This window comes from Hemicordylus capensis, chromosome 2, assembly GCF_027244095.1.
Source record: "Hemicordylus capensis ecotype Gifberg chromosome 2, rHemCap1.1.pri, whole genome shotgun sequence".
Classification (NCBI taxonomy): domain Eukaryota; kingdom Metazoa; phylum Chordata; class Lepidosauria; order Squamata; family Cordylidae; genus Hemicordylus; species Hemicordylus capensis.
The window spans coordinates 120,476,318-121,621,612 of NC_069658.1; the positions used below are offsets into that span (position 1 = coordinate 120,476,318).

Consider the following 1,145,295-nt stretch of genomic DNA (forward strand, 5'->3'; position numbering starts at 1 on the left):
GAAGTTTAAATGTTGCAGCTATTTAAGGAACATGTATGGAAATCACTGTAGACTCTAAATAAAATTGATTTATTGGTGAAATATATTGAGTTAGGAATGACCTAATCCCATCAATCAATCAATCAATCGTCTATATTACAGCCCAAGACCACCATAAGATTAGGATAGGACAGATTATGAAGCAATAAACTTATCTTTCAGCTACATAATGAATAGGTAAGGAAAGAGACAGATTGTTCCATCTTCTTTCTAGGAATAAAGAACATAAGAACAGCCCTGCTGGATCAGGCCCATGGCCCATCTAGTCCAGCATCCTGTTTCATACAGTGGCCCACCAGATGCCACTGGGAGCCTACAGGCAGGAGTTGAGGGCATGAACTGCTGTTACTCCCCTGCCACTGGTATTCAGAGGCATCCTGCCTCTGACGCTGGAGTTGGCCTATAGCCCACCAACTAGTAGCTGTTGATAGACCTCACCTCCATGAAGTTATCTAAACCCCTCCTACAGGCAGGAGTTGAGGGCATGAACTGCTGTTACTCCCCTGCCAATGGTATTCAGAGGCATCCTGCCTCTGAGACTGGAGTTGGCCTATAGCCCTCCAACTAGTAGCTGTTGATAGACCTCACCTCCATGAAGTTATCTAAACCCCTGTTAAAGCCATCCAGGTTTTGGGCTGTCACCACATCCTGTGGCATAGAATTCCACAAGTTGATTATGTATTGTGTGAAAAAGTATTTCTGTTTGTTGGTCCTAAATTTCCTGACAATATGATTATTCTTTATTATTATTTTATTATTCTTTACATTTATATCCCGCTCTTCCTCCAAGGAGCCCAGAGCAGTGTACTACATACCTGAGTTTCTCCTCACAACAACCCTGTGAAGTAGGTTAGGCTGAGAGAGAAGTGACTGGCCCAGAGTCACCCAGCTAGTATCATGGCTGAATGGGGATTTGAACTCGGGTCTCCCTAGACTTGGCCAGCACTCTAACCACTCCACCACGCTGGCCCATGATGGGATGACCCCTGGTTCTCGTGTTATGTGAGAGGTAGAAAAATTGGTCTTTCTCCACTTTCTCCACACCATGCATGATTATATAGCCCTCTATCATGTCTCCCTGCAGTAATCTTTTTTCTAAACTAAAAAGCCCGAGGTGTTGCAATCTTGCCTCATAAGCAAGGTGCTCTAGGCCCCTGGTCATCTTGGTTGCCCTCTTCTGCACCTTTTCCAGTTCTACAATGTCCTTCTTTAGATGTAGTGACCAGAATTGTGTGCAGTAATCCAAGTGTGGCTGCACAATAGTTTTGTATAAGGGCATTATAATATTAGCAGTTTTATTTCCAATCCCTTTTCTAATGATCCCTAGTGTGGAATGGGCCTTTTTCACAGCTGCCACACATGTGTGTTACATTTGCTACTTTCCAGTCCTCTGGTGGTACAGAGCCTGATTGTAGGGATAAGTTGTATATTTTAGCAAGGATGTCGGCAATTTCACATTTGAGTCCTTTTAAGGGCTCTTGATGGATGCTGTCTGGCCCTGGTAATTTGCTAGTCTTCAATTTTTCCAGACAGTTTAGAACATCAACTTTTGTCACTTCTATCTGACACAATTCTTTAGTCTCTGTCCCCGAAAAGTCTGGTTCAAGAACAGGTATATGCTCAGTATCCTCTGCCGTGAAGACAGATGCAAAGAACTCATTTAGCTTCTCTGCAACCTCCATATCCTCATTAATAATCCCTTTAACTCCCTCATTGTATAATGGTTCAGCCGCCTCCCTGGCAAGTCTCCTGCTTCTGATATATTTGAAGAAGTTTTTGTATTCCCCTTGATGCTTTTAGCTAAATGTTCCTCAAACTCTCTTTGAGGAAGAGGACTGATTCACTACAAGAAGTACCTAAGGAGTCTAAGCAGGGGTCAAAAATAGACACAAGCAAGGACAGGTAAGGAAATCCTCACTATCTCTACTTCCAATACCTCTAGTGGTCATTAGGATAGTCTGTGGAAAAGGTCAGTGCACTAGAACTCCAACAATTTGTACCAGATTGTCAGCACATGAGTTACATAGCAATAGTGCCTATATTTTGAGTTGTTATCTTGAATCCTGATGGCAGAGCATCAAGACAGGGGCGTAGCAAGGTTGCAGTGGGCCCAGAGACGAGATTTTAAAATGGCCCCCCCCACTCAAAGTCCAGGGCCTCCGCACACCCCAGGCCCCCAAGGGTTTAAGTCTGATATTCCAAAATAAGTATGCTACCTGCAAATACATTTCACTGAATACACACATGCACACGTCACAATATATAGTGATATACATTGAGTACTATACATTTGTTTTACTTTTAATGCCTAGAACACACTAGAAAGATGAATTATTAAAATGGGCCCCTTGCTGCAGATTAGCAAAGGAGACTTTCAACCATGCAGGATGAGCCTATGTTTGTTTTCTCAGAATTCTGAACAAATTCAGTCAAGTTTGATTGCAGGAGGTTTTTCACAGGAGGCTTTTAAAGCCCTTTAAGACACATCTCCTCTGGAATGGAGGTGCTGCATTCACATGTTGGCCAGATTTACCCTGAAGTCCCTGCAAGTTATTGGGGAGCAGTTCACACACAAGAAAAATAAAATAAAATAAAATAAAAGCACAAGACATGCTTCACCATTCTCACTCAGACTTTCTGGGTTGCAAAACAACTTGAACATAAGTGTATTTATAAATGAATGAATGAATAAAATAAATATAATACTGTTTCTTCCAGAAGTTTTTGTAATTTTCTGCCATGAAACAAGCCACTTATAGGACTTTTTAGATAGTTTTTTTTTAAGCCAGCAAATTTTCCAAGCTGTTTAAAAATAAATATTCAGAGACTTCTCAGTCCCTCCCCCCCCCTATCAAAGCCCTATGGCAAGCAGATGCCTATATATCCCGGGGGGGGGGGCAGGGAAGGTAACCACAAAAAGGAGTTCACACTCTACCTGGCAGCAAGGGGTCTTCTGCTGCAGAGAACAGTGGTGGCCACTCTGGCTGCCTCCTCCTTCCTGGCTTGCTTGGGCCCTACTCGAGTTCAGGCTTCACGGAGGCCTCCGTGGAAGCCCCGCCCACCCGCCGATCAGCTGAGAGGCGGGAGAAAAGGAGCTCTTTGCAGCTGTCTGCTGCTTCCATTTCAGGACAGGAGAACAAGCAGGAGAGACGGCGAACAGGGCAAGTGGCTGAGGGGCCTTGGGGCTGGGCAGGGGGCAATGGGCAGTCACGTGAGGTGCCTCTGGGGGGCCCCTCCAGGCAGTGGGGCCCCCAGACAACTGCCTCCCCTTGCCCGATTGTTGTTACGCGCCTGCATCAAGAACATACTTCTAGGAATTACAAAGTGGTGTTTTCTATACTTTGAGTGGCTCCCATCTTGAACCAACAGCATGGATTAGCAAAAAATATGCAGTCTGAGTTTCCTAGGATCCCTCTCATGTGATGTTAACTTGGTTTGTATTGGACTGTACATGCAAAAATTATCAAAGTGACATACATAAGGTAATCTCATAAGACTTTTTCCCTTTCGAAAGTAGGTCAAGAATGCAAGACTCTTACACTGGGTTCAAGAGTCTGGGTTCAAATCTTGCATTGTGTGGTGTGTGTTAGACTGTCTGATACTAAATTGGGATGTGCACAGAACCAGCGGGGGCTGGTTCAAAGCCAGGGGGATAACTTTAAGAATGGGGAAGGTGCACTTCCCCCCCTTTCCCCCGCTGGCACTCTCGGTAAAACCAGTCCAGCGGGGCAGTAGCATACCTCCCTGCCGCCCTGCCCTCTCCTCGGACCAGAAGTGACCAGAAGTAACCCCCATGCATGTGCACGCACATCGCGCTTGCCTGATGTGCGAGTGAGTGCAACGTGTGCACGCATGCACCTGATGTGCACGTGAATGCAGGTTACTGAGGAGGAAGAGAGGACGGGATAGCAGGGAGGTATGCTGCTGCTCCACCGCACTGGGTTTACAGAGAGTGCTGGCGGGGGAAACATAGCGGGGGGAAGTGCACCCTTCCCTCCCCCTTAAAGTTATCCCCTCCACCTTCATACCAGCCAAACCACCAGGTGTTCAGATCGGTTCAGAAGCCCGTCAGTGGGCCTCCAAACAGGTTTGTGCACATCCCTAATGCTAAACACATTGAGTTGACTTTGTGGCTATAACCTGATGTACATTATAAACCATATGGCTCTGTGGTTGCCAGGAGTTGACACTGACTCAACGGCACAATATTTCCTTTTTCCTTGCTGAACTCAGTGGGGCTTGCTCTTGAATAAGTCCGTGGTATAGCAAGGGCAGAGAGGGCTCGTGTTCAGTCAATGAATATGAGTGGACTCCCATGGCGGTGCACATTAGGGATGTGCACAGAACTGGAGCCTGCTGGTCCAAAGGTGTTGGGGTGGATAACTTTAAGGGAGGGGGAGGGTGCTCTTATCCCTTTCGCCACGTTCCCCCCGCTGGCGCTGTGTATTCAAGTGGTCCAGTGGGGCGGCAGCATACCTCCCTGCCGCCCCATTGCTTCCTTGAGCCGAAAGTGACCAGAAGTTCCTGGTGCGCATTTGCACATCGTACATTCGTGTACACACGCACACCAGGAACCTCCAGTCACTTCCAGTCTGAGGAAGCAACGGGGCGACAGGGAAGTACTATACTGCCCTCCAGACATTTGAACCAGTTCGGAGGTCCATTGAAGTCCCACTCCGGTAAGTATGCTTGAGATTGCAGTCTTCCTTCCAAATTCATGTATTGATTCTTGATTGAAATCTGTTCCGTTGGCTTAAACAATCAAATTCCAAGTTGACTTGAATGCAACTACCATTTTACTCTGTCTTCCTTGCTATCAAAGTGCTGGGCTGGCATCTGCCTTGTTTCATAGACACTTGTGTATTGCTTATGCAACAATGCACAATATATACCGCAGGTGGTGTACGCTGTGCAATCTGGTTGGTTGGGATCAGCGGTATACCAATATGGAAACTATTTGTGGGGCTCCAAATGACAGAGCAGAGTAACTGAGTGCACTTATTTTTTCTGGGGCTGTACAAGGTCAATACAGTGCTAGTGCAAACCACATAATACCTGGTTAACAAGGTTCAAAGTAGCCCATAGGCTACTGGTCTTACAATGTAGCAGGAGGAAATGGTGCTGGGACAGCTTAAATATTGAATCTTAACCCTCCAGTTAGGACACTGGAGAATGGGCAGTAGCACAAACTCACAGAAGGCCACTTCTCATATTTCATTTAAAGATTTGTTTACATCCTCACAACCTGATAACTGGCCAAAGAGGCATCAAAGTGGTGGTTCTCTTATATTTACGAGGGAGAGGGAGAGAACTACTCCTAGCCAGCCCCAGCACATCATTTCTCCAGTGGATGTTGCTGGTGTGTTTCTTTTTAAATTGTGGCCTCTTTGGGAAAAGGAACAGTTTTTTTCATTTTATCTTATTTTATGAATTTCATTTGTTAAATAAACCGTTGGGAGAACTTTTTCTGTGGATAAATGATGTCCCGGTCAGTTTATGTGAGAACAATAATAGGGGTATCTATCTCAGAGAATATGTTGGGGGTTTAATCAGTTATATAGTATTTCAGGAGCAGCTCACTCCCATTACAGCAGTAGTAACAGGGTCTCAGGGGCAACAGCTTGTAAATGATAAGCATGGAGATTCATGTAAAGTTAAATTAGTCTACTTTATTTAGAAGTGAATAAAGTGCATGACAGAAGTCAGCTGCTCGACGCCCCTCTAGGTGGCGCAGCTTGTTTGCCCCACCCCCCACCCAGGAGGAGCATGTGACACCGGGAACCAGCTCCCATTGGTCACTGCGTGCCTCCTGGGTGGGGCCGGGGCGGGCGAGCCGGCAGCGCGCCTGCACCGGCTCAGTCAGTCTCTCATCAGGGCAGAGAGCGGATGTGCCAGCAAGCTCCCAGGCCGTTCACGAGCAAGTGGGAGGGCCTAGTGGAGCAGGGCTGTGCTGGTGGCTGTAGCGGTGGCAACGGGCTCTTAAGCCCCTCCGCCGGGGGAGGCACCGGGACGGTCGGCCGCTGCATGGGCGGGCTTTTAAGCTCCATCCTTTGGCCGACCCACGGCTAGGCCGGAGCGGGGCTCGTGGTGCTGAGCGCTGCCAGGCTGTGCAAGCCGGCACAGGCCCAGGCCTGTGGGGCCTTCTTGGCCTGCCAGCCCCTTGTGCTAAGGCCGCACAGCAACGGATGCTGCCGGGCTTGCATGCGGGCCCGACCAGTGGTTCTCTTGGCCTACTAGCCCCTTCGCCCCCCTCACCCGATTGCTGACCTGTATCCACCCTCCACATGCTCCCAGCACTCCTTGGCAGTCCAGGGGCAGTCCAGTCACCTGTGAAGTGGCATTGGCATTCCTGAGGACCAATTAGGCCGGGCTGACCTGGCCAGAGGTTTGGAGTTCGGGTTAGGGTGGGCCCAGGGGATGGGGCCTTAGCTGCTTCAGGAAGCCCGGGAGTTAGGCCAAAGAAGGGGTGCTCGTGGGTTGAAGTGGGGAGAGCCTTTGCATTCTGGGGGGTTTCAACCTTTGGTTGTAAGCGGGAGGTATCAAGTGGGTAGGGCCAGTTGGGTAGCAGTTGGAGACCCGAGTTCAAATCCTCAAATTGAGCCAAATACCTGCTGGTTGACGCTGGGCCAGTCACTTCTCTCTCGGTCTAGCTTTTCCCTGGGCAGTAGGCAGGTGACCCGAGATAGCCCGGGCGCACCCCCCAACATACACATGCATAGCTCCCCGACATACTCCCCCCACTCATACGTAGTTTTGGGGATCATTAGTCATGGGCCTAAAGAAGGCCCCAATAAAGAAATGTGGGAAGCCAGTTCGGCCCCCTAAGAGGCCACCCATTCCTGAGGACTCTTCCTCTGATGATCAGGGGACCTCGAATTGGGGGCCATCAGAGAGCTTATTGCGTGCCTGCAGGCCCTAGAGAAGCAGCACGTGGTACCCAAGGGAGACGGGGCAGGGGGTGGCCCGTCTGGGGTACCAACACACCACCAGAGAATGTCTAGGGCAGCGAAAAAGGCCAAACTAATGCAAGGTTTTGTGGAATGTTTGGCAGTGTTTGAGGCGGCCGGGTCATCTGCACCTGATCCTGGAGGCGGCGGGATGCTGAGAACTGAGCCCGCACCGGGTGGCAGTGGCGAGGACCCCAGCGGTGATGGCTCTGGCACAGGTGAGTCATCACAAGGGGTCTGGACATGGGGTTTACCGTGCATTCCCCTCTTTGGGCCCTGTGGGTGGTATCCTGGCCCAATGCACTGGGCCTCGCCACATGCCACCTGTAATCAGGTTTGGCAAGGAGGGGCGGGCCAAGGGGTTGCCTCTGCTGGAGTGGCCACTGCCCTTCATGGGCCAGCCGTGCAGGAAGGTCCAAATGGATGCGCAGACGATGTGCCGGTACCATTGGGTGACCATCTGCTGCTAGAGGTTAAGGAACGCATTTGGAAGGGTGAATGCATGGACATCTTCCAGTTGCTCTTCAAAGAGCTGGAGCCTGTACATAAGGTGGGGGCACAGGAGAAAGACAAGGAGGAAGCCCATTGAGCATAACTGGGTCAACTGGGTTTCGGGATTCATGGTCAACATGAGAGTGGTCACCCAGAAATACCCCGAAAAGGGCCCCGCGCTCATTAAGTACTTTGACATCATCCATAGGGCCTTCATAGACTTCACAGGTAATGCCTGGGAACGCTTTGACAAGGCCTTCCAGGAACGAGCTGCGAATAACATGGCCATATCATGGGAGAAGCAGCATCCGGAGCTCTGGTTCCAGAACGTGACACTTGCAAGGCCCATGGTGGGGGAGCGCTTGGACAGCGGCAATTTAATCTCCAAGACACCAGCAGCGTCAGCGGCCTCTGCTGCAGGCAGTAATGCCTGTATTTGCACGGGGAGCGTGCGCACTTTCTGCTCCTATTGAACTCCCAGCAGACCAGGGGACTTAGAACTCCCCGGTCTGCTGGAAGTTCAATAGGAGCGGAAAGTGCGCACGCTCCCCATGCAAATACAGGCATTACTGTGGTTTTTGTGGAGGCTGGCATGCAGGCCTCAATTGCCTGCAGACGAAAGCCTTCAGAGGAAGGGGGGCCACCAACATCCCAGGGGAGGAAGGGGGCCTGCGACCGCCAAAGGGGGTGGTGCGGGAAAAGTTCCCTAGCCTAATTAGGGTTCCAGCACTCTGGTTGCTGCTGCGCGATTACCCTGACAGGGAGCACGCGCGGTACCTAGAGGCTGGTTTTACAGAGGGTTTTAGGATACCATGTCAGTTTACATGTACACATAGTTTTGCACACAATTTGAAATTGGTTAAGGGTCTGGAACATGTAGTGGCTAAAAAGATTGCTAAGGAGGTAGCACTGGGCTGGCTGCTCAGGCCATTTGCTCAGCTCCCCCTGCCGACTTTGAGGGTGTCCCCTTTGGGTGTGGTACCCAAGAAGGCTCCTGGGGACTACAGGCTTTGGTACCCAAGAAGGCTCCTGGGGAGTACAGGCTCATTCACCATTTATCCTACCCCAAGGGCAGCTCAGTCAACGACAGCATACCAACTTAACTCTGCTCGGTCCGATATACTTCCTTTGATGAGGCAGTAGCTATGGTTCGGGTGTGCAGACCGGGGGCCCTCCTAGCCAAATGCAACATCGGGTCGGCTTTTCAGCTACTGCCAATCTATCTAGACGACTTCAACCTATTAGGCTTCATGTTCGGGGGGAGGTATTACATCGATAGGGCCTTACCCATGGGGTGCTCGGTCTCTTGTGCGGCCTTTGAGGCCTTCAGCACAATGCTCGAATGGGTGCTGTGCCGCAAGGCTCAGCTCTGCTCCACAGCTCATTTTCTATATGAATTCCTTTTCAGAGGAAGGGCGGGCTCTACCCAGTGTGCGTGGCTGCTGCACACATTTGTGGCCCTCTGTCATGAGCTGGGGGTGCCCTTGGCAAAGGATGAAACTGAGGGGCTGTCCACCAAGCTCACTTTCTTGGGCATAGAGCTGGATACTCTGGGCCAGCTCTCATGCCTCCCCGCCAGAAAGCTCCATGCCTTGAGGGAGCTATTGAGGGTTTGTGGATAGGCCAAGAAGATCTCCCTCTGCCAGCTGCAGTCCTTGATTGGCCATCTTAACTTCACCTGCCGGGTGGTGGCAGCAGGCCGTCCCTTGCTGAGGCGTCTATGTGACGCTGCAGTCGGGTGCAGGCAGCCACACTTTTTGATCATAATGACTGCAGCCATGAGGGAGGACATGAAGCTCTGGAAGAGCTTCCTGGACTCATTCAATGGGGTATTGTTCTGGTGCTCCTTGCAGCTGTTGGAGGCAGATTTCCAGGTGCAGTCAGATGTGGCTGGCGGCCTCGGCTTTGGCTTGTACTTAAGAGGGCGGTGGTGCGCTGAGCGCTGGCTGCGTGGTTGGGCCAAGAGGGGAATCACGAGGGACCTCACGTTCCTCAAACTTTTTCTCATAGTGGTGGCAGTGCACATCTGGGCTGAGTGTTTCAGCAATTCCGTGGTGTGTTTCTAGTGCGATAATCTGGCAGTGGTCCAGGTTGTCAACAGCCAAACCTCCAGTTCGCAGTGCATCATGGGGTTGGTCTGGGCACTTGTATTAACTTGTCTCCACCATAACATACCTTTCACTGCCCAGCACGTGCCCGGGGTGCAGAACGATATGGCAGACGCCCTGTCTCATTTTCAGATGCAGCGTTTCAGAGTGGCCCTGAAGTGGCCACTCTGCCCGAAAAGGTGCCTGAATGGCTTTGGAGCCTTGGAGCATAGAGGCTTTCAGGGCCATCAAAGTTTTGATAGCACCCAGGACTCGGGTAGCCTATGACAAAATGGTTAGGGCCTTTCAACACTTTAGGTTGCAGGTAGGAATAAAGCAGGAGTGGCCGGTCCTGCCAGAGCACCTTATGCAGTACCTGGTGCATCTCCGGGTGAATGGGTTGGTGGTAAGCACCATGGCTGGCCTTCTTTGGGAAGGCCAGGGGGCTTGGCAGCTGCACGCATGGGCTACTCTGGCACTGCAATTCAGTGCTTGGGCAGGTGGCGGTCGGGGGTCTACCGCAAATATGTGCACTAAGTGGGTGAGGGAACCCCCCCCCCACACACACACTCACCCCTCCCCTGGGACCATCGGCACCTTCCTCACCACTCTTCTTTCTCTTGCGCAGGGGCACAGTCACCGGCAGGACGTGCCGGACTCCAGTCCTCATCCTGGGCCACTCTTTCGTTTTTGGGGCACTCAAATGGGCGCAGGGTGCAGAAGCAGGAATGCAGCTGGGCCTGGGGCACTGGGCCTTGGTGGAGTGGCACAGACGGCGGGGCATGAGGAGGGCCCAGCTGTTGCCAATGCTGTGGTAATTCCTGGAGGAGAATCTGGTACCAGATATCCTGTTGCTACATTTTGGGGGGAACGACTTAGTTAGCCAGTCAGGCATTTCACTTTCCCAGCAGATAATACAGGACTTGGAGGTTGTTCTGACCTGGTGCTCTGGGTTGATTATAATTTGGTTCGACATCACCCAGTGCCGGGTGTGGAGGGGAGCCATTAAGCAGAACAAGGTTGATAGGGACAGACGGGGTGGGTGGGGTGTTAACGCGGCAATTGCATGTTTCTTGGCCACTAAGAGTGGTGGTTGCATACCACACGATGAGATCGTGTGCTCACAGCCCCTCCTGTACCGGGGTGACAGGGTGCACTTGTCTCCCACAGGCATGAGACTGTTCGTCGATGACCTGCAGTTGGGATTGGCACCGGTTTTGCGGGGTTTGTGGGGCGTTAAAGTGAGGCTAATGCCTGCTGTGGCAGGTGCAGTGTGGCAGTGAACAGCGAGAAAATCAGTGCAGCACCTTAGGTAAGCATTTGACTTTGAGGAGGAGGGACAGCTCCCTTGAGGCTTGACAGATCAGGGATGCTGTTTAGCTCCTACCTCTCTGCAAACGGAATCCTTCCGTATGGCTAGACAGCATCGGAGGGGTAGAGTTAATGCCAGAGACCTGACTTTAGGTTGGTGAAGAAGGGTGCCCCCGCTCTGTAACGGTGGGCCACCTGGAGCCAAGGTGCGCCATGGGCTTTTAGGCCAGGGCGGCCACGGGCTTGACCAACCTGCTAGGAACTGCACTGTTGGTGGGTGGAGCGCCAATCCCAGCTGAATGCCTTGCGGGCACTACATGATTTTAAAACTCAAAATAAAGTGGCCAATTTCACCAAAGTAATGTGTGTCCGTGTCTCTTTGGGTCTGGGTGCAAAAGACCTATATTTAATTTCTGGCTACATGGTGGTCAAAGAGAGTCCTATAGAAGCATGGTGCACAGAGAGAGAGAGAGCTAGAAGCATTCTGGGAAGAAGAAGAAGAAGGAAGTCACTCCCAGGAAGTTCCTGGGTACACTCTATAAATGGAGGGGAAGTAGAGTGAGAGAGTGCCACCTAATGGCTCAGCAGGGAAATGACTTATTATCAAGCCAGAGGTTGCCAGTTCAAATCCCCGCTAGTATGTTTCCCAGACTATGGGAAACATCTGTATTGGGCAGCAGCACGATAGGAAGATGCTGAAAGGCATCATCTCATACTGCATGGGAGGGGGCAATGGTAAACCCCTCCTGTATTCTACCAAAGACAACCACGGGGCTTTGTGGTTGCCAGGAGTCAAAACTGACTTGACGGCACACTTTACCTTTAGAGGGAGAGATAAACAGGAAAATGGAGACCCTAACTGATTATCTCTACTCCCAATGCCCCTAGTAGTCATTAGGGTTACTGGTGCAAAGGTCGATGCCATATGGAGCTGGATCTCCAACAGAATAAGGGTTGTCAGAAATGAAAAGCCATATTCAGTTTGCTTCTCAAACTAAGGCCAGGGCCAGCATTAGGGGTTTGCCTTGTCAGCACTTGCTGAGGCTCATTCTTCAGTGAGGATCCACTCTTGATTCCCCCTGACTGCTCTTCCTGCTTGCTGTTGTTGCCTGTTCATCACTTCCTACTCTGAGTGAGTAAACAGTGGCAAGAATAAGAAGGAGTAGCAGCAGCCTCTGATCAATTTGCTCTCCCTCACTGGGCAATCTTGTGGATTTGGCCAGGTGGGAAAAGGTTAATGGTGGGCAATGGTGAGGAGCAGGTGATCCCAGTAAAAGTATCTTGGCCAAGGGTTCTCCAAAACCTGGAACAAACATTGCCTAAGGAGGACTTATGGAGCATCTTAGGTCCATAAGGTAGATCAAACCTGTGGACACATATTTGGGTGGAAGCCCCATGGAAATCAGAGGACTAACTCATGAGTAAACAGGGACAGGATCAAACACCCAGTCTAATGTATCACACACTACATACAGTCAACAGGGAAAAGTGTCCTAGTGACTGCAATCCTATAGCATTGCACAGGCTATAATGTACGTGGACATAAGCACCACTGAACTCAGCAGGACTTCATTCTGAGTAAGCATGCATAGAATTAGGCTGCACATATCCAGCTTGAGCGTGCTTTAAATTGTGCTATATCTAGTCATTAGATGACAACATTTCATGCTGTCTCTATTGAGGTAAACTGTTCACTTCTGCCAAATGGGCCACTGCACTGGGCAAAAGGCTCCTCTCTTGGGTTGTGTTATTTCAGTGGCATTCCAAAACAAATAATTCCATAGTTGTAGCCATTTTCTGCTGCAGAATCATAAGTGAGAGGGGAAAAAGCTGGGAACTGGAAGGTAGAATGTTTATATCTGCAGCCAGCCATAGTTTGTTTGCTTTTTAAAAAAAAATGTAGCAATATATTGGCTGTAACACATCTAGTGAGTATTTCACTAAGCACTTGCTTTTTTTTTAAAAAAAGATCTCATCATATATACAACAGAAGTTGAAGATTTATTAGATTGTGGGGTATATAAACCATAAACTCCCCTTATTCTGGAATAGTTTTTAGAGATTTGTGCTGAAATTTCCACATTGAAAACCACCTCACCTTCTTTGCAGGGGGGCAAAAGTGTCTCAGTAATAGTTGACATAATGCACAAAAGATGAAGAGTGCTGTGGGCTGTCTTCATCCTGCATACATGCTGCTTAATCACCATATAGTTTTATTTAGGATTCCCATATGATGTATTTGGCTTCTCAGTGAGGTGTGTATTTTCCATGGCTAATCCAAGTATGTAAATACTATATGCCCAGATGCTAAGGGAGTGTTCCCATATACTCATGATGGGAACTGAGAAATGTGTGTAATAATAATAATACATTTTCTTGTGGTTTTGCAAGAGACTTTGGGGACCCAAGCCGAATCTTTCACAGGCTGCCAACACAAACGTGTCCAGGTTGATATTCCTTTTTGATTGTTAGAAATGTGTCTTGCGACTTTCTCGTTAACAGATGTCTGGCTTTACGTGCAAGCCAACGTTTTCAAAGCTGGGAATCAAAAGTTGTTTAGATCTATCTCGTTCCTACATAAGGGGTACGGAGATCTTCAGGCGTCCTCTGTTCTTACAGCTCTGTGACCCATGAACTTTGTATTTAACAGCTGCTCAACACCCCCACCTCCCAAACTACTCCTGCTCCTTTTAAACAATAGTTTGATAAATAGAATTGAGCAAGTGAAATACTTCCCACCACTTTATTTCCAGGTCAGGAAAAGCTTCACCTGTCAAATTTCTGTGCTGCTAAAGGAAGAGGAACAGGAGCAGTTACAATTAATAGTTGACAGCATTAGTATTTTGTGGATAATTGGCACCTGTGGAACCTATTGTCTATCTTTTGTTATAATATATTAATGTACTTCCTATTGTTTTTAAGTATCTATTTGATTTGATATGTAGTTAACTTAGTTAGTTAGTTGGTTTGAGGCCAATGGAGAAGTCAGGATATAAATTGAAAAATAAAATGCATTCCTGTGCATTTTTACTCATAAGTATGTCCCACTAACTACAATGGAATTTATTCCCAAGGGTTTTTAGAACTGTAAGCCTTAAATATTTTAATATTAGGTTTTGCTGGAATACCTGGAATAAGCTACCAGATGTGTTCCATGTTAGATTAATTCTTTGGTGCACTGTCATGCACTTATCGGTACACTGGAGATAGAGTTCAAGAAGTCTTATCTGAAAAATATAATACTCTGAATTATTTAGATTATTAATTAAATGTCATCCTGAGAAACAAAATTGCTGTTCTCTGAATTCCTGCCTACTGTGAAGTATCAACACTTGCAAATAACTGTTGACTACACTCTTCTTGAATGCTTACAGTCTCTCCTCAAATCACACTTGCCTGCAGAATTTAAGACAGTATAATTACTTTGGCCTCTACAGTGAAGTTCTATGTATGCATTATTATGCTATTACTAGCAACATGTGCATCATTACGCGGGATGGTGTGTGGAAGGAGGACCCTGGCAGGGTAGAGGGGGAAGGAGTTCATCTCTTATGTGTAAAATATTTACTGGCAGACACCATCTAACAGGAGCAGCATACTGCTCAATAGTAAGATTTTCAGATATTTCCCTCCTGCTGCTAACAGTAGCCTGATATATAGACACTTATTAGGTGACATTCTTCTGGTCTAGAGAGATGCACAGGGAAGTTAAACAGTAGCACTTAGTGTACAAGCATCATCAAATGAAGCTGCAAGGAACATGTACATGGGAGTGAGCTGAGTTCCAATAAATCTGTGGGAGTTTGTTTGTTAAATGTATATCCCACCTTTCTTCCATGGCGAAACTCTTGGGGTTTGTGATGGTTTAGCAAAGCACCAAGGAAGCTACCACTCCAGTTACAGAGTGCAGAGTTTACTTGTTGCAGCTATTTAGAGTAACACGCATGGAGATTAAGGATGTGCTCGGAATGTTTTGGAAGCCATTATAGAAGCCTCCAAAACGTTTTGGCCACCGGGATTGTTTCAGATTTCAGAGGCGGCAGGGGTACTCCCTTAAGGGTGGGGGAGGGTGCACTTACCCCTCCCGCCGCATTTCCCCTGCCAGCACTCCACTGAACGGAGCACCAGCGGGGGGAAATGCAGCAGGAGGAATAAGTGCACCCTCCCCTGCCCTTAAGGGAGCACCCCCGCCGCCTCTTAAACGTGGAGGAGCGGTTCCGGGCACATTCCTAATGGAGATCACTGTAGAATCTAAGTTACTTAACTATTTTATTGGTGAAGTACATTTGAGATAGGAAAGACCTATCCTATCTATCAGCTACATAATGATGAGAAGGTAGGGAGAAAGATGTTTCCATCTTCTCTTTAGGAGGAAAGGAAGAGGACCGTCTCTCTACAGGAAGTACCTGAGGAGTCAAAGCAGGGGTCATAGAGCAGAGGCAAGCAGAGATAGGTGAGGAGACCCTCACTAGTTACCTCTGCTCCTAATGACCTCTAGTGGTCATTAGGATAGTTGGTGCAAAAGGTCGATGCACTGGAACTCCATCTCCAACAGGAACTTATGGTGGCATACATGAGATTCCCAGAAACTCACCCATTCTGTCAGTCATCAGATCCAGACTGATAACTTTCAGCAAGCTGGCTGCATTAACTATCCTTAGAATGTTAGAGTATGAAAGGAGTTTAGGAGGTCTTTCTGTCTAATCCCCTAATCAGTACAGGAATCTGCGATAATATTCCTTACAGATGACCACACTGAGACCTTCAGTGAAGCAGAGCATTGCACAAGTCAGACTGTACCACAGCTCTTACAGTTAGGATATTTCTCCTAATGTCTAGCCTAAATCGGCTTCCTTGTAATTTCAACTCATTGTTTATGGTTTTGCCCTCAGAAGCAACAGAAATATGTCCACTCTTACCTGCAATGTGACAGCCCTACAGATATTTAAAAATTGCTATCAAAACTCTGTAAGATACTTGCATCTTTCTTCCCCAGGCAGCCTGTTAGGCAGGATTTGAATCAACAACTCTTTTCTTCCTAAGTGAGAATTTTGCTCCAGGGACTATTTTCTGGGATCTCTTTTAGAATGTAGCTCCTAATGGATTGGGGGTGGGGGGAGGCAAATGTAGAGACCAGGAGTATGCATGGGGATACTTCCACATTGGAAGTGGTTCATACCACATGACATAAAACCTGGCTTTGGTACCAGTTGTACACTCAACAGGGAGCCAGAGCCAATCTTGGCTCCTTGACCAGTATACTAACACTTGCTTGAAAAGTTACCTGTTGCTCACATTCATATGCTGCGTTTTTAAGTGAGCACAAATAATAATATAGCCAGTCTATTCATACTCACTCAGAAGTAGATGCTACTGGGTTCAGTAGAGCTTTCTCCCAAGTAAGCATACACAGAATTGTAGCCTTGGGTGTACACCGTGACCTGGGAAAAGGCACGGGTTAAGCTCTGCAGATGCTGAAGGAGGATCGGCTTCAGGTCAGTTGCCTGTGTTTCTGTGTGTGCGAGAGAGAGACCTCTGCGCTGAACCTGCACTAGGGGAGTTGCATTGCAGTGGGCCAGAAGGTGGTGAGCGAGAAAGGCACGCATACGCACACACCCATGAAACAAGGGAAATCCTAAGGGGAAAGCAGCGGTATCTCTTTAAGACATGTAAGGTAGGGCGAGGCCCTCTTCCACTCAGCCGCCTGCCTGCTCTGCAAACTTCTTGTAAATTTAGTAACGATGTGGCTTGAGTGCCCAACTTCTGAAATTAACACCGCCGCCAAGGCGAAGCCGGAGTAGCTGAGACAGCCCCGCAGCGAGTCGGTGTGTTGCTCTCCGCCTTCCACCGAGCTTGACACTGCGGAGGGGGGAGGAGCAGCAGCAACACCCCATCCTGCCCTCCCGAGCTCAGCTGTAGCTCACTAATTCTCGCTCCCTCCCTCTCCTCCCCCGCCCTCCCCCATGTACCACTCCAACAAGCGCGTGCCCCATCCCCGCAGCGCCAGCCTTGCCAGTAAGGGAGCTCCTTGGGAACGTTCCGCTGCACCACCAAGAGGGGAGTGTTGCAAAGCGAAGAACCGCAGCGAACGCAGAGCCGCTCCAGGAGGGATTAATTAAAGCAGGAGGTGACTGGGGGACCAGGGCAGAATGTGCGCGCCTCCCTCTTTTCCCGCCCTTGGCGCAGAGAGGGGGAGGAGGACTGGGACTATGGAAGCACTAGCGGGGCAGTGCAGCCGGACACTCGTCCCCATCTTCTCAGTCACCTTGTGGCTCCTTTACTCGGCTCCACAGGTAAGAGAAGCCGTATCCCCCCCACTCCCCCGCGCTTCAGCTTGGTTGTTAGGGTGGTGAGCCCCCTGTTGGGCAAATGGCAGGTGGACACACACGCACGCGCGGCTATGCATATTATCCTGAGGTTGCCTGAGGCCAGCAGAGGCTCTTCTACTGCTTGACTTTCTCCTCCTCGTTACAAGGGGTGTGTGAAAAGAAGAAGAAAATGTTTAAAGAGCCAGGGTGTATCCGTCCCTATCCTCCTCTTGCCTGCAGCTGCCTTTGGTTGTTTCCTGAACTGCTCGCGTCCCCCCACTTTTAAAGTGGGAGATCATTCAGCTCATGGGTCCTATGGTGTTGACGACGGTAGAAGCAGAGTGTCGCGGGAGCCTGAAGTGTGTTTGAGGAAGGCTTTTCTGCTTGCTGCTCCTGGCCCCTCCAAAGGTCCAAGCGTTTGCTGTTTATGTGGAGTCGACTCCCGTCAGAGGTTGACAGGTGCCACTTGCTTTAGGACATGTCCCTAAGGTTATTTTGAAAAGCTGATCTCCTGTCCCGGACACTGCAATCCCAGGGGGCTTTGTAGTTTCAGAACATGACACATGAACTTGAGAACCGTTGTCTTTTGACTTGTAGAAATTCTACTTTCACAATCTAGGCAAGGGGGATTTCACCCATCTCCTTGGGTTCTTGCAGAGATGCTGATGTGGGATTAATGTCTGTCATGCCTTGCAATGTCTGTCTCTCTGGTGTGCTCAGAGAAACTAGACTGAATTTCTCCAGTTCCTGGAATTTGGGTTCAGTGTGTGTGTAAACGGCAGTAAGAGGGCAGAAGAGACAAAAGTTTGGGGGTATACACATCCCTATGCCTGGATATAGGACAGTAAGGACCAAATGTCCACACCACCTACAGAAGCTTGGAAAGCTTCCCTCAGAGAGATCTGGCAGTTGCTGCCTATGAACTGGTGCTGAGGACAGTCAGTCTATATCTGGGGGAATGATGTGGTGAACCAGGGAACTTACCTTCCTCCAGCTTGAGGCTACGGGATCTGAAGCAGCACAAGCTGGAAGACTGAGAGGAAAGGAAATGGAAGGAGGAAATAGAACTACTTTTTTAAAAAGATACAAGAAGTACTTACATGCCTGACTTTACTGGCTTCAAAACAAGTTTGCTAGAACTGGTTTTCTTCTAAATGATAGGACTTAAAGGAAAAAGTATAACCACTTAGATTTCAATCCCTCTTCTGCTCCAGATGTGTTTGAATATATTTATTATACAAAGTGCCAAAAGAGCCTATATCTGTTGCATGAATTATGCTAGCATTCTCTGAATTTTAAAATACATTCCTTTCAGATGCCATGCTGTAAATGAAGTTTGTCTGCCTGTGCCACAAGAGCCATAAATTTGACATAGTCTGGGCTACATAATGCCAAAATAGAATCCATAGTGTGAATCCTGCCAGATTCTATTTTTGTCCATTATTTTAAATATAGATCACATCCTCTTGAGACTGTTTGGAGTACACCAGTGCACTGCTGAATTGGTCACATTACCTGGGGCTGTTGCCTGTATTTGCACTATTTGCCAGTATGCTTGGTCCTAGGTTAGAGATTCAGTGCATCAATCTGATCTAATAGCGTCCTGTGATGATATTTTAGTGTGTAAGTTGAAAACTGGAGAAAGTGGTGGCAGGAGTTAGCATTTCTGTTAACACAGCATTAACTTTTCTATCTTGTGTGGCCAGTGAAAGAGACCTCTTTTAAAGTGGTGGGTTATATTTAATTGGGAGACAGCAATTGACTCTTTTTGTCTCAACATTGTGTCCCTCCCAGTGGCTCTTTGTGGATGTCTTCCTTGTGTCCATTGGGAGCATTTTTGGGAGAGGCAACAGTTTCCTTATTCCTTGTACTCTGCAAACCACTTTGAAAACGCTTTTGTTGAAAAGCTGTATATAAATGTTGTTAATATTAATAAATAAAAATTCCCAGGATTTTGCCAGTTCTCTTGCAGGAAGGGGAGGTATGTCCCACAGGAGCTTCTGCCTGCTGGATCATGGCTTTCCCCTGCCCTTCCCTTGCCAGTTGGCTTGTGTGGAAGAAGAGAAAAGATGGAAACTGATTTCAGCCTGCCAAAATGACCTTTGCTTAGGGGTGGGGGGGGAAGGGGAGAGGTCTTTCTTCAATCTGGCAGGAAGTATTTTGGTTCCTGTTGAAAAGCACCCATCAAGGAGAAGAAAGGTTGCCCTGCTGCCACCTTTGTAAGTGATGCTTGAAGAGATCAGGAGATAGTTAAGGATGGCCAAGGGGTGTAGCAAGGTTGGAGTGGGCCCAGAGACAAGGTTTTAAAATGTCCCCCCTTGCTGAAGCTCAGCTCATGAAGTAAAGAAATCTTAAATGAGGCTGAACAGTGGTAACAAAAAGCATAGTAAAATTTATATATATATACACACACACACACACACACACCCCTCCCTATGTGCCACAATAGATCATCATCCTAAAAATTTTTTATAAGGTTTTGTAAATTGTGGACGATGCAAGTCATGTAATGGTACTAGAGAAAGACATGCTGTTCTAGTAGCTCCAGATCTTAACACTCACATCAGTTTTGGAGGATGAATACAACTGAAGGAAGCCCAGGCAGGTGCGTGGCTGGGGGAGTCAGTCATGTGACTTGCCTCTGTGGGGTCCCCCAAGGCAGTGGGCCCCCAGACAACTGTCTCCCCTTGCCCTATTATAGTTACGACCCTGAGGATGGCAACTGCTAATATTAATGCAATTCAGCCACCTTTGCTCAATTAATATCATGGGCACAGAGGAACCCCAGGACTAGTCCCTATCCAGGACACGCTGCTGGCTAAGGCTACCTTATCTGGTCTGCCCTGGGCATATAGGTCCTAGAAATCCTCCCTCTACTTTCTATGAGCTCTGCGCAATCCACTTAAGTTGAAATGGGTTGTGATTTCTAAAGAGGGGCTATTGGGATGTACTGTTACCTTTCACAGTAAAACACACTAGACATCCAAATTAAGTTACTTCTATAACTCTAGGGAAAGGGAAGTTGCATGGTATTTATTATAAATTGTATATATTGCAATAAATATTATGGACTGAGGTTCTTAGTTATCCTCATGTGGGAAAGAAATATTTTCCAAGGTATCAAATCGTCCTGTAGTCTTCTGTTTTGTTTTCAAATGAGTTTTTCATTTCTTGAAAGCAGAACATTGAGCTGGGCTGTGTCCGTGTGTTTCCCATGAGTATAATTTACACCTACTTGATGTCATTTTAGTATTCTCTACAAGGTAGTTCCCTTTGCTTAGTCATGGAATCTCCATTGCCCAGATGTTGCTTTAGGGAAATAGATCATAACTTAGCTTTGGGGGAAGGGTCCATAGAATATTCATGCAGACACAGTGGGACAAACAAGGATTTAATTTTCTTTAATGCTGTTTTATTGAAACTGAAAGTAAAGCTTGTGTGAGAATCAGCCCCTCCTGGTTACTATTATTTGTTTTCAGATTTGGAGCTGGTTTGAAGAGCTTTTTAAAGTGTATCAAATAATCTAACTTGTCTATCTTTATGTTGTTTTTAGAGTAAGGCTAAACGTACACTACTTAAGAATAATATTGGATTGCATGGGAAGTGGGCAGAACGCCACATCTTAAGTAATAGATGTGTAAAGGTAATAAAACATGACCCGTTCTGCCTGGTTGCTAACTGCATCATCAAAATATATTTCAGTTTTTTAAAAAGCACAGACATTACACTGCTGCTAGTGCACTTGCTAGCCTGTGAGCATGTTTACATAAAGGCCTTCAAATCTCAAGGCTTTTAAATGGTGGGTGGAGGCAATTTTGAACTTTAATCAGTGCAGCTAGGTCTTCACACTTGTTCATTTCTTGAAGTTGCTTTGGTTCTAGTGTGTCCCATAGGAAATGAAAAGTGCAATACTAACGGAGACCTTTCCTTCCAATGGCAAGTGCCTTCCTCTGTGTAGATAACCAGCATCAGCCTATCTGGAGACTTCATAGAGTTTTGAAAACTTCCATTGTCTTTTTCCAGAGAGGAGTGGGTAAAATTCAGTCTAGTTCAAAGCTGTGTGAATTGTTGAGGAAACAGCTGCTACACAGCTGGGTCATGCTACCTGATCATGAAGAATATCTCTATTTTGACTTGTATAAATATGTAGCCTTTCATTGTTGGAAAAGCCCTTTCTATGTGGCAGACACAGACAGGGAATCAAAGTTTTTCCTAGATCACAGTACTTTTGGGTTTAATGCTATGTGCTCAATTAAAGAATAGATTATTAAACCATATAATTTCTGTGTATTAGATGTGAGACTTCAGGGATTGGATAAAAGGAAGCTGTGATGCTGAAGGTACCAACCAAACATCACATTTCCATACAGTCTCCCTAAAGTGCTTAATACACACTGAATTTGAGTAGTGGTAATAAGATCTGTAGGACTGAAGAAGGAAGTGCTCCTAATCTCATAAGAATTGCCCTAAGAATTGGGTGGATGTGGCAGCTGTGGGAAGGGGGCAGCGGCATCCCCCACCCCTGCTGGCATCCCCCAGAGGAGCCAGGGCCAGCAGTGGCTCAGTTCGGGCCTTCTCCGGCCTGGTTTGGGCCTCCGCGCACACGTGGAGATCATTTTAGTGACCTCTGCGCAAGATCTGGAAATGGCTTCTGTGCACGTGTAGAGATAACTAGAATAACCTCCATGCATGTGAGGAGGCCTGAACTGGGCTGGAGGAGGCCCAAATTGGGCTGCCTCCAGACCTGGCTACTCTGGGGGAGGCTGGGGGTGGGGGGAGCTGATGCCTTGCTGCCCCTCCCATGCCGCAAATAGTACTTGTGCTAACCGATTGCCCTCCCAGACCTCCAAGCTTAGGGAATAGATGTCTGGGTGCATCTCTCTTCCTTTCTCTCCCTTCAATGAGTGTGGGGGAGGACATGCACCAGCTAGCAAATGCCCACTGGGAATGAGCCCCAGAGGGCTTACATGGCCCTTCTGGGTGTTTGTCCATGCCTCCTTGTATGTGACACCATGTGCAAAGGGGCATGACCAGAGCCCCAGAGGACCCATGCAAGCTAGCCAAAGTTCATTCCCAGCTGGCATTTGCTGCTGGGTGCATCTGTTTTCCTTTCTCTCCCTCATTGGAAGAAGAGAAAGGGGAAAAACATCCACCCAGCCTGACCTGGAATGAGCCCTGGAGTGCTTGCATGGCCCTTCTGGGGCTCTAGTCACGCCCCTTTGCATGTGATGTCACATGCATGTTGCTGTGGCCAGAGGATTGGAGAACTGCACAAGCTCTCTGGGGCTCATTCCCAGTCAGCATTTGCTGGCTGGGTGCATGTCCCCCCTCCTTTCTCTTCCTCCAGTGAGGGAGCACTGCTAGTAGGCTGAATGGGCTGGGGTGCAGCATGGGAGGAGAGGACAGGGAGGGATGGTTCCCTGCAGCAAGTTGCTGTGACATAGGCAGCTGGGAAAGAAAGAGCAACCTTTCTGGGCACCCATTGCTCTCTGGCTGGATTAACAGGAGGATTATGCCCACAAATCAAATTGCCCACCTGTCAATTTGGTGTCTGTCTCTCTCTTTCTGTGGTAGCAAAATCAGGGTTGATAAAAATTGATGATTTTTTTAAATATGGACTTTGAAATTTAAGCCATTTTAAAATTTAAATTTGATTATGGGGATTTAAATTGCATTAAATTAAAAAAAGAACCTAGGTCAAAGCTATCATTATGAATATTAACCATATACAGTAGGCAAACCTTGTTACTCGTGTGGGTTCTGTCCTCGCCTTCCATCACGAGTAATGAAACCGTGAGTAACGAGGCATTATGCCTATGGGGAAAGGGGGGGGGGTAGGTTCTGGGTTCAATAAAAAGGGCAAAAAAGTCCCCAAAAGGGGTGTGTGAAAATGGGCAAAAACCCAACTGCACCTTGCTCTGTGGTGTCTCCTTCTGCCCAGCAATGCCCCCAAACAGTGAAAAATCATGAAAAAATGCTTTTTAAAACCAGAAATGATCCACAAAATGGCTCCTGCTTACATGCTACTTAGAAATGCCTACAAAATAGTGGCAGGAAATGACCTCATGGTCACTTCCAGCCCTCTAGGTACCATGGTTACATGGGTTAGTAGCAGTATATGGGGATGAGAGATAACAGACCTGATGAATTTTATTCTGCAGGTGATGTACATGCAGCGTGTATGTGTGCGCATACACACACACACGTCAAGCCCTTCTCCTTCTGTCTTTCTAAAAATACAAAGACAATTACGGTCAAAAATGAATAGAGAATTTTAGGGGATGAAGTAGATCTGAGCAGAGGAGGTATCTGGATATAAATACAAGGGATAGGGGAGGGGAATAGAAACTGGGGCGGCGGGGAGTTTCTTTTATTTATATTAATAAATAACATATTAATGCAGTCCTGAGGAAACGTTTTTGGAGTGTATCCTCCATTGTAGAAGGGAAACACCTATCATGGAAGCAGGCTGTAAAGGAGACTCTGTTTGGGAATATTTTAATGAAGCTCCTGCACCTGTGAATAAGACAGGCATGCGTGTGAAAAACAAACAGTGCAACAAAGAAATGCAAGGCCTGCATTATGAGAAGTGTGTACCTTCTAAAAATGAAGCCTACATCTCTGAATATGTATTAAGGTTATGTTAGACAACAAGAATGTACTTTAACTAGAAAATGATGATTAAATCTTCCTGACTAGTGATTCATATCATTAAAACCAAGTACTTCTGTGAAGTGATTTAAATCATGATTTAAATTGTGATTGAAATCGAACCCTGAGCAAAACTAGTTGTGCTATTGCATGGGCAGCCAGGTCTGTCTGCTGTCATCTGTTGGTGAAGTGTGTGGCTGCTCTCCAAGCATTGTGTGCTTTGGCATGCTGTACTGTACCTTTTAGAGGAGGGTGTGCTGGTGGCACAACAGATGTAGGTAGGCGTTGCAGTTTGGGGTGATGTGTGTAGTTGCTAAGCAGAGTGGGGAAAAAGGTGTTCAGGCTGCGAAGCCATGGAGTATGGCTGGGAGGCAGGAGCATCAGTTGTTGGTCACTCTAGTCACAAGTGTCTATGGTGGCTGCACAGATGAGGACATGGTCCACTCAGGTAACTGATATCGGTGAGGGGTGTCAGTTCTCATAATCATCGAATGTGACCTGAAGTGTCCTGCCCTTCTCTAACCAAGACCAGATCTTAGATTAGTGATGTTAGTTTCTCAGAGGCATATCTAGGGAAAACAGCGCCTACGGCAAGCACTGAAATTGCGCACCCCCCAAATATCTGACACCCATCTTTCAGATAACTTCACCGTAATATCAGCTCAAAAAGTAAAAGTCAAGCTTGTTAATCTTTTAACAAATTATGGCACTACCTGAAAATTATAACTGCACCTTACTTGCTTTCACTAATGCAAATTGCCGAGGCAGCACAAATACAGCCTTCTTCAGAAAGCAGGAATCACACCAAACAGCTATTCAGAGAGGTACTGGAGACTGGATGTAGTCCTTACACTCCCTGATCAGCATGTTTATTGCATTCCAAATCCAGCAGTGTGTATTAGCAGCGCCCCCTGCCTCCCCAGCTGCTATCTACCAGCAAGCAGTAACATTCACATTTTTTATATCCCGTTCTTCCTCCAAGGAGCCCAGAGCAGTGTACATACTTAAGTTTCTCCTCACAACTACCCTGTGGAGTAGGTTAGGCTGAGAGAGAAGTGACTGGCCCAGAGTCACCCAGCAAGTCTCATGGCTGAATGGGGATTTGAACCTGGGTCTCCCTGGTCCCAGTCCAGCACTCTAACCACTATCAAGGCAGTGTGTGTACACCTGCATTCAGAGTGGGACCTTACAGCCTCAGTGCCTCCTTCGAAATACAAGTCAGTCTACATGCACATACAGCTACAACATGCAATAAAACAAACAAAAAAAAACCCCACTCCATCTTAAGAGTAAGATACACAAAATGAGCAGGCAGGGCTATTGCTGGGGAATCTCAAGGTTAGGGCAAGGAAGAGAAAAACTAAAATTAATTCATAAGGGGTACACTTATGAACAATTCTGGAATGTTAATCAAACTGTTTCCTCCTTTCCCCTTCCAATAAATTAGAGCAAACAGCAGAGGAAGAGAGATTTCGTTTATTCTTCTGCAACAATCAAATCCATGTGCCCATGAGCTGCTGGAAGGGCAAGCAAGCACAGCTAAGCGCCTACTCCCCTCCCCACCCCTCCCCTCCCCTCTAACCTCCTCCAACAACAGAGCACAGAGAAAAGCCCACCCCCCAAAAAGGAAGATTGGATTTGAGCGGGATGGGGTGAGGGGTTTATTTATTTATTTATTAAACTTCTATACCGCCCAAACTTTCAGCTCTGGGCGGTTAACACAAAAACAATTAACACATATAAAAGTTAAAACAATGCAACTATTTAAGAACAGCCATAAAATTAAAGACAATTTTTAAAAGCTGGGAAAGCTTGGGTGAAAAGATGGGTTTTCAGGTGTTTTTAAAAAATTGCTAGAGATGACAATTTTATTTATAATAAACATATTTTTACTATGGGCTTTGTTTGGTCTTTGCCAAATTTCCTTGGGTTGAGAATAAATGTTGAAGAGAATGAAAAAAACAGAATACATAACAGGTGCTGTCTTTAAATCTAAAATGACCCCTCACTAGTAGCCATCACATGCTGGAAAACCTCAGGCCAGGGGACTGCTTAGTTTGCATTCTCATGACTTAGGACAAGTCAGTTGTGCACCTGACAAACACTACTTACACAGCCAATTATTTTCACTCTTCATTACTGCATGAATATCAAATGGCTATGTACCACAACACCTTCCTTATAATGAATCTGACTTAGAACCAAGTTAAATAGAATTTAATGCAATTTCCTGAGATTAAACTGGGTAATCCTGAACAGATTTATGATCACACATGAGATCTTAAATCCTCATGAAAGGAGCTGTTCCTTACAGAAGACATTCCCAGCCAACTCACACCTATCCTCCTAACTAGAATCAAATAGCTACAGTGAGCCAACATGATCCATTCACCAAAAAGCTTAAGGAACACACCTTGGATTGAAGAGCTATTTTCATGCAGCAAGCCTGCCCTGAAATGAGACTGAAGAGCTCCCTCCGGCTCTTTAGAGCTCTAGGCCACGCCCCCTTTGCATGTGATGTGTCACATGATGACATCACATACAAAGGGGGCATGGCCTAGAGCTATAAATTGCCAGAGCAAGCTCTTCAGTCTCATTTCAAGGCAGGCTTGCTGCCTGAAATCATCTATTTTCTCTTTCTCTCTGGAGGGAGAGAAAGGGGAATAGATGCTTTCAGGCAGCAAATGCTCCCTGAAAATAATGGGAAAGTCAGTGCTCGGGGGGGGGGGGCTGTCCCCACAGTTGTGTGGGGGGGGCATGCCAGTCCCCATGGCTGCGTGTGTGTGGGTTTCCAAATCTTTTTTAAAAATCAACTGTGGTGGTTGGGGGCAGGGGTGGAGCATGGCAGGCACAATGGCGCCCCCCTGCAACTGGCACCTAGGGCATGTGCCCTGCTTGCCCCACCCTGATTATGTGTCTGTAGTTTGTGTCCCATAAGCAATCTGAAATTCCCAACTTGGTGGGTGTTTTCATGTAGGGGTGTGCATGGAACCGTCTGGCCCGGTTTGGTTCAAGGCTGGACTGGCCTCGAATGGAACCGGGCCAGTTCAGTCCGGCCCCCATCGACCCCCCCCCCCAGTCCAGTCCCGGGCCGGTCCATGAACTTTTTAAAAAAAATTGTAAAATGTAAAAATAACTACCTGTAGTCCCTTCGGGGGGCTTGCTGTAGCCGCGGGGTGTGTGTGTGTCTGCGCGGGTTCCCTCTCCCCCCGCCGGCCTTCCTCATCACTGCTGCGGCTGGGTAAACTTAGTCTTTTTGGCCCTTTGGGGCCTCTGTAAAAGCGAGTGGCAGCCAATTTCATTGCTGTTGTGATCCGGTTCTGGTCCGGATGGAACCGGGGGAGGGGGGCGTTCAGTTCGATCACAAACCTCCGGACCGAACCGTTGGACCGCTGGACCGGTTACGCACATCCCTATTTTCATGAAGACCTGGCCTTCCAAAGTTTTTAAACTGTTTTTAAACTGTAAATGTTTGGCCTGAACTTCCAGGGTTTTAAAACTGATTTAAATGTTTTAATTGTTAATTGGTTTTATATTGTGTTATAGCTTTTGATTTTAACTGTTAATTTTATTTTAATGTAAACTGCCCTGACCCATTTTTGGAAGAGCAGTATAGAAATCAAATAAATAAATAAATGATCATACCAGTGTTCGTGATCAGCATTTAATGAAGATTTCAGCAATTGTAAGAACCCACTCAGTGCATGAAGTTGCCTCACACATTCTTTTCTTATGCTTGCTTTTCTTCTTTCTTTTCCTTTCCCCCATGGGCTTCCATAGCTACTTCATAGTGGCCTTGAATATAGATTCTGTTTGTGGTGGAACATGGGAGTGAATCTTGGGTTCATATGTGTTCCCGCCCTTCCACAATTCGGATGAATTTGTGATCTTGCATATGTAAGTACAGGTAATACCTATTTACTCTTGTGGGTTCCGTTCCTCACCTATTACGAGGAGTAACTAGGCATTATGCCTATGTGAAGGGGGGGGTTGGTTAAAAAATTGTGGAAAAACAGAGAAAAAAGCCAAAAATCATTGAAATTCTTTACAATACCATGCTCAGCAGGTTCCACATGTATCCAGGAATGCCCCCTCAAATCTGTGAAATGGCCCCCCAAACCACGGAAAATTGTGTAAAAAGTCCTTTTAAATTAAAAAATGAGCCACAAAATGGTGGCCTGAAGTTATTTCCGCCATCACTTCCAGTCCTCTAGGAACCACAGGTACTTGGGTTTTAATCCTTTCGTATCTGCAGATAATGAAAATGGGTGTCAATTAGACACCCACTAATATGTGAACCCATGGATATGGAGTCCGCATATAATAAGGTTTGCATGTATGCTTCCCACTCCCTTCCTTCCCAGCCCCAATCTGCCAAAAAGCAGTACTGGTGGATCATTTGACCATATTTGTAGCTGAAGATATTGTTTCACACAAATATTCCAAACTAGTAGGTGAGGCCCGTCATTGACTGGGCAAAGTCATTTCATGGAATAACGCTTATAGGAAAGTTCAGTTAATTAGATATATGTAATAGAATTTTGTATTAACATGCTCGCAAATGGGAAGCAAAAGAACAGTTTGAAATTTGTAGGATTTCAACTTCAAACATTATTCATTTTATTCAGAAATTACTATATGTGGTAAATTTGAAACATAGTAAATTTGAATCTGAGAAGGATTGTCTATGTCTCTTGGCATGTTTTGGAATTATTGAGATGATTATTGAATGCTAAAAAATAATTTTAAAAAGTTATTTAAACTTCCACTGAGCATATTCTTGTGTACAAAATAGCATCCAGCTAATTTCAGTGGCAGGACTGTGTATGCAAAATTTGGTATCTGTATGTCATCAGGAAGTACTGGCTTTATTTCTCACATACAAAGGTAGATACGTACATACATATAATTTCTTCGAAACATATAATAGATGTGTGAAGAATTCAAGCCCAAATTTTGCTCTCAAGCCCATCCATGGCATGGGATACATATTGGTATATGTAATATGTGTCCCAAGTAAGAGTATTCATATCAGAGTGCAGCAGGATATCTGTCTAATTCTCTAAGGCATACCCGTGGCTAATCCTGTGTGTGGCAGCTCTCGTGAGAGTTCGCGAGCAGAAGCACTGTGGTGATCGGTTAGTAGAGATTCCATATGCAGATAGGGAGGAGAAGCCTGTGAGAGCAGAAGCACTGTGGTGATTGGGCTGTGGGGATTCCATATGCAGATAGAGAGGAGGAGCCTGTGATGGTTAAGAACAGTTGGAATTCAACTGTTACTGGCTGGAAGATGTTCTTGATTGTACAGGAGGAGAGGCATAATAAAGGATAGCGGGCAGGGCTTTCGAAGAGAGGGGTTGTGAGGGAAGAAAGAGCCCCTTTAAGAGAGGAAGGCTGCCATTGTGTGAATGAGATGAGTAAACAAGATGAACAAGATCTGTTAACACAGGAAGGGAGAAAGAGAGAGAGGAAAAAAGAAGGGAGGGGAATAAAGACAAAGGGGAAGAGTGAGTGGAGGAGAGAGAGAAGGCAGGGTAAGAGATGGGCCCGAGCTTCTCAGTGGCCTGAAGGGAACAAGCAGCCATGGCAGTGCGTATTGGCAGCAAGGAAGGGCCAGATCAACCACTGCTGCTCTTTGGGGCTACCAAGACCATTGGTGGAGGGAGGCAGGCGGGCAAGGGACAGGCCTGGACCTGTCAGCAGCCTGAGGGGAACGAGCTGCCATGGCGATGGCGGCAGCGAGGAAGGGCCCGGTCCATCGCCGCTGCTCCTTTGGGGAGGAGCAGGGCTTGGGTGAGGGTTGGGAGCTGGGGATAGGGGGTTGTAGCTTGGCCAATAGGCACCAGCAACACTGCAGCCACAACCAAAGGGGGGTGAGGGGGATGTAGTGAAGGGATGGAGGCGTGACCAAGAGGGGTGAGGGGGATGGAAGCAACCAAATGGAGGAAGAGGAGCAGGAGTGCGGCTCAGGTGAGGGTGGAAAGATCTCTGAGGTGAGGGGAGCAATCAAGTACTAGTGCACAGATGCTCTGAGCAGGTTAAGCTAGTTTTCTGATTTTTTTTGTGGGAGATCCATTTTCTCGTTGCTTCTTTTTTGTGTACTGTTCAACAAGTAGTTCAATGAAATAATGTGTAAACCCGTTTAATTTTTGGAATGGGGATGTTCATATATTATGTTTAAACTGCTTATATTTTTGACTTAAGGGGAAGCTGTAGTAGATAGTGAGTTTACCTAGATGAGACAATACTGCCTTTGGCTCTGGGGATGTAAAGGACATTGCCTGCTGCTTAGGGAGGTCCTTAACAGGAAATCAGGGGCAATATATCTGTGTTGGCTATTCTTGAAGAGGAAAGTCCAGCTTTCTTGTCCCATGATGAATTACAGCTATATTTTATGCTTAAACAAACAAACCTGCCCCGAAGCTTTATCATGGGGCCTTTTGCCTTACAAGCAGCTTGCTTTGTCTTAAGCAAGTACTCAAAAAGTGGTGACATTTAGCTAAAATTAGTGTATGATGCATCAGAATAATTGTTCAAGTAAATAAGCCCCGAGAAAAGCCAAGCTACCCAGTTCCTTTTATTGAACAGTTCTGGTTTTAAAAAATCTTTATTCAAAATGGGTGCTGTGTTCCATTCCAAAGATTGAGCTGTGAATGCCTCTCTGAATGCCTGTCACATGTGGCAGTTGAAAGAACTCTTATTGATCCTTCATACTTGAAGCAGAGCTTAGTATGACAGATATGATGAATCGCAGAGGAACTGTTGGTCCAGGAGGAACATATGGAGTTTGTATTTGGACCGTAGAGGCTGAAGTAATGGAGAGCAAGTCACAGATGGAGATCATCTAGACAGGTCCCTAGGGAAATACGTACTAAGAAGGTTTGAGGGTGATAGAGTACTGTCAATAGCCCTGCAAATGAATATTGATGTACATTCCTTTGCAGTATTTGTTGAGGGTGGAATGGAATTGAACCATGGTGCTGCCTGACGAGAAAAGCCATCAGCCAATCATAGGATGATGGGTAATTTGCTATTTTAACATTTTAAACTTGGAGCAGATGTTGGATTCTTGACAGAGACAAATGGAGTACCTTCCATTGATGTCTGCTGTTCTCCTCCCATCACTATTCTAATACATGCAGACTGCAGCTCCTAACATGGCATTGCAATGATACAGTACAATGAGCTTGCAATGTCAAGTACCAGGTGAGAAAAGTTGACCCATTATTTAACTTGTCTGTTTGACAAATGTATCTTGCAAAGACCACACAGATGCAAACCTGGGGTTTGACATTGCCATGGTTGAGAAGGTCTCAAAAGGAAAAAATGTAAACTTGCTGGAGATCTTCCTAAAGAGAGTACTGGTGTGGCAATGCTGGGAAATCCCCAGTTCAAGCCTCTGTTCTCTCAGGCTCAGTTCTCTATCTGCAATATTGAAATAACTGGCCTGATAGACTCTCTTAAGGCTTATTGAGAGAGTAAAGCTTTGAAAATATTTGAACACTTGAACTCAGTTCAAACATTACACTTTAATTAAGTTCACATTTTAAATACAGGTACTTTCCAAGTTACAAACACCTGTAGTTACAACCAAAACTCCATAAAGAAAGCCCCAATTTACCAACATCAACCCATACGTATAAACGGGTCATTCCTCTTGGGATCTATATACATTCTGAGTTATGAACATGTGACTTACAAATGAGCTTTTAGAACTCAACCCATTTGTATATTGGGGTCTTTATGTATTATTGAAATTTGAAACAAGTGAATATATAAAGGGAGTGCTTTTACATGTGCTCTTCCTTAATCTTGTGATTGATTTTGGAAGCATTGCATTAAATCACTTCCTTTTAGGGAATATCTTCTGGTATACCTTCTCTGTTTAGGACTGTTGCTCAACTATTGATTTTAGTTGATTATATGAGTCATTGATTTAAAATGGCATATGAATAAAAATGCTACTGAAAAATTGTTTACTTGTTTGCAGTTGATGCATGTCCATGTCACCAGAGGGCCAAAGCACACATTACTTTGTTAAGATGCTTGACCCTCATGTCTTGCTTTCTCTTTATTTTATAGCAGATGTTGTGCGGGCGGGAGAGTGATCCAGATTGGGACACTGTACTGGGGGATGGGTAATTCAGCTCTTACTCATATCATGGTCCCCATTAGGATCCTCTCTTTTTTGCTGTCATTTGCCCCAAGTGAGAGGCTTTCATTGCTGCCAAAAGTGACTTTCTTCCCAAGGCAAGTAGCAGCCCTGGGAGTTATGATCCAAATAGGACTGTGTCATGGACAAAGTGTTGAAGTTCCCCTCTGTCCACACTATTATCCCAATAGATGCTACCAAGTTGAGAAAAACTACGCACGTCAGGGCTAAGTATGTTATTAAAGTAACATGTAGTTTGACTCTTGGATGAGGCATTTTCTTGTGAGAGAGATGGAGGTGGGAAATGCTTTTTCTGCAGTGTGCCTGCCACCTATAATTAGTGTGTGTATCTGGCTGCCTGGTTAATTGGAGACACCTTTTTTGGTATATCAAAAGGCTTTTAATTGGTTGATATAATGGATTCACCAGGTAACATTGCAATCCTATTTTCCCCCTTAGTAATGATTTTACTGTAATGTTGATGCTTTGATTTCCCTTCATATATCAGAAAACAAGAGAGGTGTGAGTAAATGGATTAATGTATGGTACTCTCAGATGTATTGTTTAGCAAGAGATTGCTGCTTCTAAATTGAACCACAGTCACTCATTTATAGTTCCAGTCTTGTGTTGATCACTTCTAATCCAGGCAGACTAGTGGAGTCAGCATGAGCAGAGGTGCATCTAGGTAACTTTGGAGCCTGGACCTAAAGGCCTTTGGAGGCCCCCTCAGAAATGATATTTTGAAGTGCCTATTGAGTATTGTGGTGTTAAAGCAGATAAAGAGCCAGTTTAGTTTAGTGGCAAGAATATTGGACTAGGACCAGATTCCTCGGAGTCACAAGGGGCTGTAGCTCAGGGGCAGAGCATCACCCCTTTGCATGTAGAAAGTCCCAGGTTTAAACCCTGGCAACTCCAGGTAGGACTGGGGAAGACTCCTGCCTGAAACCTTGAAGAGCTGCCTGCTACCAGTCGGTGTAGATAATACTGAGCTAGATGGACCAATGGTCTAGTTGGTATAAGGAAGCTCTTTTTGCATGGTCCTCAACTCTTTGAAGAAAGGAAAGGATAAAAATGTAACCAAACATAATATTGACCCACACACAGCATATTGGGCTAGGTGAACCATAGGCATGCATGCACCTTGATTACTGTGTTTTATTAGAGGAGAAAGAGTAATGGATGAGCGTCCTACTTGTCTCCAGCATTCATAGATCTTCTATTCTGGGCCCAATTTCCTAGTCAATAATAGTTTCTGTATTTCTGTTTGGTAACTAGGAAAGCGCTTAATGACTACATGATTTCCTACTGCTCAGTTCTCCTTAAAAATCTGCTCTTAATTTGGTTTTAAAGTTTTGGTTTTGCTTTGCTGCCATTGAGAACTTTATTGACCAGTTTTCTCTTTCCTCCTGGGATTCAAATATCAGCAGTGTAGTTCCATAAACCTGATGCTGCTGTTTAACTGTGAAAACAAAGTTGCCGGGAGTTGGAAACGGGGTTGCATGCAAAATAGCCTCTTGTGATCATTTTTAGGGCTTTCATTTAGAGATTTCCAGCTGTAGGGCTGGTGTGCTTGCATATTACAACTGTACCGGCTCTTGTTTGGAACCACTGAAAGGTTAACTTCACCATAACCAATTAGTTGTTTCTGATTTTTTTTGAAAAGCCTGGTGTTAATTATTGAATTCTTCTACTTTGACATTTGTCAGTGCTTTTGTATAGGAAACCACATGCTATTATTAATATTTACTGTGAATTGACAGGTGCAGGCCAAGAATAAGAGAGTTTTATTGGCAGTTTATTTCTCAAGATTCCTTACTCTCCTGGTTCAATAAAAAATGACTAAATATTTCCCAGTTGGTATCTGCTCCAGCAATATATATGATGCTCTCCTGTAAATTACAAAATCGTGGGGTGTGTGTAAATAAAAATGGATCCAGAACAAAACATGCTGCATTACTATTTTAGTTAATTATAAGATAGTTTTCATGTTGGAACAGTTACACTGAGGAGGATAAATAGCTTTTACACAAAGTTACTGAGAACTTCTTTTCTCCTTGCCTAAAGTATAATTGCCTGAAATATTGTTCTGTGCCATTTAAAAGCATGCTATACTCGGCAACAAGGAAAGTTGTAAGAGTGGTAAGTCTGTAGCAAGCAAAAATGATTGGCTGCCTAAATGTCCTTGAGACTCCATTATTGCTTTTCAGATTTGGTCCACATAGTTGACCTCCCCTCATATAGGTCATACCAACTTTTGAGAGCAATATTAACTTCTGGGCTTAATATTTTGAGCTGGGGTGTAACTGTAGTTAGGAAGCCATTTTCTAGGAACAAGGACAACCCTGCCCCTCCTGAGGCCATGGAAAGCCCCACATCTCTCCCCACCCTGACTACTGTCACCATTTCCCAGCTGATGCACATGGGACCAGGGCTGAGGGAGCTGCCCACCCACCCTCGGTGCTGGCAAAGCTGACAAAGGCTAATTATGTCACTGCCCAGTGTGAGTGGGTAGATGGCTCCTTTTTCCTCTTGGTGGGAAAAAGTGGTGGGAGAGGATTTTGAGGCATTTCAGAATATCTGTGTCTGGTTCAGCAGATGTCAAGCTCTTAGTTTGCCTAATGGCAAACTATTCTTTCAGAGATGCTAACCAAATTGATAAAAGGTAAAGTAGCTATCTTGATCTGTAATTGACAAAATAATTAGCATTTAGCAACAAATCATAGTTAGGCACATAAAGCAGAAGGTAACTATATTTAGCTATAAACCACTAAATTCAGTTTAACATAAAAATTAAAATTCTTATTCTTGCAGTCTTTCATTCCATTATCAAAAACCAATTGTGGTCTTGTCCACCTGGTCGTGCAGTGATCACCCCAGCTGGTGGTGTCAGGGTGGGGGCTGTTTCAGGTCCTGGGTTCTTTTTGAGAAGGTCTTTGGAGGCACTTGGACCACCTTGGCATTCTGAATGGAAAACATCCTGTGAGAGATTTTTGGGCATGCTCCTTCAGCTGTGTCTTGATCTTCTGAAGGTGAAAAGCAACATCTCTTTTTGTTTCCAAAAAGTAAAAGTATGTTTTCCACTATCCATATGGGGTTTGCTGGAGGCGGGAGCAGGTAACCTCTCTATGGGGACAACTGTGCTGCTCTTTGGTTCTTCCTTCTCTCTCTTGCTCAAAAAAAGTAGTATTGTGCATTGCAGCCTTGGTGGAAACTGGGGAAGGCTGCTACAGCAGCTGCCCAGCTGGCTCCAAAGAGCAATGGAGCTGCAGAATAGAGCAAGGCAGCTGTTCATGTGTATGTGTGTGTGAAATCTTCAGCATATTGTTAGAAGAGCATTTCTATCCTGGTTTTGTAAAGTGCTCTTCCAGGGGAAAAAAAAAAATAGATAACAGAAAACGTCCTCCCAAAAAGATAATAGATGAGAATTTGTGGTGCTCATACATGGTTGTAGGAGTTTATTTGATCATGGATGAGGATTGATTGACACTAGATTATGTGTCTATGTTCATATGCTTGCATTGTCATGACAATTGAGCAGGTGAAAGGGGCTGTTTGAAGTAGCTCAATGGTATAAGTGATTGGCTAGAAATAGGAATTGATTGTAGCTTAGTAGTAGAATGCATGCTTTGCATATAGAAAATCCTGGGTTGAATTCCTAACATTTCCAGGCAGGGCTGGGAAAGACACACTCTGGTCTGGTTCACACAATGACTGTAATGTCAGTTAAATGAAAACTGGGGATCTCAGTCGGGTATAGCTAGGGGAGAGGGGACCTGGTTTTGCCCCTCTCCCTGGCATCCCCTCGGAGTGAGGGAGATAATGAAGGAAACAGGGAGGAGTGGAGCTCTGGGTCCCTCAGGAGCTGGGAGGGCCCAGTTCTTTGAACCCATCTGCTCAAATCCCAGTGGTGTGCATGGTCCCACAGAGTGTGTCATGTGAACTCAGGGTTTTTTTATGCTCTCCGTCTGACCAGGGGCGTATCTAGGGTAGGGCAGGCAGGGCACATGCCCCGGGCGCCACTTGAAGGGGGGCGACATTTTGTAAAATTATTATTTTTTTTAAAAAATGGCTGCCAAAAACAAAATGGCCACTGTGCATGCTCAAATGGCCTCTGTGAGGCCCTAGGTCATGCCAAGCCTTGCAGAGGCCATTTGAGCATGCGTGGTGGCCATTTTGTTTTCAGCGGCCTTTTTAAAAAAAGATTATTTTTAAAAATGGCCACCGCACATGCTCAAATGGTCCCTGCGAGGCCCTAGAGGCCAGTGGGGGGAGGAGGAACCTTTGCAAACCCCCCAGCCTTTAGGAAGCCCCCCAGAGGGGCTACGTGTGTGTGTGTGTGTATGTATGTATATATGTGTGTGTGTGTGTGTGTGTGTGTGTGTGTGTGTGTATATATATATATATATATATATATATATATATATATATATATATATATATGTCACTGTATACATATTCAGATTGGCACTATGTACAGAGAATCAGGGCTTGTGAATAATGAGCTGACGCTCATGAGCTAGGATTGTATTCATTTGCTCTTACTCTGCTTCTTGTAATAAGTGAGTTAAATGTGATGTCTTGCTAATATGGCTATTAATGGTGAGTTTGTCTTTGAATCAGTGTGAAATCCTTAATATTAAGGGCCACTGGGAGTTTCTTGCTCTCTTTCTCTCATTTTAACTGTCTTTCTGAAATACTAGAATATATTCCAAGCAGTGACACAGTTTACTCTGCATAGCCTTTAATTATTTACAGAGTATCTGGGAAAAGTCAAATTCTCCATTTATTTTTAAAACTTATGTAATGGTGATGCTACAATGCATAGTAGAGAACTATGGCACTTCTGTTTAGTTTTCCAAGTACACCTCCACATAGTATTTGGGTATTTCATGAGCCCCAGCATACTGAAATTTGTAGTTTTCCAGCATTTTTTGGTCTGGCTAAGTCCACTGCTAAATAGTTTTTGAAATATTAAAAGATTAACGAGCCTGACTTGTATTTTTCAGCTGATACTATGGTAAAGTTATCTGAAAGATGGGTGTCAGATGCTTGGACAGGGGGTGCAATTTCAGTGTTTGCCCTAGGTGCTATTTTCCCCAGATATGCCTCTGTGTCTGACACCATGTGAACCAGGCAATAAGCCAACATTGACAAGCTGAATTCAAATCTAAGATTAAGGATCTTGGCTTAATGTCAGGTTGGTACTGTACGAACTGGAGTTTGCAGAAAAATCCTGAATTCACATGACATGCTCCACATGAGTATGCACACTGCTAGGATCTCTGGGTTTTTGCAAATTCTGTAGATCTGCTCCAGTCACTGTACAGTACTGATGGATAAATGGTCTAATTCAGTATAAGGCAGCTTCACATAATGGCAGTAGCTGGGATGGAAAATGACTTTGTTTTTTAAGCAATAACTTGTTACATTTTACATTCTAAAATGGGTTGCAATTCATCGGGTAAGCATGTCCCTAAAAACCTGATCTTATTTATATATGCAGAAAGTTAAGTTGCCTACTTTGAGTAATTCTGTTTTTTGTTTTTCTGCATGACACTGACTTCACATAATGCAAACCCTTGAAACTCCTATACAAATCCTGGCCTTTTATGGACATAATAAGGGTATTGTATATTAATCTCCAAGGAATAAAAATCCATGTAAGCTTTATCAGCAAAGTAGAGCAAAAGAGTACATGTGTTAGTCAAAGCTAAAAATGGAATGGGTTATCTCTTCAGCAGCGAGGGATAATAAATGAGTATTTGTTTTCTGTCATGAGACAACTAATCATAATGAGGCAACTAACCATATTTATTTACAGCATTTCCAGACAAACCACTTTTGATTGTGTTGTTCCTGACTACTGGTTTGCCTAATGACTTTAAATAAATCTCTGAAATAAAACAGACCTTTTTTTTAGGTTGCACCACAATGGTATTCTCAAGCAAAATGTTGAACAGAACATCCAATTGCATGGAATTAAGACTTGGGCATCCTTAATTCATGCACAGCTTTCAGGTGCAAATTTTCTTGTATTTAAGGTTTTTAGCTTACTTTCCAAAGGAAGTCTTATGAGACTGGAGTCTGTGTGTTCGTCCCACTAATAACTTTATCCGAAACCAAATTTACAGCACAAAGGAGGGGTTATTTTTTTAAGGAGACCCTAACAGGGATGTCTTCTTAAAAATCTGCTGTGTCGGTTCAAGATGGTGGCCACCCCTTTATAACTGGCATACCATGTGCTCTCTTGATTCTTGCTTGTCATGTATGGTCAAGACAGCTAAGGGTGGTCTGGCTGAATGAGTAGAGAGGACTGTGAATGAATGCCTCCTTGTTGGAGGGTATTGTGCCAGCTCCCATGATGAAACTGTAGACCACCATTGGAAAAAAGACTACGCTGAACCCTCTTGTCTGTGAACTTGTCTACCCTCTTGTCTACACTGAACCCATCTTTTTGTCTATGTCAAACTTACCATTCTTGGGTTAAATGCTTGAGTAGATTGTTAGATCATTCACACAGTCAAAAGTTGTGTTCTACACGGGTTTGGGAGCTGTGTGTGCTTCCAGTTTTCGGTTGTGTGGAAGCAAGATAAGAGGAACACCTGGGTAGCTTTTCCTCCTACCTTGCTTCCACACAATCACTTCTACCCAGGTTTTCCTCCTGTGTCAGCCACTTCCAGGGGTTCATGGGTGAAAGTGATTACCTGCATCTTTTCCCATCCTCGTATTGCGACTGAAACTGCTTTAATCACCCTGGTTGACCATACACTGTTAACTGGACAGGAGAAGTGTATTTTTGCTGGACCTCTCAGTGGTTTTTGATACTGTCAGCCACAGTATACTTCTATTTCTTTGCCTGAGCTCAGCAGTGATTTCCTGCTCCCCTGGGTAAGGCGAAGGGAATAATTTCTGCAGTTGTGCTGGAGTGGATAGGGCCTTGGAAGCCCAACGTATCTGCAGAGATCATACTCACCCCAAAAATGTTGAGCTAGAGGGAAAGGCTGGAGCTTATTCTGATGGCAGGTAGCAAAGGGCTCTGAGTGCTGCTTCCACCCACATGACTAGCCCCAACTTTGCCTCCTATCTCTGAGGGGAAAGGCTGGGGTTGATTTGGGTGACAGGCAGCAAAGTGTCTGAGTGTGATTGCCAACATCAGCCAGCTTTACCCTTCCTCTCAGCTTGGGGTAGGAATCTCTCAGTAGCTAAGTTGTATTTGGGTGATCTCCATCTTGTCCCCAGTTCTAAGCTGGAGAAGATGAGGCTTCTCTCATAACTTCTAGCAACTAGACACTTGATATGCAGAACTGTGGAACTATGATGTATATTTATTCTTATGACCACTTGTACACACAGCATGGTCTTGGATACAACATCTGTACAACCTGTATCCAACATTCTTTTCTCTTTGATGTATGAATTGCCTACCCTCTGAAGAGTTAATTTCCTCTGACATGAAAGAGAGCTGGTACAGAATAGTGGTTAGGAGTCTGAGCTATGAATTAGGAGGTTCCTAATGATTAGAGGGTTCAAATAATTTCAATGCCATACACATGCAAAACATTATTTTTGTTGTTGATAGGAACCTTTAGCAGCATTTTTCTATTGATACACAAGCAGTTCATTTACATGCTAGTATGCACACATTGGGAATTCCTAGCTGACATTAGTTGAGTTTGTTTATACTAGTAGTGACTCCCTTCACTTAAAGTTAGGTGGAATTTTCAGTCTCTTCCCCTACTTCCCAATCTCATCTCCATCCTTGTCCTTAACTTTTTCAGCTCTTCTGTATTAGGCATTCTTTTCTCTAACTTCACCCTCTTTTAATAGCCATATTCTCTAATTTGGTAGTGGGATACTTCTGCTGTCTTGCTATTTGTAACACAATCTGCTTGACTTGTGAATGCTTTACTCTTAACCATGAATATACAAGTAATTCCAGTTAGCTAGAGATAAGTGTGCTTAATGTAACTCCATTGCTTTTTCCAAATTAAAAAGAGAGAGAGAGTTCATTCATAAGGGCAGTTCACTTAAAACATAGCCTTTTGATAATAGAGCTTCTAGGGCATTTTTGCATTCCAGGGGTACCATTAGTCTTTAGTAGCATCCTTGTTTTGGAGAGTAGTATGTAGGGCTGGACCAGTCCCAATCAGTTTAGAGTTGATGGAGCTGAAACTCATACAGAGGACCAAACAGGATTTTTTTAAAAAAACATACTTGTCTGCCAAAAACTGAATTCTAATTAGTTTCTCTGAGCTGCTTATGTTTTCCTATAGAAGACTGACCTTCCTTGTCATGCGTAACCTGGCTTTGGCTAAATTGTGTGCCTGTACCTTCATTTTTGTTGTGATATGTGAATGGACATATTGTAGAGATGTGCACAAATTGGATTTTGTGATTTGATTTGAGATTGAATTGCATAACCTTCAAATTGATTCATCAAAACAGTGGTCGTTGCTGGCTGTTTCAATGAAGCAACTCTACTCTATTGGAGTGATCCAGCCATAGGGAACAATTGGGAACTTTAATCACCCCATTGTTCCTGATGGGTAGATCCCAGGGTCACCAAAATGGTTTGAGTGATATGGCATGATGGGTGCTACCTACCACCCAACCCACAAAAGAATGGGCAAGCCAGTGAATAAAACATTTCCCCCAAACCCCTACAGGATCCTATAGATCCCAGCCCATAGGGCCAAATCATTCCAGCCTGATTTGATCTCAAATTGATTCTAACTCAAATCAATTTGCACATCTCTAGTATATTGGAATCAGAACCGTCTGCCTCAAAGCACAGGTATTGCTTAAAAACATAGGGCTGCTTGTCACACTTCATTATCCATGAATGCATAGCCATGAACTTCTGATTTTGCTTCTAGTACTTTGGAAGAAGAATATATTCAGCACCATGGACCATTGGAGACATAAGTCCTATAACTGCAGCTATTTCACATTGTACAGTTTGTGTACAACTTATATAAATTTAGTGGATACTTGGCAGTGCTTAGTGACCATATTTATACTTGTGTGGTGCTCCAGGGACAATTTTCAGTTTTGAAATTGAATACAAAAGCATGTAGGATATTTTATTGGAATTGGGAGCTTGAGATTTTAACTTACCAATACTGATTTAGCTAGATTTGTGCTGATACATGTAAACTAGCATTTATTAAAACTAAAATTGCGCCTTGTCTATACACATGAATCTACCTCAAAGGGATGAACAGTCTTTGCATTCAGTGTTTAAAGTATTACCTAAATTATAAATTGGTTCAGATTTCGGCAATTGCAATAGAAAAATCAGCCACTGACTACATCAAATGATAGTTTTTAGGTTCTGTTTTCCAATGATAAGGATTCCATGCTCAGAATTATTGGGATGATAGCTTGTGCAGTCTGGGTGACTTGGGTAGAGAATGGCAGCTAAACAGAGACAAAGGGTTGTAGTTGAGTGGTAGTGGTTGAATCTAGGGCCTTCTGCATGCACAATGTACTCTGACATATTCAGGTAGGGCTGGGAAGGAACGTTGCTTGAAACCCTGCAAAACTGCTGCCAGTTAGTGAGTAGCCAATACTAAGGTATATGGAATACTAAGATGTATGCATTGTTAATAAATATGGATCCCCAAATGAGTCATATAAGCTCTGGTGGGAAAAAGATTTACATTTGATAGTTTCTGAGGAGTGGAACTTTCTTGGTTTAATGGCTGTCTATTCTTCCTTAAATGCAGCCATCAAAGAAAACATTATAAAATCAACTATGCAGTTAGGAGATATATATATATATATATATATATATATATATATATATATATATATATACCTACCTGATGATGTGAGATCGGTGGTGTGACAGGCAAAATGCTGATCATGTTCATGTTTGATGGGAATGCATAGAATAAAGAAATGTTAGATGTGAACTTTGCAAGAAAATAAAGTGGTGTATATATATGTGATACAACGGTGTTATTTGGCACACTTGGGGTAACAGTGAAGCAGTTTGCTTAATCAATATGATCTTTGGAGTAAGAGGTTGATTGATAAACATATCCTTACTTTGTAAAGAGATCCAAAAAGCATGGGCTGCGAAGCTCATAAGTAAACTGATGGTAATTTTACACGAGCAGATCTAGTAACATTAATTGTAAACCTTTTGTCATATTTTGGAATAATAGATCTAATCAGAATGCACTTAAATTTCAGATTTTGAATTTGTTATAATATATATATTTGTATACTGCCCCAAACTTGCGTCTCTGAGCAGTGCAGTTGGCATTGAATTAACTGAATGTGTTATGTGGATTATTGAGTGAATAGTATGTGGGTTATAGGGAGAGTCTTATATCATGGTGATAACCAGTGTTCCCTCTATCAGGGATTCCTAGATGTTGTTGACTACAAATTCCATAATCCCTAAGCAAAAGCCATTTCAGCTGAGTATTCTGGGAGTTGTAGTCAATATCTGGGAATCCCTGTTTGAGGGAACACTGGTGGTAACTTTTTATTATTTTTTGTATTTGATATAGCATATCTTCTTAAATTTCTAAAGATGTGTATGTTTTTACATTTTTAAAAAGCCCAAATTCTGGCCACATTCACTAAACCCACATTTTAGATTCTCAGTCTCAAGAATTTGTCCTTACTACTTTTGCAACCAGAATCCGAATATGTAGTTGCTTAATGGACTTTTAAAGTGCAACTTGTCAAGACTGAGGAAACATCATTTGTGCTATGCTTTGTGGCTAACACAATTGTTCGGCTACAAAGGACGCAAGGGAATACAAAGATTGATACCATGTGTAATTGGTTATGTTTTCAATTTAGATTTTAAGTTCACCCATTCACAAAATGGCTTATTATATATAGAAAAAAATATTAAAATTAGAGGCACTAACAAGTGTAAAATATAAGCATCCCAGGCCCAGCCACCAAAGTGTGGCCCAGATTAAAAATTCAGAACATATATAAAATCAAAGTAATTGGATATAATAGTTCTATGTCATAATAGCTACACATGGTGTCAATCTTCGTGTTTGCTTTAGTCCTTTCGGGGCTAACACAATTGTTCCATTATAAAGTGTAGCACAACTCAACCAGTGTTCCCTCTAACATGGTTTCCCAGATGCTGTTGACTACAACTCCCATCATCTCCAGATGCAATAGCCTTTGCTTGGGGATTATAGAGTTGTAGTCAACAACATCTGGGAATCCCTGTTGGAGGGAACACTGAACTCAACCCCTGCTAACTGGGCAAAAAGAAACTTTTCAAAATTGTGAATTCCTTATTTATCAGAGGGAGAGCAAATGACTCTATTGAGCCCAGCATAGTGGCCACATTTGCACATAATGGGAAAGCAGAGTTGAAGAAGTCTGAGTTTGACAAATTTGTTTGTGCAAATGTGTGAAACCCCAGTCCTGTCAGAAAAGTGACCCAAAGTTTCCCTTGCCAAACTCCAATTTGAAACTTTGGCTTGTAGTGAGTTCTGCTGCTCGTATCCGAGGTCTTCAGCTGCCAGCATTACATGTGAATCCAGAAATGTAGGCTGCGCTCCCTGTAACTGGAGTTGAGGGAGGAAGCTCCTCCTTCTCTCCGGCTGTGCTTGGCTGTCCTTCGTGCCAGAAGAGAGTCTGCACAGCCAGTTCCCCCTCCTCTCTGCAGTCTCCCTGACTGCAGTTAATTTCTGGTCCGTTTTGTCTAAATGCAGACAGGTAAGCATGCGGGGGTGGGGAGCAGAAGCGCAGGTCCATTGGATCCTCGGTTCTGTGTTATGTGCAAATGAGGCCAATGTCTCTCTAGTAGCTATTTGCCTATATCTTGTATGTGTGTATGGTGGTTTAAAAAAAAGAAAGAATATGAGCCCTTTTGGGACAGGGAACAATTTTCTCATACCTTTTTGCTGTGTAAACCACTTTGAGAATGTTTATTGAACAGGTAGTATATAAATGTTCTAATGATAAAACCAATAATTTAACTGCATTGCAGTTAACTGATGCAACTGCATTGCATCAACATATAACTGGAGATGAACACTTCCAGAATCTCAAAAGGATATTTTCACAGCAATTTAAAAATCAAAGCTAGCGCTAATGTCATCGCTGATGATTTCTAACCCACAACCTTATAAGAGGCAAGAGAATGACAGCAGTGCCAGCAGTAATTAGCAAGATGATAAGTATGAGCCACTTTTTCAGGCTTGAATAGAACATGGGCCAGGTTCCATAGGACACCCTCCAACAATTTCAGTAGAGTTGGTAATTTTCCTAATTCTATGCAAAGCTTAATGTGCATGTCGGGAAGAAAACTGAAATTTTTCAGGGGAAAGGGGAAATTTACATATTGGATTAAGTTTTATTCCTTTTATTAATGTTTAAAAGATGAAGCTGTACCTTGAACTATAAAAGGGAGAATCATAATATCTGTCAGAAAATCTAAAGGGAGAATTAAGTACTAAATTTTTTATCATATTGAGTGCTGCAAGGTAAATCTCCACTTGCCAGTTTGAAAGATGCTTTACATCTGTGTGTGCACAATTTGTTCACTGCTTCATTCTCCCTCACCAATACAGCAATTATTACTGTGTTGTGAAGTCAGCACTTTGGTGCCACTGGAAATGCAATTTTGGCAGAACGTGCAGCTCACTAAAATCGTTTTAAAAGTTGACAGCTCTCTGCACTTGGATAGCACATCTGATGGGTCTCTTGATTTTGAAATGTTATATAACATCATGACCTTTCTTTGATGTACGTGGTGTGGATGACAGATGTACTTTGGCGATGATACTCAGAATGTTTCAAGCTAATCTTGCTCTTCACGATAGGATTACAAGGCAAAAAGAGCCTACTGTATGATCCAGCTTTACAGAACAGTGAAGAAAAAAAGATAAGCAAAGTCCAGTTTGACTACAGGAGGTCGTCCATGTGGAACCCTAAACCTCCTGAACAATATCTGTGGCAGTCAATGCCAGACAATGAAATTGCAGTAGGGAGAGAAAAAAATGAACTCTTTCTTTTAGTGTTATCAGATCGGTGTTTCCAAAGGTGGTTGTCATTTGCAGGAAAAAATCAGCAGAAGAGGAAGTTTAACCCTTTTCCCAACCACAGATTTTCCTCTGGCAATGATGTAGTTGCATTTCCTCTGTGCCTGCACGCCCCCCCCCCCAGCTAACCAGGGAGGACATTTTTCTTATTGGGAGAATTGACGTTGGAGGGATAATGCATCTCCTTCTGCTCTTTTGGTTGTCCCTTGCAAGTGTCTCCCACCCCACGTCTGCTTTCATTATGCTATGAGGCAAACATGAGTTTGAGAATCCTATACTTTGCCATGTAATGTGCAATTCAGCCCTTGGCTTCAATGGTAAAGGGTGAAAATTCTTATGTTGGCCTCTCTTCCTCATGTTTTAGAAAACTAGTAACACCATTGTAGAGGGTGAGATCATTGACCAGTCAAGTCCAGCCATTGTTCAACTTTCAAGCTTCAAAATGTCCAGCTGTAATGCATTCATGGGTTCAAAGAAGAAATCACATTTTGGCAGGACAACATTCTTGAGGTTAAAGAGGTGAGTTACTATGAAAATAAGTCTTAACTTGACAAGTTACACCTTAAAAATACATGCAGCATCCTTGATGCTCTCCAAGCAGATGGAAATGTGCTCCTCAGCTTTTACAGTGTTAAAGCTGCCTGTGCATACAGATTCTGCTGAGTCTCCTGTAACTTTATAAAGTAGCAATTGAGAACTGAATGTTCAGATACAATGCACATGAAATTTGTTTATGTTGCTGAACTTAGTGAGTCAGGCAAGGGTCCTGCTCCTTTCTTCCTCCAAAACAAAAGCTTATGCCTAATGAAAAATGGTATCATAAAACATGGATATCAGGGGGTTCTATTGAGTTTGTGTGGATTCTTGAGAAAGTTATCAACTCCGTTAGTTTACATCTTCCTTTTTATCATAAAGTACGTTCAGTGAGGGCTGTTTCTAGTAAGTTCATAGATCTTGGAATGTTCTCAAACCTGGGTCCCCAGATGCTGTTGGACTATGACTCCCATCTTCAGCCATAAAGGCCAAAGAAAAGGGGGAATTGTGGTCCAATGACAACTGGGACCCAAGGTCATGGACCCCAGCTCTCGATTTTTGAAACTTCTACTGTAACATCTAGCTTCTTCTCATGTTAGCATTGTAGCTTGGTGTTTAAACCCCAGTGGGGTTCCTTTTTAAGCCCATCCCTTCAGTTCTTAGAATACCACTTATTTTTAGGAGTCACCATTTCCATCACCCACATCCAGCCTTTTACTTCTATTGTTGTGGCTGCAGATAGCTTTAGCTCTGATGGGCAGCTCCATACCTTGTACCTTCATCTGCCTGAAAACCACCATATACAAAGGCTGCTACTCAGCAGGTACACAGGTATTCCTAATGGTCAGCCTGGTCCTTTGTGCAGGAAGATTATATTTTTGTAAGGACAAAACATGTGTAAGTCAATACATTTGTGCACATATCTCAATGCAGAACTGAGAGGAGGAACTATTTTACTTGCGCGATGTGTACTGTCTAAATCAGTCTAAAGAGCTGTTTTACACAGCTAAACTTTTATTTCAATGTATTCATATCCTTGTACACACCATTGCTTGGTGGAATTTTAACATATGAACGGGCCCAAAGACTACCTTTTCAAATTCATTCAGCAATGCTCTGTTTAAGATAAAAGACTTGTTGTCAGCTAATTCCCTGTTTCAGTACTAGCTGATTCTAAAAATAGCAATTACAAGGAGTACTTGACAGATGAAAAGAATTAAGCTGTCATTGTTTAAGCATTAGCAGCCTATTTATTCAAGCCCTTCATGCTAAGACGATTCCATAGTAAATCGTGGATGATACGCTTGTTACCAATGTATTTGCATGCTTCAGCCAATAAAATTTGGGGCTGTTTTCTTAAAATATTGTGTGTTGCTTTGACCACACTTGAATTGACAGGGCTTAATAGGAACATATCTTTCTCATAGTTGAACATCTCACTCCTGGATGAAAAGGCAGAGGAAAAATTTCATTATTGACAGCTGTCACTGTGGTTTTATAATACAAGATTAAGAACACCTGTTGGTTGGCAACCTGTTCAAGTGAGTTTATTAGGAACAGATGTCTACTGACAGTGAATGGTTCCACTTGACTGCTGCTGGGACGCTTGCTTCAGTCATCATCAATGTTCAAAAAATGTTTAGCTACCTGCAAGCATGCATATTAACTTCAAAGTAAGAGTTAATATTGCAAATGCTACAAAATGTTAATACTCTTTATGCAATAGGATCAATAATTAATAACCTTTTGATTGTTCATAGAACGCAAATTTCTTAAGCGGGAAGTCCAAATAATGATCAACCTTGTGGGACCGGTTTCCTTGTGGTGTGATCCCACGTGTCTGCAGTATGCATATGAAAACCACAACCACATGGGTGGAGCTGGAATTCTGTTGATATATGCAACTTATTTATGAAAAGCATGTGATATTTTAAATCTTAAAGCTTCCTTGTAATGTGTGTTAATTTGCCTTTTTAATGTCACCCCTCAACTAACACACACATCTTATAACTTTGTTTGTAATGGGCAAAGCTTCCATTTTCTTACACAATGAAATAAAACAGTTAGTTGTTCCAAAATCCAGACAGAGAGTTAGCCTTATTATTTCTACCCCCACAAGCTTTTGGGATATGCTTGAACAACATTATAATAGCCCCCATGAGGTTCAATTGGTCTCCAACCAAAATGTGGAGAGGGGGATCCAGTTAGCCAATAGATTGCAAGAGCTCTGTATACAAGCCTTGAAAGAAAAATCACTGTTTCACTTATTTGTTTGAGTCTATTTGGCACAAAACTATTTGCTCCCTGCTGTAGGACAGTTTAGAGGGGTGGGGTAAAAAAAAACCCAGGTCATGAAAAAGAGGCCCAAGCCAAAAAAAGGGAAATAATAAAATAACGGACTTAATGCTGAGTCCTTTCCTCTGAAGTTTCTTAAACTATCTTTACTCAGTTTCTTCCTTCAGCTGCCCTTCCTGTCAGAAGTCCCACATTTAGACTACAGGCCTAGTGCTTGCAAAGGAATTTTACTTCTCATAGTTATTGAGCACATAAGATATACCATTTCATATGTCTGTAAACTTATATACCAGCCCAAACACCCCAGCTTTCATGCTTTTATCTTGTAATGTAACTTGGGCTGGGCAGCATAGGGACTTGCACAAGACACAGTTACTCACAGGAGATGGGTAAGATGGAAGTGGCATGCTGCTTGTTTCAGACACACAACTGTTTGGAGGTGTGGAATGCTATGGCAGGAGATTAGCTAGGGGGCAGGCCTGGCACCCCAGGCAGATGCTGGGGCTTCAATGTCCCAGCAGGGCCTATTTTTACAGCTGTTCTGTCCCTCCCCCTGCAGAGAGATGGGGACTAGCTGCCATTTTGTTGGCTGCCATGATTTCCTCCCACGATGCACCTAGCATTGTTTCAGGGCATTGTAGGGGAAAACGGGGGTCACCCCAAAGTGTCATTTACACTGCTAATCAGCAGTCAACATAAGAAGCAAAGAGTCTTCCTGCTGCTGCCTTCCAGGGTAGGCTTCCCATGAACCTTCAGGGGACTCATGTGTGGCAGATACACTCAAATGCTTTCAACACTATTGACCACAGTAACCTTCTGGAATGTCTGAGGGGATTGGGGGTGGGAGGCACTGCTTTGCAGTGGTTCTGCTCCTACCTCATGGGCAGATTCCAAATGGTGTCTCTTGGAGACTGTTGTTCTTCAAAATCTGAACTTTTGTATGGTGAACTTTCGTATGGTGTCACTCAGGGCTCCATATTGTCTCCAATGTTGTTTAACATCTACATGAAACCGCTGGGAGAGATCATCAGGAGATTTGGTACAAGGTGTTATCAATATGCTGATGACACCCAAATCTATTTCTCCATGTCAACATCATTAGAAGAAGGCATAACCTCTCTAAATGCCTGCCTGGAGGCAGTAATGGACTGGATGAGGGATAACAAACTGAGGCTGAATCCAGATAAGATGGGGGTACTTATTGTGCCGGGTTGGAACCTGGGGATGATTTTGATCTGCTGGTTCTGGATGGGGTCAGACTCCCCCAGAAGGAACAGATATGCAGTCTGGGGGTGCTTCTGGATCCAAACCTCTCCCTGGTGTCCCAGGTTGATACGGTGGCCAGAGGTGCTTTTTATCAGTTTCGGCTGATATGACAGCTGCGTCTGTTTCTTGACATGAACAACCTCAAAACAGTGGTACATATGCTGGTAACCTCTAGGCTGGACTACTGCAATGTGCTCAATATGGGGCTGCCTTTGTACGTAGTCTGGAAACTGCAGTTGGTCCAGAATGCAGTGGCCAGGGTAGTCTCTGGGTCATCTAGGAGATACCATATTACTCGTACACTGGCTGCCGATATGTTTCTGGGCAAAATACAATATTTACCTAAAATGCCCTAAACAGCTTAGGCCCTGGCTATTTAAAAGGCACTGAAGACACATTTATTCACCCAGACTTTTAATCAGATTTATGGTTTTAATTTTTAATGTTGGTTTTAAATGATTTTAATTGTAAACCATCCAGACATGCCGGACGATATATTTTGGGTGATATAAAATATGTTAGGTAAATAAATAAAATAAGTGTGGAATTAGTCCTGGCCAGGCCACAAAAACTTTAATGGCTTTGTGCAGACCTCGGCATCTATGCTCTCTGGAAGTTTGCCATGGTCTGCTTGAGATGGCAGATTGAACTACTTAATGAATGGAATTATTGCCTGTCTTACTTGTCATGCTGAAACCTTGCATGTTCATATAGATGTGAAGAAATATTTATGCATATTATAAAGATGCTATATTATAGCAAAGTAGAGTGGCCCTGTCAGTGGAACCTAAGGCCTTGTGGAGCTTGAAGTCCTTCAGTAGTACAACATTCATCACAGTGTTACAAAAGGCCATTTAATATATCTAATGAAATGAATTTATTTAAGCAAGGTATTGGGCATAGCCACCATTATGCGAATGGGTTCAAAGAATCTGGGCTGCCAATGGTAGGGCTGCTGAAGCCCCCAGGAGTGTGTGGCTCAGGCTCCAGAAGAGCCCCGAATGAACTCCCCATGCCTGGGTTACTAAGAACTCTAAGCCAGCGCTTGCGTGTCCTTTTCAGGCAGCAAGCACTGCCTGAAATGAAAGGGAAGCGCTTGTTTTGGCTCTTTGGAGCTTGAGGCCACATCCCCTTTGTGCGTGATGTCATGTGACTCTGGAGGGAGAGAAAGAGGAATATGTAGATGCTTTCAGGCAGCAAACTCCTGAAACAGAGTAGTTGATCTCTGTGCATTTGTTACAATGGAGTTGTTTTGCTCTTTCCAGCTACCTATCGCCTGGAAGATGACCCCCTAAGTATTTATATTCCATCACCTGTACTTCACTAACCCCATTAATTTGCCATTTATGCATAGTGGGTTTCCTGGCGACCATTAAGACCTTTGTCTTCTGGTAATTGAAATGTTCATTACAGTAGTCAGCTGGAGCTCTCAACATTTTCCTCATCCCCACCAGAGACTATGACAGCAGGATAGCATCATCTGCATAAAGAAGGGTAGCTAGATGTATATTGCCCAATTTTGGTGGGTGAAAGTCCAGATAAGTGAATCTGTCCATCATGTCATTAATATAGTAAACAAATAGTAGTGGGGCTAATATTCAGCCCTGGTGGACACCCCCCCACCCTGCATTAATGGGGCTTGATAAATGACTCTGCAGGTTGCAGCGCACTCTTAGGTGTGAGCCCCAATAGAAGTTTTTTTATTAGAATAAGCAACCTTCGGTTAACTGAAGAATTTGATAATTTCTCCCACAGTTTATCACTAGGAATGTGATTAAAGGCTGGCTTAAAATCAACAAAAGTGGCTCTCAGTGCCTCCCCTCAGCTTGTTCTTGTACTTATTTATTAGATGTCTTGGGACCAAACCTGATACAAGTTAGATCGTCCAGCTATGAAACCAGCCTGCTCCTCTGCCAGTACACTTTCTCAGTTGAAGCAATCAAGGAACTTCCGATATAGGAGTCTAGTGTAAAGTTTGCCAATCGTAGAGAGGAGGATAATCGGCCTATAGTTAGCTGGGTCAGTTTTATTACCTTTCTTAAAGACTGGGATAATTATAGACAGGCCCCAGTCATGAGGTGTGCAAGCAGTTGATTGATATATGTAAAAAGTGATGCTTGTACAGGGGCCCACCACGCCAATCAGACTTTATCAGTTCAATGGGAATAAAATCCTCACTGGGTGCCTTCCCAGATCTTTGTTGCCTAACCAGTTCTTTAATCTCCCCCAGAGTAACTGGGGGCCACTCTGGGATGAAAAAGTCCACATCATCAGTCATATTGAGAGCCAGCGTGGTGTAGTGGTTAGAGTGCTGGACTAGGACCGGGGAGACCCGAGTTCAAATCCCCATTCAGCCATAAAACTAGCTGGGTGACTCTGGGTCAGTCACTTCTCTCTCAGCCTAACCTGCTTCACAGGGTTGTTGTGAAAGAGAAACTCAAGTATGTAGTACACCGCTCTGGGCTCCTTGGAAGAAGAGCGGGATATAAATGTAAAAATGATAATGATGATGATATAGGAGTAATTCAGAGGAGCCAAAAAGTGGGCACGAAAATGGGATCCCCATTTTCCAGGTGGGATCAAGTACCTTGGACTGATTTGTGGCTTATTCTCCCTCTGACTAGGGACCAAAATCTAGAGATATTTTTAGTCTGGAAGACTGTATCAGCAGCTGCCAGGAGTCTTTCACTGCAATTTTCTTATGGCGAATTAGATTTTTATAATGTTTTTAGATAGGGTAGACGGACGCCTCTCAATGGTGAGAGGGCCATGCAGTCTGACCAGTGTTTGATAATAATCTAGGATTTCATTCACTAAACCGACCATTAAAATATTTGATCTAAGGTGCAGCAGTTCTTCTGACTCAAGAAGATCGCTCAAGTCTCACTGGTCCATCTGATGCGAGAATGGGAGATGCTGTCAGCATCAACAGGGTTAGGTTCCTCTGGAATGTAAATGTTACAGTCTGGGGATCTCATGCACTGAGTAAAGGGCATATGGTCACTTTCCACCCTAAGGTCAACTTCAGCTGTAGTATATAATCTAGCAGATTTCTAGAGGCTACAAAGTAATCAATTATGCTAGCTCCCCCCCCGCCCCAGTGTGTGTTTGTATCTATAGTGGCATATAATAATGCACATGTGTGTACACTGCCTTGATACTGCAACACAGAACAAAACTCATTCCACTCACTGATGAAAAAAATTAGAGGGAACACTGGATCAAAGTTGGTATACCATCCACTTCACTGCCCAACTGATTCCCTAATTGAGCTGACAGAGCTGGTCTCGGAGTTGGTGTTGGAGTCTCCGAACATTTTAGTGCTTGGGACTTGAATATCCACTTCAAGATAGGCGACTGGACCACAAGTGCAGGAGAACTTGGCTTGAATTTGACAGGACACATCATAGAGCCCGTTTGAAGGTTTATGCAGCACTGGTGTATGCAGCAAAACATATTTTGGTCTGTATGCATTGCGTCTGCAGGTTTGCATTCAGTAGACCTATCCTGGGTTGTGAGGAGTTTAATTCATGCGCCTTCTGTTTTGAATCAGTCTTTGGAGACTGTGTTCTGCTGTAACACTTTTAATAGGTTCTTTGTGGATAAAATCTCTTGTATTTGGGCTTACTGGGACTCCACTATTTCTCTAAAGTCTATAAAGAGGATGTCCATCAATCCCTCTTGCAGTATTAGATTAGATCAGTTTCAATTTGTGACTCCTGAGGATGCGGACAAGCTGCTTGGCATGGTGCAGCCTACCACACTCTCTGGATTCTTGCCTGACTTGACTGCTTCTATCTAGCAGGGAGATTGTTGGAGGTGGCCTAATTAATATCATTAATACATCACTGAGGGAGAGAAGGATGCCTCCTTGTCTGAAGAAGCCAATGGTTATATGGCTTCTCAGGAAGCATTTCCTGGACCTCTTAGCGATGGAGGCCAGTCTCCAGTCTCCCATGGTTGGGCAAGGTGATTGAGAGAGTGGTGTCTAATCAGCTCCAGGTGGTTTTGGAGGAAACTGATTATCTAGACCCATTTCAGACTGGCTTTAGAGTTGGCTATGGGGCTGAGATAGCCTTGGTTGGCCTGATGGATGACCTTTACCAGGGAATCGACAGAGGGAGTGTAACTCTGTTGGGTTTTTGTTTTTGTTTTTGATATCTCAGCAGCGTTCGATACCATTGGCCATGGTATCCTTCTGGGGGAATTGGAAATAGAAGGCACTGCCTTTCAGTGGTTCTGCTCCTATCTCTCCAGATGGCAGAGCTTTGTGATTGTTGCTCTTCAAAACAGGAGCTATTATATGGGTCCCTCAGGGCTCTATTCTGTCACCAAAGCTTTTTAATTTCGATATAAAACTACTAGGTGAGATCATCAGGAGATTTGGTGCAGGGTGTTATCAGTATGTTGATGATACCCAAATCTATTTCTCCTTGTCGTTGTCACCATCAGGAAATGGCATTCATTCCCTAAATGTCTGCCTACAGGCAGTAATGGGTTGGATGAGGGACAACAAATTGAATCTGAATCTGAGCAAGAAAGAGGTGCTTATTGTAGGAGATTGAGAATCTGAGGGATGATGAGTTAGATCTTCCTGTGTTGGATGGGGTTACATTCCCTCAGAAGGAATGGGTATGCAGCTTGGGAGTGCTCTTGGATCCAGGCCTCACCCTGGAATCTCAGGTGGAGGCTATGGCCATAAATGCCTTCCATCAGCTTCAGCTGATTCGACAGCTGCATCCATTCCTTGAAGAGAACAATCTCAAAACAGTGGTGCATCAGCTGGTAACCTCCAGGCTTGACTATTGCAATGTGCTCTATGTGGGGCTGCCTTTGTATGTAGTTCGTAAACTTCAGTTAGTTCAAAATGCAGCAGCCAGATTGGTCTCTAGGGTATCCCAGAGATGCCATATTATTCCTGTACTTAAACAGTTGCACTGGCTGTCGATATGTTTCCAGGCAAAATACAAAGTGCTGGTTATTGCCTGTAAAGCTCTGAATGGCTTAGGTCCAGGTTACCTGCTGCCTTCTGTATGATCCCCATCACATGTTAAAGTCATCTGAGGAGGTCCGTCTCCAGTTACCACTGGTGGTCTGGTGGCGACCCGGAACTGGGCCTTCTCTGTAGCTGCTCCTGCACTGTGAAATGTGCCACAAACCAGAAATTTGTGGTTTGGAATAATTGTTGGCCTTCAAACCCATTTGTTTGGTCTGGCTTTCCAGGGTTTTAAAATTGCTTTTAAATGTTTTTAACTGTTGTAATGGTTTTGAATTTTTTTTAATTTGGTTTTTGTATTGTTTTATGTTGATTGTTTTAAATTATTGTTCCTGGGTTTTTGTTTTGTTGTTGTGCACTGCCAAGAGCCTTTGGATGGGGTGGTATAAAAAAGTATGGCAATAAAAATTAATTAATTAATTAATTGAGTTCTTGTAGGTTACTTAATCTCAGCCAACTGGGAATTATGCCGCCAGTAAGTTGACTATATGGTGGCACCATGTAGCTAATTAAATTTGACTTCATTGCAAAGTCACTGAGGACAAGTGGAGCCTCACATTGTCATCACCCTGGATAGAAGGGAGAAGTGGGATCACATCAGCATTTCTCACCAGGTGATGCTCAGTACTATGGGCATTTAAGCTTCCAGTGAAGCATGAGAAGACAGGTATTCCTACCCAATTAGGAGATGTGTCTGCACAAGCAGGCTTCTGTGTGCCTACCACTTACTGGACCAGAAACTGTGGTTTAAATTGGATACATATCAAAACGTGCAGTTTAAGTGTTAATGCCATTTATTTGCACCACATTTATTTGAATGTGATGTGCATCAGTGTCCATTTTCTGGGTATGCATCTAGATGTGCATCCTGTTGAAAGCAATATAGCACTGATCGACAGCATCTACACTTCATCTACTTTGAGCCACAGTTTCATTTCCAGTAAGTGATAGGCATTTGGGAACCTGCATCCATGCACTTACCTTCTTAATAGAGTGGTAGCACCTGTCTTGACAAGCTGTTCTGCTCTTATTTTTATTGCCCACTACTCTGTTATGCAGCTTGGCAAGACAAAGGATTGGCAGTGAGCTGATGCATTCCCCCCCCCCATAAAGGCTGTACTCTACAAAAATATTCAAAAGGTGGGATTCTTTGGGGGGAAATTGAGCCTTATTTCCTGCTTATTTTCCTGCTTATTCCCCCCCTTCAAAACGTAGATCTTCTGGACCCCAAATAGCTCTTTCCAACCTATGCCATATTCCCTCTATATTTTAAATGATTGGTTACTGTCCTTTCTTATAATCTCCTTGCAGCAAACTCTGTCTGGACAACTCTTGTCTGGATCCCTAGCTTTGCTGGACTTCTCACAGCTCCTCTTCTGGCCAGCCCTGTTACCTTCCCTCCTCCCTCTAACACGTTATGTCTACTTGAACTGCTTTCTTGGAACCAACATTGGTTTGACTTTCTGATTATGCCTCTGTCTCATTCCTTGGATAGATGTCTCCATCACTTGGGATGCTTCATCCAAACATTTATTTCTGCCTTATTGCCAGAAGTTCTGATCCTGCAGGAAATGCTGAGCCTTTCCATGGTGTGCCAGTTATTACTGGAATACCCTCATAAAAGATAAACTTGAAGGGAAAGCAGTCCTTGGAATGACCTGATTGTATGTAATCCTCCCTTTATCCCTTTGCAAGGCAGAACTGCATTAAGTAGGCAGGTGGCATGCTCGAAAAAGAAGGGAGCATGAGTTCTCCCATTTAGACTTTTGCTTTAATGGGCAAGATCATTCAGCTCTGAAGTGCAGCCATGTGGTAATCCTAGTAAAACCGTGTGCTTGAGTAGTACTTAGAAGTCTCTGCCAACTTAAGCATTTTATTCTGCATACTAAGCACCATGGAGTACATTGGTGTTTTGCTTTTAAATGGGTCAGAAGTGTCATTAAATTGCAGTATTAAAGTGCTCCCAGGAAGGAGAAGATTCCCACCCCCCATCACTTTTAATGTATTATTATTTGTGGGAGGAAAATGATCTAGATGAAGACGATAGCTCAGTGTTAATCAGAGTAGCATTTTTGCCTTGCTGTTCATTCTCATCCAGGTGATATGTTAACTGGTCTATGTTAAAGCAAATATAAAATTACATGGTAGTTGCAGATGCATATATCATCCTTCTTTGAGGATCTAGAGTTAAGTGTCACCAATATGACTATATCCAGCTCTAGTTCTCCTTTACATCAGTGTTGGTAGTGTTGAACTGATGTCTGGAATAAGTAATGTTGGCCAACAAACAGAAGCTTGATCCTGACAAGATGGAAATGTTGTTGGTTTGTGGTTCATCTTTCTGGGGAGATGGTATGCAATCTGTTCTGGATGAGTATTTACTCTACTGAAAGGATCATGTTTGCAGTCTGGAGGTGCTTATAGATCTAGCTTTATCACTGGAGATCCCAACGACATTGGTGGCACAGAGTGCCTTTTTAACAGCAGAGGCTAATCAGGGACATCTCTAGATTATATAGTGCCCTGCATGAGGGATGCCCCCTCATAGTTAGGTTATCAGTGTTGCCAACTTGTGCATGCTCGGCTTGAGGCTCTTTTCAGGTAGGCATCCTGGGTGACTGCACATCGTGCCCATCCCCTGAGACAAGTAGATCAAATATGATCCTGTCTGGATAAAGTTCTGGTAACTTTTAGGTTAGACTACTGTAATGTGATTGTATGTGGGGCTGCCTTCCAAGATTGTTGGAAGGCAGCCATTTTGAGCCATTTTGGAAAGGCGGTTTAGAAATTGAATAAATAAATAAATTGTTCTGAAACTGCAGTTCAGAATTCATTTACAAGACTACTTAATGGGACTGACTGATGAAGTCGTCTCTCACTGGTGTTCCGTAGGCTCATGGTCCATTTTTGATAGGGTTCAAATTGTTAACTTTGAACAATTCAAAATTCTGGTGCTTATCTTTTTAGAATGCTCTAGGGCGTAGGACCTAAATACTTGAAGTAATGTCATCTTTCATATGAACCTTCCCATTTGCTGTGTTTATCATTGGAGGCTCTCCTCCATTTGAGGTGATGCACCTTTGTGTCCTGTAAGACTTGCCTGGTGCCTACACCAGTGTCTTTTTGGAAGTAGATGATTTAAAAAAATAATAATTTCCCAAGCTTTTAACATTTAATGTACTCTGATCTCTCTCTCTCTCTCTCTCTCTCTCTCTCTCTCTCTCTCTCTCTCTCTGAACACTTTTAGGTTTTCTTTCAGATCTTCTGTTTTTGGGTGGTGTAAACTGCTCCAATTTTAGTATATCAACTAAATAAAATACTGACTAGAAAAGTTATTAGGCCATGGTTATAGACTAGCTGGTCTAGTATTTTCTTATCCCTATACATTTCATTCCATATTTCCCTCTGTATAATTTTCACTCTTAAGCATTAGATTCCAGCTTCACTGAAATTGATGTGAATATTATCACTGGCATTGGTGTCTTGAGGTTGTATAATTTATGAGATGCAGTTCAAAGTGCAGGCCTTCTACAAAATCATTGATATATTTTTATAAAAGGATAGCTGCTTAATATGCCAAATTATGCAATGTGCAGACTCTAATTTGAAAAATGTTCTGTATCTCATATTCATTTCATATTAGAATATTTGTATTGATGCTATAAAACTTGATGATTAGAGTTTTAACTCGCACATCATGTGGAAATAGATTCAGTCCTTTCTGAAATGTTTAGCTTATTGTGTTGAGCTGAATGATCCACCCTTCTGTAACCTCGAGCTCTGACTGTTATCATAAGCCTTATGTGAAGCTGCCCTTGAAGATGACTTGAAAGATTCAACTAGTGCAAAATATTGCTGCCTGCCTCTTTGTAGAAGTTGGGTGTTGGGCACAAGCAAGAGGTCATCATCCGCTGGACTTTAATCACTGCTGTGCAGAACCTGGCAACACTATACGTGGTGGTGTGGTTGTTTTCAGAAAGCAATAAAGAAGAGTAAAATTGGTCCGCATGATCAGGATACTTATGTAATAACGGTAGAAAGAAGGTGGTGCAAATGTCCCTGACATTGAAGAAGGACATGCTCTGTTGTTTCTACTTGCCCAGAGTCGCAAGGGCATTGACGTTCCGAGAGCAGGATCTTCCTGTATTTTCCCTCAAGCACAGTCAAGGGAAGAACATGGCAATGCACCAGCGTGAAGGCCGTCCTGTGCTTCAGAACTTCCAATTATGTAAGTTATGCCATAGGAAAGAGAATACCTGAGTCCTTCACTGATAAAGAAGTTTGGGGCCCTGCCTATATCAGATTGGCGCTCTATGTTTGTCTGTAATGAGCTGTTTGATGAGAACTCTATGTACCCACATGTTGTAGCTTGAAGACTATCTGTAAGGAGGGAGGCGGAGCCAAGATGGCAACCGGTTAACAGCTTGACTCATGAGCTCCAGCTTCCCCCCCACCCTCGCCGCAAGCATGCCTCCCAGGGGCTTGCCTCCCCCCAGGGGGAAGAAAAGATCTTGCAACAGCCCTGCCAACAAGAGTCTGGCCAATGATAGTGGAGGGTGCATTGGAAAGAAGAAACAAACGAAGCTTGACTCTTTTCTCCTCTTATCAGAGGCAAAAGCAGGAGATGCGTACGCAGTGAGTACCAAGAATAGATTTACGGCTCTGGGCACTGAAGCCCCCTCCCCCTCAGGCAAAGAGGCTTCTTCTTGCAAGCTGGCTATTAAACAAGGTGCACCCAAGCTGTCTCAGAGGGCTGCTCTTTGTAGCTCCCCAGATCGGAGAGATAGTGGCCCAATACTTTCCAGCCATGCATCATGCCCCTCATCTGATCTAATCACTCAACAACTCAGTGACATCTGCATTATCTCAGCAGAAACTTTGATAGCCATTCGTGGCTGGATATATATTATCACTGAAAAACTGGACAGTCTGAGGCAGGCTTTTGACCAATTTATAGCCCAGGAACATCAAGGGGTTAAAAACTAATTGGAGCGTGTCATCATTAACCCCCGACCAGCCCCTCCCTTCACTTCTGCCTCCACTCCTTCACATAAGATGTCACCAGGCTTCTTGGGAAATAATAATCAAACAAACTTTCTTGCCAGAGGACCGACATTCATAGAGGAGGGTGCCCAGGAACCTGTAAGTGCTCCTCATGCTATCTCCCTTCAGGACTTATGCTTCCCACATCAGTCCTGTGTGGATCCATTGCAGGATCCCTCCACACAACCGCTACTTTACAGCTCTACACAATGACATCCAGTAGACCAGCGTAAAGTCGGCCTGTTATTGTGGAATGTGGCTGTGTGTGATTCCTCTGTCACAGACCCCTTCTTCAGAGACTATCTCACTTGCCACAATATTATTCTGATCCAGGAATCCTGGACAACCAGGGAGTTATTACTTCATAATTTCACTCATATACAGTTGGAGCTGTTGGAGCTGTACCTGGGGCAGGCCATGACAGATGCAAAGGCGGCCTGGGTGTGCTTGTTGCTACCTCTCTCTGTGCATCCTCAAAACTGCTTCCACTGCTCAAGCAATATGCTATGGCAGTTTTGATTCAATTCAGCTGCTGCAAACTGTTGATAATGAATATTTATCTTCCTCCGCAACAGAGGAAGCTACAGGTCAGATCAATGTGGACTGAACTTGAAAACTACATAGCAGATCTCTTCCTCTTCTAATGCATATGTGGTGATGGGTGGTGATTTAAACACTAGGCTGGGTCCTGATGACCATACTTTATACACTCAACAGAGGGCTTATCCACCCAGCCCCGAGGCAGATGGGCTCTCTATTATCCGCCTTTCAAAGGACCAAAGGTCAAATTATGCGGGTCTCTGCCTCAGTCTAATGACCATCAGAATTAATCTCTTCATTTTGAATGGCTCACTTGAAAATGACCATCCTGCTGAGTTCACCAGTATGGCTGGATCCAGAATGAGCTTGATTGATTACTTTATCACCTCAGGGAACTTGCTCCCTCTGCTGGAGAGATTTGAAGTTGCCTCAAAATTTGACAGTGATCATCTCTCGGTTTTGCTCCTTCTAAAGCCTTTCATTCATCAGTCTCACATAGAGAACCATTATAATCCCACCATATCCTTGGCGAGAGGAGCATATTGCCGTGCTAAATGGTCTCCACAACTGGATCAAGTGCTAAGTGAACCACTTGCTTCTGACCACCTGCAGTGTATTCAATCATCCCTACTAATTAACGACCCTACTTGTGCGCTTTTGGAGTCCTACAATGCCCTAGTCCAGGAATTACAGCAGCTCCTCTCTCATAAGAACTGCGAGCCACATGCACAGTGTCAATAGGCCTCCAAGCAGTGGTTTGAAAAGGACTGTGTTAATGCCAAATAAAGCCCCTGCCCCTACCTATCAAGTTTATAAATCTAGTTCTGGACTGTTGGCCATGCAGAATCTCCTTCAGCAGAAAAGACAGTACAAACTTCTGCTGGCTCTTAAGAAAAGAGATGCCATGAAAGATGCCTGGATCTTTCATTTAGGCCATTAGATTCAAAGATTCTGCCATGTTCTGGCGTCTTACAAAGCACTCTCCAAGCTATGGTCCAAATCACTTGGATTGTCATATTCACCCAGGGATCTGGGAGAAATACTTTTACAACCTATATAAAGACCCTGATGCTGTTTGCAGAAGCTCCACCTGTGCCATTGAGAATACTCCAGCATGGGCTCTGGTGTCAACTTCAGAGATCCACAGTCTAGTCGCCCAATTAAGACCGGGGAAGGCTCCAGGTGAGGACTTTATTCCACCAGAGGCTGTTAAAAATAATCTGCACTGGTGGGCCCCTATCCTGGCATCACTCTTCACCTATAGTGACACGAATGGCCAAATTCCCAAGGAGTGGGGGGTAGCGATCATTGTCCCTATATTTAAAAAGGGCAAGAAGGATGATCCCGCCAATTACAGACCCATCAGTTTGCTCAATACCATTAGCAAACTTTATGCAAGACACCTATATGGGAAACTTAGGGATTGGCTGGAACAGGAAAATCTTCTTGCTGAGGAACAAGCGGGCTTCAGGGAAGGGCACTCCACTATCGACCAGTGCCTAGTTCTACAGCACCTTATCAGGAAATGCTCCTCCTGCAGAGTGACCTCTTTTTATGCTGCCTTCATTGATCTCAAGGCAGCATTCGAATCCATCTCACGTGTCAAGTTATGGGAGAAGTTGGAAGCCTCATATAGGACCATAGGAAGCCGCCATATACTGAGTCAGACCCTTAGTCTATCTAGATCAGTATTGTCTTCACAGACTGGCAGCGGCTTCTCCAAGGTTCCAGGCAGGAATCTCTCTCAGCCCTATGTTGGAGAAGCCAGGGAGGGAACTTGGAACCTTCTGCTCTTCACAGGGCGGTTCTGTCCCCTAAGGGGAATCTCGTACAGTGCTAACACTTCTAGTCTCCCATTCAGATGCAACCAGGGTGCACCCTGCTTAGCTAAGGGGACAAGTCATGCTTGCTACCACAAGACCAGCTCTCCTCTCCTCCTCCATTGACCGGCGCCTGCTATACCTTCTTCGCACCCTGCATGTAGACACATCACTCAAGGTGAGATGTAGCCCCCAAGGCCACCTCGGGAGCTGTTACAACTCAGAAAGGAGTCGACCAAGGATGCATTTTGGTCCCATTCCTCTTCAATTTCTATATTAACTCTATGGTGGGCCAGCACAGCAACCCAGATTTCCACCCTCCAAAGCTCGCTGGGAGACTCATTGTCATCCTGTTATTTGCGGATGCTGCTGCCGCCATCCTTTCAAGGACCCCCATTGGCCTTAGAAGAGCACTGAGGGCCCTGATGCTGCACAGCAGGGAGGACTGCCTGGAAATCAACTATCACACAACTAAAATTATGGCCTTCACCAGGAGGCCCAAGATCCACTCTTGGTGGATTGAGGGGTATAAGATTGAGCAAGTTGCACACTTCAAATACTTGGGAGTGGTTTTTCATTCAGGCAGCTCTAGGAAAGCTCATGGAGAACATGTGGATTTAAATGCCCAGAGAAGCTCCTCTGCCATTCTCAAATTCCTGTGGACAAGAGAAGGCCATTATGTACCCATGGCTTTTGAACTGTTCACAGCCAAGTCGCTAGCTCAGCTCCTCTATGGTGCTCAATTGGGCCCCTTCCCCAACATTGTGACTCTGGAACTTGTACAATCTAAATTCCTGTGGGCAGCATTCCAGGTATCGAGATGTGTTTCCAGTGCCACCCTGTGTCTGGAGACAGGCCTGATCAAGCTGGAGGCTAGGGTGTGGGTGGCCATTCTCTGTTACTGACTCAGACTATCCGTTTGCCCAATTGGTCTTGCCCCCCTAACCCTACACGATGATTACCAATCTAGCTAGATTTAGACAATTGAGACAAAAATAGCTATTCTGGGCCTTTCCCCCTTGATCTTGCTCAGCATGGGCTACGATCATGCAAAAGCAACCATCAAGCAGTGCATTCTAGACATTGAGCGCCAAACCTATCTAAGCAGTGTCCCAAAATTTCATATCAGTGATAGGCTTAGATATTCTGCTTCTCCAGCAGCATACCTTGCCCAACTAGAGGTTCCAAAGCACAGAAGGGCGTTCACTTTGGCTCGCTGTCATGGCCTCCCTTCAGCAGTGCTAGAAGGCTCTTATAGAAGGACCCCATTTGCAGAGCGACTATGCCCCTGTGGCCTAGGGTAGATCAGAACTACTGAGCATGTTCTTTACTGCACGTTCTATAGAGACATTCGCGCCTCCCTCATCTTTCCATTGCTAAGCAAGTATCCAGGTCAATTCTACAGCTCCTTGTGACTTTCTGACTCTAAGCCTGCCATCACATATAGCGTCGCCAGGTACTGTGCGGCTGCAATCAGCATTAGTCGGCGGTTGACAGGCAGTGAGTCCTATCAGCCTTAATCCGACTCTTGGTGACTCTGGGCAGGCCCTGCAATTGCTCACACGCCTCCCTTTTTTTCTGTTCCTTATAACCTTTAATCTGGCTGTTTTCCTCTTTTATTACTCAGGCTTTTATATATTTCTGTCCTCTCATGTCTTTTAACTTTATTACATTCATGTTTATGGCCCTGCCCCTTTTTATGCCTTTCATGCAATTTTATGACTTTTTTTCTCAGGCTTTTAGGCCCTCATGCTTTTGGTGTATTATTTTAGTATTCTTAGTCCTTTTAGTATTAATATGTACCATTTTATATGTAACTACTTTTATTTACTCTCACTTTTAACATGTAATCACTGTTATACTTTATGCTGGTCTGTGACCATAATAAAGACTGATTGATATCTGTAAGGAGAAGGCCATTGTTCTTCTGCAGCTGCTCTGAGGTGGTGGAATAACCTTTTCAATGAATTAATGGATGCTTGGGCTTTTTGAAAAGACAGTGAAACCTCTTCTAGTAGGCTTATGGCTGCCAATTGGATATTGTGGCTTTGTGAAGTATGTGCAGATCCACAAGTAACTAATAATTGCTTTCATTAATAGTTTTAATGTAAATCAATGTGTTGAATGTTGACTTTGGCCCCTGCACATGAAGCCATGATGTTAATGATATTGTTCCTGGGGGAATTGGCAAATACCCCTGACTAAATTTTGGGCTTGTGTGGAGAACTAGCTAGTTTAAAGGGAGCAGCCCTTTACTTAATAAATTTGTGTAGATTTATCTTGGAAATGACTGACAGAGTTGAAGTTCAAAAATAGATTCAGGTTTATTTTAGAGTTTTAGGGGTACAAAAAGGAAACCTTAATTAGCAAGCAACACAACAATAACTAACAACCTAATCTGGCTAATAATATCAGTCAAACTCACGAAGAAGCATTTTGGCATGAGATCTGAATTAAATACACTCAAGGCTGACCATAGAAATGGTTTTAGAGAACAGCTTTAGACTTTAAAGTTAGAGAGCAGGAAAGAGGGGAGGGGAGCAAGGGACTTAGGAGCAGAGATTAGTATACCTCATGTCCTTTTCCGATGGTGTATTTGGACATTTGTTGCTCAACTGATATTGAGGGACCTCTTTTTTCTGGGACAGGTAGAAAGGCAGAAGACAGGAGCAGGGACCTGAGTGCCACTCAAGGGTCAAGGAGCCAGGTCTGATCTCAGCTTCCAGGTCTGATCTCAGAGGATCAGTTTCTTGCTGCAGCCAAGCGTGCTCCACAGATTGGACCTGGAAGCAGGGTCAGACTGGAGGCTAAAAGTGGGATGGGTGCGTGAACCAAGGCTCAGTAAAGTGGTATAGCTGGTGCCAAGAGACACAAACATGCAGCAGGTGAATCCAGAGAAGAGACACACAGTTTGGTGGTCTTGAGGGCTGAAATAGGCCACATCCTGCCCTGGGGGCAAATGCTGATCACAGCTTTCTGCTGAAAAGGGTGACATATGTGGTAGACAAAAGAATACATTGTGTCCGGTTCAGACTTTGCTGGGTGTGCTCTACCAGCACAATGAGGTGAATAGGTTGAGAAACCTGTGCAGGATGGAGTAGAATATGTGCATTAGAGCTTTTCTCGTGTGGTCAAAAAAGACCTTGGGTGTGCCTTGGAATGTTTTAACAAGCGTGTCTCCCAAACATCGAGCCAGCCATTAACACTTCTTGTTAGAGAGAGAATAAGCCTGTTACCTCGTATCTATTCCTTCCTGCAAAGGCGATAAGCTTGAGCTGATCCTATGTGCCAATATAGAGGGGAGCATGTGGCTATTTCTTTAGAAGAATAGTGCTTAATTAACTACTCATGTCTGCTTTGGCTACTTCATCTGCACTGAAATCAGAGAGGCGAGCAGAGGAATTGTCCTCGTTCAGTTGTGAGTCACACTTGACCTGGAGTTACCTTTCCCATGCTTTCTGCTAGGGGTGTGCACGGAACAGTCTGGCTTGCTTCGGTCCGGCCCCCATTGAAACCACCCCCAGTCTGGTGGGGGTCCGTGAATTTTTTTTAATTTTTAAAATTAATGATAAATACTTGTAGCCCCTTCAGGGAGCTTGCTGTAGGCCCTGGGGGGGTGGTCTGTGAGGGTTCCCCCTGCCCCCGCTGGCCTCCCTCATGACTGCTGCAGCCGGGTTAATGTAGTATTTTTGACCCTTTCGGGCCTCCGTAAAGGCGAGCAGTGGCCATTTTGGCTGCTGCCACACATGCACAAATGCCCTCTGCAAGGCCTGGCATAGCCTACAGCCTCACAGAAGGCATTTGTGCATGCGCGGCAGCAGCCAAAATGGCCACCGCTCACCTTTACAGAGGCCCAAAAGGGCCAAAAATACTACATTTACCTGGCCGCAGTGGTAATGAGGGAGGCCGGTGGGGGGAGGGGGAACCCTTGCAGAACCCCCCCCCCACACACAGAGCCTATAGCAAGCCCCCCAAAGGGGGCTACAGGTATTTATCATTAATTTAAATTTTGTTTAAAAAAATTGATGGACCAAATCCGCGGACCTGTCCGGCGGTTTGGGTCCGGATAGAACTGGGGGGTGGGTTTGGTTTGATCCTGGACCGCCGGACCGGTTATGCACATCCCTACTTTCTGCCATGTGACATACCCTCGTGAATTAGCTCAAGTAAGCAAAATGGTGAGATCATGATCCCATGAGTTTAGAGAAACAAAATGGAAACTACAAGCCTGTAACTCCAAATCAGGTGTAGCGGTGCTGCTGGGAACCTCCAAACAGGCTATCTTGGTAACAATGGGTGGTTCTGTCCCATTGAGGCATTTGGGTTGTGGCTTAGGGAATGATAGGAATTACAAATGAAAGGAATTGCATTGCATTTCCAACATATTTGGTGAAGTTGACCTAAGATTCAACTTCACTGGCAGCATAAGGTTAAAATTGTTAGCCAAATAAAAAGGATGCTGTTTAAATCTGATGCTTAAACATTGTTAGTGAATTATTTTGAAGAGGAGAGTTATAGAGAACAGAAACAGTTTCTTAGGAGTCATTTTATGGTTGCAAAAATCATACTGGAAAGTAGCTGGAGGTCAGCATCAGTATCAATGATAAAGGAACATCTGCCAAAAGTCCTTGCAAGTGGCATAGATAAATGGACATTCATTGTCAGTAGAAAAAATGCACACTTCTGTATATCTGGTTTTGCTTAGAAATGACTATCATTTATTTTGTATTGGAAACTGCACTGTGATATGGAGCATTTGGATAGTTTGGTGTTTATGTACATTTTATTGGTAATTAAAGCACCTCTGCAGCATTTAATAATCCAGAGTGTAATCCAGAATTCATGTGGGACAATTTTTGCCAGCTCTCCTTTCGCTGGAAATGTGACCGTCAGGGACATATTTATGGGTGTTAAAGAGCACTTCCGGGAGAAGAAGAAATTGCAAAAACAGTCTCTCCATCCATGCAGGAGTATACTGTATTACTAAATGCTGCAGAGGTGCTTTGTACCCACTGTCTCCACACAATTCATGGGAATGCCAGCCATTGAATTCAGTAGCGCTTACTCTCATTTTATTGCCCAGGATTGCACCTAAAGAGGTGCCTGGCAGCCCAGATATTTTGGTCCTTTTGGTGGTGTGAGTTTGTGTGGGGGGGCAGTGGGGGGAGTTATTAGAAACATTTTTCTTGCCACTTCCTGGTTAGAAACCAACAAAAACACAGTGTGTTTTATGAACTAAAAATTACTTCCTGGATTGTTTAGGAAAGAGGTCATTATTTGATAGCTTCTGTCTTTACGTTTAATTTTTAGTGGCTAGCTAATTTTGGAAAGAGAAAATAATTCTCTTAGAGAAAGTACGGCCAAATCTTAAGTTTGCTGAAACAAACAAAATTTATGGAAACAAAAGCCCAAAGGGATGTTTCAAATATGCATCTGAAGCTGTACTGAAACCTCAAAAGTCTGTTATAGAATAACAAGACATCTAATCCCACTGCTGAAGTAATTACATTTTTTCAAGAAATAGCTTTTTAAAAATCCCTGTAGTAGTTCTCCACATAATATGACCCCATAATTTGACTTGTCAGTCACCAGATGGCACACACAGAAAAAAGGTGCTGTGTGGTGTTGCATTTCTTTCCTTCTGCCTACTTGCTTAGAACAGCTGATAGTTTGACAAAACCAGAGACATAACAAGAAATATAGTAAGATTCATAGAAAAACTCCCCCCACCTTTAAAAAGAAACATATGGAATGTGGGAAGGGTACATATTTTTATTACTTTTGTTTGTGTGTAGGTATTTTTAAGTGCCTCTAAAGGCACAGATTTGAGATCAAGAATAATATATCTCTTTTTAGAAAGCTGGTAAGTAAGATAATTGTGCAAGTATTATGTAGGGATAGTATTTTCAAAGTATAGACACTTAGCATATGTGATAAATAGTCAGCAAGTCAGCAATGTACTGAAAAGGGGCAAATGAGAACACTTAGGCAACGGAAGAGTTTGCTTAGGAAGTTATTGAATACCCATTGCTAGATGACTATAGAAGCATCCATCAGATATTGATCTTTGTGGGTACCGGCTAGTACGTGGACGGTGATTAGGTGACCTTCAGTTATCTGAAAAGCAGTATATAAATAATATTAGTGTTATCTTCTTGTTCAGACTCTTTTATTTTGCTTGATCCAGGCAGCTGAAAACTGTTTGTTTACTGTTGTGTGTTTTGAGGTAAGATTTGAGGACTAGTATGGCAATCTTCGTTTCCTTTCCAACTGGATAAAGAAACAAACACTTTTTTTTCACAGTCTGTGAAATGCACTTCAGTTTACAAGATCTTCCCACTTCACCTGCTGTTCTCACTTTCTCCCAACTGTTTATCCCTATCTTCAGTATTGGAAATAAATCCACAGGGCTTGTCCATCCTGCACATTTTGACTTTGTCTTAATTGCAACCAATAGTTCTTCTTGTTGATGATTTGTTAAAAATATCTTTTGGTCTACTGTAAACTAGTAAGTAGCTGGCCCAGAATTCATAGACTAACAATAGCTGCACTGTCAGTGTGCAGTTAGTGTGTGAATGAGTGCCAAGTGAATAATACTACTACTGTGATTGCTGCAGCTGTTAATTTCAGGATCAGTTTAGTCCTCTGCTCTGGTTAAACTCATGTGCTGCTGTTCACAGTCCACAACTATAAGGCATATAACAAATGAAAATCTAAATAAGATCCTAACCTAGAAGTATTTAGCAACTGAACCCATAGTATATGTCTGCTTCAGAGGTAAAAATGTTGCTGCATGGAAAAATGATACAGACAGTTCTTGCATATGTATGGTGTGAGCTTGGAGTTGGGTCCTCATGAGATGGTGGTGGATTTTTAAGTTTACTTTCTGAAAGGAAGAAGGCTTTTTAGATCACTGTCTGTTTGTGTCACTCTTAATAACTTTGTATAGTTACAGTCTGATACAAACCAAATTCACAGCACGTTGGAGGGGGTACGAGAGGATCACACAGGCGCGTAACAACGATCGGGCAAGGGGAGACAGTTGTCTGGGGGCCCCACTGCCTGGAGGGACCCCCCAGAGGCACCTCACGTGACTCCCCATTGCCCCCTGGCCAGCCCCAAGGCCCCTCAGCCACTTGCCCTGTTCGCCGTCTCTCCTGCTTGTTCTCCTGGACGGCAATCCAGGCAGCAGACAAGCTGCAAAGAGCTCCTTTTCTCCTGCCTCTCAGCTGATCGGCGGGTGGGCGGGGCTTCCACGGAGGCCTCGTGTAGGCCTCTGTGAAGCCTGAACTCCAGTAGGGCTCAAGCCAGCCAGGAAGGAGGAGGCAGCCAGAGTGGCCACCACTGTTCTCTGCAGCAGAAGACCACTTGCTGCCAGGTAGAGTGTGAACTCCTTTTTGTGGTTACCTTCCCCGCCCCGCCCCCCGGATATATAGGCATCTGCTTGCCATAGGGCTTTGATATGGGGGGTGGGACTGAGAAGTCTCTGACTATTTATTTTTAAACAGCTTGGGAAATTTGTTGGCTTAAAAAAAACTATCTAAAAAGTCCTATAAGTGGCTTGTTTCATGGCAGAAAATTACAAAAACTTCTGGAAGAAACAGTATTATATTTATTTTATTCATTCATTCATTTATAAATGCACTTATGTTCAAATTGTTTTGCAACCCAGAAGGTCTGAGTGAGAACTGTGAAGCATGTCTTGTGCTTTTATTTTATTTTATTTTTCTTGTGTGTGAACTGCTCCCCAATAACTTGCAGGGATTTCAGGGTAAATCTGGCCAACATGTGAATGCAGCACCTCTATTCCAGAGGAGATGTGTCTTAAAGGGCTTTAAAAGCCTCCTGTGAAAAACCTCCTGCAATCAAACTTGACTGAATTTGTTCAGAATTCTGAGAAAACAAACATAGGCTCACCCTGCATGGTTGAAAGTCTCCTTTGCTAATCTGCAGCAAGGGGTCCATTTTAATCATTCATCTTTCTAGTGTGTTCTAGGCATTAAAAGTAAAACAAATGTATAGTACTCAGTGTATATCACTATATATTGTGACGTGTGCGTGTGTGTATTCAGTGAAATGTATTTCCAGGCAGCATACTTATTTTGGAATATCAGACTTAAATCCTTGGGGGCCTGGGGTGTGCGGAGGCCCTGGACTTTGAGTGGGGGGGGGCATTTTAAAATCTTGTCTCTGGGCCCATTCCAACCTTGCTACGCCCCTGGGATCACAATAGGTATTTTGTTTGCCAGTCTGTTCAAGATGGTAGCAGTATAGAAAACAGATCTTTGTAACTGAGCTGAGAGTCTTCTACAAACCAGCTTCACAGCACATAGGAGAGGGTCCTAGGTAATTAGAGTGGGCTTGCACAGACTGACTACAAACAAAGGCATGACAAAGTAGCAGGGATGATACACTGGAACATCTGCAAAAAATAAAAGCTACCTGTAGCCAAAAATTGGTGGGACCATCAAATTGAAAAAGTTGAAGAAAATGAAGATGTAAAAATATTATGGGACTAACAACTACAAACAGATAAACATCTGCCACACAATACACCAGATATAACTGTAGTCGAGAAGAAAGAAAAACAAGTCAAAATAATCGACATAGCAATACCAGGGGATAGCAGAATAGAAGAAAAAGAAATAGAAAAAATCACCAAATACAAAGATCTACAAATTGAAATTGAAAGGCTGTGGCAGAAAAAGACCAAAATAATCCCAGTGGTCATTGGTGCCCTGGGTGCAGTTCCAAAAGACCTTGAAGAGCACCTCAACACCATAGGGGCCACAGAAATCACCATCAGCCAATTACAAAAAGCAGCTTTACTGGGAACAGCCTATATTCTGCGACGATATCTATAACAGCTGACAATAAAATTCAGCCATCCCAGGTCCTTGGGAAGGACTCGATGTCTGGATAAAACAAACCAGTCAATAACACCTGTCTGACTTTCCAAAAATGGCTCAGGGCGGTTTACACCCAGATTTTACATACAACTGAAAAGAGGGCTATAAATGCAATAAAATGCAAATAACCTTTAACATATAATTGCTGCATACAATCACTGACAAGGGTTGATTTTCTTGTGCTGTGAGGCATGTATTAGGGCAGGTAATGTTTCACACTCCATCTGTTGTTGAACTACAACTCCCAGCATCCTCAACCACAACAAATTGTGACTACTACAGACACTGGGATGCTAGTTCAGCAACAGCTGGAGTCCAAAGGTTGCCTACTGTTGGAAGTAAAGGACTTTGCGCTGTCTCTTGTCTCAATGACAGTGGAGGACAGACTAGTGAGTCAGAGGGCTAGAGGGTCAGGACATTGGTCATCCCTTCTCTACTCTCCTGATACTATCCCTTTGGAATGTAGCTTGCTACTCTCAGGGGACTTCCTTCCTTCCAGCCACTTCCTTCCTCTCTTCTCTTCCTGTTCCTTCTACCTTGCAACATGGAAACTCTTCTCCCTGCACCATGTGTGCAGATATGCAGAATCTATCTGCATCCAGCTAGCTAGCTAGATTAGAGATCCCAACTCCTCACTTTCCTATCTAGAATGGAGTTCTTTAATTAATGCCATATATATTGATTTGAAACTATGAACTGGCTCCAAGTTACTTTACTCTCAGCATACACACATGCCCACTAAATTCCGCTGTGTTGTGCCTCTGTGCACTCTGCTATAATGAAAAAGGGATTCTCTTACCAGAGAGAATTCGCAACACCTACTCCTGTATTAGGGGATGATGAGTTGGGGGGAAAGATAAAAGTGCTAATAGTAGGAATTGGTATCTTGTCAGGTGACCTGCTATGACAGTGATTACCAGATTTCAAGCCCAAACACAAGAAAGCCATGGAAAGCATCCAGATTATTAGTCATGATGAAGCACCATTGAAATCAATGAGACAATTTAGTCAAAACTAACATTTCATTAATTTCAATGAAATTTGGTCAGGACTAACAGTCTGGATGTTATCCAATATTTTTCCAAGTGGCAGGAAATATGGCAAATAAATGCAGAGCACACAGTAGGGAATATACATAATTTGAACACCTCTCCTCCCTTATCAATAATACTGAGGGGCTACCAAGATTAGAATAGGCAGATTTAGAATTGAATCTACATAACAATTTTAAAATACCTTGATAATATTAAAGACAAGGCATGATGCATTTAACCACAGACAAAACGACATTAAATCTGTTTGAAGAAATATCATCAGCTCTGTTAAGCAGCAGAAAAAACTAAGGCAGAATCTCTCTCTCTCTCCCCCTCTCTATCTATCTATCTATCTATCTATTGATTGTTTATTTAATATATTTCTGTTCTGCCCAAAACTAGCATCTCTGGGCAGTTTACAATTAAAATCATATAAACATCAAAATAATTAACATTAACATCATTTAAAACCCAATATTTAATGTATCAAAACGATAGATCTAATTAAAAACCTGGGTGAACAAATATGTCTCCAGTGCATTTAAAAAAGTTGCCCGAGATGGGGTAGCTCTTACCTCAACAGGGAGCACATTCCAAAGGCCAGGGGCAGCAACAGAGAAGGCCGTCCCCAACCATGAGAATGGCTGTAGAAACAGGAATTCTGGCCAACATGTTGCACAGTTTTACACTGACATTTCCGATAAGCCGCGCCGCTGCAGGTGCCTAAGGAAATGGTGGCAGTCTTGGGAAAGATCATAAATACTTTAAGTTGTGCACCAGCACTTTGAGAATGTAGCATTTCTTCTATAGAAAATCTAGCAGGATTGTATGCATAATTGTTGGCAAACTATGCACTTGGTCTCTCACTGATCTGATTTTGATCTCTGGTTCCGCATGATCTCCGTTACTAATAAAAATACATAATTGCCTGTTCCTTCTAGAGTGAGTGAGTGAGTTTTCATTTATGTTACAATTTTCTGGTACTGGAAGAATAAATATGCTATTTAAAAGGGTGGTGGTGGGGGGGCGGACAAGGTATCCTTTTCATCAGATGGAAGCCTGACTGATTATTTAGGCTTTGTTCATCACTTTGTGTGGCTTCCCTTGAGGAACTATTTAAAAATTTCAATTGGCAAAGAACATTATGGCCCAGCTTTTGTTGGGAATTGGTCACTAGTGATCCAAGGTTTCCACTAGCTTCCTTTATGTCTTCCAAACATTTCAAAGGGCTCTTTGGTTCTTTAGAACCCTACATGTTGAATGCAACATACAAAAGGGCTTGGGTCCTGCCATTTTAACTAATCCTGATTTTGTGAACTTGCCATGAGTTTTTATTTGGTTATTAAGTTAACCGTTATTTACATGCTCGCTTGTTCGGAATTACTTTGAACGGATGTCGTCTACAGAAATTTAAAATAAACAAATCCCTGGGGGGGATTTGGGGAAAAATTAAGTAAAATTCAGAATAGATTATGCAATTCTGTATATTCAAAACTTAAGGCAATTTATTCTTTAACTCAAATCAAAGGCTACTTTGCCATTGGATTCTTGCCATTCCAGTTTCCGTCCAGCCGATGGCGCAGTGTCACAAGTTACAGCACTGAACCAGCAGAACTACCTGCACGCTCAGTCACTGGCACATGGATGACAGACTGCCAGCTTGCAGGATTTGGCCATAACTGTTGGACACAGCCAAGACACTGAAAAATTTAGTCTCATGATTTCACACTTGAAATACACTGTATATGTTTTCTTCAATGAAGGCTAACACAGAATAAGAGTAGAGCAATTAAAGTTACTCTGATTTTCAGAACTGTAAATGTGTATAGTACTCTGATTTATATAGAAAAATAAACTTTGCAGAATGTCTGCTGTCTGAAAAAGAACCCTAAATACTGGTAAATGTATATGGAATATTGATAAAGTGGGCATATGTCTACATTACCAGTTCAAACAGATTTACAATATATTCAGCTATATCTCCCCACCAACAAATCTTGGAATTTGTAGTTCTAGGAGAAATTCTAACACACAAGCTTTAACAGCATCACAAAACTACAGTTCTTGCTGTTTTGGCGGGAACTCATGACAATTAAACTATTTTCATACTGATTTTTAGGATCTGTAGTATGAACATACCAGTTTACATATATACAATAGATGGTCTCCCTTCTTTTCTAAGTCAGGGCCAGTTCATGTACAGTCCCATACCAGTGTGACAGGTCCCCTCCCCACTAGCTTGCTATGTTTGCCCCACTATCTTTTCAGTTTTTCAGAGTGATAGCATAGCTGCCACCAAGCAAAAAGCGGATCCTCTTCTTCTGACTACCTTCCTCCTCTTTGCCACTACCGCTAGGTGCACATATACACTCTTTTCCCTTCATTTGCTGCTGGGCTGTTAATGAGAAGAGGGAGGAAGCGAATGTGGAAATGGTATTGGAGTCCTGCAAATGCACTATAGGGTATCTCCAGTGCTTTATCACCTTTTCCACAGAGCACTGTAGACTCTTTATAGAGAGTCTATAGCAGTATACCCCTGCCAAGTCCTGCTATGCTCAACGTGGTGGTGGGTGTTCCTGGGAGGGATGAGCGAAGTACACCAGGAGGTATACTCCCAGTAAGGTAAAGTGTGCCATCAAGTTGATTTCAATTCCTGGCGCCCACAGAGCCCTATGGTTTTCTTTGGTAGAATACAGGAGTGGTTTACCATTGCCTCCTTCTGCACAGTATGAGATGATGCCTTTTAGCATCTTCCTATATTGCTGCTCCCCGATATAGTACCAGCAGGGATTCAAACCTGCAACCTTCTGCTTGTTAGTCAAGCATTTTTTTGCTGTACCACTAAAGGTGGCTATACTCCCAGTAAGGTCACCCAAAGCACAAAGGTCATCCAAGCTGCCCAACTAAAGCAAGTAGGCATATATATTGGGCAGCAGCGATATAGGAAGATGCTGGAGTCGGACAATCACTTCAGTGACAATGACAAAGGCATCATTTCATACTGTGTGGGAGAAGGCAATGGTAAACCACTCCTGTATTTCACCAAGAAAACCACATGGATAGACAAAATAGAATGATTGTCGATGTAGTGCCAGATGATGGGGCCCTCATGTCGGATGGTACTAACATGCTAATGAGGAAGAGCTGAGTATCGATGGTGTTCAGATTAAAGCCTTTTGGACGTTACCATGCAGGAAATGAAAATCCACAGCTGAAAAGACAGAATTATGATGGGAAAGTGTAACATAAAAAGCATGAATATGGGAATGTTGGACTCAATGAAAGATAAAATGAGTCAACTACAGATTGAAATCTTGGGCATCAGTGAATTAAAATGGACTGGAATAGGACACTTTCAGTCATAAAATCATAACGTTTACTACTCAGGTGTTGCTTTCACAGTCGGGAAGGATATAGTAATGACAGTACCTGGGTACAATACGGTCAGTGACCGACTAATATCAATCAGATTTCATGGACAACCCTTTAACATGACAATTTTTCAAGTCTATGCCCCAATGACTGATGCAACAGAAGGAGTTGATGAGTTTTATGCTCAAGTTCAGTCTGAAATTGACAGAACATGCACGGAAGATGTGCTGCTGGTGGTTGGAGACTGGAATGCCAAAGTTGGAAATGGTAAGGAGAAAACCACAGTTGGACTGTATGGCCTAGGAAACAGAAATGAAGCAGGAGAATGACTTATTAGTTTCTGCCAAGCCCATGATCTCTTCATTGCTAACACATTCTTCAAACAACCAAAGTGGTGACTATACACATGGACATCCCCAGATGGAGTACACAGAAATCAAATTGATTACATTATTGGTGCAAGGAGGTGGAACAGCAAAAACGTGGCCGATTGTGGAACAGATCATGAACTGCTGATGTTCAAGTTCCAAGTCAAGCTAAAGTGGAAAAACAAAGCTATCCAGTTTCAATGATATTATCTTGAGAATGTACCCACCATTTTAAAGGACAACATCAGGAACCACTTTGAAGTTCTGCACCTCATTGATAGGGAACCAGAGGAACTGTGGAATAAAATCAAAGATGTTCTTAAGCACAAATGTGAAAAAGAGACTGCCAAAGAGCAAGAAACAGAAGAAAGCAAAATGGATATCAGAACAGATGTTGGAAATTGCCAAGAAGAAAAAAGAAGCCAAAGTCAAGAAAGATAAGGGCCTCAGGAAGGAACTTAATAGGGAATTTCAGAAAGCTGTTAGAAGAGACAAGGAGCAGTACTACAATGGTACAGCAGTACCTCAAGAGCTTGAGGATGGAATTAGACACAGTGGAAAAAGGAAAGTTTTCCAAAAGATCTCTGAACTCAGATGAAGGGTCCAACCTCGAATTGGTATGTTAAGGGATGCCAAAGGTCAGATAGTAACTGATTCCGAGAAGATTAAACAGAGATGGAAGGAGTATACTGAAATTCTGTACGGCAGGGACATCAACATCCAAGATACTCCAAGAAGATATTCCCTACTTGCAAGAACTTCTCGTATGGGAATTTGAAGTTAGATCAGCACTCCAGTCATTATCAAGCCAGAAGGCTACAGGAATTGATGGAATAGCTACAGAAATATGGCAGGCAACAGAAGTAGTAGTAGAGGCTCTAACCAAACTATGCCAGCAAATTTGGAGAACGACACAGTGGCCAACACATTGGAAGAGGTTAGTCTACATCCCCATACCAAAGAAAGGAGACTTGACAGATTGTACATACCATCACACAATATCCCTAATTTCACATACTAGCAAAATAATGCTCAGGATCACCCAACGCAGGTTAGAGCTCTGTGTGGGAATGGAAATGTCGGATGTTCAGGATGGTTTCAGAAAAGGCCAAAGAACAAGAGAACGACACATTGATGATGCATGCTGGATAATTGGGAAAGCCAGAGAATACCAGAAAGAAGTCAATATGTTCTTTATTGACTATAGAAAAGCCTTTGATTGTGTCGACCATGTCAAGTTGTGGAATATCCTTAGGAAAATGGGTGTCCCAGAACATCTCATTGTTCTCATGAGAAACCTATACACAGGACAGGAAGCCACAGTCCAGACAGAACCTGGTGAAACAGATTGGTTCCACATTGGCAAAGGAATAAGACAAGGCTGTGTACTTTCTCTTTATTTATTCAACATATGCTGAACATATACCGAGAGAAGCTGGATTGGAAGAAGATGAGCATGGTTTTAAAATTGGAGGAAGAAACATCAATAACCTGTGCTACACGGATGACACCACTCTGATAGCTGAGAATGAGGATGATCTGCAAGCTCTAGTAATGAAAGTCAAGGAGAACAGTGAAAAAATGGGACTATGACTAAATATAAAGAAGACTAAGCTAATGAAAACGGGTACAGCAACCAGCCTCAGAATTGACAATGTAGACATTGAAGTGGTGGATAGCTTCTGCCTTTTAGGATCGACCATCAACAGCAAAGGATCCAGCAGTCAAGAAATATGCCGCAGACTAGCCAATGGAGGATTAAAGGAGAGGCAGTAGATGTGCAGTTTTGTTTGTTGCATTTGTATCCCACCTCAAACTTCCATCTCTGGGCAGTTGAATCAGGTGGATATTGATAGTTATGCTTGTAGGAGCCTTCAGTTAGAGGGAGGATGAATTCTCGTTACTTGTAAGCATCCTTGGAGTTGCATATGGGTGGAAAGGTGGGATACATATGATTTCATTAAAGGTATAGTTTCCCCCTAGGACTTTAACCCAAGCCAGTCTGTCTGTCACCAGTGTCCCAATATATGCCCTTGGCTTTATGTAAATAATACATACAGTATGAGTAAATATAAATAATACCCAGATGTACGTTCATTTTAAAAGGAGAGAAAAAATTAAGTGCCTTCACTTTAATTTGCTAGAACATTGCCAGTGTGGGAAGCTGCAACTGCTAGTCTTCAATATACAAAAGCTTATTGTGCCCACCTGCCGTATGTTGCCGTATGCTGGTGTTTTTACCTGAAAATGGCATTGGCATGCGTGCATTTTAGCTCTATGCATGTTATGCAGTCTAAACTTGACTTGCAGATGAGGTAGCAATGAAAAATAGTATTTATTGTTCCTGTGGCTGGTTATTGCTCTAAATACTACTTTTAAAATGATCTCTCTCTAGTATCATTCATGAAGGAAGGGGTTATTCATCCATTCATCTCTGCATTTCTGTAACTCTTGTCAAATGTCATTATACCTAGCATGAACCTATCTGAAAAGATTTTGCCAGCAGGCTCCATACTGTTTTAACCTGGCATGTACAGTAGGCCCTGAGGTGAATTAACTCTGAACCTTTCATTTCTCATCAGCATGTGTCTTGCATTTCTTGGAAATGTCTTATGGCAAAGCAGCACCTCTCCACTTTTAAAACATAGCTGATTATTTCAGGAGAAAACCCACAATTGTTAGAATCTCAAGATATCTGGGGGATATAAAAAAGGATTTGAGATATTTTAATCATTTTCATAATATTACAGTAGTATCTAACAAACATGGTTTATGTCACCGAAAAGTTTATTATATAGTTATAAGAACAAACAAAGCATTCCACCATTCTAAAGCTTGACTGTTCTGTCACTTATAGATCCATAGTGGCTATCCAAGCCCTAAAAATCTGGCACATCACACATCAACCAAGTGATCACCACCTTTCCAAATTTGGTACAGATTTGTTGAAAAATGTCAGAAATACAACAGTTTAAAATAAACTTTTAAAAAGAAAGGTGCTGGTGACCTTTCCCCAACAAAAATAATGCACTTTTAAGCTATCTTTCTGCTTGTTTTAATTTTATAAAAAAAATTCAGGTCCATTCTAGATTAGTTGGTTTGCTTTGAAACAACAACAAAAGACCATTACTGACATGTCTTCTGCGTTATCATCTGAAGTCACCATAATAACAAGATAAGGATGCAGATCAAAGATTCTGACTGTTGAGGGATTTAAAGGGAGGGGAAAGTCTTGGCAAGCTCTAATGATTTTCTGGTCTTGAACATGGCTGTCTAATAAGGAGAATATATATGAGCACTCTTGCACTTGTCTAGTTTAAGAACCACTGTCTTCCCTGTCCATTTCCTTTTATGGGCTTTTGTTGTGTCCCTCTGCTTCCTTTCTCTGTGTTTTCTCCTCTTTGTCCTCGGGGAATGGTTTTTCTACATTCTTGTTGGCAGCAGTTTTGCTGAGCTTCTCTTTCTCCTCCAGTAAGTCTTATGAAGCACAGCAAGGCCTTTTCTCTCACACTGACCAATGGGGTAAGCAAAGTCTTTCAGCAAAACTTGAAAGAAGTTACTAAGAAGCAAGTCCAACTTCACTGAGACTTACTTTTGCAAAAGGAACAGTGGATCAGGACCAGCAGAGATCCTAGGCAAGAATGTGGGTTCTCTTTCCCCCTTGCTATCCTCCTTCTCAGCGTTTCAGCAAAGCATGGAAGAAACAAGAAATTCTGTTAAGAGCTAATCTGCCTACTCTCTTTTCATTTCAGTCTTAATTGATAATTAAAATCTTCACAAGTTAGCCCACTTCTGCATCAAACGAAACATTCACACATTTGCCATCTTGAATTGGGGTGGATGACATAATCACAAACTGCACCCTTGAGGTGTCCCTAAAATTGTACCAAATTTGGTCAAATCAGTTAGGTGGTTCACATTATGTCACAACTTGATTAAAAGTTAGAAATAGAAAGTTAAATATTTAAAAAATTACTGACCTAATACCAATGTGGAGGAGATACCTATAATTAGTTCTTTTGTTACTTGTGAGATATTCATCAGGGCACCTAGCAATTGACTGGGGAGGCTGAATCTGTTTAATTTCTGTCTGGATGCATCCCTCCCCAACCCAGTGTTGAGCTGCAAGACGATGGCTGCTTCTGGGATTACCTTGGTCTCAGGCACTTAGGAGAGCTAAAGGGTGAAAGTCATTCTTAAAATCAAACTTCAGTTAATGCGTTAGCTGGTTGAGTGCTCCTTCCAGAACAAAGAGGAAGCAAGGCAGCTTGTCCCTGCCCCAACCCAGTTTCATGTAAAGGTGTAAAAGGACTTTGACTATGTTGGTGTTCCTCAATAAAAGGGCCTGACCTGACTGTCGAGGGACCAACATGGCCTCTTCCAACAGTGCTAAAGTTGGGTTGAGACTTGTAATCTGACATTTTTGGCCAGGTGTAGAGCCCTAGTTTGCTGCTTTGAGACTAATGCGAAGCTCATACGGTGTTTTGAGGAGTGTACTGTTATCAGAAAAATAGGAAGGCGGCACAATACTAAGAGGAGGGTTTCAGTGTCACTCCTTAATCATAGCTTTGATTATAGAATCAAAGGCAGCCAAGAAATCAACAAAAGCTGTATAGAAATGTTTCACATGTATTTTTGTACTTAAAAAAATAATAATAATGTAATGCAGAATAAAACATTTGCTCTATGCTGAAAGGCATCATCTCATACGGTGTGGGAGATGGCAATGGTAAACCCCTCCTGAATTTTATCAAAGAAAACCACATGGCTCTGTGGTTGCTAGGAGTTGACACCGACTCGATGGCACAACTTTACTCACTGTCACCCTTCCTAAAACTTGCTTGTTTTTCACATATAATATAATCTGATTGATTTCAATCCCTTCCAGCAGTTTATGGAACATTAACAGAGTATAGATCTTGGAAGCTAATTGGCCAGTAATTCTGAGTAATTCAGAATATTCAGCAGCTTTCATTTTTATCTCTTTACTCCAGATAAATAATACTCATTTTCCACCTGGGGTTATCTGAGTTATGTATTTTCTTGTAAACAACTTTGCTAAAATTTTGCCGGCCACTCGATATGGTCTTTAAATAGTTCTGGGCAGCATGGGGAGCCTTCATCTGGGGCATCCTTGTGTGCAAGTTACTGGCTGCCATTTGCAAGAGAGATCAATTCCACTTTATATCATTTACAGGGAATTACCAAAAGGGTCATTAAATATATTAGAAAAATAAGTAACTCACACAGCACCTGCAGTAATATTTATCTTATTCAATAGTCTGTTGGTAAGCTCCCAGAATTTATCTTCATTCTGTTCTTCTACCCAACTCTTGCCACTGAGCTACCCTAAATTCCATCAACCTACTCTTCAACTGTGTTTTATATATCTCTAATCAAATTTTGCAGTTCTTCTTTTGAAACTCATAATTACAGTGACGAAGGCAAAGTGTGGATGTAGCTTTATTTATAAAGCCAGCATAAAATATGAAACTATTTATTTATTTTATTCATTCATTCAACGTATTTGTATACCGCCCCAAACCAAAGTCTCAGGGCGGTTCACAACAACAAAACACTAAACAAAACATTAAAATCAATTAAATGCTAAAAACAGTTTAAAACAAATCAATAACAATCTAAAATTTAAAAAGTTAAAAAGCCTGGGTAAAAAGGTAAGTCTTCAGACACTTTTCAAAAGCGGCTAGAAACGGGGAGACTCTTATTTCCACAGGAAGCGTGATTACGAAATCTTATGTGGCACAGAATTTAAGGTGACTACTTCATTCCGTGTTTTTGATGTATGAGTGAAAATTCTAAGCACTCTTTACTATTATCTTAAATAAGTGTTATATATACGTGTGTGTGTGTGTAACATTTAAACATAGAATTATTGGCAGAATGTTCTTGAGCACTACTAGTACTTAAGTTTTGATAGATATTTATCATTTTGGAAGCATCTTGTAGCTTAGAGGGTGTTTGCTGGTCTTGAGGAGGGAGGAAGCAACAAGCTTGTGTCAACATTTCCACAAGAAGGATATAAAATATATAAATAAATCAGCAAGAAAACAAGAGGGGAAGGAGTAGCTAGGCCTGCTAGGGCTGGAATCTCCTAGGGTTGGATTGCTGGCTGGCTGTGTTTGTGTCTTTGCCAGAGGAGAAGCCTGAGTGGGGGATACATTCATTCCAAGCTGTGGCAAGACACACAAGGCAAGGATAAGGTGAGTACTACCCAACCTTTGTAATTTTCTTGGTGGACAAAACTAAAAACCATTAATTAGCTGACAACTGTACCCAGTACCTAGCTTCAAACCCCATATACTTTAAATACCCAATAAAACTAGTTATGAAGGTAGAATACCAGCAGGGGAGGGGCTGCCCCAGTGTATTGCACAGAATCTTGCATGTACAACTAACTGCCTGAGGGGCAGAAGTTGAGGGTATGCGCTTGGTGCAAAGAGCTCTTGGCTCTCAGGGAATAAGTTCATTCCCTTGAAGCCAAGGTGGCTGACCTGGAGAAACTCAGGGAGGCAGAGAGGTGTGTGGATGAGACCCTCGGGACGAGACTTCCAGTGACTGTTGCTGGTGTCTAATTTTTTTTAAAAGATTGTGAGCCCTTTGGGGACAGGGATCCATCTTATTTATTTGTTATTTTTATGTGTAAACCGCCCTGAGCCACTTTTGGAAGGGCAGTATAGAAATCAAATAAATAAATAATAAATGTGGTAGAGTCATCCCACTCCCATGCTGAGGGCGCTTCTGCTGTCATAGAGAATGAGGGTCTCAGGGAAGGAGGGCATCAGTCTGAGGAAGAGGGAAACACTCCCTTGGCAGGGACCACTTCTTTGGGTGATGCACCCATATTCTCTTGCACAGAGGATACTCCTCCAGGGGGTGGGGGCCTCTTAGTAGTGGGTGATTCAGTCATTAGGGGCATAGAGAGATGGGTCTGTGACTCGTGTGTAGGCTGCACAGTTACTTGCCTGCCTGGTGCAAAGGTTGCGGGCGTTGCACTGTGTCTAGGTAGGTTGTTGGGCAGTGCTGGGGAGGAGTCAGCTGATGTGGTGCATGTTGTCACCAGTGAAGTTGGGAAATGCAGTCAGGAGGACCTGGAAGCCAAATTTAGGTTGCTAGCTAACATACTGAAGTCCAGGACCCCCAGGGTAGTGTTCTCTGAAGTGCTAACTGCTCCACGTGCAGGGACAGTGAGACAGGCAGAGCTGAGGGGTCTCAATGTGTGGATGAGACGGTGGTGCTGAGTGGAGGGATTTAGATTCATTAGGCACTGGGATACATTTTGGGGGAAGCAAAGCCTGTATAAAGGGACAGGCTGTGCTTGAACCAAAATGGAATCAGACTGCTGGCACTAAAAATTAAGAAGGCCGTAGAGCAGCTTTTAAAATGACGCCTGGGGGATTGCTGGTGGGAACAGGGTGGCATCTGCTTCAGCTGGCAAAATTCCCTAAGGTGTGAGGGTGAACATGTTTTGGATAAACCAGAAGGGGACAGAGTAGAGCCAGGAGCTGAGCAGAAAGAAACAAAGGACAGCTTGCCAGATAGGTTAAATGAAAGTAAGGGGGATAGCACACACCAACACCAGGTGAGGGACCCGGTGTATAGGTGTCTGTATACCAGTGCCAGAAGCCTCTGAGCCAAGATGTGTGAGCTGGAGTACTTGGTTACTAATGAAAACATAGATATAGTGGTTGTAACAGAAACCTGGTGGAATGGTGAGAACCAGTGGGACATGATTATTCCTGGATATAAACTCTATAGAAGGGACAGGGAGGGGAGAGGGGGGAGGAGTGGCACTGTATATCAAAGAACGGATAGATTCCAATAAACTAGAAAACCTGGGTGGAACAGAGTCCTCCACAGAACCATTATGGGTAACATTATGAGGACTGAAAGGAAATGTGTTACTAGGAACATGCTATTGCCCTCTGGATCAAAGCGCTGAGAGTGACCTGTAGTTAGAGAAACAAATAAGAGATGCATCAAAGAGACACAGGGCAGTAATAATGGGTGACTTCAACTACCCACACATAGACTGGGTAAATTCACATTCAGGTAATGAAAGAGAGGCCAAATTTCTAGATGTGCCAAATGACTGTGCCTCAGAAAAGTTAGTCGCGGAACCAACCAGAGAGATGGCAACTTTGGATTTAATCCTATGTAATGCCCAGAACCTGGTGCGAGATGTGAGAGTTAGGGGTGTGCACGGAACTGCGGAACTGCAGTCCGGCACTGAGGTGGGGGGTTCCTTTAAGAGTGGGGGAGGGTTTACTTACCCCTCCTGCCCTCCGGCGCCCGTAGTTCTGTTAATAATTGGGGCGGCAGGATACCTCCCTGCCACCCCTTGTTCCGTTTTGCGGCTGCTGTTGGCTACGCTGCAAAAGGCTTCAATAAGCCTGTTGCGCGCGTGCGCACATCGCACATGCGCTTCTCGTCTCCGCAACGTGCGTGCGTGCGCACGTCACGGAGGCATGAAGCGCGCACATGACGTGCATGCGCACAAAAGGCTTATTGAAGCCTTTTGCAGCGTAGCCAGCAGCAGCAGCAAAACGGAAGAAGGGGCGGCAGGGAGGTATCCTGCTGCCCCAAATATTAACAGAACTATGGGCTCCGGAGGGGGAAAGCGGCAGGAGGGGTAAGTAAAGAGGAAATTTCTAAAAAATATGGGGACTGGTAAGAAAGAAGTTGAAAGGGAAAGTCAGGAGGGTCAGATCATTCCAGAAAGCATGGGACATTTAAAACCACAGTACTAGAAGCACAGTTGGAATGTATACCAAGAAGGAGGAAAGGTACCACCAAGTTCAGGAGGATGCCAGCCAGCATGGCTAACAAGTAGTGTCAGGGAAGCTATAAAAGGGAAGAAGACTTCCTTCAGAAAATAAAAATCCTGCCCAAATGAAGAGAACAGGAAGGAACATAAACTCTAGCAAAAGAAATGCAAGGAAACAATAAGGGATACAAAGAGAGGGTTTGAGGAGCATATAGCTAGAAGTGTCAAGGGGAATAACAAGAACTTGTTTAAATATATCAGAAGTAGACAACCTGCCAGGGAGGCAGTTGGACCCTTATATGATGAGGGCCGTTGGACCATTAGATGATGACAGCCAACAACCTGGATGGCTTTAAGAGGGGGTTGGATAACTTCATGGAGGAGAGGTCTATCAATGGCTACTAGTCAGAGGCCTATAGGCCACCTCCATCCTCAAAGGCAGGATGCCTCTGAATACCAGTTGCAGGGGAGTAACAACAGGAGGGAGGGCATGCCCTCAACTCCTGCCTGTAGGCTTTCATCAGCATCTGGTGGACCACTGTGTGAAACAGGATGCTGGACTAGATGGGCCTTGGGCCTGATCCAGAGGGTCTGTTCTTAGGTGTGAAAGGAATTATTAAGGAGGATAAGAAGATTGCAGAGAAGCTGAATGAGTTCTTTGGATCTGTCTTCATGGCGGAGGATACTGACCATATACCCTCTTCAGAATTGAGCTTTTCAAGTTTAGCAGCTGAGGAACTGGGTGAATTTGAAGTGACAAGGGAAGATGTTCTAAACTGTCTTGAAAAGCTAAAAATTAACAAATTGCCAGGGCCCAATGGCATCCACCCAAGAGTTCTGAAGGAATTCAAATGTGTAATTGCCATTCTTTTAGCAAAAATATATAATGTCCTTACAGTCAGGCTCTGTCCTAGAGGACTGGAAAGTAGCCAATATGACTCCAATTTTCAAGAAGGGATCCAGGGGGGATCCGGGAAATTACAGCTTAACTTCGGTGCTGGGTAAATTGATGGAAAGCATACTTAAGGACAAAATGGTTAAACATATAGAAGAACAGGCTTTGTTGAAGGAGAACCAGCATGGCTTCTGCAAGGGAAAGTCTTGCCTCACTAACCTATTGGAGTTCTTTGAGAATGTCAACAGGCATGTGGATAAAGGTGATCTGGTTGACATAGTATACTTGGACTTCCAAAAAGCTTTTGATAAAGTCCCCCACCAAAGGAGTAGGAATAAATGGACAGTTTTCACAATGGAGGAAGGTAGGAAGTGGGGTCCTCCAGGTATCGGTACTGGGACCAGTGCTCTTTAACTTGTTCATAAACAATCTAGAAGTTGGGGTGACCAGCAAAGTGACCAGATTTGCAGATGACACTAAACTATTTAGGGTAGTAAAATCCACAACGGATTGTGAGGAACTCCAAAAAGATCTTTCCAAACTGGGGGACTGGGCAACAAAATGGCAAAATGGTTCAGTGTAAGTAAGCAAGTGTAAAGTGATGCACATTGGGGCAAAAAACCCACCAACTTCAAGTATACGCTGAAGGGATCTAGCTGTTGGTGACTGACCAGGAGAGAGATCTTGGGGTCATGATGGACAGCTCGTTGAAAGTGTCATTTCAGTGCGTGGCAGCTGTGAAAAAAGCTAATTCCATGCTAGGAACCATTAGGAGGGGGATTGAAAATTAAAATGCTAATATTATAATGCCCTTATACCAGGGCTGCTCAACTTAGGCCTCCCAGCTGTTTTTGAACTACAACTCCCATAATCCCCAGCCACAGTGGCCAATAGCCTGGGATTATGGGAATTGTAGGCCAACATCTGCAGGAGGCTGAAGCTGAGCAGCCCTGCCTTATACAAATCTATGGTGCGGCCACATCTGGAGTACTGTGTACAGCTTTTGTCACCGTATCTTGATATTGTACAACTAGAAAAGGTGCAGAAGAGGGTAACCAAGATGATCAGGGGCCTAGAGCACCTTCCTTAGGCTACAGCATTGGGGCTCTTTACCTTGGAGAAGAGGCGACTAACGGGAGACATGATCAAAGTGTATAAAATCATGCATGGAGTGGAGAGTGTAGATAGAGAGGAATTTTTCTCCCTCTCTCACAACACTAGAACCAGGGGTCATCTCATGAAACTGAAGGTTGGGAAAGGACCGACAAGCGGAAGTACTTTTTCACACAGCGCATAATTAATCTATGGAATTCCTTGCCATGGGATGTGGTGATGGCCACCAGCTTGGATGGCTTTAAAAGGTTTTTAGACAGATTCATGGAGGACAGGTCTATCAATGACTACTAGTCTGATGGCTGTGGGCCATCTCCAGCTTCAGAGGCACGATGCCTCTCAATACCAGTTGCAGGGGAGCAAAAGCAGGAGAGAGGGCATGCACATACCTTTTGGCTGTGGGCTTCCCAGAGGCATCTGGTGGGCCACTGTGTGAAACAGGATGCTGGACTAGATGGGCCTTGTGCCTGATCCAGCAGGGCTGTTCTTATGTTCTTATGTGTTGTTTCAAATTATTGACCTTTGAATGATTAGGCAGCAAGAAGGAATACTTAAGACTTCTTGACTGGATGACTGGAGGGAGGTAGAAGTGGATATTTGCTTTGAATAAAAGTGTATGAAGCCTTCAAATGCATGTTCAGTGGTGCCATGCAAATACTTGTTACCTGAACAATCTACTGCTTGGATTATTCACACTGAGTTTAGTGAAGCTGCTTTTGATACACTGATATACTTACACAGTCCTGTTGCACCACACACAGAACCAAGAAATGCTTATCTGAATATAAACAGTACATTTTAATTTGCTTTTTGCCATGACTCCAGCATTGTAGTATGATCTAGGAGATGAGAATCTTGGTGCATAACCCTCTTGCAGGCATTGGCTTGCTAATCTTAATGTCACTTCACCTTTCTCTGACTTCTGCTTCCTTTTACTCACCTTTCCCATGGAGAATGCAAGCTCTTTGTGCTTTGTTTAGCAGTTGTAGCATAGAAAAACTTCCATGTACAATGAGGTCTTTGAGACCTCCCATGAAGACAAACTACTGTAATTTAACTTTGGGTTTATGAAACACTCACTTAGAAATGTCACTCTTCCATTTTGAAATGTTTGGAATTTTAAGAACTTGCAATTCTTTGCAATTCTTCCTGACTTGCTCATCTGAAGTAAACTTAACTGACAGCATGACTAAAGAAGTGAGAATACAGTGGGAAGTGGCTCCTAATGCAGTTGGAGGCTTCCCCACTATTGGAACATGTGGTGAGGGAGGACAGCAATTCTGACTGATCTTCTCTGCCTTTGAAGGTGCTCTGGACCTTCCAAAAAGAAGTCTCTCTGAGGGTTGTGTGACATCTATTTGAAGTAAATAAAATTGGAAAAATGCCACTTCCTTTCTTGAGACTTGGAGCACGTTGATGACATGGGTTCATGATAAGTGGCATCCTGTGGCATGATATGAGGAAGGATCAACATCGATGAGTTCCTCTCAAGGGAGGAGCTTCCTTGAAATGCCAGTCTGTTTGCTGCTTCTAAGGAACAAGAAGGATTTTCCTTGTGCTTAATAAAATAAAAAATAGAGTTGGATAACTGAACAGAGAAAGGATTCGCATTTTGACAGCTCTCCCATTCCACTCCTTTGCTAGCAGAACACCCTTCAGATGGAAGCAATGTGTCAATTCAGATGGATTTTTAGATTCAGCCCAGAAGATCAAGGCAGAGCATATGCAAAGATGCTCCAGCATTGCTGCCAGCTGGTAAAAATAAAGAGACACAGGAGCGTGGATCGTTCTTCCCTAGATGCTGCATATAACAGAGGTTTGGGATGCCTTAAGTAGTAGATTGACTTGTCTCCCTGAAAAGTCATCACTTCTCCATATTTGAGTCATTTTTACTGCCTGGATACCAAAGCAACACATACACTAGCAGTATTATAGCCAAAGGAGCAAATGTGTTCATTCCCACCAAATCAACTGATTCCCAGGTTATAATGGAGGATTGAAAAAGGGAGAGCTGACGTCATTCTCATTGCTTCATATTGACCAAGAAGGCCATATCTTCCATACGCACAAGAAGTGGCATAAATGAAACCACAGTCTATCCTCACCATTTCGGATCTCACAGTCCACCTCCAGAGGAAGAAACAGGCTCATATTGAGCTCAGTTGCTTGCACTGCTGCATGTGCACTGCTGCTAACTGGGCAAAGAGGCACCTTTTTAATGTTATGATTCTCTTTATTTAGCAGGGGGAGAGTAACTGGCCCTATCTACCCTCAGCATTGTACCTCCAGTGACTGTTGCTGGTGTCTATCTTATGTTTCTTTTATATTGAGAGCCCTTTGGGGACAGGGAGCCATCTTATCTTATTTATTTATTATTTCTCTGTGTAAACCTCCCTGAGTAATTTTTGGAAGAGCGGTATAGAAATTGGGCTGTTCCACTAAATGGCACAATTGCAGTTACATGATGCTACCTGCATTATTGCCAATTTAGGTAGTGTTCTGCAACTGTGACTGTGCAATTTTAAGTCTCATTGCAACAGCTCTGTTCTGCAAAAGCATGGACAGGGTGCTTGACATATACAGCAGCATGGGCATGCCCAGCTGCCCACATTCAGCCATATTGAATATGATCCAGATATCTTATTTGTTTCTTACATTAGCTCTCCTTGGGAGCAAGAGGATAGCCTTTCCCTCTGTATTGTAGCCTACTCCATAGCATGTAGTGTCACACAATAGAATTTTCTCAGCTGATGGATGAACTTTATTTTAAGGGATCTCTAGTTTCTTCATGCTAGTTTGAATAGCAAGTTCTTTTTCAGTGATTCCGAGTAAGGTTTTCCACAAATAGGTCTGTGAAGGCCGCCTCTGAGAAGTCAACAACTTTGATTGCGCTTCTGTAATCCCAGAGGAAATGACTCCCCTACTAGACCAAGTTGTAGTTCTGCTGTTGAGTGAGAATGGAGATTTACAGGTAAGAAGTTAGGAGCATCTTCGTATTAAAAATATCTGATAAGTGCTTTTAATGGAACTAAGTTTAGACATTTAGAGATTTTGTTTGGATACTCTCTAGCATGTATCCTTGTTTAAAACCCGTTCTGCAGAATAGTTGGCTGTCATAACACCACCTCTTCATTTACAACATGCCTCCCATTGTTAGGCTCTTTATCTGGCCATTGTAAACCACCTCTGACGAGTGAGTGTTCTGTTTAGGAGCCAGATTCCACTCCAATTTCCATCCACACTCTCAAACAAGAACAGCTATTCCCATTTGCCTCTCCTCAGTTACTGTATCTTGTGTGGTGTTTTTTCTTTTTCTTTAATGACTTTGAGAAGTAAAAGGAGCTAAGTATTATACACAAATGCTGCTTTCTTTGACTCCATCTGGAAAACTACTCTTATAAAGCATAGGGTGGACAAGCTGACTGCGCATTGGATGTAACTCTATTCATAAAGTTGCTCTTAAGGATATACAGCTGGATGTGAAACTTGAATAACAAAGTGGGCGTAATGGTGTTCTCTAGTTTAAAATGGTATTCTTGTTTTAAAAGGTATATCTTTTGGATTCTCATTGTCAGTAAGCAATTACTTACATACCCTAATTTTATCCTAATCATACCCTAATTTTACTAGTGCCCTTGATGTAAGAGGGGGCTCATCACTTATGTGTGACTGCATTCATTTTCATGTACCTTTTAATACAAGGTTTTAGCTATTGGCTAAATCTGATTTGTTTATGTACTTCTATGATCACACTTCTATTGGATTGTGTATTTTAAAATCAATTTATTTTATCTGAATATTCTCTAAATGCTGCTGAAGTTTTGCAACTCATTCTTCATCTTCTGATTTCTTTCAGATAATTTGTAGTTCTGTTTTTTTCCCTTTAAAGGAACTTTACGTAGAGTGAATTTTGCACTTTTGAAGTTATGCAGTGAATTTTGATCAATATAATTTTATTTGTGCTATTTCCATTTCCTATTTTTGTTAATAACTGGAAGAACTATTTTCCAGTACAGTGAGTAATCTTTCTCATTCCTCATTGAAGCCACTACTATTCTTTTTCATCTGAATATACTGGAAATTCAGAATTTGGTGGTGATGTTGGTGTTAGGGCAGGGGAAGGAGCAGGGATTTAAAAAACCCCCAAAACCAGGGCAGGAAGTAGTTGATCAAAGCATAGCTCTGAGAAGCAAGTCTACTAAACAAGTTTTTCATTTCAAAAAGTTTACCTGAACCCCTATTTGCAAAAAGTGAAATAAGAGGAGTGCGTTGCAGGTCTGCTATCACTACTACTATCATAATGTGTTCGCTTTCCACTCAACAATGAGTCTGTGCTATTTTTTTACCTTAAAAGTTAGTATAGTTGTGAAGTTGTGATAATGGAGTGGAATACAATGCATGGTCATTTTAACATTTTCTGGATTATTTGTCCCCAGGATCTGATGTTGAGAGAGATGCACTCTGTGGACATGGAGGTTCTATTTACTTATTCAATTAAAGCCCCCCAAAAAGTGCTTTGGTTTACAAGATAATTATGTGTGTGGCAGCTCCAACTGCACGGAGTCTCCAAAAAGCAAGGAGATTCAGTTGTCCATGAAGTTCATGCCATGGGAGCTTGAGACCTGATGTCCAGTCTGAGAATGATATACAGGCTTACAAAATTGCAACGAAGGAAGCACAATTTGGCAAAGTTGTCCAGGTTCCATTATCTTTGAAAACTGATGCTAATAGAAAAATCTGTGGATTAGTGTGACAGCAATGTTTAAGAAGAATTTGGTAATGTGCTTCTGAGTATATGGTGAGTGCTGTTACCTATACAGCCTATGCTGGTAGTGGATTAGAGCATGGAGGATCTAGCCAAATTGTGTTTTCATGGTTATGAATTTGTAAGCCAGTACTATTAGACTACTCTTAGACTAGAGTTCAGGTCTCATGCCCACATGACATGAACATCATGGTCAATTTGAATCTCCTTGCTTTTTGGAGCTCAGTTGGAGCTGCCACACCCATAAGGATCCAGTGTGGTGTAGGGGCTAGAGTGCTGGACTAGGACCGGAGAGACCGGAGTTCAAATCCCCATTCAGCCATGAAACTAGCTGGGTGACTCTGGGCCAGTCACTTCTCTCTCAGCCTAACCTACTTCACAGGGTTGTTGTGAAAGAGAAACCTAAGTATGTAGTACACCGCTCTGGGCTCCTTGGAGGAAGAGCGGGATATAAAAATGTAAATAATAATAATTAATAATAATAATTACCCTGTAAACCAAAGGGTTTTTTTCTTTTTTGCTTTAATTGAATTTCTTTGCTTTTTAAAATGGAGGGTATCATAGTGGCATAAAAAGGTCAGAGGAGGCCTCTGTTCAGTAAATGAACATTGTCCCCAGTCACATCCCAGTGCTTAGGAGGTTATATTTCAATGTTGTTTATGATTTATAAATATTCTTGAAGAGTTCAATTAGACTTTATACTTGCTTCCACCTTAAAATTCTTTTCAAGACTCATTTTAAGCACACTGAACTTGGTTTGCGTAGCTTAGCATAAGCGTGGATATGATGGTTGACAGAAATTTGCTCAGTCCAGTATTTAAAACAAGTAGATAGAATAAAGTTTATCAAACAGATAGTTTCCACTGAGGTTTGTTTGTTTTTCTTTACGCTACACAAATGTAGGATGTTTATGCTTGCTTGTTACAATTCCTTTGTCACAGCACAAGGACTGTACTCTACTAACCAATACATAGACACTTAACTGGCTTTTCACCAGAATTTATTTGGGCTTTCACAAATTCTTTATCTTCACTTGTACTTAGATTTCTGTTTAACAGATGCTGATTCATAGGTTATTCAGCATGTCTATGAAGAAAGTTCCGTTCAGGCCCTTTCTTATTGACCCAGATTATACAGAAAGCTATATTTTCTTTGAGTCCTACGGGAGACTCTTTCCTGAGTCTTTCTATCCCCTGACCCCAAACCCTGTCTAACTGTAGTTCCAACTGTCCTCTCACTCCCTCTATGCAACAGTTTTGATTGGCATTTCTCGAGATTCCAAACTCTAGCATGACAAAAACAAAATGTTAACACTCTACTTGCCAGAAAATCATACTCCCTCTGATGTTTTTTTCTGGTCCAGTGAGGAAGGAGGCCATTTGGTGTCCTACAGGGATGCAAGCTGGCTGGTGAGTGGAGTGGCGGTGGCAGCAGCAAGAGTGGGGCCCAGCATGGGGCTGGCAGTGGCAATGTTTGCCAGAGCAGGGCCATTACTCGCTTCTGTTCTGGCTGTCAAGCAGCTGAAAGACAGGCAGAATATCAACAGGTGCTGCATACTTGTATTCTAGCCAAAATTGCAGCTGTTAAGTGTCTGACAATCACACAACCATTTATTTATTTATTTATTTATTTATTTATTTATTTATTTGTTTATGTTTCTATACCTTAAACTATTTCTATATCCTTACCCATAAAAGCCTTGGGCGTGCGTCCGTGCCGCCCGTGTCTTTTTCGCCCGTTCTGGGCATGCGCAGAGATGGGCGGCCATGTTGGACCCGGCCGCCGGTGGGCGACTGGCCCCGATGGCGGCGGCTGCCGCCACGGGAGACCAGAAGGAGCAGAAGCGGTGGGCGGAGAGTGCGGCCGAGGCGGCGGCGGAGCCGCGGCCTCGGCCAAAGGAGTGCGGGCCAAGGAGGCGGTGGCCGTGGCGGGGCGACTGGCTCCGATGGCGGCGGCCGCCGCCACAAGAAACGGCGGGCGGAGAGAGCGCCCGAGGCGGCGGCGGAGGTGTCGGCCCAAGGAGTGCGCCCGAGGCGGGTGAGGCGGCAGCGGGAACCGCCCCCCCACTAGAGCCCGTTATTACAACGGGCTTACACATACTAGTATGATATTAAATACCTTGGGCCCTTCAGCAGCTCTTCCCCCTTATGAGAGAGGAGAGTTGCTCTTGTGGTAATGAGCATAAATCGTCCCCTCAGGTTCAATCCTCCAAGTAGTGCTGAGAGAGACTCTAGCCTGGAACCTTGGAGAACTGCAGCCGGTCAGTGTGGACAGAAATGAGCTAGATGGACCAAGGATCTGACTCAGTAGCCGGATTCAGACATAATGGCAAACTGTGGTTAAACATGGCCAAAGTAGTAACTCTGTTACACCCAAATGCATAAAACCATGGTTATGGGCCAAAAGCGACCTCGCCAAAATCCAGTTTGAACCTTTGGTTATCTCTAAGGTTTGCTGCTGAAATGTGAAGTTTGGTCGCTGAGGCATGCAGCTATAACTGTGGTTTCATGCTGATTTGCAAACCGCAATCATTGAGGCGGGGGTGCAGACCTGCCCGAGTATGTGGCTGCTCCATGCTTCTCACTGGCAGCCTCTTGGGAAAACCAGCCCTGCTCTCTTGTCAGCTATGCAGCTATAGAGTTGCCAGGCTACAGGGATGTCACCATGCCCCCATCCCAGACTTGTTAGCCTGTGAAGCTACAGGGTTGTGTGGGGGCATCAGTCATGTGGGAATCCCCAATTCCCACTCTGTTTCATGCTTCCCCCCACCACGGGATGACAGGATGGGCACTAAGCGCTTTGCTCCCTGAGAAGAGAGCAACAGTAATGTATGTTCATAAGCACAAACACTCCAGGTGGCAACATAAGCAGGGTACCCCATCACAGTGCAGGAAGGGGAAAATTTCACGGGGTGGTGGTGGTGGATGCCCAGGTTTAAAAGGCAGCGCGAGGCAGGTAACCTGGAGCAGCAAAGTTCTATTCTTTTAACATATAGGTTGGGAAAGGGCGACAAGCCCCTTCCCCAGGTGGGGATGTTTGCTCTCTAAGTTTTGAGCATGAGAAGAACTGTCTGTGAGGACAAAGTGCTAATGCAAGAGATGGCATTCCCAGGTGCACAGGAAATGGCCATCACGCTGGAGACCTAGCCCATTATCCCATGGACTGCTCTCTCATGACAATGGCAGACTACAACGAGTGAAGGAGGATGCTCTGTGCAGGAATGTCATGGGGATGGGGATTTGGGTGACTGCCACGAAGCTGCTGTCAAACCCTGTGCCCTACCAGCCCACATGCCCATATGGGGATGTGCGCCCCTGCATGTGGCCCTGAAGGGTGAACCTAATGTCCCAAGCCAGCTGGAAACTGGGGATCTCCTCTCTCGGGAATCCCCATGCTGGAAGATCTGCATACAGCACTGGGCCAAATGCAGCAAGCTGCCAGACAGTGGATTTCAGATGGTTCTGCATGGACAGCTTTGCCAGGGTCACCCCTTGCAACATCCTCCATAGTTATGGTGGGACAGACCCCCGCAACATCCTTTGCCCTTCCCATTCTGCATATTCCATACTAGCAAATGTGCCTTTCCCCCTACCCTCCCATGCTGAAAGCAGAATCACCGCAGTCCCAAAACTGCCTGAGAATTTGTGCTTGAGTGGTGCTTTCACGGCCTACTGGGCAAGAGGCGGGGGTGGTGCCATTGCTGACAGAAGCCATGCTGGCATTGCAGGGCATTTAAAGGATTTCAAAATGCCCTTTCCCTGCTGTGTGGGTGGAGTGCTCGGAAAACGCTCAGCACAACCCCTTGGAGATTGTGGCGATGCTTTGCTCACAGTCTGGCTGTGGAGCTGTCTGGGATCAGCCTCGGAGGCCAAGCAGCAGGGAGAAGCTCCCCTCTCCTTGCAACTGGAGTTTGGGGGGCTGCGGTTTGGTGAACATCTGTGGTTTGGTGAATTGTGGCACGATTTGGAGTTACAAATTGAAACCTCAGCCACCTGAGGTTAGCTATTACATCTGAATGCAGCCCATATAAGGCAGCTTCCTATAAGGAACACGGTTGGAAATTGGTAAGGTCACACAGGAGCATGGAGGCCTACCAGTTTTGAGTTAAAATGGATAAAACCAAAGCACCCGCGGTAAGAAGTGAGTCCTATGTGATCAAGCCTATTTGGTCGATGGAGCCTTAGACACATGCATTAAACCACTGAACTGTAAGTGACCCTTCTAGACACTTCTCCTTGTTTGGGAGTGGGGAAAGCTTTTCCCAGCCAGCATTGGCAGAGGCCCCTTCACAGATGTTTCCAGGACAAGGGCAGAGGTTGTTTACTCCCCTCTCCCTTCTCTGCCCACTCATTGTCTTTTCTCCTCCTCTATTCTACTTGTGAGTATTCTGACAGATCTGAGCGTGAGCAAGATTAACCTTACAAGGCCCTCTTTCTTTTTAATTTGTAGAAATTCAAAAGATATTTATTTTAACTAACCCATGAAAGTATGTTGTACAGAAGACAGACCATCTAAAAAGACCTTTCCCAAAGAGATTGAGTCAGTCTATTTTAGGGATGTGCGAGCTGGCTCGAGGCTGAGCTGGCTTGCACTCGAACTGGCCCAGTTCTGCTTGAGATCAAAGCTGAACCTGCCTGGCTGGTCCATTTAAAAAAAACAACACCTGAAATTCTTTAAACTGAATTTTTTTTTAAACTGAAAAATGGCAGATTTACTGCTATTGTGGCTGAAGGGGGGAGGGGTCCTCCTGAGGCTCCCCATCCGCGCGCGCCAGCCTCCCCAAGGTCTCAAATGGGCCCATTTTTGGCCCATTATAGATCTCTCTGCACTGGCGGTGGCAATTTTGGAAGCTGCCACTGCCCATCTGCATAGCTGGGTCACAGCCGGGCCATGCAAAAGGTCAGTGTGCATGCACAGTCCTTCCAAAATGGCCACCACTAGCACAGAGAGGCCCGAAACAGTCTGTTTGAGACTATTGGAGAGGCTGGTGGGTTGAGGGGGAGGCTCAGGAGATCTCCCTGTGGCCGCGGCAGCACGCCCGAAGCCCCACAGTGGTGGTAATCACCATTTTTTGGTGATGCTTCCCCCCCTGCCCCGAGCCAGGCCTGAACCAGTTCAGACATGAGCTGGACTGGCACTGGCTGTAGTGTGCACAGAACCAGACTGGATCTGGTTTGGTTCAAGGCTGGTTCTACTCAAAACTGGGCTTTCCAAACTGGGCTTTCTGGTTTTGTGCATACCCCTAGACTATTTGAGTGCAATTTTTTAAAAAGTCTCTATAAGGAGATTAGGGGCGGGCGGGGTAGGAGACCCAACTCCTGTGCCGGTGTAAACTTAGCGAAATTGCTGCATGCAATATAGTCCATGAGTTTCTGTAAAGCATTGATCCATTCTATAATGGTTTAGAGGATTAGCCCTCATATTTAAGGCCAATTTAATATTTATTTATGTTTCACAATCTCAGTGGTTGTGTTAATTAGGACAACACACTTCTGTAAAGTGTGCCATCAAGTTGATTTTGATTCATGGTGCCCACAGAGCCCTGTGGTTTTCTTTGGTAGAATACAGGATGGGGTTTAATAATAAAGCAGCAGCAGCAGCAGGATGAGCATTGTGGTCATAGACCAAGACATATCAACATTACAAAGATTCTGAGCGAATTTTACAAATTATATAGCAAAACCTAGCCATTTTGATATTAACCTCAACATCAGAATTTGAAAGCAAAAACTTTATGTAGAACTCATCCGTATTTCCAGGAAATTTTTGTAGGAGAGGAAAGACAAGTTTAATAATGCAAGTAAAGTTGTTTGAATACTAAAAGTGCTGTGTAAATTGTATTACAGAAATAATGATTTAATGCCGCACTGACAAAACACATATAATTCAATAATTGTCCTTTTCAAAATACAAGGAAATTTAAATATCAAAAAATGCAAAAGAGCATTGAATTTCTGCCTGGGCATCTACTATAGTAGGTGGTATTTAGGGGGAAGCACTAGGCCTAATACAGATGCATCATGCAGAAATTCTTCAGGTGCATCTTTAACAAATTATAGGGAAGCAACTGTTGGATTTCTGCCTGAATGCATCCTTCCTCAGTCCAATGTCAAGCCGAATAAAAGTGTGGGTATATGGCATGGAACCTAAATCTTAAAGCCAGCATAATGTATGAGTGTACTTACTCCTTACATGGTACCAAAGTTAAGCTGACCACCTTAACATTTTTTTTCTTTTTACTTTTGCTGCACATGTGAGAATTGCATGTACTTTAATCCTCAACTTAAACCACTTTTTAACCTCTTTTCCTTAAGGAAAGTAAGTTTATGAGATCATCCGGCATCCTGTGTGTCCCTATCAGCTTTGCAATGCCTGGACCAAATGAACCAAATTGGATACAGTTGTAGAGACACTTCAACAGTATAATTTGTGATGAAGTCATTCACCCTGGTTCAAGATGGTGAACACATGAATGTTTGAGGCACAATTGGGCTAACTTGTGAACTGCCTAACTGATTTGAACCAAATTTGCTACAGCTGTAGGGACACATACAGATGGCTCAAGAGAGTAGTTTGTAATTATGTCATTCACTCCAATTCAAGCTGGCAGGCACTTTAATGTTTTGAGGCACAAGAGGGTTAATGTGTGGAATGTCTAACCGATTTGTACCAAACTTGGTACAGTTGTAGTGGGTGACACATAGGGACTCCTCAATAGTGTAGTTTATGATGATGTCATTCATCCCAGTTCTAGAGGGTGTTTGAGGCGCAAGTGGGAACCGTCGAGGTGCAAGTGGGAACATTTGAGGCGCAAGTGGGAACCGTCGAGGTGCAAATTTGGTACAATTGTAGAGATAGTGAAAGGAAAGTAGGCAGATTAGTTCTTATTAGAACTTCTTGTTTAAATAATAAGCAATATTCTGAAATCATTTAGGGAGGTACAAAAATACCAAGCAAATTGTGCCATCACTGTAACTGTTTTCTCTTCTGCCCCATCTATACTCTCATGCTTAGCAGACCATCTTAATATCTTGTGAACCAGATCTGCCTTTTGGGCATGTACTTCTCTATGACGCTTTCATGTGGAAGCAGCAGTGGCTATGCAATGAAGAGTTTGTTGCATAATAGTACTTTGTGTTCTGTCCTATGGAACATAGAGCACCATTACAAGAATGAAGCTAAAACTTTACTTTGCTGCTCCCACATTGAAAATTCTAAACTTGATGAACATTAACTCAATCAACTTAACTCTGGGTATTTTGGTTAAATTTACAATTCAACTAATAATCAAATTAGGAAGTATAGAAAAATGCTGATCTGTGTAAATATAAAACCTTTCCCCATATGATTTCATGCCAAGAAAATGTACAATTTTCAGTTCTTTTTAGGTTAGTTTTTGTTCCTGATGAACTTGCAAATTTTCTTCTTCTTTTTAATAAGAAGCTGCTGCTAAGGCAAATATGATGACCAATTATTACCCAACAACTATTTTTACTATCAGAGTTAACTCTACTTTGTACACCAAAGCTCTGTCTGAATGACATTTCTGTGTTGACACTGGAGACACCTTGCCAATTCCAGTTTGTTGATTCATAAAATTAGAGGTAGTTGTGTCAGTCTATTAAGGAAAAAAAAAAATCCAAATCAGGACAATGTATTTTATTAGGACTCAAGAAAACCTATTTTAGTTGGTTGTAATGAAATACCGAAAATGATCCCTGATCTTCAAAAAACAAGGAGCTATCATAATTTAGCTTCTTGACCTTTAAGAACTTGGAAAGTTATATAAACATATATCTAGATACAGTAGATTTCTGTAATATGGATATAAACTGCCTGCTTTTGTGATTGAAGCAGATGATTTCACAACATGTTGCTTTAACTGTATAGACCAGATAAAAGTACTCGCACTCGGAGCTGTGGGCCACCTCCAGCCTCAAAGGCAGGATGCCTCTGAGAACCAGTTGCAGGGGAGTAATGGCAGGAGAGAGGGCATGCCCTCAACTCCTGTCTGTGGCTTCCAGTGGCATCTGGTGGGCCACTGTGTGAAACAGGATGCTGGACTAGATGGACCTTGGGCCTGATCCAACAGGGCTGTTCTTATGTTCTTATGTTCACTTGAGTACAATGTTCATTCGGAAAGTAGGCTTGGTTTTCTTCATATAGATGTTTAAAAAAACAAAAACCCTTCTGTTCATTCACATATATTTGTTTAGTTAATGTGTACGTCATTTTACAGTTGGTAAAGCATGGGAGCCAAAATAAAATGCAACTTATGGTATATAAACTGAGTTGAAACAAACAAGTTTGTTGTGTTAAATATTTGGAATAGGGATGTGCATGAATCAATTTTTTCATTTCAATTTGTACCCAAATTGAATCAATTCTGATTTGTTTGGGGTCCAAATCTCCCTCCCCCCACCGCCTGAATACCACAGATTCCATTTGTAGCCAAATTTTCTGAATCTGAATAGATTCAGGGCAGAAAAGGGGTCCCGGAGCAAAAGCGTGGGGTGGGTATTAGTGCCCAATTGGTGGAAGCTACTACCCACATTTCAAAAAAGGGGGGGGCAAAGGGGTGATTTTTAAAGAATTTGTGAAACTTTAAGCTTTTTTCCATAGAGAATGATGGGGATTTGAGCAGTCTTATAGCTCCATGTGGGAGGCACCAGGGTGGCCCAGAGCAGATTGTGGTGGGTGGTAGTGCCCAATGGGTGCAAAGAAGCTACCACATATATTTCAAAGAAATTGGGCAAAGGGCTGATTTTTAAAGAATTTTTTGAAGTTCACGCCTTTTTAAGCTTTTCCCCATAGGGAATAATGGGGATTTCAGCAGCCTTAGTTATAACTCCGTGTGTGTGTGTGTGTGTGTGTGTGTGTGTGTGTGTGTGTTGCACCAGGGTGGCCCAGAGCAGGTTGTGGTGGGTGGTAGTGCCCAATGGGTGCAAGAAAGCTACCACCCAGATTTCAAAGGAATTGGGCAAAGGGGTGATTTTTAAAGAATTTTTGAAGAAGGCATGTTTTGGGGCATATTCGGGGCAGAAGAGTGGGTCAGGTGGTAGTGCCCCAATGGGTGCCTACTACCATCCAGATTTCAAATAAATTGGTGAAAGGAGTGAGAATGTCTGAAGTTTACGCATCTTTAAGTTTTTCCCCATAGGGGATAATGGGTTTTCAGCAGCCCAATAACTCCACTTGGGAGGCACCCAGGGTGGCTCAGAGTGAGTGGTGGTGTAGTACACATAGGGTGCCAACCACCCCAAACCCTCAAGCCCCTGGAGCACTGGGTTTTGTTGTTTCTGAGGTGTGCCGAGAGTAGATTCTCTGGTAGGAAATGAATTGAATCCACTCTCATTTTACTACACATAATGTACTATCTTGCTACACATAAAAGCAGCCCTGCTGGATCAGGCCCAAGGCCCATTTCAGGGGTGTAGCCACCATTGGGTGAACAGGTTCAAGGAACCAGGGCTGTCGCCCCTCAGGGGCTGCGCCCCCCCCCCCCACACCCTGCATCTGATGTCAGATGGATGCTGTCCAGCCCTGGTGATTTGCTAGTCTTCAGTTTTTCCAGACAGTTTAGAACATCAACTCTTGTCACTTCTATCTGACTCAGTTCTTTAGCCTCAATCTCCAAAATCCTGGTTCAAGAACAGATGAAGACAGATGCAAAGGACTCATTTAGCTTCTCTGCAATCTCTATATCCTCCTTAATAATCCCTTTCACTCCCCTATTGTCTAACGGTCCAACTGCCTTCCTGGCAGGTTTCCTGCTTCTAATATATTTGAAGAAGTTTTTGTTATTCCCCTTGATGCTTTTAGCTAAATGTTACTCAAACTCTCTTTTCGCCTCCCTTGTTGTCACCTTGCATTTCTTTTGCCAGAGTTTGTGTTCCTTTCTTTTCTCTTCATTTGGGCAGGCCTTCCAATTTAGGAAGGAAGTCTTCTTCTCCTGCTTCCTTGACTTTACATGTTAGCCATGCTGGCATCCTCCTGGACTTAGTGGTACCTTTTCTCCTTTTTGGTATACATTCTAACTGGGCTTCTAGTATTGTGGTTTTACGTAAGCTCCATGCATTCTGGAGCGGAGTGACTCTCCTGATTTTCCCTTTCAGCTTTCTTTTCATCATATTCCTCATTTTGGAGAAGTTTCCTCTTCTGATATACAAAGTGTCTGTGTTAGACTTCCTTGGTGATTCTCTCCCCATGTTTATGCTGAATTTGATCGCACTATGGTCACTGTTCCCTAAGGGGTCAATGACACTGACATCACCACCAGGTCCTGGGTGCCAATCAGGATTAAGTCTAAGGTTGCCTTCTCTCTGGTTGATTCCAAAACCAACTGTTAGCAACCAAGCACTCCAGCTTGTCCCATCTTGACTCAGTGGCTTGTGGCATTGGCATATAAGAACCTATATGCTGAATCTCTTACCTGGTGAATGCTATTTTTCTTTTGGCTCTTTGATCTCTTTGACTAGCTAGCACAGCTTCCTGTCTGCTCTTTATGTGGTTCTGCTCTATTCCCTTCTGTTTTATCTGAATCTTTTATACCCCTACACCTTATGGGATCGCATTTGCTGAACCGGATACTGCCCAGCTCCTGTCAGCTATTCCCCAGGTGTCATTTTAAACCTGCTCTGCATTCTTTTTTATTTTGAGCTCCAGCACTCTGATTCCATCTTGGTTCAAGTGCAGCCCGTCCGTTTTGTACAGGCTTTGCTTGCCCCAAAATGTATCCCAGTGCCTAACAAATCTAAACCTTTCCTCCCAGCACCAACGCCTCATCTGTGCATTGAGATCCCTCAGCAATGCCTGTCTTACTGTACCTGCTTGTGGAACAGGTAGCATTTCTGAGAATGCTATCTTGGGGGTCCTGGACTTCAATATGCTACCTATCAGCCTAGATTTGGCTTCCAGGACCTACCAACTACATTTCCCCACATCGTTGGTGCCAACGTGCGCTACAACAGCTGTTTCATCCACAGTGCTGCCTAACAGCCTATCTAGATGCTGCGTGATGTCTGCAGCCTTTGCACCAGACAGGCAAGTCACCGTGCAGTTAACACATGGGTCACAAACCCATCTCTCTATACCTCTAATGATCAAATCACCCACTAGGTCCCCACCCCCCAGAGGAGTATCCCCTGTACGATAGGATATGGGCTCATCATCCACAGAAGGGGTCCCTTCTAAGGGTACATTTCCCTCTTCCTCCAATTGATGTCCTCCTTCCCCGAGACCTTCATTCTCCCTGACAGCAGAGGAGCTATCAGCCTTGGAGAGGTATGCCTCTACTACATCCCTGAAGGTCTCGTCCGCATGCCTCTCTGTCTCTCTGAGCTTCTCCAGATCCACCACCTTGGTCTCAAGGGAACGGATTTGTTCCCTGAAAGCCAGGAGCTCCTTGCACCAAGCAAACACTCCATGACTTCTGTTCATGGAGCAAATAGTCATACATGCGACACTCTGCAATACACTGGGAAGTGCCTCCTCTCCTGCTGGCTTTTTGTCTTCATAACTGGTTTTGTTGGCTGTTCACAGTATTTGGAGATAGTTTATTAGCAAGTTAGGTCTTAGCTGTATTGGTGCTGTTTAAAAGTTCAAACTTCCTTTATCAAGAATATGCCTTCTCTTCCCACTGGGCTCCTTGTGATCACAGGGACTTGTTCCAGGCTCCCCCGCACACTTCCCGCTAAACTCCCACAAAACTCCAAATGCCCTGTTTGCTATCCCTGCTAGCTCTGCTTTGTTGGCCATGCTCTCGGGCCTTCACCCTTGTATTCAAGACCAGCAGACAAACTGACTGTGCTCAGGAATGTGACCCCTCCCACAAGCTGAGGCAGGCCCTCACCTGCAATGAATCCCCCGCTCAGGCTACTCTTTGGTCAGAGACACAAACACTTCTCCCCAGCCAGAAAACAAACTCTAGGAAATCTCCAGCCCTAACAGACTTAGTTTCTCCTTTCTTGTTTTCTTGGTGATTTATTTATTTATTTCTTATTTCTTTGCTGTGTTCCCTTGCTTGATGAGAAAATACAAGCTTGTTGCTTCCTCTTGCTCCCAGACCAGCAGGCCTGGTCTGGGAGTAAGAGGAAGGGACTGGAGGAGGTTGCATATATTTTTGACATTACAAGTCAACCTAAAATTGGAGTATTATAAGAATGCCTAGTAAATAAAATGTAGTGGCCAACATCCCTCCTAACTGTGTGGCCATGCTCTGGGAAGAAGCATGGCCCCCCATAGCAAACTAACTGATTCCTTAGCCCTGCAGATCTGATCATGCAGGGAGGGATGATTTTTTTTGTTTCTTTTTCAGTTGCCTTGCCTCAACTGAAAATATGTCCCTCAGGAACATATTTTCATGTGGCACAGGGCATTTCTGAAGGAAATAGAGTGACAAAACACACAGACACACACACAGACACACACACTCTCCTGCGATCATCTCTGCAGAGCTGAGGAAGCAGTCCAGTACAGGGATGCTTCTTCCTGGTGTGTGGCTGCACAGTTAGTGAAGATGTTGGCCAGTATTTCTAGATCTGTCATTTTCCGCTGAAGCTGTTGGTTTATCTAAAAGGTTTTTCAAACATGAAATTCAGAAAGTCATGACATAACCACTTCTTGGCAGTTTCTGATGTCTATACAGGTGGAGCTTACTATATGCGATATAGCTATTTGAAGTTCAGCATAACCTCATGTGTCTGACATCCAACCTCATTATCCACAGATACAAAAGAGTTAAAACCCATGTATCTGTGGTTCCTGCCATTTGGTCAAAAGGAGCCATTTTGTGACTCTCTCTCTCTTTTTTTAGAAAGCATCCCCCCCCCATGATTTTTCATGGAAAATGGGGAATTTGGGATGGGGGGGCATTCTTGGATAGCTGGACATCTACGGAGCATGTTAGAGCATTTTATTTGCTTCCCCCCTTTTTTGTTTTCATGTATTTGACCTTTTTGCCAGCCCCTCATCCCACTGACTTCAATGCCCCTTTATCCACAGTTCCCCCACAATACAGAACCCCCGTAGATAACAGGGTTCATCTTTATTTAAATATTTTGCACTATCTATTCTAATAACCTGTCTCCTTTAATTGGGACACCCTGTAGGATACTTATTTTATATAGCTCTTTGGGGAGCAAGTCTTTTTTTATTTCCAGGAGATCAAGTGGATTCAAACTGAATTCTAGCCAGTTTGGGAAACAAAGAGTTCGGTGTAGTTCCACGTGCACACCTGCTCCTTTTTCCTCCTATGCAATTTTGTAGACTTATGTTCTAATTTATAACTTTTGAAAGGATTTCCTCTTATATGTTGTGAGAAATCTGCATTAAGTGTCTATGACTACAATTGCTGGCAGGTAAATAGAACTGGGGATAAATGTTGGACAGACTGTTGCTGGATTCAGATATACAAAGTAACCACAGTTAACTGTTTCTGGGCTTACAGTTTTTAATTCCAATTCATGCCTCAGACTTTCAGTAGACTGCGGCCATCTGATCTTGAGTTTCAGGAGTGGGGAGCCCCTTCCTGTCGCTCCACCTCCCAGCCAGCTCCATGGCCAGACTGTGGGCAAAGCATCACTTGTCAGCGGCTCGGGCTTGATTAGCTACAATCTCCGGGGGGCATACTGAGTGTGATTGTGCATTTTCAGAGTGCTCCCCTTGGCAGGGAAAGGGCAATGGAATCCTTTTATATGCCCTGCAAAGCCAGTGCTGCTTCTGCCAGCCATGGTACTGCCCCCCACAAGTGGCCCCATATCCTGAAATCACCACACAAACTCAAATTCCTGGAGGGGGTGTTGGGGGCCTGGGGTGGGTATGGAATTCTGCTTCCAGTAAGGGAGGGAACCCTGCACTTGCTAGAATGGGATATGCAGAAGAGGGAGGGCAAAGGATGCTGGGGTGGGGGTCTACCCCACAATGACCAGGGGAGATGTCGCAAGGGGAGACCCTGGCAGAGCACTCCAGCTAGACTCATCACAAACCCGCTGCAAGCAGCTTGCTGTCCAGTGGGCTCTCACACTCATGAGACGGCCAGTCTACTGGGGATATGCCTGTTCCCGCTAAGGCACTATCCCCACTGGGGATTGTAAGCTCACGACCTGAGCCGCCCACTTAACCACCAGGGAATCCAAGGGGGCTACACTCTAGTGGGGCCTCCAACTCTCTTTGTTAAAAAAAATAGAGGGGACCCCACCACTTCTCCCCAAAACCTTCTGAAACCTTGCGCTCACTCCAGAGGACATCCTCATATCCCTGCATGCATGGCTGTGGAGTGGGCCAATGGGACAGTATATTCATTCAAGCTTAAAAACCCTGGGTCCGCTCTGTCTGTGCACTGTATGCACATAAGCAGGTATGGGAAATTGTGGGAGATGGCAGTCTCCTCTGCTCCCCTGACTTCGGGGCAGTTGGGTGACCTGCAGGGGCTGCTGGCGATGGCGTACCTGTGCATAGGTATGAATGGCCATGCAGGGGCCTTGTTTCCGAGACACCTTGGCTGCCATCCCCAGGATCAGGAAAGCAGTCCCAGGGATACCCCCACCCACCACTTCCCAACACACAGCTCTACTTGGAGTATCCATGGCCTGACACTCTTGAGAGTGGGCATAGTCCATCTGGGGATTCTGTTGCCACACTCATGGTCATGCCTTTCTTATGAGTAACCAGGGGTTGTAAAACCTCCCACTCTGGGGGAAGTGGCTGGGCCCCACTTCCCCACCATTTCTTTGTTAAAAAGAAAAGAATAGATCCTCCCAAAAAACCTCACTACCCTCTTCACCTGTACAGACTTTTATGCACCCAAAGTCCATCTAGATGCTCCCTTTGCCCTTGCTCTTTGCCCGGGGAATGTGGGGTAGATACTGGCATGGATCTTTCCACCCATTCAAAACTCCTGGGTCCCAGTCCATCCTCTCACTGTATGCAGATTTATGGGAGAGGGGAGCCGCCATTCTCCAGCCACTCCCGGACAGCGGAATGGCCGTTCCAGGGCAATGGCAAGGTGTACACATGGTCTGGTGGGCTGGCAGGGGAAAAGTTTTGCAGCACCTTGTCTGCAGTCCCCAAGACAAGGAAATCGGTCTCCGGGGTAGCACTTCCCATGGCTTCCATCCAGAAAACATCCTTGCTTTATTCAGAGTACCCGTGGCTTAACACTCTTATGAGGAAGGTGTTAGTGTGGGAAGGGTATGTTTAACCATCAGGCATCATTGCAGATTTGTCTGGGCAATTCTCTCTTCTCCCCTTTTGATGGTCCTTCACATGAGCTGTCTGGGGTTGTCCCTGTGGCCTTTCACCCTCATGCCTGGCCGCTAAGCCCTGGGTCAGGTGATGATCCTTGAAAAATGATGTCAGTTGACCTAAGACTGACTCTGATGACTGGCCTTGATCATGAGCAAGCCTTTGGGGACACAAAAGCCCCAAAGAGGAAGGGCCTGGGCCTCCCTTTCCCAACCTTTCTGTGTAAAGAATAGAACATGGGAATCCTTTCTTGAGGGCTGCCTTTCAACGCTATCAATAGCACCCCCACCCAAATCACTTGCATGGGCAGTGCAGGCAATGGTCTGCGGAGAAGACCCTTCCAGCCCTTCAAAATTCCTGAGCCAGGACTGGCATTGTGGTGTATGTAGATCAGCCGCCATGGGGAATCCCGGTGACGGGAGCTGGCATTTTCATTTTCAGCTATCCCTGCCAAGCTGCATGGGCATGGTGGGCAGAGAAAATAATACATATGTCCTGTGGGGTGATATGACTGGCAGAGGGAGTCCTTTTAATCCTGCTGTCTACCAGCCACTGAGACCAGGAAAGGCGTTACTGGGGTTGGGTGACTGGACTCTTCCCTGGGGCTTACAGGGACATAGTATCCAAGCTGTGCAGCAGTAGCCCTCCAGCCCGCATGCGTGCCTCTATGGCCTGTCACTCTTTTGAGAGAGCGGTCCTGGTCTGTATTGGCAGGTCAATGTCTAGAGGTAACACAAGAGAGTTCTTATCATGAGGTATAGCCAATAGAGATTGTTTAGTTTCCTACCTGGCTCGCTGCCACTCCCTGCTCGCTGTACTGGAGACCATGCAAATGGCCTCTGTGCATTCATGGAGACCAAAACTGTGCTGCACATCTGTGTTTAAACGGGTATCCACTTGGGGATGGGGGCGGTGAGCAGGGAGCAGCGGCGAGCTTGGTAAGAGCCTAAACAACCTTTCTCACCACCACCACCCCACCAGCCCTTTGATGTAGAACCAGTTTTCATCAAACTGGGCTTGGTCCAGTTTGATCACGGACCGGACCAGCCCTGGTTCGGTTCATGAGCGAACTGCCGAACTGGCTCAGTTTGATGTGAAACAGTTCTGTGTTGAAGGGTTCATGTACACTCCTACCTCATGTACAATGCATTGCAGTAATCTAAGTGGGACGTTACCAGAACATGAGTAACTGTGGTCAAGCTTTATACATTTGGGTGAAGTTGCTGCTGACATCAGCCAGAGCTGATAAAAGGTGCCTCAAGCCATGTAGCCCACTTGAGCCACTAGTGACAGTGCTGGATCAATGAGCACTCCCAGACTGGAATAAATAAATGAGAGACAAGGGGTGTAATGTCTTTTGTCAGGAAAAAGTGCTTTAGAAATCCATTTTGTGTTTTCTGTTATATTTGAAGAAGCTGAGGTCAGTGTAATAGGACTTTTTCCTTTTTTATTTTCACAGCAATTATGTATGTTCAGTTAGGTTGAGAAATAGTGACTGATACAGTGTTATCCAGTGGGTTTCATGGTTGGGTGGATCCAGGTATTATTGTTCAACCAATCTCATTTAATACCTCAAGCAGGTCTCACCAGTCCAAATGCAGCACTACATGATTGACTCCACTTGGAGCCCAAGAGAAGAACTTAGCTAAGCCCTTACTACCCAAATCATAAAGAGTATCCAGACTAAGTTAGTTATGATGAAGTCCCACTGAAATTAAGGGGACTTGTTAATCATGACTAACTTATTTCAGTTGTGTTTAGTCATGATTAACTCATTAGACTGCTGCTTCATGCATATTATGGCCATACATTTATTCGAGTGACAGTGCATTTTGCAATGAAACACACAACTTTTGGCTGACATGTGGAAAATTACTCAATGAAATTAAAAGGGCAAGTTAGGCATTGTCTAGCTTGTCCTTTTAACTTCAATTGGATTCTTTTGTGTAAGTTTCCTCAGCCATTGTTTGTCAGCCATTGTATGTGTGTGTCATGTGGTTGTGGTTGCACCCCATTTATGGAATAGCCTCCGCAATGAGGTTCACCTGACTTCATCACTTTGTTCTTTTAGATGCCAGAATAAATACCTTTTTATTCACCCAGGCCTTTTAAATTTTGGTTTTCAGATCTGATCTTTAACTAATTTTAAAATGAACTTTTAAGCTGCTTTGTATTGCATTTTGTATCTTCTTTTCACCTTGTTTGGCTGTTATGATTTAATGTGTTATGTGTTTTTATTGTATGTTTAATCTGTTGTGATCCACCCAGAGAACAATTTGTTATGGGTGGCAAACAAAGTTGTTTATTATTATCATTATCATTATCTTGCATATAGGACTTGTATTTAGTCAGGCTGAGGGGGGGGGGAGTCAACCCTTGCCATGGTCCTACAGCAAGTTGAATTTAATGGCACAGATCTCAAATGTAAAGTGTACGATGGTTTCAAGGTGCCTGTTTGGAAATGCTTTTCCACCTGTGCTTCTGGCTTACCATTCAAATTACTAATTAAGCAACCACACTCCTGGAATGCTTGTAGCGCCATCCAGATGTAATTAAACTCACAGTGCAGGTGCACACCTGTTATTGAAAAATCATTTATGCCTACTTTTGATGGATCAGTTTCACATACAGATGCAAAGCTGATTGCTTATGGAGGTTAACCAATCCCTGCCTATACTAAGGTAGAAGAAAAGGGCAAGGCTGATTACACTTTAAAGAAAAAAGCCTATTACAATTTGATTAATGGTGCTGTTGAAGCATTATAGTTGCCAGAAGCCTTGAACTGCCAATTCTTCTTGAACACATTCTGAAGGAATAGGAGCCATGGCCAAACGCTGGATGTTTAAATAACTTCCTCTCATTATTGCCTCTGCCTTCTGTTATACTCACTTTATAAAACGTTCTGAATCTTTTAGAAGAGTTAATAGCCAACATCGAACATTGTATATTGCAATGCTCTGTAGTCCCGTTAAACATTTTAACAAGTCTTGCCAAAAAGAAAAGAAAAGAAAAGAAAATTCATGCAGGTGGATTGTGGTCAAATGCTTTTACAATGAACTGTATCTAGCAGTGTAAAAACATCTGTACTCCTAGGAATGTGTCATTTCTTTGTTCATCCTTTAAAGTAACCCACTATCATTGAAGAAGAATCTGTAACAAAAATCCAGCAGTACTCTTTTCACACCATTAGTGCTTTTTGCTAAGAAGGAAACATGCTTACCTGCTTTGACTGGAGTTGACTGGAGAGGGGATTGTGGGAAGAGATCATCCGGCTTCCTGGTGTAACCAGGTCTAGGTGAATGTGCTTGTAAAGTTTTCTGCCTGCTGATGAAGTACAGTTAGTTACTAATTTGTATATGTCTCAGTCTCAAAAACAATCAGTAGGCATGTCAATTTACAGCAATAAAACTTGTATTTTTTGGTAAATATTATCTGACATTTGTTTAAGAACATAGTGAAAAGAGTTAACTTCTTAACTATTATGCTTCAGTATTTTTTTCAAAGCTGTGGACAACATATAACTCTTTTGAAATCCAAGTTCCACTGTCAAAAGTTGTTTCTTTGGTTTGTAGATGCTGGGCTTCGTAGTTATTGCACAGAGTTAAAGCTGAAAATTGTATATGAACATTAATTGAAGCAATATAAGGGAATTGACTGAAATGGTTTTAAAATAGTTTTAAAATCCTGGAAGCCCAGGCCAAACAGATAGGTCTTAAGAGCTATCAGATTATGGATTTCTGCTGGGAGTGCATTCCACAGCCCAGGAGCAGCTACAGAGATGGCCTGCCTCTGAGTTGCCACCAGACGTACTGGTGGCAACTGAAGACAGACCTCCTCAGATGACCTTAATGTGTGGTGGGGATCGTGCAGAAGAAGGCACTCTCTAAGATCACTCAGACCTAAGCTATTCAGGACTTTAGAGGTAATAACCAGCACTTTATTTTTTGCCCGGAAACATATCGGCAGCCAGTGCAACTGTTTCAAAACAGGCATAATATGGTCTCTCCTGCTTGCCCCAGAGACCAATCTGTCTGCTGCATTTTGAACTAATGTAAGTTTCCAAACTGTACAAAAGCAGCCCCACATAGAGCGCATTGCAATAGTCAAGCCTGGAGGTTACCATCTGATGCACCACTGTTTTGAGATCATCCTTTTCAAGGAATGGATGCAGCTGTCAAATCAGCCAAAGCCAATAGAAAGCACTCCTGGCCATAGCCTCCACCTGAGAAACCAGGGTGAGGCCTGGACCCAGGAGTACTCCCACGCTGCGTACCTGTTCCTTCTGGGGGAGTGCAACCCCATCCAGTGCAGGAAGGTCTAACTCATCCTTCAAATTCTGAGCCCCTACAATGAGCACCTCCATCTTGCTTAGATTCCATTTCAATTTGTTATCCCTCATCCAGGCCATTTCTGCCTGTAGGCAGGCATTTAGGGAATGAATGCCATTTCCTGATGATCAAGATGAAAAGGAGAAATAGATTTGGGTATCATCAGCATACTGATAACACCCTGTACCAAATCTCCTAATGACCTCACCCAGCAGTTTCATATAGATATTAAAAAGCTTTGGTGGCAGAATGGAGCATTGAGGTGACTGCATATCCCTGCTAACTTGGCAAAGAGGCACCTTTTAACATGATGATTCTTTTTTCTTATTCCTTGTTTACACAGTCAGACAGGTGTTATTGACTGGTTTGTTTTATCCAGACATCGAGTCCTTCCCAAGGACCCGGGATGGCTGAATTTTATTGTCAGTTATAGATATCGTCGCAGAATATAGGCTGTTCCCAGTAAAGCTGCTTTTTGTAATTGGCTGATGGTGATTTCTGTGGCCCCTATGGTGTTGAGGTGCTCTTCAAGGTCTTTTGGAACTGCACCCAGGGCGCCATTTACCACTGGGATTATTTTGGTCTTTTTCTGCCACAGCCTTTCAATTTCAATTTGTAGATCTTTGTATTTGGTGATTTTTTTCTATTTCTTTTTCTTCTATCCTACTATCCCCTGGTATTGCTATGTCGATTATTTTAACTTGTTTTTCTTTCTTCTCGACTACAGTGATATCTGGTGTATTGTGTGGCAGATGTTTGTCTGTTTGTAGTCGGAAGTCCCATAATATTTTTACATCTTCATTTTCTTCAACTTTTTCAATTTTATGGTCCCACCAATTTTTGGCTACAGGTAGCTTGTATTTTTTGCAGATGTTCCAGTGTATCATCCCTGCTACCTTGTCATGCCTTTGTTTGTAGTCAGTCTGTGTGATCTTTTTTCAACAACTGATTAGGTGGTCCACTGTTTCATCTGCTTCTTTACAAAGGCGGCACTTGCTGTTTGTTGTTGACTTTTCTACTTTTTTGGCTCAGGGCAGTTTACATAGAGAAATAACAAACAAATAAGATGGATCCCTGTCCCCAAAGGGCTCACATTCTAAAAAGAAATGTAAGATAGACACAGCAACAGTCACTGGAAGTACTATGCTGGCGGTGGATAGGGCCAGTTACTCTCCCCCTGCTAAATATAGAGAATCACCATGGTAAAAGGTGCCTCTTTGCCCAGTTAGCAGGGGGAGAGTAACTGGCCCTATCCACCCCCAGCACAGTACCTCCAGTGACTGTTGCTGGTGTCTGTCTTATGTTTCTTTTTAGATTGTGAGCCCTTTGGGGACAGGGATCCATCTTATTTATTTGTTATTTCTCTATGTAAACTGCCCTGAGCCATTTTTGGAAGAGCGGTATAGAAAAATAAATAAATAAATAAATATAGCAGTTCCTGTTGTGGGCTTGCAGTGGATCAACCCATGCTGCTGCTGGCTCACAATCCAGCCATACATGCCCACAGTCTGGAAGCATCACCGTATTTACCTGAATCTAAGAGGTCCCCCCCCCATTTTTTGCCTGTTAAGTGTGTGTGTGTGTGTGTGTGTGTGTGTGTGTGTGTGAGTGAGTGTGTGTGTGAAGGAGAGAGGGAGAGAGAGAGGATTTAAACTCTTTATTTGAGTTTACATACTGTATTTACCTGAAACCAAGACTAGGTTTCCCCCCCGCCCCAAGTTTTTTGATACTGTATTAGAAACAAGGTCATCTTAAATTCAGAGTCTGTTCCTTTCAAGTAAATGCAGGTATAACCTGTATTTAACCTCTACTTTTTAAGGGGATTGTCTTACATTCAGTCTCCAATTCGGGTAAATACAGTACATAACCTGTATTTAGCCTCTCTTTATTTTAAGGCATTGTCTTACATTCAGTCACTTCTATTCGGAAAAATACGGTAGTTAGATTGGAAACACAACACTTGAGTGTCAGCAACATGTTTCTAATCTATAGTGCTTCCAGAGTGTAAGTGTGCTACTCACACTATTTGCGTTCTTGCACAAAAGTGCAAGACTGCCAGAGCTTCACTACAAGCCTGCAGCAGCATTGCTGGATTGGCACCACACGTCTTATGTCTTCCATATTAGCATGTCAGCCAATATCTGCTCGAAACACTGGTTTTGTCCAAAGCAATTCTCTAACACTTGTACAAAGCTCTAGGTCTCTAGTTTTCATACTGATTATTGCAAGTGGTTTAGCTGCTTGTGCTGTCATCCTCTGTGAGAGCTGTAAGGCACAGTAAAAGTATGCATCTGGCTCTGGTTTTCTTAAAATATATTTTATTTATTACAAACTATGCTGTTGCTATGCTGTCTAAATAATTGCCTAGATACTTTGATGTAAATATAGTCAAGAGAACTCTTGAATCTGGGCTGCAAATAATGTTTCTCATCAACATCTTATTCACAGAAACATAGTTTATATGCACAAGAGTTTGCAAAAATTAGTATTCTAAAGACAGGCATCTTATGGCTTAGTGTATTGTGTTGCAACATTTCTTGAATTAGATGTTGAACTCACAAAAGTCACAAAAAAGTTTAATCCCATATTTAAAATAAATGAACATGCTTTTTTCAAAGTGTGTTAAGACCAGATGAGATGGTATAGAGGCAGAAGTGATGAATGGTCAGAAACTTGCCAAGGCCTGGCAAATAGCTGATTGACTGTAGTTGCATTTTATTGCTTTCATAGATGTTTACATAGTTGACTGTTTCAGTAGTATTTATTCTTGATGACTAGAACAATGAAATTAATATTATCATATAAACTGCCATTTTACCTGCTTCATTCGGCATAAATCTGGCACGAGGGATTATTTTCAAAAGATGCTGAGGCTCTGTGCACAATCTGTGTAGAGCCTAATTGGGCTCTGCAGGGAGCCCTCTCTCCCCACAGATGAGCAGGGAGCTCACCCTGGGTGGCTGGATTGGCCACCCACACGATTACTGGCTCCGTCATGGAGCTAGGAGGGGTGGCAGGGATCGGGGACTGCCTGGCCTCCCAAATTCCCAGAACATCCTGTGTGAGTGCGCAGTGCATTCTGGGGAGACCCTTGAGACCGGGAGACTGGCATTCTGGGGAGACCTCCTGGCCAGGGGTCTCCTCATGAGTTGCTGCAGCGCGGAGCCAAGCTGTGTGACTCACGATCAGTTAAATGGGGTTAGTGGAGCACTCGCTCCACTAACCTTGTTTAAGGGTGGAGGCAGATAAGGAGGTTTGCTGCTGGGACCCGTGTGGCTCCCGTTGCAGCACACCACCTCCCAAAACTGGGCTGGTTTTCGGAGGTCGTGAGAATAGCCTCATTGTTTCATGGAAATTTGCTAACTCCTATAGTCAAGTGAGCATAAACAAATGCCAATTCTGAGGTTGAGCAATACTACCAAATGAACTAAACAAATGAGATTGGTTGGGCAATACTGCCAAGTGACCACCGTATATTTATGCTTTCATGTAAGGAAATGAAGATAATTTTAAAGGGGCTAAAAGGAACATGAAGCTTTGATAACCAGCTCCAGAATATTTCAGTCCCTTGTCCAGTTCCTGCACATCCTTCCCTTCTGGGCCAATTCTCTTTCATGGTTCCACCTACTACATACTCATTCCTTATGTCACTTTATTAAGAGACTAAGGTAACTGGAACTACAACAAGCTGGGGTTATGACCCCTATTTCTTTTTCTTTTCTTTTCTTAGCTATTTCAATAAAGTTATGACCTACGCTTTGAAAAAATCTTTCTTTGCTTATTTATAGTGTATTTTTGAAAAACAGCATTTAGCCTCTCTTCCAGTCCCTGAGTTGAAGCACTGTTTCTTGAGTAGGGATGTTAGAAACTTCACCTGCAGTTTGAATTCTGAATTACCTAATCTTGTTTGTGTAGTGGCACTGATGTATGAATGAGCCACCATTCTTCTGTTCTTGATTTCTAGACATCATTCAGACTGCTACACATGTATAATTTGTCAATTTCCCTCCCCACCCCCACAAGCTACTGATTGTCCATAAGCACATATGTGCTTTAATTTAAATACTGCTTAGAAAGGAATTTTAATGTGATTGAATCATAAAGTTTCCTTTCTGCGTGGTGTTTTAATACATGTGGTTGTACACTTAGTTAACCTGTAAGGGGGATGGTGGGGAAGACAAACTGGGGAGAAAACCAAAACCTGCAGCAGACTATGTATGTGTCAGTTCTCTTTAGAAATTTTTAAACTTAAAACAGAAATCACGTAGAGCAGAATGTGAGGCAAAGCCATCTCTCCACATAGTAATGAAATGTACCTAGCAAGCAACATATTTACCCCTAGCCTGGGGTACATGAGCTCTTTTTTAAAAATACAACACCAAAAATGTATTGGTAGAGATGATGCAACATTTTTGGCTCCATAAGTGGATTCAGCACTTTGGATTTTACCATAGGATATTAAACTAGGCTATTTCAGAACATGTCTTTGTCCATAGTTCCCCACTTTACTTGAATGGAAAGTAAAGACCTTGGACTAGATCCTAAAATTCTCTCAGTACTGGTTCTCATTAGTTTGATCACTGTTGACTACTATTTTGTACTGCATTTCTTTTTCCCCCTTTATATAGCACCATCTGTGTGCATGGTGGGGTTTTTTGTTTTTTGTTTTAATCAATGAGAAAAGAGGTTCATGCCCCAAGAGGCTCACAATCCAAAAAATAGACACAAGGGAGACAGCAGAGGTAGAGGAGGAAAGTGGGATCGAGAATAAACTGGCAAATAATATGTGATAATTTCACATATAAATACTTAAGTATGTATACAGAGACTAGGCTTCAGTGTCAAAGGCTTCATGGAGAATTGAGGGAGTCAAAAGCAGAGTTGGAGGAGAACAGGAATAAAGAGAATGTTCCAGAGACTAGGCTTCAATGTCAAAGGCTTCATGGAGAATTGAGGGAGTCAAAAGCAGAATTGGAGGAGAACAGGCATAAAGAGAATGTTCCAGGAGTCTGGAGAGGGATAAATTGGGTTGTAGTTACAGAAAGAAAATGAGTCAAAGGATTTTTAATTTCTTCTCTCTCTTTTTTAGAATAAGAGAAACAGTGGCATGTTTGAATATAGTAGGGAAAGGGTGGAAGAAGTTGCTTATATGGTGGAGATTGGAGAAGAGAGAGAATGATGGTGGAGCTGGCAACAAGAAGCAGGTAGGATTAAGGAGGAATGTGCAGGGAATAGAGGAGAATAACACAATAGTCAATTTACCAAATAGAATGGAGGGAAGCGAGAAAGGTTGATGAAAGTCTTGTACATGGGAGAGCTGGAAAAGGGAGTAGGGAGACAGAGGTGATGAGACCAGAGCATAATGTTTCAATTTTAGAAACATTAAAGGGAGAAGGTCCTGAAAAGAGTGTAAGAAGTAGGGAAGCAGATGGGTGGCCTCAGGAGTGCATCAGAAGAAAAGAAGAGGCACCAGGGAGTTCTAGAATTCATATAGATTGGATAGTTGTCATAATCTTGGTTGGTCAGGTAAATGACTGAGGGAAAGGAGTGGATGAAAAGGTGAGAATCACACTGTGTTAGCAGTTATCCTGGTATAGTGGCTAACCTCCACTTTCTGATTTCTTTAGACATTCAAGATGTGAATTCAAGCTGATGTGAACTTAAAAAACAACAACACAAATCCCTGTCAAATCTGAGATTCTTAATTGATCTAGCTTTCATTTTGGTTTTAATTAACCCTGTGTTGCAAAGTAGTGAACAAGCTTTTGAGTTGCTCAGAACTCTTCTTCAGGCTGGATATTATATTAAGCAAAACAAGATAAAATGGTGGGCATGATGGAAACATCTCAAGGTGAGAGGAGTGCTGGAGGTTTTATGCAGCCTTAATTAATTCTCTACCAGGTGCAAGGCAGGTTTCAATGTGTACTGCACGCTATCTGTTCAAATGAAATCTGTCTTGCACCCTGGGACAGAAAGTGGTTTGCTGGGGCAGAACAGTGGGTTGGGAGGAAGTGCCCCAAGGGGTGCCTGCCACCACCCAGATTTCAAAAGAATTGATCAAAGGGTTGATTTTTTGTGATTTGGGGAAGTTTGGGTGTCTTTAAACTTTCCCCCCATAGGGAATAATGGTGGTTTCAGCAGCCCCATCACTGTAATGGGGGGCCACTGGTGTGGTGCTGAGCGAGTGGTGGTGTAGTGCACAGAGTGTGTCAACCACCCCCCTGGATTGCTAACCCATTGGGGTACTGGGCTTTGTTGTTTCTGAGGTGTTGAGTTTACATATTCTGGTAGCAAATGAGATTTTTAATGAAAAACCATGAATCCACTCTCATATGCTACCGGATAATCTACTCTCAGAACACCTCTAGAACAATAAAACCCTGTACTTCATGGTTTGGCAACCCATGTGGGTGGTTGGCACCCTATGTGCACTACACCACCACTTGCTCTGGGCCACCCCAGTGCCCCTCAAGTGGAGTTATGGGACTGCAGAAACCTCCGTTATACCCTACAAGGAAAATCTGAAAGACGCGTAACTTCATTAATTCTTTAAAAATCAGCCCTTTGCCAAATTCCTCTGAAAAAATTGTGGTGGCTTCCTTGTACCAACTGGGCACTACCACCAACCACACTCCACTCTGGGCCACCGCCCCCCCCCCCCCCCACCGTGTGAAGCTGTACTTTTCCTGAAACCTTCATCATTTTCCTGAAACCCTATGAGGAAAATCTGAAAGATGCACAAACTTCAAAAATTCACCAAAAATCAGCCGTTTGCCCAATTCCTTTGAAATTTTTGTGGTAGCTTCCACTCATTGGGCACTATAACCTCCACCCACTCTTTTGACCATGTGACCCATTTTAAAATCCGAATTAATCCGGATTCAGATACAAAACAAAACTGGGGTGATTCGGAAGGCTTAATTTTGGACAAAATACAAAATGGGGTTGATTCAGATTTGGTACAGATCGAAACTGAAAAAATACAAAACCCGCAACCCTAGTTTTACTATGCTTTTAGCATTTACCAAGTCTAACTCCAGCAGCTGTTCAGGGTCTATTCCTAGGGTAGCAAGCTTTTTGCTAACTACAGTGCACCATTGCGGTTGTGGATTTATTGATAGAAACTGAGGAGTTAGGCCCACCGAACATAAGTGGACTCTCAACCAAAAATAAATAATTAAAAGCCAGACATGAGATTTGATCTTTATAAGGCTGGCCTCCATATGCAAAGTTACATTTGAGGTGCATCTCATAGTACCAAAGATAGCTCTCAAAAAACCTGATTGAATTCTTTCTAACATATCAAAATTTGCATAAGGTCCCAGTTGGATCCCATATAAAAGCTGAGGGACAACCTTTGCTGAATATAGTTTTAAAGCCACAGGAATAAAACCTGCTCCATGTGTTCTGAAAAATCTGTTAATTGCCACCACACTATGTTTTGCTGAATCAGCTACCATTCTCATATGTGCCACTTTCCCAGCATTTTGTTGAAAAACCACCCCAAGATATTTTATTTGATTGACCTGTTCTAATTTATGACCACCCAAGGTCCATATAAATTTCCTTGCTTTATTTTTAAAGCACAGAATTTTAGATTTGTTATAGCTAATCCTCTCTAATAAAACGCTTGGTGTCCGTCCGTGGACGGACACCAAGCGTGCGTTCGTGCCTTGCCTGTTCTGGGCATGCCCAGAACAGGGCAAGGGAGGCACGAACGGCAGGACCCGGCGGCCATGTTGGGGCCGGGAGAAGGAGAAGTGGCCGCCGCCTACGCCAGGAGGAGAGTGCGGGAGAGGCGGCGGCGCAGCCGTGGCCACGGCCAGAGGTGGCGGTGGCCGCGACGGGGCAACTGGCGGCGGGAGTGCGGGTGAGGCGGCGGCGGGGCCAGAAGCGGCCGCCGCAAATAAAGGAGAGAGGCGGCGGGGGAAGAGGCGGCGGGGAAGCTGGCCGAGGTGGTGGCGGAGCCGCCGCCGAGGCCTGGCGCTGCCAGTAAAGCCGGGCGGGGGGGGGGAAACCTTGGGGCCCGATCCCACCATTCCCATCCCTCCGCCAAATTACTAAGGGCCAAATTGGCCCTGAAAAATGCCGCCGCCGAACCGCCCTCCCAGCTGCCCGATCCCACCATTTGTACAGGAAAGAGGAGCTCGCTAGCAGAGCTCCTCTTTCTGCAAAGGCTCTTCTCAAACTGGCGCTTTGAGCGGAAAGGGCGTCCTTTCCGATCAAAGCGCCAGTTTGAGAAGAGCCTTTGCAGAAAGAGGAGCTCTGCTGGCGAGCTCCTCTTTCCTGTACAAATGGTTGGATCGGGCAGCTGGGAGGTTCGGCGGCGGGGGCCAAAAGCATTACTAGCGCCCGTTTTTCAACGGGCTAAAATTCACTTGTCTTTAAATATTTCTCTTGGCAATATGAGGTTAGAACATCTATAGCTCTTTTTAGCCCGACCCTGGTTTAGGATAAAATAACTGCATCGTCCGCGTACATCAGGATTGGAATCTTTTTATTGGCTAATTTAGGTACGTGGATATCAACATTTTGTAGCTGTTTAATCAAATCATTGATGTAAAAATTAAATAAATAAGGTGCCAACAAACACCTTTACACACTCCTTTCTCAGTCGGAATTGAATTGGTGAAATTGCCAGCAGTGTCTAAGCGTACTCTTAAAGAAGAGTTCTCATGGAGTTTAATGAGCAATAATAAAAGCCTTTGCTTTATAGATGTACTAGCCAATTTGGTCCATAATAAACTCCTTGAAATTGAATCAAAGGCCATTTTAAGGTCCACACAAGCGGCAAATAGGGGTCTTTTATAGACCCTAACTTGTTTGTCCACGAATTGTTGTAAAATTAAGCAGTGGTCCATAATAGATCTATTAAGTCTAAACCCTGCTTGCTTGTCATGGATTATATGCTCCTGGTCCATCCAAGAGCAAAGTTTTACACACAGATGTTTGGTGTACAATTTGCCTTTATATTCAAAAGGCTAATTGGCCTGTAATTAAAGGGATCCTCCCTATTGCTTCTTTTATAGATTGGGACCACCATGGCTGAACCCCAATCCTGAGGGAATTGTGCAGTTTGATCTATATAAGTAAACAAAAGAGCCGATGCTAGGGTCCACCAGTCTATATGAGTCTTTAATGGTTCTGGAAGAATGTAATCATTCCCGGGTGCTTTTCCACCCTTCAGCTGCATAATTAGTTGTTCTACCTCATAGGTGGAGACCGAAGGCCAAGAAGGTAAGGTATCTATATGTAAGTCAATATGGGGTTTAAACATGTGGTCGCCATTTTTTAAATCTTATTTATTTGTTATTTCTCTGTGTGAACCGCCCTGGGCCTTTTTTGGAAGGGCGGTATAGAAATTGAATAAATAGATAGATAGATAGATAGATAGATAGATAGATAGATAGAGCTCCTGAAAGTGTGATTCCCATAATTCGAGGGCAATTGGACAGACCTGTTCAGAATATACCTTATTTTTGGATAATGAAATCAGCCTCCAAAAATTTGATGAATCATTTTCCCTAGCTGCTTCTGTCAATAATAGCCATTCCTTTTGAGTAGCAATCATTTTCTTGGTTCTAAGAAGAGCTTTATATTCCTTTTTCTTTTTTGAAAGTTCTGAATTGAAATGTGTAGATGGGTAGAGAATATTTTGAGAGCATGACAAGGTGCTTTTTTGTCCTTATGCATTCTTGGTCAAACCACTTTTTGGAATGGCCAGTTTTCTTTTTAGGTTTGGTGTGATGATCTTTGATTAATAGAGATTTAATTGAACTCAGAACCTCATATTTCTCAAGGGAATTTTGGTCTCTTTTAATCAATGCATCCAATAGCCCTTCCTTAAGTGATTCTCTATTCTTTGAGTTAAACCATTCAGAGAGAACTTGATTAATTTCGGAATTCCATTTGATTCTGGGAACCCCATCATTAGCCTCTTGTAATTAATCTATGGAATTCTCTGCCACAGAATGTGGTGATGGCCACTAGCTTGGATGGCTTTAAAGGGGGCTTAGACAAATTCATGGATGACAGGTCTATCATTGGCTTCTAGTCTGGTGGCTATAGACTAGGGATGTGCACGAACTGGTCCACAGGCCATGTTGGAGGCCTGCAAACCGGTTCGCATATTGCCCGGTCCGGTGGTCCGACACCGGGGGGGTGTCGCTTTAAGGGTGGGGGGTTGTACTTACCCCACCCGCTGCTTTTCCCCCTCCGGCGCTCCATTTTTAAGTAAAATCTTTGGGGCGGCAGCGGTCCTCCCTGCTGCCCCTGTCGCCTTGTTGCCTGCAAAATGCGGAAGTAACGTCCGTGCATGCACGCGTCATGCAGCATGTGTGACATCAGCTGCACGTGCATGCGCGGATGTTACTTCTGCATTTGAAAGGCAACAAGGGGGCAGGGGTGGAAGGGAGGACCGCTGCCTCCCTGAAGACCATGGAGGCATGGTCCGACACCAGAGGGGGGAAAGCAGCGGGAGGGGTAAGTACAACCCCACGCCCTTAAAGCGACACCCCCCGGCATCGGACCATGCCTCCACAGTCCGTGCACATCCATACTGTAGACCACCTCCAGCCTCAGAGGCAAGATGCTTTTTCATACCAGTTGCAGGGAAGCAATAGCAGGAGAAGTAAGAGGCCCTCAGCTCTTACCTGTGTGCTTCTCAGAGGCATCTCTGGTGGGTCACTGTGCGAAATAGGATGCTGGACTAGATAGGCATTTGACCTGATTCAGCAGGGCTGTTCTTAAGTTCTTATGACCAGGATTATTCTGAATCTTGGATTAATACAATTCACTCTGCTGGACTCACTAATCCTAGCAAATTCCTAAGATCCTAGGATTCTTGTGATTGTGTGAACCCAGACTTAGTTGGCCATATCATTAAAAAAGATAAGTGAATTTGCCAAAGTAAATATTTTTCCTCCAGCAACATTCACAATTGTGCTTAATGAAATTGCCATTTTAAAAAATGTGGTTTGTAAGCACAGTTTTTCTGTAAGGTTCGCAGTGAAAATATTTCATTGCCTGTTGACATATTCATGTGGTACTTCTTGAGAAGGGTGGTTTTCATTCAAAAATGAACTTGGCAATAAGCTATTATGTCTGGGAAGCTGAATAAATTTGCTGACAGATAAAATTAGGCCTGAGTTATCGCTAAAATGAACTTTGCTGCTCAGCCATTTTTAAAAAATCAACAAATTGGACATTGACTTGCAGGTTTGTAGGCTGGAGAACACAAACAATGCTGTAGGGAATGTATGAAAACCATATTATATATGTTAGATCTGGTCTGATATTTTTCCTTTAACTGCTTTTGTGTTCTGATTTTGAATTTTAGGAAATATTTGGATACTCACTGAGTCTTTTTATCTGAACTAGGTTCAAACTGGTTTGTGTGTGTATGTGTAGTACGAGGGGGAGACAAGTTAAACCTGGTTGAAATTAGTGTGTTCCTTCTTCTGCCATAAATTTATTTAGTTTCCACAGTATTCTAAGACTGCCTCTTTCCCAAAGGGTTTCTAAGTAGGGATGTGCCTGAAGCGCGTTTCGAGCACTTTGATAGAGATTTAAAAGGGAACTTTAAGAAAACAAAGAGCAGTTGCTTACCTGCTCTCCTTCCGTGGGCATCATTTGCATGGTCATTGTTGCTGATCACACAAATGGCACATGTGTAAACGCCATATGTGTGCTGGCGGCACATGGGACTTTTGGGGACATGCGCCAGCAAGAAACTGGAAGGGGCGGCGGAGAACAGGTAAGCACGTGCTCTCTGCTTTCTTTAATTTCCCATTTAATTTCCCTCAAAGTGATTAAACCATACTTCGAACTGTGGTTTGGGCACATCACTATTTCCAAGAGTCTTGTAAACAAGTCATTTAAGGTAATTAGCCACATGCCTACACATACCTGTAGTTAACTGTTTGTGGCACATCAGGGTCCTAAAAAGGAAAAAAGAAGCTTGCTGATACATAAAATGATCCCTACCTAATCTCTTAGAAGCTATTTTTACTTGCCATAAATGACCAAACAAATGTCAATTTGCAAGACTGCTTTTGCAGTCTAAAAAAAGGCACAATCTGATCTTCTGCTGTTTCTTTGTATCATAGGATTAGCATAAAATAACTATTCCATATTGATGAGGTCTGCTTTTGTCTCTCAGCCCTCCTGAACTTCCGTCTTTCTCTTCCTATGCTAATTATTGGCTCTCCATCTTCATAAGTCTGTAGTACAAATAAGTCAACACTTTAAAACCATAGACAACAGAGTTTCTAACCTGTTCTTGTATCTCCTGGCTGAAACCCATTTCCATTTAGCCCATCATGTTGGACAGGGCAAAGCAATAGAACCCCAAATACCCTATGATCCTCTCCTGAGATAGCAGAAAACAACTAGGCATGCACCTTGCCTTATTTTAGCACTTCATGATCAAGAAATCAGACCTGTGTTTGCCGTTTTAAAAAGAAAAGAAAGAAAGCTCAGCTGTGCTACATAAAAAGGCAGTTCCTTGACATTTGATTCTGTTCTCCAAAGATTCCATCACACTCTAGCAGAACTAAGAAATAGATCCCAGAATGGGGTAGGCACATACGAGCTAGTTTGGTTCCCACATATTTCTGTGGTATAAAGTAAAGCAATATCTTTGGAAAAGGGGAATGAATGTGCAAAAGCTGCTCCTTCCATGCAACTAGGGCTACAAGAGGTAGGGAGCACATTTAATATTCCTGAATACTTGCTTGTACTTTCCCCCACAAAATCATTTTTTTGCACACAGAAATGAAAAACATTCATTCCTATGTCCAAAATTAAGTGTTGCACGTCTAGGACACTGTGAAAGCAGGACAAAATCTCCTGATCTGTGAAACTGAATCACTGTCCTCAACTGTACAAGGACCCCTTCTTGGGGCCCTTTCTATATATGGATCTTCATTTTGCCCTGCCTGTCACAGTGATGGACATTTGACTGGTGTATAAATAAATGCTTTTAAAAATGGACATGGTAATGATCAGGTTATGAGTTGTTGTTTAAGGGAAACATGACAAAATACAGAAGAATCGGCCCATGAGCTTCATTAGATATAATGAATTCCCAAGTCCAGAGTGGAGGTCAGTTTTTCATAGTATGTATAAGTAAGCTTGTTGGAGGAAATGAATGGTGGTTAACAATAGCTCCAAGTATTAAATCAGCTAGTGAATGTTATTAAGAGACAGGGCACTGTTTTCTGTGATGAGATTCTCTAGAAATCTGGGACGGAGTGCTTAATGTGTTTCTATTTTGGTTTAAGAATGTTTCAGCAATAAACATTGTGCTAATAACTTCCCAAGGACACTTGCCTAATGTTAGCCTACCTTCTTTTAATGTTTAATTAAGGAAACACATGATGGTTGGCAGAGCTCCTGTTGTTAGGACGCCCCCACCCACCCTCTAGTCAAATGAAATGCCCCTCATTACTCATGATCAAACTGGTATGTATAAGTAGGTGGGGAAAGCCAACTTCCAGTCTATGACTGCCTTTAATGGGGGCAAAGCAGGGATACTTTAGAGCTGTGGAGAAGCTGAAAACAAAGACAAACATAGAAGTAGCATGACTGAGAGCTGGTTTAAATGTATAGTAAAAACATGATTTTATCCAGCCACAAATTGTAGTAGTAATAGCAACCACATAAATATGGAATGCATGGCCTTCTGAAAAGAGCATGTGAATTCAAATGATGAGGAATAATTTATACATTCACTAATGCTTTCTCCAAAAGTATGAACTGCTCCTTTCTTTTGCCTACTCCTTAATAATTTAATTAGCAAAATAAAAGGTGGAACCTTAAAAGACTGTGATGTTGACTCACTTTTGAATTGTTGGAGTGTGTGAGACTTTAGTTCCATGACTACAAATCTCTTGTTAACCAGAGGAGCATGAAATGCACGAAGAAGATTAGAAAGTATCTGAGAACAAGATGTATGCATCTTCTTAGAAGCCAATAATCATTTAATAGAAAAATTGACTTATAAAGATATATAATAAAATAAAAGCAGTATCAATTAAGAAAAAGAAAGCTAAAGTTCATACTGTAATAATGCCCGGGGATTGTCTTTCATTCGATTTCTTTTGTGAAGCTGTATCAAAAGGTTTCTCTTAGATCTCTCAGTGGTTTTTGATAACATCAATAAACATATTCTTCTGGGTTGTCTCTCCGGGTTGGGGCTTGGGGCACACCATTTTATGGTGGCTTTGGTCCTGCATGGAGGGCCAGACCCAGAAGCTGCTACTGGGAGATGCCTGCTGTACCCCTCGATGATTGGCTTGTGCGGTGCTACAGGTTTCTGTTCCATCCCGCATGCTGTTCAACATATACATGAAGGTTCTGGGAGAGCTCTGTAGTGTCATTAGTATGAATTGGTGTCTGGAGGCTATTTTGAGATGGATGGGGCAAACAAGCTGAAGTTTCAGATGAGATGAAAGTGCTGTGGATCAATAAAACAGTTAATCCAGCTAGAGAAGTAAATTTGGACTTAGATGGGGTCACAACAACAACAAACAACATTCCCTCTGAAAGACCAAATTCATAGCTTGGGGTTATTTCTGGACCTGGCACTATCCCTGAAGTCTAGCTGGTGGCCGTGTCCAGGAGTGCCTTTTACCAGCTTGTGTGCCAACTGTGATCTTACCTGAAGAAACCCATGTACTGGTTACATCCAGATTGCATGACTAAAATAAGTTCTGTGTGTCACTGCCTTTTGAAAATAGTTTGGAAGCTTTTGCTGGTTCAGAATCCTGCTGCAAGGATGCTGGTGAGTGTTAGCAGCCACCTATCCTGCAGCAGCTTCACTTGTCTGTCTGCTTCTGAGCGAGATTCAAATTGCTGGTTTTGACCTTCAAAGCTCTACATGACTTGGTATCTGTGAGACGGCATTTGTCCATATGGATCTTCCGGAGTCTTCAGATCTTCATTTCAGTCTCTGCTTTCAGCCCCTGCCATTGTCACAGACTAGGGATAGGATATTTTCAGCAGTGGCTGCTCATTTTTGGAATGCCCTCCCAGAGGACTTTCACCAGTTTTCCTCCCTGATGAGTTTTAAAATGAGTTTGAAAACCCTCTTCTAAGAAATGCTTTAAATCTAGTTTTTTAATTGGTTTCCCATTTCAAATTCTAGTCTCTCTCATTGTTTTTGGTGCTTTTAATTGCTTTTATTTTGTTGTTGTTGCTGTTTGTCTTGACTTTTACTGTTTTTTGTTTGTTGTTGTAAGCCACCTCGAGTAACATGTGCTGGAGAAGCAGTATAGAAATGTTTTAAATAAATGTAGTAGTAATTATAACTGATTTATTTATACAGCACCATCTATGTATATTGGTAATCTACAAAATGGCAAATAAAAAGATAGTCCCCTGTATAAGTTTAGATGGAGCAGGAAACAACAGGGAGGACAGAGGGGAGAGAGAGAGACCAGAGGTAGAACCAGTTTTCCACTTCATTCTGGAGTCACCTTATTGCTTATTGATAACCAACACAAAATAGGGTGTATTGCTGATCCAAAAAAGAATGTAGATGCAATCAATCAATCAATCAGTAAGAAAGAAAGAAAGAAAGAAAGAAAGACCAGGAGAAGAAACTAGTGATAACCAAACCATGCAATGACTTAGATAATGAATTTGGTCTTTCAGAGGGAGTGTGACACCATCTAAGTCCAAATTTACCCCACCAATTCAGGACATCAACTGCCTCTTTCTTAGTTGAGTAAAACTAAGTAGAGCCAAGTGTCATGATAAGTAGAGCCGAGTGTCATCGGCATACTAATGACACTGCAGCCCTCTCCAAGAACCTTCATGTTTATGTTGAACATCACGGGGGACAGAATAGAAACTTTTGGCATCACACAGGCAAAGGATCTAGGGGCAGAGTAGACATCTCCCGGTAGCACCTTCTGGGTCTGGCCTTTCATGCAGGACCAAAGCCACCATACAACAGTGTGCCTCCAAGCCCCAGCCTGGAGAGACAACCCAGAATAATATGTTTATTGATGGTATCAAAAACCACTGAGAGATCTAAGAAAAACCTTTTGACACAGCTTGTTTCTGATTTCAAATAAGTGGACAGAACAACAAGAACTAGTTCTATGTACCTAAGGAGCTATTGTTGCTTCTTTGACTAGCAGCCACCACTAACCCTACCCCCCCACACACAAGTGGCAAATTGCTTCTGAATCTAAAGGATAGAAAACTTGTGGGAGGCCCTTTAGGGTTTCAGCTAGTTGGATGCTGTGACTCAGTATAAGGCAGCTTCCTTTGTTCATGAGTATGTGACACTTGACTAAGAGAGCTCCTTGAAATGGATACTTATTTACTTAGCCTGGCAGTAATGCAGAAAAGAGCCTCACCTGGGTATCTCCTTCCTACCCTGATTTGACTAAGGCTTAAATCTAGCATGCATTGTGTTGCTGTGTATGTTATTGCTTGTAAGCTGCCCTGAGTCCTATGGGAGTAGGGCAACATATAAATCTAACTAACTAAACAAATAAATAATGCAAAGTCGGAACTCTTCTGTGGCCCAAAACCACTTTCACATATTTTTTCCTCTATCCCCCCATATCTGCTTCTGGCTCCAACCACTTCCAAAGCTTTCCACCTAACTGTATTACCAGAGGATTTCAAAATAAATTTTAAATGTGACTGATGCTGCTGTTTAAAGGGGATCTCACTGCATCTGCCAAATAACTAAGCACACACAAAGTTATTTGGATGTCATCCTAGACTCGTGTTAACTCCAGTACCAGATATGCTGCTTCTTTAATTCTGATTACTCAAGGGCATGGATTCTTAACAAATATCTGTCTAATTAATAGCACTCTGTTTCTTGGAAGAAGCTTCATAAAAATACTTGTTGCATCACTTGTTATGCCTCCTACAAACTCTGTTCTACATATGCTATACTGACTGGAAAGAAATGAGTAAAAAGGAATTGAGCAATATTGCACCAGATCATGTTAGTGCCATATTAGGAGCAAACATTCTGGAGCAAGATAACATGGGCCTAAGGGTGCTGTGAGGGACGTACCCAGGCAAACACAAACCTGTAAACAATATGTGTGGCACTGCAAGCCTCCATCTCTGGGTCCAATTAAGACATGCTGTAGCAGTTTATAAGTCTTTGTCTCAGAGCCAGCCCATATGAGGGGAAGAAAATTGTTGAATAATCCCCTCTATCATCCCCCAAAACTTTCCTGTAATCTTGGAAAGGTCTAAGGCTGCCGCTACCACCCACTTATTGACAGAATTTAAATCCCGCCCTGGGCTTGGGTGGAAATCCCAGGGAAAACTCTCCTTCTTTTGCTATTGGAAAAGTATTCAAAAACCTTCCACTTACAAGCTTATATGTAGTGAGAAAACTGATAGTTGCTGAACGTATGAGGCGTGTTGCACCAGAGAAATCCCTTCCCACCTCCCCCTTTCGTGAGTTAAAAATCCACTCAGAGAGACTTGCAAAATGCAAAGACCAAAAAGAAAAGAAAAACTTTATTCAATTGCTACAGACTGCTTCGGTCTGAGGCTCCCTCAGCTTTTAGTTACAGGTAATGGAAATACAGGAATACTGGTAAAGGAAATACAGGAATATTTCCAAAAGCACCCCAGATGATGTTGGGGTGACACACTTAAAAAATCATGGTTACCCAGTTGCAAAGAACATTGATGTAGGAAAATACAAAATCACCTTTAAAAAGCTTACAGAGTCTTTTGCAATGCCCTGGATCGATGGGCACAGTCTAGTGTTTCTTAGTTTAGTTGCGTTACCGGTAAACAGTCCTAGAACAGTTGCAGGGATTTACAAAGCACACAAAAGAAATATAAGTTTCTAACGCAAACTCTGACTAACAAACAGTTCTCTAGGCTAAACTTCTAGAAGCCAAAGTCCTGGCATCCTTTGTCTTGAATTCACTAAATCCTGGATGAGGATTCATGTTTCTTGCCCTCCTGTCTTTCAAGGAGCTGCAGAGGTCCTTCCATGAGAGAAATCTCCAGGCTAGCTTTTGACCATGAGGGAGCAAAACTCCATTGCTCCTCGCTAAGGCTTTCTGCCCGTGCTTCTCTCACCTCCAGCCTAGCCTCTTCTAACAAAGGAACCCTTCTCTTCCTCCTCCTGGCTCTCTAGGTCGCACACACCTGGTGTGTTGATTGGCTGACCCCTGGAGTTCACCAGCCTGTCAGTTAGGACAGGGTTCACTTCCAGTTAACTCTTTAGGGGAGGGGAGGGCCTGGTCAGTGACCAATCGCTACACATTCAGAATTGCTGAGATCGAAAAATGTGAAAATATTTCATTATACCTCTCATCCACCCATGTGCACACGCACACAGAGTTCAGTTAGGGTGCCCCTCTTCTTCCCACCCGCACTCCCCAGCAACCAAAGTGCAAGGCAGAAATTAATAAAGGACAGGGAGAATTAGTTTAGTTTAGTTTATTTATGGCCAATGACCAAACAAAACAGCTTCTGAACAATAAATAAACATTTACAAGACTAAAACCAAATAAAATAATTTAAAATCCAATTTGCGAGCATCTTATTTTGCAAGCCACAGCACAAAAACATGCAGTTCTGTAAGTAATCTCCTCTTGGCGATCCACTAGAAGGAAAGCAACATAATGGTCATCAGAACTCCCAAAACATTTTTTCCAAATAAGGCTCAATCCAGATAAGGTGAATTGATTCATAAAATCTTGAAGCAAGACATGAGCTATTGACTCAACCGCACCTACACCACAAGGGCAGAGGCAATTCCTTAAAGGGACTCTTTATATCTTTCCTCTAATACAGCCAAGGGGAGAACGTTAAATCATGCCTGGGGAAAACTCTTCTCAGCCTTAAAGTAGTCAAGTGGGTTAAATAAGCGGCAGACGCTGGATAATTTAAAAAACTGCCACAAATATTCCTAGGAGCAATCAAACTAAGATCTGTTTGCTTCTCTATATCTAGCACTCTCTGTTTGAAGATCTTTTTAGCTACATTGTAGCTTAAAGTTAGAATAAATTGTTCTGAGAAGCCACATTTACTTAGGATGGTTTGGACAATCTTTATCCAGGGTGACTGAATGCCATCCATCAGAATTAGTGGGACAAGGCCCAAGAAGTATGAAGTTTGAGCCAAAAAATGACCATGCACAACTACGCCTGGGCCACAAACCTAATCATTCCAGATCCAGGCGTAAAGCCGCATTCGGGACACATCTAGACAGCTGAAAAATGGCACACAGAAAGCCTGCCTGAACAACTTCAAGGGGTTGTAAATTACCTTTGGAAAATATCTGAACTCCATACATCATCTGTGCCAGGGTTTTAGCCTTGACTGACTGATTGATTGATAGTATCGCTGCCATAGATCTCTGGGCGTTAGCAACCGCTAACTCACAATGAGGTGTCCATTATTTTCACACATTGAATACCAGGCCAAGGTATTTATAGATTTTAACCTGTTGAACAAAGTTGTGGTTCTTCCTTCTCTTACTAAAAACCATCATCTTAGATTTCTGTGTGTTAATAACCAGAGATTCCTCTTCACAAAATAATGTGAGTGAGTTCAAGGCTCTTCACATACTGATGAGCGTAGTAGATATTATTGCCGCGTCATCAGCATATAATAAAATAGAAATGGGTCTTCCTGCTAATTTAGGTTGGTGTAAAGCATGGTCATCAAGTAGGGGATTAAGAAGTTAATATAAAAATTAAATTAAAAGGGGGCCAAAATACAACCCTGTTTAACCCCCTTCTGCAAAGTAATTGGGTTCGAAAGGTGGCCCTGGCGATTAGATTTTAATTCTCAAAAGAGTATTTTCGTAAAGTCTATGAATCAAAAGGAGTAAACGAGGATCTATGTTGGTCTTGGCAAGCTTGCTCCAAAGACTAGGTCTAGAAATCGAATTGAAGAGGTCTTAAAGTAGATAAATACTACATATAAAGCGGAGTTCTTAACAGTGTTTTTTTCCACCAAGTGGAAAAGAACCACGGCTTGATCCAGAGTGGACAAGCTGGCTTGAAAGCCAGTCTGTTCATCTCTTACAGAATATTGCTCCACCCAATCGATGAATTTATGACACAGGTGCTTCGCGTACAATTTGCTAATTATACTCAGGAGGCTTATTAGGCAATAGTTGGCAGGATTTGAATGTTGTCCACTCTTAAAAATCGGAACAATAATAGCCATATACCAATCCTCAGGAATACAACCCACCTGATCTATATACAGGTGAAACTCGAAAAATTAGAATATCGTGCAAAAGTTCATTAATTTCAGTAATGCAAATTAAAAGGTGAAACTGATATATGAGATAGACGCATTACATGCAAAGCGAGATAAGTCAAGCCTTAATTTGTTATAATTGTGATGATCATGGCATACAGCTCATGAAAACCCCAAATCCACAATCCCAGAAAATTAGAATATTGTGAAAAGGTTCAACAGTCTAGGCTCCAGGTGTCCCACTCCAATCAGCTAATCAATCCATAACACCTGCAAAGGGTTCCTGAGCCTTTAAATGGTCTCTCAGTCTGGTTCATTAGGAATCACAATCATGGGAAAGACTGCTGACTTGACAGTTGTGCAGAAAACCATCATTGACACCCTCCATAAGGAGGGAAAGCCTCAAAAGGTAATTGCAAAAGAAGTTGGATGTTCCCAAAGTGCTGTATCAAAGCACATTAATAGAAAGTTATGTGGAAGGGAAAAGTGTGGAAGAAAAAGGTGCAAAAGCAGCAGGGATGACCGCAGCCTGGAGAGGATTGTCAGGAAAAGGCCATTCAAAAGTGTTGGGGACTTTCACAAGGAGTGGACTGAGGCTGGAGTTAGTGCATCAAGAGCCACCACACACAGATGGATCCTGGACATGGGCTTCAAATGTCGTATTCCTCTTGTCAAGCCGCTCCTGAACAACAAACAACATCAGAAGCGTCTTACCTGGGCTCAAGAAAAAAAGAACTGGTCTGTTGCTCAGTGGTCCAAAGTCCTCTTTTCTGATGAGAGCAACTTTTGCATCTCATTTGGAAACCAAGGACCCAGAGTCTGGAGGAAGAATGGAGAGGCACACAATGCAAGATGCTTGAAGTCCAGTGTGAAGTTTCCACAGTCTGTGTTGATTTGGGGAGCCATGTCATCTGCTGGTGTTGGTCCACTGTGCTTCATTAAGTCCAGGGTCAACGCAGCCGTCTGTCAGGAGATTTTGGAGCACTTCTTGCTTCCTTCCGCAGACAAGCTGTATGGGGATGCTGACTTCATTTTCCAGCAGGACTTGGCACCTGCCCACACTGCCAAAAGTACCAAAACCTGGTTCAATGACCATGGGATTACTGTGCTTGATTGGCCAGCAAACTCGCCTGACCTGAACCCCATAGAGAATCTATGGGGCATTGCCAAGAGAAGGATGAGAGACATGAGACCAAACAATGCAGAAGAGCTGAAGGCCGCTATTGAAGCATCCTGGTCTTCCATAACACCTCATCAGTGCCACAGGCTGATAGCAACCATGCCACGCCGCATTGAGGCAGTAATTGCTGCAAAAGGGGCCCAAACCAAGTACTGAATACATATGCATGCTTATACTTTTCAGAGGTCCGATATTGTTCTATTTACAATCCTTGTTTTATTGGTTTCATGTAATATTCTAATTTTCTGGGATTGTGGATTTGGGGTTCTCATGAGCTGTACGCCATGATCATCACAATTATAACAAATTAAGGCTTGACTTATCTCGCTTTGCATGTAATGCATCTATCTCATATATCAGTTTCACCTTTTAATTTGCATTACTGAAATTAATGAACTTTTGCACGATATTCTAATTTTTTGAGTTTCACCTGTAAGTGAAAAGCTTGGCTAAGACTGGTGCCCACCAATCAATCTCTGCTTTCGGTAACTCCCCTGGGATCAAGTCTATACCAGGGGCCTTACTGGATGGCAATTGTGAGATCAGGCTAGTTATTTTTTGGATCGTAACCAGAGGCCAAATGGGTAGGCTATCCAGATGATACGGGCAGGGGTAGAGGCAAAGTGTATTAGCTGCATATAAGGGTTTAAAGTGTGACATCCAGCTATCTACAGTGATATAGTTGCCCAATTTTGAAGGGCCTTCCTTGATACCGGGCACCACTATCCTCCAAAAGGATCTAGAGTCTTTCGACTTAGCTGCAGCAAGAAGCCATTCCCATGCTTCCTTCATCACTGCATGCTTTTTGTCCCTGATTAACTTTTTATAAATTTTCTTCCTCTCCTCTATTTTTCAAAATGAGTCCTCATTTGGATTGAGCCTATGCTGATTAAATTTGGGAGAAGAACTGAATCATGTGTTCACGCAGAGAGAGCTCCGTTAGGGCCCCTCTCTTTTTCCTACCCCATAGTGACCAAAATCATGCATATATACACACAGGGCTTACCAGAACTCCCCTGTTTTTCCCAGCTACCCCATGCAGGATGAGAGTGGCAGTGAAATCAGGACAAAGTCTGTTGGGAAGCAGGAGTGCTGCTGCTGATCAGAGCAGATAACCTATTGCAACCTCACACCCCACTAGCAGGAAATAAATAGAGAAGAATTTCTCTCCCCATCCATCCAATAAATCACTCACTGCTACAGAGAGAGGCTTTCCCAGTCAGACAGGTTTTTGCCTCTTTCCCCTCTCATCATCAAGTGTTCTCTTGCTGGCTCAGCAAGGCAAGGCACAGAAATAATTATCCTTATGAACACATGCATGGAATGGGCAGAGAAGGCAGGACAAGAAAAGGGTATTGGCCAATACGTTGACTTCCTGCCAGGAGGATGGCGGGGGGCATTATGCATGGGGATGGCGTAGCAAATGCATAAGGTGCCTCCCATGCTTTGTTTTCTTCCATTCCCTTATTTATTTTAGTACATTTCTATACCATCCCATACAGAAGTCCCTGGGCGGTTCACAATTTACACACACGTTCACACACGGAATTACAGGGCTGTGACTGGAACATGGGTGCAAAGCAAGAAGGGCCAGATAAATACCTTTGGTGGGCCATACTCTGGGCCCCAGCCATCCTTTGGATAACCCTGAATTGGAAGCTCTTCCAACTCTTTCTGAACCTGTTACTTTATGACTGAAATCTCTTGATTGATTGATTGATTGATTGATTGATTCAATTTATATACTGCCTAGTATAGAAATCTCTAGGCGGTGTACAGAATTAAAACATAATATAAAATATAAAACATTTAAAATTAATAAAAAGATAAAAATCATTAGAAAAAAACACATTGAAATTTAAAATTTGGTCTCAGTTGAAGGGCTGGGAAAATAGGTACGTCTTCAGGGTCCTCCTAAAAACAAACAGAGAAGGAGATGCTCTTATTTCAGTAGGGAGTGCGTTCCAAAGCCCTGGGGCAGCCACAGAGAAGGCCTGCTCTTGAGTTGCCACCAAACAAGTTGATGGCAACCATAACTGGACCGCTCCAGATGATCTTAATAGTGGACAGGGTTCACGACAGAGAAGGCACTCTCTTAAGTACCTTGGACTTAAGCCGTTAAGGGCTTTATAGGTAATAACCAGCACTTTGTATTTCATCCAGAAACATAATGGCAGCCAGTGCAGTTCTTTCAAAAACAATGTAATATGGTCCCTTGGGTAAACCCAGAGACCAATCTGGCTGCCGCATTCTGTACCAATTGTAGTTTCTGAACTACATACAAAGGCAGCCCCACGTAGAGTGCATTACAGTAGTCAAGCCTAGAGGTAACCAGCATATTTACAACCATTTTAAGGTCATTTGTCTCTAGAAATGAACGTATCTGGAGTATCAGCCGAAGCTGATAAAAAGCACTCCTGGTCACAGCCTCAACCTGAGAAACCAGGGAGAGTTTGGGATCTTGGAGCACTTCCAGACTATGAACCTGATCTTTTAGGGGGAGTGTAACCCCATCCAGAACAGGCAGATATAAACCATTTTCGGATCCCGAGCCCCTACAGACAGTACCTCCGTCTTGTTTGGATTCAACTTCAGCCTGTTATCCCTCATCCAGCCCAGTATCACCTCTAGGCAGGCACTTAGGGGTGTCATGCCAGTTCCTGATGAAGTTGGTATAGAGAAATAGATCTGGGTTTCATCAGCATATTGATAGCATCCCAGACCAAATCTTCCTGACAACCTCTCCCAGTGGTTTTATGTAGATGTTAAAAAGCATTGGAGACAGTATGGAGCCTTGTGGAACCCCACACTTTAGCTCTCGCTTTTCAGAGCAACAGTCTCCAAGTGACACCATCTGGGATCTTCTAGAGAGGTAGGAATTGAACCACTGTAAAACAGTGCCACCCAATCCCACCTCCTTCAAGCTACCCAGCGGCATGCCATGGTCAATGGTATCGAAAGCCGCTGAGAGATCCAAAAGGATCAGCAGAGTCCCACTCCCTCTGTTGATTGCCAGTTGGAGATTATCCATCAGGCTGTAGGGATGTGCAAACTGGTTTGAATTCGAACCGGTTTGAATTCAAACCAGGGTGGTTCGGAGGTTCGAATTTGAACCGAACCAGCCATCAGGTTCAAGCTGCAGGTTTGAATTCGAACTGAACCAGGGGGTGGTTCGATTCGAACTGGTTCAAACTGGTTCAGACCTCCAAAATGGGTGGTGTGGTATCTGGCACCCATGGCTACCTACCACCCAAACCCCAAAGCAATCAGACACTCGTACAATTTTTTATGAATTTTTGAATTTTATTTTAATTTTTTCCTCATAGGGTATAATGGGACTCAAACCAGCCCATTATTCCTTATTGTGTAGCACCCATGGGTGCGAACAACCACCCAAACCCTGAAGCAATCGGACACTCCTATGATTTTTTATGACTATTTGAAATATTTTCCATTTATTTTTCTCATAGAGTATAATGGGACCAGAACCAGCCCATATCCCCTATTGTAGAACACCTAGGGGCACAAAGGTGGGGTGGGTGGTAGACAGACAGGGTTGCCTACCACCCAAAAAACCCCAAGGCAATTGGACACTCCTCTGATTATTGGTGAATTTTAAAATTATTTTGGAATTCCTCATAGGGAATAATGAGGATTGCAGCAAATGTATAGCTTCACGTTGGGGGGGGGGGAAGGGGTGGCCTAGAGCAGAGTGTGGTGGGTGGTAGTGCCCAAGTGGGGCAAGGAAGCTATCAGAATTATTTGAAAGGAATTGAACAAAGGGCTGATTTTTAAGTGATTTTTGATGTCTTTAAGGTTAGCAATGAGAATGGATTCATGGTTTGTCATTGAATATCTAATATGCTACCAAAGAATCTACACTCAGAACACTTCAGAAACAACAAAACCCAGTGCCCCATGGGTTAGCAACCCGTGGGGGTGGTTGGCACCCTCTTTGCACTAGACCATCACTCACTCTGGGCCACCCCAGCACCCCACGTGGCTTTAAGGTTTTTCTCCATAGGGAAGAATGGAGGTTTCAGCAGCCCCATAACTGCACTTCGGGGGGTGCTGGGGTGGCCCAGAGCAAGGGTGCCAACCACTCTCATGGGTTGCTAACCCATGGGGTACTGGGTTTTGTTGTTTCTGAAGTGTTCTGAGTGTAGATTCTTTGATAGCATATAAGATTTTCAATGACAAACCATGAATCCACTCTCATTGCTAACCTTAAAGACACACAAACTTCAAAAATCACTTAAAAATCAGCCCTTTGCCCAATTCCTTTCAAATAATTCTGATAGCTTCCTGGCTCCCCTTGGGCACTACCACCCACCACACTCTGCTCTTGGACACCCCTTTCCCCCCGACGTGAAGCTATACATTTGCTGACACCTCCATGCTTCTTTATGGAGAAAAACCTTACCGTCGCGTAAACTTCAAAAATCACTTAAAAATCAGCCTTTTGCCCAGTTCCTTTCAAATAATTCTGATAGCTTCCTTGCCCACCTTAGAAACTACCACCCACCACACTCCACTCTAGGACACCCCTTTCTCTCTGATGTGAAGCTATACATTTGCTGCAATCCTCATTATTCTCTATGAGGAATTCCAAAATAATTTTAAAATTCACCAATAATCAGAGGACTGTCTGATTTCCTTGGAACTTTGTGGATGGTAGGCACCTCTGGGTGTCTACCACCCACCCCACTTTGTGCCCCTAGGTGCTCCACAATAGGGGATATGGGTTGGTTTGGGTCCCATTATACCCTATGAGAAAAATAATAAATATTTCAAATATTCATAAAAAATCATAGGGGTGTCCGATTGCTTCGGGGATTGCATGGCTGTTGGCACCCATGGGTGCTCCACAATAAGGAATAATAGGCTGGTTCGAGTCCCATTATACCCTATGAGAAAAAAATAAAAATAAAATTCAAAAATTCATTAAAAATCGTATGAGTGTCCGATTGCTTTGGGGTTTGGGTGGCAGGTACCCCTGGGTGCCAGCTACCACCCTACCCATTTTTGGATGTCTGAACCAGTTCAAATTTGAAACAAACCAGGGGGAGGCTCGCGCAAAACCAAAACCGAACCACCCCTCCTGGTTTGAATCTGGTTCGAATTCGAACCGAACCAGGCAAACTGGTTTTGTGCACATCCCTATCAGGCTGACCAAAGCAGTTTCAACCCCATAGCCCACCCAAAAGCACTTTGCAGCACTGGGTGTTCTGTAATGTAGATGTTAGTTAGGTTAACTAATTTATATTGAAATTATTATTTGGATGAACATGGTTTGATTAAATTAAATAAACTAGACAGGAGCTCTGATCATGTTCACACATTATCAGGATTTCTGTGTTGCTGTTATACACATGTTCAAGTTTTGATAGACCATAAATCTCATTGATGGGGGATATAATTAAAATATCATCTTTGTGTTCCTTTTCTTAAAACAACTGTGCTGCAACATTCCCTTTGTGCAATGGCTTAATGATACACTAGGGTATAAACACATCTTTCTAAAACACAGCAGATATCCTATTCCACAGCTGTCAGCTGACATTACTTGGACTTGGGGAACGTACTGCTGAGTGTGCTCCCTTCAGTTGGTGTGTGACTGTAGATTTGAAAACTCCTGAAAAACATGTTGGTTTGACAGCAACTGCAAGGAGGAGGAAACCAATATAACTTTTTAAAAATTAAATGTGTTTCAGTGGATTCTTCCATGGGAGACCACTTATTTTGTTAATTTCGTTGCAGACATGTTTGTTTAAATATGAACAAACTGTAGAAGATTTCTGAATATTGTGTTCTGAGAAAATCTGAGACAGTGAAGTACTGAATTAAGTTTTTAAACAATTCAACTTAATAGCTTGAGAAGCAGTGGGAGTTTCCAAAAGAGTGTGTGTGTGTGTGAGAGAGAGAGAGAGAGAGAGAGAGAGAGATTATGTTTAAGAGCTTTGTTGCCAGACAAGAGGGTTGGGTTGATCTTCCAAATGTCTGTCATCCTGTCAGAATGTAGCAAGTAGAGATTTTTCTTTTAAGTGAACAAATTAAAATTTCATAATGTAACTGAGGACTTGCAGTTAATGCAGCACAATGTATTGCACAGCTGTGAACCTTTTTCTTCAGTGCCAGGCTTAGTAAGAAAGTTCCCCTAAGTCAAAACAGGCCATATGAGCCTATGAAGCTGGCCTAGTAGGAAAGACACAGATGAGATGTAGTTCCCCCACACCGGCATGTAGACAAACAAACTACCCCAAACCCAACCTTTTGATTTATTGCCTAACTTGCCAGATGATGTACTGTATTCTAGTACATCTTTAAGCCAGTATTCTCGCATGTAATAAAAGATACTAAGTGTGTGGGTGGGTGTGCATAGAAATAAGGACGACTAATGGTTTGAGTCTCATTTCTTTTTAAACAAAATATTTCAAATGTGCCACTATTGCTGCACAGTTAGGAAAATGCTCTGATCATAGTTCAGATCCCTGGCAGGTTGTTCTTTCTGCATGGGAAGTTGTTTTTAGATTTTGTCATTCTTTTTCAGGGAGTCATTGCTGTCAGTGCTATTGGGAAGGTTAGCGACCTAGGGATTGGGTGTGTAGGAGGGAGAGGTTCAAGTTACTTTGGCAGCCTCTGGCTTATTAGCAGGAAATAGCAAGGAAGAATCTTGCATTTTCTCCTGTTTTGCTACTCTTACAGAAATTACAAGCACGTGTGATGTTTTAGCATAACCCTTTTCCACAAAACACTTTGCAAGCACCGCACATAGGACCCTCATGCACCCAGTTCCCACTCCCAGAAGATAGATGTTAATTATGAAGAGATGTGAAAAACTTTTTTAAAAAAATGTTGGCTAGACAAATGGGAGTTGGAAAGAGATTTTACATGAATGCTGCTAACGGGGAAAAGACAGGGGTCAGGATTGGCAGATGGCTGCTGGACTACATGTAAATTTAGGAGCCTGCCAAATACAATGTTGACAGCTGCCCAGTTTTGTAATTCTTTAGCACGCTATAATCACATCAGTAAAACAATATAATTGACTTAAGAAATAAGACAAACACATGACATCCTTACATTTTATTTTAGGATAGGAGTGAGTCTGTCTCTCCTATCTATGTTAGTAGGTAATATTGGCCATAAACACATTTTAGGATTAATAGTTTAGGAAGTATCTTTCAAATACTATGAGGCTATTCTCACATGTGGCTGAAATCGGACCAAGGGAAGCCCAGACCGATTTTAGCTGTGCATGAGAACTAACAGGAGCTACACGGCTCCTGGCAGCAAACCCTTCTGGGTAGCCTGGCTCTTAACCTAGGTTTCAGGCGCAAGGGCGAAAAATGGCTTAAGTGATCATGTGTTGGTGCAGCACAGCTTTGTGCTGCACTGACTCATGAGTAGCCCCCCAACGGGGAGGCTACAACAAGCCTCCCGGTGTTGGGAGGCTCCCCAGAAGGCACTGCGCACTTGCATGGTGTTTTCAGGGACTTCCAGAGGCCAGGAGGCCCCAAAACTCTGTGACGGAGCTGGTAATCAGCTGGGCGGCCGATCTGGCTGCCCAGGGATGACTGAGCGATTGTCTGCGGGAAGAGCGGGTCAAATCCGCTCTCCCTGCAAACCCCCTTTCGGCTCTTCACACTGCTTGTCTGAAGAGGCTCAATGAATTGTAAGACAGGTAATACGGCCCATTGTTTTGTTAAGGTGATTTGGGTTGGATTCACCCAATATTGCTGTCTATAGAATGTCTGCTCCCACACTATACATCTTCTTTTAAGACAAATTTTGCTTTTGGGGACAGTTTTTTAAACATTGTTTTGTTTTTTGTCTTTGTACACCAACTTGAATTTCTTTGAAAGAAAGGTGCATTTGTATTAATGGAAGGCACTTCTGTTCATGCAAGGGGTGAACAATTGCTCCTCCCTCCACAGTTTTCTGTGCCTTTTCTCATCCTGCTCCAACACTCTGGATTCTGGGGTTCAGGGAGAGTTCTGTAGGGAGAAGAGGGTGGGGAATTTCCCTGTGGCAACCTTCATGCATACTAGGGTTGAGATATGGCCCATAACATGTGCTGTAGTCTGCTGAAGTAATTAGGCTACATTCTGCACAGTTCTCTGTGGAGCTCCTTGAATCACACCCAGAAACAAGCTGGCAGCCAGTGCTACAGAAGAATATGCTAACAGTGTTTGCTTCTTTTCAGCCCCCTGGCAGTTGCATTCTGTACCAGTTTCCAAATGGTCTTCAGGATCAGTCCCATGTAAGCCCTATGCAGTAGATCAAATGACAGATGCTAAGGATGTGGGTAACCAAGGCCAGGTTTTCTTGATCTAGGAATGAATGCAGCTGACACACTCATCAACCAGAGCTGGACAAAGGCTCTGTAAATCATAGCAGCTACCTAAACATCAAAGAGCACTCCCAAACTGTGAACCTGGCCTTTTGAGAGAAGTGCAATTCTGTCCAGAACTAGTTGATGTACCATCACCAGATCAACATATTGCTGGACCCCTGTCTTGCCCAGATTTCAGCTTGTTTACCTCATCCAGCCCATCACTGAGTCCAGGTAGCAATTCAGAACAGCCAAGTTTCTCCTAAGAGGGATAGGAAAGATATACAAAGCTGGGAATCCCTCACATATTGTGATACCCAACCCCAACTCCTTAGATGACCCCTGCCAGTGCTTTCATGTAGATCAGAGCTGCTCAGCTTTGGCCCTTCTGCAGAAGTTGGCCTACAGATCCCACGATCCCTGGCTATTGGCCTCCGTGGCTGGGGATTAATGGGAGTTGTAGTCCAAAAACAGCTGGGGTGGAGGGGAGGGGGCTAAGTTGAACTGTCCTGATATAAACAGCATGAGGGACAGAATAGAGTCCCAAGGCCAATGGCTATAGCATTGAACAGGAGTCCCCCCACAGTCCCTACCTATGGAGCATCTCCACTCCAGATCTGTCAGCAAAACCATTTTCCCCATCCCCATCCCAACAAGGCAGACCAGTAGGGATCATGGTTGATGGTATAAAAGCTGCTGAGAGGTTCAGCAGAACCCACAGGCATGCACTCCCTGTGTCTAATGACCAGCAAAGTGACCAAAGCTGTTTCTGTCACAAACCCGTGGTACACTTAAAGACTTCCCCCCAAAATGGTAAGTTGCAGAATGGCCAGTAATTGCCCAATATGGTGGGACTGAGGGAAGGTTCAATTAACATAGTGTGAAAAACTACTGTTTTCTGGCTAGAAGAAATTGCTTGCTCTACCAAAGCCATGCAATCACTTTGCTCAGCATATGAACAGAATTTCTTAATTAGTGGATCTTACATTCTTCTGCCACAGGATAAAAACCAGAGCAGCCCAGCTGGATCAGACCCAAAGCCTATCTGCAGGGGCTGATGGCCCCTTCCTTGGTATTGGCCATGCCCCTGTGTGTGATATGCAGGGGGCATGGCTACTGCCAAAAAGAGGGTCCATTCAGACCCTCTTCCATCCTCCCCAGTCAGCATTTCATTGAATGTTTAGAAGTATAATGGGACATAATTGGAATGGTCTTTCTCTCTCACTTTTTGAACATATGCTTGCTTTCTTTGAATGTCCTTTGCATTAATATATTAACGAAATAAAATTAAAAGCTGTTAAGTGTGGTTTCTCAGTTGTGCAATTTTCCAAACTGAAGCAATTTATTAAAAAGTATAATCTTTTTCTCCTGGCAATTCCCAACTGTTAATTCATTTTCTGTTCATTCTTTGACAATCCATACCATGTATTTGCCCCTACAACAATGTAATTGTTTAATGCAGTGATTCTCAAACTTGGGTCCTCAGGTGTTATTGGACTTCAACTCCCATAATCCCCAGCCTCAGTGGCCTTTGGTTGGGGATTATGGGAGTTGAAGTCGAATAACACCTGAGGACCCAAGTTTGAGAATCACTGGTTTAATGTATATTTTGTAGTTAGCTAAAACTGAAAGAATGCTAAAGCCACAAAGTACAGCAGTCACTTACAAAATTCATTTTGCCTTGACAATATTAGCTCAGTTTATATACAACCTAACACTTCCACTATTTTCAAAATGCTTTGATTGGGATTATTTATTACTATTATTTATTAGAATGAAAGGGAAACCTTGCTATCCCAGTCCCACATATCCACAGTCAGTAATTGTCACCCAACCTCGGCATATGCAAACCCCCCCCCCAAAAAAAAAACCCCAACCCGGTTTTAAAAGGGTTGATTTCACATATCCGCGGTGGCTGGAAATGACCTCTGAGGCCACCATTTTGAGAAACAGAGTCACTTTATGGTTTGTTTTAAAAGAAGATATTTTCACAGAAAAAATGAGCAATTGGGACATGGAGTTGGGGGGCATTCCTGGACAGCTAAAGCATGGTAGGCCACTTTATCTCACTTTTCTTTCTTTCTTTCTTTCTTTCTTTCTTTCTTTCTTTCTTTCTTTCTTTCTTTCTTTCTTTCTTTCTTTCATTTTTGGCTCTTTTTTGCTCATTTTCCAGCCTTCAGGAACCTAACCACCCATTCACATTGACTTTAATGCCCCGTTATCCACAGTTCCATTATCCATGGTTGCAGGGTGGAAAGGAACCCCTGCAGATAACGGGGTTAACCTGCATATCCCATTTTATCACAAACAAGTCTCAAGGACCCTAGGACTATTGCCTATGAAAGAGTGTAACTTTTTCTATATCAGCCACAAGCTGCTCTAAATAACCTGGTTTCTGATGCTTTCAGGGGCTTGGATGTGACAGTGTTTGTCACATCCAAGGATGTGACATGCTTTCAGGGGCAGGTATGTCCTCTTTCAGAAGTTTTTTAAAGCCAGGACTGGTGTACAAAATTTTAAGAGTTTGTCTTGTTTTTGTTGTCTTTATTTTTGTGAACCACCTAGTACCTTTGGAGTCAGGAAGAATATTAAATAAGTAAGTAAATAAATTAAATAGAACTACACATTATTGTGATTCAGAGTAATACCTCTATATCAAGAGAAGCCCCCTGCTTGTTACCTTCGTTGTTACTCCCCCACCTTACCATATGTGCACTTATGCAGCTTGCAGTTTTCAGATTTGTGGGGGACAGAAGGGGGCTAAATGAGAACAAGAATCATTGAGTTGAGTGTAATTGGGTTCTTTTTAATAAAGTTTACTTCAAACTTTGCTACCATTTGATACTCAACGCAGAACACTAGTATTCTAAAAACTATAATGTACATCTTCTGCTAATCTCTAGAGCAATTTTTTACACCTCTGCTTTCATTTCACTTTCCCATCTGTTAATCAACATGGTTTTTGTAAATGAAAACTGAGAAATTTAACATTTCAAAAATTTTATTTGATTTTCCACTTGTCTTCCTATAGCATCTTACATGTTCTTCCAATTTGGATGCAATGAGGTAGTTTTCCTAATTTAATGGTTCCTTGTTCCCTCTTTCAATAGTAGCCACTTGTTGCTGACCTGTACCAAGGAAACCAACCACTATAGGCCTTATGACTGAATGGTGGCAGATTTTATCATTGTTCTGGAACCCCATTGTTCATACCAACATTTTGTGTGTGTGCTATGCTGCTGGATCAGTAAATCCCACAGAAAGCTGAGGCGTTGCCTTTATGCGGAACACGTACGGGAAAGTGCTAAAGATGAGTTCCCATTCTTCTGCTGTGACATCCTTTTGGTTTTCATTAAGTAGAAACCACATGGCTCTGTTTATCATCTCTGGGTTTTTTTTTTACATTTCACTGCTCTAAGGAATGACATTCAATGTGGTGAACAAATGCTTCCTCTCCTTGTTTTCAACTCAGGGGAGTTGCGCCTTACCCCTTATAACTGTTCTCACAATAGATGTGGTTTTTCTTTCAGATTAGTGAATGACTACAAGGATCAGACAAGATTTTGAACTGTTGCTCACTGAAGATAATTAGTCTGGATTTTTAGAAATACTGATAGTTCATTGAAAATCTAATAACACTGAACACTGTTAGATGAGAGTAGTTCTAACCTATGAATAATGTTTGAATTTTATTTATTGAAAATATTGTGGTGAGACTAATTATATGTATTGCTTATATAACTTTCTGTTTTCAGAAGAAGATATTCTGCCCCAACAATATACTTCTACTATTCCTTGGGCTGATTCAGACAGCATGTGGAACCTCGCATGAGCATCAACTTCTTATCTAGGTTAAAATAAGGCAAGATTGGTTGTAATGTCTGAACCTACCAATCTTGGTTTATTTTAGAATCTGAGCTATCACAGTGCTCTTTTTTTATTTCTGGTCTTTCTCTACCTGTTTGTGTGAGTATGTGCATGCATTGTAAAAGATTAGCATATTGGCTACACCCCTGGAACTGGGGATGTGCAGAGCCTAGCTGCATGTAAGTTAGGGATGTGCAGAACTGGTTCAATCACGAATTGGACTGCTGCAAGCCAGGCCAGTTTGACTTCTAACTGCTTTGAACTGCTTCAAACTGGTTCGTTGAACAGATTGGCCTAGCCAATCGATTTGACCAAACTAGTTTGCATATCCACAGTTCAGTTCAAATTTGGTCCAAATTAAGACCAAACTGCACCAAACAGTCCATGCACATCCCTATTCCCAGTTTCTGTTGACCTACAACCCCCATCTTCCCTGGCTACTGGTGACTGTGACTGGAAATGATGGGAGTTGTAGGCCACCAACAGCTGGAAGGCCACATTTTGACACTCCTGTACTAGAATGTTATGATGTGGAAATGGGAGGTATTCATCAGCAGTCCATAAGATAGTTTTAGTTTTAATTGGGGGTGGAGGCTGCAATGGTATCCAACACATGTGGTACAAAATGAAACTATTCCTAGTAAGGCAAAAAGGTGCCACTGCCTCTCTTTCTCCTGTTAGCTGCAGGATAGCTGGCTGCTGTTGAACCTTTCTCCACAGGCCAGTGGAAGTGAATATATTCTTCTATGCTGAATCTGTCAGAGTAAAACAAAAGTAGAATTGAAACTACTTTGCAATCCTTTTTGTTTGTTAGTCCAAATGCATTGCATGTTCTCCCCCAGGAAGTTTCATGTCACCAGAGCAGCACTTTTGTCTAGGCATACTTCTATTAATATACTTTTAATGGAAATTATACCAAAATTTACAGTTCCACTATGTACTGCTCCAATATCCATAGTACGTGGATAAAAGTAAAAGAGAATGACACATGCAAATGAAAGTCACCCTGGAGAATTGTCAGCAACTAAACCATGGCCAATCTTGGTTAGGACCATTGTGCAGAATGTAAGAAGTCCCAACAGGATCAGGGTAGGAGTTTCAGGATATGCCAAGGGTAGTACCTTGGAAGAAGGAAGTCTTTCCAAAGAAGCTATCAAAACAGGGTTTGTGTAAAGATAAGCCACAAACTCAGACAATCCAAGGTCAATGTTAAAGAACCTACATTGAAGGCTGGTAGCTAAGTGTAGAGATAAAGGAAATGTGAGCAAGGCAAATGTACAAGGAGAAAGACTTTGATGAGCAATGTAAATGTATGAGGAGAAGTCTGAAAAAGCTAGGGGAAAAGAATGCAAAGAGGCAAACAGCATATCTGTCCATTAGGAAAGGGACACAAAATCACTTGAACGGTCTTCTAGCCAGCCTTGGTACTTGGTAGGGCTGTGCATTTGTTTTGGCCCAACAGGCATGTTGGACTTGATATGCACTCTGTCACTTATTATTAGAATTTCAGACATGACAGCAGGGAGCCCCAACAGTCAGAACCTCAGACTGAGCTACTTGCTATTGTGTTGAAACTCAGCTGGAGCTCTGAGATTCCTGTCAGACCAGAGTTAATGGCGATTGAGCTTTCTCTCAACTGAGAGGCAGTGCACTAGCCATTTAACTTTTACATGTCCCATGCAGTTCTCCTCAGTTGAGAGGCAGGTTGTAGGCCATTTAACTTTTAAATGGCCAGCTCAGTGCCTCTTATGTGGGCCATTTGAAAGTTAAATGGCAAGCAAGTCACCTCTCAGCTGCAAAGTGCTGTGCAGGCCATTTTAAAAGAGGCGGCTTGCTGGCCATTTAACTTGGGTGTGAAAGGAATGTTGGGAAATGTTTGTTGGATTTCCAATCCAACATGACCTCACCCGTCAGTTTTGGGGGTGCATGTGGACCCTCTTAACAATTTCTCTCTTGGGTTGGATCAGATTGGATTGGACATTTTTAGGCTGCACAGACCTAGCAATTGGGGATTAATGGAAAGCTGGTGTGGTCTTCACAGCATTTTACAAGAGCCCATAAGTGTAGAATCTGATCTATCACAGTGCTCTGTTGTGGTTTCTGGTCTTTTCTCTACCTGTATGTGTGAGTATGCAAATGTGTTGTAAAATATTAGCACATTGGCTTCATGAATGAGATGGAAACTATTAAGAAAGCATTAAAACAGTGAGAGATTTTTCATTATTCATGTGATTTTTGGCTACACACATACAAAAATATTTTCTTATAGAATTTCATAAAGAACAATAATATGGACTGGAGCTTCCTCACAAAATAGTAATGTCTCTATATAAGAAATAACACTGTGATTATTGTGTTTTTCTCCAAAGTTAAGTATGCCCTGTAAAGCACTGGCAATTTTAAAAGTTCCAGGTTTGCAGTCATCATGCATTTCCTTTTCTTTTCCCTGCACTCTTAAAACAACTTTTTAAAAATCCAATTAGTATTCTGAAATCAGAATGTTTTCAGATGAGAAAAAAATCCTCAATAAAAATCATATTTAGTGGAACAGTGCCAATGGGAATCTTGTTCTTGCACACCTGTTTCTTGCATTATTAAAATATGAATGCACTCTAGTGATTACATATCAGTTTTGTAAAATAAAAATTATAGAATGGGAACCATCTTTATTCCACTAAGTAAAGAAGAAAAAGCCTGCACAGATGGCTAAGAATATTGTAATATCCAAGAAACCTACATGAGCTTATAAGAGCTTAAACCTGTGTGCTTAGGTGAATGGAAGAAGTTGTAGGTAGTCACCATAAGTCCCACAAGCCAGATCTAGCAAGAGAGTGCTTTCCACTTTGAAAAACAGCCCTCATCCTGCATGAACTAGTTTATGGATCAATTACCATATGTAGCTCCAGGGTTAGAGAGGAAAAAAACCCTCTAGTAAATTGGAGGTATCATGCAGGCCTTATATTGACTACCACTGGGTTGCCTGAGGAAGTCTTTAGTCAATTATTTTTAGCTTTTAAAAAAGTTACTCTTTACTTTTATTTTAAAAATAATAACTTAGGATATCATATTATAGGTACGTGTAGGGTACCATTACTTTTTGACTACTTCATTATTTGTCTAAAGACTGCCAGTTGTGAAAACTGTATTAAAGATTTTTAAAATCAATTTTGTAACTGAGCCAAAAGGTTAGTTGAGTTCATTACTGCTTTTAAGTTTGAATACTGAGGACAGCTTATGTAATAAAGTCCACATGAAGAATAATTCCTGCCATGCAACAGAAACTTAACTCTAGGACTTCAAACAAAGTGTGAGGACTACTTCAAAGATCTTCTGGAGAAGTGCAAAATAAATTTTGGCTTTTTATATTTTAAGGAAATAGTTGAAGGTTTGTACTGACATTAGTGAAGAATAAAATTTGAGGCTGCATTCACACATCACAGTGATCCTGGTTAAAGAGTTAACCAGGATCGCTGCGCCAAAGAGGTGAGTCACATGTTCATCCTAGGCGGGCTGGGAGGGTCGCGGAGGAAGGCTGCACTTAAGCTACCTTCCCCCCAGACAACCGAACTTTCCTTCATCAGCATGCCTCCCACACAGACAGCCCTGCTCTCTAAAGCACAGAGCAGGGCGGAAGGAATCTGGGGCTGGAACTTGCTGTTCTGGCCTCCAGGCATCCCTCGATACAACGTGCAGAACACACATTTCATTGGGCATTCCTCCCTCAGACAGGTGCTCTATATACCCGTCTCTGTGACTCAGGCTGCACGTAGCCCAAGGAATCACATGATACCCGGTAGCCAGGTTAGGGGTGTGAGAACACCCTTAACCTCAGCTAAAAGCCAGGTTTGTTAAGGGGGTTAGGTGGGCATGGAGCAGAGGGATCTGCGAGGATCCTGCTGCTTCTCATGACCAGCCTAACCCTGCTTGGGGCAGCCCAGGCAGGGTCAGGCTGGCCGTGAGAACAGCCTCAGTATTTCCAGGCAATCCTGGCTAAGCTGCTGTGGTTAAACCATATTTAAGGATAGATAGCTATTCTGGTTAAATGCGGCTTAAGCACAGGAGGAGGGCAGCAAAGGTTGTGAGCGTTCTGGAAACTGTCCTAGGAGGTTATTAGGAGCTGGGAGTGTTTAGCCTAGTGAAGGGAAAACGAAAGGAAGCTATGACAGCTGTCTTCAAATGTTTGAAGGATGTCATATAGAAGATGGAGTGGACTTGTTCTTTGTTGCTCATGGGGCAGCCATGAGTTGGAATTACCAATGGGCTGGAATTACAAGGGAGTAGACTTAGGCTAGAAATTAGGAGAAATGTCCTAATTGTAAGAGTTTTCTGACAGCTAAATGGGGCGGAGGGCTCTCCTTTGCTAAAGGTTTTCAGGCAGAATATAGATTTCCATCTGCCAGGGATGCTGTAGCAACTCCCTGCACTGAGCAGGGAGTTGGGCTAGAAAGCCTACAAGTTTCCATACATCTCTAACATTCTATGCTTCTGTGAGGTGTGGGGTGGGTGGGTGGATGAGTGGTTGGATGGTTTAGATTTTAAGACTGATAGAATGTTCCGACATGCAATTAGTAAATGATCTTTCAGATTTGAAAGGAGCGCTTGCAATAGTATAGTGTTGTTTTTATTCCTCAGTTTAATGATACAGGTCCTCCCATGCCTCTTTAGCACAACAGAGACATTCTGAATACCTACTCACCAGTGCTATTATATGTACTGCTCATATGGCCCTACAACACAGGCTACAAGTTGCTAAAGATGGGGTTATTTTTATGTTGGCAGATCCCCTGATCACTTTTTAGTAGAACATTGCACAACAAAGACTGCTAGTTTTATTCATGTGATGTGGACTAGAGAAACTTGTATTCTCTTTGCAGTGCTCTATATTGTCGTCTTAGGGCAAAATAAAACCATCTAATTTGTATGCATATTTAAGCATCTATAATGCTAAAAAAGAATGCAGAAAATGAGCTGCTAGCAATCAATATCTTTATCTGGTCTTTGACCAGAATATTTAAAAAACATTTATTTCTTTGGCCATTTCTCTTATAAAATTATAGCCCAGATAAACCCCATCTCACCAAAAGAAAATGACAAAAAAGGAAGGCTGTCATTGGGTTAAACATCAGCTATGAATGGAACTCAGTGTTTACAAAAGCCACCCTTTAGAATTCTAGATCAAGACATATTCCTCTGTAATTCTTGCCAGGCTTATACAGATAGGATAGAGCTCAGAGATTTTTCCACGAACCCTAAAGTCCTTAAAATGCAACTCTGGTTTCAAGAAGAGATACACACTGAAGTCTTTAAAGCTGGATCAGGACAGAGCACAGGCCAAACTACTCACATTCCTAGTTCTTAGCTTGCCTTTCAGGATTTAAGTATTTTCATCCCCATATGCCTGTGTTTAAATTCCAGTTCCTGAATAATGTTTAGCCCCTTCTTCCTGCTCCCCACTAATCCCCTCCATCTTTAATAAAGGAAAATTTCTACAAGTGATTTTGACTGATTGCATGTACTACCTCCTGATTTTTTCTTTATTTCTGTCATTCTCAGATCCCCTCCAAAATACAGAACATACAGATCAATGCAATGCATTTGCAATGCAATGAATTTACTCATGAGTAAATTCTATATGCTGCAGCAAGTGTATATAGGATTGCAGCCTTAACTTTAGGTTTTAGGATAAGTTAGCCTTTAAAAATAGGATCTTTTTTTTACAAAGGACATTTACTGCTGTAATGACAACGCATTTTTTAAAAACAACCACCACTTTTAAAAATTACCCATAGATATAGAACACCCCTTAAAATAAATGCCATCCTCCAGAGTATATTGGTTGTATCTGCATATTCTTCATAGCAAGAAACCCTGATCCCTAAACAAAGATGCCTAAAATTAGATTTCAAGAATTTATGCAATCAACAAAGGTAAATGCATATTAATAAGCTTTTTCTATGGCAAGCTGATACTGTAGCATGCCAGTGACTGTAGCTGAATAGTAATTAATAAAGCACTTGCTTCCATGATTAAAGTCCTTGGGATGGTTTCAAAGGGTGAGGCTGATATTTGCAAATAAACAATCCCAGCTGGGGAAACAGGATGTCACCCTCCACGTCTCCTCTTCTATTATCTCAGAATACTTTCTAGTCAATGATTGCTTGCTGTTAATTATGAACTCCACCCATCACTGTGTAACTGAGGCACTAATCTCAGTATTATTTATGCTGCATTATCCTATGGCAAAAAGGTGAATTGAGGAGAACCTTCTGATTGATTGTCCCAGAATATTACTAGTAGAATCTCAGATCCTCGGAAATGTATAAACAAATCCTAACTGGATTTTTTTCAGGCGTTGCAATGTCATGATAAACCCCTGCTAACTTGGCAAAGAGGTTCCTTTTAATGTGGTGATTCTCTTTTATTTAGCAGGGGGAGAGTAACTGGCCCTATCCACCCCTGGCACTGTACCTCCAGTGACTGTTGCTGGTGTCTATCTTATGTTTCTTTTTAGATTGTGAGCCCTTTGGGGACAGGGATCCATCTTATTTATTTATTATTTCTCTGTGTAAACCGCCCTGAGCCATTTATGGAAGAGTGGTATAGAAATCGAATAAATAATAATTAATTATAATAATAATGATAATCATTTAAATGACTATGTCACGCTGAAGTATGCTAAGCAGGTCGGTTGTAAAATTCGTACATAAGAGCAGCTCTGCTGCATCAGGCCCAAGGCCTATCTAATCCAGTATTCTGTTTCACACAGTGGCCCACCAGATGCCTCTGAGAAGCCCATAGGTAAGAGTTGAAGGCATGCCTTCAATCCTGCTGCTGTTCCCCTGCAACTGTTATTTAGAGGCATCTTGTCTCTGAGGCTGGAGGTTTCTTATAGTCACCAGGCTAGTAAAAAGCACTTCCTTTTGTTGGCCCTAATTTTCCCAGACTTCAGTTTCATGCAATGACCCCTGGTCCTAGTGTTGTGAAAAATTTCTCTGTCCACTCTTTCTACTCCATGCTAATTTTATATACCTTGATAATGTCTCCCTGTAGCTCCCTTTCCAAAGTAAAGTGCCCCAGTTGCCAGAGGCGTAACAATGGGGCAGGGAGGCAGGGCATGTGCCCTAGGTGCCACTTGGTAGGGGGTGCAAAAGTGCCATGCCCCCCCGCCCCCACCAAATTTATTTTTCAGGTAGGCAGCTGTGCCGACGCCCCCCCCCCCACGAGCTCTTGGCTCTGGCTGGCTGGCCTGGGCGCCTCTCTGCCTGTGGCATTGTTGGCCGCATGACGAGTTCACCCCACCCAACTTATTTTTCAGGCAGCCGTGCCGGCGAGGTGCGCCCCCCCCCCCCCGCGCTTGGCTCTGGCTGGCCTGGGCTGGGCGCCCCTTGCTACCTGCGGCATTGTTGGCTGCATGACAACCTCCTCCTGGTACTCCCTGCCCCCTCCCACACACACATGCGCGAGTTGATCTGCTCTCGTAGCCTTGCACAAACATGCTTTTGTCTGAGGCAAAAGAGAGAGCAAGGAATGTCTGTGTTGCTTGCTGCTGCTGGCTGTGGCTCCCATGCGAGGCGGGGAGGAAGGAGGATCTGCTTTGGCACAACAACATCACCACCATCATCAATAAAGTGTCCACACAGGAGGATCAGGTGTGTGTGTGTGTTATAATTATTATAATTGATGTATTCTTTAAAATACCGGGGCGTGGTGGGCTTGCTTCAAGGTTTGAGAGCTGGCTTCTTCTTTGCTGGGGCCGGGGGATGTCTCGGGGTGGCGGGGCAGCGGGGGCCCCGTGGGTGGCGATGGCTGTGGGGTGGGTGGCGGGGGGCAGCGGCAGCAGCTGGGCTGGAGGGTGGTGGGTGCGGCCACCGCTCCCCACCCTGAGCTTGAAAAAGCGGCGGCATGGCCCATGCCATGCCTGGGCGGCGGGCAGAGAGCAGCCTCCCTCCCCCTCCTCCTGCCCTTTCCCCCCTAGTGGGTCATTGGGCGGCCTGTACTCGGCGCCCCCTCAACACTTCTCGCCCCTGGGCAGCAGGCAGAAAGCGGCCTTCCCCTCCATCGTCCTGCCCTTTTCCCCTGGGCCGTGGCGCCCCCTCGCACATCCTCGCCGCTGCTGCCTGCACCCCGGCCCGGAAGTTGTGCTGGCTGCAATGGGGCGGGTCGTCAGTGTATATTTATCCGTGGGTGGGCGAGGAAATGGCCATGGGGGTGTGTGAGCAAGTAGACCTTCCTTTCCACTGCACGGCAACAGTGGGAGGCGGATACCAGAGCAACGCTGAGGCCTGCCGTCTGGCCCGGCGTTGCTTCCCAACTGCGATGGCCGTGGGGCGGGCGGTGGTGAGCAAGGTCCTTGCACCCCGGTGGCGGCAGGCAGCGGATGTACCACCAGAGCGACAACGAGGCTTGCCGTCTGGCCTACCGTCGCTTCTCAACTGCACGCCTCACAGTTGAGAAGCGACGCTGGGCCAGACAGCAGGCCTCGGCGTTGCTCTGGTGGTACGTGCGCCACCTGCTGCCACTGGGGTGCAAGGACCTTGCTATGCCAGGCCAGATGGCAGGCCTTGGTGTCGCTCTAGTATCTGCCGCCTACCGCCGCTGCGGTGCAATGGGAAATGTAAAGAGTCTGTCCCTGGAGGGTCAGTCAGGGTGCCATCAGGGGGCTGGGGTTAGGGTTAGGAAACTCATGTGCAGGTAGGCAGCCCGGTGCGATGCTAACTAAGGCAGGGACCCGGCCAGCGTTCAGTCCTTGTCTGGGGGGTGGGCTGGGTGTGACCGCGCCTAGTCATAGAGGAGGGCAGGGCATGCCAAATTGCATTTGCTGCCTTAGTTATCTGGTTCTTGTGGATTTTTAATTTTTTTTTACAATATATGCTGTTACATTAGCTGCCTAGTGCCTGCTGCCTCCTCAGAGAGGCTTTAAGGAGGAACGGAGGCAGCAAGCAAGTCCTCCAGTGGCTCTTGTCCCCCCCACACCCCCCGGGAGTGGAGGGAGCCTCGCCTTGGCTTTTCCCTTGCTTGCTTCCTTTCCCTCCCCTCCTTCCCGATCTCTGGCTCTCGGCAGCCACCGGGTGTGTCCCCTCAGGCAACCAAGCCTATTACTATATTGCAGGTTTCGGTGGGGAAAGTAATCACACAGTGACTTTTCCATCTCCAAAGTGGTCAGGTAAATCAGTCCCAAGGATAAATAGACAGCCTCCTTTGCAAGTCAACAATAAGATTCCTGCTAGAAGGAGAGCTCCCTTTACCATTCATGTCTGTTAACCAGATAAATGGGAAGGAAGAGCAATCTTCCTAAACAGACCAAGAGCAGCCCCTCCCTTTTGCATCTGATCCAGTAAAACAAGGGACATGGGGCCATAGCTCAAGGGCAGAGCATATGTCTGCAGCAGAACTTGCATTCCACACTCACAGTTTGAGAAACTAGGATGCAATCCACCCTAGAAAAGGGGAAGGGAAGGCAAGCAATTATTTATTCACAAGAATTTGTGAATAATTGCCTGGTTTTTTCATATACCAAAGGATGAGTACAATATAAGTTTAAAAACACACACAATATAGCAAGTGCAAACAAAATGTGCACACCAAACTGTTCAGGAATATGAAAATTGGTCAAATCTGAAGGAAATAAATAAACCCCATCTATTTTTCTTAGCTGTGCAAAATAAATATAATACAAATAAAAAGGCTTTTTACTAGTACATTGTTTTTGCCTGCTACACAACTAGCATAAATGCCCTTATTTGCATTATTTTTCCTTATTTGCACAACTATAGCTGCTTGTGAAAGATGAATACTAAGCAGGGAAGCACAAGTTATTATCTCCTACCTCACCCTAGCAAAGTCTGACAGCATATTTGTAAGAGAACACTAGCCTTGTACTAAAAGCAACACCAATCTATGTGCTTTGTTGATTTGACATCTAGTTTATTCCCAGGAAATTGGACTGTGGGCAATTAAGATTTATAAGCTAAATGGCTTTTAGGTTCCCAGCTATTTGCCTTTTGAGCAAGTGCATTGCTATACAGAGACCATCTCTTCTTACACATCCTTTACTCAAGAAGAGGAACTCATAGTAAATGTAAAATAATAATAATAATAATAATAATAATAATAATAATAATAATAATAATAATAAATTAATTAATAGGCTCTTATGAAGAACCTATTTGCCTATTACTGTAATAAGAAGCATTTCCCCCCCAATACACAGCAATGGATGAAATATTTTGGTATGACTGAAAGAGATGCCAAAAAGGAGTATGGTGGTTGAAACCATCTCCTGCTCGCCCCAGAGATAAGCAGCATAGTCTTCCTCTGATCTGTTAGCTACCATGGAGTGTCACAGGCTCTGTACACATATTAGCTGCTCTCCCTCCTAGGATGGGCAAACCCATGTTTTGTGGGTATATGTCATATCACAGATCAGAATAAGAATGATTTTTTAAAAAGGCAGGCAAAAATAGAGACTTGTCTGAATTCTTACTTTATACTTATAAAGTTTGGGGTTTTTTAAACGACAGGCACCCCACAGCAAGCTTATTATGATGTATATGTTTGAGGATTTTTTTTTAGCCTAAGAAATGGGTCCCATTGGCAATTGCTTGTGTACTTAGCATGTAAGCGCAGGCATTATTAAGAAGAACAAAGAAACAAGACGTTCGCTTAATTTATGTACAGGTGAAACTCGGAAAATTAGAATATCGTGCAAAAGTCCATTAATTTCAGTAATGCAAATTAAAAGGTGAAACTGATATATGAGACAGACGCATTACATGCAAAGCGAGATAAGTCAAGCCTTAATTTGTTATAATTGTGATGATCATGGCGTACAGCTCATGAAAACCCCAAATCCACAATCTCAGAAAATTAGAATATTACATGGAACCAATAAGACAAGGATTGAAGAATAGAACAATATCGGACCTCTGAAAAGTATACAGTGTACTGTGCTTGATTGGCCAGCAAACTCGCCTTACCTGACCCCATAGAGAATCTATGGGGCATTGCCGAGAGAAGGATGAGAGACATGAGACCAAACAATGCAGAAGAGCTGAAGGCCGCTAATGAAGCATCCTGGTCTTCCATAATACCTCATCAGTGCCACAGGCTGATAGCATCCATGCCACGCCGCATTGAGGCAGTAATTGCTGCAAAAGGGGCCCAAACCAAGTACTGAATACATATGCATGCTTATACTTTTCAGAGGTCCGATATTGTTCTATTCTTCAATCCTTGTCTTCTTGGTTCCATGTAATATTCTAATTTTCTGAGATTGTGGATTTGGGGTTTTCATGAGCTGTACGCCATGATCATCACAATTATAACAAATTAAGGCTTGACTTATCTCGCTTTGCATGTAATGCGTCTGTCTCATATATCAGTTTCACCTTTTAATTTGCATTACTGAAATTAATGGACTTTTGCACGATATTCTAATTTTCCGAGTTTCACCTGTATGCTTTAAGTATGAGGGATGGGTTTTTTTTATAAAAGGGGTGGCTTGGTTATAGCATGGCAATATCGAAGTGAGTAGATAGATAGATAGATCCCCTGCCTGGGCGCGTGCGCACACACACTCCTTTCCTCGGAACCTGAAGTGGGGGAGGAGGGCCAGAGGGGTTCTTATTTTCTGCCATGCTTCCAACCCTACACAGATGTGAGGGAGAGCTGGCGAGACCCAAGTTCAAATCCCCATTTGGCCATAAGACTTGCTGGGTGGCTCTGGGCCAGTCACTTCTCTCTCAGCCTAACCTACTTCATTGGGTTGTTGTGAGGAGAAACTTAAGTATGTAGTACACCGCTCTGGGCTCCTTGAAGGAGGAGGAAGAGTGGGATATTAAAAATGTTAAAATAAAATAAATACAAACATAAATAAATAAGGAAGGTGCAGTTATAATTTTCAGCTAGTGCCATGATTTGTAAATTAAAAGATTTGTTAATTAATGAGCCTGACTTGTGTTTCTGAGCTGATATTATGGTATCTGAAAGTTATCTGAAAGATGGATGTTTGGGGCATGGGGGTTAGGGTTTCAGTGCTTGCCTTAGGCACTATTTTTCCTAGATACGCCTCTGCCAGTTGCTGTAGCCTTCCCTCATAAGGAAGGTGCTCCAGGCCCCTGATCATCTTGGTTGTCCTCTTCTGTACCTTTTCCAGTTCTGCAATGTCCTTAAGTTATGGTGACTAGAACTGTATGCACTACTCCAAATGTGGCTGTATTATAGATTTGGATAAGGGCATTATAATATTAGCATTTTTATTTTCAATCCCTTCCTAATGATCCCTAGCATGGAATTTGCCTTGTTCACAGCTGCCACACACTGAGCTGACACTTTCAACGAGCTGTCCACCATGACCCCAAGTTCTTTCTCCTGATCAGTCACTGAGAGCTCAGACTCCATAACTGTGTTGGGATTTTTTTGCCCCAATATGCATCACTTTACACTTGTTTAAATTGAATCACATTTGCCATTTTGTCACCCATTCACCCAGTTTGGAGAGATCCTTTTGGAGTTCATCACAATCTGTTTTGAATTTTACTACTCTAAATAGTTTAGTGTCATCTGCAAATTTGGCCACTTTCCTGGTTATCCCAACTTCTAGATCATTTTTGAACAAATTAAAGAGCACTGGTCCCTGTGCAGATCACTGGGGGACACCACTTTCTACTTCCATTCATTGTGAAAACTGGCCATTCAGGGGCATAGCAAGGTTGGAATGGGCCAGAGAAGATTTTAAAATGGGCCCCTCGCTAATACACACACACACTTCACAATATATAGTGTACTCACACTCACATCTCCATTATGAATATGGTGAATATCTAGTTCACACTGAATCTAGTTCACAGGAGTGGATCCAGCAGGACATTACAGGGGGTGCAACAAGAATTCTCCCCATAAAAGATCCCCCCTATAAAAATTGGGGCTTGGATTTTCTCTCTCTTGCAAATGCACTATGCCAGGGGGTGTCAAACTAAAATTTGGTGGTGGGCCAGATTAGATTCTGATGTACCTGAGCCATACATAGCCTTCTGCCCACCTCACACCACCTATCTTCCTCCTCCTCTCTGCTCTTTCTCTCATTCATTTTCTCCCCCCCCCCCTTAAATTAGCTGAATTCACTACTTTTTACACTAAAATAGACTCAGGGAAAGATTGGGTTTTTATTTTTATTTTTAGAAGAAATTCGGAACATACCTGCTAATACCAACTTTTGCATGGAAAATTTTATCACTCTTCCTCTCTCTCTTACAAAGGTGTTGCTAGATCCTTAAAAGATCCAGGGCTTGGGCCCACAGCCTCCCCACATTTTGATAATGAAACTCTTTCATGCACTCTTAAAGGTATTCAATACTCTCCTCCCCACTAGCTTGTTTCACAGCTAAAAATTGATCTCCTTTTTCTCCTGCATCATATTTCTCCTGTATCCTACACACACAGCTGAGAACCAGTGTGGTGTATTGATTAGAGTGTCAAGACTAGGATTGGGGGACTTGCGTTCCCCATTCAGTCATGAAACTCACTGTGGAACTTTAGCTGAGACACTCTCTCTCTCCACTCCAAACCTGCCTCACAGGATTATTGTGAGGATAAAAGTGGGGAGGAAGAACATGTACACTACCCTGACCTCTTTGGAGGAAGAACAGGATGTGTGTCATTCATTCATATAGATATAGATATATATGACTTTTAGCCACAAGCACTCCAATCCTAAGCATTTACTCAGAAGTACATTCAAATAGCATTTTTTACAGCAATCACAGCAGCATGCAATTCAGTTTGATCTTTTTAGTACATTTCATTTAAGCAAGAAAATCGTATGCAAAAAAAAAAAAAAATCATATTCAGCCATAGTGTATGTCTATATACTACAGTATATATACAATGTATAGTGTGTCTATACACTACAGAAAGAAAAGCCACCATTTTGATTTCAAATAGGACAGCAGAATGTCATATATGGAGTTACCCCAATTTTGCAGAATTTAGAGACAATCAGTCATTTCATGTGCAATTTAAAGATGAGTTTCTTGTGAACTGATTTGCAAAGCCTTATTTTGAAGCAAGTGTACACAGTTAGGGACGGATCCAGACCGGTCCGGAGGCCATTGTAAAGGCCTCCGGACCGGTTCGGTCTGGGTGTAGGGGGTTCCTTTAAGGGCGGGGAGGGTTTACTTAGTCCTCCCGCCACTTGTCCGCCTCCAGCGCTCGTATTTATTGTAAGAATTGGGGCGGCAGGATACCTCCCTGCCATCCCTTGCCCCTCCGCAATGCAAAAGGCTCCGGCAAGCCTTTTGCGCACGTGCACGTCGCGCGCGAGCTTCACGTCTCCCTGACGCTGGAGGCCTGGTCTACCCGCCGGCAAGGGCCGAGGCCAGGTAGACCGGGCCTCCGGCGTCGGGGAGACGTGAAGCTCGTGCGCGATGTGCACATGCGCAAAAGGCTTGCCGGAGCCTTTTGCATTGCGGAGGGGCAAGGGGCGGCAGGGAGGTATCCTGCCGCCCCAATTCTTACAATAAATACGAGCGCTGGAGGCGGACAAGTGGCGGGAGGACTAAGTAAACCCTCCCCGCCCTTAAAGGAACCCACCCCACAGTGCCGGACCGCAGCTGTGCGGTTCCGTGCACACCCCTATACACAGTACACAAATAGACCTTTGGTGGGGGAGCATGCTACAAGCACAAGCAAAATAAAATAAAATAGTAATGTTTAAAAGGGGAAACATGTTAAGAAAACCATTTTCTCATATTTTGCTATTTAAGCCATTGTGAGAACTCTGTTGCTAAAAAAGCAGCATATAAATATTTTTAATAAGGGCAGGGGGAGATGCACACATGGAGACCAGATTAGAGCTATAAGCAGTGTAACTTCAGGAATAAAAAGGAACAAAACCAAAAACAGATCCATTTTGTCAGAGCATTCCCCCCCACCATTCTTGTCAAAGCTTTTAAATACTTTTGCACTCACTAATTTTCTCACAACAAGGCTGTTGGGATGTGGAGGGTTTTTCTTACAAGTTTGCGCTAGGATAGTTTTGGCATACTTTGAATTTTAAAAAAAAAAGCTTAAGAATTCTCTCTCTCACACACACAGGATGGGACTTCTCTCACATCACACACACGGTTCATGGGGGTGGGGGGTAGAGAGTGGGCAACAGGTAGCTTGACCAAGGGGAACAAATCACACACAAACCAAACAAACAGCAAAGGGTTGATTTTTACAAAATGTATTCTTACTTTCGTTCTTGGAGGGAGAACAACAAGCCAACAGCCAGCTTCTTGGGCTCTGCAGTTCCATATCCATACAAATTCCAAGCTGGGGAGGAGCACAAGATGCCAGGAGAACCAATAGGGCTGGGGAAAAAGTTAACCCTTTTTAAAACTCTCTGCTACTGCTGAAGTGCCTATCTTCAAGAGACTCAATAGGGGGTGCAAAATGGGTGGGTGGGGAGTCATGTGCCGTGCCTCTTGATGGCCCTTCAAGCAGGGGGCCCTGAGACTACTGTCTCCCCTTGTCTAATGCTAGAGATGCCCCTGTGTCCATTTATTCTTATCTCCTGTTTCCTGTCCCTCAACCAGTTACCAATCCACACATGAACTAGTCCCCTTATCCCATGACTGCTATGTTTACTCAAAAGTAACTTTCTAAAGGTGAATAACTTTCTAAAAAGCTTTTTGGAAGTCCAAGTATACTATGTCAACTGGATCACCTTTTATCCACACGGATAAAAGAACTCCAAAAGCTTAATGAGGCAAGACTTGCCCTTGCAGAAGACATGCTAGTTCTCCTTCAGCAAGGCCTGTTCTTCTGTATGTTTAACAATTTTGTCTTTATGCTTTCCATTAGTATACTTGGCACAGAACCTAAGCTAACCAGCCTGTAGATTTCCCCTGGATCTCTTTTTGAAAACTGGAGTTACATTAGCTAGATTCCAGTCCTTTGGTACAGAGCCTGATTGTAGGGACAAGTAGCTAGGGTATTTTGTTTGAACATTTACCATATATTTATAAAACATCTACAGTGACAGCAGTCCAACTGTCACAGGGCTCAATCATTCCCAGATTCAAGCTCCATCCCCATGGTGCTTGGAAACTTAAGCATGTCACCTGAGCTGGGTAATGGATGGACATGAATAGTAGGAGAAGTGAGCAAGCAAGATGGTGGCAGGTTGTTCACTCCTTCTCCTGGTCACATCCATCCTTCACTTGCCTACCCAGATGAATGTGCCCAGAAGGAGAGACTAATCAGTGTAGGAGCTCATCCCTCTCCCCACCGCCGATGGAATGGAGAGCATTGCTGAAGCAAGCAGTCAGTCTTTGAGTCTGCCCCACTGGAGGCAGAGGGCAGTCTGGCTCCTAGATTTTTGAGCTGGTTCCTAGAGCCAAAGAAAACCTGTCAAAGTTTGAGCTATCAAAATAAGAAAAATAACTGGATTTGTTAGTCTTGTGAGTTTACTGCATGAAAAATTAGCATTTATTATATTTGAAAACAAGTTTGTTTACATGCCAAGAAAAAGCCATCCTGAAAACTGTAATGATAGGATCACAAGTTAAAGCATTTACAAATTCAGTCATGTACTAAAAAGCATAGAAATACGAAATTAAGTGCCTTATCTTCTGCACCATCACTTACAACTTAGACTCCATGCACCAGATGGATTTTTGATCCTAGGACTTTACTGAATTTTTTTTAAAAAAAATCAAAATCAACAAATTCCATAAACATTGGGGGGGGGGGCCGGTGGATGACAGAATTTCACTTCACTGACACACTGTTATCCCAAACTGCAAATCAAATGAAGCCATGGCAGAAATCTCAGAACACTTTCACAACAGCTTGCACAAAGGTACACACACATCAAGAGTGACCATTCCATGGAGCCACTTGAAGTGAAATGTATTGAGCTGTGAACTCAAGGAGGGCAAATTTGGGGATGGCTACCCCAGCCACCCAATCACTTTGCTGCTACCTGTAGTCACACAGGAGATGCTCTTGCCCTAAGAACAGAGCTCTCTTCTCCCCCTTTCCACTTCCTTTTCCTTCCAGTGCAACACTGAGGCTATGGACAGACAGTCACCAATGTCCAGCCAATCAATCAGATGGGGATGGGTGTGTGTGTGTGTGACATTTGATGATTTACTTCACCTTAGACACCAGTCTTGAGGCCTGTACTGAATACACCAGCTGACATACTGACTTAAGAAGGGCACATGTAATTATGGTCTGTGGGCATACAGCAGCACCCTTCCTACAACTCCTCCATCCACCTGTGCTTATGCTATTCTGCTGTGCAAGAGGGCTTCTGTGCATTCTGGAAGTGCTTAATAAGATCAGAAACACATAACCAACCCTCTGCAACATGTTTTTGCTTTTTCCAAATGTTTCTGGAGTGTGAGGAGTGTTCTAGACTAAGAATAAAGAGTTCTTCACCAAACCAAAGGAAGGCAGGAAGACCCTAGATTATGTCAAGCGATCAAGGGTATTGCTGAAGTGCCAAAAGGTCATAAAGATGGGACTCTTGCACCTCAAAAACGAAGCTTTTGAACTACTATCGTGCAACCATTTTAACTGAATTTTCATGAAATTTGGTCAATCTATTTATTTGATTTATATTCTGCCCTTCCAAGACTGACTCAGGGCAAAAACACGAGGTAGTCTCCATGTCAAATTTCAGATGGATGGCAAATGTTTTGATGTTATGATTAATAGATCAATAAAGACAGAATGCTGAAAAAAGCCAGCTACTGTAGCACTGGAAGTTAAGAACATAAGAACAGCCCTGCTGGAATGGGCCCAAGGCCCATCTAGTCCAGCATCCTGTTTCACACAGTGGCCCACCAGATGCTGCTGGAAGCCAACAGGCAGGAGTTGAGGGCATGCCCTCTCTCCTGCTGTTACTTCCCTGCGACTGGTACTCAGAGGCATCCAGATTCTTTTGTTCTATAACAAAACAAAACAAAATCATTTTGTTCTGTAACAAAAGAAGGTACCAAAGAAGATTATCTAAATCTTTGTTACCTCCCTGTAATTGGCAGCTTTATCTGGATTAAAGAGAATGTCTTTTTAATGTTACATACAAGCCAAAAGTTACTGATCATACATTCAGAAACTATTTTGCACCAGTTAAAAAAATCAATTGCATTGAAGAATGACAAAATACTTCTGAGAATTCTGGGACCTTCATGTAGCTTTTGTAAATGACAGAATCCTTTGGCAATGGCAACAGAGCTGAAAACATTTCGGTTTATTCTATGCAATTTATTGAATCCTTCTCTTGCACATGCGTCATACCACACCACATGTTTGTTTTAAAAAATAAATATGTAAGCAATACTGTGGCTGAATATGATAGTGAGCACTGTAAAGGGACATCATAAAACCATAAAAGTATCTCTTGAAATAACAGAAGAACCTTTTCCTATGCCATGTGTCTCTGTCCCTTCCTTCAAACCCTTTTCTCTTCTGTTTGTGCCCAACCAGAACCTGTTGTAGGATTCTTCTTACAGCTTATTTGTAATCCTAGCAGCGTAGTGTCCACATTATCCAACTTCTCTTCATGTACACAACATATGGCACCTCTGGCAATTTGCCAGGTAATCTCTTAGCACTGTTTTTGGTCCAACTCCCAAAAGGTGTGATGAACAATAATTATGTAATATGTAATTGCATCCTGGTTGATGTGTTTCTTTAAATAAGACATTTGCCATTACCCCTCCCCCATAGCCAACTATTCTGTTTATTTATTGCAGGGCATGCTGGGAATGCCCTCTCGAGTCCCATGCGGGAGATCTAAGCATTTACTTATTTTTTCCATTTAAATCAGTAAGACATAAAAGTGCTTAACATTTACTAGAATTTATCCTTCATATATAATTCTTTGAAATGAATCTTCCATAGATATTGTATTTTAAAGCAGAGTTTGAACCAAATCTCCAAAATGACTAAATGGAAGTTAATTGATTGCATCAGATGAATATATAAATTTAATTTCTTACTCTCTCTCTATATATATCCCACCCCATACGGTACCACCATCATAATGAAGAGAAAGTAAATTCTGTATTTACTGCACAAGGATCTGAGAATAGTTAAAGACTCAGATTGCAAGAGTGTGACCCAACTTGTTTCATTAATAACACATGTGACAAAGATTATAGCATACCAAAATTGTAGAGAGAAAGAAAAACCTCCAGCATCATAAAAAAAACACACCCCAACAACCTATATCCACATACTGTATAGAATTTTTAAAAAGAAATAAAGATGCAGCAGTTATTAAAACCAGTTTTAGCATTGGCAGGAAACATTAAAAATCCCATCCCATCAAACACATATTTGAGAGTAGAGGGGGAGAGACATAAAAATCAAGCATGGGAAAAAGACCCTTAAACTCGAGATAACAATACTTTTCTCACGGAAAGATGGATTTAATGAAATTATTTAAATGATGCACATTTCCTTTTGATAATGGGACTAGTGGGGAATAGCTGATACTGTAGTAGATATGATGAAACGTATCTCTCCGCCTTGCATTGGGTAAAGGAACATTGATTCTAATTTAGCTTGCCACAAATTGGGCAGGGGGAGGATTTACTTGAACATGCAATGGCTGGGATCCAAAGAATGGAACAACTAGTTCCATGTGCTCATGGGGACCTTTGGTCTTGTGTTTCCCAAACAGTAGCCCCTCCTCCTCAAGCCATATGGCAAATCACACTGGAAAAAGAGGGGACTTTCAAAAGCAGATCGTGATATGGCATGGAAATCTCCTGCTCAAAGAGAAGGGGGGGGGGAGAAAAGCCCAACTGAGCATGCCTAAAGCCTAGAGTAGCTCTTTGGATCCCAGCCAGTAATGCAGGTCTTTAAGTTTATATAATGAACTTTTTTGCCCACTAACAAAAATAATAATGCTTCACCTATTCATAACCTCCTCCTTTACTAACCCCGGAGAGCTGGTCTTGTGGTAGCAAGCATGACTTGTCCCCCTAGCTAAGCAGGGCCCACCCTGGTTGTATTTGAATGGGAGACCATATGTGAGCACTGTAAGATATTCCCCTCAGGGGGTGGAGCCACTCTGGAAAGAGCAGAAGGTTTCAAGTTGCCTCTCTAGTTTCTCCAAGATAGGGCTGAGAGAGATTCCTGCCTGCAACTTTGGAGAAGCCACTGCCCATCTGTGTGGGCAATACTAAACTAGATAAACCAGTGGTCTGACCAGGGACCTAGCTAGGAGAGAGGGGGCCTGTGTTCCCTTCTCTCCACAGCGGCCCCTCAGATTAAGGGAGATAGTGATGAAAATGAGGGGTGGAGCTATGGGGCCCCCAGGGTCTTTGAACCCATCCGCTCAATTATAGCTACACCCCTGGGTCTGACTCAATATATGGCCGCTTCCTATGTTCCTATGGGCATTATCAGTAGACCCTGGCAAGCTTCTATAGTAAGGAAAAGTCTACCCCCATATTTTGTGTTAGGAATACTTAATTGGGCTGCAGCCAGTGTGAGCCTGATATTCAGCGGTTGAGGAAAGCAAATAAACCTGGTCCACAACAGCGTACACATAGGCTGGCGCACTCTCTCTCTCCCTCTCCTCCTTGCCAGTCATGAATGTATGAGTGTGTGTTTACTGCCTATCTCATCATTTGATGTTGCTGAATGGATGGATTGTTTTTAGAGGCTTTCCCCTTTATGCCCCCAATATGAAAGACATTTTACCAGTGCTCAAGAAGACAAAAGTATGGATAAATAGGAATCACATAGCTGTGAGTCACTGAAAAAGAGAAAAATAATGGATAGAGATAATCAGAAGCTAATGTCCTCATAATGAAATTCTATTTGTGTCTGTATCCTGGCCTATAGTGAGAGAAACTGGCAAAACAGAATGTTGGGGTGGGGGGGGGCGTGTTGTTTGTTTTTTGGTAAAAGACTTGTTTAATCAACTTAAAATACCAAATATAGGACATATATGAAACCCCCTTGAGAAATGTTGCTAGTCTTAACTTTGCAGTTTCACTGGAAGCTTTCTGCCTGAGCAGGAATCTCCAAATTTGCCTTGAATTTTGCTTTGGGTGAAGTTTGTTGGCAACTCTTATTAAAAACAATTCTTAGTCTTACAGCATTGCTAAGGCTCAAGATAAGTGGGAGACATTGTTGTAAATGCAATTCGCACAGGCTTATCTTTGCTTCTTTTGTGTTCGCTGACCATTGGTGGGCCACAAGCAAGACTGTTCTAATAAGCATGGTTTTAAAGTAGATGTAAAGGTTTGATTTGTTTGCTCCTATATGAGTTCATCTTTCTTTCCCACAGTCTGCTGCCCATATTTTTTTCAGCCAAGGTTGCTTGGCAGCAGAAGCACTGGCGTGTTTTGTACATTCTGCATTTTTTTTGCCACTCCATTTGCTGGGGCCATATTGGCTTTCTCTTTTGTTAAAACACTGTGGGTCAAGTGTAGGCGTGTGCATGCTTTACAAATAACATCCCCATCATTGCTAATGTCTGTCTCAGATGTTAAGTTGCTGGTGGCTTTGTCTGAAGGGGCACTTCATGCTGTAATTCTTGAGTGCAAATCACTTTTTGTTGCTTTTGTTCCTTGAGAAAAGAGAGGCTGAAATGGAGCTTAAATAATTTATTTCGATGAATACATTAACCAGACTCATCTATTGTGGCTGTTTAAGGACTGAAAATAATCAGCACAAAGCCACATTTCCTTCACAGGACACTAAAAAAGGAGTCATGGTCCTTCTGTAAAGGAAAACTGTGAATCCATTTTCAGAAAGGAAGGTTGGGAGGAGCAAGAGAGATTAGACATATTTCAAGGGCAAGGAGACATTTTGGAGCACATAATGTAAGCCGGGCCTAGCTTTCAAGCAGGTGCATAGGAAGCTGGCAGCTTCAGTGTGGGTGCAACCCACTGCCGTTGGCCCCTAGGCACATTAGCCACGCCCCCTGTGTCTGACATCTGTGCCTGACATTAGGCCATATGTCAAAATGGGGCCTGCACAGCCCCATTAACAAGGCGCTTCAGCCAACGCTGGGTTTCCAGCATGGCTGGGAGCGCCTTTCCTGCCCTCGAAAGGCAGAGACACATGTTCCCAGCCAGGCTGGGAAGTCAGCACTGGCTGAAGTGTCTCACAAATGTGGCCACATGACCTTCTAAAAAGAATATGCTTTAATAATGGACACCAGTCCTAACAGCTCATCTGCATCTCTGCAGAACACAGGAGATGCTCTGTGCTCATCCCAAGGTTTGTCAGCCTGGGTAGTATTGTGATAATGTTGTAGGATTACTTTCTGTCTCCCTGTTCATGACAGCAGATCATTCACATGTCATTTCACAATCTTTCCATCCACCTGGTCTGTTTATAAAAGTGTTCCAGATTGTGATAACAGGAACCTATGCAACTACTTGGCCTTCCTGAAAGGCCTTTGATTCATAGATGGTACCCATCAGTGGCAGTGGTGTTGTGCAATATGTGGTTAGGAAGCAAGATATTCTTGTTTGCAAGGTTGGGTCTGTGACTGACAAGTGTGGGTCTTTGACCACTTAAGTGTGATGTTTTCAGCTTGTATTGCACCAACCAATTTGTGGAGGGATGGTACAGTGTGAACATACCTAGGGATGCATATGTCAGGTGGTATAGAAATATTTCTAAAGAAATATAGAAATAGAAAGATAGACAGACAGATAGATAGACAGATAACATGCTCTGACAGATATTATTGATAGTGAAGAGCTCTTTGTACTGGTGAGCATGGAATGATTGTCCAACATCATAGTGTGGGTAGTCCATGAGTACAAAATAACATACACAGCTCTTCAGTGGTGGCAGATGTAGTAACTGGGAAGACCTTCAACCATTTAGAATGCACACCCACCATGGTACCAATAAAATGGGTGGCGTAGTCAATGTAAAGGCATACCTATGCTTTACCATACTAAGGAGCATCAGGTGGCACTGCCCTGAGTTGTTGAACTACAGAACATGATTTCATTAAGTCTTCCAGAGGAGCATTAATTTTAGGCCACCACATGTAAATTCCAGAATGCTGCCTTAATTCTGGTTGTGCCAGGGTGTGTATTGTGAAGCTGTTAAAGAAGTAAGGTCTGACCTTGATGAGATATAACTTGCATGCTCCATACTCTATCTTCAATGCTGTAAAACAAGGCAGCAACATCTAGTAAAACAAGGCAGCAATTCCTTAAAATGCGAGGCTTCAGGCCAGCCATTTAATGTCAGCAGATTAGAGGAACACATGATAATATCAGTTCGTGAGCAGTCCAGGGTCTAATTTGTTGCAATGGAGCAGATTCTAATAGAGCAGATTCTAACAGGCAGGGTAAAAGGATAACTTCTTGCAGTACAGGTGAATCCACTGGCTGGTGGTCAGGCAATGACAGACATGTGACTCTGTCCATTTGCTGAAATAGCTGGCCCTTGAAGTAGCTGGCCCTGACTTGTCCAGTAGGGAATATTGATAGGCTGTAATATAGGTGTCTTTTGCTGGAACTTGGCAGAACCCTGTGTGGGCATATTTTTCATTTGCCATGGTGTGCAGCTTATTCTTGACTCTGACCTTTGTGTTTGATGCAGGGTGAAACTCCCGTTTGCTGTCTAGGTGGAACACACACTCTCTAGGCCATTTTGGAAGCTCTTAGTGGATAGTGCTGCAAGGAGAGCCCTTCTTTCACATCTTCCTCCCTGAATAGAAGTACCTGCATCAATTGTCTAGTATATGCAGGGTAGAAGGTGCTATTGCCAAAAAGAAAAAAGAATTGTTACAGGGTCTTCAGGCTAAGAGGCTTACAGTCTAGGTACACACTAATGACATTCCAGCAATTGCATGCTTGGGTGGGTTAGAACACATTTCGGTAGCGCATGGAACCATAAGTTGCAAAGGAAGGAGAATTCGTTACCTTCATTGCCAAATCATGTAAGCTGGACCTAGTTTTCAAGGAAGATGTACAGCATAAGCCAAGCACAGCCTTCTGGTAGGAAGCCACTTGTGCACCCAACAGTTTATCCACATCTTCTACAGAACAAGAGATTAACTTCCAGGTGCCACAGCAGAAAAAGTCCTTTGTGGCATATATTGCTATTTGGATTGGGAAGTTGTGGGACTTATTGTATACCCCTGACAATTCCATCTATGCAAGTTCTTTTTCTTTTAAATAGGACTGAAGGTGAAGCATCTTTGTGATCGATGTTGGGCAGTCTCTCTATGTCTTTAGATAAACTGAGCAAGGACACTTTGTCTTTTAGAGCACGAACCAACATAATATTTCCAAACTGTAGTCACAGGCAATGTTCCCTCTAAGGCATGCACGTGTGCACACACTCACAAGTTTTCAGATGTCCGTTCAGTTAATTTTAGATCCTGCTCAGGTTGAATTAGGAAGGCCCCACTCTGAATGCATGTGTGCACACAGTACCTTGATATTGCCACCCAGAACAAAACTCATTCCGCACAGAAATGAAAAAAAATTAGAGTGATCACTGGTCATCGGATGCTTTAATACAGTGGTTTAAGACAACAACAACAACAACAACCCAGAAATAAACAAAGTTTACTTTGGGGATTAGGAAGGGGATTGAGAATAAAACTGCTAATATTATAATGCAAAACTATGGTCCAGCCACACCTGGAGTACTGCATACAATTCTGTTCACCTCATCTAAAAAAGGACATTGTAGAACTGGAAAAGGTGCAGAAGAGGGCAACCAAGATGATCAGGGGCCTAGAGCACCTTTCTTATGAGGCAAGGCTACAACACCTGGGGCTTTTTAGTTTAGAAAAAAGACAACTGTGGGAGACATGATAGAGGTCTATAAAATCACACATGTTGTGGAGAAAGTGGATAGAGATAAATTCTTTTCCCTCTCACATAACACTAGAACCAGGGGTCATCCCATGAAATTGATTGCTAGGAAATTTAGAATCAGCAAATGGATATACTTTTTCACACAACGTATAATCAACTTGTGGAATTCGCTGCCACAAGATGTGGTGACAGCCAACAACCTGGATGGCTTTAAGAGGGTTTGGATAACTTCATGGAGGAGAGATCTATCAAGGGTCTATCTATCTACCTATTAGTCAGAGGGCTATAGGCCACCTGCAGCCTCAAAGGCAGGATGACTCTGAGTACCAGTTGCAGGGGAGTAAGAGCAGGAGAGAGGGCATGCCCTCAACACCTGCCTGTAGGCTTCCAGCGGCATCTGGTGGGCCACTGTCTGAAACAGGACTAGATGGGCCCTGGGCCTGATCCAGCAGGGCTGTTCTTATGTAAAGTGTGGTACTAATAACTGTTTCATATGACATTGTGCCAAAAAGCTTTTTGCTTTCCATGCAGTTTGGTGCTACCATGTCAAGACATGTACATTATAAAGCTTTCTGTGCTGCTATGATGATAATTGTAGACTACACAGTGATTGACAGTTTTTATTTTGGTTTAAATCCTTTATTTCAATGCCATAAACTGGTCACCCCTTAAAAAAGTGTATAGCTGATATTCAGACTAGCATCATACACACTGAAAAAATGCTTCAGATGTGCAATGGGGAAGGAGCAGTTTTGACTGGCTTCCCTGAGGCCATATGGTTCGCCAAGGGAAAGGGAGATCAGTGAAAAGCACACACACACACGCCACTCTCTCACTGAGCATGTGAAACATTTTTTGTCACATGCAACTTTAGTCTGGATGTCAGTCAATGTATTATCCAGTCCTCTGCCTGCTTGCTTGAAAGCAAGTCCCATGCAGTTCCATGGGACTTATTCCCCGGTAAGTGTGTTCAGAATTGCAGCATAAGTGATTAACAAAACCTTCGGTATTCTATGATCAATGATGCTTTCTTATTTGAAAATACAATAGCAAAACTTCAGGAAACTAATTAAAGAAATCTTATATTTTACACAACTTTGGAAACTAGGCACAGTTCTTTAGATTACTGTTGAATTTGTTCCTCAGAAAAACCTATCCACTGGCCAAGTGGCTTTTTTATGCTTTGTACCTGCTTATGTGTTTTACCCTTCTCCACTTATAGAAATAGTAGGTAGCATTATGGAACAACTTTTATAGAGTCCATTTCTTTGTGAGAAGGGCGTACGGGAGGCTTTACATTATGTAAAGATATCTGGCCTGTCATTGATTCATCTGACCTGTTTTTTAAAAGCCACCCAATTTGGGTATGCCTCTAGTCATTAAACAGTGCACTGTGTAAAATAAAGATTCCTTCTTCTTTTTAACAATTCCTGGGTGATTAATTTTCAAGAGATGCCTATTAACTCTAGAATATTCTGAAGCAGTATAGAGCTGTTTCCCTCTTTCCATTTTCTTCATGACTTTTTATATTTCAATCACACTCTCCTCTTAACAGTCCCTTTCTGAGCATCTAAATGTAGCCTAAAAGTGACTGCTACAATGTTTATCTCTTTTCAGCACTCCCTTATGTTGTTCTCTCCCTCCCCACCTCCTTTTATGAAAATAAACCCACCCTTGCTTGAAGCAACCCAGCAGTGCTAATCAGCAAGTGTTTTTGGCAGTGAGTGGTAATGCGGACACATCTGCAGCTCGAACAGGAAGTCGTTCCTTGTCCAAGTAACTTTGCTGTGCAAGAGGCCTGTGATACAGTAACAGGGTCCTTTAGAGAAACTTCAAATAGACACAACTATTTTGCACTCTCACCCAGTCTGTTTTGCACTCTCAGGCCCTTATAATAAACAATTTGCACTTACTCATTAAGTGTCCTTTCATGCTGAAATATTTTTTTAAATTTCTTTCCTGCTGAGACTGCCGAATTCTTGAGCCAATTAATCATAAACACAGATTCCTTGCTTTTAATTATAAACATCATGCCTGTTGCCGCTCCCTGCATTCAGTAAACCAGGCATCTACTTTGTGTCTCAGTCTGTTGATACTAAACCTAAAAAGATCAGAAAGGAGACATAAAACTGCCAGAGCTCTTTGCCACTGTTGAGAAGCTTCTGTGTTTGCTCAGGGCATGGATGACACATTTAGATTCAACAATGATTTTCAAAGGATATCTTAATACATGCATTGCATTTTCCCCTGGGGATGGTTCTGTGAACAGGATCCAACAGCAATCTAGGATTCTGGTTGTATAACGGATTGTCCTGGGAATATAGAGAGAACAGATTCCATCCAACAAAACTTTTCAACATGTGGGGGCTCATAGGATAACTTCAAAAAGTCACAATTTGGATGCGAAAGGCAATGTTAAACTCAGCCATCAGTTAGGGGGAAATGGGTGCTTAATGGTTTTGAAGTAACATTTGCTGAATGCTGGGCTCCCATTGTGGCTGATATGGCCTCTCCCTGCTTTCAAAGGCAGGGAGAGGCGTTCCTGGCCAGGTGGCTCCATTTTTTAGATATTTCAGCCAGCGCTGAGCTCCCAGCCTGGCCGGGAACGCCTTTCCGTGCCTTTGAAAGCAGGAAGAAGTCATCCCAGACATGCTGGGAGCCCAGTGCTCGGCAAATGTTACTTCACAACAGAGCGCATGGCCTTGTTTACTATCATTGCCACACCCCCTACTTCAAAACGGGGTGTGCAGCCCCATTTACTATCATTACCATGGCCCTGCATGTGACATATAACAGTCTCAAGTGTCCATTAAGGAATACAAACTGACTAATCAGTCTACAGAACTGATTGACACAAACATTCTAAACTCTACAGCAAGCCTATTCACAGATATACATACAATACATCCAGGGCAAGAACAAAGATAATGGATATACACACAAATCCCAACAAATATTTCATTTGCCAATAGATTATCTCCCACAAAGGATGACCTTGCTACATGTTAACATGTATGTTTCTTGAGAAAGCCAGTACTTGCATTGCCAAAAGCCGTCAACTGATTACTATAATGTGCATTGTTTGTTTGATAGTAATGTGTGTTTGTGTACTGAGGGGTGGGTGGGAATGCTGTAGCCTAAAGAGAGAAAGGAATTGATTCCTGTTCTGAAGAGAAATTATTCACTAGCAGCTATATGGAGTTTACCATCAGTGAAGCAAATTTTCTAGAAAAACATACTCATGGGAGAGTCATCCTAACTGCAGAAATGTGCCATGTTCTGTTACAGAAGTGGTCCAATTACAGCACAACTACATGCATGTTTACTCAGAAGTAAGTCCAAATGTGCTTAGTGGGGCTTCACTGCCGGCGCTGCACAAGCACCAGTGACTGCCTTGCTCTGGAAGGGAGAGGGAGGAAAGAGACAGGGAGAGTCTTTGCTAGTCGCTGATGGGTAAGAGACAGAGGGTGATCACGCTCTGTCATTGTGATGGGCAGTGTCAGTGTCTTCCTCTGACCTGGGGAGGTGAGGTGGGACAGCAGCAGCAGGCAAGTGGGTGACACCCAGAGGTGTAGCTATATTTGGGTCGAAGGGTTCAAAGAACCCGGGGGGGCAGCTCCTGAGGGTCCCCCAGATCTACCCCTCTCTCGCTCCAAAGGGCTGCTGGGGAGAGGAGTGAACACGGGCCCCTTCTCCCCTAGCTACGCCCCTGGTGACACCCCAGCTGGAAGGTGGGGTGGGGTCACTCACTACCCCATGGTTCACTCACTACCTGAGGTCATTGCCTCACTGTGCCTCTTGAGCTGCACCTGAAGTTAGGCCAAAAATGCAAGCCATTTCCCCCCTCCTTGGTTTGTACCAGGCAAAGGGCAAGGTGGTTTACAGAAATGCAAATTGCAGCACATGCTTGTGATAAATGAGTTGGAGAACAAGTTCATATATGAACACATTGCAATCCAAAGTAGGAAAAAAAATCCACACCTTTATAGAAAGTAGTTGGACAAATGGCCCATTCAGTTGCAAACAAATTTTGCTTATTGCCCTAGGTTTCTTTATATGATTAAAGTTGAGCTTACAAGTATCTTTTTTTGAATAGCCAGAAATTGCACTGGGACTGGCCTTGTGCCTTTTAGCACTAACCACATCTTCCACTTTTCCAGCTGGAAGCTTTCTGTGGCACTTTCCCATTTCTTTTGAGATACTTTTAAATTCCCACCTGATACATGTTATACTCATTGTTGCTATGGCACAGTGATTCTTATGTAATGCAATTGGGTGTGTTCCTTAGTGCTAACCATATAGTGTGAAATCTGTACATATGGTTTTTTTTTAAATCCCCCACACTTGTAAAACCATGTTTGTCTTATAGCTAGAATCTAATTTTTAACATTTCATTTTACAGCAGAAGTGTTGAGCATTCTCAAAAGGGCTAAACAGCTCCCCGCCCCTCTTTTCACAGACATGTATTAAAGGAACAATCTCTAACATATTACAAAGTAGAAATTTCAGGTTACTCTGTGCTGGGAGGCTTTGGATTTTCCATCCACCCTTTTGGTAATTTCTTTCCTCACCCCTCTTCTTTCTCCCTTGGTTGATTTCTCTCCAGCCATCTCATTAAAAGCTGCAGTAACTATGTAAAAGATCCATGCTTGTTCTTCATTTGAAAAGATTGTGTCCTCACAGACTAAAATACCAAATATCTGCCAAGGAATGGTGATTCTGGTTTTATAATCAGACAAAGGCATGTGTTATGTAGGTAACTTAAGTAAGCAAGCAAGTAAATCTTTATGTCTGTCTTTGATCAACATACAATAATACAAACTAATATCAGTATATATACAGATAATCAAATATTAAATTAATTGAACATATTAAACAGAAAGAGTTACCAACTCTCATCAGATGCTATAATTGGCAGTACAGAACTTAGCAGTTTTAAACATAATGTTTGTATTCTGATCTGAATGTAAACAGGTAAATGTTGGGGTTTGTGATTATTTAGCAGAGCACCAAGGAAGCTAACACTCCAGTTACAGAGCGCAGAGTTTAGTTGATAGTAACATGTATGGAGATCACTGTAGAGTCACTAAATTGATTTATTGGTGAAGTACATTTGAGATAGGAAAGACCCATCCTATCTATCAGCTACATAATGAATAGGTAGTGGGAGAGAGAGATGTTTCCATCTTCTCTCTAGGAGGAAAGGGAGAGGACTGACTGACTCACTACAGGAAGTACCTGAAGAGTCAAAGCAGGGGTCATAGAGCAGAGGCAAGCAGGGATAGGTGAGGAGACCCTCACTAGCTACCTCTGCTCCTAATGACCTCTAGTGTTCATTAGGATAGTTGGTTCAAAATGTGGATGCACTGGAACTACATGTCCAACACCTCTTCTCATTGCCTGTTGCACCGGCTCACCGGCTTCTCATGAAGCATCTGGAATCTGTCTCTGGGCAGTGGCTTAATCAAACCATCTTCCACAATCTCTTGTTGGGCAGTACTTCAACTGGAATACCCTTTTTTCCGGCATGTCTCGAACATAGTAATACTTTATGGGGATGTGCTTCATTCGAAATTTTATCTTCTCCATGTGGGAGATCTGAATACAAATTGGGTTATCCTCAAACATTATTGTGGACTTGGTTCCTCAATCCCAAAGTCTGATAGTAGCTGGTGTTTCCACGCTGCTTCCTTACACGCTCCAGCTGTGCAAATATATTCTGCTGCTGTTGATGAGAGTGCAGCGTGGTGTTGTGGTTAGAGTGCTGGACTAGGACCGGGGAGACCTGAGTTCAAATCCCCATTCAGCCATGAAACTAGCTGGGTGACTCTGGGCCAGTCACTTCTCTCTCAGCCTAATCTACTTCATAGGGTTGTTGTGAAAGAGAAACTCAAGTATGTAGTACACTGCTCTGGGCTCCTTGGAGGAAGAGCGGGATATAAATGTAACAACAACAAGTGACTGCTTGTGGCTAGCCCAACTTATGTCTCCATCTCTATTCAAGAACAGATGTCCACTTGTGGACTTGCGGTCTGTTTTGTCTTTGGCCCAGTCTGAATCCATGTATCCCCTTAGTCTGGAAGTGCTGCTTGCTGGAATCTCCAACATGTAATGTGCATTACCCTTTAGGTATCTTCCCAGTCTTTTGACTGCAATCCAATCATTATTGGTTGGTGCACTTACTTTTCTGCTCAGGATTCCCACTGCTGAAGCAATATCTGGCCTTGTTACTGTGGTATATTCAGAAGCTTTCCAATTGCCTTTTTGTATTGATTGTTGGCTGATGAAGGCTCGCTGTCTCCATCTTGCTTCCAAAAATTTGCATCCATTGGTGTACTGACTTCATTGGCATCTGTCAGTCCAAGGCATTCTAGAAGATCCATTTTCTTTTGGTTGAGAAGAAATGCCACATTCTCTTTTCTTTCTATTTGGATGCCAAGGTAGTAGGAGATGCTTCTGAGTTCCTTCACCTCTGTTTCCTTGTTCAGGTGCTGTACAATTTCATGGCTGTCTTGTTTTTCCTCATATGTAATAATCAAGTCGTCAGCATGTTAGGATGTAAGTCCATCTGTTGTCTCTGAATCTTGAATATAGGCAGGGATCAGCTTTTCTTTGTGGGAACCCCTCCTTAAGTAGCAGTTGATTCAGTTTCTCATTCCATACTCCTACGGCTGCTTGTTTTAAGCCATAGATGCTCTTTTGTAGTTTGCACAAAAGCCCCTTCTTTCTTGGTACTTCAAAGCCTGGTGGCTGTTGCATGTAGATGTCCTCCTTGATTTCCCCATGAAGGAAGGCAGTCTTTACATCCAAATTTATTTATTTATTTATTTGTTCAATTTTTATACTGCCCTTCCGGAATGGCTCAGGGCGGAAAGATGGTCAAGATGGGCAGAAAAATGGTCAACTTGCATCCTTCCATGCTGAGCAGTATACTAATTGAAGTGTGTTTCACAACTGGTGCTAAGGTCTCATCATAGTCCTCACCATAGATCTGAGAGTATCCTTTGGCTACTAGCCTTGCCTTTTAGCTCTGTACAACCCCTTCTGCATCCTACTTGACTTTGAAGACCTACTTTCACCCCACTGTCTTTCTTCCAGTGGATAGTTCCACAAGTCTCAAAGTTTCATTTTTATGCAGGGAATCACTTTATTCTAATGCCACTTTTCTCCATTTCTCAGCTTCATCAGTTGGCATATTTGCTATATCTTGCCATGTGGTGGGTTCTTGTACCTCTCATTCCTTTGGTCATGAGTGAGAGCTTTTTGGGTGGAATCCCGTTGTTGGGCCTCTATGTTCTTTTTTCACCTGGATCTATGGTACAAATTCTGGTACATCACCTCTAGTTGGCACTTGTCTCTCATCAAAATACACCACATTGTGAATTCTGACTTCTCCACTTGCAGGATCAAGGATTCTGTATCCCCTTTGGGCAGACGCATATCCAACCAACACTCCCAGTTCGCATTTGCAATTGAGTTTGGTTCTCTTGGCCTTTGGAATGTGTGCATAAGCCTTTGATCCAAACACTGACATGGTTTAGAGAGGGTTTGTGTCCATGCCATAATTCAAATGGTGTCTTGTCTATTGCTTTAGTTGGCAATCTGTTTTGCATCAATTTGCAGTCATCACTGCTTTTCCCCAGAATTTATTTGCCAAGCCAGCATCATGTAACATGCCTCAGTCATTTCTAGTAGAGAATGATTTTTCCTCTCTGACACACCATTAAGTTCAAGTGTGTATGCGGGAATAGCTTCATGTGAAATCCCATATTCCTTTAGAAATCTTTTCATGTCATTTGACATGTATTCACTTCCATTGTCTGTCCTTAGTCTCTGAGGCTTTCTTCCAAATTTCTTATTGACCACTGCAATATATTCTTTAAATCTTTCATAACTCGACTTTCCTCTCTCAGAGGATATACATAAGTAAATCTTGAAAAATCATCAATAAATGTGAGTATGTGACAGAGGTGCACCTAGGTAATTTTGGAGCCTGGACCTTTGTGGGGGCCTTTTGGAGGGGGCCTTTGGAGGCCACCTCTCCCCTGCAGATTAAGCATCATCATGCTCTGCCAGGTGACCACACAACCCAGGAGAGACTAAGGAGGATTTGGGCCAGTGGCTGTGGAGACCTTGGACTTTGGCCCCAAAGTCCAGGGGTAAGTGCTCCTCTGGTATGTAGCGATTGCCACCCATACTGTGTTCAAGTGGACCAGAGACAACAGAATGTATTAACTCCAAAGGACGCTGTGACTCCATTTGTGTCTGTCCAGAAAAACTGGGTCTCACCCCCTTATTAAGTAAGCAATACTGACATCTTGTGGCAGTTTCTTTGCATGATTCCACTTTAAAGTCCTTAATTAGTTCATTTCCCCCAAGCTAATTTATCACATTTATTTGCCTGTGTGCTAGTCTTTTATGCCATATGGTAGAACAATTCTTGTGTTTGCATGAAGTTGCAAGCCTTGCCTGTTCAGTTACACAGTCCAATCGAAAAAGACCATCTTTACACATATAAGCTGTCATAATTAAATCATCATCTTTGGTGATGTAGCATACTTTGTCCTCAAAAGTCACTTTGCAACCTTTATTGACTCCATGTCCTACAGAGATCAAGTTACTTTCCATATCAGGGACTAAGAGTGCATCTCGGATCAAAATCTTTTCAATTTTTCCATCAAATTGCCTGCAGTACAGTTCAGTGGTTCCTCTCCCTGCCAAATACATATTGTTCCCATTAGCAACATAAACAGCAACACTGTCATTTTTGTCTAAATAAACATTTCAAAGGAATTCAGAATATTTGGGGTAGCGCCTGAATCAATAATAAAAACATTTCTTTTATTTCTGGTTGCTACATTGTAAGTTCTGATTCTTTGACTGTCTCTCTCTGTTTCCTGTTCTTTAAATCCAGCCTGCTGTTTGCAGCTCTGTCTGTGATAAATGCTTATCTTCCTTTCTATTGTGTCCATAGATTGTGAGTCATCTCTGTAGTTATGGTAACCAGGTTTTCCTCCTCTAGGATTATTTCCTAGAGGAATGCCACCTTTAGATTCTGGGCAATTAGCATGTGAATGCCCAGCTTTGTTGCAGTTGAAGCAAAGCCTTTGTTTCTGGGGAAAGTCTGTAGTAGTTTCCCCATGCTTTTCAAAATCTGTTTGTTCCTGTTTAAACTAGGAATCTTGCAAGCATGCAATTGTAGCTTCCAATTCAAGCTTACTATTTGAAACATCCAGTGTCATTTTTACATGATTATAACTTGGTAAAGATCTCAGAATCGATCCAATCAATAACTGATCATCCAAAGAAGATCCATGTTGTTTAAGTAATCTGTGAGTCTCTCGCATTGCATTTGTATGGGTTGAAAGTAGTGATGTGCATGAAACTGCGGAGCCGCCATTCGATGCTGGCGGGGGTCTCCCTTTAATGGCAGGGGGTTGCACTTGCCCCTCCTTCTGTTTTCCCCCCGCCAGCGTTCCATTTAAAAAAAAATGTTTTCGGGGCAGCAATGTTCCCCGCTGCCACTCCTGCCCCTGTTGTTGCAAGGAAATACAGGAAGTATGGGCTGCACGTGTGCTCGCTGCACATTGCGTGCACACATTGCAATGTGTGCAGTGGGCACGCATGCACATGTGGCAGCGGGCATGCATGCAGCCCGTACTTCCTGTATTTCTGGGCAACAACAGGGGCAGGGGCGGCAGGGAGGAATGCTGCCAACCCGAAAACTGTTTTTTAAAAGGAGCGCTGGTGGGGTAAGTGCAACCCCCCCATCCCTAAAAGAAAGAACCCCCTGCCAGCGTCGAACTGCGAACCGCACCAGCACAAACCAATTCGCAAGCCTCTTGCATGGCCTTCAGACCGGTTCATGCATATCCCTAGTTGAAAGATCCCATCCTTCCTCCAGCTGCATTTTGCAAATCCTTGAATTACATTAGCACAGTATTGAATTACATTAGACAGTAGCATTGGGAAAGACCCTCCCATATTGCTTTTTAAGCTTATCCCAAACTTCTAAGGCTATTTCAGTCTCTTTTAAATGCATCAGCAAATCATCACTCACATTTAGAAGAATCAAGCCATATGCTCTGTTGTTCTGTGAATCCCATTTCTTTTGGGCAGCTATTGTTCATAATGATATATTGTTCATAATCAACAACCCATTGTTCATAATTCATTCCATTTAGCTTGGAAAAGGTAGCATTTCTCACCTCTGGATCCTTGCTGTCTTTCTAATGTATAAATAAATAAATAATAATAAAACAATGTGTCCGAAATATGATAGTTTGAGCCTGGTCATTTGTGCCTCAAGTGAAATGCTGCCTTTCTAAATTACTCAGCTGCACTTTAAAAGTGGGGGGGACTCTGCTGCAGACTTTTGGGCTGCTGGGCTGTTGGGGTTTGTGATTATTTAGCAGAGCACCAAGGAAGCTACCACTCCAGTTACAGAGTGCAGAGTTTAGTTCTTACAGCTATTTAAGTAACACACATGGAGATCGCTGTAAAGTCTAAGTCACTTAACTAGTTTATTGGTGAAATACATTTGGGATAGGAAAGACCTATCCTATCTGTCAGCTACATAATGAATATGTAGGGGAAAAGAGAGATGTTTCCATCTTCTCTCTAGGAGGAAAGGAAGAGGACTGACTTACTACAAGAAGTACCTGAAGAGTCAAAGCAGGGGTCATAGAGCAGAGGCAAGCAGGGACCGGTAAGGAGACCATCACTAGCTAGCTGTTCTAACAATGTGTAAGCTTTCTAAACATTTCTAATGTTTGATGTTCAATGAGTTCTGCAACTACAAACAAATGAAGTAGCAATGAGAAGCATTAGACAAAATAGGTAAGAAAATAGATAGCATTTCTTGGATCAATTTCTGAGGTAGGAACATGAAAGCTGTTGAAAAACTCCAATTCTTTAACATTTCTTTGATTGATTGATGCTGTCAAGTCAGTGTTGACTTTTAGTGACCATATAGATAGATTCTCTCCAGGATGATCTGTCTTCAACTTGGCCTTCAAGGTCTCTCAGTGGTGCATTCATTGCTGTCGTAATCAAGTCCATCCACCTTGCTGCTGGTCATCCTCTTTCCTTCAACTTTCCCCAGCATTATGGACTTCTCAAGGGAGCTGGGGTTTTGCATAATGTGTAGTATGATCGTTTGAGCCTGGTCATTTGTACCTCAAGTGAAAATTCTGGATTGATTTGTTCTATCATCCATTTGTTGGTTTTCCTGGCTGTCCATGGCATCTTCAAATGTCTTCTTCCAGCATCAAAGTTCAAAAGCGTCAATACTTTTTCTGTTTTGTTTCTTCAAAGTCCAGCTTTCACATCCATAGAGTGTCAAAGGAAAAACCATTGTCTGAACAATTCTAATCTTTGTAGGTATGGACACGTCATGGCATCTAAATATCCTTTCCAAGGCCTTCATTGCAGCCCTACCAAGTGCTAGACTGCGGCGTATTTCTTGAATGCTGGATTCTCTACTGTTGATGGTAGATCCTAAAAGGCAGTAGCTATCCCCCACTTCAATGTCTTTGATTATTTGATGTCTTCATTATCAATTCTGAGGCTGGTTGCTGTACCCATTGCCATTAGTTTAGTCCTTTAGTCATGGTCCCATTTTTCCCCTATGCTCCTGGCTGGAGCGTGAGGCATGGCCCCTGAGTGCAGCGACCCGTGTTCTTTGAACCCATTTGTGCTATGGTGGCTCTGTCCCTGCATCTAGTCTAGCTTAATGTTATTTACACTGACTGGCAGGGGGTCCCCAAGCTTTCAGGCAGATGTCTTTCCCAGCCCTACCTGAAGATGTCTGGGAGTGAACCTTGGATCTTTTGCATGCAAGCAGATGCTCTGCTACTGACCTTTGGCCTCATGCCCTAAGGGGAATATCAGACAACATTTGTGTGTAGTCACCCGTCAAAATGCAAGACACTGCTTAGCAAAGGGGACAATTCATGTTTGTTACGACAAGACCAACTCTCCACTCAAGTGGATTGCTCTGATTGCTTTTGGACTGTCCATGCCAGTATTATGAATGGGAGGTGTTGTGATGGAGACTAAGATATGGTCTACATGTGCAGCAGAATGAGGATAGAATACTGAAGTGGACTCTACGAGTGGGTTGCCCAAGGTGAGGGGAGCCTCAAACTACTTACAAAACAAAACTCTACTGCTAGTACAGTGAAAAGAGGGGGTTCTGGCCCAACTATCTCCCAATTCTTGTAGTTTTCAATTTTCTGGGAGTTTGAGGGGAGCATTGTACGTAGGAGATCTCAAGGGTACTAATTAGATACAAGAAAAAGTAAGCAATGACCTAAGTGAAATTATCAATTATGCAATGCAGTTTCCTCCTTAAAGTTCATTGTCAGGTAATTGTTTTTGTGTCAGAATCAGCCTTCATACTACTTAGTGACAGTGTTTGCCCTAATTGCTGGGGTTCAAGCACTAACCTTAAACTGATCACTAGCGCTATGTCTAGAATTTCCATCAGTGCAAAAAGCTTATACCATTTTGCAATGCATGGGCTTACTAGGGCACAAAAGACGCACAGTTCAAAGAAAAAACAAAATGCAGAACTGACCCTCCATGAAGTTTTACATATAAAGTTACACATAAAATTAGCAAGTGGTGTATGTAGTGTTGTTCAACTTGAGGAAGTTCTGGCATGGTAAATTGGCATAGAATCTAGATCATTGTATTAACAAACATGTATCATTCATCCTTTTGTACCTTTTAAATGGTAATGTCAACAAAGTGAAAACATCACTTGTTTTAATTGTGCTATTATACATTTCTAGGCTGGTGGAGAACAAAGCCAAGGAGCTGTTTTTCTGCGTGAGTTTACATTGATTCGGAGAGAGAGTCTCAATGAAGATTTTCTTTCGGATTTGCTGAATCATAACCACAAAACTGAAGATACGGTAGGACTGTTTGATTTTTATTTTCATTATGTTGTATATATAGAAAACTAGATTGCATTATGTGAATTCTTTTCTTTATATTTTAAATGGTGGGGAAGGGTTTGAGAGAGATTAGGAAGAAAATATTGTGGTTGTGGCTGGATTTGCTGTGGACAGCTTGATTCCCCTTCTCTTCCTCCTCCTGCTGCCTCCTCCTCAGTCCAGCACTCCCAAGAATAGGATGAGCAGACTGCAGAGAGGACAGCCACCTGGTAGAGGCATGCATTCCAGAGATCAAAGAAGGTTGTGCAACTATGGAAGGATATTTTCCCCCACCTACACCTGTGCGAACAGGGATTAAAAAGTGCTACAGACAGAATGGAAAGAGGATGAATTGGTAATGGCTGCACTGTAGGGATATCCAGAATCAGGAGGGAAGCGAGGGCTGCAGAGCCGTGGAGCCACCTAATAGGGGTCATAGGGAGAGGTGCAGCCTAGCGATGGGTGAGTGGGGACCTGAAGGCCAGTACAGGTTGGAGGCATGCTGAACAAAGAATACCTGGAATGCCTGGCTTTTAAAATTGTTTGTGGAAGAGAAAGCAAGTTCTGGAAAGGTAAAGGGGAGAGGAACTGCTAACCAGAGGGCTGGAAAGAGTATGTGCTGGAGGGAGAAGAACTCTCTGGAAGTGACTAAGCTGGCTAGGAAACATACAGCTTACTTGTAACGCCCTGCAAGGAGGGGGTAAAAAGCTGTTTGTACTTCTCTGAGGAACGGGTCTTATGTGCTTGTCCTGGAGGACAGAGAGAGGAGCAACTGGGATGGCGTAATAGGGACAGTTCTGAGAACCATCCTTCTGAAAGTAATGTTTTTGAACCATACTTTTCAGTGTTTGTTTTTTGATTACTGCTCACAATAATGATTTTGTGAGTAATCTACACACTACACTATGTTCATTTCTGTACCGATCATGCCCTCAGAATTTTGACTGGCCTATATTTTGGGATGGGATGAGTATTATTGATTGTCTCTTGTGGTAAGCAAAACAAAACCTCTTTTCACCAGACCTCACCAGGTTTGTCTGATTCTGGGAGTTCTCAGACTTCTTTCTCCCTTTCAGGCATGGGAGAGCCAATTTACATGGTTGGTGCTGCCAAAGTGCTTCAATGTAGCATGTTCCCTAGCCTGTCTGGTAATGTGTACAAATTATCCACTTACGTGGCTAGTCTGTATTGGGCAGTTGTGTCCATGTTCCCAATGTACTTTGCAGTCAAATGCTAGCAATGATTGTTGTTGGTATTGGTGTAATTGATGTAACTTGGGGCTAATCTGTAAATTGACCTTGAGCAAAACTTATTCAAAAGCTCCTGGATTGCTGGGGACTTTTGTATCTGGCCACTGTGGTCATGGCTAGCATCAGAGGTTGGCATCGCTGAAGGGCCCACTGCTGATTCTTGAGAGTACTTCTGTGCCCATAGTCTTCATGTGGTGGTGGTGCAGTAACTCTTTTGAAGAACACCCAAGTAGGAGACATAGAAGAAACTTTGCTGAGGGCTCTCTGAAATGCCGAACTAGCTGTGATTATGGTATCCACTGTCGTACTATATGGAACAGGTTAATCTCTTGGAAAGATGATTATTTCAGTTCAATGGGACTTACTTTCTCTCCTACTGTGTGATACATCTACTTAACTATTATGCTGAATTAATGTCAGTGTTTCTGAAATTAAATAAATATGAAGATGAGGCTTTATGCTGCAGTAATGTCTGAGGGATGGTTGAAGTCCATGAGAACACGGCTGGATCACGAGAAGGATGAGGTGGATTGTTCAGATAAATCTTGCTTAGGTCAAAGAACGTAGTTAACAAAGGGACTGGAAGCATTAAACAATCCCTTGTGTCTGTGGTAATCCATCTGTTTTCCAGCAAACCAACTCTAGGATTCTCACAATCCCACCCAAAGAGTTCATGCATCGGGCAAAATCAACACTTTGTTTTAAACAAGAATATAAATTCATTGGTGGGGGTTGTAGTAGAATCAAGCAGTGCTTTGCTGCCAAGACAATAAAGATTCTTTGTAAAGATGATACAATTAACCATCACTGTGATTAATGATGTGTGGCTTGAATCACTGTGTATCGGATGCCACTGATGCCACGTTGCCTAGACTAACAGGCAACCTTTTTGTTACAGTTTTGTGTCTGTCTTGTTGGCTTGCCTTGTTATTTTGAAATGCATTGGTCTTGTGTCTGATTGCAAGAGTATTTGTATACGGTTAACAAGTGGTAGTATTGTGTAAATAATCTAGAAGATTCCAACCAAGAAAGTATTTCTTTTCAGCAAATTTATGCTGTAGCTCATGTAAAATAAGCAACATTAAAAAAAAACTTGCATTAATATACATCTTGAATTTTCAGTGAGAAGCAAACAGTGCAATCTTTTGTAGACAGACATTAAAAAAAAAATTTTTAGTTACAAACCTCTCCAAGGTGGTTGTACCACATACTTAAAAACAAAAAATGAATGTACTAGTTAGTCCTTAGCTTACAGCACAGCAGTAGCAGAAGGCAAGACTTCATAAAGTTATATACAAGAGTATAGTTGAAATAGGTCAGACAGTACATAGAAATTATTATTATTATTATTATTATTATTATTATTTATTTTTATTATTTATTTATTTATTTATTTACACAGTCAGACAGGTGTTATTGACTGGTTTGTTTTATCCAGATATCGAGTCATTCCCAAGGACCTGGGATGCCTGAATTTTATTATCAATGTTGTTGCTATTATTATAGATATCATCGCCGAATATAGGCTGTTCCCAGTAAAGTTGCTTTTTGTAATTGGCTGATGGTGATTTCTGTGGCCCCTATGGTGTTGAGGTGCTCTTCAAAGTCTTTTGGAACTGCACCCAGGGCGCCAATTACCACTGTGATTATTTTGGTCTTTTTCTGCCACAGCCTTTCAATTTCAATTTGTAGATCTTTGTATTTGGTGATTTTTTCTATTTCTTTTTCTTCTATTCTGCTATCCCCTGATATTGCTATGTCAATTATTTTATCTTGTTTTCTTTCTTCTCGACTACAGTTAGATCTGGTGTATTGTGTGGCAGATGTTTGTCTGTTTGTAGTTGGAAGTCCCATAATATTTTTACATCTTCATTTTCAACAACTTTTTCAATTTTATGGTCCCACCAATCTTTGGCTACAGGTAGCTTGTATTTTTTGCAGATGTTCCAGTGTATCATCCCTGCTACCTTGTCATGCCTTTGTTTGTAATCAGTCTGTGTGATCTTTTTACAACAGCTGATTAGGTGGTCCACTGTTTCATCTGCTTCTTTACAAAGGCGGCACTTGCTGTTTGTGGTGGATTTTTTGACTTTTGCTCTTATTGCATTTGTTCTTAGTGCCTGTTCTTGTGCAGCCAGTATTAAACCCTCTGTTTCTTTCTTCAGGTTGCCATTCTTAAGCCATTGCCAGGTCTTGGTGATGTCTGATTTTCCACTTATATTGTGCAAATATTGACCATGCAGGGGCTTATTTCTCCATTTTTCTGCTTGGTTCTTGACTTGTTCTTTCTTGTAGGTCTGCTTTGTTTCATTGGTGTTGAATAGTTTCTCGTTATTGACCATTTTAAGTGCATCTTCTTCACTGTCAAGGCCTATTCTTCACTATTCTTCAAGGCCTCTTTTCTCCTCCTCTACTGTTTGATGGGATTGCAGCATTCCTCTTCCACCTGGACTGCGAGGGAGGTATAGCCTATCTACATCACTGCAGGGGTACAGAGCATGATTGATGGCCATTATTTTCCTGGTCTTACGATCTAGCGTCTCTAGCTCTGCCTGAGTCCAGTCTATTATTCCTGCAGTGTATCTGATAACAGGTATAGCCCAGGTGTTTATGGCTTGTATGGTGTTCCCGCCATTGAGTTTGGACTTGAGGATTTTTCTAACTCTCCTGATGTATTCACTTCCAATTTTTCTTTTAACTTCAGTGTGTGCGATGTTATCAGCCTGGAGAATGCCCAAGTATTTGTAAGGTTCTTTCTCTTCCAGGTTCTTGATCTTGCTTCCATTGGGCAGTTCTATTCCTTCTGTTTTTGTTATTTTCCCTCTGTTCATTATTAATGCAGCACACTTGTCTAATCCAAACTCCATTGCTATATCGCTACTGACTATACGGACAGTGTTTAGCAGTGATTCGATTTCTGACTGGGACTTTCCAGAAATAAATGAAGAAAATGCCTAGCTAGCTGTGCTTCACTGTTAGCTAATATCTTAGGCTGAGTGACCAGGATAGAAAAGCTTAGTTACTAGCTACCAGTGAATTTTTCTAAAGAGGAGGCCTAGAAAGTAATCCTCTGCATGCTGTCATTCGAAAGCCCAAAAATGGATTGATGACTAAGTCCAGTTGCTTCCATAGACCTCCAAAGCAAGCACTAAGGAGAAAAAAGTAGCATTCTCAGCTTTAACCTCAGAAATGTTATGCTTCAACTGGTTTCTGCTGGTCAGGGGAAGAATTTCCCCTTCTATTTTTATCATATTCCATCTTGTGCTAAACTAATAACTAAAATTGTACTAAAGAATGCAGCCCAGCAATGGATACCATGTTTCCTCCAGGGTATGCCTGCTTACCCTCCCATACCTTCAATTTTCATCATCAAATGGAAACATAGAATTAAAACATAATTTTAGAATGCTGGGATAAAGTACAAACTCACAGTGTTTTGTGCTCACTAAAACCAAGTTCTATGCTTCCTAGTTGGTTTTTAAAATTACCTTTCAGGAGCACAGTATGCTTTTTTTAATCAATCAGTTTAAATAGCAAGAAAAACCTGTGTTCTTTTATAGGATCACAGTGCCCTTGGTTACATTAATAGAAAATTTTTTAGCACTGTGTCTTAAATGGTGTGTGTTTTTATGTCTTTTAAATCTGTTGTACATGGCCCAGAGCCTTTGGATGAGGCAGTTTATTAAATAAATAAACAAACAAACAAACAAACAAATAAATAAATTTTAAAATGAAAAATGATTGTTTCAGAGCTGCCTATCATAGTTCTGCATTATTTCAATAAAATTAAGTAGCAATAGAATTGTGTGGCTCTTCAGAAGGTTCTAGGATAGTCTGCCGTCGTATTGTTCCTGCCCATATAATTTCTTCTTCTTCTTTGATATTGGCATATAGTTTAAAAACCAAATAAGATACTTTAAGCTGGAGAGTGTGTTTGAATTTTGATACCACCCCCTAATGCATCAAAATCGTCCCCTAACCCACCCCAAACTGACTAGGTTCTACCCACTGATCAAGCAATCCCTTGGCTGCATCCACTGCCAACATGTTCTTAAAATAACAAGTTGGCAACCATGAGTCAAGTACTATCTCAATGGAGAAAAATAGTGAGGAAATTGGGGATAAATTATATTAAAAAACATGCATCTCTGATCACCTCTCCGTTTCAGAATGTGCATATGATACTACCCATGTGATAACTGATCTATTTGGGCTGATCTTATTAGGGCTCTCAGTTGAGATTTTGTTACCTGGAGAACCCAGTTCTCATAAACCAGACGACAAGGATGATTGAAGGAAGCAAAATCACCTTTTATTTACCAGTAAACCAGCACTGGTGGCTTCTCCCTGTGCCTCACGGCTTGCCAGAGAGACGCGCGCAGCTTCCTTTGTCTCAGGTTTTTTATACTTTGGCATAGTTACATTCAGTGGGTACAATCTTCATTGGTTAGCATCATTGTCCGTCATATTACAAATATTATAATCATTTGCTAATTAGAAAACATTCCTCTATTACAATCAAACCTTTCTACTGCCTATTGATAAGCAAAACCATCTCCCTTTCCCCCCCCCGCCAGCCAGATGTGTCCTTGAGGTGTTATTTTTCAGGCTCGGCTATCAGGAGATACTAGAAGAGGGGCCTCTTTTCACATTCTAGCCAGGTCAGCAAATTTATGGTTTTACAACTTGCAATTAGGCAAGGCAACTTACAAACCCTATTAACCATTTCTTGACCAGTGCAAACCTGAGTTCTGTCTCTCGCGCTTTGCGGCTGAACCACCGCCCTAAAACTTCGAGCAGTTAATGGAACGATTACGAAGGCACTGGATTGTAAAGACACTTTCCCATTCCATGAGAACAAAGTAATTACAAAGCGGCTTTCAGAAAAGGCATTTTCCCCTCATTCCACAATTTCAGGTGGATTTCCTATCATGATAACTGAACTTGCAAAACTCTAGGTGAGACTGAATCATGATCAAATTAGAGCTGATATGATTTTTTTAAAAATAGACCTGATCACATTTTTATTTAGGCATTGAAAAACATCTGATCTGCATTTTAAAGCTTTTTTCCTATCTGAAATAAGGTTCTTCTGAAATTAAAATTCCAGCATTTAAAATTCTGATGTGTGTATACATTCAAATGCTAATTAAACTGATATAGCAACCTTCCTATCAGCTTCTGCTCCTCTGCCTGAGGGCAAGTGCATCTAAACAATTCTAGGTCTAGTCAGTATCTGGATGGGTGACCATCTGGAAACACCAAGTTCATCAGCTTGAATTCCATGATGGAAAGAAACAGGATGTACATGTAGTAAGTAAGTAAATAGAATAATTTAGAATAATAGAATAATGTAGAATAATGCTGACATAGCATAATGGGCAAGGTGAAGTAACAAGAAGGCCTTGTATTGCTTTAACAAAGAAGCAATCCATCTGATGTGGATTTCAGGAAGATTATGAAATCTGAAGAAATTAGAGCAGTGCCATTTATCACCAAGTTAGTAACTGATACTAATTGATAATTACATTAACTTAGTGCCATTTATTGCCATTTATCTTGTATTAAGTGGGGGCTGGATTAGAAGACCTCCAGGGTCCCTTCCAACTGTAAAATTCTGTGATTCTAAGTTTCCTAACTCCAGTATGTCTTAATGTGCCTAGCTGTTGATTTTTATCATCTTTTCTCTGAACCCTAACACATAACAATCCTGTCACTTTAAAATTGGAGGCATGACCCTTTCATGTCTGGTACATATTACCATGGCTATTTCCCCCCCTCTGTTTTTATTTTATTTTATTTTTCTCTGTTAGACAACGAATCAAGATATCACTGCTGAAAAGAAAATTACATTCCACAGCTTGGAATTTAAGTCCTGAGTCTGCCAAAATTGTCTTGTGACTGGGCCCAGTACTGGAGTTGACAAGAAGATAGGGGAGGTGGTCTTTAGAAAGACAGAGGCTATTAACCTTGTCCGCACTGGGGAAATTACCCATTCTTGATAACTCTAATCATGGTTTGGTCATTGTGAAACAATGGAGACCACAGTTTGTCCAAGCCTACCAGTTGTGCCGCTGCTTTTGTAATCCAGCAATTTCCTGGGCCAGGCTAGTGTGCTTATTCAGAAGAGGAGTTTTTTTTTTAGTCACTGGATGACTCTCTGTCAGTGCTTTTCCCTCTTCAGTGTTATGAGTACTTTTTATTAGGTATCCATTAGATAATCTCTTCTTTGGCAATAACTTCGGTATATGTACATGCCTTTCATCAGTTTCACACTGATAATATAGAATGCAACCCTATTTAGCCAATATATAAAGCTATTATATATAATATATAAGGTTTACTTTTTGTACAGTGTCTAGCAACTTAGGCACATAATAATATTGACAATAACACTGCTGAAAGGTTCTGAATCGAGATGCAAATCCTGCTTTGAATTAGGAGAGGCCAAGTAGAGAGAGAGTAGTTAAAATATGTATTGCACAGGATTAGTTTCATGCGTTATTATAAAGAGTTTGTTCACACATGCATGTACTAATTTATCCATGCTTGATGCCTGACAGTTGAATATGTGACATCCACTGAAAAGGATTGCCTTTGAACTGAGTTCGATCCCTATCCAGCTGTAAAGCTCACTCAGTAATGCTGGACAAGTCAGCCTAACCTTCCTAACAGGATTGTTGTGGGATAAAATGGCAGGGGGGGAACCATATTTGCTGCCCTGAGCATCTTGGAGGAAGGGCAAGCTAGCAATTTTGACATTCAGTGTTAATAAAGATAAGAAAGTTCTTTCTGTGGTGATTGGTTTATGATTTCTCATTCACTTGCACACAAACCACTTCTGGGATGTACATGAAATTCGCTTGAATTAATTCAAATTCAAATTAATTCAAGCAAATTTCCTGCACATCCTTACTTCTGCAATTTTACAGTCAACAAGTATGTTGAACATGCATATCCGAACCAGACCACAGTGTTAACACAATGACTAATGTAGCCCTTGCTTTTTGTGATTTGGGATATTTTTTTACCTGTTGTTTTCTTTGAGAAAAAAAATAAGAATCTTATTTGTAATTAGAAGATCAATGAATTAGGCCTTTATTCAAGCAACCTGTATTCCTCCTTCAACCCTTTTGACAGCAATACACTTGTTAGAATCTATGCTAAAGCTACAGTATAACTTTTTTTTTAAAAAAAGAAAGATGTACTTAATATAAACTCAACAAGCCTTATCAGCAAGCTTTTCAGAGAGTAAACCATAAGTTTTCTTCACTATAAATGTCAGCTTAATACAGTCTTTCCCATATAAATAACGAAGTGGGAGCCTTTGGCTTTGTGTGTCTTCAGTTTGGATGCACACCAGTCACTTATCTACTCTTCTGCAATATACTTGTGCTTATTTTCCCCACCCCAACCCCTGCAAAGATTTATGCCCATAAAATAGAATCTTAGTACTGTGTGTGTAATTATTCTGGTGCTCAGCTGGTAGTGAGCCAGTGTGGTGTAACAGAATGTTGAAAAAGGAGAACAAGGTTCAGATTACCGCTGGTGCCAAACTGTGTGTTATATTGGAGCAATTAGAAATTCCAGTGTAAGACAGGGCTGTGGCATGAAAAGGGTGGGGATCAATTTAAATAATCCCCTTAAGCTTCCATTGGTCACAGTTCCTAAAAATTGCACCTATGCATTTTGTGCTTCTAAGTGTTTCACCTCCATGACTAATAGCAGTTTGGGGAGGAGGGTTTGGATCAGGGCTATGGTGGAAGGTGGAAAGAATTGGAAATCTCTCACTACATGCTGCAGCCACAATACAAATTGTTCCCTCCCATGGCTATTTTTACAAGACTATTGCATTGGAAGTTTCTATTAGGGAGCTCCTATAGGGCTGCTTGTCAATGAAGCACAGTGCAGTGATGGCCTCAAGGGGTGCCTGCACCCTGGAATGGACAGTGTGGGCATTCTATTGTGCCCCTCCTCTGCCCATGGGTGTCGCCAAACCTACCTGCTGCTGCCCCTTGAATCTGTGCTGCCGCTGCACTGCCCTCTCTTCCTGTTCCATCCACCAATTCGCCTGGCCCAGCACCTAATGCTGATACCAGCATCAGGATACAGGACAAGCCTTGCCTTCCTCGTCCTTTTGAACCACCTTTCCCCATCTCCTAGCAGTCTTACTTCTGGGCAGCCAGAGTTTTAAACTATGAGAACTGCTGCCATGAGGGAGATTTTAGCGTGGAGTGGCAGCTTGGCTTCTGTTGCCACTGCTTGCTAACTGGATGACTTTCTCTCTTGCTCCCCACCCCCTCCGCCTGAACATGCCACTCTCATAGTTTACAACCCCAGCTGCCTAGAAGGAAAGGCGATCAGGAAATAGGGAAGGGCAGCATGCAGAAGCGAGGGAGGTGAAGTTGGCTTAAGAGTCAATATGGTGATTATTTTCTCTTGTACTGGTGGAATAACTACTGTGATTCAAGAAGCAGTTTCCTTGGGAGCTTATAGATGCAGAAAAGTTCTAGATGATTTCTCAATAGGAATGGCTTCCTTTTAAAAAAAAAAATTTAAAGTAGCAAAGCCAGGGGCGTAGCTGTTCGAATATGCAACAGCTGCTGTCTAACTTACTGTGTATAGTTTGCATGCAATCTGCTCTGAAGCCAGAGGGGGGCACTATAGCTTCCTCAGTACTGGTTGGGCTAGCTAGGAGTTTCTATTCTCCTTCCTGTTCCTGTTTGTTCCTGTTCCTGTGCGAGTCAGCAAGTGCTCTACAGATCTCTAAGTGCCTCTTTTGTTTGTCTCACAAGTCAAGTTATCTTAAACATTTCTCTGGTGTTTGTTCTGAAACCACGCAGACAGCTCACATTCTGCAACAGCAACAAGGTTGGAAGTGGCCCTAGTGCAGGATTTAAGGATGGGCAGCCTTTCCTGCATGGCCACCTGCCCTTCTTCACCACTGATATCACCATCGCAATCCCAGCAGCAGCCGCTGCTGCCCCACCTAGACCTGTGTGGCCTAATGATGTCACTGAGCTGGCACATAGGCCCAGCGATGCTGCGGACACAGCTTTGGAAAAGCTGTGGGTTTTTTGGTGGAAGAGGTGGGTGGGCAGCAGCAGCAAAGACTGCTGGGACTGCAGATGGCGGAGCACCCAGTGCAGTGGGGAGTGTACAAGGGAGGCGGCTGGTGGGCCCTGGACAGTGGCAGGGTAGTGGCAACTCCCTCTGTCGCTATTGTCCCTTCATCCCTGAGCAGAACTTTTTAAAGTAGTACTACACTGAAATCCACAATTTATGTTTCTAAGGACTGAATCTGTCCTAGTTAAATGCTGGTTAACCGGAGCAGTTTGACAAGGATTGCCCTGAAATTCTGAGTTCCCACAATCAGCTCTGCTGGGCTCTAGGGATGTGCATGAACCTGTTCAGAGGCCCTTTTACAGGCGTCCGAACAGGCTCAAATGGCTGGTGGTTCAAAGGGTTTGAAGGTGCGGGGCATAACTTTAAGGATGGGGGAGGGTGCACTCCCCCGCCCCCCCTGCATTTCCCCCACTGGCGTTCGCTTAAAAGCCGGTCCGACGGGGCAGCAGTGTACCTCCCTGCTGCCCTCCCTGCTCCTTGGAACGGAAGTGACTGGAAGTAGCGTGTGTGTGCACACGCCAATGTGCACACACACACACACTTTCCGGTCTGAGGAGCGGACTGGTGCTCATGGAAGTATACTGCCGCCCCGCTGGACCGATTTTTAAGCGAGTGCTGTCGGGGGAAACATGGCGGAGTGGGTGGGCGGGCAAGTGCACCCTCCCGCCTTCAAACTGGCCCCGCCAGGTCCGTGCTCATACCTACTGGGCTCACTAATCCAGATTAACTTTTTAATTGGGCTCCTTGTGATTGTGTTATACTATTGCCATAGCAATACCAATTGATAGACCTCTGCACACCTCTGAGATCAAATGTGCCAACATTGCCAACTTCCTCCACACATACAAGGATGTAATTAATGGGTGAACTTGAATTCACCTTTTTCATTTTGCTTAAGAAACATGGGGCACAATTCACCTAAATATAAGCACTGTTAAGGCCTATTTAGGTCAGTGGGAGAACTGAGCATATGTTTAACTGTTCTTTAAAACAAATGAGACTAATTGTTCTTAATTTAGCTGGATCATGCTATTGACTTGTGAATAATATAGATTTTGAACTAAAAATTGCTCAACATTCCCAATTTATATTCTTGACATGCATAACATGTTTGAATATTTCACTTTTCCCCCCGTTTAAAAAAAACTAGTAAAGGAGGGCTAATCTTAAAATGATGTTCTTAATCAAAATAACATTGGATTATAATGAACAAATTAATGTCCATGGCTTAAAGATGAAACTGGTGAGGTTCTTTTTTGCTGGATCTCTGACAATATGCTATTAAAAAGAGTGGTTTCATAATGAAATCTCATTTTGCTTCTCCTTCAGTTTATTGCTGAAGATGTGGAAGAAGTAATGTTTAACTATAATTAAGAGTGACAGAAGTGATAGGTTTCTGAGGATGTCAATTTAAATTTAACCCAAATACTCATCATCTATCTACTAGAGGAATTGGGTTTTTCGGGCTTCTTAGAGAAGCCAATTAATGAGAATAACCCTTGGAGTAAAATAGAAATGACAGAGAAGAGAACTATGTGTGTTGCAAGCTACTGCATGCTCACCAGGCAGATACATTTTCTCTAGATTTCACTCACCTCGTACCAGAAAGACTTCACTTATTTGGGAAGCTTACATTTTTGAGTCCTGAATTCAGTTAGATTTCTGTTGTTTCTTTAGTACAGATGTCAAATTTGTTCATATAATCAACTCACCTGAATTGCATAATTTCTAGCTCTGGGTAAGGGAAGCAAAATATGCTTCGGTTTGATGGGTTTCACCCACGACCTCATGGTAGCATACAAGTAAAGCTGTGAAAAATAAATTTAGAAGTCTGTTTTAACAGTTCTATTCTAGTTCAACCTCACTCTCCTCTTTACATCACTGATATTACAGAGAAATAGGGCAATAAAACTGCCAAGGGGAATAATCTCAGTTCTCCTACAACCAAGATCACATCTATGCAATGGGTTGACAACACTCAATACTCTGATATCGCTGAAGTTAAGCAGGTGTGGATCTGATCAGTATCTGGGTGAGAGACCATCAAGAGACCCATATAAGCTGTTCTGAGCTTTCTCCAAGAGAACAGGATATGTGCAAAATTAAGTAAAAATGGAGGCACTCTTCCAAACAGAGCTCTGTTTCATTTCCAACAGTTTTGCCAGGTATGGGGTAGCCTAAGCCTTCTTGAGGAAGCAAGGGCACATCAGAAATAGCACTCTCCATCGAAACATGATGTTTGTGCACTTAACTACAGCTGTGCACCTGCTCCCTGCTTCTCCAATTAGTGAGAAGTTCCAGGGGTGTGGCGTGACTTGAATTTTGACTTCCATTTGAAAGAGAGCTCATAGAAGGCTTATGGTGTCTCTGTAATAATTATTTGTATTAAAATGTACAAGTTGAGCACTAGGTGGAGCTGTAGCAGCAGAACTGTCCTACAAGTCAGCAACAGATCACCTATACCTCAGTCACAGAGAGCAACTCTGCACCCTAAGTTGCTTTAGCTCTCTGTCTGGCTTCTCTGTTCAGGCTCTCCAAAACTCTTTCTGTGTCTGTCCCACAGAAAAGCCTGCTATTTCTTTTCACTGACCACACATGTGCCACTGGCACTTACACTCTCACATTAGCTGCTTACATCAGGTGGTGGTGAGTAGGTGCCATTTTACGAGACTCTTAATTCCTTTCCCCATCAGGGTACTTCAAGACCATTCAAGTCTCATTCAGAAACCTTGTCTGGCCCTCTGGGCTATTGCCAGTGATCTGCCTAAGGAAAGAGTTGGCCAGCTAGCATTAACACAACAAAACTCAAATTAATTGCATAACTTAGCTTTTGTGAACTTTAATTGTCTGTATCTTGTTTGAGGGCTTAAGCAAAGGGAAGGTGCTTTTGGAGTGGAATACTTCCACTGTGAACAAGGTTTGTGGGCTTCTAGCAACAAGCTCAGGAAAGCTCCTTGACTTAAGTCCTAAGGTCCTCCCGTGATAGCCCAGGACTGCACAGTGCAGGCCCTCCAGTTGTTATTGGACTATAATTCCCAACACCCCTGATTTTTGGCCACTGTGGCTGGGGAGGATGGGAATTGTAGTCCCACAGCAGCTGGAGGGCTGATGTTGTGCAATGCTGTGATAGCCTATAGTTGATGGGAGCCCTACACCCAGCTCTAAATACAGTCACATTGGTAGGGGGCTTACAAATAATTTAAAGGGCCTTTGCCTAGTATTTAATTCATATTTAATTCATTTTTGGTTGTGGCCCCTCGGCTTTGGAACCCCCTCCCAAAATAGCTTTGCCAGGCTCTCTCCCTCAGTGTTTTTAAAAAACAATTTAAAACACATCTTTTTAAAGAGGCTTTTAAATTTTTTGTCTGCTGCTTATATCTGGTAGGGTTTTCTTTAGTTTTTTCGTTCTTTTAAATGTGGTTTTTTGCTTGTTTTTTTAACTTGTTTAATTGTGTTAATCTTTTACTTTATATTGTATCTGTTTTATTAATGTTGTGAGCCTCCCCAAGCAGTAGTGTACTGGGGGGGGGGTATACATATTTTAAACAAAATAAATAAGTATGAGTGGAGCAGCTTCTTTGAACCTTGGTCACATAAGCTCAGGGGTTGCACAGTAGAGATATACATGGAACCGGGCAGAGGTGTTTCGATGGTGGGGTGTGTGTGCAACTTTAAAGGCAGGGGAGGGTGCACGTCACATTCCCCCCACCGGTGTTCTGTTTTGCTAAAGCCCCTTGGAGCGGCAGCGTACCTCCCTGCCACCCCGTTGCCACATCTCCCAGAAGTAACCGGAAATATCAGATGTGCCTGCATGTGCCGGGCATGGGTGTGTGCATGTTGTGGGTGCACGGACACATAGTGTGTGCGTGTGCAGCGGGCATGATATGCATGCACCCATGCTCGGAGCCACACAGGCGCATCTGATACTTACAGTTACTTCCTGGAGATGTAGTAATAGGGCGGCAGGGAGGTATGCTGCCACCTCAAGGGGCTTTAGCAAAAAAGAGCTCCAACAGGGGAAATGCAGCGGGAGGGGTAAATGCACCCCCCGCCCTTAAAGATGCGCACACACCCCGCCGTTGAACTTGTGCAACCGCCCACCGTTCGAACCAGTTCAGAGGCCCATAAAGGGCCTCCAAACTGTTTCCGTGCACATCCCTATTACACAGCAACCATACAGGTGAAACTTGGAAAATTAGAATATCGTGCAAAAGTCCATTAATTTCAGTAATGCAAATTAAAAGGTGAAACTGATATATGAGACAGACACATTACATGCAAAGCGAGATAAGTCAAGCCTTAATTTGTTATAATTGTGATGATCATGGCGTACAGCTCATGAAAACCCCAAATCCACAATCCCAGAAAATTAGAATATTACATGGAACCAAGAAGACAAGGATTATAGAATAGAACAATATCGGACCTCTGAAAAGTAAAAGCATGCATATGTATTCAGTACTTGGTTTGGGCCCCTTTTGCAGCAATTACTGCCTCAATGCGGCGTGGCATGGATGCTATCAGCCTGTGGCACTGATGAGGTGTTATGGAAGACCAGGATGCTTCATTAGCGGCCTTCAACTCTTCTGCATTGTTTGGTCTCATGTCTCTCATCCTTCTCTTAGCAATGCCCCATAGATTCTCTATGGGGTCAGGTCAGGCGAGTTTGCTGGCCAATCAAGCACAGTACACTGTATACTTTTCAGAGGTCCGATATTGTTCTATTCTACAATCCTTGTCTTCTTGGTTCCATGTAATATTCTAATTTTCTGGGATTGTGGATTTGGGGTTTTCATGAGCTGTACGCCATGATCATCACAATTATAACAAATTAAGGCTTGACTTATCTCGCTTTGCATGTAATGCGTCTGTCTCATATATCAGTTTCACCTTTTAATTTGCATTACTGAAATTAATGGACTTTTGCACAATATTCTAATTTTCCGAGTTTCACCTGTATGTCGCAACTCCTATACTCCTAACCTCCAGAGCTTCCTCAGCTTTGCCTTGTGCCCTAGTTCAAAGACCTCACAGTTCTTGGAAGCCTTAAAAACCAGCCTTTGCAGGTTTCTGCATAGCTTAGCTCTTTGTTGCTTGTCTGACCACTTGATGAAAGGTTCACCCTCGCAGAATATGTACATTTCAATATGATCATTGATTATATTATCACAATATTATATTCTCACAAGATTATAAATTTACAAGGATTCAGCTGCTGGATAAAGCACACCACAATAATCTTGGCTTATTTTGATTCCTATTCTTGCACTTTGAGGAGAAGGGTATTTTAAAGATTGCTATCTAGACCAGCATCTTTGGTGCTGGAGACTTTTGAGGATACCTTGGACAGCCAGGAAAACAATCAAATGGATCATAGGACAAATCAATCCAGAATTTTCACTTGAGGCACAAATGACCAGGGTCAAAGTATCATACTTTGTACACATCATGAGAAAACCCAGCTCCCTTGAGAAGTTCATAATGCTGGGAAAAGTTGAAGGAAGGGGAGCTTGCTGCTGCCTGCCTGCCTGCCTACCCCCTCGCTGCTGCTGCCTGCCCGCCCGCCCCCTCGCCGCTGCCTGCCCACCTGCCCGCCTCCTCACCGCCGCCTGCAGCGTCAAATCAAATTGCAAAATCTTCGAATTTCGAAAACAGCCAGCTTGGGCTACTTAGTAGATTCAAGTGATTCAAGCGTTCTGAAGAGTGATTCAGTACTGCAGAGCAGCGTTGTCCTATATTGGCCAGAACCAGTACTGCTGTTCAGGTGACCCAAGTCCTATATAACCATTGGTCCAATATAGCCATTATTTTAGGCTTGATTCCTTAATCTGAGCAATATTGCAAGTTTGCCTTGCTCATCCTCTGCTTGTCTCACTTGGTACTCAGACATGCCCTGGTCCAGACTATGGGCAAGCATACAAACAAAGCTAGTCATAACTATGTCCCATTGAAAGTTATGGGAAGCAAGTCAGTCATGTCTCATTTATATCAGTAGTGCTACTGCTTAGCCATGACTAGTGTAGTCTGGATCCTGCCCTAGGTCTGCTACCTCTGGCCCTTTTGGCTCTCATCTGCCTGCTGCATAATCAGACCCCCCTAGCTATAGCCCGGCTCACAGCTAGGCTAAGACCTGACTTTATGCATGCACAGGTTGTGGGTTAGATACAGAAGCGTAGTAAGCTTGAGTCACTCACGTTGCCTCTCACAACCAAAGCCAACCTTAGTGTGGCTGTGAGATGTCTCCTAACAACTCTAGAAGAAGCAATGGTGTTAGTGGCCATCTGGAAAATCCACCCTCCTATTGTTTCAGGCCAATTTAGGGATGTCCATGAGCCAAAATCATCTGAAAGTGAGCCTGATAGGGACATTAACATTATTATTAATTATTATTATTATTAATTATTTGATTTGTATACCACCCTTCCAAAATGGCTCAGGGTGGTTAAGAAATTTAAGAAATTGTCTAGTGATGGGCCCAGAATACTTTGTGACTGAGAAACTTGACTACATATCCATATTCATCAATTACTTGAAAATGGGAATCTGCTTTCCTTTGGATTGTTTAGAACAGCTTTATATTCATGCCCGGTTGAGACAGGTCTTTCCAAGGAGAGATTGAAAGTGGGTTAGAAGTCTCAGGTTCTAGCCCATGGAAGGAAACAAGTGCGCTGTGTTGTTTTACTTGTGTTGAAAGATGCCATTGATTTCATTGCAGTCTTAAATGATAACTTTTAAATGATAACTTTCAAAATGAAAATGCCACGAACTGTTCTGAGTAAACATCTATGTTTAATGCATTTAATGTTTCATGTTATAGTTATATGGGGGAAGTCCTGTTAGGACCTATTAGGTGGTGCTTAAAACATAGCTATAGAAACAAATTGTTGTTAATTGACTTCTAATAAGGAGACAAAATGTGATGTCTAACTTTTATTAATTATTGAACAAACAAAAGGATAGTGGCATAGAAAACATGATGGTTTTATTCTAGTAGCAAGAATGTGCTATAAAGTTTGATCTTTCAGGAACATTGGCTATTTCCATATTTTCATGTTTCCATATTTTAAAGTCACAGTCTCCTTGAGACAATGTAATGGTGATGGGTGATGCTTGTGTTTCTTCTTCTTCTGTTTTTTCCTCCCTGTCTCTCTCCACTTGGCTGTGCTGCCCTTAACCCTCCCTGCCTTGCCACAATAGGGAGCCAACAGCACTGGGGATACATCATAAGCATCCATATTCCTGTCCCTGCCAATAAGATGGAGCTATGAACATGTGTGCTCAAAATAGCGCCGATGTTTTATTTTACCCTGACAGCTTCTGACAATCCCATACCGGCTGACTGAGAATGTGCATGGCGTCCCAAGTGCCTATGTTGGAGAAGAAGGGTTAGCCAGTTGCAATCCAGGGATTTCCTACCTCCGCCTTACATCTGCTGCTGATCCAGTAGATGAGGCAGATGTGGCTTTCCCCACTGCTTCTTACCCCTTACTTGCTTTAATGAGCAGGATTTAGGTTGTGCCTGCTGCACAGCAGGAAGTGGGGCAGATGACAGGCATGGGAGAAAAGCAGGGAGAAACTGTTGCTGCTTTGTGTTCCAGTTCAGTAGCAGATTTAAAAAGTAAAGGGTTGGATCTCTAGATTATAACCTGGTAATCCAATGCAGCAGATAGATGTCAAGTAATCCTTACCCTTCTCCCAGCCCACAAGATTTGATGACCTATAACCAAGGATATGGAGGAAATCAAGGGAGCCATCTGAGGAAGAAGGGTAAAGGTTACCGGTTACAATGGTAAGGTTGTAACCTACCTAGAGCATCTTGGTAGCACATGGCAGAGCATATTTCAATAGCTGAACAAATTAATTAAATCATGATACATGAAGAAGATACTACACCAGCGTGGTGTAGTGGTTAGAGTGCTGGACTAGGACCGGGGAGACCCGAGTTCAAATCCCCATTCAGCCATAAAACTAGCTGGGTGACTCTGGGCCAGTCACTTCTCTCTCAGCCTAACCTACTCCACAGGGTTGTTGTGAAAGAGAAACTCAAGTATGTAGTACACCGCTCTGGGCTCCTTGGAGGAAGAGCGGGATATAAATGTAAAAATAATAATAAAATAATAATAATGCAGAGAGATGGATATAGAGACTCTAACAGCTGCCTTGCCATGTCCCCCGGAATTTAGGTTAGCCCTAGATTTTGCCTCCTCCACCCGGTTGCTAAATTCTACCCAGATTTCAAATGTGCTGCCCGGATTGCCCGGAGTTTACTCTGGATCTAATCACATGGGAGGGCAGAGGAGGAGGGGAAAGTATACAAATCTGTTAAATAAATAAACAGAATGCAAATTTGGTGTCACATAATTTGCATAATATACAAATTAGGTCACCCGGATTTGAGAAGCTTGGCTATGGCAACCCTGCTCTAACAGGAGCCTGAGAAGCCATCTCTTTCTAGTAAAGGAGACCTGGGGGTGGGGTTCAGCAGGATGCAGCCAGGACAGACATAAACTGAGTCTGTTGCTGAGAGCCAGGAATCCAGGCAGAATCCTTTTAACAGGGATTCATAGATGTTGTTGACTACAATTCCCATAATCCCCAGCCAAAGGCCATTGCCACTGGGGATTATGGGAGTTGTAGTTAACAACATCTAGGAATCCCTGTTATATGGAATTCTAAATCCAGGATATAAATGATTTGAATGGCTGGAACTGAAAGCAAGCAGAAGAAGGTGAAACTATCCCAGATCTAAGCAGCTGAGGTACTACTCCATCAAATGTTTGAGTAAGGGTATTTTCATATGTGAGTCACCTTTTCTGCACTCTTCTACACTATTTGACTTATTTAGGTTAATTCTGCTTTATTTAGGCGAATGCACTCTTCTACACTATTTGAGTTATTTAGGTTAATTCTGCTTTATTTAGGCGAATGCCTGGTCAAAGTTCATGTAGAAGGAAGGAACAGTACAATAGTTGTATTTGTAATGCAAATGAGCACTCTGGTTTACTTTTGCGTTGTAAGCCTTTCCGAAACAAGAACTATTTTAAATCTAATGTGTACACACATTCATCCCCAAAAGGAAACATGTATGTGCAAAAATTGAGTCCAGAGTAAAGTTTTTTCCTTTTGAAGGTCTCTGCTCAAGCACATAGTTTTTGACCTGATTCTGAACTGAGAGAATATTGCCCATCACTAGTGAAAACAGCCTTATTTTTTCATGTCATAGCAGATAGCAAATCTTTGGTCTGGATCCCCAACCAGTTGCCGCCTTCTAGAATTCAAGAGCAGCAAAGATCTTGGCTGCAGTCTAGCACTACTGCCATGTGGGTCTGTGGTAATGGTTGCCACCTTTTATTCTGGAAATGCTCTTGGGCTGTTTAATTACTGCCAAGAATTCAGGCATTTAGCAAGTGGGAGATTTTCTCATCACATCATCTCCAAGCCAAGAAAAACTTCACCAGTTGAGAATTTATGTGTGGTGATATAAGGCAGCTGCTAAAGGCATAAGAATCTTGCCAGAAAAAAGTCACAATCCTCTATGTGGCATTGCCAACTTGGGCTGTTGAGTAATGGGGCATTTAGGGGACCTGGAAGTCTTGGCTGGAGGAGTTATTTTTTCCTCATCTGGGTTAGAAATGATGCTCACCAGAGCTCTATTCCCTGGAAGTCTCCAAATAGATTAAGGTCTGAATGGCTTTAGTGGAGACCACAGCCTGGAACCCAAACACTGATGCTGAGATGTTGGAGTCTGAGGGGTTCCATCCTGCATATACAAATGGTTTTTGCATTGATGATGGGATGGAAAGCAGGGAGCTGGGTCATTTCAGGTTTTCTCAACAACATCTAAGAAAACAAGGTGGTTGTGTTCTGTTTCCGTCAGCCAAACATTCTTTAACCTGAAGACTTTACCTTATGGCGCTTGAGGGTTGGTTTTTTTTTTAAATTATATGTCCTTAGAAATCTTCGTCTTAAATTTTGGCATGGTAAAGTGAATGTTTGCTTTTTTCTATTATTTTTTTAAAACACTTGCAAATTTGTGCTTCCTAAAATGTTCTTTTCCAGAATTACTTGGCAAGAGATTACTTCCTTAATTCCGACAACTTGACAGCCTGTTTCTGGTACTGAAAATTATAGCATGGATTTGAAAAGGGAGCTTTTGAACTTCTGGGTTTACCTAATTATAGGTATACTGCTCTGACAAGACTATACAGTTTATAGCGGCTACTCCTTCCTAATTACCTCTTAGGTTGTCTAATTCTCTAATTAGTTCTAATGTGTCATCTTCACTTAAATTTCAGTTCTACTGCCTCCAATCATAATGGTCCAGATACCTCAGAAATGTGTACTTGCCTTAGGTGAACAAGATATAATGTCCTTAGAGCCCACCCAAGAGATGAGAGAGAAACAAAACTTAAACATCTATGTGAGTAGAAGCCCAAATAATATAAAAACTGAACTTGTCTGATGGGCATGAAGAGATTAGGTAGACAGAGAAGACTTCAGAATGCTATTGATGCTTTTTCATTAGGTGTGTTTAAAAGAAAGTGCAGTATTAAAAATAAGTGACAGCTTTTTTATAAATTAAAAAATGTAGAACTTGATTGGAAAAATCTGTAAACACTTTGCTGCAATTGATAATAGCATGATGAAGACAAAGTGTTCTGTTTCAGTTGGCCTTAAAAATAGGTATTTTTAAAAGTTATTTCTTTACCAGGTCTTTCTCTTTCAACTCCTGCAGGAGGTATTTCTGTGTTATCAATTCTGAACTCACAATTCTGATTTGTTTGCATGTTCAAGAGATAAGTTGGAGGTTGATTTCCACTGGCAGCCTAAAATTATTGGCTTAACAAAAAAAACTTTTTCATTTTGGAATTCTTACAATAAAAAAATAGTTATCAAAGAAGAACAGTTATCTTAGGACACATGTAAGTAATAATGAGGGTGTTATCTGGTGTAAGCAATAATGAGGGTGTAACCTGGTAGGAGGTAGCTCACAGGTTCACAAAGAGAGTTGTAAGTGATCCACAACAGTGGATCAAAAGTGCATGGATTGTTATAAACAGATTATTATATGGGATTATGACTTTGAGATAACAACCTCTGTATAAACAAATTTCTGCTCTTTGGCCTTTCCTTAAGATTATGCAGCCTGATTCTGCGTGATGCTTGCAATGCTTCATTGCATTTTCCAGTGAAATATCACTCTTAATATGAAATATCTGAAACTTGAAGTCACTTGAATTGCGTCTGTGGGATAGTTCCCATATGGAGAGCCATTCTTCTGCAGTGGCTCATCACATGGATCAGCTGCCACAATACAGGTCTTCTCTACATGACCACAATGCAACTCCTGTGTGTGGTTCCTGGTAGCATGGGTGAAACTATGTGGCAGCAACTGATTAACACAGTCAACTACTAGAAGTTATCTGCTTGCCTCATAAATTAGTCTCATGCAATTTTAGATGGCCTCTCTGGGTGCCAGCCATTTTGTAGGAAGCAGGTTTGCTCCCTGTAATAGTTCTGTCCTTTCTCCTTTGCCTGGAATTTTCTCCCATAATCCCTATGTGGTGTCAACTATCTTTCCTTTCAAATTATTCCATGAAGCCTTTGGCTTAGCTCTTTAGTCCTCAGCACCAACCAAAATAAAGTGCTACCTAATGGCGTAGTGGGGAAATGACTTGATTAGTGAGCCAGAGGTTGCCAGTTCGAATTCCCACTGGTATGTTTTCCCAGACATGGGAAAAACATATATTGGGCTGCAGTGATATAGGAAAGATGCTGAAAGGCGTCACCTCATACTGCATGGGAGGAGGTATTCTACCAAAGACTACCACAGGGCTCTGTGGTCACCAGGAGTTGACACTGACTCGATGGCACACTTTACTTTACCTTTATGTCCATCTGAAACACTTTACTTTACCTTTATATCCATCACTCTTATTCCCACCTTTCTTTTCTCTTGCCTTATGGACATTTACATTGTAAGCTCCTTTGGGAAGGAACCTTTCTTTTGTTTTTGCTAAGTTGTACACCCAATTTAATCTTGTAACTTTAATATGAGAGAGGGCTGTAACTTTTATAGAAGGCCCAACAGCTAGCCAATCATTCTTCCCAAAATATGATATTTCAGCGTTATATTTCCATAGGTCCCATAGGTATAAAATATTGCATGGCACATGAGTGAAGGTGTCGGTTTAAGGATTTACCTCCTTCGGTAGTCTGAATCAACTGGTACCTGCTTGAGTTCAGATTTGTGACCGGCAGACAAAACATTCAGTATTGACTGTTTCAGTTTTCTTTCTTACCACCTTTACAATTAGCACACATCATAATCTATTCATTATTTTATTTTTCTTCTGAATTACACACACACACACACCTGTAACAGACCTTTCAATTGGAGGTTCAGGCTATGTTCCAGTATAGTGAACAAATATTTTAATTATCTCCCAGAGTTAAGTGTCTCCCTCATGTACAGTTCCCCATAAATTCCCTCCTTCATCAAAGATCTCAGGGAGTTGGGTGGAAGGCTTGAGCTCATTTGTTCCCTCAGGATAGCTAAAACCACTCCCATCCATTTAAAGATTGCTGCCTCCCCCCACCCCTCTTAACTTTATTTATTCAGAGTTGGCTCCTCTTCAACAGTGCCAGTTACAATCCCCTAGACAGGACAGTTAAACATTATCATTAAAATGCTTCTTCATGCCCTCTAAGATGTTTCTCACATCTGAAGTGGCATATGTATGTTTGTTAGGACTACACTGATTTTTTGATAATTGACAGCAAGTCAGACATTTCATCCTGCATCTCAGACCCTTCATATATTTCTAGCTGTAATGGATAAAGTGTAACCCTGGATCTGGATTCCGTAGGGGTTTTTTTTTAGGATAGGATTGGAATGTAGCTTGCTTTTCTGTTTCTTTTCCTCACTCCAGCTGCATGATGCTGTAGGGCAGCTTCCAACTTGGCAGCCCATTAAATAGGACTCATATAGGGGGTATTGTGTTTTCAGAATTAGTATGCATTATATATGAAATAGTTTATATTATAACAACTTGGTAGGGGTGTGCCAAAAGATCTTATGATCACTTTTTAAATTCTGAAACAAGAGGCTTGGGGCAGCAGCAGTTCCATGAAACTGGCCCCTTCATGGTATGCATGTGTGTGTGTCTGTGTTTTGCTGGTTCTGACAGCATCAATTGAGCTCCCTGCTGCTGGGTCCTAGTCATGGTGTTTGTGCTCCCTGCTTCCGCCAGGCGCCATTTGCTTCAAAGTTTGCTATAAGAAGATGCCAAAGTGACAGAAGGAAGCATGGCTTTTCACTTCCATTCTGCCTTTTAATGAAACTGCCTCAAGGGTGATTGGCCTGCACCCCCTAGTTTGGGCGAATGTGTGGAATTTAGCTCAAAAGGGGGAGACAGTTCCAATCAGCCTTAATTTGTGCAAGCATATGAGCTCAAGAAAATTGGCCTGAGAAAGAGGTTTTCATTAAATCAAAAAGGAGTTTATTAAAACTAAAATCAGACTAAATTAATATGTGGCCCTAGCTTAAAGCTAGGGCCACAAATATGCTAAGAAACAAACTATTGTAAGGCACATATAGCTTAAAGTTCCAAATTATGTGTAAATTCCCAGGCAGGCAAGAGAGGTACTTTAAGACAGAGGAGCAAGATTTCAGAAATAAGAAAAAGGGATAGATTCAGCCCTGAAGAAGCCGGGCAAGAGGCTATATTACCTGTCTTGGAGAGGGGATCACCAAGGTGGAGTTTCTTGTTGCAGTCTGCTGGGGTCCAGAGTGAGAGGCACAAGGGAACACTGAGATGTTTCACCGTGGTGATTTGTCTGTTATAACACATGGATGTCCACAGGACTTTTTCCCCAGGGGGAGAAGCTGCAATCCTATACCCACTTATCTGGGAGTCAGCCCATATTTAATTCAACATGACTGGCTCAATATAGGGAGGGCAACTGCCTCCTCTTTTGCCCCCTGCCTCCTCTTTTGCCCCCGCCCCAAATTCTCATTTCATTACCTCAGCTAAATTTTGCTGGGGGGGTTCCCCCCCTTATCTCTTTATCTCTTTAAATTTTGTTGTATCTTCGCTTGAACTCTTTATAACTGGAAAGTTGACTCTCAAATAATGCATAAATATTGCATGGAGAATCTATGTGGTTGCTAAGAGTAAACACCGACTTGACAGCACTTAATCAGTCATTACATGGATGCATTTGACTTAAGTTTAATGGCTGAGATCACTATGAACTTTGTTCTGAGAGTATACTTCATGCTTCATCCTTATCTTCCTTGGTGATTATTATATGTTGTGAGTCATCTGCGCTTCTAATTAGGATGTGACTTGGCCTTAAAGTATTAGACTTCACCTACTGTTTTGCCTGCCTAGAAAATTACAGTGTTCCAGTAGAACAATACATAAAAACCAACCAATGCATAAATAAACAGGTATATACATGGAGCAACTGAACAAACAATTAAAATTATATGGCTTAATGCTATGTTTTGTTTAAGGTTGTTTTGAAGAAATCAGAGCTCAGTTAAGTTCCCCTTTTGTAATCACACAATATTTAATTTCTATTTTTATTGCTCTGTTTCCCCCGAATCCTAGATAATTAGCCTGCAATATCCATAAAGAATATGACCATGGGTGATGAAATCAGCAAGGTACTCAAAACATTGTACCATATATTGTGGTTAGATTCTAAAATTTAGCAAAAATAGTGGTAAGCACTAATTGCATCATGGCCTCACTGGTTGGCACTGAAATTATAAACTTCATCTGTTGAACAGCTATAAACCTCAAAATTTGGTGTGAGGTCCAGACACTTGCTCATGGGAAGAGAATATCACTTTTATATTAATGTGAGTTTAATGGTATAATATAAAAGACTCTAGTGTGAAACTGAAAGTTGGACTAAAAACATTCAACTGGGCATTTTACGGACTACGGGATTTGCAACAGGTAAAGCATTGCAAAGTGTGACGGAATAGTGCAACAGTTTAAAACTGAGAGTAAAGCGTTATTCAATGCTTCATTGTAGGCTGGTTGCCATTCATATTTTCCGACCATTGCAACGGTGTTTTCAAGGCAGGGCTGTCAGTATTTTCCTTGAAACGTGTTTATCTGCCCTTCCTCCTGCTCCATTTAGGCCAATGGAGTTGCGCAGGGGTGGGTGTGTGTGTGAATTTTTTTTTTAAACTTCTCGGCTGCCTTGTGCAAATCTGCCAGCAGGGGGAAGCCCTGTTCCAAAACAAAAATCTAACTTTGTCTTGCACCATTCCAATTTTGCACAAGGAATAACCAGGGGGACATTAAAAAAAGAAAAGAGGGGAATGGGTGGGGTGCATGAGAAGATCCTTTGGAGTGACAAAACAAGGGAACTGCATATTGGGGTAGAGGGAGCGAAATGGAATCCTGTGGTGAGCCAGGAAGGGGGAAAGACAGGAACTGGTGTGCTTCCAGAGAAATAAATAAATAGGAGGGAGGAGGCAGAGGGGAGGCTAGCGCTCCTCCAGTGAGGGCTGTGGGATTGCACAGAAGTAAATTCATCATGATTCAGTTCAATGGGCTTCCTTTTAAGTAAGTGACTGTTCTCTCTCTCTCTGCCCTTAGCCTTGTAGTAAGTGGGATTGCATAGAAGTAAATGATTTAGTTCAATGGGCTTCCTCTTCAGTAAAAAGTGCACGGGAAAGGGTTGGATTCAGAAATCTGCTCAGCTGCACTGAGTCTCTGGCCAAAGTAGCAAATTAAAAGGGGAATGCACAAAAGGACCCCAGTAGAAAAATAATAAGAATACTAAAACCCCTCCGATCTCCTCCTGCCCCCTCCCCTTCTGTGTTGACAAGCTCAAGTTATATTGGAAGCAAGTGGAGGAGGAGGGAGATGTGGGGTTTGGGATCTGTGGGGAGGAAAGGAGGAGAAAGCCAAAGTTTCTCCCTGCCTGTTTCTCTTCCCATGGCAAGGGGGCGGAAGAAGCAAGCATGGGCAGTGGGGGTGGGGGGAGAACTGTCCACACTGCAACACGCTGCAATGCATAAACTCCATTGCAAGCCTCCCTTTCATGGAAAATACTTTCCTGTAACACGATTACCACGTTATAGGGCCATAATGCATCATTAAAATTCGAAACAAGGCATCAGAAATATGGATGGCACCCTGCTGACAGTGCAGTGAGCGTGATGTCAAAGCACTGGCAATACGGAGGGGCACTTATGGGAACACTGTTCCCTCTAAGGCATGCACATGTGTACGCGCTCACATGTTTTTTGATGTCCACTCAGTTACTTTTAAATCCTGCTCAGGTTGAATCAGGAAGGCCCCACTCTGAATGCATGTGCACACACACTGCCTTGATACTGCTGCCCAGAACAAAATTCATTCCGCACACAGATGAAAAACAAAATAGAGAGAACACTGTATAGAACAATTGGCAGCGTGTAATCTGGAAAATGCCCTGGAGTTAAAGGAAATTCATCTTTGAATTCTGAAAAGAAATTAATGTTTTCTAAGGTGGCCAAAATATTGCATGTTTTGTGTTTCCTATTGAATAGCTATTGTGTTAGACTTTAGCCTCTCTGGTCTTGTAAGGCCTAGGTGTGATCTCACACCCACCTCTCCCATTATGTTCTTATTGTTGCTGAAATTTTTTATCATGATATGGTCTGCTTAAACCAAAACAGCCACTGTAGAGTGGCCATTTTGATCTCTGCTTTTTAAGATATGTTGTAACTAAACTGGGTGCTAACTTCTTCTAGTATTGCAACAACAACAACAAATATTTATATACTACTTTTCAACAAAAGTTTCCAAAGTGGTTTACATAGAGATATAATAAATAAATAAGATGGCTCCCGGTTCCCAAAGGACTCACAATCTAAAAAGAAATGTAAGACATACACCAGCAACAGTCACTAGAAGTACTGTGCTGGGGTTGTATACTAGGGGTGTGCAATTTGGATTTTTGGTGTTTTGATTTGAATCTGAATTGAAACACCCCAATTCATTTTTGGGTCCTAATCTGACCCATCTGAATCAACCCAGATTCGATTTGGATCCGAATTAATCAGAATCCAAATCTGAATCGATTTGGATCAAGAAAACATGTCCCAAGGCCAAAAGAATGGGGTGCGATGGTAGTGCCTAATGGGTGGAGTCTACCACCCAAATTGCAGAGGGATTGAGCAAAGGGCTGATTTTTGGTGAATTGTTGAAGTTTACGTGTCTTTAAGGTTTCCCCCCATAAGGTATAATGGGGGTGTATCGCTTCACATTGGGGGGGGGGAGGGGTGGCCTAGAGTGGTGTGGGGTTGGTGGTAGTGCCCAAGGGGGTCAGGGAAGCTACCAGAACCTTTTCAAAGGATTTGGGCAGAGGGCTGATTTTTGGTGATTTGTTGAAGTTTACACGACTTTAAAGTTTTTCCTCAATACAAACCATGAATCCACTCTCATTTGCAACCAAAGAATCTACACTCAGAACATCTCAGAAACAACAGAACCCTGTACCCCATGGGTTAGAAACCCATGGGAGTAGTTGGCACCGTATGTGCACTACACCACTACTTGCTCTGGGCCACCCCAGCACCTCCCAAGTGCAGTTATGGGGCTGCTGAAACCTCCATTTTACCTTATGAGGAAAAACCTTAAAGACACGTAAACTTCAACAAATTGCCCAAGATTAACCTCTGCCCAAATCCTTTGAAAAAATTCTTGTAGCTTCCTTGACCCCCTTGGGCACTACCACCAACCCCACACCACTCTAGGTCACCCCTTGACCCCCCGACGTGAAGTGATACACCTCCATTATACCTTATGGGGGAAAACCTTAAAGACGCGTAAACTTCAACAATTCACCAAAAATCAGCCCGTTGCCCAATCTCTCTACAATTTGGGTGGTAGCCTCCACCCATTAGGCACTACCACCCCACCCCACTCTTCCACCCTAGATTCCACTTTATGCCCTATATCTGCCCCAAAGACACTAAAACTTCAACAATTCACCAAAAATCAGCCCTTTGCCCAATCCCTCTGCAATTTGGGTGGTAGCCTCCACCCATTAGGCACTACCACACCACCCCAATATTTTGGCCCTGGGACCCAAAATTCAAGAAGACATCACACAGCAACTCTTAATTAAAGCCAAAACTAATTTAAATGGTTGCTAGTTCAGTGAACAGTTAGATATTGCATCCTGCCTACATTTGTTTAGCTCAGGCATCCCCAAACTGCGGCCCTGCAGATGTTGCTGAACTACAACTTCCAGCATACCCGGCCACAAAAAAATGTGTCTAGGGATGCTGGGAGTTGTAGTTCAGCAACATTTGGAGGCCCGCAGTTTGGGGATGCCTGGTTTAGTTCCTATATACATCTGTATATTTTGTCCCAAAATCTCACCACTTAGATATATCTTTTGTGTTCCTGAAATCTTTTTAAAAGTAACTACAGAATGAATAGGATCTGAAATGGTTCAGGAGTTAGTCTACACCTCCCCTCTCTTCTAATCAGGGGCATTGCTACGCTCACAAAGGAGCTGGGTCCAGAGTGTCACAGTGGTGGTGATGGAGGAGCAAGGCAAGAGAGGTCTGGGGCACCTCTCAAAACATCGAGGGCCTGTGGCCTCTGGGCTCCTCTAATGACACTACTCTTCCCCCAAGTTGCTGAGGGGCCAGCACATGTCTAGTCCAGTTTGCAAATACTTGGAAGGCTTCCGAAAAAGCAAGCACTTGGGACAGATTGGAGCCTTGTTTGCTGATACATGCTGTAATGTTTGAGATGTATTGAGAGCACACCCAACCTAAAATTACTGCAGGACATTACCAATGTGCTGTTGGGGTATCTTTGATTATGTGGGGAGGCATTCATCTGAATTGCTTCTCTGCACACAGTGAACTATTCCCGGTTCACTCTGAATTCACTTCACACTGAAGCCAAAACACAGCCCAGCCAAAACATTGAGGCTGTTCACACGAGCAGCCCTACCCAGGCTTGGGCAGCTTTACCTGGGTAGGGCTGCTTGTATGAAGCATTGGGATCGAGGCCAATCCTGGCACTGCCTCCCTGGGTAGCCTGGAAATTTACCACTGTCTTTTACCTGGGTTAAGGGACGCAAGAATGCCCAGGTCCCCAGTCATGTGACCCAGTCATGTGACCAGATCCCCAGGCTATTACCCAGGTCCCCAGTCGTGTGAATGCTTGGGCTGCATGCAGCCTGAGCATACAAAGAGCTGGGCACCTAGAGCACCCTACTCTTTCAGGAATCAGGAGGTTGGGACACATTTCCAGAATGCCTCATGGCAATGCCGGTCATGTGGGTGCGTGAGCCACGTGGCTATGATCGCTGCTGGATCATCTGGGGAGAAGGTAGGCCTTCCCCCCACCTACGCTCCCCGGCCCTGCAAAGGTCATGTGAATGACCTTACTGTTTTAAAGGTTTTTGAAGCACCTGTAGAGAGGGGATTCAGATGAGCAATCTCTCATGCAAATATATTATTATTATTTATTATGATTATTTTAAATTTTATATCCTGCTCTTCCTTCAAGGAGCCCAGAGCGGTGTACTACATACTTAGGTTTCTCTTTCACAACAACCCTGTGAAGTAGGAAAGGCTGAGAGAGAAGTGACTGGCCCAGAGTCACCCAGCAAGTTTCATGGCTGGATGGGGATTTGAACTCAGGTCTCCCCAGTCCTAGTCCAGCACTCTAACCTACCCCAACAGCATATTGGGATGTCCTACAGTGTCTTCAGGGCGGGCACTTTCTTGGTGCGTCCCCAGCCAGTGGTCCCTCTCATTTTTTTCAGCTCTGAGCAGAATGAGTTTTGTTCTGGGCGGCAGTATCAAGGCAGTGTGTGTGCACATGCATTCAGAGTGGGGCCTTCCTGATTCAACCTGAGCAGGATTTAAAAGTAACTGAGCGGACATCCAAAAACTTGTGTGAGCGTGCATGTGTGCATGTCTTAGAGGGAACAGTCTCCCCAACATTATCACATGGGCTGGCAGATGCTCTCTGTTTTTACTGAGCTTCTTTCTAAATTAAAGTGCTGTATGGATGGCATATGACCCCTGCCAAACTTCATGTTTTTCTCCATTGTTGTCATTTACAAACAAATTACACCTCTTTCATAACATTTTGGGGACTAAGAAACATGCAGAAAAGCACAGCCCACAGAAAAAGAATAACTGATTTGTCTGATGACCATTCATCCTAAATCCCATAATTCTATTTCTAGTTGGGTGGGAATCTAAACCACTTTAAATGTTTCCAAACTCTAGAGAAGGAAATGATGGGTCAGATGTATTTTCTACTCATGACTTTAACCTGGGTACTTGGGGGAAAGTTGAGTTTGGGTTTTTTTAACAGTCTCAAGCCAGTTTCTGGGAACCTCTGACTCCAACTCCATAATGCTGGAGTTGCCATCAAGAAAGAATGAAAGAGAGTGTCCACTCTGATATGCAGAGGTGGTTTCAGGATTGTGGAGTGAGTGAGAATTTGATTAATTTCAAATTCTTGATGTTATCATTGTCTGTTAAGGACGTTCATTTTTTAAAAAAAATACATCCCCAGCATATGGAATCTAGCATTAAATCAAGAATTGTGGATTCTTCGCACTTGGGGTGTTGCCAAACAGATTATAATACAATGCTGGAAGGACACATTTATTCCTGAATTACAACCTTGGATTACTGATATTAGTTCGTTGTCAGTATTTGAACTGGTTTTTGTTTGGTTTTTTGTTTGGTTTTTGTCAGCAAGGTAAAGAAGAGGGTTTTTTTTAGCAATTTGATTGAATTTTAATGAACTGTTTATGCTTTGAAATATAAGTCAAATATCCTTGAAAAAGGTGGGGGGGGGTTGTGTTTTTTAACACACACACACCCCTGCCGCCGGCATTGGTTGTCTCCTATTATGTTAGGCTTTAAGGGATTTTTTTCCCTTTTTTCTTTTTGTTTTCTTTTTAGTTATATTTACATGTATCATTATCATCCTTGATTATGTCTATATATTGTAAAGTTATTGGAATAAAAGAAAGGGGGGCTTCACTTGCCTCTCAACTAGGATACTTCTTGATGAAGTGAGTGAACCCTTCTTTCTTCTTCCTCCTCATCCCAGCTCCCCTTCTGCCTCTTTAACCCTGGAACTGCTCAAGATAGAAAAGGTCCTTATAGTTGTTTCCCCACTGCATTCCTAAAGTTGGTGCTGGACCTGAGGTTTCCTTCCTGTTCCATCCCTCTGCCTCTCCCTGTTGTATCCTTGTGTTGTTGGTATCAAACTGTCACTGTGTCCTCCACAGTTATTCCTAAGCCCCCATCTCTACATTTTTCTGTGGGGAGGGCACAGCAGCTTCAAGCACAGTACTGAGGAAAGAAGTGGGTTCCAGGAGAGGAAATGGTCTGATGAGAGGGGGGTGGGCAAGGAAAGAGGAGAGAATGAAACGGATGGAGCAAATTGAAACATCTTTGTGAGAAGTGGGCAGAGGCATTTGGGATAAAGCAAGAAATATGAGGGAGGGTCAAGGACCATGACAGAGAAGGCTGGAGCTACTCCTTCATCCCAAACTACCACTGCCCTTAGCATGAAATTTCACAGGCCTTTCTCTAACAAGCTTTACATAGTCTTCTTTGCATTAAATTGCAGTCATTTTCACATCATATATTTTTCTCTCCAAACTATGACTTGATTGGGGTTTGCTAGCCCAGTATCAGATTAGCAAAGTGCTTTTTGCAAGCATGACGTTCTTTTTATTAAGAATGAACATTCTTTCTTTCAAAGAAAGTTATTCTTTTTCTGTTGGTTGTGCCTTTTGCGAATGTTTTTTTAGCCCCAGAAAAATGTCATGAAAGAAGTATAATTTGTTTTTTAAATGGCACTAATGAAAAAACAAAATAGAAGATTCTCATGTGTATAACAGATGTATCACTGTTGTAAGCTGCAATCGAATCAGCTGCATTTAGTCAGTCAATTTCTTTCCAGTCTCACGGCTGTCTAACACAGATGGAGTGATATGCAGGCATCTGCAAATAATAGTTCATTTTTCTCTTCTGTTAATGTTTATATCCCTTGTAGCACAGGACCCTTTATACATAACAAATTGCACTTGCGTATTTTATTAGAGTGAATTTCTTTTTGATTGTGCCTATTGAACATGGTTTTGAAATATCAGCTAAATATGGCTTAGATAATAATAAAAAATCCAAGCACTGAAAAGGTTTCCATATGTAACCAAGAAGTCAGATGCATGAGCAAAGATGTTGCATCAGGGAAAATCTACTCAAATGCATTTCTTTCCGTTTCTTCTGTGCTCCCATCCTGAAGTAGGTAGATTGCACATCACTTGCAGGGGGGAAAAACATATTAAAATTACTTGCTTAAATACAGACATAAAAACAATCCCAAATAAGTAAATTTTAACAGTACTTACAGAAAATACTTAGGTTGTTTATCTGATGAACTAAATCTCTGTGTGTGGTGGTGGTGGTAGGGGAACTTCCATGTTTGTGGGATGGTTGCAAAACTGCAATGCAAAACTTGTGTGCAGTGCACTCTGTGAGTGAAGCTTGTTCCGGCCATAGCGAACAATGGGGAAACTTGAAACACCCCATGTAGGGATTTGCAAACCGGCGTGACCTTGAGTCAGTTTGCCATTGAGCTGGCCCAGTCCGAGGGCTTGCTGGTTTGATCAAGCCAAACCAGGCCTGGTCCAGCCCGAGAGCAAGCCCTCAGACCAGGCCAGCTCAATGGCGAATTGGCTCAGGTTGAGCTGATTCGCACATCCCTGTTTCAAGTTACCCCTTTGTTCCCTATGGCTGGAACAAGCTTCACTCACAGAGTGCATTGCACACAAGTTTTGCATTAGGATTTGCAATGTGTTTTGCAGCCCTGCCTTTAAAAACCCTGTAGAAGCACACAGTAAAAGGGAATCCATCCATCCCAACACAGAATACACATTTCAAACACAGTCCAAAAATGGCCAGAAAAGAATCACTGACCCAGAATCCACTGCCAGCCACAGTGCCTGCACTGCAGTAACATAATTGGCACAAGTTGCTCTCTCTCACACAATTATGACTCCTTATATTATTTCCTAGCATTGCAACAGTTGCCACAGCAGCACCCTTAGCAGTAAGCATAGCCATAAGCTCAACTAGAGCACCTTCAGTCACATTGTGACTTAAGTACACCTTGCAATGCAGATTGCAGAGCAGACCAGAGCAGCGAGTGCAAGTTAGTCTCAAAGCCAGACATGGAGCTCATCACAGCGATCACCAAGAAACATTACACTCACATCGAGTATGAGCTGCCACCGTTCATTTCTCACCACAACACTATCTCACAAACATTTTGGTGTATTGTTTTAATTGATCAAGAGCCCTACTCATGTTGACTTAGAAAGTGGTATGACTGTTTTGAGATATGTAGGAGGGAAATTGAAATTTTTTCATTTCCTTCCTAGATACGAGGCTAATTTTCCCTCCTTGTACTCTCCTTTAACCTGACACTAATCCTGTTCAATGTCCACCTTTGAACACATCTTACAATTCATAATTTTCTCATGCTCCTTTTCTGGTCTACCATTCTTGGGTAATGTTTCAGAATTTTAGATGTCTAATAGTTAGAAAGATCCTGATTTCCTTAAATCTCAGTGTGTGTTTCCTGTACAACTGCATGCCTTTGTTTTAGTAAGACATCAGTGATCCTGTTACGATAAATTACTTGAGATTCAAAAAGGTATATACTTTTGGTTTAAAATGTTGCCAGTTGCATCTCAGGCAGACTACAAACATAGGAACATAGGAAGCTGCTATATACTGAGTCAGACCATTGTCTATCTATCTCAGTACTGTCTTCACAATCTGGCAGCGGCTTCTCCAAGGTTGCAGGCAGGAATTTCTCTCAACCCTATCTTGGAGAAGCCAGGGAGGGAACTTGAAACCTTCTGCTCTTCCCAGAGCGGCTCCATGCCCTGAGGGGAATATCTTACAGTGCCCACACATCTAGTCTCCCATTCATATGCAACCAGAGTGGACCCTGCTTAACTAAGGGGACAAGTCATGCTTGCTACCACAAGACCAGCTCTACTCTCCAACGGTAACATAAATATGATACAGTTGCTCTGGTATTTTTAGAAGTTCCTGAGCATATTGATCCCTGCTAACTGAGCAAAGAGACACTTTTTAAGTGGTGATTCTCTTATATTGAGCCGTGGGAGAGCAACTGGCCCTATCCTTATGAATTAATTCCCTCTCTAATCCACACTAGAATTGTAACAGACATTTCTTTTTCCTTCCATATTTATGGTGCTTAGTAATGAATAACACGTTTCAGTGTTGATTAATAAGCTGCAGAAGAGCAGTGGAGGTCGGCGGGGGGAGATAAAATGTTTTTGCATGCCACGCTTTGCGCGGCACAGTATTACTCTGTGTGTGTGTGAGAGAGAGAGAGAGAGAGAGAGAGAGATTTATGTATGCACAATACCTTGAAAATGCTGCCCAGAACAAAACTGTTTGCACTCACTGACAATAAAAAATAGAGGGAACACTTTTGTCCAGTCCCCCACTTCTCATGCTTGAAATTCCCTTACTGGGGACTAGAGACAAGGCCTTTTCGGTTGTGGCCCCTCGGCTTTGGAATACCCTCCCTGAAGAGTTTTGCCATGCTCCCTCCCTCAGTGCTTTTAAAAAACAACTAAAGCACATCTTTTAAAAGAGGCTTTTTAATGCTCCAGCTTTGGTTATATCTGGTAGGTTCTTTAGTTGTTAGTTTTTATAACTCTCAGTTTTTAGCGTTTAAAATAACTTAAAATAAAATACTGATTGTGGTTTTTAGCCTGACTTTTAACTTGTTTACTTAATTTGGTTAATTTTATTACTTTTATTTTACACTGTATCTATTTTATCGTTGTGAGCTGCCCTTAGCAGTGGTGTACTAGAAGGGTGGGGTATAAATATTTTAAGTAAATAATAAACAATAAACAGATACATTTCCTACCACTTATAATTATGCTCTGACCTACTACCAAGTTGTTCATGGTTAAGGCAAACCTGGGTGCCCTTGAAAGAATTGGTTCAATCCTTACCCACAGTTGATGACCCACCTAGGAACGTCTGCACAAAGCCTGGGAGTAATTTCATTTTTTAAAAAAATCACTGAATAATCATATGTCCATGTAGAGAATAGTGCCTTGGATAATGGCAGGAGAATATATTATGTAGCCTAAAACATTGTTCCTTATAATCTTGATCCAACTTTTCTGCTTTCCTAATGAAAATACGTTATCCAGTTAGCTGGAGAAATGGTATGTAAATTGTTCTGCAGTTTGAAGCTGAGATTTCATGTTTGTGTTGCTAATCTCTACAAAGGTGTTGAGTGGCATAATGCTCATACCAGGCGCGGAGCCTGACTGCCAGCAGCCCGTGTGCGGCCGCGGCAGTGGCCCTGCTCACCCCGCCCCATGTCTGATGTCAGATGTGGGGTGTGTGGTCTGGCTCCCGGAACAACCAGTCCTAGCTGCACTGCAAATGCAGCACCAGCTGCAGTCTAGCTCCTGAAGGGGCTGCGTGGCTCCATTCGGCAGTTGGAGTCCGGGCAGCGCTGCATTCGCAGTACCGGCCATTTAACTCCCAAAGGGACTGTGCCACGAACACACTGCCTTAAAGGCAGGGAAGAGCCGCTCCTGGCCGCGCCGTGAACACAGCGGACATTTAACTCCTGAACGGGGGCCACGTGGCCCCCACTCGGGAGCTAAACCAACACCCCTGCATCTGATGTCAGATGTGGGGTGGGGTGTCAGGGCCGCGAGGCATGGCCCCTGATTGGGCACAGCCCGGGTTCTTTGAACCCATTCGCCCAATGGTGGCTCTGCCCCTGGCTCATACACTGCCTCACCCAATCAATCTCCCAGAAAGTACAACTGCGTATTTTCACTACTATCCTAGCTTACTTCATAATAACAAGACAGATAATGTTGATGCTTTACTTGCACAGAGAGAATGAATTACAGCTGAGTTTTGTCTTTTTTGGTCTCTTCCTGAAAGCTGATCAATAAAGCTGTTTAAAATGTGCATATGTTTAAATGAGTTAAAATATACAAATTATCATTGGCCAATGTTCTTTATCTAAAATGATGGTCATTCTGATCCTAGCACATTTCTGCTTTGACCATATTCATGAATATCTTGCCTGCCTTCATGGAAGAGTAGCTGTTTGGAAAAGAAGGTTCAAGCAGAGCTTTCTGCTTCATGTTAGATTTCTGTGAGTGTTTTTGTATGGCCGACCATTCAGTCCTGTGGATTGACACCTGTAGTCTGAAGGGTCCAGTTGAAACACAGGTTTGCCACCTCATCTGTTGTTTGTAAGAACTTGGTCAAGCTAGAGCCTGATAGAGTGCTGGAGAACTGGCTTTTATATATACAGAAGTTGTTGCTGACTAGCCTGATTAATAGCGGAATTCCAGCATGCTGTAGTAATCCAGCATCAGCTTTGAGCAGGTTTGAATTGTTATTTTTTGATATCTTTATATGTCTGCTTGATATCTGTGGATAATGCATTGCATGGAAATCCATCAGGTGTATCTGCAAGAATTGTCTGTAGGTGGGTTATGGACCTGTTGCATTTTTGCCTAGACACATACTATATTAGGGTATATAGGCATTTTGGGAAAGCACTGTTGGGGAGAAGGTGGAGGAAAAGAGAGAGAAAAGGGGCAAGGAGGAAGGGGACATGTGCTTTATAGAGATGTATCAAAGACAACCACAGGGCTCTGTGGTCACCAGGAGTCGACACTGACCCAACAGCACACTTTACCTTTATCAAGTGGAAATTCAATAGGAGCACCTCGAGCAAGTAATTGGGGAAGCAGCACCTGTTTATTTTCTGCCTCAATGCATCCCTCCCCAGTCCAATATTGGGCTAAAAAATCAAGGGAAAGTATGGATGTATGGAACCTAATTTGGAAACCTGGTGTTACAAAGAAAGCTCCATGCATTCCTTCAGAATATATGAGACTAGCAATCTTTACATTTTACCTAGCATTGAACTTAATGTGACCATCTTAATTTGCAATTTCCATGCTTTTTATAGCAAGTCCAGTGGTGTAATGCTGTAGGGAATACAATCCTGGTACATTTTTTCCTCCTGGATCTCAGCAGGGATGTAAAGCAGCTGGCAGAGAAGGGGCTGATTAGAAGAGTGAAGGGAGATGAAGCTTTGAAAATAAGCAATCTGTTGATAATGGGGATTTAGCTACTGGGGATTTAGCTAAATGGAGATTTTGCTGCTGTCATCAAAGCAGTAGCAGCCATCCTAGCAATAGTATCAAAAGACTGTTGGGGAGAAGGTGGACGAAAAGAGAGAGAGAAGAGGGGCAAGGAGGAAGGGGACACATACATACACCACAAGGAGGGAGGGAGGGAGCTGTTGGGATGGGCATGGCTGTGAGGGCTGTGATGGAGTGCGCCTGCACTTCTGAACTTGCAACTACATAACTGAGCAAGACTGAAATTTCTAAGCACCTTATGCCCCATCAGAAACGGAAGGGTTTTTGAATTCTTTAACAACTGGCTGATCTTTCTCATCACTGAGAATATTCATATGTGCTTAAGAAATGCCTCTGTTGCATTCCCCGTCTATCAACAGTTTGCTTGATTTGGGACTGCCTCGTGGGTTTTAAACAGAGTTGAAAGCTCTGGAACATTAGACACTTGGTGTCGCAACAGTGATATGCTACATTGGGGAACATTTCACTTGTAGTGTTGCAAACCAGATGATTGTGTATTCACCCCTGCTGCTATCTGCTTTCAGCTGGTACTCCCTCGCTTGCTAATCAGGATTCCCATGTTAGCTTTTTGTTGTTAAGGTCTGTATTTAGCCGCTCGGGCAGATTTTACTTTGGGGAAAATAGAAGGGGTTGTAAAATATATCAAGTTTTCCAAATAAATGAATAGTTTTATTTCAACACTGACAAGGTTATATTACCACCACTAGTGTTATTTAACACTTGTTTAGTGCCTGCAGTGTGCTCTATATCAGATGCAGTTTTCAACACCATGTGTGTTGGACAGTCATTTCATATTGTTACACTAATGCATGATTGGACACTAGAAATGCCAAACTGCTATAGCAATAGTGTAATCAGACCATCATGTGTTTGTGCATGAAGGCTTGTTCACATGACCATGAGGGCATGTAGTTGTTGTAGGAAAAGTTCATGTGACTTGGATCTAAGGTCATGGCAAGCAGACACTGTATATTGATTGGCAAACAGAGGATTCACCACAATGAAAGTGGCTTTTGGAGTATTTTCAGTTACTGGACAAAAGCTGGATTTTGTGAGTGCTAGCAGCAATATACATGACCAACCTGTTGCAGGATGGTTTGATGCTGGCTTTTCAACCACTTTTTCCACATATGCAACAAACCTTCTTGGTAGGGTTGTGCACAGAACCGCGTGGGGGAGGCTATAAGGTGGCAGGGGTGCTACTTTAAGAGTGGGGGAGAGGGTGCACTTACCCCTCCCCCCGCTTCCCCCCCCCGCTGGCATCCATTTTTGTCAAAACTCATCGGGGCGTCAGTGTACCTCCCTGCCGCCCCGTTGCCCCCGTTGTGAGGATATAACCGGAAGTAAGAAATTATTTTAACCTGATTAATACACTTTTAAATAACAACCAGATTAACCAGGTTTTTAAATTCAAGGAGAATTTTTCAATGGAGGGATTCAGTGTGGGAGAACACAGTTTTTATATCAGACATTAAATCCTTCTATCAGGTTTCACAGATTACCACTATGGAGATTAATGATATCCTTTTATGGGTAGCCAAGAAACTTAGGTCTATGACTTTAATGTCATCTCTTGGGCAGGAGTTGATTGAGAGTAATCCTTTTGGATAAATATTAGCCGAGCAGAGATATTGTAAGATTCCCCCCCCCCTATTTTCTATCCTTTACCTTTTATCTCTCTCCCCTCACACCCAAACTGGAGTGGAAGATAAAGATGTATGCTGAGTGGGAAACTATTGGTATTATCTTCTGGATGGGAAAAGAATAAACTTAATTCAGCTGGTTCTTTCTGTACAGCTTTTAGACTCTAATAGACTTGAATAGATATTTAAATTTTACCTAACACTGAGATAGCCATAGTAGTAATCAAATTAATCATTTTATGTATTACTATTTTATTATGTTCTTACTTAAGTTAGTTGTTAGACTATCTGACAATGCAATCAATATTGCAATCAATATTGTTGTTTTTTCTTTCGTTTTCTCCTTTATTTCTGTGAATATTTTAGTGTTCACACTAGTGTTCACAATGCGTGATCCACTTGTGGAACTCTCTGCCACAGGATGTAGTCACAGCCAACAACCTGGATGGCTTTAAGAGGGGTTTGGATAACTTCATGGAGGAGAGGTCCATCAGTGGCTACTAGTCGGAGGGCTGTGGGCCACCTCCAGTCTCAAAAGGCAGGATGGCTCTGAGAAGAACTAGTTGCAGGGGAGAAATGGCAGGAGAGAGGGCACGCCCTCAACTCCTGCTTGTGGCTTCCAGCAGCATTTGGTGGGCCACTGTGAGAAACAGGATGCTGGACTAGATGGGCCTTGGGCCTGATCCAGCAGGGCTGTTCTTATGTACCTTTTAATGTCTTTAGCTATTTATTTCCTTTGTTTCCTGTTATTCTATTTTCTTTTTATATTTCATTTCCTTTAGACTTCATAGATACACTTTTATTAATTTGTTATCTGGGAGTGTGGTATTTGATGGCTATGTGTTGGCATTTTGTAATCCCATCTGTAATTTGGAATGTCTGGACAACTATGTTTTTATGTTTACTTTCTATTAAAAAAGAAGGAGGAGGAGGATATAACCGGAAGTATCCGATGTGCCTCCTGGCACAGGCATGCACACGTTGTGCCCGCCCACACTCATATTAGGAGTGGGCGCACATTGGCCATGCCATGCACACACCTGCACTGGCATGTGCAGGCACATCAGGTACTTCTGGTTATATCTGGACAACAGGTGCAACAGGGTGGCAGGGAGGTACGCTGCCACCCCGATGGGCTTTGGCAAAAACGGACGCCGGTGGGGGAAAGCAGTGGGAGGGGTAAGTGCATCCTCCCCCGTTAGACACCCCCCTCCCGTCAAACTGGCGGAACCTGTGCCTGAGCATGGTGAAAAAAGCAAGCTTGAGAGAAGGCTCTCCTGTTTTTTGTTTTTTTCTGAGTTTGGGAGGTGGTGGCACTGCTGCTCAGCCCAACCTTCTTTTCATCCAGCCCTAAAGGTTCAACTGATAATGTTAAGAAGCAGGGCTCTTCAGTTCTGTATAACTGCTCCAGAAGGTGCTAAGGCACATTTCGTCTGTTAAATCTTATTGTAGTGATCTGAATCTCTGGGGTATTCCCATAAAGCTGGGAAGTTGTGAGGAAATGCCCTAAATACTTGCCCACCAGCACCAGGAGGTTTTACAGACAGGGCTGTTACCCCGAATCTTCTCCAGAAGAGAGTATGTGCGTTCACACACCAACCAAACTTACCCCGAAGTCCATTTGAGATCCTTGGAAGCACTCCACACACAAATTGGGCTTTTTCTTCCAAATTCAAGCTTATCTCAACCTATTTCCAGGTTATTAAAATGCTGGTTTTAAGAGAGTTTTTCTGAAAACGTCAGAGCAAATAGGGAGAGGTACTGATGTACAATCATTGTGTTCCTATCCAAGGAGCATGCTCTCGCTCTCCCCATTGGCTAGAAGGAGGCATGCAATGCAAACTGTTTCCAAAAGAAAACCCAAGAGCAGAGGGGAGGGGCTGCTTCCCTCAGATGCCTGGAGTGTAATTTGAAGTGACTTCGCTCAACATTTACCCCACAGTATGAAGCCATGTGTGAATAACTCCCAGGAGATTAACTGTATCAAAAATACTTTGAGACCTTTTGTGCCCTTTTTGCATGTGACATCATGTGCATGTGCGCATGGCCCGGTTTCCAGAGGGCCCACAAAAGCCCTCTGGAGTTCATTCCCAGCAGCATTGTCTGACTGGGTGCATTTATTTCCTGAGGGAGAGAAAGGGAAATAAATGTACCCAGACAGCCGATGCTGGCTGGGAATGCACTCCAGAGGGCTTGTGCAGCTCTTCCATGGCTCACAGCCGGGTTCTTTGAACCACTCAGTGGTGGCTCCGCCCCTGATTGGGAAGGCACTGTTTGTCAAGCAGGGAGGAGTTGCAATTGAATATGGTTGACCTCATCTGAATGTATAGATTCAAAGCAACAATGTGAAAGAGCAGGAAGGTTTACCTGTTCCTCTGAAACTCTGTTAGTTCTGCATTAAATTGGAGTGGTATCAAGCCCTGAGAAGGGTCCACCTGAGAAGGGTCCACTCTGAGAGGTCTATTATGCTTCAAAGTTTTATTTGATTCTGACTTAGCCAGTGTGGTGTGGTGGTTAGAGTGCTGGACTAGACCAGGGAGACCCGAGTTCAAATCCCCATTCAGCCATGAAACTAGCTGAGTGACTCTGGACCAGTCACTTCTCTCTCAGCCTAACCTACTTCACAGGGTTGTTGTGAGGAGAAACTTAACTATGTACTTAACTTAACTCTGGGCTCCTTGGAGGAAGAGCGGAATATAAATAATATATTGTAATAGAGACATCACACTCAAGAAGCATCACTGGTGTACGTGACGTGTGCACGGCGGGGCAGAACCCGGGCCTCCATTCCCTAGCTCTGCCACTGTTCCCACCGCTCCTCTAAAGAGTCGCTCACAGAAAGGTGTAATTTAGGCTCAGGCACCTTGTAATATTCAAATCACTTTCCCTCCCCTCAAGCGCTTTGGAAGGGAGATGAACCAATTGCAGCATGTTCTGGTTAGCTGCATGCTTGAGGTACTGAAGCAGAGATGTAAAACATCACTGCTCTTCCACCACCACCTTAGTGTTTTCCATAAATGACACATCACTAGATTTGATGACAAGCTGGTTTTGTCACATCTTCAGCAACAGAGAAAAGCATGTAAACAGCTATTTGATCATCAGATGCAGCTTGATGCAGTCCAATACAATACAGAAAATATTGTATTGGGTGATGCCAGTGTTAGCAATTTTGCACTGAGAACAATATGATGCAAAATGCTGCTGATAGGGGCTATATTCATTCTGATCTGGCTATTGTTCTGATTTTATTCACAGCCCCAGTGCATGCAGGGGCTTTCTACTGCAACTGCTTGTCTTGCATCCGTAAGTTTTTTGTTTCAGGAAAAGTGTCAAGGAGAAGTACTACACACATGGTGCATTCACTGTGGTTGCTTGCCCTGTATTCAGGGGTGTTCTGGAGTACCTTTTACATTCCTATTAGCACAAAAATTATATCATTCTGGATAACTTAGTCAGTAAACCTTGTTTTAAGAAACCAAACAGTTTGTGCAAGTTGTTGTTAGCATCCTAGCTCTGCAATAATATGGTTTTGACTTTGAACTCTGACTCTGGATTCAGAATAATTTAAAACATATTAGTTTACAGGTGAAACTCGGAAAATTAGAATATCATGCAAAAATCCATTAATTTCAGTAATGAAAATTAAAAGGTGAAACTGATGTATGAGACAGACGCATTACATGCAAAGCGAGATAAGTCAAGCCTTAATTTGTTATAATTGTGATGATCATGGCGTACAGCTCATGAAAACCCCAAATCCACAATCCCAGAAAATTAGAATATTACATGGAACCAAGAAGACAAGGATTGAAGAATAGAACAATATCGGACCTCTGAAAAGTATAAGCATGCATATGTATTCAGTACTTGGTTTGGGCCCCTTCTGCAGCAATTACTGCCTCAATGCGGCGTGGCATGGATGCTATCAGCCTGTGGCACTGATGAGGTATTATGGAAGACCAGGATGCTTCATTAGCGGCCTTCAGCTCTTTCTTCTGCATTGGTTGGTCTCATGTTTCTCATCCTTCTCTCGGCAATGCCCCATAGATTCTCTATGGGGTCAGGTCAGGCGAGTTTGCTGGCCAGTCAAGCACAGTACACTGTATACTTTTCAGAGGTCTGATATTGTTCTATTCTACAATCCTTGTCTTCTTGGTTCCATGTAATATTCTAATTTTCTGGGATTGTGGATTTGGGGTTTTCATGAGCTGTACGCCATGATCATCACAATTATAACAAACTAAGGCTTGACTTATCTCGCTTTGCATGTAATGCGTCTGTCTCATATATCAGTTTCACCTTTTAATTTGCATTACTGAAATTAATGGACTTTTGCATGATATTATAATTTTCCGAGTTTCACCTGTATTTGTTTTAGTCGTGATGATACTTCATCACTGATGAGGACAGGTCTTTGTTCCAGTGGCGTACCAGGGAGAAACGGCGCCCAGGGCAAGATATGGCCCTGAAATGGCGCCCCCCCCCGCCCCCACATACCTGGCCCTGCGCGGCGATTCGGCGGTGGCGGGGTGGCGGTGATTCGGCGGTGGCGGGTCGTGAGTGGTGGCGGCGGCGGGTCGCCTGCTGAGTGCGGCGGTGGCTGGTGTGGTGGCTGGCGGCATCCCATGGCCTGTGTAGCGGCGGCGCGGAGTGCAGGCAGCGATGCCGGGCGGCGTCGCTGCCTGCACTCCACAGCGCCGCTACACAGGCCATAGGATGCTGCCAGCCACCACACCAGCCACCGCCGCACTCGGCAGGCGACCCGCCGCCGCCACTTGGTGGGCGACCCGCTGCCCAATTGCCGCCGCACGCCCGCCGCCACACTTGGCGGGCGATCCAGGGTGGGCGGAGGGGGAAAGGCCACTTTTTGGCACCCCCCCATGTGACCCGCCAGGGTGGCGCCTGGGGCACGTGCCCCCCCAGCCCCCCCTATAGTTACGCCACTGCTTTGTTCCATAATTGGGTGATTTTTCTTGAGTTTTTATTAACTTCAAAGGACAAAATTATGCCTTGCTTTTTAAAATATGATAGAATATAAGCACATTGTTATTAGCTAATCTTTTATTTGGGAAATTAACTAGTATATCAATATTAAAAACACAAACAAACATCTTCTAACTCAGTTCACAGAAGAAAGGAGTGTTGTATCTTTATCTTAGTTCTGGCAATTTCCCAAATAGGCTTGAGTTAGTTTCACAAGGGTTGAGGTGATTACCTCACTCATGCTCAATAAGGGCAGGGATGCACTGAGAGCACTGATACCGTTGCAAGATATTGTGATGTGCTGTCAGGATGCCTTTTAATTATTTGGGAGGGGTGTGGTCATCCAAATTGTTGCAATATATGCACTAAAAAACCCTGAGTTTGGAGTGCATGCCGAGGGGCAATTTGCATGATAACCCTCCCACGCGATTACAGGATATTGCAATAGTGCAATGGGCATCCTGCAATGACATCAGGGCATGTGTGCTCTCAGTGTGTCCCTGCCCTTATTGTGTGATGAGCCAGTTGGTCATCTGAACTGGCTCAAAGTGACATCATAATGTCATCTTGTCTTGATGATTTTGCTTTTATTGGTGATGATTGAAATTGCCTCTTAGGGGTACGCACCTTAGCCTCTCCAAAGTCACTAGGAATATAGCTATGAACTGGGAGGTGGTAGGCGAATTGGTAGTTATGGCAATTTCTTTGATACCAGTTGCTTGATACAGTGTAGAATTATTGTGTGATAAAGTCTTTTAGTTGGGATACAGTAACTGTGACAGGTGTGGGTCCTCCACCTTGCCCACCCTGCCCTCTGGTCCAGAGCCTGCAGCTGCCATGTCGCCTCCTCTCCAGGCTGTCATGCCACCCTTTCTGCCTGCTCCTGCTCCTTTTCTTCTGGGCATGCTCTACCCAACCTGCAACCATTTCAGAGGTTCTTCAGCAAACTGTCTTTCATGAGTGCCCTCCAACCTCAGCAGGGCTAGAGATAATCTCTCTGGCACCACTACACAAAGGCTGTGGGCAGTGTAAGCTCTGTGTTTCCACCAAGAAGAACATCTGAGGGCCTTGCAGCTGCCAGCCCTATTCAGGATTCCTGCAGCAAGGCAGGAAGACCAACAGACTCCTGGGCCACTCAGAGGCCATGGCAGCAATCTGCTACAGGGAATCAGATGGGGTGTATGACGAAGAGGGCCTCCTGAGTTACCTGAATGGATAAGGACTATTTCTTGCTGGAACTATGCCTATAACATGTGGAGGTGGGCTTCCGTTTGAGACCTAGGTGGTGGGCCCCTATGAGCAAGAGAGGTGTACCTGGCCAGGAATCAACGAGCTAGCAGCCTGGCCATGAAGAGGGAGGTGGCCAATTTGTTGGTGGTTGGGTGATTCCATGAACCAAGCCACTGACTGTGTCCAATAAAGACCTCCTGCCTTCCTTTCCCAGTGCAAAGGTATAACAACCCCTAACCAGTGTTCCCTCTAACAGGGATTCCCAGATGTTGTTGACTACAGCTCCCATAATCACCAGCCAAAGGCCATTGTAGCTAAGGATGCTGGAAGTTGTAGTCAACAACATCTGGGAATCCCTGTTAGAGGGAACAGTGCCTTTGATATGAAACTCCCTGTCTGGTATGGTGGTAGAGGTTGATCCTGACAGCCACAGAAGTGGTCTTGCAGATCAGCAGCTTTTGAGAGCATTGGGTCCTGAGCAGCTGGTCAACAATGCTGACTAATAACACCAAATCTACTTGCGCATATGTGTAAGTGAGAGAAGTGAGTGATTACTCTACATCTCTTTGGATAGAATGAGAATATGTGTAAGTGGAATAAATGTGTATGTGTGGGTGGAGAAGGGAGTGTGTGAGTGTTTCAACTTCCCATTAACTGAATGTTAGAATAGAATTTGAAGGCATTCTAATAGGGGAGCTGCTACTGTCCTGATTCTTGTTTCAGGCTGTGATTGCAACTCACATTGTTCTCCATTAGAGGGTCCCACAACACAGCTAACACAGTGTATAGTATTCTGTTTGGGAAGCAACTGCTATTTTTGTATTCTGATTCCACTACTGAACCCAAAAAGGACATTTGAAGGAATTGGTCAGTTGATATCATGGTAGCAACAGTGATGTTTTTGGCTGGGCGGCCATGTGACTCTTGTGTCCTCTTGCATGTCTGCTTCATCCTTGTAACAGCACATAGCCTTTGTTGCCCCAGATCCTTTGCAAGGATTTGTACAAGCATTTCTTTCCCCTCGATCCTTCCCTTTTCTCAGCTTTCTGCCTAGTTGTGCTTCCTTCAGGTTGCATCCTCCACCCCTGCTTTGTTCAGGTCCAACCTATTGTCTTGGCCTTCCTTGGCCACCCTGCTTTTTGTTGTAGTATAGTGACTTTCAGTCAACAGCAGAGTGCCCAGGGAAATGGAAATATTTCCCACTTGGTTCTGAATGTTGTCACTAGGATATCAGTTTCTTGTGTATTTGTTCTCCATTATTGTTCTAAGTAGATAGCAGAAGGGCATTGTTGGGTGCCAACTGATGGCATATAGCACATTGGAGGATGAGCAAGCGAATGAGCCCCAGAGGGCATGGCTGATGTTAGGTTCTGTAAATACTTGCTGTATGAGGAGATGGGAGACATATGATCTCTTGGATTGTTGTTAGACCTAGTCTAGTCCCTCAGGCAGTAGTTCTTTACAATATATCTATTCCAGTAATCAATCAATATATAATAATAATACACATTATTTGTTAGCTGCCCCATAACAAATTGTTCTCTGGGTGGCCCACAACATTCTACATTCTATTTCCCTGCTAAATCTTGTGTATTGTTTTTTCACTACCTATTATTTCAGTCCATTTTCCTATTTCAATTCATTTTCCTATTTTCATTAAAAACCAACTTTTCTTACCCATGTAGAGATACAAATAGCACTGAGTTTCTTTCCCAGTATAAAACCTAGATAATTTTAGATGATACCAGAACACTTCTTAGCAAACTTTTAAACAGAGATATATTATTTTTATATTTAAGAGCAGTACTTTTTGTATTTTAATCAAGCATTGTTTTAATTATATTGTATTGTATATTGTGGGATTCTTTTAATGGAAAGTGGTATAGAAATTGAACAACAAACAAACACTGTTATGGGATCAAAAGTTTTTCTGTGACCAAAAACCAAGCAAGCTATGGTTCCAGGGTAAGAACTGAAGGTATATGATGCAGCAGCCTTGCTGAAGCTAAGCAGGTCTGGGTTTGGTTTGTGCCTGGATGGAGGATTGCATGAAAAACCCAATGTATACTTCCTTGAGTTCCAAAGAAGGCAAAATATAAATATTGTATAATAAATACATGCATTTATTTATTGCTAGTAAGTAGCCGTTTAGACTAGGAAATTGTCTGTATTATTTCTACTAATCTGAATATTTCTTAAATGTCCTGGAACTCTAATGCACACATGTGACTGTGAGAAGCACGGGCAGTGGTGTAACAAGATCTGGAGGGGCCCGTGTTCCATAACTAAACACTCCCCCCATTTTTTTCCGTTTATGGTGCCATGGGTGCCACCAATTATTATTATTTAAATGCCTTTATTTTCTAGGTAGCTCTTTCACTGCAAACCCACCACTCACATGCCTCTGTCTCCCCTCCATCTCTAGTGCCAGCGATGAACTGATGCACATGGGTCCAGGGCTGGGAGAGCGCTTTGCCCACTCTCCTGCCCATCTTCTTTGATGCTAGCAAGGCTGACACCAGAGGAAGAGAGCTGGTCTTGTGGTAGCAAGCATGATTTGTCAGCTAAGCAGGGTCCATCCTGGTTGCACATGAATGGGAGACTAGAAGTGTGAGCACTGTTAGATATTCCCCTCAGGGGATGGAGCCACTCTGGGAAGAGCATCTAGGTTCCAAGTTCCCTCCCTGACTTCTCCAAGATAGGGCTGAGAGAGATTCCTGTCTGCAGCTTTTGAGAAGCCACTGCCAGTCTGTGTAGACAATACTGAGCAGGATGGATCTATGGTCTGACTCAGTATATAAAGAAAAATGAGGACAGGGGTCATGAAGAAGGGGAAAAACTGTAAGACATAAGAACATGTATATAAACCGTGTATATAATCTATAGAAAAGTTACTCACCATAAAACAATATCATATTGCCAGAAAGCCATAGTATCCAAAAAAAAAAAAAAAGCCACACAAACACATTTCTTACACATCTGTGATAATTTTCACAATGGACAATTGTATGGACATGTTAACAGTGAAAAAGCACACAATGGCAAAGAGAGAGTCCCAAGGGTGTGGCTGAAGGATCAGAAGGTCATCAAAAGTTCCATTCAGATGTATAATGAATCAAAAGCTTCCTGTAGTATGTCACAAGATCAATTCTTATATTTACTCAATCTTGCTACTGCTCCAAAAGTTCCATTCTTGCTGTTGTTCTCTGTAAATTCTCAATAGGTATCCTAGGAGAGCAGGTATCTAGGTAGTTTGTAGCCTGTTTCCTCCTGCTCTAAGTAGGGCTTCATCAGGAGAAGTTTTTAGCAATTTACCTTAGTGGCTCATTCTACAAAGAATAAAAAACCCACAATAATACAGTGATCCCTTCACTATTAAAATAGTGTCAACATAATTTGTTATATAAATTCAAAAAGAAGAAAGGTTTACTTACTTTGTTGTACCTTACTTTAGATAATTTTCATTATTAACTCTTTTTCAGTAGTTTTGCATTGGAACTCTACTGATACAAGGTCATTCAAAAAAGCAACTCCTGCAATGCTGCTTAATATACCCTTCAAGCTCCCTCAGCCTTATACATTCCTGTTAATTAACAACTAAGTATTCATTATCCAATCAGTTATATAAATACCTCAGATTGCAGGTACTAACACACATGTGTAGAGAATGCCAACGTCAAAGCATCACAAGAAAAATAAGGCATTAGACCTTTCCTGTTAAAGATAAAAGTTCAGAAGTCTACAAGAATCTGCAGAATGTGTAAATGTTCCATTATTTACAAACTTTAGTAACACCAAATATGTCTATATTTATCTCCACTTGTTGTTAGTCTTATAAGTAACTGGCCAGGTCATTAACCTAATGGTTCTAAAGTTTGAAGTTGGTATATGAAAAAAGCTTCCTTTTGCAGAACAACAATTTTAATATCCAAGTAGGAGAATTCTTTAGTTTTGTATTTGTAAATGACAAAGAATTTGAAGTCACTGGGGGAATGTCCAGCCTGTATAAAATGGCTAACCATAGAGCATTCCAAATTTTGGTTCCTTATACGAGTACGATGTTCCAAAATGTGAGCCCTAACTGTTCTGGTCCACATCCCAATATACCTAAGAGAACATGGGCATTGTATTATATAAATGATGTTTTTTGTTGAACAATTTGCAAAGAAGTCCAAAACATATCTTTTGCCTGTATTATTGTTTCTATATTCTGTGGTCTTTATTATTTATTTATTTATTTATTTATTACATTTATATCCCTCCAAGGAGCCCAGAGCGGTGTACTACATACTTGAGTTTCTCTTTCACAACAACCCTGTGAAGTAGGTTAGGCTGAGAGAGAAGTGACTGGCCCAGAGTCACCCAGCTAGTTTCTTTAGCGCCATGGGACATGCTACACAATGACTGCACTTAAAGAAACCTTTGGGTTCAACAACTTCCCTCTGAGGTAGGCTGTCTGCTCTAACAAGAAGATCTTTTAAGCTTGAACTTTTTCGAAGGGCTATTAAAGGGGAATTACTACAACCTGGTAAATCTGATAGTAGTCTCCAATGTCGTTTAATGCTGTTTTTGATTTTATAGCTCAAAGATGAAAATTGCATATGTCACTCAAGATTTATTTTTGTTAACATGTGATGTTGTCCCTAGTAAAGACTGCCTATCACGACGCTGTAACCTACGTCTGGCTTTTTGTATGACTTGAGTAGGATAACCCCTTGCTTTTAATTGAGAACTCAATTTATCTGCTGCCAATTCAAAATCCCATGAATATGAAGAATTTCTTTTAAGTCACAAAAATTGACTATATGGTAAAGAATTTTTCAGTTGTGAAGGATGAAAAGAATAATGTAAAAATCATTTTTATCAGTATACAACATGAAGTATATTCTGTTAAATTCACTCATATTCACCATAGTGTCAAGAAATGAAATAGATCTACAATGTACTTGACAGGTGAATTTAATAGTGGGATGTATGATATTCAACCACTCTGTAAACTTATAAAATTTTTCCAGATTTTTGAAAATAAAAAAAATATCATCCAAATATCTATTAAAGAAGAAAATTTCATCAAAAAAAGGATTTTGAAGGGGATTTAGTATGGTACTATCTTCCAAGTTTGACATAAAACTCAAGTATGTAGTACACCGCTCTGGGCTCCTTGGAGGAAGAGCGGGATATAAATGTAATAATAATAATAATAATAATAAGGACTCGATGTCTGAATAAAACAAACCAGTCAATAACACCTGTCTGACTGTGTAAACAAGAAATAATAAACACATCAACATCATAGAGGCCACAAAAATCACCACCAGCCAATTACTAAAAGCAACTTTACTGGGAATAGCCTGTATTCTGTGACGATATCCATAACAGCAACAACATTGACAATAAAATTCTGGCATCCCAGGTCCTTGGGAAGGACTCGATGTCTGGATCAAACAAACCAGTCAATAACACTGGTCTGACTGTGTAAATAAAATAAAAAAATAAATAAATAAATAGGCCAAATTGGAGGCAATTTTGTTGCCCATGGCTATCCCTTTTATTTGCAAATAAAATTGGGTCTTGAAACGAAAATAACTGTGCTCAAATATAATATCTATAAGCTCCATTAGAAAGTATGAAGGAGGGTTTAAATCTGATCTGCTATCAAAAGCCTCTTGGATAACCAAACGTGCCTCCTCTAGAGGTATGTTGGTATATAATGAGTTAACATCAAGAATCACCAGCTGCGAGTTCTTAGGAACCAGCATCCCTTCTACCTTAGTTACAAAATCCCTAGTATCTTTAATATATGTTTGTACTTGAAGAACCGAAGGTTTCAAAAATTGCTCTATGTAGGATGACATGGGCTCAAAAACCGAATTAGAATCAGATACTATAGGACTACCTGGTGGATTGGTCAAATTTTTATGTATCTTGGGAAGAGTATAAAAGATAGGAAACCTGGGATGTGCATTAATTAAAAAAATAGCTAATCTGTCTGAATAACACCCATCATTTGAGCTTCATTGACTACAATTTTAATAAGTCTCTGAACCTTTAAGGTGGGATCATGATCAATGGGGATATATGTAGACCGATCTGCCAACTGTTAATTTCTAAACCATACTTGTCCCAGTCCTGAATAACCAAGGTTCCCCCTTTTTCCGCGGGCTTAATAATTATGCTTTCATCACTGGATAAATTTTGAACAGCTTTCCGTTCCTCCCTTGTTAATTTTCCATGCTTAAATTTTATTTTTAAAAATTTAATTTTGTGTATATCTTTTTTTAATTTCACTCATGAAAACAGTCAATGCCGGATGTTCAAGATGACGAATAAATTGTGATTTGGGTCTAAATTGATCCTGATCAGATTCCTAAGTATCTCCAAACATTATACGTAATTTTATGAGTCTCTCCAATTTAAACAAATCCACCTCTAATTGAAACTCATCATGAAAAGATGATGGAACAAAAGAAATTCCTAAATTTAGAACTTTATATTCTATTGGAGAGAGTACTCTGTTACTTATATTAATTACTATGCTTTCCTCCTGGCTGATGGACGTAGACTTTTGTGAAAAAAGTTATCATTAAATGGGTGTTTTGAAGCATGTTCCAGACGTGGTCTACTACCCATAGGAACATTGTCCTCCAAAGGAGCATCAGATGAACCCTCCAGTTCCGAAAAATCTGATTCCAAAGAGCTTATAGGTTCACGCCATCTAACCGATTTTCTAGTGGGAGTCTTATGGTCCCCACAACGTTAAACCTGATTACACTCATAATCCCTCCAATCTCTTTCCCATTTCCGTTCCTTAAATTCATTCAGTTTATCATGATATCTCTGTAAGGATCGTTCTATATCCTCTATTTTAGTATCAAAATCCCCACCAGGAATTGTGCCCTTTAATTTGCTCTCCAAAACAGTTATCTTATTTTGTACCTCTTCATGCTCCTGAAAGGATTTCTTAATTATAAGGAGCATGCGGCCAAAAGAACACTTATTTAATATGGATGATCAAGTGTTCAAAAAACTTTTATCTGAGGAGAACATAGCAGGAACCTTACTGATTCGTAGACATCTGGGAATTCTGAAAGCTTCACAATATTCTTTTAATGTTGTGGCATGATGCTGTAATTTAACTTGTTTTCTTTTAAGATTGCCCAGTTGGTTCCATTCATTATGCACTGGATAATGTGATGCTTGAGCAGCTGTCCTAAAAGAGCAGCTCAAAATGTTAGTCCTCTCCTCATCCGAAAACATAAAGGTATCAGCCTTGAAAGTCATATTGGTCAGTCAGATAGGATTACAGAAAGAAAAATAAGGACAACACACGGGTAATGAAGGGGGGGGGAACCATATACATAAGAACATGTATATAAACCATGTATATAATCTATAGAAAAGTGTATATAATCTATAGAAAATCATCACAGATGTGTAAGAAATTTGTATGGCTTTTTTTTTTTTGATACTATGGCTTTCTGGCAATATGATATTGTTTTATGGTGTGTAACTCTTCTATAGACTATATACATGGTTTATATACATGTTCTTATGCATATGGTTTTCCCCCCAGATTCAGTATATGTCAGCTTCCTATGTTCCTAAAGCTGATAAGGCCTAATGCCTTATCAGGCATCAACCTCTGCTGGCAAAGAGGCACCTTTTAACGTGAGGATTCTCTTTATTTAGGAGGGGGAGAGCAACTGGCCCTATCCACCCTGGGCACAGTACCTCCAGTGACTGTTGCTGGTGTCTATCTTATGTTGCTTTTTAGATTGTGAGCCCTTTGGGGACAGGGATCCATCTTATTTATTTATTATTTCTCTGTGTAAACTGCCCTGAGCCATTTTTAGAAGGGCGGTATAGAAATCAAATGAATGAATGAATGAATGAATGAATGAATGATGACATCACTGCCTGGTGATGGGTGGTGATGCTTTCGCCCTTGTCAGCTTTGCCAGTGCTGGGCAGGGTGAAGAGCAGGAAAAGGGCCCTTCTGGCCCTGGCCCCATGTATGCCGGCTCTTTGCTGGCACCGCAGGTAAGCTGGTGGCAGTGGGACACCTGGGCAGTTGACAACAGGTAATCGGGGGAGGGGAGGCAGACAGGTTAGGGGCCTCAGTGGCCCCTCTTTTGGAGCTTCTGTGCTTTGAACATGTCCACTTAATTATATGTATTCCCCTAACCTATTTATGTCAGTGGTGAGAATTGGACAATGCACTGCCTACTTTCCCTTGTCATTACCGGATCTGTCCACTTTCATATTAATTAACATTATCAAGATCTTCTTCTTTTTTCATTATAGTAGTGCGTGTTACTCTACTTCAGTGATTATTAATTCTCAGTTTATTTATCATTAATAAGCTCAGTTTTCAGTTTTTACAGTGGGTTCTATAAATGGTCAGCACATCTGAAAGTCAGGTTCTTCTGTCATTTGAAAGTGGGCATTGGTCTGTTATATCATAATTCTCAGTTTCTTGTGCTGTTGGTTATCTCTTTGCTCCTCTTGTGTTAAGGCTTGATTTCTAAACAATACATGGATAAGAATGTTTGTATTTTCCTCATGACTTTCTTTCTTACGAACTTCCATGTTTATACCGTTCAAATATTCTTACCTCAAAATATAACCTTTCCTCTTAATTTCGGCAAGTGATGGATCTTTTCCACCCAGACTTATGAGGTTGCATAACAGTATTTATATGTGCTATTTGAATGTGCCTCTATCTATCTATCTATCTATCTATCTATCTATCTATCTATCTATCTATTTAGAACAGCTATTTGTATGCTATAGTACTGTCTTGTGGAGCAACTACAGGACACTAGGGGTTGCTGTTTGATATTCTAATGTCAAAAACTACCTTTTCCTACAAAACATGTTTGATATAACCAGAGATAGCACAAAATAGTAATAATCATGTATAGGTTATATGTTTGTTTATATTCAAACTTGAGTAGGCATAACCAAGAGTAAAAACAGATGATCTGTCCAGGAGGTTTTATTCTCAAAATCCCCATTGGTATGGAATCAGAAAGTTAATGTTATTACTTGTCATCTAGTGTTTCATAATCTCTATAAAGATTTTTGGAAGATCCAAAAAAAGAGAAAGAGGTGGTTGTATGGAGCCACTAAGAAATGGCATGCAAAAACACCCCGCAACAGCAATTCTGCAGATGTTTGTTCTGAACCAGAAACTATTAACAATGCAAACGCAGAAGTGAGTGGATAGAAGCATACTGGCTGGCATTAAGATTAATGAAGCAGTGGTGCTACAGGAGAAGCACCTGTGCTTCTGAAGAGTTCCAGACTAATGCTGCACTCAATGACCTCCCTTTCCCCTGGAGGCTCTCTGTGCCACCTCGAAGTATATCCCTGAGGGCTGCACAATCCTTAGGGGACATATCTTTGGGGTGCAGAGAGTGCTTGAGAGGGAAGGGGAGGTTGTCAGAATTCTAGCTCCCCATGCACACACTGCATGAATGGTGTTAATTGAGCTCTTCGGAAGCACCAGTGTTTCTCCAGCAGCATGATGTTACCGTCAGATTTTAAAGTCTGGTCATTTTGTATATTGTTTAAATATAATGTGATGCACAAACATTAATTAATTGAAAATCACCACCATTCTTGATTTTGTAATAATTATCATGGATAAGTGCCACAAGAAGCTTAGAGAAAAGGTAAACCGTTAGTTCTTAGCACAATAAAAGACTGGATGTAAGAGATCCTGGGGCTGGGATTATCCTCCCTTGATATGAGTGGTCCACACAGATGGCTCCTGATGCTTCTCTGCAACACCATCCATTTACTTGGATTTACATATAGGGATGTGCATGAATGCGATTCAAGCATTTTTTGGGTAGGGGGACCGGGAAATTTAAGGAAAAGGAGCTCTCCACACCATGCTGACCATGCAAATGGCACCCATGCATGCATGGATGCTATGCGCATGCTGATGCCGCACAGGGCTTCACACATGCCACCCCAGCAGGAAGCTGTATGGGGCAGCGAAGAACAAGTAAGGACCTGCTCTCCTTTTTCTCAAAGTTCCACATCCCTCTGCCCCAAAAGTGCTCAAACCACGGTTCTTGCATATCCCTATTTACATAATCTTTCATACATTGTGAATGTTCTTGCTTATCTTACTGCTAAAACATTTGTGATACATCAGAGGCTGGATCAAGAAGACATGTACCTGAACATTTGATTCCCGAGCTTTATGGTTAGATATCCAGTATTTGGCCACCTAATGGCGCAGTGGGGAAGTAACTTGCCTAAGGACCAAGAGGTTGCTGGTTTGAATCCCCACTGGTGTTTCCCAGACTATGGGAAATGCCTATATTGGGCAGAAGCTATATTGGGAGATGCTGAAAGGCATCATCTCATACTGCACGGGAGATTGGAATAGTAAACCCCTCCTGTGTTCTACCAAAGAAAACCACATGGGTCTGTGGTAGCCAGGAGTCAACGCCAACTTGACTGCACAATTTACCTTTACCTTTATCCAGTGTTTGATTCTTAATGGCTTTTCCATGATTATCTGCAAGAAGACAGTCATATACATGTTTGTTTTTCTGACACGCACATTTTCTCTCCTTTATTGCTGTGCTTGCTTCTCTGCTTCATATTTCATCCCCTCCTCCCCCTTCACTTTCAGCTCTCTCCTTTGCATACTGTGGCAGTATGCATGGATTTATTTCATCCTCAGTGGGCTGGCAGCAACAGCTGTGTTCTAGCCAGTGGCTCCAACCTGCCACGTTCTTCCACCTCCACTCAGTCCCCCATGTAGTGTTATGACACCACATAGGGTACTAACTAAAGGCCTAGGTGAATATAAAGGCCTCTGCCTAGCGGCAGAAAACAGAAAGCAGAGTTGGTACTAGATGAGCATCCATGGGAAGAACATTCTAAAGATGGACCACCACAATAGAGGCCTGTTTGGTTCTTCAGTAAAAAGATGTTCTACATGGGTAGAGCATCCAAAGTGGGTCCAGAAGTCTCACTAAGTGAGTCACTCACCCCCTTGCCCACACTGCTCATGGTTACAGCAGTGTTTGAAGAGGCAAACATCTTAACCCTGATGGCAGGCACTTCTGTGATTGGCAGGCTAGGGAGGTCCAGGCTGCTCATCATGGAAGCTCCCACCATCACCCTTACAGTGCTTGCCTCTTCAGATGAATGCCACTGTAACAGTGAGCAGCACCAGCAAAGGGGTGAGTGATGCACCAGGTAGGATGTCGGGACCCACTTTGGATGCTCTGTTCACGTAGAACTTCTTTTTATTTAATAATTGAACAGGCCTAGAGAAGAACTTAATCAAGGGTCACAACCTAACTTATTGCAGATAGTTGGAAGACCCACAGAAGGATCTTAATGCTTAAACTGCAGGTTCATGAGGGGGTAGGCTGTCCTTAAGATATCCTCATCCTAAGGTCAAAATCTGTACTTTGAATATTCTTTTTTAAATTTAGATTTTTATTCATATTGTAAATATAGATATCCTCAGATCAACATTAAAGGTCGCGCTCTGTGCCTGCCCACCCAAACCGTCAGAGGTGTGGCATTGGTGGGGTGCCCTCCTGGCTTCATCACTGTTTATCTTCTTCTGCTAAGCAGTGAAAGCTTGGTGATTTCAGTGGCTGTTTGAGCTGAGTGAGAATTGATTTTGCCACTAGACACCTTTCTGATGTTTTTGAAGCTTTGTATTTGCTGCAGATTTTGTGTTTGTTTTGCTAGTCTTTTTATTTATAGCTTCATATTTTTAGCTGTCTTGGTGGTCTTCACAGGCATAGAAGTATTTTAAATAAATACCTACTGTATACTGTGGCCATTTTACAAGTGAAGCAGTTCTAAATGTCAGTATCATGTGAAGAGACAGCTAGGATTGCCCATTCAACTTTGCCAAGAGATATAGTAGGTGTGGTGTGTGTGTGTGTGTGTGTGTGTGTGAGAGAGAGAGAGAGAGAGAGAGAGAGAGAGAGAGAGAGAGAGAGAGAGAGAGAGATCCAGACTGTTGCTGTGCTGACAGGTAACATCCAGATTAATGCTGCTCATGTGAGGGGAGAGGAGCAACCTTTGCTGATCTTGGCTTCCCTTTTGAAGCACACTGTGCCTCTCAAAAATATGTCCCTGAGGTCAGGGGCAGCAGGTGAGGGTAGTGAGAGGTACTTTTAAAAAATGATCACCGGCAGTACCACTGCCACCTGCAAGCCGCTGTGTGCAGCAGCACCCTGCCCAGTATCCTGCACAGTGGCTCCTGCGGCTCCTGCACTCACCTGGCCTCTGCGCATGCGTGGAGGCCATTTGTGTGGTCAGCACGGTAATCACTTTGTAAAGGAACCTCTTGCCACCGCCCCTCCCCAGGCACCACCCTCACTGGCCACCACTGCCTGAAGTCTCTCTGGCACGTTTTCAGGAGACACGGTGGGCTTCAGAGGGAAGGGGAGATAAATGAAAATTGCCCCTTCCCCCTCATGTGATAGTGTGATGTTAGTCTGGATGTCAGTCACGGAATATCTTGCTGTTGCATTGTGACTGCCTACCCGCCAAAAATAACTGCTAAATTCAAAACATATTGCTGATTTACTGGGGGGGGGGGGCGGCATTTCAATATTGAAACTCATAGGTTACAATATTACTCAGTAAATATTGGTTTCTTTGTATTGGTCATTGTGTTTTCTGCGCCTGTAGTGCATCCACTGTGCAGCAGTAGTCCTTTGAATGCTGGAGATGCAATTAGCTGGTTAGAGAAGCAGTGGAAGCTGGGATACTTGTAATTTCAGCAGCTAGTGTTTTAGGAAAACAGTTAAATGAGATTTTCTGTCGACTTTTGTTAGCTGACACAACGCTGCTAATAATTAAAGTTATTATAGTGCCTTCTGAGAATAACTATGATAAAGTAACTTGAGTAACTGGAAAACTGAGACAATAAGTAGTAACTAAACAAACTGAACATTTGATCCTATCTACTAACTGCATGACACTGAGCACTCTAATCAAGCTGACAAAGTGGAGCTAAGCATGTGATTAACTGTGGACACATGATCTATCCTATCAGAGCCAAGCAATATCCTGAAAGATAAATGTGTGCTTAGGAAAGCTTCACACTGTCTGTGGAGTGTGTACCCATCTTTTCACCATACAAGTTGTTGGAAATTTATATTATGTTAGTATTGATGTGCATCCTTCAGTGTATCTTTTCAGCAATTAGAATACTAGCTTTCTTGATTATAAATATTTAGCAAGTAATGTAGGGCATAATACAGCAGAAGCTGCAAATCTTTAAATTCCGTTGTGTTAGATGGGACAGATTGTAGCAATATGTTTTCATGTCCCCTTGAAATCGGTCGGATTTTAACTTTGGCTCAATCATTTCTTCTTCTTCACTTGGTCTAGGATCCAACAGTTCTGCTAATATTACAATAAGTTCTCAAAACTCATAGTGTTTGATAAGTCATGTGGCACACAGAAGATACACAGATTTGTTTTATTTTTTCCAAATGTGATATGTGTTTTTTGATGGTAAAGAATTGTATATTATGAAGGTCACGGCACTATTCTCTCTCTTCCTGCCCTGCCCTGCTCCAGCTACCTCTTCCACTCTCTTCATGCCTTGGATTTAACTTGAGCCACTCAGGCTGGCCATTCACCAAGTTAGTTGACCCAGAAAATGACCACCCCACACAGCTCAATTTGAGGCTGAAGCAAGGAAGCGGGGGGCGGGGGGGGCAGTCATGCTGGGGCAGGGAGAGCAAGAGAGGCGCAGCTGTGGCAGGTTGTGCTCCTGCCTGCCCTGACCTCTGCTGGCCACTCCTGCTCCCAGGAAAGTGTGTATAGGATTGCAGCCTAATGTAACTATGTTGGTCCTACAGAATGAAAAATATTGAGTAAGTGGGTGGATTATAGCAGCTGCCAGAACTTTGTCTTGGCACCCAGACCCAAGGAGACACGGACACAGTTACATTTGGTGAAACTGGCCTCTTTATTAACATTCCAATTGCAGTGGACTTGTTAAGGCATTCAGCTGGGATTGGCACTCCACCCCCTCAGTGCGGGCACTCACAGGTCGGCCACGTGTGTGGCTGCCTTACACTAAGGCCTAGGGCGCTGGCACCTTGGCTCGAGGCACTTTGACCGCTGACAAGCGGGAATGCCCTTCTCAGCCAACCTAATGTCAGGTTCCTGCTGTCGGCACTGCACAGCCATACGGAAGGAAGCCACCTAGAGCGGGGTAGGAGTTGAGCTGCATCCCCGATCTGTCAAGCCTCAGGGGATCAGCACCTCCTAGCTGAAGCCCAAAAGCTTACCTAAGGTGCTGCACCAGTTATTTCCCAGTTTTTACCCGCACTGTACCTGCCACAGTGGGCGTTAGCCTAGCTTAACGCCCCGCACCCCACAGGCCCTTCAGGACCGTTGCCAATCCCAGCCTCAGTCATCAATGAGTAGCCGCATCCCCTCAGGTGAAAGGTGTACCCCATCACCCCTGTAGAGTGCGGGCTGCGACAAGAGTGTGTCATTGTGCGTTGTGCAGCTCCGAGAGACGGAGTGGGCGGGTGCCTGCAAGCAGGCCTTAGGCCTGCTCCAGCCCCGCCCCCAGGAGGATGCCAGACCAATGGGAGTCAGCTCCCAGCGTCACGTGCTCCTCCTAGGGGGCTGAGGCAAACGAGCCGCGCAGCCTAGAGCGGCTGCAATCGGCTTGCTTGTCATACATTGTGGAGGAGCAGGCATGACAAAGTCTGTTCAGAGGAAGGAAACCTGATTTGTACCTACTCAAAGAGCCCTTGTGGTATTGTGAAATATTCATCTGATCCTCATCAGATCCATCCATAGTTATCTTATTCTCTAGGACCCAGTTTGGATATTTAAAGGTAAAGTGTGCCATCAAGTCTATTTCGACTCCTGGCACCCACAGAACCCAGTGGTTTTCTTTTGGTAGAATATAAGGGGGATTTACCATTGCCTCCTCCCACTCTGTATGAGATGATGCCTTTACGGAGCCAGTATTAGCTTTTGCAGGGTGGAAGAGTGTTCATTCCCATGTGCTACATTTTATTTATTTATTTATTATTAAAACTTTTATACTGCCCTTCCAAAAGGCTCAGGGCGGTTTACATTAAAACACCATTAAAATCATGTTAATAATTAAAACAAAAATTATAAAGCATAAAACAATGATCAACAATTAAAAACATCATAAAACAACAATTAAATAATCAGAACAATTTAAAAACAAGTTTTAAAAAGCTGAAAAAGCCTGGTTGAAGAGATGTGTTTTCAGGTATTTTCTGAAAATTGCCAGAGATGGGGAGGATCGTATCTCAGCAGGAAGCGCATTCCACAATCTTGGGGCAGCAGCCGAGAAGGCCTGTCTCTGTGTAGCCACCAAACAAGTTGATGGCAACTGGATACGGACCTCCTCAAGTGACCTCAACGGCCGGTGGGGCTCATAGCAAAGAAGACGCTCTCTTAAATACCCAGGGCCTAAGCCGTTTAGGGCTTTATAAGTTATAACTAGCACTAAAATCATGTAGCACTAAAATTCTGTAGTTATAACTACATAAAATCAACATTTCACAGAGCAAGAATTGTTGAGCTAGTAGAATACAGAAAATAACCAAAATGAAAGGGGGATGGAATATCTACCTTATCAGCATTTGGGAGCTTTTTAGTTTAAAAAGGGTTGATGTGATAGTGCAATGTGGAGAAAGTGGATAGAAATAAACTTTCTCTCTCACACAATACTAGAACTCAGGATCCTCAAATGAAACTGATTTGTCTGTCCTAAATAGGGATGTGCTTGAACATGGTTCAAGCATATTTTGGGAGTGGGGCCCAGGAGTGTCCCAAGAATGCCTGTGCGGCATCAGTGGACACATAGCATCCACTCATGTGTGTGCACCATATGCTGACCATGCAAATGGTGCCTGTGCATGCATGAATGCCATGTGCATGCTGATGCCACGTAGGGATTCTTGGGACGTGTGCCACCCCAGCAGGAAACTGCATGGGGTGGTGAAGAGCAGGTAAGGATCTGCTCTCCTCTTTCATAAAGCTCTGGGGTCCCACTCCTAAAATGTGCTTGAACCACAGTTCGTGCACATCCCTAGTCCTAAATGTGCTGCTGCCAGAGAAAGTGCTTCTTCACATAGTGCATAATTGATGTATAGGGACATAGGAAGCTGCCATATACTGAGTCAGATCATTGATCTATCTAACTCAGTATTGTCTTCACAGACTGGCAGCAGCTTCTCCAAGGTCTTGGAGAAGCCAGGGAGGGAACTTGTAAGTTTCTGCTTTTCCCAGAGTGGCTCCATCCCCTGAGAGGAATATCGTACAGTGCTCACACATGTAGTCTCCCATTCATATGCAACCAGGGCAGACCCTGCTTAGCTAAGGGGACAAGTCTTGCTTGCTACAACAAGACCAGCTCTCCTGATGATGGCCACAGCTTTAAAAAGGGATTATTAATTTTATTCATGTCTATAAAAATGACTAGCATAGGAAACTGCCATGCCATATACAGAGTCAGATCATTGGTGCATCTAGCTCAGAATTGTCTACATTTAGTGGCAGCGGCTCTCCAAGTCTTCAAAATTTGGGCTAGTGCCACGATCAGCCCCAATTCTGTGCTGGCCACACCCATTGTACCAGTGTCAGGGCATGGGATGTGGCCAACATTGGAACACAGACGTGCTGCCTGTCACCCTCTCCCAGCTGGTGAGCACTGTGTTAATTGGCTACGTGCTCAGGGGCTGCATGGGGGCCATCAGGGAATATTTGTCCCCCACCCCCCAAGATCAGTGGTGGTTTGGTTTCAATTAAGGGTGGTGCACAAGTGTCCAGGATGCTATACAGAAAATGTCATGCTGAGGCGATTCTCATGATCGCCAAAAAGTGGGCTAAGGGAGCCTAGCCTGCTTTCTGGCAACTGTGAGAACCACTGGGCTCGCAGGTGAGCCTGGTTGCTCTCAAGCAGGTCACCCGCTTAAATAACCCTCCCCCTAAGCCCAGGTTAGCGGAGTGAGTGCTCTGCTAACCTGGGCTCTCCGATTGTGTGTTGCCGTGGCGCGGCGCTGCGCTGCGACAACTCACGAGTAGACCCCCGACCAAGAGGCTAAAAAGCAGCCTCCTGGCTCGGGGGTCTCTCCAGCATGCCCTGCACACTCGCGCAGGGCATGCTGGAACTTCCTGTGTGGCCCCCAATCCCCCCAGCCCCCACCGGCTCCGTAATGGAGCTGGCAGTTGTGTGGGTGGCCAATTCGGCCGCCCGGAACAGACTGACTGCTTGTCTGCAGGGAGAGCGGGCTAAGCCCACTCTCCCTGCAAACCCCATTTCAGTGGTTCCCACTAATTGTGAGAACCGCCTCGCTGAATATTATGCTTCCCCCATTATGGTACTGAGCTGAAGATCCATCTTCACTGCTGATTATGCCTCACCTCACCTTGCCTTCCATTTCCACACACAATAAATGATGTCCTCATGGCAGCATTGCGTAGACCTCATGGGAGCCAGCATAGCATAGTGGTTAGAGTGCTGGACTAGGACTGGGAAGACCCGAGTTTGAATTCCCATTCAACCATGAAACTTACTGGGTGACTTTGGGCCAGTCATGTATCTCTCAGCCTAACCTACCTCACAGGGTTGTTGTGAGGCTAAACATAACAATATAACATATTGTTATGTAACATAACAAGGAAAAAGTTCCTTGAAGGAAAAGCGGGATATAAATGTAATAAATAAATAAAAACAAAATAGAAACATCCCTTCCTGCTTTATTAGAGGTTCCAAAGAGGGAAGTTAAAAACATAAGAACCTGCCTTCTATTGAGTTAGGCCATTGGTCTATCTAGCTCTGTATTATCTACACTGACTGGCAGCAGCTCTCCAAGGTTTCAGGCAGCAGTCTCTCCCAGGCCTACCTGGAGATGTCAGGGAATGAACCTGGGATCTTCTGCATGCAGATGCTCTTCAACTGAACTATGGTCCCATCCCCTAAGGGAAATATCTCACAGCACTCACATGTAGTCACCCATCCAAATGCACATCAAGGCAGACCATGCTTAGACCCTTTCTCTGCAAAAGAGAGAAATCATGCTCGCTACCCCACGACCTGCTCATGGCATACTAATATATGTTTGTAGAGCACTGTTTGTAGAGCAGTGTTTCAGTTCTAGAGCAGTAGGCCAACACTGGTCAAGTGTATATTATTCCCAGAGGCAAATGGATAAAGACACACCAGAATAGACTGTACTCAAATTACTCAGCATAACTAATTAGAAAATAATGCTGCAGAATTATATTTCCCAAACCTTCACTACTTTTGATCATCCCATCTCTCACCATTTAGATTTCTTTGATTTGCATTTGCAATTGCAATAATTGTGTGCACAAATTAAACATGCAGTTTCATGCCTAAAGAGTTTACTAATATGGCTGTACTCAACATGCTCATTATGTTTCAAAGATTTTGCAAAGGTTAGAGTGTGTGTGTGTGTGTGTGTGTGTGTGTGTGTGTGTGAGAGAGAGAGAGAGAGAGAGAGAGAGAGCACATCTTTTTAGAGTAGATGATTTAAACTCTAGAAATACTCCATCAGATCAAATCCAGAAGATTATTTTTGAAACCACAAGACCTAGAAAGAGTTTATTTGAAATGGAAAGGCTGAGCACTCCAGATATATCAAATGTGCCAAATTCATAGCTTGACACATCTGACACAGGCCATCTTCTTTTGTGTAAATATATATTAAGTTACCCCTCATAAAGGTTTGGATTGCCAGCAGACTTGCAATAAAAAAAGGAAGCTCATAACACTGCATAGTTGTTGTTTTTAAAACTTAGATTGGAATGATATCTCTCTCTTTTAAAAAGTAATTCTGACATGGCAGAGTGAAAAATGATGAGTAAAAAGGAAACGAAAATATCACGTTTCAGTTGAAAAAGAAATACAATATTTCTTTTTAAAGAGTGAGAAGAATCTAGCCTTATATGGTTTTGTATGCTTGGGAGTTACTGGCAACAAGGAAATCTGTGTTACAATTTGACCCAGATAGATGCAGTTTTACCCTTTTACAGTGGTTGAGGGTGCATCTGTGTTTTCTGAGAGAACACAGTGAGGATGATACATTTATGTTTTTAAACAGCAGGCTATACACACATGGGAATCCTGCTTAATTATCAGGGAGCCCCAGTGCATGCACAAATGTTTAAAGACATTGGTATTTCATTCACGCTTCACATCTGTGCTGAAAAGAACATCAGTATACGGTATCACTAGTGCTCCTGAAACAATTGTGTCTGCCAGCCATAGACTATGATTTACAGATACGGAATAATCCTGCCAGTGATTCTCAACTCCTTCAGATGACTGAGGAAATGTGTATATATATATTGTCTGGATGACTCATGCATACAGTCTTCTCAGGGCTAGCCTGTCCACTAGGTAAACTAGGCGGTTGCCTATGGTGCCAAGCAGGGAGGGCACCAATGGCCTGAGCCATGCAGGCAACCTTGACTCCAAAAGTGTGCACACCTCCTGCCAGAGCGAGTAGATGGGCAACCAAGGGGGTGCTCCCCATTCCTGTTGCTCTCCCAGCTGCCCACTTCCTCTCCTCTCCTTCTGCAACTGGCTGCTTCTGGGCAGCCGGCCTGCTGCAGCACGTAATCATGCTGCCGTGTCACATGGCAACATCATTATAATGTGCCGCAGCAGGCTGGCTGGAGAGCAGTGAGCAGAGGCAGCAAGGAGAGCAAGTGGGCAGCTGGGTGGGTGACTGAAGGGGGTAGGGGTGCAAAATCCAGGCTTCACCTGCAGTGCCACCAGTCCTTGGGCTGGCACTGAATCTTCCCCCAGACTGTCAGCTACATTTAAACCTGGAATTCCTGAAGCTTCAGTTCATAGGATCTCTATTCATAGGATCCACCAAAGGCTCTTGAGTAAACTTAGCAGTCATGGGATAAGGGGACAGGTTCATGTGTGGATCAGTAACTGGTTGAAGGACAGGAAACAGAGGGTAGAAATAAATGGACAGTTGTCACAATGAAGGGAAGTAAGAAGTGGGATCTGTACTGGGACCAGTGCTCTTTAACTCATTCATAAATGATCTAGAAGTTGGGAAAGCAGCCAGGTGGCCAAATTTGCAGATGACACTAAATTATTTAGGATCATTTTAATGTGAAAATTGGAAGAAGAAGAAGAAGAAGAAGAAGAAGAAAAGAAGAAGAAGAAGAAGAAGAAGAAGAAGAAGAAGAAGAAGAAGAAGAAGAAGAAGAAGAAAAGGCAAAGTGAAATCCAAAACAGATTGTGAGGAGCTGCAAAAAGATATCTTCAAACTGGGGGAGTGGGCAACAAAATGGCAAATGCGGTTCAATGTATGCAAGTGTAAAGTGATGCATATTGGGGCAAAAAACTCAACTTCACACATACACTAATGGGGTCTGAGCTTTCAGTGACTGAACAAGACAGAGATCTTGAGGGATTAGACAAATTAATGGAGGGCAGGTCTATCAATGGCTACTAGTCTGTAGGCCACCCCCATCCTCAGAGGTACAATGCCTCTCATTCATTCGTACATTCATTCATTCGATTTCTAGACCGCCCTTCCAGAAATGGCTCAGGGCGGTTTACACAGATAAATCATAAATACAGAGCATCTGTGCGGTAGTTCACTTCCTTTTGGGGGTTATTTGGGAGAATTTGTTTGGCTGGTCCTCCCACAGCTCTCTCACTCGTTCTGTCCCCCCCACAACAGTTCTCTTGCTCGCTCTGCCCCCCCCACACCGCCTCTCTTGCTCGCTCTGTCTCTCTCCCCTCCACGCCTCTCTCGCCCACTCTGTCTCTCCCCCACTGTGCCTCTCTTGCTCTGTCTCTCCCCCCTGCCTCTCTCACTCTGTCTCTCCCCGCTGCCTCTCTCGCTCTGTCTCTCCCCCGTGCGCCTCTCTCGCTCGATCTGTCTCTCCCCCCCCTGCGCCTCTCGCTCGCTCTGTCTCTCTCCCCCCGTGCCTCTCTCGCTCAATCTGTCTCTTCCCCCGCACCTCTCACTCGATCTGTCTCTCCCCCGTGCGCCTCTCCCGCTCGCTCTGTCTCTCCTCCGCACGCCTCTCCTGCTCGCTCTGTCTCTCCCCTGCGCGCCTCTCCCGCTCGCTCTGTCTCTCCCCTGCGCACCTCTCCCGCTCGCTCTGTCTCTCCCCTGCGCACCTCTCTCGCTCGCTCTGTCTCTCCCCACGCGCCTCCCTCCTGCCCCACTCTCTCCTTCCCTCCCTCCTCTCCCTCCCCCACTCTCTCTTGCCCTCCCCCTCCCCGCACTGAGTTCTTTATCTCTGCTGCCACAGGCCTTACCGGGTGGCGGGTGGCCGCAAAGGGCCCCGCCGCCACTGTCCTCCTCCCAGGTGGCGAACAGTGAAGTTTCACTGCCCGGTTACCTCCCGCCCAGGCCTCCCACGGGTGCCTTGCCTCCATGGGCAAGCTGGCCTCCGTGGCCTGCCGCCTGGCCTCCGTGGCCCGCCGCCTGGCTTCCACGGCAAGCCGGGCCCACCGCTGCCTGGCCTCCGCGGGCAGGCCGGGCCCGCTGCCGGGCCAAGTACTGGCTCTGCAGCCCACCGCTTGCCTCCGCAGTACACTCCCCCCAGCCTTCAGCCCCAGTCTGCTCTCCCCCCTGCCTTCAGCCCCAGTCCACTCTCCCCCCAAGCCTTCTGCCCCAGTCCGCTCTCCCCCAAGCCTTCTGCCCCAGTCCGTTCTCCCCCCAAGCCTTCTGCCCCAGTCCCCTCCCCCCAGCCTTCTGCCCCAGCTTGCTCCCTCCTCCATTTTCCCCTCTTTCTCTCTCATTTTCTCTCTCTTATTCTTCCGCCCCACCCCGCAGCTTTCTAGGCTGCTTGTGTTTTCCACGTTGCCACCACCTCCTTGGGCAGCCAAGCGTTCAGCCGGCTCATTCCTGCATGGCCCTCCCTCTAGTGAGCGTCTTCTGAAGCAGCCAGCCATTTCTGTGTCTCTGCCCACCCAGGCTCCACGCTTTCTCTCCCCACAGCTTCCCCCCTCCCCCACCCCAGTCCGTTCCATTCTCCTCTCTGCTTGCCCGCTTTCCTTCTTTTCCTTTCCTCCCTAAGCGGCTACTACCCTTGCCCAGCCAATCCGGTGCGTCCGCTGCCCAGCCACTCCTCTGGGTTGCCGGGACGCATCCCCACAGAGGCACGTCTACGAGAATTAATATCATAAATAATTAAGATGGATCCCTGTCTCCAAAGGGCTCACAATCTAAAAAGAAACATAAGATAAGACACCAGCAACAGTCACTGGAGGTACTGTGCTGGGGGTGGATAGGGCCAGTTGCTCTCTCCATGCTCAATAAAGAGAATCACTACGTTAAAAGGTGCCTCTTTGCCAAGTTAGCAAGGGTCTCAATACAAGTTGCAGGGGAGCAGTAGCAGAAGAGAGGGCATGCCTTCTCCTCTTGCATGTGGGCTCCCCAAAGGCATCTGGTGGACCAATGTGTGAAAAGGGATGGTGGACTAGATAGGACTTGGGCCTGATCCAGCAGGGCTGGTCTTATGTTCTTATCTTCTATTCACACAACATATCTGCACGGGATTTCTTCCATCACAGTATTCATTCAAAGGTCCATCTTGGCTCTGGAAATGTCAATAAGAGTCTAAATCAATTTGGTTCACTTCTTGCACTACTTTTGGGTCCTGTGTGCTACAGAGAAGAATATGAATAAGCAGGTGAAAATTTTATATCGGTTTTCAATGAACCAGCTTTGGGGAGGTTGTGGGAAGTTTTTCATGGCCTCTTATTCCAGTGTAATGGGCACAAACATCTCCAGTTGCTTCTCTTCATGCATTTTTAAAATGAAGGAAGCAGCCCCAAGTGAAGAATTTTCTTGATTATCTTGATGGTTTCTGCTATTGTCCCACACTCTTGAAAAATCTGTGAGGAGTTCTACCATGCCATAACTAAAGCCAAGCATTCATATTTGTCCTATAAAGAAATCAAGAAAATAGTTGAACTTATTGCTTTTGTATTTAATTTGTCACCCACTGTTGAAGGTTCTAGGCCTGAAAGGCAGGATGTACATGTTTTAATGAACAAATAAATGCAATAATTTATATATGAATGTTTGCTTTAATGTATGCAATATGTGTCAACTTTTTTGTGTTTCCTCAAACCATCTTGTTATTATCTTATTTTGGTTGTGGTCTTTGGCAACTTTACCACACAAGCCATTTTTAACCCATTTAACTTGTCCAATCTGGTTGTCCCTTTTATGGAAGGATAGGCTGCTCCATTAGGCCCAGCTGCCCTCTGCCAAGGCCGTACCTCTGGCATTGTTTAGCTGCCTGTCTGGTTGTCTTCATGTTTCCTTTGGAAGTCTGTGCTATCTCTGTGGCTTTTGTGGTTGTTTCCATCAGGCAGTGTGGTCCCTTTTAGAAGCACTAGCATGCCAGACTAGCCCATTTGAATTTGTGCCAGCCCACTTACTTGGGAGGTGAAGCCAAATATTTTATATTTAAAACCGTAATGCTGTGCTTGTCCACCTCACTCCTGTCTCCTGAAGTCATTAGCTGTGGTTTTACTTCACTGTTAAAACACTCTTCAGGTCCGTTCGTGCGCTTTCTCTCTCTCGCTTCCCCCCACCCCCAGCTATTTTCAGCTCTTGTATATTTAGTAAGTTGTATATAGATATTCTACTACACTATTTAGGGGTTGTTGTTTTTTGCACTGTGTCCCAAGGAAAAAAGAATGTGTTTCTTATTAAATATGAAACACTATGTTTAAATAACATTAGGAGTTTGAATTTAACCAGCCCAAACCAAGACATTTAAGTAGATGTTGATGTTCTGCCTTTAGCACAGTCAAACACATCGACAGAATTTGAAAAGAGAACAAGGTTCTTAAGCAGAATTTCTTAAGTCACATCAATGTGTTTGGTCTAATGTGCTTAATTAATACTGTCTTGTAATGGTTATAATTGAGACTCCTAAGTGCATATAAGAACAGACTTGCCTACTAGTTTAGCTCCTAAAAATTCAGCTGTTTCATAGATCAGTTGCTTTCAAAAGCTGCCAAGTCCACCCATGATATTGTGAGAATAATAGAATTTTAGAGTCAGCAGGGATCTTGGAGGTCTTCTAGTCCCGCCCCCCTGCTCAGTGCAGGAATCTGCTACCGCAACCCTGTCAGATGGCTGTCCAACCAAAAACCTCCCACAAAGGAGAGCCAACCACTGTGCGAGGCTGAGCAGCTTTTACAGTTAAGACATCCCAGCTAATGTCTAGCCTGAGTCATAGTTTCAGAATAAAGCCAGAGGCCTTTGTGGTGGGCCACTGTGTGAAAAAGAACACTAGACTAGATGGCCCTTGGGCCTGATCCAGCAGAGCTATTCTTATGGCCATGCTCCATTTCAGATTTACTGAGGTGGTCTACAAGACCATGAGAACTTGCCCCAGAGAGTTGTTTTTTTCAGTACCCAGAGACGCTTTCTGTGTGAAAGGTCTTTGACAGAAGACTTTTCTATGTCTTCTGCATAGAAAAGTCTATGGATTGATTAAAACCCTTTTAGGGTTCAAAAAACAATTAGTGCACAAAAGAACCCCAAATAAAAATCTTGATATACAAATCTTAAATCATGAAGTATCTCTTTTAATCAAACTTGCATAATAAATTATAGCCCTTCTTTGATTCCTGTGTATTGATCCACCCATAACCTATAATAATTGACACTATAAAATGTTTACAAATAATCATATATAAAAATAATTTCCTTCATTAAAAGTGTATAAATTCAATACTATAATAATATGAAAAAATCCAAATGGATATTTCAAGTCAATGTAAATAAGGTCAATATAATGTCCTTAATGCAACTCTATAGAAGTTTCTTGAAATTCCATGAGTTGATTTGAATTGTTCCAGAAGGATGTCTAAAAGTTCTTCACAATATGCCAGACGTGTTTCAACTATTTCTCCGCCTTCTTCAGTGGCATTAATCCAAAAATCCTTTACAATCCCTAAATATATTCTGTAAAGTGTGAATATAAATAAAATCAACCACCAAAGAGTATAACAAAAATGTACTCCAGATATAATGCTGTTATCAATATAATCCAAGTATAATTCTATTTCCAAATACTCTCTAGAAACTCACATATTACTACACCCCTTGGAGTCAGAGTTCACTAAGTCCTTCAACAGCTAGTCCATGGTAATACTAATAGAATAGTCTATGCCAAAGAATCTTTTGGTGGGAAAGTACACCAACAAGTGCTCTATGTACATGGCAAGAAGCAGGAATGGAGATCTTCTGGCCCTTCCAGGGATGATTTACTTTATTTAACCTTTCAATCCTGCATGCCTTTTCTCAGTGGAGGTGAAACAATAATGGGACTTGCCATGAATTTCCATTCTGTCCTAGTGACAGAAAGGCAGTTGGCCCCACCCCAGGGGTTCACTTCTAGGCGATGCCTACTCACTCACTGCCTGCAGGGCCCTCAGGAGTTGTACTTCTGCATGCATTGCTTTGTTAGCTACTTAGTTACTTTGAAGTATCCTGGGAATGCCTTGTTCTCTTATTTACTTTTACTGTTCTTTTTCTCTCCCATTGATCTCTGATCATAAGGTTGCCTGCCTTTAGGGATACATTAATAGTTAAGAATTCTACAGGTTGCAAGAGGCTAAAGTTACGTCTGAATTTGAGGGGTGACATCATCCTTCACCTCCTGAAATCATCTTTACCTTTGAACATAGGTATCTTTGCCTCCTGACTGCTTTTGCTATCACTAGAACAGAATGGATATTCATGGCAAATCCAATTTTCCTTCCTCAATCCCACTTTCTGGAAGTATATGAAACATCCACCTTTCTATATCACGGTCTCCAGAAGTCTAGACATCAGTCTCAGGTAAATAATTAGACAGGTGTTTTTTATTCTTGCTTTTAAAGGTGTCAAAGTGGCAATCTTAAAAACTGAGGTCATCTGTTTTTTTATTAAAAGGTAAGGAACAGACATAAGTGTATAGGAGAGTAGTTCATTCTCCTTGCCTGCTTAATCCCTGATTTCTGCTCAGCCTGCCAATAAATTGTCAATTATGGTGTGGTGTTACATTATTGGCAACTGTCCAGGCGGGGAGAGGGACTGAGACTACCTTAAGACAGTCCACTAGCAAGCCAAGTGCTCTCCTAAGTTGTTGTTACTGACCTGTGCTGTGTGTGAGACCTCCAGTGCTGTTGATTTAAAAGATGCAGCAGACACAGGACGTCGACAAGGACTCAAACTGTCATCACAATGTACCTACTGCTCTTTTGCAGGGGCAGTAGACAAGAAAATTTCACTTAGTCATAGACAATGACTATGACTGACCTAAAAGTGAAAGTTTTTTTTCATTATAAATTATGTGATCCACTTACCTACTTTAATGAGACCACATGAAAACATATGTATGTGCCTATGGAATAGACCCATCAATAGAAGCATTAGTTCTTTCCCGTCCAATGGGCATATAAATATTTTTTCTTCCAAAGAAACGTTTTTGTGTTGAATAAAACAGAGCAGCTCCTTCTAAGCTGATACAATAAAGGATACAGAGTCACATACATTTTTAAAGGCTTCATAGGTCATGACTAATAAGGCACTTTGGCGTCAACTATATGTTTTTAAGAAGTCTTGATGACAAAAAATTACCAGATTTTGGCAGTAAACTGTGTTTAGAACATATGTTGACTTAGTTTTGTCTAGTCTTAATTTATTGCTCAGTTTGATTGCCAGATTTCATTCTTTGCATTTCAGAAAAATCACTTTGGATCTTTACATTCTTGGTTGCAATCCAGCTTCCAGTGAATGGGTGTTCCCATCTTGAGAGTAGCATCTCTTCTGATAGGCCCAGTGCTTAGATGGGACTAAGTAGGTGGATAGATAGGATAAGCAGTATAACACTTTTCACTTCTTCAAATGGTGTGACTGTTATTTCATACTTCCTGATGGTTTGTAAAAACCTTGTACAGTACTGGTTTGGTGCATGCCATGATGATTTATTTGTCAAATGGAGGGAGACTTAGCTATTATTTATATTTATGTAACATGCTTTGTGGATACAGTATAAAGGGCAGGATCCAGATTGACTTAATCAAGACTGGGCACCACTGAAATAAAAGAAATAAGTTAGTTATGACTAACATAAGTCCCATTCATTTCACTGGGACAGTCATGACTAATAACAGTTCAACTCAGTTAGGATAAGTGTAAGCAAGGGTAAAGGGGTCTGGTAAGCCACTACTTTCAAGAACATCTTCTCTAGGAAACATATGCAAGAAATTTTAAGGGTGCTGCATGGTCCCTCTATTTCTCAGTCATTCTGTCAAAACTGCAGAAGAGCATTGTAGATTCCAGTGCTAATGCTTGTAAGAATATGATGGAAGTAAGTTGTTGTTGTTGGGGTGTTTTTTTGGTAATCAAACAAAAGATCCGCAATCTAAAGACTGACTCTTCAATAGTACTCCTCACTAAGGGAAATGTTTAAATTTAAAGCTTTGACATCCCAAAGTTATTAGGTATAATAAAAATAATAATTGTAATATACCTGCTGGATAGCATGTCAGATTGAAAGACTATATGGTTTTGGCACTTATGTGTAGGAATGTTTTCACAAACCCTTGGAAGCCCAGTTTTGAAAATGAAAAAGGTACCTTGCGTCTTTCAACAAACCACTTTCCAAAAGCCAAAATTATGAAAGACTGGTAATGAGAACTGGTTCTCAGAGTGATAACCATGAAGCTCTCCTGTTACTAGCCATAATGCAATATCATGAAGTCTTTGCTTTAAAAGTTATTGTGAAAGAACTTTTCAGCTAAGGTGAAAAACCTCCTGAATTAAAAGTGGAATGAAGATGTGCACTGATGTTTCTGCTTTTTTTCAAGAGGTCAGTCAATGGGAACTTTTTCACTAACTTTGTTTTTCATCATGATTAATGAAAATTAATCATGATTGATGATGATCATGAAATACCTTTTATCTCATTTCATTCAGCAGCTTCTATAGGGGTAACAATATTCTGCTACATTTGCAAAAAGAACAAAACAAACAAAACACCCCCAAACCAAAAAGAATCTTGTGGCACCTTCAAGACTGACAGATTTTTTTGTGATGTAAGCTTTGGCAAGTCCAAAAATCCATGGAATCTAAGAGATATAATATATATCTGTAGTTCAGATATAAACAAGATAAGCACAGTGACCACTCACACAGCAGTAGACAATAACTCTATCTTCATAGCTTTGCTATGTTAATTTAACACCTGTAATGGAAAAGAGAACCATTGTTTCAATAATGTCTTAAATGAATCCAGCAATTTCATTGTTGTGTCTCCTTAGAAGTTATTTTGTTAAAGAATGGTAAAAGAGTGCAGCTCTTTCCCAGCACACAGACTGCCAGATGTAGTTGCTGGGAAACAGCTATTCTTGCCCAATCAACTGTCCACCCAGTTCTGCTATGTGCATGGTAGATGCATTATTGTTGCATGTTCCTAATGGAAGGTAGTTATAATATAAAAGCTTGTTCCATTCTACTGCACAAGCAAGAGGGGCAACTCATATTGATCCTGCAGCAAGTCTATATTAACTAGTAACCTCCTATTTTAGAAGAAAATGTCTTTAATGAAATTGCTTGCCTATTTCAGGCTTGCTAAAGGTTCTTTATCAGGGACCTAGAGTTTATTGTAAAGGGGGGAAATCTTTTCAAAATGTACCAGATCTATATATCTATTATTATGTACATGTATTTGACATTACTTCGCTTTTAATTGTATTGATGAATATTAAGTGTACGATGGACTTAAATTGCATTAATGTCTGGTGTCAAAACACTATTTTAATACTGTTTTATAGGAACTCAAACCTAAGAGCATTCATCAGATCCTACTTCCAAGTTCAACTGCACTTAATGGTGGCTATCGAAATGAATAAAAATCAAGGTCATTGATTCCTATAGCTTCTATAATCTGTGAACTATGCATATGTCATTCATTTTTAGGTTTTATCTGTGCATAGAAAACTTAAGAATACACCATATTGTTATTTTAAAAGTATATTTATGGGAGTCTCTTTCCTGTCACAACCTGTGAAGTGCTTGACCTGTTGTACACATAATGATGACCCTGATTTCAGACATTTATGATGTGTAATGATGGGAGCAATGTTTTTGTTTTTGCACATACAATTAGCATTCAAAATCAGCATGTGTCTGACTCCTACATAGGTTGGATCTGGCCATTCTCTACAGCTTCTGGGAGTAATGTATTGCTGTTTTGCTTAGTTAGCCTTTAAAGGCTGAACTTGGTTTATCTTGAAACGTGCTTTTAAACAAGCTGTTAACACACTCTGAAACGTTATATAAGTTACTTTGAAACACAACACTGAACAGATATGGAGAACCTAGAAACACATTACTTGGATCTGTCAACTTTATGTAAGTAAGTAATAATTTATTACAGTCAGTGACCAGTCAACATACACACCAAAATACAAATCAGCATAAAACAAAACAAAATCAAAGCAGTAAAACTAAATAACAAAGCACCAGGGTATACAAAAATCTCAGTTACAGCTGCTCAGTTGCTCCCATCTCAGTTTACAGGCTGCCTCACAGAACCTTGCTGTCCGCGCTGTAACAACTGCATGTTGATCCGCCAAGAGATAGGAAATGTAATACTCTTCTGATTGACCAGGCCTATTTTTTTAAGAATGGTTCGATCCAGATAGTACGAATGTCCCTATAATATGCGCAGTGTAAAAGAACGTGTAAGACAGACTCAATGTCATCCAAACCACATGGACATAATCGGTTCCTTCGTAGTATCTCCTTAAATCTGCCATCCAAAACAGCAGAAGGCAAGGCAGTAAACAGTGCCAGCGAGATAGCTCTCCTCTGATTTAAGGTGGTAAAGTGTATGAGGTATGCAGCTGGCCAGGGATAGTTTGAAAATCCACCTAAAGAACTTCCTGTGGCGGTCAGGCTATAATATTGCCACAAATGTTGTATGGGATCCAGATTTGTCCCACCTGTAATTTTTAAGCCCTTAGAAGTGGTTCAACCTGGATTTCTTCGTGCCATTTTCCAAGGTGCCGGATGTGTATTGAATGCTATCTTGCATTTAGAAACAGGATTGACCAGAGTTGAGGCACAGCCGTGGCTTTGTACAGGTAACTACTGGCTTAAATTATATGTCTGCCCCCAGGGCCTTGCCCCCTTGGTTCTGAAAGATGAGTTTCACTCATCCTGGTGCAAGAGCCTCTATGACAATTTGGGCAGATATGGCTTCTTGCCGCAATATATATTGGCTTTGGGTCATGATGCTGCCAAAGAAATTATTAAGCAGCGTGTGGCAGATATGGAAAAGCAATTGGATTTAAGTCTGGTTATCACCAGGAGTACTTTAGGTGGTTTTTCAAACTACTCCCGGCCAGTTGCATACCTTATCCACTTGACCACCTTAAATCAGAGGAGAGCCTTTTCGCTGGCGCAGTTTAGTGCCTTGCCTTCTGTCATTTTGGATGGCAGATTTAAGGGGATACTGCTAAGGAACCGGTTATGTTCATGTGGTTCGGGTGACACTGAGTCTGTCTCACACGTTCTTTTACACTGTGCCTATTATAGGGGCATTTTTACTATCTGGATCTAACCATTTTTTTAAAAATAGGCCTGGTCAATCAGAAGAGTATTACATTTTCTATCTTTTGGCAGATAAACATGCAGCTGTCACAGTGGGGACAGCAGGATTCTGTGAGGCAGCCTGTAAGCTGAGACGGGAACTGAGTAGTTGTAACTGAGATTTTATAACCTGATGTTTTGTTATCTAGTTTTACTGTTTTGATTTTGTTTTGTTTTATGCTGATTTATATTCTGGTCACTGACCGTAATAAATTATTACGTAATGCTTACACCTAACGTACTATTGGTGATAACCAGACTTAAATCCAATTATTTCTCCATATCCACCACATGCTGTTTAATGATTTCTTTGGCAGCATCATGACCCAAAGTCAATAGATATTGTGGCAAAAAGCCACATATGCCCCAATTATCATAAAAGTTCTTGTACCAGGATGAAAGAAAACTCATCTTTCAGAACCAAAGGGGCAAGGCCCTGGGGACAGGCATATAATTTAAGCCAATAGTTAAATGTACAAAGCTACGCCTGTGCCTCAACTCTGGTCAGCCCTTGTTTCTAAATGCAAGATAGCATTCAATACACATCTGGAGACTTGAAAAATGGCACAAAGAAATCCAAACTGAACCACTTCTAAGGGCTTAAAATTGCAGATGGGGCAAATCTGGACCCCCTACAACATTTGTGGCAGTATTATAGCCTGATACACCCTAACCACCAAAGGTATGAAATGTCCCCCCTCCCCTTAGTGTGAAAGAATTTGTATACAGCAGATGCACTTCTCTGTGCACTTGCTGCTGCGTATTCACATCATGGACTCCATGAACCTCTTGCATGAAAAACTAGACCCAGGTACTTATAGGTCTTAACCTATTCAACTCTACACCCATTAATTTGCCATTTATGTTCTTTTGGTCTCTTGGCAAATACCATGACCTTGGTCTTTTGTGTATTTATAACTAGCAACTCATCTCCACAGAACTGCGTGAGTTTTCGTAACGCTGTTCTTGATAGTATAGCCGTGTCATTGGCATAAAGTAGAATCGAGATAAGTCTACCACTAGCTTAGTCTGATGGATATCAGGGTTGTCTAAGAGGGGGATTAAGAAATTAATGTAAAAATTGAACAAAAAGGGAGTTAAAATACATCCTTGCGTAACCCCCAACTGTATGTACATATTGACATTTTTGTGTGTGCTAAAAATTTATTCAGTGATTATCTTTGGAAAAAATGCAATAGCTTTAGCTGCATTCTCTGGCTTGGAGGTTATTCACCTCTCCAAGATGTGTGTGGCAGTAGGTTCTACTTATACAGGCGCAAAGTACACTGAAAACCTGTTCAGGGACTGGAATTAAGCTTTGCATGACTACGATAGAAGAAAGTTTAAAAATATATGATGAACTACTTTCTTTTTCCTTTGCTTCCCTTCACCCTACCTCACTGCTGCAAATACTCTCTGACAGTATTTGTTAACTGATAATTTTAAGCTACTGACATACCGGGGAGGCCCTGAGGGATTTTGTCTGGATGAGATTTAAGAAGCCTCCTCTTGTGTATCTTAGTAAGATATTAGTCATATCAAAACACCAAAAGGAAGAAGAAAGGAGGGAAAATGACAGGCAGCCTCTCTGATATTCTTAGGAAGCATTCTTGTCTTCTGTGGGCTAACAATGCCGCTATTCATTTTCCGGTGTCCTACTGGGAATTTGTTATTCCAAGAGTGTGGCTTGGCAAAAAAGCAGATTAAAAAGGGCAACAATATTTTTCCTGAGATGACAAATCTGTTTGCGGCTCACAGTGAGATTGAGGCAAACAGGAGGACTAGCAACCTACATTATGCTATTTTAGAAAAGGAACAATGATGGTCCACTACTTTTAAAAAGAGCAATACCATAATTAGAATATCCTCAGTTTTTTATTTTTTAAATTTTGCTTAGATCACAAATGTTTAGGGAATTTAGAAAAGCACAAACTGTATTCTTTTTATATGAAAGCACACCAAAGATTGCTTGGGAATTGAATTTGAGATGATTGGAAGGGTCTAGGAGCACAATGTGATCAAGCGTACTGATTTTGGGAGACTTGTTCATTTTTCCTGCTGCAGAGACACTGCAGAAAATTATTCAGGGGAGGGGGAAACTTCCTTCTCAACTTTTGCCCTCTTAAGTCAAACTCCAAAAGGGTTGCTTAACTTCAGAGGAAATGGCAGTCCATAATAAATAAATAATATCAGTTGTTTGAGTATTAATATCATAGGGAAGAAGGTGTGCCACACGGGTCAGTAATTCAGCTAAAGGCAAAATTTCCTCTTGTATGAAGCAATTGGGGGGGAAAGTGAAATAGAATGCCTTTTATTGAAAGGGTTTTAATCATTTTGAAGTTTTTTATTCTTCTTAATAGATGTAAAGATTAAACAGTATGTGTTGTCACTAATTGGATGTTCAAAAGTATGTAACGGGTTTATGAGAAATCTGTTTTTGAAGGGTGGTAAGCCATAAAAATACCATTTCTATGAATAAGGGCATGGGCAAACCTCTGGAAGTTTGACTTGGGCCATATTCAAACCCAAAACCTTTTGCAGAACTTGAAATAAACTAAATTGCTACCACAAACCAAAGTGGGAAATTTCACTGAGAAACCATTTCCTCTTTTTGCATCCATATCCTATATTTTAGCTTTATTACGCTCTCTCTCTCTCTCGCTCTCTCTGAATTTGACAGAAGGTGAGAAAACAGGAAGCTACAGTGATGTCCAACATCACTTTTACACTTCTCAGCATGAGGAGATGCCAAGATGTTCGTGATTTCTGAACTGATTTTAAAACAATATTATACTATTTAGTTTAATCCAACACACTGAATTACTGTGATTAATTATATATTAATTACTCATATATCCACATATATATACACGTATACCTATATCACTACAAATACTGTAATATATTTAATTATATGCAAGTTATTTCTTAATCTCACTCAATCCCTTTTTAAAATTACCCTCTCTTTTAAAAAACATTTTTTTAAATAATTAATCCTTCATTAATTGTCCTACTACCAATTGCTAGCCCAGTACCAACTATGATTAATTCTTGATGCAGGTTCCTTCCTTGTTATAATCCCACTAATCGATTCATGTAACCAGCTTAGAATTCTTATATAATGAATACAGTATAATCAACTTAATCACAAGGAGTTCATTAAGTCCTTTAAATAAATTCAGTAATTTTTCTCCTAAAATTACCAGTTAACTAAGTACTGCAAAAACTTAACCTAAAGCCCACAAACATGCAAAGTAAAAGAGAAGGCACCCTGTTCAATAGGAAAAGCAAAGAGAAATGCCAGAGGCAAAGCCCCAATGGAGCAGCAAGAAGCTTGCTGTGTCACCACTTGCTGACTTTGTTTGCTGCTGCCAAATCATGGAAGCTTCCTCTCTTCTTGCAACCAGGAAAGCACATAGGGACACCTCAGTGGCGTAGTTGGTGATTATGTCATCCACCCAGATTCAAAATGGTGGAACCATAAACCTTTGAGGCGCAAGTAAGCTAACTTGTGAACTGCTTAACCGATTTGAACCAAATTTGCTACCGCTGTAGGGACACATAGGGATGCCCCAATGGTGTAGTATGTGATGATGTCATCCACCCCGATGCAAGATTGTGGATGTGTGAACTTTTGAGGCGCAAGTGCACTAACTTGAAGACTGTCTAACTGATTTGAGCCAAATTTGATACAGTTGTAGTGAGTGACACACAGGGACACCTCACTGTTGTAGTTTGTAAAGATATCATCCACCCCGATCCAAGTTTGCAGACGCATGAACATTTTGAGTTGCAAGAGATCTAACTTGTGTACCTCAATTTGAACCAAATATAGTCCAGTTGTAGAGGCAATGAAAGGAAAGTAGGCTGATTAGTTCTTACTAGAACAACTTTTTTTAAATGATCTGGCTTTTTGCATTCTCTTACCCCTTAGTCCCTTCTTCATTCCAGTATTGCTCACCCTCAGCCACCCTTCCACCCAACCTCCATTTTAAGCCCCACCAGTTTAGCTTGTGTGGTGTTCTCAAGCTGGAAATAATCTAGCGGTGGAGGCCTAATGCCTGTGTTCTCTGTTAGTTTCTTTTTTTCTGTTAGTTCCTTTGTACTCCAGCAGGATCCCAGCAACAGCAGCAGCAACCAGCAGCTGAGCAGTGTTAGTCTCTCTGGTGACTCAGGTCACCTCGGATTAGGAATGGATCTGCTTTGGCCAAATGATGGGTTGGCGGCATTATACAATTTAGTATGGTTTTGGCTTTAGTGCAGCACATTCTTTTTTACATTTTCTCCTCCAAATATATTTCTTTCTCTTCTATTTTTGCTCTTACACTCTGTCAAAACTCATCTTTTTAATGAGATAATGAGAACAGGGGGAGTTGCATTCATAGTTTATTTTGAAGCTAAAGCAACCAGACTACTCCAATGCCTGCAAAGACAAGTACTGTACTACAAAATTCTTCTTTTTCTATGGTTCTGTGGTTGTTTTTCTTTTTTCTCTTCTTCTTCTCCTTTAATTTGTAACTTTTTCTTTATCTCACCCTTTGCTCATTCTTCCTTGCTTTCCCATATGTTCTCCTCTCAGCATTTCCATTCTTTTCTAGTTATGGCATCTTTTCCCCACACGATTTCACACTTTCTTCCTCACTTTACAATCTCTGCATGCCTTTTTGTTTGTTTCTTTTGCACATTGTTCCTCAGCTCTTACCCCTATTACTCTCCACTTTTTGATTCAATGTTTTCTTCTGCATTTCTTGCCCAATTTTTCAGTCCTTTCAAATCTACTTTTCCTCTTTTTATATTTATTCCTTCCCTTTTGCATAATAACTTTCCCTAGGAGCATTGTAATAAGCTTTCCTTAACAGTCAGCTCTGAAATCTCTTTCAACAGTACAGTTTAGCTGTGCAAGATATGTAGTAGTCATAGTAGCAGTAAGAGGAGTGCTTTTACTTCACCAATGATTCTCACTAGCGATGGGCATGCTTCTCCTGACCAATTCAGAATAGGTTCAGCTTGTACTCTGGCAAGCATTCAACTGATGCTCAGAATTAAACAATTTTACCTTCATGCTCTTCTTTGTCAGCCCTGTCATGCATGCAATGATAGTAGGAGCACAATGGGGCCTAGAGCATTCATGCAGTGACTTCCCACTGTCCTTTTACTTTCCCGTAAATGTCTGATTGTGGCAGAGACAAGGAGGAGTCTCATGGCAGGAAATTAGATTCATCACAGGCGTGTTCATAGCAACAGAGTCCCCATAAGCCGAAGGAAATGTAGTTATCGTGTTTCTTGACATCCCTAGATACTTTTGTGGGGATGCGTGGCAGCATCTAGGGCCTAATGGAGGATCCACTCTGAGCCTTTCCTGCTGAGGCCACTAGATAATTTTGAAAGGGAAGGAGAGGATAGCAGTAGTAAGAGGAAGCTAAATCAAGACTATGAGCCCTTTCTCACGATCCCATGAGTGTGCTTGAGTGCAGGCAGGGGGGAAGGCTGCAGCAGCTTACCTTCCCCGCAGATGATTCCTGTGCAGCCAGATGAGCTGCTGCTGCCCCAGACAACGTAGCAGTTCATGGGTCAGGATGTGCCCTCTCGGCCCCAAGAAATCACACAATGCACCACATGAATGCGCAGTGCATTGTAGGGATCCCCCTGGTGGTGACCGGGAGCCAACTCCGGTGTCAGCGCCGCATGGGAGCAGCCAGTGCTGACACACAGGTAGTTAGCCCGGGTTAAGGGAGCACTTGTGCCTTTAACCTTGGCTAACCAGTGGGCTCCCTAGGTGTGTTTGCTACCGAGAGCCACACAGCTCCCAGCGGTTCTCACAGCCAGCCAAGCGCAGGCTTAGCTACCCTAGTCCGGTCTTGGGTACTTGTGAGAACAGCCTCTTTGTCAAGCCAGGTGTAAACTCTGGGCTCAATTTGACATAGATTTGGTGGTGTCAAATTGCAGTAGCTTGCATTTGGAGCCCTCCCAATTTGAAGTTTAGCAGCATCATATCTAGCAGCCACTCAGTGTAGGAGGGGTTTCTAACTTGGAGGTTATGACTTTCAAGTAGGCTTCAGCCTTGACAACTATTGACTGGCACCATTGAGAACTTCCCTCCTGGGACAAATAGCAACTGGGCCAGGGAGAGATCTAATTTAGGACCACTGTGGGAGCAAAGCCCCTCTCCTCCCACACGAGATCCCCTGATCTGAGTCTAAACAGACTCTATTTAGGGAAGAAAAATCAAGTGTGCCTGTATGAATCATATTATTGACATAATGCATAGTTTGGCTCTACATTTGCAAACTTTTGCATCTCCTGATTTTTAGTCTGTAACCACAGCTAACTGATATATAGTGTACTTAATTCAATCTGTCTAGTTTTGGTCTATTGTGATGTGATATTTTCTCGTTCTTACAGCCTTTCAAGCTTAGTCATGAAAAGTCATACTTAAATTATGTATGCTAGAAATATCAAAGTGAATCACATGTTTTGCCAGTCTCCTAATATCTTACTGATATTCTAAGCTTTGTGATGAATGTAGGTGAATTTTTGTTATTGGTGCTTCTTATCAGTCAGTTTCTGCCTGCTTTCATCACTAAAGTGAGATCCAAGCAAAAGCTCTGTATCCATGAGGAAGATAAAATAATTCACTCTTAGCCCATGATAAAATGTAGAATTCACTGACAATTTTCTGGGAAATCTAGTTTCTTTCTTTGGCCTCTTTACACTGGAGAGGATGTGCTTATCCAGGTCCTGGTGTCAAAAAGACATCCTATGAATGGGAGAACAAGTTTTATGATAGACATTTTCACATGATGACACAAGTGGAAAACAAAGTCAAAACCTGAATGACAAGTCCAGGGGCAAATTGGACTCTGGGTCATCTCGGAGAGACCATAGTCCTCCTGTATTGAAAGAGTTACATTGGCTGCCAATAAGTTTCCAGGCAAAATACAAGGTGCTGGTTATTATCTATAAAGCCCTAAACAGCTTGGGCCCTGGGTATTTAAGGGAACAGCGTCTTTGTCATGATCCACACCACCCATTGAGATCTTCAGGAGAGGTCCGTCTGCAGTTGCCATTGGCTCATCTGGTGGCTACTTAAGGATGGGCCTTCTCTGCTGCTGTTCCAAAGTTTTGGAATGTGCTCCCTATTGAAATAAGAGCTCCCCATCTCTGACAATATTTTTAAAATCTTTAAAGACACATCTGTTCACCCAGGCTTTTAATTAAATACTGTTTTAATAGTTTTAATATTGTTTTAAAACATTGTTTTAAACATTTTAAATTGTTCTAATGTTTTAATTTTCTGCTGTCATTTATTTTAGCTAATGTTTTAAATTTTTGTTGTAATTTATTTTGTTCTGTTGTAAACCGGCCAAACACGTACGTTTTGGGTGGTATAAAAGTTTGTCAAATAAAATAAAATAAAATAAAATAAAATAGATAGAAGTCTGCAGGTGCATGAGAAAGGCTGATGCAGATCTCAAGTAAAAGGGTGAAGATGTTGCTATTGGCCCCTGCAGACCTCTTAGGAAGCAGCCCTATTCTATAGTGGTTCTGTTTTTAAATACATATTCTCAAACACACAGTACTTGGAGTATTCTTCGAGGCGCAGTTACTTCTCTTATTCTTTGTAACCTCAACATACCATATTGTTTCAGAGGACGGCTTCAAGAATGTTATTACATGGACAGAGGTGGTCTCTGTTCAATGAAATGGTCAGTAAATGCTGTGAATGTCCTGTTCTGTGTGTTTCATTAAGTGGAAATCGGTGGCCTCTATCTCCGTTTCATGAAATGGTAAAAAATTCGGGCCACTTGGGGAACGAGAGTAATAGCAGGAGAGAGGGCATGCACTCAGCTCCTGCCTATGGACTTCCCAGTGGCATCTGGTGGGCCACTGTGTAAAATAGGATGCTGGAGTAGATGGGCCTTGGTCCTGATCCAGCAGGGCTGTTCTTATGTTCTTATGAAAGATATCATTCCAGCAAGTGATTTCAGTTGATGAAATAGTCATTTTTTTCCATGAAAAGGTTAATTCCACGAAATGGAAATGTTATAAATGATTGACGTTTATGCTGGCTTATATCCAGAACTAGTTTCTGAAGAGGATAGAGATGAAGCATCCCTTTACCTTTCAGTGCATTTGTGAGATAGGGGTTCTGTGCCTTTTAAGAATTTCCACTAAATGTAGCATCTCCCATCATACATAGACTGTGCCACAGTGGATGTACAAATCACATCTGCAATGCCTCTTTTATTATGTTTTTACAGGTTTGGGATTCCTTTCCCACAGAAGTTACACTGAAGAGATGGTTCTATCAAATTTGACTGCACTTGTCAGTGGAAGGGAGAAGCTGCACCTGCTGCAAATTCTCCATTTGCCACAATGGAATAGTTTAAGGAGCACAAAGTCAGTTACATGTGCCAGCGATCTGATTTCTTGTCAAGATTTTCTTTTCTTTTCGATGAATTCATTTCTACTGAGCAACAGTTATATAGAAATAGAAGGCATTTCTTTAAATGCATACTTAAAGTCGGATCCTAAGACTTGTTGTTATATGCTTAGGATGGGACATATTATTATTATTATTTTACATTTTATATTCCGCTCTTCCTCCAAGGAGCCCAGAGCGGTGTACTACATACTTAGGTTTCTCCTCACAACAACCCTGTGAAGTAGATTAGGCTGAGAGAAGAATGACTGGCCCAGAGTCACCCAGCTAGTATCATGGCTGAAAGGGGATTTGAACTCAGGTCTCCCTGGTCCTAGTCCAGCACTCTAACCACTACACCACGCTGGCTCTCAGTACATACAATACATTTGTGCAATGTTCCATACTAAGGAACATCTCTGAAATGGCAGTGATGTAACATTGATGTCACAGGCAGATTTAAACATTCAATACAAATGTTTAGGATTATATGTGTGAGGATTATTTGGATATCCTTAGTGAAAACATGAACTAAGGCAGTACAGTGACACCATCCTTTTTACTGGGATAACTGTTAAGATTTTATGTCAACCTAGTAGTAATAACATGAGAGTTTGATATTGAAAGAATTTTCACTTTTACATGAACCCCTCTATGATATCTCACAATGCTCTCTGCCTTCCACTGAAATTGCAGAGGTGGTGTCCAAAATGATTATGTATCTTGGCAGGTCTATCTACTTCTCCATGTGCTGGAATGAAATCAGACAACGTCTCAAGTTATTGGCTATATTTCAGCATCCCTGAGGAAGAGACCTGTTATATTCTGGACCACAAGAATGGTTTGATAGTCTAACTCCAAAATATTCCCAATAGTAGTCCTCCTCTGACCAAGCAGATACACTAGTCTAGTGTGAAAGCAGTATCTTAAATATCAATAAGTTATACCAAAAAGGCAAGGATAGCATGAGCAAGTTAAAGGCTGGTTTGGGATCTTTGGTGGGGGTTTGGAGGGGGGAAGTGACTCCATACATATTAAGACCACATGCTTGCAGCTTCTTCCATATCCTGCAGACTTCTTCCTACTAAGGCTTAGCTTGGAAAAAGCTTAGCTCCTGTATATCTTCACTGGGGGAAACTTTGGAGTGATGAGGAGGACATTTGTGGTTCTCACAGCATGCAGTGACACTGCTAACTTCATTAAGCCCTTACAGAAAGATTTTGAGACTTTTTGATCTAATACTGAGGAAACCACCTTATCTCATTTTGGCAGCCCTTGACCACTTCTTCATTTGTGCCCCAGTGCAATGGTCATTATATGTGCCTGAGGAATCCTGCTTATGATCTTTGTAGTGCTCAGATCTGTGTGCACTAAGTCAGGTTTGATAGACACCGATCTATAAGCATTCCTGTTGATATACTGTGGCATATTACTGTGCTCTACTCACGAAACTCTAAGATGCAGAAGTTGTTCGTAATTTCTCTGAATATTTTTACAGCCCTTAAGAAATGTAATTTTTACCTTTGCATGGAAAATTCACTCCATAATGTCTAGTCTGTGTTCAGGATGCTGCTATGTGCAATATTTTCTGTTGTTTCCTGCCATGCCATTTTAGATTACCTGTAAAAGTGATAAAAGATCCGGCTTTCACTTTCCAGATTTGCACACTTGGTACAAGCATCTTGGCACAACTGTAACATATTTCTTATTTCTTCCTAAATAAGTGGATGGATCAGATGATAATACTTTCTGCCTTTCCAAGATTCTCCCTCTACTCTGGAACAAAGGATCAAGAGACCAACATAACTTTCCATATAAAAGTGGTCTTGATCAGTTTCTAGATAAGCTGGTCCCTCTCCTTCTGCAAGGTTGTAAGCAGTCCACTGCAAGTGGTTGGGTTAACTTACCTAAGTTAACACTGAGGTATTACATTGAGGTTTTCCCTAACTGCTCGATAGTAAGACACTAGCCACAGCTGCAACTTATTTCTCACTCTACTCAGTGCATTTTGAATTGTGTGCTAAATTCTGGGGCCTTTTTAAATCATCCTATGGGAAAGTCGATACACTGGAAGATGGATCTCAGCTGAGATAGTATGGATTCACTTCCATGCCTAGAATATAGTCACAATAATAATTCTAGGTGTTATAATGTCTAAGCCACTTAGGGCCAGTTCAGAAGAACACAGTCTAACACTGACTGTGCACAGGATAACATTGGGTCACAGGATAACATTGGGGCCACTGTGAGAATGCACCTGCAGTAACTAAAAATCTTGGTGTGTCCATTAATCATGTGTGGACCTCCAAGGTTGACCTCAGTCCTTGGGCAGATTCATAGACCAACCATAAATCTTTACATGTTTACTCATAAGTGCTTGAGTTTCCCCCACAATGTTGAGTTTCCCCACAATGTAGGCCTTTCTCAGCTATATTTGACTAGTATTGTTGCTCACTAGTCAATCTTAACTGAATGCCATTTTTACCCCTTCTCACTGAGTTTGCTTTAGATGTTGTTAGCTTCCAGCTTTGAATAGTATGTATATGTGAACAGCCCTTCGTTCTTTTTATGCAATCTGTTTTATAATGGAATATGTTATTTAATCTTTCTGAATTGCTATTATTCTGCTGCCTTCCTCTTCTGCTGCCTTCCTCTTCTTCAGCACTGCTGTCAGTACTTTTCCCTAGCAGAGTTTTTGCTTTTGCACTCACATTCATTCTTTCATTTCTCCTTCCTTCAGTGCATATAGTATCTCTTCTGACTTTAAACTGTTTCCCAAAATTAAGCACATAATCTATGGTTTTCTAACTGCTGAAGCCTCATTTTATTCCTTTGGATGTGTGTATACAGGTATGTATTTTATACCCTTTTTAAAGTGACTGGCCAGAGAACATGTTTTTGTTTTTATATTTCTGCTTTTTGCCTCATTTCTTGATTTGTATTATTTTTGTCCTTCCTGAATACAACTGCCTGTTTTACATTGCTGTACTGTTTCCCCCTCAGATTCAGAAATTGGTCTGTGGTTCAGTCTTTCTTTCTCTTGCAGTCTATAATGCTTCTGAACAGCTAGCTGAAGTTTTTCATATCAATTATCACTTTCAGCTGTCATTAAGTGTTTCAAACTGCGACTCAAGTTGATCAGTCTTACCCCAATGCTCCCTGGGATAGATTGATGCTGAGTGGAATGCAAACTTTGCTTGCATTCTGTTCAGCCTATTTCCTCACTGCCCGTTGATATCTATGTAGGCCAGGTAATTTCTCCAAGTTTTATTAATTTTATTGATGTGGAGATCTTTTTATAACAACATGATTTTGCTGCATACTTTCAGCATTTTACCTGTCATAAAAAGAGCCCTGCTGGATCAGACCCAAGGCCTATCTAGTCCAGCATCCTGTTTTACACAGTGGCTCACCAGATGCCTCTGGGCAGCCCACAGGCAAGAGGTGAGGACATGCCTTCTCTCTTGCTGTTACTCCCTTGCAACAGGTATTGAGAGGCACCTTGCCTTGAGCTGCCAACTTGCCTTGAGGCAGCCACCAAACTAGTAGCCATTGATAGACCTGTCCTCCATGAAATTGTATAAGCACCTTTTTAAAGCTATCCAAGCTAGTGGCCATCACCACATCCCATGGCAACGAATTCAATAGATTATGTGCTGTGTGGAAAAGTACTTCCTTTTGTTGGTCCTAAATTTCCCGACCTTCCATTTCATGGGTTGACCCCTGGTTCTAGTGTTCTGAGAGAGGGAGAAGAATCTCTCTTTGTCTACTCTTTCTACTCCATGCATAATTGTATACACCTCAATCATGTCTCCCCTTAGTCACCTCTTTTCCAAACTAAAGAGTCCAAGATGCTGTAGCCTTGCCTCGTCAGGAAGGTGCTCCAGGCCACTGATCATCTTGGTTGTCCTCTTCTGTACCTTTTCCAGCTCTACAATAGCCTTCTTAAGATATGGTGATCATAACTGTACGTAGTACTCCTGATGTGGTCACACCATAGATTTGTATACGGGCATTATAATATTAGCATTTTTATTTTCAATCCCCTTCCTAATGATCCCTAGCATGAAATTTGTCTTGTTCACTGCTGCCACACACTGAGCCAACACTTTCAATGAGCTGTCCACCATGACCCCAAGTCCTTTCTCCTGATCAGTCACTGAGAGCTCAGACTCCATCACTGTATTTGTGAAGTTGGGATTTTTTGTCCCAATATGCATCGCTTTACACTTGCTTACACTGAATCGCATTTGCCATTTTGTCACCCACTCCCCCAGTTTGGAGACATCTTTTTGGAGCTCCTCACAATCTGTTGTGGATTTCAGTACCCTGAATAGTTTAGTGTTATCTGCAAATTTGGCCACTAAGCTTCTTACCCCATTTATGAACAAGTTAAAGAGCACTGATCCCAGTACAGATTCCTAGGGGACTCCCTTACTTCTCTCCATTGTGAAAACAGTCCATTTATTCCTATCCTCTGTCCTTCAACCAGTTACCTATCCACACATGAACTTGTCCCCTTATCCCATGACTGCTGTGTTTACTCAAGAGCCTTTGGTGGGGAGCTTTGTCAAATGCTTTTTGGAAGTCCAGGTATACTATGTCAACCGGATCACCTTTATCCGCATGCCTGATTACACTCTTAAAGAACTTGAAAAGGTTAGTGAGGCAAGACTTCCTCTTGCAGAAACCATGCTGGTTCTCCTTCAGCAGGACCTATTCTTCTATATATTTAACAATTTTGTCCTTAAATATGCTTTCCATCAATTTACCGGGCAAGCTAATTGGCCTGTAATTTCCAGGATTCCCCCCCTCCCCGGCCCCGGATCCTTTTTTGAAAATTGGTGTTACATTGGCTACTTTCCAGTCAACTGGTACAGAGCCTGATTGTAGGGACAAGTTACATATTTTTGCAAGGAGATCAGCAATTTCACATTTGAGTTCCTTCAGAACTTTTGGATAATAGTGTGTGTACTTGGCGATAAGTTAATTTTTAGTTTTTCAAGACAGTTTAGAACATCTTCCCTCATCACCTCAAATTGGCCCAATTCTTCTGCCTCTAAACCTGAGAAGCTCAGTTCCAGAGAGGATATATCGTCAGTATCCTCCACCGTGAAAACAAAGAACTCATTCAGCTTCCCTGCAATCTCCTTATCCTCCTTAATAATCCCTTTCACACCCTCATCACTTAAGGGGCCAACTGCTTCTATGGCAGGTTTTCTGCTTCTAATATATTTAAAGAAGTTTTTCTTATTCCCCTTGACACTTATTGCTATATGCTCCTCCAAATCTCCTTTTGCATCTCTTATTGTCTCCTTGCATTTCTTTTGCCAGAGTTTATATTCATTTCTGTTCTCTTCATTTGGGCAGGACTTCCATTTTCTGAAGAAAGTCTTCCCTTTTCAAGCTTCCCTGTCTCTATTTGTTAGCCACGTTGGCATTCTCCTGAACTTGGTGGTACCTTTCCTCCTCCTTGTATACATTGCCACTGAGCCTCTATTATTTGGTTTTAAATAAGTTCCAAGGTTCCTGGAGTGATTTGACCCTTCTGACTTTCCCTTTCAGCTTCCTTTTTGCCAGTCTTCTCATTTTTGAGAAATTTCCTCCTTAGAGAAAGTCCACATCTGTGTTGGATTTCCGTGACAATTCTCTACTCGCATATACGCTGAATTGGATCACACTGTGGACACTGCTTCCCAATGGTTCTGCAACTCTGGTGCCAAGCACCAGGTCCTTGGCACCACTCAGGATTAAGTCCAGGGTCGCCATCTCTCTGGTTTGTTCTGTGACTAACTGTTCTAAGGCACAGTTATTTAGCATGTTTTAAAATTTGGCCTTTCTTTCATTACCTGAATGTGAATTTACCCAGTCTATGTGTGATAAATTCAAATGGCGCAGTGGGGAAGCAACTTGCCTAGAGAGCAGGAGGCTGTTGGATTGAATCTCCGCTGGTGTGTTTCCCAGAATATGGGAAACTCCTATATTGGGCAGCAGCGATATAGGAAGGCACTGAAAGGCATAATCTCATACTGTGTGGGAGGTGGCAATGGTAAATCCCTCCTGTATTCTTCCAAAGACAACCACCGGGCTCTGTGGTCACCAGGAGTCAACACTGTCTCAACGGCACAATTTTTCCTTTCCTTTATGTGTAGATAGTTGAAGTCACCAATTATTACTGCTCTGTCTCTCTTTGATGTTTCTCTGATTTGCTTCTCCAACTCCAGGTCACTCTCAGCGTTTTGATCTGAAGGGTGATATCACGTCCCTAGTAACACCTTTCCTTTTAGTCCTCTTATTTTATTTATTTATTTTTGCATTTATATACTGCTTTTCAGGTGAACCTCCCAAAGCAGTTTACAAAAAACTCTTTAGAAGAACCATACATCAAGCCACACATTTACATTTTTACATGGGCCTTAGTCTCAATTCCTCTCCTCTCCCCTCAGAAAAGATGGCCCCGGGCTGGTCTGTGGTAGCAGTTGGCAGCGAGCAGTTGGCAACTCTTCAGCGAGCTCAAGCAGCTGGATGGTGGCAGCTCCCCAGCCTGTCACTCCTTCTTTTCCCCTCCCCTCAAAGCAAGATGGTCCCTGGCTGCTCTGTGGTGACCCATAATGATTTTGTGGAGGATTCCGGTCCTCTTAGGTTTTCTAGCTTATTGGAATTTATCCTTCTTTAATATCCAGTACTACTCTTCCCCCAATCATCCTGTCTCTGTCCCTTCTGTAGTGTTTGTATCTAGGGATAAATGTTTCCCACTGGTTTCACCAGGTTTCCGTTATGCTCACTATGTTTTCATTAGTAACCAAGCACTCCAGCTGACCCGTCTTCACTTGGAGGCTTCTGGCATTGGTATATAGACACCTATATGCAGAATCTCTTACCATGTGCTATCTCCCTTACCATCATTTAACCTTTTTGAACAGCTGTCATGTGTTTCCTTCTGCTTTACTTCCGGTTCTCTTCTGTCCCCCTATGGTTCTCCTCAATAATCTTCCAGGTGTCATTTTAAAAGCTGCTCTGTGACCTTCTTTTATTTTAAGCACCAGGAGTCTGGTTCCATCTTGGTTCAAGTAGATCCCATCCCTTTTCTACAGGCTCCCCAAATGGTATCACAGTGCCTAACAAGTCTAAACCTTTGCTTCTGGCACCACCAGCAAATCCATGCATTGAGACCCCTCATCTCTGCCTGTCTCATTGACCCTGCTTGTGGAACAGGTAGCACTTCAGGGAACACTACCCTGGGGGTCCTGATCTTCAGTATGCTACCTAGCAGCCTAAATTTGGCTTCTAGAACCTCCCAACTGCATTTCCCAACATTGTTGGTGCCAAGGTACACCATGACAGCTGACTCCTTCCAACCTCTGCCTAATAGCCTACCTAGACACAGCATGATGTCCACAATCTTCACACTAGGCAGGCAAGTCACCGGGTGGTCTACAGGAGGGTCATAGACTCATCTCTCTGTGATCCTGATTAAATCACCAACTATTTTGAGGCCCCATCCCCCAGAGGAGTATCCTCTGTGTGAGAGGATATGGGTGCATCACCCAAGGAAGAGGGAGTGTTTACTAAGGGAGTAAGGGAGTGTTAAGCACTCCCTGCTAAGGGAGTGTTTCCCTCTTCCTCAGACTGATGTCCTCCTTCCCTGAAATCTTCATTCTCCATGATAGCAGAAGCACCATCAGCTTGGGAGTGGGATGCCTCTTTCATATCCCTGAGGGTCTCATCCACACACCTCTCTGCCTCATTGAGCTTCTCCAGATCAGCCACCTTGGCTTTGAGGGAATGAACTTATCACATGTAGCTAGTCTTGTTCTCTTCCTTAGTCTCCTTTTGTTAGTTCACCCACACTCAGGATACCCACTTTATTAGTAGTTGATGCTGAAGTGAAGTCAAATCTGAAGAGATTTTTTGAAGGCCTGATCTAGAGAAAGCTATGTGTTGGTTTACCACACACGAAATGCCACATAAAATTATTGCTGCTGTTTACTTGTGTTAACAATTACAAAAACTTTATGATGTTTTTAATGTATACTTTCATGATCCCAGAAATTAAAGATAATGACTTTGATTATTATTGTTAGTAGGCTTTATGGAATGTCACTTTAATGGAACAAAATGGCTGACTTTCTCCATTGTGTCAGAATTCTCATGACATGATCATATTTCATAAATCTGTATATTTTGCAAGACAGTTCTAGAAGGAAATGAGAGTTTGTTCAGTATATATCCCAATGAAAGGAGTGTTAGCTCTTTCTAAGTCCTGAAATAAATGGTGTTTTAATTAAAAACTTCTGTCACTTGAGCTCTGTGATCATATAAGAAAATGCATAGTTGTAGAAAAGTTGAAAACTTTGAAAAATTAAAAGCTTAGAGATTAGATGGAAAATAACTAACACACCTAAGTGTATTTCCTTATTTTTGAATCTGAAGACAGTATTCAGATGAGGAGGAAGGACTGGAGATGACTCATGTATTTGAACCACAGTGTTTGGCATTACTGACAATATAAAGATAGACAAAACAGCACTGTGAGAGAAAGCAGACCTGGCACCCACTAATTGAAATCATTTTCTTTGGGAGAAACAAGCCCCCTTTACTCTTAACCTTTTCCTTAGTTTAATTTCACATCACTTTCAACCCCAGGAGTTAGGCAGCTGGCTCCACTCAGAAACTCAACTCATATATAAAAATATGAAACTTTATGCAAATCCTTGAACATTTTAAAATTAAACTTGAGTATATTTTTAAGTAGGTAACATCAAGAATAACTTGTCTTATCAAAACACCCTTTCCAAATCTTCAAGGAACACATTCCTTGCCTCCTCCTATATACTATCGTTGCACCTGGAAATCTCCATGTGTCCAGAATGCTCTTTTCTTGTCTCTTTAAGGCTACTTTGCCTTGCCAAAACTGGGTCAAAAATATGCCCTTGCACCTTTATCAAATACGTCTTTAATATTCAGTTGGCATTTAACATCCAGTAACTGTCATATTACATCTCTATCAAATATATATCTAGGAAATATATATCTGGGGAATATATATCTGGGGAATAATGGCGACATTTTTTCATTTATAGATTTTTTTCCATCTTTTCATTGGTTTTTCTTGTCTTTTCTACCTTTGTACTATGACTAGAAATAATCATAGCTGCTCTGCCAACCAAAGTCCTTTTATATCATACCTTCCTTGTGTTCTTTTAGATGAGTGTGTTATTTCTGTGCTACCAAGTATCAGGTAATGGAAAAGCCATGACCAACTGTTTCTCCCTGACAATGTTCCACTGCCAGAGCAGTTGAAATTCTCATTGTAGTGCTGCTATTGCATCTCAAAGTAAAGCACTGTTTGCTGGAAATGGTTATCTTGGTACTGTACCTCTGATGTTTTATTTATTTATTTATTTATTTATTTATTTATTTATTTATTTATTTGATTTATATACCGCCCTTCCGATACGGCTCAGGGCGGTTCACAACATGATAAAAACAATTAAAAACAAATTAACAATTAAAATCAAACTAAAACCAGTAAAACCAGTAAAACAGCTAAAAACCCTGAAAATCAGGGCAACCGTTTAAAACAGTTTAAAACAATTAATCATTTAAAACTCTGGAAGGCCAGGCCAAATAAGTACGTTTTAAGGGCTCTCCTGAAGGACAGCAATGATCTCAAATTACGAATTTCTGCCGGGAGTGCATTCCATAGCCCAGGAGCAGCTACAGAGAAGGTCCGCCTCTGCGTCGCCACCAGACGAACTGGTGGCAACTGGAGATGGACCTCCTCAGATGACCTTAACGTGCGGTGGGAATCATGTAAAAGAAGGCACTCTCTTAGATAACTTGTACCTAAGCTGTTCAGGGCTTTAAAGGTAATAACCAGCACTTTGTATTTTGCCCAGGACATATCGGCAGCCAGTGTAGCTTTTTCAAAACAGGCATAATATGGTCTCTCTGGGTTGCCCCAGAGACCAATCTGGCTACCGCATTCTGAACTAACTGAAGCTTCCGGACTACGTACAAAGGCAGCCCCACATAGAGAGCATTGCAGTAGTCAAGCCGGGAGGTTACCAGCTGATACACCACTGTTTTGAGGTCATCCTCTCTGAGGAATGGACGCAGCTGTCAAATCAGCCGAAGCTGATAGAAAGCACTCCTGGCCATGGCCTCCACCTGAGATACCAGGGTGAGGCCTGGGTCCAGGAGTACTCCCAAGCTGCGCACCTGCTCCTTCTGGGGGAGTGTAACCCCATCCAGCACAGGGATATCTAACTCATTCCTCAGATTCTGAGCCCCCACAATGAGCACCTCCATCTTGCTTGGATTCAGCTTCAATTTGTTCTCCCTCATCCAGCCCATTACGGCCTGTAGGCAGGTATTTAGAGAATGAGTGCCATTTCCTGAAGATGAAAAGGAGAAGTAGATTTGGGTGTCATCAGCATATTGATAGCACCCAGCACCAAATCTCCTAATGACCTCACCCAGCGGTTTCATGTAGATATTAAAAAGCATTGGTGACAGAATGTAGCCCTGTGATGTACACAGCACTGTAGTAGGCATAAACAGACCAATTCCTGCCCCCAAGTAGTTGACAAAATTAAATAATGGAGAAACAATAGAGAAAGGGAGGAGAGTGGCAAGTGATGGATGTGATGAATAGGTACTCAACTCTCTATTCCAAAAACTGACACACAAGCTACAACAGGAAGGCTTGACTAAAAAATCCTCAAGGGCAGTCTGGCAACCTATTGTAGGATCCAGAAGCCTTCATGGGTGGCCTATTCTAACAATAGGCTCCCTATTTCTACAGAATCCCATGCTTCAAACCCCCACCATAAAGATTATGGCATGGCAATCTTCAGTGCTCCCCCGACCACAGATATGTGTCCTCCAATACACAATGCCAAACCAAGTGTATGACCTGCTGAATATCTTGCAGCCATGAAGTCCAGTGCAGCACCTGACAAGAGGATCTCAGCCCAGATATTGAAATTCTCAGATTGTTGCCCCTAGGTCTTTCCCCAAAGTTAGAACATAAGATGAACCTTGCAGGATAAGGCTGAAGAGATGTATCTAGTCCACTATCCTGCTTCCTACAATGGTCTACCAGATTCCTCTGGGAAGCCCAAACCCAGGAGATGAAGGCATGGCCCTCTGCTACCATGGCTTCAAAGGCATGCTGCCTCTCAACTTGAAAGTAGCATATAGCCATCAATACTAGTAAACATTGATGGACTCGTCCTCCATGAGTTTGTCTCCTCTCCTTTTAATGCCACCATCACCATCCTTTGAAAATAAACTCCATAGACTGACTATGTGCTGTGTGAAGTACTTCCTTTTGTCTGTTCTACATTTCATGGCAATCAGTTCCATGGGATGGCCACTGGTTCTAGCATTGTAAGAGAGTTAGAGAAGCTTCTCTTTATCTGCTCTCTCCATACCATTCATAATTTTACAAACTTCTATGTTTTCCCTTAGTCACTGTTTTTCTAAACTAAAAAGCCCCAAACACTGTGCCACTTCCTCATAAGGAAAGTGCTCTGGATCTCTGATCCTTTTGGTTGCTTGCTTTGACACCTTTTCCAGCTCTAGAATATTCTTTCTGAGATGTGACCAGAACGGTACACAATACACCAAATCTGGTCACATTATAGATTTATCTAATGGCATTATAATATCAGCAGTTTTATTTTCAGTCCCTTTCCTAATAATCCCAGACATGGAATTTGATTTTTTTCCACAGCTGCCCCACATAGAACCAACATTTTAATTGAACTATCCTGCACAAAACAAAGGTTAAGGGAAAGATGTGTTAAAGGAAGGCTTTTGTGAATGTGGGAGGTGGTGGCATGTTCGCACACGGGTTAGAGGAGGTAATCCCATAGTTCTCACTACCACAGTTCTCAATTTATTGCATAGTGCCATTTCCCCCCTTAGTTTCTGGTAATAGGCGCTTAAAATGCCACGTAACACACAGGAGCTCTTCTCATGCATGATCAGTGAGATGAGCTCTGGGGCGGTTTGCAGGGAAGGTGGGTTTAACTTACCTTCCCTGCAGATGATATCTGTTGCTTCTCTGGGCGGGTGGATCACCTGCCCAGACAACCGGCGGATCACCCAGCAGCTCCAGGGGTCGGAGTACTGGGATGCGCCACTGCGCATTGGAGTGCACGGTGCATTATTGGGATCCCCCTCCCCCTTGAGTGTGCCAGCCGCGGATGACATATTATCAAAAGAATGAGGTTAAGGGAGCGCTCGGCAGGTTTGCCGCTGTGTAGCTGCCGGGATTGGGCCCTATCTCAGCAGTTCACATGTGTGTGCAAAGCCGGGCTGGGCTCCTTTAGCCCTGTTTTGCATGGACATGTGAATAGCCTCACAGTATATAATATAAAATACATGCTATAAAATATATACTGTTGACACTAGTGGTAAAAACAACTAGGAAACATTTGATTGTGAGCAGAAAAAGAAGACAAAAATCCTCTTCCAGAAAAGACTGCCTGTACAAGCAAGGTGAGCCTGGGAAGGAAGCTGGCTTTCTGTTCCACAGCCTCATACACATGGAATTGTAAGAATCTTGCTACAGCCTGAAAACTTCAGACATTTCCAGAAATGGTCACTGCATGAGGTAATCATCTCCTACACTTTTCTCTTACACACACCTTTGCTGCCTTTCTGTGTTTTTTTTTAACAAAACAGATAATATAAGACATAATGTGCCAGTTTTGAATAATGCATTCCCTTTGGTTAATATAATGTCTATTTTCTAAGCCACTATAAGAAGATGTGTGTTATATTCTATCCAGTATCTTTTATGTTTTGTTGTTGAGAAGTTTGCCCCAATGAGGATCCTGTAGAGCAGGGATTCTCAACGCTGGGTCCCCAGATGTTATTCGACTTCAGCTCCCATAATCCCCAGCTAAAGGCCACTGGGCCTGGGGATTATGGGAGTTGAAGTCCAATAACATCTGGGGACTCAATGTTGAGAATCCCTGCTGTAGAGAATGTGGGGGGTAGAGTCAGAAAGGAAAGGGGAGAGAAAAGAGGAGGAGAAAATGGAGTTGTTTATGAATAAACTCTTAGTTAAATCTATATGAGATTACTTCGTATTTGTGAGGGAAGCAGCTATAAAACAATGTGCAAGATTTACTTTCTTTTTAAAGCTTACTGCAAAGCTATTTCAGGATATTTTTCTAGAAGTGTTCACTTCTGTTTACTACTGTACTTACCATTTTAATTATTTTATGTAAACCACTGGTGAGGTTTGCCTTAAAAGCAGCATATAATTAACTTAAATTAAATAATATATCAAGATCATCATATATATTAAAATTGGAATTATACTGGAAGATTAGCATTGCCCCTATGCAGACCAAGAGAAGAAAAGAGAAAGCAAGCAGCATATCCAGTCTAACACTCTGTTTCGGGAAGTTCATTCTCCTCATGTAAGGGGGGAGGAGCCATTTTTGCCAATCATTCTGTTCTGCTGTTTCCCCTTGTATTCCTTGAAAATATGTCACTGAGAGTCCAACCCTTAAGGACATATTTGAGGAGGACATTCGGGACAGCTGAGGGACATGGAGAGTGGCAAAAAAAATTTCCCTCTCCCTTTGCTCAACGTGAGTGTACTTCCCTGACTGGAATGTTAGTCTGGATACAGCCCAACATATCATTTTCATGAAAATATTTTTGTAGGATTGCCTTTTTGTTAAGACATATCTATGGGGAAGGGAAGTATGAAAACAATAATCTGAATCAACAAAAGTAACAAAATGAAACAAAGGTTTTAAAAACCTTTCCCCCAAGCAAATCAGCCTCTGGCTTATGAACTTTTTCATATAAAATAAATCCCAAACATTTGCAAACCATTAGTCCTCTGGTGGTACTTCCATATCATGTCATTTGGTTGCAATTTCAGCTTTTGCCACCATGAGCAAGAAGACAAGGCCATTCATACAATCAAAAACTGTATTCTACCTGAGTTTGGAAGCTGTGTGTGCTCCCAATTTTTGATTGTGTGGAAGCAAGGTAGGAGGAAAACCTGGGTAGGAGTGAATGTGTGGAAGCAAGGTAGGAGGAAAAGCTACCCAGGTTTTCCTTGTCACGGGATCACAAAATGTTAAAGTAAATACTCTTCCGGCCAAAATTATTACTTTAGACTGACACCTGACTAGAGATATAGTGGAGCTTGCATCAAGTGAGGTACAACAGTTATAAAGATTTATAAAATCCACAGAGGAGAAGCAGGAGATAGCTCTGGGCACATAATAGATCATGAATGCTGAATATATGCATGATAAAAATGGAGTGGTACCAATACTTTGTGGATAGGGGTGTGCACAAACCAAAAAAATGCAGTTCAGTTCAAATATGAATCTATTTGGACTGCATTGCTCCAAAACGATTTGGTCAAGCCAACTGGCAGATCCAGTTTGTTTGATCAAATTGGTTTGGGCAGCCATCACCTATAAAGGCGAATCTGGTGAGGATCCTAATTTACAAGTACAGAGGGTGGGGGTACCTTCAAAGGGTAAAGGACAGCAGGGCAGGGGCGGCAAGAGAGGGGGAAAGGTGCTTACCCGGATGGTATGGCTGCCCGTGCTGCCACTTGCCCTCCTGGTGAAGCTGCAAGTACACTCTCTCATCCTTTACCAAGCCACCAGTTTGGTTCTTGCCTCTGCGCATGTACGGAGGCCAGAACCTAGCCACTGCCAAGTACAAGGACCCCCTCTATACTTGTAAAGGGAATCCTCACCAGATGGTTTGAGCAGCCATTACTTGTAAAGGGAAATCCTCACCTCCTGTACTTGTAATAGGGAATCCTCACCATGCCTGCGTGGAGGCCAGAACCTAGCCGCTTCTGAGCTGGTGGCTTGGTAGAGGAAGGAGGAACGTGCTTGGATCCTGAACTGGCCCCAGTTGAAGGTGAACAGGTTCGGCACAAACCGTTCATGCACAAACCTACCTGTGGGCCAGTAAATATATCCTGGGATATGATGACAGCATAAATTGCCTTGAGCTTACAGCATCAGCAGGATACTGGACTGGCGTTATAGCTCTGTCATTCATGGCTGCTTGCTGTTCATTCTCTATGTATATGTGGTCAAGGCATATACTTTATTTCCTCTATTTAAGTGGAGCTGCGATACATAAAGCAAACAAAGTGCTTCTCTGGCAATATAATAACTCTGGCTAAATCAGGGCATCACGCTTTTGCCAATAATTCATTGGTGGAAACTTCTTAATGTTCTTTTCAAGGAGGCATGACTCCATCATCAGTTCTACCTGTGAAGCCATGAAAGGGCCAGATTTTATTTTAATTAAACAAATGACGCCATTGATAAAATGGCTTTTACAGATTATGTATTAATCGCACAGCAAGTACCAAGCAGTCAAATGACCAGCTTTTGTACCTCAGGCAAGAGAAAAATAGAAAGGCTTGACATTGCAACTAGTGCCACAGGGGACTCATCATTCCTATTGCATGCATGCATGTAACTCACATTACCATTAATGAGAGTTGCGTATGTTCATTGACAGAAGAAACAATCTCATCAAGAGAATAGTTGCTTCCCAGAATCTACGTGGCTAAAAAAACTAGTTTTATTTAAAGCCCCTTTGCTTTTAAAGTATGTATTACTCTATCTTGTTTGCCTGTGCAACTAATAACACCTTCAGTTATTTCCATTAGGCCAGGAATAGGTACCCCCTGAGGAATCATATCTGCCGAAGAGGAAAGGCTAACACTGCCTATAGGCCCCACTAACATCACTAACAGAAGCTATTTTGCATTAACATCTGGTTGACAGATATTCTGTTTTTATCCTGTCTCTAATCAAAGCAGCTCAAGGCAGTTTATGCGAGGAGTTACCATATTTCCTCACCAAAACCCTATGAGGTAGATTAGGCTGAGGAATTGCTACTGGGTTAAGATCATCCAATATGTTTCATGGTTGAGCATGGATTTGAACCAAGGTTTCCTTGGTTCAGTACTGTCCATGACACCACCAGTATTCCCTGAGCATGGCATCTGTGGCAGGCTGTAGCAAAAGTGCTCAAGATTTAAACATGGATAAACAGTACAGGTTATTTGAGGCCTGCAGCTGCTTGCTGTGAGAATGCCTATCTGATTGATTGATTGATTAAGTGCCGTCAAGTCGGTATCAACTCTTAGCGACCACATAGATAGATTCTCTCCAAGATGATCTGTCTTCAACTTAGCCGTTAAGATCTCTCAATAGTGCATTCATTGCTGTCATAATGGAGTCCACCCACCTTGCTGCTGGTCGTCGTCTTCTCTTTCCTTCAACTTTCCCCAGCATTATGGACTTCTCAAGGGAGAAGTAATGTGCGTAATGTATCCAAAGTATGATAGTTTGAGCCTAGTCATTTGTGCCTCGAGTAAAAATTCTGGATTGATTTATTCTATGATCCATTTGTTGGTTTTCCTGGTATCCATTGTTTTCCATGTTATCCATCTACTGCATGGTATTGATAATACTTTCTCTTAGCAGTTGATTCATGAGATGCTGTGATAATATCACAAGGCAACAGGCAGAAATCCATCGGGTGCATCTGTAGCAAATGATTGGGATGGATTGTGGACCCCTACCATCTTAAGAAATGTCCCTTGTCTTACAGAAACCCAACTGGCATCTCCTGAATACTTTCAAATATTTCCCCTTGGGAGCAATCCTGAAGTTCACAACGAATTTCACTTCTCCAAAATGTTGGTGCCAACCCTACTATGTAATGCTTAATTGTTTTTCCATTCAGTTCTCAGCCTCATTTCTTAATGTCATTTAATACAGTTTCATCCCTGCTCTTCTCTCCACTCCTGTCTAGATTTTTCTTGATCTTTTCCCCTGTGCCACGTTGTCACTTTTGGTTTGATTGTAATTATTTATCAGTGTCTTCTGCAACAGTGAGCTGTCATTGTATGTAGGGCAGCTTGGGATGTCACATTTGAACTTTTCCCAATAACAGACTGAAGCGGTTCTACTAAAAGTTTGAGGGTTTTTTTAAAAAATTGAAAATTGAATTTCCATTCAGACGTGTGATCAGCTTGTATATTTGTTTAGAAATAGGCCTGTTCCTCACTCCCTGTTTTCTTTGCACTTGTTGCCCAAGCCCACTGTCTTTGAATGGCATTTCATTTGCCTGAACTGTGAAGAATGAAGTGAACATCAAGAGTAAGCTTGTAGTCCGCCAGGAGCCAGTTTGGCTCAAAGTCAGCTACCCTGTAAATCAGAAGAATATATAATACTGATGGATTACTGCTAGAAAATATTGTTGTCAATTGTTATGCACACCACTGAAGTTAGCTGTTCACCTTCCCCTAAGTGATCTAAAAAGAAATAAATTAATAAGGCAGGGAGAACACAGTAGTGATGAAAGCTTGTTTCATAGTCTCAAACAGCAGTGAGTAGGCTAGACCATCTGATACATATAAAGAGTTTACCATTTGTCTTATAGGGAGTAATAAACTGTGATGAATTTCATTTGGCACATTGGTTCAAAGCACTTATGCTTTTAATTCTCAGTCTTCTGTTCTCTCAAGGAGGAGGTGGTATTTGCCAAATACACAACCAAAAATAGCTCCAGGCTTTGGCACAGCCACAATTCCTCAGAACACGTTTTTGTCACATCAAGACATGTAGGTTTGTATATAAGTATTTACTTTTTCCATTTAATTCCTTGTATATTTCCAATATTTAATCCTGTTGAAAGGTGCTAGATTGACACCTTGAGAGAACAGTGCAGACAACAGCAAGGCAAGTTTCCTCTTATTTGGTTGTTGATTAGGTAATTAGAGATTAGAGAAGGTTTGCCTGGCCATATTGATATTACTGAGAGCTACTGTGTTTCTTTCCCCAGTTTCAATATCCTAATGTTGGTCTTTAAATCTGGTTTTTTAAAACAATTTTTAAAGTGGGAATTTCATCACATGGTGATTTTGCCCTCTGTCCTGGGACTTGCTTCCTTATGGTCCCCTCTTTTACTACTTTGATAATATTTGTAGAGTGGAATCATGTGACTAATTAAAAATGTGGTTCCTGCCTGCACCAGCATTACCAGCTCCTAGGGAAGGGGCAACACTGATGTGGGAAGAAATGCCATCATTTAGACAACCCATGTGGTTCCAAATAAGACCTCGTCTTTCTTGTGTGGGATCAGATGGGGAGGAATTGGCTCCTACCCCACTCTAGTTACAAGCTGAAAGGGACTTGTAAAGAGCCCCCTTGTAGTAAAATATTAAAATATTGGAAAACCAGCATTTCCCCACAACATACCATTTTATATATTATTACATAAACGTGCTTCTGCAGTATCATTGTGTGAATCCTGGAGGATGGGGAAGTCACCATGAGGTGATTCTTCCACCCCACTAAGCTACTCTATTGCCAGGTTCCCAACTAGTGATATACAGACATTGGTGCTGTTAACATATTAAGATATTTGCACTGTAGTCTTAATGTTTAATAATTATTCCCTTTCCTCAGGTAACTGTTGTTCTGTGAGGAGAACTCTAAATCTTTAACAGAGACTTCACCTTCACCAAACTCAGTTCCCAGAATCCTTCAGGGGAGGGGAGACACAACAATTACACTGGTTTAAAGCTGATAAAAATTTGTAGTACAGATATACCCAAAGAGTCAGAGTAGGTATTTTATTGGGCCAACTAATGTTGACAAAGTATTGGTTTACCTGTTGTGTCTATTTTGTCCCTTTGGGGGGATATGGCACAACACTCCAACTCGGTAGGTTTTGGCATTTCTCCACCTCCTGGGCATTTTGTCTCTCATAAGAGTTGCAACTTGATTACCCTTCATAAACCCAACACTAAGAAAGTATTCACAAATCTCTTGCATATAAAAAGACAATGTGTGCTTTAAGACATCGTTTTTAAATGTTCCAACTGCTCCAACTGTACCTGCTTTTCAGTCACATTACTAGCCTCATTGGTATTTCTTAATTTTGAGATCTGCAGTAAAAGAGTTTATAAGGAAGCTTGATTTTTTTCTCCCTTAAGCACTTCTCTGTCTGGCACATAGTATAAATATGGTAGCTTTTTAGAAATTATACCTTTTGGTCTCTGGTGTGAAATAAAAATTAGGTAAACAAATTACTTCTGATCTTAACCCAAATTTATTTTAAATTGAAGGTTTGCCTGTAACTGAACAGTCTTATCCTATTGTTTTGGAGTGGCTTTTTAATAGTGTGCATTAACATTTCTGTTGTGCTTCTGATGAGCCTTGGATAATTTATTTCCTTTCTGGGTGGCCTCCTTGCCACAAGCCACAGGACCAATATTCGCCGAGCCTTTGTTTCTCCCGGACCACACTGCAGAACTTTGCATTGGTTAATGGGTCTGTAAAAAGATCTGAGCAAATCTAAGTCTACTAGTTTATTCATCTGTACATCCTTTAACATACTTGCATCATACTTATATCATACTTAATCATACTTATTCAGATTGCTCTGACCTGGATTTTTTATTGTTCTTGAGTGCTTTCAGCCTTTAAATGACATTTGTCCTTAGAATCATGTTTGCAAATGCTATGATGCTTAAGGGGAAGAAATGCATTAAAATATGTCTTCCTGTGCTTCACCTACTATCGTGCTGTGTTGAGTGGTGCTAATAGGGGCAGATGCTGTTGACACTTCTTAACATTAGGACCTGACCACTGGTTCAGTTCAGAGATAAGTAACTGGAATTCATTTGAGCAGTTTTGACATAGTGGGGGGGGGGGGAAATGAAAACTCCTAATTATACTGGGACACATAGATGCTATTGCATTCCAAACACTTTGCAAAAGTGTTTGCTATGATGATTGTCTATAATCCTAACTTTATCTACAGTTGTTGCTAGTATGATCTCCATACCTGTTGGCTGCTACAAGTAACATACTGAGGCTCTCCACATGAGCAGTGCGGAGAGCAGGCTTGGTCCTTCTCTCCCCACACACGAGCACTCCACCCTCCCTGGGTGGTCAGATTGGCCACCCACACCATTACCCTCTCCATCATGGCACTAGTTGGGGCAGTGGGGATTGAGGCACCCCAGCCCCTGGAAGTTCCAGCATACCCCGTGTGAATGTGTGGGGCATTCTAGGGGGACCCCCCTGACACCGGGAGGTTTGTTGCAGCCTCCTGGTCAGGGGTCTACTCATGTGTCGGCATGGTGCGGTGGCACATGATCACCAAAACGGGGTTAGCAGAGCGCTCACTCTGCTAACCTCATTTTAGGGGAGGGGTATTTAGGTGGGCTAGCTGCTGGGCTAGCTGCTGCTGAACTACCGGGCTTGCCCACAAGCCCAGTGGTTCTCACGATTGCTGGAAAGTCAGCTGGGCTCCCTTAGCCTGCTTTCCAGTGGTCATGAGAATAGCCTCGATGTGATTTGTGGTATAAAATCACAAAAGTACATTGGCATGCCATTCAGATTAAATATTTTACAGAAACAATGTTCAGTTAGTCAATTACTAGCAATAATAATTACTATTATATACCACTTTTAAGCCAAAAAAACACAAAACTATACATAGCAAAAGGAATGAAAAGATGTTTCCCTGTGCCAAAGGGGATCACAATTCAAAAAGAAACACAAGGAAGACTCTAGCAACAACAACCACTGGGAGGGATGCTATGCTGAGATTAATAGAAACAGTTGTTCTCCCCCTTGTCAATATAAGAAAGCCACCACTTTAAAGGCTACTTCTTTGCCCAGTTGTAGGGATTTAGGTAGCGAACAGTTTGATGATTCTTATGTTCTTAAGGGGTAGATTATATTGTGCAGTTTTACTGAATATACTTTTATTATATTTGGGACTTGTATACATTTGAGGGTTGTTCTGCACAGTGGTGTATCCACAGTTTGTTTACATGGCTTCCATCAGTTTTGTATCTGGCTATCAGCTCTCTTTGTCTTTTTTCTTATTTATACCTTGCTTTTTCAAAAGGAAAAAAAATCCAAGGCTAATTAACACAAGAAGTATAAAATAGCTAGTGCCAGCAGGCCAATAGAAATAGCCCTCCTGTCTTTCACTCTGCTATATGGGCTCATATAGAAAGAGACCCCTAATGGTATTTGATTCTAGGATGTCAGAGGATTAGGCCTACATCTTTTATTCTCTTACAGATGGGGAAAAAATTGCCGTTATCCTGGGTGATAGCCAAATCCCAATGTTAAGCATACTAGATGAGGGGGGCAATAATTTCAGCACCCTCATATTCAGCTGCAGAGTCAATTTCTCAACTTGTCCTAGATAACCTTTTTAATATAGTCAGATGTGAGTTAACTCAATCCATGGTAGATTTCAGTTCACTCAGCAGTGAAGAGATTAGATTACTCTGGTGACAAGCCACTTTCTGAACCACTAACAGAAATCCAGTTCTGTGATTCAATCCCACAACTATTTCAATCCACAGTGATATGTACAGAGTCAGCCCACATTTCTCCACTGGAATGTGTGAATTTGCCCTGAGTCACTGAAGCCAAGAAGCTGACTTACATCAAATTATTATAATCAATAAAAATGACTTTCAGAGATTACTCTTCTGAACCACCATTTCTACTTTTGCCACTCCTCTCAGAGGTGGAGAAAATGGGGAAGGGGTTGAGAAGGGGAACAATCAGTTATGGGTTGATTTACTTTGTTAGCTTTCACAAACTCTCTTGGATTAAACAGATTTTCTGGCATAATTTCAGTCTGACTTCTAGCCAGGTTTCAGGACTGAGAATGCTATAATCACCCTGGGGTACAGTCTCTGCTGGAAGAGGGATGTGGAGTGACTATCCCAAACTTCTCAGTGGCTTTCAGTACTTACCATGGCTCCATTTTACATCACAGGTAGATGCCAGAAGGTGGTATCAAAGGAACAAAGTTTGTCTCCATAACAGCTGCATTGTGGAGTCCCACAAGCCTCCATCATACAACCTTGCTATTTAATACTTACATCAAACCACCATCAGAAGCCATCTGGAGTAATGGGCTGAAGTTTTATCAACATGTAAATGATACTTAGCTCTGTATCTCCTCTTCATCAGACTAGATGGCAGTTCACATGATTATAATTAAGGTACGTCAAGTGTCAGTTCCTCCTACCTTGGGAAAGTGCTGTGTACAAGAGCTGGGTAGGACAGCACTGTCTGACCCTGATTTTCTCTCCTGGACAATCACCACCTCCCCCTCTGACCTTGCTGTTTCCTCACACATAATCACAAAATGGGAGCACGCACAGTTCCCGAGCTGGGGCAGGACTAATGTCCTACCCTAATTATAATTGGATGAACTGCTTTTAAGTGTTGCAGTCAGATCCTTGAGTACCTGTCTGGAGTCAAAAATGCACTGGATGAATAAACTGCAACTCAATCCAGTTTACGCAGATTTGCTTAGTGTTGGAGGCTGAGTATCCCAGAAAGGAGTGGATGTACCTGTCCTAAATGGAGTTATGGTGACTCGGAAAGACAAGTTTCAGCTTGTGATTTATTCCTGGATGCTCAGGTAGTGACCATGGGGACAGGAACTGTTATGTGCTCTATGTGGAACTGCCCTTGAACATGATTCAGAAACTTAGCTGGTCCAGAATATGAACAGTAAAGACTAACTCAAGCGGAGTAGTTTACTAGCTAAACTATGTATTCAGCTAAAGCATTTATTATCACGGCTCTTTGGTCCCTTTATTCTGCATTTATTGGACACCTCAGGGAATGTTTAATAAGGGATGACTGCAGACTTCTAGATGTTGGAGGTGTAATCTATATGAGGGTGCTCTTACGCATATGGTTTGGTCCTGTCTGGTTATTGCACCATTTTGCCTTGAAATTCACAAGGTAATTAATATGACATTGCATTTATCATTGCCTGTTAAAGATGTTCATGTTTTATTGGGGTACATCCCCAGCATATGGAATCTAGCATTACATCAAGAATTGTGGACTGTTTGCACTTGGGGTGTTGCCAAACGGATTATAATACAACACTGGAAAGAGAAATTCACTCTTGAACCTCACCTTTGGATCACTGATATATGTTTCCTATCAGCATTTGAACTGGACTTTTTTTGTCAGCAAGGTAAAGAAGATGAATTTTCAGCAATTCTGTCGAACTTTACTGAACTGTTTATGCTTTGATACCTAAGATATGCATCCTTAAGAAAGTGTTGTCCCCTGCCCCCCGCACGCGCGTTGGTTGTAGCTTATTAGGTTTAAACTATGTTGAAGGGATTTTTATTTTTATTTTCTTCTTTTCTTTTTCTGTTACCTTCACATGTATTATTACTATCCTTGATCATGTTTATGCACTGTAATTCTACTGCAATCCCAGTTCCTAGTACTTTTAAACACTTTACAAATATAATAAATAATTGTAGTCTCGATGTGCATTAGTGAATACACACATTTCTTGTTTCGAGTTGGTTAAGAGTTGTGAAAAGGTGACTTCCCCCCCGCATGGATGAAGCAGTTCTGAGAACAGAGCTGATTGAATTCTACATCAATTCAGATTGGAGGGGTGAAACTTTAGGTGTGTCTTTGTGTGGCATAAGAGACCAATTATGTGGGGAGAAATACCAGCATAATCTGTATCTTTCAATTATGCTATCTGAGTATAATTAAAAAGGCTTATTTGATTTTAATTAAGGAATGAGTCATTTAATTAAAATCAAATACAGTGTTTAAGCTGCAATTCCCCTCTCCCTCAGTATGTGTACAATAGCAGAGAACTGCTGTATTTTCATAGTATAGGATGTGTGTCAGAAGATCACCAAATGGTGATAACCTCCAAAGGTAGTGAATGTTATTGTAGCTGCTTCAAAGTGCCCTTTGTCATACAATCTCTTGGCGTACTTTAATTAGCAGACCCTGCATTTTTACTACAGACTGCTAATGGAAAACAGGTCTCTCTATCATTCAGAAGCTTCCCTCAGCTGAAACACATAATGAGCTGAAAGTTGCATTTACGTTTTTCTTTAGGTGCTTCTGTACTTTTCTTTGAAAGGTTAAGAGAAAGCGTAGGAAGAGCCCTCATTCACAGACCACTGTTCAGCATTTTCTGGGTGTCAGAGATGACATTCTCAGGCTTTTAGATGTGGAAAACTGATTGCTGACTGGCAGTCCTGTATGCACTCTCTTTTTATTGCTATACCCCCGTGGATACCTCTGGCAGCAGCACTAGAAGACTTCCTGTTCTGGCACCATTTCCCCCATGAATGCATCTCGGAAAGATATAGCATAATTTCCAGGGTATTCCAGGTAAAAAAATAGGTGGCCCTCCGAGCAGCATTTTGGGAGGAGGGGTAGCAGGGAGAAAGAAGGGATCCAACTACTAGAAGACCTTTCATGCTGCTGCTGCCGCTACCACCAGCAGAGATGCAGCATAAACTGTGTGTTATGCTGGACAAAGACCGAAATAAAGACTATGCTATGAATAAACTGTAAAAATAAAAAATGTCACCTTCTGCCATTGCCACCAAACACAACCCTCTTGAAACTTTGCACAAATTTCTCACCCATTTCCCCTAAATTGTCCTAGTTCACCACATCCCTGAAAATCCTTTGGCACCCCTGAAATTAATTTAAAATGCTCTTTAGAAAATGTTGGGCTCATTTCTAATCAAAACTATTCTGATACATATTATTAAAATCAGTTTCTCTGTCATATTGTCCACTCCCAGGTGATGTGAGGCAGCACAAGCTCACAAATCAGTGAAAGGCTGGTGCCAACTAAAGGTGTTATATAGCCATCAAGAGGTCAATCCTCAATCTTCAGGCCAGCCCTGCTCAAGAGGAAGTGCCTGAGTTGGCCTGTCCTCCTTCCTAAGTGGACCTGTGTACAAGGGAAGCCCCAAGCATCCACATGAGCATTTCACCTTTAGAGCTGGAACTCAGACCTGCTATGATGTCGCTTCTGCTCTTGCAGATTTATGGAGATATGGAGGGGTTTCTATGGATAAGGCAGGAGCCTCATTGGGGAACACTGAAGAGACCTTCTGAGGGTGTAACTGGCTTCAGCTGAACTGTATCTGATGGATCTGGAGGCTCAGGATTAAGGCTGGGGTGACCACCCTTCCTCCTCCAATAGGGTCTCCTCCGAGTCCAGGTGAATCTGAACAGATGCTAACTCTTGACTTAGTCTGGAACATAAAGCTTCTCCCCCCAGCCCCCACCCCACACACATAACATGCAAAATGTAAGGTTTTTGTATAAATGTAATGATAGAGATTACGATCATAATAAATCACATTGCAACTAAAGAGAGCACAGATAAAGAATGAATAATATGAATAAAGAGAGCACAGATAAAGACTGTCAGAAGTCCATTTTTCCTAGCATATAGCATGCAGTATTGCTGCGCTAAAAATATGATAATTCTGCACCAAGGTCATTCAGATTTTGCCCATTAACTACTAGAAATCTGTTGGCTGCCTCTCTGGCCTCTGGAATTTCACAAGGCAATTGCCCAGACACTTCTAAAGTATATCTTCATTATCACAGGCAGATCTCATGCTGTGCTTTTTCTGCTCTTGTGCAAATTACATGCAGATTTGACACAAGGCATGATGTGCTGAGTCAGCACCCAAACACATTCCTGTGATTTCCAGTGATCAGAAGTACATATGTTTTTTGACATTCAGGTTGTAATACTAGGCTGATTTATTTCAGACTAAGCCTCATTGAATCCAGTAGGTCTTACTTCACAGTAAACATGCATAGGATTTGGAGAGGCAGCCACTGCTGCTGCCGCCACAGAGGCAGTAACACCAAGGAAAGGGGCCCACTGGAGAGGAGAGGATATTGAGGGTAAATTTAATTTGGCCAAGGGACTATCAAAGCTGGAATCAGTTCCACGGTGACCTAGAGCATAAGAACAGTTTTTCTGGGTCAGGCCCAAGACCCATTTAGTCCAGCATCCACAGTGACTCACCTGTGGATGTCACATGAGGATTCAGTCTTGGTACCACTACCCAGTTCTACCCAAAATAGGGAATTACAGGGATGTCAGCCATACCCACCAAGGAAGCCTCTTTACACCAGAGCAGGGCATGTTATATTCCCTGACCCACTCCTTCCAAAGCTTTCTGAATTGGGATGCTTACCAGTCTGAGCAACTAGAAGACTTACTGTTGCTGACTGCTATAGACTGCTTGCATTTTAAACAGTAGTGGAGCACTTGAGTGACCTTGAACTACAGGGCAACAGCAGCTATGCAGCGATGAACCATGTCTGCAATGAGTCCTTGACCTCAGAGTATTGCTCCTCTAGGCATCATAAGGAATTCCATTTCTCCCGAAGCTCTCTCCAGACAGTCTCTCCTAGACCAGCACTGACAATTGTCAGTAATTGCCTATGATGAATTCATAATGCAAGCTTAATCTTGTTTGTAAACTCAGATGAGACCACTATACACATTTAAAGTTGCTTTGGTCTGAAGTCCCCACTTAATTTACTCCGCTACCAAGTCCCTGAAGACTGCTCTGAGCCTCATCATAGTATCAGCTTTGCAAACCAGAAACCACTCACTCTATAGAAATACAATCTGTTTAATGTTACTCCTCTAGTCCCTACCCTCTTGAAGCATTTGTGTAGAAACTGGGATAGGCTCTGAAAACATTCAACTGACTTTTAAACAACACACAGTGCTTCAGTGCCTATCATGCCTATATAATTGAGTTTCAAAAGTAGAAACAAGCCTCATTTAATTTAACCTCTGCTATTAGACATTTTCTAATCAGCTCAGTGCAGCAGCATTTATCTACTTATTGAGCAATTTTAAAAATGAATGTAGATAAGGGCTCCTAAAGTCTGTGTGTGGGGGACTACATCATTCTTATTTTTAAATGTATCACTGCATTTCCTAATGTTTCTTTTTGTGTGTGTGCACCCTGTAGTTCATGGTGATTTTATGAAACAAATAACCAAATGAAACAGAAAAAAACCCAAGACCCAATCTTAGATAGAAAATAAGTTAGCACAGTAAGAACTATGGGCCTGGTTCATACATCATGTGTAACCTCGGTTAAAGCCAGACTCTGAATGATTACTCTGAACCTTTGGTGCATCATGTGCTCCCCACTCCCGGCAAGTGTGTTGTCTGAACCTTCCAACCCTCCAGTTCATGGCTAGGCTCCCAAACTTCAGCTCAAGATTTGTAACCTAGGGCTGAAGTTGGGTAGAGAAAGTCGAACTGAATGCTATAAGTCCAGCCATGAACCAGAGGATGGCAGGTTTGGATGACATGCTTGCCAAGAGTGTGCAGTCACCAGGAACCAGAGGTTCCTGGCGTCCGAACTTTTAGCAGATCATCTGAACCTGCCCACAAAATGGCTTTCACCAGGTGACATTAGAGATAACACTAGGCAAATGCCATTTTAATGATTTCTTTCTAGCCAAAATAGGATGGGATGGGGGTGAACTGTTCATTACTATGCATATGCAGTGTTGAATATAGAAATCAAATTTAAATCTGTTGTATTATTTCTAGGGATACACAAGTATCCTGAAAAGCACTCAAGGATTTGTGAGCAGTTGATATGATTGCTCACATAGTGCCCTTAGCCACCATCTCCCCACTTTCTCTAACTCAAGAAACCTTGGGTGCATGTGCTCCCCACTCCCAGCAAATGTGTTGTCTGAGAGGAGAGCTGGTCTTGTGGTAGCAAGCATGACTTGTCCCCTTAGCTAAGCAGGGTCTGCCCTGGTTGCATATGAAAGGGAGACTAGAAGTGTGAGGACTGTAAAATATTCCCCTCAGGGGATAGAGCTGCTCTGGGAAGAGCAGAAGGCTCCAAGTTCCCTCCCTGGCTTCTCCAAGAGAGAGATTCCTACCTACAACCTTGGAGAAACCGCTGCCAGTCTGTGTAGACAATACTGAGCTAGATAGACCAATGGTCTGACTCAGTATATGGCAGCTTCCTATGTTCCTATACCTTGGGGCAGGAGGAAAGCAGAGGCAACAGCGGCTGCAAGCACTCCATAGCCCAGCTGAGCACAGTTTCTACGCTACAGAAGGCCCCTAGAGACCTTCTCCACATTGAGGATACTCTCCACATGGACCCCGGCCATAATTTTCCCTTCAAAAAACATCTCCAAGGGACTTCTCTGCCATATGAATAAGCCACCAGGTGCCAGAAGAGCATCTTTTCTTCCAGCATCCCAGTGAAAAAGAAAATCTCTGGCCATGCCCACAGCAAAGAAGCATGCTCAAAGCCTCAGTGGCTGGCAGAAATTGTCTTTGTGTGTATTCCATTTCCTGAATTAGGATGAATAAAGAACTACATTCCCAGACTCAGCAATGCAGACTCCAAGCTCAGAAGTCTTCGGTGCAGAGTGAGGAATTGTTAGTGGTGGTGAAAACCCTCATCTTAACTCTGGAAAATGTCATTTTAAAAAAAATTCCCAGGCAATGAATAAAGAGGAATAAAAACGACGCTTTCCAAGGTTCAAAGCTATTGGAACAATTTAGAATCCAGTAGCAGCTTAAGCAGCCTTCGACTTTAGCATCTATTGCTTCCCCACTTCTCACTCCGTTCACAACTTGAGAAGTTTGCAAAGTAGGAGAGAAGGAAAACGGACTTCTCCACTTGCTGGTGAAAGAGCTACTGTTGAGGGGAAATTGGAGTGTGGATGTGCTCCATTCACAATGGCAAAACGGTTTCCAAACTGGGGGTGATTGGTTCCAAACAATCTTCCTCTTATTTCTGGAGTGTTTATCCCTGTCTACTTTTTACAAAGAAATTCTGCCCCTGCTATGCTTTTGCATTTCGATTCGGCAACAAAACATTTTGTGCCCGAAAATGGCATTTTTGGACATTTTGTGTACAAATCGAAATGAAAAAATGTAAAACAAAATTTTTTGTATACAAATCGAAATGATCCTATTTTGGAGCTGAAGTTTTGTTTTTTCTTCAGAGCTTTGGTCTCTGACTGCAGCAACGAGGGAGGCAGTGAGTGTCTGTCAAGAAGAGATCAGCAGAAGATAAGATATGCAAAAAGCAGGCACAGCATCCCTGAGGAAGCTCATTTCCTTGGAATATGTTCTATTGTGATGCAATTATGTGCTAAGAAATTCTGATTGCCAGCTCTAAAAAACAATGCCCTGTTTCCACTCTATCTGGGCTGATTGCTTTGAGGGTGGAGTTGGGGGAGTTTGTTTCAATTCATTAACAAGTTACTCGCTTGCTTCTGCCTTTCTGGCTGCCTCATTCAAGAGAGACAGAGAAAGAACTAATTTTGCATTGCATGTCTAAACTCAAGTTTCCATGATGCCATGCTTACCTTGCTACCTGCCTGAGCCCAGCATACTGCTCCCTATTTAGTTACCAAGTATGTGTATATAGTGTATAATGCAATTCAAATGCCTGCCTGCCTGCCTAGGATAGTTCGTTGTTCTGCTGCCTCTGTGTGATCTTGCTTTGGAAACCGGTTCTTTGTAATGCTCTGCTATTGTTGTTGATGTGTTGAAAAAAATGTCTGTGGATGAGAACTGCTTGCTTGGTAGAGGAGGGAGAGTAGGGCACACTTGATGCTGCTGTTAGCTGTAGTTTGCTGCAGCAGTGGGGCGTGGGCTTGGGGGTTGCAGCAGTGGAGCATGGGCTTGGGGGAGTGAGGGGTTGTTGAAGTTTGTGTGTCTTTGTGGCAGATTTGGGGCAGAAAGGGGTCTGCTGGGGCAGAACAGTGGGTTGGGTGGAAGTGCTCCAAGGGGTGCCTGCCACAACCCAGACTTCCATGGAATTGGCCTAAGGGCTGATTTTTAAGTGTGTGTCTTTGGGGCAGATTCGGGGCAGAAAAATGTCTCTTGGGGGGAAACAGTGGGTTGGGAGGAAGTGTCTCAAGGGGTGCCTGCTGCCACACAAATTTCAAAGGAATTGATCAAAGGGTTGATTTTTTGTGATTTGGGGAAGTTTGAGTGTCTTTAAGCTTTCCCCCCATAGGGAATAATGGTGGTTTCAGCAGCCCTGTAACTGCACTTGGGGGGCACTGGTGTGGTGCTGAGTGAGTGGTGTAGTAGTGAACAGAGGGTGCCAACCACCCCCCTGGATTGCTAACTCATTGGGGTACTGGGCTTTGTTGTTTCTGAGGTGTTGCGTTTAGATTCTCTGGTAGCAAATGAGATTTTTAATGGAAAACCATGAATCCACTCATATGCTACTAGAGAATCTACTCTCAGAACACCTCTACAACAACAAAAACCCTTTACTTTATGGGTTGGCAACCCATGTGGGTGGTTGGCACCCTATGTGCACTACACCACCACTTGCTCTGCGCCACCCCAGTGCCCCTCAAGTGGAGTTATGGGACTTCAGAAACCTCCATTATACCCTACGAAGAAAATCTGAAAGATGCGTAACTTCATTAATTCTTTAAAAATAAGCCCTTTGCCAAATTCCTCTGAAAAAATTGTGGTAGCTTCCTTGTAACAACTAGGCACTACCACCAACCACACTCCACCCTGGGCCACCACCACCACCCCCGCATGAAGCTATACTTTTCCTGAAACCTCCATCATACCCTATGGGGAAAATCTGAAAGACGCGCAAACTTCAAAAATTCACCAAAAACCAGCCATTTGCCCAATTCCTTTGAAATTTGTTTGGTAGCTTCCACTCATTGGGCACTATAACCCCCACCCACTCTTTTGACCATGTGATCCATTTTAAATCCAAATTAATTTTGATTCAGATTAATTTGGATACAGAACAAAACTGGGGTGATTTGGAAGGCTTAATTTCAGACAAAATATAAAATAGGGTTGATTTGGATTTGGTACAAATCAAAATAGAAAAAATACATAATGTGCGACCCTAGCCCCTGCCCTCAGTTTTAGGGGACTACCCTAGCATGCAGTGACCTGTCACTACAATTTTTTAAAGCAAGGATAGAAGGGTGGATGGATCTCTGGGAGCAGTGGGGGGAGGGTTTTTAATTCTTTCCCAACCTGCCATTTCCCCTACTCCAAATACCTCTACTACTCCACTTCCTCCCAGGGAGTCTTCAAGGAATGTTTGGAAGATTTCTCTCTCTCTTTGCCACCTGTGGTAGCATCTGCTGTAAATCACTAATTGACAAACTAGTACATTGCCAGTACATTGCCTATGTGTATTTTCCCCAGTGTCATCAGAAAGCACTATGATAAATTTCAAAATTTACCAGCATTTATGGGGAATTGGTCTTGTTTAACAAAAAGGGAGGTGGTCCTGTGGCCCCCTGGCTCTAGGTTTTCTTTACATCATCACATAAGCAGAGGATCAGAGGCCAAGGAAAGTTTCCAAGTTTTGTTCTAAGACTGAAGAACTTTGAGAGATGTAAAGTTGGTAAGACTCCAGTAAAGAAAATAAACCAAAATGATGAAGTACCTAATAAACCAAAGCAATCTGATGGCTCTTGGTAATTTTAAGTATTTCTCATATTGATTTAAGTGTAATTGTTGAACTGAATTTATTCCAGCTATGGAAGTGAAAATGTTAGCAATTAAGGATTTCTCTCTCTTCATAAGTTCATTCGTATTCCAAGGTTTTACCTCTGTAGTTCTTTACATGATTTACTTTCAACAGAGAAATATATAATTCCTCCTCCTATTTCTCCACCAACCACCATTTGGCTAGTCAGCCTTGTTACAGACACCTGTTTAAATAACCAAAATCACTAAGGTACAGAGACAGTTTGAAAACTGAACAGCTGAATTTTTAAAAAGCTGAATTTTATTACTGTGGGTCGATAAATTACATGTTATATTCCACAAAGTACGTTTGAAGCTTATATGGGATCTTCCACCTTCTGATTCAATATAATTTAGTGCAGAGATAGGCAAATTTGGCTGTCCAGCTGTTGTTGAACTACAACTCCAATCATCCCCAGTCATATTAAATTGTGGCTGGGGTGATGGGAATTGTAGTTCAACAACAGCTGGACAGCCAAGGTTGTCTACCCTGAGTTCACACAACCTTGAAAATATGTCCACAGAAGTTAATAGCCGATAATTTTTGTAGCCAGTCTACTCATATATACCTATCATAGTATTTTAGTCTATGTTATTTGCACATTGGTAAGATAAAATAAAGCAACACTTTTGGTGGCCACAAAACAATATTATTGCTACCAGAATTATGAGATTTGCCACATGTTGCTTAGGCATTAGATTTTGGAGACCAAAGATAACTGAATAACTTCAGGATTCAGAATGAATATGTTAACTTGATATGATCAAAGACCACATGTCCGTGTTTTTGGAGGAGGAATTCTCTAAATAAACTTTCCACCCTCTTGCACTAAATTATAGGCATGGGCATTGCCTCAGAGCTGGGGAGGAGGGAAGGATAGTCACTCCACACCTTTGCCTACCAGCAGGAGCAAATGTCTGAGCTCCTCTCTGGGAGTCCACCAGACCAACAAACCCCATCTCTGCTGATCCTCTCATATTCAGCAGCCCCTGCCTTAAAGGAGCCCCTGGTGGCGCAGTGGTAAAACTGCCACCCTGTAACCAGAAGGTTACAAGTTCGATCCTGACCGGGGCTCAAGGTTGACTCAGCCTTCCATCCTTCCAAGGTCGGTAAAATGAGTACCCAGAATGTTGGGGGCAATATGCTAAATCATTGTAAACCGCCTAGAGAGCTCCAGCTATAGAGCGGTATATAAATGTAAGTGCTAGTGCTAAGTGCTATTAAATAAAGCCCTACATTTAGGACACTCCTCCCCACTTCCAGCATGCTCCTTCTTCCCTGGCCAGACCAGTGGATTGGCCACCCAATCCCTGGCCTCCAAAGGGGATTTGTTCTCCAACTCCACCCCCTTAACTAGCATTTCTACACCTGTCTGCAGCTGATATCATTGCTATTCCCTCTCTTCTGCTGCCTCTTGGGCTGCACCCGCCCATCCCCCAGCAGCTGTTGCCCGCCTCTCTGAGCCCTTCCTGACTTCTGAAAGGTAATTACTGGGGTTGTCTTGACATCTGGAGCCCCCTGCTTCTCCCAACATACTGCCGTTTGACTGGGTAAACAACCCTGTCTCACAGAGGAGGGTAGGAAATCCCAACACCACATTTACTGACAAAAAATTATATTGTGAATGTCTAGTTGCAGTTGTACTATAATATAATGCAGTGGAATCCACAGAAACCTGATTATTTATTTAAAACATCTGCACCTTTTCACCTATATTGGCTCACCTGTATTGGTGGTTTGCAAGAAATCATTAAAAACATTAAAACAGAAACAACACCAAACAAAAATGGAAAATCTTAAGGTCAGTTATAGCATTGTCCAATTGCACCTGGACCAAAAGAAGACCATGTATGGTGAAACATGTATGGTTAAAAGTAGGGCCTCACTGTATTAACTAAAACTAAATAAGAGATCTGCAAAAGGCACATGACTAGAGTGCTGCAACAGGCACATAACTATATACACACATAACTAGCGTACGGACAACTCCACCTCTTTCCAGGCAGTAACAGCCTCCTAGCGAGGGCTGTCCTCACCTCAGTGTAGGGGGAAGTAGCCAGGCTTGGCAGATGCCAGCTGAACAACCAGTATAGCCCCCACAAAGCCACACAGTTTACTGTGTCAAGTAGCTGCCAGATTCACCACCCTTCAAGCACAAAAAGTGCTGAGTGGGGCCTGAAAAGTGGTCCATTCCCAGACACCCCTGAGCCACAAAACCCTGAGGGACTGTTCCACTTTCACATGAAAAGGTGCCTACAGCTGAACATCAATCAAGATCTTATCCTCCCAAGCCCACACTCACCTGCTCGTGCAACCACCTAACCTACCAAACAACTCCTGCTCCTAATCTGTCAGTCCTCTCATGAAAAAACACAGTCAGTGAGGAGTATGTGAAAAGATCTTCACTCAAGGCCAATCAGATGAAGACAAAAAAAAATCCTATTCAGCCCCAAAGTGACCAGCTAATCTCTCACTGAACAGGGGGTGGTTGGGCTCGAGCCAAGGAATGACTGGAATGATTTATACTGCTGTGGTGCAACGCTTTCTCATTGGATGGCTGCCTCCTCAGCAGGGCAAACTGCTACACATCTGCCCTGCCTCCCCCAGCCCGGGTGCAAAACCTGCCCTGTCCAACCAATATTCCCTCTAACAGGAATTCCCAAATGTTGATTACAACTCTCATAATCCCCAGCCAAAGGCCACTGCACCTGGGGATGCTGGTAGTTGTAGTCAACAACATCTGGGAATCCTTGTTAGAGGGAACAGAGTGCCCAACAGCCATTTGGCACTCAAACTCAACATTTGGCATTCAGTTAGAGTGGTGTTTCTTCAGCTTAATCATATTCAAAGTAACATACTTAAGTTTATGTTAGCATCCTTTAACATACAGTAACCTACATGTATCATTTAATATTAATTAAATTTGTAAGCCACATTTAGAGTCTTGTGATCTGAAAGGCAGGACTTCACATATTTTAAATAAATACATAAATATGGAGAGTACTATGTACATCTATAGTATATGCAAACACAAGTAGAGAGGGTTGTGGTGGTTCCTCTGATTGCAACTAAAGGTAGGATAAAAGCACTCCCTTTTCTTTGTGGACATTTTTGACAGAGCCAAAAAGTAATATCCCCTCTTCCTTTTTGTTTGTTTTTGTTTAATTCCTTTAAAATTGAGTTTAAAACCATAATGGTTTTCACAGTAGTTAAGATGAGATGCTAAAAATCAAAAACATAATTTCAAATACAATAAATCTATCATTTTAGATTGGACCATGGAATCACAAGATAGTGTAGGGATGACAAATTGAGCTTTAGGTTGCATCCCTTTTGGGGCAAATGATGGGCATCCTTCTGGGACATCTCTATGGGTTAGGACTTGGGGGCACGGTTATATGGTGGCTCCACTCCTACCTAGAGGGTTGTACTCAGAAGATGGTGCTGTGTCATGGCTCAGACTTCTGACTCAGAAGAGTCAGAAGAGGAACGGGAGGATTCGCCTGCTAGTGAGGGCTCAGAGACACAGCAACAGGATTTGGCAGGGAGACCAGACTCTGGAGCTGAGGAATCAGAACAGCTGCCAGACATGGAGGCTGATCAGGAGGAGGCTGGGATTTCATCTGTCTTGAGAAGACATCTCAAGAGGAAAGCTCAGTGGGAGACACGCAGGCTCAGGAGATCACAAGAGAGGAAGCAGAAGTGCTGACTCAGGGAAGCCTGATTGGCTATATATTAGCTATATATTAAGCTATATATTAAGCAGTCTGTGACTTGCACAGATGCTATTAGCAATTATTGCTGACCGCGGACCGTGTTTCTGTGTTGAATTCCTCAACTTTTTCGAGTTCCAGTTTGCCCTTGTTCTGTTCCTTCCTGCTCTGTGTTCTTGTTCCATTAATTCCTTGCTCTGGTGTCTTGTTCTATTTCATTCCTTGCTCTGTTGTTTTCTTTTCAGTTATTACTCAGTTATGTTAGGGTGGGGTAGCTAGTTCAATTCAGGGGACTTGATTAGTTTACTACTATTTTCTTTGTGAGCCTTTTGTTTTCCTTCGTGCAGCTTTGCTGCTACTTTCTGTTTAACTCACAAGGGGAGAGCTGAAGGGTTGCAAATCCTGTTGGGTTAGCTGAGCTAACAGATTTACGACATGCTGAGGGATGCCTGCTCCACCCACTGGCCTTTGGCCTATTGGGTGCCACAGGGATCTATTCTGCCCCCCATGCTGTTTAACATCTACATGAAACCTCTAGGAGAAGTCATCCATGAGTGTGGGCTGAGGTCCCATCAATATGCTGATGACACCCAGCTCTACCTATCTTTTAGGTCAGCGGACACCAGGGAGGCCGTGGAAGCTCTGAACCGGGGCTTGGAGGCTGTTCTGGACTGGACGGGGGCAAACAAGCTGAAACTTAATCCAGATAAGATCGAAGTGCTTTGGGTTGGTAGAACTGATCATCCGAGTAATGAGGTAAATCTGGTTTTTTGACGGGGTCACACTCCCTCTGAAAGACAAAGTCTGCCACTTGGGGTTACTTCTGGACCCAATGCTGTCCTTGATGGTGCAGGTGGTGGCGGTGTGCAGAAGTGCCTTTTACCAGCTATGGTTGGTACACTATGGTTGGTACATCATGGTTGGTACACCAGACTCTACTTAGAGAAGTCAGACCTGACCTCAGTCACTCATGCTTTGGTAAATCCAGATTGGGCGACTGCAATGTGCTCTATGTGGGACTGCCCTTGAAGACAGTTCAGAAGCTTCAGCTGGTCCAGAATGCTTATGCTCATGGGTGCAAGTTGCTTCATGAGTGTTACACCCATCCTGTGCCAGCTTCATTGGTTACCAGTCCGCTTCCGGGCTACATTCAAGGTGCTGGTCTTGACCTTTAAAGCTCTGCATGGCTTGGAGCCAGGGTTTCTGTTGCACCACATTCACCCATATGAACCTGCCAGGGCCCTCTGCTCATCACCTCAGGCCCTGCTCATGGCCTCGCCACTAACAGAGATCTGGTTGGCAGGGTTTAGAGACAGGGCCTTTTCGACTGTGGCCTCCTGGCTTTAGAACACCCTCCCTGAAGAGCTTTACTATGCTCTCTCCCTCAGTCTTTTTAAAAAACAACTAAAAACACATCTTTAAAAAGAGGCTTTTTAATGCTCCATCTTTGGTTATATCTGGCATGTTCTTTAGTTTTTAGTTTTTATAATTCTCGATTTTTAACTTTTAAAATAACTTTTAATTTGAAATTTAATTCTGATTGTGGTTTTAGCCTGACTTTTGTTTACTTAATTTGGTTAATTTTAGTAGTTTTATTTTATATTGTATCTATTTCATTGTGAGCCACCCCAAGCAGTAGGGTATTTATAACCTGAGTGGAGGGGCGGGGTATAAATATTTTAAGTAAGTAAAGTAAAAGTATGCACACCCCATGGCTCTTCATGGAATTCTGCCAGCCCACCCACAGCAACCATGCCCATATTTAAGCTTTAAAGAAGGCTTGGTGCCCCTTACCACTCAGTGCAAGAAGTGAGCACACAGTGCCCATTATTGTGGCAGAAACATTCCCAAACCAAGTTTCGAGAGAGGGTGAACCACACATCAGGTTTGTTGTTGTTTTTTGAAGACATTGCAGTCAGATCACTATTTCAATAAACAGCTTGCTTTTAATATTCTAATGTTTCATATCACATTAATTCCTTTTAATTTCAGCCATAGCTAAGGAGATCTTTAAACAGCATATTAAAAAGATTCAAAGCTTTTAAAAAGCATTGCCCTGATAACAGCATTAAAAAACACCCCAAAAACATAACACCTGGCTGAACTGATCTCTCTTTCACTGACATTAGACTTCAATAAATCTTGAAAAACTGAAGAAATTTTGGAAGACAGGAAGAAAGTTAATTGTTGTAGCAGTATTTAAAAATGATAAGTAGGATGACTCCAGGAATTAAATTGAAGTTTGCCTGATATTAATTTGAGACATGGGAAAACTGATACAGGAGGTTTGGACATTAATCTTTGAGGCATCCTGTGAGCACAAGCAATTCTCATTTGAGAGGTGGCAATATTAGCAGCTTAGGCATTTATGAGAAGATATGATTGAAATAGAATTAATCACTTGACACCTTACTTGGGGTTATGTGGTTGCTGCCAAACTGATTTAGGGGTGTATAAAGGAGGATTGGAGAAGAGGTGGATGGAGGACTCAACCCAATCTCATAGGGCTTCCCATCTGGCCCCCAGTACAGCTCCAAATCCAAAGAGTACATAAAATGGGGCCATCACTCAGTGGTAGAAGTCCTGGACACTAGACATAGCTGTGCAAAGGTCCCTGAAAGCTGATTTATAAGATTCCAGAAAACAGTGCTGCTTCTGGTCTAGCCCACTGGGCACAGGTCAAGGAAGCTCTCTCCTTGGAAGCAGGACAGCTGTCTTGGGTCAGTGAACCTCTGGGGCAGTATCTTGCTTGCAAGGCTCAGGAGCTTTCTTGACCTGTTTGGGAACTGTGCTCAGGGGCTGTGCTCTGGCAGAGTTGTCTGGAGCCTTAAAATCTAGCCTTTGAGCAGGCACACCAGGAACCCCTTGGCGGCCATGGGACAAGGTCCTGCTGGCGGCTCCTTTTTTTCGATTTATTGCATGTGTGAGCATGCATGTGCCCAAGCCACTCCCCCTGTGTCAACATCAGACATAGGGGGTGTGCTCTGTGCCAGGACGGGGGCTATTTTTAGCCCATTGCTAAGTTCCCCCTCCTCAGTCAGCTGTTTGTTGAATCGCTGACTGGGAGCTCCTTTCTCTGCCTCGCCAAGAGAGGAGTTCCCAGTCAGCGATTCAACGAAATGCTGAATGGGGAACTTTGCAATAGGGCTGAGAATAACCCCATCCAGGCACTGACCAAGACCCCTGCATCTGATGAGGATGCAGGGGGAGGGGCGCCTAGGGATCATTGAAATGGTGGCTGGGAAGGAGAGGGGTGCATCTCATTGGAGAACTTGCCAGCTGGAGAACTCACCGGCTGGGTGCAGGAGGGATGTGAGCAGGCAGCTCCCCCAGACCCTGGTGGCCAAAGGCCACTTGTCCCCATTCCCCCACTTCATTGTCCCCAGGCCCCTGCCTTTGAGCAATTTGCTCTGAGCTGTGATGATTAGCTTCTAAGACTTGAGTGGAAAATAGAGAAATGTTTCCACTGTTCATTTAGTTTGTTCTGTTGTTTGAGGAAAGGTTCTTCCTCATTGAATGCAGATCTTGACATTCAAATTGAAATGCCACAAACATTCCATGTGAGCCCTACAGTCTTTGTTAGATTCTGATTCTCTCTGCTAATGCCTCCCATGCATGAATCAAGATCCAGGTAAGTGGCAATGAGCACCTGAGAGTCATAGGAAACGGATACTGCCAAGGCCTCAATCTCCATTCACAGTGGGGAGGAAAGTGTTAAGTAGAGATATTGAGAATCTGCTCTGTGTGCTGGGCCATTGAATGGCTCTCTTTGATTTGGGACCAGTAACCTAAAAGGGCTTGGTTTCCAGACTCCTCACTTTCTCTGTTGCCCTCCTCTGAACCTGCTCCAGTTTATCAAAGGTGGAGGAGAATAAGGAGAGCCAAATGGGTACTACTACCACCACCATGAATATTTATATACACAAGGTCTTCAAAGCAGTTTGCATAGAAAAAATAAATAATAAAACAAGACACTTTCCTGTCCCGAAAGGGCTCACAATTGAAAAAGAAATAGAAGATGGACTCCAGCAGCAACAACTGGGAGGATGCTCTGCTGGGTTTGGATACTAGGTAATTTGGACACTAGGTAATGTGGCATTGATCTTCCTTCTTGGTGTACTCTTTAGAAGTGTATACAGACCTGCCTTTAGTTGCGTCCTCTTATATGCACCATCTTGGAGCCATTTCTTTGTTACAGAGTTTAAAAGTCAAACTTGTCATTGCATCCCCATGTCTTGCTGTCTGCTCCACGGAGGAACAGATCCAGTTGCAAGGAATATGGCAATGTGAAGCACAGCTAGCATGATAACCAGAAAAACCAAGCACTGCATTGTTCTTGGACTGCATTTTTATCCTTGGAAACCATTGGGAATATATGATCTATTTTGTAAGTGCTGCTTTGGCTTTACTAACATAACAGGAGTATCTCATAATAAAAGATGTTAGCCAAGAAAACACTGCACAACAAAATGCTTTGTGTGACACTAGAGTGTGGTTTTAAACTTGCTTTTGTATCATTTTCTAATACAAAACTTACATGAAATGTATTTGCTCCAGAAGAGGCAGCATTAATTCTAATATTATCAGTAACAAAGTCCTGTCCATGGGATCTTTGCCTTTAAGAGGGAACACAACAAAGCCTTTCAAAGATAGAAATTAGCTTTAGCAGAAAGGCTACCATCGGTTTCTCAGGGGACATCAGTTTGTAGCGAGATGCAATCTCTGTTTTTAAATACAGGAAGAGCATTAAAAAGCATGCAAGAACTGACAGACTGTGTATGAGTAGGAAACCTGAGCTGGCAAAAGTAGAAAAGCTTTTCATGGCTTGAAATGGTTGTGTGAAGTTCAGCTGAAGTATCCTGAGCTTATTTCTCAACTTCAGTCCTATTAAAGGCAATAAGAAGCAGTAATCCTAGATTCAGAGAGGGAGAAGAGATTAACAAATGGTTGAGAGTAAATAATCCGCTAGATGTTTGCTTTCATAGATGTGAGTGTTGAAAAGTTACTTATATAGACTGTGATACCTTTGAGGACAGTGATTCATGTAGTGAACGTTCTGAATCCTGCTCTGAGACCACAGGACAGAGTTGGCTATAAATGCAGGCTGAAACATGGAGCATCTTCAGGACTTCCCTCCTGACATGTACCCTAAGCTCAGGGAAGGACCCAGACTGCAGACATCTTTGTGGGGTTTGTTAGAAATTAAATAGGTCATTTTGCATCTGTGGATACATATGCTGAATCAGTGAAATAATACTTTAAAAAAATGGTGATGTTCCATATTTAAGCCAATTGCTCAGAAAAGTTTCTGTATCAAGCCAATCAGTAACTGAGTGACACAGAGCTATGCAGAACCTCTCTGAGAAATTTCACTTTTCTTATAGAAGCTCATTTGGCGTTCCCTGAAAATTCTCAGAGGTTTCTTCTTGGGAGGAAATCTCAAGTTCACTTTGAATTTCACTCTTGAAATTTTGATGTCAACTCTGTTAGGACCCCAAGATAATCTAGTGCTAAGTCAGTCCACAGCAACTGAGTATGGAAATGTGACAGACCACATCAATGAATAATAGCTGTGGGGGCTCATGCAGACTGAGCACGTGTGCCCTTGAAGATGCCCAGAGACCTCTGCAAGGCGCAGGGTGTCCATGACCAACATTCAGGAGTTTCTTGGGAGTTCTAATATAGCAAGGCACCACTGCTCCAGTTTCTTTCTGGTATACTAAAAAGAGCACCCCCCACCACCGGTTTTGATTTGATTGTTGCATTTGGCTCTGCGTTTAAAAATAAACCATGTATAACAACGTTATTCTCAATTTTTTGTGGGATAGTTTTGTTGTTTGTTTAAGAGTATTTCGAGAAGTGCTTGCTTATGAAAGTAAGTGAACATGCTCTTTTGATCCCCCATCTGACACAACACAGGGGCTGCAGCCTTTCTCCATTCACTTTGAAACTGATGCAGCTTTCAGGGATGGAGAAAACAGGGATCTAACACTTCGTTCTTGCTTTCTAGCCCATCCCCCCCAATTCTGAGCCAAGACTAAACTTGGCTCCAGAATTTTAAATAAAATATATTTTTAAATGCTGTTTTTGAAAGCAGAATGCTGTATGATCCCTCAGACGCACGTTTCAAAGCAAATGAAAATGAAGCACAATAAAGGATCTTAATAGGCAGGTTTGAATTATAATCCTTCAACATGAAAGCTAATCTTGAAAGCAGAATGAATTTCCTCCAAACTCTGAAGGACTGTTGAATTTATTTTATTTTTAGGTGTCTGAATAGCAAAACAGAGAGTATCAGGAAGTGTGTCATAGCTCAGTGACAGAATGCACAGTTTGTAGGTAGTCAATGCCTGACGTCTCCAAATAGGTTCAATGCTGTTCAATGCCTGACATCTCCCAATAGGGCTGGGAAAGACCTCTGTCTGAATTCCTGTAGAGTAGCTGCCAGTCAGTGCAGACAATCTGGAGGAAGAAGGGCCATTGGCCTGGCTATGTGTAAAGCAGCCTCATAGGATAGGAAATTCTCACAACTGAGATCTGCTGGGAAATGTAAGCCAAAGTTAATTTGTTGTGCCTGATTCCTATGCCTACTCTCCATTACCTGGTTTTCAAAGTACAGCTTGTGACCCATACTAGACTGTGGGATATTAGATACTGGATCTCTTGTTGATTAAACGTTGTATGATTCCTTAAGATATTGACTTCGTTTATTCAGAATTAATCCTAACAGGTTTTTTCTGGGTTCTGTTCATTTTGTGCACAGCAGTTTTGAATGGAGCCAATCAATTAACAAAAAGTGTTTTCCTGCTCAGTGCTTTGGAGATACAAGGTGTGAAATGCAAATATTATTTTGGGTCATGGGAATAATGGTTCACTGTCACCTGATTCATCGGGGCAGGGGGTGGGGAGTCTGAAGACAAGTACTTTACCCCATCCATCCACAGAACTACCCAAGATTTTGCCAAGCATATACTCCATATAAACAGGTTTGAATTATTTTGATCTTCAAGGTCAGACTGTCCCACTGACTTCTAGTAGAAACTTTTAAGGGTTGGACTGAATGTTACACACAAGTGTGTGCAATGGTGCCCAATGGCCCTTTTCTGGTTTGTCAGTCTGTTTGGGGAGGGACCATTGGGAGTTGAGAAGTGACAGGCACTTAATCCTTTCCCCTCTTACCAGTTCCAAAGTTGAAATTGCGCTGCCAAGCAGTGTTTCCATACATTTTGTATGTCTGTTTGTAGGGTTAAATGATTCCTCAACAATTATAACATTTCACAACTCTCTCCTGCTGTCTCCATCTTCTCCCCCCTCCCTCCCCCACCTGCATTTTCTTGCTTAGGAACACGTCAAGTCCAAAGCAAGCAGGGGAAAGCAGGCCAATTCCAATCTTGCTCTGTCCCTTTAAATGCAGGAACTCTAGGGATGCAGCATCCCTGTCGCCAAGCAGTGGCAGGAGAAGTGAGGTGATTGCAAAAGTGGATCATTTGCTCTGAGGGTTAGCCAGCGAGAGACATGTCTGCCCTAGAGCAGTTTCTGAGCTGCTCTGAGCGGACCTCAGAGCTGACCTAGTAGGAGGAGTTTCCTAACAAAACCCAAGTTACATTAGCTGCAGAATTCAGATGACACAATGGTGCTTCAGAACCTCTGGTTCAGCAGTGAAACTTGCTTCAAACCGAGGATTCAAATTCAAGTTTGTAGGCAAAAAAGGAACCATGATTGGGTGACGGAACTGCAGCTTTACTCATTCAGACAATCAGAAACACCTACCTTGGTTACGTTTACCTGAAGTTGGGTGTGATGTCTGAATTGGACCAGAGTTTACTGTGAAGTTCAGCCCAGGCCCCACTATTAAATGGAAATCAATCCTTGGAATGAAAAATTATTAATAGGACTGGAATATTATGATCAATGCTAAGGCTAGACTATATCCTTTAATGAATATTGTTACTGAATAAATAACAGCTTCTTGGACATCCCTTTGTTTGGGAGAATGTTAGCTAATAGTCCAGGAGACCAAGACATTCCCTCATCCAGCTAGGGAATAATTCACAGACTGTGCTGTGCTATAAACCACAAGACACCATGCTCAGTGAGGGACCTCCTCTAAGAATGAATCATTCTGGTACGGCTTAAAGCAGCCCTGTCTTTCCCCAGCATCAGCAGCTGCAGTAGTTGTTGGTTCTCCTCATCTTGAGCTCCTCCCCCACTCAGCATCTGAGTGCAGTTGAATGAAGGACGGAGCTGGGACTGGAAGCTAGCAAGCTGTTCAAGTGGAAAGGAAAGTCAAACAACTCTTATCTGTGTATTTTGTGTGTGTGGTTTGCCCCCCCCCCCATTTCTACATTTACGGAGTGTGTGTGTGTGTGTGTGTGTGTGTGTGTGTGTGTGTGTGTGTGTAAGAGAGAGAGAGAAAGATTGTGCCCAAGGTATTTTCAACTTTTAAAAAATGATTTTAAATGATTGGGTTCTTTGCTCTAAGTCCTGATGACCCATGTGAAGTGATTTTCTTCCAGCTTGCAATGAGTTGTTTCCCTCTCTGTGCAAAGGAAAGAGGGGGTGGGGGCAGGGGTTTATTGATTGGTTCTCTGATGGTGCTGTGGTTGTTGAAAATATTTTCAATTCTTTTTCAACCAAGCAAGTTCTCAAAAAAAAAAAGTCCCTTGCTTCCAGAATGGTTCACAATACTTGAGGGTCGGGGAAGAGTGGAGCTAGCCTACCATACTTCTTGATTGTTTGCTAATTTTAAAATGGTTTGCCTTGATATCCCCTCACCTGCCTTTTCCAAATGAAAAATATTGTGATTTTTTAAAATCCCATCATGCTACAGCCCTGACAAAAATTGTTAAGCTTGGAACAGAAGCTTCCTTTGGAACCCACAGAAGCGGAGGAGAACTGGTCTTGAGGGAGCAAACATGAGTTGTCCCCTTGTATTTCACAAAGCTGATATTGTTATATTATTTGGTCCTGCTGTTGTTTACACCTTGTAACTGTAGACTCCTCTGTTAATCTGCTACACTATATTACATGTGTCCTTAATGTTCATCTGCAGCAGAGACATGGGGCCAGGAGAAGGAGAGGAAGGCAGCGAGGGGCCCATTTTAAAATCTCATCTCCTGGCCCACTCCAACTTTGGTACGCCCCTGCACACTGAGGAGTTACTTGTGCAGAAACACAGGCAGTTGACTCCTTTTACAGTATTGTTGCACTCCTGTGCATAGTTACACAGGAGTAAATTCCATTAAAACTTATGAGTAAACATACATAGGATTGGATTATAAAAAGAAAACCATTTCAGATATGAAATGTGTCTCCAATTTAATTTAATTTTTTTTTTAAGGAAACTGCCAACCTAGAGATTCACATCTGGAATTTCTGCTTGTGGGTGCCCATGCCCTCTAGCTAGAGTTAGGGCTTCAACCCTAGCAACCCGATCTATAAAATTGAGTATCAAATTAATTATACTTTGGCTTAAGTGGAATTAGTCCTGCTGAATCTAATAGGATGAAACTGGCTTCAGTCTAAGAGAACTTACCTGCCTGCCATTTCCTTACCTAACTCTAGAAAAAGCAGAGAAAGTAGCAGAACAGATTGGGCTTTGCACACTAGACTTGTTCATCAATTTTTAAATGAATGGAAAATCTTTCCCACAGTCTGGAAATTATTTGGCATTTTAAACAATACATTCCCATCATACTCTGCTTGATTCTTTCCCCTTTCAAATAAAGGCCATTTATAAGTTGATGGTTTGTATAATCTATTATAGGCATACACTTTCTCCTCATTATGGAGCTGTCTCTGTTTTAGCATGCTGTTTGGTATAGGGCTCCAGTTGAGCTATCATACATACCATCATTAGAATAATACTTTATGATAACACACAAAATGCCTGTCTCCTAAACTTGGTATTTTAACAAGGGTGGAGTGCATCTGAAATGTATATCACATTGCAAAGGGCTTCATATTGCCAAACCTTAAATGCATGCTATAGCCACTGAAGGCTTTTTCTCTTTCCATTTTTTTTGCACTGGAACCTGATATTATTTTAGTTGTTACTGTTAGGTTTGTGTGGAATTTTTATTTGCTTATAAATATATGTTTGTAGCATAATCTTTGTGCACAGCTTTGTATCAAATCCCCTTAAGAATGAAAAGAAGTGTTGAGTATACAAAATTAGGAATATATGAGCATATTCATAAGCATGCAATACATTTTAGGCATAGTAAAATTTGCCATTCCAAATCTATTATCCTTCAGTGCATAATAAGGATTGTTTATTAAGATCTAGGGTCCAGTTACTGATGATGAATCAGTGTTCCTATTGTAGGAATAAGGAACTGATCAACAATCAGATTCTAGACGTGGGTTTCCTGCACCATATTGGATTTTAATTCAACAAAATATTTAATGATTATCTCTTTTTTTTAAAAGCAAAGATATAGATATGTACTTGGTTTTCAGAATAAAGATTTATGTTTGTATTGCTGGGTATGAACTAGTTTTTGTAATACACAATTCCAATGGCAGTTTCATTCCAGCTTGGTACCCTCACAGCATAAGCATGTCTACTCAGAAGGAAGCCCTATTCAGTTCAATGGGACTTACTCCTAGGTAGGTTGTCTTCGGATTGCAGCCTCAGTGTAGTGACAAAAGATGACAAATTTAATACAATCTGATGGGTTTTTAAGTTGTTGTTTTTAAAAATTGGGTCTGTTTTAGTTGCTGTATTTATACTGTCTGATGTGTTATCTGTTCTACTGTTTTTAATTTTTATACTGTTTTTACTATTTTGTGGTGTTGATCCACCCTGAGCAGTATTGCAATAGAGGGGCAAGATATCAAAATAAATATATACATAAATGTTAAAAGGAACAACTTGTAAGTACAATGAGCAGAAAGGAGTATCTTTTGTTGTATAATGTTGGCACGGCTACCTTCTCCAACATTTGAAATAATTCCATCTTACAAGGTCAACCACACCTTTTTATTGAACCAGCTATCCAGACCATCCTGAACCAATAAGCCTCTTGAGAAAAACACTTTTCACACAATACATGTACAGTTGTTTCTCCTTTGTTGAATAGAATATGATGTGCTGCGACTGCTGCAGAATGTTGGCATTTTCCAAGCAGTCAAACTAAAATATCTTGCTGCAGGGAAAACACCTGCTGCCCCCTCTGTCATTGCAACTGAGAGTTCTGTGCGAAATGAATCCGTGTCATTAGTAGTGCACAGTGCTTGTGGTGCTGCCTTCATATACTAGTCTGGTTCCTATCTCTTTGGCAGTAAAATAATGCCAGAGTAGAGTTTTCTACATACTTTGGGAACTCCTTATATAGGCACTGGCAGAAGTATATAGGTGTGTACATTTAAAAGGAAAAGCAAATAGTAACCCTGTGAAATACCAGAACTTTAAAGAATGTTGAAGTCATAGAATCTGACAGAGAGGGCCTGCTGCATATGACACCTCCAGCTGAGGTTTGATTGTCAGCCATGCTGGGTAGGGCTTTCTCTGTTGTGGCCCCTTCCCTTTGGAATACTCTCCCAAAAGAGGTTCAGTTGGTTCCCTCCCTCTCCTGTTTTAGTGATCTGGTGGAGATAGTTTTATTTAGGAAAGCTTTTAGATCACTGGACTAGATGGTTTTGGTTCTCTCTCTCTCTCTCAGTGGCTGTGTTTTTCTATTTATGTCTTGATCACAATTTTTAGATTTTGGGTAGTTTGTACTTTGTTTATTGTTTTATTGTTAATTTTAACTTCATAAGCTATGCTGGAAATTTTGTGAAGAAGTTGTGGGATACACATTTGAATACAAAAGATATTTATATATACTGCCTTTCAGCAAAAGTTCCCAACACGGTTTTCAAAGATATAAATAAATAAATAAATAAATAAATATGGCTCCCTGTCTCCAAAGAGCTCACAATCTACAAAGGAAACATAAGACAGACACCAACAACAGCCACCGGATGCTGTGCTGGGGATGGATAGGGCCAGATTGCTCTCCCCCTGCTAAATAAAGAGAATCACCACTTTTAAAAGGCGCTCTTTGCTCTGTTAGTAGGGTATAGATTGATAGATAGATTTGTTGAAGCATGGAATGCCTGAGTTGAAAAATAGGGAAATGGAGGCAGGGAGGGAGGAGAAATGGCTTGCTTAAGCCTCTTAAGAGCATATAGAAAGTATCTTGGAGAGAGGAATTAGGATTCAGGAAGATGCATGCCTCGAGGTTAAAAGAGGTTTAGCTTTTTATAATTTTCAGTTTTAATTTGAACATCACCATCATCATCATCATCTCGGTTTATAATCTGACTTGAAATTTTTTTTTAGTTAATTTTATTACTTTTATTGTATCTGTATATATCTTATTATTGTGAGCCGCCCTGAGCAGTAGTGCACCGGAGGGGCGGGGTATAAATATTTTAAATAAATAAATAATAATAAATAAGATTATATATACTGTACTTGCATTATATGACTATATTCCAGAAAGAAGAAAAGGGAAAAGAACACCTGTCCCTTTCCCCCACTCTCCAGATCCTCCCACACACTTGATGAAAATAAAATGATCAGGGTCAGTCCCAAATTTGAACCTCTAGCTGTGAGTCTAGCACTATATACTGTAGAAAAGCCACAAATGAGTGGGAAAGAAAAAGGATGTCCTTTTCTCCTTCCTGCCTCCTGAACTCCCCTTCTCCAAGTGTAACTCCTCTCCTTTAAGGTTAAAACATTAAGTGATAGGCTTGTCCAGTAGGAGACTGCAGGTTGAGTAGGGACTACCATGTATGGTAAAAAAAGGCGCAATCCTCAGAGGATCATGAGTCCTGCAGAAGAAGGTCCCTGCCTAGAGAGCTCCCATGGGACTAGCTGGGTGTTGTTTTTTTAAAGCCTATACTTAGTCATTTCACATTACATGAAGGGGGTCAACAACTTCAGACTGTGACTCAACACCAGCCAAGAAAGATCAAGATACAGAACTGTGGGATTTCAGATTTTGGTTGGACTTTAATGGGAAAGACAGAACTCTCAAACAAACAACCCAACAACTAAAAGAAACCCTCATTTTGGGACATATGAGTCTGAGCAAATCTCTGTAACTTTCTTTTTTGCAAATTCTTTTTGTGTTAAGAAAAGATAATTTGAGAAACTAATTTGTTATATTCATGATTAGAGTTATGATTAGGAAGTTAGAGGAAAAGAAGTCCTATGAGGCAGAATTACACTGCCATTGTAAAATAACCCATCTATTCTGTGTAGAAATTGTTATATTTTTCTGGCGCCCAATGTGGGGCAGTGTTGCCTTGTGATTAGAAGATTTCTGTGGCTATTTTGTTGATCTGTGTGTAGTTTATGAATAACTGCAATTGCAATGGAACTTTGCAAACCATATAATTTGGATCCACATCGTTCTGTTATATTAAGTGGAGTATTGTCAAATGTATCTGATACTGAGTTAGAATGTTCTTTGAGTAATTATGGTGGTGTTAGCCAATTTAGAAGAATTCATGGTGCTAAGGTGGGGATGGTACTATATGAATTCGAAGATAAATTCTCTGCCCAATTATTGGTAAGGGCCTGTGATCCCACTAAGCTGGAAAGTAAGTGGGTTGTAAGGCCTATTAAAAAGGATTGGAACACTGCAGTACTCCAAAAGGGGATACTAGTCAGATTCTCCAGGTGCAAAGATACACTCCTATAGTTTGCTAATGAGCAACTCCTCCCTAGTCTCCACTAGTTAATTCATTAACGTGAATCAGCTGGGATATTTGCCGTCTGTGTTTCTCCTTGACAGCATTTAGCTGTTATCTCACAGGCGGGAGGATTCCTTCCCTGAGTGATTTACCTTTGATGGGGGTCTGTATAGCTTGGCTGTGCCTCGTTATCTAGAGGCAGGTGCCTCCTGTTTCAGTCTTGTAGACAGCTTGACCTGGAAGCACGCTGCCAGCACAGCCTGTGCTATTGACCTGCTTTGGGCCAAGTCTTATTGACTAGGTGAGGTGAAATGTTCATGAAGATCATGAGCCCATGATCCAGTGCTGCTGAGGCATCTAATAGAAAGGTGCTTTATAGAATGACCTCAAAACATTTATTAGCAACAGAGGTACAAGTTGGAAAGGAGGTGCCAAACAAGTGGAAATGCAAACTAGAGCTATCACAAGTACTATATGTCAACACACTTGGGTTTGGATCAGGCACTGAAGGAACTGGTAGGGGAGCCTTGCCATTATCCTATATGTGTTGAAGGAGTAGACTGTGAATGTCTTATTGATACTGGCTCTCAGGTCATTTGTATAAGTGAAGGATTTTACTCTCAGCATTTACCTCACATTTACCTGCAGCCCTTGCAAAATGTACTCCAGGTCACAGGAGCAGGAGGGCAAGAGACTCCTTATGTAGGATATGTGTGTGTTTCTGTAAAATTTGATAAGGAACAGTGTGGGAGTGACTGGACACACCAGGTTTTTTCCTCTTGTTCGTCCCGATCAAGAGGCTAAAGCTGTGGTACCTATAATTGTAGGTACAAATGTTCTAAGATGCTTAATTGAAGATTGCCAGAGAGTGGCGGGGCTGTTTTCCCCCTAAAAAGCTGAAAGTAGCTGCTGAGTGGGCCACAGCCGATGCTGAATATAATGCAAAAAAAAAAAAAAAAGGAAGTTTCAGAGACTCGCTCAGACTCATCTGTCCCAAACTGAGGGATTATTTTAGTTGTTGGGTGGTTTGTTTGAGAGTTATTTCTTTCCCATTAAAGTCTAACCCAAATCTGGAATCTCACAATTCTATATCTTGATCTTTCTTGGCTGGTGTTGAGATGCAGTTTGATGTTGCTGACCCCTCTTCTTGTAATCTGAAATTAATAAGTATAGGCTTATCAAACAACCAGCTAGTCCCATGGGAGCTCTCTAGGCAGGGACCTTCTTCTTCAGGCCTCTGGATTCTCTTAGGATTGTGCCTTTTTTTTTTTAACCATATATGGTAGGCCCTACTCAACTTGCAGCCCCCTACTGGACAAACCTATATCATCTAATGTTTTAACCCTTAAAGAGCAGGGGTTACACAGAGACTGAAGAGCACTACAAGGCTTGTCTTCCAGGCTGGCTGGAGCCCTGACAGGAGTATTTCTCTTAGAGGTAGGGATATACAACAACATTTTGTTTCTTCATCCAGCCCATCAAAAACAAGTTGTTCTAGTAAGAACTAATCTGCCTACCTTCCGTTCTCTATCCCTTCAACTGGACTAAATTTAGTTCAAATAGGTTAGGGCAGTTGACAGGTTAGCTCACATGTGCCTCAAACATTCATGCATCTGCCATCTTGAATCAGGTTGGATGACGTCATCAGAAATTACGCCATTGAGCCATCCCTACGCATGTTCCTACACTTGTAGTAAATTTGGTTCAAAATGGTTAGGTGGTTCACAATTTAGCCCACTTGCGTCTCAAATGTTTAGACACCTGACATCTTAGGAACATAGGAAGCTGCCATATACTGAGTCAGACCATTGGTCCATCTAGCTCAGTATTGTCTTCACAGACTGGCAGTGGCTTTTTCCAAGGTTGCAGGCAGGAATCTCTTTCAGCCCTATCTTGGAGAAGCCAGAGAGGGAACTTGAAACCTTCTGCTCTTCCCAGAGCAGCGGCTCCATCCCCTGAGGGGAATAACTTACAGTGCTCACACATCAAGTCTCCCATTCAAATGCAACCAGGGCAGACCCTGCTTAGCTAGGGGAAAAGTCATGCTTGCTACCACAGGACCAGCTCTCCTCTTCCATATATCTTGAACTGGGGTGGATGACATCATCACAAACTACTGTTGAAGTGCCCCTACAACTGTACCCAATTTGGTTCACATCAGTTAGGCAGTTCACAAGTTAGCCCAATTGCACCTCAAATGTTCCCGTGTCTGCCATCTTGAACTTGGGTGGATGACAACATTACAAACTACACCTTTGAAGTGTCCCTATATGTCACAACTGTACCAAGGTTGGTTCAAATAGGTTAGACAGTCCACAAGTGAGCCCACTTGTGCCTCAAATGTACACATATCCACTATCTTGAATTGGGGTAAGTGACATCATCACAAACAATGCCACTGAGTCATCCCTATGTGTCCCTACAGCTGTAGCAAATTTGATTGAAATTGGTTAGGCAGTTCACAAGTTAGCCCACTTGTGCCTCAAACGTTCATGTGTCTGTCATCTTGAATTGGGGTGGATGACATCATCACAAACTATGCTGTTGAGGTGTCCCTCTGTGTTGCTACAACTGTACCAAAGTTGGTTCATAATGGTATAGGCTTTGCGAAGTTGATGGGACTCACACACGGACATGGACGCACACACAGAATGCCGGATGATCTCATAAGCCTACTGGAAAGCAGGCTAAATATGGTAAATGTTTGTGTATACGTGGGGGATTCTCCAGGTTTGCAGAAGTGTATTAGTTTGTACATGAAAAGGATTGGTTATTAAATAATTTTTTAAAAGGCCCAACAAAGTCTTGTGTTCGGTGAGTTTCTAGGACCTGTGTAATGTTCAGGACAGTTGAAGCATGGAAAGCTGAGGGTTGGAGGGAGGAGAGGGAATTGGCAGTATCCTAGTCAGGGATTCTCAACATTGGGTCCCCAGCACTGGAATAGTAGAAGCACATGCTTTGCATGCAGTAGGTCCCAGATTCACTCCCCTGCAGCTTCAGCTAAAAAGATCTTAGCAGGTCTTGGGAATTTCTCTGCCTGAGAAAGATGCTATCCGTCACAGCAGAGAGCACTGTGCTAGATGTCCCAATAATTTGACTGAAGGCAGCATCATTTATCATCTCTGTTAGGTCCGAAACATTCCTAGTAACACTTTTGTTAAGAGCTTCTTGGGAGGGAAAATTATGCTTGGTAGTTTTGGGTTCTGTGGTCTTGAAGTGTCAGTTGGTTATAAAGGGACCAATAATAGTCTCCGCGTAATAGCACTGTTTAAGAAGGCAGCGAAGCAAGGAAAGGAATGCCGGTTTTTGTAAACTTTGGCAGGCTGTAGCCCTATTGTGCATTGACAGAGCACAGCTTTTCTCTGAAGTGTTCCAAAATGCATCACCCTGTCTTTAAATAAGGCACCTTGTAGAAGTTAGCACTGGAGCGATTTCATGAAAACTGGCTGTGAGCAAGCAGAACACCGCAGGAGATCAAAACGTTTATTAAAAGCAATGATAAAAGTAATGAAAAGGAGCCCTGCCTTGGCTTTGCACTTTGCTAACAGCCAGTAATGCCAGACCTACAAGATCTATGTGGTGTTTTTTTCTTTTTCTTTCCCCAAGATGCTAGAGATAAAGGCTTCTCCTTACCAATGTATATGTTCTGCAGCAAAACGATTGGGCTTAAAACTTCAAGGAAACTGTACTCTTATTCGATGGATATATCTGACTTGACCAGTGGCTGTAATATAGGTAACTAGGAGGTGAGGCCTGTTGTTGACTAGGCAAAGTCATGTTGTGTAGATTAGACTTCTAGGGAAGTTGAATAAATTAGCTATATCTCATAGAATTTTTTTATTAATGTGCTTGCAAAAAGGGAGTCAAAGAATAGTTTTAAATTTGTAAGATTTTAACTTCAAACATTATTCAATATTACCATACACAGTAAATAATAATTACCATACATAGTAAATTTGAATCATAGTAAATTTGAATCTGAGCAAGATCTTCTGCTTTTCTTGGGCATGATGTGGTTTTCGAATAATTGATCTGATAATTTACTATTTAAAAATCTGTTGCAAACAGTTAAAATGAGTTTTATATTTCTACACACACACTCACACATCCATTTAAACTTTTCACTCAGCATGGAGAGCTGCATCATTCCTTTGCACTTGGGGGACAAGCACATTTCTCATGTGCTGTATCCGTAGACTTCTCTTGGTATCTTGCGAAAGGGTTATCAAATTCACATTCCAGAAACAGAAGTGTACACCTTCTTATATTTTTAACAAATATTTATCATGGCTCAAAAAAAAAAATCATAGCAACATTTATAGCTCAACAAACAGAAGTGATGACTCAAAACTGTATTTATATCCAGGCAAGCCTGTAACAACTATAGCCACAAGAGCTAGCTGAGCAATTGGCAGATGTGCAGCCAGTGAGATGCAAATTTATTTGGAAGTAAGCCCACTGAGTGCAAGGGTCTTTCCTCCAAATCATGGTCAAACTAGATGCTCCATGAGTGCTCCAAGACTGGAATTTTCTACATCTTTTATTTTTTGAAAAAGCAGTCTTGTGGGGAGGACAGTTTTGATCAGGATCACAGTGCAAGTGGAGGGGTGTCTACCCATGTGTTGATTTTCCAACTTACATTACTCCCCGTACCCATTACTCCCCGTACCCCGTAGAGAGGAAAACATATAAGTCCAACTTGGTTTATGCTCCATGGCTATTTGCAGTTTCAGACTACTGTGATTTCAGTTGCTGAACTGGACTTGGCATAAAGTTCTTTCTTCTCCCACCCACCCATGCAGTGGCCCCAGTCCTCCAATTTGGGTCCCTGTAGCTGCTTTTTGAAGAGGGAAAATATGTTGGGAGTTCTGGGAATAGCAGAATTTCTGCATCATGTCAAGTCTGGCCCTAAGCATGCAGAGGCTTGCGACCTTAGTATTAGGCCTGTGCAAAGCTTCAAAAGTCAATTTAGGTTTTAATTGGGCTGACTTGGGCCATTTGCTTCAATTTGGCTCTGAATTGAAGTAAGTGGGCTCAGATATCTGATTCAGTGCTATAAAGATGGGAGAGACCTGAAAAGTTGAAATGTCCCTAAACAGAAATCCCTTCATCTGTGTGGATGCAATTTGGCAGGCATCATGCCTTCAGAAGAGGCTATCATTCCTGCAATTTCCATCCCATTCTTCCAAGAAATAAAAATATAATCGGCATTTTGTGTCAAAAGGAGAGGGACATTTTGTTGCACAGAAATTCTGTGCTTTTATGTCTGTAACTTAACAGGCATCATACCTTCAAAAGAGGCTACTATCATCTTATTCTTCCAAGAAATGAGAATAAAACTATAGGTATCTAAGTGATTCTCCATTATAGTCTATTAACAAAGTTTCAAATCCAAAATAAAGTGACCCCCAAATCAGGAAGAAGTGAATAGCAATGTGCAGCCAAAGCAAATTTTCATGTGTCTCAACTTGTATCTTAGCTCCTGCTAATATTTCTTCTCCTTCCACAACTAAAAAGACTAATGGTGGGAAATATGCACCTTGACAACTTCTCCTTTCCTCTTCCCCCCTGGCTAGTTCACTCCTTCCCTCTATCACAAGTAGCGATGTGCACAGAACCAGTGGTTCTGCCGGTTCAACAGCGGGGGGTGTCCAATTTTAAGAGCACATTGTGTCCAGCGTGCACCCGACATGTGGACGGGCAGGCACAACATGCGTACGCCCGCACCAGTACGCACAGGCATGTCAGCTACTTCCTGTCATATCCAGACAACAGGGGCAATGGGGTGGCAGGGAGGTACGCTGCCGCCCTGATGAGATTTGCCTAAGATGGACATCGGCAGGAGAAATGTGGTGGGAGGGGTAAGTACACCCTTCCCCGCTCTTAAAGTTGGACACTCCCCGCCTTCAAGCCTCCCTTTAGTTTGGTTCCCTTTAGATTGAAGTTGTGTCTTCACTGTCTCTTGTCCAGCTTCCTCAATCTCAGTATGAGGCTGATGGGAGTTTATGGGGTGCAGACAAAGGCATCTATCTCTGTCTTGTATTCTCATTTTCCTGCATTGTCTGAAAGCTGTAATGAAAATGCCAAAATGCTTAATTTCTGAGCAGGTAGGCACCAGGGCTCAAACCTGTCCAGAAATTGAAGGCTATCAACATGCTTCTCAGTCACTAATGTGACCTGGGCTTGAATCCTTTGTGAGTGGGTAACCTACACTGGACTGAGACTAGCCCTAAAGTCAGCCTCTGCGACTCAGTGTGGCTCCCAACCTACTATTTGGCCAGTTCTGTAGTCTCTTTTATACTGTTAGATTGGTTTCCCCTGTAATGGAATGAAAATCCAGATTATTTCATAACTTTTAAATATTTCATTTAGACTAAGGATCAGCCCCAGAACTGAGTTTCAAAACCAAGCACTGTCATTTGGGCAGCAGTCAAAGAGCTGTTGTACTCTGTAGATGGGAAGAAGAGGGTCACACACACACACACACACACACACACACACACACACACACACACAGAGTTTGTTCGCTGCCAACATTTGAAAGTTCATTAGAATGGCCTTTAAAAGAAGACTTGTGGCCACAGAAGAATGTTGGAGGTTACTGTGCATTTAAGACAGAGCCAGTGATTAAAGACATCTGAATGTCTTGAGAATGAATGGAGAAGATAATCTCCTCCAATGATATTTCTACTGGCCTGGTTCTCTGCTGTGTACTACACGGCCTGCATTCTCACCTCCCCTCTCAGCTTTCTATTTCTAGGATTTCTTACTGTGCATTCTTTTCAGGCTTAGTATCATACTGGAATTTTAAATTCAGCCAAATATTTTTTTGGGAGCTGAATCCAAAACCCAGACCAAATCTGAACTGCATCCATTTCCCCCACTGAGCTGCAATGTAAAGACTTAATTCCCTCCCCCGCTTTATTAAAACATTGAAACAGAGGCCTCTTGCTGACTGTGTGCAGAGTGGGGCTAAATATTTGCATTGCTTTACTGAAGAATGGCCAGTTAACTAGTCTGTCAGAAATAGTTTGAACCCAGTCAAGAAGAGACTGGGTCCAGACTTGCTACCTGTGAATGAACCCCAGATCCGGCCTTTGTAGAGAACTGGATTTTTATGGTGGTTCCCAAAGGACAGCATGGAACCCATCAAAGGGTCACAAGCTGATTTTCTAATGGGATACAGCTAATTTATTGCAGAGGAGGAAGCAAAACTTGGCCAATGATTAGGCCTCAGCTGCCGAAACGCTTCAGAGGCCATTGTAGAGGCCTCCGAAACGTTTCAGCAGCCGAGGCCGTTTCGGCAGCTGAGGCGGGGGGAGGGGATTCCCATAAGGGTGGGGGAGGGTGCACTCACCCTCCCACCACATCCCCCTGCCAGCACTCCATTGTTTTAAAGCCCCTTGGGGCAGCAGCTTTCCTCCCTACCGCCCCATTGCCCTCATCAGCTGGAGGTTCCTGAACTGTACCACTTTTCTACACTTTTCACTGTACTAAAACTTTTCCTGGACTGTACCACTTAAGGCTGCAAGCAGAGAATTGCATGTCCAAATGCCCCTACCATAGAAAATGCCCCTGCATAGAAAATAGCATGTCAGGGAACATGCTCAGCTGACCACTTCCTTACAAAGATGTTAGCTGCCCATGCGCATGGAGTTTTGCCCTTGGGACAGTATCCAGGCATGCAACCCATCACTTCTGCTTGCAGCCTGGTGTGGAACAGTTTCAGTTGCTTTATTGTTCAGTGATGCTGTTATCTGCCTTGTGATATAGGGTGTTAGAATAAAAAACAAGTAAATAAAATGGTTGAGATTTTCATAATGTAGATTTGTATTAGGTTTCCATAAGCAGGAGCCCTAAAGAAACATCTGCACTTTGAGACACAAGGTGAAGCTCACAAGGACTGTCAACCTTGATGTGGCAGCCATTTGCATTGGCAAATAAACTCCCGTGAACAATTTGACAGCAGGTCTCAAGTATGTCTTCAGTAGGCACCAGTTTTCTTGATAACTTATGAAAATGTTTTGAATTTTAACCCTCTGCAGCTCTTTGTAAAGCATAAAGGGTCAGGAGGATTGAGGAAAAATAATCTAAGTGACAAGAAGAATGACTGCTGCTGTATGAGACGCGGCCTCACATGCTGCTAGCACGGATGAATTTCATAAATCCTTAACACAATGGAAACTATTAATAAACCCTAAATCTATGTTTATATTTTTTCAAATATGTTGATCTCTTGCAGTTTTTTAAAAAATATTTATTTATTTATTTATTTATTTATTTGACATATTTTTATACTGCCCAAAACATACGTCTCTGGGCGGTTTACAACAAAATCTCTGGGCAGTTGTTCTTAAAACCTTATGACTGTTGTATCTTAAGAAGAGTTTCCCCAGGGGTTGCTTAAAATGATAACAAGGAACTGTGTCTTAGCCTGTGGCTATTCTACCTGTGTTGTTCTATAACAGCAATTCACCTGCATTTAAAAAAATCAGACTCCATTAGCAAACCCACTCTCAACTGCTGACACGAATGCTATAGGCCATGAGACCCAGGTTACAATTATGACAGCATGACAACAAAAGCTGAGGTTCTGGTACTTGATGGTCCTGCCACATGAATTCTTGTTGATTCACAAAAGTATATACATATACTATAACCTGGAGATAGTGCAGATGTTACAAAGATGTTGTAGATATATCAGCTGATTATGTGGACCATTGCCATGTGTGTTCTTTATTCTTGACTATACAGTTTTGTGTGATTAGTTTGGTTGTGGCAGACCTAAGCACCCCCACACCCCTTTCTCTAGAACAGTGTTTCTCAACCTTTTTGGAGTCAAGGACCGCTAAATTCTTTGTGCAGAGTTTAAAGGACCACTACATCCTTCATGCGCAGTTTCCCGGACCAGCAGTTAGTAAAGTCTATTTAATTTTATCTATCTATCTATCTATCTATCTATCTATCTATCTATCTATCTCTCTCTCTCTCTATCAGACTTCTTTTCTGCCCAAAACCTACATCTCTGGGCAGTTTACAATTAAAATAATATAAGCATTAAAATAATTAAATTTGGAATCTTTTGCAAACGTGGAATATTAGGCGTTCTCAACCTTGGGTCCCCAGATGTTGGTAGACTTAAACTCCCATAACCCCAAACCACAATGGCATTTGGCCATTATGGCTGGGGATTATGGGAGTTGAAGCCCCCAAGTTTGAGAACCCCTGAATCTAAAAGCCTGGGTGAACAAATATGTCTCCAGTATGTCTTCAGTATATGCGGAGTGGGGGGGGGTGCTTGTGATTACTCAGTGGAGAGGGGATGTTGGGCCATTAGAAAAATTTAAAAGCTACATGGGGCCAATGAAAACAACACACAAGCAAGCTTTTGAATTCCCCCAAACTCTTCATCAGGCTGGATGTCAAGCAAAGCAAAAAGGAGGTGAGGAGAGGAGAGCTGGGCAAGTTGTCAGTAGAGCCTGAAGTCTACAGTTTAACCCTCTCTTGATGGAGGTGGAGTTGTGTAGCAGGAGTTGTGTAGTCACAGGGCTGGATCCAGACCACGTTAGTCAGGACCACCCACTGAAATTAATTTAGTCATCTCTCATTTGTGTCAATGCTGATCATCTGGCTTGATCTGGATCCTGCTCTTAGATGTGCACTTTGTGAGGCAGACCTAATGAAATCCGCACAGCTCCTCCAAAACTCCTTAAAAACAGTTGTGTGGCAGGTGCTGGGAATGGTGGTTGTTTTTTTTAATGGTAAAAGAAAATGTGAAGAAGAGTGGTGGGGACCTGGTGTTAAAGGGAAGGGGGCAATTCTGAGATAGTGTGAGGCGTTGTAGTGGTGGATGCCTTGACTTCCTCACTGGGGAGATGAGGCACTGTTCAGGTTGGGCAAGGCAATGGTGCACCGGACTGCACTCGGAAGGTTGCCTGGGTCCAAGAGCTGCCACCGCTGTCCTTGCGCACCAAAGTGTAGCAGGTGTTTCCACATCCTCTCTTGCAGCGCACACTTCTGTGCCCTCCTTCCAACTCCCCTGCGTGCGCCAATCACACCAGCCTGCCTTTGGGGCCACGCAGCTCACGTGGTCCCACATGCTGCCCACGCATCACTGCAAAGCGAGCCAAGGCAGCCCTCCTCCCTCCCTCCACCGCTTAGCCCTCACCGTGGCATGATCCCGGCCAGAAGTTGTCCCCCCTGCCTGGCGAGATCATAAAGGGGACCGCCGTCTTCCACTGGCAGTGCAGACCAGGGGTTTATAGGGGGCCGAGGGACCACAACGTCCCACCAATGCAAAATGGAAACGGCGTTCCCTCTCAAGATGCCTTGGCCACAACAGGCAGCTGGTTTTATATTAGTTGGGATCGGACATGGACCGCGCTGGGCATCAAATCCCCAGGATCACTTCGTTCTAGTGCCATTCATCCAATGACCCTTTTGCATGAATGCACAAAATGGTATCTTGCCTCTCCCCCGCACCACACTGCCTCCCTCAGCCCTCCTTGGTACTCGTGCTTGCTCCCCCTCCCCTGGGGAAGGTCCACCTGCACTCCCTTTCTGCAAAGCCCGAGCCAAGGCGGCCCTCCTCCCTCCCTAGGCTGCTTAGCCCTCACCATGGCATGATCCTGGCCAGAGGTTCCACCCCCTGGCGAGGTCACAAAGGGGACCGCCGTCTTCCACCAGCGCTGCAGACCAGGGGGTTACAGGGGGCCGAGAGACCACAACACCCCACCGATGCAAGAGGGGAACAGCGTTCCCTCTCAAGGCTCCTCGGCCGCAACAGGCAGCTGGGTTTGTTCAATCAACCAACCTTTGGTTGCAAACAATGAGCATGCAAGAACCAGCAGCCCTTCAAGTGGTGCCCACTGCCATACCTTTTCCTCGATGTCCCTGCGCCGCATACAATTTGAAGCTGTAAAGACAGGGAATAAGATAGCTGTAGGAAGATCTCAGCAGCACGTGGAGGCAAGGCAGAAGCAGGGTCCCACACCTCCATGATACTCCTCCTCTTCCATGCCATGTGCAAAATTGAGGAAGTGAGTGCCTTGATTGCAGTTGTTTGATTGGGGGGGAGGGGTTTGACTCCCAGTCAGGGACCAGCACTCAACCCTTCGCAGACCGGTAGCAGTCCAGGACCAATGGTTGAGAAACTGTGCTCTAGAAAATACCATATGATGCATTATTTGTTGTTTAGGAGGAAGTGCTCTACCCTCTTCCAAAATGGCGTTATTGCTCAAAACTGCTCAAGCAGACAATGAAGGTATTCTCACAAAACTGGGCTGGGCTCCCTTAGCCCGGTTTTGCTTGCTCGTGAGAACCACCGGGCTCGTGATGGCTCCACAGTGGCAAGCCTGCCTAAATATCTTCCCCCTTAAATGAGCTTAACTGAGTGAGCGCTCTGTTAATCCCATTATAACGATTGTGTGTCAGCCATGGCTGTAGCACACTCGAGGAGGTGGATCCCAGAAATGTACCATGCACTTGCATGGTACATTGCTGGAGCTCAAGGGGGCAGGGCGCCTCCCTTCGCTGACCCCCAGAGCTGCCGGGTGAGGCATGACCAGGTACGGGAGCACCGAAGCCAAGCCACTGCTTATCTGGGCAGCCGATCCGCCCATTTAAGGAGGGGTAAGTAATTGTCTGTGTGGAGAGCAGGTCAAGCCCGCTCTCCCCACTTAACCCCTTTCAGCTCTGCACACTGATCATGTGTAGAGCCTTAATGGATGCCCATATGTAAGAGATATGCAAAGTGGGGTTCCCCCAAGGATTTGTATTGGGACTGGTGCTTTTTAATTTGGTCATAAATGATCTGGAATTACAGGTGAGGGGTAAAGTGCTCAAGTTTGCTGGTGTTGATCTAGTGTGCAGCACCTGTAAGGAAAGCTAATTTCCTTAGGGATTTAAAGTAAAACTGCTAATATAGTAATGTGCTTACTACAAATCTATGGTACAACCACACTTGGAATACTGTGAGCAGTTCTAGTCACCACACTTTAAGAAAGATATTGTAGAGTTGGGAAACATGCAGAGAAAGGCAACCAGAATGATCAGCGGATTGGAGCAGTTTCCCTATGAGGAAAGGCTACCGGGTTTGGGCCTTTTTAGTTTAGAAAGCGGGCTGGTAAGTGGGGACATGATAGAGGTATACATATAAAATTATGCATGGGATGGATAAAGTGGATGGCCCCAAGTTTTAATATTATGAAACCAAGAGAGAAAATTCTCTCAGTCTCATAATATTAGAACGTGAGGTCATCTGTTGAAGCTAAATGCTGGGAGATTCAGGATGGACAAAAGGAAGTATTTCTTTACACCACATATAATTAAACTATGGAGTTCACTGCCGCCAGATGTGGTGATGACAGGAGATTAAAAGGAGATTAGACAAATTCATGGAGAATAGGGCTATCGATGGCCACTAAACTTGGTAGCTATATATGTCCATCAGGATCAGAGGTGGCATGCCTCTGAATATGATGCTCCTTGTTCCCTCCTAGGGACAACCAAGGAAGGGGGCAGTTTCCCTCTTTTCCTCGCAGGTTTCCCAGGTGCATCTGGTTGGCTGCTGCATGAGGCAGGATGCTGGACTGGATGGGCTTTGGAGTGATTTAGCAGGGCTTTTCTAATGTTCTTATGAGACTACAACAGAGACTTGTAAGTCTAGATAGTCTCTTCAGGATAACCCACTCTGGCAGCTAAACTAATTGCCTAGGCTGACTAAGGATATCTGCCTGAGCAGTGTCCCTTATTATTATAATACAAATGAACACAATGCCACAAAAGAGCCTAGCATGCTAAATTATCACAGAATTAATGACATGGACTCCTGAGATAGAAAGCAGGAGACTCAGCGTGCCATCTGCACATGGAACGGACATCACATGAAACAGCCAAACTTCATAAGGGAAATGTAATGTTTGAATTAAATTGCAGTGACTCCTTTGCACAGTACTATGTGCAAAATGACATTGGATGATATGATTCGCTATCTCAAATGAAATTGATTTAGTGATTATTCATTCCCACTTGTGGGTCATCACTTGATTCTATTGTCACTGAAGGATGAACAGTCATGTGGAATCGCCCAAACTGCTATGGCATATCATGCATTAATTCTGGTTGTGAATCCAGTGGCAAGGCCCTGCCTTGAGAATTGACTGGGGGGGAGGGGTTGGTGGTCCTAAGACTCCAGTTTGCTGTTCTACTCTTTCAGTTGTTGCTGTGAGTTCTTGTTGCTGTGATTGCAGTTGGATAATACATCCATGAGATTAGCCTTTATATATACCTGTAAGATTTTCATCGTTTGCATTTGATAACTTTACTATGTATCTTAAGGCAATTTATAACAACAGAAGAATATTAAAACAGAAATAGAATACCTTAAAAATAACTTCCTGTTATCATAACATGGCTACAGTTTGTGCAATCATTATTGCATAAAATCCATTGATATCAGTGAGGCTCAAATGCAAGAATCTGTGAGCTGCACAAGATTTTATCCTGTGATTTTTCTTTTCTTTTCAGAAAGAAGCATGTTAATATAAATAACTTTCCAGTGGGGGAAAATTGTATTGCCTCAAAGAAATTCCATTTTGGCACTTGTTTGTACTTCACCTTTATGCAGAACTTGGCTGGCATTTCCCTTTCTGTGATTCTTCCTATAGAGCTGCTAACCAACAACACATGTAGGAGAGTTTGAGGGGAAACAGTGGCAACCAAGGACGTGAGGACTTGGGAACAGCTGTCATTTTTAATTAACTGTTTTGACCTCAAGGTTTCCCCACTGTCCCCTGCCAGTGCCTGATTTGTTTTATTCTTCTTGGTAGATTCTAATTAAAGGTTTTTAAACATTATCCCATAGTTATCTTGAACAATTAATATAAAATACCAATTTCAGTCCTGGCGAGCAGGAACCACTGCAGGCTTCCTTGGTTTTCCAGGTGGCTTGGGAGGAAAGAGAAAGGAAAAAATGGTTGCCATTCTTCCTTGTTGTAATGGATCTGGAGCAGCCCCAACCAGGCAGGCAAAAACTACTTCTCATGTGCTCAGACTGAGTGTGAGCCCTTCCAAGATTGGCCCAGCAAACTGAGGAAGGGTCACTCCCTCCCTCCTGCCTCTCCCAGAATACAGCAGGTATGTGGTGGGGGCAGGAGCCCATCTTCATTTTTTGTCCCAACCCAGGGCCTACTCCAGCCTTGCTACACCCCTGGGAAGCGCAAGACCTTGAAGAGCACCTCAACACCATAGGGGCCACAGAAATCACCATCAGCCAATTACAAAAAGCAGCTTTACTGGGAACAGCCTATATTCTGTGACAATATCTGTAACAACAGCAACAACATTGACAATAAAATTCTGGCATCCCAGGTCCTTGGGAAGGACTCGATGTCTGGATAAAACAAACCAGTCAATAACATCTGTCTGACTGTGTAAATTAATAATAATAATAACAACAACAACAGTTAATAATGCAATAATAACATAATAATGCGGTTTCTGGACCATTTTCAAAGGCAGCCCCACATACAACGCATTGCAGTAATCTAAGTGAGAAGTTACCAGAGCATGAGTAACTGTGGCCAAGCTATCTCTGTCCAGGTAAGGTCGCAGTTGGCATATCAGCCGAAGATGATAAAAGGCACTCCGAGCCACAGAAGCCACTTGAGCCTCTAGTGACAGTGCTGGATTGATGAACACCCCCAGACTGCTAAGGGGAGAGAATGGAACCCATAGCATAACTGCCAAGGAGTTGAGCAGTAGTCCCCCAGCACCACTTTTCGGGCATGGGCCTCAAGGTAAGAGTGGAACCACCTCTAAACAGTGCCTCCCACACCCAACTCTGCCAGCCTATCCAAAAGGATGGCATGGTCAATGGTATCAAAAGCCACTGAGAGATCTAAGAGAATTAACAGGATCTCTCAGTACTCCCCCTGTCTCTCTCTCTCTTTCTGCATAGGTCATCCCACAGGGCAACCAAAGCAATTTCTGTTCCAAAACCAGGCCTGAAGCCTGATTGAAATGGATCTAGATAGTCCGTTTCCTCCAAGAATGTCTGGAGCTGGTCAGCCAAAAGTAAGGAGTATGGTTCTATAAATCCTCTCTCAAAGGAGTCCCAGAGCGTGATGCTACTTAGGCTTCCTTCTTCTTGGCTATCTTATGATAGCATTTAAAGAGTGTTTGTGGTTCCCTGGCTCAGAATTTCAAAGGTCTGGGAAAGGATTTTTCCCTTGTAGTTTTTGAAGGTCCCTTATGTGGAAGGGAACCAACCCTTCCTGGCAGCAGGCATTGCCTGTATTCACCTGTTTTTCTATTGAAATAGTTTTATGGTCCCTGCCTGCCTATTGTACAAGATTGTCCAGAAATTTGGCATAAGATGCAGGAGTGTATCGTGAATACAGCCAGTACATTACATTATTTTTCTCAGACATCATTCTTTCATGTGTCGAAGAACACCTCAGGAACCTCCAAATGTTGCTGAATAGCTCTGCAGCCAAAGGACACTCACCTAAAGTATTTCACTTCAGCGGACAAAGACATTCCAGCTGTTCCACTCTTTTACATGGAGCTCTGAAGTCAGGGCAGCACATCAAACTAGGGCCAGCCTATTTGGTTAAAAAGGGTTCTTTCAGCCATTATTTTCAGATTTTTTAAATTTAAGTAATATTTTAGTTTCCTGCTTTTAAAAAAAAAAGCATTCACTTGATAGCTATGATGATTGCCATGCAATAAGCTGGAGGTTCCCGCTTCATTAGATCCAAATTATAACATAGAATATCCTGTTTAAAAAACAACAACAGACACTTCTGTTATATTTGGAACCTCTTACTTCAAGAGTGCCTTCTGATTCTTGAAAGGACATGAATAGAAGAGTCATTGAGAGATGCTCAGATTAAATGTGTAAGCTGGGCAGTGTTTATAATAGTTTACAATGAGGGGGAGGCATTGAAAGAATGGCTCACCATTGAAGGAATGAGTTAGTTACACATCAAGGAACAGTTGCTTAACACCAGCTGGTTGAAGTAACATTGTAGTGTGTTGTGGGAAATAAGGAAGTTTGAGTCTAAGAGGGAGACGATGGAAATTTGATGATAGCATTGCTAATTTCCAAACAAATGCACAGTCAGGTTTTGAAGCTGGATGCAGGTGGGATTTTCTAGATATGCATCTCTTCTGCTTCCGTTTGTCATTCCCACCAGGCCTACTCAGAGTGCACAAGCTGAATAAATATCTGCCATATATGCATTATATTTAGCTAATCTTGCTGCAGTGCAGAGGGGCCCTCCAGATCTTGCCTAGACTTCTCTCTTCTATAACACCATAGGGGGTAGGATGCCTGTCTATGTTAAACAGAGCTGCTCAAACCATAATCTTGCAAGTTAAGGTCACTGATGCTTGACTCACATCTTGACCTATGTTTACCTAGTGGATGTTCTGCAGCCTGGTAAATGTGGGTTGAGTTGCAGGCAGTTTATAAGGGGAGACTGTTGCACAACTGTTTCATTGCATTTCAGATTCTACACAGATTTACTTAACCCATATTATCTTCATGCTGATTTAGTTGCGTGAAGAACTGGCCAAAGAAGAAAGATGCCCTCATGTAAATTGCAGAGATGTGGCCCTGCTTAACAGAGTAAATCTCAGCTGGATCAGACCTATGGAGCTGATTTGGACAACACTGTCTGGCCAGTCCACCCACTGCATGATTAGAAGCAAGGTCCACATGTCCATACAGTCCAGCATGCCATTCTTCCCTACATACTCTCTTTGGGGTTGGAACATCCAGACTGCCCCTAATTGCACAGTTCAAATACAACTTTAAAGTAGTATTGGATTTGCATTGTTAGGGGTGGATCGGATGTTTTCCTCACACACACACATGAGCATGCCGGACAAAATAGTGCACTGGGTGGGAACAGAGCATGGGCATAGTATCCATTGGACACGAGGGGACAAATGTTCCCCAGCCCAGAGGGTCAAGGGGCCCTCAAGGCTGCCACCAGGCACTTCTGGGTTGTGTGGTGCTTCCCCCGGCTTCACCCAGCGCTTTCTCCTCCCAGGCCCTCACCGCTGCTCTGCCCTCTGGCCTGGCTGCCATGCAGGAGCCACCAGAGGAGGGGCTGTTCAGCCCCAATCCACCACTGCCCCAGATGGAGTTCCTGGGGGCCCCGCGCCCTCCCTCAATCCTCACCGTCGAGCCAATGCTGCTGCGGCCACTCTCCCAAAAGACTCATCAAATTGTGAGATCAAGGAATGGGGAGGGGGAGGCTTGGGGCGGGGGGGTGAGGTTGCCCCACCCCCTTGCATCTGACATCAGATGCAGGGGGCGTGGCTTGGGGCTCTGGGGCACAGACACACACCCTGTCTAATTTTGTCTCCCAGCCTCCAGGAACCTCACTACACCCCTGGAACAGAGAAATGTTCACATTCTCACTTCTAAATGCACAGTGGGTGGGCTGTATAGTCTGAACTGGCCCATTAGCTACTGGCTTTTTCATGCAAATAATTGTCCATGGAACTACTCGCACAAGTGATGTAACTAGGCCTGTGCAGTCAGCTATATCTGATATGGAGATCAGAATATCAGGCAGGGATATTTGATATACCGGAAATAATTACAATCTGATATTTAATACAAAATGGCATTGGAATCTTTTGGCAGTTAGAACCATTTTTTCTGAATGGCCATTTGAAAAATGGCTACAATCTTCTGCCATCTGCCTTCCTTCCTGGCCATGCATTTACCTGTATTTCAGAGCATGGAATAGCCTCTCCTCTCAAATAGCAGCAGCTGGGATTAATATCCCCCAAGCTGCTGCTGCTTCTTCTTTTTAGGGTTGATAAAAATGGTTGACAAAATGGTGCTCTTGTGGTAGAACACCTTGGCAAACCATAATCATTAAAAATTGAGAGAAATCCCCATAGATGTATATGGGAAAAGAGAAACAAATCAGAAATTGGGAATGGCTGGGCAGAGAGTTCTGAAATTTGGCACACATGTAGTTCAGGATGACAGGACTCTGTGTACTGATTTTTAAGTAAATCAGTCCATCCATTGATTTTGTTAGGTTTAATAAGACGTTATGGTACAAGAATCGAATAACCATACCAAATGTGATATTTGCAAGGCTCCCAGATTCGATTCTAATATGTATCGTATCAGATTGGATTGGATTTGGTCTGAAATTTTCCATTGTGCACAGGCTTAGATGTAATATTGGGCAAGGATATGTGTGGAAAATGCAGTAGCATTTGCTACCATACACCTTTGTTTATACATCTTTTCATAAGAAAACAGAAAGCACAGATGTAAAAGAAGCAATAAAAGCACCCCCAAAACTTTCATGATTCATCATGAATATGCACAGTGGTGGGATGTTCTGTGACAGTAGCAGCAGATGAACTTTTCAGCCAGTGTAATTTCTAAACTCAACGGTGCTGGTTTTTTAAAAAGGTGCAGTAATTAGTGTGGTGTTCAAGGTTATTTTCATTGTGGGAACTGAACAAATGGAATCACAAGAGATTGTCAGATCACCATTTAGTTTGAAACCTTGCATTCTAAAGCAATTGCAGTGGAACTACTCTGATGTAAGCACATGTTCATACTTTTGGTGGCAGACCAAGTTGTTATAAGCCAGGCTGAAGCCTGACACAGATCAGTACAATGTGAGGGATTACGATAGATCCCTTACAGCACATGAGGCTACTTTATTGTATTGACTGAAGCCACCACAGGTCTGTGTTCTACACCAGCTAGGAAGCAAAGCAGTCCTGTCAGCTGCCAGAGCATGAATATCAAACAGAGGAGTGCAGTGGGGGTGGAGATCATCCCAGACGCTTTCCCAGATGCAGAACACAGCTGCTGCTCAAGGTGTGAAAAGAACCCAAAATGGCTTGTAGAGGAGACTTAGGGCCGTCCCTGTGCTACCAGTTCAGTACAATTGTATAAAACAAGAAGAGTGCTCCCCCTGCCGTCTTTTCTTGGGACAAGAGAGGAGTGAAGCCACTGTGTGTGTGTGTGTGTGTGTGTGTGTGTGTGTGTGTGTGTGTGTGTGTGTGTGTATACGCTGGACTGGTCCTTCAAAATGCAGATGACTCCTTAGTAAAAGAAAAAGTCAATTTGTTAAAGGGAAGCAAAGAGAGCTTTCCATTCTGCTCAAGTTCTAAACAATGCCATAGGACACAAACATACAAGCAGATGGTATAACTTTGAAAGGTCCTGTCCTTGTTCTATTTAGATACAAAGAGCTGATTGACAGCAAATTTGGGGGGGTGAGGGATGTGGCTTAACTAAAGCCATGTGTACAGAGCAACTTGACTTTCAGCTTTGGTAAATAGTTCACACAGTTCCCAGAACAGTGTTGTCAGGCAGTTCACCCTGAGTTTTCTCCAGGTGGTTAGCTATTATTTTATTGCACATAGATTATGTCATGGAAAGTAAGAAACAGTGTCTGGGAATCCACTTTCAAATGGAATTGCTTTCATTAAGTCTGCATTAATTTGCCTGAGTTTAATATCAAATGAGCTCCTTATCTTGCCATGAGTTAGTTTTGTATGAGTCTGCCTAAATCTGTTTTGGTCTACTGATACTGAATAAGGAGTAGGAGAAGGAGGGGTGAATGAAGCTGGAGAGGAGGGCTTGTGCTTAAGCTGTTTCTGAGCCATATATTTCTATCTGATGAACTCCCTCCTCCATGTGCAGCATGGTGGCTAACTCAGATGCTCCTGACTGACAATATGGTGTGGATATTATAGAACTATACTTGGGGATTTAGCAATAGTTGCCTGGTAATACAGTCTGTGCCTACAGTGGGTATAGATTTTTGCTACACTAGTGGGATCACTAAAACCCAGCATAGCTTTGTGGGAAAGGCTGAACTGGAAAGAGGTCCTAGTGGGTAGAGAAGGTAAAGGACAGCAAGCCCCGAGACAATGTGGCTGTAGAAAGGGTGCAGCATCGGCAGTAAACAAGAATGTGATTAAAAGGCAGTGTAGAGAAGGAAGGTGTGTGTGTGTGTAAGTCAAAGGAGACAGGACATTGGGGCTATTCTCACAATCGCAGAAAATAGGGCTAGCCTCTGTTAGCCTGATTTTCTGCGATCGTGAGAACCACCAGGCTCGGCTGCGAGCCCAGTGGTTCTAGAGCGGGCAACCCGCTCAAAAACCCCTGCCCTAAAACCAGGTTTGCGGACCAAGCGTGCCGCAAACCTGGTTTTGAAGACTGTGAGTGCGGCTTCGTGCCGTGCCTACTCATGAGGAGACCCCTCGAGGGGAGGCAAAAAGCCCCCTCCAGGCTCCGGGGGTCTTGCCAGCATGCCCTGCACACTTGCGCAGGGCACGCTGGAGCTTGCGGGGGCCAATTGGCCCCTGCTCTCCCCAGCCCCCGCCAACCCCATCACGGAGCCAGCAATCGTGTGGGCAGCCGATCCGTCCGCCCAGGGCTCCAGCCATGCTTGTGTGCAGGGAGAGCGGGCTTAGCACCCCAAACTGGGTCTCACTGATCATGAGACCCGGCTCATTGTGATAAGACAGCACCCTGAAGAAGCTTCATAGCACCTAAGGTCTGAAGGGATTGTAACCTAGGCAGAGAAGAATAGCACTAGGGAGGCCAGCCAAGTGACACAGTCACTAAAAGAAGTAGGACAAAATGAACTGAAAAGCAGTTATCTGATGAAGCTATGAATGCTAGGGACATAAAGAGGCAAAGGACAAGGGTCACAAATATCAGCTTAGCTTCTTAGGCAAGCATGGTCAGGCTTCCACTCTGAATACACATGCCCCAAACATCTCCACACACACACACCCGCAACACATTCCAAACACACATGTCCCCAAAAGCTTTCCTGTCTCATCCTGCCCTGCAAGCGGGAGCCCACAAGGCAAGGCAAGGTGATGATGTTTCATAGCTGGTTGTGGGCTGCTAAAACTCTTTGCTCCTTTATTTCTTTAAACAGATGTTCTTAAAACTCTGCTTTTTATTTTTATTGCGAACTGCCTTGAGTTCGTTGGAAAGTAGGAAAGGGATAGCAATTTATAAATAATACATAAATACACCATGGAGAGCTCCAAGTGAGTAATTTGCTCCAACAAAATCCAGAAGTGGACTTGAGTCTTAAATGCCTCCATGCTCAGTCTGGCCCTTGCAAGCTTTGCTTCCCTCCTAGGAGAGTGGAGAGATTTTAAAGGGGGAGTCCTCTGGCCTGGAACCTTGTCCTCCTCCACTCTATCGCATCCCTCCTGGCCTGTTGCTCGTGCTGGTGTGCAAGTTCAGGGGAGCACAACGTTTTAATATGGAAGATGCCAGTTCAACAGACTTGGGCTCAGTTCTGGGGTCTCTAGTCTTGGCCAGGACACCCAGGCTCCAACCTGGTATCAGGGCCTGGGGCTGGTGCTTCTGAACTGCCTGGTTGACCCTTAATTGACTTGACTGTCCCCCAACTCATCAGGTTTGGAGTCTGAGCTCAGGCAGGAGTCAGATCATTACACCTCTCAGCCTCCCCAAAACACCCCCCAAACACACATGCACCAAACAGCCTCCCAGACATACCCCATATACCCCCACATGCACCAAACACTCAGTTCATATTATGGCCTCTCCCTTTTCCCACCTTGCCTGTGGGTAGGCTGTAAGAATGGCTGAGTGAGTGGTGGGGGCTGCACACCACTTCTGCTGTTGTTTTTCCTCTGCTCTTTTCAGATTAGTAGGAGCACTGCACTCAGCCCCATTGGGCAGAGGGTCCTAAGTGCAGCAGGCAATGAGTTTGTGTTTGGTGATGGCAGCAGCATGGGCAGGAGACAAATGAGCCTTGTGTGATGTCCTGCCCTGTCCCCAATCCTCCTGACCATGAAATTGATCATCCCTAATGGTACAGCAGGGAAATGCTTGACTAACAAGCAGAAGGTTGCCAGTTTGAATCCCCACTGGTATGTTTCCCAGACTATGTTTCCCAGACTATGGGAAACACCTATATCGGGCAGCAGTGATATAGGAAGATGCTGAAGGGCATCATCTCATACTGCGTGGGAGGAGGCAATGGTAAACCCCTCCTGTATTCTACCAAAGACAACCACAGGGCTCTGTGGGTGCCAGGAGTCAAAAGCGACTCGACGGCACACTTTACCTTTATGACATGAGAAGGGCAATTATTGACATAGGGCAAACCCTCTCAACTTTGCCCCTCCCCCGCTGTTTTTGGCCTATAGCTCCCATAATCCCCAGCCATAGTGACCATTAGCCAGGGATTATGGGAGTTGAAGCCAATATCTGCAGGTGGGCTGAAGTTGAGCACCCCTGAGATAGGAGCATGTAAGGTTAGGCCAGAATCTCATGTTGAGTATAGGCTCAGCAAATAAATTTAAAGATAAGGGAGATTTGAAAAACAGGGAGTTCTGGAATTCTTCCAAGTGATTTCTGCTGTCACTGTAGCACTAGCAACCGTATAGAGGCAATAAGGGCCAAGAAGCATGGGGAATGCAGACTGAATTTTACAGATTGATTTGGATAGATAGCCTGTACTTTCACTGTAGGCTTGTAGTCTGTTTTATTCCAAAAATGATAACTCTTTTGTGTGAAACTCTCTACATCCTCCAACTAAAGCAATAATGCACAGAAATTACTGTTTTTACAGTTTTATCAGTATGGAAATTCTGGTGCAGTGTGACAGAGAACAACACATGACGTGTGAAACCATCCTGGGCCTCTAAGCTTTGTGAACACTTGAGAATATCAAATACATGCCAGTGCAACAGAAACAGCCAAAATTTAAACAAACATATGCATTTTCTGAGGGAATTCAGTTTTCATTTAAAAAAATGGAAGTGAAAATGACTGTTGTTGAAGCTCTGACATGTTGTGTATAACAAGTTCTTATCCATAGTGGTGGTTTGAAATATTATTTTAATAGTGACTTAATACTAATAATATGCAGGTGTGCTCCTTGACTTTCATTACTAGAGCTTGCAGATCATCCGCATTCTCAGCTGTCAGAGTGGTGTCATCAGCGTAGCGCAGGTTATGGATGTTTCTTCCTCCAGCTTTAAAACCACACTCATCTTCTTCCAATCTAGCTTCCCTCAGTATATGTTCAGCATATAAATTGAATAAATAAGGAGAAAGTATACAGCCTTGTCTTACTCCTTTGCCAATCTGGAACCAGTCTCTTTCACCATGTTCCATCTGGACTGCAGCTTCCTGTCCTGTGTATAGTTTTCTCATGAGAACAATGAGATGTTCTGGGATGCCCATTTTCCTAAGGATATCCCACAACTTGACATGGTCGACGCAATTGAAGGCTTTTCTGTAGTCAATAAAGCACATATTGACTTCTTTCTGGAATTCTTTTGCTTTCTCAATTATCCAGCGTGCAACAGCAATAATGTCTTTTGTTCCTCGGCCTTTTCTGAAACCAGCTTGAACATCCAGCATTTCCCTTTCCACATAGGGCTCTAATCTGTGTTGGATGATCCTGAGCATTATTTTGCTAGCATGTGAAATTAAAGATATTGTGAGATGATTTGGGCAATCTGTTAAGTCTCCTTTCTTTGGTATGGGTATGTAGTCTGACCTCTTCCAATCTGTTGGCCACTGTGTTGTTCTCCAAATTTGCTGGCATAGTTTGGTTAGAGCCTAGAATGATTCTTCTTCTGTTGCCTGCCATATTTCTGTAGCGATTCCATCAATTCCTGCAGCCTTCTGACTTGGTAATGACCAGAGTGCTGATCTAACTTCATCTTCCCATACTAGAGGTTCTTGCAAGTAGGAAATATCTTCTAGAGTATCTTGGATGTTGACATCCCTGCTGTACAGATTTTCAGTATACTCCTTCCATCTCTGTTTGATCTGCTCTGAGTCAGTTACTATATGTCCTTTGGCATCCCTTAACATACCAGTTTGAGGTTGGAACCTCCTTCTGAGTTCAGAGATCTTTTGGAAAACTTTCTGTGTTTTTCCATGTCTATTTCCATCCTCAAGGTCTTTATAGGTGTACTTTACAGGTGTGCTGTAAAGACTTTACAGTACTGCTCCTTGTCTCTTCTAACAGCTTTCTGAAATTCCCTGTTAAGTTGCTTCCTGAGGTCTTTATCTTTCTTGATTTTGGCTTCTCTCCTCTTCTTCGCAATTTCCACTGTCTGTTCTGACATCCATTTTGCTTTCTTCTGTTTCTTGGTCTTTGGCAGTCTCTTTTCACATTTGTCCTTAAAAACCTCTTTGATTTCATTCCACAGTTCCTCTGGTTCCCTATCAATTAGGTTCAGAACAACAGTTCCTGTTGTTTTCCTTGAAATGCTTGGTACGTTCTCAAGATCATATCATGGAAACTGGAAAGCTTTGTTTTTTTCATTTCAGCTTGACTTGGAACTTGCACATGAGCAGTTCATGATCTGTTCCATAATTGGCCCCCGGCCATGTTTTTGCTGTTATAACTGAGCTCTTCCACCTCCTTGCACCAATAATGTAATCAGTTTGATTTCTGTGTACTCTGTCTGGTGATGTCCATGTGTAAAGTTGCCACTTTGGTTGTTTGAAGAATGTGTTAACAATGACAAGATGATTGGATTGACAGACACTAAGGAGTCATTCTCCTGCTTCATTTCTGTTTCCTAGGCTATATAGGCCAACTGTGTTTTCCTCCTTACCATTTCCAGCTTTGGCATTCCAGTCTCCAACCACCAGCAGCACATCTTGCGTGCATGTTCTGTCAATTTCAGACTGAACTTGAGCATAAAACTCATCAACTTCCTCTTCTTCTGCTTCAGTCGTTGGGGCATAGACTTGAAGAACTGTCATGTTAAAGGGTTGTCTGTAAAATCTAATTGATATTAGTCACTGAGCGCAATGTACCCAAGTACAACCCAAGTACATTGCTATGTCCTTCCTGACTATGAAAGCAACACCATTCCTCGTTTGTTTTTTGTGTAGTAAATGGTATAACTTTCTGACTGAAAGTGTCCTATTCCAGTCCATTTTCATTTACTGATGCCCAAAATGTCAATCTATAGTCAATTCATTACATCTTTCACTGTGTCGAGCTTTCCCATATTCATGCTTCTTACATTCCACATTCCCATTGTAATTCTGTCTTTGCAGCTTCAGATTTTCTTTCCTGCATGGCAGCATCAGCAGCTAGATGTCCAAAAGACTTTACCTAACCGCGTCATAAACACCATTGGTACTCTGAGAGATCCTCAGCTCTTCCTCCGTAGCATGTTGAGTACCTAAGGGGCCCATCATCCGGCACTACATCAACAATCATTCTATTTTGTCTATCCATGTGTTTTTCTTGGTAAAATACAGGAGTGGTTTACTATTTCCTTCTCCCGCGCAGAATGAAATGATGCCTTTGTCATTGTCACTAATGTGACCGTCTAATATTGCTGCTGCCCAATATAGGTGCCTGCTTGCTTTAGCTGGGCAGCTGGGATGACCTTCTCACCTTGGGTGACCATACTGGGAGTATACCTCCCGGCATACGTCACTCATCCTGTCCAGGAAAATGCCCTGCCATGATGAGGCAGCATAGCAGGACTTGGAGGGGAGAGCAAAGAGGTAGCATTTAAAAATAGTTAATGGTTTAGCAAATATTCCTAATGGTAAACAAGTTTGCAGTTTGTTCAACAAAATAAATTATAATTCTATACGAACAATGTACATATAGCCTGTCATTTAAACTATGTTTTATACTATGCATAGCGGGTATTTCATGACATAAACAGAACTGGAAAATGTTCACACTTGTATATAAAAACAGTCACACTTGAAATAAACTATTTCTGAGCAGAGCTCTATTGTCTGTATACTGCTTTTACCTTCTTTTGATAATTGCTATAACTTAGTCATCAAAAGAAAAGGAGGAAATATTAATCATGATCTTCCCCTCTCACATTGAGAACCCTTAATATTCAACAATATAATGCTAATTATTTCTATTATTTTAAGAAACCAGGATAGTTCTAGCCTCTACACCCACAGTGAGCATTTACCCTTAAACACTTGAATGAATAAAATGGCCAATGGAAAAATAAAATCTGTCTATTTTTCTGTCCTGTGCAAGCTGAGTTTTTATAATTTCCTGAAATACTTGAATGTGTTGTTGAAAAATAAACTTATTAATCTTAGGGTTTTAAACTCTACCATTCAACTTGAAAATCTATAGTTATCCAAACTTCTGTTTTTCTAATCCGGTGAAAATACAACTGGATGCATATATCACTCTGACCTTGCCTAATCCTAGTTTTTTCTATGATTTGTATTATTCTCTTCCCAGGCCATTCAGCTAAAGGCAATGATTTATTTATTTTTTAAATTGCAAGTGGAAGTCAGTGACAGTTTTGTGAATAAGTGTGTGCCTCTCTTTCAGGAGAAGACTGAAAGGGCAGTGAGGGATGACCTCCAATCCTGCTTTGCTTTATATTTATTTGTTTATTGTTTGTTAGATTTTTATACCGTCTTTCATTAAAACAATCTCAAGGAGGTCTAAAAAACATTTAAAACAATATAAGACTATTGAACAGTTAAACAATAACAATATTAAATTGGAATACAGTTGGTTTTGAAATTGGTTTTGAGTACCCATGACTGGGAAATTGCTACCAGTCTCATCAACCTTGAGTATGCACGATTCTCGTGGGATTTTGTTTGCTGGAGGCGCGATTTTTCTGGGTGAGGCAGGCAGGAAAGAGAGGAGGGAAAGGCAGAGGAGTGAGAGAGATGGAGAGAAGTGAAGGAAAGAGAGAGAGAGAGACATGGAGAAGAGAAAGGGAAGCAGAAGAGCAGAGGAAGGAGGGGGGCTGAAGAGAGAAGGAAGCGTGTTCTGCACAGTGCAGAATGTGTTGGTGAAGGGGATAACTTGGGAGATATGTATTGGGGGGCTGTAATGGGTGCTTTCACTGCTGTGTTTCCACTGTGTGCTGCTAGGGGCAGCCTGCATGCGCTTGTGCTTGCATGTGAGATTTCTTGTGTTCTGTTTTTGCTGTTGTTGTGTGATTTTAAAGTGCATTTGAGTTACTTTGAGAGGTTCAAAAATTTTCAAGGGGCTCAATCTGCTCATTCCTCTTGGTGACTTGCTGATGCTTGCTGATTCCTGCTGACCCTTGCTGACTCCTGGTGATTTAAAATGCATTTGGTCTCTCCGAGATGACCCAGAGACCAACCTGGCTGCCGCATTCTGAACCAGCTGTAGTTTGCAGACTACATACAAAGGCAGATCCACATAGAGCGTATTGCAGTAATCCAGTCTGGAATTTACCAGCATCTGTACCCCTGTTTTGAGATTATTTATCTCAAGAAATGGATGCAGCTGGCGTATCAGCCGAAGCTGATAGAAGGCACTTCTGGCCACTGCCTCAACCTGGGAGACCAGGGAGAGGCTCAGATCCAGAAGCACCCCCAAACGGCATACCTGTTCCTTCTGGGGAAGCGTGACCACATCCAGAACAGGCAGATCAAACTGGAATCTGAAAAGAGCCCTATGTGTACATACAGTTGTACATGCAGACCTTCCCCTGAAGGTGTGGAGGTCAGGAGATAAGGACAGCATGTGTGAGCCTGCTCTTCTCCTACCCATTCAGTTGACAGTTCGGTAAGTTGTAGATGCTGTTACCTGTGTACTTGCCATACAGCTCCCTACAGGTTAGGACTGGGTTACCTTGGAAAGCACCTTCTTCTGCATGATCCCCACCGCACAATAAGGTCATCGAGAGAGGTCTGTCTCCAGATGCTGCCAGCTCGTCTGACAGTGACTCAGGAATGGGCCTTCTCATAGTTGGTCCTGGGCTATGGAATGCACTCCCTATAGATGTTCATGGCTTAACATCTTTAAAGGTAAAGTGTGCCGTCGAGTTGGTGTCAACTCCTGGTGACCACAGAGCCCAGTGGTTATCTTTGGTAGACTACAGGAGGGGTTTACCTTTGCCATCTTCTGCACAGTATGAGATGATGCCTTTCAGCATCTTCCTATATCGCTGCTGCTTGATATAGGTGGGAAACATACCAAAGGGGATTTGAACCAGCAATCTCTGGCTTGCTAATCAAGTAATTTCCCCGCTGCGCCAAAAGGAGCCCTTAGGAACATTTCTTAGCCAGGCTTTTAATAATCTTTGAATGTTTTAAATTTTAATCTTTGAATGTTTAACAGTTTGTCCTATTTTGTTTTTGTAATGTTTATTTTTGTGAACCACCTAGAGCCTTTGGACTCAGGCAGTAGATAAATACATTAAATAAATAAATGGACCATTGCTGCTTGTATAAGAAAAGAATAACTTCAGTTTTTCAGTTCATCAAGCTTCAGTTGTGTGATGGTTATATGCAAATCTGAGGTTGTTCACTTCCCTACCCCCATAATTCCTAGAAGCAGCTCTCTACAATCTCAGTTAAGTGGCCAAATATTACGTCTGAATTTGTGAATGGATGGTCTTCGGACAAACTAGATGTGATGTTAAATGTGTCATTGCCTTTCAGGTCCCTGGAACTGCTGTTTGCCTTAGGTGGAAAGCTGCTACATATGCAAATGGCAGCTTTATGGCAGCCTTTTTAAGTGTGCGATTGATTGTCCCATTTTCCCATTTTGACTTCTTTTGGACATGGTGGGAAGACAGACACTCTCTTGTTGTGCATTGTGAAACATGATAGTGTACTCTGAGGTTTTTGTGGGTTTTTTAAAAATCCACTGCTTTCTAATGCTACTTACCCAGCACCTGACAGAACATTTGTTAGGTTTCTTGTTAATTATGAGAAAGGCTCTAAAACCATATATCATTTTAAAATAAAATGAGTAATCATTTTCCCCACAATACTTCAAAGCATACATACTGTAGCATCATCTATGATGTGAAATTACAGTAATTAGAAGCCCCTGAAGAGTTCAGGATGATTCCATAAGAAACAAGCCCTACAGCACTGAGAAAGATAGAGCCGCCACATACATTTCTGTAACTGGTCTGAAATGGTGTACTATGAGGCTACTCTTTAGGTCTAGGACATGATACTGGACCTTAAGGTCTAGCTCTATCATTCACTAAACAAGAAAAAGTCTTGTTTTCCAATGGACTATTAAGTGAGAACAGAAGAGAGACTGCTCTTATATTTACAAATAAAATGCCTCTCAGTATGACAGTTGGTCTGTGTGCAAGAAAGACTTGCATATTTCAGAGACGCCTGGGGGGTGCATAATAGAGACAATTTGCAACTTTGAAGGCTCCCTGACAGTGTGGGGTTGGTACCAGGGGAAGGTTTTGCCACCAAGTGCACTTTCTTATTCCCCCATTTGAAATGAATGAAAGCCATTCACCTCTACAGGAAAAAGTAAAGGGGTACACTTGGGGGCATCATTAGGTATGGGGCTACACTTAACCTTGGTGACCCTGGGAGTCACTGGGAGTCAACCTTGGTGACCCTGGCCTTAAGAATTAAGCCATCTCCTATCTACATAGCCCAACCTGGGTTCTGTTTTGGGGTCTCTTTAAAGTGTGACAGAATGCTGGGAGCAGGGTGGATAGAAAGATGAAAACTGTTATAGATTTCTCTTATATTTATAGACTTAGACTTCTAGGCTTAGACTTCCATATGAACAGTTGTACTCACATCAGTGGTATGAGGTATAAATAAAATCAGATCACCTGTCTCTGCTAGTTTTTAAGAAACAGCTGAACACACACAGACCTTTTTAATCAGGCATTTTAGTTAAGAAGGTTTAAAGTTTATATTGAGATCTTAAATTGTTTAATCATTTTAATGTGTTATTGTTGGTTGTTTTAAATTGGTTTTAGTGTGTAAACTGTCCAGAGATGTATTTATTGGGTGGTATAAAAATACGCTAAATAAATAAATAAGAAAGTATATCCATGTACCTGTGTTGTTATTGATATAGGATCAGAGATTACAAAGGGTGTGCATTCATTCTGGAATTTATGGAAAATGAACCAAATGGGGCCCATTTTGACTACTTGCATTCATTCTGAGCAAATGTCAAGGACAATGTGTTGGGAAAGGATGGCAGTTCAGTCTCCAAATAGCAAAACCAAACCAGTTTGGTGAGAAAGCAGAAAAGCAAGAGGTCTTGAGACAGTTCTTTAGTACTGAAGAACTACAATAATTTATGTAAAGAAACAGTTACAAACGAATGTGAAAAAGCCTACAGCTTAATTTCAGCTCTTGCTCATGGCTGAAGAGAGAGACCAAAACAAACAGCCATCTCTGGAGAGACAAAATGGAAACTAACACTGGATTAATAAAGAGGGAAGGAGTCCAGCACTTTTATCCATGACCCTAAAAACTCCCAGTGGACACTATGAGACATTGCAGCTGAAAGCTGATGCTGCCAGGGTCCTAGCTCCAATACAATGAATGAGAACAAATGGTAAATATGCCTTTCATTCCCATTCATTACCCATTTTTGTTTATGGAATGGAGAAGGGGCTTACTTTGTAGTGCTTCTGCAAGGTGGGCTTTCTCCCCTTTTAAAATATTGCTTTTAACATTAAATAGCTCCACCAGAGCTCCTCCCAGCAGCCACAACGTTCCCCCCCCTGCAATATCCCAGATGTTTTGACTGATGGAGACATTGCATGGGGAAAATGACCTCTGGCAGTGTGGGCCACCATGTTTTTGTGGTGGCAGCCATTTTCTCAAGGTTGCCATGTTTCATAGAGAAACATGGCAGCTGCTGGGAAGCTACAGAAAAGAAGAGCAACCATTAACAGCTTTTAAAAGAAAGAAAAAGCCTGCTGCTCAGCCATGCAACAAAATAAGCTCCCTTGAATATAATTTTATGAATAACTAAGTAAATGTGATTTTTGCAAATGAATGAGTGAACAAGTGCAATTTTCTGAATGAATGACTAAAAAAAATGATGGTTTTATTACAAAAAAGAATAGAGTTACTTCCCCCCACCCCTTGCACACCCTCTAGCAGTGACAAAAAAGTTACCTAACCACATTAAGGAATGCATGTGATGTCTATCAGACTGTCAGATGGTCTCAAGTACTGCTGGCCTATTCTCTCCCCCCAACCCTGCCAATACATTTGGTGAGTTTGTTATGCTGGGGGCTTCTGTGGGAGGTAAGTAGCTTGCTTGGAGGGGGATGATGAAAGTATGAGAAATTTTCAGAGGGTTGTGGGAGCAAGTCACCAGTAGCAGTGGGACAGCAGTTCTTTTTCTTTTTCCAAAGAAAAATAGTGCCACCTCTGTAGACAGCAGCTGCAGCAGTGCTTCAAGTGCTGCTGTCCTTTCATGGTGGCTGCCACCAGAGACTCACAGAGCATTCTGAGAAAGAAAATGATGGCCAGCAGCTACCGCCAAGACATCTGCCATCTGCAGAGACTACATCTTTTTAATTTTTAAAGGCAAACCACTGCCCCACTGCCACCAGTAACTCTACTGTCAGCTGATTTCTGATTTCTCCCCCCCCGCCCATCAGTTTCATAGGTGTTGCCCATGAAAGTAACAACCATCATCCCCATGTATGGAGCTTTTGAAAGCAGCAATGAAAATGGGAGAGGAAGTTCAACCCAGCACTCGTCTCAAGCCACCTTTCTAAGAAAGCTCTATGAAAAATCTGATAGAAATAGAGTTAATTTTCTAGAGTGCTGAATTAAGGCTGTGTGTCACATGAGTTTTTCTAGCTCTGAGCTAGGCTAAGAATGCCCATGAAACAAAACCACCCCATGCTTTCACCAACTTCGCTCAGGGAAAGGAGAGATTAAACCATCATTCTGGAATTATAGGGTTGTGTTTTTTTAAAAGGAAAGGAAAAAATTAAGAGGAAATATATTCACCATTTTATTTCTCTCTCAATATAAATTCAGAAGAGCAATTCTTCTCACATTCCTCACAAAAGAAAGGAAAATACAGGAAAACCATGCTCATGCTTGCACAGAAACCTTCAATTGTCAACACCTCTTCATTTATTCTGGTTAGCCAAATTAACTCATTAGCACCAGAACCCGTTTTTATTGCTGGGCTCAGTCCCATGTTACAAAATAAATCTAGCATGTGCAAATAACCTGCCCTATTCATTGAATAGCCATAACTAGTTTTCGGTGAGAAGCTCTGCCATCAACTGCATACAAAAACTATTTCATGCAGATGCAGTTTCTTCTTCAGATGTAATCAGTAGTCTGCTAGTAATAACCCAGGTCATTGTGAATGTTGGTACTTACCTTTCAGATCTTGAGCTAACTTTGATAAGTCGTTGCCAATTGGGGAGTGCTGGGGGGAAGGCAGGAGCCTACCTAACCTCCCACACATAATCTCAGCCACTTCTGGGCTCCACTGCTCCACTCCACTCCATCTGCATTCAAACCTTGATAAGTCTTCCTGTACTAGCTGAATAAGGGCAGCTGTGAGGCAATGAGAGAGAGACACAAAAGAGGGGCGATTTGGTTGTGCAAGTGTGGTACATTGGCACTAGTGATTTCAAATATGGATACACTTGGCACTTGTGAATAACATAGCGTTCAGCAAGAATGAGAATATTCTAATCATCTTGTTTTCAAGAACAGACCCACAAGTATTACTGCAAATGGGCCAGTGGCATGATTCCCTGTATTATCGTTGTACGGTTAAAAAACTGAGCTCTTCCCTGGAGCTCTTCCCTGGAGCTCTGCAGTGTTTTAGAAGATAAACTGTGCAGAGCAATTTATCGTTTACAAACCAGCCAAGGCTCATCTCTCACATACCACTAGTAATACTTCATTATTTCCTTGTTAACTATAGATGCTGACCTCCCAGGGCTCCTATAACATCATGCTCCATTTATTTGTTCAAAGCAAATGCTGCTTCCAACTCCTGATTTATACACTCTATTAAATGTGTTATTAAAATTCATGTATGCACAGTTATTACAGAGGTATCCAGAAAACAGCAAAGATAATTTCTCTGTACTTAAAATAGTAAATATAATAATTGTAGCATCTTAAGCATCTCCCAGGGGAAATGGCAGGGGGATGTTAAGTATGGTGCATGGGTACCTTGAAACTGTCATGACTTGTTTATGGATCTTCTGGTCATGCTTTCAGAAATGGAAACAAGAATATTCTACCACTATGCAGGAAGGTGCTGCCTTTCTGTTTTCAATGGCCACTCCTAAAAAAGAGATGAAAAATGAGCAGGGTGTCTCATGGAGAATCATGTGGATTGAGCATGAGATCTTCAACCACAATAAAATAAACGTGTTCTAAACTTAGATAAAAACAAAAAGTCTGAATCAACAAATTTTTAAAAGCTGTGCTTGTGTATGCATGTTTCAACATTAACTGTGCTTTTGGTACAGCTGAAACATATTATCGGTCTTTTTTCTGCAATGTTCAGGCTTTCCCCTCCACCTCAGTTGGAAGTTTACATGAATTAAGAAGCTAAATCTTTAGGAAAACATTATATATTTTATTTTAAATGGTTGACATGTTGTGCAGCATAACAATAATTGCCTGCAACACTGCAAGTGTCTAAAACACTGCCTGTGCTGTCACAGAACAACCTTGTTCTTCTTCTACTTAAAACTGAAAAATCACAGTTGTGCAACACGATATCCATTTATTCCAATGGATGTCGTATTGCATAACTTTTGTGGTTTTAAATAGTAGCGGAATAAGACTATTCTGTAACCAAAGAGGCGGTGTTTTAGAGACACCCATAGCAGTGTGAGTGGTTCTGAACTGCCCATTTTATTCTGAACTATGTAAGCGTAACAATAAATATTACAGCAAACAGTATATATATTACATTTTTATTCTTTTAAATGTTATATCTGAATATATTCTCTATGTGGTCTTAAATCTGGGAGACGGGTTAAATTGCACCTCAGTTGTGGGGTTATTGTTTAGCTTTGGTCCAGTAGGTCTTACTCTGCCTCAATTCATCATCTATAAAATTGGCATAATGCCTTAGATGTTAGTGAATGTATGCTTCTGTGATACTTAAGCAATTGCTTTCTGTGTAACATTCCAGACTGTAAGGATGCACTTGCTAGGAACAGTATTTTTCCAGCAGCAATGTATTACACTTTTCATTTTGAGAAGATACCTGAAGAAAGAAATGGTCCTTAAGAGAAGTTGGCCAAATTCCATTCAACAATGAACAACAATTTCAGATTTCTTTGATTATAAATTGATTCTCTGCAAATGACATTTATAAAATCTAGAACACCAAGGTGTGTGTGTGTTTGTACAATAATGTTAATTTTCCCATTGAGAAAAGACAGGAAATGTTCTACTTTTAAAATGTAGGATCAAGTATTGTTAGAAATAGTGCTGGTTGTCATCTGGGCTACTTTATTATGTGTATCATAGCAAAGTCATTTGAAATAGCTGGTATTCATTCCAGACTCTGGCATGTCATGCTTGTAAGGCACTTACATATGAATTCTCTCTCTTATTTAGTGGTGGTTACCTCTATCAGCCCCGTCATTCTTCCTGGAACCCACTTTAATTAAATTTTCCAGGGCGTTTCACTGGTGACCTAAAGCCCCTTAGGGATTTTTATATTCAGGAACAAATCTGGCTTCCTGCCCAAATCCTCTTGGTGGTTTATTGCTTCATGGACAGAAATTACTTTCTGCTCAATTTGAACAGGAATTCACATATTCTACTTAGATACAGGACATGTATGAGATATATATAGGCACTTCTAAAAGGAAGCCTTTTTGCATTGTTACACAATAAATGTAGTCATCACTTCTTAAGGTAAGTTCAAACATGATAGGCATCACAGAACAAATACCATGGACAGAGCTTTGCTGATATGTGCCATCACCTCAAGCACAATATTTTTTCAAAGGAGGCAGCTCACCTGTGAGTTACTGAGGCCTAGTTCACACAGTGATGGGCTTCACCCAAGTGAAGGAGTGGTGTGGCTGCCAATTACTTTGACCCTAAAGGTAATAGCACTTGTGAGCTAGACACTCCATGAACTGTTTGATTGTGCGGAAGCTCTGTTTGCATAATATTGCTCCTTTTTTCTTTTTTCTTTTTTTTTTGAGGGGGAGGAACTGTGCACATAAATCCTCCACACCACTGGGCAACTGAAATTGGGGAAAATATGGATTTGACACTTCATCTCACAACACATCATTGCGACTAGTTTATTTTATTTATCGTATTTATTATATTTTTATACCACCTGATATGTACATCTCTAGGCAGTGTACAAAAAACAAAATTCAAAATATTTAAACATCTCAGATTAAAATACATGACACAATAAAATAGTTATTAAAACAAGTTCTTAAAATTATTAACATTAATTCTAATTAAAAGCCTGCAAAAACAGGAGAGTTCTTCCTGAAAACAAACAGAGAAGGAGATGCTCTTATTTCAGCAGGGAGCATATTCCAAAGCCCTTGGGCAGCCACAGAGAAAGCCCAGTCCTGGGTCGCCACCAAATGAGCCGATGGCAACCGTAACCAGACCTCTCCAGAAGATCATAACAGGCGGCAGGGTTTATGACAAAGGAGGTGCTCTCTTAAATAGCCTGGACCCAAGCCATTAAGGGCTTTATAGGTAATAACCAGCACTTTGTATTTCACCTGGAAACATATTGGCAGCCTGTGCAGTTCTTTTAAAAGCCATGTTATGTGGTCCCTTTGTGTTGTCCCAGAGACCAATCTAGCTGCCACATTCTGTACCAATTATAGTTTCTAGACAACATACAAAGGCAGCCCCACATAGAGTGCATTGCAGTAGTCAACCCGGGAAGTTACCAGCATATGTACCATGGTTTTAAGGTCATTTACCTCTAGAAATTGATGTAGCTGGCATATCAGCCAAAGCTGATAAAAAGCACTCCTGGCCACTGCCTCAACTTGAGAAATCAGGGAGAGCTTTGGGTCCAGGAGCATTCCCAAGCTATGTACCTGATCTCTCAGGGGGAGTGTAACCCCATCCAGAACAGGCAGATCTAAACCATCTCTCAGGTCCTGGCCCCCCACAGTCAGTGCCTCCGTAATATTTGGATTCAACTTCAGTTTGTTATCCCTCATCCACCCCATTACTGCCTCTAGGCAGGCATTTAGGGAAAATACGGCATTTCCTGATGAGGTTGGCATGGAGAAATAGATCTGGGTGTAATCAGCATATTGATAACACCCAGCAACAAATCTCCTGATGATCTATCCCAGCGGTTTCATGTAGATGTTAAAAAGCATTGGAAACAGTATGGAGCCTTGTAGGTCTCCGCACTTCAGTTCTCACTTAGCAGAACAACAGTCTCCAAGTGACACCATCTGGAATCTGCCAGAGAGGTAGGAGCAGAACCACTATAAAACAGTACCACCCACTCCCACCTCCCTCAGGTGGTCCAGAAGGATATCATGGTTGATGATACTGAAAGGTGCAGAGAGATCCAAAAGGATCAGCAGGGTCATACTCCCTCTGTTGATAGCCAGTTGGCAATCATCTATCAGGCCAAACAAGGCAGTCTCAACCCCATAGCACATAATAAAACAATTAAAATAAAATAAACATTTAAATCAGATTAAAATTAAAACTAGATATAATTAAAAGCCAGGCTAAAAAGATGGGTCTTTCAGGCTCTCCTGAAGGCCTTATATCCATGGGAAGCACATCCCATAACCTAGGGGCAACAGATGAGAAGGCCGGACCCCAGGTCACCACCAGATAAACTGATGGCACCCGAAGGCAGACCCCCCCGCCACCTGCCCGATCTTAATGAGTAGTGGGGATCTTCAAGAGAAAGGCGCTCACTCGGGTAACCCGGACAGAAGCCATTCAGGGCTTTAAAGGTAATAAGCAGCACTTTGTACTGTGCCAGGAAACATATCAGCAGCCAGTGCAACTGATTAAGAACAGGCATAATGTGGTAATCTGTACCTGTGTTCCTGAGGTTCAGATTGCAAATGTCCCACTTTGAAAAGTTCAGTGTTAATAAATCTGTTGAGCTGCCATAAACTAAGCTATTTCCACTGTGTTTCATTAAAGCTTTCTGTTCTCCTTGCAGTAGCTTATGCAGATGGGATACAGATTTACTCCTATTTTTACAGCCTCTTCTGTCTATAATTCTTAATCAGGATTTAGACAGCAAAGCATAAAAGCAATCTGCATTGGCCAAGTTGGACTCTGCACTCTGTTGGAAACCGAGCAGAGCCTAACTCAGTAGAGAGAGTTTCAGTATCAGCATATAAGTGCTTTTAAAAAAAAACAATGTACTCTTCAAAAAAAGGAAAGAAGCTTGGTTCTAACTAGTGGCTGAATTCCAGGAGGAGGAGGAGGAGGAGGCAGCTCCTCTATGGTTGGACAAGGACATCTTGCGCACCCATCCTAGTCATGGATATGCAGGGGCTCTGTGTACTCAGAAATCCATTTTGGCATTCAAACCAATGTGTATTCAGAACCACACTGGGAACCATTCACATAAGCAGCTTTCACCTTGAAACTATACTGCAAAATGCATATGTGAACTGGGCCTAACTATATAAGCTGCAAAATGGAATTCTGCAGAGTTCTGTTCGAGTTAGCTTCTCCCTGAGACAGGGATAGAGGCTGTTCATATAAAATCACTGGCTGACATCCTGACTAAAGTGTAATGGGCAAAATTGTGCTAGTACAAGAATTTTTTAGCTCATAGTAAGCTAAAAAAAATGGGATTTGCAGAATTACGCTGTAGCACCCTTGTGCAAAAGATGCCTTTCAAACAAAAGAGGCATGCTGTAGATTGTGCAAATGTTGCACAAGTGTGAGCACACTTGCCACATAGCACAACACTAGTCTGGAATGCAAGCTCCAGACATAGCACAAGTAGCTAGCACAACTGCTTTGCACAAGTGCAATATCCTTCCCCAAGCACTTGGTTAGGATGTCAGCCACTTGGAGGTGCTTGCCACAGTCCATATTGATCAAACAAGTCACTATGACATGGAATTCCACACGAGTGGCCATCTTAATAGAGTTGTTTTTCAGTGATTCATGCAGTTGATGTCTGAGGGTTCTAACTGATCAGAACATAGCCAAATTCAGTCACAGCTCCAGGTGGCCTTTTGTTTAGAAGGCACCCAAAATCTGTGATGGATCCAAAGCTGTTGGACCTTAATATCTTTAAATACTTTACCAGTTGTGTTAAACTCCCCACCACCACCATAAAGCCATACAAGTGCAGATTGTGTTAACAAATGAATTAATAAGCCATGTTTACCCTAGAGAAAATTATTTATTCTCCTCAGCATTGGCTTATATTTACATATGAAATAGTTTAATGTCTTCAGTCTTTTCAAATCTGCTATCTAAATCATAGCATGAAACATAACACATAGTACTCAGGAGTAGTAACTAGATTTGTGACACTCCTTTGAGGACTTTAAAACCATAAAGTAATGAATAGATTCCACTGACATGTAAACAGAGTTTTCTCTTTTTGCAGAAGATATATCATGCTCTTTCTGTCAAAGAGAGCTTTACTAATTTTCTTGAGAGTCATGCCTCAAAATTTCATGAGATCATTAAGCATATCAAGGCTGACATAATCTAAGGCTGTCTTTAAAAAATGAGTAGGAGAAGTCCTGGTGGTGTGTGTGTGTGTGTGTGTGTGTGTGTGTATATAAATATGTTCATTCATTCATTCCATCATGTGAGAATAAACATGCAAGGGTTCACTTTATTAAGAAAATAAATTTGGAAAGAGTCATGACATAGCAGTGGACTGGCATGCAATCAGTCTTGCAGAGGTGTTAGTTCTATGTGTGTGGATGTAGCCCAGGTTTATTGTATAAGTATCTCATATGAATGATATTCTAGCTCTAAGTGTACTAATAATGAGTAGGGATGTACAAACAGGTTCGGAACTGAACCGGTTCAATGGCTTGATATCGAGTCGAACAGCAACACCCCTGGCTCGGCTTGATATCGGGCCAACCCCCCGACCTATTCAGGGAGTTTTACGTTTAAATTTTTAAAAGAAAGAGAAGAAATTAACTTATTCCCTCCAAGGGGCACTGCCACAGCTGTGGGGGGAGTCTCCGGAGGCTCCCCCCGCTGGCCTATATTATAGCCCCAAATCACCCACTTCAGGTGGTCTTCGGCCATGCAGAGGCCCATTGGGCATGTGTGGCAGCCTCCAAAATGGCCACCGTGATGGAGGACAGGCCTGGAATGGCTGAAGACTGCCAGAACTGGGTGATTTGGGGCTGTAGTGGAGGCCACCAGGGGAGGCGGAGCCTCTGCGGCAGCACCCTCCACCCAGAGGGTGTAAGTTAATTTTATTTATTTTTAATTGAGTCCCCCCCGGACCAAACCAGTCAGGGTTCAAGGGGGTGCAAAACCAAACTAGTCTGGTTTGGGTGAAGTTCAGACTCGAACTGAACTGGGCCAACCACTTTTGTGCACACTCCTAATAATGAAGGCAATCCAGTCAAAGTTGGAGACTCTAAATCCCTCCAGCCTACATTGCAGCCCCAAATCACCCACTTCAGGCAGTCTTCGGCCACATAGAGGCCCATTGGGCATGTGCGGTGGCCTCCAAAATGGCTACCATGATGCAAGATAGGCCCAGAACGGGCTGAAGACCACCCGAACTGAGCAACTTGGGACTGCAATTAAGGCCAGAGGGGGAGCCTCCAGAGATCTCCTGCGGCCATGGCAGTGCCCCCTAAGAGGGGATAAGTTTTTTTTTAAAAAAATTGCGTACCCCCCCAAACCGAACCAGTGGGAGTTCAAGGGGGTGCAAAACTGAACTGGTCCGGTTCAGCCTTGAACTGAAGTGGGCCAACCAGATTTGTACACACCCCTGATAATGAGTGCAATCCAGTCAAAGTTGGACACTCTAAATCCTACTGATGTCAATGAGATAGTTACATACATGCTTCGTATCTTCTCATTGCAGAATTTAAAGTGCTTATATTCAGCCAGAGAGCTCCTTATATTGCATACCTGCCAACATGTCCCTACTTTCCCATTCAGATGAATGGGAAAATAGGGACATGTTGGCAGATATGATATTGCATCTTGTCTGCGTAATGAATTTTTGGCAATATATGCAGGATTTCACCTTCTGTTTTTCCCCAAGGCAGAAAAGGCAACAGCAGTCAGAAATTCAAACTGAATTTTCATGGGTCTCCACTTGTTCATTTTTAATTTCTGCCTCCTCTTTCATCCCAATTCCAAACTTGAATGAGAATCTTAAGTCTGGGACTCGGCTATTATCATATCTCTTAGGGGAAAGTACTTCCTGCTATAAAATATGTGTTGTTAGGGGTTTTTTTTTAAAGAGCTAAGCTCATTTTTCATGCTTCCTTTTTATATCTATTCTTCTGAAGCATGTAATGCACATTACAATAAACTACTATTCTCAGCGTAAATCTTTTGGTTCTAACTGAAAACACAGTTACAGTAGTTCACAGATTCCTTCACCCACCTATAACTCTTCTGTGTGACACTGTATTATCTGTAAGTGTACTTTTCTGTGGAACTATGTGTCAGGAGAATATGTACAGATAAATAAAAAAAAGTAGCCTCAGACTAGGCATCCTCCGTCCTTTCTAAAAGGATTGTTGGAGAAAATACAACAGGAAATGCTGAAATTCATCTGAAGTGAATAATAGTTTTGCTTCTGTATTAGAAATGTGTCTAAATACGTCATAAACTCATTAATCCTTACTATTAGACTACTGGAGCAATTTTTAGCAATAAAACACATCTCCATTTGGAAATCCCAAGTCTAGCCTTTCTAAGTTAGCTGTAATGGATTTAGCAGCTTTCACCACACTGAACCTTTTATTAAAATATTCTCATTTTGGTTTTATAACAACTGACTGGCAAACTCTATCTTTTACCCAATTTTCTTTTCTTTTCTTTATTTTAATTTATTTTGATTTTAATTTTTTTTTACATTTATATTTCCCAGTTTTATTTTCACCCAGGGGTCTTTGAGCTTTGGGGCTGTAGAAGAAGATAAGGAAGGACAGAGCTCAGCTTCGTGAAAGAAAAGGAGAGAGAGAGAGAGAGAGAAGGATCTCCAGCACACAGCTTTGTCTTAATTATGTTTACTCAGAATTAAGAACCACTTATTTTAATGAGATTTACTTCTTACGTATGCTTAGGAAGGCAGTCTTAGTTTTTCAACTGCTAATTTAATTAAAATCTTCTCTATTATAATGAAAACATGTTTGGAAATCTATATACAGTAATTCCTTGGGCTCATTTCTGGAATCTCTCCCCATGATAAATTGCTTTCAAAACTGAACAGACAAATTTTAGGTCAGAACCCTTTTCTTGATTTGCTTATCTTTCTTTCAGAAGTGAATGACATATACTCTGCTGCTTCTGCCAATTCCCTCTTGTGTCTGCTGCACTCAATCAGGAGCTCTAGAATCCTGAGCTGTCATCCAAAATGCAAAGCAAATCCCATTTTGTTCAACTGTAATATAAATCAAACCAGTCTGCACTGATGTGCTTAGGTCATATGCTACAAAAAAATATGCATGGTAATTTTCAGCATAAACTACCAGCAAGTTTCAGATTTTAATTTTCGACAACTGCTAGAAACACAGACACAGTGGTGTTCAGGGGCTACTGCTCAAGCTTCTGAATTCAATGTTAGGTGACATAGTTATAACTGTAACTCCAATTCCATAGCTCTTCTGAATACTATGTTACATTTCACATTGGCTGTGTGCCTGCAAATATCTGTGAGTAGTTACTAGGTACTTGGCCTCTAATAAGTCTAATCACCTGTGTATACAGGTGCCCTCGTTATCCGCTGTCCTAGCACCCACGGTTTCACGTATCTGTGGTCAGGCAATGGAGACCCAACCTTGTTATCCATGGTTTTTAAAATAGGCAAAATTTACCTATCCCATTTCCTGGGTGGCCAGAAATGACTTCCAGTGTCAAGTTCCTGGCTGTGTGCCTAGAGCAGTTTTGCGACTTGAAGCTAGGATGATTAAATTGGAAGCCAGGGCTTGGATTGCTATCTTTGACTACTGGTTAAAACTTATATTTTGCTCCACTGGTCTAGTATCTTTAGTACTAAAAGACACATACCATTCTGGTTGGATTAAGAATGTGGAGGATAGATTAACATACTATGGCTTCTCTCCAACAGCTATACTATCCCTAAAGTATGATACTGCAAGGACCAGGTGGCAAGAGAGAATTTTTGACATGGAATGCCAGATTGATCGAGGAGCCATTCCAGCAAATGTGTTTCTGGGTAGCCAGATTTCGAATGATTCACCTGCAGCATACCTATTTCACTTGTCTATCTCTAAATTTTGTTGGGCCCTGACTTTAGCCCTCTGTAATGTTTTGCACACAGCGGTGCTGGAAGGGAGGTTTCATGGTATCCCCCAGGAAGATTGGGTGTGCCCATGTGGTTCGGGAGAGATTGAAGGTACGGCCCATGTTGTTTTAAACTGCCTTACACCCAGATTCGGATGATAACTTATGTTTGTCTCATCTTTTAGCTGAAAAGAATGAAAGCCAGACTGTGGAAGGTTGCCAGATTTTGTTACATTGTGGGTAGGATACGTCTGGAGGTTATGAATACTCCTTAGGTGGTTATTTTACCAGTGTTAATTATAATCTTATTCCTTTATTTTCTTTTATATTTGTTATATTGATATTGATATTTGCATTTTTTTAATGCCCCCTCCGGTCAATGATTGTAATGAAATTGAACTAAACTGACTTCCAATGTCATTTCTGGCCACCATTTTGCATGATGGAGCCATTTTGTGGCCCTTCTTTTAAAAAAACAACAACACACCCATGGTGGTTTTTTTGGTAGAAAATAGGAGGAATTAGGGGTGGGGCATTGCAGGACACTGGAGACCTGGAGAGTATGGTATGGTACTTTATTTCACTTATTTCTGCCTCCTCCCCAGCCCTTTTTTAACTTCTAGGGACCTAAATCCCACCCCCCAATTCCCCTTGTCTCAGAGTTTCAGTTATCATTTTCATTATCGACGGTTGTAGCCCACGGTGGACAATTCCATTATTTTATTTTATTTTATTTATTTATTTATTTATTTATTTATTTAACATTTATATCCTGCTCTTCCTCCAAGGAGCCCAGAGCGGTGTACTACATACTTATGTTTCTCCTCACAACAACCCTGTGAAGTTGGTTAGGCTGAGAGAGACGTGACTGGCCCAGAGTCACTCAGCAAATCTCATGGCTGAATGGGGATTTGAACTCAGGTCTTCCCAGTCCTAGCCCAGCACTCTAACCACTACACCATGCTGACTCATTATCCACGGTTGTAGCCCAGAATGGATAATGAGGTCTATCTGTAGTTTCAGGATTATAGCTTGAACTCTAAGATAAATATTGCACCATGGGGTTATATGATAATTCCTGAATTTAACAGGACCACTTATTTGTCCATATCGCCTCCCATTTCATCTAGCCTCCACTGGAAGTCATTCCACTATTCTACACCTGTGGATACGTGTGTGTGTGTGTGTTTGTGTGTGCACATGTGCGCACATGTGTGAATGTGTTATGTATAAATGAGTAGCTGCACAGCTTTTTTTATCCGAGTTTGGATTTTTCCTTTTAGAAACCTGTCTCAGATTTGTGTGAAAGGCAAAACAACTTAATTGTTTTTCCTTGCATGATCTCATTCTGAAAGATTTTCATTCTGGGAAGATTTAAAAAACCTTCGATTCTTATCTTTAAACCTGGTTTGCAAATTGAGAGGTTTGAGAATAAGAACATTGTCTGCTAGCCAGAGGGTGCTAGCAGAGGCCTGATCCCAAGTCGCTTGTCATCACTGAAAATACTTCTGACTTCAGGCAACTTTGGATGTTACAGGATGCCAAACCTTTGTCATGTTGGCTCATCAGAGCTGTATTTTAAACTGAACTTGTACAAATCTATTTGGAGAGTGCATCTCATCTTGGATATATATATATATATATATCTTTTAGGTCTCTGGTACCATGTTCTTGTGCTTCCACTGCTGGTTGCTCATCACTGAGCTCAGTCTGGCCTTCTTTGTAGCAGTACTTCCCTGAGGGGGTTCCTTAAACTTTTTGTGCTAGTCAAAGAGAAAACTTCCTTCAAAAAAATACAGGTGGAGGCTAGATTATGAACATGCCTTAAGAGCCACACTACAATGGCTGAGCCAACAGTTTGTCAACTAAAATGAATGTGAAGCTCTGGGATCAAGAGCATTTATGGTATGCATGAACAGGCCATAATTTATAGAAGGAAGGCTCTGTCCTGCATAGAGGAATTACTGCTGGGTCGTCAGAAAAAGAACCCCGAGTTGGCTTTAGGCAATGCGGCTAATGCTGCTTAGCTGTGGTAGGAATTGCAATATATCACCAGCAGATGTCTTTGAGACAACCAGGAAGGAGAAGAACTGCAAAGAATTGAAAAGATGTTGAGAGGGAGAAATTCTCCTTGCCAGTCCCTCCACTGCAGATGTTAATTCCTCCGCTCGTAAGTTTCCTCTTGCAGTTCCTTTTCTCCCGAGTCTCCTTTCTGCAAGCCATTGAAGAGAAGAGATAAAGGCATGAAGGGGTTTCGTTCCTTTTACAAACAGTTGTGGATTCTTATTGCTTTGGCAGACATCTGTTATGCTACTTTGCAACATGCTTTCAGTTGAGGTGGTACCAGAGGACAGGAACGTTGCGGTTTCTAGAATATTTTGTTTTGTTCACTTCACGCTAATGAGGACTCAAGGGAGGCGCATTGTGTCCATTCAAAGCCCATACCACCAGACAACCTAGTTGGAGAGAACATGCTAAAATGAAAAAGTGTCATCAATTAAAATCTTACACTTCCCATGCAGCTGCACAAACAGGGTAAGAAATGTTATAGATTGTTTTACCCAGTCTACCAAACTTCCAAATGCCATTAATAATAACTTTAATAGATGTGCACACGCCAGTAGGGTGGTGTTGAGAATGGGCATTTGTTCTGGTGTCTGATTTCACCACACTATGCCCTATTGTATCTTCTAGAATGTGTTTAGCTGCTGGGGAGGAGGAGTGAGCACAGCAATGCTTTCTCCTTCTGCATGCTAAGCTTGGAGAAGAGGCGACCTTGGTGGGATGTAATACTAGAATTTGACCTGCATTTCTTTTCCATTGGCCAGTATGAGGAGAATTACTCAAAGTACTCCCATGGACAAGTTAAACAATGCCTCACATCATTTTAATTTCAATAAGACTATACTGAGCAATTTTCCTCTTGTCAGCCACTATGTCTATAGTCTGTCAATTCTCTGTAAAGTTATGCTGTTGAGTCAGTGTCGACTCCTGGTGACCACAGAGCCCTGTGGTTTTCTTTGGTAGAATACAGGAGGGGTTTACCATTGCCATCTCCCATGCAGTATGAGATGATGCCTTTCAGCATCTTCCTATATCGCTGTTGCCCGATATAGGTGTTTCCCATTGTCTGGGAAACATACCAGCAGGCATTCAAACCCACAACCTCTTGCTCCCTAGGCAAGTTACTTCCCCGCTGCACCATTAGGTGGCTTGTGCCATTAGCCTAATCTCTCATTGATGCTGTTACAACATCCTCCTTGCACACCTTCCCTCTTGCTGGATCTTCCAGTTGCTTGTTGTATTGGTTCAGAATAGGGCTATTCTCATGAACATTCTAACCCAGGCGAGGGCAGCCCAACCTGAGTTAGGCTGCTTGTGTGCAGTGCCGGGATCAGGGCCGATCCTGGTGCGGCTGCCTTGCCTAACCCTACTTATGACCCTGGGCCTTTAGCCAGGGTTAATGGTGCAAGCACGCCCTTGTGTACCAAGAGTCGGGTGCCTAGAGTGCCTGACTCCCAGGGGACTCCCCCAATGCACTGCGCTCATTGCATGGTGCATTGTGGGATTCCTAGAGGCCAGGATGAGTCCCAGCCTCCAAAGATCCATGCTGCTCTATGCACCATGGATAGTGTGGGTGCATGGTGGCCCGCCAAAGGGGAGCATAAAAATTGTCTGTGAGGAAAGTAGGTTCCACCCTGCCTCCACCTCACCCACCCCCTGCCCTGATCATGTGTATAAGCTTAGTGTCTGTTCTGAACACTGCATTCCTGTTACTACAGCCACATTAGCCCTGCTCTTAAGTGTTCATAGGAGTTCCCTCACACTGCTCTTACGACACAGCCACCTGGGTTACTCCAGGCAGCTTGTGTCATCTGGAACACCAGGAGCAGAGGGCTCCCAGTGGCTCCAGAACATACTGGCCCCACTTTTTAACCCGATGTTTAGCCAAGGTTAAATGAACCTGCAGTTCATTTAACCTTGGCAGGTGATTGCCACTGGGTTAAGGGGCTTCCATTGGCCTGCTACCATTTCCAGCAGTGAGCTGGGAGGAAGAAGCAGCTGCATCAAGCACAGCGGCTGCTCTAAGGAGTGGGGCATCTTGGAATGTGGGAGGGGGAAGTCCTCCCACTCCCAGTTCTTGCCATCACCACACCGCTGCATAGCGGAGGGAAGCACAGCCACCACTCATCTGCTGGGGAAGGCAGGCGAGCCTCCCTTGGAAGCAGCGGCCAAATGTTGTGGGTATGACCTCACTGTCAGCTTTAAGCTTCTGGTCCTCACATTTCAAGTGTTTTCTGTGTCTGCACCTCCTCCTTTGTCATCCATTCACTACTTGCGCCATTTGGTCAGCACAAGGCCACCTTCTGTCAGCCTCTTTTTTGTGTTTTCTGCCATGCTGTTTTCTGTATGAACCTTCCTTTTGTCTTCTGAATTCTCTTATTGCCAAGATCCACTTCTTGACAACTGATTTCTTGAACTCCAGGCTCTCCAGATATCTTGCTCTTCCAGTACCCAACTGACATCCTCATTAGGGTGGAGCAAGAGATTCGCCCTTGCAAGGAGCCGGTAAACTAGCTGCATGCAAGGCTTGGCTTGAGGCAGTGCTATGCTGATAGAGGGGGACAATGACCCAATTTTTCCTTGTCTCCCTTCCCTGCAAAAGCCCTTGTCTCTGATAGGAATATGGCTACACGCAACCTTCAAGGACATATTCTTAGCAGAGAAAGGGGCTTTTGTGGTGAGGGGAGAGAAAAAGAAATCACATCCCCATCTGCCTCTGCCTGTGCAGCACTGCAGGCCACATCTTGCATGCAGCTAGTTTTACTGGCTGCTTGCAAGGGCAAAGCTCTTACTCCACTACTGTAAGCCACTGCCCTTAGTATGGGAGAGGAACAAAAGGCACCCGGAAAAACTCAGGAAGACAGAAATAAAAAGGAAACCCACAATAACACTTTGAATTTTAGATTTGAAAGGGATCTTGAAGGTCTTCTGGTCCAACTCCATGCTCAATACAGGAAACTGCTACAGTTTCTCTGACAGATGGCTATCACACCTGTTTGAAAACCACTAGAGAGGAAGAGCACACTACTGCACAAGACAAACTGTCCTGCTCTTGAACAGCTCTTGTAGTTAAGACATTCTTCTAGATCAAGAGAAGATATCTAACCTGATGTCTAACCTGAATCTGCTTCCTTGTAATTTCAATTCCTTGGTTCTAGTCCTGCTCCCAATAACAACAGAGAATAAGTATGCTCCCTCTTCCATGTGATTGCCCTTCAGATATTTAAAGATGGCTATCATATCTCCCCTTAACCTTCTGTTCTTCAGAACAGAACATACCAGTTTTTCTTAGGTTTTGGTTTCCAGAGATCTATCAACATCTCTGTTGCTCTCTTATGAACCTGTTCCAGTTCATCAATATCCTTCCTAAAGTGTGGTGCCCCAAACTGGACACTATTCCAAGTGAAGTCTGACCACTGCAAAATAGGGTGGGACTACTACTCCATGTGATATGGACACTATGCCTCTGTTAATGCAGCCTTATATTTTATCAGCTTTGTTCATACTCCCTGAGTAAGATATCCAGAGAAGCTATAAATTCACAGGGATTTTTCACAGGGAAAATTCACAGGGGGGAAATAATCAAACTTGCTTGTCCTTAGATCTTAATTCATAAACATTCAAGTCAAAGAGTTACCTGTGTGCCCCTGTGCAGGCGTGCACAGATCATGGTCAAGGTTAGTTGAAGCTTGAGGCAGGGGTGTAGGAAGACCTTCGGGGGCCAGGGGACAAAACCTGGGTGGGGGGCCTCCTATCGCATTCACAGAGTGCGCGTGTCCCCACACTCCAAGCAATGCCCCCTGCATCTGATGTCAGACACAAGGGGTGAGGCGACAAGCATCTCGCTGCAGCTCCCCCTGATCCGCCGCTGCTACTTAGCTTGACCTCCAGGTGGGGGTGATCAGAGTGGGGCAGGCCACCACCCCCATGGCAGCAGCAGGCTTGGCAGTGGGCCTCTCTCCTCTGGCCGAACTGCGCACCTGTGCAGTTCAACTATGGTGGACGTTGCATGCCCATGACGTCACAGGCATGCAACATCCACCATAGTCAAACTGCACAGGCATGCAGTTTGGCTAGAGAAGAGAGGCCCACCACCACCATGCCTGCCACTGCCATGGGGGGTGGCCTGCCCTGCTCTGATCACTCCCTACCTCCCGGAGGCCAAGCTAAGAAGTGGCGGGGCAACAGCAGGACAGGGCAAGGGCAGCTGTGGCTGTGTCCTCTTTGGGGGCCCCCTGACCCATTGGGCCCAGGGACATTTGTCCCTGCTTGTCCAATATGTGCTACGCCCATGCCTTGAGGTCAAAGTCAGCCACTGCAGTCAGATGAGTTTAATTGATTGAATATTCAATATATTCTGCCCTGTGGAGATATGTATGGAAGATACCCAGGGGAAGAGCTATAATAGGGCAGATGGGTTCAAAGAAGCCAGGCTACCCAACTCCTGGGAGCCACCAGACCAGTAGCCAGAGCCCCGGAAGGGCCACGTGAGCCCTCCTTAGCTCATTCCCAGCTGGTTTTTGCTGACTGTGTGTGTGTTTTGTTTGTTCCCCTTGTTCCGCCATTGGAAATAGCCATCTAGAAGGTAACAGGAAAGACACAAAGCAGGTGAAACAGAATAAAGCGGATTTAAGATTAAAGGGTAGGAATATAAACCTACATGACAGTTGCCTCTGGTTTCTTAAATGAGAAAGCAATATAATGAAGACGTCTTTTGGATTGGGAATGATCTATTCCCATATAGAGCAATACTGTTTTTTTGATCTGTCAAAGAGAGAAATAAAAATATGGATGGATAAGGAAGGGGATCCAGCCTGTTAGTAACAATTTGAGTTTCCTTGGGGAAGTTCTACCTCACATTTTGAAAGTCAGTGACTTGGGATATCCTTGCTTGGCTGCCATTGCACCTGATGGCTGAAAACCCTTGTGCCCCTCTGATTATTAAATCAATGTGTCCTCCTGGAATAAGAGTTGTTTTGGCAATTTAGCAATATTATCTTCAGAGAGATCATTTTTAAATTAATTTACTTTTAATACGTTTATGGGAGTATTGCCAAATATCTTCTTGCTAATTGGCAACTGCAGATTATTATCATGGTCTCCTGTGAAAGTACATTTTGTTCCAATCATGCTATCTTTATGGTCTATTTGGAAAGAGAAATCTTGAAACAATTGCAGAGTGGCTTAATAGGGAGAAAAACAACATTTCCCCACTGGAATCTTGGTTTTAGCCCAGATTATAGTCTAAAGGAAAGCAAGGTAAGGGCAAGAAATGTTTCTTCTCATAGGAGGGGATAAGAGACAAACGCAGAGAATAGTTTTTCTTACTCATTCCTGAGATTAAATCTGTTATTCCTAATGTTCCCTTAGAGGGATTTTTTTTTAAAGTCAATTACTGGTCATTCTCAAGAAAATGGTAATTAAGCATAGGCATAATGTCAGGAATAATTAAGGTAATAGGTGTAGGTCTCAACAGAACAACACTGCTTTCCTCATAAATCAGATTGCAGAAACAGACGTATTTTCCCTTTATAACTATAGGCCAGAAAAATGGTTCTTTTTCAGCATTTACTTGAGCAGCTGATATCAGTGAGTTTGAATCCAATATTATTATTGGCTTTGCATAGCTAAGCCAAGCCCATAGAGTCGCCTGAAAACAGTGATGCATACTAGAGATGTGCAAAACAATTCGAGCTCAAAATGGCCATTTCAAGTGCTTCAAGCTCAAAATGAACAGCCTTAAAATAAAGGGCTTGTTTCAAGCTCAAAACAAAACTACCCGTTCCGAGCTCAAATAATGTTGAGTGCCATTTTGGAGGGCTATTTTTCTAGGAAGAGCTAGTTTACCGATTGGGGTCAGTGGATAGACCAGTCCCCCGAGGTGGGCCGATGAGCTAATTCCAGGGCAGAGGCGGGTAGACCAGGCCTCCACTCCAGACAGTGTGTTGGCCTGCCTCGGAGGAGTGGTCTACCCACCAACTCCAATTGGTAGACCAACTCTCCCTGGAAAAATGGCACTCAACATGTTTCGGCAAAACAGCTGGCTTGGCCGCTGTTTCAACAAAATGTTTGAAACATTTTGCATTTCTTTTTGAGCTTGAAATGGAACACAAAATCAGCATGCATGGAGGCCATGTGCGTGCTGGCATCGCTGAGGGGCAGCTGGGGGAGAGTTCCACCAGCACGTGCTGATAGCTGAGGGGAGCTTAAGGAAATGGCAGCAAATGCCAGAGGAGCAGGTGTGGACCTGCTCTTCTCCATATTTAAGGAGATGTGGAATCCCTGTTTTAAAGGGATGAGGGTTTTGTGCACATCCCTATCATTTCCACAAATATGTCCAGAAAATAAATGCACAGGCCATCATGTTTCTCAGTCTTACACCAGCATTTCCAATCAGTCAGCATTTCTGCAGCCATTTAAGGAAGTGCCAGCAATCTTGTACAAATACTTAATGCAAATACTTAAAGTTGTGTATGTGCACTTCAGGGACACAATTTCCATTTTAAACAATGGCAGTTGCGCACCCAAAATGCCAGTGTGCAACTTTGAGTATTTGCACATTTTCACAAAACCGCTGGCACTTTCTTAGATGCCCGCAACAGTGCAGACTGATCAGAATGCTGGCATAAGACTGCACAAAATGTTAACTGCAGTTTTCATGGTGTGAGGTGGAGGCCCAGATCATTAGTGATAAAAAACAGAACATACCTTTGGCATTATTTCTGTGTTGTGCTTGTTGATGCTACTTGTTTTCATGGCTTGGTTTTGGAGATCTGGTCCTTACCACAGCCTGAGAACTTTCTTCTTCTCTTCTTTTGATAGATAACTTGAGCACTAGTTAGTCATGAAGAAATTTGTAGGATCATTGGGATCATGATATGAAGTAAAGTAAGGATTATTCTAAGAAAACAAAGAGGCTTGGTAGCTGTAGCTCATTGACATACCCTGACACCTTCCTCCCCTCCATCTTTCCACTCTTTCCTCTCAAATCTAACATCTGCTCTCCAGGCAACTTATATAAATCAGTTATAGTGCAATGAACAGACTCCCACTCTCTGGTATCAGCATCTTCAGTATGAAACAGAAATATCTCCATTTCAATCTCTCATTTGATATAGGAGAACCAGTGTCTTGAGTTAATGGATCATTGTCACAGGACCTCCATCATCAGCTGTACAAATAAACAGTTTTACTGTGCTGCAACATTCACCAAGCAGCAGGAAACCATTATCTTGGGCCTATTTTCTCCTGTGTTGACATTATCTCCTAATTAGTTCTGAATACAGTTATCTCTTTTGGATGCACGGGTGGGGGTAGTGGGCACAAATCTATTCATTATTTGCAGAAGGTCTCCCTTAGGTACTTTCTCTGCAAGTACAATTTTAAAAGATATATTCTGTTTTATTGTTTACGTTTCTGCTCCCCAAATATTTTTAAGAGTTCATAGGCCAAGACAATGAAATCTACCACTTATCAATCATGAAATCTCTTATTATTTAGAAGACTGTATCCAAAACAACATTTGCTTCTATGTAACACCCATTTAGATCAGTAATGCTAAATGAGGAGTAAATATTATGCATGTATTTGTGCATTTTTGCAAAGTGGAGTCTTTGTGGGGGAGGGAGTTAAGGGAGAGCTTACCTTTATTTTACAGGAAATGTCTCACCTCTGTGGGTGGCAGCACTAGAGGCTTCTTAGGAACTGGCTCCTGCTGACTGCCATATTTTCCCCAATTATGCATTAGGGAATGATGCAACTTAATGACATCATGTCATTCCTGATGAATTCCGGGGGAGGGGGGAGAGATGGCAGCTTCCTGTGGATAAACAAGGGGGCACCGTTTTTTGTAGTCCTCTGTGTGCCCGCGGGGCACTATCTTTTTTACTCTAAATGCAGCATGCATGACAAGACATGATGATGTCACATAATGGAATGCATAATCCTGGTCCTTTCCAGAAAAGAATTGTGGTTGGCAGGAGCCAGCTGTCAGGAAGAGCAGCAGCACTTCAGTGCAGAGGCAAGCATTATCTGTAGCCGGGGGGCGGATAAAGTCAGTCACTCTCACAATTCCAAACCTTTTCAAAAATGTTGTGTCCCCAGAAATTTGCCCAAGGTCATTCCACTCCCTCATCACCCCAAAATTCACCAAATAAATATGATACTATTTATAATAATATGATACTATTTATAATACAGAGAGCCAAGGCACCCTGTAAGTAAGATAGCATAAGCCAGGGTAGTTTGGTCATCTGCATAGGTTTTGTATCTACACCCATTTTAGAATTTTTTGCCTCAAACATAAACTTAACATATACAGGTGGCCCTTGTTACCCGCAGTTCCAGTACCTGCTTTTTGGGGTATCCACAGTTGGGTCATAGGGACCCAGTTTCCTTATTTGTAGGGTAAAAATAAGAGTTGTTTTTGCCAACCATAGTTCTTCAGTAGTTGGAAATTACTTCCAAAATCATTTCCTGCTTCCATTTTGTAGTGCTGTGCCATTTTGTGGCGCTTTTCTGTGGGGCTGGAGAAACACCCTCAAGAAGGAACAAAAATAAGACGCTATGGAAATTTGGGGGAGCTGAAGAGCAAGACATTGTGCTTATTTCTGCTCCCCCTGCTTTTTCTTGTGACTTCCAGCACACTTCAGTGTGCACAGGAACCTAAGCCCCCAATTCCCATAGGGTTAAGGTCTCTTTATTTGTGGTTCCATTAGCCACTGAAATTGATGGGAACAGAACCCCAACAAATAATGAGGGCCACCTGTATCAGTCTGAGACCTTGTATGTAAGGAACAATTCTTGGATGCTTTTTTTTTTTTTTGCTCCTAGGCTGTTGCCAATAAGGCAGAAGTGTTTATTCTGGATGGTCCCCCTAGGGCAGGGGTTCCCAACCTTGAGCCTCCAGATGTTGTTGAACCACAACTCTCATCACCCCCAGTCACAATGGCTGAAGGCCAAAATCTGGAGATGAAAGCTTGGTAACCTCTGCTTTAGGGGAGTGCAGCACATCCACTACAACCTGAGGTGAACCAAAGGCTGGCATTTCCTTTCTGTGGAGAATGAATCAGTGAATCTTTGTAAGTTATAAGATGTGGAGTAGGTGAGACAGAGAAAGATCCATAGCCTATTCCTAACCCACCAAGTCCATTTTATTTGACCCACAGAAACACTGAGGTTGGGTTCTATTTGAGGCTTTGCCTGTACTACCTGGGAAGCTGATTTCAGCATGAATCCAGCCCAAAGTCCTGGAAAAGACATTTGTCCCCCAGGCAAAGTTGGAATATTATGCCCCAAATGAAAGTATGAAGTGCGCGCGCGCACACACACACACACACACACACACACACACACACACACACCCCTCAAAACCAGTTGCCACGCTGGTTCTTATCCTTCATCTGATATTCTTCACCTAATTTGTTACCAACACTTGAAATTAGGTGGAGACTCACAGGTGAAAGTTGAGAACCAGAGGTTGGTGGATTCAGTCAGCATGCATATCAGGAACACACACTCTGTGGGGAAACTCTGGTCCCCGTCTTAATCATTTGAATCAGACCTATATATAACAGGGGTCCTTCTACCCCTTCCTGCAATAAACAACATATTTATAGCTTTCTTGAGAAGCAGTCATATTGTGTGTACATTTCCGGAGGTAGGATTAGTGAATTGCCATTGAGAGAAGGGTAGGATTCTTGTTTTGCACTATAGCTATGTCTGTCCATCTTTTGTAATGGTTTGAACAACAGCTCCCTTCCCCATACCTCATATAGCCAAATATCCATGCAGTAATGCCTACTGAAAAGCTTTGGGCCTTCATTTTAACACTTGAAGCATCACAAAATATGTGCCATGGAGGGAAGAATTTTCTGATATTAAAAATATGTTTCTAGAGTATAGTACTTAATCATTAACCAGTTGCCATTGGTTACACCCCTATGCATGCATCCTAGTTGGCTGCCTTGATCACCTACCCCCCTTGTCCTGGCTCTGATCCAGTCCACTTTCAAAGATGTCTCAGACCCTTATCCACTGAAAGTGGACATGAAGTCTTATAAAAGACCAATAACTGCATTTCTCAATTTGATGCTTTGTGTGGCATTGGGATTCCCAGTCAGTCCTTGGAAAATCTATCTACCCCACACTTGGAGTTGAAGAATCTCTTCTGTTGTCCTCGCCACTTAGGCAGGCAAAAGAAGCAGTTAGGAAAATGGCATCGTGGTGAACCTGAGCAGCTCAACCACTTGTAAGTACAGAAAACTCTCTAATATTGTGGGGGTTATGTTCCTGGAAAGTTCCGCAAACACTGAATCCACAATAATGGAGTGCTTAATGTAACCCAAAATATGGGTTTAGATTCTGCACTCAGGCTGCACAAGTGGCTGGGACACTTAAAGCAGGGCTGTCCCTGGTGGGGTGCGAGGTGGGGGGTGAATCAGCATGTGCAGGGCCTCCTTATTTCATATCATTACAGGATCATACTGATTGATGACATACAGAGGGCAGAGGGTCTGCAGAGAGCTCTGGTGCTGGACACTCTCTGCCTGCCTGCTTCCTTCTTCAACTTCAGGCTTCAGCGAGACCTACATGGAGTCCTCTCTGGAAGCCCCACCCACCTGCCGAACAGCTTAGAGGAAGGAGAGATGGAACTCTAGCAGCTTTCCTGGGAGCCGTTCAAGCTGCTTACAGACACAAAAGATCAGCTGGGGGGGACAGATAAGTGGCTGGGACTGGAGGAGAGAGGAGGGCAGGCTGCACGGCAGTGTGTCAAGAAGCGGGGCCAGTGCTAGCATGGGGCTCGGGGCAGTTGCCCCGGTCGCCCTGCCCTAAGGATGGCCCTGACTTAAAGAGTGTCCCAGCCACTTGTGTGTCTGTTTAAACCTCCCTGCACACCACCTGGGAAGTTGGGAGAGTGTCAGCTGATGGGCAGAGAGGTTTAAAGTTTAAATGGACACTCTCCCCACTTCCCAGCTGCAGTAGCTTAAAGAGGCAGTTCAAATGTCTGGGTGCCTCTCGCACTGCCTCTTTATTATCCTCACTCCCTAGATGTCACACAAGGATGCTTAAATAGGCAGTGGGAGAGGCACCCAGCCATTCATGTCACCTCTTAAAGCATCCCCACGTGCCAGCAGGGAAGTGGGGAGAGTGGCGATTTTATGGCCACACTCCCCGCTTCCCAGCTGGCACATGGGGATGCTTAAAGAGGCGGCATGAGTGGCTAGGAAAATTTAATTATTGGGGGTAGAAAATGACAAATAAATGAAACTATCCCCTTCATAACTAAATTGGTATACAGGGATCTGGCACATGAATAAGTGAAACCATGGGAATTGAACCTGCGAATATTGAGGGTCCCCTGTAGTTATGAAATGGAGGGTGCCATTATATAACTCCTCAAAAGCTGCTGACAACTAGATTTATTGATTCTGTAATGTTAAAAATACACACACATACACATAAATTACAGTGGTTCATCTGAGTTCTCTTTTCTTGCTTCTTAGTTTCTCAGCCTGTCCTTACACTTATCTCTGTTATAACCATGAGAATTAGAAACGTAGTCAATGAAAGTAGGATTCTGAGAATTGCTTTTTGATATCATCATTCTGCTGTGTCTTTATTTGATGCTGCACACTAGTCTTGAATGTAGTGTTTTACATCTGCTTCCCTCGTAAACACCAAACAATCTTATGTTTGTTAACTAAGCTTTATTCGGAAACAACTCTATTTTTCTTTCTCATTTTCTTCCCTTCCCTTTCTGACTCCACCCCCTACACTCTCTACAGGATCCTCACTGGGACAAACCTCTAATTAACAAAACATAAATGACAAGTAAATTTTGGCCCGTTGAATAATGGGCGCTAGGAAGGGAAGGGGCCCAAATTCGCCCTCCCGCCCTCCCAGCTGCCCGACTTCCCCTTCCCCGCACCCCCCCAAAGGATTAAGGGCCTCCGCGGCCGCTGCCACAGCTGATAACCGCCCTCCCGCCCTCCCAGCTGCCCGAGCCCTCCTCACCCGAGTCAGCCTGCAGCAGCCGGGCAAAGTGAAAGCATGTTTTCCAAAGGTGAAGAGAGGAGCTCGCGAACAGAGCTCCTCTCTGTGCTAAGCCTCTTCCCGAACTGGTGCTTGGGCGGCGAACAGCACCAGTTCGGGAAGAGGCTTAGCACAGAGAGGAGCTCTGTTTGCGAGCTCCTCTCTTCACCTTTGGAAAACATGCTTTCACTTTGCCCGGCTGCTGCGGCCTGACTCGGGTGAGGAGGGCTCGGGCAGCTGGGAGGGCGGGAGGGCGGTTTTTGGCAGCGGCGGCGGCCGCGGAGGCCCTTAATCCTTTGGGGGGTGTGGGGAAGGGGAAGTCGGGCAGCTGGGAGGGCGGGAGGGCAGTTTTCAGCTGCGGCGGCGGCCGCGGAGGCCCTTAATCCTTTGGGGGGGGTGCGGGGAAAGGGAAGTCGGGCAGCTGGGAGGGCGGGAGGGCGGTTTTCGGCTGCGGCGGCGGCCTCGGAGGCCCTTAATCCTTTGGGGGGGTGCGGGGAAGGGGAAGTCGGGCAGCTGGGAGGGCGGGAGGGCGGTTTTCGGCTGCGGCGGCGGCCGCAGAGGCCCTTAATCCTTTGGGGGGGTGCGGGGAAGGGGAAGTCGGGCAGCTGGGAGGGCGGGAGGGCGGTTTTCGGCTGCGGCGGCGGCCGCAGAGGCCCTTAATCCTTTGGGGGGGTGCGGGGAAGGGGAAGTCGGGCAGCTGGGAGGGCGGGAGGGCGGTTTTCGGCTGCGGCGGCGGCCGCAGAGGCCCTTAATCCTTTGGGGGGGTGCGGGGAAGGGGAAGTCGGGCAGCTGGGAGGGCGGGAGGGCGGTTTTCGGCTGCGGCGGTGGCCGCGGAGGCCCTTAATCCTTTGGGGGGGTGCGAGGAAGGGGAAGTCGGGCAGCTGGGAGGGCGGGAGGGCGGTTTTCGGCTGCGGCGGTGGCCGCGGAGGCCCTTAATCCTTTGGGGGGGTGCGGGGAAGGGGAAGTCGGGCAGCTGGGAGGGTGGGAGGGCGGTTTTCAGCTGCGGCAGCGGCCGCGGAGGCCCTCAATCCTTGGGGGGGTGCGGGGAAGGGGAAGTCGGGCAGCTGGGAGGGCGGGAGAGCGGTTATCGGCTGTGGCAAGTGCCCCAAGGTCTCCCAGGTGCTCGTCCGTGTTGGCGCCCCCAGGCCTCGGCCGGGCTTCACTGGCTTCTTCGGGGCGGCCGCTTCTGGCCGCCCAACATGGCCGCCTGTTCCCTGCCTTCGTTTCTGCTGGGGCCTGTTCTGGGCATGCGCTCCGCCAAGGGAAGCACAAACACACGCTTGGTGTCCGTCCACGGACGGACACCAAGCGTTTTATTAGAGAGGATTGTTAGATAGAATACAACACATACCTCCCCTTTAAAACAACCAGAATTGAAATGATTTAAAATTTGGTGACAAAGTATTGAAGTCTTTTAGGTGTACTCCTGTCATGCACACTTCTCTTAATTCTTGTGGTCTCTGGCACAGGAGCTGTTAGTTATTTGTTTTCTGGCACAGAGAATTGTCCTTCACTTTCATCAGTCTCATCTGTGAGGTCAAAACTAGAGGCAAGATCAAATTCCCCTCCAGGTCCTCTCTTGAGAGCAGACTCCCCTCTTTTCTCATAGTATGCATACTTGAAAATCTTGAACTGTTCAATTTCTTTACATCATCCAATATGACAGAATCTCCTTGGATTTCAATTATTTGTTTTGGCCCAGAATATCGGGGACATCTTTTTCTCATTTTATAAGGCGGCCATACAAATTCCCTCACCTGAAATGTTCGCTGTTTTGCACCCATTTCTGCTCCACATACAATTTAAATTTGTGTTGCTTCTCCTTTACCTGATCACAAATCTCTGCGTCTTCAGGGTGAGATGGCATGGGAAGCCCTATCAGTTGTTGCCATTGTGTAAGACTGGTGGTAGCATTGTGTCATTTCAATAGTTCAAATGATGATTTTCCTGTAATAGAATGAGGAATTGTTCAATAAGCAAATCGGGTTTCATGGATTGCCTCCTTCCAGGGTTATTGTTGCGGAGTAGCCAGCTGTAAGCTTCCCTTCACTAATCTGTTCATTCTTTTTAATAAGCCATTCCTTCAAGGATGAAAGAAAGAGTCTTGTGTTTATGCAAATATTTTATGCAAATATTGCTCTGTCTCAAATGAAGTAAGCTATGTCCCATTGTCAGTCACGAGTTCTTTAGGAAGACCTTCTCTCGCAAAAACTGTAGCCGTGAATCCAATAGGATGGATCACCTTGTTCATAGAAATATTGTCAGCAAATGAAACTTTTGGCCACCTGGAATAGTAATCCACCATCACTATAACAAATTGTTGTTTTGTGGGTTGGCTATCAAAAGGCCCCATTATATCCAGAGCAAGTTTTTCCCAGGGACCATTGGAATACTCTGCTGGAGTCAAGGGGGTTGTAAAAGTCACCTGCAATTTGTCACATGCAGCACAGGCCATACAGAGCCTGATCACATTTTCAGTGTGTTTTCCATACCCAGCTACCAAAAACCTTCTCTGATTTGCCTTTTAGTCAAGCTCATGCCCAGGTGACCTTTGTGGGCAATTTTGATCAGTTGGCACCACCAATCAGTCCGCAGCACCAGCTCATTGAGAAAGGACAGCTCACTCGCTACATACTTGTGTGTTTGAAGATGTTCAGGTACCTTTTTGTGTGCAAGGTTAGTTATGCAAGTTTTGTTAGTTATGCAAGGCTTATGTTCAGTAAACACTTGATCAGCACTGAGGGCCACTTTCCAATCAGAAGGCATGATCACTCCATGAGTGGATGAAGCTATTTGCACAATTACTACTCCTTCATCCTTGTCTTCTGGGTTCTCCTCTTGGCCATGACTCTAAAATGTCATCCTGAAAGTAAGTGATGCCATCCACAGTCCTAAAAATTGCATGTATCATTCTTTGAAATACCAAAGCTACTTTTAAAAGACCCTCTGGGGTAATGAAGGCTGTACATTTGTGAGAACATTTGAGCAGAGGAATTTGATGATAGGTCAAAGACAAGTTCAAAGTTGTTAGCACGGAGGCTTCTTTCAGAGTAAGCAGCATTTCATTGATAATGAATAACAATCCACAATCATGTTGGAGTTCACATCTCTTAAGCCTATGGACATTTAAAGTGTACCATTTGATTTTCATACAAAAACAATGGGAGAGACCCATTCCGATGAATCAACAGAGGTTCTATGATGTAAGCATTCTTTAGTATTGAAAACTTCTCTTTAAGAGATTGTTGCAATGCTTTAGGTACATTCCTAACTTTGTGTTGTACAGGTATTGCATTTGCCTTCATCGGAATTTTATGTTTGAAATGTATGGCAGTGTGAGGAATATCAGCAATCTCATTGCCAAATGGTTTCTGCTTCCTTCATAAACACAAAGCAACCTTATGTTTGTTTTACTAAGTTTTATTCAGAAACAACTCCATTTTCCTCCTCCTCCTCCTCCTCCTCCTCCTCCTTCCTTTCCTTTCTGACTCAACCCCCCACACTCTCTACAGGATCCCCACTGGGACAAACTTCTAATTCATAAAAGATTGCTAAGTAGAATACAATTACAATGTCTAGGTTCAAAAGTATAGTGTCATTATTGTTTATAAAGTCCACCATTTAATGTTGAAGAATGCATTGAACTGCCAGATATGTTATTCAATCCTTTAAAAACACATTTTGATTCTAATTATTAAGTTTTTTATTCTAATTTTGATTCACATTTTGATTCTAATTATTAACAAGCATAAAGTACTCAATGGTTCTTCAGTCCATTTGTTGCTGAAAACACTCCTTTCTGGGGCAGAGAGTGGTGTAAATTGGTGCTGCCTAACTATTCTGTAGAATCCATATTACAAGCCCATTGGTTAGCAACTTGCTTTTAAATAGGTGGCAAGGGCAGGGGGAAGGAATAGATGACTGCTGCTGAACTTTCAAAACTTGGCACACAGCACCATGTCTCAAAATTCATTTGCAGAAGTAATATACCAGTTAGAGACCCTGCAGCCAGCCTAACACAGTGATAAGAGAGGCATTTTAATAATACAAGTATTGTTCCTAAGGGACTGCGTGACATTTCCATTGTCCAGTGCTGGGAAGAAAATGACAGCTGTCTGATATCCCAGCTAATCTGAGTGTCCGAGGTTGCCACCAAGCCCACTTTAGACCGTGACTTATGTGCTCAGCTGTTATCGGAGACAGGCTCTCAGAACCAGGGCTAGATGCCATTTCCAGAATGTTTCACCATCTCGACTGGATGCCTTCATCATTGTAAGAGGAAAGGAAAGGAACAAGAGAGCTTGTTTACAAGCTGACTACACAAATTGTGTTTCCTGGTCTTGTATTCTGAAGTGTTTTCACTATTCCTGTCCTGATAAAACATACACGGGCATGCTTCTCTGGAGGATGCAGAACAGACCTCCTGGCTTTCCTCACAGTTTATCCCAGACAAGCTAAGAATTCCCTCAAGCACTCTTTGAACTGATGATATATTAAAAAGGCAATTTTAAAAATCAAGCTTTGAACCAGTGGAGGCTAATTATATTAATATACTGCTGGGCTGAAAAATGTTAGGATTTGTTTCTCATTTGTACACATAGTGCTTTATTCCCCTTTTAAATTTGGACAATCCTGTTATATCTTGTTAAAGTGCCTGCTATTTTCCTTGTTCATTTTGGTGGCCTTCTGAGGGACACTGTGGAAAGACATGAGATGGTCTCATACAAGGGATTTCAAATTTCACAATCAAGATTGTATATATTCTGCAAATGTACCACAGAAGTGCCAAAATTAGTAGTGGGTGATATTAATTGTATTGAATATCCTGCACCTGCTCTACCTTTTGGCATGATACAGTGGCTCACCTCAGGTACTGATTTTTGGAGTGCCATTGAAGGGGAAATAGTCATTGATCTCGTGGTACTGTTTTTACCACTGTGAGAGATGCACTTTGGATTATCTGTCTCAGGTGCCAAAATGTCTCACATCACTGCCTACAACACAAAGCAGCCAAAAGGTGTACATGGCATATGCACAAATGCATTCTGTGTGACAATTGCATCATTACTTGACTGCGCTAGCTGAGGCAAAGAATTGCGTTTTCCCATCAGCAAAATTTGGGGAAATGGAATGTACTTGCAAAAGGAATACTGCCTTGGGGGAAGACCTCTGGTTCTTCAACAAGCGTGAAAACTGTGAATTTATTATGTGAAAAAAAGATCATCTGGGAAAGCCTTTAGAAGGCCATGCAGTTCACTGTTAAACTGGGCACAACTGCTTATATCAGCTACTGGTCAAGTGTGGTAGTGAGCAACTTTTGAGATAATATAGTCTATAGATTTATAGTCTATAGATCTATAGTCTATAGATACAATTTTGGCCCTCCAGCTGTTGTTGGACTACAGCTCCCATTCAGTGGTGCACCTAGGTGATTTTGGCAACTGGATAGCCCCCACTGTGAGGCCCCGCCACTGCAAGGCCCCCCGCAGGTCCCCCCCCGCTGCAATAGATCGTCGCAAGCCCATGACGTCACAGGCTTGTGACGATCGATTCAAATTGCTCAGGCGCACCTCACAGTTTCCAACAGCCTTTGGGCTGGATGGACAGGCCCAGAGGCCGCTACACCTGCTGCCACTATGGGGGGGGGAGGCCTGCTTGGCTCACCCACCACCCTCTGGCCATGCACGTGGCAGCTAAAATTACAGAAATGCTGCAGTTCGGCATGGCAGGGCAGTGGTGGAGTGGGATACGGGGTGGTGGCAGGAGGGCCCCCCCCCCAGACCTTGGAGGCCACAGACCAGGGTGCCAAGGTCTGGGGGTAAGAGCATCTCTGCTTCCATTATCCTCAGCCACAGTGGTCGCTAGTCAGTGATGAGTATTTATTAATTTATTTATTAATTAAAACATTTCTATACCGCCCAAAATGTACATCTCTGGGCGGTTTACAACTCATATCAACTCATGATATAAGTTGTAGCCCAACAATAGCTGGAGACTGAAGTTGTGCAGCCCTGTTAAACTATAAAGTAATATTTATATTACTTTTCTCCCATTTCAGCATCTATAGATAGTGAATAGAGTATGCGTTCATGATTCGAAATTCCACTTGTGAATTCCACATTAAAACAAATTAGATTTAGTAAAAAACCAAAGTTTGCAGGCAAAACAGCTCAGATCTTTCAACATATAAAATTAAGCACAAAGTTAAAGTGTAGTTTCCTGGAATTAAATCCCACTGAGCTCAGTGGGATCCCACTGAGCTCAGTGGGATTTACTTGCTTCTGAATAAAGATCCTTAGGACTGAGCTTTTCGTTTGCGCAAGTTTGTTTAATGATCTGCAATCTGGCTACAGAATTATTTCCCCCATTGGCCATAGTGTTGGATGGATTGTTGCTAAAACCTTAGGATGGGAATAGTCTACCAGCAGAGCTGTTGTGAGGCACAGTTCCAGACCGTTCTTGTTGCCATGTTTTTAGCATTTGCTTGAAGGAATTCGGAACAAATAATCAGTTGCAAAAATATCTGTTGTTGCAGAATCCGCATGTCCTAACTGCAGATATATGAACATGATTTCTTGTTGAAAATTGCAAGTAAATCACTTGAAAATGAGCTTTTCTTTTTCATCCCACAGTTCATCGCAGTCTTGCCCTTGTGAATTATGAGAACCCATATTCCAAAAGCTGCAGGACTTCTCACATATGCATGTTCTCCCATTGCAATGTGGCATTGATGGGGGAAACTGTGCCTTGATGTCCTTGCGCTGCTTTAAGCTCTTTGAGAAGAGAGGCTCTGTGCCCTTTGGAGTATGTCCACCTATCCTCTGGACTTTGGGTTCCCTTCTCCATTCTTCCTTCATTCTTTCTCTCTCCCACCTGAGTTCTCTCTATAACTTTCTCTTGTTTTCTCATTTCATCTTTTTACTATTTTATTCTTAAACTCCACTGTGGTGCCCTAGAGGGGGCTGCAGTGCTGCTGGCTTCTCCCTGACAGCAGCAGTTTGCTGATCTTGGCTGTCCTCCTCAGGTCCTTGGCCAGCTCTTTCCCAATGGGAATCCTTGCTCTCCCTTTACATATGCACTTACATGCATTCTACACACACACACACACACACACACACACACACACACACACACACACACACACCACACAACACAAAACCTAGCATCCTTCAAGTCGAGTCACACCAGAGACTGATATGATCCTATGTCTACCTTGCTACGTTGTTCTCAGGGAAATGAACCTTCCCTTCCTCTGTGCTTCCCTGTTATACAAGGCAACATTTTTCTGCCTTTCCAACTGATGACAAAATCGGGCCTCACGGCCCTTTTACCTTAGGGCCTCACGGCTCCTTTCCTTATCTAAGAGCCCGCATCTGACATCATTACTGGGAGCTCCTTCTTTTGAAAAAGTACGTGTCCTGGACCTTTTAAATCTCCATTTAAAAACAGAGGTCTCATAACGCAGTGATCAAGCACATGTGTTGCATGCAGAATCCCTGGCATGTCCAGTTAAAAAAAAACCCTCAGGTAAGCAAGGCTGAGAGAGATCTCTGCCTGAGCTACAGGAGAGCTGCAACGGATCTGACAATACTGAGCTATTGAACCATGGCTCTGACTCAGCATAAGGCAATATTTATTTATTTATCTATCATATTTCTTTAACTCCTGAGATGTGTATACCTAGGTGGTGTACATAATTCATCATCATCCTGTATTATAGTCATAGGCCAGCATAAAAATACATGTTAAAGAATACGAGTAAATAAAAGTGGAAATAGAAGGTGGTTACATAAATGATGATGCATATTAACATTAAAAGAACTAATAATACTAAGAATGTATGAGAGTGATTACATCTTTAAAAATATGAGTACTAAAAAAGCTAAAAGTACTAAAATACTAAAAATGAAAATGAATAAAATAATACTAATACTATGTTTATGTTTATGTTTAAATGCATAAAAGACATTAAAAGGGGGACATAAAATAATAGAGTTTTTTAAAACCCATAATATAATAGAGCTATAAAAACCAGAAAAAAATTATATTGAGCATTAAAACCAATAAAAAAGGAATAAAAAGGGAGGTGTGAGCAATTACAGGGTCAAATCAGGGCTAAAAAGGCTCACAGCCCATCATCCGCCGACGGATGCAGATCGCAGCCGCACAGTATCTGGCAACGCTATAAGTTATGGTAGGCTCAAGGTCAGAGAGTAGCAGGGAACTGTAGAATTGTCTCGGACGTCCTGGGAACTTGCTTAACAGTGGAAAAATGAGAGAAGCATGAATGTCTCTATAGAATGACATATAGTATAGTATATAGGAGGACATGCTCAGTAGTTTCAATCTGCCCTGAGTCACAGGGGCATAGACGGTCTGTAGGTATACACAATTTAAAACAAAAGTAAAAATAAAATAAATACAAAAATTTTACAGAACAAAAACAAACAGTTAAAAATTAATGTTGAATGAAAGTGTGATAAAACAAGTGCATCTTGAGGGTCTCTTTAAAAGCAGCCAGAGATGGAGAAGCTCTTATTGTGACAGGGAAGACATTCCAGAGCTCCGAGGCAGCCACAGAGAAGGCCCAGTCCTGAATTGCCACAGAGAAGGACAGGTCCCAAGTTGCCACCAAACAAGCCGGTGGCAACTGTAACAAGACCTCCACATGTTATCTTAAAAGACGGCAGCGTTCATGACAAAGAGGCACTCTCTTAAGTACCCTGGACACAAGCCAAGATGAATAAATGCAAAAATGTATGTCTGGCTACATGTCCCTGTCTCCTCTACCCAGCCTGGCTACGCTATCGGGACCAGCCTCGGAGCAGGGACAGGGAGGGGGTTGAGTGTCACCCTTTGCCTCCTCTGTCCCAGGCCGCTTGTTCCTTGTGTCTGCCCCTCTCCGGGGGGCCCTGACACTCTCCACCAGCCTCCTTCTCCTCCCTGGCTGGCTCCTTATATGCCTCCTCACAGGCTATGCATCGCCCACCCCCAATTACGGGGCCAACGCCCCTCTTTATTAACTGTAATTGATTACCCCTTACAGCTGTTGCCAATGCCTCTCCCCCTTCTCCTTCTTCCTGTTCAGACCCCTCTCCCTTCGGGGGTCAGCATGCTGCTGCCTCCCCTTATCAGGGCTCAGCTCCTCCTCCCCTGGAGCTGAGTCCCTGCCTGTTGGCAATCTTTCCTATGTCTCTTCCCGGCTACCACCCATCCCTGTCACTGTCGTAAATCTGTTGGCTTGGCTGACCGGACAGGATTTACAATCCCTTCAGCTCTACTTCTGTGAGTCAAACAGAAAGTCTGGAGATAAGAACAGCAGCTTAGCTGCATGAATGAAAGTGAAAAATGACTCACAAAGAAAAGTAGCATCAACAAAATAAAGCCCCTTGAACTAAACTAGGTACCCCCCTCTACAATAACTGAAAACAACAGAACAAGGAATGAACAGAACAAGGACAGGCTGAAACACGAAAGGTTGAACAATTCTTAAATACTGACACTGTCTGCGATAGACTGTTGCTGACAGTGTTGACTTAGAAGCCGCGTCGGCTTGATATAGGGCTCAAGATAACTGGCTGCCAATCAGGCTCTCCTGACTCAGCATTTCTATTGCCTCTTCTGTGAGATCTTGCGCCTGCGTGTCTCCCACTGAGCCTTTCTCTTGAGACGTCTTCTTAACACAGGTGAATTCCAGGAGACTGATCAGTCTCCTCCGCCCTCATCTCTGCCAGCTGTTCAGATTCCCCTGTCTGCTGCCATCCCAGCTCAGCTCCAGAGTCTGTTCTCACAGCCAAATCCTGCTGCTGTGCCTCTGAGCCTGTACTCCCACCCAAGTCCTCCTGCTCCTTCTCTTCTGACTCAGAGGTCTGGGCCATGACAGTCGCCTTGGGCCCTCTCACCACTCCGTCCTCAGAGGTAAGGACAGCCAGCCTCGCCGGACAGTGTACAATGCACACATACAGTTGTAGGACCTCTCCACATGTGAATTTGAAGGAGCAAAGGGTCACTCAGATATTGAACCAAATGCAGATAGGCGAGAGGGAGCGCTTCTGCCACTGCAGTGCCATACCCCTCCCCCATATATGTGCACTGGACATTTGAAAAAGGACAGAGTATAAAACAATTCATATGTTCAGAGCAGTTTCTTAATGTATCCTATGTCTAAAAGTGAAGATTGTTTCTATGGGAGAGTATGCATTACGTTTCTGTGATAAATTCTGTTTTATGAAAGGATAACACGCATTACAATATATATGAAAGTCATTGCTATCATAGCACTCTCAAGGCTTGTAACACAATTAATCACAGTATTTGTAATAGTCAAGCACCAGTGGATAAGTATATTTGCCGGTTGTCACTGCAGAAGGAGACACTGTTGGTTTCCTGGCATTGAGGTAGTTCTTTTGTTCTGGGAAATGCAATTATTCTTAGAAAAATTACAACTTCATCTACTACTCATTTAATCTGAAAGTCTTTGATGTAAACGTCTTTAGTCCCCATGGTTTTATTGGTGCAAGCTGCTCAATTAACTAGGCAGATTGGCATAAGGTATATACAAAACAAACACTAAGAGCGTGTTTTAGTCCAGAATGTGTTACATGTGAATGCTGCAAATATGGAGGTTAACAGAAAGTAGAAGAGAACCATTTTAATTCAAGCATTACTCAATCCATTTTGTATTCTCTGATGTCTGTGTTTTTCCAGGCATGGGAAATGCAAAAAATGGTTTAACCTCACTTGTGAAACAATCAGAAGGCTGAGGCTCAGTTGATTCATCAGTCTCCATCAACTAATTGGAGTGTGTGCAGCCGCTGCCTGTGCCATTTCGGTTAAAAAACAGGTGCACTACTATAACAGGAATTAATGTGATATAGGGATGTAGCAAGGTTGAAGTGGGTCTTGCGACAAAAAGTGAAGATGGGCCCCTGCTCGCTAGACTCCTCATCTTCTTTTCCTGTGTCTTTACTGCAGAATAACTTTTAAGGACATGGTGAAAAACAAAACATTTCCCATCTTTTCTCTTGTTCCTATTCACATAATTTCACATACGCCTCATGCACAAGAGCAAACAGGCCCCCCTTTCCGCAGGGGCCCAGGGAATTGTCCCACCTTGTTCAATTATAGCTATGTCCCTGTGCCAGCATATAGACTACCATGTGGCAGCACCAGTTCACACAGCTGGCATTTCCGCAGGAGCCTGATCTGACCCATGAGCACTGGGGGTGACCCTGTACACTTCTAAGGTGCTTGCATAGGGCCACTTTGGATAAGGAGGATTTCCGAAACTCTCATTGTCCAAATTTCTCACTGGATTTTCAAGTTCCAAATGACTTGATCTTGTTTCTCGAGTGGATGCATTGAGAATACGTCTTAGTTCCAAGGTATTTTACTTCCAAATGTTGTACAAAGTACTGTGCCTGTGCAGTTTGGCACAGCTTTCAGTTCCTTCAGTTTATTTGTGTCTTTCCATCCTATGCATTACCGATGTGCATGTATGCATTGTTTTTTTGCAGTGCTCTATCAATATGCACATTCACAACTGTAAAAATGTGGGTATATTTGTTGGGGGAAAGACATTAAGGAAGTGAAGCTGTAGCAAGTTGCATGTGTGCCAATTCCTGAATTAATTTTAGAAATCCTTCTAGTTAAACCAGAATTCAGGAGGATGGATGCAGGACAAAATGAACCTATGGAACAATAAAGGAAAGACATAGGGCAGGTTCACATGATTGCCACTAAGTTGGTAAGTCGAGAACTGGAAGCTTCCAGCAAGCATGCACTCCCAGCCGGTGTGTCATGTGAAGCTGTCACCCATTGGTTCCCACAGCATGTTACTGAGGTTCTCCCTATTTTGTCTACCTAGCTTCAAATCTTGGTTGCAGAAGCCAGGCAGAATTTGAAAGATTCTTGGTAATGCAATATGGGAACAGGTGGTTGACAGATTCTCATGACACACTCACTGGAAGTGTGCACTCAGTAAGCAATTAGCCTACTGACTTCGTAGCAATCATGTGAACCCAACCAGGGAAAATCTTCTCATCCCTACAAAACTGATCTCTAGGTTTGCCAATTTGGCAAAGGGCTTAAGAGCTAAAGTGAGGAATTCCAGCAGCCATTTGTTGCCCTAATATCAGCCCAAACAATTGTATTTATTTCTAAGGTTGAGTTTTGGTGTGTGTGTGTTTTAGAGGACCAAAGATCATTCTGTACATTACTTTCTAGGAGTGAAAACAGAGGTGGCAATCATTTGCACTTCTGGATCCTTGCACAAGATAAGAGAAGATGGGGACCAAACAAAGAAGATAAGGTGATCACCTTATCTTATCTTAAGGTGATTATCTTATCTCCAGTCAAAGAATTATTGGAATTCAGACTGAAATTCAACTAAACTCCTTTGCAATACAGTATATGCTACTATACATGGTTTGCTTTACTGCTTAGGTTTACAGTCATGACCAGCATGTGTAAAGTTTCTCCTCTATGGTGTACTGTAGCAACCTGTGAAAACTGGGAGGATGCCATAATTCCTTACCATAGAGGTGCAATGAAGTTTTTATTGAAAACAGTCAATTTTACTTGCACACATTCAGCATCCACAAAAGGCCAAACCATACAGAAGCAGTGTTCCCCAACAGCTTTAAAATGAACACATTAGCCCCTAGTGCAATACAAACAGTAGAGAAAAAGGGTTGGGCTTCCCCTACGTCTATCGAAGCTTAAATGATTTTGTCAAATACAGTTGGGTGCATTTGCTGTGATGCTTTTGCTCTTCTTGAAGTAAATTGAGTACATTAGCTTTACATTCAGCAACATATTCCTTGTAATTTAGTCCAAATTTTGTAAATGGCTTTAATGTCCTTTACATTTTTACCGCTTCCTTCAGTGAAACAATTACTGTGTGGTGAAAAATCAGCCCAAGGTTTCTTTCCTGAGGATAGTTCTTCTGTTCCCTTAGCAGCAAGCTGCCATTCCGGAAGGGTCAGGTCCCATGCTATTCCAGTGACAAGAAGACCATGTGGTGGAATGGATAGTCCCTTCTTCACCAGGCCTTTGCTGCATCTTCCCATGAGCTGAAAGCACTGGTACGGAAAGTAACTGCAGCATCCGCCTCCCACCCCCTCCACACACAGGCTACATGATTTCACTGTTTTAAAATTGTGAGCCATGGGACATGACCTCAAGACAGATGCAATGATGCTCCTTAGGGACCATAAGCAATTACTTTCAGGATGTATTTCAGAAAGCTGCCATAATTTTTCTGCCATACATGTCCCACAAAATAAGACGGCATAGAACATGGCCATAATCCCAGAGAGCCCCACACTTGTGGTCTTTGTCAGACTTCTCCCACTGCACCATGATTTAAATTTCTCTAAGATGATAAAGTTGCAAATGTTGGCAGTTCTCTGGATCCGAAGGCTCTTGTACATCAGGGCTGTACAACTTCAGCCCTCTGACGGTTGTTGGTCTACAAGTTCCATCATCCCCACCACAGTGGTCAGTAGTAAGGGATGATGGTAGTTTGACAACAGCCGTAGAGCCGAGGTTGTGCAGCCCTGCTCTACATGGGTCTCAAAATTCGAAAAATAAATGGACAGATTAATTATCCCTGTATATTAGCTAGATAACATCAGCATGACACTGGCCTGCAAGTAACGATGTTGCAGTCTGGAAATATTGGGTCATTCCTATTTGAGTCGGCTTTTGGCAACCAAGTATAAGTGCACATTGTGTAGTATTAACTTTTCTGCATGTTACATTAGATCTTAATTTTTTAAAATGTATTTTTACCCACTCTCAACCCCCAAGGGAAAAATGAGTGGCTAAAGAAAGAGACTCAGTGGCGTATTAAAATGACTGTAGATAGAATTTATGTCTGCATTAAGGCCTCTCTAGGATACCCAAGTGAGGCCACAGTATAAAGGAGAATGTGGCCCCTGTGTCTTAGTTCTAAAGCGGAGTGATTTTTACCAACCTGTAGTGGAGTCTGTCAGTTCCTTAACTTCACCTGCTGTACCATTCCGCCTGCTGCTTTTTCCAGGGAAGAATTTTGTGCTGGATATTCTTTCCAAATGGCCTGCCATTCTCGTGCCTTTGAAAACAAAGCCTTTGATATACATTTTATAGCATTGAGGAAATATATATTTAAGTCTACTATGTTAGCCTTATTGAGCTCTATTTCTGGGTCAATATTAAATTGGTAATTTCATCTCCAGCTTCTCAAAGCTTAACTGCTCCAGCTTTACAGTTGATGATGACATCATAGGAAGCCACTGATGAGCTGACAGCCCTTTATGATCCTGCAGAGTGTAATTTATTCTTTGTATCTCCCTTTTCTAATGTGCAGTGGAGGCCTGTGCTCATAAATGTTAACGAGTAATCAACGGGGGGGGGGCCTCTCTGTTGTACAAAATTTGTCTGCACTGCTTTGCCTTATACTTTGATCTCTTCTATAGCATAGTAAAATAATCAAAGTGAAATGAGGAATTGGCCCGTTCACAAATCTAATAATATAAAATCAGTGGCATAGATGTTATTGCAGTAGCATCTAAGCATCAACCTAGGCAAACAATTGAGGTTTGCATGCATCAGCCTCCAGTGGATTTTTGCTCTGTTCCTTTGTTACAAGAGAAATAAATTAGGTAAAATAATACCTTTTATGGGACCTGTTTACATTTGGTGGGTCCAAGCTTTCAAGACCTTGCATGCATGCATACCAGCAAATAGTCACATCAATAAAAGGTATCGGTTTACTTATTGTGTCTCTCCTATATCTAGGGACCAACATAACAACAACACTCTGAACAAATCTCTATTTTAGTGGTTTTATTCTCCCTCCTTGTGATACCCTACTTTTGATAGTTGTAGAAAGGTTTTTTGGTGTTTTTTTAAACACACTTTGGCAATAGCCCGACTCTTATTATCCATGATTTTACGGCACTATAGTTTCAAGTAAAATAGCAACCTGGCACTCAGAGCAATTATTAATATCAAGGACATGTACCGCCCAATCATAACGTCAGACTAAAGCAAAACAAAGCAGGCAAAGCCAGGAGCTGCCACAAGATTGTTTTGTCATAAATGCTTCCAAACTAAATATACAGAAAATGGTTCTCTGTAGAAAAGAGCATATAGCAACTAGGAATAAATGGGCATGTGCCTTATTTTAGCTACCACACCATTTAGACAATAATGGAACTTTAAAAACGAGACATAGGATTTACAATTGGTAATTAGCTGATCTACAATATATTGAATAATTTCTGCTTTTCATCACTAAACTTGTGTGTCACAGGTCCTTATCAATAATCACAGATATAATGATAACAATGTACAGAGTGTATTTAACAAGGCCAGCCATCATGAACTTAAACTGCCGTAATTACTGTGTCAGTGCAGAATGAATATTTACACCTTGAGATATTTACTGACTGGAATACTTAAAGCACAAAAGCCCCTTTCAGATGTTCTAATGAATTCATTAGAACTGCACTGTGTGGTTGTAGCAGCGAGCTCCACCCTGAGCTCCACACATTTATTATAGCATCTGTCGAGAGCCGTCTGCCTACAGTCGTACATGTGGAAGTCTCTCTTCACGTGACTGGGAACCCATGTCTAACTGTTCTGGATCACATGGAGAAAGTTCTCTGCGTGTGCCGCTGTTTATACAGCTGTCTCTACATGCATGAAAGTGCTGAGCTGAACATTCTCTCTGAAGAATTTTTGGCCTTGGGTTTGGAGTGGTGGGTAAAGCTTGAGGGGGACTAAAGCTGAGAGCAGTTTTGAGGGGAGCCAGAAGTTTTCTGAGGAAGTTTTGGGGTATAGCATTCTGTTGGCTGTTGTCAGACAATTGACCTTTCCCCCTTTAATTGCCCCCTTCACTGCCTCTTTGGTGGCAGTGGCAGTGCAGAACTCTTGCCAGTTTCTATGAATCCCATCCCCCAAATGCCCAGGAATGATGCCACATAATAGCCCTATTCAGATGTTATGCTCAATGCATGTACAATTTATGTACAGTGTATGCATGTACAGATGTGTGTGTAAGTACAGTTCTTTACACATTAAGGTCAACACAAGTGCCTATCTGTACCTGTATTTGAGAGGCTCTGTACCCAGGTTCACTTTTTAAACAACTACACATACAGCTATTCACACAAAAACATGTACATGAGTACAGACACTGGAATGCACAATGACATACCACATATTTCTGAATCGGGCTAATGGCATTGCATAATTCAAGGGGCATTTTGCAGGAAGGGTATTCATGGCAACTGGCAGCCATTGGGAAGACCAGTTCATCACAACTTCTGCCACCAACAACAAAGCAATGGAAATAAGGGGAAATGGACAGCCATCCATGCTGCCAACCAGAGGTTAGCCCCCATCTATTTTCATCACCTGAGAAAGCAGCGAAGAAAACAGAAGCAAGGGTTCAGATCAGCCTTAAACATAACAATGCATGCAGATAGGTTGTGAGAGGAACCTGTCACTATAACATATACATTCATTAGAATTTCCGAAAGGGGCTACTGCTGAGAATTAAGAACTAGTCCAAATTAGGGATGTGCATGAACTGTTCATGCACCTGTGGGAGGGCAGGGGGGTTGCTTTTAGGGACAGGGAAGGTGCTGCCTACCTGTCAGCCCCCACCCCACCGCTTCCCCCCCACTGGTGCTGTCCAAAACCGTGGGCGTGCTGGGCTGCAGAGTTCCTGTTGCGACCCAATCAGCATCACCACACTCATGGCCAGCACACAGGCATGCTGCCGTGCACGTGTGTTACTTTACCTGTAAGGCATGCTGGCATCCTCCCGGTCTTGGTGGTACCTTTCATCCTCTTTGGTATACAACCTGGACTTCTAGTATTGTGGTTTTAAGTAAACTCCATATATTCTCAAGCAAAGTGACTCTCCTGATTTACCCTTTCCGTTTTCTTTTCACTATACTCCTAATTTTGGAGAAGTTTCCTCTTCTGAAATTCAAAGTGTCTGCACTAGACTTCCTTGGCGAGTCTCTCCTTGCATGTATGCTGAATTTGATTGCACTATGGTCACTTTCCCCTAAAGGGTCCATGACACTGACATCACACACCAGGCCCTGGGTGCCACTCAGGATTAAGTCCAAGGTTGCCTTCTCTCTGGTTGATTCCATGACCAACTATTCTAGGGCACAGTCATTCAGCATATCTAGAAATTTGACCTCTTTGTCTTGACCTGACTGTGAATTTACCCAGTCTATGTGTGGGTAATTGAAGTCACCCATTGTTATTGCCCTGCCTCTCCTTGATGCCTCCCTGATTTCCTCCTGCAACGCCCCGTCACTGTCAGCATTTTGATCCGGAGGGCGATAGCACGTCTCCAGTAGCACATTTCCTTTCAGGCCTTGTATTGTCACCCACAGGGTTTCTGTGGAGGACTCCGGTCCACCTAAGTTTTCTGCCTTGTTAGACTCTATCCCTTCTTTAACATATAGTGCTACTCCTCCTCCAAGGCTCCTCTTCCTGTCATTTATTTATTTATATATTTATATATTTATTTATTTAACATATCTTTATACTGCTCCAAACTTACGTCTCTGGGTGGTTTACAACCAGATAAAAACAAAGATAAAACTTTAGTTTGTATCCAGGGATAAGAGTGTCTCACTGGTTCTTACTGTTCCACAATGTGTCTGTTATGCCCAATATATCTATTTCTTCTGTAGCAACCAGGAACTCCTTCTCACCCATATTGGCATTGGCTTATAAGCACCTATACATTGAATCTCCTACCTGGTTTAGTATCTTTCTTTTGGCTCTTTGATCTCTTTGACCAGCTAGCACAGCCTTCTATCTGCTCTTTATGTGGTTCTACTCTGTCTCCTTCTGTTTTATCTGAATCCTTTACACCTTCACGCCTTAAGGGGTGGCATTTGCCAAACCAGATCCTGCCCAGATCTTGTCCCTTTTGTACAGGCTTTGCTTGCCCCAAAATGTATCCCAGTACCTAACAAATCTATACCCCTCCTCCAGGCACCAATGTTTCATCCATGCACTGAGATCCCTCAGCTCTGCCTGTCTTACTGTACCTGTGCATGGAACAGATAGCATTTCTGAGAAGGCTACCTTGGGAGTCCTGGACTTCAATATGCTACCTATCACATTGTGCTAGCCTCAAGCTGCTGAGAATTATTCAAGAGTCAAGACCAGCACCAATATTAGCCAAGGGCCTGGGAAAGATGATTCAGGTATTGTATAAGCCAGGGACTCCCAAACTTGGGTCCCCAGATGTGATTGGACTACAACTCCCATTATCCTCAGCCACAATGACCATTGTGTCTGGGGATGATGAGAGTGACCAAAGGTCTCTGTGGCTGGCAATGAGAATTATAGTCCAACCATGTCTGAGAGCCCAAGGTTGGGAACCCCTGTTATAAGAAAGCAGCCCCACCATTCATTTCCTACTTCACACTTCACAGTCACAATGTTTCTCATCTATTCAGCCCTGGAAGCTGTAGAGAGCTCCTGGCAGTGGTGACTGGTGGACAGAAGGACCCACTGGTTCCTAACACCATGAGTCCACCAAAGCTCAGAAATATCTGTGGCAGCTGAATTCATGGGTGATTTAACAGTGGACTTCATACAATTATTTTCCTGTAAAGTATTTAATATGAGATCTGAATGCCATCACTCAAAGCTAAACTGTGTTCCCAACTGCTTTAGTGTTCTCTTGATGCACAGCAGTGACTCAGAAGAAAGTCCTTTTCCAACTGTCTCAATATTGGAGGGCCAAATCATATGTAATGCTGGTTGGCCTGTGTACCCTACAGTAAGAGACAAAATTCACTACCACTGTGCCTCTGACTTTGTCAGTCTTTTCAATCAATGACAAGTGTCATTGATTAACCATGGATGTAGCTTTCCATTCTGAAATGTCGGTTTGGGAAAAGCCATCAGCCTTTTTACTTAAATCTGTAGAAACCAGGAATGCCACAAAGATTATGTGTTTGGCTCCTGTCTGTGCAGGACTGACAGGTCTTCATTACAGATGTTCCCAGATGGATACTGGCAAAGTTGTTTTCACCACATTCCTTTCAGCCAGGAGGAAGTAGAATCTTGCTTTTAACAGCTTTCAAGAGGAAAGTGGAGAAAGTCATGCAAAGGGAGAGGAGTGTAATAAATACATTACCAAATAAATCTGGGGAAATGTGACTTATCAATGGACTTGTTTTTCCACTTCTTCTCTACCTCCCACTGGGTCCAGGGCAGAAGATCCTGTCTATCGTGCTGATGGATATGTCTGAAATGACACATTAGGCTCAAGTGGATTGGGGAGGGCTTGACTTTATTAGCCAAGTTCATATCTACCACCACTGCTCAGCAGCCCTTTTAAAACATGTTTCCTCTAGTACTGAGGTTCAGTCTGAAAAAGGGTTATTTTGAGCCCAGTTCTGTCATACAATATAGGCTGTTAGCTCCAAAATAGGTGGCAATATCCATAACTATATAGGTGCCAAATCCAAACTCAGTGTGCAATCTTAAGCACAGTTATCCTGAAGCAAGTCCCATTGAAATCAACAGGATTTACTTCTGACCAAACACTGTTGGAAAGATCACACTATAAATCTTGTGTTCTAAATCAATTTCAAAGTCATGAGCTCTGGAAGGGCTCATACTATGGTAGGGAGCAGGAAGCGCTTTCACAATGGCTTTGATTTGTTTCATGGAGGGAGCTTGGAACATGGAGAAGAAATTGGTCTTTTGTGTTCCCTGGCTAGTCTGTCTATGATGAAGTCCATGAATCTACTCTAACTTAACTTCAGTTTTGAACAGATAAAATGCAGAATAATTTCTCCTGAGATGTCCTTAATACTACAGAAAAGCATTGCATTCCATTTTAGAGTGAGGATACTGTAGGAATACGGGTTAATTCCCAATATCTATAACTCATATCACACTGCCATCACTTGATTCATTTTTCATTGCAAATTAATGGGGAGGGAGTCGAACTTCTAAACTGTGGTCCAGAATTAGTGCTTGGAATTAACCTGGAGAGTTCATTGGGCTTTTAGTTAGCTGCATAGGCATTGCAGGGAGCAGTAGTTCATGTAGATGATAAATGTTTCCATTCAGCTTTTAATAGAGAGAAATATGGCCCAATGCAGTAAGGTTTTTTCCCCAACTTGGTGATCCCCCCCTTCCTTCCCAGCTCTAGGGTAGAATATTATCTGTTTTATTTAATCGTTTCCTGAATTTCCACCATATTGAAACTGTTTAATCCATCAGTATGAAAAAAGTGCTGTTCTTTGCATAGCAAGCACTAGCACTGAAAAAAAATTAATATGGAACCCGATAGCCTCCAAGTTATTAACATTAACAATATGACTCTTTCCAGTTTTTTGGTGTGTGTTTTTTTAAACCAAATTGTGTTGCTTATAAATGCATTTTTGTTACAATACAATAGTGCATTCATGGTCAAAGTTGTATACAGGTAGAGTTCACTTTTTGCAAGAAACGCAAACAAAAAACATATGTTTCAAATATTTTACCAAATATCTTTTCCATTTACATGCACGTGTTGCAGCCATTTGGATCTAAAGCGTGCTCCACAAGCTTACCACTTACCCTCATGTGTTTTATGACAGAGTTTCCTTTCGTCTTTCTTGAGATATTTATTAATATGTTTTGCAGGTTAAAATATGCTTGGTTATTTTGGCCAGCTCTAAACTCTTAATCATTTTTCATCATTTTTATAGGATGCAGAACATTTCCAGCTTTTCAATGGACTATTGTGATTTGTCAGGGTATCAAAGTGGCAGAACTATGATGCCACATACAGCTAGTCTACAAAAACAGCCAGTCACACAGTAAAGCTACTCCTGGATTGTACCACCAGACTCCGGGTGAAATGTTGTGTCCTCCCCTATATATACTGCCTGCACAAACAGAGCCAGCCCAAGACATTTGGCTGCCTGGAACACATGCCATCCCTCTCCTGCCCAATTGCCTTATTTTGAAAGAGATTGGGAACTCACCAGATAAGAAGCAATAAGCAGACCTGGGTCTTGGGGAACAGATGTGAGCAGGGCTGGTTTCCCCAACTAATAAAAAGATCATTCCACTATGCACTGTCAGATGCTAGGCGATCTCTGATAAAGTCCCTATAAAAATTGGTTGGGATCCAAATAACTGCATACATGGGATGGAGACCTTTTTTTCAGAAATGCCATTGGTGATGCCCAAGCCCTGGGGCATGAAATCATGCAAGATTTTCTTGACCCCATTGGGGCAAATATATTTATTTCTTTTGTTTTGTTTTAAACTCTTAACACTTTTAACTGTTTGTGGATGCTACATCATGCAGTTTGCCAGTGTACACTTTCACAGATAATATTTTGAAACCAGGACTGAAGAACTTATCCATAGGAAGGGAAGGAAGGTTCAGGTCTGTCGTTAGAGAGCTTAATTCATTGCAGCATAATAGTGCCATTTTCCCCTTAGATTGTAAGAATCAGAAAAAATAGCCACATTTCTTCCCCCGCCCCCAAACAAGCTACTGTATAAATACATAAATCCCAGAGAATACACATCTGGAGTACACATTACAAGCTGGACATGTGTACTTCTATGGAATGCCTGAATCCCTATTGTTCTTCCACATCTCTACATACTTCACTATTAAAGGTTTTTTCAAAACCCACAAATGTAGAAGTATTTAAGAGTAAGACTCAAACTTGAAAGCAGTAATCCTTTTATACAGGTGTTTAAAAAGACATTTGTCCAGTGAGTTTGTAGTTTTATAAAAGCACTGAACTAATCTATCCAGTTCAGTTAATACAGCCCCCAGCAAGCAAAATTAGGCAAGAATGCACAAAGATGTCCTCTATGGACATCCTGACACCCTCCCGTGTCTCTTTATTGTGTGTGATAAGGGTCCTATTTATCTTAGGGACGTGCATGCTGTTCGATCGCGAATTGGTTTGACGGTTCGATCGTGAACTGGACCAGAGGTGATTTGGTCTGCAATCGAACTGAACCAAGTTCAGGTGGACCAGTTTGGGACTGAGGGGCTATGCAAATGTAAAGGGGAAATATAAAGGGGAATCCAGGAAGGATTCCCATTTACAAACAAAGGGGTGGGGGAATCTTTGAAAGGTGTTCTAAAGGGCAGTCGCGGGTGGCAAGAGATTATGGCTCCTACTGGCCCAGCGGCAGTCACCGGCACCACCACTCACCTCTCTGGCACAGCCCAAGCACACGACACTACCTCTGCAACAACCTGTCTGCCCACGCGACAGCAGTGTGGTTCCAGCCTCCATTAGCGTGGCCTCCGCAGATGCACTGAGGCCATTTGCGTGGTCTCGCAAATGATGACTGCAGCTGACTGGTCTCCCAAACACACATGAGGGACGGCTGGAAGCACACAACCCATAACTGACTTGGGCATCCTGTACTGCAGGGGGTTGGACTAGAAGGCCGGCAAAGTCTTTTCCAACACTAAAGTTATCTGATTCTATCCAGGCCGGCAGCAGTATGTGCAGCTTGCTGAGCTCCACCCTCAGCCTGCGCTTGTGTGCCAGGATTCAGCACTACCACTTTACTTCATCATAGTCCTCCTAACTTCGGCAGGCAGGCACAGTGCAGCATAGGTGGATTGTGGTCTGGAGTGAGCAAATCTGCACCTGCATGCTGCTGGGGATAAGCGTGAAGACAGTGCCACGTCCTGTTTCTTCACCAGCGAATTGCCTCACAAGCCTCAGTCATAGCAGCTCTTCTGCAAGTTAATGACACTGGACAGAATGACTTTACTTTTTAATATCTTAATCAGGTGTCTTCAAGATCCTGTCACTCAACAGGATCACCCAACAGGAAAAAGAAGATGCTGTTTCAAAGATGTTTACACATTATTACACAATGCATGAATATGCTATTGTTATATGTTAAACATAGGTGTTATATGGATGTGTTGGAGTCATGTCTGGAACTGGGGGGCATGTTGCATTCATTCCACAATATACTCAAAGTATTCCCCTCATGTGGGAAGCTTGGATATACCCTCAGTTCTTGTTGGCGTTGATATTAAAGTGATAGCTGGCAACAATAACACATTTAGGTGCTTTTTAAATAATCTCCTTTATCAGTCCTCAGTGAAGCATGGATGATCATTATGGATCATTCATAGGCCTCAGGTATCATTCCCACTGATGGTCAATGTGGATAATTCCCAAGCTTTTCTTCAGCATTTTTGCTATAACATTTTCCAAACATTACTTTATAATAATGAGGGCAGGGACAGCCCTACCATGGGGCAGGGTGAGCCAGGCACAAGAAGGGGTACAGGAGGGAGCAACCACTGCCCCCACATCACCACAGGCGTTACTCCACAGGCAACCTGCTGCCACTGTCCTTTCTCAACCCAATGAGTTTTATAGGCTCAAGGTAGGAGCCTAAACAGAGTCGTGCTGTTCTTTTTCTTCTCTTCACTCTGCTGAGGTGGGCCTCTTATTGCCCTTCTTTGCCATCCCAACGTGAGCTAGGAACACCCTGCTGCCACTGACTGGCTTTGCTTGTGTACTGCCACGACCGCCTCATTAACATGGCCTGAGAATACAGAGCACCTGCCTGTAAGTGGGGGAGGAGCGTTGTACCGTCCTTTGCCTCAAGCAGCAAAATGTCTTGAACCACCCCTGAATGAGGACTTTATCAGAGATTGCCCTGGACAACTGGAGTCAGACTTGGAGGAGTCCAATCCGGAGGTAGTCAAGGAACCAGATTGTGAGGGGGGCCTCAGCAGTGAGTCTGAATAGGGTCAGAAGGAGGATAGGACCAATGAACCAGAGGTTCCAGACATGCCCACTGAAGCCCCAGCTAGTGCGGCGACCACTGAACCAGGGAGCGGGGATCCGTCTGAAGCCCATTTTGAGGACTTGGCGCCTCCTGACTTTGGGGACACCACAGAACAGAGCATCCCAGAACCCTCCAAGTTGGAGACCCCCATGCCCAGACCACTATGGGTATGGGGGAATCCCCTTCAGACTCTCTGTGGACTCTGATCAGGAGGAGCCTTCCCATCTGATTGAACAGCACCAGAGGAAGGCCTGTGAAGCTCCTGGCGAATGCAGGCGAAGCGCCTGCTTGATTGCTAGAAAGGAACTTGGGCTGAGGGCTACTCATGAGCAAGGGAAAGGGTCTCCTTGTGAAAAGGAGTTCTACTTGGACACCAGCAGGCAGGCAACCCCAGGTGCAACCAAAGACTCTCCAAGCCTCAGCTTTATAAGCTGCTCAGTCTAGACTGCTCATTGCTGGTGCAGCAGCTCTTGCTAGCTTTGTCTTGAGTCCACAGCACAGACTTTCAAGGCCTCAGCTCATGCATCTGTTACCTCCTGCAGTTTTGTACCTGTCTTCACCCACAGCCAGGCTTCAGATGCTGCTGCTACCCAGTATCTGACTTCATCAGTAGTCCAGCTTGAACCTCCATTCTGCCCTGGTAGCCTCAACATTGTGACCTTGCTGGCACACACACACACACACAAACACACACACACCGGAAACCATGAATGAGCACTCCTGCCTGTGTGCAGGCTTTGCCAATGTGCCAGGACAGGCTTACAGAATGACTTTTGAAATAAAAATATATATTTACCCACAATTATTGCTTTTCAGACATAAAAGAGTGTGAAATCTTTCCCATCCTGACCAAAAAGAAAAAATGCTGCTTACTCTAGCCTTATTTGTTGGGCTTGAAAACAACTATTACAGACCTGATTGCTTGTGATTAGAGGTGTGTGTGTGTGTGTGTGTGAGAGAGAGAGAGAGAGAGAGAGAGAGAGAGAGAGAGAGCATTAGCTCAGACTTATTTTGATATGTCTAAGAATCCCCCCCTTTTGTTCATTCAGAGAAAGAAAAATGGCTATGAATTAGTTTTTTTAAAATAGCAAGGATATATATATATATATATATATATATATATAATATATATATGAAAACTGTTTTACATGTGGGGAGTGGCGGGGAAGGAAGCATTTCTGCTGAGCTAAGGCTTTCTTAATGTTTATTTCTCTAGTACCTATATGTGGGGCCTCTACTGACCTGGCAGGATCTTGTTCAGATTCTGAGAGAGATTTCCTCACATCAGGAAGCAGCTGCATCTTAATTCCCAACTCCCTGAAGTTTAAGTTTAATTATTTCTTGTTTAAAAAGCACCCCATTAACAAAGATGCTGGGTCAAACTGTCATAGGGCACTGAAAGAGCTAATAAATGTAGAACGGATTACTGTGCTGTCCAAGAGTAGCTATTCAAAAGACAGAATGCCTATTTCATTCTGGAATGAACCAATTTGTATCTACTACTGTAGGCACATTTCCAGTAGTACCTAATGTAACTTGCCAGCCCATTTGCCTTTAAATGTTGTGTATATTTTTTCAGAGTCTGACATCTGATGCAGAGCCCTAAGAATCACATATGAAAAGCAAATATCCCAGAGCATACAATTATGGAGATATATTTAAAATCATTTACGTATTGTCTGGAGAAGGAGATTTGCAGGGACTGAATCATGTAGAGCCAGAGGCGTAACTATAGGGGGGGCAGGGGGGGCACGTGCCCCGGGCGCCATCTTTTCTGGTCACATGGGGGGCGCCGCCATGACAAATTTTTTTTTTAATTTTTTTAAAAAAATTTGTTAATACAAATGTTTCCTGCTCAGTGCAGCAGTGCTGCAGCAGTCAAGGGAGTGCGTCGGCGCCCCCTCCCCCACGAGCAGTCCCTTCCGCGCCGCCTGCGCCCCCCCCCATTGCTTTGCTGGCGCCTGGCGGCCAGTCAGTGGCCTGGCTTGGCGGCGGCGGCGGGCGCTTGTGAGGAAAAACCTAAGTATAATGTAGTATGTTGGGGGGGCGCAGGGGGGCGCCATTTCAATGCTTGCCCCGGGCGCCGTTTTCCCTAGTTACGCCTCTGTGTAGAGCCATAATATATCATTCCCAGGCAGTTCTGTAGTGTTGAGGGAGAGGGCCTCTATGCCCTCGCTCCTTCCTTGAGGTCTGTGATCACTTTCCCCTTATTATATACCACTACTTGTTGAAAAATGGCAAAGATTTGATGCTTTTAAAAGAAACTGGACACTATTTTTCAAATTTTGTAACAATCATTCTAAGTATTGTGGTAGTATACGAACCTTGTTTCGAAATAACATGATTTCCACAATTTTTGCTAATGATAAAGAAATGGATTAGGGGAAGGTAGAGATTCTTTTCACTATTTCAGTTTAGTACATAAAATCAGCTCATTAAATGATTATATGCATATTATGGTATACTAAGACACTATAAATGGTTATCTGTATTCTCCCTCTGGCATATTGTAAAGAGTTGATCAAAAATATGTGAGTAATCTGTAGTCATTTGCATTTTATCCATGGTGTTCTGTACATACTTTAAGCTCTATTGTATAGCATATACTGCCTACCCTGTCCATTTAGTTGGCACAGGACTGTCTATTTTAAGAAGTGGCATCTCGCTTTGCCAGTGTGTATTGAACTTGGACATTCTTTAACATGTTGGTATCAGAGATGAGATGTAGTGGATACAAAATAACATCCAATTTTGATAATGTGCTTTTCTAGGAACTATAATACAGATAATTTCCCTTCAAGAAAAATTATGAGGGTCTCCCTCCCACCCTGCCGCCCAATAATTATGTAGTGTTTGCTGCCTTACAAGTGCCCTGCTAATTTAATGTTTTCCTGTTATCTTTCCTTCCTTTCCTCTTGTATAAGTATTGGAGGTTATGGTTCAGATGAAATGAGTTGGGCTAAGAACCTGCTCATTTATGGGAATCTGACCACCTCCCTTAACGCATGGTTTCAGATAGATCCTGGGGCATGCAAGAGCGCAGCAGTTTCTAGTGGGTCTGGGGACAGAACCCAGCAGTTTCTTCTAAGTCCAGGGGCTCCACAGTTCTCTGGTTCCATATGAAGATAAAACTCTCTACTGTGGTACACATAAGCAACTGTGGAAATGAAGGAACCCTGCAAAGGAGGAACAAAGCAAAGAAGCAGAACAAAAAATTATAGTGTAAGACAGAAACCTTTGCCATTAGAAATCAATCACTCCTTACCTTTATTATAGTCACTGACCAGTACAGAAAAGGAAATACATACAGAAGTCAACGGATTTTTTAAAAAATTGATATATAGCAGCAAAAAGACTAATTTAAATCAATTTAGACAGTTCATAATGAGCGCCTGGCAAATTTTACTGGCTATTAAACAAAACTTAGCCACATTGTAAGATATTATATCATTCTGATCAGCTAGAAGGTAAGTAAGACAAGAGATCAGTATGATCTGGATGGCAACTTATAAAAGAAGTTATATATTTCTGTTGCAGGTCTCGATAAAATTGACAATAGAGGAGCACATGAACCGTGGTTTCAATGGCTCCCGACTTACAATGGTAAAGACATTCTTTATAAGATATTTTTCGATAACTCCTTTCCAGAACTGCAGTTTGTAAAGCACTGAAGCAGACTTTGTCATTAGATATCAGTATTATGATCAATTAACACAGTACATTTTGGAAGCACACAAAGGCCAGGGATCCACACTGACTGATAGAAGCAGCAGAAAACTATATTCATTTTCCTGGCCTGATCAAGATGTACTAAATGTTGTGCTCAGAGAAGCTTGGTACTAAATCCAATCATCTTTAGCAGACTAATGTTGTAGTTCAAGTTAGAATGTGCTTCAAGGAGAAATAAATAATTTATGAACACTGAATTGTGGCTCAAAATTCCCCTCTCAGCTTCCTGGAAGTGTTCTTCTTGTCCCACAATCCATCCTGGCATAAATGATCGGTTAGCAAACCAGGCCACTCTATTTTCATGTTTATTTCTGCAATCTTGACAACAGAAATCCCCATACCATTTTATATATATATATTCACATGAGGATAAGCTATCTTTCTGGGAAGCTAGTCCACCCTAACCAAATTTCTCATTGATGAAACCTTCATATGCTTCCAAGGAAGTCCAGACTCCCCCAGAACACAGATGCTACAGAGTGTGTGGCTAGCCTAATAGTGCAATACTAAGACAGACACATTTACCTGGAAGCAAATTATTTTGAAATCATTGGAACTTTACTTTTATGTACATGTAGTCATGGCTACCATACTAAGCTCTATTTTTTTTAATACTATATAAAATGAGTAGACTTCTATAGGACTCTTGCATATGTGTTTCACCCTGTTCTCATTGTGTTCTCATTCACCCCTGCTACATGTTGGCAGTTATCATCAATGCAACTACCTCATATCTCTCTCTTACCCTCACTCACACTCAAACTAAAAGAAAAACCCTTGATATATGAAATATTTCAAGTTATGAAATATTGATAACTTTTCATTGTTGCTGGAGACTGGACTATGACTACTTAACTAATGAATAACAATTGAAGAGTAACTGTTTATGCAAATAGCAAAGCAATTTAAATAAAATATTGAGAAAAAGAGAAGGTTTGGCCTACAGAAAAAGACAGGTGGCTTCTGAATGAAAACTGTAAGCTATTATCTTCTGAGAGATAAGCTCCAAAATTTGGTTCATTATTCCCACCATTTATAAAGCACAGTGATACTAACAATTTTCTCCAATCTGGGCTGGTGGTGTTTAACTCAAGCATTGTTAAATTTATACAGCTTGGAGTGATGCTTCAGAGTTCTGATGCCCTTTCTTGCTTTGGTTTTCGTTTTGCATAAATTTTCTGCAGGCCTGTGGCACTGCTAACCAGAACTCCCATTTACAAACACATACGGCCTGCTCTAACTGAACTCAGAAAAGCCAAAGGAACAGAGACAACAGCAAGTCCAGATCCATGATGGGAAATCAGCTGTGTTCCCCAGTGGTGACACATATCCCTCCAGAATATCACTAACCTCTTGAGACCCTGAGAGGCTTCTATGACTTCAATCTTAAATAATTAGCTGATTAGGAAGGGGGAGAAACTATCACTTGGCAACAAATGGGCTCTTTACTTATCTATGTTCTTCTGCTGAGCTGTTAGGACTCAAGCCCATAATGCAGATCCAGCTGGCAGTCTACGGGATATGAAGGCAGCCTTTGTACTTGCTTTTTATTATCTCATCTTGAGGCTATAGCCTTGACCAGGTGTTCTTCTACTGGTGCACAATGTTCTCAAGAGTGTGCTTGTAAATTCTGACGTGCGAAAGAGCATCCTAACAGAACTTCCCAACTAACTGCACTAGTGCAGAAGAGAAGGAAGCCTTCTCTTTTCCAGGAAGCCCTCTGTGCCACCCAAAAATATATCCCTGATGGCTGTGCAGCCCTTGGAGATCTATTTCCAGCTGGCAGAGGGGGCATAAAAATAGCTGCTTCCTCACTGCACCGGAGCAGCAGTTTGGAAGTTTTGTTAGGCTGCTCTCTCGCTTTACTGTACATCAACCACTGTGTTCTCTAAGCTCTTAAACCACAATTGCAGCATTGTGGTGAGCCAAGGGTATTCTGTTGTCTTTTCTTACAGGGAGTCAGGTACTAAAGAAGGTAGCTGAGGAACAAGGTATATGTCTGATTTGCAATATATTTGTATATGTGTCAGGTAGTGGAAATCAATCCAGTAGTAATCATCCTATGTCTGGAAAATGTTATATCTGAACCAGCTCAAAGTCTAAGCCGGGGAGTGTTGCACAGAGTTGTGTTCCACTGCAGAGCTCTTGCATTTGACAGCTGTGATATTTATTAAATATAAATCATTTTTAAAAAAGTTTGCTGACAAATTATGTGTCTGAGGGCTGCAGGCAACACCATTTGGCAGCTGCTAATATATTTCTGCTGACATTTTTCTGCATACAAAATTCCCGTTGACTTCAATGGGAATTCCATGCTCAGGACAATGATAGGTCTGTAAATTGTGTACATGTAGACTCCAGTTTAATTAGCTGCAGATGATGAGTTACCTGCCTGCTGGGAGTTTTGCAAAAGGGAATTGTAGCCACAGTTTTTGAATTGTTTACAAGGACAGGCCTATTTTACTGAAAGGAGCTTGTGAACTTGGATATTATTTGGGCCAGTTCGTACTGGTGGTTGCCACAGTGTGTGGGATGGGGATGTAGGAACACTGATGTTCATTTGTCTGTAACCTGCATGTGTGGTGGTTGTCAATGTGAATTATTGTTTTGACTTTGTTGAAGTGCTGCCTAAAACCAGTGAACCTCAGAAGATCATGCCGATATTACATTTCTGCTTCCAAGTGTCACTGCTGTTTCATGCTGTCACTAGGAATAGTTTCAGGGTCCCAAACAAAAAATGCTCACTCTAACTGGATAGCACCAGGCCTTAATTTACACCAGGGCTCAGTCCCAACTTTTAAATGTCTGGCTCAACCCGGGAACAGATTAGAGTACCCTTAAGCAGATGTTGGGTGCATTTTCCTTGCCTCTGAGCAACTTAAGAATCCATCCACATCAAGGATTAGAAGAAGGGCTTCCACACGTGTCATCACCAGTGTTTCTTTTTTCCTTGAAATTAACTGGATACTGTTATCTCTTAAATAGATCAGCTTCATCCTTCCTCATGCCTGGCTAGCATCCACGTGGGAGAGGAGAGCTGGTCTTGTGGTAGCAAGCATGACTTGTCCCCTTAGCTAAGCAGGGTATGCCTGGGTTGCATATGAATGGGAGACTTGATGTGTGAGCACTGTCTTTATGTGTTGACTTGATGCACTTGACTTGATGTATGAGCACTTGATGTGTGAGCACCATCCCCCTTACGGGATGGACCTGCTCTGGGAAGAGCAGAAGGTTCCCAGTTCCCTCCCTGGCATCTCCAAGATAGGGCTGAGAGAGATTCCTGCCTGCAACCTTGGAGAAACCACTGCCAGTCTGTGAAGACAATACTGAGCTAGATGGACCAATGGTCTGACTCAGTATATGACAGTTTCCTATGGTAGCTGGCAGAGATAGAGGTGCAGACAGAGGGGAAGCTTGAGAAGTAACTCCTCGCTTTGATTTTTTGAGAGTAGAGGAAAGACACATTAAGGGGTAAGAAAAATATGTTTGGGGAAAGCTCAGTAAAATAAGAGGGGTCTTAAATATTTAGTGGGGGAATCTGTACCCCTGAGCAAAAAGAACCGATTCTGGCATCAACAATCATAGTATTTATCCTGTGACTGGGTTTATATTTGCCTTTCAGGACTGTCCAGTGTGTGAAATTCTTTCCCTTCTCCCATTTTCTGACATATTACATTACAGTGTTTTGTGGCACCTTAAAGATCCAATGACAATGCTGGATTAAACAGCACTCTCAGACTGTGAACTTGATCCTTAAGAGAGTGTAACCCCATCTAGAATGGATTGAACACCATCTTCCCAGTCTGACAACCCATCCACCAACAGTACCTCTGGCTTGTCAGAACTCAGCTTCAGTTTATTGGCCCTTACCTGAATCTCTGATTCAGCACTTCCACAGCTTCATAAGAGAAACAGAGCTGAGCTTCATCCATGTACTGAAGACACCTCACTCCAAATCTCCAGATCACCTCACTCAGGAGTTTAATATAGATGTCAGACTGTGCAAGGGTCAGAATAGACTTTCTACTATGTATTCAAGTTTGCTGTTGAAAATGTGTGTGCTGAGGCAAGCAAATGTTAGACCCACACAGGGCTTGAAGGAAAGGACCCTAGTTAAGTCAGTTCAAAACAAGGCATTCACACAACAGCCCAGAAATTGAATTATCCTGGCCTGGGGTGGGCAGGGGAAGACCTGCAGAACAGTAGACCAATCCTGTGTGTAACACTTTTTCAGATCTTCTGCACTTGCTCCATTTCAGCATTATGTTGATAGGGAAGGCCACTCTCTGGGCTGCTGAAGAACTAGTCTGCTAACATCCTATGGGCCTGAACTTCTGGCAGAAAACTGAAATGATGTAAACAAATGTCCTTGTGGCAGTATTGCATGCCTTCTACAAAGCCTCTGAAAACCAGGCCATAAGGGATACTAAGTTGAATAGCCCAGAACTTTAAGATGCTCTTAATGTATATATGCAGACAGAGGTGCACCTAGATAATTTTGGAGCCTGGACCTAAAGGCTTTTGGAGGCCCCCACTCACTCCCACACACAGTATTTTAAACACATTTTAAAAATCATAGCACTGGGTTGAGCCACCACACCACTCGGGGCAGACTAAAAAGGATTTGGGGCCCCCAAGGGTGGTATGGAGGCCCTGGACTTCAGCCCAGAGCTCCAGGGGTAAGAGCACCTCTGTATGCAGACATAATGAATACATCACATTGGCATGCTTAGCAAGACCCTCAGGGGCCAGGGGATGAAATCTAGGCAGGGGGTCCCCAGATCATGTGAGCCATGATCATGTGAGCCCAGAGCCACGGCCCCTGCATCTGATGTCAGATGCAGGGGGCGGGGCAACCAACTTCTCCCTGTCGCTATGCCCACCTCCTCCTTGGCCGCCCCTGCTGCCGCGCCACCCCACCTCCACTTCTTATCTTGGCCTCCGGAGGGTGGGGGGTGGTGAACCAGGTGGGGCAGACCACCCCCTGTGGTGGCAATGGCAGCAGGTGCTGTTGCTGGCAGGCCGCTCTGCACGCCTGCCTTGCTCAGCTCACGCCCCCACCACACACACACACACACACCGGAGGCCCATAGATAAGAAACAGCAGCGGGGCAGGGGCAGTGGTAGGGCAGGGCAGGGCAGGGGTGGCGGCAGGGCAGCCTGCTTGGGGGCCCCCTGACCCTCTGGGCCCAGGGACATTTGTCCCTGCTTGTCCAATATAAAATAACATATACACTAAACATTTCCTTTGCAATAAATAACTACACCTCATAAAAGAAGCTACAAAAGTGCATCATTTCAGCCTCCTGCCATTTAGAAACTGTTACCTGTAGTCTTGTTCTAGTCCTATCCTGCCATCCCAGCAAGATAAAGAGAACATTCTCCTTAATTCTTAAGAGCTCCAGTCTCAGTTTTTCTGGATGAACCTGGATACCACACCATGCAGCCACCATCCAGCCAGGTACCGGGGTGGGAGTGGGGTGGGGATCCTTTTAAAGCCAATCCCAAATGTATAGGCTTCTGACAAGTTTTGGTGGGTTTTTTGTTGTTGTTGTTGTTTTTTGGTTTTTTTTTCATTGGCTTGTGATAAGTCTGCAGAATGTGTGCCTGTAAAGAACACGGGAGCTTATTTAAAGGAGGATTTATTTCTCTCTCTGGAAGATTGCTCTCTCTCTCTTACGAGTCGTGCCCCGTTTATGGCATATGTTATATATTGACATGGATTAAGTTTCGCTCCTGAGTGGAACAATGTGCAGGCGGGAAGGCAGCACGACTACCTTCTTTGCTAGCTCTAATTCAAACGGCTCCTGCTCAGGGTAGGAGGCCGGGGGGGGGGGGGGAGACGATACCGGAGCAGCCTTGGCTTGCGAGCAGAACACTCCTTTCTCCGATTTACTACTCCCTCCTCCTCCCTCGCCCTCTTCCTCTTTCTTTCCCCCCATCCCCTCTTTCCTCCTTCTTCCTTCCTCCAGTTATCCGTCGCCAGGACCCCCTTGCCTTTTGTTATTCGGCATGTCTGATTAGCCGGAGCCTGATTGGCTGGCTGCCTGCTCGGCGAGAGATTCCATGCAGATCAGCCCCTCCACTCGCCCAGACCTCGGTCGGGAAATGCGAGCGGGGCTGATGGAAGCGGATAGGCAGGCAGGGGGCTGAGGCTTTCGCGCTCTCGCTGCTGCCGCCGCCGCCGCGTCTCTAAAGGTGACAGCGGCAGGAGAAGCGCTGTTGAGCAGCAGCTTCTCGCGTGCCTCTCGGAGTGGGACCCCGGCAAGGCTCCAGGCATGGACTGCTGCCGTCGGGCAACTGCTGGCGCTCTGCTCCTGGCTTCCCTGCTTCTGGTAAATGCTTTTTCTTCTCCTCTGTTGAGAGCGCCGCTGCGGAGGGGAGCCGCTCCTGTCGAGTGACGGGCGGACTCGCTAGGTAGGGAGGCTGGGACGGCGGCTCTCGCGAAGTCCCCACCTGGCGCCGCCGCAGCGGGGCTCCTCGGAGGGCCGTGGCGCCTTGCAGGTAGCGTCCAGTCGTGAATTGGTAACTGAGCCCGGGGCTTCCCCCGTCGTTGGCATGGATAGGCGCGTCGTGAAGGGGGACCGACCTTCTGCTGGACAGAAGCCGCCTCCCTGAGAAGAAGCTCCTTGGCAAAACGAGGTGCCTGGGATTCTTGTACAGAGGAGAGATGGTGTGTGTGTGGGGGGGGGGGTTCTCTTCCGCACGCACACACACACCCCCGCCGCCGCCTCCCCGCTTAAAAACTCTTTGGCCCCCACTCTGCCCCAGAAGAGGAGGAAGCAGGTCCCGCGTGTGCTTGAAGTTGTGCTGCTGAGGAGGCTTGGATGATGAGCTCTGGGCATTCCTGTGCGGATTTCAAATTCTCTCTCTAAGCGCTTGTGTGTTGCGTGTGTCAGGATTCCGCTTTTTGATCTTAAGCATGTGCTACTTTAGACAGAGAGTAACTTGGTCTTCCGTGGTTCATGCTAGAGGCTTCCCTTCACTGTCCTGATGCGGATCAAGTGGAAACCCTTAGCTGATATTTCTCAGGGATTACTGCTGCGGTGGCTGGGTAGGCAGGCAGGCAGGTTGCTGTCTCTTCCCCGCTCCCCATCCCAAATCTCCACCTCGTGCACATGCTGCTTATCTCTTATGAAGATTCGCATCGCTGGTTCATACATATCGCTCTTTTGTCGCACATATGGGTTAGAAGGGGAATTGCCTGTGGTAAGGATGTAACAAATAAAGGATAGACATTTCTGATCGTTGTATTAGCGGCTCATTCTTTCTGTGTGACAGGGAGATGACAACACTTCTCTGCTGCTTATTCTAGATGAAATTGGGTTGCAATTTACCATATTAATGATGACCAACTGTTTATACCAGCAGCCATCACTATGGGACAAATTTGGTTTTTGCACAAGTATTGTGCATAGGTGAGCATGTACCACGCATTGCTGTGTGTATCTAGTGCTTTGCAATCTGTGCACTGAGTACATCACTTCAATGTGCATATCAGCATTCAGATGTAAGATAAGCTGTAAGCCATTACAACTGATATACTTGAGACAGGAATGGGCTCAACCGGCTCATCCAGAGTTTACCAGGCTCAGCTCTAGAATCTATTTTCAGTGCTGGGCTCAGAAAATAATGGAGTGCCTTTCTCTTGACATTGTATAATCCTTTCCAGTGTCATTTCCCTCTGGGATTATGGCGTTATTTGCATGCTCCTCGGGGCATGGAGCTGTCTTTCACTGTTGTTCTATCAAACTTGACCCTTATAGTCGAGGCATGCAGCTTCCAAGCCCCCTTTCTTCTATATTCTGTCTGGATTCATCCCAGCAGCAGGCAAGAGAGCATTGGACCTGGAAAGTGCTTGTTGTAGACTTGCTCAGTTGTTGCTCTGGAGTGTCTTGCCAAATCATGCCATTTTAAGCCCGTTCTGAAGAGCAAAAGGGAGTGATTGCTAAACTCCTCCCTTCATGTGTGTTACCTCTCCACAGTCTTGTTACCAGCCTAGTTTGCTGAGGGGGGCAGTCAATGAGAAAGCTGCGGGTGAGTTTAGCACCTTTCAGTTGCATGTCCCCTTTTACTCTTAAAATTGGCCCCCAGCTCCCAGTTGATACATTTTTTCACCGTCAGGACTGAGGCAAGAGTAAACAAAAAACAAAACAAACAAACACACACACCAGCATGATTTGGCTCCATGTTCATACCATATGCTGACTTTCTCTCCACTACTTGTGAATTAGGCACTCACTTCTTAATTCACTAAATAAACAGCCCATTCTCTTGCCAACCATTATGTATTGTAGTTTAATACTATGCCCATTTTTGTATGGGGTTGATTTTTAAAAACTTGTTTTCTGGCTGAAGATAAGTAATACACTACAAGGTGAAATGTGTAAGGTTCTCGTCACAACTTCCAAATTAAAATATGCATTTTCTCTGTATGTCCTGGCAACTTGCCTTTTGGCTGTTTGATTCCAGAAAGAAATTCAGCTGAGCGTATACTGCAAGTCTCTTCTCTGCCTTGGATGCTAATATGGAGAAATGTAAAAGAAAATTCAGCTGAGCAAAAACACAATCAGAGGGCTGGGGGGTGGAGAATCATGATCTGTGTGTTCCTCCTATAAGAGTTCCCTGAGTTGGGTATCTTGCAAGATGCCTGAGTGGAGGGCATAAGTGAATGCCGAGTGGACACAAATGGCAGGGATTGTAGGAAAGTACAGCTTTCTCATTTAACACAAGAACAAGTAGCGCAAACTCAACCCAGAGTTAATAGATGTGAGAGAATGAACATTGTTCCTCCTTCTCCTTCTGTAAAACAGTAGTCTGTATCTCCCCTTGCCAAAAACAATAACATGCTATATTGTGTGTGCACCTCTATCTGCAAAGTCAGCTATTGCATGAGGTTTGATTCATCTCTGGGGTCAGAGTTCTGTGAATTCACACATATATGTTCATTGCTCAGCAATTAGCAAAATCAAATGAGGGCTAAGTTAGACATAAGGGCAGCAGAGCAGACCTGTGTATTAAGAGGTTGGTCCACCCCAATCATGCATAAATTGGAGGCTGGGGAACTAGTTCTGAGAGCAAAACAGGCATGTGGGTAAGGAGTGCTAAGTCTTCCTCGCAGTTTTCCCCAGGCACTTTTCTCTTACTGCTTAGCCTAAACTGTGAGAAGGCAAGCTGGAGGTGTGGGGAGAACTTGAAATCTTTCAGCCGCACACTGTTCTTGCTGTTAGATTGGGATCTCCCAGCCTCTGCTTTCTGGGGATTGGGCCCTGGGCCAAAAAGTGAAGATGGGGCCCCTGCCCCCCCTTCTTCTTTGGAGAGGTGGGAGACTGAAGAGCAAGCTATCACTCAGTTGGCAGGCCTCTCCTTCTCGGGACCCAAGGACACTTCTCCCTGCTCCATTATAGCTGCATGATGCCTGCATTCTATGTCATTGGGCAGGCTTGCATTTACAGATGTGCCTGCCACAGTCGTGTCTAGTTTGGCCTTCTGAAACCATTTTCATAGACTTGCCTAAAAAGTGTGGTTCACACTTGCAGATACTTCTCTGTGCAGGGATCAGGACAAATAGACATGCTCTATGAGTCAGCTTACAAAGCAGAGGGGGTTCAGCTACAAGGGCTGTGCAGGCTACATGGCTGGCAGGCTTCCCAGGACAAACATAGGGCGTGTCTTGGAGAAAAATCTCAGGATTTCCCTTGATACTTTCTGCACTCCTGGTTCTGTGCTACAACTGGAGCCTGAGAAGCTGCGCCCTGCATGAGTCCAGAGAGAGAGAGAAGGTCAGAGAACCTAAATGGATTGTTGTGGCATTGTGAGGAGAGCAGTCCAGAAGGGCGGGGTGGGGTTTCCATCCTCCAGGCCAGAAGGGATGCTGATGGGGGCAGGGGCAGAAACAAATATCTGTTATCTGTATTTGTCGGAAGGCAAAATAGTTTGACAGCTTTTGTGACCATTGGAATGGAAATAAAAAAAAACTGCTTGAAGTATTGCTTGAAGTGATCTTGTGGATTTTGTTTAAATTAGCCCCACTGGCTGACATTTCAGAGGTCTTTGCCCCACTAACCGCCTGATTCAGTATATAATTCCAGCACAATGCTCCCACCTCTGCAATGTTCCATCAGTGCATGCCCCTACCATTGGGACTGTCTTGACCTTTTCCCAACTCACTCAACTCGCATAAGGAGACAGGAACTAGAGTTGAGACAGAAGCATTGTGCTGGATCCACTGGCTTGTGAAATGGTTTACTACAGCAGAAGTCAAGGGCGTTAATACAGGGAATTACTTGAGCACAAAGCTGTAGTAACTCTGTCTCCTCTCCTTCTATCCCTTGTATTGTGATAGCCTCTTTTGTAAGCTATGGATCAGGTATGCAGGGTACACTCCCACCGAGTTGGGTTCAGGGGCTCCAAATCTGGACAAATAGGTGTAGAAGCTCTGGATATGACCCTAAGCCCTACTTTTCTTCTTCTCTAGTCTGCAAAGCACATTGACAAAAGGCAAACTAGGAAGTTAGGGCAGCCCAGCCCAGTCTGAGCTTACCATATATTGTCCTAATGAAATAAGCTGCTCACACCAAACTCCACATTTTAGGCTGAATTTCTGAAGCTCAGCTGGTGTGTTTGCAGCAGCTCATCCTATTTCCCCACAACCATTGCCTTCAGTACTTTAGTTCTATACAAAACTATGAGATGTAGTTCCTGGAAAAGCAGGGTTGGGTGGTACAAGTGAATCTGAATGGGCATTGTAGACTGTGCCAACCCTCATACTGGTACTGAAGTTACCAACGTCTTCAATATACAACTGGGGGTGACTAGCATGGGGCCAGAAAACAGGTTTAATGTAGCTAATGGGAATCAGATGGGACTGAGCTGACAAGAGCCACCTTTTTTGAACCTGGGTGTGTGTGTGAGCATGAAAGCAATGCTTTCCGTCCTTACTTTGAATGGACTTTGTGATGTTGTCATGTAAAGTTGCCAAATCTGATTTGTCACATGACATTATGATGTTATCACACTCACTACATTATCCCCCAAACAAAACTTTGGTGACCAATCCAAAGTGGCCCAATATGCTTTGATTTTGACTTGAATTGGGTGGTATTTCAGTTCAGGATGAATCAGCCTGAATATGAATAGGCCTCCAAAGCTTTGTGCAACCCTATATAATACTCCCAGAAGGGAAATGCTGATGGCACATTATTTAAATTCTGAAATGTGAAGGCAGAGATAAATCTGAGTTTGACACTGAAAGCAGAAAAACGAACTGCAGCCAATTGCTTCTCTCTGATGAAAGTACGTGCATGGTATGTTTTGTTGTGCTTAGGTATACACCTAAACATTTAAAAAAATGTTTAGCAGCTCTAAAGCAATAAATAAAGGCCATACAGATTATTCTCTACTCTGTAACAGTCTCTCTGCCAAAGCATATTGCAGCTGCAGCACCATATCCAACCTCCTTGAAGAAGAGCCCGGGCATGGGCGGGTGGGGGGGGGAGTTTACTCGGGGCTCTTCCGGAGCTTGAGCCATGCCCCCAGCATGTGACATCATGTGCATGGGGCGTAACTAGAGGGGCCACTGAGCGGGATCCTTGCCTGGACTGGCAGCTTGTCCTGCAGATTGCCAAACCAAGTTCTCGCTCTTCTACCCCTTGCTAGAAACAGGAATTGTACATGTTAGATTTTAACATTGACTTCACTAGTGTCAGGACAGTATCTTCATACTTGAAAAGATTCCATATTCTAGTTATACTGACACGTGGTGTAGCAGTTAGAGAGCTGGACTAGAACCGGGGAGACCCGAGTTCAAATCCCCATTCAGCTATGAAACTAGCTGGGTGATTCTGGGCCAGTCACTTCTCTCTCAGCCAAACCTACTTCACAGGGTTGTTGTGAAAGAGAAACTCAAGTATGTAGTACACCACTCTGGGCTCCCTGGAGGAAGAGCGGGATATAAATGTAGTAATAATAATAATAATAATAATAAATTCAATGGAAACTGTTAAGACTGAAGCCTTTATTGTGGCTTATATGTAAATATGTTACTTTCCTCACCTCTGTGAAGAGCAGCTGGGAAGGATGAGCCCGGCAAACATTGCACATGAAGTTATCCAAACCCCTCTTAAATGCATCCAGGTTGTTGGCTGTCACCACATCTTGTGACAGAGAATTTCACAAGTTGATTATGCATTGTGTGAAAAAGTACTTCCGTTTGTTGGCCCTAGATTTCTTGGCAATCAATTTCATGGGATGACCCCTGGTTCTAATGTTATGCGAGAGGGAGAACAATTTCCCTCCATCCACTTTCTCCACACCATGCATGATTCTATAGACCTCTATCATGTCTCCCCATAGTCATCTTTTTTGTAAACTAAAAAAGCCCCAGGTGTTGTAGCCTTGCCTCATAAGGAAGGTGCTCTAGGCCCCTGATCATCTTGGTTGCCATCTTCTGCACCTTTTCCAGTTATACAATGTCCTTCTTTAGGTGTGGTGAACAGAATTGTACGCAGTACTCCCAAGTGTGAACGCACCATAGTTTTGTATAAGGGTATTAGAATATTAGTAGTTTTATTTTCAATCACTTTCCTAATGATCTCTAGCATGGAATTGGCCTTTTTCACAACTGCTGCACATTGAGTTGACATTTTCAACGAACTGTCCACCATGACCCCAAGATCCCTCTCCTGGTCAGTCCCTGACAGCTCAGATCCCATCAGCATATACTTGAAGTTGGGGTTTTTCATCCCAATGTGCATCACTTTACACTCGCCAACATTGAACCGCATTTGCCATTTTGTCGCTGGGTTTGCGAACCAGAATGGAGGTTCCGCTTATGTGCTGCTGATGGGGTAGGAGCTGGCCTGCCCTCCACCCCACCCCAAAATGGTCACATGAACAAGGCTGTCATATTGCATCTCTCCTGCCCTGTCACATTCCTTCTAAACAGGAGTGACGCTGTGATGCAGCAACATCTGTAGTTTCATTGTATCACTGTGTTCATCACAGTGATGGCCATGTTGAACCTGAAGACCGACTATGTGCAGACTGAGAACTACAAAGCTTCATGGCAATAATAAGGTTTTTAAGGTTGCAAGGTAGCATCCTGCAGACTGAGCTTAAGAATGTTTCTACATCCCTTTGCAATGCAGCTGGCCTAAACTTGCAGAAGAGAGGCCAACAAAATGAGATTTATTTGTATTTCCTTCTTGTAGAGATAAGGATTCAGGATTTAAACCCAATAAACACTGATTTTGTGCACACACACATGTATGGATCTGGAGGAGAGATCATGAAGGAACCAGATCTTGCTTCTGTTAAAAGAATTAACAAACTACTAGGGATTCTATATGAATAGATGCACAGGTGCATTGGTGCAAATCTTTTGCTTAAATAAACAGGCTCTAAAAATGGAGGAAGGACAGGAAAATTAACAAGATGACACACAGCTTGAAACTTTCCCATAACAGTCACTTGCACCTATTTAGTGAAGTACAAGGATTTATAGTAGGGTGGTGGGCAAGCCATGGAGTTCAAAGTCACAGCCTTGGATGATGTGTGGATTCTGGCCCCTTCTTGAATGGTATCAGTAGCAGATTTTATGAAAAATCTCCCGATGATTTCTCCAAACAGATGTGTGAACAACCTGTTACGATGAAACCTTTTTGCTTTCCACAAGAGTCCCTATAGGGATGTCCTACAAGGGAGTTAATCCCTGTGGATTCTGCTGGACCTCTCAGTGGCCTTTGATACCTATCAGCCATGGTATCCTTCTGGACCATTTGGCGGGGATGGGACTAAGTATTTCATTTCTTACTGTGAGGAAGGTTCCACAACATGGTTCTGGGGCAATTCTGTTGGACACTGTGGCCTTTGGCTGAGAGGTGCACCTATGTAATTTTGGAGCCTGGAACTGAAGGCTTTGGTGGGGGGGGGGGCTATGCAAAGTAAGCATCTTCTCCATACATATACATACATTATTTATTTATACACACATGAGCGCACATGCATGTGCGCACTTGTGCACGGGCTTGTGTGCATGAGATCCAGCTCATATCTTCTTTGAAGCCCTGTGTGGGGCTTCACACGCATTGAGACATTATGAAAGCACATTTAGAATAAACAAAGTGTAGCAAGCAAGGTCTCAGAAGACATTGTTTCCTGCTTTTCCATCAGTGACATAGTCTTTAGGGCACACTACAATAGTAGATCATGAAATAAGCACTGCAGATAACAATAAAAACCAGTAATGTATGTAGCAATGCTAGCTAGGGATAAACAAGGACTTTTTATTCTCTTCTACCTTTAGGATCTTGTTATGCTGTCATCCAAACTTCATAGTGGCCTTGAAACTTATATCATTGTATGATACCATTATACCATACCACAGGCACCATGAATTTATTGCAGTCCCCAAGTTTTTGTGAAAACGGTGGCATTTACCATCATTTTTTCTGCCGATATTTAAATAGCAGTGACAAACACAGATTCAATCCTGCCACTTTTACATTAGTTCACACAACAGTATGCATAGGGAAAGGGTTTTGTTTTTTCAAAGAAATAATTCGGAATAAAACACTTCCCGCTGACCTGCAGATACCACACTTTGCCAGGAAAATCCTGCCACTTAAATTAGCTGAATGCACTGAATGCACATCACAATATGCTCAAGGAAAGGTTGAAACATTTTTGGGGGGGGATTTTTTAGAAGAAATTCTGAATGGGACAGAGGCGTATCTAGGGAAAATAGTGCCTAGGGCAAGTACTGAAATTGCGCCCCCTCTCCAAACATCTGACACCCATCTTTCAGATAACTTTACCATAATATCAGCTCAAAAATACAAATCAAGCTCGTTAATCTTTTAATATTTCAAAAACTATTTAGCAGTGGACGTAGCCAGACCAAAAAATGCTGGAAAACTACAAATTTCAGTATGCTGGGGCTCCTGAAATACCCAAATACTATGTGGAGGTGTACTTGGAAAACTAAACAGAAGTGCCTGTCTAATTCTCTACTATGCATTGTAACATCACTATTACATAAGTTGTAAAAATAAATGGAAAATTTGACTTTTCCCAGATACTCTGAAAATAATTAAAGGATATGCAGAGTAAACTGTGTCACTGCTTGGAATATATTCTGGTATTTCAGAAAGACAGTTAAAATGAGAGAAAGAGAGCAAGAAACTCCCAGTGGGCCTTAATACTAAGGATTTCACACTGATTCAAAGACAAACTCACCATTAATAGCCATATTATTAAGATATCACATTTAACTCACTTATCACAAGAAGCAAAACAAGAGCAAATGAATACAATCCTAGCTCATAAGCTTCAGCTCATTATTCACAAGCCCTGATTCTCTGTACATAGTGCCAATCTGAATATGTGTACAGTGACTTATATTAAATTAATTAAAAAAAAAAAATTACCTGTAGGCTCTTCAGGGGGCTTCCTAAAGACTGTGTGGAGGGGTCTGCAAAGGTTCCCCCTCCCGCCACTGGCCTCTAGGGTCTCACAGGGACCATTTGAGCATGTGCGGTGGCCATTTAAATTTTTAATTTTTTTTAAAAACAAAAACTGGCAGCTGAAAACAAAATGGCCACCGCGCATGCTCAAATGGCCTCTGCGAGGCCTGGCATGGCCTAGGATCTTACAGAGACCATTTGAGCATGTACAGTGGCCATTTTGTTTTTGGCTGCCATTTTTATTTTTTATTTTTATTTAAAAATTGGCGCCCCCTTCAAGTGGCACCCGGGGCACATGCCCTGCCTGCCCCACCCTAGATATGCACCTGGAATGGGACACTTCACACTAACTTGCAAATATAAATTGTGTATGAACAAACCAGCCACTCTCCCTTCTGTTTGGAGCCCAAAAGCAAGTGTGTCATGGCTGCGGGGTGGGGGGACAAGCTCCAGGGATTGGGGTGGAATTGGGAAAGCATGCATTCAAAAACCACTGGTCCATTTATTTAAAAAAAAACTCCACCACAGTTGAATCTTTGCATGATAACATGGAAGGAAATATAAATTAAAGGCAATATCTAGAGGATGGTGAGTTTTGGATCAGGATAGACGTGTTCAGCTATGGAAGAGAGCAATTGATCTACTCATTTCTGTGTTCTGCACAGTATGTAGCCCAATATGGGCACTATATACTCATTAAATAGTAGCAACATGTCCTTCAGCACAATAGGGGTATTGCTGGGTAGGTGGGCTCTTGTGTAGACAGGAAGAGGCAGGAGGCATGAATAAAGGTAGCAGAGTTGAATGGTATGGGGCATAAATCGCCTACCCTTTCCATTGTCCCCTGCCTCGTTTCCTCTCTGATGTGGATCCTCAGTTCCAGCCCAGCCCAGGATCTGGGAAGTGGAGTGTGGAAAAACCTTTGCAATATCCCACCGCTTCACTAAAAGCTGCTGCTCACTCCCTCACTCACTAGGAGGGAATTGCTGAGCCACGTCCCTGCATATAGCGCGTTGAAGCTGCTGCTGCTGATTAATGCCCCCAGGCAATAGCACATCTCCAAGGTCACCTTCCTGCTGAGAAAGAAACTGGTGTGTCAGGTTGTGGGCAGGCAGGCGCTCCATGCTTGTTTCCATTTTTGCTGCAAAACCTCTCCTTCCTCTTTGCCAAGCAGGCCACACCACAGATTCCATACCCCTACTGGGGCTGCCCTAGTTATCACTGCCACCATGTGTCGGTGGGGTTTCCCTGGTTCCCACCACCACCTCGTTCCTTCCCCCGACTCTGCCCTCCTGCTTGCTTTTTAAGAGGTGTGTACAGCCAGAGGTGTGTACAGGCATGGTCGTGCGGCGTGATTGAGACTCCCAAGTCCCCAGCAGGGCACAGCACAGCAGCGTGAGCTGGCCAGAGGCAGCATGGCACCAAGTGGGCCAGCCAGTGGCGGCCCACAACTCCTCCACACACAACCCAGGAGGGAATTTAGGGGCCCCAGGGTCTTCAGGGGACCAGACTTCTGTCCGGAAGTCTGATGGAAAGGGCACCTCTGCTTTGGCTTATAGTGTGCTGCAGGGTTCTATCTTTTTAATATCTACATGGAACCACTGGCAGAGGTTGACTGTGGGTTTGGAGTGGGATGTCTTCGGTCTACTGATGACAGCCCAGCTTTACACCTCACTGCTCTCACCAGCTGGAGGGGTTGAGACAGCCCTGAATCATTGGCTGGGAACAACTTGGAACTGGTTGAGTGCTGTTAAACTGAAAATAAATCTGTATAGACAGACATTCTCCTGGTTAAGAGATCTGCTGACCTGGGAGTCCAGCCTGTTTTGGATGAGGTTGCACTCTCTCTGAAAGAGCAGGTTCTCAGCTTGGGAGTGCTCCTGGATCTGGATCTGATCTTACATACCCAGCTGGCAGATATGGCCAGGGGTGCTTTTGCTCAGCTTTGGCTGGAGTGCCAGGCACATCCATTCCTGGGTCAGGTGTACCTTGCCATGGTGATTCATGTACTTGGATTACTGCAAAACAGTTTATGTGGGGCTGCCCTTGAAAACTCTTTATAGGGTCTTTACAGCTGGTGAAGTGGAGATCTTCATGGTTCCACAAGGTTCCATACTGTCTCCAATGCTTTTTAACATCTACATGAAACCACTGGGAGAGATCACTGGGAGATTTGGTGTAGGGTGTTATAAATATGCTGATGATACCCAAATCTATTTCTCCATATCAGCTTCAACAGGTAATGACATCATTTCCCTAAGTGCCTGCCTGGAAGTGGTAATGGAATGGATGAGGGATAACAAACTGAGAATGAATCCAAATAAGGAGGTACTGACAATGGAAAGGGGTGTCAAAACTCAAGAGATGGTTTAGATCTGTCTGTTCTGGATGGTGTTACACTCCCCCAGAAGGAACAAGTACATATCTTGGGAGTGCTCCTGGATCCAAAACTCCCTCTGGTTTCTCAGGTTGAGGCCGCAGCCAGGGGCACTTTTTATCAGCTTTGGCTGATACGTTGGCTACGCCCACTACTGGAAATAAATGATCTTAAAACAGTGGTACACATGCTGGTAACTTCTAGGCTTCACTACTGTAATGAACTCTACGTGGGGCTGTGTCTGTATGTCGCCCAGAAGCTACAATTGGTGCAGAACATGACAGCAAGACTAGTCTCCAGGATAACCCAGAGAGATCATATAAGACCAATCTTAAAAGAACTGCACTGGCTGTTGATATGTTTAACGGTGGATCCAGGGTAAAGAGAGAACCTCCCTTTGTCATGAACATTCCTGACATCTGAGGGAGTCTGGTTATGACTACCTCTGGCTTATTTGGTGGCTATTCTGGACTGGGCCTTCTCTGGGCCTGCTCTGGAATGCACTCCCTGTCAAAATCAGAGCTTCTCCATCTCTGGCTGTTTTTTGAAAGGATTCTTAAGACACACCAGTTTTCTCAGGCTTTTAATTAATTTTAAATTGTCTGTTTTATATAATAAACCTGTTTTGATTAGAAGCTGCCTTTGTCAATTACAAAATGTCAGTGGGATCACAATACCATGCAGTTTGAATGAAATAAAGCCATATTTTTTGTACAAGAGGGTGTGCATTTTTTAAACTATATGTTTTAAAATATATATATATTGAGGAGTGGGGTCAGATAAAGATGCTTCAGGAACCAGATTCAATCCAAGGACCACCAGGTGGTCTTCACTGATTTGTACTAGCAGAGAATGCACCCCTGGCTTGCAAAATGTTCATGTCATAAAACAGCAATTATACAAACGAAGAACTCAAGTACCGTATGTGGTAGAGAGGGCAGAGAAGCCTTCATTGCCTTATGGATTTTGCATGCTGAAGAAATATCGGTATACCTCTTCCCAAACAAACCAATGAAAAATGAAGAGGGCTAACATTGTGCTTTGAAAAAGGCCCTTTATGTTATTTAAAGAATGCAGAATGGACACAAGGAATCCACAGTCTTCGGATTCAAAGGGAATGTGGCTGAGACCAAGGCTGCTCTTTGACATGCGTGTTCATCCAGACTTGAAGTCAAACTACTTCTTGTCAAAGAGTCATTGAATCAAATTTGCATTTGCTGTCTGCTTCTTTTCAGGGGGCTTTAGCTCTCTTGCCTGCTATTGTGGTCACTGTAGAAGTAACACTAGGAATTATAATAAAGTACATGGGTTTTTCCTCAAGAATTTCTTTCCCCCTTCACACTAATTTATACATGGAATCTAGTCAAGCACAATAGTCCATTCCATTCATACTCTCCATTGCTCTCCTCCTCTATTATCTGTCTTGGATGACCATCACGGCACAAATAGCCTGTGGACTGAATCTTAAAACTCCTTGTTTACAGTTGAACGTAGAAAAGTTTATTCTGCCATTCCCCTTTTTTGTCCAGATAAGTCTATCACTGTAAGACTGCCCATCTGTTTCTACATTTATAGCTGAGCAGAGGAAAGGATTTTCCAGGGCTGACTCCAAAAATGCACATGTTCTTTTTCCATGATCGCTCATTTGTGTATGCAACTGGCACTCGGTTGTGCCAACTGAATTGGTGCACATTGTACTAAACTCTTTACACACACAGTTAAACGGTGTTGTTTATGCACAGGGTTCCAGTTCAAATATTGCACAGTGTTAGCACCTGGGTCCAGGATTTGTCTAGTGTTCTCCTAATCTGATATCTTTGCTACACCTGATTTTAAGACATAAAAAGCACGGCTGATATGTCATTGGATAAATGGGGCAATTGTCTCAAGCACCATTTTGCTAGAGGTATTTCTTTCAGGAAGCAGTGTTGGGAAGGTTCCTGAAAACATATATTTTTATTTATTTATTCACTTTCTATTCTGCCCTTCCAAAAACATAAACTACATTTTCACAGACGGCATTGGCAATGAAGCAACTCTGGACTAGGTGATTTCACAATCCAGGTATTAGTCTTGTTTCTCATACACAGTAGGTTGATTAATTGCATTTCTATCCCATCATTCCTCCAAGTAGGGGTGTAGCTATAATTGAGCAGGTGGGTCAAAGAACCTGGACTGCCCAGTTGCTTAGGGCCCCCAGCTCCACCCCACCCTATTTTCTTGATTATCTCCCTTTTTCTGAGGGGGTGAACACAGGCTTCCTCTCCCCTAGCTATGCCTCTGCCTCCAAGGATATCAGGGCAACATACATGGTTCTCTCCCCCACCTCCACCAATTCTGACAACAACCCTGTTAGCCTGAGAGATAGATAGTTACCATCCCCAGGTCACCCAGTCAGTTTAATGACTGAGTAGGAATTGGAACCCAAGTCTTCTGGACAAAATCCAGCATCCTGGCCCCTAATGGCTGGTGGAGGTGGCAGACCTGTGTCTAGACTGTACTGCTTCAGGCTACAGGTGAGAACTCCCACATGTAGAAGATGGGCCTAGCCTAGCCTTTTCCCTGGCATGTTTGTGGGGGACTTTCCCATGTAAGCCCCTACCTGCAGTGCAAAGTGGTAGCATCCAGGATAGGCTTATTACTATCAAGTTTTATTTACGGTCAAAGACCATAAATGGCTTATTACTGCATTTGCTGTCCATGAGAACTACTTCCCAGTACCGTCTGACACTTGCACATTGCATAGGAAATCTGAAATGGCGACCCCCACCTAATGGTGGCTGCCCCTGTGACTTGATCGGAGTGGCTCACAATGGTAGTGACAGTGTGCTTGTGCCACACAGTGATGGCGGGTTAGGGTTAGGGTTGGCTTTCCCAGTGGTGGTAACTTAAGCCCACTGCCATCAGCTCTGACCTGCTACTCGGGGGGAGGCTGGTACCGCCAGCCCAGCACCCGCCTGCCTGCTCTGTTTGCTTACTCACTCCATTGTGGCATCTGCCCAGGTTCAGGAAGATAATGAACATCACAGGAGCATTCAGGTCACTATCAAGATAATCCCTTTTCTATGATGACGAAGACAACGAAGAATAATATTTATATACCACTTTTCCACAGAAGTTCCCAAAGTGGTTCACATAGATAGATAGAAATAGATAAATACAGATGGCTCCTTGTCCCCAAAGGGCTCACAATCTAAAAAAGAAACATAAGAGAGACATCAGCAACAGCCACTGGAGGGATAGTGTGCCGGGGATGGATAGGGCCACTTGCTCTCCCTCTGCTAAATAAAGAGAATCGCCGCTTTTACTGTAAAAGGTGCCTCATAGCTCAGTTATTTGAGTGTGCCAATATGCATTTGTGTGGGAAAGGAAGAACTGTATACAACCAGTCGCAGCTTGGGTCTTGGTCCTGATGAGAGAATGAGAGCGCGAGATATTATCTGTCTCTTTCCTTTCTGCTTAATTTTTGACCATATAATGGGTATGCATATTATGTTCCTGAACTGTAGTCTGTGGCTTGGCTCATTTTCTTGTTACCTGGTCTAAATGTAGGCTCTTTCCTGCTTTCAGGTTGTTGCACAGTTGTCATATAGGAAATTAATATGGTGTGTGGATGGTTTCCTTTGGTGGCAGGAGATTTGTAGAATTGTGCTGTAGGTTTTAGATGAGCAGAACATGTTCTGGGGGCTCTGCTATGATCTGCCAAGGCCTGCCCCGAGTCCTGTCTAGGAGGCAGAATTCTTGATTTCAAAATTAACAGCCCAAGCTACAGAGAGAAGTAAGAGTTTGAGAGATGGCTGAAGACATCACTGTGAGCAGGGATTTGAACCCACATCTCCCTGGTCCAAGTACAGCACTCTATCCATGTCATCACGCTTGATCGCTTGTAGACTTTATGTATAAAATTAACACAAGAATGAATGCATCCCAATGCAGCTAAAGACTTCAATTTAATGTCTGCAGAATGCACTGCCTTTCTTGGAAAATATATAGGCATCTTATTTCTTCAAACACAGGGGCCAACATCCTGACTAAAGCTGTGTGCATGCAAACAGAAGAAGCACAGGTGCAGTGGTTGTGGCCTTGCTTCAGCAACACAGAGACTTACGTGTGTGGGGGGCGGGGAGGGTGAATGCTGCTGCTGATCTTCCCTTCCTCTAGAAGCATTCTGTGATGTCCAGAAATATGTCCCTGAAGGTCATGCAGCCCTCAGGGACATAATTTTGAGTTGCATCAACTGCTTTTGAGGGAAGGGGAGATAGGCAAAAATTACTCCCCTGCATGTGAATACCCCCACACTGCTGAAGGGGGGACCACAGCTGCTGTGCGTGTGTTTCTTTTGCTTGCATGTGCATTATTTTAGTCGAGATGTCAGTCAGTAATGTACACTTTCTTTTCCATCCTTTTGCTGCTGTTGCCAGAGCAGGGCATACTTTAATTTTATTGTAAAAACAACCCCAAATAGTTGTGGGGAAATCAGAAGGCATCATAGAAGGGTGGGATGTGAGATGTAGTACAGAGAAAGGCATATAAGTATAGTGTGTGATTTATTCCATTTCTGTGGGAAGCATATAGAGCAGTGGCTAATAGTTTCACCACCTGTGAATTATTTGGATATACCACCTACACAGGTTCCATATTCTAATTTTGTGTCAAAGCAGTAAGTGGTACGTTCCATGATTCTACACTACATTAACTTTCACTAGGTTTCCATTTTTGTCTTTATTGCCTATTTGAAATTTCTTCCAAAGCATCCCCATGTATTACGTTGGTACATAGAGATTCTTGGTGTGGTTTGGTTTTTTGCTCTTTTAATTTTATGAATTTATTCCAGGGCAAGTTCAGAAGAGGGTGTCGGGGTGGAAGGAAGGGGTGGGTGATAACATAAGACATCCTGAAATAAATTCTAGAAGCACTAAAGAAATAAGACCAGAGATTATGTGCAATGTGTAATAAATTCAAAATGACCCATAAAATAAATATAACTCATTTTGTTTCAACGCAGAAGTACTGGAGGGGGTATTGGATTTCTCTTCCCTGCTTTGTTGGATATAATCTTAACCCCTGTTTGAAGTCTGATAGAGTATTGTTTAAATCCTGTGCTGCATCAATAGAACCATAAATGTAAAGGTAAAAGGAAGTAATAAGGGCTCTTACTGTTCTGGTGCTGAAATGTAGCCTAGAGAATGTTCTTATTTCCTTCTGCTCACTCTTTTTCCACAGGAGTGAATGGCAAACATTCATTTATTTTGGAGAAACTATGCAAGGGGTGGGATTGTTGATACTCAGCATTCTCCACTACTGAGGTTTGTGCTTTGTTCCACAGAATTTAGACTTATACTTCACATAACGCTTATTTGCCTGATCCTTTTCCCTTATAGTTTTCTTAATGCAAACTAGCTTTTTGGTCCCTGTATCCTTTCTCCTACTTGCTTAGAGTGGAAGACATTTTGAGCAGACAAATTACAAGAGTGAAAGGGTTAAGTAGCCCCTACCCACTCTTCTTGCTCTCAGTCACAGTCTGAGGCCTCTTTGTCTTAAAAGAGCAAACTATGGGAGAACAGTAGGGAGAATCATGCAATGGAGTGTCCCATGTTGTTTGAGGGTTAGTGTTTCCTTTACCACTTACTTCTGTAGGAAAAAGCTGCAGTAGCTGAAAATCCCTTGTTGATCTCACATCTACGGCTATGGGCAGGGCCACCTCCCAACAGCCATGCTTCAGACTGCAGCCTGTTTACTCAGTCTCATAGAACAAAATGGGAGACACAGAGAACTGGGCCGATTTGAACCTGCATAGCCCTTCACTTGCGTAACCTCACTCCAGGGTCCATTTCTTGTTTGTCTTTGATGAGTGTTGGGTAGGGCTGTCGAATAGCGATGTGCATGAATAAATTTTTTTCTATTTGATTTGTGCCCAAATCGAATCACCCCTGATTTGTTTTGTGTCTGAGTCTGTCCCCCCCCAAATCACTCCAGATTTGATTTAGAGTGATTTGGACCACTTTTAAAGGTCCTAGGGGCACCGGATTTGGGTGGTGGGTAGGTCCCGATGGGTGCCACCTACCACCCAGATTTCAAGGCAGTGGGGCACTTGGTTGATATTTAATTTTTTTTTTAGTTTTTACTGATTTTGTATATTTCCACCATAGGAAATAATGGGGATTCAAAGTCGCCCTATCCTAACCCTAACATGGACCCCCAGCTTTAATTTAAAAAACAAAAAACCAAGCTCTAGCCCTTGTAGAAGTGGAGTTATGGAGCAAAATGTGCTGACACTATTTTTCAAGTGTCTGGTTTCTTTTGGTATATAATAACTTTTCCTCCTAATGAATACCTATGAGGATTCATTGCACACCTTCATTTCTTTGACTGTCATTGGACAGTGCCAGCTGTCAACTGCCATGTGTCAATTACACCACCACCCCACCCCACCACTCCATACACTGGGGTACTCAGTTTATTTTTTAGGATTTTTTGAAGTGTTTAGATTCTTTGGTGTCTTCATTATACACCTTCGTTTATTCTGTTCATTTTGACCCCAGTGCTTTGTGGGTGGGGGTGGGGAATTAGTGGCATCCCATGTGCCAACTACCCCCAACCAGCAAGCCACTGGGTACTCAGTTTATATTTTAGGAATTTTTGAGGTGTTGAGACTCTTTGGTGAATCCTCATAGGGAGTCATTATGAGGAAAGGTTATTAGACACCAAAGAGTCTAAACACTTGAAGAAAAATCCTCGAACATGAACTGAGTAGTACCCCACTGTCTTGCGGGTGGGAGGGGGGTGTAGTTGGCACATGGCAGTTGACAGCTGGCACTGTCCAAAGACAGTCAAAATTAATAGAAGAAATGAAGGTGTGTAATGAATCCTCATAGGGATTCATTGAGGGAAAGTTATTATACACCAAAGAATGCAAACACTTGGAAAATAGTGACCACACATTTTGCTCCATAACTCCACTTCTACAAGGGCTAGAACTTGGCTGCTTCCTCCTCCTCCTCCTCCTCCTCCTCCTCCTCCTCCTCCTCCTCCTCCTCCTCCTCCTCCTCCTCCTCCTCCTCTTCTTTTTTAACAAAAGCTGAGAATCTGGGAGAATTAATAGGAGGAATCCAAATCTCAAATTAATTCTAATTGAATCAGGCGCAATTTAGTTTGGACCTGAATCTAGCCAATGGACCACAGGGGTGATTTGTTCTGTCTCCAAATCGCCCGAATCCAAGTGTGGCACTCAACAGTCTGCTGAACCCTGCTCACCTGCTTGTAATACTGAATACTTAATATAGGATACTGAAGTGATGGGTTATATGAGAGGCAGGAATGGCAGTAGATCATCTACAATACCACAACCAATCCACTACTGGCCCAGTGCAGACATCACATGAGAATATGCAAGGGCAGCATTTGAAACAATCAAACACAAGGAAACCTTAATGTTTGTGGTCACAGAAGATATTTTGCACATCACCCTCAAGGAAACCATTTGAGAAGCTGAACATGCATTCATTATATTGCATAAGAGCCATCCTGAGAAAACATGAATGTGTACCTCATTGAACTGAAAGCATATCTTGGCCTGCTAATCCTGGCTGATGTGTTTCAGGCCAGTCATGAAGCACTGCAGGAACTGTGGGCAGCATGTTTGGGACATCCCTGCTTCTGTGCAAGAATGATCCTGAGGCAACTTGAGGACATCACAGATATGATGGATGTTGCTGTCAGGTTGTCCAACCATCTGGACTAGGAACAAGGGTCTGCAAGGAAGAGGCAGTGCTTGTTCCTGTCCAGTCTAGGAAAACAACTAATTAAAAAACCCACATAAGACTGACACTGTTGGATGTCCAGCATATCAACTAGCAGATAAAAATGGCATGGACTGCACTGGGCTATCATCCTCTAAGTACTGCAGAATATGAAACAGCACCCCTGCAAGGACAAAATTCCTCCTCTAGCTGTGAGGAGTCCCGGGTAGGCTGTTACCATTCACTTTTTATATGAGCAGATTCATGCTTCCAAGGGGATATTCTCGGAGAGTAAAGTGGAAAACCCCTCCCTACAAGAAGGGCTTTAGGAGTCTTAGGCCTTCAAGAGCCTGTGACTAGATCAGAACCCAATAAGGAGTGATATTCTTTACTAACAATGACAACAGCTCTTGAACAACAACAACGAGGATTTATTAATAATTGGTTGATAAAGAAAACTACAGAGGCATCATAGGAACATAGGCAGCTGCCATATACCAAGTCAAACCATTGGTCCATCTAGCTCAGCATTGTCTACACAGACTGACAGCAGCTTCTCCAAGGTTACAGGCAGGAGTCTCTCTCAGCCTTATCTTGGAGATGCCAGAGAGGAAACTTGGGAACCTTCTGCATGCAAGTATGCAGATGCTCTTCCCAGCGGCTCCATCCCCTAAGGGGAATATCTTAAAGTGCTCACATGTGGTCTCCCATTCAAATGCACCTAGGGCAGACCCTGCTTAGCAAAGGGGACTATTCATATTTGCTACCACAAGACCAGCTCTCTTCCTCTCCTCAGCAACTGCTTCCATTGAAGTAACCTCTTCCCCAGGAACTCCAAGAACTATGCAGTCAGATCCAAGCACTTGAACCAAAATAAATTCCCTGATGTATCTAGCTGAGCTGGTCCCTATCCTTCCTACTTACTTCCAGTTGATTCCCAGCCCAAGGCTGTTAGTCTCCCTTTTTCCTACAGTAGTTGCTGATCAAACCTCACTCTGAGGCTTCCAGGGAAGAACTGAATTCTAACATACCCCTCACCTACTTCTCTATAGGCTCTTGTCCAGTAAATTCGGCCCCTCACTCTAGATTGGGCTACAGGGATTTGATTCTCCCGGGCTTTCTTCCTTGCTCCAAGCAGTTATTCTAATCGAGTCTTAGGCCTCCCTCAAGCCTATCATTACTAGGGGTCAAAATGCACAGAACCAGCCGGGTTTGAAGGTGGGAGGGTCAGACTTTTAAGGGCAGGGGAGGTGCACTTACTCCTCCCTCCACTTTCCCCCCACCGGCGCACCGTTGTGCAAGGCTCCTTCAGGGCAGCAGCATACATCCCTGTGGCCCCATCCCCTCTTTGGCTGGAAGTACCTGGCACGCATGCGCACGCTGGACACATGTGTGCACAAGTTGTGCTCACACATGTCAGGTGCGTGCACACGCACCAGGTACTTCCAGCCACTTCCGGCCAAAGAGGGTACAGGGCGGCAAAGAGGTATACTACCACCCTGAAGGAGCCTTGCATAACGGAGTGCTGGTGGGAGGAAAGCAGAGGGAGGGGTAAGTGCACCCTCCCCCGCCCTTAAAGTCCGTCACCCCCCGCCTCCAAGCCTTTGAACCTTCCAGTGTTCGAACCTGTTCGAAGGCCCATAAAAGGGCCTCTGAACAGGTTTGTGCACATCCCTAATCATTACAACCCCAAACTGGACGTAGTTTTCTTTGCTCAAGGAAAGTTGACAGGAAGACAAACAAAAGATGTGACAATTGTGAGTGGCTGGTTTGTAGAGTACATTTTGACCAGACCTTTGATGATTGCCTTTAGGTTAGTCACACTGTGGTCATTTGCGCTGAAGCGATGAGATCAGAGATGTTGAAGTTTGGATTGTCATTACTGTTGGGTTTGAAATGTTCATTTTTTCCCCTTAGCTGACGACTCACATTCTCAGTGAGCTGTGTGCTCACACAGGGTGCCATGCTTGGGGTGGCGTCAAGATCACTGCTGCATTTACCTGAAGCAAAATATACAATTATTGTTGGTTCCATGGTCTGGAAAGGTTTGGGGGCAACTAATGTAACCATTCAGACTACTCTAGAGTAACAAGTCCTACTGAGGAGTAAGATCTCATGATTCAGCGTGAAGGTTAATCCTGTGCCTTTTAAGTGAATGGTTGATTAGTTGATCAATGAAATTCAAACATATCTGAGAATACCCCAAACCTCAATTTAGATACCTTCTAGTGATACTGAAGGAAGTGTAAGATAACTTATAACTCATTAGTATTGGTTACATCAGAAATTATAATAAAAAACATCACCCCAAAATAAATTGTGCTAATTTAAAATTTAAAATAGCTTCCCTAAATTAATCAGCTAAAGCTGTAGTTGATTGATTAATCAAACCTGTTAGGACTTGTGCTATAACACTGAAAGCCAGTTGAACATTCAGGAAAACATTTTCCAAACTTTGTGCAGATCCATCTTTGCTTTGAGGGCAGGAGGTGGGAACAGGTATATAAATATGCATTTTTCCACCTGGTAGCTATCATAGAGTAATAGAGCAACATAAATTCTTTTCCAGGCAATTCTGTAGGGACTTAACTAAACTATTTCTGCATTCTTCAACAATCGTGCTAATCTTAATTACCTTGCTTGGTGCACATAGCCTAATTATGAGATTAGCGTTATTATTAGGTTTCTCATCTGCAAATTTCTTTTATTTACCATGGTGCAAGGATAACAGTGGATCTGTGGTCTACTCTGCCCTGTTTCAAAAGGCAGTGCATGCACCAAAGTAAGTCTGTTTTCCATTTTGGGCTGTGATTTACTCGGAGCCAAACATTACCTTAGAAACTGGGAGAATAACCATTCACAAGCAGATTGCTAAATCAGTTTGCTAGTAAACAGGAATTCTTGTTCCAGAAAGAGATCAAGTGGATACCCTGCTCCCCCTGTACACTCATAATATACTCATGTACACTCTCTCCCTTTAAGTAAAAGGTGCCACTTCACCTCTCCACCTCAGTTTAGCTAAAGTATACAGTTATTGAGCTCGCAAAGATTGCAATGATTTGGAATGATAAAAAGAATGATTTCTTCCAAGCTGGATCCAAGCAATTCCTTCCCATAAAACACTTAGGATGAACTGGAAAGCAAGACTAAGGCCAACCCTTTGAATCAAATCACCCATGTGTAACGTTTACACTGATGTGGCATGAATAAAATCCATGTGAATAGGCAGCAGGGCATTGTAACTCTCATGTATATAAAAGAAAACTTTCACCTTCTCTGGGTCTTGCTTTTTCCTCCCCTTAGAATTCCCTTGATGTATACATTTTATGTGACTAAATGGGGTGAGACAGAGACTGGTTGATTTAACAAGGCGTTCTAAAATGTTATGGTGAGCGCAACATGCAGATTGTTGAAGCGATACACTGTCAGCTCTGTGGCCTGCCAAAACCCCCTGCCTAGTTGTTGTCCTTTTAAAGGGAACAAGTGAGCTCACCTTTGGCTGGGTTCCTCCAGAGTTAGAGTCACAGGATGCTGTTGTGATTTTAACAAAATTAGATATATTGGGTTAGGTGCCAGTGCAATCAACACCAGATTATAACACTTGATGGAATCTAATTGCAGTAAAAAGCTGAGCTACACGTGTATGCAAAGGAGGACCTGGTGAGGCATATATCTAGTGACCGGCATCCTGACTAACGTAGGGCATGTGTGTAAGCAAAGGAAATGCATGTGCAGCAGCTGGGTTCCACATGAAAGCTGTGCAGGCACTCACATGGGGGACAGTTTTCACCCATCTCCTCTTCCCTCTGATGAAGTGCTTTGTGCCACCTGAAGATATGTCCTTGAGGACCGCGCAGCACTATCTGCTGTCTATTTTCATTTGGCACAGAGTGCTTCAGAGAGAAGGAGAGATTGGCCACACACACACACACACACACACACACACACACACACACACACACACCACTGCGCCAGCACCTGTGCTGCTTTGGCCTGGAACACAGCAGCTGCATGTGCACTTTCTTTGCTGCATTTGTGCTAGGATGTCAGCCAATGGGAATGGCTTTGATAATTTAGCTCTACCTGATCCTCTTAGAAGTGCTGCTCTCATTTATGCTAGACACATAATAATTAGTTTCAAGTTCTTTTGTAGCCTACAGAATACAAAAGTGCATTATGAAAAAAGATAGTTTGAGAAGTTTCGTCTGATTTTAAGGGATATCAGAACCACAGACTTGAAGAGGACCTGGTAGACTTTCTAATTGAATTGTCTGCTTGATGCAGGAAATGAAGAACTAGATCATTGCCAACACATGACTGTCCAACTTCTGCTAGAAGACCTCCAACAAGGGAGAGCAATCCTCATCCCCACCCCAGTAATTGGTTCCATTGCAGAACTGCCCTTACCAAAAAAAGTTTATCCATTAAGAAGATGTGATAAACAGAGCACAAAGTCTTCAAAATATCTACTGTCTCAGAGCAGCACATCTGAGGAATGTGTGGACCTGCCAGAACGGGACTGACACATCCCTCTCAAGTAGGGTTCCAGTTAGAAACTTCAACCAAGATCCCCTGGCTTCTTAAAGAACATTGGAAATAAAGTTGAAGGGGAACATTGCCGTTGCTCGCCAGCTGCTTTTTTCTAGTTCTGAAGAAACAGAGTTTACAGGACATGATGAATCATCATTATTTACCAGTCCTAGTGATTGCTGGGAATTACAGTAATTGAAATATAATCTCATAAATCCATCACCAGATGGAAAGAAGTGTTGATCATCAGGAAGTTAGAGACCCACAGGATGAGCAGGCGGTAGTGGCTTCTAAGTACTGTTAGTTAGTTGCCATAATTGTCGCCTCCTCCTCCCCTGGTGGTATTTTCATGAGCCCATATGCAGTATTTTTTCATAGAGAGAGAAAGTGCTTTTTCATTGTTTGAACTGTTTTGGAATCAGTAGCATTCTTGTGGGCATGCAATGTGTGCTGCCAGGCATTTATCTGAGTAGCTGCCTGGAGGGTGACTCCTGCCTTTTACTGGCAGGAGAGGAAGATAAAATAGCTGCTATCAAGAATCATGCCTTTGGATTGTGAACCACTACAATGAAGAGCTAATTGTTTTTAAAGCCTTCTGCAAATTCAAAATACTTATACTGTTTTTTAGATTTTTTCTGGGCAAATTCAATTCCCATCTTAAGCTGCTTTTGCTTTTGAAGTGACAAACAGGTCGTTATTAAAGTTGGTGAACGTCTGAAGAAGTGAAATTTGAAGAGGGGGGGAGGGGAATCAGTGTTTCTCCCAAAGAGAAGCATCTAAGGATTTACAAGGAAAGTGAAATGAGTTGCTTTAAGAGAAGTGAAAAATTTCGGCAGGTTTCTGCACATCCCTGTGTATGCATGTAGCCTAGAGTTAACGTGAGTTGGCATAGACATTGGCAGCTATGCAAATCCATATGAAAGCACAGAGAATGTGCTCACATTGTCAGCATCAGTAAGGATTTAGCATATTGTCTGGTCAATATGGATGTTCACCAATGATCTGAGCATGTTGTGAATGGATTATCAGAGACTTTTAATGCAATTAATAACATGCATGGGCTCCAAGTCAACTTCATGCATTTTCTAGGCAATATGCATAACTCCTTAGTGACAGATTTACCTGCTTCTGCCTCTCCATTGCCCATTATCTTCACTTCACAGGAGTTTATCCTGGGTAGTGCCATTTCTAAATCTGGCATTTCTGTTTCTGGGGGAGCCAACAGATGGTTGCCATGTGAGGTAATTCTTTTCCTTCTTCCTTATTTTGTGTGCAAAAATGGGCATATGCCAACTAGGAAACTGGAATTAGACCACTAATGTATTTTGCAGAACAGCGTGGTGCTTCTCAGTTACCATTTTGTGCACTGGTATGTTGATGTTATCTCAGAATATATTCTCTGTGGAGACCTGTGACATGCATTTTGCCACAGCCAATTTACTCATCAGCACAGTATAACCTCAGGGAAGTGAATACTGGAAATGATAACTGACAGGTCAACCAAATGCCCCTTCAAATGCCCCTTCATAGTGTCAATCACTTTAGTATTTGATGCTGTAGCTGCTGCTGTCAGATCAGCCCTGAACTTTGAAAGTGTTATGAGGCTGGGAAAGGCCGTTCTTCAAGCAGCTTGTCAGGAAATCCAGAGCAGGATAAATGCACAGAGCTGGCAGGTGGGTCTTTGTTAGACCTGTCAACCTCTGGCCGGAAAAATATTCCTGTTTCTTAATAGCTGCTTGTCAGCCAAGGGTTCAGCCATTGGAACTGCCTTGGGATTGTTTTCATGAAAGGCAGTATATAAATTTAACAATAATTTAATAATTTACGACAATGTGATAGGAGAAACAGCGCTAACTGGATGAGCCCTGCTAGCCATTTCCTTCAGGCCAGAAGTTAGGCCTTGTAGTTGCCATGGCCTCTTGGAGGCTTTGTTTGAGCTGGTGGTCTGAAGGGAGGCCAATAATAGTTCAACAGATTGGCAGTTTAGGCTGAACCTGAGGGTTCAGACTAAGAACAAGGCCAGAATCCGCAACTCTGGGGGGGCCAGATGGAACCCTATTGACTATAGTAGGTGTCATCTGATTGTGCTTGGTTGGTAGCTGCAGTACCACCTTTCAGCCACTTGCTCCAGCTCAGCAGAGATCTGGCTGTCAGTCCCTTCACCTTGCAAACTATCACAGTGGCACAAGCATTGGTATCGAGTCCCACTGTCAGAGTTCCTGGGTTCAGAGCTCCAGCACCTTACAACAGAATAGGAAGAAGAGTAAGTGTTGGGGGATTATTTTTCGGAGATCTGTTCAGTTTATGGGGCTTCTCAGCCTTCTTTCTCAAGGTCTGAAATGGTAGCACAAGGCCGTATGATAAAATTATTTATGCCCATATATGTAAATGTGGCCTTTGGACTGTGAAAACTGATCATTTCTAAATGTTTTATTCATCTGGATATAATATTCCATAAGACTTCAGTTAACATTTTGGATGCATCTTCTGCGTTAACTGCCATATAACAATATTGAAACAATTGACTTGGAAATATCCTTCTAGTATTACCTTCCATCACTGAGCAGATACTTCAAGCAAATTCTAGCTGAGCTCTAATCCTCAGTCACCTTACATGCAAGAAAATTATGCATCAAATTGTTTAGCAGAAACCATTAATTAGCTGATCATTTCATTCAGCCCAGAAATAAATATCCTAGAAGGAGGCAGTGCAGGTGTGATACTATGAAGGAAAGCACCAAAGCTTTATCTGGAAACTCCCTCTTCGTATCTGGTATATCCATGTTCTGCCATTGTCCTTTGCACACTGCCATTTTCTCGTCAGTAGCAGAGAATAAGCTTAGGCAACAGCCCCAAAGGAGCCTTGTGTGTTGTCTATGGCTGTTCATCAGATCCCTTAGCAAGTAGGGCTATGATAAGAACCAGATGATTTGAGTTTCCTAACTGAAATGGGCAGTAAATATCTCGGAAATAGCTGTGCTGTAGAATCCACATCAATGCATTGTTTATGCCTTCATCAATGAATTCATGGCCTCTCAAACTTCCTGGCTCTCTGGATCTCAATAGCTGCTTGGAGGACATTAAGAGAGACAGGAGGAAAAATAAGAAGTTGGACATTGTGGAGGAATTGTACTGTATGATGTATTCCGGGGGCTGTTTGTGTGATGCATACCAATATTTCTTTCTAGTGGGGTGTCTCTAATGCCATGAATTCTAGGATGTGGACACTTTATTATGGGAACAGGGTAGCACTTCAGCAAAACAAAAGCAAGGTGTATAAACTGCAGCCCAGCATTCTAAGCCTGAACATTCTATTGGACATAAAATCCAAATTATGTGTCTAATCCACCTGAAATTTGGCAAGAAACAACAGGATGAAAGCACAATGCTCTTTCCAAATTTCATCAAGATCTGTTGAAAATTACCATTGCATGACTACTGCAGTGTGCTCTACGTGGGCTGCCTTTGTACGTAGTTCGGAAACTTCAGTCAGTTCAAAATGCAGCAGCCAGATTGGTCTCTGGGGTAACCTGGAGAGACCATATTATGCCCGTATTAAAACAGCTGCACTGGCTACTGATATGTTTCTGGGCGAAATACAAAGTGCTGGTTATTACCTTTAAAACTCTGAATGGTTGGGTTCGGACTACCTCAGAGAGCGCCTTCTTCGGTATGATCCCCATAACTCATTGAGGTCATCTGGAGAGGTCCGTCTCCAGTTACCACCGATACATCTGGTGGCAACTCAGAACCAGGTCTTTTCTATAGGTGCTCCTGGTCTATGGAATGCACTCCTGGCAGATATCTGCAGTTTAGGCTCACTGTTGGCCTTTAAGAGAGCGCTAAAAACTTATTTGTTTGGCCTGGCCTTCCAAGGCTTGTAAAATGTTGTTTTTAAAAAAGTATTTTAATTGGTTTTAAATGGTTTTAATTGTTTTTATATTGTTTCAGAGGCATATCTAGGGAAAATAGTGCCTAGGGCAAGTACTGAAATTGCGCCCCCTCTCCAAACATCTGACACCCATCTTTCAGATAACTTTACCATAATATCAGCTCAAAAATACAAGTCAAGCTCGTTAATCTTTTAATATTTCAAAAACTATTTAGCAGTGGATGTAGCCAGACCAAAAAATGCTGGAAAACTACAAATTTCAGTATGCTGGGGCTCATGAAATACCCAAATACTATGTGGAGGTGTACTTGGAAAACTAAACAGAAGTGCCATAGTTCTCTACTATGCATTGTAGCATCACTATTACATAAGTTTTAAAAATAAATGGAGAATTTGACTTTTCCCAGATACTCTGAAAATAATTAAAGGATATGCAGAAAAAACTGTGTCACTGCTTGGAAGACAGTTAAAATGAGAGAAAGAGAGCAAGAAACTCCCAGTGGGCCTTAATACTAAGGATTTCACACTGATTCAAAGACAAACTCACCATTAATAGCCATATTATTAAGACATCACATTTAACAAACTTATCACAAGAAGCAAAGTAAGAGCAAATGAATACAACCCTAGCTCATAAGCGTCAGCTCAGTATTCACAAGCCCTGATTCTCTGTACATAGTTCCAAACTAAATATGTGTACGGTGACATATATTATATACATTTTTTAATATTTGCCTGTAGCCCCTTGGGGGGGGGGGCTTCTAAAGGCCATGGGGGTCTGCAAAGTTTCCCCTCCCCCTCTGGCCTCTAGGGCCTTGCAGGGACCATTTGTGCATGTGCAGTGGCCATTTTTAAAAATACTTTTTAAAATGGCTACTGAAAACAAAATGGCCACCACACATGTTCAAATGGCCCCTACAAGGCCTGGCATGGCCTAGGGCCTCATAAAGGTCATTTGAGCATGTGCGGTGGCCTTTTTGTTTTCAGCAGCCATTAAAAATTAAAAAAAAAATGGCACCCCCCTTCAAGTGGCGCCCGGGGCACATGCCCTGCCTGCCCTACCCTAGATATGCCCCTGCATTGTTTTTAGCACTGTGTTTTGAATGATGTGTTTTTATGTCTTTTTAAAAGTTGTTGTATACCGCCCAGAGCCTCTGGATGAGGCGGTTTATAAATGAATGAATGAATGAATGAATGAATGAATGAATAATCTGAAAATGGAGCCTTAAGAAGCTGATTTCAGTTATCAGCAACTTAAATTGGTCCAATGATCTACATTTTTTCCCTTGCTCTTTAAATGTGTACAAAAATTCAGGTAGATATTTGCATGTGTTCTTTTTTTGTTTTGAAAAAGTTCAGTCTTTAAGTGATTCACCTTTGAAGTCTCCAAAGTAATAGGTAATCAAGTGAGGATGTATGTCACAACACATGGGATGCATGCATCCCTACAAGGCACAATGCTTCTCCAAAATGTCACCTACTATAGTAGATGTCCAGGCAGAATTCAACAGTGCAGCAGCTTCACTTATTGCTTTTCCAGCGAACTTCCTCTCCCCTCCATTCAGGCCAATGGTAATGCAATAGCTTTTTGGCCCTCAGCCTGAACTGAGGTAGGTAGGATTTCTGGGCTATGCATATCTTCCTGGCTTCATGTCTGTGTTTCCCCCTCTGTGTTTTTGTGGCATTTTCTTGCCTGCCAATGCAAAGCAAGAAGACAGGAAACACATGCTGACACATTGCTTCCCACCAAATAGCAAAATCCAAAGCACTTTGGGGATGGACTTGAAAATGTTTGTAAAACATGCTCTCCTTCTACCCCTCTTTTGGCTTTGCTCTAAATGGAGTAGCTGGCTGCTGCCACACTTGTTGCTCAGTGTTCGTTCCCACTTTCAGACAGAGATGCCACCTCAGTTTACTTTATTTTTGAACATAAAATATATGCCATTACTATATCCAGTGTAATTGAGTTCCACAGATCAGTTAGCTGAATAAATGGTTATGGCTGTAAAATCTCTGATTTGCAGACATAATAATATATGAATTTTCCATTTTGAAAGAATTTCCTCTGAAATGCTAGGGAAGAATCAAAGACTTGATCCAGTTCTCTGCAGCTGCTCCAACTGCTGCGAACAATTTTGCCTGTGAACAATTTGTGTTGAACTTTCAGTCTAGGGCTGAAAGTGGCTCTAAAATCCAGTGCAGCTTATTTGAGGATCTCACCTGGATGCTGTGAGATTGCAGATCAATTGTGTGGAATTGATGGCACATTTTCTTATCACCTTATTTGTAGAATGATGCAGATAATGTCACAATGCATCTGGCAAAAATTCATCAAGTGCAACCCAGCAGGTGATTGTGGTCCTGTTGAATTCCTGCCTGGACATTTGCTATAGTACTGGGGTAGGCAGCCTTAGCTCTCCAGCTGTTGTTGAACTACAATTCCCATCAACCCCAGCCACAATAAATTGTAGCTGGGGATAATGGGAGTTGTAATTAGAGAGCCAAGATTGCCTACCCCTCCTATAATAGGTGGTTTTGGGGAAACATGGTGCCTTGTGCATTAGACAGAAATGTTTGAGGTGCATCTCTAGCAAGTGTTTGGGGTAGTTTCATCTGTTGAATTCCTTTGTGGACTCATCTCTCCCCACGTCTGAAAGACCAAAGCAAAGTGTGGCTGCATAGAGCTTAATTGGTAAATGCAGCATAGTATGTGAGACTGTACAAATTCCTTGCTACTTACCTGGTGCAGAAGTCAAGGTGATCACCTTAACATGCAATTCCCATGCTTTTCAGAGCACACATGAGAACTGAAGGCATATGCTGTCATTTTAAACTAACTTAAAAAAAAAGTTTTCTTGGTATCTGAATTACTTTCACTAAGCTTTGGATTAAAAATTGATGTTTTCCTAGCCCTTCTAGTCTCTATTGATATAATGCCATGCGTGCACTTTGAAGAAGCTTGAGTCTCATCTCATGGATTGTTAATGTTTGGTCATGGCTGTTGCAGTGTACAGTACTGTATTTCTATTGCTAGATCCAGTGCTCTGCCAAATGGTTTCAATTCATACTTTGTGCTGTGTATTGGCATGAAGGGGAGGGGGCAAGGAGACCTTCCTTTCATCTTTAAGCTCACAGTATACAGATAACGTGAACAGTGTGTAATCCTTTATCAGTATTAGGATTGGAGCACATGGCCATCTGGTGAGTCTCTACTCCACAATGACCTCCATTCCCAAAGTCAGAATTGCTAGTACATGGAGTGGGGCATTTAATTTACCATAAAGTGGACTGCTGCTTAATAGTCCAGGATGCTTGGCTGAAGTTTCTGCAGTGGGAGCTATCGATTAAAGGAGATAACTGGGAATCTCTCTGTTTTTGTTTTTGTTTTAACTGAGATACCCATCAGAGTTTGGAGAGTGTGTCAAGCCTCCACGTGAGGAAAGGGGATGGATGTGTGTTCAGAAACAGTTTTTGGGAAAGAAAGGTGCAGAGAGGGAGAGATTGCTAAAGATTGACTGAAGGCACTATGGGGATGCAGGATCTCTCTCCAGGGAGTCAGATCTGCCACTTGTACGAGTGCCTCTTTGCCTCTACTTATGTTGTGCTTGTATATTTGGCATATCTAGGGAAAATAGTGCCTAGGGCAAGCACTGAAATTGCACCCCCTGTCCAAACCTCTGACACCCATCTTTCAGATAACTTTACCATAATATCAGCTCAAAAATACAAGTCAAGCTCGTTAATCTTTTAATATTTCAAAAACTATTTAGCAGTGGACGTAGCCAGACCAAAAAAATGCTGGAAAACTACAAATTTCAGCATGCTGGGGCTCATGAAATACCCAAATACTATGTGGAAGTGTACCTGGAAAACTAAACAGAAGTGCCTGTCTAATTCTCTATTATGAATTGTAGCATCACCATTACATAAGTTTTAAAAATAAATGGAGAATTTGACTTTCCCCAGTTACCCTGAAAATAATTAAAGAATATGCAGAGTAAACTGTGTCACTGCTTGGAAAATATTCTGGTATTTCAGAAAGACAGTTAAAATGAGAGAAAGAGAGCAAAAAACTCCCAGTGGACCTTAATACTAAGGATTTCACACTGATTCAAAGACAAACTCACCATTAATAGCCATGTTATTAAGATATCACATTTTACTCACTTATCACAAGAAGCAAAACAAGAGCAAATGAATACAATCCTAGCTCATAAGCTTCAGCTCATTATTCACAAGCCCTGATTCTCTGTACATTGTGCCAATCTGAATATGTGTACAGTGACTTATATTATATTAATTTTTAATTTTTTTTAACCTGTAGCTCCTTTGAGGGGCTTCCTAAAGGCCATGTCTGCAAAGGTTCCCCCTCCCCCTGCAGGCCTCTAGGACCTCGCAGGGACCATTTGAGCATGTGTGGTGGCCATTTTTAAAAATAAATTTTGTTTTTAAAATGGGGCCTCACAGAGGCCCTTTGAGCATGCACAGTGGCCATTTTGTTTTTGGTGGCCATTTTTAAAAAAAAATTAATTTTAAAAAATTGCACCCCCCTTCAAGTGGCACCCGGGGCATGTGCCCTGCCTGCCCCACCCTAGATATGCCCCGATATTTAAATAAAACAAATAATACAGACATGCCATACCTCTCCAGAGCTCTTTTTTCCAGAGATCTTGGTAGTGCTTTTCCTAGAACCTCTCACTACTTGGGATTGGGGAGTGCACAGCCATAGGAACATAGGAAGCTTCCTTACACTGAGTCAGACTATTGGTCCATCTAGCTCAGCATTGTCTACACAGACTGGCAGCGGTTTCTCCAAGGTTACAGGCAGGAGTTTCTCTTAGCCCTGTGTTGGAGATGCCAGGGAGAGAACTTGCAACCTTCTTCCCAGAGTGGCCCCATCCCCTAAGGGGTATATCTTACAAGGCTCACACATGTAGACTCCTATTCAAATGCAAACCAGGGTGGATCCTGCTTAGCAAAGGGGACAATTCATGTTTCCTGCCACAGGACCCACTCTGAGGTGGTATAGAAAACATGCTCCAATTGGCATGACAAGCTACATGGGTGACTTGCTGAGTGGAGGCGGATGCCACAAGCATCACTTAACGTGGCTTTTGTGTGGCAGCTGTTTCATTTGCCAACAAAATCCATGGGTGCTCTTGATGAGTTGTTCAAGAAACAAATGCCCTAGTGGTTCTAAGGAGAATGACTATCATGGGCAGAATCGATAATCTTTCTCCGTTGTTTTTTTAATCTTGTTTTAAAAGCCTGTTAAGGAATATTTCTTCAGTTATAACGCACACAATTTTAGATAGATTCTGTTCCTGATGGAAAGCTCTAGTCAGAACTTGTATTTGAATAAACTGTTGAGAAGACCTTTGATGCCTCCCCCTCTGCCAGCCCATTTGTCTTCCATGCCACTGCATGAATATAGCGCTTCTGGATTTTTATTGTATATTTTTTGGTGGTTTCATGGCAGTATCTCAAACTGAGGGAGGCTGAGGCCCTTAATCTTGGTTCTAGAGCAGGGCTGCTCAACTTCGCCCTCCCCCCCAGCTGTTTTTGACTACAACTCCCATAATACCCAGCCATAGTAGTCAATATCCAGGGATTATGGGAATTGTAGGCCAACATCTGCAGGAGGCCTGAAGTTGAGCAGCACTGTTATAGAGAAAATTACGATTTTGCACCAATTGTAATACAATAGGGCTGTTCTTATAATTCTAATTAGGGTAGGAGATGTGTCCTACCCAAGTTTGGGAGTTGTGCACACTCCCATTTTCCAGTTGTCTGTGAGTAAAAAAAAAACAAGGTAGGAGGGAGAGGAAGTTATTATCTCTTAAGCAGCAGCTGGGTTGGAGGACTTTCCATCCTACCTCGTTAGAGCTGGGTACACCTGCTGAATAGGACGGAGCCCACTGACCCAGCTTTTGCTGCCCTAATTAGAATCATGTGAAACAGCCTAATGTATTCTGCTGTGCCTGTGTGAAACATAAGAACATCATATTGTAGCCTGTATGTATGCAGAGGTATAGTAGTCAGAACACTATTAAAGCATTTATTTTCTTGGATGGAGTAAGACTCTTGAAAAAATATCTTTCAAACTGCTTCATCTGACAGACAAACGTTTTTTAGCAAAGCTCTAGAGACTACGAATGGAATTTCCAATATTATCCTGTCCCTTCTTGTCCATTTGCTTTGCTGTACTGCATGTTTTCTACATAAGGACACCTAATTTGTTGTGTGCCATGAACATATTTTTCATTGTACTGACAGGGTTTTTTGATGGCAGATATATGCTATCTGTAATATGTTGGTAAGCACAACTACAGGTAGTGGTATTAAAAGGGTCAGTTTAAGGTTAAGTGTGTATTAGGGAGCTGAGGTACAGTCTAAGGACAGGACTGATTCCAAACAATTTGGAAAAGCCATTGTGACTTACATTTGTATTGCTTGGGGAAGGAGGTCATTTGAGTCAAACAATATATGTACTGAATAAAGTGAAATACAATATTTATGATTCCCGACTCACCCCTGGCCATTTGAATGTTGAAACAAACATTGAATTAGAATAGTTTGTTCTAGTTCAACATTCAATTGATGTTACTGGCTATTATTACATTCTAACATCTACTATTAAGATGATTACAGATGGGAATGCATGCAGAGGCTAGCTTAGCTTTTGAATTAGCTAAATAAAACCTCCTGTTTTGTGAGTGCCACATTGTTGTATACATTAATGTTGTGTTTACTTCTTAAAATCTTCATCTCTATATCCCCATTATAAAGATAAAATTTATAGTAAATAAGACGTGAGGCGAGGGGCAGAAAACCTGCAACATTTTCTCCCTTTTCAAGGCCCATTTGTCTGTTCCAAAACACATTGAGGCTCTCAGTGTGCCTCTCTCCTAATCAGGCTCTCCCCGCAGATGAGCAGAGAGTTTGCCCTGGGTGGCCGGATAAGCTGCCCACACGATTACCAGCTCCATCACAGAGCCTGTAGGGGCGGTGGGGATCGGGGGCCGCCTGGCACCCAGAAGTCCCAGAACACCCCACAAGAGTGTGTGGGGTATTCTGGGGATTACCTTGAGGCCAGGAGTCTTGCTGTAGTCTCCCAGTCAGGAGTTTCCTCGTGAGCATCTCCCGATCGGGAAAACTGGGTTAGCGGAGCACTCGCTCTGATAACCTCGTTTAAGGGGAGGGGTATTTTGAGAGGTTTGAGGGAGTCATGCCACTCCCATTGTAGCACACGGCCTCCCAAAATTAGGCTGGGCTCCCATAGCCCGCTTTTGAGAGGTTGTGAGAATAGCCTCGTTATGTTTCATTAGCTCTATGTTCCATGCTGGCAGCCTAGTTGCTCTTTCCAAAGGCCATTTGATCAAAAAAGGGAACCTTAGCCCACCATCTGAAAATTAATTTCAGAACAGTAGCTGTATCAGCCTGCTGCCATGAAAACACAAAAGAGCCTGGTGGAATCTTAAGGGTGAAGTCAGAAGCTTTTGTGAGCCAGAGCCCATGTTGTCAGACACATGAAGCAGTTTATCTAAGGTATATGTACCTTGAATACAAAGAAAAGGAATAATGGTGGTGGTGGTGGTGATGATGATGATGATGATGCCAATGATAGGTCCTGTCCCCCCCTTGGCAAATTGCAGCCACCCAAGGGGCAGGATCTGGATCAGGACTATGGCAGGTAATCTTGTGCAAGGAAGAGGGGTTTGTGTATGTAACTGTTCCCTACCATATTTTTTTTCTACTTGGAATGGCTCCCCCACCCCCCCAAAGTTATGGGTAGCCATCTAATTTGACCTTAAGTTCAAATATTATTTTTCAGGGAAAGACTTTTGAGTGAGTGATTGCCCTCCTGCTCCAGGAACAGCTGGAAAATATCTGATATCTGTACCCTTGCCAATCTGCATTTTTAGTTTTGACATGGCACTGAAATTGTGCTATGGTCTTCATTTGTGAAGTAATTTTAGAACTTTCAGATGTCCATGATCTTAAGTGTTTCCACTAATTCCTGTCAGAGAGATTCCAGGTGTAGTGATGCATACTGGGAACTTCTCTGGGACCTTTCCTGTGGAGCTCTGCAAGGGTTCACGTGGTTCCCTTTTCAGTGTTTCACATGCCTGAGGCTACTGGATAGAAGGATTCTACGACTTACTCTTGTCATTCAACCCAAGTCCTGCATTCTCAGTACTTGGTGGTCCCCATAATGGGAAGTGGATATAACTGGGCCAGTTGTAATAATAATGAACTAGCTTAACCCGTGCAAAACATCTGCACACTAGTACTTGATTGCTCCCCTCACCCACCCACCCCCACACAGTCCCCTCACCTCAGAGATCTCTCCACCCACACCTGAGGATGGAGAGATCTCCTCCTCCTGTTGCTGCTCATCCACCATCCCATTGCATGCATCCCCTGCAACCCTCTTGGTCACTCTTCTCCTCCCTTTTCTCTCTCTCTTTCTCTCTCCCCTGCTCTCTCTTCCCCTCCCTTCTTTCATTCTCTCTCTCTCTTCCTGAGCTAACAGATCTTGTTCATCTTGTTTCCTCATCTGATTTGCACAGTGGCAGCCTCCTTATCCTGAAGGGGCTCCTTCCTCCCTCTCTTCGCAGACCCCTGCCCACTATCTTTTTATTAGCCTCCTTTCCAGTAGGCTTATGAGATCACCTGGCATTTTTTGTGTGTGTCCGTCCATATGTCCCCCACCATCAACTTTGCAATGCCTGGGCCAATATGAACGAAATTGGGTACAGTTGTAGGAACACATAGGGACACCTCAACAGCGTAGTTTGTGATGATGCCGTCTACCCCAATTCAAGATGGCAGATGCATAGACTTTCAGGGCACAAGTGGGCTAAGTAACTTGTGAACCGCTTAATTGATCCGGCCACCCAGGGTAAGCTCCCTGCTCGACTGCAAGCTGGCTAAGCAATTAATAATTGCATAAATAATTAAGCGGTTCACAAGTTAGCCCAGTTGCAGTGAGTTACACACAGGGACACCTCAACTGCATAGTTTGTGATGATGTCATCTATCTCAATTCAAGATGGTGGATGAGTAAACTTTTGAGGTGCAAGTGGGCTAACTTGTGAACCGTTTAACTGATTTGAACCAAATTTGCTACAGCTGTAGGGACACATAGGGATACCCTAATGGCATGCTGTGTGATGATGTCATCCACCCCAATCCAAGATGGTGATCGTGTGAATGTCTGAGGCTCAAGCCAGCTAATTTGTGGACTGTCTAACTGACTTGAACCAAATTAGGTACAGTTGTAGTGAGTGACACACAAGCACACCTCAGTGGTGTAGTTATCCACCCTAATTCAAGATGGCAGAACCATAAACTTTTAAGGCGCAAGTGAGCTAACTTGTGAATCACTTAACTGATTTGAATCAAATTTGCTACAGCTGTAAGGAAACATAGGGACACCTCAATGGTGAAGATTGTGATGATGTCATTCACCCCAATTCAAGATGGCGGACATGTAAAGTTTTGAGGCACAAATGCACTAACTTGTGGACAGTCTAACTGATTTGAACCAAATTTGCTACAGCTGAATGGACACATAGGGATGCCCCAATGGTGTGGTTTGTGATAATGTCATCCACCCCAATCCAAGATGGCAGATGCATAAACCTTTGAGGTGCAAGTGCACTAACTTGAGGACTGTCTAACTGATTTGAACCAAATTTGGAACAGGTGTAGTGAGTGACACACAGGGACACCTCAGTGGTGCAGTTTGTAATTATGACATCCATCCTGATCCAAGATGGCGGACACATAGACATTTGAGGCGCAAGAGATCTAACTTGTGGACCTCGATTTGCACCAGATTTAGTCCTGATGTAAAGACAGTGAAAGGGAAGTAGGCTAATTAGTTCTTACTAGAACAACTTGGATAGATAGATAGATAGATAGATAGATAGATTCTTCTCTCCTCTACAAAGAAGAACATTTCCCAACCAGTAATAGTTGCATTCCAACTGACCTTAAACATCACAGGCTCCTCCTCCCTATCTGCATATGGAATCCCCCTTTCCAATCAACACGGTGCCTCTGCTCTGTTACCTCTGATTGGTAAAGCACTGTGTGGGGGCTTGCCACATACATCCTTAGACTTTTATACTTATAGATAGCAGACAATATTAGTTGTGGTGAGCTGTCAGCTTGTTGGAAATCCTGTCATTGACAGGACTTGGCTTCCTCTGGTTACTCAAATTCATAGCTTGGCATGGTCCTGTACCTTTCCCTAGTTCCATGTCGGCTGATGCTCTTTTTTCAGATGCATGACTTCCGCTCTTCATACATGCCTCAGTTATGCCTGGAGTTTCCCTTGACAGCTATTCAAAAGATTCAGCTGCTGCAAGATGTAGCCACTCAGTTCTTTTTAGGAGTTGTGATGCCAGCACCATCTTATACTGGTGCTCCAGTGTTTGCACTAGCTCCTCATTGTTCTCTGGGTACAAATTAAGGTGCTGGTTTTGACTGTCAAGACCTCCAAGCGGCCCCGCTCTTCCTATTTTCCCTAACAGCCTCCAAGAGAAAAACTGAGCATCCTCTTAGCAATTCCATCTGCCTTCAGTATTTTCAACAAGAGCACACAAATAGGAGCTCTCTGTGGCTCTCCCACACAAAACCCCAATTCCAAGTCAGAGCAACTGTTGAAAGATCCATCTGTTTGAGACAGCTTTTGGAGGTCATGGCTAGGCTGACAAGGAGTTCAGCTTTTAAAAGGTATTTTAGGCTAAACTGCATGTTACGTTAAGTATGCCTTTAGAGCTGACAGGCTTGGGGTCTTTTTTCCTTAATAGGGGTTGCAGAGGGGAGAGAATATAAATCAAGACTGCAGCATGGAAGAGGAGGCCTTTAACCTTTTTCTTCTACCATAATCCTTACTATTTATTTTATTATTTATTTATTTTTACATTTTATATCCCGTTCTTCCTCCAAGGAGCCCAGAGTGGTGTACTACATACTTAGGTTTCTCCTCACAACAACAACCCTGTGAAATAGATTAGGCTGAGAGAGAGTGACTGGCCCAGAGTTACCCAGCTAGTTTCATGGCTGAAAGGGGATTTGAACTTGGGTCTCCCCGGTCCTAATCCGGCACTCTAGCCACTACACCACGCTGGCTCCTGCTGCTACTTTTTGCCCCTGGAGAACTTTCTTCCCAGGACAAGTAACACCTAGAGAGGGGCCTGATCTGGATCCGGATTGTGGTGGGTTTAAAAAGGTTGGATCAATTTTCCTCTTCCCCATTCTGCAGTCCCAGTCTGAACTGGCTCTCCCTGTGGTTCCCACAAGCATATCAACTCTAATGACATGCTTCTTGTAATTGTAATTTGGCCCCTATTGCTTGCTGTTTACTCTTTTTTTTTTTAATGGTCACCTAAGCCTTTGAGATGGAAATACAGTATATATTTAAATGAATGATTTGTCATGCAATCGTTAATTGTCCATTGCTAATTGTAATCTTTGGAGCAGAAAAGCAATAAAATCTTCTGCCTTTCTGTTGAAAACATCACTTGTTTTGACAAATAATGGTGTCTGATCATTACTTGATTTCAGGTACCAGACAAGAAAAGTTTAAAATATGAATTCATTTTCCTGAGATCTACTAGTTTCCACAGTAATTGTCCAAGGGGGATTTGTGTGTTGTTCCTTGGTGCGCTTTAAATTTTTCTCTTCTACAATGTTTATAGTACTTTCAATTCTTAAGTGTTAATGCAGCAGTAAACAAAAATAGCTCAGAAAAGTGGGAAAACTGGATTAGACAGGTTGGCTGTTTATATAAAGGCGGTCTTCAGACAAACAAATACATTTTCCCTCTAAACTTTTAAATGGCCTTTAAGGCATTGTGAATCAGTTCAGAAGAGGAGGGAAAATCACTTTACTTTCTCTTAACATTAAACATGGCCCGAGTTGAAATGAATTATGTTTATTCCACTTGTTAAAAGAAAACTTGGAGCCTGCTCCAGCTGAATATCACATGTTTTGGGGGAAACGTTCAGCTCTTATAATGAATTTTGGAATGCAAATAGCAGGCACATGGCTCTTTTCTTGGTGGGCGTGCAAATTTATTCAGGGAAATTTGGACTCTTTGGCCCAGTCTAGTTGCGCTAATGCTTGGAATTTGTGATGAGGTAAGAGCAGGCTGTGATTGTGGCTTCACCTTGCGACCCCTGTTTAATTGCTCTTCAGTCTCAGCGTATTGCTGTGACTGCTCAAGGTTTCTTAACGTGATTTGCAAACATAGTCTTGGTAAGCCAAAACATCAGCAGCACGCACACAAACCCACTCCCTACATTTGAGATTTATTAAGGCATTAGGTAGTAAGCAAGTTGCTGATATCGCCTCAGAAAACTTGTATTCTGCTATCCTTGTCTACCATGTAAATGCTAATAAGATTGCATTTGTGGGATGCAGCACATCTGTGAGCCCACTGTGCAAATGATCTTTTGCAGCTGTTGATATTGGCTGTGCAATCACTTATCTTGCTTCCTTTAATTACTGCCTTTATCCCAGCAATTACAGGGTTGATTCAAAATTAAGTCGTGTGGCATTTTAATAAAGATAAGGGAGAGCTGAATTTAGTGTGTCTAATGAGCATAATACATGCAGTGGATTGATCTGATATTCTTCTGCTATAACATATTACTTCAGTCCAGTTTTTTCCCCAAGCACTGGATCAAAGCCAAACAATAAAATATTGCATGTTACAGTGATTAAAATGAGATTCAGTTAACCAACTAAATTAAGAATGGATCCTAAGAAAACTATCTTGGCATGGGGGAAGGGATGAGGGGAGGAGGAGACTCTACATCTGTTTCTTAGGCAATTTCAATTTCTTTAGTAGTGCAGCAGCCTACAGTAGCTTTTTAGTGCAGGACCATCAAAGCAAAATAGTTTGGCAAAGGAGAAGCTCCAGAAATGGGATGTAGTGGACATTTACATGAACTGAATGTCTTGTATAGGAGACCTTTCAGTGAACTGAACTATGGGGGTACATGAATCAAAATCTGTTATTTTGATTCGTGCACACCCTCTATTTTGAGGGTGATTCACCTGGGTTTCCTGAACCAATAGACTTACATTATTTCATGTGACCTGGTCACCATATTTCATTATGGTGTGCTATAGTTTTTGTTTTCATGGTTTGGTGCTTTCAGAACTAAAAAGTGTTGGAAACTGAAAAACCTTTCTATAAGAAAGAGTTATTGTGTGCGTATGTGTGTGTGGTGGGTGAGAATCACAAAAGGACTCATGCATACAACCTTCACAGTCCATAACTGGTTTAATCTTTTCTGAACGACACAAGAAACTGCCCAACACTGATTTGGACCATGGGTCAATCTAGCTTGGTATTGTCTACACTGAGTGGAAGCAACAGGAGTCTTTCTCTCATCTCTGCCGAAAGAGCCAGGGATTGAACCTGGGTCCTTCTGCATGTAAAACATGTGCTTTGCCATTGAGGCACACCTCTCTGCTCTTCAGTAAGGTGGGGCAGGTTCAGATAGAGAGTAAGTGTGAGATCACTAGCACATGTGGACTGTGGGGGACAGATATACACTAAAAATACATCTATTCAAAATGTCATTTGGAGATGCCGTTTAATTAGCATGAGCCAATTGTCTCTCACCTTGGGTAGAAATGTGTATATACCTTAACTGAAACCATTAACTGGCTTACCTACATAAGCTTGGATACAAAGATCTGCTGTGCAAATTGAATTCTGCACACAAACACACACACCTGCAGCCCTCTGCACTCCATCACATGCTCTTCTGAAGGGTCTGTCAACCCCTTTGAGAGATGTTGGGAGGACATGAGAGAGTGCAGCTGTCAGTGAGGGGACTGACAAAACTTCCCCGTGCTTGTCTTCTCTTCACACAAGCAGTTCTCTGAACCCAGGCTGTAATATATTGCAATAGAACTTAAGGAAGCTATTCCCACGATCACTGGAAAGCGGGCTAAGGGAACTTAACCTGCTTTCCAGTGGTCGTGGGAACCATTGGGCTCGCAGGCAAGCCCAGTGCTCCCAAGGCAGCTAGCCCACCTAAACCACCCTCCCCTTAAATGAGGTTAATTGAGCAAGCACTCCGTGAACCTCATTTTGTTGCTCGTGTGTCACCATGATGCGTGGCGACACATGAGTAGACCCCTGGCTGGGAGGCTGCAAGCAGCCTCCCGGATTAGGGGGTCTCTCCAGGATGCCCCATGCACTCCGTTTCATCCTGGAACTTCTGGGGGCCATGCGGCCCCCGATCCCTGCAGCCCCTGCCGGCTCCATGACGGAGCTGGCAATCGTGTGGGAGGCTAAGCCCGCTCTCCCCACAGAACCCCCTCAGGCACTTCACACGTGTTGTGTGAAGCGCCTCAAGGAATACTCTTAATGCTTCTTTTAAAAAAGGACAGAACATTTTATCAGTCCCACTTCCGTATCTCCATTAACATAGTTAGATTAGAATAATTTGTAGGAAGTGTACATTGGTATCTAGATCACATGCCTGGGCCAGCAGCACCATAGTTTGACAAAGCATGGTGGTACATGGCTACTTCTGCTAATTTTGTTAAGAGGTCATGAGGCATCCAAACAGGTGGGAGCCCAGGAACAAAACCATTAGCTGAGGACACCGGAGCATTTGCCCAGCTCTCTGTAACACATCACACCTTGCAACAAAAGTTCACTTATGGTAACTAAACACCTTCCAATGCAAATCAAGACAGCATCACTGGTGATGCATATATCGTGTTTTGCAGGGTTGAGCAGTGCCAGTCTTATGGCAATGTCTTGTTGATGGACCTAGGTGTAAGTCAAAGAGAGCAGATTTATGAGGGAGCAAGGATGGGTCGGGTCAAGTCACAAGGTCACAAGCCAGGAAGTCAAGTGTATATTGGAGCAGGGTGAGTCAGGTGGTAGTCACAAGTCAGGAAGTCAGGTCTAGTCATAAGCCAAGATGGTAAGTCAGGTCTACATGGGTGCAAGGTAACAGCAAGTGCCAAGAGATTTTGCAACAAGGCTGTTTCAGTAAGGTCCTGAGCCCTTTTGAAGGGTAAGTTTGGCACTTGGCCACACCCCTTGGCCTGGAATGTCATAAGTCTTAAAGTGCCTGTACCTTATTATGCTGTCTGTGTCATAGTTAAGCACCAGTGATGGAGCTGGTGCAGCCTCAGCTTCCTCTTCTGAACTAGAAGAAGCAGAAGGGCGTATCTTCAGATAGAAGATAGGTTCAGGCGATACAAGATTCTCTGAGTCATGGGGGGCATCTTCAGGTTGGGGTACAGGATTCCCTGAGTCCTGGAGCAGAGGAACACACATACTACTGTTTCCTCTACATCCTTGGGTTCTGTCTTGAACACAGAGCGGGGTCAGACCCAGAGATCATGACAGCATGTTAGAAGTGTCTTCTACCAAATTATTGACTGTTGAAGCCTTTATTACGTGGCAGACTAGTAGTTCTGCAAGTCGTTTGAGGAATAGGTCAGCAGGCATCTATAATAAAGTTGCAGATGTCTGAGTGTGTGCGTTGGTCTGCCATACTTCCTCTGCCTCAATAACTTCACCAACCTGGGCAGGAGGAATACTGTTGGATTGCTGAAAAACTAAGGAAGGTAGAACTTAGGCCTGAGAGTGAGGGCCCCCAAATACTCCATCACCCCAGAAACAGCAGTAGGGAAAAGGTTCTCTCATGGTACAATTAAAGGCAGTTGTGACATTGGCAGCCTCTCTCACTTCCTCTCTATTTGCATGTTTGAATATCCTGAGCTCCAGCTGACAAACTGTGCCATGTAGCAAATTCCAAATATTCCAACATTTGGTGAGCAACTGATTGGTATGGTAATCTGTTTAATCCCTGGTAGTCAGATGCTTAAAATACCAGGATGCAGAACTTTTTTTACTCTTACCTCCTACAGATTGGTGTGATGCTTGTTTTAAAGCCAGGAACTAGCAGAATGACATGGGGTGAACATGTATCATGTGGAGCAGTGGCTCCCAACCTGGGTTCCTCCAGATGTTGCTGAACTACAACTCCCAGCATCCCCAGCTCCTAGGTTGGGAACCACTAATGTAGAGCAAGGATTCTCAGTCTTGGGTCTCCAGATGTTATTGGACTTCAGCTCTCATAATCCCCAGCCCCAATGGCCTTTGGTTGCAGATTATTGGAACTGAGGTCCAACAACATCTGGAGACCCAAGGCTGAGAATCCCTGGTGTAGAGTATGACAGTAGCAAGAAGACAGAAAAAGGGCAGACCTTATAATGCAAAAAGCTGCATTTTAAGGGACATAAATGTGTCTGTGTTTGTGTTTCTCTTACTATGTCTGATCAGGATCTGGACTAAGTTAGTGATGACTAAGTTCCATTGAAATATATGAGACTGAAGTTAGTCATCATGACTAACTTGTCTTGTTTTTTTCAATAGTGCTTGGTTAAGACTGACTTAGTCTGGATCCTGCCAAATCTCTATTATTTTGCATTGACAATGTATAAAAAAATCATCTCTAGTTTATATATATATATATATATATAGAGAGAGAGAGAGAGAGAGAGAGAGAGAGAGAGAGAGAGAGAGAGAGAGAGAGAGAGCCAGCCGCTTGTGCTTTTAAGCGAGATGAACAGCAGCTTCAGGAATGCTGTCAGTATGAAAATGTCAAGGAGCAACAGGTCAGTGGACCGGTTTTGTGAATCCTACACATTGGCCCTGCACCTGACCCTTGCCACTCAAATCTTTCCTTTTAAAATCACACAACTGCCTTTGGTGTAGCTGCAGGAAATAAAACAACTTGGGGTATTTGCCACTTACAGTGCTGCTTCTAGAATGCTTTATTTTCTAAGATTTATTTTATACTGTAAAATGGCTTAAAAGGACGGAAGGAGAGAACCAAAACCTGTGTTGTAAATTCAAAGGTTGACTTCCTATTCCATGATTTCCATTTACCTGAAAATGTAGCACTTTTAAGCACCACTGATTGCAGTGGGGGATACTGACAGCCCAATCATTCACTCAGAAGTAAGTCCCACAGAATGGGACAGTGATCTTCACTATTTTTGAAGTGGGGTCACATTGGCAAAACATTTTCAATGTCAGAGCCATTTTCTACTGTGCTGACCTCCACACAGTACTGCACTTTCCCCAGTGCGGGGAGAGCCCCCTCTTAAGAGCTCTGTGGGGAAAGTTCTGGGAAAAGCTACACATCCCAGTGCTCCATGCACACCTTTCAAGATGATACAGGGGCTCAAGAGGGCTCCATTGGCACTGTGCAAAGTGCCGCTCTGCACAGTAGGAATAGTAGCCTCCACATGGTTCCATGGACACTGTACAGAGAATTCAGCTTTGGCTGAAGTTTCACACAGGCCCAATAAACAATTAGTCATGGAGCCATGCTTAGGGTTGATGATGATGATGATGATGATGATTTTATTTTTACATTTTATATCCCGCTCTTCCTCCAAGGAGCCCAGAGTGGTGTACTACTTACTTGAGTTTCTCCTCACAACAACCCTATGAAGTAGGTTAAGCTGAGAGAGAAGTGACTGGCCCAGAGTCACCCAGCTAGTATCATGGCTGAATGGGGATTTGAACTCGGGTCTCCCCGGTCCTAGTCCAGCACCCTAACCACTACGCCACGCTGGCTCACACACCATTGTGAGATGGGACACACCACTGGCTCAAAGGCCTTACAAGGAAGAAAACTATAATAGGACATATTCTTAAGTAGCGTGCTGTATATAGCAGTCATCTTCACTGTTTTTCAGGTTAGGGCCATGTTGGCAAAAAACCTTCAATGTGAGAGTGATTTCCCACTGTACTGATCTCCGCGCTGTGCTGTGCTTTTAAAAGCACCAGGGGACCCTTTCAGAGATACATAGAGAGCCCTGTCAGGTCTCAGGGCCATCTTGGGAAGTATAGCCCTTCCCAGCACTTTCCCCATAGAGCTATATGGGATGGCTGGAGAGGGCTCATTTTCCCTTAAAGAAGACCTATGGGCACCTGGCAAAGTGCAGCACTGCATGGTGGGCAGTCACATTTGCACAGTGCCAGGGGGCTGAATGGAGTATTGGGCTTTGTCCAAAGCTTTGTTCAGGCTTAATCAACAGTCAGGGAGCCACACTTAGGGCCAATGGGAGCCGCCACTGACTCCCAGGCCTTGCAGTGAAGAACACTGTTATATAGGGTTATAGCATTAAGTGCTTTCTTAAATCTCCTACTGAAAACAAGAGAGCGAAAACTTTTTTTAATGTTGGCTGGTTCGTACCTATTATTACCATACTTTCCATTCCACTTTTGTTAACTCAGTCTGCACATAAATGCAACAGATTTATGCATCAAATTCATACTGATACTGTACAATGAGAAACTTGCTCTGATTTTCACCTCTGACTCCTCTCCCGGTTCAGTATTTGAAGATCTTGATTAGCCAGGGCCTTTTGGGGGGAAATTGCAGAAAGAATGAACTTGGTTGTATTTTCAGTCTTTTGACTTGGAATATCTACCTGCAAAGACTGCCAAGATTCCATATGCTAACCAGTCTTGCCCGTGTAACTTTCAACATATAAAAACATTACTCAGTTATTGTCCTTCTAGCTGCACTTCCCAAGTGTTCAATGGAGAGGATCTTTATTATGGGCGGGGGGACATTTCACATCAGCACAAAGCAGATTTGTTTATTGGTTTCCAGTGTAAATTTCCTGGAGTAAAATCATTTTAGGATGGTGGGTAATAAAGTTTAGAAGAAATAGATTAAAATAAAACTATGTGAGAGAATGAATCAATATATAAATAAAAATTGAATAAATGTGAGAATATCACCAAATAAACCTAGCATGAAAGAGAAAGATGCTGCTTAGCATTTTATAAACAGGTCCTTTTGGAATGCTTATAAAGCTTTGCTCATGGTATGAACTAGTCAAGTGAGTAGGATGCCCTGAGCACAGATTTATAGCAAGTCCATCTTAAGTTGCATCAGTAAAGGCTTACCAGTGGTGTTTGCTCAAGTGAGCTACTTAAACAACTGTTTCATTTAGAGTGGAATATAAGGGACACCTTCATTTGCTACCACTGACTATTGCCTGGAGATTTTCTCCAGTGAAACCTCATAAGTAGTCAGAAGCCTGGAACTATGAGTGCAGGACCAACTTGATGTTTCCTTGATGTTGCCTGGCTGGTGGAGTGGGGATGGAATCCCCCCCCCCCGCCCGCCATTGAGCCATTCACATTGAATTCAGTGGTGCTTATTATCAGGTAAGTGGGTATAAGATTGCAGTTTTGCCCCTTGTGCCCCGTCCTGTGGATGCCTTTGCCAGGAAATGGAGTTGTATTGGGTTGTAAAGACCCATGATATTGACTCTTGTGCCATAGTTCAAAGCTGCCAGACATTACCATAGTGCAATGAAAAGAAGCCATAATGAAGCAGCCACCACCACCACATTACAGCAGCATATGATGGGTCCCCTCAGCTTGGTGAACTTTGACCAATATTTTACTATATCACATTAGTAAACTAAATTGGCCATGAGCTACTCAAATTGTGCTGTCTTTGAGAATCTGATTCACATAATTTTGCCCTCTCTTTTAGCCATTCATCTCAATGGTAGCACTGCTGAGCAGTACAGGTAACTCCCAGCATCACTATTGCACAGTGTTAGATTGAGGAGGAAGGGGGAAAGACCACAGTGGTCTCTATTAGCACATTCCCTCAGCACTGGTAATAAATAAACTCTTGGTTCTTTCATTCACAGTATAAACAACTGTCAACTTTAATGTTAAAGACTCTCAGCGGTCACATCGGTAGGCCCTCCTTGATAAAGAACTTTAAAGAGAGTAGGCCCCAGCACAGTGCCCAGCTGTTGGGAGATGTTGGGGATTTGGATTTGGGTCTGTGATAAGTTCAAAGGCTTTCCTGAAAAGAGATATACCAAACTGTTCACAGTCCCAGCCTGTAGTCAACTTTTTCCTTCCCCACATTGCCCCCACTTGTGAATAACTGCAATCAACACTGAAGTATTTTGCCAGGCTTCAGATACCACGAGAGAGGTTTCTACACAGCTCTGTCAAGATAAGAGAATGATTTCTGTATTAGACTCTTGCCTCATCCTATCCCAGCACAAAACATTATAGTTTATAGATCACAGGGATTCCAGTCACTACCATACCAGTAGCTAATGGTTATGTCTACTGTTGCTTATTCTGTTTAGAAACACTTATGGTGCTGCTTCAGCACTGTTGTGCATCCTTTTGGAATGCTAGGATTAGACATTACTTCAATATGTCTTACTAGCTTAACCTGTGCAGAGCATCTTTACCTAGTACTGGATTGCTCCCCTCACCCCCTGCCACAGTCCTCCTCAACTCAGAGATCTCGCCACCCTCACCTGAGCCACACTCCTGCTCCTCCTCCTCCATCTTGTTGCTTCCATCCCTCACCCCTCTTGGTCACTCCTCCATCCCTTTTCTCCACCCCACTCACCCCTCTTGGTCATGGCTGCAGTGTTGCTGGTGCCTGTTGGCCAAGCTGCAGCCCCCTATCCCCAAAGACCTGCCCACCCTTACCCGGGCCCCATTCCTGCTCCTCCCCACAGAAACAGCAGCAGCAATGGTTGACTGGGCCCTTCCTTGCTGCCACCACCACTATGGCCGCCCGGGCCCATCCCATGCCTGCCTGCCTCCCTCCACCAATGGCCTCGGTAGCCCCAAACAACAGCAGTTGTTGACTGAGCCCTTCCTTGCTGCTGCCACCCTGTTCCCCTCAGGCTGCTGACAGGCTCAGGCCTGTCCCTCACCCTTCCTTCTTTCTTTCTTCCCCTCCCTTTTTCTCTCTCCTACGCTCGCTCTTCCACTCTGTCTTCCTTCCCCTCCCTCCGTCCCTTCCTGAGTTAACAGACCTTGTTCATCTTGTTTCCTCATCTAATGCATACAACAACAGCCTCATTCTCCTGAAGGGGCTCTTTCCTCCCTCACAACCCCTCTCTTTGCAGAACCCTGCCCACGATCCCTTTATATAGAGAGATTCCTCTCCTCTACAATCAAGAACATCTTCTAAGCAGTAACAGTTGCATTCCAACTGACCTTAACCATCACAGGCTCCTGGTCCCTATCTGCATATGGAATCCCCACTGCCCAATCACCACAGTACTTCTGCTCACGAACTCTCACAAGAGTTGCCACGCACAGGATTAGCCACAGGTACTCCTTAGAGTATACAGAGAAGATAGTTTTGCTTTGGTTTTATCTGCAGGCATTTTTCTCCTCTAGTCTGAGAGGTATAAACTGGATCAAATAAATAACTCTTTAGATGTAGGTAGGAACACTGCTTAGCTTGATGGAAGTCTCTTTACAGTGATAAAGAATGAGTAGCTCCATGCTCAGACCTGATGCCCAGGGTCCACTTTGGAAGGGGGGGGAAATGCCTAGCAGCATTCCCCTGCTCCCTGGGAGGAGATTGGTTTCTTCAAAGGGAAGAGAGCTGGTCTTGTGGTAGCAAGCATGACTTGTCCCCTTAGCTAAGCAGGGTCTGCCCTGGTTGCATATGAAAGGGAGACTAAAAGTGTGAGCACTGTAAGATATTCCCCTTAGGGGATGGAGCCACTCTGGGAAGAGCATCTAGGTTTCAAGTTCCCTCCCTGGCATCTCCAGGATAGGGCTGAGAGAGATTCCTGCCTGCAACCTTGGAGAAGCCATTGCCAGTCTGTGTAGACAATACTGAGCTAGATGGACCAATGGTCTGACTCAGTGTATTGCAGCTTCCTATGTTCCTATAGGGCTTAGAGCTGTAGAAGTAACCATAGGATAATTTTGTTTATTTTAAAAAATTAAATAGAAGCATTAAGAGTACTAGCAGAAGGTGTCCGTCCTAGTGGCCCTACTCCTTTCTGTTGGTGGCGGCAAAGGAGTGAGTGCTGCTTTGACAGCCAGAATCTCAGGTTTCTCAGAAATGCTTGTGCCACATATGGGACTGATAGCATTTTTGTATTCTTTTCTATTATTAAGATTGTAAATTGTTTCTAACAAATCCATTATGTTATAAATAACAGCCTACTGCCTCATTATATTTTGGAGAATCCTCCTAGTTTCTCATCCTCACTTTCAGCAGCTGGAGCAGCAGCACCATTTTAGATTTCCCAGATGAAGCCCAGGCCCCCTGATGTAGCTGGGGCGTGATCTGGGGAATCTAAAATGGCAGTGCTGATCCAACTGCAGCTGTGCCCCAGGAATATTTTGGGGCAGAAATCCAGTACTGGGTAGGGTGAGGCAGGCATCATTTAAAGTGGTGGCCCCTGGAATTTGCCTGAAAGCACTGCATTCTGACTCCAGCCTTCATAACAATAACATTATATAGAGGTGTGGTACTGCCTGCATAGTTAAGATGTGGAATAAAAACATTCTACCATTATAAGCCATGAACATTTATATTGGTCATAAAATCCAAACTGTTTATCTTAACCCCTTGAAATCTGGTATAGATTAACTGGGTGAGAAGTGGCACCACTGCTCCAAATTTCATGCAACTCTGTTGAGAGATCTCTGACACAACAGTTTGGCAATGGACCCTGAGGACGAAAGTTTGATGTTTGTGATTTATTTTAGGTTAACAAAGTGTGATTTATAAATTCCAAGGCGTGGCTGTAGACTGACCAGTGTCCCATGTGAAAACTGAAATTGGAGTGTCTCCCCCTTTGATTTTTGCCCAAAGCGATAACCCTGCACTGTGCCCCCAGAACATGGTGCCCTGTTTGTAGCACCCCTGTGCAACACCCCCTGAATTCGACGCTTTCTCCCTTCCTCTCCATTCCCATAATCAGATAGTTTGAGTGAAATGCAAGAAGAGGAGAAAGGTAAGGAGATATTAACAATGATCTGACAGAAAAGCATCTCCTCTGTTTTCAGGAAGACCCTCAAGACGCACTTGTTCTCGCAGGCTTTTAACTGGAATTAGTTTTAATAATTTGTTTTAACAACTTGTTTTAGGAGATTCTTTTGTGTTTTGTGGATTTTTAATCTGTTTTTACTTTTTATATTGCTTTAAATTTTGTACACCGCCTAGAGATGTACATATAAGGCTGTATAGAAATATGATAGACAGGTAGATAAAATTAAAAAAAAGAGGGTGAGGGCAGAAAGAGGGGTTGTTTTTGCAAAGTTGTTTCTCCAGCTAAAGGGGATTTTCTAGTGCAACAGAATAATGAAAGAGAATTCCACCATTGTGGTTTCTGAACCTGCTGATACAACACTTAGCAAAATATTCCAAACTCTGCAAATATATAATAGCGTGAGGTTTGGATCCAAATAAAATACTTTGTTGCAAAATATGCAAACTTGTTTGAATTATGACTTTGCAACAATTTAGTTCTGAACAACATTTCTTGATGTTAAATTTTGTGTTTGAGAGATCAGTGTAAGAGGAAATGGATAAAAAATGAATAAGATGGGTATTTTCAAAAAATACTTTTACTAGCATTAACCTAATATTTTTCTTTCTTTTCAAGAGTTCTCGAACTGCTCGATCTGAAGAGGACCGAGATACCCTCTGGGATGCCTGGGGTTCATGGAGTGAATGTTCTCGGACTTGTGGAGGAGGTGCCTCTTACTCCCTCAGACGCTGCCTGAGCAGCAAGTAAGTAGTTAACAGTTTTTTGCATCTATAGTGTGAGAATCCAACCTGCCAACCACACATCATAGCATAAAGAGCAGTGGGTGTCTTGAATTGTGCTTACATTTTGAACTTTGAAGAGGAAAGGTCATGTTTTATTCAGGCAATCACCCAGCAGGTTTGATGGCCTGACACAGAGCTCTAAAATATACTTGTGGTAAAATTGTGCAGTGCAGCAAAAGACATCTACATAGTTCTTACCCAAGTCCAAACAGTAATGAAAAACGCCAGCTAATGAAAAATGGAACCACTCATAGACTCTCTTACTCAAAGCGGTAATCCTTTCCACTCCCAAATATTGGACTAAATATAATCCTTCAGGTTTAGCACCCTAAACAATTTAGTCACATGGGGACTACAAAATCGGAAGAGAGATCTACATTAGTATCTATATATCCTTGCGTGCATGTGCACACACATATGCAATAACTTACTGAGTTGTACAGATAAAATGGCAGCTTACTTATATAGGATATTTCCTTTAGATTACTATGGACATAAGATACTCAGGACAAAATGATATTTAAAAACCCAAATAAACCTGTGTTATGAGATGCACTATTGAGGAGATCTGGTCTTGTGGGTTTTGTAAACTGTGGACAATGCAAGTCATTTAATGGTACTAGAGAAAGACATGCTGTTCTGGTAGCTCCAGGTCTTAGCACTCACATCCAGGAAGGAAGGCAGCTATGCTCTTCCAAAGGCTGGAAGAGGGAAGCTGCAGTTCTGTACACACGTGTTTGGGAGAGTAAGTCCTATTGAGCCAAGTGGGATTTACTTCTGAGTAAGCATACTTAAGATCATGCTGCAAATCTTGTGAGCCAAATGCATTTTTCTATGTTCAAGGAGGGGCTGCTAAACTGGAGCAATGAAGCTTCTGGGTAGCTCAATTCTGATCCACCGTGTGTCGTGTCACAAGATTTCTCATGAGCTCTCCACACATGTGGGGAACTGTGTGGTGCACTCACTGTTGCTCTGTCTAGTCTAGTAGTGACTGGCATCAGACACCTCCATTCACCCAGAACCCTCCTCAGCCAACCTGTAGGGGGCTCAAGTAATCACCCCCCCACACCTCTGTGCCTGTTTGTTTGAAGTCTTCTTATCATAGTTGTTCCTGGTAACACAACAGGTCTTGGAAGGTCTTTTCAAAATAGAGAGACGGAAGGGACAGGGGGTGGGGGGCTGCAGAAGGGCTGCTAGAAAGGACAAGATTTGGTTGAAGTACAAGCCCCGCAGAGAAATGTCAAATTGTCCCTTTTAAGGGACATGTTTCTCATGACTGAAGGAAACATATTTGATCTCTCAACAGAATGGAACAGAACATCCCTCTTTATCCCAGCAAGCTCCAAACACCACATGCCCACCATGGCTCTGCTCCACCGCCCCACACAGCTCCCTGAACACTCCCCATACACTTGCTCCCTCCTGCCATGGAAGTGATGCTGTTCCTGTGACAAACTCAACAGAGCAGCAGCAGGCAGCCTCCTGCCTGCTGCTTGCCTGAGTCGACAACAGGACAGCACAGCAGACAGAGCAGGGAGAAGCAAGGGAAGCCCAACGTTCCCACCCCCTCCCCGACTCTGACTCGATCGGTTAGCTCAGAGCAGCAGCCTGCCTGGCTCCTCAGGAAGGCTGGTTATTACAGTGCCTGTTGAGCCAGCATCCCAGTGATGTTTGCAAAATGAAGAATTAATTAATCGTTTCTTATGGTATACACACTGCCTTGGAAGTCCCATTGGACGAAGCTGGACTACCTTCTGAATCAGCGTGCATAGGATCGGGCTGCAAGAGAGCTTTTTGTTAAAGGAATATGCATTTCAGTGTACAACCACTGGCACTAGTCTCTGGTTAACAAGCGAAGAAAACAATCTTTAAGAAAAATAAGCAAAACCTACTTGTGACCAACCACACCTCCTTGCAGTAAAGTAAAAAAAACCCCTGACCTCTGCCATTTTCAGTGCTTAAGGGCTCAGGCTGGGAGGTTGAAAGCCAAGCTGAGGGGAGCGACGGGGTCCACTGAATCACTCCACGCTCTCCCTCCCCCACTCTCGAGGTCTGAGAGTGTGTGGGCTTTTGCCCCAAGTTCTTGATGCAGACATTTGAGGAGGAAACTTCTCCCCACCCTCCCATTAAAGCCACTGGGATCAGCATCAGCTAACTTGAGGACTCCATGTCTGTTGTCTCTGTCTCTCCTCAACACGCACAGCAGCCACCCTCCCTGCCTACTCTTGGGTAAATTTTGCAGCATGGTGGGAAAGGAAGTGCACCTCAATAAACTGGGCTACGGGTGGAGAACTCACGCTGCGACTTATTTGCTCTGCTCTGCCAGCATGCTGCTCCAGTCCGGTTGATCACATGACTCTTTTTCACATGGCACCGCCAGCCAATGGAGGAGGGCCAGGACTGGGAAGGAGGAGGAGCGAATAACAAGGGCGAGGCAAAGAAGGGTGGAGGAGGGAGAGTCAGACGGAGGGAGGGAATGTGGCGGAGGAACGCAGGATCAATTTTGGAGGATCAATGCAACTGAGGGAAGCCCGGGGAGTGTGCGGCTGGGGGAGTCAGTCATGTGACTTGCCTCTGGGGGCCCCCCAAGGCAGTGGGCCCCCAGACAACTGCCTCCCCTTGCCCGATTATAGTTACGCCCCTGTAAGAGCATCTGCAGGCTTGCATGCAGAAGGTTCCAAGTTCCCTCTCTGGCATCTCCAAGATAAGGCTGAGAAAGACTCCTGCCTGTAACCTTGGGGATGCCACTGCCAGTCTGTTTTAGACAGTACTGAGCTAGATGGACGAATGGTCTGACTCTGAATGAGGCAGCTTCCTGAGGTCTTGCACAGTAGAGCAGAGACTAATAGCATATTTGCCCCGTGGGCATTTTTAAATATATATATATTCGTTTGTTTATAATTTATGTCCCACTTGCAATTGTCCATTGGACTCTTGAAGCAGCTTACGACAAAAATCATTATGATAAACACAATTTTAATTAATGTCTGGTGGGCGGCTCCGTGGCTGGTCCCACTGGCCTTGCCATCTCCTCCGGAACAGCTGCGGTACCGAGGGAGGGCTTGGTGAGGCACAGCAGCAGCGACAGGGCCATAACCAGTGGGTTTCCGTCAGGGACGCCAGGAACATGGGAGGCTCTCATCGGGCGGCCGCCTGAGCAGGCTGCTGGTGAGGCACCTCCAAATGACATCACAGAGGTGCCTCGTAGGGAGGGGTGGGGCGAGCAAGGGAGGAGGGAACATGGGTATTGGTAGCAGCTGCCTGTAAGGGGATTGAAAAGGGGCTAATAAAGCAGGGCGGAGGCCCGAGCGGAGATGTCCAGGATGCCAGCAGCTATTTAAGGCACAGGTAACCGGTGATGAAGGGCTGCCAGAAGAAGAGTGGTGGAGTCCTCCTGAGAGAGGTAGCCACAGTGACCCCATGAAGCCTGGAGGAGGAAGAACTGGGTGAATGGGAACCCCCTCCCCTCCAAAATCTGAGGCCATGCTACAAGGTCAGAAAGCGCCCAGGGAACCCAGTTGTGACAATTAATTTAGACATCTATCCTGCACACACAAAAGTCCAACAGTTCAAGCAAGTAGCATTACATTAAAACCAACTTTATAATCTGTTTAAAATTTTAGTTTTTTTCCTGAACAGGAAGGTCTTCCCACACTTTCTAAACATCAGAAAGAAGGAAGCCAGGTAGGTTAGCTTCCCTTGGGAGGGAATTCCAGAAATAGGGAGCTATAAGAGAGATAGCTTTAGATCTTATCTCAGTTGTCTTGGCCTCTAAAAAAATTGAGGCATATAGAGCAAGCCCTCTCTGCCAGTTTTAGGAATATGCAGAATTTGTTGCATTTCATATATTTTTCATTGTTTATCTTTTATTACTCTTCTTGTCCCTGTGCTACTTGTTTGCAGCACCCAAAGGAATAATGTAGGGCAATAAGAGGGAGAAGAAAAACAAGGACAATTGTGCCATTTGAACTAGTAGGCTGAGATATCTACTCACAAGAGTATTTACTCATGAGATGTATTCCACTCTTCCAGTAGCAGGCTGGGGTGTCTATTTGCTAAGGAGATTTGCTTCTAAGTTGGTATTCTAGCAATATTTTCAAAGAACATCGAGAGAATGCTTCCACTATTGTGTGAATTATATCTTCTTCTTTTTCAAAAAGTATGTACAGTTTCCCTCTGCAGCACTCGAGGTGGGTGTGGGTGTATGGTAGGGCAGGGGATTGTTACCAGTCATTCTGTCTACATCCATTATGTGTGAATTCTACTGATGAGTAAGAGTTGATGTGAGTGTAACACTAAGTGAAAGAGAACTTTCCTGTCCTAATATTCTCTATGCACCTTTATCCATATGTAGTGACCAATCTCCTCATCTTCTAAAGAGTTAACAGGAAGTTAACCCTTGTCTTGACTGACAGGCTGGTGAACTCCAGGGTTCAACCAATCCAGGGGCGTGGGACCTAGAGAACTGTTGCTGGGATTTCTGGGAATTAAAAAAGGAAGTCTGTGCTGGAGGAGTGCAGAGGACATGCAGCAATGGAGCTTTGCTGCAGCTGGAGGTTGACTGTAGATTCTTGAGAGACAGAATTACAGGGGCTTGATTCTCATCAGGAGTTGAGAATCAAGGAACAGAAGCCAGGATGTTTGGCTTCGGGAATTTAAACTAGGGTACAGTTTGTTTGGTTAAGACTGTGTGTCAGAAATTTATTTTGCTTTTGTGTGTGTGCTTTGCATTTTCCTAAATATCTGCAACTAAGTAACTAAGATTTGACTGGATGCCACCCCAGCATCATTCAGGGTGCTTCTGAAGTATTGTTGTAATCAACTACATATTTTTAAATTTAGCTAAAAAGCCAAAAGCCTCAGACAGAACCAGTCTGTAGTGATTGAAAAAGACTCTGTAACCATTTAAGGGTTCTTAAATGCAACCTAAACCTAAAGCTTAAGACAACCTATTTTTGTAGCCTTTTTAAGAAAATGGTTTTCTTGTTTTGTTTTCTTCTAAAGCCTCACAGGGTGTTTGGTTAACTCTGGGAGGGAGGGGGTGCTCCTTTGGTGTAAAACCAGTCTCCACGGATTGCTTGCCAGCTACGCATGTGAAACTAAGTTCCCCATACTTTGCTTGTTAGCAAAGTTAAGAGAGCTTCCCTGGGATATTCCTCCTCAAGCCCAGAGGGGTTCAGGTGCTGCTAATAAGGGGGTGGCGGTGGCAGCATTTTACTCTACCAGAGATCAAAAGTAAAAGGTTTTGCAGGGAAGCCTACTCAGACTCCTCTGGAAAGTGGCCGGGGGTGGGGGGAGGATGACTCAGCAAATAGTTATCTCCCATGAGCTGCTCTGAGTCAAGGCTATTTGTTACACCATAGTATTCTTTCTTGCATCATGTACTACTTCTCAGTTTAAGGAAAATATGAGATTCTGAATAGAATTTGCAAATTAAGCATGCTTATGGAAAGAAAATGGACATAAATTGAAATTATGCACAGAATTTGGCTTTCTGTGAATTGGGATGGGAATTACATTGGAAACTGAATCCGTCCATTGGTCCATCGAGCTCAGTACTATATTGACTAGCAGTGTAGACAATACAACTTTCTAGGTGTACAATACAATAAATCTCTCTAGGGTTTCAGATGAGAGTTTTCCAGCCCTACCTGGAGAGGCTAGAAACTGAACCTGGGACTTTTTGCATGCATAGCTTCCACTGAACTATGGACCTTCTTCGCTACTTTGCCTCCCATTACCTTGTACTACAGATCATGAACGGGCTATATAGACTATGAATATGTTAACAGGTATGAATGTGGGGAGAATAATCGGATCTTGGCTTCATAGCTTAAATCCATCTCTGATACCTTGCACATTTAATACACCCAGATGTCATAAAAAAACTTCTATTCTGCTCATGTTTTCTGTACTATGCTGATGAGAATTTAATAAAAACCTGTTGTGGGGAAAATACTCTCCAAAAGTGATTTTTCTATGTCTGATATTATAATGTGTAATGGTCTGAGGAAGCATCAGGTCAAAATCATGAACCGTATAGTTTAGAATTGAATCCAGCCAGCATAGAAATGGAAGCTGAATCTCCCATTGCTATTATTTTGAGAAAGAAGTGGAGTGTTTATGGGAAGAAGAAAGATTCACAAGTGAACCATGAAATCTGTGGGGCAATCATATATTTCTTTTAACTCCCCATAGAAAAACCAATGCCTTGCTATTTCCTTGGACTATTTGCCAAATTCTTATTTGTGCAAGCCAATTTTTTTCACAGTGAACCCATTTATAATTGCCAGGATGGAATGATTTCTCCATTTTCCTCAACACAACATTCAACTGAGGAGTGGAACAACCATCCTAAAGCAAGCTGGATTGCAGTGATAATGATCCATTAAAAAGGCTCTAGGTTAGCCTGGCACAATGTCATTGTGCCCCTCAGGCCCTGAGGTTTAAGGACCTCTCTTGGAAAAGTTAACTCTGGTGGTCCCCCAGCTAGCTAGGTGGGCCCCCTTCCCCTTACTATAATGGCATGCATGTGTTTCTTTCTCAGTGGGCCAGTGATAGCAGTGTTTTGGCTCGCGGTTTCTGTCTCATGTGTCGTCCCCCCCCACACACACACACAATGGCCCATGCAGCATCTACTGAGGAAAGATCCATCCAACTGGCTGCTCCCATTTTCCGATTGGGCCTAATTCTTCCCAGGGCAGATATAGTCCTCTTGGGGCACAGGGGCCTCGAGAGCCTTCTTTTGGGCACTGATATCTCAACAACTGCCAAAGGATGGTTTGAGCTAAGCCCTAATGCTCCTAAGTGGTCCCTGACCCTGAATGGGCTGTAAGAAGCCTGATTTGTGGAGACAGAGATAGTTTCACAGTGAACCCATTTATAATTGCCAGGATGGAATGATTTCTCCATTTTCCTCAACACAACATTCAACTGAGGAGTGGAACAACCATCCTGCGACCAGCAGTCATGCAGGGCATACTGGGGCTTGCGGGAGCCGCGCGGCCGCCGCTCAGCCCACCCCCGCTGGCTCCGTCACGGAGCTGGCCGCCCAGGGCTCCCTGCTCGCTCATGAGCAGGGAGAGCGGGCTTAGCCCGCTCTTCCCGCTCACCGGTAAAAACCGGGTCTCCCTGATCATGAGACCCGGTCCATTGTGTTGCATCCAAACCAAGAAGCCATGGTTTGGGATGTTGCTTCACCCTTAGAGAATGCTGTTTTGGAGAACCTCTAGGAATTCTCAGGGAAGGTGGAGGAAGAGGGAAGCTGCATAAACTATGGTTTGCCTGTACATATGGAATACAAATAATGGTTTGTAGTTTAAACTGTGGTTAGTAGAAGTGGTAGTCTGGTGTTATGTCAGAACCAACTCCTTTTTAAATTGGCCTCGTATATTAAAATGAACATGTCAGGTGCTATTTATAAAGGCCAACAATGCAACTTCCTTGGCATAATTCATCACTATGGTTTTCTCTGGCATTTGTGTTCAAACTGAAAACAGAGCAAGCTGTGTGTAAGAGACATACTCAGTAGTTGTCTTTAACACAGTAAGGGTTGTGGGGTTTGGGGTTTGTTTTATTTTGCTCTTTTCCGTATCAAGCCAATTCATTTTGATTTATAAAGCCAAAAGTGAACTTTTGCCCATTCACAGATTGAGGAAGGATTATTATGCGCTCAGTTTCTGTTAGCCAGTAACAATATATCCTAGATAGTAAATGTTGACCTTGAATTAGCACTGTAGTAAATGTGTAACTCCTTTTCCTTTTTTCTGGTCTGCATACAATTATGAATGTAAAAGAGTATTAAATGATGACTTTTTTGTGGTGCTAGGCAAGCAGTTTCTGACTAAAAAGGAAAGAAATCCACCCAAACTGTGGGGATTTAGAAATAAACCTAAATGCATGGCAGTTGTAAATCTGACAAGGAGAAGATGAACTATCTGTGTTTTGTGTTGGTAGTTTGTGGCTTTGTTCAGTCCATCGTTTTACAGAGATGTGTCATATTACAGAGTTGTGTGCGCCGTGCATAACTCTATAACAAATAAAGTAAAGAATGACGCTAGGTTTGGGGTTGTTTGTTTGATAAATTAAGAACTGGCATGCTAGCTGAACACTATAGAGCAGACCAACCCACAAACCAAAGCTAAATATTGCTTCTCCAGTGAGGAATGTTCATGGTGTATTATGCCTTTTCGTTTAGTGTGTGATGGCTTCCAGAACATTGAATAAAAGGAGAATACAGTCCCATTGTGTCAGCTTTGAAGTTATGCAAAGAAGACATGTCCTGATTCTAAACATCTTTGTCAAGCTAAGCAGCTGAATAAATTCAATTAATTTATTTTCCAAGAGTCAGCTGCCAGATCTCCTGATTAGCCCCCTTACTTGAGCTGTTCAGGTCAGGATTATTTTATAGGATTCTTTTATAGGATAGGATTCTTTTGCTGTCATGCATTTCCCTGTGCAAATGCAAAAAAAATCTCTTTTGAAGACATACTTAATAATATGATCCCACCACTGCCACCTTTTGATCTCAGTACAAAATAGTGCTGAATTCATTCTCCAGTAACCATGTACCAATGAAGCTCTGGTTAAATCTTGGTTCTACCAGGGAAGCAGACAGCATTTCCTATGGTGGTAGGACAGCATTGGCTGGCTGAATTCCAACAAGACTGTCACATTCCTAATGAGGAAGTGAAGTTTATGCTGGAGCTGGTTGAGGCATCCAGATGTCATACTAAGAGGTGTTCTCACATGCAGCCTAACCTAGGCTAGGGACGCCCAGCCTGGGTTAGGCTGTGCATGAGAACTGCTGTGATTGGGCCCAATCTTGGTGGGCTAGCACCACCTAGACCACCTTTTCAGCCCGCCTTTTAGCCAAGGTTAAGGGAGTAAGCGCTTGCTGCTCGTGTGCGAGCCAGGCTGCTTCCAACCTGGCCACACACAGAGATGGGCACCTAGAGCACCTGTCTCCTGGGGGACTCCCCCAATGCACCACATGTGTCGCACGGTGCATTGTGGGATCTCTGGAGGCTGGGATGCATTGTCCTGGCCTCCAGAGCTGTGCCATGCAGCTCTCAGGAGCGGAGGGAGGCTGGTGGCAGCCGTGTTTGGCCACTGCCACGGCCCCCTGGCCCCACACCTGTATGGGTATGGCCATGCCCCCACATCTGACATCAGGTGCGGGATCGTGGTCTCCCTTCCAGACAGGGCTGCGCAGCCCCATTTGGGAGGGAGATCGGCCCTGCTGCATTGGCAGTGAGGCCAGGAGTGGCTCTCCATGAGGCCCCGTTTGGGAGTGAAATAATGCCCCCTGCATCTGATGTCAGATGTGGGGGGGGGTGTCTGGAGCTGCAAGGCGCGGCCCCTGAGGGTGGCTAGAAGTGTGAGCACCGTAAGATATTGCCCTTAGGGGATGGAGCCCCTCTGGGAAGAGCAGAAGGTTCCAAGTTTCTTCCCTGGTGCTGTGGATGGTCCACAACATATCAGAACCAGAGGTACCAACTCAGAAGTATGTGGAATATAGGCCTGTGTCTGATTTCATTTTATATTAAGAAATGAGTTAATGCTTGGGCTCAAGGTGAACTGACACCTGCTCTGGGAAGGAAGAGGCATTCCAGCATTGTATTGTGAAATGGATACTTAAGAAAGCACAAAGGGCTGGGCCTGAGCTATATCAATATGCTAAAATGTAACTCACTACCAGATAATGTCTGTGGATGGCTCTGCTATGCCCAAGGGGGATTACTCAGTTGCTTCCCCCTTCCTGTTGCAAGAAATCTATGTTAATCGTTGTCAATGATGGCTCTGCTATGCCCAAGGGGGATTACTCAGTCGCTGTCTATAGAAATTCCACCCTAGGAGAACACCTGTAGATTTAGTCCTTCTACTAACACTTGTCCCCCCCCCCCACCGCATCCCCTCCTAAGCGCACAGTTTACAGAAGATGAGATTCAGATTTCTCTGAACTGGCCAATATCCTGAATAATTAAAAGACATTGTCCAGAAGGTAACAGCAAGTTGTCACCTTTTGAGGACCCAGGAAAAGAGGAGATTTGAATAGAGATCAAAGGGAAATGCACTATTAAAAATGAGGCTACTGGACAGAGAGTTAGCATCTTGTGCCTACAGCAAGATCTGCTCATAACAATGCCAGAGTTTGCTGCTAAGCCGCAGGGCAAGGCAGGAACTCTGTCCCTGGACAGGAGCTGTCTGTGACTTCTACTGCGCAGTGAGAAGTCAAGACTTCCCCAGCCATGGTGCTCTGGCTCTCAGCCGTGATCTGAGCAACTGCAACAACTCCTGTCTCCAGCCAAGCGCCTCGCTCCTTCAAGCTGAAGAGATTCACCGCTCTCAAGTCTCTCTGATCCGGGTAATATGCTGCTCCATTACAAGCCTTGGCCCCCCCCATCCTTTCCCCTCCTTCTCCTGCTCCCTTCCCCTCGTTCCCCTACTAATTCCTGATCTCCCCCAAACCATGCCAGCCCTCAGCCTTCCTCCCCCCCCCCCTTTTCCCATCTATATCTGAATTGTATTAGGCTCTAGGAAGGTTTAATGCACACACATATGCTAGTTAGGAACACATTGAATATTGGTGCTGGCTAGGGTGCTCTGTTTAAATGCTGTTAGTAATATTGATAGCATGTTCTGCTTTCTGCTAGATTATGTTGTTACTCTTTTATACGCAATAAAGCCCATTGAATCTTTGAGGATTGGTTTGATCTCCTTTCTTCCTTGCGCCCAGATCCTACATGATCATCATATAAAAGAACTTGGTCACTTGGTGACACTATGAGCCAGGCCTAATTTGGTATGCTAGCTAATAAGCAGATTTAGTATATAAATTAGGCCTGGACTGTAACACTGGCATCTCCAGGATAGGGCTGAGAGAGATTCCTGCCTGCACCCTTGGAGAAGCCATTGCCAGTCTGTGTAGACAATACAGAGCTAGATGAACCAATAGTCTGACTCAGTATATGGCAGCTTCCTATGTTCCAAACCCGTTAGCCCAATCATGGCTCTGTCCCTGGCAGCACTGCAGTCCGCGCTCCCCGAGATGTACCCTCACTTGTCTTGGGGGAAAGGACCTCTCATTCTGGTAGCACAAGGCTAGGCTATAAGGCATGAGGACAACATGCTCTGGAATTCCCCCTGCTAAAACAAGGGCTGGAGTCTTCAGGGAAGAAAAAGAACTAGAGTACAAGTGCGCCAACAACACGGAAAATTGCACCAGCAACAAACTACTAATTCAAAATTGGCAGTCTTAATATCTTTCTGCACAGTTGTTTCTGGCATTGATAGGTGGAAGTTTTGATCTTGTTACAACTTAAATACATAATCTTCAATTTTTCCCTCAGAAAAGCTGCTTGGGTGCAAGTTCGCCTGTGGGTAGGCTTCCCATCTGTGCCTCAGCTGCAAGGTGTGCAAGCTCCTCAACTGAGGTGTCAGTACTGAAACATTAAGTCACTTCGGGGTGAGTTTGTAGAAACAACCATGGTGGGAAAATGTGGCTCCAAAGTGGGGGCTTTGTGGTAAGATTTCATCTGAAAAGGGCAGTGCTTCTTCCTATTTGGGAGGTCCTAATCTGAGAGAACTCTTTTACATCACAGACTTCCCCAGCTGGGAATACCATGGTCCTGAGGAAAAGGCTCCTTCATCTTCTGAGTAAATTGCTGGAGTTCAGATAATTAACGTCTGGATAAATCAAGAAGCTGCTTATACGTATAGAGTGTGTGTGAGAGAGAGATAATACGAAGGCCACGTTAAGTTGAGATAACTCACCATTAGGGTTGATTATGCCACTGGTTTTAGATAATGAGCCGGGTCTCACAATCAGTGAGGCCCAGTTTTGGAGTGTGCGCGGGGACCACACACGAGCAGGGAGGGAGCCCTGGGCGGCTGGAGGGAGCCCTGGGCCGCCGCCCACATGATTGCCGGCTCCGTGACGGAGCTGGCGGGGGCTGCGGAGCCCAGGGGCCACGCAGCCCCCGGAAGCTCCAGTATGCCCTGCGCGAGCACGCAGGGCATACTGGAGAGACCCCCGGAGCCGGGAGGCGGCTTTTCACCTCCCCTCCAGGGGTCTACTCGTGATTAGCCGCGGCGTGGAGCTGCACCGCAGCTACTCACGATCGGAAAGCCCGGGTTTGTAGAGCGCTCGCTCCGCAAACCCAGGCTTTGGGGAGGGCTAAAAAAGCGGGCTAGCTGCTTGTAAGCCACTGGGTTCGCCTGCGAGCCTGGTGGTTTACACGATCAGCCAAAATCGGGCTTGGCTCTTCTAGCCTGATTTTGGCTGATCGTGAGAATAGCCCCAACGATGTTTTATATAGTATAACTGTGCTGTACTGCAGTGTTTGTGTGTATCTCTTTCAATGCAATATATATGACAATGTACTTTGTTAATGTAGTGTAAGTCTCAGATTAGGGGCTCAGGTGCATTACTCCATGCCACTGTGGAAGCTTGCTGGTTGGGAAAAACAGCTAACCTGATTTTACCTGAGTTGCAGCACCACCACTAGAGGTGATTGCAGAGTAGTTCTGCAGCTACCTGCCTGCCTGGTAGGGATCAGGTGGTACATAGGACTAACTGAATACCATCTATAAAGATCTGATCTGGCTCCTCAGTTTGAGCAACCTCTCACTCAGCAGATGCACTCATAGACTGCCTATCCCTCTTTGTTCATATGTTGAACCATCCTTTGTCTCCAGACTACCAGCCTTGACAGTTAGTTTAGTACAAATAGTTTCCAGTTATCAAAATGGTGATATCACTCTTTTAATCTAGAATCTATTTATCTTGAAACTGTAATTATTTATTAATGAGTAGAAACACATGTTCTAAATGTTGCTATTGTATTAAAATTGCTTTCTTTCTTTTTTGCTTCTGTCCAGAAAGGATCTATGTGTTTCTCATTATAATCTTCTAGTTGTCTTTAAAATGTATAGTAAAGAAGGGAGGGTACAGGAAAGGAGGAACTTCCAGGACTCTGGAAACAATTTTAGGTGATAATAGGCTAACTGAAAACCAAATATTTACTCAGAGATCATATCCATTATTGTTGTCACTGTTTCCAGCAAAGGGACAAAGCATGGGATGCTTAGTGTATGTGCATACATTTAAAAAGACAAATTAGCTAACCATGTGTGGTCTAACGAATATTGAGTTTATGGGCCAACATCCATTATCATCATCCTTTCCTTTAGGAAATCCTGCATAAACTGCTGATCAGGGTGGAGATCTTCTTGCCATTAGCAGGATGATATAAATATAGTCTGAGAGAATGCAAATTAATATCTACCGTGTCAACTGTTATTCTCAGCAATGTTCTTATGCAGGCACAACAATTACTGTAGCTCAGTGACAGAGCAGATGCCCTGCCTGCAGGCAGTCCTGGGTTCATGGTCTTTATTTTCCCAACCTCTGCTTTAAGATGCTTCTGTCAAAGTACTAATTGTTTTTTTCTACTAAAGCAGCTTACTAAGCACTGTGATAGAATGCAGTAGAAATGCACTGTCAGATGCATGCAGAAGGTTCCAAGTTCCTTCCCTGGCATCTCCAAGATAGGGCTGAGAGAGACTCTTGCCTGCAACCTTTTGTAGACAATACTGAGCTAGATGGACTGATGGTCTGCCTCAGTGTAAGGCAGCTTCCTATGTTCCTTTGATGTGCTTTCTTTCACTGCTGCTGGTCTGTAAGCTGCATTATCCTGGCATGATTGTCCCAATATAGTTAAGTTGGAGAGTGTTTTCAAAATTCCATTATAAGCCATTATAATGACATACAGTCTAAAGCCCTGAACATCCTATGCTTGTAAAATCAAAATCATTTGCCTGACCATCAGCACACATTCACTTAGGTGACAAGGGATGCCTCCCCTGAAAATGTGGTAAAAGATCAATTGGAAAAGGGCTTAGACAGAGCAGTTTAAGTCCTTCTCTTTTGAACAGGGGTTTAAAGCGTTGGCGAGCTGTTTTTGGAATGAGGAAATCGTATTTAAATGATTCTGTAGTCCATTTGCATAGTTTCAGCCTTTAGACTGTATGCCTGGAAAAGTGCCTTTTGTATATCCCTCTGGGACCCAATTGATGCCAAGTTACCCCTACTAACTTGGCAAAGAGGCACCTTTTTAACATGGTGATTCTCTTTATTTAGCAGAGGGAGAGCAACCAGCCCTATTGACCCCCAGCAGAGTACCCCTCCAGTGGCTGTTGCTGGTGTCTTATCTTATGGTTTGTTTTAGATTGTGAGCCCTTTTGGGGACAGGGATCCATCTTACTTACTTATTCTCTATGTTAACCACTTTAGATGCTTTTCTTAAAAAGCGGTATATAAATATTTGTTGTTGTTGATGGTTATTTCACAATTGATCCTCAAAGTTGCATTTTAAGAGGCAGAAAAATGCATCTTTAGTGCCAAAAGTTTCTGTGCAGTAGCAAGTTTGAGGTTACAGTGCCCACAGCGCTGCCCACAATAAACATGGTGACTATCTGCTGTGCCCCTCCAGCTACCTGGACCCTGCTCCTCAGGTCTAATGGCCATTCAATCCCCTCAGGGCTGCACCGCCGTGCTCCAGCACTGGCCCAGTGTAGCTGTGGCCTCCTTGTCCTCACTGCTCTGCTCCTAGCACTCAGATGGCACCTGTGCATGTGCAAGCAGTAGCCGGATTTCATGCTGGCCACTGCTTGCTGCTGCCACGCCTTCCCACCACTCCCGCCCACTGCTCCATTCCGGTGCAAACCCCTCTTGTGTTCCGCCCTGTTCCGTGCGTTCCTCGCCCAAGCAAGCCAGTGTTCCCTGCTGGCTGCCTGGCCTCCACCCCCAGGACTCTGATGGCCTCTGTGCATGTGCGGACTCCACAAATGTGTGGAGACCGTCTGAACCATAGGGAAAAGGCAGCTGGCAGGGAACGCCGGCTTGCTGGGGCCAGGGGTTACATCACTTGTCTACAAATTTTACACTATTTTACTAACACCATCCTGAAGGAAATTAAATCAAGCAGGAGAACTGCGAGGTTTATGGGAAATTTCTATGAAGATAATCTGTAGTTTTAGACAGGGTTGTTAAAGCATTTGTTGCTTTTAATTATTGGTGTGTGTGTGTTTAAGAAAAAGAAAAAAATGAAGTACAGATTTAAAGTGAACACAAATTACCTGCTTTTTGTTGTGTCCTTATTCACTGCTGAACAATCATGAGGTGGGATCACACTGTCACTATTACTGAATCCACTAATTTCATTTAATTGTGCTTTTTCAAGCGGGGATGGAGAACATGACCTTATCTTAGTTAAAGTTTTTACAAAGGTTTTGGTGTTAAACATCAGGAAGTTCTACCATGTGGTTTGGGTAAGCTCTTCTCCATGCACCCACAACTTGCCTTGATCTTTCAACTGGACATTGGGCTTGGGAGGGATGCATCCAGGCAGACATTTAACAGGTGCAGTTTCCCGAATCACTTCCTAGAGATGCCCCTGATGAATTTCTGCCTGGTGCATCTCTAATCAAGGTAAAGTGTGGGTGCATGGAGCCTCATTTCTAAAGCCATCATCATAGACCAGACTGTACAATATAAGTATTACAACATATAAGACAGCTTATATGGTGTGGAAGTTAAGATGGGCACCTTAATTTGCAATTTCCATTCTTTTTAGGGCTCAAGTGAAAATGTAAAGCATCTTAACTCTCAAAGGTTTTTGGATTACTGATTTTATAGTAGTTCATCTGTAAAGCACTGTGGGCAGGGCAGTGTTCTTGGACAGCAAATGTAAACAAACATGCTTGGCTGCAATCTCTAGAAAACACAGTAGGCTGCACTACAAACAGATTCATTTGACTTTTCTAGGAATGTTTTTCCTTTGACCCATTACTTAATTCTGCTTTTAAAGAAATAATGCATACTTTTGCTTTAAGAATAAAATATTTAAAAATGTTTTTTAAAGGTTGCCATTTGACCTTTATTCATTTCATCCTATTCTAACTAGTCATAGAATGTTGCCAAGAAGGTTGGGCTGGAGATATTGGACCAGTGACTCTTCCTAGGATGACCTATGGAGTCCCTGAGTAGTTTTCACCACAACTTTGAGCCAAGGTTTTCTGTTTCACTTGGCACCCTCTGTGACTGTTTGCACACTCCCTTTTGTCATCATCCTTTCCTGTCAAGTTATGTTTTCTTTGCAGCGTTTGGCTGAGGATCCCAGAGTTGGCCATGGTTTCATTTGCTCTGCATTTTATGGTGCTCAGATCAGGATCTCTTTTCCCTGCGTAGCAGATGTTACAAACCAAAAACACACAAATCATGATACTGTGTATAAGATGTGCATTTTCATTTGCCTGTTCTTTCCCCCATCACACACACACACACACACACACACACACACACACACACACACACCATTAATGTGACAGAATTAATACCTGCCAATCTGTTTCATGCTAATAGGACAACTTGCTGTCATGCTTCAAGGTAAATTATTTCACACGACATTGTTTGGTGCTTTCTGTAGAATACTAACTTTCTATATCTGCTTCAGAAAGTGAGTGAAGGACGAGCTACAGAAGGCCCCTCCAAAATAGCTGTCATTGCACAGTGTACATGCTCTAAGGAAATGCTCTAAAAAGTCCTGTCTGTGTTTTTGCTATTTATTGACATTATTGTTAAATGGACATAAGTCCCCTTGTATACCTTCTAAGTAATTATGCAATTAATGTGTATTTTAAAAACTATGTTTAATTTAAGCTTTCATTGGAAAATTGGACTTTAAATCTGTAATAGATTTGTCTGGGTAGAAAAACCATTGCATTCAGGGCACATATCTAGTTCATATGGATTAAGCCTACTTTGCTTTGGCATGCAAGTGCCAGCCAAGTAGCTCTGTCCAAGGTAATGATGGAAAGATGTTTTGGGGTGGGGGGATCAGATTTCATTTGCCTGCTGTTTTCCCTCATTGCAGAAGATCCAAGAGCCACTTTGTATACCATTTTCCACCTAGAAAAACTGCTATTATCCTTGAATAGTCTGATTGTGTAAAACCGTTATAATATATTCAGCATTGTTCATTGCTTTCTTGCCCCATTCCAGCCCTATGGAACGGGGCCAAACGAGTGCAGATTTGACTGCAGCGTTTGATGCTTTTCCCTTCCCAAGGCTACTGTTGATAGCTACAGTTGCAAAGGCCGATCTACTCCCAGCTTCCTTACTCTTGCAGGATGGAGAACAGTCTAACCCACAATGAGCAACTCTCATGTTTCCAAGCTCACTCTTCCCATCAACAGGCAACACTGAGTGGAATTAGGAACACAGGAGGCTGCCTTATACAGAGTCAGACCATTGGTCTCTCTAGCTCAGTATTTTCTACACAGACTGGCAGCAACTTCTCTGAGTTTGCTAGCAGGAGTCTCTCTCTGCCCTATATTGGAGATGCCAGGGAAGGAACATGGAACCTTCTGCATGCAAGCAGAGCAGCCCCATTCCTTAAGGGAAATATCTTACAGCGCTCACACATGTAGACCCCCATTCAAATGCAAACCATGGAAGATCCTGCTTAGCAAAGAGGACAATTCATGCTTGCTACTACAAGACCAGCTATCGTTCTTGATACCAGTTCTCCTCTTTCATTCAGATATATCAGGACAAGACTGAATTAGGGATGTGCATGAAACGGATTTTGAGTTTTGTTTGGAGTGCATCACAGCAATCACCAATAAATATTACAAAGATTCAGAGAGAGCTGCTGCTGTTCATGTCTCGCCGCAACACTATCTGTTCATTTCTTGCCAGAACACTATCTCACAAACCAAAACACAACTCAAGGCAGGCAGGCAACCAAGTTCTGCCTTTGTCAATCTGAAATACAGCACACAAAAGAAGAAGAAGAAGAAGAAGAAGAAGAAGAAGAAGAAGAAGAAGAAGAAGAAGAAGAAGAAGATAGTTATAGCAGCAATAGCACAACATATTATACTCTGTGCTGAATACAAATACAATGAATATTTATATACCGCATTTCAACAAAAGTTCCCAAAGTGGTTTACATACATACAAATAAAATGGCTCATTGTCCCCAAAGGGCTCACAATCTAAAAAAGAAACAAGATAGACACCAGCAACAGCTACTGGAGGGATGCTGTGCTGAGGATGGGGCTGAGAAAGGAAAACCACAAAACTGACCCTTCCTCAATTCCTTCCTCCTCTATTCCTGATATATCCTCTTTGAGAGGCACACTATAAAGGCTCTCTCTGCCTCCCAGTCCCTTTGAATACATTTTGAAATTTCCTCCTTTTGTATCCCCCCTCTCTCCTCCCCCACCCAGCCAATGGGGGCACAGTTGCCCATTACAACACTTGAATTGTATGATAACAAGCCAGCCAAGAAGAAAGGAGACCGCAAACAAATCAGAAGCCAGTGCCAACTGGCAAGGGAAAAACAGGCTTCCAAATGGCGCTTGAAACATTGAAACGTTTCAATTGAAACGGGGTTGTTTTGTGTGAAACTCAAAATAGTCCCTTTATTTATTTATTTATTTATTTATTTATTTATTTATTTACTGCCCATCCAAATGGCTCCTGTTTACAACAGGATAAAAACAATTAAAACAAGTTAACAATTATACAGAAACAGAATAAAACCAATTAAACATTCAAACAGCTAAAAAAAAAACACCCTGGGAAACCATGGCAACCATTTAAAACAATTTAAAACAGTTGACAGTAATTTAAAAAAACCCTGGAAGGCCAGGCCTTTTTTTCCAGTGCTCTCCTGAAAGACAGTAATGAACTCAAATTACGGATTTCTGCCGGGAGTGCATTCCATAGCCCAGGAGCAGCTACAGAGAAGGCCCGCCTCTGAGTCGCCACCAGAGGAACCGGTGGTAACTGGAGATGGACCTCCTCAGATGACCTTAATGTGCAGTGGGGATCATGCAGAAGAAGGTGCTCTCTAAGATAACTGGGACCTAAGCTGTTCAGGGCTTTAAAGGTAATAACCAGCACTTTGTATTTTGCCCGGAAACATATTGGCAGCCAGTGTAACTGTTTCAAGACAGGCATAATATGGTATCTCTGGGTTACCCCAGACACCAATCTGGCTGCCGCATTTTGAACTAACTGAAGTTTCCAAACTGTGTACAAAGGCAGCCCCACATAGAGCGCATTGCAATAGTCAGGCTGGGAGGTTACCAGCTGATGGACCACTGTTCTGAGGTCATTCTCTTCAAGGAATGGGTGCAGCTGTTGAATCAGCCAAAGCTGATAGAAAGAACTCCTGGCCATGGCCTCCACCTGAGATACTAGGATGAGGCCTGAGTCCAGGAATACTCCCAAGCTGTGCCCCTGCTTCTTCTGGGGGAGTGTAACCCCATCCAGCACAGGAAGATCTAACTCACTCCTCAGATTCTGAGCCCCCACAATGAGCAGCTCCGTCTTGCTTGGATTCAGTTTCAATTTGTTATCCCTCATCCAGTCCATTACTGCATTTAGAGAATGAGTGCTATTTCCTGAAGATGAAAAGGAGAAGTAGATTTGTGTGTCATCAGCATACTGATAACACCCAGCACCAAATCTCCTGATGACCTCACCCAGTGGTTTCATGTAGATATTGAAAAGCATTGGTGACAGAATAGAGACCTGAGGGACTCCATATAACAGCTCCCATTTTGAGGAGTAACGGTCACCAAGCTCCACCATCTGGAATCTACCTGAGAGATAGGAACAGAGCCACTGCAAAGCAGTGCCCCATATCCCCAACTCCCCCAGGCGATCCAGAAGGATACCATGGCCGATGGTATCGAAAGCCACCGAGAGATCCAGAAGAACCAGCAGACTCACACTCCCTCTGTTGATTCCCCAGTAAAGGTCATCCATCAGGCCGACCAAGGCTGTCTCAATCCCATAGCCAGCTTTAAAGCCAGTTTGAAATGGGTCTAGATAATCAGTTTCCTCCAGAACTACCTGGAGCTGGTCGGCCACCACCCTCTTGATCACCTTGCCCAACCAAGGGAGATTGAAGATTGGCCTGTAACTATCCATCGCTAAAGGGTCCAGGGAAGGCTTCTTAAGGAGTGGTCTAACCATTGCCTCCTTCAGACAAGGAGGCACCCTACCCTCCCTCAGCGATGCATTTATGATATTAACTAGGCCACCTCCAACAATCTCCCTGCTAGATAGAAGCAGCCGTCAGGCAAGGATCCAGAGAACAGGTGGTAGGCCGCACCGCCCCAAGCAGCTTGTCCACATCCTCAGGAGCCACAGATTGAAACTGATCCAATCTAATACTGCAAGAGAGATTGCGCGAGACATCCTCCATAGACCTTGCAGAAATAGTGGAGTCCAAGTCGGCCTGAATACAGGAGATCTTGTTTGCAAAGAACCCATTAAAAGCATCACAGTAGAAAGACCCTGGGGACTGATTTGAAGTAGAAGGAGCAGAAATCAAACTCCTCACAACCCGGGATAGCTCTGCTGAGCGCGAACCTGCAGCCGCAATGCGTGCAGACCAAAAGCTCTTTTTTGCCACATGCACTGCAACCGCATAACTCTTCAAATGGGTGACATGCTGTATCCTATCAGATTCAAACCGAGTTCTCCTCCACTTGCGCTCTAGTCACCTACCCAACCGCTTCAGCCCCCGCAACTCCTCAGTATACCAAGGGGCCATTTTTGCAGCAGGTTGGAAGGGACGCTTAGGAGAAATCATGTCTACTGCCCTGATGAGTTCCCTATTCCATGTTCCCACCAGGGCATCGACAGAATCACCAGCCGCACCAACGTCAAAATCCTCCAAGGCCTTTTGAAATCCCACTGGGTCCAGCAGCCTTTTCGGACGGACCATCCTAATAGGTCCACCACCCCTGCAGGGGTGGATTGCGACTGTGAGACCAACCTTAACCAGGTAGTGGTCCGTCCATGACAATGAGAAAACCACTGGATCGCCCACCCATGGAACACCCCCCTGCTCTGAACAAAAGACCAAATTGAGTGTGTGGCCAGCAATGTGAGTTGGTTCAGAAACTAATTGGGATAGGCCCATAGTTGTCATGGCCACTATGAACTCCTGAGCCACACCAAAGTGGACATTGAAGTCCCCCAGCACCAAAAGTCTAGGAGACTCCAACACCAACTCCGCGACCAGCTCCGTCAGCTCAGTTAGGGAGTCAGTTGGGCAGCAGGGTGGACGGTACACCAACAGAATCCCCAATCTATCCCTAGTTCCCAGCCTCAAAAATATTCACTCAATATAAGTCAACTGTCTCACAGGGGCCCTGGTAAGGAAAATGGAATTCTTATGGACCATAGCCACCCCACCCCACTTCCCCTAGCCTGCTCCACCACAGAGTAGCCTGGTGGGAAAAGCTGAGCCCACACTGGACCACTCGCCTCCCCCAATCAGGTCTCAGTTACACAGGCCAGGTCTGCTCCCTCATCCACGATCAAATCGTGGACAATTTCAGTCTTATTCTGAACTGACCTGGCTCTATGAGGAGACATTCCTATATGGACTGTCACTGTTCTGATGTGGACACAGAAACGTATTGATAAACACTCTTAGAAGATAATGTTTCAAGAAGAATTATGGCTTTTCCAGTTTTGGAACCCATTTCCAAGCCCGTGCAACATTTACCACAATATAATATGTATATATAGGTAGGCGTGGGAGGTGCCAATTACTCCAACTGCAACACAAGTCCTCTTAAGTGTTAAAATATTTGCTGTTTTCATTTCAGCACTGACATGTACTTTGCATTTCATTGATTTTTCAAATATATATGCGACCTTTAAGTCAACAAAGGCTCACAAAGCTAACAGTTATTAACCCTGCCTCTACCCCAAACCTTTTATCTATATATATAATTCTCCTGGGTGTGCCTTTAGAATGTGCGTCCCGGCAGCCCAGCTGATTGGCTGGGCTGCGGGGGCACCTGATTGGTCCTGGCGCACCCAGGAGAATAGGCTGGCTGGGCGGCTGCGGAGGCAAGGCAGCGGGCCAGGCCGCGGCGGCAGGCCAGGCCCGGCCGCGGATGCAAGGCGGCGGCGGAAGGGCCCGGCCATCCAAGGCGGCGGCTGTTGGGCCCAGCCCGCCCGCAGATGTGAGGCCCAGCCCAGCCCAGCCGCAGGGCGAAGAGGTTGAGACTGAGGCGGGAGGAGAGAGAGGTAGCCGGCCCCAAAAAGCCGGTGGGCCAGCCTGACCCAGGAGGACGGTGGTGAAGGTGAGCGGCCGGTCGGCCAGCCAGAAAGCCAAGCATGCTGACATCGGGGGAGGGGGGGATGGTTGGCCCCAACTAGAGGCACAGATGCTCTGTGCCCGGGCCCACTAGTAAGTAGGAATTTTTGAAAGGACGGTGGGGGGTGGGACGTTGTTGAAGAAAGAGAGAAAAGATGTAGCTTTAGCTTATAGGGCAGTAGTACTTAGAACTTTGAGACTGGTAATTAGAACTGCAAGAGCTCAGCTATACTTCATCCAGGAACTACTGAAATTCAGTGGCTATAATGCTGGATTTTAAGTATCCATCATTTAATGACCACAGGAAATCTTTATCTCTTATCCGCTATTTCCCATCTGTAAAACTGACATGCTGACTAACAGAATTTCCGCAAATCCCTGTAAAGTACCATTCATATTAGAAATGCTGTACAAATATAGATGATTATGATATCAGCAAGCCTAGAGAGACTTATTTATGTATGAACATGAGAACAGCCCTGCTGGATCAGGCCCAAGGCCTATCTAGTCCAGCATCCTGTTTCCCACAGTGACCCACCAGCTGCCTCTGGGAACCCTTCTCTCCTGCTGTTGCTACCCTGCAACTGGTTGATTGCGGAAATTGAAATCCAGATTCATTTGGAGCAGGAAGGCTCTTCTTCAGGAGAGTAATTTTTATCTAAAAACAAACAAATAAGCAAGGATTCCCAATGTGGTGGACATACAAGCAGTACTCGTATTGGGTGAGAGGAGAGATCCCTGATCTCTCTCTCTCTTTCTCTCTCTCTCTCTCTCACACCCCATTTTATCCAAATAAATAACCTGTCCTTTTGCCTTCTAAAAAAAGTAGCTGAGGGCAGGTGGGGAGAAAAGGTAAGGGGACCAGGCCACCAGTGGCCCCACTGTAATTTGAACATTGCCTGCAAATGTATGCACATTTCTTCAGAAATTTAAATGGAATGTGGATGTGTCAGGGCAGAGCTTGTGACCATGATGATACTTCTCCCCCCACCCCCACTATACGTGTTAGTTTTATCTCATTGAACATCTTTATTGAGCCATGATTAAATGATTTTGCTGTAAACATAAGGACAAAAGAATAGCCTTGCTGAATCAGACCCAAGGCCCATCTAGTCTAGAATCCTGTTTAACACTGTGGCCCACCAGACGACTCTGGGGCTCCCACAGGCAAGAGGTGAAGGCATGCCCTCTCTCTTACTGTTGCTGCCCTGCAACTGATATTCAGAGGCATCTTGCCTCTGAGCCTGGAGATAGCCTACGGTCATCAGGACTAGTAGCCACTGATAGACCTGTTCTCCATGAATTTGTCTAAGCCTCTTTTAAAGCCATCCAAGCTGGTGGCCTTCACCACATCATGTGGTAGAGAATTCCATCAGTTAATTATGCATTGTGTGAAAAAGTACTTCCATTTGTCAGTCCTAAATTTCCTGGCAATCAGTTTCATGGGATTGAACCTGATTTCTCTCTCCTGTTGCTAGCACTGCTTTTCTGCAGGCTCCCAGAAGTCTCTCTGCTTATGTTTGATACTGCAAGTGAATGGGTCTCACTTTTGACATGCTCAGAAGCCTCACAGCATTGTGAACACTGTTCCCTCTAACAGGGTTTCCCAGATGTTGTAGTCCCAGCAGACCCAGCTGCAATGGCCTTTGGTTGGGTGTTATGGGAGTTGTAGTCAACAACATCTAGAAATCCCTTTAGAGGGAACACTGATCGTGAGTCCTCCATTTGTTGGCATACTGGGGAACAGTCACTCAGTAGGCAGTGGGACAATTACCCCTAGATTTAGCAGCTGCAAAAGAGCCCAATTGGAAGGGAGCTCACCTCACACCTTCCTGATGCTGGGATACCTGAGTAGACTCCCAAAGTTAACTCGCAAAAGTTAACTCTCTGTTCAAGGTCTCCCTGCATGATTTACCTCTCCTCCATAGATGCTTCAAATGAGCTAAAAACCAATTACCTCAGCATGAAAGTCAGATAAGGATTTGCGAATGCAACTCCCCTCCTATCAGCAAGAGACTAATTGGACCATAGAAACTCAAGACATGTACCCATTAAAACTCTGATTAGTCTACTAGGCATTTCTGACCAAAAAGAGTTCCCATGTTTGCGCATCCAATCGCTTCATTTGCATTAACCTATTCACGCATTCTGTTGTAGCTCAACACAGCAAACAACAATTTTGTTGTTTCCCAGAACTGCCCTAGTCAAGGAAAAGGGTCAATTGGAATGTCCCCTCAGGACACGATTTGGGCTTTAACTGCTTATGGATTCTTGAGTCAGTGTGCTCCATATGGAGTTCCACTTGGTTCCCAGCATGCTCCTTTTGAACTCCCATGCCCCTCGCTGGGTCTCTACATTTTGGTGCCATCCATTACTTGGACGCTGCAGCGGACACTTGCTATAACATTTACCAGTGTTTTGCTCTGTGGGCCACCCTCACTTCTGGGCCCTAGATCAGTTCCCTTGCTGGACACAATCTGCACTGCCCTCCCTGCTAAAACCTGGAGCTGGCTTCACAAGAACAGATGCCCTTGGGATCCATCCTAGCTATCTAACTCCCTTGATTCTCCGTTACTTGCTGCTTCCCAGTCTACCCCCAAGGAAAGAGGTCCGTTGATTGCTCCCGATCCACGAGGGTCTGTTGCACCCAAGTCTGGGCTCCCTCTATCCCTGTCTTTTCTCTCCTTAATCCAAGCCTGTCTCTCTGAGCCTCCTTTCTCTGGCCAGCCTAAAAGCTACTTAAATTTGAACATTAAGCTAAATTTCCTCCTAGCAGTTGTACGGTTAATCTTGTAACATATTTTTTAGTAATAATATTGCTTTTAGTGACTCTCTTATTCCATTGTACCTCTTACCCTCAAATAAAACCTTATGTTTTAGAACATCTCTCTTTCAGCCGGTCATTTCCCTGTAATCAACACTTTGCATTAAATTTATTCTGATGTGGAACTGCTCCACTCTGAGCTAATTTCCCCATATAAAGCCCGAATGCTATTTTGGGGTGTTTACCAGTCACCCCAGGGCAGTTTCATTAACACTCCACACCATGCATAATTGTATAGACTTCTATCATGTTTGCTCAGTAGCCTTTTTTTCTGAGCTAAAAAGCCCTAGATGTAGCTTTACCTCATAACGAAGATGAGGCTCCTGATCATCCTGTTTTCCCTCTTCTGCACTTTTCCCAGTTCTGCAATGGCCTTTTTGAGATATGGCAACCAGAACTAAACACAGTGTTGGAATGCTGTGTACAGAAATCTACTGTACTAGCTGGGCCGGGTTTAGAGCATCTGCGCCTCTAGTTCTCCCCACCCGGCTGTTTCCTTTCTCCCCCCACCTGCCTGTCGCAGATTTCTCCCGCTCGCCCTGTCTCCCCACTCCCACTCGGCTGGCTGCCCCATTCACTGTTTCCTTCCTCCTCCCCACCTGCCTGCCTCTGCTGCAGTTACCTTCCGGTACCCGCCTGCCTTCGCTGCCTCCGCTGCCTCCTCCCTGCCTGCCTCTGCCGCCATTGCCTCCTTGCTCTCCTGGTATCCGGTGGTGCCATTTGCCCGCCCGCCACCGCTGTTAGCTCCCGGCCCGCCAGCGAGCTGCCCATCCCTGTTGCTATTGTCCCCATCACTATCCGGCAGTTCTCCGAACTGTTGCTTGAGCTGCCATGCATGGGATTAGAGACGGGTACGTCTAAGAGAAATAAATATATAGATAGATGGATGGTGCAACCACTCCAAGTGTGACGGCACCACACAGTAGATTTGTATCAGGGCATTAAAATATTAGCGGTTTTATTTTCAATCCCATTTGTAATGATCCTGAGCATGGAATGGAAGATGAGGTCGCTGAATCATCAAGCTGAAATTTTGGTTTTGAATCCAAACCACATTAAGACACAAACTTCAGAAGATTTAAAGCAGCAGTTTAGTCTGTTGACTTGTCTAATTATTTCTTTAGTGATGGCTGTTAATTTTGTTTTGATTTTCCTAATTTCTTACAACTGCTCCATGTTAATTATGAATAATAAATTACATATTTTCCAAAGGGCTTTCCCATATGAACGGCTACTGCTGCCTTGTGGAGATATTTTTAACAATATATTGTATGGTGCTGTAAACTCTTTATGTCCCTGTCTACAAAATATACCAGTTATACTTGATAGAAGGAACTGCTTTATGCTGAGTCAGATAATGTACCCTTCCAAAGGCTGTTTACTTTCACTGGCAGAAGCTTTCATGGGTCTTAGGCAGAGAAACACATATGCAAATATAGCAACAGAAAGAAAATCTCCATTCTGCTGGTGCTGCAGCAAATTGCCTACTTGCCCGAAAAATTCTACCCTGTCAGGAGCTGCTTGGATTGAGGCAAAGAACCTTAGACTCTGCATACTACTGTCCCATGTGTCAGACTGCTGAACTAGGGGTGTGCATGGACCACAGTTCAACGAGTGGTCCGAATTTGGACTGGTCTGGAGGCCCGGTTCAGCCAAACCTCGAACCGGTCTAGCAGTTCAAGGCAGTGCTGGGGGTGGGGATGCCAAGTGACACCTTTTAAAGTAATGATGGAGGTGCTTACCAGCATCCATGAAGCTTCCTGCTGTGGTGGCAGCGCCAGCACCACCACTCCTCCTCCTCCTCCATCTGTCACTGCCACACGTGGGCTGCTGGGGGGTGTGCTGCATCCGCAGGAAGCTGCCTGGAACAGCACTCATGCTGGTAAGCATCTCCGTCCTTACTTTTAAAGGTGCTGCACACCACCACCACCCCTGGCGCCACCTCAAAACCCCGGACCAGTTTGAAGTTTGGCCAAACTGGTCTGCTAGCTAGACTGAGGACCGACTCAAATTCGGACTTCTAGTCAAACCACGGTCCATGCACACCTCTATGCTGAACTACCACAGCCTACCATAGAGCTCTCATGCCCTAGACTGACCTCAATCACCCAGGCTGACCTTTGGATCCTCCCAGATCCTGTTTTCTGTTTAGAGCAGGAGTTTGCCTCAGTTGTACTTCAGATATGTAGGAGGAGAAGTACCCCTTTACACTCAACTCTTTGCTCTCCAAATTGCTTCATCCATATGCTGCTTTTTTTATTTGGCAAAGCCTGAAGTCTCCCATCAATCATCTAGTTAGGCCCCCAGGAGTTGATTAGTGGTAGGATGCCTCTGAATATAGTAGACAGGAATGTAGATCCAAGTTCAAGTTCAGGATCCTATAATATTTGGAATGTTTTGAAAGCACACGGCTTGAATTGAACTGCAGATTTGGTACTGTATCAGCTTTCACAAGATACTGGATTTAATGTGGATGAGATCTGAAGTGTTATGAGATGGGTAGAAATTGTAATTGTCTGGATTGGGTTGTTTTAGGAGCGAATGATAGTAAAAGATAGACCTGTGAGCTGAATAGAACTTAAATTCTCAGTTTCATTTGAAAATGTGTGCAATTTGAATAGTAAAGAATTTTTTTAAAAAATTACAAATGCAGTAGTTTATGTATGCATAGTTTACCAATAGGTCTACTAGTATGGTTTTTGTTGTTGTTCTAAGCCCCAGGGGATATCAGGTAGTGACAAATCTTGGAGACCAAACATTTTTAAATGATCAGCCATCTACTGTTTTTTTTGTAGTGAGCATTTCTGTTGATCTCTAACTTTGCCCCAAGTTAGGATTTTAGCTAAAGACAGCAAACATTTCTTACGTTTATGATGATTTTTGGTGAAACATTAATTGCCCAGCTGACAAGAGATGTGATTGATGGATGAAAAGAGCAAACCTAAAACAGCAATATAAGGTAAAGAGGGAGGGGGAGCTAAACTATACATCATATCATGACTATTATTAACATTTTACTTTGTATGAATTACAAAGTTGTACAAATCCGAGGGCCTTTCTAAACTATTTGTTGGCATCTAGAAAAATGCTTTGTATTTTGCCCACAAGAAAATACTTTCTTTGGGGCCTGTTGAATTTCCCCAACAAACAACTATAATGTTATGTGAACTACAAAAGTATTTCTCAGCTAGGAGTTGCAATGTAGAGTGCTATGTGAAATCTATTTGTTTGGCATGGGCACTGATTGGTTAGTGACCAATGAAGAGCATAGATTTTTAATGTGGATGCTTGACCTATTGAGGGAGACTGTGGCTTGATGGTAGCATTGTCTGGTGGCATGAATCCATTCTCTCTCTGCCTGCTACTATCCTGTTTCCATTCTAATTGACAAATATGTATGTGAACACATACGCTCATATACAAGGACAAGGAAGGTTGAAACCTGGGAACATAGATAGGAAATGACCCCAGAGATGGCTAAAGGAAGGGGGACAGTGGGTTGAGAATGAGAACATGGGGCAAAGTATGGCTAGAGATGGCAGAAGGCTCTGAGGAAAGGAGATGATATGCCAGCCAGGGGCAAAGGGCAGGTGAGTTTTGTTGTTGGAAGGGAGTGCAGATGCAAGGAAGTTTTGTGTCAGGCAGCTGAGCCATGGGCAGCAGCCCCAGGGACTCGGGTCCAAAATACGGATGTGTAGAACATTCCAGCCTCGGAACATTCCACCTCAAAACTGGCCATTTTGAGTGTTCTGAGCTTGGAACAGAATGACTCTGTTCCGAGTTTGAACACTTGAAACGTTCAGAGCGTGGAACGTTTCGAACCACTACACAAATGGCTGCTGTGCATGCACAGAGGCCAGAAGAGCACAATTTTGGTGTCCAAAAAGGTGCTCAGAATGTTTCAAGTGTCCCGAGCTCATTCTGTCAGATCAACCGGCTCGCCCAGTTGTTCCGACAGAACATTCTAGGCATTTGCATTCCATTCAGAGCTCAGAACGGAACACAAATGTCGCTCCACACAGATTCCTAGTCCCAGACCAGGACTGGGAGAAGCAGGAGCTCACTGGGGTGAAGTCAGGCAGTCAGTCAGATGCCTGAAGAGTTGGACAGAAGCCAGAAGTCAGGAACACACCAAGGTTCAGAGCCAAGTAGTCACCAGGAGCCAGGGGGTAAGACAGGAGTCAAAAGTCAGGAACAGACCAGGAGTCACAACAGAGATCACGATCTATAGCAAGAACTATACATCCAGACAGGGAACCTTGACACCGAGGCAACAAGTACTCTTGACAGGAGGTCTCTTGTACTCTTTCTGCCTGTAGGAGATCCAGTGGCAGGCTTCCATGGGCAGAGGTCAGCAAAGAGCCTGAAGGCAGGGAAATGCTGCAATGTGCAGGATGACCACTGGAGGTAGTATTGAGAACAGAATCCAATGCTAGGAGACCTGACACTGTCACCTACAGAACTGCCAGTCTAGGAGGCGGTGACATTTGCAGTGCTTAGGAGTGTGTGTGAGAGGACTTGAATTTCATATCTTGGTTTGACCTGGCCAAATCTTCCGCTGCAGTTCTCCTGGAAAATGACAGACAAAAAGAAGTGGGTGGGTGGGTGGGGAATCGATCTTCTGTTCTCAGTAACGTTGGGAGTACATCCAGGGCAGCTTTATTGACTTTCATGACTCTTCTAGAATTACATTGATGTAACGAGGAGTGTGTTTCATTCCAAGGACATTTATTTGAAGTTTACATCTACCTCTCCTGCCACACAAAGCTTGCATTTCTTTCATTTCAGCTATGATAAATTATTTGCATCAGAAACGCTGACTCTGAAAAACCTGAGATTTGGGGAAATGTTATTTATGCTAAAAGTATTAATTCCTAATAGTTTTTGGTCTCCTGCTTTACTGCTTCTCATCTTGCTCTCATTTCGGGTCATTATTCTATACTAGGTCCCATATGTGTGCCTTTGGCAGCCCAAAAGGTTTGATTTGTGTTTTGATTTTCCTAGCCAGTTTGCTGACTGCAGTGACTGCCATTGGCATTTCGCCAGCTAGTTGTTTGTTTTGTTATTACTACAGAAAAAATTCACAGGATAGGTTTTTGGGTTTTTTGTTTTTTTTTAAGGTTGCCATGGAAAGATGGCCTACCTACCTTTTGCCCACTGTTCTCATCTTAATGATTCAGTTTAGAACTGAGCCAAAACAGTATTTTCGTTTAATGTTAATTTTATGAAAAAGCACTTTACATTTTTGGTGTACTTTCCACTGCCTGCTTGAAATTTTGTTTAGTTTTTTTTTGTCCATGTCCTGGGCACTGGACGGATGTTTGCCCAACTTCCTTCTAGCTTCCAAAGGCAGGTTTTTAAGGCTTGCAGTCCCTGAACTAGCCTACAGGGCACAGTTCAGGGAGGCTCACAAGCCTTTAGAGCAAGGGAACTACACAATCCATGCATTTATCTGGTCAATCTGAGAGTATATATGACTAGCTCTCTTTCTCTCGCTCTGTGTGTGTGTGTGTGTGTGTGTGTGTGTGTGTGTATGTGTAGCTAGTCATATATACTCTGTGTAGGGACAGACCTACTTGGCCTACATATGACTAGCTATAGACCTCCCTTAGCCCCATTCCAGACCTGTCTACAGTCATGTGGGGAGGGGTTACAGGGACTCTGCTTAAATTATGTAGGGGAGCTTCCCAGAGTTTAGTCAGACAAGTACACTTGCAGTCAACAATTAGGCCTGCTAGGCTAGCTCAAGGACTATCCAATTCCCTGGAATTTTAAACATTAGACTTGGGAGCTTTTGCACCATTCTGGCTAAGCTGTGGTTAGTGTCCAGTGCTTGAACTGAAATCAGAGAAACACTTTTCATGTTCAAGCAATTTGCTTAGCTGTTAGATGAAAGGTTTTCAATCACTGAATGTGCAGATTTTGACGAGAAAATAGGAACACACAAATAACTTGGCTCAGCTCTTGTTATTTTTGCTGTATCAAGACTTTGTCAAGATGTTGGAGGCTAGGTTAGGCACTATTGCTCCTACATTTAAAGAGTCAGGCAAGAGTGACAGGTCCGACAGAGTTGAAAGGAAGTAATAAACTTTCAGTTGCTTTGTACTATCACTGTATATTTCATATTCCCTACTTTGCAAAATGTCAACTTCTTGCGGTTTGGCATCCCTAAAGATGCAGAAGACACAGCAAAATTTGATGAAGTAAGTCTGGAAAACTGGGCACCATTAATATCACTCCATTTTTAGAGAAGCAGAAAGCAAACTAACTGCTTTTAGAGATCTTCATCATCTCCCTATGTGTCAGAAACTTGAATTTTCCTGCCATAAAAGAAAAAATTATGAAGAAGGCAGGGTTGTTTGAGAGGCAAATTATACATTCCAAAATATCATATGACCCAGCCCTTCCTTGATAGGACAGGCCAAAGGTTGGGAAGTGGCCTCAGGGTGTAGGGAAGGGATAGGAAAGCCATAGGCAAGGTGGATGAAGTAAGGATGTTGAGGATGGAATGGACTGAGAGAGAGGAACCTGAAGGAAGAGTACATGGCTTGAGGAAAAGAAGAAAGGAGGAAAGGAATTGAAGTGAGGAGGGGACATTGAAGAAAGGCGCAACAAGAGGCATAAAGCAGTTTGAGGTATCTGAGTTTCATATGTCTCTTTGAACTAACCAGACAATATTTGGCTTCAGGCTTCTAATATGTTGATATTCCATCCTGTTATGATAGTTTAACAAAATCCCTGTTTCCATTTGACAAATGAATAGGACACCCTTCCTTAACCCAGGCTTCTCCATCTCATATGTTAGAAGTGAGGCCACGAGAAACTAGTTTTGAAAGCTATGGGTTATTCTGTGCCAAGCTGATCTGTACCCAATTTCAGCTGTGTGAAAATACCGAAAGAATTGCACTGGCACAAGAAAAGTTGAATGTAATTAAACAAAGACTTTTAAACCACTACAAGCATGATGTTGGTAGTGAAGGCTTTATTCTCTTGATAATTTGTACTTTCAGTTTAATCAGACTTTAGGCGGATCATATGTTAAAGTACTACAACTCCAGCTTTAAAATCTCGGATTAGGAGAGTTTAATTGAGTTTGGGTTGTGAACTTTGGGCCTCTCAAGAAAAGTGAGACTTGTTTAACTAGATTGTAAACCTGGATGCAGTTATCTATTTCTGTTTTTCATCTAGTACAGTGCCTTCTATGGAGACTCTGGGGGTCAACCCTTGGGATTTTTAGAATTTCTGCCTCTCTCCAAGTTATTCCTAAACCCTTCTGGGCACCTCTAAAGGCACAGTAAGGAGGACCTATGCCTCTTTGGATGCTTATTTGGGTTACTGGCCACACCACCCTCCTCCATCTCCAAAGAGTGAGACATTGCCAGCTTTTCCCTGTCCGTTTCTCTGATCCGGTAGCTTGATAAAAACATGGGAGAGAGAACATGGGAGAGAGAAACAGACACCCAGCCCAGTAAATCCACTTTTAACCAGATATTTATTAAAGTAGGAGCAACAAGAAACATAAAATGCTGTTTTTTTCTGCATCCATGCACTGTACTACTAATCTGTAAGTGTACTTAAAAGCAGATACTTGCCATAGCATCAGGCTCATCTCTAAATGGAAAAAGGCCAACAACAGCAATTCATTCAGCACTATCTTTTCAAGCTGCTCACACTGTGGGAGCATGGAAAGCTAAAGGTTATCCTCCTCTAATTAAATTTAAGCAAGATGGGTGAGTGGTCACTTGCCTATCCAGTGGCTTCCTTCCTTCATTTACTTATTTAATTTAGCACATTTTTATACCGCCCCATATGTAAATGTGCAGTTCTTTATTGCTGAGTTGCTCTGTTGTCTGTCATCCCTGGGGAGATCAAGGATCTCAGAAGAGATCTGTGGGTCTTTGTGCTCCCCAGAGGCATCTGGTGCGTCACTGTGTGGGTCACTGTGTAGTTTTTTTTCTTCTTTGTGCGGAATGAGTTTTGTTCTGGGTGGCAGTATCAAGGCAGTATATGCACATGCATATTCAGAGTGGGACCATCCTGGTTCAACCTGAGCAAGATCTAAAAATAAACTGAATGGACATCAAAAAACTTGTGCGCACATGCATGTGTGCATGCCTTAGAGGGAACACTGGAAACAGGTTTAATAGGTAGGGGAGTGATCAGACTGGGATGTGGTAGACATGGTCTTCCAGTCATGAGCAAATGGAGGTTCAATCCCAGGGATATGTAAAGGTTGTGTGCAGTGTTCCTTCTAATTTTTTTCATATGTTCATGGAATGAGTTTTGTTCTGGGTGGCAATACCAAGGCAGTGTGTGCACACATGCAGTCAGTATTATTATTATTATTATTATTATTATTATTATTATTATTAATTCATTTTCTATACTGCCCTTCCAAAAATGGCTCAGGGCGAGAAAGAGAAATAACAAATAAATAAGATGAATCCCTATCCCCAAAGGGCTCACAATCTAAAAAGAATCACAAGATAGACACTAGCAACAGTCACTGGAGGTACTGTGCTGGGGGTGGATAGGGCTAGTTACTCTTCCCCTGCTAAATAAAGAGAATCACCACTTGATGATTCCAGGACTTTCTGGAGCTGAGAGACCACCACCCACTCAATCACCTTGCCCAACCATGGGAAATTAGAGAAGGGTCTATGATTGCCTAACTTGGAGGGATCCAATGAATGTTTCTTCAAGTATGGTATGATAGCTTCTATTAGATGCTTAATAAAAAATAAATATTAGTATATTATTAATTGAATCCAGGAATCTCTCTCAGCCCTATCTTGGAGATGCCAGGGAAGGAATTTAGAACCTAGATGCTTTCCCTAGAGCTGCTCCATCCCCTAAGGGGAATATCTTAAGTGCTCATGCATATAGTCTCCCATTCATATACAATCAGGGCAGACCCTGCTTAGCTAAGGGGACAAGTAATGCTTGCTACAACAAGACGAGCTCTCCTTTCTCAAGGTTCAGGATGAACTTACTCAGTGAGTCCCTAGTCATGTGTGGAACTGAGAGTCAAACTATTAGGCTTGCATTTCGATTTGGGTACAAAACGTTTTGTGCCTGAAAATGGCAATTTCGAAGGTTTTGTAACCAAAACAAACCCAAGAATTAAAAAACAGAGGTTTTTGTTTCCAAATTGAAATGACTGTGTTTCGGACAGAATGCTTTGTTCTTCGGAAAAGCATTGCAATTCAGATTGACTTCTCTGACTCTCTCCACTCCAGCTGAGGCACTGAGTGATTAACAGAAGATAAGATATGCAAAAAGTTTTTGAGCTTGAATGGTTTAGTTAAATGTGTTGTATTCAGTGTGATTGAAATGCAAACTGACCTTGCAAAGGGATTTGGAAGACAGCATTTTGAGACAGAAATACCCAAATATCTTTGGGAGCTCAATGCAATTCCAAAGCTCTTGCTAAAAGCCATGGTATAAATTGTGTGGAGAAGCTTTTCGAGAAGCTGGTTAGGAAAGTTCTGAAATTACACAGGTTTTTCTTTCCAAAGGTTTAGAAAGAATCTCTTGACTTGTTCAGGGGTCTTTTGAAGAGCTATTTTGATTTTCTTCTGATTTTTATGAGTTATTGTGGTGTCTAAGTTTTGTTGCCCAAGTTGAGCAGTCTAATGTAATTTAGGCCACAATGTAATTTGGTGGGACATGATGTGTAAGCCAGTGGTTGCCATTGCAGGGACAGGTCATCCACATGGGACTACAGGAGACAAAAGGAGGGGGGTGGGGAATATCCCTGTCAATTTATTGACATCCCCAGGAATCTTAGTTGCTTCTCTGATCCAGGGTTTTGCACTTTCTTAAATGCAGTGATGATAAATCTCAACAATTCTGAACAGTAGGCTGATTTGTTTGGGCTACGGCTCACTCCAGTTCAGTTAAATGAACATTTGAAGCTGTTCCATAGTACCAAGGCAGTTTTATTTTTATTTTTACATTTTATATCCTCCTCTTCCTCCAAGGAGCCCAGAGCAGTGTACTACATACTTAGGTTTCTCCTCACAAGAACCCTGTGAAGTAGGTTAGGCTGAGACAAGTGACTGGCCCAGAGTCACCCAGCTAGTATCATGGCTGAATGGGGATTTGAACTCGGGTCTCCCCGGTCCTAGTCCAGCACTCTAACTACTACACCACACTGGCTCATTGGTCTATCTTGCTATCTCAAATGACCTGTGGTCCCTGTTCCATGGGGAGGGAGTGTTTTTATTGAAAGATTGCTTGCATCCACAAATGGGTTGTGCTGCTGTGCTAGTGTGCACAGGGACAGGCTCACACCCGCTGCCAAATTCTCAAATAACTGTGCCAAAAAATTAATTTCATCATCCTCTTAACTCTTTCAACTTGTTTATGTGGGGCTTCAGGGGCAAAACAGTGGGTTGGGTGGCAGTGCCCCAAGGGTGGTGCACCCAGATTCTAAATAGGGCAAAGGACTGATTTCTTAGGAATTTTTGAGGTTTACGCGTCTTTACGATTTCCCCCCATAGGGGATAATGGAGTTTTCAGCAGCCCCATAACTCCACCTGGGGGGCACTGGGATGGCCCAAAGCGAGTGGTGGTGTAGTGCACAGAGGGTGCCAACCACGCCCCTGGATTGCTAACCCATTGGGGTACTGGGCTTTGTTGTTTCTGAGGTGTTGAGTTTAGATTCTCTGGTAGCAAATGAGATTTTTAATGAAAAACCATGAATCCACTCTCATATGCTACCAGAGAATCTACTCTCAGAACACCTCTAGAACAACAAAACCCTGTACTTCATGGTTTGGGAACCCATGTGGGTGGTTGGCACCCTATGTGCACTACACCACCACTTGCTCTGGGCCACCCCAGTGCTCCTCAAGTGGAGTTATGGGACTGCAGAAACCTCCATTATACCCTACGAGGAAAATCTGAAAGACGCATAAGTTCATTAATTCTTTAAAAATCAGCCCTTTGCCAAATTCCTCTGAAAAAAATTGTGGTAGCTTCCTTGTATCAACTGGGCACTACCAACAACCACACTCCACTCTGGGCCACCCCTCCCCCCCCACATGAAACTATACTTTTCTTGAAACCTCCATCATACCCAATGGGGGAAATCTGAAAGACGTGCAAACTTCAAAAATTCACCAAAAATCAGCAGTTTGCCCAATTCCTTTGAAAATTTTTTTGGTAGCTTCCACTCATTGGGCACTATAAACGCCACCCAGTCTTTTGACCATGTGACCCATTTTTAAAATCTGAATTAATTCTGATTCAGATTCAGATTAATTCGGATACAAAACAAAACTGGGGTGATTCAGAAGGCTTAACTTCGGACAAAATACAAAATGGGGTTGATTTGGATTTGGTACAAATTGAAACAGAAAAAATCCAAAACGTGCAACCCTGCAAACTATACATGACATTAAATGTGTTATCTAGAGACGGGTTTCTAAGTGGAAGGGTTTCTTTTCTGTTAAATATGGCTCTCCTCCTCCTAGTCCAGTAAGTCCTCCACAGCAAGCTATAGGAAGTTGACTCAGCAAAGCCCTCTATTGGATAACCTGTCTGAGCATTACTCAGTCAATGAGCAGAAATATCACCTTATCTCTTCCTGTTATAGCGATAGCAATAGCACTTACATTTATATACCGCTCTATAGCCGGAGCTCTCTAAGCGGTTTACAATGATTTAGCATATTGCCCCCAACATTCTGGGTACTCATTTTACCAACCTCGGAAGGATGGAAGGCTGAGTCAACCTTGAGCCCCTGGTCAGGATCGAACTTGTAACCTTCTGGTTACAGGGCGGCAGTTTTACCACTGCGCCACCAGGGGCTGTGTTATATCACAGGAGCTGCACAATGCAGGACCCAGCAGGAGCATTATGGCTGTACCTGAATGTTGTTGGTTTTGTTAATCTGAGCTGCAGGTGGCTACAAAAAGGTTTACCAGATCTGCAACCTTCTGTCCTGTGATAACAATGTGTGAGCGGTGGGGGTGGTGGTGCATGGTGGTGGATATTATACTTCTATTCATTGATTGGCTAACAGCTCATATAAGATCTCCAGTAGAGGACTTTGCTCAGCCAACTTTCCTCAGCTTGCTGTGAATAGTGCACTGGACTAGGAGGTGAGTTATATTTAACAGAAAAGAGGCCCTTCCTCTTGGAAGCTAACATATTCAATATTATGTGTAGTTCGGCCCTAACAGGCGTTTTCCGTTCCAAAGGGTTTGGATTGTTGAACTATGTTAGTTTAATGTTCAGCATCTTAAATTAAGAGAAGTCAACTTTCTCATGCTTAAACAGTCTGGAAAAGAAACAGATCTTCTGTAACTCAAGCATTATGTTGGTCGTGCTATAGTTAGAAATGGTTGTTTTCAGTGAAAAGGGCTTGGACTTTGTCAGAAACAGGGATGTTTGGGTTGAAATTCTCTTTGTTCCTGATCTGCAGATGGACATCATTCTTTACTCTGCCACCTCTTGTTCAGTTGTGTCTTCCAGGCAACATACAATGTTTGCTAGAATTTTATCCTGATTTTGTAAGTCTCTTTGCTCTCATGTGCCAATTACTGTGGCAGGTAATAAGTTCAGTCCCATGAGGGCTTTTTTTTTTTTTTTTAAAGTTTTGTTTTCCTGAATAATCTAGAGAAAATTCATTTGGGGAACTCTTTAAGTGAACCCAACGTTATGAGTAAGTCGCAGAAAACCATGCAGCTGTTGCTCTGGTTCATAGTTAATTCAGGAAAAGCTTAAATTTTGAGTGTGAAAAAAGTGAAGAGTGAAGGAAAAATTATTTGAGTTGAAAATTCATGACAGTTCTCAGACAAAATTATCTTCATAGTTGGCAGTGAGAAACAATGGCGTATATTTTGCAGCATATAAAGCTTCTCTTGAGATCTCACTGAGCCAGAATGTACATTAAAAAGCCATACTGCAGCTATTGACCCAAGATTTCAGTTTTGAAGGCTCAGTTCAGCACTGGCATGTTTATGTCTTAGAACCATATAAATGACCAAACACCACTGGCAACATAATCTTTTTTTAAAAAAAATGTTCTTTATATGTATGTTGGCTTTGTGTTCAGTGCCTAAAACTCTCCTTTGGAGAGACATCACCTGTTGTAATTTATGGTTTTGGAAATGGTTGACACCTATGGGGTAGATTCATCATTTATTGATTGTAGCATCATGTAATCACTGGCAAAAGTAAATCAAGCACCACAGATTAATCACCAGAGGCAGAACTTCCATATAACCTGATAAAGACTCAAAGGCTATTTTTCTCAGTGGACCATACATTCCACTGAGAGTCATAAAATCACAAACGCAGATATGCGAAGCAGTCCTATTGCAATTTCCGTAATCTGGTACTACACATAAATAAAATATCCCATTTTACTACTGATTGTTTCTTTGGTGTCATGATGTAAACATTGGAAGTGAATAAGTGTTGTTTTGAAGGGTGTTCCTGTGCTCTTCTTAATGAGGACATAGCAGATAATTTCAATTTCTTCCACCTCATCATTGTGGCAGAAATTGCTATTCCAAACACCTCCCTGCCATTAAAACCCTCCTCAGGTGAGGAGATGGCAACCCTGGGCAGAGTATAACATGTGTGGTAAACCATCAGTGTCAACTTGTAAGTAATGCACGTATGATGCAGAGGGTTCTGCCTACATTAAACCTTGTGTACTTTTATCTGTTGTAAGTTCAGTAGAATCTCCTCATTGAGTGTAGAGCTTTGAACCAACCTACTAGCTACAGATCCATGAATTATTCAGATGGTATCCTTGAATTAATTGGTAGGGAAGGCATCAAACTTTCAAGGTGCACAGTACTGTGGTTCAGGCAAATATAAGAAGGGGAAAAGGCAAACTGTTTATAATATATTAGCATGAGATCACTTCTATTTCAGGAACTGAACTTGGGCTGAATATGTATGATCTGGGTAGCTAATAGGTTGGCGACTGCCATAGCCTAAGCCTGTTCGCTTTGGAAGAAAGTCTGTGGAAGGCAGCTGAAACATAAAGAAACTTGAGTAACTGGAGTAAACATACAGCACTACTGGAGGCTGTTATGATAGGCCATAAAGCAAATATCTCTGTTCAGACCCTTTTTGGATATCCAGCAGAGTTAGTCAGAATTGTCTGGTGTCTGTCTGACTAATATATTTAGTAAAATTCAGACAGTGGTAGCCTTTTTGTAAAAGCTGCTTGGCAGTCTAGTGAGTAGTGAATTCTGTGGGTTAGTATGTTGCGGTGCCATAATAATATGTGCTTTTTTGTTTGGACATAGGAGCTGCGAGGGGCGGAATATCAGATACAGAACATGCAGCAATGTGGTAAGTGAAAATTAATTACTATCTTATAATCTAATTCCACATGAAAATATTTTGGGTGCAGGAGAAAGAAGTGCTCTAGAGAGATAAGTGGCCCCAAAATTTTTAGGCTTAGGTTAGTGAGATGTAGAAGATCCAAACAGGTAACTAATGCAAGATAAATTTTTATAATAGAAATGTCATTATTATGAGAATAATGTTCTCCCTATGGAGAGGCAGTATTCACATCTTGTGCAGGGGTGCATATAGCCTTCTCTGCACTGAAACAGCAGGAGAAGGACTTTACTCATCCTTTCTAGAAACTCTTACTGCTCCTACTGAACTGTCAAATTCCTCCCTCAGTTTAGCTGTTTGGTTTTTTAACTATAAAAATTGCTCCCGTACCCATACTTCCACCTTTATGCTCTCAATCCTTCGAAGCAATGACTGCAGTCTTGTGCACAGTGATGCTGCTAAAATCCCATTGGCTTCACTGTTTAAGTAACCCAGCTATTCTCAGAATTGTACTGGAGTCTTGCTCAGGTCGTTGAAATCTTCCTTGAGTCTAGACATGTGCTGTCCTCGCTGACAACAACTGGAGTAATATTCAGTAAATAAGGTTGCCTGCTGCTTTGTGGGTTGCCTTCCAGCTGTGAGGTACTTGTGCTACACCAGGACATTGAAGAGAGCAGCAAGGTTAATTTGTGTCAGTCAAGAGACACACTCCACGGCATATTGCAGGGAAGAAATGGAGACCTTATCCATGCCTTAGGGATTCAAATTACTCTCACAGCTTTGTTTTGGTTTGTGAGAGCATGCACAACAGACTGGCCCGGCTGCTCCCTGCCTTGCTCTGCTACTGCCAGCACCAAAGGAAATGGAATGTAATAGGATGCTGCTCTACATCAGTTTGTTGTTGCTGGATCACTCTGCTGGGAAGCTGAGATTATACACCTAAGTTGAAGCCCTTGTTTATAGGAACAGCTGAACTTCTCCAAGAAAAAGAATAATCTTTTCTTTCAAAACTGTTATTTTTAGGATAGGTTCGATCTTCTGGCTATGATACAAGAAACATTTGCTTCAAAGTAAAAGTTCATTTATCTCTGTCCAAAAATGAAGTCTAAAGGATAGGTTCTGTAGGACAGGCACCGTGCGCTTAAACTTACTGGCAAGCTGAACATAACTCTCAAAAATATGCCCCTGAAGGCTGCACAACCCCCGGGTCTTATTTTCAGTAGTCACCGTTGACTTCAGAAGAAAAGGGAGAACAAGGAAAATTGCTCTTCCTCTACTCCCTTGTCTGGGTGGCAGTCAGTGTGTGACACCTGTACTGCTTGAGGAGAGGGCTGTATGTAGCTTTCAGTTACCGGTTAAGTTTGGGGTTACTTACTACCCCTTCACAGCTACTCAGATATTAAGGGAAATAAAGGGGTTGTAGTTCTGGGTGTGGTCTGAGGCTACAATGGCCACCGCTTTACAGCAGCAAACTTTTGAGAGGTGACTAGTGATATTGCCAGAACCCTACAATTACCTTGACAATACAAATTAGACATGTTCATAATGTGTGCCTTATTCTAAACTTCATGTGTGCCTTATTTTTAACATCCCACAATAGTTATTTTCTAGCTCAGACTAGAAGCCAGGAAGGCAGCATGAGAGAGGGAGGGAGGTGTTTCCCTAACATAAGGCAAGGGGGTCAACCAAAGCACTTTTAATTTAAGGCCTTGGCAGTGAAGAATCTCCAGAGGTGGCGGCAGGGGCTCTTCCAAGTCCATCCCGCCAGCCTCCTGAATGACAGCCTAGGCTGGCTGCGGCCCGGTCCAGGCCTCTCTACATGTGCAAAGGTCACGAAAATGGCCGAGGCCAGATCTGGGCTGCGACTGGACTGGGCTGTCATTCAGGAGGCTGGCAGGGGGCTTGGAGAAGGCCCTGACCCCACCCCTCACTGCCTCAGGAGACTCTCCATCGCCGCCGCCACGGGTTTTAAATTAAAGGTACTTTTGATCCCCCACCACCTTATGTTAGGGAATCTCCCTTTACTTGTAAATGGGAATCTTCTCTGGATCCCCTTTACAAGTCTACCCAAACTGGTCCATGAACCGGTTCTTAGAACTGGGGGCTGCTCTGGTTCAAACTTGGACTGCCCGAACCAGGTCAGTTTGATGTTGAACCCGGCTTGAATCAAGCTGGCTCGCACATGCCTAAAAGGAACCCTACATACACTGGAAATGTTCAGTATCAGAGCAGTGGTGTCGATATTTGTGGCACTGAAGCAAACGCCTACTGACCAATAGCAAAAGAGTTTTCAAATAGATACTTCTGCAAGTAAGCGCCAAGAGGCCCTGACACATTACTTACCACAAATGTTGACTAAAGCAGTTTGTCACAAGACTTATGCATTATACATGTTCCTGAGCAAAGTGGAGATTCCAAGTAGATCTCTTCTTTCTTTCCAGCCAATTATTTGGGTTGGTATGATTTGTTTTTTTAAAAAGTAACATATAATTGAACTACATTTTAGAATATGTTATAAAATATATAATTGAAGGGAATCTGGTTAATTATTGGGCACTTGAGGCACAGTAGTACCAAATCATTTCTCGTTTACAAATATGATGAGGAAATGGTCTACGAGGACCTGTAAGTGACTATTTAGCCAGCCTGCCAACTAATTAAAAGTTCTTAGCTAGTTAACTGTCTTGCTTCAGAGACCACTGTGATAACTGAACAGTGCATTAAACATACATCAGACCCCTATATTGGTCGTTATTCTAAAGACTATAAATGTGGTGGAGGGATGTATAATGTTTTCAGCCACTTGAAGATTACTTGGCATACAGAAAAAAAAATATTGTGGTTCATTATGCCCTGAAATGTGAACTTTTTGGGCTCTTGAACACCATTAGGATGGCAACCCCTGTGATGATGCTATTAGTCGTAAAATCAGCCAATCATCACCTCATTTTGTGAAGTAGGAATGTCTTTCAGAGCTTGCATCTCTTTATGTATGCAGTTGTCTCCACATGAGAAAAGATAACTGCAGACACTAAAAGTAACCTTTTCTTAGGGGAATGAAATAAGAGAAATGGAAATATTATTTTGGGTATGTTGGCTGTAGTCATATTTTCATGTGCATTATCGTTTGTGGGATTGTTTTGCCACAGCTGCTTTGAATTAGATTATAGAGGGGGAAACAGAATAGAGAGAGAGAGGAAAAAAAGAAGGGAGTGAGGTGTGTGTTTTTGAGCAGATTCACACAGGACCAGTCTCACTTTGTGGAAGCCTCCAGCTGTATGTAGCAGGTATTGGTTCTCATAATTGCTCCAGGTAGGATGAGAGCCTCTCTCCAGCCCTTTCGGCAGTGCTGCGGCTACCATCTTCCTCGGCAGCACCTGGCTTCTTCTGGCAACAGAGTAGGGGGACAAGGATGCTGTTGTAATTTTTGCCAACTTCACTGATGTCCATGCTGACATAAAACCAAGTAATATCTGTGTTATAGCTGAGAGGTGGGTGAAACTACAGTATCTCTTTTCCCATCCCCTATTTTCCTTTCCCTTTTCATAAGATCAATTGGGAGCAAATTATAATAGGAAGGAAGGCAGACACTTGACACAGACAACCACCTCCTATTGCTTGCTTTAGTTCTGAGTGGGAGGTACCATAATTAATGCCTGTGTCCCTCATGCTGTGCCTCTCAAAATCCTGGCAACAAGCACAACAATCACAGCAACTAAGGCTTGTTTATTCCACTGATGCTGAGTCTTAGGAGTTTCTTTTTGTCTGCCAAGAAGTAATTCAATGCACGACTTTTCTGTCAAAGAATCTGCAGCATGCAGCAAGAGGCTATCATGGCTGACATGTTTTTGGAGGGCAATTCTGAACACTAAAGCCAACAGCCAAATCTTGCTTCAGGTGGTCACAACAGCACAACCTGTAAGCTTGTGCATGCTTACCTGATATTTGGAACCTGTTGACTTTGTGACATGGCACCTGGATAGACCGGCAGCAGCCAGGGTCAAAGCTGGTATATGACATCACCTCTTGTGAGGTGTCTCATAAGGATTAGCTCCATTGTCATGATCAGGTGATCACAGATGACTCTTAGAAGAATAAGAACATAAGAACAGCCCTGCTGGAACAGGCTCAAGGCCCATCTCATCCAGCATCCTGTTACATACAGTGGCCCACCAGATGCCTCTGGGAAGCCCACAGGCAAGAGCTGAGGGCATGCCCTCTCTCCTACTATTGCTCCCCTGATAATTGTGGTTGATAAATTGGACCTTTTTTATATGAACACGGACATGGATGAAGTCAGCAAAGTTGTCACCTACTATTGTAGGAGTATTTTTTGAAGGTTTTGCAAATAATGTGTGGGTAGGCTACAGGATGCTGAAGTGGAAGCATCTACTGTCCCAGTAGAGTATGAAGAGACCACTTGCTCAAAACATTCCTATCACTACTTTCTAGATTCTGGAATCCATATGGCATCAATAGAATATGCATGGGAGGAGAGTGGATCCTGTGGTAGTGAACATGAATTACTCCCTTTGCTAAGCAGCATCCACCTTGGTTTGCATTTGGATGTGAGTGCTGTAAAATATTCCCCTTAGGGGATGGGGGCATAACTCTGTGGAAGAGTTACATGTATAAGGTCGCAGGGACATTCCCTGGTATCTCCAGGTTGGGTTGGGAGAGACTCCTGCCTGTAACTTTGGAGAGCCCCTGTCAGTCATGGTAGACAATACTGGGCTAGATGTTCCAATGGGCTGAATCAATATATCCTATTTATGATTGGAAATAAGGATACAGAGAAGTTTAACTGGGGACAAGTTTTTTCATAAGTAATGAGGGCCAAGTATTATGACCCTGCCAGCTCATTGCTCTGTCTCACTTTGTGAGATCTCTGGGGATACCTTAGGAACATAGGAAGTTGCCATATACTGAGTCAGACCATAGGTCTATCTCGTTCAGTGTTGTCTACACAGACTGGCAGTGGCAGAGGTGTATCTATGGAAAATAGCACCCAGGGCAAGCACTGAAATTGAGCCCCTGTCCAAACATCTGATGCAAACTCAGAATAAAAACTGCTTTGTTTCAGTAGGGTGGGGGAAAGTAACTTAGAAGGGAAATACAAAAACAAGCCCACCTCCCACACAAAATCAACACAAGGTTCCTGTAAGAATTCAACAGTAAACTGGGTTTTCCAAACAGTCTCCAAAATTGTCGCCTCCCTATTGACTGAGCCATCCATGATTGATCCAGGTAGAGGTTTTCAAATGTGTCCCCTCTGATGTTGCTGGACTACAGCTCCCATCATCCACAGCCAAAAAACCACTGTGGGTGATGGATGTTGTAGTCCAACTCCTGGGGACCCATGTCTGAGAACCCCCTGCACTCAACAACCGAGAAACAAAGAAATAATTACACGGACATATATTTTTTACATTTGTATTCCACTCTTCTTCTAAGGAACTCGGGATGGCATATATGGTCTCCCACATTTTAGTCTCAAACTTGAAAGGGGGATGCTCAAAAACATTCAAAAACCTGATTCCCACATGCACCCTGAAGTAAAAGGTAAAGGTAAAGTGTGCAGTTAGGGATGTGCAAGACCGGTCCAGCGGTCCGCGGTCCGACAGTTCGGTCCGGGGGTTCAGGGGTTTGTGATTGAACTGAACCGCCCCCCCCCCCCCAGGTTCCGTCAGACTGGAACCGGACTGCCGGGTCCAGTCCAGCAGGTCTGCGAACTTAAATAATTTTTTTTAAAAAATGTTAAAGGAACTACCTGTAGCCCCTTTGGGGGGGCTTGATGTAGCCATGGGGAGGGGTGGTCCGTGCGGGTTCCCTCTCCCCCCATTGGCCTTCCTTATCACCGCCACAGCCGGGTAAACATAGCCTTTTTGGCCCTTTCGGGCCTCTGTAAAAGCGAGCGGCCGCCATTTTGGCAGCTGCCGCGCATATGCAACTGCCCTCTGTGAGGCCACGGCCAGACTGGGGGGGGGGGGGAGTCGATGGGGGCTGGACCAAACTGGCCTGGTTTTGTGCACACCCCTATGTGCAGTTAAGTCAATTTCTACTCCAGCTGCCCATAGAGCCCTGTTGTTTTCTTTTGGTAGAATACAGGAGGGGTTTACCAACCCTGAAGTGGTACAGTTCAATCTTTCACCTCAGGGCTATACCACATCATTTTAATGGATATGTAGGCTAGAGCTGCAGTGCATTCACCTATCACAAGCTCTTCAGACTTCGAGTAAAGATACTTGTAGAGCTTGCATTCTTACTGTAGCAAAAACTACTTTTATTTGTTCTTACAATAAACTCCTTTTCTTAATTAAAACCTCTCTCCCAAGCCAGTTTTTGTGTTCACTTGCACAAATTAAAACTGCTTGGAACTCTCTCCCCTTTTAAGCTAAATTCCCCACATTTGCCCAAACTGGAGGTGTTGACCAATCATCCCCAAGGCAGTTCCATCAACAGTACAGACTGACAAAGGATGGAGAACTACATTGTGTAGTGCACACATGTACCCAATAAACATAGTATCACAGTTCCAGACTAAACAAGTAGTCTGGAAGTGCCCTTCTATTCCTTTTGGCTGGAAAGATATTAAAAAATATTTTTTTAAAAAATACAACACAAAAAACTCAGAAGCCATAAAGTGCTGAATAAAACTTCTGATAGTCATACACTGGGATTTTGATGCTTGTTGTCTTTCCTGAAGATTTACAGAAGCAACTTAGATACATGGGAAGCTGCTTTATACTGAGTCAGACACTTCATCTAGCTTGGCGTTGTCTACTCTGACGGGGAGCGGCTCTCACTGACTTATATTACATTTTTAATGGTTTTTTTAACCTGTAGCCCCTTCAGGGAGCTTCCTAAAGGCTGCAGGGGGGTCTGCAAAGGTTTCCTCTCCCCCGCTGGCCTCTTAATTTACTGCTGCAGCCCATCCCGGGCTGATTTTTGGTCCCATTCAGGCCTGCAAAGATCAGCGCAGTGGTCATTTTGGAGGCAGCCACGCATGCTCAAATGGCCTCTGCAAGGCCTGGCAAGGCCTAGGGCTTCGCAGGGACCATTTGAGCATGTGTGGCAGCCATTTTTTAATTTTTTTTAAAAAAATGGCCACCGTGGGGGGAAAAAGCTACTGCACATGCTCAAATAGTCCCTGAGAGCCCTAGGCCTTGCCAGGCCTCGCAGAGGCCATTTGAGCATGCGTGGTAGCCTGCAAAATGATCACTGAAAATCAGCCCAGGACGGGCTGTGGTGGTAAATTAAGAGGCCGGCAGGGGAGGGGAAACATTTGTAGACAACCCCCTCAGCCTTTAGGAAGCCCCCAGAAGGGGATACAGGTTAAAAATTAGGGGGTTTTTTGCAGCATGGCACTGGTGCCCGCTTCAAGTGGTGCCCAGGGCATGTGCCCTGGCTGCCGCACCCTAGGTACGCCTCTGGACAGCAGCTTCTCCAAGGTTGCAGGGAAGAATCTCTCTCAGCCCTATCTTGGAGATGCCAGGGAGGGAACCTGGCACCTAGATGCTCTTCCTCGAGCGGCTCCATTCCCTAAGGGGAGCATCTTACAGTGCTCACACATCCAGTCTCCCATTCATATGCAACCAGGGTGGACCCTGCTTAGCCAAGGGGACAAGTCATGCTTGATACTACAAGACCAGCTCTCCTCCACCTTGCTTCAGGTTTCTTCTTTTAGAGGCATTTATTTAATGGGGACAATGAATAGGGTCTTTCCTCTAATGAGAGTGTTGATGTGAAATGCCTTCCTCAGAAAATTCTAGACTTGTAATATTTTTGTTCAGAAGACTTGGAAAAAATCTATTTAATTAAGCCTTTGGTTGTATTTATTATTGCTGCCTTAGCCTGTCTTATCATTTCAATTTAATTGTTTGGGGAAATGTATATTTTAGATAATTTTTATTGCCTATTGCCTTCTGATGTTTTGTGCAGAGAAGCTGTTTATAAATACAAATCTAAACTAAAGATGACCCTGGTCTGGCTGCGCCAATACAAATGACAAAACAAGTCTCCAAACAGCATATGAAGAAGAGGAAACATTATCTGACCTCTTCACAAAACCTGTTTCCAGAAGTTGCCTTCTCTGCATGTAAGCTGCAGAGATAATCCAGAAACTCCCATTCAGTGGGTAGGGAAGAAATAAATCACCTGCAGGGAAACAGCCAAGTCTTCATGATGAAAGCGATGCCTACTTCTGATGATCTATACCTATATGTACACTGCATATGTAAAAACAGCAGGAGGGGGAACTGACAAATCAACAATGAAAATGGGGGCACTTAAGAAAAGCTATCCAGGGCCAGAAAGTACTGAAGGAATTTCCAAACAAACATATTTTTGGTGCAAATCGCATACATTTGTTTCTCATTTAGAGCACATGGTAAATATTTTCTCTGAAGGTCTATCTGTCTGTCTATCATGTTTATATACCACCTGATATATACATCTCTAGGCGGTGTACGACATCACCTTAAGTGGTGCAGCGGGGAAATGTTTGACTAACAAGCATAAGGTTGCTGGTTCGAATCCCTGCTGGTACTATATCAGGCAGCAGTGATATAGGAAGATGCTGAAAGGCATCATCTCATACTGCGCGGGAGGAGGCAATGGTAAAGTACCAAAGAAAACCACAGGGCTCTATGGGCGCCAGGAGTTGAAATCGCCTTGACAGCACACTTTACTTACTTAGGCGGTATACACAATTCAAGTTACAATATAAAACCAAAAACAAACAAAACACTTTTGCAGAATAAAACAAAACAATTTCACAGAATAAAACAAAGAGTTTAAAATTAATTTCAATTAAAAGCCCGAGAAAACAGGTGTATCTTAAGGGGTTTTGTAAAAGCAATCAGAGCTGGAGAAGCTCTTTATAGGGAATACGTTCCAAAGCGCTGGGGCAGCCACAGAGAAGGCTTGGCTACAAGTCACCACCAGACGAGCTGGCAGCAAATGTAACCAGACCTCCCCAGATGATCTTAAAAGGCGACACGATTCATGACAAAGTAGGCACTCACTTAAGTACCCTGGACCTAAGCTGTTCAGGGCTTTATAGGTAAATGACCAGCACTTTGTATTTTGCTCAGAAACATATTGCCAGGCAGTGCAATTCTTTCAGAATTGGTGTTATATTGTTCCTTCAGGTTGTCCTAGAGACCAGCCTGACTGCTGCATTCTGTACCAGTTGTAGTTTCTGGAATATATACAAAGGCAGCCCCACGTAGAGTGCATTACAGTTGTCAAACCTGGAGGTCACCAGCATGTGTACTACTGTTTTAAGGTTATTTCCCTCTGGAAATGGGTGTAGCTGGCTTGTCAGCCAAAGCTGTTTAAAAGCACTCCTGGCCATTGCCTCAACCTGAGAAACCAGAGAGAGTTGTGCTTCTGGTGCAGAGATCACATTGTCCCATATGTTGTACCTAGGGACATGCAATTATTTTGCAATTATTTCCCACAAATAGTGCATTCAAAGCTGTCACAGTTGCAGAGCCATAATTGTCAAGAAAAGAAATCCAGCAGAAAAAGGCACTGGGCTTCTCATGGACCACTACTACATTCTGCACTTTAGTACCTCATAACTACATGTGATGCAACATGGTCAGGCAGACACATTGAAATACAGCTCCTGCAATTCCGGGGCTATGAAAGTCTAACCTGATAAGCAGGAATATGCTTGACTGGAGATGTGTGATGTGCAGCACAAGCATGAACTGAGGATTGCTGGCCCTTTTATTGACCTGGCTCGTGTCACATACAGAAAGTAACCTTTTCCTGATAATTTATTTCTATGCCAAGAAACACTCCAGTTGCTGAATTCCCATGTGTCAGGTTACTTTTAAAAGCATATGAGCAAGGTCAGTGAAAAAGCTGGCAACCTCCTGATTCTTTATTTGTACTAGATGGGCCTATGGTATGATCCAGCCAGATAATTCTTACTGTTAAGTGGCTACAGGATCCAGCCAGGAAATTCTTTCTTTGACTGCAAGAAAGAGCTATTTGTGTTCTGAATTGTGGTAGAAACTTGTGGAGGGAGCAAAACCCAATCAAATATGTCTGAAGCCATTTTAGAACTCTGGAGGAAAAATACCCTTTGTTGTTTCTTGGAAAATCATTCTGAATGCAGTAAAAGAAAGACACATTTTTAAAACTTGCTATGTTATTATATACTCTTTGGTATGAAAAGTAAACAAAAATCTTAAAAAGTGACTCACACATTTCTTGGCTGGATGAAACTTCTAAAGCTGATTTCTCTGCCATATTGTAGACCCATAAAATGTGTATTTTAAAAGCTGTTCCTTTAGCTTTTTCTTTCCTGGAGATTCACCTTCAGCTGCCAAACCTTTTCTATTTTTAGTGACAAGATGTCATTTATTCCCTCTTCCTGAAAATAACCCATTTTATTTCTTAATTTACAATCCGAACCATTCATTGTGACCTGAATTTCCATGCTTCCAAGTACTCTTTGTAAGTTCATAGAGTCAGAGGCCATCACATACAGAAGGTTCAGATGTGCTGATCCAATTCTCTTTCGAGGCATTGGATCATCTGCACTTCAGATTCAAAGAATTTACTTTTGTAAGACAAGCCAGATGGTCTAAGCAAGTGAACTCTGTTACAAGTCAGAATGAAAGTCACTTTTACTCCCCACTTGCCTCAATGTTCCAGATCATTTTTAAAGTAGATGGCTGAATACAGTTACTAGGACCACTCAGACTGCATGAGGCACTACACATTTATCCTGTAAATCAAGATGTCTTCACTTATTCCATGGCAGTAAGTAAAAAGTGAATTTAATTGCATAAGCCACCTCAAGTGCTTCCTTCTGGAAGTGAAAAGGGAAGATAAACACTTTCCAACTATACATTCATTTTCTCACTCTAAAGTATAAGAGAAACACATGGGGAAGAGAGCTGGTCTTGTGGTAGCAAGCATAAATTGTCTGCTTTGCTACTTTGCTAATCAGGGTCCACTCTGTTGTATATTTGAATGGGATATTATATGTGAGCATTGTAAGATATTCCCCTTAGGGGATGAGGCCACTCTGGGAAGAGCATTTGCATGCTTTCAAGTAGAAGGTTCCAAGTTCTCTCCCTGCCATCTCCAGATAGGGCTGGGAAAGAACCAGCCTGTAACCTTGGAGAAGCCACTGCCAGTCTGGATAGACAATACTGAGCTAGATGGACCAGTGCTATAAAGCAGCTTCTTGTTAGTGATCCTATTGTCCTCCACACTTTGGATGTCTGTGTCTGCGTAGACAGGACCTCGGAACCCTCTAAAGCTGTAAGCTTTTTGGTGGTAGCCCTGCCCCCTTGGTGATACACATATAGCCCCTCACAGATTACCTCCCTCAGTCTTCTTCCGACCGCTGGGATAGCGACTTCAGGAGACCTTCTGCCACACTTCATGTGAGGGGAGCTGTCAACAAACAAACAAAATCTTACCCTTCTCTTTAATTTAGTTTTTTGTTTATTCTATCTGCCTTCTGGTCTTCTTTTCCTCACCATCTTCAGACAAAGAATGCGCTTGGCATATCCTGGATGTGAAACATGCATTGTCCTTTTATCTTCATCGTACTTGACCATTCCATTAGTCCACCTCCTTGTTTGTCTGCTGTGTGTGGAGAAACAAAGGAAAACAAGTCTCCTGCCAGAGATTGTCAGCCTGGATCACATCTGCCATCAAACAGGCCTACACACTTGCTAAGAAGCCACTATCGACCTCCATTAGAACACATTCTGCAAGTGTAGTGATGAGGAGAGCTGGTCTTGTGGTAGCAAGCATGACTTGTCCCCATAGCTAAGCAGGGTCTGTTCTGGTTGCATCTGAATGGGAGACTTGATGTGTGAACACTGCAAGATATTCCCCTCAGGGGATGAAGCCGCTCTGGGAAGAGCAGAAGGTTTCAAGTTCCCTCCCCGGCTTCTCCAAGATAGGGCTGAGAGAGATTCCTGCCTGCAACCTTGGAGAAGCCACTGCCAGTCTGTGAAGACAATACTGAGCTAGATAGACCAATGGTCTGACTCAGTATATGGCAGTCTCCTATGTTTCCTCCTATGTCTCCTATGACTTCTACAGCTTATCTCCATGGAATTCCATTAGATGCCATCTGTCGGGCAGCAACATGGAAAGGGCCCTTGTGCTTCATGTGCCACTATGCTTTGGACACCAGATTAAGAGCCCATTCACAGTCTTGAGCAGCAATCCTCAGCACAGTTCTTCAGTAGATGCTCGCTTCTCCCAACCATCCTGGTGAATAGCTCACTAACCTCCAAAGTGTGGAGGACAATAGGACCACTAACAAAAAAGTCAGGTTGCTTACCTGTAACAGTAGTTCTTGTAGTGGCCCATTGTCCTTCACACAACCCTCCATCCTCCCCACTGTAGCAGTCACCTACCTGTTATGATCATGATGGTCAGGGACTGAGAGAGGTAATCTTTGAGGGGCTATGTGTCACCAAGGGGGCGGGGCTACTGCCCCAAAAGCTTATCAGTTACAGCTCTAGAAGGTTCCAAGGTCCTGTCTACGCAGACATCCGAAGTGTGTAGGACAATGGACCACTACAAGAAGTACTGTTACAGGTAAGCAGCCTCGTTTTCCTATGAAGAAAAAAAAAAGCTTAAGGTGCAGAAATATCTACTCAAATTAGTGTATATTAACCCTATTTCCGAATCATTTGTCTGGTAGAACCTTACCAGAGTAAGGGCCCTTAGTACCTCAGATTACTTTGGTGGAAATGGTTATTAATCTGTAAAATAACTCTCTGAGGCAGTTGCTGCTATAATGTGTTGTGATATCTTCTTGTTGAGTGTTCTCTGAGCTGCCACTGTCAAGGACAGGGAAATACATATTGCAACAACAATAAATGTGCCTAAATATTACAGAGAAGAGTGGGGAAATTCAGTATGGGTGACCATTTTCAATATCAGCCCCATGTTGAGTGTAATGTGTATTTTCACCCTAAATGTTTAGAAGATTGTGGTCATCACACTGAACTAAAAAGATCAAAGTGTGTATGTTTCATTATGGGCCAGTTCCAGTGAATTGTGGCCTGGGATGTGCATGAATCATGATTCGCTCACTGATTTGAAGCACATAAGAACAGCCCTGCTGGATCAGGCCCATGGCCCATCTAATCCAGTGTCCTATTTCACACAGTGGCCCACCAGAGGCCACTGGGAGCCTACAGGCAGGAGCTGAGGGCATGCCCTCTCTCCTGCTGTACTCCCCTGAAAATGGTATTCAGAGGCATCCTGCCTCTGAGACTGGAGGTGGCCTATAGCCCTCCAACTAGTAGCCGTTGATAGACCTCTCCTCCATGAAGTCATCCAAACCCCTCTTAAAGCCATCCAGGTTGTTGGCTGTCACCACATCTTGTGGCAGAGAATTCCACAAGCTGATTATGCGTTGTGTAAAAATGTACTTCAGTTTGTTGGTCCTAAATTTCCTGACAATCAATTTCATGGGATGACCCCTGGTTCTAGTGTTATGGGAGAGGTAGAAAAAATTATCTCTATCCACTTTCTCCACATCATGGATGATTTTATAGACCTCTATCATGTCTCCCCGCAGTCGTCTTTTTTCTAAATTAAATAGCCCCAGGTGTTGTAGCCTTGCCTCATAAGAAAGGTGCTCTAGGCCCCTGATCATCTTGGTTGCCCTCTTCTGTACCTTTTCCAGTCTACAATGTCCTTTTTGAGATGTGGTGACCAGAATTGTACGCAGTACTCCAGGTGTGGCCGCACCATAGTTTTGTAGAAGGGCATTATAATATTAGCCGTTTTATTTTCAATCCCCTTCCTAATGATCCCTAGCATGGAACTGGTGCACATTGAGTCGACATTTTCAACTAGCTGTCCACCACGACCCAGCTCAGATCCCATCAGTGTATACTTGAAGTTGGGGGGGGGGTTAAAATCCCAATGTGCATCAATTTACACTTGATATCTTTGACCAGCTAGCACAGCCTCCTGTCTGCTCTTTATGTGGTTCTGCTCTGTCTCCTCCTGGTTTATCTGAATCTTTTATACCCTCACACCTTACGGGATGGCATTTGTCGAACCAGATGCTGCCCAGCTCCTGTCAGCTATTCCCCAGGCATTATTTTAAAAGCAGCTCTGCAACCTTTTTTATTTTAAGTGCTAGCACTCTGGTCCCATCTTGGTTCAAGTGCAGACTATCCCTTTTGTACAGGCCTTGCTTGCCCCAAAATTTTTCCCAGTGCCCAACAAATCTAAACCCCTCCTCCTGGAACTAACATCTCATCCACACATTGAGACCGCTCTCTTCTGCCTGTCTTACTGTACCTGCACATACAGTTGGACCTTGGGGGACCTTGGGGGTCCTGGACTTCAGTACGCTACCTATCAGCTTAAATTTGGCTTCCAGGACCTCCTGACTACTACAGACAGAGTAGTATGCCTCTGCCACGTCCTTGAAGGTCTTGTCCACATGCCTCTCTGCCTGTCTGAGCTTCTCTAGATCCGCCACCTTGGTCTCGAGGGAATGAACTTGTTCCCTGAGAGCCAGGAGCTCCTTGCACCGAGCACACAACCATGACTTCCACCCATGGAGCAAATAGTCATACTGTGACATGCTGCACAATACACTGGGAAGTGCCTCCTCTCCCGCTGGCTTTCTATCTTCATAACTGGTCTTGTTGGCTGTTCACGGTATTTGGAGATAGTTTATTAGCAAGTTAGGTCTTAGCTGTAGTGGTGCTTTTTAAAAGTTCAAACTTCCTTTATCAAGAATATGAAGGAGGGAGTAGTACTTGCCTTCTCTTCCCACCGGGCTCCTTGTGATCACAGGGACTTGTTCCAGGCTCCCCCACACACTTCCCGCTAAACTCCCACAAAACTCCAAATGCCCTGTTTGCTATCCCTGCTGGCTCTGCTTTGTTGGCCATGCTCTCGGGCCTTCACCCTTGTATTCAAGACCAGCAGACAAACTGACTGTGCTCAGGAATGTGACCCCTCCCACAAGCTGAGGCAGGCCCTCACCTGCAATGAATCCCCCGCTCAGGCTACTCTTCGGTCAAAGACACAAACACTTCTCCCCAGCCAGAAAACAAACCCTAGAAAATCTCCAGCCCTAACAGACTTAGTTTCTCCTGCCCTTCTTGTTTTCTTGGTGATTTATTTATTCATTTCTTATTTCTTTGCTGTGTTCCCTTGCTTGATGTCTTCTTTTGGAGAGAAATACAAGCTTGTTGCTTCCTCTTGCTCCCAGACCAGCAGGCAACTGACTCTTCTCTGGAATGCTACTTCCTCCCTGCCTGGGAACCTTTTAAAAGGGAGGAGAGCAGGTCCGTACCAATTCCTCCTCTGCTTGTCGCAGTTTCCTGCTGTGGCAGTGCACCCCCCAGCTGCCCTCACATGCCAGCGGCACTCCCCCCAGCTGCCATGCTTGCTGACCACACAAATGGCACACCGTTGCAGCAGGAAGAGCAGGCATGGACCTGCTCTCCTCCCTTTTAAAGATGCCCGGGATGTGCTCCGAATCAGTGAGTGAATCACAGTTCGTGAAAATCCCTATCCAATACACAAGATAACATTGGGGCCATGGTGAAAATACGCCCGCCCCAATATCACTAAAAAAACAACCCCTGCATACATGGTTTTGGCACATCTTTTAATGATGCATGAAGGGTGTGCATCTGAATCACCCTTCTGCCTGTGCTGCAAAATCCTGTTAAGCCATCCTGATTGCATGATGCAATGGTTGAAGCATATTAAAGGGTAGTTAATCCAAGTACTGATACCTGAACTAAGATATTGAGCAGTGACGTAGTTGCCAATTCTGAAATGCATGTGCTTTCCATGACAGTTCCCATGGCCATGCCCACCCCAAAAGCCAGAGAAGCTGAGAAGTACAGGTGCTCCATCCCTGCGTGTCCCCCCTCCACTACACTCCTGATAAATGAGAGTAGAATACAATCCTTATGGTTCAATTTTTATCTTGGTCAAGTATTCAAGGTACCTTTGTCACAAAAAGCAGTGACATACAACATCCAAAAAGACATTTCAGAAATAGAAATGTCAGTGAGACTTTTTGTTTCTTATAAATGTACCATCATATAGGGAAACTGAGACGGCAATCCTGTGCACACTTATCTGGGAGTAAGTTTCATTGTACACAGTGGGACTTACTTTTGAGAACATATGCACAGGATTGTACTGCACACACCAGAAAACTATCTGAAACTAATATTTTTCAAGGCATTTGTTACATGCTAGTTTAGTTTTATCTCAAGATTCTCTTCATAGAGAAATGAGCAATAGGTTTTAGGGTTATATACCTTCACGCCCACCTTCTCCAGATCACCACAGCTTAGCCTCTGCTCTTCTCACCATGGGAAAAGGTGGCCCTTTCATTTGAATGTGGGATCTGTCAACTGTAGGAGATGAAATCTTCTCTAAAAAGGTGAGAGGAATAGAATAGCAACAGAAGGAATATGGGATATGGAATTGGTGTGCACACCCAGATAAATGTGTGGCTCTCCCTCCCTCCCTCCCTCTCAAAAATATAGATCTTATGTACATTGATTAGGAACTCAATGAACTCCTTTAAATTCAGAAGGGAAAATGGTATATTTTCTTGACATTATTTCACATTTAGAGTCTCTATGTATGGAAGAATGTCAAGAAAATATCACCGTTACCCCGTCCAACCCTAAAGGCATTCATTAAGTAGAGATTCTTGGTCCCCAGTCTCAGAACCTATACTATTCCTGTCTTAGACATTTCTACCTGTTAAGTTTCCAGGACCAAAATACAGTAAAAACATACCATAGAATTGATTCAATAAGCTGTTATATGAGGCATGGCACAAAATAGTCCCTCTGCTGTTTTTTTCAGGGCTGAAATACAGTATACAAGTATGTACATATTGTAAATTGTTTTAAAGGCTCCTCAACTGTTTCTTTCTCATAAAACACTTGATAAGATCTTTTAGCATTTAACCTACTAAGTAAACTTTTAAAAGCTTGATCCTTTTCTTGTCCCGTAATCTGATCTCTCTATTGCCTTCAAGTTACATCTGGGATTCATCTTATCCTTCTTCCCAGCTCATTGATTAATAGAAATTGTTTGGAATGGGATTCAAATATGGCAGGCTTGCATTGCCATTGTGATCAGGATTGGACATTTCAAATGCAAAGATTAAAATTCTGTGTCTTCACTAAAACTTTCATTCACCTAGGGAATTATTGACCATCTTTAAAGTTCTAATTGTTTTTGTAGGAAACATTAGTCAGCGAGGATGAGCAAGAGTTGATAGGTATCAACATTAAGCAAACAGTCCAGGGAAACAAAAGGTCTGTATGGTATGAATTATTCCAGTACACTCAAACATTTATTTTTCAACAAGTTATTATAGTGCTGAACCAGAGTGACTCTCGCCCAACAAACAGATAGATAGGGAGCCATGCCAGATGAAGCTGGGCCGAACTGCAATTCTAACCCTGGACCTTCTAGCAAGATGCATCATTTATGTGTGTGGATTGAGTCTTTTACTTTCAAGAAAAAAGGGGGGGGGAGAAAAAATGAAAGAAACTAGAGCCTATGATTGTGGTTGAGACAAAAATTGCCCGTTGGAAACTAAAATTACAAGAGAGGAACTGAGATTTGGGCCCCAAACCCACAAGCTATCCATTTACATAAAAGTGTAATAATTTATGTAGAATGGGTTTCCTTTTTTTTCTTTTAGCCTCTTGGCCCGAATGTGCAACAAAATCCTATACCAACAATTATAATCGGTAGCATGCATTTAAATAATGCTTTTTGTGTTTAACAATTTATAATTATCTTGTCATTTCTCACAATAAACATTTGAAAGGTTGTTACTGATGTTTCCATTTTTAAAAAATAAGATATTAAAGTTGAAAGGTTGCCCATTGAGTCCACAACTCGGAAGTGTCTGGAGTACTAGCTTGCAAATCCTTTTTGGCTAAAGTGTAGCCATGTTGTTTCTCACAAAGCCATCTCTGAATGGACACCTACCTAAGGTCAATAAATCAAGCTTCTTGGTTCATCTGTTTTCAGGTGCATCCATGTTTTTGTCATTATTATTTTACTTCCCTTTCGGCCTAGATTTTCTTTTTCTTTCTGAGCAGGGGATGTAGAGGTTTGTTTATTGTGGAAATTGAAATCCGGGTTCATTTGGAACAGGAAGACTGTTCTTCAGAGGAGTAATTTTTATACCAAAACAAGTGGGGATGTGCAAAATGTTTCGGGCACAGATCGATCTGTGCCCGAAACGAGCAATTTTGGGTGATTCGGGGCCGAACCGAATCACCCCCGATGCCCCCCGATATTTTTCGGGCCCGAGCCGAATCACCCCTGATTCATGCCCGAAAAATTCGGGTGATTCGGGATGATGTCTTTTTGAATTTCCCGCCTTTTTGCCTCCATTGATTTCAGTGCAAAAAGGTCTGGTGTGAAGTCTGCTCAAATTTTGGGTCCCAGGGGCAAAATAGTGGGGTGGGGTGGTAGTGCCTAATGGGTGGAGGCTACCACCCAAATTTCAGGGGAATTGGGCAAAGGGCTGATTTTTGGGGAATTGTTGAAGTTTACGCATCTTTAAGGTTTTTCTCCATAAAGAAGCATTGAGGTGTCAGCAAATGTATAGCTTCACATGGGGGGCAAAGGGGTGGCCTAGAGCAGTGTGGGGTTGGTGGTAGTGCCAAGGAAGCTACCTGAATTTTTTCAAAGGATTTGGGCAGAGGGCTGATTTTTGTTAAATTGTTGAAGATTACGCGTCTTTAAGCTTTTTCCTCATAGTGTATACATGGAGCTTTCAGCAGACCCATAGGTGCACTCGGGGGGTGCTGGGGTGGCCCAGAGCGAGTGGTAGTGTAGTGCACATAGGGTGCCAACCACCCCCATGGGTTTCTAACCCATGGGGTACAGGGTTCTGTTGTTTCTGAGGTATTCTGAGTGTGGATTCTATGATAGCAAATTAGAGTGGATTCATGGTGTTTCATTGAAAATCTCATTTGCTATCATAGAATCCACACTCAGAATACCTCAGAAACAACAGAACCCTGTACCCCATGGGTTAGAAACCCATGGGGGTGGTTGGCACCCTATGCAGTCCGCGCATGCGTACTGCTCTTTGGAAGACTGCCAGGTGACGACGGGGGCAGGGGCGGCAGCGAGGAATGCTGCCGCCCCCAAAACTTCGCTGGAAACTACAGTGCCGGAGGGGGAAGAGTGGCGGGAGGGGTAAGTTCTACCCCCCCCGCCCTTAAAGGGAGACACACACCCCTTGGTGCCAGTCCGGACTGGTCCGGACCATGCACATCCCTACTGGTGTTGTGAGAGAGGGAGAAAAATTCCACTCTCTCCATACCATGCATCATTGTATAGATCTCTATCATGTCTCCCCCATAGTCATCTTTTTTCTGAACTTAAAAGTCCCAGGTGTTGTAGCCTTGCCTCATAAGGAAAATGCTCTAGCTCCTTAATAATATTGGTTGCCCTCTTGCGTACCATTTCCAGTTCTATAATGTCATTATTCTGTACACAATACTCCAAATATGGCCACACCATAGGTTTGTATAAAGGTATTATAATATTAGCATTCTTATTTTCAATCCCCTTCTTAATGGTCCCTAGCATGGAATTTTCCTTTTTCCAGTTGTCATGCACTGACATTTTCAACGAACTTTCCACCATGACCCCAAGATCTCATTCCTGATCAGTCATGAACAGCTGAGTCCCCATTAGTTTATAAGTGAAATTGGGTTTTTTTGCCCCAATATGCATCACTTTACACTTACTTACATTGAACTGCATTTGCCATTTTGTCACCCACTCCCCCAGTTTGGAGATATCCTTTTGGAGCTCCTCACAATCTGCTTTGGATTTCACTATCCTGAATGGTTTAGTGTCATCTGCAAATTTGTCCATCTAAAGGCTTACCCCAACTTCTAGATACCTTATGAATAAATTAAAAAGCACTTGTCCCAGTATATAACCCTGGGGGACCCCACTTCTTACTTTCCTCCATTGTGAAAACTGTCAATTTATTCCTATCCTCTGTTATCATTTAACTAGTTACCAATCAACAATTGAACCTGTCCCCTTATTCCATGGCTGCTAAGTTTGCTCAAGAGCCTTTAATGAGGAACTTTGTCAGAAGCTTTTTGGAAGTCCAAGTATACTATATCAACCAGATCACCTTTATCCACTTGCCTGTTGATACTCTCAAAGAACTCCATGAGATTAGTAAGGCAAGACAATACCAAAAAAATGGACCAGTAATGTTCTAATTCTTGTAACTTCTGAGTATGTGCCATAATTTGACAGCTCTCATCTTTAACACTGAATACGTAAATGTTTAGCTAAGCTAGATCGCATGTTAATGGTTGTTTCATTCTCTGTGAAGCTCTACACGCAATCCGTATGTAGAACCTAACCTGGCTCCACTGCTGCCAGAATCTGACGGGTATACTCGTGTGAAACAAAAGCCGTAACCCAGAATTTGGCCTTTACTAATCTTAGCCTGCTCTCCCTGCAGATGAGCAGGGAGCTTGCCCCGGGTGGCTTGTTCGGCTGCCCACACAATTACTGGCTCCGTCACAGAGCCGGTAAGGGCGGTGGGGATCGAGGACTGCGTGCTCCAAATAAACCTCCTTTATTTCTAAATGCTTCTGATATTATTTGCATTCAGACAATCAGGCCTGTCTCCCAGAAGGCAAATGGTGAGATTGTGTTAAAAAAACAACAAATGCAGAGACTTCAAGTCCCTCTTGGTTAATTAGGTCTATATCTAAGTAACTGATAATAAATAAATGGTAAAGTGGTGGCAGCTGCTGTGCGTTGATTTTATTTGCTATTAGATCATTTTTTAAAAATTCAGTTTCTCGCTGAGTGTGAAAATCATGCCTATGATACCAAGACATTTTATAGCTCGTATTCCTAGAGTCCTCACATAAAATTGAGGACACGAATGTGGGAGTGGGCCTAGATCGGATAGGGTTCCTGTTGCTGACCTTGCTTTTGGGCAAGTACAACCAATGTTCTCTTAGAACATCAGATAAGGGATACAATGTGATGTGTGTACAAGGCCTCTGAATAAGCTACCAGTATTCCACAGTAATATTTCATGGCTACACATCATGTCTTATAAAGTAGGTAAGTAGAGGAGCTTGTATTGAGCCTGAAGATTTTAAACCTAGTTGGGAGTGATCAGTGTTTGTGCTGGCCCTTTACACTGGAGATTGAAATTCACTCATTCCTGCCTTGGGTCCAGTGGCATAAGCATGCTTGTACACTTTTCTGAGTGCTTATATTTATCCTTCAAACAGCTTCATGTTTCACAGGAAACCTCTCTAAACACACTCTTGGCTATTTAAATCCGTGTTATTATTTTAATCATGGAAATCAAAGACTTGGTAGTATTTAACTTTTGGTCCTGATCACCCGCAGTGTCCTCTTGAGCTAGGTTGACCATGCATTTTTATTCCTTTGGTTTAAAAACAAAAACAAACTGCTCAAGCAATCCTATTGAATTGTGAGCAAAGCGAAAACTCTGTATATCTGTATGCTTTATTGGACCTTTTGTCTTTGTAAAAATAAATCAGCACAAGCCAGAACGTTTTGAAAGTTGAGCCAAGCCAGAACCAAGCAAGAGATGTAGCTTGGCTCTGTGAATTCTTGAATAAGCCAAGCTATTAAGCCAGGCTATATACCCTTATGGAATGAAAAAAGTCAGAGTGAAAGGTACACTTGCTTTAGCACTTTCTCGGGCTGTTTATATGTAGCAGCCAGTCAGACCAAATCAAGCTGATCTGGGCCCCAGTTCACTGACCGTTCACATGAGCCTCTTGAAGCATGTTGGCTCATTCTTTCTAAGGATTATGACTGATCCAGGTTCATTTCGATTTGGCTAAGAGGAAACATGGAATTGCTTTGCCTCCAAAATGAGCAGCTGAGGAATGTTATGGAATGTGGGGTGGGCAGGAAGTGCATGTCTTCATATAGTCCAAAATAGAACTTTTGTATATCTCCCCACATCACAGTACAGGGACAGCTTACATATCTTGCTAAGACGGCAAAGATCTAATTTGGAAAATAAAGAAACCAGAGAAAATGAAGTGCAGGACATTTGTGTTTCCTTTTTTTCGTTGTTATTCATAGTTATATTGATTTTTTTTTTTAATGAATTTACCTACAACAACTAGGATGGAGAGTGTTTGGGGAGGGCATGGGTTGCAAGAGTGCCCCATTCTGATGCTACTTTTTTGCTCTGGGAGCTGCTGCAGCATGGCTTCTTCCCACACTGTTTGGGTACTGTCAGAAGCCCTGGTCTTTGGCAGAAGAATAAATGATGTAGCTCCTTCCTCTACCAGAATCACTCTCCTGAAACAGAAGCACAGGGGTTTTTTTAAGTTGTCTTCCATTGTACAAACCTCCCCATCTTCGTTTACTTCTCAAACTCCAGCGGAGCCCTTTTGAGTCTCATGGCTGATTACCTCTCTCAGGCTCTGGCCCCAGGGGGAGGCCTGGAGCCAAATACTTTGCTGTCTCTCAGCCACCTGATACATTCCTAGCAAAGGTTGAGAGAGTGAGAGTTTCTAGGTATGTGTGAGCCCAACCTCTTGGTTGAGTCTGGCTCAGGGCAGACCATCTCTAGGGGTCTGGATTCAGGTTCCCAGGTCTCCTCATTTCCCCATTCATTTTTGTCACCATGGCCTCATCTCGGCATCTGATATTGGTTTGGGGGTTGGGGCTAGCTCTTCGTTTTGGCTGTCCCTCAAGGTTGTGACCATTACACTTCATCATGGATTGCTCCCGTATGGTGCAGGGCTTCTGATGTTATCTGAGAATTGTGGGAAGAAACCATCCTGTGGTACCTCTCACACCATGATGCATCAGGAGGGGCCCTGAGACAAGAGCTAGATAAGGGCCTGGAGGGAGCAGGGGTGGTTCTTGTGCTTTCCATGTCCCTCTCGAATTCCATAACATCTGTTTCATAACCATTAAGAAAAATTGACTGACATTTTTTCCTATGTTCATTGCTATGAATGGCTCCTGGGAGCAATCTGTGACTTAAATAGTGTGCATGGAACCGGTGGGGGTATGTGTGGAGGTGTGGCTCAAATGCGGGGGGGGGATACCTTTAAGGGTGGGGAGGGTGCTTTTATCCCTCCAACTGTGTTTTCCCCACCAGCACTGCACTTTAAAAGGGTCTGGCGGGGCGGCAGCATCCCTGCTGCCCCATTGCCTCATTGGACCGGAAATACCTGATACATGTGTGTATGTTGGGTGCATGCATGCACACACCAAGCTCGTTCGCGCACACACACCCAATGTGCAGCACTGGTGGGAGAAATGCACCCTCCCCTGCCCTTAAAGGTATCCCCCCACTTTGAGCCGCTGGTCTTTTGAACCTGTTTGGAGGACCGTAAAAGGGCCTCCGAATAGCTCCATGTACATCCCTATTAGACAGTGACCCTAAGGGGCCATAGCTCAGGGCCAGATCATATGTTTCCCATGCAGAAGATCCTAAGTTTTATTCCTTGGCTTAAAAATGACCTCTAACTTGAGTGCTGAGAAAGACCTTTTGCATAGTCCTTAGAAAACCACTTCCAGTTGTAAATAGGGAGCTTGATAGCACTGGTTAGCAATGCTGTGCATGAGGGGTTAAGCAAGATAGTGATTCTGCAAGAAACTGCTACTTGCTAGTGGCTAACCACAAGGCAATTTTAATCTAACCTATAAATAAGGAAATAGCAAGTTCTATGCTAAAAATGGAACAATCATAACTGTTAGGCAGTGGAGACATGAAAAAGATTATTTTCAATAGTCAGTGAAGAAGCACAGAATAAGTGGCTTAAACTGATTTATGACTGAAGTGCAGGAAGCAATTTTAAACCATGGAAATGTTGAAAGATTCCGCTAATTGCTAAAGTTGTTAATAGTTATTTTAAAGACAAAATGGGTGACTAAGGGTTTTGTAACAGGCTTTGAGGAGCTTGGCAGACAAATGCTGCACTCCATGACCATCTAGGTCACCTCTGAAGTCGTCCTGCACATAGGTGCAAATGTTTGGAAATAATAACCACAGCAGTAATAGATGTATTTAAACATTTGACAAAATAAAATAGTTATTGAAGTAGCTCTATAAGCTGGTTAGGATTCAGCACTACTGAAAGCGGGATGAAACTGTTATCTGTGGTTCTATAGAAAATTATGGTCTCCCCCAAGAGATCCAGCCCAAGACCTGGGTGGTTTTTATTAATATGAACAGCTCAATAAGCTCGATTGCATATAGCTGAGCACAAAATAAAGAATGTGTTTGCACCCACAACTTTTTAAAAATCTCCCCAGGGAGAATAGCAAGGTGTTGTTGTTTTTAATGGCATGAACAGCATTAAAAAAAAAATCCTGAAGAGTTGCTGATTCTGTGGATTGTAAAATCTCTGCACTAGTCAGGTTGAAGTAATACAAATATACAGAGCATTTTTCTGGCTCACATTGCTTCACTGACTGATTTACGTCGTTTTGGAAAGAAATGCTAGCAAAGAATGCTTTAATAAACAAACACTTGAATCAAGCAATGTTCTTGACCCCCCCCACCAGCCCCTTTTGCAAAGGAAAAAGAAAACTCTGCGAGGTCTGTAAGTGTTTCTTAGTCGGCGTAAAGTCAAGAGAAATGCTGAACAATTGGGAATTTTGTGCAAGCAGCAAACAGATATATTTCTTGAGCTGAAACATGCAACTTTGGTGCGTCATCAGCCACCCCTCAATAAGACTTAGCTGAAGCATCTCTAGTAGTAATAGAATGGGGTTCCTCGATAGATGAATTTGCCAGGGGCTGGAGATAAACAATATTTACCCCAGGGAGCATTTCAGAAGAGAAACTTGCTGCTCACTGCCACATGTCATAGTGTAGGTTTTGCTGGTCACCCTTTTGGGGGCTGGGTAGGAATTTGGGGTTCCTTGCCTGTTTTCCCTTTAGCAAGGGTCTTTTTTCACCTACCTTCCACTATGCTCTTGAGTTAGTTTTCATGGTCCCAACGGAAAGTACAGTGCGGAATACTTTAAGAATGTGGGGTCTGGTGAGTACCTTAGACACCTGTTTGTCATACAGAGTTGCTCAGGGCAGTCTCTAGATGCTTTATGGCTCAGGGAGCTCTGGCTTGGGCGTGCTCTTAACTGCTGTGGCTTCACCAGCCTGAAAGGGCTATACAGCTTCAGGTTGGCAGGGGATGAGGGTGATGCCTTGTGCAGTTGCCTGACATTAGGTTGGCTAGGAAGGGCAGCCCCAACTATAGGGCAATGGATATGCCTGGAGCCAAGGTGTGTCACTCATGGCGTTATAGGCTGGGCATGCACCGTTGGTGGCAAGCTCTAGTCACTGCAGTGTGTGTGTGTGTGTGTGTGTGTGTGTGTGTGTGTGTGTGTGTGTGGAGTGCCAGTCCTCTTCTGCATATTAATTTGTAATTAATAAGATTGTGGCCTTTTGTTACCATGAAATATATGTCTTGTGTTTTCATTTGTTTGGGAGCAAGGAGAAATTGCTTCTTGTGCTGTGCACAATTATCCCATGTTTGCAGTCCAGATTGGGTCACTGAACAAAATTAAAAAAAGGATCCAAACATCTCTGGACTTTACTGTTGGTCTTGCTGGAGTTTCCATTGTTTCTTAAACCTGTGATGCTTGTTTAACCAACATCAGAAGCAACACCTCTCTCAAACCATATACAGCCTTCTAAAAATGTTTTCCTGTCTATGTGTAACTATGTTATATGTTGTAAACTCAGCTGAGTTACCACTGATGGGAATACAATTATTAGCTCATTTGGAGTGACCTCCTGATCTTTGTCTCTTTCTTTTTCAGGACTGCCCTCCAGAAGCAGGCGATTTTCGGGCCCAGCAATGTTCTGCACACAATGATGTCAAGTATCAGGGGCAGTTTTATGAATGGCTCCCTGTCTCTAACGATCCTGACAACCCATGCTCATTGAAGTGCCAGGCCAAAGGGACAAGCCTTGTTGTGGAACTGGCACCTAAAGTCCTGGATGGAACCCGATGTTATACTGAATCACTAGATATGTGCATCAGTGGCTTGTGCCAAGTAAGGACAGAATTTTTCCTTCTATGTGTCTCTCCAGGTTTTACTTGTCCCTTGTTCTCTGTCTTTTACATTATTTGCTCATCCAGGCTTTAGTAAACTGTTAAGTTTTCAGAATGATTTGCATGTTTGTGAATGCAATGGATTTGATGATAAACTGAAACTAGGGATGTTGCTCACACCTCTTGATTGCCCCAAAATGAAGTGGGATGTTGGAGTGTTCCTACTGCTCATTTGTCTTATCTCACACTCGTCGTTCTTCAGACAGAAACCTTGTATTACCTGAGGGAAGGAAACATATAGTTGGGGGTGGGGTCCATCATTTTTTCTCTTGCCATAGAGATGCTCACTACGTTGACATTCGTGAAATCCTTCCAAAGTGCATAATGAAGGTCCTTTATTTTAGAATATCTTCTTGCTATAAGCGCTCCACTGCAGCTTCCTAGTGCCCCTTTTGAAATTTCAGTTTGGGAACGACGAAGAAATATTGTCATATCTTCGTTAGGATAGTTCAAAATTTTATGCTGTGTTGGTTCATAAGTCAGCTCTCTGGCTGGCATAGCCAATGAAGATGTTCCTAGAGGAACACTGGGAATGTCCATTTCAAATAAATGCATGTGGGCTTGCAGAGGCATCCAACTCCCATTGGAGACATAATGGTCAACTTGATAGATTTTGGCCTGATCCAGCAAGGCAGCCCTTTTGTATGTAATTAATACATGCATTTACACATAATATATTTTTGATGCACAGTGGAATGACATCATCTAAGCCCTCCGGTTTTGGGGCCAAATACGAATCCAGCCTGGCTTACTGAACTTGAATTTTTTTTTTAAATCCAAACATCTCTGAACTTTATTGTGGCACCACATCCAAGTTTCACAGCTCTGCCCCTCCATAATCCAGCATAATTCCTGACATTTTATAAGCATTTGAATTGATTTTCCTCTCTATTTCTTTGGGTTGTTTTCCCCCTAGCACTCTTTCTCTCTGGTGTTGTGTTCTGACCTGGCACACATCTTTATTGTTGAGGGAGATGTTTAAGCTAAATGGAATGTGATATACAGCATAGCCTCACTTATCTCAGCTTCTTAATTAACTGAAACAAGGACATGTCTCTTGATTTCATCAGAGGACATAATGGCCTTTCTGAAAAGCAAGCTTTGTATTGTCAGGAAACCCTATTGTTGGCTGTTTTGCAATTTATTAATGAGGTACTCCAGGGGACTGTGTGTTTAATTCCCCCTCCCCCTGTATTTGGCTAATGTGCTTTAGCTTAGGACAAGATGTGAATCTGGAGTGTTCACTATTACCAGTTCTCAACTGACAATCTGTTTGCCAGATCATATTGGACTAAAGCCAGACTGTCTGTAGATCCAACTGCAGGACACACCTTTCTAAGAAAACCTTGTCTCATAATCACACTAATAATAATACCCACCATTAATGTATACATACTTATTTTTGCACACTTCTGCATAGGAAGGAAGGGAGTATAACAATAGCATGGCAATGATGATAACATCATACACAATAATATTATCATAATATTCCAATTTGAAGGTTGGTATTTATTTGCTTGCAGGCTGGATGGCTCTGTGGTGTTCCTTTGCACATGGTGTGTGGGAAAATGCAAGCTTTGCACTTTCCATGGAGAACCACACAATCACAGCTTCTTTGCACATGGGTCTATGGTTCATCTGGAGTGGGACCATTGAGCAGCATCCAGACAAAGTTATGGATTCAAAGTACTACTCAGGGATTATTCTGTAGGACTACTCAGGAGTAATTTAGTCTGGATGATGCCCATTGTTTCTATGTTAAAAAGTTTAATGCAATATTTAGGGAGCTCTTTATATTCTTACATTATAATACTCCAGCACTGTTCACACACTCCATCACTGTCTCTACTGCTGCGGTGATGTTGGGGCCATTGTCTATCACAATGAAGCCCCAGATGAGGTGTGGCAATCTGCCTGTCCACTCCTCAGTTTGGCAGCCGAATACAGCTGTCACCTTCTCCTTGGTGTGCCCTTGACATCCAAAGTCTCCACGTGCAAGACGACCCACCTGAGCTGAAATGCAAAAGCCAGGGTTTTCGGCCACCTGAAAAGGTTGGTCGTCAGTGACCATCATCTCCCCTATGGGGCGGGTGAGGAGATGTGGGTCCACATGACCAGGACGCTTCTTCCCTGACTGAGCTGTGCCCTACAGTGAACACAGAGGGATTTAAAAATGCCACCAAACATCTCTGCTCTGGGTGGCCTCTGATGCCCTGGATGCCATTTTGTGCCTCTACAATAGACCTAGCAGATGGCTTCTGGCTGCCCACCACCATCACCCACCCCCCTTCTACCCTGCGTGCCAGAAGGGCCTGGCTGAGGCTGAGGGGGCACCTCCTCCACAGCAGCAGACCCTTCCTTGGAGTCAAACTCTGCCCCAGAGGACCCAGAACTAGACTCTGTCACGAGTTGTTGGTCATCACCACTGAGTGGTGAGAGGAGCGTTGGTGGGGCACAAAAGAGAGGGACAGTCTTGTTGCACTCCCAGCCATCGAACCCCAGCCTTCCACCCCCGCCACGGAATCAGCTTTCCTGGCAGGAGAGACCCCCACACTGCCACACAGGGAGAGGTAGCACTGGCAGTGCACCTGGACCTGGCTCAGTGGCAGCAGGCACCTCTGGATAGGAGAGCCTTTGCGCTGCCACCTCACTTGGGGCAAAGAATTCGCTAATGGGGACCTGTGGGACCCTGTGCCGGCGTCTTCTCTGCCCCCCACCCTGGCCTCCCACACCAGCTGGGACACCCCTCCCACCTCTGCCTGCCACCTTGCTACAAGCCTTTCTCGCCACACAGTGCGCAGACATCTTCCCAATGGGGGCTTTAAAAAAAAGATTCTTTTTAAATGGGGAGGGATCTAAAAATTTTATAACCCTATCCAAAAAACCTTGAATTACCCATCCACTCCACTTCACCCACAACAACAACACCACAACACAGCGGGGGAGCAACTAAGGGGAAACTGCAAAAATAAGAAACAACCTGCAAAGAAAAGCACAGAAAAATTGCCTCCCCTAAACCCAACCAAGGAGGCCCTATTTAATGATAACAAAGGACAGAAGGGGCACCAAAAAGCAATAACGTACCCCTCCTCCTCATCCTGAAGGGGCTTCTGCTCCCACACACTGGTCAGGAAAAAAATCCCTGACTAGTAGGAGGGCACATGAGCAGCCTTCCAGCTACCCACCCAAACAAACAAACAAATTAAAAGAGAAACACTGAATAAAGTAAAATAAAATGCTGGTGGAAGAAGAGTCAGCAAAAGGGTTGGGTGGGGGGAAAGGGGTTGGTGGGGGATCAAAAAATTGGAACAGAGGCCTGTGCCTCCCTTGGCAGTGGCAAGAGCTGGGCTAAAGCAGGCTGAGACACTCAGCTCAGACTGCAGGAAGAAAATCCAAAGGGGACAGCAGCACAGCACACAGCAGGCAGCCAAACACAGCCAGGAAAAATTACTTTGAGAAGGAGGGGAGTTTGCAGGGAGGGGAGGGGAGGCAGGCAGGACGGACAGAGACCTCACCGTTAGCAAAGACCAGAGCCAGAGGCAGCACCACAGACCAGCACAGCCAGAAATGCAGTAGCAGCAAGCAGCTCTCTCTCTCAGCGATTTTCCAAGCCCAGAGGCTGGCTTTAAGTTGAAGTTTAATCGCCCTCTTTTGGGAGCCTCCACCATTGCCCTCCCCCAGGACCAATAGGGTGCCAGTTCTCCAGGACTGGCAGCACTGCAGAGCCTACTAGAGAGCCAGACACATCTGGCCAATCAGGGAAGCAGGATCTCAGCAAATCACAGAAAGTGACACAGTGTCCCAAAATGGCAACCAGCACCTAAAACGGAGGCACGAGCCTTCAAACCAGTTCAAAAAGGTTCGAACTGAACCAGGCTCTATGTGGCTCAAACTCAGACTGGTATTACCATAGGAATGCCCTGTTTGGTTTGAAACCTTCAAACTGAACTGGTTCGAATTTGAACCCGTTTGCACATCAGGGGTGATCCTCTAACAGACTACCAAGCCTCACAGAAATGCTAGAGGTGAGTTGTGAGTCAGACATGACAAGGCAAAATGGCTCTGCTCTGCTGGGTGGATTGCAATTGAGTCATTGTTCACTACTTTTTCAGTAGTGAATTCAGTTCACTGCTGCTCATTGGCTCAGATTACCACTCAAAATAATAGTTTAAGGCAGCACACTTGCAGTTGATTCAGCCAGTACTGAACTGGCCGAAGTGAAGCACTGTAGCTCAGTGGTGGACCACATGCTTTTCCATTAGGAGCCCCAAGTTAATTCCAGTGACATCCATTTTAAAAGAACCCGTTTCTCAGAGAGCTGCAGCCAATGAAGGAAATGGGACTGGGGAAATTAGCAGCACAGTGGCATCATTTTTATGCTTTTTATAATAGTAAGTATTGCTGGGGAGAAAGGAGGACTAGCAGTGACCAGCATAGTCGCCATGTGGTTTGCAGGTGTTAGGTGTGTGGCGGCAAGATGCTGGACCCTTTAAACATCCTTTTGTCTGAAAGCATCCCAAGAGTCTGACTGTAATTGTTCTCCAGTTCATTGCCTGAGCTGACTCCAGGATTGCATCATTTACCCCAAGCCCACAGTTGCAAAACCTCCCAGGGGCATGTATTTTTCATGGATATGGAAAAATGCAATCTCTAAACATCACAGCTGTATACTAAGCATGGGGTCCAAGACAACTCTCATAGCAGATTATATATCTATCAACAAATATGTTGATACCACCAGCAACTACATAGTGTATCCTCTCTGAGGGAGGTGGGAATATGTTTTCAAGGATGTGCTTGACACTTAAATTGTCAAAAATCTCCAGAAAGGAAAACATTCCTTAAAGCTAGCTTATTGTCAGAGCTACAGTGAACTGTGACATCGCCAACTGCCCCTTAACGAGAATTTTACAAAAAACCTCACAACTGTGTTTTTAAAAGTTGTGGAGCAAGATATACAGTTGTTGCCATGGGATATATAAATCTGCCTAGCTGTGATTTCTCCTCACATCATAGATTTTTTAGTGCTGTGTGTGTGTGTGTGTGTCTGTTTACAACACACACAGTTTTTACTGTGTGTGTATAAAGCACATATGTATTGACTCTCTGTGTGTGCGCATTTTCTATGTGTGTATAAAAACTATACAAACATAGTTTTTATCATACCCTTCCTTCAAGGATCTCAGAGGATGGCTCTTTCCCCGCCATTTTATCCTCACAACAACCTTGTGAGGTAGGTTAGGCTGACCCAAGGTAGTGACTGACCCCAAAACATCTGGTGAGCTTCATGGCTGAGCAATTATTTGATCCAGAGCTTCTAGTCCTTTACAACGCCATCTCCAGTATACCACTAGCTCATGTGACAACTTTTATGGTGACATTTTAAACAGGGTAACAGGGTTCTTCCCCCTATGGTTGTAGGGGGAAGAAATGTGAATGTGTTGATAATTATGATATGATATCTGAAGGCTCAGGAATCATCAGGGAGTCTCCCCCCTCATGGCCATCAATCTTCCCATCCTCTGTATGTCCCTGGGGAACAGTGACATATACAAATCATATGACAGTCAGTATTTGAAACAAACGTCTCCCTCAGCCCAACCATTTATACTGGAAATAATTTAAAATTGAAAAAATATAGTTTTCCAGCTTCCCAGACTATTTTGCATTCATAAATAATGGGTCTCTGATTATTCCATGTAGGGGCCTGATATACTAAGGCCTGTTGTTGTTGTTGTTGTTGTTGTTGTTGTTGTTACTTCAGCATAAGTTGCTGTTTGTTTCTTTATCTATGGCTTTAGGCTGTAGCTGGTCTTCACACACTCCCAGTGTGGGCTGTCATTCCTGCAGTGCCTTTTGCCATTTCTTTTCCCAGTGACTTTTTGCAGCTTTGCCTGTTGGCATAGCAAGATCCAAGGGAGCCAAGGTCTGCTGATATGTAGCTACTGACTGAAATACTTTTGAGTCCAAGGTAGTCAGCTGCTCACACATCCACTCAGTCCTCTTTAGCTCTTTTCAGGCATTCAGTGAACACATGGAGGGAGTGAATCCAGATCTTCTTTGCTGTCCCCACTCCACTCCCAACCTCCATGCAATTTGTTCAAAGGTCAAAATACAGCCTAATTGCATACGACTCGTAGGCAGATGCTCTCCATCTCATTTGGAGCACTGCAAAAGGCAGATTCCCAATCACACATACAGTTTTATGTATATGTGTAGGCTTTATTCAGGCCTTCTGATGAGTGTATGGAGGTCAGGGGCAGGGTGTGATTCTGATTTCTTCCATAAACTTCACATATGCAGGGGCGTACCAAGGTTGAAGTGGGCCTGGAGATGAGATTTTAAAATGGGCCTCTTGCTGCCTTCCTCTCCTCTCCTGGCCCTATATTTTTACTGCAGAAGAACATTAAGGACACGTATAATATAGTGCAGCAGATTAACAGAGGACAGGAGACTACAGTTCCAAGGTGTAAACAACAGCAGAACCAAAAAATACAACAGTATCAGCTTTGCGAAATACAAGGGGGCAATTCATCCTTGCTCACACAAGACCACCTTTCCTCCCCTTTTGTTGGTTCCAAAGGAAGCTTCTGTTCCAAGCCTAACAATTTTTGCCAGGGCTGTAGCATGGTGGGATATTGTTGTTTTTTAAACAATATTTTTCATTTGGAAAAGGCAGGTGAAGGGATAGCCAGACAAACCCGTTTAAAATTAGTAAACAATCCAGGATGCTAGGCTAGCTCCATTCTTCCCCAACCTTCAAGTATTCTGAGCCATTCTTGGAGCAATGAACATTTTTTTGAGAACTTGTTTGGTTGAAAAACAATTGAATATATATTTCAACCACCACCAACCAACCAATAAACCCCCTGCTACCTCCCTCTCTTTCCATTCCACAGAAAGGAAAACGACTCATTGCAAGTTCTGAGGGCAAGATCACATGGGTGAAGACTTAGAGGGAAGAACCCAATCATTTAAAATCATTTTTGAAAAGTTAAAAATAGCTCACAAACAAGGGCTGGGCAGGGGACACACAGACACAACGGAAGGCTTTCAATTGGGGATCGAATCTCTCTCTCTCTCTCTCTTACACACACACACACACACACACACTCCATAAATGGAGGGGGGGAAACAATGCGGGGGGGGAACAAATCACACACAAAAATGCACACAGCTAAGGGTTATTTGTTTGACTTTCCTTTCCACTTGAACAACTGAGCTCTGTCCTTAGTTCCACAACTGCACTCAGTTGCCGAGCGGGGGAGGAGCTCAAGACGAGGAGAACCAATCAGAGATGACTGCTGCTGTGGAAACACAGGGCTGCTTTAAGCCTTTCCTTTCTGCCGCAGCTGCTTTCCTCCTAACTGAAAAAAGAGAAATTGGGACTCACAGAGAACCTGCTTTGGGGCACTGCAGCTCAGCTGGGGGGGGGGGTAGAAAAACCTTTGAGGTGGCAAGGCCCGCTAATGCTCACACTCCTGGCAATGGGACTGGAGAAAGAACAAGGATTGGCGTTGGGGGCGCCTCAGAGGCTGTGGGCCAGGAGACATTTGTCTCCCTTTGTCTTATCAATTGTACACCCCTGATTCACTGAAGGTCTGAAAGGAGCATTTGTTCACCCCTGTTTAGTAGTATTCTTTCTGGTTCCTGTTTTCCCCGTTGTAACTGGTAATCCAACAAGATTCTCCACTCCTGACACCTTTAGACTCTCTTTAAGGCTAGTGTTAAGGTCCATCATTTCTAGACGTGTGCACGAATCATTTTTTGTTATTCAATTTGACCTTGAACTGAACAACAAAAAATGAAATTGATTCACTGAACCAGCCGCCATAGTCAGCTGGTTTGACAAATCGAATCAGAAATTCATGAAAGGATTGTGAAACACCCATAGAGAATAATGGGGAACTTGAATCACCCCATTGTTCTCCATGGACAGGTCCCAGGTGCAGCAAAGTGGGTTGGATGTTAAGGCATGACCCATCCTATCTACCACTCAACTCACAAAACAATTGGACAATCAGACGATTTTAAATACTTTTTTGAATTATTATCTGGGTCAATAGGTCATTGATTAAAGGTAAAGTGTGCCGTCAAGTCGCTTTTGACTCCTGGTGCCCACAGAGCCCTGTGGTTTTCTTTGGTAGAATACAGGAGGGGTTTACCATTGCCTCCTCCCGCACAATATGAAATGATGCCTTTCAGCATCTTCCTATATTGCTGCTGCCCGATATAGTACCAGTGGGGATTCAAACCGGCAACCTTCTGCTTATTAGTCAAGCATTTCCCCGCTACGCCCCTTATATACATTTTGAAACTCCCTTCTTTGGCCTCCCCCCAGCTAATGGGGGCACAGTTGCCCTTGCCAACACAGTTGCTAATGCCAACATATTTTAATGACAACAAGCCAATCAAGCAAAGAGATCTCAAGCCAATCGGAAGCCAGTGCCAGAAAATCAATTAGCTATTGAAAAACATGGAGACAAAATGGCAAGCGTGATGTGAATCACGCAAATCAATTCATGATGAATTGGGAGCGATTTGCTTTGCCCTCAGTTCAGCCCCTTCATTTGTGCATGAATTGAATTGCAAATACCACTGTGCTCCTCTGAATGATTTGATTTCCACTAGGCATGCTGCTATTTTATCTACTCTGCCTCACTAGCTTACAGTTTGGCCTACACTAGTTCTTGTTGCAACAGTAAACCTGAGTCTGCACTAAATTGCAGGCATCATAAATACCAGGAGCTAGTAACCACCAGCCACTAAAGACCATTAAGCAAGCAACTTCAGCTAGAAAATAATACAAAAATGTTTAAGAGAATGTTATTTTTAATGTTCCAAGGAGAATGCTTACAGAAGTATTAAAGGAAGGATGAACGTTCATTGTACATATCTACTACTTTGTTTAGCACTTTTCAGATGACAAAACCTGTATTTGTATAAAAGGTTACCGAAAACATAAATAATTTCTGTGCATCCACTGTTCAGAGACAGTTTGATGTGTTTGATCTTATGCCTTAAGTTGTTTCTTGATCTTGTAGCTCCGGCCATGCTATGGATGTGCCTTCTGTCTACAACTTAGTCTCCAAGGTAATAATATGAAGGCTAAGAGTTGGCTTACTTCCTCAGTGAATCATTATTAAGTATGCATTTCTGAGCTGTCTCTGTTCAGGACCCCTTCTGGATGATAACACAGTGAAAATTTATATGCCTCTTTTAATCCATATTTGTTTGATGTTGCTTAGTGGTGCAGGGATGCAAGTAGCTGAATGACATATTTATGAGGCTTTGTGCAATTATAAGGCCTTGTGGCGAAGCCCCTTGCTTTATGTATGACCACCCACCAGCTTAGCATAAGATCAACACAGACTTCTGGCTACATTCAGAAGAAGAGAAGCCAGTTTCTTCTGTAGTGTTTTGGAGTCAAAAGCAGCTGTCTTTGGAAACTATGGTTCTGTAGGAAGACTTGTAGATATTGCTTTAAGAATGTACTGTTTGACTTAATCAGTATGTACAGTACAAGAAGAGAAAATAATTGCATATTTTTGGCAATTTCACTATATTTTTAAAGAGGAAATACAAAATTAAAAATATCCTGATATCCTGTAGGGCCACATAGGAATATCTGGCATTATTGGAAGGATTTCTGATACAACAGGAGGGTGCCCCAATATGACTAAAATTTCTGCTGTCCTATCAGAAATCCTTCTACTTCCGATAGTAATATGGGAGGAAAACCAGCTTGGCGGCTTGCAGAGACATTCTCTCCAAACTGGCTCTGGGTTGGTTTTTAAGGACTGCACCTCAGAAATTGGGATGGGGGGCAAGAGTAACCATCACTAACTGGGCCAGTAGGCGCCATCAGTAACAGGGCCAGTGATGGCCAGTGGGCCATCAGTAACCATCAGTAACTGGGCCAGGGATGGCCAGTGGGCCATCAGTAACTGGGCCAGTGGGTGCTTCCTGGGGGGTTACTTTGGCCTCACCCTACAATTTGGGGGATGTAGTCTTTTAAATTCAGGTCTGCAGCCGACTTGGACATACTTTCTCTCCAAGCCAGTTTCTGAGAAGAATTATTGGTAAAATATTGAGTCAATTCCAACCCAATACCGATAGTGTTGAGGAGGCCTATGTATCTTTTGCATATAGTTACCGGAGCAGCATTGATCCAATATTTCTGGTGGGGCACAAGACTAATATCCATTTCTATTCCAGAGCCATATCAGTTCAAGTAACTTGTCCATGTCCACATTTTAAGGACTTTTCTCAACCGTTCTAAACTGTGCAAAACTATTTTGAAACAAATGTTCACTGATTGGTTGAAATTATTCACTAGCAGGACCAGAGTCCTTGGGGGAAAAAATTATGAAAGGATCCAATCTTAACTTATTTTGTGATATTACCAACATAACATTTATAATGTTTTCCTAACGCTTATTAATGAAAGGTAACTCCCTTTACAAGTACCTTAAGTTGGCATATATGGCAGTTCTAGCATTTACACTGGACAGCTTTATATATCTTTTTAAGAATTTAGATTTAATATACCACTTCTACAGAATTTTATATTGTGAGTGATTATATTGTGACTGGCTGAGGTATCTAAAAGATCTAAACTATCACTGAGCTTTTCATTTGGGAGACAAGGTGATCTGGTTGTCTCAAGGGGCAGACTGGAAGAGGTGGCAGACTGTCTGCCTGCATGGACCCAAGCCTGTCATCGTCTGTCTCAGCCCACCTGGTGCTGTTGTCACTCCCCAAAACATTTTTTCCTTGTGGCACATCAGCTGCCACTGCTGTCCATAATTCCTCCTCCCTTCCTGCTTCATCCTCTCCCCTTCCAATTCAAGGAGGCAGGGTGTGGAGAAGCTGGCGCACCAAGAAGTGATTAAGTATACTTCCTGTAGCTCCAACTTTCCTGCACTCTGGGTTTTGAACAAACAACGTGAGGGGTACATGGTGAGAAACAGGAGAACGAGCTGGGATGGCTACCGCTGCTGCGAGCAAGTAAGAGGAGCTCATTTTTACTCCAAGGGCATCCAAGAGTCAGATCGAATGCTCCTGATCTACCCATTGCAAACCTTTTGCGTGAGTAGAGAGGCTACTGGCAACCTTCCTTCTTTGTGCTACAGCTTTCTGAGCCTTGCAAGATTGTCCAACAAGGGTGCTGCATGAGGGAGAATGTTGCTGCTCCCATCTTGTGCCTTGCAAAGTCTTTGTTTATGTCGGTGTGTGCTGCTGGCAACCCTCCTTCCACATGTGTTGCCCTGCAGAGCCTTGCAAGCCTGAGATTGGGAGCCTTCCATCTTATCTTTCAAGGCTCTGGAAGTGCTCTGCATGAATAGAGAAGGTCACCAAAAACACCCCCCACACACAAACACACCCCTTGTGTGGTACCCAACTGCTCCTGCTGCTTTGCAGCCTCTTTTGCTCACACCATCCAGCCATCCTCCTCCTTCCACTTCTGGCATCCTGCAAATTGTACCCCCTGCCCCTGGTCCCAAGTCTGCCTCTGGTGGTGGATCCTAGGTGGCAGTCATTGCAGTCAACAATGTGCAAGTTAGGAGGAGGAGGAGGAGGAAGGATGGAAAGAAAGATAGAAGCACAGATAACTTTGGGGTGTGGATTAAGGAGAAGAAGCTGCTAGCTGGTAGCTGCTTCTTGTCACTTCAGCCCCCATGCAAGCCTTGGAAGTTGTCCAGATTGACAAGAAAAGACCGCCTGCAAGCAGCCTTCTCTCCACAGTCTGTGCCCCATTTTAATCCTTCAGCAGGTGGGACTGGAAGTAGGCAAGGTGCAGCAGCATAATGTGCCATGCCAGGTGGCCAAAGACCTTGGGGTGCTCCTGTATTGTGGCCCCTAAATTCCTTTTGAGGATGACTTTTAATCCAAACTAGAAAAGAATTCCCCTCCACTCCTATCTCAGCCCCTCCCTCATACTGTACTGATCATTTGAACCCCTCCCACCTTTCCTTCAAGCTCATTTAGTGCCATAAGCACAACATGGGGAGAAGAACAGGAAGAGGATCTCCTAAACCCCATCCTCTTTCTGGCACTTGGCATGCTGTTTCATAGTGTGCAAGGCCTTGTAGAAGCCTCTGAGCAATGCCGTTTGCCAGTGGTTATAGAAATATAAGCCGCAGAGAGGTGGAGCAACCTACCTCCCGTCCCTCTCCCCACAGCTTGTCCTTGCCAGTGTGCTGCCACTGCCTGTATTGGTTCAGGGTTGACGAGAAGAAGGAAGGGATTTGGTGGGTCAGTGAGTGATGGGAGGAAAAAGATTTATCCATCAGATAGAAGGAAGGGTCAATTTATTCCTGAGCTATCTCCTGATATTTTAAATGGGCGAGTGGGTGGTGGGGAGTTGCTTGGCTTATTTCCAAACAGTTCCTATGGGGCGCGGGGAGAGTCACCCATTTTTAAACTAAACTATAGGCCATTATTCTTTTCAATGTTCTTTCCAGAATATACAGTCAATTATTGTGGGATGAACGAAATCCCATCAAATTATAGCAGAAAACCAAAATGACTTTCTGGAAGGTAAAAGTAGTATTGATCTGAAGGAACTGATAGCTGGGTTTAGAGGAAATATACAGGGGAATCAGGCTAGTGCATATATGTTGAATTTGTTGATTGAACAGCCACATTTGACTTGGTCAACAGGGACATATTATAGATCTATAGTAATATCAATGAGAAACTCCAGTTCTTGGTCAAAGATGTGAACATCCACACTTATGTGAGAGTTAGGACAGACTGAAATGGTAAGATTACAAATAACATTTTAACAATTAAAGGAGTTAAACAGCGATGTCAGTGGGTGCTGGCACCATTCCTGTTTAACTTTATGTAAATAACAAGGTTGAAGAATTGAATGTATCTCTATTCCTACCATCTGTCGCTGATTGTATGGTAGCCTGTTATATATAGAAGATTTGTTTTATCTCTTAACACAGATTGGGCTAATATGACAAAGAAATTCAATGCTTTCTGACAACATGAACAATTAACAAAACCAGAGTGGTATTATTTGGGAATAAACAAACAAACAAGACAAAAGTGGTTGTGTATGGCTTCAGTATAGATCAGGTAAAAATATGTAATATCTAAGCGTTCTGTGTAATGGGCGCTTTATCTTGGTGAGGATGTATTCCAATTGTCATCTATGATTCATATACCCAAATCTGATATGAATTAATGTATCTTGCTTTAAGGTATATATTTTACTATTATATTCATTCCAAAAATAGCCAAGCCTCTCAAATATAATTTCTGTCTCAAAATTGTTGCATCTGTAGGTAATGAGAGGAGAAGAATAAAGCACATTCTGCCCTATCACATACTGGACACGTTAATACAATTAAATAATGCAGTTCTTACAATAAATGGCTTTGACATGGCTAAATTACGTACTGTAATTTATGCTTTAGATTAAATAACCAAAGGCAAGATGTTCAATGACAAATCTGCCAGTCTGTGTAGACAATACTGAGCTAGGTGGACCAATGTTCTGACTCGGTGTAAGGCAGCTTCCTATATTCCTAATCCTTAGAAAAGCATATTCCCCAGGAAGCTGGACAGAGGGACCAACTGCCTTGCTACCTCTGGTGGTAGAATGGTTGGTAGAATGGATGGAGAAAGGAACGAACTGTCCATCAGCCCTGAGCCCCAAGCACAACTCTATTGCCCATTGCCCTCTATTCTGTAGATTTCCACAGTATATTAGAAAAGAAGGAAGGGGGGGATGCTCCCCTCTTCATGACTACTTTCTCTCCTCTAGTGGGATAGGGCAAGATTGCTGTAGTAGTAGCAGTTCCTTGCTCTGAGCAGGTGGTTGAAATAGAAAGCTTCCAAGGTCACTCCAGCTCTAAAATCCTATGGCTGTTTGTTGAAGATGCAGATTGCCCTAAAGTGGAGAGCCTTCAGAGTCTATCTTGTAGTAGTCCTGATTCTGTTGATTCCTTTGGCTAGGGGCCAATCTGGTGGAACCTCTCTGGAGTTCTGAAGGAATGTCCCCACTTTATCCTCCATGATAAAGGTAGGGAAGTCTCTTTTCAGACTGGTGCACTAAAGCTACCCTGGTGACCTGGACCATATTCTTGGTTACTGCACAGATTCTCAGTTACAGAGCTAGAACAGAGATCAGAAATGGGTCTCCAGCTCTTCATGGTGCAGACATAATTGGTACCCTCAGATTTCTGATGTACTAACCACCTGTGACATTTTTCTTGTGAACTGAGGGAGGAACACAGCCATAACATTCCTAATCAACTTCAGAAATGGTAACATTAGCTGGAGGCACTATGCCTGGGAAGCTTTAACTTTTTTCCATCTTTTTGAAAGGCTGAGTTTTCTTTTAGCAGAACAAAGCTCTAAGAGAATAAATTGACCCAGAAATAATATAGCTATCTGGGAAGGGGAGGGGGAGAGGAGAGGAGAACATGACATGAAAGAAGCAGCAATAGGAACTTGAATGTAAAAGTGAGAAATATCCTGGCTGCTGAACTGCCAAACTCTACAACAGCCTCTTTGTTCTTCTAATTCTGGCTTTCTTTTAATATATCATCTTACACTTTTATTTGAAATCATAGTTGTCATTTTTCATCACACTTCAATCATTGTCACCAACAGGAGTACCAAAGTCCGGGCATCAAATGCACTGAGCATTTGTCAAAATGCTTAGTTTCTAACTCTGCTTTATGCAAGTCACACCTTCTAGCATTTAAAGCAGTAGACAAAGTTAAAATCTAGATTTTTTTGGTAAAGGAGAGGTTAAAAATAATAATTTCAGGGGTTACACCTGTACATTGTTGTTGTGCCTGCCCACTGTTACGGTCTTATTAACATGTATTCTGTATTTTGTTTTGTTTTAAAAGAAGCAATTCCTCCTCTTTGTGTAAGAATGGCATACTCAACAAAGCTGAAAAGTGAGATGTGACTGTTGCCCTGTTCAGCCTTCCCTGCTATGAGCTAATGGAACACATGGAGAGGGGGTGAGGTCATGTCCCTGGCCCCACCCCCACCTTCTGCACAGTCAATGAAAATGAAGAATGGGGCGAGTGAATGTGACCATATCTGTGCCATACATTTGACAACTCTGGTTGGAGGTGTTCAGTAAATCCATGGAAGAAATTGTGAAATGGAGCTGAGATCTTGCAACTCACAAGACCATTTATCAAATTTGACCATTCTGCCACTACATACATGCATCTGGTAGTGGATTCAATGTTTGTCATTGAATCCATTCTCATTTCCTACTAGAGAATCTACTCTCAGAAGAACACCTCAGAAACAACAAAACCTAGTGCCTCAGTTGTTTTTGGGGTGGTTGGCACCCTATGTGCACTACACCACACCCCGCTCTGAGCCACCCTGGTGCCCCTCAAGTGGAGTTATGGGGCTGCTGAAATTCCCCATTATTCCCTATGGGGAGAAAGCTTAAAGATGTGCAAACTTCAGAAATTCTTTAAAAACCACCCCTTTCACCAATTTATTTGAAATCTTGGTGCTAGCAGGCACCCACTGGAGCACTACCACCTAACCCACTCTTCTGCCCTGAAAACTCCTTTTCTGCCCTGAATCTGCCCCAAAGACATGCCAACTTAAAAAATCTTTTTAAAAATCACCCCTTTGCCCAGTTCCTTTGAAATCTGGGTGGTAGATTGGGCACTACCACCCACCACACTCTTTTGCCCCCGGGACCCCTTTTTTGCCCCAAATTGATTCAGATTTGGAAAATTCGGGCATAAATCGAATCTGGGGTGATTCGGGGGAGGGTCTGATTTGGACCCAAAACAAATCAGGAGTAATTCAGTTCGGGTACAAATCAAAACAAAAAAAAATGATTCATGCACATCCCTACTGACTACATAGGCTGGTCTGATCCAGCACGGCTCTTTTTATGTACTATCCAAAATACCTTCACATTTTTAGTACTTCTGCTGTTATAAAAGGGTAAGGACTGATTATCAGTCACAAAATATACCAGTTTACCTAAAAAATTAGATTTTCCAAAACATAAAAGCGTCTTCACAACTATTGAAGTATTAGCTGAATTCCTACAAAGCTGTTCTCTCTATATATGCAGAGTGCCATGTTTCTGCATATAGAGACAGCAGCTGTTTCAGATGTACATTGCAGTACAGCCTGTCTTTTGATGTAATAGTTTACATCCTTGAGTCTCTGTGGATGTTTAACCTTTTGGGAACTTAGTGGTTATCTTTGTTTTTAATGCTTGACCTTTTAACCCCTAAATGTTGTAAGTTGGAGGATGAGATTTCATGTGTCTTTTTCTGAAACTCATCAACGCCTGCTGCCCGCAGCTGCAACCAACATGCAAAACAATCCTTAATCGACTGGTTTCAGCTTTCATTACCAGCTAAGTATATAAAGCAAGTTTTCTAATGAGATTTCCATTAGTACTTCTGTAATAGGGGATATATATATATATATATATATATATATATATATATATATATATACACGTAATATATCAAGTGGGGAAGGAAAGGTGGAATATCATCATGCTATGGTATAAGAGGCAGTTTATTTAAACATTTTGATTTATGTGAAACTGGTGTTACAGAAGTTGTTCAGGCATACCTACCACCCAACCCACAAAAGAAATGGGCAAGCAGGTGATTTTACACATTTTTTTAACCTTTCCTGCAAACCCCCATATGGCAAGCCAATCAGAAGCTAGTGCCAGAAAACCAATCTCATCAAGGAAAAAACAGGCCTCCAAAGTGGCGCTCGAAATGTTGAAACATTTCAAATCAAAATGGGGTTGTATTTGGAATAATTATAATGTAGCCTTGCCAGATTGCAACCTGGAGTCTCCTCTTACTTTTTCAATCTGTTACTGAATCTGGAGATGAGACAGTCATTATATCTGTCAGTTCTTTTTCTTCCCAGATCTTTCATACATCCTTTCCCCCATCGCACTGCAGTGGGTATTGCAAATATTGGGTACTGCAAATATTGGGTATTTGCTCAACAAATATGCTTAGCATAGCTCTTCTGACTGCCAAAAGGCTTTAATAATGCTTTCTCTAATTTAAACATGCTGAATTCCTTCATACTTTCTGTATATGATTCTCTGACTAGCTTTTTCTCCTATTTGTCACTATCCAATAATCCTTTCCAGTTTGACAACATACTACTTAAACTGGGATAAGCAGATCTAAATGTGGGTTTTCAACACTTTCCTGAGCTGAACAGATCAGTACACTCTGATTCCCAAACTCCTGAATACAATGGCACTACAATCTCTAATTGTTCAACTGTTAAACTGGTTCTTTGCTCTTCTGAGCGTGGCTTATCTCACCAGTGAAATCAGTGATTCTGAACATTCTTGTTGGGTTTTATTTGTGTGTGCTTGTTCATGAAATTAGTGCGAGGCTCTTAAAAATAATAGTGCTAGGCTCTATACAATAACAAAAATTGAGCTAGACTTTAAGGAACTTCAAACATCAAGGACATACCAACAGGGAATGCTTGCTCTCACTCATAACACTGAAATTCAAGGTCACTCAGTGAAATTGGCTGGGCAGACAAAAGAGCTTCATACAATGCTTATTTAACATACTGAATTTTCTGCCACAGGATGGCCACTGGCTTAGATGGTTTTGAAAGGGGCTTAGACAAATGGTTCATTTCCAATATTTTAACTTGCCTTTCCAGAATTGGTCAAGGTGATTTGCACCATTAAGACACAGAGGATAGGTCTTCTACTGACTATGTTCCGTGGATGTTCACATTCAGAGTCTCTATTCCTCTGACTTACAGGTGCTGGCGACTAAAGGAGAAGCGTTGTTGGTTTGATGCCATGCTTTGGGGCTACTCAGAGATACCCGGCAGCCACTGTGGGAAACAGGATGCTGACTAGATAAATGGACTCTTGCTTAGTTCCAGGCAGACTCTCCCCATGTTCTGAGTAACTGAAGAGAATTTTTGTATGATGCAAGTAAAGGATATTAATTGTGTTTCCTCCTGCTCATATTCTACAAAGCTTTATTTTTACTGTCAGAACAGTAGTCGCATTGCTACAGTCTTGAAAACTGATGGGCAGCTCCTTCTGTGGATCCGTCCAGCAAATTCCATTTTAGTCGGAAACACATTCAGAGTCTTGACAGTTACTCTTGTCTTCCCTACTCTTAAATGCTGCACTCAGTATTTGCTTCACACGTGCCAGCTTTCAAAGGCCTCTTGAAAATGTCAACCAAGCTTATCCACATAGTTTCTGCTAGCTTTCAGTCTTTACCTCATGTCAGCTTCTGCTGTTGAAATTTCTCTCCTTTCCTTCACAAGGAAAGGAGAGAAAAGAGTAAAGGACGACAGTCAGGTTAAAATGAGAAAAACTACCAGAGGCTATAAGGCTTAGGATTTTTTAAAATCATGCTTTTATCATTTTTGTCTGTGTTGTGAACTGCCTTTGAGTCTTGGAACAAAAGATGGTTGAGAAACAAACAAATAAAACTCACAACCCTGCCAGGAGCTTTCCCTGACAGCAGGCTTTACTGCAGGTTTACTGAGAGACTTTACTGCGAGCTTGCAGTTGCCCCCCCAAAATGACACAAAAAGCAGATTTTCCAATCCCTGTTATAAATTGGGCTACACGCTAAGGTGCAATTAAAAAACAAACAAACACGAATTGTGTGTGAAGTGTTCCCTGCTAGTTCACAGGGACTTCGTGGTAAATTTGGCCAATATGTGAACACACGCAAGATGCAAACTAAAAGCCGGTTGTGAAAAACTCCCATGTAAGTTTCTCAGAGGCATTATGTTGACAACAGAACATTGGACTATAATGTATGATCTATCCAAGCACTTCTTATGTTTTGGTGTAGTCTTGTGAAAGGCAAATGAATAATCTTAGTGACAAACTGAGACAGCATTGCATCTCCTGTTCAACGGCTTTGATTAATTTTGAACATTGGCTGACATGTTGCAGTGACTGACAGTCCTAAGGAACTCTCAGGGGCGGAGCCACCATTTGGCGAATGGGTTCAAAAAAGCCGGGCTGCTGCCAATGAGGGGCCACGTCTCATGACCCCAACATGCCCCCTGCATCTGACGTCAGACATGAGGAGGTGTTATTTCACTCCCAAATGGGGCCGCATGGTCCCATTTGGGAATGAAATCAGCATGTGCTGCATTGGCAGCGCAGGCTGGAGTGACTTTCCTTGCCTTTAAAAGCAGAGAGAGCCGCTCCTGGCCTCACTGCCAATGCAGCGGGGCCGATCTCCTTCCCAAACAGGGCTGCATGGTTCCCTCCCTTTACAGGCAGGGAGAGTCGCTCCGGCCCTGCGCAGGCCGATCTCCCTTCCAAACGGGGCCACGAAGCCCTGTTTGGGAGGGAGACCACACACCCATGTCTGATGGCAGGTGTGAGGGTGTGGCCAGCCAGCCCCCTGTGTCTGATGTCAGATGCTGGGGGGTGGGGCCAGGGGGTTGCAGTACCAGCCGGACTCAGGCCGCCGCCGGCTTTGCTCCACGCCTGGAACTCTCTTACTATCCCACCCCCCAACAGACACACACACATTCTAGAGCTGAGCTTTGGCATTAAAAGTCATTTCTAGGGCTGAGTCTAGGCTCAAAACAGGCTTGTTTCACCTGTTGAGCCATGCCCCAATCTTAGCTGTAATCTTAACAGAGGGAAAGATGTTCTGATTATCAGTGCTAGATGTTTTTATAGCCCTCATATTCATTTTTTGAATAGTTGGTGCTGGGAGCTTGATCAGATGCTCTTAACATCGAGGCTATTCACATGATGGGGCGAAATCAGGCTAGTGGAGGCTAGCCCAATTTTGCCCCATCGTGTGACCCACCGGGCTCGGCTGCGAGCCTGGTGGTTCCTAGGCAGGTAACCCACCTAACTACCCCTGCCCTAAAACCCCTGCTCACTCTGCAAACCTGGTTTTGAAGATCTTGAGTAGCTGCAGCGCAGCTCTGCACTGCAGTTACTCACGAGTAGACCCCCAGAGGGGAGGCGAAGAGCTGTCTCCCCTGTATACCTTGCACACTTGTGCAGGGCATACTGGAGCTTCCGGGGGCCACGTGGCCTCCAAGCTCCCCAGCCCCCACCAACTCCGTCATGGAGCCGGCAATCATGTGGGTGGACAATCCGGCCACTCCAGATTGTCTGCGGGGAGACTGGGCTTAGCCCACTCTCCCCGCTGTGCTTCCCAAACTGGGTCTTACCGATTGTGAGACTCGGCTCAATGTGTATGTGTGTGTCTGTTCCTGTGTGACCTTCCTATGATGTGTGTTGTTCAGCAATTTGATGTTTTTGAAGCTGAGTCTGTGGTACAGATAGTGTGTAGAGCAATACGATTTGCATTGGTGGGCTCTGTTTTTTTATATAGGGCTACACTGGTCTGTACAAAATCAGGTTTTGCTTCTGTTTGGAAAACTGTGTATTCTGTTATACTCTTCATAAACATAACAGAACATTTTGCAGAGGCTCATACAGAACACATGGTCTCTAATAAGTAAATTCCAGTAAGGATGAGCTAGGTTTACCATTGGACTAGTTTTAAAGTATCTTTACTAGGCTTGTGCATTTCGATTCAGGTACAAAACGTTTTGTGCCCGAAAATGGCAACTTTGGAGGTTTTGTAACCAAAACAAAATCAAGAATTAAAACACAGAGATTTTTGTTTCCAAATTGAAATGACTGTGTTTAGGACAGAATGCTTTGATCTTCGGAAAAGCATTGCAATTGAAATTGACTTCTTTGACTCTCTCCACTCAAACTGAGGCACTGAGATGATAAATCTCAACAATTCTGAACAGTAGGCTGATTTGTTTGGGCTACGGCTCACTCCACTTCAGTTAAATGAACATTTGAAGCTGTTCCATAGTACCAAGGCAGTTTTATTTATTTTTATTTATTTACATTTTATATCCTGCTCTTCCTCCAAGGAGCCCAGAACAGTGTACTACATACTTAGGTTTTTCCTCACAAGAACCCTGTGAAGTAGGTTAGGCTGAGAGAAGTGACTAGCCCAGAGTCACCCAGCTAGTATCATGGCTGAATGGGGATTTGAACTCGGGTCTCCCCGGTCCTTGTCCAGCACTCTAACCACTACACCACGCTGGCTTATTGGTCTATCTTGCTATCTCAAATGACCTGTGGTCACTGTTCCATGGGGAGGGAGTGTTTTTACTGAAAGATTGCTTGAATCCACAAATGAGTTATGCTGCTGTGCTAGTGCCACAGGGACAGGCTCACACTCGCTGCAAAATTCTCAAATAACTGTGCCAAAAAAATAAGTGTTGTCGTTGTTCATCATTCTCTTCACTCTTTCAACTTGTTTATGTGGGGCTTCAGGGGCAAAACAGTGGGTTGGGTGGCAGTGCCCAAGGGTGGTGCACCCAGATTCTAAATAGGGCAAAGGGCTGATTTCTTAGGAATTTTTGAGGTTTATGCATCTTTAAGATTTTCCCCCATAGGGAATAATGGAGGTTTCAGCAGCCCCATAACTCCGCCTGGGGGGGCACTGGGATGGCCCGAAGCGAGTAGTGGTGTAGTGCACAGAGGGTGCTAACCACGCCCCTGGATTGCTAACCCATTGGGGTACTGGGCTTTGTTGTTTCTGAGGTGTTGAGTTTAGATTCTCTGGTAGCAAATGAGATTTTTAATGAAAAACCATGAATCCACTCTCATATGCTACTAGAGAATCTACTCTCAGAACACCTCTAGAACAACAAAACCCTGTACTTCATGGTTTGGGAACCCATGTGGGTGGGTGGTACCCTATGTGCACTACACCACCACTTGCTCTGGGCCACCCCAGTGCCCCTCAAGTGGAGTTATGGGACTTCAGAAACCTCCATTATACCCTACGAGGAAAATCTGAAAGACGCGTAACTTCATTAATTCTTTAAAAATCAGCCCTTTGCCAAATTCCTCTGAAAAAATTGTGGTAGCTTCCTTGTACCAACTGGGCACTACCAACAACCACACTCCACTCTGGGCCACCCCTCCAACCCCCCTCCCCCGCATGAACCTATACTTTTCCTGAGACCTCCATCATACCCTATGGGGTAAATCCGAAAGACACACAAACTTCAAAAATTCACCAAAAATCAGCCGTTTGCCCAATTCCTTTGAAATTTTTGTGGTAGCTTCCACTCATTGGGCACTATAACCCCCACCCACTCTTTTGACCATGTGACCCATTTTTTAAATCTGAATTAATTCGGATTCAGATTCGGATTATTTTGGATACAAAACAAAACTGGGGTGATTTGGAAGGCTTAATTTTGGACAAAATACAAAATGGGGTTGATTCGGATTTGGTACAAATCAAAACAGAAAAAATACACAACGTGCAACCCTAATCTTTACTGTTTTGCATTTATCCTTTTTACAATGCTCAGATTTAATGGGGGGGAAACCACTCATTCTATATTTGCAAATTAATACTAGCCATTTGCTTTCCCTTTGGAAAAATTAATAACCTCTGGAATTGCTGTATCTCAATCTCCAATTATTTCTGTCTTTCTCATTCTCTTCTGTTCATGTTTCCTTTGCAACAAAAGAAAAGCGCTTGAATACAAAATATTCAAACCTAAAAACCAGTATTTTGCTGGTGCCTGGGGTTAGAATGAACCCGTCGATTTTGGTTTTACAGAGTACAGACCCATTATCTGACTGCAACAACAGAAGACCTCCTTTGGCACTGTTGCTGACAATAAGGATGCACTCCAGAGGGACGTCTGTTTGCATCTGGCCAGAGGACTATTTTCTATCAACAAAAGGAGCTCTGTGTGTTTAACAGAGCCTTAACAGAGAAAATGTACAAGCCTTGCAGATGGAATGGCCAGAGTGGTGATACCCAAATATGTCATGAAGTCATTGCCACTGACAATGAATCACAGACACTATAATGTGAATCAAGAGCTAGCTTATAAATACTCTTGCTGTTTTGTAATTAGCTGTCTGGAAGAGTTAGCAAAGACTGGTGGGCACACTTTATGTATGTTTCATTTCAGCTTCTTGAGATAATTATACTGGCCTATATGTTGTGCAGCATTACATGGGTTGTTTCCGATAGGCCCACACTGCTGCCGGAGTCTAAGGAAGCCCTGGCATTCTTGCACAAGAGCACAAATGCACAAACACTTAAAGCAGTACACTTGCTTTCCAGTGTGTCACTTCTCAAGTGTGGGTGTGCTGCTTTAGGTGTTTGCACACTTGCGCTCTGGCACAAGAATGCCGGTGCTTTCTTAGACATCCACAGCAGTGTGGGTCAGTCAAAAACACCTTCGTAATGCTGTGCAATATTTGGATCACTATCTTAAAAAAAAATTTTTTTAATGGGCAGGTGCATAAATTGTTTTGTGATGTGGAATAAATGCTCTACTCTTTCTGGCGCACATATAGCCTTGCTCTGGACAATCTTGTAACTCTTAACCTGGAAAATACCAAATCAGCTAAATATTAGGGATGTACACGAATTAAGATTTGTGCACTGATTCGAAGGCAGTTTGGGCACCGTTAAAAGTGAGGAGAGCAGGTCTGTACCTGCTCCTGCTCTTCCTCCACTCGCCGCAGATTCCTGCAGTGGTGGCACGCCCCCAGCACCCCTTGTGTGACTGTAGCACAGTAGCGGCACACACATGGCCGCCATGCATGTATATACAGTTTTATATACTGCTTTTTAATGTGTGTTTATATGCTGCTTTCTAATGAAGTACTCAAAGCAGTTTACATAAACAGTATTGTTCCCTATTCCCAAAGGGCTCAGTAATTGAAAGGAAACATAAGGTCGACACCAGCAAGAACCGCTGGAGGGGTGCTCTGCTGCAAATGAACAGGGACAGTTGCCCACCCCACCCCCACTGCTAAATATAAGGGACATTATGCTAAATATCAGAGACACCACAGACAAGGTGATGCGAATACAGGACACTTGTGATTATGTCTCAGCCACACCTATATTTCTCACCAACTAACTATCACCTATTATTATAAATACTTAAATCAGCCTATTACTAGGAGTATCCCTAGGTCAGAGGTTCTCAAACTGTGATCTATAGACCACCAGTGGGTTGTGAGCTCCATCCAGGTGATCTGCAGAAAGGTTGCGGTGTAGTTGAGAATATCTGCAATTTGCCCTGCACTTTACATTTAACATTTTATATATAACCCTAACATTATATAACATTATATAACATTTTATATAACCCTAACCCCTGCTAACTTGGCAAAGAGGCACCTTTTAATGTGGTGATTCTCTTTATTGAGCAGGGGGAGAGTAACTGACCCAATCCACCCCCAGCACACTACTCAGTACTTCCAGTGACTGTTGCTGGTGTCTATCTTATGTTTCTTTTTAGATTGTGAGCACTTTGGGGACAGGGATCCATCTTATTTATTTATTATTTCTCTGTGTAAACCACTCTGAGCCATTTTTGGAAGGGTGGTATAGAAATCAAATACACACACACACATATACACACATACATACACAAACAGAGAGAGAGAGAGAGAGGTGTGAGAGAGAGTGTGTGTGTGATGTGCTTTGATTAGTAGGAAAAAAGTTTATTAAGTTGTCCACCCCAAGCCATTTTCAAGTAGTCTGCAGGGGAAAAGAGACTGAGAATCTCTGCCCTAGCTCAAGCCAAGAAGATCTGAAGCCAAAGAAGAGATGCTTGCGTGAAACACTGAGGTCGTGCACATGGCCTCATGCCACTGCTCACGGAGATCTGTGTGGAAGGCAGGAACCTTGCCTGCCTTCCCCACAGTGGCAGCATTTTACCTTTGCGGCACCACGCACCCACATGAGAAGCAGTGAAGCAAAGGCAAGAACCGGGAGTGAGAGGACTCCTTCCTCCCACATCCCAGAGTGCCCTGCACCACGAGCAGAGCTGCTGCTCCTTCCCCCCGGCTCACTGTTGGAAATGATGGCGGGCTGAGGCAAAGCCTTTTAATCCACTGGGTTTAAAAGTTGGGTTAACACCACATTAAATGCTGGGATTAAAAGTCAGGCTACCTCGTTCTGGAGTATCCGGGAGCAAAGGGCTCCCAGCACTCTAGACGACACGAGCCACCTGGGTTACCCCAGGTGGTTTGGTCATGTGAATAACCTCATAGAGTGTAGATGAGTCCTCATCCATGTTTTTCTTTTCTTTTCAAATTTGGCTGTCTGGTGTCACACTTGCATTCCATTTCCTGCTCCTATTACTACCTGAGATCCCAAGTGAAAGTCACAACTGAGTATTTGACTTGCTAACCTATTGGAATTGTTTGCTGAGAATTCACCTGTTGGTCTCACCCACATCAATCACCATCACCACCTAGATCTGTGATTCCAACACCCACTGCCGGCAATTTGGTTCCTCTCCTGTGAAACTCCTGGGACCTACCTGATACAGCGTACAGTATGTGGCTTGGTAATTCAATGGTTAATTCAGTGGCTCCTTACCTATTAGAAATCTCAAGAAATTAATCAGAAGAAAACAAATATGGCTCTGTCTTACATAACTGAGTTCATGGGCTTGGATCCTTGATGTTATAATGATCATGGTGAATGGTGATGAATGAAATGATGAGACAGAAAAAAAGTGAGTGATGAATTAAATCAGTGAATCTGGAAACTATATTCCTGACTTACTGTGTATTCAGTGGAACTGTGTGACATTTAATCTTTCATTTTCTCTCAGTATTTCTGCTCAGGGCTTTAACCCACTCATAAGACAGAGGGGAGGGAGAACCCAGACTCCTGTGGGACTTCACTGGAATGTAACAAAGATTGCATACATATAGTTACTGTGCAAGTCCTGTTATTGTGGGTGAAGGCGGCATAAGAATTGGAACTAAGGCTGCAATACTATGAATGCTTACCTGAGAGTAAACACAATTGTGCACAGTGGGGCTTACTACTGATACAATTCTAGGTTCAGATCCTGATTTATTTTTAAACTCTGGCTAGAATAGGCCAGGACTCTATTCAAATGTTATGAGAGATGCTGGCTTGTTCTGTGCCAGTATCAGAAATAGAATCCTTCCTCCTAGTGCGTGCAAAGTGGATAGGGGAGCACACATGGCAGAGCCTGGGGGATATAAGCTGAAATCAGGATTCAGTCCTGACTCTACTTTACGTCTGAAGCAGGACAGTCTCTCTTTTTAGTTTAGCTCATCTATTGGATGCTTTAATTCATATGTTAATCTGGTAGCATACAAATATTAATCTAGTAGTAAATTGATTGTGCTATATACATAATAATAATAGTCGTATTTGATAATTGAGAAATTGTGAACTTGTTCACTGAGCAGTTGTCATCCCACAAGCCAGATGCAAGCCTGGTTCTGGTCTGTAACTATTTGAAATAGGTACAGATGACAGACCTAGACATCAGCATGTCAACCTGATTATAAGATATGAACAAGTTCCAGATTAAAATAACAAATTTAAGTAGGTTGGGGACACCCTTTTAAATATCAGGATCTCTCTTATAAAATTTGTGGTGTAGGCAGGGCCTTTGAAAGACAAAGATTTATCTATACTTGGCTAGATTTGCTGGCTTGATTTTATTATACTATTTCCTGGCCAAGTTTCTCCATGCTGAAAAGAAATGAGTATGAAAAAGTCTTACCCTACGGCATTTACGGGAAGGGAAGTCTCTACCAGAACTTGTCCTTGCTGGTCCAGTTTCCATTCCTGGAAAAAGTTGTCAGTAAAGCTAAAGTTCACACCCCCTGATAAAGGTATACAGCAGGAATACATATTGTCAGGCCTTCATTTGGATGCCTTTTAGGTTTGACCTACACATGCAGGAGAAGGCCTGATCTACACATGCAGTGAGAATGAGGCAGTAGCATTGACTGCACAACTTTAGATGGTAGGTTGGGGATTTCACGTGTGTACATCTGCCCTGCTAACTGAGCAAAGAGGCACCTCTTAAAGTGGTTGTTCTCTTATATTTAGCAAGGGAGAGCAACTGGCCCTAATTAACCCCAGCAAAGCATCCCTCCCGTGGCTGTTGCTGGTGTCTACCTTAGATTTCTTTTTAGACTGTGAGCCCTTTGGGAACAGGGGACATCTCCCCCCCACCTTGTAAACTGCTTTGGAAACATTTATTGAAATGCAGTATATACGTAGTATCATATTTATCATACATCATATTTATGTCCCTCTATGCAAAAACACTCCCTACAAATAGAAAAGTAGATGGGGAGAAAGATCTTTGCCAGGAGTGCTGCTTTTCAATTGGTAGAGTGCCTTTAACATAGGTGAACATTCAAAAGTGTGATCACCCACTGTAGCCTGCAATGGTACAACAGATTCTACCCACTCAGCAGTCTTTGCCTTATTCTGCTACATGTGTGGTCCAGTCCCTAATGGTCCACAAAAAGGCTCCCTTCCTCAGTTTAATGGCTTCTCTTTTTAAATGTGACGTATTTTGTATATATATGTTTCTTAATGGCAGGGGAGTATAGCACAATTTTCTGCCCTGTGACTCCAACTCGCTATTAGGAGTCAAACTTGTCATTCGGTCGGCCTAAACTACAGTACAAAATCTTTACCTCAGCCATGTTGTTTCATGCCAGAGAACCATGCCTCTAACGCCAACTGAGATTAACTGGATTAATATTCTGGCAGATTGTTGTCATTTTTTGGTGCTAAACTCATAAGGAAAGTTACAACTCAGCTCAGTTAAGGGTGTGAAGTACTAGAGGATGATGCATGAAAAAACAAACAAACTCCGAGTGTGCAAAACATCTGCTGGACAGAAATGTATCATATTGGTAAATTTGTAGGGCCATGTAATGCGTGGAACCGGAAGCAAGTTTTACCCTCTTCACAATGCGGAATTTGAAAGTAATAATATTGTAACAGTTAGTTGTAGCAGTGGTACAAGTGTACTGATCTCAGTGGAAAGCTGTCCCTTGACACACTGCATGATCCTTCCTAAAAATATGCTCTGCCCCTATGAGAAATGTTGCTCATCTTATAAATATTATTTTGATTTCCCTCAAAATTTCTACAGATGTTTCATTTGAACATGACAGTCCAAATTAGGCTCAATGTTTCCTTTAGCTGAAACTTAGTAGTAGCAACTGGAGATTACTTAATCTACCCTCCTGCTCCAAGAAATTCATCAGTCTTGAATTATTTTAATTTGATGTGAATCACCAAATTTGACTCAAATTTCAGTTTAGATGAAAATTAATAGCAACAGATCCTGCAAGATTCTTCTGATATTGCCTGCAATAGCATGGATTGTTAAGAGTACTTATAAGGTCATAGTTATGGTTTTTAAAAATTAACAACTGTGGCAAACATTCTTATCTGTACCTGGTACAATCTACACAAAAATCTGGCCTTCTGCTTTTTATTTTAAACTCACAGAAGCAAAGAATTTAATGTTCAGATTTATTGAGTCAAGCACAGATATTAAAAATCTATGAACTGGTTTTTAAAACATATAGTTTCATTTTATTTGCCTTTTAGTGTTGGAGGCATGTATTTTCTCAGTATTCATATGACGCTGCCTTTTGCTGAGTCAGACCATTGGTCCATCTAGCCCCAGGTTGTCTTCTGACTTTTGCTCTCCAGGGTCTCGGTCAGAGGTCTGATCTTTTGTTGCTGAGGATGCTAGAAATGGAACCTTTGACTTCTGCATGCAAATCATGTTATGTACCACTGATATGTGGAGCCTCCCTTGATAGTCATAGAGTTCAGGAAATTTAACTATGTGTGGGTGCATGCAAATCTAAAGGTTACTACTATTTTGGTTCAATAATTTAGTATGAATTCTGGGAGGCATCAACAAACAAACTTTCCCAAGCAGCTTGGTTTGCAATTCAGAATGAGCATACTGTCCGTTGCCAAGTTCTTCCAACTTAGACTGCTACATTTTTTGCTATGTAACAGATACTATTACCTATTTTTCCATGCTGTGCACGTTAGATGATATACACTAAATCTCTATTTAATATCAGAGCTTATCTCTCTAACTCTCATGTAGGGCCATATTTGATGTGAAAATTCGTAAACACATTCTGATATTGGAGTGCAAAATTCCTGCTTGTCTTGATCCATTATGAAAGACGTGTATAAATCATGGCCTTTTCCTTCCAACTATAGGTGATTAACAACTGGAAAAGGCTTCCATTCACATATATGCAGGCAGAAGTATGTCTGGGGTTTCCAGGACAGGACCCAAGAATTGCTTCTGTTTCTTTAACAGATCCACAACTGTGAAAAAGGATATGGCTGTTTACTTGATGTCCATTCTTTCTCCAGAATCACTAACCACACTCCTCTTTCACATTCTGGAATGTCAAACTATAGGCAAAGTGAAGTGGGGGACAAGTGGGATTGGAGCAGCCATAGCTGCATACTATTTTGCAGCTGTGGATCTGTTAAAGAAAGAAACATGATCTCCAGGTTGCAACATGGCAGCCCTTGATCTTTCTTAATTAGCAACAAGATCGCTGGCTCTTCCAACCCCCGCACAGCATCCATCCAGTGGCTGTGGCTGGTGTTTACCATGTATTTCTTTTTAGACTGCGAGCTCTTTGAAAATAGGAAACATTATTATTATTATTATTATTATTATTATTATTATTATTATTATCTCTGTGTAATCCGCTTTGAGAACTTTGTTTGTTGAAAAGCAGTATATAAATAAATAAATACATAAAACATTTCAAAAGCATTTTCTAAATTTTCAAATGTGGAATGTTTTAATGCTCTGAAGTGAGATGTGTGATTCAAAATGATTGCCTGCCTGGGCAATGGAAAATGTTTGTTTAAATATAGTATATTGGGGAAATCTCAAAGTCTGGAACTCAGAAAATTTTTTATCACTGGTCTAGGGCAAGTTTAACTCCATTGTCATTCTGGAATATTTCGACACTGAGCTTAATTTATGAAACAAAAGCCACTTGTTCAGGTTCCTGGTGGTCTAGTTTACAAACTATTTAAGTTTGAGTACTTGACTAACAAGCAGAAGGTTGCCGGTTCGAATCCCCACTGGCACTATATCAGGCAGCAGCGATATAGGAAGATACTGAAAGGCATCAGCTCATACTGCGCGGGAAGAGGCAATGGTAAACCCCTCCTGTGTTCTACCAAAGAAAACCACAGGGCTCTGTGGGCACCAGGAGTCAAAATCGACTTGACGGCACACTTTATCTTTTTAACATTACTTGTATGCAAAGTTAGTTAGTCACACTGATTTCAATGAGACAACACCCATTTGAATCCAGGTACTCTGACTTATCTGTTTTGAAGATCAGGCTTTATGTTTTGGTTTTGATCGGAGCATTCAAGGTAATATAAATTTTAGAAGAGAAGGCTCTGCCCAGTGACTCCCCCAGTGCCTGTTGGAGGGCTGGAAATGGAATCCAGATTTCCTGACTCTTCGTCCTTTGTTTTGAATATGGTATCGCTCCTGTGTCATCCCCTGAATATTATTTGAACACAACTCTCTGCAGGAGAGTTTTGAAGTTATGTATAGGGCTTCAGATTATATGCATCTATTTGCCTAACTGTATAGACAGCAATCCTGCACACCACTGCAAGTATGTTTAAGTTCCATTGATTTAAAATGTGAGTTAGTGGGCATGTAACAGTTCACAGGATCATATCTGCAGTGTTTCTCTTAGGCTTGCTTCTCGTGCTCAGACTCAATGTTGTAAAATAATCCGAATAAACTTTTATCCATTTCTGTATAGTGTACATTTCTTCACATTAAAATCATGCTAAGATCTGAAATTTGAATTATGCTAGGAAATTAATCAAAAGGCAAGTTCTCCCTGACATGGTGATTCTGATATGAACTGTATGCTAGGCTTTAATCATGTGTTTTTCTGGCTGTTTCATGCTAGAAAGTAATGCCTCCTGATAGGGCCCTTAATCAAGAAGCAATCGTTAAGTCTCCATCTACAGCCTTTTAAAAGCCTTTTCTCTCTTTTTTCCTTTCAGTCTTTTTATAAGTACCCTGCTCCTGAGTTCAGATGGAGCTCTTCTCGCCAGAGTCATTTGCCTCCCGCTTTCACGGCTAACATGCTTTATGGCCCTCTAGAGAGACTGTCAGGAACAAAATTGGCGGGAACGAACCACAGAGATGGATCCAGCAGTCAAGAGGTGCTCAATTTGAACTGCACATCTTTCTCTTTTGTCAGATTGTTGGCTGTGATCACCAGCTGGGAAGCACTGTGAAGGAAGATAACTGTGGGGTCTGCAATGGAGATGGGTCCACCTGCCGGCTTGTTCGAGGCCAATATAAATCTCAGCTCTTGGCAAATAAACGTAAGATGTTGACTTGACTTTTACCTCAATGGGAATACAAAACTCCTCCAAACTGAAAATAACAATGGCATGTGGAAAAGGGACAGAGAGGTTCCTAAGATCTTAATTGTAACACAAACATTTTTAAAAATGTTTTCTTTAACTGTAGTGGCCCCATGCTGGGAAATCAGGCAGAATTAATTTCTGTATAATCCATCTTCTGCCAAAAAGAAAAGAAAAGAAGAAGTTGGTCTTTGGCTTCTCTTAAAACACAGGGTTGTAATATAGGCTTGCCAGATGTCATGCAGGATAAGGCAGCTTTTCCTTAATTGTTGGAAGGAAGCTGCACAGGTGTAACTATTCTTGGGCCGCTGAGATGGAAAAAGCTGCACCTGCTGAATGCACACTCCCCCTGCCCCACAACCTGTTAAAGATACACAAACCTCATCCTACTTGGAACCAGGCCACCTGAGTTGGCTTGCATGGCACATACACTGCAATATTTTGTGCCCTGAAAAACAATTAGGTGAAATTTGTAATCCCTCAAAGAAGGAATGGAATTGCAAAGCTAGGACATCCAAGAACAATTTATTCATGGAATGTTGCTGTTGGGGCCAAACTACACATTGTGTTCTATAACGTTAGCCTGAAGCCCCTTTTCCATCGCAATGCACTTTCAGAAGGGCACTTTTCAGTGGAGAAGGGCTGGAGGGAAGAGGTTCCCTTCCCAGAGCTCTTGCTCTTGGCTACTTTGATCGCTGCTAGTGTCCTGAACCCACATTCAATGGACCTGAAAGCCTTCCGGGGAGAAACAGTCATGTGCATCCTCTTGTCACAGGCTTTTTCACTGCTAAGTGCCCCTCCAAGGGCAATATGCAACCTAAATGGGGTTATTTACATGTGGCTATAAGGTAACGTGTAGCTTGTTCCAAATTATCCTGCTGCTGAATGTTTTGCTTAGTGTTTTACCCACTGTGGCCAAAAGTGGACACACATCTCACAGCATCTATGCTTGCTTCACTCTTTTATTGATCAGTTGTTTTGGAGTTTTACAACATTGGGGTTTATGTCTTTTCTGAATGCAGTAAGAAATATTGGTACATTACCTAAAAATGTAGGATGCAATATAATTTCTTTGGAGAGTGTGTGTGGCCATTTTGGCTGCATATTTTATTCTATCAGTTTATGCTTCATTTCTGTGTGAAGCATGGAGCGGCATTTGTTTACAGAATCATCCTCACTGTCTCAGAGAAGAGCCTGATGGCTGGAAAGTTCAAGACATAAGCTAAATTGGCACAAATGAACATTAATGTACTAGCTGAGATTAAACAGGCCTACTAGTATACGGAGGAATAATAATTTGAGGCATAGCTTTACATTCTTATGCAAACGATATGTGTGGTAAGACTCAAAGAATAGCATAGCAGGGTAGTGAAAAGCAGCCAGATGTCCGGTCCAAATGATCAGCTAACTGTAATTACTTAGGATTATGAACGCAACCCAAAGACTAACAATCTCATGTGCTCCTTCTCACCTTTCTCCATAAATCCTCTACCCACCCAGCCAGGAATCCTGGCTTGTTTAAACCACAGCTCCACTTCTCGGTGAAGCCAGTAACTACATCTTAAGACTTAACACTGGTTTAGAAGCAGAGTTAATGTTCTGTCTTGTAAGCCAGAATGAAACCATAGTTTCTGGCTTCGCATGAGCCACGAACTGTAGTTTAAATAAACCAGGATGTTGATGTCGCAGCTCTGTGATGGAACCAATGAGGTAAAGGAAAGGGCCACATGTTTATGATCCTAATCAACTATAATTAATTGATCATTTGAACTGGCCAGTTATGTTGGACCTACACTGGGGAGAAGTAGGCTCAAATTCTCTCTAAGACATGCAACTTACTGAATTATCTTGGGCCAGTCACTGAGGCTCGACAACTATCTGTCTGTAAACCACCTAGCACAAGTATTAGAACAATGTTTTCTTTGTTTAATCGGTTGGTGGTAGTTAATATGCACGGATCCCATAACTAGGAAACAGTTTGCATAGTATGCAGATTAGGCTGATGAGCTTTGGGGAACTGGAATATGGCAACCTGATTTTTGAGCTGCGCAGATATCTGACTGTTTTGATTACCTTACACAGGATGGTGGGCAGGTTCTATCACAGCACTACAAGAGGGGGCAATATTGGTCTGTCATGGTAGATTAACATGTATTGGAGTTTATTGAACCCGTTTTCTTTTTCGTGGCTATCCCTTCTGAACCTCAGCACTACTTCTTAACCTTTGCTGAGTTTGCAGAGTGGCTTACAGTTTGGTGGGGGCCAAAGGTGGATTAAGAGATAGGCAGAGCAAGGACCTGCCTACAGTGGCAAATTGCCTACCGGCAGCAAATTTTGGCCCAACCCTGACTGATTCTGAAAACCTGGGGGCGGGAAGCAGACTGCAAAGAAGCTTATCCAGTGGGAGGGGTGGCAGTGAGAGCCATCCCATCAGCTTCTCCTGGCAGCTGTAGCAGGGGGGGGTGGCCTGATGGGAAAGTCCCCCCTTTTAGCAACACTGCTGCGCGGGCAGTGAGGGAGAGCTTCTTCCAGCTCCCCTCCTCCCTCCGAAATGACTGCACGCCCCGTTTCCAGTCCGCTATGGGCCTTTCTCCCATAACGGACTGCAGTCATTTTGGAGGAAGGAGGGGAGCTGGAAGCAGCTCTCCCTCACTGTCATCGCAGTGACATTGCTAAAAGGGGGAGTAATTATTAGGAATGCTTTGTCATTTCCCCCCACTTTTCTAAGGTCTAGCAGCCACAGTAACTAAGCTGTGCCAGGGTCCAAGCTTGTTAGGAAACTAGTAGCTGCTCTGTTTCAGCTGGAGATTGAAGAAAAGGCTTTAAATCACCTTAATAGAGCCATAAATATAACTGATCTCAATCATTCCAGCCTTTAATTAGCTGTCAGAGATTTATTCTCTTTCTATGTTGTTCAGCAAATACTTAGTTACTTGCTGAAAAATGCCAGGTGTAAAAACCAATTATCTTACTCATATACCAGTTCTTCTCTCATGTTTATTTGTGCAGCTTCAGAAGGACTAAACTGGAATCATACTTTAATATTTTAAGGGCAAAACTATGTCCTAATCTTTGGTAATAGGCCCAATAAAGCTATGGCCTGTTTCAGATGTTGGAAGGAGCCAGGATTACATCCAGTTTTCCCACAACATCTTTTTGCCTTGGAAGTGCATATTGCCACGTTCCCTTTGTACACGAGGAGCAGAAGGGTTTTAGAAGAGGATTCTAACCAAAGATTCCAAATGAACATAAGAACAGTCCTGCCAGATCAGGCTAAAGGCCTATCTAGTCCAGCATCCTCTTTCACACAGTGGCCCACCAGATGCCTCTGAGAAGCCCCACAGGGAAGAGGTGAGGGCATGCTCGCTCTCTTGCTATTGCTCCCTTGCAATTGCTGTTTAGAGGCATCTTGCTTCTGAGGACTTGGGGCTGCAACACAGCCTACCTCTGGGCAGAATAAGCCAGGATTGCCTGCTTCAGATGTCACAGCAGATCCTGGCTGCTTCTACACAAAGCAGGTGGGGGAGCACAAGTGTCTGAGGCTGGGGAGCAAAAGTGTCTGAACCTTGCACAAAACCAGGATTCAGTTCTGGTTCTGCATTACATCTGAATGAATTTTGCTCATATGTACAAAAGGGAGAGGCAGATCAGCTGGACATAACTTTATGCACATGTATAACTTCCAGAGAGGTTAGCCTGCAGCTGCTGCCAACCCATTACCCCTTGTAACCTGGAAAAAGAGGCACCTTTTAAACGTGATGATTCTCTTTATTTAGCAGTGGGAGAGTCACTGGACCCATCCACCCCCAGCACAGTACCTGCAGTGACTGTTGCTGGTGTCTGTCTTATGTTTCTTTTTAGATTGTGAGCCCTTCGGGGACAGGGAACCATCTCATTTATTTATTTATTATTTCTCTATGTAAACCGCCTTGGAAACTTTTGTTGAAAAGCGATATATAAATATTTGCTGTTGTTGTTTGGTAGCTACTTGGGAACAGGCCTTCTCCGTTGCTGCCCCTGGACTTTGGAATGTGCTCCCTGTTGAAATAAGAGCCTCCCCATCTCTGGCTACTTTTAAAAAGGCACTGAAGACACATTTATTCACCCAGGCTTTTAGTTAGATCTATGGGCTTAAATTTTAATGTTGGTTTCAAATGATTTTAATGTTTAAATGATTTAATTGTTCTATTGATTTAGTTTGGATTTTAATTAACTGATTTTGATTGTTTTTATTTTGTTGTAAACCACCCTGAGCCATTTTTGGAAGGGCAGTATATAAATTAAATAAATAAATAAATAACCCATTTTCAAAGTAAACCTTGCTCATGTTTCTGCATTTTGAATGCTTTTATTTGTTGCAGCCTTGGATAGTAGGATTTATGTTAACTCCAGGGCTAATGCTACTACTTTTTTTTTAAAAAAAAAACTACTTCTCCAAGGGGAGGATACACTTTAATTTCTAGACTTCCTATCCATGTCTGTGTTTCTGCCCAACAAGGTATAGCAGAAGCAGCATTTGACTAGATAATTCCTACTTTCAACCCAATTTTCCTTCCTCCTGCTATAATGTGAGAGAGAGAGTGCCTGGAAAGGAGCATCTGTGAAGCAGGTAGCAAGAAGATATCAGAGGCATCCTGCTGCACTTTAAGGGATTTAGTTTAGTGCTTTTCGTTAGCAGCTTCTGTGCCAAAAAATATGTTGGAAATGGTTTCTTTAAATCATTCCAAACACACTGCTGTGTTCATCACATTGAATTCATTTTCTCTCTGCATCTGCATTCAGTTCTGTCCTCCCACTCTTTGTATATCACTGAGCGGGGAGAGGAGTGGGGAGGGCAGGATCCAAAGAGAAAGAAGTGTGTGGAGCAGTGCAACTGTTATCACTTGTAACGGAAACAACTGCCTCAGATAGGGATGGTGTATCAGTCCCAGAGGTGTCAGAAACCCCAAATCAGCAGAGTGGGAGGAGAGACATGTCCCGGACTTCCCTCTCCTTCAGAAGGGGAAACATATGTGTGGCTGTCCCTTACTTGCATATAAAAATGAAAGATTATTTGAGAGATTTGGCACTTCAGCATTCCAGGCTCCCTCCCTGTGTCCCCCCCCCCCCAAAGCAACTAATGTGTTTTTATTATACTGGCTTATAAAATGAGCCTGAGTTTTTGCAGTGGAGCCCCTGACTCGCTGATCTTCCCCTGCCTTGACTCCACTTTGTCTTAGATTCAGTGGCAGCTTTTCAGGATCATTTCTCTGAAACCAACTGGTAAAGTAGATTATGAGCCCTTTCTATCCTTTCCAGAGTTTCTCTGGCATTCTCATGACCACAGCTAGCATGCCTTAGCTGTCGGGTCCTGCTTCCTGGCAGTGATTAGTGTAAACATGATTAGTTTAAAAATGGGTTGTTGTTCTCATATTATTTGCATACTGTGGCATGGTAAGCAGGAGTGGCTGGTGTGGGTGCCACCGGGTAGGGGCAAGAGGTACCTTTAAGCACAAATTAGTAGGTGCTTACCTCCGCTCCAGCTGCATCTGCAAACTACATCTGCATCTGAAAACCACAAACTGCATCAGCAAACCCCTGCTAACTTGGTAAAGAGGCACCTTTTAACGTGGTGATTCTCTTATATTTAGCAGGGGGAGAGCAACTGGCCCTATCCATCCCCAGCACAGCACAGCGTCTCACCAGTAGCTGTTGCTGGTATCTGCCTTATGTTTCTTTTTAGATTGTGAGCCCTTTGGGGACAGGGAGCCATCTTATTTATTTGTTATTTCTCTGTGTAAACCGCCCTGAGCTGTTTTTGGAAGGGCAGTATAGAAATAGAATGAATAATAATAAAATCAATAATACTCCAAGCAGCAGCGCACTGCCCGGCACTCCCTGCGGCGGTGGATCAGCTCTGCCACTCACCTGGCCACTGCTGGGGGATGGGCTCTGCGGAAGCCAAGTGAATGGTGGAGCCGATCTGCTGCCGCAGGGAGTGCCGGGCAGCGTGCTGCTGCTCAGAGTAGCTTGCAGCTGCAGCCAGAGCAGAGGTAAGCACCTAATCTGTGTTTAAAGATGCCTCTAGCAGCCCCGCCCCCGCCACCCCTGGCGGCATCTGCACCGGCTGCTCCTGATTATAAGGATGGTTACTTCTCAGTAGCTTTGGATACTATTGACCATGGTATCCTTCTGGTCTGTCTCTCCGAGTTGGGGCAGAACAGATCAGTCTCGGACTGGTTCCAGTCCTACTTGGGAGCTTGATCCAGAAGCTGTTATTGAGGGACTTTTGCTCTGCCCCATGGCCATTGACCTATGGGGTCCCTCAGAGCTCGGTTTTGTCTCCCCTGTAACATCTACATGAAATCGGGGGGGGGGAGCAATCTGGAGATTTAGGCTATGGTGTCAGCAGTATGCAGATGGCATCTGGCTATACCCCAACATGCCACCTAATCCCAGGGAGATGGAAGAGGTTCTGAACTGGGGTTTGGAAACCGTGATGAGTTGAATGGGGGCTAACAAGCTGAAACTTGAGAACAGAGGTGATGGTGGCTAGTAAAAGCCACCATTGGTGTAGCAAGGGTTCAGCCTGTTCTAGATGGGTTGCACTCCCTTTGAAAGAGCAGGCATGCAGTTTGGCCCCTGCTAACTAAGCAAAGAGGCACCTTTCAAAATGGTGATTCTCTTATATTTAGCAGAGGGAGAGCAACTGGCCCTATCTAGTCCCAGCACATCATCCTGCCAGTGGCTGCTGTTGGTGTTTACTTTGTTTCTTTTTAGACTGTGAGCCCTTTGGGGACAGGGATCCATCTTATTACTTTATTAGTGTTTTCTCTGTGTAAACTGCTTTGGGAACTTTAGTTGAAAAGCGGTATATAAATATATGTATGTATAATGTATGTATGTTTAGACTCCTGGATGTGGTGCTGTTCCTAGAAAATCAGATGGCAGTGGTAGTCAGGAGTGCTTTTGCACAGCTTTGGACTGATATGCCAGCTCCACTCCTTCCTTGAGAAGGCTGATCTGGCCTCTGTCACCCATGCCTTAGTCATGTCATGTGTGGGTTACTGCAATGTGCTCTACATAGGGCTGCCCTTGTAAAGTATTCAGAAACTTTAGATGGTGCAGAATGTGGCTGCCAGATTGATTTCTGGGACTGCACACAATGTGCATATTACACTGATCTTGAAGGCATTGCACTGGCTGTTGATCTGTTTCTGGGTACGATTCAAGGTGCTGGTTATTAAATTTAAAGCCCTGAATGGCTTGGGCCCCAGGTATTTTAGCGACCACCTGCTCCCAGCTAAAATCAATCCACTTGACTAGGTTGACTAGGAGGGCTCTGCTTCCTGTGCTGACACCTACTGAGGTTTGTTTTTTGAGCATGCGGGACAGCCTTCTCTGTGATTGCCCCCAGACGGAAGCATTTGCTTGTGCTTGAGATCTGGATGGCTTCCTCTCTTCCAGCCTTCTGGAGAAGATGAAAGACTGCCCTTTTTAACCAGGCTTCTGGCCAATGAGTGGCCCCCAACTCTCTTTTTAGGTTGTAGCTGTGTTTATTTTATTCTGAGGTTGTTTTTATTGAACTTTTATTATTATCTTTATCTGATTAACTACCCTTGCGTCTTAGGACAACTCACTCGTCTCAGGACAATTTTTATATTTATAAAAATATAAATAAATAAACATGCTATTTCCTCCATATGACTACATCCACAGCAACACTCTGAAGAATTTTAGGACCTCTGAACTGGTCCTTTGTCTCCCTTCTAAAAGCATGAAAGGGGAAACTGCAAGCCTTGACACCAGCGGTGACCCTTTCATGAGTTGAAGTGAGGCAGTTGCTTCAGGTGGCAGATTATTGAGGCACTGGTAGGGCAGCAACATCCCCCCTGCAGCCACCATTGGGGCAGCTCTTTTGGGACCAATCTGACCCTTGCAAGCTTTGCAAGAAGTGCTTCTCCTCACACTCCTTGCAAAGCCTGTACAAAATACAAGGAGAAAAGAGGAGGCTGCTGGCAACCTCCCCCACCCCCCGTCACCCCCACAACCCTGTGCCACTTTTAAAGATTGCAAGGGTCAGCTTGAAAGGGAGATGGCCCTTACGTGTAGCATGAGACAAAGCCGTATTTGGCACCTGTCTCAGGTGCCACAGTACCTTGGGCTGCCCCTCCTTGATACCACCTTTAAGGCATGCCAAGAAATGGATGGAATAAATGGCCTAAGGTGCCACTTTGAGGAAAAATAATTGTCTGAGCTCAAATCACAGATCACCATTTCCAGCTTAGGAGCTCTAAAAATTGCTTTAGGAAGCAAACATGAATGCTAGTGTGATACTTTGCATAACAATTTATTTATTGCTGAAGCGAGTTTAATATTAGTTTGTGAGGTTATGATATGATTTTAGAGTGTGCATGGCTCTGATTAAAACGGAAAGTGTTCAGGGTCATTATATCCAACACATTTCTTCATGGTGTGAGACTTTTGCAAAAACAAACAAAGCACTACTTCAGTCTTCAAGTTCTAATTCCTAGATCTCATGTGTGGGAACCTGCTGCTCAAGACTGCATGGGACTTGTTCAGGATTCCACTAAGTAGTGGGAAAGGGTTAGTTACTGTGGACTTTCCAAAGACTACTTGGACCCACTTGAATCATCACTAAGCATTGTAAAATCTGTGAATTTATACGAGCAGTATTTGGGCAGTCAGATTTAATTGAATAAAATTTCTGAACTGCTACTGCTATTGGATCAAAGAAAGCTCCTGTCTTTGCTTCTTTACCCTTCTCAGCATACACATACATGCATATGGTCAGCTCTTATCTGGCCCCCTTTTGCCTGGCACGTGTTGATAAACAGACAGCTTTGCTGAATTTTTTCTTAAGTTTGGCTTTGTGTCAAGCCTAAATGGATTATTCTCCAGTAGTTCCAAAATACTTTGCCCTGCAAGATATTTTTCTTTACTGACGTTCCAACCAATTACAAGCGACACTGTTATCTCATCGGCAGAGAGTTAAATTCACAATATTTTATGTATTTGTCTTTTGCAAACGTCATAGGGTCAAAAGAGGAAAAGGTTTGTGGCGCAGGTTTATTCATTGATTTACTGGTGTATTTGATCCAAGGTGGATGAGGCAATTCACTGAGCACCTATATAGACATTATTGAAAATGCTGGATCTTAGGAAGGTCTAGACAGTGACATGACTCAGTGAACTGTGGCTTCAGCAACTTGGCTTCAAAAGGGGCATCGTAACTCTGCAGCTGGTTTCAACTGAGTTGAACATTTCAAGTCAAAAGATGACTAGAGGAGAATTTTCACTGCATGGACATGGGATCTGTTTTCACAAGGGAGTAAGGAGAAGAAAGAACAGAAGCCCGTTATGGCTGTGTTGAACTTACTGGAAACAGAAAAAGAGCAAACATAGAAAGCTTGCCGTTGCTTGCACTTCAGATGACCTGTGGGTAAACACAGACTTTCTATTTTCAGCAGTGCCATTCCATTAGCTTTTATTAACCGTTTTTTGTATTGCACATCCTGCAAAGGTTTCACTGACCTGTTCTAATGTTTATAAGAATGAAAAGATACCTGTAAACAATCAAAAGGTGCTTTATAATAATTCCCTAGACAGTTTCTGGGATTACGATAAGAGTATGTTATTTCGAGTATGTGTGGTGCTGATTAAAATAGAAAGCATTTGGATCGATAGCTATGTCCAGTGCTTATTTCTTTATTATTCATTTTAATTGTGTGTAATTTTAAAGGTAGGAAAAGTTTGGAGATGAATTTAGAATAGCAGAGCATGGCAGCCATGTTTGTTCTCTGTGTTCGGAGAAGGCAGCTGCAAAGGAATTCTGATTTGGAGCAGCCAACATCAGAAAGGTGTTCCTTGGTGATTTGAAATGGTAAACTTTACCATTTTGGTTTTTCTGGTTATTTATTTATTTATTCATTCATTTATTTATTTATTTGATTTATATACCGCCCTTCCGTAATGGCTCAGGGCGGTTTACAATTAAAACAGAAAACATTAAAAACAATTAAAACAGAGATACAAATATAAATACCAATTTAAAACAACTTAAAAAACAATTAAACTAACAAAACAATTAAAACCCTGAAAACCAGGTATTAAAACAATTAAAACTGATTAAAAACCCTGAAAGGCCAGGCCAAACAGATAGGTTTTAAGGGCTCTCTTGAAGGACAGTAAAGAATCAAGATTATGAATTTCCGCTGGGAGTGCATTCCACAGTCCAGGAGCAGCTACAGAGAAGGCCCACCTCTGAGTCATCACCAAACGAACCGGTGACAACTGGAGACGGACCTCCCCAGATGACCTTAACGTGTGGTGGGGATCATGTAAAAGAAGGCGCTCTCTAAGATATCTCTACTATTTCACAGTAAGCAACTGCACAGAAGCACCATCAATGTCTATGACTAAGCATTTATAGAGCACATTTAACCTGTAAAGAGCTTTACAGTCTTTATTGTATTGACTTCACCCACAACTCTGAGATGGGTCAGTATTATTCCCATTTTACAAATCAGAAACTGAGGCCAAGAGATAGTGACTTGCCCAACACAACAACAACAGATATTTATATACCGCTTTTTGACAAAAGTTTCCAAAGTGGTTTACATAGAGAATGAATGAATGAATAAGATGGATACAATAAGCAATGGACACCATAAGCAAGCCCACAGCAGAGGTAGGACTTGAACTTGAATCTTCCAGGTCCAAGGCCAATCCTCCATCCACTGAGTCTCAGTGACTCTTGAATTCTAGAAAATGTCTTCTGGAAAGTCTCAGCATTATCATCCATGTACCTGAGCACGGGGGGGGGGGGGGGGGATGCTCTGAAAGATTCAAGTTCAAAGGATCAGATCGTTTAAAAATATGTAATATGAAAACAACATGCTGATAGGTATTTCAAGCCTTGAACCCAGAAACTAATGCAATTAAGCTACCTAGAACGATGTGTATTCAGAAGACCTTTTCAGGTGCTGACAGCAATATGAATATGCAATATTGGCTCCTGCACTTGGCAGGCAACATGTAGCCGTGAACTAATAGAAATGAATACTGGGAAGGAACCTGGCCTTCCACTCTTTGCCTGGTAAACACTTCCTGCCCTGCACATTAAGTTCCCATGCTCTTGCATTTATGTGTGAAGGAGGTTTCAAAATGTACCAGAACATACATATTTGTTCACAGTTCACACTCTCTCCCTCTTTCTTTTTGGCTCCCAAATGTTCCTCAGCCCTTTTTGTCCTCTTGAAGCACAGAGTGTTTCATGTCTCTGGGTCTTGAGGTTTCGTCCCATTCCCTTCTTTGCTTCATCCTCTCAGCTCTTTGGTAATCAAATGTCCTGTCTCCTAGATTTCTCTCCTCCATCCCAGTTAAACTAATATTTCACTCTTAAAATAGAAGTTAAATTGCTTCATTATTTTTCTTGGCCCTTTCCTTTCTGCAATTAAAATGTTCATGAGCATTCCATGTCGTCATGGCTGCTCAGGCAATTGCTGAGAAGGAAGAAGATGTGGCAATTTGCAGAAAGTGAACAAGGGCCAAAAATCCTTTCCCCATTTTCCAGCTGCGTTCATAGGCTGCAAAAGTGCAGAGTCATTTCAGTGAGTTTCAGAGATGGGGTAGTTTTGGGAAGCAGGGGGTACAACTTACTAGTACTCCTCCTGGTTGGTGGCTGCCAGATTTCCCCCAAGATCGTGCTACATCATGACATTTATTTATTTGTTTGTTTTTCAAATTTGTCGACCACCCCAAACCTCAATCTCTGGGTGGTTTAAAATAACCTAAAATAAAAAAAAATTTAAAAAAATGAAAACCTTAAAACAATTTAAAACCACAGTCCAGACATAGCATCATTCCAAGGAGCATTCTTAGATAAGGATGTGTGAACGGGTATGGTATCAAACCCATTCAAACCCCATTCAAACAGGGCCAGTTCAGTGGTTCAATACTTAGCCACCCCTGAATTGAAGTGGCCCCTATTCAGCATGATCATGGACTGAACAATCCCCAGTTTGGGTTCTGGGGTTTGTTATATATATATATTTTTAAAATTTAAATTCCCCCCCCCCACAAGAAATGTAACTCACTGCTGCCGCTCCAGGGGCTTGTCCATGTCTGTGGTGGGGGGATGTCTCCAGAGGTTCACCCTCCCTCAGCCACCCTCCATTTATTCACAAATAGCCCAGTTTGGGTGTTCTTTGGCCTGTTCTAGGCCTAACCTCCGTGGCAATGGCCATTTTGGAGTCTGCTCCACATGCCCAATGGGCCTCCAAAATGGCCACCGCAATCGAAGTGAGGCCCGGAATGGGCCAAAGACCACCCAAAATGGACTATTTGTGAATTAATAGAGGCCGGCGGGGGGAGGGAGAACCTCTGGAGACTCCCCACAGCTTCAGAGAAGCCCCCAGAGTGGCAGTGGCGAATTATATTTCTTGGGGGGAAATTGTGAAACCCCTCCCCAAAAAAACTGAACTGGGGGGGGGGTGTTCAGAGGTACACAAAACCGAATGCTCAAACCGAACCGGGCAACCTGTTTTTGTGCACACCCTTCTAGGAAAGCATGTTATTAGCCAACTAGGAGGAGCTGGAAAGAACTCCAGTGAGTTTCAGCCCTTCACTTTTTAAAATGCAAAAGAGGCAAGGCAGTTGCATCCCAATCCCCCACCCCCACTCCCAAATTCAATCAAAAGTTCTTGTTGGATAATGTTCAGCATCTGATGGCAAATGCTTTATATCTGTAAAAGCATCTGCTGCTACTGATGTGGAATGGCAACAAGTTTTTGAGGTCATTCACACAAGCGAAAACTGTGTTCTATCCAGGTTTGGGAGCTCCTAATTTTCGGATGTGTGGGTGCAAACAATTAGGTAGGAGGAGGGAGAAGGGATTATGTGGAAGCAAGGTAGGAGGAAAATCTGGGCAGCTTTTCCTCCTACCTGATATCCACACAATCACTTCTCCCTCCTACTACTACCTAGTTTGTACCCACACAACCGAAAACTGGGAGCACACACAGCTCCCAAACTGGGGTAGAACACAGTTTTCGCTTGTGTGAATGACCTCTTTATTTTACAGAGGGCTCTAGTAAAGGGATCTTTATTTTACAGAGTGATCTAGTGTGGCTAAAAATAATAACTTCCTTATGAAAAACAAGGACATTTTTCAAGTATTGCAGCACATAATGAAACTAATGGCTTGTAAGATGCCGAACATGATTGTTTTATTTTATCTATCTTATCTATCTATCAGATTTGTAGACCACCTCAAACATCTGTATTTGGGCGGTTTACAACAACATAAAACAAATTAAGACAAAAATAAAGAACCTAAAAACAATTTAAAACCATGGCCAACTTAAATAGCTTGGGTGAAAATTTGAGTCTTTTAAAGTCTTAATTAGTCTTTTCATATTATTATTAGTGTTTTAGTTTTTCTTCAGGGTTCATCGGGTTTGAGTGTTTTTCTTTTTAGGTGGTCAAAAACTTTGCTTGCAATTTTCCCATGAAGAGCTGTTTTCACTGCTTGTTTGGAAATCAGGAGCTCCCTTTGCTTGTTGACCGTGTATGTGTTTTTGTCTCCTCCACCATCCAGCGGATGACATTGTGGTTGCTATTCCCTATGGAAGTCGGCACGTTCGCCTAGTGCTGAAAGGACCTGATCACTTATGTGAGTAAAAGTACAACTTATTTTAGTACTGGAAGACCCATGATATTCTGTAGAGTTATATTTAGAACAGAGCTTTATGACTTCTTATTCTGATTGCAGCACAGGGGAGTAAAAGAATCTTATCTTCAGATGCCAATCCCATAAATTTCCACATTTAAATCCCAGAAACTTCATTCAAGAGCAATACACCGAGTAGTATTCCCACACGACCCAAGGGGCAGTGAATGGCAGCAACATTTTATAGCTTCGCTTGTTGTCTCAATCTTTTGAAGGAAGACATGCTTAAGAACAAGGCATAGGCTTTGGTGCTCTTATCTTTGGTGCTCTTGCTGCAAATAAAATACTGCATTATAGTTTTTAAGTGAGGGGATTGTGAGAAATTATTGTAGTGTAATAACTTTTTAGAGACAACTGTTACTGTGTAGTTGTTGAGAGTCATTAAAGATTTGCAGTTGGTTGTCAGTTTTAAGATAAGCAGCAGCAAAAACCTGAACCACAGAGTACCTCTTCAAAAGGTTTACATGCTTGTGAGATGGAGAGAGGTTTTTGCGTCTCAATGGGTCGTCTGTTGCTTGAGAACAAAAGATACATGGTAATATTTTTATGGATCTTTAGATTTAGAGCTGTGAATAATGCCCTGCAAATTGCAGGTTATAAACTAGCAAAAGTCGGGGGGAACCCAGCATTTTCTTATAAATTAAAATCTTGAGAAATAAGTGGGTATTTGAGCCCCTGCTCTCCTGGGGCTCTTATTTCTTTCTCTATAAATGACTTGCCATCTTCCCTTCTCCTCACACACATGCTGTTTCTCACACTAGCTAACTCTATCACTTGGCAATGCTGTTTTCAATAAGATTAGATTGTAAAGAAGCCAGGAGAGAGAGACTTCATAGTGAAATCAATGTCTGTAAATGAAAGAGGCTGAGCAAATACCTTATTTTATGTTGTGATGGGAACCTGTTTATGTGAGGTGGTCTGTATGTTACTTTCACCACAGAGATCAGCCACAGGGTAGGTTTCCCACATCCCAACCATATTGCAAAGCAGATGTAAAAATAAATAAACTGTGTGAGCCATGCAGTGTATTTCCCCACTCACAATCCACAGTAATGGTCTTTGTCAAGAGGGACAGGGGAAACTCACTGTGTAATGTCCCTGACTTAACATGGCAAGTTTTGTTCAATTATATATTCAGGAGGTAGGAAACTCCCAATGGGAATACTGATCATCATGATGTAAGTATCATCTAGATCAGCTTAATTCATTGCCAGTGGCTCCCTACTTTGACTTGATTGGCACTGTACTTCTCTTAATCTGCTCTGACTATGCCATGTTGCCCATGGTTTTCTGTAATCAATCAAACTGGATGTGCTCCTGGTGAGGGACATGAGGGAAGTCACAGCGAGGAGATGGATGCTAACTGAACTCATTATGACCATGAGCCTTGCAAATTCTGCCTGATTCTCCCTGGATTTGCGGACACACTGTAATATGATTTTCAAGACCCTAGAGAGCTCATGAAGGAGATTTACAACATTCATAACATTCTGAAGTTAAAAGCAAAACCACCTGAATATTGTAAGGTGAGAACTGGATCTCAATAAATCTCTAAACACAGAGCCAGATTAATCTATTTGTGTTTTGTACATCTACTTAATATTAATTGGTTTATCAATGGATTCCATATGTGCATGAGTAGCACTGAAAGCAGTGTCTACCAATCATATAAACATGCTTTCACAAGTAGAGTTGAGTTACTGTAGACATTATGTAAGAGGAGTGACACAGAGGCAAAATGAACATGAGGCAACAATCCAGAAAGTGTGTTCTGAAATTTTATATGGGGAAAAGGGCAAGGCCCAAAATGACCCGAGATAATGGTCAGATGGTGAACTTTGTCCTGGAATAAACCTGATTGCTACCCATTATTAGATCATAATCTTACAATGTGTTTGCAATAAGTGTGTCCTGGCAAGAGATCAGTACTATATGATGCTGATCCCAGGTCATTTTTGGTAATACGAAGATACTAAACGAAATAACCTAAAAGGCTTAAGCGATTGACACCTTGGGGTATTTGCATGTAATGGATTGTATTACTACATTATACCCCATGACTTCTCATATTTGTATCTTAAAGAACCATGGATTGTAATCTCATTGTCCAGTACTGTCCGCTGTAACTGTTCTCGCCTCCTCCTGTTTTTCCTCTTTCCAATTTTTCTTCGCCACCTCCCCCATTTCCTCAAAACTAACTGCAACAAACATTAAGCACAGAAGCAGTCATGTTGAATGTTGGTTAACCTATCAGGTTTCTTATTAAATTGGCTAGTGCAGACAGATATGTGTGTATTTGTTTGAATGAAGTAACAGAATAGAGTTCTGAAGCTTTGGAAAACATATATTTAAAACAGAGTTCACCCTTCGCACCTGTCACCTGCAAGCCTGCAGACCTTTTGGGTGGAACCCCCTTTCCTTTTTGGAATGTTGTACAAAACGCTTTGATATATACTGCTATAGCCCCCTTTGATAGTGGTCAGGAAACAATGCAGCCTCCCTTGAAATCCTTGCACTTGCACACACATCCACGACAGCACTTCATCTGCTCTTGTGGAAATGATTTTGGCTCCCACAGTAAGTGAAGAGGTACAAAAAAATATGAGAACAGGAGAAAGAGGGATTCAAGTGAACAAATCAGGCGCACGTGAGGAGGAACACAGAAGTTCAGGATGAATCAGAGCCATACTAGACATGCCCTTAAATACATCATGTGCCCTTGAGTACTTAGGGTGTTTGTTTTGTTTTTGTTTTGGTAAATAACAGCCATGGAGTGTTCTGATCCAGATTGGGACTATGGTGGGGGAAAGAGTTAATGATTCCCCGCTACACTGTAATCCAGTCCAGTTTATGCCCCCATGCCTGCTGTTTACACACACACACACACACGACCAAATAATATTTAAAGTTAGGTCTAGTTTGTCCTTCTGAAGGGAGGAATGAACCCATTAATTAGATGGTTGGCTCTTCCCAGTTTAGTTGAAGAAAAATCTATCTTTTCCAAGTAGAAATGATGGAGCCTGCTTTCTGCTTCTTTTGACATGGCTACTTTCACCTAGAACCCCTTTGCGTGTGCTATGAATTTGGTTTTAGCCAACTGTCAGCACCTGGATTACAAAGGAGTTTTGCCTATATTTTGGCCAAGTTTTTCAAATATATCTTAAAAAAAGATGACAGATCAGCAAAATAAAAAATAAAAATCCTCTCAGATTCTCCTAGGTACTCCCATGTGCTATGAATCTGGTTTTTATTGGATTGTATATGCAAACGTTGGAGGGTAACACATAGACACACAGACATTGTGAACTCATAGGGGTTTTTCCTCTTTGGAAAGCAGAATAAAAGTAAATTCAGCTATAACTTATTGTACCTTTTAAATGGTGATTGTTTGCTTCTGTGAGCTTCTGAGGCAATTATATTCCTTTGTTAAATGTGTTTATGTTTGGCAGATTTAGAAACCAAGACTCTGCAAGGTGTGAAAGGTGAAAACAGTCTTGGCTCCTCGGGCTCTTTTCTTGTCGACAATTCTAGTGTTGACTTCCAGAAGCTTCCTGACAAGGAGATACTGAGAATGCCTGGCCCTCTCGCTGCAGACTTCACTGTTAAGGTGAGGATCTTGGATCTATTGATGCTGCTTTTTTGAAGCAAAATGAAGCTATGGGAAGTATAGTTTGCCATATTCAAGCCTGTATTATTCTAGGTATGCTGGAAGGTGTCACTGGCACCCCAACTATTGTAAATATCCTAGGGAAAATTCAAGGAGGAGGGGTTGGTTTGTTTTTTCTGAGTGTAGAATGTGCTGATTCAGGACAGCTGACACCCACAAGCTGTATGGGAGCTGCATTCCTCCCTGGAGAGAGGTGAATAAGGGCAGGTGATGCAGTCCATAAGATCATCTGTTGAACAAAATCTTCACACTGCTCAGTCCCCCCCGCCCCGATAACATTTGTCACTCTACTTCCAGTTTAATGCTGCAACACTCTATAGTGCTGCAACCATAGGGATAACTGTGTTGAGCGCTAAAAGTGGCTGTGTATGAAAAGAATGTGTCTTTTACGTTTTGAGTTATTTTTAATTCTTGGCAGCTTATAACATAACATTGTTTTTTAAATGGCATTGAAGAATGGCTATTTTTGGAGTTCAAAATCTTTATGGATAGACTGCCTGGAGTGAAGAACAAAATGTTATTCACTTCGTACATTGGCAAGAGATAGAGGTAAGCAATGACTGCCCATGTGCCTTCATGGTATGCCAGTTCTGGGTTGGGAATTAAAGAAAAACACACACACACACACACACACAAACCCCTGCTCTGCAACCACCGTACTACCTGGGGCAATTGCCTCAGGATTGGCTGCCTCCACATGGGGGTGGGGAGGAAATGGCTCAAGCAGGGCTTCTGATATTTCCAAAACCCAGGCCTATAGCCCAGCATTGTGGCATACAGAAAATAGACAGACTATTCCAGAAAAATAGTTGTAGTTCACGGTTTGGCACAGACTGTTGCTAGCCCACAGATTTAATTTCTTAATAAACAAATAACCAAGAAAAGTAGAGTGTGATTCAAACTTTGGGGTAAGAATTGATTTATGAAACTGATTTGTGGAAAAGGCAAGTGAATTATGAGATTTCAACATAATAGGGGTCAGTGTAAAATGAAGGTGAAGTGGGCAAATTAGTCTGAGATATAGATGAACCACGAGGGTCTGATTTTCATTGTTTTATGCCAATGCAGTCCCACTAAGGGTGTAAAATAAATGGAAAACTAAGCCCTGAGACTTTTAAGGTAAGTAATCTGCCACCTTTGGTCAAGAAGTCAAAGTATAATTTGGAAGTTCTGCTTTGTGTAGTATTGGCAGTAAGAATCAAGTTGTTTCCTCCCATTAATGCTTTTCTATTCTTCCAGGTAATATAAAACACATTGCTGGAAGCAGTGCACATTCTATAGAGAGAGAAAAAAACACACAGACAAATGTGAGCATTTGGGAATTACAATAAAATAAAACCTAGGGTTTTTTGGTAGGTCAGAAGGACCTGAAGGATTTCAGCTGTAAAGCTGTAAAAGTTGTATCATGTCCAGGACACTATAAATTTTCATCAGGGGACATGGAGCCAGAGAGTGTTTGATTTAAGGTGATGCCGATGACCTTATGACAGATGGAAATACAAATGACTATATTGGAAAATAGGATAGCTGGTCAGATTGAATGGAATAAAATGCAATGGAATAAAATACATGGTAGCTGCCCTAATCCACTCCAGATGCCATAGCCAAAATGTGTTAACTGCAAAGCTATATTCCAAGTTTTGCCAGCCTACCATGAACAAGTGACAATCAAAAAGTCAATATCTTGTGCAGAATATTTTAGAACAATTGAATCTCCATTTTGAAGATGAGCATGATTCAAACAATAATTGCCTAAAAGTCACCATTTTCTTCCAGGTACTTATTGAGGCTCTCCACACGAGCAGTGTGGAGGGCCGTACTGGACTGTGCAGAGAGAGCGGGCTTAGCCCACTCTCCCTGCAGACAAGTAGGGAGCCGTCCCTGGGTGGCCAGATCAGCTACCAAAAAAACTACCGGCTCCATCACGGAGCCGGTAGGGGCGGCCCCCCAGCCCCCGGAAGTCCCAGGATGCCCCAGACAAGTGCACAGGTCATCCTGGGGAGACACCCCCCCCCCCAAGGCCAGGAGGCTGCTTGTAGCCTCCCGGTCAGGAGTCTGCTCTTGGGTTGCTGCGGCGCAGAGCTGTGCCACGGTAGCAATCGATCAGTTAAGACAGGTTTAGCAAAGTACTCGCTCAACTAACATCATTTAAGGGAGGGAACTTAAGCAGGCTAACCACCGGGAGCTGCGTGGCTCCCAGCAGTTCCCACGACCACAGGAAAGCAGGCTGGGCTCCCTTAGCCCGCTTTCCTGTGGTTGTGAGAATAGCCTCATTATGTGCTGTGTATGATAAAACAGTCTTAAGGCATGTAAGTGGTATCCTTGATGGGGGGAAAGGGAAAATATTGAATATATTAATCAGCCCTCCATCAACTCTCTGGAAGACCTTTGGTCAAGGGTTGTTTGGTTATTTCACCATGTGACTGATTCACACAGCTCACTACTCATCTAGCACACCACTGCAAAGCTTGCAATATCATGTTAGAATACTAGAGTCCCAGGTTATTGACCTCTGTCTTTTTCTGCTCTGTAGTCTATCCTAAACAGATGAAAGTCTATAGTCCTCTTCAGACCTTATAAGCTCCCCGGGCGCTCATAGTTACAGTGGGGGAAAGTGAGGAGGAATTCTTGTTGTAAGTCACCCCTTTGTACAGATGATCACAATTACAGCACTGTTCATCTGAAGGGGGCAGCGCCATAAGTGTGTTCATGGCAAATCCATGAGCTGCAGCCTGGATCCAACCAGGCTGCAGCTTGTGGATTTGCCGCGATCACACTTACGGCACTGCCCCCTTCAGCAGAATGACACTGTGACTGTGATCGTCGATGTGAGGGATTGATTGACAGCTGGGAGACAGGATCTCCTCCCTGCTGTTGCCCACTGTAACCGTGAGCACCTGGGACACACATAGTGTCTAACGATAGCTTTTCTCAAGACTTCTGGATTGAGTATAAAATGAGACCTTATGGGCTCAGCTCTGCCTGGAAATAATATTTCCTCTGGAAATAATATTTCTAATCTGGAAGCTCCTCAGAGCCATGTCACATACGTGTCTGGCATGACTTTCCACTTTCTCTGGTTTCAGCTCAACCAACAATACTTCTAGTTCTTTTATTTGTTAATATAAAGGAAAACAAGCAGGCAGTATTCTGTGTATGGTAGTTTACAAGGGAAAGTAACTCAAAAGTGAAGACCTTTCTCTTCAACCAAGCTTTAAACATCTGTTGTGTGACTGCCATTTCTGGTTGCTGCTGCTAGAGGCATGTTTTTATTTGCAGCTGATTTGCCTTGTTTTATATGTCCCATTTTAAACTGTATTTGGTTGGTTTTATTGCAATTCCTAATTGTTGTGAGCATAAGAACATTAGAACAGAGCTGCTGGATCAGGCCCAAGGCCTACCTAGTACAGCATCTTGTTTCACACAGTGGCCCACCAGATGCCTCTAAGAGGTTCACAGGCAAGAGGTAAAGGCATGCCCTCTCTCTTGCTGTTACTCCCTTGCAACTGGTATTCAGAGGCCTCTGAGGCTGGAGGTGGCCTATAGCCTCCAAACAAAATCCATTGATAGACCTGTCCTCCATGAATTTGTCCAAGTCGCTTTTAAAGTCATCCAAACTAGAGGACATCACTACATCCTGTGGCAGAGAATTCCATAGATTAATTATGTGAGGTGTGAAAAAGTACTTCTTTTTTGTCAGTCCTAAATTTCCTGACATTCAGTTTCATGGGATGACCCCTGGTTCTAGTGTTGTGAGAGAGGGAGAAAAATTTCTCTCTGTCCACTCTCTTTACTCCATGCATAATTTTATAGACCTTTATCATGTTTCCCCGTAGTCACCTAATTTCCAAACTTAAAAGCCCCAGATGCTGTAGCCTTGCCTCATAAGGAAAGTGCTCCAGACTCCTGATCATCTTGCTTGCCCTCTTCTGCACCTTTTCCAGTTCTACAATGTCCTTCTTAAGATACAGTGACCAGAACAGTATGCAGTACTCTAAATGTGGCTGCACCATAGATTTGTATAAGGACAATATAATATTAGTTTTTTAATTTTCAATCCCCTTCTGAATGATCCCTAGCATGGAATTTGCCTTCTTCACAGCTGTCACACACTGAGTCGACACTTCTAATGAGCTATCAACCACGACCCCAACATCTCTCTCCTGGTCAGTCACCAATGGCTAAGACCCCATCAGTGTATATGTGAAGTTGAGTTTTGGGTGTTGTCATTTTTGCCCCTTCTTGGAATACATCCCAACTGAGCTTCTATTATTGTGGTTTTTTAAAAGTTCCATGCTTTCTGGAGTAGTTTGACCCTCTTTCAAAGGGGGTCAAACCCTTTGACTTTCCCTTTCAACTTCCTTTTTACCAGTTTCCCATTTTTGAGAGGTTTCCTCTTCTGAAGTCTAACACATCTGTGTTGGACATTCTTGGCAATACTCCACTCACATTTTAGCTGAATTGGATCACACTATGGCTGCTGTTCCCCAATGGTTCTACAACTCTCAGGATTAAGTCCAAGGTTGCCTTCTTTCTGGTTGGTTCCACAACTATCTGCTCTAAGGCACAGTCATTTAGCATGTCTAGAAATTTGGCCTCTCTGTCAATACCTGCACATGATTTTGCCCAATCTATGTGAGGGTAATTGAACTCACCCATTATTACAGCTCTGTCAATGACAAGAAGGGTGTCAAAGAGAGATAGAGAAAAGCAAATCAGCTTCTCAGATCAATCCCAGTGGTTTGATCCAGAGGGTGATAGCACATCCCTAGTATCACGTTTCTTTTCAGTCCTCATATTGTCACCCACAATTTTTATGTGGAGGACTCCAGTCCTTCTAGGTTTTCTAACTTGTTGGATTCTATCTCTTATTTAACATACAGTGCTACTACTCTACTTGCAATACACTCTGGTCTCACTGGTTCTCACAGTTCCATCAGGTTTCCCTTATGCCCATTATATCTATGTTTTCTTTAGCAACCAAGCACTCCAGCTCGCCCTTCTTGGCTTGGAGGCTTCTGGCATTGGTATCTTACCTCACATTGGTGTGTGCTATCTCCCTTATTGTCATTTGAACTTTTTGACCAGCTGTCATGTGCTTCCGTCTGCTCTACTCCTGGTTCTGCTCTATTCCCTTCTGGTTTTGCAGTCTTGCAGTATAGGGGATTTTGCTTGCCCAACGAGATACCACACAGTTCCTGTTGACAATGCATGATGCATCATTTAAAAAGTTGTTCTGTGAAGTTTTTTATTTTAAGTGCCACCAGTCTAGTTCCATCTTGGATCAAGTGCAGCCCATCCCTTTTGTACAGGCACTGCTTGCCCCAAAATGTATCCCAGTGCCTAACAAATCTAAACCCCTCCTCCTGGCACCACCGTTTCATCCATGAATTGAGACCCCTCAGCTCCACCTGTCTCACTGGCGCTGCACGTGGAACAGGTAGCATTTCAGAGAACGCTACCCTGGGGACCCTGGACTGTATGCTATCTATTTGGCTTCCAGGATATCAATATTTGGCTTTCAGTATGCTACCTATTTGGCTTTGAGGAGCTCCCAACTGCATTTCCCAACATAATTGGTGTGATCAAATCACCCACTACTAGGAGGTTCCCAACCCTGGAAGAGTATCCTCTGTGCGAGAGAATATGGGTGCATCATCCAGGGAAGGGGTTCCTTTTAATGGAGCATTACCCTCTTCCTCAGACTGATGTCCTCCTTCCCTTCCACCATTCTCCATGACAGCAGAGGAGCTGTCAGCCTGGGAGTGGGATGCTTCTATCACATAACTGTGGGTCTCATCAACATACCTCCTCTGCCTCTCTCAGCATCTCCAGGTCAGCCACCTTGGCTTCAAGGAAACAAACTTGTTCCCTAAGAGCCAGGAGCTCTTTGCACCAAGCGCACATCCATGACTTCTGCCGCTCAAGCTGATAGTCATACATGCAACACTCCATGCATACACTGGGAAGTACTCCTTCGCCTGCTGGCATTCTACCTTCATAACTATTTTAATTAGCTATTTAGAATATTAATAACAACAACAACAAACAACAACAACAATAATTCAATCTCTATACAGCCCTTCCAAAAATGGCTCAGGGCAGTTTACACCGAGAAATAACAAACAAATAAGATGGAGCCTTGTCCCCCAAAGGCTCACAATCTAAAAAGAAACATAAGATAGACACCAGCAACAGTCACTGGAGGTACTATGCTGGGAGTGGATAGGGCCAGTTAGAGCTTGTTAACTTGAAAGCTAGGTCTTAGCTGTAGTTGTCAGCTAATTAAAGACAATTACAAAAGTGAGGTAGTACTCAACATCTGGTGCTGGGTGTCTCCTTTGTGATAACGGGGGGCTGCTTGAGTGCCTCCCCACCCACTTCCCCACTAAACTCAATGCAAAATTCCTTTGATATCTTTTAGCAAACTCCTGTTCGCAAAACTTCTGTTCGCAAAGTTCCCCTGGTCTGAGCCTTGACTGTTCAAAAGCTGCTTCCAAACTCAGGCTCGTCAGGAATGTGGCCCCTCCCACAAGCTGTGTGACCCACCTGCAGCTAATCTCCACTCACAGTCTCTCTAGGCAAAACTGAAACTGAAACTGCCCTGTCAAAAACAAAGTCCTAGCCAGCCATTAATCAAACCCTAGGAAAGACTAGCCCTACAACCTCACTCTGTCCTTTCCCCCTGGCTTTCTTGTTGAGTGTGTGTGTGTGTATACATACACTGTATATACTCATTTAGTGTCTTGACAAAAATGGAAATATGAGATATATTTATAGTAAGTAATTAGAATAAGTATACACACAAATTGTTTCAATAAATTTGTTAACTTATTCAATCATGCGAAACAGCAAAAAGAAATATCTGATTTGTTTTCTTCAAATAATGGCTGACATCCAGAGTAGCCAAATGAGTCATAGTGGAGCTATGTCTGGAGCAGAGAATCAGAGTGTTGCTGAGCAGCACAGCACACGTAAAGGAGGAGAGGAAAGCAATTTTCACTGCTCCTCATGTCCCTGTAGGGTTGCACAGCCCTCAAGAAGGGGAGTGGCAACTTGGTTGGACTTACTTCCTAGTAGTAATGTTTGATACCCAATTTAGGAACATAGAATACTATTAATGGATTTATTTAGCGCTTAGTTGTTTTTTCTGATAGCAAAAATTGTGACAAATATTTTATGCAAAAGAGAAAGGAAGGATGCACCCAAAGCAATCAATGTCTTCCCCTCTGTTTCTAAATTATTGAGATTATTGTAGATGCTGAAAGCACTTGTGTGTGTAGACATTAGTTGCTCCTCAGATCCCTTGTGAGTCAATTCATGTCAGCTCTGATAAAACATCAGACTAATTTGTAAACAAGAGGGCTCACGGTGAAAACAAAAAACTAATAAATAATCTGATCTTTAGTACGAGGGGAAATGATGATTTGAAACATCTCTGTGGCCAAATTTAACACACTGAAACACTTTTCAGTTTTAATCAGATAAGTTCACTCCCTATCGTTAAACAGAACTATCTGGTTTTGGCAAAATGTGGGACCCATCACTCTACTTCTGCCTGTTGAAGCTGACAGTAACCTGACTTAAGGTTTGTGTGCAAAGGTTATATCTGACAATGTGCTGTTTAACCAGCATGTTAAAACAGTTTCTCCTGCTCATCACATAATAATCAGCATAAAATTTATGGCCAAGAATAAAGATGAACTTTCATCAAAAGCCTAAATATATAATTGGTATTACCTTTCTTATATTTTCCAGTACAATCGAATGTGGTAGAGTAGCCAGTATGTTTGGGCTGGATATATTAGTCTATCACAGGAGGTGAACTGATTAGTCGGGTGATGTCTGACAGTGATTCATCCTGGATGCCACTAACTAAAGAAGCCTAGAGCTGAGCAGCTTCTGTATAAAATCAACATTTCAGGTGAATCTGAGATAGAAAAACTGGGAGCTCCAAAACGGTGGGTCAATTGGGGGGTAGTGATGGGATTTTCTGAAACATTTCATGGGCAGGGGTTTAACACAGTGCAACAGTGTTATTCTTTTATTTTCTTTAAACTACTCTGCATTGGCTACAGGCACTGGCAGCGTGGGAGATAGCAATAGCCACCATCTCTCCCCACAATGCCCAAGACACAACATTGCATTCAGGCATTCTAGAGGGGAAAATAGTAGGCACCACAAACATTGTGCTTGGAACCAGCCACCTCCCCCCACTCCTGCCACCCACAATGCCCTGAGTTAGGGATGTGCACGGAACCGCAGAGGTGCAGTTTGAAGCCGGCGGGGATGCTTCTTTAAGGGTGGGGGAGGGTGCACTTTCCCCCTCCTACCACTCCCCCTTCCGCTGGTGCTCCGTTTTTTGCAAAGTCCATGGGGCAGCAGCGTACCTCCCTGGAACATAGGAAACTGCCATATACTGAGTCAGACCATTGGTCTGTCTAGCTCAGTATTGTTTTCACAGACTGGCAGCGGCTTCTCCAAGGTTGCAGGCAGGAATCTCTCTCAGCCCTATCTTGGAGATGCCAGGGAGGGAACTGGGAACCTAGATGCTCTTCCCAGAGTGGTGGCTCCATCCCCTGAGGGGAATATCTTGCAGTGCTCACACATCAAGTCTCCCATTCATATGCAACCAGGGCAGACCCTGCTTAGCTATGGGGACAATTCATGCTTGCTACCACAAGACCAGCTCTCCATCTCCCTGAATCCCCCTGCCGCCCCTTCCCCCATTCTTGGCTGGAAGTGGCCAGAAGTACCAGACACGCGTGCGCCCACTGCATGCGTGTGCACACCCCTCTGCCATGTACATGTGCGCACGACAGGCGCACGCACACCCGGTACTTCCGGCCACTTCCAGCCAAGACTAGGGGAAGGAGTGACAGGGAGGTACACTGCTGCCCCATGGATTTTGCAAAAAACGGAGCACCGGCGGGGGAAAAGCAGCAGGAGGGATAAGTGCACCCTCCCCCACCCTTAAAGAGGCTCCCCCACCAGCTTCGAACTTTGAGCTGGCACCATGTTTGGACCGTTTTGGAGGCCTTTAGAATGGCCTTTGAACCAGTTTGTGCACATCCCTACCCTGAGTCTTTGGTATGAACATCAAGGAGACCTGCTCTTGCTTGCTACACAATAGATGACATCCAGAGCAGCCTTCTGGTTGCTGGTCAGTGACAGGTGCACAGCAAGGGGGGGGTGAATAAAATGGTATTCACTGCCTCCATATGTGACAGTGTCACCTGAAAATATATCCATGAGTGTCACACAGCCCTCAGGGACATATTTTCAAGTGACAGGTCACTTCCAGAGGCAGTACAGATCACTGAAATCTACTCTACCCTGCTGTACATGCAGATGCAGTGGGCATTCCCTCCATAGCATGGATGTTAGGGATGTGCTTTTCGTTTCAGATACAAAACGTTTTGTGCACAAAACGTTTTGTGCACAAAACGTTTTGTGCACAAAACAGGCCATTTCGGCTGTTTTGTAACCAAAGCAAAACACCCAATGCTCAAAACAGAAAATTTTGCAGCCAAAACAAAACGTCTCTGTTTCGGATACAAAATGTTTTGTTGTTTCAGCTGTTCTGGAACTCCATTTTGCAATCGCAAAAAGTCTTTCTCCTTCATTCTCCATTTTGAGTTTTGACATCTGTTTGAATTTCCAGCCCTTCCAGCCCACAGATTGGCCAGCGAAAGCATGGGCTGATCTGCTGGCAATTGCCTCCTTATTCCTTTTAAGCAAATTTAAGGGTAAATTTTACCCTCACTGGCCAGTGGGGCAGTGTGCATTTTATTGTTGTTGTTTCACACTTTTGTGTGTAGATCAATTGCATTTCGGGCGGGGGGGATGTGGATGTGCATGACCTTTGGAAATCTGCCTGATTTCCCCCAAAGCTCTGCTGTTGTTAATGTGTGATGTGTGATGTTATTTGGGGTGGATTTGGTGCAGATAGGGGGCTTTGGGGGCAGAAGAGTGGTTCAGGTGGTAGTGCCCCAATGGGTGCCTGCTGCCACCCAGATTCCAAAGGAATTGGGGAAAGGGCTGATTTTTAAAGAATTTCTGAAGTTGGCATGTCTTTGGGGCAGATTTGGGGCAGAAAGGGGGCCTGAGCGGCAAAACAGTGGGTTAGGTGGCAGTGCCCCAAGGGGTGCCTGCCACAACCCAGATTCCAAAGGAATAGGGCAAAGGGCTGATTTCTTAGAAATTGTTGAAGTTTATGCTTCTTTAAAGTTCCCCCGCCAGGGATAAATGGAGGTTTCAGCAGACCCATAACTCCACCTGGGGGGCACTGGGGTGGCTGGGAGCGAGTGGTGGTGTAGTGCACATAGGGTACCAACCACCCCCATGGGTTGCTAACCCATGGGGTGCTGGGTTCTGTTGTTTCTGAGGTGTTCTGAGTGTAGATTCTCTGGTAGCATATGAGATTTTCAATGAGAAGCCATGAATCCACTCTCACATGCTACCAGAGAATCTGAATCTACACTCAAAACATCTCAGAAACAACAGAACCCAGTAATCCATGGGTTAGCAACCCATGGGGGTGGTTGGCACGCTATGTGCTCTACACCACCACTCGCTCTGGGCCACCCCGGTGCCCCACAAGTGCAGTTATGGGGCTGCTGAAACCTCCATCATTCCCTGTGGGGAAGAACTAGTTGCTTTGCCCCCACTGGGCACTACCACCCACCCTACTCTGCTCTAGGCCACCCCTTTCCCCCCAACATGAAGCTATACTTTTGTTGAAACCTCCATTATTCCCTATGGGAAAAATCCTATACTTCAAAAATTCACCAAAGATCAGCCCCTTGCCCAATTCCTCTGAAATTTGGGTAGTAGTTTCCACCCATTGGGCACTACCACCCCCACCCACTAGTTTTTCCCTGGGGGCATTTTTTAAAATCCAAAACGTTTCAGATTTTGCAATTTCAAACAAAGAACAAAATTGGGGTGTTTAGGATTGGCTGGTTTCGAACAAAGAACAAAATTGGGGTGTTTTGGATTCGGGCCAAAAACAAAACAGAAAAAAACACAAAACGCACAACCCTAATGGATGTGTCTTCCTAATGCATCACTGCTGACGCTGGATGTCAGCAGTCTGTGTGAAGCTTTGCATTGTGTTAAATGAAGATCTTCCTCTGAGGAACAGGTATTCCACCTTGAAATACACTGAGACTTAGTTTTCCCAACAAATCATCCTTGCACCATTCCTGCTTTTCCTTTCTATTGTTGGTGGTGTGGTCCTTCTCTTCTTGTTTGGTTTCACCATGTTTTTAAGTATCCAAGATAAGCACTCTCAATCCATGTTTGGCTTCACTTTCATCAGTCTAAGATTCCTTACATTAGTAAAATTACTTTTTAAAAATGAGTTGAAAGCTCCCACTGTCAGAAACATTTCTAAGATAACTCTAAAAGACATAGCAAACTTACACTAGATAATTTCATATAAGCACATCTGGTTTTCTTAGGGTCTGTGTCCAATTGTAGGCTTAAACAGATCAGGTCAGACAACAGCATAAGATAATTTGCCTAGTATGAACAGTGACTTGACTTCACTAGAAAGGGACAATAACTGCAGCCAGTTGCAGGATGTCATTCATGCAGATCAGGAGCCCACTTCCTTACTTTTATTAAAATAAGCTGAATAAGATTAACAGAACAGGAACCAAACACTTCTGCAAAATCTTTTGGGACTGGCAAGCTTATTTGAATTATTTTATACCGGTTCTGTATTGATTTCAATAGAAACAGGATATTATAAGAAGACTTCAGTATAATATCCCTTTTCCACATTTATACCAGCAATTAATGTAAATGGGTTGTTTCTAAAATTAACCACCAATACATGAAATGTGGAATTTATATTTGGAATTGCTTTTGAGTACTTAAGTATATGGGGAATACCTTGAACGTGATAATAACTACAAACTTGGGTCAGACTAGTCCACAGAACACTTATGTCCATTGGTATGAGTCTTTAAATCTCTCCAATTTGCAGACACACATTCATCCCAACAATTAACACAATTAATCTTAGAGCTGCCATTGAATTCCATCTAACTACCTAACATCAGTACTTTATGGCCATCAATCCTTTTGCTACTTCTTGGGAAGAAATTGGAATGTATACAGATTATTTTGGTGTACTGTTACGCAATACAAGGAGATTTTTTTTTTTTGTCAATAAAAATAAAAATATGGAGCTAGTGTAACAAGGTACTTGTAATGCCAGAGCTCAACCCTGGCATTTTCAGCAGAGTTAGCAGAGTTCTCCTGAACATTGCTATACTCCAGGCATATCTCCGTGGTAATTGTAGAAATTGGTTTAATAATTATTCCCCCAAGGACTGAGAATTGCAATTGGGAGGGTGGTACTAGGAAACACCGGCCATCAGGGAGCACTGTTTTGCTTACAATCTAAGTAGTGCTACCTAAGTGTGGACACATTACTTTAAGTATCTGACGCTTGCACAAGACCACCAGCACTTCCTTAGATGTCTGCAGCAGTGTGGGTGGATCAGAGCCACTCATGTTATGCTGTGGAACATGCTGACCTCTGTTCTTAGAACAATCCTTCATTCTTTAAACTGAGGCTGTCATTGTTATGTCACAAATTAAAAAATCAAACAACAATTCTAGGTGGCGCGAAGCAGTGTTCTTGATGGGGCCACGGTGCACCCACTGGCCTTATCCTGGCTACAGGACTGGGGTGGTGGCTGGCTGTGGCGGAGGGGGTGGGGGTGAGGGGAGCCATGATGTTTTTAAGGAAATATGATATACTATGTTCTAACATAGTTTATATTATACACTGGAAATATAGCTTATAGTTTAGATATGCTCTCAGAGTAAAACAATATAATGGCATATTGAGATTATGTTTTATACTTACAGATATCATATACAATTATTTCAGCAGCCTGTCAGATCACACATACGGCTGTTAAAAGTAAATTCTAAGATTATTTTTCTGATTAATTCCTTCAGCATTTGCATGCATTTGCATCCTACACATCAGAGCAAAAGAAACCAACTTTTAAAGCTTCTTTAGTTTCAATATTCTGGTCAGCAAGTTGTCAGCTGGTGGTAACACAAAGTTTGCATAACTGGGAGTATATCTAGTGTGCTCACTAGACTTTTGTAAATGAAAACATTCATAGCCAATCTAAATAAAGATTCCAGGAGCATTTCTGGAGACAAAGGATGCACCCACGGCACTCTTTGGCTATCAACCTTTTATTAGATTTTCACTTTGTTTTGTTTGGTTGCCTTTCTGGAAAAGTAAATCAGGTCACTCAGATGAGAACACAGTTTAGCCAAGATCGTTCCTTATATTTTCTTTTGAAATGTACAATAGTTCTTCTGTTCTAAAACACACAAACCACCATTATGGGCAAAAAAGATGGTGGCATTCAGTGTTCTCTCTAACTTTTTTCATCTGTGTGTGGAATGAATTTTGTTCTGGGTGGCAGTATCATGGCAGTGTGGGCACACATGCATTAAGAGTGCAACCTTCCTGATTCAAACTGAGTGGGATCTAAAATTGACTGAGTGGACATCGAAAAATATGTGAGTGCACGCACACGTGCATGCCTTAGAGGGAACACTGGTGGCATTGCAGTTCAGCTGCCAGGATGTTACTTTCTGGAGAAGCAGATTACAAGTTAATTTAAGAAAAGGCAGAGAATGCAGAGAATGAATATTCACTGAGGAATAGCTGGTGATTGACAGACTTCTGCATATCTGTGCACTTTAGTTAAGAGTAATTTAAAATGAAGAATATCTTTTCCCAAAGCTAATCAAGCACCCAACTAATACATCTTATCAGAAATAAAAAATTACTGCACCCAGTGTGCAGCTAAAATCCTATACCATCACAGTATTATGTCATTGTTTTTAACACACAAAGCTGGGAATCATGGAGCTGGAGGCTAATAGAGGTCATTCAGTCCAACCACCCTGTTCAAAGATAGGACCGTATAGTCACCAAAGATCCTCACAGTCCAAGCACACTCCAAATCACAGTGAGCCCATTCTCATAATTGAGGGCTACCTGGCAGATGGCGGGGAAGGCTGCTTAAAATTACGTTCCCCGCAGATGACCGTTCCTCCATTTCTGGGCATGCACATCACACAGCCAGATGATCCTCTGCTCTGCCAGGCAGCACGGATGGTTGGGGCTGGGACGTCCTACACCCCAGAAAGACCATAATTCACTGTGTGAGTGTGCAGTGCATTGTGGGGATCTCCCCGGCACTAACCGGGAGCCCTGCAATATCTCAGCCCTGGCTACAAGTACCGTATTTTACGGACTATAAGACGCTACGGACTATAAGACGCACCTTAATTTTAATCCAGTTTTTCAGAGTTTTAGCATATTAAACTGTTAAAACATATAAGACGCACCTGAATTTTGGCGGATATTTTTCGAGGAAAAAAGTGAGTCTTATAGTCCATAAAATACGGTAGCCAGCACTGGAAGACGATCAAGGAAATGTGGCTAAGGGAGCCCTTGCTCCCTTAATCCCATTTACGAGGTATTGCTCTGGAGGTAGATTCATTGTTGAGGTGCTGCCGGTAGCCCCAGGGATCTAGGCAGTTCTTCCAAGCAACCAAAATCTGGCTTGGCTTCTTGGCTGTGTGGGAGAACAGTCTCAGTGTATCACAACATGAGAACAGCTGCGGTGGAGGAAGACACCTTCAGAGCAAACAAGTCCACATGACTCAAGCTTTACTTAACATTCAATGTAAGCAATATTAAATGTTACATCGAAATGTTTCAACTCAAAACGTGTCTATGGGAGTTCAAGTGTCTATGGGGGTTTGGGGGAAAGGTTAAAAGTTGTTAAAAATAGCCTACTTGCCCATTTCTTTTGTGGGTTGGTTTAGCAACCACCATGCCCTACCACCCAACCAACTTTGGTGTCCCTAGGAGCTACCCATGGGAAGCAGTGAGGTGTTTTGAGTTTCCCCATTGTTCTCTATGGCCGTTACAAGCTGCACTCACAGAGTGCACTGCACTCAAGTTTTGCATTGCAATTTGCAATGCATTTTGCAACCTCACCTTGAAAAACACTGCAGAAGCACACAGTAAAAGGGAATTCATCCCTCCCAACACAGAACACACATTTCAAACACAGTCCAAAAATTGCCAAAAAGAATCACTGACTCAGAATCTACTGCCAGCCACAGTGCATTATAACATTATACAATATTATATATGATGTAAATGTTATTTTTGGTTGAGCAACTGGACGGAAATGGGATTTGTTGCCAAAACAGATGCAGTGAAGGCGAATAATGCAACAAGCCAAAAAATAAAAAATAAAAAATAGCAGAACAATTCAAGAACACCAATAATTATTCATGGTGGCATTGAATGCACTCCTGGGGACACTCCCTATGTTGTTTCCTTCATTCATAGCTATGCTTTTATAAATCACATTGAGGACAATAAAATTTCAAGATGTGTTTTAGAGTCTGCTCCCAGATACTTGACACACCTATGTCTAACCAGTAATTGGACATTAGTAACTATCCCAACTATGTTGCAACTTTTATCACAGTGGGAATGAAACATAAATTATAACATAGGAGGTTGGTCTTACAGATAACCTAATTACCTTATAAATATCCTGAATCTTTCCTTTGAATTGTTTGTTGTAATTGGTGTTAACCATTACCAAAGAGCCAAACTACATGTTAACCATTAATTTAATGCCCAACCGCTTCTTATTATAGAGGGAAACAACCAAGAGATTGAGATTTGTAGTAGATTAGTGACAACAGGAAGAGGGTGCTGTTGCTCTGTAGCTGAACAACAGCTTTCCCTCAGCTGTCCCTCCACTAAAATATTCCAGGTATATTTGTACCATGAGGGCACTGGAATAGATTTACCATATCAGATCTAATCCAATATGGTAGTTTCTGCAGTCAAAGGCTGAAGCCATAAGACCCAAGGTTTTGGTATAATTTCAGCAGCTGGCTGTTTTTATTTACTTCTGGAAATTCTTTATTTCCTTTAGCTCAAAGATTATCAAGTCAGTGTACAACAATAGAACAAAATATTCTACAGGTAAAAGTACCTATACACACAAAATCAACCATACTTCATTAACAATACAATAAAACGTATTGGCAGAGACAGCCCCTTCAGCCGTTTTACAAAGGAATTAAATACTGCCGTCTCTGTTTTGAGATGTATCAGCAGTGTTCTCACAATGTTGGAGCGTATTCTGAAGAGGGAGGCTCATCTTCCTGACTTATAAGTACTCTCACAGCTTTTAGAGAAGGCAATATGGGGCGATGGTCCAAGTTTTAGAATAGTTGTGAGCACAGAATGAAGCATTTGGCCTTCAGCAGAACCAACAACTGAACTTTTTAGATAGAACCGGCTTAGTCAACAGCTGATGCTTCCTGTTAGCCGAAAAGCTCAGGTTTAGCGACTTGTCAAGCAAAATTCCAACAACATTATAATCGGTATACACATTCTCCCAAAGCACATAGAGCTAATCTGAAACAATAAACACTGGTTCATCTGATTCCTTTACCTCATTCACCTAGTCAAGCTATTTTTCCATCTGTGGTTAATTGCCGTGTATTCCCACCCTGGGGTGGTGGTGGTGGTCCTGGCTGTGTGAATAACTTCCCACCTACTTCGGGAGAGAGATCTGCATCTGCCTTTTCTCTGTGTCAGAGAAGACAGATAATCAGGCAGACAACACAACAAGAATCCTTGGGGAGCTGGGTTGTTATGTCTTCCTGACTTTTGATGTGGAACCTTCCCAGCCCCTTCTGCTAGGCCCTGTATAATCTCTCTCCTCATTTATCATGTGCTGCTTAGGAGCCCACACATGAGAGACCTTTAAGGTTCAGGCATCTATGTCGGCCTATTTTTTCCTTTGTATCTTTTTTTAGCTGAAACAGTGAATGCTCCCTAAAGATTTGTTACTCTGTGTTCAAGTCAGAGACTTCTAATCGCTTCCAGCATGATACCCCCAGTTGTCCCTAGAGTCCACTGGGCTTTTTGTGAGCTCAGATCCATGTGTGATTAATGTGCCATCCCACTGCAAGGAATTAGACGTCCTGTTTATGACGTGCTGAACAAAATGATATTTATCCATACAAGAGGTCTCTTGCATTGCCCAGGGAAGACTGCAGCTGTGTCTTTCTTTTTCTTTCTTTCTTTCTTTTTCTTTTTTTAATGTTTGGAAACTTACAACACTGTTTACCTTGATTAGAAAAGACAAGGATACCCTCAATGGACTAGAACCCTTGTATCCTTCAAGATGTCCTGAAGCATTTCTGCCTTAATTCCTCCTTTCTCCACCTCTTTTTTACTGTTATTTTTACAGCTAAAGTATTTTGAGATTTGTTGTTTTGTTCTTCATCTTTGGGGGAAATAATCCAGATTCATGGTATTTTATGCAGTTTTTGTGACTTCCCCCCTCAAGTTTCCCCTTTCTCAGTTTCCATTTTCAACACATGGGTATTATAAATATTTTGAATATAGAAACAAGTGTAAAATTATCTTAGCAAACTGAGCAAAGAACAAAAGGAAGTAATTTAAAAGGTTGCTAATGTTCTGAGTAAAAAGCAGGACATTTTCAGTGGAGGCCACACAATTATAGTAGCCTTTCAGTGGTTATTCTATAATGGCTTTTAAATGTTATTTCCTAGCATTGCAACAGCTGCCGTAGCAGTACTCTTACTTAGCTGCAAGCATAGCCAAAATCTCAACTAAAGCAACTTCAGCCACATTTTGAATGAGTACACCTTCCAATGCAGATTGCAGAGCAGAGCAGAGCAGTGAGTGAAGCACAAGTTAGTCTCAAGGCCAGACATGGAGCTCATCACAGCAATCACCAAGAAATATTACACACACACTAACACAGCTCTCATTGTCCCTTTCTCACCACAACACTATTCTCACAAACAAAACAAACCACAGCTCAAGGAAGGAAGACACCCAAGTTCTGCCTTTGTCAAACTTAGATCCAGTAAAACCAGATAATTATAGCAGCAATAGCACAGCATATTATACTCAGTACTTAGAAAAGAACACCATAAAATCAAGCCTCCCTTCCTCCTCTCTTAAAGTTCCCTCTTCTTCAAGAGAGGCAGGCACCCTATAAGTGCTCTCTCTGCCTCCCAATCCCTTTGAATACATTTTGAAATTCACTCATTTTGTATTCCCCCCCCTCCATCCAGCCAATGGGGGCACAGATGCCCATGACAACACCTGATCTGTATAATAACAAGCCAACCAAAAAACAAGGAGATTGCAAGCCAATTGGAAGCCAGTACCAGAAAACCAATCAGCAAGGGGGAAAACGTAAGGGGTTTTCAGAATGGTGCTCGAAACATCAAAATGCTTTGATCAAAATTGGGTTGTTCTGCTCTGAACTCAAAACAGGCCCTTTATTCAAACACTCAAAATAGCCATTTTGAGTCAAACTGTTTCGCCATCGAAACATTCTGCACTTCCCTAGTCCTTTCAATTTTGTAAGAATTTGGGTAATGTAGCAAATATGTTTTCTGAAGCTAGAGTCAAATATTAACAACATTTCAAAAGTTGTTTACAAACTAGAACATAAAAGTAAAATAAAACATCACAAAGTACAACTATTCAAAATGATAATTAAAACAGCTTTAAAGGTCAAGAAGAATAAAAAGGACGTCTGATGCCAAAAAAAAGCAGTCCCCTGGGGAAATCTAAAGCAACTGGATGAACTTTTCTAAAATTTGCCAGTGCCACCTGCATTTTTTTTTAGAAAATTCATGACTAACTACAGTAGATGGTAAGAAGAGCTCATGACATGATTGCTCCTAAATGTCCCTTCCGACCTGCTTTAAAAGTGGCCCCTTGGTATACCAAGCAGTTTCGGGGTTTGAAGCAGCAAGGTAGGCGACTGGAATGCAAGAGGAGTAGGTGTGTGCATGGAACTGGCTGGTCTGGTTTGAGTTCAAACTGGACCCGGCAGTCTGGCACCCCCTTGAACCACCCCCCCCATTTGGTTCAGTCTGGGGCGGGGGTCATGATTTTTTAAAAAAATTAAAACTTTTTAAAACTACACTTACCCCCTCCAGGGGAGTTGTTCAAGGCGGCAGGGGGGTGTCCCATGGAGGTTCTCCTTTCCCCTGCCAGCCTCCCTTATGCACAGGCCACGCTGAGGCCCATTGCGCAGGTGCGGTGGCCTCCAAAATGGCCACCACATTGAGAGAGAAAGGCTGATGAGCAGCTGAACGGCTGAATTATGGCATAAGGGTGGTGGGCAGGGGGAGGGGGAACCTCTGCGGGACACCCCGCTCCCTCAAACAACTCCCCTGGAGTGGGTAAGTATAATTTTAAAAATTTAATTTTAAAAAGAAATCGCAAACCACCAGGGGGGTTTGGTCTGGGGTTGGATCAAACAGGGGATGGTTCAGTTCAACACTGAACAGTTAAACCAAACCGGTTCAACATCAAACACATTCGACGTCGAACCTGTTCACATATCCCTAAAGTATAGAACTCGGCTCAAATTGGACAGGTCACAGCATAGAGCCCATTTGAAGGTTTATGTGGAAGGGTTCTTGCTCTGTGCAGCAAAAAAATTCAATTCTGGTCTGCGTGCATTGCTTCTGCAGGTTCCCGTTCAGCAGAGTTGTCCCTGGCTGTGAGGAGTTTGATTCAGGCTCCTTCCATTTCAAACCTGTCCTCAGAGACTGTGTTCTGCTGTGATGCCTTTAATAGATTCTTTGCAGACAAAATCTCTTGTATTTGGTCCAACTTGGACTTCACTGGTTTTGCAGAGTCTGTTGTGTCCAGCAATCCCCCCTGCAGTATTAGATTGGATCAGTTTTAATCTGTGATTCCTGAGGAAGTGGACAAACTGCTTGGGGCGGTGCAGCTTGCCACTTGCTCTCTGGATCCTTGCCCGACATGGCTGCTTCTATCTAGCAGGGAAATTGTTGGAGATGGCCTAGTTAATATCATTAACTCATCGCTAAGGGATGGTATGATGCTTCCTTGTTTGAAGGAGGCAATGATTAGACCACTTCTTAAGAAGCCTCCCCTAGATCCCTCAGCAATGGATAGGTATAGGCTATCCAGTTTCCCATGGTTGGGCAAGGTGATTGAGAGAGTGGTGGCTAACCAGCTTCAGGCAGTTTTGGAGGAAAATGATTATCTAGACCCATTCCAGACTGGCTTTAGATCAGGCTATGGTGTTGAGATGGTCTTGGTCGGCCTGATGGATGACATTTACCGGGGAATTGACAGGAAGGAGTGTGATTCTGTTGGTTCTTTTGGATCTCTCATCAGCGTTCAATTCCATTGACCACGGTATCCTACTGGATCGCCTGGGGGAGTTAGGGATAGGAAGCACTGCTTTGCAGTCATTCCGCTTCTATCTCCCAGGCAGATTCCAGATGGTGGAGCTTGGTGACAGATGCTCTTTGAAATGGGAGCTATTATATGGAGTCCCTCAGGGCTCCATTCTGTCACCAATGCTTTTTACCATCTACATGAAACCGCTGGGTGAGGTCATCAGGAGGTGCAGGGTGTTATCAGTAGGCTGATGACACCCAAATCTATTTCTCCTTATCATCATCATCATCATCATCATCATCATCATCATCATGAAGAAATGGCATTTATTCCCTAAATGCCTGCCTATGGGCAGTAATGGGCTGGATGAGGGACAACAAATTGAAGCTGAATCCAAGCAAGATGGAGGTGCTCATTGTTGGGGATCAGAATTTGAGGGATGAGTTAGATCTTCCTGTTCTGGATGCTGTTACACTCCCACAAAAGGTACGCAGCTTGGGAGTGCTCTTGGATCCAGGCCTCATCCTGGTTTCCCAGGTGGAGGCTATGGCCAGGAGCACTTTCCATCAAATTCAGTTGATTTGACAGCTGTGTCCATTCCTTGAAGAGAACGACCTCAAGACAGTGGTGCATCAACTGGTAACCTACAGGCTTGACTATTGCAATGAGCTATACATGGGGCTGCCTTTGTATGTAGTTTGGAAACTTCAGTTAGTTCAAAATGCGGCAGCCAGCCTGGTGTCTGGGGTAACCCAGAGAGACCATATTATGCCTGTTCTCAAACAGTTGCATTGGTTGCCAGTATGTTTCCAGGCAAAATATTGGTTATCCTCTTTAAAGCCCTAAACAGTTTAGGTCCAGGTTACCTTAGAGAATGCCTTCTTCTGTATGATCCCCATCGCACATTGAGGTCATCCGGAGAAGTCCATTTCCAATTACCACTGGCACATCTGGTGGTGACTTGAAAATGGGCTTTCTCTATAGCTGCTCCTGGCCTGTGGAATGCACTCCCAGCAGATATCCGTAGTTTGGGCTCGTTGTTGGCCTTCAAAAGAGCCCTAGAGATTTACTTGTTTGGTCTGATCTTCCAAGGTTTTAAAATTGTTCTCAAGTATTTTTAATTGGTTTTAAATGGATCTAAACTGTTCTAAATTTGTTTTTATATTGTTTTAACCTGTTTTAAATAGTGTTCTTGTATTTTACTTGTTGTGCACCACCCAGAGCCTTTAGATGGGGTGGTATAGAAACAAATGTAATGAATGAATGAATGAATGAATGAATGACAGAAAATATTCCTCAGGATGGAGTTTCACTCATCTCACCTGTACATTCTGTATAATTCAATTTTATAGTCATTTCATGCCTGCTTTAGCAAACCTTCTGTCTTGCAGATGTTTTGACAGCTACAAGACTACGATCCCAACAGAAGACATCATGTGTGTGCCTTACTTAGATTATTTTCGGTGACTGACACCCTGGCTAAGGAAGCACCAGCGCTCTGTGAGGTGCACAAGCACTTCTGCAGTATTCCACTGGTCGCACAAGGGTGTGTGTGTGATTTTTTTGCTGATCTCCTCAGTCTCTGGAAGCACTCCTGTGACCCAGAAGTCTTTGTGAGAGCGGTGTAAGAGTGGTGGAAAATGCCCTTTCCACACTAGCATGCACAAAGCACCAGCACTTAATTAATTAGGATGTCAGCCAATGGTATTTTTTCATTTCCTGGACTATGCAAATCTTTGCAGCAAGGTGTTTCTAACTGATATGTGCATGACATACCTTGTAACTTTATCTGTATTTATTTTATTTTATTTATTTTATTTTACATATTTTTATACTGCCCCAAACTTAACGTCTCTGGGAAAGACGTAATCTGTAGCCTTTCTTCTTTTCAGATCCGTTATGCTGGTGCTGCTGACAGTACGGTTCAGTTTATTTTCTATCAGCCTATTATCCATCGATGGAGAGAAACTGATTTTTTCCCTTGTTCTGCTTCCTGTGGTGGAGGTAATGCTAATTATAGTGTTTTATTATAGTAATGCATTAATCGCTATTATACTGTTTTGTGCTGTTCTGAATAGCACTGGTATGCATAAATTTAACGTTTAGAATGGGAACAAAGTTTTGGTTTCTTTCTGGGTTACTTTTGGTCTTGATTTTGAAATTCCTCTGTGTCAGTTGTTAAAGGACACTTGAAAAACTGTGGAGGTGTTACTTTCTATCTTTGTCTCTGACAGGAATTACTCCTGTACGGTACAGTTGCCTCCAGAAGAAATATCTGGAAAAAGGTTCCTTGTATTACTTTTGCAATCTGCTCTGTTCTGAAGGAAAACGTATTTCTGTAGAGCACTGTTACAGAAAGTGGCTCAATTGCTTGTTAGATACAGTACCGGTGTGGTTAATTGGGAATATGTCAATATCACTAATTAATGACTTGTCCACTCTTATCCAACTCTGTTTTCCAGATTCCTCCTCTGTTTAAAAAGGTGGTTCATATGAGTTACATTAAGAATATTTCCCATTATCTCACTGACATATGTGTTTAAAGGCCACTTCTGACATTACATTTCTGTATTCATCTTTTAAGAGTATTTGCAGTGGCCAAAGAAGACCTGAAGAAATAAATTTTTGTCATGTCAGAAGTGTTCCATTTGAATGACCCACCTTTGCAAAGCTACTGTAACTTCCTTTGCACTGTGCACACGTCAGACTTGCATGTCCTTTCAATTTTACAAAGATGCATGACTTTGGACATGTTTTGACCACTTCCTCACATGTTTTCTGAACCCATGTAGGAAGAGCAATTTTGAATTTTTTCTTACAAAATCTGAAAAGAGTGTAAAGGTCAATACTGTTGTAGCCAATGAAAAACCCTCAATTGGTTAGGTAGCAAATGCACCTATTTTTTCTTCTAACCAAACAGCACTTCTTGTGGCCACATTGAAGAAATCTTTGTCCAGTTACTCCTTAGTTGTGTATTTTGTGGCTATTACTTTATGAAGACAGCCACTGTTGTGTTGTTGGTTTCATAATGAACACACTGTCAGTTCTTCAGCTTGACTGGATCTCTGACTCCAAACTGGATAAAATAAGGCAAATGAAGGAAGAGGTTAATGAGTTATTTGTATGATATTGTGCACTATATTTGATGTGGCCATGTTGCATCCTGATGCACTGGAAAGTCCATGGTTTGACCTTTCTCTTCCCTGACTCATACTTTTCCAAGACTTAATTCATCTCATTAAGGTAATTGTCACAGTGACTAGTAATTGAAGCCTCAGAGGGAGTTATACAGTCTTTGTGGTCAAGGCTAGTAGCACCTTCTCTGGAGAGAGAACAGACATCTGGTAAATGGAATTAGGTCACAACAGCTGATACTCCCATATGGAAAATGAGAGAGGAAATGTACAGAAGGAAGTTTTTATTGCAGTATTCAAAGCTGTGCTATATAAAGAAAGAGATAAATCACCCAATGGATAGAAGTAGTCAGTGAAAGTGGGCATGGACCTAGCACTTCCTTTTTATTTATTTGTAATTCTAGATTTCTATGCAATCATTTTTGAAAGTTCAAGATTAGTATACAAATAGCAATCTGGGGCATTACACAATATAAAGCATTTCACATGATCAGCATCAGCATGCAACTAAGAATATAAAGAAACAAGGGGATAAACTTTCCCCTTTTCCGTGGCCCATGAAAGCAAAGTCAAACAAATAATTTGATATGAATTCTTGTTTCTTTCTTTTTTAAAAAAGAAATAAACCCTGCTACAGATAGTGTATACTAACTTTTGTTACTTCTATAAATAAAATGAACAAAATATTTAAAAAATTAAATAAAACGTAAATAAAGTGTTAAATAAAATGGCATATCCAAGAAGCAAACAATATCTGGGAAGCTGATGCTTTCCTAAGGGCTGCTTTAAAATTACCTTTGGAAAGGCAAAGGGCCGATTGAGACATCACATGGAACCAGAGTTACATCTTAGTGCCACATGACATCCCAGGTTTCAGAAGCAAACACTCCCTTCTCCTCTGCCCATGCAAGTCTCTGAAGAACTCTGCTTCTATCTGAGGTTAAAAACAAGGCAAGTTTGCCTGTGACATGTGAACTGACCAAACTTGGTTTATTCTAATTTATTTATTTGAAATAAATTGAGATCTGAAATTTACTTCAAATTTTTGGTTCAGTGTTCAATTTATGTCAAGGAAGTTGGATAGAATCAACCAAGATTGGTTGGGTCAGATGTCACGAGAGATCTTTGTTTTTAATGTCAGAAGCAGAATTCTTCTGAGGTTCATGGGAAAAGAGAGGAGAGCCTGCATTTCATTTAATAATGGTTCTGTGTCACATCTGAACTGGCCCTTGCCATTGTCTTGAGGGGTTGCTCAGGCTTGAAGACGTGACAATATAATGTTGGAGCTGTTTATAATAACATATAACAAACATATAATGTTTGTTGATTTGTGGTGGAGAGAAGATTCTTGTAGGGCAAAGGGTCGTATGTCCCTTCCAAGACCTACATGTCTAGGAGCGGACATGTTACATTTTGAGGTGCTTCACACGACCCGTGTGAAGTGCCTGAGGGAGTTTTGTGGGGAGAGCAGGCTTAGCCACTCGTTGCTGCCACTTGTACATGATTGGCCGCCTACATGACTGCTGGCTCCGTCACAGAGTCGGCGGGGGCCAGGGCCTGTGCAGCTCCCAGAGGTTCCAGGATGCCCCGCGTGAGTGCGTCGGGCATCCTGGAGAGACTCCCAAGCCTGGGGGTCTACTCCTGTGTCGCTGTGCACCACGGCGACACACAAGCGACAAAATGAGGCTAATGGAGCGCTCACTCCGTTAACCTCATTTAAGGAGAGGGTGTTTTAGGTGGGCTAGCAGCCTGCGAGCCCGGTGGTTCCCATAACCACTGGAAAGCGGGCTAAGCTCCCTTAGCCTGCTTCCCAGTGATCGTGGGAATAGCTTCTATTTTTTCATAGATTGGAAGGTATGGATGTAACATCTGAGAAGACAGTAATTTCTTCCAAAAATAACAGAAGAATTGGCCTGATAGTTATTGCTGATGATAACAATTGCATATAAACAACAATGGGTATTGGCATTCGGTATAAAATCAAGCAACAGTGGCATAGCTAGGAGAGCAGGGACCTATGTTCACCCCACTCCCTGGTGGCCCTGCTGGGTTTTTTTTGTGTGCGCACATGCCAGTGACACCCCCTGCATGTGATATCAGGAGCTCATTCCCAAAGCTCATGCACTCTTTGGAGCTCATTCCCAGCTGGTGCTGCATTGCTGGGTGCCTGTTTTATCTTTTCTCTCTTTCAAGGGAGAGGAGTGAAAAAACAGGCACCTAGCAAAAAGTCATCAGCTGAGGATGAGCTCCAGAGAGGCTCTCCTGGGCTCTGGTCACGCCCCCTTGCATTTGACATCACATGCAATGGGGCATGGCCAGAGCCCCAGAAGTGCTGCACGAACTCTCACACTTTGTTTACAGCTGGGGTTCCCTGCTACCTTCTCTCCCTCAAGCTCAAGGTAGAGAAAGGAAAAAAACCAACTGGCAACAAAACGCCAGCTGGGAATGAGCTCCCGAGAGTTCACACAGCACTTCTGGGGTTCTCCAAGACAGGTGCTCCAAGACAGCAGCTCTGTTTCGGCAGTGTGTTTTTATTGCTTAAAAGTAATGCCTGCTGCCTCTGCTGGCGGCAGCAGGCACAGCAGCATTAGGAGTGTTGCTTTCCTTCTAGCAGCAATCATTTTCCTTCCCAGAATGCACTGGGAAATTACATAGCAATGTGACATTGCATCATTTTCAGGTGATGCTGGCTGATTGGAGCTGGGGGGGGGGGTGAGTCAGGCGGCCCCCAGGAGCTTGTCGGCTTAGGTTGTTCGAACTCATCCACCCTATTATAGCTCTGCCTCTGATAAGTGACTTCTAAAAGGTGCTGAGAAATCTACATTAACTCGCAAATATATATTTGCAACCCCAGGATAGGGAGGCTACTTTGATAATTGGGAGTGGAGAAATTACAAGTAGGAAAAATGTTACGCATCCCCTCCACCCCAGCTCCCTCCTCTCCACTCTAAATACCTGTTTACCAAAACTGCTTTTCATTTTAAAAAATGGTGCATTGTCAGGGCTCAGATGAATTTGTTTCCTTGTAAAAAAAAAAATTAGTTATTTCTGTAGGACATCTTCAGGACATTTGTAATATATTGTTGCTCACTGTAGAAACAATTGTCTGCAACAAACCTATGTGTACCATCTTAAGACCCACTAGTAAGTTCTATTCTGCTAGCAAGTCAATTCATGCTCACAAGACGTACTTGCTGGTATATTATCACACATCATAGTAATAAGTATATTACAAGCAGAAATAACAGTGACTAAATAAAAAATTGGCTTGCCAGTGAAATTGCCTCTGTGTGTGTGTGTGTGTGTGTGTATGTGTGTGTGTGTGTGTGTGTGTGTGTGTGAGAGAGAGAGAGAGAGAGAGAGAGAGAGAGAGAGAGAGAGAGAGAGAGAGAGAATGAGAATTAATGCAGAGTTGCATAGCTGTCTTTGTCTTTTTGCAATCTGGATTTTTTAAGGTTATCAGCTGACTTCTGCTGAGTGCTACGATCTGAGAAGCAGTCGAGTGGTGGCTGATCAATATTGCCACTACTACCCTGAAAACATCAAGCCAAAGCCAAAACTTCAAGAGTGCAACCTGGACCCTTGTCCTGCAAGGTAAATTAGTTAATCATGTTGAGAGAAAAGCCAAACAGTTATTTAACTTTTTATCAGTTTGAAGGACTACACATACATCTAGCTTACTCTGTAGCTAATGGGTTTATTTATCAGTGAGGGAACATTTTATGTGTTATATTTAAATTCTGCCTTTCCTCCAAGGAGCTCATGGTGGCTTTCACTAGGTTCTTCCAATTTTATAGAAGTTTAAGATATAGTCAGCATTATTCAACATATGTTTACTTGAAAGTAAAGTTTATGACCACTTGTGACCAAGCAACTTCCTTTGGTAAGTTGTGCCTTTTGATTCCTGCTCTTCTGCTGAAAAGGATTGAGAAGGACTGAAAGCCACTTCAGTGAAACGTCACCTCGGGGCTGACTACATCTTCTATACATTCCCCCTCTTGTCTGCCATAGCAATAGCAATAGCAATAGCACTTACATTTATATACCGCTCTATAGCCGGAGCTCTCTAAGCGGTTTACAATGATTTTAGCATATTGCCCCCAACATTCTGGGTACTCATTTTACCGACCTCGGAAGGATGGAAGGCTGAGTCAACCTTGAGCCCCTGGTCAGGATCGAACTTGTAACCTGAACTTGTAACCTGCCATCCACCTGACCAAAGGATTCCTGTGGGCTCTAGTTACTTCATGACTATTACACCCATCTTGTAGCAGCTCTACTGTTTACTAATTTGGTTCTGATCTATTTGATTCAGTGACCCCTTTCTCACGATCAAAAAGGGCAAGAGGGCTAGCAGGGAGAAAGCCTTAAAAAGTGGACCTCCTCACAGACGACCGAGGGTTCCTTCTTGTGCGGGCAGAATGACCCCTCCCCCGAAAATTGCTAGCTACTGCCAGCAGCGTGGAGGGTCAGGATGCCATGGAGGGTCAGGATGCCGGGACGTGTTGCCCTGCCCCCCCAAACTCCTATAATGCACCTCCTCCCTTCCCCGAAACCAGCCAAGAGCCCCACAGTCTGCTTGTCCCAGCTGCTTGTGCCAGGGCTGGCAGACAATCAGGAAAATGAGGTTAGGAGAGTGCTTGCTCTCCCCGCAACCCCCCCCCCACGGCTCTTCACACTAATCGTGTGAAGAGCCTCCATGTTTCATAACATCACCAAGAATCCTCAGCACCTCTTCAACCTTTCACACTTGCTAAGGCTGCCCCTCCACCTCTTCCGCCCTCGCTCTCTACCCAGAACTTTGCCAACACTGAATCTTGATGCCAAAATTGCAGCCACTTTGCTCTAACCTCCTCTGCCCATCTGTTTTTTGCAGCACTCCCTCAACCCTTTCCTCTTTTCCCCTTGTCTCACTTGATGGGTTTTCTACTTTCTTGTCTTCACCAAACCCCTCAGTATGCCCCCTTGATCCTAATCCCTCCCATATATATCAACAACTTCCACACAGATCTGCATTAACTTATTAACACCATATGGTTCATTACGCCACACTTCTTTGTTTCTGTTCCACATCCAGGAAGAAGCCAAGTGCTTCTTGGTAGGTTGGGTGAGAGAGCAGCTGAGAAACACTGAGAGAGGATTGAAAGGAAATTGATACTGCAGGGAAGCTTTCTACAGGTAGTGCCCATTGAGAGATTTGTTGAGAGAACCCTGTGCTGCATGCTGGCACCACCAGAGCTTTTGGAATGGCAGGAGGGAGAGCACAAATTGAATCTCCTGTGGAAGGGGGTTCCACAGTCTGGGGGCAATCATGGAGAAGGCTTTATCTCAGATGCATAACAACTGAGCCTCTGTCAGCGTAGGCATGTGGAGCAGGGCCTCCCAACAGATCTTGTCTGGTGTGTAAATTCACATGGGAGAAGGCTGTTCTTCAGGTATTGAAGACTTTATTTGGTTTTTGGCCCACATAAAGATCTCATTTTGTACTGCTTTAGCACTAAGGATCTCACTTTAGGATCTTATTTTGTACCGTTTTAGCAGTTATTTTATGGCTATTGGTTGATTAAGGTTTTTGTGTATTTTAAATTTGGGTTGGTGTTTGTTTTTTTTTAAATAAAGGGCATAAACAAGTTTATGGACCTCTAAAAGGAACATGATGATCTCAAGTAATGACTAGTTTATCAATGCAGCAGAATCACAGCTGCAGTTTTTCCTGGACTGTACTATTCAAAATATAGGTGGCAGATAACAGAAAAGTAGCATGATGGGGAGAGGAGATAAAAGCTAACCTTTTCCTTGGTATATTAGTTTTTATGGGGAAAACATTTAAGGATTTGATTCCTCACTTGAAGTCTGAGTGATACAGTCTAGGAGCTGCACCATGCCGTTCTGCTAGCTGTGCGGATGTGGCTGTGCTATAAGGCAGGACTGCTCAACTGGCCCTCCTGCAGAAGTTGGTCTACAATTCCTGTAATCCCTGGCTATTGGCTACTGTGGCTGGGGATTATGGCTGTAGTTCAAAAACAGCTGGGCGGGGGGTGGCTAAATTGAGCAGGCCTGCTATAAGCTAATATCTCAGAACAGAGCATTTCGTGAGGACTGAGGAAGAAAGGCATATAAGACAAACACTGGAAGCTGACAGGAAAGTGAAGCTCATCAGTGCAAATATTGACCTGCAAAACAGACAAAGATGCAATTGCATGTTCATGAAAAACAGAAGACATTGAAATTTACAGTTAAGGTGGTCTTGGACTCCCAGGGTCTGGAGGTTAGTGAAGAACGTGGCCAGAAACCAGACTGATGATAAACCCTACAAAGTGAAGCGCTAAAAGGAGCCAGAAGAGAAATTTATTCATACCCCTGCCTATGTACCCTTACATTGTAACAGATTAGCTGTGGCCTGCATAAGATGCATGATTTTTGACAGAAATGTGCTTTGGCCTGCCTGGGGCAACAAAAACAGGGGAGTTATCAAACACAATCCATGACGGGCATACCATATACAAGACTTCATGTTGTGCCAGCCTGAACTGTCCCCAGATGAATAGAAAATGTGGGCCACAAACTTTCAAGTTGCAGCATACCATAACCCACAAATGAGGGTTAAAAAAATGTCAGCGGTGCCAGCAGGATAAAGAATAAAACAGCCTAGATACGTGTGTTTGCTATTCACTTTTAAAAATTACCTTTCTTGATGTTTATTATATTAGAGCTCACCCATGCCATTTGTATCTAGGAATTTATCTCAAAGCGATTTTCCAGGCTGGTTTTTCTATATAATCTGACATTGCGTTTGCATAAATGTTAAGACAGGTGGCTGCATGGTACATGCAAATCAAAAGGGAGAGAACTTCTGGGCAGATGTCAGGAAGCAATTTTTGCTTTTCTACAAGAGAGATCTAGGCGAGGCTGTTGACATAAAGTTCCCGAAGGGCAGGAGTCATTTAGATATTCAGCATACAGGACTTACTAGAATGAACTCAGCTAGCTGGAAATGTCTCAACAGTATAGCAGAGTGTTGATAATGGCAACTGCCTCTATAAAAGGGGGATAGCCCCATTTTTAAAAAAAGATGCCAAACAGCAAGCCTTCCACCTGCCCTTGCAGACATGCCCCACCATTTTGTGAGCCTTTTGCTTAAGTGTTTATTTTGTACATTTCTTTCTTCATTCTTTTAATGTTGTGTATTTCTGTACCTTTATTTATTTTTTAGCAAAGGGTCTGGTGTGCAAACAGCAATCCTGTGCACCGAGCTATCAGTTCCTTGACACACACACACACATACACACACTATTTGGAGTGGTTATTACATAGTTAGGCCCATGAGGTTGGTTGCTCCGTCCAAAAAAGGATAACGTGGAGCTATTCAAGGCACAGCAAGTGTCCATTAAAAAGATGAAAAATGTGCAGTATCTTACCTACAAATAAAGAGAGACTGGAATTTTTTTTTGGGGGGGGGGAGTGTATGATAGAGTTTTATACAATTATGAACAGAAAGTGAATAGAGAGAGGTTGTCTCTCAGAATGCTAGAACTCATAACAAATGCTTAATTCACAGAGGGCCAGTTCAGACAATACTGGCCACAGCACATGTGGAGGAGGAGGAGGCATGCCAAGAGCGTGCCTATCTCTACATACTCCACAGACTCCCCAATGCCCTCCCAGCACATCCCTTGATCACGTGTGAGGGCTGTTTATCTGAATGGCCCCTAAACACAAGCTCCAAATGCTTGTTTGTGGAAGAGGTCCTAATAGGTGTCCTTCACGTATGCTGGGACTGGTATTGTTTGAACCAGCCCTTACCGAATTCATTGCCACAAGATGCCATTAAGGCCACTAACATGTCTCTAAATGAGGGATTGACAGGTGGTGTCTTGTGATATCTATGGTGACTTGCAATGTGTGATATCTATGGTGACTTGCAACACACATACACAAATTAATTTTAAAAGAGAGGTGTTGGCAAATTAGTGGAGGTAATCGTTCTAGAAGGAGAAAACTATACATTCTATTCAAGTGTGTTTTACAAAGCCTCAGTGGTTGGGTTTTTTTGTTTTTGTTTTTTAAAGGAGAAGCAGTCCCAGAGGCTGCAGTTCCGAGCGGAGGAGGAAGGGAGATACTTAACCCTTTCCTTTTGGTCACCTTTCCAACTGAAAGTGACCTCCTCACACTCATACAGCCACACAGACACACAGCTGCTTCCCTTCGTGGGGTTTGAGGCTCTTTCATCAAGTATGAGAAGGAAAGAACTATATATTAGTCTATGTTATGGAGAAGAACATAAAGCTGGAAGAGAGTCCTGACAGGATGTTTTTTTAACTAATTAGAGAGGTCTTTTCGGTTCGTTACAAATTGGCAGCTTATGCAGGAAATTTCTTAACTGCTTTCCTCTTATTCTGTCATCACATCACTGAAAAGTATTTAAATAGATAGCAATTATGAGGCAAATATCACAGTAAATCTGTATTCCTGTTCCCACTATGATCATATTCGTTTTCCATTCAATATAATGAGAATGTTGGCACATTTTGTCTTGCAGCATGTTTGAGAAGTATGGATCATTAGATGTCTGTGAAGAAGAGGTATAATACTTCTCTTTAGGGGTGTGCAATTCGGATTTTCGGGTGATTCGGCTCGGACCTGAGCCGAATCACCCCCGTTCTGTTTTGTGCCCGAATCTGGGTCACCCGAATCACCCTTGATTCGGTTCGGATTCGGATTTAATCCGAATCCGAATCTGAATCGATTCGGGGGGGTAAAAAGGGGCCCAGGGGCAAAATTTTGGGGTGGGGTGGTAGTGCCCAATGGGTAGAGTCTACCACCCCAATTTCAGGGGGATTGGGCAAAGTCCTGATTTTTTGTGAATTTTTAAAGTTTTAGTGACTTTGGGGCAGTTTGGGGGCATAGCATGGGATTTGGGCAAAAGGAGTGGGGTGGGGTGGTAGTGCCTAATGGGTGCAGGCTACCACCCCAATTTCAGGGGGATTGGGCAAAGGGCTGATTTTTGGTAAATTTCTGAAAATTTCATGTCTTTGGGGCAGATTGGGGCATATTGGGGCAGAAAGTGGGGGCTGGGGCAGAATAGTGGGGTGGGGTGGTAGTGCCTAATGGGTGCAGGCTACCACCCCAATTTCAGGGGGTTTGGACAAAGGGGTGATTTTTTGAGAATTTTTGAAGTTTTGGTGACTTTGGGGCAGTTTGGGGGCAGAAAGTGGATCTGCCCCAAAATAGTGGGGTGGGGTGGTAGTGCCTCATGGGTGGAGGCTACCACACCAATTTCAGGGGGATTGGGCAGAGGGCTGATTTTTTGAGAATTTTTGAAGTTTGGGTGTCTTTGGGGCAGATTGGGGGCAGAAAGTGGATCTGCCCCAAAGGAGTGGGGTGGGCTGGTAGATAGTGCCTGATGGCTGGAGGCTACCACCCATCCCCAATTTAAGAGTGATTGGGCAGAGGGGTGAATTATGGTGAATTTATTTGTATGAGGTTTGTCTTCATAAGGTGAAGTGTGCTAAATTGATTACTTCCTCATATTATTCATAGTAAAGGAAAGTGTGAAAAAGTGAAAGTGGGGTCATGAGAGTTGTTTAATTGAAAAAAATCTCATTTGCTATGATAGAATGAGAATTCACACCGTGAATCCGCAGCTTTTTCTCTAGTAGCTTTTCCTGCCACCAGATGTCCAGAATTATGTTATAAACTAGCTGGCCTGGGCGCAGAGCATCTGCGCCTCTAGTTCTCCCCCTCCTCCCCCTCGTTCTCAGCCCTCCCCCATCCCGCTTGGGTCTACCCCTCTTCACAGCCTCACCTCATTCTTGGCCCTCTCCCTCCTCTCCCTTTCCCTTCCCCTCAGCTCTTCTTCCATTATCGGCCCATTTCGGCCACTTTCCTGCTTCCCCCACCACCACCGCCTCCCCCTGCCACTTTCCCGCTTCCCCCGCCCCGGCTTTCCTGCCCTCCCCTGCTGCCACTGTCGTTTTCCCACCCCACTGCCGCTGCCGCTTTCCCACCTTCCCCCACCGCTTTCCCCAGCACCACTTTCTCTCAGCCGGCCAGCCATTAGCCTGCCCGTTTGCTTTTTTCCCAGCAGCTCGCTCATGAACTCTTGCAAGAGCTGCCACACGTGGGATTAGCGACGGGTATGTTTAAGAGAATTGTATATATAGATATTAGTCATTCACCTCTCTGAAGGGAAAGTGACTGGGATGGTGCAGAGAGGCAATGAATCTGAGAAGAGGTTGAGCACACATAGGGTGAGTCCTCATGACCCGTGCAAGCTGCCTGACCAGAAATTGAGGGATTGGGGTGCCACCATGCCATGTATGCTCATGAATTTCTGGTTGTAAGAACCTGGAAATTTTCCCCAATGTTATGTTGGGGCACCTCACCAATGTGACATTTAAATGGGATCAGTATTTTGTGATTTGATTTGTGGTTGCCTTGTCAGTCAGGTTAGCATGGTGCCAGCTGAACGTTGACAAAAATTTCAGAGTTCTTACAATTGGAAATTGGGGGCACACACAGTACGCAAATCTCCTGACTTCTTGCCATTATGGAGATCATGAGAACCAGCCCATACACAGCATTGCTTCTCGGCTGAAAACTCCCCCCTCCCAATGCTGCTTTGCAGCAGAGAAGTGACTGTAGGAGTATTAGTACATGAGGTGCTCGTATATGGTTCAGTTCTGCACTTGCAGAGGAAAATATGCCCCCCACACGCTGCAAATGATCAATTTGAACTGCGAAACATGGAAAGTCAATAAGACAGTAAGAACTGGGATGACTGTGATATGGAAGTGCATGCAAAGAATCTTATGTCATTTGCAATAGGACAGAAATAGTCAATGTATTGAACATGGGGCAGCTGCCTAAAATGGCAGCTCTGGAAAATGGCAGGCCCAAATAAAGGTCCCATCCCATCCAGTTACATATGTTATAATGTATCCACATCTCCCTACCTCTGTTCTACATACTGACTGCTGGTGGTACAGGGAACTGGATAGGGATGTGCGAATCGATTTGGATACAAATCGATTTGTATACAAATCGATTTGTACCCGAATCTAGCTGATTCGGGTGATTCGGAGACAAAACGAATAACCCCTGTGGTCCATTGGCTAGATTCGAGTAAAAATCAAATAGCGGTTGGTAGCCTCCACCCATTAGGCACTTAACTTAAACTGAGTAGTACCTCACTGCCTTGTGAGTGAGAGTGGGGTGTAGTTGGCACATGGCAGTTGACAATCGGCACTGTCTAAAAGACAGTCAACATGAATAGAAGAAATGAAGGTGTGTAATGAATCCTCATAAGGATTCATTGAGTGAAAGTTATTATACACCAAAGAATCCAAACACTTGAAAAATAGTGTCCACACATTTTGCTCCATAACTCCACTTCTATAAGGGCCAGAGCTTAGCTTTTTTTAAAAAATGAAAGCTGGGAATCTGGGGAAATTAATAGGAGAGATCTAAAACCCGAATCGATTCGATTCGGATCAGCCACGATTCGGATCCGAATCGAATTTGGGGTGATTCGGATGGGTCAGATTCGGATCCAAATCGAATCAGGGCTGTTTCGATTCGGTTACAAATCGAAACACAGAAAATCCGAATTGCAAACCCCTAGAACTGGACCAGAAGCTACTGTAGAAAATGACAGATTCATGCCAAGTTCTCCCCGTCTCTGCATAACATCTCGGAATATACTTACTGGTTTGGGTTTCCTGCCCCAACAGTGGCAGCCAATGATGTGAGCAAGGATGAGGAAATGTAGTGATGTAATTATGTATAATTATGAAGTGGAAGAACTTTACATGAGCCTGACATTTTCAGAAGCTGCCATTTTTTGCAGCAGCCTCATGTCCATTTAATGTCTAGAAAGAGTATGCTATAAAGGAAACTGCTTAGGTGGAAGTGAGCAGATTAAGTATAGATAAGTGGGAATCTGTATTTAATATATAGATAACTATATGCCCTGATTTAGTGCCCTGATTTAGCAAGTGCCCTGATTTAGCACGTGCCATCCACATGCAGAAACAGGCGAATGCTGGGCATGATACATGCATAAGTATTCTGCAAGGTGGGGGTGGGGCTGCCTCCAGTCAGGATATGCAGCATCCAAATATCTCAGGTTTAAAGAGTTAAGGAGTTTGAGACTGGAGCTCTTGTGATGTGTTCTTCAATACAGTGGTGACCAAGTTAATCATATTTATCTCCGGAGTCATATAATTTGTCTGTTGTAAGTGCCTAAGTCGGCTCTTTGTAGTCATGTCTAGTGGTGTAAGGTAAATGGCTTGGGGGATGTGGGAACAGGCTACTTTCATCTGTGTATGTAGAGGACAGAAAGAATGATGTTCATTGTTCAGATATGTAGTTGAAAAACCTACATAAGTCTAGGCTAGAGGTATTTAAAATGAAGGTACAAGATTACATTGCCAGGACAAGCAGAGAACGGGTGAGTAATGGGATGTCATTCAATGTGTTAAAAGGTATGTTCGGTTAAGTAACATTAGTATAAAGTGTATAATTAAAATAAAAGACAGATGATTTGCCTATCATAATCAACCTCTCAGGCGCCTGTCTGTAGCCTACAGTGTAAAAAGAGAACAAATGATAGTGTGTATATGAATAATCTGCTCTGATCAGATGCCTCTTAAGAAAACTAGTCAAAGTGGGTTAGTTAAGCCAACATTACAGGTAAATTTGGGGCTAATCTGCTGTGATTTACAAAGAGCTGCTCATGCCGTTACCTCGGGTGAACATAAGCTGCCTCCAAGAGAGACCAAACAGGGAAGTTGTACAGAAATTTATTCCTTTGAAGCTAAAATATGACTAAAACAAGTTTATGTGGGCAGATCAGTCAGTAAATTTAGGGAAAGGCTAGAGTTAGTAACTTGTGGATATATTTACAAGGTTAAATCAGTGTAGGAAGAAAAAATTCAAAGTTGTTATACTTCTACAGACTGGCTCTCATTTAACCCATTTAAATATATTAGGCTGGGTGGAAAGTTGTTGCTTTTTTGTATCTTTCATTTTAATTGATGGCAGAGAAATTAGATAATGATACCATGCATTTTTTCGGCTCATTCATCTTCTTCCCATTTTAAAGTGGCTTTGCTCATTCCAATCATCCCAGAAATCTGGGAAGTTAGACATCTCATTCACCAACCACATTGCTTGGGAATCTTTTCTTAAAAGACTAATCATGAACCACTATCCGTTCATCTGATTTGTGAAGACTGCACAGTCTATGTTAATGCTGCTAGAAAATCTGAAATTCAAACCTCAAAAACATTTACTGACATTGCTCTGAGGGAGAGACACAGTAAACATAGGCAGACAAGCAATGGATGTGTGGGTGTAGCCACAGAGTTCCTGAAATTGCTGAGCCATAGTAGCTATGAAAAAATCCCCTCCATAACAAAGAGCCAGAACATATGTTATGGGTTGCCAGGGACACCACCAAAAATGGCCTCTCCTTAGCAAATCATCCCCATCTTGCTTCAACATGCAATTATACCTTATACATGGGGTATAGTGCTCACCATGTGGACTGATGCCATGATGCTCTACCCCTTCCAGAAGCTCCAAGGAAAGCAGAGTGCGAGTGTAATGGCCCTAAATCAGAAAGTGAGTACTGCTATACATCACAGTAGAAACCGGGATTGTTTGCAGTGGTGGGGAGGCTGATTTTTGTGACTTCTCCATGGCAACCTGTAACATGCTCCAGATTTTAATTTCAAGTTTTAATTTGTATATAAATTCTGCAAGTAGACAGTGACAATCAGACCAGACATTTTTAGCAAGCCCATACCAAATGGTGGTTCACTGGTGCCTTGTGGGGATAATGGCATGCAGTACAAATTGGATTGCAGGCAGATTGTGATGTATTCAGGCATAGTGAGTTAACTGTGCACACTATTCCTTTGGGTATAGTCCAGTCACGTGACTTCCCCCTCTGTTCCCCCTCATTCCTTAGAGCAGGGCTGGGCAAACTTGGCCCTCCAGCTGTTGTTGAACCCCCATTATCCCCAAACACAATAAATTAGAGAAATCCTACACAGGATTTCAAGGTTGAAAAACCTGCCAAAGAACTGTATATGTCCTTTTGAATAAATGTGTTAATCCAACATGCATATGGATCCTGCATTCAGTAGTCAGTGTTCAGCATAGCATATTCTCGGCCTATTTCTGAGGAGTCTTATCTTATCACCATGTGCCCGGGGAAGGGATGCTTATAAAGTTGTCCAAGAAAAGCATTTTGTGGCACTCCCTGGATGCTTCTGTCAGATAAAGTATATTCACTTTATTGAATTAGAGAGAGAGAAAACTCACGTGACCATTACAGTCCATGGCGAACCACAGATTAAATAAAGCTGGTGCAGCAGTTAAAAGTTGAGTGTCGCATAATGACTTGTGTAACCATTCAATGTCCCCAGTTGACAGGGGCTGAAACTGCCTAAAAGGATTGGCCAGTTAACCCTACAGTATGGTATTGTGCTCCTGGCTCTTGATTGACCTCCCTGTCAAATAGGGGACAAGTTAAAACATGTATCCAACAGCAGCCTGGTTCCTCACCAGCCCATCTAACGTTTTGGGCTTCAGACCAGCATATACGTTAGCACTACAGTCCCAAACAAGTCCATTCTTCTTACTCAGTCCTTCCCCCTTAGAGCAGTACATGCAGATGGCAACTGCAAACAGCAAAGATCCTCTCAAATACCATAGCACAGCTGATTCTATGATGGTGTGACATAAATTATTTGTGGCATTTGTTTCTCATTATTTGCTGGGAAGAGTACTGAATTAGACAATATAATTTTACCGTTCAGACTGTGTAGCCTTTTGCAAAATTATTTTTCTAGACTCAATATTTGGGTAATGAAAGAGGCTTCTTTAGTAAGCAAGCTAATAACCTGTTAATGCAGTAAAGGTGTTCCCACAGAGATGCATTGGTGGGTGATTATTACTGTATATGAGGGTGCTGATTACCTGCAAACCATGTGGTTGACAGTGTGTTTACAATGGGGAGGGGTGTGATCCAAGTTGTGGTTGATGCTAGACAATGTGGACCAGTGGGATCCAAGTGGGATCATCAGGAGCTTCCCTACTAATAATTGAGAATAATTTTCTTTTCCCCCCAAGTAATGAAGAACATTACTTGGGCAAAAATAATTTTCCCCCAGTATTTATCATATTTTGCATTCCCTAGTTTGACACTGAAATTTCAGTGGTGTGGCTTATTTTCTGTGGAGAAGAATAAACTTCTCATGATTTGTAGATAGATATTAAGATAGCAGAGAACTATTATTTGTCCTACATTCTCCACACTCACTATTTATTTACTTATTTACTTACTTACTTATTCATTTTTAATATATATATACTGCCTTTCATTAAAACAATCTCAAGGTGGTATACAGCAAAAATTTAAACACAAGATGGTAAAACAGACACGATTAAAATATTAAGTGAAAAATATTAAACAAATCTGATTAAAAAATTAAAACAAAAGCATAAAAGCAATACAGAGTATAAAGAGCAGCAGCAGAGAATCAAATAAATGCCTGGGCAAAAAGCCAAGATTTTACACTCTTTCTAAAAGCTGTGGTGGAAACTGACGAGCGAATAGCCACCGGGAGAGCATTCCAGAGTCTGGGGGCAGCAACAGAGAAGGCCCTGTCCCGCGTGCACGACAACCGAGCTTCCCTCATTGTCGGCACCCAAAGCAGAGCCCCCTCAGATGACCTCATCAAGCGGGCAGTAACCCTTGGGAGCAGGCGGTCCCTCAGGTATCCCGGGCCCAAACCGTTAAAGGCTTTAAAGGTCAAAACCAGCACCTTGAATTGGACCTGGAAACAAGTGTTTCCGAGTAGAGTAGCCAGTGCAGTTCTTTCAAAATGGGTGTGATGTGCTTCCACTGGGCAGCTCCAGATAAAACCCTAGCGGCCGCATTTTGCACTAGCTGCAGTTTCCGGATATTCTTCAAGGTGCTGGTTTTGACCCTTTTTTGACTCAATTGTTCTGTTTCTCTCTCAGCTTCAGTTTTATTTCTAGGAACATAACTCAGCCCTGCTTTTTACTAGATAAACCAGGTTATACTGTTATGCTAATGTTAATTAATCCATTCTTGAACTCTTGTGCAAAGTGAAATTATGAAAGGTGATATACAGCCCCTTACCCCCACCCAAAAACTCAAGTGTTTTGTCTTTAGATTTTTAGCGGCATGAGTAGAATGATTTAATAATCTATTTAATGCTATGTTTTTTATAATGTAATCATTTAGTGTTTATTTTATTGTGTGTACCTTCTACTCAGAGGGTTGGCATTATTGTTCCTAACAGTGATGGATACAAGCAGATCATGCCCTATGACCTCTACCATCCTCTTCCTCGGTAAGTAAATCAAACTGTTTAGCCAAGGTACTAAAGGTACTTCCACACAAATGTGTTTATGTATGATTGGTACTGTAACTTAGAGTGGCAGGCATCCACAGACCGCATGTTCTGGGTGCGTCTGCTGTTTTTTGTCCCCCCCCCCCCCCCCCCGCATTGCATTCTACATTTCAGAAGCTCAGTTTCTCCTGTGCTGAACTATCATGCAGGATAATTATCCATTACTCAGAACCAAGAATATTGTTACTGGAATGTCCAGTTTAGACTGAGATACAAATATATTTCATGTACAGTCGCACACACTCTTCCTTTTTTCTGTATGATGTTGGGTCTGTGTTTGGTAAACAATAGGCCTGGCCTTAACTAAATATATCTCATTTCATTTACAAACAGTCTATGCATATAAGCCACATACCCTGACACTAATGCATTCTGTAGCTACACCTCCTGGGCGTTTTCCAGATTACACACTGCAACAGTTTCACAACATGTCCATTAAGCACCCCTCCGCGTTTCTAATGTGACATTGCGGTCACTGTGCTGTTACCAGGGTGCCATTAGGAGTGTGCACGGAACAGGTCAGGGGCCATGTAAGAGGCCTCCGGACCGGTTCGGAATTTGGCTGGTCTGGGGGGGGGGAGTGTGCCTTTAAGGGCGGGGGGTAGTACTTACTCCTCCCGCTGCTTTCCCCCCTCTGGCGCTCTACTTATTAGCAAAGTTTTTGGGGCAGCAGAGTTCCTCGCTGCCGCCCCGCCCCCATCATTGTCTTAAATAAGGAGAAGTTGGTGCCATGCATGTGCTGGTCGTGGTGCGCGCACCCATCGCCACGCGCGCCGCATCTGTCACATGCAACATGTGACATATGCGGCGCGCGCACAGTTGTGGTAGCACAGTTGTGGTAGCAACGGGCACATGTGTGGCACCAGCTTCTCCTTCTTCAAGACAACGATGGGGGCAGGGGCGGCAGGGAGGAATTCTGCTGCCCCCAAAACTTTGCTAATAAGTCGAGCGCCGGAGGGGGAAAAGCGGCGGGAGGGGTAAGTACTACCCACCGCCCTTAAAGCCACACTCCCCCCAGTGCCGGACCACGCCTCCGTGGTTCCGTGCACACCCCTAGGTGCCATCCATATTTCCAATGCCTTGATTCAGGTTTTATTGATGCGTTTTGGCCCTATAATGTTGTGAAACTGTTGCAGGAAAGCGCTGTGTTTTCCCATTGTACGTAGGCTTGCCCCGTGTTTGATGCGTTGCAGTGCGGTGTGATCTGGATGGTTCACTTGGATTTGCCAATTTTTACAGCCCCTTTCCGCCCATTCCTGAAATAATGTTGCCGCTCATGTAAAAACATTTTTTTTTAATTTTTCAACACGGGCTCTTGTGCAAGGATGGAACCCACAATGGCGCAAGAGTGCAACTCTTTTCTCATCTGCTTTTGGCTTTTGATTTTGATAGCTCATGTTTTTCATTTAAGATTTGCGGGGGACACATTCACTCTGTGGATTTGCTGGCTCATTCGGCAGATTGAGGATCTGTTGATATGTAAAGCCAGACAATATTTTCCCCCTCAGTATATTGTCACCTCTTGGTTTTTCATTTCCGCCTTCAGCCCTAGGTTTTGGTCACATTTGTCTCTGGAATTTGATATGTAAAGCCTTTTTTTCCTTTAAAAAAATATATATACCTAATGTATTTCTGCTCTGTTTCATTCCCACTTTCATCCTTGGCCTTTGATCGCATTGGACTCAAGCCCCAAAAGTTTAGTGCTTCTGCTTGAGCAAAGAAGAAAATCCTTGCACCTTTGCACAAAAGCACCGAGATTTATTTATTTTTAAAGAGTTTGTTGTGTCACTGGTTCCCCACCCCCTCCGTGGCCGTATTGGCTGGAAATGGAGGAGGAGGAGGTGGCAGTGAATGCGACCCAGGTGGAATATGGAAACCTCCTGTCTAGAAAATCCATTGCAGTGGCGGGCAGTGTTCCCTCTAACAGGGATTTCCAGATGTTGTTGCCTACAACTCCCAGAGGCCACAAGCAGAAGCCACTGTAGCTGGGGATTCTGGGAGTTGTAGTCAACAACATCTGATCCATTTTAGAGGGAACACTGGTGGTGGGCAATACGGACGCCCAAAACTCTGTCACGTTGCATAGAAAACTGCATCAAAGCTGCTGCGCTCGCGGTTTCAAACTGCTTTCTAATTCCACTGCACTTGGTAACACTTTAACCATTGAAAATCTCATAATCTGGAAAATGCCCTGCTGTCTTGTATTCAGCGCTTATCTGCAAAGGCAAGGTCTGATCACATCACTGGGGAAAACTCTGCCTGAGTTTGCAGATAAGTGCTGAATATGGGGAGAGCATGAGGTGTGGCTATTGAATGCATTGGTTCCAGAAAGTGTGGCTGGTTGGAGAGCTCCTATTCTCTCTGTAGCTAGGTGCAGTATGCCTGATTATAGAATAGCTTCAAAGGCAATGTTGAGTCCAGTCAGTGAAGCATTCAACCAGTTACAAGCTTGATTGGACTATGCCTGTGTTTGTGTGTCTTTAAGACATATATTCTTATTATTCTATTTTTTAAATTAAAATTCCTTTTAAGCATGAAGGGCTGCTATCATCTTCAAATGGATAATTCCACTTATGATTAGAGTGAAAATTAATTAGAAATATAAAAATAGCTTTGCTGTACTTGTGTTCATAAACTAGTGTAACAAGAGCATTTCCAAAGAAACACATTAGTGAGCTACTTGGATCTTCAATTTTTAAAATTGGGACAACAGGTTGTACTACTGTATCTCTTCTACCATTTTGTTTTCAAGTAGTTTTACTGATAACATTGTATAAACGATTCCTCTGTTCCATGATCTCATGCTCACATTGGCAAGTGAACATGCCTAAACAACAAAAGGAAATTCTGTAGTGGATACCCTAGTATGAGACATGGTGTTGGAGTACATCACAGACCACCCGCTTTCAAAGACAGTAGTGGCAAACATAGATTGGTCAGCAAGCATATTTTCTCCAGGGAGCCACAGCCTATTCCATTTCCCTGATCAGTGTACTCAGAGATGGGCAAAATACTTCTGAAAAGTATTTTAGATACCAAATGCAAAAGTATTGAAAATACATATAAAGGCCAAGTTGAAAACAGATTATCCTGGAGAGTATCTTTCTGTGTGGTCACTAAGAGTTGACACTGACTTGATGGCACTTAATCAATCAATCAATCAAATTTTAGATACTGCTCATCTCTGAGTATACTTCTAGAATGCATAGATTTGCTACATTCACACTCCATTTTTAAGTGAACACTATTTTTAAAATCTTATGTCTAACTTTAAAAAGCATTAAGTGGCCATGGTAGAACAGTTCTGCCTTAGTTACAACAACTGTGGCTGCTACTTGGAGTGCCGTTATCTTATTATTGAATCAAGGCTCAATTCTTGTTTTTCTTGCCCTGTCAAGTTTGTTGTTCCAAAAGTGAAATCAGTATCCTTTAAAATCAGTGTTAAATTTTCATTGCTCCCTAAAGAAGTGGATCATATTTCAAGATAACTGTTTAGGAACACACTTTTTATATCCTCTCTGCAGGTATATAGGGTTTATCCAGGTGATCACTTCAAAGTGTGCCCCTATCACATTTTAGCCTTTGCAGACTTGTCCTGAAATCCTGAGTCACAAGCAGTGTGTGTGCTTCCAAAAGCTTTTATGCTTGCAACTTGATACAATTCAAATTTAGAGCACATGGGAGCGGGTCCTTGAGGATCCTGATGGAGGTATTTTTATATTGATCCACCATCCTGAAACAAGATGGTGTCCATTCAGAATATAAGCACCCTATACAAACTAAACCTACAGTACATAGAAGGGAGTCATAAGATATCCTAATTGGGTATTTTAATTTTGACTAGGGATGTGCCCAAAGCACGTTTTGAAGCACAGTTTGAGCACTTTTAGGGAAATTAGAAAGGGAATTTTAAGGAAAAGGAGACCTGCTCTCCACCACCCCTTCCAGCTTCCTGCTGGGCTGGCATGCATCCCAAAAAGCTCAGCGCACTGTCAGCATGCATACGGCATCAGTGCATGTGTGGACGCCATTTGAATGGTCAGCATAGTTTTGCTGATCATGCAATTGGTGTCCACAGATGCCGCAGAGACATGTGTTTTGGGCAGTATGCAAATATGTTAAATAAATAAATAAATAATGTGCATGCTGGTGGTGCACAGGGATTTTGGGGACACATGCCACCCCAGATGGAAGGGGGAGCAGAGAGCAGGTAAGCATCTGCTCTCCTTTTCCTTAAAGTTTCCTTTCTACTTTCCCTAAAAGTGCTTGAACCATGCTTCGATCCAGTTTGGGCACATCCCTAATTTTGACCTACCATCTTGAAACACAATGGTGGCCTCTAAATTGATCAATTCCATCCCTTTAGAACGTATGTGTATACACTCTGATACAAATCCAACTTTGATGTTGAAAGAAGTAGAAAGTAGGTGCTACTAAATTCTACTTGCAACTACTTGCTTTTTTAAAGGCTAGATGAGCAGATAAGGACTGAAGTGCTCAGCCTACAAAGAAATGACTTACATGAGAACTGAAACTGACCAACCTCAAGTCTGGATAAGCAGTTACAGTGAATCCTGCTAAAGTAGAAACAAGCAATTAGAGGTCCGTGGGTCAAACCCAATCTCTGCTCTCCCTTTCCAACCTGGAAATGGTTGAGGGATGTGCAGGAAGCTGGAACTGTAATAACTGGATTGGACTTGTTGACAGACCAGATGCAAGTGGAGTAATTATTGAAGCCTTGGCCCACTGCCTCCTGTTCCTTTGTCAAAGGAATCTTCTCTAAAACTATGTTTCTGACTGGTGAGCTAGTCTTAAAGCAAAGTCTGAAGGCTTATGCCATGGAAGAAAGTGACAAAGAACTACTTTGCAGTTTGCCATAATGTTAGTCTGTTTCAACTCCCCTCCGAAGTCCTTTGTTTGCCTTCTGGGTACAGGGCCATAATGTAGTGTATATGTAACTCATCATCAGTGACATCATAAGCAGAGTCCAGTAGGTGTCAGTGGGCTGGTTCAGACAATACCAGAACACATCATCCCTGCACACCTTTCCACCCCTGTATGGTACCAGCTGCTTGCAGTGTGGTTGTGCAAGTGTCACGGGGCTGACAGGCCACATGTGAGAGGCGGAATGTCTGAAGCATCCCTAAGCATCTGAATTAAGTTCTACTTGAAAGTATTATTTGCATTGTGTGTTTAGATGAAATTTGGATATCCTCCCTCTCCATAGAGTTAGAAAGGTTCTTGAATGTCTTCTAGTATAACTCCCTACTTAGAGCAGGAAACTGATGGTTGTCCAGCCTCTGTTAGAAAACCTCTAGCAAATGGGAGTCTACCACTACATGAGGCTGACTCTTCTGATCACATATCATGATCCAAAGCAACAAATATTGTGCAACAACTAATCAGAGACTATACTTTTGTGATATGGTATAAACTGCTGTTCTAGAAAGATGCATATATGGGAGAAGTGGAGGGGGGGCTATAATAATAATTACGTCAGAAGCGCTTAGAGAGAGAGAGAGAGAGAGAGAGAGAGCGCACGTGCGCACATATATTTCAGGTTATTTTGCTGAGGGAAAAGTTAAAGAGTAAAACATAATATTTCTGTTTCATCAACAATATTAAAGAAAGCTAGCAGAAATACACTGCTTTAAAAACAAACAAACCTTGAGACTAAATTCCTACCCCCATATTTAACTGATGAATTCTAAAATAAGTAAATATATTAAAATTTGTTTTAATAAAAGAGAGTTTATTTTATTTATTTACAATGGTTCACATTCTAGGCAGTGTTACAAGGGCAGAGCAAGAGCTCCACCCTTGCAGGGAACCAGGAGACTAGCTGTGCTGAAGGTTTACTGCATACTCAGCATGGGGAAGGGCAACGGGAATGGCCGAGAATGTGGGCCAATGTTTCCATCTGCTCCTCCAGCATACTTCTTAGGGTGGCTTATAATAAAATAACAATAAATAGTGATAAAACAAGCATAAAAACAAAACAAGAGCAAGAGAAAATTGCAGATGGGACTAAAACTGATGAAAACAAGAACCCCAGTTAAAACCAATTTCAAAATATTCCTTTCTCCCTCCCTCCAGGGGGGAGACTGATGAAGCACCTCTGGGAGGGCACTGCAGAGATGGAGGCCACTACTGAGAAGGCCCTGTCTCTAGTCCCTACCAACCATATCTACCTTAGTGGTGGCACCAACAGTCAGGGTCTGAGGTGAAGATCTGAGGACCCCTGGCAAATTCATATGGGTGAATGAAGTCTGACAGATAACTCAGTCTCAAGCCATGTATGGCTTTGAAGGTCAGAACCAGCACTTTAAATTTGACCTGGAAGCAAACTGGCAGCCAGTGTAGCTACTGCAGGATAGGTGTAATATTTGCATAACTGTAAATTCATCTCCTGGTAAGGTTTACCACACACACTGTCCTCTGCCCTCCTCCCCCACAGGTCACCCAGCCTGCTCTCTCCAGCCAGGCCAGCAGCTTCATCTTTTGGCTCGAGACGGGGCAGCCAGCTAGCTACCAAGCCAATTAGCTACTGAGCCAGCCTCTTTGTATGCTCTTTGTATGGGCAATTTCCAGACTAGCTTCTGTTCAGGCAAATGCTTCTGTTCAGGCAAATCGCATTAGTGATGTGCATGGTCCGGAGCAGTCCGGACCAGCACCAAAGGGGAGCCTATCTTTTAGGGCGGGGAGGGCTTGTTTACCCCTCCCGCGCCTCTTTGCCCCCGCCAGTGGCCGTAATCTACTGTAAAATTGGGGCGCTGGAAACCAGCCACCCCAGCCGCTTCCGCCGCGCCCCCCCCCCGCGAGCAAATTAGAGATAAAAAAGGCTACTGCCTACAAGGAAAGGCTACTGCCGCCCTGCCGCCCCCCCACCCGCCACCCGCCACCCCCCCACGAGTGCTCACCAAGTTAGAAGAACTTAGAGAGGAGCTCGCGAACAGAGCTCCTCTCTTATCGAAGCCTCCGGCCCAACTGGGGCCTTGGGCGCGTGCGCACGCGCACTAGAGCTCTTTATCCTATAGAGCTTTTGCCGGAGGCCCGGTCTACCCGCCGGGAGGAAGCCGGGTAGACCGGGCCTCCGGCGATCGGAGGCCCGGTCTACCCGGCTTCTTCCCTGCGGGTAGACCGGGCCTCCGGCAAAAGCTCTATAGGATAAAGAGCTCTAGTGCGCGTGCGCACGCGCCCAAGGCCCCAGTTGGGCCGGAGGCTTCGATAAGAGAGGAGCTCTGTTCGCGAGCTCCTCTCTAAGTTCTTCTAACTTGGTGAGCACTCGTGGGGGGGTGGCGGGTGGCGGGTGGCGGGTGGGGGGGCGGCAGTAGCCTTTCCTTGTAGGCAGTAGCCTTTTTTATCTCTAATTTGCTCACGGGGGGGGGCGGCGGAAGCGGCGGCGGCGGCTGGGGCGGCTGGTTTCCAGCGCCCCAATTTTACAGTAGATTACGGCCACTGGCGGGGGCAAAGAGGCGCGGGAGGGGTAAACAAGCCCTCCCGCCCTTAAAGCAATACCCCCCCCACCCGGACCCGGACCAACCAGGGCAGAACCGGTCCGGCAGTTCGGCCATTCTATAGAATGGCCGCCGGACCGGTTCGGACACACGCCTAAATCGCATTCAAAACGTAAACAGCAGGGCGGGGGGGGGCAGTCTTGTGAAAACTAACAACCCAAAGAAGCAGCAACTTCTTTACGCTGGATACACGATGTCATAGCACTATATCTCAGCAATTAAATTCGAAACAAGGCATTGGAAATATGAACGGCACCCTGCTGCCAGCATAGGGACTGCTGTGTCACAACGCAGGAAGTGTGGAAGCACACTTCAAAGATATGTCCTGACCCCGTTGCAGGGTCTAATCTGGTGCATGCATGGTCTCCCATTCACTTGCTGTTTTCTATGACTACAAACATTTACCGTATTTTATGGACTATAAGACTCACTTTTTTCCTCAAAAAATATCAGCCAAAATTCAGGTGCGTCTTATATGTTTTAACAGTTTAATATGTTAAAACTCTGAAAAACCGGATTAAAATTCAGGTGCGTCTTATAGTCCGTAGCGTCTTATAGTCCGTAAAATACGGTATATACTGCTTTTCAACAGAAGGTTTCACAGTGCTTTTCAAAGAAAAAGAAATAATAAGATGTTCCCCTGTCCTCAAAAGGCTCACAATCTAAAAAGAAACACAAGGTAACACCAGCATCAGCCATTAACACCAGCATCAGCCAAGCAGAAACTGCACTCTGGCTTCTCTATTGGATAGATGGTCAGTAGGATGCTGGCAGGGGAATGAGACAAAGGAAGAGAAGTTGCTCATGAAAGCAAAGTGTTCCGAGTGAACAAAATGTTCCAGCTCCCAAAACTTCAGACATTTGCACAACAAATGCCCCCCCAAAAGGTTTGGTCCTCAAAGTAGTCTCTATTCCTCCTAATGTCCCCCCCAAGTCATTTGGTCCCCCCAAATAGTCATATGTCCTCGATAAAAGTCCCTATTTGGCGAGCCTAATGTGTAATGACCCATGAGCATCCTTGTGGCAGCATTCAGAACTAGCTGAAGCTTCTAAACTGTCTCCAAAGGCAGCCCACATAGACTGAATTGCCGTAATTCAGTCTGGATGTAACTATGGGTAACGGGTCAGATTTGGTTTCTTCAGGTAGGATCAGAACTGGTGTAACAGCCAAAGCTGGTAAAAGGCACTTCAGGACACTGCCTCCACCTGAGCCTCCAGAGACAGTGTTGGGTCCCGGGGCACCCCCAAGCTCTTAAATTAGTTTTTCAGAGGGAGTGTGACCCCATCTAAAAGCAGATCTACCTCACTACTCGGATTACTTGTTTTGCTAACCCAGAGCACCTCTCTTATCTGAATTAAGTTTGTTTGCTTGCCCCCATCCAACCCAGAAGTTTTAATAGTTTCTAATGGAAAATGTTTTTCCTTGATAGATTGTTCTGCTATGCAATCCTTCTGCATTTCTTTTAAGGATAATTATCACTGGACTCCAGAAACTTCACATAAGAAGGATGGCTGAAATATTTTCAGTTTTTACAGAGCATATGAGATATTCATGAGATAGCTTTTTTCTATACTATCCATGGACTATTCAGACGAGAAGATCATAAAAATGACACGTTTACTCTACAGTGAACTATAAAATTCTGTCGTTTGTGTTCCAAATTCATTTTAGTTCCATTTTCACATAGTTCCATTTTCACATAGTTCTTATATCTTTATGGTGCAATTAAATAGCACATCCGTCATGAAAGAGCCACAGTTTGGTGGCAGACAACTTGCTTTGTATGTAGAAGGTCCAGGTTCTGTCCCTGGCATGTCTAGTTAAACGGAGATTTCAGGATGCAATGCTTGGAAAACTCTCAGCTGGAGAGCCAATTCACATTGACACTTTGAGTACAGATACGTTCAGGTGACCAAATATCCTTGGCAAAATATGTTGTGAATGGTGCATGCATATTTAAATCACCATGTTTCCTCCCAATAAATGTGGAAGCAGAGAATCTGTCCTTTACTTATTTAATCCTATTTATATCCTGACTTTCTGCCAATAGGCATAAAAGGCATCCAGTCTTTGTTTTCCTTTAATTTTGTAAGATAGTTGTTGCTGATAAAAGTGGTGTTTCCCTCTTCTATTTTCAATGCTAAGAAAATACCATCACATACTGAAACCCAAACCTCTTCCACTTAGTAAGTCATTTGATCTCAATTGGACACTGAGGTGAAGCACTGGCCAACCACCTAAAATGGTGTTAGCAATTGGAAGGGTTGTGCTTTGCTGCAATTACTAGGGACATGATACAAGAAATTGTATGCAGTTAGCTTTTCCCTGACTGACATCTTATTTTGCAGGTGGGAAAGCACTCCGTGGACTGCCTGTTCTTCCTCTTGTGGAGGAGGCATTCAGAGCCGCACAGTCTCTTGTGTAGAAGAGGACATCCAGGGGCTTATAAGCTCTGTAGAGGAATGGAAGTGCATGTACACCCCAAAGATGCCCATTGTCCAGCCCTGCAACATTTTTGATTGTCCTAAGTGGTTGGCGCAAGAATGGTCTCCGGTAACCACATTAAGTTATATATTTGTTTTGATGTCTTGCAAATGAATCCTCTACAGTCTAGGAATAGTTGTGATACTTTTAATAAATGTGCTGATGGAGAAATGAACACGTCTGGATTAACCACAGTACAAAGGAGGATATATATACTAGCGCCCTAGCCACTCTGGATCCCTGATGAAAAACAATTTGAATTCACCTTTGTATGGAGAGCCTCTAGGATATGCTGGGCTTCTTTCAAATTCTCTACCACCCAGAACTTAATGAATGTTCCAGTATCACAGGAATGACCATTTTTCTGTTGTGAGGAGTTTTAAAATAATGGCAACCAGCACAGCATGAAGAACACAATGGCCGCCTTTGGACATCATGGGAACCCTGAGGCAAACTCACCTCAGGCTGGCTCTCCGTGACGTCCGAACAGTCGGAGACGCAGTTCCAGGACCCCTGATTCCCACCCCCAGTCTCCGATTGAACCCCCAGTTGTAGGTAAAGTTCATTACCAAACCGAGGGTCCAGAGGCTGGAGCGTGTCTTCTAGTTTGGTTAACTCTCCCAAACTGGAGTTAAGGAAGGAAGCTCCTCCTGCTGCTCAAAGTCCATTGGTTGCCATGGCTTTCCTTCCGGGGTTTTAGGAAGCCTGCACAGTCAGTTTCTATTCCCTTGCAGGCTCCGAGACTGCAGCTTTGACTTGTCAGGGAGTGTGTCAGGTGACGGACAGGAGGACCGCGGGTTCACCGAATCTACGGTTCTTAACAATTTCTGAAGGCAGCCAATAATTGCAGATGTATACCACAGCATAACTTTAGAGATTCAAGGCAAAAACAGTTGCCTTTCAGTCTCCATGGTTGCCACAAATTCTATTCTTACATTTCCCTCCACAAACTGAACATGTGAAGGGGAGTGGGATTTTGCCTGCTAAAGATACCTCCCTGGCATTCACACATGAAGCATCTCTGTGTAGGGGGCTCAGTGTGTCTATAGCTGTACATGTATAGAGTTGTTTTCCATGCAGTCAGGAACCCTGATGATGGTTTTGATGATGTGGGTTCCTGATAATGTGGAGGAACTGTACTTATATAGTGCCCCCTTACACACACAATTAACATGTGGATGATAGGGTGCATAGTCAGCAGGCATAATCCCCTCTGTGTGCTCAGTTTACAGAGAGGGGCTGGAAACATAATTATATGGCTGTTTTATTTCCTCTAAGCAGTTTTATTTCCTCTAAGCTTACTCCTATATTGTTAATATGACAGATCAGTATTTCTCCTTGTAAATGGTCCACATCAAGTGGATCCTTCTCCTGCCAGCATCAGTAGAATCACTGAAGAAATGTATGTCCAAGGTCTTGAGTGCTATCAGAGGAAGGCATTTATGAGTCCAAGCAGGAGCTGGTGGGATTCCAAAATTCAGCTCCATATAGGCCTCTCATGACCTTCAGTCCAGTTTATTTAACATATTTAACATTCATGTATTTATTTAACATATTTTTATACCATCCAAAACTTAGGTTTCTGGGCGGTTTACAACATGTTTGACCTTTATTTCAGCTGCTGCAGTGACTATACCTCTAAAGTATTCTTCATTGTGTAGGGTGCTGTCAAAGTCCTGGATACCTGATAGTACTGAAAAGACAGAATTACTAAAGCTAAGGAGGCAACATTTTAAAACCCTAAAAAGAGCTTAGGATGCTGCTCACAATGATTTATGCCTGAAAATATCCTAGTGGATTAGTCTTTTAAAATAGTCAAATGTAAATAATATAGTTGAATTATAATGCGTAGACATGTTCTGAGAAGGGCAAGCTGTCCAAAGATTTGATTTAAGCAATTATAATGTGCCTTTTGACCAGAAAATATAGATTCTGGATTTTTGCCCAGCTACTTGGAATAAAGCCAACAGAACAACCATAATAATTAGGCAGAAGGCTTTTAATGCCTATAATTATCTCTGCTTGTTTAAATTTTAAATTTTATTGAAATTTTAACAATAAAATGATATCATAAAAAGCCTGACGTTACAAACCAAAATAATATTCTTTGGTACAATGTACTGACAGTTCAGAACATAGCAACTACTTCTTGTATAACGTTTTTGTTTGGTTTAATCCCATTCCAAAATGAGATGGAGAGAATCAGCTGAATAAATGGTTTCTTCTGAAAGACATTGGAAGAGATTCAGTTTGTTCATTTGTACAATGCTACAATTTGGGGGTCCATTCCTCTAATGTAGGTAGCTGTTTGTATTTCCAGTATTTTGCTAATCAAATCCATGTAATGATACATTTCCTAGAAGAGATCTTTATTTATTTCTTACAGTGTTTTTCAAATAAACTAATAAAATCACCATGGGAGAAGAATTACATAATCAATAATACCTTTCACAGTTTTTACAACTGTTTCCAATCTTCTCTTATTTATTTTTATTATATTTTTATCCTGCTTTCAGACAAATATTATCTCCCCAAATGGCTCATGTCAATCCAAATAAATGAGTTAGAGGCCCTGACCTTAGACTTGCAAATTAGAAATACAAAACATGCAAGTGAAGAGGTGTGGAGGGAAAAGATAGAGGCAGATCAGTTTGACAATGTCAGAATGCAGTAATGAGTTGTAAGCAGGCACTTATGACCAATTGCGACTGGCTGATCTTCCCTTGTTGGTGTTCATGCTTGGACAGAAGTAGTGAAGCTACCTGGTGGCCCTTAGTCCGCAGGCTGGTGAAAGAGTCAGAATGTCTTTTCCTTCACTTACATACATGAAATGATGATTTGTAAATCTTTCCTCCATTAATTATTCATGTATGGTAATTAGCACCGATTTCTCAAATTTTCTTTTACAACTAGAGCATAATTGTGTTATCCAAGAAATGTCAGTTTTAGTCAAGATCATCTCACCTTCATTTACTCATATTATCTTATCTGCATTTGTTTTCCCTTTTGAAAAAACAAATTTCAAATAATCTCCTTTTGTTACCAAAATCAGAAATACCAATACAATTCTGCATCTGCTTAGTTAGAAATAAGTCACAATATGTTCAGTGGGGCAAACACTCAGGTAAATACATGCTTGCTAAAAAAGCAGTCTAATTATACTCAGTAGGACACTCTTCTTAGTAAACATGGATAGGACTCTGTTGTATGTTTCTATATAGTACTTTGCAAATGTTAAATAGGAGATTATATTTAAATCCTTCATTTATTACTGTATGTTTGTGAAAGTTCTATTTGATTTTTCTTGTTGTACCCACTGCTCGAAATGTCTTTGAAGTCCACTATTGCAGAGGCAACAAACAGGGGGAACATTTGGATTTTAGATATAATTTGGGAACTGTTTGGAGGTATAAAGCCAAAATAGTTTCCCACTGTATCTAGCACCACATTCCGAAAAACTTTGATGTCACACTGATTAACCCATTAGTTCTCATGCTTTACCTCGTGTATAGCAGAAGTGACTACAGAAGGAGATTACAAAGTGTTAGTAAGACCAGCCAGAGGTGGCTGCAGGCCAGATAGCTAATGCTTTTATTTAGGGTGGGTGGGTGGATGAGTAAAAGAGTGAAGGAGTGAGTAATAAAGGAAGCCAGCCACCTAATAGTTAAAGATAACTTCATACAAACACATGTGTGTGTGTGTGCTTGCCAATCAGAGTGTTGGTCACCCACAAATTACACATTTTTTGTCGGCACATGGATTATGTGAACTTGGTTCAAGCTACTACTAGTGAATATAGATTACCAGGCCTGATAAAGAAGATGGTGACAAACATTACCAAAACAAGTATATGACAGTATATTCAAACCATCATGACATGAACCCCTGCTAACTTGGCAAAGAGGCACCTTTTAATGTGATGATTCTCTTTATTTAGCAGGGGGAGAGTAAGTGGCCCTATCCACCCCTAGCACAGTACTTTCAGTGACTGTTGCTGGTGTCTATCTTATGTTTCTTTTTAGATTGTGAGCCCTTTGGGGACAGGGATCCATCTTATTAATTTATTATTACTCTGTGTAAACCGCCCTGAGCCATTTTTGGAAGGGTGGTATAGAAATCGAATAAATAAATAAATAAATAAATAAATAAATAAATAAATAACTTCATAATAATAATAATAATAATAATAATAATAATAATAATAATAATAAAAAAATTTCTATACTGCCCTTCCAAATGATGATGTGCTTCCTTTTGCCTTCCTTATTCCCTGCTACAGTCACAGTCAGGGTGCTGGGCCTAAGTCTGTTCTGCAGGATGGATGCAAGATGGAATGCAAACAATGAAATCTGTCAAACTATGTTTTTAAGAAATAACCAAGTAACATCTATAGTCATTGACAGAAGATCTCTTTGAGTAGGTGGTAGTGGTGGTGGTGATTATGAGGGGTTCACAAAAGCATTGAGAATCTATCGTGATATGATGTTTGGAAAGCTGGGAAGGAGAGCTTTGGAAGGAGATGTGAAGGTATCACTCAGTTATGAATATTCCAAAGTGCTGCTGTTCCATTATTCTAATTAACCCCTATCCAGCTTGCCATACAACTAGTAGGCCTTGGATGGGGATGCACATCCTTACACAGAAAGCTACATCCAGCAGTTCAGAGAGCCAAAGGAGAATTATGATGCAGATAGAGATGTACATGGATCTCCCCATGCTGAACTGGGGCATTAGCTGGATCATATCCTATGTTCTTCTATTGCCATTTTTGAATACAAATACAAATAATGGTTGTTTCCCCTTTCAGTGCACTGTGACATGTGGCCAAGGCCTGAGGTACCGAGTGGTTCTGTGCATTGATCACAGAGGGATGCATACAGGCGGCTGCAGTCCTAAAACAAAGCCTCACATCAAAGAAGAATGCATAGTTCCTACTCCTTGCTACAAGCCCAAAGGTAAATCCAAGCAGCTGAACATTTGCTAAGGGTTTTTCCAGTGAAAACATTTTTCCCCAATTTGGGGGAATCTTATCAGTGGATTGTGGGTTTGAAAGTAAATATTCTGGGCTTTATTTATTTATTTATTTGGATTTATATCTTATTATTAACAAAAAAAATTCAAAGCAACTAACAAAATTAACTTTAAAACTATCAAACTTAAAACTAATAGAACTCAACAGATTGAAAAATGATAAAACAGTAAAGCATTACTAACTACAGCTGATAAAATTATTTTGCTCAGAGGCCAGAAATGTTTCTTGGGCTTTATGAAAATAGGTGAAATTGATTTGTATGAAGCTAGAAGAAGGGCTGAGCACCCTGTGCACAAATTCAGCTGTACCTTGGCCATGAACTGAGGGCAGGGAGAAATAGCTTGGTTTGGACACAATACTACCTAAAAATCCTTCTCTGTGAATAAAGACAGAGTGGGGAGATGGAGCCACCATGACTAGCAAGATGGGACAACTTGGAAGTTCTTCCCTACTTTTAATTTAACAAGTTAAATCGGGGCAAAAGTTATTCTTTGTCATTGATGTTTTGGCAGCCAAAACTCTTTATCCTCTGCAGGTAAAAGACTAACTTTAGCCATGTGCTGTGGGAAGTTAGGATCTTCTGATAAATATATTTGTCTGCATAAAGCCTTCAGTACTGTACTTACTGTCAGTAAATGCAAACATTTAAAAATTCCCTCATAGAGCCAGAATTAAATACTTTCCATCTGGAACCGCTCTACAGAGCATTTGTGGTGCCCCTTTCATGAGGCAAGGTGAAGTGATTGCCTTAAATGGCAGATTACTGGGGAGCTGACAGGGTGGCAAGATGCCCCCCCACCTCCCTTTGCTACCCACCACGTATAAAGCAGCTCTTCAGCAAGTAATGGCACAGTGGAAGGGTGTATGTGTGTGTGTGCCCACCTACCCTCCCTCATTCCAAGCTAAACGGCTACCACCACTGTCACAAAGAAAAACAAGGAGGAGGAGGTGGAGGAAGGGCTGCCACAAGCTAAACGGCTACCACCACTGTCACAAAGAAAAACAAGGAGGAGGAGGTGGAGGAAGGGCTGCCACAAGCTAAACGGCTACCACCACTGTCACAAAGAAAAACAAGGAGGAGGAGGTGGAGGAAGGGCTGCCAGTGTGAGGCCACCGGTGTGTGCTGATAGCTAGGAGGAGTTCCGTGAGTATGGCAATGGTGACAAGTGGAGGAGGAGCAGGGATTAAAGGGGCTGTGTTAAAGAAGTTGTGGAAGTCTTCAGTTTTAAAGGGATTGTGCTGTGATTCGTGTGCCTAATCACATTTCGGCACATCCCTGGTGATGAGGAAAATTTGTGCTTGCTGGACATCTCCCAGTTGTAAGATTATTCCATCCCTGTTTTAACATTTCTTACTGGTTGCATTAAAAATACCACTGGTACTGTTCCGTCACCTCTAATGCTTTGTAAGTGTCTCTAGACATAAAAGCATTCCCCCATATCACAGTTGATACTACTGCTAAATGCTTCCATGCTTGCTCATATAAATATTCCAGACACAACTGAAATACCAACATGCATATAAGAACTTCCTGCAAATTGCTGGGCAATTCTTACAAATTTCTGGGCCATAGACCAGAAAAAGACCACTGTCTTCCTGCGTAGAAGATACCTCATCATCATCACGTTTATTGTTTAAACCATTAAACTATAACTATTTTAGCCTTGTGTAAACGCAAAAAGCTATATAGTATTATGTTGGGTTAAAAGAAAAAACAAATTTAGAAAGTGTTCCTTACCAGACATTACATTTCCCATTGCATATTGAGCCTGAAAGTTTGCAGCCAAGGCAGGAAAAATTGTTATCTTGTGTGTGTACTAAACAAATCAGTTGAATGTAATAAATAGGAAGTGGTCTGTTTATTAAAGTAGACAGAGAATGTTATTAAAGATAGGCTTCCTTAGCATAGTTCTAGCATGGGCAATTCAGGATGTCAGAGCTGGCTAATGGTTTTTTGCTACCCATATGCAGAGTAAAGGCATCTATGTACAAACCAGGAATGTGTCCCAGTGCCCTGGCCTCAGTTTCCTTCACCACGCAACATCTGTAATCAAGATTTGAACCTGGGTGGCAGAGGGAAGTGCAACTGGGGCACCCAACATTTCTGGGTTCGCTCGATATGCTGGGACCAGAACTTGCAGCTCACACCAGAAGCATGCACTCTCTGGGAACCAGCAGTTTGTGGCAGTCAGACTTGCCATTTGTTGTGTGAAGCCAACCCGGTTATACACAGTTTTTATAAGGAAACTGCCATGATGGAACCAATGCTGTAGTCCAGAGACCCATATGATGATGTTGGAATGGAGGACTTCTTAATTTCCCCTGGCCCAACCTATTAAGGCTGAGCTGCCATCCCTACAGGGATGTAATGAGAAAAATAATTCATCCACTTTTTGAGACCTTTGTGTCTTTAAAGATTAGCATTATCCAGTCAACACCTGTAACCAGGTAGCAACAACTACAGTTTTTAAACAGAACTGTACTTGTCTCCTCTCCACTAAGTCCCTGCAACACAGGCCCACTCCATTTTTTCAAAGGAACTACATGGCCATCTGTACAGGAAAACACCATCTGTTTTTGTTTTTTTAAAAACAAGGCTGTACAATTTTTGATTTAAAAGGACGAAAGAAAAGAAGTAAGGCCTAACTTTCCCCACCCATAAAAATAAATATATTTCGGTGGCAGGGGTGCAATTCAAGAGGCACCCACAATTCCAGTATAAACAAATATCTCTTAATGTATTTTAGTTAATGGGCATATAAAATACAGCTCAAGCTAAGCGCTCTGTTGCCACATATATATCATCAAATAGTACCACTAAACAGATTTTAGTAGAAACCTGGCATGTAATTTGAAGGCATGTGGGTATAATAACTTTATTAGTCCTCCTCCTGCCTACAAGTTTTCACCTGGAAAATTCATAATAGGAGATGTGAAACAGAATTGCAACTGATTGTTCAAGGACTTTAAAATAATGTATTAAAAAAAATCTTCTATACCAAGTATATGAGCATTTTTGTTTGTTTTGTATCAATTTCCTGCTCAGCTGTGAGGCAATATCTGTAATTGGCTGAAAACCCTGAGGCTTTAAAGGCTCCATAGGGTGGATGTAGATCCCTGAGACAAATCTACAGTGAACAGGGCTCGTCCACTACTTAAAATTGCACATTCACACTTCCACTGCAGTGAATCTGTTTTCAACATACATAGCACTATGGAAGTGTGGTTGCACAGTTTTAAGTAGTAGCGGACAAACCCTGTTCTCTAGCGCCACAGTCATTGCTTTAGATGCCTGTAACAGGTGTTTCAGGACTGCCCATGTTGCCTTGCGCAATGTCCGCCAATGTCATTAGCGTTTATTGAATTCACTCGTAAAGAAGTACATTTAGGGGTACAGTCCTCAAATCAAACTAAATAAAACATTTATCGTTGAAGCTATTTTAAAAGCAACAGGTCCCACAAAGCAGGGTGCTAGCTCATTAAGTTTGGGCAGGAACATTTAAGTAGCTAACATTTGCTGACATCCAGACTAAATTATGCATGAGTAGACACACTAAAATTAATGGGGCAAGTTAGTCACAACTAGCTTGTCCCATTTATTTTTGGTGAGGCTACTTGTGAGTAATTTAGTCTGGATATCATCTATTATCTTTCTGAAAACATTCTACGGTCAGAGACCAAGGGAGTATTGTAGCATTTGTGTGCTCATTAGAATGTAGTGGCTTCCCAGGTAGCTGCTATGTCCTTTGGTCTTGATCATCAGTTTGTCACAGGTTGTCATTGGCTAGTCTTCAGTCCTCTTTTCTTAAAGGGTCAATACAGGTCTAGTTTGCTCTTCTTATTCCAGCCTAATCCAGATTTATGTTCCTGTGAGAGAATCATTTGGCTCCTCAAGTCAGTATTTTTATAAGATATTTTTAATGTATATATTTGGTACCGCTCTTGGAAAGGGAAAAACACAGAGCTGTACTGTTTTATATCAAAAATGACAGAAAACGTATTCAGCTCATTCTTTGAATCCACATAGCTGATGAACTGATAAGCTCTGAGTGGAAGGGCATCGCTGAACTATTTTAGTGTTTCTCTGTTTCTTGAAATATCACTCATCACATCTGGATTTTCTTCTGTGCCATAATAAGCCATCAAAGTGGAGCTTAGTATAACTTATTCAGGTTATAAAAGTTAAGGATACACACATGGCCATTTTCGTTTACCTTTAGCCAACTAATGCAGGAATATGAACATCTAACCTGGACTTGGTGCATTTTGCACATTACAAAAACAAATAGTGAAAAGTAGCTGTGTCTCTGGATTTCTTGTCACTACACTAACAGATAAAAAGGGAACTCTTGCATCTCCTACATAAGGAGATGCATGAATTCAATCTGATGGAGCCGGTGCAGCTGCATAGGGGGTTTGTTCAGAGTGCACAGAACACAGGAACATAGGAAGTTGCCATATACTAAATCAGACCATTGGTCCATCAAGCTCAGTATTGTCCACACAGACTGGCAGTGATTTCTCCAAAGTTGCCGGCAGGGATCTCTCTCAACCCTATCTTGGAGATGCCAGGGAGGAACTTGGAACCTAGACGCTTTTCCCAGAGCAGTTCCATCCCCTAAGGGGAATATTTTACAGTGCTCACACATGTCGTCTCCCATTCATATGCAACCAGGTGGACCCTGCTTAGCAAAGGGGACAAGTCATGCTTGCCACCACAAGACCAGCTCTTCTCCCATACCAACTCTACATTCCAGTACACAGAGCTGTACTGCACCCTTACTACAAGTCTGTGCAATAGACAAGCCCTCTCCACGTGTGTACTACCTCTCATAAGAGCAGTGTTTTCTAGCATGAAATTAATGCATCACAAAACTCAGGTAGAGAAATTTACAAAAACCATGCTTGATATCACTATTGCTTAGATCCTATTTTCCTGTTACTGTTTCCCCAGAGAAACTTCCTGTTGAAGCTAAGCTACCATGGTACAAGCAAGCCCAGGAGCTGGAAGAAGGAACTATGGTGTCAGAAGAACCAACGTAAGTCTGAAAACATAATTTGCTGAATTTGTGACACTTGGAAGTCAGGATTCAAGCAATACATTAAAAGTGTTTTGTTTTAAAGTAATCTGTAGTGCATTGTTACAGCATGGAATAGACATAACTCCCACTGAAATTAGGACATTTTTATGACTCCTGACCAATGTGGATGTATTCCCGGCTGAGTTGTCTTTTCTGTGAAGAGTTAACCTTCAATAAACATGGTATAGCTCTATTACTGGGTATGGTGATTCACTGAGGGCTTATTTTTATGACCCTCTCAGCTTGTAGCAGCTGTGGTTTTTAATCAACTCATGCTGATTTTCACTCATAACCAAAGTGGCTTTGGGCATGCTGATGGCGTTTGTTTATTTTGGTTCATGTAAACTAGTGAATAAGAGATGATTTAAATGCTCATTTGCTGAGGTAGTACAATAAGCGCACAGAACTGTATACTTCAGACATTATATGTGTTTGAAAGCACCCACACATCAAAACTTGCCACCTCAACAAGAAGTCTTCTAGCTCAGACTAGCTAAAAGTTGGTCTAAATGTTACCATTTAGCTAAATGGTCTAAATAGGAAGGCTGATCCTTGTCATGAGTTTCTCCCTCCTAAGCCATATTGTTTAGAACAACACACCACGTGAGATGGGGCCATCACTTCATTGGTTTCCTAGCACCCCAGGGTTCATCAAATATCTAAACCCCAATAATTATGCACAGAGCTTTTCATTTCCAAATATCAACAAAGTTAGTCAAAGGTTAAAAACATAATTACCAGATTCTAAGTAGTATCGAAGACTGTGCCGCAGGACAAGTTGGATAGCAAACTGGGCTGCAATCTTTAGGATATCGAGTCAGAAAGAACAAGTGGGTTCCCCCAGGGATCTGTACTGGAACCAGTTCTTTTTAATTTATTCATAAATGATTTAGAAGTTGGGGTAAGCAGCAAGGTGGCCAGATTTGCAGATGACACCAAACTATTTAGGGTAGTGAAATCCAAAACAGATTCTGAGGAACTCCAAAACAATCTCTCTAAACTAGGTGAGTGGGCAACAAAATGGCGAATGTGGTTCAGTGTTAGCAAGTGTAAAGTGATATTGGGGGTTTAAAAAACCCAACTTCACATATACACTGATGGGTATTCATGGGGTCTGAACTGTCGGTGACTGACCAGGAGAGGAATCTTGGGGTCATGGTGGACAGCTCACTGAAAGTGTCGACTCAATGTGCGGCAACTGTGAAAAAGGCCAATTCCATGCTTTGAATCATTAGGAAGGGGGTTGAAAATAAAACTATTAATATCATAATGCCCTTATACAAATGTATGGTCTGTCCACACTTGGAATACGGTGCACAATTCTAGTCACCATACCTCAAAAAGGACATTATAGAACTGGAGAAGGTGCAGAAGATGGCAGCCAAGATGATCTAGAGCAGGAATTCTCAACGTTGGGTTCCCAGATGTTGTTGGACTTCAACTCCCATAATCCCCAGCCCCAGTGACCTTTGGTTGGGGGTTATGGGAACTGAAGTCCAATAATATCTGGGGACCCAACATTGAGAATCCCTGCTCTAGAGCACCTTCCTTATGAGGCAAGAGAGCCAGCGTGGTGTAGTGGTTAGAGTGCTGGACTAGGACCAGGGAGACCCAAGTTCAAATCCCCATTCAGCCATGAAACTAGCTGGGTGACTCTGGGCCAGTCACTTCTCTCTCAGCCTAACCTACTTCACAGGGTTGTTGTGAAAGAGAAACTCAAGTATGTAGTACACCGCTCTGGGCTCCTTGGAGGAAGAGCGGGATATAAATGCCCAGTGAGGCACTACCTTGGCGTGGTTGTGGGGCTTGCGTGCTGCTCTGAGGAAGATGAGAGCTATGCCAGAGGTCCAACCATACTGGACAGGTCTCACCAGAGGAGCCAGACAAAGAGTGCCTCTCCCATCAACAATATGGTGAGACGTAACTTTAATAAATCTATACTGAATCGGTCGTTGCCCGGGTCAACAAGGACTGCGCCAGGTGCTGGAGTCCCTGGACATCTGGTGGCAAGTGGGCAACAGGACTCAGGATCTTCAGTTGAGCAACCAGGGCTGAAGACAGCAAAGTTACGGGAAGAAAGGTTGCTTAACAACAACAAAAATACGAAAAATGCCAACAAGGAAATAATGATCTGCTATTACAAGTCTAGTCCAACTAGAAGAGGTTATTTTAAAAGAATGTACCAAATTTGGAAAGAGAAGCATCCAGATACAAAAATAACAGAACAAAGGCTAGCAGACCAGAGAAGATTCATAATCCTCTATAATAAAAGGCTTAGGTGTGATCCCGTGTCTCTCTGCCCATGTCTTTCTTGGTTGTTCTGGGCATGCGCAGAGCGCATGCCAAGAACGTCCGAGAAAGATACGGCCGCAGAGACACGGCAGCCATGTTGAAGAGAGCGGCGGTCGAAGAACGGGCTACGGGGAGGGCAGAGGCGGCAGCGGGGGGACCGGGAGGGCAGAGGCGGCTGCGAGGGGACCGGGAGGGCAGAGGGGGCAGCGGGGGGAACGGAGGAAGATATGGCCGCAGAGACACAGCGGCCATGTTGAGGAGAGCGGCGGGCCGAGAACGGCCTACGGGGAGGGCAGAGGCAGAGGCGGCGGGGAGAGGAGAGGCGGCGGCGGGTCTGGCCCGCCGAAAAAGGAGGCAGAGGAAGAAGCCGGGCGAGGTGGTGGCAGAGCCGCCAACGCACGGGGTGAGGAGGCGGCGGGGGAAGCCGGAAAGGGGAGGCCGGCGGTGGCGGGGGGCCCTTGCCCAGCCGGGGAGACCGGCCATGGCATGGAGGCTGGCGGCGGCGGGAGGGGGAATGGCGGCGGGGGGCCTGGAGCGCACAACTCTCCTAGCGCCCGTTAATTTAACGGGCCTAAAATAACTAGTAAGAAATAAAGTATTCACAGGAGTTGAGCTGGAAGAACTGCAAAGAGCAACACAGGCTCAATATATGGAAGAAGAATTACCACCAACTGAAGCAGTTGCTCAGGTGCAGGTGGAGGAGGTGTTGGAAATAGAGGATACCACTGTTGCTGAACTGTTTCAAAATCAAAACCAGGCAACCTCCCCTTTGCCTTCAACTCAAAAACCCAAATGCCGTTTAACAGAAAAGCAACAAGAACTAAAGCAAAAAATAACTGAGCACATGAACCAAGCAACCACCAGGGTTCGACTTTCAGCTCTAAAAACAGTTGCCAAAAAACAACTTGCTCAGGTATTAAAAGATGTCTATGCTGCACTTGCAGAAATAACAACCAATAATTTGCAAGAAACAAACCAATTAATGTACAGTGCAGCAACAATAACAACACAAGAGCTCGGATATAAGATCAATGGACCTGTAAAAAAAGAAAGTAGTACATCAGCTAAATGGAAGATTAGATTAGAAAATAAAATCTCCAGGCTTAGATCAGATGCTAGTAAATTGAAAGATATGAAAGACAAGAAGCTGAAGAATGAAAACACCAAACAGTATCTGATCCAAAAATACCATCTAGATTCAAGGAAAATTAGAGAAGTCCTGGAAATAATAAAGCAGCAAATAACAGCAGTGTCAAAGAAGATTAGCAGATATGAAGCCAGAACTACACAACAAAGGCAGAATCTCCAATTCCAGTCGAATCAGAGACGTTTCTACCAAAGCATAGAAGGAGAAACTGCAAGAAACATAGAAACACCAAATAAAGAAGAAACAGTGCAATTCTGGGGGAAATTATGGGACAATCCAATAGATTATAATAAAAAAGCAGGCTGGATGAAAGAGGTCAAAAAATGTAACCAACAAATGCAAGATCTAATAATAACACCAGAATTAATAAGTGAAAGAGCAAAGAAAATTAAAAATTGGACTGCTCCAGGCGACGATGAACTGCATGGCTTTTGGCTTAAACACCTAACAAGCCTTCATAAACAACTATCAAAACAGTTCAATCACATTTTGCAAGGAGGTGATATTGAACAATGGCTAACAACTGGGAAAACTCATCACATCATGAAAGACCCAGCAATAGGTGCAGTTCCAAGTAATTATAGACCGATAACCTGTCTGCCAACCATGTTCAAATTATTAACTGGAATAATAGCAGATGAAGTGATGCAACACTTATTAACTAACAAACAGCTTCCAGTTGAACAGAAAGGAAATTGCCCGAACACCAGAGGAACAAAAGACCAGCTGCTGATTGACAAAATGATTTTAGAAAATTGCAAGAGAAGAAAAACAAATCTAAGTGTTGCATGGATTGACTACAAGAAAGCCTTCGATTCATTGCCTCACACATGGATACTAAAATGTTTAAAAACAATTGGTGTCAGCAAAAACATTCAGATATTTATTTTAAAAATCAATGAGCATGTGGAGTACACAGTTAACAATCAATGGCGAGACACTTGGACAGGTTAGCATTAGAAGAGGCATTTTCCATGGGCACTTACTATCCCCTCTGTTGTTTGTAATCGCCATGACCCCACTTTCACAAATACTAAACAAAACAGGCCTTGGATACCAAACATCTAAAACATCAAGTAAAATAAACCATCTGCTGTACATGGACGATCTGAAGTTGTATGGAAAGTCCCAGTCAGAAATCAAATCACTGCTAAACACTGTCCGTATATTCAGTAGCGATATAGCAATGGAATTTGGACTAGACAAGTGTGCTGCATTAATAATGAACAGAGGGAAAATAAGAAAAACAGAAGGAATAGAACTGCCCAATGGAAGCAAGATCAAGAACCTGGAAGAGAAAGAACCTTACAAATACTTGGGCATTCTCTAGGCAGATAACATCGCACACACTGAAGTTAAAAGAAAAATTGGAAGTGAATACATCAGGAGAGTTAGAAAAATCCTCAAGTCCAAACTCAATGGCGGGAACACCATACAAGCCATAAACACCTGGGCTATACCTATTATCAGATACACTGCAGGAATAATAGACTGGACCCAGGCAGAGCTAGAGACGCTAGATCGTAAGACCAGGAAAATCATGACCATCAATCATGCTCTGCACCCCCGCAGTGATGTCGATAGGCTATACCTCCCTCGCAGCTCAGGTGGAAGAGGAATGCTGCAAGTCCATCAAACAGTAGAGGAGGAGAAAAGAGGCCTTGAAGAATATATCAAGGACAGTGAAGAAAATGCACTTCAAATGGTCAATAATGCAAAACTATTCAACACCAATGAAAGAAAGCAGGCCTACAAGAAAGAACAAGTCAAGAGCAGAAAAATGGAAAAATAAGCCACTGCATGGTCAATATTTGCACAATATACGTGGAAAATCAGACATCAGTAAGACCTGGCAATGGCTTAAGAATGGCAACTTGAAGAAAGAAACAGAAGGTTTAATACTGGCTGCACAAGAACAGGCACTAAGAACAAATGCAATAAGAGCAAAAGTCAAAAAATCAACCACAAACAGCAAGTGCCGCCTTTGTAAAGAAGCAGATGAAACAGTGGACCACCTAATTAGCTGTTGTAAAAAGATTGCACAGACTGACTACAAACAAAGGCATGACAAGGTAGCAGGGATGATACACTGGAACATCTGCAAAAAATACAAGCTACCTGTAGCCAAAAATTGGTGGGACCATAAAATTTAAAAAGGCTGAAGAAAATGAAGTTGTAAAAATATTATGGGACTTCCGACTACAAACAGACAAACATCTGCCACACAATACACCAGATCTAACTGTAGTCGAGAAGAAAGAAAAACAAGTCAAAATAATCGACATAGCAATACCAGGGGATAGCAGAATAGAAGAAAAAGAAATAGAAAAAAATCACCAAATACAAAGATCTACAAATTGAAATTGAAAGGCTGTGGCAGAAAAAGACCAAAATAATCCCAGTGTAATTGGCGCCCTGGGTGCAGTTCCAAAAGACCTTGAAGAGCACCTCAACACCATAGGGGCCACAGAAATCACCATCAGCCAATTACAAAAAGCAGCTTTACTGGGAACAGCCTATATTCTGCGACGATATCTATAACAATTGACAATAAAATTCAGCCATCCCAGGTCCTTGGGAAGGACTCGCTGTCTGGATAAAACAAACCAGTCAATAACACCTGTCTGACTATGTAAACAAGAAATAATAATAATAATACATCTGGGGCTTTTTAATTTAGAAAAAAGACAACTGAGAGGAGATATGATAAGAGGTCTATAAAATAATTATGCATGGTGTGCTGAGAGAGAAATTTTTCTCCCTCTCTCATAGCACTAGAACCAGGAGTCATCCCATGATACTGATTGTCAATAAATTTAGGACCAACAAAAAGAAGAAATCCGGAAGGACCCACATTTTTAATCTGCAGAATTGCGGGTCCTTCCGGTTTTTGCTGCCTGTCCTTCTCCCCTGCCTCTCCTTTCAAATCCAGCCTTTTGCAAGTGGAGTCCCTCCTGCACAGAGCAGTGAGGGTTTAAGAAAGAGCTTGTCATAGCAATGCAACTGCCTAGCCCTGCCAGACTCGCCCCCATCCCCAGTCCCTGAAGCTCCCCAGGAGGCAGAGTTGCCAGCACTGGCTGCAGTGCCCACCAGACCACTGTGCTGTGCACACCCTCCGCCCTGCAGGCAGCCCGGAGAGCATGTATCTTCCTCCTCACAGCCAGCAAGGGAAGGTATGGGATTTATCCCTTTTTTTCATTATCCCCTCCGCTCTTGTATATGTATGGAATGGCTTGCTATAGGGCTTTGATATCAGGCACAGAGGGGTGTGTGTGTGTGTGTGTGTGTGTGTGTGTGTGTGTGTGTGTGTGTGTGTGTGTGTGTGTGTAAATGCACTATGCTCAAGTTGGTTTGCAGTCCTGAAAATCTGAGTGAAAATTGTGAAGCAAGGGGTGTATGTTGTGCATTTAACTTTACCCCTTACAAATGCACTATATGTCCAAGCTGGTTGAACATGTCCAAAACCTCACTCACTCACACTATTTACTCAGTATCTCATCAGTCAGTATGATTCTGTAATCAAATGAAATGTTAAGGAGCAAAATATTGATTAGCCACCAGCCCCGCACCCCGCTAGGGACTGCCCTGTCTAAGAGGCAAGGTGCCTCTAAATAGCAGTTGCAGGAGAGAGGGTATGCCCTCAGCTCTTGCCTGTAGGCTTCCCAGAGGCAACTGTTGGACCCACTGTGTGAAACAGGATGCTGGACTAGATGGGCCTTGGGCCTGATCCAGCAGGGCTGTTCTTATGTCGTACAGAGTTACAAGCAGATTAGTAGTAATGTGAGATGTGTCATTTAAATAATGTTTTCCCCAAATCTTATGCCGATAAGTTTGATTCTCTTGTGAATTCCTTCTGTAGGGGGAAAAAATGAAAAATAAGAAAGGAATGAAAATTCATTTAATGTCCCAAAACACCACAATTCACTTAATGGATTATGACCATTGGATTTGGAATGCATCTGAATATTCTATATTTCTGTCCACCTGTACCCAACACATCCTCATTGTTAGTGTGTCACAAAAAGACGTACAGGGGCAAGCAAGTTTTTTCATAATAGAAATATCTGCAAGGTTAAAAAGAACAGCTTGGGGAGCGAACCATCTACATCAGGGATTCTCAATGTTGGGTTCCCAGATGTTTTTGGACTTCAGCTCCCATAATCCCCAGCCAAAGGCCACTGGGCCTGAGGATTATGGGAGTTGAAGTCCAATAACATCTGGAGACCCAACGTTGAGAATCCCTGATCTACATTATTCAGTCAAATGAACCATCATATGCACTGCAAGAGAAAAACAATTCTCTCCGCAATCCCTGAATAGCCACCCAATGTGATTTGATAAAAAGTTGCTCCCAAACTCCAAAGGGACATACAAAAGAACATACATATCTTTATTCTAGACATATTAATCTAAAACAATTACCATTCCAGTTCTGCTCTCACAACCTAAGGTAGATTACAATCACCACATTGTACAAATGCGTCTTCCGAGTGACAATAATATACCACTTTTTAATTATGCTTCATTTTTAACACTTCCATCTTTCTTTGTACATAAGTAGGATAATTAAGGTGTTATGAAAGGCAACAAATCAACATTCTGTGCTCCTGAACATTTGTCCCCAAATGGTGACACTCAAGAGCAAATATATAGAGAGGGTAGAGTCTCACAGTTAAGTCTCTTCAGGAGTAATGCTAGCCCTGCAAAATGAGCTCACCTTGTTCAAAATCTCATCTCTGCTTTTGGCAATTCTCAGATTCCTCTGAAGGTGGAAAAATAAAAGCTTAGCGGTTGTGGGAGGAAAACGTCTTTCCTGAACAAAACAGGTCACTACTGAGTCATCAGAGTTAAATGCTTCATGTAGTACACCTCATAAATTTGTTCCATTCAGTTTTAAAACTAATGAGGTTATTTACTCCCATAACTGTTTAAGTAAACTATTTTAGAATTTCACTCCTCTGAGGAAACCTTTTTCTGATAAATAACTGAATTTATTTTTTAGGCTGTCTGGAATTGCAGGTATATTGCTCCTCTTTCAACAGGAGCAACCATTTTATTCGGCAAGTCTGTAGTGGTTGAATAACATTTTCCTTATCATATTTCTAAGCTTGCTGTAAACCCAATCTGCTTCAGCAAAAATAGTGCTTTCCAAAATGATCCTGAGTAGGCCGTGTATATGTGTGTGTAAATAGGTATGGATACAGAGAAGTTACTATAAATCCAAAGAATGCATTTGTGTATTTTCATGGGTCTTTCCTTTTTATTTATTTATTTTTATCCGGCATCTAAAACAGGTGCTTTTCAAACCTTTTTTTTTTTTTTTTTAAATAATCAAAAATAAGGAACCTCTCCAAGAATGGTGAAAATGAATTAAATTTTCCATAGGACTCTAATAAGGGCCAGACTAGACATGATGTAAGAGATCCATGATTCAGTCTCCCAGTATCTTTTTATTTGTTTACGTATAGTCTGCAAAGCAATTTAGATTTCTCCGTGTATGGCTAGTTTGGATAAGCATCACCCAGCACACATGATACAGTCAGGGATGCACCAAGAGCACACCTGCACTGACATCACAGTGTGATGTCATCATCACACTAACATCACACTGACATCCTGATGTGCTCTCAGGGCATCTCTTAATCATGTGAGTGGGGTGTTTGTCTGAATCGTTCTTTGACACATGCTCCAAAACCCTATTCAAACAGATTTAAACAGATTAGATGCATGGGTTGTTCTTTTTTAAAACTGAAAATAGAGCCATATTTTCATCTCAAAAAGTTTATGTTTGATAAGGTAGAACTGCCATGCTGATAACAAGTGAGCTGTAATTGGACCAATGGTGTCCAGAAAGGAAATATATAGTTCTAACTTAACCCACATAGAGCATCTGCTCACTAGTACTTGATTGCTCGCCTCACCCCTGACAAGCCCTCCTCACCTCAGAGATCTCTCCACCCTCACCTGAGCCACACTCCTCCTCCTCAATCCGGTTGCTTCCATCCCCCTCACCCCTCAGTCATGCCTCCATCATTTTACACCATCCTCCTCACCCTTCTTGGTCATGGCTGCAGAGTTGCTGGCACCTATTGGCCAAGTTGCAGCCCCGCTATCCCCAGAGGCCTCCTCACCCGAGCCCCGCTCCTGCTCCTCCCCACAGGAGCAGCAGCAGCAGCTGTTGACCGGGCCCTTCCTCGCTGCTGCTACTGCTATGCCCGCTCGTTCCCCTCAGGCTGCTGACAGGCCCGGGCCCGTCCCTTGCCTGCCTGCCTCCCTCCACCAATGGCCTTGGTAGCTCCAAAGAGCAGCAGTGGTTAACTGGGTCCTTCCTTGCTGCCAATAGGTGCCGCCATGGTTGCTACAGTGTTTCCCCCAAAATAAGACAGTGTCTTATATTAATTTTAGCCCCCAAAAATGCACTAGGGCAATTAGCGGTACATCAGAAATTACTGCTAGGTCTTACTTTCAGGGTAGGTCTTACTTTCGGGGAAACAGGGTAGTTCCCCACAGGCCGCTGACAGGCTCAGGCCCGTCCCTCGCCCTTCCTTCTTTCTTTTTTCCTCCCTTCTTTTTCTCTTTCTCTCTCCTACACTCACTCTTCCTCTCTCTCTGTCTTTCTTGCCCTCCCCACCTCTCTCTATCTTCCTGAGTTAACAGATATTGTTCATCTTGCTTTCTCATCTAATTCGTACAGAGGCAGCCTCCTTCTCCTGAAGGGGCTCTTTCCTCCCTCACAACCCCTCTCCTCGCAGACCCCTGCCCACTATCCTTTTACATATATAGATTCCTCTCCTCTACAATCAAGAACATCTTGCGACCAGTAACAGTTGCATTCCAACTGACCTTAACCATCACAGACTCTTCTTCCCTATCTGTATATGGAATCCCCACTGCCCAATCACCATGGTGCCACAGGATCTTCCTCCCTATCTGCATATGGAATCGCCACTGCTCAATCACCAGCTTCTGCTCGTGAACTCTCGCGAGAGCTGCCACACACACATATATAATCATTCATATATATATATATATATATATATATATATATATATATATATATATATATATAAAAACTCAATATGATATGAGAGAGAGAGAGAGAGGTGGGGGGGAATTGTCACTGTTGCATGTTATGGTGAAGTTTTATTCTTTTGGTGCTATTATACTACATATGTGTTTTGTTCATTTATAAGTATGTGCCAAAATTACAATGGAATCTGTTTGTTTTAATTTGGAAGCCCAGTGTGTGAATTCCTGCAGCTTTTTCTGCCCCATTAAACTGTTTTTCGAAATATGTATTTAACAAACTAGAATTACCCTTCACTGTATAATGGGAATTATGTACTGTCAACGTATGTCAAATAGAGATCACTTTGCTTACATTGGAATAGGATGACTTGAATTGTAGCCCATATTTCTGCTGGAAAGCACTGAAAAAATAAGCTAGAAGAAGCCATGACTCTAGAAAGAAGCATGATCATGGCCTTATTGACAAAAGACTGGATCTGAATGTTGAGAATTAATTTTGACATTGCTTTAGGAGAAATAAAATCTCCTAATACGTTTATATAGTTATTGCATTTTCCTTAAAATATTAATGCAAGAGATTTGTAAATAGCAATATAATTGGATTTCTGCAAGGATCCCAAGATAATATAAAAAAGAAAATATGGAATATAATTATAACATATTTTCAGCAAAATACAAAGACCATATGATCCATAGAACAACAAGCCTTGAACTGGAAAAAGGACAGGAATCCAAGAATTTTAGAAATATTTGTGTGCAGTTATAAGCAGCTTCTCCCTCAACATATCTGTTTACTTTGTAAAGTCACTTCTCATCTGTAAAATGGGGAAAGTAATATTTTGGAGTGTTGTGGCTTGCTTGTTAGAAGCAGAAGTATTTGTTATCTCTCCTTTTACACCCTGCTAACCTTTGAAAGGTAACACATCCATATTGGCAATTGGCAGGCTCTTTTTGCCCTGAGGCCTTGCATGTTGCTGCCCCTTGTGGAAGCCTGCTGCATTGCAGAAGGTTCCTGGGCTTCGGCAAGCCCTGCCCTATGGGATTTCTCATTGGCCTTCCCCTGTAGTAGGAAGTATAAAGGGCTTCCAGGCTGATGCAGGCCTTACCTCAGTATCAAGGTTTGCTGAGTCACTTCTCTGGATGGTCTGCTCAGTGTGATTCTTGGCTTGTTCCTGACTCATGGTTCCTGTTCTGAACCTCTGAGCCTTGATTGCTACTTGGTTTGATCTTCATTATGTTCCTGGCTCCTGATTGTCTGCCTGGTGTGACCCCTGGTGTGTTTCTGGCTTTCCCAGTCCTGGCTTTGGACTCACACCCCTGGTGGCCCAATACCCAGCTCCTGATGCACAGTATATGACAATAATAAGATTTATGATTTGTGGGTAGAACAGCTAAATTAAGGGTTGATGTTGATTGCCAATCATGATTAGAAATGAAACAGAATTGCATTTTAAGATGCCTATTAAAACCTCTTTAGAGTTCAAGTGCCAAGATCTTAATATGAGAATGACCTTTTAGTAATATGAACAGTTTGTTAGTAAAAGTTAAAGAATATCTAAACAAACCACATTTTATAATCCTTTTTAATGATTTCTGATTAATCTGTAAACACAGATTTCAGAAAAACATCGGATGGATGGGTAAATGTTAGATATACACACACAGACATGCACATGTGCTCCTTTCATGTGCACATGTGTGTGCACACACAGCATGAAAACTAGAGGCAGCAAGAATTTGAAGAGAATATTGAGAGGAGTATATAAATAAGCAATAACTAACATTATTTACAATCCTCATCAAAAAGCCTTTGTCCTCAGTTCTTCTGGCATACTTGTACCCATCTATTTTCCTCTCCTTTCTGCTCTTAAGTGATAGTAACAATGAGCAGCATTCAAAGTGCTTCGTATACATTATCTGGTTTTAATCCTTACATCAATTATGTAAGGTAGGTCAGAATGATTGCTAATTGCATCATAACTAAATAGATTATATAGATAATAATTTGGTAGGGGCTGAATGTGAGAAAGTGGCTTGCCAAAGGCCCGCTACTGAACACATGGCAAAAGTGAGATTCAGACTTGGAGTTTCCTGGTTCTTAGGTGAAGCTCTTAGTAACTGTGCTACACCAGCTCTCTTGAACATATATCATGTTATTTATTGAACATCAGTGTGGTGGAGTTGTTAGAGTGCTACACTAGGAGTATGGAGACCCAGGTTCAAATCCCCACGCAGTTATGAAGCTTACTGGGTGACCTTCGGCCAGTCACTCTGTCTCGGCCTACCCTAGGATTGCTCTGAGGGATTAGGGGCAGGGGAGAAATGGAGTGAGGAAAAGGACCTTGTAGTTGTCTTGAGCTCATGGAAGGAAGGGTAAGATGGAAGCCATCATCTCTGGATTAACATGAAGCAAAGCTGGCAAAATGTGTTCTTAAGTACCCTTAGGTGCCACAGAAGTTTGTCAGCAGTGCTTTCATGAAAAACGGAAGAAAGCAAAGTCTGGCTGTTCACAAGCCTAGTTTAGCATTTAGTAATTATTACTGGGTGATGCTAGTCTCGTGGCCTTTCTGCAGATATGTCGTTCCCTGTGGGTTTTGCTCAAATAGATGCATGCCAGGAATTTCCCTTTGTTTCTTATTGAATCAACCCCAGCACTTAGCTGATACCATCTGGTATCCAGATACTACAGTTTGCCCTCTTTAGTTTTTCTTTTGTTTTTACAGCTCACACCAGGTTATTTATGGTAAAATGTAAAAAGCTGGATATCGTGTTAACAGACAAAAATGGTTTTCAAGAGTTACAAAGTGAATCTTTTAAACACCTTCAGTTCCCTCCCATATCCCCTGCAAACTCTCCAAAACAAATCCGATGACAACTAATAGGGCCCATACCTTTTTCAGTTACAATGACTGTCTCTCTGATTCCAGCCTGTATAACGGGCTATGAAATCAAGCACTGATGAAGAAGTGGTGCCTAATATTATCCAAGTTATGGATGGTTTCTTTGCATACTGTATTTTCCAAACATTAATGGGATAATCTCTGCTAACTGGGCAAAAAAGAGGCACTTTTAACTTACATTTTGCATTTACCAGGGGAAAACAACATTTTTCTCTTACATTTACCAGGGACTTTTACACACAGCAGGCTTCTCCGCGAGTTTAATGGGAGGCTTTACTGTGAACTCAAAGTTGTCCCTAAAAACCGACACAAATAGTGGAATTTTTTTTACACCGGATATAAATTGAGCTACACTCTAATGCACTGTGAAAAACCTGAATTGTTTGTGAACTGTTTCCCAATAACTCGCAGGGACTTCAGGGTAAATCTGGCAGATATGTGAGTGCACCCCCTCTATTCTAGAGGAGATACAGGTTAAAGGGCTTTAAAAACCCCATGTAAAAAACTTCTAGGGGAAAGCAACAATTCAGCTCAGCTTATTCTCTCTCCAAGGGCTGTTGCTGGTATGTTTCTTTTAGAAGTGGTTCCCGGTCCTAAAGGAGCTCACAATCTAAAAGAAGCTCACAATCTAAATTGTGAGCTCATAATCTTTGTGTGAGCACAAAAGGGATGAGGGATAACAAACTGAAGTTGAATCCTGATAAGATGGAGGTACTAATGGGGTGGGGCTCTCTACGTGGGCCTGCCTTTGTACATAGTTCAGAGACTACAACTGTTACAGAATACGGCAGCTTGGATAGCCTCTCGGACAATCTGAAGGGACCATATAACTGATTTTAAAAGAACTGCACCGGCTGCCGTTATGTTTTCAAGCAAAATACAAAGTGTTTGCTATCACCCATAAAGTCTTCAATGCCTTAGGTCCAAGGTTCTTAAGAGAGTGCCTTCTTTGTCATGAATCCTGCCATCTATAAAGATCATTTGGGGAGGTCCGATTATGGTTGCCACTGGCTCATCTGGTGGCGACTCGGGGCTTTGGAATGCATGCCCTGTCAAAATAAGAGCTGCTCCATCTCTGAATGCTTTTTAAAAGACCCTTAAGACACATCTGTTTTCTCAGGCTTTTACTTAAAACTCATCCTAAACTATGTAATTGTTTTACTCTATGAAATTGTTTTATTTTGTTTTGTGAATTGTTTTCAATTTTGTATTATGTGAAAGTGTTTTAATTGTGTTTTATTTTCTTTTATATTGTAATTTGGATTATGTACACCACCTAGATAGATATATCAGGAGGTATATAAATAAGATAGATAGATAGATAGATAGATAGATAGATAGATAGATAGATAGATAGATAAAAATCTAAGGTGTTCTATCAGTATTCTAAATAACGACAGTAGCAGCAACAACATGGTAAGTAATAATTTATCAAGAAAGAGGGGATTATGAACCTCAAGAATCCCAGGGAGTATCATTCATAACCAAAAGGCTATACATGATGCCCTCCATGAGGTCTCTCCTTCCCATGTTTTAATAATAATAATAATAATAATAATAATAAATTTGATTTTTATACCGCCCTTCCAAAAATGGCTCAGGGCGGTTTACAAAGAGAAATAACAAATAAGATGGCTCCCTGTCATCAAAGGGCTCACATTCTAAAAAGAAACATAAGACAGACACCAGCAACAGTCACTGGAAGTACTGTGCTGGGGGTGGATAGGGCCAGTTACTCTCCCCCTGCTAAATAAAGAGAATCACCACGGTAAAAGGTGCCTCTTTGCCCAGTTAGCAGGGATTAATCACATTTCTATTGTCCCTGGAGGATCAAAATTAACATATGTCTGGGCCCAGTTGGGACTGGACAGTCTAAGCCAGAATGGCATTCCCTTGTGAACAAATTTCAGCCACTTGTGGTCTTTAGAATACCTGCACATGGCAAGCTTAAAGAGGAAATCTACATGGAACAGCCGCCTGGCTTCAAAAATATGGAAAAACCTGACTTTGTATGTAAGTTGCACAAGAGCATATATGGACTTAAACAGGCCCCAAGGTACTGGAATGCAAAAATAAATGAAGTACTCATAAATGAAAACTTCACCAGAAGTAAAGCAGATCCTTGCCTATACATGAAGTGGACAATTGATGGATCTTTCTTCTGGTCTCTGCAGCCTAATTTACTGTGTATAATTTGCATGTAATCTGCTATGAAGCCTGAAGGAGCACTGTAGTTTCCTCTGTACTTGTTGGGCTAGCTAGGAGTTTCTCTTCTCCTTCCTGTTCCTGTGCTTTTGTTCCTGTTCTTATGTGTGAGTCAGCAAATTCTGTACTGACCTCTAAGCATTTGCCTCACAAGTAAAGTTGTCTTAAACCTTGCACTGGTGTTTGTTCTGAAAAGCACATGGACAGCTCACATTCTGGAACAGCACTGACACACAACTCTTAATTGATGTTACATTAGTAAAGAGCAAGAAGCTCTAATTTAAACTGGGGTCAATACTTTTTAATAGGTACTGTATATTTTTATGGTTGTATTCCATTGCCCATTGAAACAACTGAATAGGCGTCCTCTTATTTCATTTGATAGGGCATTGGATTGAGTTTGGTGCTGTTTTCCCTGTGTCTTGGCCATTTCTCTTGTCACTACTTTCTCTCAAAGATTTAAAGTATATATTACTTTGCTTTGCTCTAAAGAATGTTAAAGATAAATGAATGTGATTGTTCCATGCCAAAACAAAATATGGACATTCTCACAGCTAATATCTGTTTAAATAGCAGAGCCCATTATCTTGTTTTTATAAATGAGATTATCTTTTTCTGAAGAGCCATATTTTTAACCACAAACATGTTGAATCTGAAGCATGTTCTTTTTTTTTTAATGAACTCAGATCTTCCCGTCTGAAGGAAGAAAAGTTTATAAAACAATCTCCCATCAAAATTCACATCAAAAGGAAAGACTGCAGCTAGAGAAGATCTTTAAAAAATTGAATTTTAACTGTTCACACTGGCTGACATTCTGACTAACAAAACACTGGCACCTTCCAGACCAGGCTTCCCCAAACTGCGGCCCTCCAGATGTTGCTGAACTACAACTCCCAGCATCCCTAGACACAATTTTATGTGGCTGGGTATGCTGGAAGTTGTAGTTCAGCAACATCTGGAGGGCCGCAGTTTGGGGAAGCCTGTTCCAGACTAAGGAAGCATGTGTGCCTGTGGGGGTGGGGTGGGGGTTGCTGATTGCTCTCACCCCTGGAAGATCTCCCTGCAACCCAAAAGTGGATCCCTGAGGGTCATGCAAAATCCCCCTGCCCCTACATGATCAGCAGAGCATTGGCTCCTCATTAGCCAGGATGTGTCAGCCCTTTCTTTGCTTTTTTTAAAGGGATCTTTGAATAATGCAATTACTCTTGCATTAGGCAAGGAAGTTCTTTGTACAGTCCTCAGTTACATGGAATTCATTAGCACAAACTATGGAAGCAATGGCCTCTAGTTGCTTTTAAAAGACAAACACATGAAGGATAAGTCTGTCAAAGCGATTAGCAAATGGAAATTTCACATGCTGAGTACGGATGTGTACAAAACACATCCCTTTAAAACCTGCTGGTCCTCCTGCTCACTGCCACTTCTGTAATCGCAGCACTCCCCAAAGCTATGCTCACATGTTGGTGGGGCATCTCCCAACTGCCCCTCATGCAATGCCAGCATGTACATGGCCTCTGCACATGCACGGTATCCATTTGTGTGGTCAGCAGTACTGACATGCAAATAGCTGCTGCACATGTGTGGAGGCCATGTGCATGGCATCATCACAAGGGGGAAGTTGGAAATGCCCAGCAAGCACATGAGCATAGCTGGGGGAAGCACCACGATTACAGAAGTGGCGGTGAGCAGGTGCTCTTCTCCTTGTTAAAAGGGATAAGTAATCCCTCCATTTTAAAGGGATGTGCCACAATTTGGTTTCTGAATCATGTTTCGTGCACTTCCTTAATGCTGAGGCCATATACCTCTTAAACCAAGATGCTAGAACAAGGTGGGAAAATTTGGCACTCGAACTATTCTTGAACTACAACTCCCACCATCCCAAAATTTGGCAGGGGAAGATGTAGTTCAACAACAGATGGAGTGCTACCCCATTGCTAGAAACAAACAGGAAACATCCGCACCCTGCCTGTGAGTTCCTTGAGGCATCTAGAAACAGAATGTTTGATCAGGTTAACCTTGTTCTTATCCAATGAGGCAAATATTGTCATGTGCACAGGCATGTTTTGGTTTGGGGGATGGCATTCAGATGTGCAAGTTCCTACCTGTATTCTACTACAGTCCTAGGTTGTACCATTGACAACTTCTGACTATTAAAACTGATGATATATATGGTGAAGAAGCATAAGATTGTTACAGCTTATATTTGTAGTTGCCCATCAGGCCTAATGCAGCCCACCACACAAGAATAGTGGCTGGCTTGATAACCCCCTCCCAGGCAGCAAAAACAGGAGGTTTATCAAGACCTTGCTGAAACACCCAAAAAGGTGGGCTTGTTTAGTTTGGAGAATTACATATTGCATAGGCCTGGTTTAGATTTTCCCACAGCCAAACTCCATACATAACAGTTGCATTCCAGATGTTCAGCAACAACACATAACATAAGGTCAGTTGTAACTGAAACAGGTTGTGTAACATCCTTTGTTCAATTCTCATGCTTCTTTTTTTAATGGTTGTCTTGTGTAACAGCAAACAAGAAAGCATGCTTTCTCCTCAAATGAAGCCAAGGTCTTCCTTTTAATAGCATAGTGAACTGCTCCTGGGTACTGGTATACATGATAAGTTTGTAGCGGAGGTCGTCGTCGTCATCATCTTTGTCGTTACCATTTCCATATACAGATGGACCTCATCCATGGTGGTTCTGTTTCCGCAGATTACCACGGGTAACACAACTGTGGATGAGTCGTCGCAATGATTAGCAGGGATTAGGAATTGCAGGGATTAGGTTCCCAGACTTTAAAAAATCTCTGGAAAATCTTCTAAAGAATCTGAAAGTGGGCCAAATAAAGTGCCCTACTGTGCTCCGCAAGTCTCCTGGAATCCAGCAATGCCCCCACAAAGTCCCAAATGGGGTGGAATCATGGATCCCCCCCTTTTATTGATGAAACTAACCACAAAATGGCTCCTGCAGACAAAATGGTGCCCGGAAATGACTTCCCCCTCATTTCCAGCCTTCTAGGAACTGTGGATACATGGGTTTAAACCCTTTCGTATCTGTGGATAATTAGGTAGTGGGCCTCTTTGTGGACCGTGAATACGCAAAACCGCAATTAGTGGAACCATGTTTAGCAAGGTCCACCAGTATAACTACAATACATGACATTAAAAAAATTATAATTATCCAATAGCCATGAGATGACACCAGCGCATCCTTGCTCTGCTGAGCAAGGATGTACTGGTACAGTGAGAAAGCAGCCTAATGGAAGTTCCCAACTAACTGTGATGACTCCCATGGGGGTTGTGGAGGAGGATTCCTCAGATGAAGACCAAGAGCAGGGGGAGCAGACTGAAACTCCGGTTGACTCAACAGAGCCAGAGCTGACAGGCTTGTAGGACCCTCTGCCTCCTTCCCTCCCTCCTCCTGATGAAGCCCCCGAGGCCACTAAAGTCAAGGTGTGTGCCCCAGATCCCCAACGGTGATGCTTGGCCAGAGTACAGGCTCGGAGAAAGGAACACTGTAGGTCGGAGAGGCTGGCCAGAAGGAACAGGTGTTCCAGCTATGACCCGGCTGCATCTCCCTGACAAGGCCCAGCTGCAGTGATGGACAGGGTGCTGGGCACACTGCCTATTTAGAGCAACCTGAAAGCTGTGTCTGTGCTGGAAACAACGTCCATGGTGACCAGCTCTTCTGTGAGCAACCTTGACCTAGAAATCTGGACCTGTTTGTTATTGTCTGACCCCGTTCCGTGTTTACCCCTGATCCTGAGGAATTCCTGTGTAGACTTCTGGCAACTTTTATGACTCTCCATTTGTCTGATCTCTGGTGTTGACTTCTGGCTTTGTCTCACTTTCCATCCCTGTCTGTTGGCTCTCCCTTCCCCTAAGAGGGGTTTTTGCAGCTGCTGGGCAGTCGGCCAAGACAGGTCATTACACTAACTGCACTGGTGCAGCAGAGAAGTGGCAGTTTTTGATGCCCATTTTCTACTGGAAGCCCTCTGTGCCACCTAAAAATATGTCCCTGAGGGTTGTACAACCCAAAGTCACCTTCCAATCTGCTTGTCTACCCATGGTGCAAAACCAACTCCCCCCCCCTTTTTTTTCATTTTGCAGATGGAGAAGCAAATAAGAAAGAGGGCAATTTTGAGAGGGGAAAAGGCTAGAGAGAGAAATCTTAAGAAAGCCTCTCTTTCCCCTTAAATTTGCAGACTCCAAACCTGACTATTAAAAAACCCGTTCAGGGAACTGTGTATGATGTCTAATTTGGGAAGCTAAAGAGAAGATAAATTCCATGTTGGGCTTATCTAAATCATTTTCAACAATTAGTTATATGGGTGTTAAAATTACCAAAATACGATCTGAGTTAAATAAATTAAATTACACTCTAGTTAAATATATTAAAGCTAAGATCCATAAATGGGATCATGGTCATCTATCCTGGTTGGGTAGTTTGGTATGTAGGTTGGTAGGTTGCTGTAACCAAGATGTTTCTCCTACTGAAGTTGTTTTACTTGTTTCAAGTTCTTCCAAATTATTTATCACTCTCTACAATTAATAGATGGCAGAAAATACTTTTAACTTCTATAAATGGAAAGAATAGATCACAAATGCTAACTTTCTAATGGTTGCCTTGTATGCTTTATTGCTCTCAGCTCCCTAGGTTTCCTTTATGCCTTTGAAACAAGTTAATACATAACATAGACCTATCCTTCTAGGCTCATAACTCAAAATGCAAAATATATGTTTAGGAAGCAGAAAAATATAACTTCCTGATGATGTTTCCTGCATTTCAGTTATGAATTGCTCTGCACAATGAAATGATTAATAATGAGTTAATTATAGTTTATGCAGAAAATGTCTTCCCCTAGGAGACTTCCTTACAGACTATACATTTCTCTTTTTTCCTCTGAAAATGCGTGTATGTGTTATGAACATAATTTTGTTTAACGGTGCATTTATTCTGCTTTTTAACCCAAATGTCATTTTTTTCAAAACTAAGTTGCAGTTACTCCTTGAACAATAGACATAATAGGAATGCATGGAATAGTAGAATTATGGTTCCTGACTTACCTGAAGGTCATCTGTTCCATTTTCCTGTACTGAGAAATGAGAACACCTTTCTCTACACTGAAATGCGTCTTCCATGTCAGCAGCACTTTGGCAGATCTATGGGCAGCTAATGAGAGTAATTGCAACTTCAGGTGTGCCAAACAGCTATCACATATCCCCCAAAAGAGCTTTCATGATCATCTAACATCAACTCAATGCAATACTTTGCATAGGAAGAGCGTGCTCCTTCCCTGCTAAATATAAGAGAGCTTCCACTTCAAAAGGTCCCTCTTTGCCCAATTCGCAAAAGTAACATGAGATGGGAATAGAGAAGTGGTTCTTATTGTTCTTCATTTTATGTGTCTTTTGGCTTTGCCATAGGTTTATTCCTGAAGCCTGGTCTGCCTGCAGTGTGACCTGTGGGGTTGGCATCCAAGTGCGTTTGGTGAAGTGCCAGGTGCTTCTGTCTTTTTCTCAGTCTGTGGCCGATTTGCCCATTGATGAATGTGAAGGGCCCAAGCCAGCATCAGAACGAGCTTGTTATGGTGGCCCTTGCAATGGAGAGACTGGGGAATATAGCCCCGAAGAACCTGATCTGTTCTATGGAGTCTCGCAAGATTTTGATGAACTTTACGACTGGGAGTATGAGGGCTTCACAGAGTGCTCCGAGTCTTGTGGAGGGGGTAAGTTCCAGGTCTTTGTTTCACTTTGGTTTCCTTCGTGCCCCACAATCAGAAAGCCATTAGAAGTCCATTGAATAATGTCACTTTGGTGCTTTAAACTGTTCTGATTATTATAAGGATTCATTTCATTTCTCATTTGTCATCCAGTGGATTTCATGACTGAGGTGAGATTCAAAGCAGTACCCCACCCCCATCCCTGCTCTGGTTCATAGCACAGTTTCTTAACAGCTGCACTATATTAGCTCACACGCTAGTACTTAATGGAATGTTTTTAATACTCTTCATGTTTAGGTGTATATATACTATGCACATGTTGTGATTAATGATATTTCAAATGCCTCAAAAGATCATGATCGACATTGTATCTCTAATCTTTTCCAGCTTCTGCATAACCAGGTCTGGGCAACATCAGAATCGTGCACTGAAATGCTTTTTCGGTGATGCAAACAGATAGCACTGGTACACAACACAGTGAAAACCCTGTGCATCCAAGCATAACTAAAACAACTTTTCTGATCTGCAGAAAAGAGAAGTGTAAACTAAGGGCTGATCCTGATGTTATGGTTGCTTTATGGAAGCTTCTGGATATGGTTGTACAGGGTGGTGGCTCATTGGCAGCCTCCTGAGGTGTCTGATAATAACATGAGAATTCCATGCACAACATGGATAATCCAGCAAAGTTCTCATGTTATGGCTGCTGTGTGGAGTTGCCACTGCACAGAAATGTTTCTGCTAGCTTCACTGTGGCAGCCGTAATGTGAGAACTGGCCCTCTGTCTTCTCTGTTTGAAAGAGAAGAATGGCTCTGTAGGAGAACTATTGAAAATAAAGTCCAGATGTAATACCATTTTGGATGCAGAAGGTATCAAAATTCACAGCTGAGGTCTTTCATATGACTAATGCAGTAGTCTGATTGTTTACATTTCCTGCTGACCACTTACATTTGGGCCAGAGAACTGTGTTTTTAAATAGTAAGGCTGAGGCAGGAAGCATCAGGTGTCATTTACTTTATGTTGCCTGACTTCTGCTTTGTAAGCAAAGACAGATGGATCTCAAGCACGGGGCTTTTGCATTTGTATTTCCTAACTGAATCTACTGGAGACTCTCAGCTGGTTTTGATAGCTTATCCTACCAAATGACATGATCTTGGATCTAAGTACAGAAAGCTAGAGAAAGGGAACATATGGGAGAAATAACTAACTCAAAGATTGCCTGAAGCTAATAGGTTTGGCACTTAGGTTAAAAGTTAAAGAGGGTCACAGTTTATGCATATTATAAGAATTGTTTAATACACATGGTGTCCAATCCATTTGGGTCTGCTCCATCATTTTCTTCTAATTGCTTTTAGAACTGTTGACAATTAGAATGGTTCAGCCTCCTAGATGGTCTTGATTTTTTCAAACTTGTGATTTGCCATGCAAAAATGGAGGGATGTCTTGTCCTTTTAATGAATTGCTAGCATTTCATGAAGTATGAAAAATAAGAAAAAGTCACTGTATCATCAAAGGAGCTGTGCTTATTTATTTGTAGCTTTGATTAGCTTACCCACATCTAGTTCACAACCACAGCAATATATTGCTTTTCCTTACCCTTATGTTCTAAGGTACAGGCAGAGAAGTGTTTTCAAAGATGGCACAAGGGCACACATTGCTGTGATGTCAGATTAGTGATCTGATGCATATTTGACATCTGCAGATCTTGTCATCCCAAAGAACATTGGTGTAAATGTGGCTCATACATTCTCAAATTGCCTGTTGCTCACATAACGGGTGCCTTTGCCCACCCTTGCCAGTCCCCCTTCTGAGCTGGAGAACTCCATGACTGTTTGTCATTTTAAATTGATTACAGAAATTTCCCTGCTATGATTTGTTAATAATATTAGTGAGATGCTCAGTGGGTAGAATTTGTGTGGATACATAACCTGCTTATTGCAAAGACCCTTGGTGGAAGCCTAGATATTACCACTGTGTGAACAGAGCATATAAAATGCAACAGTGGACTGTTAAACAGCTGCAACATTCAGTGGAAATTAATGCACTGGGGCACTAAAGCATGAGCTTGTTCTTTGGACCCACTGATAAGGCCCCCTATAGTGCATGAGGGGGTGATAAGAGCAGGTGTACACCTAGTTGCTTTTGACCCTCTGAAAAGCAACAATAAAAAGGGGGGAAGTGGCTCGCATGGAGGGGAAATTTACTCAGAGTAGTACCATTAAAATTGAAAGGACATTTGGCAGTGCATAACTTCTCCTTTTAATTTCAGTGGAGCTCCTTTGAGTAATTTTTCTCCTCATGTCAGCCCATGAAAATAAGGAGCTGCATTGTGGGTTGCCAGTGCTGTGGTCATCTCATCAACTGTTCCCAGAACATTCTGATTGGAATAGAAACACTTGCCTCTCCACCAGTCAGTCAGTCAGTCCTTTATTGCGGTCATAGACCAGTGCATCTCTCCACCAGTCAAAGCTTGCCCTGTGGACTGGGGGATGTTAGAGAGGGCCTGTATCTCCCGCATCCTACCTTTGGGAGGCTCCCTTCACTTTGAGAACTAATAATAAACCCTAACAACATTTTTACATCATATCAGACTGTGCCTTCAGATCATTCTCTGGCATATAGCATTGGTCTGCCAAACACACTCAGATAATGAATATCATCCAAATGACAACTACCGTTGCATGAGTCAGTTTTATATTTTGAACAGTGCTGGTAAAAATCAAATGGTACTGCACATGAGCTTTTAAAAAACCCCATCCCTTATTGTACCTGAAAATAGTAGCTATAATAGAAACACTTCATTTGATCAGATCAATGTCTATTGTTTGCAAAATGGCTGCCATATAGAATGTTTTAAAACAATTTTCTCTTAAATTAAATTAAAATGAAATACATAGATTTAAAACCATTCTTTTTGTTGCTACAGTTGCATGACAGATCAAGTTAATTTTACTGTTTTTGTACTCTCAGGAGATGAAATTTGATAGACACAGAAGTAGCCTTTCACCCTCCAAGGAGTAGCAGCCAGAAGGAACTAGTTAGTAATTTAGTCTTCATTCAGTGGCTGCTTCTTCCACTGCTGTCATCAAGTATCATGTAACAATTATGCTATTCTGGTAGATATAAACACTGCAAATCCCATTTGATGGTATATTGAAAGTGAACTGAAAGCTAGCTACCTAGATTCATACCCTTGCACCATGTAACATTTTAATTTCCCAATCATAAACTGTAGGGATTTTCAAGGGGAAAGAGACCCACCATCATTATGTTGAAATTGTGGGCAATAATTTTTAGAACTTGTGTCTCAAATCCTCTAGAAAGTCTGGCTTTTTGGTGTCCTGTTTTGAGCAGTTTTTTCCTGCCATATTTTCTCATTAGAAAGAACAGTTCAACTCCTTTATTATATATTTTCCTTGCTTGTGTGTATCTATGAAGTGAGAAATGGCAAGGTGTTCGCTTAACATTCTAAAGGTGCAAGTCACCATTGTGCAACTTGCTACTGTGTTGCATCTTGGATTCATTTACTGGCTCATATACTGCACAAGCTGCCATGCATGTTCTAACACAGGCATGCAGTCACACAAGCGCGCTGTTGCTCATCTGCAAAAACTGCACCCCTGCGGCTGCGTGACAATATGGCCAATGGAAATCATGGCAGTTTTTGAGTGTTTGCAATTTTTGCATGTGCAGAAGATCACATGTTGCGTTACAACATGTTCAGCAGCTTGTGCGGCATGTGAGTCACTAGCTCTTGAAAATTGTCTGATGTAAAGAATGAAAACAGCCATTTTGGAATGGAATATAAAACTGCCTTTTCATAGGAAGTCCCTCCTTTATGTTTTGGTCTCTTCCAGCTACTTCCTAGACTTGTCTGAATGCCAGGAAGAACCAGCACTTATTCTCCATTTTTGCAAAATTGTTTACTTGAATGTGCTTGGCAGAGCAATGCTGTATGCCAGAGAATGGTTAGAGGGCACATAATGTCTCTGCCTGGCCGGTGCCTGAAAAAAGTAACTGGCTACCTGCTACAAGAATCCTTCTCTCAGGCTTCAGTGGGATATAATAAATTCATAAAATCTTGCAATATGAGTACAATAGAATGTTGACCTTGCCTGTAAATCTCCAATTTCTGTCTGAGCCTCATTAAAAACATATATTTGTTCTTTTTAAAAAAAATTACATTATGCACCGAAGCTCCTGCTGTTAGTAAGTGTTGTCTCCTGATCTTAAAATGCAAAGATTCAGAAGGAAGTATGTTTTTATGCTGATAGAAAATCACTCCTTAGGCATGGAGAAAGTGCTGAAATTGATCCATGCAGTAGAGTGGCTCTTTGCAACAGAAATAAAACCATCTTTCGTTGGGGGGGGGGAGGGAACAGAAAAGCAGAAGTTCCATTTCAGAACTTAGAGAAGGTTCTGTCTGCTTGAAAACAATAATAAAGGTTCCAGCAAAAAAAGTTATGGAAGACTGGTGTGATATTTGAATGGCAGACCTGGACTACATCTGACTATCATTAGGCTTCATGTGCCTCTACCTACCATAATAACTTTCTTTGATAATAATAAAAAATCAGTGCTTTCATAGCACAGGAAACAATACAAAAATGTTCTGACTAGTTTTGACCAGCATGGAACCTTGATTATCATTCTTGATTGTCCAAGGTTATCATTCTTGCAAACCTTGCCAAATGTGGTGACCACCCTGGACTTCTCCAAATGTCCCAAGCCTGATGCTACTTATATGGTCTTCAAACCCCCTACTAACTGGGCAAAGAGGCACCTTTCTAAGTGGTGGCTCTCTTCTATTTAGCAACTGTCCCTATCCAGTCACAGCATCGTGTCCCTCCAGAGGTTGTTGCTGGTATCTCCCTTGTGTTCTCTTTGCTTGTTTAGATTGTGAAGCCTTTTGGGACATAAAGCCATCTTATTGCTTTTTCTATATAAACCAAAAATTCAGTATAGTCAGAAGGATATTAGCAGTCTCTGGCTGACATCCTTCCTGACTATGGAAACACATGTTTAATGAGCGGGACTACAGGGACATGATTGGAGCTCATGCACAACTCCCCCAGTTCCTCTACATGTCCATTGTTGCATAAGCAGTGGAAACATCTTGGCTCTGCTTGCATTCTGGAAGATAGGAAACATGTTGCTATCTCTCAGCAGTGTGTTTCTTCTCTTCCAGAACACTTCTGGAGCATGGACAGAACAGAGGCAGTTCTACTACTTGCATAACGGCACATGTATAAAAGGTGGAGGGGAGTTCTGCATGAGCGCCAGTCACATCCCTGCAGTCTCCCTTTGCACGTGCACTTCAGTAGTCAGGATGGCAGCCTCTGTGTTCAGAGACAGGCCAAGTTCAGATGATCCAACAAATCAATGAGCCTGCATGCTTCCTCCTCCCCTTTCCTCCTCATCTCAGACACAAAGCTGGGCCAGAGGAATACCTCCACATGTTGTCCAAAGTGAGGAGTTGCACTTCCAAGCCAGAATATGAAAATGAGATCCAATCCTGGTTACATTTCCTGGGTTGTAAAGGATACAGCTAAACCACAGGTTTAGACAATATGCAGAGTTAGAACATAAGAACAGCCCTGCTGGATCAGGCCCAAGGCCCATCTAGTCCAGCATCCCGTTTTGCACAGTGGCCCACCAGATGCTTCTGGAAGCCACAGGCAGGAGTTGAGGGCATGCCCTCTCTCTTGCTGTTACTCCACCGCAACTGGTACCCAGAGGCACCCCGCCCCCGAGGCTGGAGGTGGCCTACAGTCCTCCGACTAGTAGCCATCAATAGACCTCTCCTCCATGAAGTCATCCAAACCCCTCTTAAAGCCATCCAGGTTGTTGGCTGTCACCACATCTCGTGGCAGAGAATTCCACAAGTTGATTATTCATTGTATGAAAAAGTACTTCCGTTTATAGGTCCTAGATTTCCCGGCAATCAATTTCATGGGATGACCCCTGGTTCTAGTGTTATGGGAGAGAGAGAAAAATTTCTCTCTACCCACTTTCTCCACACCATGCATGATCTTATAGACCTCTATCATGTCTCCCCGCAGTTGTCTTTTTTCTAAACTAAATAGCCCCAGGTGTTGTAGCCTAGCCTCATAAGAAAGGTGCTCTAGACCCTTGATCTTCTTGGTTGCCCTCTTCTGCACTTTTTCCAGCTCTACAATGTCCTTTTTTAGATGTGGTGACCAGAATTGTACGCAGTACTCCAGGTGTGGCTGCACCATAGTTTTGTATAAGGGCATTATAATATTAGCAGTTTTATTTTCAATCCTCTTCCTAATGATCCCTAGCATGGAATTGGCCTTTTTTACAGCTGCTGCACATTGAGTTGACACTTTCAATGAGCTGTCCACCACGACCCCAAGATTCCTCTCCTGGTCAGTCACCGACAGCTCAGATCCCATCAGCATATACTTGAAGTTGGGGTTCTTCGTCCCAATGTGCATCACTTTACACTTGCCAACATTGAACCGCATTTGCCACTTCGTTGCCCACTCACCCAGTTTGGAGAGATCCTTTTGGAGCTCCTCACAATCAGTTATGGATTTCACTACCCAAAAGAGTTTGGCATCATTTGCAAATTTGACCACCTCGCTGCTTACCCCTGCTTCTAGATCATTTATGAATAAATTAAAAAGCACTGTTCCCAGTACAGATCCCTGGGGGACCCCACTTCTTACTTCCCTCCATTGCGAAAACTCTCCATTTATACCTACCCTCTGTTTCCTGTCTTTCAACCAGTTAGCAATCCACACATGTACTTGTCCCCTTATCCCATGACCACTAAGTTTCCTCAGGAGTCATTGATGTGGAACTTTGTCAAAAGCTTTTTGGAAGTCCAGGTAGACTATGTCAACTGGATCACCTTGATCCACACACTTGTTGACACTCTCAAAGAACTCCAAAAGGTTGGTGAGGCAAGATTTACCTTTGCGGAACCCATGCTGGTTCACTCCCAGCAGGGCCTGTTCTTCTATGTGCTTTACAATTTTATCCTTGAGGATGCTTTCCATCAATTTGCCTGGAACGGATGTTAAGCTAACCGGCCTGTAATTTCCCGGATCACCCCTGGATCCCTTCTTGAAAATCGGTGTTACATTTGCTAGTCTCCAATCCTCTGGTACAGAACCTGATTGCAGGGATAAGTTATATATTTTAGCAAGGAGGTCAACAATTTCACATTTGAGTGCTTTGAGGACTCTTTGATGGATGCCATCCAGCCCTGATGATTTGTTAGTTTTCAATTTTTCCAGACAGTGTAGAACATCATTTCTCATCACTTCTATCTGTCTCAGTTCTTTAGCCGCCATCCCCGAAAAGCCTGGTTCAGGAACAGGTATATGCTCAGTATCCTCTGCCATGAAGACAGATGCAAAGAATTCATTTAGCTTCTCTGCAACCTCCATATCTTCCTTAATAATCCCTTTCATTCCCTCATTGTCTAATGGTCCAACTGCCTCCCTGGCAGGTTTCCTGCTTCTGATGTATTTAAAGAAGTTTTTGTTATTCCCTTTGATTCTTTTAGCTAAATGTTCCTCAAACTCTCTTTTTGCCTCCCTTATTATTGCCTTGTATTTATTTTGCCAGAGTTTGTGTTCCTTTCTGTTCTCTTCATTTGGACAAGCCTTCCAATTTCGGAAGGAAGTCTTCTTCCCTTTTATGGCTTCCTTGACTGTACCCATTAGCCATGCTGGCATCTTCCTGGACTTAGTGGTACCTTTCCTCTTTTGGGGTATACAGTCAAACTGGGCTTCTAGTACTGTGGTTTTGAGTAAACTCCATGTACTCTGGAGCGAAGTGACTCTCCTGATTTTCCTTTTCACCATACTCCCCATTTTAGAGAAGTTTCCTCTTCTGAAATTCAAAATGTCTGTGTTAGACTTCCTTGGTTATTCTCTCCCCACATGTATGCTGAATTTGATGGCACTATGGTCATTGTTCCCTAAAGGATCGATGACACTGACATCCCGCACCAGATCCTGGGTGCCTCTCAGAATTAAGTCCAAGGTTGCCTTCTCTCTGGTCAGTTCCAAGACCAACTGTTCTAGGGCGCAGTCATTTAGCGTATCTAGAAATTTGACCTCTTTGTCATGACCTGGCTGTGAATTTACCCAGTCTATGTGTGGGTAATTGAAGTCACCCATGATTACAGCCCTGCCTCTCCTTGACGCCTCCCTGATTTCCTGCTGCAACTCCCAGTCACTGTCAGCGTTTTGATCAGGAGGGCGATAGCATGTCCCCAGTAGCACGTTCCCTTTCAGGCCTTGTATTGTCACCCACAGGGTTTCTGTGGAGGACTCCAGTCCACCCAGGTTTTATGGTTTAATGAGCCAGGGTTCCTTTGGGCACAAGAAGAGCTGGTCTTGTGGTAGCAAGATGACTTGTCCCCTTAGCTAAGCAGGATCTGCCCTGGTTGCATATGAATGGGAGACTAGAAGTGTGAGTGCTGTAATATATTCCCCTCCGGGGATAGAGCCACTCTTGGAAGAGCAGAAGGTTTCAAGTTCCCTCCCTGGCTTCTCCAAGATAGGGCTGAGAGAGATTCCTGCCTGCAGCCTTGAAGAAGCTGCTGCTAGTCTGTGAAGACAATACTGAGCTAGATAGACCAATGGTCTGACTCAGTGTATGGCAGCTTCCTATGTTGTTCCTAAAGTAAGAAAGAAAAGGAGAGAGGGGAGTTCATGGGATATCCTTCAGCTCATGTTCCTAATCCACAAACTGTGGTTTGTGGGATTATCTGGTGTGCTGAAGGAGTGCTTATTTAATTGTGGTGATTAACAACAGGAGATGGGTGTCCTCATCAAGGCTCACCTGCTTGTGATCCTCCCTGAAGTATTTGTTTTCAGCCAGTGTCATTAGACAACATGCTGAGCTGTATGAGTCATAAATCTAGTCCAGAACAGTAACTATTTCATGTTTAAATATATTTAAATATACTACCAAACACAAAAATGCAGGGAACGGTATATGTGAATTATATTTTTGCTTTTGGCTTAATACCCTTCTTGCAAACAAATCACCAGTATTACTTTTATTTTTTCTATGGGAGAAGCTTTGACATTATTGAGGGGGCAGGGGGAAGCCTTAAAGTGCTGAAAGTTTCCCTCTAGTAAATTTAGGGAAATCTTTCACAAGGGCTTATACTAATGCAGGAGTACAGAATAAGTTCCCTTCTACATTCATGACGACTGCAAAGGCACATACGCACAGCAACAGGAAAGCTATTACAGGTCTACACACCCCGTGGATAATGACACCTAGCATTTGTCCTCTTTGGAGTATTCAAAGTGCTTCACATACATGATCTTCTTGTAGTAAGAACTCTGTAAGGTAGATCACATCTTCTTATAACTGGCCGCCATCCCTCATTAGCAGAGTGCCTGTTTGCTGGTGAATAAGAGTTTGCTGCACAGGGCAGAGGGATTTTCACCAATCTCTCTCCCAGAAGTTATCTGTGCCACCCGAAAATATGTCCCTGAGGGCTGTGGAGCTCCAAAAATTCTCCACAGTAGAGACACTTCTTCCCAGAACAAGGGCGCATCATTAGTGAGAATGTTGGCCATGTGTGAGGCTAAGAGAAGTGGCTTGCCTTAGTGAGTTCATATCAGATTTCCTTATTCATAACTTAAATTTACCTAAATGTATTTTAAGGGGCGTGCTTAAAACCTATTCTTTCATTTAAAAAGCAGTCATGGGGGCACATAGGAAGGAATTAAATGTTTTCCCCCAAGCTGTTTTCCTACTGAAAAGCATCCTCCAAGTTACTATCTGCCCCAAAGTGGCTGTTTGCTTCAAGTATCCACTTTGGGAGCAAACAACGGTTGTAGGGGATTTTTGCTCGGAAAATGCTGAGAGAGTAAAGAGTTAAGCTCTCCCTCCCATGCACTATGCTTCTGATCAGGATTAGGTCCCCCCTGTGGCTGTTTTTTGTGAAAGGAGTGGTGTTTCTGGATTTACACATAGCCCTTAAAAAGGCTTTTAGGTGAACAAGCAGTTTGGCCTTCAGTGCCTTAGCCACTTTGTTGATTCAGTTCTGGCTTAGTGTGTAGGCCAGTAAGCAGCATGTGAGCTTTATAAGACCCACTGATTCTCTGCATCCAGCCTCCGAGGCTATTTCACACTTTATACCTTGCATTTTTCATTCTGAAGAACCCCTAAGGCACCTTAGCATAATGGAATTAAAACACTTGCAGTTCAATACATGCAATACAAGTTGAAAAGAAAAAGAAGAAAACATCCATGTAAAACCATCAAGAGCATCTCCAGATCTAGATTTGTCAAGAGTACATACTTGACAAGGAACGAGAGTTCCCAGCTCCCTGACAACTGTTGTTGTATTGTAGGTGTTTGCAAACGTTTGTTCATTGTAGTCATAGTTTACATTTTGGGGTGTGCACCTAAAAGCATGGTGTGGTGAAGTGGCCCTAGACTTGGGCCCAGGGGCGTAACTACCATTAGGCAAGGGGAGGCAGTCATCTTGGGGCCCCACTGCCTCAAGGGGCCCCCCAGAGGAACATCACATGACTCCCCACATGCCCATGTTGCACCCCCTATGAATTATGTTGAGTCTCTTGGAGATCGGCAGGAGCAGAGAGTAAAAAAACTAGATTCAATGTGAACTAAATATTCACTGTATTCATAATGGGGATGTGAGTGTGAGTGCACGATATATTGTGAAGTGTGTTTGTGTGTGTATATCAGCGAGGGGCCCATTTTAAAATGTTGTCTCTGGGCCCCCTTCAACCTTGCTACTCCCCTGCTTGGGCCGCTTCCTGTTTATAGTATCCTTGCTCCTGTCCCAGCTGTTTATATGAGGATAGCCATGTGATTATTGGCTATCATTGCAACTAGGACTAGGATGCTGCTGCATAATAATGCAACATAACTTTGTTCAACAGACAAAGGCCCAGACTGTTTGGACTAACTGTTTATAGGGGGTTAGGCAAGCAAAGCGCAGGGCTAACAATTTTGTGACCATGATTGAAAACAAAAGAGCCAAGTATTTTGAACAACCATGTGTAGGTCCATCACTGTTGAAAGGCATGACATTGCTTTTTAAAAAGCTTTAGCATAACAGAATATGAAAACAGTGCATTCTGGGCTCTGTGCAGATAGCAGTTTTATTCTTGCTCCTTTAGAATGGCTTCTCAAGCTTGTCTAAAACTTTTGTAAACACTGAGATCATCCGCACAATCAAAAACTGTGTTTTACCTGGGTGGGAGTTGTCTGTGCCCCCCATTTTCAGTTGTGTGGAAGCAAGATAAGAGGAAAACCTGGGTAGAAGTGACTTTGTGGAAGCAAGGTAAGAGGAAAACCTGGGTAGCTTTCCTCCTACCTTGCTTCCACACAGTCGAAAATTGGGAGCTCCCAAACCCAAGTAAAACACAGTTTTTGATTATGTGAATGACCTCACTATGTTGTCTTCAAAAGAGTTGGTTCTTTGGTTAATTAACCACTATATTGCTGCTGCTGCTGCTGCTACTGCTGCTTCTGTTACTGTTGTATTGTAGGTCATGCCAGAGGTTTAGTCTAAACCAAATGTCACTGTACAGTTAAGGCCTGAAATTGAATCAGGTTGCCTGTGCCAGACACAGCCCAGCCATACACTGAAGGCAGCTTGTTCACCTTTTGTCACAGAGAGAACGCCTTGCATCTGTTTTCCGAAGGCTTCAGGCAGGCTACTTGTTTTAATGTTGAGAGCAATACTAGAAACATATTGGAGGGCTGCAGTTAATTTGCATATTTTAGTTCCACTTTATTAACATAATTGACCTTGCATGTTTATGGCGGATGCCAAGACACAGCTGAGGGATGCCTTGTCATGGTGAGAGAGAGTGTGTGTGTGTGTGTGTGTGTGTGAGAGAGAGAGAGAGAGAGAGAGAGAGAGAGAGAGAGAGAGAGAGAGAATGAATGAATGAATGAATGAATGAATGGTGGGTTGGAACTTCTTTTGCTTTTGACCTGCTTTCTGAAGTTTTATTCAAGTTCATTTTCAGAACACTGTAGCTAGAGCTGTATAAATCTTTTCTAATGTGAAGAGCTATGCAAAGTATTGTGTGTGGGCCACTAGTGGTTCTGGAACAGCAGGAGTCTCTCCTTCATACTTTACATAACCACATAGAAAGTGGAGAATTCTATCCAGGTAGTACAGAAAATGTCTGTGATAGTCACCAGATCCCTGTCACTGTATTATGGGAAAACAATCTGCAAAATGTGCAGTGCCCTGCACACATCTTTCCTAGGTAGCTACCCAATATTAAATCTCTTTGTAGTCTGCTGATCATCATGTTGCCCAGCCTCTGTTCTACCCAAACCTAATGAAAAAAACTACATGTGTATTGACATTTGAACATTTCAGGAATTTTATCCACATAGCCAGCTTGCAAGAAACAAAGAGGTTGCTTCTATTCCCGTGTTGCACAGGAGGAAACTGAGGATGCACTTGCACATTATAGAAAGCATTAAATGAGGAAAATGAGTACCGTATTTTTCGGACCATAAGACGCACCCAGTTTTTAAGAACATTTTTAAGAACACCCAACACAAGGCCCGATTTTGGGCGAAGAAAGCCACCCCCCACGCGCTGATGACGGGCCAAATCTGCCGAAACTACAGCCGCCCCCGCGACCGGATTAGGGGCCAAATCGGCTGAAACTACAGCCGCCGCCGCGGCCGACTGCCCGCCTTCCCTCCCTCCCAGCCGCCCGCCCGAGTCCTCACCATAACGATCAGGGTTGTTCAAATAAGAGAGGAGCTCGCAAACAGAGCTCCTCTCTCTGCAAAGTCTCGGCCCCAACTGGGGCTTTGGGCGCAAAGGACGCCTGGGAGTTCCGACGTTCCCAGGCGTCCTTTGCGCCCAAAGCCCCAGTTGGGGCCGAGACTTTGCAGAGAGAGGAGCTCTGTTTGCGAGCTCCTCTCTTATTTGAACAACCCTGATCGTTATGGTGAGGACTCGGGCGGGCGGCTGGGAGGGAGGGAAGGCGGGCAGTCGGCCGCGGCGGCGGCTGTAGTTTCAGCCGATTTGGCCCCTGATCCGGTCGCGGGGGGGACGGGGCGGCTGTAGTTTCAGCCGATTTGGCCTCTAATCCGGTAGTGGGGGGGGTGGCGGGGGCGGCTGGTGCATTCGGACCATAAAACGCACCTTCATCCCCCCCCCCCACTTACTGCTTTTGCTACTCAGAGCAGTGTACAAAGAGAGAACATGCATTTTTCCCTTGCAGAGAAATAGCCGAGTCCCAGATGTGGACCAGGTTCAGACGTAGCACAGAACCGCAAGTCCAATGGACCTGTGCTTCCACACCCCTCCCCCCACTCTCCCATCCATGTTTGGATGTTGGGGAGAGGGTGTGCTGGCTTCCTTCTTGACAGAAGGACAGCCTTCACAACCAATCCCGCCAGAGTGAGGGAGGAGCTTCCTCTCTGAACTCTGCTCCCGTCTGGCCCAAACTGCGGTGCCAGCATTCAAACATAGCGCTGTCACTGCTAAGCTGGAGTTAAGGCTGAGAAACTCCACTCTGACCAAAGATACAGAGTGAAGTTTGGCAAGGGAAACCGCAGGTCCCTTTTCACGCTTAACTCCAGTTTGCCAAGTTTGGACGTGCAGCTTTGGAAAACTGAGGTGAAGGGATCTCCAGTTTCCGAGTACATCCAAACTCGGCCGAAGTCTTATTTATTAAACAAATAAGTACACAGCAAGGTGGCCTAATCTCCAGAAGTGCAAAAATATGAAGCACGACTCACTTGTGCATTTTCTCCTGATACTTTCTTATAGCATGCACAGTCACTTTGACCAACCAGACAGTTTAATAATAATTTTTGTGAATGGAATACTTTTTTCCCCATTGTATAGCTAGAGATGGAGACATTATTACCAAATCCTGTGATTCCCCATGCCATTTCATCCCACTTGACTCAGTGGAACATCTATTTAAACTGAATTTTTCTAGTTGGTGTAGTTTGAGAATCTGAATTTCCAGTCCATGTGCATTAAATCACACATCTTAAGTACAAGACTGTACTGTTGCTGTTGCTTCCTCTTGATACACTCATCTTCCCTTAGAACTTCCCTTAATTACTAGAAACTTTAAGAGGACTCTTCCTAAAAAGAGTCATGTTCTGTAACATGAATGTATTGAGATTTCCTCCAAATCAGGAAAGTGTTGGAAGGCAATGCCATGCTTCAGATAGCATCCTGATCCAGACAGATACCATTTAGCAATGAACAGCTCATACACCATGTGGCACTATATGTCTACTTACCAAAAGCTGTGCTTAAGTCCCCCTCCAGCTCCATGGGTGGCAGCATTATGTGATCTGGCCCTGTTGACAGCCAAGAGTGTCAAATTGCTCTCTCAGTCTGAGGCAGTGAGCCCTGCAGCAGCTCACACTAAGACCCCTGCCTGTGTCCTGTCTGCACTTTTCTCTCCTGACTCTGTGCTCTGGATTTTGACCATGGACTTTCCTTGAATTTCCATGAATTTCCTTGGTTTTGCATGCAGGTGTCCAAGAGGCAGTAGTGACTTGCCTGAATAAACAGACCAGAGACTTTGCAGATGAAAATCTGTGTGTCAGCATCAGACGTCCCCCACAGCTGCTGAAGGCTTGTAACCTGGAACCTTGCCCCCCAAGGTAGGCTGCTGCTTGCTCTTTCCTGCATAGAGGAGGAGGAGAATTGCTGGTTCTCGGTGGCTTGGAACCAGTTTGCACTATCCCAAACTATTTTGATGGTCAGTGAATCTAGCAGAATTGGAACCACATTTATTTTCCTGGCATATATCAGGAATAACTGTACTAACTGAAATGGAATTAATATCCACTTAAGAATACACTCAGAGATATTTTCTCGGTTCTTTGTTTTTAAACAATTGGGGTTCAGAATGTTCGCAAAATGGATTCCTCTCGCCTGTTTCTTTGCTATGGGCTTCTCTCATTATCCTGCCAGAAGATAGTGTGGTTGACTCCAGTCATTTCTTGAATGCCACAGAGAGTATCCTTCCTTAGTAGGGAACTGCAGAAGGCATTTTTGCACACATATACAGGTAAATTGCTGTGACCAGGACTATGGGATGTAGTCTTGTTAATGTTGTTGTTCATTTTTGTCTCACTCTTCCTCAGAGGAATTCAAAGTGGCCTACCTGATTGCTCCCTTTTATCCTTGCAACAATCCTGTGAGGTTGGTTAGGCTGAGGGACAATGACTGGTCCAAGGTTGTCCAATAAGCTTTGTGACTGAGTGGGGATTTGAACCCAAGATTCCTTGGTCTAAGTCCAACACTCTACCACTATACCACCCTGGCTAATTTAACACTGGTCTCTCTGCGTAAGAATGAATCTAGGCAAGCGGTTAGACAAGGGTCATGGGAAGTGGGGAGCATTCCTACTTAATGTACAATGCACAATGACTTGTGCATCAGATAGGATAACTGATAATTGATTGGACCCAATTCAATCATCCAATCACCTTTGTTGCTGTCTTAGTCTAGCATAAGGGTAATAGAATACATGAGGTACAAACAGGGGTACAATATAAAATATAAAACTACAGTTATGAAGCTATAGAAGTGTAGGGTGGGAATAAGGTGGAATATTTTTTTTAAAAAAATTAAAATATAACATTTAAATTAGAACTGAGACTGTCTACAAGAGAGAAATCTGCATCCTAGTAAACAGTTGGCCAGAAGGGCTCTACGTGTAAGAGTTCTTAAAAATAAATAAGAATGTTTAAAAATACATAAGAAAAATTAAAATATGTAAATAAAGGGAGGTTACAATAGCTTGTGTGAGAGCTGAGGCTAAGACTGGATTTTGTAGGCTCAGCCCACGGTCCCTCTAGGTGGGAGCTGTCATGGCCCTGCGGATTCTACACAATGTGGCACAGAACTTGGCAGTATTGTGTGTGATGGTGGGGTCTTCATCCAAGAGGAGCAGCAAGGTATAGAATTTACTTGAGTGACCAGGGTACTTGAGGAGTGCTGGCAGGATAAGGCTGGCGTGACCATCTCTGTAAAAGGGCCAGAAGAGGAATCTCTCAGCAGGTGGAATGTTGCTGAACCTGCCTTCTAGAGCAGCTGACGGGAGGGCATGGCCATGTGCCAAAGTGAAGGCTCTCCTATGGGCTGGGATTTCCAGCAGTGACAGATGTGCAGCGGGAGAGAAGAGGTATCTCAGACTTTCCGATGTGGGGAAGTCTGGGACCCTGCCTTGGTCTGCTTAGTGTTCTATGTTCATTATCCTTTGCCAAGTTACCCCTGCTAACTTGGCAAAGAGGCACCTTTTAACGTGGTGATTCTCTTTATTTAGCAGGGGGAGTAACTGGCCCTATCCACCCCCAGCACTGTACCTCCAGTGATTGTTGCTGGTGTCTATCTTATGTTTCTTTTTAGATTGTGAGCCCTTTGGGGACAGGGATCCATCTTATTTATTTATGTCTCTATGTAAACTGCCCTGAGCCATTTTTTGGAAGGGCGGTATAGAAATTGAATGAATGAATGAATGAATGAATGATGGACCCAATTCAGTGTTGGTCCTATCGGTCAATTTTTTATCAGATCAAACCTGCTGAAAAATTGTCCAGTAGGGTCATATCTGATCAGAGCTGTTAAAAGATGTCCAATATGCCTTGTATTAGGTTGGATTGAATTGATAGGGGACAGGGGCCTTCCCTGGCAGCAGGAGAGTGGGCTCCACTTGCAGGAAAACTGCTGCTCTGTGGGACTGCAGCAGCATTTTGAATCACCAATTTTCTTCTTCAGCCCATAATGCCATGAGGAAGGAAGGAAGTGTCATGAAGTTGCTGGAGAAACGGCACCATGTCATGATGTCATTTCCTTCCACGAGGCATTTGCTGCCAGGAAAAAAAATTAAAATGCTGCTTCTGCCCATCGTGTAGCAGCTTTCCTGTGTTGGGGGGAGGAAGTAAGCCCTCTACCAGTAGCACACTGAGGTAATTTTGGATCGCCCCCACCATGAGGCCCCTGCCACAAGGCCCCCTCATGAGGCACCCCTGAAATTTGGGAGACCTCCTGCCGCCAACCCTCACTTGCCCCGCTGCACCGAACCACCAAAATTTACCTTAATTGTAACTGCCAATATGTGCGGCCGGTGGGTGGGTGGGATGGAAGGGGGGTGAGGCGAGCAAGCCTCCCCCCGCCACATGGCAGCGGTGGGTGGAGCGGCTGCTGGGCTTGCCCATATGGCCCAGTGGCCCTTGAAAACTGTGAGGTGCTCCTCTGTGTAGGCGCACTGGCTAATCCCCCCATCCCCCAGCCGTGCACATTGGTGGATAAAATTAAATACGATTTTGGCAGTTCGGTATGGCGGGGCAGCAGCAGGGCGAGTATCGGGTGGTGGCAGGAGGCCCCGCTGGACCCTTGGAGCCCCCGCCCCCCCACCAGATCTTGGAGGCCACAGACCAGGGCCCCAAGGTCTGGGGGTCAGAACGCCCTCACCTCCATCAATGCATCAGATTAATCTAATGTGAGGATTGATTTAATGAGGACTACCCCATGTGCATCATTGACCCAATGCACTTGATTGGAATCATCATCTGATCCAATCCAAATTGTTTTGGCAACGCACAGTCCTACTGAAATAAACTTTAATATCCCTCCCGTCCAATTCACATATTCTCACGCATGGGAGAAGGATGGATGTAGCTGAGTGAGTTGGCAATTCTCTACACACTCACTTGCTAAACAGATACTGAGGCTGTTCTCACGAGCAGCCAAGCCCAGACTTAAGCAGCCAAGCCTGGGCTTGGCTACCTGTGAGAACCACCAGGATCTCTGTGGATCCTGGCGGCGCTGCGGCGCTAAACCCCGAGTCAAAGCTCAGTCCTTCACCTGGCTCCTGGGATCATGTGTGTTGCTGCTCACACTGACACAGAGACCCCTGGCGGAATCCCCCAGTGCACTGCACTCAGTGCGCAGTGCAGTGTGTGAATCTCAGAGGCTGGAACAACAAGTCATGGCCTCTGTTTACCCGCGCTGCTCCCGGCAGTTTGGGTTGTGTGGACATGCAGCTTGCTCTTAGCTATGAGCAGTCGTGTGAATAGCCCCACTGAATAGGTGGGTGTGCTGGAAGCGAAAACAGGAGAAAACAGGTTTAGAACAGGAGCCCACATTCAAAAAGTCGGAGTAATACTGAAATTAGTCCAGATCATGAGCCTAGACAAATGCCATTTTTAACTTCATATTCTTCCACACATTTTACTACACATCTGCACTTGATGTGTGGTAAAGTTTTGGCAGGATGATACAGATGACCAAGCTACCCAGGTTGTGAAAGTTTACCTCTATTAGTTTTGGTCATCTGTTTGTGTTCACATGTTCGGTCATCTGTACACTAATGGCTATAATGTTCAAGGAATGATAAGAACACAACTAATGTTCAGAAGAGCACAAATTAATCTCAGAGCTTGTCAGGTGTGTTTTTTCTGAACATCTCTCAGTGTTGCCACGAACCTCAATGATCCCATGTAATAACACGCTGGTCTATGCAAACTGAAAATATTTCAAATGCCTAGGATTGTTCACACACGTTTATTCAATCTGGAGAAGTTCCATAGAAAGAAGAATGCAAGAGGCAGTGACATGATCAATTATGTTCCCAGAACAATTTGCCCAGCACTAATATTTCAGTGATCAAACATAAGCTGAAAATGAATCACTTCCCCAGAATTGCCTTTTTAATTCAGACAACAGTGCACTGAACAGTGGAGTGGAGGGGAGAATTATGAAATGAGAAGAATTTATTCAACTGAAAAATTAACTTCTTCCCAACTGAGGAAACATTTTCTCCCCTCTGTCACTATAGTGTACATTATAGCTAGTTGTTCTTTCTGTTCTTTTAAACTGTAAAACATTTTTGTATGGGAATACAAGGTCCTGCTTAATAGAGAATGCATATGAAATTAAATATTTGCCTTTAAAAATATGTGCATTATGCAGGGGTCAAAGTAAACACTGTAGCATTGATGTTGAATGAAGCAAGCTGGTTTTGATTCCATGCTTAAGCACCCTTCCTGCAGGTCATAATCTAGATAAAGTTAGTTGCATGACATGATTCTCTTCTTCCTTCTGTCTGGAGAAATTCACAGTGACTCCACTGGCCACTAGAGTTTATATTAACAGTAAAAAAATATTGGATCAGGCCTGTAAATTGCTTTTAGGTGTCATATTTACTAAAATAGTATAAATCAAGTTGTGTTACTTCCTGGTGACCGCCATAATTTCCCTAGGCTCCTGGACACTTCTTTTAAACAAGTGTTTTCAGACATATGTCTCTTCTCTACAGCTTTTATAGCAGAGACACAAGGGGGGCAAATGGGTATTTGTCTGTCACTAATGTATGACATGGCTCTCTAATGAACAGTTCACACATGCATTTGGCAAGCCAACTTCCAGAGAATTGCTGAATATGCAGATGAGGCATGTGTCTGACCCTTCTCATGCTGAATTTCTTTCAGCCATATTTCTACACAGATCTAAAGAGCACACAGGCATAGGTAGCATGAGTAGTAAACTATAGGGCCATCATTTCACAGTGTAGGACATGCACCAGTGAATGATCTCCTCCAGTGGATTTGAACCTGCATTCCAGGGAACTCTCTAGGGTTCCTTGGAAACCTATTAGGGATTGCTCAGGGAGCAGATCAGTGATGGCAGTCCAGCTTGCCTGAAAGACTGAAGCCCTATTCACACATTATGTTCAATACTCATACAATCTGTATGCAATATACATAGGTACAGATCTGTATACAGTTATTGACACATTATATTGAACGCATGTACAGTAGTATACTTCCTGGTTGTACCTTGTATTTGAGGGGCCTGTATCCTGGTTCACTTTTTAAATAAACGCAGGTACAATCATTCACACAAAAACATGCATGAGCACACAGATGTCTATGTATGCGTAAGAACAGCCCTGTAGGATCAGGCCCAAGGCCTATCTAGTCCAGCCTCTTGTTTCACACTGTGGCCCACCAAATGCTTCTGGGGAGCCCACAGGCAAGAGGTGAGGACATGCCCTCTCTCCCATGTGGTTGCTCTCCTGCAACTGGTATTGAGAGGCATTGTATCTCTGAGGCTGGAGGTAGCCTAAAGTGCTCAGACTAGTAGCCATTGATAGACCTCTCCTCCATGAAGTTATCCAAACCCCCTTTTAAGCCATCTAGAGAATTCCACAAGTTGATTATGCATTGTGTGAAAAAGTACTTCCTTTTGTTGGTCCTAAATTTCCTGGCAATAATTTTCATGGGATGAACCATGGTTCTAGTGTTATGTGGGGGGGGGGGGCAGGATTTCTCTCTATCCACTTTCTCCATACCATGCATGATTTTATAGACCTCTAGCATGTCTCCCCACAGTTGTCTTTTTTCTAAACTAAAAAGCCCCAGGTGTTGTAGCCTTGCCTCATAAGGAAGGTGCTCCAGGCCCCTGATCATCTTGGTTGCCCTCTTCTGCATCTTTCACAGTTCTACAATGTCCTTCTTTTGCTATGGTGACCAGAATTGTACTCAGTACTCCATGTGTGGCCAGACTATAGTTTTTTATAAGGGCATCATAATATTAGCAGTTTTATTATCAATCCCCTTCCTAATGATCCCTAGCATAGAATTGGCCTTTTTCACAGCTGTCACACATTGAGTCTACACTTCCAATGAGCTGTCCACCACGACCCCAAGATCTCTCTTCTGGTCAGTCACTGATAGCTCAGATGCCATCTGTGTATATGTGAAGTTGAGCCTCTGCCCCTCCCCCCGCCCCAGTGTTCATCACTTTACACTTGCCAACATTGAACTGCATTTGCCATTTTGTTGCCCACTCACCCAGTTTGGAGAGATCCTTTTGGAGTTCCTCACAATCTGTTTTGGATTTTACTACCCTAAATAGTTTGGTGTCATCTACAAATTTGGCCAGCTCACTTCTAGATCATTTACCCCAACTTCTAGATCATTTATGAATAAATTAAAAAGCACTAAGTACAGATCCCCGGGGACCCCACTTCTTACTTCCTTCCATTGTGAAAACTCTCCATTTATCCCTACCCTCTGTTTCCTGTCCTTCAACCAGTTACCAGTCCACACATGTACTTTTCCCCTTATCCCATGACTGCTAAGTTTTCTCAAGAGTCTTTGATGAGGAACTTTGTCGAAACATTTTGGAAGTCCAGGCATACTATGTCAACCAGATCACCTTTATCCACACACCTGCTGACACTCTCAAAGAATTCCAAAAGTCTGGTGAGGCAAGATTTACCTTTGCAGAAGCCTCGCTGGTTTCCCCCCAGCAGGGCCTGTTCTTCTATGTGCTTTACAATTTTATCCATGCTTATTAGATGACATCAGAATAGGCCACATTGTCCACCACCACCTATCTTCCCCTTCAATGAACCTCTACAGGGTAGTGTTGGCCTCAGTTCTCAAACTGACTTTATATGAGGTTTGAATGTGCCACCTTAGAAAAATGAGCCAGAAATGTAGAAATGATTTTCTTCAAGTAAAAAAGTTTGAAAGCCACTGATCTAGTCCAATACTCGAGCATGAGACAGGACGTTCTCTATCTAAAACATCTTTGGCTAATGACTTCATAACCTGAAGCATGCCACCAATGATCTGTAATAATTTGCCCTTTCAGCTCCGTTTGGGAAGCAATTTTTAGCAATAAGTAACAGCATTCCACTTGTCATTGCTTGTATTTTGAATCACACTAATAGGCTGATTCAGTGAGCCCAGGCCCCTGTAGGTTTACACCAGGGAGAGTAGCCACTGGGTTTCCTCTATAGAACAGTTTTGACAAAGTTGCATCTAGGAATACTTTGACAGATCAATGGCCCGTGCTCATAAATGCTTCTTGCTAGAGTTTTTATCCTTCTCAGTGGATTGCCAAATCAATATTCCAAAAGCAAGTGGGCTTTTGAGATGTGGTATCTAGTCTTAAAATATTTACTGGAAATGGAGCCTTTTTGACATAAGGAGCACCCACTGCCTTTAGTGAATCTGTGGTGTTCTGTGGGACGTTTATTTTACTATAAGCAGCACTTGGCAACCTGCTAAAATACAGGGGCAGTTATTGTCTGTCTAAGCATAATCTCTTCTCTGGATAACTGTGATGGCATGAGTAGACTTTGGTAAACCAGAGAGTGCTACCGGGAGCAAGGAAGGTTGCCATGATGGATGTTATGAATTACAGCTTTTATATCTCCCCTACAGCTTGGTCAGCATGTGTTAAAAAGATTTGGTAAGAGAGAGTGTGTAGGAGGAGAGAGGAGCAGGCAATGAAAGCCAGATGGATGAAAATGAAGGAAATTCCAGTCAATTTCTGCAGCTTTGTTCTTAACATACTTCTAAAACTAAACGTTTATTCCTGTGCAAACAGCTGAATGGTAGAGAACAGACACACACTGGGGGGAAATCTCACAGGGTTCCAGGAACAGCAAAAAAATAAAATAAAGATCTCCCTTCCTCTGCACTGTATACAGCTCTTTCTCAAACTTTATGGTTCTTCTGAGAACAGGGTTAAAGGGTCTGCAGCAACAACTTGATGGTTTCATGACATGGCTGATAAACCTCAGAACTTGGGCAAGATCTATACCACTACAATAAACACCTGAGTTCCTTAGTTATAAGATGAACGTGTGTAAGGGCACATCCATTTTTGCATGTGGCTGGTTTTGTCTTGCTGGATGCAGTCCCCTTTCTCCCTTCTGATTTATCACAAGAAAACAAGCAATAGAGTAGAAAATGAATCAACGTTTCAAATAATAATAATTAATAATGGCTCACATGATGCACAGAGCAATGCCGGCAATCCCAATTTGCTGATGTCTCTGTGCAAGTAGAAGCCAGCCCCAGAAGTATTGCACAGTTGTGCAACTACTTAAATAGCACGCCTGCACTTGTGCAGCACTACTTATATTGGAAACTGTGTAAGTAGCACTCTTGTGGAACCCCGCTGGGGCTGGCTTCCATGTGCACGGCACAGCAGTGCTGGCTAATTAGCATAGGCGTAACTATAGGGGGGCACGTGCCCCGGGCGCCACTTGGCAGGGGGCGCCAAAAAGTGCCCCCGCCGATTTGCCGAATTTTTTTTTAAATTAAAAAAATAAAAAATAAATTTGCAGAGCAGTCCCCCTCCCCCGCAGCACAGGGCAAGCTGTCTGTATTTTAAAGTCTTGGGAACAAACAACGTCCCCCTGCGAACCCAGCCCGAGAGCACTGCATAGACCGTGCATGTTTGGTGTGCTCTCTCCAACCCCCGACCCATCTGGGAGATCTTGCTTGCTGCTGTTGCTGCTGCTGCTGCTGAGCTGGTCAGCAGCCACCCTTTCATGCCAGCTGTGAGCACCATTTGTCCTCCTTGGACTTCATCCTGATCTCCTTTGTCCAACTCATTCCCTTAACTGGCACAGATTTCCTCTTGCACCAGCTCAGTCGGGAAATGGAGTGGGGAGGGGGAGGGGCGGGCTGTTCTCCTCAGCTACATTCTGCCTGCTGCTGCCAGGGGAAGGGGAAGGGGGAAGTTTTCCAGTTGTATTTTTTGTCACCAGTTCCCCTTTTTGCTCATTCAAGTCCTTCCTCCCCTATAATCTAACCACGTTTTAACTGAAAAGGTTCAGGGAGGGGGAGATGGGGGGATGTGGAACCTTGGGTTCCACATCCCCCCATCTCTCCCTCCCTGGACTTTTTCACTATGTAATGCAAGCTAATTTAATTATATGTCATCATCAAAATGGATTAGCTGTTTCAGCCCATCAGGAAAGTCTAAACCTCCACCGATTTAATTAACCAGACTGAAAATCAGATGAACAGAGAATGTTTTAATGAAAGGTGGTATATAAATTTAACAATAAGTAAAACTATCATTAGGAGCAATTAGCGATTACTTAAACATTGGTGCTGCCAAGCAATTTGTAAATAAAACTAGAAGCCCTTTGAAAATAAGCTGGAATTAATTGTAGGTTGGGCAGGGGGTGAAAGTATATACTTCTAAACATTTATTGTTAAATTTATATACCACCTTTCATTAAAAACAACCCCAAAGTGGTTTGGTTTTAGTCATGGATTTTAATTTTAATTGCTCTTTTTGTCAATGTGATGAAGATTAGTTAAATCTGAGTGGTCTTAGGCAACCAATGTTGCATCTGAAATGCCATTTCATTTTTAATTGTCATAAATATTCTCCAACCAATTTAAATAGCAAAGGTGTATATTATCGCTTTATTCAATTGCAGGGAATCTCAAAAAAGCAGGATTTGCAACTAAGGCAGTGCATATCTTCTCTAAAATGGCCCTTTTATAGTTTTTCTAACTTTGAAATCGTAACATAAAACAAAGCATAAATGCATAAATGCTTCCCCCTCCATTTGAAACCTTTTCTGGTGTAAATAGTGTGCGGTTTTGGAAAAGGGGAGTCTTTCTTTAACAGCGGGAGAATAAGGAGTCTTTAGCACTAGCACCCTAGTCCCTCGAATTACTTTGGAGTCCTTGGTTTTCGTTTTGTTAAAATACAGTCACTCACAAGGGAAAGTCAGGAACAGAACCAGGGTGTGAGGGAGGGGCATCATAATCATAATAATCATCATTGCATCATAATTCTGATGTTTGAGATACAAGCCAACTTCACAGGGTTGTTGTGAGGAAAAACCTAAGTATAATGTAGTATGTCTCATCATTGTATCATAATTCTGATGTTTGAGATACAAGCCAACTTCACAGGGTTGTTGTGAGGAAAAACCTAAGTATGTAGGGCATTTTGAAATTTTTGGTAATTTTTGTAATTTTTAAAATTTTTAAAATAAAAGTTTTCTGAAACATGTGTGTCAGTCAGATGTATGGGGGGGGCGCGCGGGGGGGCCACAATTTCAGTGCTTGCCCCGGGCGCCGTTTTCCCTAGTTACGCCTCTGCTAATTAGGAACACGAGCGTAGCCTTGTGCATCATGTGGACTAATAATACTAATAAATGTCTCCTGCAACAGCTAACCACAAATGTGAGGTTGGCATGGGGGGGGGGGATTGAAGGAGGAGGAACTTTTCTGAGATGTGGATCTTGCCAGTGATCTTGCCATATTACTCCTATATTACAGGAGTTGCACTGGCTGCCAATAAGTTTCCGGGCAAAATACAAAGTGCTGGTTATAACCTATAAAGTCCTAAACAGCTTAGGCCCACGGTACTTAAGAGAGCGTCTTCTTCTGCATGATCGCCATCGTCCACTGCGTACATCAAGGGAGGCTCGTTTGTGGCTACCTTCATGTTGTCTGGTGGCCACCCAGGGATGGGCCTTCTCTGTTGTCACCCCGAGACTTTGGAACACGTTCCCCATGGGAATAAGAGTCTCCCCATCTCTAGCAGCTTTTTAAAAGTGTCTAAAGACTTATCTTTTTACCCAGACCTTTTAGCTTTTTAACTTTGTAATTTTTTTAAATTTTGGATTATTTATTGATTTCAGCTGTTTTTAATATTTAATTGATTTTAATGTTTTGTTTTTATTTGCTGTGAACCGCCCTGAGACCTTGGGTTAGGGCGGTATAAAAATGCACTAAATAAATAAATAAATAAGCTATGGTGATTTAAAGTTTTATTTATGGTAATTTTAATCTGTTTATATGATTTTTAGGTTTTGGTTTGATTGGATTATATACTGACCTGAGATTTTATATAGGGCAGTATATAAATGTGATAAATAAATAAATAAATTAAACAAGATGTGTTCAGAAGTCACATAAGTTGTGAATAGAGTGGGCAAGCAGATTCATACGGGGAAAGGTATTCTGCCAAGTTTCTTGGCCTCAAACCATTTAGGGCTTTATAGATATTAACCTGCACTTGCTTGAAGCCCGGAAAAAGATCAGAATTCATTGTAGATGGAGAGATATGCTCCAAGAAGCACACCCCATATATGGCTTAGACTGCCATGTTTTTCACCAGCTGCAGCTTCCGAACACTTTTCAGAGGCACCTTCAACACGATACAGTAATCTAACCTGCATGTGACCAAGGCACACATGCCAAATCTGCATTCCCTTAGAAAGGGTGCGGCTGGTGCACCAGCCATAGCTATGCAAAGGTACTCCTAGCCATCCTGGAGCAGGGTTGGATCCAGGAGCACCTCTGAACTACAAAAACTGGTCCTTTGGGGATGGAAACCCAGCTAGAGCAAGTGGTAGTACAGTTAATTCCACATTTGCCTTCCTCCTGGCCATGGGTACCTCTGTCTTGTCTGGAGTGAGTCTCTATTTGTTAGCCCACATCCAGTCCATCACTACACTTGTGCAATGTTTCAGGTCCACGATAGCCTCAGTGGAGTCAGTTGGAAAGGAGAGATAGAGCTGGTTGCCATCCACATACTGATGGCAGGTAAAATCAAATCCCTGCATTATCTTTTCCAGTGGTTTCAAGTAGATGTTAAATAGCATAGGAGGAGAAATGGAACCTTGTGGGATCCTGTAGGCTGGTTAATGGCCGAGGTCAAATAGTAACTCCCCACATGCATATATGAGATTTAATTTGACTTTTCCTTAAATGGGTGTTTGATGTGATTGACCATGGTATCCTTTTTGAACAAGCTGGCTGTGATGATGCTGGAAGGCATTGAAGCTATTCCCATGATCAGTAGAAAGCGGGTGAAGGAAGGCTAGCCTGCTTTCTACTGATCGTTGGAACCACCAGGCCCGCGGGCAAGCCCGGTGGTTCCAAGATGGCTAGCCCACCTAATTCCCCCTCCCCTTAAATGAGGTTAATGAAGTGAGTGCTCACGTGGAGCATCCTGGAACTTCCGGGGGCTGTGTGGTCCCCGATCCCCGCAGCCCCCACTGGCTTCGTGACAGAGCCAGCCGTTGTGTGGGCAGCCAGTCTGGCCCCGCTGGGCTTGGAGGCTGCTCATGTGTGGGGATTGCAGGTTAAGCCCACTCTCCCCAAACTAACCCTCCTGGTTCCTCACACGTGTCATGTGAAGCGCCTCATTGTTTTTTATTATTGTAATGACAAGAACTTATCTATTAACTATGAGAAATCTAAGGTCCTGGTTTTCACTAAAGCTAGGAAACTTTACAAGTGGGTGGTAAACAAGGGAAATATCGAGCAGGTTTATAAATTTAAATATCTTGGTATGCATTTCCAATATAATCATAACTGGAAATCTCGAAGATTGTATTCGATCTCCATTGCTCGTAAAACTCTTAATGCTCTTTTGCGATTCTATTATTACAAAGGAGGCCAGTAGTATACAGTAGCTATGACTCTCCAAGTTTTTCAAGCAAAGATTGTAGCTCCATTACTTTATGGGGTACCACTTTGGATTCAGGGAATAACATCAGATATGGAAAGGGTTCAATCAGTATTCCTTAGGGCTATCTTTGGGGTACCCAGATGTGTACCTTATACAGCATTATGTTTGGAATCTGGATCCCTTACTATTTTCATTAAAGCATGGGAGCTCACTTTTATCAGATGGATTAAACTTTGCTTGGATATTCGGGAGCCCTCCTATATTTATTTATTCATTCATTCATTCATTCATTCATTCGATTTTTATATCGCCCTTCCGAAAAGGCTCAGGGTGGTTTACAATTTTTAAAAGAAACCATTAAAACCAATAACAATTAAAAAAGAGATATAAATTAAACATTTTTTTAAAAGTTAATTAATTAAAAAACATCTTAAAAAACAATTAAACTAGCATAATAATTAAAACCCTGAAAATCAGGCTGGCATTAAAAACAATTAAAACTAATTAAAAACCCTAAAAGGCCAGGCCAAACAGATGGGTTTTTAGGGCTCTCTTGAAGGTCAGTAAGGAATTAAGATTACGAATTTCTGCTGGGAGTGGACTCCACAGCCCGGGAGCAGCCACAGAGAAGGCCAGCATTCTGAACTAACTTAAGTTTCCGGACTACGTACAAAGGCAGCTCTACGTAGAGCACATTACAGTAGTCAAGCCTGGAGGTTACCAGCTGATGCACCACTGTTTTGAGGTCATCCTCTTCAAGGAATGGGCGCAGCTGTCGAATCAGCTGAAGCTGATAGAAAGCACTCCTGGCCATGGCCTCCATCTGAGATACCAGGGTGAGGCCTGGGTCCAGGAGTACTCCCAAGCTGCGCACCTGCTCCTTCTGGGGGAGTCTAACCCCATCCAGCACAGGGAGATCTAACTCATCCCTCAGGTTCTGAGCCCCCACAATGAGCATCTCCGTCTTGCTTGGATTCAGCTTCAATTTGTTATCCCTCATCCAGCCCATTACTGCCTGTAGGCAGGCATTTAGAGAATGAGTGCCATATTTTTTTTCCCTATCGAGGAACTCCTTTCCTAGCCCCTGGCTGTCATATGTCAACAATAAAATATTGCAAATGGGTCTATCTCCTTCTGAAATTCTACTCATGGGAAATGAGAGGGCGAAGGTTATACTTATCCAACGCCTCCACAACATTAAGCACCAGAATCTTGTTTCTAGGGGAAATAGGACCTGCTCTCCTCTATTTTTTTGTATCATGCCCCCTTTGGGGAATAAAAGTGCTAAATATTTAGCTTTCCTACGCTATTTAGGATAGCATTCTCTAGGGCCCGTATGAATATGTTGCCCTCAGCCCTTTTGGAAAAAAGGTTCAATAAGGGATTGTCAGATTTTGGCTTATGCCCTTGTGGTGCAGGCCTCCCTGAAACAGTTTCGCATGTGCTGTTATATTGCTCCCTTTACTCTGATACTAGGAAAGAGCTCATATTCCCTTTGTTAGAGTAATTTCCAAGAAGAGTTGACTCCTTTTATCTGAATTTATGTATTGAGGATAAAAATAATGAGGTTACCAAGGTGGTGGTGAAATTATTTTATGTTGCTATTAGACTAAGATCTTGTTTAAGGTCTAATTCATAGGAGCCATTGTTGTTTATTATGTATTATATTATTGTTTGCATATTGTGTTTTTTAATCCTGTTCTTATCTTTGTATGTTCTCTGTATGGCCTCTGGCTGTAATAAATTGATTGACTGACTGATTAATAGAGAGCTATTTGGGAGGATGACTTGGAGCAAAAAAAAAAAAAATCCAATAGGGAAAGGGTTAAGCAAACTCAAGAATCCCATCAAGGCTGCTTTTATCTTTCCTTTCCCCCTTTCTTTTTAAAGCTGTCAGAGCTTTGCTACAAACATTTGTGTGTAGAGGGAAATTTACCCCTCTAGAAGTAGTAGGAAACACAAATGTACAAGGAGTTGAGCACCGGAAAGTTTAGCACCTGAAAAGTGATGCAGAAAACTGAAATTAACTTGTAACATTATCAGAATGCCATTCTGGAAGCCCCATAAGAGTCAGCTGGCAACTCTAGGCTATCCCTGTGGAGCTGGAAAGGGAGAGAAAAAACATCCGTAGCTTTAAATGCCAAAACTGCTTCCTCCAGTTTCCTTCCTGCGCTTGGTGAAATAAAAATAATGAGGTGTTTAAGTCAATAAATTTTGTTTAGTTAACCTTAATGTCTGCAACATCCCTTCAAATTTGTAAATTAAGGGTGTTGATTTATTATTGCTCTGCAAATGGATCCCTTTTTAAAATAAAGTCAAATAAAATAGTTTGCATCTTTTAATTTATTATATTTGTATCCCACCCTCTCTCAAAAGAGCTCAACAATTTATGTGGTTTTTCCCCCTCAGTTTTATCTTTACCTCAGTCATGTTAGGTGTTAGACTAAAGGTGGTGGCTGACACAGGATGAGGCACCCAGAGAGCAGGGATTTGAACACAGGCCTCAACAATCCAAGAGCAACATTCTATCCACCCCACCCCACAGGCACTCTCAATTGTTTCCAACATTCTTTGGCTTTCATATCAAATAGGCGTGTTATTGGAATGGTTTATATTAGGTGTAATTATACAAAAATATTAAGTGTGTATTCCTGCTTTCATTTCTGTGTAGCACTTCTAGTGCTTTGGCTCTAAACTCTACAGGTATGAAGGGAGATCAGCACAAACTTAAGCTGTGGGCAGCTGTGACTTGAGGAAATGGAATATGCTGAACAACCTCTCTCATCTCAATCCTTGGGGAAATTACTCTTGGTAGATACATCTTCATGAACATTTATGTCTTCTACTTGCCTGCATTGGTTAGATTGGATCTTCTTTTTTAACCACCTCAGCGCCTTTATTACCAGATTTGTACCTATAGTTATTTTTGTTCTTCACCCAGTTCAGCATATGTTAAATTCCTTGTCAAATATGTTCACAAACTATTATAGCACATCTGTAAATAATTTCAAGAAATGGCTTCTCGGCACTCCCTATTTCCTTTGAACATCAAAGGGCATCAGATCACCCATCTCAGTCAATGATCCTCATGCACAGATACCTTTTTTGCTATCTGATGATAATCTTATCCTACCAGGGCATGAAGAAGACATTATCTTTCCATGTAGTGTAATTTGACTGTATCGCACCCATTTTCTCCTCATTGATTGACAGCATGTTCAACCAGAAATTTAAAAAAACAAGCTCAGAACTACACAGTGACCAATTTTCCTTCATTTTACTTTTCTTGGAATGGATGGTTTTTTTGTCCCAGCATCTTACTTCAATCTGTCTCTGTTTCCTAATGCCCTTTCTAATGAGAACCTAATACTTGCTGCCACCTAATATTTTCAAATATTTGAAAGACTGTCTCCCCTCCATACGTCTTACCTCTACCTTTTATTCTTTGTTTCCTCTTTAAATATGTTCTCAGTTTCCTTGAGTATAAATTTACTCTCTTGGCAGAAGGAATTTGTTCTTCTGGATACAAAAGGAAAGATTTTTCTGCCAGTGCTGCAGCAAGGGGGAGATGCACTTGCAAACTGAGCCAATAATAAAAAAAAGTTTCAGAGTTTGGGTATATCCTGAAACAGTGATACCCTTTATTCATTTCGCTCTGGTTACAATATTCTGCAAGCCTTCTTGCAGAATCTTAAAACGGAATAATCTTACTGTGAACAATGATTGCTTTATCTTACAGTGATTATTCTTTCTGTGTTGGATCAGGTGCAAAAAATAAAACTAGTTCTCCTATTATAGAAGGTGTTAAGAATCTGAACAATCCTGCATGGTTGGCACAGTAGCTATATTCCATTTCCTTCAGTCCACATGGTGGATAAGTAAGTTGGGCTGCCTAGTAGAGGATCTAGAGGGCCAGTGAAGTGGCCCTGGATCTTGGGTATGGAGCAACACTGCACTTCTGGATTGAGGAGATTTCATATGGGGATGCCTTATGGCTCTACCTACCTTTATAGCACAGGGTGCTGTCTTAGATGCAGCAATTTCAGGTATATGCCATGGCACCTGAAGAGATTGTTTACTTTCAGGATGAGAGCAAATTTAATGCATGTCGTTATTATTATTATTTATTTATTTATTTATTTATTTATTTACACAGTCAGACAGGTGTTATTGACTGGTTGGTTTGATCCAGACATCGAGTCCTTCCCAAGGACCTGGGATGGCTGAATTTTATTGTCAATGTTGTTGCTGTTGTTATAGATATCGTTGCAGAACATAGGCTGTTCCCAGTAAAGTTGCTTTTTGTAATTGGCTGGTGGTGATTTCTGTGGCCCCTATGGTGTTGAGGTGCTCTTCAAGGTCTTTTGGAACTGCACCCAGGGCGCCAATTACCACTGGGATTATTTTGGTCTTTTTCTGCCACAGCCTTTCAATTTCAATTTTTAGATCTTTGTATTTTGTGATTTTTTTTCTATTTCTTTTTCTTCTATTCTGCTATCCCCTGGTATTGCTATGTCGATTATTTTGACTTGTTTTTCTTTCTTCTCAACTATAGCTATATCTGGTCTATTGTGTGGCAGATGTTTATCTGTTTGTAGTTGAAAGTCCCATAATATTTTTACATCTTCATTTTTAACCACTTTTTCAATTTTATGGTCCCACCAATTTTTGGCTACAGGTAGCTTGTATTTTTTGCAGATGTCCCAGTGCATCCTGCTACCTTGCCATGCCTTTGTTTGTAGTCAGTCTGTGTGATCTTTTTACAACAGCTGATTAGGTGGTCCACTGTTTCATCTGCCTCTTTACAAAGGCAGCACTTGCTGTTTGTTGTTGACTTTTCGACTTTTGCTCTTATTGCATTTGTTCTTAGTGCCTGTTCTTGTGCAGCCAGTATTTAACCCTCTATTTCTTTCTTCAAGTTGCCATTCTTAAGCCACTGCCCGGTCTTGGTGATGTTTGATTTTCCAGTTATGTTGTTGTTGTTGTTGTTGTTGTTGTTGTTGTTCTGCCATCTGAGCTGTACAAGAGTGCCTGACCCAGTGGGAAGATGAGTAATTCCTGCACAGTCCTTTGCGCTTTTGACCTGCAGGTATACAAAGAGCAGCAGTAGAATTTATCTGGGCAAAAAGGGACAAAGTCAGAAATATAAAGCCCTTTATCTCTTTATGAAAAATGGATTGGTGGGAATACCATCTTGTGTGTGAAAACACCCTTATAATTATAGCTCATTCTTTCTCCAAAGCAGGAAGAAGTTGTAGTTTCAGGAATTCACAAATTACATGGGTTGGGGTTTTTGACTTGCATTTTCTCTTATCCAATGGACTAAAGAGGCAGTTACCCGGGACCCCCTGCTCTCAGGGATCCACTTGTCTTGGAGAAGGCTGAAGTCTGTGGCTGCCTATTAATATGCCTGGAAACGCCTTTAAGTGAGCCTGCATGTTTGTCTTCTGTTGTTCTCTTACCCACCCCCAGTAGACTGTGTACCAAAAAGTACCAGTTCACAACAGCAAACAGTTTTTTGATGGTATGGTTCCTTCCTTCCTTCCTTCCTTCCTTCCTTTTTTCCCTCCCAGTAAGACAAGTTTCTATTGGTGGACTTTGGACACACTGAGGCTGTACACATGATTTGTGTGTAGAGCCTAACCGGGCTCTGCGTGGAGAGTGGGCTTAGCCCTCTCCCTGCAGACAAAAAGGGAGCTTGCCCTGGGCAGCCGGATTGGCTGCCTATCACAAAGCCAGTAAGGGTGGCAGAGATCAGGGGCTGCCTGGCCCCCCAGAACACCCCACGCAAGTGCATGGGACATTCTGGGGAGATCCCCGAGGTCAGGAGGCTTGTTGGAGCTTCCCGGTCGGGGATCTCCTCATGAATTGCACCATGGCAACTCACAATCACTAGAATGGGGTTAGTAGAATGCTTGCTCTGTTAACCTCTTTTAAGGGGGGGGGATATTAACCAGGCTAACCGCTGGGAGGCGTGCGGCTCCTGGTAGTTCTCATGGCTGCTCAAAAGTGGTCTGTGCTCCCTTACCTGCTTTCGAGCGGTCATGTGAATAGCCTCTCTGTGTCTATTAGGCCTCACTTATTCTGAGTTGACTTTAGCACAGTACCAACATTTTAGAAATGATATTTACTTTAAATAATGTGATAGCATTAAACAAATATTGCAAAAATGTGGAAAAGGGAGAAGAAATGAATGGGAAGGGTGAGAGAATAAGAGAAATAAACCCAAACAGCAAACAGAGGGAGAGAAATGAAATTGATTTAGCTAAGGTTGAGATAAATGAAAGGGAGGGAGGAAATGAACAGAAATAAATTAGAACAGGAAGGAATTGGGATGAAGTGAAGTGGGGTGAAAGAGGTGGGGTTTAGTGCTGAGTGGCAGGCTATACTAATTTGGTCTGCTTATGCTGTCATGGAAAGTAGTAGCATAGTAGTCACAGTAGTAGAACATATATAGTTTACAATCCTGCCTGCTTTGTGCCTCTTATTAGGATTGTGCATTTTGTTTTTGTTTTCTGTTTTGGTTTTGGCCCAAATCCAAAACACCCTAAGTTTGTTCTTTGTTCGAAATTGCAAAATCCAAATCCAAAACATTTTGGATTTTTAAAAAATGGCCCCAAGGCAAAACTAGTGGGTGGGGGTGGTAGTGCCCAATGGGTGGAAGCTACCACCCAAATTTCAGAGTAATTAGGCAAAGGGCTGATTTTTGGTCAGAGGCGTAACTAGGGAAAACGGCGCCCGGGGCAAGCACTGAAATGGCCCCCCTGCGGCCCCCAACATACTACATAATACTTAGGTTTTTCCTCACAAGCGCCCGCCGCTGCCGCCAAGCCAGGCCACTGACGGGCCTCCAGGCGCCAGCAAAGCAATGGGGGGGGCCCCGCGGGCGGCGCAGAAGGGACCGCTTGTGGGGGAGGGGCGCCGACACACTCCCTTGACTGCTGCAGCGCTGCTGCACTGAGCAGGAAACATTTGTATTAACAAAAAATTTTTTAAAAAAATTAAAAAAAAATTTTTTGTCATGGCGGCGCCCCCCACGTGGCCAGAAAAGATGGCGCCCGGGGCACGTGCCCCCCCTGCCCCCCCTATAGTTACGCCTCTGTTTTTGGTGAATTTTTGAAGTTTAAGAGCTTTCCCATAGAAAATAATGGAGGTTTCAGCAAAAGTATAGCTTCATGCCCAGAGTAGAGTAGGGTGGGTGGTAGTGCCCAGAGGGCTGATTTTTAAAGATTTAATGGAGTTTACACGTCTTTAAAGTTCTTTCCCATAGGGAATGTTGGAGGTTTCAGCAGACCCATAACTGCACTTGGGGGGCACGGAGGTGGCCCAGAGTGAGTGGTGGTGCTAACCCATGGTTCTGTTGTTTCTGAAATGTTTTGAGTGTAGATTCTCTGGTAGCATATAAGAGTAGATTCATGGTTTGTTGTTGAAAATCTCATATGCCACCGGAGAATCTACACTCAGAACACCTCAGAAACAACAGAACCCAGTACCCCATGGGTTAGCAACCCATGGGGGTGGTTGGCACCCTATGTGCACTACATCACCACTTGCTCCTGGCCACCCCAGTGCCCCCCAGGTGGAGTTATGGGTCTGCTGAAACCTCCATTATTCCCTAGGGGAGGAAATACTTAAAGACACAAACTTCAACAATTCCTAAGAAATCAGCCCTTTGTCCTATTCCTTTGAAATCTGGGTTCTGGCAGGCAGCCCTTGGGGCACTGCCACCCAACCCACTGTTTTTCCCCTCAGACCCCCTTTCTGCCCTGAATCTGCCCCAAAGACCCCATGTAAACTTTAGAAATTCTTTAAAAATCAGCCCTTTCCCCAATTCCTTTGGAATCTGGGTGGCAGCAGGCACCCATTGGGGCACTACTACCTGACCCACTCTTCTGCCCCCAAAGCCCCCTTTCTGCCCCAAATCCACCCCATATAACATCAACATCACACAGCAACAACAGCAACAACAGCAGGGCTTTGCAAAGAACCAGGCAGATTTCCAAAGGTCGTGCACATCCACATCCCTCGAAATACAATTGATCTACACACAACAGTGTGAAATAACAACAATGAAATGCACACTGCCCCACTGGCCAATGAGGGTAAATTTTACTCTTAAATTTCCTTAAATGGAATAAGGAAGCAATTGCCAGCAGATCAGCCCATGCTTTCGCTGGCCAGTCTGCAGGCTGGAAGGGCTGGAAATTCAAACAGATGTCAAAAACTCAAAATGAAGACTGAAAGAGAAAGACTTCTTGCGATTGTAAAATGGAGGTCCAAAACAACCAAAACAACAAAACGTTTTGTATCCGAAACAGGGACCTTTTGTTTCGGCTACAAAATTTTCTATTTTGAGGGTTGGGTGTTTTGTTTTGGCTACAAAACAGCCGAAATAGCCTGTTTGGGGCACAAAATGTTTTGTATCTGAAACGAAACGGACAACCCTACCTCTTATTCAAAAGAGAAGCTTTTATGTAGAAGAAGAGGCCTAATAATATACATTGTCCTATTCACATTGCCATTAAATTAAAGCATTATGCTATTGCTACAGGTAGACTATTCCCAATGATCCTTATAAAACAAAGAAGAAAAATAGCTTCTAAAGGAAAGGCACTTCTTATATTACATATTTAATGTAACAGAGGTACAATACAGGAACGTTTCTCTCTTCCCCTCTGTGTCTACTAACTTGATTTAAGTCACAGAAACAGTGTGTGTGGGCGGGGGGGCAGCGGTTATAAATAAAAACATTCCTAGGTACCATAATTCTAGTCCAAATCACCTTTCTCTCATGCTTGCTTTTAACAAAGAAAAAGATATTAGGAGGTCCAGTCACGGATCTCCCATATCATGTCTAGTTTGGCTCAGAGACATGGGTACGTTTGTGTTTACCTGAAGATGTATGAAAACATACTGTGTCACAGCTTGCTTGGAGTGACCTGTGAACTGCTTCACCAATGAGACTTCCAATTCATTCGTCTTCTCTTCACGCTGGCTGTGTGAATGGTTATCTCCAAATTATATTATCCTCTATCCTCAGATATGGATGTGATTTATACAAGTGGACCAACAGCAATAAGCATCTCTTTCTCTAATGCAGAGCTTTCATATTTTTGCCATAATAGGCTTCCCCATATCCAAAAAGTTACTGGCCAAGCCAAGCATAAATCTTAGACTCTCAACTCATAGTGTTCATATGCAACGTTAATTCTTACCCCTTGACTTCTTGACTTAGGAGCAATAGAAATATGGAAGATTATGGTAATGCAGATCAATAGTTTGTCTTTCGTTACCAAGGAAAAACAAATGAACAAACTCCAAGTTTTAAAAACCCTGGTGGTTGTCCAGTTTGGTTTTAGCACTGATTATCAAAACAAAGGTTGGCACTCTGGTTGCAAGATACATTATTGAGGGGAGGGGGTTAGAGGGGAAATCAAATCTCTCTTGCACCTTTCTGCATTTCCCAAGGGAAAGTCTTGATGGCTATCCTAAATGTACTCAGTACTTGTTGCTTTTTGAAAACCACCTTCTGTGTTTGTATCCTTATTAATTGTATGCATATCCTGCTTTTCAGCTAAGGTTAGATCCCGAATTGGCTTACAGTTAAAATCCACGTAGAGCTAGAATATAATTAAGGATCTGTTCGTGTTTATATGGCAGTCTCTTTGGCCCTCGGCAGTTGATGATACAGACCAGGTTCCGGGCTCTTCACTAAAGAGGGAGGGGCAAGAAGGAGCCAGGATAGATTTAGGGGCTGGCTGGTGATAAAGATGCCAAACCACAAGAATGGTTGTGGCTGTGCAGATCTGTTGATCTGCAAAGCCTCCTGACCCCTGGCAGCAGGGCCAGCATTGGCTTGGCGTTGCTAGGCAGCTGCCCAGGACCCTCGGAAGGACCCAGTGCTGTTCCCTAAGAGCACCTTTGTGCCCATAGCTTTTGCGAAGTGGTAGCAAAGCAACTCTCTTGGAGCTTGTTAAGGTAAATGAGGACTCAGGGAAGGCCGTTTGCGGAGGGTCTTCTGCAGAGGCGTAACTATAGGGGGGCAGGGGGGCATGTGCCCCGGGCGCCATCTTTTCGGGTCACATGGGGGGCGCCGCCATGACCAAAAAATTTTTTATTTTTATTTTTTAAATTTTTAATACAAATTTCTCCTGCTCAGTGCAGCAGTGCTGCAGCAGTCAAGGGAGCGCGTCGGCGCCCCCTCCCCCATGAGCGGTCCCTTCCACGCTGCCCGCGCCCTCCCATTGCTTTGCTGGCGGCCAGTCAGTGGCCTGGCTTGGCGGCAGCGGGCGCCGCGGCGGGCGCCTTTCATGCTGCTCACTGCACCTGCCCGCCCGCACCCCCCCCATTGCTTTGCTTGCGGCCAGTCAGTGGCCTGGCTTGGCAGCGGGCACCGCGGCGGGCGCCTTTCATGCTGCTCACTGCTCACTTGGCTGAGGCTCGCTCGCTCCGTCGCTCGCTTAGTCTGGAACAGCCAGAAAGAGGCCCTCTAGTGGTTTGCCAGCCAGAGGGTCTCTAGTCAGTGACGCATGCACGACTCAGCCGGCGTGCCGAGTCGAGCTGCGCATGCGTGCAGTGCGTCTGTCCTCCTCTGTTCGCCTGCACGTGGTGGCGCGGTCGCCGTCGCGGAGGAAAGCGTCGTTGCTGGGGCTGGGGCTGCACTGCAGCAGGCGCAGGCAGGACGATGAGGACACACACGGACACCCGGCATGGAAGAAAGGATTCGGCGGCGGGCGGGTGGAAGCAGCAGACCAAGTGTCAGGGTGAGAATTAGTTGCAAAAACTACAGAAGCCACATGTGGGGGGGGAAACATATTAAAGAATCAGGCTTTTATTTAGCTGCCCAACTATGGTCTCAGGTGCCTAACAGGTGTTACTGTTTGCATTATACGCTCCTCTCTCCGCCCCAAAAGAAAGAAAAACAATCATAAAGATTCTTTGGCACTCAATCTTAAATGCATGTATGTATATGGAACTGAGAGTCAATTCCCACAGCCTGGGTAGTACAGCAGTGTGAGTTGACTCAAGCAGTGTAACATAGCTGCCTGTGCATTGTTACAAGGTGTTTCAAGAGAGTTTTACCATGAGTTCTGCTTGCTGGCATGCTCGTTTTTGCACTGTGAAAGCTTGCCTTGTGATCTCAGTTTACGCTGAAGTGCTCCTATAACAGCTCCATCTCAGAAAAACCTGCAGTGGTATCTGTGCCTGTGGTATCCTGCTAAAGACACAAAGTTTGGCAAGAAAAATGGGGGAGGGGGTTATATGCCGGGACCTTTGGAGATTGTCTCTTGCTTGTGAGGAAAAACCTAAGTATAATGTGGTGTGTATCATCAATCATTGCATCATAATTCTGTTGTTTGAGATACAAGCCAACTCCACAGGGTTGTTGCTTCTGAGGAAAAACCTAAGTCTAATGTGGTGTGTATCATCATTGCATCATAATTCTGTTGTTTGAGATACAAGCCAACTCCACAGGGTTGTTGCTTGTGAGGAAAAACCTAAGTCTAATGTGGTGTGTATCATCATTGCATCATAATTCTGTTGTTTGAGATACAGGCCAACTCTACAGGGTTGTTGCTTGTGAGGAAAAACCTAAGTATAATGTGGTGTGTATCATCATTGCATCATAATTCTGTTGTTTGAGATACAGGCCAACTTCACAGGGTTGTTGCTTGTGAGGAAAAACCTAAGTCTAATGTGGTGTGTATCATCATTGCATCATAATTCTGTTGTTTGAGATACAGGCCAACTTCACAGGGTTGTTGCTTGTGAGGAAAAACCTAAGTATGTAGTGCACCACTCTGGGCTACTTGGAGGGAGAGTTCGCATTTTTGCTTATTTATCGCATTTTTGGTTATTTATCGCATTTTGAAAATTTTGGTAATTTTTGTAATTTTTAAAATAAAAGTTTTCTGAAACATGTGTGTCAGTCAGATGTATGCTGGGGGGGCGGCGGGGAGGTGGGCGTGGCAGGGGGGCGCAATTTCAGTGCTTGCCCCAGGCGCCGTTTTCCCTAGTTACGCCTCTGGTCTTCTGAAACCTAGAGTCAGCCCTGTCTGGAAGCTATGTCCTCACTTAAGTTTTGTTGATTTACAATTGAACTTGGGCTTGAAATGAATGGATTTCATCCTGTAAATCTCATTTGCTTGGCTCTGTCCTTACAGAGTTTGTTACCTACCCTGATCTCTCAAGGAAATGAGTACATTTCAATCTAATACTTATCTCAAGTTGACAAATGGTAAGCAAGTGGCTCAGCGTGGAAGAATGGGCAAGCAGCTGCTTCCAGGAAACATCCACCCAAACCTCAAGAAGCTTTAAAATGCTAACTTGATTATTTATAGCTTGCCCTGTCCTAAGGGACTCAGGGCAGATTATGGCCATTATTCACAAACTAGGCTCACAATTTAAACGCATCGCTTTCTGCAATACAGAGAGTATGCATGTATACTTAAAAGCTGTAAAACTGTCTGTCACTCTCAGATTTCAAACAGAAGCTTCCTTAGGAACGATGGGGCTTTATGCTAGGGCTCAAGAGGGGAAGCACCTGTATACACTTCATATAGGATCATGCCCCACACATGGTCACAGCCATGGTAGATCACTTAAGCTAGGACATGTGGAAACATAGGTTACCTACTGGAGCCTTTTCTGATCTCCTGGCTCAAGATAGTTCTTCCAGTTTTAGATGCAGACTTCGATATATATAAAAAACCAATGTGCAGTTTCTAATTTAGCTCTGTTTTTCATGTGTTGGTTAGGGGAAGGGTGCTTTATAGCTGTGAGTGGCAAGAACCGTACACTCGTATAACGTCAAAGTCTGAATATGGCTTATGAATTGTTGTTTTGTTTTGGGAAGTAACCCAAAAGAAAACTTTGAGATAAAACTGAGTAGCAGCCTTCCTCTATCATTCCTGAGAACCAAAGAAAGAGAACTGGAACACAGGTAGGAAGATAAGTTGGCAATGTGCATGTTTTGGCTGCATTCCTCTCCCCCATACCTTACAATAAACAAAAGGATGATGGGTGGGGTGGGGGGTGCTGAGCAAGACTCTCTTTGTTCTTCATAAACTAGGAAAATAGCTTAATCAAAAGCAGCTAGTCACATCTAGGGTAAACAGACTGTGGCTATAATATTGCAAAATTATAGTCAGTGAAAGCTGCCATTACTTGCAGCGATGAAACACACAGTACTAGCATTGTGGGCAGAGCACATTGCTTCTCTGGAAACTTGCTAGTTTTTCAATGACAAATTACTTTCACTGTTTAAAAACCATTTTCTCATTAGTGGCATTCTTCCCTTATCTTTTTAGAATGGCACCTTATACCAATAAATAGAGATTTTGTAAATTATTCTGAGGCCTACCCTATGGGTTTTTTTCTAACCTTGAAACTCCTAAATCATTCAAGCAAATATTGTATGCTTGGGTTGCAATTCTAAACACACTTACTAGGGACTAAGCCCCATTGACTAGTGGAACCTACTTCTGACTAAATGTGCATAGGATTGCACTGTTGAAAATAAATTGTATTGATATTATAAACTGTCTTTGTCTTTGACACAACCTCACTTCCCAGGGCCAGGGTGGTGGTGAGGAAGCAGGATTGCTCCTACCTTCCCCCACACGACCACTGCTGTCGTCCCTCTTGCCACCCCGCTTGCCATGCTGCACGCCCAGGTGCTCGCATGCTGCAGCAACAGAGAGGCCAGGGGAAGAATGCCCAGCTTCCAGAAATCCCACAATGCACTGTGCTGCTCGTGCAATGCATTGAAGTCATTCTAGAGGATGGGGCGCTCTTTCCCCTGGCCTCTATGGTAGCACAGGCTGCCAGCAGCCTGAATGGGGCTTCAGGCAGTCCGTGCTGCCACACGACCAGGTGGTGGGGTAGAAGGGCGTATGCATGCCTTCTTACCTCACTTAAACCAGGTAAAAAACCTGAACTACCCTTCAGGGTAGGGCTGCTCATATGAACAGCCTTTCTGTTTCTGATCTCATTTCTGGCTCTACCAGGTAGGTCTTCGATCAGTGTTCCCTCTAACAGGGATTTCCAGATGTGATTGACTACAACTCCCAGTATCCCCAGCCAAAGGCCACTGCAGATGGGGATGCTGGGAGTTGTAGTCAACAACATCTGGAAATCCCCGTTAGAGGGAGCAGTGTCTCTGATTAAGTCCCTGTCATCTCTAGGTATTCATACAGGACTTGTCGGAGATCCAGCTCCAGATGGCATCAACCTTTTGCACCAATAACCCTAATGACCACTAAGGGAATTGGTAGCAGAGATAGTCAGTTAAAGTCTCCTTTTTCCTGTTTATCTCTGCCTCTATGACCCCTCAATTGATAGAATGTACTCGGGAACTTCCTGGGAGTGACCTTCTCCTCCTCCTCCCTCCTCCTCTTTCTCCTTCTCCTTCTCCTTCCTAGAAGGCTTCTAGCTCTCTCTCTGAGCACCATGTAGCCAGCAGTTACATATAGGTCTTCCCTATCATCATGTGCTTCTGAAAAAATTAGATTAGTTTAACCTTAAGTCAATTTCCATGCTTATCAATTACAAGCTCTTGCCCCTGAGACCCTGTTAATTTATGCTGAAATGGGAGTTAGTTAGCTCCTGAAGTACTCTGCTATATAAGTAATTACCCCCAACAGGGCTTACCCTGATGAACCCCAAGATTTATTATTTCAGTTCAGCATTTTTCTCTTCATTTGCTTTCTTGCCTGATTTGCCTTGCCTTGTGGCAGAGTGGTAATACATCAAAATAATGTGAGAGTTAAGTGATAATGTACTTATCAACTCCTTTGATTTGGGAATTCAAAAAGCCATTTAAGTGCTAGCTTCTTATCATGACTTAAAGAAGTACATGCCATTCTAAGCACTTTTGCTGCCTTACAACTCTGAGTTAATCTCACAAGCTCAGGGACTAAAGTTTTGAGAACTTGATTTTTCAGCATTACCAGCTTGGCAACAGATCAGACCATATAGCAGCAGGTACTGAGCGAGCAAGGTCCAGTGATTTTCTTTTTCTCAAAAAGCAGCTGTCTCCTGACTCAGAGGAATCTCTGAGAGGAGAGGATTGTACAGCCATTCGGCATCATTAAGCCTGTGCATGCAGTCAGATCAAAGGCTTCGTAAGAAAGGTTTGGGAGCAAGAGCCACAGACTGCTTTGGCTTCGCTCTCTGATTGGCATCAAAGTGTTACAGCTCACTATGAACTGACAAGGCACAAAGCCAACTTTTAGAGCATATGAACATACAAAATTACCTTGTACAGAATCCTATCATTGGTCCATCAAGCTCAGTACTGTCTCCACTGACTGACAGTGGCTCTCAAGGGTTTCAGGTGGGTATTTCCCAGCTCTTCCTATAAAAGAAGTTGCTAGTTCTTATCATTGCTCATTGTTCTAAGCATCCAAAAAGTTGCCTGCTTCAGCTAGGCCTGAGCTACTAGTTGTAACTGCTATCATTTTGTTACCAAACATTGTCAAAAATGTTTTTTGCTCAATCGTCATTGGTGATATGATTGAGTGGGTAGTGCCCTCAATGCCAGGCAGGTTTTGAAGATACAGATTATCTAGACCCATTTCAAAATGGCTTTCGGGTGGGCTATGGGGTTGATACTGCCTTGGTCGGCCTGATGGATGATCTCCAATTGGCTACTGATAGAGGGAGTGTGACTCTGCTGATCCTTTTGGATCTCTCCGCGGCTTTCAGTACGATCGGCCATGGTATCCTTCTGGGTCACCTGAGGGAGGTGGGATTGGGTGACAGTTTTACAGCAGATCCGTTCCTACATCTCTGGTAGATTCCAGATGGTATCACTTGGAGACTGCTACTCTGCAAAGCGAGAACTAACGTATGTAGTTCCACAAGGCTCCATACAGTCTCCAGGGCTCTTGAACATTTACATTAAACCGCTGAGAGATATCATTGGGGTTTGATGCAGGGTGTTATCAAGATGCTGATGACACCCAAATTTATTTCTCCATATCGACATCATCAGGAAATGGCCTAACCTCCCTAAATGCCTGCCTGGAAGTTTTTCACACCCAACTTTTAATTTGCAACTCCTCCAGAATGGAGCTGTGCATTCACATATCAGCCAAATTTATTCCAAAATCCCTGTGAGCTATCAGGAAGCACTTCACACGCAAGTCAGGTTTTTCACCGAATGTTAGAGTGTAGCCTGATTTATATCCAGGGTAAAAAAAATCCACCTTTTGCATTAGTTTTTTTGGGCAACTTCAAACTCACAGAAAATCCGTGGTAAAGTCTGCTGTCTGGGAAAGCTCCCACAGGCGGTAATGGCCTGGATGAAGGATAACAAACTGAAATTGAATCCAAATAAGACAGAGGTACTGATAAGGGGCCATGTCGGGACCCAAGAGATGATTTAGAACTACCTGTTCTGGATTGGGTTACGCTCCCCCTGAAAGATCAGGTACATAGATCTAAAACTCTCTCAAGTTTCTCAGCTCCAGGCAGTGGCCAGGTGCACTTTTTATCAGCTTTGGCTGATTCATCAGCTATGCCCATTTCTGAAGGTAAATGACCTTTAAACAGTGGTGTATATGCTGGTAACCTCCTGGCTCGACTACTGTAATACTTTTGTACATAGTCCGGAAACTGCAACTGGTGCAGAATGTGGCAGCCAGACTGGTCTCTTGGACAATGCAAAGGGTCCATTAAACACTGATTCTGAAAGAACTGCATTGGTTGCCGGTTACAGTTGCCACCGGTTCATTTGGTGGCGACTCCAGTCCGGGCCTTCTTTGTGGCTGCTCCAGGGCTTTGGAATATGCTCCCTGTCAAAATAAAAGCATCTCCTTTTTAATTGCTTTTAGGAAGACCCTCCGGAAACACCTTTTTTCAGGCTTTTAACTGAAATTAATTTTAAACTGTTTAATTGTTTTTATCCCATAAATTGTTTTAACTTGTTTTATTTTTTGAAATTCTTTTAAGTGTTTTTACTGTTCTATATTTTTTGTGTTTTAAAGTGTGTACACCTCCTAGAGAGACACATTTCAGGTGGTATATACATGTGATATATAAACAAACAAACAAACAAACCATAATCCTGCAGCAAGCTCTCCAAAGGAAGCCAAACACAAGTAGTGCTATTCTCTAACGTAATTGGACAGACAAGTTCTCAGACTACAAGATGTCCTCAGGCTTCCCGAGAAGAGCAGCCTCCCAGGACCCCTGCCCACCTCCACACTTATCTGCTTGTCTCCCCCACCCAACCCCTCCCAGATTATCTGTTGCCTCTGAAGCCGCCTTGCCCCCTAAGCTCGCAGTCCTTGCACACTGCTGGCTGGCTTGCCAGCAGCACACACAGACTACTAAACTAGTGGGCAGGGCAGCCATGGAGGCAGCAGGTAATCCAGGATGGATGTGGGGGGGAGGCAGGCAGGTGGAGGGTGTATACAGGCCACTACCAATGTCACAACACCTCTGGTGCTACCCCTGAAAGTTCTCACTGCTGTGGGGAGTATGCAACAATATTCATACACACATGCATGCACACACACACACAGAGAACATACTGTAACTTGCTAGCCCTTATTTAGGCTGCAATCCTATGTACACTTACCTGGAAGGAAACCCCACTGAATATAATCATGCTTCTGAATAATCACACTTGGGCTGCATTATGCTTAACATTGCAGTGCCTGTATTTGGATTTTCATTATTGGGGTGGAATATTTAAAAACATGTAGTGTATTGTTGATTTTAGGTTTTACTTTATCATCTGACAAGCCCAGTTAAGAAGATTTTAGAACACTATGGGACATGCAGGTACATACTTGGAAGAGCTAGTCAGTTTGCTCCCATTGTAAAGGAGGGCCATGAGTCAGTATCTAAATAAACAGTCAGGTTTCATCTACTACTTAATTATTTGGAGTTCTCTCAAATCTAAATCTCTGAGCTTTGAATGTTTTACGGGAACAGACTGTGCTGTGCAGAAGGTATGGTGGTCACAGGCACCAAAAAGCTGTTCCAGAAATATAATCCAGACCCTCAGAATCCTAATCTTAGTTATTTAACTATTAAGGATACCTCCCCCTGCCACATTACTTTCTTCTGTTTTTACAGCAAAACATGCTTTGATTGAACTCCCTTTTCGAAAGGTTATTCAAACATTTCTATTTACAGAAGGTTTCTGTAAAGCTCTCTTTTGAACAATTTGTGATATATCAATATCTTTGAGTGTATGGGGAGTAGGGATGTGCAGAACAAGTTCGATGGTGAACCAGTCCACCTCAGAGTGGGCCGGTTCAATCACAAACCACTTGGAACTGCTTCAAGCCGGTTCGTTAACCCGACCAGCCCAGCCATTGGGTTCGACCGAACCTGTTCGGGGACCTGCAGTTTGGTCCAGATATGGACCGAACCACGCCGACCAGCCTCTGCACGCCCCTAATGGGGAGGGGAAGTGACTGTGTGAATTATAAAAACCTTAACAAATTTGCAAAAATAACTCAGTTTATTTATAAAGTGGTCAATCAAGGCAAGTTGGAATTCTGTGCCAACAACTATTAGCAAAACCTATTCATTAAAAAAAAACTGAAAGTCTGAGTTTCTATTTTATCTCTAAAAGTATTTGGGGTCAACAGGGTCTGCACAATTTTAAATTTTCTAAATTCCCCATTCCCCATACAGTAAGGGAATAACAAATTGAATTTTCAAATTCAGTATCTCCGCAGGGGCGAGGGGCCTATTAGAATGGTCCGCCCGAAGAGGTTATTGGATCCGGTAGGATTCCAAGAAGCCTTGGAGGGATTCAATGTTGGCTCTGCTGGTGATCTTGTTGATTCCGTGGTTGAGAATTGGAACAACTTGCTCACCAGGGCAGTAGACATGATTGCTCCTAAGCATCCCCTCCAGCTCACTCCAAAATTGGCCCCTTGGTATACAGAAGATCTATGGGGGCTGAAGCGGCAAGGTAGGCAACTGGAGTGCAAGTGGAGAAAGACTCGACTCGAATCCAACAGATTACAACATGGAGCACATCTAAAGATCTATGCTCAGGCAATACATGCCGCAATGAAGCAGTTCTTTTCTGCCTGTATTGCCTCTGCAAGTTCACGTCCGGCGGAGTTATTCAGGGTTGTGAGGGGGCTAGTATCTGCCCCCCCACCCTTGAACCAGAATTTGGAATCACCAGTTACCTGCTGCGATGTGTTTAAAGAATTTTTCGCAAATCGCAGATAAAATCTCTCGGATTCGGGCCAACTTAGATGGAGACTCCACAATTAATTTGTGGAGAACTGGAGGTGTCCAACTATTCCTCTTATGTGATTCGACTGGATCAGTTTCAATTTGTGACTCCTGAGGATGTAGACAAGCTGCTTGGGGCAATGAGGCCTGTTCTCTTGACCCTTGTCCAACATGGCTTGTTCAACCTAGCAGGGAGGCTGTAGTAGGTGGCCTGGTGGAAATCATAAATGCTTCTCTGAGGGAGGGCAGGATGCCTCCTTGTCTTAAGGAGACAATTATTAGACCTCTTCTAAAGAAGCCTGCATTAGATCCCTCAGAGTTGAGCAATTGTAAACCGCCCTGAGCCATTTCGGAAGGTCGGTATATAAATCAAATCAAATCAAATAAATAAATAAATAAATAAATAAATAAATATAGGCCTGTTTCTAACCTCCCATGGTTGGGCAAGGCAATTGAGAGGGTGGTGGCTTCTCAGCTCCAGTCGGTCTTGGAGGATTATCTAGACCCATTTCAAACTGGTTTTCAGGCGGGCTATGGGGTGGAAACTGCCTTGGTCGGCCTGATAGATGATCTCCAATTGGGAATTGACAGAGGAAGTGTGACTCTGTTGGTCTTTTTGGATCTCTCAGCGGCTTTCGATACTATCGACCATAGTATCCTTCTGGAACGTCTGAGGGTGTTGAGTGTGGGAGGCACTGTTTTACAGTGGTTCCACTCCTACCTTTCGGACAGATTTCAGATGGCGTCGATTGGAGATTGTTGCTCTTCAGAATCTGAGCTTAAGTATGGTGTCCCTCAAGGCTCCATACTTTCTCCAATGCTCTTTAACATCTACATGAAACCGCTGGGAGAGATCATCAGGGGATTTGGAGCTGGATGTTACTAGTACGCAGATGACACTCAGATCTACTTTTCCATGTCAACCCCTTCAGGAGTTGGCATATCCTCCCTAAATGCCTGCCTGGAAGCAATAATGGGCTGGATGAGGGAGAATAAACTGAAGCTGAATCCAGATATGACAGAGGTACTTATTGTGTGGGGTCAGAACTCTAGAGAAGATTTTGATCTGCCTGTTCTAGATGGGGTCACACTTCCCCAAAAGGAACAGGTTCGCAGTCTGGGAGTACTTCTGGATTCACACCTCTCCCTGGTTTCTCAGGTTGAGGCGGTGGCCAGGGGTGCTTTCTATCAGCTTCGGCTGATATACCAGCTGTGCCCGTTTCTCGAGATCAATGACCTCAAAACAGTGTAACATTTGTTGGTAACCTCCAGACTGGATTTTTGTGCTGCCGTTGTACGTAGTCCGGAAACTTCAGTTGGTTCAGAATGCGGCAGCCAGGTTGGTCTCTGGGTCATCTTGGAGAGACCACGTTACTCCTCTGTTGATGGAGCTACACTGGCTGCCAATAGGTTTCCGGGCAAAATACAAAGTGCTAGTTATAACTTACAAAGCCCTAAATGGCTTAGGCCCTGGGTATTTAAGAGAACATCTTCTTCACTATGTGCCCCACCGCCCATTGAGGTTACTTGAGGAGGTCCGTCTCCAGTTGCTGCCAACTCGTTTGGTTGCTACATGGAGACTGGCCTTCTCAGCTGCCCCAAGAGGGAATGTGGATACGAGCCTCCCCATCTCTGGCAATTTTTAAGAAACTTCTCAAAACACATCTCTTCAACCAAGCTTTCTCAGCTTTCTAAAACTTGTTTTTAAATTGTTTTGGCTATTTAATTGGTGTTTTATGGTGTTTTAATTGTTAATTATTATTTTAGTTTATAATTTTTGTTTTAATTGTTAATTTATTTTAATGGTGTTTTAATATAAACCGCCCTGAGCCTTTTGGAAGGGCAGTATAAAAATTTTAATAATTAAGTAAGTAAGTAATAAAATAAAATAAAATAAAATAAAACCTTTAAAGCCCCGAATGGCTTAGACCTGGGTTACCTGAGGAAATGGCTTACTCTACAAGATCCCCATCACTCACTGAGATCATCAGACGGGGTCCATCTTCAGGTGCCACCAGCTTATCTGGTGGCAACCTAGGATAGGGCCTTCTCTGTTGTTGCCCCTAGGTTGTAGAATGTGCTCCCCATGGATATAAGAGGATTGTCTTCATTGGAGGCCTTCAGGAGAGTCATAAAGATCCATCATTTTAACCTGACTTTTAATATTTAGTTTTAATGTTATCTAGTTTTATTTGTAATTTTAATTTGCTTTTAACTGGTTTTTGTTTTTAATTGTTTTGTTTTTTATTTTAATGTGAACCTCCCTGAGCCACTTTTGGAAGGGTGGTATATAAATCAAATAAACAAACGAACAAACAAATAATAGATAGTCTTCCAAATTGGAAACCACTGCCCCTGTTTCATGAACTCCATTATTTCAGTGGGACTAGACATATGTAGCTAGATGTCAGATTGGCAGACAATGGCCTGGATCCAAAGAATCACAGACTAGTTCTTCATAGCCAAGAGAGTATTGAAATCATGTTTTTCAAACAGCAGCCCCCTCATACCATACAGTGAAATCTCTTTTGAAACTGAACAGACCAATGGTCTTGGGACCGAGGCATGTTGCTGGTCATATTACTTGATCTGGTCTTTTACTCTGATTAGGGTGGTGTTCCATGAGTGGGGGCTCCTGTGATTTCCCCATTGTCATGGACGGACTACCATCTGGTTAAGGTTGGATTCACAACCACATCCCACCTCCGTAGGGGTGAGGGGCCTATTAGGATGGTCCGCCCAAGAAGGTTATTGGATCAAATAGGATTGCAAGAAGCCTTGGAAGGATTTAGTGTTGGCTCTGCTGGTGATCCTGTTGATGCCCTGGTGGAGAACTGGAACAGCAAACTTATCAGGTCAGTAGATGATCGTTCCTAAGCATCCTCTCCAACCTACTTCAGAACTAGCCCCTTGGTATATGGAAAAACTATGGGGCCTGAAGTGGCAAGGTAGACTAGAGTGCAAGTGGAGAAAGACTCAACTCAAATCTGACAGATTACAACATAGAGTTCATAGATTACAACAAGATCTATGCTCAGGCAGTACGTGTGGCAAAGAAGCAATTCTTTTCTTCCCCTATTGCATCCGTAAGGTCACGTTCAGTAGAGTTGTTCAGGGTTGTGAGAGGGCTAGTACTTGCCCCTCCTCCCTTGAATCAAAATTTGGAACCATCAGTTACCCTCTGTGATGTTTTTAATGAGTTCTTTGTGGATACAATATCTCGTATTCAGGCCAACTTAGACTCAGACCCCACAATTACTGCAGCGTCTGATGCGGAGGTGACCAGCAACTCCTCTTATGTGGTTAGGCTGGGTCAATTTTAGTTTGTGACTCCTGAGGATATGGACAAACTGCTTGGAACAGTTTGGCCTCCCACCTCTTCTCTTGACCCTTGTCCGATATAGCTTATAAAATATTGTGGGGGGCGGTTGTAGAAGGCCTGGTAGATATTATAAATGCTTCTCTGAGGGAGGGCAGGGTGCCTCCTTGCCTTAAGGGGGTAATCATTGGACCTCTTCTGAAAAAGCCTGCATTGGAACCCTCAGAGCTAAGCACCTATAGGCCTGTCTCCAACCTCCTGTGGCTGGGCAAGGTAATTGAGAAGGCGGTGGCCTCCCAGCTCCGGGCAGTCTTAGAGGAAACTGATAATCTAGACCCATTTCAAATTGGTTTTTGGGCAGGCTATGGGGTAGAGACTGCCTTGGTTGGCCTGATGGATTATCTCCAATTAGAAATTGACAGAGGGAGTGTGACTCTGTTGGTTCTTTTGGATCTCTCAGCACCTTTTGATACTATCAACCATAATATAATGGAGCCAGCGTGGTGTAGTGGTTAGAGTGCTGGACTAGGACCGGGGAGACCTGAGTTTGAATCCCCATTCAGCCATGATACTAGCTGGGTGACTCTGGGCCAGTCACTTCTCTCTCAGCCTAACCTACTTCACAAGGTTGTTGTGAGGAGAAACCCAAGTATGTAGTACACCACTCTGGGCTCCTTGAAGGAAGAGTGGGATATAAATTTTAAAATAAATAAATAAATAAATATCCTTCTGGCGCATCTGAGGGGTTGCGAGTGGGAGACACTGCTTTGCATTGGCTTCACTCCTATCTCTCAGGCAGATTCCAGGTGATGTCCCTTGGAGACTGTTGTCTGAATTTTTAAATGGTGTTGATATTGTCTCCAATGCTTTTAAACATCTACATGAAACTGCTGGGAGAGATCATCAGGAGATTTGGTGCAGAATGTTATCAGAAGGCTGATGACACCCAAATCTATTTCTCTATCTCAACATCATCTGGAGAAGACATAACTTCCCTAAATGCCTGACTGGAAGTGGTGATAGGCTGGATGAGGGATAACAAACTGAGACTGAATGCAGATAAGAAAGAGGTACTTATTGTGTTGGGCCAGAACTCAAGAGACTATTTTGATCTGCCAGTTCTGGATGGAGTCACACTTCCCTGAAGGAACAGGTACACAAACTAGGGGTGCTTCTGGATCTTAACCTTTCCTGACTGGCCCAGATTGAAGCGGTGACCAGAGGTTCTTTCTATAAGCTTCAACTGATATGACAGTTGCATCCGTTTCTTGAGATAAATGATCTCAGAACAGTGGTACATATGCTGGTAACCTCCAGACTTGGCTACTGCAATATGCTCTTTGTGGAGCTGCCTTTGTGTGTAGTCCAGAAACTGCAGTTGGTACAGAATGCAGTAGCCCGGTTGGGTCACTTCGGTTCACTTCAGAGATACCATATTACTCCTATACTAAAAGAGTTACACTGACTGTTGATAAGTTTCCAGGCAAAATACAACCCTTAACAGCTTAGGCCCTAGGTATTTAAGAGAACGTCCTCTTCGCTATAAGCCTCACTATCCATTGAGATCATCTGGAGAGGTCCATCTGCAGCTGCCACCATTTTGTCTGGTGGCTACACAGGGGCAGACCTTCTTTGTTGCTGCCCTGAGACTCTGGAATGTGCTCCCTGCTGAAATAAGAGCCTTCCCATCTCTGACAACTTTGGAAAAGTCTCTAAGGGCTTGTTTGTTCTACCCAAGCTTTTAAACTGGACTGTAGTTTTAATTTGTTTTAAGGTCTTTAATATTTATCTGTTTGATGTTGTTGTAAACTGCCACGGACAGAAGTTTGGGGTGGTCTACAAATTTGAAAAATGAATAAATAAAATTAAAGTCATTTTGATATGTAAGGAGAGTCTGCCATTTAAAGTAAAAGGGTCACTGGGCACACCCAAGACCTTGGACACGCTTAAATAACTCCTTGGATTCTATTTTGACCTCAATGGCCAAAGCGTCAATTAGAATTTGTGAAAGGTAATCCTGTGCCAGAACTCTTGGGATGTATATATCAGTCCAATTTTATTCAATGTGAACATGCTGTTGTCAGAATTTTTTGTGGACAGACTAAAGGGTCATGGGGTAGGGGTCTGCGGTCAGATGCAGGGCAAGCCATCTGGCCAGCAATTAGTTTGCAAAAGATGTCCTCAGGATACAACAGGGTATGGCAAGAACTACATTTTATTAGAGTGAGACTGGTCTGAAATTGACACAAAATCATCTGACCATGGCTAATCATCATACAGAATAGTATCACTTCCAGTTTGGATTGAGGATTTTAAACATCTGCTGCTGGCTGCAAAACCTAGTTTTTGGAACTGAGCAGAGAAATTGCCTGATAAGCTTACAGACCCAAATTTTAACCTGATGACACACAATAGGTGTCTAACTAAGGGGGTTTTGTTTCCCCTTGCAAGATATAGGGGGCCTGATATCTAAAGCAAAACAAAACACCTTAAGAGCACACTGAAACGTATGAATGAAGAATGTGTTTAATGAGATGACACTCATGCTAAAGACAGAGATAAGTTTATTCGGTCATTGACCAGCAAACTGCTAAAAATAAAACGTATGCCTTCATATTCTGGTCTGTTGGTCTTATGTGGAATAAATGAGCACACTTTAAAAATCATGGCTTTTTCATGGACAATTGGCAAGTAGGAAAAAACAAAATTTGTCAACTAGATGATTTATTATAGATTATTTGCTCAGTTTAGCAAGATTTGACACCTGGGTTTCCACAATGGGTCATTTTTCTCTGGAAATTCTTCTGGAAATTGCAATTTCTCATACTTCATAACATCTATCATGCCATATATCACTGTTCTCTTTTATTCATTTATATTACTAAAACTTTCTAGCACATAATGCTTTCATTCTGAAGTATTTGTCAAAGAGAATTTCCCCTCACTTTTTGCACACATAGATCCCCACCTCTCAACCTGAAATCCCAGACACAAGCTTATTTATGAAAGGCCATTTGAAACAATTCCACTGAAAGACCATAAATCTATCATCGTTCTCTCTCAACAGAAGTTGGGATTGGCTGTCACATCTGTATCACTGCTCTAAATACGTTGCCAGCTCTAAAAACAGCAGTGAATGGGTCCATATTGGCATAGAAGGATCATAGCTGCTCACTGGCAACTGTTGTTCATCTTTTGTCAGAAGCCTTCCACTGTTCATAGCAATAAGTAATCCAAAGGTACTAGTTCATTTGTTCCTTATAGAATGCCTACAAACCATTCTGTGGAAAGAACAATAATTTTTCACTCCGATTTCTTCTTCTAAGTTAGCACTTTTGTATTTGATTTACATATCTTTTTAATATGTCCCTTGTGGGAATGTTAAGGATAGAACTGACCAGAGTTCTAATCAGTTATAATGTTGTACGAGTGCAGAGATGTCTGTACGCTTGTACATGTCCTTGTTGAATTTTTATTTATTTTATTTATTGTTAAATTTATATACCACCTTTCATTAAAACAATCCCAAGGTGGTTTACACAAAAATTAAAAACCAGACTATAAAAAGCAGGGAGGCTCGCCAAAGGCGTAGCCATAGGGCCGCCAAAGGGGGCCGGCCTTTGGGGCTGGGCCTTTGAGGGTGGGACTGAGGGCTGGGGGGTTGGGTTGTGCCAGGCCTTTGTCAAATATGTGTTTGGGCTCTCTTGAGGGGGATGGTGCTGGGAGTGCGTCCAACATTTCTGGGGCAGCTATTACTCTTGTGGTGGGGAATAGAAGAATTGGCGCAGGCAGAGCAGCTGGCCGTTACAGGGGAAGGGAAATTAGTAACTTAGTGACTGTTTCCACTTCCAACTGCGCTGTCAACTCTCAGGCCTCGGGGAGCAGCCCCAACGACCCACAGAATCTGGCCTTGCTCCTTTGCAATGCCAGGTCAGTTCAGAATAAGACTGAAATTGTCCAAGATTTGATCGTGGATGAGGGAGCTGACCTGGCATGTATAACTGGGACCTGGTTGCGGGAGGCGAGTGGTCCTGTGTGGATTCAGCTTCTCCCACCAGGTTACTCTGTTGTGGAGCAGGTTAGAGGATGTGGGCGGGGTGTGTGTGTGTGGAGTGGCCGTGGTCCATAAGAATAGCATTTCCCTTGCCAGGGCCCCTGTGAGACAGCTGACTTATATCGAGTGCGTATTTTTGCGGCTGGGAACTAGGGATAGATTGGGGATTCTGTTGGTGTACCGTCCACCCCGCTGCCCAACTGACTCCCTAACTGAGCTGACGGAGCTGGTCGCGGAGTTGGTGTTGGAGTCTCCTAGACTTTTAGTGCTGGGGGACTTCAATATCCACTTTGGAACTGGCTTGTCTGGTGCGGCTCAGGAGTTCATAGCAGCCATGACAACTATGGGCCTATCCCAATTAGTTTCTGAACCAACTCACATTCTGAACCACACTCAATTGGTTCTTTTGTTCAGAGCAGGGGGGTGTTCCATGGGTGGGGGACCCAGTGGTTTCATCATTGTCATGGACGGACCACTACCTGGTTAAGGTTGGTCTCACAGCCGCAATCCACCCCTGCAGGGGTGGTGAACCTATTAGGATGGTCCGTCCGAAAAGACTGCTGGACCCAGTGGGATTTCTAAAGGCCTTGGAGGATTTTGACGTTGGTGCGGCTGGTGATTCTGTTGATGCCCTGGTGGGAACCTGGAATAGGGAACTCATCAGGGCAGTAGACATGATTGCTCCTAAGCGTCCCTTCCGACCTGCTGCAAAAATGGCCCCTTGGTATACTGAGGAGTTGCGGGGGCTGAAGCAGTTGGGTAGGTGACTAGAGCGCAAGTGGAGGAGAACTCGGTTCGAATCTGATAGGATACAGCATGTCACCCATTTGAAGAGTTATGCGGTTGCAGTGCATGCGGCAAAAAAGAGCTTTTGGTCTGCGCACATTGCGGCTGCAGGTTCGCGCTCAGCAGAGCTATCCCGGGTTGTGAGGAGTTTGATTTCTGCTCCTTCTACTTCAGATCAGTCCCTGGGGTCATTCTGCTGTGATGCCTTTAATGAGTTTTCTGCAAACAAGATCTCCTGTATTCGGGCTGACTTGGACTCCACTGTTTTTGCAGGGTCTATGGAAGAGGTGTCCAGCAATCTCTCTTGCAGTATTAGATTGGATCAGTTTCAATCTGTGACTCCTGAGGATGTGGACAAGCTGCTCGGGGCTGTGAGGCCTACCACCTGTTCTCTAGATCCTTGTCCGACTTGGCTACTTCTGTCTAGCAGGGAGATTGCTGGAGATGGCCTAGTTAATATCATAAACGCATCACTGAGGGAGGGTAGGGTGCCCCCTTGTTTGAAGGAGGGATTGATTAGACCACTCCTAAAGAAGACTTCTTTGGATCCCTTAGTGATGGACAGTTACAGGCCAATCTCCAATCTCCCTTGGTTGGGCAAGGTGATTGAGAGGGTGGTGGCCGACCAGCTCCAGGCAGTCTTGGAGGAAACTGATTATCTGGATCCATTTCAAACTGGCTTTAGGGCTGGCTATGGGGTTGAGACAGCCTTGGTCGGCCTGATGGATGACCTTTACCAGGGAATCAACAGAGGGAGTGTGACTCTGCTGGTTCTTCTGGATCTCTCAGCAGCGTTCGATACCATCGACCATGGTATCCTTCTGGATCGCCTGGGGGAGTTGGGGATAGGAGGCACTGCTTTGCACTGGTTCCGTTCCTATCTCTGGTTCCGTTTGCACTGGTTCCGTTCCTATCTCTCGGGTAGATTCCAGATGGTGGAGCTTGGTGACAGTTGCTCCTCAAAACGGGAGCTGTTATATGGAGTCGCCCAGGGCTCCATTCTGCCACCAATGCTTTTTAATATCTACATGAAACCGCTGGGTGAGCTCATCAGGAGATTTGGTGCTGGGTGTTATCAGTATGCTGATGACACCCAAATCTACTTCTCCTTTTCATCTTCAGGAAATGGCACTCATTCTCTAAATGCCTGCCTACACGCAGTAATGGGCTGGATGAGGGATAACAAATTGAAGCTGAATCCAAGCAAGATGGAGGTGCTCATTGTGGGGGCTCAGAATCTGAGGGATGAGTTAGATCTCCCTGTGCTGGATGGGGTTAGACTCCCCCAGAAGGAGCAGGTGCCCAGCTTGGGAGTACTCCTGGACCCAGGCCTCACCCTGGTTTCTCAGGTAGAGGCCATGGCCAGGAGTGCTTTCTATCAGCTTTGGCTGATTCGACAGCTGCGTCCATTCCTCGGAGAGGATGACCTCAAAACAGTGGTGCATCAGCTGGTAACCTCCTGGCTTGACTACTGCAATGCGCTCTACGTGGGGCTGCCTTTGTACGTAGTCCAGAAACTTCAGTTTGTTCAGAATGCAGCAGCCAGACTAGTCTCTGGGGCAACCCGGAGAGACCATATTATGCCTGTTTTGAAACAGCTACACTGCCTGCCGATATGTTTCCGGGCAAAATACAAAGTGCTGGTTATTACCTTTAAAGCCCTGAATGGCTTAGGTCTGAGTTATCTAAGAGAGTGCCTTCTTTTACATGATCCTCACTGCACACTAAGGTCATCTGAGGAGGTCTGTCTCCAGTGGCCACCAGTTTGTCTGGTGGTGACGCAGAGGCGGGCCTTCTCTGTAGCTGCTCCTGGGCTATGGAATGCACTCCCGGCAGAAATTCGTAATTTGAGATCATTGCTGCCCTTCAAGAGAGCCCTTAAAACGTACTTATTTGGCCTGGCCTTCCAGAGTTTTAAATGATTAATTGTTTTAAACTGTTTTAAATTGTTCCCCTGATTTTCAGGGCTTTTAGGTGTTTTATTGGTTTTATTGTGTTTTAATAGTTTGATTTTAATTGTTAATTTGTTTTTAATTGTTTTTATCATGTGAACCGCCCTGAGCCGTATCGGAAGGGCGGTATATAAATCTAATTAATTAATTAACTAACTAACTAACTAACTAACTAACAATTAAAATATTACGCTAAAATATAAAACAAATCTGATTAAAAAGATTTAAAATACAAGCATAAAAACTACACAGTACAAAGAAGCAGCAGTAGAGACAATCATATAAAAGCCTGGGTATAAAGCCAAGATTTAACACGCTTTCTAAAAACTGTGATGGAGACCGAGGAGCGAATAGCCACCAGGAGAGCATTCCAGAGTCTGGGGGCAGCAACAGAGAAGGCCCTGTCCTGTGTACACGACAACCGAGCCTCCTTCATTGTCGGCACCTGGAGCAGAGCCCCCTCAGATGACCTCATCAAGCAGGCAGCAACCCTTGGGAGCAGGCAGTCCCTCAGGTATCCCGGGCCCAAACCACTAAGGGCTTTAAAGTCAAAACCAGCAATTGGACCCAGAAACAAACTGGTAGCCAGTGCAGCTCTTTCAGAATGGGTGTGATGAGATCCCACCGGGCAGCTCTGAATAAAACCCTAGCCACCGCATTTTGCACTAGCTGCAGTTTCCGGATATTCTTCAAGGGCAGCCCCACGTAGAGCACGTTACAGTAATCCAGCCGTGACGTGACTAAGGCATGGGTAACTGTGGCCAGATCTGCCTTCTCGAGAAAGGGACGCAGCTGGCGCACTAGCCGAAGCCGTGCAAAGGAACCCCTGGCCACCACCTCCACTCGAGCTTCCAAAAGCAGAACCGGGTCCAGTAATACCCCCAAGATGTGTACTTGCTCCTTCAAGGGAAGTGCAACCCCATCCAGGACCGGTAAAATCTCCTCATCCCAATTAGCTCTCCTACTGACCAACATTACCTCCGTCTTGTCTGGATTCAGTCTCAGTGTATTGGCCCATATCCAACCCGCCACGGCCTCCAGCCTCTGATTCAGGACATCCACTACCTCCTTAGGATCAGGTGACAAAGAGAGATAGAACTGAGTGTCATTTGCATATTGCTAACAACTCAGTCCAAATCCCTGGATGACCTCTCTCAGCGGTTTCATGTAGATGTTAAACAGCATGGGGGACAAGACCAAACCCTGCAGGATGCCACAGGCCAATGGCTACAGAACCGAGCAATAGCCCCCAGCACCACATTCTGGACCTTCCCCCCAAAATGGACTGGAGCAACTCCAATGCAGTACCTCCAATTCCCATACTCTAGAGGTGGTCCAGAAGAATACCATGGTCAGTGGTATTGAACGCCTCTGAGAGGTCCAACAGAACCAACAGGGATGCACTCGCCCTTTCTAGTTCCCAGCGTAGGTCATCCACTAGACCGACCAAGGCAGTTTCAGTCCCATATCCAGGGTGGAAGCCAGATTGAGAAGGGTCCAGATAATGACTGTACATGTGATCACTTTGTACATATGAATGACTGTACGTGTAATCACCTGTACGTACAGACTGGTCAAATGCATATACATACAGGAAATATACTACTGTGACTGTGTTCAACATAATGGTGAATATGTGTACCTGTGTACAAATCTGCACATATGTACACTGTACACTCGTACAAATATTGAACATAATGTGTGAATAGGACTTTAGTGGAAGAATCTAGTGTCTAAATCAGAGGCAAGGAAACTCTCAGCATTATGACATCATGTGCTAAGGTGAGCTTCTTGAAACATTGAAGGAAAGAGGCATTGGTAGGGATGTCATTCTGAGTGGCAGTCTCTTGTCTAGAGCATCTAGAGCCAGCTCCATCTTTCAGGAGGCCCTTGGTAAACTCTTCCATGGGACCCTGGGTAGGATTTGCTGCTCCCATAGAAAGGCTGTGGGTACAGAGGTGGTCTCAGGGATCAGCAGTGAGCGCTTCTGAGGGCCCGTGTCCTTGGCAGCTGCCCAGCAATGCCAACCCGTGACTCCTGCTAAGCCCTCTGTAAGTTTCCCATATTGCAACAGCAGAGGCCCTCAACAGATTAATCTCTGCAGGTAGGGCTCCCCCCCACCCCGATTTATCTCCATCATGTTTACAGCAAAAGGTGGAGTATCTTTCTGTTTTTCAGCAGAGCAAGGCATGAGTACAAGTTTATGGCATAGGCTAATGCTTTCTGCTCCTGGCTTTTGCACAATATGGTAGCTGGAATCCTTTTGCATGGCTGCTTGTATTTAAAAGGCATAATCACATTCCAGCAGTTTTGTGGCAGGTCTGGGGATGTAATTTCTGCTTTCAACAGTTGCCCTTGGGGGTAAAGGAGTGGGATAAAAGCCAGCGCCTCCTGCAGGTTTGATTCATGTATATGCCAAAGTTCTGTAGCAATGACAAGCAACTACGGTGCTGCTACTTCTCCTGATATTTCTTTGGGTGACAAAGAGACCACTTCAGACCAAAATCCAGCAATTATTCTTTTGTGGTTTTCAGCTGACAATATTAAAGAAGGGGGATAGCCAAGAATTTTAAGCTGGCCTTTCAACCACAAAAGGACTAATATTTCTTACCCTTTTGCACTATATTTTTAACTACTTCAGCTTGCTAATGATGGAGTCATGCTATCAGATCCAGCTGCTTTTCCCTCTATACCCAGACCAGCTTGCATCTTAGTCTTGGGAATCGTCGTCTGTGCTAGGTTTGTGGGGTCAGAAGTCTTGAACTATTCACAAGATGGGAATTACAGTGCAAAAACAATAATATGACTCTTCCCTATGACTCTCCTCAACAGTTTCAATTGAACACAGCTTTTGTTATTCCAAGGACCTGCTCCCTATTTATGTACATAGCTGATTATGAGAGCAGGCAAAAGCTAGTAACAGGCGCAGCATGGAAGTAACTTGCCTAGGGAACAAGAGGTTGCTGGTTCGAATCCCTGCTGGTATGTTTCCCAGACTATGGGAAACACCTATATCAGGCAGAAGCTGTATAGGAAGGTGCTGAAAGGTATCATCTCATACTGCGCGGCAGTATCTCATACTGGCAATGGTAAACCCTCCTGTATTCTACCAAGGAAAACCACATGGCTCTGTGGTTGCCAGGAGTTGAACCGACTCAACAGCATAACTTTACTTACTATCTTCTGACTAGTTTAGTTTAAGCTAAATAGTAAAAGCTTAACAGATTATTTCAAACCCATCTCTCCCCCTCTCTCTCTAACTTCAGTTCCACTTGCATCAGAAAAAATACTAAAATTTGAAAATTCAGCATTTCTCCTCAAGTTAAAAAAAAAGATAAAGAAATTGTTGCCTTTTCCTTTTCTGTTTGGAAGCTGAATAAAAGATATGTTCCTTCCTATGGCATGCTAGGTTGTGCAGTGCCAACATAAATGCTGGGCATTTATTCCATGGACAAACAGTGAACTGCTGGAGGCAGCTGGAAACCCTCCCATTCTTGAAGAAAATAAACTTTGGCAAGTGATATAATAAGCTCTGCATCAAAACAGACCTCCAGAGAAGAAACAAAGGCCTCCCTTTTTACCACCAAACACTCAAAATACCTCTAAGGTGTGCCAAGCACAGAGGGTAGATGATATGTCACTATTAATTCTGACTGACAACTTCTTGGGAAATTTGCTTCAAGGCTCCTTCCTTAAAAGAACTCCTTCTGAATCAGCTTCAACAGTTGCCAAATGCCACTGTTATCCTATAGAAATGCAGCCGCAAGCTCATTTATCAGGACTTCAACCACAAATATAAACTCTCTTGCCTCAGAGTAGCCTTACTACAATCAGTAGAGAAGGCCCTGCAAGAAACCTGGGAAGGGTTTGCAGATCTGCCTCTCTGGGATGTTTGATATGTCTCTTGGCTCTCTGCTTAAAGTTGAGTTGTTCTTACTCACAGTTGCCCTTTCTGGAGGCTTTACACACATGGCTTTTGGTTCAAATCTTCAGGATGGAGAGTGTGAGTCCACATATCAGCTGCCTTTACTTTGAAGTCCCTTCGGGCTATCAGGGACCAGTACAGACAGAATTCTGTTTTCCCCCAAATCAAGGCTGTGTATTCTGGCTTAGCCCAATTTATGTCCAACTTAAAATAATACTCTATTTCCAGCGGCTTTTGAAAAAAGCCTGTTATGACCCGCTGCTTTCCTTTGGTGTGTGGAGTGACGTTTTTCAAAACTCTGCATTTTTCAAAACTCAGTGGAGGAGAGTTGACAGCTGTTGGGTATGGTCTGCTCTGAGTATCTGCAATTGCAAAAGCTGGCGGGTGGGTTTAGCAGATTGGTGAAATTCTGAGGAGGGAGTCCAATGGAGGGGGAGGGAGAAATTCCTGAGTTAAATGCAAGCACTAACTGCAAAATGTGGGTCTTAACATAGGTTTTAGATATGCAGAATAGAGACTTCAGCTTGCTGTAACCTGAGCCCCACCCCTTTTTTAGCTGATTCACCTGCATTTTTCTTAATGACAGAGAAAGCAGTGGTTTCTACTTTAAACGTCCCTGCCTGGGGGTTGGGGGGTATGAGGTAATGAAGGCAAGTTCATTCTAAAAACTCACAAAGGCAAGTTCATTCTAAAAACTCACAAAGGCAAGTTCATTCTAAAAATCAGCAAAGATTTGGATCAGATTCAGCAGGCTCAGGTTAATCATTCTGCTGTTTGATCCCTTGGCAACTTGTCATGCTGTTCTTCCAGAACACAGTCAAACTAATAAAACAAAAGATCTCTCACCTCCTCCTCTGCAAGGATTGGTTGGAGGAAAACCCTAGAACCAGCTGGTGGGAACGCACAGGAAAAAAATCTGCCAGGGATTGCGGAGAGGAGCCGACACTATGTGAACTGTCCGTTGCATGCCCCGAATTAAACATCTTGTGAATCTGCTGTGAAGCAGATTTGCTCTTCAGATACCCCGAGGCATAAAGCCATGTCCTAGAAGCATAAAAAGAGGAGCCACATTAAGTAGTACAAATTAGGGGGCAAAGAAGGGGAGAAAGTCATGGGTGTAACTACAGTGGTGTCTGGTAATGCATGTGCATTCAGAGGTGCTCTTATCCCTGGACTTCGGGGATGAAGTCTTGGGCCTCCACACCACCTGCCCCCCCCAAATCCTCTTTAGTTTGTTCTGGGTAGTGTGTTTTGTGCCCTCAAGAACTTACGTGTTAAAAAAAATGATGCTTAACTTGCAGTGGGGGGTGGGGCTCCAAAGCCCTTTAGGTCCTGGCTCCAAAATTACCTAAGTGAACCTCTGTGTGCACTACCAACTTCAGCCTTTTGGTTACTGTGTACTTCCAGTGCTGGTAGCTGAACTGTACTCCCTTCTTTTGCCTCCTGTATTTGCATATACTGTCACCTAAAAAAAACACCATGCAGAGACAGAGTAGGACATTTTGTTTTTCTTTCTTTCAGTCTATCTGCTCTCCAGTAAGTTTTGACCTTTCTTTCAAAGTTTTGTTTGTGGATATAAATGTGAGACTCTGAGACCCCAGCCCAGGGCTTTATCCATCAATTACCCCACCAATCAGGTTGATTCCTTCCCAGCAAGAGAGAAACAAAAGTTCCTAGTTGTGTGAAGCTTGAGGGATGTCATCTTCTATTGATTGTAAGGCCTAGAAAGATTGTAACCAGTATGTAACCACAGTACAGTATCTCTCCAGTGGCTGTTGCTGGTGTCTGTCTTACATTTCTTTTAGATTGTGAGCCCTTTAGGGACCATCTTATTTATTTACTTCATTTTTCTATGTTAACCACTTTGAGAACTTCTGTTGAAAATCAGTATATAAGTGTAGTAGTAGTAGTAGTAGTCGTGGTGGTGGTGGTGGTGGTGGTGTTTGCTTCCAAATTAGCCCTTTTCCTCTCCCCCAATCCTTGTTTGTAATCAAATGTCTTTTTATATATTGACCCTGTGGGGTCAGTAGTATGCCTGAACGCTCTAAAGGGAATTTACCCTCCCATGTGCCTGTTTAGCTCACACAGTTTCCCCTGGCACCTGAACTACAAAAAGATGTTGCTTTTATCTTGCCCTGTGAAGATGGGAAGGAAAGACACCACTGATTCCTAATGAGCAACCAGAAAAGACCTAAGTTCTCCTCACTGGAGTCATTAGGGTGGTATTAAGGAGGTGGTGGCAGCAAGGATCCAAAAAACACATTAAGAAAGGGAGTTGGTCAGCTATAATTGTGTGGAACATCTCAAAATTGTTGTTTTTGAATCACATGGCAGAACATTTTCCATTTCACCACCAGCTTACGCTGCCACCCTTTGGCCCACATCATTGGAGAAAGTGGTGTGTGTGAAACATGCAAATAAGGGGCAGTATGAAACATAGAATAGGAGCCCATCAGGAGGTAGCTATGTGCAAGACAGAGAGAGAGAGAGAGCGCGCGCATCAGTACTGTATTTCCCAGGCCACATTCTTCTCAATTATTCATTCATGCAGTCAGTACCCCAACACTGTTCAAGGGCCCTGCAGTGAAGTATTGAGAACATGGTTTGCCTTGTAATTTTCTATCCATTTTAGTGTTTAATTAGGCTGCTGTATGTGTTGTAAATGCTGTGTTTTCCACACAAAGCAAAACATTTAAACAAATAAATTGGCATGATGATTGAAAAGTGTGGTTTCAGCTCAGAAGTTTCCTCATTTTGACTTTCCCTCAGGTGGGAGATGGGGAAGTGGAGTTCTTGCAGTCTTACCTGTGGTGTGGGCCTGCAAACCCGTGATGTCTTCTGTTCTCACCTGCTCTCGAGAGAGACTAATGAGACGGTGATTTTGGCAGAAGAGCTGTGTCACAAACCCAAGCCCACGCTGGTACAAGCCTGCAATCGTTTTGACTGCCCCCCTTCCTGGTACCTGGCAGAATGGCAACAGGTAAAGAATGCTTTAATTCTGATTCTCCACGGGGGAAAATCCACCTAGCAGGTGAGGAGGGAGCACACAAATCCAAAACTCAACTCAAGGCCCATACCATCTCTTCCATTTATGCTTTGGTTTTGAGTTACACCCCTGCCCACACCCCTTCGTTGGCTGCCCTGCCAACATGGGGTAAACCTCACCATGGAGTTCATCATATATCTGTTTATACTCTTATTTTAAACACAAATATAATATTTCAGCCTCAAATGTTAGCCGTAGGGGTGTGCACAAACCAGTCCTCAATGAACCGGGCCAGTTCAACAGTTCGATTGCAAACCAAACCAGCCTCCAGGAGAGGTGGTTCGGTCTGTGATCGGACTGAGCCCGGTCTGTTGCGGAACAGTTTGACCCAGTTCAACAGTCCAAGGGGCTATGCTTGTAAAAGAGAATCTGGTAAGAATTCCCCTTTACAAGCAAAGGGGGATCCTGTCTTTAAATGGCTTCTAAGGGCAGTCAGGATTGGGGGTCAGTGAGAGGGCACCTGGGAACCCCGGTGCTCCCCACAGCAGTCTGCCTGCACAGTGGCAACATCGTTCCCACCTCCATGGATGCGCAGAGGCCATTTGCATGACCAGGCAAATTTGTGTGGTCATGCTAATGGTCTCTGTGGATGCACAGAAGTCACACAAATGGTCTCCATGCATCCATGGAGGCTAGAACCATGCCACTGCCATGTGGGGCGGTGGGGGGCTGCTGCTGCTGCTGCTGCTGCTGCTGCTGCTGCTGCTGCTGCTGCTGCTGCTGCTGCTGCTGGAAGAAGCACCGGCGTTTCTAGGAGCCGCTGCCGCCATCAGATCAATAAGCACCTACTTTTAAAGGTGCTCTTTTGCTGCCCCCCCTCCTGGCCACCCTTAGAAGTATTTTAAAGGCAGGATTTCCCTTTGCTTGCACTGGATTCCCTCTACAAGCATAGCCCTTCGGGCCATTGAACTGGATCAAACTGGTTTGAGCCGGTTCGATTGGATGGACCGGTTGCAAAAATCAGTCCGTGCATACCCCTAGTTAGTGCTAATCTTCTTGGAGACTTTTGATTTTTCATAAAGAAAGATGGTCTAAATTAGATTTGTCCTGAAGCTGAAATGTTCTTGGCAGAAAAGCTCCTGATAACCATCATCATGTTTAACATTTTGAATGATTAAAAATATGTCCTTATAAATGCAAGTCTTTATATATTTTTAAGTTGCTCTATCTTTGGAATTATTAGAATGTTTACCTAGTTTTCTGTAGTTCTCTTCCCTCTGTCCAACTTGTCTCCCACCCCCAAAGAGGGGGCAGGTTCAGAATTCATTTTTATAAGCCTCCATAAACATCCCTTTTGCAGAGAGCAGCTAAAAGGGGTTCCATTAATAAATCATTTTCTATCTTTGTTTTACTGTTGAAGGAAAGGGGCTTTTTGTTGGACAATTCATGGCTCTCCTTTCATAACATGCATTAAAGTTGCATGACCTGATATAGCCCAGAACATTTTTACAGTCCTCCTTCATTTTCTTTCTGCATTGTTCCTACCAGTATTTTTTTAAATATATATTTAAAACGTCCTCCTGAAGTTTTCAAATTATCCAGTAGGGATGTTAAAAGTATCTGAAGACGTTTGTTCCCTTCTGTCTTGCCACCTGAGCCCTGGAAATTATAGGTTTGGTAACTTACCAAGGGGTGCAAGTAACCACTCGGGAAGCCAAATGTCTGGCTGTTTTGCCCTGTGGTGAGATGAGTGTTGCCATTTTCCACTTCTCCAGGTTTCTGATCAGATGCCGAAGTATGATAAACATTCTCCTCACCAATTTGCTGGCCATCTTCATTGTCCTGCCAAGTGCTAACATGCACAAAGTGGTTGGCAAGTGAAATGTATCTAGTCGTTTGTATGCATGCCTCCTGAGCTAAAGTAAACATATCTTTGGTTTCTGTGGAACTAGAATCTCATCTTTTAAAAAAAAACAAGCTACCAAGGTAGTGTATTTAGTCAAGCTTCCTTGTCAGGACACAGTGCAGGCCCAGATGGCATCTCCCTGAGAAACTGCTGGTAAAGTGTGCCCCACTTTTAAGAATCCATTTTAGTCCCACCTCTCCTTGTCACAATTGTCCCTTGAGTATTCTTATTCAGTGGAGGCTTCTGTATTTTTCCCTGTTAGCAGTGTGCCATAGGGTGCGTTCATACATGAACGTATATTACTTTTGTTTCTCTTCACTTGGTGACTTGCAGCTGAATATGTGAATTTGCTCCTTTCAAAAGCTCTGTTCTTGAAGTGATATGAACATTTTATCACTGGTGGATGTTCTGTGGTGGTGCAGCCATACACATGCAAGTCACCACTTTATGTTGCGATCATCAGGGAGTTTTGCACACAGGGCTTTTAAAGCCCTTTAGCTCACATCTCCTCTGGAATGGAGAGTGTTCATTTACATATTGGGCAGATTTACCCCAAAGTCCCTGAGAACTCTCAGGGAGCACTTCGCACATGATTCGAGTTTTTCACTGCACATTAGAGTGCAGCCCAATTTATATCCAGGATTTAAAAATCCACTTTTTGCATCTCTCCCCCCCCCCCACTTTTTAAAAACAATTTTGAGTTTGCAGTAAAGCCTCACAGAAAACGCACGGTAAAGCCTGCTGTGTGAAGAACTCCGTGTGATGAACGGATATGTATTAACTGGCCCATAGATATGGGTATAACCAATCTCAAGTTAGCTTTGCATGGGTCTTAAGATGCACGGCTGTCGGAAATAATGCTGAGAGCAGGCCTGTGGTGCCTATCAAATAGTCAAATGAATTCCTTCCAAAGGTTATAATATAGTCCCTGGCCTACATGAGAGGAAACTGTATGTGTGGGAGGAGATTTATATTAAGGAGGGAGGAGGGCATGATGCTTTCAAAATTAATCTCCCGTATTTAACCCGACTCATATAACCCTTCATCCTTTATTTTTAGAAGCAGAGGACTCAGCAGTCATGAGGAGTCATAAATATCAAGGGCTGTATGGTTCCTTAATGGTTTATTGTATTAACCTTGCAAACCAATTATTTAGCTGGGCTGCAGATTGGAGATCCAGCATGCAGCTTTCCCATGACATTTTTAAAAATTCAAAACCTCAACACAGAACATTTGGTTGTTTGAGAATGAAGGTTTGGACCATGGAATTAAATTGGACCTGTTGTTGAACTGAAGGTGGTATTCTGAGCAACGAAGAGGCAAAGTTTATGATTATGATTAGTAGTAATACTTCAGCTTAGTATACAACCTTAGTATATTGCCTGAAAGTCCCAAAGAGGTTTACAAATGTTGTGAAACAATTAGACAGCAGTAAAATCCTAGTAAAACAGTCATATAAAAATAAGATGGTAACGGAAGTTCAGACCCATATTCAGGGGCACAGCAAGAGAACTAGTAGCAGAAAGCAGCAACTATCTGGTTCTTGTTAACGAAAACCAAAAACTTGGATGAATAATATTTTTAGTAGCCCATGAAAGTTCAGCAGAAAGATAGCAGTACAGGTCTCAACCAGGAGGGCATTCTATATTCACGTGTTCTCACTTATTGAGGAGTCAGCATGCGGAGCACCCGCATCTCACCCCAGATAAGCTTGTCAGGTAGACATAGTTATTTTGGAGTAGGCAGCCTTTTAGCTATCTAGGGCCAGAACTCTTTAGGGCTTTATAGGTAACCAACATAATCCTGAATTCCTATTGAACCTTATAGGAAGCTGGTGCAGGTATTTCAAAACCAGACTCCGTACAGCTTCCAAGAGCCGGACTATCCAATTTTGCATTGGCTGAATCTTCCAAATACGTTTCTAGGGCAACCCTACATGCAGCACATTACAGTAATCGAACTGTGATGTGACTAGGGCATGAGCCTTTGGCTGGCACCCAAACTGCACAAAGGCACTCCTGCTCATAGCAGTCACCGGTTTATCCAGGAGAAGCTCCAGATCCAGGGGAACCCACAGACTGTGCACTTGCTCCTACAGTACTCCTTCAGGGGGAGTGCTACCCATCCAGAAGAGGCTGAACCTCTTTATCCCAATCATCCACCAGCACCTCCATCTTGGTAGGATTCAAACTCAAATTGTTGATCACATCCAGCTCCTTAACGCCTCCAATGCCCAACTCCTGTTGCGCTGATTGTTTGCCTAGTGCTCTTCTCAGAAATGATCTGTGCGTAATGGCTGCCTTCCTGCACACAAGTCACAGGGATTTAAGCAACCTAACTGTTTGAGGAAGTGCAGCTTGTGTCAGCAGGATGCCTTCAAGCTCTTCAACCTCTGATACTATCTTGTTCTTCAGTGTTCACAGACATGTGGGGGAGGCATGGAGAAGCGGGAGGTGCTCTGCAAGCAGCGCATGGCCGACGGAAGCTTTCTGGAGCTTCCGGAAACATTCTGTTCCAGTGTGAAGCCAGTCTCCCAACAAGCCTGCAAAAATGAAGACTGTCGCCCTGAATGGCTTCTCTCAGACTGGACACAGGTATGGAGGATAGGGTGTTGCAGCACAAATTAAGGCTGCAATGTCATTAGTGAACAGCACTGACCCAGTTCCCATTTCTCAATATTGGCCTTTTCAGATTGATTAATATAATTTTTAAAGGAGATATTCCAAACAAAAAGTCTCAAAATGAATAAATGTTACTGGAACCAAATATAGAGCCGCACTGCACAACTGGAATTCAGTTCTGTCCATTGCGTTGTTGCAGCTGAACCTTTTCGTTCTCCTCATTGATTATACAGTCATCCCTTGCCAAGCACGGTTTTACCAACCGCGGTTTTGAGTATATGAGAATGGGAGATTGCGACAGGTCTTGCCAACTGCAACCCAAGTATCCGTGGTTAGTGAGGTTTTTTAGTGATTTGGGGGGAGGAGGTTTAAGCTATTTTGGCAGGTTCAGAGGTTTGATCTGCTCATTCCTCTTGGTGGCCCTTGCTGACCTTGCTGTCCCTTGCCAATTTAAAATGCCTTTGAGTGATTTTGGGGAGTTCAAAAAATTTCCATAGGTTTGATCTGCTCATTCTTCTAGTTTGACTCTTGGCGATATTACCGGAATTTTTGTGATTTTTAGCAAATTTTTTGTATTTTTTCCTTTATTTTTAGGTCTTTTTGCAGTTGTGGTTCCCTTAGCCTCCTGTTTCTCTCAGACTTTAATGCCTCGCCAACCGCAAATGTGCCAACAGCAAGGTTTTGCCAGAACAGAACTCTAGCTGTTGGCAAGGGATGACTGTAGTCTCTTGGGCTGATTTGATAATCATTTTTAATTTTTTCATTAATAGAGTTATGGGTGTGGTTAATCAGTTATCAATTTGGCATGCCACAGCAAACCTTCCAGAAATATGGCATGCAAATACAGAAAATCTATCATGTGCAATTTGGGCAGAAATTGCAGAAAAATTTACAGGCCTGCCATTAGCATGTGGCATCCTTAGGCAGTTGCTGGAGCCCCAACACAATGGCAGGACACACGCCTGGTGCCTGTCGTTGGCTTCTTTCTAAACATTCCATTTCCAGTGCTTCTCTCACCACCAAGTGGCTGACAGATGCTATTTTGATTTCCCACAATGCTCCAGATATAGTGTTGCTCCAGGGCATTGTGGAGGAAAATGGTGGACTTACAGGTGAGGGTGATGTGTAAACTGAAATATTGTTCAATCACATAACCTATGATCCTTAACCTAGCACTTGGTTTTTATTGTCAAATTGCTCTTCACTCCTCCTTTACCCAAGGAGGTGGTGGTTAACCGGTGATGAAATAAATTCTGTGTGTGTGTCTCTGTGTGTGTCGTGTGTCTGTGTCGTGTGTGTGTGTGTGTGTTGTAAAGGAAGCTTAATTAATGGATAACAGTCTGTCGACAATGCAGCTGAATAGATTGTTTAATGAAATCTGCTGCTAGGACGTGCACTCATTCTGAGAGCAAAGGAGGCAATCCTATCTCCTCCTCAGGCAATGTGTTTTTTTTTAACCATGCATTTGAACCATACGTTAAAATCTATGTAGCTCACATTTCTACATAATGGCACTTTATTTAAAAATGAGTGTATTGTTTTCTTTCACACCAAAGTCCCCCCCCCCCATTTTTCTCTATTTACTATGCCAATAACCATATTATTTTAGAAACTTATGTAGGGTAGTTTTGTCCTGATCCAGTCAGGGCAGAGACAGAGTGCTTGACTTCCTCTCTCGATGCCTCACCTGCTATGACATCTACAGATGCAATTCCTGTTTCTGGATCAGGAACCACTGCAGTGCCAAAAGGAAGTCAATAAATACAGGCCCTTCCAGGTGTGTGAGAGTGGATAACGGTGAATCCTTCCAACTGCCATCTGATGTATGATGTAGAAGGAAATGCTCATTGCCACCTGATTATCTAAGTAAGGTCACTGTGTTGGATTTACCCATGCATTACTAGTCACATTGCACATCTTAATGTGCAATCATGGCTGGCCTGTACATGTGTAAATTCTTTCCCCGCACCTCATTCAACAAACATTACTATTTTAGTCATTTGTGGCTTGTAGGAAGAGGACTGTGATCATAGTAGCCAGACTTCCAGAATTCATCACGGCAGCAAGCTCAGCTAGCTCTTGGGTCTGGGGTGTCCTGCGCAATATGTCAGCCCCTGTCATTTTAGATACAGTGCTCATGAGAAGACACTAAGTACATGCACATAGTTGCATCTGGCTCTTTCTGTGTACATCTTTGCCTTTTAATATATGTCTTTCCTGATGAGTTGTTGTTTGATTCCTAGTGTTCTGTGAGTTGTGGTGAGGGAACCCAGACACGCAATGCTATTTGCAGGAAAATGCTGAACACTGGACTTTCTGCCATCATCAACTCGTCCCTATGCCCACCGTTGCCATTCTCATCTTTGGTAAGACCGTGTGCACTAGCAACCTGTGCAAGTGAGTATCTAGAAACAACTGAGGTAGGTGGGGGTTGTGAGGGCTTGGGGCATCTTTAGGACCAAGGATAAGTTAGTGTAGCATTTTTGTCAGTAGCAGTTTACTACAGTGACTTGCTGGCTGCAAAATACTTTGCACTTCAGATAAGTTCAAAGTGATCGATATTGTGAATTATTTGTCCTCTGCATCTGCTAATGATGGACTTTCCCAAGCTAGCACTGCTGAGCTAAATTGATGCCACAGTACTTTACCAGTATTTCTTATAAACCTGACATTAAGGCAAAAAGGGAGAAAGAACGTCTTAATAACAAATTGGAATCAATGCCCTGTAAATTTCATACATAAATGAGGCATCTTATGACACAATCTACAGTTTGCCTGGTTGTCCACAAGTATAGATATGGTTGAATTGTGTGTGGAGGCCAGAACCAATCCATAGCTCATTAAGAGCTGTGCGGGGGCGGAGGGCAAGCTTGATGTCAAGAGGGCCTTTTGACTACCTTTCTCACAACCCTTCTAGCCACCTGCTGTTCGGCATAGAACGGTCCACCAGAACCGGACCTGGTTTGGTTTGATTGTGGACCAAACTGCCCCAGTTCAGTCCATGATTGAACTTTCAAACTGGCCCAGTTTGAGGCAAACCAGTTCCGTGCCGAACTGTTCATGCACATCCCTAGTCATGATTAACTTGTCTTATTGATTTCAGTGGTGTTTAAACATGACTAGCTTTCTTTAGATACAACCCAGTTGTGCCCAGTACTGCTTTCTGTGCAGTTAAGAAGTGGCTAACTTTCACTTCTGTCTGGTGTGCCACTACTACTACTACTACTACTACTACTACTACATATTACTAAAGGTGTCAGAGAACGTCTACAAGCTCAGGATCAGAGGAAACCCTTGGGGGTTCAAAAAAACCTGATCTGAATCTAGAGACAAGCTCTTTAAATTCTTCCCTGCTTGGACAGGTTCATCAGTACTTGTTAATACAACACAGAGCTTGTCTAACCAAATTCTAGGAAATCTTAAAAACCCAGGCCACTCAGCATTTTCAGCAATGCTGAAGTTTAAGCTTCTTAAAAGCTTCAGAGTCAATCTGAGGTAAACAAAGGGTGACTTGTTGAATTATTATTATCCCATCCTTCCTACAAGGATTTCAGAATTTGTAATATGGGTATATGTGCAATTATTGTTTGAATTAAACCTAAAAGATGTATACCAAATGGCATTAGTTTATCTGTCAATTATACATAATCATCCTAGCCCATCATCATGCAGCTGAGGCTGGAAACTGAGACTTCCAGTCAAAAAACAGCATCAGTGCAAAGCACCCATCTGGGGAAAGAAGGAACATAGGGGGATTAATCCAGGCTCCCTCTCTTCATTCTGAATAGTTGATAAATGCTATTGCCAATTTTCTAACTAGGGCTCTGACTGCTGGATGGAGTTAGGAAGGCAGTACCCATTAATGCCTGGTTCCTCATCCAGCTGAGGATGGATGTACAGAAGCCTGCTTTCTCCTTCATATGCCCCCTAGCAAGTTTGGATCAAATACATTACATGTTATGATAAAGTTTGAACTTTATAACCAAATCACTATGACAATCATTCAATGTTACTTAACATTTCTTGTGGCGGGGGCCATAGTGAAGGGGGGGAAACCTCATGAATCCCCACCCATTACTTTTTTTAAAAAGCGGGGCTTCAAACATTAAAACACATTGTTTTAAGCAGTTGTACAAGTGCATGCCACCATGACACCGCCAGGGCTGCCTTTCATGTGTTCAGCAGCCCTGGCAAGTCAGAAACACCAATGTTGGCATGCACATCATGTCAGCCACTGTACTTATCTATGAATAACTTCTGATTGCTACATTAGAAAGAAAAGATCGGGCCCCTGCTTGGATGGATTTTACAGGCACGGGCTGTGATGTAGACATGAGTTCGTAAATGATGCCGTGCACGTGTATTTTCTAGTTGGGCTTTGATTTCTAAGTAGAAAATGTAACTTTCTCCCCCCAAAAGCCATGACGCGGCCCTCATATTCCTTTCAGTTGTCTGGCACAGAGATCTGAACTGCAGGGACCCACATAACTAATGAAGTTTAATATTATCCACTGTGGGGTTTTCAACCCACTCTAAGTAGATTTGTTCTGCTTCATATTACTCCCTCGAGGTTGTAACACATTTGCTCCCTCTTGCTGCTCTCAGCTGTGGGGCCTCGCAAGGCTGAAATGATAAACATTTAAAAAGAGGCATTCCCCTTCTCTTTTGTACCTCCCTTGTGTTCATTAGGGTGCCTCCTTTATATAAAGACTTTAACAACAGGAACTGCATTTCCCCCATCAATATGAGCCCTGGCTTCTGCATTTTAACCCCAGCAGGATCAAATTTGTTTTGCTAAATGGCCCCCTGTTATTTCTGATGAGGAGTAGCTTGGGTCTCAGCAGCTGGCAGCCAGCTACTTGCTGTAAATCATAATAAGTAAAACCACAGCTAGCGCCAAAAATAAGCTACTTGTTTTGCTTTGTGAAGTTTAAATGACATGTTACAGCCAACAGAGAGATCCTGCTGAAAACAGTATCCCTGAATTAAGTTTTCCCCTCCTTCCACATAACGTGTAGTGTCTCTGGTTGTAACATTGCTGCATTGTACATTTCCCATCACCGGTAGCAGCAGCAGCAGCCAGTAAAGTGGGACTGGATCCGGAAATGCAGACTTTTATTTTACTTCTCTATTGCATATTTTAAAGAGTTTGTTTGTGGATTTGTTTGGGCAAAATAAAGTCTTACTTCACAATTACCTACAGATACAATGTTTTGCATAAACAGTCCCGCCACTTAAATTAGTTGAATGCACTATTTTTTACACTGTACTATGCTGGGTGAAAGGTTTAACTACTTACTTTTGTTTTTATCAGAAAAAGTCGAGACTATTATGATTAGAGTTCTATTTGCTAACAACATTACAATTGAGTTGCATATTCAACTGTCATTTTAGTGCAAAGGAAATATTTACTGTAACAAATAATAAAATAATTCAAATTAGTTATAGAAATAGTAATGGAAGCTTTACTTGATAGGAGTTACCTTTTTTGGTGTTCATATTTGTCCTATGTAAAATGTCTTTGCCTGGTCAATGACAGACCTCGCCTTCTAGAATAATAAATATATAAATAAATAGAAGTTATATTACATTATATTACATTACTATATTATATTACATTATATTACATTACTATATTATATTACATTATATTACATTATTATATTATATTATATATCCTGCCTTTCTGAGAACATCCTAGGAAGCAAATAAGATTTTTTAAAATCTTAAATAATATAGCAATCAAGAAAAATAATTCACAACTATTAATAAAAAACTAACTGCAAAAAGACAGAAAGATCAACAAAATAATATAATGACATTACAGGGGCAGCAGAACGGAACTATAAAGCCATCAACCAGGATAAAAGGTCATCCTGAACAGATGTGTCGTCAGGAAGCATTGAGATAATAGGAAGAGATGACTGACTAGATCTCCAGGAGCTGGGAGCTCTATATCCCTGATGCTATCATGGAAAAGGCCTTCTCCTGTATGCCTGCCAACTGTACTTCAGATAACAGCAGAACATGCAGGAGAGCCTCTTTGGATGATCTTAAAGAAAGGGCAGACTTATATGTGGGGAGGAGGTTCTATAGAAGTTCTGGGCCTAAGCTGTTTATGTGATGCTGGCACTTTCAGTATTAAGTGATACTATATGCTGCAGGGAGAGAAGGGAGAACCTGATCATAAGAGCATAAGAAGAGTGCTGATGCATAGGAACATAGGAAGCTGCATACTGAGTCAGAACATTAGTCCATCTCGCTCAGTATTGCCTACATAGACTAGCAGTAGCCTCTCCAAGGTTACAGGCAGGAGTCTCTCCCAGCCCTATCTGGAGATGCCGGGGGGGGGGGACGGGACTTGGAACCTTCTGTATTCAAGCATGTAGATGCTCTTCCCAGAGTAGCCCCATCCCCTAAGGGGAATATCTTACAGTGCTCACACATGTAGTTTCCCTTTCAAATGCAAACCAGGGCAGACTCTGCTTGGCAAAGGGGGCAATTCATGCTTGCTACCACAAGACCAGCTCTCCTATCTAGTCCAGCATTCTGTTTCCCACAGTGGCCCAACAGATGAATCTGGGAAGCCCACAAACAGGAGATGTAAGCATGCCCCCTCTCTTGCTGTTGCTCCCCTGCAACTGGTATTCGGAGGCATCCTGCCTCTGATCCTGGAGGTAGCCTATAGCCATCAACTCCCATCCACTTTGGCCACACCATGCACAATTTTATAAAACCTCTGTCACAGGGGTGATAGCATCCCCAGCCCAAGTAAATTGCGGCTGGAGATGGTGGGAGTTGTAGTTCAGTAACAGCTGGAAAGCCAGGGTTTCCTACCCCTGCTCTATCATGTCTCGCTTTATCATGTGTGATCTAAAGTGAAGTTTTGATCTGATTTAGCCTAGATATGAATGCAAAGGTGATGTGGTGCCATGATCCATTTTCAAATGTTATTACTTACATTTCAGGACACCAGAGACCAGCTCACAAGCAAGTCCCCCTTATAATGGCCCAAAAGAAAGTTTTTATTCAAACAAGAAAGCAGAAAAAGCTGCAATTCATTGTTGGTGGGTATGCCTACCTGCTCCCCAAAACCTCTGTTATCCTTCGATGTCCAGTGAGAAGGTTCCGGAAACCAATGATCACATGGGAGAAAGACGGCAAACGACTCATCAGCTCAGTTCATGTTACTATCGCTCTATATGGATATATGAAAATCCACCGATTGAAGCCCTCAGATACAGGGACATACACTTGCACAGCAGGGCCAGCTCAGGAACATTTTGTTATTAAGTTGATAGGAGGCCACAACAAACGTATTGCCAGTATGTCAGTTGGGATGAAGGAAGAAGAAGCCACAAGGAAGGCCAGTTTGAATGATGCCTTGCATGCCCAGGAGAAGCATCTGAATGGAATTCTTTTCAATGGAAGCAAGACTGAGAAAAGAGGACTTCTTACTGACCCTAGCAGCCAGTATGACGACATTGTCTCAAGACTTCTGGAGTACAGAGGCTGGCCTCGCGACAACACAGAGCCATGGGAAGGTCAGGACTCTACAGAGAGAAACATCTCCTCAGAGGAAGAGCAGGGCCATGAGTACAGCCTTCCTTTCACCATGGTTGCCAATCAGGACCGCTTGGATGACATCCTAAGAAACGTGTCTCAGCAGCCTGAGGAGCTTAAGGATGTTTATAGCAAGCAGCTCGTTGCACAGCTGGCCCATGAGATTTTCAAGAGTCATTTGGAACATCAGGAATCCCTTTTCAAAACCCAAGGAAGTAGGGTCAGTTCTGCTTCAGTGGAGTTCCCATTCAGCAAGCATTTTTCTGAATTCACCAGCTCCTTGCGAACATCTTCGGCGGAAGCACACTTGTCTACATCTGTGGAACTCATAAATGGCTCACGTGGACCTCATAAAAAGCCCGCCATACTCAAGAAGATCTCTGCAGCACAGCAGCTCTCAGCATCTGAAGTTGTCACCCATCTAGGACATACAGTAGTTTTAGCCAGTGGGACCCTGAGTATACTTCTTCACTGTGAGGCTGTTGGAAACCCAAAGCCTGCCATTAGCTGGGCAAAGAATGGAGAGGCTGTGCACTACAGTGACAGGTAAAAAGAAACCCACCCACCCCTACACTGATTTCACAATCGCTAGCCAAAACATGCTTATGTCATGAGGTCGCCACATTTATTTATTTATTTATTTATTTATTTATTTATTTATTTATTTATTAAATATACCACCTCATACCAGTCTCATGGTGGGATGCTGGACTAGATGGGCCTTGGGCCTGATCCAGCAGGGCTGTTCTTATGTTCTTATGGTCACATGGTCTCTTTTTAGTGTTTATCCTTTGTTCAGAATGTCTGTCCTGGTGTATTAGGGTCAAACTACTTTACGTAAGTCCTTGCAAACATGTGCCTGGTTTTTCATGTTAAAAAGCATCCGGATTGCTCAATTGTACAATGAACTTTCCCTAGAGACAGGCTTTAAGGGCTGTAATCAATATAAGGCTTTTTAAAAGGGGTGTGTGTGTGTGTGTGTGTGTGTGTGAGTGTGTGTGGTGTGTGTATGTGTTTAGTTGCAAGGGCATTTTACAGAAGGAATTTCCTGCTCCTCGGTTGTGGAGGGAGGCTGCTACATTAAGAATGCTGCCCCTTCATTTCCTAAAAGTAATACACTTTTCACAGGCAATAAACCTGTGGACGGAACTGTCAAGTGTGACCCATTTGTAATAAATCGGTAGAGGTCCTTGGAAAGATTGGTATAAACTGAGGTATAGAGAATATATTTTAGACAATATTTAAAGTGGTACTGGTGAAATATATACATGAGCAATATCTATTAGCAATAGTTGTAACTATGATCATATATGGAATATTGTTACGAACGGTGAGATACCACATCATGATTGGAATCCCAGTGACATCATGCACGCGCCAGATTTTTCATTCATGCTGCAGACCTTTCATATTGACATTGTCACCCTTCACAGCCTCTCCTAAATATTTGGAGATGCTCTGGAAAATGGAAATACAGCTGGAAGAGAAACTGGAAAACATAAGAACCTAAGAACGACCCTGCTGGATCAGGCTCAAGGCCTATCTAGTCCAGCATCCTGTTTCACACAGTGGCCCACCAGATGCAATGAGAAGCTCACAGGCAAGAAGAGAGGGCATGCCCTCTCTCCTGCTGTTGCTCCCCTGCAGCTGATACTTAGAGGCATCTTGCCTCCGAGGCTGGAAATGGGCTATAGCCACCAACTATTAGCTACTGATAGATCTGTCCTGCATGAATTTGCCTAAGCCCTTCTTAAAGCCATCCAAGCTAGTGGCCGTCACCACATCCTGTGGCAGGGAATTCCATAGATAATTATGCACTGTGTGAAAAAGTACTTCTTTTTGTCAGTCCTAAATTTCCCTTCAGTTTCACGGGATGACCCCTGGTTCTAGTGTTGTGAGAGAGGAAGGAAAATTTATTTCTGTCTGCTCTCTCTACACCATGCATAATTTTATAAACTTCTACCATGTCTCCCCGAAGTCGCCTCTTTTCCAAACAAAAGAGCCCCAGGTGCATGTGCATTTGGAAGCACCTTAGGTGCATGCCTGGTGCTCTTTGGATCCTGGCCCACATTTATGCACAGTTAAATGCCATAGAGGTTATAGTCCGTCTGATACTGAATTCTGTGAAGGAAATATCTACTGATCATTAGTCATGGTAATAATTTCATTGTGATGCATTTCATGTAGACATAACTTCTCTAATTTACTCCATTAGAAGTGGGAGTCACTGCGGCCTAATGAACAAGGAGGCCTCACTACACCACACAGGCACATTAGAGCCTGTGAGGTGCAGCAGGCACACAGCTCATGCTTTGAGTTTGATTTGTAGTACACATGCCAGAAAGGTCGGCCATCAGGGCCTTAAGGGATTTTGAGTAGCTAGGATGAGAAGAACCTCTGACTGATATTTTGGAGAGCCACCGACAGAGCTTGATGAACCAGTAGCCTGGCTCGATACAAGGCAGCTTCTAATTAGTATAGATAGGCATGATGGAAAGTTAAAAATCACTGCCAGTGAGATTTTCTCACAGCTGTTGCTATTATAACAAGGCCCAGTTCAGATGTTACATGGTGCCAGGACTGAATCTTGGTTTTGCATGACATCTCCTAGCCTTGGGAGAATGTGCTCACCACTCCTCTTGACGCACAAGGGGATGAAGGATTCTACTTCCTATCCGAGCTTAGAACAAGGCAGGATCTGTAGTGACATCTGAACTTGGAGATCCTACCTTATTCTACCCAAAATTTGAAGGAGAAGAAACAACAGGATCTGGAGCTGAGATTGCGTCCCAGCTTTAGATCCTGATTTATTTGGATTCTCTGTCTAGAATAAGCTGGACATCACTACAGAATCTGGTTTGTTCTGAGCCAGGAAGTAGAATCATGTATCCACTTGTGCATGAAAGGGAGAGGGGAACATGCACTCCTGAGGCTTGGGGATCTTGTGTGAAACCAGGGTTCCTGGCACACCACCATGATGACTGAACTATGTCTATAAGGCCTTATCTCCTATATAGTCATCTGTATCTCGTGCCATGTATGCATAGGATTGCATGGCATCTGACAGAGCGGCTTAAAAGTGCTGCTGCACTTGGAGGCATCTGCATTAGCTGACGTACTTTCAAGGCAGCAGTCCAAGAATCTGCTGCCAGTACGAGTTTCCTCTGTGTAAGTTATGGGCCTGAGGTTAAACATCCAAGTCCGGTCACTGGGGTCAGCCTAGGAAATGAGAAGGCACGTAAGAGTCAAGTCCCGAGGCTAAAATTAATTTTAAATGGCTGTTTCTGTGGAACATCTAGCAAGTTCTTGATTTATCCAAGGTGTAGTTCATCAATGTGGTTTAGATATATAATTAGTTTGCTTGCTGCTTTCCCTTTTCCATGGTTAAAGCTCTCCAAATGCAATAATTTCTGTAATTTACTAGCGTTAGCAATGTCATTGCTATTTAAACAACATTTGCTTTAATTATTTTTTTCCTGGCAGATAGAACATTAGATCTTTAACACTAAAAGAAAAACTACTTTAAAAGAAAATGTATTTTTTTTCCTGATGTGAGAACAAGAATGCATTTGTTATGGAAAGCACATGGAGTCTTAATCAGCCTAGGCCTATGGTATATATTTGGTTGGACGTAGTCCTGTAAAAATATATTTCTGGCCTGCAGAAAGTTGCATACACAGATTTGCATTGCCAGTGGTCACATCCTGTTGGGAAAGTGCCCATGAAGTGATTTTTTCCCCCATTCTGTTAAAACTACCATGGGGTTTTTATTTTGCACTGTGTTTCTAAGAAGAATGGAGGTCGTGTAAAGCCCATAAAGTAAGCTGGGTATCAAACATGAAAAGTTTGATCCCAAGCAACCATGTTTTAGCAGCTTATGCCCAACAGAGGTTTTTTTGTTAGAGGACAAAATAGCCTTTTGCTTATAGATTGTATCCAAGTTGGGGTCAGCCTAGCCTTCCTCACAGGGTTGTTGTGAACAGAGCGGTGAACGATGTATGCCATCCTGAGCTCCTTGGAGATTTGATTAATTCCTTTGGTCACAATCTCTTCTCTGGTCCAACACATTTTAGGTGCATAGCCAAAGTGACTTGGAAGTATATCTTTAAAAAATGGAGTGGGTGAAGTGGTCCTAACAATTTTGGATTTCACTTTCAAAGCCTGGTCCATGATCATGTGTATGAGCACACTGAGCCAACTGCTGCTTATCTGCATACAGAAGGGTTTTATGCATGTTTTGCTTGGCTTTGTCTCTGTGTGGATGTGTTCAGAGGTTGCAGGCAATCTTGAAGTCTACCTTTATGCTTACTGTTATTTCCATAAGACGACAATGTTTTGGGGTCAGGAAGTCTTTCTGTCTTGTATGTTTTGCTGTGCAATGTGAAGGTTAACATAGTTGGTGGTAGAATAGAGCCCTCCTTCTGCTGCTTTCCCTCTCCAGCCCCAAAAACGTATTTGATGGGTGGCCTTAATCTGGTTTGTTTTAACGTTCTGCCACCCAGGGTGCTGTGAGATCAAATATCCCTAACTTTGTGGTTCATGAGGCAGCAGTTTTCATTCAAGGGAAACACAAAAAACTCATCAGCTCATGGTAAGTGACTAGACTGTGATTGCACTTGGATGGGCCCTCTCATTCCAGCTTTCTCATCCTCTTTTGAGTACTCCCCCATTGCTTTCCCAGTGTCTTTTTCTATCCCCATCCTGGCAAAAGCATTTATGTAAAACAGCTGCTCAAGTTATCTTGTGAGAAAAGCAAAAGTGCCTTTAGGCTTTGCCATTAATTTAACCTAAGAATGAAGGAAGGCAGGTTCAAGTATTAGAGCTCTGCGATGGAAGCCATGATGCTAAACATATGCCACAAGTGGATCAAGACCACACAGAGGTGTCCAGATGCCGAAGAGCAAAGCCAGCTTGTTTCTGCTTTGGCCCAGAAACAGTGTACCACATGGGCTCCTAGAATCATAGGATGTCAGAATTAGAAGAGATCTTGGAGTCCTTCTGGTTTAACCCCTGCTCAGTGCAAGAAACTGCTGCACCTTCTTCCTTATAATTTCAACCCATTGGTTCTAGTCCTGCCCTCAAGAACAATAGAGAACTATCCTGTCTCCCCTTAGTCTTCTCTTCTCCAGGCAAAACATACCCATTTCCTTCAACCATTCCTCATAGGACTTGATTTCCAGAACTCTCACCATCTTTTGCCTTTCTATGAACTAGTTTGGGTTTATCAACTATTACAAATGGGTCTTTGGTACAGTAGCTCTGTTGATGTTACTAATTTTGTATTCAGTGCCTGACCCCATGCATACTGTTCTGAACTCCTGAAGGATCAACCCTTACCTCCGGCACACACACACTTTGGAACCCCTACTAAGTCCCTTACCCAACCCCTTCTAGTTTCCTGTTCTCTTCCCCTGTTCTGCGGAGACTTAGAATTGAAGCAATACTGCAGTATATGTAACTCTTATAAAAGCATTCTCTGTTTTACAAATGCCACTAATTTGACAGATATTTCCTAGAGTTAAAACAGAACATAATGCTGGAACTGGAAATATTTTCTAGAAACAATGCTTTTGAAAAATATGTGGCAATTGTTTTTAATAATGATTTTGTCCAGTTCATGGGGGATAGATGGTTCCCAGCTGTTTTGAATGTAGCCTACGGCTCTGTTCAGATATTGCATTTTTCTGCCTATACTTTAAAAAGATGTGTATGGAAGTGGCTAGGAAAGTCCAGGGCTGTACATCTTTATATTGCTAGAGCAATCAGATGAGAAGATGACATGATATGCAGAGAGGCTATGCATGAGTTGAGGTGGTCTACTCATATCCAACTCCTTCCACTTTGGGTTTTCCTGAACCAAAAGGGGGGCTTAAAATAGTTTTTAAAAAGAAAGAAATATACAAAGATGTGCATCATCACCCTTTTTCTGACTGTTTCCTTAGATGCTATTCACATCTCAAGTTAGGAAATTAATGTTGAACATCGTCTTGGGATGTGAAAGATATGTGTTTGAGGCCCTGCCTTATTGCTAGATTCTTTATGTGATCAACTAAGCCCCCTTATTTGTTATGCCCCCTGGACAAATCTAGTTTGTCCAAGTGATCTGTGAATTTGAATATGCAGAAGTACTGTTTTCACAGGTTTGCAGTTACAGGGAATTGTATGAATGACAGAGAATTCCGGCAATTGGGGATTCAGATAACCAAGAATACAGGGCCAAACTAGACATGACATACAACTGTGTGTCTCTTTCTCCCCACCATCCCACCCAAAAGACAGCTGCTGCATTTGCACATAACAGGAAACCAGAGTTAAATGCGGCAGAGGTTGGATTTCTTGTACGTCCAAATGTATGAAACCTCGGTTCCGTTCAAAGAGTGTCCCATAGTTTCCCTCCCCAACTCCAGTTTGAACCCTCAGGTGGTTGTGAGTTTTACTGCTCCTACCTAAGGTTTGAGTTAGGGGTCGCTACATCTGAAAGTTGAACTGGAGGCAGCCTTCACCAAGACGGGAGTTGAGGGAACTCCTTCTCCCCGTTCCGATTGGCTGCCACAACTGTCCTTCGTACCAAGGAGGAGCCTGGCAGCCACTTTCCCCGCCTGCGCAGCCAGTTCCCCCTCCTCTCTGAAGTCTCCCTGATTGCAGTTCAGGTCCTGGTGGTTAGGTCTGAATGCGGACAGGTTAGCACAGGGGGTGGGAGAGGGCGGAACCACGGGTCCATTGGACCCTCTGTTCTGTGTTACATGGGAATGCAGCCAGCATGTGTGCATGTGACACCTGCAGAGCAACTGATTGCTATGGTGCTATGTTCTGGCATGAGGGAACAACCTCCTTCATCAAATGGAAAGAGGGAGGCACTGGCTCTTCTCCTTCCTTTTGCCAACCTTCAGATTTACCTCTTGACCGTGTAAACAGGCCTCAATTTGAAGCAGCTTAAGAGGCTGTCTTTTCGGAATAATTCCTGCTAGCAGCAAGATGTTGGACATATCCTGAAGCCCTGCTCTGAGTACTGGAAGTTTGCAAAAGAATGTCTTCACAGTGCAAAACAGGGCTGCACAACTTCAGCCTTCCTACAGATGTTGGATTACAATCCCCATCATCCCTAACTATTGGCCACTGTGACTGGAGATGATGGGACTTGTAGTCCAAAAGCAGCTGGAGGGCCAAAGTTGTGTAGCCCTGGCATAAAGTATAGCCGCATGGTTCAATGTTATTATACGTGAAAACAAGATTCTCTTAATGGATTCTCATCAGTGGCAAGGAGGAGAGTGGGATGCTACCTCCACTGGTCAGTGGAATCTGACCTTAATAACTTTGCTGATCAATGGACCGAATAAAGATGATTGACTGATTGACCTTAATAACTGGAAGTCTATAGCTTTCAGCATTCACATAAGGACCTATGAAAGAAGTTTTCTCTCATCTGACCATTTGCATATGGTATTCCTCCTTGCATCGAATTTAGCTGCACAGTTGGACCAGAATTAGAATATGAAGGATTCAGAGCAAGAAGAAGGGAAACTTGGCCAGAGCAAACCCAGATATCTGGAGGCCCAGCATCAGTAGTGCGTGTGTCTTCTGGGAGAGGGAGAGGTGGAAGAATTAGGTTGGACTGCCTGAGGCTTCCATTTTGAACACTTTGATGCTGAAGTGGACCAGACAGAGATGCTGCACAGCCTGAGTGGTCTTTTGAGATCATGCCTTGTGGATGGGGTTGGGGAGAAAGTGGGTATGTACAGGGGTAATGGAGAATGTGTAATTAGCTGGTGTTGTGAGGGCATGGCTGCAAAATATACATGGATAATGTTGGGTTTCCCTTTAATCTTCCAATTTGTTCAGCTAACTCTGATGGGACAGCTACAAGCAAATGAAGCCTGGAAAGCAGGTGATGGAAGTGGACCTTTTAAAGCCTCTCTGGTTGCCAATGTGCACCATGTTCCAATATATTTGTCATTTGTAGTACCAGGGTAGGAAATGAAATGTTAATGCACACATAGTTTAAATCAGGGATTCTCAATGTTGGGTCCCCAGATGTTATTGGACTTCAGCTCCCATAATCCCCAGCCAAATAATACTAGGCCTGGGTATTATGGGAGTTGAAATCCAATAACATCTGGAGACCCAACATTGAGAATCCCTGGTTTAAATAATAGATGCCTAATACCTGATGTGGGTGTTTTTACTGCTAAATTCCAGAATGTATTATTTAATTAAACAAAGTCTGCCAGCCTGGAATGTATGAAGCCCTGCAACTTAAATGTCATTTGGTATATGTTTATTCAAAAATAAATGCTTTGCTTGTGCTTTTCCCCGCCTGTGGCCTTCAGATGTTCAAACAGCACTTTTGGTAACAGACTTTCCATTTATATATTTGTTGCTTCAGGATACTTCTTCAGCCAGATGATTCTTTGCAGATCCTGGAGCCAGTTGAAGCTGATGTTGGCTTTTATACCTGCAATGCAACTAACGCATTTGGATCGGACTCTGTTTCCATTGCTGTCACATTAGCAGGTAAAGTACTCCCAGCAACCAACAGAGAAGTATTCCTTCTTCCATTCTGTTCTTGCCAAATTAAGCACAAATGTGGCCCAAGCCAGGATCCAAGATTTGCTGCTAGAATGGTTGGGATCAGACTGTGTGGTTTGAGATTTCTGCCACAAGACACAGAAACTACAGAACCTAAAGTATAATACAAATGCACAGTATCTATAAATTATAAACACTGAATGTCCCGGCCATATCGAAACGTTTTATCTCCAGCACCTTCTGTCTGACCATGATGATTTCATTTCTCTAAATGCTGCTAAATTTTGCCTGCAAAATATGCAAAGAGATGCTTACTTTGATGTAGGTTATTATTGTCTGCCGCAAACTATATTATGATTGTCTGTCTAGTCGATGATCGTTATAATGGATCTATCTATCTATCACTAAACTATAAACTATAAAAACTAAATTCACAGAACCACAATACAATCAGAGACCTTGGGGCTATTCTCACAGTTAGCAAAAATCGGGCTAGGAGAGCCTAGCCCGATTTTTGCTAATCGTGAGAACCACCGGGCTCGTGATCATGAGTAGACCACCGGAGGGGAAGCGAAAAACCACCTCCCGGCTCCGGGGGTCTCCCCAGTATGCCCTGCGTGCTCGCGCAGGGCATACTGGGGCTTCCGGGGGCCGCACAGCCCCCAAGCTCCCCAGCCCCACCGGCTCCGTCACAGAGCCGGCAATCATGTGGGCAGCCAATCCGGCCGCCCAGGGCTTTCTCCGCGCTCATGGGCTTAGCCCGCTCTCCCCACTCACTGCCACAAACTGGGTCTCAGTGATCATGAGACCCGGTCCCTGGTCTTGTGGTAGCAAGCATGACTTGTCCCCTTAGCTAAGCAGGGTATGCCCTGGTTGCATATTAATGGGAGACTTGATGTGTGAGCACTGTTAGATATTCCCCTCAGGGGATGGAGCCACTCTGAGAAGAGCATCCAGGTTCCAAGTTCCCTCCCTGGCATCTCCAAGATAGGACTGAGAGAGATTCCTGCCTGCAAGCTTGGAGAAGCTGCTGCCAGTCTGTGTAGACGATACTGAGCTAGATTGACCTATGGTCTGACTTAGCATATGGCAGCTTTCTGTGTTCCTATATTCCTAAATGTATACATTATGAATATCAGTCCAAAAGAACACTGTTCACATTGTGCAATGATAAGGAAGAAACTAGGGATGTGCACGGAACCAGATGGCCTGGTTTGGCTCGAATCTGGATTGTGTTCAAGCCTCCCCAGGTGGCTCAGGCTCAGTTGAGCCCAGCTTGGTCTGGTTCCACCGTCGAGCCGGCTTGAGGGGCTCAACAGCTATACTTATAAAGGGGAATCCAGGAAGCGGGGAAAGCATTCTCAGTCTGTCCTTTACCTTGAATAATCAAGCCTCTGCGCGGTGGGATGGTGGCAGAGGTGGCGGCGGGGGCTCCTTCCACCCTCCCGCCAGCCTTCCAAATGACAGCCCAGCTGGCCATGGCCGATTTCAGGCTGCTGTGCACGCAGATTCCACACATCCCTAGAAAAAAGCCACTACAAACTGACACCCATCTAAATATCACAGTTTGGTGGGCTACCAAACAATGGCCATCATGATGCACAAGACAACACTGGCATTTTCAGTTAGTCAGAGCTGCTGGCAGTGTTCCACAAGAGCACAATTACGCAGCTACTTAAAACAGTGTGCCTGCACTTGTGTGGCGGAAGTCACTTTTCCCCCAGTGCAATAACGCTGTGCAAGTGTGGACAGATTGTTTGACATAGTTGCACAGCTGCACTCTTTCATGACACCACACGCAGGGCTGGTTTCCATGTGAGCAGCAGCACCAACTGATCAGGAATCTGGTGTTGCCTTGCACACCATGTGGGCCAATGTAAACTGCCAAGGAAAACAAGAGGGACAACACCAAAAACTGGGAATCTGTGGACAGGTATCGACATTTCCAAAACCAGAATTAGCTCATTGTTTCTTTTTTTGTTTGTAGCATTGTGTTTGTTTGAATGTTTTCATGGCTGAGCTTTCAGAAGTGGGCAGTACAGATATCTGAACAAGTACTTTAATTACTGAACAAGTAATTACTGTATTTTAGCTGCAGCTATCTTCATATTCTACCCCCATTTCTACTTGTCTTGCTCTCACTGGAGATTAGTTGTATTGTCCTCTCAGTGACAATGTTTTCTTTTGTTGAACACCATCATAATGGGCTGACTTCATTTCTTCTCCCTCCACAATCAAATTATACTTGGGTTTTGTTGTTATTGCCTTCCTTCTATAAATCTTATTTATAGTTATAAAATATAGTTATTTATAGAAGTTATTGCTGAAAACCAGACATATCATACTTTTGCTGAGACCTAAGAGTTGTTAAATAGCAATTACTGCCTGCGATCTCAGTTAAAGCAATGAGATTATTCATATGTTTACAGTTAAGATTTCTTTTAATTTGTTGGACTGTAGGTTTGGTGCCCGGTCCTTCTCCTGTAGGCTCAGGTTCTTCCCCCCCACCCCACTACTCAAGGCACAGCTGAAAGGCATTCAGTCAGCAACTGAAAGCTAATAACAGATTTGTTTCTTATTTACATTTGTCCAGCCATGGTTAAGTTCAATGGCAGACTAAATATCCTTTGTTCACTTGGACTTCAGTACTAACGAAAACCTGGCGGGGAAGAGCAAAGCTACATTGAGGTTATGCCTGCATTCAGCTGTTTGGGAAAGACGTTTCACTGACAGAGAACTGTAGCAAACTCCAAAGTCACAGAATGAGGAAAATAAGACCACTGCAGGATCAGACCAATTCAGAGTCATTCTGCACCCACATTCTTTTCCAACAGGAGGAATTACTGAGGCTAGGTCACATGCTTTGCATTCAGTAAGTCCCAGGTTAACCCTTGGCATCTCCAGTTATAGGATCTCAGCCTCAGGTAGCAAAGGCCAGAAAACACCACTGCCTAACACTGAAGAACCACTGCCAAACAGTGGTCCACCGCCCACTGCGCACCACCCAGAGCTTTTGAATGGGGCGGTATAAACATGCAAATAATAATAAACAGAGTAGACAAGGGGTGTCAAACTCAATTGGGAGGTGGGCTGGATTTGATTCCAATGCACCTCTAGGGGGCCGCACCCACCTCACATGCCTTCTCGCAACCACCTCATGTCACCTTCCCCTTCACTCACTCATGCGGGGAAAGGCCCCTTTTGTCACCTTCTGAATTTGTCTTCCTCCTTCTCCCTCTTTCTCTCAATCCATTCCTTCCTTTCCTCCCCCTCTCCCTCCCCGTCTCCCTTCCCCTCCACTCACTCAGGGGAAGGCACCACCTTCTGTTTTTATCCTCATCCTCCCTCTTTCTCTCACGCTCTTCCTCTCTTCCTCCCTCCCTTGGCCTCCTGTCTTCCTTCTCCGGAACCCTCTTTCTTCTGTCTTTGTCTTCCTCCTCTTCCCCCCGCTTCTCCTCACTCTCTTCCTGCCTTCCTCTTCCTCCTGTGCCTTCCACTCACTTCTTCTGCCTCAATCCTCCATGCACTGAAAAGCCACGAGGAGGCAGGAGCATGGTGGCAGCATGGGAGGAAAGGGAACTTCTTCCTTCTAAGTGTGGGGTGGGGAAGAGGATGAACCGATGATCTGACTTGATATAAGATCAAATGATATCTTACTTGAGATCAATGGTTCAAATTTAACAGTGGCCATCCAAGTGCCTTTGAGAAGCCCAAAAGCAGGCCATGAGATCAAAAGCTTTATCTCCCTCTTCCTGGCCATTTTGTTTATCCTCAGCATCTGGTATTCAGGCAAAAAAGGCCCCAACCCACAACTGATGGAGCTGTCAGTGACTAGCCAAGAGAGGGATCTTGGGATCGTGGTGGAGAGCTCATTGGAAGTGTTGACTCAGTGTGTGGCAGCTGTGAAAAAGACAATTTCCAAGCTCTGAAACATTAGAAAAGGGATTGAAAATAAAACTGCTATAATGCCTCTATACAAATCTATGGTGCGGCCACCTTTGGAGTACCATGTACGGTTCTGGTCACCATATCTCAAAAAGGACATTATAGAACTGGAAATGGTACAGAAGAGGGCAACCAAGATGATCAGTGGCCTGGAGCACCTTCCTTATGAGGCAAGACTACAACACCTGGGGCTTTTTAGTTTAGAAAAAATAAGACTGAGGGGAGACATGATAGAGTCTATAAAATCATGCATGGTGTGGAGAGAATGGTAGAAACTTTTCTCCCTCTCTCAGAACACTAGAACTAGGAGTCATTCCATGAAACTGATGGCCAAGACATTGAGAACCAAAACAAGGAAGCACTTTTTCACACAGCACATACTTATTCTATAGAATTATTTGCCACAGGATGTGTTGAAAGCCAGCAGCCTGGAAGGCTTTAAGAGAGGCTTAGACAAATTCATGGAGGACAGATATATCAATGGCTGCTAGTCTGATGGTATTTATAGGCCACCTCCAGACTCATAGGCAAAATGCCTCTGAATACCGGTTGCAGGGGGAACAACAGAAGGAGAGAGGACACACCTTCATCTGGTGGGCTCCTGTGGGAAACAGGATACTGGACTAGATGGGCCTGGGTCCTGATCCAGCAGGGCTGTTCTTCTGTTTTATATTGCCTCTGTACTTTGAGGTTCTATTTAGCTGTCATTGTATTCTTATTTTTTGGTGGGGGAAGCAATATGGTGTGTACACCACCTGTTTTTATAAATAAAATAAATAAAACATGAAGTGGGTTGAAGGAGGAAAATGAAAAATGAGGACAGAAAGATTGTAACACTAGTCTGTGAAGAGATGCAGTCCAAGTGAGCCAGTGTGGTGTAGTGGTTAGAGTGCTGGACTAGAACCGGGGAGACCCGAGTTCAAATCCCCATTCAGCCATGATACTTGCTGGGTGACTCTGGGCCAGTCACTTCTCTCTCAGCCTAACCTACTTCACAGGGTCATTGTGAGGAGAAACTCCAGTATTAGTACACCGCTCTGGGCTCCTTGGAGGAAGAGCGGGTTATAAACAAACAAACAAACAAACAAACTGAGGCCTTCAACGTGTGAGGCCCAGTTCATGGACAGGATGAGCTGTGTGATAGCCCTTTGAAAACTCAACCTCATGGGCTGTATTGGATGTCAGTCCATTTGGGTCTGAAGCAGTTCCCCACAGGGCTGCAGAAATTTTATCTATCATGCTATCAGAAACATCTGGGGGAAAGGGTGCGTAATGCTGGTGTTAAAGCCATCACAACTGTGTGAGAAGCTGCTTCAGATAAACATTTTTGTGCCAGTTGCCGAACTCACTACTCCTTGATCCTGAACTATATGCTTTGGTATTGCCACTTCTTCACTTTAGTATCTTTTTAGATTTAATATTTATTTTTCATGTAACCATCTATACATATAAGAAATGCATTGAGGTGTGTGTGCGCGCGTGCACGCACGCAGTTAATTAGTTAACTCATGGCTGGGGGCGGGGGGGAGCAAAACAAAAATAATCCAAACATCACATATGACAAAATTTCAAAAGAAGCCTGGAACCTATGAGTCATTGCATGGCAACTATTGTTAAAATGAATGAGTCAATAATCCAATAGCCTTTCTGGCTGAGAGGTTCATTTTTATTTTTCATACACCCTCTGGCACATTAAAGCCTCAGTAAAACATATTCCAGCCAACCTCGGCCCTAAGGTGTGTGGATTGGCCTTACCGTTAGTGAAATGTTACTTTCCTGTCACACAGGGCATGATGCTGTATTCCCTTCACCCATGACTACTTTTGCCATATTCCAATGAAAATCAGTACCGTTGCTTCTCCTTATAAAGCTAATGCAATAAGAAGAATGTAGGCTTTATAAAAAACAACACTGCACTATAAGTACTATAAAACACTGGAGAAATTCATCAATTTTGAAGCTCTCTTATCAACAATGGAATGATATCAAAAGAAAGATTTAACATAGAGTTTTGAAGCTTTGCAAGTTGTGGCATGGCAGAGCAATTGGGTCCATAAAGAGTCTTTACAGTCTGTTATATTCCTGATGGGTGAGTTCCAAAGGCTATAAGTGCAGAATACTGTTTTGGAAGAAAGCCTCCTTATTCAAGTCATAGTTTTCATCCAAGTCAACTTATAGAAACCAACTAATCATTGCCTACAGAGGGGGGGAAGTATACAAAAGAGATGGACATGCTTGAGGGATTTTCAATAACCAGCAACCCCATTTCTAGTAAAACAGTCGAGCATACCGTCCATTAGGCAAGGGGAGACAGTTGTCTCCCGGCTCGCTGCCTCAGAGGCAACGAAAAGGAGCAACAAGAAATCTGTCACCCGCCTCAGTTTCAGACTCTGGCTACTACCCCAAACACAAAGTCAACCCCACTCGCCTCGCTTTGCTCTCACCTCATCCACCTCCTTGCCCCAGCAGAAGGCAACACTACACGTGTAGCCAGCGTGTGTTTGCCGCGCCCGCCCGACCCAGTTTATCGAGGCCACTGTTCCTGCCTTGTTGGTGGTTGAGGCCTCGCGTTCTTCCCTCTCTCTCATTTCCAGTCCCAGTCTGAGCAAGTGAGATGCACTTTGGACCCTCACCGTCCCATTTCCTTTTGGCCCCTTCTCCCAGCCCGATTCTGCCTTGCATCCCCTGCCTGCCTCCCTGGGTCAAGTGCTGCATGCTGTTTTTGCGGGTAACATGGTTGGCGCTAGACGTGTGTTCTGTCCAGGTAACGACTCTCTCCCTTTGTTATTTGGCAAACAAGTTAAGACAGGTGGCTCGGCGGAGTGTAGACTTAGTAAGGAATGCCACCCTTGGTTCTCGGGTTCCTTAAGGAAGTGCCCCCCCGCTTGGAAGCCTCCCTCCCAGTGCTGAGTGCGGGCTCTCCCTACCTTGGTGAGGCGACTGTGTCAAGACAGAAGGGCTGGGAATCCAAATAAAAAGCGGAGATGAGCAGGTCACATCTTTGTACATCTGGGGAAGTTTTCGAGATTAATTAATGCAAGGTTAGTTATCTTGCCATGCTTTAACAACTCGACTGGCTTGAACAAAACTATATTCAGGTTGGAATCCTATGCACACTTATTAGGAACAGGCTCTATCCAAAATAGACTCCCAACACATAAACATGCAGAGGAAATGGCTGCTCACTCTCCCACCACTCTCCTGCACTGGGCACCTGCACCACAGAGAGTTAGGGCTGTGCATTTTGTATTTTTTCTGTTTTGATTTGTACCAAATCCGACTCAACCCCATTTTATATTTTGTCCGAAATTAAGCCTTCTGAATCACCCCCGTTTTGTTTTGTATCCGAATTAATTCAGATTAAAAAATGGGTCATGTGGTCAAAAGAGTGGGTGGGGGTTATAGTGCCCAATGAGTGGAAGCTACCACAAAAATTTCAAAGGAATTGGGCAAATTGCTGATTTTTGGTTAATTTTTGAAGTTTGCGCATCTTTCAGATTTTCTCCATAGTGTATGAAGTTGGTTTCAGGAAAAGTATAGCTTCACGTCGGGTGGGGGGAAAGGGTGGCCCAGAGTGGAGTGTGGTTGGTGGTAGTGCCCAGTTGGTGCAAGGAAGCTACCACAATTTTTTCAGAGGAATTTGGCAAAGGGCTGATTTTTAAAAAATTCATTAATTATGTGTCTTTCAGATTTTCCTTGTAGGGCAGGGATGTCAAACTGTGGCCCTTCTGCAGTTGTTGGCTTACAACTCCCATCATCCCTGGCTATTGGCCACTGTGGTGGGGATTATGGAAGTTGCAGTCCAAAAACAGCTGGAGGGCCACAGTTTGACATCCCTGTTGTAGGGTATAAATGGAGGTTTCTGCAGTCCCATAACTCCACTTGTGGAGCACTGGGGTGGCCCAGAACAAGTGGCGGTGTAGTGCACATAGGGTGCCAACCACCCACATGGGTTGCCAACACATGAAATACAGGGTTTTGTTCTAGAGGTGTTCTGAGAGTAGATTCTCTGGTAGCATATGAGAGTGGATTCATGGTTTTTCATTAAAAAATCTCATTTGCTACCAGAGAATCGAAACTCAACACCTCAGAAACAACAAAGCCCAGTACCCCAATGGGTTAGCAATCCAGGGGGTTGGTTGGCACCCTCTGTGCACTACACCACCACTCGCTTCAGGCCATCCCAGTGCCCCCCAGGTGGAGTTATGGGGCTGCTGAAACACCATTATTCCCTATGGGGGGAAATCTTAAAGATGCGTAAACCTCAACAATGCCTAAGAAATCAGTCCTTTACCTATTTGTAATCTGGGTGCACCACCCTTGGGGCACTGCCACCCAACCAACTGTTTTGCCCCTGAAGGCCCACATAAACAAGTTGAAAGAGTGAAGAGAATGACCAATGAGCCAGCATGGTGTAGTGGTTAGAGTGCTGTACTAGGACCGGGGAGACCCGAGTTCAAATCCCCATTCAGCCATGATACTAGCTGGGTGACTTTGGGCCAGTCACTTCTCTCAGCCTAACCTACTTCACAGGGTTGTTGTGAGGAGAAACCTAAGTATGTAGTACACTGCTCTGGGCTCCTTGGAGGAAGAGCGGGATATAAAATGTAAAAAAATAAAATAAAACTGCCTTGGTACTATGGAACAGCTTCAAATGTTCATTTAATTGAACTGGAGTGAGCTGTAGCCCAAACAAATCAGCCTACTGTTCAGAATTGTTGAGATTTATCATCACTGCATTTAAGAAAGTGCAAAACCCTGGATCATGGTTACAAGAAAGAGAGAAGCAACTAAGATTCCTGGGGACGTCAATAGATTGACAGGTGTGTTCCCCACCTCCCTCCTTCTGTCTCCTGTAGTCCCATATGGATGACCTGTCCCCCTGCAATGGCAAAAGTTGTGAACCCCTGGTTTAGACATCATGTCCCACCAAATTACATTGTGGCCTAAATTACGTTAGACTGCTCAACTTGGGCATCAAAACTTAGACACCACTATAACTCATAAAAATCAGAAGAAAAACAAAATAGCTCTTCAAAAGACTTCTGAACAAGTCAAGAGATTCTTTCTAAACCTTTGGAAAGAAAAACCTGTGTAATTTCAGAACTTTCCTAACCAGCTTCTCGAAAAGCTTCTCCACACAATTTATACCATGGCTTTTAGCAAGAGCTTTGGAATTGCATTGAGCTCCCAAAGATATTTGGGTATTTCTGTCTCAAAATGCTGTCTTCCAAATCCCTTTGCAAGGTCAGTTTGCATTTCAATCACACTGAATACAACACTTAACTAAACTATTCATGCTCAACAGTTTTTGCATATCTTATCTTCTGCTAATCACTCAGTGCTTCAGCTGGAGTGGAGAGAGTCAGAGAAGTCAATTTGAATTGCAATGCTTTTCCGAAGAACAAAGCATTCTGTCCGAAACACAGTCATTTTGATTTGGAAACAAAAATCTCTGTTTTTTAATTCTTGATTTTGTTTTGGTTACAAAACCTCCGAAATTGCCATTTTCGGGCACAAAACGTTTTGTACCCAAATCGAAATGCACAAGCCTATAGAGAGTTACTTTGAGTCGTGGGGCAGGGAAGGTAAGCGGAGCTTTCCCTTTTGAATCCCTTCCCATCCCTTCAGGGTTAGCAGAGCATGAGCAAAGAGAAGGACCTTCCCCTTTCACTCTGCCCTCGTCATCTTCCCAAGCAGAGCAGGATCCCGCTTGATGGCGGAGAACCTAAATTAATCCCCCCGCTGCCAATAACGAAGTGATGATCCCATTTGGGGCCACCGTGCTGGAAAGACAGGTGAGAAAGAAGGGAAACTGGGTGTCCGATCAATGGGCAATCCCTGCTCGCCCAGGAGGATGGTGCAGAGATAATCAATGGGATGCTGCTGCTGCGCCATATGGGACGAGGTGCGCTTGTTCGCTCGAGGGTGTTTGCTCGGTTCTTACGTGGAGATGCTGCCTCACTCCGTCGGAGGGATCTAAGTTTTTGCAGATCTGTGTGCAAAGTGCTGACGAACCCAGTCATTATAGTAGATTCTCCAAACCTGACAATCCCTGCCCTTCCTTGATTGCCCCTAAGGCAAGTGTAGTAGCTCCCCCATCCGCCTCCTGGGATTGGAGAGAAGCAGCAGAATGGAATCTCTGCCTGCTTTTGGACTGGGAGGAAAGGCTGTTTAAGCTGGACTGGAAAGCCCAAAGCAGAGGCTTTCCGAAGTCATGACTTACTCGTGCTGCCAAGTGTTTGCCCCCCAGTGTTGCTCCATGGAGCAAGCCTCTGCTTATTTCCAGTCCTCTGTGCAAAATGACCGAAAGCAAACTTCCAGACAGAAAAATCTCCCCTCTAGACATAAGAAGACAGAAACCGAGGTGGAGGGGGGCGGTGAAGAGCAGCAAGCTCCTAAACATGATGATTAAAATTTCTCCTGCCCTCTAGATAATATTTTGACATGGTCTTCTTTGCTGGCTTCTGCTCCCTGCTTGTTAATGCACTTGGGGGCAGCGGGGGAGTGTTTCATTCTTGGTCATGTTTTGAGTTTGGCGCTTTCTCTCAGTGTGCGTCTGGCTCGGCTAGAGAGACGAGGACTCGCCGACTGTAAGAAACACTTCGGGTCCTCCAGGAGACAGTTCGTAGGCAGGGAGCTGCGTGCGGGGATCGAGCCACCAACACCGTGAGGGTGGCTGCTGTATATGTGTTTGTGAGGAGAGACATGGAGCCTGACTCCTTGGTTAGTATGAGACCCCAGTTAGTTAGTGTGCAGGGGGGCGGGACTATTCTGGTCATCAAACTTTTATTGGGCAGTTAAGGGGATGGGAAGGGAATTAAAAGGTGGTAGAAAGAATCTGAGGATTTGCTGTTGTAAAGGCAGTCGCCCCCCTGTTTCCTCACATGCCAGCCAGCCACCTTTTGACGTTGCGCACTGCTGTACTTCAATATTTGGTGTTTCAGCTTTTGTTTACCCTTGTAAATTCCGCCTCTGCCGTGTGTGTGTGTGTGTGTGTAAAAAGAGATAATGAGGTCAAGAGCATCATCCACTATATAAGATTTATTTATAATACATTTTCTTTCCTACCTTTTCATTTTCAAAACGGAATACATAAAGTAGCTAACAGACATCCATAACATACTAAAACAATTGAAGCATGCCTATCCAAAGAGTTCATAATGCTAATTTGCTAGCTATTAGGGTGTTTAGAAGACTGCTTACAATCTGTCATTTTCTATTTACTCAAAACATATTTATATGTGGCTTAATTGCTTTTGTGATTTTGAGTATAAAAGCAGGGAAGAGGTACCAATTCCAGAATATTGAATTAATGCTGAATAAAAGATCAAGTTCTTGTAAAGTATACATTCACACAAAAATGCATTCTTAATGCAGAGACTGTCTTGATTTCAGCTTCTTTTATTGTTTATTTATTTATTCATTCATTTTTATACCACCCTTCCAAAATGGTTCAGGTTGGTTTACAAATAAAACAAAACCATTAAAACCAATAACAGTTAAAACAGAAATATAAACAATGTAAAACATCAATTAACAATTAAAACATCATATAAAACCATAAAACAATCAGAACAATTAAAAACCTGAAAACAGGTTACAATTAAAACTAATTAAAACCCTGGAAGGCCAGGCCAAACAGATAGGTTTTAAGGGCTCTCCTGAAGGTCAATAAAGAATTCAGATTGTGGATTTCTACTGGGAGTGCATTCCACAGCCCAGGAGCAGCTACAGAGAAGGCCCGCCTCTGAGTCGCCACCAAACAAACCGGTGGTAACTGAAGACGGACCTCCCCAGATGACCTTAACGTGCGGTGGGGATCATGTAAAAGAAGGCACTCTCTAAGATATCTCGGACCCAAGCCGTTCAGGGCTCTAAAGGTAATAACCAGCACTTTGTATTTTGCCCGGAAACATATCGACAGCCAGTGTAACTGTTTCAAAACAGGAAAAATATGGTCTCTCCGGGTTGCCCCAGAGACCAACCTGGCTGCCGCATTCTGAACTAACTGAAGTTTCCGGACTACGTAAAAAGGCAGCCCCACACTACTTTTAATGCTATTGTAGGAATGTTAATGTCTGATTAAAAAGTGGTAGAGCCTTTATAAAACCAAATAAGGGATGTAACTAATGTAGGTTTTATGTTTAAAATGTAGGTGCAGGATGTGTTTTTACCTCACTCAGTGAAAGCACACTGAGACAATCCTCTCCATTATTTTTATTTTATGGCAGGTATATTAAATACTGTTTTGGTTTTTTTAGTGTTCAGAAATAATGTCTTAAAAGTCAGGGGATTATTTAGGAAAATATATTTCTCACACATTGCTGAAACAAAAAGCATGAGCTTGTCAAAATTAAGGACATACAGAATCCATTTATTTCAGCTAATTGTTAAAGGCTTACTTTAACTTTTGTTGAAATTGATATGTAAAAGTGCTTAACATTGGCTGGATCATGCAGAGACATCGGGCTGGGAGAAGGAGAGGAAGGCAGTGAGGGGCCCATTTTAAAATCTCGTCTCTGGGCCCACTCCAACCTTGTTACGCCCCTGAGTCTATGTCTTGGATTCATTCTCTCATGGAAACAATAAATGTAGGCTTCAGATTTTCTAGAAGCAAAGCAACTTTTAGAGAGGTTTTGAATGCCTCCATCTGTCAAGCAGGAGTTCAGCATACCCAATCACTCAGCAATTCAGAATCTGGACACCAAGTTGTATAGATGAGATAATACACAATAGAAAAACAAAACTTGTGAGGAGGAAAGGAGTGGAGGGCTGAACTTTCCTTCGGAGGAAGTGGGTAAGCTTTGTTCGATCTAAATGAAACACTCGGCTTCTTTGATTAATTCAGCACATGATGACCCCAAAAGAAAATGTGGTTCTGTTTTTGGTGCAGTTTGCTGCTTTTTATAGGCTGAGCAGCTGACAGATATTTAATCTAATGAAGAAATCATGGGGGGAAAGAAAAAGAAAAAACCACAGGGAAATTAAACGGCCAAATGATATTTGAGGTCTCTTTTTCCTCCATGATTGGGGAGTGTCCAGTAAAACAAAAAATCTTTGTGAACTTTTCATCACTGAATGGAACATGTTTGTGGCTGGATTCTCCTTTACATTTAAGAGCTACAAAAGTGCAGCCCACTGAAGTGAGTGGAAGCTGCCCAGAAGCAGTGCTTGGTGGGTTACTCCCAAATTGCACAGATTTGCATGTTGCCAGTTCCACATTGAGTACATTGTAGCTGTCATGACAGTTTATGGATTTTAATGAGAGTCAATTGAAAGTTGTTGGAGAGAACAGGAACCAAACCAGATTTCCATGCTTTTAGTTGATACCACCAGCTAAACCACCCATAATTCTTCCTCTTCTCTCTTAACTTCCACTCATCCTTCCCAAGTCAGTTCTTTTCCTCTTCCTGCCATTGTAGATTTATGGCTGGATTAATTCTTAGGCATTACAGGCTCCTGTCTTGGGCTGAAGCCTGTGGAATCACATGGCAACATCCATTTCTTCTTCTATTGGCCCATGAACAATTCCACTTATGAGAGATATTCATGCAGCCAGCCAGCTTTCAGTATCTCTCTCACATTGATACTTTTGGAAGTTGGTTGGCCCCAATACAAGAAGAAGAAAAAAGCTAGATGGAGTCCCACTAAGGCAGACATGTTTCTAGAGCCTCCCCACCCGCCCCCAACAGTATGGAACATTTATATGGTTCATGGAACTTTGCAACCTTTCTATTTTAGGTTATCTGCCCAGCACAGGAATCAGTTTCTCCAACTTTCAGAACCCCAAGGCTGGAAATCTCCAAAGAGAGACCACAGCTGGATTTATAGGAGGCTCAAGGTTGCAAGAAACATAAGGATAGCTTAACTTAATGCTATAGAGAGAGCCCTGTGTGTGTGTACAGAGCTCCCCTGAATACACACATGAGACATCAGGACTGTTACTGTGACAGCTTCAATTACCCTATTGCTTTTTGATGCAACTGGTTTTCATTTGTACTACTTATAACTTGGATACACTCTATTTTCCTGTTTAAGGGGATTTTTGAAAGCCATCCTTGTTGGGGTTTTTGATTATTTAGCAAAGCACCAAGGAAGCTACCACTCCAGTTACAGAGTACAGAGTTTAGTTGTTGCAGCTATTTAAGTAACACACATGGAGATTGCTGTAAAGTCTAAGTCACTTAACTAGTCTATTGGTGAAATACATTTGGGATAGGAAAGACCTATCCTATCTATCAGCTACATAATGAATAGGTAGTGGGGAGAGAAAGACTCTCTAGGAGGAAAGGAAGAGGACTGAGTCACTACAGGAAGTACCTGAGGAGTAAAAGCAGGGGTCATAGAGCAGAGGCAAGCAGGGATAGGTGAGGAGACCCTTACTAGTAGCCACCTCTGCTCCCAATGCCCCTAGTGGTCATTAGGATATTTGCTTGGTGCAAAAGGTTGATGCACTGGAACTCCATCTCCAACAATCCTAACTATAGAATAGAGACCTTTTTAGACTGTAAAGACAAGAGAACAATTAGCATGCTCCAGTTTGCCCATCAACATACTGTTTTTCATAGATGAACTGCCAGAGTGCTTGGGATACAGATTCTTCCCCAAGGCTTTGTTGCATTGCATTTCACTTCAGTTTGGCTGACATCCTAACTAGTGCTGTGTGTATGCAGCCAAAACATGCATGCAGGCAGCACTAACGCCCTGCATTTCATGCTCAGATACTTGCACCAGGGAGCAGGACATTTGCTACTACCCCTCCCTGGAAGCAGCCCTCAGAGACCTCTGGGTCACACTGAGAGCTTCTGAGGGAAGGGGGAATCGGCTAAAATCTTCCTCCCGGATGTGAGCATCTGTGCTTCTGGAATGGTGTTTCTTAAAGCTGTACACATGCTGCTGCTGCTTCTGCTTCTCCTCCTCCTCCTCCTCTGCACATGCAGGGGTTAGGATATTGGCCTGTGTCTTTCATTGTCCCAATGCTAACCTTCATGCATTTCCTTCTCCAGATCATGTACTTGGAATTATTCGTAAAAGAATGCTGAATTTGTGTGCCTGCACTTCTATACATGCCCTGATAGGATGCTGGGGGTTGGGGGAAAGAACTATAACTTTGATGGGTTATCAGGACCTTGGGATGAAAAAGTGAAGTATCTGTGGTTGGGCAAAGCTGCGGTTGTGCAAAGCTTGAAACAGGCCCTGGGTACCCTCCAAACAACCTATTAGTGAGGTGTCAAATGTGAATAGATTAATTTTCATGATCAGGTTAAATCATTTTTAACCTCCAGAAGGAACAGGGGTGGATTGTACCCCATTTGAGAAGTGGGGGGAACCATTAAAAATGTGTTTGGTGTTCAGCAACACCACGTTACAGGTCAGGCTCAACCCTAATTAAATTAAATGCCCTACAGTGTTTCATCCACACACAGCCCTTGTAATATTGTTTAGAACTGCAGTTTTATCCTAACGATATAGGAGTATTGCCAATGCCTACTATACTGCATGGGAAACGGAAAGTACTATGCGCTTCTAGTGCTAGGGATCAAGGAGACCCCAGAAATGCTGTTGTAATAATGTAATCACTCTTTATGTCTATAGATGCTAGAACCAGAACCTGCTCTTTACATGTCTTGTGATAAGGGAGCATAGAGGCTGGAAATATTTTCTATATTCGTAACAGCCCAAGTTCTCACTTTTCTCAGTATTTTTACAAACTATTTGGGGCATGTGTAGTACCTCAAGGATACTAAAAATTACTGTATAAATCAATCAACCTGGGAGTTGCATTAAAGTAAAAAAATCACCACTTTATTTACTATTCAACTTTTTAACGAGGTATAAAATAACACAAAAGGCACTGAGGTACAATCACTATTTCAGGTAGCGAAATCCAAAACAGATTGTGAGGAGCTCCAAGAGGATCTCTCCAAACTGGGGGAGTTGGTGACAAAATGGCAAATGCGGTTCAATGTAAGCAAGTGTGAAGTGATGCATATTGGGGCAAAGAAACCCAACTTCACATATACATTGATCAGGAGGTAGATCTTGGGGTCATGGCGGACAGTTTGTGGAAAGTGTTGATTTGGTGCACAGCAGTTGTGAAAAAGGCCAATTCCAATCATTAGGAAGGGAATTTAAAATAAAAACGCTAATATTATGATGCCCTTATGCAAATCCATGGTGCGACCACATTTGGAGTACTGCATACAGTTTTGGTCACCGTATCTTAAGAAGGACATTGTAAAACTGGAAAAGGTGCAGAAGAGGGCAACCAAGTTGATCAGGTTGCCTGGAGCACCTTTCTTATAAGCCAAAGCTACAGCATCTGGTGCTTTTTAGTTTGGAAAAGAAGCACCCTCCATAGTGTAAGCTATATTATGCATATAGAAAAGATACTGGAATGATTGCCGTCAAACCTCAGGTGGCAGACGTTGAAATGCATGTGCAACCAATACTTGACAGTCTGGTCAGTGAAAATGTCAGGCACAGGATTGGGAATCATGTGCAGCTCATAATTGTAGTTAGTCAGCACAGGCAGCCTCCCTCCACTGCCCTAGATCAAATCTGACATCACTGGTGATAGCCCCCTACACGGACGAATTATGATTGACTCCTGGCACACAATCACTTCCCGGTCCTCCACCCAACATTTTCCCTGCCCAGACAATCAAGTATTGGGATCACATGCATGCACCTCCTCCTCCCTGCTTCCCTCAACTTTTGGTGGCACTTTGATTGTCAGAAGTATCCCACTGGTAATAATCCACCCAAGTTCCTTCCAACTGTCAAAGGATTAAAAACAGAAAGTGAAGGGATATAAAAAATGGCGAGTATAAAGAATATAGCACGACACTTATCTAGACTGCTAAGCTTGTCCCTTTTTAATGAGATGCTAACTTTTCTGAGTGGTGGGTGGGGGGAACACTAGTCCTATTCGAAGACTGCCAGTGACAGGATCATGTGCAGACTATACCAGTTCCTTCAACTATTTTCAGTAATGGAAGGATCGGTGTAGCAAAAATAAGCAGATGGAACCACGCCCCATATTTTGTTCACTCCCTACTGCTCCTTACCTGCTTTATAATCCATGACGCATTGTGTTTGCAGGGAAACCATTAATAAAGACATCAAGAGCCACCCTGATCAACAAGGACTTGCCTGACATCACTGTTGATATTGGAAGCACAGTGAAAACAGTCCCAGGAACAAATGTGACGATTAGCTGCCAAGTTGCAGGTGAGAGGTGTGACACGGTGTGTTTAAAGTTGTGCACTCAGACTACATTGCTGCACTCTACTTGTGCCTCAGTGCAAGACTAAACAACGCTAGTTGATAGTTCAAATACTGCACTGGCAGTGATTATATAGGTTAGTGGGAGAGTGCGTGCTTTGCATGAAGAATCCTTCCAGAAGAGAATCCTGGCTTTGTGCCCTCGATTTCATTTTATTTTCTTGCCTGCTTCTGCAGAACAAGAAGATGGGGAATATTGACTCGTTGCTGCAGTGTCTGGTGACACATTCCCTTTCAGCAAATAGCAGAAGTTTTGGATGTTTTTAGGGTAGACTTGAAAATGATTGTAAGCCATGCTTCGCCTCTATTGGGCTTGGCTCTAATTGGAGTAGCTGGCTATTGTTGCCCTTATTGTTCAGTGTTCTTCCCCTCAACTTTCAGTCAGAGATGCCACCTTAATTTGCTTTGTTCTTCATGGAATCAAAAGATTAATCATCACCGTATCCACCGAGTTCCACAGTTCAGTTGTCAAAATTCACTCATTCACCCATTCTTAGATTTCTATACTGCCTTTCATAAATTTATCCTAAGGTGGTAAGCAGAGTTAAAATGCAATGATGAAATCAGATTAGAACAACCAGCAGTGAAATAAAAAGCACATTAGAACAATAAAATCACATTAGCACAACCAGCAAACCATAAAATATAGAGACAGAGCAGCAAGATTAACAAGGATACCAGCACTCCCTAAGGGGCAAAAGCCTGAACAAACAGAAAGGTCTTTATTTGTTTTTTAAATGCAGCAAAGGAAGCCAAAGACCATATGTCCACAGGCAGAACATTCCAAAAGCCTGGCAGGAGTAACTGAGCAGGTCCGGTCCTGTGTGCTTGACAATCAAGCCTCTCTCAGTGTTGGAACACGGTCCCCTCTGAGGACCTTGTCAGGTCGGCAAAACCAATCGGGACCAGGCAGTCCTTCAGTTATCCAGCCCCAAACCATTAAGCATGTTGGAGGGTGTAATTTACCCTTGATGGGCTTTGTGCTTCATTAGTAGAGCACTAAAGAAGCTAACCACTCCAGTTACAGAGTAGAATGCAGAGTTTAGTTGTTGCAGCTATTTAGAGAAGACACATGGAGATTCTTGTATAATCAAAATACTAAGTAGATTTATTGGTGAAGAACACTTTGGATAGGAAAGACCTAATCCTATTTATAGGCTACATAATGAATAGGGTGGGGGAGAGATGTTTCCATCTGCTCTCCAAGAGGAAAGTAAAGGATTCTGACTTATCACAGGAAATGCCTGAGGAGTCAAGGCAGGGGTCATAGAGTAAAGGTAAAGCAGGGACAGGTAAGGAGACCCACACTAGCTACCTCTACTCCCAATGCCCCTAGTGGTCATTAGGATAGTCGGTGCAAAAGGTTGATGCATTGGAACTCTATCCCCAACAAAGCATCCAGCTGTTATCCTCAATCTCACTGGCTATGATTATGAACATAGGAAGTTGCCATATACTGAGTCAGTCCATTGGTCCAACTAGCTCAGCATTGTCTACACAGACTGGCAGCAGCTTCTCCAGGGTTGCAGGCAGGAGTCTCTCCCAGCCTTGTATTGGAGATGCTAGGGTGGGGGTGGCGGGAATCAAAGACCTGATCCAGCTCTCTGCATTTTCTCCAACTGTTGATACCACTTTTGACTGGTGTGTTAGCAATTGATGCCAAACGAGATAACTTTCCAGGGTTGAAAGTGGTTCTAGAATCCACTTGGATGCTGTGAGAATGTAGATCTACTGCATAGTATTAATGGCGCATTCTCTTCGCAGACCATTCTGCTAAGAAAATCAGGATTTCTGCCTGATGCACTGGGACACAGCAACCTTCAAAGTTTGCTGTGCCCTAGTGCATCAGGTAGAAATCCATCAGGTGCATCTGTAGCAAGTGATTATGTTGAATTTCTCTCTAAACATGTACTATGGTTGGTGACCTTTTCAGGAAACACTGTGCCTTGTAAAGATACAGAAATTCATCAGGGGCATCTCTAGCAAATGACGAAATTGCTTCTATTGAATTTCAGTCTGGATGATTCCGAATTTCAGTCTGGATGTGTCCTTCCCCAACCCAACATCAAACTGCATATTTATTTTAAATTTGAAGTTGAAATCCTACATATTTCAAACTCTTCTTTTACTTCCCCTTTATTTATATTTATTTATTTATTTATTTACACTTATATCCCGCTCCTCCGAGGAGCTCAGAGCAGTGTACATGGTTATTTTTATCCTCACAACAACCCTATGAGGTAGGTTAGGCTGAGAGATACATGACTGGTCCAGAGTCACCCAGTAAGTTTCATGGTTGAATGGGGATTTGAACTCGGGTCTTCCCCAGTCCTAGTCCACTACTCTAACCACTATGCTACGCTTTGCTCTTTTTGCAAGCACATTCTTGCTTCTATGTAATTCTATGACATACATTTAATTCCTTGAACTTTCTTATTATTTATTTATTATTTATTTATTCAATTTCTATACCGCCCTTCCAAAAATGGCTCAGGGCGGTTTACACAGACATATTAAAAAAGATGGATCCCTGTCCCCAAAGGGCTCACATTCTAAAGAGAAATGTAAGACACACACCAGCAACAGTCACTGGAGGAGTACTGTGCTGGGGGTGGAGAGGGTCAGTTACTCTCCCCCTGCTAAATAAAGAGAATCACCACGTTAAAAGGTGCCTCTTTGCCCAGTTAGCAGTTATAATTGCATTATAAGTGTAATCTACAGAAATTGATTTTGCTTGGTCAATGACGGGCCTCACCTACTGGTATGTATAGATAGACAGGCAGGCAGGCATACAGTATGCAGAGCATGTAATTCAAAGAACTGTGTATATAGCAAGATCCCATTGCTGTGTATGGATGACAAGAACCACAAACTCTGTAGCAAGTAATCAGAAACTCTTGGCTGTGTTTGCGGAACTTACTCACTGGAACATGGCCAGTGTATGCAGATTAACTGGATAACAAAGAGTGAGTGTGTGCGCGCACACACACACACCACCACCACTTATTCATGAGCAAAAGGGAATAATTGGCAAGTCAATGAGTAAAAGAAAATGATTAGGACACAATTGTCCTCTACAAGCTTTTATGTTTGAGCTGTGCTCCATGGCCACCTCACACTCAACTATCACTTGTTTTATTGTGTGGCTGTTGGGTTAAGGAGGATGCTGCAATATAGTGCTGAACATGTCACACTTTCATGGACTGTATTCCAGGAAAACAAATGTGTGTTTAATTACGGTACCCAAATGGATTGGCTGGCCTAGGACATACATGGACTTGAAAGAGCAAATTATTTAACCAGTGGGGAAGTTAATATGAACTGCACCAAGCGCATCACAGGTAGGATGAGGAAGTGGTCAGGCCAAAGGATCATAGAGTTGTAGAGCTGGAAGGGATCATCTAGTCCAACATTTCTCTTGCAATACTAGATATATTTATCATTGTAACTTGGAGCCATTCCATACCTTCTGTTGTTGGCTCTCTTTTACATTTAAGTGGTTGTGTGAGTGGCTTGTTTGCATGAACAGTATTCAAGTATCTGAAGTGAATTCACAGAAAATCACAGATCAGCTTCTGTGAATAGGGAACAGCACAAAAGCAAAAATCCCTGGTCATGGAATCTAAAGGGTAATCTTTTGCTTGCATGAAAAGCTTGTGAGAACTGGCAAAGGAGCTTAGAAAAAGCTTGCTCCCTTTTTTGACAAAATTAATATGAAGCTTTAATCCTAACCTGATGGTTAAAAGTATACATTTCTTCACAATTTTTGTTTGGTGTGGCCATAAATTCTCTATCTACAAGCTCTTAACTTATAATGCCCCCTTCCATACCACTCACCATATGATGAGCATATGGTTGATAACAGCCATTATCTGTTTTTTTATTTTATAATTTTACAAGGCATACATTTTGCACATTTTACAAGGCACGCTCCATTCGGCTGGAGTGAAGATGGTCCTGTCAGGCATCTGTTACACAACATTGAGATGGAATCCCAGTTAATTACTGCTCTCTCTGGGATTAACAAAAGAAAATTGCAGTATTGCTGTTCCTGGCAGCAGAACGTTTACAGATTAAACGTAATCCTCCAGTCTTCTCAAGCCATAGTACTGTGCAGTCAGATTGATTTCGGAGAATCAGGAGGGAACTATATGACATTCAGAACACACCTGCAAGGCCACCTGCAATGTTCAGCTGGAATACAGAGAGAACAAACTAAATGTGTACACAGTGTACTCAATATTTTTCTACTTTAGGTTTGGAATTTTTCTTTTGAATGAGCCGGAAATGTTGCCCATTTAGTTGGCAATTACAGTTAAAAAGGAACTACAGTCAGATCCACACACACTCCACCCTTGAACTGTACTCGTGTTTCTCTTCTGTCTTAAACTTTAGGAAAAATTCCCATTGCCCCTTGAACACCTACCATGCTGCTTGAGAGGCCAGAATAAAACTAAACCATGCCAGACTGGATTAAGTGGTTGAAGGACAGGAAACAGAGAGTAGGAATAAATGGACAATTTACACAATGGAGAGAAGTAAAAAGTGGGGTTCCCCAGGGATCTGCAATCAGACCAGTGCTCTCTAACCTGTCCATAAGTGATCTAGAAGTTGGTGTAAGCAGCGAAGTGGCCAAATTTGCAGATGACACTAAACTCTTTAGGCTAGTGAAATCCAAAACAAATAGTGAGGAGCTCCAAAAGGATCTCTCCAAACTGGGGGAGTGGGCAACAAAATAGCAAATGCAATTCAATGCAGTTCAATATTGGGGCAAAACAACCCAACTTCACATATACACTGATGGAGTCTGAGCTGTCAGTGACTGACCAGGAGAAACATTCCTGGAGTCATGGTGGACAGTTAGTTGAAAGTGTCGACTAGGTGTATGGCAGCTGTGAAAAAGGCCAATTCCTTGCTAGAGATTATTAATTTGTTTATTTATTAGATTTTTATTCCTCCTTTCATTAAAATAATCTCAAGGTGGTTTGCAAAACATTTAAAAACAATATAAAACCATAAAAAACTACACAATAAGAATTAAAATGGAACAAAACCATAAAAACTGCACAATAAGAATTAAAATGGAATATAAAAATACAAATCTAATTAAAAGTTTAAAGAACATGTAGAATAAAACCATAAGATACAAAGCAGCAGCAAACAGAATGGTCATTTAAAAGCCTGGGGAAAAGCCAAGATTTTACTTGCTTTCTAAAAACTGTGATGGAGACTGGGGAGTGGAGACCCACCATGAGAGAATTCCAAAGTCTGGGGGCAATGACCGAGAATACCCTGTCCCACATGCACTACAGGTGAGCCTTCCTCATTGTCGGCACATGCCATCATGTGCCAACAGAGGGCCCCCTCTGATGATCTTGTTGAACAGGCAGAAACCCTTGGGAACAGATGGTCCCTTAGGTATCCAGGGCCCAAACTGTTTAGGGCTTTACAGGACAAAACCAGCACCTTGAATTCGACTTGGAAACAGATTGGCAGCCAATGTAGCTCTTTCCAAATGGGGTAATATGGTCCCAGCGGGCAGCTCCAGATAACACTAGCTGCAGTTTCCGAATATTCTTCAAGGACAGCCCCACATAGAGCATGTTGCAGTAATCCAGCTGTGACGTGACTAAGGCGTGGGTAACAGTGGCCAGATCTGCCTTGTCAAGAAAAAGACGCAGCTGACATACTAACTGAAGCTGTGCATACTAGTTGAAGCTGTGAGACCCCTGGCCATCTTCTCCATCTGAGCTTCCAAAAGCAGAGCCAAGTCCAGCAATACCCCCAAGCTGTGCACTTGCTCTTTCAAAAGGAGTGCAACCCCATTCAGAACCATAGAATCGCCTCATCCCGATTGGCTCTCCCCTACTGACCAACAGTACCTCTGTCTTGCCCAGATTCAATCTCAATTTGTTAGCCCACATCCAACCCATCACTGCCTCCAGCCCCCAGTTCAGGACGTCCACTGCCTCCCTAGCTTCAGGTGTCAAGGAGAGATAGAGCTGAGTGTCATCTGCATATTGCTGATATCTCAGCCCAAGTCCCTGGAAGACCTCTTCCAGGGGTTTCATGTAGCTGTTAAACTTCTTGCTTTTAAATTTTTTGTTTTTGTTTTTAATGTTTTACTTTTTAATCTTGTTGTAAACCTCCCAGAGACGCAAGTTTGGGGCGGTATAGAAATATGTTAAATAAATAAATTAATAACAAATAAACAGCATGGGGGGCAAAACCAAACCCTGCAGGACCCCACAGGCCAATGGCCACAGAGCCGAGCAGTAGTCTCCCAGCACCACCTTCTGGACCCTTTCCCCCCAAAAGGACCAAAGCAACTCTAAAGCAGTGCCTCCAATCCCTATACTCAAGAGGCAGTCCAGAAGGATACCATGGTCAATGGTATCAAACGCTGCTGAGAGGTCCAGCAGAACCAACAGGGATGCACTCCCCCTGTCAAGCTCCTAGCGTAGGTCATCCACTAGAGCGACCAAGGCAGTTTCACTCCCATATCCAGGATGGAAGCAAGATTGAAAAGGGTCTACATAATCCATATCATCCCAAACCCTCTGCAGCTGGGACACCACCACATGCTCTATCACCTTGCCCAAGAAGGGAAGGTTAGAAACTGGTCTATAGTTGTCTAAGTTGGAGGAATCAAGGGGAGGGCTTTTTAAATAATGCTATTACCATCACCTCCTTGAGGCATGGTGGTAGCTTGCCCTCCATTATTGAGGCATTGATTATAGCCTCCAACCATCTGCCTGTACCTTCCCTGGCAGATTTTATTAGCCACGGAGGGCAAGGGTCAAGAGCACAAGATGTTGCCCACACACTGCCCAGAATCTTGTCCATGTCCTCAGGCTGTATTAACCAAAAAGAATTCAACACAATAGGACCAGATGGTGCCCAAAGCACGTCTGCTGGAACTGTCAAAACCCTGGAGTCCAGATCAGCATGGATGCGAGCGACTATCTGCAAAGTGACAAGCAAACGGATCACAACAGGCTGTAGATGGTTCCTCCCCCATTACCTGGGGGATGTGTGGAGACATGTCTTTGCTACATGGAACAGCTCCATTGGGCTGCACTGAGCAGATGCAATGGAGGTGGAGAAAAAGTGTTTCTTCACCACCCCCACCATCACGGAGTAATCCCTAAAATGGGTTCTAGCCCGTGTTCAGTTGGATTCATCACGACTCTTCCTTCAGTGTCATTCCAGCTGTTGTCCGAGTCGTTTCATTTCCCTAAGCTCCAAGGAAAACCAATGGAGGCCATTAGGAAGGGGATTGAAAATAAAAATGCTAATATTATAATGCCCTTATGCAAATCTATAGTGTGGCCAAATTTGAAGTATTGAGTACAGTTCTGGTCACCATATCTTAAGAAGGACGTTGTAGAACTGGAAAAGGTGCAGAAGAGGGCAACCAAGATGGTCAGGTTGCCTGAAGCACCTTTCTTATGAGGCAAAACTACAGTATCTGGGGCTTTTTAGTATGGAAAAGGAGCAACTATGGGAAGATATGATAGAGGTGTATAATATTATCCATGGCGTAGAGAGAGTGGACAGAGAGAAATTTTTCTCCCTCTCTCATAACACTAGAACCAGGGGTCATCCCATGAATCTGATTGCCAAGACATTTAGGACCAACAAAAGGAAGTACTTTTTCACGCAGCACATAATCAACCTATGGAATTCTTTGCCACAAGATGTAGTGACACCCATCAGCCTGAATGCCTTTAAGAAGGGTTTAGACAAATTCATGGAGGACAGAGGTATCAATGGCTGCTAGTCTGAGGGCTATAGGCCACCTCCAGCCAACAGCCATCAACGGCTACTAGTCTGAGGGCTATAGGCCACCTTCAGGTGTACACGCTCTATGCTCCACACCCTAAATACCACTCAGAGGGGAGCAACAGTAGCTCTTGCCTGTGGGCTTTTCAGAGGTGTCTGGTGGGCCAATGTGGGAAAGAGGAAGCTGGACAAGATAGGCCTTGGGCTTGATCCAGCAGGGCTGTTCTTAAGTTCTTATGACACTTGCTAAACTATAAACTCAAGACTGAATTCCTTGTGAATCATGCTATGGATGCTTGCAAAACAAATATTTGTCTGTATCATTCACAATATTGTGCAAAAGGCTGCAGCAGCAGCACCTTCTCTAAACATCTACTGTATACACTTCATTTTCTATGAACTGCTGGGCGAAAGTAAGTAGGGCTAAAACAAATCCACAGTCCCAGTTGTTAGAGAGAGACACTGAGAAACAAAAAATAAGAAAAGGTACAAGGAGAGAAAGCTTGCAGGTTGGGCAGGGAATTCAGGAGATGATCTGGGAACGTGTTGGAAAAGAAGCTGCAGGAACTTGAAACGAATTACATGGTAAAGAAGATGGCCTGACAGCAAAAGAGGAGCCTTTAAAAATGAGCATTGGAGGGGAGCCAAAACAGAGGCAAAAGAGAAAGAGCAGCTGGGGTGCATTCTGGGGGAATTCTGAGGGAGGCTTTGTTGCTGGGGGCTAAAGAGCCTTCAAAATGAGGGGAGGGCTCTTTTGAAGCCTATCTTGCTATTCACACTGGACAGGTAGGAATTAAAGAGTCCTCTGCTTGTCTCTCCATTCAAAATGGAATGTATCAGTAGGAGGAGCCATTGTGCCTTCCACCTTCCTGAATTAAAAACACGGCCCCTTTTGAAAATGGATTCCTAGCATGGCCTGATGCTAGACTAGACACTGTTAGGCTTTGCATGTTCATATAGGAGCTGCTAATATGAGAGAAGGGTCTGAAGGCACCGGATTCAGTTCCACTTCTGAAACGTAGCTGGTCTAGCCCTGGACATTGCCTAGATGGGAGGGATGGGGAGTCACAGGTAAGCTGCTCTTCCTGGGCTCTTTGGAGGAAGAACAAGCTCCAGGTATAATAAATAACCGTGGGCTAGAACAATGCCTGGGAAATAATATGCTGCTACTTGCTATATAATATAATAGCCCACCAAAGGATAGTTCTGAAATACAAAAGGAAATTACTTCTACAGGTGCCTTTTGAATGAAAACTCAGGCCAAAAGCCCAGCAGGTTTTAGTGGAACCGTGCCTTTCTTCCAGCTGGGGATACGGCCCTTCAGCTTTCTTTTTATCTGCTCCCTCTTTTGGATCTACAAGGGGAAATCACAGCATGATATTCCACTATGAGACTTGCCATGGGTTCTCTCAACAATTCACTTTCTGTTCTGCACCCCGATTCTCTCTTTTTAATGCCTTCTCCCTTGTATCTTATAACCATCAGCCCTACAGGTGACAAACATATGATAAAACCCAGAGCTAGTACTGAAGAAATTCTCTTGCTCCCCCTACTGATGATGCCATGAAGTAGCAGCTTTGCCCACATCTGCACCTGTACCTTTAAATTGCAGTGTTTGAAGTTCTTGCCAGCTTGCTGGGATCTCAGTTTCATTACCCCTTTCACTGGAATAAGCCTCACACGAGAAGGATACAGGAAAGCCTAGTAGTTGCTCAATGCCATATACCCTCCTCCTTCTCTTTCCCATTCAGCTTGCTCCATGCAGGTGGAACATTTGGTTTTGATTCTTTAATGTTTACATTCAAGTGGAGGGGACAATAACTCTTTTGTACAGGTGATCAAAGTTAGAAAAGTCCTGAAATTGTTGGATGTATATACTGTTCTGTATCAAATGCAGCTGTGGATTGCACCAGCAGCACTTTGGACCAAATCTTGAAACCTTTAGTTTTATCCAAATAAAATCTGCTTTGTTGTTTGTGGGACCTTGATCAGAGTCATGATTTTAGGATTTGGTTTCATGTGAGTTGGCAGTAGCCAGCTGCAATGAAGAGATGTGAGCATAAACGTGGTGATGTGATTTTTATTAATCACCTGAAAATTGTACAGCTGTTGGGCTTGAGAAATGAAGCATCAGTTACAGAATAGGATGTGCGGTAACTAAGGTAACATTGGAATGAAGCCCTGGGTTATTGATTATTCCTGGCTGTGCCCTGAGCAGTCTCTGTTTACAGAAAGAAGATGCTGTCTTCTTTATAATGCTGTCCCAAAGTATCACATGAAAGTCGTGTTTATCATGTTGCTAAAGGGGATTGAGAAACTCATGGGTTCACATGCAGATCTCACCCTGCTTGGATTTCCCAATGTTGTTGTTGATGATGATGATGATGAAAAGCATGGGGGGGGCACTTGGTACCATGGAACTGGGGGTTTTCTCGAATGAAATTCTCTTATTAGCTGCAGAGGAAGCAAAAGGTGGGCACCTGATAGGGCCCAGTCTCTCCTTGTGAGTTGCTTCCCCTTTCCCCCAGCAAAATTCCACTGGCAAGAGGATAGCTGCCTAGCCTCACTAGCCAGAAGACCAAGAGCTTCTGGGAGGCTGCACCATATTATTGAATTCCAGCAAGAAGTCCATCAGCAGATGAGATCAGTCTGGCTTTAGCCATCTGTAAGAGGATTAGCAACGGCTGGAGGATTGTTCCCTTCCCTCTTGGAGACAGCTAAGCTAGGTACGCCAACACGTGTTTCATAGCTACAGCTATGAAGGGGAGGGGGGGGAGGCCAGCCTGGCAAAGCACATCAGCTAGTGCGTCAAGAGCTGCTAGAAATATGACCTCTCCCCCAATTTGGGAAGCGTGCCTGAAATAATAAGGAAAGCTCCACTTCATGTGATCCTCCTCCTCCCTCTCTCTTTAAAATAAAATAAAAGTAGCATTTTAAATATTTGCATGAATCACTCAGAGCTTTAGAGATGGAGTAGAATACAAATCATAATATAGATAAATGTTTCAGATTCCATATGCTTCTAGAAAACTGAATAACTTATCTAGATATTTACTTTTAATGTGATGAAAACAAGTTAATTAAGTTCCTTCTGTGCCTGTTAAATCAATGTAGGCTTATGTTTTGACAAAATGAGATCATATTCCTTAAGTTATTTTCAACACCTTGCAGATATGGACAATATTCATTCATTCTCTCTCTCTGAATTTATTGTTAATGTATTGTCTTCTCAGGTGTTCCAGAAGCAGAACTCACCTGGTTCAGGAATAAAACCAAGCTGGGCCCTGGGCTTCACCTGCATGACGGATCGCTAGTGATTGCAAGTGTCTCTCTATCTGATCAGGGGTTATATTCCTGCAGGGCAGCCAACATCCGTGGTGAAATGACTGAAAGCACACAGCTGCTGGTCCTGGGTAAGCTAGAATTTACACTACTTTTCAAAAGAATAGCAGTATTTCTTTGTTTTTGTTTTGTTCATGTGTACCAGTGGCAATCAGACCTGTTTCTCTGAATTTCTTGTTTGCATTTTTATCTCCTTCACCTTCCTCTAAAGAGCTCAGGTTGGTTTACGTGGTTCTCTCCCTCACAATTTTATCCTCACAACAAAACTGTGAAGTAGGTTAGGTTGAGAAGGGGTGATTGCCCCAAGGTCATCAAGAGAGCCTCATGGGAAATGAATGCTTTAACCATTACACCACACTGGATCTCCCAAGAAACACAGAGAATAGAGGCAGAAGTGCTATAACAAAAAAGCTGGAGGTGGCAGAGGTTTTGTTCTTGGTCCCAGCTCTTCTACTGTGAGAAGGCTGGATACTTTGGCTGCCAGAGGGTAGATAAAAAGACACCAGAGCAGTCTTGGAATCTGCGTTGAGTTATAGAGCTGCAAAATCCCTGCTGTTGGAGTCATATCATAAAGTACATCTTCAGAACCTTGCTACAGCCAATTTACAAAGAAGATACTTGTAAGCAAAACATAAAAAGCTAAGATGTCTCAAGGTGTTAAACACTTGGAGGTTTTTCACACATGGCTCTATGCCTAGGGGTATCTGAAGAGAATGCTTCGCAGCAGATTCGAGGCATTTTAATTCGAGGGATTAGATGGTCCATTCGCATAGCCATCAGCACCTCCATCAACACCTTTAGAGAAAGCAGAAGCCCCAGAATTATTTTTTTTCTAAAGCTGCTGGAAATAGAGGATTTTTTAACCCTGGACATAACTTTGACTAAGCCGGAATTCGCAGCCTCCCTTCGGAGAAAAACAAAGCCCTGTCCGTCTTGGTCCCTGGTAGCCTGCAGGGAGGTCGGGTTAAATCCAGGGAATATGTGGACTGGCACACTCCAGTCAGGAGTGGATTCAGGGGAAAAGCCCTGTCTGTAAAACCTCTTGGGGGCTTAAATGCTGGTGTCACAAAGAGTGCCACTAAAGGAGGTTAGAGAGACCCCCTTCCTGTGTTTCAACTTCCATATTTCTCAGGAAAAGCTTTCATTTCTGGCCTGTGTTCTGCATCTATATAGTGAGTGGTTATTGTCATTAAAATAATAATAATTAGCTTTGTATCAAGTATGCATGCCAAAGACAAAAATCCATACACGTCAAAAAAAAGGCATTTGATAATAATTTTAAACCCTAATTTTAAGATTTTTTAGAATTCAGGGTGCAGGCTTCATTCCAGCTGCTTTAAAGCTCTATACTGCAAAGGTCGTTCCGCAATTATTGTATGGTATTCAATTAGGTCCATACTCAAGGTTTGACATTCTGGAAAGAAGCCAATCAGGGTTCTTGAGGAACTTATTTGGCACTCCAAAATGTACAGTGAATGTGACTTTAAGGACAGAGGCTGGCTTTATAAAAATTGAATCTCAGGCCTGGCTTCTAATTATCTATTTTTGGTTGAAAATACATCTGCGACCAGTTGGTTTAATTCCTGAGTTTCTCTCAGCTAGTCCCCAGTCACTATGGTGTGCTACAGTAAGTAACAAACTCACCTTTCTAGGCTTAGATCCAGCTCAATTGCTGGAACTGGGTCTAGCAAATGCGAAAAGAGTAGTGAGACAACGCCTTGTTGATATTGAGACCCAAGAAAACTGGGCTGTACTTCCAGAGTTTTATAGAGTAATAAGAACTAAGATGGACCTTTCCCCCACAAAATATCTGTCGATAATCACTTTCTCTAAGTTTCGATGGATATTTACGAGAGTAAGGGTTAACTCCTTTCCATCTGCACTTCTAGCAGGGAGGTTTCACGGTGTGCCTTTAGAAGAACGACATTGTAGTTGTGGGTCAGGAGATACAGAAACTGTTGCACACATTCTTCTCCATTGTAAATTCCATTTATATCCTAGGGAACGCCTTATTGCTCCTTTAATATGTAAACTGGCGGATCAATCTGATGATAATCTTGTAAAACATCTGCTCTCAGATAAAGATGCTTCAATCTCTATTTCTGTAGCTAAGTTTAGTTATATTGCTTTTAAGAGGTATAATGGGATATCATCCTAATTCTAAACTCTGTGTGTGTGTATAAAAGCTACCATTCTTATAAAAAGATTAAGCACAACAGCTGCCTTTAAAATGCAGTACTTTTTCCCAGTTAGATATTGAATATGTCCACGAATGTGCTTTTTAGCCTTTCTGAGACTTTCCCCACCCACTCACTGAGATCGCTTTGCTTCCTTGTATTGAAATCTGAGATGGCACCCCTGCAGTCACTTCCACTGGGCTTCAAGCTTTGCAGACTGTCAATCATTCTGAAAATTTTACATCAGCTTTTCATGCTGGTTGAGGATAGAACTAGGCCCTTCTCCAGAGCAAGCCTTCTCAAATTAAGGCAATATCCTCTGTCACACTCCTGTTGCAGAGTCAGACTCAAGCCCTGTGGTAAATCACAAAGTGACACCCACCAATTTCACACCTCAGTGACAGATGCATAAACCTATTCACCCTTTAAAAAAAGAAAGAAAGAAAACATCCAGTAATTCAGTTCATTGGAGGGTGAAGTTTACTTTGTCTTGGGTTTCATGATAGTAGGCAGTGCGAGTCTAGCTGGGTGATTTGGAAAGGCATTGTCAGGCCCAAAGCACGAGTGGAAATGGGTTTCTAGAGCTGAGTTATAGTGCTTGCTGATGGATTTTCCTCCCTAAATGACACGTTTGTGCCATTTTACTCCCTACTGCTTGAGAGATGAAAGACAGTCTGGGTTGTGCAAATGCTACTGTAGATTTGCTAATGAAGTGTGCACATTGTAGAGGCCTGTGCATATTATTGATTTCCAAAGCATACGAAAGTAGCCGTGGCAGAGCTCATTTTTCAGGGCTTGATGCCTTCCTTGTTTTTCATTTTTGCTGACTCAAGCTTCCAGGGCAAAGCATGCAAGCTCACCTTGGGGATTCCCCTTCTGGTTCCCTCTCTGTGGCACTATGGTTTAAAAGCAGATGTTTCTCAAAAACCTGCGGGCATGGTTCACACAAAAGCCTGGTTCACACATCCATCTGCTGATTGCTGTACGCTTGATGACCAGCCGCTGAATGTATGAACTGACTCTGTTGGAAAGTATTGTGTTCAAGATGATGTAAAGTGATATTAAATGTGGAGCTGTGGCATGCAAATCGTCACCTGGTGTGGAAGTCAGCAAGTGACAAACAAGCATGTGTGGACAAGCTTTTCCCTTGATCACAAATTGAGGGACTTGTTTTCAGTCTTGCTCAGAGTACACAACTTTCTGAATTTAGAATTTCAGCAACCCCTGAAGTCGATTGAAAAAATGCCTAGTGTTTGTTTAGGGCTGCACTACACCACTTAAACAGAGCTTGCTGCAGCTTGATCTGATTAGAAGTGAAGCATGGGAGAAGCTTTAACCCTTTGCACCATGGGAGCTTTCCTCCTGGGGCAAAAAGCAGTCCTTGTGTAGCCATCTGGATTGAGACAGTGGCAGCTAAGGGTTCTAAACCCTCTCTCGTCACATCCTATTCCCTACCCGAATTGAACACACACATACACACACACACACATATTTGGGGGCAGGGAGCAGCGAATCAAGCACTATTGTGCACTTATCTGTAGTATGGTCCTTAGAAATATCTATACTAGGCATCTGTCTATTGAAAGATCCTTTGATGAGCCTTACAGGCAGGAAAACAGTGGTGATATATCCATTCCCTGTTGTTGTTCCACAGCATCTAATAGTCAGACGTATGGTGGCTGACATCCAGCACAGTGCTATGTATCTTTAACACTGTGCTGCAGGGCTGCTGTGCCATTCAAAGGCAGCATTGGAGCTGCGCAAAATAGGCAGTTGCATAAGTGGCATATCTGCAGACTCCCCCATTGTCCGACATGGGGAAACCTTTGGAAGCACTGCTTGTGTAGCCGCCCATTTTGTGCTGCTCTGTTGCTGCCTTTGGACACAGCATCCCTGCAGCACAGCATGAAAGTCACATAACACTGCACTGGATGTCAACCATCATCCCTAAAAATAGAGGTTATGTCTCTAGCTCGAATCCACTGATAAATTTATAAATCCCAGATAGATAGACAGACTTTGTTAATTAAAATGTACATATAATCAAATAAGTAAACTCTCACATACACATTCATAATGTTAGAGAACCATATCACTCCTGCATTCTAGCATACAAACACAAAGAAAGATGCACCAACCAATCTTCCAAAAAGAAAAAATGAAAAGGGGGAACTTCAAATACTCAGTTGTTACGCTAGCCCTATTTTCTCTTAGCTGACTAAACTACCTATATTCACAGTAACCATATTCTCAATAGATTCTAGTCCATATGTAACTAAGTCAGTGGCTAAGTCTGTGTATTGCTGATATTCATTCATAATCTTTTTGTTTAGTTCTGATCTCATTTTAACCCTTGGGATCTTCTTCTTTTTTTCTTTTTAATGCTCTCGTTTTGAAGGTCTGTTGACTATTAATAAGGAGCGGTGATGAAAAATCCATCCAGTGATACTGCATTCCATGCATCAGTGATGTGCCATAAGCTAACCTGTGTACCACAGGTTCATTTTGTTCCACTGCTGGCTGCTGAAGTAACTGTATCTGTTATGGCTCCATGTGCCACTGCTGAACATTGTTAAGGATGCCATCATTTGTGGACATAAGCCCGATTTTTGTTTTTTATTCCAAGTAGCATCAGAAGTAACCTTGTCAGTTAAGAGACTTTCTTATTGTATCTTAGTCTTTTCAATGTGTTCCCAGACCCACCGCAACTCCCTCGTCAATTGGAAGACATGGCAGCAGCTTTATCTATCATTGGGCCTGGTGTTCCTTCAGTGATAGCATCTCCTTCAGGAACAAGAAAGGTGCTGAGCCCCGGGAGTTCTTTGCTCATCGGTAAGTTCCAGTGTTTAAGATTTGCTTTCATTGTACCCATTTCTTTTTTTCCCCACTGGGGCTACTAGCAAACTGGGGAGGGTGGCAGTTTAGATCAGGGGAGCAGTGTGAGGGGAAAGAGTTCCTGCCCAGGGCATTTTCTAGATTACCCGCTACAATCGTGGTAAAATACTTCGGCTTGGCAGGATAGAATTGAAAACAGCCCCCAGAATCTATAACAGAAAATAGATCTCCATTTTTTGCAATGGACATACAATGTTATAGCACTAAATCGCATCCAAAATGTAAACGCCACCCTGCTGGCAGCGTAGGGACTGTGATGTCACAACACAGGAAGTACGGAAGCACACTTAACAGATACATTGTGACACTGTTGTTGGGTTAATCTGGGAAATGCCGTGTGCTGCTGCTCTAATTTGGGCAACTGAAACAGTGGGAGAGCCAACATGGTTCTACTCCTGAATATACAGAAATAATGTACAATAATGGCAAGGAGTTTTCGACAACGCTGGTTTCTCTGCCTTAAAAATGAAATATAATCTACTTGTGAGGGTTTATGCTTGCAAGCTTCAGGGCGCTTTCCCGACTAGCTGCTTATCAACAGCAAAATGCCTCTGTTCGGACAAGTCGCATTCAAAAAATAAACAGTAGGGGGAGCAGTCTTGCAGCAATTAACAACCCGAAAAAATAGCAACCAGATATACGACATCCTAGCTCTATTTCGCTGCGATTAAATTCGAAACAAGGCATTGAAATGTGGACGGTACCCTGCTTTCTGCATAGGGACTGTGGTGTCACGATGCAGGAAGTGTGGAAGCACAGTGCCGAGATATGTCCTGACCTCGTTGTAGGGTCTAGTCTGGAAAACAACTGGGTTATTGCAAATGTCAGTTGAACTCAATTGAGTATTTCTCAAGTTATTAGCCTTTGAAGTGACCACTATAACAGGTTAATCATGTCCTGGCACAGATCGCAATACATGGCAGAAGTTGGATTTGACTCTTCAATAGAATGTTTGCCCACATAGATGATGGCAGCTGCCTGCCCAGCTGAATTCAGAAGAGGCAGCCCAAGCTGAGCATTTGTCTTGTCTTAAGAGAAATGCCGGTCCCCGCTGCCATGCCAGTGCAATGAGATGGAAGGGGCGGGGTTGTGCCCCTGTCACATGAGGCAGGCATGGGCCGCCATCTTGCCTCCCCCTCCATGTGGCTGGGATTGGCCAATGAAGGAAGGAGGCGAGCCAATCGGGCCCTGGCCTGAAAAAAATACTTTCTTAATTCAGTTTCTTGGGCAATGATGATATGCTGTTTTTGCATTTGTGCTTATCCTACAGGCACAGGAACTCCTGTATAGTTAAGGAGTAAAAAAAACCCAATGTTCTGCCACATTTGCAGCTTGTTATATTCTCTAAATTTAAGAGGAACTAAAAGCACTGCAATGGCGACAGCCTAAGACAATAGTCATCTGAAATGTACATATGTGTACAAAGCACCAAATTCAGCCTTCCCAGATGTACATAAGAAAATCAGCTAATAATTTAGCATTCAGCTATATCAACAACAGAGGCTTTACTTCCGAGTTGGTAATATGTACTTGGAAAAAGTAGGTCAGGGGTGTTCTGTCTTTTATTGAGTCTTATTGAGTTTTATTATAGGAAGCTGCCATATACCGAGTCAGACCATTGGTCTATCTAGCTCAGTATTGTCTACACAGACTGGCAGCGGCTTCTCCAAGGTTGCAGGCAGGAATCTCTCTCAGAACCTCCTTTCGAGGTCCCAGAAAGAAACCTTCAAGGAAACGGGACGGAACAGGTGCCCTCATACTAGGGAATTGGAACGTTCCCCTTCTTGTAATCTCTCTCAGCCGTATCTTGGAGATGCTAGAGAGGGAACTTGGAACCTAGATGCTTTTCCCAGAGCAGAGTTGGTACATCTGCCTGGCATTGTCTGGTAGCAGCTCTTCAGAATCTTAAGTTTTTCTCAGCCTTTGCTAACTAAGATAATTTGACTGGAGATGCCAGGCCAGAAGTAGAGAATAATCAGTTGCCTTCATGACAACTTTGGGCTGTGCAGGGTGCTGCCTTCATATAAGCCCTATTGTTTTTATCAACCTTATAGACCTGTGAAAATCTGCCTGTACGCTTTACTATTTGACTGATGTCCAGACTGTGACCCAGACTTTTTCTATGAGTACTTAAAAAAAAAATAAAGCCCCTATTCATAGGAGTTATGAAACAATAACAGTGGAGTTAGCCAGTAGAGCATGCTTTTTATGACCAGAGAAGTACAGTCAACTGTAAAAAGGAAATCCTGCTGTTCCATATTTATTGTCTTCTCCCTTGGTGACTTCCATATCTGATTGCTTGGTTCACAAGTCAGAGCAAGGTTTTCCTAACTGCCAGCACTTGCAAGTGTAACCTTGGGATCTTGGAGAACATACATATTTCGGTTTTCGTACCTCATCCCCAATGAGTGAAATGAAACCACTGGGCCCTCTTTCTCGGGAGACAGATTAGCTAGCGCAAACCTTCCCATTATGCAAGTTACTGGAGTCTTTTTCTTCTAATCCTCTGTGTACCTTTAGGAACCATTTTTCATGGATATACATAGATACAGAGTTCCCAAGAAATGATGAGGGAGAGGGAGGGGGGCAGAGGATTCTTGTTTATTTCTTTGTTCCCTTTCCTGCACTTCACAAACGAATCAATCATCAGAGGGGAAATTGGGCTCAGGGAAAGCGTCTTCTGAACCCAAACGCCTCTCCCCCACGATCACTTTGGCAGTGGAGGCTGGCCTGGCAGGCTGAGGTAGGCAGAAGCTGACCAACCTAGGCCCCTAGCCAGTCATTGGAAGGCTTGTGCTGGGCCAAGGAGAAGCAAAGACCAGATCACTTGTTTCCACTAGCTTGACAATCTGCCTGTCCCAGCAGGCCAGGAGCTAGTGCCTGCTTGCTGCCCTCCGGTGCTGGAGATCAGGGATGTGCACAAACTTGTTCGGAACCTGGGGCGGGGGATGGGTGGGGTGGTTTCAAAGTTCGAAGGCAGGGGAGGGATCTCACTTTAAGGGCAGGCACACACGCACCAGCTACTTCCAGCCACTTCCGGCCAAAGAGCAAATGGGCTGGCAGGGAAGTATGCTGCCGCCCCGTAGGATGTGTAAAATACCGGGCACCGGTGGGGGGAAAGCAGAGGGAGGGGTAAGTGCACCCTCCCACATCCTTAAAGTAAGACTCCTCCCTGCCATCGAGCCACCCATGCCTGGTTCCATGCACATCCATACTGGAGATATTCCCTGGTGTGCACATGCAGCTTGTGCCTGAAGCAGTTTGGGAGGAAGTTGGAGGTCTACCCTTCTCTATTCCGGCTGACACTTTACAAATAGATATTTACCAGTGGGACCCATGCCAAAAATGTCATCAGATTGGAAAACTCCTATTGGTGAAAAACTGCTGCAAATTGTATACTGTTTTTCAACAAAAGTTCTCAAAGCGGTTTACACCGAGAAATATATAAATGATAAATAAGATGGTTCTCCGTCCCAAAAGGGCTCGCAGTCTAAAGAGAAGCATAAGGCAGACACCAGCAACAGCCACTGGAGAGATGCTGTGCTGAGCTTGAATACAACAACAACAACAACAACAACAAATATTTATATACCACTTTTCAACCAAAGTTTCCAAAGCGGTTTACATAGAGAAGTAATAAATAAATAAGATGGCTCCCTGTCCCCGAAGGGCTCCCAATCTAAAAAGAAAGATAAGATAGACAACAGCAACAGTCACTAGAAATACTGTGCTAGGGGTGGATAGGGCCACTTACTCTCCCCCTGCTAAATAAAGAGAATCACCATGTTAAAAAGTGCCTCTCTGCCCAGTTAGCAGGGGTAGGACCAGTTGCTCTCTCCCTGCTAAAAATAAGGAAATCACCACTATGAAAGGTACCTCTTTGCCCAGGTAGCAGAGCTAAACATGGCACAAGAGGGCACTGATGGGAGCAGAAAGGTGAAATGAACATTTTTCTTTGTTTTCTTGTTTGGTATAATATTTGTTGTGGTTTTCACAATGGTTTTTTTGCTATTGTTGCTAGGATTTCTTTCTTTTCTTTTTCTTTTTTTAAGACATTGTCTCTTTATTGTTGTGTCTGTCACTTTTCTCCCTCTTTTTTCTTTATATAGCTTGTGTCTTTATAACTGTAAGCACCAACCATCACTCACTGTCAGTGGTTTTTCTTCCTCCCTCCGTCCCTCCCTCCCTCATCCCCTTCTCCCAGTTCTTTTTCTCCTACTCCCCCCAAACCTCTAAGGTTGTTGGAAGTGCCCTGTTGATTGGCAGGATAACAGCCTCCTTTTGGGAACCTTCTTTCACACTTTCCATGGTGGCGAAGCATATGATGGGCTGGATGAGGGATAACAAAGTGAGACTGAATTCAAATAAGACAGAGCCACCTACTGGAGCAACAGGGAAATGTCTTGTCTAGGAAGCCAGAGGTTGCTGGTTCAAATCAACACTGGTACCTATATCAGGCTGCAGCAAGATAGGAAGATGCTGAAAGGCATCATCTCATACTGCGCAGGAGATGGCAATGGTAAACCCCTCCTGTACTCTACCAAAGACAACCACAGGGCTCTGTGGTCACCAGGAGTCGACACCGACTCGATGGCACACTTTACATTTTACTTATTGAGTGGGGTCAGAACTCAGGAGACGATTTTGATCTACCAATTCTGGATGGGGTCACACTTCTCAAGAAGGAACAGTCTGAGAGTGCTTCTGGATCCAAACCACTCTCTGGTGTCTCAGGTTGAAGCAGTGGCCAGAGGTGCTTTCTATCAGCTTCAGCTGATACACCAATAACGTCCGTCTCTTGAAATACAGTGGTACATATGCTGGTAACCTCCAGACTTGACTACTACAATGTGCTCTATTTGGGGGCTGCCATTGTACATAGTCCAGAAACTGCAGTTGGTACAGAATGCGGCAGCTAGGTTGGTCTCTGGGTCATCTCAAAGAGATCATATTGCTCCTATATTAAAAGAGCCCCACTGCCCATTGAGATCATCTGGAGGGGTTCATCTGCAGTTGGCAGCAGCTCGTCTGTGCTGGTTAATGCAGCCTACCAGCAATAATATTTATTCTGAATTTCCTATCAGTCATGTGATATGATCATAGCCTTTTTTTATCAATATTCCTTAAGATTTCACAGGGAAAGTGAAACGGTGGCTACTCAGGGACTGGCCTTCTCTGTTGCCGCCCCAAGACTCTGGAATGTGCTCCCTCCTGACATAAGAGACAGAAGTTTGGGGCAGTGTACAAATATAATATAAATAAATAAATCTGTTCTCTTTGTTTCTTTAGGTGTGGTTTTTGGTTCCTGGTTTTCCCATATGTCTATTATCTCCATTCAGAACTATGATATATTATAGACCTCACAGTATAATCTGGTATGATATAGATTGTAGTATGAGCTACAATCTTGTAGTTCATTACAAGTGCTATTTAAACGATTAGTAAATACAAGAATGGTGCTGGGTAGATTGTGGCTATAACTAGAGCTTTTTACTTTCATACTCTGTGGTGTTTGTTGAAATCTTGAGGAATATTGATAAATAAAGGCTATGACTATATCACATTACTGATAGGAAATGCAGAATAAATATTATTGCTGGTAAGCTGCATTAGTTGGGCCTATATTGCTCCTGTGAGACAAATGAGAGAGGCCAGGTCTCAGGATGTGTATGGCATTTTTATTCTCAAGCTATATGTGTGAGACACTATGAGGCTATTCACACATGGGCAGGATCGATCCTGATCCCGGCATTGCCTTGGCCCCAAGCCGGGGAATTTACCCCAAGGTTTAACCTGGGTTTAAGGGTGCAAGCAAACCCTTAGCCCAAGTTCAGGGTCATGTGTGTGTATGGGCTGCAGTCAGCTGCAGTCAGCCCACGCACACAGAGCACTTGGCAGTAAGAGCGCCCGGCTGCAGAGGACCCCTCAATGCACTGCAGTCCTGGGGTTTGCTAGAGGACGTCCTCCTCTGGCTCCCTGCTCTGCTGCTTGCCCTGGCACTGCTCGTGTGCCGCAATGAGTGGCAGAGCTACCTGGGGGGAGGCAGGCAGGAACCTGCCTCCACACCAGCCCTCCCCCCATCAGCATTTTTCAGTCGTGTGCACGACCTCTATGTCTCTGTATTAATGAATAGATCTAGGATGTGTCACCTGTCATGGTTGATGGCTGGTCTTCTTATTGATGGAAATGGGAATATCTGTTACATACTGGCTGCATAGAGAGACTAAAGGTAAAGTGTGCCATGAAGTCGATTTCGACTCCTGGCACCCACAGTGCCCTGTGGTTTCCTTTTGGTAGAATACAGGAGGGGTTTACCATTGCCTCCTCCGGCACAGTATGAGATGATGCCTTTCAGCATCTTCCTATATCGCTGCTGCCCGATATAGTACCAGCAAGGATTCAAAATGGCAACCTTCTGCTTGTTAGTCAAGCATGTCCCTGCTGCACTATTAGGTGGCAGTATAGAGACTAGCAAAGGTTGGTTTTTTCCCCATTAAAAGTGGAGAAATGTATATTTGCTCATTAGTAACATACATTGAAAGAATGAGACGTATCTTTATTTTTTAATTATTATTATTATTTCCTCTTACTGGCTATGTGGTATTCCCACTGGCTACTATTTTATATATTGGTTTTGGAGGAAGTAATAGATGAAGCAAATAAAATATGCAGTTATGAGAAGAGCAAGAGTTCATTTATTTGGCAGCCCAGAGCTTTGTAGGAGATAAAAAGAAACAAGCCAAATTTGTTTGAGGAGTTGCTCTCGTTAACATGAGGTGACTTTGCCTTTGCTTGTAAATCTCCTTGCATTTACTTCCCAGTGTCTCCTTTGAAGCAATGGAGGTTGCTCCAGTGAAAAAGGGCAGATTGCACGGGCTATATAAACTGCCATGTCCGTTCCTCAGCATAACCATGACCCCTCTGGCTTGACAATCTGTAGAAATGTTTTAGCACACAGTTGCAGTTATTGCAAATACATTGTGTACATTCTATTCCCATCTGTGGATAAGCTGTGTGACTGGAAGCTACTCGAACCCAGTTCACACGAAACCAGAGCACTGAGATATAAGCATGGCAATCTGTGGAAGCAAGTGCATTCTGCCACTATGAGTAGAACCTTTAATATATGATTCACGGCTTGGTTAATCAGTGCCTGTGCCAATAGGGTCCCCTCCTGCAACCATCTCTTGTGGAAAATGGTGGGTGGATACCATGACTGAGGCCTGCTTGCATAACTAACCATTTACACCCCCAGTTCGCAATGAAGTGCGGTTGAAAAGCATACATGAAACATACAATTCCAGCTAGGAATACCATTCATTGGGGTCTTTAACTCCTGCTAACTGGGCAAAGAGGCACCATATTTAGCAGGGGGAGAGTAACTGGCCCTATCCACCCCCAGCACAGTACCTCCAGTGACTGCTGCTGGTGTCTATCTTATGTTTCTTTTTAGATTGTGAGCCCTTTGGGGACAGGGATCCATCTTATTTATTCATTCTATTTATTTATTATTTCTCTACGTAAACCTCTTTGTAACCTTTTGTTGAAAAACGGTATATAAATATTTGTTGTTGTTTCAAGATCTCAACCGGCAGTCCGAGAATTGCCCAGATCAGCACACATCTGTAGATACTGTTACCAGCTGTTGATCAATGAGGGACAATGGCTGTTGATGAGAGATAAACCATGTGCAAACAGCAAATATATATAAACATGCAAATTCAGAAATTAAATAAGTGTGTGTGTGTGTGTGTGTCCTAAATTCTATAAATATATCTCTTAAGAAACGTACATATTTCAAAAGAACACCAAAAAAGGTCCAAAGTTGCCCAGAGCACAGAATAATGAAGATGGTAAAAATATTCCAATCTTGCTTAATCAGTATGAAGGACTGTGATGTTACAACAGAACACCAAAACAAGGTCACTATTTCCCAAAGTACATAAATTTATAGGAGATGTTGGCAAAGTTCCACTCCTCTAAAATTAGCACAAAGAAATGTGCTGTAATGATAGTCCGTTCTGTTATCTGATAACAGCTATATAACTCCAGTTAACAGAACGGACTATCATTACAGCACATTTCTCTGTGCTAATTTTAGAGGAGTGGAACTTTGCCAACATCTCCTATAAATTTATGTACTTTGGGAAATAGTGACCTTGTTTTGGTGTTCTGTTGTAAAATCACAGTCCTTCATACTGATTAAGCAAGATTGGAATATTTTTTACCATTTTCATTATTCTGTGCTCTGGGCAACTTTGGACATTTCTTGGTGTTCTTTTGAAATATGTACGTTTTTAAGAGATATATTTATAGAATTTAGGAGATTATATATATATATATATATATATATATATATATATATATATATATATATATATAAAAATAAATTTAATTTCTGAATGTGCATGTTTATATATATTTGCTAGTTTTGGTTTGTTCTTTACACGTGTGGCCCTTTTGTTACATGTCCTGTTGATGAGAGATGGCACGGTGGATGGCATGTGCCCATAGCAAAGGGACAAAACTGGGTGGAGCTGCCAGGAGGGAGCTACAGAGAAGGGCCGGGGTGGCTCTAACCCCCTTCCTTCCACTCTGAAGAGCAACTGGTAACATTGGCTGGGAGGTGAAGGAGACAGATAGGCAAGTGGTTAAAGACACTTTTGTGTGTGTGGAGTGAATTTAACTGCCTGCTACTCTCCTGGCTTCCATCTTCCACTTCTCTCCTGCAAGGCATTTTCAGCAGTGGATCCGTCCCAATGCTTCAGAATAGGCTCCTTTCCTCCGCCATATACTGTACATCACTGTTCATCCCTACTACAGGCATTCAGCCTGTAAAATTGCTTAAAGCAGTGTACCCCTTGAATTTTACACCTGACCCTACAGTTGTCATTGCTGTCTTTCAATTCTCCTTATTGTCATCTTGTAAATAATACTTATATGTTGTTTGGTTTTCTTTGTCCTCTATTATGATGTCTACTGTTTTAGTACGAATGTTGTCAACCTTTTTGAATTGACGATGATGAACTACATTATATAGCTTTAAATAAATATTAAATTCATTTTTATCAATCGCAGCATTATCCTCTGGAAAGATCCCATCTTTGGTTCATGCACTGCTGTTTTGGTGAACAGGTGAATGCAGTTTGCTGTAATCTGAAGTATTTGTCTGCCTTTTTCCCCCCCTTCCTTTTTAAAGGCTGCCCAGTGGATGGTCACCCACTTCCTAACATCACTTGGTTTTATGCTGGTCAGCCCATCAATATGCCTCATCACACATTGGCAGCTGGTCAGATTCTTCAGATACTGAACATCAGCTACGATTTTCAGGGAGAAATCAGCTGCATGGCTCAAAATGAGGCAGGCTTGCTTGTACAAAAAACCTATCTGATAATCCAAGGTAAACATTACAGTACCAGACTTTTGGAAACTCAGCAATAGGACACAATTCTCTGGCACCCACAAACAAAACATTTATACCAAATATTAATGCTGGCATGTCATATTTTTAATGAAATTTTTATTTGTTTAATTTGTATCCCGCTCTTCCTCCAAGGAGCCCAGAAGACTGTGTATATGGTTATGTTTCTCCCCACAACAACCCTGCGAGGTAGATAAGGCTGAGAGATAAGTGCCTGGCCCAGAGTAATCCTGTGAGTCTGATGATTGAACAGGGATTTGAACTCAGGTCTCCCTGATCCTATTCATCTTTTGTAATCTGAAAAGATGATGATATTTTGTAATATGAAATAGTGATGATGATGATACCTCTATTCTACAAAGAAATAACCAAGTAACCATTGCAAAGGAACTTTCAAATAGTTGATCATCTCTGCAGTTATATTCTTGACTGAGATGCATTGAGTTTTGAGACTGGAATGCCAGTCACACCCATGGGAGTTCTACATTTTGAAGCCTATATATACGGTACCCCTAAACTGTTCTCCAAGGCACTTCCCGTGCTATGAGTGCTCTTGTGGGATTGCTCTTGCAAAACATGCCAGTGAGTAAAATCATAACATCGGAAAAATTTATACATTTGTTGACTTGTGAGTAACACAGAGGTTTGACAAGCTGCCCCTTCCTTTCCATATTCACAGAAAGCCAAAGTTGGAATTTTCTTGTGGGCAAGAAGTTATAACATGAGACATCTTTTCCACTGTATTCTATTTTGGAACGGTGAACTATGGTGCCACTTTACTGGTGCCAAATGACACCCTTATTATGAAATAATAAGACATTTTTATATTATTATGAAATAATAAGACACTACAATAGTAACACACTTTTTATAGCCCCAAATTCCCAAACTAGATCAGAACAGTGGCACTGGGGACAGGATTATATAATGATATAACTCTTATGTCATATCATTTTCTCAGTCTAAATCCCCCAGAGAATCTGTTTGCCCCAATGGAAAAACTGAGTCAGGTTCCCTGACTCAGTTGTCTGGCTACTGCTGGAATTGGAATGCTGGACTAGATAGATCTTGATCTGCTCCATCAAGCCAATTCTTGATGTCCTTAGTATACAGTATATTCAGAATAAGCTTGACTTTTCTCCACTCAGTTCTACTAATATCTCTGTGTAAGGAACAAAGCTATTCCCTGTGGTGGCATCTACCTTGTGAAACTTACTCCAAGGCATATCTAGGGAAAATAATGCCTAGGGCAAGCACTGAAATTGTGCCCCCTGTCCAAACATCTGACACCCATCTTTCAGATAACTTTACCATAATATCAGCTGAAAAATACAAGTCAAGTTAATCTTTTAATATTTCAAAAACTATATAGCAGTGAACGTAGCCAGACCAAAAAATGCTGGAAAACTACAAATTTCAGTATGCTGGGTCTCATGAAATACCCAAATACTATGTGGAGGTGTACTTGGAAAACTAAACAGAAGTGCCTGTCTAATTCTCTACTATGCATTGTAGCATCACTATTACATAAGTTTTAAAAATAAATAGAGAATTTGACTTTTCCCAGATATTCTGAAAATAATTAAAGGACATACAGAGTAAACTGTGTCACTGCTTGGAATATATTCTATCTAGTATTTCAGAAAGACAGTTAAAATGAGAGAAAGAGAGCAAGAAACTGCCAGTGGTCCTTAATACTAAGGATTTCACACTGATTCAAAGACAAACTCACCATTAATAGCCATATTATTAAGACATCACATTTAACTCACTTATCACAAGAAGCAAAGTAAGAGCAAATGAATACAATCATAGCTTATAAGCTTCAGCTCAGTATTCACTAGCCCTGATTCTCTGTACATAGTGCCAAACTGAATAAGTGTACAGTAACTTATATTATATTAATTTAAAAAAAAAAATTACCTATAACCCCTTTGGGGGGCTTCCTAAAGGCTGGAGCCCGCAAAGGTTCCCCCTCTCCCTGCTGGCCTCTTAATTCACTGCCACAGCTGGTCCCAGGCTGATTTTCGAGCCTGTTTGGGCCTGCAAAGATCAATGTGGTGGCCATTTTGGAGGCTGCCACACATGCTCAAATGGCCTCTGCGAGGCCTGGCAAGGCCTAGGGCCTCACAGGGACCATTTTAGCATGTGCAGTGGCCATTTTTAAAAATAAATGTTTTTTTTTTAAATGGCTACCGAAAACAAAATAGCCGCCGTGCATGCTCAGTTGGCCTCTGTGAGGCCTGGCATGACCTAGGGCCTTGCAGATGCCATTTGAGCGTGTGTGGCAGCCATTTTGTTTTCAGCAGCCATTTAAAAAAATTCATTTTAAAAAATGGTGCCCCCTTCAAGTGGTGCCCAGGGCACGTGCCCTACCTGCCCCACCCTAGTTACGCCCCTGCTCCCCACCCATGAAGATTTGCCTGGCCTCATCACTCCTTTTGTTTCACTGTCTTACAAAGGTGTCGTCATTTAATATGACTTTTGCTCAGTTGCTCTGATCTCAGTGGATTTTCTGTGATATTCCTTCTCTCATTTACTCCTGGTTTTTATATTGTTTTATTATTTATTTATTTATCATATTTTTATACTGCCTGATATGTACATAGGTGCTGTACAATTATTAGTGTTGCTGTATTTTTTTTTATTGTTTTAATCAATGTTTGTGCACCACCTTGATTTTTTTTTTAAGGTGGGATACAAATATTTTAAATAAATAAATTTAAACAATCATAAGAACATAAGAACATCCCTGCTGGATCAGGCCCAAGGCCCATCTAGTCCAGCATCCTGTTTCACACAGTGACCCACCAAATGCCACTGGAAGCCTACAGGCAGGAGTTGAGGGCATGCCCTCCCTCCTGCTGTTACTCTCCTGCAACTGGTGGTGGTATTTTGTTTGTTTTGTTTGTTTGTTTATTTGTTTGATTGATTGATTGATTGTTTGATTTCTATACTGCCCTTCCAAAAATGGCTCAGGGCGGTTTACACAGATAAAAAATAAATAGATAAGATGGATCCCTGTCCCCAAAGGGCTCACAATTTAAAACAAATATAAGATGGACACCAGCAACAGTCACTGGAGGTATAGTGCTGAGGGTGGATAGGGCCAGTTACTCCTCCCCCTGCTAAATAAAGAGAATCACCACCTTAAAAGGTGCTTCTTTGCCAAGTTAGCAGGGGTTAGCAGGGGTTAATACTCAGAGGCATCCTGCCTTTGAGGCTGGAGGTGGCCTATAGCCCTCTGACTAGTAGCCATTGATAGACCTCTCCTCCATGAAGTTATCCAAACCCCAATCAAATCCAATTGATGTGTTGTCTTCAGTACTGACAAACTTCTGTTGACTATTCGGATCTTTTAAGCAAGATTTTTTGCTTCTGTTACAGATTATGGGTGGTCAGTGGGCAAGATGTCACCCTGCTCAGCATCTTGCGGTAACAAAGGATTCCAACATCACCAGCTGAGATGCTTACTAGATGGAGCCCAAGTCAACATTTCACTCTGCATCGAGAAGCCCAAGCCAGCTCTGCAGCCCATTGCTTGTAATAGAAGAGACTGCCCTTCAAGGTTTGGCCAACCACTCAAATGTACCTTGTGTGCCACGAAACATCACTGCAAAGATATAATTGTTAATTTTCTACTATCAGTACTTTAAGAGTGTACTGACTGAAATATAGTGCCACTAAAGTCAAGATTGCATTGCAGGCTTGTAAATGGCATACTGGTTGCCATAGCCTCTAGGTGACTCTTTTCCTCCCTCTCTAACAACACTAGAACCAGGGCCATCCCATGAAACTGAATTTCAGTTCCGTTTGGGGGAATTTAGGACCAACAAAAGGAAATACTTTTTCATTCAGCACATAATTAATTTGTGGAATTCTCTGCCACATAATATGGTGATGACCACTAGCTTGGAGGGTTTTAAGAGGGGCTTAGACAAATTCATGGAGGACAGGTCTATCAATGGCTTCTTGTCTGGTGGCTATAGGCCACCTCCAGCCTCAGAGGCAAGATGCTTCTAAATACCAGTTGTAGGGGAGCAAAAGCAGAGGACAAGTCATGCCCTCACCTCTTGCCTGTGGGGTTTTCAGAGGCATCTAGTGGGCCACTGTGTGTAACAGGAAGCTGGACTAGATAGGCCTTGAGCCTGATCCAGCAAGGTTGTTCTTATGTTTTTATGACCAGGTAGGCAAGTTTTATATTCCAAGAGAACCCCATTATCTGCAGGGGTTCCATTCCGGGGGGGGGGGCATGGATAGCAAGACTGTGGATAACGGGGCATTAAAGTCAGTGGAAATTGTGGGGTAGGTTCCTGGACAAAAATAATAATAATTGCCAAAAATCATTCCAAAAATCTGAAAAATAATTAGAGTGCCCTACCATTCTCCACGGGCCTTCAGGAGTCCAGGGATGGCCCCCACGAATTGAAAAGCACAGAAATTTGGCAGAAAATCTCTTTTTATTTTTGTAATGAGCCATAAAATGGCTCTCACACTCAAAATGGCGGCCGGAAATTACCTCTGGGGTCATTTCCGGCCATCCTGACATGTGGATATGTGAAACTGAAGGTAAACTCTTTTTACTCCCCCACCCCCCGCGCACGAATACCGAGGTTGGGTGTCCATTACCTGACCGTGGATATACGAAACTGAAGATGGTGAGTCCACGAATAGTGAGATTTCCCTGTAGCTGAAAAAGTGTTGGTTTTTATTTCCCTGTGTGAACACTGAAAAGAAAGTTATTGGGTGATTCAGCCTTTAGTTGTCACTTAGTGTCTTTTTACCATCAAGGTAGAAGATTATAGCTTTCAAATTTTTGACCATATGTGTGTAGTTATTAAAACTCTTTCTTACTTTTGTTGGGAATTCTCTCTGGTAAGAGACACCCTTTTTCAGTATAGCAGAGTGCACAGAGGCACAACACAGCAGAATTTGGTTAGGCATGTGTGTATGCTGAGAGTAAAATAACTTGGAGCCAGTTCATAGTTTCAAATCAATATAAGGAGTATTTATTAGAGAACTCCATTCTAGATAGGAAAGTGAGGAGATAGGATCTCTAATCTATCTATCTATCTGGATGCAGATAGATTCTGCATCTCTGCACACATGGTGCAGGGGAGAGGAGCTTGTATGTTGCAAGGGAGAAAGAAGGGAAGAAGAAGTACTAGGAAGGAAGGAAGGAAGTCCCTGAGATTAGCAAACTACATATTAAAGGGATAGTGTCAGAGTAGTAGAGAAGGGATGACCAATGTCTTGACCTTCTAGCCCTCTGACTCACTAGTCTGTCCTCCTATGTCATTGAGACAAGAGAGAGCTCATAGTCCTTCACTTCCAACAACTTTGCCGCACATATCAAGAATTCATAGCCTTCTTTGGCAGTACTGAAAATACAGACATCAAGATTTTATGGTATCTCTAGTCAAAATGAGGATACTCATTCTGATCTATACATGCGGCAGAATGCAATACTAGTGTGCAATACCACTTTACAGTCCAAGTGGGGGATGCCATTTCTGAATGATCCCCCACATTAAAAAAACAACAACAACAAACCCTGCAAGTAAGATGAGATTAGTACATCAGAAACAAACAGGGAATTTCCTCATTGTCGTGCTAGTTGCTTTTGGTTTTTGGTTTTTTGCAGCTTTTTTTCTATAATAGGATACTATTTTAAAATGTGATCCACCACTTGCAGTCTCAAATGGTACTATCCATTGTATCACCTCAGAGCTCTAGTATTTAATTTCTATCACATTCTGTTATATGTGTATTCCCAGTCAGAATGAGAGCTCTCGAAGGGGTTGCGCCTCCAAAAACTCGCCAGTGCTTAGCGACATGTCATGCAATAGACCAAAGATGCTGCAACTCTTCCAGGCTTTAGCCCTATTTAGCCATGATTTAAGATGCTGTGTGTGAGTACAAGCATCTAAAGTGGGGCTGGAAGTCCCACCTCAGCCCCATCACTCACCCCCTGTCTGCACATCACTCAGAGTAGCACGCCTCCTGATCACGGAAATGACTGCCATTATGGATATGGTGTTCACCTCTTCAGACAAATGCTGCTGTAACCATGAGTGGCACACTGCCAGAGTGCCAGTGATGGGTCATGGCAGGATTTTGGGCCACAGTTTAGACACTTGTACTCACATACTGTGTGTTAAATCATGCCTGAATCAGGCCTTTTTTGTATCTCGCTTCTGTAGAGGCCATGCACCATCTAAGGTGTAATGAATCCCTTCATACTGAGGACCAGTGGGTAGGGCATGAATAAAAACCAGTGGTCATTGGAAAGCACTACACGAAATCTCTCTGGTTTCTAAGCTTTGCACAGAAGCTATACACAAGTATTTTTGCATGTATGAAGGCTAGAAATTTCTGGTTTCCTTTTTAAAAATAAAGTGGTTCTTGGTGTTTGCAGAAGCTACTGTATTTTATGGTGCTCTGTACAGTACTCCATTTTATGACCAATTATTTTAAGCACATAAACTAAACTAAACTATGCTGCAGGCCACACTTCTTTTTCTGCAATGCTATCTTGGCCTTCCTAGACTTGTAGTATCTTGGCCTTCCTAGACTTCCTATCTTGGCCTTCCTAGACTTGTAGACTTCCTAGACTTGTAGACTACAAGTCTTCCTAGACTTGTAGCCATCACCCATTCTGGAGAAAAAGCAGCATGGGCAGCATCTAGACTGGTTAGTCACAACTAAACGCCTCTGAAATAAATGAGAAACCAATTACTTTCCATGGGACTTAATCATGGCTAACTTAGTCTGGATACTGTCCAGTGACTCCATGATTTCCAACATGAAGCAACATGTGCAGCCAGCAATGACCTCAGAATCCTATCCTACAGTTTTCTGACTGTAGCAACAGCAGCAGCAGCAGCAAAGCTGCAAATCAGAGAAATATCATGATCAGCATGGAGCAGCCACTGTGGAAATACCTCTGACTTTATTACTTTTCCATAATGTTGCACACACTTCTGCTTTAAGCAAAGGATCTCTGGATGGCCAGCTGAACCATGAGGAACAGCTGGGACCCGGAGAGTTGGTGAAATATGAAACATGCTCATTAATATCAGCAAAAGTCTGACTTGCTGATGGGAATACTTCTACAGGAATGATTTATGCACATTAGGCCTCTCCTAAGCTGCAGCGCCGCCCATACCGCTTTCCTGACTCCCAAGAAACTGATGAAATGTGCATGTTTGGAAACAGAAAGAGGTTGGATATGCAGGGCTGACATTTACAAGGGGCAGGAAAGCTGTGGATTTGACCTTTGGAAGCAGTATGATACAAAGTGGGGAGGGCCGGGGGGGGGGCTTCTCTTTTGTTTGGCAGGGCCTTTTCCTTTACTGATTTGTTTTCATGATGTTTGGGGGATCCTGAATGGAAGCAAGAAAGGAAACAAGAAGAGGTTGTTAGAACCCAAACCGTCTAAAGAGTCTGTACTTTTTTGTTTTTTTGCACCAGCTTTTACCCACTCTGTCACATTTTTTTTTAAAAATGTAGGATTACTCTAAGAGGACATGCTGGAGTTTCCTCCCTTTGCTCAGGTCATAGAAATTCTGAAAAGAAAAGTTAGGCTGAGCTGGACAGTCTCTAACCAGACCAGGATTATCCCATAGGACCAATGATCACTTCCTTTCCACTTCCTCCCACAATCCTTTCTTCTAGAAGCATCTTGGGCAGATGTTGCATCACATTGGGAGGAGGTTACCTTAACCAGCTTGGCCTGCTTCTTCCCACTGAGGCCAACTATTCCTGACCTTTTGACATTATGGTTACCCAAAGGTTACATGTAGCACCTGTGGCCAGAGTTCGAATCCATCAAAGATCACAATCCTCATCCAAATACTGTAAAGAAGCAGGAACCAGGGACAGCAAGCTACACTCTACCTGAGTATGAAGGGATATTTCAACCATTGAACTCACCAATTGACCTTGGACTAGACACTCTCTCTCAGCCTAACGTTCTTCAAGAGTTCATATGAAGATAAAATGGTTGAAGGTAAAGGTAGGACTATATAAGCTCAACAGAAGAAGTTTGGGATATAAATGTAATCATAAAGAAATTTCACAAAGCAGTTCAAGAAACATAATAATTTATTCTCTGCACCTGCCACCTTGTCAAAAGTCTTGAAATATGTAAGAAGATCATACTCCAGAGGCACCAACATGCAAGCAGTTAGCCCTTTCCTACTTGCATCAAAGTTGAGGGTGAGAAGTCTCTATTAGGACTGGAATCAAGATTACTACATAAGAACAGCCCTGCTGGATCAGGCCTTCTCTAGTCCAGCATCCTGTCTCACATAGTGGCCTTTTAATACAAGTGAAGTTGTACTAAAAATGTACTGTTTCAAGCTAGTGCCTTTCTAGAATGATAGAGGAGTAATTCTGGAATACCACTGTGTCTCTCCATCAGTAACTCTACCCCACATTTCTCCTTGTGCTTGCATTAGGTGGATGGTGACATCGTGGTCCCACTGTACACAAAGCTGTGGAGGAGGCATCCAGACCAGGCGGGTGACATGTCAGAAGCTGACGGCTTCAGGCAACTCTCTCCCCTTGTCAAACGACAGGTGTGCTCAAGTGGCCAAGCGTCCTGTAGATACCCAGAGCTGTAATCGACAGCTATGTGTGGAGTGGGCAACTTCTGCCTGGAGCCAGGTAAGAACATACAGCCACCATTAACCATATGTGATTGTGAGAAGGCCAAAAAGGGTACAGAGAGGGGGTGCTTTTGCGCTGGGTAGCCTAGTGAAAGTAGTGCTTTTTTAGATTACCTTCCTGTCACTTTTTAAGAACTTCTTCTTCTTCTTTTGTTGGTAAGAACAGGTCATTTATAATAAATCTGAAGAAACCAGATACTCTAATGGATGCTGTTCAATATCAGTTAAGCAGCAAGAGGGAAATTAAGTTTAGCAGAAACCAGCAATATCCTGATACAGTTAAATTGCCCTATGCATTATCTACAAAATCCGCTCAGTTACGGGGAATCGTGGCACACTAAGCCAATGTGAAATGAACAGCAAATGAAACACATATTATCTTGGACAGTTGGAGGCAACATGGCTCAACTAGCAATGTTTATTCTGTAATTCCCCACCGAACCAAGTGGAGTATTGATTTCCAGATCAAAAGATAGAACCTGCTGATTACATAGCATGCAGGGCTGACCTGTTGCAATGATGACACTAGCGCAATCAAAGAAGTACTAGCTGGTTGGTTCAATTAAGAACGATTACGAAATATCGTGTGCCTTTTGCAAATTGAGATTTGTGCTTTCAGTTAACTGGTAATAATGGCATTAAAAACAGAAAGAAAGAAATCTCTGCTTTTCTGTATTTCAAAAAACGTTCACTTGGGCTTTGACTGAGGTATCGTGCTGCATTAATTAGTAAGGAAGTGATCTCTTTCCCTGAAAAAACATACAACAAATTGTCCAATTTGTGCTTTCTCTGGAATTTCAGGTAAGGTTTACGTAATGCATGCTGTTGTTCAGTTCCCTCTCAGGTCTGGCTGTTGGTTTATATCATCCTATGATGTCATATCCAGGCTCAATTATCAAAAGTTGCATGAATTCATCTGTTTCAGCTGACCTTTTGGCTTTCTAATATAATATTTCTCCAGCCAGAGAAGCAGCAGGGGGTGGGGGTGGGGGAGATTCTCCGGCTCTATGTAAACCTATACAGTTAGTTCCCAGCCAGTTCTACAAATTGATTATTCTGATTACAATTAAGAACAGATTACTGGCCATGGATCCGTGGCATTTTACTATTGTATCATACAGTTCACTCAGGGGGACATCAGGTTCCTATTGGCCAAGTGCAATGATTACCTTTCCCAACGTGCAGTGAAAATAAGCAGATTCCTAACACATACACACACCCCCGCTGAAAGCAGACCTTTCACCCACTCCTGTCTCCTATCATTTAATGTTGATGTGGGTCTTGCGGTGGCCCCAAAGACAGGGATTTCATGCAGTCTCAATAACTCAAGAGTGTTCACTTCAGCTTTCTCATGTTTATTTGTGGTGAAGATATTTGACACTCTGGGCAGCTAATTTGGCATTTAGGAGAGTTTTGAAAACAGCTTATCCTAGGGCAAGAGGCAGGCAGCTTAAAGTGTGCGGTGGGGCTGGCGGGGGGGGGGGGAGTCAAAAGTCTCCTTGGGTGCACCTGGGCCCTTGGGCATGCCTACAGTTTGAATATGCATTTTTTAAAACATACACACACAAAAACAAGTTGTCTATTTCTCTTGTAAGGTTCTGTTTAATTTTAATGTTGCCATGCTCAATAATACCATAATTTTCAGCTATCAGAAATTAAAATGAAAAGATTCCCCACCCCTCCTCCCCCAAAATCTTGATAACCTTCAAAAGTATCTAAACAGAAATTTCAAAGAAATATGTCATTCTGGAGAAAAAGCATTCCGTGCTAACAAAATATCTCTAGAGATGTGTACTTGTGGTTGTTTTTTTAACTCATCCCTTCTCAATCCCCAATAGAATCATTTACATTAGTAATCCATTTACATTAGTAATCCACCTTTTCCTCCTCCATCTCCATATCCTGGCTCCATTGAGACATTTCAGGATTAATGAAACCTAGCACCATAGCTCGTAGCATGTCATACTTTAAACTGGGGAGGAGGGATTCAAGCCTTAAAACACAAGTGACAGGTTTATTCATGCAGTCATAAGTGGAAATGCCTTTACTGTTTATGAGAGCTGATCTGCTACAGTTGTTATGTTTCCAGGACTTACATTAATCATCTCATGTTTTTCAATTATTCATGTTTAAGGGGAATATGTCTACCCTGATTCCGTCTTATTAACCGCTTGCCTATAAACTATGATAAGTACAAGTTGTAAAATGTCCGGCAGAAGGGATTGAGTGACACTTCCAATGTGGATCACAAACTTCAGGCTAATGAAACGAGAGGGCTGGGGAGCAGATGAAGATGAGAATTTTTGTTTGTCCTAGACAGATGAATTTATGACACTGAACTTAAAAGACCAACAAATGTGTTGTGGCATAAGCTTTTACATCTAGTGTACAGATGCTGATGCTGCAATGAGTTGTTAGTCCTTCAGGTATCACAGCATTTTGTGGATTTTGCTAAAACAAACTAACATGGCAACTCCTCTGGAATTTAACAGTGAACTATTCAATGATGTATGCTCAAGACTGCAGATTTGTAACAAAAGACAGGGATCACCTGATTCATTTGCAGCATACATTGCCCGTTGAAGCTCTACCCCCAAAAAATGTGTGTTGTTGCTTTGGTCTGCTATAGCCTGCACAACTTGTGAGCTCCCAAGCCAAACTCAGCCTACTAGCCATGTATTGCAATCTATCACAACCCTCCTCCCCACCTTGTTTCAGTCTTGGACAGGCAGCAAACAAAGGTTTATCAAGGCCCCAATGGGCCTCAGTGCACAATTGGTTGGGCGTTGGTGGGAAAGAAACAATGCAAGCCAGTTCCATTGAGTGTCCAATTTTCTTTATTAACAGTGTAATGGACCATGCATTGGATCACGATTGGCAGTACAGCACAGGCAAGTTTTTTGCCAGAGCAGGGATGGGATATCTCTGCCTTCGGACCAGTGCAGTTCCCTTCCAAGGTAAACCCCTCTGACACCTTTAAAAACTGACACACACACCCATGAGCCAGTTCTGACATAACATTATCTGCATATGAATTACTGGATTTAGTTTGATAGTTGAAGCAGAAAATTCTGAGGCAGACTAGAGTTTGCATAGCTCATCCTCCCTCCCACACAGGGAACAAAAGAAGTAAAGGGCCCATACAGCCAGATACTTAGCACAATGGGAGTTCAGCTCTCTTCCCTTCCCGAGTTGGTCTGTAAGAGAATGCAAGTGCTGGAGAGGAGGAAATCCCAACCTGCTGGATCTCCAGAGGGAAATGACCCCTCTTGGGAAAACCTCTGTCTCTCAAATGAAAAAAGACAGGACCCAGACAGGGAAACATTCCATCCTGCAGGATGGGCAGAAGGGAACCAGTATTGCATTGTCTTTTGGATCTCATTTCTCATAGGTAAGTTGGACTTGGTACACCTGAGCAATCTCTGAAGAACTGTCAGAGCCGTAGTAGACCACACATACCCTCTCCATGTAGATAATCTGCTTAACCTTTGTACCTGAAGTCTGGGTAGTGTCTTGATGTGCTATAGGAAAAGCACCAGTGTAGCACCAGTGCTTCTGAGGAGTTCCAGACTAACACTGTGCCATTGCTTGTGTGAGTGGAGGAGAGGAATTTCAATGACCTCCCCTTCCCCTGGAAGCACTCTGTGCCACTTGAAGATATGTCCTTGAGGGATGTGCAACCCTCAGGTACATATCTGGGGGGAAGGCACAGAGTGACACCCCCAAGGGGAATTGATGAAATTTGGTCCTCCTCCTGCTGCATCAGTGGTGGAGCTGGGTTAGTTGAACTCTTCAGAAGCACCAGTGCTTCTCCCATCGCACCAGGATTTAGTTGGTCTGGCCATCAGTCAGTGAGTTTAACAGTGCCAAACTGTAAGCCAAAAGAAAAGTTTGGGAATGAGGCAAAACATACATCTGCCTAATGGAACATAGAGCGGAACTACATGTTTTCTCTACCTTTTCCCTTGTGGGGAAAAAGGCAGCTAGGAGAAGTGATTTTCACTGGGAAAATGGCATGAAGGGGTACAAGAATTGGGTTGATGATGCCACCACTCTCTCCCCCTTCAAGAGGCAACCTGACATGACAGTAAAACCAGACATGATACTCAACATATCATTTGTGCTTGTGATTTTCCCCGCTCAATAAAAATAGCAGCCACAGGAGTGTCTCAGGATTGGGAACAAACATGTGGCCACCACTGAGCAGGCGAGGATGATGCTGTGGCCCCCAGATGCTCACCCCCACTTTCACCCACGGCTTCAGGGGACCTCCAGAGTAGCTCGTCCACCCCTGCCCTGGTGTGTTTGCGTGCCATTGGGAGGCAGGCTTGTCTTACTGCTCCTCCCCAGAGGGAGGAGCAGTAAGCAGACAGGCATCTCACCTGTCTTGCTGTTGGTGACCACGCCTACTGGTAGACTGGGGAGGATGGGAGAGGGTCCAAGCGTAGGAAGTACTTGGGTAGCTGGAGGACATAGTCCTGCTGGTGGCTCCCCTACCCCCTGCACCGCCCCCTGATGTCAGACACAGGGTGTGTGGCCAGAACACCACAGGGGGCCGGGGAGCTGCCAGCAGGACTATGTCCTCTGGCCCCCCAGGTGCTCCCTATGCCCCTCATTTGGACCTTGGCATGCAGGGGCCATTTATTCCTTTCCCCTCACTCTGGATTCCAATGAAAATGGCTTCCCTGAAACTACAATGAGCCCCAGAAGTTTCCATTGGAACCAATGGACTCTTTCCTCCTGAGGATGACATAGTTCCAGGGGGGTAATTTACACTGGCATTGCAATGTGAGGTGAAAGGGGCTCAGTGCCACCTCCCCATGCATTACATTCCCAATCCTGATCAGCCCCTCCTCTCCATGCCTGCTATTTTAATTAAGAAAAGACACAAAGCATTCACGTTGAGTGTTGTGTCTAATTTGACCCTCAGTTATTGCATTGTGTAGAAGGAAACCATTCTTTAAAAAGAATCACATAATGGCACACAACACACAGCCCTGCCCTTAAATTCATCGGGTTGGCATATCTCCATCCCCTTAAATCCCATAATTCTAATTGGTCTATGTGGTAAGAGTAATTTCGCATATCTGGGGGTGGGGGGGAGAACACCAGTTTAATCTGTCATTGAGAATTCCTGAGGCCAGTGTTATGATTTGTAAAATGAAAACACAGGCTAGTTTGTGGACTGATGGATGACTACGCTCCCTAAAGGAGAAGGAAACATTAACCATCCTTCTTCTATCCTTTTGCTGACTCTTCTTACTGGCAGGGCTATGTGTACACTGGAGTTCCATAGGGGTACAAAAAACCTACTGAATGTGGTACTAGACACAGAGTTCAGATTCCTGAAAACCTCAGCTTTTTTCCTTAAAGAGCAAGTTCCTAGCCTTTATGACTACTTGAGTGTGTGTGAGCAATGAACCTGCTAAAATCTCAGAAGCCAGAGCAGTGGTTGAACAAGGTTCCCAGTGTTTGGGGGCCCCTCGTGGCTTCTTGCCTCTCTGCATGACTAGCAACACCAGAACAAATGATGCAAAATCACAGAGAGAGTAGAAGAAATTATACAAAATAAGACAATCGGACTTGGCCTTTTCCTTAGTGCACAATTTGGAGCACCTTGTGGCTGCATTTTGAACGTTTTTGTAAACATGTAGAGTACACACATTTCTGGTTACTGATTTGTTAAAACTGAGAACTGATACGGGCATGACTTCTGTTTGGCCCATTTCAGGTCAGTTTCATGGAAAACCTGCAGACATTTCTGCATGCATATTTTAACCTTTTCTCTATTCCTTTTGCCAAAAGGCCTTTGAGCACACAGAACTGCTGGACGGACAATTGCGGCGTTCACTGGAGAGTCAGTTTATGGACTCTGTGTACAGCTACCTGCGGGAACTACGGCTTCCAGTCGAGACGAGTGGAGTGTGTGCGTGTGCGCACCAACAAGCCCGTGCAAGAGCACTTTTGCTCTTGGAGACCGAGGCCTGCCAACTGGCAGCGCTGCAACATCACCCCCTGCGAAAATAGTACGTCTTTTAGGGGGAAAGGACTGGGAAGCACCATCCATTGCAGGCAGAGCTGCTGCAGCTCTCTCTCTCACGATTCTACCCGCTGCATGAAATGTTAATAAGTGAAAGCGTGAGGAAAGCAATGGATCTTGACAGAGTGAACTCACAGCTGGTTGTTCAGTTCTCCCAGAGTTGGGCTTTCAGCTCCCTACCAACAGGGCTTTTTGATGCAGCGGCTTCTCTCAGCAGTTGTCATGTCTTTCGCAAGCAAAAGGCATCCTGAATCCAGGACCACTGATACTCGCAGGCCAGATGGTGACTGTGCCAGTCCCAATTCTTATATGGAATTCATTATCACCGCAGATGGCGATGGCCACTAGTTCACATGGTTTTTGGCTGGTTTGTTTTTAATGAGTTAGATAAAAGGGTGGAGTGTGGGTATATAAATAACTATATTCACTAATGATGGGTGAACTCTACCCAGTCAGTCTTGCTAGTGGGGCTGGGAAGGAGAGCTGGTCTAGGGAGGAGAGCTGGTCTTGTGTCGGCAAGCATGACCTGTCCCCTTAGCTAAGCAGAGTCTGCCCTGTTTGCTTATGAATGCGAGATTAAATGTGAGAGCACTGTAAGATATTCCCCTTGGGGGGGATGGAGCCACTCTGGGAAGAACTTCTAGGTTCCAAGTTCCCTCCCTGGCTTCTCCAAGATAGGGCTGAGAGAGATTCCTGCCTGCAACCTTGGAGAAGCCGCTGCCAGTCTGTGAAGACAATACTGAGCTAGATGGACCAATGGTCTGACTCAGTATATGGCAGCTCCCTAATTCCTAAGAATGAGCCAATGTTGCCCTCAGTTCAGAAAATTGTTTTGTTTTGTTTGTTCAGTCTCAGTTCCAGGCCTGTTCAGGACCTGCTGCACTGCAAATGGTTTCCCTGAGAATGGGCCATCTCCAGCCTCAGTGGCACGATGCCTCTCAATACCAGTTGCAGGGGAGCAACAGCAGGAGAGAGGGCAGGCACATATGTCTTGCCTGTGGGCTCTCCAGAGGCATCTGGTGGGCCACTGTGTGAAACAGGAAGCTGGCCTGGATGGGTCTTGTGCCTGATCCAGCAGGGCCGTTCTTATGGTCTTATGTTATGTTATGCAACAGGGCCCAATCTAATCCATCCCACCACTACCTGTAAATTCTCAGCATCCCCTTCCCTCCTCCAAGCCCATTTCCCCCCACTTACTGTTATTGCGGCAGCAAGGTGGGGGAGACATTTCTCCACACCACACGCCATCCCTCCCTGTTGGCCAGTACACCATTATTACAGCACGCCAGATGCAAGGAGAGCTGGGACTTGTTGTCTTCCTAGCACTTCTGCCGTGAGTGCTGGCAAGATTGCCCCTCTCAGCACTCCCCTCAGGGAAGAGACAGAAAGGGAGAGGAGAAAAAGAAATGTCTCTACATTCTCATGCTGCTGCTGCTGCTGGTGGTGCTACCGTCACTGCTGTTGCCGGAGCCACAAGCCCCTTGAAGCGGGCTGGGAGGCCCGTGGGCAGGGAGGCAGGGCTTATGTTCAGTTTAGCTCAGCCCAGATTAAAATCAGATTCAGCTTCCAAGCCATGCTTGGGTCAAAGCAGCATCACTAATATTAATCGGGCAAGCCGAAAAGAAGGCCTCCATGTTTAGAAGTCTCTGATTTCTGGACGCTGGGAGCAAAGAACAGGGCTAGGGCCTTTGCACCAGTCCCTGCTGGTGTGCTTCCCAAGGTTGCTGACGGGCCACTGCTAAAGGCGGGATGTTGGACCCAGACAGACTCTTGGTCCGACCCAGCAGGGCAAAGTGTATGTTCCTTGTGTGTGGTTGCTTGGTGAACCACTGCTACTCCAAGCCCCTGTGCTACAAAGCACTTCTTTCCTCTGTTTCTGGAGAAGCTGCTGTTTCTAAGTTGAGAAACAACATATGCTGTCAGCAGGGCCGAAACGGCGCTAGGAATCTTAACAGGGTATCTGCTGGAGTTACCAATGAGCAAAATTCACCAAGGGTTCGGAACTGGGGAAGTGGAAGTCACTTTAAGGTAACAACACATAGGATTTGCAGTGCTGTCAAAAAGAGGAAGGCGGGGCACTTTCGGGCCAAGAGCTTTACAGGTAGTGCACACAGAGAAGCTGTACACGTAATCCGATTCACCACTGTGGGTGGGGGGAGGACTGGTGGGGAGGCAGTCAGGAGCCTACCTCCCCACACATGATCTCCCTCCCCTGTTTGCTCTGCTGCTCACCACAGCACACGAGCAGCACCACCATGGTGGGCGGCACAGCAGGGAGCTGGTGGAGAAGGCGGCAGTGCTTTGAGGGATCCTGCCTGCAGCCCGCACACACACACACACACACACACACAACCCTGAACCTGGGCTCAATCCCAGCACATCACATGGGCAGCCAAACCTGTGTGCACTGCGTCCTGCAAGCAAGATTTTCCAGGCCACATGCTGATTGTGGCTGGTCTAAACTCTAAACAAACTAGCGCTACATTATACTGTAGCACCAAACATCCATGCTAATTTGCAACAGTGGCTGGCACTACAGTCACTGGGGGAAGCTGCTGAAGAGATGCGTAAATACATGTGGTCAGTTCACACATTGCACTCTAAAAATGGCCACAGCGTGTATACATGTAAGGATTTTACCCCTCTTATGGTTTGCTCAGGTTTGGTTTTGTTTTTTAATCAGATTGAGTGTGGTACAATTCTCATCACCATTTGGCAGGACATTACCAAGGACTAGCTGTCCAACTCATCACGTACAAACCATGGTACATTACCACAGTAAATGGAATTCTGTATTCATAGATACAGCAGTAATCAGGAGATGCTACTGAACACTAAACCTGGATAAAGAGTTTTTGTGGCTTGAAATATGTCAAAAAAATTATTAAGGGATATTTTTGTTAACAAAGTGTTATGCTGCTGCTGTGATCTATAAGACTTTTCTTTCCCTCAGTCCCTGAGCCAAGCGACTGAAGACAAAGCTGTCTTTGTCCCTGCCCGCCCCCCCCATGCAACACACACACACACACACACACACACTATAGTTACAGATGTTTCGTTGTGGCTATTGTTTCTATCCTCATTACCAACCACTGGGCTGAAGACCCCATTGTCTTCTGAACAACTGATGATAAACTGAGGTCAGAAGTATCACCATCAGTTTCTCTTTCCCCACTCTGTCCAACTTGATCTTCTGGTAGGTTTTGGGTGGCTTTCGCCATCCTAGTTTGGATAGTAGGAATGGGCAATAACCCGGCTGACCACCTGGTAGCTGTGGCAGGCTTGCCTGATGCATGTTCCTATTTTCCTTTCTTTTCACCCAGTGACCCATCGGCAGAGCAGTGAAAAATTGGCCCCAAAGATACTTGATGTAAAAGTAATGCAGTTGTAGGAAAATGAGACTCGTGAAATGGGAAGAGTGTCCCAAAATATGCCAGCTATAAAAGTAGCCAGCAAATGAGATTCAGGATAGTGACATGATGATCCTTCACGTGTATTAAATGTCATTATTCTCTTCCCCCTTTTCCTAGTTGAGTGCAGAGACACGACCAGGTACTGTGAGAAGGTGAAGCAGCTGAAGCTCTGCCAACTCACACAGTTCAAATCACGCTGCTGTGGGACGTGTGGGAAAGCGTGAAGAAGGCAGCGGAAGATAGGATGAATTGGAGACCCACTGGCCTTGCTCTGCTTTGATATGAGGAGGGCTCCTTGAGAAATAATTGGATAATTGGAATAGAATTGCCTCATCTTCCATTTTATTTATTTATTTTTTCCTCTTTTTAATCTTTTTAAGAAAACCTTTTTAACTGAGTTGTTTTTTAAAAGAACTTGACAAGGTTTCCCTTCTAATGAGGTTGGGAGACAGAAATGCAACAAGTCACAGTTCATTATGAGGGTGGGGACCAAGAGAGAGAGAGAATGCACATGCAAGCATCGGGAATGGAACTCCATAGAAGATTCCAGGATAACCTGATGGACAGAGAGAAGATGTTGAAGCAAATGGACCCTCTCAATGCCAGCTACATCATCAGGGTGTGAATCAGAGTGGGATTTCATATTACATACACGCATACAAGGGGGATTGCAACAATAAGTAGCTCTCCGCCTGGATTGACCTTGTATTTGATCTTGGAATGCTTGCTATCATAAGGGAATACAGACTACCATTAAGAAATGGTAACATACCATGGTATGCATGCCGCCACTTGGACAGCGGTTGTCTGTAGTGTTCTACCACTGAGTGAAAAGAAATTTATCACACATTCTTGTTAATCAGAGAGCTGGGCGCTTTCCAGACTAGCTGCTCAACAGCAGCAAAATGCCACCATTCAGGCAAGCCACATTCAAAAGGTAAACAGCATGGGGAGCAGTCTTGTGGAAACTAACCACCTGAAAAAACAGTAATTTTCTTATGTCGGATAGGCGACGTCCTAGTTCTATATCACAGTGATTAAATTAGAAACAAGGCACTGGGAATGTGAACGGCACCCTGCTGTCTGCATAGGGACTGCAGTGTCACAACACAGGAAGTATGGAAGCACACTTCCAAGATACGACGTGACCCCATTGGAGGGTCTAATCTGGAAAGCGCCCTGGGGAAAGAGTAAAATTCTCCTTACCACCTGGCAGAATGCTGCAGATGACTGGCTTCCCAAGTGTGGCCAGCAGTTAAGTTTCCACTTGAGAAGCAATTGCTTTTTTTTCATCCATAATGGTTTTTAATATGGCTTTGTTCCTCTGACACAACTTGGAGCTTCCTGTTGTTTGTCATGCTCAGGATGCATAACTTGGTTAAGGAAGAGAGCTGGTCTTGTGGTGGCAAGCATGACTTGTCCCCTTAGCTAAGCAGGGTCTACCCTGGTTGCATATGAAAGGGAGACTAAAAGGGTGAGCACTGTAAGATATTCCCCTTAGGAGAGGGGCCACTCTGGGAAGAGCATCTAGGTTTCAAGTTCCCTCCCTGGCTTCTTCAAGATAGGGCTGAGAGAGATTCCTGCCTGCAACCATTCCTGCCTTGGAGAAGCCGCTGCCAGTCTGTGAAGACAATACTGAGCTAGATAGACCAATGGTCTGACTCAGTATATGGCAGCTTCCTATGTCCCTATGATTGTCAAAACACTGCACCAGAACAAGATCCGTTTTAATCATGTGACCTGAATGGATGTATAGAACCATTTGAAGAGCAGGTCCTTATACCACAATCCAAAAGCTAGTCCTGGAAGAAAAGGTGCACCCAGACCAGCACTCTGGGTCACCGTTCACATGTCACAATTCACTTTTATCCTTCACAGTCCTGGTATCCATCTCTTCCTCCCATGGCTGGAAGACAAATATGAAATACTGAATTTGTGCAGTGATGTCAGTTTAATCGAAATGTCCTTGATGCATTTTGAACTTGACTTAAAATAAGAAGATACTGATCCAGGGTCACAGGTTCCAGGATAGACAACCAAGCTGGAAAGTACTAACATTAATGATGAAAAATGTGAATTGCATCTAGAATGAATGGGTGCATAAGTGCAATGATGCCTGTTCTGTATAAAGATACAGAATCAAAAATGCTCAGGCACAGCTCCATGGTCTACTGGCACTACAGGAATAGATGCTGATGAACCTGTTTAAATGGCTGCATGGAATCACACCCCCAGACCTAATAGCTGGGGCGGGGGAGGGTTAGCACACCCATACCTAATAGAATGCCTCCCCACAAGGCAATTCACACATGTGCTAAAAAACACTTAACATCTTGGTGCACCATGAGTCACACCACCCTCAGTGAAACGTACATCTAAATAATGTGGTTAGGATCATTGGGCCACATTCTGCACAGTGCAATGTGCTATTGTACATCTGCAAGAGTTGCACAACGCCAGAGTAATCCTGCACAATTCTTATGGTTGCACAAGCAGACAGATCCTTAATTACAGTCATCAACCAGATAAGAAAGCATCATACAGTTTGTGGCAGACAATAAGACCCTGTTGCGTATTTTGCAAGCTATAAAGCAAAATTTAGCCAGGTTTATAGAAATATGTGGCACATGCATGTGTGCCCACACCATTGCACAAGTGCATGCTCCCAACATCACAAGATGCACATTGCATTGCGCAGCATAGCATGGAACATTGTGCAGCCAATGTACTAAGCAGGCTGCAATCCACAGCAAGTTATAATGGACTCCTAGGACTGAAGTTGATTTCCAGACTTTTCCATCTGAAGTGGAAATTCCTTGTGGCTGGGGATGTGCATTTCGTTTCGGATACAAAACGTTTTGTGCACAAAACAGGCCATTTCAGCTGTTTTGTAGCCAAAGCAAAACACCCAGTGCTCAAAACAGAAAATTTTGTAGCCAAAACAAAACATCCCTGTTTCGGATACAAAACATTTTGTTGTTTCAGCTGTTTTGGAACTCCATTTTGCAATCGCAAAAAGTCTTTCTCCTTCACTCTCCATTTTGAGTTTTGACATCTGTTTGAATTTCCAGCCCTTCCAGCCTACAGATTGGCCAGCGAAAGCATGGGCGGATCTCCTGGCAATTGCCTCCTTATTCCTTTTAAGCAAATTTAAGGGTAAATTTTACCCTCATTGGCTAGTGGGGCAGTGTGCATTTACCCTCATTGGCCAGTGGGGCAGTGTGCATTTCATTGTTGTTGTTTCACACTGTTGTGTGTAGATCAATTGCATTTCAGGTGGGGGGATGTGGATGTGCATGACCTTAGGAAATCTGCCTGATTTTTTCCAAAGCTCTGCTGTTGTTAATGTGTGATGTTGATGTTACTTGGGGTGGATTCGGGGCAGAAAGGGGGCCTGAGGGGAAAAACAGTAGTTTGGGTGGCAGTGCCCCAAGGGGAGCCTGCCACAACCCAGATTCCAAAGGAATAGGGCAAAGGGCTGATTTCTTAGGAATTGTTGAAGTTCACGCTTCTTTAAGGTTTTTCCCCCCTAGGGAATAATGGAGGTTTCAGCAGACCCATAACTCCACCTGGGGGGCACTGGGGTGGCCGGGAGCGAGTGGTGGTGTAGTGCTCATAGGTTGCTAACCCATGAGATGCTGGGTTCTGTTATTTCTGAGGTGTTCTGAGTGTAGATTCTCTGGTAGCATATGAGATTTTCAATGACAAACCATGAATCCACTCTCATATGCTACCAGAGAATCTGAATCTACACTCAAAACATCTCAAACAACAGAACCCAGTACCCCATGGGTTAGCAACCCATGGGGGTGGTTGGCACCCTATGTGCTCTACACCACCACTCGCTTTGGGCCACCCTGGTGCCCCCCAAGTGCAGTTATGGGGCAGGAATTTTGGAGGTCCATCATTCCCTATGGGGAAGAACTTTACAGATGCGCAAACTCCATTACATCTTTAAAAATCAGCCCTCTGCCCAATTCCTTTGAAATAATTCTGGCAGCTTCCTTGCCCCCACTGGGCACTACCACCCAACCTACTCTGCTCTGGGCCACCCCTTTCCCCCCAACATGAAGCTATACTTTTGCTGAAACCTCCATTCTTCCCTATGGGAAAAATCCTATACTTCACCAAAAATCTGCCCTTTGCCAAATTCCTCTGAAATGTGGGTGGTAGTTTCCACCCATTGGACACTACCACCCCCACCCACTAGTTTTTCCCCGGGGCCATTTTTTTAAATCCAAAACGTCTCGGATTTGGATTTTGCAATTTTGAACAAAGAACAAAATTGGGGTGTTTCGGATTTGGGCCAAAAAAAGAACAGAAAAAAAAACCCCACAGCCCTACTTGTGGCAGCAATCTAGATCAAGACTACTCTTGTGAATGGCTCAATAGGTGTTCTGCAGATTTGCTTGTTGAAGTTTGACAAACCTGGCTTGTCTCATGTGAGTTGCAATCTGCATTTGCAGGCCATACACAGAGGTGGAGAAGGAAGCCCACTCTGTATGGGGCAGCTGCTGTGACTGCACAGTGGCCTATTGCTGCCTGCAGAGCTGACTCCCAATAGCAGAGCAAGAGCCCAAGTTCTCTCTTGTACCAGTGCTGGGACACTGAACACAGCACTTCAGAGCATGGGATTGGTTCAGTGCAGAATAATTTTAAGTATCCACTGGTTTTATGTAGTTTGGCCTTAGTGAGTCTGGGTTCTGAGCATCTTCAAGTCAATAGGAATTAATGAAGCCGGGAATGAAGCCCTCAAGGAGGTAAAAGGCCTGAGCTACAGCGTTTGGATCTGAACGTGACCAGCATGTGTGTGGCGGGGTGGTCTCCAGTTCCGAGATTTGGGTTCCTCACCAGTGCTGTAAGAGGAGATGGCTTGGCCTCTGATGTCTCACACACACACTCACACACAATGTGTGTCACTTGTATCATTGATGGGTTGCAGCTTTAATCACCGGTGTATTTTAAAGCAAGCCTGGATGTCCTCTGTTGAGGTCACCATCAGGTCCGTCAGATGGAATTGACTCCAGTTTGGGGTCATTCCAAAATGTGTCTGGCAGGGAATATGCTCTCTCTCTCTCTTCAGAAGGGTCTCTGAGCTATTATGTTGCTATGAATCAATGCAACGTTTATTTAAGAAAAAAGAATGCCTTTCTATGTATGTAAATGTATCTTTTGTGTATATTTATTAGAATTTCTTGTATAAAAAGTGCAATATGAATAATTGTACATTATGTTGTCCAGAGGAAACTATTGGGAGAGAGCTTTTCTGTGATCTCCCTGAGGGTGTTTTTTGTAATATCAGTGATAATGTATCCCACCCACTACCCATCCCTGGCGCGCATTTTTAACAGCACTTGTGTTTAACCTTCGATGTATACAGAGCAAATTGCAATGTCTTAGAGGAGTAAAGGGGGGATGCTTCTAAACTGCCAAACATGTAGTTACTCATGGAGCAAAAAGTGGATTCCTTAATGTTGGCTGTTTCAGACATTCAGCAGAGTATTTGCCTTTAATAGCTGAACTCCTCTGGATGATCACCTCTGATCTTCACTAACTCATCACAGTGTTCAAGTGAGCTTCTCTTCTAAAGTCCCTGGCTGAACGATCTCTGTGTGCATCACATGCAAACTGGCTTCCCTATTCATTACAGTACAGAGGGAAGCTCCATGCATGCATCCCTTTGTTGTTCCTCTCCATTGATGTGAATGCGGAAAGCCCTTGCAGGCTGGGGAGCTCCAGATGGAGAGCAGATTCCTGACCCACAAGGAATTTCTGGAGTGGAGCAAAGAGATGCTGTCCACTTCCCACTGCTGAAGTCAACCAGGACCATTCATGGTGCCAGGTTGCACTCAAGGGCAAAGTGGCTAGGCCCCTTTGCACACCGTGGCCACCATCTTCAGCATAGAGCACTTGCAGAAGTCCCATGGAGACTCACATGTTTGTAACTGTGCAAAGGCTTGCAGCCTATGAATGTAATTTTCAAATGTCTTCTGATGAAATGTGACTTGATAGCATCATTGTAAGTTTATTTGGGTTGACAAATATTACAGGAGGCGGCTTTCCTCCCCTTTAAAAAACACACACAAAAACTTGTTTATATAATTTTTAGTACAAATAATGCATCTTATTTATTTATTTGTTCTTGTCTGACTGGTTCTTTAAAAGCCTTCCAAAGCAGAGCCCCTCTGTTCAGGTATCCCTTCTTATACCTCAAGATAACAATTAAGCCTCTTAAAGCCCTTTAAAAAAGAAAAAGCCTTGTGCAGATGTTGTGAAGTGTGCAGGCTGTGGGGGCGCGGAGGAGCTGCAGTTGCTACCCCCCCACCCGCTTGCCATGCCCAGCTCTAGAAGTTTGAGGCCGTAGCTGTTCAGGAGTCTTTGCATGAACACATGATCTCGACCCTGGGAAAACTGAGGGTATGGATTGTACCTATGGAACCAACACACATCTGTCAATCCTTCCACCATCCAAAGAGTCAGCTGAGTGCTTTTTAGATTAACCCCTACAACAGTGTGACAACGTATCTGATGAGGGTGCTTCCATCCTTCCTGTGTTGTGACAACGCAGTCCCTACACTGTCAGCAGGCTGCCGTTCACATTTCAGATGCCTGGTTTTGGATTGGATTGCTGCAATTTAGTGCTATAACATCATATGTCTGTTGCAAAACAAGCAGCTGTATTTTCTGTAGTAGATTCTGGGGGTCGTTTTCAAGTCGATCCTGCCAAGCCGAAGCATTTTACCACAGTTGTAGTGAGTAATCTGGAAAGCGCCCTGCAAGCAGATAAGCCCTTCTGCTAGAAGTGGTGCAAGATGGAGACCTTGACGCTATATCTGTGTAACAAAACGGCTCAGACTCAAAGGAAAATTAAATAGATGATTATTTACAAATAACAGGCTAATGCAAAGGTATAGATTCCCCTGTGGGCCTCAGAAAACGGTGGGAATAAGATTATTTTCAATGCTGAAAATAATTATCCAAGGCTATGCTTAGGGTGGGCATTTTTTATTTTTTTGTTCCCCACCCCAGTGGTTATATCTAAGGGCCAAACTATATTTATGATATAATTAGGGAGTGCGTTCCAGATCAGGACCACAGCAGGTGGTAGTGCTATTTACACCACACACACAAAAAGTGAGCCTGCTAGGGCTAACGATGTAGTCTGACAGTCTCCACAGGGTTAGAATTGGGGTTCAACATCCAGGTGGGGCTGAGATTAGGAATAAAGTCAGGGAACCTGTTGAGGAATTGTTTCCCCAAAATAGACTTAAGGAGGGCTATCCTATCTATTCCCCCACTAAGTGTTTGTGTCATTGGCCACATAGACCTGACTTAGATTTAGGTTAGGCAAATGTTTGGATTTAATTGCCAGCCATTTCTCCACCTCTAGATGACTTGATACCCGAACTCTGAAGCATCAACCATGCTGATGAAGAAGCCTAAGTTGCCAGTGCTGGGGTCATGAACCACTAGGCCAGCCTACCCTGAGCCTAGCTGTGACGACCGACTTGCAGCCCATGGAATCCTAACCTCAACAGTCACTCTTCTCTTAGAGCATATCATCTGCTTATGATTAGAAAGCACCACAAGAGTCTTGCTCCACATTAATGCAAAGGTTGGCTCGCTGCACTTGTAAGACTCCGATTCCAAGGTAGTGTCTGCCAGCCATAGTCAAAACAGGGTTTCCTCAGCAGCTTCCCTCTATCCAGGCTGCCGCAAGGCATCCCACTTGCAGTGGATTTACAAGAGGCAGGGTAGGTTTAGCACCCTATGAAGTGGCTTCTCGCTTATTTTATGGGAGATTCGCCCTTCAAGAACAGTCGCTGTGGATACTGACGTGAAAATCCTGCCCTGTGAGGTTTACGCTTGGCTGCACTAAGATCGTTCTAAAAATATGTAAAAGACAAATGCCATATTTGGTACCTGAACATTTGCTGAAGGTGACTAAACATGTGAAACAAAATAAAGAGCCAATAGTCCTGTGCCAATCACACAACATTCATCTTCTGTACTAAACTCAAATGGACCTGGCCCTGCTTTACTTGCAGATATTTCCCTGTCCAGCTAAGCTGCAGATTCCCATGTAGGCTAAAACAAAGCGATCTCTCCCTGCCAGCCTCGGCATACCTTTGCACACATTACATTGAGCTCTGTGTAATACAGCCCCAATTGTTTTGTCGGCCTTTAGGCAACCCCAGGTGACTGCACGCTTCAGCAGAGGCGTGGCAGAGGTGAGGGTGCCTTTCCCCTGCCTCTTGAGTGCTGTTCCACAAACGTACACCCCAGAAACTTCCCCCTATTCCAGTAATCATTTTAAGGGAGGGTGGCCAACCAACAAGCAAATTATTAGGTGTTTCCTTGCCATCTTCTATACTTCCCCAAGATCTCAGTTCTCAAGCTGCTTTTAATTGAAAACAACCAAACCCCACTGGGGGCTTCACTACATTCCTAATTTGTGGTTTGCCCCTTAACAATTCAGGACCAGCATACAAAGTGACACCTTGCAATTCTAGAATGCTAAGATTTGATTATGGCAGGAAGTTACAAAAAAGTTCAGGAACTGAAGCCCCCCACTCTGAACATCAGTCATGCCTTCACTAGAGGAAATTGTTCCTTGCCTCCCCCCCCACTTTTTTTTAACACCCCCATATTATAACTCCAGACTGGCTGGACAACCATCTAGCAACCTTCTCATGGTGGTTGCACATGTGTGATGTTTGACAGTAATTGGTCTACCCATTGATTGCAAACTTTTTTTGAAGTGCTATAACTGCTTTGTTTTATGGCAGAAAGTTACAAAATGTGCAGACGTTGAAGTTCCTATTTTGTTTACTAAGCATGCTGACACAGGACACACACCTCTTTTTTTCACCACCCACATTCGAACTCCAGAATGGCTGGGCAGAAAGTTTTCAAACTTCTCATGATGGTAGGTTGCACTTGGTGATGGCATGACATTTGCAGGAGATTTGGCTACTGGTATTTTGGTTAACTGAGGTTTTGTATTTTTTTAAGTCTGTAATTACTGTGTGTTTTTTTAAGTTTGTAATTACTGGCTGACATGATGAGGAAAATTATACAAAGTAGTCCCAGAAAACATTAATAAGACAAATTAGGCATTGCCAAATATGCCCTTTTAATGTCAAAGGGACTACTTTGAGTAATTTTCCTCATATCCGATAATAGAAGTGTCATGACTGCTTTGTTTGCTAATAGCTAACTTGCTCTCTCACTTCAAAGATCAACCCAACCCATCCACCCTGTACCTTGTCTTCCAAATAAGACATTGGCCACAGCTTAACTTAGGCAACAGTGCTTCAGCTTTCAGAATGAATGCTTATAAACTTAAGAATTTCAACAGAAAAATCAGACAGCATAGAAATGTACTCTGATTATACCAACACAATAGAGACTCCCTGTTCAACATAATTGTAGCTCCAACATAATTCAACACAGGCACCATCGGCTCCAACACCTGGCAGATTCAGCCGATGCACAGCCCCGCTATTTATATTGCAAACCTGATGGGCCAGCCCTGCGATGGGCGAGACCTGGGGAGAAGAATCATTTGATCAAGCCCAGTGTCTTCAAACAAATTGGATAATAGCTTGCAAGACAGACTAGTATTGCATATAGCAGAATTATAGGAACTAACACTATGATATTATCTGACTAAAGTTTCATAGTTTACAAATTTCTCATCCAAAGGAGCAAGCCACATCTCGGAGGAGATATAGCTGGCAAGCAGATATAAACAAACAAAAAGTCTGAGAAGGATTTAGGTGGGCTGTGTGTTTGATGTCCATTATTTGCTTCGAAGTTGCTGATTCTGACAGGGATGGCGATACAGTCTGCAGTACTGATATGCATCTGTGCAAAGCATGCAGGAGCTGTGAAACTAATTTCTTCTGCATACCCATTTGCACCCTTCTGATCCTATAAAACAGTCTGCTGCCTCTGGATCCCACATGAGTGTTGGGGTGATCTCATTCTCCTGTCCCCAAGGTCAACCAAAGACACAGGAATGCCACGTGAACCAGAGAGACCAGAGGAACTGTGAAAAGTTTAGTTGCTAATGAAGAAACCCAGACTTTCTTCTTGTTATTTAAGGAAATGTTTCAATGGTTGGCTTGATGGGAAATTTGGTTGGGGCTGCACAAAAGGGCTGTTATTTTTTCCTCCCCTTTTCCGCAAACTATTTGTTAAGCCTAAATTATTGGTTTAAGTAAATATCCTGTGAGGTTGGTATATGCTTATTAAAAACACTCTGCTTAGTGAAACATTTATGAGATCAGCTTGCTGCTAACAACATTCAACCCCCAGTGCATTTTATTACCATGGGGGGAAAATCTATTTCCAACTAGTGGACACAGAACATAGCAAACTAAATACAGTTGCACTTTGTGGCTGAAAGTGGACTTTTAAAATTTGACAGCACTCAATTCATGGTTCTGGTGGGTACAAATGTTGCAACCCGGTTTGGGATCTGGAGTCTGGACCACATTGGGTTGCAGCCTAACTTTTCACACTGTGGTGCTTTGTGGCTAGGAGCTCTTTCTGTGAATGGAAAGCAAGTTGTCCTCCTGAAAGCACATCTCTTTCTGCATTCACACAAGAAGCTCCCAGTGATGGAGCACCACAATGCAAAAAGCTGAGATACAGCCTATAACTTTGGAGCTGATGAATCCTAAACAGCAGGAGGACACACTTAACAGAGCTCTTTGTGAAGGGCTCCATATTTTATTCTGATAGCCGAAATACATTTCCCAGTTTGTTTTAGAAGTGTGTCCCTGAAGAGGCTCTGTTATCTGGGTTAGATTTCCTCAAGACCAGACATTTCTCAGGGAGAAATGGGATGAGAACAAGGAGAAAGATGGAGGTAGTAGCAATTGCCACTCATTTTGGGGTGGGTGGGAGGATGGGGATGGGGCGGGAATAGCCTGCCTGAGTTATTTGGTTTTGGTCCAGTTTCCAAAAAAAAAATCAGGGGTCATTTCTGATGATAACCATATATAGGAGTGATGATCTAACATGTGCCGCTTTCTTGATGTAGATGTGAGTGCAAAAGTAAATGTCAAAGGGGAAAAGGGAAGGGAAGTGTAAGCAGATGTAGTGTTCAAAATGGAGAATAAGATGAAAGAGTGTAGAAACTATTTGTGATATAGAGTGGAAGTGGAAGTGGAAGTGGAAGTGAGCACATTAATTGGCAATGCTCATTTTCTTAAAACTAAAAATTAAAGTGGAAGTCTCCTTAAATCTTGTTTTAAGTTGAAGGTTTCTATGCATGTAAATGCCTATAAGATTCAATGCAAAATGCTGTCATTCTCCAGACTTGCTGTAAAACCAGGAGATTTCTCAACAATTGAATTTTCTCACAGACAGGAATGTGGGATATAGATCCCCACCCGTGGAGCACTACTGGTTGACATACAGAGCAAGGATGTATCATCAGTGCAGCGAGAGAACAACCTAACATAACTTCCCAACAGGTGCATCCGGGAAGTGGCAATTTTTTAGACCCTCCCCTTCCCCAGCGAAAATTGTACCACCCTCAGGGGCATATTTTTCTGGGTGGCACACCATTAGCTTCCAGGGCATTTTTCACACAGGGCCCTAGATTTATAACTGGGTTTAAAAAAAAAATTCACTTTTTGCATCGGGGTGGGGTGGGGGCAACTTTGAACACACAGTAAAGCTTCGCAGTAAACTCACATTAAAGCCTGCAGTGTGAAAAACAGCCTGGAGAAGGGAAGGTCATCAAAATTACTGCTTCCATGCTGCTCTAGTGTAACTAGGTAGGAATTTGTTAGGCTGCTCTTTTTCTGCTCCGGTGCATTCTTGCTCTATATGTCAGCCCACTGATAACAAAAAGGTGGTGGTGGTGGTGATGGTGGTGGTGGTGGTAACAGTGACTTTGAGCCAGGGTTGACCAGTGCTTAGATCCGGAAGCCATTTTCAGTGTACTTTTAGAATATGTAAGAAAGGTTTGTAAATAGCCGCTTGACTGATCTACAACAAACCACCACCCCCAATAGGCGATCAGGAAAGGAAATGCTGGTAAAGTGAAAAAGACGTGTCTGCTGTTTTCCCTCTGCAACACCAATGTGTCACATCAATGACTAAATAGTACACAAGATTGTGTCAGCTAGAAACCTTTCTGGACTTGTAAGCAGTGCTTCCAGCTCAAGAAATGTGGCTTCTGTGCCGACTGGAGCCCTAGCACCTTTTGGGAAGTTTCATAATGGAGCCTTTTAGTAGTAGTAGTAATGAAATTCATGAGTTACCGGTAGTTACATCAATTAAAACCTTTTGATCAACTAAATAAAAATGATGTGATTTATAGGATACCAGATTTAAAATATTATTGGTGGTGGTGGTGGTGGTGATAGTGCTCATAAAAACTGCTGATGGAAGGGCCATCTTAGAAAAAGGTCTTTCCTTCTGTGCATAAGGAGAGGATGCCTTTTCTACCATTCTCCCTCTTGTGGCACCTGCATCAATCATCGAAATACAAAGCATGCTTTTTTCAAAAAGAATGCTTGTTTTTTCCGCACATGCAAACCTGTGCCAATATAATCCATTTATTAACTCATCAGCTAAACCTTACATGGTCAATAGGTTTCAAAGGTTTCTTTAATCCAGTGACAGTCCCTAGAAGCAATACTTCATAATGCAGATTATGTGTGTGAGCTAAGTCATGCTTTCCTTAAAGCTTTCAGTTATTTATTCAGCTCTGTCGAAAGTGTCCGTCCCATGAAAATGGGCATTATGATACGAATAGCATTAATCAAGGAGTAAAGTCGGTTTAAATGCAGGTTGGAAAACATCAGGCTTTCAGTGCTATCCCTTGGATGCCCGTTTGGCTCAACCTGCCATTAGTACGGCTGCCTCTGCGATCAGCAAGCTTTGAATTTGACGCACAGCGAGACTGAGCCACGGAAGCAGGACGGAACCGTTTGTGGCCAGCTTCATCAATCTTTTCAAAGACATAGCCCGGTGGCTCTTTGAAAGAGGCAGGGCATATGTGGATTTCCTTTGGTGTGTAGCTTGTGGCATAGGTGGTCTCCCCAGCAAATGGCAGATGAGCTCTAGCTTGTAAACGGGGTCTGAAGCTCTTTGTGAATGGAAGTGGGTGAGGCACATAATGTGTCTTAAAAGTGGTCAGCGTGTCCATGGGTACAGCTGGCAGCTTGAGCTCTTGGTGAGGAACAATGGCTTCCGGTTTGGAATACTGCCACGCCTTGTAATCATCCTTCATAGTGGAGCGGTGGTCAAAAGGATCTGTGCATTGTACCACACGACCCATGGGCTTACACGATGTTGCCGGCCGCCCGTGAGGGTTTCCATAATGAATCTGTGCCGAAGTCCGAAGGTCCATTTTGTCCTTAGGTGGTGTATATACCTCACGCTTTCTGGTGAAGGGGGCAGGTGTTGGCCAAGCTAGGTAGTTTTCCCGAAATTCAGTAGTACCAGCAAAGGTGTCCAGATCTGGCCGTTTATAAGATGGCTTCAGTGATTTGGCTGGATCACCTTGCAGCCCTTTGTAAGACAGCTTGTGGGTGGTGAGGCCTTCAAACGGAACATCATTGGGCTTATATGGCTCATGTTCATGAACATAGCGTTTCGTCAGAGGGTGTATCACATAATTCAACTTGTAATTGGTCATATCCTCCAGGGGCACCTTGCAGATGTGGGGGGTATAAGAAGGCTTGCAACTTTTGGTAGCAACTGGCCCCTTGTAGAGGTAATCATCTTGAGTAGTGGTCTTGTGGTCAAATGTGTCTTCAGATGGACGGAAAGTGTTGTCTGGCTTAATCATATCCCTTTTGGGCTGATTCCACGCCACATAATCACCTGAAATGGAAAGCAGTTGCAGTTTATGGGTTAAAGTGAATGCTAAAATCTGCAAACTAGCAAAAGGCAGAAGTGTACCCATCCGCACTCACTCCTTCACATCATCTGAGATCCCAGGATAATGAATGAAATTATGGAGCTGAAGCAAATCTCGAACCGAAGGATGAAGGAAGCTGCTTGGTTATTAGAAAGGTCACAGCCACTTATTGCAGCTTGGAGCAGTACTAAGCCAAATGGTGGGGTGGCAAACATTATCGATTTATTATTTATTTAACGCCCTGATTAAACATCTAGGATAATCATTTACTGATTAAACACCTAGGATATTATTTATTTAACACCCTGATTAACACCTAGGATAATAGAATAAATCAAATATTTTCTTTAAATGTATGTACATTTCTGGGCACAACAAGCAGAAGAAAATTGTACAAGAAGGGAATCTGCATCTCCCATGTTCCTGAAAGGGGACAGTAAGGCACAAGGATATTGTAAAGACAAAAGAAAAGCCCATGAGCACCAATGGTAGCATCTTTCTCAGAGAAAGAATAGCTGTAGGGGCCCTTTGAGACTGCAGGGGAGACAAAGAGTTAAATCCACCTCTCTTCATACTGCTGCCATATGCCCCAAACAAGCCAAATTGTGTTTTTAAAATGTAGTCTGGCAATAGGAAAATGTGCATCTTCATTAGCATTAGGGAGGTGAAGACCATACAGTGCATGCTTTTAAAGCTGCAGCCGCAGAAGTTTTCTATTTTAATGGCAGTCTATTAAGTACCATCTTATGTACGGTTTGTGCGCACACACACAAACACACACACTATATACTTATCATTGATACTTAATATTTAATGTGTGATGATCTTTACATCCACCTCAGGGTTGTATTGAGCCCAAGAACAACATCCCCGCCGCCCACGTGTGCAGATTGTAACTGAGATGCTGACATGTCTTCCCAGCCATGATGAAACATTTCTTTCTTCTCCCCCAGCTCTCTAAGTAGCTTGCCAAAAGGACATCAGAAACCCTTTCCACTTGTATAATTGCTGTGAAGTGGAAAAGGCTTTTGGGGAGGAAACAGAGATGCAAACACCACGCCCACGCCCACGCCCCCTCCTCGTCCACATCTGGTCTGCTGATCAAAGAAGTGTTCAGAGCAAGGGCGCTGAAACTCCTTGCAGACCCGCAGGCCTCCTTCTGGCACCAGAGGGCTGTGAAGAATCTCAGCCAATGACCTTTTTGCTCTGGACATTGTAGCTAACAACTGCTCTCAGGGCTTTTTTGCTGTGCAGGGCATGTTGGTGAAAGTAGAAGAGAGCAGGGCCTTTTAGGAATGATGGAGAAGATGAGGGAGGAGGGCTTTAAAATAGGGCTGCCCTCCAATAAAGAGCACATGAAAGCCATAGGAGGGGCTGACAAAGGCACTCCAATGTCAGGTTTACACATGGTGTCAGTTCTGCTTGATAGGTTCACCTGCACACTTTGGAGACTGTTCAAGTCAGACAGAACAAGCACTCTTACTGTCTAAATGTCAACTTCAACAGTGCAAGTCCCAACAGAACTCTACTTTCACACTAGAACTGGGGTCTTCGAGTAGGGATGTGTAATCCCATTTATAGCAAAGATTCATTCAGCAAGGCCAGTGGGGTCCACTGGAATTTAGATGTGTAAAACTGCCTGTAGACTTCCCATGTTATAGCAGGACATAAATATTTTGTCCAACCAAGAACTAGGAATTTCAAGATGAAGGCTTTCTTGTCTGTCTGGCATGCTAGTTCCATGCACCCAACACATGCAGGCCACATGAGAATCATGTGGATGCCTTCACTGCAGGCTGGGAGGCTAAGCAGGGTTAGCACAGATAGCACAACCTTGCGGGACCAGCCCAAAGGACCAAAGAGTCCAGAAGCCTATTTCTAACTGCTGGATGCCTCTAAGAACCTTCTAAGGAGGAGACTGAGAAGTTGAAATGGGTTCAGAGGAGGCCGATAAAGATGGTGAGAGGTCTGAAAACCAAATCCAGACCAAGAGCAGTTAAGAGAGCCAGGGTATGTTTCAGCTGGAAAAGAAAAGTAGTAAGGAGAGGTAAGACAGCCAAGTTACTTCAGATATCTGAAGGGCTACCACACAGAAGATGGAGGAGCAGATTTATTCTCTGTTCCTTCTGAGGGCAAGCCTAGAACCAATGGGCTGAAATTACAAGAGTGAAGCAGAGTCAGCATCTCCTTCTCGGAAGGTTTTTAAATATTTATTCATTCATTCAGTTTCTATACCGCCCTTGCAAAAATGGCTCAGGGCAGAGAACAGAGAAATAGAGAAATAATAAATAAATAAAATGGATCCCTGTCCCCAAAGGGCTCACAAACTAAAAAGAAACATAAGATAGACACCAGCAACAGTCACTGGAGGTACTGTGCTGGGGGTGAATAGGGGTAGTTACTCTCTCCCTGCTAAATAAAGAGAATCACCACGTTAAAAGGTGCCTCTTTGCCAAGTTAGCAGGGGTTGCATGGCTGCATGGCTATCTATCAGAGATGCTACAGCCGTTTCTTACACGGAGCAGCAGTTAGACCAAGAAACCTGTAACATCTCTCCCAACACTAAAATTCTAAATCATCACAAGCGGGACAACATCCCAGCTCTGTTGTTGGCCCCTCAGCAGCTGGTACTCAGAAATACTCTGTCTCTGGACTAGGGATATGCAAAATGAAATATTTTGACTCAAAACAGGCCGTTTTGAGTGTTTCGAGCTTGAAACAAAACAGCCTTTACCTAACGGGCCTGTTTCGAGCTTGGAACAAAACAACACAATTTTGATCAAAACATTTCAACATTTCAAGCGCCCTTTTGGAGATCTGTTTTCCCCTTTCTGATTGGTGTTCTGGCACTGGCCTTCAGTTGGCTTGATCTCCTTGCTTCTTGGTTGCCTTGTTATCATACAAATCGCCATGGGCAACTGTGCCTCCATTGGCTGGAGGGGGGGGGGAACACAAAAGGAAGGAGTTTCAAAATATATTCAAAAGGGATTGGGAGGCAGTAAGAGCCTTTATAGTGTGTTTCTTTTGAACAGCATGCAGCAGGAGAGGAGGAAGGAATCAAGGAAGCTTTGATTTTGTAGTTTTCTCAGCACGGATTATAATATGCTGTGCTATGGCTGCTATAACTCTCTGGTTTTGCTGGATCTCAGAAAAGACAGAACTTGGGTGCCGGCCTTCTTTAGTTGTGATTTGCTTTATTTGTGAGAGTGTTGTGGTGAGAAATGGACAGTGGCAGCACTCGCTCGTTCTCGCTCTGTGTGTATGTGTGTGTAATATTTATTGGTGATTGCTGTGATGACCTCCATGTCTGGCCTTGAGACTAACTCGTGCTTCACTCACTGCTCTGGTCTGTTCTACAATCTGCATTGCAAGGTGTAATCAGTCAAAATGTGGCTGAAGTTGCTCTAGTTGAGCTTTTGGCTGCGCCTGCTACTAAGGGTGCTGCTGTGGCAGCTGTTGCAATGCTAGGAACATAAGGAGTCATAATTGTGAGAGAGAGAGAGAGGAACCTGCCAATGATGTTACTGCAGTGCAGGCACTGTGGCTGGCAGTGGATTCTGGGCCAGTGTTTCTTTTTTTGGCCATTTGCACTGTGTTTGAAATGTGTGCTCTGTGTTGGGAGGGGCAGATTCCCTTTTGCTGTGTGTTTCGGCAATGTTTCTCACAGCAGTGTTGCAAAATGTATTGCGCTCTGTGAGTACAGCTTGTTCTGGACATCATAAGGAACAATGGGAAAACTCAAAACACCCCATTGTTCCCCCCAAGGATAGCTGCTAGGGACACCAAAATGTGGTAGGGCATGGTGGGTGCTACTTACCACCCAAAACACAATAGAAATTGGCAAGCAGGTAACTTTAAACACATTTTTAACCTTTCCACCAAGCCCTCATATGATACCACCCAACCTACATTGTTCCCCCAGGAGATACCCATGGGGGACAATGGTTCCCTATGATTGAAACACTTGAAATGTTTTGAGTTTTGTTTCATCAAAACAACCAGGTCAACCCCTGTTTCAATGAAATATTTCAGCCCTTTGTGTTTTGTTTTGAGCTCAAAACAAAACGTGAAATCTGTTTCACGCACATCCTACTCTAGACTCCAATACAGCTCTCATAGCTAAAAGCTCTTGATAGACCTGTCCTCTAGGAACCTGTCTAACCATTTTTTAAAAATCATCTATGCTGCTGGTCACCACCGCATCTTGAGGTGATGGAATTCCCCTTCTTCCCCTTGTCCATCCTTGCTTAATCCGAGTGATGGCAATGTGGTGAGGTGCCATCGCAAAGTCCTGATCATTTTTGACCTCCTTTTCCTACTGTACTGATTCCCAATCTAGCATTCTTCTGATTCCGTATTAAATGGCTCAAGCAGCAATAGGAGAAGCTGCCATCTGGTGCCGCAGCATCTGCAGCCACCTTGGGATTTCAACCTGCTTCTCAGCCAGGCTGTGTCCTGAACTCTGAGAGGCTTGTAGGGGATCTCAGCTGAGAGCCAAAGTTTAATAGCTACTGCACATAATAAAGGATTAAGATTACTTTGGGAGGAAACCAGGGACATGTGTTGAAAGGGATCATGGGAAAATGGAATGATGAAGTGAGAATGTACTTGGTTATTTATGGTTACTTCTTACATAGAGTTCCTATGCAAGCAGGGAGCAAGGTCATAGGGCCTTAAATTTCTGGTGTGCTTTAGTTGGCCATCAAAACCGTATTGAACTTAAGATCCTTGCAGAGTTTGCCTTTACTTGTGATAACCTAGCCCAGGGAGTTGACTGATATGGCAGTTTTGTACAATATTAGGAAGATGACAAATGTTTCCACATGTCTTTCATTTTAAGCTTTTTTATATAAACTCCACACATTTGGAGCTCTCCTAGGTATCGTGAATATATTTTACTTTGCTGGAGCCAACAATGCTACTATCCCCCATCGAAATATGTTACAATTTTATTGAAATTCTCATTCTCCTCTGGAAGGTATTAATGGCTTCCCATGTATCACCATCTTGAAAAAATTAGGAATATGCGAGGGAACCAAGGATACAAACCACGTGTTAAATAGTTCAGGCAGACCTCAGCGTAACCAAACAAAATTACTCTAAAATTAGATTATCTACCTATAGAAGGCTATGAGTGTATTTGGGAGATAATGAGAAGATTGAAACAAGACATTGAATCACACTGAATGCTGTAAGACATGCTCTGTGATATCTGATAGTATCACTTACAGTCATCCTGTCCTGCTGGGTTCTATGTACTCTCAGGGTTTTTTTTACAGATTAATTTAAAAACCTGCATTTAAAAAAAACAACATGTTACCATTATTCTATCCCTGACATCCGGAATCATGAGTGTGATATTCCATATCCACATTATGAATGAAAGGTTTATCCCACACAGTGCAAGGCAGCAGGTCAAGATGGGCCTGATCCCTGCACTCTGTGGAACTCTATCTTCTCTGATTAATAAGAAACTTCAGCAGGAGGGTTGAATAGCCATGTTCATTACAGCAACCTTAGATGCCATGTTCAAAGCAGCAGTTACTTTACCCGTATCTTTGGGGAAAGACACTGGTTGATGTGATACACTTGAACAGTCTCCAAAGTGTGCAGGTGAACCTATCAAGCAGAACTGACACCATGTGTAAACCTGACATTGGAGTGTCTTTGTCAGCCCCTCCTATGCCTTTCATGTGCTCTTTATTATTACCTCCAGTGACTGTTGCTGGTGTCTATCTGATGTTTCTTTTTAGACTGTGAGCCCTTTGGGGACAGGGGTCCATCTCATCTTTATTCATTTATTATTTCTCTGTGTAAACCACCCTGAGGCATTTTTCGAAGGGCGGTATAGAAAATGAATGAATGAATGAATACACAGCATTATGGAGCCACCCTTTCTTAAAAACATTGGGACTGCTGTGGACTCCTAAAGCAGCCCCGGAGGTGTTAAGAAAAAACCCGAAGAGTACATAGAATCCAGCAGGACAGGATGACTGTAAGTGATACTATCAGATATCACAGAGCATGTCTTACAGCATTCAGTGTTGTGAAGAAAGGTAGCGCAAGAAGGGGAAATGGTTGCAGATGGGGAAAGCACTGCTTGTGCTACTGCCTGTCCTCAACAGTGTGGGGATATCTTAGGAGTCTGCTGCAGCCCCTGAGCATTACATTACAGCTCTGTAACGCTACTCATCATGTTAGTCTGTGTTCATTAAGGGTCAAACCCACTTTAGATCCAATCCGACTCACACCCCTCCTATTTGGAAGGAGTTTACCTTAAGCCACAGCTGCACAGGGCCTGATCTAAACTGGGATCATAGTGGGGCAAAGGGTTAAAGCCCTCTCTCCCCCATATGTAGTCCCATAGAGAGCCTGATCCAGCTGCTATGAAGTTAAGAAAAAAACAAGAGTGTCCGCACTACACACATACTTAACTTATCATGTTTGACCTGAGGACTCCTTATTAGGATTTCACTGTTCAGTTGGATAAGAGCCATTCCAACCATGTCCTTGTGCAGAGAACCCAGCCAGCCACTACGGCCGGTATGAAAATAGTTATGTTCAAGAAAGGAAGTGACAAATGATCAAGAAAGAATGAATGAATGAAAGAAGGACAGTCTAATAGTTAACCAGCAGCCCAAGACCTCTATCTGACATAATTTGTCAGGCTCCCATAGCTGTAAGAGTATTCACTAAGGTCCCACACAAGCTATTGAGCTTGGAGTGGAAATCATGGGAAGAGGAAAGTGAGGTCAGATTTTAAATATTTGGGGTCTTACAATTGTTCCACATACTTGAGGAACACCCCACCCCTAGTCTGAAAATGATGCTACCAGAGGCGTAACTATAGGGGGGGCAGGGGGGCACGTGCCCCGGGCGCCATCTTTTCTGGTCACGTGGGGGGCGCCGCCATGACCAAATTTTTTTATTTTTTTTTTATTTTTTGTTAATACAAATGTTTCCTGCTCAGTGCAGCAGCACTGCAGCAGTCAAGGGAGCGCGTCGGTGCCCCCTTCCCCACGAGCGGTCCCTTCCACGCCGCCTGCGCGCCCGCCCCCCATTGCTTTGCTGGCGCCTGGCGGCCAGTCAGTGGCCTGGCTTGGCGGCGGCGGCGGGCGCTTGTGAGGAAAAACCTAAGTATAATGTAGTATGTTGGGGGGGCGGCGGGGGGGCATGGTGGGGGGGCGCCATTTCAGTGTTTGCCCCAGGCGCCGTTTTCCCTAGTTACGCCTCTGGATGCCACAGGCTTGGGATGATCTGGCCCTCCGTTTGCTTGGCTAAGAGGATCTCCCACACACACACACATTCCCCACACATACACTTTAAATTTAAGCAGGAAGCCATCCCACCTTGTAAGAAGGAGCCATACTTATTATTGCCACTTTTAAAATAAATCAGGGAAGAAGTGCACTGTGGCAGTGGAAAAGGAGACTGCAAATTCAAACAAGTGAAGCAGTTGTTTTCAGACAGTGTACTGTGGGCCTTATGAGCTCAATGGGAAGATGGTCAATGGCTAGATGATCCTGGGAGAAGATTTGCACGCAACAGTGCCCAGCCCCAGACTGGAGATAGAGACACATCCCTACCAGAAGGCACAGTCCACTACACAATGTGGCTGCACCTTTCATCTAACCTTCTAGTGCAGATGAGAATGCCCAGCCCTAAGGGCGCTCCAGGACCACTCTATGCCAACATTTCCTCTGAGGTCTTAGTTGCATGCAATCTCTTATGGTGTGTGACATCCAGAGGAATACAGCTCTCTCGGATTTGAAATGACTGAGCCCTCCCACTTGCAAGGACTTCCCCATTCATGTCAATGGAGAGAACCATTCTGTGAGTGCTAAGGAATGTACATGTGCGGCTGCCTCTTGGTTGAAGTGAATGGGGAAGTCTGGTCATTCATGAACTGAGGAGTGCATTTTAGCAGGACTCAGACTCTGGCTAGGAACATAAAATTGCCTGAATATTAACCAGAAAGACTGCCGGCTTGATATAGTCTTTCACTTTGATGAACTGCAGCCTTTAAAGAATGAATTGACCCAATATGGAACAAGACCTTGGGACCAATTATTAGATGCAGATTTCCATTTGCAGAGTATTGTGAAAAATGTTGCAAATCACAACCAAATGTGCCTGATCTGCATTTTATTAGAGCTCTGGAAACCCCACCAAAGGCTGATCTAAACACAGCACAGATAAAGGTTTATACACATGGTTCAGCCACAGAAAACGAAGGAGAGAGTCCCTTGCTGGTGTCCATCCACACAGCTGAAATACTATGCCTGTATGTTCCATGTACAGTCAACACACATTGAGGGGAAATGGGATCATGCCTGTAGGCTCTGCTCCCTCCCCACAAGACAGGCATAAATGTATGTTTTCAGTAGGGTCCTTGGTCACATGGACAGAGTTATGTTCATCCAATTTGTTATAAAGCCCATGCACTCTTTCATCAATTACACAGAATATGAATGTAGTGAGGGAGGGGCCAGTAGGCATGTTGCCACTTTCTCCTCTGTACATCAGCTGTACATGCACGTGGATACTCTTTAGCCACATCTGCACATAACACAGAATTTGGCCGCATCCCTTCCTCCTCTCCTGTCCACATTTGCACATGACAGGAGGCGAACTACAGTCAGGGAGACTGGCTGCATGGGCTTCCTTTTTGACTGAAGGACAGCTCTGGCAGCCAATCACACCCGGAGCAAGGGAGGAGCTTCCTCCCTCAACTCTGGTCCAGCAGAGTAGGACTGCGGTGCAGTGTTCGGATGTAACATTGGCACCACCAAACTGGAGGTACAAGCGGCGAAACCCACTACAAACTGAAGGTAGAAATGAGAATTTTGGGAGGGAAACCGCGAATACATTTTCAGTCCAAATTGCGGCTGCACGCATTCGGAAGTACAAAAATTTCAACCAGAAGCCCTTCAACTCCAGTTTTGTGTCATGTGCAAATGCGGCCTTTGGGATTCAGCTCAAATCAGTGGTATGGCTGCCTCTAATTTCAATAGGAGGAGCTTTCTTGCTTTGCCTATTCAGTAAGAGTTCAATTTTCTATATTTTGAGAGTTGTACTGAGCAGAATTCATACAAAGTAAGTATGGGGTGTTTTTTTAGTGTTTTTTAAAAATCTACAATAAGGCCTATTTATTTATTTTATTTAACATATTTTTATACCACCCAAAACTTACATCTCTAGGCGGTTTACAACAAATTTAAAACATGAACTAGTGAAAAGCCCTGCACCAAAAACAGAACATTTAAAGGCACATTCCTAGATGGGCCTTCACACTGCATATAGCTCTTCTCTTCCATGCTAACAACATTGGCAGTATGCAGATGCTGCATGCTGTAAGGATGCACACTTGAGATAGATAGAGGGAGATAGAAGATCACTTTATAAGCATGGGGGGCTTATAAATAAAGAATAAAGCTAAAATTGATGGTCTGTGTGAAGTTTGGAACTGATCTAAATGCTAAATAAAATGTAAATAATAAGTGCAAAAGAAACATTGGAACATGTTGCCAACAGACGATGCCAGAGAATTAAATGCTGTTCAGAAGTGACCTAGTCCCATTGAGGTGGGAATATGCAGGCATGCTTGAGCAAAAGCTTCTTCAGACTGAGGAGCTGGGAATTTTAGAAGACCTCAGAACTTGATTAGCCCCTTGAATCACCTGACCTGACCCTTGCTGAGTTGGTGCCTGCAATACTACACTCTGGCCATTGAGACTGGAGTTTAACATAGAGAAACCTCACAGCTTCTTCTCTTGTTAAGAGGATGCACAGAGAGTAAGGTACTTTTATCCCAACTGGAGGGCCCTGCTTCAAGACTCCTGGTGCCTTCCAAATGATACCTGGTATCTTCCAGGCCCTTATCCCCCCTTCAATAGAGGGGGCCTGGAAGTCTCACCGGGGGAAAACTGGAAGTGAAAATGCCATCCCTAACCATACATACATGCTGTATTCCAGTTTACCAAAATGTATTTACTTTGTGGTTTTTATCATAAGAAGAGACTGCAAAGAATGCTTTGGAAATGGCCGACACAGAAGTATACCTGCCTTCTTTGTTCTTATCGAAAGAGGTTACAAAGAAAGGGGTTATCTTATGAAATGGTGTCCTTGACACTTACCTTTGTATGTAGGTATTGTGGTCATCTTCTCATCAGAGAAATAGTTTTGTTCCCGAGGCAGGCAAGGAGCCACTCGGCTAATGGAGTAAGGGTTGTAGTCTTTCCTATATGTGGACAATAGGTCCATATTTTCATCTCTCCTGACATATTGATCTGGAGGTCTCTGTTTTATAGGGAATACTTGATGAGGGACATAATCTCTCCTGCAAACAAAAAAAGCAATATTTTTCAGTAGTGTTCATGTTTAGCAAGGACAGAGTCAAATGGCAACATCCTTTTGAATTGCTGAGTCTAAAATACAACTGGGGAGGGGGGCAGCAAAACAACATCCTGTTCACTTCACTACCCTGGCTTCTTCAAGGAGCGGCAGGATATAAATGTAATAATTAATGATGCATACAATGGTCAGAAGGGCCAGGCCCACTAAGATGGTGTTGGTGATTAGGTGTGCTGGGCATTGGTAATTAGGTTTGGTAGTTAGTGCTGGTGATTAGCTAGAAGGGCTTATTCAAATAAACAAACTGGCTTTAATTCAGTAGTCTCTCCCTTCCTGTGACACCTGCTCTCACAAGAATTATGCTCTCTTTGCATTTGGGAAGGAACCACCTCCCAACTGGCAGCTACTTCTACTGCCTGATCCATCACAGCCCACTTCTGCATGCTGCTCCATTCATCATGGAGCAAGGCTTTCACCTTTCCCCCCACCATAGTTTTGATCTAGAGCAACTCAATGAGGTCTTTTCTTCCAAGGCAAATAACAGTCAGAGTTGTTTAAAAAAAAAAAGATAGCTGCTAATCATACGTCAGTGTGTCACAACATATGATGTTGTTACCAGGCATGGAAGAAATAAAAACAGCACGGTACATCATTGCCTTACAACAGTTACAACATACCAAGGCAAACTTCAGAAACAAGCTTAAGGGACTTTTCAGTGCAGTTTTTCTTCATTTGAGTTAACAAATCACACTCATCTTCAAATCCTAAAGGCTTCAGAAGTTTGCCCATTGAAGGACTGTTTGGAGATTGATTGTTGATTCAAGAAATGTCAATTAGGTGACCAAGCCTTTAGCTCCAATCCCCCATAATTATGAGGACATAATTGCAGCCATAAAAGATGGGACAGCATTCCACAGTGTTCTGGATTTGTCCAACGTTTTCCATAGTATTCCATTGGATGAAAGGGGTTACCATAAGCTTTAGCATGCCAGGGAATCTTTGTTATTCACATGGCAACCCTTGTGAATAAGGGACACAACAAAGACACTAACCATCACTACTAATATTAGTTATTATTTTATTTTTATTTTACACCACCCAAAACGTACGTCTCTGGGCGGTTTACAACAAAATAATAGTAAGTGCACCTTTTAAAATTCCCTCTAAAATGCTTCTAAAATGGCAACCCTGTATCCAATCCTTCTGTAATTTGGCAGGCCTAATGCATTTCCCTCCTTTCCCATATTCTTACCTGGCAGTTGAAATGCCTTCCATGGGCACATCCTGCTTCTTATACTCTGCTGTGGGTTTACATGATTCCCTGGGTTGAGTGTTGGGGTAAAGGGGGTATTTTTCTGTGTACTCAGAAAGGAGGCATGGCTTCTCATTCATCTCATAGGGCCTGGTGATGAGATGAGGACAACGATGGCGTCTGTAGAAGGAAGGATGAAAATTAGCTAATATACAAATAATACCCATATTCATTTAGCTTAGCTCCAAAACCTGCTTCCAAAGGCAGAGCTCAGAACTCAGATGCGAAACATAATAATAAAGCAAAGTTCCTTTGCGCATGTGCATGGTATCTTTCCTATACTATTGATTCACAGCCAATCCTAAAACGTTTTGGATGAGGGGTAAGGTTTCAAGATCACACAGTATGCCTTCCTATTAGATTTAAAACTAGTACATAAGAACATAAAAAGAGGCTTGCTGGATCAGGTTCAAGGCCTATCTAGTCCAGAATCTTGTTTCCCACAGTGACCCAGCTGGGAAGCCCACGAGCAGGAGATGAAGGCATACATCCTTTCTTGCTGTTGCTCCTCTGAAACTGCTGTCCAGAGGTAGGTATCCTACCTCTGAACCTGGGGCAGGGGCGTAACTATAATAGGGCAAGGGGAGACAGTTGTCTGGGGGCCCACTGCCTTGTGGGGAGTGGCAGAGGCAAGTCACATGACTGACTCCCCCAGCCACACACCCTCCGGGGCTTCCTTCAGTTGTATTTGTCCTCCAAAATTGATGTGAGTGTTAAGACCTGGAGCTACCAGAACAGCATGTCTTTCTCTAGTACCATTAAATGACTTGCACCATCCACAATTTACAAAACCTTTTAAAAAATAATTTAGGATGATGTTCTATTGTGGCACACAGGTGATATATAAATTTTATTATGTGTTTTGTTACCACTATTCAGCCTCATTTAAGATTTCTTTACTTCATGAGCTGAGCTTCAATGAAGGGTGGGGGGCATTTTAAAATCTTATCTCTGGGCCCACTCCAACCTTGCTATGCCCCTGACCTGGGGGGTGGCCTATAGCCATCATGATTAGTAAACCTATCCTCCATGAATTTGTTGAAGCCCTTTTAAAGCCATCCGAGCTGGTGGCCATCACCATATCCCATGGCAGAGAATTCCATAGGTTAATTATGCATGGTGTGAGAAAGTACTTCCTTTGTCTGTTCTAAATTCCTTGGCAGCCAGTTTAATGGGATGACCCTAGTTCTTAGTGCTGTGAGAGCAGGGAGAAGAATTTCTCTCCATCCACTTCCTCCACACCGTGCATAATTTTATAAACCTCTATCATGTCTCCCCTTAGTCATCTTTCAGTTTTGAAATTAATGTAAAGCTACCTATGATGTAAGGAGTCATTCCTGCTGTTTTAAATGTGGCAGCTTTAGGCAGGCTGTACATGAAGTAAATCCCCTCAAATCTCAATATCTGTAGCTGAGCCCAGAAATAAATCTGGTGTTCCTGTATTAAAAGGCAGTGGCCCATGCTGCTGACCTTCCTCCCAATGCCGAAATTCAAGTCCTCCTTCACTTTATTATTCTGGAATGTCTCCAGATGACATCAGTGGAAATAATCTGGAACATTCCTGGGTGAGAGAAGACTCTGGTCCAAGCCCCAGTGGCTCATCTTGATTCACAGTAAAATGTGTGTTCATCACAAGTCCTACATCCTGATCACTGGATGCTCCATCCTGACAAGAGTTTGGATTATGAAGCTGTTGGGCAATAGGCCCTAAACTTCTACTCAGGAGAGTGATCAACAGAAAACATCATGCGCAAAGGGGGCATGACCCGGGCTGCCGAGAGTCTGAGTGAGCTCTCAGCTTGTTATTTCAGGCAGCGCCGGCTGCCCAATGGATGTTTTTCCCTTTCTCTCCCTCTCTGGAGGGAGAGAAAGGGGGAAACATCCTATCAGGCAGCTGGCACTGCCTGAAATAACCAACAGAGAGTTCACCCAGGCTCTTGGCAGCCTGGGCATGGAAGGGGCGAGTTCAGTCTGGGCTCCTCTGGAGCCCAAGCCATGGGGCTTCAGCGGTCCTTTTCATTGGCGGTCCGGGTTCTTTGGACCCGTTGGCACAATGATGGCTATGCCCCTGCTCACACAAACGTACATGAGCTAACATGGTCTAGTGGTTGGATTAGGACCCAGAAGACCCGAGTTTAAATTCCTGTTCAGCCATGAATCACACCAGGAGTCTTGGTCAGTCTAACTTACCTCACAGGGTTGTTGTGATGATAAATATAAACCATATACACTGCTAGGACAGTGTTCCCCGTAGCAGGGATTCCCAAATGTTGTTGACTACAACTCCCATAATTACCAGCCAAAGGCCTTTGCAGCTGGGGATGCTGGGAGTTGTAGTCAACAACATCTGGTAATCCCTGTTACAAGGAACACTGCTCTCGGCTCCTCGGGTTAGAAACAGGATATCAATGTAAGTAAATAAATAAATAAAATCCATGTCTTCTGCTCCTGCACTGTTGGTGACAGTACTGATGACACACAGATAGCAGTCAAGCTTTTCTGAGCATAGGAAAAAGTTTTGTCTGCTTGATATAGGGGTGCAAGGCTCATGTTAAAATCACAGGAGCAGGATCAGAATAAAGTGGGTGTTGGGAACCCTGGATGCACATTGTTATGGCTCCAAAGCACTGTGCATCATGCCCCAATGGTTGCCCTGGGCTGCCGCCAAGTTGGAATGCAGCCCTGATGAAAGGGTGGTAGCACTAGCAGCACTTCCAAGTTTCCCCCCTTGTCACAATCCGCCCCTTCTTACCAGTGTTGGGGCTGCATTTCAAGTCCACAGCAGCCCCGGCGCACAATGTTACGGAGCGGTAACACTGCGCATCATATCAGCATCTCATTCCACATGTAGAGGAGTTGAAGCTAAAGTGACAAAAGTTACTGTTGCTATTAATAGCAATAGCAATAGCACTTACCTTTATATACCGCTCTATAGCCGGAGCTCTCTAAGCGGTTTACAATGATTTAGCATATTGCCCCCAACATGCTGGGTACTCATTTTACCGACCTCAGAAGGATGGAAGGCTGAGTCAACCTTGAGCCCCTTGGTCAGGATCGAACTTGTAACCTTCTGGTTACAGGGCGGCAGTTTTACCACTGCGCCACCAGGCCACAATAAATCAACGCATTGTAGAGACATTCTTTTGCCATTTAATGCTAGAAAATATAGCCTGTTTCTGATCAGAGCTGTTACCAACCACACAGACCTTACATCTCCATCCTATCAAAAAGACATTCGTTTTGAACTTGCTGTGTATCCTGCATTGTCGAAGCAGCCTCACACATGACCTCATCTGCGGGCAAGTGCACTTCCCAGGCCACGCAGATCATTACGAGATGGTTAAGTAGTGGTGCAAATCGTAACGTGCTCCCCGGGAATCCCCTGGGTCTGCTCTGAACCAGCTCAAACATTCTCCTCCTCACTGACCTAAACAAATGTCGTCTCCCAAATTAGGCAGAGAGAAATACATAAGCCCAAACCAATGTGTATTCACAGTACGGCAAATTATTGGCATACTTCTTGTGATTATGTACTTTGTTCAGACTGGTCTGGTGAGTTTGGGGGGTCATCTTAAGAAGAACGCAGAGTTTTAAAATCATTCAGTGTCTGAACCCTTCCCCCCCACCCTCTCCACCACAACTGTTACAAAAAACAGAGCCTGAAATTACTGAGAAGACTATGTGGGTATGTAAGTGCAAGCAATCCTCTTCAGGGACCTAGAAGAGCAAGATCTCTCTTGGGTTCATATGACTACCTGGAAGAAAGTACGAAGGGAACTGGAATTTCCTGCGGAATGCATTCTGCCAGTGAGTGCATCTGAACCCACTAGAGTCCAGTTCCCAAGCCACACTGCCAACATTCACCCAATATTCATTCTTCATAAACCTCTGGCTCATTGCAGGTGAACCAGCCCCCTTTGCGATTTGGTTTGGGGACCAATCATTGCAAGGCAGATGACATAGGGAAGACTTGCCAGTTGAAGGGAAGTACAAAGCAGGCTGAGATAGTTCCCAGGGCCTCACTGAGAGGCCCAGGCTGGGGGCGGAGGGGATGTACCTCTGATTCAGCTCAGTGCTTCTAGCAAACAGAGATAAGTGATCACCTGAGTAAAGTTCAGGTTTCCTCTGTATCTTGGGCTGGAGGGACCTCAGGTTCTGCATTGTGTGTGAATCCTCCTGAAGCCAGACCATTGGTCTTTCCCCACTACTGAGGTTTCAATAGTGGGAAAGGTATTCATTCCATATTGCTCAATATGGCATGCAACATCATTATATTTTTCTCTTGTATCTTTTCTCCACCAGGGAGAAACTTCCTACCGATCCATCATCTTCACTGTAATTTTACTGGATTTGCCCTATTTTGCTCTGCTGCTGCGAACATGTTTTTTATTGTTTAATCTTTATTCTGTTTTAAATTGTTTTAAAACTTTTCTTGTATTGTTGTGAGTTTGCAGCCATTAATATTCCTTTTGTTATCACTGGTTAAGAACATAGGAAGCTGCCATATACCTAGTCAGACCATTGGGCCATCTAGCTCCATATTGTCTACACAGACTGGCAGCGGCTTCTCCAAGGTTGCAGGCAGGAATCTCTCCCAGCCCTATCTGGAGATGCCAGGAAGGGAACTTGGAACCTCCTGATGCAAGCATGCAGATGCTCTTCCCAGAGTGGCCCATCCCCTAAGAAGAACATCTTACAATGCTCACACATGTAGTCTCCCATCCAAACCAGGGCAGACTCTACTTAGCAAAGGGGACAATTAATGTTTGCTACCACAAGACCAGCTCTCCTCCCCTTAATGGGCAAATGGTTAATGGGCAAAGAGACACAGAAAGGGTCCTGAATGGCTGTAAATGGCTCGGACTCTTCTGAATGAGTGATGCCATGAATGCCAAAAAGCATGTCGGACCCATCCGAAAGGAGAACTCTGTCTCCCTGTCTCCTTCCTTGCAAGGTGTGTGTTACCCCGGCTAACTGAGTAAAGGGGTGCCTTTTTAATTCTCTTATTTATAGCAGGGGGAGAGCAACTGACCCTTTACGTCCCCAGCACAGCATCCCTCCACTGCCTGTTGTTGGTGTCTACCTTATGTTTCTTTTTATATAGTGAGCCCTTTGGGGACTGGGAACCACTTTATAAGGTTGTGCACACAACCAACATACCTGGTGGTGGGGAGGGCTGGCGGGGAGGCAGGCTCCTACCTGCCTGTCCACACGAGCAGAGCAATCAGAACAGCTCTGCTGCTGGTCCAGCTCATGAGCCAGGCCACCGTGATCAGCAGAGCAGGCAACCAGAGGAGGAAGTTCTCCGTCATCCCTCAGTGCACTGCATTGTGGGATTGCCTTGAAGGATTTGCCCAGGGCTTCACTTAATGGGCAGTGAAAACCCTGAATTGTGTGTGATCTGTTCTCCACTAACTTGCAGGGACTTCAGGGTAAATCTGGCAGATATGTGGACACACCCCCTCCATTAGATGTGAGTTAAAGGGCTTTAAAAGCCCCATGTGAAAAACGTCCAGGAGATGAACTTATGGTTAAGAAGCAGGGGCCTTGAGAACTTGGCACCTAGACAGCAGTCTGAGCAGACATATAGCTCACCCAGTGGTGAGCAGTATTTATTCTCAAATTATCCATTTTTTAGTCAAAGTATGCATATATAATACCAATAAACATATACAAATTTTATGCAAAGTGGAGACTTTTTGGAGACTTTTTTTTGGTGAAAAGTGTCCTCTGTTTCCATTTCTGGTGATGGATATCAACTTTTTTCACCATCTGGACCTGGGAACCCTAGAGCTAGGCTATCTTCCGTACTCCTGACCCACTTTGACCTGTTCCATTTGACTAGAACAGCCAGGGTAGGGAAGGGCGTGTGGGAACAAGCTGCACCTAAGGCTTGTTTCCCACCCCACTTGCTTTGCCTATAGGGGCTGCTACTGCTGTGATGTCACAGGCTGTCCCCATATGGGCCACTACTGCATCACAGAGGATTCTGGGGTCACCTTTCAGTTCACATTTTCAGTCAGTCATGATGGAATCCTGATGGGCTTTGCAACAGGGCACACTTGTGGGGGCACCTTTACTTCACCTAGAGCTTTCACAGATTTGGAGCCCCATGGGAAAAGCCACTTGTGGGGACACAGCTTGGAGGAGGGAAACGGTGGGAATGGGAGTGAGTCCCTCCCCTGTTACTTATCTATGCTGAATTTTCCCTCCCAAAGTGCCCTGGCTTTAAGAAAAGAAAAGAAAAAAAGAGCATTAGGACAACACCTTTGCATTGTATGGTAAAATATTCATTTCTGCAAACACTCATGGTGGGGGGAAGGATAGCTGTGAATGCTGCCAACTTACACCACGGAGGATCTTTAATCAATAGATGTTTTTCAGGATCACAAAGGACCTTTCTGTAGTAAAAGGTGTTGCTGTGTTGTCTCGAAGCAGCCTGCCTGCCCGCCCGCCCCCACCCGCCTTCAGCACTAACTCATCCCTCAACGTCTGACATGGCGATGATGGGCTGGCTAAAACACACGCCACACCAAGCTGAAGCCAGCTTTTTGGCAACACCTAGAGCTGCAGAAGGTTCTTTATGATCGAGGCATGGGTGGGGGGTAGATGAAAGCTCTTTCATTTCATGAGCAGAGAGCGATGAGTGCTAGCCTGCTGACTTTATGAAGCTTGACTTAACACTGTTGAAATCACCTCCAGCAATTAGAAGTGAATGGGATGGCTTTCTAGATCCTTTGCCAAAATTCCTGGCCCAAATGGTCAGCTAGTGTGACGAGACAATGTGCCATTAGCTGCAGTTGCGCTGGCAAAGAATATGAAGGTGTCTTTCAGGTTCACTTGCTTCATTAAACAGGCAAGCCCTGCCCAGTCCTTCATATCCTGGGGCCAGGGACCGGGCCTCAAGAGCACGTCCACCTGGCATCTGACAAATAGTCTGTGAACTGAATGAGTTATACACCTGAGGCTCACACAGCCACACAGAGGCTGCTACCACTGGCCCAAACATCTGAACTGGGCCACTGATAGAGCAGACACAGAGGGCTACTAGATACTACAGTTTTTCTACACAGGGAGCACTTCCTCACAGGAAAATGCATACAAAATCACATGCCAATTTTGATGGGGAACAATCACCAAACAACACACGTGTGCACATGCTTGAAAAGCTGAGACGGGCTTACAGTAAGGTATACAAAGGGGAAAAGACACATTTGTGATAGCCCCTGTAAGCTGTGGCTATCACTTTTCCCAGTGAGATTTGTCTCTGTCTCCACACACTTCAACAGGCGTCCGTAAGCCTAGCCAGCACCACTCTAACCAGTACAAATCTATGTGTTCGCCAAATACACCGCCATTTTCCTCCGTGGCACCTGCTGGCCTGCTCTTGCTTTTCGATGGTCGTTCGCGGATAGCGGGATCTGGCCAGCAGGTGCCACTGAGAAAATCATGCTAGGGCCATGCTGTGCCTGTGAACAGAGCATGGATTTGCGCTGGAAAGGGCAATGCAAGCCAGCCTGCCAAAGTGTGCGGAGTAAATTCGCACATGGAAAAGACAAGAGCTGCTCCGGTGCTTCTGGAAGAGCCCCCAGGATTGTCTATTCTGAGTAGGAGCAGCAACCCAGAATCTCTGGCAGACGTTCTTCTCTGAGATCCTTTTAACTGGAGGTGGTAGGGATAGAACCCAGGATCTTTTGCGTGCCGCATGTGTGTTCTTCCACTGAGCATTCCACTGCCCCCACCCCACAGATTTTCAAGGCTCATGCTGAAGAAAGTGGTTTGAGGCTTGAGCTCTTGCTCTGTCTGCACCTCAGCTGAAGTCAGTGACTCCTTGCAGATCTCATCCTCTCTCTGGCAGTTTAGAAACAACGGTTGTAGTATGTGCGATACTGAGAGATGATCACTTCAAGAGATAATGTAAGGAAGAAAGAGCATACATGTGCAATATATCAAGGCATGTCATAGGAGCATATTAGATATGGTAATAATATTAAGAAAATGAAAACACATTGCCGATAAAGGGGTATGGAAATGAAAGCACTTTGCTTTTAGACAGTGAATGGTTTTGAAATAAAACTTAAAAGGTGTCGTAAAAAGCAACTGCTCCTTTGGGAAGGCAGAAGTTTGACGTTTCTACGCTTATGACTGTACAAGAGATGTTAATCGGAACTCTTTACTGAGTTTGTTGTATCTTCCATAAAGCGCAAAAACCTTTTCGAAATGTCACGGTTGTAATAATGTTGCACGCTAGATGATAAACCTTGGTCTCTGTCTGTTTTTCTAGGCCTTTCTGATATGTATACTTCCCAAATGTTAAAACATAGGCCAGCAGTTGCATGCACAGATGAATACAAGTTAGCCATGAAAACCAGTATGCTTTCACATACAACCATTACTGCACACATGCACATGCGCGGGCGCACACCCCTATATTTTTCAACATGAAAGGGCATTCTTGTGCACTTGTAAAACTTCTGTTCTCATGCTAATGGTCATTACCACCACCACGACATATAGTATTGTTAAAGGCTTCCCTCCCCATCAGCTGTATGGATGAACTCTGTAGCAGCCTGCCCCATACTGGCTTATGAACTGATTGGCCATAACAAAGAAAAGTAAAAAATAATAGTCTCATCCATGGTGGAAGTGCTTGTCCTCATTGTAGAATAACTGCAACTCAAACATATTCAACCACATTTACTATCCAGAATGGCAGTTATAAGAGGGAGGGAGGGAAGACAGTGGACAACATCCTGCCTATAGCCAAGTACATGCAATCTGTCAGTCAGTCTATTTGTTTAGCCATAGCCATGACAAAGATATTTACGAGTTAAAAGCAATGGCATAGTGGTAGTGGGCGGGGGATCACGGAACACTCAAAAACGCCAACATGGACTCAGGATAATTCAAAGCAATTAGATTGATCGTATCAGCTTGCCACGTATTTTGATGGCAGAAACTCAAAAGCTGGCTACTTTTCTTGTAAACATAAGGCCTGGTATCAGCTAATTAAAAGTTACATAGAACCCCAAAGACCCCAGGAGAAAGCACAAGCAATTTCCAACTAAATATATGATGTAAACTCCCCCCGCCCCCAATCTAAGGCCATAAATAAAATCTGATCTGGTCATGTAAACCGTAGTAGAAATGAGCAAAATAAATAAATGGATCAAATCTGACATTTCCCCAGACATGGACGTTCTGTAATAGGAATCCTGGCCATACGAGAGTGCATGCAGTAGAAGGACGCATGTGCATGACAGTAGTGTATGCACTTCTGAATGGCAAATGTTCATGCACAGGGCAGGGGTGATATTTGTTGATCTCCTCTTCCTCCAGAAGCACTCTGAGCAAAATGCATTTATGTCCCAGAGCGTCTTATAGCCCTCAAGGACATAATTGTGTATTACTCTGAGTCCTTCTCAGGGAAGGGGAAATTGGTGAAAATCCACCATCGTGTACAAGCACCCATGCTTCCGAAGTGGGGAAGCAACGGTTGCAGGGGTGCATCTTTTCACTGCACAGACAAAGCTTTAGTTAGAATGCAGGCACAGTAAAATGCATCCGCCACCATCAACATCCCAATCAAATTTAGCTTCTAGAGACCTGGTTGGGAGGGATTCTAATGGACCACGTGCGTGCACTCTAACAACATTTTTTAAAGCATCCCTCTCCTCTTCTTGAAAGACAAAAGAGGGAAAATTATTGTCTGGACAACAAAATAGGCACTCTCTTTGATAAACAGGAATTGTTGTAACGTATCACACACATTACATTATTTTGCACAACAGCACTATGGTGGGTTTTTTGTTTTGTTTTCTCTTAAGTGTATCCAGCCTAATTGCGTTTGGGCTTTCTTTGCTTCTAACATTCAAAAAATGCAGAAAGCTGCACTCTGAATTGACTCTAAAAGCTGTGCTAGAGCCCACTGTGGTTTATCAGCCATTGGGAGCATTTTATTCATTCTGAATGAGGTCAATAGTCTGAGAAGAGGACAGACATTGGAGCATGTTGTTAAAGGCCCTTGTGAATGTCTCCCCTTTATAAGCTGTAGTGAGGCAGAGTCATTACGAGGTCAGCTGCTTTACTGTCAATTCACAGGGTCAGTGAAGGGTCCGCAATGAGATCACTACATTTCTCAAGGCAGACGGCTTGTCATGTTATTCACTAAAGCTTCGCTTTGTCTTTTGAAGGCTATAATCCTAAACATGCTTAGAGCAGCCTGCAAAACAGGTATCTGCTTTTTCAAGGTATCCGTTTTGTCTCACTTCCTGCTGTCCCGGCTTAGCCATGGATAGCGCAATTAATAAAAATAGCAGCCCACATGATCCGCAGTCTTCCCGGGATGAAACAAGGGCTGTGGGTCCACAAGGAGCCTTGTTTGCCCCTGCACAGAGAAGAGGGAGCGATTTTTGCATCCCCCCCTCCACCCAAAGCCCTTTCCATGTGCATACATCTGTTCCGGAGGGTCAGATGTATCAAAGCCCTCAGAAACACATGAAAAGGGCTTTCGGAGGGAGGGAAGAGACACAAAAATCAGTATCCACTCCCGCTCCCACTCTGCACTCAAGTCTGCCGCGCAAGAAGCCTTGTGGACCTGCAGGTCTTCTTCCATTGCCAGAAGACTGTGACTCACATAGGCCAATTAGATGATAGATAGATAGATAGATAGATAGATAGATAGATAGATAGATAGATAGATAGATAGGCAGGAAGTTGCTGGCTCTGTGTACCCCCAAACCCAAACTAGACAAGACATTAGAGCTCCATGATCCAATCTCCCATTTCTGAAAATTCTTTTTAAAACAGCCAGGGATGATTTGTATTTCAGACTGTGGCACTAGCTAGAAATGGGGGTGGGATTCTTACCTTGCATGCTATTTTCCTGATATAAATTACTATTACTTATATACTGCTTTTCATCATCATCATCAACAACAACAACATTCTCACTGTGGTTTACATTAAAAAAAGAAATGAGATGGTTCCCTGCCCCAAGGGGCTCACAGTCAATCTAACACAAAAGCAAAGGTAGACCCCAACAAAAGTCACTGGAGGGCCACTATGCGAGAGCTGAATGAGGACCATTGCTCAGATCACACTCCCAAGACTAGTCGTTGACCCTTATAATGTTTTTCCTAAAGGTCAAATAACAGCAGGGAGCCAATTTTCACAAAGAAGAGAAAAGGGTTCTTGCAAAGATAATGCTGCAGTCCACATTCAAATCACCTGCCCGTTCGGCTGCTTTTAAAAGACATGGAAAGAGATATACAGTACAGATAACCCATGTCTTGTTCAGTCTGGCCTTTATGCAATGTTGAAAGCCAATGAACTGTCTAGCAGTGCACAGTTTACATGTGTCAAAGGCAAGGAAACCACCCTAACCAACCTCCTCCTTTGTATGTTTATCCAAAAGTACGCCTCACTGTGTTCAGTGGGGCTTTCTCCTAGGTTAGCGTGCATAGGATTGCAACCAACAGCACCTAAATGGTAGCCAGAACCACTAAGATGCATTCAGAAGTTTTCCAAATCCACATTTGTAGACTAGTCTAGAAATTATGTTCCAGATTTAATAATAAAGTCTACACACAATCAAATGCAAAAAGTACAACCGTATATAAATGGAGCATGACATTGCAAGCTCAGATGTTGAACGGTTCAGGAGATACAGCATACACTGCGAAACATTTACAAAGACAAAGATAATGATGACGAATTAAGAAGGGATTCGAGAGGAAAAGTGACCCTAACCACTTCTGCTGATGAGAGGCTGGAGTGTTTTCCTTACAAGATGGGTGCCGGAGCAGGCTTATTGTGAAAAGTAGTTAAATGCAAACAGGTGCGGTTATTAAGACCCCAAATACCAATTAAATGGGTAGAACATAATATTTCCTCCTTTGGTGGAACGCAATCTCAGAAAGAAGCTTCCCAAAGGATGTCAGAGATCAGAGAGAATTTCTGAGGCCTAAGACAGCGTTCCTAATCCAGAAGTCAGCCAGTGTTGCTCGGCAGAAAGCAGCACTTGTAAATGGCAGGAGAGAGAGAGAGAGAGAGACACCCTTTCATTGCAGCCAATGTAGGAAAAGATATACACCACAGATACTTAAGAGGATTAGATACGGGAAAGTTTTACAATGGGACCTGTTCAAATAATCAGCTATAGACTGACTTCTGGAGCTGATTCATGTATTTTTTTTTTAATCGTATTTGGATTTTCCTTCTGGCACTGCCTACATTAGGAGTTGTTTAGTCTCCTCTGTATTGCTATCTGTACTCACATGAAACTCAAAGAACATGATGTTGCAGTAAAATAAAGAGGAAATTCTAACATGCTGGGTTTCATTTACCCACAACTAAACTTTGGGGTTTCAACCCAACCAAGAGAAAGAAAACAAAGACATTGGAACTGAGCTCATTAAAGGATATGAGAAAGCTAGTTTGTTGCGAGACAGAACTTATCTTTATTATCGACAATGCTAATTGCTAGAGGAAAAGACATCTTTAAAATAGATATGATTTTATGGACAGAGACATGTTTCAGATCCCAAAGATCATGTAACTAATCTTTCCACTGAAATTATTCCACCGGTGGTATTCCACCAGCAACATTATCTCTGCTGGCCAGTGGATTCATGATCACCATAAATATGTCATAGCATGCTGTATAGGCCATTGCCCTGGTAATGACTATCCATTTATGAGGTATGCTGGGAATTTTCACAAAGCATTCTGACACAATAGGCTTGACTGATGATGAGCATAACCTCTTGCTTCATATAAGGAATATTGGGGTCCTGGAGATCTCAGTACTAAAGGGACAGTGCAACATTACCAATGGCACCTGTGCTTCATGGTCAATTGTGGGAAAGTGGCACAGGTAAGCTTATTTTAGCACATCCAGCATGGATCTCTACCACTAAGTATGGAAGACGAGAGAGAACATCATCATGTAGTGCTCTGGTGTTTGTTTAAAAAAGCTCTATGTAGCCTAGATGCACTAATGTGCGTTGATACCTTTGTGATATTGTAGAAAGTTGGGCCAACATTGAGGTCATGATGCATCGTACCTCCTACTACATCACAGCAGGAAGCATGAAAAGACAAAGCAACAGAGATTGTTCCTTTAGCTCTCTTTGCCTTCTGTCTAATGGAGCATTCTGCTTAATTGGAAACTTTGCAAACTCCTACACCAACACCTGTTCAGCCAATGCAAAGTATCCTCTAACCACTGTGGAACAAATGATCAGATAATTCCATTGATTACAGTACATGATGATTGAAACAGAGTGGCAGATCTGGATTAACACAGTGAGGACACAATGGGAGCTGCATTGTGACACAGCAAGAGGCTGCTTTTAACACAGCTAGTGGCTTCCTCATAGCTGCTGTACATGTGCAATGTGGGGGAGGACAATTTTTGGTGATCTTCTCTGCCTTCAGAAGTGCTCTGTGCCATCTGAAATTATCCACAGAGGGCTGTGCATTCCTCAGGGACATATTTTTGGAAGGCACGGGGCACCCCCAGAGACAAAAAAGAGTGCCAAAAATCTTACCACCCCTATCACTCACTCAGGAGCAGCAGCAGTGGATGCATCTTGGATCTATACAACATGGATGCATCTTCATGGTGCATTCACACTGCCTTAGTCATTGCCTTTACTTAGAGCTAACAGAGACTCTACCATTATAAAATATGGACAAATTCAAAACTCCTTCACCACTACCACTGGATTACTTCATTTTAGGCAAAAGCAAAAACTTTAGAAGCAGCAGCCCAAGTCTTTCTAATCACTACATCCAAGTGTTGTGTTTTTCACTTTGAAAGAGACACTTTCGCACACATGGCATGTGCCTTCCAGTCTTGATAGGATGTGCAAGTAGAGGAGAAGAAAGTAAGAGTGCATGGCAGATCACACCCATTTCTTTTCCCTCAGCAAGCAGAAATGCAGTAGAAAGGCCAGTTTTTAGAGGGGGGGAATAGCTGGAGAGGAAAGGGTGAAGCTGCCCCTCCCCCGCCATTCCTCCATCCAATGGTCGCTGTCTCTTGCAGCTACTTTTCAGGAAAATAATAATCTTGAGAGATAATAGCCCTGTTCTGACATGATGTGCACAGTATCTGTACACATGTACATGTTTTTGTGTGCATGACTATGTGCATTCATTTTAGAAGGGAGCCTGGGTACAACCCTCCTCAAACGCAGGGTACAGATAGGAAGTGGAGTGCTGTGCATTTGTTGAACATAACATACATATCGGTATGTGCATTGAACATAATGTCTGGATAAGACTACCAATATATGCATCTGCTGAGTAACACCTGGTTTGGCCCTTAAAGAGAATGACATATTAACTCAATAAATGTGCATTTCCCAAAGACATTTTGTAAGGTAATGCCATCTTTGGAAACAAGGGCGCATTTGCAGCGCAGAATTGGAAGCAGAGAAAGTGAATGCTTAACCCCTCCTATACCCACTGATACTCCCCTAGAATTTCCCACACAGCCTGGCTTGCTTCCAGTTTAGGAACTTAGCTGGGGTGGGGGTGGGGATTTAATATGACTAATAAGAGCACTTCAGAGGATTATGAGTAAATGGGGGAAATGAGTGTAGATGCTGCCAGTTCACGCCTGCAAACATCCACTCCCTCCCCCCACCATAGTTGCCTTCTGAAGAAAGCCCTGAGATGGAAACCCCATCTAAGTTGCCTGCACCTCCCCAACTGAAAGATGCTCATACTCCATACTCATCTCTCTCTCTGAGATTGAGAACGTTATTAGATATAGAGGGGGTGTGTGTGTGTGTGTGTGTGTGTGTGTGAAAATAGGCCAAGGTTTTCATAGCAAAGAGCACTTTCTTTTTCACTCTGACATTCTAAAGTCTATGTTGCCACCTGGTGGAATTCGGGGGAAATCCTTATTGATAAGAAATGAGGTCAACTTCTAGACTCATTCTACGGAAGTTGCTTCCTAGCAAAGACTCGGTAAGATGATAAACTGGCGGATCTCCAAGCAAGGGATGACCTTCCTTCGGAGGGCATGGAAGGTTGCCAAAGGAAGCAACCTTGAGCTCCTTGACCTCATCATTGTGGCTTAGTCCCAAGACAAACCACTACCATCACTTGTCAATCATTCCAGGAGACAAAAGTATCATACCTTGTATGCTGACCGTGCTGGGAGCCAACAGGACAAGCTTCCTTTCCTCCACTCCAATTATGTATCTGGCATAATGGTCCTTCCCTCAGAACATGAAACCATACAGTGGGCCAGTGCCGCTTTGCTCCTTCTCTATAATTTTCTATCCGTTTGTGCCCAGGATGGCGGACATTCCTTAACACTTGCAGGTGGAATCTAGTGCCTTACACTGCTGCATTGAAAGCAGTGCCTCTCTATTTGTTAACTACTGTCTGGTCTCATGTGCCAATGTCCTGAAGCAGAGGTTTATGGGATTTGGCACAAGCGACTAGTATCAGTGAGAGGAAATGGCTTACCCTGTTACATAAGAACTAGAGCCTGATAAAGCTCCAGTTCAGCTGAAATAGATAGCCTTGGCATTTTCGTTGCCCCAGATCACTGGGGCAATGTGTCACCGCTTTTCCTAAACTGGCCTCCTCCTTCTCTAGCAATAAGGGCTAAGAGGAAGCCTCTCCAAAGCTCACCAGACTCATTGCTATTTGGAAGTATCATCCTGAATTGTACATGTTGCAAATGCCCATCGGTGGCACTTATCTTCTGCAGCTGCTACTGCCACCAGAACAATCTGAGGAACCAGTGAGATTAGCCCCAAGGATGACCCTTCTATTGACTGAGCCAGCCTTGGTAAATAGCTCTTTCCAACTTCCAAGCCTATACTTCCAATGCAGCTGTCACTAGAGCCATTGCCACTTGAGAGTACATAGGGTTAGGATGCTCCTTTATACCTGAAGGATTTCAAGCCATCATAGGGAGGTGTACAATGGCAAGACTAATGGACAGCCAAATAAAGGGAAGAGACATAAGAACTGCCCTGCTGCATCATACCTCGGTTCATCTAGCCCAGTATTCTGTTTCCAACACTGCCAGCCTCTTAGATGCCTACAAGTAGAGCAAGAAGGAAGGTAGTTCTAGACTCTCCTTCATTCGCATATCAAGAGGGTAAGGAAGAGAGAAGATAGAGCAGGGATGGATGCTCCTTTGATACCTGAACATAGTCGAGCCGTATTTGGTGAGGGCACAGGGAGATAACTAAAACAATTTCTGAAGTTAACTCTGCCCGCATTTGCTTCAACTGGAGTTGAAGGGGTTAGAGATTGCCAAACCTGAATGTCCAGATGCAGGACAACCACTCAGAACTCCGGTTCCACGTGGAGAGTGACCTGAGATTCCACTCTCCTAACTCCAGTTTGTACCCTCGAGTTGTAGTGAGTTTCACCAGCCCAAAAAACTGGCGTTTAACGCAGGCTGCATTACATCTGAATGCCGAAGTGCAGAGAGTGTTCCCTCAAAACAGAGTTGTGGGAGAAAGCTCCTCCTCGACTGTCATTGGCTATGCGGGCTGTCCTTCATGAAAGAGGAAAGCCTGCACAGCCAGTTCCCTCTCCTCTCTGCAGTCTCTCTGACTGCATAGAGAGCGCTCTCCTTAATGTCCGAATTCACACAGGAGAACAGGGTGGGGAGTGGAACTGTGGGTCCATTGTACCCACAGTTCTGTGTTATGTGCGAATGCAGCCTCTCTCTCATTTTCACTTGGTTTCCCCAGTCTCACATCCTCTCTCACATGCACACTCAGAATCTTTTACTATTATTAAAAGACCACTGCATACAAAGCATATCTATTCCTATGGGTGATTCCTTTTTCAAAGATTTTTCAGGACTTGTTATATCTGATGTTTTAGAGGTTTAACATTAACACATGCCAAAATCCTGGAAAATATTGACTTCAATTGCAAAAAAATGTGCCCCCCCCACCATTTGCACAGTCTAAGAGGCCCCAATTTAAAGACCCTTGCTTGCAAAAACAGACTATGCACAAGCATCTGAGGAACATTGGAAAGTACCTTATACCAAATCAGATCCTTGGTTCATTCAGCTCAGTATTATCTACACTGACTGGCAGCAGCTCTCCAAAGTTTCAAGCAGCTCTCAATAGCTGTTAAGTTGGGGATTGTGAGGAAAGGTTGGTTGGCGTCTCATTATCCCCCCACCCCTCCAAAACATGACTCTCTATTTGATGGCCACAAGCACTGCACTCTCATCCACATTCTCCTCCTCTTCCCACCCCCACGTGCAGAAGAGAGATCCACGTGGCCAGCCCAGTTTCTCTCAATGGACCACCTTTGCTGGATCATGACTGTATATAGTAGTGAAGTTGTTAGCTCTCTTACAAAAGCCAATAAGCTTATCTTCCACCAGCCAATTAGGAGCCAAATGAAGCATAAGTTCCAGTGTCAAAGCAAAAGAGGACCATTCAAGAGGTGACATCAGGAGATCTGCAATGAGCTCTCTTGCTGTTTTTTGGGGGGGGGGAGTTTAATATTGGCTAAGGTGGGGGGGATCTGACTGGGGTTGCAGGGCTGAAGAAAGGGGATTAGCCCTTCTCCCCTGCACTATTTTCCTAATAAAAATTGCCTCCCGTGCGGCTAGATTTGCACTACTGTAGAGCGGCGGGGAAATGCTTGACTAACAAGCAGAAGGTTGTTGGCTCGAATCCCTACTGGTACTATATTGGGCAGCAGCGATACGGGAAGATGCTGAAAGGCATCATTTCATATTGTGCGGGAGGAGGCAATGGTAAACCCCTCCTGTATTCTACCAAAGAAAACCACAGGACTCTGTGGGTGCCAGGAGTCGAAAATTGACTCGATGGCACACTTTACTTTTACTGAAGAAAACATACAGACATGTCACATACTTGTACCTACATACAGGAAACATTAGTATAATTGTTATGCATCTGTGTTTCTTGTATGTCGGTACAGTATGTGACATGGCTGTATGTTTTCTGTATGTGGTAAGACAGATTCTGTCACCTATTCAATAAGTGCACATAAAGGTTATGCAAACATACATTGGTGCTATATAATAAAGCTAACTAGCATCCTGGCTAGATGGGCAGCGTAGATCTGGTCTCCTTCCACTGAAGTCATTCAACTGGCTGTCTAAGCTTGTATACTCAGGTTCAGGCAATAGATGTCGAATAGCTCATTCAAATGTAAACAGTCTGGCAACTATTTCACACCAGGTATTTTTATCTATATATTCTCACCTCACTGAAGAGTGAAGGAACGTTAAATGCACATTTTTGAAAAAGCTTTCAGATGAGCAACAGCTTGCCATGTAGTTAAATCTCTTGGTCAAGGAGCAAAGCAGGCCAGCTATATATATATACACACACACACACACACAAATACACACACACACACACACACCTGTTCTTCAGGTGGCTTGGAGCATAATAAAGAACAGCAACACTATTGACACTGGATCACTCTCCAGTCCTGCAAGGGCCATTCTGATGGATATCCCTAGCATGACTCCACATTGCAGACTAAATAGCTTTCTGCTGATAGACACAGAGTTCCTCTTTATTTCGTACAGACAAACACTGCAATGGGCAAGGTCACAAATAACGGCAGAGTGGATATGGACGCTGGAATGTGCTAGGAAACATCAATAAGACTCTCTGGGAGGTTTGGCATACAGGTATCCAACAGGATGAAAGAAACAGGAATGCAAGTTGTTACATGTCAAGCCTGCCAAGGTCTTGAAAAAGGAATATCGCCTACACAGCTTGGCTTGTTTTCAAATTGTTGAACAGTTTTGTGCATTTTGGCTATGCTGTGTACAACTTACTCACTATTGAAATTTGTGGCATCTGGTATAAAATAAATGATGTTGCACATAACATTTTAGGCTTTTTTGTTGCCGTTATGTGTGATGTTCAACACTAGAACAAAAACACATCTGAGAATTTTAAAACATCTGTGTTACTAGCGACACCAACCAAAAATTAGCCACAGGAACACTTTTTGTTGATGTGGGATCCAGTGCTAAGAGACCTTTCTCAAAAATTGAGCCTGACCCTGTGTGGGCACAAATCATAAAGTATTAGGATAGATTGGAGGACATTGACTAAAAGGTTATCATCTAGACAGGTAGTGGCTATAGAGCTACAAAAGTCAGGATAACCAAGGAGATATTGACTAGGAGGGGCAGAGTAATTCAGAAATGGGTGGGTGTATGTTTCCATCCTTCTCATGTAAAACTTGAACCCCTCAGAAGGCGAGATGTTTTGGTTTAACAGCTTGGGGAAAGTCCTGTTAAATCACAATCTGAAGGATTCTTATGATGACATGTAAAATAATACAGATGGAGATTTTGCCAGTGGCAACATTCTCCAGAACTATGTCAAATGCTTAAGAGACAATACAATCCATGCCTGGTGGATCTGGACATACTGTGTTGATTACCATGGAGAAACAGTTAGCACAATCAAAATTAGTTCAGGGCTACAGAAGAAAACAATATTCAAGTTCTGGCTCATGAAACTGGTTTTGCTGCAAGCTATCTGCCAAACCTGTCAAATCTAGTCTTTAAATTTTATTTTATTTTCTAATTTCCTGCTTTTCTTCTAAGGCATTAAAGTGACTCACAATAAAAGCATAACTACAAACAACACCACTACAATGCCAAAAAATAAAAATAAAAAATCAACCAGTTCAACAAAACCCATGAAAAACACAACAGTAGCAGCTGTTGAAAATAATTAGCAGAATTAAAAAGGAGGAGGGTAAATCTCAAGCAGAAGGGAAGCCCAGCAACAAAACAGCCAACCAGCTCCATCCTGCACATAATGTGGGATGCGAGTCTACCTGTCTAGCAGCCATCAAATGGTGGGGACTCTGCTTTATCTGAACAACCTGTTCATCCAAACTATCACTTACATAGCACTGATATGCTGCTTCCATCAAATTTAAATTGCATGTGAGAAGCAGTTTGTGTTGGAAGTTAAAGGACTTTGCACTGTCTCTTTGTCTCAGATAGTGGAGGACAGACAAGTAAGTTAGAGGGCTAGAGAGTCAAGACATTGGTCATCACTTCTCCACTGCTCTGATGCTATCCCTTTGAAATGTAAATTGCTACTCTTAGCGATTCAACTTCCTTTCTCTCTTCCCTACCTGCTCTGCTACCTTGCAACATGGCAAGCCTCTCTCCCTGCACCATATGTGCAGAGAAGATGCAGAATCCATCTGCATCCAGCTAGCTAGCTAGATTAGATATCCTAACTCCTCACTTTCCTATCTAGAATGGAGTTCCTTAATAAATGCCTTTTATATTGATTTGAAACTATGAATTGGCTCCAAGTTACTTTACTCTCAGCATACACACATGCCTAGCTAAATTTCCGCTGTGTTGTGCCTCTGTGCATTCTGCTATAATGAGAAAGGGATTCTCTCACCAAAGATAATTTCCAACAGTTTGGAGGGATGAACTGCTCCCTGCTGAGGCTGAGGGACAGCATGCCAGGAGGAGGGTGGGTGGGATTTGCACACTCACATCCCGCGTTGCATGGTGGGCAGGACCAGCCCATTGTGGGATGCCCCCCACCCCAGAAAGCCTACCTGGCCTTGTCTCCATATTTATGACCATACCAGGCCAATGTCAGAGCCACAACTGAAAAAGCTGTGCTCCTTGTACTCACATGTCAAAGTTCAGCTGACAGGGAATCTGAAGCAGTGAGATAGCAGCTGGGACACCCACAAGCAGGAGAGGGTTATGGACTCCCCTCTCCTGCTGCCTTGCACCCCTGCAACTTGCATGCAGAGACAGAGGCGTAACTATAGGGGGGCAGGGGGGCACGTGCCCCGGGCGCCATCTTTTCTGGTCACATGGGGGGCGCCGCCATGACAAAAAAATTTTTTTTTAAATTTGTTTAATTTTTTGTTAATACAAATGTTTCCTGCTCAGTGCAGCAGCGCTGCAGCAGTCAAGGGAGTGTGTCGACGCCCCCTCCCCCATGAGTGGTCCCTTCTGTGCCGCCCGCGCCCCCCCCCCATTGCTTTGCTGGCGCCTGGAGGCCAGTCAGTGGCCTGGCTTGGCGGCAGCGGCGGGCGCTTGTGAGGAAAAACCTAAGTATAATGTAGTATGTTGGGGGGGCGGGGGGGCACCATTTCAGTGCTTGCCCCGGGCGCCGTTTTCCCTAGTTACGCCTCTGTGCAGAGAATGGCATATTACCTCTGAATTAAGCATGAAAACGTTCTTGAACAAATGTACCCATTTCATATATCAGCAATATAGCAATAGCAATAGCACTTACATTTATATACCGCTTTATAGCCGGAGCTCTCTAAGCGGTTTACAATGATTTAGCATATTGCCCCCAACATTCTGGGTACTCATTTTACCGACCTCGGAAGGATGGAAGGCTGAGTCAACCTTGAGCCCCTGGTCAGGATCGAACTTGTAACCTTCTGGTTACAGGGCGGCAGTTTTACCACTGCGCCACCAGGGGCTCCCTGGTATAGAGGCCAAGGTAAAGGATAGTCAGAGCAAAAGTAAACCATGGATCTGAATCTCACAGCAGGACAGTCAATTCATGACAGAGAGAACAGTAACCATTCATTCATTCAATTTCTATACCACCCTTCCAAAAATGGCTCGGGGTGGTTTACACAGAGAAATAATAAATAAATAAGATGGATATCATGCTTTTAAGCAACTCATTCCCAAAGCAGTTGATACAGCAGAGACATTAAAATCAAATTTACAAAAATATAAGAATTATGAATACATGCCAATGCCAATGCAGAGCAGAACAAGTATAAAACCTTAGCTGTAGAAAAGATGGGTTTCAAAACTTGTAGAAGCTCTTAACCCAGTCTAAGCATGGCTGCATGCTGTGATTGGGGCAGGTGGAGGCTCTTGCCACCTCCAGATGTCATTAAAAAATGTTATTTAAAATGTTGTCAAGGACATTCTCTTGCCCGTCCCCTGACGCACTCCCAGGCAAGCTGGAGCTGCAATCTCGGAGCCTGTAAGGGGGCAGAAACTGGCTATGCGTGCTTCCTAGGACCCAAGAAGGAAAGTCGCTCCAGCCAATGGACTCCTTGAGCAGTGGGAGGAGCTTCCTTCCTTAACTCCACTTTGGGAGAGTTGCCCAAACCAGACGACACACTCTAGCATCCGGACCCTCGGTTTGGTAAGTGAACCTTACATACAACCAAGGGTTCACTCAAAGGCTGGGGCTGGGAAATAGAGCTGCAGTTACGTCCCAGAACCGCGGCTCTGACTGTTTGGACGTCACGGTGGGGGGCCCAACTTGAGGTGAGTTTGCCTCAGGTTTCCCATGATGTCTGAAGACAGACTCTGTCCCACCACAAGTGACCAGCCAGATAACCCAGGAAGTCAGCTCAGCTAAGCACTACGCATGCCTCCAGCAATCTGAACACAAAGCTGTCTGGAGGTAAATTACGGAAAGAGAGAATGCCGATGCTTTGTCTCACAGATAAGGAGATATTTGCAAAACAATCTGCCTTAGACAAGTTGTACATCTACACAGAGAAGAGCCTCGTGTCAGGTCAGGTTTCTAGTTGCAGCCTTGCAGCTAGAGGGTCAGAGAAACTTGGGGCTGGGGGAAGAGGGAGGTTCTAGGGTTGCCAACTGTCCCTCATTATGCAGGGCATCCCTCATTCCAGGGCTGAATGTTGGTCCCTATAGGGACAGCATTTGTCCCTCATTTTGGTGGCGGGGCGAGCAGCTTCTTATTTTGAGAAGTTTTTGGTTGAAAAGTGGTATAACTTGAATATGTCCTAGATATTAACAATGCTGGCATTATTCTATAGCATATCATTCAGTTATATATACATCAATGCTACTCAGGCTCTTGATTACCACTGCATACCCCCCCCCCACAGCCAACCCCTAAGGCCCCCCCCAACTTGTGTCCCTCATTCTGACAAAGAAATGTTGGAAACCCTAACTGCCATGGCGGCAGGGTGGGGGCGGGGGAGAAACCTATGGGGGGTGGGCACCCCTAGACACCCCCTGGCTATGGGCCTGCGAAGACGCTGAGCAGGGTTGTGCACGTTGCAGCCCCTCCATATTTCCTGTCAGTGAAGGCCAGGCCACCCAGTGGCAGAAGTGGAGAATAACCTTTTTTGACTGCAACAGTGTTCCCAAATGCTTGGTTTCCCCCCATCAGAATGAGAACGGAAAGGTGGGGAAGCCGCTGGAGTGGGAGCTAAACTTGCTGCCTGACCCTTTTGACCCTTGTCAGGGAGAATCAAGCCTGCTCCAAGAGGCATAGCCCTGTCCTGGGTTGTGTTTCTTGGCAATGTTCGTGTGTCAAGGGTGCCGGCAGGGGGAAAGAAAGCCTAAGGAGCAACTCCTCGCTGGGGCTGGGGGTAGGGGGAGAAGGAAAGACAGTTTCTGGGAGGAAAATGTGTTTGGGGGAGTAAAATGAGAGGGGGTGCTCCTCAAAAGGGGGGGGGATCTGCACCTCTGTAGTGTATTATGGGATGGTGGGAACTGGGATGGCTAGAGCTCCCGACATCCTGTACTTTCCAAGGACAAGGGAGCTTCTAGCTAAGCATCAGATACAATAGTGAGAATATGCCACGTGCTATTCAGAAACATTAACTCCTCCAACACTATATTTATCCCAGTCTGCATTCCAGCATTTCAAGACAGTTTTTAAGAGACGTCTATCTTCTGGGCCTCTAAACAAGTTAACTTGTTCATAGACTCTTGAGGTATGGACTAGGCCTTAAGACTTGCCTTATTGTGAAGTTAAGGATGCTGTCTGCACTTAATAATCTCACAAGCTTCGAGAAGAAGTGTTGTGCTGAATTATGTTAAGCAAACAGTCACGCCACAAATACAAATAACTGTGGAATAATATTATTTTGCTTCTGGCTGCATTTAAAAACCAGCATTGCTCAGACTTCTCGGCATGGCGTCCATAGCACTAACCACTGAAATGTAGACACTTGGGAAGAGAGAGCTGAAAAGTTAGCCGTATCTATGCCCGAGGGCTTAAGGCGAATGTGGACCAAATTCAGCACCGATGTGGCTCCTTTTGTAAATATATCTGAAACCACTGTCAGTGCCATGGAAAAACAGCAACAGATGTGGAAGGCTAGTAGAAGTGTTAATGTACCCCAAATAAAAAGACACAGATGTGCTAACAGTGGGCGATGTGTGTGTTTCTGCTCCATGCCAAATCCACCAAACACACTGAGTTCCCCAGCTGTGAGGCCACACACATTGCTCCAGCTGGAAGCACCTAAGCAGCCTCTCTCTGACTGGGCTATCCAAGTAATGACCCTCAGCAGTGTTATAGAAACAGCATGTCTTGGGGCTGCAGACAGCAGCACCCCTCTATGTGATTTGGAGTTGCAGGCTTGCAACCTCCATCTTGGCTACTTGAGCTCACGGGACTGTGAACTCTGCACATGCCCATATCTGGCAAATATGCAGTTTGGTCACTTGGCACAAGCACACATGGGGCAGCATTGCCCAAGGTCAGGTTAATAAATGGCTGCAGGGAGACTCCATGGCCTCTCTTGCAGAAAAGAGAGGAAGCTAACAAGCTGACACAGATCAAAGAGACCTTCAAAAGCAAAATAGCCAACCCCCTTCACAATGGGATTAGTTTTGCTAGTCGCTTTCACAACTACTCAGATAAGCATAGCTCAACCACAGCCTCCTATCACTACATTAATCAGCTGGCGAGAACCCAAAGGTAGGATCATTAACAGAAAAAGAAACCTACCTCTCACTCAGGAAGAGATGCCCTAGTCTCCGATAAAGCTTTTGAGTCCACCCATACAGTCCCTTACACACACCTCTCCACCTTTTCAGCTTTTGCCTCTTAAAGATCTACCCCCTTGATTGGTTCATGTACACATGAACTTTTTTTGTTATATGCAAGTTTTAGTCCCTGCAGTTAGGGCACTTGACTTGTACATTGCCTACCCCTGGCTCAGCCACATGGCCTCGGCATCAGACTGAGAATCAGATTTGGAATTAGACTCTACGTGGATCTTTGCAATGCTAGTTTTCAAGAGTTCAAGTCGTAGCTCTTTGCTCCTCACCCATTCTTCTTCCTGCTTTTCTGTTGCCTTCCCCCTACAAGGAAGTTTACCTGTGCACCCCAACCTACAAGTGTAACCAACACACCAACGGATGGGGTAATGCTAACTGCATATCCCTTTATATCTCATTGCTCCCTTCTCTCTCCTCTTTAAGCCTCCATCTTGGTCCTTTCTCAGGCAAAGTCTTAAGCTGTTTTAATTCAGACCTTAAGCTAAAATGCCTCTATGTGAGATTCTAGTTAATACTGTTAAGATGTTATTGCTTCCTCGCCTTGTCTAATCAATCTTTTTCTTTTCCTGTACCCCTATTATCCCTAAATAAATCTGATAGTACCATATTTTTGTCTCCTCCTTATTTACCAGACCAAATTTTTGCACAAATTTATTTTGTAATGAACTGTTCCATATAGTCATGCTAATTCCCCATGTCAAAGACTGATTTGAGTGTAGCCAGCACTCCATAACAGTCTCATTAACAGCAGCTCAAGGAACTGCCACTTCAGGCTGTCAGCTACTGAACGTGGATTATACCTGGATAGGAATCAGAGGTGTAAAGCAAGACTGTCAGGATGAAGTTCATTTCTGGGTGGCCATGGAAACACATGAACCTAATGCAAGAGCAAATAACAGCTTTGCCAGTGTGAAGACTGCCTTAGAAGTGCTTGCCACCAGGTAGGTTTATTAGCTCAGCAATCATGAGGACTAGAATTCTTTTTAGTAGAAATATGGGTTCTCAGGATCAGACTACAACAACAACAAAAACCCAAAAAACCCAACCCTGCAAGGCTAATAGCATGCCCCAGGGGTTGTCCACTGTTGCCCTAATGTATATCCAGAAAATACAATGAAGTGGCTACAGTTGGTTCTCAGGTAGAACCATTAAAGCTGCATACAGTTCAAAAGACTATTAAAGACCAGCAAATGCTCTGAGCAGATAACAGCTGGATGCAACTTTTCTTTTCGTTGTAGATGGGGTAGAGGATGTTACTGAACTAGTTAAGGCTGGTCAATGTATTCATGAAGGTAAAGTGTGACGTTGAGTTGGTGTCGACTCCTGGCAACAGACAGAGGTGCACCTAAGTAATTTTGGAGTCTGGACCTAAAGGCCTTTGGAGGGCGCTCCACAGCAAGTTAAGCATCATTTTTTAACCCGTAGGTTCTTGACGGCACAAACCACACCACCCAGGACAGACGAAAGATGATTGATTTGGGGGCCCCCAGGGGATGTGGAGGCCCTGGACCTTGGCCTTGAAGTTCAGGGGTAAGAACGCCTCTCCCTGAAGAACTCTGTGGTTGCCTTTGGTAGAATACAGGAGGGGTTTACCATTGCCATCTCCCGCACAGTATGAGATGATGCCTTTCAGCATCTTCCTATATCATTGCTGTCTGATATAGATGTTTCCCATAGTCTGGGAAACATACCAACGGGGATTCAAAGCAACAACCTCTGGCTTGCTAATCAAGTCATTTCCCCACTGTGCCATTAGGTCGCTCAATGTATTTATGGCTGATGTGAAATTTAAGATAGGGGTTCACAGTCATAGCTGCCACATGACACCACTTTTTGAATTTCCTCAGATGGGGTGGATCACTTTGTCTTCATCCTTTCTGGTCTTGCCGTATTCGGAATACAGCCCCCCCCGCCGGCCAAATTCTTATCATGACACAAAATACATGGAGTCTTAATAAGAAGACTCCAGCTGTCTTAATAAGAAGACTCCATGTGTCTTCAGGTGCCACTGGTTCATCTGGTGGCAACCTGGGATCAGGCCTTCTCAGTTGTCACCCCAGGTTGTGGAATGCACTCCCCGTGGATATGAGAGGAGGCCTTTAGAAAAGCCTTAAAAACCCATCTTTTTAGCCTGGTTTTTAAATGATATCTAATTTTAATGTGGTTTAAATGTTTTGTTTTATTAGTTTGTTTGTTTTTTTAAATAATGTAAACCACCCTGAGCCACTTTAGGAAGGGCAGTATATAAATCAAATCAAAGAAGATCAAAAAATTCCCTTTCAGCCTCTCCCCTCTTCTGCCAATTAAAGATTCAAACTCTCTCTGTGCCACAGTTCAGACTACCATATCACACCAAGTCACCCTCCAGCCAGGCTTGAGGCTGCCAAAACTTTTCTACATCATATACAGAAAGATAGGTAGAGGGTAGGGGAAGAGAGTATTTGTTTTTTAAAGTTTAAACTCAAGTACTCTGCATTTTTATAACACCGTAGTTCCACCAGCTGTGCAACCACCTGTTTTCCCTTGCTATCATTTAGTACCCCATCTTAACATTCAGTTCCCCGAAGACAAAACCCACACAGGCATTTTCAAGCACTTTAATTATTCCTTTGGAGAATGGGGCTATAGCTCAGTGGCAGAGCATCTGCTTTGCATGCAGAAGGTCCCAGGTTCAATCCCTGGCATCTCCAGGTAAGGCTGGGAAAGACCCCTGCCTGAAACCTTAAAGAGCCGCTGCCAGTCACTGTAGACCACGGCTGCACAGCTTTGGCCTTCCAGCTGTTTGTGGACTACAGCTCTCATCATTCTCACCCACAATGGCCAATCGTTAGGGATTATGGGAGTTGTAGTCCAATACCTGCAGGAGGGCTGAAGTTGTGCAGCCCTACTGTATACCATACTGACTGAGCTAGATGAACCAAGGCTTTGACTCCGTAGAAGCTTCCTATGTTTCCTCTGGAACCTCCCCCCTGATACAGTTAATTTACACTATCAACATCCTTAGGTTCTGCTTTCCGCACTGTCACCAAACCTGCTTCAAGTGGCACAGAAAAACACCCTCTCCAACCTGAGATGCTGTCCCATACTGCCTTGCAACTAGACTCCAATGCAATCCCATCATGCCACAGTTAGTGACAGTCTGGACAGTGTGTAGACACACACAGTGTTCCCTCTAGCAAGGATTTCCAGATGTTTTGGACTACAACACCCAGAATCCCAAGCTGCAATGGCTTTTGCTTGGGGATTCTGGGAGTTGTAGTGAACAACATCTGGGAATCCCTGGCTAGAGGGAACACTGAACATACACCTTCCTTTCTTCATTCTTACCTCTCCATCCCATTTCCTTTTTCTTCACCCATTTCCTTTTTATTTCTAGTCTCCAGTTAAAACTGAGAAGGGGAAGGCTTATTAATGCCATGGGTACTTCATAAGGCTTAAAAAAAATAGTATAACTATTTGCACCAGTGCAGGTATGCATATATGCCCTTTGAAGGAATTAAAAACAACTCTGCCAGTGAGTCAAACTCTGCCAGTGAGTGTAGAATCCAAGGGAAAGAGTTGTGGTATGCAAGGCAAAGTGGTGGAGTGGAATCAGGAATATTAATAGTTTAATGAAAAAGACATTGTGTACAGAGAGGCAAGTGCAGACTGCTGCTTCTCCATGCTCTTGCTGCTGGCTGTTTGTTAGCCCCGCCTCTGCTCCAGGATTGGAATACAAGTGGCCTGGATCAAGGAATGGGTTGACCAAAAACCCCTTTCCCCTAACTACAACAATTTTGCGAGAACTGCTGAAGAGTAAAGGGAGTTGCCCTGCTGGAGATTCCTATGGTCATAAAAGAGGCGGAGGAATCAGCTAAGTGAGCCCAGGCCATGCCTGTTAATAGAGACCACAGAGAACCTCCCCTCTCTGTACAGGAAGTGTAAAACACTGAGAACTTTTTCCAAATGTGTACAGCTTTATGAGACAGGGGCATAGCTATAGTTGAACAAAATGGGGACAAACATCCCTGGGTCTCTGAGCTAAAGGCACCCATTGGCAGGGTGCCAGCTCACTCCTTACTCTACATGGCTGATGTTGTATGCATATGAGATGACTGTAGTAAGTATATTTGTTGAAAAAATGATTGTTAATGTATGAATGTGTGCAGTGAGTGTAGTAATTATACACGTTAAAAATGTTTCTGAGCCAGGAAATTGTGTGTGCGTGTGTAGAGAGAGAGTATAATATACTTTGGATAGGAGTGAAAGAAAGGGCATGCCAAGAACGTTTTGTTTTTCATTGTGTCCTTGCTTAAGAATGTAAGAACAGCCTTGCTGGATCACACTCAAGGCCTATCCTGTTTCCCACAGTGGCCCACCAAATGCCTCTGGGAAGCCCACAGGCAAAAGATGAAGGCATGCCCCTTCCCTGCTGTTGCTCTTCTGCAACTGGTGTGTAGAGGCATCTTGCTACCTTCTGCAGCAAAGAAACAGAGGTTCATCTTTCTTTCATGTCCCAGGGCCTACTCCAACTTTGCTTCGTCCCTAATATGGGACAACTTCAGATATGGGGAATTTCTCCAGTTCTCAGGATAATGCTTAATCCGTTTGAAAGGTTTGATGCCTTATTTAATAGTCTGAGATAGCTTCTGAGTTTTGTAGAGAAAACTGCAAAACTTGTTATAATCTGAGGTATCAGCAGCTTGGGAGCAGGCTTATAATGTTGGGAACAATATTCATTTCGCTGGATTGATCTCTCATACACAAGCTAGTACTTTCCCCCTCTAGACCCATCACACAAAAGCCAGTGTTTAAGCACATTTAGAGTTCAAAGTTTGATTACTGAGCAGAGAAACTATTCAAGAGATTACAGAGACTTACGTGGGAAAGTGATGTGCTTTCTTATTAGCAATCAGCCTAGTTATGAAGACGTGAAGCTGCCATACACGGAGTCAGACCATCTGGTTCAGTATTGTCTATGCTGACTGGCCATGGCCCTACAGGCTTGCAGACCCACCTGGAGATACCAGGGACTCAATTTAGGACTTGCTGTGCACAGAACATGCATTCTACCACTGAGCTACAGCCCTTCCCCGGAGGGATCTGTTATTCTCCCAAAGTAGCCCCTCTATATATGATCTTATAATCTGGGGGCAAATACAATACAATGAATATTTATATACCACTTTTCAACCAAAGTTCCGAAAAGTATTTACATACATACATACATACATACATAAATAGAATGGCTCCACATCCCCAAAGGGCTCACAGTCTAAAAAGAAACATAAGAAAGACCAGCAACAGCCACTGGAGGGATGCTGTGCTAGGGTTGGATAGGGCCAGTTGCTCTCCCCCTGCTAAATAAAGAGAATCACCACTTTTAAAAGGTGCATCTTTGCTTAGTTAGCAGGGGATTTCTAGGGGGGTCAGTTAGCAGGGGATTTCAAATTGTCCTTTATTTGTGTCAGTTGAGAGCATTGAGTTTACTGTATTGTTTTGTTGTATTTACTGGTTTTTGCTTTGCTTTTCTAAGACCATAAAGAAAACTAACTTACTATAATCTGGGAAGCAGATCGCAGAACTCTGATAAGGCTGCTTGTGGCCATGCTATGGAGGCTGTTAGTCATGCAGTCAGTGCTTTAAGACTGAGTAAATTGCAACTAAAGTGATGAGAAGGTAGGTGAGGATTCAGTGCCATTAATGAAGAAGACATCTCTCTATAAGAATCTCCTAAATATAATAATGAAAAATTCAGTATGTCATTAAGAGGCAGAATTTTATAGTTGCCTCAACACACAGGCATTTAGTACTTTAATTTTTCACAGCTTCTAAAAAAAAAAAAATCGAGAGGGAGATTCACATACTTATTTGCAATGGCTGAGATGAAAAAAAATTACTCAAAGTAGTGCCACTGGAAAAAAAGGGACATGTTAGGCTATGCTTAACTTGCTCACAAAGTGGTTTACAGAGCAGAGCAATGGGGGTGTGAATTGTTTCCTGTCTCAAAGGGAGTCACAAGACAGAGGAAAAGACACCATGCTGGAACAACATCATGCTCTCCCCCTGCTAAATATAAGCAATTACTGGGAAAGTGCCACTTTGCCTAGTTAGCAGGGGTTCTTATCTAGAAAAAAAATACTATTTGCTATGTGCTGGGTTTTGTTTTTTGCTTAATTCCTCTGGAACAGATTCTTAGTATTAGATAGCCTACCCTCAAATTTGGCAGGGTTCTGGTGGTTGGAGACTGGAATGCCAAAGTTGGAAATGGTAAGAAGGAAAACAGTTGAACTGTATGGCCTAGGAAACAGAAGTGAAGCAGAACGACAACTTATTAGTTTCTGCCAATCCAATGAACTTTTCATTACTAACACATTCTTCAAACAACCAAAGCGGCGCCTATACACATGGACATCACCAGATTATAACAGCAAAAACATGGCCAGGGGCCAATTGTGAAACAGATCATGAACTGCTCATGTGCAAGTTCCAAGTCAAGCTAAAGCAGAAAAACAAAGCTTTCCAGTTTCCATGATATGATCTTAAGAATGTAACCATCATTTCCAAGGAGAACATCAGGAACCACTCTGAAGTTCTGAACTTCATTGAAAGGGAACCAGAGGAACTGTGGAATGAAATCAAAGATGTTGTTAAGGACAAATGTGAAAAGAGACTGCCAAATATCAAGAAACAGAAGAAAGCAAAATGGATGTCAGAACAGAAAGTGAAATTGCCAAGAAGAGGAGAAAAGCCAAAGTCAAGAAAGATAAAGACCTCATGAAGGAACTTAGTAGGGAATTTCAGAAAACTGTTAGAAGAGACAAGGAGCAGCACTACAATGACATCTGTAAAGACCTTGAGAATAATAGAAAGAGACGTGGGGGGTGGGGGCGAGGAGGAAAGTTTTCCAAAAGATCTCTGATCTCAGAAGGAGGTTCCAACCTCGAATTGGTATGTTAAGGGATGCCAGAAGACAGACAGTAACATTCAGAGAAGATCAAACAGATATGGAAGAAGTATACTGAAAATCTGTACAGCATGGACTTCAACATCCAAGATACTCTAGAAGATATTCCCTACTTGCAGGAACCTCTAGTATGGGAAGATGGAGTTATATCAGCACTCTGGTTATTACCAAGTTGGAAGGCTACAGGGATTGATGGAATAGATACAGAAATATGACAGGCAACTGAAGAAGAATCAGTGAAAAAAATGGGATTATGTCTAAATGTAAAGAAGACTAAACTAATGACAACGGGTACAGCAGCCAGCCTCAGAACTGATAATGAAGACACTGAAGTGGTGGACAGCTTCTGCCTTTTAGGATCGACCATCAACAGTAAAGGATCCAGCAGTCAAGAAATATGCCGCAGACTAGCACTTGGTAGGGTTGCACTGAAGGAAAGGATATTTGGATGCCATGACGTGACTATACCTACAAAGATTAGAATCGTTCGGACAATGGTTTTTCCCATGACATTCTATGAATGTGAAAGCTGTACTTTGAAGAAGCAAGATAGAAAAAGCATTGACGCTTTTGAACTTTGGAGCTGGAGAAGCCTTTTGAGGATACCAAGGACAGCCAGGAAACAAATAAATGGATCATAGAACAAATCAATCCAGGATTTTCACTCATGGCACAAATGACCAGGCTCAAACTATCATACTTTGGACACATTATGTGAAGATCCAGCTCCCTTGAGAAGTCCATAATGCTGGGGAAGGTTGAAAGAAAGAGAAGAAGAGGACAACCAGCAGCAAAGTGGATGGACTTGATTACGAGAAGGCTTGCTCAGTAAAGGCTAAATATAAGCTTTAAAACAAAATGTTTTTGGTTTCAATTTCTCCATAAAACACTTTTCTTTATGCTCTTTCTTAATTGCTGTTTAAATGTTTTAATTGTGGTAATCTTTGTATGTTTTAAATGTTAAATGTTTAATAATTTGCTTTATTCTGTTTTTATTGTGTTTATTTTTGTAAACTGCCTAGAGCCTTTGGAATCAGGCAGTATATAAATTAAATAAAATAAAAACAGCCCTGCTGGATCAGGCCCAAAGCCCATCTAGTCCAGCATCCTATTTGCACAGTGGCCCATCAGATGCCTCTGGGAAGCCCACAGACAAGAGCTGAGGGCATGCCCTCTCTCCTGCTGTTACTCCCCTGCAACTGGTATTTAGAGGCATCTTGCCTCTGAGGCTGGAAGTGGCCTGCTGCATTGCACTCAAAGTGCATGAGTTTAATATCTAAAATAAAAACTAAATAATTGTGGGAAACAGTATTAAGAGTAACCCCCTTTTCAGCCCAAACTATATGCTTGTATATCTCCAAAGCAGCACCAGAACCTTTTCAGGTCCACACTGGCATGACCAGAGACCAATCAGAATAAGACAATTGGCAAAAGAATGCAAGACAAATGAATCTTAACAACAAAAGGGCTGAACAAGTCTGAGTGACCCAAATGACATGGGAAGGCCTTAAATGGAAATTGACTAGGCTTGGTATACATATGCTATGGAACCTTATTCAGGAAATGAAAGTTGATCACCAATAAAGAATTTCCTCCACTGAGCAATCTTAGAATTCGTATTTTGGACAATCCCACCCACAAGAACAGTACAGCACCATTCAGAACAGTTCAGCAAGGTTCACATATCTAGCATTCACCCAACTTCACCTCTCCATTTCCAAGGATTGAGGTTGCCCACTTTTTGTTAACCCAACTATCCACCTCACTGAAAACCCAGAAAGAAAGAGCACATTCTGCAGGTGAGTTCTAGAGATTCTCAAGATGATAATCTGTAAGCTGGAATCACTAATTTTAAATCACTATTTTTGGGCTCCTCCATTCCTTGCAAGCCAAGAACCCAGTTGCCTGGGGTTTCCCCTCACCAGGAGAATCAGCCATCTCATTTCACCAGCACAAGACAGGTAAATATAGCCCCCTCCCAAAATTGTCCATGGTAGAACGGGGATTCCTCTCCCTCTTTTTCTATTATTTCTTTTAATCAGTAAAGCAGGGCCCCTGGGAGTCCCTTCATTCATTTGTCTCTGACCTATCAGCACACTTTACCTTTACCTGACCTATGCATTGGTGATCAGTGGTGAAGACGATTTGGTTTATCAGCCACTGTCTCTGTGGGAGCAAGAGATCACCTAGATGCTGTCACTGCCTGACAAACACATAGCATAGTGGAGAGCCATATTGGGAATAGGTTTCTCCAGCTGCACTCAAAGATTGGCTTCAACCCTCCAGAAATGTCCATCTAGACTCTTCCTTCTATTTACTCAAATTCTACTAAAAGCAAGATCCTAGCTCATCTTCTCACAAGGTCTAGGGTTAGGGTTAGGGTTAGGGTCCACACTCTTCATGCTGCATACAGTGGCTGTTAATTTAAACCACCTGATTCACCTGAAATACGGCTGCATTGCATCAATGCATTTTGCCTATCCCCTCCGTTTCCAATTCATGTTTTCTGACATGTTCTCTGTGTCAATTAACTCCCAGCCTGCCCATAAAACCACCCCTTCATAGCACTGCCACATTAAACAGCTAATTTAATACCAAGGAGACTCATTAGGAGTAGCATCTTTTAGAATTCTATGGTTGTTCCATTCATCTCAATGGGTGTTATTGAATATATTGCCTTTCTGTGTTGTTATACATTCAAGCGAGTTTAGTCTATTGAAATTTGGCATGTTAACAATTTGGTTTGCTAGTGTTACAATTAGATACCTATTCTATTTGACTCCCCCAATGAGAATGTATATTGTAATTGCCGTTCAATCTTGCTGCTTCCCCTTTGTATCGTTCTCCCATCCACACCAGCTGAGCTCTCGCTGTAAAGTTCCCTCCGCGTACATGCCCTACATGTCATAACAACAGCTAAGAGAAGCTAAAAAGCAGCCCCAAGAGACGGAATATGCCCTCTTCGTGTTCATTTTTACTGACTCGGCACCATTTTTAAAGGAAACCTTGCTTCATACTGATATTTGATGGATAATTATATATGTAGAATCAATCCATCTCATTTAGTCTCTAGGAGGCAACACGATAAAACAAAGATGTCTCATTTTCCCATCTGTGTTTGTACAAAAATAAACATAATGCCTACAAGTAAATATTGTACATTCTGTGGCAAATAACTAAACCCCTTAACTTGAATGTATATATTACAAGTCATAATAGACATTTTGTGTAAACACTCATCCTATAATGCTACTTAAGATGCCACTTTCCAAGTGTTCCCCCCACCCCCACCCCCAGGAGTAATAAGAGAAGACCTCTGGCCACGTGATGTACAAGACTGTACAAAGGAGACATGGGCATGGTAAACAATTAACAGCCTTTCCCAGCAGCCACCCCAAGCAAAGTAGATTCTTTATTAGGAGGTGGAAGCCATTCCTCCTGCAGATATTCAGTGAGGGTAGGGGTGTATAGGGCCCACTATGCAATGACTTAATACTTACTGCCTCGTGGCATGTAATTATGGGATCTACATGGAGCTCAGTTGTCTGTGCAGTTATTGATGCATCTTGCCTTCTGACATAGTGGCATCAAAAAATCCATTGTAAGAAGGACCTTTTCAGACAAATCAGTTCCATGTACCCTGTGCAAAAAGTGCAGAGCTAGGTCCAGTGAGTGAACTGAGAGCATCTAGGATGCTCTGCATGCTTCTGCACCTGGGAATGCAGAAGCACTGCTGAAGTGTGGACCTGTTCAGTGCCTGGATGGAGGCCGCTGGAAGCACCTATGAAAGCTGCTGAGGTTTGTAAAGGATGTGTGAGATCGAAGCACAATAAATTAAGCCTCCATCTGATGGAAGAAAACTGCTATGTGATGATCCTGAACACAAATTCATGCATTGTGCTGCAGCCATTGGAACTCTGGCTGGCCCCACAGCTCAGACTACAGAGGCCATGAAGAAACATGGATCATCTCTCCTCCTGTGAAAACCACTGCACACAAAAACCAAGCGATTACCAACAGTCATGCAGATATATCCTAGGAAAAAAATGATTTTGCAAACCAGCTTATGGCTCATGGATCCCGCTGGCTCACATACATACCCACAGTTGCAGATCTCGCATATACATTTTCTAGTTGGGGAGAGACCTACAGTCGCTGGAGAAGACATGATGGTGCAGTAGGGCTGGTTGTAGTCCTCTGTTTAATCAGTGGTCTCAAAGAAAGAAGCGATAGGCTAGCTATTATGGATCTCACTGCAGCAGATGGCAGCGGAAGAAGGTATTCTGCACATCCCAGCTAGTCTGGAGTAGCAGTTATCTTTTCCTCTAAGCTTAATGCTATCTAGGCCTCTACTAACCCCACTTTCCCTTGCATAGGGCTGGAGGGGGGGGCTCATAATAACCTCTTGGGCTTGTCACCAGGAAATCCTTTGTGAAGTCACCGATGTAGACCTGAACCATGCAAGCAGCAATACTGCCAAAAGAGGACTCAATGTAGTTAGTGCGCACACAGCCAATGGAAGGGAAATTCAATTGAGCCACTTTTGGAAGGGTGGTATAGAAATCAAATAAATAATAAATAAATAAATTCATGTATAAATTTACAACCAGCTGAATTTAGGTTAGGCAATCACTTAGGCTAGCCACCTTAAGTGCCACAGCTGGGAAATGCTTGACTAATAAGTAGAAGGTTGCTGGTTCAAATCCCCGCTGGTACTATATCGGGCAGCAGCGATATGCTGAAAGGCATCATCTTATACTGTGTAGGAGGAAACAATGATAAGCCCCTCCTGTATTCTACCAAAGAAAACTACAGGGTTCTGTGGGCACCAGGAGTAAAAACCAACTCAATGGCACACTTTAATCACTAGGCTATGCCATCGTGCATGTCAGAACAGAGTGGATCACACTACACTCATGAGCTATGAGACTACAGACAATTTCCACATTTATATAAATATTCTGGATGCATACAGAGCAAACACAGTTGGCCACATTGCTTGGCAGTATTTTTATTTGGGAATGGTTACATGTGGAGATATGAACTTCACATATAGAAGGCAAGAGAAATAAGTGACAATTTTTAATTATGTGCTTTGTTTCTGATTCTGTAGCATCTGGGGCACCTTTTTCGCAGCCATGAGGGCTAGAAACTTTTTCTTTAAATAAGAGGTAGAATATTTATGATTTCAGCAAATCAAATAATAGCACAGAATGGAGTCAAGGATAACAAACTACCCTCTGATTACTCCATGACAACTTTGTACATATGCCTGAACTTTGAAGCCACCGGGGTTTCAAACTCCAGCCCTCTTGCAGATGTTAGCCTACAGCTCCCATCACCCCTGGCTACTGGGGTGACTTGAAGTTCAACACCACCTGAAGGACCACAGTTTGAGATCCCTGCCATCAAGTTTTAGATTGCTAACCATTTGTAAATGGAAACATAGTTTTAACAAGCAACAAGTGTAATTTCATCAAAATCTGCTGCAGTATAAGGTACACTAGCTAAGTAAAATCAGCAGAACCAAGAGGGATGTGGATTCATAAACTTTCCCTTGTGGCCTACGATCTCCCTGACAATTTTAACAAAAACTCAATTAACTGTGATTAAGAGATCAATTAATGTCTTGCAGAGCAGTCATTCTCAACTCCCTTCCTGCCATGCCAACTACATGGAAATTGTTTGGGGTCTCAGGAAACAACATCATAAATGTGGGATGCCAATATAGACTGGAATTTAAACCAATGTGCTTCACAAGCAGACAGCCATCACATTGAAGCCACTGAATGACTACTGCCAGGGAAGTCTCCATATTGTTCTCACAGCAGGAAAAGGGGGTGGGGGTGGGAGGAGCAGGTATGCTCCACTAAGGATTGGATATCAATCTACAGAGGTAAACTGCCACAGCTAAGCAACAGTCAAAATGAAGTTCATATTCTTCACACTGTTGGGAGTAGAAATGCAGGCAACGATATCAGTGCTTGTTGATAGGACAGTATATGCAGAATAGCACCTTTATGTTTTTGAGGGTGGGTGAAAATGGCCCCCCGATGTTTCCTCACACATATACACTCAAAAATCAGTCTCCCCATACCTCAACATCTGTCAGCATTTTGGAGAGCCAAGTTTCCTTAGATTACTCCAGGGTCCTGACCACACAACAAGGGAGCAGGCAGAGGTGCATGTTCAGAAGGAGGAGTCCTGATTTCAAATAAATCACACAGGTGTGCTAAAGTTAACAGCTCCTGCAAATCAGTTTATGTTTGGGGGAGCAAGGCTTGGGGCCCTGTGTGATTTCATCAAAATCTGAAGACTCACCCTTCTGAAACCCTCAGCATACTCAACACATGATAAAGGCCTCAGGGCAATTCTGGGGGATGAAGAACTTGACCTAAGTAGGACATTAAAAACCACTAGACCATTAAAAGCTGAAGACCCACCTTCTTTGTGCCATGGCAGGCTGTGGATGTCTGAAAATAAAGACATGCCAAGAATTTCAACAGGGATGTCAACCTGATGCTAGGAAATCTGCAGGATTACGCTTACAATTCCATTTGGCACTTGACCTCCCTCCCTCCATGAAGCCTTTGGTCTAATGCAGCAAGTTGGAAGCAAGGGGTAAAAGAAAATTTGTTTACCAAGCATTAGGTCCTTCCTGTCATGAACTACCCCAAAGACTGACAGTCAAGGTCCAAATCATACATTACAAGCAGCTACTTGATTTTGCAGCTTAGTGTCCTCTTTGTGTAATCAGTGCAATGAATTCCTAGTAGAGTCCATGTAGGATTACACTGAAGTTGGTAATTGATTGCTGGAACCATCAAACAAGCTCCTTAATCTCATGAAGCTGCTACTGAAGCAGTAGTTTTCCACTTCTGACACAAGTGTCACATGACCAGCCCACTTCCATTTAGTGAGTGGTGGGCAGTGGGAAGAGAGCACCAGCCAAGGGAAGAAAAATAAGTTGACAGGTTAAGTTGAGTCTCTTCCTCCACAAACCTGAATAAGCTTCAGAAAAGAGACAGCTGGAGGTTAGATAAAGTCAGACGATTTCGGTGAGAGAAGTTTATTATACGAAACCCATCTTTAAAAAACAAATGAAACACTAATAAATATTTTCAGACAAAACATTTTAAACAAGATATAAGTTAGAAAGATCTAGCTCATTTTTTTCACTGAATGTTAGGCAAATGATTTCTCACAAAGCAAGCTCCCCATTTGAGTTTTTACACAGTACCCCATGTTCTGCAGCACTGTCCTCTACCAACTTGGAATAGTAACCTTGCTCTAAAGCAGGGCTTCCTAACCAGGGTTCCTCCAGATGTTGCTGAACAACAACTCTCAGCCATAATAAATTGTAGCTGATTGCCACGAGTTGTAGTTCATCAACATCTAGAGGAATCCTTGCTGGTAACCACTGCTCTAGACTAAGGCACACAAACTGGATTGAAGTGAATAAAAAAACTGAATACACAATCACCTCCCTAGTTTTACTCCATGTCTGTCTGTACAAGTTTTACATTCTGTTGTAAAGCAGCATATAGGGCTTCAGAGATTATGGGAGAATGGGTGATTAAGACAACAGGAAGCTTAATTCTCTATAATAATCTATTTGGAAAGATAAACATAAAGAACAAAAGCCAGAGAGCGAGCTGAAAACTCACATTTGCAACTAACCGAACTATTTCTAGCTTCTTTACATTTCCCAAGCAGGGAAAACATTGAAATGAATAGGCATTTACAAGAATACTTTCATTAGAAAGCTGTGCTAAAAAGTTAAATCTTGCTTTATCTTCCAAAATCAAATTTAAAATGTTATGTATAGATAAGACTTTTACTGCAGTCTCCACCATTTAAAATCCAATGCTCGTGTCTCATCTCAAATGGTCCCAGTTCCTCAGGCTCTCTTGATCAGAATAGAAGAATATTGTATTACAGACAGGCTTAGCATTAGTTAAGAGCAAGCTATCCATAGTATGTTGATATTAATATGAAATTAGAATGCCGAGCTGTTAGCATATAGCAAATGAGTTTTTTGTGATGGTCAGTTGATTTACATAAAAAGCCTCTGTGTGCAATTTTGTTAAGTGGAATGTGATTATTTTTATTCACAAGTGTATTACATTAAATTGACTATTGAACCTTTCCCAATTTTCAGCATTAGAATACTATTCGTTACTTCCCATTTGCCACCTGAAAACTCTATGTTAAGCATCAGACAGGGCTATGGCTGTAGTCTGCTATCAGAGGAATACTGAGCTCCGCCTACAGAGGTCTAGGATGCATTACTATCTGCAAGATCAGACATGTACTAACGCTTCCGTTTATGAAAAACATCTCCATGATCCTGTGTGCCTGACCGCTATCTTGGTTGTACTGGAGAAAATGCACCTAGAGCGGAAAGATCAACTTCCCTTTCAAGAAGAGTTATGCGTGATGGTGTCTTGACAAGTTCTGCATCTGATGCATACGGCTTTCCTAAAAAACTAAGAACATCTTTTGTTTCCAGGTTCACAGGAGTGAGGCTAAATTCTGATCTGCACCTTGGGATTTGCTTTCTTGAAGACAATGAGTCTTTGTTTTCAAGCACAGTCCTTTTCAATGCTTCATATCGGCGCTGAATTGACTGGAAATCCAGTTTGTGTTCACTTCCCACCACAGAGTCTGAAAAAGTTTTGCAGTCTCTTGAGTTATTTTCTTCAGTGTTAGCTTGATTAACATTTACATTAGAACTATTAAAATTGATAGATTCCCGTTCACCATCGAGATTTTCCTGAAGTATGCCCAGTTGGATAATTTCATGGCTATCAGAACTGATGCCACTTACCATCCGAGAAGCATCCCATGACAGAGTTGTACACATTGAAGAATTTTGACCAAGACAAGTGGCCAGGCTCTCTATTGCAATACCCTCCCCTGGTTCAAAGTCCAGTTCACTCACACTTTTATTTACAGTCTTTGAGACTAATTCTGGATTTTCTGTTACAGATTTGTTTGGAGCAATGCACATTAATCCTTCCTTGCAATACATATTATTATTCAGCGGCTCAACAGCTGCCTGCTGGGTGAACAGTTCACTGGGACTAGTAGCCACCTGTTGGTATTTAAATGGAGATTTCCATTCAAGGAAAGGAGACTTATCAGACATGCATGAAGACATAAAGCATGCCATACTTGAATCTATTTGGTTTTTTAATGCAGGGGCTGTATACTGTGGTCTGTCTTTTGTTTCACTATGATGCAGTTTTACACTAGAAGATTCTTCAGGTGCAGTTTGCTTGTTCCAAGAGCTTCTAGTTTCGGTAACTAAAATGGAATCAAAATCAAGAAAAGGTCAAACACATTGCATCCCATTCTCCATGCATGCAATAAACTTATTGTGATAAAAATGAAGTGTGACCTTCAAAACCAGTTAGTACAGAAAACACTATAGCAACTACCTTCAGCCACACACACCAGCCAATAATGCCAGTTACTTAAGTGTGACTAGACAGTCAAGGATCAGGGAAACAAAGTAATTAGGATTGCTAGGCTATACATGATCTATGCTGTTTAAAAAAGTCTGCCTAACTGATGAAATTCGCTTGTTCTGCTTGCTAGTCATGCAAAGGATAGTCCAAGGTAGTCAAAATACTTACATCATATGGTACAGAAAGTTTGGCTATCTAGACATGTTAAACTAGTTCTGGCATTTCCCAACTGCCAGTCTTATGAATGGCTACTGGCCCGTTTAGGAGGGTGGTAGCCTCCCCACCCCTCAATCCCTTCAGGGCCATAACACTGTAATATACATAGATGAGAAGCAGTATCTCTTGGGAATAGAGTACATAATTCCAAACTGTCCGATCTAACTAAATTTGTTGGGGATTAACCCCTTTCAGACCCTTTTGAAAAAAGGTAATGGGGCGATTAATTACATCGTAAGGTATATGGCTGAAACTGATACCATTTGGTAGAGTTCACCTTTCTGCATCTTAAAATGTGTAATCATACTGCTTTACATGGGGCTAGTCCCAATTCAGACCATTTAATGTGCTCAGGGCCATAACAATTTCCACTGTACTGAACTAAAAATATGCACATCATTTTTAGCCTACTTTCCAGGCATTCTGTGTGCATGTCCCCACCTATCAACTTTGAAATGTCTGGACCAATATGAACAAAATTGGGTACAGTTGTAGGGACCCCTCAACTGTGTAGTTTGTGATGTCACCCACTCCAATTCAAGATGGTGGACATGTAACTTTGAAGGCACAAGTGGGCCAACCTGTGAACTGCCTAAAGGTTTTGAACCAAATTTGCTACAGCTGTAGGGACACATAGGAATGCCCCAATTGTGTAGTTTGTGATGATGTCATCCACACCAATCCAAAATGGTGGACACATGAATGTTTGAGGCACAAGAGGTCTAACTTGTGGACCACCTAACCATTTGAACCAAATTTAGTCCAGTTGTAGGGATAGTTAAAGGAAAGTAGGCAGATTAGTTCTTACTAGAACAGCTTGTTGGAATTATAAACTTTTAGCAATAAAGTCAATATGCAAGTGCATATTCGCAGTTCAGTACAGTGGAAATTGTTATGGCCCTGAGCACATTAAATGGTCCAATTTGGTATCGGTCCAGTTTTCTCTACCAAATGGTATTAATTTCAGCCATATTAATTTGTATCTCATAGGAACACAGGAAGCTGCCATATACTAAGTCAAACCATTGGTCCATCTAGCCCCGTATTGTCTTCACAGACTGACAGCAGCTTCTCTCCAAGGTTGCAGACAGGAATCTCTCTCAGCCCTGTCTCGGAGAAGCCAGGGAAGGAACATGAAACCTTTTTTGCTCTTCCCAGAATGGCTCCATCCCCTGAGGGGAATATCTTACAATGATTACACATCAAGTCTCCCATTCATATACAACCAGGGCAGACCCTGCTTAGCTAAGGGGACAAGTAATACTTGCTACCATAAGACCAGCTCTCCAACTGTATTAAGGCACAATTTCATATGTACCTTACATAGAAATTAATGGCCCCCATTAACCCCTTTCAGACTCCTCCAAAAAGTGTTAAGCACCCATGATTGGACAGTTTGGAATTATGTACACTATTCCCCAACAGATACTGCTTGTTTCATACAGTGAGGGAAATAAGTATTTGATCCCCTGCTGATTTTGTCCGTTTGCCCTCTGACACAGAAATGACCAGGCTATAATTGGAATGGTAGGTTTATTGTAGCTGTGAGAGACAGAACAACAACAAACAAACCCTCAAAAGCCCAGTGCCCAAAAGTCAGCGATGGATTTGCATTGTAGTGAGGGAAATAAGTATTCAATCCCTTCACAAAAGATGTCTTAGTACTTGGTGGCAAAACCCTTGCTGGCAATCACAGAGGTCAGACATTTCTTGTAGTTGGCCACCAGGTTTGCACACAACCCAGGAGGGATGTTGTCCCACTCCTCTTTGCAGATCCTCTCCAAGTCAGAAAGGTTTCGAGGCTGATGTTTGGCAACCTGAACCTTCAGCTCCCTCCACAGATTTTCTATGGGATTAAGGTCTGGAGACTGGCTGGGCCACTCCAGGACCTTCATGTGCTTCTTCTGAGCCACTCCTTTGTTGCCTTGGCTGTGTGTTTTGGGTCACTGTCATGCTGGAATACCCATCCACGACCCATTCTCAATGCCCTGGCTGAGGGAAGGAGGTGCTCACCCAAGATCTGACGGTACATGGTCCCGTTCATCGTCCCTTCGATGCGGTGAAGGTGTCCTGTCCCCTTAGCAGAAAAACACCCCCAAAGCATAATGTGTCCACCTCCATGTTTGATGGTGGGGATGGTGTTCTTGGGCTCATAGGTAGCATTCCTCCTCCTCCACACACGGCGAGTTAAGTTGATGCCAAAGAGCTCGATTTTGGTCTCATCTGACCACAACACTTTCGCCCAGTTCTCCTCTGGATCATTCAGATGTGCATTGGCAAACTGCAGACGGGCCTGTACATGTGCTGCCTTGAGCAGGGGGACCTTGTGGGCACTGCAAGATTTCAGTCCTTCACGGCGTAGTGTGTTACCAATTGTTTTCTTGGTGACTATGGTTCCAGCTGCCCTGAGATCATTGACAAGTTCCCCCCATGTAGTTCTGGGCTGCTTTGTCACCGTTCTCATGATCATTGCAACTCCACGAGGTGAGATCTTGCATGGAGCCCCAGACTGAGGGAGATTGACAGTTATTTTGTGTTTCTTCCATTTGCGAGTTATCGTGCCAACTGTAGTCACCTTCTCACCAAGCTGCTTGGCGACAGTCTTGTAGCCCAGTCCAGCCTTGTGCAGGTCTACAACCTTGTCCCTGACATCCTTCGACAGCAATTTGGTCTTGGGCATGTTGGTGAGTTTGGAAGCTGAGTGATTGCTTGCTTCTATGGACAGGTGTCTTTTATACAGGTACTGTAACAAGCTGGGATTAGGAGCACTCCCTTACAGAGGGTGTTCCTCATCTCAGCTCGTTACCTGCATATAGTGAAAAGACACCTGGGAGCCTGAAATCTTGCTCATTGATAGGGGATCGAATACTTATTTCCCTCACTACAATGCAAATCCATCGCTGACTTTTGGGCACTGGGCTTTTGAGGGTTTGTTTGTTGTTATTCTGTCTCTCACAGCTACAATAAACCTACCATTCCAATTACAGCCTGGTCATTTCTGTGTCAGAGGGCAAACGGACAAAATCAGCAGGGGATCAAATACTTATTTCCCTCAGTGTACATTTACTTTATGATGCAATTATTGGCCCCCAAAAGGGCTTTTGAGAGGCTCCTAAATGCTCCAGCAGCTACTCATAAAACTGGTAGTTTGGCAAATGCAAGAACTAGTTTAACGGGTTTAAACAGCCAAACTGACCACTGGAAAAATCTTCCCTCTCCATCCCAAGGACTTAGAATTCACCAACTATAGACTTCAAAGTGTCAGGCCTATTTTTGAAGCCATAAGAGCTTGAAGCTTCCTCTCTTTTTAAAAAAGTGCACTCCCAGTATGTTGATCATGGGGTCCAACAACATGTTATAGGATGGTCCTGTAAAATCAATAAATCACAAAATACACACAGATAGGAATCTACGTACAGTTGAAGGTAGGTATGTGCACAATGTTCCAAGCTCTGAACGAGCTGCTTTGAATGTCTGAATGAATCTAGGCTCCAAGTTCCTTCCCTGGCATCTCCAAGATAGGGCTGAGAGAGTTTCCTGCCTGCAACCTTGGAGAATCCGCTGCCAGTCTATGTAGACAATACTGAGCGAGATGGACCTATGGTCTGACTCAGTATATGGCAGCTTCCTATATTCCTATGTAATGTTCTGAACTCAGAACAGCTCGAAAAAGTAGGTCCTGCTTCAGCCAGCATACTGCATGGCAGTGGGTCTCCACATGCAGAGGCCAAATGAGCTCTGGGGAGACACAGAATGCTGGTTCAAGCGCCATGGTGGCTTGCAGTGCCGGCAGTACCGCTGGTAAGAGCTTTGATTCGTGTAATGTTAAAAAGATACCTCTTGCCTCCTCCCAGCGCTACCCTCACTAGTTTAATTTAAAAAAAAAAAAAGGTCAGAGCACTTGGAACATTCCCAACTGAATGGTCTTGTTCTGTCAAAACACCAGGTCACCCCAGTGTTTCAGTCAGAACATTTGGGCCATTTTGCATTCTGTTCCAAGCTTGGAACGCAACCAGAATCCAGCATATCAAGCCCACAGGCCATATCAGACCAGTTAGCACAGTCCATGAGGTTGAAAGGACCAGTTCCTCTAAATTCCAGATCATGCCCAGCCCTCTCAGAGAACCCTTTGTGATCTGATTAACCCACAAAACGATGCAGAGGTCTGTCCTGAAGTGAAAGTCCAGAAAACACAGGTCACTGGACATCACACACCTAGAAGCCCAACATTTCTCAAGGTGGGCATCCTTCAAGCAAGCAGTGGGACACCTCATTCACCTTGCCCATTCCTTCCAAAAAAAACCCAGAACGCCCAGCAGATGGATCTTGCCGGTCACATAAGTGTACCAAGCCGAACTTGGAAAGGAATGCAAAACCCATTCCGTGCACACCTCTAGTTGAAGCTGATCAGCCACCCCTTTTAGAAACTGCCAGATAGTACTGAAGGACAAAATATTGTTCAGGTGGAACTATATGTACTGACAGGTCAGCTTTTCATTTGGCAGGCAGTGGGATTTGCTGATTTGTACTATGGCTGAAAATCTACATGTGCAGAACCCATTCCACCCGCTCCTGATAAACGGGTTGCTTACCTGTAACAGGTGATCTGGTAGTGATCCGCCAACCACCCACCCACCGTGCACGGCTTGCACTTGCTCATATTGGCAGTTTGGCACCTCATAGTGCAGTTTGATGGCCGCTCGAATGCAGCCTTCTCTTTAAATGTGTAGACAGGGATCATTTTGCTTGCAGTATCTGCTGCAGGGATGGATGGGAGGGTTTTATGAATGTTACCGGATCACTACCAGGTCATCTGTTACAGTAAGCAATCTGTTTATCTTGGTTGTGAACTGGTAACATCCATAAAAATGGGTGACTCATGAGCTTCACTTTTCCCGGAGTAGGAAGCATGCAGCTGCTGCAAACCTCGCTTGAGTATACCCCTCCCAAAATTAGCTGCTGCTGAGCAAAGGTCCACTGCATAGTGCTTCATAAAGGTCTCTTCCGATGCCCACGTTGCAGCTATACAAATATGTTTGAAATTAATTCCAGACAAATGTGCTGCCGAGGACACATACACCCTCGAAGAGTGGGCCTTCACTGCCTTAGGAGAATCTACCTTTTTCACCTTGTAGGCCAGGTAGATAGTCTCTACTAGCCAATGAGAGATCCTTTGTCTTGAGGCTGGATTTCCCCCATCTTTCAGCTTATAAGTGATTAACAGTCATTTTGTTTTTCTAATTGCAGACACTCTCCACAAACAGAACAGAAGAGTACGCTGCACATCTAGGCTATGCATTGTTTTTTCCAGTCGTAATTCTGGATTTTGGAAGAAGGTGGGTAGAATATTATCTTGATTCATGTGGAAGTCAGAAACAATCTTTGTCCTGAATTCCGGGTCCAATCACATCACTACCTTGTCACTGTGATACTTTGTATACTGCTCATCAATATGCAAAGCAGTGATCTCACCCTTTTTGCTGTAGCAATAGCAATCAAAAACACTGTCTTAAGCATCACCAATTTATGTTTTGCCATAGTCAGGGTTTCAAATGGCCCTTCTGTTAGGGCCAATAGGACCAGAGAAAGACTCCATCTATCCATGGGTCTATGAACCAGTGGGTACAGATTGTTTGCCCCTTTAAAAAATCTTTTACTATCAGGGTGACTGAACACTTTTGTCCCATCACCACCTCCATGGAAGGAGGAAATGGCAGCCAAATGTACCCTCAGCAAAGTATTTGCCAGGCCATCTGCCTTTAAGTTGTCAGGTAATGCAAGATGCCCCTTACGGAGGCATCCCTGGCTTTGAAGCCTTGCACCCTAGCGTGCGCTCTAAGTCATTTCCATTTCACACTGTAGTTCTTTCTTGTGGATGCTTTATCATTCAACAAAATGTTATCTAAAAGTTTATCCACCACGCTGTAAGCCTTCGTGTTTGCAGGTTTGGATGTAGCAGACATCCGTACTCCTGGGTGAGCAGAGCCATTGTTTGCTTTAACAGTACGTGTATCCCTGCTGACAGTCTAAGTACTTGTTGAAACCAAGGTTGCCTTGGCCACCATGGGGTGATCAGTATGCAACCAGAGCTGTCCTGTAAAGTCTTTGCCACCACCCTGTTGAGCAGTGAATGGGGGGTGGGGACAAATAGAATAAGCTGTGTGTCCATTGGAACTGGAATGCATCGCCCTTCCATCACCGTCCTAGACCAGCCCTTGAGCTGTATTGACTGCATTTGGCATTGTCCATCATGAAAAGATCCACAGCAGGTTGTCCTAGGCAGTTTATATTTATCTCCCACTCGTGGTGTGCACGTGAGACCTGATCAAGGCATTCGCAAGGTTGTTTATCCTCTTTATGTGTTTTGCCACCAGATGAATCTTCCGTGGTATACACCAGTTCAATATTTGCTGGCTTGCAAAAGGCTGATTGCAGAAGGAGCGAGACACCATCCCTCGCTTGTTCACATACGCTATAGCGGTTGTATTGTCCATCTGTGGTTCAACTGTCTTCTCCAGCAGATGCTTTTGACATGAACTTAGTGCCTGAAAAGCTGCAAGCGGCTCTAGGAAATGTATATGTAAAGCCTTTTGAGCATTGCTCCAGAGCCCTTGAGCCTCCAGGTCTGACATGTGAGCCCCCCAGCCTGTTAGAGAGGCATCTGATGTTATACAAACTTCCAGTACCGCGACTCTGAATGGTGTCCCCTCTTGAAGTTTATGTCTTTTGTCCACCACAACAGCAAATTCAGAAGTGAGTCTGGCATGCAAAGATGGAAGGTTCTAGCTATCCATTTTCGGTAGGAATGCTGCTAAGTACTACTTGTGTCATTTCTGCATGCGTAATCTGGCATAGAGGAGAGTGGCCATGCAGGTGGTCATCAGACCCATTAACACTTGAATTGTCTGAGCCCTTTGCATCGGACTCAATTGCATTGCTAGACTCAATTTCCGAATCCTCAAAACACGGTCTTCTGGCAGGAAGGCTCTCTGCTGAACCATATCCAGAACCACACCTATGTATTACAGTCTTTTGACGGGAACTAAGTGGGACTTCTTCCAATTGATTTGGATGCCCAATCCTTCCAGGAGAATTGTAATGCAAGTTATCTGGGAAAGTAACTCTTGTTTTTGCTGTCAAAAGCCAGTCATTGAGAGCAGGAAAAATCATCACACCCTGCGTGCATAAGTGTGCCACCACCACAGTCATGCATTTGGTAAATACTCTTGGTGCTGTTGCCAGTCCAAAGGGTAGCGCATTGTACTGGTAAATGTTTTCGCCCATCATGAACCTCCAATACTTTCTGTGACTTTCCTGTATGCCGATGTGAAAATATGCATCCTTTAGGTCCAACGCTGCAACCCATTCCTCCCCATGTAGAAGAGGCAGGATAACTTGCAACATAAGCATATTAAGTTTTCTCACAATGACATACAGGTTTCAGCCACCATAGGTCCATTATGGAGTGAATGCCCCAAGTCATGTTTATTTACAGTCATAGACCAAAATTTACATACATAATAATACATGTAATATAGTAATAATATTATTACTATATTAAGTGTATTATTATGTATGTAAATTTTGGTCTATGACCATAAATAAACTTGACTTGACTTGAGTGAATGCCCCCATCCCGTTAGCAGTGTCTCCACTTTCTCAATCAACGCCATTGTATATTTCATGCCCAGATAGACTGACAATGTTTTGAACTCGATGGTATAATCGGTCTGATATTATATGGTGTCATGCTTGAGCATAATTTGCCAGTCTGATGTGACCGGCACTGATGTTTGATATTTTTATTGGAGACATCACTGCTGTTGTTGATGTCACAGCTGTAAGGGAAGGGGGTGTTGTCCCTCCCATCGGTTGTTATACATGTGGGGCTCACTAAGCAATCAAAGATGTTGTTTAGACTATTGGGGAGCTTTACCATGGCCCCCCTGGTTTTTTTTATTTTTTGGTAGTATGGTTTTTTTTATTATACTTCTGGAAGGGTTTTTGGAATTCCCTCCTTTACTCTGGCAGTAGCCACCTTGTTTATGACCATATGACTGATACCTGGACGTCGCAAAAGGACACAACAGGAGCAGTAACTTGAATAGCAGCATCCTGATTCAATACTCTTGGTGGAGTTATTTGAGTAGTAATTTGTTTCATATGAATCTCCACAATCCTAGGAGGAGTCATCTGTGTTGCATTCTGGACCAGTTCCATATGCATATTATATGCCTTCCATTTTTTAAACTGCGTACTCAGCTGGGCACACAGAGGTGGAGTTTGTAGACGTGTCACCCCATCCACCCACAGGCAATAAGCCTGTCAGAAATCCTCCTCCTTGTTGAGACCTTGGCTCAAGAAGCTTAGAAACGTCAATGTCAAGGAAGCGCCTCTTGATGGCGAGATGAATGCCCCTCTGGGACTCGTGGCTCCTTAAAAAGGAGAGTCCTTTGATTTCAAAGGTCCCAGCATCAGCGATTTAGACTGCGGTTGCATTGCAGTTCCTGATGCCTATTTCAAACTTGCGATCACAGCCTCAGGAGATCTAGAAACACCCCTCCATGTCCATGCTTCTTCCAACAGAGTCACCCGCAAACGTGCAGCCCTATTTTTCAGTCTGTTTCGAGAACGAGCTGCAGACAGCATGCAGTGGCATTTTGTCCTTCCCTCAGTCATAAGAGACAGCAGTCATGGCCATCCATAGAAAGGATCATCCCCCTGCATCGTGTGCAGCTCTTAAAGGTGGTCTTTCCCCATGGTATTGGGTTCACAAATGACATTCTGAAAAATCGATAATTTTACCAGTCCTAGTCATACACTTCCTATCACACCACTGAGGTACCATCTGTCAAATAAAGAATAATCTTATCCAGTCTGAGTCATACACAAAAGTTACACTAAGGTTTCCAAAGGGTAGTCCAACAACAATTCCAGTTACAGTCTGAGTCAAAACCAATAAATTTAGCAATAAAATAACTTTGAGGAGCCAAGAACTAACAAAGAACTGAATGCATTGGCAGTCAGAAAGAAACTCAACTATGAGGCACCAAACCGCCGATATGAGTAAGTGCAAGGCAAATGCAGTGGGCGGCTGGGCACTGCCACAAGGAGCAAACAAATTCTACCCAAAGTGTTCTGCGCAGGCGCAGAACTTATGAATGTTACCGGATCACAATCTAGATAAAAGTTATTGTAATTAAATATACTTCTGCATTTGCAAGGAAGTATACCCTCAGAAGCTTTAATTTATACTCAAAATGATACACATTTAAGGATTTTTAAAATGTAAATATTGTATACGCACACGAACATGCACTCTCGCGATTTTCTGGAGTTCGTGGAATCTGTTTCCTAGTTGTGAACGGATCGGAGATCAAGGTGTCAATTAGGCTCTCTAACTCCTTTTCTTTTCCTCCACTGTGCTGGGGCAAATCAGCTGCCACTACATCTGCTACCTGCAAAAAAAAAAAAAAAAAAAGAGCACAAAATGCTTGAAAAAGAAACAAGCCATATTCTCGTAATATGGTGGTATAAAAAAGGCAATATTACACTTACCGAATTAAGTGATGTGAGTATAAAAAAATTCAAGGTATGGCAGTGTTCCATTATTATGCATAGTGGATGGTTAAAGTACAGTTGTGCCATTGAGTTGGAGTCGACTCCTGGCAACCACAGACCCATGTGGTTTTCTTTGGTAGAATCCAGGAGGGGTTTACCATTGCCATATCCCACACAGTATGAGATGATGCCTTTCAGCATCTTCCTATATTGCTGATGCCTGATATAGTTTTCTATAGTTTTCTATATGCGAAACGTACCAGCAGGGATTCAAACTGGCAACCTCTTGCTCGCTAGGCAAGTTTCTTCCCCACTGTGCCATTAGGTGGCTACAGCGGATGGTTAGCAACATTAAAATATTCCTCACCTCTTCAGCTAGTTGCTCTCGTGCTCTCTTAAGAGGATCTTCTCTTTTAACTGAAGATGGTGTTCTAACCACACTGATTTGCTTCTTATTCCAAGCTTCTGTTGGTCTAGGATTTCTTCCTTTGTATTTTAAGATTTGAGAATTGGAATGCTGTATCCTCTTGGGAGTTTCAGTATTTGATCCCTAGAACAATATAAAAATTTACACTAGTCCTCAAAGACAGGTTTACAGATAATTTAATTACAGTTTTAACCACAACCATTTCAGATTCATAGACCTTGCCGACAGTCTGCTACTAAGTAACAAGCAAAATTTGGGCTGTCATTACCATTAGGTTAAGAACAACCAGTCTTTCTTGGTAAATCAGAGATTACATGGTACAGCAACAAGTCTGTCATACTGTGTTGCATTATTAGGTTATTTTTCAAGTCATCATCTTCAAGGTTCCATTCAGTAGCTACTCGAAACTGTCTTTAAATCAGCAACACACCCCATCAGTGTGTAGTGGCATAAAAGTGGATAGGCAACCAATTGTATTTAAGTACACCAAGAACAAATATAAATGAACTTCTGCACTATCATGACATGAAATTTCATATGGTTTGATTTTTGCTACAAACATTGCTATTCAAGGGTCTGGGTGGAAACATTCACAAATAACCCCAATCTCTTGTTGCCCTACCTGGTGCTATTTGGGAACCTTTTTTGTTGACAAGACTTCTTCCATGTGCAATCACAGACAAATTATGTGGAGAACATGACAGCATCAATTATCCAACTAGATTTGGGTGCATGACGACATCACTAAGGGTAAACAAAGCCTTCCCATTGCCCTCACTAGGAAGGGAGTAGAAGAGAGAAAGAGGCAGGAAGGCACTCCTGTTGCCTTACCAACTAGCCTGATACTTCCCATCTTGGTGGTGTGATTATTGCCCAGCAATACTATGCAGCAGGACTTTCACAATGATCCAACTCTAGTTGCATATAATTTAGGCACAAATAGGAAAGTTTTGATGTGCATCTGAATACAGGCCACTGGAGAAAGGCTAGCAGAGCACATGCTTTGTGCACAGAAAAGAGATTACAAGGTTGAACCTCTGGCATTTCCAGGAATGCCTGAGAAATCTTGATAATCACTGCTATTCAGTACAGACAATACGGAGTTAGTTGGAGCAATGTTCTAACTCAGTATGATGCAGGTTCCTATATTCCTACGATTATGTATTGCCTCAGAAGTAATGCAGTATGGAGGACATCCAGATGCAGATATTGCAGATAAGCCATTTCTGACAAGGGTCAAGAGAACAGGTGGTAAGCTGCATAAGAAGAGTTGCTGGACACCTCAAAATTAGACTCTTCCCCTGTAATGGCTGCCAATATATAAAAACCTGCCAATATATAAAAACATGTTCCCAGTCCAGAAATTTAATATAGTTCAGGGTCAATTAGACCAGTGTTTCTCAACTGGTTTTTGGAGTCATGGACCGGTACATTAGTCATGTGCAGTTTCTTGGAACAGCAGTTAGTAAGGGAGTTGCCCCCCTCACCTCCACCCCCACCCGCAGGCACCCCCCCTAAAGACAATTCTGGGCAGTCCTCCGGAGCTTATTTCCAAGCAGCCCTTGCTACTGGATAATGTTCATTTTGAGGAAGTGAAATGCACATTATCCAGCAGCAAGGGCTGCCTGGAAATGAGCTCCAGAGAGCTTCTGGTGGCCCAGCCAGCCCAAAACTGGTTTTGGCGGGGTTATTTTTATTAGTGATGCCTCACGGACCGGTACCCAATGTCTCACGGACTAGCGGTTGAGAAACACTGAATTAGACTACAAGATGTTGTGTAATAACACACAATGGTTCAGTTGGGAGCTTTCTACAGTTTGGACCCTATGGACATATGCTGTTCTCATGTAGCCTAGGGACTTCGAGTCATCTGCATAACTGCTATGAAATGAACCTTGCTCATGAGAGAATTGCTGGTACTGTTCAGGCACTGTCACAGCCCACTAAATTTGGGTAAGCAAATTGCAAAGTCCCAAGAGGCCTCCTGGTCCAGAGTAACAGAGGTACTGTTCCTAAAGCAGTGTTATTCGAGGTTAAGTTTAATCTCTCTGGCAATAACTAGAACAAAATGCAGAACAAAGAACTTTGAACAAGCAAGTTCTCCCACTGGGGTATTCCATGGTACCAAATGAAACTGTCAGATAACTGGTCAGTATTTCTAGTCTGGGAGCATACTGCAGAGAAAACTGCATGTAATATATGTTCAGTGGTGGTTCAAATGCTTCTGCATGGAGGCTATACATAGGAGATGAGCACCATGTACAATCTTAGAACCAGATGATAGATAGGGTTCAGATTCAAACTAGATGGCTTTGCAATATTATATGAAGTCATAATCTTGTCTAGAAGAAACCAGAGCCCTGTAGATATGTAGCACAGATGTGCCATTTGCTCCCCGTGAGGGAGAGGACAATACTCACAGAGCATTGCTTGTATGAAAAACCATGCATGCTTAGAGATAAAAGAAGTAGCAGTTCTTGTGCCTCCATTGCCACCAACGCCTCTCTCAATCAAATTCACTTAGAAGCAAAGTAAGAGAAGAGGGCTCAGTGATGGTAATATTACTGGTTTCTCCCTTATTCCATTACTTTCTATAAATGCATCAGTTTTTTTCAAGAATAAAAATATTGGTAAGCAACTGAGTTACCTTTTCAAAAGGTATCTGGATTGCGTTTGCAGATTCTGTAGTAGGATGAGAAGCTGTGTCAGTCCTAGAAAAAGTAGTAAACATTACTAGGTACAGAGGAAGTCATACATTTTTTTTGTTCGGTCACTGTAAGTTGTATGCCCCGTATCTGTCCGTTACGATTTCCCTCAATTCGTCCCGGTCATCAAAAGGCAGTTTTATTATAGGGAGAGCTTGTGACAACTAGAGACAACTTTTCTCTATTTGAGTATCAGTCTCCCAGGTGATGAAGGTGAAGCTCCTTACAGCTCCCCAAACACACACAGAGGAGTGTGTCAATATACTTCATAATTTTAAAATAGTCAATATAAAGTTGCTGTAGATAACTGACTGCAAGTCACCACATACCTATGAACTAAAAGCTAGTCTGATCAGCATCACTACATTTCCAATTCAGACAATAAATTATTTCCATCATTAAACGCCCCCTCACACACTAAACTCAACTAATAGTCATTTGAGATTACAAGTAACTGCTCTCAACTTTTGAGGACTACAAGAGGCAAAAATGATGAGCTATAGATGTAGCTGGCTCAGTGCCCTTCTCCACAGTCAGTTACACATGAAGCTTGAAAGAGTTCAGCCATAAGAAGTTCAAAGAGCAACATGCACAGGCCAACCAAGTGATGGAATAGAAGTCTCCAGTGATGCTTCCCAGATTTAAGAGGAGCAAAAGTGGGGGGGACCCCAATATCGGGTTCAGCTTTCTACTGTACAAGTACTGATCTCTGCTGTTGCTCCTCCTCTTGGTCCTGGATCGCCTTCTGGTTCAAGTGAAATTGGCAACCAGCCACCACCAAATTACTTTCCAGGCCGAGCTCAAGAATTTGGAGTGCCATTCTAGATTTAAATCAGAAATTAAGTACTCTTCCCAACTACATTTTTATTAGTTGGTCACATGAAAGTCCAAATGCAGGACCTTAATGTGCAGCCACATCTTACTGTTGTCTAATGTCTGCTCCACCATGTGTCACAGCTAAACCATGTTTTATAAACAGCAGCTTTCTAAACCAGGGCATATTAAAGTCATACCTCTCTGAAGTTACCACAGTGGAGCGACCCTGAGTTCCCAATGCTTTATCACTTCTATCCAATCCATTTGTCTGAAAATTCTTTTTGGTGGAGTCTGAAAAATGTTTAAAGGAAGAGAGTACATATTTAGCCTGCTGATTATTTAAGCACCATCACAACTTCCAGATAAAGTATAAATAGCTATGTTTAGTAGAGAATATCACTGGTGTGATTTAAACTGAAGTGATAAAGCTTCAAGCATTACACAAAAACTAGCAATACATCCACCATTTGGTAGATATGTTTAAAATCTGCAGCATGGTCCAGCTTGGGATCTACAATATACTGGCTGGAGCTGGCACAAGAGTCATTTATCTCTGCATTGAGAAAGCCGTTCCCTTATTGCTGTTTCCAGAAAGATGGTGCACTAGGGGTTGGAGAGCTATGTTACTATCAGGCAAAACACAGGCTCTTGCTTTCCATGGTACTTCTGCTGCCCTGCCTGATGAAGCAGTTCAGGAGAAAGAGATGAACAGATACAAATCAGAGCCCTTGTAAATAGTGTCCATTTGTAGACACCCATGTTTATATTCACAAAGTAACTGCAATGCTTTGCATCTCCCTGGGTTCAAACACCCAAGTCTTATTTAAATAGCCACAACGCAAATCTAGATGACAAGTAGGGTGCTGGGTGAATGAGCTGTCAAAATTATGGAACTCAAATTGCTTTCACACTGTCAGAGACAAAATTTCAAACAAGCTTCATATTTGCATCACTACAATATGTTGGCTATATCTAAAAGTTATCAAAGGAAATTGCAAACTTCTTGCTTTACACCAGGGGTGGGGAACCTTGGCCCTCCAGCTGTTTTTGTACTACAACTCCCACCATCCCCAGCCATAATCATTGTGGCTGAGGATGGTGGGAGTTGTAGTTCAAAAACAGCTGGAGGGCCAAGGTTCCCCACCCCTGCTCTACACCAACACCACAAACACAGCCAACAGCTCCTTCCAAATTTTTATCTTTATAGGATAAGATATTCATATACTCCCGGATGGCACATGTAGAATGTTGGGAACATGACTACAGACCTCTATATTCATAAGTCAGCAAACATCACTGTATATTCTATATACAGACTCTATATTCATAAGTCAGCAAACGTCACAAACACTGACATTTAAGTGACCACAACTTTTCAAATCTAGAAATATTTCCAAAATTCCAACAGAAAAACCAAAGCACAGACGGAGTTTGTACAAAATTAGATGTCCAATGAAGACATTAATATTCAATGGCCTTTATTTGAAAGATTTAAAAATCTTTGCCTATGCTCCCCCCCCCCCCCAATCTCTTTCTACATCGCTGACATTAGCTTCCTGAGAATTCTAACCATCCTCCCTATTTTTAGGACTGGAGCCTTTGTTCCCAGTAGTGTGGAATAATGTAAGCCAAGGAGGTTTAAACTATTTAAAGTTACCAAGAAACAGAAATTGATTTAAAATCAAGTTGCTCATTTTGAAATGCATATACTGTATTTCCTCAACAAGTATACAAACTAATTGGTATAACAACTACTTATTGGTTTACAACATCTAGAGACAAAAATCAAGACTTTGACATGTTTTAACCTACATGTCTTTGCACCTCAGAATTATATCCTATTAGGGACCATAGAAAAATATTTGTTTAGTGCTCTATACATAGATAAGGATACTAAACCAGATCACTTATTGGAAGGCCAAGGGTGAAATCCAATACACACTCATGAGGGAGTCCTATTGAACAAAGTGGAACCGACCTCCAAGTATACTGGCACAGAACTGGGGTGTATGCATCTACAACCTTCTATTAGGGCTTGTAATTTTGGCAAAACTGTTTCTAGACAAGATGGAAAGCAAGTGTCCATTCTGTATGATTATTTACATCTGTGCCATTTCTAATTTAGGATCTGAACATACTCAAGAGCTAAGGTGGGCAGAGCAACGGATATAAAAAGAGGAGTACAAGATCATCCACATTAGTGCAATAGGTTATCCTGACAAGATTCAGGATGGTATCTCTTGGATCCTGTTGTCCGATGTCATGCTAATCCCTACATCCAGTAAGAAGCATACAATTATAATTACAAATAATACAATAGGCCATAATGTAATATTTGATTTCAGAAGTCAGCTTTCTCCCTATGGTTCTTTCACATACAAGAACAGGCTTTGACTCATTATGTTTGATAGACGGTCATCATTAAGTTTTATTAGGTAAGTGTAGGCCTTAAGTCCATATTTGCTTATTAACATATTTTAAAGATACAATTAGTGACAGGCATATAGACTAATGTTGTGCATGCGCACACCAGGGAAGGACAATTTTCACTGATCCCCTTCCTTCTGCAGCCAATGTGGCCCCCCCCGGCCAAAATATGTCCCCGAGGGCTGCAAAAGGAAAAAAAGGGAACAGTGAAAATTGTTCCTCCCCTGCTGTGAACACAACTTTAGTTTGGATGTCAACCAGTGTATTTTTTCAATCTTGTTTTCTTAAATGTATACTTAAGATTTTAAATCAAGCCTGGCTCCCAGTGCCTGAACATTTCATTTAATAATTTAAGCGTTTTGACATTTTACACATTTAACTATATTTGTACAGCACTCCAAATTAACACCTCTGGTCAGTTTACAGCAACATAAAACGAGTTATAACAGATTAAAACCTTAAAATAAATTAAAACCACAAGTCTAGTTTGGGTGAATAAATGTGTTTTTAGCAAGTTTTTTAAAGTTGTCAGATAGGGAGGCTCTTATACAGGGAGTGCATTCCAGAGGGCGAAAACCAAGGCAGCCCATCCCCGTGTAGCCACCAGATGAGCTGGTGTCAATTGCAGACAAACCTCACTGGATTGTGTGTGGTGGGGCTCACAGTGAAGATGACGTTCTCTTAATGTCTGTGTACGTGCTCTTAACACAGCTTTGTAGGGGTGTATACATAGGCCCTAGATCCTAGCAGGATGCAGTTAGCTCCTAAAAAGCCTATGTTTACACAGCTTCCATTTTTAAATTAGCATGTCATCCACCAGAATGTTACAAAATGTATTAGTTCTTCAAAGTGGTAGTCAACATGAGATGGCATAGTCCCAACTCCTCATAAAAAGCTAGAGGAGTTGGTGGCCTCTTCTAGCACTCACAGAGTAAAGGTATTAAGAATAAAGTCATTCTGAAGAAGCTGTTCCTAAGGATTACCTGGAATTGATGCAGGATACTGGTAGAAGACACTACTTTTATAAGCTTCCTCAGTAGCAGGAGTAAAAGAAAGAGGAGACATAGCAGGCAGTAGGTCAAGTACCTTTAAACAAATAAATAAGGTCATACGCTGTAAAAACTTTAGCTTTAAGTAATAATGTAAATAAAACCTGTTTTCAGAGAACATAAATAGAAAGGTTTATAAAATATAAGGTTTTAAACAAACCAGACTAAGTTTTATTACACAAGACACCAGATCATTGAGAAATAATGTATACAAGGGGTTCCCCAACAGGGGGTACTCTGAACCCTTCCAGCTGCACTATTTGTTCCCCATCTAAGGATTGCCAGCTTGAAGCCAATGCATTCTCAGTGATTGTCCGCTGCAGAAGCAAGGCAAAAAGGAGGGTGAAGACCCTGCTCATCCGCTCATGATTGGCTGGCTACATGCTGAAGCTCAGCACAGCCCTCCCCTCTGCCTGACTGATAGGCTTCACATACTTGACTGATTGAAGTAGTGCCGTCAAGTCAGTGTTGACTCTTAGTGACCACATAGATAGATTCTCTCCAGGGTGATCTGTCTTCAACTCGACCTTTCAGTGGTGCATTCATTGTTGTTGTAACCGAGTTGTTGTTGTAACCGAGCAGGCACTGCAAGATTTCAGTCCTTCACGGTGTAGTGTGTTACCAATTGTTTTCTTGGTGACTATGGTTCCAGCTGCCCTTAGATCATTGACAAGTTCCCCCCGTGTAGTTCTGGGCTGCTTTGTCACCGTTCTCATGATCATTGCAACTCCACGAGGTGAGATCTTGCATGGAGCCCCAGACCGAGGGAGATTGACAGTTATTTTGTGTTTCTTCCATTTGCGAGTTATCGTGCCAACTGTAGTCACCTTCTCACCAAGCTGCTTGGCGATAGTCTTGTAGCCCAGTCCAGCCTTGTGCAGGTCTACAACCTTGTCCCTGACATTCTTCGACAGCTCTTTGGTCTTGGGCATGGTGGTGAGTTTGGAAGCTGAGTGATTGCTTGCTTCTATGGATAGGTGTCTTTTATACAGGTACTGTAACAAGCTGGGATTAGGAGCACTCCCTTACAGAGGGTGTTCCTCATCTCAGCTCGTAACCTGCATATAGTGAAAAGACACCTGGGAGCCTGAAATCTTGCTGGTTGATAGGGGATCGAATACTTATTTCCCTCACTACAATGCAAATCCATCGCTGACTTTTGGGCACTGGGCTTTTGAGGGTTTGTTTGTTGTTATTCTGTCTCTCACAGCTACAATAAACCTACCATTCCAATTATAGCCTGGTCATTTCTGTGTCAGAGGGCAAACGGACAAAATCAGCAGGGGATCAAATACTTATTTCCCTTACTGTATCTCTTCCCTTCTCTTTTCATATGCTACTACTTCATACAATTAGCACTGAGTACACAAATTGAAATTAGTACTCCAGTCACTGACTTACATCAACATCAAATAAATAATGAACAGTCTTCTTGACTGCTCTTATTAATTTCAACGGGTTTACTCATGAGTAGTTTGGTCTGGATGTAAGTCAGTGGCTAAAGCAGTGTTTCTCAAAACTAACAGTAGAGAGAGTGCACACATGTGTATACATACAGTCTTTCTCACTGGTACCTGAGCCGAAAGTTTGAGACAGAAGAGGCTGAGAATCCCTGGCATATACAATTAAGGACCCACAAGACTGACTGTATAAAAAGATTCTAATACATTCAACATTACATGATAAAAATTGTCTCAGCACTTAGACACTTACTAGTGTCTCAACCAGGACTTCAGAATGGTGTCTGTTAAGCTAAAAACAATTAGCACAACTAGAACTGGCTTTCCTGTTGGAGGTTTTAATAGGCCAATTAATTGAAACTAATTTGAAAGCTAATTCACACACATTTCTTCTCTCTCAAGACAAGATGATTTCCATTCATATTCTTCCACTCCAAATAGATAAATACTTACAGGGTTTGGATATTTAATTAAATGAAAAGGTGATTGGCCAAGACAGTTTTCCCATTTCAAATCCCATTCTCTTTGTTTTTCAGCAATTGATTGGTTGATTGATGCAGAATCCTCATGTCTTAGTTTCTCCCTGTAACAAGAATATGAAGGTTCTTATTGGTTGCCATCAAGAGTTTTATTGAAGCAGATTTCACAAAGGAATAAATTTGAAGTAACCAATAAAATGTCATTTGTTTTATACACGTTATAAAAAGGGCTTCTCTTTATACCCTACAATTCCTTGAGTTTATAGTATAACAAGAAGTAAAAAAACTAACACCGCAACTTGGTGTCTTTATTTTTTGCTATACTATAAAGAGCAAGAAAAAAGCAATACTTTTTTGCTTCTATTATATATAGTATAGCAAGCAATAAAAAGGCAACACCACAACTTGCATGTTGCACTAACATCTGAAGCTATAAGGTACTCAAAACAGCTCCAAAGCAAACAAGTTTGCATATCAGAGACACACGTTGCCAGGCTCACCAAGTCTGTGCATCTTGCTGCACTCCCAGACCAGAAACGTGGTCATTTTAGTCTACATGGAAGTGAAGTCTTAGCCTGCTGAATATCTGAGATTACAGGTTATTCTGATTAGGGTGTTTCTAGGTGCCCTCAGAGCATAACATGGCTGTAATGGGACTGGGAGATGCCACTGCTTCCATCTAGGCAAGTGCAAAGGGTCCGTGGAGACCAATCTAGAAGCACACAAAAGGTAGTGGAATGCAGGCTTCCTTCCCCCTTAAGGAGCCTTTGAAGATAAGGTAACATCCTAGGACACTTTCCCTCCCTTGTCAGAAGTTTTTGGTGAGTCATACTGGAGAGAGATGTGCCCCCTCCCATCTTTCTTTTCAGCCTACTATTTGTAGTAAAACTCCTGTTGAGAAACTCCTTTGTTTAAGGGGGATGACCAAGTGCTGTTTTGCACTTTAAGAGCCTTCCCACATGAGGGCCTCACTCTCTTGCTTACATTCAACTATCAATTCACCTCACTCACGCACACAAGGAGAAGGAGCAGACCAGAAGACAGGTAGCTATAAATGGGAACAAATCTTTAACCACCATTTTTTAACCTGTCCCCCTTTATAACCATCAGGAAAAAAACAACTTTGTTTTCAAGGCATGTGTCTATGTTCCTTTGCTTCAACCTACTCTAAGTTCCAGTGTATCCATATCACAATCAGCTTTCCCATTACCATAAGTTACAACAGCTGTATGCCATTTTGTGCCAATTAGAGCAAAGCACAGTCACAAAGAGTGGTTACTACCACACTTTAGAGCAAACCTGGTAACACAGCACACCAGTCTACTGGAGTTTTAGCCAGTAAATTTCAGAAGAGCAAAATACTTTCCATCAATAAGCAATTAAATAGAGAGAGCTTCAGAGTTAATGAAATCAGCAGGCAGAGTGCCCTGGTTATGCCTCAGAACAATGGTTATGAATGCCACACAAGAGATGACATTCAGGAAGTTTACAGACATAACATTTCAAAGAAGGCTGTGTCTATGGAACAAGTATGTCAGACATCTGGGCTCACCTTAGTAACTTTAATTCAGATACAGTCTTATTCTGAAATTTGGTCTTTCCTTTAACATGCTGAAGATCCAGTTTTAGTGCATTCTTGTCAACAAGCCGACACTCACACATCAACATTTCCAAGGCTGTGTTTAATAGCTGGATCACTGTTAAAATGTTTAGTTTTCCAGCTTCATATACATTTCCTAAATGCATCTTCAAGTGTTGAATACAAAGAAGAACTGATTAGTACACATAGTAATGAAACTAGGTTTCTATCCCATATCATAAAGGAAGGGGACTGGGGAGCGACAGTGGTTAGCTTAAGTCCATTTATGATCTCATAGCCAAACTCTACATTATACTAACTTTAAAGCCCCTTGAGAAAGGCGGGCAGAGGGAGGAGAATTGTCACTTGCATGTAGCTAAGTGACCCAACATACAGACCAGCTTAAAATTATTGGATTCAATTGTAAAGGGAATAATTCTCCATTTTAGCAATCAACAAAGACCACCAGCTCTCAAGAGTTATACAGAGAATTTTATAATTCATAGTAGATGATTTCACAGGGTGTCCAGTATAAGTTCTTTTCTTCCTGATCAAAGTTCAACACTTAGAGGACTTAATTCAAGTCAACCTTCATTAATGCAGAAAGTTGCAAATGAGGCCTCATATATCAGCATACGTTTCTCAGAAGCCCTCACTAGACATATCCAAGGACACAGAGTATTGATGGATTTGTATCATAAGGACATGCTTTTCTCAATCTTGAGAATTTTAATTTTTAAAGAAGGTAGGGGAGCCTGGTGGCTCTTTGATACTTATTCTTCCTAGTGCCTATATAAGAAATACATGGCTGGGTTGGAGAGCGCAAAGACTAGTTGCTAGAGCGTTGAACTAGAATTGGGAAGGGCTGAGTTCAAATGCCCATTCAGCCATGAAACCTATTGATCCAGACTGACTCTGGGCCAGTCACTCATCTCTCAGCCCAGCTTACCTCAGAGGGTTGTTGTGAGATGAACATAATCATGTACACCCTTTGGGCTCCTTGGTAGAGCAGGATATACGTAAAAATAAATAAATAAAAATATTTGAGGAGTGCTGAAATGTTTTGAATAAAGGACTTTTAGAAACCAGGCAAAGCATGTGCCTTGTCCCTTTGTGTCAGGGGACAAATTTAAAACCATATTTTGTGTCACCAAATGATGAGGTTTCCTAACATATCTACCTCTGGATCCAAGTAATCTGAGCCTTTGTTTAGTTCATTACTGTGTAACACAAAGCAATTATTCTAGTAAGAATAGCAAGCTATTACAAGGATCCTAGTATATTAAAAAAATGCAACACCCTTCAGTGCCTCCATTTTAGAGGAATAAAAGGAGTAGTTGCTACCACTTTTCTGTGCTTTAATAAGTATTATCCTATGAAGTATCCTTCAAAGAGTGCCAACAAGGTTTGCAGACAACCTTGTTTGACCACAGGTTTTCCACTGTTCTCGCCAAGAGTTTCAAAGGATCATTACATAAAGGATCATTACATAAAATGAAGGCCCTGTTCATACACTCCCTGGGGCTAGCACTAACTTTGCATGATAGACACACAAGCTCATCTATAGAGGTAAACAACTTGTATGGCTTGGATGCATCATGTGAACATACAAATGGAGTTGCAGTTCACAAGATTATCCTCCACCCCTGCTTTTTGGGTCAAGAGAGAATGATGCAAACCAGGCCTCCACACTGTAAGGTATTTGCAAGCAAAGTCAGCTCATATGAGGGGCATAGAGCAAAAACTTATAAGAGGAACTCTTACAATGGAAGCCATTTACCTAAAGCCTTATTTTCAATTTTAAATGTGTTATGGATAAATATTTGATAAGTTTTGACTTAACTGAGTTATTAATCACAATAGCTATCATTATCATCATCAACATTTATAAACTGCCCCATCCAAAAGCTCTGGGTGGTGTACATTGGCAATAAACTTCAGATAACAATGAAATGGGACAAAGTTCTACAAATGATGAAGCATTTGAAGAGAGGCAGCAAAGAAACTTACTTTGTGCATTTCCTTTTCAACTTGTTCAAGTAGAGGTCTTGGAACACTGATAGCAATGCTTGTGCCATCTAATGCATACTGGTCAACATGACCTTTAATAACCGAATCGATAACTTCTCTTTCTTTTTGAAGAAATTTCAATGTTTCCATGATCAATGACCATATACAACGAATCTTTGTAGAAGTGGAAGGAAGGAGGAGAGGTGAGATAAGCGGGGGGTGGGGGGAGACAGTGAGAAAGTAAAACAATGTAAGCAAGTTCAGTGCTGAGAGGAGTGTGGTTTTGGTTGGAAGTGGCTTGCACAGATACTTGCACAAAGATTCTTACCTTTTCAGTTCCCTCTGCTGTGTTGTTCTGCCTTTGATCAACATTTTTTTTCATTCTATCCAAGGTTAGAAATAGAATACAAGTTGTAAATGTTCTCACAAAAATTATGATTAGTGCAGTAGTAACTATATGCAAGTAGAGCTTATTCTCTTATTTTGCCAGTGGTTTCTTAACCTCATTTCTTCAAGAGATTAGGTATGCCAGAGCAAAAACACACATTAAAATGCAAGGCTTTATTCTCCCTGCTCCTGGTCATATCTTCTAAAAATGGAATGCCTCACTGCAAAAGCACAAACAAGAAATCAGGATATAATGTCCTACGGTTAGCAGTATAAAGCAACCTGACAGAAAATACTTACTTTTGGAGGCATTTGTCCAGATCTGCATTTTCATATCTTAAATCTCTTATTTGTTTACTGAAAAACCTGTGAATACAAGAAAACCCAATAACTTTATAGTAAAAAATGTGTCAATGTAAAATACTGCAAGTTCTATAGAATGAATAGGTGCTGGGGAAAGCAAAAAACTGTTTTAGTCTTTGTAAAGACTAAAACCCCAAATATTAAAGACAAAAAACCCACCAGATTTCCCACCCTGCAACAGAACACCGAATAGCATGTATCTTTAAGATGACAGCTCTGAAGCTACTAAGAAATATATATGAATTTAAATGCTTTTCCAGGACAATAAATGATTTTTTGTATCTTCTGTGCATATAGGAAAAAGCAAAGTGGTTGGAGTCATCCAGATTGTCCCAATTGATTATACTTGCAAATTTCTATCCAATATAAGACATACGAATATTCAACAGGAAGAGCCTTGACAATTAATATAGAATGTAAAAATTACATTCACTTGTAGAAAATCCACTTACTGCGCTTTTTTCTGAAGTTCTTGAATTATTAAGTCTTCCTTTTGTAGATTCTTCAAAAATCTGTTATGTACCACACGGTACTTTGCAGCTGCCATATTCACATCTGGAGGTCTCAATTTTACTGCTTCTGGGTAGTGCATGCCAGTGCCTATACAGGAGGAATATGTTTTTAGTCCAGTGTTTCTTCAGCCTTTTGGACTTGTGCCTCCTCGCGATGACCCTCAACCCCAGCATCAAGAGTTTTTTGTACAAATTAACATATAGGGATCCTCGCACATAGTTCATGTAGTCTGCTACTATATGCAGGCACCATGGGCTGGGGTACGATTCCATAACTGAAAGAAGAAATAGATCTATAATATCTTCTAAAAGGTGGCCACTCTGAGATGGCCCTTCTCTGTTGCTGTCCCAAGACTTTGGAATGCACTCCCTGCTGAAATAAGAGCCTCCGCATCTCTGACAGCTCTTAAAAAACACATTTATTCACCTAAGCTTTTAACTAGAATTGTTGTTTAAACTGTTTTAATGTGTTATGTTGTGTTTTATGTTGTGAACTGCCCAAAGATGCAAGTTTGGAGTGGTGTAAAATATAAATATAAATACAATACAATACAATACAGTAACAGCTCTACCCAAGTGAGGTTCGGATAATTGAACACGCAAAGAAGATATGAGCCCTAAGAATCCAACGTGAATTATCTGCTAAAATACATTCAGACCAACCGAACCTTCACTGCCATGCTAGTGGGAGGAAAGCTCTACCCATGTCAGGATTATTGTCCTCACTGAATTATTATTGCCCTCACTGATTATTGCCCTCACTTCCTCCCTCTGGTGTCCTGCTTTGCCTCTCCACTCCCCACAAGAGACCTGACCCACAGTTTGGCAATCTATAAAGCAAGTTAATACAAAAACCTTTACTATCTTTTTGAATCCTCTTCTGTATGTACCATTTTTACAAGTTAAATCACAAATATGACTTCTTACAAGGATGACAATTCTAAGTTAACATTCCCACAGAAGATGTGGTTAGAGTTAAGTCTCCAAAATTAGTTTGTATGTACATAAAGTGACTAAAATTCAGACTCACTCTGCATTGACAAGCCAGGTTTTTATTCTGCAAGGAGGAAATCAATCTCATTGATCCTACCTTCCCTCTGTGCCTCCCGATACTCTTCCCTCAAGGTTTGGGAGACCCTCAGAGTTTTGTGAGCTACAGGTGACTGCCAGTGAGGGGAAAGATCACCAAAAATTGCACTTCTGCTTAATACAACAGAAAATTCTGGTGTATAAGCACAGGGTTTGTCTAGACACTGACACAGCACAAGTTAAAAAGCAGCAAAACAAGTAACACAGTAAAGCAATGCTTTCTTGGCACTCTACAGATTTCTCCCTCTCTGCTACAAAAATATTTCAAATGCTTGTCAAACATTTGAGGGTCAGCCCTCAATCAAATAATCACTTTACAAAAGTCACTGAGTTTCCATACACATTTTATCATATACAGAATACATTAAAGTTAAATAAACCAGTAGTTTTCAAACTGCATTCTGTGGGTCTTCATTGGAATTATTCTGCAATGAGGTGACAGTAATGGTGGGGAAACTACTCAGAAGACTGGTTGTTCATCATTGTAGATCTTCTTCAGTAGTGTGCAATAAAGAAAAATGTTGGATGTGCTCTATGGTACACTTTCAGTTTGCTCAGGGCAACATGGCATCCCATGTTGGCATCCCAACAGATTCCCAACTAACATCTTAGAATCCTCTACAACAGGTAGACTGGTGTGGGAAGAATTCCTGAACAGCAAAACATCTCCAGAATAGAGCAGGTGCAGTCTCTGCCACAATTCAATCAATATATTTTACATGTACCTTCCATATACCATGTGTGTATGTGGGAGAATGGTGCTTTGGAATAGAAAGCATTCCAAGAACTACTTTCTACTTACCTGAAGAATCTGCTTTAACATGATGCATGATGACATATTGCGCAAAGTGAAACATCAGATGAATGAACTTTGGACCACCAGGGGAAAGGAATAATGATGCAACAACTGGAGGAAAGTTGTTTCCACATTCATCCTAGGAAATTAAAAGGATTAAAAATACATTTTAACAAAAGCAAACTGTGGCCTAAGCTCAATCTTTTGCACTAAACTTCAGCTAGAGCTTTGTTAGCAGGATTACAGCTAATGTAATCTCAGCAAACAGGATAGTGCCAAGTGTTTTAATTCACTTGCTATGCAAACAAGCCTACCTGGCTTTGCCACTGAGGTTGCACTTGGTCAAGCAGCATCCTATCAGTAGCCACAATGCCCTCCCCTCCACTGCCCATGCATATTACTTTTATGCCATAGCAAGGATAAACACTAGAGCAAAAGTCTATTGAACTGGATTCCAGAGACAGCATGAGGTCATCAGCTGTACCCTCAAATTCATCTATTTTGCTGACTGAGTTTTTCCACTACCAATTTTTTTAGTTGCCTTTTACTCTTGATTTGGAGCAGTGTTCCTACATTTGTTTTGAACATTTTACACACACTCTGGAATATTTACGTATGCCACTTTTTCCTAAAGAACAAAAAACCATGTGTCCTCACATTGGCACCGAGTCTTATGTAGAAGTATTGTATTATAGTGAATCCAATACCATTTCTAAAAGACCAAATAAGGATATATAAATGAGATACCAGTTTTCTGACCCTGGGAGGCAAAAGCTTTTGCTGAATGGCTACTTTGGGGACTGACACAGCATCAGCAATCAGAGGAGGCAAAGAAACAAACAGGGTCATAGGTCTCTTCTGTACTTCACTTTTTTTTTGGCCCTCTGAATACTTTTCTGCTGACATCTTGAATCACTTGCTACTTTCCTAGCTGATGCAAAGCTTGGAAAGAAGAAAAGATATAGACATGGAGGAGTGCATACGAAGAGAATCCTCTCCCTTAACATTTAGAGGGTCAAAGCACAGAGTCTGAAGGAAAATTTCCTAGAATATCACATACACAGCCATACACCATGGTATTTTTAAATTCTCACCTATACCAGTTTCAATCTTGCCATATATCTTTGCAATCCCCTTTTCATTTTTAAGAACACTTACTGAAATTCTTCTTAGCCATTCACAACATTGCTTCCTGAATTCAGCATCTGTCTTTTTGTCTGTTGGAGGAAAACAGAATCTTTCCATTCCCAGGGAAGGGAAAGAGGCCAATTTCAATAGATGTTCAAGGAATCAGATTTCTCTTATATAACCCAATATAAAATGTTCTTGGTAATGTCTGAACACATTTGCACTAACAAGTTATTACACATTTAGTGCTGAATAATTTAAGAGACCCACCCATGATAAAATTACACAGATGTTTGAAGGCTGGTTTTGAACTGTTTGGTGCTCCATTCTAGGAGTGCCAGACCAGTTCCATGGACCGGCGTTTGAGCCGGTTCGAAGGGGTGTTGGTGGAGGATAACTTTAAGGGTGCTCTTACCCCTCCCGTCGCGTTTTCCCCGCTGACGCTGTGTATTCAAATGGTCTGGCGGGGCGGCAGCATACCTCCCTACCACCCCATTGCTTCCTCAGACCGGAAGTGACTGGAAGTTCCCAGTGCATGTGCGCGCACACACAGGTATGACGTATGCATGTGCACCAGGAACTTCCGGTCACTTCCAGTCTGAGGAAGCAAGGGGGCAGCAGGGAGGTACACTGCCAGCTCACAGGGCCATTTGAATACACAATGCTGGCAGGGAAAATGTGGCGGAAAATGTGGTGGGAGGGATAAGAGCACCCTCCCCAGCCCTTAACGTTATCCGTCCCCCTTCGGACCGGCAGGCACCGGTTCCGTGCACATCCCTAGTTTTGATAGCACCACACTATTTCTGGAACCCAAATGGCAAGTTGTGGACAAAAAGCAAGATCAGTTCTACAGACTGCCATTCAGTCTCTAAGAGTCTTTCCAAATGTTAAGTTGATAGGAAAATGGTTGTTACATTTTTCTTGTGGGATCCAACTGCCTTCTCTCAAACAAGTGGCTCTGTTTCCGTGAAGTTACTTTTTCCAGGCACTCAAACTTTCATATATTATTGCTATGAAAATGCTGTTCTTGACATCCACAGGGAGTACAAGGTCTGCTGCTCATCACTCTGTGCCTCCATGACCTTGTAACCCTAACCCCAGCACTCAGCCTGTAAGGAGTGCTGGGGTTAGGGTTACAAGGTCATGGAGGCACAGAGTGATGAGCAGCAGACCCATATAGGATCCAAAACCAAGACAAAAGTATGGAGAAACTGCTTGTTAGACTCTCTCACACACACAAAGCCTGCACAGCAACAAGTTTCAGATCTCAAGAAAAACACTGAAGAACTGGCCGTTGAGGATTTGGAGATGAAATTTACAGTTATCAACTATTCACTCTTCCTTCACCCTAGTCATTCACCACCACCCTCTTGGGGAAAAACCCAAATAGCAGGATTGTCCATTTTGCTGTTCTGAAGCAAGACTGGCCAGGGGGCCCTATTATGTGTGGACTGGATATCACACAACTGCCTTTGAGTTGGGACTAACAAGAAAATCCCATATATACTCAAAGTTAATAGGGGCATGCTCTGAATTGATCATATGACTAAGACCCAAGATGTCACAGCACCTTTTGCTCTTCTGGCTACAAGTTAACACAACTGCTATAGTTATGAATATTCAAGGGAAGCTGTAGGAATCATCCCTAAGCAAACACACAGAATAAGTATCAAATAATTTCCCAGTAGAATACATATATACAAAATAGCTTAGTAAGAGATTATGGAGCAACTTTATATAGTTTTAAGAGCCAAGGTTTGCTTATGAGTAACACCGGAAGATAATTCAGAATCTTCAAAAAGAGAATGGTTATGAAAACTTTGGGATTCTATAAGATTATGGTAGTTAACCATTTTCAAACATGGTATACAGCTTGGAAGAGCTACCCAGTTTGAAAACAAGTAATTTAGCATAGAAGAATATATACTGCAGAAAGTCTTGTCTTGGGGCAAGCTGTTGTAGCTTTATAAAATCCCATAGGAGAGTTTCACAGATAATGCACTAAATGCGTTTGAAGCTGTCTGTAAGAGACCTTTTAAGCAATGAAGCATTGCTTGATGAAGTCAGAGAAACATTAAGCTTACCTGAAGACTTCATTACAACGTGACTGGTCCAGCTTTGAAAACAAGAAGCGTGCAATGATATGGAATGCATCTTTATTTGGTTTATCAAACATGTTCCTTTAAAAGAGAGAGATAATAAATTTAAAGAAATTAAATTAAGTCTGGCCCCTTCAACAGCAGCATATTACACAGGGGTCAGCCCCAAAGCATGATTAAGAGATACAGGTATGAGAGATCCCACTTGTTGAATTCCACCTTAAACCCAAGCACCCATTTTACAGTAACACTCAGAAGACTCCCATAAGAGAATGAATCCCTGAATAAAGGTCCCAGCCTCCCACCGAAAGGGAGGGATAATGCACTAAATGCGGCTGCGCCGGCGACTGAGCATCGCTCGGCGCCCCTGCCCAGGAAGAGGCGCGGCCCGCCACCCCACCCCGTCCCTTCACTCACACGCCCAGCCGGAGATGGGTGGAGATTTTCCCAGCGGCAACGGCTCCTGCAGGGTCGAAGCCCAGCGCTAGGAGACAGAGCCACAAATGCTCTTTTTCCCACGCAGGCGGCGGCGGCTGTAGCGAAAGCTGAGCGCTCATCTCCGGAAGCCAGCCAGGCCAGTCCAAGCAAACGGCCGCTGAATAACAGCCGGAATCTAGGCCAGCAGCGGGTTAAGTGAACGGCTGCCGGGTGTCCCCTGAGTAGTAGGAGGAGACGGCACTTTTCCAAGCGGGCTGACTTCGCCACCGCCGTATAAACCCCGCTCCTGCTACCCCCCACTTCGGCCCACGCCTGTCCAAACGCTGCTTCAGTTCACTCCAGGACCACGAAAACCTCCCTCAGCTTCACCGCCATTTTGCTGGAACCGCCAAAACAGAAATCGCCGGGAAGGGAATCGCGTCACAATAAAGAGCAGGGTTCATCGGCCAATCAAAAACGACGCAACTCCAGACCCTAGACGTCGCCGGGGCGAAGCCCAGCTCCAGTCCCAGCATTCACCGCGGCGCGGCTGGATACGCTGGAAAACTCTGGGCTCCGGAGGCAGTGGTCCCGAGATGAAAAAAGGCCAGAGTGACTTACCCCAGCGATTCGTAGACGGGACATCTTGGGTTTTTCTTGACGCCATTTTGGGGGCTCTGCACCGGGGTAGAAATAATATATGTACTGAAAGAAAACAATGGAGGATAAATCCAGGATTTTCACAGTGTGCTTGTAGTTGACTAACAGCCTGAAACAGAAAGTAGCATCAAGGATAGAAATCCATGGTCTGTCTCCCTTGGGTCTTTATTTCACGTGAAAAACGTGATTTTTAATTGTAAAAATTAAGCCTTGACGATGCAATGCAAATGCATGTACAGTTTGTCATCACCCCCATATTGCAAATGTTGCGGGAGGAGAGGTCTGTGGCGGAGAGAGCGTCGCTTAGAGCCCGAGTAGCCTCATGTATGTTATATCGGGGGTGGGTAGAAATAACGCAGCCGCAGGCAGTGCCACAACCGTGCAGAATAATCCAGCGTTTTCATCCAATCTCTCCGTGTTTGATTTTCTTTTCTTTAAGGAAAATGCGGTTGTGGAGACACCAGGTATCTTCAGGCGTGGTAAAGTTCGGGCTTTTAAAAGCTTCCGCACAAGTTTCTAATGGCGTTTCGCATGAGTTTTGGAGTTATCACTTTTTGTGTTTATGCTCCCAGCAACTAAGCTTGTTGAAAAATACATTGTTTGAAAACCTTTCTTCCATCTCTTACTTTGTGTTGCTTTCGCGGTGGAGCCAGTGTAGGTGCTAAGTTGCTGATCTGTGCTTTAGGCCAGTTCCCGGCAGCTTTGCATCTAGGGCTACTTATGTTCGAAACATTTCATATTATAAATTAAACATTTTTGCCCATGTTGGAATGATGTAGCACACAGTCACAGTACATGATGGATGCTCCACCGCACTTTAAAAATGTATTGATGAAGTTGTCCTGGTTTGACAGAAACAGTCCTTGGCACTCTCACCCACGGCTCCATTGAGGAAGGTCACGCTTGTGAATCAGCCCTTATTTTGGACCTTGGGAGAGTACCAGCTGTTGCCTCGTGTGGATCAACAAACTGTCATCTGTTCAGCTGGAAAATATTAGTTGGTTGCCATCATGAGCACAAGCACCAGATGGCACTCGAGTCACCTCCTCAATAGATGAATGTATCCTTACTGATATGATCCTAGATGAGCATGTGACTTTTCAACAATGGGAAAGACAGAAGGTGAGGGCCGGGCAGAGTAGTTCAAGTTTCCCTTTCCAGCACCTGTTTTCTACACTAGATCCCCTGCTAACTGAGCACAAAGCACCTTTTAAAGTGGCGATTCTCTTCTATTTAGTAGGGGGATTGCAACTGGCCTTATCTAACCACTGCACAGCATCCCTCCAGTGGCTGTTGCTGGTGTCTACCTTATGTTTCGTTTTAGATTGTGAGCCGTTTGGGGACAGGAAACCATCTTGTTTATTTACGTTTTCTATGTAAACTGCTTTGAGAACTTCTGTTCAAAAGTGGTGTATAAATATAAATAGTAGAAGATGGGTCTGCCTCCGCCTGTTTCCCCCATCTCTTATTAAAACTCTCAGGTTCTTCCAATTGTACCTGACGTTTTCTTACAGCCTGATCACTAGGGGTGTGCACGGAACCAGCTGGTTCGGTTTGAGTCCGGACCGGAACCAGATCAGGCCACTTCAGTCTGGCACCCCACCCCCCAGTCCAGTCCGGCAGGGTTCATGAACATTATTTTTTTTAAAGGCCAGGCCACGCAGAGGCCAATTGCGCAGGTACGGCGGCCTCCAAAATTGCTGCCGCGCGGAGGGGAAAGGAAAAGCTGGCATAGGCATGAAGGGAGGCCGGCGGGGGGAGGGGGAACCTCTGTGGACACCCGCCCCCGCTGCCTCCAACAACTCTCCTGAAGGGGGTAAGTTTTCCAAAACAATTTTTTTTTTTAATGTCCATGAACCACCACCACCACCACCCCGCAAACAGTTGGGGGATATTTGATCTGGGGTCAGACCGAACGGGATGGTTTGACATCGACGTCGAACCTGTTTGCACATCCCTACTGATCACCAGCTGGCTTGTTCTTAGGCCCACCATAATGGCAGTTGCCCACCTACCATTCGGGATAGACAGTGTAGTACAGTAGACAGAGAGCCTAACCTATCTCTCAGGATTGTTGTGGGGGTAATATGGGGCAAACACCATATTCCCTGCTCTGAACTACTTAAAGAGTGGGGTATAAATAAAATACTTTTATTCTTCCAGCCACCCTTTGCATAATGTCCAAATAATATATTTCCAAGTCAATAATTTTGTCTTATCTCTCCTAAGTGACCATCTTCTCCTAGACACACATCCATCATAATACACATTTTTGCAAGTTCCTCTGAAGGGTGAATGAAGGGTTCCTCATTACTCTGAAGGACAAGGCAACTTCATCTGAAGCCTATAGTCTTTATTTCACCAACGGGGGGGAAAGTGTTCAGTAGTACAGTATTATTATATTCCATTATCATGCACATGCTTCCAGCGTTGAAATAATAACTGAAAGTATAACTCTGCCTGACTTATGCTGTTAACAACCCTACTATTGATATATTGCTTTACAAGTTAATATTGGTGGAGGTATAGCACTGTATTTATTTATTTATTATTCTTTCATCATATTTTTATACTGCCTGATATGTACATCTCTAGGCGGTGTACAAATTTTAATATTAAAAATGACATTAAAATAGATAAAACACAATTAAAAAACCAAATTATTCAAATTAATTCTAATTAAAAGCTTGTGAGAACAGGAAAGTCTTGAGGCTATTCCTGAAAACAAGGAAGAAGACGCTCTTATTTCAGCAGGGAGCATATTCCTAAATCCTGTATTCCTATAGCATTCATATAGTGCTTTTAATAGATTAAATCTTATTGTTTTGTTGTTGTTTTGTATTTGATTGCAAGCTGCTCTGGAAATTTTTATTTGAAGGGCATAATATAAATTGGTTAAATAAATAAAACTAAGTGTTATTAAACATGCAGATTCCTTTGATCGTAGATATATTACCTCTTGCATAACAGTAATAAGCATTATTGTTAATAATAAGAGTAATAGGCTCTGGTGTTTTGTCAGATATCCATTCCACATGCATTAAGACTGCATGTGATTTATGCTAATATCATAGCCTTTAAACATACTGTAGCCTCATTAATGAAAGTAATGACGGATTCCTTTGATGGAACAAAAACACAGCTGGCAAGAACGTGTCAACTCCTCACATTCATTCATTAACCTTTTTTTCAAAAATATAAAGCAAAATATTGGGTTTTGAGAAATATAGCTAATCTCCTGAATTACCCTTAAGAGTGTTCTGAAACCAACAAGGTTTCAGAAGAGGAGAGGAGAGCTGGTCTTGTGGTAGCAAGCATGACTTGTCCCCATAGCTAAGCAGGGTCTGCCCTGGTTGCATCTGAATGGGAGACTTGATGTGTGAGCACTGCAAGATATTCCCCTCAGGGGATGAAGCCGCTCTGGGAAGAGCAGAAGGTTTCAAGTTCCCTCCCTGGCTTCTCCAAGATAGGGCTGAGAGAGATTCCTGCCTGCAACCTTGGAGAAGCCGCTGCCAATCTGTGAAGACAATACTGAGCTAGATAGACCAATGGTCTGACTCAGTATATGGCAGCTTCCTATGTTTAAGGTAACAATCTTCTCGTTTCTATAGTCTATATATTTAATTTTCTTATGGGCGACTGAGTAGAGAACTGTGTAGGGATGCGAGGGGATGCATGTGGATATTTTGCAAGCCCCCCCCCGCTGCTTGGCTGGCCGCTGTGAGGAGGCGGCGGCGACAGCAGGCCTAGTCTGGCCACGGCCTGGGCTGGGAGGAGGCGGGAGGCAGCAGGACGGACTGGCCTGGGCAGTGCCGGCAGAGGTGAATGGGGAATGGGCAGTAGGGGTGAAGCCCCCACACCTGTTGCAGCCTGGGGTGGGAGGGAAATGGGTGGTGGGGCATAGCCCCGGCACCCGTTGGAGGCCAGGACAGGAGGGAAATGCCCATTGGAGGCCAGGGAGGAATGGAAGGGGGGAGGGCAAGAGAGCGTGGGGCTGGAGGGGAGAGGATCGGCAAGAGAGACCAGGGGATGGGGAAACAGCCGGCCCCAAGGAGTGCACAGATGCGCAGTACGGGGTCGGTTAGTTTCAAATAAAATATAATCTTAACTGTACCAAAACCAGTCCAGCAACATTCAGCAAGACTTTAATCAGGTCTACATAAGCAGCAACCACCTTAAGTGGCGCAGCAGGGAAATGCTTGACTAACAAGCAGAAGGTGCCGGTTCGAATCCCCGTTGCTACTATATCGGGCAGCAGCAATATAGGAAGATGCTGAGAGGCATCATCTCATACTGCGCCAGAGGAGGCAAAGGTAAACCCCTCCTGTATACTACCAAAGGAAACCAAAGGTTCTGTAGGCTCCAAGAGTCAAAATTGACTTGACGGCACTCTTCACATATGCAGATGATTGAGATGGTAGAATCCTGAGGTGGACTGTACCACTTTAGAATGCTATTGGAACACCACAGCTTTGAATGCTCTCTATAGTAAAAACAACACAACTACAATTAGAAAACTAGAACTTCACGAGCGAATCCAGAAGCATCTTATAGTGTGATTACATTTGAAATGCTGTGTACAACATTCTGATTGCCACTGCTCAAAAAAAAATATTGTGAAGTTGCATAAGAAGCAGAAGAGGGGAGCAAAATTGATCAGGTGGCTGAAGCACCTTCCTTACAAGGAAAGGATACAACATTTGACGTGTTTTAGACAAAAAGCACCTAAGTGAGGGACATGACTGAGACTTATAGCTTCATGTATGGTGTAGTGAAAGTGGATAGAGAAAAGTGTTTTATTTGAAATATTTATATAATCAATGTGCAGCAGAAAGAAATGTAGTTTCTCCTATGAGAAGGTTATTTTAAGAAAAAGCCTGCAAGGATCAAACAGATAAATATTTTTAATGGAAGTGTGACCAAGTTAAGCAGACAGCAGAGAATACCAAGGGCCAGTTGTGACAGTAGTCTGACAGAACATTTATGCCTTCCCCCAGTACACCAGTCCCTAATTGTATGGAAGGTGGTTTGTCCACTACTTTTAAGTAGTGCTTGGAGCTTGTCTAGAGGGGTGGTTCAAATGAATGATGCCCCCCATGCAATTTTAATTAAGAAACAGGTGGCATGCTGCTATCTTAATCACATGTATACATCTTAATCACATGGGCATAGTAGGAAAGTATCATCCAAACTAACCCCAAAATAATCTGGGAAGTTTTCTGTAGTGGAGTTCTTATGTTAAATAATTACAATAAAGTGCTTACAACTGTGTTTGCGTTATTTATTAACAAGACACACACACCCCTACCTCAAGTTCCAGTTTCTGCTACCTCAACTAGTCAGGAATTTCCCAGAACTTTAAGGATTTATTATTACTACTATGACTACTATTATTGACATTTATAAAGCACTTTTCAACCAAAAAAAATTAATAATCTCTAAGCAGTCTACATAGCAAGGTTATGAGAAAATGGTTCCCTGTCTGAAAAGGGCCCACAATCTAAAATAAACACAAGGTAGACACCAGCAACAACCACTAGAGGATTGCTGTGCTGCGGTTGGACAGTTGCTCTCCTCCTGCTAAATATAAGAGAACCATCGCTTTAAAAGGTGCCTCATTGCTCAGGAGCAGGGAGTAGATAAATTTCAAGTAGCAGTAAAAAGAAGAAACAAAACAGCAGCACCCATCAAGTTATATGGTTCAAACTTTATTTTCAAGGCATTTCAGTGACTAGTTCTTAAGATGTTCATATTAAATCTGGTATTACATTACTTTATAGTGGGGATGTCCACCTCATGCTACAGAGAGAGGCAAATTACTTCTTTAATCCAGATCTGTGGGCCTCGTTTATAAAATTAGCACCATAGGATACCCTCATGACCCCACATAAATAAAAGCAAAACTGCCAATGTTGTCAAGGGCATTTCAACAAAAAGAAAAAGTTAACTTCTTGTCAAATAAGGCTGACTCTGCAATACCCACTTAGAGCTCCACTTGACACTTCTAGTTTGCATTAAGAAATGTAGATCAGTTTGCTGGCAAATTATAACAACTATACAAACCTCACTTAAGCAAATGTGGATTGAGCAAGAGCATTGCTTCAGTGGATAGCTTTCTCCCTCTCATTCACATTTTCCTTTTTTCCATTTTTCACTTTTCTGTCACTACAGTTACATTTGCTCTTTGGGGTCTCATTCTTTCTGGTTTTCAGTCTTCAATTTTGCCATGTATATTTATTAAACCTGTAAGTCCACATTTTTCAAACCTGCTGCAACTACCTCAGTAAATGAATCACTAGCTCTTCCAACTCCAGACTCCTTTAGGCCTCTTATTGTGGTGGCAAAACCTGTGCCTGGACTGTCCCACCCCTGACTGCAGATGGGACTCACATGACTGAATATCCGTATGCATAAATGTTTCCCTTCATGTAGAAAAGTAGATAGATGTTGGGGGAAATAGTTCCAGTCTAGCCTTCTCACTCACATGCTAATTTTTGCTGTACAGGGAATTATTTGCCTGGAGTTGCATTAAATCATGAAAGCTCCAGCCTGCAGTTGAAAGTGGTATACTGCAGTCACAGGTTTTTCTTTTGTGAGAATTTGGCCTTGTCTTGGCTGGAGCAACAGTATAGCAGATGAGAAAGTCATAAAGAAGAGAAACACAGAGTCTTTCATTTTTCTTTCAAGCTTAGTATACAAAGTCAGACAGTTGCCAAGACACATCAGAGTGAAACAGAAAGAGATGAGGATCATAAGATCCTAGCTTGTTTTCTTCCTGGCAAGCAAAGCTGTAAGTACAGTGTGTTTTGCAGAGAAACTGAAGAAGGAAACTTAATTCGGCAAATTGTGTTTAGACAGGCTTTCATGTAAAGTGGTGGGGTATTGTTGCAGCAGCTGTTGCATGCTGACCAAATTGTGATGCAATCTTAAATTGATATCTGACCAGATAAGTAAATTGATCTGGCCTGTAGGACAAAGGGGCTCGCCACCCATGCTAAAATGTTAAGCTAATGTGTGATCCAAAATACAGTAACAATAATACCCCCAAAAAGCAGTTGTCAGAATGTTAATTGATCTAAATTAAACAAAAATTATAAAAACAGCCCTGTACTCCCAAGAACTAAGTAATTCCATTCCGAAAAGGAGACGTTAGCAAAAAAAAAAAAAACCCACCCCAAAAATCATAACATATACTGAATCAAAGGAACAGTTTTTGTGCTTGATGTTTATTCAGCTCTTTGTCCTGTAGTGATTGGGCCATTTGAGCGTGAATAGTCTTGCAGGCCTTCCTCATCCAAAGCCAAGATGTCTGGAATCTCATCAGATTCTGAAGACAAGTCTGTGATAGTGAAATCTGGAACCTGTAGAGGAAGAAACTCAAATAAATCTGAATCTGAAGGCAAAATCTGAAACACTGTTCAGAGCACTGAGCACCTAGGACCCCAACTGAGAGGACAATTGGAACTTCAGTTTTAATTTTAATATGTCATTAATGCAAATATAGCATATTACATTTCAACAAAGAAACTTTTTATTCTTATAAATGCCTGTCTTTAAGAACATAAGAGCAGCCCTGCTAGATCAGGCCCAAGGCCTATCTAGGTCAGCATCCAGTTTCACACAGTGGTTCTCCAGATGCCTCTCAGAATCCCACAGACAAGAGGTGAGAACATGCCCTCTCTCTTGCTGTTGCCCCCCTGCAACTGGTATTTAAAGGCATCTTGCCTTTGAGACTGGAGGTGGCCTATAGCTATCAAACTAGTAGTCATTGATAGACCTGTCCTCCATGAATTTGTCTAAGCCCTTTTGAAAGCCATCCAAGCTGGTGGCCATTGCCACATCCCGTGGTAGAGAATTCCATAAATTAATTATGCGTGGTGTGAAAAACTACTCCCTTTTGTTGATCCTGAATTTCCTGGCCTTCAGTTTCTCCCTTGTGAGAGAGGGAGAAAAATTTCTATGTCCAGTCTCTCTACTCCATGCATAATTTTATACCCCTCTATCATGTCTATCCGTAGTTGCCTCTTTTCCAAACTAAAAAAGCCCCAGGTGTTGTAGCCTTGCCTCATAAAGAATGTGCTCCAGGCTCCTGATCATCTTGGTTGCTCACTTCTGCACCTTTTCCAGTTCTACAATGTCCTTTTAAAGATAGGGTGACCAAATCTGTGGCGTGGCCACATTTTGAGTACATTGCTTACACTGAACCACATTTACCATTATGCCACCCACTCACCCTGTTTGGAGAGATCCTTTTGGAGTTCCTCACAATCTGTTTTGGCTTTCACTACCCTAAATTGTTTAGTGTCTTCTGCAAATTTGGCCACTTTACTGCTTACCCCAACTTCTAGATCATTTATGAACAAGTTAAAGAACACTGGTCCCAGTACAGATCCCTGGGGAACCGCACTCCTTACTTCCCTTCATTTTGAAAATTGTCTGTTTATTCCTACTCTGTGTCCTGTCCTTCAACCAGTTTCCAATCCACACATGAACCTGTCCCCTTAACCCATGAATGCTAAGTTTACTCAAGAGCCTTTGGTGGGGAACTTAGTTAAAAGCTTTTTGGAAGTCCAAGTATACAATGTCAACTGGATCACCTTTATCCACATTTTTCTGATCACACTCTCAGAGAATGCCAAAAGGTTAGTGAGGCAAGGCTTGCCCTTGCAGAAGCCATGCTGGTTCTCCTTCAGCAGGGCCTAAACTCCTATATATTTAAGAGTTTTGTCTTTCTGTGCTTTGTGTTTTAGAGTAAGAAATACTAAATGTGGCAGGAGACCTGTTTGCTTAAACTTAGATCTGCCCCCGTCTCTTATAACATGGGGTGGGGAGCAACTTTTAGAGCAAAAGGGTAGGAGTTACTAAACTTGCCCCCATTCAAAACTTAGCTCAGTTTGCCTTCCATTTTTTCCCCTTCTTCAGTCTAGCTCTGATGTCAGAAGTGAACTCAGCTGGGAACAAAGCTGTGGGGAGCTAAGCTGCAAGCAGGAAATCAGCTCCCCTCACCTAAATGCTCCTTTTGCTCTAAAACTCCTGTCTTTAAGTACAGGATATAAGAAATCTGGATTTTCCCCAATTCTGGTGGTATATTTTTCAGTGTTCTGCATGCCTATGCAGGTTTTGATAAAACTTGACTTTCCTTAAGCAAAGCTGGTATGTGTCAACTTTAATTCTTCATTTTGGACCTTGCTTCCAGCCTAGGGAAAAATATTTATTATTATTATTATTATTATTACTACATCCTTCCTCCAAGGAGCTCAGAGCGGTGTACTACATCCTTGAGTTTCTCTTTCACAACAACCTCAGTTGCAATTATAGGAGGCAACTAAGATAGAAGAAATACTGGGCAATATTTCTGTGTAGAAGGCAAATGAGGAACAGAAGAGTTTCCTTTAAGGCAGAGCATCAGCCTGTATAGATGGCCTCTTATACAGATCTTAGTGTTCCTATAAGAAAGAGTGAGTTCCGATATGCAACAGTTAGAGACACTGTGTAGGTTTCCATCATCTCCTTAACAAATCTGGGGACCTGACTCTAAATTTATTATGTCGACCAGAAACAGTCCTAAACGAATTCTATGTATTTGATACTGACACAAGCTCTTCTGCGTGGTCAGCCAACTCTGCAGCAGAATTATCTTTACTGTTCATTTTGTTTTAAAAAAACACCATTAATAGCAAAACTAAGGTGGCTGACATACTGCACACGACAATGCTGGCTTTTCCAAAACAGGGCTGCTGTGCACACGAAAGCCAGTCCCAGCTGCTACACAAGTTACACAAGGGTGCAGTTGTGTAACTACTTAAAACAGTGTGTGGGCACTTGCACACCAGCACTACTTCCACTGGAAACTGGAAGCAGCACTGTAGAAGTGCTGTTTCAAGTTTGGCAGTTGTGCTCGCAGGCCTGAATCACCAGGGTTGCTTTGTGCAAGATGCCTTCCATTATCTTGAAGTCATCAGTTGCAGGGCAAGATTTCATTCTTTTAAACTCAGGTGTGCTATACAAACCATTGCAATGGTCATGGCAAACAGAGTTATTTATTTTAAAAAAACACCACACATTTTATATCCCGCTCTTCCTCCAAGGAGCCCAGAGCAGTGTACTACATACTTGAGTTTCTCTTTCACAACAACCCTGTGAAGTAGGTTAGGCTGAGAGAGAAGTGACTGGCCCAGAGTCACCCGGCTAGTTTCATGGCTGAATGGGTATTTGAACTCAGGTCTCCCCAGTCCTAGTCCAGCATTCTAACCACTACACCACGCTGGTTTGCTTGTGACAAAGGCTACAATCCTGTCCTCACTTGGGAGTAAACACCACTGAAATCAGTGGAGGTGGCCAGAACAAACATGGGTAAATTTAGGCTCATGTTGTTTTAAGATTGTGACTATAAAAGAACAATCCTACTTGTTCTGCTGCCATGTTATGTCGACAAAAAATATTTCAACTACAGTCATGTATTAAGATTACTCAATGATCAAGAAACAAGAATTTTTCTGTTCCTGCAATGCCATTAACTGAAGCTGACTGGGGTGAGGGTGATGATTGCATAGAGCTCGGCATGCTTCATCCTGTTAGCTGTCTGTGGCATGTATATATGCATGTATATAGTACAATGTTGCATCCTTTCAACTACCAAGCCACAAAGGACTAAAAAAGAGGGGTGCTTGCAGCCAGATGCAACTCTGTAGCCATTTACTGAAGTAAACTGAACCTGAAATAGTTTTTCATTATGACCAAAAGTGAAAAACAGAAGGAATGAGTGTCTGTTTAATTTTTGGTTCTTTTCTTTGTTTAAAATACAAATATAAAATAATAAAATCTAAGCCAAAATGCTTTCACAAGATTCATAGTAGTGCAGAAAAAGGAAAAGTGTGAAGCAAGCAGATTGCTACATCAGGCAGGATTCACAATTCATCTTTGATGTCCTAAGTCAATTAGTCTCAAGATACTAGTTCCATCAGACCAATGTTGAAATTTTAAGCAAAGCACTCCTGAGTGAGTGATTGTGTGTGCATAAGTGTATTTGTTCCTAAGTACAAATTATATTTGCTAGAAAATCAGATGAGGCCAACTTCTTGAGACAGTTCCCAACAAAACTATTTAAGTTTATATTGCTGATATGTATTACATGAAAAATATTTAATCACTTTTATTGCATGTAGTGATTAATGCAATTACCTTCAAGTTCTATTTTCATGTTACGTGTGCACCAGCAACTCAATAGGTAGCATCGTAGCTTAGATCTATACACAAGGCACATGTCCATTGGAATTAGTTGGTAATATTCTCTTCAAGTTGGTCATCCCTTAACATCCAAGCTAATACTAAAGCTTTCAAAAGCTGCAGATGCTCACTGGTGACTGGCACTATGCAAATATGTTTACCTTTAAACACCTCTCAGGCCCATCCTGTAAGCTTTTTAAAAACTTACATGAAAAAAGAGTGCAAAGAAAAGAGAAAGATTGGCATTAAGCAAATGCTACCAAACTTCTGCTATATCGGCTTCCAAACCACACTACATGGAGTGGGGAAATTATTTAATAAATTCATTCTTTGGCTACCGTTAAAGGAAAGCACTGTGTGTGAATAGACTCTAGGGGTATTCCCCTTCTCTGAAAGCTTAGTTCTTGATTCAATATACCCAAGAAATATTGCTATATTACCCTATTGATGCTACTGCCAAAGCATCGTTTGGTGTGTGTTTTAGAACTCCAGTGATTACTCATGTTCTTCTCCTCAATCATATCAAAATGAATCTGGAGATTCAAGTCTTCTGGGCAAAACATTCACTGCTGTATTATATACAGCACCCAAATGCTACATCATTTACAGTATCTCATCACTGCTTTGGCATGCAACTGCCAAGACTACAAGTTTTATTTAAAGAGTTGCATTATTTCCAAAGGATCAATGAGTTTTGGACCATCTTCCAAGTATGTTTTACATCTATGCAGTTCATTCCACTAGGCCTTACTAAAGGGGATGAGAATAATGAAAGCTGCCAAAATGAAGTCCAGACATTTACAAAAAGCAGCTAAGTAGTTTTACTTCACCTCTGTCATCAGGGTCTGGATTAGTTCTAATTAAGCAATTACAGTTCTTTACAAAAATAAATATAGGCATAAGTAGTTCTGTTCAATATGACAAATTGAACCATTTTAATCTGAATTTAATTTTTATAAGTAACTCCCGTATCACATATAGCCAAGCTAATACGTGTCTTAAAACTCCAAGTAAAACCAATTGCTTGTCTTCGAACATGATGCATTTTAAAAGCTAATATAAGTAGATTACTGATGAGGAGTATGTGTTTGGCTCAACTCAAGTCTCAACTTTGAGACTTTAAAGGTGCCAGCACACCCATATTTGCTGGATTTCTTGATGTAGAACATTGTGTCTCGTCTTGCTCTTCTTCCACCAAGACCTGGTCTACATGGAAAGCAGAGAGGATATCCTCTAAGCATTTCAGACTACAAGTAAAGGCACCAATTTTGAATGTTCCCCATGTAAGAATAGCTCTCTGGCTCCCAAGTCAAAATTGCATATTCCAGCTCAGTTCATTCCCTGTGGTATACTAGCTCTGAGGTGGTACAGTCCATTCTACCACACCTTTCTACAGCAGAAATCGACCAGGGTTAAAGCTTTTAGAAAAATGTAGAAAATCATAGGACCATAGGAAGCTGCCATATACTGAGTCAGACCACTGGCCCATCTAGCTCAGTATTGTCTTCACAGACTGGCAGCAGCTTCTCCAAGGTTGCAGGCAGGAATCTCTCTCAGCCCTATCTTGGAGAAGCCAGGGAGGGAACTTGAAACCTTCTGCTCTTCCCAGAGCGGTTTCATCCCCTGAGGGGAATATCTTGCAGTGCTCACACATCAAGTCTCCCATTCAGATGCAACCGGGGCAGACCCTGCTTAGCTATGGGGACAAGTTATGCTTGCTACCACAAGACCAGCTCTCCTCCCCATTGCCATCCTGTCAGTTACACTGCATTCAAGGAAGTCCATTAGGTCCTATTTAGGCATGCAAAGCAAGTATAAAGTGAGGATACCTTTTTATCCTTATTCTTCACTTTGCCCATGAATTCCATCTGCCCTGCTCCTTCACCCAGTGTTGATGTACTGTGACTTGCACGGAAACTAGGTATGCCAAGAACTAGATTTCTACCCCCACCTTCAAGAATCGCAAGAAACGTTTAGGAGCACACTCTTAAATGCAGGTTGCCAGCATTCACGTAACACTAACGTAAAGAGGAGCATTGAAACTGAAGGGAAGAAGCAGGCTAAGGGTGTGTGCATGTGATCCTGCAACCTGCTCCCACTCTTTAAGCCACATATAGCCAAACCGAGTCCACCTGTAGAAAATCTATTAACTCACCAAAATATTGGTCGGCTACACAAGTGGATACTGGTTTTTTAAAAATTTACTGCCAAGATGTTTATATTTTGTCCTGTACACTAAAGTTGAACAGTACCAGGCAAGGAGGCATATTGGAGATTAGCAGAGCAGCTTTTAAAGGGTCTGGCATAGTTTGTGTTTAAGTGGCTTTTCAGGGGAGCATTCTTATGCGCTAGCGTAGAGGTTCTCAAACTGTGGCTAATAAGGTTGGCCAGCATTGAAGTAGGAAGTGTTGCTTGTTTCCTCACTCTTCCCCACACAGGGCAGCAGTGTGGCTTCTCTGCCATGCTACACTAGGAAGAGCAACTGTCGACTGCCCTGGCTGCAAAACTGATGTCTCAAGTGTGAGAAAGCACATGCTGCTAATTAGAATCCGTGTGATGAAGCTGGATGCAGAGAGGGAAACAAGGTGACATGCCATATCTTCCCAGTGTCCCTTTGGAAGAGAGTAGGAAAGAGACGCATGGAGCATGTCCTTTTAGCTGCTGCTCAGCCCGAACACCCCAACATGCCTTGGCAGAGCAGCAGCTGAACAGGTAGGCTCTACAGCTTCCTTTCCTACTTTGGAGAAGGGAAGAGAATGGCCTTGGGCAGCTGCTGGGCCAAAGCATGTTGTGTTTCTTGGCCTTGCTTTCCCCCCACAGCAAGAGAGGTGGGGAGCATGACTGGTTGGCTGCCACTCAGTCACAGTGCACTGTGTATCTCTGCTCCAAAGCAGGAAAGAGGTGTGGAGTGTGTCCTTTTGGCTGCTGGCCAACTGAAACATCCCAGCACACCTTGGTGAAAGAGGCACACTGCATGCCTGTGAGTATGGAGGGGTCCTTGGCAGCTGAGCCACTGCTTGTGCATGGCGAGTATGTTTGGCAGCGGATGCTGTCGAGGGATCCAAGCAAAAAAGAACCAAGAAGTGGTCCTCCAAAATCCCCAACCATTTCCAAGTGGTCTGGGTTGTGGGGGGAGCCACTGGAGCACTAAGGAAAGGACAAGCAGTGAGTGGAGATTTAGATGTATGCATGCAACCTATGAATGGCTCTACAGCTGCTTAATTCTATTCCAGTAATGCTTGCGAATATTCAGTCCCTGTAGGTATGAATTCCTTTGAGATCAAGCTTCGTAGCATCTTGTTCAGCAGATGGCTACACTCTGTGGGCAAAACTACTAACATGTTGAAGATTGGGTGCTTTAAATCATTAGTGAAATGGGCAGAGCTTCTCGTGTCAAAAAGGTACAGCATCTTTCTGAATTAAGCATCAAATGCAAGGATATATCTGCAGAGCAGGAACCATATGCATAACCCCAGAAGTATCACCAACAAGATATGGAATTAAAGCCATTTGAAGACTCAAACCATTTGTAAAAACCTGATGGTCCACTGAGTCTGCAGAATACCTATACTGACAGACACACAACACCATGAGCTTTTGTACGTTGGATGTAGGCAACAAACTGGCAAGTCACAACCCACTCATTGAGAAATCCTGAACCAAGAGGTTTCAGAGGCAGGCGACAAGCAGAAGCTGGAGTGATAAAGCTTAAGCAGCAGCAATTATTTCGAGAGCTGGATGAGGAGCCACAGGTAGGAAACAAATGCAGCAGCAACATCTAGCCCATCTATTTATATGTAATGTTGGATGCTGATTAGTAGACCAGCAGTCTCTCTCAAACCAGTTTTAAGAACCAAGACCCAGCTCAACTGTAATTGAGTCACAAAATTTGTTTAGTATCAAAAATGATTTTCAAGTGAGACAGACTCTGGCTGCTGAAGCATTTATTACTAAAGCATACATGTGAAATTACAAGGCAAGGCACTACAGAAAGACTAACACACCTGTGTACAAACAGCATGAATCTTGTGTTTAGTGCACAATACTCAGTAATCATTTTGAAAGTGTTAAGTACAAAACGTCTTAAATTTGTAAGACTGTCAGCTGTCACAGCATATGGGTAAGGTGGCAGATATTTGTCATAAGCCCAATTTTTAAGAGTGGCAAATTCATCAAGGCATTATGTTTGTGCTAGAATAATTTGGTTTAAGGCAGATTTAAGCAACAAAATATGCACAAGGGCACAGTATGCAGTTTTCAAAATAAGCTGGATAAAAATATTGTCATGATGCCAGGAATTCAGTCTTTTGATAAATTATCTGAATAGTACTTGGCAAGTTCCTCTCACAGGCCACTTTCACAGACAAGCTGGAGCGTTGTAACTAGGCAGCTATACAAGGTTTTTTCTCCAATGTAATCTGCTGAGGTTTAGAAGCTTTAAGGCACTTCACGTTTTCATTATTTTTAACCAAATTCAACTCGGGCCAGTTTCCTTTAGCTACAGTTCTCTTTGACAGAGAAAGCCACAGTGGAAATACAGGAGAAATCAGCATATAGTACAGGAATCATCTCTCCTGCCATCTCGTTCCCCCAACAGGTTACATTGCAGCTACAGGAGTTGAGCCACCTTGTTAGTCAGGCTACAGAGTAGACATTTGCCATGCTGCAATTTATTCTGTGTTGTGTTCAGGCTGTTTGTCCTCTTGGCTGGTCTTTTTCTCCCCTTCACCTTTGCGCTCAGCATTTTGAGAGCCAGCCAATTGTGGGTAAAAGGGACCTACCAGCCAGTTGAGTGGTGTGTTGTTTACAAGATAATCCATCACATCATCCAAGGACTCCTTCATTTTCTTCAGCTGCCCTTTACTGGTTACAATCAGGTTGTCGGACACTTCTCTGAAGGAAGATGCTGAGCGGAAGCTTCTGTAGACGTCTCCTGCCATTGCCCCAACATGGTGCACCTGATCCTGGATGTTTTGTGGCAAGCCTTGAATATTTGACACCAGGGTGAGGCAGGTGGTTTGAAGCTGCTGAGTCAGATTCCGTGCAATTGTGAGTGTGCGTGATTCAATGTGCTAGAAGTAAACCAAGAACAATAGATCTCAGAAAGATGTTCATTTTGTTGGAAGCTTTAATCACCCATAAGCAGATAAGGAACAGGACCTTCATTAGCCAAGAAAGATGGCAATATATGGTCACTTTCACAACCCAACTTGAACTTCAGTGTGGGATATACCTATTCTATGCAACCAAGCCAGGGTGCCCTACAGTCCTCTCAAGCCCATACTGACCAGTGGCTCCCCAAGTGAAAAAAGGGACCTACACAAGGCATTTTTTTGTTTTAATCAGAACTACCAACCTAATCCAACTATCAGAAATTAAGCTCTTCTCTTTCCTGTCTTCCCATCCATACAGCTCTATCAAGGTATTTCAAGCATCCCATTTACTAACTAGATCTAACCTTTCTAGGAGGGGAAGAAAGCTCTACTGGGAGCAAATACTGCCTTTCCAGTTCACATCTTCTGCCTTTTCTATACAGTTTATTTAACCTGTGATTGACCAAGGCAGTTAGTGCCAAGTTGTAGTGAGTTTAAGCCTATGGCTCAGTCCTGGACAGCAGCCTTGTCACTGCTGTAATTATGTGGGTCAAGAGGTTAATGCTCTTAACCTTGATGGAGAACTTTCAGCAGGCATAAGTCCTGTAGCAACCAGAAGAGAAAATGATAGGGAACTATCTTAAGGCTGCAAACCTCTGAAGCCTGTGGGCCAGACCCAACCCTTCAAGAAAAAATATTCCATTTTCTCAGCAACAGCAAGGAAGCTGCTGCTGGTAGTAGCAGGCAAGTGGCATCCATTATTCTTCTGATCAAAGTGGTTTTATGAATGTACCAAGAAAGCATGTAATGGCTGAATGCTAAAACGTAATCAACATATGCATGCCTGCAATTTAGTGCACACATTCTGGTTCAGCCCACAAGCTACAGGAGTTTTCCTACAAGAGTGTTCCAACTGTTAGTGCTCCTGCTGTGTGTTTCCATTATACAAATCAATACTGGAAAGGGGACACCAGTGCAAAATGAAAAACAAACTGAAACTTGTGTGCAGGTTTCCTGCAAACACCTACCTCAGCACTACATGACTCATCCTCCTCATTTTGGCCTGTGTTTTTCTTCCATTCTACCCAAGAATTATACAACTTCTGTTGGGCATCTTGGAGTTTCTGATTGGCACTGTTCATATTCCTTCTTGCATATTCAATCTAGAATACACACACATATCCTTCGTTTGCTGGAGCACTTTTACAACCAAGTCAACTGTTCTCCAGTGTCAAGCTTAGATGTATATGCCCAGCTCTAGCTTTTCTTTTTAAAGCTCCCATGGGGAGTGCTAATCATCCTACACTAACCTTCAGAAAGAAGCAGCAAGAATTTTAGTAGTGAATGATATATCTCGTTCCAAGGGGGGAAAAAACTAGAAGTGATTGGAAAGAGAGATATTAAGGGTCCTTGCAGTCAAAAATGGAAATTAGTGTTGATTTCTTTCATGTCAAAATGGAATTGTAATTTGTAAACTCTGTATTATGTAAAAGATTGTATTGCTGATTTGTTTTGCCTTAATAAAAAAAAACTTTAAAAAGTAATTGACTCATGTAATATTACAAAATTTCAATGAGTTTTGAGCTGTGCATTCTTCAGCAGGGGAAAAATGAAACACTTTACAAAAGACAATGAAGATTATCTTCATGGCTTTTTGGAGCAGTGTTATTTCTTAACCCTTTTACCTTGCTGAAAAGTACATAGCTCAAAAACACATTGTGTTTTGGCACCATCCCAGACTCTTCTGAAAAGTGCAGATTTCATAGGCTGGAAAGGTCTTGCAAACCATCTAGGCTAACCCCATTCTTGATGCAGAAAATCCAGAGCTAGAGGATCCCAAACAGCTTCCCAGCCTCCAACCTCCAGCAAGATAAAGACCACCACTCCTCTAATCTGTTCCATACCTCAGACCCTTTTTACCAAGAAACACTTACCAGATTAACAGTGTAATTTAGCTGAGAAATTGTCTCTTGGCTTCTGAGTTTAGCATCTCTAACTTTTATTAAGGCCTGCTGGTAGGCACGTGATCGGACTTTTGAAGACAAAGATCCTAGTCTAACGTAGTAACTTGGCTTCTGAACTCCCACTTCAAATCCTTCTACTTTTGTAGCTTCTTTTTCTGCAGTGAAAGAGTTTCAGTAGTCAGCAACTAGTTAAGACTAGTTTGCAGTACAAAGGGAACAAATGCTTACTATCTTGTTTGTTACTTCAAACCTATTCCCTATAATCCGGAGGCACAAGACTGTCTCCTCCCAGGCAGTTTTGAAAGAGGCTGCCTCAGCAGTAGAGTGCATGCTTTCTATACAAAAGATTTCAGGTTCCATTCCCAGCATCTAAGGTAAGTGGGCCAAGAAAGACCTCTTAGGAAAAAGCCTTTCTTGGAATGGTACTGCAAGTTTGTTGATGCACTGAGCATTGGACCAACCCATATGGGAAACTTACAGCAGTGTCAGCCTCAGATGACAACTGATTACCAAATAGCATCATCCCATCTTTAAAGTATGTTTTTCTTATTGCACTATAGTACTTTTCCATTACGAAGTCACTGAACCTCTTTTATTTATCACCATCAAACAGTTTTCCAATTTATGTTGTGTAAAGACATGGCCAGTTTTAAATGCATACAAATAGTCTAGCAAACTCAGCCTTCAAAGCACTTTTTTTTTAAAACTTACCTAGCTCTTCTTCTGTAAGGGGGAGGTATTGGTCTACAAGAGTTTCTGATCTGCTAAGTGCAGTATCCACTCCACTAGTGACAAGACGCACCATCCGACTTCCCAGAACAGTGTTAATGCTGCCACTGACAACCAACTTGGTCAACTCCACACTGTCCTGAACAGCTCCTTTAGTCTTGCCCACAACTCCATTAATGGTATGTGCAACAGTATCCTTGGCACCAGTAACAGTAGTTGTTACAGCATCCTTTGCTCCAGCAACTGCATCCATTGCATTAGCAACTACCTGGAAGGAAAAGTGGTAGATGCTTCATTCCTAGCTGAAGACACATGTAAGTGACACAGAAAGTTTGTCATGAACTGGATACTTGCAGACTGGATCTGCAAAATTGTTTTGTCTGTGGAAATTTATCCAGTAACCAACATGACTACTATCTGCAGCAGTTTCTTTAACAGATATACCCCTCCAGTATGTCTCTCAGGAAGACACAATGTAACTGTATCCTAATTACAAGAGAATGTGACAATTCACACCAAGATTTCAGGACACATCTGTTTCAACAGCATCCTTTTAGTATAAACTCTGGCAAAATATCTTAAGTGGCCCACTTACCAGGCCTGCACAACACAAGGCCCAGGTGCCAAATCTGGCCCATGGGGACTCTTTTGCTGGCCCCAAAGTTTTGGGGTGCCGGAGGCAAGGTGGGAAATGCTGCCTTGCCCATGGTCCTGGTGGGAGTCAGCCACCCTTTAAAAATTAAGCTTTGAAAGTACATGGGGGCAGGGAGGAAGAGAGGTTGCGAGCAGTCTCCTCTTCTCTCCTCATGCTGTAGTTAATTAATATTTGCTTCCATTCATATGTTAATGAGTAATTAATAATTGCTTTCATTTATAGTTAATAATTAATTTTAATGTAATCATTAAATCATCCCCCCTGCTAACTGGGCAAAGAGGCACCTTTTACCGTGATGATTCTCTTTATTTAGCAGGGGGAGAGTAACTGGCCCTATCCACCCCCAGCACAGTACTTCCAGTGACTGTTGCTGGTGTGTGTCTTATGTTTCTTTTTAGAATGTGAGCCCTTTGGGGACAGGGAGCCATCTTATTTGTTATTTCTCTTTGTAAACTGCCCTGAGCCATTTTTGGAAGGGCGGTATAGAAATTGAATTATTATTATTATTATTATTAATGTGCTGGACATTTACCTCGGCCCCACACACCAAGTCATGGTTGGTTCTAGCCCACTGGGGTATTTGTGTTGTGCACCCGTTAGAACACAGACTCAAGCAAAAGGCTTTATCTACAGTCTCCAAACCCTGATGGAGATTCCCAGTTCTTACAATAGTGCTTAAGTACCCTTGCTAACTGGGCAAAGAGGCACCTTGGAAAGGCTATACTCTTTATAGTAAGCAGGGCAAGACCAACTGACCTGTTGGCAAGTTTATCCCCCAGCACATACCATCCCTCCATTGGCCGTCACCTGTGTCTATCTTGCATTTCTTTTTAGGTAGTTCCTTATAGGGATATGCACGAAACCTGGCGGGGGTGGCTCAAAGGGGTGGGGGGGTAGGACTTTAAGGGTAAGGGAGGGTGCACTTACCCCTCCTCCCACCAGCGCTGGAGTTATGTAAAATCCCTCGGGGCGGCAGTATACCTCCCTGCCGCCTCATCATCTTCAGCCGGAAGTACTGGGCATGAGTGCGCATGCCGGGCGCGCACACACACCAGACGGGCTTGTGCACTATCACAGCATGCGCAAGCTTGGTGTGCACACGCACGCCCAGTACTTCCAGCTAAAGAAGAAGGAGCGGCAGGATTATTCAGAACTCCAGCACCAGTTGGGGGGGAAAGCGGGGGGGGAGGGTAAGTGCACCCTCCCCCGCCCTTAAAGTCTTACCTCCCACCCCCACCAAACGTCCAGACCTTCCAGTGTTCAAACCTGTTCAAAGGCCCATAAAAGGGCCTCCTCCAAACAGGTTTGTGCACATCCCTAGTTCATTATCCTAAAGGGCTCTTGTTCCTTTTTTTTTTTAATATCAACCACTTTTTGTTGAAAAGCTGTATATAAATAATAGTAATATAGCACTAAATTTCAACAGGTCCAAAGGAGATACAGACATTTCCCCTATTCATGAACAAACATTCATAACCATTTCTATGAACCTTTCCCCTCCCAGGAAGGAGCAACATGCACTGTACATGTGAGTTTTGAACTGAACATGTGTATAAGCAGAAGAGGAAGAGTTAAGATGTAAGCACTGGACATGTTTTTCAACTCCTCTGTCCTGCAGGCCTACTGCATTCCTCTCCTGCACTAAAGAGATTTACGGCACAATCCTGTGCATGTTTACTGAGAAGCAAGTTCCACTATGTGGGGCTCTCTGCCAGTCAAATGTGCACCGGACTGCTGTCCTAGTGCTTTTTCCAATCTAGCTACTTGGCATACTTTCCCAATTCATGTGTGGTTCAACTCACTCAGAGCTGGATAAAAGTACTTCTGAATAACTTACCTTATCACTTGGTTGATACAGTATAGGCAGTCTCTCTTCTACTTTGTCCAGTCCTATACAAGCATAGTTGTTGGCAACTGCAACTGGAAATATTCAAGAACCATTGAGAACCTTTGTAATGTTGAGGAAGTATCAGAAGCTGGTTCAGCTTTTTTTACTGACAGAAAATAAGAATTAATCTGCTACAGTATATTAACAAAAATCTATCCATCTTACTGGCAAGTTAAAACAAGAGCCCTTTAAAAAGAGATCACACATTTCCTGGCCTTCCGCCAGTTTATAAGAATAGGTTTTCCACAAGCTGACACACAAGTCAAGAGTGTACAAAATATCTACTGTCATGTTTCCAACTGTAAGGCATTCAGAAAGTAGGTGAAAGGGAAGCACAAGACAGCTTGAAAGTGGGTGAAGGGTTAGGACAGAACAAACTTGAGCAAGAGGCTTTTTGCTCATTAAGCATCTTTCAAATCAAAGTTTGTTAGGCATAAGTCATTAGAAATTTAATCTTTGAGGCAAAACTTGCTTGACTTTACACCCAATTCATTCTAAAATCTGATGTTTAATCACAGTAGCCCATAGGCTTATTTAATGCAGAAACAACCTCCAGAACCTTTTTGTTTGATGATAAAGAGCATTAGAGCTCTTCACTGTGACTACATATCCATTACTCTGAATGTTTAGGAAAAAATATTCTGTTCATGGAGAAAGAACTTGAAGTGCAGCAGCACTTAGCCCCAATGTCCTTGATTTTCCCTATTAGGGACTGGACTACATGGATATGTTCTCAAAGAGCAGCTTGAAGAAAGGGGATGGCATTTATTTTATCTATTGATCATATTCATATACCACCTGGTATGTGTAACTCTAAGCAGTGTACACAATTTAAACAAATATAAGACAGAGTAAGAACAATTTCACAGAAGAAGAAGTTAATTTCATGGGGATAAAGACAGTTTAAAATTAATTTCAGTTAAAAGCCCGAGAAAACAGGTGTGTCCTGAGGGTCTTCCTAAAAGCAATCAGAGATGAAGATGCTCTTGTTTTGACAGGGGGAATATTCCAAAGCCCCAGGGCATCCCAGTCCCAGGTCACCAAACGAGCTAGCAGGAATTATAACTAGACCTCTCCAGATGATCTTAATAGGTGACAGGGTTCATGACAAAGAAGGCACTCTCCTCAGTATCCTGGACCCAAGCCATTGAGGGTTTTATAGGCAATAACCAGCACTTTGTATTTCACTCGGAAACGCAACGGTAGCCAATGCAGTTTTTAAAATCTGTGTTATATGGTCCCTTCAGCTTGTCCCAGAGACCAATCTGGCTGCCGCATTCTGTACCAATTGTAGCTTCCTAACTATGTACCAAGGCAGCCCCTCATAGATTGCATTACAGTAGTCAAGCCTGGAGGTTACAAGAATATGCACCCAGGGCACTGAGAGGGCGGTGGAATGTATGTGGGGAGGGTGCCGAGTTTTGCGCAGAACAGGTAATTAAGGGTGGGAGTTGGGGCGCAGCACGGCTGGGGCGCACCAGGAATATGCCCTGTTGTCATGTGGGCCAGTCCAAGCCTGTCTGCACCACTGTTTTAAGGCATGACAAAGAGCAGTAATCAGGCAGGGAAGTAAAAAGTATAGCAGGACCACTGTTCTGAGACCTTTCTAGGCTTACTTACACCTCTAGGAACTTCTGACAAAAACTCAGAACAAGTTTCAAAACTGTTAAAAGTTTTAGAGGGTACCGACAAGTACCCACATTTATCAAGCCAGTCAACCAGCCTAGGACCAGGGTATTTGAAGCACCAGTTTCACCCATATTAACCTGCCTCATATTGCATTTGTCAGAGGCCTTGTACCACCAAGTGGCAGGACGTTTTCAGTAGTAGCACCCAAACTTTCGAATTCCCTCCAGAAGGTCTGCGGTTATTATTCCACTGTCAAACAAGGCCCATTTTATTAAGGCAGGCCTTTGGGGAAATAGTTCCACTTTGCTTTTTAGATGTTTTGAACATACAACTTCATCTTCTTTGCTTTCTTTGTTAGGTCCCCTGAATAATGCATTTCACACAATACGTAATCAACTTGTGGAATGCTCTGCCACAAGATGTGGTGACAGCCAACAACCTGGATGGCTTTAAGAGGGGTTTGGATAACTTCATGGATGAGAGGTCTATCATCGGCTACTAGTCGGAGGGCTATAGGCCACCTCCAGCCTCAGAGGCAGGATGCCTCTGAATACCAGTTGCAGAGGAGTAACAGCAGGAGAGATGGCATTCCCTCAACTCCTGCCTGTAGGCTTCCGACGGCATCTGGTGGGCCACAGTGTGAAACAGGATGCTGAACTAGATGGGCCATGGGCCTGATCCAGCAGAGTTGTTCTGATGTACTGTGGTAGAAAGACAATATATAATTCTTTAGCACAAGTAGCTGTCACAGTGAAATCTATAGTGACTACAGGTGCTTGATTATCACAAACTAGTTAGCGAATGCAAGACCTTGTCAGTACAGGCTCATGTGTCACATTGTACGGGTGGAGAGAATTTGTTCTACCATGTCACTTATAATGAAGGTGTGGGAACCGAGTGCACAAACCTTGCCTAAGGCAGTCATAAAGTGAGTTTGTAGCTCAATAGTTATTAGCCCATATTTCTACTTGTTGGGATGCCCATACATGTGCCAGTAACTTGTAGTACATCAGCAGCCTGAAAATGTGAAAAGACTTAGATGTTTCTTTGGCTGTTCACACACTGGAAGTGGATGCTGACCTACTTTATGGTTTAGTAGGGATAATTTAACAGGGTAAGAAGTAAATGCTTGTAAAGAAACCCGAGGAGACAGAAGTGCAAAGAGAAGAGTTCAGCCTTACTTTGTGGCTCCAGCTTCTGGATGATAGGCAAAGCACTGGTCATGGCCACTGCAGTGATGGTCTTCACTCCTTTCTCTGCTATCTCACATACAGACTTCAGATAAGGGTGGTTATCTTTTGTGCTGACATAAGCAGAGGAGACCATATCATAGGTGGAACTCACCAGGGGAAGGTTGGCAACCCTGGAAACCACATTCTGTGTATACAGAAAACAAGGACAGTTAACCCACATCCCCCTTGGGCAATCAACACACACTCTTCTGCTTATTCAGACATACCTGCTGTGCATCAGTCGACAATGCATCCATGATTTGGTCTTGAATGTTTTAGTATCTGAAAGACAGAGCACCAAGTTAAGAGTCAAAGTAAAATTTAAGCCTTCCAACAAAAATGCAGCAACCTTATAGGGGAAAACCAGAAACCTTACAGGGGGAAAACTGAACTTCACCTTCATTTTCACAGAATTGCATATTAAAACCACACTTAAAATCTGATCTTTCCAGACCGATAATATATGTAGACTCAAGAGTTTTGACAAAGTTCATTACTCAGATCAATTTTCTAAGAGCACTTGACTTTTCTTGTGCATGAAGTTGTGTTTACCATGCTAAAATGCAAAAACATTAAGTTTGGAAACTAAAGTTCATGAACGTTTAAGCTGACTGCTGTACTACAACCATCTGCATGATGTTACCAGACAAAAGACTTCCTTGGAGCCTCTCATGAGAGGAGACACTCTGGGCTTCTGAGATTTGAAAGGAAGGAGGATGCACCAGAGGCATGATCGGTGGCTCAGAAGGCCTGCAGGGAGCTGGCCTTTGGTGTTGGACTGATGGCTGGGGCAGAGAATCTATATAATCTATTCCTGAAGAGGGGATGCATGGGGATGTGGCAAGCTTCACCCCTGTGCAACCGCAACCAATGGCGAGCCCGGGGGGGGGGGGACGTGCAAGGGCAGGAGAGAAGCGCGCACACCAGGAGGCAGTTGGGACGGTGCGCAAAGCCCCACCACATGGAGGAGGAGGGTGAGAGGACGGGCGGCGGGTAAAGCCCCACTGCCCTGAGGAGGAGGACAGAAAGGCAGAAGGAGGAGGCAGCGCCACCCTGAGGAGGAGGGCGAGAGGACAACGGGTGGGAGGAGGAGGACAGGCGGCGGGCAAAGCCCCGCCACCCTGACAAGGACAGCGAGGCAGAGGCCTGGCCCTGGCCCCCCAGGGTGAGACGGTGGCAGCATGGGGGGGATGGCTGGGCCCAACTAGAGGCACAGATGCTCTGCGTCCAGACCCACTATTGTTATTTAATGATTGCGTAAGCAGCTGAACCTGTTGAGAAGGCTTCTGTTGTTGACACTTGGGTGAAGTTAGTTTACAATGTGTCTAGACAGTGGGCATGTCCATTGACTGTGGGGCAGCTATTCTGAGGGTGGTGGTGAGGTCAGCAGGCTGTTACAGGGGAAATGTAACCAGAAATCTAATAGCTGTTTCCCCCTCCGGCCATCCTGCCAGCTTTTTGATCTTGGGGAACAGTGCCAACTACCCACAGAGCTTCACCTTGCTCCTTGTAATGCCAGGTCGGTCCAGAATAAGTCAGAAATCATCCATAATCTAATTATGGATGAAGGGGCTGACCTGGTATGCATCACAGAGACTTGGTTGGGGGAGGCTGGTGGTCCAGCTTGGTTTTCCCTCCAGGGGACTCTGAGGAACAGGTGAGAAGACATGGGTGGGGAGATGGAGTGGCTGTCTCTTACCAGGATCCCTGCAGAAGTGTCTGCAGGGTTAACAAATATTGATGGTTTAAAAAAAAATCATAGTAGCCTAGTCAAAGATATCATGAATATTAATCATAGATATCTTCTATGAACATGTTAACAGCAGTATATGGGGGTGAGAGATAACAGTCCTATTATGCAGGTTGTGTACATGTAGCAGCACACTCACTCAAGCCATTGCTCCCCCCTCCCCAAAGTGCAAAAACAAAGAAGATCAATGAATGAATTGAGGATTAGAGGGGGGGTGGAGTAACTGAGCAAAAAGGAGGATATAATGCACAGGATGGATATAAAATGCATGGGATGGGGAAAGGAGGGGAATAGAAAGTGAAACTAAGAGTGAGCAGAACATATTCATGCAGTCCTGCAGAAACGCTTCCCGAGTTTCCCAATTTCATCCTCCACTGTAGAAGGGAAATACCCATCATGGCAGCAGGACATAAAAAACAATTTGGAATATTTTGATGAAGTTCCTGTACCTGTGGATAAGAAAGGCATGCATGCAAAAAGCAAACAGTGCAACGACGAAATGCAGGGCCTCATTGCCTGAATGAAAACATTATAAGAGAGCCGTAGCAGCCCAGCTCCAGACAGTCTTGGAGGAAACTAATTATCTGGACCCATTTCAAACTGGCTATTGGGCGAGCTATGGGGTAGAGACTGCCTTGGTCGGCCTGATGGACTATCTCCAATGGAAAATTGACAGAGGGAGTGCAACTCTGTTGGTCCTCTTGGATCTCTCAGTCGCTTTCAATACTATTGACCACAGTATCCTTCTGGAGCGTCATAAGGGAGCGGTAAGGACTGCTTTTATATGGCGTCCCCTAGGAATGCCGTATACTGTCTCCAATGCCTTCCATACTGTCTCCAATGTCTAACATCTACATGAAACTGCTGGGAGAGATACCATCAGGAGATTTGGTGCTAAGTTATCAGTATGCTGATGACACACCCAAATCTCTTTCTCCAAGTCAATATCATTAGAAGGCATAAACTCCCTAAATGGGAAGCAGTGGTGGACTGAATGATGGTAACCAACAGACTAAATCCAAATAGGACAGAGGTACTTAATGTACAGGCTTGGAACTCAGGAGACAATTTTCATCTGCCAGTTCTGGATGGGGTCACACTTCGCCAAAAGCAACAGGTATGCAGTCAGAGTGATTCTTGATCCAAACCTCACCCTGGTGTCATCAGAGGTGCTTTCTATCAACTTTGACTGATAGGCCAGCTGTCTCCATTTCTTGAGATAAGTGACCTCAGAACAGTGGTACATATGCTGGTAACCTCCAGACTTGACCACTGCAATGCGCTATATGGGGGGGGGCTGCCTTTGTACATGGTCTGGAAACTGTAGTTGGTACAGAATGCAGCAGCCAGGTTGGTCTCAGGGTCATCTCAAAGAGACCATATTACTCCTATACTGAAAGAACGACACTAGCTACCAATAAGTTTCTGGGCAAAATACAAAGTGCTTGTTATAACCTATAGAGCCCTAAACAGCTTAGGCCCTGGGTATTTAAGAACACGTCTTCTTCACTATGAGTCCCATTGCCCATTAGGATCATCCAGAGAGGTCCATCTAGTGGCTTCATGGGGACAGGCCTTCTCTGTTGCCGCCGTGATACTCTGGAATGTGCTCCCTTCTGAAATAAGAGCCTCCCCATCTCTAACTATTTAAAGGTCTCAAAACACATTTATTCACCCAAGCTTTTTAACTAGACTTGTTGTTTTAAATTGTTTTATGGTTTTAATGTCTGTTTTAATTTATTAATGTTGCTGTAAACTGCCCAGAGAGAAGTTTGGGGCAGTGTAAAAATAAAAAGTAAATAATGGCATTAATGCCCTGGTTCTTGGAATGAGGGCCTTAAAAACCAAGTAAGCCCCGCTAACAGGCTACAAATTATCTATACATGCACTTTGCACAACCAGAGCTACTGCAGAAATATAGTAGTGCTGACTATAGTTTCACTACATCCCAGCCACAAAAAAGAGATTTAATATTGTACAGTGTTCTTTATCTAATACTGTTTGCTCACTGTGAACCAATTTAAGCAGCATATTGCAAATATTCCCTCTACCACCACACAGTTCGGTGTGGTAATACAGCCCTCTGCAAACAAAACTACCATCTGTGTTATAAGATATATTACTCCATTACAGAGTGGAATATTCCTCTAGGTTGAGGTACAGTTGAGTTTCTCCAATGAAAAGATGAGACCCCAAATTCACAACAGGCTGTGTTCTGGCTTCAATTCTCATTTATTCTGCCATTAAACATACTTGCCAGCATGTCCCTATTTTTCCCTTCGGCTGAATGGGAAAACAGAGACATGCAGGTTGAAGTTCTACATGTATAATGTATACCTGCCAACATCGGGCTTTGATCAAGGAAAACAAATTACAACCACCTTTGTGGGGAGGGGCACAAGAAATGATATTCCTCTGGACACCTGTATCAGGTAGGATGCACTCCCATACAGCTCTATCAGCAAAAGGTGCTCCTGAAGTGCACCATATTAGAGGCTATGCAATGGACATTTTCACAACTGATTTATGTCAGCAGAATGGACAAGCAAGATTTTCCTGTTTAGGTCTTAATTTTCTTTGGATCTAGGAACCAAACAATGGACAGTTGACAAAATTACCAGACTTTGTGATGGACATTATGGGCAGGCAAGTCTTCTCTTTACCAGCCGCTTACCATCAAACTCATGTAAGATATGGACTATGTATACATATGATACATATGTACAATTATGCATTATATTATTTTCCCATGAATTTTTCTTGTACAGTTTTTTATATTACACAATTTTATATTACAAAAATTAATGGCAGGCATATAATAGCCACAATAATATGTTTTAATACTAAAGAACATATGTGATTTATCCTCCATTACAGGGATATTCTAGTCTAGTTTCCATAGCTTCCTGTTGCTTGGGATCTTTCAAGCCCTGGTGATGTCACTGCCTAGTGTTATTTTAGACAATGGACACTTCTAAAAAACAGGCACTCTTTGCAGATTTAAAAATGCTCATTTACCCAGATCAGTCTTTCCCCATGCTATCAGAAAATGTTTCTATGTTCTAACACACAAATCAAGGATACCAAAACTAAACATTTTCTACAAGGGATTACATGCAATATTTACCACCTCGATATTAACCAATATCAGCCACTTCAAGAATGGAGAATTTTAAACATTTGGGTGCTGCTTGCACTCACATGGGTGAAAATACATGAACAGGAAGAACTTGAAGCCAAGGATTACTTCAGCTTTTAGCCAGGAGGAGAAGTAGTAGGTTCAGAGTAAAGTGTGTCCTAAGGTTGGTGTCAACTCCTGGCACCCACAGAGCCCTGTGGTTTGCTTTGGTCAAATACAGGAGAGGTTTACCATTGCCTCCTCCCGTGCAGTATGAGATGATTCCTTTCAGCATCTTCCTATATCGCTGCTGCTGCCCGATATAGTACCAGGGGGGATTGTTCCAAATACATTAAATGCAACAGCAGCTCATATACAAAAATATTTCCCATCCTATCCCAGCTACACTGCAAGATACCTGCTACAACAGAAAACTGTTCGGAACCAGTGCCTGCATTCATTATCCTCCAGCCACTTAGGCTTCTGTAAAAACAACCTACCCAAATAACGATCTCCCGCCTCTGCTTCAGCTCTGCTGCTGTCCAGCACGGGAACAGAAAGCATCACATCCCGGAATTTTGAGTCACACACAGCGTTCCAACCAGCAGGAGAAGCCGGCAGCTTCGGGGTTTTTCTTCTAGGAATCACTTTGCTTTATTCCGAGAGTTTCTCTCGATAGCAGGTTCCATTTTTGTATTTTAGCTTACGTTATATAAGGGAGACTTTTCGCCTCCCCACAAAGAGCGGACCAAGAAGAAAAAGCCTGCTACTGTACAAGTCACACACGTGTATGGAGAACGCCATCTCGTCGACCCCACCCAGCATCCTCTAACTAACGGCTCTTTTTCACGAGGTCATCTAGCATCATTTGTTTGGGGGTTCTTATTCCCATTTTGGGACTAAGAGTTCAGCAAAGAGGAAGAAGGCACTTCAGGCTGAAGAGAAAAGGCACACCCACCACACCCACTCTGTCCTTGCAGGGCATCCCAGGCGACATGCGAGAGACGGCAAGAGCAGAAGCAGCTCCACCAGTCAGCCTAGCCGACCCAAAAGAGGCAGAAGGAAGCATCTCCCAGCGGGAACTGCCTGCACTGGCAGAGAGCCTCGTCTTCTGGGCTTCTCTTTCGGCTCGGTCCCTCCACCAACCCACGATTACCGCCTTAAAATATGCACCCAGACGCCGGCAAATCACTGCCCCCGAAACCGCAAAAGCAAGACTACTCACCCGGGAAAAGACGGAGATTCTAAGCCCACCACACAGTTACCAGCGCCCAAGCACACCCACCTGCACCAGCCGCTACCCAAGCCCCTCTGGCAATACTGCAACTGCGCTCCTGCCTCCCTCGGCAATTTATGCGGCGAGGCCACCCTCCGGCCGCCACCTCTCGCGAGATGGCTGGCAGCTGAGGCAGGCTGCTGGGCTGTCTCTCCACCCTCACCCTCCTCACATGATGAGCAGCCGCGACTCCTCTCGCCGCCCGGAGGGTTGGGCGGGTCAGCTGATGAGGCAGGGCCAGCCTCCTCCGGTGGAAAGTCCTGGGAAAGGAGGGTTTGCTGCACTGACTGCACAGCTTAATTAAGGAGAGCTGAGCAGGCAGGAAGAGAAGAACGCGCGGGTTTAATTACAGCAGAAGTTATGCAACGACCCGTGGCTCGCAAGCAGCAGCACCGCTTTTAACGCATACGCGAACACCAGCTTCGCTACGTTAATAACCGAGGCTTTCTCAGAGACGAGAATTCTAGCTCGGTGGCCGAATTAGTCTGTTGCAGTTAAAAAAAAGAAAGAAAGAAAGGCCTTGCGTCACGTAAAAGATTGACGGATTTATAGTGGCATACGCTTTCGTGGACTGCAGCCTGGTCGTCAGATGCATGAAGTGTTCTCGTCAATAGGCAGATCGGTAATAACGTGTCTAGACAAAAACATCGATGTGGGCGCAAACCATGGCCGTGAAATGCAAGACGTACAGTCTGTGCATAGTTTTCTTTGTCAAAGGTGCACTAGGTAAATTTTGGCGCCTGGACCTGACCTTTGGTGCTCGTCCCCCTTCCCCGCCCCCCGCTGGGGAAGATAAGCATCATGCCCCCCCCCCCCCACACACACACCATAACACAGTATTTTTAACACATGGGTTTTTGAGGGCGCAAACAGCAACTGAACTCACAAGAATATAAGAATATAAAACATGTAAGAATATAGAACAGGTATATTTATGTAAATATGGATTAGCAGAAACATTTCAACACGCAACTTAACATATTTGATAATGAATTGTTTAATCCAGGCCTACAGATAAGTATATAAAAGTGTGTATCAAAGTATAATTCAGGAAAGTTTGGTTCATATCCCTAATGGAGTATAGAGTCAGCAGGTTATTCAGAGTTGAGAAACCTCTCGGTAACAGAGGCCAAAGTCAAGAGCGGGACGCCCCCTCTCAAGAATGTGGGTTGAGAGGCCCACCAGAGATAACAGGTACCAGGAGTGGTCAAACACAGGCCATTAGCTAAATTCCTCAGTCAGCAGAAAGAGGGTTTTGCTGGTACGAAGAGATGCCATAGGGATTAAAGTTGTCATAAAAGCCAGGTAGTAACTCATCTTCTCAGGCTCTAGATGACACCTCTGAAATATGTAAGTTTAATAACTAATAACGTGTATTAATTGCTTTGTTGATATGCTTGTATGTTTGAGACCTATAAAAATGAGCCAACTGCATGGCTCGCACGTGCAGTATCAGCCAGATGTTCTCTGATGATACTCGTGCCTTTCATGACATGAAATAAAAGCTTTTTTTGAGCAACGCACCCTTGTTGTTTGACTCCATTCAGTATATCGGCGAGAACTGAGCCTAATCCTCTTTGGTTCTGGCAAGACACCCCATTCCCTATCCACGATAGGAGGATGAAAGCCAGTGGCTGAATCAAACAGGAAGGCTAGGTTCTAGAGGTTTTTCCTGCAACAATTCCCATCCCATATATTTCTTTCCCCACTTCCCCCTGTCTCTAAAGCAGAAGTCACACTCAGCCGCCTGGCACAGGTTACAGTCACGTGCAGGCTGGCAGTGCAGCACAATGACCACACCACCTCGGTCAGACTAAAGAGGATTTGGAGGCCCTCACGGGGTGTGGAGGCCCTGGGACTTCAACCTGGAAGTCCAGGGGTAAGAGTACCTCTGTTCTTTGTACATGTGCTATTTAACTATCCCCCCCTGCCCCCGCCATTCTCCTGCAGCTCTGAATTGTGGTTTTCTTCTCTCTTACTTTATCCCCTGAAGAGCCTATGAGGTTGGTTAGGCTGAGCAACTGCCCAATGGTCACACACCCAACTTTGTGGGCCCATTTGGACATAGCATGAAACCTCAGGTAGACAAATCTGCAGTTAATACGTGCAGCTGGGAATCATTCCGCAGACAGTCGTTCAGCCACGGTTTCTCAATCTCTGGTTCCCTCTTCCTGGTCTGCCAAGGCTGCATCCCAGCAAGTTCTGTACCGCTTGCGTTGCCAGACTGTGGGCAAGGTGTCTGGAGATCAGTAAAGTGGCAACCGCCCATTGAGATCATCAGGAAAGGTATGTCTGCATTTGCCACTGGCTCATCTGGTGGCTACTCAGGGATGGGCCTTCTCCATTGCTGCCTGAGGCTTTGGAATGTACTCCCTAGTGAAATAAGAGCCTCCCCATCTCTGGCAATTTTTAAAAAGTCTTTAAAGACACATCTGTTCACCCAGGCTTTTAACTGATATTGTTTTGATTGTTTTAATGTTGTTTTTAGAATACTGTTTAAATTTTTTTTAGATTGTTGTGTTTTAATTTTCTTGCTTTGTTTTAAACTAATGTTTTACCTTTGTTTTTATCTTGTTGTAAACCGCCCAGAGACGTACATTTTGGGCAGTGTAAAAATACGTTAAACAAACAAACAAACAAACCATTGGCCATGATCTTTGAGGGGGCATGCTGAATGTGTGTGCCTTTTCTGCACACTCTCCACAGGGAAAATATATGTTAACCCTTTCCTTACATCACTGCCTTTGCAAGACCTCTGCAGCTATACAGTCTCTCACAAACACAATTATTGATATGCAAGGGGCACTGGAGATGGCAATGGGGTCTCAGGGGAGAGAATGACAACAGCAACTGAGAAATTGAGGTGGTGGACTGGTGGTTTGCACTGATCACAATGGATGTTTATATTGTGATGTAGATTTGATTCTGTGGTGTAAATGTACATAGAGGTGGGGGTGCTGGACCTAGGAACGTGCCAATGAATCCCGGGGGAAGACCCCAGGTGGTGGACAACAGAAGGTTCAAGGCTAGTTATTTGTAAGGGGATCTTACTGACTTCCCAGGAGGTAATATGTTTATGAAGGCAGGCAGAGGGTCCTAGGGTTCACTGTGACAAAGGATGCTCTTGGATTCACAGACCCTTGCCAAGCAGCCCAGGAGGCTTCAACATACTCTTGCACCCACGCTGGCTTCCTGCTATCCCACTATCTCTGGGAAGATATCTTCCCAGAGTGAGGTTCCCAATATTGCTGGTTAATAATGGACTCATACTCATATTCCCCTCTCCACTCAACCCCAAGGAGTTGGGCCTCTTGATAGTAGCGGGAAGAGCATACGCATGAAACCCAGGTTACAGCAGCAGCAGAATTCGGACCACACATTGCCTACTAACCCCAGGTTTCAGAAGAGAAATTCACTACAAACCAAAGGTTCAAATTCAGGTTTGGGAGCGAAAATGGACCCATGGTTGGGTGATGAAACTGCAGTTTCCCACATTTGGATGACCACACACTCGAACCTCTGGCACGTTTACCTATGGTTTGGCATTATGTCTGAAAATGACATAATGTGACTGAGTGGTGAACTGATCCTGATTCTGCCCCTTCTCTAACCACTATGCCACACCAAGTAGGAAACACTTAAAGAAGAAACAAAACAAATGTTACTCAAACATAAATTTCTGCATCACTAGCAAGATACAAAACACTTGCCACAAATGTTGGGTTGCAATACTATCCAGTCTTAATTGCAAGGAAGTCCCCTTGAACTTAGCTTATTTATGAGTGAACACAACTGGGATTACACTGCACATATAAGGCCATACACATTTAAATTTGCCCATTGGCTATCAGAATGAGGCTTCAGAATGAGGCTTGAATAATGGGAATTCACTGAAAAGGTAATTCACCTCAAGTGATTCTTAACTGTCAGATAGATAGATAGATCTATCACCAAGAGCCCCTGGTGGCGCAGTGGTAAAACTGCTGCCCTGTAACCAGAAGGTTACAAGTTTGATCCTGACCAGGGGCTCAAGGTTGACTCAGCCTTCCGAGGTCGGTAAAATGAGTACCCAGAATGTTGGGGGCAATATGCTAAATCATTGTAAACCGCTTAGAGAGCTCCAGCTATAGAGCGGTATATAAATGTAAGTGCTAAGTGCTAGATAGATATTATCTAACTTTTGTAAAGAGATCACTTTCAATGTGGCTAGGTTTTGCTACATTGTTTGTATTATACACTCTAGTCTTATGTAATGTTTTTGTTGTACAGTCTGATCTACGATCGTAATAAAGTTTATCTATCTATCTATCTATCTATCTATCTAAACTGCCAACATGACAGCTTGAGTGTATATGAGAGAAAGGGCACCACTAATTTACACAACATTTGGTTACGCACCCATTATCTCAACTTTAAAATAGCCATTAAGGTTAAGATAAAAAATCTAGATAATAATATCATTTATACCACACCTTTTGAAAGTTGACTTCACATACAGTAACTGCTTACAACTGTTCCATAAAATCAGATCCTTATTACCTCCCACAGAGGTAATAAAGAAATATAGGATGCATTTAATAAATGTATAATAAATAAATATCAATTACATTCCTATCCCAGTTCTGCCAATCTTCCAAGGAGCTCAGGGTGTTATATATGTTTTTCTGCCCCATCCCATTTTATCCTCTGTAAAGTGTAGATTAGCGTGCCAATGGTGACTGGTCCAAGGCCACCCAGTGAACGTAATGGCAAAGTGGGGGTTGAACTTCGTACTGCCTGGCTCTGTTCCAGCATTCTCAAACCATTACATCTCCCTGGATCTCTTGGGAGAAGGGAAGCATAGCGATGGGCAGTGCTTGCCTCAGGTCACCTAGTGAGCTCATGGCTGCTAATGCAAGATTTGAAGCAGGGAGTTCCCAGCTCATACACCTTTGTTTAATTACACTTTGATCCCATTCTTCTTTCCAGGAAATGAAGAAGATGTACTTGGTCTCCTAATGACAAATCTATAAGAAAACTAGATAGCTGACCGATCAGCTGTATGACTTACAACTTTTCTTGCTGTTCTTAATCCTAAAGGTGTGTAGAGTTGTGCAAAACCGGTTCTAATAAAACTGGGTTTGATTTGAACAGGCCTGGTACGACTGGTTTTAACTTGAACTGAACCGGCCTTTTAAAAAGGTGGCCAGTCCGAATTCAAACCAAACCAGGCCCTGTCAGTTACAGTCGAGTTTGACCCGGTTCAAGGGGTGATGCTTGTAAAGGGGAATCCAGTGAGCAGAGCAAAGGGGAATATAAACAAAAGGAATCCCGCCTTTAAAGGGTTTCTAAGGGCAGCTGGCAGGGGGTGGTGAGAGGACACCTTACAGGTGGTTCTGGCAACTCCTCTAAACCCCAGCGCTCCACCCAGCAGTGTGGCCTGAATGGCAGTGGCACAGCTCCGGCCTCCTCAAATGCATGGAGGTAATGCAAATGGCCTCCATGCATCTGCAGAGTCCAGAACCCCACTGCCGTTTGGGCTGAGCTGCTGGGGGGAGCACCCCTCGCCGCCCTCCCCCGACCACCCTTAGAAACCTTTTAAAGGCAGGATTCCCCTTTGCTTGTAAAAGCATCACCCCTCAAACTGGGTTGAAGTTCTGGACCACTGGCTGGTTCAACTGAACTGGTTTGCAGACCGGCGGTTGGGTTTGGGTTCGGTTCGAATGCAAACCAAACCACCAAAAATGGTTCTATGCATACCCCTCTACAGTAGGTGTGCTTATTTTTTATTATTTGTTTGCATTTTCTTCCCATCATTCCTCTATGGAACTCAGGGCAATATATATGATGGCTCACCCATCTTTTATCCTCACAACAAACATGTGAGATTGGATTGACAGAGAATGACTAGCCCAAGGTCGCACAGTGAACTTTGTGGCTGAGCAGAGATTTGATTCATGATCAAATCTGGCTCTGTCCATGATCAAATCTGGCTCTGTCCACTGCATGACAAGAATCCATAGTACGGTAGCCTTTGGAACTGGTAGACACATATATGTTGGTTAAAAAATATCTTGCTTTCTGTGAGGGTTTTTTTTTTTAACTTAAGATGTGTGAGCTTTTGAAAAAGAACTGAAATTGTACTATGTTGATTTATTTTTCACAATGCCTTGTACAATAGGTATATAGACAGCTCCTGAGCTAGGCTGCTGAAGATTAGTTACTCTCTATATTAGTTACCTATAAACTGTATCCTCTGGCAATCAAATGTAAGTGGTCACGTGGCTTCAGAGTCTTGTTGAGTCATGTAAGATATGACAACACTATGTGGCACTGCACTCAGGTGATCCATCTAAAGGCTTGTTCACATATTATTTGGCAGAGTTCAACAGCTGATTCTCTTTTACAGAAAAAGCATGGCATTGCAGACTATCTAGTCATTAAAAGAGTTCAGTATCACAAAGGTAGCTTTAGTGAATCCATATTCCAAAATCTATTTATCATGTGTGAAACAAACAAACAAACAAACAAACAAACAAATAAATAGCATGCTGCATGAATTTGTTTTTAACTAAGAATGGTATATGTCTTTTGTCTTGTAGACTAGCATAATATAAGGCCAAACTATAAGAAAATATCATTGTTTGGATAGCCCAAACTACTTGCATATTACAGAGTACTGTGTGTGGACAGTCTTTCCATGAAATTCTTGTAGGTGATAAATCAGATCCCAAATTGTGAATTGTGAATAGAGTTCTATCTGACACAACCCATGCCATTGAAATTTCCAAGACTCAGTTCACATATTTTAAATGTTTTCGCCCTGGCTATGAAGGCTAGAGTTTAAAAGGGCTAGAATTAAAATATTTTTGAAAATTAAAGCTTAGATTCTACAAATACAGATAGATCCAAAAAGAAAAACAGAAAGGCCACATGCAAGTTATACATTCCCTGACTACAATCATATTTAAATGAGATACTTTTACAATAGTTTTCAGGATCCCGCCCACCAAAGAAAAACCCATAAAAAACTAGAGGCTGCTTTTAGGCTTTTGATCATTTTTAAGTGAAGTGATAGTGTAGTTGTCAAATTCAATACAAGGCTGCACACTTTTGCCTTTAATAAATAGTTAGATATAAAAAGAGAATGTTGGTAGATGAAGTTTCTCTTAATATACCATTGCAGTGTTGAGCACAGTAGATTTAATAAGGCTTGATTAATGCATATCCAATATTAGTGTTTGGTTTTAAATAGGGAAATGTGAAAACCTTTTAGTAGCTAGACAGAAGTTTTGAAAACTGATCTCTTTGGTCCTGACAAGATCTTGAACTTGAACATCTAGAAATTCATTCTAATCAGAATTCATTTTCAAGGCAGAGAGGTAAACAAACATGTAAGGTCCATCGTATCATTTTGCCATGATATAAGAGGAAGTGCATTAGTAAGGCTGCTTGCAGAATTAGGTAAATTGTTTTAACATGGCTTTAAGATGGTATTTGTTTCAAAGGCACATGCTGGGCCACTCAGAAATACCATGTTAGAATTACTGTAAAATCCCTAATGTATGACTAACATCACATGTTGTTATTTGCTAGGTTACAAATTACTATGCAGTTTTTAAAAAGACTGAGTTCTTCCTCTGTACAGCAGTATTGCCATAGAAAAGAAGCCTAGGACTTTTCCAGTTCTTTCCAGTGGTACAGAGTGAAAGGGCTCTGTCTGGCATGAAAATCATTATCATTGTTTCATCTTTTCACAGAAGAAGAAAAATGGAGCCTAAAGTTGTTTTCTCCAAGGTTACCAAACATTTATCTGAACTATATAACCAAACATTTTAGCAGCTGTTGAATACCACTCAAGTACTTAGAAGCAGATGTCATAGTGCAATGTAATAGCAAAGTGGGTGACTCTGAAACGTCAGCCCTTGGTTCATACCCGACTCAGACATGAACTGAACATGTAGCCTTAGACAAGCCTGTGTCTCTCAAGCCCCAGCCTCATATCTTGAATATGGATATAAATAATAGTGGCTTATGTTAAAAGACTGGCATAAGGCTTGCTAAGACAATGCTATCAGTTAATATTTATCTGCTGAATTTTGGTCACAGAGTCTTAGGTAGCTTACAAAAACAATTTCAAAACAAAACATTTATACAAAACACACACAGTGTGAGGTGAAACCCTGTTCAAGTCCTCCATCTATAGTAAGTATTCAAGGTTAGGGTTGAATACCTGGAAAGGAACACTGAATCTCTTACAAGCTGAAGAAGTAGTACAACAAAGACCCATTTAAAGTGATATTGATGATGTGGTTCTGCTCCTGTATGGACACTATTGCAACAAGCTGGAACAGTGTCCACACACAGTGCATTTGTTGTCACTGTCACTGTATGCTGCTGCAAGGAAACTTAAAAGTCATTGTAGAGAATGCAAGACTCCTCATAATATATGTGGCAGGCATGCCAAATCTCTGAAAATATGAGTTCCTGCAGCATGAGGCTGTGGATACATACTTTTCTGGGTGCCCAGCCTATTAAACAATTTATTTAATATCTTTATATTCTTAGAACATTTAACACCTGCACTTCAGTATGCTTTGATAGTACTGTACTATATTATATGCTTTACAGATTTTTAGTGCTGCTTGAAATAATGGATGCTAGGATGTTTCAAACCATGCAGGCCCTTGATATATTTGCATTTCTAGTAAGGAGGATGTACCAGCACTGAAACCTTTAAAACAGTTGAAAGTCACTGGAAATGTCAGCGCATAGCAGTGTCTGCACACTGGTTATATGAACTGGCCATTCAACAACTTGTTTCTTTGTTTCTAGAGACTGATTTCATGCTCTTTTTGGCCAGCATTATATTCAGCACAGATTCATACCATCTCACTTGCTGCATTGGTCTGTCCTTTCTTATAAGTGTTCTCTCACAACATCAATCTGCCTTCTTCCCTGGTTTGGTCGCTGCTAGGGCCCAAAAATCAAGTAATTAAAGAAAATATTTTTGGATTTAAAGTTTACAACAAAAGGCAGTTTTTGAGGGGGAACCCCACCTCCACTCTGAAACATACCAGCATTTGCTTGTTTAAGGAGACCAGACAGTGTTTTTGGAAGAGATTTTGCTTTACAAGAAGAACCCACAGGACATTGAACTAGTGTGTTTAACTTTGCAGACTTGTTTATTATATTTTTGTTTACTGAATGCATTCCATTTTCAATAAGAACTAAACATGTTTTCAAAGATATTTGACCACAAAAGATTTGGAGCAGTAACCTAGAGTAGATATTTGAGCTAGGCTAGGGTGTCATCAGTAGGTGGATGACACTCACTCTGTTCCTCATTTCTAACATCTGATCCTGGGGAAGCAGTGGACGGTCTGCGCCAGTGTTTGGTGACAGTTTTGGATTGGATGAGGGTTAATAAACTGAAGCTTTACATGGGCAAGATGGAGGTACTGTTGTCTAGGGGATCTAATGGTCTGGGAGGAGGTATTCAACCTGTTCTGGATGGGGTTGCCCTCCCCCTTATACAGCAGGTCCACAGTTTGCAGTATTCTGGATCCAGCCTTGCTGTGAGGTGCTCAGGTAATGGAAATAGAAGTTTTCTTTTACTTTTACCAGGTCTTTTCCAACTTCCTTTTGTCCACTAGAAATTGAAGACAGCCTCAGTCATTCATGCAGCGTTCACTTTCAGGGGCTTTGACACACATGGCTTTTAACTCACATTCCCTCTGGAATGGAGGGTATGAGTCCACATATCAACTGGATTTATTCCTAAGTCCCTGCAAGCTATCAGAGACCAATACACACCCAATTCTGCTTTTCCCCAAATTACTGCTGTGCATTCTAGCTTGGGCTGAATTATGTCCGGGCCAAAAGAATTCTCTACTTACAACAGCTCTGTGTGTGAGAGAGAGAGAGAGAGAGAGTGTGTGAAAAACTGAGCTTTCTGGTATGCCCCACCACTTCTTCCATGATGTGTGGAGGGGCCATTGCCAGTAATTTGGCTTTCTTCACAAGGCTAAATGAAGGGGAGTTTGACAGCTGTGTTGGGTATGATCTGCTCTGAGTGATTTGCAATTGTAAGTGCTGCTGGGGGGAGGGGCCGGGGTTGTGGCAGATTGGTGAAATTCTGTGGAGGGAGTCCAGAATGGAAGGGGGAGGGAGAAATTCCTGAGTTAAATGCAAGCCCTAACGGAAATGCAAAATGTGAGTCTTCCTATGCTTTCAACATGTACAAGATCTTACTAGTGCTACTTTTAATTCATATATGAGTCTCTGCTTCATCTTATTGAAGCCAGGTCACCATGGGAATGTAGGCTTTACATATGCAGATGTTGTTGGAGGATGCCTGGAAGCTTAACCATGGAGACTACAGGTTCCATGTAACCTGAGCCCTTTGTGTCTGAGCTGATACCATGAGGCTGCATTTTTCTTCATTACAGGGAAAAAGCAATGATTTTTACTTTAAACTTCCATGGCCTCTTAAATGGTCTGGGGTGGGGTAGGGGGACATGAAATGATGAAGGCAGTCACAAAGGCAAGTTCATTATAAAAATCAGCAAAGATTTGGTTCAGATTCGGCAGGTTCGGGTTAAGCATTGTGTTGTTTGATCCGGCTGCTTGGCAACTTGTCTCGCTGGTCTTCTGCAACTAGCTGTCAAACTAACAACAACAAGGTCTCTCGCCTCTTCTTCTGGGATGTGATGGGTTGGAGAAAAAAGCAAGCTGTGGGAATGCACACAGGAAAAAGATCTGCAGGGAGTGTTGACAAGAACCAACCCTATGTGAATGGCCCATCTAATCACACAAATTAAATAGCTGCAAATCTACTCTGAAGCAGATTCGCTCTTTGGATATCCCGAAGCATGAAGCCATGTCTGGATAACTCCCTGGTGTGATTACTGTAATACTCTATTCATGGTGCTTTCCTTGAAGACAGTCTGAAAACTTCAAGCTATCTAGAATGTGGCTCTGAGTGTACTGTAACCTTTCACTTTATCTGAAGATGTACTGATGTCCTCCCAGCATGTTCCTTTATTGCATGTTGGGGGCAGAGGGGCTGTTCATCTGAATGGCACCTCTACATACATTCCAAATATTAGTTTAGACAGTTGTATGGCAATTTAACTTACCTGCATTTTTTTTAACAAGGGGTATATGAATGTAGTGCTGTAGTTTTTGTTGGGAATTCTATCTGGTAAGAGAATCCCTTTTTCATTATAGCAGAGTGCACAGAGGGACAACACCGCGGAATTTAGTAGGCATGCGTGTATGCTGAGAGTAAAGTAACGGAGCCACTTCATAGTTTCAAATCAATATATATGGCATTTATTAGAGAACTCCATTCTGGATAGGAAAGTGAGGAGTTAGGATCTCTAATCTAGCTAGCTAGCTGGATGTAGATGGATTCTGCATCTCTGCACACATGGTGCAGGGAGAGGAGCTTGCATGTTGCAAGGTAGAAGGAACAAGAAGAGAAGGGAGAGAGGAAGGAGGAAGTGTCCCTAAGATTAGCAATCTACATTCCAAAGGGATAGTGTCAGAGCAGTAGAGAAGGGATGACCAATGTCTTGACCCTCTAGCCCTCTGACTCACTAGTCTGTCCTCCTGTGTCACTGAGACAAGAGACAGCACAAAGTCCTTCACTTCCAACAGTTTTGAATTGGTTAGTCAGTTTAAGACACTAGTCCACAGCCCTCAAGGACATATTTTCAGAAGGCACAATGGGCTGCAGAGGAAATGGAAGATAGTGAAAATCACCCCAGCCCCTTTGTGCATGTGGAATGTTTTTCCATGCATTCAACATTAGATTAGATATCAACCATTGTAATCAATATTGTGAAGGCAAGTGATATACAATTTTGCCCTGTTAACTTTAAATATATTTGTCTTCTTGTCTCTTTAAAATTTTCAGCCCAGTTCATGTGTCTGCTTTGCTGTGCTGCACCTTTTTGTGTTGGAACACTAAGCTAATTCCTTATATCCACTTAAGTAACACATCTCCTTTACTAAACAGTATTGTTGGCTTTGTGGATGATCCTGTTGTATGTTCCCATCGTCAGAGGCCTTTTTTGTGCTCAGGAGTAATCCTATCCATAGCTGACCTACTATGATTCACTTTCTGCTTCTCAGATATATGATGCCCTTCTTCTACAGGGTGACTTCCTAGTTTTATTCTTCTTCCCTACCTCTGCCTTCCTCTGGACATTCTCTTTGCTTCCATGTTATCAGAATGTAAGCCTGTGGACAAGGGCTGTTGTGGATTATTATTTATTATAAAGTGTTTAGTGCACCTTAAATATTCTATAAATAATTAATGAGGGCGGCGATAATGCAGGGAGCTCTTTCTATGAGTAAATGATACAGTAGAGTCTTGGATTACTGTATCAGTGAAGTACTTGTCCCTTGAAAACCTTGTTTTTTAAAACACTGAAACTATTTGCAAGTACTATGCATTGGGAGAGTGCTCCCTTCACAGCGTGTTCATCAATATACCTTAGAAATATAGCTTTGCAAGGGACATCTTTCTAGCCATAGCATGTCCCTCCAGTGGCAGCTGCTACTGTATACTTTGTGTCTTTTTAGACTGTGTGCCCTTTTGAGACAGGGAACATCTTATTTATTTATGCAAACTGCTTTGAGAATTTTGTTGAAAAGCAGTATGTATTCATAGTTGTGGTGGTAATAGCAGCAGCTGCCAGAGACAGAACTTTGGATTCGAGACAAAGAAAAGGTGGAACTTGCGTACTGCAGCATGCTGTATATTTGAAAACCTTTCTCTCTCCCTCAAAAGGGTGGGAATGTGAGGTGTTTTTGTTATTGTTGTTAATAACAATAGTTGCTATTGTTGTTAATAACAATAATAGAATTTCAAGAGGCTTTGGACTGAGAAGATGTTTGGGATTGGATTGTGAAGATGCTTGGGGGTTTAAAGCCTGTGGATCACATAACAGTGATCTGATGGACTAACAACATGTGGCTAAGCTTGGGTCAGAAGTCTTTGGTCAAATGCCTTCTGGTATATACACATCCAATCTGTTTTGTGTATTTCAACAGAAAACCCAAGACACTGCTAGCCAAGTCTCATGAGAGAAACTGAGATGTCCATAAAGAAAAGACAGAATAAACTACCAGCACCACTCATGGAAGCAAAAGAGTGGAAAGAGTCATCATTAGCTCCGATTCAGAAATCCACCTGCACAGCCAGGCCCTATTATCAGCTACAGAGGACAAAGAAACATGAGAAATAAATTGCCTTGACTGTTTTCTGAACAGAAAAGCAGTTTATAAATTGTAGAGGTAAATGGAAAATATACCTGTATACCAGGGGTATGCACGAACTTAAAAAAGCTTCGGTTCGAATATAAATCAATTCAAACCAAACTGCATTGCTCCGAACTGGTTCAGTCGAACGGACTGGCCAGTCTGGTCTGTTTGATCAAACCAGTTCAGGCGGCCATATACTTGATGATGCTTAATTTGCAAGGGGGAGGGGTGAGGCTTCAAAGGCCTTTAGGTCCAAGCTCCAAAGTTACCTAGGTACACTTCTGGTTCTGGCCTCCATGCATGCGCAGAGGCCATTTCTGTGGCTACACAAATTCTGTGGCCACATAGATTGCATCTGTGCATGCGTAGACACCATGCAGATGACCTCTGCACATCCGTGGAGGCCAAAACTGAGCTGCTGGCAAGCAGAGCAGTGGCTGTAAGCGATGGCATCATCAGGGTAAGCAGCTTGTTTCCTCTCTTGTCGTCCCCGCCCGGCTGGCCTTTATCATGCCAAACCCAGCCTGGTTCAGTTTGATCACGGACTGAACCATTTCCGGTTTGGTTTGTGATCAAATTTCCGGCCCAGCCCCAGTTTGATGCAAACCGGTTTGGCACGAACTGTTAGTGCACACCCTTACTGTATACTTGCATATTGTCTGGCAGTTCATATTCCAGGCATTCAGTCAGTCGTCCATTTCTGATGCTGACAGAATGTTAAGAAGGCTGCAAGGACGTTGCCATGGCAATGCAATGCACTTCTAGCAATATGCTACAGCAGGCCTCCATATCTCAGTTATTGATTTTATGTCACATCATCTAACTTGGTGATCAATATTTGTTGAATACAATGTAGAAGTCTGACTTCATAAGCACATCATGACTGATATAGCATTTTCTTTACCTTGATGGAAAATCAGTGTTAGGTGGAGGGACAGCAAGTGCTTCAGAAATTGCCATATCCCACTTTTTTCTCCTGTTAATGATTTACTTTGATGACTAGGAAGCAACACTGCAAAATGATTCTGTTAACACACAAAGTGATTCTGTTACGTTCGTGCTTCTCTTTGGATTAAATTAAAATAAGCAAAGAACTAACAAGTACAACACTTTGAACACTGAGTGTAGTTTACAGGGGGAAAAGTCACCTGTTCAAGACTGTGCACTGGGCTGAATTTGCACTTAGTGCAGAAAGGAATGTCCAAATTGATGATTTCAAGGATCTTGAATGTTTCAAACGCTATCTGTAATATTTAAGGGTGTGGTGTTTTTTTTAATGGCCTTATACTAGGATATGTTCTCTTGCCTCTGGGTATATATAATATCAGCATTAAAAACTACTCATGGCTACAGACATTGAAAAAGTAGTAACATGAGTGATTCTATTACCCTCGGAATTGCCCTTCTGGAAGGTCAGACAGCAGCTATGACGAGGAGTGTCTTTGCACAGATTTGGCTGAAGTACCAACTGTGGCAATTCCTGGTAAAGGCAAGTCTGGCTACTATCACAAATGGTCACATCCACATTTGATTGCTGTAACATGCTTTTTTTGGAGCGGGGGAGGCTACCTTTGAAAAGTCTTTGGAAACCAACTGTAGCAAAGTCCTGGTGCCAGCTTGTTGTTGTGGGTCCAGTTTAGAGCATATAACTGGTTCTGTTTGATCTACAGAGGCTCACAATTTGTTTCCAGGCATAATTCAAGATGCTGTTTTTCACCTTTAAAACCCTAAATTGTTTGGCCTGGGGTACTTTACCCTATACAAGTCCTCCCATCTGAAGAGGTCCTGCTGTGATTAACATAACTGGCTAAAGTGAGGCTGGTGGACTCAGGACAGGACTTTCTCAGTGGCTGAATTCAGGCTGTGGGACTTCTTCCCCAGGTGGCACACCTGGTCCCCTTAGTCTTCACTGTTAGGCATTTGGTCATGTATGACCTCCTTGTCTCACTGGGCCAATGACCTGAAATGATGCTGGGTTTTTTTTGTTTCTGATGGCATATGTCTGTGGTTTGCTGTATTCTGTTTTGCTAGTTTTAAATGGGTTTGATGGTGCTTTTAGTTTGAATATATTGTTTTTAATTTTGTTCGTAGAAAGGCTGTCTATAACTTTTAAAAATAAACAAAACAGCAGCTATTACTGAAAGCATCTAGTGGGGCATAGCAAGGTTGGAGTGGGTCCTGGGGCAAAAAGTGAAGATAGGCCCCTGTGCACTGCCAACTTCTTCAGAGAGGTGAGAGAGTGTGTGTGTTGTTTAGCTGGTAGGCTCCCTCTCTTCCTCAGGGGCTGAGGGACATAAACCTGGTAGCTTTTAAAAAAATATGTAGTCATAAATATCTCTAGCGATTGTGGTTTTATACTACTGAACCAAATCAATTTACATCATTGCTATCTATATTACAGCCTGAAAGAAAGTTCTTCAGATTTCAAGGGTGACTACTATCTTATATTTTTCTATGTAAACTACTCTGAGAACTGTTGTTGAAAAGCAGTGTATAAATATTTGTAGTCATCCTATCTCCAAGTCTATCCTCTGCCTCAGAATATTCTTCCAAATGTTTAGGTTGCTGGAGATTTCCATTGGGGCGATATACTGTAAATCTGGCTCCCGACCTTTGTAACAAGAAAGCTAGTGCAGATGGCCTTTTAAGTTTGTTTTATTGTCCAGTTTTAATTCATCTTATTATCAGAGGAATAGATTAGACAGGACAAGGAAACCTGACTAAAAGAGGTAATTGTATTATCAACCCATTTTTCTGCACCACACAGTACCTGTCGGTCAGCGGCGTAGCAAGGTTGGAGTGGGCCCAGAGACAAGATTTAAAATGGGTATCCCCTCACAGAAGCTCAGCTCAGGAAGTAAAGATATCTTAAAGGAGGCTAAATAGTGGTAACAAAAAGCATAGTAAATACACACACACACACACACACACACACACACACACACACACACACAAACGTATGTGCCACAACAGAACATCATCCTAAATTATTTTTTTAAAGGTTTTGTAAATTGTGGATGATGCAAGTCATTTAATGGTTCTAGAGAAAGACATGCTGTTGTGGTAGCTCCAGGTCTTAACACTCACATCAATTTCAGAGGATTAATACAACTGAAGGAAGCCGCACGGCTGGGGGAGTCAGTCATGTGACTTGCCTCTGGGTGGGAGGGCCCAAGGAAATTGAAGGAAGACCGGGCAGGTGCGCAGTTGGGGGAGTCAGTCATGTGACTTGCCTCTGGGGGCCCCCCCAAGGCAGTGGGCCCCCAGACAACTGTCTCCCCTTGCCCTATTATAGTTACGCCCCTGCTGTCGGGGGTAGAGAGGGTAGATTTGATTCAGAGGAGAGACAACCAACTGGAGACCTTTCATTTGCTACTGCCCAAGTTGCTCAGAGATAATGTTTGTGTTGAAGGTAAAGCACTGGTGTCTTCATGATCTGTGTCCCACCATTACTATCTCCTCTTCTCCTAGCCTCTATATTGATGTTTGTCCAGAAGTTGCAGGAGGAGGTGGAGACAGCAAATGGCATCAGGATACAGCCTGTATATTTAAAAGAACCTTCAGGCCAGACATCTTCAAATCAATATAAAACTGTAAATTTGAAAGTGGAGGTTCAGCACACTGGAAGATGTGGGCTAAAGGCTCCTTCAAAGTATGTGTGGAAGAGACTTTACTCTTCTCCTCTGGCTCTACATCTCCGTCTGCCCCTTCTCCTAAGACAGCTGGATGCAGCTGCTGTGCAAGCACAGAACTGTGTGGGCTGGGAGGAGAGGAGAACATGAAGGCAGGACATAGAAAGTGAAGACTCTAGTTCTATAACAACACTTCCCCTAACAGCTTGGCAGCATAAAAAGGATATATTCAGCTGGCTCTCTCCATTCTAGTTCCTAGAACCAGGAGGGTCGCATTGTATTTAGTATGCCTTTTGGGGTAGCAACCCACTACCTGGAATTCTTCTCTCCCCATTTTAAACCTATAAGTACCACAAAATCTGAACAGAAAAGGAAAGCCTTTTCTATTATCAAATTCCCTTCCTCTCTACCTTGTCTTTCAAAGGGTTAAAAAAAAAAAATCCAGGTCTGATCTGCAGTTGTTGAAATTGCTCAAAGGGCCAATCTATACCAGAAACTAACACTGGTTGCATACCAATTTAGGTTTAATGGTTCTCCCAATAAGTCCTAGCAATTGTGATTTCTCCAGGATGCCAAGAATTCTCCCTATCACAGTATAATGCTCAGAGTTCCCTATGAAGAAGCAATGGTCATTTAAGTAATCAAAGTCCATAGACTATATAGGCTCTAATTCTATAGATTTAGAGAAGTTGAGAATCTGCTCTTATCAGAAAGGGAACTTTTTTTAGTCCAGTTCCTCTTTTGGTGATAGAAACAGACTCTGTATAGAATATTTTTAACTCCCTTCTTCTCAGTTTTCCCTGCCAAGTGCAACAGGATATGGATGTCCTGGGAACATATCAACATTAGAACAGACACTGGACCATGTCTTTTGAACTAGACTGACTATTGCACAACTTCATTATGTGTCAGAAAGTGAATGAACCTGGTTAAACTCTACTGACTTTTAGCTGCACCAATCATTTATCAGTGGTGTCCCATCAGCTGATGTATGGCAAAGTTCAGAAGCTTGCTAATTCAAATGAGTTTTGTTTGCATAGACTGATGTCTGGTGTGCTGATTAGCATGGTCCATCAGAAACATACTTTATGTATGTGACACAGTATGGGGAACTTAGGACTTTTGAACAGAATGTAAGACCTACTGAGACCTAGAGCAGGGTTCTGAAGCCAAGTGACACACTTATGCCCATGCCAATATACCATTTTGCATTTGCTAAAGCTCTAAGCTACAGCCTTGATCAAGGATACAAGCTGATACTTCCCCCATCCATGCCTTCAGGGTTACATCATTGGGCTTTGGCACAAATGTGCCAATGCCTGTACAACAACATCAGGTGTCCCGGACTGGAATATATGCCCACAGCACCCTGGGTCTCGTAGCATCTATGACTTTTGGATAATCTCCAATAATATTGTCTCAGAAGTAACTTGTACTTTCATCTGCTGAGCCAAAGGCTAATCTCTGGAGAGAACAAAAGCCAAGCCAAGCTGTAATGTTTCAAGTATGCCATTAGGGCACTGAGGCCTCCTCTATAAGTTGCAACAAAATAAAGCATAGCACTTCGAAAAGCATCAGAAGATAGTCCTGCTGCAGTGGAGGAGGACGTAGTGGTGGCTCATTATCACCTACCACAATAATTCTCTCATTTCTTTATCCTTTTCTTCACTTTTTCTTTTAAACCATACTTTTATGGTAAAAAAAGCAAACAAAAAGAAGTTATACAAGTGAAGACAAGGAATATGGTGGATCATTGTTATCACTGAGTTTTAATAGTCTAATGGACACTTGGCTTACTTTTTAAAATGTATTTATTACACCATAGTTCTGTGTGATCATATTCTGTGGAACCTCACTGAGATGAGCTCCAGGAGCTCTTAAAAACCCTCAGAACCTAGTAATGGCCAGGAGGACCTCAGAATGTGAAGAGGACCGGAGTGTTTCCCGGACACGCCTGAAGTCCTCGAAGACAGACATAAGGAAGGCATGTGGCATTCTGCTACTTAGCAGCTTCTATACATTTCCATTCTTCTTCCCCCCTCTAATATTATAAGGGTGTGAAATGTGTACTTCTTCCTTCCCCCTTCCTTTGTTTTGCTACTCCCCCCGCCCCCGGCATACATTCTTTGGTTAGGAATATTAGGGTAGGGCTTTATCATATGACTGTAGCTTGATTTTTGCAGGGAGGTGATTAATGGCTACAGTCTTTATCACCACCAAATTTTTGGGCTGCAGTGTTCTCTGATGAGAACAATCTTTTACATTTCTTCCAAATTAGATTATCTGTAACAAAATGCCTGGCTTTATGCCTGCTATTTATCTGAATGGAGTCATACTTGGGCCCGGTTCAGATGCAGCAAGAAACTGGAGGTCCCTTCACTGGTTTCCTAACCCGGAAGTCTGAATTCGGGGAAATGGAGTTTGCACAGGGAAGCGACCCATGGTTTCCTCCCCAAACTCCACTCGGAACCTTCAGTCAGAGAGGTGTTTCGCTGCCACAAACTCAATGTCTGTGGTGCCAGCATTACATCCAAACACTGGCACCACAATTTGGGCCCCATGGAACCAGAGTGGAAAGAGGAAGCTCTTCCCTCACTACAGCCCAACTGGCTGTGCGGGCTGTCCTTCAGGAAAGAAGGAAACCCAGACAGACAGCTCCCCACAGCCGCAACTTGGGGGTCATCTGAATAAAAAAATACATCTTCTTAAAAATATATAAGATAAAAAGGGAGACAATAATGAAATCACATTCAGTGAGCCAACAAAACCCTTTCTTAGTGATAACACCAGTTAAAATGGCAGAGTACATCAAGCAAACATTGCCAAATTATTACTTATCCTGATTTGTTGAATCAGTCACTAGACTTTACCCTTTGTAGCCTTTTACCCTATATCATTTGCAAAAGTGCCAAAGTCTCCTTGCATATCAGAACCAATAATCATACACAGTCTGGAAGACAAGAGACTATACTGGGTGTCAGCTTCAACTCCTTTTTCTTAGTAATTTTGAGCAATGGTGAGTTTAAACAGTTAGTAAAAATGACATTTATAACTAAAAAAGATAGCCAAAATCAATGGACAGGATCTTGAGAAATCCAAACATTGTGCATCCACAACAAAGTTGTCTTTGTAAGTGACTTAGAGCCTACTGCAGAAGTAAATGTTGCAAATATCACTTTAAATTCATCTGCAAATCTTTTCTGAAAACACCCAAGAGCTTTCTTGCACAAAGATTCAATATATCTTGAAAAGAACCCTACAGGACTGAAGTTAGTTTAAAGTTCTTTAGTTCCATATGTTCAGTTTCTTAGTCAGTTCTGTGATGCAGAGACAATCTGAATATAGAACAGAGATTTAATCTGGCTTAAAACTTGAAAATAAGATTTGGATCATCATCTCAGATCCTGTGTCCAGATCATCAGTAGGCAGTCCCTACAAGCTGTTTCTTACAGATGGCTATTCCAAAGGCCCATCTGTGCACAAAACACAGGTAGGACACCTCTGAATACCAGCTGCAACAGAGCAACAGCAGAGGAGGGCACATGCCTTTATCTCCTACTTGTGGGCTTCCCAGAGGCATCAGGTGGGCACTGTGGGAAATAGAATGGTGGGCTAGATAGGTCCTCAGCCTGACCCAGCCTTTCCACCCTTTCTACTTCCTCATTAAGGTCTATAGCTCATATAGTAGCCTTTAGCCTCTCATCTATATTGCATGATGTGGTAGTAACAGTGGACTCCAACATGGACTAGTTGTGGTGCTCTGTTTAGAAAGGTGCCAGGCAAGCAGAGAAGCCTGGGATGAGTGGAGGAAGCAGAGATCTGAGGAGAGGGAGAGGTCTAGGAAAAAAAGTGTGAAAAGAATGGTTCAGAGAGAAGAGGCAGCGGCAACAGAGAAAGAGCAGAGCAAAGAGCAGCACATGGCTCAGAGTTACTGACTGAAAATCACATAATACAAATCTGAAATGACCAGCCAAACCCTGGTTCAAAGGCCTCTGGAGGAGATTTCCAGAAACCATGTAGCCAATGATATTTTTAACCTCAGCTTTCCTTCCAGAGCTCTGCTGACATACAAGATGCAGCAGATTCCTTTTTATGTGGCTTCTTGCTATGACACTTCTATAGTGTCTCTTTTTATATCAGACTGTTCTAAGTCCTTCACATTGTGTTGTGCTGTGACTTTTTGCCTTTCTAAAACTTTGGCTTACATTGTCAAATGTGTCATTGCCACATGAGCCCAACCAAAGTTTAAGATGAAAGTAACCAATGACGTGTGCAATTTAACTCATGAAACTATAAAACAATGGTGCCAAGAAAGAGGGGAAGCCATGGTTAAACAGGATTCAAAGGAACTCCTAATGGTTGCATCAAGCATGACATTGCCTAGTAGCAAAGAGATATAACCCCATCTAATCAACTATGTGCATTTAATGGTTCACTTAATGGCACAGTGGAGAAATGACCTGATTAGCAAGCCAGAGGTTGCTGGTTCGAATCCCCACTGGTGAAACACCTATATATGGCAGCAGCAGCAATATAGGAAAATGCTGAAAGGCATCTACTCATACTGTGCGGGAGATGGCCATGGTAAACACCTCCTGTATTCTACCAAAGACAACCACAGGGCTCTGTGGTCGCCAGGAGTCGACACCAACTCAATAGCACACTTTACTGTTTATACATACTAAAAATTTAATGTTTGCAGTGCTCAAATTGTGCTAGGCCAAGGAGTGGCATGAAAGACATAGTGGGTCAGGTAGTAGTTTTTTGTAGGACAAGCTTTCTTTCTGTGACACTTGAGAGCTTGGTCCATAGAGTGGACATTGTTTCCATAAAAAGCCATGAATGTATGCACATTTTGTACTCATGTACATAGTTCTCCACTTGTTAACTTATGCTTATTCTCCACTGTACCTAAGCCTGTTTGCCACCTGCTCAGTACATTTCAGGGATCTGATGAAATAGTTTGTCTGTGAAAGGTCAAGCTGCAGCCTCCGAGATCCTACAGGTTGTGTGTCTGTTTTTTTGCAGCTGCAGACTAAACTGGTGACTGCAATTTTTCTTCCCTATCAGTTTGCAGGCCGGCCATGGACTAATTTGCTTGCAAAATTTATTTGTTTAACAGCTTCTGTTAAAAAGAACCCAGAGATGGTCAGACAGCAGCTCACTCATGTTACCAAGCAGTCTTACACAGGTAAGGGTTGTAGCTGGAACAGAGGCAAAAATCCCTGACACTTCTATTATGCCAGTGTGGTGTAGTGGCTAGAAAGCTGGGGTGGGATATGGGAAATCCAGATACAATTACTTTCTCAGTTTTAAAGCTCACTGGGTAAGTCACTGGCAGGCATCTAGACGAAGTTATTGTATTTTTCTGCATAGAAGACATGGAGGCTGTTCTCCCAATCGGTGAGAAGAGCCTGGATGGGGTTTGCGGGGAGAGCGGGCTAAGCCCACTCTCCCCGCAGATGAGCAGTCAGTCTGCTCCGGGCAGCCGAACCGGCCGCCCACGTGACTGCCAGCTCTGTTACGGAGCTGGCGGGGGCTGGGAGGATCAGGTTCCTCACGGCCCACCGGAAGCTCCAGCATGCCCTGCGTGAACGTGCAGGGCATGCTGGAGAGACCCCCAAGCTGGGAGACTGCTTTTCAGCCTCCCAGTCAGGGGTCTACTTGTGAGTTGCCGCAGTGTGGAGCTGCGCTGCGGCAACTCACAATCAGAAAGCCCGGGTTAGCGGAGCACTCACTTTGCTAACCTGGGCTTAGGGGAGGGCTACTTAAGGGAGAGACTTAAGTAGCGCTTTTGTGAGACTGAGCTCGGATGTGAGCCTGGTGGTTCTCATGTGAATGCAAAATCAGGTTAGGCTCTCTTAGCCCAATTTTGCATGACCGCGAGAATAGCCTCTTTGGATTTTAGACTACAAAAAATACAGGTTAAATGAAGATGACACACCACTCCCCTGATTTATAACATCAAAGAACTTGGGTGGGGGGAAACTAGTTTATTAAAAATACTGTATTTGCCTAGTTTTTAGGTAAATACTAGGGTACTCAATACTACTACTCAGGAGTTACTCTAAAGGACTATATCATTTCAATAGGAGTCCTCAGGAGTATTTTAGTCGAGATGTCAGCCACATCTCATATTCTAACCTGACAAGATACTTGTGATGCTGAATAATTTGGAATAAGAATTGGAAACAAAACACACACACGTGGGCCTCACAAATGGAAACAAGCTAGAGGGCAATGCCAAGTCCTACATTAAATAAATGTCATCTTCTTGTCTCCTGGGTGTTTTCCAGATTATGAGCTTTGTGCTGGTAGAGGCGTTGCAAGGTGCAATCGTTCCAAATTGTGAGTAAAGGGTTGTTCAGTGCTTTGTGGTAGGCTTTTGGCTGTTCATATTGCTGTCCACTACAATGTGGTTTCCAGGCGGGGTATGTGTGTCCATATTCTCCTTGAACCGTGTTATCTGCTCCCTCTTCCTGCCCCATTTTGGGCCAATGGGGTCACAGAGGGATGAGTGGCTTTTAAAAAAGTTTCGCGTCTCCCTTGTGCAAAGGCGTCAGGGAAAGCACCATTCAAAAACAAAAATTTACTTGCAGCATTGCACTCTCGCACAAGCAATCCAGCAAACTAACCAACTACAACAACAAATGGTGGAGAGGCATCGGAGGAGCTGGAGATTGGGTGGATTTTGAACAAGAGGGTCACAACAGGGAGACAAGGCAGCTGTCCCCCTTGCTTTGCCCTGGGCAGAGCCTCTCAATTCTTAAAGTTCTGCCCACTGCTCCTCCTTCGCACAGTGTAAAAATAAAAAATTGGGGGAGGGGGAGATTAAAATAAAAGAGACAAATAAAATCAAAGTAGAAAGGGGTGATATGAACTGATTCCCCACCCCCCACCCCATGAACCATCCACACCATGCCACTTACACTGGGGCAACATCGTTGCAACCATCCCACAATGGAAAAATACTGCAACGCAAATGCAATGTTGCAGTACAGCAGCGCAGCAATAAAATTTGAATTAGGGCATCAGAAATATGGACAGCACCTCACTGCAAGTGATGTCAGATCACAGGCAGTATGGAAGCATACTTAGTGGATACATTGTGAAACTGTTGCAGTGTGTAATGTGGAAAGCACCCTGCAAAGAGAGGAGTTCCATTTCAAAAGGGTAAGTCTAAATGTACTAGCAAAGGACAATGTTTTACTTCTAGTCTTCATCAAGGATGTACCATATTTTGTATCCCTTTGATGTCACTTTAATAACTATTCATCAAAATTATTTTAAATATCAATGTATATGGGTCTTTCAGACAAATGTTAATACAATAAATGCACAGCTGTAAGTTGTAAGGTAGGTAGTATATTTTCTGTGGGGGTTATTAAATTTTCCTTATATTTACTGCTGTGTAAACTTTTTTTTTTTTTTGCTGAGAAGTATGTGTAAAAGTTCTTATTACTAATATATTAATGCTGAGATAATGGTGGCTCCTCTCTACACCCTCTATCTATTGTCATTTTTTGTGTAATAGTCAAGTGTTTCTAGATATTTAGTGGATAGTGTCAGTGACACCACTAGTGAAACCTATCAAATGCACCCTCTCTCACGTCTACATCATTTTAAACATCAGTTTTTCAAACTTATTCTACTTTTCATCCACCACCCACTCAGTCTGTTTAAGAATGCACCCTGCAAGCTGTAAGCATAAACAAGCAAACAGAAAATTGAAATACCTGCATGGCTAGCTGCTCTCTGTTGGACAAACACCCTGTCAAATGGGCATTCCACCTAGTCTCTGACCCCGAAGAGATCCTATCAAAGGAGAAGGGAGAGCCAGCTCCAGGAATGCCTAATGACAGCCCTTCAGATACAGTACCTCAGATGGGTAGCAATGAGAGCCAGTCACCTCCCTCAGAGGCACTCTGCAACACTGGGAAATTGGCACCTCCCAGCAAGGTCCCATTCTTAGAACTGTAGGGGAAGAATAGCAGTCCAGTCTCCAAATAGCAAAACAAAACCAGTTTGGTGAGGAAGCAGCAAAGCAAGAGGTCTTGAGACAGTTCTTCAATACTAAAGAACTACAGGGATTTATTTAAAGAAAAGGTCACAAATGAATGTGAAAAAACCTGCAGCTTGATTTCAGCTGTAGCTCATGGTTGAAGAGAGAGACCAAAACAAACAGCCATCTCTGGAAAGACAAAATGGAGACTAACACTGGAAGAACCAAGAGGGGAGGAGTCCAGCACGCTTATCCATGACCCTAAAAAACCCCAGTGGTCACTATGAGACATTGCATCTGAGAGCTGATGCTGCCAGGGTCCTAGCTCCAACAAGAGCTCCCTTCCCCAAGTCTCCAGGGGTGGAAGTAATGCCACACCAGGGCTGAGCACCTACCTAGCTGCTTGGGCCTTCTCTCCCAATAAGCCTACATAGCCAGTAGCTGGGATTTTAGAGAGGCGAGTGATTTTAGAGACACCTCCTTTTCTCCTCCTCTGCTTAGAGGGAACTCTACCAAACACATCTCTCCAGACAGTGTCTGTGTGGGCAATATGACTCCCAAGAGTCAGTTTGTGTGGCTTGGGAAGAGAGCTCCTTGCCAGAAACTTCGCTTGGGCTTGGGGATCAGGGGTTAAAGCTCCTAGTTCTGGAACTGCTGCCGCAGCTTCACTAATTGGAACTCCAACTGAGCTGCATTTCCATGGGGGTGGGGGGCGGGAACTGGTGTTCCTCCAGATCTGGGCCACCCTAGTGGCTACTGGTTCTTATGCTCTGATCTGAGGGGCAAGGGAAAGTCCTCTGAGAGCTTCCTTCCCTATGCTTTAAATATGCTAGGGCTTCTAGGAGATATGAAGTGGGCTGTCTATCATATTTACTTATGTCCTCTCCTAGTTTTACTAACTCCATCCAGACCAAGTTCCTCAGAACAGCATCTGGGGTGTGTGGCTGGGGGCAAGGGGGCTCTAAGTTCCGTTCCACTTCTGGAATGACTGGCCACTGCTGCAGTCTGGACTGTTTCACCATTCAGCAGGACAAGGGTTTTTTTTAAAAAAAAAGAGGGCTGTGGATATTATCTGGAATGGCGATGTTGTAAGGTCCAAAGTTGATCCAAGTAGTGGGTGTAGAGCATGGCTTAGGGGTAGGTTTTTGCTGGGTCCACATCTCTCGCCAAGTACTTCCTTGTTAAATTTCTCCTAGGATTGGGGAGACCCGAGTTCAAATCCCCATTCAGCCATGATACTAGCTGGGTGACTCTGGGCCAGTCACTTCTCTCTCAGCCTAACCTACTTCACAGGGATGTTGTGAGGAGAAACTTAAGTATGTAGTACACCGCTCTGGGCTCCTTGGAGAAAGAGCGGGATATATAGATAGATAGATAGATAGATAGATAGTGTGGCCCATGTGGGCACTTGGGGCATTGGACCTATGATGGATCATATGTGTGCATTAAAGCATTTGTAAATATTCTCGTAGGCTACATGGTGTTGGGCACGTATGACTATGTCACTTCTGACATGATCCATGATTCGGTAGCCATAAATGAATCCTAACACCTGCTTATGAGCTATGTAGAGGTCTATGGGGTCTGAGAGTCCTGGCCTCTCATTGCGATAGAACTGATCTGTATGGTTTCCGGGGCATAAATACTCGAGTGCAGCTCCCATCCAGTTAACTGGATCAAGGCTGACCCTGGCTGCTTGGCCTATGCAGAGTCTTAGAGTGAGCTTGTCTGCTTGCTGAGCAGCTATATATCTATGCCCATCCCAGCAGTATGGATATATGATGCAATGAAGGTGGCTAACCAGGACACAACAATTTCCCTGTTAAGAGGGCCCATCTCAGCAGCAACTGACTGGGCTTCAGTCGGTGTCCATGTTTTAAGTGTGGCCATTTCTTTAATAGTGGGCTGTCCACTGTTGATAGTTGCTTCAGTGTGTGACTGAAGACCATGGGTGCTAAGGGTGCCACTAGAGGCTTTCCTCCCAGGCAAGCTCTCTCTCCTATTACTGTCACAAAGGGCACATCTAGTGGTTCTACAGGACACTCATGAGTTTCCTCCTTTCTGGCACCAGGGCACATGTTTAGTACAGGGGCGGGGGGGGGGGTATCCTGAGGGCCTGCTGAGGGAGTTGGTGAAGGGAAAGAAGGAGTGGGTGGCAATTCCTCCAACTGCTTAGTAAGGGGAGCTGGTCTTGTGGTAGCAAGCATGACTTATCCCCTTAGCTAAGCACAGTCTGCCCTGGTTGCATATGAATGGGTGACTTGATGTGTGAGTACTGTGAGATATTCCCCTTAGGGGACAGAGCCACTCTGGGAAGAGCAGAAGGTTCCAAGTTCCCTCCCTGGCATCTCCAAGATAGAGCTGAGAGAGATTCCTGCCTGCAACCTTGGAGAAGCCTCTGCTACCCTGGGTAGGCAATACTGAGCAAGATGGACTTACTCGTCTGACTCAGTATATGGCAGCTTCCTACGGGCTGCTATTTCAGCCTGGCATCCACGGTGGCACGGCAGCTGATGTATAAGGTGGTTTTTTGCCAAGACGGAAATCCACAGCATGTTTGTTAGTGTTTGTCTCTTTCTCCAACTGAACAATACACTCTTGCAGGTTACTGCACTGATTCTCTAAGTCCTATTTAAACTCAGTAAGCCGTTCTTTAAAACAACTGTTCTCATTTACGAGCATAATTTCTAAGAACCTCTGTCTCTAAGATGGGCAGCGAGTCTGTCTACCTCCACTACGAGTCCTTTACTGAGTGCCACAGCTTCTTTTAAATCTAACTGAGAGCATCTCTCTCCTTAACACACTCACACAGTTTCTCCAACTCTCAATAAACTCCTTCTTTCACACCAAAACACATCCAACAATTTTCTAACTGACCAAAAAGCCAAGTGAAGACTAAGAGTGGCGACAACCAGCATAATAACTAAACTAATAAGACTGAAATTGTCCCATGTGTTCAGTGTCCTTGAACACATATTCAAATAAGCCCTATTCACAAGTTATGTTTGACGAACATACGGTGGTATATTTCATACCTGTAGCCTGTGTTTGAGCTGTACCCAGATTCAGCTTTTCAATGAATCCATGTACAATCATTCACAGATGTGTATGTGTGTACCAATATGTACACATACAGTGCAACATCTGAATAGAGCTATAGATGTAAATGAAACCAGAATTTATCTGCATGCATTTTCAGAAAAAAAATATGAGCTGAAACGAGCAGTAATACTTTCCAGATTGATCACCAAAGAGACTAGGAATTTGCTCTTTAAAAAATGGAAGGCTCAGATTCTAGGGATACTGCAGGAAGTCACCAGTTTCTATATCTGCATATTCTATATATGTGCAACATTCCACATTATTGCAGCATATATCTTAGTGTGCTGCATCTCTAACTAGTGGACCCAAGGCAGCAGAGTCCATGGAAACCTCATTCTCTCTTTTCTAGGTTCTCATTTCCTCAGGAAAGCTCTATTCCTGCCAAACAGTCTCTCCTTAGCTGCCTTTATATTATGGTTCCTCAGGCTATAAATGAACGGGTTCAGCATAGGAATCAACACTGCATACAAGAAGGTACCTTTCTGGGTTGAGTAAGTGGAGGCAGGCTCTAAGCAGAGGCAGCTGATGGTGCCATAGAACAAGACCACAACGGCCAGATAGAGAAAGCCTTGTGCTTCCCAGCAGCAGATGGGACTTTTATGATGGCCCAGAAGATGTGTATGTAGGAGATAATGAGAACAAAGGGGCCAAGAATATCCAGCACACCTCCTATGTACACCAGAGTCTGGATGATTGTGGTGTCAGAGCAGGAGAGCTCCAGAAGCTCACATCACTGAGTAGGGATGTGCACGGAACTGCAGAGGTACAATTTGGAGCTGGCAGGGGTGGCTCTTTAAGGGTGGGGGAGGGTGCACTTATCCCTCCTGCCACTTTCCCCCCGCTGGCGCTCCATTTTTTCCGAAGTCCATGGGGTGGCAGCGTACCTCCTTGCCGCCCTTCCCCCGTTCTTGGCTGGAAGTCACCAGAAGTATTGGCTGCGCATGCACATGTCGCATACGTGCATCACGTGTGTGCATGTGACGTGCTCACACATAGTCGATACTTCTGGCGACTTCCAGCCAAGAACGGAGGAAGGGGTGCCAGGGAGGTACGCTGCTGCCCCATGGACTTTGGAAAAAATGGAGCGCTGGCAGGGGGAAAGTGGGGGGAGGGGTAAGTGCACCCTCCTCCACCCTTAAAGAGCCACCCCTGCTGGCTCTGAACATTGAGCCAGCGCCACTTTTGAACCAGTTCGGAGGCCTCTAAAATGGCCTTTGAACCAGTTCATGCACATCCCTATCACTGAGGAAGTAGGGGACCTCCCAAGAAGCACAGAAAGAAAGGTGTGATATCAGAAGGGTGTGCAGCAAGGAGTAGAGAGCAGAAGTGATCCAGGACCCAGACACCAGAGAAAGGCAGCACTTGCAGTTAATCACCATGGTGTCATGTAATGGTCGGCAGATGGCCATGTAGCACTCATAAGCCATGCAGGCCAGGAGGAAGCTGTCTGTTTTGCCAGAAGTCAAGAAATATATCTGGGTCAAACACCCACTGTAGGAGATAGTTTTGCTCCAAAGCTTAAGGTTTGCCAATATCTTGGGAACAGTGGTGGAAGCCAACATGACATCAGCCAGTGAGAGGTGGCCGAGGAAGAAGTGCATTGGGATGCAAAGTAGATTGTCATCAAGATAGATGAGCAAGATAATCAGCAGGTTTCCCAGTAGGGTCTACAGGTAGATGGAGAGAGAAAACAGGAAGAGAAGACTCTGGTGTTTGGGTTGGGTGGAGATATCCAAAAGGACCATTTCAAATATGGCTGTTTGGTTCATTAGATAGATCTACTTTATTACATGTCTTCTTCAGAGACATGAAGAACAGAACAGTGTCACACCCATGCAACAAAATTTTTCTATGATTAGACAGTGACAGAATTTGGTTCTCCCTGGCCATTTTACAGCTGTAGCAGATTTAAAAAAAAAAAACAGGAAGCATCCAACCAGTAAAGCAAAACAAGTGGAAAAAATCTCAAGGTGCTGTGAAGCATTTATTGAAGCCCACTGCATTCATTCATTCATTCATTCATTCATTCTATTTCTATACCGCCCTTCCAAAAATGGCTCAGGGTGGTTTACATAGAGAAATAATACATAAATAAATTTCAGCCACAAGAGGCTTTCTTCAGGGGCAGTGCTAAAATGACACTTTAAAATGCAGAAAAACCACCTCATAAATACTTTGAAACAAGGTAAAAATGAAACCACCAGTAAGATATATCATACTCATGGCAACTTACATGTAAACTATTCTAAAGAGAACTCTAACAAGTAGATAGATAAATAAATAAACATTATTGCAGCCTTTGACCAGTACAGAAGCATGAGGGGGGGAAACAGTGTCATGCACGACAGTATAACAGCATAGTTTTACAAATATACAGTGGCATGCACGTACCCATCACCACTGTGCATGCGCGCGCCACGACGTGCGCATGCGTGCTCCTGTTACTGAGACTTCCTGGCAACGACGGGGGCAGGGGCGGCAGGGAGGAATGCTGCCGCTCCAAAAACTTCAATTTAAATTGCAGCGCCGGAGGGGGAAGAGTGGCGGGAGGGGTAAGTTCTCCCCCCCGCCCTTAAAGGTAGACCCCACCTCAGTGCTGGACCGCACCATGCGGTTCCGTGCACATCCCTAATAGCTGCATTGCTTTTACCTTCTCTGCCTGAATGCTCATACTGGCATGTATTTAAATTTTATCTGGTATGAATGTAGGCAAATGGTAATACGTTTATTTTTCTGTTTTTCCACCAGAATGCCCTTAAAACCTCCGGGGATAATTACAAATAGGGAATGGGAAGGAGTCAATGATAGTTCAGTCATAAACATGAATCTGATAGAGACTGGCTCATGAGATTTTCAAGAAGGGGAATTTAAAGGAGAAAGTCAGGGACAAGCAAGGGGAGAAGAAAGAGATATTCTGGACAAGAATTGCAAGCTAATGGCATTGAAAAGAAGGATATTAGAACAGCAGCTTTTTCACCTTTAATAGCTGCATGACAAATGGATATATAACAGATGAGGTTTTTCACGTCACTGCACCTCCAAAGCTTCACCTTTTTAAATTTCTGCCTGTTGTGAAAGCTGCCAAAAGCACAGGTTCCTTGTCAGAAAAGAAGGTATATTCCATACCTAATGTTGCGGGGAAAACCTCTAGAATCTAGCCTTCCTGTTTGATTCAGCCACTGGCTTTCATCCTCCTATCGTGGATAGGGAATGGGGCGTCTTGCCAGAACCAAAGAGGATTAGGCTCAATTCTCGCCGATATACTTGCTGTCCAACTGAATGGAGTCAAACAACAAGGGTGCGTTGCTCAAAAAAGCTTTTATTTCATGTCATGAAAGGCACGGGTATCATCAGAGAACATCTGGCTGATACTGCACGCGCGAGCCATGCAGTTGGCTCGTTTTTATAGGTCTCATACAAGCATATCAACAAAGTGATTAATACACGTTATTAGTTATTAAACTTACATATTTCAGAGGTGTCATCTAGAGCCTGAGAAGATGAGTTACTACCTGGCTTTTATGACAACTTTAATCCCTATGGCATCTCTTCGTACCAGCAAAACCCTCTTTCTGCTGACTGAGGAATTTAGCTAATGGCCTGTGTTTGACCACTCCTGGTACCTGTTATCTCTGGTGGGCCTCTCAACCCACATTCTTGAGAGGGGGCCTCCCGCTCTTGACTTTGGCCTCTGTTACCGAGAGGCTTCTCAACTCTGAATAACCTGCTGGCTCTATACTTCATTAGGGATATGAACCAAACTTTTCTGAATCATACTTTGATACATACTTTTATATACTTATTTGTAGGCCTGAATTAAACAATTCATTATCACTAATCCAGTCCCCTTTTCTGTTGCTACCTCAGACATTTGTTCTGGTGACGTTTCTGCCATTGTGAACTTCCATGATCTCAGCAAGCATCCCCAAATATTCAAAGAGAAACTTGGATAATTTAAAACTCTATATCTAGATATTTTTTTATTCCCCACATTTTTGAGTCCGTCTCTTACACAGACAGCCACTAAACAGCCTAGTACCAACGAGTGATGGTACTGGGTGAACTCCCCACAAATCCATTCTTACTGCATCTAAGCATTAAAATTTAGGCAATTTTTTAAATGAATAAGATAATTAAACATTTTGCTAACACTGCTAGTACCAAGATGTACTTTTTACCTTCTCCTAGATATTATAACTCATACTTACTGCTGCAAGGAAAGGCATTGGAAGCTCAATATTGAATTTTTGCAAAACCCAGGGAGTCAAAAAGAAATTGAACTCCAAACTGTACTGAACTTATTCCAGAATTGGAACTATCACTTGAAAGTCTTCACTGAACTAGAATCAGAACAAAACTCTAACAAAATTCATGTTATGAGTTTAAAATAAGTTTGACCAAAAATAGCTGACATAGTACACTTATTGGCCCCAACTATGAATCATGAGACATTAAAACTCCTGTTTAGGAGGATTTTAAGACATACTGAGTTTGTCTAAGCTTCTGTACTAATGCTGTCCTTTTTATGGGGTAGGAAACAGCAGGTATGACAAGCAAAGACTTGCTGCTTTAAGGGTTAAGGGTACAGCCTACTGTAGTATACTTTAAAGGCAAACAGCCTGGTGCTGTGACTCTGGCTAGCTGCTTCTGATTGGATAACAGCCTGCTGAAGCTACAGCCTTCAAGCCCCAAACCAATTCATTCTAGCAAAAGTATTTCCAAACCTTTTCATATCTAGGATGCAGGCTCCCCCCCCCCATAAAGTCCTCCGTCCTTTCCCTGCCTTCCCTCACCCTCTCCACCTCTCCCTTCTTTACTTTGGAGTCTCTGGAGGCAGGGTGGGGGCAGAGGACAGCAGATAGGCTTCCCTTCCCTGCTGCAATGGAGTCCTGCATCAAGCCAAGAGCTGCATTCCCTTCCTGCTCCTCCTGTTTTGAAATTTAGATCTCCCCACCCCCTCCCTCTAGTGGCGTAGCTTAGCTGGAAGGGCAAGGAGGCAACAAAATCCAGAGCAGTGCATATTGGGGAAATGTAGTTCCTCGAATGAGTGCATCCATTGCTATAGTCATTCACAGAACTACAAGTCCCCAAAATGCACAGCCCTAGAATTCAGTAAGGGCAGTATTTCAAGCTAGGCTACACCTACACTCGGCAGTGGGCCACCCCTTGTGCTTTCCTGCTGGATCCACTCAAGGCAGGGTAGCCTAGTTGGGAATGCTGCATGGACTAAATTCCGAAGCTGCTGAGCTTGCTGATTCAGAAGGAACTTGCGGTTTGTAAGGGTAGGGGCGCGGCACTCTCTCACTCTCACACACACGAGAGAGATTTGACTCATTTGTGCAGTACTTACTGAGGCAGTGGTGGGCAAAAAAAGGCAGGCAGAGGTAGGAGCAGCACACCACGTAGTAACGCAAACGCCCCCAGCAGCAGCTGCTTAGTCTCCCCTCGTCCACGTGTGTAAACATAGCCTTCACCTTTTCTTCCCTCACAGCCCCATGCTGAAAATAGGTTTCCTAGGTGGAGCCGAGTCATGCAGCCCCGAAGAAGCATAACAAATGCTGATCGCACTGATTCTGGCGCAGGGACACCTTGCACATTCTCTGCCTCAGCCAACCAATGGGAGAGCGCCTGCACTCCAGCGCCACCTGCCTGGACTCAGCGATCTCACAAGGCGCACCTGCACAAGTGGTGTGTGTGTGTGTGAATGGCAGCAGCAGTGAGCAGGGCCCGCCCAGCGGCGCCCTCTGGAACTGAATTGGGGGGGGGGGAGAATAAGATTTTTTTTTAAAAAAAGCACCATTTGTGTGGTTGGGGGCGGGGCATGGCAGGCATTTTGCACCCCCCTGCAACTGGCGCCTAGGGCACGTGCCCTGCCTGCCCCCCCCCCGGTTCCGCCTCTGTCTGCAATATTTGGAAACTATTAGGGCTTGACAGTAATCAACTGGCTTGGTGCTAAAGGCATGTCTCCATAATTTAAGTCATTTTGGGGCCTTGCTTAACTCCTATTGCCATTCCATCCATCTATCCATCTATCTCCCCTAGGTTTGCCTTGAAATGTGCGTCCCAGCGCCCAGCTGATTGGCTGGGCAGCGGATGGGCCTGATCAGCTGAGGCACACCCAGGAGAATTGGTCGCCGCGGCAGCAGCAGGCCTGGCCGCAGAGGCCAGAAGCAGCGGCGGGCCCAGCCCAGCCACGGAGGCAAGACCGGGGGGGCAGAAGTGGTGGTGGGGAAGAGAGGCGGCTGGGCCTGGAAGTGGAGACTGGGGCAGAGGTAACTGCCGGCCCCAAAGAGCGCACAGATGCTCTGTGCAGGGTCGGCTAGCGTTCAATATTCTTTGTTTTACAGCCTTTTTTGCTTGCTCATGGCCCATGGATTGCAGCATTTCAGGGGAAAAGCCACAAGAGGTGAGCTTTTCTTTAACAGCTGACTTCCACTGCGTCTGAAAACTGTCTTCAAGCATCAGTGGGGCCAGGTTCATTGGTGAGAATACCACCTTCAACCAGTAGTTAAGGGTAGTAATGCACACTCGGGTTTCCACTTGCTTGACTCCCAATTCCAGTCTTAATGCTGTATTGGAGACGCATTTGGGGACTTGCATAATTGATCTGAGATTGTATTGTCTCTATCCAGGTAAGGTTGGAGTAAGGGCCCAATTGAGCACCATATAGCAGCTGTGCCGCTACTTTTGCCTCAAATAGTTTCAAAGCTGCTGGGACCGATCGCCTTCCCTTGGTATAATAGTAAGACATGATGGCCGAGGCACTCCTCTGTGCTACTTGTGAAACATAATCTAGGTGTGTATCTCTTCAACCTAAAGAGTGAAAAGCTATTCCTAGATAGTTAAAACAGTGGGACCTGGGCTATTTTGTTACCATTGATGTACCAGCCGTTGTCTTTAACTTTCCTGGCAAAGGTCATTATAGTTTCCATTAGCTTTTCCTCCTCACAAAATTGTGCAAAAGGTTTTAGGGCTCTTTTTAGCCCTATCGCAGACCATGAAAGAATAACCATGTCATCGGCATATAGAAGAAGTGAGACATGCCTATGTGCTAGTTTAGGCAGATGGAACTCTTTTTTTAATCAAGGCATTGAACTACTGAGTTGATATAGTAGTTAAATAGTAATGGGGCAAGCATGCACCCTTGTTTAACTCCTCACCTTGAAGGGACTGAGTAAGTGAATTGTCCCTGAATACCACATCTAACTCTCAGTTTAGTGTTACTGTGCAACCTATCTATCAGCAATAGGAGTCGTTTATCGATATTGGTTAACAATAATTTCTTCCATAGCCTCTCTCTAGGGATGGAATCAAAAGCAGATGTTAAGTCTACAAAGGCAGCATGGAGTGGGATTTTAAAGCCATATGCATATTTCTCCACTAGAAGTTGGAGAATCATTGCTTGATCTATTGTAGATCTTCCTGATCTGAATCCTGCTTGTTCTTCAGCTAGAATATTGTTGTCTTCTGTCCAATCATAAAACTTCACAAATAGATGTTTTGTGTAAAGTTTGCTGACCACATTCAGAAGACTGATTGGATGGTAATTGGCAGGATCTTTCCTTTGTCCTTTTTTATGGATTGGAATTATAATTGCCATACTCCAGTCTTCCAGGATATGGGTGGATTTATCGATATATGTAAAAAGAGCTACCAATACTGGTGCCCACCAGTCAGTATTAGATTGGAATGCCTCAACAGGAATAAAATCATGACCAGGGCCCTTGTTTCTTTTCAACTGCCCAATTAATTGTTTCACCTCCCCAGTAGTTACTGGTGACCAGTTTGATAGTGTCTGCATTGATGGCTCTGCCTCTAAGGATATATGGTCCATTAGATCACTTTGTTGCGCATATGGTGAGTGGAAGTGAGCTTCCTATACAGCCGCAGATATATGGCATTCCAATTTACTGCCTGATCTTTGAGTCACACTATGCCAAAATGTGCGAGAATCTGGATTTTACAGCCTCTATCAGTTGCTGCCAGTTTTCTTTAGTTGCCTTCCTTTTTTTGCTTGCTAAAAGTAGCCATTTATAGTGTAAATTTTAATAAACAAAAGGGCTTGTGCATTTGTGGTATTTGCAGTTTCTTTATAGTGCATGTAGGAACTGATGAGGTCTTTTTTTGGCCTGTGTACACTCCTGGTCAAACCAGGATTTTGACCTTGGACCCCCTAATTGCCTAGTCCTCACTTCTTTATTTACCAGGAGCCCCTGCAATTCATTAATGAGACTCTTAAAATTTTATAGCTTGTCATTGTTATCAATCGTTATATTTGCCTTGATTTGTTGTAGCCTGAGTGAATTAATTGGGTAACTGCTTTGCTCACTTCTGCCGTCCATTTAACCCACATTTTATTTATTAATTACATTTATATCTTGTTCTTTCTCCGAAGAGCTCAAAGTGGTATACATGGTTATCTTTATCCTCACAACCACCCTGTGAGGTAGGTTAGGCTGAGAGATACATGACTGGCCCAGAGTCACCCAGTGAGTTTCATGGTTGAATGGGGCTTTGAACTCTGGTCTTCCTGCTCTTAGTCCAACACTCTAATCACTATGCTAACCATCAGGCAACGTTAGGCTTAGAGTTATTGGGAGGTGGTCGCTGTCAGGGTAGCCCAGTATCACCTGGAGAGAAGATAATAGATGGATCACGTTATGTGAGACAATAATATAATCAATTGTACTCATCCCAGCCCCGCAATAAGTATATTCTGCAGGGATATCACCGTCTATTGCCCCATTGAGAATGTACAAGTTTGAGCAATAGACCAACTGAGCCAAGTAGTATCCAGCAAAGTTTGCGACATTTTCCTTAAATTGGTGCTTCGGCAAGATGTTCATTTCATGTAAGTCAGGGGAGCAACGATGGTATTGTGCAGATAAGGCCATATCATTTGACCCCATTCTTGCATTAAAGTCTCCCCCAATTAACACATAAGCTGTGGAAAATTCAGCCAGCATACTATCAATATACTTTTAAAGGTTGTGCCAATTACTCTTACATCTTTTAGCTGCTGCGGGGGTTGGTAAACCTTAATAAGCAGCATATTGCTAATGCGTAGGTAAATAAGAATAGCCATTGCCATTTGATCACATGCTGAGAGTCTGAACTGCAGCATGTAGGAATGTAGATACCCTTATGCCCAACCCCCTGTTAGCTTTGCCTCTCCTTTGACTAGGTGTAGCATTTACTGTATAAATAGTAAATTAATGGCAGTCAAAATCCTCCGTCTTCCAGATTTCTTGCAGCAGCACTATATCATAGGTAATTAAGATATTCATGAAGCTGGGATCATACCTCTTATTGCCCCATCCAGCAATATTCCAAGAAATAAGCTGTAGGGGGCACCGGGTCGTAAAATGTCAATCCAATGGAAGAGAGGGGTCTGCACAGCATGGTTCCAGTGATGAGGTATCCGCATCCTTGTCAGGAGGGCAGTTAAGGACCACTGACCCTTTGCTATCTGAATTGATAAAGGCAATCTGTGAAGTGATGACCTCTTGGAGTTGGGATGTCTCTGGGACCTGTAGGGAAGGGAACATAAGGTGGTTGGGCCTAGAGGTTGTTGCCAGAGTAACCAAGGACTCCTCACTTGGCGAAGCTGATGGGTTATTTGAGTCAATGACAATCAGCAGATGACAATCAGTAGAAGTTGTTTCCTGGGGGTCTGGTCGAGTCACATCTACCACTTGTCCCTAGGTCTGGCGGAGGTTTCAGATGGAGTGGATCATGTTGGGCAACATCATCCTTTGTATTGTGGGGCTTCTTTGAATGGTAGTCCATATCATTTTGCTGGGCTAAGGCCACCTGTTTGATTTCTTCTGCCATCATCCCCAGTGCTCTGGGGATCATATCAACATCGGTATCAGAGTCCTCCACACTGTCAGCAGTCAGATCCAGCTGTATCCTCTGATCCCTCGATCACCTCGGCTGGGGTTCTGCTTAAAGCAGGCAGCTTCCTGGTAGCAGCAACTAATGCAGGGGAATTTGTAGTGGCATGCATGGTATTAAATGTCTCCTCCTGGAGCAGTTGTTCAGACAAGGGACGTTGTAGTATTAATTTGGCTATGTCCCTTTCTCGTTGAGGATGCACAAGCAGAGGATCTGCCATATTTTTTAAGGCTAGTAGAGAGTCTTTCAAGTCCTTGATGTTATCACTGATTTTCTGTTGTTCAGCCATTTGCAGGTCAATCAAGGAGTTAACTTCCATGTCTTCAGGGCTTTTAGAAGGGAGTTTCCTTTGCTTATCCATTGGAGTGTGGGTGTTTAAATTCCCCTGCTCCTTCGGCCATGATTGCAAGGGCCTCATGGTAGTTTCTCTCTCTGGACTTTTCCGTTTGGTCTCTTTAGCTCTGCCTGGTATTAGTGGCTGAGGTGGACCATCATAAAAAACCCGAGTGACTTGAATCTCAAAAGTCCTAAGGAGTGGCCTTAGTTTAATAAGCATGAGAGGAATCGTAGCTTGAGAGAAGGTCTGAAGGATCCTCTTAATGCCAAGTTTCCCAGGAAGATATTGTGTATTAGTAAGATCCAGGGAGTGCACTAGGCATCAAAGCAATTGAGATAGGGAATGAGTTATTGAATAAAAACCATTCCATCTCCCTCGATTTCTCCAGTTCTGGGATATTTGCAATACCACTTGTAATACTCTCTGGCAGTCGTTCATATGTAAGATATGTCTATGTAAGTTATATTTTTAAGAAATTGTGTTGCTGTGTATTTTATTGCTTGTAAGCTGCTCTGAGTCCTATGGGAGTAGGGCGACATATAAATCTAAATAAATAAATAAATACAGCTACTCTCTTCCCTATAGTTAGAATTTCAAGCATCCTTTGGTTTCTGGCCATTTGACGCGAGATTGTTACAGCCTGCTTCATTCAGTTTGTTCCTCCCTCTCTCTGTAATAGCAAAAGTTTCTGAAAGTTTGTCAAATACCTCTTTAAGACTGTCTCCTTTTGAAGCAAGAGCCATGAAATTTGCGAAGACAAGCTCCACTGTTTGTTTGTTTTTAAATTAGGAAGCTTTGCTGAGCAAGGGGATCAAAGCATTCCAGCCGGGGAGAAGCGTGGGAGCTATTTGTCTTTTGTGTGATTTCATTCCCTTGTAAATCTTCTGCTATCAGACACACATGCTCATTAGGTTCCAATAAACAGGCTCAGACTGGCCTATAGGGCAACAGGGCATATTTGCAGGGCGCCCCACCCACAGGGCGCCCCACCCACAGGGCGCCCCACCCACAGGGCGCCCCGACTCCCAGCCTTAAGTACCCATTCTGCTCAAAGCCCAGCTCCCTCCCCACTTACATTCCACCGCCCTCTCAGTGCCCCCAGTCTGGCCCTGCCAGTAAATCAGTGGTTTGTAACGTTATCCCGGCCGCCCCCCCACACACCATCTAGGGCTGTAAATTGATTCCTTGTAGGTAAGGAGCTTACCAGACTATGTTTCTTGCGAATTTAGTAGTTCATCAGTTTTACTCTGTTTTGAGGCTCTCTTTTTTTCTGAGGAGTTTTGTCTTCTGCACCTTTTATGAGCCATTTCCCCTAGCTTATCTCTCGTTCCTATCCGTTTGCCTCAGTAAGTCATCCAGCAAGAGGATAGCGTGGAGAAAGGAAAAATATGGCAGTCCAGACAGTGTAAAAAAATCCAGAGAGTCAAATATCTAGTGACCAGGAGGTCCAGATCAGTTCATACTAGTTTAAAAAATATTTTCAATACAATTAGACCATTAGAGAACGGAGGGGACGGGGGACCGAGGAGCTCTGTTCAGAGGCGTAACTATAGGGGGGGCAGGGGGGGCACGTGCCCCGGGCACCATCTTTTCTTGTCACATGGGGGGCACCGCCATGACAAAAATTTTTTTTTTTAATTTTTTGTTAATACAAATGTTTCCTGCTCAGTGCAGCAGCGCTGCAGCAGTCAAGGGAGCACGTCAGCGCCCCCTCCCCCACGAGCGGTCCCTTCCGCACCGCCCCCCCATTGCTTTGCTGGAGCCTGGCGGCCAGTCAGTGGCCTGGCATGGCGGCGGCAGTGGGCGCTTGTGAGGAAAAACCTAAGTATAATGTAGTATGTTGGGGGCGTGGGGGGGGGCGCCATTTCAGTGCTTGCCCCGGGCGCCGTTTTCCCTAGTTACGCCTCTGGCTCTGTTACTCCATCGCCATGTTCTGTTCTCACTCTAGAGTTGCGCCATTATCCATGAGAATTCAACTCCCTAATCTTCCTGGTCGGTGTGATGTCTGGATGCTCAAAGAAGGTATCTCCTCCCGGCACCAGAGTGGGATCCTGGAGGCTGAAAGAGGTGCTGTCCTTAAAATCTCGTCAGCTCACTTGTAAGTGTCCCCAAGACCCCAGAGTCCCCAGTTCCCACTCTAACAAGCAGTCCTTTGCCTTTTCACAAGCTTATAACATTGCCAACTGGAGAAGCAAATTTATACAAACCCAGTTGTAATTCATTAACTCTAAAGACATCAACTTAAAGGAATATCACACTCTTCATTTAAGCATAGCCAAAAAATCAAGCTCCTCATGGAACTCCTGTGGAGCCAAAGCGTTCAATTCCAAAGAGCTTTATCATTTCCATGTTAAAAAAAATTTTTTTCAATTGCCCCAAATGCTTCATCCCTAGAGGAATGTTTTTCTCCCCCAAAAATGAGGTACCAAAGTGGCACCATTCACATTTCGTTCGCATTGGGACTTTCTTAGTTAAAGGCGGGGTATAAGTTTAACAATAAATAAAATAAATAACTAAATTTCACATTACTCAGATGTTCACCAATCCGTCTTTTCAAAGGTCTAGATGTCTTACCAACTGTCCCTTATGTTTATTGCACAATTATGTAATTAACATTATGTAGCTGATAGATAGGAGATCCCTATCCTATCTCAAATGCACTTCACCAATAAATCAATTTAGTTTAGACTCTACAGTGATCTCTATGCTGCAACAACTAAACTGCACTCTAACTGCAGTGTAGCTTTCTTGGCACTTTGCTAAATAATCACAAGTCCCAACAAGCTTTCCCCTTCCCCAACAGCTGTACTAAGGAGCCTCTATGATATGACATGCATGGGAAGTGCAAGTGGGCTTTAATGGAAAGGCCTGGGACTGAAAGAACACCTACAACACAAGATTCCTCTCTTCTTCCATGAGAAAAGAGGGGGCAGGTAAGGAGGCGGAACAGGCAGAACTCTGTTTTGGTTGGGAATCTTTGCAGATAGGTCCTTGACCTCTCTAGAAACTGCCTTCTTCTATAGGGGAAGAAAGATTGAAAGTGGGATGTTGAGCTATGTGTCCTGATGTTTACTTCAAAACATGTTGCATCTGGTTATGAAAACATATTTGTTTTCTCCATGAAAACTGAAAGTAGCCAATTTGAACATATGACTTGAGTGATGTCTGATTGGATGTCACTACTGACAGCATTTTATCAGTGTATTTGTCTATATAAGATGAAACACCCAATTTAACTTTCTCTAACCACAAGATTATCTGGCGGAAGAGTTTAGAATAGGAGCTGGGGGAGACTGGTTTTAAAGTAATCCCATATTATGCTACCTGCACTATAAAGCACACTGTGATCCCATGTGGCATCATCAACAAAGCAGACCAAGACAGACATTCAGGAAATACTGTTGTTTTTTTACTGTGCGTGTGAACGGAATACTTGACTTCTACTAGATAATTTATCTTCTGACATAGCTTTAGGATTTTCTCTTGTCCATTTTAGTGTGCAGCATTTCTACACCAGTTGTGTTTATCTGGCCTATGACAGAAGCTGATAGTAAATCCTATGGTACCATCCTTGACAAAGGACGTTTCTGAGACTAAGTCAGGATAAGGAGAACAGCCAAAGAGACATGTTAAGGTATCACATTCATAGTCCATACTAAGCTGCTTAATAGATCCATCTATTTAAGAATGGTCTACTCTATAGGAAGATGCTGGAAGGCATCATCTCATACTGTGCGGGAGATGACAATGGTAAACCCTTTTTGTATTCTACCAAAGACAACCACAGGGCTCTGTGGGCACCAGGAGTCAACACTGACTTGACAGCACACTTTACCTTTACTCTGGTTGGCAGCAGCTCTTCAGGGTTTTAGGCAGGGGTCTTTTCCAACTTGGAAATAGGACTGGGAAAGACCCCTCTCTTTCTCAGTGCAAGAGACTGAACCTGGTATCTTCTGTATGCAAAGCAGATGCTTTGTCACTAAACTACAGCCGCTCTGTGTTAAAACAAGTAAGGGCATATGATATGCTTCATGGTCTTCTCATATTTTTTCACATTACATGTTTTTATTTTGCTTCCTTGTGTAGTCCTTAGGTATAAAAAAACCAACTACAGTCCACTTCTCAATGTAGACCATTATTTTTGCTGCCCACTTCATTTCATCCATGGTACAGATGCAGTGTCAGTAGTACTGTGAATCTGTATGGTGTTAGACCAAAGGGTGCAGCAGAATTTTTAATCAGGATTTATACAATCCTTTGCATGTTTACGTAGAGGTTAATCATACCAAGTTCAACAGAATTTACTGCCAAGTAAGTGTATGTGAGGTTGCAGCCTAAATTATAGAGCTAATTTAGTTTGCAAGCTGGAATACAGTTATCTTTCATTGGACAGTAGTTCTCATGGACACTTTAAAAACTACATGCTATTCTGCTGCTGATGTCTAAAGAGTTTAATTTGAACTGTACGATCCTATGCATGTTTACTTGGAAGTAAGTCCTACTTTCAACAGGGTTTGAAATTTAGCAATATTAGCAGGTTGAGTAGAGTAAAATCGAGTTTGTAAGGTATAGGATATATGTTTTGAATTATTATAGCAGTGGTTGAATTGTATAGTTAGTGATTTGCATGGATTGGTGAGCGGGAAGTCAACATTTGTTTAATTGGATGTAACGAGATTGTTAAGATATTGTAAAAATCAATAAAAAATTTAAAAGCAAAAAAAAGGAAGTAAGTCCTACTTAGTGTGACTAATGGAGTTTCCGCCCCAAATATTCAACACAACATTTAAACAGTATTGAGGCTGGAAACCAAGTCAGAATTAGTTGAAATAAATCTCTATTTGCATAAACTGAATTTACTTCTAAGCAAATGAGATTGTAATTGAGATGTATTAGGTCCTTTAGAAAAAAAATGCTGGAAAAGATATGTCAGCACTAAGCTATCTTGCCAGAGAAGCTTTGCTAGTTTAATTATAGGTGTTGTAGCTCCACCTAGTGGCTTGAAACGAAATATTTCCTAATCTAAAATTGTTTTAAGAGATAGCTGTAGTATCCTTGCTTGCTAAAATATTATCCTTAATGCTATATTAAATAAATATAGCATGACTAGGGATAAGATGTAATAAATACTACAGGTTCTTCCTTTTGTGAATCACTTTCTACTGGGAATTAAGAAAGAAGGCCAGACGTTCTACTCCCACTGTAGTGAGGAGCACTACCAGTTTACTGAAACTGAGGATCTAGCCTAGTGCACACAAGTTGTTTTCCTCTTCTTCAGGGTATCTTTAACTTAAGCTTCCATTTTGTCACAGCACAAGACTGAATTGCTGATAATTTTTAGTTTAGGACTTATATACATTCTGGGATTCACAACGTTTTGCTCCACAGTAAATTAGTTTTATAGGCCAGTTGTCCAAATGTCTTGGCAAATTCTCCCACCTGTAGTTCAGTCAGTCTTTATTATTGTTGATACAGCAACAGCCAATGCAGATGTTGCCACAACAGGCTGAAATAATCACTTTCATAAGCAGTCTACATCTATGACTCATGCCTAACTCATTGCAACGTATGAAACAGATCTTGCCACTTTTAAACAACTGTATTGATTTGCAATTCATTTCTCAGCACAATTCAAAGTGCTGCTATTAACCTTTAAAGCTTAAAATGGCTTAGCTCAGCTACTTTTAGGACACAGCTTTCTCCCCCATGAATCCGTCCATGTATTAGAAGCCCTCTTCCAGGTCCCCCCACCATCACAGGTGAAACAGCTGAAGATCGGAAATAGGGCCTTTTTTAGGTTTAGCACTCCAGCTCTGATATTCTCTCCCCAGGAAGAGGAGGAAAGAAGGCACATTTTTTATTTTGCTAAGCCTTTAGATTTAGCAGTTGGGTAGTCTGTTTTACGTTGGTATTTTCTCTACTGTGCTGCTAAATTGTCTTGTTGGTTTATGTTGCTGGTTTTATTGTTTGTGGATTTTTAATTTCTTTGTTGGAAGCCACTCTGAGAATGCATATTGAGTTGATGAACAGGATTGACTTTTATTAGAGAATGTTTAGTATATGGTTTACAAAAGCAATACAGCAGTGAACAGAATTTCCCAATAAAGCACGGCCGTGTACTAAGGAATGTGTGGTTGCAATGGTAGAGAGAATATAGCTCTGTACGCGAGTTCCTACAGGATTGGGTAGAATCCAGTTAAAAGGGTACAGTGAGAGGAATGTCCAAAAGGTCCAAGGGAGGGTCAGATCCCAGCCTCACCTTGCGTGTGGCCGGCAGGGCCGTGCCAGTCTTCTTTTGCCAATTGCAGCCTCTGGGTGTGGGTCCTTGACGGTGGAGGGTCTTCTCCAGGTCCAGATGGTCCTCCAGGGGTGTTGTCAGCAGGAGTTCCTGGCATGGTCAGCCACTCTGCTGGCATGGTTTGTTTAGCATGCAGATATGTTACAGACCACGCTCCCAAAGGGGGAGGTTATATTACATGCTCAAAAGAAACAAAAATCCTGAAGTTTGGAGATACAAAAGATCTTGTGGCTATAAAGTACTGCAGTATAGGGAACATTTGGTTTAAAACAAGGGTCTCAAAGTGCAAGGAAGGGAATTAGGGCAGAACAGTTTTGTTTTCCCCTTCCAATTCTGCATTTCAAAAATCCTTCCTGACACCCTATCCCTTGATAGGAATTTGGCTGCAATCCTAAGACCAAACTAGTGGGCTTGACCTTATCACATCTCATTTGGCCCTTGGGAATTGGTAATGAAACCAAATTATAACGTTGAATGTCACTGTCTTAGCCATTTGAACTGCTATTTCTTCAACAGGAAAACTGGATCTCTGCTATAGAATGGATTTGAGATGCTTCCGTATGTCAAGATTTTGGAATGGGGAATTTCATCTAGACTTTGGCTGCTTCCAGATGGAGGGCTCCTTTGTGTGAGCTTCTTCTGGTTCACACAAGGACTTGCAGCCGCCGCCAGTGTGGGTACTCAGCTCATACATGGCTGCTGTTGCTGGAGTTTCTCTTGTGCTTCTCCATTTCTCCATCCTCACAGCAGCACAAAGTGCTTTGAAATATAGTGGATGTTGATCCCATACCCTGTGGTGGCTGAAACTTAGAAAGCTGCCATACACTGAGTCAGACCATTGGTCTGTCTAGCTCAGTATTATCTTCACAGACTGGCAGTGGCTTCTCCAAGGTTGCAGGTAGGAGTCTCTCTCAACCCTATCTTGGAGAAGTCAGGGAGAGAACTTAGAACTTTCTGCTCTTCCCAGAGTGGCTCCATCCCCTGATGAGAATATCTTCCAGTGGTCATAAGAACATAAGAACAGCCCTGCTGGATCAGGCCCAAGGCCCATCTAGTCCAGCATCCTGTTTCACACAGTGGCCCACCAGATGCCGCTGGAAGCCACAGACAGGAGTTGAGGGCCCTCTCACCTGCCATTACTCCCCTGCAACTGGTTTACTCCCCTGCAACTGGTCACACATCAAATCTCCCATTCATGTGCAACCATACTCCCTCTTGCAGTATTAGATTGGATCAGTTTCAATCTGTGACTCCTGAGGATGTGGACAAGCTTCTTGGGGCGGTTCAGCCTACCACTTGTTCTCTGGAACCTTGCCCAACTTGGCTGCTTGTATCTAGCAGGGAAATTGTTGGAGGTGGTCTAGTTAACATCATAAATGCATTGCTGAGGGAGGGTAGGGTGCTCCCCTGTCTGAAGGAGGCAATGGTTAGACCGCTCTTAAAGAAGCCTTCCCTGGACCCCTTAGCGATGGATAATTACAGGCCAATCTCCAATTTCCCTTGGTTGGGCAAGGTGATTGAGAGGGAGGTGGCCAACCAGCTCCAGGCAGTTTTGGAGGAAACTGATTATCTAGACCCATTTCAAACTGGCTTTAGAGCTGGCTATGGGGTTGAGACAGCCTTGGTCGGCCTGATAGATGACCTTTACCAGGGAATCGACAGAGGGAGTGTGACTCTGCTGGTTCTTCTGGATCTCTCAGTGGCGTTCAATACCACCGACCATGGCATCCTTCTGGATCGCCCGGGGGAGTTGGGGATAGGGGGCACTGCCTTGCAGTGGTTCCGTTCCTATCTCTCGGGTAGATTCTAGATGGTGGAGCTTGGTGACAGTTGCTCCTCAAAACAGGAGCTGTTATATGGAGTCCCTCAGGGCTCCATTCTGTCACTAATGCATTTTAATATCTACATGAAACCGCTGGGTGAGGTCATCAGGAGGTTTGGTGCTGGGTGTTATCAGTATGCTGATGACACCCAATTCTACTTCTCCTTTTCATCTTCAGGAAATGGCACCCATTCTCTAAATGCCTGCCTACAGGCAGTAATGGGCTGGATGAGGGATAACAAATTGAAGCTGAATCCAAGCAAGATGGAGGTGCTCATTGTGGGGGCTCCGATTCTGAGGGGTGAGTTAGATCTTCCTGTGCTGGATGGGGTTACACTCCCCCAGAAGGAGCAGGTGCGCAGCTTGGGAGTACTCCTGGAACCAGGTCTCACCCTGGTATCTCAGGTGGAAGCCATGGCCAGGAGTGCTTTCTATCAGCTTTGGATGATTTGACAACTGCGCCCATTCCTTGAAGAGGATGACCTCAAAACAGTGGTGCATCAGCTGGTAACCTACCAGCTTGACTATTGCAATGTGCTCTACATGGGGCTGCCTTTGTACATAGTCCGGAAACTTCAGTTACTTCAAAATGCAGCAGCCAGATTGGTCTCTGGGGAACCCGGAGAGACCATATTATGCCTCTCTTGAAACAATTACACTGGCTGCCGATATGTTTCCAGGCAAAATACAAAGTGTTGGTTATTACCTTTAAAGCCCTGAATGGCTTGGGTCCAAGATATCTTAGAGAGCGCCTTCTTTTTACATGATCCCCACTGCATGTTAAGGTCATCTGAGGAGGTCCGTCTCCAGTTACCACCAGTTCGTACCACTGAGCTCGCACTCAGAGGCCTTCTCTGTGGCTGCTCCCGGGCTGTAGAATGCACTCCCAGCAGAAACTGGTAATCTTAATTCCTTACTGACCTTCAAGAAAGCCCTAAAAACCCATCTGTTTGGCCTGGCCTTTCAGGGTTTTTAATTAGTTTTAATTGTTTTAATGCTAACCTGGTTTTCAAGGTTTTAATTGTTATGATAGTTTAATTGTTTTTTAAGATGTTTTTTAATTTGTGTTAATATTTATATCTCTGTTTTAATTGTTATTGGTTTTAATGGTTTCTGTTTTTAATTGTAAACCACCCTGAGCCATTTTGGAAGGGCGGTATAAAAATCGAATACATAAATAAACAAACAAACCAGGGCGGACCCTGCTTAGCTAAGGTGACAAGTCATGCTTGCTACCACAAGAGCAGCTCTCATCACTGGTCTTGTTTTGTACAAGCACATCCCGCTCCCTCCCCAAATTTGTTTACTATTTATTGTACACTGCTGTAATAGCTGTGCTCAGGCACATCCAACTTTCCGTGGTGTGTCTCTCCACCCCCCACCCCCCCGATTCCCATGGTTCTTTTCATTTTTGTATTGTACTACTGCACTTCCAGCACACACACACTCCCAATATGGCATAATATCCTAACTCTGCTGGCATTTCCAACAAGCACTACACTCCCAGCTGCTGCATCCCTTTCCTGTCATTTCTGGAGAAAAGTTAAAGATTATGAAAAAAGTGAACTGGTCAATTGATGCAGGCAGCAGCAGAAATACGGTGCTGTGCTATGCTGAGAATACAGGGGTGTGTGTGTGTGGGGGGGAATGTTTCAACCCAGTTCTTTCATGCTGCCCAGCAAACCGAGAGCCAGAAGATGGCAGTGGATGCATGAGAAAGGGGAGAAGGTTACTTGTATTTGAGTGCATGCAGGGGTAGGAAGAAGAGGTGGAAATGACCACCTTCATCTGCCACCAAAGCACACCAGATCACTTCTGCGGCTGCCTTCTGCAGCAGCCATATACTAGAAAATAGGACGATAAACATGAATGAAAGCTAAAGGCTTTGAGTCTGGCATCGGAAAGCAGCAGCAGAACAGGAATGTGGTGGATCACCAGAAAACTTTTAAAAAATCTTAATAGCTGGAAGGTACAGGCACTCCTTAAGTTACAAAGTTTCATGACCTATGACATTAAGTCCCCAACTTACAAAGGTGAACCTGCACATACTGTACAAACAAGTCATCACTCTTGGAAACTATATATGTTCTGAGTGGAGATGTGAGGGCCTAGATAAAAGAAAAAATGGTTTCCCCAATTTTGTTTCCAGGCGTGCATATCTCTAGTTCAGAGTTATGAACATTAGACTTACAAATGAACTTTTGGAATACAACTTGTTCAGGTTAGGGACTTCCTGTATTTTTAAAATAGCCTGTGCTTGGGAGACTGAAGTTTGTGGTGTGCTGCAACATCAGGAAACTGTTTAACATAAGGATAATCATAATAGAGTAAGAGCTCGGCATCAAAAAACAAAACAAAACATCTGCACTGGGCTATCACCAGAAGAGAAGGGGGTAGAAGCCTAGGTGTGGAAATCGGGGTGTACAGAGGCAGACCCGTGGAAGCCAAGCAAATCACCACCCACACAGAATCCATGCCTCTCCTGCTATGGCTTTGCCTTCTCCTCCCATAATATTTTCCCTTCAAATCAGAAGAAAAGAGGCTCTCAAAAGCTACTGACACTTTGAGGATAATGGTTGCAGAAATATGTCCGAGGGGTTGTGTCTCATCTAGAAGACCAGCAACAGCCATTGTAGGGAATAGTAAAGAAGCAGCCTTTGCCTAGAGGTTTTCCAGACAAGTTACATTTTGGCCCCAAACAAAGTGTGAACTCTACAGAATTTTGAATACTATTTCAAAATATACAGAACTTCAACAGAAGGTCTTGAAGCATGACGAAACAAAGTACTTTCTGTTCCATCCCTTGTATGTCAACTGAAAAGCACTGGCTTTTAGTTCACTGGACTATGAACCTGGGTGTGTCATATTTAAACATCAAACACAAGAATGCTATTACATTTGTGTACATTTATCTGACTTTAATCTTTAGAGTGCCATTTACTATGGTCTGCACAAGAAAAGCTGTTAAATTGGTCGATATTTATATGCTTTAAATCTCTAAAAGCTTTTTGTTGTTGTAGTAGGCTGCTCCAACATATGGCAATTGGCCTACACAGAGATAATCTCTATAGAAAAATAGACTCTACTACTCATGGTGTGCCACACAAGTATTGATTTTGCCATAAGTACACAAGTTGAAAAGCTGCTACGCACAGCAAACTACTGGATGAAGTGACGGTAACATAGTGGCAGGCCACATGCTTTGTATGTGAACGGTCCTAGGTTCTATCCCAGTATTTCCAAGTGGAGTGGAAGTTAGATTTAAACGTTCAGGACAAAAGCATGTTTGTTAAACATGTGCTTGTCCTGTGTAGGAGTCTGATCTTTAAACCAAAAGGAGCATGTAGTGGACAGGAGCCAAATCACCTCCTCAGTCTTTTTACCTTACCACACTCTGCATCTAGGACCACTGTTTCCATTGGGGGTTGTTAATTTTACCCCTAGTAGGTAAACAGCAGAGCACTAGGGAAGAGAGCACACACTCCAGTTACAGAGTAGCTAGCAGAGGACGGTTTAGTTATTGAAGCTATTTAGAGAAAACTCATGGGGATTCCTGTAGAACTAAATACTAAGCAATTATTGGTTAAGTACATTTGGATAGGAAAGACCTAATCATAATCTAAAGGACTATGTAATGAATAGGTAAGGAGATATGGGCGGGGGAGGGTGCACGTACCCCTCCCACCACATTCCCCCACCAGTACTTTGTTGTATCAAAGCCCTTTGAGGCAGCAGCGTACCTTCCTGCTGCCCCGTTGCCATCCTCGGCCGGAAGTACTGCGCACATCCCTAGATGTACTCTCTAAGAGGAAAGGAAGGATTGTGACTCAGCACAGGAAGTGCTGAAGAGTCAGATCAGGGGTCACAGAGTAGGGACAGATAGGGAAACCCTTACTCACTGTCTCTACTCCCAATGCCTCTAGTGGTCATTAGGATTATTGGTGCACAAGGTTGATGCACTGGAACTCCATCTCCAACAATTTCATTTAGCTCTGATTCTGGATAATATTAAATCCCCTTTGCACATAGTTTTAGTAGCACTATCCTGTGGTTCAGTCCCAAATGGCTGTAGCTCAAGGATGGGGCCCTAGCTCAGTAATAGAACATCTGCATGTTTCAATCCCTAGTATGTACAGGTGGGGCTGGGAAAGACTCCTGTTTCAAACACTGGAGAAAGCCGCTGCCAGTCAGTGTAGACAATACTGAGCTAGATGAACCAAATAGTCTGACTCACTATAAAGCAAGTTCCTATGGCTTGGGTACAGGTGTGATCACCTGAGCCCCATAGGAAGTCCTGTTACCTTTTTGACTACCAGTTGCCACCTGATTGCCTATAACTGGGAGGAAAAAGAATAACAATGGGTGAGAAAGACCCACACAATGAAACTTACCCACATGGTTCTGGTATTCGGGTGTATACCACAGTTGTGTGGAATTACAGCACTAGAGCTTCAACTTTTTCTTCTCTGCAGGGACATTTATTTATTTATTTACTTACTTACTTACTTACATAGAAACACCAAATAAAGAAGAAACAGTGCGATTCTGGGGGAAATTATGGGACAATCCAATAGATTATAATAAAAAAGCAGGCTGGATGAAAGAGGTCGAAAACTGTAACCAACAAATGCAAGATCTAATAAAAACAGCAGAATTAATAAGCGAAAGAGCAAAGAAAATTAAAAATTGGACTGCACCAGGCGATGAACTGCATGGCTTTTGGCTTAAACACCTAACAAGCCTTCATAAACAACTATCAATACAGTTCAATCACATTTTGCAAGGAGGTGATATCGAACAATGGCTAACAACTGGGAAAACTCATCTCATAATGAAAGACCCAGCAAAAAGTGCACTTCCAAGTAATTATAGACCGATAACCTGCCTGCCAATTAATAATAATAATAATAATATTAATTTGATTTCTATACCGCCCTTCCAAAAATGGCTCATGGTGGTTTACACAGAGAAATAATAAATAAATAAGATGGATCCCTGTTCCCAAAGGGCTCACAATCTAAAAAGAAACATAAGATAGACACCAGCAACAGTCACTGGAGGTACTGTGCTGGAGGTAGATAGGGCCAGTCACTCTCCCCCTGCTAAATAAAGAGAATCACCACGTTTAAAAGGTGCCTCTTTGCCAAGTTAGCATTTGAAGGAAGATATACTGAAATGCTATTTTGCCTTTCTCTGCAACCAGCTGTGAGAGATCTAAAGTATTCTTAGAGGCAAACCGTAGCTTCTGGCATGCTTGATTTGGCATATTAGTGCCACATCAGCAATGTAGGGAACCTAACTAGAAAGAGCCAAAATGCAGCTTGTGCCCTAGGACCCTCCTCTGCAGACACTGTGATGCTGGCTAGTCCATGTGCATAGCCAATGCTGTTTCTGCAAGTTTCTCTCTATCCATCAGTGTGGATGTGCAGGCAGGCTTTGAGATTCGCAGATCTCAGATCTGCGAAATAAACATCCTGTGGGTGCGCTATGGAACCACTGCACCCTGCTCCTCTTTCTCCCCACTCCTATTTTATTTATATCTGTTCAGGGGCAAGGATTCATGTTTCCAGGCTCTTCCCTTTCATGTTTGTAAAACAATATTACTCTGGGGATATATCAAGGAAAGTGTACTTTTCATGTGTGTTTGAGTTACCACATACTGAGAAAGATATCGAGCAGGCTATTCTCATAAAAACAAACACACAAAGTTAAAGCAAGTCAGAAAATATTATTTTAGTAATGCATCTCTGTCTCCATTGGAAGCAGTCAAAATGTTTTTAAATAAAGAGTAACTCAGCAATACAAGTCCTTTTATATATTATGTTTTTACCCAAATTATGCTTTCTCTGAATGCATGTGAATAAACAAGGCCCAAATATATTGAATGAATGGGGCTATTAGGTGACCAGAATACTACTTTTTAATAGGTATTTTTCTCTTGTTGGTTACACACACCAGTTTAGGGTGTTTAAACAGTGGGCAACAACTACTTCTACATTAGTTCTGGTTGATGCCAATACTGTTCAGGTAGTAGCTGAGCACCTTTGGGCTCTCCTACAGTTTCAATATCTCTCTTCTATCAATGTTTTTGCATATCACATCAATTTGCTCCCACTAAATTAGAATTGTAACTAGAAAACACCACATTCAGTTCTCACTGAATAAAATCACATCAGCTGGACAAATGAGGTTGCTTGTTTTCTCCTTGTTGATACACATGGAGGACTTTCCTCTCTCACAGAATTTAGATGTTTTTTCAAAAGAGGGTTGTGGTGTGGTCAATGGAAAGGATGGGTGGTATTCTTGACACACAGCAGGACAGAACAAATTGTGTTTCAATAGGGATTGGGCACCATGCAGAAAGACAGTAAAGCCTGCAAAATGAGTCACTCCTGTCCCCTGGAAGCAATGTTTCAATTTCTTCTTGTTTCTGAAGCTATGTTCTGCACAGCGGGGTTGAAATGGGAGCAGCCACAGAAAGAATGATAAGTGGTTCATCCACTTCACAGTGTGTCAAATTCCACCTGGAACAATCCCTCAATTTTCAGCAGCTTGGTTGTGAAGTACTAAACTGGCTATGTGGTTTAACAATCTGACATCTACATGAAGAAAGTCATAGATCCCCTTCATGTAGATGTCAGATTGTTAAACCACATAGCCAGTTTAGTACTTAACGCTCCACAACCAAGCTGCTGAAAACTGAGAGATTGTTCCAGGTGGAATTTGGCATATTGTGTAAATGGGTATCAAGACACCCATTTAGTCATGTGAATTGCCCCACATTCTACAGTAATATTATGGTTTCACATACATGATCCTTTAAATGGGAGGAGATAGAGCAGGGGGTTCTAAAACTTGAATAGCCAGATGTTTGACTACAACTCATATAATCTGCAGCTGGACCATTGTGACAGAGGATGATGGGAGTTGCAGTCCAACAATGTCTAGGGATCCAAGTTTGAGAACCCCTGACATAGAGAGATGTCAGCTAATCCTATGGAGAAGTGGCTCAAGAGGTGGAGCAATGGTAGTTTCACGCAGATCTAAAAAGGACCTAAAATGAGTTCAGCCAAGTATGCAAATGAACAACAAAAAAGAACCCACCACAATATAGTGGCCTAAAAGATTATTTAAAAGTATGCATGGATCTTTTTTATTCATTTTATATGTCACCCAAAAATGGCTCAGAGTCATTTACATCAAAATAAAAACAATTAAAGTCAATTAACATAAAACCAACTAACAATTAAAATATTTAAAACAGTTAAAAACCCTGGAAGGCCAGGCCAAAGATGGTTTTTAGGAGAGCTCTTAAAACCTAATAATGAATTCAAATTATGGATTTTTGCTGGGAGTGCATTCCACAGCCCAGGAGCAGCCACAGAGAAGGTGCCGCCTCTGAGTCGCCACCAGACATACCAGTGGTAACTGGAGATGAACTCATCAGATGACCTTAACATGCAGTGGGGAATCATGCAGAAGGCAGAACTTTCTAAGATAACTTGGACCTAAGCCATTCAGGGCTTTAAAGATAATAACCAGCACTTTATATTTTGCCTGGAAATATATCGGCAGCCAGTGTAACCATTTCAAAATAGGCATAATATGGTCTCTCCGGGTTGCCCCAGAGACCAATCTGGCTGCTGCATTTTGAACTAACTGAAGTTTCTGAACTGTGTATGAAGTTCTGAACTGTGTATCACCCCACGTAGAGTGCATGGCAATAATCGATGGAGATTACCAGCTGATGCACCACTGTTTAGAGGTCATCCTCTTCAAGGATAGACACAGCTGTCGAATCAGACGAAGCCGACAGAAAGCACTCCTGGCCATGGCCTCCACCTGAGATACCAGGGTGAGGCTTGGGTCCAAGAGTACTCCCAAGCTGTGCACCTGCTACTTCCGGGGGAGTGTAACTGGGGGAGTGTAACAGCACAGCAAGATCTAACTCATCCTTCAAATTCTGAGCCCCTACAATGAGCACCTCCATCTTGCTTGGATTCAGCTTCAGTTTGTTATCCCTCATCCAGCCCATTACTGCCTGTAGGCAGGCATTTAGAGCAAGTCATTTCTTGATGATGAAGGTGAAAAGGAGAACTAGATTTGGGTATCATCAGCATAATAGCACACAACACCAAATCTCCTGATGACCTCACCCAGCGGTTTCATGTAGATATTAAAAAGCATTAGTGACAGAATGGAGCCCTGAGAGACTCCATATAACAGCTCCCATTTTGAGGAACAGCTGTCGCCAAGTGCCACCATCTGGAATCTCCCAGAGAGATAGCAGTGGAAGCACTTCAAAGCAGTCCCCCCTATCCCCAACTCCCCCAGGTGATCCAGAAGGATATCATGGTCGATGATATCGAACGCTGCTGTGAGATCCAAAAGAACTAAAGGAGTCACACTCCATCTGTCGATTCTCCGGTAAAGGTCATCCATCAGGCCGACCAAGGCTGTCTCCACCCCATAGCCAGCTCTAAAGCCAGTTTGAAATGGGTCTAGATAATCAGTTTCCTCCAAAACTGCCTGGAGCTGGTTGGCCACTGCCCTCTCAGTCACCTTGCCCAACCAAGGGAGATTGGCCTATAATTATCCATCATTAAGGGGTCCAGAGAAGGCTTCTTAAGAGGCGGTCTAACCATTGCCTCCTTCAAATATGGAGGCTCCCTGCCTTCCCACAGAGATGCATTTATAATATTAACCAGGCCACCTCCATCAATCTCCCTGCTAGATAGAAGCAGTCAAGTTGGGCAAGAATCCAGAGAACAAGTGGTAGACTGCACTGCCCCAGCAGCTAGTCCACATCCTCAGGAGTTACAGATTAAAAATGGATCCAATCTAATACTGCAAGATGGATTTGCTGAACACCTCCTTCATAGACCTTGCAGAAATAGTGGAGTCCAAGTCGGCCCAAATTCAGGAGATTTTGTCCACAAACAACCTATTAACAGTGTCACAGCAGAATGTCTCTGGGAACTGATTTAAGGCAAAAGGACCAGAAATTTAACTCATCACAACCTGGGATAGCGCTGCCAAACACCAACCTGCAGATGCGATGTGCACAGACCAAAATTTTTTTTTGCTGCACACATCGCTGCATAAGCTTTCAAATGGGTCCTATGCTACGTCCTGCTAGATATATGCCGAATTGTCCTCCAACTGTGTTCCAGTTGCCTACCCAACCGCTTTAGCCCCCACAATTCCTCAGTATACCATGGGGCCATTTTTTAAGCAGGTCAGAAGGGATCCTTAGGAGCAATCATGTCTAATGCCCTGGAGGGTTCCCTATTCCAGGTTCCCACTAGGGCATCAACAGAATCACTAGCCACACCAACCTCAAAACCCTCCAAGGCTTTTTGGAATTTACTGTGTCCAGCAGCTTTTTTGGACGGACCATCCTAATAGGTCCACCACCCCTGCAGGGGTGGACTGAGGCCGTGAAACCAACCTTAACCAGGTAGTGGTCCATCCATGATAACGGGGAAACCACCGGGCCTCCCACCTACGGGACACACCCCGGATCCGATCAAAAGACCAGATCGAGTGTGTGGCCGGCAACTTGAGTTGGTTCAGAAACTATTTGAGATAGGCCCATAGTTGTCATGGCCACTATGAACTCCTGAGCTGCACCAGACAAGCCAGCCCCAAAGTGGATATTGAAGTCCCCCAGCACCAAAAGTCTGGAAGACTCCAACACCAACTCTGTGACCAGCTCCGTCAGCTCAGTTAGGGAGTTAATTGGGCAGCAGGGTGGATGGTACACCAACAGAACCCCCAATCTATTCCTAGTTCCCAGACTCAGAAATACACACTCAGTACAAGTCAACAGTCTAACAGGGGCCCTGGTAAGGAAGATGGTATTCTTATGGATCACAGCCATGCCACACACACAGCCCCACTTGCCCTAGCCTGCTAGAGTAACCTCGTGGGAGAAGATGAGCTCACACTGGTCTACTTGCCTCACCCAACCAGGTCTCAGTTATACATGCCAGGTCAGCTCCCTCATCCATGATCAAATCATGGACAGTTTCAGTCTTATTCTGAATGGACCTGGCATTCCAGAGGAGCAAGGTCAGATTCTGTGGGTCGTTGGAGCTGCTCCCTGAGGCCTGAGAGTTGACAAGGCAGTTGGAAGTGGAAACGGTTACAAAATGACTGATTTCCCTTCCCCGGAACAGCCAGCTGCTCTATCATCGCCAGTTCTTCTGTTTCCCCTCCCAGGGCGGAGCCACCATTGAGCAAACAAGTACAAATAACCTGGGCTGCTGCCAATCAGGGGGTGCGCCTGGTGCCCAAGTCACACCCTCTGTGCATACGTCAGATGCAAAGGGCATGGCTTTGTTCACAAATGGGGCCACGTTCCCTGTTTGGGAACAAATTCTATCCAGCGCTACGTTCACAGCACAGCCAGGAATGCTCTCCCTGCCTTTAAAGGCAGGGAGAGCAACTCCTAACCACGCTGCCAGCTGGCGGCCCATGTTTGGCACAGGGGGCGTGGTGGGGGGCTGTTGGCTGAAGGAACGTGGCGGTGTCCCCACCACTACAGTAATAGCTGCCCCAGAACTGCTGGATGCACCCACCCCCTGCATCATCCCACTGAAGAGAATCCAAACACCTATCTGCAAAAAGGCCTGGCACAACCCGATAAAAGAAGACCACTAGCAAGCCTAGACCACTGCCCCCTGTAATGTAACCTCCTCCAGCTCTCAATTCCACCCCAAAGGCCAGCCCCTTTTAGCAGCCAGCTTTGGTAGCTGGCTACAGGCAGACCACCGATGGCTATACCTCTGGCGAGCCTCCTTGTTTCTAAGCCAGCAAGCACCCAGAAGCTCATCCTGCCACAAGCCTTCTTCAGGCCAAGCAACAGATGCCACCAGTTAAGCCATCTACAAGGCAGCCAGCCAGCTGAAACCTGATGGCAGACAAGCAGACTGCTCCTCATCCAGGATGGAGCCTTCACAGAGGCCAGTTGATACCATCCTGGCAAGGCAGATAGAATGGCCTTGCACCCCCATTATCCTTAAGACTTAGCAGCCTGTAAAGGATAGGAGTATGAAATGCCTCTAGGCAACAACAGAAAATTCATGTAAAGAAGACATTTAATAAAGATGCAATTGAAATAGCAGTACAAACAATCCTCTCTAATAAAAGCCTTGGTGTCCGTCCGAAGCGCATGCCCAGAACAGAGCAAGGGAGACACGACTGCCAGCACCCGGCGGCCATCTTGGGTGGCCAGAAGCAGCTGTCCCGAAAAAGCCAGGTATGCGGCGGCGGCGATGCCGAAATGGCATTTTGGGCGCAAAGGACGCCTACTGCATCCTTTACGTCCATACTGCCAGTTCTGGCAGAGCCTTTGCACAGAGAGGAGCTCTATTTGCAAGCTCCTCTCTGCCTCTGAAATTAAGGACTATCTTTGCCCGACTGACACGCGCCGGGGTAAGGTGGACTCGGCAGTTGGGAGGGAGGGTGGTAGGTTGGTGTCGTCGGCCGCGGCAGCATTTTTAAAAATGATTTCTACGGCCTCCGCTCTGCCCCCGGTCCCGGCCTCAGAAAGGTTAAAAAAAAAAAAACACTTAAAGGCGTGAGAGAAAGCTAGCGCCCGTTATCATAACGGGCTTAAAAATACTAGTGTATGTATAAGAGACAATAAGTATCTACATCAAGTTCAAATTGATTCATTTGATGAATATTCAGATAGTGCAGCTTGCAGTTTAGTTCTCCGTAGGATGTACTTATTGGTTTTAGGATAGGGGTAGGTCTTAGTCTCTCTATCTTTGTGAGTGTTACTTGTTAGGGTTCCTTGCTAGGGTTCCTTGTTAGGGTTAAGATATCAGAGGGCTAGGAGTTCTTAGGGTTCCCTAAAGGCACTGTTTGCTGATTGGTGGGGGTGGAGTCAGCTAGGGCTGGGTGGGGCCCCACATTTCCTTTCCTTTGGCTCTCATACTGTGTGACAGTTGGAAGGCTACTCTACATATGAGGTGAAGGCCCGAGAGCATAGCGAACAGGGATAGCAAACAGGACGTAGGAGTTTTGCAGGAGTTTAGTGGGAAGTGTGTGGGGGAGCCTGGAATGAGCCCCTGAAATCGCAATCGCAATCGCGATCACAAGGAGCCTGGTGGAGAAGAGAACGTAAGTACATATCCCTCCCTTATATCCCTCATATTCTTGGGAAAGGCTGTTTGGACAGTTAAATAGCTGACCATTACAGCTGAGACCTATCCTAACAAAATATCTAATAAACGGCAATAAGCTCCCTAAATACTGTAAAGAGCTAACTAAAACAGTATGAAGATAGAAGGTCAGCAGGGGAAGGGGCACTTCCCAGTGTATTGCACAGAGTGCCACATGTACGACTATTTGCCCCATGGGCAGAAGTCGTGGGTGTGTGCTCGGTGCAAGGAGCTCCTGGCTCTCAGGGAACAAATCCATTCCCTCGAGACCAAGGTGGCGGATCTGGAGAAGCTCAGAGAGACAGAGAGGCATGTGGACGAGACCTTCAGGGATGTGATAGAGGCATCCCACTCCGGTAGCTCCTCTGCTGTCAGGGAGAATGAAGGTCTTGGGCAAGGAGGACATCAGTCTGAGGAAGAGGGAGATGCTCCTTTAGAAGGGACCCCTTCCGTGGATGATGAGCCCATATCCTCTTGCACAGGGGATACTCCTCTGGGGAGTGGGGGCCTCCTTGTAGTTGGTGATTCGATCATTAGGGGGATAGAGAGATGGGTTTGTGACCCGCGTGTTGACCGCATGGTGACTTACCTGCCTGGTGTGAAGGTTGCGGACATTACGCAGCGTCTAGACAGGCTCCTAGGCAGTGCTGGGGAGGAGACAGCTGTCGTGGTGCACGTCGGCACCAACGATGTGGGGAAATGCAGTCGGGAGGTCCTGGAAGCCAAATTTAGGCTGATAGGTAGCATTTTGAAGTCCAGGACCCCCAAGGTAGCATTCTCAGAAATGCTACCTGTTCCATGCGCAAGTACAGTGAGACAGGCAGAGCTGAGGGGTTTCAATGCGTGGATGAGACGGTAGTGCCGGGAGGAGGGGTTTAGATTTGTTAGGCACTGGGACACATTTTGGGGCAAGCAAGGCCTGTACAAAAGGGACGGGCTGCACTTGAACCAAGATGGAACCAGACTGCTGGCGCTTAAAATCAAAAAGGTTGCAGAACAGCTTTTAAAATGACACTTGGGGAACAGCCGATGGGAGCTGGGCAGTATCCCGTTTGGCAAAAGCCATCCTTTAAAGTGTGAGGCTGCAAAGAATGCAAATAAAACAGAAGGGGATGGAGCAAAACCGCATAAAGAGCAGATGGGAGCCTGTGCCAGCAGGTCAAAGAGTCAAAAGAGTAGCATACATCAGGGGAGAGATTCAGCGTATAGGGGCTTGTATGCCAATGCGAGAAGCCTCCGAACCAAGATGGGTGAGCTGGAGTGCTTGGTTGCTAACGCAGAAATAGACATAGTGGGCATAACAGAAACATGGTGGAACAGTGAGAACCAGTGGGACACTGTTATCCCTGGGTATAAACTCTACAGAAAGGACAGGGAGGGGCGCCTTGGAGGAGGGGTAGCACTGTATGTTAAAGAAGGGATAGAATCTAATAAGCTAGAAAACCTAAGTGGACTGGAGTCCTCCACAGAAACCCTGTGGGTGACTATACAAGGTCGGAAAGGAAACGTGCTACTGGGGACGTGCTATCGCCCTCCGGATCAAAATGATGACAGTGACTGGGAGTTGCAGGAGGAAATCAGGGAGGTGTCAAGGAGAGGCAGGGCTGTAATAATGGGTGATTTCAACTACCCACACATAGACTGGGTAAATTCACATTCAAGTCAGGACAAAGAGGTCAAATTTCTAGATACGCTAAATGATTGTGCCCTAGAACAGTTGGTCATGGAACCAACCAGAGAGAAGGCGACCTTAGATCTAATTCTGAGTGACACCCAGGACCTGGTGCGTGATGTCAGTGTCATCGACCCTTTAGGGAACAGTGATCACAGTGCCATCAGATTCAGCATACATGCGGGGAGAGAATCACCAAGGATGTCTAACACGGACATTTTGAATTTCAGAAGAGGAAACTTCTCCAAAATGAGGAGTATGGTGAAAAAAAAGCTGAGGGGGAAAATCAGGAGAGTCACTTCGCTCCAGAGTGCATGGAGTTTACTCAAAACCACAATACTAGAAGCCCAGTTAGATTGTATACCCAAAAGGAGGAAAGGTACCACTAAGTCCAGGAGGATGCCAGCATGGCTAATGGGTACCATCAAGGAAGCCATAAAAGGGAAGAAGACTTCCTTCCGAAATTGGAAGGCCTGTCCAAACGAAGAGAACAAAAAGGAACACAAACTCTGGCAAAAGAAATACAAGGTGACAATAAGGGAGGCAAAAAGAGAGTTTGAGGAACATTTAGCCAAAAGTATCAAGGGGAATAACAAAAACTTCTTTAAGTACATCAGAAGCAGGAAACCTGCCAGGGAGGCGGTTGGGCCATTAGACAATGAGGGAGTGAAAGGGATTATTAAGGAGGATATGGAGGTTGCAGAGAAGCTGAATGAGTTCTTTGCATCTGTCTTCACGGCAGAGGATACTGAGCATATACCTGTTCCTGAACCAGGCTTTTTAGGGATGGAGGCTAGAGAGCGGAGTCAGATAAAAGTGACAAGGGATGATGTTCTAAACTGTCTGGAAAAACTGAAAGCTAACAAATCACCAGGGCCGGATGGCATCCATCCAAGAGGCCTCAAAGAACTCAAATGTGAAATTGCCGACCTTCTTGCTAAAATATTTAACTTATCCCTGCAATCGGGCTCTGTACCAGAGGACTGGAGAGTGGCAAATGTAACACCAATTTTCAAAAAGGGATCCAGGGGAGATCCGGGAAATTACAGGCCAGTTAGCCTAACATCCGTTCCAGGCAAATTGATGGAAAGCATCCTCAAGGATAAAATTGTAAAGCACCTAGAAGAACAGGCCCTGCTGGGAGTGAGCCAGCATGGCTTCCGCAAAGGTAAATCTTGCGTCACCAACCTTTTGGACTTCTTTGAGAGTGTCAACAAGTGTGTGGATCAAGGTGATCCAGTTGACATAGTCTACCTGGACTTCCAAAAAGCTTTTGACAAAGTTCCTCATCAAAGGCTCCTGAGGAAACTTAGCTGTCATGGGATAAAGGGACAAGTACATGTGTGGATTGCTAACTGGTTGAAAGACAGGAAACAGAGGGTAGGTATAAATGGAGAGTTTTCACAATGGAGGGAAGTAAGAAGTGGGGTCCCCCAGGGATCTGTACTGGGACCGGTGCTTTTTAATGTATTCATAAATGATCTAGAAGCAGGGATAAGCAGCGACGTAGCCAAATTTGCAGATTATACCAAACTCTTCCGGGTAGTGAAATCTCAAACGGATTGTGAGCAGCTCCAAAAGGATCTCTCCAACCTGGGGGAGTGGGCGACAAAATGGCAAATGCAGTTCAATGTTAGCAAGTGTAAAGTGATGCACATTGGGACGAAAAACCCCAACTTCAAGTATATGCTGATGGGATCCGAGCTGTCGGTGACGGACCAGGAGAGGGATCTTGGGGTTGTGGTGGACAGCTCGTTGAAAGTGTCGACTCAATGTGCGGCAGCTGTGAAAAAGGCAAATTCCATGCTAGGGATCATTAGGAAGGGGATTGAAAATAAAACGGCTAACATTATAATGCCCTTATACAAAACTATGGTGCGACCACACTTGGAGTACTGCGTACAGTTCTGGTCACCACATCTTAAAAAGGACATTGTTGAACTGGAGAAGGTACAGAAAAGGGCAACCAAGATGCTCAGGGGACTAGAGCACCTTTCCTATGAGGCAAGACTACAACACCTGGGGCTTTTTAGTTTAGAAAAAAGACGACTGCGGGGAGACATGATAGAGGTCTATAAAATCATGCATGGTGTGGAGAAAGTGGAGAGAGAGAGATTCTTTTCCCTCTCACACAACACTAGAACCAGGGGTCACTCCATGAAATTGATTGCCAGGAGGTCTAGGACCAACAAACGGAAGTACTTTTTCACACAACGCGTGATCCACTTGTGGAACGCTCTGCCTCAGGAGGTGGTGACAGCCAACAACCTGGATGGCTTTAAGAGGGGTTTGGATGACTTCATGGAGCAGAGGTCTATCAATGGCTACTAGTCGGAGGGCTGTAGGCCACCTCCTGCCTCAAGGGCAGGGTGCCTCTGAGTACCAGTTGCAGGGGAGTAATGGCAGGTGAGAGGGCATGCCCTCAACTCCTGACTGTAGGCTCCCAATGGCATCTGGTGGGCCACTGTGCGAAACAGGATGCTGGACTAGATGGGCCTTGGGCCTGATCCAGCAGGGCTGTTCTTATGTTCTTATGATATCCCATGCAGATAGATAAAAAGTCTAGTCAATTTAAAATGAGGAACATATACTGTATGAGCTTACATTTTATAGAACACTGACATCAACTATAGACCGCACACACAAAAATATTCTTCTATATCCAGTGTAGCCATACACATTTTGGCTTCCATCAGTGGTATTTTCTTCCCAAAATGGTGCCTGTCACATGAAATATTTTATTATTCTATTTTAATATTTTATTAAATGCTTCTAGTAGTTATCAATATCATCCCTTAACACAAAGTTATAAAAAACATAAATATCCATCATCTATACATTTTAATGCAACTTCATTCAGGAATGCCCACTCCTCCATCTACAGGCTTGTAGTATAATACACATAATGCTAAAAAAAATGTATCTACCAGTCTCTCCATGCATACTGTAATTGTGCTGTTAGAACAGCAAAGATATGTCAATGTGCTAGCTGTTCCATGCTTGCATAAATACAACACATACCCTTATAACAAATCCTCCAAAATACAAATAGCATATACTTACTATAACTTTTAATACCCTATTCACATGGGAGGCTGTTAACTCACATTGCCTATTCTCAGTGGAGCAATACCACCTTGGGGAAAAACGGTTTGAATACAAGCGAGTCAGCTGTAGCCTCTCTTATAGCTCAGAGTTCTTTATCTAGTGATGAAACACTTTTCTTTGGGACTAATTCTGGCTTCACTTAATCATCTCCTGGGTACCTTGACTCCCGAGGGCAGAATCCCAAACTACCCCTATGGGGAACGCTACAAGCCTATCCCAGTAAATCATGTATGCTATACTGTTATTTATGCTATTTATTAACAATAGCCAGAAATACAAATTAACAAACCACTCCCCAATTGATGTCTTCATTTAATCCAAAGGAGACCCAAGTTTTTAATGCGTATATCTGGAAAGGTTATCTCCTTAATAGCTAGTTGTTAGCATTTTTATTCATAAACTGAACCTTTTCAATACACCAGAACTGTATATCATTTGGCCTACGGCCATGCTTCCAAAAGTGTTTTACTAGCAGTGCTTGCATATTCTTCCTTCTAATGCAGCGTTTATGCTTTATGATTCTTGTTTTGATAGATCTATTGGTTTTGCCCACATGAGACATTGAACATGGGCATCTAATCACATACACAACTCCTTTGGTCTGACAAGTGAAAAATTCCCAAAGTTTATATTCCCATGCATTGGATGGATGCTCAAATGAATGGAGTTTGACACAGTTCTTACAAATGCTTTCCCACAGCAAAATCAGCCTACTGGCACATCCCCAGGGTTATTGCCAGCCCTCAGTTCAGATGGATTATTCATTTTGCTCTGTAGCAAGAAATCCATCATGTTATAACTCTGTTCGTGTGCAAACATTAGTAACTTCCCACATCTGGGAATATCCCTCAATAAATGCCAGTGCTTTAAAATTATATATTCAATACGATTAGAATGTGTACCAAAGGTAATTGGAATGATGATTCTGTCCGAGGCTGATGAAATATTGTAGTAGTCTTAGCTTTATAATAAAAGTAAAGTGTGCTGTTGAGTCAGTGTCGACTCCTGGCGAACACAGGAGTGGTTGTCTTTGGTAGAATAAAGGAGGGATTTACCATTGCCACCTCCTGCGCAGTATGAGATGATGCCTTTCAGCATCTTCCTATATCGCTGCTGCCCAATATAGATGTTTCCCATAGTATAGGAAACATACCAGTAGGGAATCGAACCGGCAAACTCTGGCTTGCTAGTCAAGTCATTTCCCTGCTGCACCATTAAGTGGGTAGCTTTATAATAGGCCTGCTTAATCATTCTATTTGGGTAGCCTCTTTCTAATAATTGCCTCTCCAGAATTTGAGCCCGATTGTTGAAAGATGAAAATGTGTTACAATTTCTATGTAAATGTAGCATTTGAGAATATGGTAAATTGACCTTTAAAGTCTTAGGATGGAAGCTTTTGTATTTAAGCAGGGAATTTGCACCATTTGTCTTTCTGTATACATCTGTTTTAAGACCGCCATTGATCTTACCGATTTCAGCATCCAAAAAAATGTATCTTATCATTTCAACTTCGTACCTAAGTTGAAATTTTATGGTGGGGTGGATGTTATCAAGATGGGATAGATGTTATTTTAGCAATGGACCAAGGAAATATGTTGTGCCAGATATTTTTGTGTGAATCTAAGGGCACATACTCATGATCAGTCACCTAACATTCTGTTGTATTCACTGCTACAAAAGTTATTCTTCTCCGCCTTGTTTCAGTTCATGCCTATGTGACGTGCGGATTTTAATCCATTTACGGGATCTTGAGGCCCAATTTGTATAATTGATTGATTGATTAAGTGTCATCAAGTCGGTGTCGACTCTTAGCGGCCATATAAATAGATTATCTCCAGGATGATCTGTCTTCAACTTGGCCTTTAAGGTCTCTCAGTGATGCATTCATTGCTGTTGTAATCAAGTCCATCCACCTTGCTGCTGGTCATCTTCGTCTTCTCTTTCCTTCTACTTTTCCCAGCATTATGGACTTCTCAAGTGAGCTAGGTTTTCACATAATGTGTCCGAAGTATGATAGTTTGATTCACACATTATGCCTGATCAATTTTTGCAAAATGTGCACATTTTTCACTTTCTGCTTTGTCTCAGTGTGGCCTTGTGTAGCTTGATATGATCATACGGCCTATGGTTAGCCAAATTGTCTACTCCAGCTGCTTCCTTCTGTTCTGTCTTAAAACTGATTTAAAACACTATCTCCAGGCAACAGAATGAGCCATGTACCTAACAAACAAACCAAAAAAATCAACATAGGAGGCATAGAAACTTATAATTCCCATCCCCTTTAAAAAAAAAAATCTAGCAAGGAAGAGTTCTATGTAACCTTGAAGCTTTGCAGTTGGAAGAAAATTTTAAATGAACAGCCAGTGGTGCAAATAAAAGATATTGGATTTACCTTAACCCAAGACTAGGTTTTTTAAAAAGTTCTTTTATGTTAGAAATCAGGGGGCATCTTAAATTCAGAATCTGCTTCCTTTTGGGTAAATAAGGGTATAACCTGTATTTAACCTCTATTTTTAAGGGGCTCATCTTAAATTTGGCGGTGTCTTGTATTTGGGCAAATACGGTACTATCTCACTTGCTCAATATCCTCTGTTCTGTGAGGCCCACCGACATGTCCACAAAGACATTGATTTGTAACTTAATGAGCAATAAAGCTAATAATATCACAGGAAGCAAACAGTGCCATACATTTTTTTTAACGCTGCCCTTGAATAGCAGAGCATAATCAACTCAGTTTGTTTACTTCAACTGGATGAGATGAAAGGCTGTGTTATCTTAAATAGGATCTGAGGGTATGCTGAATTGTCATTCTCCCTTTTTTTATGGAGGAGACAGGCATAATTTGAAGTAGGATTAAATGGTGGAAGTGAACGTTTTTGTTAAAATTAATCACTATTTCACTGAAAACACTGGCTGACAGCCAAACTAAGTTCTTCAAAATTAAGCAGTTCTTCAGAGTAATTCCTGAGTAGAGTGGTACTTTTGAGTCACATGGTTTGGAAGCGAAGTTAGGATTTCTGTTAAGTAATTTAGTTAGAATTAGTCATTGTCTAGTTTGTTTTTTCAACACAAAATAATTACCTCACACAGTCAGTTGCTGTAACCTAGCCTATCACCACCTCAGTAAGCTCTCTAGGGAAAAGGTACACTTGTTACACAATGGTATGACGGAAGGAGACACTGGGACTTCAGTCCTACTATTCTCATTCATCTCACTTTGATGACGACTCATTGAGTAAGCTTCTGGAATATGCACAGGTGTAGGGCTTTTCTGTAAAAGCCAACCACCCTAAATGAAGATGTTGCCATAGAGTCACTTTGCTTACATCTAGTGGTATCTCATTTTTAGTCCACCCATTGTTTGCCTTTTTCTGGCAGAATTAGTTCAAAATTGAGAACACAGGGGAATAATTTTGTAACCTCAGAGACAGTTCCCTTGAGGTCACTAGCTTGCAAAATGTTTGGAAAGCAGCACGGTGTATCAGAGATGAGGGAGGCTATATCAACTTGATGTCCTCTATCCTTATATGGCCACAAGACATTTGAGAAAGCATGACTTCTAGATTCTGTGTTCTGCAAAGTTAAAATTCAAGAACAACCTACACAGTCTGGGACTGAATTATCTTAAGGTTCATCTTTAGCCATATCAACCTTCCCAAGTGATAAGATCGGGGTCACTGGCCCTGCTTTCTGACCCACCAACTCAGATTTGATAGACATTTCCCAGAGACAGAGCTTTCTTGGTGTCAGCACCACAGCTGCGGAATTCCATCCCCAGGAAAGACTGCCAAAGCCCCATGCTCTCTGCTTTTAAACAGGCCCTACAAATATTCTTATTTTGTAAGATATTTACGAATTGAGGTTTGTGGTGCTGGGTTTTGTGACACTGCTGCTTCTATACCATATGCAAGGTATGTCAATGCTATAATATTGTTTGGAGTGTTTTCGGGAGGTGGAATTTTTTGATGTTGATCATTTCTACTTTTAAATATATGCCATCTTGTGAATTACATTTTAAAGGTAGGATATAAAATAATATTTTTTTTGAAATTTAATTTTGAAATTTAATTTTGAGGTATACTTTGCAAAATATTTCACATTGCTTGTTGATTCTTTTTAAGACTTAACATCTGCAGATACAACATATATAATTGGGAAGGTTACACCTAAAATTTGAATATAAAGTTGACAGGTTGATAAGGTTGTGGAAAGATGTCTTACTCTGCTTTCTAGCTGGCCTCATTTGTTCCTATAGTATGATGACATGTATATACTACCATTTCTGTCTCCTACTACTTCATCTTTTATATTTGTTTGGCTCCTAACATGATCATGAGCAAGATCTGGACCAGGTTTAATGTATCAGTAGATCTTATTGACAGTTCCTGTAGTTATGTAACTTGTCTCTACAATCAGGCTCTGTACCAAAAGACTGGTAAGTAGCTAATGTAACTCCCATTTTCAAAAAGGGATTCAGGGGGGATATGGGAAAACTACAGGCTGGTTAGCTTAAATTCTGTGCTGGGTAAATTAATGGAAAGCATACTTAAGGACAAAATTGTTAAACATATAGAAGAAAACGCCCTGCTGAAGGAGAACCAGTATGGCTTCTGCAAGGGCAAGTCTTGCCTCACTAACCTTTTGGCATTCTCTGAGAGTGTCATGTGGATAAAGGTGATCCGGTTGACCTAGTAAACTTGGACTTTCAAAAAGCTTTTGACAAAGTTCCCCACCAAAGACTCTTTAGTAAACATTCATGAGATAAGGGGACAGGTACATGTGTGGATAGGTATCTGGTTGAAGAACAGGAAACAGAGAGTAGGAATAAATGGACAGTTTTCACAATGGAAGGAAGTTAGAAGTGGGGTCCCTCAGGGATCTGTTTTGGGATCAATGCTCTTTAACTTGTTCATAAATGATCTAGAAGTTGGGATAAGCAGCTAAGTGGCCAAATTTGCAGAGGACACTAAACTATTTAGGATAGTGAAATCTAAACAGATTGTGAAGAGCTCCAAAAGGATCTCTCCAAACTGAGTGAGTGGGTGACAAAAATGGCAAATGCAGTTCAGTGTAAGCAAGTGTAAAGTGATGCATATTGGGGCAACACATACACACACACACACACACACTTACTTCATATATACACTGATGGGGTCTGAGCTGTCAGTGATTGACTAGAAGAGTAATCTGGGAGTTGTGGGGGGTTGTGGTGGACAGTTCATTGAACCTGCCAACTCAGTGCATGACAGTTGTGGAAACGGCAAATTCCATGCTAGGGATAATTAGGAAGGGGATTGAAAATAAAACTGCTAATATTATAATGCCCTTATACAGATTTATGGTATGGAACAGTTCTGGTCACCATATCTTAAGAAGAACATTGTAAAACTGGAAAAGGTGCAGAAGAGGGCAAATGATCAGGGGCCTGGAGCACCTTCTGTACAAGGCAAGGCAATAGCATCTGGGGCTCTTTAGTTTGAAAAAGAGGCAACTATGCGGAGACATGACAGAGGTCTATAAAACTAAGCATGGAGCAGAGAGTGGACAGAAAGAAATTTTCCTCCCTCTCTCACAACACTAGAACCAGGGGTCATCCCATGAAACTCAGGGCCAGGAAATTTAGGAAGCACATTTTTACACAGCGCTTAATTAATCTGTGGAACTCTTTGCCATGGGATATGGTGATGGCCACTACCTTGCACGGCTTGAAAAGGGGCTTGGACAAATTCAAAAAGGACAGGTCTATCAATGGCTACTAGTTTGGTGGCTATAGGCCACCTCCAGCCTCACAGGCAACATGCCTCTAAACACCAGTTGCAAGGAAGCAACAGCAAGAGAGGGCATGGTCTCATCTCTTGTCTGTGGGCTTCTCAGAGGTATCTGGTGGGTTACTGTGTGAAACAGGATGGTAGACTAGATAGGCCTTGAGCTTGATCCAGCAGAGCTGTTCTTATGTTCTTTTGCTCTGACTTGGCTTTTAGACTTCAATAAAACCAAAAACCTCCCTCCTCCACCTTCCCTGTTTATAGCATATGAGCTGTCCAGCATCACAGTGGATTGTAAGGCAAGGCAAATTCATTCATTCATTCATTCGATTTCTATACAGTCACTGGAGGTACTGTGCTGGGGGTGGATAGGGCCAGTCACTCTCCCCCTGCTAAATAAAGAGAATCACCATATTAAAAGATGCCTCTTTGCCAATTCTTATTATTCATGTCAATTACCAGGATATGCTTTCCTGTTTGCAGTGGAACTACTTAATGACATTGATTTTGGATTTGTTGAACTGAGCTTCAAAGTCCAAGATCTTTTCAAAGTACCGCTTGTTGCTTTGAAGAGATGCCCATTTGTGTGAATGTTGCAACCATAAGCTAGGCTACTACTAGCTAATCTTCACATAATTTGCCCCATTATATACTACTAGAACCAGCATACTTGATTCACTAATAATGATAATGATAATAACAACTTGTTGGCCACCAATTGAATAAAACATACAATAAACAAACAACAACTGAATAAAACATACATAAAAATGCATTAAAAATATATGATTACAGCAGCTAGGATTATATATGCTTCTAATTGGTGTATTTTAGAAATCCTCTCCTAAATGATTGGTTTTTGAAAGTGTGGAATTATCCTTCAATTTTGAAAGTCTCGGCTTATGTACATGGTATATCTACGGAATCATTCATGTCTGTCTGGGAACCCTTTATAAATTATAATATCTGTTATGGTCAGGCTTTGTTCCCATTTTCTGGATTTGATTTATAGTGTTCTCGATATGTAATTTACAAGAAGCTGATTAGATTTTATAATTCTCTAAGAGTCTGAATTTCTTTTGCTTTGTCTTGTTCCAGATATCTTCTTTACTTTATTAATTAGAAAAATGAGGTTTTTCATAATGAAAAACAATTGGTTTTATACTGTCTTTATGGTGATTTGTCTTTGTCTTGGTTTACTTCTCAATAAAAATTCATATTAAAAATGCATAAAACAAAATATTACTATAAAATACAAAACCATTTTTAAAAGTTTTTTAAACTTTTTAAAAGCCCTCGATGAACAGAGGTTTTCACCTAAAATAATAAAGTAATGATGCCAGCCAGTGAGCCACTAAAAAGGCCCTCTCTCTAACAGCCACCCAGCTCACCTCATTTGGCAAAAGAACTTGGTGCAGGGCCTCTGAAGAAGATCTCACAGTCTGGGTAGGGACATGAGTGCTCTGTCGGGTAGCCTGGTTCCAAGCCATTTAGGGCTTTAAAGGTTAAAACCAGCACTTTGAACTGGGCCAGGAAATGGACTGGAAGCCAGTGCAGCAGATATGATCAAAATGCCCAGTCCCAGTTCATAATCCTACAGTCCTGTTTTGAATCAACTACAATTTCCAAACCATTTTCAAAGGCAGTCCATGTATACGCATTGCAGTAATCTAAATGAGAGGTTACCAGAGCATGGGTAACTGTGGCCAAGCTATCTCATCTGGATAAGGTTGCAGCCGGCATATTAGCCAAAGCGGATAAAAGGCACTCCAAGCCACAGATTCCACTTGAGCCTCTAGTGACAGTGCTGGATCAATTAGCATTCCCAAACTGTGGACCCAGTCCTTTAGGGGGTGTGCAACTCCATCTAGAACAGGCTGAACATCATTCACCAGGACAGATGATCCACCAACCAACACTATTTCAATCTTGTCCAGACTAAGTCTCAGTTTGTTCACTAATACTATTATCTGTTCTTGACAGGTGGTATTCTTAATCTCAAGAATCAGATATATCAGCCTTACTGGGAAAGGGTTTTTTGGTCAAGAGATGTGATGGGATTTCCTTAGCTCACTCTCTACATTACTCAAATGCATACCTCCATGCTTTTAAACAAAACAACAACAACCGTGGCATAGGTCATTGCCCTGGTGGATGAGCTATGCTGGAAACTAGACAGGGGTAGTGCGTTGGTTCTACAGGACTTCTCAGCAGCGTTTGATACTATCGACCATGGTATACTTCTGGACTGTCTGGCAGGGGTGGAGCCTCCACTGGGAGAATGGGTTCAAAGAATTCAGGCTGCCACCAATCAGGGGCCGCAAGCGCGGCCCCAGACACGTCCCCCACGTCTGATGTCAGATGTGGGAGTGTTATTTTGGTCCCAAACGGGACTGCACGGCCCCGTTTGGAACTGAAACCAGTCCGTGCTGCATTGGAAGTAAAACTTGAAAGCAGGGAGAGTCACTCCTGGTCTCGCTGCCAACGCAGCAGGACCAGAACAGCTTTCCCTGCCTTTAAGGCAGGGAGAGTCACTCCCGCCTGCGCTGCCCAACACAACGCAGGCCTACGTATCTCCCTTCCAAATCAGGCCACACGGCCCCGTTTGGGAGGGAGACCACGCCCCCTCATCTGACATCAGATGCGGGAGTATGGCTAGTCATCCCCCTGCATCTGACATCAGATGTGGGGTGTGTGGCCAGGGGGCTGTGGCAGTGGCCGCACACGGGCCACCGCCAGCTTCCCTACACTTCTGCTGTTAGGTATAGGAATCGGGAGTGGTGCATTGGAGTGGTTCTGGTCCTATCTTGTGGGGAGGCTTTGGAAAGTGGTCTGGGAGACTTATTTGACTCCTTGGCCAATGGCTATTGGCCTATTGGGTCCCACAAGGCTCACTTTTGCCCCCCCATGCTGTTTAACATCTACATTAAATTGTTAGGAGAGGTCATCAGGAAGTTTGGACTGAAGTGTCATCAGTATGCAGGTGACACTCAGCTCTACTTCTCTCTGACATCAGATCTCAGGGAAGCAGTAGATGTACTGAACCGGGGGTTAAAGGCGGTGATGGGCAGGATGTGCGCTAGCAAAACGATGGATGTGCTGTTGGTCAGTAGGAAAGCCAATCATGATAGGGTGATTCAACCAGCTCTGGATGGGGTTGTACTCCCCTTGAAAGAGCAAGTGTGCAGCTTGGGGGTGTTGCTGGACCCAGCTCTGCTTTTGGATGCTCAGGTGGAGGCAGTAGCTGAGGGTGCCTTGCACAGCTTCGGCTAGTGCACCAGCTGTGTCCCTTTCTTGAAAAGGCAAATCTGGACATTGAGAGAGGCTAAATTATTATGCACGCAGGACAGGGCCTTCTCTAATGTTGCCCCCAGACTCTGGAATGCTCTCCCAGGGAATACCCATTCCTTGACATCTGTAGTTGCTTTAAAAAAACAACTATAGACCTTTTTATTTGTTCAGACTTTTACTCCTTAGGTGCTGCCAAGTTTCTCAGCTCTCCTGCTATTCTGTTTATCTTTTTATGATTGTTGCTTTTTGGTGTTTTATAGTTCATATTGTTTTAACTGATTTTAATATTTTAGTGTGATTTTTATGGAGTTTTACTGGATTTTAATTTTTGTGAGCTGCTTTGGGATAAGTTTATGAAAGGTGGTACAGAAATAGAACTACAAACAAACCTACTTAATAAGCCTGTGCGTGTTCAGAAAATTCAGATTTGGATTTGACCCAAAATGACTTTGACAATTCCAGATTCAGATTCTATGGGCTCTGGTGATGTCAGATATCAAATCAGTTTCGTAATTCAATTCAGAATTCTGACTTAAATTCTGATTTTCCCCCATAGCGGTCAATGGGGAAATTATTTTTTTTTAAAAAAACACCAACCATCACCAGTTGGTCCTAGAGCCTTGAAGCTTGCCACACATGTGGGAAAGGAAGTCAGGCCCTGTAGTGAATTTGAAGGGAATTGGTCAATTCCCTGATTTTTGGTGAATTTTTTTGTTTTTGTTTTGGAAGGACGGTATAGAAATTGAATGAATGAATAAATACATATAAACAAACAAACAAATGACAATGGGTACAGCAACCAGCCTCAGAATTGATGGTCAATGAAGACATTGAAGTGGTAGATAGCTTCTGCCTTTTAGGAATGACCATCAACAGTAAAGGATCCAGCAGTCAAGAAACATGCTGCAGACTAGAACTTGGTAGGGTTGCAATGAAGGACTTGGAAAGGATATTTAGATGCCATGATGTGTCTGTACCTACAAAGATTAGAATCATTTGGACAATGGTTTTCCCCATGACATTCTATGGGTGAGGAAGCTAGACTTAGAAGAAGCAAGACAGAAAAAGCATTGACACTTTTGAACTTTGGTGCTGGAGAAGACTTTTGAGGATACCTTGGACAGCCAGGAAAACAATCAAATGGATCATAGAACAAATCAATCCATAATCTTCACTTGAGGTACAAATGACCAGGCTCAAACTATCATACTTCGGGTACATTAAACAAAAACCCAACTCCCTTGAGAAGTCCATAATGCTGGAGAAAGTTGAAGGAAAGAGAAGAAGAGGACGACCAGCAGCAAGGAGGATGGACTCAATTGACAGCAATGAATGCACCACTGAGAGACCTTAAAGGCCAAGTTGAAGTTCATCCTGGAGAGAATCTATCTATGTGGTCTTGAAGAGTCAACACCAACTTGATGGCAATCAATCAATCAAACAAGATTAATCGTAGCCCTGTCACTGTAAAGCCATTAAGTATTAAAAATGCACCTGGGAGGGCATCATGAAAGAAAACTCTGCCTCATAATGAGTGTTTGCAAGTCAGGGCAGAACCTGTTAATTGAATGTATAGCTTATACCTGAACAGGGCTAAGGTCATCCATGTTCTCTTTCAGTATACTTCATGTGGCTAATACTTGAATAGCACAGAGAGAGATGTAATTCTGTGGGAGAAGGCATATGCCTGTAACATCTGAAGCTGAGGCCTACTACACACACAAACACACAGCATCTCTGTTTCTTCAACAGGCAGAGGACGGGATGTAGCAGAGAAGGAAGAGAAGTGGTAGACAGCAGTGGCTGTGGTTGGTGCTGCAAGAATAAATGTTTTGGAATGATAGGTAGGGTCAGGGGGTCAAAGGCAGGGCACGTAATCTGAGGTGGCCAATCCACTGCCTCCACCAATCTGCCATTTAAGACTAGCTCACCTCACCTTATTAGTAGAGTGCCTATGCATGCATGTGTGTGCATGCACACATACATTGAGACTGCTTCCCCATGGTTTCAGCCCATGCTTTTAGGATGACTGTGTGAGTATTGCAACCACATGTGCAGCCTGATTGCATGGTATTTCTGATCTATGTCCTCCCTCTTGGTAGTGTGCCGATCAGGGATCAGGGATAGACCTATGTAATCGGTCCCACCCATTTAATTGTAGTGTACACACAGCTGGCAGTGTGGGGTAGACTATGGGGGGTGGTGGACTCCTATGCCTCTGTGGATTTATGGAAAGGGGAGCCTCCACGTGGATGGTAGATGAAGACTGAAGTGACAACCAACACATTAGGAAAGAAAAGCAAATCTGCTTGACATGATACTTGGAGGCAACTCTGTGTGTTCAGTTCTCACAGCATGCAACCCCAGTGCTTGTTGGCTTCAGTGAGTTAGAAAACTTGGAGCTTCAGAATCTGAAATAAGTTATCATTTATCACTTCATTCAAGGCAGTCTCTAAACAATGAATGGCAAAATGCCAATGGAGATGAAGGAAATGACTGAATGAATGGCACTGTACCTTATAGAGATGGAATGGGTCGTGGTTTTGCTAATTTTTCCAGACAAGTGTCACAGCATGGGGTTTTTGTAGTGCAGCTTGAAAATTTAAAGCCAAAATTCCAAAACAGTTCCAAAATAATTACTTTCAGTCAGATGGTATGCTGTATTTTGATTCAAAGGGTCTGCCTGAGAAGAATAGGCACAATCCAGCCGGGCACAGGACCAAACTAGAGTCTCTCGGAGGGGAAGATGGCCAAAGCCCTTGTGTTCTTCATAGCCGTGAGGTGAGGACTAGTGGGGGAACATTGCAGAGATAATTGGTGGGTGGGAGGGAGGGTGTTTAACCTTTTGTTTCCCTGCAAATGCCTCCTGGGGTGTTTTAAAATGTTTTAACCAGGCAGGCTTCAAAAAGAGATTTGAATGCATCTGGGGGAAAACAGGTGGAGGACATTTGCAGGGGAGACATAGCAGGCCGTGGGGATGGCTTAAGAATCCCTCCTCTGATCCTCTCCTGCAGTCATCTCCAGTCCTGCATTCTTCGTTATCTCTGAAAATATGGGCTGGACCATGAATTTGCTGACATAATGTCTAATAATTTGACCCTTATGTCTCATTAATTTTAATGGGATAATTACCTTAAATCTTTTTCATTGTAATCAGAAAGATTTATAGCCCAAGGCTTATCATGTTTGCCTGGCAACAAGTCTCATTGATTTCAATGGACTTACTTCCAACTGAATAGGAATGCAGTCCTAAAACTGCTTAGCTTTCAAGGTTTTAAGGGTGAACTGGGGGGGGGGGGGAGAATACCCATAGTATTAAAGTTGTGTCTTATAATAGTTACCAACTGGACACTAATCCAAGGAGCAAAAACAGATACGTTTCTAGGAATAAAGATATAGAGGGGAAAGAACAGTACTTATTTTTCTAAAAGAAAGCATACAGAAATGGAAGGAAGTCTCCGTTGATCTATTCAAAAAGGTTTCCCAAGACCTCTTTTTCAGGCTGGATGAAAGGGATAGGGGGGCAACAGGAAGAGAAAGCTGAGCACGATGGAAAACTTTCAAAGTAATTTGTAACCATCTTAAAAATCATGAATTGCATCTCAAACAATGTGATGTTTTAATGTTTCACTTTAGCTTGGCTTTTAGGACAGATATTTCCATAGGGCGGGCTTTATTATTAGCTGATCTTGGGATCAGGTCTCTGGTAGTTTGAGGCTACTGGAAGGCAAATAAAGGACAGGAACAATCCTTATTGCAATGCAAGACTGTGAGTGAGCAATCCAATGGGCTTAGAATTAGGAATAAGGCATCCACAGAGGCAGTCCAAGATATTTTTCTGCCTGAGATGGACAATATGATGCCCTTCCCACCTGCAGGTGGATGCTCGACATTTTTAGGCCATCCTCTGAGGCAGCAGCTGTGGTAGCGGCAGCAGCACACAAACACTCTCAGACTATGCAACCAAGCCAGGCAGTGGCAGCCAGAGGCGTAACTAGGGAAAATAGCGCCTAGGGCACGCACTGAAATTGCGTCCCTGTCCACACAGGAATGATGGGACTTGTAGTCAACAATATCTGGAAATCCCTATTAAAAGGAACACTGTACCATCTAGACATGGTTGTTGATCAAAACCTGAAAACATGAGCCATCTCTGTAAAAGACTTAGAATGAATTGTTGGCACTTACCTGAATGGTCATTCTCCGCAGAAGTATGGATGGCATCCAAAATGCATGATGGGTTGCCATGACCTCCTGCTCCGAGACAGGGCCAATCAGAGAGCTTTCTCCTTTACCAGGAGGGTGGGGCAATCCCCTCTAGCTTCAGTCTATTATTAGCCCTCTGATGCTCCGGCTAGAAGAAAAAGGCAGTAACAAAAGGAAGAGGGAAGGCAAAGCCTCGAAAGAGTGGTGTAAAAACTTTCACGCACCAGTTTTTTTTAAATAACTGAAAAAACCCTCCCTGCGGGGAAAACGAACAACCGCGGAAGAGTAGAAACACCCCACACTTATACAGGAAATAGCAAGAGCTGGATACAGATATGAAAAACAGGAGCACATACGAACCCGACGGGCAGGTCGGATGCCATCCATACTTCTGAGGAGAATGACCATTCAGGTAAGTGCCAACAATTCATTCTCCCTCAGAAGAGGATGGCATCCAAAATGCATGATGGGACATACCATAGCTGCTAGAGACAGGGGGTGGGAAACCGTGAGTATGATGCTACGTTGGGACCACCCGCTGCAGGACCCGTCTGCCGAAGGAGGCAGAGGCAGAGGCCCAATCATGGATTTTATAGAACTTAACGAATGTGGAGAGGGAAGCCCACATGCCAGCCCTGCAGATGTCGGCCAAGGGAGCCCTGGTGGCCAGGGCAGCAGATGACGCAGCGCTACGTGTCGAATGGGCAGTAATGCCTTCCGGCGCAGTTACCTTGGCTGATATGTAAGCCAAGCGGATGCACTGGCAGATCCATCGCGCCAGCGTGGAGGAAGACACCTTTCTTCCTAAAGTACAATCCCTAAAGGAGACAAACAGAGACTCAGAGACCCTAAAGGTCTTGGTACGTCGCAAATAGATCCTCAGCGCCCTTCGGACATCAAGGGTGTGCCATTCCTTTTCCTTAGGGGAAGAAGGCTTAGGACAAAAGGAAGGTAGGACCAGTTCTTGGGATCTGTGAAAAATGGAATTAACCTTAGGAAGTTAAGTGGGGTCGGTACGTAAGACAACATAATCAGGAAACACCAAGCACAACTCCTTCCTGGCCGATAATGCTCCCAGATCCGACACCCGACGGGCGGAGGTGATGGCTACCAGAAATAAGACCTTGAAGGTGAGGAGCCGCAATGGTACGGAACGTAAGGGCTCAAAAGGTGGATTGACCAACGCTCGGAGGACCAAATTACGGTCCCAGGTCGGGAAACGATGGATGGGGGGGGCCTAAGGGCCACCGCCCCTTTAAGGAATCTTTGTCTATGGGGGTGGGCCGACAATGGAGGCCTGCCCGGGACCTGAAGGGTGCCGGAGATGGAGAACATCTGCCGCTTGAGAGTGGCCGGCATGAGGCCCTTGTCCAGCCCGGCCTGAAGGAACCCCGGAACCTGGCCAACCGAGGCAGACCTAGGGTCGGCTCCCTCAGAAACGCACCAAGCCGCAAATGCCCGCCAGGTGGACTGGTATACCCTGAGGGTAGATGGATGTTTGGAAGTGAGAATGGTATCCCGGATGGCTGGAGAATACCCGCAGGCCACTAGCGCGCTCTGCTCAACCTCCATGCGTAGAGATTCAGCCACTGAGGGTCCGGGTGGAACAGCGGCCCCTGACTCAACAGGTGGGGATGATGCCCCAGGGACATCGGGGGAGCAAGGGACAAGGAGACTAGGTCCGAGAACCATGGGCAATGCGGCCAACGTGGCGCCACCAGGATGACTTCCGCTTGATGTTGACGGACCAGCCTGACTGTTTGGGAAAGAATGGCTGGAGGAGGGAAGGCATAAAGAAGGCCCAAAGGCCACGGTGTCACCAGAGCGTCCACTCCCTCGGCCCCCGTGGGACGGGTATCTGGCGTAGAACCTGGGCACCTTGGTGTTTCCGGGTGTTGCGAACAGGTCTACCAGAAGGGTCCCGAACCTTTCCGTGATGGAGCGGAACACCCGTCCGTCTAGGACCCACTCTGCTTGGTCCAGCCGCGTCCGGCTGAGCCAGTCCGCCACGGTATTGGACACCCCACTGACGTGTGCCACCTCCAAGGAGAGCAGATTTTCCTTTGCCCAGTGCAGAAGCACCGAGGCTTCGTGCATCAGAGACCACGCCCGCGTCCCCCCCTGCTTGTTGATATGAGCTTTCGCTGTCTCGTTGTCGGTCCTCACGAGAACGGGAGAGCCAGAAATCAGGGGGAGAAACTGGATCAGAGAATACCGAACAGCTCTGAGCTCCAACCAGTTGATGGACTGGGCTTGCTCTGCCAGAGACCAAAGGCCTTGCGCGACCTGGCCCTGACAATGACCGCCCCACCCCTGCAGGCTGGCGTCTGTCGTGACCAGGATTTGGCGCACCGGCAGGAAAGAGACACCCCTGGTCAGAGCCGGCGACAACCACCAGTCCAGCGATCTCTTGACCTGGGAGGGGAGGCAAACCTTGGCCCGGGATTGCGAGGCTACCAGATCCTGAAGTGGGAGGAGCAACCACCGAAGCGGACGTGAGTGGAGGCGGGCCCATGGGACTTTGCCTATGGTCGATACCATCATCCCCTGTAGCTGGCTCAGGGAGAGGACATCCAATTGACCACGCTGGCGAGCCCTCTGACACGCCACGGACAACCTCTGCCGCCTCTCCAGGGACAGGGAGGCCGTCCCCTTGACAGAGTCTATCACTGCTCCGAGATGCTGAATCTGGTTCCGGGAAGAGAGGGAGCTCTTTTGATGGTTCACTAGGAACCTGTGATCCAGAAGGACCGTGAGGGTCTCCTGCACATCCCCTAGGGCCTTGAGATAGGAGGGCGATCTGACTAAAAGGTTATCTAGATACGGGTATAAGTGGATCCCCTTCGTTCTCAAGTGCGCCACGAGTGCCACCATGATCTTGGTGAACACGCGTGGCGCAGTCGAGAGGCCGAAAGGGAGGGCCCAGTATTGGAAATGGGACCCGGCATAGACAAACCGAAGGTACCTCCTGTCCCGGGGATGGATGGGGACGTGGAGGTAAGCCTCCTTCAGGTCCACTGAGCATAGGAAGTCGCCCCTTTGCAGGGCCAACAGGATGGAGCAAAGAGTCTCCATCCAGAAATGCTTGGTGCGGAGGAACCGGTTCACATATTTCAGGTCGAGTATGGCCCTCCACTCCCCATTCCGTTTTGGCACTGGAAAAAGAATGGAGTAAATGCCACACCCAACCTCCTCTAGGGGAACCGGCTCAATCGCCTGTATGTTTACCAGATGGCGAATGGCAGACAGCATCAGCGCATGCTTGCCCTGCCTGCTGGAGTGCGGGGATACCAGGAAGCGGTCGAGGGGTTGGCTGTAGCCCTGGGCTACGGTTTGCCGAACCCATGCATCCAAACAAGTCCCCGCCCAGGTCTGGGTGAAGAGCTGTAACCTGCCTCCCACCTGGGATTCCTGGGGACCGTCATTGAGCCACAGGACGCTTGAATCCGGGCTTCTGATGTTGGACGGGCTGACGAGGTCTTGCCTGGGTGTTGTCATGAAAGGAACCTTGCGGCCTCCTCCAGGAGGAGAACCTGTCTTGTCTGTCCTGACGGGGACAAAAGGAGGACCGGAAGCCCCTGTAGGAAAAGGAGGAAACGGAGGAAGACTGTTTGCGTTCCTGGCGTTGCCCTGACGAGGGCATAGCCTTTTTCTTGTCCTTGCCCTCAACTAGCACAGGATCCAGGATCTCCCCAAAGAGCTTGCCCCCTTTAAATGCTGACGTAGCCAGGTTAGAACTGGACTTCTGATCCACACGCAAGTGTTTGAGCCATAATTGGCGTCTAACTGTAACATCCGAAGCCAAGGCTCTAGCTGACAGCTGTGCCGCATCTAAGGAACTGTCAGCCATGAAGGCCGAGGCCTTACTTAACTTATTAAGGCCCTGCCTCAAGGCCAGCAGCTCGGGCGGAACCTGGGGCAAGAGCACCGAAGCTCGAGCAAAAATAGAATTATCCATGGAAGCCCTCATAGATAGTGCAGAAGCCTCATGGGACCTACGCAGGGCAGCGTCGCATTTTTTATCATCGTGATTCCGCAGAACCTCATCACCATCCCTGGGCAAGACAGCGCCAGTTACCAGGGCTGCTACTTCAGCGTCCACAGGGGGAATCTGAAGTTTATCCATCAGCTCCCTAGTGGTCGTGTAAAGGCGCTTAACTCCTGGGGGGGGCCTTACATTCAGTAGGATGGTCCCACTCAGAATGAATTATGTCCAAGAAAAGTTGAGGACAAGGTACCACCACCTCGGGTGGCTTCAAGGATGGCAATACTGCAGGATCCCCCTCAGGGGCATCCTGTGGCGGAGACACCATGCCACCCAATCTCAAGGTTTTGTGGGCCTTGTGTAAAAGTACAGGGAAATCAGAGGCAGAAAACAGGCGATATGGAGCCTGTGGAGCAGGAACAGCCTCTTCCTCATTGCCAGACAGCTCGCCCTCCTCCTTATCGGAATCAGAGCCCTCAGAAGGTACTTCCCCCTCAGAATGAGTGTCGAGGGGCTGGGGGGCCCAAAACACGGGTTGGGGAGCCCGGGGCAAAGCCCCGCAATGAGGGCAAGGGCTTAACAGCGGGGGACCCAATTCAGCGGACACATATCCCCCCCGGCCATCCAAAATGGCGGGCGCGGCTGCAGTACCGCTTTCCCGCCCAGACAAAATGGCAGCCATATTGGACTGAGCGGGAAGCTGCCCCGCCAAGGCGGGAAGCAGCCTCCCGAACTCTTCAGAGACAACTCTCCTTAAAAGGGCGGCAAAACTAGGAGGAATTTCCTCTTCGGGTGTTTCAGTGGCAACAGAGACCGCCGCGGAGGAACGCAACCGCTTAGCGGGAGGCTCCGCACCCGAGGAACAGGAAGGCCCAGCAATTGAAGGCCCCGCAACCGAGGGACGGGGCGGGGAACAGGACGGGGAGTTGGGAGCGGGTAACAGGACGGGGAGTTGGGACGCGTCCTCCGAGCCCTGCGGGGAAACCGTCGACTGTCCTTCCTTGTCCCCGAGCAGCTCGGGAGCTTTAGAAACGCTGCCCTTCGCTGCCTGTGGCGCCGCTAACCGCTTGTTCTTTGTCCCCTTCTTGCTCTTCTTCTTTTTATGTGGATGAGAGATGGGCGCAGGAGCAGTAGCCACCGCCCACTCATCCTGGCAGATTGCTGGGGCCACAGAGTCTTCTGAGAGGGAAGGGGAAGCCCCCCTCTCAGGACGCGCGAGATCGGCTGCCATAGCAGTCCGAGATCTGTAGCCGCTGCGGGGGAAGGGCCGCAAGCGGACGGTGCGAGCCGAGTAAACCTCCTGACAGAGACAGCCCAAGAATGAGCCCTGCTGACTGGAACAGCTCAGGAGTTGGGAACAGTTCAGGAGGAGAGAGGAGAGAGAGCTCAGGAAAAGCGAGGAATAGCTATGTAGAAAAGGAGTAGCCAGAGCAACACGATAACGACCCTGCCGGAGCGAGACAGGGCGAAGACTGAAGCTAGAGGGTATTGCCCCACCTTCCTGGTAAAGGAGAAAGCTTTCTGATTGGCCCTGTCTCAGAGCAGGAGGTCGTGGCAACCCATCATGCATTTTGGATGCCATCCTCTTCTGAGGGAGAACAACAGTCAGGAGTTATGCAAGGATTCCAAGTGTCATTTTCTCTGTCTCATCTCATTCTTTTTAAAAAACATGACTTTGTCCTAGAGACTCACCCTGCCCAAATAGCCACTAGCAAAATAGGGGAAGAAGAAGGTGGTGGTGGTGGGGGGTTCTATAAACCAGTGAATGATTCTTGCCAGCCTTTGTCTTATGATGACTGTTGGCTCATGATGGGGTATATGTGCATTCACCACACCAGTGCTTACTTTGACACCAAGAGGGAGGAGGCTACATTAGTTTGCCACACTAGACAGAGGCATTTGCAACAGGAGCAGACAGCCAAGTTCTGCCAGGGCCAAACCCAGCCCCTGCTAGACTAAGAAATCATTGTAATTTGCCCCTTCCTGTCACAAGCAGTGTGCTGTTCTTTTATTATTGACTCTAACTCTCAGATATCCCAGTCATGGATGGAAAATTCAGGGTCAATTTACAAGAGACACATGTTCTACATGGAAATTTCTTCTGTGCAGGTGTTGTGCAGAAACCTATGTGTAGTGACCACCAGGGACATAGCAAGGTTGGAATGGGCCAAGATGAGATTTTAAAATGGGCCCCCAGCCCCTCAAAGTCCAGGGCCTCCACATACCCTAGGCCTCCAAGGATTTGTCTGATATTTCAAAATAAGTATGCTGCCTGGAAATACATTTCACTGAATACACAAATGCACACTTCATAGTATATAGTGATATACATTGAGTACTATATATTTGTGCTACTTTTAATGCCTAGAACACACTAGAAACACTAATTATTAAAATGGCCCCCTCGCTGCAGATTAGCAAAGGAGACTTTCAACCATGCAGGGTGAGCCTATGTTTGTTTTCTCAGAATTCTGAACAAATTCAGTAAAGTTTGATTCCAGGAGATTTTTCACATGAGGCTTTTAAAGCCCTTTAACACACCTCTCCTCTGGAATGGAGGTGCTGCATTCACATGTTGGCCAGATTTACCCCGAAGTCCCTGCAAGTTATTGGAGAGCAGTTCACACACAAGAAAAATAAAATAAAATAAAAGCACAACACATGCTTCACAGTTCTCATTCAGACCTTCTGGGTTGCAAAACAACTTGAACATAAGTGTATTTATGAATGAATGAATGAATAAATATTTGTTCCAGAAGTGTTTGTAATTTTCTGACATGAAACAAGCCACTTACAGTATAGGCCTTTTTAGATAGTTTTTGTTTTTAAAGCCAGCACATTTTCCAGTCTGTTTTAAATTAAATAATCAGAGACTTCTCAGTCTCGCCCCACCCCCCATATCAAAGCCCTATGGCAAGCAGATCCTTTTATTGGTGGTGGTGGTGGGGTAACCACAAAAAGGAATTCACAGCCTACCTGGCAAAGGCTGTACTGGATGGTCTGGGCAGAGGGTCTGCTGCAGGGAACTCTGCCAGCCTCCTTCCTGGCTTCCTGCCTCCCTTGGGGCCTGCAGAGTTCAGGCTTCAAGGAGGCCTACTTGGAAGCCTCTCTGGAAGCCCCGCCCACCCGCCAATCAGCTGAGAGGCGGGGAGAGAAGAGCTCTGCAGTTTGCAGGCTGCTCCGATCCTAGGCCTCGCCGATCCTAGGCCGGAGCTGGAGGCAAGTGGCTGAGGGGCCCTGGGGCTGGGCAGGTGGGCAATGGGGTGGGGGTGGCAGGAACTGGCATGGTGCCCCCAACTCAGTGGCACCTAGGGCACGTGCCCTGCCTGCCCCCCCAGTTCCGCCTATGGTGGCAGCAGGCCGTTCCTAGCTCACCTCCTAGCAAGTGGGAGAAGAGGTGTGCCCCAGGAGGTCAAGGAGGAGAAAGAAATAATATGCCTCAGGGGTGGGGAAGGGTAGTGGCAGTGGGCCACAGGGAGGACTATAGGGTTGTGCTCATGCTGATAGTGGGCTTCATTTGCTGTCCCCTGTGTCCTTCCTTGTGCCTGAGGCAACTGCCTTACCCTGTGTGATGACTAGGCTCCCCTCCCTCTTAAGAGTTAACTGGAAGTGAACCCTTGTCTTGACTGACAGGCTGGTGACCTACAGAGATTGCCCAGTCACAGGGGTGTAGCCATTATTGAGTGAAAGGGTTCAAAGAACATGAGCCCCCAGCTCCTGAGGGCCCTCCTGTTCCACCCCTCCCTATTTTCATTATCTCCCTCACTCTGGGGGGCTGCCAGAGAGAGGGATAAACACAGGCCCCTTCTCTCCTAACTATGCCCTTGCCTAATCAGTCCATGCGGGTGGGTGGGACCTAGAGAGCTGTTGCTGGGAATTCTGAGAAAAAGAAAGGAAGTTCTGTGCTGGAGGAGCAAGGGGACATGTGGCAATGCAGTTTGCTCCAACAGGATGACTGCAGCTCTTGGGAGATACAACTCCAGGGGCTTGATTCTCTACAGGAGTTTGGTGAATTTAAGGAAAGGAGGTCTGGGCTTTGGCTTTGGGGAAATTAATTTAGGGGGAAGTTTGTTTAGTCAGACTTTGTGTTAGAAACTTAAATTCCTTTGTGGGTTTAAAAAAAAATTATCCTTGATACTGTTCTAGTATTGTTTACCTGCAATGTAATTAAAATAAGAAACATTAGTGTATGTCCAACCCACCTAGGGCATTGCAAAAGACTCTATAAGCATTTAAACATGCCTAAGACAACCTATTTTTGTATCCTACTAAGTATTCTTCTGTATCTAAAAGCTGAGAAAGCCTAAGATGGAAGCAGTCTGTAGTAATTGAATAAAACTGTTTCTAGTGGTTTTTTAAAGTTCTTTTCTTTTTACAAGCCTCTCTGAGTTGGTTTTTAACTCAGGAAAAGGGGGGGCTAAAGGGGGATTTATCTGGTGCAAACATGTCCTCAAACATTCAGCAGCTATCACTCTTCTCACTGCATGTAGGCTTGCATGTGGAAGATTTTTGAACTTGTCCAAGAGCCAAATTAAGAGTCCCCCCCTAGGTTATCCCACCCCAAGCCCAAAGAGTTTCTGTAGACAAAATGGGTGGTGGCGGCAGCAGCAGTTTGAATAGTTTTAGGAGAAGCCTAGCCAGGCAGCTCAGCAGGGATAATTCAGCATCCCCACCCCACTCACGTGAGTTTGCTCTGAGACAAAGACTCTAATTTGCTACACCCTGCCTCATGAAAGAGCCACTCCTGAGTATTCTGTAAATAATCATTTGCATCACCCTGTCAGATCTCAGAGCTGACTGAAGGCACACAGGCTATTGCTTGAGCCGGGGGCCTCAACAAGGGACTGATGGCTCATGATTAAGAATAATAAATGTGTTGGACATCACATCTGGTTTCTACTACCCACAAGATCAGACAGGATGGGTGACAATGGCTCAAGAAAGATGCATCTTTCTGCCTGAGATCCCCTCTCCTGCACTTACATTTCCAGTTCCAAATGCCATAGTGTGCCTGTGCAGTGATAGCCGGGCTGCTACTATATTCAGCAGGGCTGCTACTATATTTTTTCACAGTTTCAGCAATTTGTAGCCTAGTACGGAAATCACAAGACATCTGACACATTTGCAAGTACGTAGCAATCACACTACTTTCACCACAGAGAGCTGCATATGCCTCTCATATGGCTCAAGAGCAAAAAGACGTGGTGGGTGTGTCAAGAGAGAGCCCTTATGAACTCTGCAGTCACAGAATTGGTTGGTTGAACAGCAGTGTGCAACAATAAATGAAAGTCAAGAATTCTTGACAACTGGCCAAAAGTCTCCTGAACAGAGGTTTCTGTGTTGATGTATGCACACACAGCGGGTGAATGAGCAAAGGGAGACTTTTGATTTCACTTGCCTGTTTGTTTGTAATAGGGTATCTCAGACTGAGCAATGAGGTATCCAAGTGAAATTTGCAGGATGTGGCAACATCCATCATCATAATATAGTTTAATGTGTAGGATCCAGACTAAGTAAATCATTAATTATGCACCATTTAATTAAATGTGATGAATTTAGTAATGACTAATGTAAATCCCATTAATTTCAATGGGACTTGCTCATGACTAACAGTCTGGATCCTTCCTGGCCACCGGAGCAAAGATTCTCTGGAGGTATCAAAGCATCCTGCACAATTCCCATTTAATATTATAGCATGTGTGAATCTTGTTGATTGTTTGGGTTCAGGTGCTCTTGGCTGTTTTTCCAAAATACCACCTGTGGCCTAGAATGGGTATCAGAATGTGGATTATTTGGAGGGTTTGTTGCTCAGCCTCAGTGCAGCATTCCCATTCAGTTCGTTTTTGGCATGTGTATTTTGTTGACTAGGCTGCCCGCCCTAGACTCTGTTCTTAGGTGTTTTTTCACAACACTGTTTGCAGCCTGGGGTGGGAATCAGAACTTGGATATTATGAAGGTTCTGTGCGCCACTTAATCATTTCTATCCAATCCTATGCACTGTGTAGATTTAGTTGGATTCGTTTAAAGTCAAAAGTAGCGTTTCGTGCTATTCTCCCGCAATTCCGTTTATTGCTCAGGATGTGGGTTCTTTAGTTTTGTGGCTTTCTGCATCATTTCACTCTAGTCTTTCCGATGGGTGAGTTTATATAAATGCTTTAGAACTTGACGTTGAGTGCTCTCGTTGTTAAAATTAGGCTAGGGCTGGGAAGCGTTTAATAAAATTTTAATGTTGGTCTCATTTCTAAAACATTGCTCTCCAGTGACGGCAATATTACACCCCACTGGGTCCGTGTTTCAAGTGGTTTCCCCCAACAATTTTACTTATAAAATGGCCGTTCCGTCTGCTATTGCGGCTTCTACAACAGAATGATCCGTCCTCCTGTGCTATTCAAAAGCTGCTTCCAACAGGAAGCAATGGAAGAAAAGTCCCAGTTAAGAAACGCATACGTCAAACAATGCATCAAATGCAGATTTTTAGCTTGTTGACTTGTTCCCTCTCCACCCCGTGTGTGTAAGGACACGCTCCGAAAAGCCAGGCTCCGCGCAGCCGGATCCCAGGCATGCGCCTTTATTTATTCGGGAGTAATTTACTGAATGACTTGTCCTTCTCAGGCAAGGGTGCGCACGGCGGCGGCGGCGGCAGCAGCTTTGCAGCGGCAAGGCCACGCACTGGGAAAGGCGTCGGTTAGGGCGTCCGAGAGCCGAGGCAGACGGCTGCAGCTCGCTCGCTCACTCAGCAGAGCTCTCGGGCCGCCAGCGAGTGCTCATGAGCGCCTCCTGGCGAACCGTCCGCGGCCTCTTGGCTGCCGCCCTCCCTTTCCCCCCCCCGCCAGCCCTACTCCACACCGCCTCCTGGGCGGGCCTCGGATCCGCCTCCAGCCGCTTGCGGGGGTGAAAGGAACATGGTGGCCGCTTCCTCCCTTCCCAGTTGCTGCGACAGCAGCGCTTCTTCTCATTGCTCTTGAGGAGGCGGCAGCAGGGCGGGCGCCGCAGCAGCCAGGCCGGAGGACGTCTCGGCGGCGCTTACGTGAGGAGGAGGAGAAGGGGAGCCCCGCTTTTGGCGCCGCCGCCGCCGCCGCAGGTGAGTCACGGGGAGCGGGGGGAGCTGACAGGCAAGGGAGTTGCCCGGCTGCTCTCCGAGGGGCTGCGTTGGCTTCTCTCTCCCCCGCGTCCTGAGCTCCCTCGGGACATGTTAACCCTGGCTTTGGGGAGCAAAAGTGAGTGTGTTGATTTTTGTGCGTGGTGGGAGAGTAGCAGCTGCTTACTAAACACGCATTTCGCCTCTAGCCCATTCCTCCACCTACACTCTCTCTCTCTCTCTCTCTTTCCTCAGTTTGCCAGACCGATTTTTCAAAAGGTGAGGGGTAGAGCTCTGGCAGCCACTTGCCCTAAAGGAGTGTGTGGTGCCGCCTCTCTGAAATGCGAAGCGACCGAATTCTGTTTTTTTCTGTGGGGCTGAGATGTGCTGGACTGGGAAAGAAAGCCCTTTTAAAACAAGGGGTGGCATCCGGTAGCCCTTCCGCGGGAGGGTGGGAAAGAGGCAGGGAGGCTTGCAGGATTTAATCGCTTCATGTTTCTTCCTGTGAGTGGCTTTCTCCCTCTCCACACATGTTCTTACCTGCCCAGGTGTTCTGTGTGCAGCTAACCCTACATGCAATGTTTAGGAAGGAGCATGTCATTAGGAGGAAGGCCCCCCGCAGTGTAATAATTTCCCCCTTGTCTATATTTGTAAGAAGGTCGGATTAGAGAGCAAAAATTCTATCTTCTTGTGTATTCCTGCAAGTGTTCATGTGCTTTATTCCTGGTTTCATTTTATGGTAAAGATCACTTAGGTGATTACCACACACTATGTTCTGTCTAGATTATTTTATCATTACCTGTGAACAGTCCTGACAGCGTAATAAACTATACACTCCAAACAGTCCCATGCTCAATAGTGTCTTCCCAATCGTTTAGGGTAAGATTTTAATTTTCTATGGAAATGTGAAAAAGCCATTGCAACTGAATCTGATTTGCTGGTGAAATTCCTCCTTACTTTTCTCAGAGGCTTTTCTCTTCCTCCTTCTAGTAGCTCTTGGCTTCCTCTGTGCCCAGCAGATGGAGGATTAGTTAGCTGAAAAGACCCCCTTGGATGCCAGCACAAAGGATACAGACAGCAGGTGTTGAGGTAAGACTCTGGGCACCGCCTACCTTGTTTGTGTTTGTTCTTTTCATGGCTCCTTCCTTTAGAGGAGCCTGTGATCTTATTTGTGTCTTACAGGAAATCATGCAAGGAGCACTAAACATTATTTTCCAGGAAACAGTAAAAATAGGCCATTTACGGTGATATGTGTAGATAGATATTCTGTCAGCACTATTATTGGTTAACAAATGGGACTGAAATAGCATTAGCAGGAGTAGTTTTTGAAAGCACACTTCTCACTGCAGTTTTGAGTTTCTGTTTATAGCATGCGTTTAGGGACCTGGTTATATGAACTTTTATTGTTGTGTTCCAACAGCACTGGTGAAATTGCATAACATTCCATTTAGAAAATACGTTGTTTTATGTGAAACTTTCATTCAGGATCAACTTGCTTCAAGACTGATATTGCTACTGCATGTGAAACTGGTCTCGGTCTCTCTCTCTCCCTCCCTCCTTCCCTCCTTCTTCTCTTGTAGTTTGTGTTGATCCGATATATAGATGAGCAAGGGTGTATTCTGGCCAACAATTGCCAGGTTCAGTAACCAGATAACATGAATGAGAGTGTGGGATCTGTTAGTTGTTTGGAAAGCCTTATTTTGAGTGAGATAGAAATATGGAAAGATGACTTTAAATTTTAAGGTTCTTCAAACAATAATGAATTGAAAATGGACTAGGATGAATTGATGTTAGAACTGAGCTCTATGAAATTTCATGAAAAGGTTCTGACAAAAGTCAAATGAGATTTCATAGAAACCTAGATTTTTTAAAAAATAGTAACCTAGATGTTCCCTGTTCTATCAATTTTGCTGTGACGTGGTGCAAAACGGTAGGTGATACTTGCTGAAAGTGGATAGGCTATCCTTGTACAGGAGAACCTCATTACTTGTGGGGGTTCCGCTCCGTGCCTACTGCTGCAAGTAACGGAATTGCAAGTAATGAGTCATTATTGCTATGGGGAAAGTGGGGGGGTAGGTTCTGAAGTGGAGGGGAAAGGGGGGGAAATGGCAAAATAACTTGGAAAAATTTATTGTGGTGAGCTCTGTGGGGTCTGTATGTGGCCAGGAATCCACCCATGCTCCCAAGAATGCTCTGAAATACCCCCCCCCCCAAATTGTGGGGTAAAGTCTGTTTTTGTAAGGAGAGGAACCACAGAATGACAGTCAAAGTGATCTCCGTGGTCATTTCTGACCCTCTAGGAACCGTGGATACATGGGTTTTAATCATTTCATATCTGTGGATTCTGGAAATGGCTGTCAGTGAGAGACCCCGCAGGTATGCGGAACCGTAAATAACAAGATTCTGTATATATAACTGTTGACTGTGTAAGCTCTGCATCATTTCATAATGGAGCTAGAGCTGGGGTCATGGTGTGTAGTTAAGGACCATATTTAGGCACAAGCTTAGCTTAGGGCCCCACATTATGAGGGACCTCTGAATACCAAAAAATGACTAAATTTCAAGTTTTACATAATGTTGTTTTATTTAATAGTATTTCTAATGTAAATAGGCCTATTGCAAGATAATTGTTTTTGTTACATTGTTGTTTTTTCTTTGCCAAGTAAAACTTTATTATTTCCATTCTCATAGACAGCTAGCATAACTTTTTTGGTTACACTTTGGGACCTTTTTAGTCAAGACATGGCTTAGGACCTCAGTATGTCATAATCTGGCCCTGGTGTAACGTCTGCCAAATTTCTGCCTTCTCTGTGTTAAGGGAGTTGGGGGGCGGGGAAATATCTTTTGAGGCCAGATTATATTTGGGAATTATTATTAGTGTACCTTTTATACTATTTTGCTGCTTGTGTAGGTTGAAGTATGATTGGTAAACCTGAAACTTAAATACATTTTTCTTAAATATATATTTTTATGAGATCCAAAACATTCAGTTCCTTGTTTTTGGCATTATCTCCATGGTTGAATCTCCTGAGACTTCTTGGACCATTCATAGTATCATTTTTTTAAAAACTAGTGACAACTTGAAAGATCTGAAACTGTTGTTGAAAGAGTGTGTCAAGATATTCTCAATTTGAGCTTTGATTGTCATGGTATTTTACTATGCTTTTAACTAGGGATGACCAATTTTTGGGCTGCATCTTACCCTTAGAACACATTTATCTCGTCCCTGATAGTCTTAACAAACTTTAATCAAAGTATGGTTAAAGAAAAGGTTTGACAGTTAAATTTTTTTTAAAGGAAGCCATGAAAGTCTGTATCTTTCATAAAAACCCGATTGTATGGTTGATAGTTGTTGGAATTCTGGGTAGGCAAAGTGCTCCTACTGGTCTTTCAGCCTCCAGAATGATTGGGGAGTTAATTACCAGTTAATTACCTCTTTCAGAGTTCCATGTTTCTGCTCATCATTCATTCATTCATTCATTTTTCTCAAATATGTAGACTGCCCTAAATTTTCATCTTCTACAACAACATAAAACAAATTAAAATGAAAACCTTAAAACAGTTTAAAACTACAGTTAAATTAAAAAGCTTGGGTGAAAAAAAATGAGGCATTAGGGATTTTAAAAAGTTGTCAGAGATGGGGAGGCTATTTAAGCAGGGAGCTCATTCCAGAATCTCGACGCAGCAACAGAGAAGGCCTATCCCTGCATAGCCACCAGATGAGCTGGTGGCAACTGCAGATGAAACTCTCTGGATGATCTCAATGGGCAGTGGGGCTCATGGCAAAGAAGATGTTCTCTTAAATATCTGGGGCCTAAGCTGTTTAAAGCTTTATAGGTTATAAACCAGCACTTTGTATTTTGCCCGGAAACTTATTGGCAGCCAGTGTAGCTCTTTTAGTATAGGAGTAATATGGTCTCTCCAAAATGACCCAGAGACCAACCTGACTGCCATGTTCTGTACCAACTTCAGTTTCGGGACTATGTTCAAAGGCAGCCCCACACAGAGTGCATTGCAGTAGTCAAGTCTGGAGGTTACCAGCACATGTACCAGTGTTCTGAGGTCATTTATCTCAAGAAATGATGAAAGCAGCTGGTTTATCAGCCAAAGCTGAAAGCAAGCACCTCTGGCCTTTGCCTCAACCTGAGCCAGCTAGGAGAGGTTTGGATCCAGAAGTACCCCCAAACTGTATATTTTCCTTCTGGGGAAGTGTGACCCCATCCAGAAATGGCAGATCAAAATAGCCTCCCAAGTTCTGACTCTGCACAATAAGTACCTTTTGTCTTATCTGGATTCAAACTTAGTTTGTTATCCCTCATCCAGTCCATCACCACCTCCAGGCGGGCTTTTAGGTGGGTTATGCATTCTCCTGATGATGTTGACATGGAGAAATAGATTTGGGTATCATCAGCATACTGACAACATCCTGCACCAAAGCTCCTGATGATCTCTTGCAGGGGTTGCATGTGGATGTTAAAAAGCACTAGAAACAATATGGAGCCTTGAGGTACAGCATATAAAAGTACAGATTTTGAAGAGCAATGGTCTCCAAGGGAAAGCATCTGTGATCTGCCCGAGAGGTTGGAAAAGAACCACTGTAGAACAGTGCCTCCCACTCCCAACCCCCTCAGACGGTCTAGAGGGATACTATGATCGGTAGTATCGAAAGCCGCCAGGAGATCCAAAAGGATCAATAGAATTGCACTCGCTCTGTCAATTCTCCGTAGGAGATCATCCATCAAGCTGACCAAGGCAGTCTCCATCCCATAGCCTCCCGGAAGCCAGTTTAAAATAGGTCTAAATAATCAATTTCCTCCAAGATTGCCACCACCCTCTCAATTACCTTCCCCAACCATGGAAGGTTGGAGACAGGCCTATAGCTTTAACTCTGAGGGATCCAATGCAGGCTTCTTCAGAAGAGGTCCAATGATTAGCTCCTTAAGATAAGAAGGCATCCTGCCCTCTCTCAGAGAAGCATTTATAATCTCTACCAGACCTTCTACAACAACCCACCTGCCAGATAGTATCAGCCATGTCGGACAAGGGTCAAGAACAGATGGTAGGCTGTACTGCTCCAAGCAACTTGTCCACATCATCAGGAGATACGAACTGAAACTGATCCAGCCAAACCACATAAGAGGAGTTGCTGGACACCTCCGAGTTAGATTCTGCAACAATTGTGGAGTCTGAATCTAAACTGGCCAGAATACGAGAAATTTTATCCACAAAGATCTCATTAAAAATGTCACAGAGGGTAAATGATGGTTCCAAATTCTGATTCAAGGGAGGAGGGACACAAACTTGCCCTCTCACAACCCTAAAAAACTCAGCTGGACATGAGCTTGTGGATGCAGTACATGCAGAGGAGAATTGCTTCTTTGTCTCACGTATTGCCTGAGCATAGATCTTCAAATGAACTCTACGTTGTAATTGGTTGGATTTGAGTTGAGTCTTTCTCCACTTGTGCTCAAGTTGTCTACCTTGCCACTTCAGCTCCCCTAGTTCTTCCATATACCAAGGGGCTAGTCTTGAAGTGAGTTTGAGAGAATGCTTAGGAACAATAATGTCTACTGCCCTGGTGAGTTTGTTGTCCCAGTTCTCCACCAGAGTATCTATAGGATCACTGGCAGATCCAGCACGAAATCCTTCCAAGGCTTCTTGGAATCTTATTGGATCCAATAACCTTCTTGGATTGACCATCCTAATAGGCCCCTCACCCTTGCGGAGGGGGGATGTGGTTGTGACTCCAACCTTAACCAGATGGTGGTCTGTCCATGACAACGGAGGAGTCCCCATCCATGGAACACCATCCTGATCAGAGTTAAAGACTAGATCAAGCATGTGACCAGCAACATGTGTCTGTCCTGAGACCACTTTTGATAGGCCCATAGTTGTCATGGCCAATTGGTCTTGAAGTGAAGTCCCACACCAGCACAAGCCTGGGAGACTTAATTGCCAAGCCAGAGACCAAGTCGGTCAGCTCAATTAGGGACTCTGCTGGGCAGTGGGGTGATCATACACCAACAGAAGTTGCCTTCAAAATAAAACTAGAGTAGACACATGATAGAAAAGTATTTTCAAATTAGTTGCAGCTTAAAGGACTTTTTATAAAACACTCTTTTGTAAACACAAGTAACAGCCAAACTATATATGATGTTGTGTCTAAGCATTGGACTGCCCAAATAATATAGCAAAAGGTGCTTTGGAATTCATTTTTAATTGCAGAAGGGGCATGGGCAAGGAGTACAGAAGCTTCCCGTTGTCCCTGTTTTTCTACTCTGCTGAACTCTGAAACTGAAAGTGATCTAGGCCCAGTGAAAACCATTTGGAAGGGGTGTGTGTGTGTGTGTGTGTGTATGCATGCATGCATGCATGCAGGTATAAGTGATGGTTATGTGGAGGGTTTGGTATGCTTCACTTGCATCCTCATTTGTTGTTTAAATCGGACTATTACCTTTCATTCTACTTGATTGGTGCTGTTCCATGTTTAAATACAAAGAATTGCTGCAGTCATATTGAGTTTGTCCCCACATAATCTGATGCCTTGCCTTTTCATAAACTTTATAGTGGTGTATTCTTAAACTAAGGGTCTAAGATTTTATGCAATCTAATGTTTGTATAACTTTTTAAAGTTTTATGGCAAGTGAAATACGTAAGCAGTATTGATGTATATGTCGGAGCATGAGCCAAAGTCTATATGGATCTAATTCACTTGTTTATGGCCAGTTCCTGCCAGGTTGAGAAAATGTTGGCTCTAATTTCTTCTTTTTGGAAAAGTAAACGTACAATGGAACATTGCTAAAATGGAGTGCAAAGGAGTCAAAGTGGCTAAAATGGTCTAATACAGAACCACATTTCTTTGTGTGGTTCCATATTCTGCTATTATCCAACAAATTAGGGTTTTTTCATTTCTTATCAAGTCCTATGATGAAATTTGTATTTAATTTGAGCAGTAGTGTTTATCCATTATACCACCACAGTCTAAACTGTGACAGCCACTTGGGAATGCCCTAGGTGTCTATGGGCATCTCCCTTCATTTTTTTTTTTTTTTAAAGGAATCCTCCATGTAGTTAACATTTGCATAGAGGCCCCAATTTATCTGCAAGGGGGAAAGAAGAGTGACAGTCAAAGGTCTATCATGCAAAGGCCTTTCGTAAAAACCAAAGCTATATATTTCAGTGAAGGCTTTGATGAAGTTGCCTTTTTTGTTTTTGTTTATCTAGGAGCCAACTTAAAAATTTAGGAGCCAGGCAATGGACACTTGAAAAAACTACCTGGCATAGTAAGAGACACTGTGAAGTGGGAGGGTAAATGGGCTTCTCTTTATCCCTTTTTACAAGTAATGTACTTAGAATAGGAACAGGACTGCCTGGGACAAATAAATATTACATTAAATAACTCTACCACTGAATATTCTAATCTAGGCATCACAGTTAAATTTCTAGGCACCATGGCTCCCTGGTGTCAAGCCCTATTTGAGTGGTTGAACTATTATTTTCTATAGTACTGTATATGTTTGGACTAATTTGATTTGTAAATTATTATAAGAACATATACAACCCTTAGAATAACATATACAATCTGTTTTTTGTGGTGTTATAGTGCATATTGGTGCAAAGTGCCACTATCTTTTCAAAGCCAGAGTGGAGTATAGCATTGACAAGTGGATAATTCAGTTGTAGTATTTTTGGTTCACGTGCACCCGTATGCTTGCCCAGTTTGTTGAAGGTATCACAATTTCCACTGCGATCATGGCATATGATGATGATAACTTTGCAGAAATTCAGATTACTTGCTACTTTAAAACTTGGTTTACACATTTGTGAGAGCTGTTACATATAGATAACAGTGGCCACTTGAATTGTCCATAGTTGCTGGTACCAAGGAGAAGATGACACTGTTTACGCTAGTACAATACCCATGTAGAATGGCTTCACAGATTTTCAGTCTTTGGATTGTCTCTCTGTGCCTGCTGTCCTGGTGTTCTGTCTTTTATTTTTGGAAAAGGCTAGTGTGTGAATCAAAGCAGTAAAATCTTGGTAGATTAGGTAGTCTTGCATGTCTGGATCAGTGTTCCCTCTAACAGGGATTCCCAGATGTTGACTGCCATAATCCCTAAGCAAAAGCCATTGCTGGTGGGGATTATGGGACTCGTAGTCAACTGCATCTGGGAATCTGTTAGAGGGAACACTGGTCTAGATAAGTTCAGGTTAGCTTAGAATGCACTGATCTGACTTTGCTTGTTTTTTCTCGCCTTTTTGTGCTCTGCATCCATGGATTTGGAATTTTTTTTGTTTCACTAAATTTGCCAGTAGGTTTTATTGCTTTGGGAGGCTTCATACCTTCTAGATTTTTCAGTGTTTCTAGAAAAATATCTCCTAATTTAGACCTTCTAACACAGAAATTGTGGGTGACCATGCAAAACAATATGTTCTTATTTTACTGGAGTTTATTAAGGTGTTGTGCTTGCAACACAGTCTATGGATTGTGGTCTAATTTTCTTTTGGAAGAAAGGGGGTTCATAGCTACTTATTAGAGCTGTTATTTGACTGAAACCCAGTGACACAGTTTTTCAAAGGGTAGAATGGGAGCCAATATTTTGTACTTAATCACAAATCTAGAAAAGTAAACGCACTACTTGTATGATGAAATCAGTAGGATTCATTGCTGGTAAGAGGAAGCAAGAGGTGCCATAGCTTAGTGGTAAAGCACATGTGTGAAGCCAGGTTGGAGTGGCTGGGAAGGTACTCTCCCAGATGGCATGCAGAGCCACTGCCAGAGTATATAATACTGAGCAAGATGGACCAGAGATCTGACAGGATAATATCCAGAGGTGCAGTTAGGTAATTTTTGACCCTGGACCTAATGAGCTCTGCTCCCCTCTCCCGCAAAATAAGCATCCTACTACTCCTGCGAATACTTACATACCACTCTTCAACCAATGTTCTCAAAGTGGTATACATAGGAAAAATCATAAATAAGATGGTTGCCTGTCCACAAAGGGCTCACAATCTTTAAAAAAGAAACATAAGAGACACCAGCAACAGCCACTGAAGGGATGCTGTGTTGGGGTTGGATAGGACCAATTGCTCTCCCCCTACTAAATATAAGAGAATCATCACTTTAAAACATTTCTCTTTGCTTAGTTTGAAGGGGTTTTTCTAACTGGGGTCCTCTCAAAATAGAAAATACTAAATACATAAATAAATCTGGGCCAAAGTGATTTGCCCCCCTCACTCCCAAAGAAATCACACAAGCCTCACACAGTTTCTTAATCATTCACAAACTAATTGGGGTACAACACATGTCCCTTGCTCCACAGTTCAAACATAAAACTAACTTGGACATATAGTGCCTTTGTAAGGAACAAGAATTAAAACCACAACACATACTGTTTGCTTCACAGTTCTCATGCAGATCTTTTGGATTGCAAACCAGCTTGAGTATAGTGCATTTGTATAGTGAACGAGAACATAAATGTGAAGATTTCATTTGTACATGCAGACACACTTAGGAACATAGGAAACTGCCATATACTGAGTCAGACCATTGGTCTATCTAGCTCAGTATTGTCTTCACAGACTGGCAGCAGCTTCTCCAAGGTTGCAGGCAGGAATCTCTCTCAGCCCTATCTGCAGTCTGAATGAATATGGTCTCGGCTATTCCCTCACTGAGGGAGAAAAAGGCTCTTTGACCCATCCTGTAACGATAGAAGAGGTCAGAGCAGTTATCTCAGTGGGAAAGAACACATCAGCCCCGGGGCCTGCTGGTCTGACATGGCCTTTCTATAAGATTTACACAGACCAGCTACTACCAATTTTAGTATAATTATTTAATTTTGTCCTAGACAATGGGCATTTAAATAGGTCCTTTGGGGACGGCCTCTTAATTTCCCCCCCAAGAAAGGTGACACCACTTTACCACAAAACTGGAGACCAATAACCCTCACAGATATTGATTACAGAATCTTTGCCAAAATCCTAAATAATAGATTGGCGAAAGTGGCTCCTAAATTGGTCCACAGCTTGCAGACAAGCGCTATCTCAGGAAGAAAGATGACAGACTCATTGTGTCTGCTGAGAGAACTTTTTTACTCTATACAGAATGAAAGTTGGAAAGGTCACCTCCTCTTATTGGATCAAGTTAAGGCCTTTGACAAAGTGAACCACAATTATCTGTGGACATTGTTGAAAGCTAAAGGTATACCACCCCTATTCGTGACTTGGGTACAGCTGCTCTATATGAATGCAAAGGTGACACCACAGATTAATGGATGGCGGGGCAACCCGATCATTTTGCATTCAGGTGTCCGCCAAGGATGCCCACTGAGCCCATTACTTTATGTTTTTGCCCTGGATCCGATTCTGATTAGGATTCAGAGAGAACCCCATCTGCAAGGACTCTTGGTCTCTATCCCTCCGCTCTGCGAGATCTTCCCGGGAGGGAGTAGGAGGAAGATTGAGGGGATAGCCGAACCACCTGTCCACTCCGAACCGCACTCTGAGTTTAGGGTAACATTTGTAGCTCATGCCAATGATGTTACATTACTGTTATCGAATGAAAATGAAATCTCTGTAATACTAGACCTCTTCTGGGAATATGGCAAGATCTCGGGCTCAGAATTAAATGCTGACAAAAGTGTATTTGTTAAAATGGACTCCGGACGCCAGCAACTCTCGTGCCTATCCATCTCTGAATGTAAAAGCGAAGGGGCCCCAGAGTCCAAACTGAAGTGGGTAGATACAGTAAACATTTTGGGGATTGAATATGGGATTAAGGAAAAAGTCTGGGGGGAAAATTGGACAGATTGGGAAGATAAAGTAATGCTTAAAATCACCATGTGGAAAAAATGGAGCCTCGCCATGTACCAGAAAGTGGTTTACATCCGGACTTACCTAATACCCCGGTGCATAACCTGGCGGTAGTCTATCCTCCCCCGCTCGATCTCCTTCGGAGAGTTGAAAGCCAGATCTTCCGTCTAGTATGGCACACAGCATCCTTCCCTTTGGCCCGTGAGGTAGCATTTAAGGAGGTTGAGCGGGGAGGCCTAGCACTACCTGCCCTGCAACCCTATTTTGTAACTGAATTCATGTCCTACAATTTTGGAAACTGGATTTTCATGAATGTCCATAATATGTCCAACCTCCTGCAAAAAACCTGGGTCTCACTTTTCGCTCTGCATTGGCGCAAGTCAGCATGGGGCATAGCATGGTGGGGGAAAGGATCTTTCAATGGTAATATCACACAAGTATTGAAAAGAGAACACCCGGACTACTTGAGAGATTTGTTATTCACACTTAAAAAATGGAAGGTTGAGCCGGATCTATTTAAAGGATCCTCCTCAGTTAAGCAGCTAAGGAAAACAATTTATGGAGAGATTCTAGAAGTGGGTTTCTTAAAACATGATTTAGAAAGTAAACGCTACAAACACCGCACTTCACAGTACTTGTTGCAACCCGATCACCCGTTCAATAAAAAAATCTTGTCCTATTTTTAAAATTTTTTTTTAAAAAATCTTGTCCTATCTTGGAGATGCCAGGGAGGGAATTTGAAACCTTCTGCTCTTCCCAGAGCGGCTTCATCCCCTGAGGGGAATATCTTGCAGTCATGCTTGCTACCACAAGACCAGCTTTCCTCTCCTATGCTTGGATGACCAAGCATATACTTGTTTTAGTATATGCTTGATCATCCAGAAAGATGTGTAGGTATTTTAAATCAGTGGTAACTTAATCATCTCAAAATGCTGTAACATTGTATGTGTCTCTTATTTTATATGTAGCCCAGTTATTCCCAAACTGTGTGCCATGAGGTAATTGCTAGTGGGCTGCAATAAATAATTTAATTAAATGTTCCTGTGAGCAAAACCACTTGTCAACAGGAGAGGCTCCCCACTGAGTCTCTCCTGAATTTATTCCCCTGGCTTTCTTTAAGTTAGACTCTGCTGGGGGCAGTAAATCTGCTGCTACTTCACACCAGATGTGATTGGATCAATCAGTCACTCTTGATGCAGGCAGAGATGCAGACAGAGATGTTCCTCTACCTGCCCTCGGAGCGGGATGCATGTCACAACTCAGTATGAATTGCTACTCTAGGTTGTCTTCTTCCTATCAGGTGCCATGCTCAGGACAGTGACTAGCACAAACCTAGGGGAAGGGTTTCTAGAAGTGATGGGTAATAGTATTTCTTTCTTTAAAAGTAACCTTTTGAGGTATAAAAGGTAAATGTGCCTTTCATTTTGGAACATGTGTCTCAACTGCTGCTAGTTCTAGCCAAAATAAATTAATTTTCATTAGACTGTGATAAGCTTTGGGGTTTTTATATGTGTGTGAAACGCTAGAAGCTTTTTGGTTGACCGAGCACTTTATAAAGGAAAAGGAGAACAGGTGGCTGAATCGGAGAAATAGATTGTTCCATAGTAGTCATGGACAAATGGGACTACTTGATTGGAAGGAAACAAGCTCAGCCGTAAGCCAAACAAAAAAAGCTTCACGTCAGGTGGCATTTTAGGAGGCAGTCTCCCTTTCCTATGTTTTGCAGGTATGTGTATTTTGCAGGATATGGCCATATTTTTACTGCATAGTAACTGTTGCCTAAAAACAAACGGGGTGCATGCACAACAAACCTGGAAATAACGTGCACACTACTGGTAAGGAAAGAAAATTGTTGTGAAGCTAGAATGCCATAGATAGAACTGCAACCTGAAAACCTGTATCAGTGTATAGAAAAAAATTTGAGGTTGTTCCCATTGGCAAAATATACATACCATCTATCTACTGAATAGAGTTGCTGTATTGAAACCCAAATAAAACGTGACAACCAAAATAATATATAACAGCCTGAGTAAACCAGCTTTTTGCAAAATGTAATCAATAAAAATGAATAGCTGTATATAGCATTATGGAAAAACAAAAAACCAAGAAACAATAACAAGTTCTGTAAACAAACTGTCATATACTAAAACAATATTTTCAATGTGCACAGATTAACAAAAGTAAACCTTTGAATTACAGAAAACAAGTCCTTTAGACCAAAACTTAAAGCAATTCCTGTCCTCAGATGCACAGTAGCATACTAGTAACAGTTCCAGAAACCAATTGCAAGTTGTATTGAAAACCATTCATATACTGGAACATATGTCTTGGAGCTGCAGACAAGATCCTAATAGGCTGATCCAGGATTTTACTAAGCCCATTTCGGAAACCTTCCTCCTTCAGAGGAATCCAATGTCCAGAATATTCCTTCTGAATGAGCCCAACAAACTGTAGCTCTATACAAATAAATCTTCATGGAGGCAGCATTCCCGCCTATGGTTCTTTGGAGTAAAGAACTTCCCAAAGTGCTCAGTGAACAGTGCCTCCAGGACCATATGTTTTATTCTTGAATGGTGCTCCAGAATTCTTGTTCTAACTGCCCGATTACTTTTCCCCACATACATGAGTCCACATGGGCAAGTAATTAAATAAATGATATTTTTACTGCTACAGTTGGCAAAAAAATGTATTTTTCCATTCGACCCGCTTTGGGAATATATAGTTCTTTAATTTCCGTAGCCAAAGGGCAAGCAGCACACCATCCACAACGGTGGAAACCCACTGTAGTCTCTGAGGGCATTGAGGTGTCACAAATGTCTGCTTTGACAAGATAATCCTTGATGTTTTTTGTTCTCCTAAAGGCGAAGATGGGTGGACGTGTGCAGCCTGGAATTTCTTTGACAATACGCCATTCCTGGCGAATGATCTGAAAGCTAAAGGGTGAAATCTGAAATCTTAATCTGAAATCTTAATCTGAAAGCTAAAGGGTGAAAAATCTGAAGACCATATTATACGGTTCATATTTTTATTTGGTTTTTCTTCTAATAGCTGTCTCCTTCTTTTGCAACGTGCTTTCTCTTTGGCTGCATTAATCACCTGGTTTGGATAGCCTCTATCTAATAGATGTTAGGTGAGAACTTCTGCTTCTTTCTCAAAGTCAGACCTATAGGTAGAGTTTCTTTTTAGACATAAATTGCCCATATGGGAGCCCTCTACGCAAATGATCTGGATGCCAAGAGTCAAAATGAAGCAACATATTCCTGTCAGTTGATTTATGAAAAAAATGGACCTATTGTACCCAGTGCAAACATAAGTGTCCAAAAACGTAATTCTCCGGAGATCTGAAGTCAAACTGAACCTGATGGTTGGGTGAATTGAATTAACCCATTTATCAAACTCAGTAAGTTTGCTATAATCCTTGAAAATCATAAAGATGTCATCAATATAGCATTTATAAAATATTACATGTTCAAAAAATGGATTATGTTCCTGAGACAGACTTGTGGCCTCCTCTAATTCAGACATAAAAAGGCAAGACATAAAAAGGCAATGCCCTTCTGCTGGAGGTAAAATGGTTCATTAAATCTAAAAAACCTCTCCTCCAATACAATGTCAGCCAATTCCATGATGAAGAAAGACGACGGAGGATCCATATTGTCCCGTTTGTCCAGAAAGTTTTGTACTGGGAACTTTAATTCCTTCTAATTTATTAATGAAATCTTTTGTATCTTTTATATATGATGAAATTTTAGGGACAGAAGGTCTGAGGAAGGAATCAACAAAGATCGCTAATGGCTCCAATAAAGAATCACAGCCGGAAACAATAGGGCGACCAGAGTGGGAGAATAGACTTTTATGTACTTTTGGAAGAATATGGAAAACAGGAATGCGTCCATAAGGCTCCATCAGAAATTTAGCAAGGGATTGCGAAATCAAACCCAAATATACCCCTTCTTCCACCACTATTCTAATCAAAAATTTAATCTTATCAGTGGAGTCACTAGAAATAGGTTTATATGTGGTGGTATCCGATAACAAACAATCAGTCTCCTTTAATCGTTTACATGCATGATTACCACCACGTTCCCCCCTTATCAGCTGGTTTGATTATGATTTCCTTGTCTGATCTTAAATCACGTAGCATCCGCCAGTCCTGTTTGGAAAAATTATTTGGGCTGCCTCTACCCTTCCTCTTATAGTCGTCCTGTAAAGCATTAATTCTGGTTTCTATCTGCTTATAAAAAACAGATATGGCTGGAACATCTACATTGGGGCAAAAGGTAGATTTGGTCCTAAATCCTATTTTTTCATAGGTCTGGGAGGCACCAAAGTACTGGTGTAATTTCAGTAACCTAATTAACTTGAACAGGTCCTTTTTCAAATTAAATTCATTATGCAGAGGTTTGGGTACAAAATTCAACCCTAAGTTGAGCACCCGGAGTTCTTGTGGGGTCTAGATCTGGGAGCTCAAATTAATTACAATATTTTTCTCTGTGAACATGATCCCCTGAAATTGAAATTGCTTGGACCACTGTGAAAACAAATTCCAGATTTGAATATTCATCATAGAAAATGGTCTGATTCAAACTCCAGAGTATTTGTGTTTGGAGATGTCCATCAGAAATGTGTAACAAATTAACAACTTAAACATACAGGCTCTGAGTCATGTAATTAACTGTAATTGTAATATAAAATGTTTTTACTCTTGGAGCTACAGTAAACGTAAAGCTTCAACTACAGTCAACTATTAAACAGATCGATTCTGTTAAATGAATTGGTCTGAGAGAGTTAAGGATACATTTGTTGGTGACTTTTTTGTTTCTGTAAAAAGGAATAAAAGAACATTGAAGATGGTTTTTATTTGTGAAACTGAAAGTTATTTTATTTATACAATCATATTTATATACTGCCTGATGTGTATCTCTAGGCAGTGTACACAATTTAAAACAAATATAAAACAGAGTAAAAACAAAATGAATTCACAGAATAAAAAGTTAAAACAATTTCATAGTCTAAAAACAATTAAATAATTTAAAATTTCAGTTAAAAGCATGTGAAAACAGGTATGTCTTGAGGGTCTTTCTAAAAGCATTCAGATATGGAGATGCTCTTATTTTGATGGGGAGCATATTCTAAAGCCCTGGGGTAGCCACAGAGAAGGCATGGTCCTAAGTTGCCACCAAATGAGCCAGTGGCAACCATAACTGGACCTCCCCAGATTATCTTAATAGATAGCTGAGTTCAAGACAAAAAAGGCATGCTCAAGTACCCTGGACCCAAACCGTGAAGGCCTTTATAGGTAATAACCAGCACTTTGTATTTTCCTCGGAAATGATAAAGGCAGCCAGTGCAGTTCTTTTAAAATTGGTATTATTTGGTTCCTGTGGGTTGTCCCAGAGACCAACCTAGCTGCCGCATTCTGTACCCGTTGTAGTTTCCGAACTATGTACAAAGGCAACCCCATATAGAGTTCATTGCAGTAGTCAAGCCTGGAGTACCAGCATATTTACTTCTGTTCTAAGGTCATTTACCTCCAGAAATGGGTGTAGCTGACATATCAGCCAAAGCTGATAAAAAAACTCCTGGCCACTGCCTGAACCTGAGAAACCAGAGAGAGTTTTGGATCCTTGAGCACTCCCAAGCTATGTACCTGATCTTTTAGATGGAGTGTAACCCCATTCAGACAGGCAGATCTAAACAATTTCTTGGGTCCCAACCCCCCACAGTTAGTACCTCCATCTTATTTGGATTCAACTTCAGTTTGTTATCCGTCATCCAGCCCATGATCGCCTCCTTGCAGGCATTTAGGGAAGTTATGCCATTTCCTTATGAGGTAGATATGGAGAAATAGATTTGGGTGCCATCAGCATATTGATAACACCCTGCACCAAATCTCCTGATGATTTCTCCCAGTGGTTTCATGTAGATGTTAAAGAGCATTGGAAACAGTATGGGGAACTCCATACAGTAACTCTTGCTTTGTAGAGCAACAGTTTTCAAAATGACAGCATCTGGAATCTACCAGAGAGATAAGAACAGAACCACCAAATGCTGTCTGGAAATGCAATTGGGAGCGCTGGGATGGGCCTTCTGGTGATTGAGCCACACCCACTTTGTATATGATGTCATGCACAGGGGCTGCCAACAGGAGGGAAACGGGCCGTCCTTCCACTGGCTACCCCACACTTTCAAATCCCATCAGCATATCTATGAACTTGGGGTGGGGGGTGGGGTTTGGCGCAATATGCATCACTTTACACTTGCTTACATTGAACCACATTTGCTGTTTTGTCATCCACACCCCCAGTTTGGAGATATCTTTTTGGAGCTCATCACAATCTGTTTTGGGTTTTACTACCCTGAATATTTTGGTGTCATCTGCAAATCTGGCTACTTTGCTGCTTGCCTCGACTTCTAGATCATTTATGAACAAGTTAAAGAGCACTGGTCCCAGTACCGATCCCTGGGGAACCCCACTTCTTACTTCCCTACATTGTGAAAACTCTCCATTTATTCCTGTCCTCTCTTCACTGTTTCTAAACCAGTTACTAAATCACACATGAACCTGTCACCTTATTCCATGACTAAGTTTATGCAAGAGCCTTTGGTGGGGAAATTTGTCAAAGCTTTTTGGAAGTCTTCATGCCATAGTATACGCAATATAGCTATGTTCTTTTGCAATCTTTTTTGTAAACAGCAGTTTTCATGCTTCTGTAGAACTTATGTGTTATAGTACAGTTTGAATTCTTGTGCAAGCTCTTGTGCAAGAATTTGCAAATCAGGACAACTGACTCTCTTCACCTCATGGTTCTTTGAATTTGTTATTAACATCAGCAGGATGTTAAGGAAATTTTTATCAGCAGGAGGTTGTAACTTGCAAATACTGTACAATTTCTCTTTCTAATATAAATTAATTTTCCATTAGTTTTTTGTTATTTAAAGAAAACATTTTTATTTTAGCTTTTGTATTTTTCTTTTAAAAGAAGTTAGTTTTGTGTCTGCAGCTGGTAAGTCATCTGCATCCCTCATCCTGGAATGTCTCCTTTTCTAAATGATTCATATTTCAATTTGAATTCTCCAGTAATATAGCTTTGCATACTGAGGATATTTTTGTTCCGAAGCAAAGTGTTTATCGTAGAAACAGTCAAAGTGTGTGTCTCTTCCTTATAAGACTGCTTTTAAGAGAGGATAATGGTGATAGGAAGATTTGCTACTGTCTTGTTGCTTTTGTGTTTAATTGCTTGCTTTTTTAAAAGGAGCATTATACTTCAAATGTTCCGCATTCTAGTGGTTTTTACAGCATATAACATGGCAAGCACAGAGCTTTCTTGCCTCTGGTATTCCATTGTTAATCTTATTTTATGACAACTTTGAAAAGTTAAATGCGAACAAAAGTTATGAAGTTGAGTATCTTATGCACTCCTACTCCAAAACAGTAATCTATCTGCCCAATATAGCTTTACTTTTGTACACTAGTGCAAAAGGTAAAGTGTGCCATCAAGTTGATTTTGACTCCTGGCGCCCACAGAGCCTTGTGCTTTTCTTTTGGTAGAATACAGGAGGGGTTTTCCATTGCTTCCTCCCGCGTAGTATGAGATTGATGTCTCTCAGCATCTTCCTACATCACTGCTGTCTGATATAGTACCAGCGGGGGTTCTAACCGGCAACCTTCTGCTTGTTAGTCAGGCGTTTCCCTGCTGCGCCACTTAAGTGTAAACAAGGATAAAGTAAGGATTAATTAATGGGGATTCTGCAGTTTAACATGTGTATCTTTTCCATTGCTGCTTTGGGTAAAGCTTTGAGTAAAGCTATTACTATCTGCACATGACATGTCTTTATGCTTATGCCTAATATGCAGAAAGTTGCCTGGCATCTTGTTAGGGATGGAATAGAGTTGTGAATGTGAGAACACTGAATAGAAAAGGAATTGCCTAATTGCTTAAATGCTACTGTTTGGTTTGGTAGAGTTAATGATGTGTTATTACTAGGCAGGAAAATCGGCCAAATAGGATTTAACTTTGGAGTTTGTCTCTTTAGAAAGTCCTGCTTCTTTCCCCCTTCCTCTTAATTGGAAATGCAATCATTTTTAACTAATTCTTAATAGCCAATAAGATAGTAAGTATTGATGAGACCCCTTTATTTTGTTCTTGCTAGGATATTTTCTCCTTGTGCACATGTGATTGAAAGGCTGGTTGTTCAATTACAGATGAACATGGGATGGGGCTAGAGATAGAGAGAAAATGTGCGCATACACACACACACACACACACGTAGGCAGGAGCACCTACAAAAGGAATGTATTGTGAAGCAGGCAGGTGTTTTTTTTGTGTGTGTGTTCATAGAATAAGGTGGGGGGGGGCGCAGAAGAGAACTACTGTAGTGATTTCTCATTTTAGTGTGGATTCTCACTACTTCCAGTTGCTGCAGAAATCAGAGTCATGGGGGTGTTTTGCCACCCCACCTGTGGTTGTTTTCTCCTACATGTGGAGTAAGAAAGCCAAATTTGTATTCAGGGTTTGCAAGCAAGTTGCTATTAAGTTGTTTCTCTTCTGCTTTTTGTGGGTGGAGAAAGTGGAAACTGCTTTCTAGGAGTGCTGGGTCAACAGGGGAAGGGGGAATGGGGAGGGGAGAAATATGGAACATGATGTACTAAAGGCTGCAGAACTGCTGCTGTGGCCATATTGTGTGTTGTGGGGCTTGCATGTTAGAGAGATGCATATGCAGTGATTTTTCTGCACTGTACAGCGTGGCAGAAATAAGAACTTCCATGTGATGATTCAATGGAAACAAACTTGACTCATATAATAAGCATTTTATTTAAAATTATTATTATTATTTTATTATTTAACATTTTATATCCCGTTCTTCCTCCAAGGAGCACAGAGTACTACATAATTAGGTTTCTCCTCACAACAACCCTGTGAAGTAGGTTAGGCTGAGAGAGAAGTGACTGGCCCAGAGTCACCCAGCAAGTCTCATGGCTGAATGGGGATTTGAATTCAGGTCTCCCCGGTCCTATTCCAGCACTCCAACCTTTACACCATGCTGATAATGAGAGTATCAAGTAAAAATTAGAATGTTTTCATAACTGCCATGTATGGATTGGGGAGAAATTAGTTTGGGAGGTGGGTTGGAGTGTAGAACCTACTGAGATACCTTGAAAAATATTATTGTTGATATCTGGAATCTCCCTGTGTGTTTACACAGAGAAGCTTTTGAGAACAGTTCTTCCTGGTCTGCTTCATTCCTCATAGGACTTTGCTTAGCCATCTGCTGGTAATCTGTAGCAGTTGGAGAATAAACTGTTTTCCCACCCAAATTAGAATAAAAGGAATTTGGAGGGGGGAAAACAGTTTATTCATTGATTGCTGCAGACTGCCAGCAGATGGCACCCAGAATATTGCACGACATCCTTGAATGTAGGCACTTGCAAACAGAAAATTGTTTTGAACAGCCTTTTTTGCTGTGAACGAGTGCAAGAAGTGCTCACCAGGTACATTATTGGACATCCACACTGAAGCAGCTCTAGCGGTGGGTCTTCCTGCTTTTTCCCATCTGCATGGGAGCAGACATTGCATATTAGTTCTCCCACTCAGGTACTATTCCAAGATACTTTCTGCATCCATGCACAGAAATCTAGGAACTTTTTTTATTTGCATAGAATCTTCCGATACACTCTGCTTCTAGACATTTGGTCACTCCACATATTTTAATCTGTTCCACTGTGCTGGAGTTAGAGACCACCCTGCCCCCAATTTCTTTAATATTCTAGACTTTCAATATATTGCTTTTCATAAGTAATACATTTTCTCCATGTATCTGCTATGTCACAGAAAAGCCTGAAATTATCACTACATTTTGGGGCTTTTTTGTTTCTAATGTCAAGGCAGAATCGTAGGAATGTTGTACCAGTGCTCATAGACTGGTATACCACAAGAACACTGAAGTTAAAGTCTCCTCCCACCCCAAAATGGGCCAAACAAATTTTAAAGTGTCTAACTAGCAACAGGCAAAATGAGCTTATCAGTTTCATCCCCCTCCTCCCCGCCAACTGCCCATGAACCCCATCCTGAAAAACCAGAGGAATGATGTTTAACTAGAGCAGGCCTGCTCAACTTCGGCCTTCCTGCGGATGTTGGCCTACAACTCCCATAATCCCTGGCTATTGGCCACTGTGGCTGGGGATTATGGGAGTTGTAGTCCAAGAACAGCTGGAGGGCCACAGTTGAGCAGACCTGAACTAGAGCAATCTAACTCTACAAGAAGAAAAAAAGTTTATTGTTCAGTTTTACCTTGCTGAAAAATCCCTCATGCAAGCCTGTCAATTCGAACTACAGAGAAACCTTGAATTTATGGACCCTGATCTTTTGGATTTTGGACCTGATCTTCTGGATATCACTGCCCTCCTGCACTTTTCCCCCTTGACCATCATTCTTGGAGAATTACTGGGATCCCCCCACCACCACACACACACTGCTTCTGTCTCTGTACCGCAATGGAGCTCTTGGAAGGAGACCAACTTCAAGTATCTGCTTGATCCCTACTTTCACTCATGTATCTCCCTGAGGTTTCAGTGTTGGCATGTTGCAGCCATTCAGGACTGTCCCAGTCCTGCAGGAGGAAGCACCTATATTGGGAGGATGCAGAGTGAAGGGGAAATAATTGTTAGGGTAAATGTTTAGCTATTTTTAAGCCCTCCCCCTAAGATTTCATTCCGGCTTGCTTGGCTGGGGTGGGATCTGGAGACACAGGTCACAGAAGTCCAAGCTTTTGTTGGGAAAGGCTTCTTGTGACAAGCAGAGGAAGGGAGAAAGAGAGCAGAGAAGGAATGGGCAGGAGAGTTGAGAAGGAGGGGTCAAGAAGCAGTACAGCATTGTTTCTCATAATTTATTTTAGCACCTTATGTGTCTGTACTTTTTGCCTTGACATTACTGACTATTGGGAACAGGTCTCTTCTCCCCTGGCACCGCCCCCTAGTCTATAACATTGAGGTTTCTTTGTAATATGGTCAATTTTACTTTGACTACCAAGTCCCTCCAAACCAGCAAACAAAAGCAACAGATATTTGATGTCTTAATGTATCTGTTTCTCTGGACTTTATTGCTTCTTAATGAATCATTTCCTGAAATCATTTCCTCTCAAGAAATTTGTCCCTCTAATTACTTGACTACAATTTTAAGCATGCTTTCCTGGGAGTAAACCCCATTGAACTTAGTGACTTCCAAGTAAATGTACATCTATCCTTGTGAATATATTCTGTTGAGAGTAGTTTCCCCCACTTTTTTTTAATTTTCCTGATGCTTCAACCTTTCTTGCATATGCTTGCACAAATCACTGCAGCAACTACAAAGCAGGGATTTATCAGCTTTGTTTCTTCCTCTAAGAGAACAGGATGATAATTGCTGAATCTGGCCCTATCCAACACCAGCACAGCATCCCTTCAGCGGCTGTTGCTGGTAACTGTCTTATGTTTCTTTTTAGATTGTGAACTCTTTGGGGACAGGCAACCTTTTTACTTATGTCTTGTTTATTTTTCTGTGTAAACTGCTTTGGGAACTTTGGTTGAAGAGCAGTATATAAATATTTGTTAATAATAATAATACAGAGAGATTTAAATGGCTAAAAGTAAAGCTTCAAAACTTTAAAGTGTGTACCAGTAGAAACCCTTAAAGCTATTGAAGTAAAAATCTGGGTGGTATAATGGCCTCACAAGCCCTCTAACAGGGATTTCCAGATGTTATTCACTACAACTCGCAGCATCGCCAGCTGCAATGGCCTTTGGCTGGGGATTATGGGAGTTGTAGTCAACAACATATGGGAATCCCTGTTAGAAGGAACACAGCTCACAAGTGTCTACCAAGTTTCTGGTATTTAGCCTGCTCTATCAAGAAACAGCCTAGTTATATGCATTTTAGTTATCTCACCTACCCCCCACCCCATTTTCAGTAGGAACAAATGTTTTAAAAAATAATTTAACTTGTAATTACCAGCAAGAACAGAAGAATAGTGTTGCACAAGACCTGTAAGAGAAGAAAAAAAAATTAAGGAAGAAAAAGTGGGGTGGGGGCAAACGATCTATACACAATGACAGAAAGAGGGGGGAAAGGTAAAGTTGTGCTGTGTGCCCGGGCTATAGGGTGGAGACTGCCTTGGTCGGCCTGCTGGATGATCTCCAATAGGGTATTGACAGAGTGTGACTCTGTTGGTCCTTTGGGGCCTCTCGGTGGCTTTCGACACTATCGACCACAGTATTCTTCTGGAGGATTGAGAGTGGAAGGCACTTCTTTTCAGCGGTTCGGGCAGATTCTAGGTGGTGTCGCTTGGAGGCTGTTCTTAAAAACTTGAACTCTTATATGGGGTCCCCCAGGGCTCCATACTGTTTCCAAGGCTCCATACTGTTTCCAAACATATAGATGAAACCACTGGAAAAGATCATGAGGAGATTTGGTGCCGAGTGTTATCAGTATGCTGATGACACATAAGTCTATTTCTCAATCTCAACGTCATCAGGAGAGAGCATAATCTTCCAAAATGCTTGCTTGGAGACAGTGATGGGCTGGATGAGGGATAACAAATGAAGACTCTATCTAAATAAGATAGAGGTACTTATTGTGTGGATTCAGCTCAGGAGACAATTTTGATCTGCTGCTTTTGGATGTGGTCACATTTCCCCAGAAGGAAGTGTGCTTCTGGATCCAAACTTGTCCCTGTTGTCTCAGGTTGAGACAGTAGCCAGAGGTGCTTTCAGTTTCAACTGATATGCCAGCTGCATCTGTTTCTTGAGATAAACAACCTCAGAACTGTGGTGTGTATGCTGGTAATCTCTAGTCTTTACTACTGCATTTGATACAGAATGCTGCAGCCCAGTTGTTCTCTGGGTCATCTTGAAGAGACCATATAACTCCTATATTTTAAAAAACTACACTGGAAACCAATAGGTTTCCAGGCAAAATATGAGGTGCTAGTTATAACCTATAAAACAGCTTTGGCCCCATTTTTGTGTGTGTTTTTTTTTTTTTTTTTTTTAGAGAACATTGTCTTTACCATGAGCCCCATTGCCCATTGAGATCATCTGGAGAGGTTCATCTGTAGTTGCCACCAGTTTGTCTGGTGGCTACACAGGGATGAGCCTTCTCTTTTGCTGCCCAGAGACTCTGAAATGTGCTCCCTGCTGAAATAAGAGCCTCACCATATCTGACAACTTTTAAAATGTCTAAAGACACATGTATTCTCCCAACCTTTTTAACTAGATGTGTGGTTTTAAATTGTTAAGGTTTAAATTTTGGTTTTAATTTGCTGTAAACCACCCAGAGATGCAAGTTTGGGGCAGTGTACAAATATAATAAAGAAATAATAGCTTTCAAGATAGATTTTTTTCAAACAGGCAAAAGGCAATAGTCCATCATGGACCTGAATTTATGGAGCAAGTTAAAGGGGAGTTAACATTTTAAAAAGGTTCATTGCTTGTGGTGAAAACAGGTCACCAAACTCTCTCTCTCTTGGAGGGGGAGTAGGGAGAGGGAGGCTGTGTGTGTATCTGTGTGTGTATCTAGAGCAGGGTTGCACAACTTGAGCCCTCCAGCTCTTGTTGGACTACTACTCCCATCATCCCCAACCACAGTGGCCAGTAGTCAGGGATGGTGGGAGTTGTAATTTGACAACAGTTAGAGGACTGAAGTTGTGGAGCCATGATTTCCAGAATCTGCGGCGAGGGGGAGGGGGCGGGCTGTGGTGGGGGGAAGCGGGCGGGCTGTGGTGGGGGGAGGTGGGAGGGCGGGTGGGCTGCAGCAGGGGGGAGGGCGCGGGCGGGCTGTGGCAGGGGAGGGAGAGGGCTGTGGCGGGGGGAGGGGGGATGCCACAGGCTCAGGGCACGACCGCACAGATGCTCTGTGTGGGGACAGCTAGTCCTTCTTTATTCTGAGAAACTAAGAACGTGACTTGCCGCTTCTTCAAAGCTCTTAGTTGCTGATAAGATCTTAATTTTTCCTGGTGTAGCATATTGGTTAAGGGTGTGAGCTGGAAGTCTTGGTGTTAGAGCATAAATATACATTGGACAGAATCCAGAGTAAGACATACACAAGCAGGGTGCTGCTACATGGTGGAGGGAGGAGCACTTTTCAGCAATTGTTTCCCTTTTGGATCCAGCAGCAAATCTGGATCCAGTAGCCCCCTGTACCTTCTGAAAATGTGTCCCTGAGAATTATGAAACCCTCATAATGGAAAGGTTATGACATGTACTGAAGGACTATTTCCTCCATAATACTCTTGTCTTAATAAATGAAGTGACCGACAAACTCTGTTACAGACTATATTTGCTGAGAATAATTATTTTATTACAGATTTTAAAAAGAGTTCTTGATCTGATTTTTTTTCCTTTCCCCCACCCCAGGAATTCCAGGCACAACTATGATAGAGGATAAAGGTCCAAGAGTGGCTGACTACTTTGTAGTGGCAGGACTCACCGATACATCAACACTTCTGGATCAAGAAGTAAATCGCTTTGAAACAAAGTCGGTTGGTCCAAAGGCTCCAATCACAGATATTGCTATTATCATTAAATCAGCAGGTGAAACTGTTCCTGAGGGTTACACTTGTGTTGAAGCAACCCCTACAGCACTTCAAGCCAACTTGAACTATGGGAGTCTTAAAAGTCCAGAGCTTTTCCTTTGTTACAAGAGGAGCAGAGATAAGCCACCTTTGACCGACATTGGGTGAGAGTGCTTTCAGCTAATTTTATTGTGATAAAATGGTATTGTGATGAAATGGAAAAGGACTTGTTTGTTGAAATGTATCATTGGACTGACTGGAATGTAGTGGTGTACATGAACAGTTCAAAGCGAACTGGGCTGCTGCGAACCAGGCCGGTTCAAGCAGCTTGATAGCAAACTGGACTGTCTTTCTGGAAGGGGCCCCGGTCCTAGATTGAACTGAACTGAACTGAACCTGGTCCTAAGTGAACTGGTTCAGCAGCAAGAAGGGTGAGGGTGCTGCTTGTGTGTGTGTGTGTGTGTGTGTGTGGCAGTGAGAGGTATCTTACAAAGTAAATGCGAAGGTCCTTACCAGTACTGAAGCTGCCTGAAGCCATGGCACAGTGCTCTCTCCAGCAGCCTGCGTGGTGGCAGCTCAGCTCCGGTACTCACCTGGCCTCTGTGCATATTTACTGAGAATAATTAGCTTATTACAGAGTTCTTGATCTGAGTGTTGGTGATCCCAGCTCTACCTGGGTGGAATGGCCAGCCTCGGGTAGAGAGCTGGAGCAGAGCTGTGCCGCTGCCATGCAGCCTGTTGAGGGGAGTGCTGCTGCTTCAGGCAGCTTACAGGTGTGGTGGGTACTGTACCTGGAATCTGCCTGGAGCAGCAGCGCTCCACCCCAGCAGCCCACACAGTGCAGATCTGTCACTCACCTGGCCTCTGTGCATGTGCAGTGCCAGGTGAGTGTCAGAGCCGAGATGTGCCACTGCTGCACAGGCTGCTCAGGGGAGTGCTGCTGCTCCAGGCAACTTCCAGGTGTGGTGGCACTGCAATTGGAAACTGCCTGGAGCAGCGGTGCTCTCCCCAGCAGCCCGTGCAGCTCAGCATGGCTCCAGAACTCACCTGGTCTCTGTGCATGCATGGAGCCCAAGTGAGTGCTGGAGTCAAGTCACCGCTGCACGGGCTGCAAAGGAGAGCGCCATGCTGCTGCTTAAGGCAGCTTTGGTACTGGTAAGGTCCTTGTCATTTACTTTTAAAGATGTCGCTCGCTGCTCCTTGGGCGCCACTCTCACCCCTCTTGCTGCCGAACCGGTTGGAGCTGGTTCAGCTGAACTGGTTTGTGGACCTGTGGTTCAGTCTGAATTTCGACTGAACTGTGAAAAACGGTCCATGCACACCCCTACTAGAATGCCTAGGACCAGGTTTTTTAAAATGTATGAAATAAAGAGGAAAATTGGAGAGGGTGATGGTGTAGGCTGATTGTAACTCTCATCAGTGTTCCCTATATCAGGAATTCCCAGATTTTTCTTTAATTACAAAGGCCATTGCAGCTGGGGATGATGGGAGTTTAGTCAACAACATCTGGCAATCCCTGTTACAGGGGACACTGGCTTTCATGTCACAACATTTGCACTGGGAGCTCTCATTTTGATGAACCAATCTAAGCATTGTTTGGTAGTAGAAAAATAGATGATATGCTTGTGCTAGTATAAAAAGGTGATATGCTTCTGCTGAGCTGAGCAATCACAGAGGGCTTTTATTCCTTCCTCCCTGCCTCCCACAGTGGCCAGCTCCTGTAATCCAATCCATTACAGATCTTTGTGGTTATGTTAATACAAGGAATGGCTAGTGCATTAGCTTACACAACTTATTAGATGGGTGGGGCCATGGCCCATACCCCTCTGCTGAAAAAACACAGAACTTGCATGGAAGCATGGAAGTTCTGTTCCATTCTTGCAAGTCTGGGGCTTGGTTTGCTAAATATTCGTTGTCTGATCTGAAGGATACCTTGTTTCCAGGCTGTGATAGTATTGCTGTAGCTTCACCTGCTGTCTGGTGGTGAGATTTAATTACTAAAAAGAATGTGTAATAACAAAACCTAGCTTAACTTGAACACCTAAGCATTCACAGAGAATCTTCACATCAGGTGGTCTTTCATGTTTCTCACTTTTCCTTATTGTCACTTTTGAAAAATGTGTGTTTGAAGAAGTGGGAGAGGATAATATCCTGGCATGTTACATTTACTATATACAACTGTAAAGAAGCATTTGTCTAGAGATGACTTTTGTTTTTGTGGTAAGAAGAAAATAATTGTTTGCTTACCATTCTACGTTGAATGGTTGCACCACTTTAGTTTTAAAAAAATATGTTGGTTTTGAAGGCAAAAGTGGTCTTTCCTTCAGTGTGACCATTAATGTCTATCAACTGTGTTAAACCTGCTGTGTGTTCTCCTTTGTATTGGTGTTTAATAGAGCAAAAGGATTGGAGCTATTTATTCTGCACATATTGAAGAACTTAAAACTCAGTATGAAGAGGGGAGAGGCCCTTTGGACAAAAGGGTCAGTTACGCCATATGCAAGTGTTTCTGGCTAAGATGGGGGATGCTTGAATTTGACTTTCGTTGTTAAATCTGTTGTTATGGATTTCCTTCACAAACTTTGCAAAAATCCCACCTGCTTCTAATACCGTGGAGTATTAACAGACAGTTGAAACCATTTAGGTGCTCTCGTTTGGGGAGTCATTTTCCTGTACTTGACATGGATATTATTGTGGGGGGTATAATTGTATGACGCATAGACAAATAACCTGATGATATATGTGAAAAATGTTCCTGTGTCCCCTTATTCTCTCCTTCCTGCAGAGTTTTATACGAAGGGAAAGAACGTTTAATGCCAGGCTGTGAGGTGATCCAAGCTACTCCCTACGGCCGCTGTGCTAATGTCAATAACAGTTCAGCTACTTCCCAGCGAATCTTTATCACCTTTCGAAGGGCTCATCCAGTGCGACCCCAAAACTCCTTGGCTGTTACCGACATCTGTGTTATTGTAACCAGCAAAGGAGAAACCCCTCCTCACACTTTCTGCAAAGTTGATAAGAATTTAAATTGTGGCATGGTGAGGAGAATTATAATTTGTTTGAAGCTTTGGTCTTTAAAGAAAATTATTTGTTGGGCAGATAGAAACTCTTTTGAGGCTTGTTACCGTTGTTAAAAATATCAAAATAAGATTAATTTATTGCACTCTTACCCAATGTACTTAACTCCGAGTACAGTTTGCGTCACTTCAGTTTCCACAGCTCTGTATTACTTCCTTCTTCTAGTGCTGCTGCCAGGATCATATCCATGAGACAGTCAATTAATTCTTGCAAAGCACAGGGAAAAAAAATGAGTGCTGAACCTGGAATGCTGCTCATGTTATTATTTAAAAAAAACCAAAACCTTTCACCTTTTTCATGAATATGAGCTGAATTATTTAAATGAAAGTGAAATAAGTTTGCCGCTTTGCTTTTTGTTTTTCCTCTCAGTGTGGGTGATAAGGTTATTACAAATGTCACTAGTCTCTCTCTCTCTCCACATAGATTGCAGTATTAAATACTGAAGTCAAATTGTTTTTCAAGGTGATCCTCCAAATACCAACCCTGAGTTTAGGCATAGACTTAAAATCTGGCTGTGTGCATCTTGGAGCAGAGTTAAAATTTAGTACTTGCCTTATACCTGAACTTGTGTAAAACAGAGCAGTGCATGACTTTTCTTTTTGCCAGAAGTATATAGATCAAAAGCGGAGCTGCACAATTCATATACATGAAAATTAGAAAAAATGATCCTGCCCTTCATTAAAGTGCAGTGTGAGTGTGTGTTAAAATCTGACAGTTATCTCTAGTGCAGGAAGAAGGTATTAGCAGACCTCAGTTTTACTTGTCTTGTGGCTACATTGTTACGAGGTGGCACTTTTGAGCCCCTTTGGGACCTAACATGGTCATAAGTTTGTTACATAATTAAAAATGTGCTATAATATTTTATTATGCCCCAAACTTTTCCAGGTTGTTGCCTCTAAGGTCTGTAGCATCAAATGGTATTTTCTATATATTAGTGAGTCCTGACAGATCAAACACAACAGAGAGAACTTCCAAAACACCAGTGAAAGTCTTTGGAAGATTAGATGCCTTTAATAGTAGAGGGGTTCAGAAATGTGTGGGGATCAGACCTGTATTTTCTGATTATTATTTTTTAATATGACCTAATTTGTTCCTCTACAGTGGGGTTCCAGTGTATACCTATGTTATAAGAAGTCTGTTCCAGCTTCTAACTCAATTGCATATAAAGCTGGTAAGGAATTTATTTCCATAAACTGCAGCTATTTTAGGAGGCTTAATTTTATTTCAAATTATTTCTCAGTATATTAAATCTGCCTGTTAATTGTGTTGAAATGGTTTCATATCAAAGAACTTCCTTCAGCCCACCTTGAATTCATCTAAATTTCATTAAACAAATGAGTATATCTGTTTGTTTGTTTGATTGATTTGATTTATATACTTACTGCCCTTCCAAAAATGGCTCAAGATGGTTTACATCAAAATAAAAACAATTAAAATAAATTAATCAATTAAAATCATTTAAACATTAAAATCATTAACATTAAAATAATTTAAAACCAACATTAAAAATGTAAAACCATAAATCTAATTAAAAGCCTGGGTGAATAAATGTGTCTTCAGTGCATTTTTAAAAGTCGCCAGAGATGGAGAGGTTCTTACTTTAACAGGGAGCTCATTCCAAAGTCCAGGGGCAGCAACTGAGAAAGCCCATTCCCGAGTAGCCGCCAAACGAGTTGGCAACAGCAAGCGAACCTCTTAATAGGCGGTGGGGCTCATGGTGAAGAAGATGTTCTGTTAAGAAGACATTCTCTTATACTGTATTGTTCCCTTAAGAAGCTTAGGACAACGCATGGTGACTCTTCCATTTTATCTTCCAAAGAACTTTTTGAGACTGGCTAAGCTGAGAAATGGTGCCTGGTTTAAAATAATCCATTGAGCTGCATGCTTGATAGTGAGTTGAAACCAGGTTTCCCATGGTAGAGCTCCAGCTCTATCTGCTACACCATGCTAGCACTCTCTTCAGTCAAAATGAGCTTTGTAGAGTATCCAAAAGAATTGAGTTGGAAGTTTAGTCCCTATTGTGCCAGTGCAGATCCTGGTATCGAGGTGCCTATTGATATGCTCACAGTTTTATTAAAGAAAAGCCAGGAATTCAGGAATATTTGAACAACGGATTTATTACCAAAAGAAGCTGAAACTACCAACTTTAGGTCAGAGTTGCTTGACAAGCTAGAGTGGGACAGGCATTGAGTTATAGCAACAGACTGAGGTATGTCGCTTGGCCTTCTCACATCATGTTGATGGAATTATCAGTGACAACTCAAAAGATGAAGTACCAAAGGCTAACAAACTTATTTCAGAAGAAGCTCTTATGTTAAGGTTAGAAAACTGTACTGCAGGATGCAGTGGTGGAATATTTTTTGAAGTGAATAGGTTGCAACCTTTTTTGAGGATGGTCTTGGCAATAAAGGAAGACATGTGTGTGTACACACACACACACACGACAGGAAAACCCTTGCCTTAGTGGATGTAAGCACACTCCGCCTACAAAGAAGATGAAGAAGCATGGAGACTGTTTTAATGTTTCATTTTTCCAAAACAGGGACTGATAGTATAACTGGAAGTTGACTCTCTGCCTTAGGACATATTTGTAATATAATAAAAAACATAGTAAATTACTACTTGAAACTTCATGCAGCTCCCATATGGCTTAAAGCCAAATTTTCACTTAGAACTGAAAGTTTACAATATATGGCTTTTGGGCAGTTGTAAAAAATGGGCCTTAAATTTTGGTTAATAACACTGTTTTGCATCATCTTATATAGGGTGGCTTAACAGGACTTAGAGCCTGACACTGTCCAGTTCTCTAAACTACTCAGTTTTTAAATTAAACTAAGCAGTGAGCAAAAGCATGTTCTGTAATCTCCATATAGATAGAGAAAGATGATGGAATGTATTCCTCAAAACTTTTTTCTTCCTTTTGAAAGGCTTAATATTCAGATATCCAGAAGAGGATTATGAGTCATTCCCCTTGTCAGAATCTGTACCTCTCTTTTGTCTTCCAATGGGAGCTACTATTGAGTGTTGGGACCCTCAAACCAAATATCCATTACCTGTATTCTCAACATTTGTTTTGACTGCCTCATCTGCAGAAAAGGTTTGTTTGAGCTTATTGTAGTCTATTTAAAAACGGCACTGTAGGAAATGTCAACCATTTTGCATATTTAAGCAAAGCTTGTGTTGTTCCTTGATTTGTGAGATTGTTCATTATGTTGCATGCATGCCAGTGTACATAGTAGAGAGATTTCTTTTAGAAAATATATTCAAATTTTCTATGTTCATCAGTGAAAGACTTAGTTCATAAGAATTGGATTTTTTAAAACAAGCTAATAATTCAGATCTGTTGATGGGATCTGAGCTGTCGGTGACTGACCAGGAGAGCGATTTTGGGGTCATGGTGAACAGCTCATTGAAATTGTTGACTCAGTGTGTGGCAGCTGTGAAAAAGGCCAATTCCATGCTAGGGATCATTAGGAAGGGGATTGAAAATAAAACTATTAATATTATAATGCCCTTATACAAAATGATGGTGCAGCCACACCTAGAGTACTGTTTACAATTCTGGTCACCATATCTAAAAAAGGACATTGTAGAACTGGAAAAGGTGCAGAAAAGGGCAACTACGATGATTAGAGGCCTAGAGCACCTTTCTTATGAGGCAAAGCTACAACAACTGGGGCTATTTAATTTAGGGGGGGGAGATAACTGTGGGGAGACATGATGGAGGTCTATAAAATCATGCATGGTGTGGAGAAATTGGTTAGAGAGAAATTCTTCTCCCTCTCATATACGGTACACTAGAACCAGGGGTCATCCCATGAAATTGATTTGCCAGGAAATTTAGAACCAGCAAACAGAGGTACTTTTTCACACAACACATAATCAACTTGTGGAATTCTCTGCCACAAGATGTGGGGACAGCCAACAACCTGGATGGCTTTAAGAGGGGTTTGGATAACTTCATGGAGGAGAGGTCTATCAACGGCTACTACACGGAGGGCTATAGGCCACCTCCAGCCTCAAAGGCAGGATGCCTCTGAGTACCAGTTTCAGAGGAGTAACAGCAGGAGAGAGGGCATGCTCTCAACTCCTGCCTGTAGGCTTCCAGCGGCATCTGGTGGGCCACTGTGAAACAGGATGCTGGACTAGATGGGCCTGATCCAGCAGGGCTGTTCTTATGTTCTTATGACACAAAGTAGAAAGCATTGCTGCAACTTAATAGTCAAATACATTTGAAATTTTAGTATAATTAAGGGCAGTTAAGTAAAATAGTTTCATGCTCTTAAAAAAGCTTAAACCATAATGGTTTCTGCATTCTTGGAGAATGGCTTTTGCCAGTTATGTCTTGGATTGTTGCTGTTAGCTCTGTGGTGGTGTTGAACTGCTGCAACAGTGGGTATTTAGTGTGGATGTGGTCATCTATCAGAATGACCAAGCTGCACTGAGAAGCCATGTGCCGTAGTGCACAGTTGTACTAGTTGTGTGAAGGGTGTTGGTGGGCCAGATGTAATCTGTGGATTATAGGATGCCAAGCTCTGAACCTTGCTACTACATTAGCCTGTTGGGCCAGTGTAGTGGCAACTTTTTCACTATTGAGAACTATGTTGGGAATTATATTGTGTGGCAGTGCACAGTTAGCCTTATATATTTGATTGCATAGAATAAAAATGTGTAGATTGTTAACTGCACATGACAGATGCTGAACTTGGTGTGGAATAGTTGCCCTCAAATACCAGAAAGCCTCAGTTGTGGAGCAGCCACTGCCATCTTACTTTCCTTCAGTGCTCCAATTTGGCATGTAGTTGCTATTCACTTGGGCTCAAGCTATGGAGGTCCTTTTGAGACTACGTTGCACTCTGTGATCTACCTAGGTAATCTGTTCTGAGGAGTCTTGGATGGAAGTGGGAATAGAAAAATGCCAATTTTCTTCCATTTAAGGAAATCTGATAATGTCTTTCCCTTTCGTTCCCCATTACCCTAGGTGTATGGTGCTGCCATTCAGTTTTATGAGCCTTATTCACGAGAGCTGCTAACAGAAAAGCAGCACATACAACTGGGCCTTCTGACTGCTGTAGAAAGGAAAGTGGTTACCTCTAAATCCATAAATTCCAACAAGTGCATCTGCCTTCTGTCACACTGGCCTTTCTTTGAAGCCTTCAGAAAATTCCTGATGTTCATCTATAAGTTGTCTGTGTCTGGACCGCATCCTCTTCCAATTGAAAAGTAAGTAAGAGGTCTTCCAAAGCAGCAGCTTGTCTTCAGGGCTGCAGTTCCAAAAGGGAGCAATGGTGAAGTGAATATGTCCATTCTGTTATTCTTGATGGTAATGTGTGGAACATGCTGTGAGTTAGTGCTGTGGCTTTATGCTGACAAGCCATTACAGCTGAAAAGGCATCTGGATTTTATTTGGTCTCTTGTGTTGCACATGAGCAGATGGGCTCAATAGTATAGGGAAAACACAGACACAAAATAGGTGTTTCAGGCTTCAGTTTTTAGATTTCAGCTTGCATGTGTGTAAATGTGCCACTTACTTAGACAAATTGCTTAGGGCTTCAATGAAGTGAAGCTGGTGGAGTATTCATGTTGCGGTCTTTCTTCTGTGCCCCACTGTGTTTTGGGACAGGGGGTTACGGAAGAAACAGTACCTGCTGCTGTGTGGCCTTCAGTGTGTTCTCAATTTTTTTCATCTGTGTGCGGAATAATTTTTGTTCTGGACGGCAGTATCAAAGCATTGTGTGCGCATGGATATTCAGAGTGAGGCCTTCCTGATTCATAGGAACCTGCCATATACTGAGTCAGACCATTGGTCTATCTAGCTCAGTATTGTCTTCACAGACTGGCAGCGGCTTCTCCAAGGTTGCAGGCAGGAATCTCTCTCAGCCCTATCTTGGAGAAGCTAGGGAGGGAACTTGAAACCTTCTGCTCTTCCCAGAGCGCCTTCATCCCCTGAGGGGAATATCTTGCAGTGCTCACACATCAAGTCTCCCATTCATATACAACCAGGGCAGACCCTGCTTAGCTAAGGGGACAAGTCATGCTTGCTACCACAAGACCAGCTCTCCTCTCCGATTCAATCTGAGTGGAATCTAAAATTAACTGAGCGGACATAAAAAAAACTAATGTGCACGTGTGCACGCCTTACAGGGAAGACTGGCCTTGTGTAGGTTTTCTCCTAAAGTAGTACTGTTAGATTTGCCAGTCTGTACAGATGAGGTTGCCATTGCCATAGCAGTGTCAAGGTCAGTGCTTCACTTTATCTAGGCTGCAAATGCCATTTGCCTACTTTCCCTTTCCATCCCCACAAGAACATGTGGAATATTCTTGGAAACTAAAGTGCATGCAATACAGAATTGCCATTGTGTATCAACTGCTACATACAATAGGTGCTTCCCACCCATCCTCATCTTCCATATCAGTGTGTGACCAGCTGTCCTTTTCCCTCACAGTACTTAATCTGAGATGTTCACCTTTCTGTTATAGAGAGAACTGATAAGGCTCCACTTACATCGCTCCTAGAGTTCTTTCAGAAGTGTTGTATGTATTGTTAAAAAGTTAGGGTAAACCACTGAAAACCTAGATTACCAAATGTTCAGGCAGAACTGGGATATGCAGAGATGGATATTGCCTAATATAGCTCAACTAGATATGATGTTTTAAGAACTATTTCCTAATTCTCCAGGGAAATGTACACCCACCCATTGGTTACAAATCATGAATGTGTGATCAAGTCAAAGTTAAACATTTCTTAAGTCTTACTGTTGTCAGTGGAGGAGTTTGAACATATCCTGAATCCTCTCCAGCTGAAACAGCTCTTGTCACTTTGGCAAAAGCCTCCTGTTCAAAACCCTCTATAGGTTTAAAGTAATGATTTTCAATTTGTTTTATTTTGAGCGATTTAGAATAAAAGTGCTATAATATAACTGTTTGGCTGCTACTGAAAGCCTAGAAGACTCAGTTAGGTTCCTTTCACTCCCAGAACCACTACACTACACCCCTTTTGAATGTCCCTGATTCGAAACAGCATTCAAGGAAAACATTCATGTCATTAGTTTCTTTCTGTTGCACTTCATCAGGAGCTCAGTGATGTAGAATGTAGCAGACACTGGCTTGCAAGCTTTTTCTTTTCTTTTTCAAAAAAGAGAAAATTGGATGTATGAATGGCAACCCACTCTTCCTGTGGATTTTATGATCACATTGGCCTGCCCTTGAGACATCAGAAGTGCCGATGTCTTTTTGCACACTAGAAACATGTAAGCGAAGAGAATGGTTGCCATTTTAGTTAAAACCGAGGTCTCCTGAGCTGTTTATGATATCTGAATAAATGGAGGTTAGGTTAAATCTTCCATTTAGCTTAAACAAATAACAGAACAAGCAAGCAAATAAACAACACAAGCAAGGGGAGCAACAGCAGGCCTGCCTTCACCTCTTGCCTGTGGGCTTTTCAGAGGCATCTGGTGGGCCACTGTGTGAAACAGGATGCTCAACCAGATAGGCCTTGGGCCAGATGCAGTAGGGCTGTTCTTATGTTCTTAAGCAAAGGAACTGTACCTATGGCTCCACAATTTGCCACATTTGTGAGGAGTAGTAGTTGACATTGCAGCTTCAGATATTGCTCTTAATATGTACATGTTTAAAATCTTTTGTTGTCAAAGATGAGCTGAAATTGGCAAAGAAGTATTCCTTCTTTCCCCTTCTAGTTTATTCTGGTTTCTTTATGTTCTCTTTCTACTCAGACTAGGTATATTAATAGCTGCCTTTGGACTTTGCAGCAGCATTACCTCTTCTCGCTTGGGAAATGCACTTCAGTGTTCTTCAGCTACTAACTTATTTGATATCAGTTTTTAATCCCTGTGCTGTGTCAAGTGCTCAGAAGAAGTGGAGTTAGTAAGGAAATGGCATGTTTTAGTGGTATAAATTAAACAGCCAACCATCTGATCAGTTAAGAATGGCAAACTTTGTTTCAAATGAAGAATTCTTGGTGCTTCCAAAATATACTTCTGCTTCCTCTCCACAAGAAGTGAGTTCCATAACTACAAAGCAGCCATCAAGAAAGCTCATCTCCTTCCTCTGTTTGTGCATTAGGTTCCAATGTCAAGGGTAACTGAGAATAGTTGTTTTCCAGTCGTAAGGACTACAGTAGTATAGAGAAAAAGAGGCAGGTCTCTAAAACTCCAGTCTTAATATTGTACTTGCTTAACATGTTTTGATTTGAAATAAGTGGTGTCTCTTCCAAATTATTGTCTCAGTTGGAGTTTTAAGGAAAGTAGACAAAGTTTTCTTATGATATTGCCTTATACTTAGTACTGGGCTAAATGGACTATCTGCTCTGATTGAGACTTTGAAGAGCATGCTCTGGTCAGAGGCGAAGTTTCTTGTGATAACCTTTTTACATGTGGAGGTTCTGGAGAGTTGACCTGGAACCTTCTCCATGCAAAGCACAGAGTCTGCCTCTGATGGCCTCGCCCAAAGATTTCATACAGCATATTTCAAAATACACCTCCAATGTGGGTTCTACAACTTGCTGCCTTTAGCCTTTCTTGTAGGCAGTAGGCATCCTGTATGTGCAATTAAAAACTACCTGGGCTGTTGTCATCTTAGTAGAATAGCAACTCTAGTTTACCCAGTTTGTAGAAATTTTGCTATTTTGATATTGATAGTTTATTAAAGGAAAAGTTGGAAGTTCCCGTGTGTGTGTGTGTAAGTAAGCATACGCATTCTTTCACACACACATTCTTGTTAGTAAGACCTTATATTAGTAATCTCTTGTGATATGAGAACTTAATATTGTTAGCCTGACAACCAAGGATTTGATAGGGCTGGGAGATTCTCCCTCTTAGAGGTGGTCAAAAGGCTAAGGCACACTAGGATCAGGAGTGACTTGGTATGAGGCAATGGGAGGCAATTGCCTTGGGCAGCACCTGTGGCATATGTGGGCATCCCACTCATCCCGTGGCCTTTGCCTCACCTACCTGGCTGCTAGTCTGACACCTCTGCTCCCCTGATTCCTTGCCCCTTCCCCCCACACCTTGTACCCCAGCCCCCTGAAGCCAGTGTCACGGGATGGGACCAGATCTGCTGCCCATCCCGATCTCCCAGCTGCCTTACCTTCTGGACACACCAGCACTTTAAACTGCAGCTCACTAGTGGAGGTGGCAGCAAGAGAGGCAAGCTTCTGCATAGAACGGCAGCCTCTGCTCGTTACTGTCACCAATGCTTTTTAAGATCTACATGAAACCGCTGAGTGAGGTCATCAGGAGTTTTGGTGCTGGGTGTTATCAGTATGCTGCTGATACCCAAATCTCCTCCTCCTTTTCATCTGCATCATCAGGAAATGGTGTCCATTCCCTAAATGCCTGCCTACAGGCAGTAATGAACTGGATGAGGGATAACAAATTGAAGCTGAATCCAAGCAAGATGGAGATGCTCATTGTAGGGACTCAGAATCTGAAGGGTAAGTTAGATCTTCCTGATGGAGTTACACTCCCCCAGAAGGAGCAGGTACGCAGCTTGGGAGTACTCCTGGACCCAGGCCTCACCCTGGTATCTCAGGTGGAGCCCATGGCCAGGAGTGCTTTCTATCAGCTTTGGCTGATTCGACAGCTGTGTCCATTCCTTGAAGAGGACAGCCTCAAAACAGTGGTGCACCAGCTGGTAACTTCCAGGCTTGACTACTGCAATGCGCTCTATGTGGGGCTGCCTTTGTATGTAGTTTGGAAACTTCAGTTAGTTCAAAATGCGGCAGCCAGACTGGTCTCCGGGGCAACTCGGAAAGACCATATTATGCCTATTTTGAAACAGTTGCACTAGCTGCCGATATATTTCCAGAGAAAATACAAAGTGCTGGTTATTACCTTTAAACTCCTGAACGGCTTAGGTCCAGGTTACCTTAGAGAACGCCTTCTTCTGCATGATCCCCACCACATGTTAAGGTCATCTGAGGAGGGCCATCTGCAGTTATCACTGGTACGTCTGGTGGCGACTCAGAGGCGGGCCTTCTCTGTAGCTGCTCCTGGACTGTGGAATTCGTTCCCCGCAGAAATCCATAATTCGAACACTTTATTGGTTTTTAGGAGAGCCCTTAAGAACTATCTGTTTGGCCTGGCCTTCCAGGGTTTTTAATTTGTTGTAAAGGGTTTTTAATGTACCTGTTTTTCAATATTTTAAAATTGTTTTATTGTTTTATGGTATTTTATATTTTTAATTGTTGGTTGATTTTAACTGTCTTTATTTTATTTGTAAACCACCCTGAGCCAATTTTGGAAGGGCGGTATAAAAATTGAATGAATGAATGAATGAATGGATAAATAAATAGTTGGATCACTTTTTCTCTCATTTACTTTTCACGCCTTCTGCAAATCAGGCTTGTGCCCTGTGCTGAAGAAGTGCACAAGGCTGTGGGAGGAAGGCAGTACATGTGAGAGAAAGAGCCAGCTAGCGAAATGGCAGCAATGAGCTGAGGCTGCCAGTGCCAAAAGCTGCGTCCTTGCTTCCCTTGCTACTACATCCACTGCTGACCTGCAGGTTAAAATGCTGGTGTGCCCAGAAGATAAGGCAGCTGGGAGGTGGGGAAGGGCAGCCTTGTTGAGGGAGGTGGAGCTGGCCCTGCCCCCAATACTGGTATCAGTGTTAGGAGTCTGGGCCAAGGCTACTGGCTTTTTGGCAGAAAAGCTGCAGAAGCCCTGAAACCAGCTCTGATTAGCATAGTGTGATAGAATGTATGTGGATGGACTTGCACTGTTCTAGATTACTCCCTTTTGGGTAAAAGTCTAGTTCTAATCATGTGAACTTTGTGGGAGCTAGCAGGCAATATATTAGGGGTAGTGCAATTATCTCAGCATGTAGAAAGAAAGCTCTTCTTGAATTAGAGAGAATTTTGTTGAGCTCTTTCACAGGTGGTATTTGACACCTAGATTATCCCACATTAATAAGAGTTTGTCCCTGCTATGCTGGAACGGCTGTGGAAATAGGGGAACATACTTCCATTTATGATGGTCTTCTCCCAGTATTTTCTGCTTTTGGACAGAGGTATTTTTAGAAATGGGTAAAATTACACAACAGAGGTTAGATATGAGACCAGAGTTGGCTCTATTAAATGTGTTTTCGGGAGCTAATTTGGCATTATTGTCTAAGGATCTTGTAGTTTTTATGTTAACTGTGGCTAGATTATCCGTTGCACAATACTGGAAGCATAAAACCATGTCTTTGACATCTTGGTATCAGTCTATGTGGCATATTGCCATATCTGAAAAATTGACCCATATTATTCGTCTTCGAGTAGGTCAAGCTACTTCTAATGAGCCAGCGTGCTGTAGTGGTTAGAGTGCTGGACTAGGACCGGGGAGACCCGAGTTCAAATCCCCATTCAGCCATAATACTAGCTGGGTGACTCTGGGCCAGTTACTTCTCTCTCAGCCTAGCCTACTTCACAGGGTTGTTGTGAAATAGAAACTCAAGTATGTAGTACACCACTGTGGGCTCCTTGGAGGAAGAGCGGGATATAAATGTAAAAAATAAAATAATAAATAAATAAATAATAAATAAATAATAATGATTTTTTCATGATATGGTCAGATTTTATTCTGTTCACAAATGAAGATAATTTTAGTCATTCTCCTCCATCTAATCTGGATGGATGGTTAATGGATGTGATTATGTATCAGTTTTACTATTCATGTTTATGTATTGTCTTATTAAAAAAATTGCTTAAGCATGTAGAAAGAAAGTGTGTATTGTATTGTGGCTTGTGATTGTAGGTTTCTTTTTTTTATTTTCAAGGGTAGTGTAGGCAGGAAGAAGTAAATTGCTGACTCACAGTTAATCCTTTAGTTCAGTGCTGTAGTTACAGGAAAAATACTATGGCTGATACCCAGACTAATGTGTGTGTCGATTAATGCATGTATATGATGGGAAGGGGGCATTTTTAACTGCCCCCCGCCTTCCTCTTTGCCTTCTGAAAATATGCAGTACCCTCCAGGATGTATTTTCACAAGCACAGAGGGACACAGAAGTGGAGAGAGGATCCGTAGAAATCTCCCATTCTCTCTCGAATGTGCAGAACATTAATGGTAGAACTTAATGGTAGTCTGGATGTCAGCTCATTATTTCTGCTTCAAAAGAGTTTTCTGAAAATGTGATATCAAAGCATGTTTAAACCAATGTAATTTTTATTAAACTTGCCTCAGATGTGCTTGGTATCTAGGACAGAGTTGTCAAGAACTTTAACAAGATGTTTCCGCTCTTTGTTGGGGTACCAGGTCCCACAACACTTCCTTCCTTTCTTCCGTTGCCCACAAATATTTCCCTGATTAAGAACCAAATATAATCTCCCTGTTTATCTTCATGGGATCCCTTAGTTGTACTTCTGAGAAAATTATGAATTTTCTTTAGCTACTTTTGAACAACTGGTCACCCTCCAAACCTCCTCTACTATTGGTCCTAAAAAGCAATGTTGTCTCACTTTCATTCCATTGGTCTGGCTTACAGACCTGTGTGAGGAACAAATATTCTGAGCAATTGTTGGAAGACTATACTGTAGCAAAGAGGGACAGCAATTGCTGCATCTGATGAAGACTGCATATGGCTGCTATTCTTTTCTACAAAACATCCTTTCTTCTTAAGGAAAGCAAGCAAGATGAAAATAAGTTCTCTTGACTGGTGTTGAGACTCCTGATCTGACTTACATGTGCAGGTGCCACTGAAATAGTCTTGTTTACTGAAAAATAAAATACATGATTGAAAGGGGACATTGCTTACGCATTTTAGAAGGGAATGTAAAATTCTTGTTGCATTATTAATTTGGCTAATGACTCCATATAACAAGTTTACATTTGTGCTGTTTTTTAATACTATTCTTTTGGAAGCCAATATAGTTTAATGAGTATACTTTAAACTTGTTCATTCTGAGATATTTTTTTAAAATTTCTTTTCAGGCACATATCACACTTTATGCATAACATCCCTTTCCCTTCTCCTCAAAGACCAAGAATCCTTGTACAGGTAAATGAAATGTCTGCTAGAAGTTAATGGTAGTCCCCATTTTTCTGAGCAACACCTGACACTAACTTGCATGCTTAGAAATCACTAAGCATATGTGTTCCATTTCCTTTTCCCTCTTCTACGACCAGGGTGTCCCCAAATGTATGATGGTGAAGGTCAATCGGAACTTTCTACTGTCTCCCTTTGCATATTTGTGGCAATACAGTTAGAACAGTTGGTCTCTTTTCCATGTGCAAGAATGGCCTCTCCCATTTCAGTGCTGGGCAACAGAGAGATAGTATAAAATAGCACTGGTCAAGCATTCTTTAACTGGGTACACTGCACCTAGATACAGGGAAAATGGGGAGCATAATAGTTAGCTGCGCCCCTGCTGCTGGTCTGCTCTGTAGCTACACCCCTGCTTTTCACAGGTTCAGTATTCGTTTAGGAATGATAGTGCTGAACCTGGAGGCATTTCTGTTATGCAATTTAGAAGTCTATATTTCCAATTTAGAACTGTGCAATTGAAGTGTTCTTAAGTTCAGTACTAGCCTCCTCAGGCAAACTCTATTGATGCTTGGACAGCAGCGGGAGTGGTTACAGAATATGTCAGTGCTAGTGGGAGTGGTTAGCCAATGAACTCTCATTTCCTCTGCAGCTCAGTACAGTACCCACAATTAAAGAACTCTTAATAGGGCTTCTCTGAACTGTAAATAAGGAATTCTTACATTTCTATCTAGCCTTTGCCATTATCTAAGCAGCTGGACTTAAGAAGCTACTCTCCTTTTCTCAGCTTCCCCCAGTGCAGTACAACAATATTACTAGCCTTCTTTACAGGATTGTTCTAAAAAAGTATTAAGAGAATGTACGTGAAGTGCTGTGAACACTGTATTTGCTGTAGACATGCCCGCTATTATTCCTATTCTGGCAGTGCCTGTCTGCTGTATGAAATTGACAGTGATTCAAGATCATTTATCTCAGTAACCAGTCTGGGGCTTAATGAACTGGATTCTGTCTACAATCATAAGGTGACACACGCTTCACTGCCTGTTTTCAAAAGTGATTTATTGGAATGTTTGTGGGAGGATTCTGCAAGCTACCAAATATCTGAAGTTCTTTTGTTCTGATTTGCAGCTTTCAGCACATGATGTATTAATACTGTCTCAACCAGTTTCCACACCTTTGCCACTCAGGTAATAATGATTGTCTTATAAATGACAGGTTGATGAAAAGTTTTAAGATATAGTTTATGTGCTGTAAATGACTGAATATTAAATGAAGTAAAATAGGCATATAGTAGTTCCTATGTATAAACTACTGATGCTAGGGAGTACACCTTCCTTTCTGTGCCTACTAAGACTGTAGTAATTTATCTGAATAAGTAGGAACTGGTTTCTGTCATTGCAAGGTTGCCTTTCTAGGCATTGATAGTGCTAACCAGCATAGCTTGAGTGTGATGGAAAGGCTAAAAGCATTCTGTGAATGAAATCTTAGACTTCATCAAAGTCTGACAGATTGAAAAGCATGTTGCCTGTGGAATTTTAAAATGAGGAATAGTCCAGGATCTGTCAAGTGCTTCTCAACAAAAGTAAAGCTCGATCCTATGCTCTACTGTATAGGCTTGGCTCTGGAATGCAACTGCTAATGCAAAGGAATACTGTATCTGTTTCTCTTCCTCTGTAACTGAGAGTCTGGACAGAAGCAACCATTAGTGCTGAGGCTCAGACGCTTGGGAAAGCTCCATACTGCATGTGGTGCAGAGGTAGCTGGTAGGCTGTCAGCAACCCATGGCATGAGTTCCTGTTAGTAACAGTTTGTGCGGATAGGTGTAGTAAGGAGTTCTTGAAGTGTAAGTAGACAACTGAGCTGAATAGCTTTGCCTCCTTTCCTTGTATAGCAGGACTGCACAAGTCTGGCCCTTCAGCTGTGGTCAAACTAAAACTCCCATTGTCCCCAGCCACAGTGGCCCAATAGTCAGGGATGATGAGAGTAGGTCAACATCTGCAGGAGGGCCAAACTAGTGCTGCCCCGATGTATAGGTTGTAGCTGCTACATCACAACCAGAGCCTTGCTCCTGCAACTGATAGGTAGGGATAAAAAAGCTTGTATTACTTCCAAGTAGGTCCTTATTTTTAACTCTTATAATAGTTGATAATGAACACTGTGCTCTTGAGCCTTCTAAACTTCTCATTCTAGTGGAGCAAACTTCAGTACTTTGCTTATGAATCTTGGACCAGAAAACTGTGCTACTGTTCTCCTCTTTGTGTTACTGGAGGGCAAGATCCTGCTACACTCTCTCCGACCAGCAGTGCTGACTGGTGTAGCTGAAGCTGTAGTAGCTGTAAGTATGCTGTGATCTCCTCTAAAATGAATCTGTGATATGTCCACAGACTTCAGACTGTAAAAGAATACTTTGGACCAGAAACAATGGAACACCTGCTGAAATTAAAAGGGCACTACACTTTTAATTTCAGCAGGTGTTCCTTCCTGATTCTGGCATAAAATATTCTTTTGTTTCACTTTGGCTGTGAGCTTTGCAAGGAGTGTGCATTTCTAGTGCCCTTTTTTCTGTTAAGCTGTTCCCTGTCTAACATCTTACCCCTGTCCTTGAGGATTCTTCCTGGAATTTTTCATGTATGCTGCTCTCAGAATAATATAGCATTAACCTTCTAGTAAAATCGAAGAAATAGGTAAAATTCTGGAGGAAATGTGTAAAAAGCTGCATAGTTGTAATTCCTACTACTGTTCTGAGGATTAGGTGAGGCATACCTGGTAAAGTAGTTTTCTGAGTTTTGGTTCCCTAAAGGTGAAACTGCCATTGCCTTGCCAAGTTCTTTATACTGAGATAGCCAAAGTGATTTCACAGCTTTTTTGCTGTTTGGTGGTGAATTAATCCTCTGAGGGAAAGCTGCATTAGAACAATTGCAGGCAAGCGTTGATGGGTGTAATGCTGGTGGTGGGGTTGTATCAAATTTCGGATATCTGCAAAATTGGAATATTGAGTAGTTAGGCAGTGATGGTAATTGAAATAGTACATTTGGACCTTTATTTTTGTTAGCTTTCAAAAATCCCCCACCCGCAATCCATAAGACTAAAACAAGAAGTCTATATGATAGACTCCCTAGAAAAGATTGCTTATTAAACACACACAATAATACATGCATGATGTCACTCTTTAAAACTAAGTTGCTATGCATGGTCTGAAATGCCTGAAGGAGCGAAACTATATATGATTTCATATTTTCTCTGTGTAGGGCTGTTGCATTTTTACTATGCAGGTAACAGAAATAAACATTGCTACTGACATCTTGGATTTCCTTAAATCTTGTTTACCAAGATTTGTAAGGGGAATATATAATTGTTTTTGTCAAAATATGGAAGTCAAATGTGAAAAACACATTTTAAAGGTATATTTTGTCTGTAGGCATTTTTTACTCCAAACAAACTTAATTATGTGTGGCTTCCCTGATCACTGAATTCAGTTGTGTGTGGCTCCCCTATTCAATAAATTGTATATAATAAAAAAGAACAATAATTAGAAATTCCCCTTTCTCTGTCCCTTCACCCCCTTGTGTATCTGTGTTTCTTAAATTATAAGCTCTGTGACATATATGGTTATTTCTGTACAATACATAACTACTTCAGGTAATTTTATTTGTAATAAATGTTATTTTGGTAGTAGTATTTCCTTTCCTATAAGAATTTCTTCTTTACTCCTATGAACTGTGTACATACTTTCCAGTACAGCATACTTTAATCCCCCCGCCCCAGTGTTTTCCACCTCTAAGAAGGGTGAAGTTTCTGTATAGGGAACTTTCAGGAACACCATTGCTACATAAACAAATTTAGAGAAGATTGGCTGACACCCAGACTAAAATACTCATGAATAACCTGATTGTAATTAATGGGACATGTTGGTCATGTGTAAAATGTCCCATTAATTTCAGCGGAACTATTGAGTAACTTAGACTATGTGTTAGGCCTTGTCTACAGAGTGAGCTGCTATAGAATGGTACTGCTATTGTTCTTACTCTGATGTTCCATGTCATTAGCATTAATTATGTTATACCATTTCTGTTGTCTTGTTAATATATGGGTTTCATTTCATTTTTCCTTCAGATGATCTTTCCGTTTCAGTGGCAGTGTCCCTACATACCCCTCTGTCCTTTGTCCCTGGCAACAGTGCTCAGTGCTCCCGTCCCATTTATAGTTGGAGTTGACTCACGGTACTTTGATCTTTATAACCCACCAGAGGATGTTGTTTGCATTGACTTAGACACAAACATGGTGTACATGTAAGTGGTTTTTTTTTTTTTTGTCTTTATATTTTGTGTGTGTGTGTGTGTCTGTGTTTAAGGTTTTAGTGTACTTTTGAATGTATAGTGTTGTATCCTTAGAAAGCTTGGTTTTCTACAAACCAGCCAGTATTTATATATCACTTTTCGACAAAAGTTCCCAAAGTGGTTTACATAGAAATAATAATTTAATAAGATGTATCCCTGTCCCCAGAGGGCCCACAATCTAAAAAGAACATAAGGTAGACACCAGCAGCCGCCACTGGAGGGATGCTGTGCTGGGGCTAGATATGGCCAGTTTCTCTCTCTCTCTCCACTATAAATAAGAGAATCACCATTTCAAAAGGTGCTCAGTTAGTCATTTCTAAGCTGCATTGAAATGATTGAGACAGTCATAATTAATTAACATCTCATTGATATAAATGATGCTAAGTTATTACTAATTTTCTCAGGATACAACCCATTGATTTTATTTTATTTCATTTCATCCATGGCTCTTAGATCAAAATCCCTCTACTAGCTTCCAAGTTAGGCTGTCCCTCCTTGTATTTTGTTTGTGTTTTCCCTCAGCTGTAGCTCCTCATACTATTTCTGGAGTTTTGGGAGCAGCCTGCTAGATGGCATGGGTTTGGGGAAGAGCCTATGAACCTCTGGGGTGTTGCTTCCTGCATGTTCCTTTGGATCTTGCCCAAGAACATAAAAGTAAAACTGAGATTCTGTAGAAAGTACATTAAAAGTACTGTATAGCCAGTAAAAAGACTAACTTTGGCCACCAAAAGTGAGTCCAAATGGAAAGGTCTTCTAGTGCTTCTGAAAGAGTAAACCTCCTGAGACTGAGTGTAGGAGTGAAATTCTACCAAAGAAAAAAACCTTTTTAGTAGATTGAGTGATTGCCTCGCCTACAAAACTTTCAGAACAATAAAATGATTTAAAATGGTTGTATCTTTGTACCATTTTTTTGTTCCATATACAAACTTGGTAGAACTTCTGCTAGTTCTTTCTGAACTGTATAAATCTTAATCTACTGTCCTATCTACCAACATTGTGAAACTAAGTTTAACAGAAGAGCACATTTTTCAAGGAAGAACACCGAAAGGATCATGAGTATCAGTGACTTCATTTACAATCTTTTAGAAGATGGTAGACCTTATGTTACTGGAAGCAAATTCTTGATACTTGACAAATACCTCTTGAATACAACCAAGTGAAGCTGTGGAAAAAGAAAATTGTTGTAATAAATAGGAAGACAAGTGAGCTTAATTTAAACAGAAATTGGTCTTGCAATTTCAAGGCTGCCATCCTTTTAATCAATGTCTTTGAAAATGCCTACTGACTGGGGGCCTGTTCTTTGCAATTTGACCCCCAGGACTCTACTGGGGTTGGGGCTGGAGTAGGAGCAAGCCGTGTGTTTGTGCGCGTGTGTGTGCACGCGCGCGCGCGCACACACACACACCCCTACCTGATCTCCTCAGCACTGTGGTAAGATAATATTTGTGCCAGGAAATTCTGCATTAGTTTGAATCTGTGTCCTATCTTATGCAGAGAAAAAGTCTTTGCACTGGGAGATAATGCAACATCTCATGGTCCTGTATACTGAGTGGAGTGAGTTGTTTGTAGTACATGAATCTGAGGTCTGCTTTGAACCTCAACTTGGCCTTCAGGATCTTATCTGAGTTATCAGAAACAGAACCCAGCATTGTAAATAATAGCCCTTTTTGTGTGTTTGATCCTGTTAATCTCCACTTCTAAACATGCAAGACTTTAGCCTGAAATATTTCTAAAGGTGGTATTTAACTATGATCTTAAAGTAATTTTTTAACATAATTAAATACCACCTTTAGAAATATTGGCTGGCAGCAGATTAAATTTCTCATGGGTAGTCCCACTGAAATTGAGACAAGCTAGTCATGAATAACTTGTCCCATGAATTTCAATGGGACTACTACCAAAGACAACCACGGGGCTCTGTGGTCACTATGAGTCAACACTGACTTGACAGCACACTTTACCTTTACTCAATAATTTAGACTGGATGTCAGCCACTTTCAGCAGTTTCTGAGGGCAAGAGATCTGGAAATCAAAAATTGTCTTCTCCCATAGAATAACAGGATTAGTAGAACTTGACATGTAGACAAGGTGTCTGTATGATAAGACAAACAACATCAAAGCTTTGCAAGATTGCTTGATTAAAAAATGCAAAAACCTGCCAATATTGGCATATGTTTTTTAGTTTCATATTGTTTAATTACACTTTTACAAGGTCAACACCAGTTTTTCTCCCCTCCTGTGTATCTGCTTAGTTTCCTTTCTTTGTGTCAGGCTTTCATATAAGAATGAAAAAGAAAATAGGAAAATGTCATTGTAAAACTAGATAGCAGACTGGCCAACTGTGTTACTAGAAAATGCTTTTCTGGGTTCGTAACACTACTTGCTTCACATAAATGCAGCCTAAAAGTGTTTTCTTAAATAAATTAAAGACTAGATTCCAATTTAGTTAAGTTTTCAATTATGTGAATACTAAATTTACATGTGCACATTAAGTTTTAATAAACTTAAAGTCATGCATTTATGCTGTGTTCCATGTCAAACATGTCCATTGTTTTAGTCACCTGTCTTTTTAATTTGATTTGTAGTCAGTCACAGACCTCTTATCTGATAACTAGTCGGAGTGTCATGTTCTGGTTTTTTCACTTGTTTCGACCTGTTCTGTGTGTGTGAGGCAAGATATGCCCATTCTCGGCTGCTGGGTGAGGACATCTCACGTGGGTTATCCTTCCTGCATGTTCCAGAGGCAGGACATAAATACCTAGATTGTTTGTCCTGCCTCTGGAGCGTGCAGGAAGGATAACCCATGTGAGATATCCTCGACACCAGCAGCCAGAAGAAGCCTTCACAATGAGTGACCAGTGCTCCTTTTTGTGATTTGGTGGCCAGTGGCCACTGGTTCTTGATGCTCCTCTTCCAAGGCTTTTTGTGAAAGATGAGTGGTGTCTGTCTGACATGGATCTAGAAAAGAAAATCCTCAGATCACATGCAGTGAGATCATACAAATTTTTAATATTCTGCAGACTATTGCTCTTAGCTTGGTTCCTCTCTCTTTATGTTGTAGCTTGACTGTGGGGCTTTGAAGGCATAAGCTCCATGACTTGATCGTCTGGCTGCTGTTGGCTTACTTGTAGAAAGTCTTGACCAGGGAGCTCCAGGCTAGTGGTGGGGTGGTAGGAGACAACCTGGAAACTTTCAGAATTTTAGATGCATAGAATCTCCTCCATCTGTAACTCTCTTACTGCACTGAGAGAGCAGTAAGATAGTATAAGATATTAGTAAGGAGAGCAGGCAGATAGTATGTCCCCCAAAGACCTATGTCCAATCTCTTTCTGTGCCAATCTTAGTTGTGGAGTGGGGGATAATGTCTGGACTCGACTATTGCTTTTACTTGTTTTGTTTTGTAGAATTTTCTTCGGCAAGTACAATTTTTCGTATATTGTTTTGCTGTAAATTTACTTGATCTAATTAATACCTATGATCAAAACCATGCATCTGTACTATTACTACTTACTCCAAGACAATGTTGCTTACAATGCTTACAACATTGCTGACAATGTTGCTTTGGTGAAGATTTTTTATTGGAACTATCACAGAACATCCTCTAAGTAAAATATACAATGAATTATTATGTCATATTAAAAAAAAGATTAAGAGAAGGAAATAAAAACCAAATAGTCTAGTTTTAAAGGGGATAAAATGCAAAGCATTTCTAGTATCTGGAGCGTTGTTCTTGTAAGTGAATAACAGCTTGCTTCCTCATAGAAAGCTACTGGAAACTGAAAGTCTAAGCTTATTTGCCACGCAGTTGTAAGTATGTGAATTCACTATGGGTTGCAGTGGACCTTCCCCCTCTCACCACAGCAGCCTCTGCTCCCCTGAAGCCTCTCCTGAGAGTTGGGCAACAAGCAGGAAGAGATGGAATGAATTAAGGTGGCTTCAGGAGGGGTAAAGAATCCCTGGAAACTAAGCAGCAGCACCTTCAAATGGCATTGTACACAACTCATAAAACTGGAGATACTGTGAATAACGTTTCACTCTGAATACCCATGAAATGCCCTGCTTTCACAGGTATTATCCTGTGGGTGATCAGCTGAATCTGTTCTTAGGATGAATAGTGTATTAATTGTACTGAATTAGTTCTGGGAAATCTCAATTGCCTTATGTTCAGTAAGCAACTAACATTTTCATCTAAGAGCTTATCCAAGTGTTTATCAGCTTGGTAACACTTATGGGCAAGTAGAATTTTATTGATTTACTTATTGATTCTCTTTATAACAATTGATTATTTCTTAAAACAATAGCACTGTAAGAGAAATTGGTAGTATCCCCATAGTAGGCCTGAGTTTCTGAGATAGTGGCTTGCCTGCAACCACCAAGTAATTTCATGGCAGAGACCAGATTTAGACTGGGAGTGTCCCAATGTGGGAGTGTCTCAGCCTCTATGCTATACTAGCTCTCAAGCCTCAGGCTTTTGGAAATGCTCTGTAAGAAGGTCTAGGTTAGGAGAGCTGTGGGTGTTTTATTCACTTGTGTACAGATCTTTGTGTGACTGTATTTAGAAAGCAATGTGATTTGTATAAACTAATTGTTTTGAGCTGCAGATATGAATGGTGTGCATCTTCCAGTTCCAATTCCAATGGTGTGTGGAGGGCAGCGTGGTGTAGTGGTTAGTGCTGGACTAGGACCGGGTGACTCGAGTTCAAATCCCCATTCAGCCATGATACTTGCTGGGTGACTCTGGGCCAGTCACTTCTTTCTCAGCCTAACCTACTTCACAAGGTTGTTGTGAGGAGGAACTTAAGTATATAGTACACTGCTCTGAGCTCCTTGGAGGAAGAGTGGGATATAAAATGTGAATAAATAAATAAATAATAAATAAAATCTCACTATGTACCAGATGATGGTATGACAAATGGATGGAAGTATCACAATACTACCAGTTCTAGTTTTAATACAAGCCTATCCAATTCGACGGTACACTTTACCTTTACCATCCCTTTATGGGTGTCCATTGAGCATAAACTACTTGTTAAGATTACATTGTACTGAAGATAGCATTTTCTCAGAAAAGCGAAGCACTGTCACAGACATGGTACTACTAATAGATAAGGAGGCCTTCTCTGTTTAGAACTAATGGCTATATTATAGTGTAGTGAGGAAAACATTACTGACTGCCAGAAAAATGTTGAATAGCTTTCATTCACCAGACACCCTCTTCATTGTCTGCCCTCAGTAGTTTTTAGAGTCTTGTAGCAGAAGTGGTAGTGAGAAACGTAGTGTATAGATGTGATTGGGATGACCAGTCAATATTACTCATTCTAGATTTCTTTTTGTGTAGAAATGAGGCAGTTTACAAGTTCAGTTATATTCTCATCAGTTGCTGTACCTGCAATATAGAAGCAATATACATATGTGACACCTTTGAAACTTATATTAATGAAATATTCTGAGACATTTCTTACAAGATGATTTACTACACAATCTGTAAATAGTAGTAGGTAACACAGAATAAGAATTTTGTTGAAAACCATATGTTATCAATCTTATTTTTTAAAACTCACCAGTGTCAGTTTCTAACAGTACCAAAACAACTTTATTGATGTCATGAAATGAAACAGGCATAGGAACATAGGAAGTTCAGACCATTGGTCTATCTAGCTCAGTATTGTCTTCACAGACTGGCAGCAGCTTCTCCAAGTTTGCAGGCAAGAATCTCTCTCAGCCCTTTTGTGTAAATCTTTGTAGATATATCATGTACAAACAACCACTTTGTATATAATTGTGCTTTGGCAACGTACTGTATGCTTTGGTAGTTTGTTGGTTCAATAAAAAAATCTTGTCCTATTAAAAATAAAAAATAAAAAAATCTTGTCCTATCTTGGAGAAGCCAGGGAGGGAACTTGAAACCTTCTGCTCTTCCCAGAGCGGCTCTAACCCCTGAGGGGAATATCTTGTAGTGCTCACACATCAAGTCTCCCATTCATATGCAACCAGGGCAGACCCTGCTTAGCTATGGGGACAAGCTTGCTACCACCAGACCAGCTCTCCTCTCCATGGCAGGTAGTGATCAGTATTTACCTATTTATATATATCCTGCTTTCCTAAACCAACATACTCAAAGTGGCAGCTTACAAGCTTAGCTTAAGAAAATATAAACAAATAGAACACATGAAATGGTGACATGCCAGATGAGTGACAAATCTGCTGCTTCAGGTGCTTCCCTTCCCTATTGGCAGTATCCAGTACTGTCAGGTCCTCAGACTTATCCAGATGATGTTTGGGTTTGTTTATGTTCATCCATTCCAAAACTACCTCAAGCTTCAGTTTAGAACTTCCCTAGTGTCAAATGATGAAAATGAAAGAGACCTGGGTGTCATCTGGTGACAGCTCAACCCAAATCTCCAGATGAAATACTGGCTAAATATTTACCATACAGAGAATTCACTGCTGGAATGGTTACTTGCATTCAAGTAAAAGCCTCATAGAGTTATAACTCTAGTTTACCTCAGGCTTTTTACAGTACTCCCTGAGAAACAGACTATTGTAGCTGCTGTCTGTGTACTCTAAACAATGGCAGGTCTTATTTTTAAGTCTATTTGATTTGACTAATTGGCCACATGTGCCTCGTATTATGTGGTTGACTCTTCAGCCCCCTCCCAGTATCAGCTTTAGAAAAATGAAAATGAAAATCAGCTAAGACTCCAGTTCTGGGTGGAAATCAATGCGATGTAAGCAGCATCAGAATTGCAGTCTTAAGTTGCTCATGCTATTTCCTCTGCAGGAAACGGTGTTCTTGGTGACTTTGATCTACTTATATACATAAATGAAAAGAAAAACCTTAAGTAGATCAAAGTCACCAAGAATCTGCCTATACACTTCACTAGTGACCTTGAACTCATGATGATAGTTTTGATTCCAAAATCTATTCCCCCCCTAATTTTATTTTTTAATAGCATCAATATGTTTTTTAAGATGCAACTTCATATTTCAAAATTTTCTCTAAACAGAACTGTGACTGGCAAAAGCACATTCAGCATATCAGGTACTTACTGAAGTAAGTACTTGATGTGATACAGATTCAGATATGGATCAGGGTACAAAACATTATTATATACAACATGGACATGAACCATACATATAGGATGGTATTTATGCATTTTGCTGCAGCAGTTCCCATTGCAGAAGACACAAGTTGACTTTTCAAATTGCAAAACAGCTTGCCTTTTCAGGAGTGGTAATTGCTCCAGCCCAGGAAAATTGTGTGTGTGTGGGGGGGGGCTGCAACAGTGCATCTGATTCTTGCCCACCAGTACGTACATACAGACACATGCTTGCACACACACACTTTGGATCCTGGCCTTTAACTTGCAGATAGAGGATCTGTTGCCATACTTGTATACATGTTTTATGTGAAATAACATTGATATGACTTGCCAAAGGGCCCAGGTGAAGGTGCACCTAGGTGAATTTGGAGTGCCCCCCCACTGCAAGTTAAGCATTATTCCCCTACACACACACACACACACACACACTCTGACACAACCAGTATTTTTAACACGTGGCTTCTTGAGACCACAAATAGCAACTGAACTCAAAAGAATGTAAGTATATAAAACAGGTATATTTATGCAAATATGCATTAGCAAAAACATTTCAACATGTAACTGAACATATTCCCATCCCACATATTTATTTCCCCACTCCCCCTTCTGTCTCTAAAGATCACAATCACACTTGGCCTTTCAGCTCAGCTTGGGCAGCAACCACAACACCCAGGACAGACAAAAGAGGATTTGTGGGGCCCCAGGTGGCATATAGGCCCTGGATTTCGGCTTCGAAGTCCAGGGGTAACAGCATCTCTGGACCCATGCTATTTTAGAACTTTTTGAGTCTGCTCCACTACTGCTTTATAAAACGGGGATTAAAGTGTGTCTCTTGAGATTTAAAAAGCAGTGTATTCCCAATGTATGCAGCCATAATGAAAAAACATAGTCATTCTATTGAAGCACATGCCTATTCTCTGATGCTTCAAATTTCTGTGTCGGAGACATAAACCTACAGATACATCATTTTATGTTTTATTTATTTTATTTATGTAACATATTTTTATACCGCCCAAAACTTATGTCTCTGGGCGGTTTACAACAAGATAAAAACAAAAGTAAAACATTAGTTAAAAACAAACACAAGAAATTTAAAACACAACAATTTAAAATTTGTTGTTAAAATCATGGTGCGTATTCTTGAAATATGTTTTACCAGACTTTGAAGGGATGGAAATGACACTTTGAATCAGTTTTGTTTCTAGATATAAAATGTTCTTATCTTCAACTTTAGTTACAAATAATTCAGTCAAGGTGTAAAATTGTATGCCTTTTACCAAGTGTCATTGTGATTGAGTAAATCTGGTTTTTCACTGGGGGGGAAATACATAACTAAAATTTGAATATGATTTTAAAAATGTAGACTCTGAAATATGAGGTCAAGTAACTCTATGCTGGAATAATGCCTAAATCAGACCTAAGGAAAAACTTGTAAATTCTGGGATTAGATCCAAATTCAGTTGAAAGAGTACTATCTCTAAGGAAACTCAATAGCTGTTGCCATATGTTTCCCTTTGAATAAATAAAAAGTATTTTGGGGAATGCTTTTGCATTCATTTTCTGTTCTGTATTAACCCTAGGACAAAGGAATGCATTTTCCAATATTAAAACACTTCTCCCCTTTGATTTGTGTGTGTCTCAATCCTATAGTTCAGATGATAAGAAGAGCATGAACTGGAAACAACTTCCTAAGAAGCCATGCAAAAGCCTCCTCAGCACCTTAAAGAAACTGCATCCACAGCTGGCATTAGGTAAAATATAAGAGAGGGGGAAAGAAGTTGACATAAGCAAAATAAGAAAATTATTATGTAGGAAGACTTGAAGCTGAACTGTATGTTTTTCCACAAGTTAGTATAAAAGGTCTTTATGGAATTTTGCTTATTATAAAGCAGCAGTGGGGTTTTTTAAGATTTGCAGAGCCTTTAATCTCCCTTCAGAATTTCCTTCCTTTTTCTGCTGCCCTTACTGTCTAATATAAAATGGGTGACAATTTGGTTCTGCCTAGAATTCATTGTTAAGGATCAAAATGTAAAATAAAGGATAACTTTTTGAGAGGAACGAAATGTAGTGACACAGCATTAAACTACTATTGCCAGTTTGTTTACACTACAGAATGTATAAGGAAAACCCACCATTATTCTATTGATTCTTCACTTGCATCTTATCATTTTTTTCTGTTGTAAAATTTTGTAGCTCCAAATTGAACTGGAGTACACAGTAGAAAAACACACGGTGCATTTGGACTAAATGTCTTGTTCGGTGCACATCACATTTTCCCATCACTGTGACAAAGTGCCAGGGTTACGATTTTAAATCATTGCTGTATGATTAGGAAAGACAAAAACTGTTTGCATTTACAAAAGGCTTCATTTGGGTTCATAATGCCTAACTGTAATATTCATAACAACACTGACTTGGCAAACTCATTATTTTACCTTTGAAAGATCTCCTGATAGTGGGGATGAGATAATAGGTTGGGATGAAGTTTGAGATCAGGTTTGAAATTAATAGTGGAAAAAATCCTTTAATTTCAGATCCCTATCCATATACAACTGTGCACATACAATTGTATACTTTTGTGTATACAATACTTTTGTATACAATTGTGAGGTGCACGGTCTCTAATTCTTTCATGTTTAAGTGTTGCTGAGAAGCCTTCCATTTCCTGTGGATTCAGCTTGTCTCTTCCCATCCCTCTACTCTAGTTCACAGAAAGACTCAAGAAGGCTCTGCGGTTGAGATGACACCGATAGAGGCAGACTTCTCCTGGCATAAGAAGATGACACAGTTTGAAATGGAGATTCAGGAAGCCTTCCTACGTTTTATGGCATCTATTTTAAAAGGGTACAGAACATTTCTTAGACCAATCACACAGGCACCTTCAAATAAAGCTACTGCATCAGATTCATTGTTTGACCTTCAAGGTGAGTCTGGGATCATGGATGTTAGTTGAAATGAAATGCAGGTGGATAGGGGTGTGCAGAAAACCCGGTTCAGTTTGAGTAGAACCGGACTCAAACCTAACTAGATCTGGTCCGGTTCTGTGCACACTAGAGCTGGGCCTGGTCCGGCTCGAGTTTGAACCAGCCCAGTCTGGGTCAAGGGCGAGCCCTCAAGCCGGGCCAGTTAGAGTGCGAGCCGGCTCAACCTTGTGCTGGCTCACACATCCCAGGGCTTTTCTCAGCTAGCCCATTGGCAACTACATGGAGATGCATCCAGACACAAGCTTTAAGTTTACTCTGAGGCAGGTTGTAGGGACAAAAGCCAAGTAAGAAGTGGACCTCTAACTGAACAAACTCCAGCAGGCCCTGCTACTTCTCGAAGGAAAGCTTGCTTGCTTATCTATCTATCAAATATGTACACCTCCCCAAACTTTTGTCTCTGGGTGGTTAACAATAACATAAAAGAAGTTAAAACATACATTAAAAATTGAAAACAATTTAGAGAATCTAAAAGTCAAAAACAGATTAAAACATAAAAATTTTAAAAGCTGAAAAAGCTTGGGTGAAGAGGTGGGCTTTCAAGTGCTTTTTAAAAATTGTCAGAGATGGGGAGGATCGTATTTCAGTAAAGAGCTCATTCCACAGTCTCGGGGCAGCATCAGAGAAGGCCCATCCCTGTGTGGCCACCAGCTGAGCTGGCGGCAACTGGAGACAGACCTTTCCAGACGACCTCAGTAGGCAGTGGGGTTCATAATGAAGAAGAAATTCTCTTAAATACCCAGGGCCTAAGCCATTTAGGGCTTTATAGGTTACAACCAGCACTTTGTATTTTGCCCGGAAACCTATTGGCAGCCAGTGTAGTTCTATCAGCAAAGGAGTGATGTATAGGAGTGATATATGATGTCACTTAGACTTGAAACCATCAATATGTTATGTCCCAAGCTTCCTTTCCTATGAGCTGGGTGTAGTCAGGTAGGTGATTGACAGGAGGTGGTTTAGGGTGTAGTAGACCTCAGTCAGTGAGTGTAGCCAAAGGTGCTCTGGGTAGGGAGAGGCGGCACTTTCTTCCTCTGGAATATCAGCCCTGATTGCAGCTTCAGATGTCCCCTTTATGTGTCAGGGAATTAAGATGTCTCATTTTCAATACAGGGCTTTAGGGCCAGTGTTCTCCCTAATTTTTTTCATTTGTGTGCAGAATGAGTTTTGTTCTGGGCAGCAGTATCAAGGCAGTGTGTGTGCGCATGTGTATTCAGTGTGGGGCCTTCCTGATTCAATCTGAGCAGGATCTAAACTTAACTGAGCAGACATTTTTTTAAAAAAGTGTGAGCACGCACGCCTTAGAGAGAATACTGTTCAGGGCTGGGTGATAGTGGAGCCCAGAGTCTTTACGTCATCACCTCTTCTCAGAATGTGAGAAGGTAAATTCTGAGTTACAGTATGTGTAAACAATTCAACTTTTTCCACTTTAAATAATGGGATGTTTTATATAGCACAGATAAGTCTCAACAGACACATCAGTGCTCACCATATTGGCCTTAAAGATATTGGAGAGCAGCACTTTCCCCATTTTGCATCAAAGCTGCATGATGTTAAGGCAAACCCAGACAGGTTTGAGTTATGTGATGGTCCCAGTTCCTTGTTTGCCTAAAGATGCTGTGATGATTTTGTTGTAAACCACCCAAAGACTTGCATGTTGGGAGGTATACAAATATGTCGGTTGGTTGATTAAATAAATAAATAAATAAATGATGTACTGTAAAGAAGAACTTTTCACTGTAAAGGAGGATATTTCACTCACATGTGGCATGGAATTTCATCTTAACAGTAATAAATAAGTTCTGTGCAATAACATTAATATTGCATGTAGTGTGTGCATTCTGTCCAGTGTAACTGCACAGTTCATAAGATTCCAAAAAGTATTTGGGGGAAATGACAAAAATCATCTGTGCTCTGCCTTTTGATGGAGTTTGGGCTGCGGAGTTCAGGCTTATAGAACGTCGACATACAGCGCAGTGGTGCCAACTCTCTGCAGCTTGATAACAGAACAGCAGTTGGTGGTTCAGGAGAAATGTGAGAAAGCAAAGGGCATGATTCTCTTGGATGTTCTCCTGCACAAACTCCTCTGCAATAATGAGAGCTGCACAGTTCATTTTATTGAGTTTTCCAAGTGGCTTGTGCACCAGATATATGACTTTCATATGCTCATATTTTACAGATACTAAAAAGTTTGCATTTTTAAATGCATTTAAAGGGAAGGTCAGATTTTTCAGACTGAGAGGAAGGTAAAAAGTCTATCCTGTCAAAATGTGTTTAGTTACCCCACCCCCCAAAAAGTTTCACTGTGGTGTTGAAAGGGTCTACAGATGGAAAAATAGAGAAAATGGTTTGGAAGCTGTCAGTGTACAGGTTTCTTAGCGTAAATAAATATGTAAAAAGAACTTTTTAAAGCCCCGAGGAATGCTGAGCATTGCAACAAGAGATTAAATAGACAAATTACACAATTTTCCTTAGCAATTGTCTCGTATTGTTTTTTAAACTAGGTTTTTTAAAGAGTCGAGATCGTGCATACACAAAATTCTACGTGGGTTTGACTAAAACACAGATATTTAGCCGCTTCATAGAAGAATGCAGTTTTGTGAGTGATAAAGATACTGGCTTGGCATTTTTTGACGACTGCATAGAAAAGGTAAACCACCTTCTTATATTTAAATAAATGTTGTAGTGTTAGTCTCCATCTCTTGATCTTGATCTGTGGCTTTTTATTCTCTTCTGTCAATACTTTGAGTCTCTTATTTGTTGAGAGATAATGAAATTCAGTTTCTTAAAACAAGCAGTTTGAATTTGCTTGAATTCTTATATTAATTGCTTATTGTGCTTATAGGAGAAAGAATGTTTTAATATATGTTTATCACATCATAGTGCAATACGTATTCATGTTAATAAATAAAGCCCATCTGGTTGTCCAGGATAGGCAACTGTTTTAGTAACTTGCATACTAAACTTTCACCTTTTTGAAACTCTGGGTGTGTTTGATTGGTGCATTCTTCCCTCTTCCTTGCGTGGTGAGATGGGAAATAGTCCCCAAACGTGTGAGTTTCTTCCTGCACACATTCTCCATGCTATTGTTGAGGAGATAATCCCCCAATTACTAGACAAAGAAGCACCTTTTTAAAAGTAGTTATTATCTTGTATTTAGCAGGAAAGAGCATCTGTCCCTATTCAACAACCAACTCCAGTGCCTGTTGCTGGTGTCTATCTTGCTTCTTCTTAGATTGTGACAGGGAAACTTACTCCTGATCTGGATCGAGATCCGTCGAGATCCTTAAGAATGGATCTGTGCAGGATCCTTGCAATAAAATGCTACAGCTCGTTGTGGCGACAGAGTCCTGCTTCCACGCCCACAGTGTGCTATTTAAAGGCAGCACCACGTTACTCGGTTCTTTTTCTACCGCCATTGCATTCGGACTTTGGTCTGTCACTGCTTATTGGATAAAGTTCTTCAGTACTCTCTTTGTGAGTTGATCTATTTACCGGGGGTGGGGAGGAGCAGACTGTTATTTCGGTTTTTGACTTGTATTTGGCTTCCGGACTACATTGGCGTTATTTGACCCTGGAAATGGACTTTGGACAATTATTTTTGGTTATTGTTATGACTGAGGAAAAACGGAGCTTTAAGAGGTGCAAGGGCTGTAATGCTAAGCTCCCCTCTAAGGGCCTCCATGATTTGTGCCTCATCTGCCTTGGTGAGGAACACAAAGAAAGACAGATATATCTTCCTCTTGCAAGAAATGTCTGTCTTTCTCCAAGCTGACATGCAAGAATCGGGTTCTGAGGCTTCGCACCGCCATATATGATGAGGTGTTAAGTTCCTTGACTCCGGGTGAGCCCTGCCCATTGACGTCGATGTTGAAATCACCATCGAAGACAGGCTTGACACCAAAACTTTCAGGAGTCCTAAGCCAACTTTGGGTGCGGACTCGGCTCCCAGGTACTTAAAGTCCAAGACCAAACAGTTGGCCTTGGAAGCTGCTCCGTTGACACTAATGCCGAAGAAGTCTAAAATCATAGACTTAACCAAAGACAGAATGCCATCGCCACTGGGTCTACAACAGCTGACATTGTATGGGCCTTGAAGTCTACAGTCACCCTCGGTAACAGCCCTTCAACATCGATATCTATGACATTGAAAAAGACTCCGAATCTGCCAGAACCACAAAAGCCTCTCAATACCAACCACTCTTTGACACCGACACGGTTGACACCGAGGGCTCAATCTGTCTCCAGCTCAGACACCAATTCATTCCTTGGCTCCTTCAGTGCCTCGTGATCGATGTTGAGAAGTACCATCAATGCTGAAGATGTCTGGCCCACTGTTCTGAACTGTGATATCAGTGCTGCATATGTCAGTGTTGTCAGCATCGAGGTAGGTTTCCCCTTGGTGTCAGATGCCAATGCCGACATTCAATGCTGATAAAAAGAATTTGGACGGAGATGCCATTTTGGATCCCTCCACTGCGTGCACATTATTGTTGATTCTAGTCTCGACCTCCAGCACGCCTTCTACAGCCACATTCAAGGGGTTTCTCTCAATGAGCGCTGATGAAGCACAACTGCGCATGGCTATACCAACAGGGTCTACTACTAATTCAGTTGACCAGCTGCCATCGTATACCGTGTCTGCTACCCACATGGATGTTCCTTCTGCTGCTTGGCACTCCTGCAGTTTCTCACATACTACCGCTGCGGGATCAACACTCACTATGGGGACCTCCTCTGGTTTTCCATAAGACTTTTAGGAGGGGGGACCATGGAAGTCAGCTCCATCAAAGTCCTACCAACCCCTTACTACTTATTTTGGCACAAGTTCAGTCAGTGAACATCTTGGCAAGTGGAGATGTTCCTGCTTCACCAAGCAAGCTTGTTACACAAACCTTTGAAGCTATGCAGACCTCTACTTCACCACCTGTGCTTCTGGTGTCGATGGTGACATAGACAGCCCCGATACCACCCAAACCTCCATGCTTGGCTGTGGGAACTCAAATGCTATCTCCGCTTCCACCACCTGTGAAGTCTACTGTTGAAACTCCAAACTTATATTCCACACTCCCCAGCTAGATCACCATCGAACTATCATGGCTCATCCGATTTCATATTGGATCCAGAAGATCCGAACAAGTTTACGGATCCTCCTACTGATGTGTTTCCTTCTACCCATGTCTGTCACGCCCTCGATCTCAGACAGCGAGGAGGAAGGGGAAGCTGTCAACTTTCCAGGCGATGCAGGAATGTCTGAGGGGCAGAGCCCGGCTGTCAGTGTTCATGAAACAGCTGTGGCTAATGATTCAGAGCAGGCACAACAACCTGAGGCGGCAGAAATCGTGAAGGACCTATCCGAAGAGGAGCTATGCAACCAACCCCCGCTGACTCCACAACAGCGGCGTCTTACGAGACACAGGGCTCAATTGGAGACTATTAGGAGAAGCAAATGCCTCTTGCAGAGGGCTGATAAGCCTTGAATTCCTGCCAGCTGGGAGCTCTCGGCTTGCACTATAAATCACGTCACCAGCCTTCTACTCACTGCTGAAAACCAACATTCGTCAACCTCTGTGTCAACAGCGTGCAGCCAAGTCCGGTCAAGACGAACTTCCCGAGCCGTATCCAGTTTCAGTAGCTCCGTTTTGTCCCGTGATCTTCCCTGGCAGTTGGCCAGACCCTGACAATGTCTCCCCTAATTGAGAAATGAAAGCCTACCATAAACATGTTAGGGAAATGGCAGAAGCTTTGGGTTTAGACCTGAAATCCTAGCATAGACGATCCCATCCACAACTTTATAGTGAAGTCTGAGTCATCTCAGCCTGCTCTTCCTCTTCTCCTGGTTATCTCCAGGGCAGCAAAGTGTGCATGGGAAGTTGTTCATAAATTGCCTCCAGCCTCCAAATGCTTAGAGAGCTTATATTTCATCCAAGAGAAGGACAATACCTATCTTCTAAAACATCCTGCTCCTAACTCCCTGGTCATTGACTGTGCCACCTCGACGAACTCCGGACAGCATCACATGACTCCTGCAGACAAAGAGGGGAGAAAGTTGGATCTGCTAGGGAGAAAGATCTGCTCCACGTAATGTCTGTCGGTTAAAATATAAAATTATTCAGCCTTCACAGCGAAGTATAATCATGTTCTGTGGGAAACCCTTCAAGGTGACTCAGGCACCTTGTCACCTGAGGATTTTAAAAGGAAATACCAGCAAACTTTGGATAAATTGGCTGTGTTTTCTCAGCAACAATTGAGCACTGCAAAACATCTGGCTGAGTCGGAGTCTCGTTCCATGACCGCTGCAGTCTCACTACGGAGACACACATGGCTTCGCTCCACTACTCTTCAGAGTGATATGAAAGAAAAAATTGAGGGCTTACCCTTTGATGGTAAAGGCACCTTCAGCGAGGCAACCGACTCTACTATGGAACAATTAAAGAAGTCGAAGTTTACTGCAAAGACTTTTACCACCTCAACATCTACTTCTTCCTATGTATCAAAATATCGCACTTACTCCAGACAGAAACCCAGAAACCTTACTCCAGACAGAAACCCACAACAGGAGTGCCATGATTTCAAAAAACAACATCAACCTTATCATAAACTCCCCTATCAAAGCAAAGGCAAAGTGGCTCAATTTCAGCATACAAAACAGTTGAAATCTCAAAAAACATCTTTGAAGAACAGGACCTCCCACTGTCACCTCCACACTCCTCACCTTTCCCACCACCAAGGACATTGACATCTTGGAAGGCGAGCAACAACACCAGCTTTGCAATCCGGTCTCTTATGCCAGCACATGAATCCATCAAGCTCGCATGCCATGGTGCTGCGTAACATCGGACTGCTAGGTCCTGAAGATCATATCCTTGAGATATGCCATAGAGTTCAGAATGACTGCAAACCTTTCAGGGATGAAGTTCACTCAGCCATCCCAGTTGTTGCCAGAGGAAGTGAAGGAGTTGTTAGAGAAGGGTGTGATCACCCCTGTGCATTGGGCACACAGACAGGCTGTGAGTACTCCTGTGGGACCATGAATGTTTTCTAGGCTGAAAACCATGTGGTCCGGCATAAGTTTTAAAATGCAGCCGTTTGCTAAAGTAGTTATGTCTGGTGGAAGGCTTCCTTTTGTTGAGCAGGATCTTACTCAGAAGTCAATTCAACCCAAGCAAGCTACCATTAAGGATGTACTCCTCTACTTTACTACCTTAAAATTACAAGGCTTGGCTAATGTGTCCCTAAAAGTACATTTGGCGGTACTGTCTTCCAAACATCCAGGCTGTGATGACAAGACTCTCTTTTCTCACCTGGACAGTAGAGCTTTCCTTAAGGGCCTCATGAATGTATTTCCACCTATTCATACTCCTGTGGGACTGTGGAACATATCCTTGGTTCTCTCAGCATTGACCCAGAGCCTATTTGAGCCAATGGGTCAATAGACTAGTAACTTTAAAAATAGCCTTCCTACTTGCTATAACTACAGCAAAGCGTGTTAGTGAACTTACAGCTTTGAGGATTGATTCTCCATACACCAGAATCTATCCTGATAAAGTATGGACCCCAGCTTTATGCCCAAGGTGGTGTCTGACTTCCACCTCAACCATTCTTCAGTGTTAATGAAACTGCCTTGAAGATGATTGGCCTGCACTCCCTAGTTCGGGCGAATGTGGGGAATTTAGCTCAAAAGGGGAGACAGTTCCAATCGCCCTTAATTTGTGCAAGTGTATGAACTCAAGCAAATTGGCTTGAGAGAGGGGTTTAAATTAAACAAAAAGGAGTTTATTAAAACTAAAATCAGACTAAATCACTATGTAGCCCTAGTTTAAAGGCACTACAAATATGCTAAGAAACAGCCTATTGTGAGGCACATTTAGCTTACTGTTCCAAATTACATGTAAATTCCCAGGTGGGCTAGAGAGGTACGTTAAGATAGAAGGGCAAGAGTTCAGAAATAAGAGAAAGAGAGAAATTCAGCCCTGAAGGATCCGGGCAGGAGGCTATATTACCTGTCCTGAACACCAAGGTGGTCTGCTGGAGTTTCTTGTTGCAGTCTGCTGGGTTCCAGAGTGATAGGCACTGAGATGTTTCACAGTGGGAGCCCCAGGTGTAGTAATACACAAGGAAACACACTGGGTCATGGAGTTAGGGATACTTCTATAACAAAACATGCCTTGAAGGCACTTGTCTTTTGTCCTGCTCTGTTGGACAGGGGAGCCCAGACAACCTTTTTTTGGAATGCATTGTGTGTCAGTCCTTCCTGGATATGACTGTGTGTGAATCACCTATGGCATTCAAGGGTGATTGTGAGGACAATTGGCGTGTGCAGGTGCATTTAAAGAATATCCTGTGCTGGGACTGACTCTCCCAATAATTCTATCAACAATTTCAATAAACACATTTTCAAAGTTACATCACTTACTCATCCCTATTGTAATGGAGGCTGCAGATAAGAAACGTGTCATATCTGTCCTTTCTCCCTGGCCTGATAGCCAGGTATTGTCTCTCTTTGTGAGAGGAAGAGGGACGATTAGATTTCTTTCCAAGGTGAAATGATCTTAGATGCCAGACACTTGCAGTAGCTAGTCCTGGGAGTCTGCTTAGCTGGGCACCCCTCATAGAGAATGTGAAGCAAATCCCCTTTCCAATTTGTGGGGCTTGCAGCCAAATCTAGGTTCTACCAGTCCACTGCCAACTAAGCATCTTGTCCCCATGTATAACATAAACTGGGAGCTCATATTGCGGTGCAGCTCCTGAGATAGCAAAAGTGCAATCTCCAAGCCTGGAGCTGCAGTTGCAACCAGGGAGGCTTCTGGGAGTGAGTGGAATAAACTCAGCTGGTAACATCAGGGACCTGTCTATACCTTTAAAACATGCAATACGCTCTTTGGATGTGCGCAGAGCGTTTTTATGTTACCTAGACCATACTAAGGGCTTTAGGTCCACCAAGCACCTTTTTGTAGCTTACATGGGCTCTGCCAAAGGCTCCTGCATTTCCAGACAAAGAATGTCCAGGTGGCTGGTTGAACTCATTATGCTGACCTACAAGTCACATAACGTGAAACCACCAGAAGCAATCAAGGCTCACTCTGCGCTTCATTGACTGCACACTTAATAGGGGTAACCTTCGTGGGCATCTGTAAAGCAGCTACTTGGTCCATTGAGTTACCTTTCATCAAGTATTACACCATAGAAGTGCACTCTGCTGCCTAGGCGAGTTTCAGGAGAAGTGTGTTAAAGAGGATGTTACAATAGCTACTACTGCACCCTTCTTCATTGGGAGCTAGCTAAACACCTATTTTTATGGATCTCAGCAGATCTTGATCCAGATAACAGGTTGCTCACCTTTAACTTATGATCTGGTAGAGACCTGTTGACATCCATAAGACCCTCCCTCTGCAGTAGTGTTCTGCTATGAGCATTCAGAGTGTGCATGCAATTCCCTTCCAATGATGAACTGATGTGCTATGGATGATCTTCCTCCATGGCGGTTGTCCAAGAACTGAGGGACATGACTTCAAATAGCACGCTGTGGGCATGCAGGTGGGGCTCGGTCGCCATGGCAAGCTTCGGCATTCTACCATGAGGGTCCTGCGCAGGCTCAGTACCTATTCTTATGGATGTCGACATATCTCTACCAGATCATAAGTTACAGGTGAGCAACCTGTTTCTCTCCCGCCCTTATCACTTTGAGAACCTTTCTGTGGGAAAGTAGTATAATAATAATAATAATAAGAATAATAATAATAATATAAAGCAACTTTACTGGGAACAGCCTATATTCTGCGATGATATCTATAACAACAGCAACAACATTGACAATAAAATTCAGCCATCCCAGGTCCTTGGGAAGGACTCGATGTCTGTATAAAACAAACCAGTCAATAACACTTGTCTGACTGTGTAAATAAATAAATAAATAAATAAATATTATTAATGTCTTAGCTAAGAGATCCCATGGTTATTCTAATATTCTTCCCCCTATATATTATACCTACTTGTATACTTACTTGTTGAGTGGGTGGGGTGGGTGGGTGAGTGAGTGAGTGTAATACAGAGAGAGATACTGATCTGAACAGGGCTTTGTTAAGCAGGTAGGATGGAACATTTGAATTATGTTTTACTTAAAACGTAGTAGCAAAGTACAGGAGGATGTCATTACTAGCGGATTCAGCATATTGACACCCAACCTCTGTATATGCTGAAAAAAATGGGAGGAGGGAAGAATTAAATCTGCAGATAGGGGGTGGTGAGAAGTGACCTTAGAGGTCATTTCTAACCACCATTTTGAGCTCAGGAGCCATTTTGTAGCTCGTTCTAAAAGAATTGTTTTTGAATCCACTATTTTTTGTCCAGAAAATGGCAGAATGGAGACTCCATTCTCCATTTGGGGGGTATTGCTGGATCGCTGGGGACCTGCATAGCATGGTAGGCCATTTTGTCCTTCATTTATAGGGCCATTTTCACCTTTCCCCCTCTTTTTTGCAACCTCTGGGAACCTAACCCCCTCAATCCCATAGACATGATTCCATATTCGCAGTTTCGTTATCTGCAGCAATTGTGGAGAATGGAACCCTCGTGAATACTGAGGTCCTTCTGTATGTCATGCTCAAGGGGTGTGTGTGTGGTTGAAGGCATTTCTAATTCTATTTCTAATACCTTTTTTCTAGCTTTTTCCTGAGAAAGGATCAGAAAAAGGAGACAAGGTATTTACTTTGCTTATCATACGAAGGAACATTTTAAGAGCTTTGGGTAATTAAGAACGGGTGGCGATGTGATAACATGAGAGTAAAAATCATGGTTAATGAGTCACATGCCTTGAGGTCTTTGATATGTTGGCTCATAACCCTGCAAGATGGCTTGTATGCTGGCACTGTGCTGATCTTCCAGCAGTCATTTTGGAGTGCATGGAATAGACAAGATAGTAGGGAAGGCATTGCAGGAAAATGTGTAAGTTTTGCAGAGCTACCTTTTCTTGCTACTGCTTCCTCCACTTCTGGTTGCAGTCTAAGGCATTGAACTTTGGAGAACGAGATGTCTCCTTGGATTGTCAATACTAACATCTTGCTCTAAAACTGAAATGTTATATTTTGGCAGGTTGATGTAGAATCTGCAGAGGACACCCGGTTGATTGAGCTTGATGAGTCACAGAAGAGTGAGCATACAGTGTTTATAATGCCACCAGAGCCTCCCCTTGATAATGGACAGGAGAGATTACCCAAATATAGGTATTCTATAAAATCAAGAAGAGAATGGATCTCTAATTGTACTTGTATGCATTTTGTCTTTATTGATAGAAACTTTCAACGATTTCTTGTCATACTGTATCCTTGCATACTTGCCATACTGCTTTAAAAAGGCTTTCACACCTTGATTTTGGTCTATTCTGTATTCTGATATTGTTCTACCCAAGTTACATACTTCTGTTTGAAACTGGAATACAGTGTATTTGCAGGTGGATGTAGACTCCACAGAGAATTTAGGTGGAGCAGTAGGGAGTCCGAATTGAATTGAATTGAATTGAATCCATTAATGGGTCCCACATTAAGTTTTCAGATTATGCCAGATGTTCCTGGTTTTAAAAATTATTTTGAATTTTGAAAAGGATTGACTAAGGCTTTGTGTGAAAGGTTTTCTTGTGAAAGAAAGATAGCTCAGTATTGCAGTCTAGCATTCCAGATGTAAGTTACTATGCAATATATTATGGCTTGGATCCAAATAAATGTTCAACCAGTTCTGCATGCCAAAGAAGCGTTGGACCAGTTTTTCTCAAATTGCATTATCCCTCTCCCCCAGCAGGCCAAATGGAAAAGTGTCTTCGAACCTATGGCAAGGGGATCTACCATTCAATGGAAAATATTTAAATATTTATCTGGGTTTGCCCAAGCTCCTGGGTATGCCTAAAGTAGCTCTTTGGACCCTAGCCTAAATATCCATCATTCAAGCAGTATCCAAATGACTCCTTAAAGGAACACAGAGAGCTGGACTGGTCTGATATTTCTCAAACACATACTTCTAGCCAGTATCTTTTAGTGAGATGCTCACATGTATCCGATAACTGAGATGGGATGGGCCTAATTCAGTGGTGCAGCACATGCATTGTGTGTGGATTTAATCCCTGGCATCTTCAGTTAAAGGATCTCTGGAACAAAGATTGTGTGAGGCCTTGGAGAGCAACTGGAAGCCAGAGTAGACAATACTTTACTGGATGAACCAATGGTTTGGCTTGGTGTAAGGTAGCTTTATATGGAATGTGTATATGTATGTGTGCACACTCTCTCTCGTGCTCCCTCGTGCTTGCTCTCTCAACATTTCTTTGATGAAAGCATCACCAAAACATTCAAAGTAACAACTAAAGCAATCCTGTCAGATCACTGCAATATATGTTCTAGAGCCATTCTTCTACAGGTTGTATTTAAATATAGATCAGCTGCATCCATCCTTTCTCCTCCTTTCCCTGTCTTATTAGTATTCTTTATTCCCTTCAGTATTTGTATTCCCAGAGTGGCTAGAAAAGTACAGTACAACAATAAAATGAGAAACTAAAGGCTAAACACTGCAGAATAAAATGGCAGTTAGTAGAATAAAACAAGAGTCAAATGTTAAAAAGCAGGGAAGTAACAAAGTCTTCACCTGGATCTATATAAGAACAGGTACTAGGCACAAGTATCCTCTAGGGAGAGAATTGTATAAGCAGGGTGCTTCCATTGAGAAGACTCTCTGTTTGGTCACCAGCTGCTTTGCCTCTGATGGTGACATCAGGGGGAGGATCTCTGTAGATAGCTTCTAGGCATAGGTAGGCTGATGTGGGAGTAGACAAACCTTCAAGGTGACCAGGTCTCAGCTTCACAGCATGTGCTTGTTTCTGTATCCAAATCTTGCCTGTCTTCCCTGGGCCAGCCTGAACACCTTGCATGTTCTGGGACTTGAAAGTGAGCACTAACATTTTCTAATTTAGAAATGAACAGGAATAGGGATTCGCAGGACAGCCCAGGCACACTTGAAAGGGAAGAGGGCAGGTCCATACCTGCTCCTCTGCTGCTTGCTGCAGCTTCCTATTTTGGCTACGCACTCCCCAGCTGCCATCTCACGACAGCAGCATGCACATGGCCTCCATGCATGTATGGTTGCTGACCACGTAAATAGCTGCCGTGCATGCATGGAGGCCATGTGTTTGTTGTCGGCACACAATGGAAGCTGGGTAGAGTGCGACCGGCACGCAATGGTAGCTGGGGAGCATGCTGCCAAAACAGGAAGCTGCAGCAAGCAGTGGAGGAGCAGCTATGGACCTGCTCTCCTCCCTTTTAAATGTGCCTGGGCTGTACTGCGAATCGCTGATCAAATCGCGATTTGTGCACATCCTTACTCTTGTTTAGAGCCAAGGGGTCTTGTACTAAGTGTATTATCCTAGTAAACTACAGAGTTCATACATATTTGACTCTTTCTTTTTCAGCTATAAAAACTTCCCCAGACTAGATTTTAAGCTGTTTGACAGGCCACAGGAGTTCAAGCTTTCATTTACTAGGCATCCAGCTGGAGGCACCATTTCAAATAGTCCAGCACTCATGGCGAAGAGGACAAAACAGGTCAGTTCTGTTGTTGATTTAATTAAAAATAATTTTTAAAAATTGTAGGTGTAATATTTAATATACAGGACCATAAACAACATGATAGATGACGTAGAAAGAAGTATAATTAATATGAGAATACTTGAGTTGGGCTAAAAGCCTGAAAATAATATGCATATAAAGCACTGCATCTTGTCTTCCATATTTGGATGTTACTAAAAGAGCATGTAGTATGCAAAGCGCCAACCAACCATTGTTAATATTTCTGTTACCTTTCTATCACACAGGAAATAAAAGCAGCCCATAAATTAGCCAAGAGATTCTACGCACATCCTCCGCAGTGGGCCAAGTGCCTTTTCAGTAATTGTTACAGTTTATGGTTCATTTGTCTGCCAGCATATGTCAGAGTTTCTCATTCAAAGGTCAGAGCCCTGCAACAAGCATATGATGTTCTTATCAAAATGAGGAAAACTGAAGTGGAACCACTAGATGAAGTAAGTAAAAAAAATATTTGTAGCACATGAAAAGTTGCAAATGTATGTGAATCTGTGGATGTTCATATTATTAGTTGCTCTTTTCTCAAGAATAACTTAATTTCAGGTATGCTTCCTCAGCTTTGGATCTAATTCATTACAACTTCCCCTACCCCAAAATTCATTAATCAAGTATTCATTCAAAGTTTATTACTGTCTATGACCTGCGGGTATTGGCCTCCTATTGTAAAGGAAATTGTCTTGAAATTAATTATGCTAAAACAAAGATCATGGCCCTCGGTAAAAAACCTAAACATCACAATTGGAAAATTGATGACCACCCTATTCAGCAAATTTCTACCTTCAATTATTTGGGGGTCCTCTTCCATGCCTCGGGCTCTAGGAAGCCACATGCTACTTATGTGTCCCAGAATGCTCAAAGGAGTGCATCCGCTATTCTCAGGTTTTTTTGGAGTAAGGGGGGGCATTTTATACCCTCTGCTATCAAACTTTTTCTTGCCAAATCTCTTGCTCAGCTTACATATGGTGCACAGCTAGGGCCTTTATCTAGTTTTCAGCAGGTAGAAAGAATTCAATCTAAATTTCTTAGAGCTGTACTTTCGACCCCCCGTTGTGTCTCTAATGCCAGATTGAGACTGGAGACGGGTCTAGTGAAGGTGGAGGCTAGATATTGGATACTTACAATTTTTTACTGGATTAAAATCCATCACTCTCATGGTAGTTTAGTATTTCTCACATTACAAGATTCATTTCATGCCTCCTGGGAACGCAGAATATTTACTAAACTGGCAACATTGGGGTTGCTTCCGCTTTCCCTGCTCAAAATGGAAGTATCACAAGCCCGTGCCTTGGTGAAACAGAAAACATTAGACACGGAGGAGCAGGAAGATTTATCTAAGTCTCCAGGTTTCTACTGTAACGATACCACAAGGTACCTTGTTGCTCCTTTATCTTATCTGCAACAATTAGACATCCCCAGATATAGGTTGGCTTTTACACAGGCCAGATGTAGATGCCTTCCCTCTGCTGTCCTTGAAGGTCCCTACAGTGGGACTCCTTATGCGGAGCGTCTATGCCCCTGTGGTGATGGGGAAGTTGAAACAATCGAACATGTTTTGCTTTATTGCTCCTTTTATAGGGACTTATGTTTAGAACTAATATCTCCACTGTTGGCTCGTTTCCCAGGAAATTCGCCTAGCCAACAAGTGGCTTTCCTGCTTGAGGACAGCATACCTGCCATTACTTGGAAAGTGGTGGGCTTTTGTGCAGCAGCTCAAAGAGTGCGCCAGTTTTTAATTAACAGTCCTAGTGCTGCTCTATAACCTTTCAGTTATAATATTGTTGATGGGTTAGACTGTTGACTTATTTTTTTCCTTTTTAAAAAATTATTTATTAATCAAGTACATTCTGCCAAAACAATTTCTGGCTCTTGTATTTAATGATGTAAAATTTTGTTATAAACTCTCAGTGTAGATGCTTTAAAAAAATAAGTGTTTGTGCATCAGCTTAGATTCTATCCGTGTTCATACTGACTGATAGCAGCACTCTAGATCAGTGTTTCTCAACCACCGGTCCCTGGACCGCTGCCGGTCCCCGAAGGGTTGAGTGCCGGTCCCTGACTGGGAGTCAACCTCCCCCCCCAACTGAAATCAAGGCACTCACTTCCTCAATTTTGCACATGGCACGGAAGAGGAAGAGTATCACAGAAGCATGGGACCCTTCTTGTGCCTTGCCTCCACGTGCTGCTGAGATCTTCCTACAGCTATCTTATTCCCGATCTTTACAGCTTCAAACTGTATGCAGTGCGGGGGCATGGAGGAAAAGGTATGGCAGTGGGCGCCACTTGAAGGGCTGCTGGTTCTTGCATGCTCATTGTTTGCAGCCAAAGGTTGGTTGATTGAAACCCAGCTGCCTGTTGTGGTCGAGGCGCCTTGAGAGGGAACGCTGTTTCCCTCTTGCATCAGTGGGGCTTGCTTGTATGTTGTTTTCATTGGCCCCATGTAGCTTTTGAATTTTTCTAATGGCCCAACATCCCCTCTCCACTGAGTAATCAGAAGCACCTCCACCACCACCCCGCACATACTGAAGACATACTGGAGACAAATTTGTTCACCCAGGCTTTTAGATTCAGGGGTTCTCAACCTTGGGTACCCAGACGTTGGTGGACTTCTACTCCCATAATCCCCAGCCATAATGGCCAAATGCCATTGTTGTTGGGGGTTATGGGAGTTTAACTGAGGGACCCAAGGTTAAGAACCCCTAATATTCCATGTTTGCAAAAGATTCCAAATTTAATTATTTTAATGCTTATATTATTTCCATTCTAAACAGCCCAGAGATGCAAGTTTTGGGCAGTATAGAAGTCAGATAGATAGATAGACAGACTTGAAACCCCTTTACTAACTGCTGGTCCGGGAAACTGCGCATGAAGAATGTAGCGGTCCTTGAAACTCTGCACGAAGAATTTAGCGGTCCTTGACTCCAAAAAGTTTGAGAAACACTGCTCTAGATCACAGCTGTCACCTTAACACCTTGCTTCAATAGGTGGGGTTTCTTAGTTTGACCTGAAAGCAGTGTAACAATCCTACTCATAGCCCTCTCTCTTTCTCATATTTGAAGTACTTTCTGCTAAGTTCAGTTGTCTTGCCTCAAAGGAGAAAGTCTGCTGAACTCCATTATCAGGCATGGACCCAGGAATATGTCTGTCTTCTATCAGACACTCTTGTGGCTCCGTGTTCTGCACAATATGAAGTAAAAAGTTGAGTTGTCCAAATTTTCTCCTTCTGTTTCATCTTTTGAAAATATGGATTGATGGCCACAGGATTGATGGCCCCTTGAAGTTTCCTAGGGCAAAAGTGGCTCTTTGATATAGAAAAGGGAAATGGTTTGAGGCTTGTCAGCTGAAACCTTATTCTGAAACTATTTGTCTCCTCTTCAACTTGGACTATAATGAGGAATTTAATAATCTTGGCTGCAGTATATTGTCAAGGATTGGACTGGCTCCCTGGTTTGCTGAGTTCCTTCCTTTTTCCCCTCTATTGTTTTAATCTGTTATAAATAATTCCTATATTGTTATAATTCCTATATTGTTTTAATCTGTTATAAATAGAATAATATCTTTGGAGACACTCAATTATTTCATGTATACATGGGTGTGGTTCAGTGTCAAGTTAGACAAGCTGGTAAGTAATTGATTAATGCTGCTACTTTGACAGTTCTACCAAAGTAATTTGCCCAAATGTGGCACAAGGCACTGCAAGGGTGAGTTCTGAGGGAAGCATCCCATGTCTGTCATTTCCAAGGATGCATTTGTTACTTGGTCACTTAAACTTCAAAAGCCTGGCTTTCCCTCACCTATCAGGACATTAAAGGGTTTACAAAATTCAGAACTGGTGGGCACTCCATGCCCATACATAAATGAGCATTTCAGATGTTTAATTAACTTTAATTACTTTAAATTAAGTGCTGTTTTCAATGGAGGAGCAGCTCATCCAGGCTTTGCCCTGTTGCTCTGAATGTTTGGTGTTGCCTCCTGCTTTCCTTTGTGTGATTCACATTGGGACATCTGTATGGTAGCCACTAGTCTCTCATGCTTTTTGATTCAAGACTTGATTGGAGGTGTGGGGAGGCTAGTCATAGCTGAAATGTTTCACCGGCTGCTGGGTGCAAAGTGCAGCCTAGGGCACCTCACTTTGGCCAGTCCCCCAAAGCAAAAGCCTTTCTCCGGGAGTTATGCTTGTTTCTCAACACTTCCCCTATAGCAGCTGCCTTAGAAGCAGCGGAGGTGGCCCAGGAAGGCCTCTCCATGCTGCCGAGATTAACCCCAGCTTCCAAAAGGACTGGGCCAGACAGGGAGTCAACTTGACCCTCTTCTTCAGGATGGCAGCTGGGGCAGAAGGACCTTCCCAGTTCCTGCCAACACCACCCAGTCGGAGCAGATGGAGGGCAAGCAGACAAGCGCTGCCCTGCCCCTGCCCTCCTGGCTTGCATTATTAACCCCTGCTAAATTGGCAAAGAGGCACCTTTTAACATGGTGGTTCTCTTTATGTAGCAGGGGGAGAGTAACTGGTCCTATCCACCCCCAGCACAGTACCTCCAGTGACTGTTGCTGGTGTCTACTTTATGTTTCTTTTTAGATTGTGAGCCCTTTGGGGACAGGGTTCCATCTTATTTGTTTCTTATTTCTCCGTGTAAACCGCCCTGAGCCATTTTTGGGACGGCGGTATAGAAATCGAATGAATGAATGAATGAACTATTGCCACTGTAAGTGCTCTGGTGCAGAGTTTGGGGTGCATTGAAGGTGGACACCTTTTCTGTATGCCACATTGGTTAAAAGGTGTGGTGGCCTTGAGGCAGGGAGTTCCACAGATTGGTGCCATAATGGAAACTATTCTTTGGGTCTACTCTTGAGAAAGAGCCCTAGAGGAAAAGTGTGCCCCCTTCGCTCCTGGCTTTGTCCCACTTCTCTTCCTTCAAGACAGTTGCCAACACTTAAAAGGAATGCCAGGAAGGAAGAAGTTCTGATAAAGACTGGGTGGAAGGAAAGAAAGACAAATGGAGAGGTGGAAGGCCAGAAAAACAAGTGTGGAGGAGTGGGAGAGGAGGACTTCTCCAGGCACAAAGAGAGAGAAATGAAGGAGGGAAAGTAAATGAACATAAGTGGAAAGGGGGAAAGGTTACACACACAACCAAAAAAACTGCCATAATAATCCTTCACTGGATTATAATGTCATTAAGATAATTTCTTATCAATATTAATTGTGACCTATTTCAAATGGCTGTTTGAGAAGGGACAGCAGTGGCTTTCAAATGGGGTGGTAAATAACCTCACAAGAATGAATTAGTTATGACTATCTCAGACTAATACAGTGCACCAATATAGATATTTGCATCATGTTGAACGGTGACTGTGAACTTTATTTTTATAGCACTATAATATATGAACAGTCTTTAGTGTGCACTGTAACAATATCCCTAGGAAACGATAGAAGAGAGTATTCATATTACAGTGACTGTCAATAGTCATATGGGAATGCTGACATGCTTCCAAATTTTGTGCATTTACTGCAAGAGGTCTGAAATATTTAGCTTCAGGTGAGTAGTAACTAAAACTGGTGGCTGTTTTGTTCTGTACAAAATTTACCTAGTGGACTCTGTTCACTTAATGAAACTATTATCCATAAGTCAGGCTGCATCCCATCTCTTGGGGCTGCTACAGAACTATGGAAATTGTTAGTAAGACTCCTTACCTGGGGCAAGACTAGGAACCTGTAGGCTTTTAATGCAGTGCCTTTTGTCTTGTCTTACAGCAGCTTCAAAGCCCTTCTGCTAATCGCTGGCAATAAAGTGCACATTTGACCACTTGTGCCAGTGCCACCAGTCATGACACTGCATGGCAGCAGATATTGAGTGCTTAGCCTTTATTTTAAATATTAATTTTCAGTATAGTGACTCATTGAGTCAGATCAGAGGCCTTCCTTCCATCCTCACATTTGTTCAGGTTTATGCTGTAGAGCAGATGGTATCTCTACAATTGGTAGGATCAATATGTTGAATGATGTTTGAGAGCTTTTTTGCTGTTTAACTTGTGCTCCCCCTGCTGGTTGCTGAGGCTCATTTTACTGAGTAGTTACTTTTACCTCCTTTTCCTGTGTCTTGCTGCTATAGAGCAATACTATCACATTTGGATCCTAAGTTACTTCAAAATGCCTCTTGAAGTCAGTCATGTTAACCTTTCAATATTTATCAGGTCTGCTATAGAGTTGTAATGCAGCTCTGTGGACTTTGGGGCCATCCTGTTCTGGCTGTGAGGGTCCTTTTTGAAATGAAAAATGCAGGCATTCACCCAAATGCAATCACCTATGGCTACTACAACAAGGTAAGCAAGGCAAATTTATTTCATGCTAGGGGAGGGGTGTGTAGTTCTTTCTACCATTTTTGTATTACTATTTTTATTTAACATCCTACCATTGCTTTAATAGCCTACCATATTTAATTAATATATGGGCACTCTAAAAGGCATATGCTAGGTCAGGGGTCTCAAATATTAAGCCTGTGGACCTTATTGGGCACGTTAGTGCCCAGTGTAGTTTGCAAGGAAAAGAAATAGATGGTGCGGAGCGCAGACCTGGAGACTTGTTGGTAAGAAGATCAACCAGTGGGGCTCTTATGATGCTCTGAGGGGTGTTTTGGACACTGCTGAGTATGTTTGGATGTGGTGCAAAAATGTAGCACATTGAAAGAAGGCTGGCTGGCAAAAGTATTTTTGTTGTTTGAATAGGTTTAAGAGGAAAGGGGAGGGTAATGGTGAATGTGACGGCTTAGCTTCAAAAAGGAGAGGAGATATGACTCAGATCTGCTTGGAAACTGCACCTTTGGTGCAGAGCTAATTCCAGACATGTGGGGGCTTGTTGAAGTTAGTGAAGGGAACGTTCATTTTTACGAGTGTGGTACCAGGTAGGGAATTTGGCCTCCAACTCATTTGAGTAGGACGCTCTTGTGTTACGTCTTACAGTTGAGCTGTTTGCTATTTGGATGCATCACCTTCCCAAGTTCTGGCATATCTAAGGGACACCATTTGGTTCATATAGTAAAACACGACTTGAGAACATTAGAACAGTCCTGCTGGATCAGGCCCAAGGCCCATTTAGTCCAGCATCCTGTTTCGCACAGTGGCCCACCAGATGCCGCTGGAAGCCACAGACAGGAGTTGAGAGCATGCCCTCTCTCCTGCTGTTACTCCGCTGCAACTGGTACTCAGAGGCATCCTGCCTTTGAGGCTGGAGGTGGCCTATAGTCCTCCGACTAGTAGCCGTTGATAGACCTCTCCTCCATGAAGTTATCCAAACCCTTCTTAAAGCCATCCAGGTTGTTGGCTGTCACCACATCTTGTGGCAGAGAATTCCACAAGTTGATTATGTGTTGTGTGAAAAAGTACTTCTGTTTGTTGGTCCTAGATTTCCCGGCAATCAGTTTCATGGGATGACCACTGGATCTAGTGTTATGTGAGAGGGGGAAGAATTTCTCTCCATCCTCTCTCTATTCTCTCCATCTCTGAATTAGTTGGCAAGGATGGAGAGAATAGAGACTTAGTTGGCAGGGATGGCCTAGCCTTAGGCAGGAGCTGCTGGCCCACTTCAGGAGGCAGATTTTGAGGTACCATTAAGCTGACAGTTGTATAGGTCACAGTCTGCTTAATCATGTGCCAGACAGTGGCATAGTACCTTAGAACTTATATGACTTGCAATGCATTGTTTTTGTTCGTCAACAGAAGTTAATTTCAAACTCAAAATCTTTCTACAAGATCAAGAAACTTTGGAGACTGATTCTAATGTAATGCTGTGTGTTTGTGTTTTTAAAGAGATCTTATAGACACCTCTCTGTAGTATTGGGTAGTCAATCTTGCTTCTCTTGGCAAAAAGCCAATGTGGTGCTACTGACCCTGAGATGTCAGGGGATGGATTAGAGGTATGTCTGTGAAATCGAACATTTTGTCTTTGTGAAGAGAAATTGTTTTTCACCCTTCCAGGCAGTTTTGGAGAGCCCATGGCCTAGCAGTAATCGCAGTGGTGTATTCCTCTGGACAAAGCTGCGGAATGTGGTGTATGGCATGGCACAATTTAGGCAGTGCCTCAGAAAGTCTGCGCATAGTTCACAGGTCCCTTCAATACCAGGTAACCCCACAGTCACTAACTAAAATGGGCCCAGCTTTTATAGAACTAAAAGTGCATTCTCATCACCTTGAGATGGCATGGGAGAGATTTTCTTAAAGATTCATAACATTGACTTCATAATATAATCCCAGAAATATCAAGCTGTATCTTGTTGAAAAGAAAGTGTATGCTTCTTTTTTTAAAATGATGATCATGCAGGCTTAAGAACTACTGATCTGGATAGTGATGCCTCGACAGGCATAAAAAATGGGTTCTGTGCATGCGCAGGACAACTTCGGGTAGTATTGATTAGCTCCTCGTGACGCCTTTTAACTGCCACAGCACGAGCCGTGCAGTACCTATACTGGCAGTTAGGCGTCTGTTGCTCAGTTTCTTTCTGACCGTCTATGCGTTAGGATCTCGGAAACTTTGTTGCTCCTCGGAAGATATTTGTTGTTAGACTCAGTGTATGGACTTTAGGACAATTCAACCACTCTTTATTAAACCACATGAATGGACTTAGTTTACTTTAAAGGATATATTTACTCACGAACTGACACGGAACGGATTTAGTTTACTCAAGGGGATACCTTCACTCACGGGACGGCAAGGGACAAGCGGGAACCTCAATCGTTCTAGCTCTGCCCCATTCGGACTTATTCAGCTCTGTCCCTTACTAAACCTAATAAATTGGTAATGGCAGTCCCTAACAGCCACTGACACCTTTACTCATGAGTGCACCTCTGAGAGAAAAAACCACCTTTAAATGGTGTGTCCGCTGCAGCTTCTGTCAATTGACGGCCATCAGCTTTGTCTCCTCTGCCTGGGGAAAGAGCACTCCACGACTGCTTGCCCTATGTGTAAAACATTTTCAAAACAGACCCTGAAGAACAGGGCGGCACGACTGAAAGTCTCTTTAATGGAGGACGCACTTTGCCCGTCTACCTCCTCCTCCTTGCCGAGGGCTGCTCTTACGCAGTCTAAACCCTCAGACATGGCTAATGACGTTACGGGGACCTCCCTGAAATCGACTATGCCAGGCTTATTCAAAGAGCCCTTGGCACCAAAGGGTAGAAGCCCGAAGCGCCCTTGCTCTTCGCCACCAGCAAATGCGGTAAAGAAGAAGCATAAGGCAGCTCCGACTTCACGGCACACCACCCCTTCGCCATCGGGGCTCCAGAATGAGCCGTGGAGGGGCAGAGCAAAGTCTTTATCTCTTGCCCCGACTCCATGTCAGTCACCTGCAACCCCGACCTCGATACCGGCTAAAAAGAATCCAACTCGACATCAGGTGGATACCGGCAAGGCTAAAAGCAAGAGCTCCACGAGATCGAAAGAGAAAAGCGCTCCTTCGACGTCGATAGCCTTTCTGGATAGGGAAACCTCCCCGATGTCAGCAGCCGCCGCTTCTTCTGCATCAAGAATCGCTACAAGCCACACTGCAGAATCATCCCCTATAGATCGGGACACTATGATTCCTACACGGGCTGAGCTGGACTCTCTGGATAGTGGAATGCAGATTGAGATTGCACCAGCGGAGGGGGAAATGGATATTGACCCTGACCTCCTGCAGCTCCTTCAGTCTGATAATACATCTCCTTCGACCTCTGCTTTCCAGGGATTTATATCCCAGGGACTTGATGTTGATGATGATGTGGAAAGTCTTCCTCCTCCCAGGACACCTTCAATCACTCCATCGAAGAGGACACCGATAGGTTTATGCCCATTGGGAGGATGGGGAGATACTTGTATTACATTATCTCCTGCAGAGTTTACTATGTATAAGGAGTGGCAGTCTGAAAGGTTAAAGAGACTCTTACTCTCGGAGCTCTCTTTGGCAGTCACGACACAGACCACTCCAGGTGTTTTGCCTTGCACTTCGGTTTCTATTCAGACTCACACTCCTTTGGAGGGCATACCCAGGGGCATTAGCGCTGCAGTTCAGACTTTGGAGCCACGTGTGATCAAGCCACCTGTACATGATTCAGCAGTGCAAGCTGCCATCCCTCTATCCTGCCCTATCAGGTCAGTGTCAATTCAGACCTCATTACCTCCGCTGTCTACACCAGCCACTTTAATGCCGCATGCTAGTCATAGGAGACACTTACCTGCAGAGACTGTCTTACCTGATGATGCGCCATCTTCCTCTGATGAGGAGGAGTACCCTTCGGATTCCACAGATGATGACCCGAAGGACGATTCAGACGACACAAAGGACGATACCGATGATCGGCTTCCAAAGAATTCCAGTCCAGATGTCATGCCTTGTCCAACAGATTTGCCTACGGAGGAAATGAGATCTTACAATCAGCAGGTAGCTGAAATGGCTGAGGTACTGGGTCTCGATCTCTCGCAGAAAACAACAGATGTGGACGACCCTGTTTACAATTTTTTGAAAAAATCTTCTGGCTTGCAGCCGGTTTTCCTGCCTATGTTCCCAGTGATCACCAAGGCGGCAGAGGCGGCATGAGAAGTCTTACAGACTTCAACAACTACCTCCAAACGTCTGGAGTCTCTATACAGAATAAGGGAGCAGGACAATGAATATCTGCTAACTCATCCAGTTCCTAATTCACTGGTGATCGATTGCGCTTCTTCGGGAAAATCGGGAAGGAGGCATACTACACCAGCAGACAAGGAAGGCAGGAAGCTAGATGTGCTTGCTAGGAAGGCTTATTCTACGGCTTGCCTGTCTGTTAAGATCTTGAATTACATAGCTTGTCTTGCAAAGTATACCTACTCTTTATGGGAAGGTCTCCATGCACATCCTCTTTGACGACAGAAGAGTTTCATAAGTGTTTTGAAAACGTTTTTGTAAAGACCACGATGGCTACACGACAGCAATTGGCAAATGCCAAACACTTGGCAGAGTCAGAATCGCGCACTCTGACAACTGCTGTGATGTTGCGATGGCATGCATGGCTCCGCTCGACCACTTTGATGCAGGATAGGCGTGACCGCATTGAGTCATTACCATTTGATGGGAAAGGCCTGTTTGCAGAACAAACGGATGATACTTTGGAACATTTGAAGCAGTCTAAGTATACAGTGAAGACGTTTGCAGCACAGCGTTTTACAAATAATAAGTTTCAGCCATATCAGCGAAAACAAAGCTCCTACAGGAGGTATGAGCACAAGGAGTATAAGAAACCCTATAATCGATACAATTGCAGAAATTACACACAAAAGAATAAGTCAGAACAGCATAAAGCTGCTCAACAACCAAAACAACATCTTTGATTGTTCACAGAGCCCACAATTGCCGGAATCTCAACTATCGGAACCACCAAGCTTACCCTACAGAACCACAAGGACCAACATCACCTGGTTGCAAACCAGATGCACCATCAAACTGGCAAGCCATGCCCAAGCATGGCAACATATAACATCAGACCGATGGGTCTTACGTATAATCAGGACTGGTTATGCTATCGAGTTCAAGACTCTTCCTCAATTCAATGGGATACAGTACACCCCAGAGACAGAGACACTGGAGGAAGAGGTCAAGGTTCTGCTGGACAAGGAAGCAATTTCTCCGGTACCATGGGCTCATGCTCTAACAGGCTTTTATTCAAGGTATTTCCAAATACCCAAGAAGGATGAAGGCATTCGTCCGATCATGGATCTCAGGTGGCTGAACCTATTTATCGACGTGAAGAAATTCAGGATGATAACGTTGCAGCAAATCCTGCCTCTTCTTCACCAGGAGCAGTGGATTGTGACATTGGATTTGAAGGATGCTTACTTCCACGTCGGCATTCAGGAGTCCCACAGGAAATATCTCCGTTTCACACTGGGCAGTCAGATATTTCAATACAATGTCCTGCCCTTTGGCCTGGTGACGGCTCCACGAGTGTTTACGAAATGTCTGGCTGTCATCGTAGCCTACCTGCGGATGCAGGGAGTCTCTATATTTCCGTATCTAGATGACTGGCTTCTTACTGGACAGACCAAAGATCTATTGGACAGACAGATTCAAACAGTGATTACTCTGTGCACGATCTGGGCATTCAAATAAACAGGGAAAAGCACCTTACTCCTGCAAGGTGCCTGACATATATAGGAGTGGAGCTGGACATGGACTGCCAGAGGGCGTTCCTTCCACGAGACAGATACCAGCGAATAAAAAATATGGTTTTACTCTTTCATGCCGCTCCGACACAACAGGCCAGATCGGTCCAGGTTCTAATGGGGCTGATGGCCTCTTGCACCACTACTGTTCGCTATGCGAAGCTGCGCATGAGGAAGCTGCAGTTGTGGTACCTGGATGTTTTCCGACCCAATGTGGATCCCCAGAGCATGCCCCTTTTAATACCTAGCGGAATCCTGGACTCTTTGCTGTGGTGGACGAAGGATGCGAACATGCGGGGGGGGGGTGCCGTTTCAGGCCCCAGTACCCTCTTGCACTTTGACCACAGATGCATCCATGCTCAGATGGGGGGCTCATTTGGGAGTCCACAGGGTGCAAGGCCAGTGGACTCAGCGGGAAAAGCGCCATCACATCAATTTCCTGGAACTTCTGGCTGCCTTCTGGGCGCTACAAGCTCTCCAAGACATCATTCAGGAGGGAGTATTGCAACTCCAGATGGACAATACTACCGCAATCGCCTATGTGAACAACCAAGGAGGAACAGTGTCGAGACCGTTATGTCATCTGGGGCTCCAGATGTGGAACTGGTGTATTGCGAGGCGCATACACCTAGTAGCGCTACACATAAAGGGGCAGGACAATGTCCTGGCAGATGCTCTAAGCCAGGGTTTCTCAACGTGTGGGAACCCAGATGTTATTGGACTTCAACTCCCATAATCCCCAGCCCCAGTGGCCTTTAGTGGGAATTATGGGAGTTGAAGTCCAATTACATCTGGGGACCCACACGTTGAGAAACCCTGCTCTAAGCAGATCTCCTGTCCTTCAGCAACACGAATGGGAGCTCAACCCCCACTAGCTGGACGAGATATTTCTCGCCTGGGGCACCCCGACAGTCGACCTGTTTACAACATCAGGGAACAAGAAATGCAGCCAATACTCCTCAAGGATGGGAGAGGGCCACCTATCCAAGGGAGATGCCTTCCAGTACTGGTGGACACGAAGTATGTTTTATTTGTACCCTCCATATCCCCTGCTGAACAGAGTTGTTGCAAAGCTACTGCAGGACAACACCAGGGTGATTGTGATCACTCCTTGGTGGCCCAGACAAACGTGGTTCCCACAACTTCTACGGCTGTCTAACCATACGTACAGGAGGTTGCCCCGTCAGAAGGACCAGATTTTGCAGCAGGGGGGGACAAATACTCCATCCCAACCTGGCTATTCTCAATCTGACAGCATGGAAAGTGGGTTACTGAAGAGAATATTGCGAAACACCAGGAGAAAGTCAACTAGGAGAAATTATCTCTCCAAGTGGAGAAGATTCTCGTTGTATGCCAGTGATCATCACATCCAACCGAAGGAGGCCACTGCGAAGGAAGTTTTACTATACCTGACCTCCTTAAAATCCAGTGGGTTGGCCAGTGCGTCCATAAGAGTACATTTGGTGGCCATCTCCGCTCGACATGGAGGCTGGGAACATAAGACAGTGTTCACTCATCCTAAATGCAAGGACTTTTTGAGGGGGCTGAATAATCTATATCCCCCTGTACAAAAACCGTCTACTAAGTGGAGCCTCTCCCTGGTTCTCTCGGCTTTAATAGGAGACCTTTTTGAGCCAATGGCCACCGCATCTTTAAAATTGGTGACATTAAAGGCTTTGTTCTTGGTGGCTATCACGTCGGCAAGACGCGTGAGCGAGTTGCGGGCCCTTCGGATGGATGGGCCTTATACGCAGTTCTTTTCTGACAGAGTGGTTATGCGTTTGGACCCTGAGTTCCATCCGAAGATAGTTACAGATTTTCATCTGAATGAGGACATTGTCTTACCTACCTTTTTCAGCAATCCGTCCACTCCGCTGGAGGCTTCTTTACGCAAGCTGGACATACGCAGGGCCATCCTTTTCTACCTGCAAAGAATGAAAGAGATAAGAAAGACTAGCTATCTTTTCATTGCCTTAAACGGGAAGAACAGGGGCCTTCAGCCATCCCGCCAAAAACTGTCTTTTTGGCTAGTGGAACTCATTAGGATGGCCTCTGATGTTCAGGGAGTCACCCTGCCATCCTCTATTAGAGCCCGTTCTACAAAGGCTCATGCTGCCTCTGCGGCTCACCTTTCAGGGATAAAGTTCAAGGATATATGTATGGCAGCCACCTGGGCCTCGGATCAAACCTTTGTGAGACATTATGCACTAGACATTCGCTCTGTAGAGGCGGCGCAGTTTGGCAGGGCCGTGCTAAGGAGGGTGTTCCAATAGCATGCAATGCCCTCCTCCATTTGGGCAGCTCGTGATTCACCCATTTTTTATGCCTGTCGAGGCATCTCTATCCAGATAAACAGGTTGCTTACCTGTAACAGGTGATCTGTTAGTGATGCCTTGACTTTCATAAAATCCTCCCAGCCGGCCCCGCTACAGAGTGCACGCAATTGGAGCATTACATTCCAACAGAGAAAAAGCAACTAGGAAGCTAAAGTTGCGTGGTCGTTATAGACTGTCAAACGGTCATTCAGAAACTGAGCAACAGACGCCTAACTGCCAGTATAGGTACTGCACGGCTCGTGCTGTGGCAGTTAAAAGGCGTCCGAAGAGCTAATCAATACTACCCGAAGTTGTCCTGCGTGGGCGCAGAACCCATTTTTTTGTGAATGTTGAGGCATCACTACCAGATCACCTGTTACAGGTAAGCAACCTGTTTTTCTTTCTTTTCTCTCTTTTTAATGTTCACTTTTTCTGTGTGTGTGTGTGTCTGTGTGTGTGTGTAACTAATGCACTGTTGTTCATATCCTCAGCTCCTCGGATGGTCACAGGTGGAAGTGATGGGGACACGGTGAGCCATGGTAGTGTGGATAGTTCTAATGATGCTAACAGTGGGGAGCACACACCCTTCGTCAGAGACTTAGTCAGGCTTGATTCCATGGGTAATCACTCTAGCACAGGTACTAGAACCGTTAAGTTTCACTAACTGCACATCCTCTTTCTAATCCATTGCTGACTTTATTTTCCTGAATGCTGCTCTTCCTGTTGCCAAGACCATGTACTGTGATATGTTGAGGAGGAAAATGGTTCATTTCTGTGGCTTGCTCCATGGCAGTCAACAGCAGGATTCAAGTTAAAGTTCACAAGATCACCAAAAAGCAAATTACAAGTGCCAGTCACATATTGGATGCATATTTCTATGCATATCCAGCTCTTTCCCTGATATTATTCCATATCTGAGAATCATGTTGTGGGGCCTCCAGCTGAATACTAAGTGGAGATGGGCTGAAGTGAGATGGTGAAAGGCTATGTTGTTGATAAAAAAGGGAATGTGATTTTTGTGTCAGCTTAGACTTGGTGTTCACTCACCCCACTTGTACAATTCGTTCTGTCAGTGCTAATGGATGGACATAGTGAAAATTCTTGTACAGACATGTAGTTTGTTTAAAAAGAAAAGTGCATGCTGTTCAAATTACAAGTTGGCAAATAACTTCTTGGCAAGAAATGCATTATTTCTTAATGCATTAACTGCCCAGAGACGCAAATTTTGGGCAGCATAGAAATGTAGTAGATAAAAAAATAATGTCATAACCCCTAACTGTAAATGCTTATTTGAGCTTGGCTAATATTTTGGTGAGGGGAACTGGGGAAAAGGAGAGATTAACATGAAGCGGCTGCACACTGAAAATGGAGCATAGTCTTTTGGACAAACTAGTGGTTACTTGCAGAAGGTGGACATGTAAGACCTAGATATCTGAACAAACGTTTTGTTGGCCAAAGTTGCAGTGAGTGCTATATATTTTTCTGAATATGTATTAAAAATAAGCTTATGTTCTCACTCAGCCTTTCAAATGATGTAGGTTATGCATTTTAAATAAGATTATTCTTTATTGAAACAAACGGAAGATGTTACCACACCTGCATCCTCTTTAGAGCCTGAAAATCTAAATGATTTCCCTCTTCTCTCACCTTCTCTACTAAATTTTCTGAGCTCTCCCTTTTTAAAGAGTGAGTCTTTCTCCTGTGTAGATGGTCTGTTGTTTTTTGTCTAGTAGATGACTAAACATTCCTTCTCTCTGATCTTTGTTGCTCTGCTTCTTGCTCTGTACTGTCTCTTGGTGCTGCATTTGTCCTTGGCTGTCATGGTGTGGGTGCAGACTTGTGTGGCGTGAAGCTTTGGAGCACATATGCGTTAATTCTGCCCTTGAATGTTAACCACTCCAGGTAATTTTCCCATTTATTGGTGGGGGTTTTGTCACTTGATAAGCAAGGAGTGGGAAAGAATTTTCACTTAATGCTATAAATAATGACTAGCTCAGTTTGCAGTGGCATACTTGCGTATACCTTGTCTAATTATTGGTTAACATCAAAGTTTAATTATGCTGCTACCCTGCAGATAACTTTTTAAAAAGGCAGTCAAACTAATAAGAAGCTATGCTAGGAGTTCTTCACTTTGGTCCTTGACTCTTGTTCTTTTCCTTCATGTATCTAATGAGTTAAATGAGAGGACCATAAAGGAAAGCGTTTTCTCTGGCTGTGTGAGCATTCAGGACTGCCAGATTTGGCAGGCACTGCTCCTGCTTTCTTCAGAGGAAGAGCAGTAGCACTGATGGGAAGCCTGGGATAGCTGTGCTGGCAGTAATAGCCTAGGGCAGAAATCTGATGGATTAATTCAGAGGGGTGTGTGTGAGTAGCAGGGGTACAGGTAAGTAACTAACAACAATGTAATAACTAAGTTCTGTCTGACTGAGAAAAGAAGCAGGAAGATGTGAGATCTGAATTGAGATCCGTTGAGATCCATAAGAAGTGGGTTTCTGCGCCTGCGCAGGGACCATGCAGTAGCTATGCCGAAACTTGTCGAGGTGCCCTGACCATGCCCCCACACCCCGTGCGTGCTATTTAAAGGCAGGCAGGACACACATTCCTTATTTCTTCTCTGACCGCCTTTGCGTTTAGACCTTCGATTTGCTGCTAGTCGGGAAGTTCCTCTTAGATTTTCATGAGTTTTTTCGTGAGGTTCCCCCCCCCCTTCAATCGGACTGCTTATATGGTTATCTGACTTGGACTAGCTGACGGACTACGCTCTCCTTTGACCTGGACCGACTGACGTGATTTTTCTCCTTCACTTTTGACCTCGGAACGGATGACAGACTATGCTGGGAATTGACTCGGACTGCCTGACTACCCTCTCGTCTTCATAATGGCTGAAGAGAAGAAATCCTTTAAGAGGTGCGAGCTCTGTAAAGCCAAACTCCCCTCTAAGGTTTTACACAATCTGTGCCTTCTCTGCTTGGGTGAATAGCATAATGTCACCACATGTAAGATTTACCTATCGTTTTCCAAGCAGACTCGGAAAAACAGGGCACTCCGCCTTCGCTCTACAATCTATGATGACATGCTGAGCCCTGTGATGCCAGGCACGCCGAGCCCTTCGGTATAGAGGACAAAGACGCCTCCGAGATCTTCCTTGACTCCACCATCGATTTCGACTTCCCTTAAGTCAAAAACACAAACTAGGTTAAGATCTAGTCCAGAGCATTCTTCAAAAGGAGGCTCGAAAAAGCCTGAGAAGCAGGCCTCGGCATCGACCGCTGCCGCCTCTTCAGCATCGGACAAAGACAGCAGCTTGAAAAGATCTGAGAAGCGGTGCTTGTCGTCGACCATGACTGCTTCCTCGACAACAAGCTCGGCATCGTCGGGGGAAGTCCCCATCGATGCCGATGCCTGTGGCTGAATCAACCTCAACACGTCAAGAAAGGGAACACTTGTCAACCTCAACATCGAAGCAGCTGCCTATGGCTGAATCGACTTCGACACACAGAGAAAGGGCCCATTCGTCGGCGTCGAAGCCGCTTCCACATCAAGAGGACTATGGACAGTTAGTCAACGTTGATGCCTCTGAAGCGCCGTGGCTCTGAACATCCTTTGGCGCACAGTGAGAAGCATCAAAGGCTCATTGACCTGATGGTGGAATGCACTCCTTCCCCGTCAGACGCTAATTCCTCCAGCTACGTTCCCAGCTCCTGAGCTTTCGATATCAATCAGATTGCCGACAAACCTGCCTTCGACGTCCACCGTCACGGTATCGGGGGCTCGTTCTTTGTTACCGGATCAAACACAGTTCTCATCTTTTCCACCTTCCACACTGATGGTAACTAGCCAATCTCTTTCGATGCTGCATACCTCAGTGATCTCCATTTCCAGGCATGTTTCTCCTCGATGTCAACTGCTACCTCTGTCCTTCTCCATTGAGGATGGGGACAATGCCGATGCTGCTTCAACTCTTGTTCCAGGGAAAACAGACACACTGCTCAAGTTACTTGACTCACACTCGAGCACCCCATCAAGGTCAACATTCTTGGGATTTCTCCTGTCAGAAACAGGACCTCAGGCAGCCTCGTTGTCCTTGGTCCATCCATCTCCCGCATTGTCAGCTGCTCACCTGCAGAGCCCTCTTGCATGGCACACGTGTAACTTCACCCACGTGACATCAGCACGACCATCGGGCTCTTCTTCACCATTGACAGCCTGCATCAATGAATCCAACAGAACATGGGAGCTGGTATCTCAACTCCCACCTGCGCCATTATCTTTCAATCCACGTCCACAAAGTGTCACTGTTGCTACCTAGACCTTTTCTGTGTCTCTGCAACACAAAGCATCCCAGACTAAGTCCTCCACAACATGTTCAGTGGCCACCCAAACTCAAATGCCAACAGAACAGAGCACTATGGCGGGGACTCAGACTAGAGTTCCTCCTTCACCGTCTGCCTCACACTCTGACCACTGTTTCATTCGACTTAGAATCTGACCAGGAGGAGAAGGAGGAAATCGTTGTGGAACCACCAATTGATGTGGCCCCTACCACTTACGTATCGCCTAACGAAGAGCTCAAGGCGTACCATAAACATATCCGGGCCATGGCTATCGCACTGGGTTTGGAGCTTCACTCAGTTAGCAACCATAGATGATCCAGTGTATAATTTCATGTTAAAGACCCAGACGATGGCTCCAGTGGCCTTACCAATGCTTCCAGTTATAACACGAGCAGCCAAGTGTGCCTGGGAGGTTCTCCACACTTCCACTCCAATGTCAAAGTGCCTCAAGAGCCTGTACTGCATCCAAGACAAGGAGAATGCCTATCTCCTTAAGCATCCTGCGCCAAATAGTCTGGTGATTGACTGCGCTTCCACATCAAAAACTGGGAAACGTTACACAGTACCACCAGACAAAGAAAGTCAAAAGCTGGACCTCATAGGGAGGAAAGTGTATTCAACCTTGTGCCTCTCAATCAAGGTGGCTTACTACTCTGCCTGTACAGCAAAGTACAGCCATAGCATCTGGGAAAATTTACTCACAGACCTGGATACGTTGCCTCTAGATGACTTTAGAAAAAGCTTCACCCAGACACTTGAAAGGTCTGACGACCTGAACAGACAGCTGCTTAGCATTGCCAAGCACTTGGCTGAGATTGAATCTTGCGCAATGACAGTGGCAATCACCTTACGAATACACGCATAGTTGCTCTCTACTAATCTGCAACCTGATATGCGTGATAAGATAGAGGGCCTAGCCTTTGACAGCTCTGGCTTGTTTAGTGAGGCAATGGACTCGACAGTGGAACAGTTAAAGAAATCAAAGTTCACAGCTAAGACTTTCACGAGTCAAACTTCCACGTCATCGTCTTACCAGGAGAAGTACCACTCCACCTTTCAGAGGCAGCGAACACCATTCCGACGTCAAGATCGTTGGGACTACCGGAAACCCTATTCCACATACCACAGAAGGCCTTATCTGGCTAAGTTAAAGTCGGGGCAGTCTCAACGCAAGGCCATCTACTCTCAGAAGCATCCCTGAGATATCAATCCACTCACCGACACCATCACTTTCCCCATTCCTGCCTACGGGGGCTCTACTACCATCTTCGCCACCTCATTTCATCAGGTTAGAAAGCCATGCCCCCGCATGGCACCATATAACATCAGACTGTTGGGTCCTGAAGATCATATTAACAGGATATGCCATCGAATTCAGGACGGTACCACGGTTCACAGGAATGAGATTCACTCCTTCAATGGAAGCCCTGCAACAAGAGGTGAAGGAACTATTAGAGAAGGGGGCAATAGCCCTGGTGTCGTGGGCGGACAGGTGGAATGGCTTCTATTCCCGCTACTTTCAAATCCTGAAGCGGGACGAGGGGATTTGCCCCATCATGGACCTCTGCCATTTGAACAAGTTTGTAAATGTCAGGAAGTTTCGAATGATGGTGTTGCAACAAATTCTTCCACACTGCAAGGAGAAAAGTGGCTTGCGACGCTGGACCTGAAAGACGCCTACTTTCACGTCAGCATCAGACCACAATACCGAAAATATCTATGGTTCACTGTAGGAAGCCAAGCGTACCAATACAATGTATTGCCCTTCGGGTTGTTCACCGCCCCAAGGGTCTTTACAAAGTGCATGGCTCCACGGATTGCCCATCTAAGGACACTGGGGATTATGGTTTATCCGTATTTGGACAATTGGCTCTTGACCACAAAGAACAAAAAAGAGTTAGTTTCACACATCCGCTGTTTGTTGGACCTTCTGAAAGACTTAGGCATCCAGGTGAATTGGAAAAAGTCGCACCTGGATCCAGTTCCAGTGACCATTACATCGGGGCTGTTTTGGACACGGAGCACCAAAGAGCATACTTGCCAGAGAAGCAGTTTCTCTGCATTCGAGACCTAATGAACCTCTGCCAACACTCTCCGGTCCAAACAGCTCTTACAATCCAACGTCTTTTAGGCCTCATGGACTCCTGCAATGCGGTCATCCGCTTTGCAAGACTGAAAATGAGAAAGTTGCAGCTGTGGTTTCTAACCATCTTTCAATCAACCAGATACAGCCAAAGGAGGCTCCTAGAGATTTCACCAAGGGTCTTGGACTCACTCTCCTGGTGGAAATAGCGAAACAACCTCCACAAAGGGATCCCTTTTCAAGTTCAGATTCCGATGGTATGGCTGACGACGGACCCCTCCCTTCAAGGTTGGGGAGCACATTGCAGCCGCCACCAAACTCAAGGCAGGTGGACTCCACAACAGGCCCAGCTAAATATCAATTTCCAAAATTACTGGCTGTTTTTCTTGCACTACAAGCCTTTCTTCCACTTCTCCAAGGCTTGTCCATCCAAATCCAACTAGACAACATAACAGCCCTGGCTTACATCAATCGCCAGGATGGGACAGTGTCTTGCAGCCTTTGCGCCCTGGCAGTTCAGATATGGAATTGGTGCATTTGGCACCAAGTCTCACTGGTGGCAGTCCACATCAAGGGACTGGACAATATTCTGGCGGACAACCTCAACCGAGTCTTCCCCCAAGACAGGCATCACGAGTGGGATCTCAAGTCAGAGTATATCACTCCCTTTTTCAGTCAGTGGCTTCAACCGACAGTGGACCTGTTTGCGACATCCTTGAACACCAAATGTGCCTGTTTCTGTTCCAGGACGGGACAAAACCCTCTATCCCAAGGGGATGCATTCCAACTGGATTGGACGTGGGAAGTGCCATACATGTTTCCCCCCCAACCAATAATTGCCAGGGTGGTCGCTCGTATACTTACAGATCCGATGCCATGTCTCCTGGAGACTCTATGGTGGCCAAGACAGCCATGGTTTCCACAGGTATACAGACTGTCCCAGAACCAGTACCAACATCTTCCATGGGTGGTAGACCTTCTGTCTCAAGACAGTGGTCAAATCCTGCATCCGGGTGTTCACGCTCTCCAGCTGGCACATAGGATTCTGAAGGAAGTCCTATTGAATTGTAGGAAAGCATCTACCAGGCGCAATTACGTGGGAAAATGGATGCACTTCAAAAGCTATGCCAAAACTAGAGGTTTCTTGCCCCAGCATGCATCTGTCAGACAAGTTGTGCTGTACCTCTTCTCTTTAAAAGCACAAAGCCTAGCTAATATTTCATTGAAGGTCCACCTAGCTGCCCTTTCGTCTCGCCACCCGGGCTCGGACAGAACAACTCTCTTTTTTCACACAGAGAGGAGGATAGCTGGTCTTGTGGTAGCAAGCATGACTTGTCCCCTTAGCTAAGCAGGGTCTGCCCTGGTTGCATATGAGAGGTAGACTTGATGTGTGAGCACTATAAGATATTTTCCTCAGGGGATGGAGCCACTCTGGGAAGAGCAGAAGGTTTCAAGTTCCCTCCCTGGCTTCTCCAAAATAGGGCAAAGAGAGATTCCTGCCTGCAACTTTGGAGAAGCCGCTGCCAGTCTGTGAAGACAATACTGTGCTAGATAGACCAATGGTCTGACTCAGTATATGGCAGCTTCCTATGTTCCTATGAAAGGCCTAGCTAACGTCTATTCTCCAATAGAGTGGCCGGTGGAACCCTGGAGTCTCTCGTTGGTTCTCTCCACACTCACTGAGGCACCATTCGAGCCCATGGCAATGGCGTTGTTGCAACTAGTTTCCTGGAAGACTTCATTCCTTGTTGCCATCACGACAATGCGGCGTGTAAGTGAACTTACGGTGCTGAGGTACGACTCCCCGTATACCAGGTTCTGCCAAGACAAGGTCCTTATGCGTATGGACCCAATCTTTCGAACCAAGATTGTGTCCAGTTTTCATCTGAACCAGGACATTATCCTCCCATCTTTCTTCAGGAACCCATCGTCAGCTCTGGAAAGATCCTTGCACTCACTCGACGTGCGCAGAGCACTCCTGTTTTACCTGGCACAGACAAGAGACTTTCGCACCACAGTAGGACTATTTGTGGCTTATGCAGGTTCTACCAAGGGCACATGCATCTCACGCCAACGCTTATCCAGGTGGTAAGTGGAGCTCATAAACCTGGCATACAAGCTTCAGAACAAAACTCCGCTGGAAGCCATCAAGGCCCATTCAACCAGGGCACACAGTTCCTCGGCTGCGCACCTCTCCGGAGTGACCTTTGCGGACATCTGCAAGGCAGCAACCTGGTCCTCCGAGACCCCTTTTGTGAAACATTATGCCATAGACATACACTCTGCAGCAGAGGCTACCTTTGGGAGGAGTGTATTAAAGCAAGTGTTGCCCTAACTACTACTGCACCCTCCTCCATTTGGAGCTTGCCAAACACCCACTTCTTATGGATCTCGACAGATCTCGATCCAGATAAACAGGTTGCTCACCTGTAACTGATGATCTGGTAGAGATCCGTTGACATCCATAAGATCCTCCCTACCTTCTCCTCTGCATTAGTGTTGTTCTATGAGTGTGTACTTAGGTGTGCTTAGGTGTCGTCTCTGTGGTGTCGCACTGCTCACTCTTCACTGTTTCAAAGAAAAAACTCATGATCTTACCTGGGTGATCGTCTTCCATGGCAGTCGTCCAAGAACTGAGGAATGTGTGTCCTGCCTGTCTTTAAATGGCACGCATGTGGCGTGGGGGTGTGGTCAGGACACCTCAACAAACTTCGGCATAGCTATCACATGGTCCCTGCGCAGGCGCAGAAACCCACTTTTTATGGATGTTGATGGATCTCTACCAAATCATCAATTACAGGTGAGCAACCTGTTTTTCTCGTGTGGTACCTAGAATGGGGATGAGTTTTAATAGGAATGTTTTTTTTTTAATTCCTCCATAGGGGGCTGGCCAGCCACTGCCAGTTTCTGACAGTTTACAATCTTGTAAACTGAATCTCAGTCTTTTCATTGCATCTCTGCTGCTCTTTCCCCCCACATCAGACTTGAGATATTTTATATGTTTGTTTCTGTGTGCTGGGCATTGGCAGTTTGAAGTTTTGCACTCTTCTTAGCAAATCTTAAGTTGCAATGTAAATGCATTTTCATTTCAGTATTTAAAATACCAGGTGTGACAATACAATTCGAAAAAAGTTGCTAGACAGCATGTTGTGTTCTTTTCAATAGGGGGTCAGTCTGATCAAGGCTACGGTTCCAAAGACGAACTTATAAAGGATGATGGAGATAGTCTTCATACATCAGACATGCTTGTAGAAAAAGAACTTGTTACTAAGAGTGAAGACCTAATTGGAGGTATGGTACACTGATATGTGTGATAAATGTAATTATGGGGTATTTATTATGGGGTAAACAGATTCTGTGGTCTGTTTCTGTTCTCTTTTCAGAGGAAATCTGGTACACATACAGTACAGTTGCAGGTTACAAAGCTGTGCCTTTTAATAGCAGCACAGTAGAGAGAACTGCACCTCATTTGAGTTTTCTGTCTGCAATATGCTGTCTCTTTACAATGTAGGCATTTAAAGACACAGGGTTTCTTCATGCTGTGGAATCTGCAGTGTAGAAAGGAACACAGAGCAAAACCTGTGCTGCAATTGCAGTGTCTGATTTATGAACAAACTCGAAGTCTCATGCCATTTGAGTGCAGTAGTGCTTCCTTTAGAAATAGAGAAGAAAATATAAATGTGATATATAAACCATATAACTCTACCGCTGACTGTGACATTAATTACTGTGCTGTGTAAAATTATTTGTTTCAGAAGACTAGAACTTTACCCTGTTTAATACAAAACCCGGGCTGACATGCAGGCTGTTTTTGCCAATATCACCTTCCCTCTGTAATCTATTGTGCCTCTCAAAAATATATCCCTGGGGCTCCTGCAACTCTCAGGAACATATTTTTGGGAAGCACAGTGAGCTGCAAAGGGAAGAAATCATCAGCAAAAAACCCCACTCCTTCCCTGTTGAGCAGACACAACATTAGTTTGAATGTCCGCCACTAGTTTTGCATATGCTAGCGACAAGACTTGCCCCTTCAACTCTCTCCCTCCTTTTTAGCCTGTTTTCCAGTAGGCTTATGAAATCACCCAGCATTCTCTGTGTCTGTGTGTCCCCCTCTCCATCAACTTCGCAACAGCTGGACCAATATGAACCAAATCGGATACAGTTGTAGACACGCATAGGGACACCTCAACGATGTAGTTTGTGATGATGACATCCACCCCGAATTCAAGATGGTGGGTGCGTGGAGGTGCAAGTGGGCTAACTTGTGGACTGTAACCGGTTTGAACCAAATTAGGTACAGTTGTAGTGAGTGACACACAGGGACCTCAGTGGCATAGTTTGTAATGATGTCATCCACCCTAATCCAAGATGGCGGACATGTGAACATTTGAGGCACAAAAGATCTAACGTGGACCTCTTATTTGAACCATATTTGGTCCAGTTGTAGAGAAAGTGAAAGTAGGCAGATTCATTCTTCTAGAACAACTTGTTAAGAGTGGTAATGGAGGGCATGGAGTGCCATGGAACATGTGTATATGTAATATGCTGATAAAGGAACATGTTTGGCCTGAAATGCATTTTCTAACCATAGAAGTGGTACTGCTTTTTTCAGTTAAACCTATGGCTAGAACTCCTGCTTCATTTGTAGAGCAACTTACATTGTTCCATTTTTTATTCTCTGAAGAGTTTTGTAGTACCAATGTGTGTGGTGAAAAACAACATCCTAATACAGAGCCCCACAGCCCAGTAGAAACACCTGTGCACCTTGGCAGCAGTATTGTGAAGGTTCCCTCCGGTGTGTTTGATGGCACTAACAGGAAGAGCAGCAGTGGTGAGTTAATAAATATACATAGCCTTGTGTGATTTTAATACAGATAGAAATGCAAACTGATATTAAACTGACTGGTTAATAACATTAGGTGTGATGCAGACTGGCCACCGATTTATGCAGAGCTGAGCTTGGATAAGAACGTGTCTTCAGTGTACCAAAGCTCAATGTGTGAGGGAATAATAAATAAGAGTGTTTCTGAGCATATACAGAATGCCTTTTTCTCTCATCACAAAGTAACTTCACACTCCCACCCGACATCTTGGGTTAAGGTATGGGAGTGGTGAAGTATGATCCCTAGCAGCTTTCATTTTGTGAACTTGAAAAAAATATTGCTTTTAAGAAAATACATTAAGCATTGCAACAGGCAAGATTGGTGGGTTTCTTTCAGAAGGATGTGTCCAAATGATACTAAGTCAAGTTACTTCACCCTGAATGGGCTAGTTGAGGAAGTTACGTGTATTCCTCTGCTTCTAATTTTAGGCTTTACAAAGCTATGGTAAACTTCTGAAACCATCAACAATCCTGGCAGGGTAACACAAGTTGCTGCTACCATTATTTGTGAAGTAGTCCAGTAGCTTAATTATATATAAACACTTTGCAGTTGTCAATTCATATACATCTATACATATATGAAGATTGAAAGTCATTGCTTCCAGGTAGCAGTAGATTCCCCCATTTTAACAGCAAAGTGCATATTCTATAAATTTAAAAATCCCACCCAAATGTATTGTCAACCACCTGGAGTTGTTAGATGAGATGGCACAGAAATAGAATAAATAAATAAATCCAAATGTGATGCAAACTATATATCAATGCTGTACAAATCCAAAACCTGCAATATAGATCTGTCTAAATAACTACTAACTACTTATAACTTTGTTATAAGTTACCAGCAGGTCTTTGAACTGTTGGCTTTTTGAAATACCTTTTACATTTTTAATCAATTTTGTATCATTCTTCTGCTGTAAGTGAATGGATTTTCTGTGATTAACTATGGAAAAACAGTAATATGTACCTCTTCTGCATTTTTTGTTAAAGGATCTCCATCCAGTCCATTGTTTGTAACTCAGGAATCTGTTGAAGATTCTGTGTTTGATCATACTTCTCCCAAGCGAACAAGTGAAAAAGGGAAGAAAAGGCAGAAGCTTTTTTCAGAAAGAAGCTGTAGCTTTAGCACTGAAAGCAGAGCAGGCATGTTGAGGAAGAAAAGCAGCTTGGACCTGAACTCAAGCGAGGTAGCAATAATGATGGGAGCAGATGCTAAGATCCTCACAGCAGCTCTGTCTGGGACCAAAACATCACCCCCCTGTATGATCGAATCTCATAACTTTGATAATGTGGTTGGCTGCCAGTTCTTCTTTGGCCCAGATACTGCTAGGACTCGTTTGAATGAAAATATTTGGGAAGCGGAATCTAGGTCATCACCTGTTCTGGAGGAGCCTGAGGAAGGACATGAACAACTTGAAAATGGGTACGACAACAGTACAGCCAAAGTAGAGAATACTAACCCCCAAACTCTCAATACTGTCCAGTCCAAAACTGAGGAAACTGAAACCAAAGAGACAGCAAATAAGAGAAATAGTTTTTATGGTGTGGCTAAGCCTGTTGAAAGGGAAGATGTTCAAGTGGGCTTGGACCCTTTATCTTTGCTGGCAACTGAGACTGTAGAACCAAAACCTTCTGAACAGGAAGAAAAGATTATGTCACCTGTTGTAGCACGCAATCTGGCCGACGAAATTGAAAGCTACATGAATCTTAAAAGTCCCCTGGGCAGCAAATCTTCCAGTATGGAACTACACAAGAAAGAGAGCAGTGAAGAGGCAGCCTTCCCTAACTTACTAGACCCTTCTCTGGAGAGGAGGTCAAGCCTGCCTTCAGATTCCGCACCACCATCCCAGGTTCAGAATACCAGTCGTAAAAGTCCATCTGTTTCCAGGTCTAAAACCTTTACTGGAAGACCAAAACAACTGACTCTTTCACATACCCCAAAAGAGCGGTCTACATCTTTAACAGGGCTGGGTCGGTCTTCACCACAGGCATTGAGTGCAGTAGGAACAACTTTATCAGCTCTGAAGCTAGACAGCATATTATCTGGACCTAAAATGGATGTTCTGAAGTCTGGCATGAAACGAGCTGCTATTGTAGCCAGCAAGATGTGGGGAACTGTGGCCTCAGCATATAGCTATTCAGATGATGAGGCAAGTATTTATTTTTGAAATACGTATGTATGTATGTATGTATGTATGTATGTATGTATGCATGCATGCATGCATGCTTATTTATTTATTGTGAGATTTCTATACCACCTTTCATTAAAACAGTCTCAAGGCGGTTTACAAAACATTTAAAACAATAAAATAGTTACACAATAAAGATACTAAATTGGAATATTATAATATAATATAATATAATATAATATAATATAATATAATATAATATAATATAATATAATATAATATAATATACTAATTAAAAGTTTTTAAAAATATACAGATTGAGGCCATAAAATACAAAGCAGCAAAAACACTCTGTATAAAAGCTTGGGTATATTTATTTAGTTATGGCCGTCACTCTACCTCTGGAGGTCCCTACATGGTAGAAATAGGAATGCTGAGTACTTGGAAAATATAAGCAGGCCAGAAGCTCCAAACCACATTAGTTTGTGAGGGCGAGTTCACACAACTGCCTGCAAGCGCTTAAGTAGGCATTGTAGGCATTAAGTAGAGGAACCAAAGATCACAATGAGTGTGCCCTGGCATCGGGCATGACTTCTTAACCTGCTCAAATCCTCCTCCCAAGATTCTCTACCCAACATTCTCCCAAGATCTGGAACTCGGGTGGATGTTGGACGGAGAATGTGGGAACCAGGACTGGGTACGTTCAGAAGCCAGATCCAACAGAAGCGCGCATGCCTCACGATCTACAGCTGCTCCCGCACCAACCTGGTAATCACTTATAGGGGATTGGGTGAACCACCACACCATGTCTGGAAGATCAAACCACGTGAGATCTGAACTGAGTCACAGAATCCTTACTTAAATCCTTAAGGATCAGGTGATGTTTAGCTTTCCATCTCTTTTCCATTCAGCACTAGGGAGCAGAAACTACTTGTATGAGCCATGAGCTTGTTGATTTGGCCTTTGGCCATTGCTGAGCTCATGCAAGAGATGGCTCACAAGAACAATTTATTCCAATGAATGGTGAGAGAATCTGAAACAGCCCTTAAATGAGAGATAGGTTTTGCTACACTGGACACCCATGATTATTATGTTGATAGTGTCTTTTCATTCCTTAAGCATGTGCTTTGGTTCTTAGTGTAGTTTGCATCATATCACGGTTTTCACTACTTATGTTGATGTAGGCCCTGGTCCAACGTGCCCAAGGGAAGTATTTTCACAGGTCTCTTCCTCACACATCTCCCCTCTGTCATTTTTAGTTTGTGCAAGATCCTTTTCTATTGCTTCTGCATCTGCCATCTTCCATTTTTGACATGTTGCATTCTACCCATTTTATGCCTGATATACCCTTCCCATGTTTAACTGTCTTTTCCCTACTTCTCCAGAATTATTCTTTTTAAAACTAGAACTTCCGTTAAACAAACAAAATGCACATGTTCACTTTGGACTGCCATAATTTCATATATTGAACATTATTTCTAACCCTTATCTACTCTCCTTATAAATGCTGCAGTTTTCTAAAATCAAAATAAATGGCAAATTAGATTATCATTAACTTCACTCTCTCATTAACACTTGTATTTTACATTGCAACACTGAAAAGCTTTTGAGGGCTATTGTTAAAATAAAGTGACCTGTGGCTTCTCAGAGACTTATTGCAGCTTGATCTTTCAGGAGCAAGAACCTCCATCATTCAACTATTTCAGTGAGTGTCACTCTTGAGGCCTGTTTCATACAGAATGGTTGTCACATGGAGGCTACTGGAAACTGTAGGAGATGCATATGCAAGCTGTTCATCAGCACCTGCTCACTGTGTGGGCTTGCTTTATCCACCCTGTTAGCTCTAAGCTGCTGCAGAATTTTGATGGTTTATAGTGACATGAAAAAATGGTGTGGCAGCAAGTAATTCTTGTGTGAATGACTCACTCAGTTGTTAAATTGAAAATGAGAACATGGGAAGCGTACTCTATGATAACACTTAAGAGTAAAGCCATCGAGGTAATAGGACCAATTTTAGTTGACAAAATTATTAATTGGACATTTTGAGCTTCATAAGGTATTCCATTGATGAGCAGGATGTCTCTGGGTCACCATACTTATTCTGTTTACATTGATGTAGGCCTTGTTCCATTATTTTCAACCAATAGCCCCTGATACTACATGGTAATCTTCTTTTGAAACTCGGTTTCAAAAGCAGTTTGTGACTTTAAAAAAAAGAAAAATCTGTGTCCAGAAGCTAACTGGATATGTCTAAACCCTTAGATGTGCCTGAGATGATTCTTTGTATCCTGGCTGTAAGTTTTATCCATGAATTGTAGGCTCTCCTCCTCAGCCAAAGCTGTTCCTATATGAATATTTCTCCCAAATCTGTCAGCTCTTCTATATAACTTGTGTTAAGTGTCTGTCATAGGTTGCAAACACTTGAGGCAAGAAGATGTGAATCAGTCTGTTTCAACAATACAACTCTTTTGCACTGCTTATGTCTTTCACAGTAGTAACAAGTTACTGAAAGATACTGAACTTGTCTTTTTCTTTCCTTCTTCAATTGAAGGAAGAAAGCAGTCGTCCTGATTTTACCTTTCCTGCTGGCTTTGAAGACCATATTTTAGGTGTCAATCAGTCACAAAAAATAGGCACTGCAGGGCTTGTAACCAATGAACTTGCACAGAGTACAACCAGTCTTGGAAGCAGCAGCAGCAGTGGAGACACAGGCAGGCACTACCAAACAGGTATGGATTTTCCCTTCCTGACTAGAATGGGTGGCCCAACATTTGAAATCAATTTGAAATTGAGTTGTGTAATCTCCAGCATCAGAGAAGATCCCACTTTCAAATGATTATGGGATCTCCCTGTTCAGGTACTTGTGACATTCTGTAATGAGGATACTAGGAGACGGGGAAAGGAATACAGTCATCCCCTACCAACTGCGAGGGTTATGTTCTGGGAAAACTTCATGGTTGGCGAATTCGTGGTAGACAAGCTATTGAAATAAGTGGCAAACAGGAGATTGGGGAATCGCAGTCATGAAAGGACCACAAGATACAGTTAAAAATTGGGGAAAAAATCCCCCCAAATCACCAGGAGTGAGTAAGAAGAGTGAACGGGACCCCCCAAAATGACCCCACCCCCCCACCCCCAAATCATGGAAAACCCCCCCCCCCCCCGCTCAATTGGAAAAAAAGCTTGCCAAACTGTAGATACTCAGGTCGCAGTTGGCGGGACCGGTCACACTATCCTGGTCATGGATACTCAAATTGGCAATTGGGAAACCATGGTTGGCAAGGGATGATTGTATATGAATTTCAGGCCCTGGTGAAACAACAATGTCTAAACAGGCTCATAGGGTGCCTATGTAAGCAGCATTTTTGCTTTTCCAAACTTCTGATTATTGGAATGTTGTGTGTGAAAGTTCTGAATGCTAAAGTCCTACTGAAGTTTGTTGTTAATTATGAACTGTTTCCACTCATCCGAGTTTCAACTTGGATAACTGGTATCTGAACTTATTTGTCTTCACTAGGACTGCCCAGTCTCCAGAGTGCAAAAAACAAGGCACAAAACCCATACTTTGTGTTAGGAAGAATAAGTATGTGTTCATATATTTGATGAATAGGCAGCATCTCTTTAGAAATGTTGTACAATTAATCCACTTTTAAAAAATAAACTCTTATGAGTACAGATGTATTAAAAGAGTAAAAGCTCCCTGCACCATTAAATCTTTGTGCACAAGGATATCCACATGGGTATTTTAAAATTTTAAATTTTTAAAATTATGTAACATCTTCATTGCTTCAACCTAAGCCTTATGTTTAGCTATCTTTCTTTTATACAGGCGAAGTTCCATTTCCAAGAAGTATGAAAGGTCTGGATTCTGAAAAGTCTGAACATGCCTCTTCCCACAACACCAGTTTGTCTAGTATCTTTCAGAACTGTGCAATGGAGGTAACAATGGTTGTTCATTTGCTGAAAAAGGAATTTATTTTAGGGCATGGATTCTCATTCTTGGACCCCAGATGTTGTTGGACTTCAGCTCCCAATAATCCCTAGCCACAGTGGCCAATTATGGGAGTTGAAATCCAACAACATCAGGGGAACCCAAGTGTGAGAACCCATTTGGAGGTCATGACATTGAGAGCATTTTATACTTGGTATGCAACTTTCAGTAACCAACAGAATAAGGTTTTGTTTAACTTTATGCCAAATTAATTGTACATTGAATTTTTATCTTTAAGTAGCCTTTTAAAAAACCCTACTCAAAGTCTTTTATGTAGAGTTAGCTTAAACAGGTAGCTTTTAATCAAAATTAATCTTCAGACATTGGCTATATACAATTGCATAACATACAATGCTGAAAACACCATTATCAAGACAACTCTATACAAATTGTACAATAACAAAAGGCATTACAAAAAGAAGAAACTGATATGGTGTATGAAATGGAACAAAACATGAAGGATAAAGTCTGTAGGGAGTTAGCAACTCAAAAAAGCAGAGCTGAGTTCCAGATATACAACGTATTTTCTTATTTTGGCCAGGTCTTAATGTCAAGTTGTTCTCAGTGTCGAGTATGTGGAGCATTGGTTTATGATGAAGAAATCATGGCAGGATGGACTGCAGATGATTCTAATTTGAATACTACTTGTCCATTCTGCAAAAGCACTTTCTTACCTCTTCTCAATGTGGAGTTTAAAGACCTGCGTGGTTTTGCAAGGTTGGTAGAAATACTGTGAGCAACATCTTTGCCATTAAATGCTAATTAGATATTTGCTTGTTTTAACCTATTGAGCTGGTAACAAATTAAATCTGGTAATAGTTGAGATAAGGAGAGTCATATTTTTTTAATGCTTCTTAAATTGTCCTTCTTTGGAAGTGGATAATGTTTTTCTTTCACACAGTAGCTTAGTCTTTGTAGGTTACATATTCAATATCCCTTTTTGCCTTAAGATCTTCCATATATTATAGATTGGTGCATGGATCTCATTTTTAACAAGAGTAGAATGTCAATTGAATCCTCAAATCCAGTACTGTATACTTACTGTTGCAGTCAGTGTTGTTGATAAATTTGTGGTATTAGATGTTATAAAGTATTATGCATTCCAATCTTCTTTGTTCTTATCTCCTAGCATACTTTTGAAACCCAGTAACTCTGGTGACAGTTTACACAGCAGCAACATTCCTTTAACCACTGATTCCCTGGAGCAGAAGCCTGTTTCCACTCCTGCAACTGATTTAATCAGTTTTGCAGAACCTTCAAATACCAACCAGACAATCACTGAAGAAAGCAGCACCACAGCTGTTCAAAGGTACAGGAAGGAGAGACAGAACAATCTTGAGTTTCTGGAAGAATACATTGAACCTTTCCAATACCAGTCATGAATAAGGACTGAATTATTCTAAATATGTTGGAAATGACGGCATGCTCTCCACAGTGCACAAACCAGTCTTCCTTGAGTTATTTAACAATTTCACCATGGCTAATCTGGTCTCACTCCTTCCATATCATACCTGTGTATTCCAGAATGTTAGTAGATTTGTTTGGAAACTTTTTCATAAACAAAAATGTAACTCTTAAATAAGACTTGAGTTCCAAGAAACCTATATGTCTTCATTAAACACAGAGCCCAGTGCTAAATAGTTGAGGCACTGGCTTGACTTTAGTTCCTATGCAGTGGACTGAGTACATTGAACAAGAAAGAACAAAGCACTGCTTGAATTAAAAGTACTTATAGAAAGGGGTGTGGCATCTGTTGAACAAGAGGAGACAATTGTCCCCAGGCCTGGAGGGTCAGGGCGTCCCACAAGGCTCTCACTGGCTTGGGGTGCTACTTTGCCCCTTCCCACACCCAGCCAGTGATCAAGGCACTTGCCAGCTGGGGGCGCAAAGCATGTCCCTCTCTCCTCTCCTCTCCTTTCCAGCTCTCTGGAAGAGGGAGGGATCCTCTCCCGGGTATTGGTCCTGTGTCCCTGCATCTGACATCAGATGCAACAGGCGGGGCCGAAGTCGAGCAACCCAACAGGGTTTCATTTTGGCAATTAGATTGGGGTGGGCTGGACTAACGGTGGTTCTTCCTGCCTGCCTGGCGGCGACAACAATACTGGCCTTGGCCATGCGGAGCTGCAGCAAGCGGTGGGTGGGCTGCTGCAGAGTGGCTGCGGGTGAGTGGCAGCTGAGGAGTGGGCTGCTTGACTGGCTGCAGAGTGGCCTAAGTGGCACCCGAAGAGCCTGACCATGCCGGGGGCAGGGGGAGAAGGAGGTGGCGGGGGGATCCCTCAATGTGGGTGCAGCAGCTGATTGCCTTGCCCCATTGCATCTGACATCAGACGCAGGGGCGTGGCTTGGGGCATGTGACCAGTACATAATGGGAAAACAGCTGGGCCCCGCCTGCACTTTGTCCCCTGGCCACCTATAAGCTCAATACGCCGCTAAATAGAAATGATGTATAATGTTCTTTCATTATGTTAAGTAGTGGTCTAGCAGAAGAAGAGAATGGGAATCTCAAACCAGCAAGGCCATCGGTTGCAAGTAACTCATCAAAAAGAGGAGCTTCTCTGACTCGGAGCCACAGTGTTGGTGGCCCCTTGCAAAATATTGATCTCCTGCAGAGACCATCTCATGGAATTTCAACAGTTAGTCTTCCTAACAGTTTGCAAGAGGCTGTGGTAAGTTTTTGATAGTTAGTTATTAAAATAACTTGCTGCGTAGCAATGCAGGTGCCTTAAGACATCCTTTGCTACTTATAGAACATCTTAAACATTATTGCTCACTAGTATCATTGTTGCTTATTAGAGAGAATTTCCTTAGTCAAGAGGAGAGGCACCCCCCCACCATCTTGTAATAAGTGTATGGAAATAGTATTGGGTATGCATTCATGGAGAGGTGTAAATATAGCTGTGCATTGTTTTGGCTCTAACTATCATGCAGTTGCAAACCTTCTGCAGAATTACTGCTATGCAGAATTTTTTTTTAGCAAGTAGTGCTTTTTTGCCTGTTCTTAAAAAAAATGCTATGGAAATCCAGCCATGTACTGTGTGTGTGCTTCTTCCCCTGATTAAAGTGAATCAGGGACTCCATGATGCTTTAATTAGTTGGGTGAAATTATCAGAATTCAGAGTTTGCAGACTAACCATTGCTGATGTTCTTCAGGATCCCTTAGCTAAAAGGCCAAATCCTTTACCTGTATCAGTGCCCTATTTGAGCCCTTTGGTACTTCGGAAAGAACTAGAATCCTTGTTGGAGAATGAGGGAGAACAAGTGATCCACACTTCAACATTTATCAATCAGCATCCTATTATTTTCTGGAACCTAATGTGGTATTTCACTCGCCTGGACCTTCCAAGTAACTTGCCAGGGCTCATTCTAACATCAGAGCACTGTAACGAGGGTGTGAAGGTAGGTTGTCTCTAAATTCTGTAGAGATATTCTAACATGCTGGATGTATTGGCTGACTTGTTCATGTAAAGCTGCAGGAAGCTTAACACACTTGTTTCATTTGAACTAATATTGTGTTCAGTTCAGAGACAGGCCCAAATACTAATGATACAAATACAGCAGCATTTCACAAGAACAGTGCTTGAACTTCAAGTTAGACAGAGAGCAGATGTTCAGAGTCTATTGGTGAAGTAAATTTCAATGAATGCTGGAAGTAGAATTCATATTCCTAAAGAAGCTTTCCCCTCACAAACATAAGAACATGTTGAGAGGAAAAAAATACATAGAGCACAATCCCATCAGATATAGGAACTTAAATTCCATTATTCCAATGGGAATAATGTTAAGCATGTGCTAAATTCTTCCATAGAAATCAGTGGGGCTTAAGATTTGTTAGCTGGATGCTGACCCTATACCTTAAGCAGAGAGGGATGGAGAATAAATATTGCTAGAATATGGCAAAGGCTTGGTTATTTATAAATAAACCCAAACAGGCCCACCATCCGCATGTATTGCTCTCTGGCAGCTGCTGGAGCCCGATAGAGCCCACGGCAGACAGACAAACAAGAACCAGTGATTTGGGATGTGGTTTGTTACTATGGGTGGACTGCCCACCAAGCAAATATTCCTAAGGAAATGTCTTTCCCAGTGTGCTATGAATATGACACAAATCCTTCCCAGCTTCTGAATTTGGCTTGGCTTAAATCAGAACAGACCAGCTGTTTTAAGCAAATGTTGCCAGTTTGCCGGAAAATTTAGCCAGCACAAAGAGAAATCGACATTGTATACTTTGCACTGCAGAACAATTGCAAAAAAACCTCAGTCTGTGGCAACCTTTAAGATTTTTTTAAATTGTTGTTGTTCACCACCTAGAGTCTTTGGAGGAGGTGGTATACAATAAATTTTAAATAAATAAATAAACTGACAAAGTGTGTTTCCTCCATTCTAGCTTCCACTGTCAAATTTGACTCAAGACAGCAAGCTAGTGTACATCCAGCTACTGTGGGACAACATCAATCTTCACCAAGAACCTGGAGAGCCCCTGTATATCTCTTGGAGAAATCTCAGTGAGTAAAATCTATATTTTACTGCCCTCGGCCAAATTGGCAAGTGCGGTATATAAATTCAATAAATAAATAATAAATAAGTAAAATAGTTTTAAAATTGAGTCCAGGGACTGAAAATGGTTTTGCTGTTTGGAAAATGATTCTCTTTGGAACAGGGCATATCTTCACTAATGTTTGAAGGCTGCAGATATGAATTCAGCTTTTCCAGAATGATCACCTACTGTCAGCTGTAGTCTGTCGTGTGTTCACTGATGGGGCAACCACTTTAGTTTCAGGTTTGAAGACTCTAGGCATTCCTGTGCAGAGTTCATGACATGGGAGAGCACCCACAGTCTACCTGAGGGAGGGTGGCTGCTTTCAGGCACCGAGAACAGTCTCAGCTATGTAATGGCTGAAACTTCCAAACGTACATTCGCAACATCAGAGCAAGAAAATTTGTTCTTAAAAATGAAAGTGGAGCGTCTTGGGGTTCTAAGGAGGTGCAAATGACAGGGAGAGAAAATGAGCAGTCTGCATTAGATGTTGCCATGCTGGACCCAGCTATTTAGAGACTAGTTTCCCCCACTCAATAAAGTTGCTAAAAGGAGTGGACAATGGTGTCTTCTTTCTAGCTGTTCAACAGAAACCCTTCTCAAACACAATCTTACTATGTTTTTGATAAAGTGATGGAGAATGTTTTATCAATAGTCAACAGAGCAGAACAGTTTGCAGACTTTATCAACCAGGCTGATAGATCTCTTTAGTCCCAGACATTTGCTTTTTAGTAACTTGGCATGCTGATGTTATCCTTACCCTTTGCTATATCTGCCAACATTGCCATATGGGGTGGGGGGGAGGGGGAGGATTTGGCAATATACACACTTGAGTACCAGAAAAAGAAAAGAATTGGCCTTGGGAGGCCTTGTAGGTGTAGCCACCATTTCCCACTTGTTGCAGGTCTACATTAGTGATCAACCTCACAGAGCTGCCTTTGGGACAAAAACAGATATTAAATTACCTTGCATGTTTAAAATGCTACATAAATAACTAGGAATGTCATTCAAAATATGTTCCTAGCCAATACCCCAAGATAGTGCTAGTCTCATCCTCTGTTTCTGCTTTTATTTTTCCTTCTGCTCTTTTTTCTTTAAAATCCTGGTCCTTTTCTTGTTTTCCTCCGATTTTCCTTTTCTTCCTCCCCCTTGGCCGCCGCCACCTCATTTTCTCGGTGGTTGTTCTTTTCCTTTTCTTACTATTCTTGGTGTCTGTTAAATAATTAACAGCTACTTTCCATCCACCTTCATCTCCTCATATTGTTTGTTTCTTCCTCTTCCAGATTCTACAGAGAAGAAGCCCCCAATAGCTTCAGAAGAGCAACAAGCAATAAGCACTTTAGCTGAAAGCATCAAACTGAATATTCAACACAATGATGTTGTTAAACCCATCAGTCACCTTGTGCAGAAAGTTAAACCGGATGGAAAACGACAAAGGTAAAGGTGTACCACATTCTCCACCTAAAGATGAGACTAAAGAGTAGCTGCTGTTTTGCAAGTCCTTTGGATACTTTCTGTGTACATAGGTACACTTGGCTCCCTGTAGAGATGGCCCTTTGCTGTATATAACAGAGCTGAAGTATGAGCATACAGTGGCCAACATCCTAACTAACGAAGCGCCAACACTTTACGAAGAGCACTGGCACTTCTGCACTGCAGGCTAGTAGCACTCTGCTGGGCACACAGGAAGAGGGGCAATTGTTGCCAATCAACCTCCCCCAAGAAGCGCTCCCTGCGACTTGGAAATGGGTCCCTGAGGGCTTCATGAAGGGAGCACTTCTGGGGGCAAATCTCCAGCCCCACCCCGTGCAAGTGCACATGCTGCCTTCATCTGAAAGGCAGTAGCATGCGTGAATCACCAGCACTTCATTAAAACAGCTGGTGCTTCATTAGCCAGAAGGTCAGCCATCTGCTTTAGAAGTGGAGTAGCCAAAGCTCAAATTAAATGAGAACAATGCATGTTCCCATTTAATTTGAGAGGCAGCAAATGTCTGGTGTTACTGGGAAAGCCTAGCACCGTTAATTGTTTTGTAGTTTTTAACACTCCTTGCAAACTGACAGCTATAGAACGTGTTCTGTGGCTGAGGAGAATAAAAATAGCTGAAACGGAAGCAAAACTCACTGGCACTTGGAGCCTTTCAAAAGCACTCTCCTCATAGTTCACATTAGTCAGAGCTCAGTGGAGGATTTTGGTATGATAGCACAGGCATGTGATAAATGTATAGTTTACACCAGAGGTCGGGAACCTTGGCCCTCCAGCTGTTTTTGAACTACAACTCCCATCATCCCCAACCACAATTATTGTGTAATTATCAGTGTAATTATTATTACACTGATGAACTTTTAAATCCTAAAATAGCTTGTGTCTATTTGCATATTTAAACCCTTTCACAACAGTGAAAAGTCTCATTCAGATCAGTTCTTCTTTGTCTTTTACACAAATGGGCTATGCGCCTGCGCAGAGACCTTGTCAGAACCTAACAAGCTCAATTCTCCTGCTTTGGGCGGGAACCCCGCCCCCAGCCGCTATATGCGACTGCGCCACTCCTCATCCCCTCAGTCTTTCATTGTCTGCGCTTCAGTAAGCATCGTGGAGTCTGCAGCCCAACAACAAGTAGGATCTATCTATCCCCTTGTTTTTTCTCCCTGATTTTCGATTCTCTCTTTTCTTTATTTCTTTATTTCTTTCGCGTAGTAGCATTTTTTTTCTTAGCGTTTTATTTTTTGCGGGCTTTCCCTTCTTCGGAGTGCCGATCCTGGCCAGGACATAGTGTGGTGGCAGGCCTACGGCGTTTATGCCGAGCACGATGAACTTCAGAAACTCTGTTGGTTGCAAATCTAAGATCCCTTCCCCCGATACTCATACCGAGTGTCTTTTGTGCCTGGGAGAATCCCACATTGTTGAGACTTGTTTTCATTGTCAGAAGATTCTGGAGCAGGCTCGCAAGAATAGGGCTTCTCGCCTGCACGCGGCCCGGTGGGATCTGGCTCTCTGTTCTTCGGAAGCCTTATCGTTGAAGTGATCTGTAAAAATGGCTTCATCGGTGCAGTCGGAGCGTTCGGTATCTGCTCCTGTGGAGGCTGAAACCCAGCCCCAGTACCTCTTTTGGCGCCTCCTAGTGCTAATCCTTCGGCTTCGGGTTAGCCAGTGCACTCAGAAGACCTCCCTAAGCGTTCAACACCCGTGGTACCGAAATCTTCCCTGGTTCTCTTCAAGTTGAAACCGAAGAGAAGGAAGAAGAAGTCGGAGTTGCCTCGTGATTTGCCGGCAGGTCAACACCTTCCTTGCATACCAAAGAAGAAGATGGCCGCGTCAGTTCCTGCGTTGGAGGCCCCAGTGACTAAGAAGCCTAAAGTGGACTCGGATCATCCTGCACTGAAGTTGTTGGTTTCGGTTTGGTCCTTGGCTGTGAATTAATTGGATTTGGCACCTGATCGGGCTCACTCAGGTAGAGAACTCTTGGTAGCGTCGGATAAGCTTAGTTACGCTTCCTTGGAAGAAGAAGCCTATTCCCTGGCCAAGCCCACAGAAGACGCATTGTGGTTGCCTAGGCATCGTTCGCCCCCTCGGAAATGCCAGGAGCTCATCCCTCTTGGGGACTGAAGTGCCCATTGGGATTCAGAAGAGCGCTCCTCTGATTATAGACATGATTGGGCCTGGGATCCCGCATATTTGGATCGATACCATGTGTCGGAGCACCGTTCTCCCTTGAGTGAGGATGGACCTTCTTATGGTGCTTGGCACTGGGACTCTGGATCATGTGGTTGATATCAAATGGACTATCGATCAGACTATTCTGACTACGTTAGGCCCTGATATGGCCCTCATTACCTAGAACGTCCCATGTATGGGAAACCTGGTGCTATGCAGGGTTGGCGAGAGCCGCCCTCGTACTCAGAAGGGAGGCTGCGTACCCGCTCACCACAACGTTCCCCTCGGGATCGAATGGAGCAACACAAACTGCCATCTTCAGTGCCTATGCTACAACAGGCTGCTTTGCCTGTCCAGGACCTGCAAGCAGGACTCCCTGCTTCGGTACCAGACGATCCAGGAAGCAAACCAGGCTCCCCTACAGGTTCAACGCCCTTAGCCCAGGACTCTTTGGCTCCTCCCAAGTTGGACTATGAAAGCGATGCTAGCTCTCAGGAATCTGAAGGTGTTTCCCGAGGGTCGTCCCCGCTCAATGTGCAGTCGGACTCAAAGCATGTTTCCCCATCGGATGACCTTAAACAGTACTCGGCGTATGTGGCTCGCATGGCTTCGGCCCTCAGCGTGAGCCTCGGTATGCAACAGAAAGGGGAACTGGACTTGTTCAGTCTTACCAATGTGGAGGCCAATGTACTGTCCACTTTACTCCTCAACTCGGCATTGTTGGGGGTCATGCGGGATCATTGGAAAAAGCCAACAACTCTTTCTCAGCCTAATAGGCGCTTGGAGAATTTTTATAGGGTGCAACTACAGGATGATACGGCCTTCCTAGAGCATCATCCCACCCCTAATTTGATCATCTTAGAGGCGTCTCTGCAAAGAACCAGGGATCACAGCCAGTCGGCACTGAGTGACAAGGAGGGCAGAAAATTGGACTCCTTTCGGAGTAGGCATTACTCGGCCTCAGCTCTACACTTGTGTGTGGCCAACTATCAAGCCTATAACGCCCAGTATAACCACTTTCTGTGGGAGAAAGTGGGCCCATTTTTGGACCTCCTGCCGCAGGACAAGCGGGATCTGGCTAAGGCGTCCCTATGCAAGGCTATTCAGGTAGCCAAGCAGGAGCTCTACTTGACTAGGCACTCGGTGGAGTGCATGGCCAAGGTGATAGCCACATCAGTGGCTCTCAGACAGCATGCTTGGCTGCATTCGTCTGGACTGAACTACGAGGCCCGTGCTAGGGTCAAGGACCTGCCCTTTGAAGGCTCTAGCCTCTTTGCGGAGCAGACGAATGACATGCTCCAAAAGGTTCAGAAGCTGAGGAGCATGGTACAATCCATGTCATATTTGCCTGCGACCATCAAACCACAGAAAACTTACAGGTGGCCCCTGATCAACCACAGAAGACCCCTTCTCAATAGCAATCTCCATCTTAGCATTACTTCCAAGGCAACAAATTCCAGTCGAGATACAAGCCGGGCCCCCAGTCTAGGAAGCCTGCATTTCAGAAACTCTGCCTGTGTCAGGGGTCATAACTACTCCATGCACCAGGAATGGTTAGACCAGGAGGTTGCTGCTCTCCTGTCAAAGAATGCAATTGAGTTGCCAATCCAGAGAGTCCCAGTTTTTATTCCCGGTACTTTATTGTGCCGAAACCGGATGGCAGTCAGCATCCTATCCTGGACCTCAGGGCCCTGAACAGGCACCTGGTGTACAAACGTTTCCAGCTGCTGTCGGTACATGAAGGTTGATGGTCAACCTTTATGACCATCCTAGAAAAGGACATGTGGATGGTTTCCCTGGACTTGAAGGACGCGTATTATCACTTCTCGATATGTCCTCGGCATCGGGGCTTCCTGCGCTTCCAGATCGGGGGGATTCCCTATCAATTCAAAGCCTTGCTGTTCAGTCTCACAATAGCACCAAGGGTTTTTACAAAATGACTGGCGTCGGTAGTGGCTTTCCTGAAGGAATGAAGGTTGCAGGTGCTGCCATATTTAGACGATTGGCCCATCCTGGCGAGCACCAGACAGGCGGTCCTGGATGCCCTTGAGATGGTCGTGGATACTCTGCAGGGTCTGGGTTTCCAAATTAATCTCATGAAATCTCAGTTGGAACTGACCCGCAGGATACAGTTCATAGGGCTGGTATTCGATATGACCTTGGAAAAGGTCTTCCTTCCGGACGCCTGCATACATACTCTCAGGAGACTGGCCGTTGCTTTCTTAGCTGGAGACCCACAGACTATGCGCTCAGTACAGCGCCTATTGGGGCATATGGCGGCCACCACTTACGTTCTGCCTCAAGCGCGCCTTCGGATGCGCATTAACCAAAGGTAGTTCCTGGATGTATTCAATCCCCTTCGGGATCTGGGCTGTTTGGAACGCACATCCCCTCACTGGGTGAGGGCGACTGCAGCATGGTGGGCTGAGTTTCAACATCTGGACATCGGTGCCCCCTTCCAGGCTCCCCAATCCCGGTGGGTAATTACGACCTACACGTCGTAACTCGGTTGGAGAGCACACCTGGAAGGGTTTCACCTGAGTGGACATTGGTCCCCCAGGGAGAGGACCTGCCACATCAACTAATTGGAGCTATTGGCCATTTTCAATTCTCTCAAAGGGTTCTTACCCATGATTGGGGGTTGCTTGGTAATGATCCAGATGGATAATACGATGGCAAAGGCCTATGTCAATCAACAGGGCGGCACGTCTTCAAGGAGCCTTCTGTTCCTGTCTCTGGACCTTTGGCAGTGGTGTGTGCCCATGCGGTGTCACCTCAGGCAGTCTGTATACAAGGTTCTCTAAATGTCCAGGCGGATAACTTGAGTAGGATGACTGTAGTCTCCCACAAGTGGGCCTTGGACCAATGTGTTCTCAAGGACATATTTGTACAATGGGGAGTCCCAACTCTGGACCTTTTTGCTTCCCGGGACAATGCTCATTGTGCCCTCTATTGCTCCAGGGGAGGGGAAGACGAGTGCTCTCTAGGCGATGCCTTCGTCCTATCTTGGATGGGCCCTCTACAGTACATGTTTCCCCCGGTGCCTGCACAAACTGAGGGTGGATCGGGCCAGGGCCATCCTGATAGCCCTATTGTGGCCCAGGAGGCCCTGTTTTCCGGCCTTGAGGCGGCTGGCGGTGGATTGGGTGCACCTTCCTGCCCTTCCAGACCTTTCGTGGGAGGAGGGATGGGTCTCCACCCGGATGTTCAGCCCCTTCATCTGATGGCCTGGAAGGTCCTGCCGACTTCCAGCTGAGACTCAAGGAAGTTTTGGTTGCAGCTAGAAAGCAATCCACGTGGAAGTCCTATGATCACAAGTGGACTCGTTTCTGTTCATTTGCTTCTTCGCATGAGTTTGATGCATTTAATCCTTCTGTACAAAATATATGTGCATATCTGCTGTTCCTTAAGAAACATTTGGCTGCCATTGTGCCACATTCCCCGATGACCCGGGCTTCGTGGTTCAAAGACCCGGTGGTTGAAGGTTTCCTGAAAGGTTTGTCTCATGTTTTTTCTGGACAGTCCTGTCATGTCACCAGCCTGGGATCTATCTGTGGTTTTGGCCGGTTTGTTACGGTCCCCCTTTGAGCCTTTGGCTTCAATTGAACCCCTTCTCCCGACCTGAAAGGCCACCTTTCTGGTGGCTGTTACCTCTGCTAGGAGGGTGAGTGAGTTGTGGGCCCTGAGGGTTGATCAACCATACCTTCAGTTCCACAAGGACAAAGTTGTACTCAGGCCAGATGTCCAGTTTCTTCCTAAAGTGGTCTCTAGGTTGCACCGTTCATCCCCACTTACTTTACCTGTGTTTTTCCAGAACCCTTCCTCAGATGCTGAGCGAAGGTTGCATCGTTTGGACGTTAGAAGGGCGTTTTCTTTCTATGTTCAGAGGTCAGCTGAGTGGAGGAAGACTCCTTCCCTGTTCGTTCTTTATAATGAGCCACGTAAAGGCCTCCCAAGTGTCTGCCCAATCCATGTCTAGATGGATAGTCTCTAAAATTGAGCTTTGCTATCAATTGGCTCATAAGCAGTTGCCTGCAACCATTAAGGCTCACTGAGTTAGGTCTGTAGCGGCCTCTGTCACCTTTGATCGTGCAGTCCGGTTGGATGCTATCTGTCAGGTGGCTACCTGGGCTTCACCCCACATGTTTATCCGTAATTATGCTGTTGATGCCAGGGCATGGAATGATGCTGTATTTGGCAGGAGTGTCCTGCAGTCCATTTTCAGTTGATGTACTTGTTTCAGAAATAAATACTTCTGGCAGAGTGCATCCTTGTTTCTGTTTGTTCCCTCCACCTGGGGTGCTAGCTTGTTATGTGCCCATTGGTGTAAAAGACAGAGACCACGTCAAAGAACTACAGGTTGCTTGCATGTAACTTTGGTTCTTCTAGTGGTCATCTGTCCTTTTACATGCCCTCCCATCCTTCCTGCTGGGTCTACTGAAGGCGGACTCCGTGACTGAGGGGATGTGGAGTGGCGCAGCCGCATATAGCGGCTGTTGGTGGGGTTCCCACCCAAAGCAGGAGAATTGAGTTTGTTAGGTTCTGATGAGGTCTCTGCACAGGCACATAGCCCATTTGTGTAAAAGTACAGATGACCACTAGAAGAACCAAAGTTACAGGTAAGCAACCTGTAGTTCCAGAGAAGGTAGTATAGCTTACTGGTATCATGGTTGCTTGTATGCATGGTTCAATTTGCCTTAACTTCTGAATGCATCTTTTACAGGAGTTTTTACAGAGAAATTCTCTTCCTGTCCCTGGTGTCCCTTGGCAGAGAGAATATCGACATTGGTAAGAAATGTGTTGTGTTCATTGTAATGGTTGCTCAGATGAGAGAAATGTTCAGCATTCTTGTACTGTATCATTTGTTTCTGCTTATTTGGAAGAAAATGACCAACATGCAAGTTAACATTCATCTTAGAGCAGGGCTGCACAACTTTAGCCCTTCAGCTGTTGCTGAACTACAACTCCCATCATCCTAAGCCACAGTGGCCAATAGCCAGGGATTATAATTGTAATCCAACGTCTGCAGGAAGGCCAAAGTTGTGCCTCCCTGTCTTAGAGCCTACTCTTTGGGATTTATGAAGGCAAGGAAGGAATCCTTTTCTGCTATCATTGCATGATTAGGTAACTCCAGGGAACCCTTCATGATCTGCTGCAACCTCTTTACAAGTGACTTTGCAGACAGTGACTCATTTCCTGTCTGTCTTGAATGGCACTGTGTTCATCCATTTGTCTGGATGAGTTTCAGTTGTTACACTCTGAAGATGTGAACCAAGAGCTTAAGCTGTATGGTCTACCATCTATTTGCTTATCTCTCATGACTAATAGTGTTGGAAGGAGGGGAGTCGAGAGGGTATTAAATGCCTGGGGCTTGCCCTGGCCACCTCATGCAAACACACCCAAAGAAACCCTCTTTGGACCCCAAGGACTGTACTTTTCCTAATGCCCCTTTCCTGGGCAAGGTGCTTGGGTAAGTGGTGACTAGGTAGCTTCAGACACTCTGATATTCTTGATTCATTTCAGTCCGGCTTCTGGCCTGGATTTGACACTGAAACTACTTTGATCAGCCTAGTGGCTGACCAGTGCCTGGAAGAGTGGGGAGGAAGAGTGCAGCTCTGTTGATTCTCCTGGACACCTCAGATGCATTCTCTTTGCAACTACTGAAGGAAATCCTTGTCCACTTCCAGCTCCATTGTGACTGACTTGTACTGAATACCAGCACCTGTACTGTAGGGAGTTCAAAGGTCTAGGGGAAAGTGAACACAGCTTTCTGAAGTTTTTTACTCCCTGACTCGAGCTTTGCTTTCGTTATTTGTAGAGGCCTTTGACAACGAGTACAGAGCTGCATACAAAAGCTTACCACCAGAAGTGCTTGAAAAAATGCAGAAGATTGATGCTCCACCCAGCAGCAACGTTGAATGGTGTAGGAAATGCTTTGGAGCGCCTGTCATATAAACCCCAAGAAGATGCAGTACAAAGTTCATAAGACAAAAAGGAGAGGAGGGGCAAAACTTGGAAACATGTCAATTTGGATTCAGGGTCACACACACCCCAGTTAAAACTACTGTGTCCAGTCCGGGTCGGTGGTCAGTGTGGCGTTCTTCTGCAGCAGTTTATGAAGTACATATCAGCTCATGAATTAGAGTAAAGAGAGGTTTTGCCTTTGTAATTGACTGGTCACGTTCAATCATATCTACCATTCTTTGCCTTTTGTTTAGAAGAGAAGAATGACAGCAAGGACCAGCATTTATTTGGTGCCTTTCTTTTAAAGACTTGAAACATGGTCTCCTCTCTAGGCCGAGTATATGAAATCAATCTTTTTCTTATGGCACAATCCCTGTTTCTGAAGTAATCTGTTAGTTGCATGTATATGTACATACATTGTACATTGGAATTGTATATTGCAATTCTTTTGCCTTGGGTCAAATGACCAAATGGTAGCTTTAGTTAATGCCCTTCTTCTTGAAAACAATCACTGTCTCAGTTAATAGCAAAAATATAGCCTTGGTGTAGGCTGTTGTAAAACTTATTATTTCTGTTCATAGTATATTACTTTAATGAATGTTTAAACTGTACATACAAGGTTCTGTTCTCCCAAGCAATGATGGGTTTCTACCCTGAGTGGCTGTAAGGCGGTTGCCTTTCTTAAAAGGAAAGCAGAGAATATAAATGAATCTAGGGTGCATAAAAGGGTGTGAAATAAATGACTATATGCATTTTTAGCATTTGTGTAAAATATATCTTTGGGGCAAAGCTTCAGGTGCACTAATGCCTTAAACCACCTCATCTTTTTAACCTGTGGGACAATTGTTCTGTGTTTTGCACTGTCCAAGTTAAATATGTCTATCATAAATGTATTTATACTCACACAAAGAGATGTTTACCAAGAGTGAAAAAGCCAACTTTTAATTATCTTAAAAATTTTAAACTGCAAGTTGATCTTAAGGGGGAAATGTACTTTCATTTACAGCTCATCTTCCTTAACAGTACTAAACACTGCAGTTCCAAAATGGAAGTTGGATTTTGATCACCAGCATCAGATGACAGTACTTACATTGGATGGGAATTGTGTACAGTCCTGCTTCTCTTCACTTCAGATAATGAAGTGATGCTCAAACATGTTTATCAGTTACTTTATGAAGCAAGTCCATTAGGAGCAATTTGTGGCTAATGACTAACAGTACAAACTTGTTCTTAATCTACAATGTATTCTGCCCATAGTCATCTTTCACACTTCGGTAGTGCTAGTAGAGAAATCTTGTGCAAAGCATGACAGGGTCACAAACATTTGGGAAACAGCATAGTCTTTTCAATAAAGTAGTGAGTGTTGCACTTTTCAAAACATGTTTAGGCACTTTAGGTTCAAATAACTGTTCACGCAACCACATTTCAATATATATTTACTGAGAATTTATTTTTAATGTCAATTCCATGCTTTTAAAAAGCACAGTATGAAAACATGTACTTGTTCCATCCTTTTAATTGTCTACCCCCTCTCCCACTCCATTTTTTTTTTTTAAAGTGTGGGAGTCTGGTGTCTTAAACTAGCCTATGGAATTATTTGGTGTATTGTATCTTCATTTTATCTCCTCAGAGAACTTTTCAACTAACCATGTTAATAAAAATCCTTCACTAAGTACACTTCTGTGTGTTCATACTTCATATTGATTATGGCACTGATTAATATGCTAAGTATAAACAACAAAAAGTAAACACTGTGCCTGGAATTTTTCCTGGTGGTGTTTCTGGAGACCATTTATGGTCTTGAGTTCACAATAACAGTTTATCTTAGACTGAAATCAAGGGGACTAATCTGACTTAAGTCAGGGTTTTGTGTGTGTGTGTGTGTGTGAAATGTCTTGTTGAGTTTCTTTTAATATAAACATCTTCATTGAAAGTGAACATTTTAAACAACCTTAAATCTATCAAAACAATTGACAAAAAAAAGAGTAAGGCAAATAACATGTTTGTCCTTTGAGTAACACAGAATTAGAGGGAGAACTCGTCAGGAAGCCAAGGCTTTGCAAAGTTATTTCATTTTTGTGTGATCCTGTGTATACGGTATGTCCTTGGAAGTAAGTCTTGGTGAATTTTGTAGGACTTACTTCCAAGTAAACATGCATAGGATGGCAGCCTTAATCTGCCAAGCAGGTACTATGTAAAAATATCACCTTTTTGTAGTGTAGCTCACTGAAGCAGCTCATGCTCCTAAATCTCTGCATTGTTAGTGCAGAGAACTTTTTGAAAATATGGTTGGATTTTAAGGGTAAAAGAATTGGTTGAAAGTGTACATAAGCTGCTGAGACATATTGTCATTACTGTAATTTAACCTTAAAAGGGGTATGTATTGCACTGCCAAGTAAATCAGATGAATTATAATGGCAGAGTGATCGTCTGTTAAACGTAGTCTTGACCATTTTCAATTAACACAAATAGTCACAGAATAAACACCATGTTGAGTATATACACATTTTTCAATCCAATTTTTTAAAGTAGTGTCTAGATTTATTCATTTCTGTAGCTAAAATTCTGATTGATCATGCACTTATGGATGAATGATTAGTATAGTTCAAACCAAGTAGTGTTATCCAGCTTGATTAGATTTTCCAGGTATAGTAACATAATACATTACAGGGTATTTTTAAAACTTGTATTGAATGCTTACAACCTGTTTTGGGAACACACTTTAAGAGAAACTAAGGCAAGCCTCCATTTATAAGTTTAGGCCACTAATCCATTTTATTTATTCAGTGCAAAAAACTAAAGTGCAAGAAAATGTGCTTTTCATAAACTGGTGATTTAGAGCCAGTACTCTTGAAGCCACATCCTGAGGCTTATGACTTTTCTATGTCTTCCTTGTAAGATATGTTGCTTAAGGCACACTCTAAGTTACCACTTAACAGTTAAGCTTTGGGGAGGGTTGGGATTAAGTTTGTTGCACTGTATATTTTTTAAAAAGCTAGATTGGAAAAATCTATCAAATCCTGCATTTCAATGGTGCAAATATCAAAGGGATTAATTGGGGGGTGGTTTTTTACCATTACAAGCAACATGGAGTTCCTTTGGGGAGCTTAAATTGTAAATTTGTAATATGAAGGACTGAATGAAATACCTTCAGATGGAAAGTTTTCTATTACTAATGCAATAAATATTGTACTAGCTCTAGGATTATTTCAGCTGTTCAGCTAACATCAATTCACTGTGCTTTAATCTAACCAGCATCTATCTAATGTTTTTTGTACATAAGTTTAAAAGGGCACTCTTTTTTGACTTTGTATAGATACCCTAGATGATTTAGAAACCACTGGACAATGTTTTCTCAAAAATAAACTTCTACAAATATCAGCAATGTCCTCTTGGCTATTTTTTTTGTTTAAGGTAGGCTATGAAATTCATGATCAGTCAACCTAATGTATACCCAAGATTAATTGGTAGGTAGCAGTGCTACTGGCTTATTCAAAGATCTCCCCAAGCTGGTGAGGCTTACCTGGCAATTTTTAGAAAGCTGCCAAGGGAAGGGGTGATCCCGCTAACATACGCACACACACACTTGTGTAACCAGAAGAGTTTAGTGTGCAGTAGTATTCATCTACAGCTACCTTTTGGAATAGTGTGTATAGTTCTGCTTGCCCCACTTAAATGGAAAAGCTGGGCAACCAACACTTGAAGGCTAGAGCAGAGGTAGACAACCTTTGGCACTCCAGTTATTTGCCTACAACTCCCATCCCAATTGGGGGAGTTGTAGGCAACAGCTGGAGTGCTGAGTTCTTGTCAGATTTCTAATCTACTGCTCAAAGTATTTTACACAATGCATAATTTATATATGGAATTTGCTGCCACAAGATGTGGTGGTTCATATGAACTCCTAAATTACTCATACGTGAATGTGGATCAGATAAGTTTGTGTTTACTTTCAAAAGTCTTGAAGCAATCTTATTAATCCAAGACTCACTGTATACAGCAACTTGTTCTAGGAACCAGTGAGTCTCCTTTTGAGAACCAATTCACACCCTCTTTCCTGTATTAACCTAGTTACAGGTAGAGAGCCTAACCCACTTCTCATTGAAAATCATGGTCAAGTGTAAGTTACATCCTAGCCAGTGTTTAAAGATTGTGCCATCGTGTTGGTGTTGACTCCTGGCAACCACAGAGCCATGTAGTTTTCTTGGTAGAATACAGGAGTGGTTTACCATTGCATTTCTCCCACACAGTATGAAATGCATCTGCCTCCAGCACCTTCCTTTATCGCTGCTACCTGATATTGGTGACTACAAATATATATTTACTAGGCATAGTCTGGAAAGCACACTGCCAGGGATTTGAACTAACAGCCTCTTATTCCCTAGGCAAGCTGCTTCACCACTGCAACTTGTAAGGAGCCAGTAGTCTGACACACAACATGCAGTATTTTATTTCCTCCTTCTCCTTACCCCACCCCACCCCGCTTGTATGGATGGATACCCATGGACCCACTAAAACAGCTTTCTCATCACACTAATCTTCAGCATCTTTAACCATTTCTCCTTAACTCAAACTCCTGCTTCACATTTACTGCTTATCACATGACTATTCTGGTTTAAAGGCCTGATTTGAATATCCCCAGAGTTCTCAAATGCCAGCTAATAGCTATAGCAAAGGCATATTTTTGCTCTAGATGTATTTGAGCATACATATACAAGCATGTGTAAACTAGGTAATCAATTATTTGCAAGCCATAAACTAGAAATATCAGTTTACTGTTAAATGGGACAAAATAGATGCTTTCTATCTTAGCTGAAACTAGGTACGTATCTAGTGGGCAAGCTTTGTTTATATAATCTAAATACAGTAATAAGGGAGCTACGGCAACTACTGGGGCTTCTTCCCAGGCAAGGTTAATAAACTCAACTTGTTTGAGGACTTGCAAGTAAAAAATTTCACTGAAACTGGTAAGGATGGAAGATGTCTGGGATAAGAGCCACAGCTGCCAACAAACACTGAAGGACATAGAAAGCAAAGCTCCCAATTAGCAAAAAGTCTACCACCAGCAGTCCTATCCCATCAAATAACATGGCAAATACTCAAACTTTGTGACAAGAATTTTAAGGTAAAGAAACAGCTTGGTTTCACCATAAAACCTTTATTCAACATTTTTAATTAACACAGTTCACTGTTTACTTCTGGCTTGACTCAGATTTAGATGTGGAGGCTCTCAAGGAAGAAAGTCTACGCCGCTTGGCTATTTGCTCTTGCCTTTTTTCCTTTGCCTCCTAAAAATCAGGAAGAGGGAGAAGAGTGACATCAGTACACAACAGCATTTTTTCAATTGACTGCAGTCTAAATGGCATAGCTGCATTTTAACTACATGGACTGATTTAAAGTCAGCAAGAAAAGAGACCAATTTTTTTAAGCAGTTAACTACAGCATACATAGTTGCTATAGCTAACTATAACTATTCAATCCAATACTGAATTGGATGAATGAATTTATTGCCATCATTAATCAGACATACATATAAACCAGTAGTATTACATTCAGATGAATACTGAATTAAAATCATGATCTTATTGTGACACAAAGTACCACATACCCAAACAGTTCAAATGCATTAGCATTCAGCAGCAGACCAAGAACTACACCAAAGCATCAAATATTGAGTTGAATTAGAATCAAACAGAACTCTTATACCACCTCAGTGGGTACACTAAATTCATATACCTACCCTGCCTTGCCCCGCATCACCCAAGCAGTAGTTCTCCACTAGAAGGGCTAGTGGTACTTCCAGGGCAGACCAATCATCTCCATGAGATGGAAGATAAATATCTTCTTTGGTTGGTAGAGTCAAGTATTATGGAGATACTGACTCTAACTTAAATTGCAAGAATTGGTTTTGGCAACTTGCGTATCTCTGCCTAGTTCCCAATACAGGAGGTCCTCTGTATTTTCAGGGGTTCCATTCCCAGCTGAAACTACAGATACGGAAACCATGGAGGCATTGGGGACTATGGGATTGTGGAGGTTAGGTTCCCAATAGTCGGGGAAATTGTCAAATTGCAACAAATAAAAACCAGCCAAATGGGGGGGGGGGAGACTCCTTACCATGCTTTGCTGCTCCCCACCCTGAGTTGTGCTGTGCCCAGAATGCCCCCAAATCACCATTTTAAAAAACCCCAGCCATTTTGAAGGTCCAAAACACGGAATGGCAGCCAGAAATTACTTCCACGGTCATTTCCGGCTACCCCTGACCCACAAATTTCAGAGGTCAATGTGTTGTTTCTTTCCCCTTTTTTCACATATGCTGAGGTCTGGTTTTTTTTTTAACCCAACTGCTCATACACTAACCCGCGGATACCAAGGCCCTCCTGTATATTGATTTGGTAACCAGTGACAATGTTTTCATCACAGTTTGTTACAAAGAAAACTAGACTTGCAAAAGCTTACATGAGGGTCATTCAGTTTTAAGAACTTTAAAAACCAGTTTATCTCTAACTTCAGCTATCAAAAGGTCAGTTCATTTTTGTCCACCATATACTCTATAACATCATGCTGTGTATTCAGGCTTGCTACTTTAATCTTTGTACCACAGCATAGTTATCTGTATACCTGTTTAGCTGCCAACTACCAAATATAGAAATGCCACTTATTTGAAAGAACTGAAACAGTGAAGCAGCCAGAAGTGTGAGCTGGAAGTCCCTTGTTCAAATCTCACCCTGATTCGAGTTTCTCAGCCTCATCCCCACCCCTACCTTCAATAGGAGAACAGTCACACCTTAAAGGAGCATTATACTGAAATCAATGTATACAAAAAGCTTTGACTGCTCAAAAAGGGCTAAATGAAATATTCGCAACATGCCATTATGACAGGAAGAGACACTTTTTCAAATGCTCATTCGGCAAAATCTATTTTCTGGAAGTACTGGAGATAATTTTTAGTTGGACTGATTTAAATTGGACATTAGATACTATGTGTTTCATCAATTTAATGCCCAGAGAAGGCCCATCCCCAAATCCAAACAAACACAAGGATAAAATTAGGTGCCTTTATGGAAGGAAGCATACCTTCATTCTCTTAGCCAAAAGCTTGGCATATTCTGCAGCTTCTTCCTTGTTCTTCAGCGTACGTTGCTTCTTTAGAGCAATACGCCTGCGCTTATGTTGCAGCACTCTGGGAGTTACCAAACGCTGGATCTTGGGCGCTTTGGTCCTGGGCTTCTTGCCTAAGAACAACAAACCTGAGTAAGGACACTTATTCTGCAGTCTAGAACACAAATGTAACAGCTGCATAAGGAGTTGCCCAGTTTCTCTTCCCCTCTGATGCAAACGTGGTTGTCACTCCAAAATCCATTCTTCAGAATGCAGATATACTCATACATAAAGGTGTCCTGTCACAAGACCAGCACAATGACAGTACATCATAGGTATGTAGTCAAGTGAAGAAAAAACACAGCTCCAAACAAGCAAACAATGAAAGAGAGCGTCCAAAGCCTCCTAGACAACCACAGAAGATGTAGTGCTATCTATTGTGGCAATCAGAAGAGAAACAGGGAAGAAAACCCTCCCCTTCCACACATGTAAACAATTGCCCTGAGGTGAGTATCAGCCTCTAGGCAGAGCTCTAGAAAGTTTGAGAGCCTAGACAAGCTACCAATGTTGGACCAGAGAAATCTAAAAGAAGATTCTCAGTCACAACCCATGGGCTCAATTGTGCTTCCATTTCCAATCTGGTGCATTCACACCAGTTTCTTCAAACCAAGTCAGTGACCGTGACAAGGCTATCCCCATGTTTATTCCGGCAACATAAATAGTACATAGAGCTAATGGGGAAAGTTCTCAAAAAATGTTGTAAAAGGTCAAGTTCTCATTTGTGGCAACTGGTAAACTCTTGTACTAGACCTGGTTTGAAGCACACAGGAAACAAACTTGTACTGTAGCAGCAGCTCACTTAAGGTATAAGAGAGGGTCTCTAGTGTAGGTAGGAGTCTTATGTAAAATACAGCTCAATAAACAAGCTGACAAAGGATAATGCTTCAGTATAAAAACATCACCTGCCCCCAACCTTATGTACAGAAACCACTTCAGAATGCCTATAGAAGCCAGTTTAGGCAGCCCATTACAAGTGTGCATGGTTGGATCAGCACTACTGTGACCCACAATCCTTAGGAGAGCCACCACTGAAACAGTGGAAGCAGTGGCTTATTTTAGGTGCCAGCTGCTCTGAAATGGCTGGCTGAGTTACTGGCTCTCTCTAGACATAAGGGTTTCTTCTTGTATGAAGCCAACTACCTCATATATCCTATTCTCAGAGTGCTTCCAAAAGGATGGCACAAGGATGCCACTGCCACACCTAGATGGCCAACACAGCTACTTTTACCAAATGGACCCATGATGACAAAACTTTTTTTTTTTTTACCTTCCTTGTTCAATGGTTTTCTCACAACGTACTGGCGAACATCATCTTCTTTGGAGAGATTAAACAGCTTTCGGATTCTGCTAGCCCTCTTGGGACCAAGTCGACGAGGCACAGTGGTGTCAGTCAGTCCAGGAATATCTTTCTCACCTTGAGGAGTTGCCAGACACCAAGTATTATTCTCAACTAAAACTATACTCAAAATCCAAGTCTGCTTTCCCCACACTGCACACTTGACTGTAGCATAGCAGCCGCTACCCTTTACAAAACCGAGTATCTTAAGACATGGAAAGTGAGAGCCTGATATACCAAATCTTTGTCATATACTCCTGCTCTTCATCATGGGTAAGTGTGCGTACAGAATTTCTTGCAGCTCAATTTCCCCTTTCTCAATTCACTGGCACCAAGTTTCCATTTAGACTGCTGCTGAGAAACAGGTCGCTTGGTTAATGCACATTTCTAGACCTGTCATTCCAAAGAACACAAAATAATGCTCACACACAAATAAAATCCCATAACAGCCAGTGTGGTGTAACCTTTAGAGTGCTGGACTAGGACCAAGGAGACTCGAGTTCAAATTCCCATTCAGCCTTGAAAATCACTGGGTGACTCTGGGCCAGTCACTTCTATCCCAGCCTAACATACCTCACAGGGTTGTTTTGAGGATAAACATAGCCATGTACACCTTGAAGGAAGATCAGCATATAAAATGTAAAAAATAAATCTAAATTAAGGAGAACAAGAGATAAACAAAAAGCCAATGTCTGAAACCCAGATAGAGCAAGCGAGCAATGTTGCTAGTTGTATTCTGGGAGCTCAAGATAGAGTGATGAGAGCAGTTCCACAAAGCAAAGCTCAGTGACCAAAAGGTGACTCAGTTATGCTCAACTTTATACCCTCCCTTGCTAATTACTTTGCAAGAACAGGTGTAAACCAGGTAGTGCTACTCTTCTGCCAAATCCCCAACTTGATGTGCATGTGTCTTTTAGCCACATTTTGCAGTCACAACTGTTAAGTCAGTCAAATATGCAACCTGCAATGTGTCAGGTTGCTGCCCAGATGATGTGAATTATGCTGTAAAAAGAATTACAAAGATATGGAGAAAACTGTGTCAAAGAATACTGGCAGTCACAAGCCACAGCAAAACACATTCTGGGCATGCTGCCATCAACAGGGAAACTCCTGAACATTATATTAACCTGCAGCCTTTTCTCCCTTTGCTAACTCCACTACTAGAAAATGAAAAAAAAATTGTTTTGCTGTTTCTTTGGAAAAAGGTCAAGTACCTTGTTAGCACTATATAAAAGCCCGCACCACAGATCACAGACAAACCCTGTTCACCCACTTTAAAAAGCAGGACACACCTCCAAAGCGTTAATTCCAGGAGGTTTTCCAGCACCCTATTCCAAGAAAAATGTCAGCTCCTCAGTTTTTTCCACTTCATGTGAACAAACTGCCAGACTACTGCAGACACTCACCTTTCTTTACAATGACCAAATTCAAGACACTTAAATTGGCATCAACAATGCAACCCCGAACAGATTTGCGTTTCCGTTCTCCAGTTCTTCTGGGGCGATAGCATGAGTGGCCCTTGCTGAGCAGCAGGCGGACACGGCCATGTGTCAGAACCCCTTGCTTCATGGGGAAACCTTGTTTGTCATTGCCACCGCTAATTCGGACGACATATCCCTGTTAGACAAATAGGATATTAGCCCCTTCGCTCAAAAGAAGCACAACAATTTTCTTTTTCCACCACAAACTGATATTGAGATAGATAGATAGATAGATAGATAGATAGATATAAATAAATAAATTCTTAAACATAAAACCCATGAATATCACTTGGATCGCGCTTCCAGAAGCAATTTGTCTGTCTTCAGTTTGAGTACCTGGGCCTAAATGACTGCTGGAACCCCCACAACACTAGTCATTCATACTGTGTTAATGCTTGCATAATTCTCCTATTGTTGTTACTGGTCATTCTCCTTTGCAAGTACAGTAGAACCTGTTTCTGACATGAACACAGGGAAACACACTTAAAGGCAATTTCAGACCTCTATTACTGACTTGTGGTCTGCAAATTTTATAATCACATTTACAACTGAAGTTCATCCGAGAGTCCACAAGTGAAAAACTCCCAGAGTTTCATGTCCTTCCCTGGCATTTAATCTAACCATTTGTTTAATTTCATTCATAATACACAAATATTAAGCATACCCCACTCCCACCGCCAAGCATGCAACAGAGACCAAACATTTTCATTACTGGAGTACAAGGCTGCACAACTTCAGGTAGATAGTCCAATACCTGCAGATATTGGACTAAAACTCCCATCATTCCTGACTATTGGCCACTATGGCTGGGACAGTGGGAGCTGTAGTCCAAAAACAACTGCAGAGCCAAAGCTGTGCAGGCCTGCTACAGTGCAGTATAATGATGTTTCTAACTTCAGGAAACCCTTTCTACACTGATCTTCCTGTATGGAACCACTGCATGTTGTAAATGCAGAAGATTCTGAGAAGTGCTGAGAGGTACTCGTGCAAGGCATCAGTCAGTCAGGCCTGCTGGGCCTCACAATCACCTCATGTTAATCAAGTGGGCCTTAACAAATCTATATATTTATCTTCTATGTATTTAATTCTCTAACCTAAGGTATACCCTGTGCATGGCAGCTCTTGCAAGAGTTCACAAGCAGAAGCACCTGATTGGGCAGTGGAGATTCTATATGCAGATAAGAAGGAGGAGCCTGTGATGGTTAAGGTCAGTTGGAATGCAATTGTTACTGGTTGGAAGATGTTCTTGAATCTATCTATCTATCTATCTATCTATCTATCTATCTATCTATCTATCTATCTATCTATAAAAGGATAGCAGGCAGGAGTCCTGTTATTGGGAGTGTTACCCCTGCTAACTTGGCAAAGAGGCACCTTTTAATGTGGTGATTCTCTTTATTTTGTCTATCTTATGTTTCTTTTTAGATTGTGAGCCCTTTGGAGACAGGGATCCATTTTGTTTATCTTATTTATTTGTTATTTCTCTATGTTATTTCTCTACGCCCTGAGCCATTTTTGAAAGGGCAGTATAGAAATCGAATGAATGAATGAATAAAATAAGAGGGGTCGTGAGGGAGGAAAGAGCCCCTTCAGGAGGCGGCGGCTGCTGTTGTGTGAATTAGATGAGGAAACAAGATGAACAAGATCTGTTAGCTCAGGGAGGGAGGGAGAACAAACATGAAGGGACGGGGAAGAAAGAGTGGGGAAGAGCGAGTGAAGAAGAGAGCAAGCGAAAGGGAGGGGAAGAGAACCAAGGGCGAGAGACAGGGCCAAGCCTGTCAGCGGCCTGAGCGGAATGAGCAGCCATGGTGGCACCAGCAGCTAGGAAGGGTCGTCAACCACTGCTGCTGTTTGGGGCTAGAGGCCACTGGTGTAGGGAGGCAGGCAAGGGACGGGCCTGGGTCTGTCAGTGGCCTGAGGGGAACGAGCGGCCATGCCGTGCCGTGTTTAAGGGCCCAGTCAACCACTGCTGCTCCTGTGGGGAGGTCTCTGGGGATAGGAGGCTCTAGCTTGGCCAATAGGTGCCAGCAACACTGCAGCTGCAACCAAGAGAGGTGAGGGGGATAGAGGAAAGGGATGGAGGAGTGATCAAGAGGGGTGAGGGGGACGGAAGCAATGGGATGGAGAAGGAGGGGCAGGAGTGCAGCTCAGGTGAGGGTGGGGAGATCTGAGGTGAGGGGGGGCTGTGGCAGGGGGTGAAGGGAGCAATCAAGTACTAGCACGCAGATGTTCTCCGCAGGTTAGGCTAGTACCTAATGTTTTAGTAATGGTACACAACTGTCTTCTGAGGAAGCTCATCTACAATCACCCATCTTATCCAGGAACACCAGATAAGTTTCCAGTGAACACAAGATTCCCCTCAACAGTTTGAAAACCACTACTATACAACAAATATTTATATACCGCCTTGTAACAAGAGCTCCCAAAATAGTTCACTCTGTGCGTATGTATGAATGAACAAATGAATGAATGGGGTTCCTTGTCTCCAAAGGGCTCACAATCTAAAACAGAAACCTAAGATAGACACCAGCAACAGGAGGGATGCTGTGCTGGGGATGGATAGGGCCCGTTGCTCTCTCTCTGCTCAAGAAAGGGGATCACCACATTTTTACTCAGTTAGCAGCAGACATACACTATTGTCAAGTATATGAGAATTTACACTTTAGCCAAAGCAAGCACTAACACTAAATCCTTGCTATTCCACTGTTTTTTAAAGACAGGTATCAGCATGCTCACTACAGAGCCATCAATATCAAATGGCCAGTCATAAGTCAAATTGCTAATATTCCAAATGCAGATTCTCTGCAAGCCAGTTAACTTAGCATTCCTGAGCAGAATCTAATTTATTCCCTCTATTCTGCAAAGAGTAAGAATCACAGTAGTTTGACATCACAAGCTCTGCAGATGTCACATACAATTTTCACATCACTGTACAGCCCTTCCCACATCACAGTACCCTGCTTTCCAAGTTTATACTACCTCTGGTTCCCCTCTTCCCAGTCCAGTAACAAGCACATATTAAAAGAACAGAATGTGCAGGTGTGTGCATATAGCCTACTTCTGCATGTAAACAGCTGTGGAGTGAAGAGTAACCTTCCTAATGGCCAGAGAAACCTGAGAGGGGAAAGCAGCCACGCTGCACTCTCTCTGTCCCAGATCAATGGGATAATGAAGATCCCACAGGTCCACTGTGCATCACAGAGGGTCCCTGTACTAGGATTTGTTTAGCCAGCCAGACCTCAGCTGATCTGAGGGCAAACATTCTACCCATCCAACCTAAATCCTCCTTGGAACATCATGGGATGTGGGGATGGCCACTAGCTTGGATGGCTTTAAAAGGGGCTCCAAGACCTATCAATGGCTACTAGTTTGGTTGCTGTGGGCCACTTCCAGCCTCAGAGGCATTGTGCCTCTCACTACCAGTTGCAGAAGAGCAACAGCTGGAGAGGGCATGTCCTCACCTGTGGGCTACGCAGAGGCATCTGGTGGGCCACTGTGTGAAACAAGATGCTGAACTAGATAGTCCTCAGGCCTGATCCAGAAAGGCTGTGCTCATGTTCTGATGACCCCTTTGGTGCCACACCAACTGTCTCTAAATTTGAGACTGACTGCTTTTTTGGATAAGACCCATAACTCCAAGCTTGCAAGGAAGACCTCTGTACAATAAGAAATGTTGCATGTTTTGCAGTAGCAGCTCTTCCAGACAGCAAGCCTTGTCAGAAGCACCCTGCTTCTTACCTTCCACTCCTCACCCAGAGCATCTGCGGAGACTTCGGTGGTCATCCGCTTTTCGTAGAAGGTGCGGAGCTTACGCTCATCGTCCACCTCAATGAGCTTCTGGCAGCCAGTGGCTGGGAAGGAAATATTCAGCTACAAACAACCACACAGAAGAAGAAGAAAATGATCAGCATGGATCAAGTCGACAGGGCACACACCCCAGCAATCATCATCATCGCAACAGCTACCCAACCTCCACAAAGCCTAGAAACCACCTCAGCAGGACTGCCAATATTTCATTGCCAGAATGAGGGACACAAGTTGGGGGTGGGTATACAGTGGTAATCAAGAGCCTGAGTATCAATGACATATATGTAATTGAATTATATCCTATTGAATGCCAACATTATTTAGAACATATTCAAGTTATACCACTTTTCAACCAAAAACTTCTCAAAATAAGAAGCTGTTTGCCCCACCACCAAAATGAGGGACAAATGCTGTTCCTATAGGGACCAACATTTCAGCAACATTTCCATGAAATGAGGGACATCCCGCATAGTGAGAGCACCAGCGTGGCTTAGTGGTTAGAGTGCTGGACTAGGACCGGGGAGACCCGAGTTCAAATCCCCATTCAGCCATGAAACTAGCTGGGTGACTCTGGGCCAGTCACTTCTCTCTCAGCCTAACCTACTTCACAGGGTTGTTGTGAAAGAGAAACTCAAGTATGTAGTACACCGCTCTGGGCTCCTTGGCGGAAGAGCGGGATATAAATGTAAAATAAAATAAAATAAAATAATAATAATAATAATAATAATAGTGAGGGACAGTTGGCAACCCTACACCACAGCCACACGGGATTGTACCAAAGTTTCTTAGCAGAACAGCAGCTAAGGGAACGGTCACCATGAAAGCAGAGTGGAGGGAGCGCGAGCTCCTGTTTGAGGCACCATTTCTCTTGCTCTTCCATTACCCCCCCTCCCGAATCTGTCCCAATCCGTTCCCGAGACGACTATCTCTCGGCCAACTTCTGCCTCTCCGCCTCCCTCCAAAAGCCTCCTTTATACTGCCGTGAATATTTGTGAGAGCGAAGAGGATTTCTCGCCACTAGCGGCTCTCAAGTCTTACCTTCATGGCGCCAACGCGACTGTTCTCTTCAGATCAGCCACGGGAAAGAGGCCGCACTTCCGCTCACTAGGAAGTCACATAGACTCCGCACGTTCTCGCGAGATTCTTTCCTGCAGACAGCCGGGTTCTGCCCCGGCTCTCAGCAAAATCTCTGTAGAGAAAGGAAAAGGCTAGAGTTCTTTTAGACGCTATTTTCTTTTTCTTCTCAGAAGGCAGAAGTGAGAGCTGCCTATGGAACTCAAGAGAGAAATCTAGGACTGGGGCAGAGCTATGACTGGACAGCAGTGGATCGACCCAGAAACAAAAAGTAGCAGCTAAGGAGCTAATATTCTACTAGTATTTTATTTCATGTGAAAAACGTGGTTTTTTGACATTAGTTTTAAAACATTTTTAAAAGTTCCCTGTTCCAAATAGAAGACGAGTCTGAATTTAAGACAATCCCCTTAGAAAATACAGGTTATACCTCCTGTATTTACCCGAATGGAAGAGGATTCCGAATTTAAGACTCCTCTCGCCTCCGATGTCTAACATCGGATAACTTGGGGGAACCTAGTCTTGAATTCGAATTAATTGGGTAGTGGACAATAGCGTATAGCGCCCTGTAATGTAGTCCATATAATACTACAAACTGGGACCGAGAAGCCTAGGTTGGGTTTCTTTTCTTGCCAAAAATTCCCCATGTGAAACACAGGATGCCGAAACGTTCAAATTATTCCCCCCCCCCGCCCCCACACACACACCTGTCCCCTCAGACTCCCCTTAGTCCAAATCCAGCGGTCAGTTGTATGCAGAAGCAGTGACCTCCACTGACTGCGTTCTGCTTTTAAAATATTTAACAATGCTTCCAGCCCAGACCACTCTGCTAAAATAATACCCGAGTTAGAAACAGCATGAATTGTCTTTGCTGCTATCTTTCGGGGGATGGTTAAGAGTAACTTCGGAAGACGTCTAACGCAACATCACAGCTTGGAACTATCTGAGTCTAGTTAGTCTATGGTAGTGGGGTGTGGGAGGAGAAACGGATGGAGCATTTGCGGAAAACAATCGGAGGAGAGCAATGGGGAAAGCTGCGAGTGCCCCCTGCTGAGGTTCCTAACAATTAGCTAGGTTCTTCCTTATTGACGGCGTGAAGCAACTGTACTTTCACAAGCGAGACTCGGAGAAATCATAGAAGCCTTTTGTAGAAATCTAAGTTTCACGCACATTAATTGCTCTCTGATCTACTTATTAGCTGTGGTGTTGGCCCCAGAGAATAAGAAATATAAAATAGGTAAAGGTGATCTCCATTGGACCATTTTGTGTGATATGGGTGTATGCAAGAACATCATTCAAGCGCGCAGAGATGACTGCTCGGAAGAGTCACTTCCTCACAGCACTGGGGTAAAGGGGGCTGTGCAAAATATTCGGCTTCGGGTTTGGAGCCGAAGCTTTGAACTGGCCTCGTACATGCACACGCACACCTCAAGCAAGGTCATATTTCTGATGTATCAAATTCAGCAAGTTGAAGCTTATATTACAACAGGCGATATAGTATGTCCACCTTTGCATATTTTAAGGTCAATTTTTGATAAGCAGTTATTTTGGCAGAAAATCTGTATTCAAATCCCAGCCAGCTCATGGAACTGCATTGCAAATGGCAGCTGACTATGTCTCAGCATTGGAATGTTTCCCATGTAACATTGGGATTACAACAATCCATCTGGTAAAGATGAACAGTTAAGGCTTACAGAAATTATAATACTATATTTATCTAGTCTCATGCCTGGGCTTGAGTTAGCACCACATTAGGTACTACTACTACTACTACTACTACTACTACTTCCTCTTTCTTCTCCAGGTTAGGAAGGCTCTTACACTGACAAAGCTTGAGAAGCCGCATTCTAGAATTCGTTTGTAGCCAAGAACATGTAGCCAATAATATTGTATTTGACATACAAGCAGACTGTGCTCACCTAGCAAGTCACAGCACACTACTTGTTACAAAACCTTCAATTTCCTTATGCAATGATCTCATTTGTCTGATTGTGCACTGATGTCTTCTCTCTCCTGAACACTTTCTTTCCAAAAATACTTCCTGTAGATTAGTTTCACAGCTAATTATACAATAGAAGCATAACACTGCAGGAAGTGCCCTTCTATTTTGCTTCATATGTACAACAAGAATGGTGAGCAGTTTGTAGCCAAGAACATGTCACAACTATTAAGTAAAATATATCTCTTTCAGAATCAGATCCTACTGATGTATTCCATTGACCTAGGCTACTGTTCTCAGGAATAATGCTATTCTTCCGTTATTCCTGTTCGTAGTTTTCAAATATTCAGATGCATGGGAAACTGGGTAAGTGATGTTTTGTTCTTTTAGCTTACCCAGAACATAGAAACATGCTGATGAGGGTCCTGATTTAGAGATTTCTTTCCTCCTCAAATATGTATATGAACACAATACAAATGTATTATTCTGTTCATATACATATTTGAGGAGGGAAGGAATCTCTAAATCAGGATCACCATCAGCCTATTTCAATGTTATTGAAATATGCTCCTACTTATTAAGAAGTAGGAGCATGATCCAGCATTAA

At 43.2% G+C, this 1,145,295-nt stretch overlaps 6 protein-coding genes, 3 long non-coding RNA genes, 1 other non-coding gene and 1 pseudogene across 27 annotated transcripts; 2 read left to right on the forward strand and 9 right to left on the reverse strand.

Annotated features, from left to right (window-relative positions):
- The first annotated feature begins 16,567 nt into the window (after positions 1-16,567).
- Positions 16,568-803,399, forward strand: ADAMTSL1 (ADAMTS like 1). Of its 6 annotated transcripts, none has more exons than XM_053294216.1 (30): positions 16,568-17,169; positions 181,542-181,664; positions 456,518-456,645; positions 495,984-496,029; positions 521,878-522,114; positions 553,324-553,450; positions 567,093-567,167; positions 570,674-570,831; positions 593,089-593,200; positions 597,786-597,924; positions 610,671-610,721; positions 620,648-620,852; positions 625,591-625,738; positions 630,770-630,854; positions 651,894-652,195; positions 666,701-666,830; positions 715,452-715,662; positions 719,989-720,168; positions 722,439-722,592; positions 727,164-728,304; positions 736,142-736,269; positions 753,337-753,465; positions 764,538-764,717; positions 769,521-769,655; positions 778,918-779,118; positions 782,527-782,707; positions 787,602-787,809; positions 790,659-790,768; positions 793,617-793,837; positions 797,382-803,399. In XM_053294216.1, the coding sequence occupies exons 1-30, from the start codon at positions 17,026-17,028 to the stop codon at positions 797,486-797,488; spliced, it is 5,496 nt and encodes a 1,831-aa protein (XP_053150191.1). In that variant the 5' UTR covers positions 16,568-17,025; the 3' UTR covers positions 797,489-803,399. The 6 variants fall into 6 exon arrangements, 4 of the variants coding, with proteins under 4 accessions (XP_053150191.1, XP_053150190.1, XP_053150193.1 ...); XM_053294215.1 differs by lacking the exon at positions 16,568-17,169 and adding an exon at positions 151,334-151,578; XM_053294217.1 differs by lacking the exons at positions 16,568-17,169; positions 181,542-181,664 and adding an exon at positions 405,130-405,354.
- Positions 144,482-151,687, reverse strand: LOC128344316 (uncharacterized). The gene is made up of 2 exons (XR_008315787.1): positions 151,628-151,687; positions 144,482-144,684 (listed from the first exon to the last, which is right to left on the reverse strand). It is a non-coding gene; the product is annotated as an uncharacterized LOC128344316 (long non-coding RNA).
- On the reverse strand, positions 571,939-583,409 carry LOC128344314 (uncharacterized). The gene is made up of 3 exons (XR_008315785.1): positions 583,339-583,409; positions 575,928-576,089; positions 571,939-572,166 (listed from the first exon to the last, which is right to left on the reverse strand). It is a non-coding gene; the product is annotated as an uncharacterized LOC128344314 (long non-coding RNA).
- On the reverse strand, positions 757,375-764,609 carry LOC128344315 (uncharacterized). Its single transcript, XR_008315786.1, has 2 exons — positions 764,560-764,609; positions 757,375-757,713 (listed from the first exon to the last, which is right to left on the reverse strand). It is a non-coding gene; the product is annotated as an uncharacterized LOC128344315 (long non-coding RNA).
- A 6,432-nt stretch (positions 803,400-809,831) lies between the features above and the next one.
- SAXO1 (stabilizer of axonemal microtubules 1) lies at positions 809,832-858,921 on the reverse strand. Its single transcript, XM_053299715.1, has 4 exons — positions 858,666-858,921; positions 822,761-822,940; positions 821,292-821,494; positions 809,832-811,118 (listed from the first exon to the last, which is right to left on the reverse strand). Exons 1-4 carry the CDS (start codon positions 858,731-858,733, stop codon positions 810,091-810,093), a joined length of 1,479 nt encoding a protein of 492 aa, XP_053155690.1. The 5' UTR covers positions 858,734-858,921; the 3' UTR covers positions 809,832-810,090.
- Positions 858,922-861,618: 2,697 nt separating this feature from the next.
- Positions 861,619-894,047, reverse strand: HAUS6 (HAUS augmin like complex subunit 6). Of its 2 annotated transcripts, none has more exons than XM_053292026.1 (16): positions 893,559-894,036; positions 893,127-893,222; positions 891,073-891,151; positions 889,921-890,053; positions 887,970-888,117; positions 887,455-887,520; positions 887,096-887,150; positions 886,768-886,941; positions 884,731-884,924; positions 883,153-883,282; positions 881,174-881,276; positions 877,961-878,054; positions 876,890-876,953; positions 874,183-874,365; positions 873,562-873,712; positions 861,619-863,874 (listed from the first exon to the last, which is right to left on the reverse strand). In XM_053292026.1, the coding sequence occupies exons 1-16, from the start codon at positions 893,696-893,698 to the stop codon at positions 862,931-862,933; spliced, it is 2,754 nt and encodes a 917-aa protein (XP_053148001.1). In that variant the 5' UTR covers positions 893,699-894,036; the 3' UTR covers positions 861,619-862,930. The 2 variants fall into 2 exon arrangements, with proteins under 2 accessions (XP_053148001.1, XP_053148002.1); XM_053292027.1 differs by lacking the exon at positions 861,619-863,874 and adding an exon at positions 867,319-869,012 and having other exon boundaries at positions 893,559-894,047.
- On the reverse strand, positions 877,021-877,150 carry LOC128348412 (small Cajal body-specific RNA 8). The gene has a single exon (XR_008318135.1). It is a non-coding gene; the product is annotated as a small Cajal body-specific RNA 8 (non-coding RNA).
- Positions 894,048-899,905: 5,858 nt separating the features above from the next.
- PLIN2 (perilipin 2) lies at positions 899,906-924,957 on the reverse strand. 5 transcript variants are annotated; one of them, XM_053292029.1, is made up of 9 exons: positions 924,788-924,957; positions 918,862-918,916; positions 918,584-918,779; positions 915,723-915,805; positions 913,213-913,498; positions 912,472-912,656; positions 911,566-911,700; positions 910,226-910,516; positions 899,906-901,579 (listed from the first exon to the last, which is right to left on the reverse strand). In XM_053292029.1, the coding sequence occupies exons 2-9, from the start codon at positions 918,889-918,891 to the stop codon at positions 901,445-901,447; spliced, it is 1,341 nt and encodes a 446-aa protein (XP_053148004.1). In that variant the 5' UTR covers positions 918,892-918,916; positions 924,788-924,957; the 3' UTR covers positions 899,906-901,444. The 5 variants fall into 5 exon arrangements, with proteins under 5 accessions (XP_053148004.1, XP_053148003.1, XP_053148007.1 ...); XM_053292028.1 differs by having other exon boundaries at positions 924,728-924,954; XM_053292032.1 differs by lacking the exon at positions 899,906-901,579 and adding an exon at positions 903,344-903,415 and having other exon boundaries at positions 924,728-924,953.
- A 28,164-nt stretch (positions 924,958-953,121) lies between these two features.
- On the reverse strand, positions 953,122-962,195 carry LOC128343649 (olfactory receptor 1G1-like; annotated as a pseudogene).
- Positions 962,196-966,504: 4,309 nt separating this feature from the next.
- DENND4C (DENN domain containing 4C) lies at positions 966,505-1,131,277 on the forward strand. 8 transcript variants are annotated; one of them, XM_053298430.1, is made up of 34 exons: positions 966,505-966,636; positions 1,013,391-1,013,489; positions 1,037,602-1,037,923; positions 1,040,545-1,040,797; positions 1,041,939-1,042,008; positions 1,043,765-1,043,934; positions 1,045,819-1,046,060; positions 1,053,767-1,053,833; positions 1,054,947-1,055,005; positions 1,056,009-1,056,153; positions 1,057,932-1,058,107; positions 1,066,909-1,067,009; positions 1,067,964-1,068,182; positions 1,070,741-1,070,886; positions 1,078,901-1,078,936; positions 1,079,328-1,079,458; positions 1,081,684-1,081,816; positions 1,082,086-1,082,292; positions 1,088,042-1,088,170; positions 1,089,821-1,089,965; positions 1,096,822-1,096,968; positions 1,105,913-1,106,038; positions 1,107,432-1,107,578; positions 1,108,617-1,109,780; positions 1,112,311-1,112,484; positions 1,113,585-1,113,694; positions 1,114,288-1,114,463; positions 1,114,876-1,115,055; positions 1,116,217-1,116,412; positions 1,116,897-1,117,142; positions 1,118,131-1,118,248; positions 1,119,564-1,119,717; positions 1,126,656-1,126,720; positions 1,127,751-1,131,277. In XM_053298430.1, exons 3-34 carry the CDS (start codon positions 1,037,619-1,037,621, stop codon positions 1,127,885-1,127,887), a joined length of 5,874 nt encoding a protein of 1,957 aa, XP_053154405.1. In that variant the 5' UTR covers positions 966,505-966,636; positions 1,013,391-1,013,489; positions 1,037,602-1,037,618; the 3' UTR covers positions 1,127,888-1,131,277. The 8 variants fall into 8 exon arrangements, with proteins under 8 accessions (XP_053154405.1, XP_053154402.1, XP_053154404.1 ...); XM_053298427.1 differs by lacking the exon at positions 966,505-966,636 and adding an exon at positions 1,011,963-1,012,403; XM_053298429.1 differs by lacking the exon at positions 966,505-966,636 and adding an exon at positions 1,011,963-1,012,403 and having other exon boundaries at positions 1,013,394-1,013,489.
- Positions 1,131,278-1,133,031: 1,754 nt separating this feature from the next.
- On the reverse strand, positions 1,133,032-1,142,872 carry RPS6 (ribosomal protein S6). Its single transcript, XM_053298438.1, has 6 exons — positions 1,142,717-1,142,872; positions 1,141,610-1,141,741; positions 1,137,797-1,138,007; positions 1,136,322-1,136,468; positions 1,134,971-1,135,128; positions 1,133,032-1,133,181 (listed from the first exon to the last, which is right to left on the reverse strand). Exons 1-6 carry the CDS (start codon positions 1,142,720-1,142,722, stop codon positions 1,133,086-1,133,088), a joined length of 750 nt encoding a protein of 249 aa, XP_053154413.1. The 5' UTR covers positions 1,142,723-1,142,872; the 3' UTR covers positions 1,133,032-1,133,085.
- Positions 1,142,873-1,145,295: the final 2,423 nt, after the last annotated feature.

Coding starts and splice junctions, on each gene's coding strand:
- DENND4C (XM_053298430.1), top strand. CDS start 1,037,619: ATGATAGAGGATAAAGGTCCAAGAGTGGCTGACTACTTTGTAGTGGCA. Junction 1,037,924..1,040,544: donor CCACCTTTGACCGACATTGG/GTGAGAGTGCTT, acceptor TCCTTCCTGCAG/AGTTTTATACGAAGGGAAAG. Junction 1,058,108..1,066,908: donor GACACAAACATGGTGTACAT/GTAAGTGGTTTT, acceptor TCAATCCTATAG/TTCAGATGATAAGAAGAGCA.
- RPS6 (XM_053298438.1), bottom strand. Junction 1,136,469..1,137,796: donor TTTGGTCATTGTAAAGAAAG/GTGAGTGTCTGC, acceptor CAACTCCTCAAG/GTGAGAAAGATATTCCTGGA. Junction 1,135,129..1,136,321: donor AAAACCATTGAACAAGGAAG/GTAAAAAAAAAA, acceptor TGTTGTTCTTAG/GCAAGAAGCCCAGGACCAAA.
- ADAMTSL1 (XM_053294215.1), top strand. CDS start 151,423: ATGCTTTTGTCTGAGGCAAAAGAGAGAGCAAGGAATGTCTGTGTTGCT. Junction 567,168..570,673: donor GAAAGGACCTGATCACTTAT/GTGAGTAAAAGT, acceptor TATGTTTGGCAG/ATTTAGAAACCAAGACTCTG. Junction 793,838..797,381: donor CATCACCCCCTGCGAAAATA/GTACGTCTTTTA, acceptor CCCTTTTCCTAG/TTGAGTGCAGAGACACGACC.
- SAXO1 (XM_053299715.1), bottom strand. CDS start 858,733: ATGTCTTCTCCAGCGACTGTAGGTCTCTCCCCAACTAGAAAATGTATA. Junction 821,495..822,760: donor GAAGGCATTTCAACTGCCAG/GTAAGAATATGG, acceptor TTTTGTTTGCAG/GAGAGATTATGTCCCTCATC. Junction 811,119..821,291: donor CACAATACCTACATACAAAG/GTAAGTGTCAAG, acceptor TTTCCATTTCAG/GTGATTATGTGGCGTGGAAT.
- PLIN2 (XM_053292029.1), bottom strand. CDS start 918,891: ATGGATGCATTGTCGACTGATGCACAGCAG. Junction 918,780..918,861: donor TGTCGACTGATGCACAGCAG/GTATGTCTGAAT, acceptor CTGTATACACAG/AATGTGGTTTCCAGGGTTGC. Junction 901,580..910,225: donor ACACACCACTCAACTGGCTG/GTAGGTCCCTTT, acceptor CTTCCTCTACAG/GTTCCAGATTTCACTATCAC.
- HAUS6 (XM_053292026.1), bottom strand. CDS start 893,698: ATGAGCGCTCAGCTTTCGCTACAGCCGCCGCCGCCTGCGTGGGAAAAA. Junction 893,223..893,558: donor ACCCATCTCCGGCTGGGCGT/GTGAGTGAAGGG, acceptor TCTCTTTTAAAG/GAACATGTTTGATAAACCAA. Junction 873,713..874,182: donor GAGAGCAACTAGCTGAAGAG/GTGAGGAATATT, acceptor TTTTTTTTGCAG/GTAGCAGATGTAGTGGCAGC.